Below are 1,094,044 nucleotides of genomic sequence, written 5' to 3' on the forward strand. Positions count from 1 at the left end.
TCAACAGAAATCGAGACTCATCAGACCAGGCAACATTTTTCCAGTCTTCAACTGTCCAATTTTGGTGAGCTCTTGCAAATTGTAGCCACTTTTTCCTATTTGTAGTGGAGATGAGTGGTACCCGGTGGGGTCTTCTGCTGTTGTAGCCCATCCGCCTCAAGGTTGTGCGTGTTGTGGCTTCACAAATGCTTCGCTGCATACCTCGGTTGTAACGAGTGGTTATTTCAGTCAAAGTTGCTCTTCTATCAGCTTGAATCAGTCGGACCATTCTCCTCTGACCTCTAGCATCGACAAGGCATTTTCGCCCACAGGACTGCCGCATACTGGATGTTTTTCCCTTTTCACACCATTCTTTGTAAACCCTAGAAATGGTTGTGCGTGAAAATCCCAGTAACTGAGCAGATTGTGAAATACTCGGACCGGCCCGTCTGGCACCAACAACCATGCCACGCTCAAAATTGCTTAAATCACCTTTCTTTCCCATTCTGACATTCAGTTTGGAGTTCAGGAGATTGTCTTGACCAGGACCACAGCCCTAAATGCATTGAAGCAACTGCCATGTGATTGGTTGATTAGATAATTACATTAATGAGAAATTGAACAGGTGTTCCTAATAATCCTTTAGGTGAGTGTATATTGGCAAGACAATGAACTTTCACTCTATGATGGTTAAATTTAGCAGTTAATCCGCGAATCACATGCGTGCCGAACCGTGGGGCACCTGGTCCACACGGACCATGGATTAACTGTGATCCGTACACCCCTAATAATTAATGAACACACTTATCATCATGACTGCTATCTTACCACGGAGAAAAATCCTAGTCCAGTAAGTAAATGTGTCTCTGTCCCCAAAAAATGCCAAAAATGTTGCGCTTATTCCCTCCACGTTTTCTGCTGCACATTGTTTATTTTTTGGTGCACATGCGCACCTGTGCACCAGTCTCTCTCTGTGTGTGTGTGTGTGTGTGTGTGTGTGTGTGTGTGTGTGTGTGTGTTAACAACAGTTGTGGTAAAGCACATGAAGATGAAGATTCAGGCAAACAGTCTTTAATAAACTAGATAAAGATAAATCTAACCGGTAATCAAAGTAAACAAAACCTTGAGACCGGACAAATGAGAACTGAAAAGACTGCAACTTAAATACAAGGAAAGGGTGATAATGACAAACTGAGGGGCTGGAATCAGGAAACTAATGAAAATCAAACTAAGACCAAAATAACTGAATGTCTGTGACTGTGTGTGTGTGTATGTGTGTGTGTGTGTGTGTGTGTGTGTGTGTGTGTGTACGCACACACGCACAAACACACACACACACACACATATGACAGACAAACATATAATATAAATATAATAATATACACACATACAGTAGTCAACATTTGAAGTTGATCAATAAAGTTAATCAAAGTTGTCCTGAGACAAGAACGGGTATTGTTCAACATTTATGTATAACTTTGATGAAAGGTTTTGATCCACTTCAAATGTTGACTACTGTATATTACGTAAAGAAAAACTTTTATGTTACATGCAATTAATCACGATTGATCGATTTGACAGCATAAACAATTAGAAGGTTTAAAAAAGAAACCTGAAGCTTTTGGTATTCCATACTGGGTGAAGTCATTGAATAACGGGTTATATTTATCTTTGAAACAGACTGCTAATGTACTCCTAATTACTACATACTACACTAGGCAAACTGCATGAACATTTTAGAGATCTAATCCTACACTAATCCTTGAGGGCAGTCAAATATTCACATGTTCATGTATGGTTTCATAAATAAATGAAACCATTTATTCATTAATACATTCATTCATAAATGATTCAGAAAGAAAGTCATAATTCTGCATGTTAATTAGCAATAATAAAGAGTTCTGCACAGGAGACCAAATTATTAAAACCATTCACGCAGTCAATATTCTTGGATATTCTTATGGATGAACCATTGGAAACAAGTCAAACAGGAGGCAGGCTATGCCGAAAAAAACATAACCACCTCTCAGCACACATACATTACACTTTTGAGTTATTTTCATTTTTGACATTAAAGATGCTCGTGTCTGTGGGTGGTCATGTGACTCGGGATGCGTCATATAGGCTCTGATGCGCACTGAGGAGAAGAGCACCTCATTTCCACAAACCCAGAGCATCTCTCACTCACTCACTGGATCACTGCGAGATCAGCTCATCTCTTCATACAGCGAGGAACACAGTCTGCGCGAACTATGTGAAGGTAAAACGGCATTTCTCAACTCTAGCAACTTGATCAATTTCATCTTTTATTATGCGGTATTAACGCTGGATAACACGACCTCTATGACATCGCGTATTTCAGCACAAACAGAAAAAGTTCGCTGTTTTTAAACAAACGCGCCTCGCAGTGAGTGTGCTAATTTTACCATAAATGAATCGCGATTCACGTGCTGCGATACAGTGAATCCAGACACGGCATTTAAACTTGTTTCATGATCTGATGCAGCGCAAGGATTCAAAACACAGTGAAATTAGCATACAGGTGATAGTGTATTAAATGTTTGCAGTCTATATATGCTTGAGTTTATAATGTATTCGAAATTCTAACTATATTTTTTAATACTTTTATTTCATTTTCAATTGCATATTAAATTATGAGTTTTAAAAAAAACCCGTTTTCTCCAGAATATAAAGTTGCGTCCTAAGTTGTTATCTGCTTTATGACTATGGTGTTTTAGCTTGAGTCTGTCAGCTGCAGGCATCAATTATTCAAAGCCCGTCTCTTAGTGTAATAATCCCCAGGTGCCCATCCATGCAAGGAAAACAACAAGCGCAAAATACAAGAGCCCTATGATGGCTCGTCTGAGAGGGCATTTATTTCTGTGCTCAGTGAGGCATCGATCGAGCTTTCGAAAGCTCAATATTCTGTTATCTTGAAATAATGAGGATCCATATGACTCAGTCTGTCATGTTTGAACAAAACATTCTCTCAATTTAATCCAATAGGTTTCCTTAAGAGCTTCTTTGACCATGCTGTTCCCTGCCTCAAAGTCCGATGCTAAATCCGTTCTGGATGGAGTGGCAGAAACCACGTTCAGAACCATCACTTCTGGACTTCAGTACATCGGGTCGAACGACATCAGCCTAGATGACCACGTCATCGACGGAGACTTCGCCAAAAGCGGATACCCCCGGCCGAAGCCGTTTGCCGCCTACCGAAGAAGCCCTTTCGCAGGCAAAGTGGGACCGGATGAGGAGCTCATCGTGAAAGGTCTCCCCTTTTACCCCACTAACAGCTCTGATGTGTTCGGGAACTGGAGCCTGGGAGAAGATGGGAGTAGCCTTCAGTGCGGGGAGAACTTTATGGACATGGAGTGTTTCATGATACTGACTCCTAGCCAACAGCTGGCCGTAGCACTGCTGTCTCTCACGCTGGGGACGTTTACGGTGTTGGAGAACCTCGTGGTCTTGTGTGTGATACTGCAGTCCCGTACGCTGCGCTGCCGGCCCTCGTACCATTTCATCGGGAGCCTGGCCATCGCAGACCTGCTCGGCAGCGTGATCTTCGTCTACAGCTTCTTGGACTTTCACGTCTTTCACCGCAAAGACAGTCCGAACATTTTTCTGTTCAAGCTGGGCGGCGTGACGGCCTCGTTCACCGCGTCTGTGGGAAGCCTGTTCCTCACCGCCATCGACCGATACATTTCCATCCACCGCCCGCTGTCGTACAGGCGTATCGTGACGCGCACCAAAGCCGTGATCGCTTTCTGCGTGATGTGGGCGATCTCGGTCATCATCGCCGTGCTGCCGCTGCTGGGCTGGAACTGCAAACGCCTCAACTCCGTTTGCTCCGACATCTTCCCGCTGATCGACGAGAACTACCTGATGTTCTGGATCGGCGTGACCAGCGTTCTGGTCTTGTTCATCATCTACGCTTACATGTACATCCTCTGGAAGGCCCACCACCACGCGGTGAGGATGCTGAGGCGCACGTCGCAGAAGAGCCTGGTCGTACACTCCTCCGACGGCACCAAGGTCCAGACCACCAGGCCCGATCAGGTCCGCATGGACATCCGCCTGGCCAAAACCCTGGTTCTCATCCTGGTGGTGCTGGTGATCTGTTGGGGGCCTCTTCTGGCCATCATGGTGTACGATCTGTTCTGGCGGATGGACGACAACATTAAGACAGTGTTTGCGTTCTGCAGTATGCTGTGCCTGCTCAACTCCACGGTGAACCCGATCATCTACGCCCTGAGGAGTAAGGACCTGCGGAGAGCGTTCCTCACCACCTGCCAGGCCTGCAGGAGCTCCTCCAGCTCGACCCTGACGCTGGACAACAGCCTGGAGTCCGACGGCCAGAGGAACACGCACCGCGCCGCCGAGAGCTGTGTCAAGACCACTGTGAAAATAGCCAAACTGACCATGTCCGTCTCGGCGGAGACCTCGGCGGAAGCCGTTTGATTGTACGGCTCAACTAAAGAATGTTTGTGTACTTGGCGGTCATGGAAAGTTACATGCAGAAAGTTCAAAACACAAAGCTGCTTAAGTTACCACTGGTTTGACGAAGTGTTGACTACGACGTTTCATTGCTTAAGTGCCAACCCCCCCCCCCCCCCCCCCCCCCCCCCTCATCAAAAATAAGAGGTTCTCACTGAGTAATTCTGTTGGGGCTTTTTTGTTGTTGTTCTCCCTTATATTTAAGTGTAATATGTGTGGATATTGTGTGTGTGGTTTATGAAAGTTGACTATATTTTTATACTTTGAATTTTTGGTTTTTGAACTATGATATCTTCTCACATGGGAATAAGGGGCTAATGATCTTTTCAATATGAAAACCGTGTAAGAATGAATTCAAATGTGTGTGAGTGTGTGTGTACACACATTGTTATCTATGTAAATATGTTGTAAAGCTCTGTGGTGATTTAGAGTATCCATCATCCTTGTGATGAGCGGTAAAAGATAAAAGTCTCTCTGTTTTTGAGATGTCTTGTTTTTCCAATGAAATAAATGGAAATGATAGTATTATGAGAGAGAAGGAGATTTTGTTGCTCCTCAAGGACATAAATAATGAAAGCAAGAAAAGTGTTAACGAATGCATTGAATCTTGTTTTTAGATATATACTGTATCTGGTCCACATGAGACTTTTCTGTTAATGTCGCGAGGATCAGAAAAAAAAGGACTATTTTCATTTTTTTTTTTTTACAAGATGGCCTGTAATCGTCACAGATAATACAGTGACAGAAATAACCGTGTTGGATTTAAGCCTTTTATTTTGTCATTCTGCTTATGTATTTTTCTGAGATGTGAAGTGGAACAGATTTTTACAACATGCACAAAGCCCAGAGAAAAAAACGTCCCGCAGCGTGTTCATAAAAATTAGTATTTAATCTTGTAGTTAATTAACAAGCAGTTGAAATGTAAATATCATAACTGTTCAGTGATATTCCTTAAACCGTGATATGGTGTGGTGGTGCTTTTTGTTTGCACTTTTCAAAAGTATAGGTACATTTTACCTGAAATTAATCTACTTAAGTATTGAAAGTTAAAAATCATAAAACGTCACAGTGGCTTTTGTCCCCTAAAAGTCTGTCTCGAAGTGAAGCTGCTTGCACACCTATGTATCTCAATTTCCATTGCAAGGTTTTTTTTTTTTTTTTTTTTTAAATAAAGTCAGCTCTGACCTAAACTGTGTATGCCGGGATACTTTTATTTAAAACTATATGTCACATCATTATGGAATCAAAGGGTGAACCTGATTTCACCAAGTGCAACATGTTCCTGGATCAACTTCTTTGTTTTCAATCAACCAATCAGATTTGAGGGACAAGTTTACAGTTTATGTCAAGTTTATATAAACCTTCCAACCAGGGTTGTGTGTTTGTACTTCAGTGTTATTCACCTATCATTTCTCTCTGATTTTAAGGATAACTCGTGGGTAGGGTTAGGTTTAGGGTTAGAGTTATGGTGAGGATTACATTTTCAGACAGGAATGTTGTTCCAGGATCAATTAATTATGTTGACGCAGGGACACATCTTACTTGGCAAAATCACAGAGTGAAAGTCTGGCCATATTGCACATGTTGGTAATGTCTCTGTTTCCCTCTTGTGGATAGTTACAGATTCATGGCCACAAGAGTCATTTTCTAGAACGGAGGCAACACATTTCTATGAATAATTTTAAGAATTCATTTTTTTTATCACTTTCTATATATGATGACTTGATCTGGCACATTATCCCACTGTAACAGCATTAGGACAGCAATATAACACATTTTAAGATGAACATTTTAAACTTACATCATGATTGAAATGTTCTTTTTCTTCTCTGGAATCTCAGAAATGTGTAGTCTTATGATATAGCAAGTAAAAACGTGATATTCATCTCCTGAAGCTTCAGTCCATGTAACAGCAGGGTGTTGTTGGCTCCATGGCCAGTGATGGAGGATGTACTAAACACCGCGGTTGAAAAACACTAACGTGACTTCATGTTTACTGTACCAGAACAACCATAGAGAGAAGCAAATTTCCCTCTCAGTTGTTATAAACACATCCACTGCCACTATCTGTGAAGGGATGACATAACCCAGGTGAAAGACAATATCTTTACATTAAGACTCTTTACTCATACCTCTCTCTCTCTCTCTCTCTCTCTCTCTCTCTCTCTCTCTCTCTCTCTCTCTCTCTCTCTCTCTCTCTCTCTCTCTCTCTCTCTCTCTCTCTCTCTCTCTCTCTCTCTCTCTCTCTCTCTCTCTCTCTCTCTCTCTCTCTCTCTCTCTCTCTCTCACACACACACACTCTCAGAAACCATTGTAAGAAAACAGCTAAACGTGGCTTACTGTTCTGAGCAAAAACCTTGGAACACAAAATTTCTGTCAAATCTTAGTGGTCATAAACACTATCTACAGCAAAATCCCCAGAGTTAGATTAACACTGCTCAGAGAACATTTGGTCCCACTCTACAGAGAGTTAAAGTAACTCTGAATCCGTGTTAAAGTTAATGAGATAATAAAGTGAGTAATTAAGTAATGATTGAGCAGTAGTGATGAACACCTGCTGGTAACAAGCATAATCAATGAGGGAAAGAGAAACACAAGAACTACAACTGACTTCCAGCCACAGCCTTAGATGAAATCAACTGAAGATAAAAGAAGACATTAAATCTCTCAAGATTAAACAACTCCATAAACAGCATTACCAGCTTCACTAATTACTAACCAGATTGACTTTATTTCAGCCATACGGCTATAGAAGTTCTTATTGAGAATTAACAGAGGTTTAGGTCTTGTTGTTTTATTGAAAATATTTGGTCGTCATTACGGTGATCAGTGTTTCCTTTAGTTGGACAGTGTGAGTTTGCGGTCTTTGTAACAGTGTTTATCAAATGTTCACATATTTGACCCCCCCCAAATTTGTACCATATCTCTTGAGAAATACCTCAATAAGGTAAACTTTCTCATTGGTTTATGGCGTTTTTGCTTTGACAGATAGATATGAATATAAAACATAAAGTTGGTTGTCCAAGGTTGTTTACTTACTATATTAAGCAATGTAAATTCATACTCAATCTCCTTGGATGTCAGTTAAAAATTTGATCTAATAATGATGTATCTAAAATATCTAATACCTCTGCAGAATTTAGACAGACATCAGGCAAGACATGCAGTATTTCTATGCAAGTTATGGGCTGTCAATGATCATCTAGAGGATGCAATAGCACTTTCCAAATAAATGGTAAGCAGCATATTATTATTATTAAGATGGACTGTGCATCTTAGCATATTCTGTTAGATTTCAATAAAACTGAATTGAAATGATTTGAACTCATCTTGCAGCCTCCTTGGTTTGCTGATGCCCCCTTGTGGGGTTATTGAGAATCTCCAGCCTAGACACCATTTAAAGCCTAAGACAGAAATACCATGTTCTTTGCTGAAGAAACAGAAAAGGAAAAACAACGTTATATATGTAAGACTATTATTTAATATAAAATGAACATAGGCCTACCTTGACAGGTTAATTCAGGCTAAATTTCCCCTGTTACCTGGAACCCTGTTGGTTACCTATTCTGGTGTATTTCTATTTTTAAGTACTTCATTAAATGTATTTCATAGTGTGCTACAAAATATCCAAATTACACAGATTGAGCATTTACAATTAATTCACGCATGTCTCAAATTTCCGTAACAGGGTTTGTAAGAATCCTCAAAAACAGCATATTACGGTGAGGTGGGAAAATTAGATTTTCTGATGAATAAGCATCTCCATTCATTTAATATATATATATATATGATGATTTTTTCATATATGTAGATATAATGTGGGAGTGTGACTGGAAGTGGTTGAAAGAAACAGTCTGATGAAGAGGTGGATGCTTTAATAGCTCGACCCACAGCGGGAACATACCAGAGTCAGATTTATGAGTTATTATGATGACCACTTTATGGATTATAAACTGGTCACTGATTCTTGAGATAAGGGACAAAACATATCTTACACACTAAAGCCCTCTTTATGTTAAAAATAAAGAAATTCATCCCCCGCCAAAAAAAAAAAAACTACAAAAGTAAAGAAAATTCTAAATGGAAATCTGGATACAGGACATTCATTGCTTTTATTTTTAAACAGTTTCTTTAGTTTTATTTTAAATACAAGCTCTATGAATGTCCTCAGCATGAGGCCACAATGTAAAACTGCCATAAAGTGTTTAAAAATGCAACAAATAAAACAATATGCATTTAAAATTGTAATTTGAGATCTGTTATATATCAAACAATATACAAAAAGTAAATATTGAATTAAATTTTCCATAAAAAAAAAAGCCTTAGTATTGAAGTTTCCTATGTGTCTTCAACTCCATCAGGATTTTTTATAATTCTGAATAAATCAGGCAATGTCATGGTCATCTTTAACTCTGAGGACCCCTTTCCTATTTCCTTCTCATTATGAATCTCACATAGGACTGAAAGTTTTAATGTTGAGGTCTCTGCGGTCACAACATGTCAGACTTTAAGACAGCTTCAACTGAGGAAAAAACTTAATTGCTGGACTGTACAACATGTGGTGAAGCTGGAAACATGTTCAGTTTCAGTTTGTTTCCTTTTTCTGTTTAGAAGATAACTGAGCCTTTAGATCTCCTTAGGCATAAATAGTCCTCACTTTAGATGAGCTCACAAAAATAGTTAACTGACTACTACTAAATGTTTAATAACTACCTGAATTACAGTAGAAATACATGTTAATAAAGCATTTATTACCACACTGAGTAACTATTACTGTCTTAATAATACGATTTATAAATGTACATTTAAATAGTTTATTAATCATTCGTATGGACAACTGACAACTCCTAAATAACTGGTTTGTAAATAATCTAATACATAATTTAGAAATGATAAATTGATCATAAAGTATGAAAAGGCAATTATTAAATACATTATATATGCTTATAAATCAAGAATTAAGCATTAGCTGTATTTATAAACTGCTTAATGTTTTATAAATGATGAATTAACTATTTACTAATGCTTAAATAATTATTTATAGCATGCAGTTATTATAAGTGTTACCCATGTACTTACTATAGTAATAACAGTAAATTATGCATATTACAAGTAACTCTAAACCAAACCCAATCCCTTACCGTAACTCTGTAGTTATTATAGTTAATTAATATTACTCAGTACAATGTACTGTAACCACGTCAGCTTAAAATAAAATGTAAGTTATTTATTTTTTGCATATGGAAAATTATTCTAATGTTGTTTCATCATTTTATTTCTATATTTGGCCTGATTTACATTTCTTATAGAATCTTTACATCTACTGTCACCATGAATTCAAAAATGATGATCCTCATTTTTTATGTAATATTGCAGTTCTTCTTATAAATAATAATTTGTATTTCGTTACAACCTGTCACTCACATGAGATCACTGCAATAGCAAACCCTGATATAATGGACTTCATAGAAAGCAAACATGCCAGTTTCGCACTGCTTAAGTCATGCAGGTCGGCACAAATGAAATGTAGCTAACATTACACTCATACTGAGATGTACCGCTAAAAGGAGAAACAAACCACTGGAAGGATTGTTGTATTAAATGAAATATTAGTTTAAAAACGAGTAAGTTGTCTTAATTTGTTGTCTTGTTTTTCAGTTATTGTAACCTTGAAGGTTACAATAACTGAAAAACAAGACAACAAATTAAGACAACTTACTCATTACAATAAATGTAAAAAAGAATAAATATTTCTTTCAAATTTAACAGAAACCTTCATACTGAGGGAATTGACAAAAACTGACGGAGTTGACAAAGTTCCAACTAACTTTGTCAACTCCGTCAGTTTTTGTCAATTCCCTCAGTATGAAGGTTTCTGTTAAATTTGAAAGAAATATTTATTCTTTTTTACATTTATTGTGTTAAAATATTAAAACATCAACTGAACTAGCCTATGATATTATGTCTGATTTACCAAAGAACATTTAAATATGTTTAATATTAAAAAGGAGGGTAGAGAATTAAGGACATTGAACTGGATTGGTCATAATAATCCTAACCCAGGAAAACATTTTTTAGAGAATGTATTTTTTCACTTATAGCTGTAGTAAACACACTTTACACGGTTGTTGGATGGACCAAATAAAATAGCATGATTTTTAATGCGACTGATGGAGTTGACACAAATTGTCATGAGGTGAATAAATCAAATGTAGGATACATTTTTAGAAAAAAATAATATTTTCAGAAAAACATGTTCACATGGTTCATTAGATGAGATCTTTTTCTACAAATATATCAGTTTATAATAATGTAGTATTAAATAATAAAAAAACTAACTTCTAAACATGTCTCATATCTCAAGAATCAGTGGTCTGTTTCAATACTAGATAAAACCTTTTTTACAGTCTATGGATAAAACCCACACAACATCGCGACACACAACATCACATATTTGACCCTTTTCATATTAATGTATTATGATAATACAGCAACACTAACGGTAGTAACAATGATATTTTAATGGAAACAGTATTAACTTGCGTTAATTTGTAAGTTAATCGTTCAACCGGACTTTTATTTTGAAACGGTATTTCGGGATGACGCTACATGCTAAACCCGGTAGTGCAGCTCAATAATCTGATCATGTGAAACGATCAGATGGATGATCAAAACATTAGTGTCAGGATGTGTTGACATGTTTCTAGAGTTTATATCAGACGTGCGCATCATCTGTGAGGTGAGAGAATTACAACATCGCACTAAACTGACGTTTAAGAGCAAATGTTTTCGTGTTGTTTACACTGTTTACACATTTGCAGGTTAGCTGAGATTACCAGACTATCATCGTCATCATCCACTGTAGTTTAACATCTGATATTATTGTCTTGATTTGACAGTAACAAAAAGTAAAAGCACCATGGCATGTGTGAATACCATATTACATTTTAAATTAAACTATTCGTTTTAGTGTGTATACAATATAGATGTGTCGTGTGTTATTACAATGTTTTGGAAATGGCCTAGCCTAATTGTTTTGGAATTATACCATGTAAATTCATGAATTACCGAAATCATTCAGTAGATGTATTCTCTTGTTTAGATATAATGTCGGACCCTCACTCATTTCTGGGGTGTGTGAGAAGAGGTCTGCGCTTAGATGTGTTTAAGGATGTTGCTCGTCAATATCCTGTCATCTTCTGTATCTTCACCTTTATGATCTCCTCCACCATCATCCTCAACCAGTGAGTAGCTTTCTGGAGCATGTTATTTCCCTCCCTCAATTCCACTTATAATGTCAATCAAGGTTTTTGCTCCAAAAATTAATTTTGTGCCACTTTTAATAACACATTTCCAGGAGCTCTACATACAATTGATCCATTAAGATTGGTGATTAACAAATATATCCACATGCTTACAGTAAACATGCTTGCATGTCCTGCCACTTTTTCCAGGTATCTCCATATTCTCATGGTTTTCTGGTCGTTTCTGGCTGGAGTGATCACATTCTACTGCTCCCTCAGCCCAGAATACCTGCTGCCGAATATCCTCATCTCTGTAAGGTCCAAGAGGAAAGTAAGTGTGTCCATTAGGATTTAAGAAGTGTCTAGTCAGGAGCGCAACAATGAGAGTCTTTTAGAAGAGATTGTTCAATTACACAAAGTGATAAACCTGAGTGAGATCAAAAGTTGCAGAGTGGTAGCCTTTTACTCCGGTGTTCTATGTTTCAAGCATTATGTGAACAATATGCAGCCAAAACAACCAAAATGATGTATTGAAAACAACCACAGAATATGCATGACATACACACCACATCTCCCCGCTCTTGATAATGCTTTATTATCACACAAGTCTTCATCTTTCTGACACGGGAGCAGTGGCGTGCGGTGATGTCTTAAAGAGGCTAGGCACTGAGTTATGAAAGCCAGATTACCTGATTTATTGTTTAGGCTAATAATATACGTAATAACAGTAAACGTTACGCACAAGCGCAGCATAACAAGAAATGTACAAATCAGGATGTATATCGTGTAACGTTACTCTCACAGTCTCTATCTCTCACACACACACACACACACATACATATATACATACACGCACGCACGCACACACACAGGCACACACCGGTAGTTAATGTCCACTCCAGCATCAGAATGCAACCATTCTTAATCCTTAATTGTTGCACAGCGGCCAATTATGTTTGTCAGTCAGCAAAAGTGAAATCACACACTGCTCAATTGAATATGAAGGCAAATGGCTTGCATTAATTCAACCACATTTATCAATTCAATATTAAGCGCAATATAGTTTTGGACTCACCAATCGGTAGATTATTTGTCATAAAATCCATCCGGCGCTCTTTCCTCGTGAAGACGTCGATCACAACTTTGTAAAACTCGTCTTTACGGCCTTCAGTTGCTGCACTAGTCCATCTAAGGCTGGCGCAGACCTCCCTCTTGCTATTAACTCAGATTTTGAATTAATAGGAAAAATTTCTTAACTCTGCGATCACGGCCGGTGCTGTCATTTTGACTTTGAATTTGCCGGGGATTAGGCGTGTAGGCTAGCTGTGGTGTAATGACGTTAGCTACGCAAATGTCCAGTAATATCTCGATTTTAATTGGTCCATGTCTGATATGTAACGTAGATGATTACGGGCATAGCATATTTACGTCCAAAGGCACAGCGGTAACACTTTACTTGAAGGGGTGTACATAAGACTGACATGACACCTTCATAACCATGACATGACATATGTCATGAATATGAAGTAGGGTTTATGCATGTTTATGACTACTGTCATTAAGTGTCATTCGCTCAATAATGACATTTTGAATGCAAATATGACATTGTTTGAGATGTCTTTGTTATGACACCTTGACATAAACCATAACATCATAACCTGTCAGTGTCTTTGTCATGACAACTTGACATTAAATTAAATTAAACTGTCATGTGGTTGGTTTTGACATTGGCTGTCATGAGGCCATTATAACTGTGTCATGAATATTTTTCGTGACCTCAACTACAGTGGTACAAATTGAATTTGTCATTAAACAGTTATAATGGCCTCATGACAGCCAATGTCAACACCAACCACATGACAGTTTAATGTAATGTTAACCAATAAAGCTAAGTGGTTTCTTAAGTTTGATAATTAATCTGCTATGTCATGTTTATGACAGGTTGTGTTGTCTTAGTAATGTCAAGTTGTCATGACAAAGACACTGACAGGTTATGATGTATTGGTTTATGTCAAGGTGTCATAACAAAGACATCTCAAACAATGTCATATTTGCATTCAAAATGTCATTATTGAGCGAATGACACTTAATGACAGTAGTCATAAACATGCATAAAACTTCCTTCATATTCATAACGTGTGTCATGTCATGATTATGAAGGTGTCATGTTAGTCTTATGCACACCCCTTCAAGTAAAGTGTTACCGGCACAGCAGAGTTGTGCTTTTTGCCGTACATGTTGAAGAATACAGGATCGAGGTGCGCATGCGCAACATGGGTTTTTCGCTTGTCGTCCGCAATGAATGGACCGTAAAAGCACTGCTTATTCTACCATTTGTTTTTTATTTGATTATGCGTAACTGCTACATTTGTCATCGTAACGTCTAAACAATTGGAATAACACCCATATTGCATATATAAATCACAAGAATAAACAGTAAAAATATTATTTAATTTTATGAAATAAAATTTATATTATGAAAAGGTAGATGTTCGCAGACTGAAATTAAAGATCCAGGAAATGCTATTACAAATGATAAAACGGATAGTTCCAGTCCTTGATTCTGATTGGTTGAGCCGCGTTCGAAGCCGTTGTAAATTACCAAAATGCTTCAAGGGGCTTAATGCTTTAATAACCAATATTTTATGGAGCTTTCCTTTTCCCCCCTCACCCCATATAAGGGTGAGTTCTTCCCCAGGCTCACTCCTAAGTTCCCCCTGCACCTCAGACATGGTGAGTGGGATGCACTCATCTTTTCCTTTCTTGAACTTAAGGACATTATTATACGGGCCTCCCCATCCGTCCTTTCCCCCCCCTAGCACTTTAATATAGACTTGGTGCCCTGGAAAAAACCCGCATTTATAATTTTTTTCCTAGCACTTAAATGTAGACTCGCTGCCCTGGAACAAATGCACGAGTCATTCTTTCACTGCACCATGTTCTGCAGCTTTACTACAATCCACAGACTAAAAAAACTCTGCTTCTAGTAGAACAACAGAGAATATTGCATATGGGTCTGCAACAACAGGGATCAATTTGCCAATACACTAATAACCCAGTAATCTACAGAGAGCCACCAGGTACAATGAGAGTTTCTCATTGTCCACATGATGGGTGGCTGTGGCTGGATTCCTTTCTCCGCCTCTGTAATCGGTGTGTATTTTCGATTGCACAGCGGGGAAGTGCCTGTAAATTACAGATGCAATATCTCTCTTCTGAGATAAACTCCCAGAGGAGTTGTCTCTTGAGTTGGGATTTTCACAGATTTTTGACCTTGCTTCTTTTTCTTCCAACAGTCCTTTTCCCTCTTCTCATTTTTCTCACAATACAGGCTCTCATAGGGGCCTTTGACATGCAGGGGTCCCCCTGAGTGCTGTAAGGCTATGCAGCTGGGTAAGCTGACCTGCTGTTAGTCTCTCACATAGGGTTCAAGTCACCACTGACACTAGGTCATGGCTTAGGCCTTTAGCCATATCCTAACAAGTGGTCCCTTGTTACCCTGCTCATCGAGGTCAGTGTCATTTCCATCCCAGAGTGCTTAATGTATGCTGACATCAGCCTCTCTGTTCAGTCCGCCAGAGTCTTCTCCAGCCTTCTTCTTAACAGAATTTACCTTGGACCAATCAGTTTTACTTTTGTTACGGTCTTTCTGTGACTTTGAGATCACTTACTATTAGTGCTGTCAAACTATTAAAATGTTTAATCGCATTAATGTCATTTTTATCTATTCTAAATGTCTCTTGATTTCTTTTTGTCCCATTATTTTTTTCTAGTTTTAATGCTCTTAACATGAAAAAGTGGATCGGCTTGCTTTGTGCAAATGGTTTTTTTTTGAAGACAACATTGACAAGCTGTGTTCAATTTCACACTAAAACATTTTCACTTGGAGCAAATAATCTCTCACACAATGTAACACTGTCCATCAATAAAAGGGTGAAAGAAATACTGACGAGGTCCTGATATTGACGAGGGGGCGGAGAATTCGCATCAGCTGTGTGTGTGTGTGTGTGTGTGTGTGTGTTTGGCCATCATCAAGTGGTATTTCAGACTGGACGCGCTGCGATGATGATAGCTCAGTTCACTACGACAAAACACACAGATCACTTTGGTCTCGTCAATGGGACCATTTGGCAACTTTTTAAAACTAAACTTTCAATTCAGAATCTTATTGGCATCCATTTCGGCGTCTCGCGCTCGTCATCCACTCAAAACGTAACGCTAGATCCGGTGCTTTCAGACAAGACTCGGAATGCGCGGCGCTACGCCAGTTTTCAAAACTTTTTGGATGCCAAAACGTTTCTATTGGCCTCCGCTGGTAATCGTCACAGCGGCAAAAGTTGAACTATTTTGAATTTTGACCGCGGTGTGCGCGCTGCTGCTCTTGCGTTTTGGTCGACAGCCCTACTTACTATACATCTCCAACTCCCAGATATCATTTTGCGTCGTGGTCAATGAGCGAATGGATCTATCATCTCTCCAAGACAACCCATAGACTCTTATGTGACTTCTCTTTTGCCTGGTGTCACTGTGGCTCAGTGAGTAGCACTGTCCTGGCTGAGTCAGGAGGCCTTACTGTGTGGAGTTTACATGTTATCCTGTGTTGGCATGGGTTTCCTCCAAGTGCTTCAGTTTCTCCCTCAATCCAAAGATATTCAGCAGTGAGTGTTAACACTCTAATGCCATCTAAGGCCATCTGTCCAGGCTGTTCCCTTCCTTCAGGCCGAGACATCTCCTGCACCGCAGTGACCCTACATAGCACAATCTGTTCAGAGGATGGATGGATGCTCTTTTGCTTGTTGTGTTTTTTTAGTTTTTTTTTAACAGGATCACCTCCATCCTTAGCTCATATGAAGAGTTCAGATGCTAAAGCCGCTTAACGCCTCCTTCGTCAAAAATGAGATCATGGTATTGAGTGAATGCTCTCCGGAACATAGTATACGTTAATCAAATGCTTTCGCTTCAAATCCGCTAAATCCCAGCGTCAGCCCATTCAGAAATACCGGTTCGTTGGGAGAAACCACTAAACGCCACTTCCCTTGGCCAGCACAATCCTCTTAAGTCCACAGAAACGAATCCGAAGACGCGAATCAAATCATATGATTTCAAGATGAATCCCGGTGTGGGAATGAGAAGGGTTGCCGAGCTTGATATCACGAGTAAACGCAACAGTGTTCCTTGTGCTGCTGTAAAACTGACAGAAACGGACGTGGCCGTCACACGCATCACAGCTGTGTGGATCAGTTTCTTCATGGTTACATTTTGAATTCTGGATGTTCATTTCCAATGTTTCCAGTTGCATCTATAGTGATTTTGCAACTTTTTAATGTCTTGTTGTCCAAAGAGGTCGACTTGGAGGTTTTTGCAAAAAAAGCACACATTGACTTTTTTAAGTTTTAGACAGTTACATTTTTTTAAATACCAATGAATTGACCAAAGTGAATTTTTTTAATTATTTTTTTAAATAAGGCATTTCAATGACTGACTAATAACCTTTTCATTGCCATTAAAGGGGAATTACTGAACCTAAACATAGAAGCCTGATAAAAAAATGCTTATTTAAAAGATAACATGTCAGACGGTCTTAAAGGGTTTTTGCATCTGAACTCTTCATATATTGAGTTTAAGTATGGTAATTAGTTGTAATAAATCTTAGCTTCCTCTCCATCCTCCTAACACTTTTAGTACTGCTACTGACCGCGAGGGGGCGCTGTCGAGTTCCTCCACTCACTCCTGGGCCATCGGGCCCCCAGATGATCTCAGGCAGGAAGGCAGAGGCATCTTGTCCTCTTCCTGGTCAGAGTCAGAGTCTGGATCTGAGTGTGGCTTAGACTGCACACGCATGGGGGCTGGTTGCATAAACTGCTAAGACTAGTCTTACAAGTTTGTCATCGCATTGTTCATAACTGGTTTAAGTCAAGTATGTAAAAACGTTGATTGGTTTAATTTGAAACCAAGCAGTAACACTCATTTCCCCTTGACTAATCATTAGTTGGTCATACTAGTACTTACGGCACAGACACATTGGCTATGTTTATGCAACTGGCAGCTGGACACTGAGAGGAAACTGGGGGAGCATTTCACACAGTAACTGAGCTAACATAGCTCACTCCCAAATGCTGTCCCTTGAGAGTCTGCATCTTTTTACGGCACAAGTGTAAGATTTGTGCTTGCAACATTAAAGCCGAGAGACTAGTCACCCGCCTCCAGCTCTTTTCACAAAAACAACTGAGTAAAGAGTAAAATCCCCTCCCTTCCCTAACTCCCATGCTAATCCGAAAAACTGAAAAACTTTTGAGCAACAACTTCAACAAAACCTGAAGCAAACAATGTGGGAAATGCAACATCTTAAGGCAAGAGAAAGGAATTTGTTTGTATGCAGTCTCCGCTGTGTTTATGTGCACCATGTGTCCTCGTAAATCACCCGTAGCAAGAACAGTAATTACTTGTATTATCTGAGCTGTGAGGAAATTAAAAGGATGATAGAGGCGGTGAAGTACATGCAATAGCAGCAGAAATCCTAAAACGCACCATCTAGACACAAACACAACAAATAAATAAATAAATAAAACTACATAAATATACGTCCTTGGACTTAACAATTGCTAACTCCTTTTTTTTGTGCTGGTAGCTCTTTCAGTTTACCATTAAGCCTCTTAATACGCCGCTTATATTGGGAATTTTCAGGCATATCATGGTCTTTCTTTTATTTGTCTGTGTGTCTACGACACTTCCACCAAACTATAAAAGCCTACCCATGTTTTTTTGCACTCAATCAACCAACCATAATTTTAAACATCTCTGTTGAGCATTAGATCCCACACATCACACGTGAACCCACATTGGTATGATCTCAGCTTGCATGGTCTTATCCATAACCAGTAAAATCTATAATTTTGCTACTGTACACTTTAAAAAAAACCCTCTTCTACAGACAGCTCAGACTCAAGATGACCTTCAGCCACTTTTTCTCCTTATTAAGATGTAACATAAGTCACGTTTCTGTAGCTAGACTGAATTAATAGTTTCTTCTAGCTGGCTCGGCATTGGATCTCTTCACAGATTTCATTCTCATTCTGTACTTGCATGATATTATCAAATATGTACCAAAATGTGGGACAAATATAATGTAAAACTCTATTAGTGGTATTCTGTGGCATGACAGGACTTTGAGCAGGCTTCGAAGTCTTAGCTGGGCTCCACCAACAGATCACGAATATAATAAATAGAGATAAATGGGCAATATGATACCGGTAGAAGCTAATCAGATTCGAGGACCGGATCTATATATTGGATATATTGTGGACCGATATATTAGCCTGGGCAATACTTGACCAATTGGATAAGTGTTACTAGCCTGGCTCCGCCCTCCTACGCACTTCCGCTCAATTTCATTTTCCTTCAGTACTACGTCTGGGATTCTGCTGTAGACTTTGGTTTTCTCCGATCAATTTTTTGTAGGGCCAATCAGCGAACAGAGGGAGTGGCTGAGAACGATGACGTCGTGCGTCATTTTGAGTTGTAGTTCAGTAATGGCAGCGGAGAAAGAGGCGAGCGAAGCCATTCGGTCCGTTGTAGCAACGCTGCCGAATATTAAGAAGTTAAAGCCGGAGCATGAACAATCTTTGCTTAGTTTTGTTTTGGCCATGATGTTGTGGCCCTCCTCCCCACGGGATTCGACATACATCACGAGCAAACGTTAGCGATTGGTGGCAGATCCAGAGTGACTCTGGGCAGATCCAATAGTTTTAGACTTCAATAGAGTACCTGCCTACAAGGAAGTTAACGATTGTCAATGGAGCGGTGCCAGACTCTCTGTACAAATGAAATGTACGAGAGTCTGGTAGAACCAGGCTAAATTGTTACCTCTGCTTAGTTATTTTCAAAATCTTCCTCTTTTTTTCTGTGAATTTGGAGCATATATTGTCTAAAATAAGTGTTTAGTTTTCATTTCATTCATATTGTGTACAATGCTGGTCTGCATTATATATTGAATGACCTGCTCTCTATATCAGCTAAAAACCTCCATTGACCACTAATTAAAAGTAATGCAAGCACTTGGATAAGATTGTACTACCTGAGATGTCACTGGAGACTCTTTTAATGCCTGTACTGTAGGGCTGTGGGAACGAAATCCAAATATAATTCGAATATTAAAAAAAATCGAAAGCTTAAGTTACTATTCGAATATTACTTTTTTATGTATTTTTTTTTTAATGCAATCTTGCCTTTCTCGCCGCCTTGGCTTACACGCATGTGAAAATTAAATGCTTTTGTTTCGTCTGATGAACAATGAAGTTTTTGAATCGTAACACAATTGTGCACATTATCCACGCTGTATAACAATACTGTCAAAAATGGTTAATGTTTAACGACGTAAAAAAGCACCCCCCAAAGCGCCCGTGAAGCGCAAATATCTCGGCGAGCTCGTTGGAACCGTCTAGTCGAACTGAAAATAACGATATAAGTTTCCGAATTTTTGGTGGTGGTTTCGCTGAGATACTAGCGAAAAACATCGGAAGCGCTTCAACCATAGACATAATAAATACATAGACGCCCTATTGGCCGCTTTGGAACGTTGCTGCGATACGTCGACGGGTCCGCCATTTTGCGGAGGGCAAGACTGCACTGTAATCAAATGTAAGTAAACGGGGGAGCTGCGTCTTTTCTGGATAAAAACAAACTGTTTTTACATTTATCAACCGATTTCAGTGGTTTGTATGTGGTGTACAAAAAGTTCCATCTCTAGTTATTTAAAATCTCGATAGTTAGACTTATAAATTTTTTTTTTTTAATAAAGAATGGTCAAAGCTCAGGCTTGTCATGTATTTGGCTTTTTATTCTTGGATAAGAATGGTGAAGACCCCCATACTGAGATATAATTTAAGTTTTCTTATTGTTGAAAAAGCATTTTTTGTGATTGACCAGATTGTAGCAATAACAAAGATAACTGATGGATCCTTTATGATAATACAAATGTTACGGTACAACTAGTGCAATGCAAATAGTAAATATAACATAAAGTGAGAAGTAATAGTAAATAGTTTAGTCAATAAAATAAACAAATAGTATACAGCAAATAAAATAGTAATGAATAGCATAATTATATAATATCATAAATACAATAATAGAATCATAAAAATATTGATAATAGCATAGTTTATTAATAATACTATAATAATAGCAATAGAATAAGAAATATCAATTACAGAATATACACAATAAAAAATAAGCTAAATAGTGACTTTAATATTTAACTCTTTTTGTTAAATTTCAGTTTTATTGATCAGTATAACAGAAGTAGTTTCAGTCAAACATACAGCAGGATACAACGTTAAAATAGCCTAAATATAAAGTTATGAAACTTCACTTTGCCCTCAGCCAAAACGATTTACCAGGGAACCATTTATAGATTAATGAGACCAAAGATCGCCAGTTAGATATACACAAGACGAATTATATCTCATGTTTAACCACTAGACTACAGACATCCGAGTCAGCGGCAAAACTTGAGAAGCACTGGCCGAGGGACGGCTGTTCCAGGCGGGGTAGACGAGCGCTGAGCGCATCTTACAACTCCGAAAACGTCAGATCAAATTTTTAAATAGGCGCTCTCTTTATAAACAAACCACATATTTGAGCTTTAAACAACTACATTGTTGACTGAAAAACTATTAAAACTACATTTCGTGACACAATAACAGTAGTATTTTTAAATTTATCCTCTGAACGTTACTATTACTAATTAAATCATGACCAAATACAACCAAAAACAAACGTTCAGTCTTGCTTGTGAAAGGTAATTCCTCGAAAGCTGTTTTCTATTGTGTGGCGATGTGTATAGCCCCAAACAGCGCACAAAACAGGAATTTTTCTCAATTCCCGGTATGAGAGGTATGGGAAAGTTGCCATCCACAATATGGCGGCGCCGTTGAAGTACGCTCCAGCGGCCAATAGGGCGTCTATGTATTTATTATGTCTATGGCTTCAACCATATTCAGCACGAATAAAATGTTTATTGTAATGTTAGATGTCCCTCTAGTAGACAGAACGTGTAAAAACAACCACATGCTATAGTGGCATTGGCGATCCATAAGCCTGAGTAATGTCGTAAATATTAATAATAGGATGAATTTGAGCATTTAATATTCGAATATTAAATAAAATAAGGAATGGAATTCGAATAGTATTATAGAGTAAGATTGACAGCCTTACTGTACTGTATTTATGAATACTGTATATCTGTGTATCTTTAGCCACAGGAACAGCAGGAATTATTCCCTCTGGGTCACAGCTGTGCAGTATGTGGGAAAAACCAGTGCACACGCCACAGGTATGATCTCAAAAGAACGAAATAAGAAATTATGTTTAGAATTAAAAAATGTAAGTTTTGTTTTTTGGACTATTAATATGGTTTTGGTTCACATTGTTACATTATTTCCCTCCTGACATTATTTAAACCCTTCTCCCATATTTCAGTGTCATTGATTATTTCTTTGTGATTAAAATGCTGCTCCTAATGTAACTACATTAGTATCTGTGGCAAGCAGGGCGAGGTTGGGAATGAGTGGGAGCAAATAACAGCTGTGTTGCCCACTGGTCTCAAGACCCACGGAGGAGCGCCTCGGACTCAAGGAAGAGGGAGAGAGAGAACTACAGACATCTGGACTTCTGTTGTCTGTTTGTATAACGCACTCGACTGAAAAGTGGCTGTCTGTTGAACTTTCTCCGGGCTACACCTCCAACACCCGTTTTTTTCCCCCTTTTGAACGTGGGTGATGTGTTCTTTCTGTTCAAGCAAGCATTATGAGTTGGTTCTTCGAAAAGCAAGGATTGAGAAAATTATATTGAATTTTAAAAACTTTCTTTCAAGTTTTGCGATTTACACTATGGACCCTTTTCACATTTCTGGGTTTCTCAGAAGTGGAAGTCGTCATAGTTTATTAAACTTCTATAGAGGTGTATGAGACGACAGCAAATATGATTTGTTTTTTTATTCCCGTTTGCTCCAATAACAAAAGATAGCTTTTCCATGACTTTCCAAAAAAAAGAAAAAGAAAGCAGCAGTGTTAGTTTTTTGTGACTTACTGCCAAGGTAAAAGAACACAAAGTGTAGCAAAATTAAAACAATTAGAAACGTGTCGTCACAGTCTAATAAAAAGGGTCCCATTCAGCTTAAAAGGCAAGAAAAATACTTGGGAAAGACCAACAAAACCAAAAAACAATTCAACAGTAAAATTCTACAGCAAAAATGAAGGGACAATGTATCACCGTCTGTAGTGTGGGGAAGAAGGAGGTGAGAACCGGCTGAACTTTAACATAAATAATCTCGGGAACTTGGGTAGCAAAATTATGCTGCCTTCATATGCTGTCGGAATAATAATAAATATGAAATTCCTAGTTAAAAATTGGACATGGAAAAACTGGAATGCCTTCTCAAGTCGTATTTACCACTGCGAAGCTCTGGGATGATTTTCGAACCCAAGTTCCCGAGTTGGCCATAAACTTTAAACATGCTGAAGAAGAGAAGGATTGCTGCTGTGACTGCATGCTTTATTAGGTTTTCCCACAACCGCTACATCGCCTGGTCTTGTCGTTAAAGTAGTGCATGTTTACATATAGAAATAATCATTTGAAGCGCATTGTATGTTTTACACACAGCAGAAATAGCCTGTATTTGACCCAAATTCTAGAATTGTCAGCAAGCTGACTATAGCGTGCGGTGAATCTTTATGGTTGTCAATTAATGGGACGCTAAATATCATTTTGGCTTTAAAACGATTCTCCCAATAAAAAGGCAAGAATAAACCTGGTGTCCTCCATGATTCCTGTTATTTCCGACAACAGAAGCACTTGAATGCGACTATCTCGTAATAACAGCATTATCCCCGAGCTCCCCCGTGGTAAATACGACTTCAGAGGGCATTCATGTCCAATTTTAATCTAGGAAGCTCACATACACTCACCGGCCACTTTATTAGGTACACCTGTCCAACTGCTCGTTAACACTTAATTTCTAAGCAGCCAATCACATGGCGGCAAGTCAGTGCATTTAGGCATGTAGACATGGTCAAGACAATCTCCTGCAGTTCAAACCGAGCATCAGTATGGGGAAGAAAGTTGATTTGAGTGACTTTGAACGTGGCATGATTGTTGGTGCCAGAAGGGCTGGTCTGAGTATTTCAGAAACTGCTAATCTACTGGGATTTTCACGCACAACCATCTCTAGGGTTTACAGAGAATGGTCCGAAAAAGAAAAAACATCCAGTGAGCGGCAGTTCTGTGGGCGGAAATGCCTTGTTGATGCCAGAGGTCAGAGGAGAATGGCCAGACTGGTTCGAGCTGATAGAAGGGCAACAGTGACTGAAATAACCACTCGTTACAACCGAGGTATGCAGCAAAGCATTTGTGAAGCCACAACACGCACAACCTTGAGGCGGATGGGCTACAACAGCAGAAGACTCCACCGGGTACCACTCATCTCCACTACAAATAGGAAAAAGAGGCTACAATTTGCAAGAGCTCACCAAAATTGAACAGTTGAAGACTGGAAAAATGTTGCCTGGTCTGATGAGTCTCGATTTCTGTTGAGACATTCAGATGTTAGAGTCAGAATTTGGCGTAAACAGAATGAGAACATGGAACCATCATGCCTTGTTACCACTGTGCAGGCTGGTGGTGGTGGTGTAATGGTGTGGGGGATGTTTTCCTGGCACACTTTAGGCCCCTTAGTGCCAATTGGGCGTCGTTTAAATGCCACGGCCTACCTGAGCATTGTTTCTGACCATGTCCATCCCTTTATGGCCACCATGTACCCATCCTCTGATGGCTACTTCCACCATGTCACAAAGCTCTAATCATTTCAAATTGGTTTCTTGAACATGACAATGAGTTCACTGTACTAAAATGGCCTCCACAGTCACCAGATCTCAACCCAATAGAGCATCTTTGGGATGTGGTGGAACGGGAGATTCGCATCATGGATGTGCAGCCGACAAATCTGCGGCAACTGTGTGATGCCATCATGTCAATATGGACCAAACTCCCTGAGGAATGCTTCCAGCACCTTGTTGAATCTATGCCACGAAGAATTGAGGCAGTTCTGAAGGCAAAAGGGGGTCCAACCCGTTACTAGCATGGGGTACCTAATAAAGTGGCCGGTGAGTGTATATGATAATTGGGATAGTACGTGAAGGCAGCATAATGGCAAGTCATGTTGGAAAGATCGTATTTACAAGTAAAATGCACATGAACTCCACCACAAATCCATAAATACCAGTGCGAAGCTTGATCAAGCCCTGATCTGCAAGAGTTAATGGCGTCACAGTGAGAAACATGGTGGAATACCACAATACTTATAGGTATCTAGCAGTGACATTGTCAGGCTTTTTTATTTATAATTAAAAAAAAAACTGATTTGCTGCACAAAATATGATAGCATCGTAATATAACAATACGATAAAGTTAAAAGTGGCTTCTTTAAGTTAAAGCTGCAGTCCGTAGCTTTTTTTGGGTTAAAAATGATCCAAAATACATAACCAGCCAGTGTTCAAAACTCTCTGCTTGCCTTAGCTCGATTTAAAACGGTAAGCTTGTAATAATGTTTTTAACTCCAGTGGTACTGGTGGACTTCCGCGGGAGATTCGAGCATGTCTTTGCGCCATTACGTCACATCTGTACACACACACATCTGTACACACACATCTGCACACACACATCTGCACACACACACACATCTGTACACATAAAGAAGAGTCTCGGCTAGTATAGGCTATATTGCGAGTGAGGATGTTGGAGGTGGAGATTTATAGCCTTTTCTCACAGCACTTTATTTAATTCAAACGACAATCACCAGTGACAACTGCAGATTCACCCGCTGTAAAATGCAAAAGACTTCGTTCAGACTTCGGAGTGGCTACAGAAAAAAGAGACTGCAACCGGCCCATGCGAAAACAAGGATAATATCGGAAGGACATTACATGTAGTCACGCAATGCTGACGTTGTTAACATTAACAATTTGAGAACAAAGTATAATTTGCACAGTTTTGTGTGATATGATAACTTATAAGCGATTGTTAGATTTAATCAGCGCGATTTACTGCAATGTCAGAACCAGAACAAAAGTGGATGTTTCTTACTAGTTCAGATTACATTTTCCGGTGAAAATTCGTATGTTGGTCATACTTCCAAAAAGAATAATCTGTGATTCTGAATGCCAGTATCCACACCGGCGGTGTGACTGACAGCCTCACAGTCTCCTCAAACATCGTGTTCATCCGCGCTGTGCCGTGTCGAGGGTGTCGAAGTACAACTCACGTAAAGTTGATAAGTCCGCGAATGAATGCAATTGCAGATTTCGAACAGAGATGGCGACAAAGAGGAAAAACGCGGACTGCAGCTTTAAAAACATAATAAAGCGAACACACAACTGATGCAAATTATTTGTTCTTCATTTTCTTGAAATATAGTTTAAAAAAATGCTTGCTGTATTCTTGTGTAGTTAATTAAGGGGGTTTTCACTCTGGCATTTTAGTTTGAAACGGGGTTTAGGTCGCATGAAGAATTGTTTCTGTGAGAGCGTGTTCATGCCTCCAGCCTCGCTCTGTTCCCACTGCTCTCTGCCTCACCCTGCTCGCCACAGACAACATCAATTCTGCTTGTGAAACCTTGTGAAACATCAATTCTGCTTGATTGAATAATGAAGATGTAAATGTAACTATATAAAGGATTTGTGTTTTTCTTCCAAAGACCGACCCTTCTGCTGGAGAACTATCAGCCATGGCTGGACTTAAAGGTGTCGTCCAAAGTGGATGCCAGTATTTCAGAGGTAGAGCCATAACTCCAGTCACAAGTAAAATGATATATAAGCAAATTCATAAATCGAACCAATTTATTTACACTTTGCTTGACTGATCTTCAGGTTTTGGAGTTAGTTCTCGAGAACTTTGTGTACCCATGGTACAGGTATGGCTGCTTTTAATGCAAATGTTGCTTTTATCACGACGTTTTAGCTGGGGAAATTAAAAAGGTATTCAACTCACCTTTTTTTTCTCTCTTTTTTGATGATCTGCAATCAGAGATATTACAGATGACGAAGCGTGTGTGGATGAACTGAGACAAACAATCCGTTTCTTTGCTGCAGTTCTGGCTCACCGAGCACAGAGAGTACATACACAATCCATTGACACAGATATCACAATTGACATGCATCTGTAAAGTGGCATACTGACTAAAATTGTCTTGCAGGTGGATGTGCCCTCACTTGTGATGGACAAAATGATGAAAGCGGCTATGAAGCACATTGAGATCATGGCAAAAGCACAGCAGAAAGGTGTGTCCTGTGATTAAATCATAAAATATAAGAGATTGGGTCTAGAATTAAAACTAAACAAACTAATGAAAAGGAAGAGACGGGTCTTTAAACTTCCATTCCTATGGAGCATTTCTGTCGTAACTCATGGTATAAACTTAGGAGTATAAATGACGTTTTCCATCATTTCAATTACCGGTAGTTATTTTTTGTAAGATGTTATTTTGTTTAAATTGTGTGTGATCAGTGAAGAACACCGAGAGCCTCCAGCAGGCAGCACTAGCTGAGTACGGTGCCGATCTGCATGTGGCCCTGCGGAGCCGCAAAGATGAGCTGCTGTACTTGAGGAAACTCACAGAACTGCTGTTTCCTTACGTCATGCCGCCGAGAGCCACAGACTGCAGGTACACCTCTGATACGATATCCTTCAAACCCTTCGGGTCAGTGAGATTTTTTAAATGTTTTTGGAAGAAGTTTTTCTCTTATGCTTATCAAGGCTGCATTTAATCAGAAATTCTGTAAAACTATTACTACAAATTTAAGTGACTGTTTTTCTGTTCTAATATATTTTAAAATTCAACGATGGCAAAGCAAAATTTTCTGAAAAAGTAATGCTGTTTTATTTTGCCAACGCGTTTCAGCGCACAGGCCTTCATCAGGGTTAAAAGGTTACATGTGAAGATTGGTTCCTTTAAATACAAACAAGGACAAAATTAAAACTAGCAAACAACCACAATGAAAAAAGAAGGGATGCACCGTAATGAAAATTTTGGCCGATAACCGATAATTCTTGATATTTGAAAGCTGATAACCGATATATTGGCCGATACATCTAAATCCAAATTTGTATATAATTTTTTAGAGCCTGATTACAAAAACAAAAGTCCCACCATTAAAAGCCATGTCCAAAGCACACAATTATATATTATATCTCATTATAATGTTATGTAGCCTATATGTTGCACTTTACTGTATTTTTCGTTTTTGAAGTGATTCCAATCATATTTCAAGCAATTCAAAACCATCATGGTGAACAGTGTTCATCTGAAGCGTCTCAACTGGAGGAAATAATCCATTATTTATCATAACCTATGAACACCTGTAACCTTTTAGCCCCAATGAAGGCCTGTGCGCCGAAACGCATTGGCAAAATAAAACAGCATTACTTTTTCAGCTCCATCTTTTGTTTGTTCTGACCGCCTGACGTCACAACTGTTGCTGGTGTTCTCCAAAAATAACTTTGTTTCTTCTTTCCATGCACCTTGTTGATCGTGTGAAGTTGCACTAGAACAATTACACAACAAAGCTGAATTTTTGGCATCATTACTCCAGTCTTCTAATGTTCTGATTTGTTGCTCAAGAAACATTTCTTATTATTATCAATGTTGAAAACAGTTGTGCTGCTTCATATTTTTGTGGAAACTGTGTTTCCAAGATTCTTTGATGAATAGAAAGTTAATCAAAGGACAGCATTTATTGGAAAGAGGTTTTTTTTGTAACCATGTAAAAGTCTAGTTACTGTCACTTTTGATTAATTTAATGCATCCTTGGTCAATAAAAGAATTAATTTATTTAAGATATCGTACTGACCCTAAATGTTTGAACAGCAATGTATAACAAAGACACGACCATTTATAGTGATTTGAGAACCATCTTAATGATTTTACCACTAATGTCTGAACGTTTCTAGGCGTGAAATACTGCGTGTAAAGTGTGATGAGGATCAGTTGATGTTCCTCTGCTAAACTCATTTAAGCTCTGTGATTCACTCTCAGGTCTTTGGCCCTGCTGATTCGAGAGGTCATGACAGGCTCTGTGTTTCTGCCAATAATGGACTTTGTGGCTGATCCTGTGAGTGTAACAGGTTACCTTTAAATAAGGATATTAAACCATAAATATTATCTGGTTACAACTGTCCAAATTTTGTTTGTATATTTTATCCAATAGCTGCATTTATTATACATATAAACATATACATGTAAATAAAAGTTGTTTTTCTGTGTGTGAATCTTGTAGTTGTTTATCCAATCTATAAATCACATATTTTTCCGCAGGACACAGTAAATCACATGGTGCTCATCTTCATCGATGATAGTCCAGTGAGTGATTCAAACAAATCAATAACAGACTGTTCAGTCAGCCTTTCCTGCCAAGTGTGTTTTAATAATGTTTTTTTTTTTTTCGTATTTGTATGTAATTTTTCTGATAGCCTGAGCCAATCTACGATCCTCCATCTGCTCTGGTGCCCTTCCTGGAGAAGTTTGCAGATCCACGCAACAAGAAATCTTCGGTATGTACAACTTATGTCACCTTAACATGGTGCTTAAGTGTGAAAGTGAAAGTAACTCTGATTCAGAGTTGAAGTAATGAGATAATTAAGTGAATAATTAAGTGACATTGAGCATTAGTGAACGCCTGCTGGTAACAAGCAGAATCACTGAAGTGAAGAGAAACAAGAACTACAACTGACTTCCAGCCACAGCCTTAAATGAAATCAACTGAAGAGAAAAGAAGACATTAAATCTGTGAAGATCTCAGCAGAGGAGGAATAAACAACTCCACAAACAGCATTACCAGCTTCACTTATTACTAACCAGTTTGACTTTATTTCTCGTACATCTACAGTTCTTTTTGAGAATTAACAGAGGTTTAGATGTTGAGGTTTATCGAAAATGTTTGGTCACCATTATGGTGATCAGTGTTCCATTTAGTTGGGCAGTTGGACTGTGAGTTTGTGGTCTTTGTAACAGTGTTTACCAAAACACAAAATGTGTTGCAAAGGATGCCATGAAACAAAGATGATCAGCTGATACATTTTTCAGCATCAGAAAGTAGAATAATTCACTAATCTTATTCCAGACCAAAAAAGGTTATTTGTTACAATTTTATAATTATATTTACAATGAATACTGTGGTGGATTTTTAATAGATAAAATAGTAAACTATCTTTTAGAACTAATAATGTTTCTGACTCTAAAAATATGACCTTTAGATGATCTAACCTTATGATAAACTTTTACTTGACTTCCCCTTTGGGTCTATTATGACTAACTCTTACCTTACTTCCCTTTTAGGCATCCTAACATTTGAACAAAATGTAGTGTTCGAAACTAGTGAAAACTCCTGACTTTGGTTGTGTGAGTGTAAAAATAACAAATATGGGAAATGAAACTAGACCGTTGTCTAACCTTGTCTAAGCTTGTCTATGAAGAACCAATCAAGTTGTGGGGAAATTATTTAATGTTTCATGTCATTTTGCCAAACTGTTGTATTCATGTTTACTGGTTGGATTCTCAAAGGAATTTGTCTGAGATCCACCGGCCTTGTTTCTTTTTGGGAGATTTCCTGAGAACTGCTCGGAAAGATCTCCAGTTATGTTGAAAACTATAGCACCATCTTAGTTCATGGCGTCCTTTGCAACAAATTATATGTTTTGGTAAACACTGTTACAAAGATCATAAACTCACAGTAAAAGTCAAGAGTGAAACTGCCCAACTAAAGAAAACACTGATCACCATAGTGGTGACCAAACATTTCTAATAAAACATCTAAACCTGTATTAATTCTTAAAAATAACTTATATAGACGTATGACAGAAATAAAGTAAATCTTGTTATTAATAAGTGAGGCTGGTTATGCTGTTTATGGAGTTGTTTATTCCTCCTCTGCTGAGATCTTCAGAGATGTAATGTCTTCTTTTATCTTCATTTGATTTCATCTAAGGCTGTGGCTGGAAGTCAGTTGTAGTTATTTTGTTTCTCTTTCGTTCAGTAATTCTGCTTGTTAACAGCAGGTGTTCATCACTAATGCTCAATGTCACTTCATTCATCACTTAATTATCTCATTCACTTTAACTGAACAGAGTTGACATTTTTTAGAGTGGGACCATATGAACTCTGAGCAGAGTTGATTTAAAGCTGCAGTCCGGCGTTTTTCCTCTTTGTCGCCATCTCTGTTCGAAATCTGAAATTGCAGTCATTCGCGGAATTATCAATTTTACGTGAGTTGTACTTCGACCCTCGACACGGCACAGCGCGGATGAACACGGTGTTTGAGGAGAGAGTGTGTGTCAGTCACTGCCGGTGTGGATACTGGCATTCAGAATCACAGATTATTCTTTTTGGAAGTATGACCAACATAAGAAACATCCACCTTTGTTCTGGTTCTGTCATTGCAGTAAATCGCGCTGATTAAGTCTAACAATCGCTTATATGTTATCATATCACGCAAAACCGTGCAAATTATACTTTGTTCTCAAATTGTTAATGTTAACAACGTCAGCATTGCGTGACTACATGTAATGTCCTTCCGATATTTATCCTTGTTTTCGCATGGGCCTGTGCAGTCTCTTTTTTCTGTAGCCACTCCGAAGTCCGAACGAAGTCTTTGGCATTTTACAGCGGGTGAATCTGCAGTTGTCACTGGTGATTGTCGTTTTAACCTTTCTGGATCCGCCATCAAATTGATAAGTTTAATTATATCAAATGCTGTGAGAAAAGGCTATAAATCTCCACCTCCAACATCCTCACACGCAATATAGCCTACTAGCCGAGACTCTTCTTTATGTGTACAGATGTGACGTAATGACTCAATATAGCTTACTAGCCGAGACTCTTCTTTATGTGTACAGATGTGACGTAATGACTCAATATAGTCTACTAGCCGAGACTCTTCTTTATGTGTACAGATGTGTGTGTGTACAGATGTGTGTGTGTACAGATGTGTGTGTGCAGATGTGTGTGTGCAGATGTGTGTGTACAGATGTGTGTGTGCAGATGTGACGTAATGGCGCAAAGACATGCTCGAATCTCCCGCTGAAATCCACCAGTACCACTGGAATTAAAAACATTATCACAAGCTTACCGCTTTGAATCGAGCTAAGGCAAGCAGAAAGTTTTGAACACTGGCTGGTTATGTATTTTCTCAAATAAGTATTTTGGATAATTTTTAACCCCAAAAAAGCTACAGACTGCAGCTTTAACTCTGGGGATTTTGCTGTGTAGTGATAAGGTTGATGAATTCAACACTGTACTTCCAATATCATTTCAATGTTTTTTGAGTCCTTGAGTTTAGTAATTTTCTGAAAACATCACAGGTTATTTCCTTTATTTGTTATTCTGCCAGGTGTTGAAGTTGGATTTGAAGGAGATCAGAGAGCAGCAGGATTTGTTGTTCCGCTTCATGAGTTTCCTGAAGGAGGAAGGAGCGGTACACGTCCTGCAGTTCTGCCTGACTGTGGGTGAGGACATGTACTTAACATCAACACCACTCATGACTGTGCCATCACTAACTAAAAGGGGAGGTGAGGGTTTCTGTTACCAAAAGACATGCCAGTACATGATTAACCCATTAGATGGTGTTAATGTAACTAAATTGATTATAGATTAATCAACTTCAGCACAAATGTTTTCAGTAATCATACATGTAGATGGCAAAATCACAATATCTGCTAACATGAAAAATACATAGAAAGATCGGAGAATGAATTTCTGGGCATACTTTTGAATCTACACCTATTTCTTATTTGTCTCTTGTTTTTTGGTTAAGAAACCACTCACCACTCATCACAGGCATGCAGGGCTGCGTAGATGTCGCTGCCTTTTATATCCAGGTCTGGTTGGGTTAAAAAAATACTGTTCGGTCAGAATCAGGTCTAGTTTTATCAGGTCTGTTTCAGGTCTGGTTTTTGTCCCAGCCTAAAGAGATGTGAGGCGACACTGCAGTCTGTTTTTCGATGCTGCTTGTTCTTTGCTAGTTTGGTACTATGCATCCTCTTTGCTCTAGAGGTGTCTGGCAGTTGTCCTAGCAGCGTTATCCGCTGGACATTTCTTTATGTTAGTCCACCAAGATCCATTGAAAAAGTTGCAAACCTTTCTCGCACTGTGCCCTGGAATGTCCTAGTGAAAACTACATATGCTGCTTTAATTCAAGTTTGTGCATTTTTAATTAGTTTTTGACCACAAAAGTGATTTATTCTTTGACAGTCACGATAAGATCAGTGCAGTTGGTTTGGCAACAAACTTTTTAAGGATTAGTTCACTTCAAAATGAAAATTCTTTCATCATTTCCTCACCCTCAAGTTGTTTCAAACCTGTATGATTTTCAAAAGCACAAAAGAAAATATTTTGAAGAATGTGGCTAACCAGACATTGACTTCAATAGTATTTTTTTTTCCTACTATGGAAGTCAATGGGGTCCCTGTCTGGTAACCCACATTCTTCAAAATATCTTCCTTTGTGTTCAGCAGAAGAAAGAAACTCATACAGGTTTGAAACAACTTGAGGGTGACAACATTTTGAAATGAACTATTGCTTTAAGTAGATAACTTGGTTGACCAAATTGCTCACACGTATTGTGAACGATGAACAGCAGTTGTTGAAAAGTTCATAATGCATAATGTTAACGTGCACAGTGTTTAATCAATGCTAATGAATGCAAATGTGGGTTTTTGTGTGTGTAGAGGAGTTTAATGACCGGATCCTGTGTCCTGACCTGAGTGACGCAGAGATGCAGCGTTTGCATGAGGAGGTGCAGAAGATCTATGAGACGTACTGTCTGGAGGAGAGCATCGACAAGATTAGCTTTGACCCCTTCATCATAGATGAGATCCACAACAGTCAGTGTCATCACAGCTTTCTGTGCAGCACCTGTGTTGTGTGCCACGGTCTCTCATTGTTCTCTCTGTCACTCCCTCAGTCGCTCAGGGGCCGTACACCGGCGTGGTGAAGCTCCAGACGATGCGGTGTCTGTTCGAGGCCTATGAGCATGTGCTGTCTCTGCTGGAGAAGGTCTTCACCCCCATGTTCTGCCACAGTGATGAGGTAACCTCCAGGGATTGCTTTCTCAGAGCTGCTGAAGATGTTGTGTTTAAACTCTCCATCATGCGCCTGTCTCTGTTCATCCTCAGTATTTCCGACATCTGCTCTGGGGTGCTGAGTCTCCTGCTCGAAATTCAAAGCTAAACAGGTGAGTTTCCTTGCATTTGTGTGTGTGTGTGTGTGTGTTGCTACACTCACGCAGCAGCAGAATACAGTTGGGATTGCTAAAAATAGTTCTGTTCAGACATAGTTTGATTATGAAATGACTGACAACTAGGGGTGTAACGATACCCTCATGTCATGATTCGATACATATCACGATACGATATTATCGTGATACTTCAAGACATATGGTAAAAAGGTTAACAAAAAATGTACTGTTGATTTAAAACGCAAAATTTGGTATTACATTCAGGAAAAATTAAAATACAGATTTATTTTAGACAAATATGCTTGCACTCTGTCACTGACTACATATATTCAAAATAATGTCGGCCACTTTTTAATGGTAACAAAAGACATTTGGCATTATAAGGACCCACAAATATGTACCCATTGCATTATTTTCAACAATATATATAGTAGTTTGATGTAGTAGTGACACTAAAACTCTGTAAACATAATTTATTTTCTCACAAAATTTTAATTTTGGGTTTAACTCTCCACGATACATATTGTTGCATTTTTGTATTGCGATATATTGAGACACAATATATTGTTACACCCCTATTGACAACTGATTTGAAAGCACAGAAGACAGCCATAAACATTTCTATTGTAATTTTGCTCTTGTTCTAAATAAAATTATTATTAACAACTATTTTTATTTTACAGTTCAATAGCATCATTTTTCTTTAGTTTTTGTTGTAATAAAGCAAATAGTAATTTAAATATTGTATTGTCATATTGAATGGGTTGCATAAAACAAAACAAAAAAACAGGTATTTACACCCGGTTAAACGGCACCTTTCTTTGCTGTATATTCTGTATGAGAGAGAAAGCTCATATAACATGAATATGCTTCATTATCAAAGAGTGAGTATTATTCACTTCATATAGACGTGTACATGTGTAGCAGTGGGAGACATGTGGGGTAGATGGTAACCCCTTTTGCCTGTTATTCCAGGAATTTGAGTTTGGATGATTTAAGGTAAGTGTATTTATGGAGGTTCAAGTGGCTGTTGTCCAGTGCTCTCACTGCATGCCTTATAAAGCTGCCTGAAAGCCATAAAGCGCATCTCAATGCCATGAAGAACCTTTAGACCGTTTGATAGGAGGGGCAATATATCAGATATTTACAATATATTCAATAGTGCTTTTGTGGCAATATGAATACAGTAAATATCATGATGATTTTAACACATTTTTTACTTTATATTTTTTAAGGTTATGGAATTACATTCATTGAAAATATTAACCATTTTAAACCTTTTCAGAACAAATCTTTTTCATTGTCAAAATATATATACAGTGGGTTCAGAGTCTTAGACCACTACTGAAAAAGAATGAGTTTTAAGTTGAATTTAAAAATGATGTAGACATGAAATCTCTTCTTGTTTTACTAGAGGCATCAAATTAAGCCGACATGAACTGAACCTCCGGTATGATCTGAGAATGTCTGGTGTGATTCAGTGGAAACAATGTACTAAAACTTTCTAATAATTTCAATGTTTACATGAATAAAATACCAGACTTCCCATGTGATCTCAGACTTTTGTTCCCCACTATATGAAATATTATCAGATGACTTTTTTCTTCTTCTCAGTTATATTGCCCAGCCCTATTCTATATTTGAAGAAAGTTGAACACATTTTTTTTCATTTGGTTCTTTTGTTGTCACATCAGAAGGATTCTAGGAGATGGTTTTTACATTTTTAACTTCTGCCAATTTCTCCAGCTGGATGTCAGATTGCTTGCTGTTTGAGACAAAACACCCCAAAAATGGGTTGTAATATCACAACAATCATCTAACTTTGCTGAAATCTTGACACTGTAATTGAGGATCTCTCACACTGAACACTTAATATGGAAGATGGTTGATCAACTAAGCGACTGAATTTTCCCACTGATCCCATCACGTTTTTAAATGCCCTGTTTTGGCATCGAATGAATGGGGAACAGGAGCTCACCGTGAAGACAATCTCCATCTTGCTGTAGCTTTATAGCACATCATACAATACAAAATGTTTCAAAGCAGCTTCACAGTTCTAAACCATAAAATACAAATTTATTATTTATTAAAAGACCTCTATTTCAGCTGCAAACGCGCTCTACAGAAGACAGTAGTGTAATGATTCAGCTCAGTTAAGTTCAGGGTGGATTTCATTTAGTTTATTAACAGTGTCAATGTTGCAACCTTCGTCAGTTTAAAACAAACTCAGTTCAACTATAAATCATCTGTACAGAAGACAATAGTCTCATTATTCAGCTCAAGTCAATTCAACAGTACAGGCCCTTGTACTTAAAACTAAAACGGAGAACAAAATCAGGCCAAAAGGAAGTCATTTGGAGTTCGTTTCTAGAATTCGAAATAGCTTTCTAGAATAGTTCGCTCTGACTGGTAAACCCCTTCGAACTGTACAGCCAGTTGTGAATCTGAGGCTCCACCTTCTTTGAGATGGAAATATTCTCCGCTTCATTTCTTCTGTTAAGATAATCCAACTGTAACCAGTCCATTACAACAGTTTGCTGTTTGTGAGGTTAAGTGTGTTGCCTATTGTCTGTTCTTTGGTGAGTGTGATAGGCTCAGTTGCAAAGTGTGACCCAACCAACCCCCCAATCCAAATCGAGTTGTTTCGAGTCAGCTAGTGTGGCCACGGCTTTTATCAAGGAGTTTGTGGAGCTGTTAACATTCACTATCTGACGTGTCTTGTGTAACCAGACCTTTGATTCCCTGTGGAGACATAAAGTCTGGATAATATAACTGTCACAGATCTGTGAGAGAGAACTCAAATTTAGAATGAGCGTTCTTGTGCTTATACAAGTTGGCAGACAAAACTAGGGATGGCAGGTAAAGAGGTGGACTGTACACAGTCCAAAAACAGTGGACAGGGAATGATGAACAATGAGGAGCACATGGCCAACTTAAACAAAGACCAAGCAGAAGACAAACAAAGAAACATTTAACAAAACAAGACCGACAGAAGCGCAGATGAGAACCCTGACAGTAACAGCTCATTCTGGCCGAGAACAGTTCAGAAAACACTAGCAGAAATGCATGTGGACTTACTGTGAGAAGAATTACTTTCCGTCCAAAAGATAAAAATACAGATTTTTTTCTCAGAGGGAAAACCAAATGTAACAAAGTCCTTGATTATATCTACAGTAGTTCGCAAAAACTACTGGAAATCGGTGGAAAACATTTGATTCTGACCTCTCAAACTTTGGCAAATCCAGCACCTACTTCTTTCTCACAAGCTCAACACAGTTTTGTTCTGACTCATGGATATTACGTTGTAGTCGGGCAATCTGATTGGATCAGTTTTGTGTGCATTAGGATTTAGGCAGTCAGCGAATGGCGAATGCCATCTGAAGCTGAAACTAACTGCTGACTTACATGGCTACACACACTAGATCCTTTTTTTTCCTTCAAATGTTCATGTAAATGAACTAGTAATGAATGATAATTTGATGTGCATTTGAATCTGTCTTCTCCCATCTCCAGCTGTCCTTTTATTGCTGATGTGTATGTTTTTTTTCTTCTTTTTCCCCCCTCATTACTTGTGCTGGCATGCTTATTTGCTTCATTTAGACTTGACAGCATCCCTTTGGCCAGGAATTATGTCACTGGCCACAGGTCTCCAGTGGTCAATTCCAGAGCCTCACCCACATCTGTCATAACACGTCGCCCTACAGTATCACCAGCCCTCCCCAGGAAGTAAGTCTGGGGTGGAAGATGTTCCCAGGCTCATCTTAGACCAGTTTGCCTGTCAGAAAGCGTTTTCTGGAGGTAAAATTGGTCCAAGTTCTGCACAGGCAACAGGATTGCTGCATGGGTTTACTGGACTGTCTGCATTGCCTTGCATTGTTTGAGCCTGTATCTGTATTGCAATTGTTCTTAGGTTAAACCCATCATTTCCTGTGATTATGATTTGGTCAGTTATATACCCTGTCATTGGTCATGTGACTTTGTTGCAGTGTCGTGTGCTGTATGTCTTTTTTAAGCAACCATTCGGAATTTGTGACCGCTGTGTGTTTTTGCGCACAGGAACACGTCGAAGCGTGGCGAGTCGTTTGGGATCAGCCGAATTGGCAGCAAGATAAAGGGTGTGTTTAAGAGCAGCACGATGGAGGGCGCAATGTTACCACAATATGCCATGATTGAAGGAGAAGACGACACGGTGAGACAAAGCATTTAGAAACGTGCTGACTCTGAACAGTTTCAGAACTAGTGTTGTCACAATACCAGCATTTCAGTAGTCAATACCAGTACCAGTAAAATTGCACAGTGCTTGATACCAATTTCGGGACCATAGCAACAACTGTTGGAACCATTTAAGTATTTTCTTTAACTATGTAAAAAAAAAAATATATATATATTTTAAAAGGGTCATGACATGAGAAGTAAAACTTACCTCTTTTGACATAAGAGTGTACTTACCTAGAAAGTACTGGCTAATATAAGGTAAGTACATGGGTTAGGGGTAGGTTCAGGGTTAGTACCTAGTTATTACCCAGTAATTGTAATTACTATAATAAGTACATAGTATGTATTTGGGTAACAGGACTGTAAAAGGAAGCGTTACCCTTAAATGTCCTCATAATCAAAGCATTTATTTAATCAAGCTCCAGCTAGTTTTGATATTGTGGGATCCGTGACATCACACGGGTTAATACATTTGATTATGCCTGCCTCTAGAGCAAGACATTGATGAATAGTGATACATTATTACACCACAGGCCCCGCCCACTGGCGTTCAGGTGCTTTACTGCTGATATTTGCTTACACTGGATGTGAGCGTCGCATCAAAAGCAAATAGAGCCCATTATAATGACTGACGCTGTCTACACTGATACAGTATACAGATGTGTGTTCAGTTTATAGTGACTGACGCTGTCTACACTGATACAGCATACAGATGTGTGTTCAGTTTATAGTGACTGACGCTGTCTACACTGATACAGTATACAGATGTGTGTTCAGATTATAATGACTGATGCTGTCTACACTGATACAGTATACAGATGTGTGTTCAGATTATAATGACTGACGCTGTCTACACTGATACAGTATACAGATGTGTGTTCAGATTATAATGACTGACGCTGTCTACACTGATACAGTATACAGATGTGTGTTCAGATTATAATGACTGACGCTGTCTACACTGATACAGTATACAGATGTGTGTTCAGATTATAATGACTGACGCTGTCTACACTGATACAGTATACAGATGTGTGTTCAGTTTATAATGACTGATGCTGTCTACACTGATACAGTATACAGATGTGTGTTCAGTTTATAAAGACTGACGCTGTCTACACTGATACAGTATACAGATGTGTGTTCAGTTTATAATGACTGACGCTGTCTACACTGATACAGTATACAGATGTGTGTTCAGATTATAATGACTGACGCTGTCTACACTGATACAGTATACAGATGTGTGTTCAGATTATAATGACTGACGCTGTCTACACTGATACAGTATACAGATGTGTGTTCAGATTATAATGACTGACGCTGTCTACACTGATACAGTATACAGATGTGTGTTCAGATTATAATCACTGACGCTGTCTACACTGATACAGTATACAGATGTGTGTTCAGTTTATAATGACTGATGCTGTCTACACTGATACAGTATACAGATGTGTGTTCAGTTTATAAAGACTGATGCTGTCTACACTGATACAGTATACAGATGTGTGTTCAGTTTATAATGACTGACGCTGTCTACACTGATACAGTATACAGATGTGTGTTCAGATTATAATGACTGACGCTGTCTACACTGATACAGTATACAGATGTGTGTTCAGATTATAATGACTGACGCTGTCTACACTGATACAGTATACAGATGTGTGTTCAGATTATAATCACTGACGCTGTCTACACTGATACAGTATACAGATGTGTGTTCAGTTTATAATGACTGATGCTGTCTACACTGATACAGTATACAGATGTGTGTTCAGTTTATAAAGACTGACCCTGTCTACACTGATACAGTATACAGATGTGTGTTCAGTTTATAATGACTGACGCTGTCTACACTGATACAGTATACAGATGTGTGTTCAGTTTATAAAGACTGACGCTGTCTACACTGATACAGTATACATATGTGTGTTCAGTTTATAATGACTGACGCTGTCTACACTGAGACAGTATACAGATGTGTGTTCAGTTTATAATGACTGATGCTGTCTACACTGATACAGTATACAGATGTGTGTTCAGTTTATAAAGACTGACCCTGTCTACACTGATACAGTATACAGATGTGTGTTCAGTTTATAATGACTGACCCTGTCTACACTGATACAGTATACAGATGTGTGTTCAGTTTATAAAGACTGACGCTGTCTACACTGATACAGTATACATATGTGTGTTCAGTTTATAATGACTGACTCTGTCTACACTGATACAGTATACAGATGTGTGTTCAGATTATAATGACTGACGCTGTCTACACTGATACAGTATACAGATGTGTGTTCAGTTTATAAAGACTGACGCTGTCTACACTGATACAGTATACAGATGTGTGTTCAGTTTATAAAGACTGACGCTGTCTACACTGATACAGTATACAGATGTGTGTTCAGATTATAATGACTGACGCTGTCTACACTGATACAGTATACAGATGTGTGTTCAGTTTATAGTGACTGACGCTGTCTACACTGATACAGTATACAGATGTGTGTTCAGTTTATAAAGACTGACGCCGTCTACACTGATACAGTATACATATGTGTGTTCAGTTTATAAAGACTGACGCTGTCTACACTGATACAGTATACAGATGTGTGTTCAGTTTATAAAGACTGACGCTGTCTACACTGATACAGTATACAGATGTGTGTTCAGTTTATAAAGACTGACGCTGTCTACACTGATACAGCATACAGATGTGTGTTCAGTTTATAATGACTGACGCTGTCTACACTGATACAGTATACAGATGTGTGTTCAGTTTATAGTGACTGACGCTGTCTACACTGATACAGTATACAGATGTGTGTTCAGTTTATAAAGACTGACGCCGTCTACACTGATACAGTATACATATGTGTGTTCAGTTTATAATGACTGACTCTGTCTACACTGATACAGTATACAGATGTGTGTTCAGTTTATAGTGATTGATGCTGTCTACACTGATACAGTATACAGATACGTGTTCAGATTATAAAGACTGACGCTGTCTACACTGATACAGTATACATATGTGTGTTCAGTTTATAATGACTGACGCTGTCTACACTGATACAGTATACAGATGTGTGTTCAGATTATAATGACTGACTCTGTCTACACTGATACAGTATACAGATGTGTGTTCAGTTTATAGTGACTGATGCTGTCTACACTGATACAGTATACAGATGTGTGTTCAGTTTATAGTGACTGACGCTGTCTACACTGATACAGTATACAGATGTGTGTTCAAATTATAATGACTGACCCTGTCTACACTGATACAGTATACATATGTGTGTTCAGATTATAGTGACTGACACTGTCTACACTGATACAGTATACAGATGTGTGTTCAGATTATAATGACTGACGCTGTCTACACTGATACAGTATACAGATGTGTGTTCAGTTTATAATGACTGACGCTGTCTACACTGATACAGTATACAGATGTGTGTTCAGATTATAATGACTGACGCTGTCTACACTGATACAGTATACAGATGTGTGTTCAGATTATAATCACTGACGCTGTCTACACTGATACAGTATACAGATGTGTGTTCAGTTTATAATGACTGATGCTGTCTACACTGATACAGTATACAGATGTGTGTTCAGTTTATAAAGACTGACCCTGTCTACACTGATACAGTATACAGATGTGTGTTCAGTTTATAATGACTGACGCTGTCTACACTGATACAGTATACAGATGTGTGTTCAGTTTATAAAGACTGACGCTGTCTACACTGATACAGTATACATATGTGTGTTCAGTTTATAATGACTGACGCTGTCTACACTGAGACAGTATACAGATGTGTGTTCAGTTTATAATGACTGATGCTGTCTACACTGATACAGTATACAGATGTGTGTTCAGTTTATAAAGACTGACCCTGTCTACACTGATACAGTATACAGATGTGTGTTCAGTTTATAATGACTGACCCTGTCTACACTGATACAGTATACAGATGTGTGTTCAGTTTATAAAGACTGACGCTGTCTACACTGATACAGTATACATATGTGTGTTCAGTTTATAATGACTGACTCTGTCTACACTGATACAGTATACAGATGTGTGTTCAGATTATAATGACTGACGCTGTCTACACTGATACAGTATACAGATGTGTGTTCAGTTTATAAAGACTGACGCTGTCTACACTGATACAGTATACAGATGTGTGTTCAGTTTATAAAGACTGACGCTGTCTACACTGATACAGTATACAGATGTGTGTTCAGATTATAATGACTGACGCTGTCTACACTGATACAGTATACAGATGTGTGTTCAGTTTATAGTGACTGACGCTGTCTACACTGATACAGTATACAGATGTGTGTTCAGTTTATAAAGACTGACGCCGTCTACACTGATACAGTATACATATGTGTGTTCAGTTTATAAAGACTGACGCTGTCTACACTGATACAGTATACAGATGTGTGTTCAGTTTATAAAGACTGACGCTGTCTACACTGATACAGTATACAGATGTGTGTTCAGTTTATAAAGACTGACGCTGTCTACACTGATACAGCATACAGATGTGTGTTCAGTTTATAATGACTGACGCTGTCTACACTGATACAGTATACAGATGTGTGTTCAGTTTATAGTGACTGACGCTGTCTACACTGATACAGTATACAGATGTGTGTTCAGTTTATAAAGACTGACGCCGTCTACACTGATACAGTATACATATGTGTGTTCAGTTTATAATGACTGACTCTGTCTACACTGATACAGTATACAGATGTGTGTTCAGTTTATAGTGATTGATGCTGTCTACACTGATACAGTATACAGATACGTGTTCAGATTATAAAGACTGACGCTGTCTACACTGATACAGTATACATATGTGTGTTCAGTTTATAATGACTGACGCTGTCTACACTGATACAGTATACAGATGTGTGTTCAGATTATAATGACTGACTCTGTCTACACTGATACAGTATACAGATGTGTGTTCAGTTTATAGTGACTGATGCTGTCTACACTGATACAGTATACAGATGTGTGTTCAGTTTATAGTGACTGACGCTGTCTACACTGATACAGTATACAGATGTGTGTTCAGATTATAATGACTGACCCTGTCTACACTGATACAGTATACATATGTGTGTTCAGATTATAGTGACTGACACTGTCTACACTGATACAGTATACAGATGTGTGTTCAGATTATAATGACTGACGCTGTCTACACTGATACAGTATACAGATGTGTGTTCAGTTTATAATGACTGACGCTGTCTACACTGATACAGTATACAGATGTGTGTTCAGATTATAATGACTGACCCTGTCTACACTGATACAGTATACAAATGTGTGTTCAGATTATAAAGACTGACGCTGTCTACACTGATACAGTATACAGATGTGTGTTCAGTTTATAATGACTGACGCTGTCTACACTGATACAGTATACAGATGTGTGTTCAGTTTATAGTGACTGATGCTGTCTACACTGATACAGTATACAGATGTGTGTTCAGTTTATAGTGACTGACGCTGTCTACACTGATACAGTATACAGATGTGTGTTCAGATTATAATGACTGACCCTGTCTACACTGATACAGTATACATATGTGTGTTCAGATTATAGTGACTGACGCTGTCTACACTGATACAGTATACATATGTGTGTTCAGATTATAGTGAATGACGCTGTCTACACTGATACAGTATACAGATGTGTGTTCAGATTATAATGACTGACCCTGTCTACACTGATACAGTATACATATGTGTGTTCAGATTATAGTGACTGACGCTGTCTACACTGATACAGTATACAGATGTGTGTTCAGATTATAATGACTGACCCTGTCTACACTGATACAGTATACAAATGTGTGTTCAGATTATAGTGACTGACGCTGTCTACACTGATACAGTATACATATGTGTGTTCAGATTATAGTGAATGACGCTGTCTACACTGATACAGTATACAGATGTGTGTTCAGATTATAATGACTGACGCTGTCTACACTGATACAGTATACATATGTGTGTTCAGATTATAGTGACTGACGCTGTCTACACTGATACAGTATACAGATGTGTGTTCAGATTATAATGACTGACGCTGTCTACACTGATACAGTATACAGATGTGTGTTCAGATTATAATGACTGACGCTGTCTACACTGATACAGCATACAGATGTGTGTTCAGTTTATAGTGACTGACGCTGTCTACACTGATACAGTATACAGATGTGTGTTCAGATTATAATGACTGATGCTGTCTACACTGATACAGTATACAGATGTGTGTTCAGATTATAATGACTGACGCTGTCTACACTGATACAGTATACAGATGTGTGTTCAGTTTATAATGACTGATGCTGTCTACACTGATACAGTATACAGATGTGTGTTCAGTTTATAATGACTGACGCTGTCTACACTGATACAGTATACAGATGTGTGTTCAGTTTATAAAGACTGACGCTGTCTACACTGATACAGTATACATATGTGTGTTCAGTTTATAATGACTGACCCTGTCTACACTGATACAGTATACAGATGTGTGTTCACTTTATAAAGACTGACGCTGTCTACACTGATACAGTATACAGATGTGTGTTCAGTTTATAAAGACTGACGCTGTCTACACTGATTCAGTATACAGATGTGTGTTCAGTTTATAAAGACTGACGCTGTCTACACTGATACAGTATACAGATGTGTGTTCAGTTTATAATGACTGACGCTGTCTACACTGATACAGTATACAGATGTGTGTTCACTTTATAAAGACTGACGCTGTCTACACTGATACAGTATACAGATGTGTGTTCAGTTTATAATGACTGACTCTGTCTACACTGATTCAGTATACAGATGTGTGTTCAGTTTATAGTGACTGACGCTGTCTACACTGATACAGTATACAGATGTGTGTTCAGTTTATAAAGACTGACGCTGTCTACACTGATACTGTATACATATGTGTGTTCAGTTTATAATGACTGACGCTGTCTACACTGATACAGTATACAGATGTGTGTTCAGTTTATAGTGACTGACGCTGTCTACACTGATACAGTATACATATGTGTGTTCAGTTTATAATGACTGACTCTGTCTACACTGATTCAGTATACAGATGTGTGTTCAGTTTATAGTGACTGACGCTGTCTACACTGATACAGTATACAGATGTGTGTTCAGTTTATAGTGATTGACGCTGTCTACACTGATACAGCATACAGATGTGTGTTCAGTTTATAGTGACTGATGCCGTCTACACTGATACAGTATACAGATGTGTGTTCAGTTTATAGTGACTGACGCTGTCTACACTGATACAGTATACATATGTGTGTTCAGTTTATAGTGACTGACGCTGTCTACACTGATACAGTATACAGATGTGTGTTCAGATTATAATGACTGACGCTGTCTACACTGATACAGTATACATATGTGTGTTCAGATTATAAAGACTGACGCTGTCTACACTGATACAGTATACAGATGTGTGTTCAGATTATAAAGACTGACGCTGTCTACACTGATACAGTATACAGATGTGTGTTCAGATTATAATGACTGACGCTGTCTACACTGATACAGTATACAGATGTGTGTTCAGTTTATAATGACTGACGCTGTCTACACTGATACAGTATACAGATGTGTGTTCAGTTTATAGTGACTGATGCCGTCTACACTGATACAGTATACAGATGTGTGTTCAGTTTATAGTGACTGACGCTGTCTACACTGATACAGTATACATATGTGTGTTCAGATTATAGTGAATGACGCTGTCTACACTGATACAGTATACAGATGTGTGTTCAGATTATAATGACTGACGCTGTCTACACTGATACAGTATACAGATGTGTGTTCAGATTATAATGACTGACGCTGTCTACACTGATACAGCATACAGATGTGTGTTCAGTTTATAGTGACTGACGCTGTCTACACTGATACAGTATACAGATGTGTGTTCAGATTATAATGACTGATGCTGTCTACACTGATACAGTATACAGATGTGTGTTCAGATTATAATGACTGACGCTGTCTACACTGATACAGTATACAGATGTGTGTTCAGTTTATAATGACTGATGCTGTCTACACTGATACAGTATACAGATGTGTGTTCAGATTATAATGACTGACACTGTCTACACTGATACAGTATACAGATGTGTGTTCAGTTTATAAAGACTGACGCTGTCTACACTGATACAGTATACATATGTGTGTTCAGTTTATAATGACTGACTCTGTCTACACTGATTCAGTATACAGATGTGTGTTCAGTTTATAGTGACTGACGCTGTCTACACTGATACAGTATACAGATGTGTGTTCAGATTATAATGACTGACTCTGTCTACACTGATTCAGTTTACAGATGTGTGTTCAGTTTATAATGACTGACGCTGTCTACACTGATACAGTATACAGATGTGTGTTCAGTTTATAAAGACTGACGCTGTCTACACTGATACAGTATACATATGTGTGTTCAGTTTATAGTGACTGACGCTGTCTACACTGATACAGTATACAGATGTGTGTTCAGTTTATAGTGACTGACGCTGTCTACACTGATACAGTATACATGTGTGTTCAGTTTATAATGACTGACTCTGTCTACACTGATACAGTATACATATGTGTGTTCAGTTTATAATGACTGATGCTGTCTACACTGATTCAGTATACAGATGTGTGTTCAGTTTATAATGACTGACGCTGTCTACACTGATACAGTATACATGTGTGTTCAGTTTATAATGAGTGACGCTGTCTACACTGATACAGTATACATATGTGTGTTCAGTTTATAATGAGTGATGCTGTCTACACTGATTCAGTATACAGATGTGTGTTCAGTTTATAGTGACTGACGCTGTCTACACTGATACAGTATACAGATGTGTGTTCAGTTTATAGTGATTGACGCTGTCTACACTGATACAGTATACAGATGTGTGTTCAGTTTATAGTGACTGATGCCGTCTACACTGATACAGTATACAGATGTGTGTTCAGTTTATAGTGACTGACGCTGTCTACACTGATACAGTATACATATGTGTGTTCAGTTTATAATAACTGACTCTGTCTACACTGATACAGTATACAGATGTGTGTTCAGTTTATAGTGATTGACGCTGTCTACACTGATACAGTATACAGATGTGTGTTCAGTTTATAGTGACTGATGCCGTCTACACTGATACAGTATACAGATGTGTGTTCAGTTTATAGTGACTGACGCTGTCTACACTGATACAGTATACAGATGTGTGTTCAGATTATAAAGACTGACGTTGTCTACACTGATACAGTATACAGATGTGTGTTCAGTTTATAATGACTGACGCTGTCTACACTGATACAGTATACAGATGTGTGTTCAGTTTATAGTGACTGATGCCGTCTACACTGATACAGTATACAGATGTGTGTTCAGTTTATAGTGACTGACGCTGTCTACACTGATACAGTATACAGATGTGTGTTCAGATTATAATGACTGACGCTGTCTACACTGATACAGTATACATATGTCTGTTCAGATTATAAAGACTGACGCTGTCTACACTGATACAGTATACAGATGTGTGTTCAGATCATAAAGACTGACGCTGTCTACACTGATACAGTATACAGATGTGTGTTCAGATTATAATGACTGACGCTGTCTACACTGATACAGTATACAGATGTGTGTTCAGTTTATAATGACTGACGCTGTCTACACTGATACAGTATACAGATGTGTGTTCAGTTTATAGTGACTGACGCTGTCTACACTGATACAGTATACATATGTGTGTTCAGATTATAGTGACTGACGCTGTCTACACTGATACAGTATACATATGTGTGTTCAGATTATAGTGAATGACGCTGTCTACACTGATACAGTATACAGGTGTGTGTTCAGATTATAATGACTGACGCTGTCTACACTGATACAGTATACAGATGTGTGTTCAGATTATAATGACTGACGCTGTCTACACTGATACAGTATACAGATGTGTGTTCAGATTATAGTGAATGACGCTGTCTACACTTATACAGTATACAGATGTGTGTTCAGATTATAATGACTGACGCTGTCTACACTGATACAGTATACAGATGTGTGTTCAGTTTATAATGACTGACGCTGTCTACACTGATACAGTATACAGATGTGTGTTCAGTTTATAATGACTGATGCTGTCTACACTGATACAGTATACAGATGTGTGTTCAGATTATAAAGACTGACGCTGTCTACACTGATACAGTATACAGATGTGTGTTCAGATTATAATGACTGACGCTGTCTACACTGATACAGTATACAGATGTGTGTTCAGATTATAATGACTGACGCTGTCTACACTTATACAGTATACAGATGTGTGTTCAGATTATAATGACTGACGCTGTCTACACTGATACAGTATACAGATGTGTGTTCAGTTTATAATGACTGACGCTGTCTACACTGATACAGTATACATATGTGTGTTCAGTTTATAATGACTGACGCTGTCTACACTGATACAGTATACAGATGTGTGTTCAGATTATAAAGACTGACGCTGTCTACACTGATACAGTATACAGATGTGTGTTCAGATTATAAAGACTGACGCTGTCTACACTAAAACAGTATACAGATGTGTGTTCAGATTATAGTGACTGACGCTGTCTACACTGATACAGTATACAGATGTGTGTTCAGTTTATAGTGAATGACGCTGTCTACACTTATACAGTATACAGATGTGTGTTCAGATTATAATGACTGACGCTGTCTACACTGATACAGTATACAGAGGTGTGTTTAGTTTATAATGACTGACGCTGTCTACACTGATACAGTATACAGATGTGTGTTCAGTTTATAATGACTGACGCTGTCTACACTGATACAGTATACAGATGTGTGTTCAGATTATAAAGACTGACGCTGTCTACACTGATACAGTATACAGATGTGTGTTCAGATTATAATGACTGACGCTGTCTACACTGATACAGTATACAGATGTGTGTTCAGTTTATAGTGACTGATGCTGTCTACACTGATACAGTATACAGATGTGTGTTCAGTTTATAATGACTGACGCTGTCTACACTGATACAGTATACAGATGTGTGTTCAGTTTATAATGACTGACGCTGTCTACACTGATACAGTATACAGATGTGTGTTCAGATTATAAAGACTGACGCTGTCTACACTGATACAGTATACAGATGTGTGTTCAGATTATAAAGACTGACGCTGTCTACACTGATACAGTATACAGATGTGTGTTCAGATTATAGTGACTGACGCTGTCTACACTGATACAGTATACAGATGTGTGTTCAGTTTATAGTGACTGACGCTGTCTACACTGATACAGTATACAGATGTGTGTTCAGATTATAATGACTGACGCTGTCTACACTGATACAGTATACAGATGTGTGTTCAGATTATAGTGACTGACGCTGTCTACACTGATACAGTATACAGATGTGTGTTCAGATTATAATGACTGACGCTGTCTACACTGATACAGTATAAAGATGTGTGTTCAGCTTATAAAGACTGACGCTGTCTACACTGATACAGTATACATATGTGTGTTCAGATTATAGTGACTGACGCTGTCTACACTGATACAGTATACAGATGTGTGTTCAGATTATAGTGACTGACGCTGTCTACACTGATACAGTATACAGATGTGTGTTCAGATTATAATGACTGACGCTGTCTACACTGATACAGTATACAGATGTGTGTTCAGATTATAATGACTGACGCTGTCTACACTGATACAGTATACAGATGTGTGTTCAGATTATATAATGACTGACGCTGTCTACACTGATACAGTATACAGATGTGTGTTCAGATTATAGTGACTGACGCTGTCTACACTGATACAGTATACAGATGTGTGTTCAGATTATAGTGACTGACGCTGTCTACACTGATACAGTATACATATGTGTGTTCAGATTATAATGACTGACGCTGTCTACACTGATACAGTATACAGATGTGTGTTCAGATTATAGTGACTGACGCTGTCTACACTGATACAGTATACAGAGGTGTGTTCAGATTATAATGACTGACGCTGTCTACACTGATACAGTATACAGATGTGTGTTCAGATTATAGTGACTGACGCTGTCTACACTGATACAGTATACAGATGCGTGTTCAGATTATAGTGACTGACGCTGTCTACACTGATACAGTATACAGAGGTGTGTTCAGATTATAATGACTGACGCTGTCTACACTGATACAGTATACAGATGTGTGTTCAGTTTATAATGACTGACGCTGTCTACACTGATACAGTATACAGATGTGTGTTCAGTTTATAATGACTGACGCTGTCTACACTGATACAGTATACAGATGTGTGTTCAGTTTATAATGACTGACGCTGTCTACACTGATACAGTATACAGATGTGTGTTCAGATTATAATGACTGACGCTGTCTACACTGTTACAGTATACAGATGTGTGTTCAGTTTATAATGACTGACGCTGTCTACACTGATACAGTATACAGATGTGTGTTCAGTTTATAATGACTGACGCTGTCTACACTGATACAGTATACAGATGTGTGTTCAGATTATAATGACTGATGCTGTCTACACTGATACAGTATACAGATGTGTGTTCAGATTATAAAGACTGACGCTGTCTACACTGATACAGTATACAGATGTGTTCAGTTTATAATGACTGACGCTGTCTACACTGATACAGTATACAGATGTGTGTTCAGATTATAAAGACTGACGCTGTCTACACTGATACAGTATACAGATGTGTTCAGTTTATAATGACTGACGCTGTCTACACTGATACAGTATACAGATGTGTGTTCAGATTATAGTTACTGACGCTGTCTACACTGATACAGTATACAGATGTGTGTTCAGATTATAATGACTGACGCTGTCTACACTGATACAGTATACAGATGCGTGTTCAGATTATAATGACTGACGCTGTCTACACTGATACAGTATACAGAAGCATTGAATCATTTGCTTGTAGCATGTTAGTCTGCTTTTATACTGTTTTGAATGGAATTAAGTGGATTTTGACAACCTTAAACCATTCTGATTTGCCACTGATTTCTCAAACTCAGCATTTGTTTTTATACTCAACGCTTTAAAAACATATTGTTAAAAGAAACTTTTACAGACCGTGCACACAAACACGCATGCATTTTAATTGGGACTGGAATCCATTTTGGTGCTAAAAATGATTGAAATGGCTGGCTGAACATTTGCTGTTCTGTGCGGTCAGGTGGAGGAGGCAGTGATGGTGTTTGAGGACGACTCTCCAGTGCCTGTGGAGGGGGTTGGAACTCCAGGATCATCCCGCAACCTCTCCGCTTGGACCATCTCAATCCCTTATGTGGATTTTTCTGAGGACGAGGTTAAGAAAGAGCGCAACCCAGTCTTCTGCATCGACGTGGAACGCCACGACAGGAAGAATGGTGAGTTTCAAAACTACATTTAGACTAAATAAATAAAACATTTTTAATTACGTCAATGTCCTGTGAGAACAGAGCCACTTTGTGAAAGTTCTTGTTTGCTTTGCAGTGGGGCATGAGACCGAGAGCTGGTCTGTGTACAGAAGATACGTGGAGTTTTATGTGCTCGAATCTAAACTCACAGAGTTTCATGGTAAAGTTAACTATTGTCTCTCTCTTCATGACTGAGCCTACATGTTTGTGGTTTATTTATTTCTGTAGTTTGATTTTGTATCACAGGCCCATTCCAGGATGCTCAACTTCCTTCCAAAAGAATCATTGGACCAAAGAATTATGAATTCTTGTCCTCCAAACGAGGTGAATTTGAGGAATATTTACAGGTAATTTACTTGACCTTGTACACTTGATTCATCTTATTAACACAGTATAAACATCATCCGTCTGCCATAAGGTTACATCAGTAAAATCAGTACTTATAAATTTATAAAAGTAAAAGTAAATTACAAGCTCAAAGTCTCTAGCAGTGTGAGTAATAACATTACAACTAGTTAAATGCTAAATGGATATTAAACATGGTAGAAAAATATCATCAAATTAACAATGATTGGCTGAAAGCATCATTTACTTAATGGCCTGGTTTCACAAACAGGGCTTAGATTAAGCCAGGATTTAGTTCAATTAGGACATTTAAGCATCTTTAATAAATGTGCCTTAGAAAAAACATTACTGATGTGCATCTTAAAACAAAACAATGGCAGTGACATATTTTAAGATATGTCAGTGCAAGCTGCTTTCAGTTAAAACAGCTCAAACATGCATTTTAGTTTGGGACTAAGCTTAAGCTTTGTCTGTGAAACTGGGGGAATATGTAAAAAGAAAGGTGATCTACAATATTTGTAGATATACACAATAATTTTCCAAAGGGCTTTTCACACTGCGTTTAACCCTGGGTTATCGTCATGCTAAAACCCTCTTTTAACCCCGGGTAAATGACCATATCATACTTGTCATTTAGATGTGGGGTTAGTACTGCTTTTTACCCAGGAATATGACTTTTAAAGTGTTAACCCTGCATTGCCACGCCAAACATGTGAAGTGTGAATCTATGCAGTGTTAGAGTGTTAAGGCTAGATGCTAGCAAAAGACAACCAATCGTGGGCCTCATATTCATGTGCTTTGTACAGTCACAGAAACACTGCACGTTGTATAAAAAGTCGTTACAGCATTTGATGAGAAAAATATCAAATGGCAGCGGCAAAAACGTCAATTGGAATGAAGAAGAGACAGTTTTGTTCTTACATTTACAGTCCGAAAGATCCATTCAGAAAAAAACCTTGATAGTACAGTCAATAGTGTAATATGAGGATGCACAATGCTATGGCCCTTATGTAAACAGATCGTCCAATCAATGACACTGACACCTCGAATATGCAAATAAGGACATTAACCTAGGATTTAGGAATGTAGTGTGAAATTTATGAATACCCAGGATTAATTGTTAACCCTGGTAAATTATGAGCAATGTAAAACGTGAATCAAGATAACCCAGGATTCCATTTACTCAGGGTTTATAATGACCCAGGGTTAACGATTTCAAGTGTGAAAAGCCCTCAAGTGTGTTCATTTGATCATTTGAATATTTTTGTTTTCTGTGTGTTTTCTCAAGAAACTGCTGCATCACCCTGAACTGAGTAACAGCCAGCTGTTGGCAGATTTCCTTTCACCCCACAGCATTGAGACGCAGTTCAATGATAAAGCGCTAGATGTCAACCTAGGTATGCTGAACCTCCCTTAACCATATCCACATAACCTACTTAACTACACTATTCTAGTCATTATATTAAACGGAAAGAAAATTGGGTCATCATTTACTCACCCTCAAGTTGTTAACCAAAGAGTCAATGGGCCCCATTGACTTCAATAGTATTTTTTTTCCTACTATGGAAGTCAGTGGGGTCCATCAACTGTCTGACATTCTTCAAAATATCTTCCTTTGTGTTCAGCAGAAGAAAGAAATTCATACAGGTTTGAAACAACGGGTCAGTAAATTATGACATAATTTAAATTTTTAAGTGAACTAATCCTTTAACAGAAAATATTCTGTAAATGTTTTCCAACATTATGTTGGAAATATTAATGTTTGTTTTCGTCAGACACTAATTTCCAGACTCTGATTAAGCTACACAGTTGCGGGCTCCACTTGTTTAAGTAGCAATGGAGGCAAAGCAGATCCAAGAGAATTAAAAAAAAAAAGAATTAAAAAGAAAATAAAAGGAAGGAAAGAAAGTGGGAGGGTTTTAGTGAAGTGGTTAACCAGGATGAATCAAGGGCTGGGTATGTGATCTGTAACGGCTGTTAAGCGCTGTATAGGTCTATATGACAAACAAATAAAGCCCATATTCAGGCTTTTCTTGGGCTGAACGTATTTAATGTGTGTGTTCGGGAGGTTGCACTAACAGAAACAGTGACTATTTAGGGGATGGAAGGGGGTGAAGCTAGTGTTTAGGCTATTGAGGAAATGTAATTTTGCCATAAATGTTGATTTATGTTGATTTGTAATTTTGCAATAAATGTTGATTTAAAAGAAGCCTACTTCAGTGTAATACAGTATATAATCACCATATCATACCATATCATCACGCGTAACACTGAGAATTAGAATGATTGTAATGCGGCAGTTGGGTGCGGATATCTAAATCTTCAGGTGGGTAGTGGATGTTTTGGAGGTGACGTTAGAGATAATCTGAGCATCTCCAGTGTGGATTCAGTGGCGACTGCAGTGTTACCTGCAACCTCAGTCCCAAAGCCTTTACAGTGAACGCAGTGCATTGGATGGATGGTGGATGGACGGCTTGCAAAAGAAATCTCTGTTCTTTTCATCTTCTCCCGACTCTTCAGCTCTTTACATTTTGCACACTAGTTAGCTCCCCGTCACGTGACAACAGAGCGCAGTCAAAGGGAGTGTTTGATGGCTAATATTAACCAATCTAAAATCTGCCTTAAAGTTAAGAACGTAAAGATGAAGTTTAATTGGTTATGTGATAAAATGGTGGACCGGTCACTGTATCAGCTCACAGCAGGCAAATACTGTGCAGTAATTAGCAAACATTTTGTAGAGAAATTAAAACAGGACGCACCTTAATTATTATTTGCACTCGCACAGATACTACCAAATATATTCCGAGGTTGCACCATAGACTGTAAAAAATTAAAGATTAAATTTCGGGAGCATGTGTGACCAAAGTGTTTGTTATTTCGAGCTTTGCAGAACATCTGCACCCTTGTATGCCGTTTTATTAGGCCAGCTGCTTCTGTGCTTTACTACTACATTTAAATGGACTGATTCGGGCATGTAACACAATTATAATTGACAAGTATATTTTTACTAATATAATAAATTGGAAAAATCCTCACTAGGGATGGGCGATATGGACTTAAAACTATATCACAACATTTTCTGGTATTTATTGCGATAACAATATCAATGACGATATAAATATAGTACTCATTCACCACTGTTTTTGGCTACAAGAGACAGCTGCATGTAGTCATGAGAGCCTCAGAAACACAAACACTGATCTAAAGTAAAACATACCCATCATCAAATAGGCTCCTATAACGTACCAATTACATAAAATAATTTAAAAAAAAAAACAGGAAAAATCCAAACACCAGCCCTTGCAGAAATGGAAAAGTTGCAGATATACATTTCTTCTGTAAAAGTGCAGATAATGTTTAAATGGTGCAACTGTGCCGAAAAACATCAGACAATAATAATTCATATCAATTACAAGTTTGAAATGTAAAAAAACGAACAATAATACTGATAAGATAATACTACTACTATGAATACTATTACTAATAACAATATAAACCGCACTAAGGATTGATGAGCGGGGTTCATGAATATGAAAGGGTAACTCTTGCCAAAATTGCACCGAGTCAAACTTTAGTGTAAAAGCATAATTAGAATGGAAACGCCACTTTCAAAATCGCTGTTTTTAAAACACTAAGAAAGCTCGACACAACATAAAACTGTGCTCGAAGTATCACCAGGGCCTCTACACATGAACTTGAGCATTAAATTCATTGTTTGTGTACATAAAGTTTACTTAAAAGAAAGGTTTTGCACAACTCTATCAGTTAGTGTTTCCGGTGGCTGGAATTTTGTCAGTCAAAAGTAGTCGATCTCCGAATGCAACGTAATGAACTGACTCCATATGAGGAAATGTCATGAACTTGTAATTTCACTAACGATAAAACAAAAAAAATCCGTGAATTTATATGGAAACAAGCTTTAGGAGCTTTCCATCTTTACTCTCCTCGTGTTACGTTGCATTCAGAGATCGACTACTTTTGACTGGCACAATTCCAGCTTAATAAATTCTTAGTGTTTTAAAAACAGCGATTTTGATGCTATCATAGAAGTGCCCAATGCACTCCCATTCAAAAGGCATTTTTACCTAAAACGAAAATACGGACCATCTTAAAAGTGCCGTTTCCATTCTAATTATGCTTTTACACGAAAGTTTGACTCAGGTAGATAAACAAAAAGAGCCTATAGGTTCAATTTTGCCAAGAGTTACCCTTCAATCACGTCTGCGTTTGCGCATTAGTTTCTGCTTGCTCATAAAGACTGAATAATTTAAAATGAACTATTGTTTACATTGTTTACATGTAGAGCATCAATTCTGCGTGGCATGTAAGACTCTCTCGCTCTTTCTTTGAGTGTGTGAGAAACACTGAGCGCTCTCAGTAAACCGACAGCGAGTCGGGCGCCTCACACTAGTGTTTACTGTGTGTCAAATACACTGTGCATTCATTAGGATGAACTGAAATAGTGCTCTTTACCAGTTCCAGATTGTAGAGGGAGTTCCTCGTTTAGCGATAAACTCCTCTGCTTCGCGTCCACCTTCAGCCATAGTTGTTTTCGCTCTGCACGTGAGCGGCAAATGGATCAAAAACAGAAATACGTCTTTAACGATAGGCTTTATCGTTATTATCGCGGGAAGTCTAATTCTTATCGTGATTACCGTGATACAAACTGAACTGAGTAATTTGAACCGATACACTCATTGAGCACTTATTAGGAAAACAGTCGTCACTTTGCTCTCAGAACATCCTGGTTACTGTTGTAACCCCCGTTCCCTGATGGAGGGAACGAGACGTTGTGTCGATGTTCGGACACTAGGCCCGGCCTAGGGGTCACACTTAAGAGCCCCAAACACCTCTGATATTTGAGTAAAGGCTAATGAGAATTGGCGAGTGGAATTTGCATGCGCCACTCCCCTGGACATACGGATGTAAAACTAGATGGTGTGCATCTACTCATTTGGGTTTGTGCTAAGGAGCTGAGAGCGTGTCCCGGCCATTCAGTGGGATTCTGGGAAATCACTACATATGGAGCATCTAGCTCAAGTACACGGGCTGACCTGAAAAGGGCATACTTCACGAGTACTGGGCCTGGGCCTAACATATAGTGTTGCCTATTCAAGTGATGACTGATTGGTATTAATGGCCTGAAGTGTACCAAGACATTGGCACATTCCCCTTAACACCATTTCATCACCACTACCAGCCGGGACTGTTCACACACTGCAGGTGCAGTTCATGGATTAACGCGTTCGCTGCCAAATTCTGAGATTCATCAGACCAGGCTGTTTTTCCAGTGTTTCCACTTTTGGCAAACCTGTGCACACTGTTGCCTTAGCTTTCTGTTCTTGGCTGACAGAAGTGAACCTGACACTGTTGTAGCATAACTGCTGCACGTTTCCACATGCTGTGCATTATGAGATGTATTATCTCTCAAGACCGGAAGGATTAATAGAAAAATTGGGGAAATGAGGAAGCACTCCCTTCTGCTGACTTAGAAAAAACACCATTGTTGATGCAAAATGAAAATAAATGTATTAACACAAGCAAGCAAACAGAACTTCAAGAGGGGTCAAGGCCAACATAATAAACCAAAAATTTACTAACTACCAAAAACAATATACATAAACTATTACAAAAGAAAGTAAAAACAATGACAGAAAAATACACCATCTCCTTGTCTGGCCAAAAAACAGCTTCCAAAAGAAAAGAAATACAGTTAAGATTAACTAACACAAAATTACTCACATGTTTGGGTTAAAGAGATTCTCTTACAAGAGGACTAAAGGTAATTTCTTTGGAATATTACAACAAGAAGTTAACACAAACACCAACATGAAGTCAACAGAAGGGACTGTTGCTCCAGTTCTCCACACTTCTAACATCTCAGCTCTGCCTTGTAACTCCAGACCCCTCCTCCAGTGGACCAATCAGGATAGCAGTCATCAGCGAGATTACAAATGATTGAAATGATTGAAACAGGGGCTGTTTACACGACAAGTAAAAACGTAAAGCTTTTTATGAGTTTTGGCCGTTTGTTTACACGACAATGGTGTTTTGGGCACCTGAAAACGCAAACTTTTGGAAATAGGTTTCAAAGTGCAAGTTTTTGAAAACGGTCTCCATGTAAACAACAAAAACCCGAATCTCTGAGGACGATGACGTCCTCACATACATAAAGAGCCTAGGCTCACGTCATGCACATACATATTACGTGTAGTGTTTCTCCTCCATCTAATGGCCTGGCAGCAGAATACAGTGTTATTAGTCGTTATTTTGCGGATCCGTGTGAATTGGGATCGTTTTGATGATGTCTGTGCGCGGAAAACTCAAAGGAAAGATTTCTCAGTTTTAAGCGCATCGTTGTCGTGTAAACGTACCCAAAGAAAGCAGAGAAAAAAACACTCCCACTTATATACAAATCCTAGGATGTAACAAATGCTTACTCTGGACACCACAGTTACATAGAGTGTACGAGTAAGATTCTCTCAAAATGCAAAATTAAAAAGAATAAATATTATAGAACAAAAATAAATTGCATTGGTTTTACTGGGATGGAGGAAGTTTCATTTTTTTTTTAGGTCTCCGGTCACTTCTGACCGGGTAGGCTCAGGATATGACTCCGAAAGGAAGACCGTCTGAGGGTTAAGTGATGATTGGCCATTAGTGGTGACACCTGATGTTAATAAGAAGAATCATTGAAGGAAAGAGAAACAACAAGTACAGAAAAAAAAGTTAAGCCTTGTGATCTGCTCGCGCTAGTGTGGCCAATCTCCAAAGACCTCTCTAATCTATGAGGAATTTCCGACCGCAGAACTGCTGCTCACTGCTTGTTGTTGTTGGCAAAATTCTGAGTAAACTCTTTAAACTGTCATGTGTGAAAGTCCCAGGAGATAGTGTGTGTGTGTTAGCCTAATTACTCTGAGGTCAGTAACTCTAAATGGAACAGACAATAAATACCGGTATGCAATAAAACAATACATCTACATTCCTGAAGAAGAAATGAAAAAATAAAAAGCAAGGACACAGAAAGCCATTTGCCCAATCTTCTCTGCCCACTCATTCACCCCAACACAAAATTACTCACCCTGAAAGACTTATTCTTAAATAGTGTTTTATGATTCGTGTTGATCAGTTGTGTAACCAATTTTAATTCATCATTTTTTATTCTTTTTAATTGTTGTGTGTCCTTTTGCCTGGCAAATACATGTTCAAATTTGATTCATTCTGGATTCTTCTAAAACCAGTTTGACCAGTAGAATAAATAGTGTCTGGTGTTACCACACATTTATGTCCAGGATAGGTCAAACTCAAGGATCATGAATTGTTTCTATTTATATGTAATCTTTGATTATTTTATTTTTTTAGCAGAAATAAAAACTAATTTGATGTCAACAACATGGCATGACATCCGAGAATGTAATTTATAACCATTATTAGGCCAGTAGTGGCAACCTGACTGACAATCACTGGCACCACGTAGCTTCTTCTGTAGATTTCATCCTAAAAGTTTTCAGATTAATAAAACCATGCTTATGCCAGAACCTGCACAAAATTCCCTTTATAAAACCCAGTCAGCGGAGGATTGTACGTACACCCCGAAATAAGCATATATGGTGCTTACAACGCCTCGTTTTACTATGCATAATGTCATCTGCATATCATTTCCCTGCAGATTCCCATCCACGTGATACCATGTTAAACACAAGACATTAGGAAAATATGAGATAAGGATGTGCCGTCACATTACATTACTAAAAAATCATTTAGTATCCTTGCCTTGTTTTAGAATAAATAAATCAATATCGTATACAATACATTTCAGAGAAAGTTTTCAGTTATTCTCAATATTTTCCACTGGCCAAATAGTCGGCTAATTTTAATTGCTTTAAGCAAATCAAATTTATGCAATTTTGCCTATAAGGTAAACATATTTTACGATGGTTTATATATTTTTAATGGAAACGGATAGGCCTTTTTTTTTAACAGTGTAAATAATTGTCTGACTCAGCGCGTCACTGACAAAACATAAAAAATGTGCATATTTGGTTTGACACACTCTTTGTTTGATTAAGTTGACTTATGTGTTAGACTGATCATCTGTTGATGGCTCATGCCTGTGTGAGTTCAGTAAAAAAGGATGCACAGCGCTCAGAGTCCCAGTCTCATGGTGTGTTATTAAACACAGTGTGTGTCAAACCAAATCGACCACACATATATTACCGTTTCCTTCAAATTCTATCCTTCAAATACAACAGTATTTTTCATTAGATTGGGAAGAGCCGGAAAAAGGTTACCACTGGGCTCCTGTCTGTCTGCGGACGACACCAACAGCACCTGCGTGAGCAGAGGCTTTCTGTGTATGTTGCTAAGCCATATCTCTTAGACCAAGTAAGTGCACATCATCGCTGTAGTTAAAGCATTAAAACACAGCATTCCACAGGAAAAGTGTTCAAAAGTGCATTCCACAGGAAAAGTGCTTTCCTGTAGCTCGAACAGCAGAGCGTTGGCACTTGCAACGCCAAGGTCATGGGTTCAATTCCCAGGGAAAGCAAGAACTGATAAGAATGTAAATGTGTAGCTTAAAATGCAATGTAAGTCGCTTTGGATAAAAGCCTCTGCCAAATGCATAAATGCAAAAGCAGCGCATCCACTAGAAATATTTAAATTAAAATAAAAAAATATTATAGCCTAACTTCTGGATAATTGCTTCATGGAATTTCAGTGCTTAACTCCATTTAATGAGAGTGGCATACTTAAAGTGCCCCTATTATGGAGTTTTGAAAATGAGCTTTCATGTAGTGTGTAGCATAGCTCTAAGTGAATGAGAACATCCTGCAAAGTTTTAAATCTGAAAGTACACCGTATATAAAGTTATTGTCTTTCAAAAGTAAGAGTCGACTCGGAGTCAAAGAAATGAATCGGTTTTCAAACGAGTGATAAGCCGTTTCGTCGTGACGTCAAGACGAGGCATTAGCATATTCCCAGCCCACTTAATGCGCGCGCAGACACCAGGGAAAACTTGAACCTCAAACACTGCAGCTGATTCCTGTGGATGCTGGACAGCATCATGTCGAGAAGACACTGTGCTCTACAATGTGAAGTTTTTTTCAAGAAGAATCAGTGGTTGAAGTTCATCTTTACCACGATATCACAGCAGTGTGATCCTAAACTTTTGCTGTGTTCCCTTTATTTTATTTTACTGACGATTGCTTCAAATCTCGGAGTTAAATGTGGGATTCGCAAACCGTTTTCTCTTGAAAGATGGTGTTCAAAATACTTAGTTTTGATTTTATATTGATGTTATATATACTCCTGCTTCTGGCTAACTCACATTATTACTGTCTTACTGAAATACTTCTGCTGATCAGCTGTGGGCCACTATTACCTAAAACTGTGTGTATTAATGCAGATTATCCGATGTTTTGTTATTGGACTCGCGCTCGTATTGATATGGTAAAATCGACGTCATTGTTCGTTACTGTGTTTAGTTTACGGTGTAGGAAGCCTCAGGACAAGCAGAGCTGACGTTATGGCAATGGGTGTTTTTGTTTTCGACACACTGTACACGGTAGACCAATCACAACAGACTGAGCTGTCTGGCCAATCAGAGCAGAGTAGCTCGCGGAAAGGAGGGATTTGGAGAGATCGCTTGAGAATCATTGAAAATGTGCAAAATATGAGGAAATGAAACAGTTTTTTGACCTTTGATGCATGTAAACCTGTTGTAGGAGACTCCAAAACAACATTAGGAAACTTATGGAGCATTAGGAGCATAATAGGGGCACTTTAATGTAAATGTGTATATCAGATGTAAAGCAGTTTAAATCATTCTGTTTACTTCGCTCACTCCAGTAAAAGAGTGTGTACGTGCGGTCTAGAGTGTCCGTACGGTGCGCTCATTTTTATGCCTAGTTTATTTTTTCTAAATCCTTATGTGCGTGGAAAATTGTGTACGCACATTTCAATGCATTTTTTTGCTTACGCAACATTTATGGTGTGTTTACACCGAATGCGAATTTAATTATTTGCGCGAGTAGATTACATACAAAGTCAATGCAAAGACGCGAATAGACGCATCATTCGCACCGGGCGTTGCGAATGACGCGAATTGGGCGACGCGTTTGCCGCAAATGTCTTCTGCGCAAGTTTAAAAATTTGAACTCGAGCGAATGTTCAAGCGTCTAACTAGACGCGATAGACGCGTATTTGACGCTCTATTCGCGTTCGGTGTGAACACACCATTATACATCAGGCCCCAGGAGCCTCATTTATCAACAGTGCGTAGAAAAGGTTCTATATTTCTACAAGAAATCATTGTTGATAAATCCCACATTTTCTTAAGCACCGTGCTCGTTCACGTTTATGTTCATTTGCATTCAGAAACGTCTCCAATGAACCATATACAGTCACAACACCTCCCTTTATAAATCACGAGAATGCATTCACCAAAATCATGGCAAAGAGGGCGGAAAAGAGAAACTTCTCAGAAACAGAAGTGCTGGTGAGCCAAGGGGAAGAAAACCACAAAGTGTTATTTGAGCCAGTCACTTCAGGCATAAACAAAAGAAAAACTGTACATGGGAGAAAAAAACGGCTGCTGTTAATTCTGTTGGGTCAGAGGAAAAAACACCGCCAGGAATAAAAAAGAAAGGGTTTGACCTTAAAACGGCTGCCACAAAAAAAGGTCACAACATACAAATGGGAAATATCTGCTACTGGACTGGAGTAGACAAAAAACAGCAAAGTGAGATCAGCCTTGACACTATAGCTACATTTCAAATTACTTCCCAGCAGTCTTTTATAGCTTTCCACACCAATTATGCAAATGTATAGCTTGAACAATGACATTACTAATGAGTATTTGCATTAAATTTGTATTTAAAGGACACAGGAAACACGCGGCAGCACAGTTGTGCTTATATTTACACACATTCCTACATGTAAGTTCAAGTTGGTAGATGCTACACTTTTTGTGAAACTGTTCTTACGCACTCATTACACACACATCTGTGCGTACGCCCTGTTGATTAATGAAGCCCCACGACTTTTACCATTACTGGAGGAAACTAGGTGGAGATGTACATGTCGTTCTCTGGATGAAAGGATGAAAGGGAGGATCCTGTAAAAATGACTATCTTGCAAGAACATTGTTATCATTATGTGAACATTATCATTATGTTCATGCAAACCATTATTGGAGGCTTTCTTCTTTGGAAATCAACAGGAAGGTCATTGCGCATTTTGTCATTGCACAATTATACACTGCAAAAATGTTTTTCTTACTTAGTATTTTTGTCTTGTTTCCAGTCCAAATATCTAAAAATTCTTAAATCTAGAGGCATTTACACAGATAAGTAATGGCAAAAATAAATAAATACTAATAATCTTGTTTTCTGAAAAACAAAACAAAACAAAACAAGAAAAATCATCTGCTAATGGAGTAAGAAAAATAATCTTAATTCAAATGGAAACAATTTTTGGGACAATTTTTTTTTATTCTTCCTCTCCCATAGCAACTATGATTGGAATTGTTCCTCATGGGGATTTACACTACACTATCTGATGCAATGCCGTAGATGTCGGTTGCATTGTTATAAAAATAGGATCAGTCTTGTAAAGAAATTCATAAAGTCATTGCTGCTTTTGGGAAATGTCTGAACTTGTTGAAGCTCCCTTTTTGTCATTACTTTAGTAACCCTATCAAATAAATCCTAAAGACAAAGGTTGTCTTTAGTAGTGGATAAGGTATAAAGTTGTTCCTTTAAGGGAACTGCTGTACCTCTAAACGTACAATGTTTGCATGTTTTACTGACATTGCAGGAGTTCTTACATGCATTTCTTGGTTTAATGGAGAAAGTTTAAAAAATGCCCCTAATTACACAATGTAGACACACTTCTGTGTGATCAGTCTGTGGAGAATGTTTGTATTTGTGCTCTTCGTAGGGAGCTTAAGCTATTTGTATGTAATACATCTGTGTGCAACTTGTTAAATGTTCCTATTGGGAATTTGGTAACGCTTCCTTTTACAGTACTTACGTGTACTTGCAGTGTACTTACCTAGTACTGGCTAATATAAGGTAAGTACATGGGTTAGGGGTAGGTTCAGGGTTAGTACCTAGTTATTACCCAGTAATTATAATTACTATAATAAGTACATAGTAAGTACATGGGTAACAGGACTGTAAAAGGAAGCGTTACCGGGAATTTGAGGCAGTATGGGTAAGTAGACTGCAGTCGTTCTGCATTGTCATTCCTAGTGTTATGCCTCTAGAATTGGTTGAGTTAAAGGGGATATTAAAGCAGCAACAGAGCCAACTAGATCAGCTTACCCAAAATTTCAGGGTAAGCGTAATGGGTCAACTGGTGTCAGAATCCTGTCCGTTATGCCAGTGATGGGGTTTCCTTTGGGTCCTAATCATCCTCTGGTGCTCCGGTCATCCGGCACCAACTATCATGCACAAAAACGGCTTTGCATTGAAAGTTGTCCAGGCTGGTGAAGTTGGGTCGTAGTCTTGCTAGATAACAGTCAGTCGTGGGGGAAAGGAATGTGTTTGGAGAGTTTTCAGGAAGCCCATGAATCATTTAGACAACATGAGTTAAACAGTGTTTGAGACAACAACTGTGTGGTTGTTTATGTTTTCCCCTGGCTCATCTGTTATCCAGCCGAATATTTGTTTCTGTTGTTCAGCAGAATTATTTGTTTCGAAGCCATTATCCGAGCCTTTCCGAATAAGGTATTCTGCTTCCGCCACATATATCCCTATTGGGTCAATATTGTGAAAATGCTGCAACAAGGGGTTTTCAGTGTACTTTCAGCAGCTGTGGGCCGTTGAGGGCTAGCCCAACACACTGCTCAAGAGGAGGTTTTCTGCAGTGCTTGACAGTGATATATAACACACAGTGATTCTCGGTTCTTTAATTCCTGTCCGTGAGAAACTCAGCTCAATTACTTTAACTTCAATCCCACATGCTTTCCTTATCCAGTCTGACACAACTTGACAGCATCTGTTAGGAATTACGGAGGGAGTCCCAAAGTGTAATACTTAGAATTAGGGGGAAGTTTAACAAACCGAGGCCAAAAACTGTAAACACTGGAAAGTCTATAAAACATAGGAAAAGTGGACTCTGAATTCAATTTATTCACTTGATTGAATTTTTTGTTTTTCTCTGCAGGGAAGATATTTAAGTCTGTGCCAGGAAAACTAATGAAAGAGGTAAGAATTTGTATTTTATATTCTGTGAATTTCCACTGTAAAGCACAATGAAATTCCTAGTCTTTTGAACAGTTCATCGTTTCACATTTCTCCAAAAGTATGGTGTCCAGCTGGTCTTTAGCAGCCTTTGTTTGTGTGCACATCTGCCATGCCGACTATAGCTGGTGTGAGCCCTGCACAGGACGGGCTAAGCAGAACCGGTCCACAAAGAAAAGAAAACTTCTGAAACAACTTTTTTGGCTACTTCACTTCGTACTTGGGTCATGTTATTCCCAAATAGTCATTAGTTACCTTTACGTGGACACTTTTTGTTTCAAACGCACGAAAATCATTCCGATTGATGAATCCGAACAGTTTACATGAACGCTGAATAAAGTGATCGGGTTATGTGTGTGCTTTTATATCACACGCTTCACATCGGGTTTTTATCTTTGACATGTGCTCACTGAACGAATGTGCTGAGTTTCCTGCTGTTGGCACACGCAAACTATCCTCCGACCATTGCTACTTTTCTTTTTAAAAAGCAGACTTAATATTTATCTATTTTGGGTCCTAATTATGAGACGACGAGCACATCAAGCTTTTTGCTGTGCTGCATATATTTATCCAGCAGTAAAATGCATCTTCCCGTGGCCAAAACAAGGCGTCTGTGGATGAGAACCTGATGCAAGAACCTGTGGGACAATGTTGTCCTTCACCACTTCACATTAGTGGAAGAATTTTAGACAGTCATTTATAACACCATATTCAACAACAACAGCTCGTTCTGTGCGTCATACCTCATTACACCATCTCTACTGTACACCATTGCACACGCACAGAACTTTCCAGTTTCAGTTTTCAATGCGATCCAGTGTTTACAAGTCCTATCGAAGAGATTAAAAGGGTTTAAACCAGCCCTTACATTCCAAATTAAATCTCAATCGGATTTGGCCGATTCATTCCGTTCATATAAACAGCTTTGTTTAGGCTAGTTGTCGGAAATATGGCCTTTCTAAAATATTGCCAATAGTTAACTCAAAAATGCAATGCCAGTTAACTTCAATAATAACTAATCACGATTGGGATACATGGTTTACGATTTTTAAACCGATTCCTAAACCAATTCTTAAAGTCGTTTACGATTACGACTAATTACGATTCTGAATGGTAAACTCTAACTTCAGCCTCCATGTCAGTGTCAAAAGCCTCCTCAGAAGTGTGTGCCAGTGGTGCAGTTGACTAACTGGTTCGATGTTCATGTTTAGCTGGGTGCTAATAACGTTTGACACAAGTTAGTTTTCCGGGTGTTGCCTTCCTGAAGTTCTTAATGTGGGGTAGTGAATCCGTGTTAAACTGACACATATCCCTGCCTGTTCAGGAAAGCTGTCCAACTTGTCTTTTATGTTACCATTGTCACATAAACGGTCATACGTGCACTTACCTGTTCTTACTTGCCTAAGAAAGAAGGTAAGGTTTAAGGCAGTATTGATAAGCTCCGACGTTACCGGTTCTGCTGTCGGTACTAGAGAAATTAAGAAAATACTATACTATTTATTATTGCTATATATAGACGTTATCTTGTAAATTCTATCTTACCAGACATTTCTATAGGCTTTGCGATAATATTAAACCATTCGTCTGTGATGCATTTTTGCTATTCGCAATCCAGAAGAGACCGATCTCTCACGCCGAGCCACAGCGCACACAACACGAAAGTCCCTGCTTAATAACTGACGATGACAGAGAGAAATAAACATTCAAACGTATAGTTACACTTTAGGCCTGTGATGTTAATCTAATTTTATTTTGGCTTCCAAGGATTATAAACAGAAGATATTTGAGGGAAAACTATTAAAAACTAGCCGCGTTTTGTCTAGCACAACTTCCTTCCCTTCACAGCGGTGCGCATTCGTTCCTCCCTAAAACTCAAACTTAACGTCAGAATCCGCACAATTGGTGATTGCTGTAAAATGCGGTTTTAACTGTTGCTAAATGGCGGGACGTGTTTGCTAATAAAAAGAGCTATTAAAAGCACAAGAATCTGCGCAAGAGACACTGTTTCCAACTTCAAGTCGGTTTATGTGTGCGCGTTCCGAAGCTGACAGCAACTATAAGCAAATTATACTTCTCACTAGCTTCGTGTGCACGTCTAAACGAACAAATAAACACTCGCATATTTCAAAATGACCGGCTCTGAGATTATTTACTTAAATACAGTTTATGTCTTAAATGGGTGTAAATAGTTGGGAGAAAATATGATGTATATTATCTGCCTTCGGTCTTAAAGTGGCAGTGGCCTAATAAACCTGCTGACGATTGCGCCATTAATGTGAATCAAACAACAAAAGGCAAAGAGAAAATTACTAACAGCTCTTGAATGCATAACTTAGCATTAATATCAATTTATACAGCGAAAACTATGAAGTGTTATTTGATTACCTTATTAGATTTATCTTGTAGGCCATATATAGTATTATATATAGTATTGTAGGCCGTATCATTTGGTTTATTGTATATTTTTTGTATTTATTTGACCATTTGTTTGTACTTTGTTTCTGTGTTCTTATTGTATACACAAAAAATGCCTGCACACTGGTGCATTTACAAAAAGATTTTACATTTCAGAATATAAAGCAATGTTAATTATGTTCTTAATTTGTTTCTTTTCTTTTTTTAATAATAAATATAACAAAAAGATCGATAAGAATACCGATAAAGTACCGGATCGCTAAGAGTAGTAATTCTGTTAAAACCTTAACGATACTCATCCCTTGGAACAGGACTGTACCATTGAGTGCTGTCATTATGTCCAAATGTTCTCTTTTTCCAGATGTACACTTTCAGGCTTGCTTATTATTCTAATTTCTTTATTACTTTATTGGGGCAGGACTGTCTTGTTTGACCTAATGAAAGTCTTGGGACGTTCCGGTAACCTGTTTGACAACAGTCATTATTTGTGTAATTCTGATTGGTGATGCAAAAATTATACACTTTGCATTCATTTCTCTTTGTTTTGATATTTAAAATGTAGATCTACTAGTATTTGTCTTAATGTGTTAGTTCGGTTACAAATGTGACGAGGAAACAATGAAGTAAATAAAATTTCACACACATCTATCTTCTGATGAAGAACTTTTTTTCACAAAATTTGACAAGCGTAGAATGATTTTCATATGACTCCATGATGTCTATTCTCGCTGATTTCTGTAGAAAGGGCAAAACCTGGAGCCATTTATCCAGTCTTTCTTCAGTTCCTGTGAATCTCCTAAACCCAAACCCAGCAGGCCTGAGCTCACCATCCTCAGCCCCACTGCAGAAAATAATAAAAAGGTACGCTTGCTACTCAAAAAAAAAAAAAAAAAAGTATTTCCATAACCCCTTAAGTTCTATTAAGTATTGAATATGTGGATCATTTTCTGGAAAATGTGTTATTTGTGAACAAAAAGTTTCTGTGGAACATTGTATTTTTAATGCCGAAAAAGACGCTGTATGAAGCAGGGTTATTGTTGTTTACTAAAGCTAAAATGATCTGGATTTAAAACTGTTCATTGAAATGAAGCTGAAATAAAAGAAAATAAATATTAGTTGAAAAATTTCAATTAAATGAACATTAGAAATGTTTCCATGGCAATAAATTGAAATAAGTTTACGTTGAAACACTAAAATTATTAACAACAAATAAATAAATCTACAACTACCTAACTAAAACTGAAATAAAAATAAACTAAACCTAAAAAGCAATATTTTAAAAAGAAACTAATAAAATGACTAAAGCACAAAATAAAAAAAAGACTAATTAGCATGAAAACTAAAAATATAAAAAAATGTAATACTATAATCAAACTATAAACTATAATAAAACTAAAGTATATATTTTTAATTTCAATATATATATATATATATATATATATATATATATATATATATATATATATATATATATATATATATATATATATATATATGTGAACGAAAATACTTTTCTGGCTGCTTTATCACTATAAAAAATACATTTAACCATTTATACCATTGTAGCACATGTATACTCTACACAAATTCTGAACAGCTGCTTAAAAGCCCAGTTTTACATAATTATCTGTCCTTTTAATAGACGATCACTGGAGTTGTGTACCAAGTTTAAGAAAGGCAAATTTAAGTCTCAATTAAATCTTTACATTACTACAGTAAAATTATTCATGCAATTTGAAATGGTTATTCTTAGATTTTCTAAGTATTGGTAATATTTGTTCTAGCCTTATAATTGATAAGAACAAAATGATTTTACAAGAATTATTACATTATTACATTATTATTACATTATTAATTATTACAAGAAAGTGACATATTACAAATTTGAAATATCTGAAGGTGAAGTTGAAATATTATTTGGGCTAAACCTTGTTTTGTACAGGTCACTGGTACACTTTCATTGAAAGATTCACTATATAAACTGTATTCTTCAATAAACAAGGAATAGTCTTCTTGGACATCCATTTACTGATCACAAATCATTTAAAATGAGTAAATAAAGAAATCATACTGTCATATTGTCTGTGTATCTTTAATATAATAAATACAATTTCTCCTCATGTCATTTTAGCTGTTCAATGAGGTGTACAGAAACAATGCCAATCTGCCTGAAGGCGTAGAGAGAAAACACAACCAGAACTACTTCATGGAGCTGATGGAGGTTGATGGTTCATATGACTATATGATGTTCATAGGTGAGTGTATGTAATTCAAACAAACTTGAGTTTATTCATCCAAACGATAAAAAAAACTCTTATATTGTGTAAAACATTTGATGAGCAAATACAGAAGGTATACACATCCTTTGAGTAGTTCGACAACTAATGAAAATGTATTCACCTGTTTGATGTTATTATAATTTTTTTTAACAAAAAACAAAAAAAGTATCAGTTCATAGTGACCATGTTTGGATCATGAAAGTGTATTAAAAGTAGTCCATATGACTTTTCTCCAAGTCTCTTGAAGACGCATGATAGCTTTGTGTGAATAACAGACTCAAGATGGCATTGGTTAATCACATATGTAGAAACCAAATGAGACGTGAAACTTTTTAAAGGGGTCATGACATGAGAAATCAAGTTTGCCTTGATCTTTTGACATACAAGAGGTCTTTGTAACATTAAAACATCCTTCTCATTATAAACAAAGCATTTATTTAATCAAGCTCCAAAAACAGCTCGTTTGGATATTGCGGGATCTGTGATGTCACATGGGAAAATACATGTGCATATGACTGCCTCCAGAGCAAGACATCGGCGAATACTGATGCATCATCACACCGCAGGCCCCGCCCACTGGCGTTCAGGTGCTTCACTGCTGATATTTGCCTACACTGGATGTGAGCGTCGTGTCAAAAGCAAATAGAAGCCATTATAATCACTGATGCTGTCTACACCGATACAGTATACAGATGTGTGTTCAGATTATAATGACTGACGCTGTCTACACTGATACAGTATACAGATGTGTGTTCAGATTATAATGACTGACGCTGTCTACACTGATACAGCATACAGATGTGTGTTCAGTTTATAGTGACTGACGCTGTCTACACTGATACAGTATACAGATGTGTGTTCAGTTTATAATGACTGATGCTGTCTACACTGATACAGTATACAGATGTGTGTTCAGATTATAATGACTGACGCTGTCTACACTGATACAGTATACAGATGTGTGTTCAGATTATAATGACTGACGCTGTCTACACTGATACAGTATACAGATGTGTGTTCAGATTATAATGACTGACGCTGTCTACACTGATACAGTATACAGATGTGTGTTCAGATTATAATGACTGACGCTGTCTACAGTGATACAGTATACAGATGTGTGTTCAGATTATAATGACTGAGGCTGTTTACACTGATACAGTATACAGATGTGTGTTCAGATTATAGTGACTGATGCTGTCTACAGTGATACAGTATACAGATGTGTGTTCAGATTATAATGACTGAGGCTGTTTACACTGATACAGTATACAGATGTGTGTTCAGATTATAATGACTGACGCTGTCTACACTGATACAGTATACAGATGTGTGTTCAGATTATAATGACTGACGCTGTCTACACTGATACAGTATACAGATGTGTGTTCAGATTATAATGACTGACGCTGTCTACAGTGATACAGTATACAGATGTGTGTTCAGATTATAATGACTGAGGCTGTTTACACTGATACAGTATACAGATGTGTGTTCAGATTATAATGACTGACGCTGTCTACACTGATACAGTATACAGATGTGTGTTCAGATTATAATCACTGACGCTGTCTACACTGATACAGTATACAGATGTGTGTTCAGATTATAATGACTGACGCTGTCTACACTGATACAGTATACAGATGTGTGTTCAGTTTATAAAGACTGACGCTGTCTACACTGATACAGTATACAGATGTGTGTTCAGATTATAAAGACTGACGCTGTCTACACTGATACAGTATACAGATGTGTGTTCAGATTATAATGACTGACGCTGTCTACACTGATACAGCATACAGATGTGTGTTCAGATTATAATGACTGACGCTGTCTACACTGATACAGTATACAGATGTGTGTTCAGATTATAATGACTGACGCTGTCTACACTGATACAGTATACAGATGTGTGTTCAGATTATAGTGACTGACGCTGTCTACACTGATACAGTATACAGATGTGTGTTCAGATTATAATGACTGACGCTGTCTACACTGATACAGCATACAGATGTGTGTTCAGTTTATAATGACTGATGCTGTCTACACTGATACAGTATAAAGATGTGTGTTCAGATTATAATGACTGACGCTGTCTACACTGATACAGTATACAGATGTGTGTTCAGTTTATAATGACTGACGCTGTCTACACTGATACAGTATACAGATGTGTGTTCAGATTATAATGACTGACGCTGTCTACACTGATACAGCATACAGATGTGTGTTCAGTTTATAATGACTGATGCTGTCTACACTGATACAGTATACAGATGTGTGTTCAGTTTATAGTGATTGACGCTGTCTACACTGATACAGTATACAGATGTGTGTTCAGATTATAATGACTGAGGCTGTTTACACTGATACAGTATACAGATGTGTGTTCAGATTATAATCACTGACGCTGTCTACACTGATACAGTATACAGATGTGTGTTCAGTTTATAGTGATTGACGCTGTCTACACTGATACAGTATACAGATGTGTGTTCAGATTATAATGATTGACGCTGTCTAGGCTGATACAGTATACAGATGTGTGTTCAGATTATAATGACTGACGCTGTCTACACTGATACAGTATACAGATGTGTGTTCAGATTATAAAGACTGACGCTGTCTACAGTGATACAGTATACAGATGTGTGTTCAGATTATAATGACTGACGCTGTCTACACTGATACAGTATACAGATGTGTGTTCAGATTATAATCACTGACGCTGTCTACACTGATACAGTATACAGATGTGTGTTCAGTTTATAGTGACTGACGCTGTCTACACTGATACAGTATACAGATGTGTGTTCAGTTTATAATCACTGACGCTGTCTACACTGATACAGTATACAGATGTGTGTTCAGTTTATAGTGACTGACGCTGTCTACACTGATACAGTATACAGATGTGTGTTCAGTTTATAATCACTGACGCTGTCTACACTGATACAGTATACAGATGTGTGTTCAGATTATAATGACTGACGCTGTCTACACTGATACAGTATACAGATGTGTGTTCAGTTTATAATCACTGACGCTGTCTACACTGATACAGTATACAGATGTGTTGTTCAGTTTATAATCACTGACGCTGTCTACACTGATACAGTATACAGATGTGTGTTCAGATTATAATGACTGACGCTGTCTACACTGATACAGTATACAGATGTGTGTTCAGATTATAAAGACTGACGCTGTCTACACTGATACAGTATACAGATGTGTGTTCAGTTTATAATCACTGACGCTGTCTACACTGATACAGTATACAGATGTGTGTTCAGATTATAATGACTGACGCTGTCTACACTGATACAGTATACAGATGTGTGTTCAGTTTATAATCACTGACGCTGTCTACACTGATACAGTATACAGATGTGTGTTCAGATTATAAAGACTGACGCTGTCTACACTGATACAGTATACAGATGTGTGTTCAGATTATAATCACTGACGCTGTCTACACTGATACAGTATACAGATGTGTGTTCAGTTTATAATGACTGACGCTGTCTACACTGATACAGTATACAGATGTGTGTTCAGATTATAATGACTGACGCTGTCTACACTGATACAGTATACAGATGTGTGTTCAGATTATAATGACTGAAGCTGTCTACACTGATACAGTATACAGATGTGTGTTCAGTTTATAATGACTGACGCTGTCTACACTGATACAGTATACAGATGTGTGTTCAGATTATAATGACTGACGCTGTCTACACTGATACAGTATACAGATGTGTGTTCAGATTATAATGACTGACGCTGTCTACACTGATACAGTATACAGATGTGTGTTCAGATTATAATGACTGACGCTGTCTACACTGATACAGTATACAGATGTGTGTTCAGATTATAATGACTGACGCTGTCTACACTGATACAGTATACAGATGTGTGTTCAGATTATAATGACTGACGCTGTTTACACTGATACAGTATACAGATGTGTGTTCAGTTTATAATGACTGACGCTGTCTACACTGATACAGTATACAGATGTGTGTTCAGATTATAATGACTGACGCTGTCTACACTGATACAGTATACAGATGTGTGTTCAGATTATAATGACTGACGCTGTCTACACTGATACAGTATACAGATGTGTGTTCAGATTATAATGACTGACGCTGTCTACACTGATACAGTATACAGATGTGTGTTCAGTTTATAATGACTGACGCTGTCTACACTGATACAGTATACAGATGTGTGTTCAGATTATAATGACTGACGCTGTTTACACTGATACAGTATACAGATGTGTGTTCAGATTATAATGACTGACGCTGTCTACACTGATACAGTATACAGGTGTGTGTTCAGTTTATAATCACTGACGCTGTCTACACTGATACAGTATACAGATGATTGTTCAGTTTCTGACATACTCCACATGCTTGAATCTGTCGAGAACTTTCGCTTTGAGGCGTCGTTTAAACAGCTTGTCTCTGTACAGACTTCAGAAGGATCTCAGCATGAAAGGAACCTCCCCTTAAAAATGGATCCTTTCAGAAAGAGGGTTGAAAATATTTTTTTTACACATCACTAAATTAACATTATAAGTGAACCTCAAGAAACATTAAAATAATAATAAAAATCCATGTCATGACCCCTTTAATTCTTTAAGCACTGAGGGACGAGTCAAGTTATCTTCTTTTGGTAATCACCAGTATGTCGCAGTTGTTAATGGATAATTTCATGCTGCTGTTTTTTGCCACAGGTCGTGTGGTGTTTCGCATGCCTGATTGGCTGCATCACTTTCTGAGTGGATGTCGTATTCTCTTGAAGAGGACTCTAGAGGCGTGCATAGGGCATTATTTACAGTCCAAATTAGACCAGCTCATGCAAGAGCATCGCCTCGTCTCCCTCATCACTCTGTTGCGAGGTTTGTATGCTTAAGTCCACCTATATAAACGCATTTCTTCAAGTTTTCAATGCATACTGTAATACCTGTATCTAAAACCTACAAAAAAAATATTGCCTAAACGCGTCATGAACAACATTAAACCAGAACTTCTACCCGAACAGACAGACAGAATGGCGTTAGTTAGTTCCTGGAGCCACACCATCAGTACCTTATCTGACCCATGCATTTCAGGACAGCGTCCACTTAACTTTCAACATCCACTTTCTAACTTCCCTTTGCACTTTCCCTCAGGGGAATTACTATCAACATGTTTGGAAGTTTGTTCGACTGTAAGTGGGCAAAAGAAGTTTCTGGTTTTGACAGATTTTTTATTTTTTTATTTTATGAATTGGATTCAATACAATTCACCAAAAATCACACTATGAAAAAAAACAACAACAACAAAACAGATAAAATAATAAACCTTTAAAGTTGCAGTCCGTAGTTTTTCCTCTTTGTCGCCATTTCTGTTCTGTTTCTATTGCAGTTATTCGCGAAATTATCAACTTTACGTGAGTTGTACCTCGGCACGGCACAGCGCGGATGAATCCGATGTTTTGAGGAGAGTGCAGCTGTCAGTCGCTGTGCCGGTGTGGATACTGGCATTCAGAATCACAGATTATACTTTTTGGAAGTATGACCAACATAAGAATTTTGACCCTGAAATGACATCTGAAAATAAAAATAAAAATCCACTTTTGTTCTGACCAACTCAGGGAAAAAAAGTATTGCAGTAAATCACGCTGATTAAATCTAACGATCGCTTGTATCACGTCAAACCGAGCAAATTATCCTTTGTTTGCAAATTGTTAATGTTAACAACATCAGCATTGCGTGACTACATTTAAAGCCCTTCAGATATTTATCCTTGTTTTCGCATGTGCCGGTTGCAGTCTCTTTTTTTCTGTAGTCACTCTGAAGTCCGAAGTCTTTTGCATTTTACACCGGGTGAGTCTCCCTTTGTCACTGGTGATTGTCGTTTGAACCTTTCTGGATCCACCATCAAATTAATAAGTTTAATTATATCAAGTGCTGTGAGAAAAGGTATCATTTCAAGTGGAAGGCAGTGCAGTCTCTACAAACAAACCACTGATAAGGTTAATCAAGTGTGTTTTATTAGAAATTAGGAATGTGCAGTGTTGGTGTACCTCCAGAAGCAGTTAGTCATTGTACTGTACTGTTGATCATGGGTAGATTTGTGTACTTCAACTGATCAGATTATCAATACTGCAGATGCTATTTTCTGTGAGAGCACAGAGGAACGCTCTCCTGAGGAAAAACAGAGACGAGCCAAGAAGACCTTTGAGGAGATGATGAAATACCTACCAGGTACCACATAGTTCCTCGCAGTTATCATTTGTTTGTGACATACCGTGTTTAAAAAAAGCCTATTATTCTTTTTTTTTTTTTTACATGTTCATCTTTGGAGATTTGAAAATTAAGCTTTTCCCCGTTATGGTTGAATCACGGAAGCTACACCAGTTACTTTGCCAAGAGATCTCTATGTTTCTGCTGCTGCTTCATTAGACGCAGTAGTCCAGCGTGGCAGATACACATTATCATACTGTAAATAAGACAACATCTATATTGCAAACCCCTCCATGTTGCGGTTGTTGTTTTTCCACGTATGCATACCATCACAACGTCATTGCCATAGAAACCAATGCAAATATTTCGGAAAACGAAAGAGCGGCACGGGACACACAAATCGGATCGGAACAGTTGCGATACACAGTGTGGACATCAATAATTTTGGATTAGATTCCAATCGGATACATAAATAATCGGATTTGGACTGACAGTTTAGTAGCCTTAGTAGTGTGCTGAAACTCGCGGTTATGGTAAGGGGTGTGACATTTCCGTAACACGCTCGAAGCAGTTGACCAATCACAACACACTGATCCAGCCGACCAATCAGAGCACATTGTGCTTTTCAGAAGGAGGGGCTTCGAAGAGACAGGAACTAAACAGGGTTGCGTTTCCCGTACAACGATGTAACTCACTGATTAACTACCATAGTGCGATGCATCGTTGGACACCAACTAGTCACGACTGTTTCCTAAAACTGTAGTAACATGGTCCCATCTCTGTCTTTGAACCACATTGGTTCAACAATATAGGACTGTCATTAATGACGTCACTTGCAGGTGGAGTAATAACTTCTGCTTTTAAATCTATTCAACGAACATGCCACCTAATGACTACTTCGCTGTTTTTGTTCCATGTCATTTTGCTTTATTTGACGTTTGATTCACGCGGGATCCCTCATACGTCATATTCCGGAGTTCCCTTGCACATTTTACTCTTAAATTTTTTTTTTATTAAAATGTGTATATATATAATTTAAATAGAAAGAAAGATATAGAATGTACTGAATGTTAGCTTGCCTATTGTTCCCAAGAGCACGATCTCTTTAAGTCCACATGTCATTTAACAAGAATGCTTCTAAGCACAGCTCGAGTTGTACTTTCAACCATGTAAGTTTGCGATGCTGTTTGCGAATGTTCGTTGGAACTATGGTTTCAGGAAATGTCAAATCATTCAACTATAGCCACATTTCCACCGAAATTACCCGGAACAATTTCCCCGAGAGCTGTTGCTGACTGCGTTTCCATCGCGGTCTAAAGTACCGTGAAGATTAGGCAAATTAGTCCGGTGATGTAGGACTGCGCGTGACTCCTCCTCCCAGTTGAAATGAAATGCTGTGTGGAGTCAACCAATCAAAATGCGGCATGAACTCAACCAATCAGTGCCCAAGTCCCACCCCCAAAAGTTCCTGAGCTTTGAAAAAGTACTACCTTGCAAGCAGGGACTCTCAGAGGGGGAATTTTCTACCCAGAACTTCATTTAGACCCTTTCATTTAGACCCTGGTTCCTGCGGTGGAAACACACCGAGTCCCACCCTAAGTTCCTATTTCCTTGGGAAAGTTCCTGCGGTGGAACCTCGGCTTATGTTGATAACGATGGAACTTGATACCATAGTTGGCTAACGATGCTTTCGGGAAACGTTTCTGACAGACTGGGAAGAGAGGTGCTGCAACACGGTCAAATATATTAAAAAAATTGTATTTTTGAACATTCAAGCATGAAAACCTATTCTAGTAGAGCCCAAAAACAACAAAAAGCTAGACCTGCTTGTCGAGATGCAGCAGATTTATGGTTATGTTGTCATTTGAAGGTTTATTTGTACCAGTGATAAATACAAATAAAAAATGCAACTAACCATGTAGTTTAGTTAGGAGAGTCAACGTTTAAAAGGGAGCAGAAAACACATATTTCTGCAAATATTGCTATGATTTAAATATGGATTAATCAGCATATCATTTAATTTGATCCATATAATCCCTAACTGGTGTGTGCTTTTTCTCAGATCTAGTCGGGAAATGTATCGGTGAGGAAGGAAAGTATGAAGGCGTCAAGATGCTGTTCGATGCCATTCAGCAGCCACTGCTAAACAAACAGGTACGAACTGCCAGATGCTTATCTAACGTACTGATGTCATTTCCTCAAATGCTCCCACTTTCTGCTAATTGTGCCGTTTCTCTTTCCTCTGGTTTGCGGACAGATGACGTATGCGCTGCTTGACATCGCTCTCCAGGAGTTATTCCCAGAGCTCAGTAAGGTAACGCTCTTCTGAACCATAGTCACGCTCTGACACAGAGCGGCTCATGATGTTTATTAATGGAGCTTCTGCTGTTTTGTGTTTTGTAGAATCAGAAGCCAGGTCTCTCCGTCTCCACTAGATGGATGTAAAACATTATCAATGTCTCGACATCAGCATTTTATTGCACTACTAAAAGACAATTATTTATTATTTGATTATTTCATTGTATCATTGGATCCCTGCCTTATTTTTCCATTCTTGTTTAAATTGTAACAGCATTACAACATCAGGAGTTTAAATCAAGTATAAATCTACTTCAACCCACATAATGTCATTATCAGTATGAAAACATCCTTCAGACCATTTTACATTCTAAGACAAAATACAGAAACAAGTAAAAAAAAAAAAATATTCAAAATATAATTGAGACATTTCATATGTGTCATACAGTTAAAAGCTGTGTGAGAAATAAAAGTCCTGGGGAAAAGGGTTTTGTAAATGTTCTGGCTTTGCTCTCGGTAAATAAAAATGTAATATATCCAACTCTTTTGTCCCTGGTCATATGTATTAGAATGAATGAATGAATTTGTTTTTTAATATATATGTTCTACTGTAGTTTAAATAAATGCTTTATAGGAACAAGAATAGCAACTCTAAGAAAAGAGAGTGGTGATTTCTTGCCAAACAAACAAGAAATCACAGATCACCATCTATAATCTTCACAAGTTGTGCTAATTAATTGTAATCATATATATATATATATATTTATATATATATAAAGCTCTACCCGAGAAGAATCTCAAGAAAATATGTACAGGTCATCACTGTTATATGGTATACGTTATAAGAGTACAGAAAAGAACAAAAAAGAAGCAGAAACAAGCGATTAAACCATCTTATGCACGTTGTAGTCTTTGGAAAACAAATGCGATCTCAGCTTTTTGCTCAAAAAGTTGCTTTTTTTATGAAACTTACCCATATTCAAGTGCTGATAAAAAAAAAAAGACTGCATGAAGCTAGAATATTTTTTTTAAAGAAGAGGCTCTGTTCTTTCTTTTTGATATATTGCATGTTCAGATATTCATACAACAAAATATTTGGGGAGGCCATGGAAATTTTAACCTCTTTTTAAAAAAACGTTGGCGGGGAAAGAGTTAAAAACAAAACTGTATTAATTGTGTAAAATGTATTACTGAAATACAAAACAATAAAAAACATCCGGCTAAGAAAGTCAGCATGAATTAAATCACACTACCATTATGTATTTCTGCTTTACACCGTAGTTTTATTTTCACATTGTAATAATGAGAATTTGAATCGTCATAAATATCATCACAAAAATATCTTAATGGACTTAAAATAGGTATGTTTAAGCAAAAAATCATTCTGGGTTGATAAATGACCTGAACATTTCTTGTTGAGATTTCTCATAGTATACCCTCTTATGGATTCTGTGACTTTTATCTATGAAGAGGTGTAGTAAATGCCTGTATAGAAGATCTCTGTATTGCTCTAATATCAACTCGTGCAACAAGACGAGTGCCGTTCCTTTATCCTTACTAGATCACAGTGTTAATTGTCAGTTAATCTGAACCGTTTACTTCTATGAAGGCAACTAGTCTTTGGGTTAAAGGTTTCTTGTTTTCCTCTGACGCTACATGTTGTTACACAAGTGCATTGGAAGTAATCTGACTGGCTAAACAATCATGACCCAGAGAGCCCACACCAGCAGAATGATGGGCATGTATCCTCGATGTCCAATGCAAGAGCTGGAAAACTGAATACGTCCTTCCACAACTGGATGAACTCTCTTTCTCTCTGAGATGTAGCTGGCAACAACTGCGATATCCAGGTCGCCTGTGGAATACAGTACATAGTACATTGTAATACTAAATATATGATAAAATATGCAGTTAAATCTGCATATATGTAAGGGATAATCCACGGCTAGCTGTGCAATAAACGATTTTAATGTACGACCTGAAGGCAAAGTGGATTAAAATCATTTATTACATGGCTCTGTGGAATACTTGATTCTGATTGGTCAATCGCGCCATCCAGCGGTGTGTTATTCCTAAATAACAATCGCTAAAAACAGAAACACAGGCTCATCCGGCTCCCTGAAGTCAGCAGCGCTTTACACTTGAACGTTTTTTCTTCGTGAAAGTTTTGCGTTTGGTGAGCTAATAAAACTCAATATTTTGTGTACAGTTATTTATGTCATCCAGCATCGTGGACTCGCCCTCTCTTGTTTCATACAAACGCAGCGGCAGCCATTTTGTGACTATTGTTTTGTACACTGTTGGATTATAGGATAACAAACAGGTACGATTTTAAAACAGTTTAATCTCAAATCAATATCTCTTATCTCCATAATTATTTATGTGGTGAAATGCTGTGTAATAAGTGGTATGACTGTATACCGTATCCCTTAAATGTCCATCTATTTTGAACTTGCCGCTCTAGCAACTGCTCTCTCCGCGAAAGCTTTGCGTTTAAAGGGTAACTAAACCCTATAACAACTTTTTTTAGTTAATGATCTGTAAGACTGGGGCTTTATTAGTGCTGTTCATTGATTCGAGTAAATACAAAGTGTTTTAATTCTACAATATATGGTGTAAAAACGTTTGAGTACTGCCCTCTTCAGGTTGAACGGTGGCTACTGCAGTTGAATTTTCCTATTGGAAGTTGTGCTGCCGTGTGCCGTGTGCAGGCACCAGCTCCCCGGGCCCTTGCCTACAGAGAGACACGGGTCTCAGGTGCACGCCGCCCGTCAGCTCCGCACTTTTCCAGCATTTTTCAAATATTGCCAGTGGGACGAATCACGCTCTGACCAATGGTTGAGCTACCCTTTAAAGACCTAATAAAATATTGAGTCTTAGATCAATATTTCGTGTCTAATTTTTTACTTGTGGCAAGTAGCCGTTTGATAAGCGGGATAAAGTACATCCAGGCGGTTGTTATATCAGGATAAACTCCTTCAGGCTGATGGAAGACCTGATCAAGTCCTGATCACCCTGTCGGGGTTTATTCTGAGATAACAACCGGCTGGATGTACTTTATCCCTTACTTAATGCACAGCTAGCTGTAGATTATCCCAATTATACCACAGTCTTTTGACAGCATTTACAACTTAAAGCTGTTATTGATGTTTGCAGGGCAATATTTGACCGGAAGGGTAAAATTGGCGGTTATTTTCTTCAGTTACGGCTCGTTAGATCTAGCACTAGAGTGGTGCGTAAGATTAAGTCAAGTCACATTTATTTATATGGCGCTTTTTACAATACAGAGTGTTTCAAAGCAGCTTTACAGAGATAACAGGAAAATAATGCAACAAAGTTTGTTTCTAGAAGAAAATAGTGTCACAGTCCAGCTTAAGTAAGTTCAGTGATGTTTCATTTTTGTTGTAAAGTTATTAATTTAGTTCATTTATATATATAGATGTAGCCGCTCTGGAGAAAACTGTGATGTCATCGTCCAGCTCAGTTCAGTTCTCATACAGTTTAGTAGTGTCAATATACAGGCAGATCAATATTATTGTTGAATATTAAAATAAATGTTAAATTTAATGTCCCCAACTAAGCAAGCCACAAAGCTGAAAAAGGCAACAGAGGCGAGGAACCAAAACTCCATCAGGCGACAGAATGGAGAAAAAAACGTTGCGAGAAACCAGACTCAGTCTCAGTTCTCCTCTGGCCAACGAACGAACACTTATCAAGAGAGAGAGAGAGATTCGTACCCGCATCTGTTTAGCGTCTCACTCTATTAGCAATGAAGCTGTGAGTTTAATTACTTCAAAACCAGCGATGTAACCCCCTCGTTGCTGAGAAATATAATGTAGCAATTCAGTAGCAAAGCTATTTAATTACTAAAAGTCACGGGACAGCGTTGGTAAGTTTCTGTGCTCATGAATGTTTGTGTGTGTGCAAAGTGTGTGAGTGACGTATGTGTGTGCTTCAATGAAAACAGCACATTAATATAGAATGGTGACTTGAACTACCTGTGCATTAGACGGTTTTATTGCACGCCTTTCAGCCAATCAGAATCGAGTATTCAGACAGACCATGGTATAAGCATACATGGGGACTTACCACTGTCATGTTTGAGTTTCTGGTCTTTGATCATAGAGTATCCATCTCCTCCGTCCACTAGGTAAGAGGGCAGCACCACTTTATACACCTTCTTGGGGTTGAGCGGTTCATAACGGGGCACTCGACACTCAGTGCAGAGCACGTTCACACTTTTAACACGGTTTCCAGGCAGTTTTGATATATCATACACCAGCTGAAAACCTGCGGAGGAATTATAAACAGTTCTATTGCTTCATCTTAATTAACGCACCAGTCATTGTGGTGTTTATATGTCATTTTGAGCACTTGACAATGGTATTCCAGTGCTCAAATGTTAAGAGTTTACAAGAAGTTCACAATGTACGGTAACAATACCTGACACCTGTAGGAATTCTCCAGTGCTTTGTCCGTATCTGTGAACTGAGTGCTCAAAGACCTCTCGCAGAGCAGATCCATTCATTTGGACCAGGTCAAATGTGCCCCCAAACGGCAACACCGAGATCAGGTCCTCCATGGTGATGGAACCTTCAATCGAAACACGCATTAGGACTGTTTCAATATTATTTCTTATTTGCAAATCATTTCCAGAGGGGCGTCACCAACGGACGTCGCGGATAGAGCTAAAACCAATCAGAGCGATGAAGGAGATGACGTATGCAGAGCGGCGGAGACACATCTCCGAGTGTTGTTCTTTGCTCGGTTTTTAACTAAAAGGAAACGTTTAAATGGCTTAAAACAGACGCAATAGCTGATTGGAACGAGTGATGTTCGACGGCGGCATCCATCTTTGTAATGTAGGCTACAAAATCTGCTTCAAAATCCCAGCGCTGTCGTCATCGTGTAAAGCCCGCCCCAACGCTTCTGATTGGTGCCGCGATTTCGGCGGATTGGAAATGAGCTTGAATGAGCTCTTTGCCAGACTAACTTTCAGAGCAAATCTAAATTTGCCGGAAGTTGTCTGGGTTTTCCCAGGCTAGAATGACCATACCATTTCTGTTTCGCTCATCAATAGCTGATCGAATGCCTCCACCGTTCAGAATACAAGAGCTGACATGGTTCCACCGGGTTTCATCAGCATGTTTGATATTAGTATGGACCTGAAATACAAGCAAAGAGGGTAATCCTATGGGTTTAAGGGCAAGATTAACAGCAAATCTATCGCTTTGTTTTACCTTCAATAGAATATCAGTTCTGTTTAAGGCTGAAAGGACTCTAACTTACCATTTACTTTGAATTTCTATTTTCACTTTTCCACTGGTTCAAATTTTGCTCTTTGGGTTCTTAGTTTCAATATTTACCTTTGAGGCCGTTGTTTGTGGTTTTAGAGCTGGGCATTTTGGTTTTAAGCTTTTTTTTTGTCACATTTTTTATTCAACTGTTTCAGGTACAAAGATTGTTTTACAATGTGTGTCTTTTTGCACCTGATAGGAACAACTGTGTCCAGTGATCTAATCACAGGTGGTCAGACAAGACAAATGTTAATACCATTCAAAAAACCACATGGTTTGTCACTGCAGTGCATACTGAAGAATGTGTGTGAAGTTTTAGCATGTCTGGCGTTTCAGTTTTTTATGTTATCTTATTTTAAAGCTGCATGTTGCTGGCAGGGTTCTTGTTCAGCTCAGTGGTTGGCTGATTAGCGCAGTGTTTCCCAACCCTGCTCCTGGAGGCACACCAACAGTGCACATTTTGGATATCTCCTTTATCTGGCCCATATATTTCTGGTTTTGGAGTCTCTACTAACAAGCTGATGAGATGATTTAGGTGTGATTGATTAGGAAGAGTTGGGAAATGTGTAGTGTTGCTATGCCTCCAGGAACAGGTTTGGGAAACACTGGTTTAGAGCATAAAAAAATTAATGGGAATTTTTTTAAAATATATTTTATTCATATGTTATGCGATGTCCACTGTAATTGACACCAGGACTGAAAAGACATTTACAGGCAAAAAATAAATAAATCACTTTTTAGGTTTCAGGATTTTTTTAAACCAAACTTTGTATAAAGATGATTCTCAGATATAACAGAATTAATTGATATACCATTTTACTTAATGCAATATGTGGGTAAAATGGCCATAAATGGGCAGTCCCATTCAATACAATGTATCTATACTCTATTAGCATATTAATGTGTTCTTGGGGCAACATGTAATGAAAAAAGAAGTGTAATAATGGCAGTAATAATTGCCAACATTTTCATAATATCTAATATGAAGAATAAAACTTTACTGTTTAATGTTATTTTTTAGTTTTATTTAGTTTAGCACTTTTATGATGGGTGGATGCACTTTTTTGAGCTTCAAACTGATGGTTGCAATCCACTGCCATTATGTAGCTCGGAACAACAGGGTGTTTATTAATATAACTCATATACACCTAGGATGGCTTGAGGGTGAGTAAATCATGGGGTGATTTTTCATTTTAAGGTGAACTACTCCTTTAAGTCCTGGTGTCCTCTACAGTGGACATGTATGAAATCAATGCCCTGTGTTCTGTAAAGACCAAACGGAAGTAAGTGTCTTGGCGAACCCTCCAAACATTTGGTGTCTCTGAAAAGCCCTGAATGTGCTCTTTACCGGCATCCATTCTTAAAACCTAAACCTAAAAACTAAAATATAATGTCCACTACAGTGGACAAAAGTCTATTCCTTAGTTCCAGGAGGTTATCACTGAATGCATTTGTAGGCATTGAGATTGAAATGTGTGTTCATAATTGTTTGTAGAGTAAATGTAGAATTTGTCCCATCTAGAGTAGTCCTTATGAAGAACAATATGCTAAATAATGTTGTAGAAAATTCCACCAAACTTTAACAGCAAATTTATCTTTAAAATCATAGACCTATTCACTCACCATGGCATCACAGATTAAATTTCCCAAATTACATTCACGAAATCGACATTCCTCAAAAGTTCCATTGAGATAGACAAGAGTCTGTCCTACATACTGGGAAGAGTAATTGGCCAGATTCTTCCTCCAATTGTCCACTTCAGCCTGAATGTCTGGATCTAGACAAAGTCGGATCATAGGTTGAAACTGACATATCAAAAGGGCAATCCACAACAGTAATGCATCACATCTGATAGGCAGATTATAGTACAGGGGTGTCCAATCCTCCTCCTGGTCGGTCAACGTCCAACCCGCTCCAACACTCTCTCTATTTTGCTGTAGATCATTAAACCGTTACACCTCCTCAGAAGATTGTCTGAAATCATTTTCGTGAGGTGCCTTTGTCGGCAAACGCTGCCAGCAAAGTCAATGCCTGATAGAGCAGCGAACTTCCTAAGTGTTCGGACGCAGCCCTCGTAATCCTGAAGACCTTGATTAGCTGGTTCAGGTGTGTTTAATTAGGGTAGTCTAGGGCTAATTCAGGAGCAGGATGGACATGCCTATTATAGCAGTTTACTACAGCAGTTCCCAACTCAGTCCTGGGGATCCACCGCTCTGCACATTTTGTATGTCTCTCTTATCTGACACTCAGTTCAGTTCATGGAGCTCTTTAACGAACTGATGATCTGAATCAGGTGTGTTTAATAAGGGAGACGAACAAAATGTGCAGAGCGGTGGGTCCACATTTTCAGTGGTCCTGGTTCAGAAGTATATTTCCGGTTCATGTTCTCCAAAAGGATTCAGAAAAATTCTTCAATCAAGAGTTCTAAGACTTGAACTAAACCAAACAGCTCCAAGATAAATCACAACATTACAAACTAGATGCAAATCTGGAAAAATCCAGAAAAACAAGATATTTCTTGTATTCGGGCAGGAAGTTATCTTCCCATGAAGCACTGACAATAAAAATAAAATAAAACAATATAAAACCACTGACTTGTAGTCATTAATCATGAAATTGTATATCTGTTGGTAAAGACCGACTCAATAACATCATCGGCAAAGCTTTGAAGGCTGCTGCTCAACTCCTTTGTTACAAATTTTATTTTCATGCTAGCAGCAAATTCTTCCTCAGAATTCAGCCATTGAGCATAAAAATCCTCCATGGTTGAATTTTTACTTCTGGAAGCCTAGTGTCCTATATGCTCTATTGATTTACCAAGTGCCTTAAATTCCCTGGCCTGTTTCAATGTTTCGAGTTTCCTTACCTGGTGTTACTGAGCTATTCAGAAGAATTGGGTTGCCTGAATATTTCACCACATTTCCATTTGAATCAAAAGTCACTTTTAGGAATCCCAGATATTTTCCAAATGCATAGGCCTGGACCACAGGAACCTGACGCCCATCCTCAGAATCGACCATGAACGGATATGATCCTGCAGGAACCTCTGTGGATGGGGGATCTCCTACAGAGATGAGCACACAAAATGTAAATATGTAAATCAAATACAGTATTGGTACTGTGCAAATGTCTAAGGCACGTTAGATGGTTCACAAAAAACATTTGTTTCAAGGTGGTTATTTATATCTTTTGCTTTAGTGCAACGTTTGAGTTACACTTATTTAAGATGTTGGTAATTAATATTACTTAAATGTGTTATTTCATTGTAACAAGGACATGTACTTATATGGTTTGGTTTATGTTTAGTTGCTTAATTGTGTATAATTTACTGTTATTACAAAGTACATGTAGCATGTTGGTTGTTGTAGGTAACAACCAATAGCAATGCTAACTAATATTTTTAGAATTTATGTCCACCCATACTTTCAAGCAATATGGTTTGTAGATTGTTTGTTAAATTACATGTTAAGCACATGAAAAAATTGTATTCTCACTAATAACAACAAAAGTCTCCACCTCCAAGTCTCAAATATATTTTGCTGTGTAGATATGGCTTGGGTCTCAACTTTAATGTATGTCTGTGCATGGGTTTTTTATTTTTTAACCATCTTCTCAGCAAATCACATGATTTGTGGCATCATCCATGCCCAAAGGACAAACATGAACACCCAGGTATAATACTCCGGTATTATGTGGTATTAGTGGTTTATTCAGTATGAACAGTGGTAATGGTGATGCTTGCCTAGACAACACAAAGGCTGCAACAGGGCTGAGTAAAATGCTAAAGAGCATTACTTGGCGGCCTGACCAGTTTCTGGAGTAAAAGGAAACTTTCATGTCAGCATTGTTCTGGTTGGGTCAAAATAAAACATAAAATGCATTTTCACCTTTAATCCATCCAGTGCCCATTGTGGTCACAAAGCTCATGTCTTTTATCAATACACAGGTTAATCAAATTTAATGACAGTGGAAATAGAGGCGTATAGCCGTCACTTTGTTTGTTGTGAGATCAGCATAGCAAATTCACCTGTGCATACACTATAACCACTGTAATTTCTGAGAAACTGTGCAGAAATACAAGATCCAAGAGACTGCAGCCCTGACACAGAGTTTACTCACTTAGAGTTCTTGTTCTAATCATGAGTGGGAATAAACAGTCCCAACTCTTCAACGAATAAAATTATACACAAATTATCTTCTAATTTGTGGATCTGGTGAAACCGTGTGGACCTCTTTCTTTAGACTATATGAACATTTAACTGTACAACAACAACAAATACAGCACAATTCAGTTCAGAAAATCTTCCTCATGGGTAATCATGATATGTGCAGTGCTGGAGGCTGTGGTCCACAGCATTTACACTGGTGTGTGTGTGTATATATATATATACACACACACACACATACATACTGTATATGGCCAGTCACAGGTGAATATCGTTAATCATTTTCAAACAAGGCCATATATTAAAGTTTGTGTAGACAAACCATCAGGACACAATCAGTTCTCATAATCAGTGTGTTGGATGCAGGATAAATGAGCAGGAATAAAGATCTGAGCGACTTTGACAAGGACCAAACTGTTATGGCAAGGCGACTGGATCAGAGTATCTCTGAAATAACAAGGCTTGTGGGTTCCTCCTGGTCATCAGTGGTGAGAACCAACTGGGAACTCTGCTGGGAAACCATGGGTCCGGCCATTCATGTGGACCCTTCATGACAAAGATGTTCCCTGGTGGAAGCGGCCTCTTTCAGCAGGATAATGAAACCTGCCACACTGCTCACATTGTTCAGGAATAGTAACATGAGGAAGAGTTGAAGGTGTTGCCAATCACAAAATATCTGTTGATTTCTTGAACGCAATGGCCAATCAGAGATGTTTAAGTTAGCACTAGGGATGCACTGATACCGATACTGTGCTCGTGTACTCCTACCCATTCAAATGCTCTGATACCAAAAACCGATACCACGCAGCATGTGTACAGTACAGTGTTTGTGTCCAGAAAAAGAAACATCGGTAGATATCAGAGATTAAATATGTCTAGTCTATGTAATAAATGTATCTAATTAATAGAATATTAAGCATAAATTCAATATTTAGGCCTGTACACTTTATAGCCTGTACTCACTGTGCGCAAGCTGATAACTGAAGCACGCGAAGTGGATTGAGCGCTGTAGATGAAATATAATAGTGCAATAGAGAGAACAGTGAACAGAACAGAACGCTAACAGAATCTCGTACAATACATTTTTACAGGCACAATAATGAAAATAACTGAAGGAAACATCTATTTGCTAAATGAATTAAGACAACTAATATGATTCATATTCTTTTGGTTCCTCTACCTAATATTTTAAATATATATATATATATATATATATTAGGCAATATTTAAATTATTATATTTAAATTGTATCTTTCAATTATATTAAAAAAATTCAAATGCAATGAAAATACAGGTACTCGGTATACTCGAGTACCAAAAATGAAAGTATCTGTTAGGACCCTGAGATATTTTGTGTGTTTATATCAACTGTCCTTGTGTGTATATTGTTTCTCTCTCTCTGTGTGTAGACATGTTTGTGTTTCTGATGGGCGTTACCTCTGTTAACCTGTGGAAGACTGTGATTGGTCCTGCTATGCACCTGACCCGGATATAAGGACCGCCCCAAACACTCATTGGACGCCCTTGAGCCTCGATGACTTTGAGCGTTTATGCTTTATGTGCTTCGCGGTCGCACTATTTGATTGTGCTTCTCTTCACCTTTGTTCGTTTCGCCATTGTTTAATTGAGTAAGAGTGTCGTGCCAGAGAGATTGTTAGTGTTTAGTGAACCTGTAAGTGAGTGTTTGTTGATTGTAATCCTACTTCTGATATTCTCCTTTAACTGCCGATTCTAACTTGTCGACCTGAGGCTTTGTTAATAAGTGTGTACATATTTTTTTATATAAATTTTGACCAGATTAAGGGATGTAGGGGGTTTGACGCCAATTTATTTGTATCTCTTTTTCTCCTTGATTATGGTTAAGGGAGTTAGGTATAAGTTAAACTGTATTTTTGTTTATCTTTTGTCTGAGGTCAATTAGGTTCAAAAAAGATTGTTTTGTTTGTTAGTTTGGCCTTGTCTGCCCCTTGTCTAAACCCTTCATGGTAAATAAAGCTCATATTATGTCATCTCTCTGGTAGTGTGACTCTCTTCCTTTTTCCTAGCGGTCGTAACAGCGGTCAATCTCATTCTGGAAAAAGTGGTATCGGTGCATCCCTAGTTAATTCTGCTCTCATTGTGCAGTGTAGACAGCTTCATTGATTATAACAGAACTTTGTGAGATGAACTAAGATGAGTGACAGCTTTTTAGTGATTACAAAGGGACCACGCTTTCTGCCATGACAAATCCTGCATAGAATATTATACTTACTGAATGTACCAACTGGAGTTCCATGTATAGTTTACAGCATTAGTTTGAGAGATATTTTTTTTCTTTAAAGGAAATTTGCCATGCACTGTAGTTAATAGGCACCAAATTAATCGATATTGAATCAACCATGTGAAATTTGTGTCAATGCCCAGCCCTAGGGTCAATAAATGTGTTTTTTTACTTGAAACAAATGGGGTCTTTCCCCTTTTTTTTTTGCTTGTTAGAGTGAACCAGAATGCTTCGTTTACATGTTAAATCCCAAAACCTTTCTTCTGGAGAAGGACGCCGTGGAAGGATTCGTGAACATGTCACCTTTTTCACCTCTTGTGAGTTTGCAGGTCTGTTAATATCATTGGTTGTCCTCCTTAGAGATGATTACCATATTTTTAATGAAACAGTCATATTTAACAATATTACATTAACTATATCATATAATAAAATAATATATTTATTGTTAATACCTTGTTATTGTTGAAGCCATATTCAAATATTATGGGATCTCCTTGAAGAAGTGTAAAAAGCTTTTAGAATATTTTTCAAATTCAGATTTTTTTTAATCAAAATAAACAGAAAATAGTGCAAACTTTTACAGAAGTGATTGTCTTGGAAAAAATATAGTTTCTCTGCAATCGTACACTATGGGATTAGTGAAAAGCACATTTACCTTAAAGTGTGCCTTTAGCCCTGTTGCACCCTACTATTGTGCTCCGCGGAAGAAAGAAAAACATCAGCGCAAGTAAACGATGAGAAAAGTGTAAACTGACGTTCCTGGATGAGTAATAAATATACATATAACTCACGCACATTGCGGCAATACATACCTGTGAATAAGAATGTATTGGTGTGCCCTCCAATCACAACATCCACTCCCCGAACTTTCTTTGCAATCATTTTGTCCACCGCGAAGCCAGAATGTCCAAGGGCAATGATCTTATTAACTCCCAAAGCAGTGAGCTTGTCCACTTGAAGCTGTAAAGTAGTAACCTCATCCTCAAAATAGAGATGAGGGCCTGTAAAACCATATAAATATGGAAAAAACACCATCATATTACTGCAGGGTAACATAACCTGCATATCAATCTATCTACCCTAATCTGTTTAAATGTGCCACCAGGCTGGTCAGTCACTCTCACTTGAACGTGATCAACAGATATGGGCTTAGCGGAGGTAGAATGATAGTAACACTAAGACGCTAAACCTGGGGTTATAGAAGAGGAGATTAAAGCTTTATTTGTCGGTGCCATGGCTTTGGATAGAAAGGATATAAATGACAAAAGTTTGATTGAACAACAGAACATTATAGCCATTCCATTCTGCAAAAACAGCTAGATTTTTTGTGTGTCAGTGCATTTCTTGATGTGCATGATATAAGGAAACATAGTATCCTAGAGTAGCCTATATTCAATGTGGTCATGTATGATTTGAAAATAGGGGAGGAGCCTTTTAGCCTTTTAGATTACGTAATCTAAAAGGAGCCTTTTAGATTACGTACACATATGCCCGGTTTCTCAGACAAGGCTTAGACTATGCTAGGTCTAGGCCTTAGTTCAATTAGAACATCTTAGTAGCTTTTATAAACGTGCCTTGCCTTAGAAAAAAACATTACTGGTGTGCATCTTGAGACAAAACAATGGCAGTGACATATTTGAAGATATCTCAGTGCAAGTTGTTTTGAGTTAAAACAGCTCAGACATGCATTTTAGTCCGGGACTAGCTTAAGCCCTGTCTGTGAAACCGGGGGAAAGAGTCCAGAATTTTCCACCTGAAATTAACTCCCAGAAAATTCAGGTAATACAAAATCCACATTTTAGATATATATATTTATATACAGTCATGTGAAAAAGAAAGGACTCGTTTTATAATTTTATGGTTTTACATATCAGAACATAATAAAAAAATCATCTGGTCGTTAGCAGGTCTTAAAATTAGGTAAATACAAAAGGACAAACTGATTAATCCAGGTGTGCCTGGTCTCAGTAACAATAATCAGGCACACCTGGATTCATCAGTTTGTCCAATAATGGCAGACAGGAAACAAAGGAGCTGGCTGAAGTTCAGGAAGTAGTGCAGCTGTGCATAAAGCCTATTGAGTGAAAAAAACTTGAATACACATATTTTTAAATAAATGAAAAGTGGCAATTCCTTATCAATTATTCAATATACTGTAATATAGTACTGTAACGCAATATATTGTTCTGTATATTTTTCAATTCATAAAACAATTTAATATATCGATCAATAAAAATGTTCTTAGCATAAGGGTATGCACTTGAAATGTCAGATTTTTTGTTCTTGCTACTAGCCTGCTTTAACACAAAGAGACAACTATAAGCCATTCAAAATTACACATTTCACCTTTGTACTTAATAACAAACCGCCAACATACTTTTTTTTTTTTTTTTAAACATTCGTTTCTCCTTCGTAAGGCACGGGTAATTTTAAATGTTTTTAAGAGTGTGATTTGCAACATTATGTGTAAACCTGGCCTGGATATAACTGAGTGTAATAAAGTATCTTACCTGGTAGAGACAAAGCAGGGGTCTCCATTGATGTGTAGCCAACAACACCTACTTTCTCCGAGTTAACATTGAAGATTTTATATGGGAGATAGTAGCCGCTGATCTGAGGAGCAATTGTCTGATCGGCTTTAATATTTGCGCTGAGAACAGTGCAGTTCACTTTCTGAAGAAAAGGTTTCACGAGGCCGTCCACTCCATTGTCAAACTCATGATTTCCTAAGGCCTAAAGCATCATACACACAAACAATTTTAAATGTCATATACAGTCAAACCACAAATTACTGAGACACCAGATATAATTTGATGTTTTTTTTTACTAGTGGGTGCAGGACACTATAGTTCCCTTTTGAAAGTGAACTCGCACTGCGTCGATGGCGCTATGGGGAACGCCCTCCACGTGAACCGGTGTCTGAAAAGCTATCCAATCACGGCAATCGAATTTGAACGGCGACAGCCTATGACGTCACTACTAGTGCAAAGTATAAAAGGGGTGCTTAGAGAACCTTCAGGGACCGTTTTATCTGATTTGCAATCACCTAAAAAAGATAAGAACAATTATAGTAAGTGATAAGCGTTTCAAGAAGTGTGTGGATTCATGTCTCAGGTATCTGACACTATGACACACACAACTTGTGCATTTACTGTTTGGGCAAAGAGCACGCACGATCAGCTCTCGAGAGACCTGACTGTGCAGAATGTGAGAGTTTTCCTTTAAGAACGCTCTCGTCTGGCCCTCTTCTCGAGGAAAGAGGGACAGGCATCTGGGCCCAGTGGTTCGGGTCCCGCTCGTGCTGAAGCACGGCGGAGGCTCGGATCATGGGGTTCCCAGAGAGGTGTTTCTCTCTCAATCCCATCAGAAGCTCACGAGAATGAGCTGCTGGACGAGGATGTGTTATCTCTTACATTTTCTGATCCAGCAGCAAGTGCTCTGCTGGCACCTAGCCCGAGAGAGCAGGAGATGGCTGATGAGGGTAAAGAAGAGGTACAACCTGAACTCTCACATCCTCCCTGCCCCGCGTATGATGAGCTGTTGGGTGTTATGGAGCGCGCTTCAGCGAGGCTTCAGTTGACGTGGGAGCGCGTGAAGGAAGGAACCGTTCGCTACCGTCAGCCTTCCATTCCTTCCTGATCTGCAAACTGAGATCAAGAAGGCATGGAAGAACCCATATTATGCACGCATCCATCGTCAGCAGCGAGCAAACTACGCTTATGTCGAGGGGATGCGTGAACATGGGTATGTGTCAATGCCCCCAATCGACCAGACGTTCACGAACTATCTCACTGCTGGAGAGGCATTGGCACTAAAAGCGACTCAAGGAAGAAGAGGGATCCCTTGATCCAGCACAGGCGCTCCCAGTGTCAGTGAAGGATCCCCTTCCTCTGAGGGTGAATAACAACCACCCTTCTCCTCTCTTCTTTCTCTCACTTCTTTCTCTCACTCTTTCTATCACTCTCTATTTTCTTTACCATAGGCACTTCTTACATCAGGCCTGAGGCCTGGACCGATGATGATATTTTCCCCTTAAACGGAATGCTTCTGAAGGTCTGGAGTCGGGCTTGGTAGTGAGCACACCCTTTCTAGCTTTTGGGTGGTAGGCCTTCATTCGAAGAATACAATTTAGGCAGCCGCTCTATAAGCAGCAGGATGATCTTGGTAGGTCTTTATAATAAGGTTGTTTAACTTTAGACCTCGGTTCCCTGTTAAGAAAGTATTAAGGGGTATGTTTGATAGGATATTAAAATTAGGAAATTAGGGCCCTGAAGTTCCTTTTTTATAGGTAGGCTTGCATACCTTATCTTGTTCACCCAGTGATGTACAGGTTGGCTTCATATCATAGAGAAATCTCTAGTGAGGCCACCGTGCACGAGAGCTTCAAACCGGTTTTGTTCAGCATGAGATGGCTTCCTCCCATTTGGGGGTTTTCTCCTGAGGCCACCGCTTTGTATAAAGCTCCAGATAGATCAACCAAGTTCGGGCCACCTGGATAACCATCTTGTATTTGTATAGCAGGTCTTCTGAGAGTTGTTATGAAACTATAGCTTTGAACTTCAGTCACAGGATATTCAAGTGTCATCCCCACGAGGGCTGCCTTAATATCTGGTTTAGACGATCTGCTAGAAACTTGAATTTTCAAGTCATAAGGTGAAAATGTTGTTGGTCTCATAGCTGAGGCCTCCATTTCCCTTGGGCGTAGTGTTTTTTTGGCTACCCACAGCTTTAGTTTATTCGCCCTGCACCACTGGGGCTCACTTTAGTACTCCCTTCCATTTGGGACGGGTTTGAGTACACTCCCTTAGAGCCTAGGCTAAATGTAGGCTTTTCCTTGTTTGGAGGCCTCTTTGAGGCTTATAGCTTGGGCAGTGACCATAGGGAATAATGTCACTGACAGCCTAGTTACCTGAATGGGGAGTGTTTTCTTGGCATTTCAGGTTGAAAACTGCCAGTTCTGACATTTGCCATAGCGTCATCGACGCAGTGCGAGTTCTCTTTCGAAAGGGAACATCTAGGTTACGACTGTAACCTCTGTTCCCTGAGAACAGGGAACGAGACACTGCGTCGTTAGCCATGCCTCGGGGATGCATGCTGAACAGTCCCTTCAGACGAAAGTGGATGACATGTTCTCTAGGCGCCTCTTTTATACTTCCGGGTGCATTAGTAATGACGTCATAGGCCATCGCTGGTCAAATTCGATTGCCGTGATTGGATAGCTTTTCAGACACCGGTTCACGCGGAGGGCGTTCCCCATAGCTTCATCGACGCAGTGTCTCGTTCCCTGTTCTCAGGGAACAGAGGTTACAGTCGTAACCTAGACGTTAATTTACTGTATGAAAGTGAGGATAGCAAAATAAAGTAAACTGTGACATATACCTAAATATTCTTCATACAGTGACTACCAGTAAAATGTAAAAAAAAAAAAATTGGGACCCCAATTTATTCACTTTGACCTGACCATGTTTTGCTGAAGTGTTTTTTCTTTAATTGCTAATGCAACCTTTTTACACCACATACTAAACAACATTAAGCATTGCTTGGTAATCGGTTGAGCTAAACTGGTATTATCTAATTGTGTACTTAAATTTAACAGCTGACAGCTATTAAACCTTATTAATCTGTGAGAGTCTAACAGAAGGATGGCCAGAACCATTGAAATATTAACTGATCTTATAACTCTGAGTTCTTGTCATAATGTATTACCATTTTCTAAACTAGAATAAACTGTGATAATGTGAGAAATGTTGAATGTGTCTGAATACATTTTGGTTTGACTATGTCATGAACATAACATCAGCTTAAGGCACAGGTTAGTATTTATATTTTTGTAAAATTTGTATGCATGCATCAGTAGTTACAACTATTTTTGACCTTTTTACGGCAGAAGCGTAACTGCAGTTTGGTAATGACAGGTTCAAATAGTGTTGAACATGTTCTTTTCTATGCACATCAAATAGTTTTCTGTAAGGTGCAGGATCAGATAATGTCATTAACCATAAGAAAAAAGGATGCTTGCACACTTACTGTAGAATAAATAACCACAAAGGCTAAGTGGTCAAAAACATTAACGCATAACCTTCATATTAATTAAATACTATGTTTGGAGCATAAACTAAAGTGTGTGAAACTCCTAATGATCTATGGTATATGCAAATAATAAAAACAATAACAATACTTAACATGAGAAAAAGGTCAGAAATAATTTGTATTACGGTACTATAAACAAATAAAATATGATAACACCAGTAAGCTGGTGTGTGGTGAGCGTTCTGGCGCAATATGGCTGCCGTCGCATCATCCAGGTGGATGCTGCACATTGGTGGTGGTTGAGGGGATTCTCCCTTCTATGTGAAGCGCTTTGAGTGTCCAGAAAAGCGCTATATAAATGTGATGAATTATTATTATTATTATTATTAACACCACTAAAGATCCACATAGTTTCCAGTCTTATGAGCTTCATGAGGTATCTTTTCAAAGCCTCTCTATAAACTCTATATCAGATCAAACAATAAATAAAAGGGCTTTCCCATCTCCGATTTGTTCTGTTTGTTCTTATTGTGTTGTGTGATCATAGTGTGTTTTGTTATCCTGATGGTGTTTTCTCTTAATATGGTAAGATTTGAGATATTTGCCCAGTCACTTTTGGACCATTACCATTAAATAAAAGACAAATTTGAAATTGCAATAACTGTCAACATTAATAGTAAATTCAGAATGCAAGATTGTATTCCTGAGTTGTAAAAACATGGTGAGTTTTACTTTAGATTTCCAATTAAATTTTCCAATAGAAAAGAAAAAGAACTGTATTTTTCAATCCTTTTTATCATTTTTTAAATCATGCATCCCTGGTACTGCTGATTTTTAAACTTAGAAATTTCCCTGTAAATTCTTTCCAATGTATGCATTTAAATGTGACCATATGTATACGTTCTATAATTCTGTTCTATCAAAAATATAAGTCCAAAATTATCTTCTTTTTTTGGCCATCAAACGCTCTCTGTTTAATGCACTCCTCATTTACAGGACTTTAAAAGAATCATAGAATGGGGATAGAAGAATTCACCCAACCATATCTAAACTTTCTTTGACAGTGGGTGATGTAGTACCAATCGGGAATCTACATTTGGGAAACACCTTTTCTGTTTATGTTCCACAAGTTTGAATCCCACTAGACCTGAACAGGTGCTCTGTCCACTGTAATGAAGACTCCAGTGGCTCATGGGCACCTGTCCAGTACGTTCTGTCCACTTCTGCTCTACATTACGTCAATAATAATATGAGGAAAATATCCCTTTGGCACCTATGATGATGGAAAAACTGTCAACACTTTTGAAACCTGGATGAATCATGAGTCACTGTGATGAGCAACGAACTAAAGTTTTATTTTATGTTCCGAATACTTGAATGGTTCCTGTAATTTGTCCACTGTGTGAAAAAACCTGAACTGAAACTAATTTAACATGAATAGAACACACTTTTACAAGAAGTTGCATTTTGCCCGCCGTGACCTGTATACAGTTGCGATCAAAATTATTCAACCCCCTTGACCTGAAAGACATTTTGCTGCCGAGAACTACATTTTACGAAAACAATTCAACAAAGGCTTCAGTAAAAAAAAGTTTATTAATACACATTTGAGGGATTCAGAGAATGTCAAGTTGATAAAAAATGATAAAAATCAAATTGGCTCTAAACATTAATGTACAAAATTATTCAACCCCCAAAGTCAAATTTAATGCAAAATCTTTTATTCTTTATAACCTCAAATAAACGCGGCCTATAAGTGCTTACAAGCTTCTGTCAGTCAAAATGGCTTGATACTTCATAGAATTCATGATGTCCTTCATTCGGGTCAAGATGTCCACTTCCTGCGATAGCAAAGTTTAAAGTTATGAATAAGGCTGCCAGCTGTGTCTTTATAAACTTTTAGTGTTTTAAAAATCCTGTGGCCATAGAGTTTCTAATGTATTAAAACTATTTGTTCTCTATAGCTTTTTTGTTTTTGTTTTTGCAACTCAACTTTAGCAAATGCATGGGTTAAAGGACAACTCCGGTGCAAAATGAACCTCGGGTGTAATAACACATTGGTACAGACTAAATCGTTCCCTGAGATTTGTTTTCATGATAATCGAATGTAAAGAGTTTTATCTCTAAAAACAGTTTAGCTTATAACGCTAGTATATTGGGCATCGAGTAAGCAAAAAGAAATCGCTAGTTAATACCATTAACAAGGCTCAAATTAGCCCCACACGAACACGGCAGCATAATGAGTGTCCTTACATGCAAACCGAAGCATTGAGAACTTTGTAAGTGTATAGACAGTTTAATAAGAAGATACTTTACACAGACAGTACAGTTAGCGCATACAGACAGCAGCCATCTTGGAAAACAGCCTCGATCAGTCAAACCACGAACACGGTGATACGTGAGCTGAACTGTGACTTGGAATCTCATATGGTCCGTTGTTTCCGGAAGAAAGCACTGAGCGCATAAGAGAAGCACTGAACGCAACAGAGAAAATAAAAAAATAAATATAATTTATCTTATCTTCAATATCTACACGTACTGTTCGCTCACCTTCGTGGTTCGATTGATCGAGGCTGTTTTCCAAAATGGCTGCTGTCTGTATGCGCTAACTGTACTGTCTGTGTAAAGTATCTTCTTATTAAACTGTCTATACACTTACAAAGTTCTCAATGCTTCGGTTTGCATGTAAGGACACTCATTATGCTGCCGTGTTAGTGTGGGGCTAATTTGAGCCTTGTTAATGGTATTAACTAGCGATCTCTTTTTGCTTACTCGATGCCCAATATACTAGCGTTATAAGCTAAACTGTTTTTAGAGATAAAACTCTTTATATTCGATTATCATGAAAACAAATCTCAGGGAACGATTTAGTCTGTACCAATGTGTTATTACACCCGAGGTTCATTTTGCGCCGGAGTTGTCCTTTAAATGTATGTGTAACTGCACAAGCTAATTCAGGTTTGTTATAGTTTCCAAAGGCCTAATTGTGTTTTGACACAATTTTGTACCATACCATGCAAATAAGTGACTTAAAAACAGCAGGGTTGAATAGGGGTTGAATAATAATGACAAAAAAAAAAAAAAAAAAAAAAAAACTCAAAACAAGCATTACATTATACACTCACCGGCCACTTTATTAGGTACACCTGTCCAACTGCTCGTTAACACTTAATTTCTAAGCAGCCAATCACATGGCGGCAACTCAGTGCATTTAGGCATGTAGACATGGTCAAGACAATCTCCTGCAGTTCAAACCGAGCATCAGTATGGGGAAGAAAGTTGATTTGAGTGACTTTGAACGTGGCATGATTGTTGGTGCCAGAAGGGCTGGTCTGAGTATTTCAGAAACTGCTAATCTACTGGGATTTTCACGCACAACCATCTCTAGGGTTTACAGAGAATGGTCCGAAAAAGAAAAAACATCCAGTGAGCGGCAGTTCTGTGGGCGGAAATGCCTTGTTGATGCCAGAGGTCAGAGGAGAATGGCCAGACTGGTTCGAGCTGATAGAAGGGCAACAGTGACTGAAATAACCACTCGTTACAACCGAGGTATGCAGCAAAGCATTTGTGAAGCCACAACACGCACAACCTTGAGGCGGATGGGCTACAACAGCAGAAGACTCCACCGGGTACCACTCATCTCCCCTACAAATAGGAAAAAGAGGCTACAATTTGCAAGAGCTCACCAAAATTGAACAGTTGAAGACTGGAAAAATGTTGCCTGGTCTGATGAGTCTCGATTTCTGTTGAGACATTCAGATGTTAGAGTCAGAATTTGGCGTAAACAGAATGAGAACATGGAACCATCATGCCTTGTTACCACTGTGCAGGCTGGTGGTGGTGGTGTAATGGTGTGGGGGATGTTTTCCTGGCACACTTTAGGCCCCTTAGTGCCAATTGGGCATCGTTTAAATGCCACGGCCTACCTGAGCATTGTTTCTGACCATGTCCATCCCTTTATGGCCACCATGTACCCATCCTCTGATGGCTACTTCCACCATGTCACAAAGCTCTAATCATTTCAAATTGGTTTCTTGAACATGACAATGAGTTCACTGTACTAAAATGGCCTCCACAGTCACCAGATCTCAACCCAATAGAGCATCTTTGGGATGTGGTGGAACGGGAGATTCGCATCATGGATGTGCAGCCGACAAATCTGCGGCAACTGTGTGATGCCATCATGTCAATATGGACCAAACTCCCTGAGGAATGCTTCCAGCACCTTGTTGAATCTATGCCACGAAGAATTGATGCAGTTCTGAAGGCAAAAGGGGGTCCAACCCGTTACTAGCATGGGGTACCTAATAAAGTGGCCGGTGAGTGTATATTGACATTATCACTTTGAAATTTGCCACTAAACTGTTATAGATGCAAATTTTTCTTTTTTTAACTCTGTACTTTAGAAAAGCTTACATTTGTTAATTATTACAGTCTCCGCGGGGTTGAATAATTTTGATTGCAATAGTGAGTTTGTTTAAATATATATATATATATATATGAAATACAGTACCTGTCAAAAGTTTGGAAACATTACATTTTTAAAATCTTTTTAAAAACGTTTTCAATGCTCGCCAAGGCTGAATCTATTGAATCAAAAATACAGTAAAACAGTTATATTGCAAAATAAAAAATAAAAAAATCTATTCGAATATACAGTATTTTAAAATGTAATTTATTCCTGCAATTAAAGCTGAATTTTCTGCATTATTACTCCGGTCTTCAGTGTCACATGATCCTTCAGAAATAATTCTAATATGCTGATCTGATGCTCAAGAAACATTTTTTTTTAAATTATTATTAATGTTGATAACAGTGCTGCTTAACATTTTTGTAAAAATGTTGATAGTTTCTTCAGGATTCTTTGATGAACACTTTTTAGTGTGGAATCACAGTATATTCCAGGTTAATAATTGCATGACACAGTATTTCACAGTAATTCCACAGTAGGACTTTGTATCTAACTGCACTCTTGGAAATTTCTGGTAAAATCTACAATATCATACTGCATTCCTACAGTGCATATATAAAGGTACCCGGCATGCAGTGTGGCATGAACAGATTATGCCGTGGAGTTTCTTGATTCTTGTTGGTTTTATCTTTGCTAACTTATTAACTTATTTTTGGTTCTCATTTAGCAGTTTGTGTTGTTTGTTTATTTTGTAATGTCCAGAATTTATTTTAACACTATAGTATAGTTTGACTAACTTAATATCAGCCAATTAGCTTATTTTATATTCTAGCTTTTATATTCATTGTTTTAACAAATGTTTTCATTTGTCACACTTTTTACTTGGCTAGATCAAAATTCTAATATGAATACACAAGGTCCAAGATCGCAAGCTAATGAAACACTAATCACCATAACAGTGACTTCAAACCAATTACAGTACTAAACAATATAATTTCTTACAGTGGCATAGTTAAAGACAACTTTATAAAGTGATTTTACAGTAAAACAAGAGCAGTAAATTACTGTGATGTCATCATAATTGTGCTGTTGATTAACAGTAATTTGTAAGAAAATGACCCATCAATTTAATTGATAAATAAAAGTATTAATTCCTCTCTTTTTTAAAAAAAGGGGACATATCATGAAAATCAGACTTTTTCCTTGTTTAACCAAGTGCTATAATTGAGTCCCCGTGCATCTACCAACCCAGAAAACGTGAAAAGTGACAACCCAGTAACTTTGTTTTGTAAGTCTTTCTCTGCAAGCATGTCAAAAATAAACCGATCAGATTTCGCTCCCCTTCTGACGTAGGAAGGGAATCTTATTATAATATTACCGCCCCTTAATCTGCACGTTTCCACCCAGACCGCTGCCATTTGGTTTTCGCAAGCTACAACAGTGTAACCAGTTCTCTTACGAGAGTATCTCTCGTACTGCGTAATAGCTTTACGCTAGGGGAAAAACTCTTTTCCGCGAGATATTGAAGCCAAAAATTATCCTTTAATTTTTTATTAATGCAAAACGCTTTGCAGCAGCAAGCAAACATAGGCGAAACAGCTCGCGCGCCTATTGGTTGCTCTGCAGCAAATGCAGCAGCCTATCGAGAGAGACTCTGCGTGACGTAATGACCAATGGGGGCAATTCGCGCCCATATCGTCACGTCCCGCCAGAAGGGGCGTGGTCTCGCCCTATAAATATGCTCGTTAGGCTGATACAAGCTGATTTTTACCTCTTCAGCGAAGCACACGCATCGCTGGATCCGGAGTGAGAAGCCGCGCCGTCGAAGCAAGCCTTTCAGCGGGACGAGCTCTGGAGTCGCTGGCCTCGCCGCCTTCATCTGCCGTACCTGCTGCGCTTTCCGGCGTTATATATCCTTTCAAATACTCTGTGTGTATTTCTCTGTTGAGAAGTGTTTGTTCGCTTACTTGACGCGACTTACACTTCTCTCACAAAAAGAGCAGCGTCTTTTTAAAGATGCCTTCCTGTGGCTCGTGCCGCGCCCCGCTCAGCGATGGAGATCGACACGTCATCTGTGTTTCCTGTCTGGGTGAGGATCACGCGGCTATCGCGCTCGCTGACGGCGGATGCCCTCATTGCGAGTTTTTGCCCATGGTGACTCTGAGGACGCGCCTGGCATCATTCTCCGAGCCTTCACCACAGCCCGCCGTGACGCCGCGCCGTAAAAAGCGCCGCGCCCAGCGCGCTCCCGAGCTATCTCCAGCCCGCCAAAGCTCGCCGGTTCGCCCGCCTGCTTCGCCGGCTTCGCTCGAGTCGCTCACTGACGGACAACGGCCGCCGCCTGCCGCCGCGTCCATCCACGAGCCTGACGAACCCTCCGAGGCGTGTTCTCTTCTGGCGTCCGATAGTGAGGATTGGGCGAGCTCCGTGGATCTCCCCTCCGCTAGCGTTTCCCGCCAGACCACTGGTAAGAGAGCCGGCATTGAGACTGAGCTGATGCGTCTGCTCTCTCAGGCCGTTGAAAGCATCGGCCTCGATTGGGAGGCGCCCGCGCAACCGCCGCGCAACAGGCGAGCTCTGTGGACCTCCGCCTTCTGTCCGCGAGTCGTCAAGGAAACGGGCCAGCATTCTACCCCGCCCCCCATGGGCGTGCGTCACCGGCAAATGAGAAAAGAGTGTGTTTTAGTCCCCGCCGAGGCCGGATTAATCTCCATTTCTCAAACATTTCTCAGCTCCTAGTTTGAGCGGCTGAAAATGTCATTATTGCAGCAATGAGCCTGTTGTATAACACGCACACCTGCATACAAACGCCGACACACACAAAACTGTGATGACGCTCTCTTATCTGCTTGCGCTAGTGTAGTTCTCCCTGTGGCCCAGTGGCGGAACCTGAAGCTTTCACGCGGGAGACCCGTGTTCGATCCCGGCTCTCGCAGCAGATAAAAAATTTAGTCTCGCCGCTAAAGACTCGCCAGACTTCCACCGAAACTTTTCGCTCGTTCAGTTCCAGATAATGCGACTGTTCCAGTGTATTTTGCAGTAAACAAGCTGGTACCACGGCCCGCTTGCCTGCACATAAAGGCCGTTTCCATGGCGACCCAGAAAAATCATTGTATTTCTGGTTTTCCGGCCACAGCCGATGGTGTTATAAGTGTAATAAAATGCTCACAGCCCAGTGTTCATTTCTACACACAAACACAGCCCGCCACGGTACAGGGCTCGCACAATTGTGCATTAAATGTAGTGAATGTGCCCACAACCCAGTGCCCACATACACTACCACGGTTTCTGTAAAACGAAACCAACACAAGTCTTCCTAGCCTCCTAGGAAATTGACGGTGTTTCAGTCTCGCCGTGGCCAGACTTCCACTGAAATTTTCGCTCGTTCAGTTCCAGAAAATGTGACTGTTCCAGTGTATTTTGCAGTAAGCAAGCCAGTACCATGCCCGCTTGCCTGCACACTAATGCTGTTCCCACGGCGACCCAGATAAATCACATAAATGGTGTATTTTCTGATATTCCGGCCACAGCCGATGGTGTTATGAGTGTATTGAAAATGCCTACAACCCAGGGCTCATTTCTACACACAAACACAGCCCGCAAAAATGCAGGGCTCGCACAAACAATCCGGCCACGGCCGATGGTGTTATGAGTGTTGTAAGAATGTCCACCCAGTGCCCATTCCCACACCCAGACACAGCCCGCCACGGTGCAGGGCTAGCACAAATAAACTCGACTCAGGTCGATTGTGCAAACAATGTAGTAAACGCGCCCATGTCACCATGCCCGCTCACACTACATGCTGCGTGTCCCATGGTTTCTGTAAAAACGAAACCAACACACATTCAGTCGGCCATGAACGACAGTGTTTTCAGTGTATTAAATGTGCCCGCAGCCCCGCGCCCACATTTTCTCACAGACACGCCGATTCCCACGGGATCTCCCCCGCTCGCTTTTTCTGCACAATCTGCCATAAAAAAGCTGAGCGCGGCCAGGTCGCCCGCTGTGATCAGCGCGCCCCCCGCCTCGAACGCTGTAAACACGGTGTTGTGTTCCCAGTATGCCCAGGCTCTCGAGCTGCCGTTTTGTCGCGGCCAGAGCCCGGATTTCATTCTGCCTCTAGCTATTCACGCAGATGCGTGGTCAAAGCTTCCCGGGGTTTCAGAATGGGTGCTGAACACTATAAAGAGAGGCTATTCGCTACAATTCGCTCGACGCCCGCGCCGTTATACGGCGCGCGTCGAAACTACGGTGAAAAACGAAGTATCTCATCTACTTCGTGCCGAAATAGCGAAACTACTGAGCAAAGGGGCTATAGAACCTTTATCTCAGGCTCAGAGCGAAGGGGGCCTATACAGCAGATATTTTCTGGTACCGAAAAAGGATGGGGGTCTCAGACCCATTTTAGATCTGCGGCAGCTGAACAGAGTGCTTGTGAAGCGCCAGTTCAGAATGCTTACGACCAGGAAAATCCTCGCGCAGGTGCGCTTCGGGGACTGGTTTATGTCGATAGATCTGAAAGACGCCTATTTCCAAATACAAATAGCGTCCCATCACAGGCGATTTTTGAGATTCGCCTTCGAGGGCCAGGCATATCAATACACAGTCCTGCCGTTCGGCCTGTCCCTAGCGCCTCGTACATTTACGAAGTGCATGGACGCGGCGCTCGCGCCCCTGAGACTTCAGGGCATGCGAGTTCTGAACTACTTGGACGATTGGCTGATTCTAGCTCGATCACGATCGGAGCTCATAGAACACAGGGCCGCATTGCTCGAGCACCTCGAGAAGCTGGGCCTCACAGTCAATTGGGCGAAGAGCTCACTGTCTCCCAGTCAGAAAATTTCCTTTCTGGGAACCGTGTTGGACTCGCTGTCCATGACAGCACGCCTGTCACCAGAGCGCGTGCTAAATATTCAGCGCGGCGTGAAATCCTTCCGCCACGGCGCGATAGTCCCGCTCAAAAGGTTTCAGAAAATGCTGGGGCTGATGGCCTCAGCAGCCTCTGTACTCCAGTTGGGCCTGCTCCGCATGCGCCCACTGCAGATGTGGCTGAAGACGCGGGTTCCACCCAGGGCATGGACAGCGGGTCTGTTTCGCCTCAGGGTCGACCTTCAGTGCGTTTCAGCTCTGAAACCTTGGAGAGAAACCGACTGGTATCAGTCAGGTGTAAGTCTGGGGACCGCTTCGAGCGTGAAGGTGGTGTCTACGGACGCCTCCACCTCGGGGTGGGGAGCGCTGCTCGAGGGCAGACCGCTAGCTGGCCTGTGGTCAGAACGGGAAAAGCTCCTTCACATAAATTGCTTGGAGATGATAGCAGTCGACAAAGCGCTACGGCGTTTTTGTCCCCAGATAACAGGCCACCACGTCTTGGTCCGGTCGGACAACATGTCGGTGGTGGCATACATAAATCGCCAGGGCGGCGTCAGGTCACGAAACCTTTACAGGTTGACGGAACGCCTCCTGGTTTGGGCTCAGCACAACCTGCTCTCACTGAGAGCGGCGCACGTGCCTGGTCACCTGAACGTGGGACCAGACAGACTGTCCAGGAAAAACGTTCCAGCAGGGGAATGGTCGCTGCACCCGCAGACGGTCCAGCTGCTGTGGAAAACGTTCGGCAGAGCTCAGGTGGACCTATTCGCGTCCCAAGAAAACGCTCATTGCCCGGAGTTTTTCTCGAAAAGCAAGGACGCGCTGGCTCATGTTTGGCCCCGCTGCCCCCTGTATGCTTTTCCTCCTGTCTCGCTCCTGCCTCAGGTGTTGGAACGAATCAGGGAAAACGGATGCCCAGTGCTGCTTGTAGCCCCGCTCTGGACGAACCAGACGTGGTTCCCTGCCCTGATGCAGCTGACCAGCACTGCCCCATGGCCTGTACCATTGAGGAGAGACCTCCTCTCTCAGGCGGAGGGCTCGATCTGGCACCCTCGCCCGGAGTTATGGTCCCTGCACGCATGGGCCATCAACGGGTACCCGCTAGCCTCCCAGAGGGAGTGCTAAACACGATCGCGCAGGCTAGAGCTCCGTCTACCAGGCGGCTCTACTCCTCGAAATGGTCTGTTTTCTCTACATGGTGTCAGGCCCAGAGCCTTTCACCTGTGGAGTGCGGGGTTGCGGAAGTGCTTTCCTTCCTTCAAGAGCTACTGGATAAGGGCAGGACCCCATCCACGCTCAAAGTATATGTGGCGGCCATAGCAACGTTTGCAAAACCGGTGTCTGGCCAGTCGCTTGGGAAAAACGACTTAGTCGTGCGTTTCCTTAGGGGAGCTCGGAGGCTGAACCCTCCAAGGCCCCCTTCAGTCCCGACGTGGGACCCTTCCACGGTCTTGGAGGCCATGAAAGGCGCCCCGTTCGAGCCAATCCAGCTGGTGGACATGAAACACCTGTCGTTCAAGACAGTGTTTCTCATGGCTCTCGCTTCAGTGAAGCGCATAGGGGACCTACAGGCGCTTTCAGTAAGCGCGTCGTGTATGGAGTTTGGGCCTAATGACTCAAAGGTCATTCTCAAACCGAAACACGGGTATGTCCCGAAATCCCTCAACACGCCGTTCAGGGCCCAGGTCATTTCCCTGTCTGCCCTTCCGGTTCTCAGTGAGGAGGAGGATGCAAGTCTCTTCTGCCCCGTCAGGGCATTGAGAGCTTATGTGGCACGCTCGTCTGTTTTCAGACAGACGGAGCAGCTTTTTGTTTTGTTCGGCGGGCGTTCCAAGGGACTCGCCGCCTCAAAACAGAGCCTATCCAGATGGATAGTGGATGCCATCGCGCTCGCTTACTCTGCGAAGGGCTTACAGTGCCCCTTGGGTGTCAGGGCGCATTCCACGAGAGGCGTGGCCTCTTCGTGGGCATGGTCTAGCGGGGTTTCCCTGCAAGATATCTGTACGGCCGCGGGCTGGGCCTCGCCGTCTACATTTATAAAATACTATAACCTGGAGGTACCCGCCTTACAAGCTAAGCTTTTGGCGGTCTAAATTCAGTGCTATCTGCCCCGCTCTGCGGCCCAGATGCTGAGTTTACTGCAGCCCCATGAGTGTTGACTCACGTATGGCCGCCCAGATCAGGCTGAATGCTTTCACCCTGGCTGCGCGTTTGATGGTCATATAATAGCCCCGCTGGGTGCTTTTTTATAGGGAATGACGCTTCCAGCCTCTCTTCCTTTACTCTATGTGAGTTTATGGTGATTATGCACTACATGAGCCCTGGGCTTCGGCCCCTGGGACTTTGGTGTTGGATCCCTTTACGCACGGCGTGTTGCATTGTGTTCCCCTAGCGTAAAGCTATTACGCAGTACGAGAGATACTCTCGTAAGAGAACGTACTCGGTTACTAACGTAACCTCGGTTCTCTCTAGAGAGGGAACGAGTACTGCGTATCTTGCCGTGCGTGGAATACGCTCTGGTTCGCTTCAGCGATAAAAACCAGCTTGTATCAGCCTAACGAGCATATTTATAGGGCGAGACCACGCCCCTTCTGGCGGGACGTGACGATATGGGCGCGAATTGCCCCCATTGGTCATTACGTCACGCAGAGTCTCTCTCGATAGGCTGCTGCATTTGCTGCAGAGCAACCAATAGGCGCGCGAGCTGTTTCGCCTATGTTTGCTTGCTGCTGCAAAGCGTTTTGCATTAATAAAAAATTAAAGGATAATTTTTGGCTTCAATATCTCGCGGAAAAGAGTTTTTCCCCTAGCGTAAAGCTATTACGCAGTACTCGTTCCCTCTCTAGAGAGAACCGAGGTTACGTTAGTAACCGAGTACGTTCTAATGCAATGGCAAAAGTTCGAGCAAAGCATGCAAACTGTTCTGTCGTTGGCTGCACAGACGTGCACTAAACACTATTTGACCAAAAAATGTCACAGCTGTCTCATAAAGACCTCAGGGAACTGTGTCAACTTGTGTTAAAGTTAAAAATGACATGCAAGTCGATGAAATGAATCATAATGTAACTCCACAACAACTACATAAATGTATCCCCTACTAACCATTCAGAAACATCCAGTCTCTCCATAAGGCTTCACTCCACTACTGGTTATTAATGAGATTTTGGACGAGTGACACACATAAACACACATTTTTGCCCACACCCAAAAAGGGGCAAATTTGACAAGATATAATAAATGATCTGGTGGGTATTTTGTGCTGAAATTTCCCAGACACATTCTGAGGACATCATAGATTTATATTACATCTTGTGAAAAGGGGCATAATATGTCACCTTTAAATCTTACCACAAATGTTTAAATTGTTTCTATTAAAAGGTTAAGCAGCAAAAACTGTTTTCAACATTGATAATAATAATAATGAATGTTTCTTGAGCAGCAAATCAGCATATTAGAATGATTTCTGAAGGATCATGTGACACTAAAGACTGGAGTAGGCTGTGGGGATGGTTGCGACACTTTTTTCAGTTCCTTGAGTTTCTCAGACACCGTTTGTATTGGAAAGCCAAAATTTCAATACAATACATGCTGCAACATGTGTACATATGATAATATATGGACAATTTATACTTGAATAGAAAAATGTTGTCCACATGGGCAGTTGCAACATTCATTAAAATTACAATTAACTTGGCTGTATAAAGACAAAGACTAGTAAAAGGACAAAGAAGTAATAACCAGGTTTTGGTAAATTATCACAATACATTTGGAAACAATACATTCACCATAATGAAGGGGAGTTTGTTGCGGGTTGGACGAAGAGATAGAGTTGGTTTAATTTGTATGGACTTTTAGTTTGTATTCCCCAGTTACCTGTTTCCTTTGATCTAGTTTCCCGCCATTATCTGTTGCCATGTATAAAAATAAAAACTTTTTTCAGTTGCCACTGAAAAAAGTGAAACTACTGTGTCATTCATTTAAAGTGCATTTTTATATTGGCCTAAAGTGAAAATCACAGTTTCTGATTTAAACCTGTTTTGTTCAGTTTTCCTTAAAGCAAATAACAAACACAAAAAAATTACTGTAATTTGTTACAGCTAAATTTATTAGTTTTTCTCAAGCTATATTTTTGATTTGGTTTAAACTTAAAATTTTAATTTAATATCAATCAAGTTATTCTGCTCAACAAAAAGTTCAAGTATCACTGAAGCGGTGTTAAAGTTAATGAGATAATTAATGAGATAATTAAGTGATTAATTGAATCATGATTGAGCATTATTGAAGACACCTGATGTTAACAAGCAGAATCACTGAAGGAGAAAACCAGAATTTTTATGTCACCGTTATGGAGATCAGTCTGTGTTTTAGTTGGGCTCTTGACTCTTAAATCATTAACTTTAGATGTTGTTTGCCTGCTGTACGTGAGTTATAAGAGCCAGATGAACAACTAGAAAAGGTGATCTGATGGTGTTGGTTGTGTTTTAACAATCATTATTTCACAATCATTTGACCTGATTCACTGAACTCATATTGAGTCTAAATTTAGGTTTACTTTATTAATTATAGCAGCATTGGCCTTGTTGTACAGCATAATATTTTTACCTTTTACAATGAAATCCAAAGATTTTTTTAAACATGTCTCATGTCATTTTTAGACACACAGACATCAAGAATCAGCCTGTGAATTAGGGGTGGGCGATATGGCAAAAATATCATATCACGATTTTTTTCAGGAAAATCACGATTAACGATTTTATCACGATTCTTTTTCATGTTTTACTATTTTGCAAGTGACTGAGCATTACAGCCAAACTAATGTCCCTATTTAAAAAAAAAGCCTTATAGGTAACAAAAGAAAAAAGAATGGCAGACATTTAGGCCAAAGTGACGAAGATAAAAATCTTTATCATTATTTTCTTTGTTATTAAGAACTAGGAACAAAGATACACATTAAGCATACACAACTTAATATACAAATGAAATAAACAGTGCTTTATTTTTCAGCTACAGTAGGGGTATTTAACAGTAGCATTGAAGAAAGTAATTAGGCTAAATGAACAAATACGAAAATAAAACAACATTGACTTCACTGTATAAATTATACATTGATTATTATTAAAGCTACTACTAAAGTTCTCAGTCAAGAGCAGTGAGTGATTTCCTCTTTGTGTTTTGTTGTTTTATTAACATTAAAGGGATAGTTCTCCCAAACATTTTAATTGTCATCATGTACTCTCTCAAGTTGTTTTAAACCCGAATAAGTTTCTTTCTTCTGTTGAAAATAAAAGTTATTTGGAAGAATGTGGCTAACCAAACAGTTGTTGCTGTACTCCAGTGACTTCCATAGTATATGTTTTCCTACTATGGAAGTCAATGGGGACCAGCAACTGTTTGGTTAGCCACATTCTTCCAAATAACTTTTATTTTCAACAGAAGAAAGAAATTAATACAGGTTTGGAACAACATTAGAGTGAGTAAATAATGACAGAATTTTTATTTTTGGGTGAACTATCTCTTTAAGGACAAGAGGCAGCTTGTTTACTAACTGGCTACTGTCGCTTTAAGAGCTGCACGCGACGCGTCTAATATACACGCATTTGACAACAAGCCGATTTTCTCTCATTCTTTTTCTGTTTGCTTTCACTTTAGACATAACCAACTTTGTTTATGTAAACCTTGTGAGTATTTGACAATATTAGCGCAATAAGACTCGAAAGATAACTTATAACGTAGTCCAGTAAACAGACGCTGTTAGACAGGCTTTTAGTGCCCGTGTGCTTCGGGTGTATGCGCTCAGAAAGCACACGTCAGAACAGTGCATCAGCACGTGAATTACATGTTTAACCAGCAAGGCTTTAAAGCACATGCAAATAATGAACTTCTGTGTCCCCTTCCTCTGCGTTAACATTTGTTGTATGTTGAGACGGAGCTCGGCGCCAGAACTGCAACTGATAAAATGCACGATACTACGATATTTCTTCAAAAGCAGATCGTGGAGACATTTTAATCGTCCACGATCAAAAACCGTGATATCGCACACCCTTACTGTGAATCTCATCAATGGTGACAATAATAAGCATGTTGCAGTGCATTCTGGGTGCCACCAATCAAAACTCATTCATGGCTCCCAGCATGCATTGCTGCATGAATAAATAATGAGCTTATGTTCAGAGGTGATCTGTTTGTCACCATTGCTGAGATTCATACGTTAATTATTGATGTCTGTGTGTGCCAACATAAGTGGTTTTGAAGTTTTCTTTTTATTGAATTGATAGTTTGGATTTCATTGAAAAGGCTAAAAATATTATGCTGAACAAGGCCAGTGCTGCTATAATTAATAAAGTAAACCTAAATGGGACTCAATATGAGTTGATTCAGGTCAAATGATTGTGAAATAATGATTATGTTAAAACTCAACCAACACCATCAGATCACCTTTTCTAGTTGTTCATCTGGCTGTCAGCAGCCAAACAACATTAAAGGTTAATGATTTAAGGGTCAAGAGTCCAACTAAAACACACACTGATCACCATAATAGTGACTTAAAAATATTTTTTTCTCCTTCAGTGATTCTGCTTGTTAACATCAGGTGTCTTCAATAATGCTCAATCATCACTCAATTAATCACTTAATTATCTCATTAACTTTAACACTGCTTCAGAGTCATTTAACTTTTTTGTTGAGCAGAATAACTATTTTGATTGCTATTAAATTAAAAATTAAAGTTTAAACCGAATCAAAAATATAGCTTGAGAAAGACTAATAAATTTAGTTGTAACAAATTACAGTAATTTTTTAGGTTGGTCCAAAGTATCATTTTTTTCAGTGTAGTTTAATTCAACGAGCACAGCGGTCTTCATTTAGTTCATTATCTCTATGTATGTAAGTTCCTCAATTTGTTTCAGTCCGTGTCCAGTATTGTTTGTGTTATGTTTGATACATGCTGTCGTATACTGTTTGGAAGCTATACTTCTGTTTATTAAATATCTACTTTATTTTGTAAATCTAACAATCTTCATCTTCATTGGACCTGAAACGTGACACACTGAAATATAATAATTCTTCTACGAACTTCTGTGAAAGCTTACAGAACTGTGTGTTTAAAAGGTTAGTTCACCCATAAACAAATTTTCTGTCTTTAATTGCTCACCCTTGTGTCGTTCCAAACCCATAGACCTTCGTTCATCTTTGGAACACATATTAAGATATTTTTCATAAAGAGGTTTAGAAGTTGATATTTTATTGAAAATAATAATGGAGATCAGTGTTTGCTTTAGTTGGGCTCTTGACCCTTTAGTTTTTAACATAATTTTTTCTCTTGCTGCTTTAACTGTGTGTCTCTGATACATATTTGTTATTGTAGGAATCCAAGAGAATCTCAGATCAGATGATGTTGAGCACTTTTTAGTGATAATAGTCAGCATGCAGTTGCCTGCTATATTGATACCACCTGAAGTGGAATATCTGATTAAGTCGTTAAATATTAGTTGTTAATTTTGCATTTAAATACTGCTATAGAAGATCCTGCAGTGCTGTGATACTCAGATTTTATGAAGTCATTATACAGAAAATGTTTTGACAGGACCATATAGACTCACACAGACATCAAGAATCAGCATATGAATTACAACAATGGTGATAAATAAATAAAAATTCCGATCAACTCTGAACTACTATAAAGTCACAAAAAGGCTTTGTTGATTGTCACTATTGTTGATATTCATATGTTGATTCTTGATGTCTCTATACTCCTGAAAAAATAAACCAGCTCAAAACATTTTTTGTATGATATATAATTTTAAAATTTCAAATTGTTATAATTAGGGCTGGGTAAAAAAATATCGATTTGTCGATATTAATCGATTCTCATTTTTACGAACCGATATTGATTCTTAAATCTCAAGAATCGATTAGTCATCCTGTTTTTATTTGATGAATGAATGGAACATTGTAGCGCGCATCCCATCCAATAAAACACAATAATCTTTGTGCTTTGTGACTATTATTATGAAATAAAGTCTCAAATTTTGAATTACGTCCATTCTCTTACAAAATTCAAAAACATAAATAGCGTTTTGGCGCTGTGGCGTGAGATCGCTCGGGCGCTGCTCAGCTCAAGAGAAGCAGAAGCACATGATCTCCTCTTCCGCCTTAATAATACCAGTTACAGCGCCGAATAAACATGAATGAACGTCTGAAAGTGTGTTAAAAGATAGAGTACAACTTATCGAAATCCATATCATGTAACGTGGTATCGCTCAATCAGTGTTTCATCCGTGGAAAGACGTCAGTTAAACAGCTTGTAAACAGTGGTTAAATTGGGCCGGGGCTCTCCGGGGCTCAGCCCCGGCACATAAGCCTGCTCGTTTGCAGTCAGTTGCCTACTGGAAATTATGTCACATACAATTTGATGAAAGTGATGCTTTTGAAAACATATTTCTGACAATAAATGAAAGATTTTTGAAATGGCATGTCTATTTTGTCTCGGCGGAGCTGAGATGAGAACAATCGGCCGTATTTTTGTTCAGCTGCTTAATCTCGTTGTCAGTCGACCATGATCGCGCACCGCTCGCGCATGCACATCTGACACGTGGTTGCGCGGGATGTGGATGTTCCAGAAATGTCAAAAAAAGTGCCCTGGCCTTGAATGACAAGGTAAGGAAAATAAGACTAAATCAAAATTAAATAACCAGGACTAGGTTGACCATGTGATTTTTCTCAGGAGATGTTTTGAGCATTTTACTTCAGATACCGGATTATCAGCAAACTGCCAAGAGAACTGCTAATTTAACTTTAGCTGGCTACTTAAAATAAACTAGCAATCTATTCAGTCAGCATATTTGTATTTGATCTGTGTGAATTAAATATAAGACTTGCTAGACCTCGCCATCTCTGTTCGAAATCTGCAATTGCAGTTATTCGCGGAATTATCAACTTTACGTGGGTTGTGTATGTGGGTTATGTGAGGCAACCACTGGAGCCAGAAATCAAAACTTTGCCTTTTTATGTGTGTGTGTGTGTGTTGTCGTAGTAAAGAGAGAGAATGGGAGAAGGAAGTTTGTATGAGGTGGACCTGGTCACCACAGACCCAAATCTTCTCAGCTGTTGCTACTGTCATATGCTGCACTGTCTCTCCATGTGGCACATTATGTTTGGCACATTGTATGGGTCACTCACTATATCATAACAAGGTAATACAACGTGTAATCAAGTGATGACTGATTAACAGTAATGTAAATGCTAAATGTCCTAATACCTGTTGCAAAGTAAATGCTCTTAACCTTGCAGTTTTTCACATATCATGTAATACTCAATTTCTCCATTTCTTTGCACAAAACTCTCCAGAAAGTGCTATTTAATGGTTTATTTTTCCAAAAAAAAAATCCCGGGGTAATGCCCCCGGACCCCCCTAGGGAGAGCACCCCCACATAATAAATCCCAATTTAACCCCTGCTTGTAAACAATGTGTCACATTTACCTCAGTAAACCATGTGACCATAAACTTAGTCAGTTAGTCAGCTAGAAAAGTGAACTCTAGAGAGGAGAATTTTGCTAAATATTTGCACCATGTTACATATTCATTATAATTTTGAATGTTCTTCAATATTTAATGCATGTTTGAATAAATCTGGCAAGTTTTTATGACAGCCACCATTTAAATATTTATATTTCATATAACTTTCTTATTATACAAATAAATAAAAGTGTGATTTAAGTGTTTGTATAGCTACAAATCAGTTAATTCTTACCTTCAATATTATAGTAGGCTAATGAACCCTAGTAAGCTACAACTGACTCCCATAGTTTACAGCATTAGTTAAGAGATTTGTTTTCCTTGAAAAAATTTGCCATGTATTGTACCTGATATCCAAAATAATCAATATTGAATCGAATCGTAATCGAAATCGAATTGCAAGCTTTTGAATCGAAATCAAATTGAATTGTGAAATTTGTGTCAATACCAGCCCTAGTTATAATACTTACGCCACAATATTTCAAGGGTCATGTGAAAAATTATGACATTAATCATAGACTTTGTATAAAACTAAAGTCCATCTATATGTAATGTAATCTCAGCTAATATATTCAGAGATTTGACTGTCCTATCAGTGAATCAGGTCAACACATGATGACTGTAATAGGGTGACCAAGAGACCTGTTTTCCCAGGACATGTCCTGTTTTCACGTCCTGTCCTGGCTGTTTTTTATAAAGTGATGAAAATGTCCTGGTTTTCAAAAAACTGCTGGGAAAGATAAACTCTACAGCAAAATATAGATGGGCAAAGAAGGAGGATGAGGAAGAAAAACAGGATAAAGAGGAAGAAAACTAAAGATATAAATATATTTTGTTAGTTCGTTTTTGTAAGTTTGTGAGAGCTATTTTTGTTCAATTTGGAGGTATTTCTTTTAGTTATATAATTGTTATATATTTATTTTTCTAATACAGAAGATACATTATTTCTATCATTATTTCATTCATTATTTTTTAAACATGTCATAATAAAACATATTGAGTAACCTCTGAGAAGCCTATCTGAATTTGTGTCTTGTAATATAACCATTTTCTGTCCATACAGAGGAGGCATAGCCTACTTTAAATGTATTGAAATTAATAAGGCATCTTTGAGTAAACTTCGAGTATCATTTTTGCCGGGCCGAGTGTCCTTGCTTTTGGTAATCAAATTATGGCCACCCTAGACTATAACATCACCAATAAATGATCAACATCATCTGATGAGATTTTCTCCTAGATTTTTTGCCTTAACAAATGTGTATCAAAACACAGGTAAAGCAGCCAGAGATAAACTAATGTTAAAACTCAAGGGTCATGAGCCCAACTAAAGCAAACACTGATCTCAATCATGGTGACATTAAATTTCTGTTAAAGTTTTTTCCACTTTATTTAAATTAGCATATTTTACTTAAATTTTATGATTTTTGTTTGGCAGCCATAGCTGCCAGTCATTTGACCCTTTTTTTACAATGAAGGTATTTGATCATAATAATGCAGGGAATACCTGTGAAATAACAGAGTTTTTTCGTTCATTTAAATTATAATACTTTACTTTAATTTTATGGTTTTTGTTTGGCAGCCGTAGCTGCCAGTCATTTGACCCTTTTTTAAGTTTTTTTTTTTTTTTTTTTTTTACAATGAAGGTATATGATCAGGAAATACCTGTAAAATAACAGTGTTTTTCAGTTTATTTAATTTAGGATGTTTTAATTTAATGTTACCGTTTTTTGGGGGGCTGCCAGTCATTTAACCGTTTTATCATTTAACTGTTTTGTTACTGTTAAATTACAGATTATATTGGTAATTGTACATACATTTAGAAAAATATACTGTATGAAAAATATAATACATTTTCTGTATAAAAAATGTGAATTTTTGGAATTTGTCATTAATGTCACAATATGTAAAATAACAGCTGAATTTGTATTTGTAATTTTACAGTGTTTTGAGTAGAATTTAAAATGAAAGAAAATGATCGTCAACAAATCAGTTATTTTCTGTAAAATTAGGATTTTTTTACAATGCATGTAAAAAATACTTTTTTAACTTGAAATCTATTTTTTGCAGAAGGAATGGTTATATGTGAATGCATTTTACTAGTAAGGAAGAGGGGTTAACTGAGCATGTGTAACATGAATATTCTCTCTCTCTAGCTCATTACTGATTGGAGTGCAACCACCCCACTCTCCACTAACGATGCTGAAAATTCAGCTTTGTCATCACAGGAATGAATTACATGTTTATATGTATTAAAATAGAAAACAATTATTTTTAATTGTAATAATATTTTACAATATTTCAAGTTTTACTGTATTTTTGATTAATTAAATGCAGCCTTGCATTTGCCCTTTTTTTACGCCATCCTCAATTGCATACTTTTTAAATTGTTGCTCCATGCACAAGGACACACACAGGACAATGTAAAAAATATTTAACTTTCAAAAAGAGCATCAAGCGTTATTGCCTTACAGACGTTTTTAATTATTTACCTACAAACCAATTACCCTAAGTTTTCGTGAACCCGATAATTGTGGGCATAAAATTCTTACCATCGCATCGTATCCGAGTTTATTCATGAAATACGCCGCTTCTGCGCCTTTGTAAAAGTTAAACCAGACGGTCCCTTGAAACTGATCCCCCGCGTCCAGCAGCAGAACATTTTTCTCCTTGGTACGAACTTCTTTGATTTTCGTAAATCTCCGTGCAACTCCAGCGAAACAAGGCGCTTTACTGCATTTGCCTGAGTCTCTGTTGGTCTCCTCCACTCGTGCGTGGACATCATTAGTGTGGAGTAAAGTCAGCTCAAACTCTGTCCTGCAAACCTGACAGTGAATCCAAATGAAAAATAATGAATTGAGCCACTGCATCATCCTCATCTTCTCTGCCTTCGTTTAGTTCGCTATATTGAGAGTCTCATCAGTCGCGTTCAACGGGCTTCTGGAGGCGGGGTTAGTGGTAAGCACCGAGGCTATTCCATTTCAGAGAAAATTACATACAGGCCTACATAGTTAGCATGAGCAACTTGTTTACCAGGGATCAAAGACGTGAACTGGATTGGACAGGGTTACTTTGGACTGTTTTGATTTCTGTTTCTAGCTTGCATTTTTGGTGAATTGAAATTTTGCAGTAGCCTACACTTTACAAATCAAGAAATTATCTTAATATCCCAACGTTGATATTGAAACAACTTATGTAGACCTTTCCATATATTTATGGTCAATACATTAAATGGTGTAAATATACTGAAAAATATATGAAATAATATATTGTGTAAATATAGCCTATTGTTAATATAGCCTATAATACAAGATATTGTATAATACATAAGGAATTGCCACTTTTCATATATTGAAATATGTGACTATAAATGTACACTGTAAAATGTAATTAGTTGAGTGTAGGCCTACTTAGAAAATATGGGGAAAATGATTGCCTAAATTTCTAAATGATGTTTTACTCAAAGTTGTAAGCTTCTAATACTGTCACGTTTTCAGTTTGTTTATTAATCTGTGGGGCTGTTTACACAACACTGTTTTCAACTAAAAACGTAAAACCTTTTGTTCATTTGGCCGTTTGTTTACAGAACAACAGTGTTTTGGTGGCCTGAAAACGTTCGGGAACGGTTTTAAAGTGCAAGTTTTTGAAAACGGTCTCAGTAAAACATGAATCTCTGAAGATGATGAAGTCATGCATATGCATATTACATGTTCAGTCTATAGTGTTTCATCGCCATCTGATGGCCTGGCAGCAGAATACAGCGTTTTTGGCACAAAGATGATCTGGCCCACATGCAGCGTGGAATGACCAGCCCACTCCTGTTTGCCAGATCTGGGCCACAAGCAGGCCATAGTAGTGCCACATGTCAGCCAAGAGCAAAGAAATAAACCAGAACTGGACCTTATCTGAGCCACAAAATCGTTGTATATTAAATATGGAGTCATCTCAGCCTTAATAAGTCTGTCAACAAGCAGAATCACTGAAGGAAATAAGAGAACAGAAAAAGAGACGAGCGGAAACACAAGAACTAAAACTGACTTCCAGCCACAGTCTTAGATGAAATCAACTGAAGAGAAAAGAAGACATTAAATCTGTGAAGATCTCAGCAGAGGAGGATTAAACAACTCCACAAACAGCATTACCAGCTTCACTTATTACTTACCAGACTGCCGCTGTAACAGTTAAACCTTTAATATATTCACATCACAAACCCTGTGTTACTGCAGCATAAGATCCACCAATATTATAACAATCAGTTAAAAGATTGTAACAAAGATGAGCACAAAAAGTTAATCTACCATGACACACATATATCAACAATGGTGACAAAACATGTCTGTAATTAAAGTAAAAATGATTGATAAACACATCTTTGGTATGTAATTAAATAACACGTACTTTGGGTTTCTTGTTCATTATATTTATTTTCATGTAAAAGCAACAGAACTTAAATTACATCCAGTTTATTAGCAATCCATCTTTGATCTCACAGGTGTCTGATCCATTGCGAGAAGAGAGATATGTCCGACTAATAAACTAATAAACTAATAAACTGGATAAAATTTAAGTTCTGTTACTTTTATGAAAATAAATATAATGAACAAGACACCCAAAGTAATCCCATTCCAAATACGTGTTTATCAATCTTTTTTTTTCTTTAATAGAGACATGTGTTTTTATATTTTTTTAATAAAAATTACATCACAACCCATATAGAGATCGCACTGTCAGAGAGTTTGGGAATATTCACACATAATTTATACACATAAAACATGATATCAGAGTTTTAAAATCAAAAATTTTAAAATAGAACAATACATCACGGTTGTTTAAACCAATGAGCATTAAGCTGTGTCGTCAGCAAGTCGTTTCCCATCATGCTTTTGATCAGTGCAGTTGGTGGAGAGCAACTGCGCTCGACTGCAGAATTTGACCAAGGGGGTAATCCATCAGCCGGAAACTGAAGCTTCCCCCGGGGGCCGCCATTGTAGCAGACCATCACCTGCTGTTAGCATTCCATTGACTCCCATTCATTTTGGCGTCACTTTGACAGCGAATAACTTTACATCTGAGGCATCCAAAGACTCAATTTGTCCATTATTTATTTCTAAAGAAACACGACAATGTATAAAAGGCACCACTACTTTGTATCTTACGTTATGGCCCCGTAGAAGCCGTTTTTGTAAAAATAGGCTAATGATTTCTTTATAACCACGCGACTCTCTGTCGCACAGTAGAGAAATTATCGTATAGACAGAAGGAGAAGCTCGCAGGCAATCAGGGGGACGTGGAGGCATAAAGTCAAGGAAGAAGCCCTTAAAGCGTCACAAAGTTGTTCCTGCTGCTAGCTCATGGACAGCTACTCACGCTCTCCGGCTCTGCAAGATTCGGAAGGGAATGATTCAGATTCCTCTTGGCACAGCTACTAGAAGACTTACAACTGTCAGACAGGTTGCTCACGTCGTCAAGCTCATTTTAAACCTGCACAGTACGCTCAGCCATCAAGAAGTGAGTGCTTCTAATCGGCTTCACTTTTCTGTTGAAATCTATGGGGTCGCTGTGTCCATTTCTTTTACTGTCTATGAATTCGACACGTCTGCCTTGCGCTCACGAGAGTTTTTTGACATAAGTCAGCATGACATCAGAGCAAGGCGGACCGCACTAGGACACATTTCTAACCGGCATGCATCTCGCGGTGATCACCGGTGATCGGTTCTGCGCAGATTTTGCTCATCTCAAACAAGCCTAATGGGTCCGCAATATATATATGCGCAGGGAACTGAGCAGATGGGAATTTCCCTTTCTTTCTCTTATTGTGTGCAAACTAATTACCGGTATGTGTTTGTAGACTATTATTTATGGTTCTTTTTGTGTTTGAGATTATAGTATGAATTTAATTTTGAGAAATTAAATGAAATATTTGTCTGGCTTTAAAAGTAGATGTATGAAAATAATAGATTCCACCTTTCCTCCAGACCAAGTTCTATCTGATTGATATCTGGCTGCATTTAATTGTGATGAAATTAAATGTTAAATACTGATCTGAGTTTATGTCTGTATTAATACACTATATTCAGCCTTTCACCTAGACCATTTCTACTTCTCTTGTTGATATTTGGCTGCATTTAATTTTCTCAAAAATTAAATAATAGCTACTTATCTGATCTCTGAGGAGTTAGATGTCTGTATTAATATACTATTCAGCCTTTCATCCAGACCGTGTTTACTTGTCTGGTTGATCTTTGGCTGCATTTAATTCTGAGGAAATAACTGGTGAAATTCCTGGGGGGAAATGAATAACACCTCATTATATGGTGCCCATCTCCCTTCGGTGCCCTCAGGGGCCATTCTGCCAACCCCATCACCTCGTGTGCTTCGGGGCACAACGGTCTCCAGCAAGTTCTAGTCTCAGGCGAGTCCTTATCTCAGTGTCCACTCGGAAACGTAGCGCGCTGGGATTCTCGCCCCCTCCGAGGAGGGTCTCAGAGCAATCAGTTCGGCTGTTCCCTGCCGGTTCACCGCTTCAGGGCATCGAATTGGTCGCTTGAGTAATACCAGAGACCAGTCTCGAGAGGCTGGTTCTCTTAATTTCCAGGGGGAAGTGTTTAGCACCTCACTATATGGTGCCCATTTCCCTTCGATGCTTTCAAGGGGCCGTTCTACCAACCTCGCCACCTCGTGTGCGTCGGGACGGAACGGTCTCCGACAAGCCCATATCTCCGTGTTCGCCCGGAAACGTAGCGGCACTGGGATGCTTGTCCCCTCTGAGGAGAGTCTCAGAGCAGTCAGTTCGGTTGTTCCCTGCCGGTTCGCCATACAGGGCACCGAATCGGTCGCTCTAGTAACACATAGACCAGTCTTGAGAGACTGGTTCTCTTAGTAGATTTTTTGGCAGCGTGGGAACTTTTCTCAAACATTTCTTAACAGTAGCAGAGTGTCTGCTCCCGAGCCCCCACTAAAGGACTGGGGGTTGGGCTGGCACTCTCAACCGCACCCTTCAAGGGGTAAGATGGATTCAATTTAATTCAATATGGAGAAAGTGCTGTTAAATCCCAGAGGTGCCTGTACCTTGTCATTGAACTCCTTTTTGCCATCACAGTACTTTAGCCGAGTGCATCCTCTGCTGCTCACATTGGCATTGATGGTTGGCCACGGTGTTCTCTGTTTCTCACATCCAGAAAAGAAAATAGCATGTGACTCACAGGCAGGAGTAGTCGTGGCCGAGAGGTTAAGGCGATGGACTCGAAATCCGTTGGGGTCTCCCCGCCCAGGTTTGAACCCTGCCGACTACGTGGATCCTCGTCACTTTGTCTGTTTGCGACAGGAGCTGTGTACGAGCTGATTTTTTCTTTAACTTCATATGCAGCACGTATATTAGGAAACCCACATCTCTTTTCAAGCCTGAAGTGAGCACCGTTTCAAATAGGCCCAGATCATCTGTGATTTTGCCCATTCTATTATGCCCATTCTATTATAAGGTCTGTCAGTTTGTTGCAGACCTCCCCTAATCACTTGCTGTCCTCTTACCAGCCTTTGAGGGAGGTGGGCTTCCTCTTCAAGAAAAGATGTGGCGATGTGTTATTTCCCAGCATTTGGTGTTGTTTTGCCTTCTGTAATGCTTGTTTGCTGTCTCAGCAAGCAGTGGTGGGGGACTTTAGAGAAACGAGCTGAAGCTTGCTGTCGACTATGTATGTTCAGTCACTTCTAAGCGGCCGTGTGCAGGCCTGAGAGAGTGGTTTGCTTTCTCTGTATAGTGTTTAGTACTTTGTGTTGTGCCCGCAGCATCCCCAGTCCAAATCCGGATCACGACACTCTTTTCGTGTAGGTGAAGACGTTGTTGAACTCCTTTTTGCCATCACAGTATTTTAGTCGAGTGCATCCTCTGCTGCTCGCTTTTGCATTGATGGTTGGCCCCAGTGTCCTCTGTTGCTCACATCCAGAAAATAAATAGCATGTGACCCACAGGCAGGAGTAGTCGTGGCCGAGAGGTTAAGGCGATGGACTTGAAATCCATTGGGGTCTCCCCGCGCAGGTTCGAACCCTGCCGACTACGTGGATCCTTGTCACTTTGTCTGTTTGCGACAGGAATTGTGACATCCAGGAGTTGTGTACAATCTGGATTTTTCTCTTACTTCATATGCAGCACTTAAAATGGGCAACTCACATCTCTTTTCAAGCTTGAAGTGAGCACCGTTTCAAAAGGCCCAGATCATCTGTGATTTTGCCCATTCTATTCAGGCAATCGGAGCAATGGCTTTGGCATCCCCGATAACTTCAAGGCCTTCACAGTGTGCAGCTCAAGAGTTGCCGCATTCTATTTGGTGGAGAATCTTGCATATTAGTGTTCTGAAATGTCGGATTTGTTCTCTCTTAGCATAGTGAAACAGAAACCTACTCAATTTATGTACCAATTACTTGTTTGTCCAAACCACCTTAGAGTTAGCAACCGGCCATGAAAAAAAGAACACTCTTTCAATGTCAGTGTTTCTAGCTTGCCAGGAGCAGACTATCTCTTTTGTCCCTTTATATATTGTGGTCTTCATCATTTGATGCCACAAATTTTAAGCTGACAAAGCAGGAACACTTTATGGAGAAAGTGCTGTTAAATCCCCGAGGTGCCTGAACCTTGGTAAGAGCCCGGATAGCTCAGTCGGTAGAGCATCAGACTTTTAATCTGAGGGTCCAGGGTTTAAGTCTGTCAGTTAGTTGCAGACCTCCCCTAATCACTTGCTGTCCTCTTACCAGCCTTTGAGGGAGGTGTGCTTCCTCTTCAAGAAAGGATGTGGTGATGTGTTATTTCCCAGCATTTGGTGTTGTTTTGCCTTCTGTAATGCTTGGTTGCTGTCTCAGCAAGCAGTGGTGGGGGACTTTAGAGAAACGAGCTGAAGCTTGCTGTCGACTATGTATGTTCAGTCACTTCTAAGCGGTCGTGTGCAGGCCTAAATGAGTGGTTTGCTTTCTCTGTATAGTGTTTAGTACTTTGTGTTGTGCCCGCAGCATCCCCAGTCCAAATCCGGATCACGACACTCTTTTCGTGTAGGTGAAGACGTCGTTGAACTCCTTTTTGCCATCACAGTATTTTAGTCGAGTGCATCCTCTGCTGCTCGCTTTTGCATTGATGGTTGGCCCCAGTGTCCTCTGTTGCTCACATCCAGAAAAAAAATAGCATGTGACCCACAGGCAGGAGTAGTCGTGGCCGAGAGGTTAAGGCGATGGACTTGAAATCCATTGGGGTCTCCCCGCGCAGGTTCGAACCCTGCCGACTACGTGGATCCTCGTCACTTTGTCTGTTTGCAACAGGAATTGTGACATCCAGGAGCTGTGTACAATCTGGATTTTTCTCTTACTTCATATGCAGCACTTAAAATGGGCAACTCACATCTCTTTTCAAGCTTGAAGTGAGCACCGTTTCAAAAGGCCCAGATCATCTGTGATTTTGCCCATTCTATTCAGGCAATTGGAGCAATGGCTTTGGCATCCCCGATAACTTCAAGGCCTTCACAGTGTGCAGCTCAATAGTTGCCGCATTCTATTTGGTGGAGAATCTTGCGTATTAGTGTTTTGAAATGTCGGATTTGTTCTCTCTTAGCATAGTGAAACAGAAACCTACTCATTATGTACCAATTACTTGTTTGTCCAAACCACCTTAGAGTTAGCAACCGGCCATGAAAAAAAGAACACTCTTTCAATGTCAGTGTTCCTAGATTGCCAGGAGCAGCCTATCTCTTTTGTCCCTTTATAAATTGTGGTCTTCATCATTTAATGCCACAAATTTTAAGCTGACAAAGCAGGAACACTTTATGGAGAAAGTGCTGTTAAATCACCGGGGTCCCTGTTCCTTGGAAAGAGCCCGGATAGCTCAGTCGGTAGAGCATCAGACTTTTAATCTGAGGGTCCAGGGTTCAAGTCCCTGTTCATTCGAAGGTCTGTCAGTTTGTTGCAGACCTCCCCTAATCACTTGCTGTCCTCTTACCAGCCTTTGAGGGAGGTGGGCTTCCTCTTCAAGAAAAGATGTGGCGATGTGTTATTTCCCAGCATTTGGTGTTGTTTTGCCTTCTGTAATGCTTGTTTGCTGTCTCAGCAAGCAGTGGTGGGGGACTTTAGAGAAACGGGCTGAAGCTTGCTGTCGACTATGTATGTTCAGTCACTTCTAAGCGGCCGTGTGCAGGCCTGAGAGAGTGGTTTGTTTTCTCTGTATAGTGTTTAGTACTTTGTGTTGTGCCCGCAGCATCCCCAGTCCAAATCCGGATCACGACACTCTTTTCGTGTAGGTGAAGACGTCGTTGAACTCCTTTTTGCCATCACAGTATTTTAGTCGAGTGCATCCTCTGCTGCTCGCTTTTGCATTGATGGTTGGCCCCAGTGTCCTCTGTTGCTCACATCCAGAAAAAAAATAGCATGTGACCCACAGGCAGGAGTAGTCGTGGCAGAGAGGTTAAGGTGATGGACTTAAAATCCATTGGGGTCTCCCCGCGCAGGTTCGAACCCTGCCGACTACGTGGATCCTCGTCACTTTGTCTGTTTGCGACAGGAATTGTGACATCCAGGAGCTGTGTACAATCTGGATTTTTCTCTTACTTCATATGCAGCACTTAAAATGGGCAACTCACATCTCTTTTCAAGCTTGAAGTGAGCACCGTTTCAAAAGGCCCAGATCATCTGTGATTTTGCCCATTCTATTCAGGCAATCGGAGCAATGGCTTTGGCATCCCCGATAACTTCAAGGCCTTCACAGTGTGCAGCTCAAGAGTTGCCGCATTCTATTTGGTGGAGAATCTTGCATATTAGTGTTCTGAAATGTCGGATTTGTTCTCTCTTAGCATAGTGAAACAGAAACCTACTCAATTTATGTACCAATTTATGTACCAATTACTTGTTTGTCCAAACCACCTTAGAGTTAGCAACCGGCCATGAAAAAAAGAACACTCTTTCAATGTCAGTGTTCCTAGCTTGCCAGGAGCAGACTATCTCTTTTGTCCCTTTATATATTGTGGTCTTCATCATTTGATGCCACAAATTTTAAGCTGACAAAGCAGGAACACTTTATGGAGAAAGTGCTGTTAAATCCCCGAGGTGCCTGTACCTTGGTAAGAGCCCGGATAGCTCAGTCGGTAGAGCATCAGACTTTTAATCTGAGGGTCCAGGGTTTAAGTCTGTCAGTTAGTTGCAGACCTCCCCTAATCACTTGCTGTCCTCTTACCAGCCTTTGAGGGAGGTGGGCTTCCTCTTCAAGAAAAGATGTGGTGATGTGTTATTTCCCAGCATTTGGTGTTGTTTTGCCTTCTGTAATGCTTGGTTGCTGTCTCAGCAAGCAGTGGTGGGGGACTTTAGAGAAACGAGCTGAAGCTTGCTGTCGACTATGTATGTTCAGTCACTTCTAAGCGGCAGTGTGCAGGCCTGAGTGAGTGGTTTGCTTTCTCTGTATAGTGTTTAGTACTTTGTGTTGTGCCCGCAGCATCCCCAGTCCAAATCCGGATCACGACACTCTTTTCGTGTAGGTGAAGACGTCGTTGAACTCCTTTTTGCCATCACAGTATTTTAGTCGAGTGCATCCTCTGCTGCTCGCTTTTGCATTGATGGTTGGCCCCAGTGTCCTCTGTTGCTCACATCCAGAAAAAAAAATAGCATGTGACCCACAGGCAGGAGTAGTCGTGGCCGAGAGGTTAAGGCGATGGACTTGAAATCCATTGGGGTCTCCCCGCGCAGGTTCGAACCCTGCCGACTACGTGGATCCTCGTCACTTTGTCTGTTTGCAACAGGAATTGTGACATCCAGGAGCTGTGTACAATCTGGATTTTTCTCTTACTTCATATGCAGCACTTAAAATGGGCAACTCACATCTCTTTTCAAGCTTGAAGTGAGCACCGTTTCAAAAGGCCCAGATCATCTGTGATTTTGCCCATTCTATTCAGGCAATTGGAGCAATGGCTTTGGCATCCCCGATAACTTCAAGGCCTTCACAGTGTGCAGCTCAAGAGTTGCCGCATTCTATTTGGTGGAGAATCTTGCATATTAGTGTTCTGAAATGTCGGATTTGTTCTCTCTTAGCATAGTGAAACAGAAACCTACTCAATTTATGTACCAATTTATGTACCAATTACTTGTTTGTCCAAACCACCTTAGAGTTAGCAACCGGCCATGAAAAAAAGAACACTCTTTCAATGTCAGTGTTCCTAGCTTGCCAGGAGCAGACTATCTCTTTTGTCCCTTTATATATTGTGGTCTTCATCATTTGATGCCACAAATTTTAAGCTGACAAAGCAGGAACACTTTATGGAGAAAGTGCTGTTAAATCCCCGAGGTGCCTGTACCTTGGTAAGAGCCCGGATAGCTCAGTCGGTAGAGCATCAGACTTTTAATCTGAGGGTCCAGGGTTTAAGTCTGTCAGTTAGTTGCAGACCTCCCCTAATCACTTGCTGTCCTCTTACCAGCCTTTGAGGGAGGTGGGCTTCCTCTTCAAGAAAAGATGTGGTGATGTGTTATTTCCCAGCATTTGGTGTTGTTTTGCCTTCTGTAATGCTTGTTTGCTGTCTCAGCAAGCAGTGGTGGGGGACTTTAGAGAAACGAGCTGAAGCTTGCTGTCGACTATGTATGTTCAGTCACTTCTAAGCGGTCGTGTGCAGGCCTGAGTGAGTGGTTTGCTTTCTCTGTATAGTGTTTAGTACTTTGTGTTGTGCCCGCAGCATTCCCAGTCCAAATCCGGATCACGACACTCTTTTCGTGTAGGTGAAGACGTCGTTGAACTCCTTTTTGCCATCACAGTATTTTAGTCGAGTGCATCCTCTGCTGCTCGCTTTTGCATTGATGGTTGGCCCCAGTGTCCTCTGTTGCTCACATCCAGAAAAAAAATAGCATGTGACCCACAGGCAGGAGTAGTCGTGGCCGAGAGGTTAAGGCGATGGACTTGAAATCCATTGGGGTCTCCCCGCGCAGGTTCGAACCCTGCCGACTACGTGGATCCTCGTCACTTTGTCTGTTTGCGACAGGAATTGTGACATCCAGGAGCTGAGTACAATCTGGATTTTTCTCTTACTTCATATGCAGCACTTAAAATGGGCAACTCACATCTCTTTTCAAGCTTGAAGTGAGCACCGTTTCAAAAGGCCCAGATCATCTGTGATTTTTTCCATTCTATTCAGGCAATCGGAGCAATGGCTTTGGCATCCCCGATAACTTCAAGGCCTTCACAGTGTGCAGCTCAAGAGTTGCCGCATTCTATTTGGTGGAGAATCTTGCATATTAGTGTTCTGAAATGTCGGATTTGTTCTCTCTTAGCATAGTGAAACAGAAACCTACTCAATTTATGTACCAATTTATGTACCAATTACTTGTTTGTCCAAACCACCTTAGAGTTAGCAACCGGCCATGAAAAAAAGAACACTCTTTCAATGTCAGTGTTCCTAGCTTGCCAGGAGCAGACTATCTCTTTTGTCCCTTTATATATTGTGGTCTTCATCATTTGATGCCACAAATTTTAAGCTGACAAAGCAGGAACACTTTATGGAGAAAGTGCTGTTAAATCCCCGAGGTGCCTGTACCTTGGTAAGAGCCCGGATAGCTCAGTCGGTAGAGCATCAGACTTTTAATCTGAGGGTCCAGGGTTTAAGTCTGTCAGTTAGTTGCAGACCTCCCCTAATCACTTGCCTGCCTCTTACCAGCCTTTGAGGGAGGTGGGCTTCCTCTTCAAGAAAAGATGTGGTGATGTGTTATTTCCCAGCATTTGGTGTTGTTTTGCCTTCTGTAATGCTTGGTTGCTGTCTCAGCAAGCAGTGGTGGGGGACTTTAGAGAAACGAGCTGAAGCTTGCTGTCGACTATGTATGTTCAGTCACTTCTAAGCGGTCGTGTGCAGGCCTGAGGGAGTGGTTTGCTTTCTCTGTATAGTGTTTAGTACTTTGTGTTGTGCCCGCAGCATCCCCAGTCCAAATCCGGATCACGACACTCTTTTCGTGTAGGTGAAGACGTCGTTGAACTCCTTTTTGCCATCACAGTATTTTAGTCGAGTGCATCCTCTGCTGCTCGCTTTTGCATTGATGGTTGGCCCCAGTGTCCTCTGTTGCTCACATCCAGAAAAAAAAATAGCATGTGACCCACAGGCAGGAGTAGTCGTGGCCGAGAGGTTAAGGCGATGGACTTGAAATCCATTGGGGTCTCCCCGCGCAGGTTCGAACCCTGCCGACTACGTGGATCCTCGTCACTTTGTCTGTTTGCGACAGGAATTGTGACATCCAGGAGCTGAGTACAATCTGGATTTTTCTCTTACTTCATATGCAGCACTTAAAATGGGCAACTCACATCTCTTTTCAAGCTTGAAGTGAGCACCGTTTCAAAAGGCCCAGATCATCTGTGATTTTTTCCATTCTATTCAGGCAATCGGAGCAATGGCTTTGGCATCCCCGATAACTTCAAGGCCTTCACAGTGTGCAGCTCAAGAGTTGCCGCATTCTATTTGGTGGAGAATCTTGCATATTAGTGTTCTGAAATGTCGGATTTGTTCTCTCTTAGCATAGTGAAACAGAAACCTACTCAATTTATGTACCAATTTATGTACCAATTACTTGTTTGTCCAAACCACCTTAGAGTTAGCAACCGGCCATGAAAAAAAGAACACTCTTTCAATGTCAGTGTTCCTAGCTTGCCAGGAGCAGACTATCTCTTTTGTCCCTTTATATATTGTGGTCTTCATCATTTGATGCCACAAATTTTAAGCTGACAAAGCAGGAACACTTTATGGAGAAAGTGCTGTTAAATCCCCGAGGTGCCTGTACCTTGGTAAGAGCCCGGATAGCTCAGTCGGTAGAGCATCAGACTTTTAATCTGAGGGTCCAGGGTTTAAGTCTGTCAGTTAGTTGCAGACCTCCCCTAATCACTTGCCTGCCTCTTACCAGCCTTTGAGGGAGGTGGGCTTCCTCTTCAAGAAAAGATGTGGTGATGTGTTATTTCCCAGCATTTGGTGTTGTTTTGCCTTCTGTAATGCTTGGTTGCTGTCTCAGCAAGCAGTGGTGGGGGACTTTAGAGAAACGAGCTGAAGCTTGCTGTCGACTATGTATGTTCAGTCACTTCTAAGCGGTCGTGTGCAGGCCTGAGGGAGTGGTTTGCTTTCTCTGTATAGTGTTTAGTACTTTGTGTTGTGCCCGCAGCATCCCCAGTCCAAATCCGGATCACGACACTCTTTTCGTGTAGGTGAAGACGTCGTTGAACTCCTTTTTGCCATCACAGTATTTTAGTCGAGTGCATCCTCTGCTGCTCGCTTTTGCATTGATGGTTGGCCCCAGTGTCCTCTGTTGCTCACATCCAGAAAAAAAAAATAGCATGTGACCCACAGGCAGGAGTAGTCGTGGCCGAGAGGTTAAGGCGATGGACTTGAAATCCATTGGGGTCTCCCCGCGCAGGTTCGAACCCTGCCGACTACGTGGATCCTCGTCACTTTGTCTGTTTGCAACAGGAATTGTGACATCCAGGAGCTGTGTACAATCTGGATTTTTCTCTTACTTCATATGCAGCACTTAAAATGGGCAACTCACATCTCTTTTCAAGCTTGAAGTGAGCACCGTTTCAAAAAGCCCAGATCATCTGTGATTTTGCCCATTCTATTCAGGCAATCGGAGCAATGGCTTTGGCATCCCCGATAACTTCAAGGCCTTCACAGTGTGCAGCTCAAGAGTTGCCGCATTCTATTTGGTGGAGAATCTTGCATATTAGTGTTCTGAAATGTCGGATTTGTTCTCTCTTAGCATAGTGAAACAGAAACCTACTCAATTTATGTACCAATTTATGTACCAATTACTTGTTTGTCCAAACCACCTTAGAGTTAGCAACCGGCCATGAAAAAAAGAACACTCTTTCAATGTCAGTGTTCCTAGCTTGCCAGGAGCAGACTATCTCTTTTGTCCCTTTATATATTGTGGTCTTCATCATTTGATGCCACAAATTTTAAGCTGACAAAGCAGGAACACTTTATGGAGAAAGTGCTGTTAAATCACCGGGGTCCCTGTTCCTTGGAAAGAGCCCGGATAGCTCAGTCGGTAGAGCATCAGACTTTTAATCTGAGGGTCCAGGGTTCAAGTCCCTGTTCGGGTGAAGGTCTGTCAGTTTGTTGCAGACCTCCCCTAATCACTTGCTGTCCTCTTACCAGCCTTTGAGGGAGGTGGGCTTCCTCTTCAAGAAAAGATGTGGTGATGTGTTATTTCCCAGCATTTGGTGTTGTTTTGCCTTCTGTAATGCTTGTTTGCTGTCTCAGCAAGCAGTGGTGGGGGACTTTAGAGAAACGAGCTGAAGCTTGCTGTCGACTATGTATGTTCAGTCACTTCTAAGCGGTCGTGTGCAGGCCTGAGTGAGTGGTTTGCTTTCTCTGTATAGTGTTTAGTACTTTGTGTTGTGCCCGCAGCATCCCCAGTCCAAATCCGGATCACGACACTCTTTTCGTGTAGGTGAAGACGTCGTTGAACTCCTTTTTGCCATCACAGTATTTTAGTCGAGTGCATCCTCTGCTGCTCGCTTTTGCATTGATGATTGGCCCCAGTGTCCTCTGTTGCTCACATCCAGAAAAAAAATAGCATGTGACCCACATTCAGGAGTAGTCGTGGCCGAGAGGTTAAGGCGATGGACTTGAAATCCATTGGGGTCTCCCCGCGCAGGTTCGAACCCTGCCGACTACGTGGATCCTCGTCACTTTGTCTGTTTGCGACAGGAATTGTGACATCCAGGAGCTGAGTACAATCTGGATTTTTCTCTTACTTCATATGCAGCACTTAAAATGGGCAACTCACATCTCTTTTCAAGCTTGAAGTGAGCACCGTTTCAAAAGGCCCAGATCATCTGTGATTTTTTCCATTCTATTCAGGCAATCGGAGCAATGGCTTTGGCATCCCCGATAACTTCAAGGCCTTCACAGTGTGCAGCTCAAGAGTTGCCGCATTCTATTTGGTGGAGAATCTTGCATATTAGTGTTCTGAAATGTCGGATTTGTTCTCTCTTAGCATAGTGAAACAGAAACCTACTCAATTTATGTACCAATTTATGTACCAATTACTTGTTTGTCCAAACCACCTTAGAGTTAGCAACCGGCCATGAAAAAAAGAACACTCTTTCAATGTCAGTGTTCCTAGCTTGCCAGGAGCAGACTATCTCTTTTGTCCCTTTATATATTGTGGTCTTCATCATTTGATGCCACAAATTTTAAGCTGACAAAGCAGGAACACTTTATGGAGAAAGTGCTGTTAAATCCCCGAGGTGCCTGTACCTTGGTAAGAGCCCGGATAGCTCAGTCGGTAGAGCATCAGACTTTTAATCTGAGGGTCCAGGGTTTAAGTCTGTCAGTTAGTTGCAGACCTCCCCTAATCACTTGCTGTCCTCTTACCAGCCTTTGAGGGAGGTGGGCTTCCTCTTCAAGAAAAGATGTGGTGATGTGTTATTTCCCAGCATTTGGTGTTGTTTTGCCTTCTGTAATGCTTGGTTGCTGTCTCAGCAAGCAGTGGTGGGGGACTTTAGAGAAACGATCTGAAGCTTGCTGTCGACTATGTATGTTCAGTCACTTCTAAGCGGTCGTGTGCAGGCCTGAGGGAGTGGTTTGCTTTCTCTGTATAGTGTTTAGTACTTTGTGTTGTGCCCGCAGCATCCCCAGTCCAAATCCGGATCACGACACTCTTTTCGTGTAGGTGAAGACGTCGTTGAACTCCTTTTTGCCACCACAGTATTTTAGTCGAGTGCATCCTCTGCTGCTCGCTTTTGCATTGATGGTTGGCCCCAGTGTCCTCTGTTGCTCACATCCAGAAAAAAAATAGCATGTGACCCACAGGCAGGAGTAGTCGTGGCCGAGAGGTTAAGGCGATGGACTTGAAATCCATTGGGGTCTCCCCGCGCAGGTTCGAACCCTGCCGACTACGTGGATCCTCGTCACTTTGTCTGTTTGCGACAGGAATTGTGACATCCAGGAGCTGTGTACAATCTGGATTTTTCTCTTACTTCATATGCAGCACTTAAAATGGGCAACTCACATCTCTTTTCAAGCTTAAAGTGAGCACCGTTTCAAAAGGCCCAGATCATCTGTGATTTTGCCCATTCTATTCAGGCAATCGGAGCAATGGCTTTGGCATCCCCGATAACTTCAAGGCCTTCACAGTGTGCAGCTCAAGAGTTGCCGTATTCTATTTGGTGGATAATCTTGCATATTAGTGTTCTGAAATGTCGGATTTGTTCTCTCTTAGCATAGTGAAACAGAAACCTACTCATTATGTACCAATTACTTGTTTGTCCAAACCACCTTAGAGTTAGCAACCGGCCATGAAAAAAAGAACACTCTTTCAATGTCAGTGTTCCTAGATTGCCAGGAGCAGCCTATGTCTTTTGTCCCTTTATAAATTGTGGTCTTCATCATTTGATGCCACAAATTTTAAGCTGACAAAGCAGGAACACTTTATGGAGAAAGTGCTGTTAAATCACCGGGGTCCCTGTTCCTTGGAAAGAGCCTGGATAGCTCAGTCGGTAGAGCATCAGACTTTTAATCTGAGGGTCCAGGGTTCAAGTCCCTGTTCAGGCGAAGGTCTGTCAGTTTGTTGCAGACCTTCCCTAATCACTTGCTGTCCTCTTACCAGCCTTTGAGGGAGGTAGGCTTCCTCTTCAAGAAAAGATGTGGCGATGTGTTATTTCCCAGCATTTGGTGTTGTTTTGCCTTCTGTAATGCTTGTTTGCTGTCTCAGCAAGCAGTGGTGGGGGACTTTAGAGAAACGAGCTGAAGCTTGCTGTCGACTATGTATGTTCAGTCACTTCTAAGCGGCCGTGTTCAGGCCTGAGAGAGTGGTTTGTTTTCTCTGTATAGTGTTTAGTACTTTGTGTTGTGCCCGCAGCATCCCCAGTCCAAATCCGGATCACGACACTCTTTTCGTGTAGGTGAAGACGTTGTTGAACTCCTTTTTGCCATCACAGTATTTTAGTCGAGTGCATCCTCTGCTGCTCGCTTTTGCATTGATGGTTGGCCCCAGTGTCCTCTGTTGCTCACATCCAGAAAAAAAATAGCATGTGACCCACAGGCAGGAGTAGTCGTGGCCGAGAGGTTAAGGCGATGGACTTGAAATCCATTGGGGTCTCCCCGCGCAGGTTCGAACCCTGCCGACTACATGGATCCTTGTCACTTTGTCTGTTTGCGACAGGAATTGTGACATCCAGGAGCTGTGTACAATCTGGATTTTTCTCTTACTTCATATGCAGCACTTAAAATGGGCAACTCACATCTCTTTTCAAGCTTGAAGTGAGCACCGTTTCAAAAGGCCCAGATCATCTGTGATTTTGCCCATTCTATTCAGGCAATCGGAGCAATGGCTTTGGCATCCCCGATAACTTCAAGGCCTTCACAGTGTGCAGCTCAAGAGTTGCCGCATTCTATTTGGTGGAGAATCTTGCATATTAGTGTTCTGAAATGTCGGATTTGTTCTCTCTTAGCATAGTGAAACAGAAACCTACTCATTATGTACCAATTACTTGTTTGTCCAAACCACCTTAGAGTTAGCAACCGGCCATGAAAAAAAGAACACTCTTTCAATGTCAGTGTTCCTAGCTTGCCAGGAGCAGACTATCTCTTTTGTCCCTTTATATATTGTGGTCTTCATCATTTGATGCCACAAATTTTAAGCTGACAAAGCAGGAACACTTTATGGAGAAAGTGCTGTTAAATCACCGGGGTCCCTGTTCCTTGGAAAGAGCCCGGATAGCTCAGTCGGTAGAGCATCAGACTTTTAATCTGAGGGTCCAGGGTTCAAGTCCCTGTTCGGGCGAAGGTCTGTCAGTTTGTTGCAGACCTCCCCTAATCACTTGCTGTCCTCTTACCAGCCTTTGAGGGAGGTGGGCTTCCTCTTCAAGAAAAGATATGGTGATGTGTTATTTCCCAGCATTTGGTGTTGTTTTGCCTTCTGTAATGCTTGTTTGCTGTCTCAGCAAGCAGTGGTGGGGGACTTTAGAGAAACGAGCTGAAGCTTGCTGTCGACTATGTATGTTCAGTCACTTCTAAGCGGTCGTGTGCAGGCCTGAGTGAGTGGTTTGCTTTCTCTGTATAGTGTTTAGTACTTTGTGTTGTGCCCGCAGCATCCCCAGTCCAAATCCGGATCACGACACTCTTTTCGTGTAGGTGAAGACGTCGTTGAACTCCTTTTTGCCATCACAGTATTTTAGTCGAGTGCATCCTCTGCTGCTCGCTTTTGCATTGATGGTTGGCCCCAGTGTCCTCTGTTGCTCACATCCAGAAAAAAAATAGCATGTGACCCACAGGCAGGAGTAGTCGTGGCCGAGAGGTTAAGGCGATGGACTTGAAATCCATTGGGGTCTCCCCGCGCAGGTTCGAACCCTGCCGACTACGTGGATCCTCGTCACTTTGTCTGTTTGCGACAGGAATTGTGACATCCAGGAGCCGAGTACAATCTGGATTTTTCTCTTACTTCATATGCAGCACTTAAAATGGGCAACTCACATCTCTTTTCAAGCTTGAAGTGAGCACCGTTTCAAAAGGCCCAGATCATCTGTGATTTTTTCCATTCTATTCAGGCAATCGGAGCAATGGCTTTGGCATCCCCGATAACTTCAAGGCCTTCACAGTGTGCAGCTCAAGAGTTGCCGCATTCTATTTGGTGGAGAATCTTGCATATTAGTGTTCTGAAATGTCGGATTTGTTCTCTCTTAGCATAGTGAAACAGAAACCTACTCAATTTATGTACCAATTTATGTACCAATTACTTGTTTGTCCAAACCACCTTAGAGTTAGCAACCGGCCATGAAAAAAAGAACACTCTTTCAATGTCAGTGTTCCTAGCTTGCCAGGAGCAGACTATCTCTTTTGTCCCTTTATATATTGTGGTCTTCATCATTTGATGCCACAAATTTTAAGCTGACAAAGCAGGAACACTTTATGGAGAAAGTGCTGTTAAATCCCCGAGGTGCCTGTACCTTGGTAAGAGCCCGGATAGCTCAGTCGGTAGAGCATCAGACTTTTAATCTGAGGGTCCAGGGTTTAAGTCTGTCAGTTAGTTGCAGACCTCCCCTAATCACTTGCTGTCCTCTTACCAGCCTTTGAGGGAGGTGGGCTTCCTCTTCAAGAAAAGATGTGGTGATGTGTTATTTCCCAGCATTTGGTGTTGTTTTGCCTTCTGTAATGCTTGGTTGCTGTCTCAGCAAGCAGTGGTGGGGGACTTTAGAGAAACGATCTGAAGCTTGCTGTCGACTATGTATGTTCAGTCACTTCTAAGCGGTCGTGTGCAGGCCTGAGGGAGTGGTTTGCTTTCTCTGTATAGTGTTTAGTACTTTGTGTTGTGCCCGCAGCATCCCCAGTCCAAATCCGGATCACGACACTCTTTTCGTGTAGGTGAAGACGTCGTTGAACTCCTTTTTGCCACCACAGTATTTTAGTCGAGTGCATCCTCTGCTGCTCGCTTTTGCATTGATGGTTGGCCCCAGTGTCCTCTGTTGCTCACATCCAGAAAAAAAATAGCATGTGACCCACAGGCAGGAGTAGTCGTGGCCGAGAGGTTAAGGCGATGGACTTGAAATCCATTGGGGTCTCCCCGCGCAGGTTCGAACCCTGCCGACTACGTGGATCCTCGTCACTTTGTCTGTTTGCGACAGGAATTGTGACATCCAGGAGCTGTGTACAATCTGGATTTTTCTCTTACTTCATATGCAGCACTTAAAATGGGCAACTCACATCTCTTTTCAAGCTTAAAGTGAGCACCGTTTCAAAAGGCCCAGATCATCTGTGATTTTGCCCATTCTATTCAGGCAATCGGAGCAATGGCTTTGGCATCCCCGATAACTTCAAGGCCTTCACAGTGTGCAGCTCAAGAGTTGCCGTATTCTATTTGGTGGATAATCTTGCATATTAGTGTTCTGAAATGTCGGATTTGTTCTCTCTTAGCATAGTGAAACAGAAACCTACTCATTATGTACCAATTACTTGTTTGTCCAAACCACCTTAGAGTTAGCAACCGGCCATGAAAAAAAGAACACTCTTTCAATGTCAGTGTTCCTAGATTGCCAGGAGCAGCCTATGTCTTTTGTCCCTTTATAAATTGTGGTCTTCATCATTTGATGCCACAAATTTTAAGCTGACAAAGCAGGAACACTTTATGGAGAAAGTGCTGTTAAATCACCGGGGTCCCTGTTCCTTGGAAAGAGCCTGGATAGCTCAGTCGGTAGAGCATCAGACTTTTAATCTGAGGGTCCAGGGTTCAAGTCCCTGTTCAGGCGAAGGTCTGTCAGTTTGTTGCAGACCTTCCCTAATCACTTGCTGTCCTCTTACCAGCCTTTGAGGGAGGTAGGCTTCCTCTTCAAGAAAAGATGTGGCGATGTGTTATTTCCCAGCATTTGGTGTTGTTTTGCCTTCTGTAATGCTTGTTTGCTGTCTCAGCAAGCAGTGGTGGGGGACTTTAGAGAAACGAGCTGAAGCTTGCTGTCGACTATGTATGTTCAGTCACTTCTAAGCGGCCGTGTTCAGGCCTGAGAGAGTGGTTTGTTTTCTCTGTATAGTGTTTAGTACTTTGTGTTGTGCCCGCAGCATCCCCAGTCCAAATCCGGATCACGACACTCTTTTCGTGTAGGTGAAGACGTTGTTGAACTCCTTTTTGCCATCACAGTATTTTAGTCGAGTGCATCCTCTGCTGCTCGCTTTTGCATTGATGGTTGGCCCCAGTGTCCTCTGTTGCTCACATCCAGAAAAAAAATAGCATGTGACCCACAGGCAGGAGTAGTCGTGGCCGAGAGGTTAAGGCGATGGACTTGAAATCCATTGGGGTCTCCCCGCGCAGGTTCGAACCCTGCCGACTACATGGATCCTTGTCACTTTGTCTGTTTGCGACAGGAATTGTGACATCCAGGAGCTGTGTACAATCTGGATTTTTCTCTTACTTCATATGCAGCACTTAAAATGGGCAACTCACATCTCTTTTCAAGCTTGAAGTGAGCACCGTTTCAAAAGGCCCAGATCATCTGTGATTTTGCCCATTCTATTCAGGCAATCGGAGCAATGGCTTTGGCATCCCCGATAACTTCAAGGCCTTCACAGTGTGCAGCTCAAGAGTTGCCGCATTCTATTTGGTGGAGAATCTTGCATATTAGTGTTCTGAAATGTCGGATTTGTTCTCTCTTAGCATAGTGAAACAGAAACCTACTCATTATGTACCAATTACTTGTTTGTCCAAACCACCTTAGAGTTAGCAACCGGCCATGAAAAAAAGAACACTCTTTCAATGTCAGTGTTCCTAGCTTGCCAGGAGCAGACTATCTCTTTTGTCCCTTTATATATTGTGGTCTTCATCATTTGATGCCACAAATTTTAAGCTGACAAAGCAGGAACACTTTATGGAGAAAGTGCTGTTAAATCACCGGGGTCCCTGTTCCTTGGAAAGAGCCCGGATAGCTCAGTCGGTAGAGCATCAGACTTTTAATCTGAGGGTCCAGGGTTCAAGTCCCTGTTCGGGCGAAGGTCTGTCAGTTTGTTGCAGACCTCCCCTAATCACTTGCTGTCCTCTTACCAGCCTTTGAGGGAGGTGGGCTTCCTCTTCAAGAAAAGATATGGTGATGTGTTATTTCCCAGCATTTGGTGTTGTTTTGCCTTCTGTAATGCTTGTTTGCTGTCTCAGCAAGCAGTGGTGGGGGACTTTAGAGAAACGAGCTGAAGCTTGCTGTCGACTATGTATGTTCAGTCACTTCTAAGCGGTCGTGTGCAGGCCTGAGTGAGTGGTTTGCTTTCTCTGTATAGTGTTTAGTACTTTGTGTTGTGCCCGCAGCATCCCCAGTCCAAATCCGGATCACGACACTCTTTTCGTGTAGGTGAAGACGTCGTTGAACTCCTTTTTGCCATCACAGTATTTTAGTCGAGTGCATCCTCTGCTGCTCGCTTTTGCATTGATGGTTGGCCCCAGTGTCCTCTGTTGCTCACATCCAGAAAAAAAATAGCATGTGACCCACAGGCAGGAGTAGTCGTGGCCGAGAGGTTAAGGCGATGGACTTGAAATCCATTGGGGTCTCCCCGCGCAGGTTCGAACCCTGCCGACTACGTGGATCCTCGTCACTTTGTCTGTTTGCGACAGGAATTGTGACATCCAGGAGCCGAGTACAATCTGGATTTTTCTCTTACTTCATATGCAGCACTTAAAATGGGCAACTCACATCTCTTTTCAAGCTTGAAGTGAGCACCGTTTCAAAAGGCCCAGATCATCTGTGATTTTTTCCATTCTATTCAGGCAATCGGAGCAATGGCTTTGGCATCCCCGATAACTTCAAGGCCTTCACAGTGTGCAGCTCAAGAGTTGCCGCATTCTATTTGGTGGAGAATCTTGCATATTAGTGTTCTGAAATGTCGGATTTGTTCTCTCTTAGCATAGTGAAACAGAAACCTACTCAATTTATGTACCAATTTATGTACCAATTACTTGTTTGTCCAAACCACCTTAGAGTTAGCAACCGGCCATGAAAAAAAGAACACTCTTTCAATGTCAGTGTTCCTAGCTTGCCAGGAGCAGACTATCTCTTTTGTCCCTTTATATATTGTGGTCTTCATCATTTGATGCCACAAATTTTAAGCTGACAAAGCAGGAACACTTTATGGAGAAAGTGCTGTTAAATCCCCGAGGTGCCTGTACCTTGGTAAGAGCCCGGATAGCTCAGTCGGTAGAGCATCAGACTTTTAATCTGAGGGTCCAGGGTTTAAGTCTGTCAGTTAGTTGCAGACCTCCCCTAATCACTTGCTGTCCTCTTACCAGCCTTTGAGGGAGGTGGGCTTCCTCTTCAAGAAAAGATGTGGTGATGTGTTATTTCCCAGCATTTGGTGTTGTTTTGCCTTCTGTAATGCTTGGTTGCTGTCTCAGCAAGCAGTGGTGGGGGACTTTAGAGAAACGATCTGAAGCTTGCTGTCGACTATGTATGTTCAGTCACTTCTAAGCGGTCGTGTGCAGGCCTGAGGGAGTGGTTTGCTTTCTCTGTATAGTGTTTAGTACTTTGTGTTGTGCCCGCAGCATCCCCAGTCCAAATCCGGATCACGACACTCTTTTCGTGTAGGTGAAGACGTCGTTGAACTCCTTTTTGCCATCACAGTATTTTAGTCGAGTGCATCCTCTGCTGCTCGCTTTTGCATTGATGGTTGGCCCCAGTGTCCTCTGTTGCTCACATCCAGAAAAAAAATAGCATGTGACCCACAGGCAGGAGTAGTCGTGGCCGAGAGGTTAAGGCGATGGACTTGAAATCCATTGGGGTCTCCCCGCGCAGGTTCGAACCCTGCCGACTACGTGGATCCTCGTCACTTTGTCTGTTTGCGACAGGAATTGTGACATCCAGGAGCTGTGTACAATCTGGATGTTTCTCTTACTTCATATGCAGCACTTAAAATGGGCAACTCACATCTCTTTTCAAGCTTGAAGTGAGCACCGTTTCAAAAGGCCCAGATCATCTGTGATTTTGCCCATTCTATTCAGGCAATCGGAGCAATGGCTTTGGCATCCCCGATAACTTCAAGGCCTTCACAGTGTGCAGCTCAAGAGTTGCCGCATTCTATTTGGTGGAGAATCTTGCATATTAGTGTTCTGAAATGTCGGATTTGTTCTCTCTTAGCATAGTGAAACAGAAACCTACTCATTATGTACCAATTACTTGTTTGTCCAAACCACCTTAGAGTTAGCAACCGGCCATGAAAAAAAGAACACTCTTTCAATGTCAGTGTTCCTAGATTGCCAGGAGCAGCCTATGTCTTTTGTCCCTTTATAAATTGTGGTCTTCATCATTTGATGCCACAAATTTTAAGCTGACAAAGCAGGAACACTTTATGGAGAAAGTGCTGTTAAATCACCGGGGTCCCTGTTCCTTGGAAAGAGCCCGGATAGCTCAGTCGGTAGAGCATCAGACTTTTAATCTGAGGGTCCAGGGTTCAAGTCCCTGTTCAGGCGAAGGTCTGTCAGTTTGTTGCAGACCTCCCCTAATCACTTGCTGTCCTCTTACCAGCCTTTGAGGGAGGTAGGCTTCCTCTTCAAGAAAAGATGTGGCGATGTGTTATTTCCCAGCATTTGGTGTTGTTTTGCCTTCTGTAATGCTTGTTTGCTGTCTCAGCAAGCAGTGGTGGGGGACTTTAGAGAAACGAGCTGAAGCTTGCTGTCGACTATGTATGTTCAGTCACTTCTAAGCGGCCGTGTTCAGGCCTGAGAGAGTGGTTTGTTTTCTCTGTATAGTGTTTAGTACTTTGTGTTGTGCCCGCAGCATCCCCAGTCCAAATCCGGATCACGACACTCTTTTCGTGTAGGTGAAGACGTTGTTGAACTCCTTTTTGCCATCACAGTATTTTAGTCGAGTGCATCCTCTGCTGCTCGCTTTTGCATTGATGGTTGGCCCCAGTGTCCTCTGTTGCTCACATCCAGAAAAAAAATAGCATGTGACCCACAGGCAGGAGTAGTCGTGGCCGAGAGGTTAAGGCGATGGACTTGAAATCCATTGGGGTCTCCCCGTGCAGGTTCGAACCCTGCCGACTACATGGATCCTTGTCACTTTGTCTGTTTGCGACAGGAATTGTGACATCCAGGAGCTGTGTACAATCTGGATTTTTCTCTTACTTCATATGCAGCACTTAAAATGGGCAACTCACATCTCTTTTCAAGCTTGAAGTGAGCACCGTTTCAAAAGGCCCAGATCATCTGTGATTTTGCCCATTCTATTCAGGCAATCGGAGCAATGGCTTTGGCATCCCCGATAACTTCAAGGCCTTCACAGTGTGCAGCTCAAGAGTTGCCGCATTCTATTTGGTGGAGAATCTTGCATATTAGTGTTCTGAAATGTCGGATTTGTTCTCTCTTAGCATAGTGAAACAGAAACCTACTCAATTTATGTACCAATTTATGTACCAATTACTTGTTTGTCCAAACCACCTTAGAGTTAGCAACCGGCCATGAAAAAAATAACACTCTTTCAATGTCAGTGTTCCTAGCTTGCCAGGAGCAGACTATCTCTTTTGTCCCTTTATATATTGTGGTCTTCATCATTTGATGCCACAAATTTTAAGCTGACAAAGCAGGAACACTTTATGGAGAAAGTGCTGTTAAATCCCCGAGGTGCCTGTACCTTGGTAAGAGCCTGGATAGCTCAGTCGGTAGAGCATCAGACTTTTAATCTGAGGGTCCAGGGTTTAAGTCTGTCAGTTAGTTGCAGACCTCCCCTAATCACTTGCTGTCCTCTTACCAGCCTTTGAGGGAGGTGGGCTTCCTCTTCAAGAAAAGATGTGGTGATGTGTTATTTCCCAGCATTTGGTGTTGTTTTGCCTTCTGTAATGCTTGTTTGCTGTCTCAGCAAGCAGTGGTGGGGGATTTTAGAGAAACGAGCTGAAGCTTGCTGTCGACTATGTATGTTCAGTCACTTCTAAGCGGTCGTGTGCAGGCCTGAGTGAGTGGTTTGCTTTCTCTGTATAGTGTTTAGTACTTTGTGTTGTGCCCGCAGCATCCCCAGTCCAAATCCGGATCACGACACTCTTTTCGTGTAGGTGAAGACGTCGTTGAACTCCTTTTTGCCATCACAGTATTTTAGTCGAGTGCATCCTCTGCTGCTCGCTTTTGCATTGATGGTTGGCCCCAGTGTCCTCTGTTGCTCACATCCAGAAAAAAAAAAAGCATGTGACCCACAGGCAGGAGTAGTCGTGGCCGAGAGGTTAAGGCGATGGACTTGAAATCCATTGGGGTCTCCCCGCGCAGGTTCGAACCCTGCCGACTACGTGGATCCTCGTCACTTTGTCTGTTTGCAACAGGAATTGTGACATCCAGGAGCTGTGTACAATCTGGATTTTTCTCTTACTTCATATGCAGCACTTAAAATGGGCAACTCACATCTCTTTTCAAGCTTGAAGTGAGCACCGTTTCAAAAAGCCCAGATCATCTGTGATTTTGCCCATTCTATTCAGGCAATCGGAGCAATGGCTTTGGCATCCCCGATAACTCCAAGGCCTTCACAGTGTGCAGCTCAAGAGTTGCCGCATTCTATTTGGTGGAGAATCTTGCATATTAGTGTTCTGAAATGTCGGATTTGTTCTCTCTTAGCATAGTGAAACAGAAACCTACTCAATTTATGTACCAATTTATGTACCAATTACTTGTTTGTCCAAACCACCTTAGAGTTAGCAACCGGCCATGAAAAAAAGAACACTCTTTCAATGTCAGTGTTCCTAGCTTGCCAGGAGCAGACTATCTCTTTTGTCCCTTTATATATTGTGGTCTTCATCATTTGATGCCACAAATTTTAAGCTGACAAAGCAGGAACACTTTATGGAGAAAGTGCTGTTAAATCACCGGGGTCCCTGTTCCTTGGAAAGAGCCCGGATAGCTCAGTCGGTAGAGCATCAGACTTTTAATCTGAGGGTCCAGGGTTCAAGTCCCTGTTCCGGCGAAGGTCTGTCAGTTTGTTGCAGACCTCCCCTAATCACTTGCTGTCCTCTTACCAGCCTTTGAGGGAGGTGGGCTTCCTCTTCAAGAAAAGATGTGGTGATGTGTTATTTCCCAGCATTTGGTGTTGTTTTGCCTTCTGTAATGCTTGTTTGCTGTCTCAGCAAGCAGTGGTGGGGGACTTTAGAGAAACGAGCTGAAGCTTGCTGTCGACTATGTATGTTCAGTCACTTCTAAGCGGTCGTGTGCAGGCCTGAGTGAGTGGTTTGCTTTCTCTGTATAGTGTTTAGTACTTTGTGTTGTGCCCGCAGCATCCCCAGTCCAAATCCGGATCACGACACTCTTTTCGTGTAGGTGAAGACGTCGTTGAACTCCTTTTTGCCATCACAGTATTTTAGTCGAGTGCATCCTCTGCTGCTCGCTTTTGCATTGATGGTTGGCCCCAGTGTCCTCTGTTGCTCACATCCAGAAAAAAAATAGCATGTGACCCACAGGCAGGAGTAGTCGTGGCCGAGAGGTTAAGGCGATGGACTTGAAATCCATTGGGGTCTCCCCGCGTAGGTTCGAACCCTGCCGACTACGTGGATCCTCGTCACTTTGTCTGTTTGCGACAGGAATTGTGACATCCAGGAGCTGAGTACAATCTGGATTTTTCTCTTACTTCATATGCAGCACTTAAAATGGGCAACTCACATCTCTTTTCAAGCTTGAAGTGAGCACCGTTTCAAAAGGCCCAGATCATCTGTGATTTTTTCCATTCTATTCAGGCAATCGGAGCAATGGCTTTGGCATCCCCGATAACTTCAAGGCCTTCACAGTGTGCAGCTCAAGAGTTGCCGCATTCTATTTGGTGGAGAATCTTGCATATTAGTGTTCTGAAATGTCGGATTTGTTCTCTCTTAGCATAGTGAAACAGAAACCTACTCAATTTATGTACCAATTTATGTACCAATTACTTGTTTGTCCAAACCACCTTAGAGTTAGCAACCGGCCATGAAAAAAAGAACACTCTTTCAATGTCAGTGTTCCTAGCTTGCCAGGAGCAGACTATCTCTTTTGTCCCTTTATATATTGTGGTCTTCATCATTTGATGCCACAAATTTTAAGCTGACAAAGCAGGAACACTTTATGGAGAAAGTGCTGTTAAATCCCCGAGGTGCCTGTACCTTGGTAAGAGCCCGGATAGCTCAGTCGGTAGAGCATCAGACTTTTAATCTGAGGGTCCAGGGTTTAAGTCTGTCAGTTAGTTGCAGACCTCCCCTAATCACTTGCTGTCCTCTTACCAGCCTTTGAGGGAGGTGGGCTTCCTCTTCAAGAAAAGATGTGGTGATGTGTTATTTCCCAGCATTTGGTGTTGTTTTGCCTTCTGTAATGCTTGGTTGCTGTCTCAGCAAGCAGTGGTGGGGGACTTTAGAGAAACGATCTGAAGCTTGCTGTCGACTATGTATGTTCAGTCACTTCTAAGCGGTCGTGTGCAGGCCTGAGGGAGTGGTTTGCTTTCTCTGTATAGTGTTTAGTACTTTGTGTTGTGCCCGCAGCATCCCCAGTCCAAATCCGGATCACGACACTCTTTTCGTGTAGGTGAAGACGTCGTTGAACTCCTTTTTGCCACCACAGTATTTTAGTCGAGTGCATCCTCTGCTGCTCGCTTTTGCATTGATGGTTGGCCCCAGTGTCCTCTGTTGCTCACATCCAGAAAAAAAATAGCATGTGACCCACAGGCAGGAGTAGTCGTGGCCGAGAGGTTAAGGCGATGGACTTGAAATCCATTGGGGTCTCCCCGCGCAGGTTCGAACCCTGCCGACTACGTGGATCCTCGTCACTTTGTCTGTTTGCGACAGGAATTGTGACATCCAGGAGCTGTGTACAATCTGGATTTTTCTCTTACTTCATATGCAGCACTTAAAATGGGCAACTCACATCTCTTTTCAAGCTTAAAGTGAGCACCGTTTCAAAAGGCCCAGATCATCTGTGATTTTGCCCATTCTATTCAGGCAATCGGAGCAATGGCTTTGGCATCCCCGATAACTTCAAGGCCTTCACAGTGTGCAGCTCAAGAGTTGCCGTATTCTATTTGGTGGATAATCTTGCATATTAGTGTTCTGAAATGTCGGATTTGTTCTCTCTTAGCATAGTGAAACAGAAACCTACTCATTATGTACCAATTACTTGTTTGTCCAAACCACCTTAGAGTTAGCAACCGGCCATGAAAAAAAGAACACTCTTTCAATGTCAGTGTTCCTAGATTGCCAGGAGCAGCCTATGTCTTTTGTCCCTTTATAAATTGTGGTCTTCATCATTTGATGCCACAAATTTTAAGCTGACAAAGCAGGAACACTTTATGGAGAAAGTGCTGTTAAATCACCGGGGTCCCTGTTCCTTGGAAAGAGCCCGGATAGCTCAGTCGGTAGAGCATCAGACTTTTAATCTGAGGGTCCAGGGTTCAAGTCCCTGTTCAGGCGAAGGTCTGTCAGTTTGTTGCAGACCTCCCCTAATCACTTGCTGTCCTCTTACCAGCCTTTGAGGGAGGTAGGCTTCCTCTTCAAGAAAAGATGTGGCGATGTGTTATTTCCCAGCATTTGGTGTTGTTTTGCCTTCTGTAATGCTTGTTTGCTGTCTCAGCAAGCAGTGGTGGGGGACTTTAGAGAAACGAGCTGAAGCTTGCTGTCGACTATGTATGTTCAGTCACTTCTAAGCGGCCGTGTTCAGGCCTGAGAGAGTGGTTTGTTTTCTCTGTATAGTGTTTAGTACTTTGTGTTGTGCCCGCAGCATCCCCAGTCCAAATCCGGATCACGACACTCTTTTCGTGTAGGTGAAGACGTTGTTGAACTCCTTTTTGCCATCACAGTATTTTAGTCGAGTGCATCCTCTGCTGCTCGGTTTTGCATTGATGGTTGGCCCCAGTGTCCTCTGTTGCTCACATCCAGAAAAAAAATAGCATGTGACCCACAGGCAGGAGTAGTCGTGGCCGAGAGGTTAAGGCGATGGACTTGAAATCCATTGGGGTCTCCCCGCGCAGGTTCGAACCCTGCCGACTACATGGATCCTTGTCACTTTGTCTGTTTGCGACAGGAATTGTGACATCCAGGAGCTGTGTACAATCTGGATTTTTCTCTTACTTCATATGCAGCACTTAAAATGGGCAACTCACATCTCTTTTCAAGCTTGAAGTGAGCACCGTTTCAAAAGGCCCAGATCATCTGTGATTTTGCCCATTCTATTCAGGCAATCGGAGCAATGGCTTTGGCATCCCCGATAACTTCAAGGCCTTCACAGTGTGCAGCTCAAGAGTTGCCGCATTCTATTTGGTGGAGAATCTTGCATATTAGTGTTCTGAAATGTCGGATTTGTTCTCTCTTAGCATAGTGAAACAGAAACCTACTCATTATGTACCAATTACTTGTTTGTCCAAACCACCTTAGAGTTAGCAACCGGCCATGAAAAAAAGAACACTCTTTCAATGTCAGTGTTCCTAGCTTGCCAGGAGCAGACTATCTCTTTTGTCCCTTTATATATTGTGGTCTTCATCATTTGATGCCACAAATTTTAAGCTGACAAAGCAGGAACACTTTATGGAGAAAGTGCTGTTAAATCACCGGGGTCCCTGTTCCTTGGAAAGAGCCCGGATAGCTCAGTCGGTAGAGCATCAGACTTTTAATCTGAGGGTCCAGGGTTCAAGTCCCTGTTCGGGCGAAGGTCTGTCAGTTTGTTGCAGACCTCCCCTAATCACTTGCTGTCCTCTTACCAGCCTTTGAGGGAGGTGGGCTTCCTCTTCAAGAAAAGATGTGGTGATGTGTTATTTCCCAGCATTTGGTGTTGTTTTGCCTTCTGTAATGCTTGTTTGCTGTCTCAGCAAGCAGTGGTGGGGGACTTTAGAGAAACGAGCTGAAGCTTGCTGTCGACTATGTATGTTCAGTCACTTCTAAGCGGTCGTGTGCAGGCCTGAGTGAGTGGTTTGCTTTCTCTGTATAGTGTTTAGTACTTTGTGTTGTGCCCGCAGCATCCCCAGTCCAAATCCGGATCACGACACTCTTTTCGTGTAGGTGAAGACGTCGTTGAACTCCTTTTTGCCATCACAGTATTTTAGTCGAGTGCATCCTCTGCTGCTCGCTTTTGCATTGATGGTTGGCCCCAGTGTCCTCTGTTGCTCACATCCAGAAAAAAAATAGCATGTGACCCACAGGCAGGAGTAGTCGTGGCCGAGAGGTTAAGGCGATGGACTTGAAATCCATTGGGGTCTCCCCGCGCAGGTTCGAACCCTGCCGACTACGTGGATCCTCGTCACTTTGTCTGTTTGCGACAGGAATTGTGACATCCAGGAGCCGAGTACAATCTGGATTTTTCTCTTACTTCATATGCAGCACTTAAAATGGGCAACTCACATCTCTTTTCAAGCTTGAAGTGAGCACCGTTTCAAAAGGCCCAGATCATCTGTGATTTTTTCCATTCTATTCAGGCAATCGGAGCAATGGCTTTGGCATCCCCGATAACTTCAAGGCCTTCACAGTGTGCAGCTCAAGAGTTGCCGCATTCTATTTGGTGGAGAATCTTGCATATTAGTGTTCTGAAATGTCGGATTTGTTCTCTCTTAGCATAGTGAAACAGAAACCTACTCAATTTATGTACCAATTTATGTACCAATTACTTGTTTGTCCAAACCACCTTAGAGTTAGCAACCGGCCATGAAAAAAAGAACACTCTTTCAATGTCAGTGTTCCTAGCTTGCCAGGAGCAGACTATCTCTTTTGTCCCTTTATATATTGTGGTCTTCATCATTTGATGCCACAAATTTTAAGCTGACAAAGCAGGAACACTTTATGGAGAAAGTGCTGTTAAATCCCCGAGGTGCCTGTACCTTGGTAAGAGCCCGGATAGCTCAGTCGGTAGAGCATCAGACTTTTAATCTGAGGGTCCAGGGTTTAAGTCTGTCAGTTAGTTGCAGACCTCCCCTAATCACTTGCTGTCCTCTTACCAGCCTTTGAGGGAGGTGGGCTTCCTCTTCAAGAAAAGATGTGGTGATGTGTTATTTCCCAGCATTTGGTGTTGTTTTGCCTTCTGTAATGCTTGGTTGCTGTCTCAGCAAGCAGTGGTGGGGGACTTTAGAGAAACGATCTGAAGCTTGCTGTCGACTATGTATGTTCAGTCACTTCTAAGCGGTCGTGTGCAGGCCTGAGGGAGTGGTTTGCTTTCTCTGTATAGTGTTTAGTACTTTGTGTTGTGCCCGCAGCATCCCCAGTCCAAATCCGGATCACGACACTCTTTTCGTGTAGGTGAAGACGTCGTTGAACTCCTTTTTGCCATCACAGTATTTTAGTCGAGTGCATCCTCTGCTGCTCGCTTTTGCATTGATGGTTGGCCCCAGTGTCCTCTGTTGCTCACATCCAGAAAAAAAATAGCATGTGACCCACAGGCAGGAGTAGTCGTGGCCGAGAGGTTAAGGCGATGGACTTGAAATCCATTGGGGTCTCCCCGCGCAGGTTCGAACCCTGCCGACTACGTGGATCCTCGTCACTTTGTCTGTTTGCGACAGGAATTGTGACATCCAGGAGCTGTGTACAATCTGGATGTTTCTCTTACTTCATATGCAGCACTTAAAATGGGCAACTCACATCTCTTTTCAAGCTTGAAGTGAGCACCGTTTCAAAAGGCCCAGATCATCTGTGATTTTGCCCATTCTATTCAGGCAATCGGAGCAATGGCTTTGGCATCCCCGATAACTTCAAGGCCTTCACAGTGTGCAGCTCAAGAGTTGCCGCATTCTATTTGGTGGAGAATCTTGCATATTAGTGTTCTGAAATGTCGGATTTGTTCTCTCTTAGCATAGTGAAACAGAAACCTACTCATTATGTACCAATTACTTGTTTGTCCAAACCACCTTAGAGTTAGCAACCGGCCATGAAAAAAAGAACACTCTTTCAATGTCAGTGTTCCTAGATTGCCAGGAGCAGCCTATGTCTTTTGTCCCTTTATAAATTGTGGTCTTCATCATTTGATGCCACAAATTTTAAGCTGACAAAGCAGGAACACTTTATGGAGAAAGTGCTGTTAAATCACCGGGGTCCCTGTTCCTTGGAAAGAGCCCGGATAGCTCAGTCGGTAGAGCATCAGACTTTTAATCTGAGGGTCCAGGGTTCAAGTCCCTGTTCAGGCGAAGGTCTGTCAGTTTGTTGCAGACCTCCCCTAATCACTTGCTGTCCTCTTACCAGCCTTTGAGGGAGGTAGGCTTCCTCTTCAAGAAAAGATGTGGCGATGTGTTATTTCCCAGCATTTGGTGTTGTTTTGCCTTCTGTAATGCTTGTTTGCTGTCTCAGCAAGCAGTGGTGGGGGACTTTAGAGAAACGAGCTGAAGCTTGCTGTCGACTATGTATGTTCAGTCACTTCTAAGCGGCCGTGTTCAGGCCTGAGAGAGTGGTTTGTTTTCTCTGTATAGTGTTTAGTACTTTGTGTTGTGCCCGCAGCATCCCCAGTCCAAATCCGGATCACGACACTCTTTTCGTGTAGGTGAAGACGTTGTTGAACTCCTTTTTGCCATCACAGTATTTTAGTCGAGTGCATCCTCTGCTGCTCGCTTTTGCATTGATGGTTGGCCCCAGTGTCCTCTGTTGCTCACATCCAGAAAAAAAATAGCATGTGACCCACAGGCAGGAGTAGTCGTGGCCGAGAGGTTAAGGCGATGGACTTGAAATCCATTGGGGTCTCCCCGCGCAGGTTCGAACCCTTCCGACTACGTGGATCCTCGTCACTTTGTCTGTTTGCGACAGGAATTGTGACATCCAGGAGCTGAGTACAATCTGGATTTTTCTCTTACTTCATATGCAGCACTTAAAATGGGCAACTCACATCTCTTTTCAAGCTTGAAGTGAGCACCGTTTCAAAAGGCCCAGATCATCTGTGATTTTTTCCATTCTATTCAGGCAATCGGAGCAATGGCTTTGGCATCCCCGATAACTTCAAGGCCTTCACAGTGTGCAGCTCAAGAGTTGCCGCATTCTATTTGGTGGAGAATCTTGCATATTAGTGTTCTGAAATGTCGGATTTGTTCTCTCTTAGCATAGTGAAACAGAAACCTACTCAATTTATGTACCAATTTATGTACCAATTACTTGTTTGTCCAAACCACCTTAGAGTTAGCAACCGGCCATGAAAAAAAGAACACTCTTTCAATGTCAGTGTTCCTAGCTTGCCAGGAGCAGACTATCTCTTTTGTCCCTTTATATATTGTGGTCTTCATCATTTGATGCCACAAATTTTAAGCTGACAAAGCAGGAACACTTTATGGAGAAAGTGCTGTTAAATCCCCGAGGTGCCTGTACCTTGGTAAGAGCCTGGATAGCTCAGTCGGTAGAGCATCAGACTTTTAATCTGAGGGTCCAGGGTTTAAGTCTGTCAGTTAGTTGCAGACCTCCCCTAATCACTTGCTGTCCTCTTACCAGCCTTTGAGGGAGGTGGGCTTCCTCTTCAAGAAAAGATGTGGTGATGTGTTATTTCCCAGCATTTGGTGTTGTTTTGCCTTCTGTAATGCTTGGTTGCTGTCTCAGCAAGCAGTGGTGGGGGACTTTAGAGAAACGATCTGAAGCTTGCTGTCGACTATGTATGTTCAGTCACTTCTAAGCGGTCGTGTGCAGGCCTGAGGGAGTGGTTTGCTTTCTCTGTATAGTGTTTAGTACTTTGTGTTGTGCCCGCAGCATCCCCAGTCCAAATCCGGATCACGACACTCTTTTCGTGTAGGTGAAGACGTCGTTGAACTCCTTTTTGCCATCACAGTATTTTAGTCGAGTGCATCCTCTGCTGCTCGCTTTTGCATTGATGGTTGGCCCCAGTGTCCTCTGTTGCTCACATCCAGAAAAAAAATAGCATGTGACCCACAGGCAGGAGTAGTCGTGGCCGAGAGGTTAAGGCGATGGACTTGAAATCCATTGGGGTCTCCCCGCGCAGGTTCGAACCCTGCCGACTACGTGGATCCTCGTCACTTTGTCTGTTTGCGACAGGAATTGTGACATCCAGGAGCTGTGTACAATCTGGATGTTTCTCTTACTTCATATGCAGCACTTAAAATGGGCAACTCACATCTCTTTTCAAGCTTGAAGTGAGCACCGTTTCAAAAGGCCCAGATCATCTGTGATTTTGCCCATTCTATTCAGGCAATCGGAGCAATGGCTTTGGCATCCCCGATAACTTCAAGGCCTTCACAGTGTGCAGCTCAAGAGTTGCCGCATTCTATTTGGTGGAGAATCTTGCATATTAGTGTTCTGAAATGTCGGATTTGTTCTCTCTTAGCATAGTGAAACAGAAACCTACTCATTATGTACCAATTACTTGTTTGTCCAAACCACCTTAGAGTTAGCAACCGGCCATGAAAAAAAGAACACTCTTTCAATGTCAGTGTTCCTAGATTGCCAGGAGCAGCCTATGTCTTTTGTCCCTTTATAAATTGTGGTCTTCATCATTTGATGCCACAAATTTTAAGCTGACAAAGCAGGAACACTTTATGGAGAAAGTGCTGTTAAATCACCGGGGTCCCTGTTCCTTGGAAAGAGCCCGGATAGCTCAGTCGGTAGAGCATCACACTTTTAATCTGAGGGTCCAGGGTTCAAGTCCCTGTTCAGGCGAAGGTCTGTCAGTTTGTTGCAGACCTCCCCTAATCACTTGCTGTCCTCTTACCAGCCTTTGAGGGAGGTAGGCTTCCTCTTCAAGAAAAGATGTGGCGATGTGTTATTTCCCAGCATTTGGTGTTGTTTTGCCTTCTGTAATGCTTGTTTGCTGTCTCAGCAAGCAGTGGTGGGGGACTTTAGAGAAACGAGCTGAAGCTTGCTGTCGACTATGTATGTTCAGTCACTTCTAAGCGGCCGTGTTCAGGCCTGAGAGAGTGGTTTGTTTTCTCTGTATAGTGTTTAGTACTTTGTGTTGTGCCCGCAGCATCCCCAGTCCAAATCCGGATCACGACACTCTTTTCGTGTAGGTGAAGACGTTGTTGAACTCCTTTTTGCCATCACAGTATTTTAGTCGAGTGCATCCTCTGCTGCTCGCTTTTGCATTGATGGTTGGCCCCAGTGTCCTCTGTTGCTCACATCCAGAAAAAAAATAGCATGTGACCCACAGGCAGGAGTAGTCGTGGCCGAGAGGTTAAGGCGATGGACTTGAAATCCATTGGGGTCTCCCCGCGCAGGTTCGAACCCTGCCGACTACATGGATCCTTGTCACTTTGTCTGTTTGCGACAGGAATTGTGACATCCAGGAGCTGTGTACAATCTGGATTTTTCTCTTACTTCATATGCAGCACTTAAAATGGGCAACTCACATCTCTTTTCAAGCTTGAAGTGAGCACCGTTTCAAAAGGCCCAGATCATCTGTGATTTTGCCCATTCTATTCAGGCAATCGGAGCAATGGCTTTGGCATCCCCGATAACTTCAAGGCCTTCACAGTGTGCAGCTCAAGAGTTGCCGCATTCTATTTGGTGGAGAATCTTGCATATTAGTGTTCTGAAATGTCGGATTTGTTCTCTCTTAGCATAGTGAAACAGAAACCTACTCAATTTATGTACCAATTTATGTACCAATTACTTGTTTGTCCAAACCACCTTAGAGTTAGCAACCGGCCATGAAAAAAAGAACACTCTTTCAATGTCAGTGTTCCTAGCTTGCCAGGAGCAGACTATCTCTTTTGTCCCTTTATATATTGTGGTCTTCATCATTTGATGCCACAAATTTTAAGCTGACAAAGCAGGAACACTTTATGGAGAAAGTGCTGTTAAATCCCCGAGGTGCCTGTACCTTGGTAAGAGCCTGGATAGCTCAGTCGGTAGAGCATCAGACTTTTAATCTGAGGGTCCAGGGTTTAAGTCTGTCAGTTAGTTGCAGACCTCCCCTAATCACTTGCTGTCCTCTTACCAGCCTTTGAGGGAGGTGGGCTTCCTCTTCAAGAAAAGATGTGGTGATGTGTTATTTCCCAGCATTTGGTGTTGTTTTGCCTTCTGTAATGCTTGTTTGCTGTCTCAGCAAGCAGTGGTGGGGGACTTTAGAGAAACGAGCTGAAGCTTGCTGTCGACTATGTATGTTCAGTCACTTCTAAGCGGTCGTGTGCAGGCCTGAGTGAGTGGTTTGCTTTCTCTGTATAGTGTTTAGTACTTTGTGTTGTGCCCGCAGCATCCCCAGTCCAAATCCGGATCACGACACTCTTTTCGTGTAGGTGAAGACGTCGTTGAACTCCTTTTTGCCATCACAGTATTTTAGTCGAGTGCATCCTCTGCTGCTCGCTTTTGCATTGATGGTTGGCCCCAGTGTCCTCTGTTGCTCACATCCAGAAAAAAAATAGCATGTGACCCACAGGCAGGAGTAGTCGTGGCCGAGAGGTTAAGGCGATGGACTTTAAATCCATTGGGGTCTCCCCGCGCAGGTTCGAACCCTGCCGGCTACGTGGATCCTCGTCACTTTGTCTGTTTGCGACAGGAATTGTGACATCCAGGAGCTGAGTACAATCTGGATTTTTCTCTTACTTCATATGCAGCACTTAAAATGGGCAACTCACATCTCTTTTCAAGCTTGAAGTGAGCACCGTTTCAAAAGGCCCAGATCATCTGTGATTTTGCCCATTCTATTCAGGCAATCGGAGCAATGGCTTTGGCATCCCCGATAACTTCAAGGCCTTCACAGTGTGCAGCTCAAGAGTTGCCGCATTCTATTTGGTGGAGAATCTTGCATATTAGTGTTCTGAAATGTCGGATTTGTTCTCTCTTAGCATAGTGAAACAGAAACCTACTCAATTTATGTACCAATTTATGTACCAATTACTTGTTTGTCCAAACCACCTTAGAGTTAGCAACCGGCCATGAAAAAAAGAACACTCTTTCAATGTCAGTGTTCCTAGCTTGCCAGGAGCAGACTATCTCTTTTGTCCCTTTATATATTGTGGTCTTCATCATTTGATGCCACAAATTTTAAGCTGACAAAGCAGGAACACTTTATGGAGAAAGTGCTGTTAAATCACCGGGGTCCCTGTTCTTTGGAAAGAGCCCGGATAGCTCAGTCGGTAGAGCATCAGACTTTTAATCTGAGGGTCCAGGGTTCAAGTCCCTGTTCGGGCGAAGGTCTGTCAGTTTGTTGCAGACCTCCCCTAATGACTTGCTGTCCTCTTACCAGCCTTTGAGGGAGGTGGGCTTCCTCTTCAAGAAAAGATGTGGTGATGTGTTATTTCCCAGCATTTGGTGTTGTTTTGCCTTCTGTAATGCTTGTTTGCTGTCTCAGCAAGCAGTGGTGGGGGACTTTAGAGAAACGAGCTGAAGCTTGCTGTCGACTATGTATGTTCAGTCACTTCTAAGCGGTCGTGTGCAGGCCTGAGTGAGTGGTTTGCTTTCTCTGTATAGTGTTTAGTACTTTGTGTTGTGCCCGCAGCATCCCCAGTCCAAATCCGGATCACGACACTCTTTTCGTGTAGGTGAAGACGTCGTTGAACTCCTTTTTGCCATCACAGTATTTTAGTCGAGTGCATCCTCTGCTGCTCGCTTTTGCATTGATGGTTGGCCCCAGTGTCCTCTGTTGCTCACATCCAGAAAAAAAATAGCATGTGACCCACAGGCAGGAGTAGTCGTGGCCGAGAGGTTAAGGCGATGGACTTGAAATCCATTGGGGTCTCCCCGCGCAGGTTCGAACCCTTCCGACTACGTGGATCCTCGTCACTTTGTCTGTTTGCGACAGGAATTGTGACATCCAGGAGCTGAGTACAATCTGGATTTTTCTCTTACTTCATATGCAGCACTTAAAATGGGCAACTCACATCTCTTTTCAAGCTTGAAGTGAGCACCGTTTCAAAAGGCCCAGATCATCTGTGATTTTTTCCATTCTATTCAGGCAATCGGAGCAATGGCTTTGGCATCCCCGATAACTTCAAGGCCTTCACAGTGTGCAGCTCAAGAGTTGCCGCATTCTATTTGGTGGAGAATCTTGCATATTAGTGTTCTGAAATGTCGGATTTGTTCTCTCTTAGCATAGTGAAACAGAAACCTACTCAATTTATGTACCAATTTATGTACCAATTACTTGTTTGTCCAAACCACCTTAGAGTTAGCAACCGGCCATGAAAAAAAGAACACTCTTTCAATGTCAGTGTTCCTAGCTTGCCAGGAGCAGACTATCTCTTTTGTCCCTTTATATATTGTGGTCTTCATCATTTGATGCCACAAATTTTAAGCTGACAAAGCAGGAACACTTTATGGAGAAAGTGCTGTTAAATCCCCGAGGTGCCTGTACCTTGGTAAGAGCCCGGATAGCTCAGTCGGTAGAGCATCAGACTTTTAATCTGAGGGTCCAGGGTTTAAGTCTGTCAGTTAGTTGCAGACCTCCCCTAATCACTTGCTGTCCTCTTACCAGCCTTTGAGGGAGGTGGGCTTCCTCTTCAAGAAAAGATGTGGTGATGTGTTATTTCCCAGCATTTGGTGTTGTTTTGCCTTCTGTAATGCTTGGTTGCTGTCTCAGCAAGCAGTGGTGGGGGACTTTAGAGAAACGAGCTGAAGCTTGCTGTCGACTATGTATGTTCAGTCACTTCTAAGCGGTCGTGTGCAGGCCTGAGTGAGTGGTTTGCTTTCTCTGTATAGTGTTTAGTACTTTGTGTTGTGCCCGCAGCATCCCCAGTCCAAATCCGGATCACGACACTCTTTTCGTGTAGGTGAAGACGTCGTTGAACTCCTTTTTGCCATCACAGTATTTTAGTCGAGTGCATCCTCTGCTGCTCGCTTTTGCATTGATGGTTGGCCCCAGTGTCCTCTGTTGCTCACATCCAGAAAAAAAATAGCATGTGACCCACAGGCAGGAGTAGTCGTGGCCGAGAGGTTAAGGCGATGGACTTGAAATCCATTGGGGTCTCCCCGCGCAGGTTCGAACCCTGCCGACTACGTGGATCCTCGTCACTTTGTCTGTTTGCGACAGGAATTGTGACATCCAGGAGCTGTGTACAATCTGGATTTTTCTCTTACTTCATATGCAGCACTTAAAATGGGCAACTCACATCTCTTTTCAAGCTTGAAGTGAGCACCGTTTCAAAAGGCCCAGATCATCTGTGATTTTTTCCATTCTATTCAGGCAATCGGAGCAATGGCTTTGGCATCCCCGATAACTTCAAGGCCTTCACAGTGTGCAGCTCAAGAGTTGCCGCATTCTATTTGGTGGAGAATCTTGCATATTAGTGTTCTGAAATGTCGGATTTGTTCTCTCTTAGCATAGTGAAACAGAAACCTACTCAATTTATGTACCAATTTATGTACCAATTACTTGTTTGTCCAAACCACCTTAGAGTTAGCAACCGGCCATGAAAAAAAGAACACTCTTTCAATGTCAGTGTTCCTAGCTTGCCAGGAGCAGACTATCTCTTTTGTCCCTTTATATATTGTGGTCTTCATCATTTGATGCCACAAATTTTAAGCTGACAAAGCAGGAACACTTTATGGAGAAAGTGCTGTTAAATCACCGGGGTCCCTGTTCTTTAGAAAGAGCCCGGATAGCTCAGTCGGTAGAGCATCAGACTTTTAATCTGAGGGTCCAGGGTTCAAGTCCCTGTTCGGGCGAAGGTCTGTCAGTTTGTTGCAGACCTCCCCTAATGACTTGCTGTCCTCTTACCAGCCTTTGAGGGAGGTGGGCTTCCTCTTCAAGAAAAGATGTGGTGATGTGTTATTTCCCAGCATTTGGTGTTGTTTTGCCTTCTGTAATGCTTGTTTGCTGTCTCAGCAAGCAGTGGTGGGGGACTTTAGAGAAACGAGCTGAAGCTTGCTGTCGACTATGTATGTTCAGTCACTTCTAAGCGGTCGTGTGCAGGCCTGAGTGAGTGGTTTGCTTTCTCTGTATAGTGTTTAGTACTTTGTGTTGTGCCCGCAGCATCCCCAGTCCAAATCCGGATCACGACACTTTTCGTGTAGGTGAAGACGTCGTTGAACTCCTTTTTGCCATCACAGTATTTTAGTCGAGTGCATCCTCTGCTGCTCGCTTTTGCATTGATGGTTGGCCCCAGTGTCCTCTGTTGCTCACATCCAGAAAAAAAATAGCATGTGACCCACAGGCAGGAGTAGTCGTGGCCGAGAGGTTAAGGCGATGGACTTGAAATCCATTGGGGTCTCCCCGCGCAGGTTCGAACCCTGCCGACTACGTGGATCCTCGTCACTTTGTCTGTTTGCGACAGGAATTGTGACATCCAGGAGCCGAGTACAATCTGGATTTTTCTCTTACTTCATATGCAGCACTTAAAATGGGCAACTCACATCTCTTTTCAAGCTTGAAGTGAGCACCGTTTCAAAAGGCCCAGATCATCTGTGATTTTTTCCATTCTATTCAGGCAATCGGAGCAATGGCTTTGGCATCCCCGATAACTTCAAGGCCTTCACAGTGTGCAGCTCAAGAGTTGCCGCATTCTATTTGGTGGAGAATCTTGCATATTAGTGTTCTGAAATGTCGGATTTGTTCTCTCTTAGCATAGTGAAACAGAAACCTACTCAATTTATGTACCAATTTATGTACCAATTACTTGTTTGTCCAAACCACCTTAGAGTTAGCAACCGGCCATGAAAAAAAGAACACTCTTTCAATGTCAGTGTTCCTAGCTTGCCAGGAGCAGACTATCTCTTTTGTCCCTTTATATATTGTGGTCTTCATCATTTGATGCCACAAATTTTAAGCTGACAAAGCAGGAACACTTTATGGAGAAAGTGCTGTTAAATCCCCGAGGTGCCTGTACCTTGGTAAGAGCCCGGATAGCTCAGTCGGTAGAGCATCAGACTTTTAATCTGAGGGTCCAGGGTTTAAGTCTGTCAGTTAGTTGCAGACCTCCCCTAATCACTTGCTGTCCTCTTACCAGCCTTTGAGGGAGGTGGGCTTCCTCTTCAAGAAAAGATGTGGTGATGTGTTATTTCCCAGCATTTGGTGTTGTTTTGCCTTCTGTAATGCTTGGTTGCTGTCTCAGCAAGCAGTGGTGGGGGACTTTAGAGAAACGATCTGAAGCTTGCTGTCGACTATGTATGTTCAGTCACTTCTAAGCGGTCGTGTGCAGGCCTGAGGGAGTGGTTTGCTTTCTCTGTATAGTGTTTAGTACTTTGTGTTGTGCCCGCAGCATCCCCAGTCCAAATCCGGATCACGACACTCTTTTCGTGTAGGTGAAGACGTCGTTGAACTCCTTTTTGCCATCACAGTATTTTAGTCGAGTGCATCCTCTGCTGCTCGCTTTTGCATTGATGGTTGGCCCCAGTGTCCTCTGTTGCTCACATCCAGAAAAAAAATAGCATGTGACCCACAGGCAGGAGTAGTCGTGGCCGAGAGGTTAAGGCGATGGACTTGAAATCCATTGGGGTCTCCCCGCGCAGGTTCGAACCCTGCCGACTACGTGGATCCTCGTCACTTTGTCTGTTTGCGACAGGAATTGTGACATCCAGGAGCTGTGTACAATCTGGATGTTTCTCTTACTTCATATGCAGCACTTAAAATGGGCAACTCACATCTCTTTTCAAGCTTGAAGTGAGCACCGTTTCAAAAGGCCCAGATCATCTGTGATTTTGCCCATTCTATTCAGGCAATCGGAGCAATGGCTTTGGCATCCCCGATAACTTCAAGGCCTTCACAGTGTGCAGCTCAAGAGTTGCCGCATTCTATTTGGTGGAGAATCTTGCATATTAGTGTTCTGAAATGTCGGATTTGTTCTCTCTTAGCATAGTGAAACAGAAACCTACTCATTATGTACCAATTACTTGTTTGTCCAAACCACCTTAGAGTTAGCAACCGGCCATGAAAAAAAGAACACTCTTTCAATGTCAGTGTTCCTAGATTGCCAGGAGCAGCCTATGTCTTTTGTCCCTTTATAAATTGTGGTCTTCATCATTTGATGCCACAAATTTTAAGCTGACAAAGCAGGAACACTTTATGGAGAAAGTGCTGTTAAATCACCGGGGTCCCTGTTCCTTGGAAAGAGCCCGGATAGCTCAGTCGGTAGAGCATCAGACTTTTAATCTGAGGGTCCAGGGTTCAAGTCCCTGTTCAGGCGAAGGTCTGTCAGTTTGTTGCAGACCTCCCCTAATCACTTGCTGTCCTCTTACCAGCCTTTGAGGGAGGTAGGCTTCCTCTTCAAGAAAAGATGTGGCGATGTGTTATTTCCCAGCATTTGGTGTTGTTTTGCCTTCTGTAATGCTTGTTTGCTGTCTCAGCAAGCAGTGGTGGGGGACTTTAGAGAAACGAGCTGAAGCTTGCTGTCGACTATGTATGTTCAGTCACTTCTAAGCGGCCGTGTTCAGGCCTGAGAGAGTGGTTTGTTTTCTCTGTATAGTGTTTAGTACTTTGTGTTGTGCCCGCAGCATCCCCAGTCCAAATCCGGATCACGACACTCTTTTCGTGTAGGTGAAGACGTTGTTGAACTCCTTTTTGCCATCACAGTATTTTAGTCGAGTGCATCCTCTGCTGCTCGCTTTTGCATTGATGGTTGGCCCCAGTGTCCTCTGTTGCTCACATCCAGAAAAAAAATAGCATGTGACCCACAGGCAGGAGTAGTCGTGGCCGAGAGGTTAAGGCGATGGACTTGAAATCCATTGGGGTCTCCCCGCGCAGGTTCGAACCCTTCCGACTACGTGGATCCTCGTCACTTTGTCTGTTTGCGACAGGAATTGTGACATCCAGGAGCTGAGTACAATCTGGATTTTTCTCTTACTTCATATGCAGCACTTAAAATGGGCAACTCACATCTCTTTTCAAGCTTGAAGTGAGCACCGTTTCAAAAGGCCCAGATCATCTGTGATTTTTTCCATTCTATTCAGGCAATCGGAGCAATGGCTTTGGCATCCCCGATAACTTCAAGGCCTTCACAGTGTGCAGCTCAAGAGTTGCCGCATTCTATTTGGTGGAGAATCTTGCATATTAGTGTTCTGAAATGTCGGATTTGTTCTCTCTTAGCATAGTGAAACAGAAACCTACTCAATTTATGTACCAATTTATGTACCAATTACTTGTTTGTCCAAACCACCTTAGAGTTAGCAACCGGCCATGAAAAAAAGAACACTCTTTCAATGTCAGTGTTCCTAGCTTGCCAGGAGCAGACTATCTCTTTTGTCCCTTTATATATTGTGGTCTTCATCATTTGATGCCACAAATTTTAAGCTGACAAAGCAGGAACACTTTATGGAGAAAGTGCTGTTAAATCCCCGAGGTGCCTGTACCTTGGTAAGAGCCTGGATAGCTCAGTCGGTAGAGCATCAGACTTTTAATCTGAGGGTCCAGGGTTTAAGTCTGTCAGTTAGTTGCAGACCTCCCCTAATCACTTGCTGTCCTCTTACCAGCCTTTGAGGGAGGTGGGCTTCCTCTTCAAGAAAAGATGTGGTGATGTGTTATTTCCCAGCATTTGGTGTTGTTTTGCCTTCTGTAATGCTTGGTTGCTGTCTCAGCAAGCAGTGGTGGGGGACTTTAGAGAAACGATCTGAAGCTTGCTGTCGACTATGTATGTTCAGTCACTTCTAAGCGGTCGTGTGCAGGCCTGAGGGAGTGGTTTGCTTTCTCTGTATAGTGTTTAGTACTTTGTGTTGTGCCCGCAGCATCCCCAGTCCAAATCCGGATCACGACACTCTTTTCGTGTAGGTGAAGACGTCGTTGAACTCCTTTTTGCCATCACAGTATTTTAGTCGAGTGCATCCTCTGCTGCTCGCTTTTGCATTGATGGTTGGCCCCAGTGTCCTCTGTTGCTCACATCCAGAAAAAAAATAGCATGTGACCCACAGGCAGGAGTAGTCGTGGCCGAGAGGTTAAGGCGATGGACTTGAAATCCATTGGGGTCTCCCCGCGCAGGTTCGAACCCTGCCGACTACGTGGATCCTCGTCACTTTGTCTGTTTGCGACAGGAATTGTGACATCCAGGAGCTGTGTACAATCTGGATGTTTCTCTTACTTCATATGCAGCACTTAAAATGGGCAACTCACATCTCTTTTCAAGCTTGAAGTGAGCACCGTTTCAAAAGGCCCAGATCATCTGTGATTTTGCCCATTCTATTCAGGCAATCGGAGCAATGGCTTTGGCATCCCCGATAACTTCAAGGCCTTCACAGTGTGCAGCTCAAGAGTTGCCGCATTCTATTTGGTGGAGAATCTTGCATATTAGTGTTCTGAAATGTCGGATTTGTTCTCTCTTAGCATAGTGAAACAGAAACCTACTCATTATGTACCAATTACTTGTTTGTCCAAACCACCTTAGAGTTAGCAACCGGCCATGAAAAAAAGAACACTCTTTCAATGTCAGTGTTCCTAGATTGCCAGGAGCAGCCTATGTCTTTTGTCCCTTTATAAATTGTGGTCTTCATCATTTGATGCCACAAATTTTAAGCTGACAAAGCAGGAACACTTTATGGAGAAAGTGCTGTTAAATCACCGGGGTCCCTGTTCCTTGGAAAGAGCCCGGATAGCTCAGTCGGTAGAGCATCACACTTTTAATCTGAGGGTCCAGGGTTCAAGTCCCTGTTCAGGCGAAGGTCTGTCAGTTTGTTGCAGACCTCCCCTAATCACTTGCTGTCCTCTTACCAGCCTTTGAGGGAGGTAGGCTTCCTCTTCAAGAAAAGATGTGGCGATGTGTTATTTCCCAGCATTTGGTGTTGTTTTGCCTTCTGTAATGCTTGTTTGCTGTCTCAGCAAGCAGTGGTGGGGGACTTTAGAGAAACGAGCTGAAGCTTGCTGTCGACTATGTATGTTCAGTCACTTCTAAGCGGCCGTGTTCAGGCCTGAGAGAGTGGTTTGTTTTCTCTGTATAGTGTTTAGTACTTTGTGTTGTGCCCGCAGCATCCCCAGTCCAAATCCGGATCACGACACTCTTTTCGTGTAGGTGAAGACGTTGTTGAACTCCTTTTTGCCATCACAGTATTTTAGTCGAGTGCATCCTCTGCTGCTCGCTTTTGCATTGATGGTTGGCCCCAGTGTCCTCTGTTGCTCACATCCAGAAAAAAAATAGCATGTGACCCACAGGCAGGAGTAGTCGTGGCCGAGAGGTTAAGGCGATGGACTTGAAATCCATTGGGGTCTCCCCGCGCAGGTTCGAACCCTGCCGACTACATGGATCCTTGTCACTTTGTCTGTTTGCGACAGGAATTGTGACATCCAGGAGCTGTGTACAATCTGGATTTTTCTCTTACTTCATATGCAGCACTTAAAATGGGCAACTCACATCTCTTTTCAAGCTTGAAGTGAGCACCGTTTCAAAAGGCCCAGATCATCTGTGATTTTGCCCATTCTATTCAGGCAATCGGAGCAATGGCTTTGGCATCCCCGATAACTTCAAGGCCTTCACAGTGTGCAGCTCAAGAGTTGCCGCATTCTATTTGGTGGAGAATCTTGCATATTAGTGTTCTGAAATGTCGGATTTGTTCTCTCTTAGCATAGTGAAACAGAAACCTACTCAATTTATGTACCAATTTATGTACCAATTACTTGTTTGTCCAAACCACCTTAGAGTTAGCAACCGGCCATGAAAAAAAGAACACTCTTTCAATGTCAGTGTTCCTAGCTTGCCAGGAGCAGACTATCTCTTTTGTCCCTTTATATATTGTGGTCTTCATCATTTGATGCCACAAATTTTAAGCTGACAAAGCAGGAACACTTTATGGAGAAAGTGCTGTTAAATCCCCGAGGTGCCTGTACCTTGGTAAGAGCCTGGATAGCTCAGTCGGTAGAGCATCAGACTTTTAATCTGAGGGTCCAGGGTTTAAGTCTGTCAGTTAGTTGCAGACCTCCCCTAATCACTTGCTGTCCTCTTACCAGCCTTTGAGGGAGGTGGGCTTCCTCTTCAAGAAAAGATGTGGTGATGTGTTATTTCCCAGCATTTGGTGTTGTTTTGCCTTCTGTAATGCTTGTTTGCTGTCTCAGCAAGCAGTGGTGGGGGACTTTAGAGAAACGAGCTGAAGCTTGCTGTCGACTATGTATGTTCAGTCACTTCTAAGCGGTCGTGTGCAGGCCTGAGTGAGTGGTTTGCTTTCTCTGTATAGTGTTTAGTACTTTGTGTTGTGCCCGCAGCATCCCCAGTCCAAATCCGGATCACGACACTCTTTTCGTGTAGGTGAAGACGTCGTTGAACTCCTTTTTGCCATCACAGTATTTTAGTCGAGTGCATCCTCTGCTGCTCGCTTTTGCATTGATGGTTGGCCCCAGTGTCCTCTGTTGCTCACATCCAGAAAAAAAATAGCATGTGACCCACAGGCAGGAGTAGTCGTGGCCGAGAGGTTAAGGCGATGGACTTTAAATCCATTGGGGTCTCCCCGCGCAGGTTCGAACCCTGCCGGCTACGTGGATCCTCGTCACTTTGTCTGTTTGCGACAGGAATTGTGACATCCAGGAGCTGAGTACAATCTGGATTTTTCTCTTACTTCATATGCAGCACTTAAAATGGGCAACTCACATCTCTTTTCAAGCTTGAAGTGAGCACCGTTTCAAAAGGCCCAGATCATCTGTGATTTTGCCCATTCTATTCAGGCAATCGGAGCAATGGCTTTGGCATCCCCGATAACTTCAAGGCCTTCACAGTGTGCAGCTCAAGAGTTGCCGCATTCTATTTGGTGGAGAATCTTGCATATTAGTGTTCTGAAATGTCGGATTTGTTCTCTCTTAGCATAGTGAAACAGAAACCTACTCAATTTATGTACCAATTTATGTACCAATTACTTGTTTGTCCAAACCACCTTAGAGTTAGCAACCGGCCATGAAAAAAAGAACACTCTTTCAATGTCAGTGTTCCTAGCTTGCCAGGAGCAGACTATCTCTTTTGTCCCTTTATATATTGTGGTCTTCATCATTTGATGCCACAAATTTTAAGCTGACAAAGCAGGAACACTTTATGGAGAAAGTGCTGTTAAATCACCGGGGTCCCTGTTCTTTGGAAAGAGCCCGGATAGCTCAGTCGGTAGAGCATCAGACTTTTAATCTGAGGGTCCAGGGTTCAAGTCCCTGTTCGGGCGAAGGTCTGTCAGTTTGTTGCAGACCTCCCCTAATGACTTGCTGTCCTCTTACCAGCCTTTGAGGGAGGTGGGCTTCCTCTTCAAGAAAAGATGTGGTGATGTGTTATTTCCCAGCATTTGGTGTTGTTTTGCCTTCTGTAATGCTTGTTTGCTGTCTCAGCAAGCAGTGGTGGGGGACTTTAGAGAAACGAGCTGAAGCTTGCTGTCGACTATGTATGTTCAGTCACTTCTAAGCGGTCGTGTGCAGGCCTGAGTGAGTGGTTTGCTTTCTCTGTATAGTGTTTAGTACTTTGTGTTGTGCCCGCAGCATCCCCAGTCCAAATCCGGATCACGACACTCTTTTCGTGTAGGTGAAGACGTCGTTGAACTCCTTTTTGCCATCACAGTATTTTAGTCGAGTGCATCCTCTGCTGCTCGCTTTTGCATTGATGGTTGGCCCCAGTGTCCTCTGTTGCTCACATCCAGAAAAAAAATAGCATGTGACCCACAGGCAGGAGTAGTCGTGGCCGAGAGGTTAAGGCGATGGACTTGAAATCCATTGGGGTCTCCCCGCGCAGGTTCGAACCCTTCCGACTACGTGGATCCTCGTCACTTTGTCTGTTTGCGACAGGAATTGTGACATCCAGGAGCTGAGTACAATCTGGATTTTTCTCTTACTTCATATGCAGCACTTAAAATGGGCAACTCACATCTCTTTTCAAGCTTGAAGTGAGCACCGTTTCAAAAGGCCCAGATCATCTGTGATTTTTTCCATTCTATTCAGGCAATCGGAGCAATGGCTTTGGCATCCCCGATAACTTCAAGGCCTTCACAGTGTGCAGCTCAAGAGTTGCCGCATTCTATTTGGTGGAGAATCTTGCATATTAGTGTTCTGAAATGTCGGATTTGTTCTCTCTTAGCATAGTGAAACAGAAACCTACTCAATTTATGTACCAATTTATGTACCAATTACTTGTTTGTCCAAACCACCTTAGAGTTAGCAACCGGCCATGAAAAAAAGAACACTCTTTCAATGTCAGTGTTCCTAGCTTGCCAGGAGCAGACTATCTCTTTTGTCCCTTTATATATTGTGGTCTTCATCATTTGATGCCACAAATTTTAAGCTGACAAAGCAGGAACACTTTATGGAGAAAGTGCTGTTAAATCCCCGAGGTGCCTGTACCTTGGTAAGAGCCCGGATAGCTCAGTCGGTAGAGCATCAGACTTTTAATCTGAGGGTCCAGGGTTTAAGTCTGTCAGTTAGTTGCAGACCTCCCCTAATCACTTGCTGTCCTCTTACCAGCCTTTGAGGGAGGTGGGCTTCCTCTTCAAGAAAAGATGTGGTGATGTGTTATTTCCCAGCATTTGGTGTTGTTTTGCCTTCTGTAATGCTTGGTTGCTGTCTCAGCAAGCAGTGGTGGGGGACTTTAGAGAAACGAGCTGAAGCTTGCTGTCGACTATGTATGTTCAGTCACTTCTAAGCGGTCGTGTGCAGGCCTGAGGGAGTGGTTTGCTTTCTCTGTATAGTGTTTAGTACTTTGTGTTGTGCCCGCAGCATCCCCAGTCCAAATCCGGATCACGACACTCTTTTCGTGTAGGTGAAGACGTCGTTGAACTCCTTTTTGCCATCACAGTATTTTAGTCGAGTGCATCCTCTGCTGCTCGCTTTTGCATTGATGGTTGGCCCCAGTGTCCTCTGTTGCTCACATCCAGAAAAAAAATAGCATGTGACCCACAGGCAGGAGTAGTCGTGGCCGAGAGGTTAAGGCGATGGACTTGAAATCCATTGGGGTCTCCCCGCGCAGGTTCGAACCCTGCCGACTACGTGGATCCTCGTCACTTTGTCTGTTTGCGACAGGAATTGTGACATCCAGGAGCTGTGTACAATCTGGATTTTTCTCTTACTTCATATGCAGCACTTAAAATGGGCAACTCACATCTCTTTTCAAGCTTGAAGTGAGCACCGTTTCAAAAGGCCCAGATCATCTGTGATTTTTTCCATTCTATTCAGGCAATCGGAGCAATGGCTTTGGCATCCCCGATAACTTCAAGGCCTTCACAGTGTGCAGCTCAAGAGTTGCCGCATTCTATTTGGTGGAGAATCTTGCATATTAGTGTTCTGAAATGTCGGATTTGTTCTCTCTTAGCATAGTGAAACAGAAACCTACTCAATTTATGTACCAATTTATGTACCAATTACTTGTTTGTCCAAACCACCTTAGAGTTAGCAACCGGCCATGAAAAAAAGAACACTCTTTCAATGTCAGTGTTCCTAGCTTGCCAGGAGCAGACTATCTCTTTTGTCCCTTTATATATTGTGGTCTTCATCATTTGATGCCACAAATTTTAAGCTGACAAAGCAGGAACACTTTATGGAGAAAGTGCTGTTAAATCACCGGGGTCCCTGTTCTTTAGAAAGAGCCCGGATAGCTCAGTCGGTAGAGCATCAGACTTTTAATCTGAGGGTCCAGGGTTCAAGTCCCTGTTCGGGCGAAGGTCTGTCAGTTTGTTGCAGACCTCCCCTAATGACTTGCTGTCCTCTTACCAGCCTTTGAGGGAGGTGGGCTTCCTCTTCAAGAAAAGATGTGGTGATGTGTTATTTCCCAGCATTTGGTGTTGTTTTGCCTTCTGTAATGCTTGTTTGCTGTCTCAGCAAGCAGTGGTGGGGGACTTTAGAGAAACGAGCTGAAGCTTGCTGTCGACTATGTATGTTCAGTCACTTCTAAGCGGTCGTGTGCAGGCCTGAGTGAGTGGTTTGCTTTCTCTGTATAGTGTTTAGTACTTTGTGTTGTGCCCGCAGCATCCCCAGTCCAAATCCGGATCACGACACTTTTCGTGTAGGTGAAGACGTCGTTGAACTCCTTTTTGCCATCACAGTATTTTAGTCGAGTGCATCCTCTGCTGCTCGCTTTTGCATTGATGGTTGGCCCCAGTGTCCTCTGTTGCTCACATCCAGAAAAAAAATAGCATGTGACCCACAGGCAGGAGTAGTCGTGGCCGAGAGGTTAAGGCGATGGACTTGAAATCCATTGGGGTCTCCCCGCGCAGGTTCGAACCCTGCCGACTACGTGGATCCTCGTCACTTTGTCTGTTTGCGACAGGAATTGTGACATCCAGGAGCTGAGTACAATCTGGATTTTTCTCTTACTTCATATGCAGCACTTAAAATGGGCAACTCACATCTCTTTTCAAGCTTGAAGTGAGCACCGTTTCAAAAGGCCCAGATCATCTGTGATTTTGCCCATTCTATTCAGGCAATCGGAGCAATGGCTTTGGCATCCCCGATAACTTCAAGGCCTTCACAGTGTGCAGCTCAAGAGTTGCCGCATTCTATTTGGTGGAGAATCTTGCATATTAGTGTTCTGAAATGTCGGATTTGTTCTCTCTTAGCATAGTGAAACAGAAACCTACTCAATTTATGTACCAATTTATGTACCAATTACTTGTTTGTCCAAACCACCTTAGAGTTAGCAACCGGCCATGAAAAAAAGAACACTCTTTCAATGTCAGTGTTCCTAGCTTGCCAGGAGCAGACTATCTCTTTTGTACCTTTATATATTGTGGTCTTCATCATTTGATGCCACAAATTTTAAGCTGACAAAGCAGGAACACTTTATGGAGAAAGTGCTGTTAAATCCCCGAGGTGCCTGTACCTTGGTAAGAGCCCGGATAGCTCAGCCGGTAGAGCATCAGACTTTTAATCTGAGAGTCCAGGGTTTAAGTCTGTCAGTTAGTTGCAGACCTCCCCTAATCACTTGCTGTCCTCTTACCAGCCTTTGAGGGAGGTGGGCTTCCTCTTCAAGAAAAGATGTGGTGATGTGTTATTTCCCAGCATTTGGTGTTGTTTTGCCTTCTGTAATGCTTGGTTGCTGTCTCAGCAAGCAGTGGTGGGGGACTTTAGAGAAACGAGCTGAAGCTTGCTGTCGACTATGTATGTTCAGTCACTTCTAAGCGGTCGTGTGCAGGCCTGAGGGAGTGGTTTGCTTTCTCTGTATAGTGTTTAGTACTTTGTGTTGTGCCCGCAGCATCCCCAGTCCAAATCCGGATCACGACACTCTTTTCGTGTAGGTGAAGACGTCGTTGAACTCCTTTTTGCCATCACAGTATTTTAGTCGAGTGCATCCTCTGCTCCTCGCTTTTGCATTGATGGTTGGTCCCAGTGTCCTCTGTTGCTCACATCCAGAAAAAAAAATAGCATGTGACCCACAGGCAGGAGTAGTCGTGGCCGAGAGGTTAAGGCGATGGACTTGAAATCCATTGGGGTCTCCCCGCGCAGATTCGAACCCTGCCGACTACGTGGATCCTCGTCACTTTGTCTGTTTGCGACAGGAATTGTGACATCCAGGAGCTGTGTACAATCTGGATTTTTCTCTTACTTCATATGCAGCACTTAAAATGGGCAACTCACATCTCTTTTCAAGCTTGAAGTGAGCACCGTTTCAAAAGGCCCAGATCATCTGTGATTTTGCCCATTCTATTCAGGCAATCGGAGCAATGGCTTTGGCATCCCCGATAACTTCAAGGCCTTCACAGTGTGCAGCTCAAGAGTTGCCGCATTCTATTTGGTGGAGAATCTTGCATATTAGTGTTCTGAAATGTCGGATTTGTTCTCTCTTAGCATAGTGAAACAGAAACCTACTCAATTTATGTACCAATTTATGTACCAATTACTTGTTTGTCCAAACCACCTTAGAGTTAGCAACCGGCCATGAAAAAAAGAACACTCTTTCAATGTCAGTGTTCCTAGCTTGCCAGGAGCAGACTATCTCTTTTGTCCCTTTATATATTGTGGTCTTCATCATTTGATGCCACAAATTTTAAGCTGACAAAGCAGGAACACTTTATGGAGAAAGTGCTGTTAAATCCCCGAGGTGCCTGTACCTTGGTAAGAGCCCGGATAGCTCAGTCGGTAGAGCATCAGACTTTTAATCTGAGGGTCCAGGGTTTAAGTCTGTCAGTTAGTTGCAGACCTCCCCTAATCACTTGCTGTCCTCTTACCAGCCTTTGAGGGAGGTGGGCTTCCTCTTCAAGAAAAGATGTGGTGATGGGTTATTTCCCAGCATTTGGTGTTGTTTTGCCTTCTGTAATGCTTGGTTGCTGTCTCAGCAAGCAGTGGTGGGGGACTTTAGAGTTGGCCCCAGTGTCTTCTGTTGCTCACATCCAGAAAAAAATAGCATGTGACCCACAGGCAGGAGTAGTCGTGGCCGAGAGGTTAAGGCGATGGACTTGAAATCCATTGGGGTCTCCCCGCGCAGGTTCGAACCCTGCCGACTACGTGGATCCTCGTCACTTTGCCTGTTTGCGACAGGAATTGTGACATCCAGGAGCTGTGTACAATCTGGATTTTTCTCTTACTTCATATGCAGCACTTAAAAGGGGCAACTCACATCTCTTTTCAAGCTTGAAGTGAGCACCGTTTCAAAAGGCCCAGATCATCTGTGATTTTGCCCATTCTATTCAGGCAATCGGAGCAATGGCTTTGGCATCCCCGATAACTTCAAGGCCTTCACAGTGTGCAGCTCAAGAGTTGCCGCATTCTATTTGGTGGAGAATCTTGCATATTAGTGTTCTGAAATGTCGAATTTGTTCTCTCTTAGCATAGTGAAACAGAAACCTACTCAATTTATGTACCAATTTATGTACCAATTACTTGTTTGTCCAAACCACCTTAGAGTTAGCAACCGGCCATGAAAAAAAGAACACTCTTTCAATGTCAGTGTTCCTAGCTTGCCAGGAGCAGACTATCTCTTTTGTCCCTTTATATATTGTGGTCTTCATCATTTGATGCCACAAATTTTAAGCTGACAAAGCAGGAACACTTTATGGAGAAAGTGCTGTTAAATCACCGGGGTCCCTGTTCCTTGGAAAGAGCCCGGATAGCTCAGTCGGTAGAGCATCAGACTTTTAATCTGAGGGTCCAGGGTTCAAGTCCCTGTTCGGTCGAAGGTCTGTCAGTTTGTTGCAGACCTCCCCTAATCACTTGCTGTCCTCTTACCAGCCTTTGAGGGAGGTGGGCTTCCTCTTCAAGAAAAGATGTGGTGATGTGTTATTTCCCAGCATTTGGTGTTGTTTAGCCTTCTGTAATGCTTGGTTGCTGTCTCAGCAAGCAGTGGTGGGAGACTTTAGAGAAACGAGCTGAAGCTTGCTGTCGACTATGTATGTTCAGTCACTTCTAAGCGGTCGTGTGCAGGCCTGAGTGAGTGGTTTGCTTTCTCTGTATAGTGTTTAGTACTTTGTGTTGCGCCCGCAGCATCCCCAGTCCAAATCTGGATCACGACACTCTTTTCGTGTAGGTGAAGACGTCGTTGAACTCCTTTTTGCCATCACAGTATTTTAGCCGAGTGCATCCTCTGCTGTTCGCATTTGCATTGATGGTTGGCCCCAGTGTCCTCTGTTGCTTACATCCAGAAAAGAAAATAGCATGTGACCCACAGGCAGGAGTAGTCGTGGCCGAGAGGTTAAGGCGATGGACCTGAAATCCATTGGGGTCTCCCCGCGCAGGTTTGAACCCTGCCGACTACGTGGAACCTTGTCTCTTTGTCTGTTTGTGACAGGAATTGTGACATCCAGGAGCTGTGTACATTCTGGATTTTTCTCTTACTTCATATGCAGCACTTAAAAGGTGCAACCCACATCTCTTTTCAAGCTTGAAGTGAGCACCGTATCAAAAGGCTCAGATCAACGGTGATTTTGGCCATTCTATTCAGGCAATCGGAGCAATGGCTTTGGCATCCCCGATAACTCCAAGGCCTTCACAGTGTGCAGCTCAAGAGTTGCTGCATTCTATTTTGTGGAGAATTTTGCATGTTAGTGTTTTGAAATGTCGGATTTGTTCACTCTTAGCATAGTGAAACAGAAACCTACTCATTATGTACCAATTACTTGTTTGTCCAAACCACCTTAGAGTTAGCAACCGGCCATGAAAAAAAGAACACTCTTTCAATGTCAATGTTCCTAGATTGCCAGGAGCAGCCTATCTCTTTTGTCCCTTTTTAAATTGTGCACATCTCTTTTCAAGCCTGAAGTGAGCACCATTTCAAAAGGCCCAGATCATCTGTGATTTTGCCCATTCTATTCAGGCAATCGGAGCAATGGCTTTGGCATCTCCGATAACTTCAAGGCCTTCACAGTGTGCAGCTCAAGAGTTGCTGCATTCTATTTTGTGGAGAATCTTGCATATTAGTGTTTTGAAATGTCGGATTTGCTCTCTCTTAGCATAATGCTGCCTGTAAAAAGGCCCAACAGAGACTTTTCTTCTTGAGGAAGATGAAGTCATTCAGCGTGTGTAGGACTTTTATGATCATGTTTTATCAGTGTTTTATTCAATCAGTCTTGACATTTTGTATTGTGGTGTGGTACAATGGCCTTTCAATGATTAACAAGCAAAAGTTAGCTAGGCTGGTAAATGTTGCGTCTAAGGTGGTTGGGGTACAGCTACCACAGCTGCAACATATATATGATGATCAGGTTCGTGGTAAGGCTAACCAAATTTTAAATTGCTTTGATCACCCACTTTATGGGGAGTTTAATTTGCTCCCCTCAGGTCGCCGTTTTAGGCTACCCATGTTACGAACCAGGCGTGCCAGGGATTCCTTTATTCCTGTGGCTATTAGGAACCTGAACTCACTTAGGTGATATCTTATGATTTTTATTTATTTATTTATGTCGTTATTCATTATGATATACTGATCTGTGTATTGCACTGCTTTTTTTTTTTGTCATTGGTTCGAGGAAGGAGTGTCTCCATTGACTGATGTGTTGGTGTGTGTTTTGTGTTGTGTGTATTATGCTGCTGGCATCTGGTGGTGCTTTTATTCTGTGTTTGTTTTTTAGATCCTGCTGCACACTAAATTTCCTTTCTAAGGATAAATAAAGTAGAACTGAACTGAACTAATGAAACTCATTATGTACCAATTACTTGTTTGTCCAAAACACCTTAGAGTTAGCAACTGGCCATGAAAAAAAGAACACTCTTTCAATGTCAGTGTTCCTAGCTTGCCAGGAGCAGCCCATCTCTCTTGCCCCTTTACAAATTGTGGTCTTCATCATTTGATGCCACACATTTTAAGCTGACAAAGCAGGAGCACTTTATGGAGAAAGTGCTGTTAAATCCCAGAGGTGCCTGTACCTTGTCATTGAACTCCTTTTTGCCATCACAGTACTTTAGCCGAGTGCATCCTCTGCTGCTCACATTGGCATTGATGGTTGGCCACGGTGTCCTCTGTTGCTCACATCCAGAAAATAAAATAGCATGTGACTCACAGGCAGGAGTAGTCGTGGCCGAGAGGTTAAGGCGATGGACTCGAAATCCGTTGGGGTCTCCCCGCGCAGGTTCGAACCCTGCCGACTACGTGGTTCCTCGTCACTTTGTCTGTTTGCGACAGGAGCTGTGTACGAGCTGCTTTTTTCTTTAACTTCATATGCAGCACGTATATTAGGAAACCCACATCTCTTTTCAAGCCTGAAGTGAGCACCGTTTCAAAAGGCCCAGATCATCTGTGATTTTGCCCATTCTATTCAGGCAATTGGAGCAATGGCTTTGGCATCCCCGATAACTTCAAGGCCTTCACAGTGTGCAGCTCAAGAGTTGCCGCATTCTATTTGGTGGAGAATCTTACATATTAGTGTTTTGAAATGTCGGATTTGTTCTGAAACAGAACAGTTGTTGTGAAACAGAAACCTACTCAGTATGTACCAATTACTTGTTTGTCCAAACCACCTTAGAGTTAGCAACCGGCCATGAAAAAAAGAACACTCTTTCAATGTCAGTGTTGCCAGGAGCAGCCTATCTCTTTTGTCCCTTTATAAATTGTGGTCTTCATCATTTAATGCCACAAATTTTAAGCTGACAAAGCAGGAACACTTTATGGAGAAAGTGCTGTTAAATCACCGGGGTGCCTGTTCCTTGGAAAGAGCCCGGATAGCGGTGCCTGGGGACCGTTCGTCTGTCTAATTTCGACAAATCACGTCTCTGCATGTCCATCTTTTCCATTTTTATGACAGCCAATCAGATCTCAGCATTCCATTTTAAGCCAATCACCGTGGCCCGTCCATCTTTACAATTTTAAGACAGCCAATCACCGTGGCCCTTTCCATCATTGCCGGAGCATGCGCAGTAAGTCTACCTCCTATCGCTCACAGCCAATCAGTAATATTTGTGAGTTATTTTTGGAAAAGCCGCGTGAAGTGTGTATTTGAATTTAGCGACTTGGGAATTTAATCCACCGAGGTAAGATTTCTCTATTTAATTAACTATCTTTAATTAATAGTGTTTTCTTAAATAAACTTTTACATTGTGTTAGGTAAGACGTCAACGTTGTTGCTTTGTTTAGTCTGCTAACTTTAACTAACTTAGCTAAGAATGAATGAATGAATGGAGTAACGTTAACTTAGCTGAAACGTATTTTCGACAGAGAGAAACGACAGTTATAATTGTTATAACATTGGTATAACACCCACAATGATTTAATTTGAATGAATGAATGAGTTTTGTGTTGTATTCAGGTGTTGCACCTGTTATAACAGGAGACTTTGTGTTTACCAACTGATAATAATCATAATATGATTGTACTAAATTACTTTTATATCTGCTACTACTATGTATTAATATAGTATACACTGAGGTACTTGTGTATTAATAAATTATACACTGCGGTACTATGTATTAATAAATTATACACTGAGGTAAAGTTACTATGTATTTAATATATAATACACTTACTATGTATTAATATACAATACACTGAGGTACTATAGTAGTGAGTTAAAACTACTCACGAATAGTTACAAATTTAAAGTGAATAGTTACAATTTTATTTACTCCAGAAATGGAAGATGGCATACAAAAAGCACAGGGCTATGAGTGAAGAGGAGTGGATGTCACGCCTGCGAAGGTTTGCTGTTGTAGGGGCCTGGCCTTCTGAGGCAGGAAACAGGCCGGCACCCCGCCAGAAAAAGTGGCATGACCTGTATCAGTTGCACTTCCGACTCTTCTGCCATGTCCAGCACTGTCACAAGGGCCATGACAAGGAGGACACCATCGCCTGCCTGCAGTCCCAGGATGTTCATTCAGACTGTCTCTCGTCTCTTCCTCCCTCTCCTGTGTCCACAACCACATCTTCGATACCATCGGTAGCTGCTAGAGCTGTGAAAAACTCTTAAATTAAGTGGTTTTCTTCACAATGACACTTAACTTCAAATAATCATCCTTCATTATTTGCCTTTTTTATTTATAAAGGAAGTGTCCGCTGCTGCCGCCTCCTCCTCTGGTACCTCCTCTGCTCCTCTTGCCACTGCACCCTCTGGTCCATCACCTGCCACCACCAGCTCAGCCGTCATTCCAACTCCCACCTCTCTCCAGGCCACTGATGGACCTGCTGGACCTTCAGGGCCTGCATCTGTTGCACTTGAGCAACGACTGGTAATTATGCCTGTAACATTTTATTTTTATCATACCGTGTACTGATCATTTAGTAGACTTTTATTGTATTGCAATATTTATTATTATTGTTGTGTAATAATAATAACCATTATTATAATAATAATCATAACATGTATTTGTATATCACTTTTAAAAAACGTTTTCAAATCACAAAAAATACACAATGCAATCATGAAACAGACAGAGATTTAAGACAATGAATAGAAATCTGAAGAATACATAAATGAATAAAAGCATAATGCTCTAATTAAAATCCATTTTTATAATAATGTGTTTTAAAAAGAGGATTCAATTTTCCAGATTGTGCATGCTTGTACCTGCTCTGCTGCTGCTAGTCCCTCCTCTTCACTGCCATCACCTGTCACCCCTGCAGCCCCACAACAACTGGCAAGTCTTTTGTAACATGTTGTATCAGTGGTGTTATTGTCTTGCTTATAATTGTATTATTTTGATATTTGTTTAATTATTATTATTATTATTATTTATTGTTATTATTACATTTAACAGGTTTCAAATGAGGACACCACTGCACCCTCTGTCCCCACCAGCCTAGCCTCTGCTCCTCCGTACTTCCCCATCGTCCCAGCCTCTCTTCCCACTGCTACAACTACAAGTCCCTCTGGGACACCTGCCATGACTCCAGCAGCACCACAGCAAGAGCTGGTAGGTCTTTTGTGACATGTAAACAGTGTGAAAGATGTGCTATTTTTCTGCCTGTGATATTGTTGTTATTTTATTTTTATATATTCATATATTTACCAGGCTGTGGATGAGCGCAGTATCCCACGGATGGACAGAGTGGACAGCATGGCAGAGTACTTGGTGGGACTGAGGAATGAAACTGGACAAACACTTAACTCCCAGCAGGCCAGTACCATCATAGCTCTTTGGCAGAACCTTCTACCGTATGACCAGCAGCGTGTGGCGTACTCTCCACGGTACAAGTCGCGCCTGACAACAGGACGCTTCAGGTGCTCTAAAAAGAAACCTGAATTTACGCCAGGTGTGGAGAGCATGACACGTTGCGTCCTAGGATTGACAGGATCCCCTGCCCAGTGGCCAGACTGTTGTCATCTGGTAGAGTGCATTTTTGTAAAACTCCGTGACATCCATAAATGTCCAAAAAAACAGGGTACATATGCACTGACTAGATGGACTCCAGGGCTGGACTGGCCATCGGGCATACCGGGCATTTGCCCGGTGGGCCGACGTGCTTTGTGGGCCGATACATCTCATACTTCTTTTTTTTTTCTTTTTTTTTTTTTTTTAACGGCCCATAAAACTCGTATATCGGCGGCCCATTGCGTTTAGTTTTGTTTAATTGGCGGCTCTGGGATCTTTGTGCCGGTGTAATGCATTGGACAAAAAAGTCAGCGTAGGTTTTTCTTTTTCTCACAGACCGGCGCATGATGAAACGTGTAGATCAGCGGCCCATTGGTTATTTTCTTGATTGACACTGGGCTGGTCCAATCACATCTTTAACTTCCTCCCCCTTTGAGCTCTGAGTGAGCGAGCAGTGTCAGTGTGTATCTGTCAAAATAGTCACAGCGATGGAGAAGAAACGCAAGGAATGTGCAGAGAAATAGCGTGAAAAAAGAAACTTCAAAGGCCCTTCAAGTGTCTGATGAGGATAGTGAGGAGGATAAGGAGAGAGATGAGTGAGTGCAGAGAACTGTGGTAAGCAGAACTAGGCTACTGTCACAACAACACTTATGGTGTGTTCACACCGAACGTGAATAGAGCGTCAAATACGCGTACATCGCGTTTAGTTAGACACTTGAACATTCGCTCGAGTTCAAATTTTTCAACTTGCGCGGAATATGGAAAGCATTTAGGGCCAAAAACACGTGAATTTTAACGCGTATTTCCCGCGTAAAATACGCGTATTTTACACGCGTGAAATACGCGTTGATTATTTCACGCGTATTTCACGTAAAATACACGTAAAATACGCGTGAAATACGCGTGACATAATCAACGCGTATTTCACGTGTGAAATACGCGTTAAAAATCAGTATGAACGGGTCCGTGTCATTGGCTGCTGAAGACTTGGGTCTAACCATTTGTGTGAGCTTAGAGGGGTGTACCTTTCATAGACTAGGCTACCACCAGTTTACATTCTATAGATCAGCTTATTCAGGTTTTTTGTATAACCTATATGAATAATATATTTAAATAGCAGTTTTATGGCAATTAATTTTTTTTTTTATGACAATTAATTTTATGACAATTTAGATAAAAAATTGTGGATACCTCCACTGGTACGTTAAGTGGATACCTCCACTGTAACTGATTTCCCCACACACGTTAATGCTTTGATGTTAAAGCTAGAATGTCCACTAATGTGTTTATTTACAAAAAGGCATGAGTGGAGAAAAACAAGTTAATTTTATTTTTATCTAAATTGTCATAAAACTGCTATTTAAATATATTATTCATATAGGTTATACAAAAAACCTGAATAAGCTGATCTATAGAATGTAAACTGGTGGTAGCCTAGTCTATGAAAGGTACACCCCTCTAAGCTCACACAAATGGTTAGACCCAAGTCTTCAGCAGCCAATGACACGGACCCGTTCATACTGATTTTTAACGCGTATTTCACGCGTATTTTACGTGTAAAATACACGTGAAATACGCGTATTTTACACGTGAAATACGCGTTGATTATGTCACGCGTATTTCACGCGTATTTTACGTGTATTTTACACGTGAAATATGCGTTAAAATTCGCGTGTTTTTGGCCCTAAAGGCTTTCCATAGCGGAAGACATTTGCGGCAAACGCGTCGCCCAATTCGCGTCATTCGCAACGCCCGGCGCGAATGATGCGTCTATTCCATTTTTTTACAGTCTATGGTCTATTCGCGTCTTTGCATTGACTTTGTATGTAATCTACTCGCCCAAATAATTAAATTCGCGTTCTGTGTGAACACACCATTAGGCTATGTAGGAACCCACTACCCAGTTACGCATTATTTACACATCTGCATATTTGACGATTACGCATTTTATTCGAATTGTAATGAGACAATAATGAGTAATGAGTTTGTAAACCATATTTTTCTTCAAAATAAAAGCTCGATGCCGTTTCCGTCAAAATAAAAGATCATGTGCTTATCTCTGTATAGAAATTAGTACGAAACTAATTATGAAAGTTGCTTTTATTTTTCAGTGCATTTGTTTTACAACATATGGCTATTACTAGTGCCATGGGATTAATATTATAACTATTATTATGTAGTAGTGTAATGTAGACAGACACTATATCACAACTAAAAGAGTTTTGAGTTTTTCTTTATTCAATTTGCACACTGAATATGGGTTGGAGCTCTTTATTTTTAACTCTCAAAGTGCACCAGATTGATGAATTTAACATTAAAAAGCACAAAATTTTCTTACGAGGGAGCATGCCCCCGAACCCCCCTAGAGGGACAGAGGTGCACTCACCACAGATTTCACAAAATCCTGTGGGAAAAACTGGTATTGCTATCCCAGCTTATAGCTTTCTTTAGGATTCATCACTGTGGAGTATAGTTCAACTTAGTAGTTATTTTCATCGGTTAACTCTTACTCACTCCTATTCACTTATGGCATTAGTGGTTTTAATAGGAGTTGGTATACATATTCAAGGGCGTGCAAAGTTCGGTTGTGTTATATAGTGGGCCAGTCTGGGCCAAAATGCCCGGGCCGATTTTTTGTCCCAGTCCAGCTCTGATGGACTCTAATTCTCAGAGACTACACAGCAAAATCCCCAGTGTTAAATTAACACTCTGAGTGTGGACTCATATAAACACTGAAGCAGTGTTAAAGTTAACACTGAAGCAGTGTTAAAGTTAATGAGATAATTAAGTGAATAATTGAGTGATGATTGAGCATCATTGAAGACACCTGATGATAACAAGCAGAATCACTGTAGGAGAAAACCGTAATTTTAAGTCACCATTATGGTGATTAGTATTTGCTTTAGTTGGGCTCTTGACCCTTTAATCATTCACTTCAGATTTTGTTTGGCTGCTGTATGTGAGTTATAACAGCCAGATGAACATATAGAAAAGGTGATCTGATGGTGTTGGTTGTGTTTCAACATAATCATTATTTCACAATCATTTGACCTGAATCACTGAACTCATGTATAGGCCAATTTCTGAGTTAGGTTTACTTTATTAATTATAGCAGCACTGTCCATGTATGGCATCATATTTTTAGCCTTTTCAATGAAACCAAATGATCAAAAAAAAAAAACGTCAAAAATTATTTATGTTGGTACACACAGACATCAAGAATTAGCATATGAATCTCAGCAATGGTGACAAACAGATCACTTCTGAACAAAAGCTCATTATTTATTCATGCAGCAATGCATGATTGGAGCCATGAATGAGTTTTTATTGGTGGCACCCAGAATGCACAACAACATGCTTTAATAATTGTCACCATTGTTGAGATTCGCAGGCTGATTCTTGATGTCTTTGTGTCTAAAAACTATATCAAATAAATTATTTAAAAAAAAAAAAAATTATATGAGACGTGTATAAAATAAAATTCTGTGGATTACTTTGTAAAAGTTTAAAACACTATGCTGTGCAAGAATAGTGCTGCAATAATTGATAAAGTAAACCCAATTTGGGCTCTATATGAGTTCAGTAATTCAGGTCAAATGATTGTGAAATAATGATTATGTTAAAACACAACCAACACCATCAGATCACCTTTTCTATATGTTCATCTGGCTGTTATAACTCACGTACAGCAGCCAAACAAAATTTAAAGTTAATGATTAAAGGGTCAAGAGCCCAACTAAAACACACACTGATCACCACAATGGTGATAACGGTTTTCTCCTTCAGTGATTCTGGTTGTTATCATCAGGTGTCTTCAATGATGCTCAATCATCCCTCACTTATTCACTTAATTATCTCATTAACTTTAACACTGCTTCAGTGTTAACTTTAACACTGCTTCAGTGTTTATATGAGTCCACACTCAGAGTGTTAATTTAACACTGGGGATTTTGCTGTGTACAGCAAGATCAGACAGCAAGTCCTGGGTAATGGTGCAGTCATGCAGAGCTCTACTCTGCAGTTGTTTGATGTTAATCAAACAACTCTACTTCAATGGCACAACAAGCGACTGAAGAGGCAGGAATGTAGTATTCTGCTGCAAGGGGTCAACTTGCCTGCCTCCATTCCTGTTGCTCCCGTACCTCTCCCACCAGTACAGGTACGCCCCACTGCTGCACCACCACAGCCTGCCCCTCAACATCAGTACCACTTGCCTCAAAGTACAGCAGGACAAGCAGTGGTCAAGAGGAAGTCTGCAGCTCCGGCCCAACGCACAGATTCTCTGCAGTCTATTCAGTTCAATTTTCATCCCACATAACACACTGTATATTACAGTTTTTTGAGTGAGCCTTGTAAGGAGTGTTGATTTTGTTTTTTGTATATTTTTTACCAGTTGATCAGAATCTTCTACCTTTATTGCTTGCTTGCTTTATTTATTTATTTTATATTTGTATTTTATATTTAATTATTCAATTCATTTGTCTGTGCCATGCTCACTGTGTGTGTGAGAGAGAAAGAGATAATTAAGATGTATATTTTGTAATAATTTTTTTATATATTTAAACAGCAAGGCCTTTATTTATTGCCAACATTCACTCAGAGAAGACAATTACATTGTTGCAGTACTTTCAATTCTATTTTCTTTCATGTTTAAATTAGATTGTATTAATGAATTGGGTATTTTTTCTCAAGCAATATGTAAAATGCATACATACAAACAACACATATGCATATGGTTATAACTTTTTATACATTTAAGTCGAAACATATGGTAATATTTCAGTTAGGGTTTTTGGTTAGAGATATTTCTATCTTTGTGTGTTTACTGCAATTATAATTTATCATCAGACATTTTTATCGTGTGTGTCTATATATATATATATATATATATATATATATATATTTTTTTTTATTTATAAAAGTGTCTCTTTCATTAATCATTTTGTGAGCCTGAGTCAAAACATTATTATAATAATTACTATTATTATTATAGGCCTATATATCTAATGTGTATAGTACATTTCAAGGAACTCCATATTCATATGGGTAATAAATAAATATAAACATGTATCCATACAATGAGAAAAACATCAATAAAATAAACATATGAAACCATTTGAAATTCCAGTGAAATATCACTATAATATACAGTTAGAAAAGAGTAATTTTAAAAAGATAATAAAGATTTGAACTAATAAAATAAATAATACATTTCAAGAAACCACATATTCATATAATAAATACATTTTAACAATTATCCATATATGTAAAAAAATACGTTTTTAAAAAATAAGTGTTAAGGCATAAAAGCACATTAAATTTATACATATGTGTTCATTAATTAAGAAAAGATTAGAAAATATATTGGGTGATTTCAACCTTGTCCGAGGTGGGACTCGAACCGACGTCGTTCACGTCAGTGATTTGCCCATGAAATATATAAAAAGGCAATTTTCTATCAAATATGAATACCAATCTACCAGAAAATCACACAGAAGTGTGAAAGGTGGGTTTATCTTTTCCTTTTCCTTTCCTTTTTCTCTTTTTTTTCCTTCTCTTTTCTCTCTTTTTCCTTCTTCCTCTTCTTCCCCTTCTTTTTCCTTCTCCCCTTCCTCAAACAGACTATTGTTCCCCAGGGTTCTGAGGGTCCAGGGTTCAAGTCCCTGTTCGGGCGAAGGTCTGTCAGTTTGTTGCAGACCTCCCCTAATCACTTGCTGTCCTCTTACCAGCCTTTGAGGGAGGTGGGCTTCCTCTTCAAGAAAAGATGTGGCGATGTGTTATTTCCCAGCATTTGGTGTTGTTTTGCCTTCTGTAATGCTTGTTTGCTGTCTCAGCAAGCAGTGGTGGGGGACTTTAGAGAAACGAGCTGAAGCTTGCTGTCGACTATGTATGTTCAGTCACTTCTAAGCGGCCGTGTGCAGGCCTGAGAGAGTGGTTTGCTTTCTCGGTATAGTGTTTAGTACTTTGTGTTGTGCCCGCAGCATCCCCAGTCCAAATCCGGATCACGACACTCTTTTCGTGTAGGTGAAGACGTTGTTGAACTCCTTTTTGCCATCACAGTATTTTAGTCGAGTGCATCCTCTGCTGCTCGCTTTTGCATTGATGGTTGGCCCCAGTGTCCTCTGTTGCTCAGTAGTCGTGGCCGGTTCCTAACAGTTCCTACCAGTTCCTAACAAAGTCCTACCAGTTCCTAACAAAGTCCTACCAGTTCCTAACAGGTCCTAACAAAGTCCTAACAATTCCTAACAGTTTTCCTACCAAGTCCTAACGTGGGGCAAAAGGACCAATAGGGAAAAGGGAAACATCCCTTTTCCCCATTGGTCCTTTTGCTCCACGTGACTTTAAGTGCCGTCTCTGACCGCATCAACGCGTAAAGTCAGAAAGAAGAGGAAAGCAGAGAAAAAAATGTCCGGTCGACAGTCAAGTTAACTTAGTGACAACAGAAGAAAATCGGTATGTAACGTTACAAGCAAATTTGAATTCTTAAACTATTAATTTACAAGCTGTTCTTTATATTGAACATAACAAACGGAGAGTGATAATGTTAAGTTATGCTGTCAACCATCTGTGCATCACTGCTAGCATCCCAGAAAGAGACTCTTATAATTAACAACACAACAAAAAAGTGTCTGTTAACTACGTGTCAAACTCTCTGTTATTTTTTTGCAATAACTTTAGTTGTTGTTGTTGCTGTTACTCGATGTAACGTTATCTCACGTTACAAATGGTGGACAACCATTTAAACGTCATGGATAAACTTTTCTTTTTTAATAAATAAAAATTATGTTTTTATTACCAAATCATCACCCTATGAAGATTATTCATAAATAAAAACTTAATTAAAAAATATTATGATTTGATGATATAATACTCATTGAAACTGAATGAATAGTACGCAAAAAAAATCTAGATAATGTCTCTAAAGAGCCAAGAAATGCTTGTTTATGAATAGAAAAACAACATGCAACCAACACTTCCCTATTCCCAATCATCAATATCTCAGTGTTTTCCCTGACATGTACACTGATATTTGTAGATATGACAAAGACAGGCAAACCCGACGGATACTGGACAGGTATCATGTACCAGTATGCGCTGGGGAAATACAAGTTTACCACAGGTAAGCGGCCAGGGGCCAGGAAATGGAAGGCTGTCATACAGCGGATTGATGCCTGTCCGTTGACTCCGCCGTTTAACCTACAAGTCCGGTATTATGACATCTTCGGGAGAAGAATCCCCTGCAGTTGTGGATATCATAAGGTAAGTAATGAGTATACTTAATGTTGAAATCTGTGGCAGTTGCCATAAGCCATTGTGTTAGCTTTGAGCTTTATAGGCAAATAAAAAACATCTACACAAGAAAATACATTAAATGTCCCATTACTTGTGTTTGGGTTGAATTTAAATTATTAACAATAATGTTTTAAACCTATTTTTAGACTAAGGAAAGAAAAGCTAACTCCTTTTTCACAGTCAGGCGACCAGACAGGTGAGGCACAGAGTGGCACCAGTGCAGGGATGCAGCAGTTAGGTCCCGTGGCACACAGCAGCTCCAGTGCAGGGATGCAGCAGTTAGGTCCCGTGGCACACAGCAGCTCCAATGCAGGGATGCAGCAGGCAGGCCCCGTGGCACACAGCAGCTCCAGTGCAGGGATGCAGCAGGCAGGCCCCGTGGCACACAGCAACTCCAGTACAGGGATGCAGCAGGCAGGCCCAGTGGCACACAGCAACTCCAGTACAGGGATGCAGCAGGCAGGCCCCGTGGCACACAGCAGCTCCAGTACAGGGACTCAGCATGCAGGCCCCGTGGCACACAGCAGTTCAAGCTGTCAGATTAAGTGCTGTCTTTGTAGCGAGAACATTAATGCTGAACCATTTTCAGAGCATTTATCTGACTTCCATGCAGAGGAATGTTGTGAGCAGTGTGGGAAGAAGGTCAGTAGTGCACTTGGGCTTCTCGAACATATTTCAGAAGGTCATGATCTTTCAGTCACCAGCGGGTATGCACCACAACAACCCCCACCACAACAACCCCCACCACTACAACAACCTCCTCCACAACCGAGACAACCTCCTCCACAACCGAGACAACCTCCTCCACAACCGAGACAACCTCCTCCACAACCGAGACAACCTCCTCCACAACCACAACCACCACCTCCTACTCGTGCTACATCGCCATATATTATCCCCCTGAGGCCATTGGTGGTGAATTGGCCAAGTTTTTTGCCTAAGCAGTTCATGCGGGTCATTAAGCCAGCTGACAGGGAGTGGATTGCCCAGTCCCTTTATGAACCCACAGGACAGCTGAAGCAACAGCTTTCACAAAACTGGTTCTATCCTCCCAGTCCACCAAAGGTGACAACTGCACCACCTGATCCAATGACCTACTTCAGGCAGAGGATGTTCCTGTGGGCACCAATGAGGATGTGGGGTATTCCGCTTAAGTGTCATCAGTGTAACCGCAAGATGCACCACTCTGGGATTTACACTAAGGCAAGGGAAGTGATTGACGTTGACACCAGGTACTACTTGATTGGAGGGGACTATCCACAATGCAGTAAGTGCATGATCCCCGTCTGTCCGTGGAGTACTGAGATGTTGGGACAGCTAGATCCTGCTCACAGAAACCAATTCCCTGCTGTTCTCACAACACAGCTGGCTCTGGACAGGAGGTGTGTTACAATGTTGAAACCCCGAACTGCAGGGAACAGCTCCAGTTACCTACAGAAAGCACTGGAGGAAGTTCACAGTGAGGAATGGGCAAGGCGGACAATTGACTACTTGTCTGACTGTGAGCTTCACAAAAGGAGAAGCTGCATGTACCAGTGTGAGGAAGCAGTCTATGAGCCACCACCACCTTTTTGCCCCCTACCTCTGGCACAGTGGTTTGAAACAGTGCATGCCAATGAGATCCTTGCTCACCTGGATGAGATGAAGGGTGTCATCACCTCAACATATGGCAGGATCTTAAAGCTTGACTCCACAAAAAAGGTACAGGCAGGTCTTTGTTTTCATCAGTGGTCATTGATTAAAATTGATAAGGGAACACTTAATTGATCCCCAGGCGCAGAAATGTGGGTGTTTTGTTGGCTATATTTATTGTGTTTTGAGTAATCTGTTTTATTTATTATTTGTTTATGTTGTAATACTGATTTATTTTTATAGATCACAAAGAAACTTGCTGGTGACATTGCGGACACAGCTACGTGGATGACAAACATCAGCAACGAATGTGGCCTGGTTCTGAACTGTGTGCTAACCACAGGTGAGGGAGCTGGTCTTGAGGACTTGTGCCAAGGCATTGTCAAGCGCTACCAGGGCGCCGGGGAGCCAGAGCCAGAAGTAATTTATGTTGACCGGGATTGCTGCAGCGAGACAGGTACAGTATATATTATACAGTGTATAGTTTGCTTCTGTTTTACCTTTCTATGATTGTTTTTTGTATACTGTATATTCTCTACTATGTAGCAGAAGGGAGTTACAATACTCGTTTCATTTTACAACCCTGCTGGATTGTGATCATTAAAACTACCGTCATAATGTTTGCGTTGTAATGTAATATTTATTACAGGCACAAAAGTAAACTTTTACCAACATGCTTAACTTGATGTAGTTTTAAGTGTATTCCTAAATTAAACAAGGATTCAAGTTTTTGTAATGAGGTACGTCATTCTATATGATATGTTGCATCCTTTCATGATTGTCACATCATTGCTCATGTGTACAGGTGCACCCCCAGTTCTTGTTTGGTTTAAACCATGGAAGACCATTGTGAGACTGGATATTTTTCACTTCATGAGGCGATTCACTGCTGGTCTCACAACAGAACACCATCCTCTGTATGGCACCTTCTGCTCCAAGTTGTCAAGCTGTATCTTTGAGTGGGACCAGGATGACATCTCTCGTCTCAAGGATGCGAAGAGGTCACAGCTTAAGAGAAAGCATGGTGGTCATGCTCCCACAGAAGCGCAAGTTCTGGCCAACATCAGCTCCAGTGAACTTGCCAAGCACTGCAAAAGGAGAACTCGTGGGGTTGAGGAGACACACAGCCTGATTGAAGGATTGCTGAACTCCATGTGGGCTCTGACTGACACATCAGGATTATGCCTGATAAACCCTGAGAGCATGAAACATGTGTGGGAGGCGCAACAGAAGCACTTGCCATGCATCCAGGATCCACCTGGTGTTGAACTATACACCAAACTTGGCTCTGGGTTACAAAAGGGAGACAAGGTCCTGGATGTATTCAGATGTGGCAGAGGGTCGTCCTCTGTGGAAAGCTTTCATCGCCACCAGTGCACCTTTATCCCGGGTAAGTAGAAATTCTATAGTGATAGAAATTTTTTTTTTTTAAACGCCCTCAACATCAAGCACAAAACAAAACTCTCCCGCATAACTAATCCGCTCAGCATCTCAAAGCCCCCCTATCTGAACTGTACACCCGGGCAGTAATCAGGATAGCCTCTTTGATTAAGCCCCCATCACCCCCTTCAGTCACTGCCATCAGGTCAACGTTGCAAAGTCCCACTGGTTTGGAGCAACGTCTATGGAAAATAATATTTTGATCCTCTGCGATCATTACTCTGAACAAACATAAAAAGGCACTGTACTATAATTTGTTTAACAATGTCAATGTTTAGACATTCTTTTAGTTCTATCTTGGGTGGGTGTTTGTTTGTAGATGGCTTTAAATGTGTATATTGTTTAAATGTTCAGCCTTTCTGTTGTCCTGTGAGAGGCAATAAAGTACACGGACAAAGCAGGCAGGTCAATCCCCACAAAGCAACAGAAAATATCTTATCAATCTAAGTTATAATTTTCTGGTATGTCTCAAGTGTCTAAGAGGAGATACAAAACTAATATTTCAATTATCATTTGTGTTTTTTTTTTTTTCCCAAGGATGGAGAAGTAATGCCATGCACACGCAGATGTACATGCTTGAGGGTGGATCCAGGTGGAACATGAACCGAGCCCATGAAGCTGTGGATGTGAGTGAAACGTCACACACAAGAATCTATGATGTCCGCTTGATGTCCAACGTCAATGCCCTCAGCAACAGTGTCCTTGGCCGTGCACTCATTCGAGAATTTATTCTACCTGGGAAAACCACCGGTAAGATCCTCCAGGAGAGAGCATTTTCCTTGTGACTACACTTTTATAAAGTCAACAAATAAACCTTTACCTGTCTTCACTCACCCATTACAGTGGCAATCTGTCAATTCTGAATTAAACTATGTCTGTTTCCTCATGATTCTTTGTGAGCGTATTGCTGTGGAGTATTTGCTGGCTCAGTCTGACAAAGGTGATCTGCTGAATCCACAACAGCACAGTGAACTTGGCATCATTCTTCCAGACCTGCAGGTAGAAGTTCAGGAGGAGCAGTGTCTTGATCTCTCAATAAGTGATGCAGCTGACATCCTCATTCAGAGACCACCTGAAGCCACCCAGTGTGATGACCAGCTGGATATTGCACCGCCTCAGAATCCTTTACCACCTGACGACTCACCCAACACATCATCTCAGGTAATCTGACCATTTCCTGATCATCTGTCATTGAAATTATACAGGAAAAGTTATTCATTTGTATATACTATGAATGATTTGTGCATATACAGCAATACATTTTGTGCAAAGGCAATTTAATAATCAAAAGGATATTTGTTTCTCTCTCTCTCTCTGTCACACAAATCCCCAGGACACCGGTTTTGATGTAAGCGGTGTCTCTTGCAGTCCTGTCAGTCCAGCCAGTAGTTTACCTGCTGAGGACAATTCCTCTAGTAGACCCAGCACATCAGTCCAGGTAATGAGACTAATGTCTTTCTGTATTATTCTGTGGCTCTGTTACGCTTGCGAACCCGGTGTTATGTCCTGCTTTTCACTGAATAGCACTTGAATGTATGTACTAGGGCTGTCAATCTTCTCAAATATTTTATGCTCAAATGTAGCCTATTCAAATTTACCATGTAACTATACACTATGGGTCCAATTTACTCACATCCCGAATAAACAATACTAATTTCCGAGTGCATTCTAAAATATTGCATGTGCAGTTTTCATGCCTGTTATGAGTGATTTACTAACAATTATTGTGTAGATGACAACAGAAGCAAACACAATTGAGGTGGCAGTATTTAAATGAGGGTTTTGCGTATTTTAATGGTTTGTGCCATGGAGAGTTGGGAGGGAAAGCAGCCACTGCGTAAAAACCTTTGTTTGTTCCACTCAGTGCATCCCGAGTATGCGGTAATTGTCCTGCCTAAGATTGCACTACACAGCAAAATCCCCAGTGTTAAATTAACACTCTGAGTGTGGACTCATATAAACACTGAAGCAGTGTTAAAGTTAACACTGAAGCAGTGTTAAAGTTAATGAGATAATTAAGTGAATAATTGAGTGATGATTGAGCATCATTGAAGACACCTGATGATAACAAGCAGAATCACTGTAGGAGAAAACCGTAATTTTAAGTCACCATTATGGTGATTAGTATTTGCTTTAGTTGGGCTCTTGACCCTTTAATCATTCACTTCAGATTTTGTTTGGCTGCTGTATGTGAGTTATAACAGCCAGATGAACATATAGAAAAGGTGATCTGATGGTGTTGGTTGTGTTTCAACATAATCATTATTTCACAATCATTTGACCTGAATCACTGAACTCATGTATAGGCCAATTTCTGAGTTAGGTTTACTTTATTAATTATAGCAGCACTGTCCATGTATGGCATCATATTTTTAGCCTTTTCAATGAAACCAAATGATCAAAAAAAAAAAACGTCAAAAATTATTTATGTTGGTACACACAGACATCAAGAATTAGCATATGAATCTCAGCAATGGTGACAAACAGATCACTTCTGAACAAAAGCTCATTATTTATTCATGCAGCAATGCATGATTGGAGCCATGAATGAGTTTTTATTGGTGGCACCCAGAATGCACAACAACATGCTTTAATAATTGTCACCATTGTTGAGATTCGCAGGCTGATTCTTGATGTCTTTGTGTCTAAAAACTATATCAAATAAATTATTTAAAAAAAAAAAAAATTATATGAGACGTGTATAAAATAAAATTCTGTGGATTACTTTGTAAAAGTTTAAAACACTATGCTGTGCAAGAATAGTGCTGCAATAATTGATAAAGTAAACCCAATTTGGGCTCTATATGAGTTCAGTAATTCAGGTCAAATGATTGTGAAATAATGATTATGTTAAAACACAACCAACACCATCAGATCACCTTTTCTATATGTTCATCTGGCTGTTATAACTCACGTACAGCAGCCAAACAAAATTTAAAGTTAATGATTAAAGGGTCAAGAGCCCAACTAAAACACACACTGATCACCACAATGGTGATAACGGTTTTCTCCTTCAGTGATTCTGGTTGTTATCATCAGGTGTCTTCAATGATGCTCAATCATCCCTCACTTATTCACTTAATTATCTCATTAACTTTAACACTGCTTCAGTGTTAACTTTAACACTGCTTCAGTGTTTATATGAGTCCACACTCAGAGTGTTAATTTAACACTGGGGATTTTGCTGTGTAAGTACTTGGGAAGGCACACCTAAAAGCCGCTTTGGGGAACCCCAGCAGAAACAGATACAGTGTTCTGCAATGTCCCAGACTCAAGAAAATGCCAGCAGATCGTGCTTCATCTAGCCAGATGATCCGTGTCCGGTTGCTCCGCGATCTCCTGGCCCTGTACACTCCAATGTCCTATTCCCTCTCCGATACCTACAATGGGTTGTGTCGCTATTACACAGCAAAATCCCCAGTGTTAAATTAACACTCTGAGTGTGGACTCATATAAACACTGAAGCAGTGTTAAAGTTAACACTTGAGCAGTGTTAAAGTTAATGAGATAATTAAGTGAATAAGTGAGGGATGATTGAGCATCATTGAAGACACCTGATGATAACAAGCAGAATCACTGAAGGAGAAAACCGTTATCACCATTGTGGTGATCAGTGTGTGTTTTAGTTGGGCTCTTGACCCTTTAATCATTAACTTTAAATTTTGTTTGGCTGCTGTACGTGAGTTATAACAGCCAGATGAACATTTAGAAAAGGTGATCTGATGGTGTTGGTTGTGTTTTAACATAATCATTATTTCACAATCATTTGACCTGAATTACTGAACTCATATAGAGCCCAAATTGGGTTTACTTTATCAATTATAGCAGCACTATTCTTGCACAGCATAGTGTTTTAAACTTTTACAAAGTAATCCACAGAATTTTATTTTATACACGTCTCATATAATTTTTTTTTTTTTTTTTAATCATTTATTTGATACAGTTTTTAGACACAAAGACATCAAGAATCAGCCTGTGAATCTCAACAATGGTGACAATTATTAAAGCATGTTGTTGTGCATTCTGGGTGCCACCAATAAAAACTCATTCATGGCTCCAATCATGCATTGCTGCATGAATAAATAATGAGCTTATGTTTAGAAGTGATCTGTTTGTCACCATTGCTGAGATTCATATGCTAATTCTTGATGTCTGTGTGTACCAAAATAAATAATTTTTGACGTTTTTTTTTTTTTTGATCATTTGGTTTCATTGAAAAGGCTAAAAATATGATGCCATACATGGACAGTGCTGCTATAATTAATAAAGTAAACCTAACTCAGAAATTGGCCTATACATGAGTTCAGTGATTCAGGTCAAATGATTGTGAAATAATGATTATGTTGAAACACAACCAACACCATCAGATCACCTTTTCTATATGTTCATCTGGCTATTATAACTCACATACAGCAGCCAAACAAAATCTGAAGTTAATGATTAAAGGGTCAAGAGCCCAACTAAAGCAAATACTAATCACCATAATGGTGACTTAAAATTACGGTTTTCTCCTACAGTGATTCTGCTTGTTATCATCAGGTGTCTTCAATGATGCTCAATCATCACTCAATTATTCACTTAATTATCTCATTAACTTTAACACTGCTTCAGTGTTAACTTTAACACTGCTTCAGTGTTTATATGAGTCCACACTCAGAGTGTTAATTTAACACTGGGGATTTTGCTGTGTACGACCGGCGTGCTGTAAACTGTTGGTAATCGTTCCCTCTGGCTGGATGAATTTTACGCGTGATCCATGCACTGCAGCAGACTTCCATCTGACAGAGAAAAGGAGTCAGGTCGAAACGAAATTTGCTTTATTGGCATGAATGTTAATACAACAGTATTACCAAAGCTAAAGAAAAAAACTAAAAAAACAATTCCATTCATAAAGTTCATCGAATAAATAAAATAAACTAATTATATTTCTATGTATTGGATATAGAATAATATTATAAAATATTGTTAATTTCTCTACGTCTTCTTTCATTACGGCTCTGTCTCCTTCTGTCAACTATAGCGGCAGCCATCTCTGCGCAACACTTGGCGGTTTGCACCTTCCTTTCAAACGTATTAAACACAGATGCTGTTGCACTCTCACTAAATTACGGTTAGGTTTGTTAGATCACATTGCGTGTAGTAAATAAATGTATTTGCTTTGCACAATAAAACTGAAACGCCCCAAATTGCATTTTCATTAAGGCAAAAGTACTAAATGAACAACAGGTGCTATTTTGCACTTTTTAAAGACGTCGTTCTGCTTGCACACCGTTAGTAGATCAGCTTATGTGTTAATTTGCTGGTGATATCAAGTTTGCACACGTTTTTACTCACGCAAACCTTTAGTAAATCAAGCCCTATCAGTGTATAGTTACATGGTAAATTGTAACGCAATTACAGTAACATATTTATTTTTGCTGTAACACAGTAATATAACGCATTAAAAAAAACGGTAATATTATACCCGTTAAAATCAGATGTAATCTTCAATGACAGTAACTAGTAATATATAATGCATTACATTTTAGAAGTAACTTACCCAACTGTACACTATAGACACAGGGTTATGCATTGCTAATGTCATTCTGTAAACCAGATGGAACTCCAAAATTACCAGTAGCCTAACCATTTGGAACCTAAGAAAAGTTTATTTGTATAGCACCTTTCACAGATAAAAAATCACAAAGTGCTTCACAGTAAAATGTAACACAATACAAGTACAATACAAAGCATAAGAAAATTTAAAAACTAATGGAAAACATTGAAACAAAAACCATAAAAAAAACCCACTTCTAACTAAAAGCCTTTTTGAATAGCAGCGTCTTCAGTTGCTTTTTAAAAGAATCAACAGAATTCACACAGGGAGGCAAAGCATTCCACAGCCTAGTTGCCACTGCTTGGATTGAACGATCCCCACTGGATTTAAAATGAGTGTAGGGAACCACTAACAGCCTCTGACCTGATGACCTCAAACTACGGGTCGGAGTATGAAGTTGTATTAACTCAGAGATGTAGGGAGGAACTTGACCGTGCAGGGCTTTTAAAGAAAGGACCAGGATTTTAAATTGAATTCTATACTGGGCTGGTAACAAGTGAAGTGATGCTAAAACAGGTGTGATGTTTGTTAATGTGGGTTAAAAGCCTTGCAGCAGAGTTCTGATCAGCCTGGAGACGGTGAAGCTCCTTCTTGCTCAAACAAGTAAAAAGACTGTTACAGTAATCTAAACGAGAGGAAATAAAAGCATGAATGATCATCTCCAACTCACCCTTTGACACCAGTGTTCTTAATTTGGATATATTCCTCTAAGCCCAAACACAGTTTATCTTTCTTGCAATAATGACTTATGTGACTGTGTCACCTGTCTACATACTCTGTTTAAAGTAGGATGACATTTGTTAAATGCAGCAACACTGCACCCAAAATAAATCCCCCTAAGAGGACTATTAAGTACAAAGTAAGTTATTTCTTCAACAGCTGTTTTTCATTTTTCAGGAAAGCCGATGTGATTCAAGAGGTTTTCCTGGCTGGGAGGCGGTTGATAACCTGGCGGAGTACCTCGTGAACCTCAACCGCACAATAGCTGCTTTGTCAGCCACAGAAACAGCTGAGATTGTGCGGCTGTATTCTAGATTGCATGAAATGGACAAGTCTCCCTCCAAATATTCTCTGAAAAGCAAGAAGAAGACCTTGCCAGGGCCATGGAGAGCTTCCAGGAAACGCAGTGGCTCTGCACCTGGTCAACAAGCAGCTGAAAGGTGAACTGACCAATAGTTGATGCACATATTATGTAATTCATATTTATCATAATTATCAAATTATAACACTTAAGCTGTATTACACAAGCAATAATTCAGACAGGTGGACTGCTATAAATAGTCAAATCGTGAAGTGGAATTATACTATGTCTCATAAAACGCCTCTCCAATCATAGTAGCGAACCAAAACCACCTGTTGTATTATATTGATTATATATATCTAGATAGATATAGATATTTATTATATACAAATATTGTCTTTTTCATTCAGACTATTCATGACCCATGGCCAGGGTGCCCAGAGACCTGATTTCAACAGGACTTCAGAATGTGTTTCCCTCAGGCTTTTGAAGGAGTTTGCCCAAGCTAGAAATAGGCCAAGAGACTGCAAGGGTAAAACCCTGCCCATTCCACAGTCTATTGTACAAGCTTACCATCACATTAAGCAACTTCTTGAAGACAGCCGGGTGATACAAGAGCAGACCAACTTGGTGCTAGTTACTATCAACAACACCACAGTGTCTTCTTGGTGAGATATCTTTTTTGGCTTCCTACATTCACTTTAACATCTGCATTTGAGAAGTGTAAATATATTGCATTATTTTTAATTTAACCAGGTATGATTTGATTAAGCTACAACCTTTGCAATTGTGCTTCTATGAAATGGTAAACATTTTGTTTTGTACTTTTTCCAGGTTGCATGACAGGCAGAAAAGAACTGACCGGGACTCATTGCTGCAAGGCGTACAGCTACCCCAGAAGGTCTCTGTGGCTAAGGATCCTCTGCCACAAGCAAGAGCACTTCCTTCTGCACCCGTGGAACATGGACATGCAAAAATACAGTTTCAGGAGCCAGAAAATCATGAAGGTGAGGCAGTGATACGCCCGCGCCACAGCTTCAGAAGTGGATCGGCACTGGCACAGCACTATCCTCTTGGGCCGTATGTATGGCCTGCCTCTTCTGCCTTGTTGTCCTCAGATCAGCAGGAACACACTTCCCCAGCCCCATCGCCTGCCTGGCCTTCTTACCAGCAGGGTCATCTGCCACCAGTCCAACCTCCTGCCTGGTCCTCCCACCAGCAGGAACACACTTCCCCAGCCCCATTGCCTGCCTGTTCCTCTTACCAGCTGGGCCATACCTCACCAGCCCAACCTCCTGTTTGGCCCACTTACCAGCAGGGTCATCCGCCACCAGCCCAACCTCCTGTTTGGCCCACTTACCAGCAGGGTCATCCGCCACCAGCCCAACCTCCTGTTTGGCCCACTTACCAGCAGGGTCATCCGCCACCAGCCCAACCTCCTGTTTGGCCCACTTACCAGCAGGGTCATCCGCCACCAGCCCAACCTCCTGGCTGGTATCAGCAGGGTCATCCGCCACCTGCCACTTCTCCTGCCTTTTCCTCACAATCACCTCTCAGCAGTACACCATCAGATCAGTCTTTAGTCATTTTCAATCGACACCGACAGTGGAGACAGCAAAAGGCAGCACTTGAAGACGAGAAGCGTTTGGCAAGAGGGGAGCCACCAAAGAAGCGTCAGACGAAGGAACATTACCATTATGTGTGTAAAACATGTGGCCAATCAAAAAGTAAACAAACTGGCCATTCCCAGGTTAAAGGAAAGTGGTACTGTCCAGCATCTGGACAGACCATTGCAGAGTGGAAAGATTCTCTTTAGGCTTTTTGTTGTGATTGAGTACACGGTTAAATCAGCTCTTTAATTTTTATGTTAGTGCATTAAGTACATTGAGTAAATTTGAAGGAAACCTCTAAAAAATAAGTGTGTGTGTGAATGTATTATATATAACAATTTTTTTCTACATTTTATTAAGCTGTATTTGTAGAAGTATATTATTATTATTATATCTAGCCATTTAATTGTGTGTGTGTGTGTATATATATATATATATATATATATATATAAAAGGCTACTGAGTTTTGTTATTATTATTATTATTATTATTATAACTTACTAACTTACTATTCTGTAATTGAATGAATGAATGAATGAATGAGGCATTTATATAGCGCTTTCAAATGTACTACTGTACACCCAAAGCGCTTTACAATCATATCAGGGGGTCTCTCCTCAACCAGCACCAGTGTGCAGCATCCACTTGGATGATGCGACGGCAGCCACAGTACAACGGCGCCAGTGCGCTCACCACACACCAGCTATAGTTGGAGAGGAGAGAGAGTGATAGAGCCAATTCAGTGGATGGGGATTATTAGGAGGCCATGATTGGCAGGGGCCAATGGGTGGAATGTGGCCAGGACACCGGGGTAATACCCCTACTCTTTACGAGAAGTGCCATGGGATTTTTAATGACCACAGAGAGTCAGGGCCTCGGTTTAACGTCTCATCCGAAGCAAGGTATAATTGTTTTATAATACTTTTAAATAATACTATTTTTTTTTTATTACTATTCATAATATATCAAACTATTTGTAATAGTAGTAGGTGTGTATTATTACTTGTATTACATGTAGCTATTTAAGTTTGTATTCATTATATAGATTTTAGCTTTTATTTGTGCTTTTAGCTGTTTTATGATTATTTTCAGGAAATGCACATTCTAGTTGTTGTTATTATTATTATTATATATATATTATTATGATTATGAAAGCAAATTTGTGGTAGTAATTGTATTTCATTATATATTAAACTTTATTTTTATATTTAATTTATATATATAATATTATATTTAAGTGTGTATGTATATATATATTCCTTATTTCTATTGTAAATGTTGAACTTTAAGAATATTTGTGGTAGTAAGTGTATAATAAATAATTGTATTTACATATAGGCCTATTTGGACTTTTATATTTCATTTTTATTATTACATATAAGTCAAGTCAAGTCATCTTCATTTATATAGCGCTTTTAACAATGAATTGTTTCAAAGCAGCTTTACAGAGATAAACATATAATTTAAGGTAACAGATTGTTTTGGCGTTATAGCGGTTCTTGAATAACGTTACTTCCAGCTAAAGTTAACTTTGATTGATTCACCTCCGTCGAAATGATCAGACTTTAAACGCGAACCTGTGATTAACGCTGACGGCGTTCACATGCTCATTCAGAATTCTATAGTTATGTGCTTTTTAAAATATGTGCGCAGGTTTGTAATTCATACAACCCAGCCTAAACAAACTACTTTTCTTGCCTATAAATTTTGATACAGAATTTTGTTTTATTTTATCACTTCGGGGTACGCGAGCCGGAATTCACAGCGCTTTATCTGTAGAGTGGGAAAGGGATCCTCCATAGGGAGAGGATAGTGGATACTTCAGCACTGCATTGTCATCGGGTCCAGGCAAAGCTCCCTCATCAGATCTGGACACGGCCTGGATCCGGCAGGCTGCAGGAAAACCTCGGGATAAACAAAGACACTAATATTAGCGTAGATGCCATTCTTCTTATGATGTAGCGAGTACATCAAGATTTAAGGGAAGTGTTCCCAGTTCCGGCTGACCTAATCTATGCAGCCTAACATTGAATTTATAGAAGTCTATAATGTATTATGTGTATGCTAGGTCAAAGAGATGTGTTTTTAGTCTAGCTTTGAACTGACAGAGTGTGTCTGCTTCCCGGACAATGGTAGGAAGACTGTTCCAAAGTTTTGGTGCTAAATAGGAAAAGGATCTACCGCCAGCAGTCGATTTAGATATTCTAGGTATTATTAACTGGCCGGAATTTTGAGATCGCAATAGACGTGAAGGACTATAATGCGTTAAGAGCTCATTCAAGTACTGCGGAGCTAAACCATTTAGTGCTTTGTAGGTAATCAACAATATTTTAAAATTTATACGATGTTTAATAGGGAGCCAATGCAGTGTTGACAGAACCGGGCTAATATGGTCATATTTCCTGGTTCTGGTAAGAACTCGAGCTGCAGCGTTTTGAACTAGCTGTAGTTTGTTTATTAAGCGTGCAGGGCAACCACCCAGTAGAGCATTACAATAATCTAGCCTTGAGGTCATGAACGCATGGACTAATTGTTCCGCATTTCCCAATGAGAGCATATGGCGTAATTTAGATATATTTTTAAGATGGAAAAATGCAGTTTTACAGATACTAGACACGTGGCTTTCAAAAGAAAGGTTGGTATCAAATAGCACACCCAGGTTCCTAACCGACGACGAAGACTTGACAGAGCAGCCATTAAGTGTTAGACAGTATTCTGGATTATTACGTGTGGAAGTTTTTTGTCCAATAATTAGAATCTCTGTCTTTTCAGAATTAAGTAGTAGGAAATTACTAGTCATCCAATTTTTTATATCAGCTATGCATTCCGTTAATTTTGTGAATTGGTAAGTTTCGTTGGGTTTTGAAGAAATATACAGCTGAGTATTATCGGCATAACAGTGAAAGCTAACTCCATGTTTCCTAATGATATCTCCTAATGGTAGCATGTACAGAGTGAACAGCAGCGGTCCTAGTACTGAGCCTTGTGGTACGCCATACTGAACTTGTGATCGATAAGACATCTCTTCATTTACTGCTACAAACTGATAACGGTCAGTTAAGTATGATTTAAACCATGCTAATGCAATTCCACTAATGCCAACATAGTTTTCTAGTCTATTTAAAAGAATATTGTGGTCAATGGTGTCAAATGCAGCACTAAGATCGAGTAACACTAATAGAGAGATACAACCACGATCGGATGATAAGAGCAAATCATTTGTGACTCTAATGAGAGCGGTCTCAGTGCTATGGTACGGTCTAAATCCGGACTGAAAATCCTTGCAGATATCATTTCTTTCTAGAAAGGAACATAGTTGTGAAGATACTGCTTTTTCTAATATCTTTGACAGAAAAGGCAGATTCGAGATCGGCCTGTAATTGACTAATTCTGTAGGATCAAGTTGTGGTTTTTTAACAAGCGGTTTTATCATAGCCAGTTTAAAGGTTTTTGGTACGTATCCTAGAGACAAAGATGAATTAATGATATTAAGAAGAGGATATATGACCTCTGGAAACATCTCTTTCAGTAGCTTAGTCGGTATAGGATCTAACATACAAGTTGTCGATTTAGATGAATTAACGAGTTTGCAGAATTCTTCCTCTCCTATAGCAACAAATAAATCAAATTTTTCCTCAGGGAGACTACAATGCACTTCCTGATGCGATACTGTGGTAGACGGTTGCATAGTTATAATTTTGTCCCTGATATTATCAATCTTATAAGTGAAGAAGTTCATAAAGTCATCACTGCCGTGTTGCTTTGACACTTCTGAGCTTGAAGCTTTCTTTTTCGTTAGTTTAGCCACTGTTTCAAATAAATACCTAGGATTATGTTTATTTTCTTCTAATAGGTTTGAAAAATAAGCAGATCTAGCAGCTTTTAAAGCCTCTCTGTAAGCAATTAAACTCTCTTTCCACGAAATCCGAAATACCTATAGTTTAGTTTTCTTCCAGTTGCGCTCCATTTTTCTGGCTGCTCTCTTTAGGGCCTGAGTGTGCTCGCTGTACCACGGCGTTGGACTATTTTCTTTAATCTTCTTTAAGCGCAACGGAGCAACTGCGTCTAAAGTGCTGGAAAAGAGAGAGTTAAACGTTTCTGTTGCAATATCGAGTCTCAGTCTCTATATGATGATATCTAGGTGAAAGAGGCTCTATGTGATGGGATTTATCTGACCTTGGTGACGTGAGGCCGTAACATACGTTACATTTGATATTTTGGAATACACTATTTGTGGAAAATATGTGTTGTACATTTTATTCTTTCAAATTGTTTTGTGATAAAATACAATTTGACACTTTTTGTTTTGTAAAATAGGTCTAAAATGGGTTTAAATATTGACTTTTCAGTCATTGAATTATTTTTATATTTTCATATATTCATTTGGCAGATGCTTTTATCCAAATCGACGTACATTGTATTTCAAGGAGCACATTTTACATTTTTGTCAGTTCTTGCTTTCCCTGGGAATCGAACCCACGATTCTTCCGTTTTCTCCCCCTTCTTTCGGCGCTTCTTTTCCTTTCGGCGCAGACCTCCCCTAATCACTTGCTGTCCTCTTACCAGCCTTTGAGGGAGGTGGGCTTCCTCTTCAAGAAAAGATGTGGTGATGTGTTATTTCCCAGCATTTGGTGTTGTTTTGCCTTCTGTAATGCTTGGTTGCTGTCTCAGCAAGCAGTGGAGGGGGACTTTAGAGAAACGAGCTGAAGCTTGCCGTCGACTATGTATGTTCAGTCACTTCTAAGCGGTCGTGTGCAGGCCTGAGTGAGTGGTTTGCTTTCTCTGTATAGTGTTTAGTACTTTGTGTTGTGCCCGCAGCATCCCCAGTCCAAATCCGGATCACGACACTCTTTTCGTGTAGGTGAAGACGTCGTTGAACTCCTTTTTGCCATCACAGTATTTTAGTCGAGTGCATCCTCTGCTGCTCGCTTTTGCATTGATGGTTGGCCCCAGTGTCCTCTGTTGCTCACATCCAGAAAAAAAATAGCATGTGACCCACAGGCAGGAGTAGTTTTGGCCGAGAGGTTAAGGCGATGGACTTGAAATCCATTGGGGTCTCCCTGCGCAGGTTCGAACCCTGCCGACTACGTGGATCCTCGTCACTTTGTCTGTTTGCAACAGGAATTGTGACATCCAGGAGCTGTGTACAATCTGGATTTTTCTCTTACTTCATATGCAGCACTTAAAATGGGCAACTCACATCTCTTTTCAAGCTTGAAGTGAGCACCGTTTCAAAAGGCCCAGATCATCTGTGATTTTGCCCATTCTATTCAGGCAATCGGAGCAATGGCTTTGGCATCCCCGATAACTTCAAGGCCTTCACAGTGTGCAGCTCAAGAGTTGCCGCATTCTATTTGGTGGAGAATCTTGCATATTGGTGTTTTGAAATGTCGGATTTGTTCTCTCTTAGCATAGTGAAACAGAAACCTACTCAATTTATGTACCAATTTATGTACCAATTACTTGTTTGTCCAAACCACTGTTGTGGCAAAAATTCATCTCAAACAAACATCACTGCGTAAGAGACACTCAGAGTCAAATTATGTAAAATAGAAGTATTTATTCTTGCAAGAATAGGAGCAGTCTAATACACAGTTGTTACCCTGTGCAGAAGAGTGACACACCCCCAGACAGACTGAACTAGCTTTTATCTTAGTTTCAAGGCCTTCTTCCCCCCAGAGCCTTCCTCCCAGTAGTTTTCCATAGACGTCACTAGTTGGCCCACTAAGCTCCCCTGCACTAAGTGGCCTTCTGACATCTAGGTCAGAGGTCCTTGTTCGTCTGTTCTCTGGAGTGTCTCCCTCTTCTGCCTCCCCAGGTACATAAACAGAATCCTCTCTCACTACAAGTGAGAGACACACATGTGACATTCTTTGAATCATCTATATTTAACTAAAGATCAATGAATATCATTAAAATTGCCACCACAACTCCTCACTTTTTATCATTCTGATTACCCATAATCACAATAATAAACAATAAGACAAATTTTAAGTCATATCATCACACTTATACTTTTCATCTCTGATTTTCCCATAAATGATCACTCTCCTTGAACCTGTGAAGAAAAGTTTAGGATGAAGAAGCATAAGGCTGTTTTTGTGGGGGAAAGGCCCCGTAATATTTTAGCAAGCAAGTAAAGTTTACGGTGCCGGGCTAAGCGAGAAATCACTGTTCCTGCGCTCCTGTAAACAGACCCTCAGTCACACCAGTAAGGAGTAAATAGTTATAACACAATAAGGAAACCAACAGAAAAAGTATTATAAAAAATCCCTCAGTTTCAACCCCTGTCCTTGTACGCCATCTCGTAACACGGATGACCGCTGCTTGTAACCTTCTTTAAATCTTTTGCCCTTAATCTTTCTCAGAAAATAAACAAATAGAAGAAAAACAAACAGAACATACATTTAACACATCTCACTGTAGCTCCCGCTACCTGTATCGTCACATAATTTTGTTCATCCTTGGGATAGACTGTCATTTTCACCAATTGAACAGACAGCATGTTTCACCTGTCACTGTAATCATATTCACCCATGAATAACAAAATTATTAGAATAACAATCCTAACTCCTATCATTAAGCCTTTTCCATTAATCTACGCCCATCTCCATATTTCACCTCGGTTTTCCTAACCATATTGTGTTCACTTCTAATTCAATTTAGTAAGCTCTATTTAATGCCATATTTAACAAAATCTAACCAGAGAAGTCTTATAATTTTATCCATTCTTCTAACCAATGCAGTTGTTCAATATTAACTCTAATATTTCCATTACAGACACAATCAATATATTTTCTACATTTACAATCAAATCCATACCTAGTTTGATTCAATCAAACAAAATCATCACAAAAACAGATTATTCTGTTAAACTTAAACCATCAGTTGTGTTGATCATCTCGTTTGCCCCACGGACGTTCCGTGTTCTTTTACCTTTAACTTTTAATTCAAACATGCTGTGGTTCTACTTAATAAGCTTCAACAATTATCCCTACCATTTACATTAATTAATAGATCTTCTCTTCCCAAAAACATTTTCCTTAAATATTTCCTAATGAATAAGTAACCAATCAAATCTTTTGATCTACTGTATATCAATAATAAGCCCTATTTTGATTTAATCAAATCAAATCCTCAAAATAATCACAAAACCACATTCTTAAACCATTAGTTGGTTCACATCCTCCTCCAGGCGTGTTGATCATCTCGTTCGCCCCATGGACTATGGGATGGTTGTGGCCTGTTGGTGTAGGTGAGAGGCTTGGACCCAGGTGTCATACTCTCCAACCATTTTCTGATCCTTATAAGGTTTTCCCTTATATCACGACCGCACCCCCACTGGAGTGAACTGTCACCTGTGAATGGAGACCTTAAGTATTTTGTTAGTGACCGCTTGACAGCCGCTCGTCCCCTTTGGTGTGACCTGTGGAATCAACAACCTGAAACATTATCTCCGGATAATTTCTTGCTCACTTAATAGCACTCGGGGTCCTTTTACCCTGAAAAACACTCAACCCACTTTGCTCATGTCCACACAATATTTATACATTTGGAACAGAATTAGTTCTGTTTGATCCAATCCATCCTGACATTCTGTAAAAGGAAAATTTTAAGTTATGCGCTGCGCAGGTGTAGCACCTTTCTGCCACAATAATAACCCAGGCCAGGATAGTTAGCCAAATTCATCCATAACCATTATTTTATTGGCACATTTTGCCCTGTCTCCCAATCCTGCATGCTCTCTGTAAAGAGAAACAAATTTCGAGGTTATTGTCAGATAGTAAAGTACGTAGTTTCTTTTGTCTACTGTTCTCCCGTGTCCTTCGATGCCCTGGCGTTTCCTGTTGAAACAATCTTTGTTATTGGTGTGTGCACACTCACAGACATCAATTTTGTTAGGCAGAAAAAATGGCTTCTTTCAGGGCTTTTATCAAATTACCCCTAGTGTTCTCCCAACATTTATTCAGCAACTGTGAACCCCTTAATAAACCATATTTGGCAATTGTTATACCATCTCCCTCTTGATGCACGACACAACTCGAGCATCAATTTAACATAACATTTAACAGAGTGTTTTTTATAAAGTTTGCCATCAACACTAACCCAAACGTTGTCCTTCAGACAAATTCCCTCCAGACATCTTTCTCTGCCTCTGAAACAAAAATATTACATTCTTCACTTAAAGCCACAATCTCATCTTCTTATCGAAGTATTTGAAAGGCAACGGCCCTCAGTCTCACAGCGTATTCTGCTTTTCAGGCCTGTTGTTCGGTCTCTTCAAGTCAGTCATCTACAAACATTTCCAAAGTCATCAATTTTCCCTATCAGGTCAAGTCGTGCTGTACAGACTTGGTCAATGTCAGTCAATCATTTCTCCCCCTTTGTTCACAATAATCATAAATGTGAGAGGCTCTCTTGATAATTTCATGTTGACTTAGCCAATATGTCACTTTGTTGTTTCCCTCAAATCTGCAACATTTTCATTTATCTCAGCCCATGCCAGATGGTGATCTACAACTACACAATTCCAATTTACTTAAACTGATCTTCAAATCTACATTATGTATGACAAAATTATTACTACCAGACAGAGCTTGATGGCCAATCAACTTAAAGCTTGTCCCATGTTCTGTATTGTCTTTTCATCAGAATTATCAGCTTCTTTAAAAGTTGTCATTTGCCTTAACCCATCTGTAATGATAAACTCATTCCAGAGGTTAATGACGCAATATACACACCATTCAGGCGGAATATTAGTGCCCCAAACTAATACATACAAGACATAAAGTGCTGTCACCATCACACACACTCATACTAGACACACATATGTTAACTGCTCATTCTCAATGTTCACTTTTCTTTATATTATTGCTTAAAGATTTAAATTTTAAATAAGATTTTAACCTTCCCATTTTCCTGTAGCTTCTACCTAATTTTACATGGTCTCTTAACCACTTTCAAAGCATGTCTTGTTCATTATTCATTTGATTTTTAGACAAGTCAGCTGGGTTGTTTTGTTTCATTATCATTATTTTTCTTCAGCTTGCTCTAGCAGGCAGATAACAGAAAGACAGACACAGTTACCATCCCTTCCTCCAACTCAGGCAGTCTCTCTCACTATAAACAAATAATTTTTCCACCAGCCTCCTAAGGCTGTAACTTAGACAAAATTTGTATTCATTACAATAACCTTTGACCATTCACCTTTGTCATCCAGACTTTCCTTAAATCAAAAGCTGTCTTCATCTTTAGCCACCATCATGTCTAACGACCTTCAAGAGTTAAAACTATGTCATAGACCTATTAGTTCAAAATCAACACTATGATTTTCCTTGCCCATAAGGCAGCCAGTACATAAAAAAGTTTTGCTACTGTCTCCACAACAACTAATGGGAATCACTCAATGGCCTCAGCTGGCTCCTGCTCGCCCACTCCTGTTAGCCCTTTATCTATAATCTCCATCAGGGTGTTTTCCCCTGGCATATTTGCAGACGCTTGTCACAATAAAAAACAAGCCATACAATGAATGCGGTTTCTTGTGATTGGTATAGAGGAACACTCACGTTTCTGGGTCAGACTGCCTGTAACTCCTCACAGCTCATCCACCCTAACGATAAAGGATGCTGCTGGCCTCACAGTCATCCGCTCAACTCTCATACCTTTCTCACATAAACACCTCCATCTTGAGATGCCCAATGACTTTACGTGACCCCTCTGGCTTGGGTTGCCCCCTGTCTGGCCAAAGAAGGTCTTACCCGTCATCGAGATGGTCACTCGTGCCCACTGGTGACCGCTCTTTCCAATCATACAATCAGTTCTCTTCAACAGAACTCAGCTGTTTTCTGGAGCTTAGGAAAGGCACGTTCAAGAGTCACCAGGGCCATTCGGATTGCCTAATAGTGTTCACACAGGGAGACAGGTCAATAACAACAGTATTTAATCACTTAAATCCATTAACTATCTTAAAAGCAGCAACCTAGCTACTTGGATTATACTCAGTGAATTTAGATCACAACCGTACATTCAGTGTACTTCATCTGAATGGTGGAGACTAAATGAGACAAAGAAGTTACTGGTCCTAAAATAAGCTAATCAAAATGTCATCTCTATCTGTATTATTATTTTAAATACTTCTTTAAAGTCATTCAGTTTTATTTTTAAAACATCTCTGTGTCTATGATCTTCAACTGAAACACTGTGCTTTACTTATTATCACAGATACCAGCTTTTAGCTGACTCATTGAATGAGAGAGACTCTGAGACTCTATTGGATGCTACACTGCTCTCTCATATACTTCTAACATCAAACATTTATCTATCATCTTTTAACTCTATCCCAGCTTAAGGCATCTTTGCCAGAAATTACATACGGTTTCAAATAAACATATTATTTATATTTGTCTTTTGCCCATCTCAGGGAATTTAGACATTACAAATTTCCACTCAGATTGAGTCTCTGTCGCACTGGCTGTTTCAGGCACAGCACACATCAGATTTTAGATAAGCGAACTGTTTCATTACAGCCAATAACAAACTTATCTTTTGAAAGCAAAACATCAGCTTCTAGTTCTTTCATGGTCAACTTTTCAAGCTGTTTGTTTAATCAGATGCCTTTCAACACATTTTACATTTAGCAACTGTTAATTCAGTAGCCTACTGCTTCTGCTTATTTGTTCTTACATAATGGTAATTATTCTAGTTCTCAATAACGTTTCACATTTCTCAATCTCAATTACCATAGCTTAATCTCTGACTTCAAAGTTTTCTCTTCTAGGAGTTTATCAGTCTCCAATCAGGATTCACACTAACTTTGACAAGGCTACTCTGCATCTTTTGCAGTTATTATAAATCATCTTTGAGATCTGTCTCTCTATATTACCTTTACATATTTTGCAACTCACATTTGTTGGACTCACAAAAGGATTCACTTTAAGACTTCAATCTTTTGACCTTGTTTTTTATCTCTTATTTCTCAGACCCAAAATTGTCACTGTCGTCATTTAAACACTGATCTATTTTCAAACCAATATTATTACCAGAAATGTGTTGTCATTTTATCACATTTTTAAACACCTTCTCGGTGGTCATTTACAGTTACCTATTAAATTGTCCTGATGACCACCATTAAAACACTCTCTGTCATCTAGTGAATTTGTTTCAGCCTCAACTTCAGCATCAGACACCTTGCAGTTTGATCACTGTGAGCTTCCAAAGGGCTTCAACTTAACTGCACGCCCTTGAAGCAGTGTGTGTCCCATTCAGGAATGTAAACAGACCCACTGATAAGCAGTTCTCTGTATTCCTTTGACCATCCACCAATGGCGGATTCAATCACAATAGCCAAATCATACTCTTCATCATTATTATTGGCAGAACATAATTTCATGAGCAGCACAGAAAATGCTCAAAATATTCTAATTTGTTTTCTGTCTTTACCTTACTAATTTGGTATTATCATCAACAACACTAATTACAAGTACTGTTGCTGTTATCCCAGCTTATCTTTTACAAAACATCATCTGCAAATCTCTTCAAAGTGAGATCTTCAGAGCAGAGCTGTTTACAGCATTTGCTCTCTTCTGTCTCACTATTTATTTATTTATTTATTTTCCCGGACTGTTCCGTTACTCTTCATAAAGTGTAACAATTTGTACATCATCATTTTCATTACAACTGGTTTGAAGCCTTTTTTCCTTCCATCACATTATTGTCTCAGTCTTATCTCTACTGTTTCTCCAAAACAGATTATATTACTCAGTCCGTAAATTACACAGACAACCATTATAGCTACTTGCTTCAATACCCTTATTTTCTTAACATTAATAAAATAAGGCAGATATATCATCATTTCAATCATTATTTTATCAAAATCTAGAATTGTTCCCCATTCTGCTTAAAACATTCTTCATATCATGTTAATCCCTGTCAATCATACAATGCCTTATTTTATTCTAAAACTTTTCATATCATTTAAACATTTTACATTTGACTTCCATAAATTCTATCAGACCATGTCTATTTTCATCACATATAGTTTTCTACTATATTTATCCTTTCTTTTCCCTACATGCCAGTTCCTTCATTATCCTCTCCTTTCTTTTCTCAAACATGCCAGTTCCTTCATTATCTAACCAGTACATGATTGTTTGAACAATCCCCACACACACATATCTCACACACCAACCTTTTTGTTTTTTCACTTCCCTCTTCCACCAAGTCTCACTTACAGTTCCCTCTATTTCACACAGACAGCCTTATTGCTTCTTGCTACTTTAATCCTTGTCATATAAATTTAAGTTCTATAGACATCTAATGTCATGCATCCATTTACAATCCATTATCTGTTCACATTTTGTACACAGATGTTGAACGCAGCCACAACAACCTTTTGTCCCGCTGCCCTGTTCCACTGATTCTCGCACACTCTTAGTCTATTTGTGCTCAGTGTTCCCTCCCTGGGAAAATCATGGTATTTTCTCAGTTTTTTCAATATCTAAAATATACATTTCCCCCCATACTTTCCTAGTTCTACAGAAAACCGGTGTATCAAATTTGGCATGCTTACTCTGAGATTTTCCCATACTGGCTGTTTTCTGTTCTCTGTGGATTTCTCTTCAACGCGCGTTTTCTTTAATCTGTTAGGCGTCCCTAACAAATCCGACTCTTTTCTTTTAACCCAAATCGGTCGGGTTGCACTATTAGTGCCCTCCTAATTATGGTTTACCAAAAAAATTCTGGTTCCCCCTAATTAGCCTCAGTACCTAAAAACAATTTGCTCCGTCGTGGAACAACTAATTTTCAGGGTACCTATCTGTTTGAAATCTCTTGATCTGTTACAGTTCTCACTTAATCCCAGATTATTTATCTGCTTGAAATTTCTTGTTCTGTTACAGACCTCAATTAATCTCAGATTTTTCCCTCGTATCTGTTTGAAATTTCTTGATCTATATAGATCTCAATTAATCTCAGATTACGTACCACAGAAACAGCCTTCAGCCAATATGGTTCAATTTCACTCTTCTCCCCAATTAAACTGAATTTAATTAACTTACCCAAAAGAAAATAAATTGAACTGTCTCTTACCAGAGATGCTTCTGTTGCCACCGGGTTCTTTAGATTCCAGTGGTCGATTCTCCCGGCCCTGACATCGGTCGGCCCCTCTCTCTCAAGTTTACGAGGTAGAGCTGGAACTTACTTAGTCCAGGTGGCCAAACACCATCCGATCTCAGGTCCAGGAGGCACGTCCAAGGAATATCACTTCTGACACCAAAACTGTTGTGGCAAAAATTCATCTCAAACAAACATCACTGCGTAAGAGACACTCAGAGTCAAATTATGTAAAATAGAAGTATTTATTCTTGCAAGAATAGGAGCAGTCTAATACACAGTTGTTACCCTGTGCAGAAGAGTGACACACCCCCAGACAGACTGAACTAGCTTTTATCTTAGTTTCAAGGCCTTCTTCCCCCCAGAGCCTTCCTCCCAGTAGTTTTCCATAGACGTCACTAGTTGGCCCACTAAGCTCCCCTGCACTAAGTGGCCTTCTGACATCTAGGTCAGAGGTCCTTGTTCGTCTGTTCTCTGGAGTGTCTCCCTCTTCTGCCTCCCCAGGTACATAAACAGAATCCTCTCTCACTACAAGTGAGAGACACACATGTGACATTCTTTGAATCATCTATATTTAACTAAAGATCAATGAATATCATTAAAATTGCCACCACACCACCTTAGAGTTAGCAACCGGCCATGAAAAAAAGAACACTCTTTCAATGTCAGTGTTCCTAGCTTGCCAGGAGCAGACTATCTCTTTTGTCCCTTTATATATTGTGGTCTTCATCATTTGATGCCACAAATTTTAAGCTGACAAAGCAGGAACACTTTATGGAGAAAGTGCTGTTAAATCCCCGAGGTGCCTGTACCTTGGTAAGAGCCCGGATAGCTCAGTCGGTAGAGCATCAGACTTTTAATCTGAGGGTCCAGGGTTTAAGTCTGTCAGTTTGTTGCAGACCTCCCCTAATCACTTGCTGTCCTCTTACCAGCCTTTGAAGGAGGTGGGCTTCCTCTTCAAGAAAAGATGTGGTGATGTGTTATTTCCCAGCATTTGGTGTTGTTTTGCCTTCTGTAATGCTTGGTTGCTGTCTCAGCAAGCAGTGGTGGGAGACTTTAGAGAAACGAGCTGCCTGTTATGGTGCCCCATCTTATTCTGCGGAGGAAGACTCAGCGAAACAGAGGTGTAACTCTTGGGGTTGGGTGTCGCTGACGATGGGGGGTCGGGGAGGTCTGTTAGTTGTGCTCACCGGCAATGGTAGAATGGCTCCCAGGCCCAGAGAATAGTGTATATTCACAATAATCTTATTTACTGATCTAAAAGTATTATTATAATTACTATTATTATTATTAAAAAATACAGTGCTACCACTACTACCACTCCTACTTTTATTTTCATGAATGCTGTTTGTTGCCAAGTACTACCGCCACTATTTTTATCTTTGTTATAATTATTATTATTATTATGAACACTGCCTCTACATCTACTACAATTCTATTACAATTACTATGAATATCTCAATATTGCTTCTATCTAAATCTCTAAAATATCCCATTGCTTAAACTTACCAATGTACCTGCATACATCACTAGATCGATATATTTATATTTAACTGTTTTTTTTTTTTTTTTTTTTTTTTTTTTTTTTTTACATTGTGTGTGCTCCATGTACGTCTTTCCTTCTTTTGTATGTGTATATAATTCAATGATCTGTTATCTTGTATAAACTACAATGTTTTTGTTAACTTGCAATAATAAAAAATAAAATAAAAAAATAAAATAGAGAAACGAGCTGAAGCTTGCTGTCGACTATGTATGTTCAGTCACTTCTAAGCGGTCGTGTGCAGGCCTGAGTGAGTGGTTTGCTTTCTCTGTATAGTGTTTAGTACTTTGTGTTGCACCCGCAGCATCCCCAGTCCAAATCCGGATCACGACACTCTTTTCGTGTAGGTGAAGACGTCGTTGAACTCCTTTTTGCCATCACAGTATTTTAGCCGAGTGCATCCTCTGCTGTTCGCATTTGCATTGATGGTTGGCCCCAGTGTTCTCTGTTGCTTACATCCAGAAAAGAAAATAGCATGTGACCCACAGGCAGGAGTAGTCGTGGCCGAGAGGTTAAGGCGATGGACTTGAAATCCATTGGGGTCTCCCCGCGCAGGTTCGAACCCTGCCAACTACGTGGATCCTTGTTACTTTGTCTGTTTGCGACAGGTATTGTGACATCCAGGAGCTGTGTACAATCTAGATTTTTCTCTTACTTCATATGCAGCACTTAAAAGGTGCAACCCACATCTCTTTTCAAGCTTGAAGTGAGCACCGTTTCAAAAGGCTCAGATCAACGGTGATTTTGGCCATTCTATTCAGGCAATCGGAGCAATGGCTTTGGCATCCCCGATAACTCCAAGGCCTTCACAGTGTTTAGCTCAAGAGTTGCTGCATTCTATTTTGTGGAGAATCTTGCATGTTAGTGTTTTGAAATGTCGGATTTGTTCACTCTTAGCATAGTGAAACAGAAACCTACTCATTATGTACCAATTGCTTGTTTGTCCAAACCACCTTAGAGTTAGCAACCGGCCATGAAAAAAAGAACACTCTTTCAATGTCAATGTTCCTAGATTGCCAGGAGCAGCCTATCTCTTTTGTCCCTTTTTAAATTGTGCAAATCTCTTTTCAAGCCTGAAGTGAGCACCATTTCAAAAGGCCCAGATCAACGGTGATTTTGGCCATTCTATTCAGGCAATCGGAGCAATGGCTTTGGCATCCCCGATAACTCCAAGGCCTTCACAGTGTTTAGCTCAAGAGTTGCTGCATTCTATTTTGTGGAGAAAATAGAAAATAGAATGCCACAACAATTTTTGCCACAACAGTTTTGGTGTCAGAAGTGATATTCCTTGGACGTGCCTCCTGGACCTGAGATCGGATGGTGTTTGGCCACCTGGACTAAGTAAGTTCCAGCTCTACCTCGTAAACTTGAGAGAGAGGGGCCGACCGATGTCAGGGCCGGGAGAATCGACCACTGGAATCTAAAGAACCCGGTGGCAACAGAAGCATCTCTGGTAAGAGACAGTTCAATTTATTTTCTTTTGGGTAAGTTAATTAAATTCAGTTTAATTGGGGAGAAGAGTGAAATTGAACCATATTGGCTGAAGGCTGTTTCTGTGGTACGTAATCTGAGATTAATTGAGATCTATATAGATCAAGAAATTTCAAACAGATACGAGGGAAAAATCTGAGATTAATTGAGGTCTGTAACAGAACAAGAAATTTCAAGCAGATAAATAATCTGGGATTAAGTGAGAACTGTAACAGATCAAGAGATTTCAAACAGATAGGTTTTCTCTTACTTCATATGCAGCACTTAAAAGGTGCAACCCACATCTCTTTTCAAGCTTGAAGTGAGCACCGTTTCAAAAGGCTCAGATCAACGGTGATTTTGGCCATTCTATTCAGGCAATCGGAGCAATGGCTTTGGCATCCCCGATAACTCCAAGGCCTTCACAGTGTTTAGCTCAAGAGTTGCTGCATTCTATTTTGTGGAGAATCTTGCATGTTAGTGTTTTGAAATGTCGGATTTGTTCACTCTTAGCATAGTGAAACAGAAACCTACTCATTATGTACCAATTGCTTGTTTGTCCAAACCACCTTAGAGTTAGCAACCGGCCATGAAAAAAAGAACACTCTTTCAATGTCAATGTTCCTAGATTGCCAGGAGCAGCCTATCTCTTTTGTCCCTTTTTAAATTGTGCAAATCTCTTTTCAAGCCTGAAGTGAGCACCATTTCAAAAGGCCCAGATCATCTGTGATTTTGCCCATGCTATTCAGGCAATCGGAGCAATGGCTTTGGCATCCCCGATAACTTCAAGGCCTTCACAGTGTGCAGCTCAAGAGTTGCTGCATTCTAGTTTGTGGAGAATCTTTCATATTAGTGTTTTGAAATGTCGGATTTGCTCTCTCTTAGCATAATGAAACTCATTATGTACCAATTACTTGTTTGTCCAAAACACCTTAGAGTTAGCAACTGGCCATGAAATAAGAACACTCTTTCAATGTCAGTGTTCCTAGCTTGCCAGGAGCAGCCCATCTCTCTTGCCCCTTTACAAATTGTGGTCTTCATCATTTGATGCCACAAATTTTAAGCTGACAAAGCAGGAGCACTTTATGGAGAAAGTGCTGTTAAATCCCAGAGGTGCCTGTACCTTGTCATTGAACTCCTTTTTGCCATCACAGTACTTTAGCCGAGTGCATCCTCTGCTGCTCACATTGGCATTCATGGTTGGCCACAGTGTTATCTGTTGCTCACATCCAGAAAATAAAATAGCATGTGACTCACAGGCAGGAGTAGTCGTGGCCGAGAGGTTAAGGCGATGGACTCGAAATCCGTTGGGGTCTCCCCGTGCAGGTTCGAACCCTGCCGACTACGTGGTTCCTCGTCACTTTGGCTGTTTGCGACAGGAGCTGTGTACGAGCTGCTTTTTTCTTTAACTTCATATGCAGCACGTATATTAGAAAACCCACATCTCTTTTCAAGCCTGAAGTGAGCACCGTTTCAAAAGGCCCAGATCATCTGTGATTTTGCCCATTCTATTCAGGCAATTGGAGCAATGGCTTTGGCATCCCCGATAACTTCAAGGCCTTCACAGTGTGCAGCTCAAGAGTTGCCGCATTCTATTTGGTGGAGAATCTTGCATATTAGTGTTTTAAAATGTCGGATTTGTTCTCTCTTAGCATAGTGAAACAGAAACCTACTCATTATGTACCAATTGCTTGTTTGTCCAAACCACCTTAGAGTTAGCAACCGGCCATGAAAAAAAGAACACTCTTTCAATGTCAGTGTTCCTAGATTGCCAGGAGCAGCCTATCTCTTTTGTCCCTTTATAAATTGTGTACATGTCTTTTCAAGCCTGAAGTGAGCACCGTTTCAAAAGGCCCAGATCATCTGTGATTTTGCCCATTCTATTCAGGCAATCGGAGCAATGGCTTTGGCATCCCCGATAACTTCAAGGCCTTCACAGTGTGCAGCTCAAGAGTTGCTGCATTCTATTTTGTGGAGAATCTTGCATATTAGTGTTTTGAAATGTTGGATCAGCTCTCTCTTAGCATAGTGAAACTCATTATGTACCAATTACTTGTTTGTCCAAAACACCTTAGAGTTAGCAACCGGCCATGAAAAAAAGAACACTCTTTCAATGTCAGTGTTCCTAGCTTGCCAGGAGCAGCCCATCTCTCTTGCCCCTTTACAAATTGTGGTCTTCATCATTTGATGCCACAAATTTTAAGCTGACAAAGCAGGAGCACTTTATGGAGAAAGTGCTGTTAACCCTCTGGGGACCAGAAACGCGCCGGCACGTTTTGCCGTTTTTTTTTCACATAGCAGAAAAATAGACTTAAAATACTCTGTTGATTTTGATCGTACATATAAGTGTTATACATCAATCGATCCTGTTAATTGTCTATTATTTTTCTGTATACTCACAATAAAAACAAAGTTTTGTGCTTTTTGTCAAATAAAGAAAAATAAACATGATGCGAGTTTTGCCTTCTCTCTGTCAGTGCAGTCCATTCTGAAACACGTCCGAAAAATTAACTCTAACTCTGCAAATACTTGTCATACAGGCACGAGAGATTTTTCTTTATGAAGCTTGAATTCTCTTCTTTTCAATGAAGTAATTTATATAAAAAACAAATATTCTCAGTTTATGTAATCTGTATGAAAAGAGAGTGCTGTCAGATTTTTCCCCCCCAGCTCATTACACTTCATTACGCGTTAATCTGACACGCCCACGGAGGACGCGCGCTATTCAAACGCAAATGTTGAGGCAAGCCATGACAATGCCCACATCAGCCGTTCCAACGCGGCGGTAAAATGTGGGGTGTATTTTCTGCCTTTTACCGCCAAGAGGCGCTACAATCATAGACTCTGAAAAGTGTTTGTTTATTCTCTCTAATGCGTAATCTGCCGCCGCACCGCGGCTCATTCAGAGCGATTGAAAGCTGGTAGCAGATGAATTCAACAAGTGAAACGTAGTTAAAATAATTCATAATCACAATACTGAAATTAGGCTACTGAAATGAAATTGAATAAATAATGAAAAAATAAAACATTGAAATAAAAACATTTACAGACGTACAGACGATAGCTCAGTGGTTAACGCAACAACACGAGCTTCGAGGAGCTTCAATCGACCCGAGATCGAATCTCAATGTAGTATACATGTTGTTAACCGATGTTGGCCAACAGCGTTTATATTTAACCTTCTTGATGCTTAAATAGCTAACTGTTTATAACGGTTTACTTATTTAAAGTCAAGAGTTTTGTTTAATTATTATTACAACATAAATTTGCTACATTCCTGGAACCGCAGCGCTGCAGACATAAACTGATGAAGGAAGATTGTCAGCCGATTGCATCAGAAAATGAAAATGAAGAAGCACGTCTTTAGTCTGCTAAATTATAGTGTAATGTAAAAGAACACTAAAATCACTTAAGTTTGAAACCAAGTTCGAACATTTCAAGGTTTAACCCTCTGGGGACCAGAAACGCGCCGGCGCGTTTTGCCGTTTTTTTTTCACATAGCAGAAAAATAGACTTAAAATACTCTGTTGATTTTGATCGTACATATAAGTGTTATACATCAATCGATCCTGTTAATTGTCTATTATTTTTATGTATACTCACAATAAAAACAAAGTTTTGTGCTTTTTGTCAAATAAAGAAAAATAAACATGATGCGAGTTTTGCCTTCTCTCTGTCAGTGCAGTCCATTCTGAAACACGTCCGAAAAATTAACTCTAACTCTGCAAATACTTGTCATACAGGCACGAGAGATTTTTCTTTATGAAGCTTGATTTCTCTTCTTTTCAATGAAGTAATTTATATAAAAAACAAATATTCTCAGTTTATGTAATCTGTATGAAAAGAGAGTGCTGTCAGATTTTTTCCCTCAGTTCATTACACTTCATTACGCGTTAATCTGACACGCCCACGGAGGACGCGCGCTATTCAAACGCAAATGTTGAGGCAAGCCATGACAATGCCCACATCAGCCGTTCCACCGCAGCGGTAAAATGTGGGGTGTATTTTCTGCCTTTTACCGCCAAGAGGCGCTACAATCATAGACTCTGAAAAGTGTTTGTTTATTCTCTCTAATGCGTAATCTGCCGCCGCACCGCGGCTCATTCAGAGCAATTGAAAGCTGGTAGCAGATGAATTCAACAAGTGAAACGTAGTTAAAATAATTCATAATCACAATACTGAAATTAGGCTACTGAAATGAAATTGAATAAATAATGAAAAAATAAAACATTGCAATAAAAACATTTACAGACGTACAGACGGTAGCTCAGTGGTTAACGCAACAACACGAGCTTCGAGGAGCTTCAATCGACCCGAGATCGAATCTCAATGTAGCATACATGTTGTTAACCGATGTTGGCCAACAGCGTTTATATTTAACCTTCTTGATGCTTAAATAGCTAACTGTTTATAACTGTTTACTTATTTAAAGTCAAGAGTTTTGTTTAATTATTATTACAACATAAATTTGCTACATTCCTGGAACCGCAGCGCTGCACAAAGGACATAAACTGATGAAGGAGGATTGTCAGCCGATTGCATCAGAAAATGAAAATGAAGAAGCACGTCTTTAGTCTGCTAAATTATTGTGTAATGTAAAAGAACACTAAAATTACTTAAGTTTGAAACCAAGTTCGAACATTTCAAGGTTTAAATAAAGTGTCGGGACAGTTTTTTTAAATATTTAAAACAGGGTTGCATCGGGTTTAGAGTTTATTTCTTTTGCGATGCAAAATAAGAAACACTAGGCTAATCTTATTCTTGCGACATTTTAAATTTGTATTGCCAAAGAAATGACAGCTATATTAAACAATTAAAACAGTAGGCCTACAAAACGAAAATTGTCCAAAGCAACATAATTAAATTAAAACATGCGTTTTTCTTTGCCTCTCTCGCGCTGAATCTCTTTTTAACAAGTTTGTTTAGTCTCCCTCGCTCTCCATATGAAAAAGGAACATTAACACCTAGGCCTATTGTCCTGCGCGCTCGATACAGCACTGAACTGTCCCTCCAACCCCCCACCGGCTATCGGAGTCTGAGGCTGATTTAACACAAAGAGAAGTCGCAATTTACACTTAAATCGCTATTCTAGACAGTGTTGATAATGAAGGAATTAAATGATTTAAGTTACATGTAGCCTAGTGATATTTCTGTCATAAAAGTTTATTACTAAATATTTCATTATTTCAGTAATTGATGAAATAAAACTGGTTTGGGCCAGCTTTTTCCAAGCAAAACTAAATATAATATGAAAAAACGCATGTTAATTTGTTGTCATGAATAAAATGTTCAACTCAATATTAAATTCTACAGGGATCTTTGGATCCTTACAACCAGGCATGCAATTTGTGAATTAAGTTTTTTTTTTTTCTTTATTATTCAAATAAATATCGAACCACGGTGCTTCGTGGTAATGCTGCTAAATTAAATAACATGTATAGAATAATTATGAACTTAAATGAAACAATATCGCAACATTTCGACAAATACATTATTTGATCTGTTTTTACATTTTAATTCAGGGCGATTTAGCCTGCTACATTTAATTAGAGCGAGATTTTCACCCTTGTCTTGTCATTTTCTCATTGGGAAGCGCTTACATAGGCTACATGTTTGAGTAGATCCTCTGTACCTCTCGTTTTCATTATGGATTACATAATCAGATAACATTTATTAGCCTGAATATTTAGACATTTAAAGGCTTTAGACATAGCCGATTTCTTATAGTGACTGAGCTGAAGTGGCTTTCGGTTCATTTTTGTGACGCGCAGTTCCCGGAGACAGAGACGACAGATAAACTTTTGTCGTTAGCAAAAGTTCGAATAAAACCCGACTTTAGAAAAATGCATAGGGCCACTCGGCGTGGTGTGCCAAAACACTTACATTTACATTTACATTTATTCATTTAGCTGACGCTTTTATCCAAAGCGACTTACAATTGCTATACAATTGCTATACTTAATTATAAACTTCAATATTTCATTCAAAATAATCTCAAAACGCTTTATGAAATTTTGAAAAGCCGTGCATGCATTAAGGCCACTGGAACTAATGAACAACTGAAACGCTGGTTTTGATTTTATTGTTTGTCGTTTAAACGTGCTTGTTGCATATCTCTATTTTATATTTGATATGGTCTATTGGTGAAGTAGCCTATAGCATTGATTACTGTGGAGGGAGGGGTGTGGGGATTCAAATAATTCAGCAGAAGCAGGGATGTTTAGACCAGAAGGAAATCCCCGCCCCCCCTGGCAAATCACACTTTACTTAAAACCATGTTTTTAAAAACTCTAGGTTGTAGGGAATCAAAAAAATAATAATAATAGGCCTAATAAAAAAAATATATATATAGGCTATATATATAAAATTCCTTTTTTTACAGAACTGCTTTTGAAATTACGATTGGTACCCGATTGGTACAGATGCAAAGTCGTTCTGTTGGATACTATTGTTCCTTAGTGTAAAATGGAAATGCATGGTAATTTTATTTTATAAATATAAGCAAAAAACTGTATGGTGTAACAGAGTTTTAGAGCTAGACAAATCTCTCTGCATTAATAAATATAAAATTTACAGTACACAATGTTTGTTTGAGATTCGAACCCGTGTCATCTTGATGATCGAACCGTCAGTTCTACCGCTCGGCTATTAATTTCCTCACTGAGAAATGCCCAAACGTTTGTTTCTCACATGAGCGAGAAAACGTTTTGTCATTACATGAATAAAAGTAGACCTTTTACAGTTTTAAAAGATGATATCTTATCTGTATGACCAACAATTACGCAGTAAGTTCTTTTAGCTGTTATGAGAAAAATAAATTCAAATGAACGCGCCGCCGCGTTTGTCAAACTCTAATTCAACATGCCAGAATAAAGCCAGATTTTAGAATAATGCATAGCCACTCGGCGTGGTGTGCCAAAATACCCTAATTATAAACTTCAATATTTCATTCAAAACCATCTCAAAACGCTTTGTGACATTTTAAAAAGCCGTGAATGTATTAAGGCCACTGGAACCAGGATCGTAACTGAAACGCGCTGCATGTCTCAATACAGGAGCAGAAGCGCTGGTTCAGATTGTATTGTTTGTTGTTTAAACGTGCATGTTGCATATTTAAAAATATTTGTTTAAAAATAAATGTTTGTTGTAGGCTTATTTGTAAATTACCATAACTTGTAGAATTTCATCCTTACTGTTAATTGACATTAGCCCCACTTACGTTTTGATAAATGTCCCTTTGCGCCACCTGGCGGTCATTTCGCGAGCGACTTTGAAATGCGACTGGTTTATTTTTATTGTATTGGTCTACTTTAAAAAATAATACTTTATAAGACATTTATGGGAAAAGACTATTTTCTTTTCAAGATGTTTCCAACTGTAACTTTGAACCAATTCTGTAGAATGGCCCATATAGCATTTGACCAGGATTTGTTTCCAGGTATGACTAAAAATGTGCTTTTGGCTTTCATTTATATTTTGATTGTTTCTATATATATATATATATATATATGTGTGTGTGTGTGTGTGTGTGTGTGTGTATATATATATATGTAGGCTATATATATACAAGAAAGAATGCAATGACAATATATATATATATATATATATATATATATATATATATATTGTCCTTGCATTCTTTCTTGTGTGACACCCCTGAATGAAAGGCTCATTATTATGCAGGGTCACTGTCTGAGAACCACTTAATTATTCATGATAGGGGTTGGGCCGTTCCGCCCATCCGCATATTGCCTTGGCAAACAAAAAACTATTTTTTTTACAATTTAAAACAATTTATTGTTTTATGTGAATGATTAGGAAGGATGATTTTCAGATCATTTTGAAGCCAAAACTCTAGGCGACAACGTACATTAGTCAAAAGTCTTGTGGACACATATTTAGTATGTTTTTTGTGTCCTTATTTCAAAAACTTAATTTTTTAGTTTTTTCAATAACCATGCATAAACAATATTCCCTCAAAAATACAAATATGTACATACATGTTGCTCACACATTATGGTAGAACCATCAATGCAAAAGCGAGCAGCAGAGGATGCACTCGACTAAAATACTGTGATGGCAAAAAGGAGTTCAACGACGTCTTCACCTACACGAAAAGAATGTCGTGATCCGGATTTGGACTGGGGATGCTGCGGGCACAACACAAAGTACTAAACACTATACAGAGAAAGCAAACCTGACATCCAGAAAAAAAATAGCATGTGACCCACAGGCAGGAGTAGTCGTGGCCGAGAGGTTAAGGCGATGGACTTGAAATCCATTGGGGTCTCCCCGCGCAGGTTCGAACCCTGCCGACTACGTGGATCCTCGTCACTTTTTCTGTTTGCAACAGGAATTGTGACATCCAGGAGCTGTGTACAATCTGGATTTTTCTCTTACTTCATATGCAGCACTTAAAATGGGCAACTCACATCTCTTTTCAAGCTTGAAGTGAGCACCGTTTCAAAAGGCCCAGATCATCTGTGATTTTGCCCATTCTATTCAGGCAATCGGAACAATGGCTTTGGCATCCCCGATAACTCCAAGGCCTTCACAGTGTGCAGCTCAAGAGTTGCCGCATTCTATTTGGTGGAGAATCTTGCATATTAGTGTTTTGAAATGTCGGATTTGTTCTCTCTTAGCATAGTGAAACAGAAACCTACTCAATTTATGTACCAATTACTTGTTTGTCCAAACCACCTTAGAGTTAGCAACCGGCCATGAAAAAAAGAACACTCTTTCAATGTCAGTGTTCCTAGCTTGCCAGGAGCAGACTATCTCTTTTGTCCCTTTATATATTGTGGTCTTCATCATTTGATGCCACAAATTTTAAGCTGACAAAGCAGGAACACTTTATGGAGAAAGTGCTGTTAAATCCCCGAGGTGCCTGCACCTTGGTAAGAGCCAGGATAGCTCAGTCGGTAGAGCATCAGACTTTTAATCTGAGGGTCCAGGGTTTAAGTCTGTCAGTTAGTTGCAGACCTCCCCTAATCACTTGCTGTCCTCTTACCAGCCTTTGAGGGAGGTGGGCTTCCTCTTCAAGAAAAGATGTGGTGATGTGTTATTTCCCAGCATTTGGTGTTGTTTTGCCTTCTGTAATGCTTGGTTGCTGTCTCAGCAAGCAGTGGTGGGGGACTTTAGAGAAACGAGCTGAAGCTTGCTGTCGACTATGTATGTTCAGTCACTTCTAAGCGGTCGTGTGCAGGCCTGAGTGAGTGGTTTGCTTTCTCTGTATAGTGTTTAGTACTTTGTGTTGTGCCCGCAGCATCCCCAGTCCAAATCCGGATCACGACACTCTTTTCGTGTAGGTGAAGACGTCGTTGAACTCCTTTTTGCCATGTAATAGCAAATCTTCTATTAAACAATCATCAAAGCGTAAGAGACAGTCTGAGAATTAAAAATGATTTATTTCTTGCAAGGAATAGGTTCAGTTGTTCCACAGAGGTAGTCAATGTACAGTCTGCGACACAAGAGTGAACGAAGTGTGGAGGGGGAGCGCAGTTTTTTATAACACTATCTCAAGGTCTGTTCTTCTGCCCATAGATAGACTAAAGTTCAGTTCTCTCTAGTCAGGAAATCACAGTAATAACCTGAACTTTAGGATTTGGGCATGCTCTTCTACTCGCTCTAAAACCGGCCTGTACTTTGACCTTTGGGGTCAAAGTCCATCCGTTTTCTCCCCGTCCATCCTTCTCACCTGCTCGCTTCAATCAGCAAATCAGCAGTAGCAGCATTCATTGGTTTGGAAGAGGTGGCAATAATTCTGCCATAACAGTCCCCACTTTTTATCATTCACTGATAATTAATCAATCAAACACTTCAAACAATAATAGTAAATAAAGGAACCAAGTTTCAAGTTTACATCACACTTATACCTTCATCTCTGATTTCTGTAGAACTGATCACTCTTCTTCAAACTTGTAGGAAAGAAATAGTTAAAAATGAAATAAGCTTAGGCTGTTTTTGTGGGGATAGGCCCTTAATGTTGTAGCAAGCAAAGATAACGGTCTATCATGAAACCGGGCTAGACTAATGATCACTGTCATTGAATCCCCAGCATGTTGCCGGACCCTCAGTCATCTCATCATACACAAGAAATAGTCTATAGCTCAGTAGGAAACTCAATATCAATAAAACACTTGATTACTTAAAACATATCATAGAAAAAAACACAGAAGAAAAATCCTTCAATTTCATTCCCTGTCCTTGTACGCCATCTCGTGACACGGATGGCAGCTGCTTTTAACCCTCTTTGCTTATCATCGTTCTTTAAGGAAAATAAAACACTTTAATGAAATCAAATTATTAATGAAATAAAAACAGAAGAAAAATATAATCACATCAAGAAAAATAAGGAAAAAAGAAAAAGAGAGAGAAAAAAAAAAAACAGTCACATTCTACCACATGTTACTATAGCTCCCACTATCAGTATCATAGTCAATTTTGTCATCCAAATCCATGTTCACCTTAGTCAGTTTAACCTCCGTCCCTGCACTCACCAGTCTCTGTACTGAGCTGGAAAGACACTGAAAAATGCATGGTAGGCAACACAGTATTAACAATCCTATTGCTCCAATTGGCAACACAACTTGTAACACCCAGTAAACCCAGCCTCCCCATTCCGTCATAAGCCAGCTCAGCCAGCCGGTCTCAGCCGGCGCAGGCTCTTTTACAGCATTTCTCATGTGCTCAATTACATTAGTGATATTGTCAGAGTAGTCAGGGATATTAAAACAACATGACGTCCCCAGCATTTTGCAGACTCCGCCTTTTTCAGCTGATAATAAATCTAAAGCGAGACGATTTTGAACGACAGCGTCTCTAATTTGTCTCATTTCGTCATTTATCATCGTCAAAGCGTTTTCAGAGCTATTAGCAATCGCTAGTACAGTCCAGGCTAGTCCGTTTATTTTATTAATGGCTACCGTTGTACCTACTCCCAAGAATAAAGACAACCCTATATTCGTCCCCGGCATCGTCCACGGGTCAGATAATGTGTACCCCGAATAATGTCTTGGTAGTGGCCCTGGCATAATGTTAACACTTCTCTTCCCTCTGACCTCCCTTGTTCTATTTGGCAAATACACAGATGTCCCTGCATCCATTAACCCTGGAAAACAGCACCCAGACCATTTTCTAGGCAGCTTGTGAAACGCCCTACTCCCACACACCCAAACTGCTGCTGGCGTCGTTTCCCTCGGTGCGCTGAACGGACAAGTGAAATTGATCATTTAACCGTTAAGTACTGTCGTACAATTGTCCACTGTTCCGTCCTTCACGGCGATTTTGACTCTGCAATCAGAGTCACCTACATTGAACAGTTTTTGTTTATTCAGACAAACACAAACATCACCAGTCACTTGTGCCACTCTCAACGGAGGCAGCGCCATGGCAGAGTGATTGTACTGCTGCACATGTTCACAGTTTCCCGCCAGTTCCTTTGTCGGTGTCCTTCCTCCTTCCAGATCAGCCACAGCTCTCAGCACATCAGTCATTTGCTGTGGAATCAGACACCTGGTGTCTTTTGCTGTCGCTACAGTCAGTGGGACAGCTTTAAATGCGTGAGACATTTGCAGACAAAGCCAACAGTCTGTTGATATTCCTAGTTCATTTTTCTGCAACATAGCCAATGCACAGGCCTTGTTACCTTGACATTTGGACATAGCTTTCTTGACTTCAGGATTCATTTGGTCTTTTCTCAGGTCTCCGTTTCCCATCCAGGCCATTTCTTCATTGGTAGCTGGTTCAAGTTCAGTCATCACTGGAGCAATCACTGTCCCTTCTGGCTGCGCCTCGGTTACCATGATGTCCACTTGGTCGTACCAGTCTTTTCCCTGCTTGTCCAGAGCGCAGTAATATCTGCCCTGGTCCGAAAGTTTTGCGTTAGTCAATTCAACTGTCATGCCGTACCTGTTGTTGCTCATCATATTGTTCGAGAACACTTTGAATCTCGGTTCACGCCCCGGTTTGTAGTCATAGTAGTAAGCCAGGACGTTGTCCCATCCGCACGACCCACGACAGAAGTACGGAGCCGCGTATTCTGTGTCGATTCCTCTGCAATCTGGACAGTTTTTCTGAAAAGGGTTACAGGTAAATTTCACTGTTGTACCTTCTTCGATCGTGACGATGCGCCCCTCTGTGCCCTCCGTTGCCTTTACGAATATCGCTTCTCTCCTGATGCGTCGAATTTCCGTGCTGTTCTCCACTTCAGTGCTGTTCTCGTCCATGTCGTCTGCTATTGGCCTTGCTTTCAGCTCCTCGTTCCACAACATTATTATCAAACAAATGGTTATTGATATCACAAGCAATATACCTGTAGTCTTTACCAGTCCACACATGCCCAGTGCCCTGAATGGGTGCCACGGCTCTGGACGTGCCATCTCTCTAGCTCCCTTGATGAGGTACACAGCTGTATGACCAGAATGTGAAAGGGAGGTTTGTCTTTGAAGCACTGAGGAGCTTATCTTCCTTGTTGATTAACGGTTCCCAGCCCAGTGCTGTCTGTGCAACCAGGGCTGTTTGTCTTGTCCAGTTTCCCCCTTTCAGGATGTATCTGGCTCCACTTGTCACTGCTGCTATAACACAGTGGTCTGTTGCTAATAAATTTTCAGTTTTTGTCAGTTCGTACCTTTTCACGATGATTAGTGTTACTGTTTTTTTCTCTTGCACTCTGGGTGCAACTCTGCAAATCAGCTTTGTTCTCTCTGCTGATAACGGTGCTTGGTATTTGACCTCGGTTTTTATTGACTCGCAGCTTCCTCCTGTCCCTGTGATGTTGACGGGACTTTTCTGCAGTGGCTCGCGTGCACCCACGTAGCTCTTTCTGCGACCTTCACAGCCGTGTGCGTTATCAGAAGCACTTGGAACGGTCCCAGCCACCTTTTCGCTCTCCAGCTTTTCCTCCTTAGATCACGAATCACCACGAAATCTCCAGGCTTGATCTTATGCAGGAATGTGTCTGCTACTCCCCTCTGTGCCGCTTTTACCTGGACAGAAATATTAGACAACAGAGAAGACATTTCTTTGCAGTAATTCAACATGTCATTTTCACACATATCAGTTGATGGTAATCTCTGTCTTCCCCCTTCCATTCCCATGAATGGCGGTCTGCCAAACAAAATTTCAAAAGGGCTCAAATTTGGTTTGACCCTTTTTCTCATTCTCATGTACATCAGTACAATAGGGAGTGCTTTCACCCATGTGAGTCCAATTTCCTCACAGCACTTTGCCAATTTGTTCTTGATTGTTTGATTCTCTCTCTCTACTGCCCCACCTGATGCTGCGTGGTAACTTGTGTGTGTTCTCATGTCAATGCCCAAGAATTGCCCCACTTGTGTTATTACCTCGTTTACAAAATGTGTGCCATTGTCTGAACTGATTTTTCGTGGTATCCCCCATCTTGGCACAATCTCAGACAGCAGTGCCTTTGCTACGGCTGCTGCGTCTTGCTTTGAGGTTGGGAAGGCCTCGACCCACTTTGACCACATATCCACCATTACCAAGCAGTATTTCTGTTTTCCACACGGGGTCAACTCAATGAAATCCATCATTAAATATTCAAAAGGCCCTGCCGGTGACGGTTGAGAAACCACAGGCATTTTTACTCCCCTTGCTACATTATGTGCGGTGCAAATTACACATCTGTCACAAAAATTTTCAGCAAATGCTGTGAAGCCCTTTGTGAACCACAAATCTTTCATCTGTGTTACCATATTCCCTTTGGAGCTATGGTCCCGCCCATGGCTCCATACAGCATAATGTCTAAAGAAATGTTTAGGAAGACAGGCAAGACCATCAACACTCCTCCACACATTCTCTTGTAGGCTGCACCCAGCCTTTTTCCATAGATTCCTCTCTGCTGCCATAGCGAAAGTCTGCATGCTCTGTAAGGAAGAGGAAATGTCATGGTCGTTAATATCAGATATTAAAGCACAAGTTGCTTCTTTTGTCTCCTCTGCTGCCGCGGCCTTCGCTGCCGCGTCTGCTCTCGCGTTTCCTGCTGATACAGAAGTTTTATCGTTAGAATGCGCTGCGCACTTACATATCGCAACCTTGTCTGGTAACATAACGGCCTCCAAAAGGTCAGATACTAGCGGCGCATTCAATATCGGACGTCCGTCCGACTTCAGGAACTTTCTGTGCCTCCATAAAGCGCCAAAATCGTGTGTGACCCCGAACGCATATCTCGAGTCCGTGTAAACAGTCACGCACTTGTTAGCCATAATTTTACACGCTTCGGTCAAGGCAACTAACTCAGCTGCCTGCGCTGAATAGTTTGATGGCAATTTGCCACTTTTGACCACGTCAAATTCGGTAGTTACTGCATAACCCACCTTATTTTGTCCTGTTTGTGGATCTTTTGTCGCTGACCCATCCACAAAGAGGACATTCTCACAATTATCCAGTGGCATGTCTGACAAATCTGGCCTCTGCGTGCACACCTGCTCCAGAGTGGTCAGACAGCAATGGTGCTCCTCACCATCTGTGGCAATGGGGAGAAGCGTTGCAGGATTTAATACGTTACAGCGTTTAACGGTTATGTTTGGCATATCCAATAAAATCGTATGATAACGTAACCACCGCGCCGCAGACAAATGCGACGTTTTCTGCTCTTGCAAAATCATGGATACTGCGTGTGGCACAAACAAGGTCAAATCACTGTACCCCACAAATTCCCTTGAAGCCATCACAGCTTGTTCAGCCGCAGCCACTGCCCTTAAGCAATGTGGAAGACCTGCTGCTACTGGATCGAGTTTCGTTGAGAAATAGCCAACCGGACGCAGTCTGTCTCCATGAGTCTGCAAGAGAACAGAAGTTGAAAACCCATTTTTCTCATCTACCATTTGTATAAAAGGCCGGTCTTGCACCGGCAAACCCAGAGCGGGTGCCAAGGTCAGCTGCACTTTCATGCTAGAAAATGCTTCTTCTGCTTCCTTTGTCCAAGTCAGTTTGTCACATGATTTCAACCCTTTCCCTGCTGTGAGGGCTCGCAAGGGTAGTTCAATGATGGCATAATTGGGGATGAATGTACGACAATAAGCACACATCCCCAAAAATGACAGCAACTGTTTTACGGTGACTGGCCTTGGAACCGCTCTGATCCCCTGCACTCTCTTCTCAGACAGCGCCTTGCTGTTTGCACTCACCACATGACCCAGAAAGGTCACTTCCTGTTTGACAAACTGCAGTTTTGACAGGCTGGCTCTGTGTCCCTCTCTCTCGAGATGCTGCAAGAGAGACACAGAATCAGCAACACATGTTTTCTCATCACATGCACAAATCAGTAAATCATCCACATATTGAAGTAGGGCTGTTCCTGCTGTCAACTTCAAAGGCTCGAGGCTTCGTCTGAGCGCCTCGTTATAAATTGTGGGAGATTCCCCGTAACCTTGGCAAAGCCGCGTGAACGTGAACCCTTGCCCATCAAAGTCAAACGCAAACCAAAACTGACTTTTCGGGTCCACAGGCACGCTAAAGAAGGCGTTAGCCAAATCGACCACAGTGAAAAATTTTGCATTCTGCGGAATTTGTGATAATATCGTGTACGGGTTAGCAACTCGCACGGCATGTTGCACTACCGCCGAATTCACTACCTGTAAGTCCTGTACGAAACGCCACGTGTCGGAAGCCGTGCTAGATATCTTTTTTACTGGGAAAATTGGGGTGCGCACTGGAGAATCTGGACAGGGAACAATAATTCCTTCCTTCAATAAGGAATCAAACACTGGCTTAATCCCCCGCAACGCCTCTTGTTTTAGAGGATATTGCGTTTGACGTGGCCTGTAATCAGATTTTGCAGTAATCACGACTGGTTCACAACCCCTGATTAACCCAACATCATATTTGTGTTTTGCCCACAATTTAGACGGTACTTCTGCCAGTGCACTGTGTATGTCAGTTGCAGAAGTCGCCCCTCCCTTCCCATTCTCCACTGCACATCTCTCAATGGTTTTTACGGTCCTTTCCACACTCACGTTAAAGTCACAAACAGTCATAAAACCCCCCACAGTTTTGCTATGCTGCACCCCGCCACCTTTCTCTTCCCAATCGGTAGAATTCATGCACATTCCAACAAAAGCACTCACGTCTGCCCATGCTTGCTCTCTGGCCTTGGCCAGAGATAAGCATGGCACAGCTCCTCCAGCGATCAGATACACACTCTGCTGTTTTTCAGTCAAACGAGCTGAAAGCGCACACACATTTTCTGTCCAGAAAATTTTATCAAAGCTAATAGTCTCGTTCTCTTTATGGTCAAACCAAACGGTTTCATATTGTGGTTCTCTGTCAATAACAACATGTGATGTGCAACATAATTTGTCAAAAATCATACAGTCTGTCCCAGCCAGCACAGCCATGCGGGGCCCACATGTTGTTTCTGACTTATAACTGCCAGATGAACAAAAAAAAAAAAAGTCATGTAATGGTGTTGGTTATATTATGACAGTCATGGTTTGAACATAATCATGCTGTGATCTGAAAAATGAAACTTATTGAGATGATCTGGTTTAACTTGTTAGCAACAGCTTTGTGATTCTACAGCAAATGATTATCAGTATTTTTTTATCCAAAATATTTCATAAACATTGTTCTGATCAAAACACTTTCAAATAAAATTATTTAGAAACACATCAATAATCAGTCTGTTAATCTCAACAATGGTGACAATAATAATGCATGTTGCAGTGGCTGCCACCAATCACAACTCATTAATGGCTCCCATCATGCATTGCGGTATGAATAAATTATGATCTGAATTGTCTATGTAATTTACTTTTCCTAGTTGAATATTCTGCTCATCACCATTGTTGAGATGCATTGACTGAATCTTGACGTCTGTGTGTGCCTAAAATAAAAGATTTTTTTTAAATAACTTTTAAGAAATCCTCAATATTATATCTAAAATTCTGGAAATTTATGCAGAATCACAGTTACGCTGTAACCAACAGCATAAACCACTAAACATAAGGTTCAAACGATGACTGTCATAATATAACCAACACCATCACATCACTGTTTTTTTGTTTTGTTCATCTGGCAGTTATAAGTCAGAAACAACAGCCAAACAAAATCTAAAGTTAATAATATAAGGGTCAAGAGCCCAACTAAAGCAAACAATGATCGCCATAACGGTGGCTTACAATTTTCTCCTTCAGTGATTCTGCTTTAGGTGTGTTCAATAATGCTCAATCATATTCAATCACTTAATTATCTAATTAACTCCAACACTGATCAGTGTTACATTTAACAGCCTGTAGTGTGCACACTGAGCAGTGTTCATTTCATCTGGGCAAACCCATGTGGGGCCTACATGGAAACCGGGAGCAAAACTGGCTGGGTCCCAGTTAGATAGCCCACGTCAAACCCATGTTGGCCCCACATGGCTGTGCTGGCTGGGGTGTTTTCTGATTTAACTCGGCTCTTTGCCAACTTTAAAATCATTTTTGCCCAATCAAAATCAGTCACCTGCCATTCATAGGCCCACTGTGGGTCAAATTTCAAACAGCACGCCTCAAGATTCTCTTCAATTAAAATCCCTGTTGGCCCTGCTGTCAATGTCAAATTTAATTCACACATCAGGTCTCTTGCCATTAAAGGAGTCGGACAGCCGGTCGAGAAGAGGAACGCATGCCTCAAAATAGTACCTTTCTCCGTCTCACACTCTAATGGCACAGTGAAATTTTCAGTTATCACGTGACCCGATGCTGATGTGCTTTTGTACACAGAATCTGTTAACTCTGGCTTATACGGCAAATCACATGGTCTTATTGTGGAGTGGCTGGCCCCTGAATCCACAAGAAAATTTACAAATGTCCCCTCAATCATCATGGGATATCTAGGCATTTTGGAAAACGCACCGCTTTTATACATTTTCAAACATACCTCAGACAAATCATCACTCAAAATTTCATCATTTACACAAAAGGATTTGCAAGCGTTTGTTTCTTCATTGCAGAGAGCAGAGAAGTGACAATCAGTGTATGTGTGTGTGTGTGGGTGCTGTGTTAAAAATAAATGTTCACTTCCCTTTACTTGAGATGAAAGCCGGCGGACCTCGTGCTGCCTCTCCCCCTCGCGCTCTCCGCACAGCTGTTGGCTTCAATCCGCCTTTGTTGCCTCAGGGCAGTTTGGAGCCCAGTGTCCATCCTTTTTACACAGTCTACATTTCGAACAATGTCTCATGATGTGATCGTTTGACCCGCACAAAGCACACTTTTTCACGACGGCAGAATCTGGGCTGACTCTGTTCTGATTTGCTTTTTTCTTTCCGTAGAAGTTGTTTCTACCATAATATGGTACCTTCGTCAGCTGCATGTCCTTGCTGCTCTCTTTCAGCTCCGTGCTTTCTTCCGCGTGCTGCGCGTGTGACAGCGCAGTGGAAAGTCTGCCCCGTTTCCAGTCAATGTAACTGAGTTTCACGGCTTTGGAAATGTCTGGCTTCAGGCCAGTCAGGAAACAGCCCAGCAGATGTGATTCCCACGTTGACGGTGTGTTCCCGCGATCAGCCGGCTCCACAAGACCGCTGTGTTGACGAAAAGCTTCAAACAGTCTCAGATAAAAGTCACCGACCGCTTCGTCCGGTCTCTGCTTGCAACAACTTATCTTTTCCATGTCCACTCGGGAGGGAAATGCCGCTCTTATTGACCGTGCAAGGTCCAGGACGGCTCCTCTGTACTCGGCGTTGCTTCGGTCGTTCCAGTCAGGGTGCGCTCGCCGGTGTTCTTCCACGTCGTGCCGGCCTGCTACCATCTGCCATTTGCTAGCACCCATTTTCAGACCCAAAAGTCTTTTCAGTTCGATTATGGTGGGGCTGAATTCCTCGCAGAAGGCAATCAGTGCTTCCGCAAACCTGTCCCCCGCGTCTTCGGGGTTCGGGAGATTCATCATTTGGTCTTTCAAATCAGCTCCCGTCCATGGCCTGTGGACTAACATCGGTCCGTCCGGACCCGCGACTTCGACCATCGGCGCTGTGAAGCTTCTTGGCTCACTTTTCACCTTTGATCTTGTAATCATCTGTTTCTTGGCTCTGCTCACCCTTCTGACTTTCGGGGTGTCAGATATCGCCCCGTCCTCATCATCCTCTTCGGTGCTTGTTTCCTCTTCAGTGCTTGTTTCGACTTCTTTTCTTGCTTCTTTGCAGGTTTTGCGGCTTTTGCTGGCCTCGCTGCTGTCTCTTTCTCAGAGTCCGATTCGTTCTTCTTCGGCTGTTTCGGCGGAGAGCGGTCGAGGTCCTGATCAAGCTTTAAGGCCGCCAGCTCCCTCTCGGGGTAGTGTGGTGGTGCTACGTATGCCGGCGGAGCCGGTGCCGCAGCTGGCGCACTCGGTGCCGGGTGTACATGTGGGAAAACACAATCACAACCATTAATAAGTGTCTGTGTCTTATGCTTTTCACATTCATTCGCTTTGCTTTCACTCCCACATTTACTCGCACTCACATTATCTTCACTCACAGCCTTTTCACATTCCTCATTCTTTTCTTGTTTTTTCAACATTCTGCGTTCTCTCCTATTCGCTTCCTCAATCCAACATTCAATTGTTTCATCACAATTTTTACAAGCATGCTTAACACAACCACAACATCCCTGTGTTTTGTTGCTATTTTCCTCAATTGATTCTTTTACCACTCTCAATCTAGTGGTACTGAGTGTCCCTTCTTTTGGGAAATCATGATGTTTTATCAAACATTTTATGTCTTTTATGCCCTTTTTCCCATAACGCTTTCTCATTTGGCAATACACCGGTGTACACAGCTTCTTGCTGTTGGATGTCCCCATAATGGCTGTCTCCAAACTATCACCTCGGCCTGTGGCTTTACAAAAATGCGCATATACTGACTTTTCACCCAAAATCAGACGGGTCGTAGTTAATATTGCTTACAATGTCCGTCCCCTGGTCTCTTTTACCAGTGACTTCCAATTGTCTTTCTCTGGATTTTAACCAGCGATTAAGTACTTTATCACGAGTATTTCGGTTCTCGGGCAGGATAATCTCTAGACCCACTTCCGTGGTCGCAATTTCCGCCCCCCCCCTTTTCCTCGTACCACAGCTCTAGTTTTAATTTCCAAGTACAGCCATCATAGTTCACCCATGAAAAAAAAATATTTTGAAATCCCCAAAGAAAATATTATGCTGTCTCTTACCAGTGATGTTCTTTTTCGCCTGAGCTCTTTTCTGAGGTTCTCCCCTGAAGCTCTCTGGGCCTGAGGAAGCGGTCGGTTCTCTCTCTTAATTCTGGCGAGGTTAGACTGGCGCCTATGTGCGTCAGGGTGATCGTTCCACCGTCCGCCCTGTCAGGTCCAGAATCCCTTCACGGAGAATAACTCATCCCACTTATCTGACACCAACTGTAATAGCAAATCTTCTATTAAACAATCATCAAAGCGTAAGAGACAGTCTGAGAATTAAAAATGATTTATTTCTTGCAAGGAATAGGTTCAGTTGTTCCACAGAGGTAGTCAATGTACAGTCTGCGACACAAGAGTGAACGAAGTGTGGAGGGGGAGCGCAGTTTTTTATAACCCTATCTCAAGGTCTGTTCTTCTGCCCATAGATAGACTAAAGTTCAGTTCTCTCTAGTCAAGAAATCACAGTAATAACCTGAACTTTAGGATTTGGGCATGCTCTTCTACTCGCTCTAAAACCGGCCTGTACTTTGACCTTTGGGGTCAAAGTCCATCCGTTTTCTCCCCGTCCATCCTTCTCACCTGCTCGCTTCAATCAGCAAATCAGCAGTAGCAGCATTCATTGGTTTGGAAGAGGTGGCAATAATTCTGCCATAACAGCCATCACAGTATTTTAGTCGAGTGCATCCTCTGCTGCTCGCTTTTGCATTGATGGTTGGCCCCAGTGTCCTCTGTTGCTCACATCCAGAAAAAAAATAGCATGTGACCCACAGGCAGGAGTAGTCGTGGCCGAGAGGTTAAGGGGAGGGACTTGAAATCAATTGGGGTCTCCCTGCGCAGGTTCGAACCCTGCCGACTACGTGGATCCTTGTCACTTTGTCTGTTTGCAACAGGAATTGTGACATCCAGGAGCTGTGTACAATCTGGATTTTTCTCTTACTTCATATGCAGCACTTAAAATGGGCAACTCACATCTCTTTTCAAGCTTGAAGTGAGCACCGTTTCAAAAGGCCCAGATCATCTGTGATTTTGCCCATTCTATTCAGGCAATCGGAGCAATGGCTTTGGCATCCCCGATAACTTCAAGGCCTTCACAGTGTGCAGCTCAAGAGTTGCCGCATTCTATTTGGTGGAGAATCTTGCATATTAGTGTTCTGAAATGTCGGATTTGTTCTCTCTTAGCATAGTGAAACCGAAACCTACTCAATTTATGTACCAATTGCTTGTTTGTCCAAACCACCTTAGAGTTAGCAACCGGCCATGAAAAAAAGAACACTCTTTCAATGTCAATGTTCCTAGATTGCCAGGAGCAGCCTATCTCTTTTGTCCCTTTTTAAATTGTGCACATCTCTTTTCAAGCCTGAAGTGAGCACCATTTCAAAAAGCCCAGATCATCTGTGATTTTGCCCATTCTATTCAGGCAATCGGAGCAATGGCTTTGGCATCCCTGATAACTTCAAGGCCTTTACAGTGTGCAGCTCAAGAGTTGCTGCATTCTATTTTGTGGAGAATCTTGCATATTAGTGTTTTGAAATGTCGGGTTTGCTCTCTCTTAGCATAATGAAACTCATTATGTACCAATTACTTGTTTGTCCAAAACACCTTAGAGTTAGCAACTGGCCATGAAAAAAGAACACTCTTTCAATGTCAGTGTTCCTAGCTTGCCAGGAGCAGCCCATCTCTCTTGCCCCTTTACAAATTGTGGTCTTCATCATTTGATGCCACAAATTTTAAGCTGACAAAGCAGGAGCACTTTATGGAGAAAGTGCTGTTAAATCCCAGAGGTGCCTGTACCTTGTCATTGAACTCCTTTTTGCCATCACAGTACTTTAGCCGAGTGCATCCTCTGCTGCTCACATTGGCATTGATGGTTGGCCACAGTGTTATTTGTTGCTCACATCCAGAAAATAAAATAGCATGTGACTCACAGGCAGGAGTACTCGTGAACGAGAGGTTAAGGCGAAGGACTCGAAATCCGTTGGGGTCTCCCCGCGCAGGTTCGAACCCTGCCGACTACGTGGTTCCTCGTCACTTTGGCTGTTTGCGACAGGAGCTGTGTATGAGCTGCTTTTTTCTTTAACTTCATATGCAGCACGTATATTAGGAAACCCACATCTCTTTTCAAGCCTGAAGTGAGCACCGTTTTAAAAGGCCCAGATCATCTGTGATTTTGCCCATTCTATTCAGGCAATTGGAGCAATGGCTTTGGCATCCCCGATAACTTCAAGGCCTTCACAGTGTGCAGCTCAAGAGTTGCCACATTCTATTTGGTGGAGAATCTTGCATATTAGTGTTTTGAAATGTCGGATTTGTTCTCTCTTAGCATAGTGAAACAGAAACCTACTCATTATGTACCAATTGCTTGTTTGTCCAAACCACCTTAGAGTTAGCAACCGGCCATGAAAAAAAAAACACTTTTTCAATGTCAGTGTTCCTAGATTGCCAGGAGCAGCCTATCTCTTTTGTCCCTCTACAAATTGTGGTCTTCATCATTTGATGCCACAGATTTTAAGCTGACAAAGCAGGAGCACTTTATGGAGAAAGTGCTGTTAACCCTCTGGGGACCAGAAACGCGCAGGCGCGTTTTGCCGGTTTTTTTTTCACATAGCAGAAAAATAGACTTAAAATACTCTGTTGATTTTGATCGTACATATAAGTGTTATACATCAATCGATCCTGTTAATTGTCTATTATTTATCTGTATACTCACAATAAAAACAAAGTTTTGTGCTTTTTGTCAAATAAAGAAAAATAAACATGATGCGAGTTTTGCCTTCTCTCTGTCAGTGCAGTCCATTCTGAAACACGTCCGAAAAATTAACTCTAACTGCAAATACTTGTCATACAGGCACGAGCGATATTTCTTTATGAAGCTTGAATTCTCTTCTTTTCAATGAAGTAATTTATATAAAAAACAAATATTCTCAGTTTATGTAATCTGTATGAAAAGAGAGTGCTGTCAGATTTTTTCCCCCCAGCTCATTACACTTCATTACGCGTTAATCTGACACGCCCACGGAGGACGCGCGCTATTCAAACGCAAATGTTGAGCCAAGCCATGACAATGCCCACATCAGCCGTTCCACCGCGGCGGTAAAATGTGGGGTGTATTTTCTGCCTTTTACCGCCAAGAGGCGCTACAATCATAGACTCTGAAAAGTGTTTGTTTATTCTCTCTAATGCGTAATCTGCCGCCGCACCGCGGCTCATTCAGAGCGATTGAAAGCTGGTAGCAGATGAATTCAACAAGTGAAACGTAGTTAAAATAATTCATAATCACAATACTGAAATTAGGCTACTGAAATGAAATTGAATAAATAATGAAAAAATAAAACATTGCAATAAAAACATTTACAGACGTACAGACGATAGCTCAGTGGTTAACGCAACAACACGAGCTTCGAGGAGCTTCAATCGACCCGAGATCGAATCTCAATGTAGCATACATGTTGTTAACCGATGTTGGCCAACAGCGTTTATATTTAACCTTCTTGATGCTTAAATAGCTAACTGTTTATAACTGTTTACTTATTTAACCCTCTGCTCGTTTTTTTTCACATAGCAGAAAAATAGACTTAAAGTACTACCATCCTTTCTGTTCATATAGAGTTAAGAAATATGAGAAAATAGTCTGTTAAATGTCTACTTTTTTATGTGCCCACATACAATCGAAATAAAATATTGTGCTTTTGTAAAATAAAGAAAATAAACAGGGTGTGCATTCTGCCTCTCGGTCACCGTGAACTTTTTTTCTGGAGCACGTCTCTAATCTTCAACACAACTCAGCTAATACTATTCACCCAGCCATAAGCAATATATCTTTTAAATCGTTTGAGTTTGTACTTTTAAATGATACGATTCAAAACTAAAAATAATATTCTCCGTTTATGTCATCTATATAAAAAGAGAGACGTGTCAGCCCGTCTCATTATCGTTCTCGAGCTGATTATCTCTGGTAATGTGACACGCCCACGGAGAGCACGCGCTATTCAAACGCAAATATGTGAAGCAACACATTGAGACGCGTTAACGCCCATAAACTCTGAAAACACACATTATTTTTTAGTCAGATTACAGTTTTTTACAATCACTTTGTTACTATTTTCAGAACCTTGATGTCATTTTTCACAACTCTAGACACAAAACTCACAACCAATGATCAAAAAGCATTTTTCAAAACTCTAACCCTTTTCTCAATTGCTTGGATACAATACACATAAAACTTAGATCATTTGTTCATTCAACAAAGATCACCTGTTCAATATGACACAACTTAACATCAAAGTACTACTATTTCAAAAGGCAATTCACACATTACATTTCAAATGAGTGTCTATTCATTTCCTTACAATGATCTAACTATCAATTGATACAACTGCTCAAAATGATAAGTAACTGTTGCATTACTCTTAATGCATAGTTGTATGGAAACAGACACACAATCTTCCATGTTTACAGTAAATCATGAAAGTTTCAAGATAATGAGATTCATTGTCACCAATTAGCATGGCATGAACCAATTAGACTACAATATCCATGGATGTAGCCTAATATTTTATCATACTGTAATGCTTCATCAGACACTGTGTCTATGGTGCCAAATACTGTACCACCTTTTCAGACTATGTACAGTATTGACAGTACAGTACTGTATAGATGCAGGCCCTTGTAACTGCGTGTCCAATTCTGCCAATCACAGCAGAGCAGTGTCAGGCCTGGACTCGCCATGCCAAAGGTTTTTTCCCAGATGTCATTTTCCAACATCCATTGTGATGTAGATGAGAACCTGTGGCCAAATCCACAACACAGAGTTGATGACAGTGTAGAAGTACAGTAATCACTCCTGTTTAGTTTCTTACAGCAAGTTGAGGAACACTGCATTTGATGTTTTACAGTACTGTCTTTTCTTTTCTATTTCATAGCTAATTATTTTTGCTTTGATTCAAAAAACCATGTTGTGATTGTACTGTAGTGTTTTGCATCAATATATTACAAACTTTGTTCACAATGATTCCACTGTGTCTGTAATATTCTCTCTACTACTGCAGTACTTTCACAGAGATGTATTTACTGTACATGTAGTACCATAATGAAACCTGTATCACCTATTTTGCTCTACAATATTTAATGATTGTACGAACAATGACACAGTGAAACTATCGGTTGCTTGTGTGTGGGTGATCTATAGTTATGTTTCAATGGTATTTCACAGTTAATTTGTTTTTTGAACCAATGATTGTGCAAGTGCAAGATTTCTTTAAAGATGTGAATGCACAATGCAATGTTTTGAACATTAGACAGCCTGTGTTACAAGTGATTATCGTTTTGAGTTTTGTGTCTAGAGTTTTGAAAAATGACATCAAGGTTCTGAAAATAGTAGCAAAGTGATTGTAAAAAACTGTAATCTACTGTCGTCTTGCGCGGCTATATGAGGAACAATCCTGGGAAATTTACCACTGGGTTTATTTTCACTGCGAGGATGAACAGATTCAGCTGAGAAGTAAGTGTTTTTTGCAAGTGCTTTGTTCTAATCGCGATATAGAATAACGTAGTGTCTGTAAACGGAAAAATAGCGTACTGTTAAATGTGAATCATGTTTGTGTGTGTGTGTGTGTGTGTGTGTGAATGAATGAACGCACAGATACGCACTGTTACAGACTAAATAACATTTCGTTGACTCGTTTTGGATAAAGTTTTTACTCTAAAATAGACATCAAATAAGCTTTTTTTTAGGAGTTTCTGCTCATATGTTAAATATATAGTATGTTTTGTCAATAAACTAATCAACTAAGATGTTATAGTGTTTGTTCAAGCTATATCGAAATAATGAATCCTCAACTTTAAAATATGTATGATCAAACTAAGACATTTATGGAGAAAGACAATTTTCTTTTCAAGATGTTTCCAACTCTAACTTTGAACTTTGAACTGAAATAAAACCATGTCTATATGGTGAAGGGTGTGTGATAGAAGTGTCCAGACGTATGCACCCTGTATTTTCCTTATATAAATCCAAACAATCTAAAAGCCATTCTTTTTTAAATCTCCTCATTCTTTGTGCAAGGCTCCTGTAATGATATGGCCTGATAGCACCTAATAGGGCCATTATGGGGAGGGTCTTTGTCTTTCTCAGGTGTGGAATGCCACACATATTAATGAGAGATCAAGCCTCCTGCATAAAGCTTTCTCAAACAAAACACGTCATTAAAAATGTAAAAGACTTTATTGACTCGAACATTTCAAGGTTTAAATAAAGTGTCGGGACAGTTTTTTTTTTATTTAAAACAGGGTTGCATCGGGTTTAGAGTTTATTTCTTTTGCGATGCAAAATAAGAAACACTAGGCTAATCTTATTCTTGCGACATTTTAAATTTGTATTGCCAAAGAAATGACAGCTATATTAAACAATTAAAACAGTAGGCCTACAAAACGAAAATTGTCCAAAGCAACATAATTAAATTAAAACATGCGTTTTTCTTTGCCTCTCTCGCGCTGAATCTCTTTTTAACAAGTTTGTTTAGTCTCCCTCGCTCTCCATATGAAAGAGGAACATTAACACCTAGGCCTATTGTCCTGCGCGCTGGATACAGCACTGAACTGTCCCTCCAACCCCCCACCGGCTATCGGAGTCTGAGGCTGATTTAACACAAAGAGAAGTCGCAATTCACACTTAAATCGCTATTCTAGACAGTGTTGATAATGAAGGAATTAAATGATTTAAGTTACATGTAGCCTAGTGATATTTCTGTCATAAAAGTTTATTACTAAATATTTCATTATTTCAGTAATTGATGAAATAAAACTGGTTTGGGCCAGCTTTTTCCAAGCAAAGCTAAATATAATATGAAAAAACGCATGTTAATTTGTTGTCATGAACGTTCAACTCAATATTAAATTCTACAGGGATCTTTGGATCCTTACAACCAGGCATGCACTTTGTGAATTGTTTTTTTTCTTCTTTATTATTCAAATACATATCGAACCACGGTGCTTCGTGGTAATGCTGCTAAATTAAATAACATGTATAGAATAATTATGAACTTAAATGAAACAATATCGCAACATTTCGACAAATACATTATTTGATCTGTTTTTACATTTTAATTCAGGGCGATTTAGCCTGCTACATTTAATTAGAGCGAGATTTTCACCCTTGTCTTGTCATTTTCTCATTGGGAAGCGCTTACTTCTACATGTTTGAGTAGATCCTCTGTACCTCTCGTTTTCATTATGGATTACATAATCAGATAACATTTATTAGCCTGAATATTTAGACATTTAAAGGCTTTAGACATAGCCGATTTCTTATAGTGACTGAGCTGAAGTGGCTTTCGGTTCATTTTTGTGACGCGCAGTTCCCGGAGACAGAGACGACAGATAAACTTTTGTCGTTAGCAAAAGTTCGAATAAAACCCGACTTTAGAAAAATGCATAGGGCCACTCGGCGTGGTCTGCCAAAACACTTAATTATAAACTTCAATATTTCATTCAAAATAATCTCAAAACGCTTTATGAAATTTTGAAAAGCCGTGCATGCATTAAGGCCACTGGAACTAATGAACAACTGAAACGCTGGTTTTGATTTTATTGTTTGTCGTTTAAACGTGCTTGTTGCATATCTCTATTTTATATTTGATATGGTCTATTGGTGAAGTAGCCTATAGCATTGATTACTGTGGAGGGAGGGGTGTGGGGATTCAAATAATTCAGCAGAAGCAGGGATGTTTAGACCAGAAGGAAATCCCCGCCCCCCCTGGCAAATCACACTTTACTTAAAACCATGTTTTTAAAAACTCTAGGTTGTAGGGAATCAAAAAAATAATAATAATAGGCCTAATAAAAAAAAAATATATATATATATAAGCTATATATATAAAATTACTTTTTTTACAGAACTGCTTTTGAAATTACGATTGGTACCCGATTGGTACAGATGCAAAGTCGTTCTGTTGGATACTATTGTTCCTTAGTGTAAAATGGAAATGCATGGTAATTTTATTTTATAAATATAAGCAAAAAACTGTATGGTGTAACAGAGTTTTAGAGCTAGACAAATCTCTCTGCATTAATAAATATAAAATTTACAGTACACAATGTTTGTTTAAGATTCGAACCCGTGTCATCTTGATGATCGAACCGTCAGTTCTACCGCTCGGCTATTAATTTCCTCACTGAGAAATGCCCAAACGTTTGTTTCTCACATGAGCGAGAAAACGTTTTGTCGTTAGCCTGTGAGTGTATGCCTACTTTAGCCTACATGAATAAAAGTAGACCTTTTACAGTTTTAAAAGATGATATCTTATCTGTATGACCAACAATTACGCAGTAAGTTCTTTTAGCTGTTATGAGAAAAATAAATTCAAATGAACGCGCCGCCGCGTTTGTCAAACTCTAATTCAACATGCCAGAATAAAGCCAGATTTTAGAATAATGCATAGCCACTCGGCGTGGTGTGCCAAAATACCCTAATTATAAACTTCAATATTTCATTCAAAACCATCTCAAAACGCTTTGTGACATTTTAAAAAGCCGTGAATGTATTAAGGCCACTGGAACCAGGATCGTAACTGAAACGCGCTGCATGTCTCAATACAGGAGCAGAAGCGCTGGTTCAGATTGTATTGTTTGTTGTTTAAACGTGCATGTTGCATATTTAAAAATATTTGTTTAAAAATAAATGTTTGTTGTAGGCTTATTTGTAAATTACCATAACTTGTAGAATTTCATCCTTACTGTTAATTGACATTAGCCCCACTTACGTTTTGATAAATGTCCCATTTGTTTCCAGGTATGACTAAAAATGTGCTTTTGGCTTTCATTTATATTTTGATTGTTTGTATATATATATATATATATGTGTGTGTGTGTGTGTGTGTGTGTGTGTATGTATATATATATATATATATATATATATATATATATATATATATATGTAGGCTATATATATACAAGAAAGAATGCAATGACAATATATATATATATTGTCCTTGCATTCTTTCTTGTGTGACACCCCTGAATGAAAGGCTCATTATTATGCAGGGTCACTGTCTGAGAACCACTTAATTATTCATGATAGGGGTTGGGCCGTTCCGCCCATCCGCATATTGCCTTGGCAAACAAAAAAATGTTTTTCACAATTTAAAACAATTTATTGTTTTATGTGAATGATTAGGAAGGATGATTTTCAGATCATTTTGAAGCAAAAACTCTAGGCGACAACGTACATTAGTCAAAAGTCTTGTGGACACATATTTAGTATGTTTTTTGTGTCCTTATTTCAAAAACTTAATTTTTTAGTTTTTTCAATAACCATGCATAAACAATATTCCCTCAAAAATACAAATATGTACATACATGTTGCTCACACATTATGGTAGACCTGTTTGTGCTAAATAGAGTGTAATTTCACCTGTGCCATTAATATGTTTATAAGCAACTGAAAAAAGCACAAATGTCAGAGCATGTCAAAACATCTCAAGGACCACAAAAACACCTTGGTCACCAGAGGGTTAAATCCCAGAGGTGCCAGTACCTTGTCATTGAACTCCTTTTTGCCATCACAGTACTTTAGCCGAGTGCATCCTCTGCTGCTCACATTGGCATTGATGGTTGGCCACGGTGTTCTCTGTTGCTCACATCCAGAAAAGAAAATAGCATGTGACTCACAGGCAGGAGTAGTCGTGGCCGAGAGGTTAAGGCGATGGACTCGAAATCCGTTGGGGTCTCCTCGTCACTTTGTCTCTTTGCGACAGGAGCTGTGTACGAGCTGCTTTTTTCTTTAACTTCATATGCAGCACGTATATTAGGAAACCCACATCTCTTTTCAAGCCTGAAGTGAGCACCGTTTCAAGAGGCCCAGATCATCTGTGATTTTGCCCATTCTATTCAGGCAATTGGAGCAATGGCTTTGGCATCCCCGATAACTTCAAGGCCTTCACAGTGTGCAGCTCAAGAGTTGCCGCATTCTATTTGGTGGAGAATCTTGCATTTTAGTGTTTTGAAATGTCGGATTTGCTCTCTCCTAGCATAATGAAACTCATTATGTACCAATTACTTGTTTGTCCAAAACACCTTAGAGTTAGCAACCGGCCATGAAAAAAAGAACACTCTTTCAATGTCAATGTTCCTAGATTGCCAGGAGCAGCCTATCTCTTTTGTCCCTTTTTAAATTGTGCACATCTCTTTTCAAGCCTGAAGTGAGCACCGTTTCAAAAGGCCCAGATCATCTGTGATTTTGCCCATTCTATTCAGGCAATTGGAGCAATGGCTTTGGCATCCCCGATAACTTCAAGGCCTTCACAGTGTGCAGCTCAAGAGTTGCTGCATTCTATTTTGTGGAGAATCTTGCATTTTAGTGTTTTGAAATGTCGGATTTGTTCTCTCTTAGCATAGTGAAACAGAAACCTACTCAATTTATGTACCAATTTATATACCAATTACTTGTTTGTCCAAACCACCTTAGAGTTAGCAACCGGCCATGAAAAAAAGAACACTCTTTCAATGTCAGTGTTCCTAGCTTGCCAGGAGCAGCCTATCTCTTTTGTCCCTTAATATATTGTGGTCTTCATCATTTGATGCCACAAATTTTAAGCTGACAAAGCAGGAACACTTTATGGAGAAAGTGCTGTTAAATCCCCGAGGTGCCTGTACCTTGGTAAGAGCCCGGATAGCTCAGTCGGTAGAGCATCAGACTTTTAATCTGAGGGTCCAGGGTTTAAGTCTGTCAGTTAGTTGCAGACCTCCCCTAATCTCTTGCTGTCCTCTTACCAGCCTTTGAGGGAGGTGGTCTTCCTCTTCAAGAAAAGATGTGGTGATGTGTTATTTCCCAGCATTTGGTGTTGTTTTGCCTTCTGTAATGCTTGTTTGCTGTCTCAGCAAGCAGTGGTGGGGGACTTTAGAGAAACGAGCTGAAGCTTGCTGTCGACTATGTATGTTCAGTCACTTCTAAGCGGCCGTGTGCAGGCCTGAGAGAGTGGTTTGCTTTCTCTGTATAGTGTTTAGTACTTTGTGTTGTGCCCGCAGCATCCCCAGTCCAAATCCGGATCACGACACTCTTTTCGTGTAGGTGAAGACGTCGTTGAACTCCTTTTTGCCATCACAGTATTTTAGTCGAGTGCATCCTCTGCTGCTCGCTTTTGCATTGATGGTTGGCCCCAGTGTCCTCTGTTGCTCACATCCAGAAAAGAAAATAGCATGTGACCCACAGACAGGAGTAGTCGTGGCCGAGAGGTTAAGACGATGGACTTGAAATCCATTGGGGTCTCCCCGCGCAGGTTCGAACCCTGCCGACTACGTGGATCCTTGTCACTTTGTCTGTTTGCGACAGGAATTGTGACATCCAGGAGCTGTGTACAATCTGGATTTTTCTCTTACTTCATATGCAGCACTTAAAAGGTGCAACCCACATCTCTTTTCAAGCTTGAAGTGAGCACCGTTTCAAAAGGCTCAGATCAACGGTGATTTAGGCCATTCTATTCAGGCAATCGGAGCAATGGCTTTGGCATCCCCGATAACTCCAAGGCCTTCACAGTGTTTAGCTCAAGAGTTGCTGCATTCTTTTTTGTGGATAATCTTGCATGTTAGTGTTTTGAAATGTCGGATTTGTTCACTCTTAGCATAGTGAAACAGAAACCTACTCATTATGTACCAATTGCTTGTTTGTCCAAACCACCTTAGAGTTAGCAACCGGCCATGAAAAAAAGAACACTCTTTCAATGTCAATGTTCCTAGATTGCCAGGAGCAGCCTATCTCTTTTGTCCCTTTTTAAATTGTGCACATCTCTTTTCAAGCCTGAAGTGAGCACCGTTTCAAAAGGCCCAGATCATCTGTGATTTTGCCCATTCTATTCAGGCAATCGGAGCAATGGCTTTGGCATCCCCGATAACTTCAAGGCCTTCACAGTGTGCAGCTCAAGAGATGCTGCATTCTATTTTGTGGAGAATCTTGCATATTAGTGTTTTGAAATGTCGGATTTTCTCTCTCTTAGCATAATGAAACTCATTATGTACCAATTACTTGTTTGTCCAAAACACCTTAGAGTTAGCAACCGGCCATGAAAAAAAGAACACTCTTTCAATGTCAGTGTTCCTAGCTTGCCAGGAGCAGCCCATCTCTCTTGCCCCTTTACAAATAATGGTCTTCATCATTTGATGCCACAAATTTTAAGCTGACAAAGCAGGAGCACTTTATGGAAAAAAAGTGCTGTTAAATCCCAGAGGTGCCTGAACCTTGTCATTGAACTCCTTTTTGCCATCACAGTACTTTAGCCGAGTGCATCCTCTGCTGCTCACATTGGCATTGATGGTTGGCCACGGTGTTCTCTGTTGCTCACATCCAGAAAAGAAAATAGCATGTGACTCACAGGCAGGAGTAGTCGTGGCCGAGAGGTTAAGGCGATGGACTCGAAATCCGTTGGGGTCTCCCCGTGCAGGTTCGAACCCTGCCGACTACGTGGATCCTCGTCACTTTGTCTGTTTGCGACAGGAGCTGTGTACCAGCTGCTTTTTTCTTTAACTTCATATGCAGCACGTATATTAGGAAACCCACATCTCTTTTCAAGCCTGAAGTGAGCACCGTTTCAAAAGGCCCAGATCATCTGTGATTTTGCCCATTCTATTCAGGCAATTGGAGCAATGGCTTTGGCATCCCCGATAACTTCAAGGCCTTCACAGTGTGCAGCTCAAGAGTTGCTGCATTCTATTTTGTGGAGAATCTTGCATATTAGTGTTTTGAAATGTCGGATTTGCTCTCTCTTAGCATAATGAAACTCATTATGTACCAATTATTTGTTTGTCCAAAACACCTTAGAGTTAGCAACTGGCCATGAAAAAAAGAACACTCTTTCAATGTCAGTGTTCCTAGCTTGCCAGGAGCAGCCCATCTCTTTTGTCCCTTTATAAATTGTGGTCTTCATCATTTGATGCCACAAATTTTAAGCTGACAAAGCAGGAGCACTTTATGGAGAAAGTGCTGTTAAATCCCAGAGGTGCCTGTACCTTGTCATTGAACTCCTTTTTGCCATCACAGTACTTTAGCCGAGTGCATCCTCTGCTGCTCACATTGGCATTGATGGTTGGCCACGGTGTTATCTGTTGCTCACATCCAGAAAATAAAATAGCATGTGACTCACAGGCAGGAGTAGTCGTGGCCGAGAGGTTAAGGCGATGGACTCGAAATCCGTTGGGGTCTCCCCGCGCAGGTTCGAACCCTGCCGACTACGTGGATCCTCGTTACTTTGTCTGTTTGCGACAGGAGCTGTGTACCAGCTGCTTTTTTCTTTAACTTCATATGCAGCACGTATATTAGGAAACCCACATCTCTTTTCAAGCCTGAAGTGAGCACCGTTTCAAAAGGCCCAGATCATCTGTGATTTTGCCCATTCTAATCAGGCAATCGGAGCAATGGCTTTGGCATCCCCGATAACTTTAAGGCCTTCACAGTGTGCAGCTCAAGAGTTGCCGCATTCTATTTGGTGGAGAATCTTGCATATTAGTGTTTTGAAATGTCGGATTTGCTCTCTCTTAGCATAATGAAACTCATTATGTACCAATTACTTGTTTGTCCAAAACACCTTAGAGTTAGCAACTGGCCATGAAAAAAAGAACACTCTTTCAATGTCAGTGTTCCTAGCTTGCCAGGAGCAGCCCATCTCTTTTGTCCCTTTATAAATTGTGGTCTTCATCATTTGATGCCACAAATTTTAAGCTGACAAAGCAGGAGCACTTTATGGAGAAAGTGCTGTTAAATCCCAGAGGTGCCTGTACCTTGTCATTGAACTCCTTTTTGCCATCACAGTACTTTAGCCGAGTGCATCCTCTGCTGCTCACATTGGCATTGATGGTTGGCCACGGTGTTATCTGTTGCTCACATCCAGAAAATAAAATAGCATGTGACTCACAGGCAGGAGTAGTCGTGGCCGAGAGGTTAAGGCGATGGACTCGAAATCCGTTGGGGTCTCCCCGCGCAGGTTCGAACCCTGCCGACTACGTGGATCCTCGTTACTTTGTCTGTTTGCGACAGGAGCTGTGTACCAGCTGCTTTTTTCTTTAACTTCATATGCAGCACGTATATTAGGAAACCCACATCTCTTTTCAAGCCTGAAGTGAGCACCGTTTCAAAAGGCCCAGATCATCTGTGATTTTGCCCATTCTAATCAGGCAATCGGAGCAATGGCTTTGGCATCCCCGATAACTTTAAGGCCTTCACAGTGTGCAGCTCAAGAGTTGCCGCATTCTATTTGGTGGAGAATCTTGCATATTAGTGTTTTGAAATGTCGGATTTGCTCTCTCTTAGCATAATGAAACTCATTATGTACCAATTACTTGTTTGTCCAAAACACCTTAGAGTTAGCAACTGGCCATGAAAAAAAGAACACTCTTTCAATGTCAGTGTTCCTAGCTTGCCAGGAGCAGCCCATCTCTTTTGTCCCTTTATAAATTGTGGTCTTCATCATTTGATGCCACAAATTTTAAGCTGACAAAGCAGGAGCACTTTATGGAGAAAGTGCTGTTAAATCCCAGAGGTGCCTGTACCTTGTCATTGAACTCCTTTTTGCCATCACAGTACTTTAGCCGAGTGCATCCTCTGCTGCTCACATTGGCATTGATGGTTGGCCACGGTGTTATCTGTTGCTCACATCCAGAAAATAAAATAGCATGTGACTCACAGGCAGGAGTAGTCGTGGCCGAGAGGTTAAGGCGATGGACTCGAAATCCGTTGGGGTCTCCCCGCGCAGGTTCGAACCCTGCCGACTACGTGGATCCTCGTTACTTTGTCTGTTTGCGACAGGAGCTGTGTACCAGCTGCTTTTTTCTTTAACTTCATATGCAGCACGTATATTAGGAAACCCACATCTCTTTTCAAGCCTGAAGTGAGCACCGTTTCAAAAGGCCCAGATCATCTGTGATTTTGCCCATTCTAATCAGGCAATCGGAGCAATGGCTTTGGCATCCCCGATAACTTTAAGGCCTTCACAGTGTGCAGCTCAAGAGTTGCCGCATTCTATTTGGTGGAGAATCTTGCATATTAGTGTTTTGAAATGTCGGATTTGTTCTCTCTTAGCATAGTGTAACAGAAACCTACTCAATTTATGTACCAATTTATGTACCAATTACTTGTTTGTCCAAACCACCTTAGAGTTAGCAACCGGCCACGAAAAAAAGAACACTCTTTCAATGTCAGCTTGCCAGGAGCAGCCTATCTCTTTTGTCCCTTTATATATTGTGGTCTTCATCATTTGATGCCACACATTTTAAGCTGACAAAGCAGGAACACTTTATGGAGAAAGTGCTGTTAAATCCCAGAGGTGCCTGTACCTTGGTGATAGCTCCGTCGGTAGAGCATCAGACTTTTAATCTGAGGGTCCAGGGCTTAAGTCTGTCAGTTTGTTGCATACCTCCCCTAATCACTTGCTGTCCTCTTACTAGCCTTTGAGGGAGGTGGGCTTCCTCTTCAAGAAAAGATGTGGTGATGTGTTATTTCACAGCATTTGGTGTTGTTTTGCCTTCTGTAATGCTTGGTTGCTGTCTCAGCAAGCAGTGGTGGGGGACTTTAGAGAAACGAGCTGAAGCTTGCTGTCGACTATGTATGTTCAGTCACTTCTAAGCGGTCGTGTGCAGGCCTGAGAGAGTGGTTTGCTTTCTCTGTATAGTGTTTAGTACTTTGTGTTGTGCCTGCAGCATCCCCAGTCCAAATCCGGATCACGACACTCTTTTCGTGTAGGTGAAGACGTCGTTGAACTTCTTTTTGCCATCACAGTATTTTAGCCGAGTGCATCCTCCGCTGCTCGCTTTTGCATTGATGGTTGGCCCCAGTGTCCTCTGTTGCTCACATCCAGAAAAGAAAATAGCATGTGACCCACAGACAGGAGTAGTCGTGGCCAAGAGGTTAAGGCGATGGACTTGAAATCCATTGGGGTCTCCCCGCGCAGGTTCGAACCCTGCAGACTACGTGGATCTTTGTCACTTTGTCTGTTTGCGACAGGAATTGTGACATCCAGGAGCTGTGTACAATCTGGATTTTTCTCTTACTTCATATGCAGCACTTAAAAGGTGCAACCCACATCTCTTTTCAAGCTTGAAGTGAGCACCGTTTCAAAAGGCTCAGATCAACGGTGATTTTGGCCATTCTATTCAGGCAATCGGAGCAATGGCTTTGGCATCCCCGATAACTCCAAGGCCTTCACAGTGTTTAGCTCAAGAGTTGCTGCATTCTATTTTGTGGAGAATCTTGCATATTAGTGTTTTGAAATGTCGGATTTGTTCTCTCTTAGCATAGTGAAACAGAAACCTACTCAATTTATGTACCAATTTATGTACCAATTACTTGTTTGTCCAAACCACCTTAGAGTTAGCAACCGGCCACGAAAAAAAGAACACTATTTCCAATGTCAGTGTTTCTAGCTTGTCAGGAGCAGCCTATCTCTTTTGTCCCTTTATATATTGTGGTCTTCATCATTTGATGTCACAAATTTTAAGCTGACAAAGCAGGAACACTTTATGGAGAAAGTGCTGTTAAATCCCCGAGGTGCCTGTACCTTGGTAAGAGCCCGGTTAGCTCCGTCGGTAGAGCATCAGACTTTTAATCTGAGGGTCCAGGGCTTAAGTCTGTCAGCTTGTTGCAGACCTCCTCTAATCACTTGCTGTCCTCTTACCAGCCTTTGAGGGAGGTGGGCTTCCTCTTCAAGAAAAGATGTGGCGATGTGTTATTTCCCAGCATTTGGTGTTGTTTTGCCTTCTGTAATGCTTGTTTGCTGTCTCAGCAAGCAGTGGTGGGGGACTTTAGAGAAACGAGCTGAAGCTTGCTGTCGACTATGTATGTTCAGTCACTTCTAAGCGGCCGTGTGCAGGCCTGAGAGAGTGGTTTGCTTTCTCTGTATAGTGTTTAGTACTTTGTGTTGTGCCCGCAGCATCCCCAGTCCAAATCCGGATCACGACACTCTTTTCGTGTAGGTGAAGACGTCGTTGAACTCCTTTTTGCCATCACAGTATTTTAGCCGAGTGCATCCTCTGCTGCTCGCTTTTGCATTGATGGTTGGCCCAAGTGTCCTCTGTTGCTCACATCCAGAAAAAAAATAGCATGTGACCCACAGGCAGGAGTAGTCGTGGCCGAGAGGTTAAGGCGATGGACTTGAAATCCATTGGGGTCTCCCCGCGCAGGTTCGAACCCTGCCGACTACGTGGATCATTGTCTCTTTGTCTGTTTGCGACAGGAATTGTGACAGGCTCAGATTAATGGTGATTTTGGCCATTCTTTTCAGGCAATCGGAGCAATGGCTTTGGCATCCCCGATAACTTCAAGGCCTTCACAGTGTGTAGCTCAAGAGTTGCTGCATTCTATCTTGTGGAGAATCTTGCATATTAGTGTTTTGAAATGTCGGACTTGTTCACTCTTAGCATAGTGAAACAGAAACCTACTCATTATGTACCAATTGCTTGTTTGTCCAAACCACCTTAGAGTTAGCAACTGGCCATGAAAAAAAGAACACTCTTTCAATGTCAGTGATCCTAGATTGCCAGGAGCAGCCTATCTCTTTTGTCCCTTTATAAATTGTGTACATCTCTTTTCAAGCCTGAAGTGAGCACCGTTTCAAAAGGCCCAGATCATCTGTGATTTTGCCCATTCTATTCAGGCAATCGGAGCAATGGCTTTGGCATCTCCGATAACTTCAAGGCCTTCACAGCTCAAGAGTTGCTGCATTCTATTTTGTGGAGAATCTTGCATATTAGTGTTTTGAAATGTAGGATCTGCTCTCTCTTAGCATAGTGAAACTCATTATGTACCAATTGCTTGTTAGTCCAAACCACCTTAGAGTTAGCAACCGGCCATGAAAAAAAGAACACTCTTTCAATGTCAGTGTTCCTAGCTTGCCAGGAGCAGCCCATCTCTCTTGCCCCTTTACAAATTGTGGTCTTCATCATTTGATGCCACAAATTTTAAGCTGACAAAGCAGGAGCACTTTATGGAGAAAGTGCTGTTAAATCCCAGAGGTGCCAGTACCTTGTCATTGAACTCCTTTTTGCCATCACAGTACTTTAGCCGAGTGCATCCTCTGCTGCTCACATTGGCATTGATGGTTGGCCACGGTGTTCTCTGTTGCTCACATCCAGAAAAGAAAATAGCATGTGACTCACAGGCAGGAGTAGTCGTGGCCGAGAGGTTAAGGCGATGGACTCGAAATCTGTTGGGGTCTCCCCGCGCAGGTTCGAACCTTAACGGCTACGTGGATCCTCGTCACTTTGTCTGTTTGCGACAGGAGCTGTGTACGAGCTGCTTTTTTCTTTAACTTCATATGCAGCACGTATATTAGGAAACCCACATCTCTTTTCAAGCCTGAAGTGAGCACCGTTTCAAAAGGCCCAGATCATCTGTGATTTTGCCCATTCTATTCAGGCAATTGGAGCAATGGCTTTGGCATCCCCGATAACTTCAAGGCCTTCACAGTGTGCAGCTCAAGAGTTGCTGCATTCTATTTTGTGGAGAATCTTGCATATTAGTGTTTTGAAATGTCGGATTTGCTCTCTCTTAGCATAATGAAACTCATTATGTACCAATTACTTGTTTGTCCAAACCACCTTAGAGTTAGCAACTGGCCATGAAAAAAAGAACACTCTTTCAATGTCAGTGTTCCTAGCTTGCCAGGAGCAGCCCATCTCTTTTGTCCCTTTATAAATTGTGGTCTTCATCATTTGATGCCACAAATTTTAAGCTGACAAAGCAGGAGCACTTTATGGAGAAAGTGCTGTTAAATCCCAGAGGTGCCTGTTCCTTGGAAAGAGCCTGGATAGCTCAGTCGGTAGCGCATCAGACTTTTAATCTGAGGGTCCAGGGTTCAAGTCCCTGTTTGGGCGAAGGTCTGTCAATTTGTTGCAGACCTCCCCTAATCACTTGCTGTCCTCTTACCAGCTTTTGAGGGAGGTGGGCTTCCTCTTCAAGAAAAGATGTGGCGATGTGTTATTTCCCAGCATTTGGTGTTGTTTTGCCTTCTGTAATGCTTGTTTGCTGTCTCAGCAAGCAGTGGTGGGGGACTTTAGAGAAACGAGCTGAAGCTTGCTGTCGACTATGTATGTTCAGTCACTTCTAAGCGGTCGTGTGCAGGCCTGAGAGAGTGGTTTGCTTTCTCTGTATAGTGTTTAGTACTTTATGTTGTGCCTGCAGCATCCCCAGTCCAAATCCGGATCACGACACTCTTTTCGTGTAGGTGAAGACGTCGTTGAACTTCTTTTTGCCATCACAGTATTTTAGCCGAGTGCATCCTCCGCTGCTCGCTTTTGCATTGATGGTTGGCCCCAGTGTCCTCTGTTGCTCACATCCAGAAAAGAAAATAGCATGTGACCCACAGAAAGGAGTAGTTGTGGCCGAGAGGTTAAGGCGATGGACTTGAAATCCATTGGGGTCTCCCTGCGCAGGTTCGAACCCTGCCGACTACGTGGATCCTTGTCACTTTGTCTGTTTGCGACAGGAATTGTGACATCCAGGAGCTGTGTACAATCTGGATTTTTCTCTTACTTCATATGCAGCACTTAAAAGGTGCAACCCACATCTCTTTTCAAGCTTGAAGTGAGCACCGTTTCAAAAGGCTCAGATCAACGGTGATTTTGGCCATTCTATTCAGGCAATCGGAGCAATGGCTTTGGCATCCCCGATAACTCCAAGGCCTTCACAGTGTTTAGCTCAAGAGTTGCTGCATTCTATTTTGTGGAGAATCTTGCATGTTAGTGTTTTGAAATGTCGGATTTGTTCACTCTTAGCATAGTGAAACAGAAACCTACTCATTATGTACCAATTGCTTGTTTGTCCAAACCACCTTAGAGTTAGCAACCGGCCATGAAAAAAAGAACACTCTTTCAATGTCAATGTTCCTAGATTGCCAGGAGCAGCCTATCTCTTTTGTCCCTTTTTAAATTGTGCACATCTCTTTTCAAGCCTGAAGTGAGCACCGTTTCAAAAGGCCCAGATCATCTGTGATTTTGCCCATTCTATTCAGGCAATCGGAGCAATGGCTTTGGCATCCCCGATAACTTCAAGGCCTTCACAGTGTGCAGCTCAAGAGTTGCTGCATTCTATTTTGTGGAGAATCTTGCATATTAGTGTTTTGAAATGTCGGATTTGCTCTCTCTTAGCATAATGAAACTCATTATGTACCAATTACTTGTTTGTCCAAAACACCTTAGAGTTAGCAACTGGCCATGAAAAAAAGAACACTCTTTCAATGTCAGTGTTCCTAGCTTGCCAGGAGCAGCCCATCTCTTTTGTCCCTTTATAAATTGTGGTCTTCATCATTTGATGCCACAAATTGTAAGCTGACAAAGCAGGAGCACTTTATGGAGAAAGTGCTGTTAAATCCCAGAGGTGCCTGTTCCTTGGAAAGAGCCCGGATAGCTCAGTCGGTAGAGCATCAGACTTTTAATCTGAGGGTCCAGGGTTCAAGTCCCTGTTTGGGCGAAGGTCTGTCAATTTGTTGCAGACCTCCCCTAATCACTTGCTGTCCTCTTACCAGCCTTTGAGGGAGGTGGGCTTCCTCTTCAAGAAAAGATGTGGCGATGTGTTATTTCCCAGCATTTGGTGTTGTTTTGCCTTCTGTAATGCTTGTTTGCTGTCTCAGCAAGCAGTGGTGGGGGACTTTAGAGAAACGAGCTGAAGCTTGCTGTCGACTATGTATGTTCAGTCACTTCTAAGCGGTCGTGTGCAGGCCTGAGAGAGTGGTTTGCTTTCTCTGTATAGTGTTTAGTACTTTGTGTTGTGCCTGCAGCATCCCCAGTCCAAATCCGGATCACGACACTCTTTTCGTGTAGGTGAAGACGTCGTTGAACTTCTTTTTGCCATCACAGTATTTTAGCCGAGTGCATCCTCCGCTGCTCGCTTTTGCATTGATGGTTGGCCCCAGTGTCCTCTGTTGCTCACATCCAGAAAAGAAAATAGCATGTGACCCACAGACAGGAGTAGTCGTGGCCGAGAGGTTAAGGCGATGGACTTGAAATCCATTGGGGTCTCCCCGCGCAGGTTCGAACCCTGCCGACTACGTGGATCCTTGTCACTTTGTCTGATTGTGACATCCAGGAGCTGTGTACAATCTGGATTTTTCTCTTACTTCATATGCAGCACTTAAAAGGTGCAACCCACATCTCTTTTCAAGCTTGAAGTGAGCACCGTTTCAAAAGGCTCAGATCAACGGTGATTTTGGCCATTCTATTCAGGCAATCGGAGCAATGGCTTTGGCATCCCCGATAACTCCAAGGCCTTCACAGTGTTTAGCTCAAGAGTTGCTGCATTCTATTTTGTGGAGAATCTTGCATGTTAGTGTTTTGAAATGTCGGATTTGTTCACTCTTAGCATAGTGAAACAGAAACCTACTCATTATGTACCAATTGCTTGTTTGTCCAAACCACCTTAGAGTTAGCAACCGGCCATGAAAAAGAGAACACTCTTTCAATGTCAATGTTCCTAGATTGCCAGGAGCAGCCTATCTCTTTTGTCCCTTTTTAAATTGTGCACATCTCTTTTCAAGCCTGAAGTGAGCACTGTTTCAAAAGGCCCAGATCATCTGTGATTTTGCCCATTCTATTCAGGCAATCGGAGCAATGGCTTTGGCATCCCCGATAACTTCAAGGCCTTCACAGTGTGCAGCTCAAGAGTTGCTGCATTCTATTTTGTGGACAATCTTGCATATTAGTGTTTTGAAATGTCGGATTTGCTCTCTCTTAGCATAATGAAACTCACGATGTACCAATTACTTGTTTGTCCAAAACACCTTAGAGTTAGCAACTGGCCATGAAAAAAGAACACCCTTTCAATGTCAGTGTTCCTAGCTTGCCAGGAGCAGCCCATCTCTCTTGCCCCTTTACAAATTGTGGCCTTCATCATTTGATGCCACAAATTTTAAGCTGACAAAGCAGGAGGACTTTATGGAGAAAGTGCTGTTAAATCCCAGAGGTGCCTGTACCTTGTCATTGAACTCCTTTTTGCCATCACAGTACTTTAGCCGAGTGCATCCTCTGCTGCTCAAATTGGCATTGATGGTTGGCCACGGTGTTATCTGTTGCTCACATCCAGAAAATAAAATAGCATGTGACTCACAGACAGGAGTAGTCGTGGCCGAGAGGTTAAGGCGATGGACTCGAAATCCGTTGGGGTCTCCCCGCGCAGGTTCGAACCCTGCCGACTACGTGGTTCCTCGTCACTTTGTCTGTTTGCGACAGGAGCTGTGTACGAGCTGCTTTTTTCTTTAACTTCATATGCAGCACGTATATTAGGAAACCCACATCTCTTTTCAAGCCTGAAGTGAGCACCGTTTCAAAAGGCCCAGATCATCTGTGATTTTGCCCATTCTATTCAGGCATTTGGAGCAATGGCTTTGGCATCCCCGATAACTTCAAGGCCTTCACAGTGTGCAGCTCAAGAGTTGCTGCATTCTATTTTGTGGAGAATCTTGCATATTAGTGTTTTGAAATGTCGGATTTGCTCTCTCTTAGCATAATGAAACTCATTATGTACCAATTACTTGTTTGTCCAAAACACCTTAGAGTTAGCAACTGGCCATGAAAAAAAGAACACTCTTTCAATGTCAGTGTTCCTAGCTTGCCAGGAGCAGCCCATCTCTTTTGTCCCTTTATAAATTGTGGTCTTCATCATTTGATGCCACAAATTTTAAGCTGACAAAGCAGGAGCACTTTATGGAGAAAGTGCTGTTAAATCCCAGAGGAGCCTGTTCCTTGGAAAGAGCCCGGATAGCTCAGTCGGTAGAGCATCAGACTTTTAATCTGAGGGTCCAGGGTTCAAGTCCCTGTTTGGGCGAAGGTCGGTCAATTTGTTGCAGACCTCCCCTAATCACTTGCTGTCCTCTTACCAGCCTTTGAGGGAGGTGGGCTTCCTCTTCAAGAAAAGATGTGGCGATGTGTTATTTCCCAGCATTTGGTGTTGTTTTGCCTTCTGTAATGCTTGTTTGCTGTCTCAGCAAGCAGTGGTGGGGGACTTTAGAGAAACGAGCTGAAGCTTGCTGTCGACTATGTATGTTCAGTCACTTCTAAGCGGTCGTGTGCAGGCCTGAGAGAGTGGTTTGCTTTCTCTGTATAGTGTTTAGTACTTTGTGTTGTGCCTGCAGCATCCCCAGTCCAAATCCGGATCACGACACTCTTTTCGTGTAGGTGAAGACGTCGTTGAACTTCTTTTTGCCATCACAGTATTTTAGCCGAGTGCATCCTCCGCTGCTCGCTTTTGCATTGATGGTTGGCCCCAGTGTCCTCTGTTGCTCACATCCAGAAAAGAAAATAGCATGTGACCCACAGACAGGAGTAGTCGTGGCCGTACCCGCCGGCAGTAGGACTGCCAAACACATCCTAACGCTCTCCTAACAAGTCCTAACGCTCTCCTAACAAGTCCTAACAATTCCTAACGCTCTCCTAACAAGTCCTAACAATTCCTAACACAAGTCCTAACAATTCCTAACATATCCGAACGAGGTCCTAACATGGGGTAAAACAGCCAATCAGTTCCTAAGAAACGATGTTGCAACGCATTAAAAAAAAAAAAAAAATATGTTGCGACGCATCCAATCATCAACAACTGCTGCCTCGATGCACGGTTGTCTGATTGGTGAGGGACCTTAGCCATCATACAGCGTAAGGTTGTCATGCGAATCTCGTCGCTGATTGGATGGCCACCGTTTAGTGACAGGTTACAAACTCAGGTTCGCGACGTTGACAGGTATGTTATATTAATAATAGACTTTAGGGTGAATGTTTAAAGTCTATGAGACAGTAGGTTTTTGCTAACTTTAGCTCCTTTGGATAAACGTGGGAAACGATGTTGAAAGGGTAACGTAACTTAACGGTAACATTAACCCCATACGTTAAAATGACCCGCTGTTGTGAATTTTTCTAAATAAACTGCGATAGGGGCCTACGTTTACATTTAGTCTCTTTCTTTCTGTTACATTAACACATTCGGATTGTACTACGATATTTATTGTGTAAGGTTAATTAGACTAGATGTAAACCCTGTTTACGTAGGGTAACGTAAGCTAGCCGTTTGTTTGTTTGTCTGTTTGGTCAGTTAATGTCGTCGTTTAAAAGATTTTTCTACGATAAATGGTGCTCATCTAACTATGTTTTGTGTCATTGACCTGATGTGAAAACCGTTAACGCCTGAGGTGTTTTTGTGTGCTTTTTTAATAATCTAGTGACGTCAGCACGAAGACCCTAGTTGAAGTGTAGACCTATGGATTAACTTTCTGAGTAAAATAAATTGTGAAATTAATTACTGTTATCAATCAACACATTTGTCATATGATAGGGTAGGCTATACTGTTCATTTGATAGACATATATTGCTGAAATATTGAGAAATAAAGCCTTGCTTGTGGTGATCAGTAGTAGTTGAGTAGTATTTCCATCTGTTACGTTTATTTTTGTTGTTTTTCATATATTGTCCCTAATATCTGCAGAAATGACAAAGACTGGGAAACCAGATGCATACTGGGCAGGTGTGATGTCCCTGTATGCCCAGGGAAAGTACACATTTACAACTGGCAAGAGGCCGGGGTCCAGGAGATGGAGGGCGGTAATACAGCGGATTGCTGATTGTCCTCTGACTCCCCTGAAAGGTCAAACTACTGTCCGCAAATTAGACATATTTGGGAAAAAGATCCCCTGCAAGTGTGGATACCACCAGGTAAACGATGCCATTGAATCATTAAACCTGTGATGTGATGAAAATATACTGGAAAATGTAATGGAAAATGGTTTCTCCTCAGTTCTACTGTTTGTTTCCAGTGTTAAACAGTGTGAGTATGTAATTATTAGTGGAAATGTACTTTAAATGTAAACCCACTTTGATTTTTCCCAGTCAGCAGAGAAGGCAGGGACAGCAGCATCCAGTGAAGGTCAGCTGAGGGCTCCACAGGCCAGTGCTGGTTTTTCCCAGTCAGCAGGGAAGGCAGGGACAGCAGCATCCAGTGAAGGTCAGCTGAGGGCTCCACAGGCCAGTGCTGGTTTTTCCCAGTCAGCAGGGAAAGCAGCATCCAGTGCAGGTCAGCTGTGTCTCAGGTCAGCTGAGAGTTTACAGGCCAGTGCAGGTGCAACAGCTACAGTTTCTCAGGCCAGTGCAGCAGTTGGGGAAGCTGTTAAAGTTCCAGGACCACAGACAGGTAGGGAGGGCTGGGTATCGATTCAGATGTTACAATTCGATTAGATTTTGATTCACAAGCTCTCAATTCGATTCGATTTTGATTCTCGATTCGGTTTTTTGATTTCAATTCTAAATTCGATTTCGATTCGACTCAATGAATATATATTTAACACAAATCCTATATTTATAAAAAAAAAGAAAAGAAAAGAAAAGTGAACATTAGTTTACAAGTGGTTAATTAATAAAAAGACATTAAGAGCTACAAACCTGTATATTAAACTCTTTTTATTTTAGGTACACTTGGGTACATTAAAACGGAATCATATTTACCTGTGCCCTTCCTGTCTAACAGGAAGCAGAAATTGCTATGCAGAAATTGAATAAAGTTATCAAACAGTCTGCGCTGTATTAATTATAAATTATATATAGACTAATCCTTATTAAAGTTACATAAGTTCTTTAGTCAAGAGCAGTGAGTGTTTTTTCTCTGTTCCCTTTGTTCTTTGATTAATTTTAACGAAAGATATAATTAGTGGCTACTGTGTACTGTCCCTTTAAGACCAGCCGCTGCTGACAGACGCGGATCTCACATGCGCCTCACACAGCCCAAATTGGTTCATTTCATAAAAAATCGCAGCATTTTGCATCATATAATTGCGTAGGCTTGACATCGGGATTGCGATATGATTAATCGTGCAGCACTAGTTGAGGTTATTTTATGATTAAGATAAAACAAACATAAAATCTCACATCATTAGCTATAAAATGGAGTTTGCAAGCCTATGAACAGTGGAGGAAAACTAATACTGGCTTTTGGGTAATAGATAAATAAATATGGGAAAAAAATCGCTTCGTGGTGTTTGAGAGTCAACCACATTTAAAAAAAAACATTAATCAAAAAATACATTTTTTTGCCCAGCCCTACAGACAGGTGTAGGTCAGAAAACTCCAGCTCTGTGCAGGATGAGCGAGGGGAAGTCTATCACATGCTCGCTGTGTAGTCAGGAAGTGATGTGCGAGGACTTCACGCAGCACCTGTCAGACTACCACACCCAGGAGCAGTGTGAGCAGTGTGGTGCAAAGGCCTGGGGGGCTTTTGGATTGTTACAGCACATAGAGGAATGTCACCTTTTGACCTGTCCAACAGACCTCCCAGATGTTGCTGCTCCTACCACTCCCATAGCCCAAGAGACGACACTGCAACCCAGTGACCCACCCTATGTTCCTGCCCCTGTTCCTGCTCCTCCCACAGCCCATGAGACGTCTCTAGCACCACCACGACACCCACTCACTCTGCAGCCTCCTGAGGTAAACTGGGTGAATTTTCTACCCAAGCAGTTCACCAGAGTCATCCAGCCAGCTGACCAGGAGTGGATCGCCCACATTTTATATGACAGTACTGGACAGCTGAAACAAAACCTGTCTCAGAACTGGTTTCATCCCCCCAGCCCCACCAAATCCATCTCACCTCCTGATCCACATAATTATTTCCGCCAGCGGATGTTCCTGTGGGCTCCAATGCGGATGTGGGGCATCCCTCTGAAATGCACCCAGTGCAATAGAAAGATGCACCATTCTGGCATTTACACTAAAGCCAGGGAGGTAATTGACATTGATTCGAAATATTACCTGGTGGGTGGAGACTATCCAAGGTGCAGCAAATGCATGATTCCCGTCTGCCCTTGGAGCATTGACATTTTAAAACAGCTCGATCCCTCCCACCGTTACAAATTCCCAGCTGTCCTCACAACCCATTTGGCACTGGACAGGAGGTGTGTTGCGATGTTGCGCCCAAGAACATTAGGGAACAGCTCCAGCTATTTACAGCAAGCCTTGCAGGAGATACACAGTGAGGAGTGGGCTAGGCGGACCATCGACTACCTCACTGATTGTGAGGTCCACAAAAAGTCCTGTGTCCTCACCCAGTCTGAAGCTGTGTATCAGCCGCCACCACCCTTCAGTCCCCTGCCCCTTTCCCAGTGGTTTGAGACGGTTCATGCCAATGACATTCTGAGTCACCTTGACGAGTTGAAGGGTGTGATCACTTCAACGCTTGGTAGAATCTTGAAACTGGACTCTACTAAGAAGGTAAATGTAAACATACTGTATGTAAACTTGATTTCATTCAGTTTGTTAGCATAGCCGATGATTTCTGAGACGTGTTTTTTTTAATGTAGATCACAAAAAAACTTGCTGGTGGCATTGAGGGCACAGCCACATGGATGTCTAATATCGGCAATGAATTTGGGCAAGTGCTGAATTCTGTGCTGACCACTGGTGAGGGGGCTGGCCTTGATGACCTTTGTCAAGGCATCGTTCAAAGGTACAGCGATGCTGATGAGCCACAGCCAGATGCCATATATGTGGACAGAGACTGCTGCAGTGAGACAGGTGCGTTGCCTTTTAATTTGTGTTGTGATGTGTCTATTACATGTGCCTCTGGGGGCTGTTGCACAAAAGTAGAATGAAGAAATTCAGGATGAATGAAAAAGCGCAGCTTGACTTAGTGTGATCTGCTCATCGCGGCTTAATCGGTTGCACGTTTGCCGAGCCAGGATGAGAAGGTGAAGCTATGTCAAGCCAGGTGAAGATAGTTGGGATAAGTGCACGTTCACTGCTTTCTTAAATAGACCACGGTATTGATCCCAAATTTACTGATGCTACAATGGAGAATACGCATTGTTTATTCTTTACACAGAGTGAGCAGCAGCTTCATATGGAATTATGACACATTTGTAAAAAAGAAACACGGCCGCTGTAATAAAACAGCGAGAGAAAGGTCGATCACCGACCGACTGAATGCATAATCCTAAAAATATACATTTACTGACCACTGCTCTGAATTGAAACTGCCATACCATTCAAGAAGTTTGGCTAATTATTTGCACAAATGAGCTGTTGTACTCTTTGCCTTAAAAATGAGCAGAAGACAGCCTAATGTTACACAGGAAATGTAACCTGAAGATCAATTGCTGCTCGCTTTTCAGGCAAAGTGTACAACAGTTCGTTTGTGGAAATAATGAGCCAAACTCCTTAAATGGTTTCATTTTAGAGCAGTAGTTTGTAAATGTATATTTTTAGATATATCATTCAGTCGGTCTGCTTCTGCCACGGTTTTTCTCACGTTTTTGTTTTTACAGAGGCTGAGTTTCCTTCTTTATTTATTGTATGCTTTCTTTCCTAGTAAGCCTAAATGGACATAGACTCTGAAGAAATTCTAGAAATCTAGAAACTATAAAGATAATTAAGTGATACATTTAATGCACACTTTGAACATGACTGTAACACAGTGTATTCATCAGGTATTTCCCCCCAGCTAAATATAAGGTCAGAAACCATTGAGGTGTCCTCCCCCTGTTGTTACGTAAGGGATAATGAATAGAGAGGCGGTCGTTATAGCGAATAACAAGCTCGACAGGCGGTCTTGACAGCCTGAAGGGCTTGTTATTCGCTATAACGACCGCCTCTCTATACATTATCCCGCTTATTACATGGCTACCTACAAAATAAATAATTAATTTGACACAAATTGATTTAAAAAGGAGTTTATTGTTTTAAAAACGATTGTATTGCTTCCGCCAAAGAAAATAGTCCCTTCCGCGTCCATAGCAATGCGCTGTTTTGCATGGCAACGGTCTGTTATAGTTCGCAGCGGTCTGTTATCAAGAAATAACAGACCGCATTCTACATTGGAATTCAGCCAAGCCATGTAATAAATGAATGTAATGTAGTCTACTGTCTCTCTGTATAGTTACTGGTCCAGTGAACTTAGACTATAATTAGGGAGGATTGTACAATTATAAAAACCTATAATAATTGTTCAAGTTCACTGGAGAGAACACAAATTGTTATTGGGAATATTTTTGCATTATTTAACTTGTTTCTGGCATCATTTTTATTGCATCCTCCAATCCCTTTTGAGCCTTGGTTTGTTTCTTTAAATGGAGGCCGTAACACATTTGATCAAACAATAGTTTTGGCAGGAGATCAGTGCAGTTTGAACTGGAAACAAACAGAGATGCATGTACTGTATTTACTGTCTGTTTCTTATTGTTATAGGGGTGGGTCCGGTTCTCACTTGGTTTCGACCATGGACGTCACCGGTGAGACTGGATATTTTCCATTTTATGAGGCGGTTCACAAAGGGTCTTACGACGGAGCACCACCCACTGTTTGGCACGTTCTGCTCAAAATTGTCCACTTGTATCTTTGAGTGGGACAAAGAGGACATTCACCGACTCAAAGAGGCCAAGAGGGCAGAGTTTAAAAAAAAGCACCAGGGTCACATACCCACTGACTCTCAGGTGTTATCAAGCATCACATCAAATGAGCTGGTCAAGCACTGCCGCAGGAGAACCCGAGGGGTTGAGGAGACCCGCGTTCTAATCAAACAACTGCTGGACTCCATGTGGGACCTCACAGACACAAGTGGCTTGCATCTCATAAATCATGACAGCATGTCTCTTGTGTGGGAGACACAGCAGAAGCACTTGCCCTGCATTCAAGATCCACCTGGTGTCCAGTTGTACACTAACACTGGATCAGGCCTGGAGAAGGGAGACAAAACGCTTGACGTCCTAAGATGTGGCAGAGGATCCTCCTCGCTCGAGAGCTTTCATCTGCACCAGTGTGGTTTCATCCCAGGCAAGCTGAAACACTCAATATTTGAAACATTTAGTTAATGAATGCTGTGTATTAAGTTGTCATAATATTCTTTTGTTGTTGTTGTCACCAATGCTTTTGTCTTGCCAGGGTGGAGATGTAATGCTCTACATACACAGATGTACTTGCTTGAGGGGTTATCCAGATGGAACCATAATAGGTCTCAGCAAGCTCTGGGTATGAGTGGTACATCGCGTACAAAGATGTACGATGTACGTTTGATGTCCAGTGTGAACGTCCTGAGCAAAAGAGTCCTAGGAAGTGGACTTCTTCCAGAGTTTATACCCCCGGGGAAACCCACCGGTAAGATTCTATGGCACAAAAAACAAAAGAAAACATGCTGGACAATATTCGATATTACCTGAAGGTTACACCTTTGTTCACTCACTCACTCACTCACTCATTCTACTTTAATCCTTTTTTTTCTTTTTCTCTTCTGTCATTCTGTTGATTACTTATGGCAGGAGAGCGTATTGCTGTGGAATATTTGCTGGCGCAGTCTAACCGGGGAGATCTGCTGAGTGCACAGAAGGAAATTGGTGCCATTCCATCAGAGATGCTGGATGAAGCTCAGGAGGATGAATGTCCTGATGTGACAGTACCCCAGGCCACCGATATATATTTTCAGTCTTCATCTCAGGTATTGCTGTGTTAATAATTTGATGATAAATCAAAACATTTTTACTGTAAACCTAGTTTGCAGAGGTTAATTTTTCTTGATTAGTGATGTGTGATTGACTCGTTATATCAACAATTCATTTGTGTAACATGAGCACAACAAACTTTATCAACCTCATTGTACCCCTCTCACTAGGGGTGGAACGGTACACAGAAGTCACGGTTCGGTTCAGACGTCACGGTTCGGTACGACTTCGGTACAATGGAGTGAATAGCAAAACAAAAATGCAGAAGGCTTTTTTTATAAATGTCTTGTATTTTTTAAATAAGTTTTATTAATAAAGGCATAGAACCAGTTTATTTGTAGTGCACTGACAGTAGTTTTATATAATTAGTTTATTAATTAAATTATTAAAAAGACCTTGAGATATGTTTGGTAATTGTACCTGAATGAATTTAAAATTAATTTGCTATTTCAGATCAATATATTTGTTTTCCTAGGTTACAGTTTGATAAGAGTTTAGATTGTGACAAAAGCACAATGTTGTGTTTTATTGCGAGTGAACACAAATATAAGTAAACAAATTGCAGTTTTAATGATGTCCTGTATGAAAAAAATGACGGAGTATGTTTTTATGTTTCCACTGTTCGATCGCCCGTGCCTCACACACACACACACACACACACAGTTCGATCGCGCGATTCGCGCCTCTCTCTCTCTCTCGCGCGCGCACACACACACACACAGTTAATCGCGCCTCTCTCTCTCTCTCTCTCTCTCTCTCTCTCTCTCTCTCTCTCTCTCTCGCGCACACACATACTCCAGCATTGCGATCTTGATCGCAGCCTGTTCATTGCTGCGTTCACAGTCACACCAAAAGCGAATAGAGCGAAATTTATCGCTATTTAAGAGTTTATTTTATTTTATTTGTACCGTGTATTCTCCGTGCAAATTCGTGCACCGAACCGTGCCGCCCGTACCGTTTCGGTTCAATACGAATACATGTACCGTTCCACCCCTACCTCTCACTGTTTACACATAATTACTTAAGGAATCTACACTTGAAAGTGGTGTGTTCAGCAGTACCTCCAGCTCCCCATTTGAGGACAGTGGGCCCATCACTTCAACTCTGGTAAAGTGGCTAATGTATTCACCATCAGAAATCATTGTTCCTTCAACTTTTCTTTTAAATTAGCTGTACAAGAATTGGTTTTGTTTCCATTTCATGTGACAGGATAGTCGGTGTGATCCTAGAGGAATTCCCGGATGGGAGGCGGTCGATGCCTTGGCAGGGTATCTTGTCAGCCTCAATCGGACAATAACCGCTCTCTCAAACTCTGAGATAGTAGAGATATTAAGACTGTACTCCAGCCTGGATCCTATTGACAAGTCCCCAACCAAATACTCCATGAAAAGTAAGAAAAAGAACTTGTCAGGACCATGGAGAGCTTCTCGGAAACGCAGTGGCTCTGCCCCAGGCCAGCAAGCAGCTGAGAGGTATCTGCCTCTGATATACAGTATATTTGTAATATTTGTGTGTGTGTGTGTATCTACATAGACACAAAATTCACGTGTATGTGTTTACAGTACATACACATAATGTGGATTATGTCATCTTGTCATCTATTTTGCAGATTGTTCATGGTTCATGGCCAGGCTGCCCAAAGACCTGATCTTAACAGGATTTCTGAGTGTGTTGCACTCAGACTCTACAAAGAGTTCCGGGAAGCCAGAAATAGGCCAAAGGACAACAAAGGGAAAACATTTGCAATACCTCAGTCAATTGTCATGACTTACAGTCATATCAAACAGTTAATAGAGGACTGCAAAGACATACTGGACAACACCAACCTTTTACTTGTGACTATAAACAACACCACAGTGTCCTCCTGGTTAGTTCATATTTACAGCTTCATACATTCACTTCGATATGAAAACCTACTTATTCATACAAGATAAATTTCACACAAATAACAACAAAAAAGTTCTGTTGTGATTTTTATTTTCTTTAGGCTGCAGGATCGGCAGAAGAGAACCGACCGCGATTCGTTACTGCAAGGGGTGCAGCTTCCTCAGCAGGTCCATTTGGCAGAGGAATCGCTCCTGGAGGCCCGGGACCTACCATCCGAGCCTGTTCAACGCGCTAATACAGTTATGGAGTTCCAGGAACCAGAAAACCGTGAGGGTGAGGCAGTGATTCGTAAACGTCGCTGTGCCAGAGTGGTGTTTCCCACTGTGCACACAGACACTGGAGCTGGTGCCAGCTCAACCAATGAAGATCAGGACTGGTCGAGAGCACAGCACTGGCCTGGGGATGCTGTCTTCCCTGCTTCGTCGGACGTTGCCTACTGCCAGAAGGGTCAACACTCAGCTCCAGCGTCTCACTCTCAGGGCTGGTCCCCTTACCTGCCGTCACCTGCTCCAGCGCCTCACTCTCAGGGCTGGTCCCCTTACCTGCCGTCACCTGCTCCAGCGCCTCACTCTCAGGGCTGGTCCCCTTACCTGCCGTCACCTGCTCCAGCGCCTCACTCTCAGGGCTGGTCCCCTTACCTGCCGTCACCTGCTCCAGCGCCTCACTCTCAGGGCTGGTCCCCTTACCTGCCGTCACCTGCTCCAGCGTCTCACTCTCAGGGCTGGAACACTTACCAGTTGCCACCAGTGCCAGCTTCTCACTCCCAGGGTGGCCATCATGATCAACCGCCACCAGCTCCAACACCTCAACCTCAAGGTGGGCTTCCTTACCAGCCAGCCCCGGCACCACTAGCTTCTCTCAATCGGTTTCGAGAATGGAGATTGCGAAAGGCAACCCTGGAGGATAAGGAGCGAGAGAAAAGAGGTGATCCCCCCAAGAAGCGGCAAACCAAAGAAAGCTACCACTATCAGTGTAAAATATGTGGTCAGTCAAAGAGCAAACTTACTGGCCATACACAGTTACGGGGGAAATGGTATTGTCCTGCATCTGGACAGACCATCACAGAGTGGAAGAGTTCGTTATAGAATACATATGTAGTGTATATAGTTGTTTTTATAGTTGTTTTTATAATTGTGCTGCACTTTGATGTTCCATAACAAGCCCATACATTGTGTTATTTCTATTCAAAGTGTTTGTGTTATCTTGTTATGTTTATCTATGTTTACTTTAACACAGTTAACGGTTTATTGGAGTTGTTTGTGTTCTTAAAAAAAAACAAAAAAAAAACACATACACCTTTTGGTGTTTGTGTTATTAAAAACAAAAAACACAACTCTTGTGGTGTAACAGTAACACATTCATCCTTTGGGTGGAAGATCCAGGTGCAAATCCTGGCAGGAGTGTGCACCTTGTTGGCCTAATCAGTATTTAATTAAAATTGAATTTATAATATATTATATTTTCTATTATTATTATTATTATTATTATATCTAGCTATTGAATTGTGTGAGTATGTATATATAATGGCTAATATAATGGTATTTATAACTACATGGTTACTTATAATAATAATAATATCTAGCCATTGAATTGTGTGAGTATGTATGTATATATAATGGCATTTATAACTAAATGGTTACTTATTATTATTATTATTAATTATAAATACTAGTTTTATTATTATTCATAATTTATCAAACTATTTGTAATGGTAGTAGGTGTTTATTATTAGCATTACATGAAGCTATTTAAATTTGAAAGTTATATAGATTTGAGCTTTTATTTGTGAAAGTGTTTAATTTATTATTATTATATCTAGCCATTGAATTGTGTATGTATGTGTATATATATATATATATATATATATATATGTATATATATGTATATATATAATGTATATTAAGATTAAACCATATGTGTGGTAGTAAGTGTATAATAAATAATTGTATTTACATATATTTGTACATGTATATTTATTTTTTATTATTACATATAACACTATACATTTGAGCTTTTGGAATAAACTATATTTGTGGAAAGTATGTGTTGTACACTTTTATTATTTCACATTGTGATAGGTAGGTAAAAAAGGTCTAAATATTGACTTGTAAATCATTTAAATATTTTTACATTTATGCATTTGGCAGACGCTTTTATTATCCAAAGTGACTAATATTGCATTTAAGGTACAAATTTTACATTCTTATCAGTTCTTGCTTTCCGTGGGAATCGAACCCCTGATTTTGGCGTTCTTTCCCCCTTCTTTCTCCTCCTTTCTCCTTCTCTTCCCCCCCCCTTAGCAGTCCCTTTTGCCCCATCTTTGGCCGAGAGGTTAAGGCGATGGACTTGAAATCCATTGGGGTCTCCCTGCGCAGGTTCGAACCCTGCCGACTACGTGGATCCTTGTCACTTTGTCTGTTTGCGACAGGAATTGTGACATCCAGGAGCTGTGTACAATCTGGATTTTTCTCTTACTTCATATGCAGCACTTAAAAGGTGCAACCCACATCTCTTTTCAAGCTTGAAGTGAGCACCGTTTCAAAAGGCTCAGATCAACGGTGATTTTGGCCATTCTATTCAGGCAATCGGAGCAATGGCTTTGGCATCCCCGATAACTCCAAGGCCTTCACAGTGTTTAGCTCAAGAGTTGCTGCATTCTATTTTGTGGAGAATCTTGCATGTTAGTGTTTTGAAATGTCGGATTTGTTCACTCTTAGCATAGTGAAACAGAAACCTACTCATTATGTACCGATTGCTTGTTTGTCCAAACCACCTTAGAGTTAGCAACCGGCCATGAAAAAAAGAACACTCTTTCAATGTCAATGTTCCTAGATTGCCAGGAGCAGCCTATCTCTTTTGTCCCTTTTTAAATTGTGCACATCTCTTTTCAAGCCTGAAGTGAGCATTGTTTCAAAAGGCCCAGATCATCTGTGATTTTGCCCATTCTATTCAGGCAATTGGAGCAATGGCTTTGGCATCCCCGATAACTTCAAGGCCTTCACAGTGTGCAGCTCAAGAGTTGCTGCATTCTATTTTGTGGAGAATCTTGCATATTAGTGTTTTGAAATGTCTGATTTGCTCTCTCTTAGCATAATGAAACTCATTATGTACCAATTACTTGTTTGTCCAAAACACCTTAGAGTTAGCAACTGGCCATGAAAAAAAGAACACTCTTTCAATGTCAGTGTTCCTAGCTTGCCAGGAGCAGCCCATCTCTCTTGCCCCTTTACAAATTGTGGCCTTCATCATTTGATGCCACAAATTTTAAGCTGACAAAGCAGGAGGACTTTATGGAGAAAGTGCTGTTAAATCCCAGAGGTGCCTGTACCTTGTCATTGAACTCCTTTTTGCCATCACAGTACTTTAGCCGAGTGCATCCTCTGCTGCTCACATTGGCATTGATGGTTGGCCACGGTGTTATCTGTTGCTCACATCCAGAAAATAAAATAGCATGTGACTCACAGGCAGGAGTAGTCGTGGCCAAGAGGTTAAGGCGATGGACTCGAAATCCGTTGGGGTCTCCCCGCGCAGGTTCGAACCCTGCCGACTACGTGGTTCCTCGTCACTTTGTCTGTTTGCGACAGGAGCTGTGTACGAGCTGCTTTTTTCTTTAACTTCATATGCAGCACGTATATTAGGAAACCCACATCTCTTTTCAAGCCTGAAGTGAGCACCGTTTTAAAAGGCCCAGATCATCTGTGATTTTGCCCATTCTATTCAGGCAATTGGAGCAATGGCTTTGGCATCCCCGATAACTTCAAGGCCTTCACAGTGTGCAGCTCAAGAGTTGCTGCATTCTATTTTGTGGAGAATCTTGCATATTAGTGTTTTGAAATGTCGGATTTGCTCTCTCTTAGCATAATGAAACTCATTATGTACCAATTACTTGTTTGTCCAAAACACCTTAGAGTTAGCAACTGGCCATGAAAAAAAGAACACTCTTTCAATGTCAGTGTTCCTAGCTTGCCAGGAGCAGCCCATCTCTTTTGTCCCTTTATAAATTGTGGTCTTCATCATTTGATGCCACAAATTGTAAGCTGACAAAGCAGGAGCACTTTATGGAGAAAGTGCTGTTAAATCCCAGAGGTGCCTGTTCCTTGGAAAGAGCCCGGATAGCTCAGTCGGTAGAGCATCAGACTTTTAATCTGAGGGTCCAGGGTTCAAGTCCCTGTTTGGGCGAAGGTCTGTCAATTTGTTGCAGACCTCCCCTAATCACTTGCTGTCCTCTTACCAGCCTTTGAGGGAGGTGGGCTTCCTCTTCAAGAAAAGATGTGGCGATGTGTTATTTCCCAGCATTTGGTGTTGTTTTGCCTTCTGTAATGCTTGTTTGCTGTCTCAGCAAGCAGTGGTGGGGGACTTTAGAGAAACGAGCTGAAGCTTGCTGTCGACTATGTATGTTCAGTCACTTCTAAGCGGTCGTGTGCAGGCCTGAGAGAGTGGTTTGCTTTCTCTGTATAGTGTTTAGTACTTTGTGTTGTGCCTGCAGCATCCCCAGTCCAAATCCGGATCACGACACTCTTTTCGTGTAGGTGAAGACGTCGTTGAACTTCTTTTTGCCATCACAGTATTTTAGCCGAGTGCATCCTCCGCTGCTCGCTTTTGCATTGATGGTTGGACCCAGTCTCCTCTGTTGCTCACATCCAGAAAAGAAAATAGCATGTGACCCACAGACAGGAGTAGTCGTGGCCGAGAGGTTAAGGCGATGGACTTGAAATCCATTGGGGTCTCCCCGCGCAGGTTCGAACCCTGCCGACTACGTGGATCCTTGTCACTTTGTCTGTTTGCGACAGGAATTGTGACATCCAGGAGCTGTGTACAATCTGGATTTTTCTCTTACTTCATATGCAGCACTTAAAAGGTGCAACCCACATCTCTTTTCAAGCTTGAAGTGAGCACCGTTTCAAAAGGCTCAGATCAACGGTGATTTTGGCCATTCTATTCAGGCAATCGGAGCAATGGCTTTGGCATCCTCGATAACTCCAAGGCCTTCACAGTGTTTAGCTCAAGAGTTGCTGCATTCTATTTTGTGGAGAATCTTGCATGTTAGTGTTTTGAAATGTCGGATTTGTTCACTCTTAGCATAGTGAAACAGAAACCTACTCATTATGTACCAATTGCTTGTTTGTCCAAACCACCTTAGAGTTAGCAACCGGCCATGAAAAAAAGAACACTCTTTCAATGTCAATGTTCCTAGATTGCCAGGAGCAGCCTATCTCTTTTGTCCCTTTTTAAATTGTGCACATCTCTTTTCAAGCCTGAAGTGAGCACTGTTTCAAAAGGCCCAGATCATCTGTGATTTTGCCCATTCTATTCAGGCAATCGGAGCAATGGCTTTGGCATCCCCGATAACTTCAAGGCCTTCACAGTGTGCAGCTCAAGAGTTGCTGCATTCTATTTTGTGGACAATCTTGCATATTAGTGTTTTGAAATGTCTGATTTGCTCTCTCTTAGCATAATGAAACTCATTATGTACCAATTACTTGTTTGTCCAAAACACCTTAGAGTTAGCAACTGGCCATGAAAAAAGAACACCCTTTCAATGTCAGTGTTCCTAGCTTGCCAGGAGCAGCCCATCTCTCTTGCCCCTTTACAAATTGTGGCCTTCATCATTTGATGCCACAAATTTTAAGCTGACAAAGCAGGAGGACTTTATGGAGAAAGTGCTGTTAAATCCCAGAGGTGCCTGTACCTTGTCATTGAACTCCTTTTTGCCATCACAGTACTTTAGCCGAGTGCATCCTCTGCTGCTCAAATTGGCATTGATGGTTGGCCACGGTGTTATCTGTTGCTCACATCCAGAAAATAAAATAGCATGTGACTCACAGGCAGGAGTAGTCGTGGCCGAGAGGTTAAGGCGATGGACTCGAAATCCGTTGGGGTCTCCCCGCGCAGGTTCGAACCCTGCCGACTACGTGGTTTCTCGTCTGTTTGCGACAGGAGCTGTGTACGAGCTGCTTTTTTCTTTAACTTCATATGCAGCACGTATATTAGGAAACCCACATCTCTTTTCAAGCCTGAAGTGAGCACCGTTTCAAAAGGCCCAGATCATCTGTGATTTTGCCCATTCTATTCAGGCAATTGGAGCAATGGCTTTGGCATCCCCGATAACTTCAAGGCCTTCACAGTGTGCAGCTCAAGAGTTGCTGCATTCTATTTTGTGGAGAATCTTGCATATTAGTGTTTTGAAATGTCGGATTTGCTCTCTCTTAGCATAATGAAACTCATTATGTACCAATTACTTGTTTGTCCAAAACACCTTAGAGTTAGCAACCGGCCATGAAAAAAAGAACACTCTTTCAATGTCAATGTTCCTAGATTGCCAGGAGCAGCCTATCTCTTTTGTCCCTTTTTAAATTGTGCACATCTCTTTTCAAGCCTGAAGTGAGCACCGTTTCAAAAGGCCCAGATCATCTGTGATTTTGCCCATTCTATTCAGGCATTTGGAGCAATGGCTTTGGCATCCCCGATAACTTCAAGGCCTTCACAGTGTGCAGCTCAAGAGTTGCTGCATTCTATTTTGTGGAGAATCTTGCATATTAGTGTTTTGAAATGTCGGATTTGCTCTCTCTTAGCATAATGAAACTCATTATGTACCAATTACTTGTTTGTCCAAAACACCTTAGAGTTAGCAACTGGCCATGAAAAAAAGAACACTCTTTCAATGTCAGTGTTCCTAGCTTGCCAGGAGCAGCCCATCTCTTTTGTCCCTTTATAAATTGTGGTCTTCATCATTTGATGCCACAAATTTTAAGCTGACAAAGCAGGAGCACTTTATGGAGAAAGTGCTGTTAAATCCCAGAGGTGCCTGTTCCTTGGAAAGAGCCCGGATAGCTCAGTCGGTAGAGCATCAGACTTTTAATCTGAGGGTCCAGGGTTCAAGTCCCTGTTTGGGCGAAGGTCTGTCAATTTGTTGCAGACCTCCCCTAATCACTTGCTGTCCTCTTACCAGCCTTTGAGGGAGGTGGGCTTCCTCTTCAAGAAAAGATGTGGCGATGTGTTATTTCCCAGCATTTGGTGTTGTTTTGCCTTCTGTAATGCTTGTTTGCTGTCTCAGCAAGCAGTGGTGGGGGACTTTAGAGAAACGAGCTGAAGCTTGCTGTCGACTATGTATGTTCAGTCACTTCTAAGCGGTCGTGTGCAGGCCTGAGAGAGTGGTTTGCTTTCTCTGTATAGTGTTTAGTACTTTGTGTTGTGCCTGCAGCATCCCCAGTCCAAATCCGGATCACGACACTCTTTTCGTGTAGGTGAAGACGTCGTTGTACTTCTTTTTGCCATCACAGTATTTTAGCCGAGTGCATCCTCCGCTGCTCGCTTTTGCATTGATGGTTGGCCCCAGTGTCCTCTGTTGCTCACATCCAGAAAAGAAAATAGCATGTGACCCACAGACAGGAGTAGTCGTGGCCGAGAGGTTAAGGCGATGGACTTGAAATCCATTGGGGTCTCCCCGCGCAAGTTCGAACCCTGCCGACTACGTGGATCCTTGTCACTTTGTCTGTTTGCGACAGGAATTGTGACATCCAGGAGCTGTGTACAATCTGGATTTTTCTCTTACTTCATATGCAGCACTTAAAAGGTGCAACCCACATCTCTTTTCAAGCTTGAAGTGAGCACCGTTTCAAAAGGCTCAGATCAACGGTGATTTTGGCCATTCTATTCAGGCAATCGGAGCAATGGCTTTGGCATCCCCGATAACTCCAAGGCCTTCACAGTGTTTAGCTCAAGAGTTGCTGCATTCTATTTTGTGGAGAATCTTGCATGTTAGTGTTTTGAAATGTCGGATTTGTTCACTCTTAGCATAGTGAAACAGAAACCTACTCATTATGTACCAATTGCTTGTTTGTCCAAACCACCTTAGAGTTAGCAACCGGCCATGAAAAAAAGAACACTCTTTCAATGTCAATATTCCTAGATTGCCAGGAGCAGCCTATCTCTTTTGTCCCTTTTTAAATTGTGCACATCTCTTTTCAAGCCTGAAGTGAGCACTGTTTCAAAAGGCCCAGATCATCTGTGATTTTGCCCATTCTATTCAGGCAATCGGAGCAATGGCTTTGGCATCCCCGATAACTTCAAGGCCTTCACAGTGTGCAGCTCAAGAGTTGCTGCATTCTATTTTGTGGAGAATCTTGCATATTAGTGTTTTGAAATGTCTGATTTGCTCTCTCTTAGCATAATGAAACTCATTATGTACCAATTACTTGTTTGTCCAAAACACCTTAGAGTTAGCAACTGGCCATGAAAAAAAGAACACTCTTTCAATGTCAGTGTTCCTAGCTTGCCAGGAGCAGCCCATCTCTCTTGCCCCTTTACAAATTGTGGCCTTCATCATTTGATGCCACAAATTTTAAGCTGACAAAGCAGGAGGACTTTATGGAGAAAGTGCTGTTAAATCCCAGAGGTGCCTGTACCTTGTCATTGAACTCCTTTTTGCCATCACAGTACTTTAGCCGAGTGCATCCTCTGCTGCTCACATTGGCATTGATGGTTGGCCACGGTGTTATCTGTTGCTCACATCCAGAAAATAAAATAGCATGTGACTCACAGGCAGGAGTAGTCGTGGCCAAGAGGTTAAGGCGATGGACTCGAAATCCGTTGGGGTCTCCCCGCGCAGGTTCGAACCCTGCCGACTACGTGGTTCCTCGTCACTTTGTCTGTTTGCGACAGGAGCTGTGTACGAGCTGCTTTTTTCTTTAACTTCATATGCAGCACGTATATTAGGAAACCCACATCTCTTTTCAAGCCTGAAGTGAGCACCGTTTTAAAAGGCCCAGATCATCTGTGATTTTGCCCATTCTATTCAGGCAATTGGAGCAATGGCTTTGGCATCCCCGATAACTTCAAGGCCTTCACAGTGTGCAGCTCAAGAGTTGCTGCATTCTATTTTGTGGAGAATCTTGCATATTAGTGTTTTGAAATGTCGGATTTGCTCTCTCTTAGCATAATGAAACTCATTATGTACCAATTACTTGTTTGTCCAAAACACCTTAGAGTTAGCAACTGGCCATGAAAAAAAGAACACTCTTTCAATGTCAGTGTTCCTAGCTTGCCAGGAGCAGCCCATCTCTTTTGTCCCTTTATAAATTGTGGTCTTCATCATTTGATGCCACAAATTGTAAGCTGACAAAGCAGGAGCACTTTATGGAGAAAGTGCTGTTAAATCCCAGAGGTGCCTGTTCCTTGGAAAGAGCCCGGATAGCTCAGTCGGTAGAGCATCAGACTTTTAATCTGAGGGTCCAGGGTTCAAGTCCCTATTTGGGCGAAGGTCTGTCAATTTGTTGCAGACCTCCCCTAATCACTTGCTGTCCTCTTACCAGCCTTTGAGGGAGGTGGGCTTCCTCTTCAAGAAAAGATGTGGCGATGTGTTATTTCCCAGCATTTGGTGTTGTTTTGCCTTCTGTAATGCTTGTTTGCTGTCTCAGCAAGCAGTGGTGGGGGACTTTAGAGAAACGAGCTGAAGCTTGCTGTCGACTATGTATGTTCAGTCACTTATAAGCGGTCGTGTGCAGGCCTGAGAGAGTGGTTTGCTTTCTCTGTATAGTGTTTAGTACTTTGTGTTGTGCCTGCAGCATCCCCAGTCCAAATCCGGATCACGACACTCTTTTCGTGTATGTGAAGACGTCGTTGAACTTCTTTTTGCCATCACAGTATTTTAGCCGAGTGCATCCTCCGCTGCTCGCTTTTGCATTGATGGTTGGCCCCAGTCTCCTCTGTTGCTCACATCCAGAAAAGAAAATAGCATGTGACCCACAGACAGGAGTAGTCGTGGCCGAGAGGTTAAGGCGATGGACTTGAAATCCATTGGGGTCTCCCCGCGCAGGTTCGAACCCTGCCGACTACGTGGATCCTTGTCACTTTGTCTGTTTGCGACAGGAATTGTAACATCCAGGAGCTGTGTACAATCTGGATTTTTCTCTTACTTCATATGCAGCACTTAAAAGGTGCAACCCACATCTCTTTTCAAGCTTGAAGTGAGCACCGTTTCAAAAGGCTCAGATCAACGGTGATTTTGGCCATTCTATTCAGGCAATCGGAGCAATGGCTTTGGCATCCCCGATAACTCCAAGGCCTTCACAGTGTTTAGCTCAAGAGTTGCTGCATTCTATTTTGTGGAGAATCTTGCATGTTAGTGTTTTGAAATTCACTCTTAGCATAGTGAAACAGAAACCTACTCATTATGTACCGATTGCTTGTTTGTCCAAACCACCTTAGAGTTAGCAACCGGCCATGAAAAAAAGAACACTCTTTCAATGTCAATGTTCCTAGATTGCCAGGAGCAGCCTATCTCTTTTGTCCCTTTTTAAATTGTGCACATCTCTTTTCAAGCCTGAAGTGAGCACTGTTTCAAAAGGCCCAGATCATCTGTGATTTTGCCCATTCTATTCAGGCAATTGGAGCAATGGCTTTGGCATCCCCGATAACTTCAAGGCCTTCACAGTGTGCAGCTCAAGAGTTGCTGCATTCTATTTTGTGGACAATCTTGCATATTAGTGTTTTGAAATGCCTGATTTGCTCTCTCTTAGCATAATGAAACTCATTATGTACCAATTACTTGTTTGTCCAAAACACCTTAGAGTTAGCAACTGGCCATGAAAAAAAGAACACTCTTTCAATGTCAGTGTTCCTAGCTTGCCAGGAGCAGCCCATCTCTCTTGCCCCTTTACAAATTGTGGCCTTCATCATTTGATGCCACAAATTTTAAGCTGACAAAGCAGGAGGACTTTATGGAGAAAGTGCTGTTAAATCCCAGAGGTGCCTGTACCTTGTCATTGAACTCCTTTTTGCCATCACAGTACTTTAGCCGAGTGCATCCTCTGCTGCTCAAATTGGCATTGATGGTTGGCCACGGTGTTATCTGTTGCTCACATCCAGAAAATAAAATAGCATGTGACTCACAGGCAGGAGTAGTCGTGGCCGAGAGGTTAAGGCGATGGACTCGAAATCCGTTGGGGTCTCCCCGCGCAGGTTCGAACCCTGCCGACTACGTGGTTCCTCGTCACTTTGTCTGTTTGCGACAGGAGCTGTGTACGAGTTGCTTTTTTCTTTAACTTCATATGCATCACGTATATTAGGAAACCCACATCTCTTTTCAAGCCTGAAGTGAGCACCGTTTCAAAAGGCCCAGATCATCTGTGATTTTGCCCATTCTATTCAGGCAATTGGAGCAATGGCTTTGGCATCCCCGATAACTTCAAGGCCTTCACAGTGTGCAGCTCAAGAGTTGCTGCATTCTATTTTGTGGAGAATCTTGCATATTAGTGTTTTGAAATGTCGGATTTGCTCTCTCTTAGCATAATGAAACTCATTATGTACCAATTACTTGTTTGTCCAAAACACCTTAGAGTTAGCAACTGGCCATGAAAAAAAGAACACTCTTTCAATGTCAGTGTTCCTAGCTTGCCAGGAGCAGCCCATCTCTTTTGTCCCTTTATAAATTGTGGTCTTCATCATTTGATGCCACAAATTTTAAGCTGACAAAGCAGGAGCACTTTATGGAGAAAGTGCTGTTAAATCCCAGAGGTGCCTGTTCCTTGGAAAGAGCCCGGATAGCTCAGTCGGTAGAGCATCAGACTTTTAATCTGAGGGTCCAGGGTTCAAGTCCCTGTTTGGGCGAAGGTCTGTCAATTTGTTGCAGACCTCCCCTAATCACTTGCTGTCCTCTTACCAGCCTTTGAGGGAGGTGGGCTTCCTCTTCAAGAAAAGATGTGGCGATGTGTTATTTCCCAGCATTTGGTGTTGTTTTGCCTTCTGTAATGCTTGTTTGCTGTCTCAGCAAGCAGTGGTGGGGGACTTTAGAGAAACGAGCTGAAGCTTGCTGTCGACTATGTATGTTCAGTCACTTCTAAGCGGTCGTGTGCAGGCCTGAGAGAGTGGTTTGCTTTCTCTGTATAGTGTTTAGTACTTTGTGTTGTGCCTGCAGCATCCCCAGTCCAAATCCGGATCACGACACTCTTTTCGTGTAGGTGAAGACGTCGTTGAACTTCTTTTTGCCATCACAGTATTTTAGCCGAGTGCATCCTCCGCTGCTCGCTTTTGCATTGATGGTTGGCCCCAGTCTCCTCTGTTGCTCACATCCAGAAAAGAAAATAGCATGTGACCCACAGACAGGAGTAGTCGTGGCCGAGAGGTTAAGGCGATGGACTTGAAATCCATTGGGGTCTCCCCGCGCAGGTTCGAACCCTGCCGACTACGTGGATCCTTGTCACTTTGTCTGTTTGCGACAGGAATTGTGACATCCAGGAGCTGTGTACAATCTGGATTTTTCTCTTACTTCATATGCAGCACTTAAAAGGTGCAACCCACATCTCTTTTCAAGCTTGAAGTGAGCACCGTTTCAAAAGGCTCAGATCAACGGTGATTTTGGCCATTCTATTCAGGCAATCGGAGCAATGGCTATGGCATCCCCGATAACTCCAAGGCCTTCACAGTGTTTAGCTCAAGAGTTGCTGCATTCTATTTTGTGGAGAATCTTGCATGTTAGTGTTTTGAAATGTCGGATTTGTTCACTCTTAGCATAGTGAAACAGAAACCTACTCATTATGTACCAATTGCTTGTTTGTCCAAACCACCTTAGAGTTAGCAACCGGCCATGAAAAAAAGAACACTCTTTCAATGTCAATGTTCCTAGATTGCCAGGAGCAGCCTATCTCTTTTGTCCCTTTTTAAATTGTGCACATCTCTTTTCAAGCCTGAAGTGAGCACTGTTTCAAAAGGCCCAGATCATCTGTGATTTTGCCCATTCTATTCAGGCAATCGGAGCAATGGCTTTGGCATCCCCGATAACTTCAAGGCCTTCACAGTGTGCAGCTCAAGAGTTGCTGCATTCTGTTTTGTGGACAATCTTGCATATTAGTGTTTTGAAATGTCTGATTTGCTCTCTCTTAGCATAAGGAAACTCATTATGTACCAATTACTTGTTTGTCCAAAACACCTTAGAGTTAGCAACTGGCCATGAAAAAAGAACACCCTTTCAATGTCAGTGTTCCTAGCTTGCCAGGAGCAGCCCATCTCTCTTGCCCCTTTACAAATTGTGGCCTTCATCATTTGATGCCACAAATTTTAAGCTGACAAAGCAGGAGGACTTTATGGAGAAAGTGCTGTTAAATCCCAGAGGTGCCTGTACCTTGTCATTGAACTCCTTTTTGCCATCACAGTACTTTAGCCGAGTGCATCCTCTGCTGCTCAAATTGGCATTGATGGTTGGCCACGGTGTTATCTGTTGCTCACATCCAGAAAATAAAATAGCATGTGACTCACAGGCAGGAGTAGTCGTGGCCGAGAGGTTAAGGCGATGGACTCGAAATCCGTTGGGGTCTCCCCGTGCAGGTTCGAACCCTGCCGACTACGTGGTTCCTCGTCTGTTTGCGACAGGAGCTGTGTACGAGCTGCTTTTTTCTTTAACTTCATATGCAGCACGTATATTAGGAAACCCACATCTCTTTTCAAGCCTGAAGTGAGCACCGTTTTAAAAGGCCCAGATCATCTGTGATTTTGCCCATTCTATTCAGGCAATTGGAGCAATGGCTTTGGCATCCCCGATAACTTCAAGGCCTTCACAGTGTGCAGCTCAAGAGTTGCTGCATTCTATTTTGTGGAGAATCTTGCATATTAGTGTTTTGAAATGTCGGATTTGCTCTCTCTTAGCATAATGAAACTCATTATGTACCAATTACTTGTTTGTCCAAAACACCTTAGAGTTAGCAACTGGCCATGAAAAAAAGAACACTCTTTCAATGTCAGTGTTCCTAGCTTGCCAGGAGCAGCCCATCTCTTTTGTCCCTTTATAAATTGTGGTCTTCATCATTTGATGCCACAAATTGTAAGCTGACAAAGCAGGAGCACTTTATGGAGAAAGTGCTGTTAAATCCCAGAGGTGCCTGTTCCTTGGAAAGAGCCTGGATAGCTCAGTCGGTAGAGCATCAGACTTTTAATCTGAGGGTCCAGGGTTCAAGTCCCTGTTTGGGCGAAGGTCTGTCAATTTGTTGCAGACCTCCCCTAATCACTTGCTGTCCTCTTACCAGCCTTTGAGGGAGGTGGGCTTCCTCTTCAAGAAAAGATGTGGCGATGTGTTATTTCCCAGCATTTGGTGTTGTTTTGCCTTCTGTAATGCTTGTTTGCTGTCTCAGCAAGCAGTGGTGGGGGACTTTAGAGAAACGAGCTGAAGCTTGCTGTCGACTATGTATGTTCAGTCACTTATAAGCGGTCGTGTGCAGGCCTGAGAGAGTGGTTTGCTTTCTCTGTATAGTGTTTAGTACTTTGTGTTGTGCCTGCAGCATCCCCAGTCCAAATCCGGATCACGACACTCTCATCGTGTAGGTGAAGACGTCGTTGAACTTCTTTTTGCCATCACAGTATTTTAGCCGAGTGCATCCTCCGCTGCTCGCTTTTGCATTGATGGTTGGCCCCAGTGTCCTCTGTTGCTCACATCCAGAAAAGAAAATAGCATGTGACCCACAGACAGGAGTAGTCGTGGCCGAGAGGTTAAGGCGATGGACTTGAAATCCATTGGGGTCTCCCCGCGCAGGTTCGAACCCTGCCGACTACGTGGATCCCTTGTCACTTTGTCTGTTTGCGACAGGAATTGTGACATCCAGGAGCTGTGTACAATCTGGATTTTTCTCTTACTTCATATGCAGCACTTAAAAGGTGCAACCCACATCTCTTTTCAAGCTTGAAGTGAGCACCGTTTCAAAAGGCTCAGATCAACGGTGATTTTGGCCATTCTATTCGGGCAATCGGAGCAATGGCTTTGGCATCCCCGATAACTCCAAGGCCTTCACAGTGTTTAGCTCAAGAGTTGCTGCATTCTATTTTGTGGAGAATCTTGCATGTTAGTGTTTTGAAATGTCGGATTTGTTCACTCTTAGCATAGTGAAACAGAAACCTACTCATTATGTACCAATTGCTTGTTTGTCCAAACCACCTTAGAGTTAGCAACCGGCCATGAAAAAAAGAACACTCTTTCAATGTCAATATTCCTAGATTGCCAGGAGCAGCCTATCTCTTTTGTCCCTTTTTAAATTGTGCACATCTCTTTTCAAGCCTGAAGTGAGCACTGTTTCAAAAGGCCCAGATCATCTGTGATTTTGCCCATTCTATTCAGGCAATCGGAGCAATGGCTTTGGCATCCCCGATAACTTCAAGGCCTTCACAGTGTGCAGCTCAAGAGTTGCTGCATTCTATTTTGTGGACAATCTTGCATATTAGTGTTTTGAAATGTCTGATTTGCTCTCTCTTAGCATAATGAAACTCATTATGTACCAATTACTTGTTTGTCCAAAACACCTTAGAGTTAGCAACTGGCCATGAAAAAAAGAACACTCTTTCAATGTCAGTGTTCCTAGCTTGCCAGGAGCAGCCCATCTCTCTTGCCCCTTTACAAATTGTGGCCTTCATCATTTGATGCCACAAATTTTAAGCTGACAAAGCAGGAGGACTTTATGGAGAAAGTGCTGTTAAATCCCAGAGGTGCCTGTACCTTTTCATTGAACTCCTTTTTGCCATCACAGTACTTTAGCCGAGTGCATCCTCTGCTGCTCACATTGGCATTGATGGTTGGCCACGGTGTTGTCTGTTGCTCACATCCAGAAAATAAAATAGCATGTGACTCACAGGCAGGAGTAGTCGTGGCCGAGAGGTTAAGGCGATGGACTCGAAATCCGTTGGGGTCTCCCCGCGCAGGTTCGAACCCTGCCGACTACGTGGTTCCTCGTCACTTTGTCTGTTTGCGACAGGAGCTGTGTACGAGCTGCTTTTTTCTTTAACTTCATATGCAGCACGTATATTAGGAAACCCACATCTCTTTTCAAGCCTGAAGTGAGCACCGTTTCAAAAGGCCCAGATCATCTGTGATTTTGCCCATTCTATTCAGGCAATTGGAGCAATGGCTTTGGCATCCCCGATAACTTCAAGGCCTTCACAGTGTGCAGCTCAAGAGTTGCTGCATTCTATTTTGTGGAGAATCTTGCATATTAGTGTTTTGAAATGTCGGATTTGCTCTCTCTTAGCATAATGAAACTCATTATGTACCAATTACTTGTTTGTCCAAAACACCTTAGAGTTAGCAACTGGCCATGAAAAAAAGAACACTCTTTCAATGTCAGTGTTCCTAGCTTGCCAGGAGCAGCCCATCTCTTTTGTCCCTTTATAAATTGTGGTCTTCATCATTTGATGCCACAAATTTTAAGCTGACAAAGCAGGAGCACTTTATGGAGAAAGTGCTGTTAAATCCCAGAGGTGCCTGTACCTTTTCATTGAACTCCTTTTTGCCATCACAGTACTTTAGCCGAGTGCATCCTCTGCTGCTCACATTGGCATTGATGGTTGGCCACGGTGTTATCTGTTGCTCACATCCAGAAAATAAAATAGCATGTGACTCACAGGCAGGAGTAGTCGTGGCCGAGAGGTTAAGGCGATGGACTCGAAATCCGTTGGGGTCTCCCCGCGCAGGTTTGAACCCTGCCGACTACGTGGATCCTCGTCACTTTGTCTGTTTGCGACAGGAGCTGTGTACGAGCTGCTTTTTTCTTTAACTTCATATGCAGCACGTATATTAGGAAACCCACATCTCTTTTCAAGCCTGAAGTGAGCACCGTTACAAAAGGCCCAGATCATCTGTGATTTTGCCCATTCTATTCAGGCAATTGGAGCAATGGCTTTGGCATCCCCGATAACTTCAAGGCCTTCACAGTGTGCAGCTCAAGAGTTGCTGCATTCTATTTTGTGGAGAATCTTGCATATTAGTGTTTTGAAATGTCGGATTTGCTCTCTCTTAGCATAATGAAACTCATTATGTACCAATTACTTGTTTGTCCAAAACACCTTAGAGTTAGCAACTGGCCATGAAAAAAAGAACACTCTTTCAATGTCAGTGTTCCTAGCTTGCCAGGAGCAGCCCATCTCTTTAGTCCCTTTATAAATTATGGTCTTCATCATTTGTGACCCGATCTGGCGAAATGAGTCGGAAGTCGCAACGTTCTATTTTAAGATATGGGCCGATTATGTGGAAAAACAATGAAATCATAGATTTTTTTTTTTTGTGCTAATTTCAAAGAACAGACATTCAAAAATAATCTCCCAAAGTTTCATAGTCCAGATAATTGAGTAAAGGTATTTAAATTACTATTAAAGTGTACAAAGTTTTACTAAATTCGCTGGAAATGAACATTGCTTTTCTCAACTCCTCTCGTCACCTCTGAGCATTTCCCGGGTATCCCCTGAAATGTCACTATCTCTGCTCTTTAAATGGTGTTACACGTTGTATAGAACCAATCAAAAAGCTTAGAAATGTACACAAATGCTGATCATTTGTCGATGGGAAGCCGTTTCGACTGACCGGCACGCGATTGGTCCAGCCACCCTCCTGTCAGACTCGCAGCGAGCGCTCTGTGTAATAAACAAGCTAGCAGATCTCCTCAGAAAGATTAAATATTATTAATTTGAGAAATGTCACTGTCAAAAGTGAGCAAAGTTGCCAAAGCGTCATCAAGCCCCCTTGGCCATTGCGCGTTTTTTTCGTATGCGTTTTTTTCGGATTGATTCGGTGGCTCCGAATTGTCAAAACACCATTCAAACTGCTTGCTACGGATGCGAAAAACTTACGATTGTTTTTATATAACGGATGAAAGTTTCGTAGTGTGCACGTGTGATTGACATAACGTGATTGACAAAGGTGAATGAGTGTAGCTATTTATCTGCAAGCAGAATCCATTACAATGTGTTTGATTAATTACTGTTGGTATCTCCGTTATGAATTTGTTACGCTGTTATTGTCAACTAGCCTACACTAAGATATGATTGCATAGACTAGCATTATTTGATCTCTGTTTCCTTGTCTCTCTCTCTCTCTCTCTCTCTCTCTCTCTCTCTCTCTCTCTCTCTCTCTCTCTCTCTCTCTCTCTCTCTCTCTCTCTCTCTCTCTCTCTCTCTCTCTCTCACACACACACACACACACACACACACACACACACACACCCTCTCTCTCAAGCAAAAATGTAGCACCTCTGTTCAATCTTTCTGATTTTAGTACATTTTTGTAAAAGGTAGGCCTACTGTTAAATTATTTATTCAAATAAATTTTTTTTTAAATAATTTGAGCTTCAGCCTGGTTTAATAGCATTTATATATTAATTTCTTTGGTCAAATTAAGCTGTAAAATATAGTTTATCCCTTTAAATGTAATGGATTTTGAAAGATATCAACAAAAAACGGGCAAAAAACTTTAAAATCGATTTTCTCAGGTTTTCAATTGGAAAAAGAGGGCAGACGACCATAATTCAAATGTGTATATCTTTACAACCATTCAAGGTATGACTTTGACTAGGATATCAATTGAAAGCTTATGGTCTCCTCTTTCCATTAATACCAAAATCTCAATTTTTTAATTTGGGTCACTGTGACTCATTTTGCTGGATCAGGTCACATTTGATGCCACAAATTTTAAGCTGACAAAGCAGGAGCACTTTATGGAGAAAGTGCTGTTAAATCCCAGAGGTGCCGGTTCCTTGGAAAGAGCCCGGATAGCTCAGTCGGTAGAGCATCAGACTTTTAATCTGAGGGTCCAGGGTTCAAGTCCCTGTTTGGGCGAAGGTCTGTCAATTTGTTGCAGACCTCCCCTAATCACTTGCTGTCCTCTTACCAGCCTTTGAGGGAGGTGGGCTTCCTCTTCAAGAAAAGATGTGGCGATGTGTTATTTCCCAGCATTTGGTGTTGTTTTGCCTTCTGTAATGCTTGTTTGCTGTCTCAGCAAGCAGTGGTGGGGGACTTTAGAGAAACGAGCTGAAGCTTGCTGTCGACTATGTATGTTCAGTCACTTATAAGCGGTCGTGTGCAGGCCTGAGAGAGTGGTTTGCTTTCTCTGTATAGTGTTTAGTACTTTGTGTTGTGCCTGCAGCATCCCCAGTCCAAATCCGGATCACGACACTCTTTTCGTGTAGGTGAAGACGTCGTTGAACTTCTTTTTGCCATCACAGTATTTTAGCCGAGTGCATCCTCCGCTGCTCGCTTTTGCATTGATGGTTGGCCCCAGTCTCCTCTGTTGCTCACATCCAGAAAAGAAAATAGCATGTGACCCACAGACAGGAGTAGTCGTGGCCGAGAGGTTAAGGCGATGGACTTGAAATCCATTGGGGTCTCCCCGCGCAGGTTCGAACCCTGCCGACTACGTGGATCCTTGTCACTTTGTCTGTTTGCGACAGGAATTGTAACATCCAGGAGCTGTGTACAATCTGGATTTTTCTCTTACTTCATATGCAGCACTTAAAAGGTGCAACCCACATCTCTTTTCAAGCTTGAAGTGAGCACCGTTTCAAAAGGCTCAGATCAACGGTGATTTTGGCCATTCTATTCAGGCAATCGGAGCAATGGCTTTGGCATCCCCGATAACTCCAAGGCCTTCACAGTGTTTAGCTCAAGAGTTGCTGCATTCTATTTTGTGGAGAATCTTGCATGTTAGTGTTTTGAAATTCACTCTTAGCATAGTGAAACAGAAACCTACTCATTATGTACCGATTGCTTGTTTGTCCAAACCACCTTAGAGTTAGCAACCGGCCATGAAAAAAAGAACACTCTTTCAATGTCAATGTTCCTAGATTGCCAGGAGCAGCCTATCTCTTTTGTCCCTTTTTAAATTGTGCACATCTCTTTTCAAGCCTGAAGTGAGCACTGTTTCAAAAGGCCCAGATCATCTGTGATTTTGCCCATTCTATTCAGGCAATTGGAGCAATGGCTTTGGCATCCCCGATAACTTCAAGGCCTTCACAGTGTGCAGCTCAAGAGTTGCTGCATTCTATTTTGTGGACAATCTTGCATATTAGTGTTTTGAAATGCCTGATTTGCTCTCTCTTAGCATAATGAAACTCATTATGTACCAATTACTTGTTTGTCCAAAACACCTTAGAGTTAGCAACTGGCCATGAAAAAAAGAACACTCTTTCAATGTCAGTGTTCCTAGCTTGCCAGGAGCAGCCCATCTCTCTTGCCCCTTTACAAATTGTGGCCTTCATCATTTGATGCCACAAATTTTAAGCTGACAAAGCAGGAGGACTTTATGGAGAAAGTGCTGTTAAATCCCAGAGGTGCCTGTACCTTGTCATTGAACTCCTTTTTGCCATCACAGTACTTTAGCCGAGTGCATCCTCTGCTGCTCACATTGGCATTGATGGTTGGCCACGGTGTTATCTGTTGCTCACATCCAGAAAATAAAATAGCATGTGACTCACAGGCAGGAGTAGTCGTGGCCGAGAGGTTAAGGCGATGGACTCGAAATCCGTTGGGGTCTCCCCGCGCAGGTTCGAACCCTGCCGACTACGTGGTTCCTCGTCACTTTGTCTGTTTGCGACAGGAGCTGTGTACGAGCTGCTTTTTTCTTTAACTTCATATGCAGCACGTATATTAGGAAACCCACATCTCTTTTCAAGCCTGAAGTGAGCACCGTTTCAAAAGGCCCAGATCATCTGTGATTTTGCCCATTCTATTCAGGCAATTGGAGCAATGGCTTTGGCATCCCCGATAACTTCAAGGCCTTCACAGTGTGCAGCTCAAGAGTTGCTGCATTCTATTTTGTGGAGAATCTTGCATATTAGTGTTTTGAAATGTCGGATTTGCTCTCTCTTAGCATAATGAAACTCATTATGTACCAATTACTTGTTTGTCCAAAACACCTTAGAGTTAGCAACTGGCCATGAAAAAAAGAACACTCTTTCAATGTCAGTGTTCCTAGCTTGCCAGGAGCAGCCCATCTCTTTTGTCCCTTTTATAAATTGTGGTCTTCATCATTTGATGCCACAAATTTTAAGCTGACAAAGCAGGAGCACTTTATGGAGAAAGTGCTGTTAAATCCCAGAGGTGCCTGTTCCTTGGAAAGAGCCCGGATAGCTCAGTCGGTAGAGCATCAGACTTTTAATCTGAGGGTCCAGGGTTCAAGTCCCTGTTTGGGCGAAGGTCTGTCAATTTGTTGCAGACCTCCCCTAATCACTTGCTGTCCTCTTACCAGCCTTTGAGGGAGGTGGGCTTCCTCTTCAAGAAAAGATGTGGCGATGTGTTATTTCCCAGCATTTGGTGTTGTTTTGCCTTCTGTAATGCTTGTTTGCTGTCTCAGCAAGCAGTGGTGGGGGACTTTAGAGAAACGAGCTGAAGCTTGCTGTCGACTATGTATGTTCAGTCACTTCTAAGCGGTCGTGTGCAGGCCTGAGAGAGTGGTTTGCTTTCTCTGTATAGTGTTTAGTACTTTGTGTTGTGCCTGCAGCATCCCCAGTCCAAATCCGGATCAAGACACTCTTTTCGTGTAGGTGAAGACATCGTTGAACTTCTTTTTGCCATCACAGTATTTTAGCCGAGTGCATCCTCCGCTGCTCTTTTGTCCCTTTTTAAATTGTGCACATCTCTTTTCAAGCCTGAAGTGAGCACTGTTTCAAAAGGCCCAGATCATCTGTGATTTTGCCCATTCTATTCAGGCAATCGGAGCAATGGCTTTGGCATCCCCGATAACTTCAAGGCCTTCACAGTGTGCAGCTCAAGAGTTGCTGCATTCTATTTTGTGGACAATCTTGCATATTAGTGTTTTGAAATGTCTGATTTGCTCTCTCTTAGCATAATGAAACTCATTATGTACCAATTACTTGTTTGTCCAAAACACCTTAGAGTTAGCAACTGGCCATGAAAAAAAGAACACTCTTTCAATGTCAGTGTTCCTACACAGCAAAATCCCCAGTGTACATACGTACACTCTCGGTGTACATATAGGTCCAACTACAGGGTGTTAAAAATGAACACTGAAGCAGTGTTGAAGTTAATGAGATAATTAAGTGATTAATTAAGTGATGATTGGCCATTAGTGGTGAGACCTAATGTTAATAAGCAGAATCATTGAAGGAAAGAGAAACAACAAGAACAGAAAAAAAGAGAAACACAAGAACTTCTGACTTCGAGCCATTACACATTATTGTTCTTATTATTACCAGTTTATTTCTGTCATACATCTACATACATTCTTATTTATATTGAACAGAAGTTTAGATGGTAATGTTTTATTGAATGTTTCGTTTCATGTCACCATTATGGCGATCAGTGTTTGCTTTAGTTGGGCTCTTGACCCTTTGCTTTTTAACATTAGTTTTTCTCTGGCTGCTTCAATTCTGTGTTTATAAAGCACATGTGTTACTGCACAGAGAAACCATGACATGGGTTGTGTTTCCCAAAAGCATTGTAAGCCTAATTTGAATGTACAGACCTTTTGTTGCAAACGTTCTACGATCAAGTTAGGCTTAAAATGCTATTGGGAAACACATCCCAGGTCATGATGGTTATGTTTAAATGATGAAATTACAATCCTGTAGTGTCCTGGTTCACTCAACCAGCATTATAAACTGATTATACAAAGGTTCTATTCATTACAGTAGCTAATTCCAGCAGTGCTTTAATAATCTGAAGGTTTTAAAATCCCACACAGATATCAAGAATCTACATATGAATCTCAACAATGGTGACAATCACACAAAAGATTCATGTTGCAGTGCATGATGGGAGCCACCAATCAAAATGCATCCATGGCTCCCATAATGCATTGCAGTATGAATAAATTATGCAGCTGAATTGTCCTGTAATTTTCATTGTTTTTCCTGTTTGTTTTTATTTTGCTATTGTTTTGTTATGACTTTAATAGCTTGTTTTGTGATGTTCAGAGTTGATCTGTGTGTCACTAGTTTGTTTATTGTCTCCATTGTTGTGATTCATATGCTGATTCTTGATGTTTGTGTGTCTGAACACAAGAGCTTCAGTGCACAAATAATTTTCTAAATTGTTCATATTGCTGTTGGATCTCAAACTGTAGAATCTCAGGGCTACAATCACCAACACTAAAACTCAACATCAATCATATAGTCAAAGATTTAGACTCTGAATGACATCAGTGAATCAGGTCACTACATGACGATAATGTCATCTTCACAACATATTGTTAACAGGTTTTCTCGCGCACTAACAAATGTGCTATATAAACACTATGTTGGAGCAGCCAGAGAAAACATAACAATAAAAAATGAAAAGGGTCAAGAGCCCAACTACAGCAATCACTGACCACCATAATGGTGGCTTGAAATGAAAAATTCCATAAAACATTGCCGTCTAAACTTCTGTTGAATCTCAATAACTTTTATAGATGTATGACAGAAATAAAGTCACACTGGTAATAATAAGTTTAATAATGTGTAAAGGCTCGAAGTCAGTAGTTCTTGTGTTTCTCTTTTTTTCGTTCTTGTTGTTTCTCTTTCCTTCAATGATTCTGCTTATTAACATCGGGTGTCACCACTAATGGCCAATCATCACTTAATTAATCACTTAATTATCTCATTAACTTCAACACTGCTTCAGTGTTCATTTTGAACACCCTGTAGTTGGACCTATATGTACACTGAGAGTGTTAATTTAACACTGGGAATTTTGCTGTGTAGCTTGCCAGGAGCAGCCCATCTCTCTTGCCCCTTTACAAATTGTGGCCTTCATCATTTGATGCCACAAATTTTAAGCTGACAAAGCAGGAGGACTTTATGGAGAAAGTGCTGTTAAATCCCAGAGGTGCCTGTACCTTGTCATTGAACTCCTTTTTGCCATCACAGTACTTTAGCCGAGTGCATCCTCTGCTGCTCACATTGGCATTGATGGTTGGCCACGGTGTTATCTGTTGCTCACATCCAGAAAATAAAATAGCATGTGACTCACAGGCAGGAGTAGTCGTGGCCGAGAGGTTAAGGCGATGGACTCGAAATCCGTTGGGGTCTCCCCGCGCAGGTTCGAACCCTGCCGACTACGTGGTTCCTCGTCACTTTGTCTGTTTGCGACAGGAGCTGTGTACGAGCTGCTTTTTTCTTTAACTTCATATGCAGCACGTATATTAGGAAACCCACATCTCTTTTCAAGCCTGAAGTGAGCACCGTTTCAAAAGGCCCAGATCATCTGTGATTTTGCCCATTCTATTCAGGCAATTGGAGCAATGGCTTTGGCATCCCCGATAACTTCAAGGCCTTCACAGTGTGCAGCTCAAGAGTTGCTGCATTCTATTTTGTGGAGAATCTTGCATATTAGTGTTTTGAAATGTCGGATTTGCTCTCTCTTAGCATAATGAAACTCATTATGTACCAATTACTTGTTTGTCCAAAACACCTTAGAGTTAGCAACTGGCCATGAAAAAAAGAACACTCTTTCAATGTCAGTGTTCCTAGCTTGCCAGGAGCAGCCCATCTCTTTTGTCCCTTTTATAAATTGTGGTCTTCATCATTTGATGCCACAAATTTTAAGCTGACAAAGCAGGAGCACTTTATGGAGAAAGTGCTGTTAAATCCCAGAGGTGCCTGTTCCTTGGAAAGAGCCCGGATAGCTCAGTCGGTAGAGCATCAGACTTTTAATCTGAGGGTCCAGGGTTCAAGTCCCTGTTTGGGCGAAGGTCTGTCAATTTGTTGCAGACCTCCCCTAATCACTTGCTGTCCTCTTACCAGCCTTTGAGGGAGGTGGGCTTCCTCTTCAAGAAAAGATGTGGCGATGTGTTATTTCCCAGCATTTGGTGTTGTTTTGCCTTCTGTAATGCTTGTTTGCTGTCTCAGCAAGCAGTGGTGGGGGACTTTAGAGAAACGAGCTGAAGCTTGCTGTCGACTATGTATGTTCAGTCACTTCTAAGCGGCCGTGTGCAGGCCTGAGAGAGTAGTTTGCTTTCTCTGTATAGTGTTTAGTACTTTGTGTTGTGCCCGCAGCATCCCCAGTCCAAATCCGGATCACGACACTCTTTTCGTGTAGGTGAAGACGTCGTTGAACTCCTTTTTGCCATCACGGTATTTTAGCCGAGTGCATCCTCTGCTGCTCGCTTTTGCATTGATGGTTGGCCCCAGTGTCCTCTGTTGCTCACATCCAGAAAAAAAAATAGCATGTGATCCACAGGCAGGAGTAGTCGTGGCCGAGAGGTTAAGGCGATGGACCTGAAATCCATTGGGGTCTCCCCGCGCAGGTTCGAACCCTGCCGACTACGTGGATCCTTGTCACTTTGTCTGTTTGCGACAGGAATTGTGACATCCAGGAGCTGTGTACAATCTGGATTTTTCTCTTACTTCATATGCAGCACTTAAAAGGTGCAACCCACATCTCTTTTCAAGCTTGAAGTGAGCACCGTTTCAAAAGGCTCAGATCAACGGTGATTTTGGCCATTCTATTCAGGCAATCGGAGCAATGGCTTTGGCATCCCCGATAACTCCAAGGCCTTCACAGTGTTTAGCTCAAGAGTAGCTGCATTCTTTTTTGTGGATAATCTTGCATGTTAGTGTTTTGAAATGTCGGATTTGTTCACTCTTAGCATAGTGAAACAGAAACCTACTCATTATGTACCAATTGCTTGTTTGTCCAAACCACCTTAGAGTTAGCAACCGGCCATGAAAAAAAGAACACTCTTTCAATGTCAATGTTCCTAGATTGCCAGGAGCAGCCTATCTCTTTTGTCCCTTTTTAAATTGTGCACATCTCTTTTCAAGCCTGAAGTGAGCACCGTTTCAAAAGGCCCAGATCATCTGTGATTTTGCCCATTCTATTCAGGCAATCGGAGCAATGGCTTTGGCATCCCCGATAACTTCAAGGCCTTCACAGTGTGCAGCTCAAGAGTTGCTGCATTCTATTTTGTGGAGAATCTTGCATATTAGTGTTTTGAAATGTCGGATTTTCTCTCTCTTAGCATAATGAAACTCATTATGTACCAATTACTTGTTTGTCCAAAACACCTTAGAGTTAGCAACCGGCCATGAAAAAAAGAACACTCTTTCAATGTCAGTGTTCCTAGCTTGCCAGGAGCAGCCCATCTCTCTTGCCCCTTTACAAATAATGGTCTTCATCATTTGATGCCACAAATTTTAAGCTGACAAAGCAGGAGCACTTTATGGAAAAAAAGTGCTGTTAACTCCCAGAGGTGCCTGAACCTTGTCATTGAACTCCTTTTTGCCATCACAGTACTTTAGCCGAGTGCATCCTCTGCTGCTCACATTGGCATTGATGGTTGGCCACGGTGTTCTCTGTTGCTCACATCCAGAAAAGAAAATAGCATGTGACTCACAGGCAGGAGTAGTCGTGGCCGAGAGGTTAAGGCGATGGACTCGAAATCCGTTGGGGTCTCCCCGCGCAGGTTCGAACCCTGCCGACTACGTGGATCCTCGTCACTTTGTCTGTTTGCGACAGGAGCTGTGTACCAGCTGCTTTTTTCTTTAACTTCATATGCAGCACGTATATTAGGAAACCCACATCTCTTTTCAAGCCTGAAGTGAGCACCGTTTCAAAAGGCCCAGATCATCTGTGATTTTGCCCATTCTAATCAGGCAATCGGAGCAATGGCTTTGGCATCCCCGATAACTTCAAGGCCTTCACAGTGTGCAGCTCAAGAGTTGCCGCATTCTATTTGGTGGAGGATCTTGCATATTAGTGTTTTGAAATGTCGGATTTGTTCTCTCTTAGCATAGTGTAACAGAAACCTACTAAATTTATGTACCAATTTATGTACCAATTACTTGTTTGTCCAAACCACCTTAGAGTTAGCAACCGGCCACGAAAAAAAGAACACTCTTTCAATGTCAGTGTTCCTAGCTTGCCAGGAGCAGCCTATCTCTTTTGTCCCTTTATATATTGTGGTCTTCATCATTTGATGCCACACATTTTAAGCTGACAAAGCAGGAACACTTTATGGAGAAAGTGCTGTTAAATCCCAGAGGTGCCTGTACCTTGGTGATAGCTCCGTCGGTAGAGCATCAGTCTTTTAATCTGAGGGTCCAGGGCTTAAGTCTGTCAGTTTGTTGCAGACCTCCCCTAATCACTTGCTGTCCTCTTACTAGCTTTTGAGGGAGGTGGGCTTCCTCTTCAAGAAAAGATGTGGTGATGTGTTATTTCCCAGCATTTGGTGTTGTTTTGCCTTCTGTAATGCTTGGTTGCTGTCTCAGCAAGCAGTGGTGGGGGACTTTAGAGAAACGAGCTGAAGCTTGCTGTCGACTATGTATGTTCAGTCACTTCTAAGCGGTCGTGTGCAGGCCTGAGAGAGTGGTTTTCTTTCTCTGTATAGTGTTTAGTACTTTGTGTTGTGCCTGCAGCATCCCCAGTCCAAATCCGGATCACGACACTCTTTTCGTGTAGGTGAAGACGTCGTTGAACTTCTTTTTGCCATCATAGTATTTTAGCCGAGTGCATCCTCCGCTGCTCGCTTTTGCATTGATGGTTGGCCCCAGTGTCCTCTGTTGCTCACATCCAGAAAAGAAAATAGCATGTGACCCACAGACAGGAGTAGTCGTGGCCAAGAGGTTAAGGCGATGGACTTGAAATCCATTGGGGTCTCCCCGCGCAGGTTCGAACCCTGCAGACTACGTGGATCTTTGTCACTTTGTCTGTTTGCGACAGGAATTGTGACATCCAGGAGCTGTGTACAATCTGGATTTTTCTCTTACTTCATATGCAGCACTTAAAAGGTGCAACCCACATCTCTTTTCAAGCTTGAAGTGAGCACCGTTTCAAAAGGCTCAGATCAACGGTGATTTTGGCCATTCTATTCAGGCAATCGGAGCAATGGCTTTGGCATCCCCGATAACTCCAAGGCCTTCACAGTGTTTAGCTCAAGAGTTGCTGCATTCTATTTTGTGGAGAATCTTGCATATTAGTGTTTTGAAATGTCGGATTTGTTCTCTCTTAGCATAGTGAAACAGAAACCTACTCAATTTATGTACCAATTTATGTACCAATTACTTGTTTGTCCAAACCATCTTAGAGTTAGCAACCGGCCACGAAAAAAAGAACACTATTTCCAATGTCAGTGTTTCTAGCTTGTCAGGAGCAGCCTATCTCTTTTGTCCCTTTATATATTGTGGTCTTCATCGTTTGATGTCACAAATTTTAAGCTGACAAAGCAGGAACACTTTATGGAGAAAGTGCTGTTAAATCCCCGAGGTGCCTGTACCTTGGTAAGAGCCCGGTTAGCTCCGTCGGTAGAGCATCAGACTTTTAATCTGAGGGTCCAGGGCTTAAGTCTGTCAGTTTGTTGCAGACCTCCTCTAATCACTTGCTGTCCTCTTACCAGCCTTTGAGGGAGGTGGGCTTCCTCTTCAAGAAAAGATGTGGCGATGTGTTATTTCCCAGCATTTGGTGTTGTTTTGCCTTCTGTAATGCTTGTTTGCTGTCTCAGCAAGCAGTGGTGGGGGACTTTAGAGAAACGAGCTGAAGCTTGCTGTCGACTATGTATGTTCAGTCACTTCTAAGCAGCCGTGTGCAGGCCTGAGAGAGTGGTTTGCTTTCTCTGTATAGTGTTTAGTACTTTGTGTTGTGCCCGCAGCATCCCCAGTCCAAATCCGGATCACGACACTCTTTTCGTGCAGGTGAAGACGTCGTTGAACTCCTTTTTGCCATCACAGTATTTTAGCCGAGTGCATCCTCTGCTGCTCGCTTTTGCATTGATGGTTGGCCCAAGTGTCCTCTGTTGCTCACATCCAGAAAAAAAAATAGCATGTGACCCACAGGCAGGAGTAGTCGTGGCCGAGAGGTTAAGGCGATGGACTTGAAATCCATTGGGGTCTCCCCGCGCAGGTTCGAACCCTGCCGACTACGTGGATCCTTGTCACTTTGTCTGTTTGCGACAGGAATTGTGACAGGCTCAGATTAATGGTGATTTTGGCCATTCTTTTCAGGCAATCGGAGCAATGGCTTTGGCATCCCCGATAACTTCAAGGCCTTCACAGTGTGTAGCTCAAGAGTTGCTGCATTCTATCTTGTGGAGAATCTTGCATATTAGTGTTTTGAAATGTCGGATTTGTTCTCTCTTAGCATAGTGAAACAGAAACCTACTCAATTTATGTACCAATTTATGTACCAATTACTTGTTTGTCCAAACCATCTTAGAGTTAGCAACCGGCCACGAAAAAAAGAACACTATTTCCAATGTCAGTGTTTCTAGCTTGTCAGGAGCAGCCTATCTCTTTTGTCCCTTTATATATTGTGGTCTTCATCATTTGATGTCACAAATTTTAAGCTGACAAAGCAGGAACACTTTATGGAGAAAGTGCTGTTAAATCCCCGAGGTGCCTGTACCTTGGTAAGAGCCCGGTTAGCTCCGTCGGTAGAGCATCAGACTTTTAATCTGAGGGTCCAGGGCTTAAGTCTGTCAGTTTGTTGCAGACCTCCTCTAATCACTTGCTGTCCTCTTACCAGCCTTTGAGGGAGGTGGGCTTCCTCTTCAAGAAAAGATGTGGCGATGTGTTATTTCCCAGCATTTGGTGTTGTTTTGCCTTCTGTAATGCTTGTTTGCTGTCTCAGCAAGCAGTGGTGGGGGACTTTAGAGAAACGAGCTGAAGCTTGCTGTCGACTATGTATGTTCAGTCACTTCTAAGCAGCCGTGTGCAGGCCTGAGAGAGTGGTTTGCTTTCTCTGTATAGTGTTTAGTACTTTGTGTTGTGCCCGCAGCATCCCCAGTCCAAATCCGGATCACGACACTCTTTTCGTGCAGGTGAAGACGTCGTTGAACTCCTTTTTGCCATCACAGTATTTTAGCCGAGTGCATCCTCTGCTGCTCGCTTTTGCATTGATGGTTGGCCCAAGTGTCCTCTGTTGCTCACATCCAGAAAAAAAAATAGCATGTGACCCACAGGCAGGAGTAGTCGTGGCCGAGAGGTTAAGGCGATGGACTTGAAATCCATTGGGGTCTCCCCGCGCAGGTTCGAACCCTGCCGACTACGTGGATCCTTGTCACTTTGTCTGTTTGCGACAGGAATTGTGACAGGCTCAGATTAATGGTGATTTTGGCCATTCTTTTCAGGCAATCGGAGCAATGGCTTTGGCATCCCCGATAACTTCAAGGCCTTCACAGTGTGTAGCTCAAGAGTTGCTGCATTCTATCTTGTGGAGAATCTTGCATATTAGTGTTTTGAAATGTCGGATTTGTTCACTCTTAGCATAGTGAAACAGAAACCTACTCATTATGTACCAATTGCTTGTTTGTCCAAACCACCTTAGAGTTAGCAACTGGCCATGAAAAAAAGAACACTCTTTCAATGTCAGTGATCCTAGATTGCCAGGAGCAGCCTATCTCTTTTGTCCCTTTATAAATTGTGTACATCTCTTTTCAAGCCTGAAGTGAGCACCGTTTCAAAAGGCCCAGATCATCTGTGATTTTGCCCATTCTATTCAGGCAATCGGAGCAATGGCTTTGGCATCTCCGATAACTTCAAGGCCTTCACAGCTCAAGAGTTGCTGCATTCTATTTTGTGGAGAATCTTGCATATTAGGGTTTTGAAATGTAGGATCTGCTCTCTCTTAGCATAGTGAAACTCATTATGTACCAATTGCTTGTTTGTCCAAACCACCTTAGAGTTAGCAACCGGCCATGAAAAAAAGAACACTCTTTCAATGTCAGTGTTCCTAGCTTGCCAGGAGCAGCCCATCTCTCTTGCCCCTTTACAAATTGTGGTCTTCATCATTTGATGCCACAAATTTTAAGCTGACAAAGCAGGAGCACTTTATGGAGAAAGTGCTGTTAAATCCCAGAGGTGCCAGTACCTTGTCATTGAACTCCTTTTTGCCATCACAGTACTTTAGCCGAGTGCATCCTCTGCTGCTCACATTGGCATTGATGGTTGGCCACGGTGTTCTCTGTTGCTCACATCCAGAAAAGAAAATAGCATGTGACTCACAGGCAGGAGTAGTCGTGGCCGAGAGGTTAAGGCGATGGACTCGAAATCTGTTGGGGTCTCCCCGCGCAGGTTCGAACCTTATCGACTACGTGGATCCTCGTCACTTTGTCTGTTTGCGACAGGAGCTGTGTACGAGCTGCTTTTTTCTTTAACTTCATATGCAGCACGTATATTAGGAAACCCACATCTCTTTTCAAGCCCGAAGTGAGCACCGTTTCAAAAGGCCCAGATCATCTGTGATTTTGCCATTCTATTCAGGCAATTGGAGCAATGGCTTTGGCATCCCCGATAACTTCAAGGCCTTCACAGTGTGCAGCTCAAGAGTTGCTGCATTCTATTTTGTGGAGAATCTGGCGTATTAGTCTTTTGAAATGTCGGATTTGTTCTCTCTTAGCATAGTGAAACAGAAACCTACTCATTATGTACTGAAGGGTTGGTCAAAATCCCTTGCCTCTTCAAATACATCTATAATCATATATCCTTTTGAATGCTTATATACTTTCTTTATAAAAATCAATAATCAAATATATTCATTATCACATAATAATTTGTATATTCTTTGTGCTTGTGAAATTATATTTTCTTAAATTCATGTGATGTAAGTAACCAGTTTCTTTTAGGTGCATTCAAATCTTACTTTGAGATTGCACGTAGTACACGAAGGCCAAGTAACCCTCAAGGCCATTTGTCTCTTTCTCTGGGATCAGTAGAAAGGTTAGAGGGTCTTAAAGGCAGCGTGGACACATATGATCCTTCGCTGGACAGATGGTCAAGCTATATTGAGCGTTACTATCAAACTTTAATTGTTGTATTAAAATGTATTCTTTCCAGTATATTTCCTTCCTTGGGAGTAAATGCCAGTTATCTGTTTTTCTCCCAAACGAGTGAATGTTTTAGCATTATGTTTTGGTATACTTAACTGATAATAAGGAGCTCAGACTCTCTTCAGCCTTGATGGGAGCTGTTATTTGCTAGTGTCTGTTATTTGTGTGTGTGTGCGTATGACATTCTATGTAGGTTCTGGACGTTCGGACCAGACACCCCGGCGCCCTTCTCTAACCTGCGAGGCCACCACAGACCTAAATTTAATGAGTGGACGACAACTATCTTTACTAATGGCGATAGGCACCCCTATCTCCTCACATGTGTTAAATTGTTTAGGCTTTCATGTTTCTCAGCCAATGAGAATCATTCAACCTGTAAGCAATGACGTAGCTTAGACCTTGGAAATGGTATAACTGCTGTGATCTTTGTAACTGTAAGCGAGGCGGCCTACGAACTCCTGTGTGAGTCTTGAAGCTGACTTCTGCTGATGAAACTGCAAACTATCCTCAGTAAAACTTTTCTTTAATTTTTTATAATTCTGACTCCGGGTCTTCATTCTTCATATCTGGTTCTGGGTCTTTGACTGTATACCCCTTACAGTTATGGTGGAGGATGCGGGCAGGCAATTATTCTCGGTGACACCCCTGGCAAATCAACAAACAAGGTAGTAAGCTTTTATTAATTGTTAGGGCTGTCTGACTGGAAGAGATTTTGAAGGAGAGCTGGAGAGCTTCCCTCCGATGAGGCGAGTGAAGCTTCACTCCGATGAGGCGAGTGAAGGAGTAAGTTAATTATACTGCTGACAGTATAAGAAGTCGCTGAGAGCGTCGTTAAGGGTAACGGCAGCAGACAGCGCAAGCGAAGCGTGCTCTGTGGGGGCCCCGCTGGGCATTACTGGTGTAGCACCACCCCAGCAGAGTACGTCCCTGGGCTAGAGGTCCAGTGGCACCGTAAACCTGCTCAATCTCTTCCATCTCAGATAGGGGATCCCCGAACTTAGTGAAGTGAATCAGGCAGTTAGGGATACTAACAATAATAGGGTTGTTTGCCAGGGATGCATCAGGAACGATTCCGAGAGAAAAATAAAAATAAGTTGTGACCCAAATTGGCGTGGACCAGTATATGTAACTGTGATTTTGGAGTATACTTTGCAGTTTCATCACGCAGAAGCCAAGCTGTGTTGTTCAAAGATCGCCGCCTCCATTTCTGCAATAACTTCAGGTGAGTATGAACCATGATTAAGATATGGCAGAAACATATAATAACTTGATCAGTTACCTGAACAGTCCTGAAACAAATAGTGAGACAGGAAAGCAAACGCTGTAAGCAGCTGTGCTCTGAAGCCCTCGCTTGAAAAGAAATTTGCAGAAATTATTAAGTAAATGGTTGTCAGGGTTTTGATTCTGATTGGAAATTTAAACAACTTGACTGGCTACAAACAAACAAAGAAACTGAAAAATAAAAATGTTTAGCCTCGTATTGCTTACGATGATTACAAGAAGCAAGTGAAAGAAATTCTGGGTCTGGGATAATTTCCCTCGACAAGCGACTTAAGTTAAACAGACACTTTGTGAAAACAACTTAGAATATTTTGCAGCTTATGAAAATTAATGTTCTGCCAATAATAATGATGAAGATTATGATTGGGCTATTATGATTAAATCAGCCAGTGGTGGACTGTAAAAGAATACAGAGAACTGCTTAATCAGTGGCTCGGTTTGCATTCCTGAATGGGACACACACTGCTTCAAGGGTGTGCATTAAGTTGAAGCCGAGAGTGTTTTAATGGTGGTCATCAGGACCATTTAATACGTAACTGTAAATGCCCACCGAGAAGGTGTTTAAAAATGTGATAAAATGACAACACATTTCTGGTAATAATATTGGTTTGAAAGTAGATCAGTGTTTAAATGACGACAGTGACATTTTTTCGTCTGAGAAATAAGAGATAAACAAGGTCAAAAGATTGAAGTCTTAAAGTGAACCCTTTTGAAGAAAAGATCTATAATAGTAATTTTTATAAGTTGATGTAAAATTAATGACTCCAACAAATGTGAGTTGCAAAATATATCAAAGTAACTAAAAGGATGATTGTGTTGTAATTAAACATTTTAAAAAGATTTTAGATGATATAGAGAGACTAATCTCACAGACGATTTACCATAACTGCAAAAGTATCACAATCAGAGAGTGCTTGCCTCGTCAAACTTAGTGTGAATCCTAATTGGAGATTGATAAACTTCAAGAGAAAACTTAAGTCAAATATTAAACTTTGGTTGAGAACTTGACAATTAAAATTGAGATTGAGAAATGTGAAACGTTATTGAGAACTAGAATAATTATTTTTATGTAAGAACAAATAAGCAGAAGCAGCACTGGATTAACAGTTGCTAAATGCTTATTAAACAAACAGCTTGAAAAGTTGACCATGAAAGAACTAGAAGCTGATGTTTTGCTTTCAAAAGATAAGTTTGTTATTGGCTGTAATGAAACAGTTTGCTTATCTGAATCTGATGTGTGCGGTGGCTGAAACTGCCAGTGCAACAGACTCAATCTGAGTGGAAATTTGTAATGCCTAAATTTCCTGATGTGTGGGCAAAAGACAAATATACACAATATGTTTATTTGAAACCGTATGTCATTTCTGGCAAAGATGCCTTAAGCTGAGATAGAGTAAAAAGATGGTAGATAAAGTTAGACGTTTATGAGAGTGCAGTGTACCAGTCCCTCTCTCATTCAATGTCTCTCTCTCATTCAATGTCAGCTAAAAGCTGTTATCTGAGTCTGTGTCATAAGTGATAATAAGCTATTTATAGTAAAGCACAGTTAAAGAATCATAGACACAGAGATGTTTAAAGAAACAATTGCCAATCAGAGGGAAATTTGTATTTGTAAATGTTTTAAATGTAAAACTGAATGACTTTAAAGAAGTCTTTAAAATAATAATGCAGATCTTAAACGATAGAAGACATATTATTTTATTTTAGGACCAGTAACTTCTTTGTCTCATTTAGTCTCCACCATTCAGGGCCGATGGCTCCGGCTACAGATGAAGTACACTGAATGTACGGTTTTGATCTAAATCCACTGAGTAGCTAGGTTGCTGCTTTCAAGATGGTTAATGCATTTAAGTGATTAAATACTGTTGTTATTAACCTGTCTCCCTGTGTTACAACTATTAGGCAGTCCGAATGGCCCTGGTGACTCTTGATTGTGTCTTTCCTAAGCTCCAGAGAACAACAGATTTTGTTGAAGAAAACGGTCAAACATTCTGTGATGGGAAAAAGCGGTTACCAGTGGGCACGAGTGACCATCTCTATGACGGGTAAGACCTTCTTTGGCCAGACAGGGGGCAACCCAAGGCAGGGGGGTCACGTAAAGTCACTGGGCATCTCCTGAATGGAGGTGTGTTATGTGAGACAGGTATGAGAGTTGAGCAGGAGCTGTGAGGCCAGCAGCGTCCTTATAGCGTTAAGGGGAGATGAAGCTGTGACGAGTCACAGCAGTCTGCCCCATAAAGCAAAGCTCCTCCATAACACTCACCAGAAACCGCATTCATTGTATGGCTTGTTTTTCATTGTGACAAGTGTCTGCAACTATGCCAGGGGGACAACACCCTGATGGAGATTATAGATAAAGGGCTAACAGGAGTGAGCTTTCAGGAGCCAGCTGAGGCCATGAAGTGATTCCCATTAGTTGTTGTGGAGACAGTAATACAACTTTTTGATGTCGGTTGCCTTATGGGCAAGAAAAATTATATTATTGATTTTGAACTACTATATCTATAACATAGTTCTAACTCTTGAAGGTCGTTAGACATGGTGGTGGCTAAAGATGAAGACAGCTTTTGTAGATTTGAGAAAAGTCTGGATAACAAAGGTGAATGGTCAAAGGTCATTGTAATGAATTTAAATTTAGTATAAGTTACAGTTTTAGAAGGCTGTAGAAAATATTATTTATTTATAGTGAGAGAGACTGCTTGAGCGGAGGAAGGGATGGTAACTGTGTCTGTCTTTCCGTTATTTGCCTGCTAAAGAAAGCTTAAACAAAATAATGTTAATGAACCAAAACAACCCAGCTGACCTTGTTAAATTCAAATGAATAATGAACAAGACATGCTTTGAAACTGGTTGGGAGACCATGTAAAATTAGATAGAAGCTACAGGAAAATGGAAAGGTTAAAATCTTATTTAAAATTTAAATCTTTTAGCAATAATATAAAATATATGAATATGTGCACTTAAATAAAGTGCTGTTAAATCACCGGGTTGCCTGTTCCTTGGTAAGAGCCCGGATAGCTCAGGCGGTAGAGCATCAGACTTTTAATCTGAGGGTCCAGGATTCAAGTCCCTGTTTGGGCGAAGGTCTGTCAGTTTGTTGCAGACCTCCTCTAATCACTTGCTGTCCTCTTACCAGCCTTTGAGGGAGGTGGGCTTCCTCTTCAAGAAAAGATGTTGCGATGTGTTATTTCCCAGCATTTGGTGTTGTTTTGCCTTCTGTAATGCTTGGTTGCTGTCTCAGCAAGCAGTGGTGGGGGACTTTAGAGAAACGAGCTGAAGCTTGCTGTCGACTATGTATGTTCAGTCACTTCTAAGCGGTCGTGTGCAGGCCTGAGTGAGTGGTTTGCTTTCTCTGTATAGTGTTTAGTACTTTGTGTTGTGCCCGCAGCATCCCCAGTCCAAATCCGGATCACGACACTCTTTTCGTGTAGGTGAAGACGTCGTTGAACTCCTCTTTGCCATCACAGTATTTTAGCCGAGTGCATCCTCTGCTCTTCGCATTTGCATTGATGGTTGGCCCCAGTGTCCTCTGTTGCTCACATCCAGAAAAGAAAATAGCATGTGAACCACAGGCAGTAGTAGTCGTGGCCGAGAGGTTAAGGCGATGGACTTGTCAGGGTTTTGATTCTGATTGGAAATTTAAACAACTTGACTGGCTACAAACAAACAAAGAAACTGAAAAATAAAAATGTTTAGCCTCGTATTGCTTACGATGATTACAAGAAGCAAGTGTAACCAAGGTTACCAGGGAGTAACAGAAGTTTTTTTTTTTTTATTGTTATTAATATAATGATATAATGATGGGAGAATTACTGAAAACTATTCAAAAGTAGTAACTTTATGAAAGAAAAATATTAATTTCATACTAATGTATATTTTCATTTGGGTAATACTGTGACCAATGGTGATGAGTTTTGAACTTGAGACGAGCCAATGCGAGCGCAGAATCTGGTGCAGCGGAAAAAATTATTTCCGGGGTTTCGCACGAGGTGTATGAGTGAAGTTAGAGGCATTTCTCTCTCTCTCGTGCACGGATAGCTGATGAGCGCGGTGTCACCACACTCCGGGAAGCAAATAAAGAAAATAATCTTCCAGATGAGTTTTGTCGATGGCTATATGTGAGTTGAAAAGACGCATTTTATTTCCTCTTAGTTATGAGTGACGTTGGTATTGTTATGAGAGTGAAACTAACATTCAGTTGGTTAATATAAAAGTGTATGGTGATATACATATACTTAAATAGCATCAGAGTATTGCTAAAGTGTTTATGGAGTGTATTTTTGATTAAAAAGGGTAAAGAGAACGATTTTAATGGGACGTGCTGTACCTGTACCAGTCTGGAATTTTCTGTGAGTTTGACGATCTCCTTGGTAAGTCGAACTGCTTTTAAATTGTTACAAATCAGACTGTTATCGTTGTATAAGACGAAAAGCAAAAGAGTGATTTATCTGTGAGTGATTTATATCTATTAAAAAATTGTTTAATGCTGTATTTGGTTAATAACAGCAAAACTGACAGTAAATTGGTTAATATATTAATCAGTACATTATGTTGAAAGTCAAAAACCTTGCCTTCGTAAGAGAAATATTCTCTATTTGAAAAATGTGATTACAAATGTTCAAGTTATGGGTAAAATGTATGATTAATTTACTGTCATGAGTAAAAATGTTTATTGTATGTTACAATGAAGATATTAATGATACTTTCATGACCTTGTCTGTTAAAGGTCAGGGTTTTTTTTTCTGTTGTTCTGTCTTCCAAATTCGCGGTGTATACTGGATCTGTCCCGGCCTTCTTCTTGTGGTTCTGATGAGGGTTTGGACTGGGTAGCCTCCCTTGAGTTTGTTCTTGGATCTTTCAATTGAGGATATCAAGTATTTGCACTGATTTGAACTGCGACTGGTAGGAAAAAGAATACCTTTCCTCATCTTTTGTTTTTCTCGGATGGACATTTTTTTTCCATTACCAACAGATAAAGGACACTTACATTTTCTACAGATTTTTTTAAGAAACTCTTTTCACAAAGACTGAACATTCTGAATTGAATTGAACAAATATTTGTTGTCCAATTGGATTACATATTATTTATTTGGGGTTTACTTGTTGAAATCCAAAGAGAAAAATGGAGATCTGAAGAAATACATATCCACATTTTATTTTATTTCATTTTATTTGTTCATCAACCAATGTAATTCACCTGTTGTCATTCACTTGAAAATACAGTGGGTGTTCAAACGAGTGTTCACCGTTGTTGTGGCATCCTTCTCAGTAGCGAATCTGATTCTTCTGAAATGCTGGTCCATAGATTGCATTAGGTTAATAGCCAGAGAGTAAGCACTACAAAAAGTTGGTGAGCCAGCCAGGAGATTGATTGCCTAACAACAACAGTGACTTCTCAGTACGACAAAACAAATAGAATTCCTACTGTGAAACAAACTAGCCCAGTGTTAACAGTATGGATATAGTGGAACGAGAAAATGTGAATGTTTCCAATGCTGTCATAGTTGGTGGCATAACACTGAGTGAATCTGACCAAAACTTAGAAGCTTGGCTTGTACGGTATGGCAGCATTAATCGTACTCTGCTTATTGATGACCCAACATCTGAATTTCATCGGCAGGCTATAATAGAGTTTGCACATAGTTCTGCAATGGCAACCCTGAAGCTTCTGTTGCCTTTGAGTATTGTTAGCACTTCAGATTCAGATGTCATATTCACTGTGCGTGCCCTAAGCAGCGTATATACCGCTGTAGTTAAAAATGATTCTACTAAGGGTTATTTGGCAGAATTGAAAGTCATTGCTAATGCTACTGGCAGATCTTTTGAAGAAGTGCTTCAAGAGGAGTTAGTAAAGATGAGATCAGTTGGCTCTACCGCTGAGCAGTTGCCCAGCTGTCATGTTGCAGACTTCCAAACTCGGGGACTCAGCACTTCCAGTTCCTTCAATGGCCGTGGGTCACCCGCCACGTCACATAGGATGGGAGAAAGTAGAGATGGAACTTTCTCACCAAACGTTTCTCCATTGCTGAGTGGTGAATCCCAGAAAACTCAAAACCTGTCCAAGGAGAATGAGAACAACACTGTACCTAATACTGGTGGAAGTAACAATCCTTCAACCACAGGGATGTCACATCCAGTTTTGACTATGGATATGATAGATCCTCCTGTTGTGCAAAGAGTCGTGGTTGAGCATGTTGTGAGGACAAGTGATGTGACAGGCCAGCATATGTCCCTACGTCTCAGATCTTTCTCAGGGAAAATGCCACGTCCACCCAATGAGCCAGACTTCGATACATGGCGAGCAAGTGTGAAATTCCTACTGGATGATCCATCTGTCTCAGACTTGTCTCGTACAAGAAGAATCCTAGACAGTTTGCTTCAACCTGCTGCTGACGTAATCAAACACGTTAGCCCACAATCATCGCCCTCCGTATATTTGGAGTTGCTGGAATCAGTGTATGGATCAGTGGAGGATGGGGAGGAGCTGCTGGCAAAGTTCATGACGATGTTACAGAATCAGGGAGAAAAGCCTTCCAGCTACCTGCATCGATTACAAGTAATGTTAAGTGCAACAGTGAGGAGAGGTGGCATTGCAGAGAAGGAGCGTGACCGCAGTTTGCTGAAGCAGTTCTGTCGTGGGTGTTGGGATCACGACTTAATTGTCAATCTTCAGCTGGAAAGGAGAATGAGTAACCCACCTACCTTCACTGAACTAGTAGTGTCTGTCAGAACGGAGGAAGACAGGAGAGCTTCAAAGGAGGATCGGATGAGGAGTCATTTTGGGATGACTAAACAAGGTGTAGCCCCTTCCAAAGCACGAGCTGCACCTCATCAGTTGTCTGCTCACTCACATGAGGTCGCCAGCGGAGCAGCCCCTGAAATAGACTCCATGAGAAAGCAAATATCAGAAATTCATGCTCAACTTGCCTCCATGCGACCATTGACTCAACAGAAGTGCCAGCCCGCTTGTTCCAAAGTGATGGATGTGACTTCGCTAAAAAAAGAACTGACTGAACTACGAGCCCAGGTTCAAGCTGTGGAATCTGCAGTCTCTCCGAAGGTCCAGAACAGAAGCTCGGAGGCTGAGGAAATTGCTGAACTAACAAGACAGGTTGCAGAATTGAAAGCTCAACTAACCATCTCAGATTCACAGAAGCATCAGCCAGGAAGAACATCTGGGTTCAGGATTCCTTCCACGACTTCACAGTCCAAGCAAACTAGACAAGAAAGTGACTCAGTCAGTAGTAGTGGATTGACCCCAACTAGACCCCGTCCAAACTACTGTTTTCGTTGCGGAGAAGATGATCATATCGCCGTAAACTGTGAAAATGATCCAGATCCTGCCAAAGTAGAAAGCAAACGACATCAGCTGAGGGAGAAACAGGCTCAGTGGGATCTGAAAAACAGAGTTGCATCCCAAAGGTTAAACTCCAATCAGTCTCTGTAGCAGGGCGTACGGAAACTGAGGGAAGACCCACATGCCCTAACAAACCTAGAAAAGCATTTAACAAGTGTCATGAAGTAATTCAGAGAAATCTACCAAGAGGATTGGTTGGAATGAAATGTACTGCCCAGTTGGTTGTTGAAGGAACTCCAGTGAATTGTTTGATAGACACAGGTTCCCAAGTAACCACCATTCCGCTTTCCTTTTACCAAAATCATCTGTCGAAACATCATATGAAGTCACTTGAGTCTTTACTTGTAGAGGGAGCAAATGGTCAGTCAGTCCCTTACTTGGGCTATGTAGAGCTCACTCTGACATTCCCTTCAGAGTTCTTGGGAGTAAAATCAGAAGTTACCACGTTAGCCCTAGATTTGATGCACATGCCCCAGGTCCTAGTGGGAACGAACTCCCTTGATGCTCTTTATGCAAACCATGCTCAAGAAGGTCCAGGAAACCTCAATCCAGCTTTTAATGGATATCGAGCAGTTCTCAAAATTCTTGATGTCGGACATAAACAAATGAGCACTGAAGTTCTGGGATGTGTAACGTTGGAGGGGACTACTCCAAAAGTTGTGTCAGCAGGAAGTGTAGCTGTTCTTGATGGAGTTGTTAATCTGAGTAGCTGTTCTCCTGAGAGCTTGACAACATTAGGGCAGCCAGAAATGTCTTCTATGCCAGGTGGATTATTAGTGGCTAGTGGACTGTACACTTTGCCTGCTAAGCGCTCCTTTACTTTACCTGTAGTGGTGAGAAATGACACCCAGAATGACATAGCTGTTCCACCAAAAGCTGTGATCGCCAAAATGTACACTGTTCACCACGTGATGGAGACGCAGCCAAGACATGATACTTCTCATATGCAAGTGAACTCTGGCAGCTTACCGATAAAATTTGATTTTGGTGATTCCCCTTTACCAGCAGAGTGGAGAACCCCGAATATCAGCGTTACTGAACACAATGCCTGAGGTGTTTTCCTTAAATGACATGGACTATGGACATACGGATAAAGTGAGACATCACATCAAACTCAGTGATGAAACTCCTTTTAAACATCGACCTAGGCCCATTCACCCACAGGATGTCGACGCTGTTCGCAAGCACCTGCAAGACTTATTGGCTGCCGGAATTATTAGAGAATCTGAGTCTCCCTTTGCCTCCCCTATTGTGGTGGTGAGGAAGAAGGATAATTCAGTACGCCTTTGTATTGCCTTCAGAAAACTCAACTCCCAGACAATAAAGGACGCCTATGCGCTCCCCAATTTGGAAGAGGTGTTTTCCGTTTTAACCGGCTCAAAGTGGTTCTCCGTTCTGGATCTGAAGTCGGGGTACTACCAAATCGAGATGGAGGAAGCGGATAAACACAAGACAGCCTTCGTGTGCCCGCAAGGATTCTGGGAGTTTAACCGAATGCCGCAAGGGATTACAAATGCCCCCAGTACCTTTCAACGGCTCATGGAGCGCTGTATGGGTGATCTGAATCGAAAAGAGGTAATTGTTTTCATAGACGACCTTATAATTTTTTCAGAATCCCTTGAAGAGCATGAACATCGACTAGTGCAGGTCCTTACCCGTCTGAAGGAATATGGCTTGAAACTCTCGCCTGAAAAATGTAAATTTTTTCAGACTTCAGTGCGATATTTGGGACATATTGTTTCTCAGCACGGTGTAGAAACAGACCCAGTGAAAATTGAGGCCATCAAAACCTGGCCAAGGCCACAAACACTCAAGGAACTGAAATCATTCTTGGGATTCGCCGGGTATTATAGAAGGTTCGTTCAAGACTTTTCTAAAATAGTCAAGCCACTTAACAACCTCACGGCTGGATACCCTCCAATTCGAAAAGGAAGAAAGTGTAAAGACACAAATCGTCATTACTACGATCCAAAGGAAAAGCTGGGAGACAGATGGGATGTGTCTTGTCAGCAGGCATTTGAGACAATAGTGGAGAAATTAACAACTGCTCCAGTTCTGGGATACGCTGACCCTAGATTGCCATATGTATTACATACTGATGCCAGCACCATAGGCTTAGGTGCCGCTTTAGATCAAGAACAAGAAGGCCATTTGAGGGTCCTTGCTTATGCTAGTCGAGGACTAACTAAGAGTGAAGCCAGATATCCTGCTCATAAACTTGAGTTTCTGGCCCTCAAGTGGGCGGTTACCTCAAAGTTCAGCGACTATTTGTACGGGTCTGAGTTTACTGTTGTAACCGACAGTAATCCTTTAACTTATATCCTGACTTCGGCCAAATTGGACTCTACCAGTTATAGATGGCTGTCTGGGTTATCAACCTATAATTTCAAGATCCACTACAGAGCAGGAACCCAAAACCAGGATGCTGATGGGCTGTCCAGGCGTCCAAATGGTCAACTGTTAAATGATCTGGAGTCTCAAAAAGAACAGGAGAGAATTAAACAATTCACTCTGAATCATCTAGCTGAAATCGACGAAAATCTGTCTCTGATCCTTCCAGAAGCAATGAAGGCGGTTTGTGAGAAACATCAGGTTAGCCATGCACAGGATGAGCATCACCCTGTCTTGATGACTTTAGTGGAGTCCTTGACGATGGATGCTGGTGCATTGCCTCAAGAATTCCAGGAAGAATATGAAAATGGCTTACCTGTGATCCCTCACCTCTCTGAGGAAGATTTAGCAGCCCAGCAACGAGCGGATCCAGAGTTGAAGGTGGTGCTTGAGTACTTAGAGTCTGGTGAAAAACCCCTTTCTAGGAAGTCCCAGTCACCTACTATGGCAATGTGGATGAGAGAGTGGAATAAGCTTGAAGTTAAGAATGGAGTGTTGTATCGGAAAAGAATGGATCAAGGTAGAGCGTTGAGCCAACTAGTGTTACCCAAGGATTTTCGAGAGATGGTACTCACCAGTTTACATGATGACATGGGCCATCTAGGGCTCGAGCGAACTCTTGACCTCCTTCGCTACCGGTTCTTTTGGCCTAAAATGGCTGATGCTGTGGCGAGAAAAATCAAAACCTGTGAGCGTTGTATTCGGAGGAAATCTCCACCACAAAGAGCAGCACCTTTAGTGAACATACAGACCAGCAGGCCAATGGAGCTGGTCTGTATGGACTTCTTGTCGGTAGAACCAGACAGTAGCAACGCAAAGGATATATTGGTCATCATTACTGACCATTTTACAAAGTATGCCATTGCGATTCCTACTAAAGATCAGAAGGCTCGGACTGTGGCCAAATGTCTCTGGGATCAATTCTTACTGCACTATGGCTTTCCTGAAAAATTGCATAGGGATCAGGGCCCAGATTTTGAGTCCCGGACCATTCAAGAGCTGTGCAAAGTTGCGGGTATCCGTAAAGTAAGGACGACCCCCTATCATCGAAAGGGGAACCCAGTGGAGCGGTTCAACAGGACCTTGCTGCAAATGTTGGGAACCTTGGAGAATGACAAGAAGGCCCACTGGAAGGAATTTGTTAAACCGCTTGTGCATGCATACAACTGCACAAAAAATGATGTTACGGGGTACTCGCCTTACGAAATGATGTTCGGACGCCAGCCTCGATTGCCCGTGGATCTTGCTTTTGGACTTCCAGTCAATGACTCATTCCAGTCTCACTCACAGTATGTAAAATCTCTGAAGGAACGGTTGGAGGAGAGTTACCAGCTCGCAACTCGCAATGCCATGAAGGTAGCAGAGAGAAACAAAAGGAGATTTGATAGGAATGTAGTTGCCTCCGTTCTGGATATAGGTGATCGAGTCCTAGTAAGGAATGTCCGGCTAAGAGTAAAACAAAAAATAGCGGACAAATGGGAACCTGCCATCTATGTTGTGTTAAAGAAAAGCAGTGGTATTCCTGTGTATACAGTTCGCCCAGAAGGAAAAGAAAGTCCAGTCCGTACTTTGCATCGCGATTTACTTCTGCCCTGTGGGTTCTTGCCCAGCACTGCAGTTAAAGAATCTGTTCAGCAAAAAGAACATCGTAGGCCTAGGACAAGAGCCCAGTCCAGAGTTAAGGACGTTCCTGAAGCAGAGACCGTATATAGTCATTCTGAATCTGAGAGTGAATCTGTTCACTTTGATATACCTGAAGAGTCCTTGGAGTTCACTACTAGAGTTGTTTCTGAAGCAAGACCAATTCATTACTCAGAGAGTTCATTGATTACAAAGAATGTACCTCAAGCTGAGTCAGAAAGTTCATCATCTGTCGTCCTGAATCTGTTCAGAGATGATTTACCTGTTGATCAAAATTCAATCAGTGATGGAGTAGAGAGAAACTCACCTGTGATGCATCACATAGAACCGCACACCTCTGGGGTTGAACCTGAAAGAAATAGTGAAGACAGATTTGTGAAAGTAACTTCAGAAAAAGAATGTTACCAATCAAATGAGCTACCTGAATTATTTGAAGTGGTGAATGAAATCGGACCGGATGCACATGTAGAGAACACCACTTTTCATCCTGATTTACCCCCAGTCAGACAATTTCTGGACATTCCAACTGTGGACGATGATGCAGGAGACATGGTTCCAAGACGTTCAAAAAGACAGAGTAGACCACCAAACAAGCTGCAATATGCACGGCTGGGAAATCCATTGATTTCAGTCATTCAGTCTTTATTGCAAGGATTGAGCTCTGCACTTTCTGAGCCAGTGGAGGAATTAGATTATAATAAATACAGCAATTCTGGATCCAATGCAGCTTCACTTGTGTGACTTAGCCACTCCCAAGCACAGGGACATGCTTATATTCAGGAGAGGAAAGTGTAACCAAGGTTACCAGGGAGTAACAGAAGTTTTTTTTTTTTTATTGTTATTAATATAATGATATAATGATGGGAGAATTACTGAAAACTATTCAAAAGTAGTAACTTTATGAAAGAAAAATATTAATTTCATACTAATGTATATTTTCATTTGGGTAATACTGTGACCAATGGTGATGAGTTTTGAACTTGAGACGAGCCAATGCGAGCGCAGAATCTGGTGCAGCGGAAAAATTAATTTCCGGGGTTTCGCACGAGGTGTATGAGTGAAGTTAGAGGCATTTCTCTCTCTCTCGTGCACGGATAGCTGATGAGCGCGGTGTCACGACGCTCCGGGAAGCAAATAAAGAAAATAATCTTCCAGATGAGTTTTGTCGATGGATATATGTGAGTTGAAAAGACGCATTTTATTTCCTCTTAGTTATGAGTGACGTTGGTATTGTTATGAGAGTGAAACTAACATTCAGTTGGTTAATATAAAAGTGTATGGTGATATACATATACTTAAATAGCATCAGAGTATTGCTAAAGTGTTTATGGAGTGTATTTTTGATTAAAAAGGGTAAAGAGAATGATTTTAATGGGACGTGCTGTACCTGTACCAGTCTGGAATTTTCTGTGAGTTTGACGATCTCCTTGGTAAGTCGAACTGCTTTTAAATTGTTACAAATCAGACTGTTATCGTTGTATAAGAGGAAAAGCAAAAGAGTGATCTATCTGTGAGTGATTTATATCTATTAAAAAATTGTTTAATGCTGTATTTGGTTAATAACAGCAAAACTGACAGTAAATTGGTTAATATATTAATCAGTACATTATGTTGAAAGTCAAAAACCTTGCCTTCATAAGAGAAATATTCTCTATTTGAAAAATGTGATTACAAATGTTCAAGTTATGGGTAAAATGTATGATTAATTTACTGTCATGAGTAAAAATGTTTATTGTATGTTACAATGAAGATATTAATGATACTTTCATGACCTTGTCTGTTAAAGGTCAGGTTTTTTTTTTCTGTTGTTCTGTCTTCCAAATTCGCGGTGTATACTGGATCTGTCCCGGCCTTCTTCTTGTGGTTCTGATGAGGGTTTGGACTGGCGAGCCTCCCTTGAGTTTGTTCTTGGATCTTTCAATTGAGGAAATCAAGTATTTGCACTGATTTGAACTGCGACTGGTAGGAAAAAGAATACCTTTCCTCATCTTTTGTTTTTCTCGGATGGACATTTTTTTTCCATTACCAACAGATAAAGGACACTTACATTTTCTACAGATTTTTTTAAGAAACTCTTTTCACAAAGACTGAACATTCTGAATTGAATTGAACAAATATTTGTTGTCCAATTGGATTACATATTATTTATTTGGGGTTTACTTGTTGAAATCCAAAGAGAAAAATGGAGATCTGAAGAAATACATATCCACATTTTATTTTATTTCATTTTATTTGTTCATCAACCAATGTAATTCACCTGTTGTCATTCACTTGAAAATACAGTGGGTGTTCAAACGAGTGTTCACCGTTGTTGTGGGATCTTTCTCAGTAGCGAATCTGATTCTTCTGAAATGCTGGTCCATAGATTGCATTAGGTTAATAGCCAGAGAGTAAGCGCTACACAAGTGAAAGAAATTCTGGGTCTGGGATAATTTCCCTCGACAAGCGACTTAAACAGACACTTTGTGAAAACAACTTAGAATATTTTGCAGCTTATGAAAATTAATGTTCTGCCAATAATAATGATGAAGATTATGATTGGGCTATTATGATTAAATCAGCCAGTGGTGGACTGTAAAAGAATACAGAGAACTGCTTAATCAGTGGCTCGGTTTGCATTCCTGAATGGGACACACACTGCTTCAAGGGTGTGCATTAAGTTGAAGCCGAGAGTGTTTTAATGGTGGTCATCAGGACCATTTAATACGTAACTGTAAATGCCCACCGAGAAGGTGTTTAAAAATGTGATAAAATTACAACACATTTCTGGTAATAATATTGGTTTGAAAGTAGATCAGTGTTTAAATGACGACAGTGACATTTTTTCGTCTGAGAAATAAGAGATAAACAAGGTCAAAAGATTGAAGTCTTAAAGTGAATCCTTTTGAAGAAAAGATCTATAATAGTAATTTTTATAAGTTGATGTAAAATTAATGACTCCAACAAATGTGAGTTGCAAAATATATCAAAGTAACTAAAAGGATGATTGTGTTGTAATTAAACATTTTAAAAATATTTTAAATGATATAGAGAGACTAATCTCACAGACGATTTACCATAACTGCAAAAGTATCACAATCAGAGAGTGCTTGCCTCGTCAAACTTAGTGTGAATCCTAATTGGAGATTGATAAACTCCAAGAGAAAACTTAAGTCAAATATTAAACTTTGGTTGAGAACTTGACAATTAAAATTGAGATTGAGAAATGTGAAACGTTATTGAGAACTAGAATAATTATTTTTATGTAAGAACAAATAAGCAGAAGCAGCACTGGATTAACAGTTGCTAAATGCTTATTAAACAAACAGCTTGAAAAGTTGACCATGAAAGAACTAGAAGCTGATGTTTTGCTTTCAAAAGATAAGTTTGTTATTGGCTGTAATGAAACAGTTTGCTTATCTGAATCTGATGTGTGCGGTGGCTGAAACTGCCAGTGCAACAGACTCAATCTGAGTGGAAATTTGTAATGCCTAAATTTCCTGATGTGTGGGCAAAAGACAAATATAAATAATATGTTTATTTGAAACCGTATGTCATTTCTGGCAAAGATGCCTTAAGCTGAGATAGAGTTAAAAGATGGTAGATAAAGTTAGACGTTTATGAGAGTGCAGTGTACCAGTCCCTCTCTCATTCAATGTCTCTCTCTCATTCAATGTCAGCTAAAAGCTGTTATCTGAGTATGTGTCATAAGTGATAATAAGCTATTTATAGTAAAGCACAGTTAAAGAATCATAGACACAGAGATGTTTAAAGAAACAATTGCCAATCAGAGGGCAATTTGTATTTGTAAATGTTTTAAATGTAAAACTGAATGACTTTAAAGAAGTCTTTAAAATAATAATGCAGATCTTAAACGATAGAAGACATATTATTTTATTTTAGGACCAGTAACTTCTTTGTCTCATTTAGTCTCCACCATTCAGGGCCGATGGCTCCGGCTACAGATGAAGTACACTGAATGTACGGTTGTGATCTAAATCCACTGAGTAGCTAGGTTGCTGCTTTCAAGATGGTTAATGGATTTAAGTGATTAAATACTGTTGTTATTAACCTGTCTCCCTGTGTTACAACTATTAGGCAGTCCGAATGGCCCTGGTGACTCTTGATTGTGTCTTTCCTAAGCTCCAGAGAACAACAGATTTTGTTGAAGAAAACGGTCAAAGATTCTGTGATGGGGGAAAGCGGTTACCAGTGGGCACGAGTGACCATCTCTATGACGGGTAAGACCTTCTTTGGCCAGAAAGGGGGCAACCTAAGGCAGGGGGGTCACGTAAAGTCACTGGGCATCTCCTGAATGGAGGTGTGTTATGTGAGACAGGTATGAGAGTTGAGCAGGAGCTGTGAGGCCAGCAGCGTCCTTATACCGTTAAGGGGAGATGAAGCTGTGACGAGTCATGGCAGTCTGCCCCATAAAGCAAAGCTCCTCCATACCACTCACCAGAAACCGCATTCATTGTATGGCTTGTTTTTCATTGTGACAAGTGTCTGCAACTATGCCAGGGGGACAACACCCTGATGGAGATTATAGATAAAGGGCCAACAGGAGTGGGCTTTCAGGAGCCAGCTGAGGCCATGAAGTGATTCCCATTAGTTCACTCAAAAAAATGATATGTTGGCTTTACTTAACTTTTTTATGTAAACAGGTTCCACCGGTTCCACATAACTATGTTTCGTTAAACAAACATAATATGTTCATGTAACTTCAACATCATGGAATTTGGTCATTTTTAGCGACCCAATTAAACTCTGAGCTAATGAGTTAATTAAGTGAATAACTGAGTGATGATTGAGCATTATTGAAGACACCTAATGTTAACAAGCAGAATCTCTGAAGGAGAAAACCGGAATGTTTAAGTCACCATTATGGAGATAAGTGTTTGTTTTAGTTGGGCTCTTGACCATTAACTTATTAACTTTAGATTTTGTTTGGTTGCTGTACATGAGTTACAACAGCCGGATGAACAATAAACAAAGGTCATCTGATGGTGTTGGTTGTGTTTTAACATAATCATTATTTCACAATCATTTGACCTGAGTCACTGTACTCATATTAAACCGAATTTCTGAGTTAAGTTAACCTTTCGAATAATAGCAGCACTGTCAGTGTAGAGCATACTATTATTAGACTTTTCAATGAAATTCAAATGATCAAATCAATAAATAAAAAAGAAACTTCCTAAAAAATATTCTGAGTAGGCACACACAGACATCAAGAATCAGCCTGTGAATCTCAACAATGGTGACAATTATAAAGCATGTTGCAGTGCATTCTGGGTGCCACCAATCAAAACTCATTCATGGCTCCCATCATGCATTGCTGCATGAATAAATAATGAGCTTATGATCTGTTTGCCACCATTGCTGAGATTCATATGCTGATTCTTGATGTCTGTGTGTGCCTACACAATATATTTTTTAAGAAGTTTATTTTTTATTTCTTGATTTGATCATTTGAATTTCATTGAAAAGCCTAAAAATAGGATGCTCAACAATGACAGTAAGGTAAACTTAACTCAGAAATTGGGTTCAATATAAGTTCAGTGATTGAGATCAAATGATTGGGAAATAATGATTATGTTAAATCACAACCAACACCATCAGATCTCCTTAGTTCATTGTTCATCTGGCTGTTATAACTCATGTACAGCAACCAAACAAAATCTAAAGTTAATAAGTTAATGGTCAAGAGCCCAACTAAAACAAATACTTATCTCCATAATGGTGACTTAAACATTCCGGTTTTCTCCTTCAGAGATTCTGCTTGTTAACATCAGGTGTCTTCAATAATGCTCAATCATCACTCAATTATCCACTTAATTAACTCATTAGCTCAGAGTTTAATTGGGTCGCTTAAAATGACCAAATTCCATGATGTTGAAGTTACATGACCATATTATGTTTGTTTAACGAAACATAGTTATGTGGAACCGGTGGAACCTGTTTACATAAAAAAGTTAAGTAAAGCCAACATATCATTTTTTTTGAGTGTTGTTGTGGAGACAGTAATAAAACTTTTTGATGTCGGTTGCCTTATGGGCAAGAAAAATTATATTATTGATTTTGAACTACTATATCTATAACATAGTTCTAACTCTTGAAGGTCGTTAGACATGGTGGTGGCTAAAGATGAAGACAGCTTTTGTAGATTTGAGAAAAGTCTGGATAACAAAGGTGAATGGTCAAAGGTTATTGTAATGAATTTAAATTTAGTATAAGTTACAGTTTTAGAAGGCTGTAGAAAATATTATTTATTTATAGTGAGAGAGACTGCTTGAGCGGAGGAAGGGATGGTAACTGTGTCTGTCTTTCCGTTATTTGCCTGCTAAAGAAAGCTTAAACAAAATAATGTTAATGAACCAAAACAACCCAGCTGACCTTGTTAAATTCAAATGAATAATGAACAAGACATGCTTTGAAACTGGTTGGGAGACCATGTAAAATTAGATAGAAGCTACAGGAAAATGGAAAGGTTAAAATCTTATTTAAAATTTAAATCTTTTAGCAATAATATAAAATATATGAATATGAGAATATGAGCAGTTCATAGTCAGGTATGAATGTGTGTATTTGTTGGTGACTGCACGTCATGTCTTGTATGTGTTAGTTTGGGGTACTATTATTTCCTGATTTTGAGGATATTGTGTCATTAACCTCTGGAATTAGTGTTTTATCATTACAGATGGTTTAAGTGAAATGACCACCTTTAAAAAAGTTGATAATTCTAAGTCAATCTGATGAAAAGACAATGCAGAACATGGGACGAGCTTTAATTGGAGTGGTTTTCCAGCTCTGTCTGCTGTTGGTAATTATGAATGCTTTTGTCATTTATGATATTGAACTGAATTACTCTCTGGATTAGTATTTTATATAAATTGGAATTGTAAAGAAGATTGCCATCCATTCTGGGGTAAACTCTTGTCTAAATTCAACTGAGGGTCTAAATTTAAATAGACAACTAGGTGGGATCATAAGGATAAACGTAAAAAAAAAAAAAAAAAAAAAAATATATATATATATATATATAGACTTGACGGCAGAGAGACAAAGTGACACATTGGCTAAGTCACTATCCAAATTATCCAGAGTGAGCTCCCTCATTTTTATTGAAAGGCCGGAGGGCGAACAAAGGGGGAGTGAATATAACTTCTAAAAAGAAAAGGTTTTATTTCTCAATCCATTAAATGTATGTATGACATTAGATGTCTAAGAAAACTACAATTTAATAAAGGTAAAAAGAGAAAGCAACTATATGGCTGTGGGCTGGGATCTGAGTAACAATATTTTGGTTTCTGTAAAACTGTAAAGATAAGTGGAACTGAGACAAATACTGTGGGAAGTAGTTATAATGAAAAATAAAGTTGAAGTTAATGATAAGAAAACAAGAGTATTGAAGAATTAATAAAATACCATGATTTCCCTAACGAGGGAACTTTAAGTGTCACTAGGCTGACAGTGGTGAGAGACTCGGATGCAGAAGGAACTGGCATGTAGGGCAAGATGGAAGAAATATAGTAGAAAAAAATGTATGTTATGAAAATACAATTTCTGATAGGATTTATGGAAGTCAAATTAAGTTTAAATGGTATGAAAAAGTGAGTTTCAAAATAAAAACAATAAGACATTGTATGATTGACAGGGATTCAAGTGATATAAAGATAAGGAATAAACAACAGCTTCAGAATGGGGAACGATTCTATATTTAAGTGTTAAAATAATGACTGAAATGATGATGTGAATTTGTTTTATTTTATTTCTATTTTTGAAACAAACAAAAAAGGGTATAAGATGTTATACAATTAAAATGGTACATGCTATGTGACCGTAAACTGAAGGATGATTTCAGTAAAGACTGTTTATTTTTAGTTAGACAACCATTGTGTTTTGAACCTAAAGGGTCTATACACTCAAAAAAATGATATGTTGGCTTTACTTAACTTTTTTATGTAAACAGGTTTCACCGGTTCCACATAACTATGTTTCGTTAAACAAACATAATATGTTCATGTAACTTCAACATCATGGAATTTGGTCATTTTAAGCGACCCAATTAAACTCTGAGCTAATGAGTTAATTAAGTGAATAATTGAGTGATGATTGAGCATTATTGAAGACACCTGATGTTAACAAGCAGAATCTCTGAAGGAGAAAACCGGAATGTTTAAGTCACCATTATGGAGATAAGTATTTGTTTTAGTTGGGCTCTTGACCATTAACTTATTAACTTTAGATTTTGTTTGGTTGCTGTACATGAGTTATAACAGCCAGATGAACAATGAAATCTGATGGTGTTGGTTGTGATTTAACATAATCATTATTTCACAATAATTTGACCTCAATCACTGAACTTATATTGAACCCAATTTTTGAGTTAAGTTTACCTTACTGTCATTGTAGAGCATACTATTTTTAGCCTTTTCAATGAAATTCAAATGATCAATTCAAGAAAAAAAAAATAAACTTCTTAAAAAATATCCTGAGTAGGCACACACAGACATCAAGAATCAGCATATGAATCTCAGCAATGGTGACAAACAGATCATAAGCTCATTATTTATTCATGCAGCAATGCATGATGGGAGCCATGAATGAGTTTTGATTGGTGGCACCCAGAATGCACTGCAACATGCTTTATAATTGTCACCATTGTTGAGATTCACAGGCTGATTCTTGATGTCTGTGTGTGCCTACTCAAAATATTTTTTAGGAAGTTTCTTTTTTATTTATTGATTTGATCATTTAAATTTCACTGAAAAGTCTAAAAATAGTATGCTCTACAATGACAGTGTTGCTATTATTCGTAAGGTAAACTTAACTCAGAAATTCGGTTTAATATAAGTTCAGTGACTCAGGTCAAATGATTGTGAAATAATGATTATGTTAAAACACAAACAAACACCATCAAATGACCTTTGTTTATTGTTCATCCGGCTGTTATAACTCATGTACAGCAACCAAACAAAATCTAAAGTTAATAAGTTAATGGTCAAGAGCCCAACTAAAACACACACTTATCTCCATAATGGTGACTTAAACATTCCGGTTTTCTCCTTCAGAGATTCTGCTTGTTAACATCAGGTGTCTTCAATAATGCTCAATCATCACTCAGTTATTCACTTAATTAACTCATTAGCTCAGAGTTTAATTGGGTCGCTTAAAATGACCAAATTCCATGATGTTGAAGTTACATGAACATATTATGTTTGTTTAACGAAACATAGTTATGTGGAACCGGTGGAACCTGTTTACATAAAAAAGTTAAGTAAAGCCAACATATCATTTTTTTGAGTGTAAAAGGGGTAGTGAAATTAATGGATTAACCATCCAACTTTGTTTATAATAAAAGGATTTGGAACTCATAGTTTTATCAAATAAAATAAAAAACCTAGTGCATATATTCTGGTATTCATGATTATAGACAATGTCTTTATTTAGAATCTGAGTAGTGACTGTGGATCTAGCCCATGCTAGGAATACAGCAACAGTGCTTGCTTATTTAGCCTGGCTTCCAGAGAATAAATATGTACTTGTTTCGTAATCAGTTATGTGTTTTATAAAAATTTTAACCTGACTGATAAACTGAGGAAGAATGACATTGATGTCCTGTTGTGAGTGGAAGGTGAGAGAGCCTCTTAATGGGGACTGGAATTTTTAGTATCCAGCATGTCCGTGACGAGGTGAAGAGACAAGTGTGACCCGTCAGGGGAGCATGCGTCACCACTCCTCCCTTCCGTAGTGACCTCACTGGTTAGACCAGACGTGGCGGTATTGGACCCCACATTGGTCTAAAACGGGGGACTGAAGGGTTGGTCAAAATCCCTTGCCTCTTCAAATACTTCTATAATCATATATCCTTTTGAATGCTTATATACTTCCTTTATAAAAATCAATAATCAAATATATTCATTATCAAATAATAATTTTTATATTCTTTGTGCTTGTGAAATTATATTTTCTTAAATTCATGTGATGTAAGTAACCAGTTTCTTTTAGGTGCATTCCAATCTTACTTTGAGATTGCACGTAGTACACGCAGGACACGAAGGCCAAGTAACCCACAAGGCCGTTTGTCTCTTTCTCTGGGATCAGTAGAAAGGTTAGAGGGTCCTAAAGGCAGCGTGGACACATATGATCCTTCGCTGGACAGATGGTCAAGCTATATTGAGCGTTACTATCAAACTTTAATTGTTGTATTAAAATGTATTAATTTTAGGAGAACTGCGCATGCGCGGGCGGTGTTTGTTTGTGTTTAGAGCTCCGTCGAATTGATTCATTAATCCTTGATTTTCTTCTTTACCACTCATTTATTAACAAGCACTTTCTATTTTTATATCGTGTGAACCTATCCTCGATACTATTCCCTATAAAAAAACAATCGGATTGCTTTGATATCGCTACTTAGATCCAACTTTGCGAATCTCGGCTACTAGCCTTTAGCCCGCTAGCATTTCACGCGTGGGCTCGCGCCTATCGAGCGTCTGATTTTACACCCGTTTCACTGAAAGGATACAGGTTATATCCAGCATTCCAGTCCTAAATTAGTAGCGATATTGGTACTATCACTGCTAATTTACTGTTCATCTGTTATAATGGCGAACATATCGGATGTGTGTCTAACGTTACCTCTGAGTGCAGGTGAGGATACATTCGAGCTGATCTCAGTACGATTGGAACTGGAATCAGTGGAGAAACAGATCCGTGGTCTGCTGGAGAGGCAAGCCGAGCTGCGGGATCGGCGATCAGCACTTGAAACGTCACGCGCCGATGCTCACAAGTCAGTGGTTAGTAACTTTTTGACTCCAACTTCCTCTACTCCGTGCGTTTCTCTGCCCAGGAGGACGCGATCATCTCTGGCTTCATTCACCCCGGCACCTACACAACACCATGGACCCTGGGTGATCCCACAGCGGAAGACACGAGCCAGGACCAGAGCAAGAACCTCTCCGCCCCTCCCGGTCTTCGAGATCTCCACCCGGAACCGCTTCTCCCCTCTTCACGAGTCGGAACGCGACGACGCCGTGATCATCGGCACTTCCATGGTCCGTCATGTCCGCGCTACCTCAGGTAAGGGTAAGGTGCGCACTCACTGCTTTCCTGGTGCTCGTGTTCTTGATGTCGCCGCACAGGTTCCCGAGATCCTGAACGATGACGAGCGCGTCGGAGCCGTTGTCCTCCATGCGGGAACGAACGACATCAGGCTGCGGCAGACGGAGGTTCTGAAGAAGGACTACAGGAGCCTGATCGAGGCGGTACGCAGCACGGCGACTGAGGCAACGATCATCGTGTCTGGACCGCTTCCCACGTACCGACTAGGACAAGAAAGGTTCAGTAGACTATTTGCTCTAAATGAATGGTTAATGTCATGGTGTAATGAACAGAAACTGCTCTTTGTAAATAATTGGAATCTGTTCTGGGAGCGACCTAGGCTCTACCGTGCTGATGGCCTGCACCCCAGCAGAATCGGAGCGGCTGTTCTGTCGGACAACATCTCCAAGACGTTGCACACCATCTGACTAGTAAGTCAAAGTCCAATTCACAGTCTTTGCTGTCCCAACTTAATTGATATAAGTAGTGTAGAACATTATATAGAAACTGTGTCTATTCCTCGTCTAGTGAGGCCAAACAATAAATCTAGTGTAGGATCTAGGAAAAATCTTATTGTAATTAAACCAGAAAATCTAAATATCAGTGAACAAAAACAATTTCTAAAACTAGGTCTTCTAAACATTAGATCGCTCACACCTAAGGCGGTTATTGTAAATGAAATGGTCACAGATAATAGCTTCGATGTACTTTGCCTTACTGAAACCTGGCTTAAACCAAATGAGTATTTCGGTCTAAATGCGTCTACTCCGTCAGGATATTGTTATAAGCATGAGCCCCGTCTGATCGGTCGTGGCGGCGGTGTTGCAACAATCTATAGAGATATTCTTAATGTTACTCAGAAAACAGGTCACAGGTTTAATTCGTTTGAAGTACTTGTGCTAAATGTTACGCTCTTAGATGTAAGAAAGAAATCCCTATTATCTCTAGCCTTGGCTACTGTATATAGACCTCCAGGGCCCTACACTGATTTCCTAAAAGAGTTTGCAGACTTTCTCTCAGATCTATTGGTCAATGTCGATAAAGCAATAATTGTTGGAGATTTTAACATACACGTAGATAACACAAATGATGCGTTAGGGACTGCGTTTACAGATTTATTAAACTCCTTTGGGGTCAAGCAAAACGTCAGTGGTCCCACTCATCGTCTAAATCATACACTAGACTTAATTATATCATATGGAACCGATCCAACCGATATAGATATTATACCGCAAAGTGACGATCTCACTGATCATCACATGGTAACTTGTATAATACGTACTGCTGAAATTTGTCATGTTGCGCCGCGTTATCGACCAGGCAGAACAATCCTTCCAATCACTATAGATAGATTCTCAAATAGCTTACCTGATCTATCTCAGCTGCTCAGTGAACCCAAACAAACAGATGAACTAGAGGAAATGACCAGCAGTTTGAGCACCATTTTCTCTAGTACATTAGATATTGTTGCACCAATTAGATTGAAAAAGGTTAGAGAGAAAACTAAAGCACCATGGTACAATAGTACTACACATGCTATCAAGAGAAAAACTCGTAACTTAAGAGCGTAAATGGAAACAAACTAATTTAGAGGTCTTTAGAATCGCGTGGAAAGACAGTATGTCACGTTATAAAAAGGCTCTAAAAGCAGCCAGGGCTGAGCATCTCCGCAAACTAATAGAAAATAACCAAAATAATCCAAGGTTTTTATTTAACACCGTGGCTAGACTAACAAATAAACAGACATCACCAGAGCAAAATATTCCGTTACAGTATAGTTGTAATGATTTTATGAATTACTTCAATGAGAAAATAGAAAGCATCCGAAATACAATTGTAAATGTACAATCCTCTATGGTGTCTTGTGATTCAGCCTCAATTATCGTCCCTCAAGAACAACTACACCGCTTTACAACTATAGGACAGGAAGAGCTAAATAAACTTATCATTGCATCTAAACCAACAACATGTTTATTAGATCCAATACCCACTAAACTACTGAAGGAAGTGTTACCTGTAGTGGAAGAGCCTCTTCTCAATATTATTAACTCGTCTTTATCTTTAGGTCATGTTCCAAAAATATTCAAGCTGGCAGTAATAAAACCTCTTATTAAGAAACCGCAATTAGATCAAAATAACTTAGCAAATTACAGACCCATTTCAAATCTTCCATTTATGTCTAAAATACTAGAAAAAATTGTGTCCGCTCAATTGTGTTCTTTCTTGCAAGAAAATGAGATATATGAAAAATTTCAGTCAGGATTCAGACCGCATCATAGCACAGAAACTGCGCTAGTTAAAATTACAAATGATTTACTTTTAGCTTCTGACCAAGGCTGTATCTCAATACTAGTTCTACTCGATCTTAGCGCTGCGTTCGACACTATAGATCATAAAATACTCCTGGATCAACTACAAAACTACACTGGTGTTCAGGGACAGGCATTAAGCTGGTTCAGATCGTACTTATCGGACCGTTACCATTTTGTCTGTTTAAATGGGGAAAAATCGAAGATAATGTCAGTAGACTATGGAGTGCCGCAAGGATCGGTGTTAGGCCCTCTGCTATTCTCAATATATATGCTGCCACTTGGTAATATTATAAGAAAACATGGAATTAATTTCCACTGCTATGCTGATGACACTCAATTATATATTTCATCACGACCAGATGAATACACTAACTTATCTAAATTGACAGAATGTCTTAAAGATATAAAATGCTGGATGACGTGTAATTTCCTGCTACTAAATCCAGATAAAACTGAGGTATTACTTATTGGTCCAAAAAACTACCCACAAAATCTCTTACAATCCAACTTTAATTTAGAAGGATGTCCTGTTACCTTATCGACTACAGTAAAAGACCTGGGTGTTATACTAGACCGCAACTTGTCTTTCGAAAATCATATTTCGTATGTTACAAGAACAGCCTTTTTCCACCTTAGAAACATTGTTAAGCTACGTAACATGCTATCTGTTTCTGATGCAGAAAAGTTAGTTCATGCATTCATGACCTCGAGACTAGATTACTGTAATGCTTTATTAGCTGGTTGTCCTGCATCTTCAATAAACAAGCTACAGTTAGTCCAAAATGCAGCCGCTAGAGTTCTTACTAGGTCAAGAAAATATGATCATATAACACCGATTCTATCATCTCTGCACTGGTTACCTATTAAGTTCCGTATCAATTACAAAGTACTACTACTGACCTATAAAGCCCTAAATGGTTTAGCTCCTGTGTATTTAATGGACCTTCTATCGCCCTACAATCCATCGCGTTCTTTAAGATCCCGAAATTCGAGGCTTCTGGTCATTCCTAGGATATCTAAGTCCACTAAAGGAGGGAGGGCGTTCTCACATTTAGCTCCTAAACTCTGGAATAGCCTTCCTGATACTGTTCGTGGCTCAGACTCGCTCTCCCAGTTCAAAAATAGATTAAAGACGCATCTCTTCAGCCAAGCATTCACATAATGCTTACCTTTTATACCACTGTTGAATCAGATCGACTGCATTAATATTATGAACAGCAGCTACGCTAATTATTTCCCATCTGCTTTTCTGCTGTTATCTCGGGACGCTAGTCCCGAGGTAAATAGCGTTCGTCAGCTCCAGTTTGTATCCAGCCTCTCACGGAGACTTCAGATGCTCCAACACCTGCGATGAGACGACTCGACGCCTGTGAAGAGACGACTCAACGCCGGCGATATGTTATGCCCTAAATTAATACATGATGATTAACTAACTATATTCTTCTATGTACATTTCTGAAATGCACTTTCTGTAAAGCTGCTTTGAAACAATATGTATTGTGAAAAGCGCTATACAAATAAATTTGAATTGAATTGAATTGAATGTATTCGTTCCAGTATATTTCCTTCCTTGGGAGTAAATGCCAGTTATCTGTTTTTCTCCCAAACGAGTGAATGTTTTAGCATTATGTTTTGGTATACTTAACTGATAATAAGGAGCTCAGACTCTCTTCAGCCTTGATGGGAGCTGTTATTTGCTAGTGTCTGTTATTTGTGTGTGTGTGTGTGTATGACATTGTATGTAGGTTCTGGACGTTCGGACCAGACACCCCGGCGCCCTTCTCTAACCTGCGAGGCCACCACAGACCTAAATCTAATGAGTGGACGACAACTATCTTTACTAATGGCGATAGGCACCCCTATCTCCTCACATGTGTTAAATTGTTTAGGCTTTCATGTTTCTTAGCCAATGAGAATCATTCAACCTGTAAGCAATGACGTAGCTTAGACCTTGGAAATGGTATAACTGCTGTGATCTTTAAGCGAGGCGGCCTACGAACTCCTGTGTGAGTCTTGAAGCTGACTTCTGCTGATGAAACTGCAAACTATCTTCAGTAAAACTTTTCTTTAATTTTTTATAATTCTGACTCCGGGTCTTCATTCTTCATATCTGGTTCTGGGTCTTTGACTGTATACCCCTTACAATTGCTTGTTTGTCCAAACCACCTTAGAGTTAGCAACCGGCCATGAAAAAAATAACACTCTTTCAATGTCAATGTTCCTAGATTGCCAGGAGCAGCCTATCTCTTTTGTCCCTTTATAAATTGTGGTCTTCATCATTTAATGCCACAAATTTTAAGCTGACAAAGCAGGAACACTTTATGGAGAAAGTGCTGTTAAATCACCGGGGTGCCTGCTCCTTGGTAAGAGCCCGGATAGCTCAGGCGGTAGAGCATCAGACTTTTAATCTGAGGGTCCAGGATTCAAGTCCCTGTTCGGGTGAAGGTCTGTCAGTTTGTTGCAGACCTCCCCTAATCACTTGCTGTCCTCTTACCAGCCTTTGAGGGAGGTGGGCTTCCTCTTCAAGAAAAGATGTGGCGATGTGTTATTTCCCAGCATTTGGTGTTGTTTTGCCTTCTGTACTGCTTGTTTGCTGTCTCAGCAAGCAGTGGTGGGGGACTTTAGAGAAACGAGCTGAAGCTTGCTGTCGACTATGTATGTTCAGTCACTTCTAAGCGGCCTTGTGCAGGCCTGAGAGAGTGGTTTGCTTTCTCTGTATAGTGTTTAGTACTTTGTGTTGTGCCCGCAGCATCCCCAGTCCAAATCCGGATCACGACACTCTTTTCGTGTAGGTGAAGACGTCGTTGAACTCCTTTCGTCGTTGAACTCCAGCAGAGGATGCACTCGGCGAGCAGCCGAGTGCATCCTCTGCTGCTCGCTTTTGCATTGATGGTTGGCCCCAGTGTCCTCTGTTGCTCACATCCAGAAAAAAAATAGCTTGTGACCCACAGGCAGGAGTAGTCGTGGCCGAGAGGTTAAGGCGATGGACTAGAAATCCATTGGGGTCTCCCCCGCAGGTTCGAACCCTGCCGACTACGTGGATCCTCGTCACTTTGTCTGTTTGCGACAGGAATTGTGACATCCAGGAGCTGTGTACAATCTGGATTTTTCTCTTACTTCATATGCAGCACTTAAAATGGGCAACTCACATCTCTTTTCAAGCTTGAAGTGACCACCATTTCAAAAGGCCCAGATCATCTGTGATTTTGCCCATTCTATTCAGGCAATCGGAGCAATGGCTTTGGCATCCACGATAACTTCAAGGCCTTCACAGTGTGCAGCTCAAGAGTTGCCGCATTCTATTTGGTGGAGAATCTGGCATATTAGTGTTTTGAAATGTCGGATTTGTTCTCTCTTAGCATAGTGAAACAGAAACCTACTCAATTTATGTACCAATTACTTGTTTGTCCAAACCACCTTAGAGTTAACAACTGGCCATGAAAAAAAGAACACTCTTTCAATTTCAGTGTTCCTAGCTTGCCAGGAGCAGCCTATCTCTTTTGTCCCTTTTTAAATTGTGCACATCTCTTTTCAAGCCAGAAGTGAGCACCGTTTCAAAAGGCCCAGATCATCTGTGATTTTGCCCATTCTATTCAGGCAATCGGAGCAATGGCTTTGGCATCCCCGATAACTTCAAGGCCTTCACAGTGTGCAGCTCAAGAGTTGCTGCATTCTATTTTGTGGAGAATCTTGCATATTAGTGTTTTGAAATGTCGGATTTTCTCTCTCTTAGCATAATGAAACTCATTATGTACCAATTACTTGTTTGTCCAAAACACCTTAGAGTTAGCAACCGGCCATGAAAAAAAGAACACTCTTTCAATGTCAGTGTTCCTAGCTTGCCAGGAGCAGCCCATCTCTCTTGCCCCTTTACAAATAATGGTCTTCATCATTTGATGCCACAAATTTTAAGCTGACAAAGCAGGAGCACTTTATGGAAAAAAAGTGCTGTTAACTCCCAGAGGTGCCTGAACCTTGTCATTGAACTCCTTTTTGCCATCACAGTACTTTAGCCGAGTGCATCCTCTGCTGCTCACATTGGCATTGATGGTCGGCCACGGTGTTCTCTGTTGCTCACATCCAGAAAAGAAAATAGCGTGTGACTCACAGGCAGGAGTAGTCGTGGCCAAGAGGTTAAGGCGATGCACTCGAAATCCGTTGGGGTGTCCCCGCGCAGGTTCGAACCCTGCCGACTACGTGGATCCTCGTCACTTTGTTTGTTTGCGACAGAAGTTTGAGCTGCTTTTTTCTTTAACTTCATATGCAGCACGTATATAAGGAAACCCACATCTCTTTTCAAGCCTGAAGTTAGCACCGTTTCAAAAGGCCCAGATCATCTGTGATTTTGCCCATTCTATTCAGGCAATTGGAGCAATGGCTTTGACGAGGACTGGTGGTTACAGCCGTGTCCCTGAGCGATACGGCACTGTATGCTCAACCTTTGAGAAGTCACTGAATACTGGACATGCGGTCATCTGGTGATGGGGCAGATTCTTATTACATTTGCTCCTTCCTCTAATTGAAATGGATGTATTATTGTTTTAACAAAAAAAGACAAAAAGCTGGGTGGGAGGAGCATGCACCAGACATTACCCTTGCTGAGCATGGTGGTAGCACATTGTCCCAACGTCTCATGGTTACAGCTCGAGTTTCTCTTCATTCACGCATAAATCTTTCGCCTTTTACTAAAGATTTCCGTGGAGGGGAACATTTGCGAGTTACTGGTATTTTTGGATGCTCTGCTCACAGCAGAGCTACATGCGTTTGTTCAAAAACAGAGGACTTTTGGCGGCTTGCTCCGCAGAACTGCAGCAGGTTGGGCCAGCGTTCGAGAGTGGCCCAACGGTTCGGCCGTTTTGTCCATGTCTGGAGCTGGGTGGTCGTCAAACCATCACCACTTTCCCAGTTCACAACTTCAAATCTTGGGTCAGCAGCATGATTGTAAGGTTTACCAATCACAAAAGGGTAGTGGTGGGAGCAACAAAGCCTTTCAAAGCTTTCAACTGATTGCTTTGCAAATTGATTAACTGTTTTGACGCATTCGGAAGGCCACACTGGTGACGCATTCGGAAGGCCCCTGCTGGTCAGACTGGAAATGCAACAGTGGAAATGCCACAAAAACTCAGGCCAAACATGCATAAAACAACCTTTTACAAACCCATTGCAAGCGCTTTCTTGAAGGTAAAATCTTTCAAATGGAATTAGCTAACCACCCTCAGGTGAGTCTTGAACGGCAGGTTGGCTTTATCAGCAGTTTCAACGGCAGAGCTTGAGCTCATACAAGGTGTCTGGCCGTGATAAAGAAGAAGCCTCCCCGTCGAGGAATCGAACCCCGTTCTTCCGCGTGACAGGCAGAGATACTGTCCACTATACTAACGAGGACTGGTGGTTACTGCAGTGTCCCTGAGCGGTACGGCACCGTATGCTCAACCGTTGAGAAGTCAAGAATACTGGACATGCGGTCATCTGGTGATGGGGCAGATTCTTATTACATTTGCTCCTTCCTCTAATGGAAATGGCTGTATTATTGTTTTAACAAAAAAGACAAAAAGCTGGGTGGGTGGAGCGTGCACCAGACATTACCCTTGCTGAGCATGGTGGCATGTGTGTGGTAGCACATTGTCCCAACGTCTCATGGTTACAGCTCGAGTTTCTCTTCATTCACGCATAAATCTTTCGCCTTTTACTAAAGATTTCCGTTGTGGCGATATGGAGAAAAACGATCCATATCAGCTTTTTCACATTTCATTATGGGCGGAAACCAATAGGGAAATGGAAGATAAAAGAGAGAAAGAAACGGAAGTGAGAGAAAAAAAAAAAGAGAACGGAAGTGAGAGAACGAAAAAGAGGAAACACACGTGTAGGAGATTGAAGTGGGACCCAAGTTACCTGAAGAAAGTTGCTGCTATTGTCTGCTGGACGTTCTGTGTGTGCGCTGCTGGGTGCGATTGCTAAAGTGACGGAGAAAAACCGCTCTTCCTGGTTCATTGCGTTGCCTGGAGCCACACTATCCAGATTGGTTCACCTGCCTCGGGTTATTGAAGTGGGACGCTCACGCTACCTGAAAGACGTTGCTGCTGTTATCCGCTGGAAATCCTGTGTATGCGCTGCTGGGTGCGATTGCTAAAGTGACGGAGAAAAACCGATCTTCCTGGTTCGTTGCGTTGCCTGGACTGGAGCAACACTATCCAGTTTGATTCGCCTGCTTCAGGTACTGATCTTGTTGCCATCACTTTGAACCCTCACGTCAAAGCCTTTGAACTCTCCTCCGAACTTTTTAATCTCACATAAACATTCAAAGCTTATTTTCCCGGCCAAGGATTCCCGGCCATTACACAGACTGCTTCACGTGGTCATTATACAACCACACACACACACACTCCGTACACGCACGCGCATACACCAAATACACATATGTATTTGTTTATTATTTTTCTTTTTTTTGTTTATTGTGACTGAGTTCAAACAGATACCAAACTATTTGACACTTGTGATCAAAGGACTTTCCTGATTTCTCTTGGTGTGAAAATGTGAAATTGAAATTGTTTACTTGTCTGTTGTTTTTTTTGTTTTTTTGTGAACAACAGATTAATACAAACTCTGTGAAAAATTGAATTGTGGGTATCAGTTTATTATTATTTTTTGTATGTAACAGTGGTTGGAGCTATCCAGCATATATATATATATTTTTTTTTTTGACAAGGTGAACTTGTCTGGCGCCCGAACAATTTAAGCTAAATTTACATAAATAAAAACCCAAATTTGATTTGGGGCAGCCACCGTTACATAAGTGGCGCCCGAACAGGGACCTTTGAAACTGTGAGACTGAACCTCAGATATATATATATAAAAAAATAAAATATAAAAAAATAAATAAAAAAAACTTTAACTTTGAATTTGCGTTTCCCTAGAGGAATACTTAAAGGTTGGTTATTGTCACTTTTGTTTGTGAATATTTTTTTTTTCCCATATACTATATACATATAACGGGAACTGTTTAAAAAAAAAAGAAAAAAAAAAAAGGAGGGTTTTGTGAGAAAATACTTTTCTAAACTGTGGGAAATAATTTTTTGTTTTGAAACCTAATTGATTTGGTGAGATAAGTGAACACTAGTGTGAATTGGTGTGACAGACAGACAGCGTATTCTTTATTCACACTAAGCTGTAAGTGTATTCTGTTGTAGGTTTTTTTTTTTTTTCAAACATTTGTACATTGTTTTTTTTATTTAACTTGCATTTATTTATTTTTTTCCACTGAATATACATACACTGACACACTGACAAACAAAGATGAGCTGGCTGAAAGAGTAAGGACAAGAACACAGGGAGAAAGAGAGGGCATTAGAGACTTTGCATTCACCTACAGAGCTCTCTGCAAGAGGTGGAAACCCACTTTGACGGACTGTGAATTGGTGAAAATGATCTTAAAAAATATGAATCCCTACCTTGCAAGCCAGATACGGAGTCGGGTTAACACAGTCGATGAACTCGTGAAATTAGGCCAACAGCTTGAAAAAGACTATGAACAACAACTGCAATATGAAAAACGTGTGAGTTCTAAGCAACCCATATCTGCTCAGCAAAGACTTCTTTCCAACCGACCAGCAGAGAAACCTGTAGTGCAATGTTGGCGATGTAAAGGACATCACTCACCCGGAAGTTGTCCTCACTTTGTCACCTCTCAGTCCCAGTCACCTCAGTCCACCAACCAACACTCTTCTTCCGGTAGCCAGCGGACAACATTTCCAGCCTCTAAAGGTACCGGTCCACCTGGAAATCGCTCGGTGTCTTCCAACTTTTCCCACAAGTCACCAACAACTGGTAAGAAACCACCACTTACTGTTGTTCCACAACAATTAGTGATACCACTCTGTATTGGTACCTGGAAGGGAAAGGCTATTGTTGATACTGGGGCCAGCTACACCCTTCTACATGAGTCTCTCTGGAAGGAGGAGCTCACCTCACAAAGACTCCATCCATGGACCCAGGGTCCGCTCTACCTAGCCAATGGGGAAGCAGAAATTCCTTTAGGTTGGATAGACATGCCAATCACCCTACATCAAAAAGTATTCACCATACCTGCTGTTGTTCTATCAGCCAAAGCCCTGGCCTATGCAGTCGTATTAGGACTGGACTTTATCTTCTTCAGTGGGCTGCAGATCAATGTGGCAGATCAAAAGTATTCCTTTCAGTCCAATCCTAAAGAGGATTATCCTTTCCAGCCAACAAATGCCAGTGTACCAGTTATCAGCTCCCAACATCTAAGGGGAAAGATGGTAAATCCTAACAGCCTCTCACTATTAACTTCTGTTCCTCCTCCTCAACTTAACACAGTTCAACCACCAGCCTACCAAGATGAAAATACATTGATTGACACTGCTGTACATGACGCCCACTTACCTCCGGAAGGCAAGCAACAGCTACGGCAGATCCTCGAGTCAAACCCTCAAGTTTGTACCATGCGTCCAGGACGTACTGAAGTTATGCAGCATCACATATACACTACCCACCAAGTACCTATAAAACAAAGACCGTACCGCACGACACCTACTAAACAAGCTGTCATAAAAGAGCAGCTGGAAGAGATGTTGACTGCTGGCATCGTAGAACCGTCACACTCTGGATGGGCCTCACCTGTCGTCTTAGTCCCTAAAAAAGACGGAAGTCTTAGGTTTTGTGTAGACTACAGGAAAGTTAATGCCATTACAGAGAATGATGCCTACCCTTTACCCAACATCACTGAAATATTGGAATCATTATCTGGAGCAGCCATCTTCTCCACCATCGACCTTAACAGTGGCTACTGGCAGGTAAACATGGATCAGGACAGTAAACCAAAGACTGCTTTTACAACTCAATCAGGACTGTTCCAGTTTAATGTTATGCCGTTTGGATTAAAAAATGCCCCAGCAACCTTCCAAAGGCTGATGGAGAGTGTTCTAGGTGAATTGCGTGGAGACATTTGTTTCGTTTACATCGATGACATAATTATTTACTCACCATCTGTAGAGCAGCACTTCATCGACCTCCAGGTTGTCCTTTACAAGTTGCAAACAGCGGGCCTAACCATTAATTTAAAGAAAAGCACGTTCTGCCTTCAGGAAATAACCTTTCTAGGACATGTCGTCAACGTTCAAGGCATAGCTGCAGACCCAAGTAAAGTGGAGGCTATACGGGAATACCCTGTGCCCACCAACATCAAGGAAGTCCAGCGTTTCCTGGGGTTAGCCGGGTGGTACCACCGGTTTGTACCAAACTTCTCCAGTATCGCTGAACCCATAAATGCACTGAAAAAGAAAGGACATTCTTTTATCTGGTCACCACAATGTCAGCAAGCCTTTGAATATTTAAAATGCTGTCTTACCTCTCCTCCAATTCTTGGCCATCCGGACCTTCAACTTCCTTTTACTGTGTATACAGACGCCAGTGACACTGGTTTGGGAGCTGTGCTGACCCAGCGCAAGGAAAAAGGTTTGGAAGAAGTTATTGCCTATGCTAGCAGGACCCTGAACAAAGCAGAGACCAATTACTCAACCACCGAAAAAGAGTGTTTGGCTGTAATTTGGGCCTTAGAGAAATGGCAGCACTATCTAGAGTACAAACTGTTCACTGTCATCACGGACCACTCTGCACTACAATGGGTAATGTCTTCGACAAAAACCACAAGTCGCCTCATCCGATGGGCCTTACGACTTCAGAGATTCGATTTTATCATTGAATATCGCAAAGGAAAACTGAATATGGCACCTGATGCTCTGTCTCGGATTCACACCAGTTGTAACCTGTACACTAGCCAACAGGAGGATGCTGAGCTTCCGATGTCTCCAGCCACAATCTGGGAGGAACAGCACAAAGACCCTGTCATCACCAACACACTTCAAGCACTTGCAGAAAATGATTCTCCTCTAAAGGATCAATATGAGATAGTGGAGGATAAACTCTATCACAAAACTCACCTGCCAAACAATCGAGTTCATTACAGAGTGTACATTCCTCACAGCCTTGTGTCGTCTATTCTACACCACTACCACTCTAATCCCTGGAGCGGTCATGTAGGTATTTATAAGACCTACAAGCGTATCCATGATGTTGCATTCTGGCCTGGAATGTGGACTGACATAAAACACCATGTTAAGAAGTGTGTTAAATGTCAGACCCTTAAGGGAGAAAATCAGAAACCTGTTGGAAAACTTCAACAAATCACCACCACCCGTCCCAACGAGATGCTTGGAGTGGACATTATGGGGCCAATGCCACGTAGCACTCAGCAAAATGAGTACCTCTTGGTCTTTGTAGACTATTACTCCCGCTGGGTGGAATGTTTCCCCATGCGCAACGCTAACGCTCAGACTGTTGCCTTACTCCTTCGGAAGGAAATTCTAACCCGTTGGGGGGTGCCGGACTTCATTCTGTCGGATAGAGGTACACAATTTGTGTCATCACTGTTCAGAGAACTCTGTCAAAAGTGGAGTATCAAACCTAAACTGACAACATCATACCATCCACAAACAAATATGACAGAGAGGGTTAATCGTACGCTCAAATGCATGATTTCTGCCTATGTGGATAACAATCACAGAAAATGGGACCAATACTTACCGGAACTCCGTTTCGCTATTAATTCAGCTGTCCAGGAAACGATCGGGATGACCCCTGCAGAACTTCATTTGGGGCGGAAACTGCAAAGTCCCATGGACAAGTTGTTACATGGCAAGAATCTAACTCCAGACTGCACATCCTACGACACAGTCCACCACCTGGCTGAGCTTCAGACCAAAGCCATGGAATGCTGTAAAAAAGCACAAAAGAGACAGTTGCGAAACTACAATAAAAACCGGCGAGATGTCACACACAAGGAAAAGGATCGTGTGTGGATGAGAACATTTCCCCAGTCTAGTGCCCAACGTCACTTTACGGCGAAACTGGCTCAGAAGTGGAAAGGGCCTTACCGTATCATCAAACAGGTCGGTCCTTTGAACTTCCGGGTAGCACTAGAGTCCACTGGCGAAGATGTTCGCATTGTGAATGTGTGCAACCTAAAGCCATGTTTTCCCACAGCTGAAGAGCTAGACTATCAAGAGACGAAAAAACTCAGTAAACTTTTCAATGAATCTTCTGATGAAGAGGAGTTTGTTGGATTTTAAATGATGCACATTGCCACAACCATGGGTTGTTTTTTCCAGGGAGGGAGAGTGTGGCGATATGGAGAAAAACGATCCATATCAGCTTTTTCACATTTCATTATGGGCGGAAACCAATAGGGAAATGGAAGATAAAAGAGAGAAAGAAACGGAAGTGAGAGAAAAAAAAAAAAGAGAACGGAAGTGAGAGAACGAAAAAGAGGAAACACACGTGTAGGAGATTGAAGTGGGACCCAAGTTACCTGAAGAAAGTTGCTGCTATTGTCTGCTGGACGTTCTGTGTGTGCGCTGCTGGGTGCGATTGCTAAAGTGACGGAGAAAAACCGCTCTTCCTGGTTCATTGCGTTGCCTGGAGCCACACTATCCAGATTGGTTCACCTGCCTCGGGTTATTGAAGTGGGACGCTCACGCTACCTGAAAGACGTTGCTGCTGTTATCCGCTGGAAATCCTGTGTATGCGCTGCTGGGTGCGATTGCTAAAGTGACGGAGAAAAACCGATCTTCCTGGTTCGTTGCGTTGCCTGGACTGGAGCAACACTATCCAGTTTGATTCGCCTGCTTCAGGTACACAGCAAAATCCCCAGTGTTAAATTAACACTCTGAGTGTGGACTCATATAAACACTGAAGCAGTGTTAAAGTTAACACTGAAGCAGTGTTAAAGTTAATGAGATAATTAAGTGAATAAGTGAGGGATGATTGAGCATCATTGAAGACACCTGATGATAACAAGCAGAATCACTGTAGGAGAAAACCATAATTTTAAGTCACCATTATGGTGATTAGTATTTGCTTTAGTTGGGCTCTTGACCCTTTAATCATTAACTTTAAATTTTGTTTGGCTGCTGTACGTGAGTTATAACAGCCAGATGAACATATAGAAAAGGTGATCTGATGGTGTTGGTTGTGTTTTAACATAATCATTATTTCACAATCATTTGACCTGAATTACTGAACTCATATAGAGCCCAAATTGGGTTTACTTTATCAATTATAGCAGCACTATTCTTGCACAGCATAGTGTTTTAAACTTTTACAATGTAATCCACAGAATTTTATTTTATACACGTCTCATATAATTTTTTTTTTTTTTAAATCATTTATTTGATACAGTTTTTAGACACAAAGACATCAAGAATCAGCCTGTGAATCTCAACAATGGTGACAATTATTAAAGCATGTTGTTGTGCATTCTGGGTGCCACCAATAAAAACTCATTCATGGCTCCAATCATGCATTGCTGCATGAATAAATAATGAGCTTATGTTCAGAAGTGATCTGTTTGTCACCATTGCTGAGATTCATATGCTAATTCTTGATGTCTGTGTGTACCAACATAAATAATTTTTGACGTTTTTTTTTTTTGATCATTTGGTTTCATTGAAAAGGCTAAAAATATGATGCCATACATGGACAGTGCTGCTATAATTAATAAAGTAAACCTAACTCAGAAATTGGCCTTTACATGAGTTCAGTGATTCAGGTCAAATGATTGTGAAATAATGATTATGTTGAAACACAACCAACACCATCAGATCACCTTTTCTATATGTTCATCTGGCTGTTATAACTCACATACAGCAGCCAAACAAAATCTGAAGTTAATGATTAAAGGGTCAAGAGCCCAACTAAAGCAAATACTAATCACCATAATGGTGACTTAAAATTATGGTTTTCTCCTACAGTGATTCTGCTTGTTATCATCAGGTGTCTTCAATGATGCTCAATCATCACTCAATTATTCACTTAATTATCTCATTAACTTTAACACTGCTTCAGTGTTAACTTTAACACTGCTTCAGTGTTTATATGAGTCCACACTCAGAGTGTTAATTTAACACTGGGGATTTTGCTGTGTACTGATCTTGTTGCCATCACTTTGAACCCTCACGTCAAAGCCTTTGAACTCTCCTCCGAACTTTTTAATCTCACATAAACATTCAAAGCTTATTTTCCCGGTCAAGGATTCCCGGCCATTACACAGACTGCTTCACGTGGTCATTATACAACCACACACACACACGCTCCGTACACGCACGCGCATACACCAAATACACATATGTATTTGTTTATTATTTTTCTTTTTTTTGTTTATTGTGACTGAGTTCAAACAGATAACAAACTATTTGACACTTGTGATCAAAGGACTTTCCTGATTTCTCTTGGTGTGAAAATGTGAAATTGAAATTGTTTACTTGGGGGGGGGGCGCTGTTGGACACCGAGCATGTAGGACGTGTCTCCCTTTTGCTCCACGAGTTTGTGTTTATTTTAACATTTTAACACAGTTTCTTTTCATTAATTTGGCTGGTGTACATTTGTGACAAGTACTTGGTCAGTTTTGGTGTGTTTTGGGGGAATTTCAATCGACAATGTCAACTTCACGTGGAAACGCGGCTCGCACAGGCCGTGCTAAGGCCTCTCCCTCGAATGAGCCCGCATCTCCGCCGAAGGTGATCACGGAACCCGAGTGTGCGCCTAATTTGGATCACCTCCGGGCTATGTTAGACCAGCTGAAAGGGGACATTTGCGGAAAAATAGACTCGCTGTCTTGCGAGCTTCGAGCGGACATTTCTTCGGTAAGAGAGGAGCTTAGACACGCAATTGAACCGATGCAACAAAAACTTAGCTCTCATGATCAAGCTATCACGGAGTTGCAGCGCGCATGCACTGACCATAGTGACCTCATAACTTCACTGGATTCAACAGTTTCCACGCTGAAAGCCGAGGTTAAACTGCTGGCCGACAAATGTGAGGACTTGGAGGGTAGAGCGAGGAGGAACAACATTCGGCTGGTAGGTGTGCCGGAGGGGGCCGAAGGTGGGCGCCCGACAGAATTTATTGCCCAGCTGCTGATGGACTCCCTCGGTCTGGTGGAGTTACCCCTACTCGATCGTGCGCATCGCACTCTCCGATCCAAGCCCAGTGATGGTAAACCACCCCGACCCTTTGTGATTCGTGTGCACTTTTTTCACGTGAGGAATGACATTTTACGCCGGGCTAGCGAGGCTCATCTTCTCCATCAAGGCAAGAAACTGTTTCTGTTTCCTGACTACACTTCGTCAGTTGCGAAGAAACGCGCTGCATTCACGGACGTTAAACGTCTGTTACATTCGTGTTCTGGAGTGAAGTTTGGATTGAGGTTTCCCGCGATTTTAAAGATCACTCTTCCCGGTGGAGTTACACACACATTTGAGGACCCAGCCACTGCGATGGACTTTGTCAAGGTGAACTTAAAGTCTGGCGTCTCTTCTGGGGCTACAGTTTGAAAGCGGCTGGCAGTTCGTTAGGTAAACTGGGGGTAATTTAACCCGGTTTCTGAAGCTGTCCTGTAAAAGTTTGTGTCACTTGGACTTGAGTCACTTTTCATATTTTGCTACTGTGTTTGTTTATATATTTATTTTATGCTTTATTACAAACTCGCATGAGCACTACTGGTTTGTGCTGTTAACGGAGCGTGTTAGGATGTTTTTGGTAGTTTGTGGGATTTGCGCGCGTCTTATTTGGGAAGACGCTTCAGCTCGTGGGGTGGTGGGTGGGTGTGTGAGGAGTTCTCCCTTTTTTTTTCATTGTGTGTTTTGTGTTTTGTTTAGTCAGGTCGCCCATGTTTTAATTTATTTCTGTGACTGTTATACATTCTATGCTGCAGTGTACACTAATACTTGACTGGCATGCAGCAGTCTAGGATGCCTCGACAATCAGGGACAGGACTCAAATTTGTTAGCTGGAATTGTAATGGTCTAAATCAGCCTATTAAACGTAGCAAAGTTCTTCACCATCTTCAACAATTAGGAGCCCATATTGTTTTCCTTCAAGAAACTCACTTAAAATCTTCCAGCCATATCAGATTAAAGGGGAGGTGGGTCAGTCAAGTTTTTCATTCTAGTTTTAATTGTAAATCTAGGGGTGTTGCCATTTTGATTCACAAATCGGTTCCTTTTGTGTGCTCTAATGTAATAGCTGACCCCAATGGTAGGTTTGTGTTTGTAACGGGTAAGCTATATAGTAATTCTGTGATTCTGGCTAATGTGTATGGTCCAAACTGGGATGATGACAATTTTTTCCATCAATTGTTCGCCAAATTACCTGACATGTCCACACATCTTCTTATTATGGGGGGTGACTTCAACTGTTGGCTTAATCCGTTATTAGATCGTTCTTCTACTAGACCAGGAGTGCCCTCAAAGTCTTCTAAGACCATTTTATCCTTTATGGATGAGTTCTCGGTCTCTGATCCATGGCGCTTTCTTAATCCGTCTGGTAAAATGTATTCTTTTTTCTCTCATGTACATCACTCCTTTTCTCGTATTGATTATTTTCTCCTGGACAACCGCTTTCTCCATTCTGTTCAGTCTTGCTCTTATGATACTATTCTAATATCAGATCATGCCCCGACCACACTGGAGTTATTCATACAGGAGCGCGAACGTACATGCCCCCCCTGGCGTCTCAATACGCGCCTGCTATCTAATGAGGATTTTGTTAAGTTTGTTTCTAATCAAATTGACTTTTTTCTTACTACCAACAGTACTCCAGGGATATCAGCCTCCCTTCTTTGGGAGACTTTGAAAGCATACATTAGAGGTGAAATTATTTCATACAGCAGCTATGAGAACAAACAAAGGAAAAAAAAATTAAAAGAATTGAGGTTACGAATCTCCCAGCTTGATAATATCTATGCGTCCTCCCCATCCCCTAACATATATAAGGATCGTCTCTCTCTTCAGGCTGAGTTTGATGTTCTCTCTACTAAAGAGGTTGAGGAGCTCTTATTTAAGGCTAAATATTGTTATTATGAATCTGGGGATAAGGCAACCAAACTTTTGGCCCATCAGCTTCGACAGGCTTCCTCCTCTCAGCAGATTTCACAAATTAATACTCCTTCTGGCGTCACTACCGATCCTAAAAAAATTAATGATCAGTTTAAACAATTTTACTCTTCTTTATATACTTCAGAGGTTGGGTCTGATCTGTCTGCCCTGGATAGTTTTTTTGACTCACTGGAGTTGGTTAAGGTAGATGCTGATATTGCTGAGCAGTTAGAGGACCCAATCACCATAGATGACCTAAAACGGGCCACATTTTCTATGCAGTCTGGAAAATGTCCAGGCCCGGATGGTTTTCCAACGGAGTTTTACAAGACCTTTTTTGACAAATTAGCACCAGTTTTGATAGAAATGTTCAATGAATCTCTTACTCTTTCTAAATTACCTCAGACTCTAAATCAGGCATCTATATCATTACTCTTAAAAAAGAATAAGGACCCTCTGTCCTGCTCAAGTTATCGCCCAATTAGTCTTTTATCTGTAGATGTAAAACTTCTGTCAAAATTATTAGCTATGCGACTGGAATCAGTTTTGCCTTTAATAATCTCTCCTGATCAGACAGGTTTTGTCCAGAACAGACATGGGTTCTATAATCTCAGACGACTTCTCAATGTTGTTTATAATCCTTCTACGTCAATGGGGCCGGAAGCCGTAATCTCATTAGATGCGGAGAAGGCTTTTGACAGAGTGGAGTGGAATTACCTTTTCTTTGCTTTGGAGAAATTTGGTTTTGGCCAAGAGTTCATTTCTTGGATTAAGTTGCTCTATTCATCCCCTATGGCTTCAGTCAGAACTAATGATACCCATTCAGAGTATTTCCCTTTGCATCGCTCCACTCGTCAAGGCTGTCCTCTGAGTCCTCTTTTATTTGCGGTTGCTATTGAACCTCTGGCTATTGCGCTTCGTTTAGAGCCACGCATCACTGGAATTACAAGATATGGTCTTGAACAGAAGGTCTCCCTATATGCCGATGACTTATTACTATATGTGTCCAATCTCTCTATCTCAGTTCCAGCTGCTCTTGACATCCTTAATTCATTTGGTCAGATTTCAGGCTATAAACTAAATTTGGACAAGAGTGAGCTGTTTCCTTTAAATCAAGGTGCCCATAATGCTGCTCAGGGTTTCCCATTCAAAATTGTTCCATTTGGCTTTAAATACCTTGGTATCCGGATTTGTGACCGATTTGAAGATTTGTTTGATTATAATTTTGCCCCTTTGTTAGATCAGATACGGATGGACTTTCAACGGTGGTCACTGTTGCCTCTTTCCCTTGTGGCCAGGGTCAATTCGGTTAAGATGAATATCCTTCCCAAATTGTCTTATCTCTTCCAGTGCATACCTATCTTTCTCCCTCAGTCTTTTTTTCACAAATTAGACAAATCAATCACTGAGTTTATCTGGAACAAGAAGGTCCCTCGTATGCGAAAGGAGCTGTTGCAGAGACCTAAGACCCTTGGGGGCTTGGCCCTTCCTAACTTGAGGTTTTATTACTGGGCTTCCATCCTTAGAATAATTCAGCTTTGGATTTCTCTGGAGGGGGCACCAGTTTCTCCTACATGGCTGAGTATGGAGATGTTTTCTGTTAAACCTGCTTCGTTGACTGCTCTCATCCACGCTCCTCTTAGCTTTTCTCCCTCCCCTTTTTGCAATAATATCTTAGTTAAATCCACTTTTAAAATTTGGAAGCAATTTCGACGCTTTTTTGGTCTACAGACCTTCTCTTTTCTAGCACCTTTATCAGCTAACCCTGTTTTTCACCCTTCCTTAATTGATAGGGCTTTTTCGTTGTGGTCTGACTACGGCATCAAGGCATTTAGGGACTTGTATATTGCTGGTACATTTGCATCCTTCCAGCAACTCTCCGAGAAATTCCATTTGCCTAGGCAGCATTTTTTTAGATATCTTCAAGTTCGAAGTTTCACTCGCAATCTTAGCCCCAACTTCCCAAATCTCCCAGATGCCTCTCTAGTTGACTCCTTTTTAACCCCATTGCCTACCATTAAGGGTGCTATTTCATGTTTATACAATCTTATCTATTCTTTGCAGCTTACCCCGCAGCATAAAATTAAAACCCAATGGGAGGAGGATCTAGGGGAAGGGATCTCGGAGGATCTGTGGGAGGCCATTTTGCGTCGGGTTCACTCCTCTTCAATTTGTGCTAGACATGGTCTGACCCAGTGCAAAATTCTACATCGTACCCATCTCACTCGAGTTAGGCTTTCTAAAATCTATAATGATGTCGATCCCATGTGCATTAGATGTCGTCAGGCTCCAGCTACCCATGCCCATATGTTCTGGTCTTGCCCTTCACTACATAATTTTTGGACGCAGATATTTAATTCTATTTCTGTTTGTACAGGGGTTCCATTTGACCCAACAGCATGTACCGCTTTGTTTGGGGTTTTGCCTCCTACTTTGCAGCTTCCTAAATATAAAGCTGACTTTGTAGCCTTTATCTCCTTATTGGCTAGACGTTTGATTTTATTGAGGTGGAAGTCTCCTGCGCCGCCTTCTCACTCGTCTTGGATCAGGGACATCCTTCAGTTCGTGAAGTTGGAGAAAGTTAGGTGCTCGATACATGGTTCTCTTGCAAAGTTTAATAAAACCTGGGGTCCATTTTTTGCACATGTTGAGGGATTGACTTTTACAGCTATTCCAGAGTAGCCACCCTGATTGTCTTCTAATTGTGAGTTTTTTTCTTGTGGAAATTTGTAGCATGCTGGGATGTTTTTTTATTTATTTCTCTGTAAGTGAACATATTGGGCTTTTATTTTGCAGTGGGTGACTGTTTTTTTTTTTTTTTTTTTTTTTCTGTTTATTTGTTTTTGGGGGTTGTTTTTTGTATTTTATTTCTTTATTTTATTTTGATTTCTTGTTAGTTGTATTTGACACTGTTTTGACTCCCGAATTGTTACCTCTTGATTTTGTTATGTCACTGGAAAAATCAATAAACAAATGTTTAAAAAGAAATTGTTTACTTGTTTGTTGTTTTTTTTGTTTTTTTTGTGAACAACAGATTAATACAAACTCTGTGAAAAATTGAATTGTGGGTATCAGTTTATTATTATTTTTTGTATGTAACAGTGGTTGGAGCTATCCAGCATATATATATATTTTTTTTTTTGACAAGGTGAACTTGTCTGGCGCCCGAACAATTTAAGCTAAATTTACATAAATAAAAACCCAAATTTGATTTGGGGCAGCCACCGTTACACCGTGGAGGGGAACATTTGCGAGTTACTGGTATTTTTGGATGCTCTGCTCACAGCAGAGCTACATGCGTTTGTTCAAAAACAGAGGACTTTTGGCGGCTTGCTCCGCAGAACTGCAGCAGGTTGGGCCAGCGTTCGAGAGTGGCCCAACGGTTCGGCCGTTTTGTCCATGTCTGGAGCTGGGTGGTCGTCAAACCATCACCACTTTCCCAGTTCACAACTTCAAATCTTGGGTCAGCAGCATGATTGTAGGGTTTACCAATCACAAAAGGGTAGTGGTGGGAGCAACAAAGCCTTTCAAAGCTTTCAACTGATTGCTTTGCAAATTGATTAACTGTTTTGACGCATTCGGAAGGCCACACTGGTGACACATTCGGAAGGCCCCTGCTGGTCAGACTGGAAATGCAACAGTGGAAATGCCACAAAAACTCAGGCCAAACATGCATAAAACAACCTTTTACAAACCCATTGGAAGCGCTTTCTTGAAGGTAAAATCTTTCAAATGGAATTAGCTAACCACCCTCAGGTGAGTCTTGAACGGCAGGTTGGCTTTATCAGCAGTTTACCCAAACATGCATAAAACAACCTTTTACAAACCCATTGCAAGCGCTTTCTTGAAGGTAAAATCTTTCAAATGGAATTAGCTAACCACCCTCAGGTGAGTCTTGAACGGCAGGTTGGCTTTATCAGCAGTTTCAACGGCAGAGCTTGAGCTCATACAAGGTGTCTGGCCGTGATAAAGAAGAAGCCTCCCCGTCGGGGAATCAAACCCCGGTCTACCGCGTGACAGGCGGAGATACTGTCCACTATACTAACGAGGACTGGTGGTTACTGCAGTGTCCCTGAGCGGTACGGCACCGTATGCTCAACCGTTGAGAAGTCAAGAATACTGGACATGCGGTCATCTGGTGATGGGGCAGATTCTTATTACATTTGCTCCTTCCTCTAATGGAAATGGCTGTATTATTGTTTTAACAAAAAAGACAAAAAGCTGGGTGGGAGGAGCGTGCACCAGACATTACCCTTGCTGAGCATGGTGGCATGTGTGTGGTAGCACATTGTCCCAACGCCTCATGGTTACAGCTCGAGTTTCTCTTCATTCACGCATAAATCTTTCGCCTTTTACTAAAGATTTCGGTGGAGGGGAACATTTGCGAGTTAATGGTATTTTTGGATGCTCTGCTCACAGCAGAGCTACATGCGTTTGTTCAAAAACAGAGGACTTTTGGCGGCTTGCTCCGCAGAACTGCAGCAGGTTGGGCCAGCGTTCGAGAGTGGCCCAACGGTTCGGCCGTTTTGTCCATGTCTGGAGCTGGGTGGTCGTCAAACCATCACCACTTTCCCAGTTCACAACTTCAAATCTTGGGTCAGCAGCATGATTGTAAGGTTTACCAATCACAAAAGGGTAGTGGTGGGAGCAACAAAGCCTTTCAAAGCTTTCAACTGATTGCTTTGCAAATTGATTAACTGTTTTGACGCATTCGGAAGGCCACACTGGTGACGCATTCGGAAGGCCCCTGCTGGTCAGACTGGAAATGCAACAGTGGAAATGCCACAAAAACTCAGGCCAAACATGCATAAAACAACCTTTTACAAACCCATTGCAAGCGCTTTCTTGAAGGTAAAATCTTTCAAATGGAATTAGCTAACCACCCTCAGGTGAGTCTTGAACGGCAGGTTGGCTTTATCAGCAGTTTCAACGGCAGAGCTTGAGCTCATACAAGGTGTCTGGCCGTGATAAAGAAGAAGCCTCCCCGTCGGGGAATCGAACCCCGGTCTTCCGCGTGACAGGCGGAGATACTGTCCACTAAACTAACGAGGACTGGTGGTTACTGCAGTGTCCCTGAGCGGTACGGCACCGTATGCTCAACCGTTGAGAAGTCAAGAATACTGGACATGCGGTCATCTGGTGATGGGGCAGATTCTTATTACATTTGCTCCTTCCTCTAATGGAAATGGCTGTATTATTGTTTTAACAAAAAAGACAAAAAGCTGGGTGGGAGGAGCGTGCACCAGACATTACCCTTGCTGAGCATGGTGGCATGTGTGTGGTAGCACATTGTCCCAACGTCTCATGGTTACAGCTCGAGTTTCTCTTCATTCACGCATAAATCTTTCGCCTTTTACTAAAGATTTCCGTGGAGGGGAACATTTGCGAGTTACTGGTATTTTTGGATGCTCTGCTCACAGCAGAGCTACATGGCTTTGTTCAAAAACAGAGGACTTTTGGCGGCTTGCTCCGCAGAACTGCAGCAGGTTGGGCCAGCGTTCGAGAGTGGCCCAACGGTTCGGCCGTTTTGTCCATGTCTGGAGCTGGGTGGTCGTCAAACCATCACCACTTTCCCAGTTCACAACTTCAAATCTTGGGTCAGCAGCATGATTGTAAGGTTTACCAATCACAAAAGGGTAGTGGTGGGAGCAACAAAGCCTTTCAAAGCTTTCAACTGATTGCTTTGCAAATTGATTAACTGTTTTGACGCATTCGGAAGGCCACACTGGTGACGCATTCGGAAGGCCCCTGCTGGTCAGACTGGAAATGCAACAGTGGAAATGCCACAAAAACTCAGGCCAAACATGCATAAAACAACCTTTTACAAACCCATTGCAAGCGCTTTCTTGAAGGTAAAATCTTTCAAATGGAATTAGCTAACCACCCTCAGGTGAGTCTTGAACGGCAGGTTGGCTTTATCAGCAGTTTCAACGGCAGAGCTTGAGCTCATACAAGGTGTCTGGCCGTGATAAAGAAGAAGCCTCGCCGTCTGGGAATCGAACCCCGGTCTTCCGCATGACAGGCGGAGATACTGTCCACTATACTAACGAGGACTGGTGGTTAGTCGGTGACTGGTGGCCCAATGGTTCGGCCGTTTTGTCCATGTCTGGAGCTGGGTGGTCGTCAAACCATCACCACTTTCCCAGTTCACAACTTCAAATCTTGGGTCAGCAGCATGATTGTAAGGTTTACCAATCACAAAAGGGTAGTGGTGGGAGCAACAAAGCCTTTCAAAGCTTTCAACTGATTGCTTTGCAAATTGATTAACTGTTTTGACGCATTCGGAAGGCCACACTGGTGACGCATTCGGAAGGCCCCTGCTGGTCAGACTGGAAATGCAACAGTGGAAATGCCACAAAAACTCAGGCCAAACATGCATAAAACAACCTTTTACAAACCCATTGCAAGCGCTTTCTTGAAGGTAAAATCTTTCAAATGGAATTAGCTAACCACCCTCAGGTGAGTCTTGAACGGCAGTATGGCTTTATCAGCAGTTTCAACGGCAGAGCTTGAGCTCATCCAAGGTGTCTGGCCGTGATAAAGAAGAAGCCTCCCCGTCGGGGAATCGAACCCCGGTCTTCCGCGTGACAGGCGGAGATACTGTCCACTATACTAACGAGGACTGGTGGTTACTGCAGTGTCCCTGAGCGGTACGGGACCATATGCTCAACCGTTGAGAAGTCAAGAATACTGGACATGCGGTCATCTGGTGATGGGGCAGATTCTTATTACATTTGCTCCTTCCTCTAATGGAAATGGCTGTATTATTGTTTTAACAAAAAAGACAAAAAGCTGGGTGGGAGGAGTGTGCACCAGACATTACCCTTGCTGAGCATGGTGGCATGTGTGTGGTAGCACATTGTCCCAACGCCTCATGGTTACAGCTCGAGTTTCTCTTCATTCACGCATAAATCTTTCGCCTTTTACTAAAGATTTCCGTGGAGGGGAACATTTGCGAGTTACTGGTATTTTTGGATGCTCTGCTCACAGCAGAGCTACATGCGTTTGTTCAAAAACAGAGGACTTTTGGCGGCTTGCTCCGCAGAACTGCAGCAGGTTGGGCCAGCGTTCGAAAGTGGCCCAACGGTTCGGCCGTTTTGTCCATGTCTGGAGCTGGGTGGTCGTCAAACCATCACCACTTTCCCAGTTCACAACTTCAAATCTTGGGTCAGCAGCATGATTGTAAGGTTTACCAATCACAAAAGGGTAGTGGTGGGAGCAACAAAGCCTTTCAAAGCTTTCAACTGATTGCTTTGCAAATTGATTAACTGTTTTGACGCATTCGGAAGGCCACACTGGTGACGCATTCGGAAGGCCCCTGCTGGTCAGACTGGAAATGCAACAGTGGAAATGCCACAAAAACTCAGGCCAAACATGCATAAAACAACCTTTTACAAACCCATTGCAAGCGCTTTCTTGAAGGTAAAATCTTTCAAATGGAATTAGCTAACCACCCTCAGGTGAGTCTTGAACGGCAGGTTGGCTTTATCAGCAGTTTCAACGGCAGAGCTTGAGCTCATACAAGGTGTCTGGCCGTGATAAAGAAGAAGCCTCCCCGTCGGGGAATCGAACCCCGGTCTTCCGCGTGACAGGCGGAGATACGGTCCACTATACTAACGAGGACTGGTGGTTACTGCAGTGTCCCTGAGCGGTACGGCACCGTATGCTCAACCGTTGAGAAGTCAAGAATACTGGACATGCGGTCATCTGGTGATGGGGCAGATTCTTATTACATTTGCTCCTTCCTCTAATGGAAATGGCTGTATTATTGTTTTAACAAAAAAGACAAAAAGCTGGGTGGGAGGAGCGTGCACCAGACATTACCCTTGCTGAGCATGGTGGCATGTGTGTGGTAGCACATTGTCCCAACGTCTCATGGTTACAGCTCGAGTTTCTCTTCATTCACGCATAAATCTTTCGCCTTTTACTAAAGATTTCCGTGGAGGGGAACATTTGCGAGTTACTGGTATTTTTGGATGCTCTGCTCACAGCAGAGCTACATGCGTTTGTTCAAAAACAGAGGACTTTTGGCGGCTTGCTCCGCAGAACTGCAGCAGGTTGGGCCAGCGTTCGAGAGTGGCCCAACGGTTCGGCCGTTTTGTCCATGTCTGGAGCTGGGTGGTCGTCAAACCATCACCACTTTCCCAGTTCACAACTTCAAATCTTGGGTCAGCAGCATGATTGTAAGGTTTACCAATCACAAAAGGGTAGTGGTGGGAGCAACAAAGCCTTTCAAAGCATTCAACTGATTGCTTTGCAAATTGATTAACTGTTTTGACGCATTCGGAAGGCCACACTGGTGACGCATTCGGAAGGCCCCTGCTGGTCAGACTGGAAATGCAACAGTGGAAATGCCACAAAAACTCAGGCCAAACATGCATAAAACAACCTTTTACAAACCCATTGCAAGCGCTTTCTTGAAGGTAAAATCTTTCAAATGGAATTAGCTAACCAGCCTCAGGTGAGTCTTGAACGGCAGGTTGGCTTTATCAGCAGTTTCAACGGCAGAGCTTGAGCTCATACAAGGTGTCTGGCCGTGATAAAGAAGAAGCCTCGCCGTCGGGGAATCGAACCCCGGTCTTCCGCATGACAGGCGGAGATACTGTCCACTATACTAACGAGGACTGGTGGTTAGTTGGTGACTGGTGGCCCAACGGTTCGGCCGTTTTGTCCATGTCTGGAGCTGGGTGGTCGTCAAACCATCACCACTTTCCCAGTTCACAACTTCAAATCTTGGGTCAGCAGCATGATTGTAAGGTTTACCAATCACAAAAGGGTAGTGGTGGGAGCAACAAAGCCTTTCAAAGCTTTCAACTGATTGCTTTGCAAATTGATTAACTGTTTTGACTCATTCGGAAGGCCACACTGGTGACGCATTCGGAAGGCCCCTGCTGGTCAGACTGGAAATGCAACAGTGGAAATGCCACAAAAACTCAGGCCAAACATGCATAAAACAACCTTTTACAAACCCATTGCAAGCGCTTTCTTGAAGGTAAAATCTTTCAAATGGAATTAGCTAACCACCCTCAGGTGAGTCTTGAACGGCAGGTTGGCTTTATCAGCAGTTTCAACGGCAGAGCTTGAGCTCATACAAGGTGTCTGGCCGTGATAAAGAAGAAGCCTCCCCGTGGGGGAATCGAACCCCGGTCTTCTGCGTGATAGGCGGGGATACTGTCCACTATACTAACGAGGACTGGTGGTTACTGCAGTGTCCCTGAGCGGTACGGAACCATATGCTCAACCGTTGAGAAGTCAAGAATACTGGACATGCGGTCATCTGGTGATGGGGCAGATTCTTATTACATTTGCTCCTTCCTCTAATGGAAATGGCTGTATTATTGTTTTAACAAAAAAGACAAAAAGCTGGGTGGGAGGAGCGTGCACCAGACATTACCCTTGCTGAGCATGGTGGCATGTGTGTGGTAGCACATTGTCCCAACGCCTCATGGTTACAGCTCGAGTTTCTCTTCATTCACGCATAAATCTTTCGCCTTTTACTAAAGATTTCCGTGGAGGGGAACATTTGCGAGTTACTGGTATTTTTGGATGCTCTGCTCACAGCAGAGCTACATGCGTTTGTTCAAAAACAGAGGACTTTTGGCGGCTTGCTCCGCAGAACTGCAGCAGGTTGGGCCAGCGTTCGAGAGTGGCCCAACGGTTCGGCCGTTTTGTCCATGTCTGGAGCTGGGTGGTCGTCAAACCATCACCACTTTCCCAGTTCACAACTTCAAATCTTGGGTCAGCAGCATGATTGTAAGGTTTACCAATCACAAAAGGGTAGTGGTGGGAGCAACAAAGCCTTTCAAAGCTTTCAACTGATTGCTTTGCAAATTGATTAACTGTTTTGACGCATTCGGAAGGCCACACTGGTGACGCATTCGGAAGGCCCCTGCTGGTCAGACTGGAAATGCAACAGTGGAAATGCCACAAAAACTCAGGCCAAACATGCATAAAACAACCTTTTACAAACCCATTGCAAGCGCTTTCTTGAAGGTAAAATCTTTCAAATGGAATTAGCTAACCACCCTCAGGTGAGTCTTGAACGGCAGGTTGGCTTTATCAGCAGTTTCAACGGCAGAGCTTGAGCTCATACAAGGTGTCTGGCCGTGATAAAGAAGAAGCCTCCCCGTCGGGGAATCGAACCCCGGTCTTCCGCGTGACAGGCGGAGATACTGTCCACTATACTAACGAGGACTGGTGGTTACTGCAGTGTCCCTGAGCGGTACGGCACCGTATGCTCAACCGTTGAGAAGTCAAGAATACTGGACATGCGGTCATCTGGTGATGGGGCAGATTCTTATTACATTTGCTCCTTCCTCTAATGGAAATGGCTGTATTATTGTTTTAACAAAAAAGACAAAAAGCTGGGTGGGAGGAGCGTGCACCAGACATTACCCTTGCTGAGCATGGTGGCATGTGTGTGGTAGCACATTGTCCCAACGTCTCATGGTTACAGCTCGAGTTTCTCTTCATTCACGCATAAATCTTTCGCCTTTTACTAAAGATTTCCGTGGAGGGGAACATTTGCGAGTTACTGGTATTTTTGGATGCTCTGCTCACAGCAGAGCTACATGCGTTTGTTCAAAAACAGAGGACTTTTGGCGGCTTGCTCCGCAGAACTGCAGCAGGTTGGGCCAGCGTTCGAGAGTGGCCCAACGGTTCGGCCGTTTTGTCCATGTCTGGAGCTGGGTGGTCGTCAAACCATCACCACTTTCCCAGTTCACAACTTCAAATCTTGGGTCAGCAGCATGATTGTAAGGTTTAGCAATCACAAAAGGGTAGTGGTGGGAGCAACAAAGCCTTTCAAAGCTTTCAACTGATTGCTTTGCAAATTGATTAACTGTTTTGACGCATTCGGAAGGCCACACTGGTGACGCATTCGGAAGGCCCCTGCTGGTCAGACTGGAAATGCAACAGTGGAAATGCCACAAAAACTCAGGCCAAACATGCATAAAACAACCTTTTACAAACCCATTGCAAGCGCTTTCTTGAAGGTAAAATCTTTCAAATGGAATTAGCTAACCACCCTCAGGTGAGTCTTGAACGGCAGGTTGGCTTTATCAGCAGTTTCAACGGCAGAGCTTGAGCTCATACAAGGTGTCTGGCCGTGATAAAGAAGAAGCCTCCCCGTCGGGGAATCGAACCCCGGTCTTCCGCGTGACAGGCGGAGATACTGTCCACTATACTAACGAGGACTGGTGGTTACTGCAGTGTCCCTGAGCGGTACGGCACCGTATGCTCAACCGTTGAGAAGTCAAGAATACTGGACATGCGGTCATCTGGTGATGGGGCAGATTCTTATTACATTTGCTCCTTCCTCTAATGGAAATGGCTGTATTATTGTTTTAACAAAAAAGACAAAAAGCTGGGTGGGAGGAGCGTGCACCAGACATTACCCTTGCTGAGCATGGTGGCATGTGTGTGGTAGCACATTGTCCCAACGTCTCATGGTTACAGCTCGAGTTTCTCTTCATTCACGCATAAATCTTTCGCCTTTTACTAAAGATTTCCGTGGAGGGGAACATTTGCGAGTTACTGGTATTTTTGGATGCTCTGCTCACAGCAGAGCTACATGCGTTTGTTCAAAAACAGAGGACTTTTGGCGGCTTGCTCCGCAGAACTGCAGCAGGTTGGGCCAGCGTTCGAGAGTGGCCCAACGGTTCGGCCGTTTTGTCCATGTCTGGAGCTGGGTGGTCGTCAAACCATCACCACTTTCCCAGTTCACAACTTCAAATCTTGGGTCAGCAGCATGATTGTAAGGTTTAGCAATCACAAAAGGGTAGTGGTGGGAGCAACAAAGCCTTTCAAAGCTTTCAACTGATTGCTTTGCAAATTGATTAACTGTTTTGACGCATTCGGAAGGCCACACTGGTGACGCATTCGGAAGGCCCCTGCTGGTCAGACTGGAAATGCAACAGTGGAAATGCCACAAAAACTCAGGCCAAACATGCATAAAACAACCTTTTACAAACCCATTGCAAGCGCTTTCTTGAAGGTAAAATCTTTCAAATGGAATTAGCTAACCACCCTCAGGTGAGTCTTGAACGGCAGGTTGGCTTTATCAGCAGTTTCAACGGCAGAGCTTGAGCTCATACAAGGTGTCTGGCCGTGATAAAGAAGAAGCCTCCCCGTCGGGGAATCGAACCCCGGTCTTCCGCGTGACAGGCGGAGATACTGTCCACTATACTAACGAGGACTGGTGGTTACTGCAGTGTCCCTGAGCGGTACGGCACCGTATGCTCAACCGTTGAGAAGTCAAGAATACTGGACATGCGGTCATCTGGTGATGGGGCAGATTCTTATTACATTTGCTCCTTCCTCTAATGGAAATGGCTGTATTATTGTTTTAACAAAAAAGACAAAAAGCTGGGTGGGAGGAGCGTGCACCAGACATTACCCTTGCTGAGCATGGTGGCATGTGTGTGGTAGCACATTGTCCCAACGTCTCATGGTTACAGCTCGAGTTTCTCTTCATTCACGCATAAATCTTTCGCCTTTTACTAAAGATTTCCGTGGAGGGGAACATTTGCGAGTTACTGGTATTTTTGGATGCTCTGCTCACAGCAGAGCTACATGCGTTTGTTCAAAAACAGAGGACTTTTGGCGGCTTGCTCCGCAGAACTGCAGCAGGTTGGGCCAGCGTTCGAGAGTGGCCCAACGGTTCGGCCGTTTTGTCCATGTCTGGAGCTGGGTGGTCGTCAAACCATCACCACTTTCCCAGTTCACAACTTCAAATCTTGGGTCAGCAGCATGATTGTAAGGTTTACCAATCACAAAAGGGTAGTGGTGGGAGCAACAAAGCCTTTCAAAGCTTTCAACTGATTGCTTTGCAAATTGATTAACTGTTTTGACGCATTCGGAAGGCCACACTGGTGACGCATTCGGAAGGCCCCTGCTGGTCAGACTGGAAATGCAACAGTGGAAATGCCACAAAAACTCAGGCCAAACATGCATAAAACAACCTTTTACAAACCCATTGCAAGCGCTTTCTTGAAGGTAAAATCTTTCAAATGGAATTAGCTAACCTCCCTCAGGTGCGTCTTGAACGGAAGGTTGGCTTTATCAGCAGTTTCAACGGCAGAGCTTGAGCTCATACAAGGTGTCTGGCCGTGATAAAGAAGAAGCCTCCCCGTCGGGGAATCGAACCCCGGTCTAAAAGCGTGACAGGCGGAGATACTGTCCACTATACTAACGAGGACTGGTGGTTACTGCAGTGTCCCTGAGCGGTACGGCACCGTATGCTCAACCGTTGAGAAGTCAAGAATACTGGACATGCGGTCATCTGGTGATGGGGCAGATTCTTATTACATTTGCTCCTTCCTCTAATGGAAATGGCTGTATTATTGTTTTAACAAAAAAGACAAAAAGCTGGGTGGGAGGAGCGTGCACCAGACATTACCCTTGCTGAGCATGGTGGCATGTGTGTGGTAGCACATTGTCCCAACGTCTCATGGTTACAGCTCGAGTTTCTCTTCATTCACGCATAAATCTTTCGCCTTTTACTAAAGATTTCCGTGGAGGGGAACATTTGCGAGTTACTGGTATTTTTGGATGCTCTGCTCACAGCAGAGCTACATGCGTTTGTTCAAAAACAGAGGACTTTTGGCGGCTTGCTCCGCAGAACTGCAGCAGGTTGGGCCAGCGTTCGAGAGTGGCCCAACGGTTCGGCCGTTTTGTCCATGTCTGGAGCTGGGTGGTCGTCAAACCATCACCACTTTCCCAGTTCACAACTTCAAATCTTGGGTCAGCAGCATGATTGTAAGGTTTACCAATCACAAAAGGGTAGTGGTGGGAGCAACAAAGCCTTTCAAAGCTTTCAACTGATTGCTTTGCAAATTGATTAACTGTTTTGACGCATTCGGAAGGCCACACTGGTGACGCATTCGGAAGGCCCCTGCTGGTCAGACTGGAAATGCAACAGTGGAAATGCCACAAAAACTCAGGCCAAACATGCATAAAACAACCTTTTACAAACCCATTGCAAGCGCTTTCTTGAAGGTAAAATCTTTCAAATGGAATTAGCTAACCACCCTCAGGTGCGTCTTGAACGGAAGGTTGGCTTTATCAGCAGTTTCAACGGCAGAGCTTGAGCTCATACAAGGTGTCTGGCCGTGATAAAGAAGAAGCCTCCCCGTCGGGGAATCGAACCCCGGTCTAAAAGCGTGACAGGCGGAGATACTGTCCACTATACTAACGAGGACTGGTGGTTACTGCAGTGTCCCTGAGCGGTACGGCACCGTATGCTCAACCGTTGAGAAGTCAAGAATACTGGACATGCGGTCATCTGGTGATGGGGCAGATTCTTATTACATTTGCTCCTTCCTCTAATGGAAATGGCTGTATTATTGTTTTAACAAAAAAGACAAAAAGCTGGGTGGGAGGAGCGTGCACCAGACATTACCCTTGCTGAGCATGGTGGCATGTGTGTGGTAGCACATTGTCCCAACGTCTCATGGTTACAGCTCGAGTTTCTCTTCATTCACGCATAAATCTTTCGCCTTTTACTAAAGATTTCCGTGGAGGGGAACATTTGCGAGTTACTGGTATTTTTGGATGCTCTGCTCACAGCAGAGCTACATGCGTTTGTTCAAAAACAGAGGACTTTTGGCGGCTTGCTCCGCAGAACTGCAGCAGGTTGGGCCAGCGTTCGAGAGTGGCCCAACGGTTCGGCCGTTTTGTCCATGTCTGGAGCTGGGTGGTCGTCAAACCATCACCACTTTCCCAGTTCACAACTTCAAATCTTGGGTCAGCAGCATGATTGTAAGGTTTACCAATCACAAAAGGGTAGTGGTGGGAGCAACAAAGCCTTTCAAAGCTTTCAACTGATTGCTTTGCAAATTGATTAACTGTTTTGACGCATTCGGAAGGCCACACTGGTGACGCATTCGGAAGGCCCCTGCTGGTCAGACTGGAAATGCAACAGTGGAAATGCCACAAAAACTCAGGCCAAACATGCATAAAACAACCTTTTACAAACCCATTGCAAGCGCTTTCTTGAAGGTAAAATCTTTCAAATGGAATTAGCTAACCACCCTCAGGTGAGTCTTGAACCGCAGGTTGGCTTTATCAGCAGTTTCAACGGCAGAGCTTGAGCTCATACAAGGTGTCTGGCCGTGATAAAGAAGAAGCCTCCCCATCGGGGAATCGAACCCCGGTCTTCCGCGTGACAGGCGGAGATACTGTCCACTATACTAACGAGGACTGGTGGTTACTGCAGTGTCCCTGAGCGGTACGGCACCGTATGCTCAACCGTTGAGAAGTCAAGAATACTGGACATGCGGTCATCTGGTGATGGGGCAGATTCTTATTACATTTGCTGCTTCCTCTAATGGAAATGGCTGTATTATTGTTTTAACAAAAAAGACAAAAAGCTGGGTGGGAGGAGCGTGCACCAGACATTACCCTTGCTGAGCATGGTGGCATGTGTGTGGTAGCACATTGTCCCAACGTCTCATGGTTACAGCTCGAGTTTCTCTTCATTCACGCATAAATCTTTCGCCTTTTACTAAAGATTTCCGTGGAGGGGAACATTTGCGAGTTACTGGTATTTTTGGATGCTCTGCTCACAGCAGAGCTACATGCGTTTGTTCAAAAACAGAGGACTTTTGGCGGCTTGCTCCGCAGAACTGCAGCAGGTTGGGCCAGCGTTCGAGAGTGGCCCAACGGTTCGGCCGTTTTGTCCATGTCTGGAGCTGGGTGGTCGTCAAACCATCACCACTTTCCCAGTTCACAACTTCAAATCTTGGGTCAGCAGCATGATTGTAAGGTTTAGCAATCACAAAAGGGTAGTGGTGGGAGCAACAAAGCCTTTCAAAGCTTTCAACTGATTGCTTTGCAAATTGATTAACTGTTTTGACGCATTCGGAAGGCCACACTGGTGACGCATTCGGAAGGCCCCTGCTGGTCAGACTGGAAATGCAACAGTGGAAATGCCACAAAAACTCAGGCCAAACATGCATAAAACAACCTTTTACAAACCCATTGCAAGCGCTTTCTTGAAGGTAAAATCTTTCAAATGGAATTAGCTAACCACCCTCAGGTGAGTCTTGAACGGCAGGTTGGCTTTATCAGCAGTTTCAACGGCAGAGCTTGAGCTCATACAAGGTGTCTGGCCGTGATAAAGAAGAAGCCTCCCCGTCGGGGAATCGAACCCTGGTCTTCCGCGTGACAGGCGGAGATACTGTCCACTATACTAACGAGGACTGGTGGTTACTGCAGTGTCCCTGAGCGGTACGGCACCGTATGCTCAACCGTTGAGAAGTCAAGAATACTGGACATGCGGTCATCTGGTGATGGGGCAGATTCTTATTACATTTGCTCCTTCCTCTAATGGAAATGGCTGTATTATTGTTTTAACAAAAAATACAAAAAGCTGGGTGGGAGGAGCGTGCACCAGACATTACCCTTGCTGAGCATGGTGGCATGTGTGTGGTAGCACATTGTCCCAACGTCTCATGGTTACAGCTCGAGTTTCTCTTCATTCACGCATAAATCTTTCGCCTTTTACTAAAGATTTCCGTGGAGGGGAACATTTGCGAGTTACTGGTATTTTTGGATGCTCTGCTCACAGCAGAGCTACATGCGTTTGTTCAAAAACAGAGGACTTTTGGCGGCTTGCTCCGCAGAACTGCAGCAGGTTGGGCCAGCGTTCGAGAGTGGCCCAACGGTTCGGCCGTTTTGTCCATGTCTGGAGCTGGGTGGTCGTCAAACCATCACCACTTTCCCAGTTCACAACTTCAAATCTTGGGTCAGCAGCATGATTGTAAGGTTTACCAATCACAAAAGGGTAGTGGTGGGAGCAACAAAGCCTTTCAAAGCTTTCAACTGATTGCTTTGCAAATTGATTAACTGTTTTGACGCATTCGGAAGGCCACACTGGTGACGCATTCGGAAGGCCCCTGCTGGTCAGACTGGAAATGCAACAGTGGAAATGCCACAAAAACTCAGGCCAAACATGCATAAAACAACCTTTTACAAACCCATTGCAAGCGCTTTCTTGAAGGTAAAATCTTTCAAATGGAATTAGCTAACCACCCTCAGGTGAGTCTTGAACGGCAGGTTGGCTTTATCAGCAGTTTCAACGGCAGAGCTTGAGCTCATACAAGGTGTCTGGCCGTGATAAAGAAGAAGCCTCCCCGTCGGGGAATCGAACCCCGGTCTTCCGCGTGACAGGCGGAGATACTGTCCACTATACTAACGAGGACTGGTGGTTACTGCAGTGTCCCTGAGCGGTACGGCACCGTATGCTCAACCGTTGAGAAGTCAAGAATACTGGACATGCGGTCATCTGGTGATGGGGCAGATTCTTATTACATTTGCTCCTTCCTCTAATGGAAATGGCTGTATTATTGTTTTAACAAAAAAGACAAAAAGCTGGGTGGGAGGAGCGTGCACCAGACATTACCCTTGCTGAGCATGGTGGCATGTGTGTGGTAGCACATTGTCCCAACGTCTCATGGTTACAGCTCGAGTTTCTCTTCATTCACGCATAAATCTTTCGCCTTTTACTAAAGATTTCCGTGGAGGGGAACATTTGTGAGTTACTGGTATTTTTGGATGCTCTGCTCACAGCAGAGCTACATGCGTTTGTTCAAAAACAGAGGACTTTTGGCGGCTTGCTCCGCAGAACTGCAGCAGGTTGGGCCAGCGTTCGAGAGTGGCCCAACGGTTCGGCCGTTTTGTCCATGTCTGGAGCTGGGTGGTCGTCAAACCATCACCACTTTCCCAGTTCACAACTTCAAATCTTGGGTCAGCAGCATGATTGTAAGGTTTACCAATCACAAAAGGGTAGTGGTGGGAGCAACAAAGCCTTTCAAAGCTTTCAACTGATTGCTTTGCAAATTGATTAACTGTTTTGACGCATTCGGAAGGCCACACTGGGGACGCATTCGGAAGGCCCCTGCTGGTCAGACTGGAAATGCAACAGTGGAAATGCCACAAAAACTCAGGCCAAACATGCATAAAACAACCTTTTACAAACCCATTGCAAGCGCTTTCTTGAAGGTAAAATCTTTCAAATGGAATTAGCTAACCACCCTCAGGTGAGTCTTGAACGGCAGGTTGGCTTTATCAGTAGTTTCAACGGCAGAGCTTGAGCTCATACAAGTTGTCTGGCCGTGATAAAGAAGAAGCCTCCCCGTCGGGGAATCGAACCCCGGTCTTCCGCGTGACAGGCGGAGATACTGTCCACTATACTAACGAGGACTGGTGGTTACTGCAGTGTCCCTGAGCGGTACGGCACCGTATGCTCAACCGTTGAGAAGTCAAGAATACTGGACATGCGGTCATCTGGTGATGGGGCAGATTCTTATTACATTTGCTCCTTCCTCTAATGGAAATGGCTGTATTATTGTTTTAACAAAAAAGACAAAAAGCTGGGTGGGAGGAGCGTGCACCAGACATTACCCTTGCTGAGCATGGTGGCATGTGTGTGGTAGCACATTGTCCCAACGTCTCATGGTTACAGCTCGAGTTTCTCTTCATTCACGCATAAATCTTTCGCCTTTTACTAAAGATTTCCGTGGAGGGGAACATTTGTGAGTTACTGGTATTTTTGGATGCTCTGCTCACAGCAGAGCTACATGCGTTTGTTCAAAAACAGAGGACTTTTGGCGGCTTGCTCCGCAGAACTGCAGCAGGTTGGGCCAGCGTTCGAGAGTGGCCCAACGGTTCGGCCGTTTTGTCCATGTCTGGAGCTGGGTGGTCGTCAAACCATCACCACTTTCCCAGTTCACAACTTCAAATCTTGGGTCAGCAGCATGATTGTAAGGTTTACCAATCACAAAAGGGTAGTGGTGGGAGCAACAGAGCCTTTCAAAGCTTTCAACTGATTGCTTTGCAAATTGATTAACTGTTTTGACGCATTCGGAAGGCCACACTGGTGACGCATTCGGAAGGCCCCTGCTGGTCAGACTGGAAATGCAACAGTGGAAATGCCACAAAAACTCAGGCCAAACATGCATAAAACAACCTTTTACAAACCCATTGCAAGCGCTTTCTTGAAGGTAAAATCTTTCAAATGGAATTAGCTAACCACCCTCAGGTGAGTCTTGAACGGCAGGTTGGCTTTATCAGCAGTTTCAACGGCAGAGCTTGAGCTCATACAAGGTGTCTGGCCGTGATAAAGAAGAAGCCTCCCCGTCGGGGAATCGAACCCCGGTCTTCCGCGTGACAGGCGGAGATACTGTCCACTATACTAACGAGGACTGGTGGTTACTGCAGTGTCCCTGAGCGGTACGGCACCGTATGCTCAACCGTTGAGAAGTCAAGAATACTGGACATGCGGTCATCTGGTGATGGGGCAGATTCTTATTACATTTGCTCCTTCCTCTAATGGAAATGGCTGTATTATTGTTTTAACAAAAAAGACAAAAAGCTGGGTGGGAGGAGCGTGCACCAGACATTACCCTTGCTGAGCATGGTGGCATGTGTGTGGTAGCACATTGTCCCAACGTCTCATGGTTACAGCTCGAGTTTCTCTTCATTCACGCATAAATCTTTCGCCTTTTACTAAAGATTTCCGTGGAGGGGAACATTTGCGAGTTACTGGTATTTTTGGATGCTCTGCTCACAGCAGAGCTACATGCGTTTGTTCAAAAACAGAGGACTTTTGGCGGCTTGCTCCGCAGAACTGCAGCAGGTTGGGCCAGCGTTCGAGAGTGGCCCAACGGTTCGGCCGTTTTGTCCATGTCTGGAGCTGGGTGGTCGTCAAACCATCACCACTTTCCCAGTTCACAACTTCAAATCTTGGGTCAGCAGCATGATTGTAAGGTTTACCAATCACAAAAGGGTAGTGGTGGGAGCAACAAAGCCTTTCAAAGCTTTCAACTGATTGCTTTGCAAATTGATTAACTGTTTTGACGCATTCGGAAGGCCACACTGGTGACGCATTCGGAAGGCCCCTGCTGGTCAGACTGGAAATGCAACAGTGGAAATGCCACAAAAACTCAGGCCAAACATGCATAAAACAACCTTTTACAAACCCATTGCAAGCGCTTTCTTGAAGGTAAAATCTTTCAAATGGAATTAGCTAACCACCCTCAGGTGAGTCTTGAACCGCAGGTTGGCTTTATCAGCAGTTTCAACGGCAGAGCTTGAGCTCATACAAGGTGTCTGGCCGTGAGTAAAGAAGAAGCCTCCCCGTCGGGGAATCGAACCCCGGTCTTCCGCGTGATAGGCGGAGATACTGTCCACTATACTAACGAGGACTGGCGGTTACTGCAGTGTCCCTGAGCGGTACGGCACCGTATGCTCAACCGTTGAGAAGTCAAGAATACTGGACATGCGGTCATCTGGTGATGGGGCAGATTCTTATTACATTTGCTCCTTCCTCTAATGGAAATGGCTGTATTATTGTTTTAACAAAAAAGACAAAAAGCTGGGTGGGAGGAGCGTGCACCAGACATTACCCTTGCTGAGCATGGTGGCATGTGTGTTGTAGCACATCGTCCCAACGTCTCATGGTTACAGCTCGAGTTTCTCTTCATTCACGCATAAATCTTTCGCCTTTTACTAAAGATTTCCGTGGAGGGGAACATTTGCGAGTTACTGGTATTTTTGGATGCTCTGCTCACAGCAGAGCTACATGCGTTTGTTCAAAAACAAAGGACTTTTGGCGGCTTGCTCCGCAGAACTGCAGCAGGTTGGGCCAGCGTTCGAGAGTGGCCCAACGGTTCGGCCGTTTTGTCCATGTCTGGAGCTGGGTGGTCGTCAAACCATCACCACTTTCCCAGGTCACAACTTCAAATCTTGGGTCAGCAGCATGATTGTAAGGTTTACCAATCACAAAAGGGTAGTGGTGGGAGCAACAAAGCCTTTCAAAGCTTTCAACTGATTGCTTTGCAAATTGATTAACTGTTTTGACGCATTCGGAAGGCCACACTGGTGACGCATTCGGAAGGCCCCTGCTGGTCAGACTGGAAATGCAACAGTGGAAATGCCACAAAAACTCAGGCCAAACATGCATAAAACAACCTTTTACAAACCCATTGCAAGCGCTTTCTTGAAGGTAAAATCTTTCAAATGGAATTAGCTAACCACCCTCAGGTGAGTCTTGAACGGCAGGTTGGCTTTATCAGCAGTTTCAACGGCAGAGCTTGAGCTCATACAAGGTGTCTGGCCGTGATAAAGAAGAAGCCTCCCCGTCGGGGAATCGAACCCCCGTCTTCCGCGTGACAGGCGGAGATACTGTCCACTATACTAACGAGGACTGGTGGTTACTGCAGTGTCCCTGAGCGGTACGGCACCGTATGCTCAACCGTTGAGAAGTCAAGAATACTGGACATGCGGTCATCTGGTGATGGGGCAGATTCTTATTACATTTGCTCCTTCCTCTAATGGAAATGGCTGTATTATTGTTTTAACAAAAAAGACAAAAAGCTGGGTGGGAGGAGCGTGCACCAGACATTACCCTTGCTGAGCATGGTGGCATGTGTGTGGTAGCACATTGTCCCAACGTCTCATGGTTACAGCTCGAGTTTCTCTTCATTCACGCATAAATCTTTCGCCTTTTACTAAAGATTTCCGTGGAGGGGAACATTTGCGAGTTACTGGTATTTTTGGATGCTCTGCTCACAGCAGAGCTACATGCGTTTGTTCAAAAACAGAGGACTTTTGGCGGCTTGCTCCGCAGAACTGCAGCAGGTTGGGCCAGCGTTCGAGAGTGGCCCAACGGTTCGGCCGTTTTGTCCATGTCTGGAGCTGGGTGGTCGTCAAACCATCACCACTTTCCCAGTTCACAACTTCAAATCTTGGGTCAGCAGCATGATTGTAAGGTTTACCAATCACAAAAGGGTAGTGGTGGGAGCAACAAAGCCTTTCAAAGCTTTCAACTGATTGCTTTGCAAATTGATTAACTGTTTTGACGCATTCGGAAGGCCACACTGGTGACGCATTCGGAAGGCCCCTGCTGGTCAGACTGGAAATGCAACAGTGGAAATGCCACAAAAACTCAGGCCAAACATGCATAAAACAACCTTTTACAAACCCATTGCAAGCGCTTTCTTGAAGGTAAAATCTTTCAAATGGAATTAGCTAATCACCCTCAGGTGAGTCTTGAACGGCAGGTTGGCTTTATCAGCAGTTTCAACGGCAGAGCTTGAGCTCATACAAGGTGTCTGGCCGTGATAAAGAAGAAGCCTCCCCGTCGGGCAATCGAACCCCGGTCTTCCGCGTGATAGGCGGAGATACTGTCCACTATACTAACGAGGACTGGCGGTTACTGCAGTGTCCCTGAGCGGTACGGCACCGTATGCTCAACCGTTGAGAAGTCAAGAATACTGGACATGCGGTCATCTGGTGATGGGGCAGATTCTTATTACATTTGCTCCTTCCTCTAATGGAAATGGCTGTATTATTGTTTTAACAAAAAAGACAAAAAGCTGGGTGGGAGGAGCGTGCACCAGACATTACCCTTGCTGAGCATGGTGGCATGTGTGTGGTAGCACATTGTCCCAACGTCTCATGGTTACAGCTCGAGTTTCTCTTCATTCACGCATAAATCTTTCGCCTTTTACTAAAGATTTCCGTGGAGGGGAACATTTGTGAGTTACTGGTATTTTTGGATGCTCTGCTCACAGCAGAGCTACATGCGTTTGTTCAAAAACAGAGGACTTTTGGCGGCTTGCTCCGCAGAACTGCAGCAGGTTGGGCCAGCGTTCGAGAGTGGCCCAACGGTTCGGCCGTTTTGTCCATGTCTGGAGCTGGGTGGTCGTCAAACCATCACCACTTTCCCAGTTCACAACTTCAAATCTTGGGTCAGCAGCATGATTGTAAGGTTTACCAATCACAAAAGGGTAGTGGTGGGAGCAACAAAGCCTTTCAAAGCTTTCAACTGATTGCTTTGCAAATTGATTAACTGTTTTGACGCATTCGGAAGGCCACACTGGGGACGCATTCGGAAGGCCCCTGCTGGTCAGACTGGAAATGCAACAGTGGAAATGCCACAAAAACTCAGGCCAAACATGCATAAAACAACCTTTTACAAACCCATTGCAAGCGCTTTCTTGAAGGTAAAATCTTTCAAATGGAATTAGCTAACCACCCTCAGGTGAGTCTTGAACGGCAGGTTGGCTTTATCAGTAGTTTCAACGGCAGAGCTTGAGCTCATACAAGTTGTCTGGCCGTGATAAAGAATAAGCCTCCCCGTCGGGGAATCGAACCCCGGTCTTCCGCGTGACAGGCGGAGATACTGTCCACTATACTAACGAGGACTGGTGGTTACTGCAGTGTCCCTGAGCGGTACGGCACCGTATGCTCAACCGTTGAGAAGTCAAGAATACTGGACATGCGGTCATCTGGTGATGGGGCAGATTCTTATTACATTTGCTCCTTCCTCTAATGGAAATGGCTGTATTATTGTTTTAACAAAAAAGACAAAAAGCTGGGTGGGAGGAGCGTGCACCAGACATTACCCTTGCTGAGCATGGTGGCATGTGTGTGGTAGCACATTGTCCCAACGTCTCATGGTTACAGCTCGAGTTTCTCTTCATTCACGCATAAATCTTTCGCCTTTTACTAAAGATTTCCGTGGAGGGGAACATTTGCGAGTTACTGGTATTTTTGGATGCTCTGCTCACAGCAGAGCTACATGCGTTTGTTCAAAAACAGAGGACTTTTGGCGGCTTGCTCCGCAGAACTGCAGCAGGTTGGGCCAGCGTTCGAGAGTGGCCCAACGGTTCGGCCGTTTTGTCCATGTCTGGAGCTGGGTGGTCGTCAAACCATCACCACTTTCCCAGTTCACAACTTCAAATCTTGGGTCAGCAGCATGATTGTAAGGTTTACCAATCACAAAAGGGTAGTGGTGGGAGCAACAAAGCCTTTCAAAGCTTTCAACTGATTGCTTTGCAAATTGATTAACTGTTTTGACGCATTCGGAAGGCCACACTGGTGACGCATTCGGAAGGCCCCTGCTGGTCAGACTGGAAATGCAACAGTGGAAATGCCACAAAAACTCAGGCCAAACATGCATAAAACAACCTTTTACAAACCCATTGCAAGCGCTTTCTTGAAGGTAAAATCTTTCAAATGGAATTAGCTAACCACCCTCAGGTGAGTCTTGAACGGCAGGTTGGCTTTATCAGCAGTTTCAACGGCAGAGCTTGAGCTCATACAAGGTGTCTGGCCGTGATAAAGAAGAAGCCTCCCCGTCGGGGAATCGAACCCCGGTCTTCCGCGTGATAGGCGGAGATACTGTCCACTATACTAACGAGGACTGGCGGTTACTGCAGTGTCCCTGAGCGGTACGGCACTGTATGCTCAACCGTTGAGAAGTCAAGAATACTGGACATGCGGTCATCTGGTGATGGGGCAGATTCTTATTACATTTGCTCCTTCCTCTAATGGAAATGGCTGTATTATTGTTTTAACAAAAAAGACAAAAAGCTGGGTGGGAGGAGCGTGCACCAGACATTACCCTTGCTGAGCATGGTGGCATGTGTGTTGTAGCACATCGTCCCAACGTCTCATGGTTACAGCTCGAGTTTCTCTTCATTCACGCATAAATCTTTCGCCTTTTACTAAAGATTTCCGTGGAGGGGAACATTTGCGAGTTACTGGTATTTTTGGATGCTCTGCTCACAGCAGAGCTACATGCGTTTGTTCAAAAACAAAGGACTTTTGGCGGCTTGCTCCGCAGAACTGCAGCAGGTTGGGCCAGCGTTCGAGAGTGGCCCAACGGTTCGGCCGTTTTGTCCATGTCTGGAGCTGGGTGGTCGTCAAACCATCACCACTTTCCCAGGTCACAACTTCAAATCTTGGGTCAGCAGCATGATTGTAAGGTTTACCAATCACAAAAGGGTAGTGGTGGGAGCAACAAAGCCTTTCAAAGCTTTCAACTGATTGCTTTGCAAATTGATTAACTGTTTTGACGCATTCGGAAGGCCACACTGGTGACGCATTCGGAAGGCCCCTGCTGGTCAGACTGGAAATGCAACAGTGGAAATGCCACAAAAACTCAGGCCAAACATGCATAAAACAACCTTTTACAAACCCATTGCAAGCGCTTTCTTGAAGGTAAAATCTTTCAAATGGAATTAGCTAACCACCCTCAGGTGAGTCTTGAACGGCAGGTTGGCTTTATCAGCAGTTTCAACGGCAGAGCTTGAGCTCATACAAGGTGTCTGGCCGTGATAAAGAAGAAGCCTCCCCGTCGGGGAATCGAACCCCGGTCTTCCGCGTGACAGGCGGAGATACTGTCCACTATACTAACGAGGACTGGTGGTTACTGCAGTGTCCCTGAGCGGTACGGCACCGTATGCTCAACCGTTGAGAAGTCAAGAATACTGGACATGCGGTCATCTGGTGATGGGGCAGATTCTTATTACATTTGCTCCTTCCTCTAATGGAAATGGCTGTATTATTGTTTTAACAAAAAAGACAAAAAGCTGGGTGGGAGGAGCGTGCACCAGACATTACCCTTGCTGAGCATGGTGGCATGTGTGTGGTAGCACATTGTCCCAACGTCTCATGGTTACAGCTCGAGTTTCTCTTCATTCACGCATAAATCTTTCGCCTTTTACTAAAGATTTCCGTGGAGGGGAACATTTGCGAGTTACTGGTATTTTTGGATGCTCTGCTCACAGCAGAGCTACATGCGTTTGTTCAAAAACAGAGGACTTTTGGCGGCTTGCTCCGCAGAACTGCAGCAGGTTGGGCCAGCGTTCGAGAGTGGCCCAACGGTTCGGCCGTTTTGTCCATGTCTGGAGCTGGGTGGTCGTCAAACCATCACCACTTTCCCAGTTCACAACTTCAAATCTTGGGTCAGCAGCATGATTGTAAGGTTTACCAATCACAAAAGGGTAGTGGTGGGAGCAACAAAGCCTTTCAAAGCTTTCAACTGATTGCTTTGCAAATTGATTAACTGTTTTGACGCATTCGGAAGGCCACACTGGTGACGCATTCGGAAGGCCCCTGCTGGTCAGACTGGAAATGCAACAGTGGAAATGCCACAAAAACTCAGGCCAAACATGCATAAAACAACCTTTTACAAACCCATTGCAAGCGCTTTCTTGAAGGTAAAATCTTTCAAATGGAATTAGCTAATCACCCTCAGGTGAGTCTTGAACGGCAGGTTGGCTTTATCAGCAGTTTCAACGGCAGAGCTTGAGCTCATACAAGGTGTCTGGCCGTGATAAAGAAGAAGCCTCCCCGTCGGGCAATCGAACCCCGGTCTTCCGCGTGATAGGCGGAGATACTGTCCACTATACTAACGAGGACTGGCGGTTACTGCAGTGTCCCTGAGCGGTACGGCACCGTATGCTCAACCGTTGAGAAGTCAAGAATACTGGACATGCGGTCATCTGGTGATGGGGCAGATTCTTATTACATTTGCTCCTTCCTCTAATGGAAATGGCTGTATTATTGTTTTAACAAAAAAGACAAAAAGCTGGGTGGGAGGAGCGTGCACCAGACATTACCCTTGCTGAGCATGGTGGCATGTGTGTGGTAGCACATTGTCCCAACGTCTCATGGTTACAGCTCGAGTTTCTCTTCATTCACGCATAAATCTTTCGCCTTTTACTAAAGATTTCCGTGGAGGGGAACATTTGCGAGTTACTGGTATTTTTGGATGCTCTGCTCACAGCAGAGCTACATGCGTTTGTTCAAAAACAGAGGACTTTTGGCGGCTTGCTCCGCAGAACTGCAGCAGGTTGGGCCAGCGTTCGAGAGTGGCCCAACGGTTCGGCCGTTTTGTCCATGTCTGGAGCTGGGTGGTCGTCAAACCACCACCACTTTCCCAGGTCACAACTTCAAATCTTGGGTCAGCAGCATGATTGTAAGGTTTACCAATCACAAAAGGGTAGTGGTGGGAGCAACAAAGCCTTTCAAAGCTTTCAACTGATTGCTTTGCAAATTGATTAACTGTTTTGACGCATTCGGAAGGCCACACTGGTGACGCATTCGGAAGGCCCCTGCTGGTCAGACTGGAAATGCAACAGTGGAAATGCCACAAAAACTCAGGCCAAACATGCATAAAACAACCTTTTACAAACCCATTGCAAGCGCTTTCTTGAAGGTAAAATCTTTCAAATGGAATTAGCTAACCACCCTCAGGTGAGTCTTGAACCGCAGGTTGGCTTTATCAGCAGTTTCAACGGCAGAGCTTGAGCTCATACAAGGTGTCTGGCCGTGATAAAGAAGAAGCCTCCCCGTCGGGGAATCGAACCCCGGTCTTCCGCGTGACAGGCGGAGATACTGTCCACTATACTAACGAGGACTGGTGGTTACTGCAGTGTCCCTGAGCGGTACGGCACCGTATGCTCAACCGTTGAGAAGTCAAGAATACTGGACATGCGGTCATCTGGTGATGGGGCAGATTCTTATTACATTTGCTCCTTCCTCTAATGGAAATGGCTGTATTATTGTTTTAACAAAAAAGACAAAAAGCTGGGTGGGAGGAGCGTGCACCAGACATTACCCTTGCTGAGCATGGTGGCATGTGTGTGGTAGCACATTGTCCCAACGTCTCATGGTTACAGCTCGAGTTTCTCTTCATTCACGCATAAATCTTTCGCCTTTTACTAAAGATTTCCGTGGAGGGGAACATTTGCGAGTTACTGGTATTTTTGGATGCTCTGCTCACAGCAGAGCTACATGCGTTTGTTCAAAAACAGAGGACTTTTGGCGGCTTGCTCCGCAGAACTGCAGCAGGTTGGGCCAGCGTTCGAGAGTGGCCCAACGGTTCGGCCGTTTTGTCCATGTCTGGAGCTGGGTGGTCATCAAACCATCACCACTTTCCCAGTTCACAACTTCAAATCTTGGGTCAGCAGCATGATTGTAAGGTTTACCAATCACAAAAGGGTAGTGGTGGGAGCAACAAAGCCTTTCAAAGCTTTCAACTGATTGCTTTGCAAATTGATTAACTGTTTTGACGCATTCGGAAGGCCACACTGGTGACGCATTCGGAAGGCCCCTGCTGGTCAGACTGGAAATGCAACAGTGGAAATGCCACAAAAACTCAGGCCAAACATGCATAAAACAACCTTTTACAAACCCATTGCAAGCGCTTTCTTGAAGGTAAAATCTTTCAAATGGAATTAGCTAATCACCCTCAGGTGAGTCTTGAACGGCAGGTTGGCTTTATCAGCAGTTTCAACGGCAGAGCTTGAGCTCATACAAGGTGTCTGGCCGTGATAAAGAAGAAGCCTCCCCGTCGGGGAATCGAAACCCCGGTCTTCCGCGTGACAGGCGGAGATACTGTCCACTATACTAACGAGGACTGGTGGTTACTGCAGTGTCCCTGAGCGGTACGGCACCGTATGCTCAACCGTTGAGAAGTCAAGAATACTGGACATGCGGTCATCTGGTGATGGGGCAGATTCTTATTACATTTGCTCCTTCCTCTAATGGAAATGGCTGTATTATTGTTTTAACAAAAAAGACAAAAAGCTGGGTGGGAGGAGCGTGCACCAGACATTACCCTTGCTGAGCATGGTGGCATGTGTGTGGTAGCACATTGTCCCAACGTCTCATGGTTACAGCTCGAGTTTCTCTTCATTCACGCATAAATCTTTCGCCTTTTACTAAAGATTTCCGTGGAGGGGAACATTTGCGAGTTACTGGTATTTTTGGATGCTCTGCTCACAGCAGAGCTACATGCGTTTGTTCAAAAACAGAGGACTTTTGGCGGCTTGCTCCGCAGAACTGCAGCAGGTTGGGCCAGCGTTCGAGAGTGGCCCAACGGTTCGGCCGTTTTGTCCATGTCTGGAGCTGGGTGGTCGTCAAACCATCACCACTTTCCCAGTTCACAACTTCAAATCTTGGGTCAGCAGCATGATTGTAAGGTTTACCAATCACAAAAGGGTAGTGGTGGGAGCAACAAAGCCTTTCAAAGCTTTCAACTGATTGCTTTGCAAATTGATTAACTGTTTTGACGCATTCGGAAGGCCACACTGGTGACGCATTCGGAAGGCCCCTGCTGGTCAGACTGGAAATGCAACAGTGGAAATGCCACAAAAACTCAGGCCAAACATGCATAAAACAACCTTTTACAAACCCATTGCAAGCGCTTTCTTGAAGGTAAAATCTTTCAAATGGAATTAGCTAATCACCCTCAGGTGAGTCTTGAACGGCAGGTTGGCTTTATCAGCAGTTTCAACGGCAGAGCTTGAGCTCATACAAGGTGTCTGGCCGTGATAAAGAAGAAGCCTCCCCGTCGGGGAATCGAAACCCCGGTCTTCCGCGTGACAGGCGGAGATACTGTCCACTATACTAACGAGGACTGGTGGTTACTGCAGTGTCCCTGAGCGGTACGGCACCGTATGCTCAACCGTTGAGAAGTCAAGAATACTGGACATGCGGTCATCTGGTGATGGGGCAGATTCTTATTACATTTGCTCCTTCCTCTAATGGAAATGGCTGTATTATTGTTTTAACAAAAAAGACAAAAAGCTGGGTGGGAGGAGCGTGCACCAGACATTACCCTTGCTGAGCATGGTGGCATGTGTGTGGTAGCACATTGTCCCAACGTCTCATGGTTACAGCTCGAGTTTCTCTTCATTCACGCATAAATCTTTCGCCTTTTACTAAAGATTTCCGTGGAGGGGAACATTTGCGAGTTACTGGTATTTTTGGATGCTCTGCTCACAGCAGAGCTACATGCGTTTGTTCAAAAACAGAGGACTTTTGGCGGCTTGCTCCGCAGAACTGCAGCAGGTTGGGCCAGCGTTCGAGAGTGGCCCAACGGTTCGGCCGTTTTGTCCATGTCTGGAGCTGGGTGGTCGTCAAACCATCACCACTTTCCCAGTTCACAACTTCAAATCTTGGGTCAGCAGCATGATTGTAAGGTTTACCAATCACAAAAGGGTAGTGGTGGGAGCAACAAAGCCTTTCAAAGCTTTCAACTGATTGCTTTGCAAATTGATTAACTGTTTTGACGCATTCGGAAGGCCACACTGGTGACGCATTCGGAAGGCCCCTGCTGGTCAGACTGGAAATGCAACAGTGGAAATGCCACAAAAACTCAGGCCAAACATGCATAAAACAACCTTTTACAAACCCATTGCAAGCGCTTTCTTGAAGGTAAAATCTTTCAAATGGAATTAGCTAACCACCCTCAGGTGAGTCTTGAACCGCAGGTTGGCTTTATCAGCAGTTTCAACGGCAGAGCTTGAGCTCATACAAGGTGTCTGGCCGTGATAAAGAAGAAGCCTCCCCGTCGGGGAATCGAACCCCGGTCTTCCGCGTGATAGGCGGAGATACTGTCCACTATACTAACGAGGACTGCCGGTTACTGCAGTGTCCCTGAGCGGTACGGCACCGTATGCTCAACCGTTGAGAAGTCAAGAATACTGGACATGCGGTCATCTGGTGATGGGGCAGATTCTTATTACATTTGCTCCTTCCTCTAATGGAAATGGCTGTATTATTGTTTTAACAAAAAAGACAAAAAGCTGGGTGGGAGGAGCGTGCACCAGACATTACCCTTGCTGAGCATGGTGGCATGTGTGTGGTAGCACATTGTCCCAACGTCTCATGGTTACAGCTCGAGTTTCTCTTCATTCACGCATAAATCTTTCGCCTTTTACTAAAGATTTCCGTGGAGAGGAACATTTGCGAGTTACTGGTATTTTTGGATGCTCTGCTCACAGCAGAGCTACATGCGTTTGTTCAAAAACAGAGGACTTTTGGCGGCTTGCTCCGCAGAACTGCAGCAGGTTGGGCCAGCGTTCGAGAGTGGCCCAACGGTTCGGCCGTTTTGTCCATGTCTGCTGCTGGGTGGTCGTCAAACCATCACCACTTTCCCAGGTCACAACTTCAAATCTTGGGTCAGCAGCATGATTGTAAGGTTTACCAATCACAAAAGGGTAGTGGTGGGAGCAACAAAGCCTTTCAAAGCTTTCAACTGATTGCTTTGCAAATTGATTAACTGTTTTGACGCATTCGGAAGGCCACACTGGTGACGCATTCGGAAGGCCCCTGCTGGTCAGACTGGAAATGCAACAGTGGAAATGCCACAAAAACTCAGGCCAAACATGCATAAAACAACCTTTTACAAACCCATTGCAAGCGCTTTCTTGAAGGTAAAATCTTTCAAATGGAATTAGCTAACCACCCTCAGGTGAGTCTTGAACGGCAGGTTGGCTTTATCAGCAGTTTCAACGGCAGAGCTTGAGCTCATACAAGGTGTCTGGCCGTGATAAAGAAGAAGCCTCCCCGTCGGGGAATCGAACCCCGGTCTTCCGCGTGACAGGCGGAGATACTGTCCACTATACTAACGAGGACTGGTGGTTACTGCAGTGTCCCTGAGCGGTACGGCACCGTATGCTCAACCGTTGAGAAGTCAAGAATACTGGACATGCGGTCATCTGGTGATGGGGCAGATTCTTATTACATTTGCTCCTTCCTCTAATGGAAATGGCTGTATTATTGTTTTAACAAAAAAGACAAAAAGCTGGGTGGGAGGAGCGTGCACCAGACATTACCCTTGCTGAGCATGGTGGCATGTGTGTGGTAGCACATTGTCCCAACGTCTCATGGTTACAGCTCGAGTTTCTCTTCATTCACGCATAAATCTTTCGCCTTTTACTAAAGATATCCGTGGAGGGGAACATTTGCGAGTTACTGGTATTTTTGGATGCTCTGCTCACAGCAGAGCTACATGCGTTTGTTCAAAAACAGAGGACTTTTGGCGGCTTGCTCCGCAGAACTGCAGCAGGTTGGGCCAGCGTTCGAGAGTGGCCCAACGGTTCGGCCGTTTTGTCCATGTCTGGAGCTGGGTGGTCGTCAAACCATCACCACTTTCCCAGTTCACAACTTCAAATCTTGGGTCAGCAGCATGATTGTAAGGTTTACCAATCACAAAAGGGTAGTGGTGGGAGCAACAAAGCCTTTCAAAGCTTTCAACTGATTGCTTTGCAAATTGATTAACTGTTTTGACGCATTCGGAAGGCCACACTGGTGACGCATTCGGAAGGCCCCTGCTGGTCAGACTGGAAATGCAACAGTGGAAATGCCACAAAAACTCAGGCCAAACATGCATAAAACAACCTTTTACAAACCCATTGCAAGCGCTTTCTTGAAGGTAAAATCTTTCAAATGGAATTAGCTAATCACCCTCAGGTGAGTCTGGAACGGCAGGTTGGCTTTATCAGCAGTTTCAACGGCAGAGCTTGAGCTCATACAAGGTGTCTGGCCGTGATAAAGAAGAAGCCTCCCCGTCGGGGAATCGATACCCCGGTCTTCCGCGTGACAGGCGGAGATACTGTCCACTATACTAACGAGGACTGGTGGTTACTGCAGTGTCCCTGAGCGGTACGGCACCGTATGCTCAACCGTTGAGAAGTCAAGAATACTGGACATGCGGTCATCTGGTGATGGGGCAGATTCTTATTACATTTGCTCCTTCCTCTAATGGAAATGGCTGTATTATTGTTTTAACAAAAAAGACAAAAAGCTGGGTGGGAGGAGCGTGCACCAGACATTACCCTTGCTGAGCATGGTGGCATGTGTGTGGTAGCACATTGTCCCAACGTCTCATGGTTACAGCTTGAGTTTCTCTTCATTCACGCATAAATCTTTCGCCTTTTACTAAAGATTTCCGTGGAGGGGAACATTTGCGAGTTACTGGTATTTTTGGATGCTCTGCTCACAGCAGAGCTACATGCGTTTGTTCAAAAACAGAGGACTTTTGGCGGCTTGCTCCGCAGAACTGCAGCAGGTTGGGCCAGCGTTCGAGAGTGGCCCAACGGTTCGGCCGTTTTGTCCATGTCTGGAGCTGGGTGGTCGTCAAACCATCACCACTTTCCCAGTTCACAACTTCAAATCTTGGGTCAGCAGCATGATTGTAAGGTTTACCAATCACAAAAGGGTAGTGGTGGGAGCAACAAAGCCTTTCAAAGCTTTCAACTGATTGCTTTGCGAATTGATTAACTGTTTTGACACATTCGGAAGGCCACACTGGTGACGCATTCGGAAGGCCCCTGCTGGTCAGACTGGAAATGCAACAGTGGAAAGCCACAAAAACTCAGGCCAAACATGCATAAAACAACCTTTTACAAACCCATTGCAAGCGCTTTCTTGAAGGTAAAATCTTTCAAATGGAATTAGCTAACCACCCTCAGGTGAGTCTTGAACGGCAGTATGGCTTTATCAGCAGTTTCAACGGCAGAGCTTGAGCTCATACAAGGTGTCTGGCCGTGATAAAGAAGATGCCTCCCCGTCGGGGAATCGAACCCCGGTCTTCCGCGTGACAGGCGGAGATGCTGTCCACTATACTAACGAGGACTGGTGGTTACTGCAGTGTCCCTGAGCGGTACGGCACCGTATGCTCAACCGTTGAGAAGTCAAGAATACTGGACATGCGGTCATCTGGTGATGGGGCAGATTCTTATTACATTTGCTCCTTCCTCTAATGGAAATGGCTGTATTATTGTTTTAACAAAAAAGACAAAAAGCTGGGTGGGAGGAGCGTGCACCAGACATTACCCTTGCTGAGCATGGTGGCATGTGTGTGGTAGCACATTGTCCCAACGTCTCATGGTTACAGCTCGAGTTTCTCTTCATTCACGCATAAATCTTTCGCCTTTTACTAAAGATTTCCGTGGAGGGGAACATTTGCGAGTTTTTGGTATTTTTGGATGCTCTGCTCACAGCAGAGCTACATGCGTTTGTTCAAAAACAGAGGACTTTTGGCGGCTTGCTCCGCGGAACTGCAGCAGGTTGGGCCAGCGTTCGAGAGTGGCCCAACGGTTCGGCCGTTTTGTCCATGTCTGGAGCTGGGTGGTCGTCAAACCATCACCACTTTCCCAGTTCACAACTTCAAATCTTGGGTCAGCAGCATGATTGTAAGGTTTACCAATCACAAAAGGGTAGTGGTGGGAGCAACAAAGCCTTTCAAAGCTTTCAACTGATTGCTTTGCAAATTGATTAACTGTTTTGACGCATTCGGAAGGCCACACTGGTGACGCAGTCGGAAGGCCCCTGCTGGTCAGACTGGAAATGCAACAGTGGAAATGCCACAAAAACTCAGGCCAAACATGCATAAAACAACCTTTTACAAACCCATTGCAAGCGCTTTCTTGAAGGTAAAATCTTTCAAACGGAATTAGCTAACCACCCTCAGGTGAGTCTTGAACCGCAGGTTGGCTTTATCAGCAGTTTCAACGGCAGAGCTTGAGCTCATACAAGGTGTCTGGCCGTGATAAAGAAGATGCCTCCCCGTCGGGGAATCGAACCCCGGTCTTCCGCGTGACAGGCGGAGATGCTGTCCACTATACTAACGAGGACTGGTGGTTACTGCAGTGTCCCTGAGCGGTACGGCACCGTATGCTCAACCGTTGAGAAGTCAAGAATACTGGACATGCGGTCATCTGGTGATGGGGCAGATTCTTATTACATTTGCTCCTTCCTCTAATGGAAATGGCTGTATTATTGTTTTAACAAAAAAGACAAAAAGCTGGGTGGGAGGAGCGTGCACCAGACATTACCCTTGCTGAGCATGGTGGCATGTGTGTGGTAGCACATTGTCCCAACGTCTCATGGTTACAGCTCGAGTTTCTCTTCATTCACGCATAAATCTTTCGCCTTTTACTAAAGATTTCCGTGGAGGGGAACATTTGCGAGTTTTTGGTATTTTTGGATGCTCTGCTCACAGCAGAGCTACATGCGTTTGTTCAAAAACAGAGGACTTTTGGCGGCTTGCTCCGCGGAACTGCAGCAGGTTGGGCCAGCGTTCGAGAGTGGCCCAACGGTTCGGCCGTTTTGTCCATGTCTGGAGCTGGGTGGTCGTCAAACCATCACCACTTTCCCAGTTCACAACTTCAAATCTTGGGTCAGCAGCATGATTGTAAGGTTTACCAATCACAAAAGGGTAGTGGTGGGAGCAACAAAGCCTTTCAAAGCTTTCAACTGATTGCTTTGCAAATTGATTAACTGTTTTGACACATTCGGAAGGCCACACTGGTGACGCATTCGGAAGGCCCCTGCTGGTCAGACTGGAAATGCAACAGTGGAAATGCCACAAAAACTCAGGCCAAACATGCATAAAACAACCTTTTACAAACCCATTGCAAGCGCTTTCTTGAAGGTAAAATCTTTCAAATGGAATTAGCTAACCACCCTCAGGTGAGTCTTGAACGGCAGGTTGGCTTTATCAGCAGTTTCAACGGCAGAGCTTGAGCTCATACAAGGTGTCTGGCCGTGATAAAGAAGAAGCCTCCCCGTCGGGGAATCGACCCCGTTCTTACGCGTGACAGGCGGAGATACTGTCCACTATACTAACGAGGACTGGTGGTTACTGCAGTGTCCCTGAGCGGTACGGCACCGTATGCTCAACCGTTGAGAAGTCAAGAATACTGGACATGCGGTCATCTGGTGATGGGGCAGATTCTTATTACATTTGCTCCTTCCTCTAATGGAAATGGCTGTATTATTGTTTTAACAAAAAAGACAAAAAGCTGGGTGGGAGGAGCGTGCACCAGACATTACCCTTGCTGAGCATGGTGGCATGTGTGTGGTAGCACATTGTCCCAACGTCTCATGGTTACAGCTCGAGTTTCTCTTCATTCACGCATAAATCTTTCGCCTTTTACTAAAGATTTCCGTGGAGGGGAACATTTGCGAGTTACTGGTATTTTTGGATGCTCTGCTCACAGCAGAGCTACATGCGTTTGTTCAAAAACAGAGGACTTTTGGCGGCTTGCTCCGCAGAACTGCAGCAGTTTGGGCCAGCGTTCGAGAGTGGCCCAACGGTTCGGCCGTTTTGTCCATGTCTGGAGCTGGGTGGTCGTCAAACCATCACCACTTTCCCAGTTCACAACTTCAAATCTTGGGTCAGCAGCATGATTGTAAGGTTTACCAATCACAAAAGGGTAGTGGTGGGAGCAACAAAGCCTTTCAAAGCTTTCAACTGATTGCTTTGCGAATTGATTAACTGTTTTGACACATTCGGAAGGCCACACTGGTGACGCATTCGGAAGGCCCCTGCTGGTCAGACTGGAAATGCAACAGTGGAAAGCCACAAAAACTCAGGCCAAACATGCATAAAACAACCTTTTACAAACCCATTGCAAGCGCTTTCTTGAAGGTAAAATCTTTCAAATGGAATTAGCTAACCACCCTCAGGTGAGTCTTGAACGGCAGTATGGCTTTATCAGCAGTTTCAACGGCAGAGCTTGAGCTCATACAAGGTGTCTGGCCGTGATAAAGAAGATGCCTCCCCGTCGGGGAATCGAACCCCGGTCTTCCGCGTGACAGGCGGAGATGCTGTCCACTATACTAACGAGGACTGGTGGTTACTGCAGTGTCCCTGAGCGGTACGGCACCGTATGCTCAACCGTTGAGAAGTCAAGAATACTGGACATGCGGTCATCTGGTGATGGGGCAGATTCTTATTACATTTGCTCCTTCCTCTAATGGAAATGGCTGTATTATTGTTTTAACAAAAAAGACAAAAAGCTGGGTGGGAGGAGCGTGCACCAGACATTACCCTTGCTGAGCATGGTGGCATGTGTGTGGTAGCACATTGTCCCAACGTCTCATGGTTACAGCTCGAGTTTCTCTTCATTCACGCATAAATCTTTCGCCTTTTACTAAAGATTTCCGTGGAGGGGAACATTTGCGAGTTTTTGGTATTTTTGGATGCTCTGCTCACAGCAGAGCTACATGCGTTTGTTCAAAAACAGAGGACTTTTGGCGGCTTGCTCCGCGGAACTGCAGCAGGTTGGGCCAGCGTTCGAGAGTGGCCCAACGGTTCGGCCGTTTTGTCCATGTCTGGAGCTGGGTGGTCGTCAAACCATCACCACTTTCCCAGTTCACAACTTCAAATCTTGGGTCAGCAGCATGATTGTAAGGTTTACCAATCACAAAAGGGTAGTGGTGGGAGCAACAAAGCCTTTCAAAGCTTTCAACTGATTGCTTTGCAAATTGATTAACTGTTTTGACACATTCGGAAGGCCACACTGGTGACGCATTCGGAAGGCCCCTGCTGGTCAGACTGGAAATGCAACAGTGGAAATGCCACAAAAACTCAGGCCAAACATGCATAAAACAACCTTTTACAAACCCATTGCAAGCGCTTTCTTGAAGGTAAAATCTTTCAAATGGAATTAGCTAACCACCCTCAGGTGAGTCTTGAACGGCAGGTTGGCTTTATCAGCAGTTTCAACGGCAGAGCTTGAGCTCATACAAGGTGTCTGGCCGTGATAAAGAAGAAGCCTCCCCGTCGGGGAATCGACCCCGTTCTTACGCGTGACAGGCGGAGATACTGTCCACTATACTAACGAGGACTGGTGGTTACTGCAGTGTCCCTGAGCGGTACGGCACCGTATGCTCAACCGTTGAGAAGTCAAGAATACTGGACATGCGGTCATCTGGTGATGGGGCAGATTCTTATTACATTTGCTCCTTCCTCTAATGGAAATGGCTGTATTATTGTTTTAACAAAAAAGACAAAAAGCTGGGTGGGAGGAGCGTGCACCAGACATTACCCTTGCTGAGCATGGTGGCATGTGTGTGGTAGCACATTGTCCCAACGTCTCATGGTTACAGCTCGAGTTTCTCTTCATTCACGCATAAATCTTTCGCCTTTTACTAAAGATTTCCGTGGAGGGGAACATTTGCGAGTTACTGGTATTTTTGGATGCTCTGCTCACAGCAGAGCTACATGCGTTTGTTCAAAAACAGAGGACTTTTGGCGGCTTGCTCCGCAGAACTGCAGCAGTTTGGGCCAGCGTTCGAGAGTGGCCCAACGGTTCGGCCGTTTTGTCCATGTCTGGAGCTGGGTGGTCGTCAAACCATCACCACTTTCCCAGTTCACAACTTCAAATCTTGGGTCAGCAGCATGATTGTAAGGTTTACCAATCACAAAAGGGTAGTGGTGGGAGCAACAAAGCCTTTCAAAGCTTTCAACTGATTGCTTTGCGAATTGATTAACTGTTTTGACACATTCGGAAGGCCACACTGGTGACGCATTCGGAAGGCCCCTGCTGGTCAGACTGGAAATGCAACAGTGGAAAGCCACAAAAACTCAGGCCAAACATGCATAAAACAACCTTTTACAAACCCATTGCAAGCGCTTTCTTGAAGGTAAAATCTTTCAAATGGAATTAGCTAACCACCCTCAGGTGAGTCTTGAACGGCAGTATGGCTTTATCAGCAGTTTCAACGGCAGAGCTTGAGCTCATACAAGGTGTCTGGCCGTGATAAAGAAGAAGCCTCCCCGTCGGGGAATCGACCCCGTTCTTCCGCGTGACAGGCGGAGATACTGTCCACTATACTAACGAGGACTGGTGGTTACTGCAGTGTCCCTGAGCGGTACGGCACCGTATGCTCAACCGTTGAGAAGTCAAGAATACTGGACATGCGGTCATCTGGTGATGGGGCAGATTCTTATTACATTTGCTCCTTCCTCTAATGGAAATGGCTGTATTATTGTTTTAACAAAAAAGACAAAAAGCTGGGTGGGAGGAGCGTGCACCAGACATTACCCTTGCTGAGCATGGTGGCATGTGTGTGGTAGCACATTGTCCCAACGTCTCATGGTTACAGCTCGAGTTTCTCTTCATTCACGCATAAATCTTTCGCCTTTTACTAAAGATTTCCGTGGAGGGGAACATTTGCGAGTTACTGGTATTTTTGGATGCTCTGCTCACAGCAGAGCTACATGCGTTTGTTCAAAAACAGAGGACTTTTGGCGGCTTGCTCCGCAGAACTGCAGCAGGTTGGGCCAGCGTTCGAGAGTGGCCCAACGGTTCGGCCGTTTTGTCCATGTCTGGAGCTGGGTGGTCGTCAAACCATCACCACTTTCCCAGTTCACAACTTCAAATCTTGGGTCAGCAGCATGATTGTAAGGTTTACCAATCACAAAAGGGTAGTGATGGGAGCAACAAAGCCTTTCAAAGCTTTCAACTGATTGCTTTGCAAATTGATTAACTGTTTTGACGCATTCGGAAGGCCACACTGGTGACGCATTCGGAAGGCCCCTGCTGGTCAGACTGGAAATGCAACAGTGGAAAGCCACAAAAACTCAGGCCAAACATGCATAAAACAACCTTTTACAAACCCATTGCAAGCGCTTTCTTGAAGGTAAAATCTTTCAAATGGAATTAGCTAACCACCCTCAGGTGAGTCTTGAACGGCAGTATGGCTTTATCAGCAGTTTCAACGGCAGAGCTTGAGCTCACACAAGGTGTCTGGCCGTGATAAAGAAGAAGCCTCCCCGTCGGGGAATCGAACCCCGGTCTTACGCGTGACAGGCGGAGATACTGTCCACTATACTAACGAGGACTGGTGGTTACTGCAGTGTCCCTGAGCGGTACGGCACCGTATGCTCAACCGTTGAGAAGTCAAGAATACTGGACATGCGGTCATCTGGTGATGGGGCAGATTCTTATTACATTTGCTCCTTCCTCTAATGGAAATGGCTGTATTATTGTTTTAACAAAAAAGACAAAAAGCTGGGTGGGAGGAGCGTGCACCAGACATTACCCTTGCTGAGCATGGTGGCATGTGTGTGGTAGCACATTGTCCCAACGTCTCATGGTTACAGCTCGAGTTTCTCTTCATTCACGCATAAATCTTTCGCCTTTTACTAAAGATTTCCGTGGAGGGGAACATTTGCGAGTTACTGGTATTTTTGGATGCTCTGCTCACAGCAGAGCTACATGCGTTTGTTCAAAAACAGAGGACTTTTGGCGGCTTGCTCCGCAGAACTGCAGCAGGTTGGGCCAGCGTTCGAGAGTGGCCCAACGGTTCGGCCGTTTTGTCCATGTCTGGAGCTGGGTGGTCGTCAAACCATCACCACTTTCCCAGTTCACAACTTCAAATCTTGGGTCAGCAGCATGATTGTAAGGTTTACCAATCACAAAAGGGTAGTGGTGGGAGCAACAAAGCCTTTCAAAGCTTTCAACTGATTGCTTTGCAAATTGATTAACTGTTTTGACACATTCGGAAGGCCACACTGGTGACGCATTCGGAAGGCCCCTGCTGGTCAGACTGGAAATGCAACAGTGGAAATGCCACAAAAACTCAGGCCAAACATGCATAAAACAACCTTTTACAAACCCATTGCAAGCGCTTTCTTGAAGGTAAAATCTTTCAAATGGAATTAGCTAACCACCCTCAGGTGAGTCTTGAACGGCAGGTTGGCTTTATCAGCAGTTTCAACGGCAGAGCTTGAGCTCATACAAGGTGTCTGGCCGTGATAAAGAAGAAGCCTCCCCGTCGGGGAATCGACCCCGTTCTTCCGCGTGACAGGCGGAGATACTGTCCACTATACTAACGAGGACTGGTGGTTACTGCAGTGTCCCTGAGCGGTACGGCACCGTATGCTCAACCGTTGAGAAGTCAAGAATACTGGACATGCGGTCATCTGGTGATGGGGCAGATTCTTATTACATTTGCTCCTTCCTCTAATGGAAATGGCTGTATTATTGTTTTAACAAAAAAGACAAAAAGCTGGGTGGGAGGAGCGTGCACCAGACATTACCCTTGCTGAGCATGGTGGCATGTGTGTGGTAGCACATTGTCCCAACCTCTCATGGTTACAGCTCGAGTTTCTCTTCATTCACACATAAATCTTTCGCCTTTTACTAAAGATTTCCGTGGAGGGGAACATTTGCGAGTTACTGGTATTTTTGGATGCTCTGCTCACAGCAGAGCTACATGCGTTTGTTCAAAAACAGAGGACTTTTGGCGGCTTGCTCCGCAGAACTGCAGCAGGTTGGGCCAGCGTTCGAGAGTGGCCCAACGGTTCGGTCGTTTTGTCCATGTCTGGAGCTGGGTGGTCGTCAAACCATCACCACTTTCCCAGTTCACAACTTCAAATCTTGGGTCAGCAGCATGATTGTAAGGTTTACCAATCACAAAAGGGTAGTGGTGGGAGCAACAAAGCCTTTCAAAGCTTTCAACTGATTGCTTTGCAAATTGATTAACTGTTTTGACGCATTCGGAAGGCCACACTGGTGACGCATTCGGAAGGCCCCTGCTGGTCAGACTGGAAATGCAACAGTGGAAAGCCACAAAAACTCAGGCCAAACATGCATAAAACAACCTTTTACAAACCCATTGCAAGCGCTTTCTTGAAGGTAAAATCTTTCAAATGGAATTAGCTAACCACCCTCAGGTGAGTCTTGAACGGCAGTATGGCTTTATCAGCAGTTTCAACGGCAGAGCTTGAGCTCATACAAGGTGTCTGGCCGTGATAAAGAAGAAGCCTCCCCGTCGGGGAATCGAACCCCGGTCTTCCGCGTGACAGGCGGAGATACTGTCCACTATACTAACGAGGATTGGTGGTTACTGCAGTGTCCCTGAGCGGTACGGCACCGTATGCTCAACCGTTGAGAAGTCAAGAATACTGGACATGCGGTCATCTGGTGATGGGGCAGATTCTTATTACATTTGCTCCTTCCTCTAATGGAAATGGCTGTATTATTGTTTTAACAAAAAAGACAAAAAGCTGGGTGGGAGGAGCGTGCACCAGACATTACCCTTGCTGAGCATGGTGGCATGTGTGTGGTAGCACATTGTCCCAACGTCTCATGGTTACAGCTCGAGTTTCTCTTCATTCACGCATAAATCTTTCGCCTTTTACTAAAGATTTCCGTGGAGGGGAACATTTGCGAGTTACTGGTATTTTTGGATGCTCTGCTCACAGCAGAGCTACATGCATTTGTTCAAAAACAGAGGACTTTTGGCGGCTTGCTCCGCAGAACTGCAGCAGGTTGGGCCAGCGTTCGAGAGTGGCCCAACGGTTCGGCCGTTTTGTCCATGTCTGGAGCTGGGTGGTCGTCAAACCATCACCACTTTCCCAGTTCACAACTTCAAATCTTGGGTCAGCAGCATGATTGTAAGGTTTACCAATCACAAAAGGGTAGTGATGGGAGCAACAAAGCCTTTCAAAGCTTTCAACTGATTGCTTTGCAAATTGATTAACTGTTTTGACGCATTCGGAAGGCCACACTGGTGACGCATTCGGAAGGCCCCTGCTGGTCAGACTGGAAATGCAACAGTGGAAAGCCACAAAAACTCAGGCCAAACATGCATAAAACAACCTTTTACAAACCCATTGCAAGCGCTTTCTTGAAGGTAAAATCTTTCAAATGGAATTAGCTAACCACCCTCAGGTGAGTCTTGAACGGCAGTATGGCTTTATCAGCAGTTTCAACGGCAGAGCTTGAGCTCATACAAGGTGTCTGGCCGTGATAAAGAAGAAGCCTCCCCGTCGGGGAATCGAACCCCGGTCTTACGCGTGACAGGCGGAGATACTGTCCACTATACTAACGAGGACTGGTGGTTACTGCAGTGTCCCTGAGCGGTACGGCACCGTATGCTCAACCGTTGAGAAGTCAAGAATACTGGACATGCGGTCATCTGGTGATGGGGCAGATTCTTATTACATTTGCTCCTTCCTCTAATGGAAATGGCTGTATTATTGTTTTAACAAAAAAGACAAAAAGCTGGGTGGGAGGAGCGTGCACCAGACATTACCCTTGCTGAGCATGGTGGCATGTGTGTGGTAGCACATTGTCCCAACGTCTCATGGTTACAGCTCGAGTTTCTCTTCATTCACGCATAAATCTTTCGCCTTTTACTAAAGATTTCCGTGGAGGGGAACATTTGCGAGTTACTGGTATTTTTGGATGCTCTGCTCACAGCAGAGCTACATGCGTTTGTTCAAAAACAGAGGACTTTTGGCGGCTTGCTCCGCAGAACTGCAGCAGGTTGGGCCAGCGTTCGAGAGTGGCCCAACGGTTCGGCCGTTTTGTCCATGTCTGGAGCTGGGTGGTCGTCAAACCATCACCACTTTCCCAGTTCACAACTTCAAATCTTGGGTCAGCAGCATGATTGTAAGGTTTACCAATCACAAAAGGGTAGTGGTGGGAGCAACAAAGCCTTTCAAAGCTTTCAACTGATTGCTTTGCAAATTGATTAACTGTTTTGACGCATTCGGAAGGCCACACTGGTGACGCATTCGGAAGGCCCCTGCTGGTCAGACTGGAAATGCAACAGTGGAAAGCCACAAAAACTCAGGCCAAACATGCATAAAACAACCTTTTACAAACCCATTGCAAGCGCTTTCTTGAAGGTAAAATCTTTCAAATGGAATTAGCTAACCACCCTCAGGTGAGTCTTGAACGGCAGTATGGCTTTATCAGCAGTTTCAACGGCAGAGCTTGAGCTCATACAAGGTGTCTGGCCGTGATAAAGAAGAAGCCTCCCCGTCGGGGAATCGAACCCCGGTCTTCCGCGTGACAGGCGGAGATACTGTCCACTATACTAACGAGGACTGGTGGTTACTGCAGTGTCCCTGAGCGGTACGGCACCGTATGCTCAACCGTTGAGAAGTCAAGAATACTGGACATGCGGTCATCTGGTGATGGGGCAGATTCTTATTACATTTGCTCCTTCCTCTAATGGAAATGGCTGTATTATTGTTTTAACAAAAAAGACAAAAAGCTGGGTGGGAGGAGCGTGCACCAGACATTACCCTTGCTGAGCATGGTGGCATGTGTGTGGTAGCACATTGTCCCAACGTCTCATGGTTACAGCTCGAGTTTCTCTTCATTCACGCATAAATCTTTCGCCTTTTACTAAAGATTTCCGTGGAGGGGAACATTTGCGAGTTACTGCTATTTTTGGATGCTCTGCTCACAGCAGAGCTACATGCGTTTGTTCAAAAACAGAGGACTTTTGGCGGCTTGCTCCGCAGAACTGCAGCAGGTTGGGCCAGCGTTCGAGAGTGGCCCAACGGTTCGGCCGTTTTGTCCATGTCTGGAGCTGGGTGGTCGTCAAACCATCACCACTTTCCCAGTTCACAACTTCAAATCTTGGGTCAGCAGCATGATTGTAAGGTTTACCAATCACAAAAGGGTAGTGGTGGGAGCAACAAAGCCTTTCAAAGCTTTCAACTGATTGCTTTGCAAATTGATTAACTGTTTTGACGCATTCGGAAGGCCACACTGGTGACGCATTCGGAAGGCCCCTGCTGGTCAGACTGGAAATGCAACAGTGGAAAGCCACAAAAGCTCAGGCCAAACATGCATAAAACAACCTTTTACAAACCCATTGCAAGCGCTTTCTTGAAGGTAAAATCTTTCAAATGGAATTAGCTAACCACCCTCAGGTGAGTCTTGAACGGCAGTATGGCTTTATCAGCAGTTTCAACGGCAGAGCTTGAGCTCATACAAGGTGTCTGGCCGTGATAAAGAAGAAGCCTCCCCGTCGGGGAATCGAACCCCGGTCTTCCGCGTGACAGGCGGAGATACTGTCCACTATACTAACGAGGACTGGTGGTTACTGCAGTGTCCCTGAGCGGTACGGCACCGTATGCTCAACCGTTGAGAAGTCAAGAATACTGGACATGCGGTCATCTGGTGATGGGGCAGATTCTTATTACATTTGCTCCTTCCTCTAATGGAAATGGCTGTATTATTGTTTTAACAAAAAAGACAAAAAGCTGGGTGGGAGGAGCGTGCACCAGACATTACCCTTGCTGAGCATGGTGGCATGTGTGTGGTAGCACATTGTCCCAACGTCTCATGGTTACAGCTCGAGTTTCTCTTCATTCACGCATAAATCTTTCGCCTTTTACTAAAGATTTCCGTGGAGGGGAACATTTGCGAGTTACTGGTATTTTTGGATGCTCTGCTCACAGCAGAGCTACATGCGTTTGTTCAAAAACAGAGGACTTTTGGCGGCTTGCTCCGCAGAACTGCAGCAGGTTGGGCCAGCGTTCGAGAGTGGCCCAACGGTTCGGCCGTTTTGTCCATGTCTGGAGCTGGGTGGTCGTCAAACCATCACCACTTTCCCAGTTCACAACTTCAAATCTTGGGTCAGCAGCATGATTGTAAGGTTTACCAATCACAAAAGGGTAGTGGTGGGAGCAACAAAGCCTTTCAAAGCTTTCAACTGATTGCTTTGCAAATTGATTAACTGTTTTGACACATTCGGAAGGCCACACTGTTGACGCATTCGGAAGGCCCCTGCTGGTCAGACTGGAAATGCAACAGTGGAAATGCCACAAAAACTCAGGCCAAACATGCATAAAACAACCTTTTACAAACCCATTGCAAGCGCTTTCTTGAAGGTAAAATCTTTCAAATGGAATTAGCTAACCACCCTCAGGTGAGTCTTGAACGGCAGGTTGGCTTTATCAGCAGTTTCAACAGCAGAGCTTGAGCTCATACAAGGTGTCTGGCCGTGATAAAGAAGAAGCCTCCCCGTCGGGGAATCGACCCCGTTCTTCCGCGTGACAGGCGGAGATACTGTCCACTATACTAACGAGGACTGGTGGTTACTGCAGTGTCCCTGAGCGGTACGGCACCGTATGCTCAACCGTTGAGAAGTCAAGAATACTGGACATGCGGTCATCTGGTGATGGGGCAGATTCTTATTACATTTGCTCCTTCCTCTAATGGAAATGGCTGTATTATTGTTTTAACAAAAAAGACAAAAAGCTGGGTGGGAGGAGCGTGCACCAGACATTACCCTTGCTGAGCATGGTGGCATGTGTGTGGTAGCACATTGTCCCAACCTCTCATGGTTACAGCTCGAGTTTCTCTTCATTCGCGCATAAATCTTTCGCCTTTTACTAAAGATTTCCGTGGAGGGGAACATTTGCGAGTTACTGCTATTTTTGGATGCTCTGCTCACAGCAGAGCTACATGCGTTTGTTCAAAAACAGAGGACTTTTGGCGGCTTGCTCCGCAGAACTGCAGCAGGTTGGGCCAGCGTTCGAGAGTGGCCCAACGGTTCGGCCGTTTTGTCCATGTCTGGAGCTGGGTGGTCGTCAAACCATCACCACTTTCCCAGTTCACAACTTCAAATCTTGGGTCAGCAGCATGATTGTAAGGTTTACCAATCACAAAAGGGTAGTGGTGGGAGCAACAAAGCCTTTCAAAGCTTTCAACTGATTGCTTTGCAAATTGATTAACTGTTTTGACGCATTCGGAAGGCCACACTGGTGACGCATTCGGAAGGCCCCTGCTGGTCAGACTGGAAATGCAACAGTGGAAATGCCACAAAAACTCAGGCCAAACATGCATAAAACAACCTTTTACAAACCCATTGCAAGCGCTTTCTTGAAGGTAAAATCTTTCAAATGGAATTAGCTAACCACCCTCAGGTGAGTCTTGAACGGCAGGTTGGCTTTATCAGCAGTTTCAACGGCAGAGCTTGAGCTAGGGCTGGGCGATTAATCGCACGATATTGTTATGCGCATCTAATCAGTAAAGCCGGTTCCTTGATTAGTAGTAAATCACCTTCACCTGCTTTCAGATGGAGCGGCATTTACTACAATGAGCCGTAGTTAACTGACAAGCTGAGCCAAATCGCGTTAAAATCGAGGACATATCGCCAACGATATTTAATGCGATATGGCTCAGCTTGTCAGTTAACTACGGCTCTTTGTACACAGCAAAAACTCAGTGTTAAATGAACACACCTGGGAGTGTATGAGTCCACACTCAAGAGTGTTAAAGTTAATGAGATATTTAAGTGATTAATTGAGTGATGATTGAGCATTATTGAAGACACCTAAAGCAGAATCACTGAAGGAGAAAACCGGAATTTCAGGTCACCATTATGGAGATGAGTGTTTGCTTTAGTTGGGCTCTTGACCCTTAGATTATTAACTTTAGATTTTGTTCGGCTGTTGTATCTGAGTTATAACTGTCAGATGAACAAAGAAAAAAAAAGGGATCTAATAGTGTTGGTTATATTATGACTTTCATCATTTGAACTAATTGTTTGTGATTTATGCTGTTGGTTACAGCATAATTGAGATTCTGCGTATATATCCAAAATTTGAGATATAATATAAAGGATTTCTTAAAGGTTGTAAAAAAATAAAAAAAACTTTCTTTTAGGCATACACAGATATCAAGATTCAGTCAATGCATCTCAACAATGGTGACGAGGAGAATATTAAATTAGAAAAAGTAAATTACATAGACAAATCAGATCATAATTTATTCATACCGCAATGCATGATGGGAGCCATTAATGAGTTGTGATTGGTGGCAACAAGGATTATTATTGTCACCACGGTTGAGATTCACAGGCTGATTATTGATGACTGTGTTTCTAAATAAATGCATATGAAAGTTATTTGAACAGAACAATTTTTATTAAATGTTTTGGATTATAAGAAAAATACAATTATCATATGCTGTAGAATCACTAAACTGGTGCTATCAAGTTAAACCAGATCATCTGAATGAGTTTCATTTTTCAGATCACAGCATGATCATGTCAAAACATAACCAACACTATCAGATCAAACTTTTCTTTGTTCATTTAACTGTTATAAATCAATAACAGCAGACAAACAAAATTTAAACTTAAAGTATAAGGATCAAGAGCCCAACTAAAGCAAACACTGATCGCCATAACGGTGGCATACAATTTTAGATTTTCTCCTTCAGTGATTCTGCTTGTTAAAGGTGCTCTAAGCGATGTCGCGCGTTTTTTAGGCCAAAACATTTTTTGTCACATACAGCAAACATCTCCTCACTTACCGCTGGCTGCCTGTCCCCTGAACACACTGTAAAGAAACGCGATCTCTGTAGATAGCCCAGGCTCCACAAACAGCAACAAAAACAAACTGCGGCGACCCGCTCTGCGAAACATAACAAACTGTTCCAGCCAATGACCGACAAGAAGGGTGTGGGGGTGGTGTTTGGGGGGTTAGTGTGCGGATGAGGAGGAGGGAGGGTCTAGCTAGCCTCCGTTTTGTTTGACAATACTTTAAACGTCAACAAGAAGTGACGTCACCCAGGATCGCTTAGAGAACCTTTAACATCAGGTGTCTTCAATAATGCTCAATGAGCACTAAATTAATCACTTAATTACCTCATTACCTTTAACACTCTTGAGTGTTAATTTAACACTCATAGAGTCATATCTGCATCATATCGTCCATCTGAAAGCAGGTGAAGGTGATTTACTACTAATCAAGGAACCGGCTTTACTGATTAGATGCGCATAACAATATCGTGCGATTAATCGCCCAGCCCTAGCTTGAGCTCATACAAGGTGTCTGGCCGTGATAAAGAAGAAGCCTCCCCGTCGGGGAATCGAACCCCGGTCTTCCGCGTGACAGGCGGAGATACTGTCCACTATACTAACGAGGACTGGTGGTTACTGCAGTGTCCCTGAGCGGTACAGCACCGTATGCTCAACCGTTGAGAAGTCAAGAATACTGGACATGGGGTCATCTGGTGATGGGGCAGATTCTTATTACATTTGCTCTTCCTCTAATGGAAATGGCTGTATTATTGTTTTAACAAAAAAGACAAAAAGCTGGGTGGGAGGAGCGTGCACCAGACATTACCCTTGCTGAGCATGGTGGCATGTGTGTGGTAGCACATTGTCCCAACGTCTCATGATTACAGCTCGAGTTTCTCTTCATTCACGCATAAATCTTTCGCCTTTTACTAAAGATTTCCGTGGAGGGGAACATTTGCGAGTTACTGGTATTTTTGGATGCTCTGCTCACAGCAGAGCTACATGCGTTTGTTCAAAAACAGAGGACTTTTGGCGGCTAGCTCCGCAGAACTGCAGCATGTTGGGCCAGCGTTCGAGAGTGGCCCAACGGTTCGGCCGTTTTGTCCATGTCTGGAGCTGGGTGGTCGTCAAACCATCACCACTTTCCCAGTTCACAACTTCAAATCTTGGGTCAGCAGCATGATTGTAAGGTTTACCAATCACAAAAGGGTAGTGGTGGGAGCAACAAAGCCTTTCAAAGCTTTCAACTGATTGCTTTGCAAATTGATTAACTGTTTTGACGCATTCGGAAGGCCACACTGGTGACGCATTCGGAAGGCCCCTGCTGGTCAGACTGGAAATGCAACAGTGGAAATGCCACAAAAACTCAGGCCAAACATGCATAAAACAACCTTTTACAAACCCATTGCAAGCGCTTTCTTGAAGGTAAAATCTTTCAAATGGAATTAGCTAACCACCCTCAGGTGAGTCTTGAACGGCAGGTTGGCTTTATCAGCAGTTTCAACGGCAGAGCTTGAGCTCATACAAGGTGTCTGGCCGTGATAAAGAAGAAGCCTCCCCGTCGGGGAATCGAACCCCGGTCTTCCGCGTGACAGGCGGAGATACTGTCCACTATACTAACGAGGACTGGTGGTTACTGCAGTGTCCCTGAGCGGTACGGCACCGTATGCTCAACCGTTGAGAAGTCAAGAATACTGGACATGCGGTCATCTGGTGATGGGGCAGATTCTTATTACATTTGCTCCTTCCTCTAATGGAAATGGCTGTATTATTGTTTTAACAAAAAAGACAAAAAGCTGGGTGGGAGGAGCGTGCACCAGACATTACCCTTGCTGAGCATGGTGGCATGTGTGTGGTAGCACATTGTCCCAACGTCTCATGGTTACAGCTCGAGTTTCTCTTCATTCACGCATAAATCTTTCGCCTTTTACTAAAGATTTCCGTGGAGGGGAACATTTGCGAGTTACTGGTATTTTTGGATGCTCTGCTCACAGCAGAGCTACATGCGTTTGTTCAAAAACAGAGGACTTTTGGCGGCTTGCTCCGCAGAACTGCAGCAGGTTGGGCCAGCGTTCGAGAGTGGCCCAACGGTTCGGCCGTTTTGTACATGTCTGGAGCTGGGTGGTCGTCAAACCATCACCACTTTCCCAGTTCACAACTTCAAATCTTGGGTCAGCAGCATGATTGTAAGGTTTACCAATCACAAAAGGGTAGTGGTGGGAGCAACAAAGCCTTTCAAAGCTTTCAACTGATTGCTTTGCAAATTGATTAACTGTTTTGACGCATTCGGAAGGCCACACTGGTGACGCATTCGGAAGGCCCCTGCTGGTCAGACTGGATATGCAACAGTGGAAATGCCACAAAAACTCAGGCCAAACATGCATAAAACAACCTTTTACAAACCCATTGCAAGCGCTTTCTTGAAGGTAAAATCTTTCAAATGGAATTAGCTAACCACCCTCAGGTGAGTCTTGAACGGCAGGTTGGCTTTATCAGCAGTTTCAACGGCAGAGCTTGAGCTCATACAAGGTGTCTGGCCGTGATAAAGAAGAAGCCTCCCCGTCGGGGAATCGAACCCCGGTCTTCCGCGTGATAGGCGGAGATACTGTCCACTATACTAACGAGGACTGGCGGTTACTGCAGTGTCCCTGAGCGGTACGGCACCGTATGCTCAACCGTTGAGAAGTCAAGAATACTGGACATGCGGTCATCTGGTGATGGGGCAGATTCTTATTACATTTGCTCCTTCCTCTAATGGAAATGGCTGTATTATTGTTTTAACAAAAAAGACAAAAAGCTGGGTGGGAGGAGCGTGCACCAGACATTACCCTTGCTGAGCATGGTGGCATGTGTGTGGTAGCACATTGTCCCAACGTCTCATGGTTACAGCTCGAGTTTCTCTTCATTCACGCATAAATCTTTCGCCTTTTACTAAAGATTTCCGTGGAGGGGAACATTTGCGAGTTACTGGTATTTTTGGATGCTCTGCTCACAGCAGAGCTACATGCGTTTGTTCAAAAACAGAGGACTTTTGGCGGCTTGCTCCGCAGAACTGCAGCAGGTTGGGCCAGCGTTCGAGAGTGGCCCAACGGTTCGGCCGTTTTGTCCATGTCTGGAGCTGGGTGGTCGTCAAACCATCACCACTTTCCCAGGTCACAACTTCAAATCTTGGGTCAGCAGCATGATTGTAAGGTTTACCAATCACAAAAGGGTAGTGGTGGGAGCAACAAAGCCTTTCAAAGCTTTCAACTGATTGCTTTGCAAATTGATTAACTGTTTTGACGCATTCGGAAGGCCACACTGGTGACGCATTCGGAAGGCCCCTGCTGGTCAGACTGGAAATGCAACAGTGGAAATGCCACAAAAACTCAGGCCAAACATGCATAAAACAACCTTTTACAAACCCATTGCAAGCGCTTTCTTGAAGGTAAAATCTTTCAAATGGAATTAGCTAACCACCCTCAGGTGAGTCTTGAACGGCAGGTTGGCTTTATCAGCAGTTTCAACGGCAGAGCTTGAGCTCATACAAGGTGTCTGGCCATGATAAAGAAGAAGCCTCCCCGTCGGGGAATCGAACCCCGGTCTTCCGCGTGACAGGCGGAGATACTGTCCACTATACTAACGAGGACTGGTGGTTACTGCAGTGTCCCTGAGCGGTACGGCACCGTATGCTCAACCGTTGAGAAGTCAAGAATACTGGACATGCGGTCATCTGGTGATGGGGCAGATTCTTATTACATTTGCTCCTTCCTCTAATGGAAATGGCTGTATTATTGTTTTAACAAAAAAGACAAAAAGCTGGGTGGGAGGAGCGTGCACCAGACATTACCCTTGCTGAGCATGGTGGCATGTGTGTGGTAGCACATTGTCCCAACGTCTCATGGTTACAGCTCGAGTTTCTCTTCATTCACGCATAAATTTTTCGCCTTTTACTAAAGATTTCCGTGGAGGGGAACATTTGCGAGTTACTGGTATTTTTGGATGCTCTGCTCACAGCAGAGCTACATGCGTTTGTTCAAAAACAGAGGACTTTTGGCGGCTTGCTCCGCAGAACTGCAGCAGGTTGGGCCAGCGTTCGAGAGTGGCCCAACGGTTCGGCCGTTTTGTCCATGTCTGGAGCTGGGTGGTCGTCAAACCATCACCACTTTCCCAGTTCACAACTTCAAATCTTGGGTCAGCAGCATGATTGTAAGGTTTACCAATCACAAAAGGGTAGTGGTGGGAGCAACAAAGCCTTTCAAAGCTTTCAACTGATTGCTTTGCAAATTGATTAACTGTTTTGACGCATTCGGAAGGCCACACTGGTGACGCATTCGGAAGGCCCCTGCTGGTCAGACTGGAAATGCAACAGTGGAAATGCCACAAAAACTCAGGCCAAACATGCATAAAACAACCTTTTACAAACCCATTGCAAGCGCTTTCTTGAAGGTAAAATCTTTCAAATGGAATTAGCTAACCACCCTCAGGTGAGTCTTGAACCGCAGGTTGGCTTTATCAGCAGTTTCAACGGCAGAGCTTGAGCTCATACAAGGTGTCTGGCCGTGATAAAGAAGAAGCCTCCCCGTCGGGGAATCGAACCCCGGTCTTCCGCGTGATAGGCGGAGATACTGTCCACTATACTAACGAGGACTGGCGGTTACTGCAGTGTCCCTGAGCGGTACGGCACCGTATGCTCAACCGTTGAGAAGTCAAGAATACTGGACATGCGGTCATCTGGTGATGGGGCAGATTCTTATTACATTTGCTCCTTCCTCTAATGGAAATGGCTGTATTATTGTTTTAACAAAAAAGACAAAAAGCTGGGTGGGAGGAGCGTGCACCAGACATTACCCTTGCTGAGCATGGTGGCATGTGTGTGGTAGCACATTGTCCCAACGTCTCATGGTTACAGCTCGAGTTTCTCTTCATTCACGCATAAATCTTTCGCCTTTTACTAAAGATTTCCGTGGAGGGGAACATTTGCGAGTTACTGGTATTTTTGGATGCTCTGTTCACAGCAGAGCTACATGCGTTTGTTCAAAAACAGAGGACTTTTGGCGGCTTGCTCCGCAGAACTGCAGCAGGTTGGGCCAGCGTTCGAGAGTGGCCCAACGGTTCGGCCGTTTTGTCCATGTCTGGAGCTGGGTGGTCGTCAAACCATCACCACTTTCCCAGTTCACAACTTCAAATCTTGGGTCAGCAGCATGATTGTAAGGTTTACCAATCACAAAAGGGTAGTGGTGGGAGCAACAAAGCCTTTCAAAGCTTTCAACTGATTGCTTTGCAAATTGATTAACTGTTTTGACGCATTCGGAAGGCCACACTGGTGACGCATTCGGAAGGCCCCTGCTGGTCAGACTGGAAATGCAACAGTGGAAATGCCACAAAAACTCAGGCCAAACATGCATAAAACAACCTTTTACAAACCCATTGCAAGCGCTTTCTTGAAGGTAAAATCTTTCAAATGGAATTAGCTAATCACCCTCAGGTGAGTCTTGAACGGCAGGTTGGCTTTATCAGCAGTTTCAACGGCAGAGCTTGAGCTCATACAAGGTGTCTGGCCGTGATAAAGAAGAAGCCTCCCCGTCGGGGAATCGAAACCCCGGTCTTACGCGTGACAGGCGGAGATACTGTCCACTATACTAACGAGGACTGGTGGTTACTGCAGTGTCCCTGAGCGGTACGGCACCGTATGCTCAACCGTTGAGAAGTCAAGAATACTGGACATGCGGTCATCTGGTGATGGGGCAGATTCTTATTACATTTGCTCCTTCCTCTAATGGAAATGGCTGTATTATTGTTTTAACAAAAAAGACAAAAAGCTGGGTGGGAGGAGCGTGCACCAGACATTACCCTTGCTGAGCATGGTGGCATGTGTGTGGTAGCACATTGTCCCAACGTCTCATGGTTACAGCTCGAGTTTCTCTTCATTCACGCATAAATCTTTCGCCTTTTACTAAAGATTTCCGTGGAGGGGAACATTTGCGAGTTACTGGTATTTTTGGATGCTCTGCTCACAGCAGAGCTACATGCGTTTGTTCAAAAACAGAGGACTTTTGGCGGCTTGCTCCGCAGAACTGCAGCAGGTTGGGCCAGCGTTCGAGAGTGGCCCAACGGTTCGGCCGTTTTGTCCATGTCTGGAGCTGGGTGGTCGTCAAACCATCACCACTTTCCCAGGTCACAACTTCAAATCTTGGGTCAGCAGCATGATTGTAAGGTTTACCAATCACAAAAGGGTAGTGGTGGGAGCAACAAAGCCTTTCAAAGCTTTCAACTGATTGCTTTGCAAATTGATTAACTGTTTTGACGCATTCGGAAGGCCACACTGGTGACGCATTCGGAAGGCACCTGCTGGTCAGACTGGATATGCAACAGTGGAAATGCCACAAAAACTCAGGCCAAACATGCATAAAACAACCTTTTACAAACCCATTGCAAGCGCTTTCTTGAAGGTAAAATCTTTCAAATGGAATTAGCTAACCACCCTCAGGTGAGTCTTGAACGGCAGGTTGGCTTTATCAGCAGTTTCAACGGCAGAGCTTGAGCTCATACAAGGTGTCTGGCCGTGATAAAGAAGAAGCCTCCCCGTCGGGGAATCGAACCCCGGTCTTCCGCGTGATAGGCGGAGATACTGTCCACTATACTAACGAGGACTGGCGGTTACTGCAGTGTCCCTGAGCGGTACGGCACCGTATGCTCAACCGTTGAGAAGTCAAGAATACTGGACATGCGGTCATCTGGTGATGGGGCAGATTCTTATTACATTTGCTCCTTCCTCTAATGGAAATGGCTGTATTATTGTTTTAACAAAAAAGACAAAAAGCTGGGTGGGAGGAGCGTGCACCAGACATTACCCTTGCTGAGCATGGTGGCATGTGTGTGGTAGCACATTGTCCCAACGTCTCATGGTTACAGCTCGAGTTTCTCTTCATTCACGCATAAATCTTTCGCCTTTTACTAAAGATTTCCGTGGAGGGGAACATTTGCGAGTTACTGGTATTTTTGGATGCTCTGCTCACAGCAGAGCTACATGCGTTTGTTCAAAAACAGAGGACTTTTGGCGGCTTGCTCCGCAGAACTGCAGCAGGTTGGGCCAGCGTTCGAGAGTGGCCCAACGGTTCGGCCGTTTTGTCCATGTCTGGAGCTGGGTGGTCGTCAAACCATCACCACTTTCCCAGGTCACAACTTCAAATCTTGGGTCAGCAGCATGATTGTAAGGTTTACCAATCACAAAAGGGTAGTGGTGGGAGCAACAAAGCCTTTCAAAGCTTTCAACTGATTGCTTTGCAAATTGATTAACTGTTTTGACGCATTCGGAAGGCCACACTGGTGACGCATTCGGAAGGCCCCTGCTGGTCAGACTGGAAATGCAACAGTGGAAATGCCACAAAAACTCAGGCCAAACATGCATAAAACAACCTTTTACAAACCCATTGCAAGCGCTTTCTTGAAGGTAAAATCTTTCAAATGGAATTAGCTAACCACCCTCAGGTGAGTCTTGAACGGCAGGTTGGCTTTATCAGCAGTTTCAACGGCAGAGCTTGAGCTCATACAAGGTGTCTGGCCATGATAAAGAAGAAGCCTCCCCGTCGGGGAATCGAACCCCGGTCTTCCGCGTGACAGGCGGAGATACTGTCCACTATACTAACGAGGACTGGTGGTTACTGCAGTGTCCCTGAGCGGTACGGCACCGTATGCTCAACCGTTGAGAAGTCAAGAATACTGGACATGCGGTCATCTGGTGATGGGGCAGATTCTTATTACATTTGCTCCTTCCTCTAATGGAAATGGCTGTATTATTGTTTTAACAAAAAAGACAAAAAGCTGGGTGGGATGAGCGTGCACCAGACATTACCCTTGCTGAGCATGGTGGCATGTGTGTGGTAGCACATTGTCCCAACGTCTCATGGTTACAGCTCGAGTTTCTCTTCATTCACGCATAAATTTTTCGCCTTTTACTAAAGATTTCCGTGGAGGGGAACATTTGCGAGTTACTGGTATTTTTGGATGCTCTGCTCACAGCAGAGCTACATGCGTTTGTTCAAAAACAGAGGACTTTTGGCGGCTTGCTCCGCAGAACTGCAGCAGGTTGGGCCAGCGTTCGAGAGTGGCCCAACGGTTCGGCCGTTTTGTCCATGTCTGGAGCTGGGTGGTCGTCAAACCATCACCACTTTCCCAGTTCACAACTTCAAATCTTGGGTCAGCAGCATGATTGTAAGGTTTACCAATCACAAAAGGGTAGTGGTGGGAGCAACAAAGCCTTTCAAAGCTTTCAACTGATTGCTTTGCAAATTGATTAACTGTTTTGACGCATTCGGAAGGCCACACTGGTGACGCATTCGGAAGGCCCCTGCTGGTCAGACTGGAAATGCAACAGTGGAAATGCCACAAAAACTCAGGCCAAACATGCATAAAACAACCTTTTACAAACCCATTGCAAGCGCTTTCTTGAAGGTAAAATCTTTCAAATGGAATTAGCTAACCACCCTCAGGTGAGTCTTGAACCGCAGGTTGGCTTTATCAGCAGTTTCAACGGCAGAGCTTGAGCTCATACAAGGTGTCTGGCCGTGATAAAGAAGAAGCCTCCCCGTCGGGGAATCGAACCCCGGTCTTCCGCGTGATAGGCGGAGATACTGTCCACTATACTAACGAGGACTGGCGGTTACTGCAGTGTCCCTGAGCGGTACGGCACCGTATGCTCAACCGTTGAGAAGTCAAGAATACTGGACATGCGGTCATCTGGTGATGGGGCAGATTCTTATTACATTTGCTCCTTCCTCTAATGGAAATGGCTGTATTATTGTTTTAACAAAAAAGACAAAAAGCTGGGTGGGAGGAGCGTGCACCAGACATTACCCTTGCTGAGCATGGTGGCATGTGTGTGGTAGCACATTGTCCCAACGTCTCATGGTTACAGCTCGAGTTTCTCTTCATTCACGCATAAATCTTTCGCCTTTTACTAAAGATTTCCGTGGAGGGGAACATTTGCGAGTTACTGGTATTTTTGGATGCTCTGTTCACAGCAGAGCTACATGCGTTTGTTCAAAAACAGAGGACTTTTGGCGGCTTGCTCCGCAGAACTGCAGCAGGTTGGGCCAGCGTTCGAGAGTGGCCCAACGGTTCGGCCGTTTTGTCCATGTCTGGAGCTGGGTGGTCGTCAAACCATCACCACTTTCCCAGTTCACAACTTCAAATCTTGGGTCAGCAGCATGATTGTAAGGTTTACCAATCACAAAAGGGTAGTGGTGGGAGCAACAAAGCCTTTCAAAGCTTTCAACTGATTGCTTTGCAAATTGATTAACTGTTTTGACGCATTCGGAAGGCCACACTGGTGACGCATTCGGAAGGCCCCTGCTGGTCAGACTGGAAATGCAACAGTGGAAATGCCACAAAAACTCAGGCCAAACATGCATAAAACAACCTTTTACAAACCCATTGCAAGCGCTTTCTTGAAGGTAAAATCTTTCAAATGGAATTAGCTAATCACCCTCAGGTGAGTCTTGAACGGCAGGTTGGCTTTATCAGCAGTTTCAACGGCAGAGCTTGAGCTCATACAAGGTGTCTGGCCGTGATAAAGAAGAAGCCTCCCCGTCGGGGAATCGAACCCCGGTCTTCCGCGTGACAGGCGGAGATACTGTCCACTATACTAACGAGGACTGGTGGTTACTGCAGTGTCCCTGAGCGGTACGGCACCGTATGCTCAACCGTTGAGAAGTCAAGAATACTGGACATGCGGTCATCTGGTGATGGGGCAGATTCTTATTACATTTGCTCCTTCCTCTAATGGAAATGGCTGTATTATTGTTTTAACAAAAAAGACAAAAAGCTGGGTGGGAGGAGCGTGCACCAGACATTACCCTTGCTGAGCATGGTGGCATGTGTGTGGTAGCACATTGTCCCAACGTCTCATGGTTACAGCTCGAATTTCTCTTCATTCACGCATAAATCTTTCGCCTTTTACTAAAGATTTCCGTGGAGGGGAACATTTGCGAGTTACTGGTATTTTTGGATGCTCTGCTCACAGCAGAGCTACATGCGTTTGTTCAAAAACAGAGGACTTTTGGCGGCTTGCTCCGCAGAACTGCAGCAGGTTGGGCCAGCGTTCGAGAGTGGCCCAACGGTTCGGCCGTTTTGTCCATGTCTGGAGCTGGGTGGTCGTCAAACCATCACCACTTTCCCAGTTCACAACTTCAAATCTTGGGTCAGCAGCATGATTGTAAGGTTTACCAATCACAAAAGGGTAGTGGTGGGAGCAACAAAGCCTTTCAAAGCTTTCAACTGATTGCTTTGCAAATTGATTAACTGTTTTGACGCATTCGGAAGGCCACACTGGTGACGCATTCGGAAGGCCCCTGCTGGTCAGACTGGAAATGCAACAGTGGAAATGCCACAAAAACTCAGGCCAAACATGCATAAAACAACCTTTTACAAACCCATTGCAAGCGCTTTCTTGAAGGTAAAATCTTTCAAATGGAATTAGCTAACCTCCCTCAGGTGAGTCTTGAACGGCAGGTTGGCTTTATCAGCAGTTTCAACGGCAGAGCTTGAGCTCATACAAGGTGTCTGGCCGTGATAAAGAAGAAGCCTCCCCGTCGGGGAATCGAACCCCGGTCTTCCGCGTGACAGGCGGAGATACTGTCCACTATACTAACGAGGACTGGTGGTTACTGCAGTGTCCCTGAGCGGTACGGCACCGTATGCTCAACCGTTGAGAAGTCAAGAATACTGGACATGCGGTCATCTGGTGATGGGGCAGATTCTTATTACATTTGCTCCTTCCTCTAATGGAAATGGCTGTATTATTGTTTTAACAAAAAAGACAAAAAGCTGGGTGGGAGGAGCGTGCACCAGACATTACCCTTGCTGAGCATGGTGGCATGTGTGTGGTAGCACATTGTCCCAACGTCTCATGGTTACAGCTCGAGTTTCTCTTCATTCACGCATAAATCTTTCGCCTTTTACTAAAGATTTCCGTGGAGGGGAACATTTGCGAGTTACTGGTATTTTTGGATGCTCTGCTCACAGCAGAGCTACATGCGTTTGTTCAAAAACAGAGGACTTTTGGCGGCTTGCTCCGCAGAACTGCAGCAGGTTGGGCCAGCGTTCGAGAGTGGCCCAACGGTTCGGCCGTTTTGTCCATGTCTGGAGCTGGGTGGTCGTCAAACCATCACCACTTTCCCAGTTCACAACTTCAAATCTTGGGTCAGCAGCATGATTGTAAGGTTTACCAATCACAAAAGGGTAGTGGTGGGAGCAACAAAGCCTTTCAAAGCTTTCAACTGATTGCTTTGCAAATTGATTAACTGTTTTGACGCATTCGGAAGGCCACACTGGTGACGCATTCGGAAGGCCCCTGCTGGTCAGACTGGATATGCAACAGTGGAAATGCCACAAAAACTCAGGCCAAACATGCATAAAACAACCTTTTACAAACCCATTGCAAGCGCTTTCTTGAAGGTAAAATCTTTCAAATGGAATTAGCTAACCACCCTCAGGTGAGTCTTGAACGGCAGGTTGGCTTTATCAGCAGTTTCAACGGCAGAGCTTGAGCTCATACAAGGTGTCTGGCCGTGATAAAGAAGAAGCCTCCCCGTCGGGGAATCGAACCCCGGTCTTCCGCGTGATAGGCGGAGATACTGTCCACTATACTAACGAGGACTGGCGGTTACTGCAGTGTCCCTGAGCGGTACGGCACCGTATGCTCAACCGTTGAGAAGTCAAGAATACTGGACATGCGGTCATCTGGTGATGGGGCAGATTCTTATTACATTTGCTCCTTCCTCTAATGGAAATGGCTGTATTATTGTTTTAACAAAAAAGACAAAAAGCTGGGTGGGAGGAGCGTGCACCAGACATTACCCTTGCTGAGCATGGTGGCATGTGTGTGGTAGCACATTGTCCCAACGTCTCATGGTTACAGCTCGAGTTTCTCTTCATTCACGCATAAATCTTTCGCCTTTTACTAAAGATTTCCGTGGAGGGGAACATTTGCGAGTTACTGGTATTTTTGGATGCTCTTCTCACAGCAGAGCTACATGCGTTTGTTCAAAAACAGAGGACTTTTGGCGGCTTGCTCCGCAGAACTGCAGCAGGTTGGGCCAGCGTTCGAGAGTGGCCCAACGGTTCGGCCGTTTTGTCCATGTCTGGAGCTGGGTGGTCGTCAAACCATCACCACTTTCCCAGGTCACAACTTCAAATCTTGGGTCAGCAGCATGATTGTAAGGTTTACCAATCACAAAAGGGTAGTGGTGGGAGCAACAAAGCCTTTCAAAGCTTTCAACTGATTGCTTTGCAAATTGATTAACTGTTTTGACGCATTCGGAAGGCCACACTGGTGACGCATTCGGAAGGCCCCTGCTGGTCAGACTGGAAATGCAACAGTGGAAATGCCACAAAAACTCAGGCCAAACATGCATAAAACAACCTTTTACAAACCCATTGCAAGCGCTTTCTTGAAGGTAAAATCTTTCAAATGAAATTAGCTAACCACCCTCAGGTGAGTCTTGAACGGCAGGTTGGCTTTATCAGCAGTTTCAACGGCAGAGCTTGAGCTCATACAAGGTGTCTGGCCATGATAAAGAAGAAGCCTCCCCGTCGGGGAATCGAACCCCGGTCTTACGCGTGACAGGCGGAGATACTGTCCACTATACTAACGAGGACTGGTGGTTACTGCAGTGTCCCTGAGCGGTACGGCACCGTATGCTCAACCGTTGAGAAGTCAAGAATACTGGACATGCGGTCATCTGGTGATGGGGCAGATTCTTATTACATTTGCTCCTTCCTCTAATGGAAATGGCTGTATTATTGTTTTAACAAAAAAGACAAAAAGCTGGGTGGGAGGAGCGTGCACCAGACATTACCCTTGCTGAGCATGGTGGCATGTGTGTGGTAGCACATTGTCCCAACGTCTCATGGTTACAGCTCGAGTTTCTCTTCATTCACGCATAAATTTTTCGCCTTTTACTAAAGATTTCCGTGGAGGGGAACATTTGCGAGTTACTGGTATTTTTGGATGCTCTGCTCACAGCAGAGCTACATGCGTTTGTTCAAAAACAGAGGACTTTTGGCGGCTTGCTCCGCAGAACTGCAGCAGGTTGGGCCAGCGTTCGAGAGTGGCCCAACGGTTCGGCCGTTTTGTCCATGTCTGGAGCTGGGTGGTCGTCAAACCATCACCACTTTCCCAGTTCACAACTTCAAATCTTGGGTCAGCAGCATGATTGTAAGGTTTACCAATCACAAAAGGGTAGTGGTGGGAGCAACAAAGCCTTTCAAAGCTTTCAACTGATTGCTTTGCAAATTGATTAACTGTTTTGACGCATTCGGAAGGCCACACTGGTGACGCATTCGGAAGGCCCCTGCTGGTCAGACTGGAAATGCAACAGTGGAAATGCCACAAAAACTCAGGCCAAACATGCATAAAACAACCTTTTACAAACCCATTGCAAGCGCTTTCTTGAAGGTAAAATCTTTCAAATGGAATTAGCTAACCTCCCTCAGGTGAGTCTTGAACGGCAGGTTGGCTTTATCAGCAGTTTCAACGGCAGAGCTTGAGCTCATACAAGGTGTCTGGCCGTGATAAAGAAGAAGCCTCCCCGTCGGGGAATCGAACCCCGGTCTTCCGCGTGACAGGCGGAGATACTGTCCACTATACTAACGAGGACTGGTGGTTACTGCAGTGTCCCTGAGCGGTACGGCACCGTATGCTCAACCGTTGAGAAGTCAAGAATACTGGACATGCGGTCATCTGGTGATGGGGCAGATTCTTATTACATTTGCTCCTTCCTCTAATGGAAATGGCTGTATTATTGTTTTAACAAAAAAGACAAAAAGCTGGGTGGGAGGAGCGTGCACCAGACATTACCCTTGCTGAGCATGGTGGCATGTGTGTGGTAGCACATTGTCCCAACGTCTCATGGTTACAGCTCGAGTTTCTCTTCATTCACGCATAAATCTTTCGCCTTTTACTAAAGATTTCCGTGGAGGGGAACATTTGCGAGTTACTGGTATTTTTGGATGCTCTGCTCACAGCAGAGCTACATGCGTTTGTTCAAAAACAGAGGACTTTGGCGGCTTGCTCTGCAGAACTGCAGCAGGTTGGGCCAGCGTTCGAGAGTGGCCCAACGGTTCGGCCGTTTTGTCCATGTCTGGAGCTGGGTGGTCGTCAAACCATCACCACTTTCCCAGTTCACAACTTCAAATCTTGGGTCAGCAGCATGATTGTAAGGTTTACCAATCACAAAAGGGTAGTGGTGGGAGCAACAAAGCCTTTCAAAGCTTTCAACTGATTGCTTTGCAAATTGATTAACTGTTTTGACGCATTCGGAAGGCCACACTGGTGACGCATTCGGAAGGCCCCTGCTGGTCAGACTGGATATGCAACAGTGGAAATGCCACAAAAACTCAGGCCAAACATGCATAAAACAACCTTTTACAAACCCATTGCAAGCGCTTTCTTGAAGGTAAAATCTTTCAAATGGAATTAGCTAACCACCCTCAGGTGAGTCTTGAACGGCAGGTTGGCTTTATCAGCAGTTTCAACGGCAGAGCTTGAGCTCATACAAGGTGTCTGGCCGTGATAAAGAAGAAGCCTCCCCGTCGGGGAATCGAACCCCGGTCTTCCGCGTGATAGGCGGAGATACTGTCCACTATACTAACGAGGACTGGCGGTTACTGCAGTGTCCCTGAGCGGTACGGCACCGTATGCTCAACCGTTGAGAAGTCAAGAATACTGGACATGCGGTCATCTGGTGATGGGGCAGATTCTTATTACATTTGCTCCTTCCTCTAATGGAAATGGCTGTATTATTGTTTTAACAAAAAAGACAAAAAGCTGGGTGGGAGGAGCGTGCACCAGACATTACCCTTGCTGAGCATGGTGGCATGTGTGTGGTAGCACATTGTCCCAACGTCTCATGGTTACAGCTCGAGTTTCTCTTCATTCACGCATAAATCTTTCGCCTTTTACTAAAGATTTCCGTGGAGGGGAACATTTGCGAGTTACTGGTATTTTTGGATGCTCTGCTCACAGCAGAGCTACATGCGTTTGTTCAAAAACAGAGGACTTTTGGCGGCTTGCTCCGCAGAACTGCAGCAGGTTGGGCCAGCGTTCGAGAGTGGCCCAACGGTTCGGCCGTTTTGTCCATGTCTGGAGCTGGGTGGTCGTCAAACCATCACCACTTTCCCAGGTCACAACTTCAAATCTTGGGTCAGCAGCATGATTGTAAGGTTTACCAATCACAAAAGGGTAGTGGTGGGAGCAACAAAGCCTTTCAAAGCTTTCAACTGATTGCTTTGCAAATTGATTAACTGTTTTGACGCATTCGGAAGGCCACACTGGTGACGCATTCGGAAGGCCCCTGCTGGTCAGACTGGAAATGCAACAGTGGAAATGCCACAAAAACTCAGGCCAAACATGCATAAAACAACCTTTTACAAACCCATTGCAAGCGCTTTCTTGAAGGTAAAATCTTTCAAATGAAATTAGCTAACCACCCTCAGGTGAGTCTTGAACGGCAGGTTGGCTTTATCAGCAGTTTCAACGGCAGAGCTTGAGCTCATACAAGGTGTCTGGCCATGATAAAGAAGAAGCCTCCCCGTCGGGGAATCGAACCCCGGTCTTCCGCGTGACAGGCGGAGATACTGTCCACTATACTAACGAGGACTGGTGGTTACTGCAGTGTCCCTGAGCGGTACGGCACCGTATGCTCAACCGTTGAGAAGTCAAGAATACTGGACATGCGGTCATCTGGTGATGGGGCAGATTCTTATTACATTTGCTCCTTCCTCTAATGGAAATGGCTGTATTATTGTTTTAACAAAAAAGACAAAAAGCTGGGTGGGAGGAGCGTGCACCAGACATTACCCTTGCTGAGCATGGTGGCATGTGTGTGGTAGCACATTGTCCCAACGTCTCATGGTTACAGCTCGAGTTTCTCTTCATTCACGCATAAATTTTTCGCCTTTTACTAAAGATTTCCGTGGAGGGGAACATTTGCGAGTTACTGGTATTTTTGGATGCTCTGCTCACAGCAGAGCTACATGCGTTTGTTCAAAAACAGAGGACTTTTGGCGGCTTGCTCCGCAGAACTGCAGCAGGTTGGGCCAGCGTTCGAGAGTGGCCCAACGGTTCGGCCGTTTTGTCCATGTCTGGAGCTGGGTGGTCGTCAAACCATCACCACTTTCCCAGTTCACAACTTCAAATCTTGGGTCAGCAGCATGATTGTAAGGTTTACCAATCACAAAAGGGTAGTGGTGGGAGCAACAAAGCCTTTCAAAGCTTTCAACTGATTGCTTTGCAAATTGATTAACTGTTTTGACGCATTCGGAAGGCCACACTGGTGACGCATTCGGAAGGCCCCTGCTGGTCAGACTGGAAATGCAACAGTGGAAATGCCACAAAAACTCAGGCCAAACATGCATAAAACAACCTTTTACAAACCCATTGCAAGCGCTTTCTTGAAGGTAAAATCTTTCAAATGGAATTAGCTAACCACCCTCAGGTGAGTCTTGAACGGCAGGTTGGCTTTATCAGCAGTTTCAACGGCAGAGCTTGAGCTCATACAAGGTGTCTGGCCGTGATAAAGAAGAAGCCTCCCCGTCGGGGAATCGAACCCCGGTCTTCCGCGTGACAGGCGGAGATACTGTCCACTATACTAACGAGGACTAGTGGGTACTGCAGTGTCCCTGAGCGGTACGGCACCGTATGCTCAACCGTTGAGAAGTCAAGAATACTGGACATGCGGTCATCTGGTGATGGGGCAGATTCTTATTACATTTGCTCCTTCCTCTAATGGAAATGGCTGTATTATTGTTTTAACAAAAAAGACAAAAAGCTGGGTGGGAGGAGCGTGCACCAGACATTACCCTTGCTGAGCATGGTGGCATGTGTGTGGTAGCACATTGTCCCAACGTCTCATGGTTACAGCTCGAATTTCTCTTCATTCACGCATAAATCTTTCGCCTTTTACTAAAGATTTCCGTGGAGGGGAACATTTGCGAGTTACTGGTATTTTTGGATGCTCTGCTCACAGCAGAGCTACATGCGTTTGTTCAAAAACAGAGGACTTTTGGCGGCTTGCTCCGCAGAACTGCAGCAGGTTGGGCCAGCGTTCGAGAGTGGCCCAACGGTTCGGCCGTTTTGTCCATGTCTGGAGCTGGGTGGTCGTCAAACCATCACCACTTTCCCAGTTCACAACTTCAAATCTTGGGTCAGCAGCATGATTGTAAGGTTTACCAATCACAAAAGGGTAGTGGTGGGAGCAACAAAGCCTTTCAAAGCTTTCAACTGATTGCTTTGCAAATTGATTAACTGTTTTGACGCATTCGGAAGGCCACACTGGTGACGCATTCGGAAGGCCCCTGCTGGTCAGACTGGAAATGCAACAGTGGAAATGCCACAAAAACTCAGGCCAAACATGCATAAAACAACCTTTTACAAACCCATTGCAAGCGCTTTCTTGAAGGTAAAATCTTTCAAATGGAATTAGCTAACCTCCCTCAGGTGAGTCTTGAACGGCAGGTTGGCTTTATCAGCAGTTTCAACGGCAGAGCTTGAGCTCATACAAGGTGTCTGGCCGTGATAAAGAAGAAGCCTCCCCGTCGGGGAATCGAACCCCGGTCTTCCGCGTGACAGGCGGAGATACTGTCCACTATACTAACGAGGACTGGTGGTTACTGCAGTGTCCCTGAGCGGTACAGCACCGTATGCTCAACCGTTGAGAAGTCAAGAATACTGGACATGCGGTCATCTGGTGATGGGGCAGATTCTTATTACATTTGCTCCTTCCTCTAATGGAAATGGCTGTATTATTGTTTTAACAAAAAAGACAAAAAGCTGGGTGGGAGGAGCGTGCACCAGACATTACCCTTGCTGAGCATGGTGGCATGTGTGTGGTAGCACATTGTCCCAACGTCTCATGGTTACAGCTCGAGTTTCTCTTCATTCACGCATAAATCTTTCGCCTTTTACTAAAGATTTCCGTGGAGGGGAACATTTGCGAGTTACTGGTATTTTTGGATGCTCTGCTCAAAGCAGAGCTACATGCGTTTGTTCAAAAACAGAGGACTTTTGGCGGCTTGCTCCGCAGAACTGCAGCAGGTTGGGCCAGCGTTCGAGAGTGGCCCAACGGTTCGGCCGTTTTGTCCATGTCTGGAGCTGGGTGGTCGTCAAACCATCACCACTTTCCCAGTTCACAACTTCAAATCTTGGGTCAGCAGCATGATTGTAAGGTTTACCAATCACAAAAGGGTAGTGGTGGGAGCAACAAAGCCTTTCAAAGCTTTCAACTGATTGCTTTGCAAATTGATTAACTGTTTTGACGCATTCGGAAGGCCACACTGGTGACGCATTCGGAAGGCCCCTGCTGGTCAGACTGGAAATGCAACAGTGGAAATGCCACAAAAACTCAGGCCAAACATGCATAAAACAACCTTTTACAAACCCATTGCAAGCGCTTTCTTGAAGGTAAAATCTTTCAAATGGAATTAGCTAACCACCCTCAGGTGAGTCTTGAACCGCAGGTTGGCTTTATCAGCAGTTTCAACGGCAGAGCTTGAGCTCATACAAGGTGTCTGGCCGTGATAAAGAAGAAGCCTCCCCGTCGGGGAATCGAACCCCGGTCTTCCGCGTGATAGGCGGAGATACTGTCCACTATACTAACGAGGACTGGCGGTTACTGCAGTGTCCCTGAGCGGTACGGCACCGTATGCTCAACCGTTGAGAAGTCAAGAATACTGGACATGCGGTCATCTGGTGATGGGGCAGATTCTTATTACATTTGCTCCTTCCTCTAATGGAAATGGCTGTATTATTGTTTTAACAAAAAAGACAAAAAGCTGGGTGGGAGGAGCGTGCACCAGACATTACCCTTGCTGAGCATGGTGGCATGTGTGTGGTAGCACATTGTCCCAACGTCTCATGGTTACAGCTCGAGTTTCTCTTCATTCACGCATAAATCTTTCGCCTTTTACTAAAGATTTCCGTGGAGGGGAACATTTGCGAGTTACTGGTATTTTTGGATGCTCTGCTCACAGCAGAGCTACATGCGTTTGTTCAAAAACAGAGGACTTTTGGCGGCTTGCTCCGCAGAACTGCAGCAGGTTGGGCCAGCGTTCGAGAGTGGCCCAACGGTTCGGCCGTTTTGTCCATGTCTGGAGCTGGGTGGTCGTCAAACCATCACCACTTTCCCAGTTCACAACTTCAAATCTTGGGTCAGCAGCATGATTGTAAGGTTTACCAATCACAAAAGGGTAGTGGTGGGAGCAACAAAGCCTTTCAAAGCTTTCAACTGATTGCTTTGCAAATTGATTAACTGTTTTGACGCATTCGGAAGGCCACACTGGTGACGCATTCGGAAGGCCCCTGCTGGTCAGACTGGAAATGCAACAGTGGAAATGCCACAAAAACTCAGGCCAAACATGCATAAAACAACCTTTTACAAACCCATTGCAAGCGCTTTCTTGAAGGTAAAATCTTTCAAATGGAATTAGCTAACCACCCTCAGGTGAGTCTTGAACGGCAGGTTGGCTTTATCAGCAGTTTCAACGGCAGAGCTTGAGCTCATACAAGGTGTCTGGCCGTGATAAAGAAGAAGCCTCCCCGTCGGGGAATCGAAACCCCGGTCTTCCGCGTGACAGGCGGAGATACTGTCCACTATACTAACGAGGACTGGTGGTTACTACAGTGTCCCTGAGCGGTACGGCACCGTATGCTCAACCGTTGAGAAGTCAAGAATACTGGACATGCGGTCATCTGGTGATGGGGCAGATTCTTATTACATTTGCTCCTTCCTCTAATGGAAATGGCTGTATTATTGTTTTAACAAAAAAGACAAAAAGCTGGGTGGGAGGAGCGTGCACCAGACATTACCCTTGCTGAGCATGGTGGCATGTGTGTGGTAGCACATTGTCCCAACGTCTCATGGTTACAGCTCGAGTTTCTCTTCATTCACGCATAAATCTTTCGCCTTTTACTAAAGATTTCCGTGGAGGGGAACATTTGCGAGTTACTGGTATTTTTGGATGCTCTGCTCACAGCAGAGCTACATGCGTTTGTTCAAAAACAGAGGACTTTTGGCGGCTTGCTCCGCAGAACTGCAGCAGGTTGGGCCAGCGTTCGAGAGTGGCCCAACGGTTCGGCCGTTTTGTCCATGTCTGGAGCTGGGTGGTCGTCAAACCATCACCACTTTCCCAGTTCACAACTTCAAATCTTGGGTCAGCAGCATGATTGTAAGGTTTACCAATCACAAAAGGGTAGTGGTGGGAGCAACAAAGCCTTTCAAAGCTTTCAACTGATTGCTTTGCAAATTGATTAACTGTTTTGACGCATTCGGAAGGCCACACTGGTGACGCATTCGGAAGGCCCCTGCTGGTCAGACTGGAAATGCAACAGTGGAAATGCCACAAAAACTCAGGCCAAACATGCATAAAACAACCTTTTACAAACCCATTGCAAGCGCTTTCTTGAAGGTAAAATCTTTCAAATGGAATTAGCTAACCACCCTCAGGTGAGTCTTGAACGGCAGGTTGGCTTTATCAGCAGTTTCAACGGCAGAGCTTGAGCTCATACAAGGTGTCTGGCCGTGATAAAGAAGAAGCCTCCCCGTCGGGGAATCGAAACCCCGGTCTTCCGCGTGACAGGCGGAGATACTGTCCACTATACTAACGAGGACTGGTGGTTACTACAGTGTCCCTGAGCGGTACGGCACCGTATGCTCAACCGTTGAGAAGTCAAGAATACTGGACATGCGGTCATCTGGTGATGGGGCAGATTCTTATTACATTTGCTCCTTCCTCTAATGGAAATGGCTGTATTATTGTTTTAACAAAAAAGACAAAAAGCTGGGTGGGAGGAGCGTGCACCAGACATTACCCTTGCTGAGCATGGTGGCATGTGTGTGGTAGCACATTGTCCCAACGTCTCATGGTTACAGCTCGAGTTTCTCTTCATTCACGCATAAATCTTTCGCCTTTTACTAAAGATTTCCGTGGAGGGGAACATTTGCGAGTTACTGGTATTTTTGGATGCTCTGCTCACAGCAGAGCTACATGCGTTTGTTCAAAAACAGAGGACTTTTGGCGGCTTGCTCCGCAGAACTGCAGCAGGTTGGGCCAGCGTTCGAGAGTGGCCCAACGGTTCGGCCGTTTTGTCCATGTCTGGAGCTGGGTGGTCGTCAAACCATCACCACTTTCCCAGTTCACAACTTCAAATCTTGGGTCAGCAGCATGATTGTAAGGTTTACCAATCACAAAAGGGTAGTGGTGGGAGCAACAAAGCCTTTCAAAGCTTTCAACTGATTGCTTTGCAAATTGATTAACTGTTTTGACGCATTCGGAAGGCCACACTGGTGACGCATTCGGAAGGCCCCTGCTGGTCAGACTGGAAATGCAACAGTGGAAATGCCACAAAAACTCAGGCCAAACATGCATAAAACAACCTTTTACAAACCCATTGCAAGCGCTTTCTTGAAGGTAAAATCTTTCAAATGGAATTAGCTAACCACCCTCAGGTGAGTCTTGAACCGCAGGTTGGCTTTATCAGCAGTTTCAACGGCAGAGCTTGAGCTCATACAAGGTGTCTGGCCGTGATAAAGAAGAAGCCTCCCCGTCGGGGAATCGAACCCCGGTCTTCCGCGTGATAGGCGGAGATACTGTCCACTATACTAACGAGGACTGGCGGTTACTGCAGTGTCCCTGAGCGGTACGCCACCGTATGCTCAACCGTTGAGAAGTCAAGAATACTGGACATGCGGTCATCTGGTGATGGGGCAGATTCTTATTACATTTGCTCCTTCCTCTAATGGAAATGGCTGTATTATTGTTTTAACAAAAAAGACAAAAAGCTGGGTGGGAGGAGCGTGCACCAGACATTACCCTTGCTGAGCATGGTGGCATGTGTGTGGTAGCACATTGTCCCAACGTCTCATGGTTACAGCTCGAGTTTCTCTTCATTCACGCATAAATCTTTCGCCTTTTACTAAAGATTTCCGTGGAGGGGAACATTTGCGAGTTACTGGTATTTTTGGATGCTCTGCTCACAGCAGAGCTACATGCGTTTGTTCAAAAACAGAGGACTTTTGGCGGCTTGCTCCGCAGAACTGCAGCAGGTTGGGCCAGCGTTCGAGAGTGGCCCAACGGTTCGGCCGTTTTGTCCATGTCTGGAGCTGGGTGGTCGTCAAACCATCACCACTTTCCCAGGTCACAACTTCAAATCTTGGGTCAGCAGCATGATTGTAAGGTTTACCAATCACAAAAGGGTAGTGGTGGGAGCAACAAAGCCTTTCAAAGCGTTCAACTGATTGCTTTGCAAATTGATTAACTGTTTTGACGCATTCGGAAGGCCACACTGGTGACGCATTCGGAAGGCCCCTGCTGGTCAGACTGGAAATGCAACAGTGGAAATGCCACAAAAACTCAGGCCAAACATGCATAAAACAACCTTTTACAAACCCATTGCAAGCGCTTTCTTGAAGGTAAAATCTTTCAAATGGAATTAGCTAACCACCCTCAGGTGAGTCTTGAACGGCAGGTTGGCTTTATCAGCAGTTTCAACGGCAGAGCTTGAGCTCATACAAGGTGTCTGGCCGTGATAAAGAAGAAGCCTCCCCGTCGGGGAATCGAACCCCGGTCTTCCGCGTGACAGGCGGAGATACTGTCCACTATACTAACGAGGACTGGTGGTTACTGCAGTGTCCCTGAGCGGTACGGCACCGTATGCTCAACCGTTGAGAAGTCAAGAATACTGGACATGCGGTCATCTGGTGATGGGGCAGATTCTTATTACATTTGCTCCTTCCTCTAATGGAAATGGCTGTATTATTGTTTTAACAAAAAAGACAAAAAGCTGGGTGGGAGGAGCGTGCACCAGACATTACCCTTGCTGAGCATGGTGGCATGTGTGTGGTAGCACATTGTCCCAACGTCTCATGGTTACAGCTCGAATTTCTCTTCATTCACGCATAAATCTTTCGCCTTTTACTAAAGATTTCCGTGGAGGGGAACATTTGCGAGTTACTGGTATTTTTGGATGCTCTGCTCACAGCAGAGCTACATGCGTTTGTTCAAAAACAGAGGACTTTTGGCGGCTTGCTCCGCAGAACTGCAGCAGGTTGGGCCAGCGTTCGAGAGTGGCCCAACGGTTCGGCCGTTTTGTCCATGTCTGGAGCTGGGTGGTCGTCAAACCATCACCACTTTCCCAGTTCACAACTTCAAATCTTGGGTCAGCAGCATGATTGTAAGGTTTACCAATCACAAAAGGGTAGTGGTGGGAGCAACAAAGCCTTTCAAAGCTTTCAACTGATTGCTTTGCAAATTGATTAACTGTTTTGACGCATTCGGAAGGCCACACTGGTGACGCATTCGGAAGGCCCCTGCTGGTCAGACTGGAAATGCAACAGTGGAAATGCCACAAAAACTCAGGCCAAACATGCATAAAACAACCTTTTACAAACCCATTGCAAGCGCTTTCTTGAAGGTAAAATCTTTCAAATGGAATTAGCTAACCTCCCTCAGGTGAGTCTTGAACGGCAGGTTGGCTTTATCAGCAGTTTCAACGGCAGAGCTTGAGCTCATACAAGGTGTCTGGCCGTGATAAAGAAGAAGCCTCCCCGTCGGGGAATCGAACCCCGGTCTTCCGCGTGACAGGCGGAGATACTGTCCACTATACTAACGAGGACTGGTGGTTACTGCAGTGTCCCTGAGCGGTACGGCACCGTATGCTCAACCGTTGAGAAGTCAAGAATACTGGACATGCGGTCATCTGGTGATGGGGCAGATTCTTATTACATTTGCTCCTTCCTCTAATGGAAATGGCTGTATTATTGTTTTAACAAAAAAGACAAAAAGCTGGGTGGGAGGAGCGTGCACCAGACATTACCCTTGCTGAGCATGGTGGCATGTGTGTGGTAGCACATTGTCCCAACGTCTCATGGTTACAGCTCGAGTTTCTCTTCATTCACGCATAAATCTTTCGCCTTTTACTAAAGATTTCCGTGGAGGGGAACATTTGCGAGTTACTGGTATTTTTGGATGCTCTGCTCACAGCAGAGCTACATGCGTTTGTTCAAAAACAGAGGACTTTTGGCGGCTTGCTCCGCAGAACTGCAGCAGGTTGGGCCAGCGTTCGAGAGTGGCCCAACGGTTCGGCCGTTTTGTCCATGTCTGGAGCTGGGTGGTCGTCAAACCATCACCACTTTCCCAGTTCACAACTTCAAATCTTGGGTCAGCAGCATGATTGTAAGGTTTACCAATCACAAAAGGGTAGTGGTGGGAGCAACAAAGCCTTTCAAAGCTTTCAACTGATTGCTTTGCAAATTGATTAACTGTTTTGACGCATTCGGAAGGCCACACTGGTGACGCATTCGGAAGGCCCCTGCTGGTCAGACTGGAAATGCAACAGTGGAAATGCCACAAAAACTCAGGCCAAACATGCATAAAACAACCTTTTACAAACCCATTGCAAGCGCTTTCTTGAAGGTAAAATCTTTCAAATGGAATTAGCTAACCACCCTCAGGTGAGTCTTGAACCGCAGGTTGGCTTTATCAGCAGTTTCAACGGCAGAGCTTGAGCTCATACAAGGTGTCTGGCCGTGATAAAGAAGAAGCCTCCCCGTCGGGGAATCGAACCCCGGTCTTCCGCGTGATAGGCGGAGATACTGTCCACTATACTAACGAGGACTGGCGGTTACTGCAGTGTCCCTGAGCGGTACGCCACCGTATGCTCAACCGTTGAGAAGTCAAGAATACTGGACATGCGGTCATCTGGTGATGGGGCAGATTCTTATTACATTTGCTCCTTCCTCTAATGGAAATGGCTGTATTATTGTTTTAACAAAAAAGACAAAAAGCTGGGTGGGAGGAGCGTGCACCAGACATTACCCTTGCTGAGCATGGTGGCATGTGTGTGGTAGCACATTGTCCCAACGTCTCATGGTTACAGCTCGAGTTTCTCTTCATTCACGCATAAATCTTTCGCCTTTTACTAAAGATTTCCGTGGAGGGGAACATTTGCGAGTTACTGGTATTTTTGGATGCTCTGCTCACAGCAGAGCTACATGCGTTTGTTCAAAAACAGAGGACTTTTGGCGGCTTGCTCCGCAGAACTGCAGCAGGTTGGGCCAGCGTTCGAGAGTGGCCCAACGGTTCGGCCGTTTTGTCCATGTCTGGAGCTGGGTGGTCGTCAAACCATCACCACTTTCCCAGGTCACAACTTCAAATCTTGGGTCAGCAGCATGATTGTAAGGTTTACCAATCACAAAAGGGTAGTGGTGGGAGCAACAAAGCCTTTCAAAGCTTTCAACTGATTGCTTTGCAAATTGATTAACTGTTTTGACGCATTCGGAAGGCCACACTGGTGACGCATTCGGAAGGCCCCTGCTGGTCAGACTGGAAATGCAACAGTGGAAATGCCACAAAAACTCAGGCCAAACATGCATAAAACAACCTTTTACAAACCCATTGCAAGCGCTTTCTTGAAGGTAAAATCTTTCAAATGGAATTAGCTAACCACCCTCAGGTGAGTCTTGAACGGCAGGTTGGCTTTATCAGCAGTTTCAACGGCAGAGCTTGAGCTCATACAAGGTGTCTGGCCGTGATAAAGAAGAAGCCTCCCCGTCGGGGAATCGAACCCCGGTCTTCCGCGTGACAGGCGGAGATACTGTCCACTATACTAACGAGGACTGGTGGTTACTGCAGTGTCCCTGAGCGGTACGGCACCGTATGCTCAACCGTTGAGAAGTCAAGAATACTGGACATGCGGTCATCTGGTGATGGGGCAGATTCTTATTACATTTGCTCCTTCCTCTAATGGAAATGGCTGTATTATTGTTTTAACAAAAAAGACAAAAAGCTGGGTGGGAGGAGCGTGCACCAGACATTACCCTTGCTGAGCATGGTGGCATGTGTGTGGTAGCACATTGTCCCAACGTCTCATGGTTACAGCTCGAATTTCTCTTCATTCACGCATAAATCTTTCGCCTTTTACTAAAGATTTCCGTGGAGGGGAACATTTGCGAGTTACTGGTATTTTTGGATGCTCTGCTCACAGCAGAGCTACATGCGTTTGTTCAAAAACAGAGGACTTTTGGCGGCTTGCTCCGCAGAACTGCAGCAGGTTGGGCCAGCGTTCGAGAGTGGCCCAACGGTTCGGCCGTTTTGTCCATGTCTGGAGCTGGGTGGTCGTCAAACCATCACCACTTTCCCAGTTCACAACTTCAAATCTTGGGTCAGCAGCATGATTGTAAGGTTTACCAATCACAAAAGGGTAGTGGTGGGAGCAACAAAGCCTTTCAAAGCTTTCAACTGATTGCTTTGCAAATTGATTAACTGTTTTGACGCATTCGGAAGGCCACACTGGTGACGCATTCGGAAGGCCCCTGCTGGTCAGACTGGAAATGCAACAGTGGAAATGCCACAAAAACTCAGGCCAAACATGCATAAAACAACCTTTTACAAACCCATTGCAAGCGCTTTCTTGAAGGTAAAATCTTTCAAATGGAATTAGCTAACCACCCTCAGGTGAGTCTTGAACGGCAGGTTGGCTTTATCAGCAGTTTCAACGGCAGAGCTTGAGCTCATACAAGGTGTCTGGCCGTGATAAAGAAGAAGCCTCCCCGTCGGGGAATCGAACCCCGGTCTTCCGCGTGACAGGCGGAGATACTGTCCACTATACTAACGAGGACTGGTGGTTACTGCAGTGTCCCTGAGCGGTACGGCACCGTATGCTCAACCGTTGAGAAGTCAAGAATACTGGACATGCGGTCATCTGGTGATGGGGCAGATTCTTATTACATTTGCTCCTTCCTCTAATGGAAATGGCTGTATTATTGTTTTAACAAAAAAGACAAAAAGCTGGGTGGGAGGAGCGTGCACCAGACATTACCCTTGCTGAGCATGGTGGCATGTGTGTGGTAGCACATTGTCCCAACGTCTCATGGTTACAGCTCGAGTTTCTCTTCATTCACGCATAAATCTTTCGCCTTTTACTAAAGATTTCCGTGGAGGGGAACATTTGCGAGTTACTGGTATTTTTGGATGCTCTGCTCACAGCAGAGCTACATGCGTTTGTTCAAAAACAGAGGACTTTTGGCGGCTTGCTCCGCAGAACTGCAGCAGGTTGGGCCAGCGTTCGAGAGTGGCCCAACGGTTCGGCCGTTTTGTCCATGTCTGGAGCTGGGTGGTCGTCAAACCATCACCACTTTCCCAGTTCACAACTTCAAATCTTGGGTCAGCAGCATGATTGTAAGGTTTACCAATCACAAAAGGGTAGTGGTGGGAGCAACAAAGCCTTTCAAAGCTTTCAACTGATTGCTTTGCAAATTGATTAACTGTTTTGACGCATTCGGAAGGCCACACTGGTGACGCATTCGGAAGGCCCCTGCTGGTCAGACTGGAAATGCAACAGTGGAAATGCCACAAAAACTCAGGCCAAACATGCATAAAACAACCTTTTACAAACCCATTGCAAGCGCTTTCTTGAAGGTAAAATCTTTCAAATGGAATTAGCTAACCACCCTCAGGTGAGTCTTGAACAGCAGGTTGGCTTTATCAGCAGTTTCAACGGCAGAGCTTGAGCTCATACAAGGTGTCTGGCCGTGATAAAGAAGAAGCCTCCCCGTCGGGGAATCGAACCCCGGTCTTCCGCGTGACAGGCGGAGATACTGTCCACTATACTAACGAGGACTGGTGGTTACTGCAGTGTCCCTGAGCGGTACGGCACCGTATGCTCAACCGTTGAGAAGTCAAGAATACTGGACATGCGGTCATCTGGTGATGGGGCAGATTCTTATTACATTTGCTCCTTCCTCTAATGGAAATGGCTGTATTATTGTTTTAACAAAAAAGACAAAAAGCTGGGTGGGAGGAGCGTGCACCAGACATTACCCTTGCTGAGCATGGTGGCATGTGTGTGGTAGCACATTGTCCCAACGTCTCATGGTTACAGCTCGAGTTTCTCTTCATTCACGCATAAATCTTTCGCCTTTTACTAAAGATTTCCGTGGAGGGGAACATTTGCGAGTTACTGGTATTTTTGGATGCTCTGCTCACAGCAGAGCTACATGCGTTTGTTCAAAAACAGAGGACTTTTGGCGGCTTGCTCCGCAGAACTGCAGCAGGTTGGGCCAGCGTTCGAGAGTGGCCCAACGGTTCGGCCGTTTTGTCCATGTCTGGAGCTGGGTGGTCGTCAAACCATCACCACTTTCCCAGTTCACAACTTCAAATCTTGGGTCAGCAGCATGATTGTAAGGTTTACCAATCACAAAAGGGTAGTGGTGGGAGCAACAAAGCCTTTCAAAGCTTTCAACTGATTGCTTTGCAAATTGATTAACTGTTTTGACGCATTCGGAAGGCCACACTGGTGACGCATTCGGAAGGCCCCTGCTGGTCAGACTGGAAATGCAACAGTGGAAATGCCACAAAAACTCAGGCCAAACATGCATAAAACAACCTTTTACAAACCCATTGCAAGCGCTTTCTTGAAGGTAAAATCTTTCAAATGGAATTAGCTAACCACCCTCAGGTGAGTCTTGAACCGCAGGTTGGCTTTATCAGCAGTTTCAACGGCAGAGCTTGAGCTCATACAAGGTGTCTGGCCGTGATAAAGAAGAAGCCTCCCCGTCGGGGAATCGAACCCCGGTCTTCCGCGTGATAGGCGGAGATACTGTCCACTATACTAACGAGGACTGGCGGTTACTGCAGTGTCCCTGAGCGGTACGGCACCGTATGCTCAACCGTTGAGAAGTCAAGAATACTGGACATGCGGTCATCTGGTGATGGGGCAGATTCTTATTACATTTGCTCCTTCCTCTAATGGAAATGGCTGTATTATTGTTTTAACAAAAAAGACAAAAAGCTGGGTGGGAGGAGCGTGCACCAGACATTACCCTTGCTGAGCATGGTGGCATGTGTGTGGTAGCACATTGTCCCAACGTCTCATGGTTACAGCTCGAGTTTCTCTTCATTCACGCATAAATCTTTCGCCTTTTACTAAAGATTTCCGTGGAGGGGAACATTTGCGAGTTACTGGTATTTTTGGATGCTCTGCTCACAGCAGAGCTACATGCGTTTGTTCAAAAACAGAGGACTTTTGGCGGCTTGCTCCGCAGAACTGCAGCAGGTTGGGCCAGCGTTCGAGAGTGGCCCAACGGTTCGGCCGTTTTGTCCATGTCTGGAGCTGGGTGGTCGTCAAACCATCACCACTTTCCCAGGTCACAACTTCAAATCTTGGGTCAGCAGCATGATTGTAAGGTTTACCAATCACAAAAGGGTAGTGGTGGGAGCAACAAAGCCTTTCAAAGCTTTCAACTGATTGCTTTGCAAATTGATTAACTGTTTTGACGCATTCGGAAGGCCACACTGGTGACGCATTCGGAAGGCCCCTGCTGGTCAGACTGGAAATGCAACAGTGGAAATGCCACAAAAACTCAGGCCAAACATGCATAAAACAACCTTTTACAAACCCATTGCAAGCGCTTTCTTGAAGGTAAAATCTTTCAAATGGAATTAGCTAACCACCCTCAGGTGAGTCTTGAACGGCAGGTTGGCTTTATCAGCAGTTTCAACGGCAGAGCTTGAGCTCATACAAGGTGTCTGGCCGTGATAAAGAAGAAGCCTCCCCGTCGGGGAATCGAACCCCGGTCTTCCGCGTGACAGGCGGAGATACTGTCCACTATACTAACGAGGACTGGTGGTTACTGCAGTGTCCCTGAGCGGTACGGCACCGTATGCTCAACCGTTGAGAAGTCAAGAATACTGGACATGCGGTCATCTGGTGATGGGGCAGATTCTTATTACATTTGCTCCTTCCTCTAATGGAAATGGCTGTATTATTGTTTTAACAAAAAAGACAAAAAGCTGGGTGGGAGGAGCGTGCACCAGACATTACCCTTGCTGAGCATGGTGGCATGTGTGTGGTAGCACATTGTCCCAACGTCTCATGGTTACAGCTCGAGTTTCTCTTCATTCACGCATAAATCTTTCGCCTTTTACTAAAGATTTCCGTGGAGGGGAACATTTGCGAGTTACTGGTATTTTTGGATGCTCTGCTCACAGCAGAGCTACATGCGTTTGTTCAAAAACAGAGGACTTTTGGCGGCTTGCTCCGCAGAACTGCAGCAGGTTGGGCCAGCGTTCGAGAGTGGCCCAACGGTTCGGCCGTTTTGTCCATGTCTGGAGCTGGGTGGTCGTCAAACCATCACCACTTTCCCAGTTCACAACTTCAAATCTTGGGTCAGCAGCATGATTGTAAGGTTTACCAATCACAAAAGGGTAGTGGTGGGAGCAACAAAGCCTTTCAAAGCTTTCAACTGATTGCTTTGCAAATTGATTAACTGTTTTGACGCATTCGGAAGGCCACACTGGTGACGCATTCGGAAGGCCCCTGCTGGTCAGACTGGAAATGCAACAGTGGAAATGCCACAAAAACTCAGGCCAAACATGCATAAAACAACCTTTTACAAACCCATTGCAAGCGCTTTCTTGAAGGTAAAATCTTTCAAATGGAATTAGCTAATCACCCTCAGGTGAGTCTTGAACGGCAGGTTGGCTTTATCAGCAGTTTCAACGGCAGAGCTTGAGCTCATACAAGGTGTCTGGCCGTGATAAAGAAGAAGCCTCCCCGTTGGGGAATCGAAACCCCGGTCTTCGGCGTGACAGGCGGAGATACTGTCCACTATACTAACGAGGACTGGTGGTTACTGCAGTGTCCCTGAGCGGTACGGCACCGTATGCTCAACCGTTGAGAAGTCAAGAATACTGGACATGCGGTCATCTGGTGATGGGGCAGATTCTTATTACATTTGCTCCTTCCTCTAATGGAAATGGCTGTATTATTGTTTTAACAAAAAAGACAAAAAGCTGGGTGGGAGGAGCGTGCACCAGACATTACCCTTGCTGAGCATGGTGGCATGTGTGTGGTAGCACATTGTCCCAACGTCTCATGGTTACAGCTCGAGTTTCTCTTCATTCACGCATAAATCTTTCGCCTTTTACTAAAGATTTCCGTGGAGGGGAACATTTGCGAGTTACTGGTATTTTTGGATGCTCTGCTCACAGCAGAGCTACATGCGTTTGTTCAAAAACAGAGGACTTTTGGCGGCTTGCTCCGCAGAACTGCAGCAGGTTGGGCCAGCGTTCGAGAGTGGCCCAACGGTTCGGCCGTTTTGTCCATGTCTGGAGCTGGGTGGTCGTCAAACCATCACCACTTTCCCAGTTCACAACTTCAAATCTTGGGTCAGCAGCATGATTGTAAGGTTTACCAATCACAAAAGGGTAGTGGTGGGAGCAACAAAGCCTTTCAAAGCTTTCAACTGATTGCTTTGCAAATTGATTAACTGTTTTGACGCATTCGGAAGGCCACACTGGTGACGCATTCGGAAGGCCCCTGCTGGTCAGACTGGAAATGCAACAGTGGAAATGCCACAAAAACTCAGGCCAAACATGCATAAAACAACCTTTTACAAACCCATTGCAAGCGCTTTCTTGAAGGTAAAATCTTTCAAATGGAATTAGCTAACCACCCTCAGGTGAGTCTTGAACGGCAGGTTGGCTTTATCAGCAGTTTCAACGGCAGAGCTTGAGCTCATACAAGGTGTCTGGCCGTGATAAAGAAGAAGCCTCCCCGTCGGGGAATCGAACCCCGGTCTTCCGCGTGACAGGCGGAGATACTGTCCACTATACTAACGAGGACTGGTGGTTACTGCAGTGTCCCTGAGCGGTACGGCACCGTATGCTCAACCGTTGAGAAGTCAAGAATACTGGACATGCGGTCATCTGGTGATGGGGCAGATTCTTATTACATTTGCTCCTTCCTCTAATGGAAATGGCTGTATTATTGTTTTAACAAAAAAGACAAAAAGCTGGGTGGGAGGAGCGTGCACCAGACATTACCCTTGCTGAGCATGGTGGCATGTGTGTGGTAGCACATTGTCCCAACGTCTCATGGTTACAGCTCGAGTTTCTCTTCATTCACGCATAAATCTTTCGCCTTTTACTAAAGATTTCCGTGGAGGGGAACATTTGCGAGTTACTGGTATTTTTGGATGCTCTGCTCACAGCAGAGCTACATGCGTTTGTTCAAAAACAGAGGACTTTTGGCGGCTTGCTCCGCAGAACTGCAGCAGGTTGGGCCAGCGTTCGAGAGTGGCCCAACGGTTCGGCCGTTTTGTCCATGTCTGGAGCTGGGTGGTCGTCAAACCATCACCACTTTCCCAGTTCACAACTTCAAATCTTGGGTCAGCAGCATGATTGTAAGGTTTACCAATCACAAAAGGGTAGTGGTGGGAGCAACAAAGCCTTTCAAAGCTTTCAACTGATTGCTTTGCAAATTGATTAACTGTTTTGACGCATTCGGAAGGCCACACTGGTGACGCATTCGGAAGGCCCCTGCTGGTCAGACTGGAAATGCAACAGTGGAAATGCCACAAAAACTCAGGCCAAACATGCATAAAACAACCTTTTACAAACCCATTGCAAGCGCTTTCTTGAAGGTAAAATCTTTCAAATGGAATTAGCTAACCACCCTCAGGTGAGTCTTGAACGGCAGGTTGGCTTTATCAGCAGTTTCAACGGCAGAGCTTGAGCTCATACAAGGTGTCTGGCCGTGATAAAGAAGAAGCCTCCCCGTCGGGGAATCGAACCCCGGTCTTCCGCGTGACAGGCGGAGATACTGTCCACTATACTAACGAGGACTGGTGGTTACTGCAGTGTCCCTGAGCGGTACGGCACCGTATGCTCAACCGTTGAGAAGTCAAGAATACTGGACATGCGGTCATCTGGTGATGGGGCAGATTCTTATTACATTTGCTCCTTCCTCTAATGGAAATGGCTGTATTATTGTTTTAACAAAAAAGACAAAAAGCTGGGTGGGAGGAGCGTGCACCAGACATTACCCTTGCTGAGCATGGTGGCATGTGTGTGGTAGCACATTGTCCCAACGTCTCATGGTTACAGCTCGAGTTTCTCTTCATTCACGCATAAATCTTTCGCCTTTTACTAAAGATTTCCGTGGAGGGGAACATTTGCGAGTTACTGGTATTTTTGGATGCTCTGCTCACAGCAGAGCTACATGCGTTTGTTCAAAAACAGAGGACTTTTGGCGGCTTGCTCCGCAGAACTGCAGCAGGTTGGGCCAGCGTTCGAGAGTGGCCCAACGGTTCGGCCGTTTTGTCCATGTCTGGAGCTGGGTGGTCGTCAAACCATCACCACTTTCCCAGGTCACAACTTCAAATCTTGGGTCAGCAGCATGATTGTAAGGTTTACCAATCACAAAAGGGTAGTGGTGGGAGCAACAAAGCCTTTCAAAGCTTTCAACTGATTGCTTTGCAAATTGATTAACTGTTTTGACGCATTCGGAAGGCCACACTGGTGACGCATTCGGAAGGCCCCTGCTGGTCAGACTGGAAATGCAACAGTGGAAATGCCACAAAAACTCAGGCCAAACATGCATAAAACAACCTTTTACAAACCCATTGCAAGCGCTTTCTTGAAGGTAAAATCTTTCAAATGGAATTAGCTAACCACCCTCAGGTGAGTCTTGAACGGCAGGTTGGCTTTATCAGCAGTTTCAACGGCAGAGCTTGAGCTCATACAAGGTGTCTGGCCGTGATAAAGAAGAAGCCTCCCTGTCGGGGAATCGAACCCCGGTCTTCCGCGTGACAGGCGGAGATACTGTCCACTATACTAACGAGGACTGGTGGTTACTGCAGTGTCCCTGAGCGGTACGGCACCGTATGCTCAACCGTTGAGAAGTCAAGAATACTGGACATGCGGTCATCTGGTGATGGGGCAGATTCTTATTACATTTGCTCCTTCCTCTAATGGAAATGGCTGTATTATTGTTTTAACAAAAAAGACAAAAAGCTGGGTGGGAGGAGCGTGCACCAGACATTACCCTTGCTGAGCATGGTGGCATGTGTGTGGTAGCACATTGTCCCAACGTCTCATGGTTACAGCTCGAGTTTCTCTTCATTCACGCATAAATCTTTCGCCTTTTACTAAAGATTTCCGTGGAGGGGAACATTTGCGAGTTACTGGTATTTTTGGATGCTCTGCTCACAGCAGAGCTACATGCGTTTGTTCAAAAACAGAGGACTTTTGGCGGCTTGCTCCGCAGAACTGCAGCAGGTTGGGCCAGCGTTCGAGAGTGGCCCAACGGTTCGGCCGTTTTGTCCATGTCTGGAGCTGGGTGGTCGTCAAACCATCACCACTTTCCCAGTTCACAACTTCAAATCTTGGGTCAGCAGCATGATTGTAAGGTTTACCAATCACAAAAGGGTAGTGGTGGGAGCAACAAAGCCTTTTAAAGCTTTTAACTGATTGCTTTGCAAATTGATTAACTGTTTTGACGCATTCGGAAGGCCACACTGGTGACGCATTCGGAAGGCCCCTGCTGGTCAGACTGGAAATGCAACAGTGGAAATGCCACAAAAACTCAGGCCAAACATGCATAAAACAACCTTTTACAAACCCATTGCAAGCGCTTTCTTGAAGGTAAAATCTTTCAAATGGAATTAGCTAACCACCCTCAGGTGAGTCTTGAACGGCAGGTTGGCTTTATCAGCAGTTTCAACGGCAGAGCTTGAGCTCATACAAGGTGTCTGGCCGTGATAAAGAAGAAGCCTCCCCGTCAGGGAATCGAACCCCGGTCTTACGCGTGACAGGCGGAGATACTGTCCACTATACTAACGAGGACTGGTGGTTACTGCAGTGTCCCTGAGCGGTACGGCACCGTATGCTCAACCGTTGAGAAGTCAAGAATACTGGACATGCGGTCATCTGGTGATGGGGCAGATTCTTATTACATTTGCTCCTTCCTCTAATGGAAATGGCTGTATTATTGTTTTAACAAAAAAGACAAAAAGCTGGGTGGGAGGAGCGTGCACCAGACATTACCCTTGCTGAGCATGGTGGCATGTGTGTGGTAGCACATTGTCCCAACGTCTCATGGTTACAGCTCGAGTTTCTCTTCATTCACGCATAAATCTTTCGCCTTTTACTAAAGATTTCCGTGGAGGGGAACATTTGCGAGTTACTGGTATTTTTGGATGCTCTGCTCACAGCAGAGCTACATGCGTTTGTTCAAAAACAGAGGACTTTTGGCGGCTTGCTCCGCAGAACTGCAGCAGGTTGGGCCAGCGTTCGAGAGTGGCCCAACGGTTCGGCCGTTTTGTCCATGTCTGGAGCTGGGTGGTCGTCAAACCATCACCACTTTCCCAGTTCACAACTTCAAATCTTGGGTCAGCAGCATGATTGTAAGGTTTACCAATCACAAAAGGGTAGTGGTGGGAGCAACAAAGCCTTTTAAAGCTTTTAACTGATTGCTTTGCAAATTGATTAACTGTTTTGACGCATTCGGAAGGCCACACTGGTGACGCATTCGGAAGGCCCCTGCTGGTCAGACTGGAAATGCAACAGTGGAAATGCCACAAAAACTCAGGCCAAACATGCATAAAACAACCTTTTACAAACCCATTGCAAGCGCTTTCTTGAAGGTAAAATCTTTCAAATGGAATTAGCTAACCACCCTCAGGTGAGTCTTGAACGGCAGGTTGGCTTTATCAGCAGTTTCAACGGCAGAGCTTGAGCTCATACAAGGTGTCTGGCCGTGATAAAGAAGAAGCCTCCCCGTCGGGGAATCGAACCCCGGTCTTCCGCGTGACAGGCGGAGATACTGTCCACTATACTAACGAGGACTGGTGGTTACTGCAGTGTCCCTGAGCGGTACGGCACCGTATGCTCAACCGTTGAGAAGTCAAGAATACTGGACATGCGGTCATCTGGTGATGGGGCAGATTCTTATTACATTTGCTCCTTCCTCTAATGGAATTGGCTGTATTATTGTTTTAACAAAAAAGACAAAAAGCTGGGTGGGAGGAGCGTGCACCAGACATTACCCTTGCTGAGCATGGTGGCATGTGTTTGGTAGCACATTGTCCCAACGTCACATGGTTACAGCTCGAGTTTCTCTTCATTCACGCATAAATCTTTCGCCTTTTACTAAAGATTTCCGTGGAGGGGAACATTTGCGAGTTACTGGTATTTTTGGATGCTCTGCTCACAGCAGAGCTACATGTGTTTGTTCAAAAACAGAGGACTTTTGGCGGCTTGCTCCGCAGAACTGCAGCAGGTTGGGCCAGCGTTCGAGAGTGGCCCAACGGTTCGGCCGTTTTGTCCATGTCTGGAGCTGGGTGGTCGTCAAACCATCACCACTTTCCCAGTTCACAACTTCAAATCTTGGGTCAGCAGCATGATTGTAAGGTTTACCAATCACAAAAGGGTAGTGGTGGGAGCAACAAAGCCTTTCAAAGCTTTCAACTGATTGCTTTGCAAATTGATTAACTGTTTTGACGCATTCGGAAGGCCACACTGGTGACGCATTCGGAAGGCCCCTGCTGGTCAGACTGGAAATGCAACAGTGGAAATGCCACAAAAACTCAGGCCAAACATGCATAAAACAACTTTTTACAAACCCATTGCAAGCGCTTTCTTGAAGGTAAAATCTTTCAAATGGAATTAGCTAACCACCCTCAGGTGAGTCTTGAACGGCAGGTTGGCTTTATCAGCAGTTTCAACGGCAGAGCTTGAGCTCATACAAGGTGTCTGGCCGTGATAAAGAAGAAGCCTCCCCGTCGGGGAATCGAACCCCGGTCTTCCGCGTGACAGGCGGAGATACTGTCCACTATACTAACGAGGACTGGTGGTTACTGCAGTGTCCCTGAGCGGTACGGCACCGTATGCTCAACCGTTGAGAAGTCAAGAATACTGGACATGCGGTCATCTGGTGATGGGGCAGATTCTTATTACATTTGCTCCTTCCTCTAATGGAAATGGCTGTATTATTGTTTTATCAAAAAAGACAAAAAGCTGGGTGGGAGGAGCGTGCACCAGACATTACCCTTGCTGAGCATGGTGGCATGTGTGTGGTAGCACATTGTCCCAACGTCTCATGGTTACAGCTCGAGTTTCTCTTCATTCACGCATAAATCTTTCGCCTTTTACTAAAGATTTCCGTGGAGGGGAACATTTGCGAGTTACTGGTATTTTTGGATGCTCTGCTCACAGCAGAGCTACATGCGTTTGTTCAAAAACAGAGGACTTTTGGCGGCTTGCTCCGCAGAACTGCAGCAGGTTGGGCCAGCGTTCGAGAGTGGCCCAACGGTTCGGCCGTTTTGTCCATGTTTGGAGCTGGGTGGTCGTCAAACCATCACCACTTTCCCAGTTCACAACTTCAAATCTTGGGTCAGCAGCATGATTGTAAGGTTTACCAATCACAAAAGGGTAGTGGTGGGAGCAACAAAGCCTTTCAAAGCTTTCAACTGATTGCTTTGCAAATTGATTAACTGTTTTGACGCATTCGGAAGGCCACACTGGTGACGCATTCGGAAGGCCCCTGCTGGTCAGACTGGAAATGCAACAGTGGAAATGCCACAAAAACTCAGGCCAAACATGCATAAAACAACCTTTTACAAACCCATTGCAAGCGCTTTCTTGAAGGTAAAATCTTTCAAATGGAATTAGCTAACCACCCTCAGGTGAGTCTTGAATGGCAGGTTGGCTTTATCAGCAGTTTCAACGGCAGAGCTTGAGCTCATACAAGGTGATAAAGAAGAAGCCTAAAGAAGAAGCCTCCCCGTCGGGGAATCGAACCCCGGTCTTCCGCATGACAGGCGGAGATACTGTCCACTATACTAACGAGGACTGGTGGTTACTGCAGTGTCCCTGAGCGGTACGGCACCGTATGCTCAACCGTTGAGAAGTCAAGAATACTGGACATGCGGTCATCTGGTGATGGGGCAGATTCTTATTACATTTGCTCCTTCCTCTAATGGAATTGGCTGTATTATTGTTTTAACAAAAAAGACAAAAAGCTGGGTGGGAGGAGCGTGCACCAGACATTACCCTTGCTGAGCATGGTGGCATGTGTTTGGTAGCACATTGTCCCAACGTCTCATGGTTACAGCTCGAGTTTCTCTTCATTCACGCATAAATCTTTCGCCTTTTACTAAAGATTTCCGTGGAGGGGAACATTTGCGAGTTACTGGTATTTTTGGATGCTCTGCTCACAGCAGAGCTACATGCGTTTGTTCAAAAACAGAGGACTTTTGGCGGCTTGCTCCGCAGAACTGCAGCAGGTTGGGCCAGCGTTCGAGAGTGGCCCAACGGTTCGGCCGTTTTGTCCATGTCTGGAGCTGGGTGGTCGTCAAACCATCACCACTTTCCCAGTTCACAACTTCAAATCTTGGGTCAGCAGCATGATTGTAAGGTTTACCAATCACAAAAGGGTAGTGGTGGGAGCAACAAAGCCTTTCAAAGCTTTCAACTGATTGCTTTGCAAATTGATTAACTGTTTTGACGCATTCGGAAGGCCACACTGGTGACGCATTCGGAAGGCCCCTGCTGGTCAGACTGGAAATGCAACAGTGGAAATGCCACAAAAACTCAGGCCAAACATGCATAAAACAACCTTTTACAAACCCATTGCAAGCGCTTTCTTGAAGGTAAAATCTTTCAAATGGAATTAGCTAACCACCCTCAGGTGAGTCTTGAACGGCAGGTTGGCTTTATCAGCAGTTTCAACGGCAGAGCTTGAGCTCATACAAGGTGTCTGGCCGTGATAAAGAAGAAGCCTCCCCGTCGGGGAATCGAACCCCGGTCTTCCGCGTGACAGGCGGAGATACTGTCCACTATACTAACGAGGACTGGTGGTTACTGCAGTGTCCCTGAGCGGTACGGCACCGTATGCTCAACCGTTGAGAAGTCAAGAATACTGGACATGCGGTCATCTGGTGATGGGGCAGATTCTTATTACATTTGCTCCTTCCTCTAATGGAAATGGCTGTATTATTGTTTTAACAAAAAAGACAAAAAGCTGGGTGGGAGGAGCGTGCACCAGACATTACCCTTGCTGAGCATGGTGGCATGTGTGTGGTAGCACATTGTCCCAACGTCTCATGGTTACAGCTCGAGTTTCTCTTCATTCACGCATAAATCTTTCGCCTTTTACTAAAGATTTCCGTGGAGGGGAACATTTGCGAGTTACTGGTATTTTTGGATGCTCTGCTCACAGCAGAGCTACATGCGTTTGTTCAAAAACAGAGGACTTTTGGCGGCTTGCTCCGCAGAACTGCAGCAGGTTGGGCCAGCGTTCGAGAGTGGCCCAACGGTTCGGCCGTTTTGTCCATGTCTGGAGCTGGGTGGTCGTCAAACCATCACCACTTTCCCAGTTCACAACTTCAAATCTTGGGTCAGCAGCATGATTGTAAGGTTTGCCAATCACAAAAGGGTAGTGGTGGGAGCAACAAAGCCTTTCAAAGCTTTCAACTGATTGCTTTGCAAATTGATTAACTGTTTTGATGCATTCGGAAGGCCACACTGGTGACGCATTCGGAAGGCCCCTGCTGGTCAGACTGGAAATGCAACAGTGGAAATGCCACAAAAACTCAGGCCAAACATGCATAAAACAACCTTTTACAAACCCATTGCAAGCGCTTTCTTGAAGGTAAAATCTTTCAAATGGAATTAGCTAACCACCCTCAGGTGAGTCTTGAACGGCAGGTTGGCTTTATCAGCAGTTTCAACGGCAGAGCTTGAGCTCATACAAGGTGTCTGGCCGTGATAAAGAAGAAGCCTCCCCGTCGGGGAATCGAACCCCGGTCTTCCGCGTGACAGGCGGAGATACTGTCCACTATACTAACGAGGACTGGTGGTTACTGCAGTGTCCCTGAGCGGTACGGCACCGTATGCTCAACCGTTGAGAAGTCAAGAATACTGGACATGCGGTCATCTGGTGATGGGGCAGATTCTTATTACATTTGCTCCTTCCTCTAATGGAAATGGCTGTATTATTGTTTTAACAAAAAAGACAAAAAGCTGGGTGGGAGGAGCGTGCACCAGACATTACCCTTGCTGAGCATGGTGGCATGTGTGTGGTAGCACATTGTCCCAACGTCTCATGGTTACAGCTCGAGTTTCTCTTCATTCACGCAGAAATCTTTTGCCTTTTACTAAAGATTTCCGTGGAGGGGAACATTTGCGAGTTACTGGTATTTTTGGATGCTCTGCTCACAGCAGAGCTACATGCGTTTGTTCAAAAACAGAGGACTTTTGGCGGCTTGCTCCGCAGAACTGCAGCAGGTTGGGCCAGCGTTCGAGAGTGGCCCAACGGTTCGGCCGTTTTGTCCATGTCTGGAGCTGGGTGGTCGTCAAACCATCACCACTTTCCCAGTTCACAACTTCAAATCTTGGGTCAGCAGCATGATTGTAAGGTTTACCAATCACAAAAGGGTAGTGGTGGGAGTAACAAAGCCTTTCAAAGCTTTCAACTGATTGCTTTGCAAATTGATTAACTGTTTTGACGCATTCGGAAGGCCACACTGGTGACGCATTCGGAAGGCCCCTGCTGGTCAGACTGGAAATGCAACAGTGGAAATGCCACAAAAACTCAGGCCAAACATGCATAAAACAACCTTTTACAAACCCATTGCAAGCGCTTTCTTGAAGGTAAAATCTTTCAAATGGAATTAGCTAACCACCCTCAGGTGAGTCTTGAACGGCAGGTTGGCTTTATCAGCAGTTTCAACGGCAGAGCTTGAGCTCATACAAGGTGTCTGGCCGTGATAAAGAAGAAGCCTCCCCGTCGGGGAATCGAACCCCGGTCTTCCGCGTGACAGGCGGAGATACTGTCCACTATACTAACGAGGACTGGTGGTTACTGCAGTGTCCCTGAGCGGTACGGCACCGTATGCTCAACCGTTGAGAAGTCAAGAATACTGGACATGCGGTCATCTGGTGATGGGGCAGATTCTTATTACATTTGCTCCTTCCTCTAATGGAAATGGCTGTATTATTGTTTTAACAAAAAAGACAAAAAGCTGGGTGGGAGGAGCGTGCACCAGACATTACCCTTGCTGAGCATGGTGGCATGTGTGTGGTAGCACATTGTCCCAACGTCTCATGGTTACAGCTCGAGTTTCTCTTCATTCACGCATAAATCTTTCGCCTTTTACTAAAGATTTCCGTGGAGGGGAACATTTGCGAGTTACTGGTATTTTTGGATGCTCTGCTCACAGCAGAGCTACATGCGTTTGTTCAAAAACAGAGGACTTTTGGCGGCTTGCTCCGCAGAACTGCAGCAGGTTGGGCCAGCGTTCGAGAGTGGCCCAACGGTTCGGCCGTTTTGTCCATGTCTGGAGCTGGGTGGTCGTCAAACCATCACCACTTTCCCAGTTCACAACTTCAAATCTTGGGTCAGCAGCATGATTGTAAGGTTTACCAATCACAAAAGGGTAGTGGTGGGAGCAACAAAGCCTTTCAAAGCTTTCAACTGATTGCTTTGCAAATTGATTAACTGTTTTGACGCATTCGGAAGGCCACACTGGTGACGCATTCGGAAGGCCCCTGCTGGTCAGACTGGAAATGCAACAGTGGAAATGCCACAAAAACTCAGGCCAAACATGCATAAAACAACCTTTTACAAACCCATTGCAAGCGCTTTCTTGAAGGTAAAATCTTTCAAATGGAATTAGCTAACCACCCTCAGGTGAGTCTTGAATGGCAGGTTGGCTTTATCAGCAGTTTCAACGGCAGAGCTTGAGCTCATACAAGGTGATAAAGAAGAAGCCTAAAGAAGAAGCCTCCCCGTCGGGGAATCGAACCCCGGTCTTCCGCATGACAGGCGGAGATACTGTCCACTATACTAACGAGGACTGGTGGTTACTGCAGTGTCCCTGAGCGGTACGGCACCGTATGCTCAACCGTTGAGAAGTCAAGAATACTGGACATGCGGTCATCTGGTGATGGGGCAGATTCTTATTACATTTGCTCCTTCCTCTAATGGAATTGGCTGTATTATTGTTTTAACAAAAAAGACAAAAAGCTGGGTGGGAGGAGCGTGCACCAGACATTACCCTTGCTGAGCATGGTGGCATGTGTTTGGTAGCACATTGTCCCAACGTCTCATGGTTACAGCTCGAGTTTCTCTTCATTCACGCATAAATCTTTCGCCTTTTACTAAAGATTTCCGTGGAGGGGAACATTTGCGAGTTACTGGTATTTTTGGATGCTCTGCTCACAGCAGAGCTACATGCGTTTGTTCAAAAACAGAGGACTTTTGGCGGCTTGCTCCGCAGAACTGCAGCAGGTTGGGCCAGCGTTCGAGAGTGGCCCAACGGTTCGGCCGTTTTGTCCATGTTTGGAGCTGGGTGGTCGTCAAACCATCACCACTTTCCCAGTTCACAACTTCAAATCTTGGGTCAGCAGCATGATTGTAAGGTTTACCAATCACAAAAGGGTAGTGGTGGGAGCAACAAAGCCTTTCAAAGCTTTCAACTGATTGCTTTGCAAATTGATTAACTGTTTTGACGCATTCGGAAGGCCACACTGGTGACGCATTCGGAAGGCCCCTGCTGGTCAGACTGGAAATGCAACAGTGGAAATGCCACAAAAACTCAGGCCAAACATGCATAAAACAACCTTTTACAAACCCATTGCAAGCGCTTTCTTGAAGGTAAAATCTTTCAAATGGAATTAGCTAACCACCCTCAGGTGAGTCTTGAATGGCAGGTTGGCTTTATCAGCAGTTTCAACGGCAGAGCTTGAGCTCATACAAGGTGATAAAGAAGAAGCCTAAAGAAGAAGCCTCCCCGTCGGGGAATCGAACCCCGGTCTTCCGCATGACAGGCGGAGATACTGTCCACTATACTAACGAGGACTGGTGGTTACTGCAGTGTCCCTGAGCGGTACGGCACCGTATGCTCAACCGTTGAGAAGTCAAGAATACTGGACATGCGGTCATCTGGTGATGGGGCAGATTCTTATTACATTTGCTCCTTCCTCTAATGGAATTGGCTGTATTATTGTTTTAACAAAAAAGACAAAAAGCTGGGTGGGAGGAGCGTGCACCAGACATTACCCTTGCTGAGCATGGTGGCATGTGTTTGGTAGCACATTGTCCCAACGTCTCATGGTTACAGCTCGAGTTTCTCTTCATTCACGCATAAATCTTTCGCCTTTTACTAAAGATTTCCGTGGAGGGGAACATTTGCGAGTTACTGGTATTTTTGGATGCTCTGCTCACAGCAGAGCTACATGCGTTTGTTCAAAAACAGAGGACTTTTGGCGGCTTGCTCCGCAGAACTGCAGCAGGTTGGGCCAGCGTTCGAGAGTGGCCCAACGGTTCGGCCGTTTTGTCCATGTCTGGAGCTGGGTGGTCGTCAAACCATCACCACTTTCCCAGTTCACAACTTCAAATCTTGGGTCAGCAGCATGATTGTAAGGTTTACCAATCACAAAAGGGTAGTGGTGGGAGCAACAAAGCCTTTCAAAGCTTTCAACTGATTGCTTTGCAAATTGATTAACTGTTTTGACGCATTCGGAAGGCCACACTGGTGACGCATTCGGAAGGCCCCTGCTGGTCAGACTGGAAATGCAACAGTGGAAATGCCACAAAAACTCAGGCCAAACATGCATAAAACAACCTTTTACAAACCCATTGCAAGCGCTTTCTTGAAGGTAAAATCTTTCAAATGGAATTAGCTAACCACCCTCAGGTGAGTCTTGAACGGCAGGTTGGCTTTATCAGCAGTTTCAACGGCAGAGCTTGAGCTCATACAAGGTGTCTGGCCGTGATAAAGAAGAAGCCTCCCCGTCGGGGAATCGAACCCCGGTCTTCCGCGTGACAGGCGGAGATACTGTCCACTATACTAACGAGGACTGGTGGTTACTGCAGTGTCCCTGAGCGGTACGGCACCGTATGCTCAACCGTTGAGAAGTCAAGAATACTGGACATGCGGTCATCTGGTGATGGGGCAGATTCTTATTACATTTGCTCCTTCCTCTAATGGAAATGGCTGTATTATTGTTTTAACAAAAAAGACAAAAAGCTGGGTGGGAGGAGCGTGCACCAGACATTACCCTTGCTGAGCATGGTGGCATGTGTGTGGTAGCACATTGTCCCAACGTCTCATGGTTACAGCTCGAGTTTCTCTTCATTCACGCATAAATCTTTCGCCTTTTACTAAAGATTTCCGTGGAGGGGAACATTTGCGAGTTACTGGTATTTTTGGATGCTCTGCTCACAGCAGAGCTACATGCGTTTGTTCAAAAACAGAGGACTTTTGGCGGCTTGCTCCGCAGAACTGCAGCAGGTTGGGCCAGCGTTCGAGAGTGGCCCAACGGTTCGGCCGTTTTGTCCATGTCTGGAGCTGGGTGGTCGTCAAACCATCACCACTTTCCCAGTTCACAACTTCAAATCTTGGGTCAGCAGCATGATTGTAAGGTTTGCCAATCACAAAAGGGTAGTGGTGGGAGCAACAAAGCCTTTCAAAGCTTTCAACTGATTGCTTTGCAAATTGATTAACTGTTTTGATGCATTCGGAAGGCCACACTGGTGACGCATTCGGAAGGCCCCTGCTGGTCAGACTGGAAATGCAACAGTGGAAATGCCACAAAAACTCAGGCCAAACATGCATAAAACAACCTTTTACAAACCCATTGCAAGCGCTTTCTTGAAGGTAAAATCTTTCAAATGGAATTAGCTAACCACCCTCAGGTGAGTCTTGAACGGCAGGTTGGCTTTATCAGCAGTTTCAACGGCAGAGCTTGAGCTCATACAAGGTGTCTGGCCGTGATAAAGAAGAAGCCTCCCCGTCGGGGAATCGAACCCCGGTCTTCCGCGTGACAGGCGGAGATACTGTCCACTATACTAACGAGGACTGGTGGTTACTGCAGTGTCCCTGAGCGGTACGGCACCGTATGCTCAACCGTTGAGAAGTCAAGAATACTGGACATGCGGTCATCTGGTGATGGGGCAGATTCTTATTACATTTGCTCCTTCCTCTAATGGAAATGGCTGTATTATTGTTTTAACAAAAAAGACAAAAAGCTGGGTGGGAGGAGCGTGCACCAGACATTACCCTTGCTGAGCATGGTGGCATGTGTGTGGTAGCACATTGTCCCAACGTCTCATGGTTACAGCTCGAGTTTCTCTTCATTCACGCAGAAATCTTTTGCCTTTTACTAAAGATTTCCGTGGAGGGGAACATTTGCGAGTTACTGGTATTTTTGGATGCTCTGCTCACAGCAGAGCTACATGCGTTTGTTCAAAAACAGAGGACTTTTGGCGGCTTGCTCCGCAGAACTGCAGCAGGTTGGGCCAGCGTTCGAGAGTGGCCCAACGGTTCGGCCGTTTTGTCCATGTCTGGAGCTGGGTGGTCGTCAAACCATCACCACTTTCCCAGTTCACAACTTCAAATCTTGGGTCAGCAGCATGATTGTAAGGTTTACCAATCACAAAAGGGTAGTGGTGGGAGTAACAAAGCCTTTCAAAGCTTTCAACTGATTGCTTTGCAAATTGATTAACTGTTTTGACGCATTCGGAAGGCCACACTGGTGACGCATTCGGAAGGCCCCTGCTGGTCAGACTGGAAATGCAACAGTGGAAATGCCACAAAAACTCAGGCCAAACATGCATAAAACAACCTTTTACAAACCCATTGCAAGCGCTTTCTTGAAGGTAAAATCTTTCAAATGGAATTAGCTAACCACCCTCAGGTGAGTCTTGAACGGCAGGTTGGCTTTATCAGCAGTTTCAACGGCAGAGCTTGAGCTCATACAAGGTGTCTGGCCGTGATAAAGAAGAAGCCTCCCCGTCGGGGAATCGAACCCCGGTCTTCCGCGTGACAGGCGGAGATACTGTCCACTATACTAACGAGGACTGGTGGTTACTGCAGTGTCCCTGAGCGGTACGGCACCGTATGCTCAACCGTTGAGAAGTCAAGAATACTGGACATGCGGTCATCTGGTGATGGGGCAGATTCTTATTACATTTGCTCCTTCCTCTAATGGAAATGGCTGTATTATTGTTTTAACAAAAAAGACAAAAAGCTGGGTGGGAGGAGCGTGCACCAGACATTACCCTTGCTGAGCATGGTGGCATGTGTGTGGTAGCACATTGTCCCAACGTCTCATGGTTACAGCTCGAGTTTCTCTTCATTCACGCATAAATCTTTCGCCTTTTACTAAAGATTTCCGTGGAGGGGAACATTTGCGAGTTACTGGTATTTTTGGATGCTCTGCTCACAGCAGAGCTACATGCGTTTGTTCAAAAACAGAGGACTTTTGGCGGCTTGCTCCGCAGAACTGCAGCAGGTTGGGCCAGCGTTCGAGAGTGGCCCAACGGTTCGGCCGTTTTGTCCATGTCTGGAGCTGGGTGGTCGTCAAACCATCACCACTTTCCCAGTTCACAACTTCAAATCTTGGGTCAGCAGCATGATTGTAAGGTTTACCAATCACAAAAGGGTAGTGGTGGGAGCAACAAAGCCTTTCAAAGCTTTCAACTGATTGCTTTGCAAATTGATTAACTGTTTTGACGCATTCGGAAGGCCACACTGGTGACGCATTCGGAAGGCCCCTGCTGGTCAGACTGGAAATGCAACAGTGGAAATGCCACAAAAACTCAGGCCAAACATGCATAAAACAACCTTTTACAAACCCATTGCAAGCGCTTTCTTGAAGGTAAAATCTTTCAAATGGAATTAGCTAACCACCCTCAGGTGAGTCTTGAATGGCAGGTTGGCTTTATCAGCAGTTTCAACGGCAGAGCTTGAGCTCATACAAGGTGATAAAGAAGAAGCCTAAAGAAGAAGCCTCCCCGTCGGGGAATCGAACCCCGGTCTTCCGCATGACAGGCGGAGATACTGTCCACTATACTAACGAGGACTGGTGGTTACTGCAGTGTCCCTGAGCGGTACGGCACCGTATGCTCAACCGTTGAGAAGTCAAGAATACTGGACATGCGGTCATCTGGTGATGGGGCAGATTCTTATTACATTTGCTCCTTCCTCTAATGGAATTGGCTGTATTATTGTTTTAACAAAAAAGACAAAAAGCTGGGTGGGAGGAGCGTGCACCAGACATTACCCTTGCTGAGCATGGTGGCATGTGTTTGGTAGCACATTGTCCCAACGTCTCATGGTTACAGCTCGAGTTTCTCTTCATTCACGCATAAATCTTTCGCCTTTTACTAAAGATTTCCGTGGAGGGGAACATTTGCGAGTTACTGGTATTTTTGGATGCTCTGCTCACAGCAGAGCTACATGCGTTTGTTCAAAAACAGAGGACTTTTGGCGGCTTGCTCCGCAGAACTGCAGCAGGTTGGGCCAGCGTTCGAGAGTGGCCCAACGGTTCGGCCGTTTTGTCCATGTCTGGAGCTGGGTGGTCGTCAAACCATCACCACTTTCCCAGTTCACAACTTCAAATCTTGGGTCAGCAGCATGATTGTAAGGTTTACCAATCACAAAAGGGTAGTGGTGGGAGCAACAAAGCCTTTCAAAGCTTTCAACTGATTGCTTTGCAAATTGATTAACTGTTTTGACGCATTCGGAAGGCCACACTGGTGACGCATTCGGAAGGCCCCTGCTGGTCAGACTGGAAATGCAACAGTGGAAATGCCACAAAAACTCAGGCCAAACATGCATAAAACAACCTTTTACAAACCCATTGCAAGCGCTTTCTTGAAGGTAAAATCTTTCAAATGGAATTAGCTAACCACCCTCAGGTGAGTCTTGAACGGCAGGTTGGCTTTATCAGCAGTTTCAACGGCAGAGCTTGAGCTCATACAAGGTGTCTGGCCGTGATAAAGAAGAAGCCTCCCCGTCGGGGAATCGAACCCCGGTCTTCCGCGTGACAGGCGGAGATACTGTCCACTATACTAACGAGGACTGGTGGTTACTGCAGTGTCCCTGAGCGGTACGGCACCGTATGCTCAACCGTTGAGAAGTCAAGAATACTGGACATGCGGTCATCTGGTGATGGGGCAGATTCTTATTACATTTGCTCCTTCCTCTAATGGAAATGGCTGTATTATTGTTTTAACAAAAAAGACAAAAAGCTGGGTGGGAGGAGCGTGCACCAGACATTACCCTTGCTGAGCATGGTGGCATGTGTGTGGTAGCACATTGTCCCAACGTCTCATGGTTACAGCTCGAGTTTCTCTTCATTCACGCATAAATCTTTCGCCTTTTACTAAAGATTTCCGTGGAGGGGAACATTTGCGAGTTACTGGTATTTTTGGATGCTCTGCTCACAGCAGAGCTACATGCGTTTGTTCAAAAACAGAGGACTTTTGGCGGCTTGCTCCGCAGAACTGCAGCAGGTTGGGCCAGCGTTCGAGAGTGGCCCAACGGTTCGGCCGTTTTGTCCATGTCTGGAGCTGGGTGGTCGTCAAACCATCACCACTTTCCCAGTTCACAACTTCAAATCTTGGGTCAGCAGCATGATTGTAAGGTTTGCCAATCACAAAAGGGTAGTGGTGGGAGCAACAAAGCCTTTCAAAGCTTTCAACTGATTGCTTTGCAAATTGATTAACTGTTTTGACGCATTCGGAAGGCCACACTGGTGACGCATTCGGAAGGCCCCTGCTGGTCAGACTGGAAATGCAACAGTGGAAATGCCACAAAAACTCAGGCCAAACATGCATAAAACAACCTTTTACAAACCCATTGCAAGCGCTTTCTTGAAGGTAAAATCTTTCAAATGGAATTAGCTAACCACCCTCAGGTGAGTCTTGAACGGCAGGTTGGCTTTATCAGCAGTTTCAACGGCAGAGCTTGAGCTCATACAAGGTGTCTGGCCGTGATAAAGAAGAAGCCTCCCCGTCGGGGAATCGAACCCCGGTCTTCCGCGTGACAGGCGGAGATACTGTCCACTGTACTAACGAGGACTGGTGGTTACTGCAGTGTCCCTGAGCGGTACGGCACCGTATGCTCAACCGTTGAGAAGTCAAGAATACTGGACATGCGGTCATCTGGTGATGGGGCAGATTCTTATTACATTTGCTCCTTCCTCTAATGGAAATGGCTGTATTATTGTTTTAACAAAAAAGACAAAAAGCTGGGTGGGAGGAGCGTGCACCAGACATTACCCTTGCTGAGCATGGTGGCATGTGTGTGGTAGCACATTGTCCCAACGTCTCATGGTTACAGCTCGAGTTTCTCTTCATTCACGCAGAAATCTTTTGCCTTTTACTAAAGATTTCCGTGGAGGGGAACATTTGCGAGTTACTGGTATTTTTGGATGGTCTGCTCACAGCAGAGCTACATGCGTTTGTTCAAAAACAGAGGACTTTTGGCGGCTTGCTCCGCAGAACTGCAGCAGGTTGGGCCAGCGTTCGAGAGTGGCCCAACGGTTCGGCCGTTTTGTCCATGTCTGGAGCTGGGTGGTCGTCAAACCATCACCACTTTCCCAGTTCACAACTTCAAATCTTGGGTCAGCAGCATGATTGTAAGGTTTACCAATCACAAAAGGGTAGTGGTGGGAGCAACAAAGCCTTTCAAAGCTTTCAACTGATTGCTTTGCAAATTGATTAACTGTTTTGACGCATTCGGAAGGCCACACTGGTGACGCATTCGGAAGGCCCCTGCTGGTCAGACTGGAAATGCAACAGTGGAAATGCCACAAAAACTCAGGCCAAACATGCATAAAACAACCTTTTACAAACCCATTGCAAGCGCTTTCTTGAAGGTAAAATCTTTCAAATGGAATTAGCTAACCACCCTCAGGTGAGTCTTGAACGGCAGGTTGGCTTTATCAGCAGTTTCAACGGCAGAGCTTGAGCTCATACAAGGTGTCTGGCCGTGATAAAGAAGAAGCCTCCCCGTCGGGGAATCGAACCCCGGTCTTCCGCGTGACAGGCGGAGATACTGTCCACTATACTAACGAGGACTGGTGGTTACTGCAGTGTCCCTGAGCGGTACGGCACCGTATGCTCAACCGTTGAGAAGTCAAGAATACTGGACATGCGGTCATCTGGTGATGGGGCAGATTCTTATTACATTTGCTCCTTCCTCTAATGGAAATGGCTGTATTATTGTTTTAACAAAAAAGACAAAAAGCTGGGTGGGAGGAGCGTGCACCAGACATTACCCTTGCTGAGCATGGTGGCATGTGTGTGGTAGCACATTGTCCCAACGTCTCATGGTTACAGCTCGAGTTTCTCTTCATTCACGCATAAATCTTTCGCCTTTTACTAAAGATTTCCGTGGAGGGGAACATTTGCGAGTTACTGGTATTTTTGGATGCTCTGCTCACAGCAGAGCTACATGCGTTTGTTCAAAAACAGAGGACTTTTGGCGGCTTGCTCCGCAGAACTGCAGCAGGTTGGGCCAGCGTTCGAGAGTGGCCCAACGGTTCGGCCGTTTTGTCCATGTCTGGAGCTGGGTGGTCGTCAAACCATCACCACTTTCCCAGTTCACAACTTCAAATCTTGGGTCAGCAGCATGATTGTAAGGTTTACCAATCACAAAAGGGTAGTGGTGGGAGCAACAAAGCCTTTCAAAGCTTTCAACTGATTGCTTTGCAAATTGATTAACTGTTTTGACGCATTCGGAAGGCCACACTGGTGACGCATTCGGAAGGCCCCTGCTGGTCAGACTGGAAATGCAACAGTGGAAATGCCACAAAAACTCAGGCCAAACATGCATAAAACAACCTTTTACAAACCCATTGCAAGCGCTTTCTTGAAGGTAAAATCTTTCAAATGGAATTAGCTAACCACCCTCAGGTGAGTCTTGAATGGCAGGTTGGCTTTATCAGCAGTTTCAACGGCAGAGCTTGAGCTCATACAAGGTGATAAAGAAGAAGCCTAAAGAAGAAGCCTCCCCGTCGGGGAATCGAACCCCCGTCTTCCGCATGACAGGCGGAGATACTGTCCACTATACTAACGAGGACTGGTGGTTACTGCAGTGTCCCTGAGCGGTACGGCACCGTATGCTCAACCGTTGAGAAGTCAAGAATACTGGACATGCGGTCATCTGGTGATGGGGCAGATTCTTATTACATTTGCTCCTTCCTCTAATGGAATTGGCTGTATTATTGTTTTAACAAAAAAGACAAAAAGCTGGGTGGGAGGAGCGTGCACCAGACATTACCCTTGCTGAGCATGGTGGCATGTGTTTGGTAGCACATTGTCCCAACGTCTCATGGTTACAGCTCGAGTTTCTCTTCATTCACGCATAAATCTTTCGCCTTTTACTAAAGATTTCCGTGGAGGGGAACATTTGCGAGTTACTGGTATTTTTGGATGCTCTGCTCACAGCAGAGCTACATGCGTTTGTTCAAAAACAGAGGACTTTTGGCGGCTTGCTCCGCAGAACTGCAGCAGGTTGGGCCAGCGTTCGAGAGTGGCCCAACGGTTCGGCCGTTTTGTCCATGTCTGGAGCTGGGTGGTCGTCAAACCATCACCACTTTCCCAGTTCACAACTTCAAATCTTGGGTCAGCAGCATGATTGTAAGGTTTACCAATCACAAAAGGGTAGTGGTGGGAGCAACAAAGCCTTTCAAAGCTTTCAACTGATTGCTTTGCAAATTGATTAACTGTTTTGACGCATTCGGAAGGCCACACTGGTGACGCATTCGGAAGGCCCCTGCTGGTCAGACTGGAAATGCAACAGTGGAAATGCCACAAAAACTCAGGCCAAACATGCATAAAACAACCTTTTACAAACCCATTGCAAGCGCTTTCTTGAAGGTAAAATCTTTCAAATGGAATTAGCTAACCACCCTCAGGTGAGTCTTGAACGGCAGGTTGGCTTTATCAGCAGTTTCAACGGCAGAGCTTGAGCTCATACAAGGTGTCTGGCCGTGATAAAGAAGAAGCCTCCCCGTCGGGGAATCGAACCCCGGTCTTCCGCGTGACAGGCGGAGATACTGTCCACTATACTAACGAGGACTGGTGGTTACTGCAGTGTCCCTGAGCGGTACGGCACCGTATGCTCAACCGTTGAGAAGTCAAGAATACTGGACATGCGGTCATCTGGTGATGGGGCAGATTCTTATTACATTTGCTCCTTCCTCTAATGGAAATGGCTGTATTATTGTTTTAACAAAAAAGACAAAAAGCTGGGTGGGAGGAGCGTGCACCAGACATTACCCTTGCTGAGCATGGTGGCATGTGTGTGGTAGCACATTGTCCCAACGTCTCATGGTTACAGCTCGAGTTTCTCTTCATTCACGCATAAATCTTTCGCCTTTTACTAAAGATTTCCGTGGAGGGGAACATTTGCGAGTTACTGGTATTTTTGGATGCTCTGCTCACAGCAGAGCTACATGCGTTTGTTCAAAAACAGAGGACTTTTGGCGGCTTGCTCCGCAGAACTGCAGCAGGTTGGGCCAGCGTTCGAGAGTGGCCCAACGGTTCGGCCGTTTTGTCCATGTCTGGAGCTGGGTGGTCGTCAAACCATCACCACTTTCCCAGTTCACAACTTCAAATCTTGGGTCAGCAGCATGATTGTAAGGTTTGCCAATCACAAAAGGGTAGTGGTGGGAGCAACAAAGCCTTTCAAAGCTTTCAACTGATTGCTTTGCAAATTGATTAACTGTTTTGATGCATTCGGAAGGCCACACTGGTGACGCATTCGGAAGGCCCCTGCTGGTCAGACTGGAAATGCAACAGTGGAAATGCCACAAAAACTCAGGCCAAACATGCATAAAACAACCTTTTACAAACCCATTGCAAGCGCTTTCTTGAAGGTAAAATCTTTCAAATGGAATTAGCTAACCACCCTCAGGTGAGTCTTGAACGGCAGGTTGGCTTTATCAGCAGTTTCAACGGCAGAGCTTGAGCTCATACAAGGTGTCTGGCCGTGATAAAGAAGAAGCCTCCCCGTCGGGGAATCGAACCCCGGTCTTCCGCGTGACAGGCGGAGATACTGTCCACTGTACTAACGAGGACTGGTGGTTACTGCAGTGTCCCTGAGCGGTACGGCACCGTATGCTCAACCGTTGAGAAGTCAAGAATACTGGACATGCGGTCATCTGGTGATGGGGCAGATTCTTATTACATTTGCTCCTTCCTCTAATGGAAATGGCTGTATTATTGTTTTAACAAAAAAGACAAAAAGCTGGGTGGGAGGAGCGTGCACCAGACATTACCCTTGCTGAGCATGGTGGCATGTGTGTGGTAGCACATTGTCCCAACGTCTCATGGTTACAGCTCGAGTTTCTCTTCATTCACGCAGAAATCTTTTGCCTTTTACTAAAGATTTCCGTGGAGGGGAACATTTGCGAGTTACTGGTATTTTTGGATGCTCTGCTCACAGCAGAGCTACATGCGTTTGTTCAAAAACAGAGGACTTTTGGCGGCTTGCTCCGCAGAACTGCAGCAGGTTGGGCCAGCGTTCGAGAGTGGCCCAACGGTTCGGCCGTTTTGTCCATGTCTGGAGCTGGGTGGTCGTCAAACCATCACCACTTTCCCAGTTCACAACTTCAAATCTTGGGTCAGCAGCATGATTGTAAGGTTTACCAATCACAAAAGGGTAGTGGTGGGAGCAACAAAGCCTTTCAAAGCTTTCAACTGATTGCTTTGCAAATTGATTAACTGTTTTGACGCATTCGGAAGGCCACACTGGTGACGCATTCGGAAGGCCCCTGCTGGTCAGACTGGAAATGCAACAGTGGAAATGCCACAAAAACTCAGGCCAAACATGCATAAAACAACCTTTTACAAACCCATTGCAAGCGCTTTCTTGAAGGTAAAATCTTTCAAATGGAATTAGCTAACCACCCTCAGGTGAGTCTTGAATGGCAGGTTGGCTTTATCAGCAGTTTCAACGGCAGAGCTTGAGCTCATACAAGGTGATAAAGAAGAAGCCTAAAGAAGAAGCCTCCCCGTCGGGGAATCGAACCCCCGTCTTCCGCATGACAGGCGGAGATACTGTCCACTATACTAACGAGGACTGGTGGTTACTGCAGTGTCCCTGAGCGGTACGGCACCGTATGCTCAACCGTTGAGAAGTCAAGAATACTGGACATGCGGTCATCTGGTGATGGGGCAGATTCTTATTACATTTGCTCCTTCCTCTAATGGAATTGGCTGTATTATTGTTTTAACAAAAAAGACAAAAAGCTGGGTGGGAGGAGCGTGCACCAGACATTACCCTTGCTGAGCATGGTGGCATGTGTTTGGTAGCACATTGTCCCAACGTCTCATGGTTACAGCTCGAGTTTCTCTTCATTCACGCATAAATCTTTCGCCTTTTACTAAAGATTTCCGTGGAGGGGAACATTTGCGAGTTACTGGTATTTTTGGATGCTCTGCTCACAGCAGAGCTACATGCGTTTGTTCAAAAACAGAGGACTTTTGGCGGCTTGCTCCGCAGAACTGCAGCAGGTTGGGCCAGCGTTCGAGAGTGGCCCAACGGTTCGGCCGTTTTGTCCATGTCTGGAGCTGGGTGGTCGTCAAACCATCACCACTTTCCCAGTTCACAACTTCAAATCTTGGGTCAGCAGCATGATTGTAAGGTTTACCAATCACAAAAGGGTAGTGGTGGGAGCAACAAAGCCTTTCAAAGCTTTCAACTGATTGCTTTGCAAATTGATTAACTGTTTTGACGCATTCGGAAGGCCACACTGGTGACGCATTCGGAAGGCCCCTGCTGGTCAGACTGGAAATGCAACAGTGGAAATGCCACAAAAACTCAGGCCAAACATGCATAAAACAACCTTTTACAAACCCATTGCAAGCGCTTTCTTGAAGGTAAAATCTTTCAAATGGAATTAGCTAACCACCCTCAGGTGAGTCTTGAACGGCAGGTTGGCTTTATCAGCAGTTTCAACGGCAGAGCTTGAGCTCATACAAGGTGTCTGGCCGTGATAAAGAAGAAGCCTCCCCGTCGGGGAATCGAACCCCGGTCTTCCGCGTGACAGGCGGAGATACTGTCCACTATACTAACGAGGACTGGTGGTTACTGCAGTGTCCCTGAGCGGTACGGCACCGTATGCTCAACCGTTGAGAAGTCAAGAATACTGGACATGCGGTCATCTGGTGATGGGGCAGATTCTTATTACATTTGCTCCTTCCTCTAATGGAAATGGCTGTATTATTGTTTTAACAAAAAAGACAAAAAGCTGGGTGGGAGGAGCGTGCACCAGACATTACCCTTGCTGAGCATGGTGGCATGTGTGTGGTAGCACATTGTCCCAACGTCTCATGGTTACAGCTCGAGTTTCTCTTCATTCACGCATAAATCTTTCGCCTTTTACTAAAGATTTCCGTGGAGGGGAACATTTGCGAGTTACTGGTATTTTTGGATGCTCTGCTCACAGCAGAGCTACATGCGTTTGTTCAAAAACAGAGGACTTTTGGCGGCTTGCTCCGCAGAACTGCAGCAGGTTGGGCCAGCGTTCGAGAGTGGCCCAACGGTTCGGCCGTTTTGTCCATGTCTGGAGCTGGGTGGTCGTCAAACCATCACCACTTTCCCAGTTCACAACTTCAAATCTTGGGTCAGCAGCATGATTGTAAGGTTTGCCAATCACAAAAGGGTAGTGGTGGGAGCAACAAAGCCTTTCAAAGCTTTCAACTGATTGCTTTGCAAATTGATTAACTGTTTTGATGCATTCGGAAGGCCACACTGGTGACGCATTCGGAAGGCCCCTGCTGGTCAGACTGGAAATGCAACAGTGGAAATGCCACAAAAACTCAGGCCAAACATGCATAAAACAACCTTTTACAAACCCATTGCAAGCGCTTTCTTGAAGGTAAAATCTTTCAAATGGAATTAGCTAACCACCCTCAGGTGAGTCTTGAACGGCAGGTTGGCTTTATCAGCAGTTTCAACGGCAGAGCTTGAGCTCATACAAGGTGTCTGGCCGTGATAAAGAAGAAGCCTCCCCGTCGGGGAATCGAACCCCGGTCTTCCGCGTGACAGGCGGAGATACTGTCCACTGTACTAACGAGGACTGGTGGTTACTGCAGTGTCCCTGAGCGGTACGGCACCGTATGCTCAACCGTTGAGAAGTCAAGAATACTGGACATGCGGTCATCTGGTGATGGGGCAGATTCTTATTACATTTGCTCCTTCCTCTAATGGAAATGGCTGTATTATTGTTTTAACAAAAAAGACAAAAAGCTGGGTGGGAGGAGCGTGCACCAGACATTACCCTTGCTGAGCATGGTGGCATGTGTGTGGTAGCACATTGTCCCAACGTCTCATGGTTACAGCTCGAGTTTCTCTTCATTCACGCAGAAATCTTTTGCCTTTTACTAAAGATTTCCGTGGAGGGGAACATTTGCGAGTTACTGGTATTTTTGGATGCTCTGCTCACAGCAGAGCTACATGCGTTTGTTCAAAAACAGAGGACTTTTGGCGGCTTGCTCCGCAGAACTGCAGCAGGTTGGGCCAGCGTTCGAGAGTGGCCCAACGGTTCGGCCGTTTTGTCCATGTCTGGAGCTGGGTGGTCGTCAAACCATCACCACTTTCCCAGTTCACAACTTCAAATCTTGGGTCAGCAGCATGATTGTAAGGTTTACCAATCACAAAAGGGTAGTGGTGGGAGCAACAAAGCCTTTCAAAGCTTTCAACTGATTGCTTTGCAAATTGATTAACTGTTTTGACGCATTCGGAAGGCCACACTGGTGACGCATTCGGAAGGCCCCTGCTGGTCAGACTGGAAATGCAACAGTGGAAATGCCACAAAAACTCAGGCCAAACATGCATAAAACAACCTTTTACAAACCCATTGCAAGCGCTTTCTTGAAGGTAAAATCTTTCAAATGGAATTAGCTAACCACCCTCAGGTGAGTCTTGAACGGCAGGTTGGCTTTATCAGCAGTTTCAACGGCAGAGCTTGAGCTCATACAAGGTGTCTGGCCGTGATAAAGAAGAAGCCTCCCCGTCGGGGAATCGAACCCCGGTCTTCCGCGTGACAGGCGGAGATACTGTCCACTATACTAACGAGGACTGGTGGTTACTGCAGTGTCCCTGAGCGGTACGGCACCGTATGCTCAACCGTTGAGAAGTCAAGAATACTGGACATGCGGTCATCTGGTGATGGGGCAGATTCTTATTACATTTGCTCCTTCCTCTAATGGAAATGGCTGTATTATTGTTTTAACAAAAAAGACAAAAAGCTGGGTGGGAGGAGCGTGCACCAGACATTACCCTTGCTGAGCATGGTGGCATGTGTGTGGTAGCACATTGTCCCAACGTCTCATGGTTACAGCTCGAGTTTCTCTTCATTCACGCATAAATCTTTCGCCTTTTACTAAAGATTTCCGTGGAGGGGAACATTTGCGAGTTACTGGTATTTTTGGATGCTCTGCTCACAGCAGAGCTACATGCGTTTGTTCAAAAACAGAGGACTTTTGGCGGCTTGCTCCGCAGAACTGCAGCAGGTTGGGCCAGCGTTCGAGAGTGGCCCAACGGTTCGGCCGTTTTGTCCATGTCTGGAGCTGGGTGGTCGTCAAACCATCACCACTTTCCCAGTTCACAACTTCAAATCTTGGGTCAGCAGCATGATTGTAAGGTTTACCAATCACAAAAGGGTAGTGGTGGGAGCAACAAAGCCTTTCAAAGCTTTCAACTGATTGCTTTGCAAATTGATTAACTGTTTTGACGCATTCGGAAGGCCACACTGGTGACGCATTCGGAAGGCCCCTGCTGGTCAGACTGGAAATGCAACAGTGGAAATGCCACAAAAACTCAGGCCAAACATGCATAAAACAACCTTTTACAAACCCATTGCAAGCGCTTTCTTGAAGGTAAAATCTTTCAAATGGAATTAGCTAACCACCCTCAGGTGAGTCTTGAACGGCAGGTTGGCTTTATCAGCAGTTTCAACGGCAGAGCTTGAGCTCATACAAGGTGTCTGGCCGTGATAAAGAAGAAGCCTCCCCGTCGGGGAATCGAACCCCGGTCTTCCGCGTGACAGGCGGAGATACTGTCCACTATACTAACGAGGACTGGTGGTTACTGCAGTGTCCCTGAGCGGTACGGCACCGTATGCTCAACCGTTGAGAAGTCAAGAATACTGGACATGCGGTCATCTGGTGATGGGGCAGATTCTTATTACATTTGCTCCTTCCTCTAATGGAAATGGCTGTATTATTGTTTTAACAAAAAAGACAAAAAGCTGGGTGGGAGGAGCGTGCACCAGACATTACCCTTGCTGAGCATGGTGGCATGTGTGTGGTAGCACATTGTCCCAACGTCTCATGGTTACAGCTCGAGTTTCTCTTCATTCACGCATAAATCTTTCGCCTTTTACTAAAGATTTCCGTGGAGGGGAACATTTGCGAGTTACTGGTATTTTTGGATGCTCTGCTCACAGCAGAGCTACATGCGTTTGTTCAAAAACAGAGGACTTTTGGCGGCTTGCTCCGCAGAACTGCAGCAGGTTGGGCCAGCGTTCGAGAGTGGCCCAACGGTTCGGCCGTTTTGTCCATGTCTGGAGCTGGGTGGTCGTCAAACCATCACCACTTTCCCAGTTCACAACTTCAAATCTTGGGTCAGCAGCATGATTGTAAGGTTTGCCAATCACAAAAGGGTAGTGGTGGGAGCAACAAAGCCTTTCAAAGCTTTCAACTGATTGCTTTGCAAATTGATTAACTGTTTTGATGCATTCGGAAGGCCACACTGGTGACGCATTCGGAAGGCCCCTGCTGGTCAGACTGGAAATGCAACAGTGGAAATGCCACAAAAACTCAGGCCAAACATGCATAAAACAACCTTTTACAAACCCATTGCAAGCGCTTTCTTGAAGGTAAAATCTTTCAAATGGAATTAGCTAACCACCCTCAGGTGAGTCTTGAACGGCAGGTTGGCTTTATCAGCAGTTTCAACGGCAGAGCTTGAGCTCATACAAGGTGTCTGGCCGTGATAAAGAAGAAGCCTCCCCGTCGGGGAATCGAACCCCGGTCTTCCGCGTGACAGGCGGAGATACTGTCCACTGTACTAACGAGGACTGGTGGTTACTGCAGTGTCCCTGAGCGGTACGGCACCGTATGCTCAACCGTTGAGAAGTCAAGAATACTGGACATGCGGTCATCTGGTGATGGGGCAGATTCTTATTACATTTGCTCCTTCCTCTAATGGAAATGGCTGTATTATTGTTTTAACAAAAAAGACAAAAAGCTGGGTGGGAGGAGCGTGCACCAGACATTACCCTTGCTGAGCATGGTGGCATGTGTGTGGTAGCACATTGTCCCAACGTCTCATGGTTACAGCTCGAGTTTCTCTTCATTCACGCAGAAATCTTTTGCCTTTTACTAAAGATTTCCGTGGAGGGGAACATTTGCGAGTTACTGGTATTTTTGGATGCTCTGCTCACAGCAGAGCTACATGCGTTTGTTCAAAAACAGAGGACTTTTGGCGGCTTGCTCCGCAGAACTGCAGCAGGTTGGGCCAGCGTTCGAGAGTGGCCCAACGGTTCGGCCGTTTTGTCCATGTCTGGAGCTGGGTGGTCGTCAAACCATCACCACTTTCCCAGTTCACAACTTCAAATCTTGGGTCAGCAGCATGATTGTAAGGTTTACCAATCACAAAAGGGTAGTGGTGGGAGCAACAAAGCCTTTCAAAGCTTTCAACTGATTGCTTTGCAAATTGATTAACTGTTTTGACGCATTCGGAAGGCCACACTGGTGACGCATTCGGAAGGCCCCTGCTGGTCAGACTGGAAATGCAACAGTGGAAATGCCACAAAAACTCAGGCCAAACATGCATAAAACAACCTTTTACAAACCCATTGCAAGCGCTTTCTTGAAGGTAAAATCTTTCAAATGGAATTAGCTAACCACCCTCAGGTGAGTCTTGAACGGCAGGTTGGCTTTATCAGCAGTTTCAACGGCAGAGCTTGAGCTCATACAAGGTGTCTGGCCGTGATAAAGAAGAAGCCTCCCCGTCGGGGAATCGAACCCCGGTCTTCCGCGTGACAGGCGGAGATACTGTCCACTATACTAACGAGGACTGGTGGTTACTGCAGTGTCCCTGAGCGGTACGGCACCGTATGCTCAACCGTTGAGAAGTCAAGAATACTGGACATGCGGTCATCTGGTGATGGGGCAGATTCTTATTACATTTGCTCCTTCCTCTAATGGAAATGGCTGTATTATTGTTTTAACAAAAAAGACAAAAAGCTGGGTGGGAGGAGCGTGCACCAGACATTACCCTTGCTGAGCATGGTGGCATGTGTGTGGTAGCACATTGTCCCAACGTCTCATGGTTACAGCTCGAGTTTCTCTTCATTCACGCATAAATCTTTCGCCTTTTACTAAAGATTTCCGTGGAGGGGAACATTTGCGAGTTACTGGTATTTTTGGATGCTCTGCTCACAGCAGAGCTACAAGCGTTTGTTCAAAAACAGAGGACTTTTGGCGGCTTGCTCCGCAGAACTGCAGCAGGTTGGGCCAGCGTTCGAGAGTGGCCCAACGGTTCGGCCGTTTTGTCCATGTCTGGAGCTGGGTGGTCGTCAAACCATCACCACTTTCCCAGTTCACAACTTCAAATCTTGGGTCAGCAGCATGATTGTAAGGTTTACCAATCACAAAAGGGTAGTGGTGGGAGCAACAAAGCCTTTCAAAGCTTTCAACTGATTGCTTTGCAAATTGATTAACTGTTTTGACGCATTCGGAAGGCCACACTGGTGACGCATTCGGAAGGCCCCTGCTGGTCAGACTGGAAATGCAACAGTGGAAATGCCACAAAAACTCAGGCCAAACATGCATAAAACAACCTTTTACAAACCCATTGCAAGCGCTTTCTTGAAGGTAAAATCTTTCAAATGGAATTAGCTAACCACCCTCAGGTGAGTCTTGAATGGCAGGTTGGCTTTATCAGCAGTTTCAACGGCAGAGCTTGAGCTCATACAAGGTGATAAAGAAGAAGCCTAAGGAAGAAGCCTCCCCGTCGGGGAATCGAACCCCGGTCTTCCGCATGACAGGCGGAGATACTGTCCACTATACTAACGAGGACTGGTGGTTACTGCAGTGTCCCTGAGCGGTACGGCACCGTATGCTCAACCGTTGAGAAGTCAAGAATACTGGACATGTGGTCATCTGGTGATGGGGCAGATTCTTATTACATTTGCTCCTTCCTCTAATGGAATTGGCTGTATTATTGTTTTAACAAAAAAGACAAAAAGCTGGGTGGGAGGAGCGTGCACCAGACATTACCCTTGCTGAGCATGGTGGCATGTGTTTGGTAGCACATTGTCCCAACATCTCATGGTTACAGCTCGAGTTTCTCTTCATTCACGCATAAATCTTTCGCCTTTTACTAAAGATTTCCGTGGAGGGGAACATTTGCGAGTTACTGGTATTTTTGGATGCTCTGCTCACAGCAGAGCTACATGCGTTTGTTCAAAAACAGAGGACTTTTGGCGGCTTGCTCCGCAGAACTGCAGCAGGTTGGGCCAGCGTTCGAGAGTGGCCCAACGGTTCGGCCGTTTTGTCCATGTCTGGAGCTGGGTGGTCGTCAAACCATCACCACTTTCCCAGTTCACAACTTCAAATCTTGGGTCAGCAGCATGATTGTAAGGTTTACCAATCACAAAAGGGTAGTGGTGGGAGCAACAAAGCCTTTCAAAGCTTTCAACTGATTGCTTTGCAAATTGATTAACTGTTTTGACGCATTCGGAAGGCCACACTGGTGACGCATTCGGAAGGCCCCTGCTGGTCAGACTGGAAATGCAACAGTGGAAATGCCACAAAAACTCAGGCCAAACATGCATAAAACAACCTTTTACAAACCCATTGCAAGCGCTTTCTTGAAGGTAAAATCTTTCAAATGGAATTAGCTAACCACCCTCAGGTGAGTCTTGAACGGCAGGTTGGCTTTATCAGCAGTTTCAACGGCAGAGCTTGAGCTCATACAAGGTGTCTGGCCGTGATAAAGAAGAAGCCTCCCCGTCGGGGAATCGAACCCCGGTCTTCCGCGTGACAGGCGGAGATACTGTCCACTATACTAACGAGGACTGGTGGTTACTGCAGTGTCCCTGAGCGGTACGGCACCGTATGCTCAACCGTTGAGAAGTCAAGAATACTGGACATGCGGTCATCTGGTGATGGGGCAGATTCTTATTACATTTGCTCCTTCCTCTAATGGAAATGGCTGTATTATTGTTTTAACAAAAAAGACAAAAAGCTGGGTGGGAGGAGCGTGCACCAGACATTACCCTTGCTGAGCATGGTGGCATGTGTGTGGTAGCACATTGTCCCAACGTCTCATGGTTACAGCTCGAGTTTCTCTTCATTCACGCATAAATCTTTCGCCTTTTACTAAAGATTTCCGTGGAGGGGAACATTTGCGAGTTACTGGTATTTTTGGATGCTCTGCTCACAGCAGAGCTACATGCGTTTGTTCAAAAACAGAGGACTTTTGGCGGCTTGCTCCGCAGAACTGCAGCAGGTTGGGCCAGCGTTCGAGAGTGGCCCAACGGTTCGGCCGTTTTGTCCATGTCTGGAGCTGGGTGGTCGTCAAACCATCACCACTTTCCCAGTTCACAACTTCAAATCTTGGGTCAGCAGCATGATTGTAAGGTTTGCCAATCACAAAAGGGTAGTGGTGGGAGCAACAAAGCCTTTCAAAGCTTTCAACTGATTGCTTTGCAAATTGATTAACTGTTTTGATGCATTCGGAAGGCCACACTGGTGACGCATTCGGAAGGCCCCTGCTGGTCAGACTGGAAATGCAACAGTGGAAATGCCACAAAAACTCAGGCCAAACATGCATAAAACAACCTTTTACAAACCCATTGCAAGCGCTTTCTTGAAGGTAAAATCTTTCAAATGGAATTAGCTAACCACCCTCAGGTGAGTCTTGAACGGCAGGTTGGCTTTATCAGCAGTTTCAACGGCAGAGCTTGAGCTCATACAAGGTGTCTGGCCGTGATAAAGAAGAAGCCTCCCCGTCGGGGAATCGAACCCCGGTCTTCCGCGTGACAGGCGGAGATACTGTCCACTATACTAACGAGGACTGGTGGTTACTGCAGTGTCCCTGAGCGGTACGGCACCGTATGCTCAACCGTTGAGAAGTCAAGAATACTGGACATGCGGTCATCTGGTGATGGGGCAGATTCTTATTACATTTGCTCCTTCCTCTAATGGAAATGGCTGTATTATTGTTTTAACAAAAAAGACAAAAAGCTGGGTGGGAGGAGCGTGCACCAGACATTACCCTTGCTGAGCATGGTGGCATGTGTGTGGTAGCACATTGTCCCAACGTCTCATGGTTACAGCTCGAGTTTCTCTTCATTCACGCAGAAATCTTTTGCCTTTTACTAAAGATTTCCGTGGAGGGGAACATTTGCGAGTTACTGGTATTTTTGGATGCTCTGCTCACAGCAGAGCTACATGCGTTTGTTCAAAAACAGAGGACTTTTGGCGGCTTGCTCCGCAGAACTGCAGCAGGTTGGGCCAGCGTTCGAGAGTGGCCCAACGGTTCGGCCGTTTTGTCCATGTCTGGAGCTGGGTGGTCGTCAAACCATCACCACTTTCCCAGTTCACAACTTCAAATCTTGGGTCAGCAGCATGATTGTAAGGTTTACCAATCACAAAAGGGTAGTGGTGGGAGCAACAAAGCCTTTCAAAGCTTTCAACTGATTGCTTTGCAAATTGATTAACTGTTTTGACGCATTCGGAAGGCCACACTGGTGACGCATTCGGAAGGCCCCTGCTGGTCAGACTGGAAATGCAACAGTGGAAATGCCACAAAATCTCAGGCCAAACATGCATAAAACAACCTTTTACAAACCCATTGCAAGCGCTTTCTTGAAGGTAAAATCTTTCAAATGGAATTAGCTAACCACCCTCAGGTGAGTCTTGAACGGCAGGTTGGCTTTATCAGCAGTTTCAACGGCAGAGCTTGAGCTCATACAAGGTGTCTGGCCGTGATAAAGAAGAAGCCTCCCCGTCGGGGAATCGAACCCCGGTCTTCCGCGTGACAGGCGGAGATACTGTCCACTATACTAACAAGGACTGGTGGTTACTGCAGTGTCCCTGAGCGGTACGCCACCGTATGCTCAACCGTTGAGAAGTCAAGAATACTGGACATGCGGTCATCTGGTGATGGGGCAGATTCTTATTACATTTGCTCCTTCCTCTAATGGAATTGGCTGTATTATTGTTTTAACAAAAAAGACAAAAAGCTGGGTGGGAGGAGCGTGCACCAGACATTACCCTTGCTGAGCATGGTGGCATGTGTTTGGTAGCACATTGTCCCAACGTCTCATGGTTACAGCTCGAGTTTCTCTTCATTCACGCATAAATCTTTCGCCTTTTACTAAAGATTTCCGTGGAGGGGAACATTTGCGAGTTACTGGTATTTTTGGATGCTCTGCTCACAGCAGAGCTACATGCGTTTGTTCAAAAACAGAGGACTTTTGGCGGCTTGCTCCGCAGAACTGCAGCAGGTTGGGCCAGCGTTCGAAAGTGGCCCAACGGTTCGGCCGTTTTGTCCATGTCTGGAGCTGGGTGGTCGTCAAACCATCACCACTTTCCCAGTTCACAACTTCAAATCTTGGGTCAGCAGCATGATTGTAAGGTTTACCAATCACAAAAGGGTAGTGGTGGGAGCAACAAAGCCTTTCAAAGCTTTCAACTGATTGCTTTGCAAATTGATTAACTGTTTTGACGCATTCGGAAGGCCACACTGGTGACGCATTCGGAAGGCCCCTGCTGGTCAGACTGGAAATGCAACAGTGGAAATGCCACAAAAACTCAGGCCAAACATGCATAAAACAACCTTTTACAAACCCATTGCAAGCGCTTTCTTGAAGGTAAAATCTTTCAAATGGAATTAGCTAACCACCCTCAGGTGAGTCTTGAACGGCAGGTTGGCTTTATCAGCAGTTTCAACGGCAGAGCTTGAGCTCATACAAGGTGTCTGGCCGTGATAAAGAAGAAGCCTCCCCGTCGGGGAATCGAACCCCGGTCTTCCGCGTGACAGGCGGAGATACTGTCCACTATACTAACGAGGACTGGTGGTTACTGCAGTGTCCCTGAGCGGTACGGCACCGTATGCTCAACCGTTGAGAAGTCAAGAATACTGGACATGCGGTCATCTGGTGATGGGGCAGATTCTTATTACATTTGCTCCTTCCTCTAATGGAAATGGCTGTATTATTGTTTTAACAAAAAAGACAAAAAGCTGGGTGGGAGGAGCGTGCACCAGACATTACCCTTGCTGAGCATGGTGGCATGTGTGTGGTAGCACATTGTCCCAACGTCTCATGGTTACAGCTCGAGTTTCTCTTCATTCACGCATAAATCTTTCGCCTTTTACTAAAGATTTCCGTGGAGGGGAACATTTGCGAGTTACTGGTATTTTTGGATGCTCTGCTCACAGCAGAGCTACATGCGTTTGTTCAAAAACAGAGGACTTTTGGCGGCTTGCTCCGCAGAACTGCAGCAGGTTGGGCCAGCGTTCGAGAGTGGCCCAACGGTTCGGCCGTTTTGTCCATGTCTGGAGCTGGGTGGTCGTCAAACCATCACCACTTTCCCAGTTCACAACTTCAAATCTTGGGTCAGCAGCATGATTGTAAGGTTTGCCAATCACAAAAGGGTAGTGGTGGGAGCAACAAAGCCTTTCAAAGCTTTCAACTGATTGCTTTGCAAATTGATTAACTGTTTTGATGCATTCGGAAGGCCACACTGGTGACGCATTCGGAAGGCCCCTGCTGGTCAGACTGGAAATGCAACAGTGGAAATGCCACAAAAACTCAGGCCAAACATGCATAAAACAACCTTTTACAAACCCATTGCAAGCGCTTTCTTGAAGGTAAAATCTTTCAAATGGAATTAGCTAACCACCCTCAGGTGAGTCTTGAACGGCAGGTTGGCTTTATCAGCAGTTTCAACGGCAGAGCTTGAGCTCATACAAGGTGTCTGGCCGTGATAAAGAAGAAGCCTCCCCGTCGGGGAATCGAACCCCGGTCTTCCGCGTGACAGGCGGAGATACTGTCCACTATACTAACGAGGACTGGTGGTTACTGCAGTGTCCCTGAGCGGTACGGCACCGTATGCTCAACCGTTGAGAAGTCAAGAATACTGGACATGCGGTCATCTGGTGATGGGGCAGATTCTTATTACATTTGCTCCTTCCTCTAATGGAAATGGCTGTATTATTGTTTTAACAAAAAAGACAAAAAGCTGGGTGGGAGGAGCGTGCACCAGACATTACCCTTGCTGAGCATGGTGGCATGTGTGTGGTAGCACATTGTCCCAACGTCTCATGGTTACAGCTCGAGTTTCTCTTCATTCACGCAGAAATCTTTTGCCTTTTACTAAAGATTTCCGTGGAGGGGAACATTTGCGAGTTACTGGTATTTTTGGATGCTCTGCTCACAGCAGAGCTACATGCGTTTGTTCAAAAACAGAGGACTTTTGGCGGCTTGCTCCGCAGAACTGCAGCAGGTTGGGCCAGCGTTCGAGAGTGGCCCAACGGTTCGGCCGTTTTGTCCATGTCTGGAGCTGGGTGGTCGTCAAACCATCACCACTTTCCCAGTTCACAACTTCAAATCTTGGGTCAGCAGCATGATTGTAAGGTTTACCAATCACAAAAGGGTAGTGGTGGGAGCAACAAAGCCTTTCAAAGCTTTCAACTGATTGCTTTGCAAATTGATTAACTGTTTTGACACATTCGGAAGGCCACACTGGTGACGCATTCGGAAGGCCCCTGCTGGTCAGACTGGAAATGCAACAGTGGAAATGCCACAAAAACTCAGGCCAAACATGCATAAAACAACCTTTAACAAACCCATTGCAAGCGCTTTCTTGAAGGTAAAATCTTTCAAATGGAATTAGCTAACCACCCTCAGGTGAGTCTTGAACGGCAGGTTGGCTTTATCAGCAGTTTCAACGGCAGAGCTTGAGCTCATACAAGGTGTCTGGCCGTGATAAAGAAGAAGCCTCCCCGTCGGGGAATCGAACCCCGGTCTTCCGCGTGACAGGCGGAGATACTGTCCACTATACTAACGAGGACTGGTGGTTACTGCAGTGTCCCTGAGCGGTACGGCACCGTATGCTCAACCGTTGAGAAGTCAAGAATACTGGACATGCGGTCATCTGGTGATGGGGCAGATTCTTATTACATTTGCTCCTTCCTCTAATGGAAATGGCTGTATTATTGTTTTAACAAAAAAGACAAAAAGCTGGGTGGGAGGAGCGTGCACCAGACATTACCCTTGCTGAGCATGGTGGCATGTGTGTGGTAGCACATTGTCCCAACGTCTCATGGTTACAGCTCGAGTTTCTCTTCATTCACGCAGAAATCTTTTGCCTTTTACTAAAGATTTCCGTGGAGGGGAACATTTGCGAGTTACTGGTATTTTTGGATGCTCTGCTCACAGCAGAGCTACATGCGTTTGTTCAAAAACAGAGGACTTTTGGCGGCTTGCTCCGCAGAACTGCAGCAGGTTGGGCCAGCGTTCGAGAGTGGCCCAACGGTTCGGCCGTTTTGTCCATGTCTGGAGCTGGGTGGTCGTCAAACCATCACCACTTTCCCAGTTCACAACTTCAAATCTTGGGTCAGCAGCATGATTGTAAGGTTTACCAATCACAAAAGGGTAGTGGTGGGAGCAACAAAGCCTTTCAAAGCTTTCAACTGATTGCTTTGCAAATTGATTAACTGTTTTGACGCATTCGGAAGGCCACACTGGTGACGCATTCGGAAGGCCCCTGCTGGTCAGACTGGAAATGCAACAGTGGAAATGCCACAAAATCTCAGGCCAAACATGCATAAAACAACCTTTTACAAACCCATTGCAAGCGCTTTCTTGAAGGTAAAATCTTTCAAATGGAATTAGCTAACCACCCTCAGGTGAGTCTTGAACGGCAGGTTGGCTTTATCAGCAGTTTCAACGGCAGAGCTTGAGCTCATACAAGGTGTCTGGCCGTGATAAAGAAGAAGCCTCCCCGTCGGGGAATCGAACCCCGGTCTTCCGCGTGACAGGCGGAGATACTGTCCACTATACTAACAAGGACTGGTGGTTACTGCAGTGTCCCTGAGCGGTACGCCACCGTATGCTCAACCGTTGAGAAGTCAAGAATACTGGACATGCGGTCATCTGGTGATGGGGCAGATTCTTATTACATTTGCTCCTTCCTCTAATGGAATTGGCTGTATTATTGTTTTAACAAAAAAGACAAAAAGCTGGGTGGGAGGAGCGTGCACCAGACATTACCCTTGCTGAGCATGGTGGCATGTGTTTGGTAGCACATTGTCCCAACGTCTCATGGTTACAGCTCGAGTTTCTCTTCATTCACGCATAAATCTTTCGCCTTTTACTAAAGATTTCCGTGGAGGGGAACATTTGCGAGTTACTGGTATTTTTGGATGCTCTGCTCACAGCAGAGCTACATGCGTTTGTTCAAAAACAGAGGACTTTTGGCGGCTTGCTCCGCAGAACTGCAGCAGGTTGGGCCAGCGTTCGAAAGTGGCCCAACGGTTCGGCCGTTTTGTCCATGTCTGGAGCTGGGTGGTCGTCAAACCATCACCACTTTCCCAGTTCACAACTTCAAATCTTGGGTCAGCAGCATGATTGTAAGGTTTACCAATCACAAAAGGGTAGTGGTGGGAGCAACAAAGCCTTTCAAAGCTTTCAACTGATTGCTTTGCAAATTGATTAACTGTTTTGACGCATTCGGAAGGCCACACTGGTGACGCATTCGGAAGGCCCCTGCTGGTCAGACTGGAAATGCAACAGTGGAAATGCCACAAAAACTCAGGCCAAACATGCATAAAACAACCTTTTACAAACCCATTGCAAGCGCTTTCTTGAAGGTAAAATCTTTCAAATGGAATTAGCTAACCACCCTCAGGTGAGTCTTGAACGGCAGGTTGGCTTTATCAGCAGTTTCAACGGCAGAGCTTGAGCTCATACAAGGTGTCTGGCCGTGATAAAGAAGAAGCCTCCCCGTCGGGGAATCGAACCCCGGTCTTCCGCGTGACAGGCGGAGATACTGTCCACTATACTAACGAGGACTGGTGGTTACTGCAGTGTCCCTGAGCGGTACGGCACCGTATGCTCAACCGTTGAGAAGTCAAGAATACTGGACATGCGGTCATCTGGTGATGGGGCAGATTCTTATTACATTTGCTCCTTCCTCTAATGGAAATGGCTGTATTATTGTTTTAACAAAAAAGACAAAAAGCTGGGTGGGAGGAGCGTGCACCAGACATTACCCTTGCTGAGCATGGTGGCATGTGTGTGGTAGCACATTGTCCCAACGTCTCATGGTTACAGCTCGAGTTTCTCTTCATTCACGCATAAATCTTTCGCCTTTTACTAAAGATTTCCGTGGAGGGGAACATTTGCGAGTTACTGGTATTTTTGGATGCTCTGCTCACAGCAGAGCTACATGCGTTTGTTCAAAAACAGAGGACTTTTGGCGGCTTGCTCCGCAGAACTGCAGCAGGTTGGGCCAGCGTTCGAGAGTGGCCCAACGGTTCGGCCGTTTTGTCCATGTCTGGAGCTGGGTGGTCGTCAAACCATCACCACTTTCCCAGTTCACAACTTCAAATCTTGGGTCAGCAGCATGATTGTAAGGTTTACCAATCACAAAAGGGTAGTGGTGGGAGCAACAAAGCCTTTCAAAGCTTTCAACTGATTGCTTTGCAAATTGATTAACTGTTTTGACGCATTCGGAAGGCCACACTGGTGACGCATTCGGAAGGCCCCTGCTGGTCAGACTGGAAATGCAACAGTGGAAATGCCACAAAAACTCAGGCCAAACATGCATAAAACAACCTTTTACAAACCCATTGCAAGCGCTTTCTTGAAGGTAAAATCTTTCAAATGGAATTAGCTAACCACCCTCAGGTGAGTCTTGAACGGCAGGTTGGCTTTATCAGCAGTTTCAACGGCAGAGCTTGAGCTCATACAAGGTGTCTGGCCGTGATAAAGAAGAAGCCTCCCCGTCGGGGAATCGAACCCCGGTCTTCCGCGTGACAGGCGGAGATACTGTCCACTATACTAACGAGGACTGGTGGTTACTGCAGTGTCCCTGAGCGGTACGGCACCGTATGCTCAACCGTTGAGAAGTCAAGAATACTGGACATGCGGTCATCTGGTGATGGGGCAGATTCTTATTACATTTGCTCCTTCCTCTAATGGAAATGGCTGTATTATTGTTTTAACAAAAAAGACAAAAAGCTGGGTGGGAGGAGCGTGCACCAGACATTACCCTTGCTGAGCATGGTGGCATGTGTGTGGTAGCACATTGTCCCAACGTCTCATGGTTACAGCTCGAGTTTCTCTTCATTCACGCATAAATCTTTCGCCTTTTACTAAAGATTTCCGTGGAGGGGAACATTTGCGAGTTACTGGTATTTTTGGATGCTCTGCTCACAGCAGAGCTACATGCGTTTGTTCAAAAACAGAGGACTTTTGGCGGCTTGCTCCGCAGAACTGCAGCAGGTTGGGCCAGCGTTCGAGAGTGGCCCAACGGTTCGGCCGTTTTGTCCATGTCTGGAGCTGGGTGGTCGTCAAACCATCACCACTTTCCCAGTTCACAACTTCAAATCTTGGGTCAGCAGCATGATTGTAAGGTTTACCAATCACAAAAGGGTAGTGGTGGGAGCAACAAAGCCTTTCAAAGCTTTCAACTGATTGCTTTGCAAATTGATTAACTGTTTTGACGCATTCGGAAGGCCACACTGGTGACGCATTCGGAAGGCCCCTGCTGGTCAGACTGGAAATGCAACAGTGGAAATGCCACAAAAACTCAGGCCAAACATGCATAAAACAACCTTTTACAAACCCATTGCAAGCGCTTTCTTGAAGGTAAAATCTTTCAAATGGAATTAGCTAACCACCCTCAGGTGAGTCTTGAACGGCAGGTTGGCTTTATCAGCAGTTTCAACGGCAGAGCTTGAGCTCATACAAGGTGTCTGGCCGTGATAAAGAAGAAGCCTCCCCGTCGGGGAATCGAACCCCGGTCTTCCGCGTGACAGGCAGAGATACTGTCCACTATACTAACGAGGACTGGTGGTTACTGCAGTGTCCCTGAGCGGTACGGCACCGTATGCTCAACCGTTGAGAAGTCAAGAATACTGGACATGCGGTCATCTGGTGATGGGGCAGATTCTTATTACATTTGCTCCTTCCTCTAATGGAAATGGCTGTATTATTGTTTTAACAAAAAAGACAAAAAGCTGGGTGGGAGGAGCGTGCACCAGACATTACCCTTGCTGAGCATGGTGGCATGTGTTTGGTAGCACATTGTCCCAACGTCTCATGGTTACAGCTCGAGTTTCTCTTCATTCACGCATAAATCTTTCGCCTTTTACTAAAGATTTCCGTGGAGGGGAACATTTGCGAGTTACTGGTATTTTTGGATGCTCTGCTCACAGCAGAGCTACATGCGTTTGTTCAAAAACAGAGGACTTTTGGCGGCTTGCTCCGCAGAACTGCAGCAGGTTGGGCCAGCGTTCGAGAGTGGCCCAACGGTTCGGCCGTTTTGTCCATGTCTGGAGCTGGGTGGTCGTCAAACCATCACCACTTTCCCAGTTCACAACTTCAAATCTTGGGTCAGCAGCATGATTGTAAGGTTTACCAATCACAAAAGGGTAGTGGTGGGAGCAACAAAGCCTTTCAAAGCTTTCAACTGATTGCTTTGCAAATTGATTAACTGTTTTGACGCATTCGGAAGGCCACACTGGTGACGCATTCGGAAGGCCCCTGCTGGTCAGACTGGAAATGCAACAGTGGAAATGCCACAAAAACTCAGGCCAAACATGCATAAAACAACCTTTTACAAACCCATTGCAAGCGCTTTCTTGAAGGTAAAATCTTTCAAATGGAATTAGCTAACCACCCTCAGGTGAGTCTTGAACGGCAGGTTGGCTTTATCAGCAGTTTCAACGGCAGAGCTTGAGCTCATACAAGGTGATAAAGAAGAAGCCTAAAGAAGAAGCCTCCCCGTCGGGGAATCGAACCCCGGTCTTCCGCATGACAGGCGGAGATACTGTCCACTATACTAACGAGGACTGGTGGTTACTGCAGTGTCCCTGAGCGGTACGGCACCGTATGCTCAACCGTTGAGAAGTCAAGAATACTGGACATGCGGTCATCTGGTGATGGGGCAGATTCTTATTACATTTGCTCCTTCCTCTAATGGAATTGGCTGTATTATTGTTTTAACAAAAAAGACAAAAAGCTGGGTGGGAGGAGCGTGCACCAGACATTACCCTTGCTGAGCATGGTGGCATGTGTTTGGTAGCACATTGTCCCAACGTCTCATGGTTACAGCTCGAGTTTCTCTTCATTCACGCATAAATCTTTCGCCTTTTACTAAAGATTTCCGTGGAGGGGAACATTTGCGAGTTACTGGTATTTTTGGATGCTCTGCTCACAGCAGAGTTACATGCGTTTGTTCAAAAACAGAGGACTTTTGGCGGCTTGCTCCGCAGAACTGCAGCAGGTTGGGCCAGCGTTCGAGAGTGGCCCAACGGTTCGGCCGTTTTGTCCATGTCTGGAGCTGGGTGGTCGTCAAACCATCACCACTTTCCCAGTTCACAACTTCAAATCTTGGGTCAGCAGCATGATTGTAAGGTTTACCAATCACAAAAGGGTAGTGGTGGGAGCAACAAAGCCTTTCAAAGCTTTCAACTGATTGCTTTGCAAATTGATTAACTGTTTTGACGCATTCGGAAGGCCACACTGGTGACGCATTCGGAAGGCCCCTGCTGGTCAGACTGGAAATGCAACAGTGGAAATGCCACAAAAACTCAGGCCAAACATGCATAAAACAACCTTTTACAAACCCATTGCAAGCGCTTTCTTGAAGGTAAAATCTTTCAAATGGAATTAGCTAACCACCCTCAGGTGAGTCTTGAACGGCAGGTTGGCTTTATCAGCAGTTTCAACGGCAGAGCTTGAGCTCATACAAGGTGTCTGGCCGTGATAAAGAAGAAGCCTCCCCGTCGGGGAATCGAACCCCGGTCTTCCGCGTGACAGGCAGAGATACTGTCCACTATACTAACGAGGACTGGTGGTTACTGCAGTGTCCCTGAGCGGTACGGCACCGTATGCTCAACCGTTGAGAAGTCAAGAATACTGGACATGCGGTCATCTGGTGATGGGGCAGATTCTTATTACATTTGCTCCTTCCTCTAATGGAAATGGCTGTATTATTGTTTTAACAAAAAAGACAAAAAGCTGGGTGGGAGGAGCGTGCACCAGACATTACCCTTGCTGAGCATGGTGGCATGTGTTTGGTAGCACATTGTCCCAACGTCTCATGGTTACAGCTCGAGTTTCTCTTCATTCACGCATAAATCTTTCGCCTTTTACTAAAGATTTCCGTGGAGGGGAACATTTGCGAGTTACTGGTATTTTTGGATGCTCTGCTCACAGCAGAGCTACATGCGTTTGTTCAAAAACAGAGGACTTTTGGCGGCTTGCTCCGCAGAACTGCAGCAGGTTGGGCCAGCGTTCGAGAGTGGCCCAACGGTTCGGCCGTTTTGTCCATGTCTGGAGCTGGGTGGTCGTCAAACCATCACCACTTTCCCAGTTCACAACTTCAAATCTTGGGTCAGCAGCATGATTGTAAGGTTTACCAATCACAAAAGGGTAGTGGTGGGAGCAACAAAGCCTTTCAAAGCTTTCAACTGATTGCTTTGCAAATTGATTAACTGTTTTGACGCATTCGGAAGGCCACACTGGTGACGCATTCGGAAGGCCCCTGCTGGTCAGACTGGAAATGCAACAGTGGAAATGCCACAAAAACTCAGGCCAAACATGCATAAAACAACCTTTTACAAACCCATTGCAAGCGCTTTCTTGAAGGTAAAATCTTTCAAATGGAATTAGCTAACCACCCTCAGGTGAGTCTTGAACGGCAGGTTGGCTTTATCAGCAGTTTCAACGGCAGAGCTTGAGCTCATACAAGGTGATAAAGAAGAAGCCTAAAGAAGAAGCCTCCCCGTCGGGGAATCGAACCCCGGTCTTCCGCATGACAGGCGGAGATACTGTCCACTATACTAACGAGGACTGGTGGTTACTGCAGTGTCCCTGAGCGGTACGGCACCGTATGCTCAACCGTTGAGAAGTCAAGAATACTGGACATGCGGTCATCTGGTGATGGGGCAGATTCTTATTACATTTGCTCCTTCCTCTAATGGAATTGGCTGTATTATTGTTTTAACAAAAAAGACAAAAAGCTGGGTGGGAGGAGCGTGCACCAGACATTACCCTTGCTGAGCATGGTGGCATGTGTTTGGTAGCACATTGTCCCAACGTCTCATGGTTACAGCTCGAGTTTCTCTTCATTCACGCATAAATCTTTCGCCTTTTACTAAAGATTTCCGTGGAGGGGAACATTTGCGAGTTACTGGTATTTTTGGATGCTCTGCTCACAGCAGAGCTACATGCGTTTGTTCAAAAACAGAGGACTTTTGGCGGCTTGCTCCGCAGAACTGCAGCAGGTTGGGCCAGCGTTCGAGAGTGGCCCAACGGTTCGGCCGTTTTGTCCATGTCTGGAGCTGGGTGGTCGTCAAACCATCACCACTTTCCCAGTTCACAACTTCAAATCTTGGGTCAGCAGCATGATTGTAAGGTTTACCAATCACAAAAGGGTAGTGGTGGGAGCAACAAAGCCTTTCAAAGCTTTCAACTGATTGCTTTGCAAATTGATTAACTGTTTTGACGCATTCGGAAGGCCACACTGGTGACGAATTCGGAAGGCCCCTGCTGGTCAGACTGGAAATGCAACAGTGGAAATGCCACAAAAACTCAGGCCAAACATGCATAAAACAACCTTTTACAAACCCATTGCAAGCGCTTTCTTGAAGGTAAAATCTTTCAAATGGAATTAGCTAACCACCCTCAGGTGAGTCTTGAACGGCAGGTTGGCTTTATCAGCAGTTTCAACGGCAGAGCTTGAGCTCATACAAGGTGTCTGGCCGTGATAAAGAAGAAGCCTCCCCGTCGGGGAATCGATCCCCGGTCTTCCGCGTGACAGGCGGAGATACTGTCCACTATACTAACGAGGACTGGTGGTTACTGCAGTGTCCCTGAGCGGTACGGCACCGTATGCTCAACCGTTGAGAAGTCAAGAATACTGGACATGCGGTCATCTGGTGATGGGGCAGATTCTTATTACATTTGCTCCTTCCTCTAATGGAAATGGCTGTATTGTTGTTTTAACAAAAAAGACAAAAAGCTGGGTGGGAGGAGCGTGCACCAGACATTACCCTTGCTGAGCATGGTGGCATGTGTGTGGTAGCACATTGTCCCAACGTCTCATGGTTACAGCTCGAGTTTCTCTTCATTCACGCATAAATCTTTCGCCTTTTACTAAAGATTTCCGTGGAGGGGAACATTTGCGAGTTACTGGTATTTTTGGATGCTCTGCTCACAGCAGAGCTACATGCGTTTGTTCAAAAACAGAGGACTTTTGGCGGCTTGCTCCGCAGAACTGCAGCAGGTTGGGCCAGCGTTCGAGAGTGGCCCAACGGTTCGGCCGTTTTGTCCATGTCTGGAGCTGGGTGGTCGTCAAACCATCACCACTTTCCCAGTTCACAACTTCAAATCTTGGGTCAGCAGCATGATTGTAAGGTTTGCCAATCACAAAAGGGTAGTGGTGGGAGCAACAAAGCCTTTCAAAGCTTTCAACTGATTGCTTTGCAAATTGATTAACTGTTTTGATGCATTCGGAAGGCCACACTGGTGACGCATTCGGAAGGCCCCTGCTGGTCAGACTGGAAATGCAACAGTGGAAATGCCACAAAAACTCAGGCCAAACATGCATAAAACAACCTTTTACAAACCCATTGCAAGCGCTTTCTTGAAGGTAAAATCTTTCAAATGGAATTAGCTAACCACCCTCAGGTGAGTCTTGAACGGCAGGTTGGCTTTATCAGCAGTTTCAACGGCAGAGCTTGAGCTCATACAAGGTGTCTGGCCGTGATAAAGAAGAAGCCTCCCCGTCGGGGAATCGAACCCCGGTCTTCCGCGTGACAGGCGGAGATACTGTCCACTATACTAACGAGGACTGGTGGTTACTGCAGTGTCCCTGAGCGGTACGGCACCGTATGCTCAACCGTTGAGAAGTCAAGAATACTGGACATGCGGTCATCTGGTGATGGGGCAGATTCTTATTACATTTGCTCCTTCCTCTAATGGAAATGGCTGTATTATTGTTTTAACAAAAAAGACAAAAAGCTGGGTGGGAGGAGCGTGCACCAGACATTACCCTTGCTGAGCATGGTGGCATGTGTGTGGTAGCACATTGTCCCAACGTCTCATGGTTACAGCTCGAGTTTCTCTTCATTCACGCAGAAATCTTTTGCCTTTTACTAAAGATTTCCGTGGAGGGGAACATTTGCGAGTTACTGGTATTTTTGGATGCTCTGCTCACAGCAGAGCTACATGCGTTTGTTCAAAAACAGAGGACTTTTGGCGGCTTGCTCCGCAGAACTGCAGCAGGTTGGGCCAGCGTTCGAGAGTGGCCCAACGGTTCGGCCGTTTTGTCCATGTCTGGAGCTGGGTGGTCGTCAAACCATCACCACTTTCCCAGTTCACAACTTCAAATCTTGGGTCAGCAGCATGATTGTAAGGTTTACCAATCACAAAAGGGTAGTGGTGGGAGCAACAAAGCCTTTCAAAGCTTTCAACTGATTGCTTTGCAAATTGATTAACTGTTTTGACACATTCGGAAGGCCACACTGGTGACGCATTCGGAAGGCCCCTGCTGGTCAGACTGGAAATGCAACAGTGGAAATGCCACAAAAACTCAGGCCAAACATGCATAAAACAACCTTTAACAAACCCATTGCAAGCGCTTTCTTGAAGGTAAAATCTTTCAAATGGAATTAGCTAACCACCCTCAGGTGAGTCTTGAACGGCAGGTTGGCTTTATCAGCAGTTTCAACGGCAGAGCTTGAGCTCATACAAGGTGTCTGGCCGTGATAAAGAAGAAGCCTCCCCATCGGGGAATCGAACCCCGGTCTTCCGCGTGACAGGCGGAGATACTGTCCACTATACTAACGAGGACTGGTGGTTACTGCAGTGTCCCTGAGCTGTACGGCACCGTATGCTCAACCGTTGAGAAGTCAAGAATACTGGACATGCGGTCATCTGGTGATGGGGCAGATTCTTATTACATTTGCTCCTTCCTCTAATGGAAATGGCTGTATTATTGTTTTAACAAAAAAGACAAAAAGCTGGGTGGGAGGAGCGTGCACCAGACATTACCCTTGCTGAGCATGGTGGCATGTGTGTGGTAGCACATTGTCCCAACGTCTCATGGTTACAGCTCGAGTTTCTCTTCATTCACGCATAAATCTTTCGCCTTTTACTAAAGATTTCCGTGGAGGGGAACATTTGCGAGTTACTGGTATTTTTGGATGCTCTGCTCACAGCAGAGCTACATGCGTTTGTTCAAAAACAGAGGACTTTTGGCGGCTTGCTCCGCAGAACTGCAGCAGGTTGGGCCAGCGTTCGAGAGTGGCCCAACGGTTCGGCCGTTTTGTCCATGTCTGGAGCTGGGTGGTCGTCAAACCATCACCACTTTCCCAGTTCACAACTTCAAATCTTGGGTCAGCAGCATGATTGTAAGGTTTACCAATCACAAAAGGGTAGTGGTGGGAGCAACAAAGCCTTTCAAAGCTTTCAACTGATTGCTTTGCAAATTGATTAACTGTTTTGACGCATTCGGAAGGCCACACTGGTGACGCATTCGGAAGGCCCCTGCTGGTCAGACTGGAAATGCAACAGTGGAAATGCCACAAAAACTCAGGCCAAACATGCATAAAACAACCTTTTACAAACCCATTGCAAGCGCTTTCTTGAAGGTAAAATCTTTCAAATGGAATTAGCTAACCACCCTCAGGTGAGTCTTGAACGGCAGGTTGGCTTTATCAGCAGTTTCAACGGCAGAGCTTGAGCTCATACAAGGTGTCTGGCCGTGATAAAGAAGAAGCCTCCCCGTCGGGGAATCGAACCCCGGTCTTCCGCGTGACAGGCGGAGATACTGTCCACTATACTAACGAGGACTGGTGGTTACTGCAGTGTCCCTGAGCGGTACGGCACCGTATGCTCAACCGTTGAGAAGTCAAGAATACTGGACATGCGGTCATCTGGTGATGGGGCAGATTCTTATTACATTTGCTCCTTCCTCTAATGGAAATGGCTGTATTATTGTTTTAACAAAAAAGACAAAAAGCTGGGTGGGAGGAGCGTGCACCAGACATTACCCTTGCTGAGCATGGTGGCATGTGTGTGGTAGCACATTGTCCCAACGTCTCATGGTTACAGCTCGAGTTTCTCTTCATTCACGCAGAAATCTTTTGCCTTTTACTAAAGATTTCCGTGGAGGGGAACATTTGCGAGTTACTGGTATTTTTGGATGCTCTGCTCACAGCAGAGCTACATGCGTTTGTTCAAAAACAGAGGACTTTTGGCGGCTTGCTCCGCAGAACTGCAGCAGGTTGGGCCAGCGTTCGAGAGTGGCCCAACGGTTCGGCCGTTTTGTCCATGTCTGGAGCTGGGTGGTCGTCAAACCATCACCACTTTCCCAGTTCACAACTTCAAATCTTGGGTCAGCAGCATGATTGTAAGGTTTACCAATCACAAAAGGGTAGTGGTGGGAGCAACAAAGCCTTTTAAAGCTTTTAACTGATTGCTTTGCAAATTGATTAACTGTTTTGACGCATTCGGAAGGCCACACTGGTGACGCATTCGGAAGGCCCCTGCTGGTCAGACTGGAAATGCAACAGTGGAAATGCCACAAAAACTCAGGCCAAACATGCATAAAACAACCTTTTACAAACCCATTGTAAAACCCCCGCTTTCTTGAAGGTAAAATCTTTCAAATGGAATTAGCTAACCACCCTCAGGTGAGTCTTGAACGGCAGGTTGGCTTTATCAGCAGTTTCAACGGCAGAGCTTGAGCTCATACAAGGTGTCTGGCCGTGATAAAGAAGAAGCCTCCCCGTCGGGGAATCGAACCCCGGTCTTCCGCGTGACAGGCGGAGATACTGTCCACTATACTAACGAGGACTGGTGGTTACTGCAGTGTCCCTGAGCGGTACGCCACCGTATGCTCAACCGTTGAGAAGTCAAGAATACTGGACATGCGGTCATCTGGTGATGGGGCAGATTCTTATTACATTTGCTCCTTCCTCTAATGGAATTGGCTGTATTATTGTTTTAACAAAAAAGACAAAAAGCTGGGTGGGAGGAGCGTGCACCAGACATTACCCTTGCTGAGCATGGTGGCATGTGTTTGGTAGCACATTGTCCCAACGTCTCATGGTTACAGCTCGAGTTTCTCTTCATTCACGCATAAATCTTTCGCCTTTTACTAAAGATTTCCGTGGAGGGGAACATTTGCGAGTTACTGGTATTTTTGGATGCTCCGCTCACAGCAGAGCTACATGCGTTTGTTCAAAAACAGAGGACTTTTGGCGGCTTGCTCCGCAGAACTGCAGCAGGTTGGGCCAGCGTTCGAGAGTGGCCCAACGGTTCGGCCGTTTTGTCCATGTCTGGAGCTGGGAGGTCGTCAAACCATCACCACTTTCCCAGTTCACAACTTCAAATCTTGGGTCAGCAGCATGATTGTAAGGTTTACCAATCACAAAAGGGTAGTGGTGGGAGCAACAAAGCCTTTCAAAGCTTTCAACTGATTGCTTTGCAAATTGATTAACTGTTTTGACGCATTCGGAAGGCCACACTGGTGACGCATTCGGAAGGCCCCTGCTGGTCAGACTGGAAATGCAACAGTGGAAATGCCACAAAAACTCAGGCCAAACATGCATAAAACAACCTTTTACAAACCCATTGCAAGCGCTTTCTTGAAGGTAAAATCTTTCAAATGGAATTAGCTAACCACCCTCAGGTGAGTCTTGAACGGCAGGTTGGCTTTATCAGCAGTTTCAACGGCAGAGCTTGAGCTCATACAAGGTGTCTGGCCGTGATAAAGAAGAAGCCTCCCCGTCGGGGAATCGAACCCCGGTCTTCCGCGTGACAGGCGGAGATACTGTCCACTATACTAACGAGGACTGGTGGTTACTGCAGTGTCCCTGAGCGGTACGGCACCGTATGCTCAACCGTTGAGAAGTCAAGAATACTGGACATGCGGTCATCTGGTGATGGGGCAGATTCTTATTACATTTGCTCCTTCCTCTAATGGAAATGGCTGTATTATTGTTTTAACAAAAAAGACAAAAAGCTGGGTGGGAGGAGCGTGCACCAGACATTACCCTTGCTGAGCATGGTGGCATGTGTGTGGTAGCACATTGTCCCAACGTCTCATGGTTACAGCTCGAGTTTCTCTTCATTCACGCAGAAATCTTTTGCCTTTTACTAAAGATTTCCGTGGAGGGGAACATTTGCGAGTTACTGGTATTTTTGGATGCTCTGCTCACAGCAGAGCTACATGCGTTTGTTCAAAAACAGAGGACTTTTGGCGGCTTGCTCCGCAGAACTGCAGCAGGTTGGGCCAGCGTTCGAGAGTGGCCCAACGGTTCGGCCGTTTTGTCCATGTCTGGAGCTGGGTGGTCGTCAAACCATCACCACTTTCCCAGTTCACAACTTCAAATCTTGGGTCAGCAGCATGATTGTAAGGTTTACCAATCACAAAAGGGTAGTGGTGGGAGCAACAAAGCCTTTTAAAGCTTTTAACTGATTGCTTTGCAAATTGATTAACTGTTTTGACGCATTCGGAAGGCCACACTGGTGACGCATTCGGAAGGCCCCTGCTGGTCAGACTGGAAATGCAACAGTGGAAATGCCACAAAAACTCAGGCCAAACATGCATAAAACAACCTTTTACAAACCCATTGTAAAACCCCCGCTTTCTTGAAGGTAAAATCTTTCAAATGGAATTAGCTAACCACCCTCAGGTGAGTCTTGAACGGCAGGTTGGCTTTATCAGCAGTTTCAACGGCAGAGCTTGAGCTCATACAAGGTGTCTGGCCGTGATAAAGAAGAAGCCTCCCCGTCGGGGAATCGAACCCCGGTCTTCCGCGTGACAGGCGGAGATACTGTCCACTATACTAACGAGGACTGGTGGTTACTGCAGTGTCCCTGAGCGGTACGCCACCGTATGCTCAACCGTTGAGAAGTCAAGAATACTGGACATGCGGTCATCTGGTGATGGGGCAGATTCTTATTACATTTGCTCCTTCCTCTAATGGAATTGGCTGTATTATTGTTTTAACAAAAAAGACAAAAAGCTGGGTGGGAGGAGCGTGCACCAGACATTACCCTTGCTGAGCATGGTGGCATGTGTTTGGTAGCACATTGTCCCAACGTCTCATGGTTACAGCTCGAGTTTCTCTTCATTCACGCATAAATCTTTCGCCTTTTACTAAAGATTTCCGTGGAGGGGAACATTTGCGAGTTACTGGTATTTTTGGATGCTCCGCTCACAGCAGAGCTACATGCGTTTGTTCAAAAACAGAGGACTTTTGGCGGCTTGCTCCGCAGAACTGCAGCAGGTTGGGCCAGCGTTCGAGAGTGGCCCAACGGTTCGGCCGTTTTGTCCATGTCTGGAGCTGGGAGGTCGTCAAACCATCACCACTTTCCCAGTTCACAACTTCAAATCTTGGGTCAGCAGCATGATTGTAAGGTTTACCAATCACAAAAGGGTAGTGGTGGGAGCAACAAAGCCTTTCAAAGCTTTCAACTGATTGCTTTGCAAATTGATTAACTGTTTTGACGCATTCGGAAGGCCACACTGGTGACGCATTCGGAAGGCCCCTGCTGGTCAGACTGGAAATGCAACAGTGGAAATGCCACAAAAACTCAGGCCAAACATGCATAAAACAACCTTTTACAAACCCATTGCAAGCGCTTTCTTGAAGGTAAAATCTTTCAAATGGAATTAGCTAACCACCCTCAGGTGAGTCTTGAACGGCAGGTTGGCTTTATCAGCAGTTTCAACGGCAGAGCTTGAGCTCATACAAGGTGTCTGGCCGTGATAAAGAAGAAGCCTCCCCGTCGGGGAATCGAACCCCGGTCTTCCGCGTGACAGGCGGAGATACTGTCCACTATACTAACGAGGACTGGTGGTTACTGCAGTGTCCCTGAGCGGTACGGCACCGTATGCTCAACCGTTGAGAAGTCAAGAATACTGGACATGCGGTCATCTGGTGATGGGGCAGATTCTTATTACATTTGCTCCTTCCTCTAATGGAAATGGCTGTATTATTGTTTTAACAAAAAAGACAAAAAGCTGGGTGGGAGGAGCGTGCACCAGACATTACCCTTGCTGAGCATGGTGGCATGTGTGTGGTAGCACATTGTCCCAACGTCTCATGGTTACAGCTCGAGTTTCTCTTCATTCACGCAGAAATCTTTTGCCTTTTACTAAAGATTTCCGTGGAGGGGAACATTTGCGAGTTACTGGTATTTTTGGATGCTCTGCTCACAGCAGAGCTACATGCGTTTGTTCAAAAACAGAGGACTTTTGGCGGCTTGCTCCGCAGAACTGCAGCAGGTTGGGCCAGCGTTCGAGAGTGGCCCAACGGTTCGGCCGTTTTGTCCATGTCTGGAGCTGGGTGGTCGTCAAACCATCACCACTTTCCCAGTTCACAACTTCAAATCTTGGGTCAGCAGCATGATTGTAAGGTTTACCAATCACAAAAGGGTAGTGGTGGGAGCAACAAAGCCTTTTAAAGCTTTTAACTGATTGCTTTGCAAATTGATTAACTGTTTTGACGCATTCGGAAGGCCACACTGGTGACGCATTCGGAAGGCCCCTGCTGGTCAGACTGGAAATGCAACAGTGGAAATGCCACAAAAACTCAGGCCAAACATGCATAAAACAACCTTTTACAAACCCATTGTAAAACCCCCGCTTTCTTGAAGGTAAAATCTTTCAAATGGAATTAGCTAACCACCCTCAGGTGAGTCTTGAACGGCAGGTTGGCTTTATCAGCAGTTTCAACGGCAGAGCTTGAGCTCATACAAGGTGTCTGGCCGTGATAAAGAAGAAGCCTCCCCGTCGGGGAATCGAACCCCGGTCTTCCGCGTGACAGGCGGAGATACTGTCCACTATACTAACGAGGACTGGTGGTTACTGCAGTGTCCCTGAGCGGTACGCCACCGTATGCTCAACCGTTGAGAAGTCAAGAATACTGGACATGCGGTCATCTGGTGATGGGGCAGATTCTTATTACATTTGCTCCTTCCTCTAATGGAATTGGCTGTATTATTGTTTTAACAAAAAAGACAAAAAGCTGGGTGGGAGGAGCGTGCACCAGACATTACCCTTGCTGAGCATGGTGGCATGTGTTTGGTAGCACATTGTCCCAACGTCTCATGGTTACAGCTCGAGTTTCTCTTCATTCACGCATAAATCTTTCGCCTTTTACTAAAGATTTCCGTGGAGGGGAACATTTGCGAGTTACTGGTATTTTTGGATGCTCCGCTCACAGCAGAGCTACATGCGTTTGTTCAAAAACAGAGGACTTTTGGCGGCTTGCTCCGCAGAACTGCAGCAGGTTGGGCCAGCGTTCGAGAGTGGCCCAACGGTTCGGCCGTTTTGTCCATGTCTGGAGCTGGGAGGTCGTCAAACCATCACCACTTTCCCAGTTCACAACTTCAAATCTTGGGTCAGCAGCATGATTGTAAGGTTTACCAATCACAAAAGGGTAGTGGTGGGAGCAACAAAGCCTTTCAAAGCTTTCAACTGATTGCTTTGCAAATTGATTAACTGTTTTGACGCATTCGGAAGGCCACACTGGTGACGCATTCGGAAGGCCCCTGCTGGTCAGACTGGAAATGCAACAGTGGAAATGCCACAAAAACTCAGGCCAAACATGCATAAAACAACCTTTTACAAACACATTGCAAGCGCTTTCTTGAAGGTAAAATCTTTCAAATGGAATTAGCTAACCACCCTCAGGTGAGTCTTGAACGGCAGGTTGGCTTTATCAGCAGTTTCAACGGCAGAACTTGAGCTCATACAAGGTGTCTGGCCGTGATAAAGAAGAAGCCTCCCCGTCGGGGAATCGAACCCCGGTCTTCCGCGTGACAGGCGGAGATACTGTCCACTATACTAACGAGGACTGGTGGTTACTGCAGTGTCCCTGAGCGGTACGGCACCGTATGCTCAACCGTTGAGAAGTCAAGAATACTGGACATGCGGTCATCTGGTGATGGGGCAGATTCTTATTACATTTGCTCCTTCCTCTAATGGAAATGGCTGTATTATTGTTTTAACAAAAAAGACAAAAAGCTGGGTGGGAGGAGCGTGCACCAGACATTACCCTTGCTGAGCATGGTGGCATGTGTGTGGTAGCACATTGTCCCAACGTCTCATGGTTAAAGCTCGAGTTTCTCTTCATTCACGCATAAATCTTTCGCCTTTTACTAAAGATTTCCGTGGAGGGGAACATTTGCGAGTTACTGGTATTTTTGGATGCTCTGCTCACAGCAGAGCTACATGCGTTTGTTCAAAAACAGAGGACTTTTGGCGGCTTGCTCCGCAGAACTGCAGCAGGTTGGGCCAGCGTTCGAGAGTGGCCCAACGGTTCGGCCGTTTTGTCCATGTCTGGAGCTGGGTGGTCGTCAAACCATCACCACTTTCCCAGTTCACAACTTCAAATCTTGGGTCAGCAGCATGATTGTAAGGTTTACCAATCACAAAAGGGTAGTGGTGGGAGCAACAAAGCCTTTCAAAGCTTTCAACTGATTGCTTTGCAAATTGATTAACTGTTTTGACGCATTCGGAAGGCCACACTGGTGACGCATTCGGAAGGCCCCTGCTGGTCAGACTGGAAATGCAACAGTGGAAATGCCACAAAAACTCAGGCCAAACATGCATAAAACAACCTTTTACAAACCCATTGCAAGCGCTTTCTTGAAGGTAAAATCTTTCAAATGGAATTAGCTAACCACCCTCAGGTGAGTCTTGAACGGCAGGTTGGCTTTATCAGCAGTTTCAACGGCAGAGCTTGAGCTCATACAAGGTGTCTGGCCGTGATAAAGAAGAAGCCTCCCCGTCGGGGAATCGAACCCCGGTCTTCCGCGTGACAGGCGGAGATACTGTCCACTATACTAACGAGGACTGGTGGTTACTGCAGTGTCCCTGAGCGGTACCCCACCGTATGCTCAACCGTTGAGAAGTCAAGAATACTGGACATGCGGTCATCTGGTGATGGGGCAGATTCTTATTACATTTGCTCCTTCCTCTAATGGAATTGGCTGTATTATTGTTTTAACAAAAAAGACAAAAAGCTGGGTGGGAGGAGCGTGCACCAGACATTACCCTTGCTGAGCATGGTGGCATGTGTTTGGTAGCACATTGTCCCAACGTCTCATGGTTACAGCTCGAGTTTCTCTTCATTCACGCATAAATCTTTCGCCTTTTACTAAAGATTTCCGTGGAGGGGAACATTTGCGAGTTACTGGTATTTTTGGATGCTCTGCTCACAGCAGAGCTACATGCGTTTGTTCAAAAACAGAGGACTTTTGGCGGCTTGCTCCGCAGAACTGCAGCAGGTTGGGCCAGCGTTCGAGAGTGGCCCAACGGTTCGGCCGTTTTGTCCATGTCTGGAGCTGGGTGGTCGTCAAACCATCACCACTTTCCCAGTTCACAACTTCAAATCTTGGGTCAGCAGCATGATTGTAAGGTTTACCAATCACAAAAGGGTAGTGGTGGGAGCAACAAAGCCTTTCAAAGCTTTCAACTGATTGCTTTGCAAATTGATTAACTGTTTTGACGCATTCGGAAGGCCACACTGGTGACGCATTCGGAAGGCCCCTGCTGGTCAGACTGGAAATGCAACAGTGGAAATGCCACAAAAACTCAGGCCAAACATGCATAAAACAACCTTTTACAAACCCATTGCAAGCGCTTTCTTGAAGGTAAAATCTTTCAAATGGAATTAGCTAACCACCCTCAGGTGAGTCTTGAACGGCAGGTTGGCTTTATCAGCAGTTTCAACGGCAGAGCTTGAGCTCATACAAGGTGTCTGGCCGTGATAAAGAAGAAGCCTCCCCGTCGGGGAATCGAACCCCGGTCTTCCGCGTGACAGGCGGAGATACTGTCCACTATACTAACGAGGACTGGTGGTTACTGCAGTGTCCCTGAGCGGTACGCCACCGTATGCTCAACCGTTGAGAAGTCAAGAATACTGGACATGCGGTCATCTGGTGATGGGGCAGATTCTTATTACATTTGCTCCTTCCTCTAATGGAATTGGCTGTATTATTGTTTTAACAAAAAAGACAAAAAGCTGGGTGGGAGGAGCGTGCACCAGACATTACCCTTGCTGAGCATGGTGGCATGTGTTTGGTAGCACATTGTCCCAACGTCTCATGGTTACAGCTCGAGTTTCTCTTCATTCACGCATAAATCTTTCGCCTTTTACTAAAGATTTCCGTGGAGGGGAACATTTGCGAGTTACTGGTATTTTTGGATGCTCTGCTCACAGCAGAGCTACATGCGTTTGTTCAAAAACAGAGGACTTTTGGCGGCTTGCTCCGCAGAACTGCAGCAGGTTGGGCCAGCGTTCGAGAGTGGCCCAACGGTTCGGCCGTTTTGTCCATGTCTGGAGCTGGGAGGTCGTCAAACCATCACCACTTTCCCAGTTCACAACTTCAAATCTTGGGTCAGCAGCATGATTGTAAGGTTTACCAATCACAAAAGGGTAGTGGTGGGAGCAACAAAGCCTTTCAAAGCTTTCAACTGATTGCTTTGCAAATTGATTAACTGTTTTGACGCATTCGGAAGGCCACACTGGTGACGCATTCGGAAGGCCCCTGCTGGTCAGACTGGAAATGCAACAGTGGAAATGCCACAAAAACTCAGGCCAAACATGCATAAAACAACCTTTTACAAACACATTGCAAGCGCTTTCTTGAAGGTAAAATCTTTCAAATGGAATTAGCTAACCACCCTCAGGTGAGTCTTGAACGGCAGGTTGGCTTTATCAGCAGTTTCAACGGCAGAACTTGAGCTCATACAAGGTGTCTGGCCGTGATAAAGAAGAAGCCTCCCCGTCGGGGAATCGAACCCCGGTCTTCCGCGTGACAGGCGGAGATACTGTCCACTATACTAACGAGGACTGGTGGTTACTGCAGTGTCCCTGAGCGGTACGGCACCGTATGCTCAACCGTTGAGAAGTCAAGAATACTGGACATGCGGTCATCTGGTGATGGGGCAGATTCTTATTACATTTGCTCCTTCCTCTAATGGAAATGGCTGTATTATTGTTTTAACAAAAAAGACAAAAAGCTGGGTGGGAGGAGCGTGCACCAGACATTACCCTTGCTGAGCATGGTGGCATGTGTGTGGTAGGACATTGTCCCAACGTCTCATGGTTAAAGCTCGAGTTTCTCTTCATTCACGCATAAATCTTTCGCCTTTTACTAAAGATTTCCGTGGAGGGGAACATTTGCGAGTTACTGGTATTTTTGGATGCTCTGCTCACAGCAGAGCTACATGCGTTTGTTCAATAACAGAGGACTTTTGGCGGCTTGCTCCGCAGAACTGCAGCAGGTTGGGCCAGCGTTCGAGAGTGGCCCAACGGTTCGGCCGTTTTGTCCATGTCTGGAGCTGGGTGGTCGTCAAACCATCACCACTTTCCCAGTTCACAACTTCAAATCTTGGGTCAGCAGCATGATTGTAAGGTTTACCAATCACAAAAGGGTAGTGGTGGGAGCAACAAAGCCTTTCAAAGCTTTCAACTGATTGCTTTGCAAATTGATTAACTGTTTTGACGCATTCGGAAGGCCACACTGGTGACGCATTCGGAAGGCCCCTGCTGGTCAGACTGGAAATGCAACAGTGGAAATGCCACAAAAACTCAGGCCAAACATGCATAAAACAACCTTTTACAAACCCATTGCAAGCGCTTTCTTGTAGGTAAAATCTTTCAAATGGAATAAGCTAACCACCCTCAGGTGAGTCTTGAACGGCAGGTTGGCTTTATCAGCAGTTTCAACGGCAGAGCTTGAGCTCATACAAGGTGTCTGGCCGTGATAAAGAAGAAGCCTCCCCGTCGGGGAATCGAACCCCGGTCTAAAGCGTGACAGGCGGAGATACTGTCCACTATACTAACGAGGACTGGTGGTTACTGCAGTGTCCCTGAGCGGTACGGTACCGTATGCTCAACCGTTGAGAAGTCAAGAATACTGGACATGCGGTCATCTGGTGATGGGGCAGATTCTTATTACATTTGCTCCTTCCTCTAATGGAAATGGCTGTATTATTGTTTTAACAAAAAAGACAAAAAGCTGGGTGGGAGGAGCGTGCACCAGACATTACCCTTGCTGAGCATGGTGGCATGTGTGTGGTAGCACATTGTCCCAACGTCTCATGGTTACAGCTCGAGTTTCTCTTCATTCACGCATAAATCTTTCGCCTTTTACTAAAGATTTCCGTGGAGGGGAACATTTGCGAGTTACTGGTATTTTTGGATGCTCTGCTCACAGCAGAGCTACATGCGTTTGTTCAAAAACAGAGGACTTTTGGCGGCTTGCTCCGCAGAACTGCAGCAGGTTGGGCCAGCGTTCGAGAGTGGCCCAACGGTTCGGCCGTTTTGTCCATGTCTGGAGCTGGGTGGTCGTCAAACCATCACCACTTTCCCAGTTCACAACTTCAAATCTTGGGTCAGCAGCATGATTGTAAGGTTTACCAATCACAAAAGGGTAGTGGTGGGAGCAACAAAGCCTTTCAAAGCTTTCAAGTGATTGCTTTGCAAATTGATTAACTGTTTTGACGCATTCGGAAGGCCACACTGGTGACGCATTCGGAAGGCCCCTGCTGGTCAGACTGGAAATGCAACAGTGGAAATGCCACAAAAACTCAGGCCAAACATGCATAAAACAACCTTTTACAAACCCATTGCAAGCGCTTTCTTGAAGGTAAAATCTTTCAAATGGAATTAGCTAACCACCCTCAGGTGAGTCTTGAACGGCAGGTTGGCTTTATCAGCAGTTTCAACGGCAGAGCTTGAGCTCATACAAGGTGTCTGGCCGTGATAAAGAAGAAGCCTCCCCGTCGGGGAATCGAACCCCAGTCTTCCGCGTGACAGGCGGAGATACTGTCCACTATACTAACGAGGACTGGTGGTTACTGCAGTGTCCCTGAGCGGTACGGCACCGTATGCTCAACCGTTGAGAAGTCAAGAATACTGGACATGCGGTCATCTGGTGATGGGGCAGATTCTTATTACATTTGCTCCTTCCTCTAATGGAAATGGCTGTATTATTGTTTTAACAAAAAAGACAAAAAGCTGGGTGGGAGGAGCGTGCACCAGACATTACCCTTGCTGAGCATGGTGGCATGTGTGTGGTAGCACATTGTCCCAACGTCTCATGGTTAAAGCTCGAGTTTCTCTTCATTCACGCATAAATCTTTCGCCTTTTACTAAAGATTTCCGTGGAGGGGAACATTTGCGAGTTACTGGTATTTTTGGATGCTCTGCTCACAGCAGAGCTACATGCGTTTGTTCAAAAACAGAGGACTTTTGGCGGCTTGCTCCGCAGAACTGCAGCAGGTTGGGCCAGCGTTCGAGAGTGGCCCAACGGTTCGGCCGTTTTGTCCATGTCTGGAGCTGGGTGGTCGTCAAACCATCACCACTTTCCCAGTTCACAACTTCAAATCTTGGGTCAGCAGCATGATTGTAAGGTTTACCAATCACAAAAGGGTAGTGGTGGGAGCAACAAAGCCTTTCAAAGCTTTCAAGTGATTGCTTTGCAAATTGATTAACTGTTTTGACGCATTCGGAAGGCCACACTGGTGACGCATTCGGAAGGCCCCTGCTGGTCAGACTGGAAATGCAACAGTGGAAATGCCACAAAAACTCAGGCCAAACATGCATAAAACAACCTTTTACAAACCCATTGCAAGCGCTTTCTTGAAGGTAAAATCTTTCAAATGGAATTAGCTAACCACCCTCAGGTGAGTCTTGAACGGCAGGTTGGCTTTATCAGCAGTTTCAACAGCAGAGCTTGAGCTCATACAAGGTGTCTGGCCGTGATAAAGAAGAAGCCTCCCCGTCGGGGAATCGAACCCCGGTCTTCCGCGTGACAGGCGGAGATACTGTCCACTATACTAACGAGGACTGGTGGTTACTGCAGTGTCCCTGAGCGGTACGGCACCGTATGCTCAACCGTTGAGAAGTCAAGAATACTGGACATGCGGTCATCTGGTGATGGGGCAGATTCTTATTACATTTGCTCCTTCCTCTAATGGAAATGGCTGTATTATTGTTTTAACAAAAAAGACAAAAAGCTGGGTGGGAGGAGCGTGCACCAGACATTACCCTTGCTGAGCATGGTGGCATGTGTGTGGTAGCACATTGTCCCAACGTCTCATGGTTAAAGCTCGAGTTTCTCTTCATTCACGCATAAATCTTTCGCCTTTTACTAAAGATTTCCGTGGAGGGGAACATTTGCGAGTTACTGGTATTTTTGGATGCTCTGCTCACAGCAGAGCTACATGCGTTTGTTCAAAAACAGAGGACTTTTGGCGGCTTGCTCCGCAGAACTGCAGCAGGTTGGGCCAGCGTTCGAGAGTGGCCCAACGGTTCGGCCGTTTTGTCCATGTCTGGAGCTGGGTGGTCGTCAAACCATCACCACTTTCCCAGTTCACAACTTCAAATCTTGGGTCAGCAGCATGATTGTAAGGTTTAGCAATCACAAAAGGGTAGTGGTGGGAGCAACAAAGCCTTTCAAAGCTTTCAACTGATTGCTTTGCAAATTGATTAACTGTTTTGACGCATTCGGAAGGCCACACTGGTGACGCATTCGGAAGGCCCCTGCTGGTCAGACTGGAAATGCAACAGTGGAAATGCCACAAAAACTCAGGCCAAACATGCATAAAACAACCTTTTACAAACCCATTGCAAGCGCTTTCTTGAAGGTAAAATCTTTCAAATGGAATTAGCTAACCACCCTCAGGTGAGTCTTGAACGGCAGGTTGGCTTTATCAGCAGTTTCAACGGCAGAGCTTGAGCTCATACAAGGTGTCTGGCGTGATAAAGAAGAAGCCTCCCCGTCGGGGAATCGAACCCCGGTCTTCCGCGTGACAGGCGGAGATACTGTCCACTATACTAACGAGGACTGGTGGTTACTGCAGTGTCCCTGAGCGGTACGGCACCGTATGCTCAACCGTTGAGAAGTCAAGAATACTGGACATGCGGTCATCTGGTGATGGGGCAGATTCTTATTACATTTGCTCCTTCCTCTAATGGAAATGGCTGTATTATTGTTTTAACAAAAAAGACAAAAAGCTGGGTGGGAGGAGCGTGCACCAGACATTACCCTTGCTGAGCATGGTGGCATGTGTGTGGTAGCACATTGTCCCAACGTCTCATGGTTAAAGCTCGAGTTTCTCTTCATTCACGCATAAATCTTTCGCCTTTTACTAAAGATTTCCGTGGAGGGGAACATTTGCGAGTTACTGGTATTTTTGGATGCTCTGCTCACAGCAGAGTTACATGCGTTTGTTCAAAAACAGAGGACTTTTGGCGGCTTGCTCCGCAGAACTGCAGCAGGTTGGGCCAGCGTTCGAGAGTGGCCCAACGGTTCAGCCGTTTTGTCCATGTCTGGAGCTGGGTGGTCGTCAAACCATCACCACTTTCCCAGTTCACAACTTCAAATTTTGGGTCAGCAGCATGATTGTAAGGTTTACCAATCACAAAAGGGTAGTGGTGGGAGCAACAAAGCCTTTCAAAGCTTTCAACTGATTGCTTTGCAAATTGATTAACTGTTTTGACGCATTCGGAAGGCCACACTGGTGACGCATTCGGAAGGCCCCTGCTGGTCAGACTGGAAATGCAACAGTGGAAATGCCACAAAAACTCAGGCCAAACATGCATAAAACAACCTTTTACAAACCCATTGCAAGCGCTTTCTTGAAGGTAAAATCTTTCAAATGGAATTAGCTAACCACCCTCAGGTGAGTCTTGAACGGCAGGTTGGCTTTATCAGCAGTTTCAACGGCAGAGCTTGAGCTCATACAAGGTGTCTGGCCGTGATAAAGAAGAAGCCTCCCTGTCGGGGAATCTAACCCCGGTCTTCCGCGTGACAGGCGGAGATACTGTCCACTATACTAACGAGGACTGGTGGTTACTGCAGTGTCCCTGAGCGGTACGGCACCGTATGCTCAACCGTTGAGAAGTCAAGAATACTGGACATGCGGTCATCTGGTGATGGGGCAGATTCTTATTACATTTGCTCCTTCCTCTAATGGAAATGGCTGTATTATTGTTTTAACAAAAAAGACAAAAAGCTGGGTGGGAGGAGCGTGCACCAGACATTACCCTTGCTGAGCATGGTGGCATGTGTGTGGTAGCACATTGTCCCAACGTCTCATGGTTAAAGCTCGAGTTTCTCTTCATTCACGCATAAATCTTTCGCCTTTTACTAAAGATTTCCGTGGAGGGGAACATTTGCGAGTTACTGGTATTTTTGGATGCTCTGCTCACAGCAGAGCTACATGCGTTTGTTCAAAAACAGAGGACTTTTGGCGGCTTGCTCCGCAGAACTGCAGCAGGTTGGGCCAGCGTTCGAGAGTGGCCCAACGGTTCGGCCGTTTTGTCCATGTCTGGAGCTGGGTGGTCGTCAAACCATCACCACTTTCCCAGTTCACAACTTCAAATCTTGGGTCAGCAGCATGATTGTAAGGTTTACCAATCACAAAAGGGTAGTGGTGGGAGCAACAAAGCCTTTCAAAGCTTTCAACTGATTGCTTTGCAAATTGATTAACTGTTTTGACGCATTCGGAAGGCCACACTGGTGACGCATTCGGAAGGCCCCTGCTGGTCAGACTGGAAATGCAACAGTGGAAATGCCACAAAAACTCAGGCCAAACATGCATAAAACAACCTTTTACAAACCCATTGCAAGCGCTTTCTTGAAGGTAAAATCTTTCAAATGGAATTAGCTAACCACCCTCAGGTGAGTCTTGAACGGCAGGTTGGCTTTATCAGCAGTTTCAACGGCAGAGCTTGAGCTCATACAAGGTGTCTGGCCGTGATAAAGAAGAAGCCTCCCCTTCGGGGAATCGAACCCCGGTCTTCCGCGTGACAGGCGGAGATACTGTCCACTATACTAACGAGGACTGGTGGTTACTGCAGTGTCCCTGAGCGGTACGCCACCGTATGCTCAACCGTTGAGAAGTCAAGAATACTGGACATGCGGTCATCTGGTGATGGGGCAGATTCTTATTACATTTGCTCCTTCCTCTAATGGAATTGGCTGTATTATTGTTTTAACAAAAAAGACAAAAAGCTGGGTGGGAGGAGCGTGCACCAGACATTACCCTTGCTGAGCATGGTGGTATGTGTTTGGTAGCACATTGTCCCAACGTCTCATGGTTACAGCTCGAGTTTCTCTTCATTCACGCATAAATCTTTCGCCTTTTACTAAAGATTTCCGTGGAGGGGAACATTTGCGAGTTACTGGTATTTTTGGATGCTCTGCTCACAGCAGAGCTACATGCGTTTGTTCAAAAACAGAGGACTTTTGGCGGCTTGCTCCGCAGAACTGCAGCAGGTTGGGCCAGCGTTCGAGAGTGGCCCAACGGTTCGGCCGTTTTGTCCATGTCTGGAGCTGGGAGGTCGTCAAACCATCACCACTTTCCCAGTTCACAACTTCAAATCTTGGGTCAGCAGCATGATTGTAAGGTTTACCAATCACAAAAGGGTAGTGGTGGGAGCAACAAAGCCTTTCAAAGCTTTCAACTGATTGCTTTGCAAATTGATTAACTGTTTTGACGCATTCAGAAGGCCACACTGGTGACGCATTCGGAAGGCCCCTGCTGGTCAGACTGGAAATGCAACAGTGGAAATGCCACAAAAACTCAGGCCAAACATGCATAAAACAACCTTTTACAAACCCATTGCAAGCGCTTTCTTGAAGGTAAAATCTTTCAAATGGAATTAGCTAACCACCCTCAGGTGAGTCTTGAACGGCAGGTTGGCTTTATCAGCAGTTTCAACGGCAGAGCTTGAGCTCATACAAGGTGTCTGGCCGTGATAAAGAAGAAGCACGTCTTCCGCGTGACAGGCGGAGATACTGTCCACTATACTAACGAGGACTGGTGGTTACTGCAGTGTCCCTGAGCGGTACGGCACCGTATGCTCAACCGTTGAGAAGTCAAGAATACTGGACATGCGGTCATCTGGTGATGGGGCAGATTCTTATTACATTTGCTCCTTCCTCTAATGGAATTGGCTGTATTATTGTTTTAACAAAAAAGACAAAAAGCTGGGTGGGAGGAGCGTGCACCAGACATTACCCTTGCTGAGCATGGTGGCATGTGTTTGGTAGCACATTGTCCCAACGTCTCATGGTTACAGCTCGAGTTTCTCTTCATTCACGCATAAATCTTTCGCCTTTTACTAAAGATTTCCGTGGAGGGGAACATTTGCGAGTTACTGGTATTTTTGGATGCTCTGCTCACAGCAGAGCTACATGCGTTTGTTCAAAAACAGAGGACTTTTGGCGGCTTGCTCCACAGAACTGCAGCAGGTTGGGCCAGCGTTCAAGAGTGGCCCAACGGTTCGGCCGTTTTGTCCATGTCTGGAGCTGGGAGGTCGTCAAACCATCACCACTTTCCCAGTTCACAACTTCAAATCTTGGGTCAGCAGCATGATTGTAAGGTTTACCAATCACAAAAGGGTAGTGGTGGGAGCAACAAAGCCTTTCAAAGCTTTCAACTGATTGCTTTGCAAATTGATTAACTGTTTTGACGCATTTGGAAGGCCACACTGGTGACGCATTCGGAAGGCCCCTGCTGGTCAGACTGGAAATGCAACAGTGGAAATGCCACAAAAACTCAGGCCAAACATGCATAAAACAACCTTTTACAAACCCATTGCAAGCGCTTTCTTGAAGGTAAAATCTTTCAAATGGAATTAGCTAACCACCCTCAGGTGAGTCTTGAACGGCAGGTTGGCTTTATCAGCAGTTTCAACGGCAGAGCTTGAGCTCATACAAGGTGTCTGGCCGTGATAAAGAAGAAGCCTCCCCTTCGGGGAATCGAACCCCGGTCTTCCGCGTGACAGGCGGAGATACTGTCCACTATACTAACGAGGACTGGTGGTTACTGCAGTGTCCCTGAGCGGTACGCCACCGTATGCTCAACCGTTGAGAAGTCAAGAATACTGGACATGCGGTCATCTGGTGATGGGGCAGATTCTTATTACATTTGCTCCTTCCTCTAATGGAATTGGCTGTATTATTGTTTTAACAAAAAAGACAAAAAGCTGGGTGGGAGGAGCGTGCACCAGACATTACCCTTGCTGAGCATGGTGGCATGTGTGTGGTAGCACATTGTCCCAACGTCTCATGGTTAAAGCTCGAGTTTCTCTTCATTCACGCATAAATCTTTCGCCTTTTACTAAAGATTTCCGTGGAGGGGAACATTTGCGAGTTACTGGTATTTTTGGATGCTCTGCTCACAGCAGAGCTACATGCGTTTGTTCAAAAACAGAGGACTTTTGGCGGCTTGCTCCGCAGAACTGCAGCAGGTTGGGCCAGCGTTCGAGAGTGGCCCAACGGTTCGGCCGTTTTGTCCATGTCTGGAGCTGGGTGGTCGTCAAACCATCACCACTTTCCCAGTTCACAACTTCAAATCTTGGGTCAGCAGCATGATTGTAAGGTTTACCAATCACAAAAGGGTAGTGGTGGGAGCAACAAAGCCTTTCAAAGCTTTCAACTGATTGCTTTGCAAATTGATTAACTGTTTTGACGCATTCGGAAGGCCACACTGGTGACGCATTCGGAAGGCCCCTGCTGGTCAGACTGGAAATGCAACAGTGGAAATGCCACAAAAACTCAGGCCAAACATGCATAAAACAACCTTTTACAAACCCATTGCAAGCGCTTTCTTGAAGGTAAAATCTTTCAAATGGAATTAGCTAACCACCCTCAGGTGAGTCTTGAACGGCAGGTTGGCTTTATCAGCAGTTTCAACGGCAGAGCTTGAGCTCATACAAGGTGTCTGGCCGTGATAAAGAAGAAGCCTCCCCGTCGGGGAATCGAACCCCGGTCTTCCGCGTGACAGGCGGAGATACTGTCCACTATACTAACGAGGACTGGTGGTTACTGCAGTGTCCCTGAGCGGTACGCCACCGTATGCTCAACCGTTGAGAAGTCAAGAATACTGGACATGCGGTCATCTGGTGATGGGGCAGATTCTTATTACATTTGCTCCTTCCTCTAATGGAATTGGCTGTATTATTGTTTTAACAAAAAAGACAAAAAGCTGGGTGGGAGGAGCGTGCACCAGACATTACCCTTGCTGAGCATGGTGGCATGTGTTTGGTAGCACATTGTCCCAACGTCTCATGGTTACAGCTCGAGTTTCTCTTCATTCACGCATAAATCTTTCGCCTTTTACTAAAGATTTCCGTGGAGGGGAACATTTGCGAGTTACTGGTATTTTTGGATGCTCTGCTCACAGCAGAGCTACATGCGTTTGTTCAAAAACAGAGGACTTTTGGCGGCTTGCTCCGCAGAACTGCAGCAGGTTGGGCCAGCGTTCGAAAGTGGCCCAACGGTTCGGCCGTTTTGTCCATGTCTGGAGCTGGGTGGTCGTCAAACCATCACCACTTTCCCAGTTCACAACTTCAAATCTTGGGTCAGCAGCATGATTGTAAGGTTTACCAATCACAAAAGGGTAGTGGTGGGAGCAACAAAGCCTTTCAAAGCTTTCAACTGATTGCTTTGCAAATTGATTAACTGTTTTGACGCATTCGGAAGGCCACACTGGTGACGCATTCGGAAGGCCCCTGCTGGTCAGACTGGAAATGCAACAGTGGAAATGCCACAAAAACTCAGGCCAAACATGCATAAAACAACCTTTTACAAACCCATTGCAAGCGCTTTCTTGAAGGTAAAATCTTTCAAATGGAATTAGCTAACCACCCTCAGGTGAGTCTTGAACGGCAGGTTGGCTTTATCAGCAGTTTCAACGGCAGAGCTTGAGCTCATACAAGGTGTCTGGCCGTGATAAAGAAGAAGCCTCCCCGTCGGGGAATCGAACCCCGGTCTTCCGCGTGACAGGCGGAGATACTGTCCACTATACTAACGAGGACTGGTGGTTACTGCAGTGTCCCTGAGCGGTACGGCACCGTATGCTCAACCGTTGAGAAGTCAAGAATACTGGACATGCGGTCATCTGGTGATGGGGCAGATTCTTATTACATTTGCTCCTTCCTCTAATGGAAATGGCTGTATTATTGTTTTAACAAAAAAGACAAAAAGCTGGGTGGGAGGAGCGTGCACCAGACATTACCCTTGCTGAGCATGGTGGCATGTGTGTGGTAGCACATTGTCCCAACGTTAGTGATGGCCAAATGAGGCTTCCTGAACCACTGAGGCTTTCCAGCCCATTGGTTCACCAAAAGGTTCGTTTACCTGAAGCCTCATGAAACAGTGTGCTCCCTAGTGACACCTGCTGTGCAAAGCAATGTATCGCACACAAATCTATTCATCCTGAGCAACCAAATTGTCATGGTGTGGGCACACCCTTTTTCTATTGCCTGTGTATTAAATAAAGTTTTTTACTCTGCTTGTGTTTACCTATGCACACACAACTCACACACACATAACTTTGTATTCAGTAGTTCTTTGGGTTAGTGATGACAGTGAATGCCCCAAATGAGTGTCAAGAAATCACTGAGTGCAGTGCTGACTGAGTGCAATAGTGTAGTGATTATGGAACTGGGAGTACAATTATGTAGTGCTTATGGAACTGGGAGTGGAACAGCAAACTGCAACAGGGATGGGAACATTTTTACTGATTTTTATTTATTTATTTGTTTATTTATTTATTTATTTATTTATCTAGTCTTAGAATAATAATAATAGCAATAATATATATATATATATATATATATATATATATATATATACAATAATAACACTACTACCAATATATGTATATATATATAGCAACTAGAACTAGATATAGGCTAATTTACTCTAATAATCTAATAATCTACTAAACTAAGTATAATGTAATATAATATATAATACAGGCTATGATATATAATGATAACTATGCTACTACAAACTCGCTACAACTCGCTACTCACTACTTCGTACAACCAACACTTCAACACCAATGCAAACGCCTACTGCAAAACCCACGAGAGGCGCGAGGTTTCGAACCACTTTTATCCGGAAGCGATACTCAGAATGAAGCAATGACGTATTCAACACAATCCGAGGCCTCGTTTGTTATCGTCACGTGATTTTCACGGAAACGACACAAGCCTCGAATCGGGGCTTCATCTGGAACGCCCCTTTTTGCTCGACACAAGCTCCGGAGCCTCGCTTCAGATGTCACATCACTACCCAACGTCTCATGGTTACAGCTCGAGTTTCTCTTCATTCACGCATAAATCTTTCGCCTTTTACTAAAGATTTCCGTGGAGGGGAACATTTGCGAGTTACTGGTATTTTTGGATGCTCTGCTCACAGCAGAGCTACATGCGTTTGTTCAAAAACAGAGGACTTTTGGCGGCTTGCTCCGCAGAACTGCAGCAGGTTGGGCCAGCGTTCGAGAGTGGCCCAACGGTTCGGCCGTTTTGTCCATGTCTGGAGCTGGGTGGTCGTCAAACCATCACCACTTTCCCAGTTCACAACTTCAAATCTTGGGTCAGCAGCATGATTGTAAGGTTTACCAATCACAAAAGGGTAGTGGTGGGAGCAACAAAGCCTTTCAAAGCTTTCAACTGATTGCTTTGCAAATTGATTAACTGTTTTGACGCATTCGGAAGGCCACACTGGTGACGCATTCGGAAGGCCCCTGCTGGTCAGACTGGAAATGCAACAGTGGAAATGCCACAAAAACTCAGGCCAAACATGGATAAAACAACCTTTTACAAACCCATTGCAAGCGCTTTCTTGAAGGTAAAATCTTTCAAATGGAATTAGCTAACCACCCTCAGGTGAGTCTTGAACGGCAGGTTGGCTTTATCAGCAGTTTCAACGGCAGAGCTTGAGCTCATACAAGGTGTCTGGCCGTGATAAAGAAGAAGCCTCCCCGTCGGGGAATCGAACCCCGGTCTTCCGCGTGACAGGCGGAGATACTGTCCACTATACTAACGAGGACTGGTGGTTACTGCAGTGTCCCTGAGCGGTACGCCACCGTATGCTCAACCGTTGAGAAGTCAAGAATACTGGACATGCGGTCATCTGGTGATGGGGCAGATTCTTATTACATTTGCTCCTTCCTCTAATGGAATTGGCTGTATTATTGTTTTAACAAAAAAGACAAAAAGCTGGGTGGGAGGAGCGTGCACCAGACATTACCCTTGCTGAGCATGGTGGCATGTGTTTGGTAGCACATTGTCCCAACGTCTCATGGTTACAGCTCGAGTTTCTCTTCATTCACGCATAAATCTTTCGCCTTTTACTAAAGATTTCCGTGGAGGGGAACATTTGCGAGTTACTGGTATTTTTGGATGCTCTGCTCACAGCAGAGCTACATGCGTTTGATCAAAAACAGAGGACTTTTGGCGGCTTGCTCCGCAGAACTGCAGCAGGTTGGGCCAGCGTTCAAGAGTGGCCCAACGGTTCGGCCGTTTTGTCCATGTCTGGAGCTGGGAGGTCGTCAAACCATCACCACTTTCCCAGTTCACAACTTCAAATCTTGGGTCAGCAGCATGATTGTAAGGTTTACCAATCACAAAAGGGTAGTGGTGGGAGCAACAAAGCCTTTCAAAGCTTTCAACTGATTGCTTTGCAAATTGATTAACTGTTTTGACGCATTCGGAAGGCCACACTGGTGACGCATTCGGAAGGCCCCTGCTGGTCAGACTGGAAATGCAACAGTGGAAATGCCACAAAAACTCAGGCCAAACATGCATAAAACAACCTTTTACAAACCCATTGCAAGCGCTTTCTTGAAGGTAAAATCTTTCAAATGGAATTAGCTAACCACCCTCAGGTGAGTCTTGAACGGCAGGTTGGCTTTATCAGCAGTTTCAACGGCAGAACTTGAGCTCATACAAGGTGTCTGGCCGTGATAAAGAAGAAGCCTCCCCGTCGGGGAATCTAACCCCGGTCTTCCGCGTGACAGGCGGAGATACTGTCCACTATACTAACGAGGACTGGTGGTTACTGCAGTGTCCCTGAGCGGTACGGCACCGTATGCTCAACCGTTGAGAAGTCAAGAATACTGGACATGCGGTCATCTGGTGATGGGGCAGATTCTTATTACATTTGCTCCTTCCTCTAATGGAAATGGCTGTATTATTGTTTTAACAAAAAAGACAAAAAGCTGGGTGGGAGGAGCGTGCACCAGACATTACCCTTGCTGAGCATGGTGGCATGTGTGTGGTAGCACATTGTCCCAACGTCTCATGGTTAAAGCTCGAGTTTCTCTTCATTCACGCATAAATCTTTCGCCTTTTACTAAAGAATTCCGTGGAGGGGAACATTTGCGAGTTACTGGTATTTTTGGATGCTCTGCTCACAGCAGAGCTACATGCGTTTGTTCAAAAACAGAGGACTTTTGGCGGCTTGCTCCGCAGAACTGCAGCAGGTTGGGCCAGCGTTCGAGAGTGGCCCAACGGTTCGGCCGTTTTGTCCATGTCTGGAGCTGGGTGGTCGTCAAACCATCACCACTTTCCCAGTTCACAACTTCAAATCTTGGGTCAGCAGCATGATTGTAAGGTTTACCAATCACAAAAGGGTAGTGGTGGGAGCAACAAAGCCTTTCAAAGCTTTCAACTGATTGCTTTGCAAATTGATTAACTGTTTTGACGCATTCGGAAGGCCACACTGGTGACGCATTCGGAAGGCCCCTGCTGGTCAGACTGGAAATGCAACAGTGGAAATGCCACAAAAACTCAGGCCAAACATGCATAAAACAACCTTTTACAAACCCATTGCAAGCGCTTTCTTGAAGGTAAAATCTTTCAAATGGAATTAGCTAACCACCCTCAGGTGAGTCTTGAACGGCAGGTTGGCTTTATCAGCAGTTTCAACGGCAGAGCTTGAGCTCATACAAGGTGTCTGGCCGTGATAAAGAAGAAGCCTCCCCTTCGGGGAATCGAACCCCGGTCTTCCGCGTGACAGGCGGAGATACTGTCCACTATACTAACGAGGACTGGTGGTTACTGCAGTGTCCCTGAGCGGTACGCCACCGTATGCTCAACCGTTGAGAAGTCAAGAATACTGGACATGCGGTCATCTGGTGATGGGGCAGATTCTTATTACATTTGCTCCTTCCTCTAATGGAATTGGCTGTATTATTGTTTTAACAAAAAAGACAAAAAGCTGGGTGGGAGGAGCGTGCACCAGACATTACCCTTGCTGAGCATGGTGGTATGTGTTTGGTAGCACATTGTCCCAACGTCTCATGGTTACAGCTCGAGTTTCTCTTCATTCACGCATAAATCTTTCGCCTTTTACTAAAGATTTCCGTGGAGGGGAACATTTGCGAGTTACTGGTATTTTTGGATGCTCTGCTCACAGCAGAGCTACATGCGTTTGTTCAAAAACAGAGGACTTTTGGCGGCTTGCTCCGCAGAACTGCAGCAGGTTGGGCCAGCGTTCGAGAGTGGCCCAACGGTTCGGCCGTTTTGTCCATGTCTGGAGCTGGGAGGTCGTCAAACCATCACCACTTTCCCAGTTCACAACTTCAAATCTTGGGTCAGCAGCATGATTGTAAGGTTTACCAATCACAAAAGGGTAGTGGTGGGAGCAACAAAGCCTTTCAAAGCTTTCAACTGATTGCTTTGCAAATTGATTAACTGTTTTGACGCATTCAGAAGGCCACACTGGTGACGCATTCGGAAGGCCCCTGCTGGTCAGACTGGAAATGCAACAGTGGAAATGCCACAAAAACTCAGGCCAAACATGCATAAAACAACCTTTTACAAACCCATTGCAAGCACTTTCTTGAAGGTAAAATCTTTCAAATGGAATTAGCTAACCACCCTCAGGTGAGTCTTGAACGGCAGGTTGGCTTTATCAGCAGTTTCAACGGCAGAACTTGAGCTCATACAAGGTGTCTGGCCGTGATAAAGAAGAAGCCTCCCCGTCGGGGAATCGAACCCCGGTCTTCCGCGTGACAGGCGGAGATACTGTCCACTATACTAACGAGGACTGGTGGTTACTGCAGTGTCCCTGAGCGGTACGGCACCGTATGCTCAACCGTTGAGAAGTCAAGAATACTGGACATGCGGTCATCTGGTGATGGGGCAGATTCTTATTACATTTGCTCCTTCCTCTAATGGAAATGGCTGTATTATTGTTTTAACAAAAAAGACAAAAAGCTGGGTGGGAGGAGCGTGCACCAGACATTACCCTTGCTGAGCATGGTGGCATGTGTGTGGTAGCACATTGTCCCAACGTCTCATGGTTAAAGCTCGAGTTTCTCTTCATTCACGCATAAATCTTTCGCCTTTTACTAAAGATTTCCGTGGAGGGGAACATTTGCGAGTTACTGGTATTTTTGGATGCTCTGCTCACAGCAGAGCTACATGCGTTTGTTCAAAAACAGAGGACTTTTGGCGGCTTGCTCCGCAGAACTGCAGCAGGTTGGGCCAGCGTTCGAAAGTGGCCCAACGGTTCGGCCGTTTTGTCCATGTCTGGAGCTGGGTGGTCGTCAAACCATCACCACTTTCCCAGTTCACAACTTCAAATCTTGGGTCAGCAGCATGATTGTAAGGTTTACCAATCACAAAAGGGTAGTGGTGGGAGCAACAAAGCCTTTCAAAGCTTTCAACTGATTGCTTTGCAAATTGATTAACTGTTTTGACGCATTCGGAAGGCCACACTGGTGACGCATTCGGAAGGCCCCTGCTGGTCAGACTGGAAATGCAACAGTGGAAATGCCACAAAAACTCAGGCCAAACATGCATAAAACAACCTTTTACAAACCCATTGCAAGCGCTTTCTTGAAGGTAAAATCTTTCAAATGGAATTAGCTAACCACCCTCAGGTGAGTCTTGAACGGCAGGTTGGCTTTATCAGCAGTTTCAACGGCAGAGCTTGAGCTCATACAAGGTGTCTGGCCGTGATAAAGAAGAAGCCTCCCCGTCGGGGAATCGAACCCCGGTCTTCCGCGTGACAGGCGGAGATACTGTCCACTATACTAACGAGGACTGGTGGTTACTGCAGTGTCCCTGAGCGGTACGGCACCGTATGCTCAACCGTTGAGAAGTCAAGAATACTGGACATGCGGTCATCTGGTGATGGGGCAGATTCTTATTACATTTGCTCCTTCCTCTAATGGAAATGGCTGTATTATTGTTTTAACAAAAAAGACAAAAAGCTGGGTGGGAGGAGCGTGCACCAGACATTACCCTTGCTGAGCATGGTGGCATGTGTGTGGTAGCACATTGTCCCAACGTTAGTGATGGCCAAATGAGGCTTCCTGAACCACTGAGGCTTTCCAGCCCATTGGTTCACCAAAAGGTTCGTTTACCTGAAGCCTCATGAAACAGTGTGCTCCCTAGTGACACCTGCTGTGCAAAGCAATGTATCGCACACAAATCTATTCATCCTGAGCAACCAAATTGTCATGGTGTGGGCACACCCTTTTTCTATTGCCTGTGTATTAAATAAAGTTTTTTACTCTGCTTGTGTTTACCTATGCACACACAACTCACACACACATAACTTTGTATTCAGTAGTTCTTTGGGTTAGTGATGACAGTGAATGCCCCAAATGAGTGTCAAGAAATCACTGAGTGCAGTGCTGACTGAGTGCAATAGTGTAGTGATTATGGAACTGGGAGTACAATTATGTAGTGCTTATGGAACTGGGAGTGGAACAGCAAACTGCAACAGGGATGGGAACATTTTTACTGATTTTTATTTATTTATTTGTTTATTTATTTATTTATTTATTTATCTAGTCTTAGAATAATAATAATAGCAATAATATATATATATATATATATATATATATATATATATATATATATATATATATATATATATATATATATATATATATATACAATAATAACACTACTACCAATATATGTATATATATATAGCAACTAGAACTAGATATAGGCTAATTTACTCTAATAATCTAATAATCTACTAAACTAAGTATAATGTAATATAATATATAATACAGGCTATGATATATAATGATAACTATGCTACTACAAACTCGCTACAACTCGCTACTCACTACTTCGTACAACCAACACTTCAACACCAATGCAAACGCCTACTGCAAAACCCACGAGAGGCGCGAGGTTTCGAACCACTTTTATCCGGAAGCGATACTCAGAATGAAGCAATGACGTATTCAACACAATCCGAGGCCTCGTTTGTTATCGTCACGTGATTTTCACGGAAACGACACAAGCCTCGAATCGGGGCTTCATCTGGAACGCCCCTTTTTGCTCGACACAAGCTCCGGAGCCTCGCTTCAGATGTCACATCACTACCCAACGTCTCATGGTTACAGCTCGAGTTTCTCTTCATTCACGCATAAATTTTTCGCCTTTTACTAAAGATTTCCGTGGAGGGGAACATTTGCGAGTTACTGGTATTTTTGGATGCTCTGCTCACAGCAGAGCTACATGCGTTTGTTCAAAAACAGAGGACTTTTGGCGGCTTGCTCCGCAGAACTGCAGCAGGTTGGGCCAGCGTTCGAGAGTGGCCCAACGGTTCGGCCGTTTTGTCCATGTCTGGAGCTGGGTGGTCGTCAAACCATCACCACTTTCCCAGTTCACAACTTCAAATCTTGGGTCAGCAGCATGATTGTAAGGTTTACCAATCACAAAAGGGTAGTGGTGGGAGCAACAAAGCCTTTCAAAGCTTTCAACTGATTGCTTTGCAAATTGATTAACTGTTTTGACGCATTCGGAAGGCCACACTGGTGACGCATTCGGAAGGCCCCTGCTGGTCAGACTGGAAATGCAACAGTGGAAATGCCACAAAAACTCAGGCCAAACATGCATAAAACAACCTTTTACAAACCCATTGCAAGCGCTTTCTTGAAGGTAAAATCTTTCAAATGGAATTAGCTAACCACCCTCAGGTGAGTCTTGAACGGCAGGTTGGCTTTATCAGCAGTTTCAACGGCAGAGCTTGAGCTCATACAAGGTGTCTGGCCGTGATAAAGAAGAAGCCTCCCCGTCGGGGAATCGAACCCCGGTCTTCCGCGTGACAGGCGGAGATACTGTCCACTATACTAACGAGGACTGGTGGTTACTGCAGTGTCCCTGAGCGGTACGCCACCGTATGCTCAACCGTTGAGAAGTCAAGAATACTGGACATGCGGTCATCTGGTGATGGGGCAGATTCTTATTACATTTGCTCCTTCCTCTAATGGAATTGGCTGTATTATTGTTTTAACAAAAAAGACAAAAAGCTGGGTGGGAGGAGCGTGCACCAGACATTACCCTTGCTGAGCATGGTGGCATGTGTTTGGTAGCACATTGTCCCAACGTCTCATGGTTACAGCTCGAGTTTCTCTTCATTCACGCATAAATCTTTCGCCTTTTACTAAAGATTTCCGTGGAGGGGAACATTTGCGAGTTACTGGTATTTTTGGATGCTCTGCTCACAGCAGAGCTACATGCGTTTGTTCAAAAACAGAGGACTTTTGGCGGCTTGCTCCGCAGAACTGCAGCAGGTTGGGCCAGCGTTCGAGAGTGGCCCAACGGTTCGGCCGTTTTGTCCATGTCTGGAGCTGGGTGGTCGTCAAACCATCACCACTTTCCCAGTTCACAACTTCAAATCTTGGGTCAGCAGCATGATTGTAAGGTTTACCAATCACAAAAGGGTAGTGGTGGGAGCAACAAAGCCTTTCAAAGCTTTCAACTGATTGCTTTGCAAATTGATTAACTGTTTTGACGCATTCGGAAGGCCACACTGGTGACGCATTCGGAAGGCCCCTGCTGGTCAGACTGGAAATGCAACAGTGGAAATGCCACAAAAACTCAGGCCAAACATGCATAAAACAACCTTTTACAAACCCATTGCAAGCGCTTTCTTGAAGGTAAAATCTTTCAAATGGAATTAGCTAACCACCCTCAGGTGAGTCTTGAACGGCAGGTTGGCTTTATCAGCAGTTTCAACGGCAGAGCTTGAGCTCATACAAGGTGTCTGGCCGTGATAAAGAAGAAGCCTCCCCGTCGGGGAATCGAACCCCGGTCTTCCGCGTGACAGGCGGAGATACTGTCCACTATACTAACGAGGACTGGTGGTTACTGCAGTGTCCCTGAGCGGTACGCCACCGTATGCTCAACCGTTGAGAAGTCAAGAATACTGGACATGCGGTCATCTGGTGATGGGGCAGATTCTTATTACATTTGCTCCTTCCTCTAATGGAATTGGCTGTATTATTGTTTTAACAAAAAAGACAAAAAGCTGGGTGGGAGGAGCGTGCACCAGACATTACCCTTGCTGAGCATGGTGGCATGTGTTTGGTAGCACATTGTCCCAACGTCTCATGGTTACAGCTCGAGTTTCTCTTCATTCACGCATAAATCTTTCGCCTTTTACTAAAGATTTCTGTGGAGGGGAACATTTGCGAGTTACTGGTATTTTTGGATGCTCTGCTCACAGCAGAGCTACATGCGTTTGTTCAAAAACAGAGGACTTTTGGCGGCTTGCTCCGCAGAACTGCAGCAGGTTGGGCCAGCGTTCGAGAGTGGCCCAACGGTTCGGCCGTTTTGTCCATGTCTGGAGCTGGGAGGTCGTCAAACCATCACCACTTTCCCAGTTCACAACTTCAAATCTTGGGTCAGCAGCATGATTGTAAGGTTTACCAATCACAAAAGGGTAGTGGTGGGAGCAACAAAGCCTTTCAAAGCTTTCAACTGATTGCTTTGCAAATTGATTAACTGTTTTGACGCATTCGGAAGGCCACACTGGTGACGCATTCGGAAGGCCCCTGCTGGTCAGACTGGAAATGCAACAGTGGAAATGCCACAAAAACTCAGGCCAAACATGCATAAAACAACCTTTTACAAACACATTGCAAGCGCTTTCTTGAAGGTAAAATCTTTCAAATGGAATTAGCTAACCACCCTCAGGTGAGTCTTGAACGGCAGGTTGGCTTTATCAGCAGTTTCAACGGCAGAACTTGAGCTCATACAAGGTGTCTGGCCGTGATAAAGAAGAAGCCTCCCCGTCGGGGAATCGAACCCCGGTCTTCCGCGTGACAGGTGGAGATACTGTCCACTATACTAACGAGGACTGGTGGTTACTGCAGTGTCCCTGAGCGGTACGGCACCGTATGCTCAACCGTTGAGAAGTCAAGAATACTGGACATGCGGTCATCTGGTGATGGGGCAGATTCTTATTACATTTGCTCCTTCCTCTAATGGAAATGGCTGTATTATTGTTTTAACAAAAAAGACAAAAAGCTGGGTGGGAGGAGCGTGCACCAGACATTACCCTTGCTGAGCATGGTGGCATGTGTGTGGTAGCACATTGTCCCAACGTCTCATGGTTAAAGCTCGAGTTTCTCTTCATTCACGCATAAATCTTTCGCCTTTTACTAAAGATTTCCGTGGAGGGGAACATTTGCGAGTTACTGGTATTTTTGGATGCTCTGCTCACAGCAGAGCTACATGCGTTTGTTCAAAAACAGAGGACTTTTGGCGGCTTGCTCCGCAGAACTGCAGCAGGTTGGGCCAGCGTTCGAGAGTGGCCCAACGGTTCGGCCGTTTTGTCCATGTCTGGAGCTGGGTGGTCGTCAAACCATCACCACTTTCCCAGTTCACAACTTCAAATCTTGGGTCAGCAGCATGATTGTAAGGTTTACCAATCACAAAAGGGTAGTGGTGGGAGCAACAAAGCCTTTCAAAGCTTTCAACTGATTGCTTTGCAAATTGATTAACTGTTTTGACGCATTCGGAAGGCCACACTGGTGACGCATTCGGAAGGCCCCTGCTGGTCAGACTGGAAATGCAACAGTGGAAATGCCACAAAAACTCAGGCCAAACATGCATAAAACAACCTTTTACAAACCCATTGCAAGCGCTTTCTTGAAGGTAAAATCTTTCAAATGGAATTAGCTAACCACCCTCAGGTGAGTCTTGAACGGCAGGTTGGCTTTATCAGCAGTTTCAACGGCAGAGCTTGAGCTCATACAAGGTGTCTGGCCGTGATAAAGAAGAAGCCTCCCCGTCGGGGAATCGAACCCCGGTCTTCCGCGTGACAGGCGGAGATACTGTCCACTATACTAACGAGGACTGGTGGTTACTGCAGTGTCCCTGAGCGGTACGGCACCGTATGCTCAACCGTTGAGAAGTCAAGAATACTGGACATGCGGTCATCTGGTGATGGGGCAGATTCTTATTACATTTGCTCCTTCCTCTAATGGAAATGGCTGTATTATTGTTTTAACAAAAAAGACAAAAAGCTGGGTGGGAGGAGCGTGCACCAGACATTACCCTTGCTGAGCATGGTGGCATGTGTGTGGTAGCACATTGTCCCAACGTCTCATGGTTAAAGCTCGAGTGTCTCTTCATTCATGCATAAATCTTTCGCCTTTTACTAAAGATTTCCGTGGAGGGGAACATTTGCGAGTTACTGGTATTTTTGGATGCTCTGCTCACAGCAGAGCTACAATTGTTGTTCAAAAACAGAGGACTTTTGGCGGCTTGCTCCGCAGAACTGCAGCAGGTTGGGCCAGCGTTCGAGAGTGGCCCAACGGTTCAGCCGTTTTGTCCATGTCTGGACAAACGGCTGAACATGGACAACGGTTCAGCCGTTTTGTCCATGTCTGGTGGTCGTCAAACCATCACCACTTTCCCAGTTCACAACTTCAAATTTTGGGTCAGCAGCATGATTGTAAGGTTTACCAATCACAAAAGGGTAGTGGTGGGAGCAACAAAGCCTTTCAAAGCTTTCAACTGATTGCTTTGCAAATTGATTAACTGTTTTGACGCATTCGGAAGGCCACACTGGTGACGCATTCGGAAGGCCCCTGCTGGTCAGACTGGAAATGCAACAGTGGAAATGCCACAAAAACTCAGGCCAAACATGCATAAAACAACCTTTTACAAACCCATTGCAAGCGCTTTCTTGAAGGTAAAATCTTTCAAATGGAATTAGCTAACCACCCTCAGGTGAGTCTTGAACGGCAGGTTGGCTTTATCAGCAGTTTCAACGGCAGAGCTTGAGCTCATACAAGGTGTCTGGCCGTGATAAAGAAGAAGCCTCCCCGTCGGGGCATCGAACCCCGGTCTTCCGCGTGACAGGCGGAGATACTGTCCACTATACTAACGAGGACTGGTGGTTACTGCAGTGTCCCTGAGCGGTACGGCACCGTATGCTCAACCGTTGAGAAGTCAAGAATACTGGACAGGCGGTCATCTGGTGATGGGGCAGATTCTTATTACATTTGCTCCTTCCTCTAATGGAAATGGCTGTATTATTGTTTTAACAAAAAAGACAAAAAGCTGGGTGGGAGGAGCGTGCACCAGACATTACCCTTGCTGAGCATGGTGGCATGTGTGTGGTAGCACATTGTCCCAACGTCTCATGGTTACAGCTCGAGTTTCTCTTCATTCACGCATAAATCTTTCGCCTTTTACTAAAGATTTCCGTGGAGGGGAACATTTGCGAGTTACTGGTATTTTTGGATGCTCTGCTCACAGCAGAGCTACATGCGTTTGTTCAAAAACAGAGGACTTTTGGCGGCTTGCTCCGCAGAACTGCAGCAGGTTGGGCCAGCGTTCGAGAGTGGCCCAACGGTTCGGCCGTTTTGTCCATGTCTGGAGCTGGGTGGTCGTCAAACCATCACCACTTTCCCAGTTCACAACTTCAAATCTTGGGTCAGCAGCATGATTGTAAGGTTTACCAATCACAAAAGGGTAGTGGTGGGAGCAACAAAGCCTTTCAAAGCTTTCAACTGATTGCTTTGCAAATTGATTAACTGTTTTGACGCATTCGGAAGGCCACACTGGTGACGCATTCGGAAGGCCCCTGCTGGTCAGACTGGAAATGCAACAGTGGAAATGCCACAAAAACTCAGGCCAAACATGCATAAAACAACCTTTTACAAACCCATTGCAAGCGCTTTCTTGAAGGTAAAATCTTTCAAATGGAATTAGCTAACCACCCTCAGGTGAGTCTTGAACGGCAGGTTGGCTTTATCAGCAGTTTCAACGGCAGAGCTTGAGCTCATACAAGGTGTCTGGCCGTGATAAAGAAGAAGCCTCCCCGTCGGGGAATCGAACCCCGGTCTTCCGCGTGACAGGCGGAGATACTGTCCACTATACTAACGAGGACTGGTGGTTACTGCAGTGTCCCTGAGCGGTACGCCACCGTATGCTCAACCGTTGAGAAGTCAAGAATACTGGACATGCGGTCATCTGGTGATGGGGCAGATTCTTATTACATTTGCTCCTTCCTCTAATGGAATTGGCTGTATTATTGTTTTAACAAAAAAGACAAAAAGCTGGGTGGGAGGAGCGTGCACCAGACATTACCCTTGCTGAGCATGGTGGCATGTGTTTGGTAGCACATTGTCCCAACGTCTCATGGTTACAGCTCGAGTTTCTCTTCATTCACGCATAAATCTTTCGCCTTTTACTAAAGATTTCCGTGGAGGGGAACATTTGCGAGTTACTGGTATTTTTGGATGCTCTGCTCACAGCAGAGCTACATGCGTTTGTTCAAAAACAGAGGACTTTTGGCGGCTTGCTCCGCAGAACTGCAGCAGGTTGGGCCAGCGTTCGAGAGTGGCCCAACGGTTCGGCCGTTTTGTCCATGTCTGGAGCTGGGTGGTCGTCAAACCATCACCACTTTCCCAGTTCACAACTTCAAATCTTGGGTCAGCAGCATGATTGTAAGGTTTACCAATCACAAAAGGGTAGTGGTGGGAGCAACAAAGCCTTTCAAAGCTTTCAACTGATTGCTTTGCAAATTGATTAACTGTTTTGACGCATTCGGAAGGCCACACTGGTGACGCATTCGGAAGGCCCCTGCTGGTCAGACTGGAAATGCAACAGTGGAAATGCCACAAAAACTCAGGCCAAACATGCATAAAACAACCTTTTACAAACCCATTGCAAGCGCTTTCTTGAAGGTAAAATCTTTCAAATGGAATTAGCTAACCACCCTCAGGTGAGTCTTGAACGGCAGGTTGGCTTTATCAGCAGTTTCAACGGCAGAGCTTGAGCTCATACAAGGTGTCTGGCCGTGATAAAGAAGAAGCCTCCCCGTCGGGGAATCGAACCCCGGTCTTCCGCGTGACAGGCGGAGATACTGTCCACTATACTAACGAGGACTGGTGGTTACTGCAGTGTCCCTGAGCGGTACGCCACCGTATGCTCAACCGTTGAGAAGTCAAGAATACTGGACATGCGGTCATCTGGTGATGGGGCAGATTCTTATTACATTTGCTCCTTCCTCTAATGGAATTGGCTGTATTATTGTTTTAACAAAAAAGACAAAAAGCTGGGTGGGAGGAGCGTGCACCAGACATTACCCTTGCTGAGCATGGTGGCATGTGTTTGGTAGCACATTGTCCCAACGTCTCATGGTTACAGCTCGAGTTTCTCTTCATTCACGCATAAATCTTTCGCCTTTTACTAAAGATTTCTGTGGAGGGGAACATTTGCGAGTTACTGGTATTTTTGGATGCTCTGCTCACAGCAGAGCTACATGCGTTTGTTCAAAAACAGAGGACTTTTGGCGGCTTGCTCCGCAGAACTGCAGCAGGTTGGGCCAGCGTTCGAGAGTGGCCCAACGGTTCGGCCGTTTTGTCCATGTCTGGAGCTGGGAGGTCGTCAAACCATCACCACTTTCCCAGTTCACAACTTCAAATCTTGGGTCAGCAGCATGATTGTAAGGTTTACCAATCACAAAAGGGTAGTGGTGGGAGCAACAAAGCCTTTCAAAGCTTTCAACTGATTGCTTTGCAAATTGATTAACTGTTTTGACGCATTCGGAAGGCCACACTGGTGACGCATTCGGAAGGCCCCTGCTGGTCAGACTGGAAATGCAACAGTGGAAATGCCACAAAAACTCAGGCCAAACATGCATAAAACAACCTTTTACAAACACATTGCAAGCGCTTTCTTGAAGGTAAAATCTTTCAAATGGAATTAGCTAACCACCCTCAGGTGAGTCTTGAACGGCAGGTTGGCTTTATCAGCAGTTTCAACGGCAGAACTTGAGCTCATACAAGGTGTCTGGCCGTGATAAAGAAGAAGCCTCCCCGTCGGGGAATCGAACCCCGGTCTTCCGCGTGACAGGTGGAGATACTGTCCACTATACTAACGAGGACTGGTGGTTACTGCAGTGTCCCTGAGCGGTACGGCACCGTATGCTCAACCGTTGAGAAGTCAAGAATACTGGACATGCGGTCATCTGGTGATGGGGCAGATTCTTATTACATTTGCTCCTTCCTCTAATGGAAATGGCTGTATTATTGTTTTAACAAAAAAGACAAAAAGCTGGGTGGGAGGAGCGTGCACCAGACATTACCCTTGCTGAGCATGGTGGCATGTGTGTGGTAGCACATTGTCCCAACGTCTCATGGTTAAAGCTCGAGTTTCTCTTCATTCACGCATAAATCTTTCGCCTTTTACTAAAGATTTCCGTGGAGGGGAACATTTGCGAGTTACTGGTATTTTTGGATGCTCTGCTCACAGCAGAGCTACATGCGTTTGTTCAAAAACAGAGGACTTTTGGCGGCTTGCTCCGCAGAACTGCAGCAGGTTGGGCCAGCGTTCGAGAGTGGCCCAACGGTTCGGCCGTTTTGTCCATGTCTGGAGCTGGGTGGTCGTCAAACCATCACCACTTTCCCAGTTCACAACTTCAAATCTTGGGTCAGCAGCATGATTGTAAGGTTTACCAATCACAAAAGGGTAGTGGTGGGAGCAACAAAGCCTTTCAAAGCTTTCAACTGATTGCTTTGCAAATTGATTAACTGTTTTGACGCATTCGGAAGGCCACACTGGTGACGCATTCGGAAGGCCCCTGCTGGTCAGACTGGAAATGCAACAGTGGAAATGCCACAAAAACTCAGGCCAAACATGCATAAAACAACCTTTTACAAACCCATTGCAAGCGCTTTCTTGAAGGTAAAATCTTTCAAATGGAATTAGCTAACCACCCTCAGGTGAGTCTTGAACGGCAGGTTGGCTTTATCAGCAGTTTCAACGGCAGAGCTTGAGCTCATACAAGGTGTCTGGCCGTGATAAAGAAGAAGCCTCCCCGTCGGGGAATCGAACCCCGGTCTTCCGCGTGACAGGCGGAGATACTGTCCACTATACTAACGAGGACTGGTGGTTACTGCAGTGTCCCTGAGCGGTACGGCACCGTATGCTCAACCGTTGAGAAGTCAAGAATACTGGACATGCGGTCATCTGGTGATGGGGCAGATTCTTATTACATTTGCTCCTTCCTCTAATGGAAATGGCTGTATTATTGTTTTAACAAAAAAGACAAAAAGCTGGGTGGGAGGAGCGTGCACCAGACATTACCCTTGCTGAGCATGGTGGCATGTGTGTGGTAGCACATTGTCCCAACGTCTCATGGTTAAAGCTCGAGTGTCTCTTCATTCATGCATAAATCTTTCGCCTTTTACTAAAGATTTCCGTGGAGGGGAACATTTGCGAGTTACTGGTATTTTTGGATGCTCTGCTCACAGCAGAGCTACAATTGTTGTTCAAAAACAGAGGACTTTTGGCGGCTTGCTCCGCAGAACTGCAGCAGGTTGGGCCAGCGTTCGAGAGTGGCCCAACGGTTCAGCCGTTTTGTCCATGTCTGGACAAACGGCTGAACATGGACAACGGTTCAGCCGTTTTGTCCATGTCTGGTGGTCGTCAAACCATCACCACTTTCCCAGTTCACAACTTCAAATTTTGGGTCAGCAGCATGATTGTAAGGTTTACCAATCACAAAAGGGTAGTGGTGGGAGCAACAAAGCCTTTCAAAGCTTTCAACTGATTGCTTTGCAAATTGATTAACTGTTTTGACGCATTCGGAAGGCCACACTGGTGACGCATTCGGAAGGCCCCTGCTGGTCAGACTGGAAATGCAACAGTGGAAATGCCACAAAAACTCAGGCCAAACATGCATAAAACAACCTTTTACAAACCCATTGCAAGCGCTTTCTTGAAGGTAAAATCTTTCAAATGGAATTAGCTAACCACCCTCAGGTGAGTCTTGAACGGCAGGTTGGCTTTATCAGCAGTTTCAACGGCAGAGCTTGAGCTCATACAAGGTGTCTGGCCGTGATAAAGAAGAAGCCTCCCCGTCGGGGCATCGAACCCCGGTCTTCCGCGTGACAGGCGGAGATACTGTCCACTATACTAACGAGGACTGGTGGTTACTGCAGTGTCCCTGAGCGGTACGGCACCGTATGCTCAACCGTTGAGAAGTCAAGAATACTGGACAGGCGGTCATCTGGTGATGGGGCAGATTCTTATTACATTTGCTCCTTCCTCTAATGGAAATGGCTGTATTATTGTTTTAACAAAAAAGACAAAAAGCTGGGTGGGAGGAGCGTGCACCAGACATTACCCTTGCTGAGCATGGTGGCATGTGTGTGGTAGCACATTGTCCCAACGTCTCATGGTTACAGCTCGAGTTTCTCTTCATTCACGCATAAATCTTTCGCCTTTTACTAAAGATTTCCGTGGAGGGGAACATTTGCGAGTTACTGGTATTTTTGGATGCTCTGCTCACAGCAGAGCTACATGCGTTTGTTCAAAAACAGAGGACTTTTGGCGGCTTGCTCCGCAGAACTGCAGCAGGTTGGGCCAGCGTTCGAGAGTGGCCCAACGGTTCGGCCGTTTTGTCCATGTCTGGAGCTGGGTGGTCGTCAAACCATCACCACTTTCCCAGTTCACAACTTCAAATCTTGGGTCAGCAGCATGATTGTAAGGTTTAGCAATCACAAAAGGGTAGTGGTGGGAGCAACAAAGCCTTTCAAAGCTTTCAACTGATTGCTTTGCAAATTGATTAACTGTTTTGACGGATTCGGAAGGCCACACTGGTGACGCATTCGGAAGGCCCCTGCTGGTCAGACTGGAAATGCAACAGTGGAAATGCCACAAAAACTCAGGCCAAACATGCATAAAACAACCTTTTACAAACCCATTGCAAGCGCTTTCTTGAAGGTAAAATCTTTCAAATGGAATTAGCTAACCACCCTCAGGTGAGTCTTGAACGGCAGGTTGGCTTTATCAGCAGTTTCAACGGCAGAGCTTGAGCTCATACAAGGTGTCTGGCCGTGATAAAGAAGAAGCCTCCCCGTCGGGGAATCGAACCCCGGTCTTCCGCGTGACAGGCGGAGATACTGTCCACTATACTAACGAGGACTGGTGGTTACTGCAGTGTCCCTGAGCGGTACGGCACCGTATGCTCAACCGTTGAGAAGTCAAGAATACTGGACATGCGGTCATCTGGTGATGGGGCAGATTCTTATTACATTTGCTCCTTCCTCTAATGGAAATGGCTGTATTATTGTTTTAACAAAAAAGACAAAAAGCTGGGTGGGAGGAGCGTGCACCAGACATTACCCTTGCTGAGCATGGTGGCATGTGTGTGGTAGCACATTGTCCCAACGTCTCATGGTTACAGCTCGAGTTTCTCTTCATTCACGCATAAATCTTTCGCCTTTTACTAAAGATTTCCGTGGAGGGGAACATTTGCGAGTTACTGGTATTTTTGGATGCTCTGCTCACAGCAGAGCTACATGCGTTTGTTCAAAAACAGAGGACTTTTGGCGGCTTGCTCCGCAGAACTGCAGCAGGTTGGGCCAGCGTTCGAGAGTGGCCCAACGGTTCGGCCGTTTTGTCCATGTCTGGAGCTGGGTGGTCGTCAAACCATCACCACTTTCCCAGTTCACAACTTCAAATCTTGGGTCAGCAGCATGATTGTAAGGTTTACCAATCACAAAAGGGTAGTGGTGGGAGCAACAAAGCCTTTCAAAGCTTTCAACTGATTGCTTTGCAAATTGATTAACTGTTTTGACGCATTCGGAAGGCCACACTGGTGACGCATTCGGAAGGCCCCTGCTGGTCAGACTGGAAATGCAACAGTGGAAATGCCACAAAAACTCAGGCCAAACATGCATAAAACAACCTTTTACAAACCCATTGCAAGCGCTTTCTTGAAGGTAAAATCTTTCAAATGGAATTAGCTAACCACCCTCAGGTGAGTCTTGAACGGCAGGTTGGCTTTATCAGCAGTTTCAACGGCAGAGCTTGAGCTCATACAAGGTGTCTGGCCGTGATAAAGAAGAAGCCTCCCCGTCGGGGAATCGAACCCCGGTCTTCCGCGTGACAGGCGGAGATACTGTCCACTATACTAACGAGGACTGGTGGTTACTGCAGTGTCCCTGAGCGGTACGGCACCGTATGCTCAACCGTTGAGAAGTCAAGAATACTGGACATGCGGTCATCTGGTGATGGGGCAGATTCTTATTACATTTGCTCCTTCCTCTAATGGAAATGGCTGTATTATTGTTTTAACAAAAAAGACAAAAAGCTGGGTGGGAGGAGCGTGCACCAGACATTACCCTTGCTGAGCATGGTGGCATGTGTGTGGTAGCACATTGTCCCAACGTCTCATGGTTACAGCTCGAGTTTCTCTTCATTCACGCATAAATCTTTCGCCTTTTACTAAAGATTTCCGTGGAGGGGAACATTTGCGAGTTACTGGTATTTTTGGATGCTCTGCTCACAGCAGAGCTACATGCGTTTGTTCAAAAACAGAGGACTTTTGGCGGCTTGCTCCGCAGAACTGCAGCAGCTTGGGCCAGCGTTCGAGAGTGGCCCAACGGTTCGGCCGTTTTGTCCATGTCTGGAGCTGGGTGGTCGTCAAACCATCACCACTTTCCCAGTTCACAACTTCAAATCTTGGGTCAGCAGCATGATTGTAAGGTTTAGCAATCACAAAAGGGTAGTGGTGGGAGCAACAAAGCCTTTCAAAGCTTTCAACTGATTGCTTTGCAAATTGATTAACTGTTTTGACGGATTCGGAAGGCCACACTGGTGACGCATTCGGAAGGCCCCTGCTGGTCAGACTGGAAATGCAACAGTGGAAATGCCACAAAAACTCAGGCCAAACATGCATAAAACAACCTTTTACAAACCCATTGCAAGCGCTTTCTTGAAGGTAAAATCTTTCAAATGGAATTAGCTAACCACCCTCAGGTGAGTCTTGAACGGCAGGTTGGCTTTATCAGCAGTTTCAACGGCAGAGCTTGAGCTCATACAAGGTGTCTGGCCGTGATAAAGAAGAAGCCTCCCCGTCGGGGAATCGAACCCCGGTCTTCCGCGTGACAGGCGGAGATACTGTCCACTATACTAACGAGGACTGGTGGTTACTGCAGTGTCCCTGAGCGGTACGGCACCGTATGCTCAACCGTTGAGAAGTCAAGAATACTGGACATGCGGTCATCTGGTGATGGGGCAGATTCTGGTGATGGGGCAGATACAGCTCGAGTTTCTCTTCATTCACGCATAAATCTTTCGCCTTTTACTAAAGATTTCCGTGGAGGGGAACATTTGCGAGTTACTGGTATTTTTGGATGCTCTGCTCACAGCAGAGCTACATGCGTTTGTTCAAAAACAGAGGACTTTTGGCGGCTTGCTCCGCAGAACTGCAGCAGGTTGGGCCAGCGTTCGAGAGTGGCCCAACGGTTCGGCCGTTTTGTCCATGTCTGGAGCTGGGTGGTCGTCAAACCATCACCACTTTCCCAGTTCACAACTTCAAATCTTGGGTCAGCAGCATGATTGTAAGGTTTACCAATCACAAAAGGGTAGTGGTGGGAGCAACAAAGCCTTTCAAAGCTTTCAACTGATTGCTTTGCAAATTGATTAACTGTTTTGACGCATTCGGAAGGCCACACTGGTGACGCATTCGGAAGGCCCCTGCTGGTCAGACTGGAAATGCAACAGTGGAAATGCCACAAAAACTCAGGCCAAACATGCATAAAACAACCTTTTACAAACCCATTGCAAGCGCTTTCTTGAAGGTAAAATCTTTCAAATGGAATTAGCTAACCACCCTCAGGTGAGTCTTGAACGGCAGGTTGGCTTTATCAGCAGTTTCAACGGCAGAGCTTGAGCTCATACAAGGTGTCTGGCCGTGATAAAGAAGAAGCCTCCCCGTCGGGGAATCGAACCCCGGTCTTCCGCGTGACAGGCGGAGATACTGTCCACTATACTAACGAGGACTGGTGGTTACTGCAGTGTCCCTGAGCGGTACGGCACCGTATGCTCAACCGTTGAGAAGTCAAGAATACTGGACATGCGGTCATCTGGTGATGGGGCAGATTCTTATTACATTTGCTCCTTCCTCTAATGGAAATGGCTGTATTATTGTTTTAACAAAAAAGACAAAAAGCTGGGTGGGAGGAGCGTGCACCAGACATTACCCTTGCTGAGCATGGTGGCATGTGTGTGGTAGCACATTGTCCCAACGTCTCATGGTTACAGCTCGAGTTTCTCTTCATTCACGCATAAATCTTTCGCCTTTTACTAAAGATTTCCGTGGAGGGGAACATTTGCGAGTTACTGGTATTTTTGGATGCTCTGCTCACAGCAGAGCTACATGCGTTTGTTCAAAAACAGAGGACTTTTGGCGGCTTGCTCCGCAGAACTGCAGCAGCTTGGGCCAGCGTTCGAGAGTGGCCCAACGGTTCGGCCGTTTTGTCCATGTCTGGAGCTGGGTGGTCGTCAAACCATCACCACTTTCCCAGTTCACAACTTCAAATCTTGGGTCAGCAGCATGATTGTAAGGTTTAGCAATCACAAAAGGGTAGTGGTGGGAGCAACAAAGCCTTTCAAAGCTTTCAACTGATTGCTTTGCAAATTGATTAACTGTTTTGACGGATTCGGAAGGCCACACTGGTGACGCATTCGGAAGGCCCCTGCTGGTCAGACTGGAAATGCAACAGTGGAAATGCCACAAAAACTCAGGCCAAACATGCATAAAACAACCTTTTACAAACCCATTGCAAGCGCTTTCTTGAAGGTAAAATCTTTCAAATGGAATTAGCTAACCACCCTCAGGTGAGTCTTGAACGGCAGGTTGGCTTTATCAGCAGTTTCAACGGCAGAGCTTGAGCTCATACAAGGTGTCTGGCCGTGATAAAGAAGAAGCCTCCCCGTCGGGGAATCGAACCCCGGTCTTCCGCGTGACAGGCGGAGATACTGTCCACTATACTAACGAGGACTGGTGGTTACTGCAGTGTCCCTGAGCGGTACGGCACCGTATGCTCAACCGTTGAGAAGTCAAGAATACTGGACATGCGGTCATCTGGTGATGGGGCAGATTCTGGTGATGGGGCAGATACAGCTCGAGTTTCTCTTCATTCACGCATAAATCTTTCGCCTTTTACTAAAGATTTCCGTGGAGGGGAACATTTGCGAGTTACTGGTATTTTTGGATGCTCTGCTCACAGCAGAGCTACATGCGTTTGTTCAAAAACAGAGGACTTTTGGCGGCTTGCTCCGCAGAACTGCAGCAGGTTGGGCCAGCGTTCGAGAGTGGCCCAACGGTTCGGCCGTTTTGTCCATGTCTGGAGCTGGGTGGTCGTCAAACCATCACCACTTTCCCAGTTCACAACTTCAAATCTTGGGTCAGCAGCATGATTGTAAGGTTTACCAATCACAAAAGGGTAGTGGTGGGAGCAACAAAGCCTTTCAAAGCTTTCAACTGATTGCTTTGCAAATTGATTAACTGTTTTGACGCATTCGGAAGGCCACACTGGTGACGCATTCGGAAGGCCCCTGCTGGTCAGACTGGAAATGCAACAGTGGAAATGCCACAAAAACTCAGGCCAAACATGCATAAAACAACCTTTTACAAACCCATTGCAAGCGCTTTCTTGAAGGTAAAATCTTTCAAATGGAATTAGCTAACCACCCTCAGGTGAGTCTTGAACGGCAGGTTGGCTTTATCAGCAGTTTCAACGGCAGAGCTTGAGCTCATACAAGGTGTCTGGCCGTGATAAAGAAGAAGCCTCCCCGTCGGGGAATCGAACCCCGGTCTTCCGCGTGACAGGCGGAGATACTGTCCACTATACTAACGAGGACTGGTGGTTACTGCAGTGTCCCTGAGCGGTACGGCACCGTATGCTCAACCGTTGAGAAGTCAAGAATACTGGACATGCGGTCATCTGGTGATGGGGCAGATTCTTATTACATTTGCTCCTTCCTCTAATGGAAATGGCTGTATTATTGTTTTAACAAAAAAGACAAAAAGCTGGGTGGGAGGAGCGTGCACCAGACATTACCCTTGCTGAGCATGGTGGCATGTGTGTGGTAGCACATTGTCCCAACGTCTCATGGTTACAGCTCGAGTTTCTCTTCATTCACGCATAAATCTTTCGCCTTTTACTAAAGATTTCCGTGGAGGGGAACATTTGCGAGTTACTGGTATTTTTGGATGCTCTGCTCACAGCAGAGCTACATGCGTTTGTTCAAAAACAGAGGACTTTTGGCGGCTTGCTCCGCAGAACTGCAGCAGGTTGGGCCAGCGTTCGAGAGTGGCCCAACGGTTCGGCCGTTTTGTCCATGTCTGGAGCTGGGTGGTCGTCAAACCATCACCACTTTCCCAGTTCACAACTTCAAATCTTGGGTCAGCAGCATGATTGTAAGGTTTACCAATCACAAAAGGGTAGTGGTGGGAGCAACAAAGCCTTTCAAAGCTTTCAACTGATTGCTTTGCAAATTGATTAACTGTTTTGACGCATTCGGAAGGCCACACTGGTGACGCATTCGGAAGGCCCCTGCTGGTCAGACTGGAAATGCAACAGTGGAAATGCCACAAAAACTCAGGCCAAACATGCATAAAACAACCTTTTACAAACCCATTGCAAGCGCTTTCTTGAAGGTAAAATCTTTCAAATGGAATTAGCTAACCACCCTCAGGTGAGTCTTGAACGGCAGGTTGGCTTTATCAGCAGTTTCAACGGCAGAGCTTGAGCTCATACAAGGTGTCTGGCCGTGATAAAGAAGAAGCCTCCCCGTCGGGGAATCGAACCCCGGTCTTCCGCGTGACAGGCGGAGATACTGTCCACTATACTAACGAGGACTGGTGGTTACTGCAGTGTCCCTGAGCGGTACGCCACCGTATGCTCAACCGTTGAGAAGTCAAGAATACTGGACATGCGGTCATCTGGTGATGGGGCAGATTCTTATTAGGTGTTCAAGCACGAAGTGCTGAAAACCTATTGTAATTGTAAGGATTTTTATTATTATTATTATTCCGCCCTAAAACGCATCGTGCAGACCAAACCGTAAGAGCTAGAGACTTGATATTTGGGATTAAGGTAGCACAGAAATCGAGGAGAGGTTGAGAGAGTATGAGCCCGATTGGCCCATAGGTGGCGCTATAGCAACAAAAACGCGAAAGTGATCATAACTCCTAGACCCTATGTCGTAGACTCAAGTGTCGTATATCATTGGAAAGCTGGACTCTTGACTTAAAAAACGTATATCTCCGATTTCATTTCCGGTATGCAAATTTTTCCGCTATTTCCGGTTTTGTCCAAAACCTACTTTTGCGAACTAGTCCCTGGTTTTTCGCCCGATCGGAACCAAACCAGTGCAGAAATGTTCTCTGGAGTCTGAATATCAATAATTATCAAAAAAAAGTTGAAATTTCGATTTCCGGTTGCTAGGGGGCGCAAAATGAACGTTGTGGGAGGAGCCTATTTTACTAAAACGTCTATAACTCAAGAAGTAAATGAGATATCTTCACCAAACTTGACACACTTGTGTATGAGGACAGTTTGGGGTCACAGTAAAAAAACCGCGTCGATCTAACACTAGGTGGCGCTATAACATTAAAAAAACATAAAAGGGGGTGTGGCCACCTGACCGTTTGTCAGATTGACTTGAAAATTGGTATGCAGTGTCTTGGTCCAAGGTGCCATGTATGTGTAAAAGGATATTGGCGTATCTCAAAAAACATGGCCGCCATCGGCCAATGAAGTTTGAGCACCTGTGAGACGAGGTTAACGGAGGCCAATCGGAACGAAACTCTATGGGCATGTTCGACTCATGGCCCAAGAGGTCTGTAAGAGTTTTGAAAGAAATCGGCCACTAGTTGGCGCTAACGAGTTTTACGGCTCTGTAATCACGTGGTGTTGCACACATCCCCACAATATGCATATCATTTGATAGATCTCCTCATGTTGAACAACTTTGCCTCTAGAACCATTGCTGTCAATCAAACCGTTCATTAAATATTCACGAATATGTTAAAAACCTACTTTTGCGAACTAGTCCCTGGTTTTTCGCCCGATTGGTACCAGACCAGTCTAGGACAATTCTCTGGACACTCTAGATCAATAATTATCGAAAAAAAGTTGAACTTTGCCCTTTGCTTCGCTATAACAGGGTCATTTATAAAAGGGGTGTGTCAAAACACACTCAAAAGCCTATAAATCATAAATAAAAACTCAGAACTTCACAAAAATTGATGAGCATATGTGTCATACCATGGTGAAGAAGCATGCAAAGTTTCATGGAGATCGGACAATAGGTGGCGCTATAACTGTTGAAAAGCTTTAAAACCATGTATTTCCTATGGTAAATTGCCTGTATTGGCTGTAAATGGTCTTTTCCATCTATGATCGTATAATTTTCATATCTTAATGTTTAAAACCAGTGCAGTACAATTATCTGGACTCTCTAGATCAATAATTATCAGAAAAGGTATAATTACTTCATTTGGATGGCTATAATAGAGTGTAAATCGGATGGCTATAACAGCTATAACAGCTTGGATGGCTATAACAGCCAATAAGTGGTATTTTACTGCCCCCTGCTGTCATTTCATCATACTACTCTCTAATATTTTTATATATAATTGATATTTAGACTTTATTAAATCATTATTTTAACATTTACAATCACATTTTGTCAAAATTCATCTATTGCTCTGTACTCTCTAGAACAATAATTATAGAAAAATGTATAACTTCTTCATTTGTATGACTATAATAGGGTCAATTCAATATGTAACCTTGACCGAAAGGCAATATCTTTTCAATAAATGCTCATAGCTTCTTAAAAAAAGGTCAAGAACAGCTATAACTGCTTGAAAAAAGGCTAACAGCCAATAAGTGGTATTTTACTGCCCCCTGCTGTTTAAAAAAAGTCATTTTGTCACACTACTCAACTATAATTAATATTTAGACTTTATAAATTCACTATTTTAACATTTACAATAACATTTAGTCAAAAATCGTCTATTGAAGTGACAATTGAGTCACATTGGCTCCTGAAGTTCCAAATGTATCTACATCAGAATGAGCGTGTGTAGATTAAATTATATGAAAACATGGCCTATTGTATAAGTAGGCTGTAATAGCACTGTTGTCCACTAGATGAAGCAGCAGCATTAGATATTTTTAATCTTTTTTTATATGATTTTCACAATAACATATCCCAAAAATGTGTGTGTGTGTGTGTGTGTGTGTGTGTGTGTGTGTGTGTAAGCAGGCATTATGGAGTTAACATGAAAAAAATGGTTTGCTTCAGTGGAGAATACTGGAGAAACAAAGTAGTTTAAAATGAAAGTGAGCCAATAAGTGGTCTTCTACTGCCCTCTGCTGGCCACTCTTCTTATTAATAGTCTTTTTTTGTATATAGACACTATAAAATCACTTATATAACAATTACTATTATAACACATTCTTATTTTGTCAGCGTTTATCACTTCAATTGTTCTTATGCTTCACATAATTGCTATCAACATGGTAAATCATGGTAAATAACGCCAGAAACATGGTAAATCATAGTAAAAAAGGTAAATCATGTTAGAATCCTGGTAAATTATTCTAGAATGTGCTATATCATGGTAAATCATCCTATAACATGGTATATCAAGGTAAACTATGGAAAAATCATGTTAGATTCATGGTAAATTATACTGGAACATGGTAAATCATGAAAAATCACACTGAAATGTAGTATATCATGGTAAATCATGCTTGCTACATAAAACTTAATGTATTTTGATGCTTTTGTGCTTAACGGCCTGAAAGGCCTTAACTGCTTGAACACCGCTAAAATGCTGCTTGCAGCTTTAATTACATTTGCTCCTTCCTCTAATGGAATTGGCTGTATTATTGTTTTAACAAAAAAGACAAAAAGCTGGGTGGGAGGAGCGTGCACCAGACATTACCCTTGCTGAGCATGGTGGCATGTGTTTGGTAGCACATTGTCCCAACGTCTCATGGTTACAGCTCGAGTTTCTCTTCATTCACGCATAAATCTTTCGCCTTTTACTAAAGATTTCCGTGGAGGGGAACATTTGCGAGTTACTGGTATTTTTGGATGCTCTGCTCACAGCAGAGCTACATGCGTTTGTTCAAAAACAGAGGACTTTTGGCGGCTTGCTCCGCAGAACTGCAGCAGGTTGGGCCAGCGTTCGAAAGTGGCCCAACGGTTCGGCCGTTTTGTCCATGTCTGGAGCTGGGTGGTCGTCAAACCATCACCACTTTCCCAGTTCACAACTTCAAATCTTGGGTCAGCAGCATGATTGTAAGGTTTACCAATCACAAAAGGGTAGTGGTGGGAGCAACAAAGCCTTTCAAAGCTTTCAACTGATTGCTTTGCAAATTGATTAACTGTTTTGACGCATTCGGAAGGCCACACTGGTGACGCATTCGGAAGGCCCCTGCTGGTCAGACTGGAAATGCAACAGTGGAAATGCCACAAAAACTCAGGCCAAACATGCATAAAACAACCTTTTACAAACCCATTGCAAGCGCTTTCTTGAAGGTAAAATCTTTCAAATGGAATTAGCTAACCACCCTCAGGTGAGTCTTGAACGGCAGGTTGGCTTTATCAGCAGTTTCAACGGCAGAGCTTGAGCTCATACAAGGTGTCTGGCCGTGATAAAGAAGAAGCCTCCCCGTCGGGGAATCGAACCCCGGTCTTCCGCGTGACAGGCGGAGATACTGTCCACTATACTAACGAGGACTGGTGGTTACTGCAGTGTCCCTGAGCGGTACGGCACCGTATGCTCAACCGTTGAGAAGTCAAGAATACTGGACATGCGGTCATCTGGTGATGGGGCAGATTCTTATTACATTTGCTCCTTCCTCTAATGGAAATGGCTGTATTATTGTTTTAACAAAAAAGACAAAAAGCTGGGTGGGAGGAGCGTGCACCAGACATTACCCTTGCTGAGCATGGTGGCATGTGTGTGGTAGCACATTGTCCCAACGTTAGTGATGGCCAAATGAGGCTTCCTGAACCACTGAGGCTTTCCAGCCCATTGGTTCACCAAAAGGTTCGTTTACCTGAAGCCTCATGAAACAGTGTGCTCCCTAGTGACACCTGCTGTGCAAAGCAATGTATCGCACACAAATCTATTCATCCTGAGCAACCAAATTGTCATGGTGTGGGCACACCCTTTTTCTATTGCCTGTGTATTAAATAAAGTTTTTTACTCTGCTTGTGTTTACCTATGCACACACAACTCACACACACATAACTTTGTATTCAGTAGTTCTTTGGGTTAGTGATGACAGTGAATGCCCCAAATGAGTGTCAAGAAATCACTGAGTGCAGTGCTGACTGAGTGCAATAGTGTAGTGATTATGGAACTGGGAGTACAATTATGTAGTGCTTATGGAACTGGGAGTGGAACAGCAAACTGCAACAGGGATGGGAACATTTTTACTGATTTTTATTTATTTATTTGTTTATTTATTTATTTATTTATTTATCTAGTCTTAGAATAATAATAATAGCAATAATATATATATATATATATATATATATATATATATATATATATATATATATATACAATAATAACACTACTACCAATATATGTATATATATATAGCAACTAGAACTAGATATAGGCTAATTTACTCTAATAATCTAATAATCTACTAAACTAAGTATAATGTAATATAATATATAATACAGGCTATGATATATAATGATAACTATGCTACTACAAACTCGCTGCAACTCGCTACTCACTACTTCGTACAACCAACACTTCAACACCAATGCAAACGCCTACTGCAAAACCCACGAGAGGCGCGAGGTTTCGAACCACTTTTATCCGGAAGCGATACTCAGAATGAAGCAATGACGTATTCAACACAATCCGAGGCCTCGTTTGTTATCGTCACGTGATTTTCACGGAAACGACACAAGCCTCGAATCGGGGCTTCATCTGGAACGCCCCTTTTTGCTCGACACAAGCTCCGGAGCCTCGCTTCAGATGTCACATCACTACCCAACGTCTCATGGTTACAGCTCGAGTTTCTCTTCATTCACGCATAAATCTTTCGCCTTTTACTAAAGATTTCCGTGGAGGGGAACATTTGCGAGTTACTGGTATTTTTGGATGCTCTGCTCACAGCAGAGCTACATGCGTTTGTTCAAAAACAGAGGACTTTTGGCGGCTTGCTCCGCAGAACTGCAGCAGGTTGGGCCAGCGTTCGAGAGTGGCCCAACGGTTCGGCCGTTTTGTCCATGTCTGGAGCTGGGTGGTCGTCAAACCATCACCACTTTCCCAGTTCACAACTTCAAATCTTGGGTCAGCAGCATGATTGTAAGGTTTACCAATCACAAAAGGGTAGTGGTGGGAGCAACAAAGCCTTTCAAAGCTTTCAACTGATTGCTTTGCAAATTGATTAACTGTTTTGACGCATTCGGAAGGCCACACTGGTGACGCATTCGGAAGGCCCCTGCTGGTCAGACTGGAAATGCAACAGTGGAAATGCCACAAAAACTCAGGCCAAACATGCATAAAACAACCTTTTACAAACCCATTGCAAGCGCTTTCTTGAAGGTAAAATCTTTCAAATGGAATTAGCTAACCACCCTCAGGTGAGTCTTGAACGGCAGGTTGGCTTTATCAGCAGTTTCAACGGCAGAGCTTGAGCTCATACAAGGTGTCTGGCCGTGATAAAGAAGAAGCCTCCCCGTCGGGGAATCGAACCCCGGTCTTCCGCGTGACAGGCGGAGATACTGTCCACTATACTAACGAGGACTGGTGGTTACTGCAGTGTCCCTGAGCGGTACGCCACCGTATGCTCAACCGTTGAGAAGTCAAGAATACTGGACATGCGGTCATCTGGTGATGGGGCCGATTCTTATTACATTTGCTCCTTCCTCTAATGGAATTGGCTGTATTATTGTTTTAACAAAAAAGACAAAAAGCTGGGTGTGAGGAGCGTGCACCAGACATTACCCTTGCTGAGCATGGTGGCATGTGTTTGGTAGCACATTGTCCCAACGTCTCATGGTTACAGCTCGAGTTTCTCTTCATTCACGCATAAATCTTTCGCCTTTTACTAAAGATTTCCGTGGAGGGGAACATTTGCGAGTTACTGGTATTTTTGGATGCTCTGCTCACAGCAGAGCTACATGCGTTTGTTCAAAAACAGAGGACTTTTGGCGGCTTGCTCCGCAGAACTGCAGCAGGTTGGGCCAGCGTTCAAGAGTGGCCCAACGGTTCGGCCGTTTTGTCCATGTCTGGAGCTGGGAGGTCGTCAAACCATCACCACTTTCCCAGTTCACAACTTCAAATCTTGGGTCAGCAGCATGATTGTAAGGTTTACCAATCACAAAAGGGTAGTGGTGGGAGCAACAAAGCCTTTCAAAGCTTTCAACTGATTGCTTTGCAAATTGATTAACTGTTTTGACGCATTCGGAAGGCCACACTGGTGACGCATTCGGAAGGCCCCTGCTGGTCAGACTGGAAATGCAACAGTGGAAATGCCACAAAAACTCAGGCCAAACATGCATAAAACAACCTTTTACAAACCCATTGCAAGCGCTTTCTTGAAGGTAAAATCTTTCAAATGGAATTAGCTAACCACCCTCAGGTGAGTCTTGAACGGCAGGTTGGCTTTATCAGCAGTTTCAACGGCAGAACTTGAGCTCATACAAGGTGTCTGGCCGTGATAAAGAAGAAGCCTCCCCGTCGGGGAATCTAACCCCGGTCTTCCGCGTGACAGGCGGAGATACTGTCCACTATACTAACGAGGACTGGTGGTTACTGCAGTGTCCCTGAGCGGTACGGCACCGTATGCTCAACCGTTGAGAAGTCAAGAATACTGGACATGCGGTCATCTGGTGATGGGGCAGATTCTTATTACATTTGCTCCTTCCTCTAATGGAAATGGCTGTATTATTGTTTTAACAAAAAAGACAAAAAGCTGGGTGGGAGGAGCGTGCACCAGACATTACCCTTGCTGAGCATGGTGGCATGTGTGTGGTAGCACATTGTCCCAACGTCTCATGGTTACAGCTCGAGTTTCTCTTCATTCACGCATAAATCTTTCGCCTTTTACTAAAGATTTCCGTGGAGGGGAACATTTGCGAGTTACTGGTATTTTTGGATGCTCTGCTCACAGCAGAGCTACATGCGTTTGTTCAAAAACAGAGGACTTTTGGCGGCTTGCTCTGCAGAACTGCAGCAGGTTGGGCCAGCGTTCGAGAGTGGCCCAACGGTTCGGCCGTTTTGTCCATGTCTGGAGCTGGGTGGTCGTCAAACCATCACCACTTTCCCAGTTCACAACTTCAAATCTTGGGTCAGCAGCATGATTGTAAGGTTTACCAATCACAAAAGGGTAGTGGTGGGAGCAACAAAGCCTTTCAAAGCTTTCAACTGATTGCTTTGCAAATTGATTAACTGTTTTGACGCATTCGGAAGGCCACACTGGTGACGCATTCGGAAGGCCCCTGCTGGTCAGACTGGAAATGCAACAGTGGAAATGCCACAAAAACTCAGGCCAAACATGCATAAAACAACCTTTTACAAACCCATTGCAAGCGCTTTCTTGAAGGTAAAATCTTTCAAATGGAATTAGCTAACCACCCTCAGGTGAGTCTTGAACGGCAGGTTGGCTTTATCAGCAGTTTCAACGGCAGAGCTTGAGCTCATACAAGGTGTCTGGCCGTGATAAAGAAGAAGCCTCCCCGTCGGGGAATCGAACCCCGGTCTTCCGCGTGACAGGCGGAGATACTGTCCACTATACTAACGAGGACTGGTGGTTACTGCAGTGTCCCTGAGCGGTACGCCACCGTATGCTCAACCGTTGAGAAGTCAAGAATACTGGACATGCGGTCATCTGGTGATGGGGCAGATTCTTATTACATTTGCTCCTTCCTCTAATGGAATTGGCTGTATTATTGTTTTAACAAAAAAGACAAAAAGCTGGGTGGGAGGAGCGTGCACCAGACATTACCCTTGCTGAGCATGGTGGCATGTGTTTGGTAGCACATTGTCCCAACGTCTCATGGTTACAGCTCGAGTTTCTCTTCATTCACGCATAAATCTTTCGCCTTTTACTAAAGATTTCCGTGGAGGGGAACATTTGCGAGTTACTGGTATTTTTGGATGCTCTGCTCACAGCAGAGCTACATGCGTTTGTTCAAAAACAGAGGACTTTTGGCGGCTTGCTCCGCAGAACTGCAGCAGGTTGGGCCAGCGTTCGAAAGTGGCCCAACGGTTCGGCCGTTTTGTCCATGTCTGGAGCTGGGTGGTCGTCAAACCATCACCACTTTCCCAGTTCACAACTTCAAATCTTGGGTCAGCAGCATGATTGTAAGGTTTACCAATCACAAAAGGGTAGTGGTGGGAGCAACAAAGCCTTTCAAAGCTTTCAACTGATTGCTTTGCAAATTGATTAACTGTTTTGACGCATTCGGAAGGCCACACTGGTGACGCATTCGGAAGGCCCCTGCTGGTCAGACTGGAAATGCAACAGTGGAAATGCCACAAAAACTCAGGCCAAACATGCATAAAACAACCTTTTACAAACCCATTGCAAGCGCTTTCTTGAAGGTAAAATCTTTCAAATGGAATTAGCTAACCACCCTCAGGTGAGTCTTGAACGGCAGGTTGGCTTTATCAGCAGTTTCAACGGCAGAGCTTGAGCTCATACAAGGTGTCTGGCCGTGATAAAGAAGAAGCCTCCCCGTCGGGGAATTGAACCCCGGTCTTCCGCGTGACAGGCGGAGATACTGTCCACTATACTAACGAGGACTGGTGGTTACTGCAGTGTCCCTGAGCGGTACGGCACCGTATGCTCAACCGTTGAGAAGTCAAGAATACTGGACATGCGGTCATCTGGTGATGGGGCAGATTCTTATTACATTTGCTCCTTCCTCTAATGGAAATGGCTGTATTATTGTTTTAACAAAAAAGACAAAAAGCTGGGTGGGAGGAGCGTGCACCAGACATTACCCTTGCTGAGCATGGTGGCATGTGTGTGGTAGCACATTGTCCCAACGTTAGTGATGGCCAAATGAGGCTTCCTGAACCACTGAGGCTTTCCAGCCCATTGGTTCACCAAAAGGTTCGTTTACCTGAAGCCTCATGAAACAGTGTGCTCCCTAGTGACACCTGCTGTGCAAAGCAATGTATCGCACACAAATCTATTCATCCTGAGCAACCAAATTGTCATGGTGTGGGCACACCCTTTTTCTATTGCCTGTGTATTAAATAAAGTTTTTTACTCTGCTTGTGTTTACCTATGCACACACAACTCACACACACATAACTTTGTATTCAGTAGTTCTTTGGGTTAGTGATGACAGTGAATGCCCCAAATGAGTGTCAAGAAATCACTGAGTGCAGTGCTGACTGAGTGCAATAGTGTAGTGATTATGGAACTGGGAGTACAATTATGTAGTGCTTATGGAACTGGGAGTGGAACAGCAAACTGCAACAGGGATGGGAACATTTTTACTGATTTTTATTTATTTATTTGTTTATTTATTTATTTATTTATTTATCTAGTCTTAGAATAATAATAATAGCAATAATATATATATATATATATATATATATATATATATATATATATATATATATATATATATATACAATAATAACACTACTACCAATATATGTATATATATATAGCAACTAGAACTAGATATAGGCTAATTTACTCTAATAATCTAATAATCTACTAAACTAAGTATAATGTAATATAATATATAATACAGGCTATGATATATAATGATAACTATGCTACTACAAACTCGCTACAACTCGCTACTCACTACTTCGTACAACCAACACTTCAACACCAATGCAAACGCCTACTGCAAAACCCACGAGAGGCGCGAGGTTTCGAACCACTTTTATCCGGAAGCGATACTCAGAATGAAGCAATGACGTATTCAACACAATCCGAGGCCTCGTTTGTTATCGTCACGTGATTTTCACGGAAACGACACAAGCCTCGAATCGGGGCTTCATCTGGAACGCCCCTTTTTGCTCGACACAAGCTCCGGAGCCTCGCTTCAGATGTCACATCACTACCCAACGTCTCATGGTTACAGCTCGAGTTTCTCTTCATTCACGCATAAATCTTTCGCCTTTTACTAAAGATTTCCGTGGAGGGGAACATTTGCGAGTTACTGGTATTTTTGGATGCTCTGCTCACAGCAGAGCTACATGCGTTTGTTCAAAAACAGAGGACTTTTGGCGGCTTGCTCCGCAGAACTGCAGCAGGTTGGGCCAGCGTTCGAGAGTGGCCCAACGGTTCGGCCGTTTTGTCCATGTCTGGAGCTGGGTGGTCGTCAAACCATCACCACTTTCCCAGTTCACAACTTCAAATCTTGGGTCAGCAGCATGATTGTAAGGTTTACCAATCACAAAAGGGTAGTGGTGGGAGCAACAAAGCCTTTCAAAGCTTTCAACTGATTGCTTTGCAAATTGATTAACTGTTTTGACGCATTCGGAAGGCCACACTGGTGACGCATTCGGAAGGCCCCTGCTGGTCAGACTGGAAATGCAACAGTGGAAATGCCACAAAAACTCAGGCCAAACATGCATAAAACAACCTTTTACAAACCCATTGCAAGCGCTTTCTTGAAGGTAAAATCTTTCAAATGGAATTAGCTAACCACCCTCAGGTGAGTCTTGAACGGCAGGTTGGCTTTATCAGCAGTTTCAACGGCAGAGCTTGAGCTCATACAAGGTGTCTGGCCGTGATAAAGAAGAAGCCTCCCCGTCGGGGAATCGAACCCCGGTCTTCCGCGTGACAGGCGGAGATACTGTCCACTATACTAACGAGGACTGGTGGTTACTGCAGTGTCCCTGAGCGGTACGCCACCGTATGCTCAACCGTTGAGAAGTCAAGAATACTGGACATGCGGTCATCTGGTGATGGGGCCGATTCTTATTACATTTGCTCCTTCCTCTAATGGAATTGGCTGTATTATTGTTTTAACAAAAAAGACAAAAAGCTGGGTGGGAGGAGCGTGCACCAGACATTACCCTTGCTGAGCATGGTGGCATGTGTTTGGTAGCACATTGTCCCAACGTCTCATGGTTACAGCTCGAGTTTCTCTTCATTCACGCATAAATCTTTCGCCTTTTACTAAAGATTTCCGTGGAGGGGAACATTTGCGAGTTACTGGTATTTTTGGATGCTCTGCTCACAGCAGAGCTACATGCGTTTGTTCAAAAACAGAGGACTTTTGGCGGCTTGCTCCGCAGAACTGCAGCAGGTTGGGCCAGCGTTCAAGAGTGGCCCAACGGTTCGGCCGTTTTGTCCATGTCTGGAGCTGGGAGGTCGTCAAACCATCACCACTTTCCCAGTTCACAACTTCAAATCTTGGGTCAGCAGCATGATTGTAAGGTTTACCAATCACAAAAGGGTAGTGGTGGGAGCAACAAAGCCTTTCAAAGCTTTCAACTGATTGCTTTGCAAATTGATTAACTGTTTTGACGCATTCGGAAGGCCACACTGGTGACGCATTCGGAAGGCCCCTGCTGGTCAGACTGGAAATGCAACAGTGGAAATGCCACAAAAACTCAGGCCAAACATGCATAAAACAACCTTTTACAAACCCATTGCAAGCGCTTTCTTGAAGGTAAAATCTTTCAAATGGAATTAGCTAACCACCCTCAGGTGAGTCTTGAACGGCAGGTTGGCTTTATCAGCAGTTTCAACGGCAGAGCTTGAGCTCATACAAGGTGTCTGGCCGTGATAAAGAAGAAGCCTCCCCGTCGGGGAATCGAACCCCGGTCTTCCGCGTGACAGGCGGAGATACTGTCCACTATACTAACGAGGACTGGTGGTTACTGCAGTGTCCCTGAGCGGTACGGCACCGTATGCTCAACCGTTGAGAAGTCAAGAATACTGGACATGCGGTCATCTGGTGATGGGGCAGATTCTTATTACATTTGCTCCTTCCTCTAATGGAAATGGCTGTATTATTGTTTTAACAAAAAAGACAAAAAGCTGGGTGGGAGGAGCGTGCACCAGACATTACCCTTGCTGAGCATGGTGGCATGTGTGTGGTAGCACATTGTCCCAACGTCTCATGGTTACAGCTCGAGTTTCTCTTCATTCACGCATAAATCTTTCGCCTTTTACTAAAGATTTCCGTGGAGGGGAACATTTGCGAGTTACTGGTATTTTTGGATGCTCTGCTCACAGCAGAGCTACATGCGTTTGTTCAAAAACAGAGGACTTTTGGCGGCTTGCTCCGCAGAACTGCAGCAGGTTGGGCCAGCGTTCGAGAGTGGCCCAACGGTTCGGCCGTTTTGTCCATGTCTGGAGCTGGGTGGTCGTCAAACCATCACCACTTTCCCAGTTCACAACTTCAAATCTTGGGTCAGCAGCATGATTGTAAGGTTTACCAATCACAAAAGGGTAGTGGTGGGAGCAACAAAGCCTTTCAAAGCTTTCAACTGATTGCTTTGCAAATTGATTAACTGTTTTGACGCATTCGGAAGGCCACACTGGTGACGCATTCGGAAGGCCCCTGCTGGTCAGACTGGAAATGCAACAGTGGAAATGCCACAAAAACTCAGGCCAAACATGCATAAAACAACCTTTTACAAACCCATTGCAAGCGCTTTCTTGAAGGTAAAATCTTTCAAATGGAATTAGCTAACCACCCTCAGGTGAGTCTTGAACGGCAGGTTGGCTTTATCAGCAGTTTCAACGGCAGAGCTTGAGCTCATACAAGGTGTCTGGCCGTGATAAAGAAGAAGCCTCCCCGTCGGGGAATCGAACCCCGGTCTTCCGCGTGACAGGCGGAGATACTGTCCACTATACTAACGAGGACTGGTGGTTACTGCAGTGTCCCTGAGCGGTACGGCACCGTATGCTCAACCGTTGAGAAGTCAAGAATACTGGACATGCGGTCATCTGGTGATGGGGCAGATTCTTATTACATTTGCTCCTTCCTCTAATGGAAATGGCTGTATTATTGTTTTAACAAAAAAGACAAAAAGCTGGGTGGGAGGAGCGTGCACCAGACATTACCCTTGCTGAGCATGGTGGCATGTGTGTGGTAGCACATTGTCCCAACGTCTCATGGTTACAGCTCGAGTTTCTCTTCATTCACGCATAAATCTTTCGCCTTTTACTAAAGATTTCCGTGGAGGGGAACATTTGCGAGTTACTGGTATTTTTGGATGCTCTGCTCACAGCAGAGCTACATGCGTTTGTTCAAAAACAGAGGACTTTTGGCGGCTTGCTCCGCAGAACTGCAGCAGCTTGGGCCAGCGTTCGAGAGTGGCCCAACGGTTCGGCCGTTTTGTCCATGTCTGGAGCTGGGTGGTCGTCAAACCATCACCACTTTCCCAGTTCACAACTTCAAATCTTGGGTCAGCAGCATGATTGTAAGGTTTAGCAATCACAAAAGGGTAGTGGTGGGAGCAACAAAGCCTTTCAAAGCTTTCAACTGATTGCTTTGCAAATTGATTAACTGTTTTGACGGATTCGGAAGGCCACACTGGTGACGCATTCGGAAGGCCCCTGCTGGTCAGACTGGAAATGCAACAGTGGAAATGCCACAAAAACTCAGGCCAAACATGCATAAAACAACCTTTTACAAACCCATTGCAAGCGCTTTCTTGAAGGTAAAATCTTTCAAATGGAATTAGCTAACCACCCTCAGGTGAGTCTTGAACGGCAGGTTGGCTTTATCAGCAGTTTCAACGGCAGAGCTTGAGCTCATACAAGGTGTCTGGCCGTGATAAAGAAGAAGCCTCCCCGTCGGGGAATCGAACCCCGGTCTTCCGCGTGACAGGCGGAGATACTGTCCACTATACTAACGAGGACTGGTGGTTACTGCAGTGTCCCTGAGCGGTACGGCACCGTATGCTCAACCGTTGAGAAGTCAAGAATACTGGACATGCGGTCATCTGGTGATGGGGCAGATTCTTATTACATTTGCTCCTTCCTCTAATGGAATTGGCTGTATTATTGTTTTAACAAAAAAGACAAAAAGCTGGGTGGGAGGAGCGTGCACCAGACATTACCCTTGCTGAGCATGGTGGCATGTGTTTGGTAGCACATTGTCCCAACGTCTCATGGTTACAGCTCGAGTTTCTCTTCATTCACGCATAAATCTTTCGCCTTTTACTAAAGATTTCCGTGGAGGGGAACATTTGCGAGTTACTGGTATTTTTGGATGCTCTGCTCACAGCAGAGCTACATGCGTTTGTTCAAAAACAGAGGACTTTTGGCGGCTTGCTCCGCAGAACTGCAGCAGGTTGGGCCAGCGTTCGAAAGTGGCCCAACGGTTCGGCCGTTTTGTCCATGTCTGGAGCTGGGTGGTCGTCAAACCATCACCACTTTCCCAGTTCACAACTTCAAATCTTGGGTCAGCAGCATGATTGTAAGGTTTACCAATCACAAAAGGGTAGTGGTGGGAGCAACAAAGCCTTTCAAAGCTTTCAACTGATTGCTTTGCAAATTGATTAACTGTTTTGACGCATTCGGAAGGCCACACTGGTGACGCATTCGGAAGGCCCCTGCTGGTCAGACTGGAAATGCAACAGTGGAAATGCCACAAAAACTCAGGCCAAACATGCATAAAACAACCTTTTACAAACCCATTGCAAGCGCTTTCTTGAAGGTAAAATCTTTCAAATGGAATTAGCTAACCACCCTCAGGTGAGTCTTGAACGGCAGGTTGGCTTTATCAGCAGTTTCAACGGCAGAGCTTGAGCTCATACAAGGTGTCTGGCCGTGATAAAGAAGAAGCCTCCCCGTCGGGGAATCGAACCCCGGTCTTCCGCGTGACAGGCGGAGATACTGTCCACTATACTAACGAGGACTGGTGGTTACTGCAGTGTCCCTGAGCGGTACGGCACCGTATGCTCAACCGTTGAGAAGTCAAGAATACTGGACATGCGGTCATCTGGTGATGGGGCAGATTCTTATTACATTTGCTCCTTCCTCTAATGGAAATGGCTGTATTATTGTTTTAACAAAAAAGACAAAAAGCTGGGTGGGAGGAGCGTGCACCAGACATTACCCTTGCTGAGCATGGTGGCATGTGTGTGGTAGCACATTGTCCCAACGTTAGTGATGGCCAAATGAGGCTTCCTGAACCACTGAGGCTTTCCAGCCCATTGGTTCACCAAAAGGTTCGTTTACCTGAAGCCTCATGAAACAGTGTGCTCCCTAGTGACACCTGCTGTGCAAAGCAATGTATCGCACACAAATCTATTCATCCTGAGCAACCAAATTGTCATGGTGTGGGCACACCCTTTTTCTATTGCCTGTGTATTAAATAAAGTTTTTTACTCTGCTTGTGTTTACCTATGCACACACAACTCACACACACATAACTTTGTATTCAGTAGTTCTTTGGGTTAGTGATGACAGTGAATGCCCCAAATGAGTGTCAAGAAATCACTGAGTGCAGTGCTGACTGAGTGCAATAGTGTAGTGATTATGGAACTGGGAGTACAATTATGTAGTGCTTATGGAACTGGGAGTGGAACAGCAAACTGCAACAGGGATGGGAACATTTTTACTGATTTTTATTTATTTATTTGTTTATTTATTTATTTATTTATTTATCTAGTCTTAGAATAATAATAATAGCAATAATATATATATATATATATATATATATATATATATATATATATATATATATATATATATATATATATATATATATATACAATAATAACACTACTACCAATATATGTATATATATATAGCAACTAGAACTAGATATAGGCTAATTTACTCTAATAATCTAATAATCTACTAAACTAAGTATAATGTAATATAATATATAATACAGGCTATGATATATAATGATAACTATGCTACTACAAACTCGCTACAACTCGCTACTCACTACTTCGTACAACCAACACTTCAACACCAATGCAAACGCCTACTGCAAAACCCACGAGAGGCGCGAGGTTTCGAACCACTTTTATCCGGAAGCGATACTCAGAATGAAGCAATGACGTATTCAACACAATCCGAGGCCTCGTTTGTTATCGTCACGTGATTTTCACGGAAACGACACAAGCCTCGAATCGGGGCTTCATCTGGAACGCCCCTTTTTGCTCGACACAAGCTCCGGAGCCTCGCTTCAGATGTCACATCACTACCCAACGTCTCATGGTTACAGCTCGAGTTTCTCTTCATTCACGCATAAATCTTTCGCCTTTTACTAAAGATTTCCGTGGAGGGGAACATTTGCGAGTTACTGGTATTTTTGGATGCTCTGCTCACAGCAGAGCTACATGCGTTTGTTCAAAAACAGAGGACTTTTGGCGGCTTGCTCCGCAGAACTGCAGCAGGTTGGGCCAGCGTTCGAGAGTGGCCCAACGGTTCGGCCGTTTTGTCCATGTCTGGAGCTGGGTGGTCGTCAAACCATCACCACTTTCCCAGTTCACAACTTCAAATCTTGGGTCAGCAGCATGATTGTAAGGTTTACCAATCACAAAAGGGTAGTGGTGGGAGCAACAAAGCCTTTCAAAGCTTTCAACTGATTGCTTTGCAAATTGATTAACTGTTTTGACGCATTCGGAAGGCCACACTGGTGACGCATTCGGAAGGCCCCTGCTGGTCAGACTGGAAATGCAACAGTGGAAATGCCACAAAAACTCAGGCCAAACATGCATAAAACAACCTTTTACAAACCCATTGCAAGCGCTTTCTTGAAGGTAAAATCTTTCAAATGGAATTAGCTAACCACCCTCAGGTGAGTCTTGAACGGCAGGTTGGCTTTATCAGCAGTTTCAACGGCAGAGCTTGAGCTCATACAAGGTGTCTGGCCGTGATAAAGAAGAAGCCTCCCCGTCGGGGAATCGAACCCCGGTCTTCCGCGTGACAGGCGGAGATACTGTCCACTATACTAACGAGGACTGGTGGTTACTGCAGTGTCCCTGAGCGGTACGCCACCGTATGCTCAACCGTTGAGAAGTCAAGAATACTGGACATGCGGTCATCTGGTGATGGGGCCGATTCTTATTACATTTGCTCCTTCCTCTAATGGAATTGGCTGTATTATTGTTTTAACAAAAAAGACAAAAAGCTGGGTGGGAGGAGCGTGCACCAGACATTACCCTTGCTGAGCATGGTGGCATGTGTTTGGTAGCACATTGTCCCAACGTCTCATGGTTACAGCTCGAGTTTCTCTTCATTCACGCATAAATCTTTCGCCTTTTACTAAAGATTTCCGTGGAGGGGAACATTTGCGAGTTACTGGTATTTTTGGATGCTCTGCTCACAGCAGAGCTACATGCGTTTGTTCAAAAACAGAGGACTTTTGGCGGCTTGCTCCGCAGAACTGCAGCAGGTTGGGCCAGCGTTCAAGAGTGGCCCAACGGTTCGGCCGTTTTGTCCATGTCTGGAGCTGGGAGGTCGTCAAACCATCACCACTTTCCCAGTTCACAACTTCAAATCTTGGGTCAGCAGCATGATTGTAAGGTTTACCAATCACAAAAGGGTAGTGGTGGGAGCAACAAAGCCTTTCAAAGCTTTCAACTGATTGCTTTGCAAATTGATTAACTGTTTTGACGCATTCGGAAGGCCACACTGGTGACGCATTCGGAAGGCCCCTGCTGGTCAGACTGGAAATGCAACAGTGGAAATGCCACAAAAACTCAGGCCAAACATGCATAAAACAACCTTTTACAAACCCATTGCAAGCGCTTTCTTGAAGGTAAAATCTTTCAAATGGAATTAGCTAACCACCCTCAGGTGAGTCTTGAACGGCAGGTTGGCTTTATCAGCAGTTTCAACGGCAGAGCTTGAGCTCATACAAGGTGTCTGGCCGTGATAAAGAAGAAGCCTCCCCGTCGGGGAATCGAACCCCGGTCTTCCGCGTGACAGGCGGAGATACTGTCCACTATACTAACGAGGACTGGTGGTTACTGCAGTGTCCCTGAGCGGTACGGCACCGTATGCTCAACCGTTGAGAAGTCAAGAATACTGGACATGCGGTCATCTGGTGATGGGGCAGATTCTTATTACATTTGCTCCTTCCTCTAATGGAAATGGCTGTATTATTGTTTTAACAAAAAAGACAAAAAGCTGGGTGGGAGGAGCGTGCACCAGACATTACCCTTGCTGAGCATGGTGGCATGTGTGTGGTAGCACATTGTCCCAACGTCTCATGGTTACAGCTCGAGTTTCTCTTCATTCACGCATAAATCTTTCGCCTTTTACTAAAGATTTCCGTGGAGGGGAACATTTGCGAGTTACTGGTATTTTTGGATGCTCTGCTCACAGCAGAGCTACATGCGTTTGTTCAAAAACAGAGGACTTTTGGCGGCTTGCTCCGCAGAACTGCAGCAGGTTGGGCCAGCGTTCGAGAGTGGCCCAACGGTTCGGCCGTTTTGTCCATGTCTGGAGCTGGGTGGTCGTCAAACCATCACCACTTTCCCAGTTCACAACTTCAAATCTTGGGTCAGCAGCATGATTGTAAGGTTTACCAATCACAAAAGGGTAGTGGTGGGAGCAACAAAGCCTTTCAAAGCTTTCAACTGATTGCTTTGCAAATTGATTAACTGTTTTGACGCATTCGGAAGGCCACACTGGTGACGCATTCGGAAGGCCCCTGCTGGTCAGACTGGAAATGCAACAGTGGAAATGCCACAAAAACTCAGGCCAAACATGCATAAAACAACCTTTTACAAACCCATTGCAAGCGCTTTCTTGAAGGTAAAATCTTTCAAATGGAATTAGCTAACCACCCTCAGGTGAGTCTTGAACGGCAGGTTGGCTTTATCAGCAGTTTCAACGGCAGAGCTTGAGCTCATACAAGGTGTCTGGCCGTGATAAAGAAGAAGCCTCCCCGTCGGGGAATCGAACCCCGGTCTTCCGCGTGACAGGCGGAGATACTGTCCACTATACTAACGAGGACTGGTGGTTACTGCAGTGTCCCTGAGCGGTACGGCACCGTATGCTCAACCGTTGAGAAGTCAAGAATACTGGACATGCGGTCATCTGGTGATGGGGCAGATTCTTATTACATTTGCTCCTTCCTCTAATGGAAATGGCTGTATTATTGTTTTAACAAAAAAGACAAAAAGCTGGGTGGGAGGAGCGTGCACCAGACATTACCCTTGCTGAGCATGGTGGCATGTGTGTGGTAGCACATTGTCCCAACGTCTCATGGTTACAGCTCGAGTTTCTCTTCATTCACGCATAAATCTTTCGCCTTTTACTAAAGATTTCCGTGGAGGGGAACATTTGCGAGTTACTGGTATTTTTGGATGCTCTGCTCACAGCAGAGCTACATGCGTTTGTTCAAAAACAGAGGACTTTTGGCGGCTTGCTCCGCAGAACTGCAGCAGCTTGGGCCAGCGTTCGAGAGTGGCCCAACGGTTCGGCCGTTTTGTCCATGTCTGGAGCTGGGTGGTCGTCAAACCATCACCACTTTCCCAGTTCACAACTTCAAATCTTGGGTCAGCAGCATGATTGTAAGGTTTAGCAATCACAAAAGGGTAGTGGTGGGAGCAACAAAGCCTTTCAAAGCTTTCAACTGATTGCTTTGCAAATTGATTAACTGTTTTGACGGATTCGGAAGGCCACACTGGTGACGCATTCGGAAGGCCCCTGCTGGTCAGACTGGAAATGCAACAGTGGAAATGCCACAAAAACTCAGGCCAAACATGCATAAAACAACCTTTTACAAACCCATTGCAAGCGCTTTCTTGAAGGTAAAATCTTTCAAATGGAATTAGCTAACCACCCTCAGGTGAGTCTTGAACGGCAGGTTGGCTTTATCAGCAGTTTCAACGGCAGAGCTTGAGCTCATACAAGGTGTCTGGCCGTGATAAAGAAGAAGCCTCCCCGTCGGGGAATCGAACCCCGGTCTTCCGCGTGACAGGCGGAGATACTGTCCACTATACTAACGAGGACTGGTGGTTACTGCAGTGTCCCTGAGCGGTACGGCACCGTATGCTCAACCGTTGAGAAGTCAAGAATACTGGACATGCGGTCATCTGGTGATGGGGCAGATTCTGGTGATGGGGCAGATACAGCTCGAGTTTCTCTTCATTCACGCATAAATCTTTCGCCTTTTACTAAAGATTTCCGTGGAGGGGAACATTTGCGAGTTACTGGTATTTTTGGATGCTCTGCTCACAGCAGAGCTACATGCGTTTGTTCAAAAACAGAGGACTTTTGGCGGCTTGCTCCGCAGAACTGCAGCAGGTTGGGCCAGCGTTCGAGAGTGGCCCAACGGTTCGGCCGTTTTGTCCATGTCTGGAGCTGGGTGGTCGTCAAACCATCACCACTTTCCCAGTTCACAACTTCAAATCTTGGGTCAGCAGCATGATTGTAAGGTTTACCAATCACAAAAGGGTAGTGGTGGGAGCAACAAAGCCTTTCAAAGCTTTCAACTGATTGCTTTGCAAATTGATTAACTGTTTTGACGCATTCGGAAGGCCACACTGGTGACGCATTCGGAAGGCCCCTGCTGGTCAGACTGGAAATGCAACAGTGGAAATGCCACAAAAACTCAGGCCAAACATGCATAAAACAACCTTTTACAAACCCATTGCAAGCGCTTTCTTGAAGGTAAAATCTTTCAAATGGAATTAGCTAACCACCCTCAGGTGAGTCTTGAACGGCAGGTTGGCTTTATCAGCAGTTTCAACGGCAGAGCTTGAGCTCATACAAGGTGTCTGGCCGTGATAAAGAAGAAGCCTCCCCGTCGGGGAATCGAACCCCGGTCTTCCGCGTGACAGGCGGAGATACTGTCCACTATACTAACGAGGACTGGTGGTTACTGCAGTGTCCCTGAGCGGTACGGCACCGTATGCTCAACCGTTGAGAAGTCAAGAATACTGGACATGCGGTCATCTGGTGATGGGGCAGATTCTTATTACATTTGCTCCTTCCTCTAATGGAAATGGCTGTATTATTGTTTTAACAAAAAAGACAAAAAGCTGGGTGGGAGGAGCGTGCACCAGACATTACCCTTGCTGAGCATGGTGGCATGTGTGTGGTAGCACATTGTCCCAACGTCTCATGGTTACAGCTCGAGTTTCTCTTCATTCACGCATAAATCTTTCGCCTTTTACTAAAGATTTCCGTGGAGGGGAACATTTGCGAGTTACTGGTATTTTTGGATGCTCTGCTCACAGCAGAGCTACATGCGTTTGTTCAAAAACAGAGGACTTTTGGCGGCTTGCTCCGCAGAACTGCAGCAGGTTGGGCCAGCGTTCGAGAGTGGCCCAACGGTTCGGCCGTTTTGTCCATGTCTGGAGCTGGGTGGTCGTCAAACCATCACCACTTTCCCAGTTCACAACTTCAAATCTTGGGTCAGCAGCATGATTGTAAGGTTTACCAATCACAAAAGGGTAGTGGTGGGAGCAACAAAGCCTTTCAAAGCTTTCAACTGATTGCTTTGCAAATTGATTAACTGTTTTGACGCATTCGGAAGGCCACACTGGTGACGCATTCGGAAGGCCCCTGCTGGTCAGACTGGAAATGCAACAGTGGAAATGCCACAAAAACTCAGGCCAAACATGCATAAAACAACCTTTTACAAACCCATTGCAAGCGCTTTCTTGAAGGTAAAATCTTTCAAATGGAATTAGCTAACCACCCTCAGGTGAGTCTTGAACGGCAGGTTGGCTTTATCAGCAGTTTCAACGGCAGAGCTTGAGCTCATACAAGGTGTCTGGCCGTGATAAAGAAGAAGCCTCCCCGTCGGGGAATCGAACCCCGGTCTTACGCGTGACAGGCGAAGATACTGTCCACTATACTAACGAGGACTGGTGGTTACTGCAGTGTCCCTGAGCGGTACGGTACCGTATGCTCAACCGTTGAGAAGTCAAGAATACTGGACATGCGGTCATCTGGTGATGGGGCAGATTCTTATTACATTTGCTCCTTCCTCTAATGGAAATGGCTGTATTATTGTTTTAACAAAAAAGACAAAAAGCTGGGTGGGAGGAGCGTGCACCAGACATTACCCTTGCTGAGCATGGTGGCATGTGTGTGGTAGCACATTGTCCCAACGTCTCATGGTTACAGCTCGAGTTTCTCTTCATTCACGCATAAATCTTTCGCCTTTTACTAAAGATTTCCGTGGAGGGGAACATTTGCGAGTTACTGGTATTTTTGGATGCTCTGCTCACAGCAGAGCTACATGCGTTTGTTCAAAAACAGAGGACTTTTGGCGGCTTGCTCTGCAGAACTGCAGCAGGTTGGGCCAGCGTTCGAGAGTGGCCCAACGGTTCGGCCGTTTTGTCCATGTCTGGAGCTGGGTGGTCGTCAAACCATCACCACTTTCCCAGTTCACAACTTCAAATCTTGGGTCAGCAGCATGATTGTAAGGTTTACCAATCACAAAAGGGTAGTGGTGGGAGCAACAAAGCCTTTCAAAGCTTTCAACTGATTGCTTTGCAAATTGATTAACTGTTTTGACGCATTCGGAAGGCCACACTGGTGACGCATTCGGAAGGCCCCTGCTGGTCAGACTGGAAATGCAACAGTGGAAATGCCACAAAAACTCAGGCCAAACATGCATAAAACAACCTTTTACAAACCCATTGCAAGCGCTTTCTTGAAGGTAAAATCTTTCAAATGGAATTAGCTAACCACCCTCAGGTGAGTCTTGAACGGCAGGTTGGCTTTATCAGCAGTTTCAACGGCAGAGCTTGAGCTCATACAAGGTGTCTGGCCGTGATAAAGAAGAAGCCTCCCCGTCGGGGAATCGAACCCCGGTCTTCCGCGTGACAGGCGGAGATACTGTCCACTATACTAACGAGGACTGGTGGTTACTGCAGTGTCCCTGAGCGGTACGCCACCGTATGCTCAACCGTTGAGAAGTCAAGAATACTGGACATGCGGTCATCTGGTGATGGGGCAGATTCTTATTACATTTGCTCCTTCCTCTAATGGAATTGGCTGTATTATTGTTTTAACAAAAAAGACAAAAAGCTGGGTGGGAGGAGCGTGCACCAGACATTACCCTTGCTGAGCATGGTGGCATGTGTTTGGTAGCACATTGTCCCAACGTCTCATGGTTACAGCTCGAGTTTCTCTTCATTCACGCATAAATCTTTCGCCTTTTACTAAAGATTTCCGTGGAGGGGAACATTTGCGAGTTACTGGTATTTTTGGATGCTCTGCTCACAGCAGAGCTACATGCGTTTGTTCAAAAACAGAGGACTTTTGGCGGCTTGCTCCGCAGAACTGCAGCAGGTTGGGCCAGCGTTCGAAAGTGGCCCAACGGTTCGGCCGTTTTGTCCATGTCTGGAGCTGGGTGGTCGTCAAACCATCACCACTTTCCCAGTTCACAACTTCAAATCTTGGGTCAGCAGCATGATTGTAAGGTTTACCAATCACAAAAGGGTAGTGGTGGGAGCAACAAAGCCTTTCAAAGCTTTCAACTGATTGCTTTGCAAATTGATTAACTGTTTTGACGCATTCGGAAGGCCACACTGGTGACGCATTCGGAAGGCCCCTGCTGGTCAGACTGGAAATGCAACAGTGGAAATGCCACAAAAACTCAGGCCAAACATGCATAAAACAACCTTTTACAAACCCATTGCAAGCGCTTTCTTGAAGGTAAAATCTTTCAAATGGAATTAGCTAACCACCCTCAGGTGAGTCTTGAACGGCAGGTTGGCTTTATCAGCAGTTTCAACGGCAGAGCTTGAGCTCATACAAGGTGTCTGGCCGTGATAAAGAAGAAGCCTCCCCGTCGGGGAATCGAACCCCGGTCTTCCGCGTGACAGGCGGAGATACTGTCCACTATACTAACGAGGACTGGTGGTTACTGCAGTGTCCCTGAGCGGTACGGCACCGTATGCTCAACCGTTGAGAAGTCAAGAATACTGGACATGCGGTCATCTGGTGATGGGGCAGATTCTTATTACATTTGCTCCTTCCTCTAATGGAAATGGCTGTATTATTGTTTTAACAAAAAAGACAAAAAGCTGGGTGGGAGGAGCGTGCACCAGACATTACCCTTGCTGAGCATGGTGGCATGTGTGTGGTAGCACATTGTCCCAACGTTAGTGATGGCCAAATGAGGCTTCCTGAACCACTGAGGCTTTCCAGCCCATTGGTTCACCAAAAGGTTCGTTTACCTGAAGCCTCATGAAACAGTGTGCTCCCTAGTGACACCTGCTGTGCAAAGCAATGTATCGCACACAAATCTATTCATCCTGAGCAACCAAATTGTCATGGTGTGGGCACACCCTTTTTCTATTGCCTGTGTATTAAATAAAGTTTTTTACTCTGCTTGTGTTTACCTATGCACACACAACTCACACACACATAACTTTGTATTCAGTAGTTCTTTGGGTTAGTGATGACAGTGAATGCCCCAAATGAGTGTCAAGAAATCACTGAGTGCAGTGCTGACTGAGTGCAATAGTGTAGTGATTATGGAACTGGGAGTACAATTATGTAGTGCTTATGGAACTGGGAGTGGAACAGCAAACTGCAACAGGGATGGGAACATTTTTACTGATTTTTATTTATTTATTTGTTTATTTATTTATTTATTTATTTATCTAGTCTTAGAATAATAATAATAGCAATAATATATATATATATATATATATATATATATATATATATATATATATATATACAATAATAACACTACTACCAATATATGTATATATATATAGCAACTAGAACTAGATATAGGCTAATTTACTCTAATAATCTAATAATCTACTAAACTAAGTATAATGTAATATAATATATAATACAGGCTATGATATATAATGATAACTATGCTACTACAAACTCGCTACAACTCGCTACTCACTACTTCGTACAACCAACACTTCAACACCAATGCAAACGCCTACTGCAAAACCCACGAGAGGCGCGAGGTTTCGAACCACTTTTATCCGGAAGCGATACTCAGAATGAAGCAATGACGTATTCAACACAATCCGAGGCCTCGTTTGTTATCGTCACGTGATTTTCACGGAAACGACACAAGCCTCGAATCGGGGCTTCATCTGGAACGCCCCTTTTTGCTCGACACAAGCTCCGGAGCCTCGCTTCAGATGTCACATCACTACCCAACGTCTCATGGTTACAGCTCGAGTTTCTCTTCATTCACGCATAAATCTTTCGCCTTTTACTAAAGATTTCCGTGGAGGGGAACATTTGCGAGTTACTGGTATTTTTGGATGCTCTGCTCACAGCAGAGCTACATGCGTTTGTTCAAAAACAGAGGACTTTTGGCGGCTTGCTCCGCAGAACTGCAGCAGGTTGGGCCAGCGTTCGAGAGTGGCCCAACGGTTCGGCCGTTTTGTCCATGTCTGGAGCTGGGTGGTCGTCAAACCATCACCACTTTCCCAGTTCACAACTTCAAATCTTGGGTCAGCAGCATGATTGTAAGGTTTACCAATCACAAAAGGGTAGTGGTGGGAGCAACAAAGCCTTTCAAAGCTTTCAACTGATTGCTTTGCAAATTGATTAACTGTTTTGACGCATTCGGAAGGCCACACTGGTGACGCATTCGGAAGGCCCCTGCTGGTCAGACTGGAAATGCAACAGTGGAAATGCCACAAAAACTCAGGCCAAACATGCATAAAACAACCTTTTACAAACCCATTGCAAGCGCTTTCTTGAAGGTAAAATCTTTCAAATGGAATTAGCTAACCACCCTCAGGTGAGTCTTGAACGGCAGGTTGGCTTTATCAGCAGTTTCAACGGCAGAGCTTGAGCTCATACAAGGTGTCTGGCCGTGATAAAGAAGAAGCCTCCCCGTCGGGGAATCGAACCCCGGTCTTCCGCGTGACAGGCGGAGATACTGTCCACTATACTAACGAGGACTGGTGGTTACTGCAGTGTCCCTGAGCGGTACGCCACCGTATGCTCAACCGTTGAGAAGTCAAGAATACTGGACATGCGGTCATCTGGTGATGGGGCCGATTCTTATTACATTTGCTCCTTCCTCTAATGGAATTGGCTGTATTATTGTTTTAACAAAAAAGACAAAAAGCTGGGTGGGAGGAGCGTGCACCAGACATTACCCTTGCTGAGCATGGTGGCATGTGTTTGGTAGCACATTGTCCCAACGTCTCATGGTTACAGCTCGAGTTTCTCTTCATTCACGCATAAATCTTTCGCCTTTTACTAAAGATTTCCGTGGAGGGGAACATTTGCGAGTTACTGGTATTTTTGGATGCTCTGCTCACAGCAGAGCTACATGCGTTTGTTCAAAAACAGAGGACTTTTGGCGGCTTGCTCCGCAGAACTGCAGCAGGTTGGGCCAGCGTTCAAGAGTGGCCCAACGGTTCGGCCGTTTTGTCCATGTCTGGAGCTGGGAGGTCGTCAAACCATCACCACTTTCCCAGTTCACAACTTCAAATCTTGGGTCAGCAGCATGATTGTAAGGTTTACCAATCACAAAAGGGTAGTGGTGGGAGCAACAAAGCCTTTCAAAGCTTTCAACTGATTGCTTTGCAAATTGATTAACTGTTTTGACGCATTCGGAAGGCCACACTGGTGACGCATTCGGAAGGCCCCTGCTGGTCAGACTGGAAATGCAACAGTGGAAATGCCACAAAAACTCAGGCCAAACATGCATAAAACAACCTTTTACAAACCCATTGCAAGCGCTTTCTTGAAGGTAAAATCTTTCAAATGGAATTAGCTAACCACCCTCAGGTGAGTCTTGAACGGCAGGTTGGCTTTATCAGCAGTTTCAACGGCAGAACTTGAGCTCATACAAGGTGTCTGGCCGTGATAAAGAAGAAGCCTCCCCGTCGGGGAATCTAACCCCGGTCTTCCGCGTGACAGGCGGAGATACTGTCCACTATACTAACGAGGACTGGTGGTTACTGCAGTGTCCCTGAGCGGTACGGCACCGTATGCTCAACCGTTGAGAAGTCAAGAATACTGGACATGCGGTCATCTGGTGATGGGGCAGATTCTTATTACATTTGCTCCTTCCTCTAATGGAAATGGCTGTATTATTGTTTTAACAAAAAAGACAAAAAGCTGGGTGGGAGGAGCGTGCACCAGACATTACCCTTGCTGAGCATGGTGGCATGTGTGTGGTAGCACATTGTCCCAACGTCTCATGGTTAAAGCTCGAGTTTCTCTTCATTCACGCATAAATCTTTCGCCTTTTACTAAAGATTTCCGTGGAGGGGAACATTTGCGAGTTACTGGTATTTTTGGATGCTCTGCTCACAGCAGAGCTACATGCGTTTGTTCAAAAACAGAGGACTTTTGGCGGCTTGCTCCGCAGAACTGCAGCAGGTTGGGCCAGCGTTCGAGAGTGGCCCAACGGTTCGGCCGTTTTGTCCATGTCTGGAGCTGGGTGGTCGTCAAACCATCACCACTTTCCCAGTTCACAACTTCAAATCTTGGGTCAGCAGCATGATTGTAAGGTTTACCAATCACAAAAGGGTAGTGGTGGGAGCAACAAAGCCTTTCAAAGCTTTCAACTGATTGCTTTGCAAATTGATTAACTGTTTTGACGCATTCGGAAGGCCACACTGGTGACGCATTCGGAAGGCCCCTGCTGGTCAGACTGGAAATGCAACAGTGGAAATGCCACAAAAACTCAGGCCAAACATGCATAAAACAACCTTTTACAAACCCATTGCAAGCGCTTTCTTGAAGGTAAAATCTTTCAAATGGAATTAGCTAACCACCCTCAGGTGAGTCTTGAACGGCAGGTTGGCTTTATCAGCAGTTTCAACGGCAGAGCTTGAGCTCATACAAGGTGTCTGGCCGTGATAAAGAAGAAGCCTCCCCTTCGGGGAATCGAACCCCGGTCTTCCGCGTGACAGGCGGAGATACTGTCCACTATACTAACGAGGACTGGTGGTTACTGCAGTGTCCCTGAGCGGTACGCCACCGTATGCTCAACCGTTGAGAAGTCAAGAATACTGGACATGCGGTCATCTGGTGATGGGGCAGATTCTTATTACATTTGCTCCTTCCTCTAATGGAATTGGCTGTATTATTGTTTTAACAAAAAAGACAAAAAGCTGGGTGGGAGGAGCGTGCACCAGACATTACCCTTGCTGAGCATGGTGGTATGTGTTTGGTAGCACATTGTCCCAACGTCTCATGGTTACAGCTCGAGTTTCTCTTCATTCACGCATAAATCTTTCGCCTTTTACTAAAGATTTCCGTGGAGGGGAACATTTGCGAGTTACTGGTATTTTTGGATGCTCTGCTCACAGCAGAGCTACATGCGTTTGTTCAAAAACAGAGGACTTTTGGCGGCTTGCTCCGCAGAACTGCAGCAGGTTGGGCCAGCGTTCGAGAGTGGCCCAACGGTTCGGCCGTTTTGTCCATGTCTGGAGCTGGGAGGTCGTCAAACCATCACCACTTTCCCAGTTCACAACTTCAAATCTTGGGTCAGCAGCATGATTGTAAGGTTTACCAATCACAAAAGGGTAGTGGTGGGAGCAACAAAGCCTTTCAAAGCTTTCAACTGATTGCTTTGCAAATTGATTAACTGTTTTGACGCATTCAGAAGGCCACACTGGTGACGCATTCGGAAGGCCCCTGCTGGTCAGACTGGAAATGCAACAGTGGAAATGCCACAAAAACTCAGGCCAAACATGCATAAAACAACCTTTTACAAACCCATTGCAAGCACTTTCTTGAAGGTAAAATCTTTCAAATGGAATTAGCTAACCACCCTCAGGTGAGTCTTGAACGGCAGGTTGGCTTTATCAGCAGTTTCAACGGCAGAACTTGAGCTCATACAAGGTGTCTGGCCGTGATAAAGAAGAAGCCTCCCCGTCGGGGAATCGAACCCCGGTCTTCCGCGTGACAGGCGGAGATACTGTCCACTATACTAACGAGGACTGGTGGTTACTGCAGTGTCCCTGAGCGGTACGGCACCGTATGCTCAACCGTTGAGAAGTCAAGAATACTGGACATGCGGTCATCTGGTGATGGGGCAGATTCTTATTACATTTGCTCCTTCCTCTAATGGAAATGGCTGTATTATTGTTTTAACAAAAAAGACAAAAAGCTGGGTGGGAGGAGCGTGCACCAGACATTACCCTTGCTGAGCATGGTGGCATGTGTGTGGTAGCACATTGTCCCAACGTCTCATGGTTAAAGCTCGAGTTTCTCTTCATTCACGCATAAATCTTTCGCCTTTTACTAAAGATTTCCGTGGAGGGGAACATTTGCGAGTTACTGGTATTTTTGGATGCTCTGCTCACAGCAGAGCTACATGCGTTTGTTCAAAAACAGAGGACTTTTGGCGGCTTGCTCCGCAGAACTGCAGCAGGTTGGGCCAGCGTTCGAGAGTGGCCCAACGGTTCGGCCGTTTTGTCCATGTCTGGAGCTGGGTGGTCGTCAAACCATCACCACTTTCCCAGTTCACAACTTCAAATCTTGGGTCAGCAGCATGATTGTAAGGTTTACCAATCACAAAAGGGTAGTGGTGGGAGCAACAAAGCCTTTCAAAGCTTTCAACTGATTGCTTTGCAAATTGATTAACTGTTTTGACGCATTCGGAAGGCCACACTGGTGACGCATTCGGAAGGCCCCTGCTGGTCAGACTGGAAATGCAACAGTGGAAATGCCACAAAAACTCAGGCCAAACATGCATAAAACAACCTTTTACAAACCCATTGCAAGCGCTTTCTTGAAGGTAAAATCTTTCAAATGGAATTAGCTAACCACCCTCAGGTGAGTCTTGAACGGCAGGTTGGCTTTATCAGCAGTTTCAACGGCAGAGCTTGAGCTCATACAAGGTGTCTGGCCGTGATAAAGAAGAAGCCTCCCCGTCGGGGAATCGAACCCCGGTCTTCCGCGTGACAGGCGGAGATACTGTCCACTATACTAACGAGGACTGGTGGTTACTGCAGTGTCCCTGAGCGGTACGCCACCGTATGCTCAACCGTTGAGAAGTCAAGAATACTGGACATGCGGTCATCTGGTGATGGGGCAGATTCTTATTACATTTGCTCCTTCCTCTAATGGAATTGGCTGTATTATTGTTTTAACAAAAAAGACAAAAAGCTGGGTGGGAGGAGCGTGCACCAGACATTACCCTTGCTGAGCATGGTGGCATGTGTTTGGTAGCACATTGTCCCAACGTCTCATGGTTACAGCTCGAGTTTCTCTTCATTCACGCATAAATCTTTCGCCTTTTACTAAAGATTTCCGTGGAGGGGAACATTTGCGAGTTACTGGTATTTTTGGATGCTCTGCTCACAGCAGAGCTACATGCGTTTGTTCAAAAACAGAGGACTTTTGGCGGCTTGCTCCGCAGAACTGCAGCAGGTTGGGCCAGCGTTCGAAAGTGGCCCAACGGTTCGGCCGTTTTGTCCATGTCTGGAGCTGGGTGGTCGTCAAACCATCACCACTTTCCCAGTTCACAACTTCAAATCTTGGGTCAGCAGCATGATTGTAAGGTTTACCAATCACAAAAGGGTAGTGGTGGGAGCAACAAAGCCTTTCAAAGCTTTCAACTGATTGCTTTGCAAATTGATTAACTGTTTTGACGCATTCGGAAGGCCACACTGGTGACGCATTCGGAAGGCCCCTGCTGGTCAGACTGGAAATGCAACAGTGGAAATGCCACAAAAACTCAGGCCAAACATGCATAAAACAACCTTTTACAAACCCATTGCAAGCGCTTTCTTGAAGGTAAAATCTTTCAAATGGAATTAGCTAACCACCCTCAGGTGAGTCTTGAACGGCAGGTTGGCTTCATCAGCAGTTTCAACGGCAGAGCTTGAGCTCATACAAGGTGTCTGGCCGTGATAAAGAAGAAGCCTCCCCGTCGGGGAATCGAACCCCGGTCTTCCGCGTGACAGGCGGAGATACTGTCCACTATACTAACGAGGACTGGTGGTTACTGCAGTGTCCCTGAGCGGTACGGCACCGTATGCTCAACCGTTGAGAAGTCAAGAATACTGGACATGCGGTCATCTGGTGATGGGGCAGATTCTTATTACATTTGCTCCTTCCTCTAATGGAAATGGCTGTATTATTGTTTTAACAAAAAAGACAAAAAGCTGGGTGGGAGGAGCGTGCACCAGACATTACCCTTGCTGAGCATGGTGGCATGTGTGTGGTAGCACATTGTCCCAACGTTAGTGATGGCCAAATGAGGCTTCCTGAACCACTGAGGCTTTCCAGCCCATTGGTTCACCAAAAGGTTCGTTTACCTGAAGCCTCATGAAACAGTGTGCTCCCTAGTGACACCTGCTGTGCAAAGCAATGTATCGCACACAAATCTATTCATCCTGAGCAACCAAATTGTCATGGTGTGGGCACACCCTTTTTCTATTGCCTGTGTATTAAATAAAGTTTTTTACTCTGCTTGTGTTTACCTATGCACACACAACTCACACACACATAACTTTGTATTCAGTAGTTCTTTGGGTTAGTGATGACAGTGAATGCCCCAAATGAGTGTCAAGAAATCACTGAGTGCAGTGCTGACTGAGTGCAATAGTGTAGTGATTATGGAACTGGGAGTACAATTATGTAGTGCTTATGGAACTGGGAGTGGAACAGCAAACTGCAACAGGGATGGGAACATTTTTACTGATTTTTATTTATTTATTTGTTTATTTATTTATTTATTTATTTATTTATTTATTTATCTAGTCTTAGAATAATAATAATAGCAATAATATATATATATATATATATATATATACAATAATAACACTACTACCAATATATGTATATATATATAGCAACTAGAACTAGATATAGGCTAATTTACTCTAATAATCTAATAATCTACTAAACTAAGTATAATGTAATATAATATATAATACAGGCTATGATATATAATGATAACTATGCTACTACAAACTCGCTACAACTCGCTACTCACTACTTCGTACAACCAACACTTCAACACCAATGCAAACGCCTACTGCAAAACCCACGAGAGGCGCGAGGTTTCGAACCACTTTTATCCGGAAGCGATACTCAGAATGAAGCAATGACGTATTCAACACAATCCGAGGCCTCGTTTGTTATCGTCACGTGATTTTCACGGAAACGACACAAGCCTCGAATCGGGGCTTCATCTGGAACGCCCCTTTTTGCTCGACACAAGCTCCGGAGCCTCGCTTCAAATGTCACATCACTACCCAACGTCTCATGGTTACAGCTCGAGTTTCTCTTCATTCACGCATAAATTTTTCGCCTTTTACTAAAGATTTCCGTGGAGGGGAACATTTGCGAGTTACTGGTATTTTTGGATGCTCTGCTCACAGCAGAGCTACATGCGTTTGTTCAAAAACAGAGGACTTTTGGCGGCTTGCTCCGCAGAACTGCAGCAGGTTGGGCCAGCGTTCGAGAGTGGCCCAACGGTTCGGCCGTTTTGTCCATGTCTGGAGCTGGGTGGTCGTCAAACCATCACCACTTTCCCAGTTCACAACTTCAAATCTTGGGTCAGCAGCATGATTGTAAGGTTTACCAATCACAAAAGGGTAGTGGTGGGAGCAACAAAGCCTTTCAAAGCTTTCAACTGATTGCTTTGCAAATTGATTAACTGTTTTGACGCATTCGGAAGGCCACACTGGTGACGCATTCGGAAGGCCCCTGCTGGTCAGACTGGAAATGCAACAGTGGAAATGCCACAAAAACTCAGGCCAAACATGCATAAAACAACCTTTTACAAACCCATTGCAAGCGCTTTCTTGAAGGTAAAATCTTTCAAATGGAATTAGCTAACCACCCTCAGGTGAGTCTTGAACGGCAGGTTGGCTTTATCAGCAGTTTCAACGGCAGAGCTTGAGCTCATACAAGGTGTCTGGCCGTGATAAAGAAGAAGCCTCCCCGTCGGGGAATCGAACCCCGGTCTTCCGCGTGACAGGCGGAGATACTGTCCACTATACTAACGAGGACTGGTGGTTACTGCAGTGTCCCTGAGCGGTACGGCACCGTATGCTCAACCGTTGAGAAGTCAAGAATACTGGACATGCGGTCATCTGGTGATGGGGCAGATTCTTATTACATTTGCTCCTTCCTCTAATGGAAATGGCTGTATTATTGTTTTAACAAAAAAAACAAAAAGCTGGGTGGGAGGAGCGTGCACCAGACATTACCCTTGCTGAGCATGGTGGCATGTGTGTCGTAGCACATTGTCCCAACGTCTCATGGTTACAGCTCGAGTTTCTCTTCATTCACGCATAAATCTTTCGCCTTTTACTAAAGATTTCCGTGGAGGGGAACATTTGCGAGTTACTGGTATTTTTGGATGCTCTGCTCACAGCAGAGCTACATGCGTTTGTTCAAAAACAGAGGACTTTTGGCGGCTTGCTCCGCAGAACTGCAGCAGGTTGGGCCAGCGTTCGAGAGTGGCCCAACGGTTCGGCCGTTTTGTCCATGTCTGGAGCTGGGTGGTTGTCAAACCATCACCACTTTCCCAGTTCACAACTTCAAATCTTGGGTCAGCAGCATGATTGTAAGGTTTACCAATCACAAAAGGGTAGTGGTGGGAGCAACAAAGCCTTTTAAAGCTTTTAACTGATTGCTTTGCAAATTGATTAACTGTTTTGACGCATTCGGAAGGCCACACTGGTGACGCATTCGGAAGGCCCCTGCTGGTCAGACTGGAAATGCAACAGTGGAAATGCCACAAAAACTCAGGCCAAACATGCATAAAACAACCTTTTACAAACCCATTGCAAGCGCTTTCTTGAAGGTAAAATCTTTCAAATGGAATTAGCTAACCACCCTCAGGTGAGTCTTGAACGGCAGGTTGGCTTTATCAGCAGTTTCAACGGCAGAGCTTGAGCTCATACAAGGTGTCTGGCCGTGATAAAGAAGAAGCCTCCCCGTCGGGGAATCGAACCCCGGTCTTCCGCGTGACAGGCGGAGATACTGTCCACTATACTAACGAGGACTGGTGGTTACTGCAGTGTCCCTGAGCGGTACGGCACCGTATGCTCAACCGTTGAGAAGTCAAGAATACTGGACATGCGGTCATCTGGTGATGGGGCAGATTCTGGTGATGGGGCAGATACAGCTCGAGTTTCTCTTCATTCACGCATAAATCTTTCGCCTTTTACTAAAGATTTCCGTGGAGGGGAACATTTGCGAGTTACTGGTATTTTTGGATGCTCTGCTCACAGCAGAGCTACATGCGTTTGTTCAAAAACAGAGGACTTTTGGCGGCTTGCTCCGCAGAACTGCAGCAGGTTGGGCCAGCGTTCGAGAGTGGCCCAACGGTTCGGCCGTTTTGTCCATGTCTGGAGCTGGGTGGTCGTCAAACCATCACCACTTTCCCAGTTCACAACTTCAAATCTTGGGTCAGCAGCATGATTGTAAGGTTTACCAATCACAAAAGGGTAGTGGTGGGAGCAACAAAGCCTTTCAAAGCTTTCAACTGATTGCTTTGCAAATTGATTAACTGTTTTGACGCATTCGGAAGGCCACACTGGTGACGCATTCGGAAGGCCCCTGCTGGTCAGACTGGAAATGCAACAGTGGAAATGCCACAAAAACTCAGGCCAAACATGCATAAAACAACCTTTTACAAACCCATTGCAAGCGCTTTCTTGAAGGTAAAATCTTTCAAATGGAATTAGCTAACCACCCTCAGGTGAGTCTTGAACGGCAGGTTGGCTTTATCAGCAGTTTCAACGGCAGAGCTTGAGCTCATACAAGGTGTCTGGCCGTGATAAAGAAGAAGCCTCCCCGTCGGGGAATCGAACCCCGGTCTTCCGCGTGACAGGCGGAGATACTGTCCACTATACTAACGAGGACTGGTGGTTACTGCAGTGTCCCTGAGCGGTACGGCACCGTATGCTCAACCGTTGAGAAGTCAAGAATACTGGACATGCGGTCATCTGGTGATGGGGCAGATTCTTATTACATTTGCTCCTTCCTCTAATGGAAATGGCTGTATTATTGTTTTAACAAAAAAGACAAAAAGCTGGGTGGGAGGAGCGTGCACCAGACATTACCCTTGCTGAGCATGGTGGCATGTGTGTGGTAGCACATTGTCCCAACGTCTCATGGTTACAGCTCGAGTTTCTCTTCATTCACGCATAAATCTTTCGCCTTTTACTAAAGATTTCCGTGGAGGGGAACATTTGCGAGTTACTGGTATTTTTGGATGCTCTGCTCACAGCAGAGCTACATGCGTTTGTTCAAAAACAGAGGACTTTTGGCGGCTTGCTCCGCAGAACTGCAGCAGGTTGGGCCAGCGTTCGAGAGTGGCCCAACGGTTCGGCCGTTTTGTCCATGTCTGGAGCTGGGTGGTCGTCAAACCATCACCACTTTCCCAGTTCACAACTTCAAATCTTGGGTCAGCAGCATGATTGTAAGGTTTACCAATCACAAAAGGGTAGTGGTGGGAGCAACAAAGCCTTTCAAAGCTTTCAACTGATTGCTTTGCAAATTGATTAACTGTTTTGACGCATTCGGAAGGCCACACTGGTGACGCATTCGGAAGGCCCCTGCTGGTCAGACTGGAAATGCAACAGTGGAAATGCCACAAAAACTCAGGCCAAACATGCATAAAACAACCTTTTACAAACCCATTGCAAGCGCTTTCTTGAAGGTAAAATCTTTCAAATGGAATTAGCTAACCACCCTCAGGTGAGTCTTGAACGGCAGGTTGGCTTTATCAGCAGTTTCAACGGCAGAGCTTGAGCTCATACAAGGTGTCTGGCCGTGATAAAGAAGAAGCCTCCCCGTCGGGGAATCGAACCCCGGTCTTCCGCGTGACAGGCGGAGATACTGTCCACTATACTAACGAGGACTGGTGGTTACTGCAGTGTCCCTGAGCGGTACGCCACCGTATGCTCAACCGTTGAGAAGTCAAGAATACTGGACATGCGGTCATCTGGTGATGGGGCAGATTCTTATTAGGTGTTCAAGCACGAAGTGCTGAAAACCTATTGTAATTGTAAGGATTTTTATTATTATTATTATTCCGCCCTAAAACGCATCGTGCAGACCAAACCGTAAGAGCTAGAGACTTGATATTTGGGATTAAGGTAGCACAGAAATCGAGGAGAGGTTGAGAGAGTATGAGCCCGATTGGCCCATAGGTGGCGCTATAGCAACAAAAACGCGAAAGTGATCATAACTCCTAGACCCTATGTCGTAGACTCAAGTGTCGTATATCATTGGAAAGCTGGACTCTTGACTTAAAAAACGTATATCTCCGATTTCATTTCCGGTATGCAAATTTTTCCGCTATTTCCGGTTTTGTCCAAAACCTACTTTTGCGAACTAGTCCCTGGTTTTTCGCCCGATCGGAACCAAACCAGTGCAGAAATGTTCTCTGGAGTCTGAATATCAATAATTATCAAAAAAAAGTTGAAATTTCGATTTCCGGTTGCTAGGGGGCGCAAAATGAACGTTGTGGGAGGAGCCTATTTTACTAAAACGTCTATAACTCAAGAAGTAAATGAGATATCTTCACCAAACTTGACACACTTGTGTATGAGGACAGTTTGGGGTCACAGTAAAAAAACCGCGTCGATCTAACACTAGGTGGCGCTATAACATTAAAAAAACATAAAAGGGGGTGTGGCCACCTGACCGTTTGTCAGATTGACTTGAAAATTGGTATGCAGTGTCTTGGTCCAAGGTGCCATGTATGTGTAAAAGGATATTGGCGTATCTCAAAAAACATGGCCGCCATCGGCCAATGAAGTTTGAGCACCTGTGAGACGAGGTTAACGGAGGCCAATCGGAACGAAACTCTATGGGCATGTTCGACTCATGGCCCAAGAGGTCTGTAAGAGTTTTGAAAGAAATCGGCCACTAGTTGGCGCTAACGAGTTTTACGGCTCTGTAATCACGTGGTGTTGCACACATCCCCACAATATGCATATCATTTGATAGATCTCCTCATGTTGAACAACTTTGCCTCTAGAACCATTGCTGTCAATCAAACCGTTCATTAAATATTCACGAATATGTTAAAAACCTACTTTTGCGAACTAGTCCCTGGTTTTTCGCCCGATTGGTACCAGACCAGTCTAGGACAATTCTCTGGACACTCTAGATCAATAATTATCGAAAAAAAGTTGAACTTTGCCCTTTGCTTCGCTATAACAGGGTCATTTATAAAAGGGGTGTGTCAAAACACACTCAAAAGCCTATAAATCATAAATAAAAACTCAGAACTTCACAAAAATTGATGAGCATATGTGTCATACCATGGTGAAGAAGCATGCAAAGTTTCATGGAGATCGGACAATAGGTGGCGCTATAACTGTTGAAAAGCTTTAAAACCATGTATTTCCTATGGTAAATTGCCTGTATTGGCTGTAAATGGTCTTTTCCATCTATGATCGTATAATTTTCATATCTTAATGTTTAAAACCAGTGCAGTACAATTATCTGGACTCTCTAGATCAATAATTATCAGAAAAGGTATAATTACTTCATTTGGATGGCTATAATAGAGTGTAAATCGGATGGCTATAACAGCTATAACAGCTTGGATGGCTATAACAGCCAATAAGTGGTATTTTACTGCCCCCTGCTGTCATTTCATCATACTACTCTCTAATATTTTTATATATAATTGATATTTAGACTTTATTAAATCATTATTTTAACATTTACAATCACATTTTGTCAAAATTCATCTATTGCTCTGTACTCTCTAGAACAATAATTATAGAAAAATGTATAACTTCTTCATTTGTATGACTATAATAGGGTCAATTCAATATGTAACCTTGACCGAAAGGCAATATCTTTTCAATAAATGCTCATAGCTTCTTAAAAAAAGGTCAAGAACAGCTATAACTGCTTGAAAAAAGGCTAACAGCCAATAAGTGGTATTTTACTGCCCCCTGCTGTTTAAAAAAAGTCATTTTGTCACACTACTCAACTATAATTAATATTTAGACTTTATAAATTCACTATTTTAACATTTACAATAACATTTAGTCAAAAATCGTCTATTGAAGTGACAATTGAGTCACATTGGCTCCTGAAGTTCCAAATGTATCTACATCAGAATGAGCGTGTGTAGATTAAATTATATGAAAACATGGCCTATTGTATAAGTAGGCTGTAATAGCACTGTTGTCCACTAGATGAAGCAGCAGCATTAGATATTTTTAATCTTTTTTTATATGATTTTCACAATAACATATCCCAAAAATGTGTGTGTGTGTGTGTGTGTGTGTGTGTGTGTGTGTGTGTGTGTAAGCAGGCATTATGGAGTTAACATGAAAAAAATGGTTTGCTTCAGTGGAGAATACTGGAGAAACAAAGTAGTTTAAAATGAAAGTGAGCCAATAAGTGGTCTTCTACTGCCCTCTGCTGGCCACTCTTCTTATTAATAGTCTTTTTTTGTATATAGACACTATAAAATCACTTATATAACAATTACTATTATAACACATTCTTATTTTGTCAGCGTTTATCACTTCAATTGTTCTTATGCTTCACATAATTGCTATCAACATGGTAAATCATGGTAAATAACGCCAGAAACATGGTAAATCATAGTAAAAAAGGTAAATCATGTTAGAATCCTGGTAAATTATTCTAGAATGTGCTATATCATGGTAAATCATCCTATAACATGGTATATCAAGGTAAACTATGGAAAAATCATGTTAGATTCATGGTAAATTATACTGGAACATGGTAAATCATGAAAAATCACACTGAAATGTAGTATATCATGGTAAATCATGCTTGCTACATAAAACTTAATGTATTTTGATGCTTTTGTGCTTAACGGCCTGAAAGGCCTTAACTGCTTGAACACCGCTAAAATGCTGCTTGCAGCTTTAATTACATTTGCTCCTTCCTCTAATGGAATTGGCTGTATTATTGTTTTAACAAAAAAGACAAAAAGCTGGGTGGGAGGAGCGTGCACCAGACATTACCCTTGCTGAGCATGGTGGCATGTGTTTGGTAGCACATTGTCCCAACGTCTCATGGTTACAGCTCGAGTTTCTCTTCATTCACGCATAAATCTTTCGCCTTTTACTAAAGATTTCCGTGGAGGGGAACATTTGCGAGTTACTGGTATTTTTGGATGCTCTGCTCACAGCAGAGCTACATGCGTTTGTTCAAAAACAGAGGACTTTTGGCGGCTTGCTCCGCAGAACTGCAGCAGGTTGGGCCAGCGTTCGAAAGTGGCCCAACGGTTCGGCCGTTTTGTCCATGTCTGGAGCTGGGTGGTCGTCAAACCATCACCACTTTCCCAGTTCACAACTTCAAATCTTGGGTCAGCAGCATGATTGTAAGGTTTACCAATCACAAAAGGGTAGTGGTGGGAGCAACAAAGCCTTTCAAAGCTTTCAACTGATTGCTTTGCAAATTGATTAACTGTTTTGACGCATTCGGAAGGCCACACTGGTGACGCATTCGGAAGGCCCCTGCTGGTCAGACTGGAAATGCAACAGTGGAAATGCCACAAAAACTCAGGCCAAACATGCATAAAACAACCTTTTACAAACCCATTGCAAGCGCTTTCTTGAAGGTAAAATCTTTCAAATGGAATTAGCTAACCACCCTCAGGTGAGTCTTGAACGGCAGGTTGGCTTTATCAGCAGTTTCAACGGCAGAGCTTGAGCTCATACAAGGTGTCTGGCCGTGATAAAGAAGAAGCCTCCCCGTCGGGGAATCGAACCCCGGTCTTCCGCGTGACAGGCGGAGATACTGTCCACTATACTAACGAGGACTGGTGGTTACTGCAGTGTCCCTGAGCGGTACGGCACCGTATGCTCAACCGTTGAGAAGTCAAGAATACTGGACATGCGGTCATCTGGTGATGGGGCAGATTCTTATTACATTTGCTCCTTCCTCTAATGGAAATGGCTGTATTATTGTTTTAACAAAAAAGACAAAAAGCTGGGTGGGAGGAGCGTGCACCAGACATTACCCTTGCTGAGCATGGTGGCATGTGTGTGGTAGCACATTGTCCCAACGTTAGTGATGGCCAAATGAGGCTTCCTGAACCACTGAGGCTTTCCAGCCCATTGGTTCACCAAAAGGTTCGTTTACCTGAAGCCTCATGAAACAGTGTGCTCCCTAGTGACACCTGCTGTGCAAAGCAATGTATCGCACACAAATCTATTCATCCTGAGCAACCAAATTGTCATGGTGTGGGCACACCCTTTTTCTATTGCCTGTGTATTAAATAAAGTTTTTTACTCTGCTTGTGTTTACCTATGCACACACAACTCACACACACATAACTTTGTATTCAGTAGTTCTTTGGGTTAGTGATGACAGTGAATGCCCCAAATGAGTGTCAAGAAATCACTGAGTGCAGTGCTGACTGAGTGCAATAGTGTAGTGATTATGGAACTGGGAGTACAATTATGTAGTGCTTATGGAACTGGGAGTGGAACAGCAAACTGCAACAGGGATGGGAACATTTTTACTGATTTTTATTTATTTATTTGTTTATTTATTTATTTATTTATTTATCTAGTCTTAGAATAATAATAATAGCAATAATATATATATATATATATATATATATATATATATATATATATATATATATATATATACAATAATAACACTACTACCAATATATGTATATATATATAGCAACTAGAACTAGATATAGGCTAATTTACTCTAATAATCTAATAATCTACTAAACTAAGTATAATGTAATATAATATATAATACAGGCTATGATATATAATGATAACTATGCTACTACAAACTCGCTGCAACTCGCTACTCACTACTTCGTACAACCAACACTTCAACACCAATGCAAACGCCTACTGCAAAACCCACGAGAGGCGCGAGGTTTCGAACCACTTTTATCCGGAAGCGATACTCAGAATGAAGCAATGACGTATTCAACACAATCCGAGGCCTCGTTTGTTATCGTCACGTGATTTTCACGGAAACGACACAAGCCTCGAATCGGGGCTTCATCTGGAACGCCCCTTTTTGCTCGACACAAGCTCCGGAGCCTCGCTTCAGATGTCACATCACTACCCAACGTCTCATGGTTACAGCTCGAGTTTCTCTTCATTCACGCATAAATCTTTCGCCTTTTACTAAAGATTTCCGTGGAGGGGAACATTTGCGAGTTACTGGTATTTTTGGATGCTCTGCTCACAGCAGAGCTACATGCGTTTGTTCAAAAACAGAGGACTTTTGGCGGCTTGCTCCGCAGAACTGCAGCAGGTTGGGCCAGCGTTCGAGAGTGGCCCAACGGTTCGGCCGTTTTGTCCATGTCTGGAGCTGGGTGGTCGTCAAACCATCACCACTTTCCCAGTTCACAACTTCAAATCTTGGGTCAGCAGCATGATTGTAAGGTTTACCAATCACAAAAGGGTAGTGGTGGGAGCAACAAAGCCTTTCAAAGCTTTCAACTGATTGCTTTGCAAATTGATTAACTGTTTTGACGCATTCGGAAGGCCACACTGGTGACGCATTCGGAAGGCCCCTGCTGGTCAGACTGGAAATGCAACAGTGGAAATGCCACAAAAACTCAGGCCAAACATGCATAAAACAACCTTTTACAAACCCATTGCAAGCGCTTTCTTGAAGGTAAAATCTTTCAAATGGAATTAGCTAACCACCCTCAGGTGAGTCTTGAACGGCAGGTTGGCTTTATCAGCAGTTTCAACGGCAGAGCTTGAGCTCATACAAGGTGTCTGGCCGTGATAAAGAAGAAGCCTCCCCGTCGGGGAATCGAACCCCGGTCTTCCGCGTGACAGGCGGAGATACTGTCCACTATACTAACGAGGACTGGTGGTTACTGCAGTGTCCCTGAGCGGTACGCCACCGTATGCTCAACCGTTGAGAAGTCAAGAATACTGGACATGCGGTCATCTGGTGATGGGGCCGATTCTTATTACATTTGCTCCTTCCTCTAATGGAATTGGCTGTATTATTGTTTTAACAAAAAAGACAAAAAGCTGGGTGGGAGGAGCGTGCACCAGACATTACCCTTGCTGAGCATGGTGGCATGTGTTTGGTAGCACATTGTCCCAACGTCTCATGGTTACAGCTCGAGTTTCTCTTCATTCACGCATAAATCTTTCGCCTTTTACTAAAGATTTCCGTGGAGGGGAACATTTGCGAGTTACTGGTATTTTTGGATGCTCTGCTCACAGCAGAGCTACATGCGTTTGTTCAAAAACAGAGGACTTTTGGCGGCTTGCTCCGCAGAACTGCAGCAGGTTGGGCCAGCGTTCAAGAGTGGCCCAACGGTTCGGCCGTTTTGTCCATGTCTGGAGCTGGGAGGTCGTCAAACCATCACCACTTTCCCAGTTCACAACTTCAAATCTTGGGTCAGCAGCATGATTGTAAGGTTTACCAATCACAAAAGGGTAGTGGTGGGAGCAACAAAGCCTTTCAAAGCTTTCAACTGATTGCTTTGCAAATTGATTAACTGTTTTGACGCATTCGGAAGGCCACACTGGTGACGCATTCGGAAGGCCCCTGCTGGTCAGACTGGAAATGCAACAGTGGAAATGCCACAAAAACTCAGGCCAAACATGCATAAAACAACCTTTTACAAACCCATTGCAAGCGCTTTCTTGAAGGTAAAATCTTTCAAATGGAATTAGCTAACCACCCTCAGGTGAGTCTTGAACGGCAGGTTGGCTTTATCAGCAGTTTCAACGGCAGAACTTGAGCTCATACAAGGTGTCTGGCCGTGATAAAGAAGAAGCCTCCCCGTCGGGGAATCTAACCCCGGTCTTCCGCGTGACAGGCGGAGATACTGTCCACTATACTAACGAGGACTGGTGGTTACTGCAGTGTCCCTGAGCGGTACGGCACCGTATGCTCAACCGTTGAGAAGTCAAGAATACTGGACATGCGGTCATCTGGTGATGGGGCAGATTCTTATTACATTTGCTCCTTCCTCTAATGGAAATGGCTGTATTATTGTTTTAACAAAAAAGACAAAAAGCTGGGTGGGAGGAGCGTGCACCAGACATTACCCTTGCTGAGCATGGTGGCATGTGTGTGGTAGCACATTGTCCCAACGTCTCATGGTTACAGCTCGAGTTTCTCTTCATTCACGCATAAATCTTTCGCCTTTTACTAAAGATTTCCGTGGAGGGGAACATTTGCGAGTTACTGGTATTTTTGGATGCTCTGCTCACAGCAGAGCTACATGCGTTTGTTCAAAAACAGAGGACTTTTGGCGGCTTGCTCTGCAGAACTGCAGCAGGTTGGGCCAGCGTTCGAGAGTGGCCCAACGGTTCGGCCGTTTTGTCCATGTCTGGAGCTGGGTGGTCGTCAAACCATCACCACTTTCCCAGTTCACAACTTCAAATCTTGGGTCAGCAGCATGATTGTAAGGTTTACCAATCACAAAAGGGTAGTGGTGGGAGCAACAAAGCCTTTCAAAGCTTTCAACTGATTGCTTTGCAAATTGATTAACTGTTTTGACGCATTCGGAAGGCCACACTGGTGACGCATTCGGAAGGCCCCTGCTGGTCAGACTGGAAATGCAACAGTGGAAATGCCACAAAAACTCAGGCCAAACATGCATAAAACAACCTTTTACAAACCCATTGCAAGCGCTTTCTTGAAGGTAAAATCTTTCAAATGGAATTAGCTAACCACCCTCAGGTGAGTCTTGAACGGCAGGTTGGCTTTATCAGCAGTTTCAACGGCAGAGCTTGAGCTCATACAAGGTGTCTGGCCGTGATAAAGAAGAAGCCTCCCCGTCGGGGAATCGAACCCCGGTCTTCCGCGTGACAGGCGGAGATACTGTCCACTATACTAACGAGGACTGGTGGTTACTGCAGTGTCCCTGAGCGGTACGCCACCGTATGCTCAACCGTTGAGAAGTCAAGAATACTGGACATGCGGTCATCTGGTGATGGGGCAGATTCTTATTACATTTGCTCCTTCCTCTAATGGAATTGGCTGTATTATTGTTTTAACAAAAAAGACAAAAAGCTGGGTGGGAGGAGCGTGCACCAGACATTACCCTTGCTGAGCATGGTGGCATGTGTTTGGTAGCACATTGTCCCAACGTCTCATGGTTACAGCTCGAGTTTCTCTTCATTCACGCATAAATCTTTCGCCTTTTACTAAAGATTTCCGTGGAGGGGAACATTTGCGAGTTACTGGTATTTTTGGATGCTCTGCTCACAGCAGAGCTACATGCGTTTGTTCAAAAACAGAGGACTTTTGGCGGCTTGCTCCGCAGAACTGCAGCAGGTTGGGCCAGCGTTCGAAAGTGGCCCAACGGTTCGGCCGTTTTGTCCATGTCTGGAGCTGGGTGGTCGTCAAACCATCACCACTTTCCCAGTTCACAACTTCAAATCTTGGGTCAGCAGCATGATTGTAAGGTTTACCAATCACAAAAGGGTAGTGGTGGGAGCAACAAAGCCTTTCAAAGCTTTCAACTGATTGCTTTGCAAATTGATTAACTGTTTTGACGCATTCGGAAGGCCACACTGGTGACGCATTCGGAAGGCCCCTGCTGGTCAGACTGGAAATGCAACAGTGGAAATGCCACAAAAACTCAGGCCAAACATGCATAAAACAACCTTTTACAAACCCATTGCAAGCGCTTTCTTGAAGGTAAAATCTTTCAAATGGAATTAGCTAACCACCCTCAGGTGAGTCTTGAACGGCAGGTTGGCTTTATCAGCAGTTTCAACGGCAGAGCTTGAGCTCATACAAGGTGTCTGGCCGTGATAAAGAAGAAGCCTCCCCGTCGGGGAATCGAACCCCGGTCTTCCGCGTGACAGGCGGAGATACTGTCCACTATACTAACGAGGACTGGTGGTTACTGCAGTGTCCCTGAGCGGTACGGCACCGTATGCTCAACCGTTGAGAAGTCAAGAATACTGGACATGCGGTCATCTGGTGATGGGGCAGATTCTTATTACATTTGCTCCTTCCTCTAATGGAAATGGCTGTATTATTGTTTTAACAAAAAAGACAAAAAGCTGGGTGGGAGGAGCGTGCACCAGACATTACCCTTGCTGAGCATGGTGGCATGTGTGTGGTAGCACATTGTCCCAACGTTAGTGATGGCCAAATGAGGCTTCCTGAACCACTGAGGCTTTCCAGCCCATTGGTTCACCAAAAGGTTCGTTTACCTGAAGCCTCATGAAACAGTGTGCTCCCTAGTGACACCTGCTGTGCAAAGCAATGTATCGCACACAAATCTATTCATCCTGAGCAACCAAATTGTCATGGTGTGGGCACACCCTTTTTCTATTGCCTGTGTATTAAATAAAGTTTTTTACTCTGCTTGTGTTTACCTATGCACACACAACTCACACACACATAACTTTGTATTCAGTAGTTCTTTGGGTTAGTGATGACAGTGAATGCCCCAAATGAGTGTCAAGAAATCACTGAGTGCAGTGCTGACTGAGTGCAATAGTGTAGTGATTATGGAACTGGGAGTACAATTATGTAGTGCTTATGGAACTGGGAGTGGAACAGCAAACTGCAACAGGGATGGGAACATTTTTACTGATTTTTATTTATTTATTTGTTTATTTATTTATTTATTTATTTATCTAGTCTTAGAATAATAATAATAGCAATAATATATATATATATATATATATATATATATATATATATATATATATATATATATATATATATATATATATATATATATATATATATATATATATACAATAATAACACTACTACCAATATATGTATATATATATAGCAACTAGAACTAGATATAGGCTAATTTACTCTAATAATCTAATAATCTACTAAACTAAGTATAATGTAATATAATATATAATACAGGCTATGATATATAATGATAACTATGCTACTACAAACTCGCTACAACTCGCTACTCACTACTTCGTACAACCAACACTTCAACACCAATGCAAACGCCTACTGCAAAACCCACGAGAGGCGCGAGGTTTCGAACCACTTTTATCCGGAAGCGATACTCAGAATGAAGCAATGACGTATTCAACACAATCCGAGGCCTCGTTTGTTATCGTCACGTGATTTTCACGGAAACGACACAAGCCTCGAATCGGGGCTTCATCTGGAACGCCCCTTTTTGCTCGACACAAGCTCCGGAGCCTCGCTTCAGATGTCACATCACTACCCAACGTCTCATGGTTACAGCTCGAGTTTCTCTTCATTCACGCATAAATCTTTCGCCTTTTACTAAAGATTTCCGTGGAGGGGAACATTTGCGAGTTACTGGTATTTTTGGATGCTCTGCTCACAGCAGAGCTACATGCGTTTGTTCAAAAACAGAGGACTTTTGGCGGCTTGCTCCGCAGAACTGCAGCAGGTTGGGCCAGCGTTCGAGAGTGGCCCAACGGTTCGGCCGTTTTGTCCATGTCTGGAGCTGGGTGGTCGTCAAACCATCACCACTTTCCCAGTTCACAACTTCAAATCTTGGGTCAGCAGCATGATTGTAAGGTTTACCAATCACAAAAGGGTAGTGGTGGGAGCAACAAAGCCTTTCAAAGCTTTCAACTGATTGCTTTGCAAATTGATTAACTGTTTTGACGCATTCGGAAGGCCACACTGGTGACGCATTCGGAAGGCCCCTGCTGGTCAGACTGGAAATGCAACAGTGGAAATGCCACAAAAACTCAGGCCAAACATGCATAAAACAACCTTTTACAAACCCATTGCAAGCGCTTTCTTGAAGGTAAAATCTTTCAAATGGAATTAGCTAACCACCCTCAGGTGAGTCTTGAACGGCAGGTTGGCTTTATCAGCAGTTTCAACGGCAGAGCTTGAGCTCATACAAGGTGTCTGGCCGTGATAAAGAAGAAGCCTCCCCGTCGGGGAATCGAACCCCGGTCTTCCGCGTGACAGGCGGAGATACTGTCCACTATACTAACGAGGACTGGTGGTTACTGCAGTGTCCCTGAGCGGTACGCCACCGTATGCTCAACCGTTGAGAAGTCAAGAATACTGGACATGCGGTCATCTGGTGATGGGGCCGATTCTTATTACATTTGCTCCTTCCTCTAATGGAATTGGCTGTATTATTGTTTTAACAAAAAAGACAAAAAGCTGGGTGGGAGGAGCGTGCACCAGACATTACCCTTGCTGAGCATGGTGGCATGTGTTTGGTAGCACATTGTCCCAACGTCTCATGGTTACAGCTCGAGTTTCTCTTCATTCACGCATAAATCTTTCGCCTTTTACTAAAGATTTCCGTGGAGGGGAACATTTGCGAGTTACTGGTATTTTTGGATGCTCTGCTCACAGCAGAGCTACATGCGTTTGTTCAAAAACAGAGGACTTTTGGCGGCTTGCTCCGCAGAACTGCAGCAGGTTGGGCCAGCGTTCAAGAGTGGCCCAACGGTTCGGCCGTTTTGTCCATGTCTGGAGCTGGGAGGTCGTCAAACCATCACCACTTTCCCAGTTCACAACTTCAAATCTTGGGTCAGCAGCATGATTGTAAGGTTTACCAATCACAAAAGGGTAGTGGTGGGAGCAACAAAGCCTTTCAAAGCTTTCAACTGATTGCTTTGCAAATTGATTAACTGTTTTGACGCATTCGGAAGGCCACACTGGTGACGCATTCGGAAGGCCCCTGCTGGTCAGACTGGAAATGCAACAGTGGAAATGCCACAAAAACTCAGGCCAAACATGCATAAAACAACCTTTTACAAACCCATTGCAAGCGCTTTCTTGAAGGTAAAATCTTTCAAATGGAATTAGCTAACCACCCTCAGGTGAGTCTTGAACGGCAGGTTGGCTTTATCAGCAGTTTCAACGGCAGAGCTTGAGCTCATACAAGGTGTCTGGCCGTGATAAAGAAGAAGCCTCCCCGTCGGGGAATCGAACCCCGGTCTTCCGCGTGACAGGCGGAGATACTGTCCACTATACTAACGAGGACTGGTGGTTACTGCAGTGTCCCTGAGCGGTACGGCACCGTATGCTCAACCGTTGAGAAGTCAAGAATACTGGACATGCGGTCATCTGGTGATGGGGCAGATTCTTATTACATTTGCTCCTTCCTCTAATGGAAATGGCTGTATTATTGTTTTAACAAAAAAGACAAAAAGCTGGGTGGGAGGAGCGTGCACCAGACATTACCCTTGCTGAGCATGGTGGCATGTGTGTGGTAGCACATTGTCCCAACGTCTCATGGTTACAGCTCGAGTTTCTCTTCATTCACGCATAAATCTTTCGCCTTTTACTAAAGATTTCCGTGGAGGGGAACATTTGCGAGTTACTGGTATTTTTGGATGCTCTGCTCACAGCAGAGCTACATGCGTTTGTTCAAAAACAGAGGACTTTTGGCGGCTTGCTCCGCAGAACTGCAGCAGGTTGGGCCAGCGTTCGAGAGTGGCCCAACGGTTCGGCCGTTTTGTCCATGTCTGGAGCTGGGTGGTCGTCAAACCATCACCACTTTCCCAGTTCACAACTTCAAATCTTGGGTCAGCAGCATGATTGTAAGGTTTACCAATCACAAAAGGGTAGTGGTGGGAGCAACAAAGCCTTTCAAAGCTTTCAACTGATTGCTTTGCAAATTGATTAACTGTTTTGACGCATTCGGAAGGCCACACTGGTGACGCATTCGGAAGGCCCCTGCTGGTCAGACTGGAAATGCAACAGTGGAAATGCCACAAAAACTCAGGCCAAACATGCATAAAACAACCTTTTACAAACCCATTGCAAGCGCTTTCTTGAAGGTAAAATCTTTCAAATGGAATTAGCTAACCACCCTCAGGTGAGTCTTGAACGGCAGGTTGGCTTTATCAGCAGTTTCAACGGCAGAGCTTGAGCTCATACAAGGTGTCTGGCCGTGATAAAGAAGAAGCCTCCCCGTCGGGGAATCGAACCCCGGTCTTCCGCGTGACAGGCGGAGATACTGTCCACTATACTAACGAGGACTGGTGGTTACTGCAGTGTCCCTGAGCGGTACGGCACCGTATGCTCAACCGTTGAGAAGTCAAGAATACTGGACATGCGGTCATCTGGTGATGGGGCAGATTCTTATTACATTTGCTCCTTCCTCTAATGGAAATGGCTGTATTATTGTTTTAACAAAAAAGACAAAAAGCTGGGTGGGAGGAGCGTGCACCAGACATTACCCTTGCTGAGCATGGTGGCATGTGTGTGGTAGCACATTGTCCCAACGTCTCATGGTTACAGCTCGAGTTTCTCTTCATTCACGCATAAATCTTTCGCCTTTTACTAAAGATTTCCGTGGAGGGGAACATTTGCGAGTTACTGGTATTTTTGGATGCTCTGCTCACAGCAGAGCTACATGCGTTTGTTCAAAAACAGAGGACTTTTGGCGGCTTGCTCCGCAGAACTGCAGCAGCTTGGGCCAGCGTTCGAGAGTGGCCCAACGGTTCGGCCGTTTTGTCCATGTCTGGAGCTGGGTGGTCGTCAAACCATCACCACTTTCCCAGTTCACAACTTCAAATCTTGGGTCAGCAGCATGATTGTAAGGTTTAGCAATCACAAAAGGGTAGTGGTGGGAGCAACAAAGCCTTTCAAAGCTTTCAACTGATTGCTTTGCAAATTGATTAACTGTTTTGACGGATTCGGAAGGCCACACTGGTGACGCATTCGGAAGGCCCCTGCTGGTCAGACTGGAAATGCAACAGTGGAAATGCCACAAAAACTCAGGCCAAACATGCATAAAACAACCTTTTACAAACCCATTGCAAGCGCTTTCTTGAAGGTAAAATCTTTCAAATGGAATTAGCTAACCACCCTCAGGTGAGTCTTGAACGGCAGGTTGGCTTTATCAGCAGTTTCAACGGCAGAGCTTGAGCTCATACAAGGTGTCTGGCCGTGATAAAGAAGAAGCCTCCCCGTCGGGGAATCGAACCCCGGTCTTCCGCGTGACAGGCGGAGATACTGTCCACTATACTAACGAGGACTGGTGGTTACTGCAGTGTCCCTGAGCGGTACGGCACCGTATGCTCAACCGTTGAGAAGTCAAGAATACTGGACATGCGGTCATCTGGTGATGGGGCAGATTCTTATTACATTTGCTCCTTCCTCTAATGGAATTGGCTGTATTATTGTTTTAACAAAAAAGACAAAAAGCTGGGTGGGAGGAGCGTGCACCAGACATTACCCTTGCTGAGCATGGTGGCATGTGTTTGGTAGCACATTGTCCCAACGTCTCATGGTTACAGCTCGAGTTTCTCTTCATTCACGCATAAATCTTTCGCCTTTTACTAAAGATTTCCGTGGAGGGGAACATTTGCGAGTTACTGGTATTTTTGGATGCTCTGCTCACAGCAGAGCTACATGCGTTTGTTCAAAAACAGAGGACTTTTGGCGGCTTGCTCCGCAGAACTGCAGCAGGTTGGGCCAGCGTTCGAAAGTGGCCCAACGGTTCGGCCGTTTTGTCCATGTCTGGAGCTGGGTGGTCGTCAAACCATCACCACTTTCCCAGTTCACAACTTCAAATCTTGGGTCAGCAGCATGATTGTAAGGTTTACCAATCACAAAAGGGTAGTGGTGGGAGCAACAAAGCCTTTCAAAGCTTTCAACTGATTGCTTTGCAAATTGATTAACTGTTTTGACGCATTCGGAAGGCCACACTGGTGACGCATTCGGAAGGCCCCTGCTGGTCAGACTGGAAATGCAACAGTGGAAATGCCACAAAAACTCAGGCCAAACATGCATAAAACAACCTTTTACAAACCCATTGCAAGCGCTTTCTTGAAGGTAAAATCTTTCAAATGGAATTAGCTAACCACCCTCAGGTGAGTCTTGAACGGCAGGTTGGCTTTATCAGCAGTTTCAACGGCAGAGCTTGAGCTCATACAAGGTGTCTGGCCGTGATAAAGAAGAAGCCTCCCCGTCGGGGAATCGAACCCCGGTCTTCCGCGTGACAGGCGGAGATACTGTCCACTATACTAACGAGGACTGGTGGTTACTGCAGTGTCCCTGAGCGGTACGGCACCGTATGCTCAACCGTTGAGAAGTCAAGAATACTGGACATGCGGTCATCTGGTGATGGGGCAGATTCTTATTACATTTGCTCCTTCCTCTAATGGAAATGGCTGTATTATTGTTTTAACAAAAAAGACAAAAAGCTGGGTGGGAGGAGCGTGCACCAGACATTACCCTTGCTGAGCATGGTGGCATGTGTGTGGTAGCACATTGTCCCAACGTTAGTGATGGCCAAATGAGGCTTCCTGAACCACTGAGGCTTTCCAGCCCATTGGTTCACCAAAAGGTTCGTTTACCTGAAGCCTCATGAAACAGTGTGCTCCCTAGTGACACCTGCTGTGCAAAGCAATGTATCGCACACAAATCTATTCATCCTGAGCAACCAAATTGTCATGGTGTGGGCACACCCTTTTTCTATTGCCTGTGTATTAAATAAAGTTTTTTACTCTGCTTGTGTTTACCTATGCACACACAACTCACACACACATAACTTTGTATTCAGTAGTTCTTTGGGTTAGTGATGACAGTGAATGCCCCAAATGAGTGTCAAGAAATCACTGAGTGCAGTGCTGACTGAGTGCAATAGTGTAGTGATTATGGAACTGGGAGTACAATTATGTAGTGCTTATGGAACTGGGAGTGGAACAGCAAACTGCAACAGGGATGGGAACATTTTTACTGATTTTTATTTATTTATTTGTTTATTTATTTATTTATTTATTTATCTAGTCTTAGAATAATAATAATAGCAATAATATATATATATATATATATATATATATATATATATATATATATATATATATATATATATATATATATATATATACAATAATAACACTACTACCAATATATGTATATATATATAGCAACTAGAACTAGATATAGGCTAATTTACTCTAATAATCTAATAATCTACTAAACTAAGTATAATGTAATATAATATATAATACAGGCTATGATATATAATGATAACTATGCTACTACAAACTCGCTACAACTCGCTACTCACTACTTCGTACAACCAACACTTCAACACCAATGCAAACGCCTACTGCAAAACCCACGAGAGGCGCGAGGTTTCGAACCACTTTTATCCGGAAGCGATACTCAGAATGAAGCAATGACGTATTCAACACAATCCGAGGCCTCGTTTGTTATCGTCACGTGATTTTCACGGAAACGACACAAGCCTCGAATCGGGGCTTCATCTGGAACGCCCCTTTTTGCTCGACACAAGCTCCGGAGCCTCGCTTCAGATGTCACATCACTACCCAACGTCTCATGGTTACAGCTCGAGTTTCTCTTCATTCACGCATAAATCTTTCGCCTTTTACTAAAGATTTCCGTGGAGGGGAACATTTGCGAGTTACTGGTATTTTTGGATGCTCTGCTCACAGCAGAGCTACATGCGTTTGTTCAAAAACAGAGGACTTTTGGCGGCTTGCTCCGCAGAACTGCAGCAGGTTGGGCCAGCGTTCGAGAGTGGCCCAACGGTTCGGCCGTTTTGTCCATGTCTGGAGCTGGGTGGTCGTCAAACCATCACCACTTTCCCAGTTCACAACTTCAAATCTTGGGTCAGCAGCATGATTGTAAGGTTTACCAATCACAAAAGGGTAGTGGTGGGAGCAACAAAGCCTTTCAAAGCTTTCAACTGATTGCTTTGCAAATTGATTAACTGTTTTGACGCATTCGGAAGGCCACACTGGTGACGCATTCGGAAGGCCCCTGCTGGTCAGACTGGAAATGCAACAGTGGAAATGCCACAAAAACTCAGGCCAAACATGCATAAAACAACCTTTTACAAACCCATTGCAAGCGCTTTCTTGAAGGTAAAATCTTTCAAATGGAATTAGCTAACCACCCTCAGGTGAGTCTTGAACGGCAGGTTGGCTTTATCAGCAGTTTCAACGGCAGAGCTTGAGCTCATACAAGGTGTCTGGCCGTGATAAAGAAGAAGCCTCCCCGTCGGGGAATCGAACCCCGGTCTTCCGCGTGACAGGCGGAGATACTGTCCACTATACTAACGAGGACTGGTGGTTACTGCAGTGTCCCTGAGCGGTACGCCACCGTATGCTCAACCGTTGAGAAGTCAAGAATACTGGACATGCGGTCATCTGGTGATGGGGCCGATTCTTATTACATTTGCTCCTTCCTCTAATGGAATTGGCTGTATTATTGTTTTAACAAAAAAGACAAAAAGCTGGGTGGGAGGAGCGTGCACCAGACATTACCCTTGCTGAGCATGGTGGCATGTGTTTGGTAGCACATTGTCCCAACGTCTCATGGTTACAGCTCGAGTTTCTCTTCATTCACGCATAAATCTTTCGCCTTTTACTAAAGATTTCCGTGGAGGGGAACATTTGCGAGTTACTGGTATTTTTGGATGCTCTGCTCACAGCAGAGCTACATGCGTTTGTTCAAAAACAGAGGACTTTTGGCGGCTTGCTCCGCAGAACTGCAGCAGGTTGGGCCAGCGTTCAAGAGTGGCCCAACGGTTCGGCCGTTTTGTCCATGTCTGGAGCTGGGAGGTCGTCAAACCATCACCACTTTCCCAGTTCACAACTTCAAATCTTGGGTCAGCAGCATGATTGTAAGGTTTACCAATCACAAAAGGGTAGTGGTGGGAGCAACAAAGCCTTTCAAAGCTTTCAACTGATTGCTTTGCAAATTGATTAACTGTTTTGACGCATTCGGAAGGCCACACTGGTGACGCATTCGGAAGGCCCCTGCTGGTCAGACTGGAAATGCAACAGTGGAAATGCCACAAAAACTCAGGCCAAACATGCATAAAACAACCTTTTACAAACCCATTGCAAGCGCTTTCTTGAAGGTAAAATCTTTCAAATGGAATTAGCTAACCACCCTCAGGTGAGTCTTGAACGGCAGGTTGGCTTTATCAGCAGTTTCAACGGCAGAGCTTGAGCTCATACAAGGTGTCTGGCCGTGATAAAGAAGAAGCCTCCCCGTCGGGGAATCGAACCCCGGTCTTCCGCGTGACAGGCGGAGATACTGTCCACTATACTAACGAGGACTGGTGGTTACTGCAGTGTCCCTGAGCGGTACGGCACCGTATGCTCAACCGTTGAGAAGTCAAGAATACTGGACATGCGGTCATCTGGTGATGGGGCAGATTCTTATTACATTTGCTCCTTCCTCTAATGGAAATGGCTGTATTATTGTTTTAACAAAAAAGACAAAAAGCTGGGTGGGAGGAGCGTGCACCAGACATTACCCTTGCTGAGCATGGTGGCATGTGTGTGGTAGCACATTGTCCCAACGTCTCATGGTTACAGCTCGAGTTTCTCTTCATTCACGCATAAATCTTTCGCCTTTTACTAAAGATTTCCGTGGAGGGGAACATTTGCGAGTTACTGGTATTTTTGGATGCTCTGCTCACAGCAGAGCTACATGCGTTTGTTCAAAAACAGAGGACTTTTGGCGGCTTGCTCCGCAGAACTGCAGCAGGTTGGGCCAGCGTTCGAGAGTGGCCCAACGGTTCGGCCGTTTTGTCCATGTCTGGAGCTGGGTGGTCGTCAAACCATCACCACTTTCCCAGTTCACAACTTCAAATCTTGGGTCAGCAGCATGATTGTAAGGTTTACCAATCACAAAAGGGTAGTGGTGGGAGCAACAAAGCCTTTCAAAGCTTTCAACTGATTGCTTTGCAAATTGATTAACTGTTTTGACGCATTCGGAAGGCCACACTGGTGACGCATTCGGAAGGCCCCTGCTGGTCAGACTGGAAATGCAACAGTGGAAATGCCACAAAAACTCAGGCCAAACATGCATAAAACAACCTTTTACAAACCCATTGCAAGCGCTTTCTTGAAGGTAAAATCTTTCAAATGGAATTAGCTAACCACCCTCAGGTGAGTCTTGAACGGCAGGTTGGCTTTATCAGCAGTTTCAACGGCAGAGCTTGAGCTCATACAAGGTGTCTGGCCGTGATAAAGAAGAAGCCTCCCCGTCGGGGAATCGAACCCCGGTCTTCCGCGTGACAGGCGGAGATACTGTCCACTATACTAACGAGGACTGGTGGTTACTGCAGTGTCCCTGAGCGGTACGGCACCGTATGCTCAACCGTTGAGAAGTCAAGAATACTGGACATGCGGTCATCTGGTGATGGGGCAGATTCTTATTACATTTGCTCCTTCCTCTAATGGAAATGGCTGTATTATTGTTTTAACAAAAAAGACAAAAAGCTGGGTGGGAGGAGCGTGCACCAGACATTACCCTTGCTGAGCATGGTGGCATGTGTGTGGTAGCACATTGTCCCAACGTCTCATGGTTACAGCTCGAGTTTCTCTTCATTCACGCATAAATCTTTCGCCTTTTACTAAAGATTTCCGTGGAGGGGAACATTTGCGAGTTACTGGTATTTTTGGATGCTCTGCTCACAGCAGAGCTACATGCGTTTGTTCAAAAACAGAGGACTTTTGGCGGCTTGCTCCGCAGAACTGCAGCAGCTTGGGCCAGCGTTCGAGAGTGGCCCAACGGTTCGGCCGTTTTGTCCATGTCTGGAGCTGGGTGGTCGTCAAACCATCACCACTTTCCCAGTTCACAACTTCAAATCTTGGGTCAGCAGCATGATTGTAAGGTTTAGCAATCACAAAAGGGTAGTGGTGGGAGCAACAAAGCCTTTCAAAGCTTTCAACTGATTGCTTTGCAAATTGATTAACTGTTTTGACGGATTCGGAAGGCCACACTGGTGACGCATTCGGAAGGCCCCTGCTGGTCAGACTGGAAATGCAACAGTGGAAATGCCACAAAAACTCAGGCCAAACATGCATAAAACAACCTTTTACAAACCCATTGCAAGCGCTTTCTTGAAGGTAAAATCTTTCAAATGGAATTAGCTAACCACCCTCAGGTGAGTCTTGAACGGCAGGTTGGCTTTATCAGCAGTTTCAACGGCAGAGCTTGAGCTCATACAAGGTGTCTGGCCGTGATAAAGAAGAAGCCTCCCCGTCGGGGAATCGAACCCCGGTCTTCCGCGTGACAGGCGGAGATACTGTCCACTATACTAACGAGGACTGGTGGTTACTGCAGTGTCCCTGAGCGGTACGGCACCGTATGCTCAACCGTTGAGAAGTCAAGAATACTGGACATGCGGTCATCTGGTGATGGGGCAGATTCTGGTGATGGGGCAGATACAGCTCGAGTTTCTCTTCATTCACGCATAAATCTTTCGCCTTTTACTAAAGATTTCCGTGGAGGGGAACATTTGCGAGTTACTGGTATTTTTGGATGCTCTGCTCACAGCAGAGCTACATGCGTTTGTTCAAAAACAGAGGACTTTTGGCGGCTTGCTCCGCAGAACTGCAGCAGGTTGGGCCAGCGTTCGAGAGTGGCCCAACGGTTCGGCCGTTTTGTCCATGTCTGGAGCTGGGTGGTCGTCAAACCATCACCACTTTCCCAGTTCACAACTTCAAATCTTGGGTCAGCAGCATGATTGTAAGGTTTACCAATCACAAAAGGGTAGTGGTGGGAGCAACAAAGCCTTTCAAAGCTTTCAACTGATTGCTTTGCAAATTGATTAACTGTTTTGACGCATTCGGAAGGCCACACTGGTGACGCATTCGGAAGGCCCCTGCTGGTCAGACTGGAAATGCAACAGTGGAAATGCCACAAAAACTCAGGCCAAACATGCATAAAACAACCTTTTACAAACCCATTGCAAGCGCTTTCTTGAAGGTAAAATCTTTCAAATGGAATTAGCTAACCACCCTCAGGTGAGTCTTGAACGGCAGGTTGGCTTTATCAGCAGTTTCAACGGCAGAGCTTGAGCTCATACAAGGTGTCTGGCCGTGATAAAGAAGAAGCCTCCCCGTCGGGGAATCGAACCCCGGTCTTCCGCGTGACAGGCGGAGATACTGTCCACTATACTAACGAGGACTGGTGGTTACTGCAGTGTCCCTGAGCGGTACGGCACCGTATGCTCAACCGTTGAGAAGTCAAGAATACTGGACATGCGGTCATCTGGTGATGGGGCAGATTCTTATTACATTTGCTCCTTCCTCTAATGGAAATGGCTGTATTATTGTTTTAACAAAAAAGACAAAAAGCTGGGTGGGAGGAGCGTGCACCAGACATTACCCTTGCTGAGCATGGTGGCATGTGTGTGGTAGCACATTGTCCCAACGTCTCATGGTTACAGCTCGAGTTTCTCTTCATTCACGCATAAATCTTTCGCCTTTTACTAAAGATTTCCGTGGAGGGGAACATTTGCGAGTTACTGGTATTTTTGGATGCTCTGCTCACAGCAGAGCTACATGCGTTTGTTCAAAAACAGAGGACTTTTGGCGGCTTGCTCCGCAGAACTGCAGCAGGTTGGGCCAGCGTTCGAGAGTGGCCCAACGGTTCGGCCGTTTTGTCCATGTCTGGAGCTGGGTGGTCGTCAAACCATCACCACTTTCCCAGTTCACAACTTCAAATCTTGGGTCAGCAGCATGATTGTAAGGTTTACCAATCACAAAAGGGTAGTGGTGGGAGCAACAAAGCCTTTCAAAGCTTTCAACTGATTGCTTTGCAAATTGATTAACTGTTTTGACGCATTCGGAAGGCCACACTGGTGACGCATTCGGAAGGCCCCTGCTGGTCAGACTGGAAATGCAACAGTGGAAATGCCACAAAAACTCAGGCCAAACATGCATAAAACAACCTTTTACAAACCCATTGCAAGCGCTTTCTTGAAGGTAAAATCTTTCAAATGGAATTAGCTAACCACCCTCAGGTGAGTCTTGAACGGCAGGTTGGCTTTATCAGCAGTTTCAACGGCAGAGCTTGAGCTCATACAAGGTGTCTGGCCGTGATAAAGAAGAAGCCTCCCCGTCGGGGAATCGAACCCCGGTCTTACGCGTGACAGGCGAAGATACTGTCCACTATACTAACGAGGACTGGTGGTTACTGCAGTGTCCCTGAGCGGTACGGTACCGTATGCTCAACCGTTGAGAAGTCAAGAATACTGGACATGCGGTCATCTGGTGATGGGGCAGATTCTTATTACATTTGCTCCTTCCTCTAATGGAAATGGCTGTATTATTGTTTTAACAAAAAAGACAAAAAGCTGGGTGGGAGGAGCGTGCACCAGACATTACCCTTGCTGAGCATGGTGGCATGTGTGTGGTAGCACATTGTCCCAACGTCTCATGGTTACAGCTCGAGTTTCTCTTCATTCACGCATAAATCTTTCGCCTTTTACTAAAGATTTCCGTGGAGGGGAACATTTGCGAGTTACTGGTATTTTTGGATGCTCTGCTCACAGCAGAGCTACATGCGTTTGTTCAAAAACAGAGGACTTTTGGCGGCTTGCTCTGCAGAACTGCAGCAGGTTGGGCCAGCGTTCGAGAGTGGCCCAACGGTTCGGCCGTTTTGTCCATGTCTGGAGCTGGGTGGTCGTCAAACCATCACCACTTTCCCAGTTCACAACTTCAAATCTTGGGTCAGCAGCATGATTGTAAGGTTTACCAATCACAAAAGGGTAGTGGTGGGAGCAACAAAGCCTTTCAAAGCTTTCAACTGATTGCTTTGCAAATTGATTAACTGTTTTGACGCATTCGGAAGGCCACACTGGTGACGCATTCGGAAGGCCCCTGCTGGTCAGACTGGAAATGCAACAGTGGAAATGCCACAAAAACTCAGGCCAAACATGCATAAAACAACCTTTTACAAACCCATTGCAAGCGCTTTCTTGAAGGTAAAATCTTTCAAATGGAATTAGCTAACCACCCTCAGGTGAGTCTTGAACGGCAGGTTGGCTTTATCAGCAGTTTCAACGGCAGAGCTTGAGCTCATACAAGGTGTCTGGCCGTGATAAAGAAGAAGCCTCCCCGTCGGGGAATCGAACCCCGGTCTTCCGCGTGACAGGCGGAGATACTGTCCACTATACTAACGAGGACTGGTGGTTACTGCAGTGTCCCTGAGCGGTACGCCACCGTATGCTCAACCGTTGAGAAGTCAAGAATACTGGACATGCGGTCATCTGGTGATGGGGCAGATTCTTATTACATTTGCTCCTTCCTCTAATGGAATTGGCTGTATTATTGTTTTAACAAAAAAGACAAAAAGCTGGGTGGGAGGAGCGTGCACCAGACATTACCCTTGCTGAGCATGGTGGCATGTGTTTGGTAGCACATTGTCCCAACGTCTCATGGTTACAGCTCGAGTTTCTCTTCATTCACGCATAAATCTTTCGCCTTTTACTAAAGATTTCCGTGGAGGGGAACATTTGCGAGTTACTGGTATTTTTGGATGCTCTGCTCACAGCAGAGCTACATGCGTTTGTTCAAAAACAGAGGACTTTTGGCGGCTTGCTCCGCAGAACTGCAGCAGGTTGGGCCAGCGTTCGAAAGTGGCCCAACGGTTCGGCCGTTTTGTCCATGTCTGGAGCTGGGTGGTCGTCAAACCATCACCACTTTCCCAGTTCACAACTTCAAATCTTGGGTCAGCAGCATGATTGTAAGGTTTACCAATCACAAAAGGGTAGTGGTGGGAGCAACAAAGCCTTTCAAAGCTTTCAACTGATTGCTTTGCAAATTGATTAACTGTTTTGACGCATTCGGAAGGCCACACTGGTGACGCATTCGGAAGGCCCCTGCTGGTCAGACTGGAAATGCAACAGTGGAAATGCCACAAAAACTCAGGCCAAACATGCATAAAACAACCTTTTACAAACCCATTGCAAGCGCTTTCTTGAAGGTAAAATCTTTCAAATGGAATTAGCTAACCACCCTCAGGTGAGTCTTGAACGGCAGGTTGGCTTTATCAGCAGTTTCAACGGCAGAGCTTGAGCTCATACAAGGTGTCTGGCCGTGATAAAGAAGAAGCCTCCCCGTCGGGGAATCGAACCCCGGTCTTCCGCGTGACAGGCGGAGATACTGTCCACTATACTAACGAGGACTGGTGGTTACTGCAGTGTCCCTGAGCGGTACGGCACCGTATGCTCAACCGTTGAGAAGTCAAGAATACTGGACATGCGGTCATCTGGTGATGGGGCAGATTCTTATTACATTTGCTCCTTCCTCTAATGGAAATGGCTGTATTATTGTTTTAACAAAAAAGACAAAAAGCTGGGTGGGAGGAGCGTGCACCAGACATTACCCTTGCTGAGCATGGTGGCATGTGTGTGGTAGCACATTGTCCCAACGTTAGTGATGGCCAAATGAGGCTTCCTGAACCACTGAGGCTTTCCAGCCCATTGGTTCACCAAAAGGTTCGTTTACCTGAAGCCTCATGAAACAGTGTGCTCCCTAGTGACACCTGCTGTGCAAAGCAATGTATCGCACACAAATCTATTCATCCTGAGCAACCAAATTGTCATGGTGTGGGCACACCCTTTTTCTATTGCCTGTGTATTAAATAAAGTTTTTTACTCTGCTTGTGTTTACCTATGCACACACAACTCACACACACATAACTTTGTATTCAGTAGTTCTTTGGGTTAGTGATGACAGTGAATGCCCCAAATGAGTGTCAAGAAATCACTGAGTGCAGTGCTGACTGAGTGCAATAGTGTAGTGATTATGGAACTGGGAGTACAATTATGTAGTGCTTATGGAACTGGGAGTGGAACAGCAAACTGCAACAGGGATGGGAACATTTTTACTGATTTTTATTTATTTATTTGTTTATTTATTTATTTATTTATTTATCTAGTCTTAGAATAATAATAATAGCAATAATATATATATATATATATATATATATATATATATATATATATATATATATATATATATATATATACAATAATAACACTACTACCAATATATGTATATATATATAGCAACTAGAACTAGATATAGGCTAATTTACTCTAATAATCTAATAATCTACTAAACTAAGTATAATGTAATATAATATATAATACAGGCTATGATATATAATGATAACTATGCTACTACAAACTCGCTACAACTCGCTACTCACTACTTCGTACAACCAACACTTCAACACCAATGCAAACGCCTACTGCAAAACCCACGAGAGGCGCGAGGTTTCGAACCACTTTTATCCGGAAGCGATACTCAGAATGAAGCAATGACGTATTCAACACAATCCGAGGCCTCGTTTGTTATCGTCACGTGATTTTCACGGAAACGACACAAGCCTCGAATCGGGGCTTCATCTGGAACGCCCCTTTTTGCTCGACACAAGCTCCGGAGCCTCGCTTCAGATGTCACATCACTACCCAACGTCTCATGGTTACAGCTCGAGTTTCTCTTCATTCACGCATAAATCTTTCGCCTTTTACTAAAGATTTCCGTGGAGGGGAACATTTGCGAGTTACTGGTATTTTTGGATGCTCTGCTCACAGCAGAGCTACATGCGTTTGTTCAAAAACAGAGGACTTTTGGCGGCTTGCTCCGCAGAACTGCAGCAGGTTGGGCCAGCGTTCGAGAGTGGCCCAACGGTTCGGCCGTTTTGTCCATGTCTGGAGCTGGGTGGTCGTCAAACCATCACCACTTTCCCAGTTCACAACTTCAAATCTTGGGTCAGCAGCATGATTGTAAGGTTTACCAATCACAAAAGGGTAGTGGTGGGAGCAACAAAGCCTTTCAAAGCTTTCAACTGATTGCTTTGCAAATTGATTAACTGTTTTGACGCATTCGGAAGGCCACACTGGTGACGCATTCGGAAGGCCCCTGCTGGTCAGACTGGAAATGCAACAGTGGAAATGCCACAAAAACTCAGGCCAAACATGCATAAAACAACCTTTTACAAACCCATTGCAAGCGCTTTCTTGAAGGTAAAATCTTTCAAATGGAATTAGCTAACCACCCTCAGGTGAGTCTTGAACGGCAGGTTGGCTTTATCAGCAGTTTCAACGGCAGAGCTTGAGCTCATACAAGGTGTCTGGCCGTGATAAAGAAGAAGCCTCCCCGTCGGGGAATCGAACCCCGGTCTTCCGCGTGACAGGCGGAGATACTGTCCACTATACTAACGAGGACTGGTGGTTACTGCAGTGTCCCTGAGCGGTACGCCACCGTATGCTCAACCGTTGAGAAGTCAAGAATACTGGACATGCGGTCATCTGGTGATGGGGCCGATTCTTATTACATTTGCTCCTTCCTCTAATGGAATTGGCTGTATTATTGTTTTAACAAAAAAGACAAAAAGCTGGGTGGGAGGAGCGTGCACCAGACATTACCCTTGCTGAGCATGGTGGCATGTGTTTGGTAGCACATTGTCCCAACGTCTCATGGTTACAGCTCGAGTTTCTCTTCATTCACGCATAAATCTTTCGCCTTTTACTAAAGATTTCCGTGGAGGGGAACATTTGCGAGTTACTGGTATTTTTGGATGCTCTGCTCACAGCAGAGCTACATGCGTTTGTTCAAAAACAGAGGACTTTTGGCGGCTTGCTCCGCAGAACTGCAGCAGGTTGGGCCAGCGTTCAAGAGTGGCCCAACGGTTCGGCCGTTTTGTCCATGTCTGGAGCTGGGAGGTCGTCAAACCATCACCACTTTCCCAGTTCACAACTTCAAATCTTGGGTCAGCAGCATGATTGTAAGGTTTACCAATCACAAAAGGGTAGTGGTGGGAGCAACAAAGCCTTTCAAAGCTTTCAACTGATTGCTTTGCAAATTGATTAACTGTTTTGACGCATTCGGAAGGCCACACTGGTGACGCATTCGGAAGGCCCCTGCTGGTCAGACTGGAAATGCAACAGTGGAAATGCCACAAAAACTCAGGCCAAACATGCATAAAACAACCTTTTACAAACCCATTGCAAGCGCTTTCTTGAAGGTAAAATCTTTCAAATGGAATTAGCTAACCACCCTCAGGTGAGTCTTGAACGGCAGGTTGGCTTTATCAGCAGTTTCAACGGCAGAACTTGAGCTCATACAAGGTGTCTGGCCGTGATAAAGAAGAAGCCTCCCCGTCGGGGAATCTAACCCCGGTCTTCCGCGTGACAGGCGGAGATACTGTCCACTATACTAACGAGGACTGGTGGTTACTGCAGTGTCCCTGAGCGGTACGGCACCGTATGCTCAACCGTTGAGAAGTCAAGAATACTGGACATGCGGTCATCTGGTGATGGGGCAGATTCTTATTACATTTGCTCCTTCCTCTAATGGAAATGGCTGTATTATTGTTTTAACAAAAAAGACAAAAAGCTGGGTGGGAGGAGCGTGCACCAGACATTACCCTTGCTGAGCATGGTGGCATGTGTGTGGTAGCACATTGTCCCAACGTCTCATGGTTAAAGCTCGAGTTTCTCTTCATTCACGCATAAATCTTTCGCCTTTTACTAAAGATTTCCGTGGAGGGGAACATTTGCGAGTTACTGGTATTTTTGGATGCTCTGCTCACAGCAGAGCTACATGCGTTTGTTCAAAAACAGAGGACTTTTGGCGGCTTGCTCCGCAGAACTGCAGCAGGTTGGGCCAGCGTTCGAGAGTGGCCCAACGGTTCGGCCGTTTTGTCCATGTCTGGAGCTGGGTGGTCGTCAAACCATCACCACTTTCCCAGTTCACAACTTCAAATCTTGGGTCAGCAGCATGATTGTAAGGTTTACCAATCACAAAAGGGTAGTGGTGGGAGCAACAAAGCCTTTCAAAGCTTTCAACTGATTGCTTTGCAAATTGATTAACTGTTTTGACGCATTCGGAAGGCCACACTGGTGACGCATTCGGAAGGCCCCTGCTGGTCAGACTGGAAATGCAACAGTGGAAATGCCACAAAAACTCAGGCCAAACATGCATAAAACAACCTTTTACAAACCCATTGCAAGCGCTTTCTTGAAGGTAAAATCTTTCAAATGGAATTAGCTAACCACCCTCAGGTGAGTCTTGAACGGCAGGTTGGCTTTATCAGCAGTTTCAACGGCAGAGCTTGAGCTCATACAAGGTGTCTGGCCGTGATAAAGAAGAAGCCTCCCCTTCGGGGAATCGAACCCCGGTCTTCCGCGTGACAGGCGGAGATACTGTCCACTATACTAACGAGGACTGGTGGTTACTGCAGTGTCCCTGAGCGGTACGCCACCGTATGCTCAACCGTTGAGAAGTCAAGAATACTGGACATGCGGTCATCTGGTGATGGGGCAGATTCTTATTACATTTGCTCCTTCCTCTAATGGAATTGGCTGTATTATTGTTTTAACAAAAAAGACAAAAAGCTGGGTGGGAGGAGCGTGCACCAGACATTACCCTTGCTGAGCATGGTGGTATGTGTTTGGTAGCACATTGTCCCAACGTCTCATGGTTACAGCTCGAGTTTCTCTTCATTCACGCATAAATCTTTCGCCTTTTACTAAAGATTTCCGTGGAGGGGAACATTTGCGAGTTACTGGTATTTTTGGATGCTCTGCTCACAGCAGAGCTACATGCGTTTGTTCAAAAACAGAGGACTTTTGGCGGCTTGCTCCGCAGAACTGCAGCAGGTTGGGCCAGCGTTCGAGAGTGGCCCAACGGTTCGGCCGTTTTGTCCATGTCTGGAGCTGGGAGGTCGTCAAACCATCACCACTTTCCCAGTTCACAACTTCAAATCTTGGGTCAGCAGCATGATTGTAAGGTTTACCAATCACAAAAGGGTAGTGGTGGGAGCAACAAAGCCTTTCAAAGCTTTCAACTGATTGCTTTGCAAATTGATTAACTGTTTTGACGCATTCAGAAGGCCACACTGGTGACGCATTCGGAAGGCCCCTGCTGGTCAGACTGGAAATGCAACAGTGGAAATGCCACAAAAACTCAGGCCAAACATGCATAAAACAACCTTTTACAAACCCATTGCAAGCACTTTCTTGAAGGTAAAATCTTTCAAATGGAATTAGCTAACCACCCTCAGGTGAGTCTTGAACGGCAGGTTGGCTTTATCAGCAGTTTCAACGGCAGAACTTGAGCTCATACAAGGTGTCTGGCCGTGATAAAGAAGAAGCCTCCCCGTCGGGGAATCGAACCCCGGTCTTCCGCGTGACAGGCGGAGATACTGTCCACTATACTAACGAGGACTGGTGGTTACTGCAGTGTCCCTGAGCGGTACGGCACCGTATGCTCAACCGTTGAGAAGTCAAGAATACTGGACATGCGGTCATCTGGTGATGGGGCAGATTCTTATTACATTTGCTCCTTCCTCTAATGGAAATGGCTGTATTATTGTTTTAACAAAAAAGACAAAAAGCTGGGTGGGAGGAGCGTGCACCAGACATTACCCTTGCTGAGCATGGTGGCATGTGTGTGGTAGCACATTGTCCCAACGTCTCATGGTTAAAGCTCGAGTTTCTCTTCATTCACGCATAAATCTTTCGCCTTTTACTAAAGATTTCCGTGGAGGGGAACATTTGCGAGTTACTGGTATTTTTGGATGCTCTGCTCACAGCAGAGCTACATGCGTTTGTTCAAAAACAGAGGACTTTTGGCGGCTTGCTCCGCAGAACTGCAGCAGGTTGGGCCAGCGTTCGAGAGTGGCCCAACGGTTCGGCCGTTTTGTCCATGTCTGGAGCTGGGTGGTCGTCAAACCATCACCACTTTCCCAGTTCACAACTTCAAATCTTGGGTCAGCAGCATGATTGTAAGGTTTACCAATCACAAAAGGGTAGTGGTGGGAGCAACAAAGCCTTTCAAAGCTTTCAACTGATTGCTTTGCAAATTGATTAACTGTTTTGACGCATTCGGAAGGCCACACTGGTGACGCATTCGGAAGGCCCCTGCTGGTCAGACTGGAAATGCAACAGTGGAAATGCCACAAAAACTCAGGCCAAACATGCATAAAACAACCTTTTACAAACCCATTGCAAGCGCTTTCTTGAAGGTAAAATCTTTCAAATGGAATTAGCTAACCACCCTCAGGTGAGTCTTGAACGGCAGGTTGGCTTTATCAGCAGTTTCAACGGCAGAGCTTGAGCTCATACAAGGTGTCTGGCCGTGATAAAGAAGAAGCCTCCCCGTCGGGGAATCGAACCCCGGTCTTCCGCGTGACAGGCGGAGATACTGTCCACTATACTAACGAGGACTGGTGGTTACTGCAGTGTCCCTGAGCGGTACGCCACCGTATGCTCAACCGTTGAGAAGTCAAGAATACTGGACATGCGGTCATCTGGTGATGGGGCAGATTCTTATTACATTTGCTCCTTCCTCTAATGGAATTGGCTGTATTATTGTTTTAACAAAAAAGACAAAAAGCTGGGTGGGAGGAGCGTGCACCAGACATTACCCTTGCTGAGCATGGTGGCATGTGTTTGGTAGCACATTGTCCCAACGTCTCATGGTTACAGCTCGAGTTTCTCTTCATTCACGCATAAATCTTTCGCCTTTTACTAAAGATTTCCGTGGAGGGGAACATTTGCGAGTTACTGGTATTTTTGGATGCTCTGCTCACAGCAGAGCTACATGCGTTTGTTCAAAAACAGAGGACTTTTGGCGGCTTGCTCCGCAGAACTGCAGCAGGTTGGGCCAGCGTTCGAAAGTGGCCCAACGGTTCGGCCGTTTTGTCCATGTCTGGAGCTGGGTGGTCGTCAAACCATCACCACTTTCCCAGTTCACAACTTCAAATCTTGGGTCAGCAGCATGATTGTAAGGTTTACCAATCACAAAAGGGTAGTGGTGGGAGCAACAAAGCCTTTCAAAGCTTTCAACTGATTGCTTTGCAAATTGATTAACTGTTTTGACGCATTCGGAAGGCCACACTGGTGACGCATTCGGAAGGCCCCTGCTGGTCAGACTGGAAATGCAACAGTGGAAATGCCACAAAAACTCAGGCCAAACATGCATAAAACAACCTTTTACAAACCCATTGCAAGCGCTTTCTTGAAGGTAAAATCTTTCAAATGGAATTAGCTAACCACCCTCAGGTGAGTCTTGAACGGCAGGTTGGCTTCATCAGCAGTTTCAACGGCAGAGCTTGAGCTCATACAAGGTGTCTGGCCGTGATAAAGAAGAAGCCTCCCCGTCGGGGAATCGAACCCCGGTCTTCCGCGTGACAGGCGGAGATACTGTCCACTATACTAACGAGGACAGGTGGTTACTGCAGTGTCCCTGAGCGGTACGGCACCGTATGCTCAACCGTTGAGAAGTCAAGAATACTGGACATGCGGTCATCTGGTGATGGGGCAGATTCTTATTACATTTGCTCCTTCCTCTAATGGAAATGGCTGTATTATTGTTTTAACAAAAAAGACAAAAAGCTGGGTGGGAGGAGCGTGCACCAGACATTACCCTTGCTGAGCATGGTGGCATGTGTGTGGTAGCACATTGTCCCAACGTTAGTGATGGCCAAATGAGGCTTCCTGAACCACTGAGGCTTTCCAGCCCATTGGTTCACCAAAAGGTTCGTTTACCTGAAGCCTCATGAAACAGTGTGCTCCCTAGTGACACCTGCTGTGCAAAGCAATGTATCGCACACAAATCTATTCATCCTGAGCAACCAAATTGTCATGGTGTGGGCACACCCTTTTTCTATTGCCTGTGTATTAAATAAAGTTTTTTACTCTGCTTGTGTTTACCTATGCACACACAACTCACACACACATAACTTTGTATTCAGTAGTTCTTTGGGTTAGTGATGACAGTGAATGCCCCAAATGAGTGTCAAGAAATCACTGAGTGCAGTGCTGACTGAGTGCAATAGTGTAGTGATTATGGAACTGGGAGTACAATTATGTAGTGCTTATGGAACTGGGAGTGGAACAGCAAACTGCAACAGGGATGGGAACATTTTTACTGATTTTTATTTATTTATTTGTTTATTTATTTATTTATTTATTTATTTATTTATTTATCTAGTCTTAGAATAATAATAATAGCAATAATATATATATATATATATATATATATATACAATAATAACACTACTACCAATATATGTATATATATATAGCAACTAGAACTAGATATAGGCTAATTTACTCTAATAATCTAATAATCTACTAAACTAAGTATAATGTAATATAATATATAATACAGGCTATGATATATAATGATAACTATGCTACTACAAACTCGCTACAACTCGCTACTCACTACTTCGTACAACCAACACTTCAACACCAATGCAAACGCCTACTGCAAAACCCACGAGAGGCGCGAGGTTTCGAACCACTTTTATCCGGAAGCGATACTCAGAATGAAGCAATGACGTATTCAACACAATCCGAGGCCTCGTTTGTTATCGTCACGTGATTTTCACGGAAACGACACAAGCCTCGAATCGGGGCTTCATCTGGAACGCCCCTTTTTGCTCGACACAAGCTCCGGAGCCTCGCTTCAAATGTCACATCACTACCCAACGTCTCATGGTTACAGCTCGAGTTTCTCTTCATTCACGCATAAATTTTTCGCCTTTTACTAAAGATTTCCGTGGAGGGGAACATTTGCGAGTTACTGGTATTTTTGGATGCTCTGCTCACAGCAGAGCTACATGCGTTTGTTCAAAAACAGAGGACTTTTGGCGGCTTGCTCCGCAGAACTGCAGCAGGTTGGGCCAGCGTTCGAGAGTGGCCCAACGGTTCGGCCGTTTTGTCCATGTCTGGAGCTGGGTGGTCGTCAAACCATCACCACTTTCCCAGTTCACAACTTCAAATCTTGGGTCAGCAGCATGATTGTAAGGTTTACCAATCACAAAAGGGTAGTGGTGGGAGCAACAAAGCCTTTCAAAGCTTTCAACTGATTGCTTTGCAAATTGATTAACTGTTTTGACGCATTCGGAAGGCCACACTGGTGACGCATTCGGAAGGCCCCTGCTGGTCAGACTGGAAATGCAACAGTGGAAATGCCACAAAAACTCAGGCCAAACATGCATAAAACAACCTTTTACAAACCCATTGCAAGCGCTTTCTTGAAGGTAAAATCTTTCAAATGGAATTAGCTAACCACCCTCAGGTGAGTCTTGAACGGCAGGTTGGCTTTATCAGCAGTTTCAACGGCAGAGCTTGAGCTCATACAAGGTGTCTGGCCGTGATAAAGAAGAAGCCTCCCCGTCGGGGAATCGAACCCCGGTCTTCCGCGTGACAGGCGGAGATACTGTCCACTATACTAACGAGGACTGGTGGTTACTGCAGTGTCCCTGAGCGGTACGGCACCGTATGCTCAACCGTTGAGAAGTCAAGAATACTGGACATGCGGTCATCTGGTGATGGGGCAGATTCTTATTACATTTGCTCCTTCCTCTAATGGAAATGGCTGTATTATTGTTTTAACAAAAAAAACAAAAAGCTGGGTGGGAGGAGCGTGCACCAGACATTACCCTTGCTGAGCATGGTGGCATGTGTGTCGTAGCACATTGTCCCAACGTCTCATGGTTACAGCTCGAGTTTCTCTTCATTCACGCATAAATCTTTCGCCTTTTACTAAAGATTTCCGTGGAGGGGAACATTTGCGAGTTACTGGTATTTTTGGATGCTCTGCTCACAGCAGAGCTACATGCGTTTGTTCAAAAACAGAGGACTTTTGGCGGCTTGCTCCGCAGAACTGCAGCAGGTTGGGCCAGCGTTCGAGAGTGGCCCAACGGTTCGGCCGTTTTGTCCATGTCTGGAGCTGGGTGGTTGTCAAACCATCACCACTTTCCCAGTTCACAACTTCAAATCTTGGGTCAGCAGCATGATTGTAAGGTTTACCAATCACAAAAGGGTAGTGGTGGGAGCAACAAAGCCTTTTAAAGCTTTTAACTGATTGCTTTGCAAATTGATTAACTGTTTTGACGCATTCGGAAGGCCACACTGGTGACGCATTCGGAAGGCCCCTGCTGGTCAGACTGGAAATGCAACAGTGGAAATGCCACAAAAACTCAGGCCAAACATGCATAAAACAACCTTTTACAAACCCATTGCAAGCGCTTTCTTGAAGGTAAAATCTTTCAAATGGAATTAGCTAACCACCCTCAGGTGAGTCTTGAACGGCAGGTTGGCTTTATCAGCAGTTTCAACGGCAGAGCTTGAGCTCATACAAGGTGTCTGGCCGTGATAAAGAAGAAGCCTCCCCGTCGGGGAATCGAACCCCGGTCTTCCGCGTGACAGGCGGAGATACTGTCCACTATACTAACGAGGACTGGTGGTTACTGCAGTGTCCCTGAGCGGTACGCCACCGTATGCTCAACCGTTGAGAAGTCAAGAATACTGGACATGCGGTCATCTGGTGATGGGGCAGATTCTTATTACATTTGCTCCTTCCTCTAATGGAATTGGCTGTATTATTGTTTTAACAAAAAAGACAAAAAGCTGGGTGGGAGGAGCGTGCACCAGACATTACCCTTGCTGAGCATGGTGGCATGTGTTTGGTAGCACATTGTCCCAACGTCTCATGGTTACAGCTCGAGTTTCTCTTCATTCACGCATAAATCTTTCGCCTTTTACTAAAGATTTCCGTGGAGGGGAACATTTGCGAGTTACTGGTATTTTTGGATGCTCTGCTCACAGCAGAGCTACATGCGTTTGTTCAAAAACAGAGGACTTTTGGCGGCTTGCTCCGCAGAACTGCAGCAGGTTGGGCCAGCGTTCGAGAGTGGCCCAACGGTTCGGCCGTTTTGTCCATGTCTGGAGCTGGGTGGTCGTCAAACCATCACCACTTTCCCAGTTCACAACTTCAAATCTTGGGTCAGCAGCATGATTGTAAGGTTTACCAATCACAAAAGGGTAGTGGTGGGAGCAACAAAGCCTTTCAAAGCTTTCAACTGATTGCTTTGCAAATTGATTAACTGTTTTGACGCATTCGGAAGGCCACACTGGTGACGCATTCGGAAGGCCCCTGCTGGTCAGACTGGAAATGCAACAGTGGAAATGCCACAAAAACTCAGGCCAAACATGCATAAAACAACCTTTTACAAACCCATTGCAAGCGCTTTCTTGAAGGTAAAATCTTTCAAATGGAATTAGCTAACCACCCTCAGGTGAGTCTTGAACGGCAGGTTGGCTTTATCAGCAGTTTCAACGGCAGAGCTTGAGCTCATACAAGGTGTCTGGCCGTGATAAAGAAGAAGCCTCCCCGTCGGGGAATCGAACCCCGGTCTTCCGCGTGACAGGCGGAGATACTGTCCACTATACTAACGAGGACTGGTGGTTACTGCAGTGTCCCTGAGCGGTACGCCACCGTATGCTCAACCGTTGAGAAGTCAAGAATACTGGACATGCGGTCATCTGGTGATGGGGCAGATTCTTATTACATTTGCTCCTTCCTCTAATGGAATTGGCTGTATTATTGTTTTAACAAAAAAGACAAAAAGCTGGGTGGGAGGAGCGTGCACCAGACATTACCCTTGCTGAGCATGGTGGCATGTGTTTGGTAGCACATTGTCCCAACGTCTCATGGTTACAGCTCGAGTTTCTCTTCATTCACGCATAAATCTTTCGCCTTTTACTAAAGATTTCTGTGGAGGGGAACATTTGCGAGTTACTGGTATTTTTGGATGCTCTGCTCACAGCAGAGCTACATGCGTTTGTTCAAAAACAGAGGACTTTTGGCGGCTTGCTCCGCAGAACTGCAGCAGGTTGGGCCAGCGTTCGAGAGTGGCCCAACGGTTCGGCCGTTTTGTCCATGTCTGGAGCTGGGAGGTCGTCAAACCATCACCACTTTCCCAGTTCACAACTTCAAATCTTGGGTCAGCAGCATGATTGTAAGGTTTACCAATCACAAAAGGGTAGTGGTGGGAGCAACAAAGCCTTTCAAAGCTTTCAACTGATTGCTTTGCAAATTGATTAACTGTTTTGACGCATTCGGAAGGCCACACTGGTGACGCATTCGGAAGGCCCCTGCTGGTCAGACTGGAAATGCAACAGTGGAAATGCCACAAAAACTCAGGCCAAACATGCATAAAACAACCTTTTACAAACACATTGCAAGCGCTTTCTTGAAGGTAAAATCTTTCAAATGGAATTAGCTAACCACCCTCAGGTGAGTCTTGAACGGCAGGTTGGCTTTATCAGCAGTTTCAACGGCAGAACTTGAGCTCATACAAGGTGTCTGGCCGTGATAAAGAAGAAGCCTCCCCGTCGGGGAATCGAACCCCGGTCTTCCGCGTGACAGGTGGAGATACTGTCCACTATACTAACGAGGACTGGTGGTTACTGCAGTGTCCCTGAGCGGTACGGCACCGTATGCTCAACCGTTGAGAAGTCAAGAATACTGGACATGCGGTCATCTGGTGATGGGGCAGATTCTTATTACATTTGCTCCTTCCTCTAATGGAAATGGCTGTATTATTGTTTTAACAAAAAAGACAAAAAGCTGGGTGGGAGGAGCGTGCACCAGACATTACCCTTGCTGAGCATGGTGGCATGTGTGTGGTAGCACATTGTCCCAACGTCTCATGGTTAAAGCTCGAGTTTCTCTTCATTCACGCATAAATCTTTCGCCTTTTACTAAAGATTTCCGTGGAGGGGAACATTTGCGAGTTACTGGTATTTTTGGATGCTCTGCTCACAGCAGAGCTACATGCGTTTGTTCAAAAACAGAGGACTTTTGGCGGCTTGCTCCGCAGAACTGCAGCAGGTTGGGCCAGCGTTCGAGAGTGGCCCAACGGTTCGGCCGTTTTGTCCATGTCTGGAGCTGGGTGGTCGTCAAACCATCACCACTTTCCCAGTTCACAACTTCAAATCTTGGGTCAGCAGCATGATTGTAAGGTTTACCAATCACAAAAGGGTAGTGGTGGGAGCAACAAAGCCTTTCAAAGCTTTCAACTGATTGCTTTGCAAATTGATTAACTGTTTTGACGCATTCGGAAGGCCACACTGGTGACGCATTCGGAAGGCCCCTGCTGGTCAGACTGGAAATGCAACAGTGGAAATGCCACAAAAACTCAGGCCAAACATGCATAAAACAACCTTTTACAAACACATTGCAAGCGCTTTCTTGAAGGTAAAATCTTTCAAATGGAATTAGCTAACCACCCTCAGGTGAGTCTTGAACGGCAGGTTGGCTTTATCAGCAGTTTCAACGGCAGAGCTTGAGCTCATACAAGGTGTCTGGCCGTGATAAAGAAGAAGCCTCCCCGTCGGGGAATCGAACCCCGGTCTTCCGCGTGACAGGCGGAGATACTGTCCACTATACTAACGAGGACTGGTGGTTACTGCAGTGTCCCTGAGCGGTACGCCACCGTATGCTCAACCGTTGAGAAGTCAAGAATACTGGACATGCGGTCATCTGGTGATGGGGCAGATTCTTATTACATTTGCTCCTTCCTCTAATGGAATTGGCTGTATTATTGTTTTAACAAAAAAGACAAAAAGCTGGGTGGGAGGAGCGTGCACCAGACATTACCCTTGCTGAGCATGGTGGCATGTGTTTGGTAGCACATTGTCCCAACGTCTCATGGTTACAGCTCGAGTTTCTCTTCATTCACGCATAAATCTTTCGCCTTTTACTAAAGATTTCCGTGGAGGGGAACATTTGCGAGTTACTGGTATTTTTGGATGCTCTGCTCACAGCAGAGCTACATGCGTTTGTTCAAAAACAGAGGACTTTTGGCGGCTTGCTCCGCAGAACTGCAGCAGGTTGGGCCAGCGTTCGAAAGTGGCCCAACGGTTCGGCCGTTTTGTCCATGTCTGGAGCTGGGTGGTCGTCAAACCATCACCACTTTCCCAGTTCACAACTTCAAATCTTGGGTCAGCAGCATGATTGTAAGGTTTACCAATCACAAAAGGGTAGTGGTGGGAGCAACAAAGCCTTTCAAAGCTTTCAACTGATTGCTTTGCAAATTGATTAACTGTTTTGACGCATTCGGAAGGCCACACTGGTGACGCATTCGGAAGGCCCCTGCTGGTCAGACTGGAAATGCAACAGTGGAAATGCCACAAAAACTCAGGCCAAACATGCATAAAACAACCTTTTACAAACCCATTGCAAGCGCTTTCTTGAAGGTAAAATCTTTCAAATGGAATTAGCTAACCACCCTCAGGTGAGTCTTGAACGGCAGGTTGGCTTCATCAGCAGTTTCAACGGCAGAGCTTGAGCTCATACAAGGTGTCTGGCCGTGATAAAGAAGAAGCCTCCCCGTCGGGGAATCGAACCCCGGTCTTCCGCGTGACAGGCGGAGATACTGTCCACTATACTAACGAGGACTGGTGGTTACTGCAGTGTCCCTGAGCGGTACGGCACCGTATGCTCAACCGTTGAGAAGTCAAGAATACTGGACATGCGGTCATCTGGTGATGGGGCAGATTCTTATTACATTTGCTCCTTCCTCTAATGGAAATGGCTGTATTATTGTTTTAACAAAAAAGACAAAAAGCTGGGTGGGAGGAGCGTGCACCAGACATTACCCTTGCTGAGCATGGTGGCATGTGTGTGGTAGCACATTGTCCCAACGTTAGTGATGGCCAAATGAGGCTTCCTGAACCACTGAGGCTTTCCAGCCCATTGGTTCACCAAAAGGTTCGTTTACCTGAAGCCTCATGAAACAGTGTGCTCCCTAGTGACACCTGCTGTGCAAAGCAATGTATCGCACACAAATCTATTCATCCTGAGCAACCAAATTGTCATGGTGTGGGCACACCCTTTTTCTATTGCCTGTGTATTAAATAAAGTTTTTTACTCTGCTTGTGTTTACCTATGCACACACAACTCACACACACATAACTTTGTATTCAGTAGTTCTTTGGGTTAGTGATGACAGTGAATGCCCCAAATGAGTGTCAAGAAATCACTGAGTGCAGTGCTGACTGAGTGCAATAGTGTAGTGATTATGGAACTGGGAGTACAATTATGTAGTGCTTATGGAACTGGGAGTGGAACAGCAAACTGCAACAGGGATGGGAACATTTTTACTGATTTTTATTTATTTATTTGTTTATTTATTTATTTATTTATTTATTTATTTATCTAGTCTTAGAATAATAATAATAGCAATAATATATATATATATATATATATATATATATATACAATAATAACACTACTACCAATATATGTATATATATATAGCAACTAGAACTAGATATAGGCTAATTTACTCTAATAATCTAATAATCTACTAAACTAAGTATAATGTAATATAATATATAATACAGGCTATGATATATAATGATAACTATGCTACTACAAACTCGCTACAACTCGCTACTCACTACTTCGTACAACCAACACTTCAACACCAATGCAAACGCCTACTGCAAAACCCACGAGAGGCGCGAGGTTTCGAACCACTTTTATCCGGAAGCGATACTCAGAATGAAGCAATGACGTATTCAACACAATCCGAGGCCTCGTTTGTTATCGTCACGTGATTTTCACGGAAACGACACAAGCCTCGAATCGGGGCTTCATCTGGAACGCCCCTTTTTGCTCGACACAAGCTCCGGAGCCTCGCTTCAGATGTCACATCACTACCCAACGTCTCATGGTTACAGCTCGAGTTTCTCTTCATTCACGCATAAATTTTTCGCCTTTTACTAAAGATTTCCGTGGAGGGGAACATTTGCGAGTTACTGGTATTTTTGGATGCTCTGCTCACAGCAGAGCTACATGCGTTTGTTCAAAAACAGAGGACTTTTGGCGGCTTGCTCCGCAGAACTGCAGCAGGTTGGGCCAGCGTTCGAGAGTGGCCCAACGGTTCGGCCGTTTTGTCCATGTCTGGAGCTGGGTGGTCGTCAAACCATCACCACTTTCCCAGTTCACAACTTCAAATCTTGGGTCAGCAGCATGATTGTAAGGTTTACCAATCACAAAAGGGTAGTGGTGGGAGCAACAAAGCCTTTCAAAGCTTTCAACTGATTGCTTTGCAAATTGATTAACTGTTTTGACGCATTCGGAAGGCCACACTGGTGACGCATTCGGAAGGCCCCTGCTGGTCAGACTGGAAATGCAACAGTGGAAATGCCACAAAAACTCAGGCCAAACATGCATAAAACAACCTTTTACAAACCCATTGCAAGCGCTTTCTTGAAGGTAAAATCTTTCAAATGGAATTAGCTAACCACCCTCAGGTGAGTCTTGAACGGCAGGTTGGCTTTATCAGCAGTTTCAACGGCAGAGCTTGAGCTCATACAAGGTGTCTGGCCGTGATAAAGAAGAAGCCTCCCCGTCGGGGAATCGAACCCCGGTCTTCCGCGTGACAGGCGGAGATACTGTCCACTATACTAACGAGGACTGGTGGTTACTGCAGTGTCCCTGAGCGGTACGGCACCGTATGCTCAACCGTTGAGAAGTCAAGAATACTGGACATGCGGTCATCTGGTGATGGGGCAGATTCTTATTACATTTGCTCCTTCCTCTAATGGAAATGGCTGTATTATTGTTTTAACAAAAAAAACAAAAAGCTGGGTGGGAGGAGCGTGCACCAGACATTACCCTTGCTGAGCATGGTGGCATGTGTGTCGTAGCACATTGTCCCAACGTCTCATGGTTACAGCTCGAGTTTCTCTTCATTCACGCATAAATCTTTCGCCTTTTACTAAAGATTTCCGTGGAGGGGAACATTTGCGAGTTACTGGTATTTTTGGATGCTCTGCTCACAGCAGAGCTACATGCGTTTGTTCAAAAACAGAGGACTTTTGGCGGCTTGCTCCGCAGAACTGCAGCAGGTTGGGCCAGCGTTCGAGAGTGGCCCAACGGTTCGGCCGTTTTGTCCATGTCTGGAGCTGGGTGGTTGTCAAACCATCACCACTTTCCCAGTTCACAACTTCAAATCTTGGGTCAGCAGCATGATTGTAAGGTTTACCAATCACAAAAGGGTAGTGGTGGGAGCAACAAAGCCTTTTAAAGCTTTTAACTGATTGCTTTGCAAATTGATTAACTGTTTTGACGCATTCGGAAGGCCACACTGGTGACGCATTCGGAAGGCCCCTGCTGGTCAGACTGGAAATGCAACAGTGGAAATGCCACAAAAACTCAGGCCAAACATGCATAAAACAACCTTTTACAAACCCATTGCAAGCGCTTTCTTGAAGGTAAAATCTTTCAAATGGAATTAGCTAACCACCCTCAGGTGAGTCTTGAACGGCAGGTTGGCTTTATCAGCAGTTTCAACGGCAGAGCTTGAGCTCATACAAGGTGTCTGGCCGTGATAAAGAAGAAGCCTCCCCGTCGGGGAATCGAACCCCGGTCTTCCGCGTGACAGGCGGAGATACTGTCCACTATACTAACGAGGACTGGTGGTTACTGCAGTGTCCCTGAGCGGTACGCCACCGTATGCTCAACCGTTGAGAAGTCAAGAATACTGGACATGCGGTCATCTGGTGATGGGGCAGATTCTTATTACATTTGCTCCTTCCTCTAATGGAATTGGCTGTATTATTGTTTTAACAAAAAAGACAAAAAGCTGGGTGGGAGGAGCGTGCACCAGACATTACCCTTGCTGAGCATGGTGGCATGTGTTTGGTAGCACATTGTCCCAACGTCTCATGGTTACAGCTCGAGTTTCTCTTCATTCACGCATAAATCTTTCGCCTTTTACTAAAGATTTCCGTGGAGGGGAACATTTGCGAGTTACTGGTATTTTTGGATGCTCTGCTCACAGCAGAGCTACATGCGTTTGTTCAAAAACAGAGGACTTTTGGCGGCTTGCTCCGCAGAACTGCAGCAGGTTGGGCCAGCGTTCGAGAGTGGCCCAACGGTTCGGCCGTTTTGTCCATGTCTGGAGCTGGGTGGTCGTCAAACCATCACCACTTTCCCAGTTCACAACTTCAAATCTTGGGTCAGCAGCATGATTGTAAGGTTTACCAATCACAAAAGGGTAGTGGTGGGAGCAACAAAGCCTTTCAAAGCTTTCAACTGATTGCTTTGCAAATTGATTAACTGTTTTGACGCATTCGGAAGGCCACACTGGTGACGCATTCGGAAGGCCCCTGCTGGTCAGACTGGAAATGCAACAGTGGAAATGCCACAAAAACTCAGGCCAAACATGCATAAAACAACCTTTTACAAACCCATTGCAAGCGCTTTCTTGAAGGTAAAATCTTTCAAATGGAATTAGCTAACCACCCTCAGGTGAGTCTTGAACGGCAGGTTGGCTTTATCAGCAGTTTCAACGGCAGAGCTTGAGCTCATACAAGGTGTCTGGCCGTGATAAAGAAGAAGCCTCCCCGTCGGGGAATCGAACCCCGGTCTTCCGCGTGACAGGCGGAGATACTGTCCACTATACTAACGAGGACTGGTGGTTACTGCAGTGTCCCTGAGCGGTACGCCACCGTATGCTCAACCGTTGAGAAGTCAAGAATACTGGACATGCGGTCATCTGGTGATGGGGCAGATTCTTATTACATTTGCTCCTTCCTCTAATGGAATTGGCTGTATTATTGTTTTAACAAAAAAGACAAAAAGCTGGGTGGGAGGAGCGTGCACCAGACATTACCCTTGCTGAGCATGGTGGCATGTGTTTGGTAGCACATTGTCCCAACGTCTCATGGTTACAGCTCGAGTTTCTCTTCATTCACGCATAAATCTTTCGCCTTTTACTAAAGATTTCTGTGGAGGGGAACATTTGCGAGTTACTGGTATTTTTGGATGCTCTGCTCACAGCAGAGCTACATGCGTTTTTTCAAAAACAGAGGACTTTTGGCGGCTTGCTCCGCAGAACTGCAGCAGGTTGGGCCAGCGTTCGAGAGTGGCCCAACGGTTCGGCCGTTTTGTCCATGTCTGGAGCTGGGAGGTCGTCAAACCATCACCACTTTCCCAGTTCACAACTTCAAATCTTGGGTCAGCAGCATGATTGTAAGGTTTACCAATCACAAAAGGGTAGTGGTGGGAGCAACAAAGCCTTTCAAAGCTTTCAACTGATTGCTTTGCAAATTGATTAACTGTTTTGACGCATTCGGAAGGCCACACTGGTGACGCATTCGGAAGGCCCCTGCTGGTCAGACTGGAAATGCAACAGTGGAAATGCCACAAAAACTCAGGCCAAACATGCATAAAACAACCTTTTACAAACACATTGCAAGCGCTTTCTTGAAGGTAAAATCTTTCAAATGGAATTAGCTAACCACCCTCAGGTGAGTCTTGAACGGCAGGTTGGCTTTATCAGCAGTTTCAACGGCAGAACTTGAGCTCATACAAGGTGTCTGGCCGTGATAAAGAAGAAGCCTCCCCGTCGGGGAATCGAACCCCGGTCTTCCGCGTGACAGGTGGAGATACTGTCCACTATACTAACGAGGACTGGTGGTTACTGCAGTGTCCCTGAGCGGTACGGCACCGTATGCTCAACCGTTGAGAAGTCAAGAATACTGGACATGCGGTCATCTGGTGATGGGGCAGATTCTTATTACATTTGCTCCTTCCTCTAATGGAAATGGCTGTATTATTGTTTTAACAAAAAAGACAAAAAGCTGGGTGGGAGGAGCGTGCACCAGACATTACCCTTGCTGAGCATGGTGGCATGTGTGTGGTAGCACATTGTCCCAACGTCTCATGGTTAAAGCTCGAGTTTCTCTTCATTCACGCATAAATCTTTCGCCTTTTACTAAAGATTTCCGTGGAGGGGAACATTTGCGAGTTACTGGTATTTTTGGATGCTCTGCTCACAGCAGAGCTACATGCGTTTGTTCAAAAACAGAGGACTTTTGGCGGCTTGCTCCGCAGAACTGCAGCAGGTTGGGCCAGCGTTCGAGAGTGGCCCAACGGTTCGGCCGTTTTGTCCATGTCTGGAGCTGGGTGGTCGTCAAACCATCACCACTTTCCCAGTTCACAACTTCAAATCTTGGGTCAGCAGCATGATTGTAAGGTTTACCAATCACAAAAGGGTAGTGGTGGGAGCAACAAAGCCTTTCAAAGCTTTCAACTGATTGCTTTGCAAATTGATTAACTGTTTTGACGCATTCGGAAGGCCACACTGGTGACGCATTCGGAAGGCCCCTGCTGGTCAGACTGGAAATGCAACAGTGGAAATGCCACAAAAACTCAGGCCAAACATGCATAAAACAACCTTTTACAAACCCATTGCAAGCGCTTTCTTGAAGGTAAAATCTTTCAAATGGAATTAGCTAACCACCCTCAGGTGAGTCTTGAACGGCAGGTTGGCTTTATCAGCAGTTTCAACGGCAGAGCTTGAGCTCATACAAGGTGTCTGGCCGTGATAAAGAAGAAGCCTCCCCGTCGGGGAATCGAACCCCGGTCTTCCGCGTGACAGGCGGAGATACTGTCCACTATACTAACGAGGACTGGTGGTTACTGCAGTGTCCCTGAGCGGTACGGCACCGTATGCTCAACCGTTGAGAAGTCAAGAATACTGGACATGCGGTCATCTGGTGATGGGGCAGATTCTTATTACATTTGCTCCTTCCTCTAATGGAAATGGCTGTATTATTGTTTTAACAAAAAAGACAAAAAGCTGGGTGGGAGGAGCGTGCACCAGACATTACCCTTGCTGAGCATGGTGGCATGTGTGTGGTAGCACATTGTCCCAACGTCTCATGGTTAAAGCTCGAGTTTCTCTTCATTCATGCATAAATCTTTCGCCTTTTACTAAAGATTTCCGTGGAGGGGAACATTTGCGAGTTACTGGTATTTTTGGATGCTCTGCTCACAGCAGAGCTACAATTGTTGTTCAAAAACAGAGGACTTTTGGCGGCTTGCTCCGCAGAACTGCAGCAGGTTGGGCCAGCGTTCGAGAGTGGCCCAACGGTTCAGCCGTTTTGTCCATGTCTGGACAAACGGCTGAACATGGACAACGGTTCAGCCGTTTTGTCCATGTCTGGTGGTCGTCAAACCATCACCACTTTCCCAGTTCACAACTTCAAATTTTGGGTCAGCAGCATGATTGTAAGGTTTACCAATCACAAAAGGGTAGTGGTGGGAGCAACAAAGCCTTTCAAAGCTTTCAACTGATTGCTTTGCAAATTGATTAACTGTTTTGACGCATTCGGAAGGCCACACTGGTGACGCATTCGGAAGGCCCCTGCTGGTCAGACTGGAAATGCAACAGTGGAAATGCCACAAAAACTCAGGCCAAACATGCATAAAACAACCTTTTACAAACCCATTGCAAGCGCTTTCTTGAAGGTAAAATCTTTCAAATGGAATTAGCTAACCACCCTCAGGTGAGTCTTGAACGGCAGGTTGGCTTTATCAGCAGTTTCAACGGCAGAGCTTGAGCTCATACAAGGTGTCTGGCCGTGATAAAGAAGAAGCCTCCCCGTCGGGGAACCGAACCCCGGTCTTCCGCGTGACAGGCGGAGATACTGTCCACTATACTAACGAGGACTGGTGGTTACTGCAGTGTCCCTGAGCGGTACGCCACCGTATGCTCAACCGTTGAGAAGTCAAGAATACTGGACATGCGGTCATCTGGTGATGGGGCAGATTCTTATTACATTTGCTCCTTCCTCTAATGGAAATGGCTGTATTATTGTTTTAACAAAAAAGACAAAAAGCTGGGTGGGAGGAGCGTGCACCAGACATTACCCTTGCTGAGCATGGTGGCATGTGTGTGGTAGCACATTGTCCCAACGTCTCATGGTTACAGCTCGAGTTTCTCTTCATTCACGCATAAATCTTTCGCCTTTTACTAAAGATTTCCGTGGAGGGGAACATTTGCGAGTTACTGGTATTTTTGGATGCTCTGCTCACAGCAGAGCTACATGCGTTTGTTCAAAAACAGAGGACTTTTGGCGGCTTGCTCCGCAGAACTGCAGCAGGTTGGGCCAGCGTTCGAGAGTGGCCCAACGGTTCGGCCGTTTTGTCCATGTCTGGAGCTGGGTGGTCGTCAAACCATCACCACTTTCCCAGTTCACAACTTCAAATCTTGGGTCAGCAGCATGATTGTAAGGTTTACCAATCACAAAAGGGTAGTGGTGGGAGCAACAAAGCCTTTCAAAGCTTTCAACTGATTGCTTTGCAAATTGATTAACTGTTTTGACGCATTCGGAAGGCCACACTGGTGACGCATTCGGAAGGCCCCTGCTGGTCAGACTGGAAATGCAACAGTGGAAATGCCACAAAAACTCAGGCCAAACATGCATAAAACAACCTTTTACAAACCCATTGCAAGCGCTTTCTTGAAGGTAAAATCTTTCAAATGGAATTAGCTAACCACCCTCAGGTGAGTCTTGAACGGCAGGTTGGCTTTATCAGCAGTTTCAACGGCAGAGCTTGAGCTCATACAAGGTGTCTGGCCGTGATAAAGAAGAAGCCTCCCCGTCGGGGAATCGAACCCCGGTCTTCCGCGTGACAGGCGGAGATACTGTCCACTATACTAACGAGGACTGGTGGTTACTGCAGTGTCCCTGAGCGGTACGGCACCGTATGCTCAACCGTTGAGAAGTCAAGAATACTGGACATGCGGTCATCTGGTGATGGGGCAGATTCTTATTACATTTGCTCCTTCCTCTAATGGAAATGGCTGTATTATTGTTTTAACAAAAAAGACAAAAAGCTGGGTGGGAGGAGCGTGCACCAGACATTACCCTTGCTGAGCATGGTGGCATGTGTGTGGTAGCACATTGTCCCAACGTCTCATGGTTAAAGCTCGAGTTTCTCTTCATTCATGCATAAATCTTTCGCCTTTTACTAAAGATTTCCGTGGAGGGGAACATTTGCGAGTTACTGGTATTTTTGGATGCTCTGCTCACAGCAGAGCTACAATTGTTGTTCAAAAACAGAGGACTTTTGGCGGCTTGCTCCGCAGAACTGCAGCAGGTTGGGCCAGCGTTCGAGAGTGGCCCAACGGTTCAGCCGTTTTGTCCATGTCTGGACAAACGGCTGAACATGGACAACGGTTCAGCCGTTTTGTCCATGTCTGGTGGTCGTCAAACCATCACCACTTTCCCAGTTCACAACTTCAAATTTTGGGTCAGCAGCATGATTGTAAGGTTTACCAATCACAAAAGGGTAGTGGTGGGAGCAACAAAGCCTTTCAAAGCTTTCAACTGATTGCTTTGCAAATTGATTAACTGTTTTGACGCATTCGGAAGGCCACACTGGTGACGCATTCGGAAGGCCCCTGCTGGTCAGACTGGAAATGCAACAGTGGAAATGCCACAAAAACTCAGGCCAAACATGCATAAAACAACCTTTTACAAACCCATTGCAAGCGCTTTCTTGAAGGTAAAATCTTTCAAATGGAATTAGCTAACCACCCTCAGGTGAGTCTTGAACGGCAGGTTGGCTTTATCAGCAGTTTCAACGGCAGAGCTTGAGCTCATACAAGGTGTCTGGCCGTGATAAAGAAGAAGCCTCCCCGTCGGGGAACCGAACCCCGGTCTTCCGCGTGACAGGCGGAGATACTGTCCACTATACTAACGAGGACTGGTGGTTACTGCAGTGTCCCTGAGCGGTACGCCACCGTATGCTCAACCGTTGAGAAGTCAAGAATACTGGACATGCGGTCATCTGGTGATGGGGCAGATTCTTATTACATTTGCTCCTTCCTCTAATGGAAATGGCTGTATTATTGTTTTAACAAAAAAGACAAAAAGCTGGGTGGGAGGAGCGTGCACCAGACATTACCCTTGCTGAGCATGGTGGCATGTGTGTGGTAGCACATTGTCCCAACGTCTCATGGTTACAGCTCGAGTTTCTCTTCATTCACGCATAAATCTTTCGCCTTTTACTAAAGATTTCCGTGGAGGGGAACATTTGCGAGTTACTGGTATTTTTGGATGCTCTGCTCACAGCAGAGCTACATGCGTTTGTTCAAAAACAGAGGACTTTTGGCGGCTTGCTCCGCAGAACTGCAGCAGGTTGGGCCAGCGTTCGAGAGTGGCCCAACGGTTCGGCCGTTTTGTCCATGTGTGGAGCTGGGTGGTCGTCAAACCATCACCACTTTCCCAGTTCACAACTTCAAATCTTGGGTCAGCAGCATGATTGTAAGGTTTACCAATCACAAAAGGGTAGTGGTGGGAGCAACAAAGCCTTTCAAAGCTTTCAACTGATTGCTTTGCAAATTGATTAACTGTTTTGACGCATTCGGAAGGCCACACTGGTGACGCATTCGGAAGGCCCCTGCTGGTCAGACTGGAAATGCAACAGTGGAAATGCCACAAAAACTCAGGCCAAACATGCATAAAACAACCTTTTACAAACACATTGCAAGCGCTTTCTTGAAGGTAAAATCTTTCAAATGGAATTAGCTAACCACCCTCAGGTGAGTCTTGAACGGCAGGTTGGCTTTATCAGCAGTTTCAACGGCAGAACTTGAGCTCATACAAGGTGTCTGGCCGTGATAAAGAAGAAGCCTCCCCGTCGGGGAATCGAACCCCGGTCTTCCGCGTGACAGGTGGAGATACTGTCCACTATACTAACGAGGACTGGTGGTTACTGCAGTGTCCCTGAGCGGTACGGCACCGTATGCTCAACCGTTGAGAAGTCAAGAATACTGGACATGCGGTCATCTGGTGATGGGGCAGATTCTTATTACATTTGCTCCTTCCTCTAATGGAAATGGCTGTATTATTGTTTTAACAAAAAAGACAAAAAGCTGGGTGGGAGGAGCGTGCACCAGACATTACCCTTGCTGAGCATGGTGGCATGTGTGTGGTAGCACATTGTCCCAACGTCTCATGGTTAAAGCTCGAGTTTCTCTTCATTCACGCATAAATCTTTCGCCTTTTACTAAAGATTTCCGTGGAGGGGAACATTTGCGAGTTACTGGTATTTTTGGATGCTCTGCTCACAGCAGAGCTACATGCGTTTGTTCAAAAACAGAGGACTTTTGGCGGCTTGCTCCGCAGAACTGCAGCAGGTTGGGCCAGCGTTCGAGAGTGGCCCAACGGTTCGGCCGTTTTGTCCATGTCTGGAGCTGGGTGGTCGTCAAACCATCACCACTTTCCCAGTTCACAACTTCAAATCTTGGGTCAGCAGCATGATTGTAAGGTTTACCAATCACAAAAGGGTAGTGGTGGGAGCAACAAAGCCTTTCAAAGCTTTCAACTGATTGCTTTGCAAATTGATTAACTGTTTTGACGCATTCGGAAGGCCACACTGGTGACGCATTCGGAAGGCCCCTGCTGGTCAGACTGGAAATGCAACAGTGGAAATGCCACAAAAACTCAGGCCAAACATGCATAAAACAACCTTTTACAAACCCATTGCAAGCGCTTTCTTGAAGGTAAAATCTTTCAAATGGAATTAGCTAACCACCCTCAGGTGAGTCTTGAACGGCAGGTTGGCTTTATCAGCAGTTTCAACGGCAGAGCTTGAGCTCATACAAGGTGTCTGGCCGTGATAAAGAAGAAGCCTCCCCGTCGGGGAATCGAACCCCGGTCTTCCGCGTGACAGGCGGAGATACTGTCCACTATACTAACGAGGACTGGTGGTTACTGCAGTGTCCCTGAGCGGTACGGCACCGTATGCTCAACCGTTGAGAAGTCAAGAATACTGGACATGCGGTCATCTGGTGATGGGGCAGATTCTTATTACATTTGCTCCTTCCTCTAATGGAAATGGCTGTATTATTGTTTTAACAAAAAAGACAAAAAGCTGGGTGGGAGGAGCGTGCACCAGACATTACCCTTGCTGAGCATGGTGGCATGTGTGTGGTAGCACATTGTCCCAACGTCTCATGGTTAAAGCTCGAGTTTCTCTTCATTCATGCATAAATCTTTCGCCTTTTACTAAAGATTTCCGTGGAGGGGAACATTTGCGAGTTACTGGTATTTTTGGATGCTCTGCTCACAGCAGAGCTACAATTGTTGTTCAAAAACAGAGGACTTTTGGCGGCTTGCTCCGCAGAACTGCAGCAGGTTGGGCCAGCGTTCGAGAGTGGCCCAACGGTTCAGCCGTTTTGTCCATGTCTGGACAAACGGCTGAACATGGACAACGGTTCAGCCGTTTTGTCCATGTCTGGTGGTCGTCAAACCATCACCACTTTCCCAGTTCACAACTTCAAATTTTGGGTCAGCAGCATGATTGTAAGGTTTACCAATCACAAAAGGGTAGTGGTGGGAGCAACAAAGCCTTTCAAAGCTTTCAACTGATTGCTTTGCAAATTGATTAACTGTTTTGACGCATTCGGAAGGCCACACTGGTGACGCATTCGGAAGGCCCCTGCTGGTCAGACTGGAAATGCAACAGTGGAAATGCCACAAAAACTCAGGCCAAACATGCATAAAACAACCTTTTACAAACCCATTGCAAGCGCTTTCTTGAAGGTAAAATCTTTCAAATGGAATTAGCTAACCACCCTCAGGTGAGTCTTGAACGGCAGGTTGGCTTTATCAGCAGTTTCAACGGCAGAGCTTGAGCTCATACAAGGTGTCTGGCCGTGATAAAGAAGAAGCCTCCCCGTCGGGGAACCGAACCCCGGTCTTCCGCGTGACAGGCGGAGATACTGTCCACTATACTAACGAGGACTGGTGGTTACTGCAGTGTCCCTGAGCGGTACGCCACCGTATGCTCAACCGTTGAGAAGTCAAGAATACTGGACATGCGGTCATCTGGTGATGGGGCAGATTCTTATTACATTTGCTCCTTCCTCTAATGGAAATGGCTGTATTATTGTTTTAACAAAAAAGACAAAAAGCTGGGTGGGAGGAGCGTGCACCAGACATTACCCTTGCTGAGCATGGTGGCATGTGTGTGGTAGCACATTGTCCCAACGTCTCATGGTTACAGCTCGAGTTTCTCTTCATTCACGCATAAATCTTTCGCCTTTTACTAAAGATTTCCGTGGAGGGGAACATTTGCGAGTTACTGGTATTTTTGGATGCTCTGCTCACAGCAGAGCTACATGCGTTTGTTCAAAAACAGAGGACTTTTGGCGGCTTGCTCCGCAGAACTGCAGCAGGTTGGGCCAGCGTTCGAGAGTGGCCCAACGGTTCGGCCGTTTTGTCCATGTCTGGAGCTGGGTGGTCGTCAAACCATCACCACTTTCCCAGTTCACAACTTCAAATCTTGGGTCAGCAGCATGATTGTAAGGTTTACCAATCACAAAAGGGTAGTGGTGGGAGCAACAAAGCCTTTCAAAGCTTTCAACTGATTGCTTTGCAAATTGATTAACTGTTTTGACGCATTCGGAAGGCCACACTGGTGACGCATTCGGAAGGCCCCTGCTGGTCAGACTGGAAATGCAACAGTGGAAATGCCACAAAAACTCAGGCCAAACATGCATAAAACAACCTTTTACAAACCCATTGCAAGCGCTTTCTTGAAGGTAAAATCTTTCAAATGGAATTAGCTAACCACCCTCAGGTGAGTCTTGAACGGCAGGTTGGCTTTATCAGCAGTTTCAACGGCAGAGCTTGAGCTCATACAAGGTGTCTGGCCGTGATAAAGAAGAAGCCTCCCCGTCGGGGAATCGAACCCCGGTCTTCCGCGTGACAGGCGGAGATACTGTCCACTATACTAACGAGGACTGGTGGTTACTGCAGTGTCCCTGAGCGGTACGGCACCGTATGCTCAACCGTTGAGAAGTCAAGAATACTGGACATGCGGTCATCTGGTGATGGGGCAGATTCTTATTACATTTGCTCCTTCCTCTAATGGAAATGGCTGTATTATTGTTTTAACAAAAAAGACAAAAAGCTGGGTGGGAGGAGCGTGCACCAGACATTACCCTTGCTGAGCATGGTGGCATGTGTGTGGTAGCACATTGTCCCAACGTCTCATGGTTAAAGCTCGAGTTTCTCTTCATTCACGCATAAATCTTTCGCCTTTTACTAAAGATTTCCGTGGAGGGGAACATTTGCGAGTTACTGGTATTTTTGGATGCTCTGCTCACAGCAGAGCTACATGCGTTTGTTCAAAAACAGAGGACTTTTGGCGGCTTGCTCCGCAGAACTGCAGCAGGTTGGGCCAGCGTTCGAGAGTGGCCCAACGGTTCGGCCGTTTTGTCCATGTCTGGAGCTGGGTGGTCGTCAAACCATCACCACTTTCCCAGTTCACAACTTCAAATCTTGGGTCAGCAGCATGATTGTAAGGTTTACCAATCACAAAAGGGTAGTGGTGGGAGCAACAAAGCCTTTCAAAGCTTTCAACTGATTGCTTTGCAAATTGATTAACTGTTTTGACGCATTCGGAAGGCCACACTGGTGACGCATTCGGAAGGCCCCTGCTGGTCAGACTGGAAATGCAACAGTGGAAATGCCACAAAAACTCAGGCCAAACATGCATAAAACAACCTTTTACAAACCCATTGCAAGCGCTTTCTTGAAGGTAAAATCTTTCAAATGGAATTAGCTAACCACCCTCAGGTGAGTCTTGAACGGCAGGTTGGCTTTATCAGCAGTTTCAACGGCAGAGCTTGAGCTCATACAAGGTGTCTGGCCGTGATAAAGAAGAAGCCTCCCCGTCGGGGAACCGAACCCCGGTCTTCCGCGTGACAGGCGGAGATACTGTCCACTATACTAACGAGGACTGGTGGTTACAGCAGTGTCCCTGAGCGGTACGGCACCGTATGCTCAACCGTTGAGAAGTCAAGAATACTGGACATGCGGTCATCTGGTGATGGGGCAGATTCTTATTACATTTGCTCCTTCCTCTAATGGAAATGGCTGTATTATTGTTTTAACAAAAAAGACAAAAAGCTGGGTGGGAGGAGCGTGCACCAGACATTACCCTTGCTGAGCATGGTGGCATGTGTGTGGTAGCACATTGTCCCAACGTCTCATGGTTAAAGCTCGAGTTTCTCTTCATTCATGCATAAATCTTTCGCCTTTTACTAAAGATTTCCGTGGAGGGGAACATTTGCGAGTTACTGGTATTTTTGGATGCTCTGCTCACAGCAGAGCTACAATTGTTGTTCAAAAACAGAGGACTTTTGGCGGCTTGCTCCGCAGAACTGCAGCAGGTTGGGCCAGCGTTCGAGAGTGGCCCAACGGTTCAGCCGTTTTGTCCATGTCTGGACAAACGGCTGAACATGGACAACGGTTCAGCCGTTTTGTCCATGTCTGGTGGTCGTCAAACCATCACCACTTTCCCAGTTCACAACTTCAAATTTTGGGTCAGCAGCATGATTGTAAGGTTTACCAATCACAAAAGGGTAGTGGTGGGAGCAACAAAGCCTTTCAAAGCTTTCAACTGATTGCTTTGCAAATTGATTAACTGTTTTGACGCATTCGGAAGGCCACACTGGTGACGCATTCGGAAGGCCCCTGCTGGTCAGACTGGAAATGCAACAGTGGAAATGCCACAAAAACTCAGGCCAAACATGCATAAAACAACCTTTTACAAACCCATTGCAAGCGCTTTCTTGAAGGTAAAATCTTTCAAATGGAATTAGCTAACCACCCTCAGGTGAGTCTTGAACGGCAGGTTGGCTTTATCAGCAGTTTCAACGGCAGAGCTTGAGCTCATACAAGGTGTCTGGCCGTGATAAAGAAGAAGCCTCCCCGTCGGGGAACCGAACCCCGGTCTTCCGCGTGACAGGCGGAGATACTGTCCACTATACTAACGAGGACTGGTGGTTACTGCAGTGTCCCTGAGCGGTACGCCACCGTATGCTCAACCGTTGAGAAGTCAAGAATACTGGACATGCGGTCATCTGGTGATGGGGCAGATTCTTATTACATTTGCTCCTTCCTCTAATGGAAATGGCTGTATTATTGTTTTAACAAAAAAGACAAAAAGCTGGGTGGGAGGAGCGTGCACCAGACATTACCCTTGCTGAGCATGGTGGCATGTGTGTGGTAGCACATTGTCCCAACGTCTCATGGTTACAGCTCGAGTTTCTCTTCATTCACGCATAAATCTTTCGCCTTTTACTAAAGATTTCCGTGGAGGGGAACATTTGCGAGTTACTGGTATTTTTGGATGCTCTGCTCACAGCAGAGCTACATGCGTTTGTTCAAAAACAGAGGACTTTTGGCGGCTTGCTCCGCAGAACTGCAGCAGGTTGGGCCAGCGTTCGAGAGTGGCCCAACGGTTCGGCCGTTTTGTCCATGTCTGGAGCTGGGTGGTCGTCAAACCATCACCACTTTCCCAGTTCACAACTTCAAATCTTGGGTCAGCAGCATGATTGTAAGGTTTACCAATCACAAAAGGGTAGTGGTGGGAGCAACAAAGCCTTTCAAAGCTTTCAACTGATTGCTTTGCAAATTGATTAACTGTTTTGACGCATTCGGAAGGCCACACTGGTGACGCATTCGGAAGGCCCCTGCTGGTCAGACTGGAAATGCAACAGTGGAAATGCCACAAAAACTCAGGCCAAACATGCATAAAACAACCTTTTACAAACCCATTGCAAGCGCTTTCTTGAAGGTAAAATCTTTCAAATGGAATTAGCTAACCACCCTCAGGTGAGTCTTGAACGGCAGGTTGGCTTTATCAGCAGTTTCAACGGCAGAGCTTGAGCTCATACAAGGTGTCTGGCCGTGATAAAGAAGAAGCCTCCCCGTCGGGGAATCGAACCCCGGTCTTCCGCGTGACAGGCGGAGATACTGTCCACTATACTAACGAGGACTGGTGGTTACTGCAGTGTCCCTGAGCGGTACGGCACCGTATGCTCAACCGTTGAGAAGTCAAGAATACTGGACATGCGGTCATCTGGTGATGGGGCAGATTCTTATTACATTTGCTCCTTCCTCTAATGGAAATGGCTGTATTATTGTTTTAACAAAAAAGACAAAAAGCTGGGTGGGAGGAGCGTGCACCAGACATTACCCTTGCTGAGCATGGTGGCATGTGTGTGGTAGCACATTGTCCCAACGTCTCATGGTTACAGCTCGAGTTTCTCTTCATTCACGCATAAATCTTTCGCCTTTTACTAAAGATTTCCGTGGAGGGGAACATTTGCGAGTTACTGGTATTTTTGGATGCTCTGCTCACAGCAGAGCTACATGCGTTTGTTCAAAAACAGAGGACTTTTGGCGGCTTGCTCCGCAGAACTGCAGCAGGTTGGGCCAGCGTTCGAGAGTGGCCCAACGGTTCGGCCGTTTTGTCCATGTCTGGAGCTGGGTGGTCGTCAAACCATCACCACTTTCCCAGTTCACAACTTCAAATCTTGGGTCAGCAGCATGATTGTAAGGTTTACCAATCACAAAAGGGTAGTGGTGGGAGCAACAAAGCCTTTCAAAGCTTTCAACTGATTGCTTTGCAAATTGATTAACTGTTTTGACGCATTCGGAAGGCCACACTGGTGACGCATTCGGAAGGCCCCTGCTGGTCAGACTGGAAATGCAACAGTGGAAATGCCACAAAAACTCAGGCCAAACATGCATAAAACAACCTTTTACAAACCCATTGCAAGCGCTTTCTTGAAGGTAAAATCTTTCAAATGGAATTAGCTAACCACCCTCAGGTGAGTCTTGAACGGCAGGTTGGCTTTATCAGCAGTTTCAACGGCAGAGCTTGAGCTCATACAAGGTGTCTGGCCGTGATAAAGAAGAAGCCTCCCCGTCGGGGAACCGAACCCCGGTCTTCCGCGTGACAGGCGGAGATACTGTCCACTATACTAACGAGGACTGGTGGTTACAGCAGTGTCCCTGAGCGGTACGGCACCGTATGCTCAACCGTTGAGAAGTCAAGAATACTGGACATGCGGTCATCTGGTGATGGGGCAGATTCTTATTACATTTGCTCCTTCCTCTAATGGAAATGGCTGTATTATTGTTTTAACAAAAAAGACAAAAAGCTGGGTGGGAGGAGCGTGCACCAGACATTACCCTTGCTGAGCATGGTGGCATGTGTGTGGTAGCACATTGTCCCAACGTCTCATGGTTACAGCTCGAGTTTCTCTTCATTCACGCATAAATCTTTCGCCTTTTACTAAAGATTTCCGTGGAGGGGAACATTTGCGAGTTACTGGTATTTTTGGATGCTCTGCTCACAGCAGAGCTACATGCGTTTGTTCAAAAACAGAGGACTTTTGGCGGCTTGCTCCGCAGAACTGCAGCAGGTTGGGCCAGCGTTTGAGAGTGGCCCAACGGTTCGGCCGTTTTGTCCATGTCTGGAGCTGGGTGGTCGTCAAACCATCACCACTTTCCCAGTTCACAACTTCAAATCTTGGGTCAGCAGCATGATTGTAAGGTTTACCAATCACAAAAGGGTAGTGGTGGGAGCAACAAAGCCTTTCAAAGCTTTCAACTGATTGCTTTGCAAATTGATTAACTGTTTTGACGCATTCGGAAGGCCACACTGGTGACGCATTCGGAAGGCCCCTGCTGGTCAGACTGGAAATGCAACAGTGGAAATGCCACAAAAACTCAGGCCAAACATGCATAAAACAACCTTTTACAAACCCATTGCAAGCGCTTTCTTGAAGGTAAAATCTTTCAAATGGAATTAGCTAACCACCCTCAGGTGAGTCTTGAACGGCAGGTTGGCTTTATCAGCAGTTTCAACGGCAGAGCTTGAGCTCATACAAGGTGTCTGGCCGTGATAAAGAAGAAGCCTCCCCGTCGGGGAATCGAACCCCGGTCTTCCGCGTGACAGGCGGAGATACTGTCCACTATCCTAACGAGGACTGGTGGTTACTGCAGTGTCCCTGAGCGGTACGGTACCGTATGCTCAACCGTTGAGAAGTCAAGAATACTGGACATGCGGTCATCTGGTGATGGGGCAGATTCTTATTACATTTGCTCCTTCCTCTAATGGAAATGGCTGTATTATTGTTTTAACAAAAAAGACAAAAAGCTGGGTGGGAGGAGCGTGCACCAGACATTACCCTTGCTGAGCATGGTGGCATGTGTGTGGTAGCACATTGTCCCAACGTCTCATGGTTACAGCTCGAGTTTCTCTTCATTCACGCATAAATCTTTCGCCTTTTACTAAAGATTTCCGTGGAGGGGAACATTTGCGAGTTACTGGTATTTTTGGATGCTCTGCTCACAGCAGAGCTACATGCGTTTGTTCAAAAACAGAGGACTTTTGGCGGCTTGCTCTGCAGAACTGCAGCAGGTTGGGCCAGCGTTCGAGAGTGGCCCAACGGTTCGGCCGTTTTGTCCATGTCTGGAGCTGGGTGGTCGTCAAACCATCACCACTTTCCCAGTTCACAACTTCAAATCTTGGGTCAGCAGCATGATTGTAAGGTTTACCAATCACAAAAGGGTAGTGGTGGGAGCAACAAAGCCTTTCAAAGCTTTCAACTGATTGCTTTGCAAATTGATTAACTGTTTTGACGCATTCGGAAGGCCACACTGGTGACGCATTCGGAAGGCCCCTGCTGGTCAGACTGGAAATGCAACAGTGGAAATGCCACAAAAACTCAGGCCAAACATGCATAAAACAACCTTTTACAAACCCATTGCAAGCGCTTTCTTGAAGGTAAAATCTTTCAAATGGAATTAGCTAACCACCCTCAGGTGAGTCTTGAACGGCAGGTTGGCTTTATCAGCAGTTTCAACGGCAGAGCTTGAGCTCATACAAGGTGTCTGGCCGTGATAAAGAAGAAGCCTCCCCGTCGGGGAATCGAACCCCGGTCTTCCGCGTGACAGGCGGAGATACTGTCCACTATACTAACGAGGACTGGTGGTTACTGCAGTGTCCCTGAGCGGTACGGCACCGTATGCTCAACCGTTGAGAAGTCAAGAATACTGGACATGCGGTCATCTGGTGATGGGGCAGATTCTTATTACATTTGCTCCTTCCTCTAATGGAAATGGCTGTATTATTGTTTTAACAAAAAAGACAAAAAGCTGGGTGGGAGGAGCGTGCACCAGACATTACCCTTGCTGAGCATGGTGGCATGTGTGTGGTAGCACATTGTCCCAACGTCTCATGGTTACAGCTCGAGTTTCTCTTCATTCACGCATAAATCTTTCGCCTTTTACTAAAGATTTCCGTGGAGGGGAACATTTGCGAGTTACTGGTATTTTTGGATGCTCTGCTCACAGCAGAGCTACATGCGTTTGTTCAAAAACAGAGGACTTTTGGCGGCTTGCTCCGCAGAACTGCAGCAGGTTGGGCCAGCGTTCGAGAGTGGCCCAACGGTTCGGCCGTTTTGTCCATGTCTGGAGCTGGGTGGTCGTCAAACCATCACCACTTTCCCAGTTCACAACTTCAAATCTTGGGTCAGCAGCATGATTGTAAGGTTTACCAATCACAAAAGGGTAGTGGTGGGAGCAACAAAGCCTTTCAAAGCTTTCAACTGATTGCTTTGCAAATTGATTAACTGTTTTGACGGATTCGGAAGGCCACACTGGTGACGCATTCGGAAGGCCCCTGCTGGTCAGACTGGAAATGCAACAGTGGAAATGCCACAAAAACTCAGGCCAAACATGCATAAAACAACCTTTTACAAACCCATTGCAAGCGCTTTCTTGAAGGTAAAATCTTTCAAATGGAATTAGCTAACCACCCTCAGGTGAGTCTTGAACGGCAGGTTGGCTTTATCAGCAGTTTCAACGGCAGAGCTTGAGCTCATACAAGGTGTCTGGCCGTGATAAAGAAGAAGCCTCCCCGTCGGGGAATCGAACCCCGGTCTTCCGCGTGACAGGCGGAGATACTGTCCACTATACTAACGAGGACTGGTGGTTACTGCAGTGTCCCTGAGCGGTACGGCACCGTATGCTCAACCGTTGAGAAGTCAAGAATACTGGACATGCGGTCATCTGGTGATGGGGCAGATTCTTATTACATTTGCTCCTTCCTCTAATGGAAATGGCTGTATTATTGTTTTAACAAAAAAGACAAAAAGCTGGGTGGGAGGAGCGTGCACCAGACATTACCCTTGCTGAGCATGGTGGCATGTGTGTGGTAGCACATTGTCCCAACGTCTCATGGTTACAGCTCGAGTTTCTCTTCATTCACGCATAAATCTTTCGCCTTTTACTAAAGATTTCCGTGGAGGGGAACATTTGCGAGTTACTGGTATTTTTGGATGCTCTGCTCACAGCAGAGCTACATGCGTTTGTTCAAAAACAGAGGACTTTTGGCGGCTTGCTCTGCAGAACTGCAGCAGGTTGGGCCAGCGTTCGAGAGTGGCCCAACGGTTCGGCCGTTTTGTCCATGTCTGGAGCTGGGTGGTCGTCAAACCATCACCACTTTCCCAGTTCACAACTTCAAATCTTGGGTCAGCAGCATGATTGTAAGGTTTACCAATCACAAAAGGGTAGTGGTGGGAGCAACAAAGCCTTTCAAAGCTTTCAACTGATTGCTTTGCAAATTGATTAACTGTTTTGACGCATTCGGAAGGCCACACTGGTGACGCATTCGGAAGGCCCCTGCTGGTCAGACTGGAAATGCAACAGTGGAAATGCCACAAAAACTCAGGCCAAACATGCATAAAACAACCTTTTACAAACCCATTGCAAGCGCTTTCTTGAAGGTAAAATCTTTCAAATGGAATTAGCTAACCACCCTCAGGTGAGTCTTGAACGGCAGGTTGGCTTTATCAGCAGTTTCAACGGCAGAGCTTGAGCTCATACAAGGTGTCTGGCCGTGATAAAGAAGAAGCCTCCCCGTCGGGGAATCGAACCCCGGTCTTCCGCGTGACAGGCGGAGATACTGTCCACTATACTAACGAGGACTGGTGGTTACTGCAGTGTCCCTGAGCGGTACGGCACCGTATGCTCAACCGTTGAGAAGTCAAGAATACTGGACATGCGGTCATCTGGTGATGGGGCAGATTCTTATTACATTTGCTCCTTCCTCTAATGGAAATGGCTGTATTATTGTTTTAACAAAAAAGACAAAAAGCTGGGTGGGAGGAGCGTGCACCAGACATTACCCTTGCTGAGCATGGTGGCATGTGTGTGGTAGCACATTGTCCCAACGTCTCATGGTTACAGCTCGAGTTTCTCTTCATTCACGCATAAATCTTTCGCCTTTTACTAAAGATTTCCGTGGAGGGGAACATTTGCGAGTTACTGGTATTTTTGGATGCTCTGCTCACAGCAGAGCTACATGCGTTTGTTCAAAAACAGAGGACTTTTGGCGGCTTGCTCCGCAGAACTGCAGCAGGTTGGGCCAGCGTTCGAGAGTGGCCCAACGGTTCGGCCGTTTTGTCCATGTCTGGAGCTGGGTGGTCGTCAAACCATCACCACTTTCCCAGTTCACAACTTCAAATCTTGGGTCAGCAGCATGATTGTAAGGTTTACCAATCACAAAAGGGTAGTGGTGGGAGCAACAAAGCCTTTCAAAGCTTTCAACTGATTGCTTTGCAAATTGATTAACTGTTTTGACGCATTCGGAAGGCCACACTGGTGACGCATTCGGAAGGCCCCTGCTGGTCAGACTGGAAATGCAACAGTGGAAATGCCACAAAAACTCAGGCCAAACATGCATAAAACAACCTTTTACAAACCCATTGCAAGCGCTTTCTTGAAGGTAAAATCTTTCAAATGGAATTAGCTAACCACCCTCAGGTGAGTCTTGAACGGCAGGTTGGCTTTATCAGCAGTTTCAACGGCAGAGCTTGAGCTCATACAAGGTGTCTGGCCGTGATAAAGAAGAAGCCTCCCCGTCGGGGAATCGAACCCCGGTCTTCCGCGTGACAGGCGGAGATAATGTCCACTATACTAACGAGGACTGGTGGTTACTGCAGTGTCCCTGAGCGGTACGGCACCGTATGCTCAACCGTTGAGAAGTCAAGAATACTGGACATGCGGTCATCTGGTGATGGGGCAGATTCTTATTACATTTGCTCCTTCCTCTAATGGAAATGGCTGTATTATTGTTTTAACAAAAAAGACAAAAAGCTGGGTGGGAGGAGCGTGCACCAGACATTACCCTTGCTGAGCATGGTGGCATGTGTGTGGTAGCACATTGTCCCAACGTCTCATGGTTACAGCTCGAGTTTCTCTTCATTCACGCATAAATCTTTCGCCTTTTACTAAAGATTTCCGTGGAGGGGAACATTTGCGAGTTACTGGTATTTTTGGATGCTCTGCTCACAGCAGAGCTACATGCGTTTGTTCAAAAACAGAGGACTTTTGGCGGCTTGCTCCGCAGAACTGCAGCAGCTTGGGCCAGCGTTCGAGAGTGGCCCAACGGTTCGGCCGTTTTGTCCATGTCTGGAGCTGGGTGGTCGTCAAACCATCACCACTTTCCCAGTTCACAACTTCAAATCTTGGGTCAGCAGCATGATTGTAAGGTTTAGCAATCACAAAAGGGTAGTGGTGGGAGCAACAAAGCCTTTCAAAGCTTTCAACTGATTGCTTTGCAAATTGATTAACTGTTTTGACGGATTCGGAAGGCCACACTGGTGACGCATTCGGAAGGCCCCTGCTGGTCAGACTGGAAATGCAACAGTGGAAATGCCACAAAAACTCAGGCCAAACATGCATAAAACAACCTTTTACAAACCCATTGCAAGCGCTTTCTTGAAGGTAAAATCTTTCAAATGGAATTAGCTAACCACCCTCAGGTGAGTCTTGAACGGCAGGTTGGCTTTATCAGCAGTTTCAACGGCAGAGCTTGAGCTCATACAAGGTGTCTGGCCGTGATAAAGAAGAAGCCTCCCCGTCGGGGAATCGAACCCCGGTCTTCCGCGTGACAGGCGGAGATACTGTCCACTATACTAACGAGGACTGGTGGTTACTGCAGTGTCCCTGAGCGGTACGGCACCGTATGCTCAACCGTTGAGAAGTCAAGAATACTGGACATGCGGTCATCTGGTGATGGGGCAGATTCTGGTGATGGGGCAGATACAGCTCGAGTTTCTCTTCATTCACGCATAAATCTTTCGCCTTTTACTAAAGATTTCCGTGGAGGGGAACATTTGCGAGTTACTGGTATTTTTGGATGCTCTGCTCACAGCAGAGCTACATGCGTTTGTTCAAAAACAGAGGACTTTTGGCGGCTTGCTCCGCAGAACTGCAGCAGGTTGGGCCAGCGTTCGAGAGTGGCCCAACGGTTCGGCCGTTTTGTCCATGTCTGGAGCTGGGTGGTCGTCAAACCATCACCACTTTCCCAGTTCACAACTTCAAATCTTGGGTCAGCAGCATGATTGTAAGGTTTACCAATCACAAAAGGGTAGTGGTGGGAGCAACAAAGCCTTTCAAAGCTTTCAACTGATTGCTTTGCAAATTGATTAACTGTTTTGACGCATTCGGAAGGCCACACTGGTGACGCATTCGGAAGGCCCCTGCTGGTCAGACTGGAAATGCAACAGTGGAAATGCCACAAAAACTCAGGCCAAACATGCATAAAACAACCTTTTACAAACCCATTGCAAGCGCTTTCTTGAAGGTAAAATCTTTCAAATGGAATTAGCTAACCACCCTCAGGTGAGTCTTGAACGGCAGGTTGGCTTTATCAGCAGTTTCAACGGCAGAGCTTGAGCTCATACAAGGTGTCTGGCCGTGATAAAGAAGAAGCCTCCCCGTCGGGGAATCGAACCCCGGTCTTCCGCGTGACAGGCGGAGATACTGTCCACTATACTAACGAGGACTGGTGGTTACTGCAGTGTCCCTGAGCGGTACGGCACCGTATGCTCAACCGTTGAGAAGTCAAGAATACTGGACATGCGGTCATCTGGTGATGGGGCAGATTCTTATTACATTTGCTCCTTCCTCTAATGGAAATGGCTGTATTATTGTTTTAACAAAAAAGACAAAAAGCTGGGTGGGAGGAGCGTGCACCAGACATTACCCTTGCTGAGCATGGTGGCATGTGTGTGGTAGCACATTGTCCCAACGTCTCATGGTTACAGCTCGAGTTTCTCTTCATTCACGCATAAATCTTTCGCCTTTTACTAAAGATTTCCGTGGAGGGGAACATTTGCGAGTTACTGGTATTTTTGGATGCTCTGCTCACAGCAGAGCTACATGCGTTTGTTCAAAAACAGAGGACTTTTGGCGGCTTGCTCCGCAGAACTGCAGCAGGTTGGGCCAGCGTTCGAGAGTGGCCCAACGGTTCGGCCGTTTTGTCCATGTCTGGAGCTGGGTGGTCGTCAAACCATCACCACTTTCCCAGTTCACAACTTCAAATCTTGGGTCAGCAGCATGATTGTAAGGTTTACCAATCACAAAAGGGTAGTGGTGGGAGCAACAAAGCCTTTCAAAGCTTTCAACTGATTGCTTTGCAAATTGATTAACTGTTTTGACGCATTCGGAAGGCCACACTGGTGACGCATTCGGAAGGCCCCTGCTGGTCAGACTGGAAATGCAACAGTGGAAATGCCACAAAAACTCAGGCCAAACATGCATAAAACAACCTTTTACAAACCCATTGCAAGCGCTTTCTTGAAGGTAAAATCTTTCAAATGGAATTAGCTAACCACCCTCAGGTGAGTCTTGAACGGCAGGTTGGCTTTATCAGCAGTTTCAACGGCAGAGCTTGAGCTCATACAAGGTGTCTGGCCGTGATAAAGAAGAAGCCTCCCCGTCGGGGAATCGAACCCCGGTCTTCCGCGTGACAGGCGGAGATACTGTCCACTATACTAACGAGGACTGGTGGTTACTGCAGTGTCCCTGAGCGGTACGGTACCGTATGCTCAACCGTTGAGAAGTCAAGAATACTGGACATGCGGTCATCTGGTGATGGGGCAGATTCTTATTACATTTGCTCCTTCCTCTAATGGAAATGGCTGTATTATTGTTTTAACAAAAAAGACAAAAAGCTGGGTGGGAGGAGCGTGCACCAGACATTACCCTTGCTGAGCATGGTGGCATGTGTGTGGTAGCACATTGTCCCAACGTCTCATGGTTACAGCTCGAGTTTCTCTTCATTCACGCATAAATCTTTCGCCTTTTACTAAAGATTTCCGTGGAGGGGAACATTTGCGAGTTACTGGTATTTTTGGATGCTCTGCTCACAGCAGAGCTACATGCGTTTGTTCAAAAACAGAGGACTTTTGGCGGCTTGCTCTGCAGAACTGCAGCAGGTTGGGCCAGCGTTCGAGAGTGGCCCAACGGTTCGGCCGTTTTGTCCATGTCTGGAGCTGGGTGGTCGTCAAACCATCACCACTTTCCCAGTTCACAACTTCAAATCTTGGGTCAGCAGCATGATTGTAAGGTTTACCAATCACAAAAGGGTAGTGGTGGGAGCAACAAAGCCTTTCAAAGCTTTCAACTGATTGCTTTGCAAATTGATTAACTGTTTTGACGCATTCGGAAGGCCACACTGGTGACGCATTCGGAAGGCCCCTGCTGGTCAGACTGGAAATGCAACAGTGGAAATGCCACAAAAACTCAGGCCAAACATGCATAAAACAACCTTTTACAAACCCATTGCAAGCGCTTTCTTGAAGGTAAAATCTTTCAAATGGAATTAGCTAACCACCCTCAGGTGAGTCTTGAACGGCAGGTTGGCTTTATCAGCAGTTTCAACGGCAGAGCTTGAGCTCATACAAGGTGTCTGGCCGTGATAAAGGAGAAGCCTCCCCGTCGGGGAATCGAACCCCGGTCTTCCGCGTGACAGGCGGAGATACTGTCCACTATACTAACGAGGACTGGTGGTTACTGCAGTGTCCCTGAGCGGTACGGCACCGTATGCTCAACCGTTGAGAAGTCAAGAATACTGGACATGCGGTCATCTGGTGATGGGGCAGATTCTTATTACATTTGCTCCTTCCTCTAATGGAAATGGCTGTATTATTGTTTTAACAAAAAAGACAAAAAGCTGGGTGGGAGGAGCGTGCACCAGACATTACCCTTGCTGAGCATGGTGGCATGTGTGTGGTAGCACATTGTCCCAACGTTTCATGGTTACAGCTCGAGTTTCTCTTCATTCACGCATAAATCTTTCGCCTTTTACTAAAGATTTCCGTGGAGGGGAACATTTGCGAGTTACTGGTATTTTTGGATGCTCTGCTCACAGCAGAGCTACATGCGTTTGTTCAAAAACAGAGAACTTTTGGCGGCTTGCTCCGCAGAACTGCAGCAGGTTGGGCCAGCGTTCGAGAGTGGCCCAACGGTTCGGCCGTTTTGTCCATGTCTGGAGCTGGGTGGTCGTCAAACCATCACCACTTTCCCAGTTCACAACTTCAAATCTTGGGTCAGCAGCATGATTGTAAGGTTTAGCAATCACAAAAGGGTAGTGGTGGGAGCAACAAAGCCTTTCAAAGCTTTCAACTGATTGCTTTGCAAATTGATTAACTGTTTTGACGGATTCGGAAGGCCACACTGGTGACGCATTCGGAAGGCCCCTGCTGGTCAGACTGGAAATGCAACAGTGGAAATGCCACAAAAACTCAGGCCAAACATGCATAAAACAACCTTTTACAAACCCATTGCAAGCGCTTTCTTGAAGGTAAAATCTTTCAAATGGAATTAGCTAACCACCCTCAGGTGAGTCTTGAACGGCAGGTTGGCTTTATCAGCAGTTTCAACGGCAGAGCTTGAGCTCATACAAGGTGTCTGGCCGTGATAAAGAAGAAGCCTCCCCGTCGGGGAATCGAACCCCGGTCTTACGCGTGACAGGCGGAGATACTGTCCACTATACTAACGAGGACTGGTGGTTACTGCAGTGTCCCTGAGCGGTACGGCACCGTATGCTCAACCGTTGAGAAGTCAAGAATACTGGACATGCGGTCATCTGGTGATGGGGCAGATTCTTATTACATTTGCTCCTTCCTCTAATGGAAATGGCTGTATTATTGTTTTAACAAAAAAGACAAAAAGCTGGGTGGGAGGAGCGTGCACCAGACATTACCCTTGCTGAGCATGGTGGCATGTGTGTGGTAGCACATTGTCCCAACGTCTCATGGTTACAGCTCGAGTTTCTCTTCATTCACGCATAAATCTTTCGCCTTTTACTAAAGATTTCCGTGGAGGGGAACATTTGCGAGTTACTGGTATTTTTGGATGCTCTGCTCACAGCAGAGCTACATGCGTTTGTTCAAAAACAGAGGACTTTTGGCGGCTTGCTCCGCAGAACTGCAGCAGGTTGGGCCAGCGTTCGAGAGTGGCCCAACGGTTCGGCCGTTTTGTCCATGTCTGGAGCTGGGTGGTCGTCAAACCATCACCACTTTCCCAGTTCACAACTTCAAATCTTGGGTCAGCAGCATGATTGTAAGGTTTAGCAATCACAAAAGGGTAGTGGTGGGAGCAACAAAGCCTTTCAAAGCTTTCAACTGATTGCTTTGCAAATTGATTAACTGTTTTGACGGATTCGGAAGGCCACACTGGTGACGCATTCGGAAGGCCCCTGCTGGTCAGACTGGAAATGCAACAGTGGAAATGCCACAAAAACTCAGGCCAAACATGCATAAAACAACCTTTTACAAACCCATTGCAAGCGCTTTCTTGAAGGTAAAATCTTTCAAATGGAATTAGCTAACCACCCTCAGGTGAGTCTTGAACGGCAGGTTGGCTTTATCAGCAGTTTCAACGGCAGAGCTTGAGCTCATACAAGGTGTCTGGCCGTGATAAAGAAGAAGCCTCCCCGTCGGGGAATCGAACCCCGGTCTTCCGCGTGACAGGCGGAGATACTGTCCACTATACTAACGAGGACTGGTGGTTACTGCAGTGTCCCTGAGCGGTACGGCACCGTATGCTCAACCGTTGAGAAGTCAAGAATACTGGACATGCGGTCATCTGGTGATGGGGCAGATTCTTATTACATTTGCTCCTTCCTCTAATGGAAATGGCTGTATTATTGTTTTAACAAAAAAGACAAAAAGCTGGGTGGGAGGAGCGTGCACCAGACATTACCCTTGCTGAGCATGGTGGCATGTGTGTGGTAGCACATTGTCCCAACGTCTCATGGTTACAGCTCGAGTTTCTCTTCATTCACGCATAAATCTTTCGCCTTTTACTAAAGATTTCCGTGGAGGGGAACATTTGCGAGTTACTGGTATTTTTGGATGCTCTGCTCACAGCAGAGCTACATGCGTTTGTTCAAAAACAGAGGACTTTTGGCGGCTTGCTCCGCAGAACTGCAGCAGGTTGGGCCAGCGTTCGAGAGTGGCCCAACGGTTCGGCCGTTTTGTCCATGTCTGGAGCTGGGTGGTCGTCAAACCATCACCACTTTCCCAGTTCACAACTTCAAATCTTGGGTCAGCAGCATGATTGTAAGGTTTACCAATCACAAAAGGGTAGTGGTGGGAGCAACAAAGCCTTTCAAAGCTTTCAACTGATTGCTTTGCAAATTGATTAACTGTTTTGACGCATTCGGAAGGCCACACTGGTGACGCATTCGGAAGGCCCCTGCTGGTCAGACTGGAAATGCAACAGTGGAAATGCCACAAAAACTCAGGCCAAACATGCATAAAACAACCTTTTACAAACCCATTGCAAGCGCTTTCTTGAAGGTAAAATCTTTCAAATGGAATTAGCTAACCACCCTCAGGTGAGTCTTGAACGGCAGGTTGGCTTTATCAGCAGTTTCAACGGCAGAGCTTGAGCTCATACAAGGTGTCTGGCCGTGATAAAGAAGAAGCCTCCCCGTCGGGGAACCGAACCCCGGTCTTCCGCGTGACAGGCGGAGATACTGTCCACTATACTAACGAGGACTGGTGGTTACAGCAGTGTCCCTGAGCGGTACGGCACCGTATGCTCAACCGTTGAGAAGTCAAGAATACTGGACATGCGGTCATCTGGTGATGGGGCAGATTCTTATTACATTTGCTCCTTCCTCTAATGGAAATGGCTGTATTATTGTTTTAACAAAAAAGACAAAAAGCTGGGTGGGAGGAGCGTGCACCAGACATTACCCTTGCTGAGCATGGTGGCATGTGTGTGGTAGCACATTGTCCCAACGTCTCATGGTTACAGCTCGAGTTTCTCTTCATTCACGCATAAATCTTTCGCCTTTTACTAAAGATTTCCGTGGAGGGGAACATTTGCGAGTTACTGGTATTTTTGGATGCTCTGCTCACAGCAGAGCTACATGCGTTTGTTCAAAAACAGAGGACTTTTGGCGGCTTGCTCCGCAGAACTGCAGCAGCTTGGGCCAGCGTTCGAGAGTGGCCCAACGGTTCGGCCGTTTTGTCCATGTCTGGAGCTGGGTGGTCGTCAAACCATCACCACTTTCCCAGTTCACAACTTCAAATCTTGGGTCAGCAGCATGATTGTAAGGTTTAGCAATCACAAAAGGGTAGTGGTGGGAGCAACAAAGCCTTTCAAAGCTTTCAACTGATTGCTTTGCAAATTGATTAACTGTTTTGACGGATTCGGAAGGCCACACTGGTCAGACTGGAAATGCAACAGTGGAAATGCCACAAAAACTCAGGCCAAACATGCATAAAACAACCTTTTACAAACCCATTGCAAGCGCTTTCTTGAAGGTAAAATCTTTCAAATGGAATTAGCTAACCACCCTCAGGTGAGTCTTGAACGGCAGGTTGGCTTTATCAGCAGTTTCAACGGCAGAGCTTGAGCTCATACAAGGTGTCTGGCCGTGATAAAGAAGAAGCCTCCCCGTCGGGGAATCGAACCCCGGTCTTCCGCGTGACAGGCGGAGATACTGTCCACTATACTAACGAGGACTGGTGGTTACTGCAGTGTCCCTGAGCGGTACGGCACCGTATGCTCAACCGTTGAGAAGTCAAGAATACTGGACATGCGGTCATCTGGTGATGGGGCAGATTCTTATTACATTTGCTCCTTCCTCTAATGGAAATGGCTGTATTATTGTTTTAACAAAAAAGACAAAAAGCTGGGTGGGAGGAGCGTGCACCAGACATTACCCTTGCTGAGCATGGTGGCATGTGTGTGGTAGCACATTGTCCCAACGTCTCATGGTTACAGCTCGAGTTTCTCTTCATTCACGCATAAATCTTTCGCCTTTTACTAAAGATTTCCGTGGAGGGGAACATTTGTGAGTTACTGGTATTTTTGGATGCTCTGCTCACAGCAGAGCTACATGCGTTTGTTCAAAAACAGAGGACTTTTGGCGGCTTGCTCCGCAGAACTGCAGCAGGTTGGGCCAGCGTTCGAGAGTGGCCCAACGGTTCGGCCGTTTTGTCCATGTCTGGAGCTGGGTGGTCGTCAAACCATCACCACTTTCCCAGTTCACAACTTCAAATCTTGGGTCAGCAGCATGATTGTAAGGTTTACCAATCACAAAAGGGTAGTGGTGGGAGCAACAAAGCCTTTCAAAGCTTTCAACTGATTGCTTTGCAAATTGATTAACTGTTTTGACGCATTCGGAAGGCCACACTGGTGACGCATTCGGAAGGCCCCTGCTGGTCAGACTGGAAATGCAACAGTGGAAATGCCACAAAAACTCAGGCCAAACATGCATAAAACAACCTTTTACAAACCCATTGCAAGCGCTTTCTTGAAGGTAAAATCTTTCAAATGGAATTAGCTAACCACCCTCAGGTGAGTCTTGAACGGCAGGTTGGCTTTATCAGCAGTTTCAACGGCAGAGCTTGAGCTCATACAAGGTGTCTGGCCGTGATAAAGAAGAAGCCTCCCCGTCGGGGAACCGAACCCCGGTCTTCCGCGTGACAGGCGGAGATACTGTCCACTATACTAACGAGGACTGGTGGTTACAGCAGTGTCCCTGAGCGGTACGGCACCGTATGCTCAACCGTTGAGAAGTCAAGAATACTGGACATGCGGTCATCTGGTGATGGGGCAGATTCTTATTACATTTGCTCCTTCCTCTAATGGAAATGGCTGTATTATTGTTTTAACAAAAAAGACAAAAAGCTGGGTGGGAGGAGCGTGCACCAGACATTACCCTTGCTGAGCATGGTGGCATGTGTGTGGTAGCACATTGTCCCAACGTCTCATGGTTACAGCTCGAGTTTCTCTTCATTCACGCATAAATCTTTCGCCTTTTACTAAAGATTTCCGTGGAGGGGAACATTTGCGAGTTACTGGTATTTTTGGATGCTCTGCTCACAGCAGAGCTACATGCGTTTGTTCAAAAACAGAGGACTTTTGGCGGCTTGCTCCGCAGAACTGCAGCAGGTTGGGCCAGCGTTCGAGAGTGGCCCAACGGTTCGGCCGTTTTGTCCATGTCTGGAGCTGGGTGGTCGTCAAACCATCACCACTTTCCCAGTTCACAACTTCAAATCTTGGGTCAGCAGCATGATTGTAAGGTTTACCAATCACAAAAGGGTAGTGGTGGGAGCAACAAAGCCTTTCAAAGCTTTCAACTGATTGCTTTGCAAATTGATTAACTGTTTTGACGCATTCGGAAGGCCACACTGGTGACGCATTCGGAAGGCCCCTGCTGGTCAGACTGGAAATGCAACAGTGGAAATGCCACAAAAACTCAGGCCAAACATGCATAAAACAACCTTTTACAAACCCATTGCAAGCGCTTTCTTGAAGGTAAAATCTTTCAAATGGAATTAGCTAACCACCCTCAGGTGAGTCTTGAACGGCAGGTTGGCTTTATCAGCAGTTTCAACGGCAGAGCTTGAGCTCATACAAGGTGTCTGGCCGTGATAAAGAAGAAGCCTCCCCGTCGGGGAATCGAACCCCGGTCTTCCGCGTGACAGGCGGAGATACTGTCCACTATACTAACGAGGACTGGTGGTTACTGCAGTGTCCCTGAGCGGTACGGCACCGTATGCTCAACCGTTGAGAAGTCAAGAATACTGGACATGCGGTCATCTGGTGATGGGGCAGATTCTTATTACATTTGCTCCTTCCTCTAATGGAAATGGCTGTATTATTGTTTTAACAAAAAAGACAAAAAGCTGGGTGGGAGGAGCGTGCACCAGACATTACCCTTGCTGAGCATGGTGGCATGTGTGTGGTAGCACATTGTCCCAACGTCTCATGGTTACAGCTCGAGTTTCTCTTCATTCACGCATAAATCTTTCGCCTTTTACTAAAGATTTCCGTGGAGGGGAACATTTGTGAGTTACTGGTATTTTTGGATGCTCTGCTCACAGCAGAGCTACATGCGTTTGTTCAAAAACAGAGGACTTTTGGCGGCTTGCTCCGCAGAACTGCAGCAGGTTGGGCCAGCGTTCGAGAGTGGCCCAACGGTTCGGCCGTTTTGTCCATGTCTGGAGCTGGGTGGTCGTCAAACCATCACCACTTTCCCAGTTCACAACTTCAAATCTTGGGTCAGCAGCATGATTGTAAGGTTTACCAATCACAAAAGGGTAGTGGTGGGAGCAACAAAGCCTTTCAAAGCTTTCAACTGATTGCTTTGCAAATTGATTAACTGTTTTGACGCATTCGGAAGGCCACACTGGTGACGCATTCGGAAGGCCCCTGCTGGTCAGACTGGAAATGCAACAGTGGAAATGCCACAAAAACTCAGGCCAAACATGCATAAAACAACCTTTTACAAACCCATTGCAAGCGCTTTCTTGAAGGTAAAATCTTTCAAATGGAATTAGCTAACCACCCTCAGGTGAGTCTTGAACGGCAGGTTGGCTTTATCAGCAGTTTCAACGGCAGAGCTTGAGCTCATACAAGGTGTCTGGCCGTGATAAAGAAGAAGCCTCCCCGTCGGGGAACCGAACCCCGGTCTTCCGCGTGACAGGCGGAGATACTGTCCACTATACTAACGAGGACTGGTGGTTACAGCAGTGTCCCTGAGCGGTACGGCACCGTATGCTCAACCGTTGAGAAGTCAAGAATACTGGACATGCGGTCATCTGGTGATGGGGCAGATTCTTATTACATTTGCTCCTTCCTCTAATGGAAATGGCTGTATTATTGTTTTAACAAAAAAGACAAAAAGCTGGGTGGGAGGAGCGTGCACCAGACATTACCCTTGCTGAGCATGGTGGCATGTGTGTGGTAGCACATTGTCCCAACGTCTCATGGTTACAGCTCGAGTTTCTCTTCATTCACGCATAAATCTTTCGCCTTTTACTAAAGATTTCCGTGGAGGGGAACATTTGCGAGTTACTGGTATTTTTGGATGCTCTGCTCACAGCAGAGCTACATGCGTTTGTTCAAAAACAGAGGACTTTTGGCGGCTTGCTCCGCAGAACTGCAGCAGGTTGGGCCAGCGTTCGAGAGTGGCCCAACGGTTCGGCCGTTTTGTCCATGTCTGGAGCTGGGTGGTCGTCAAACCATCACCACTTTCCCAGTTCACAACTTCAAATCTTGGGTCAGCAGCATGATTGTAAGGTTTACCAATCACAAAAGGGTAGTGGTGGGAGCAACAAAGCCTTTCAAAGCTTTCAACTGATTGCTTTGCAAATTGATTAACTGTTTTGACGCATTCGGAAGGCCACACTGGTGACGCATTCGGAAGGCCCCTGCTGGTCAGACTGGAAATGCAACAGTGGAAATGCCACAAAAACTCAGGCCAAACATGCATAAAACAACCTTTTACAAACCCATTGCAAGCGCTTTCTTGAAGGTAAAATCTTTCAAATGGAATTAGCTAACCACCCTCAGGTGAGTCTTGAACGGCAGGTTGGCTTTATCAGCAGTTTCAACGGCAGAGCTTGAGCTCATACAAGGTGTCTGGCCGTGATAAAGAAGAAGCCTCCCCATCGGGGAATCGAACCCCGGTCTTCCGCGTGACAGGCGTAGATACTGTCCACTATACTAACGAGGACTGGTGGTTAATGCAGTGTCCCTGAGCGGTACGGCACCGTATGCTCAACCGTTGAGAAGTCAAGAATACTGGACATGCGGTCATCTGGTGATGGGGCAGATTCTTATTACATTTGCTCCTTCCTCTAATGGAAATGGCTGTATTATTGTTTTAACAAAAAAGACAAAAAGCTGGGTGGGAGGAGCGTGCACCAGACATTACCCTTGCTGAGCATGGTGGCATGTGTGTGGTAGCACATTGTCCCAACGTCTCATGGTTACAGCTCGAGTTTCTCTTCATTCACGCATAAATCTTTCGCCTTTTACTAAAGATTTCCGTGGAGGGGAACATTTGCGAGTTACTGGTATTTTTGGATGCTCTGCTCACAGCAGAGCTACATGCGTTTGTTCAAAAACAGAGGACTTTTGGCGGCTTGCTCCGCAGAACTGCAACAGGTTGGGCCAGCGTTCGAGAGTGGCCCAACGGTTCGGCCGTTTTGTCCATGTCTGGAGCTGGGTGGTCGTCAAACCATCACCACTTTCCCAGTTCACAACTTCAAATCTTGGGTCAGCAGCATGATTGTAAGGTTTACCAATCACAAAAGGGTAGTGGTGGGAGCAACAAAGCCTTTCAAAGCTTTCAACTGATTGCTTTGCAAATTGATTAACTGTTTTGACGCATTCGGAAGGCCACACTGGTGACGCATTCGGAAGGCCCCTGCTGGTCAGACTGGAAATGCAACAGTGGAAATGCCACAAAAACTCAGGCCAAACATGCATAAAACAACCTTTTACAAACCCATTGCAAGCGCTTTCTTGAAGGTAAAATCTTTCAAATGGAATTAGCTAACCACCCTCAGGTGAGTCTTGAACGGCAGGTTGGCTTTATCAGCAGTTTCAACGGCAGAGCTTGAGCTCATACAAGGTGTCTGGCCGTGATAAAGAAGAAGCCTCCCCGTCGGGGAACCGAACCCCGGTCTTCCGCGTGACAGGCGGAGATACTGTCCACTATACTAACGAGGACTGGTGGTTACAGCAGTGTCCCTGAGCGGTACGGCACCGTATGCTCAACCGTTGAGAAGTCAAGAATACTGGACATGCGGTCATCTGGTGATGGGGCAGATTCTTATTACATTTGCTCCTTCCTCTAATGGAAATGGCTGTATTATTGTTTTAACAAAAAAGACAAAAAGCTGGGTGGGAGGAGCGTGCACCAGACATTACCCTTGCTGAGCATGGTGGCATGTGTGTGGTAGCACATTGTCCCAACGTCTCATGGTTACAGCTCGAGTTTCTCTTCATTCACGCATAAATCTTTCGCCTTTTACTAAAGATTTCCGTGGAGGGGAACATTTGCGAGTTACTGGTATTTTTGGATGCTCTGCTCACAGCAGAGCTACATGCGTTTGTTCAAAAACAGAGGACTTTTGGCGGCTTGCTCCGCAGAACTGCAGCAGGTTGGGCCAGCGTTCGAGAGTGGCCCAACGGTTCGGCCGTTTTGTCCATGTCTGGAGCTGGGTGGTCGTCAAACCATCACCACTTTCCCAGTTCACAACTTCAAATCTTGGGTCAGCAGCATGATTGTAAGGTTTACCAATCACAAAAGGGTAGTGGTGGGAGCAACAAAGCCTTTCAAAGCTTTCAACTGATTGCTTTGCAAATTGATTAACTGTTTTGACGCATTCGGAAGGCCACACTGGTGACGCATTCGGAAGGCCCCTGCTGGTCAGACTGGAAATGCAACAGTGGAAATGCCACAAAAACTCAGGCCAAACATGCATAAAACAACCTTTTACAAACCCATTGCAAGCGCTTTCTTGAAGGTAAAATCTTTCAAATGGAATTAGCTAACCACCCTCAGGTGAGTCTTGAACGGCAGGTTGGCTTTATCAGCAGTTTCAACGGCAGAGCTTGAGCTCATACAAGGTGTCTGGCCGTGATAAAGAAGAAGCCTCCCCGTCGGGGAATCGAACCCCGGTCTTCCGCGTGACAGGCGGAGATACTGTCCACTATACTAACGAGGACTGGTGGTTACTGCAGTGTCCCTGAGCGGTACGGTACCGTATGCTCAACCGTTGAGAAGTCAAGAATACTGGACATGCGGTCATCTGGTGATGGGGCAGATTCTTATTACATTTGCTCCTTCCTCTAATGGAAATGGCTGTATTATTGTTTTAACAAAAAAGACAAAAAGCTGGGTGGGAGGAGCGTGCACCAGACATTACCCTTGCTGAGCATGGTGGCATGTGTGTGGTAGCACATTGTCCCAACGTCTCATGGTTACAGCTCGAGTTTCTCTTCATTCACGCATAAATCTTTCGCCTTTTACTAAAGATTTCCGTGGAGGGGAACATTTGCGAGTTACTGGTATTTTTGGATGCTCTGCTCACAGCAGAGCTACATGCGTTTGTTCAAAAACAGAGGACTTTTGGCGGCTTGCTCCGCAGAACTGCAGCAGGTTGGGCCAGCGTTCGAGAGTGGCCCAACGGTTCGGCCGTTTTGTCCATGTCTGGAGCTGGGTGGTCGTCAAACCATCACCACTTTCCCAGTTCACAACTTCAAATCTTGGGTCAGCAGCATGATTGTAAGGTTTACCAATCACAAAAGGGTAGTGGTGGGAGCAACAAAGCCTTTTAAAGCTTTTAACCGTATGCTCAACCGTTGAGAAGTCAAGAATACTGGACATGCGGTCATCTGGTGATGGGGCAGATTCTTATTACATTTGCTCCTTCCTCTAATGGAAATGGCTGTATTATTGTTTTAACAAAAAAGACAAAAAGCTGGGTGGGAGGAGCGTGCATCAGACATTACCCTTGCTGAGCATGGTGGCATGTGTGTGGTAGCACATTGTCCCAACGTCTCATGGTTACAGCTCGAGTTTCTCTTCATTCACGCATAAATCTTTCGCCTTTTACTAAAGATTTCCGTGGAGGGGAACATTTGCGAGTTACTGGTATTTTTGGATGCTCTGCTCACAGCAGAGCTACATGCGTTTGTTCAAAAACAGAGGACTTTTGGCGGCTTGCGCCGCAGAACTGCAGCAGGTTGGGCCAGCGTTCGAGAGTGGCCCAACGGTTCGGCCGTTTTGTCCATGTCTGGAGCTGGGTGGTCGTCAAACCATCACCACTTTCCCAGTTCACAACTTCAAATCTTGGGTCAGCAGCATGATTGTAAGGTTTACCAATCACAAAAGGGTAGTGGTGGGAGCAACAAAGCCTTTCAAAGCTTTCAACTGATTGCTTTGCAAATTGATTAACTGTTTTGACGCATTCGGAAGGCCACACTGGTGACGCATTCGGAAGGCCCCTGCTGGTCAGACTGGAAATGCAACAGTGGAAATGCCACAAAAACTCAGGCCAAACATGCATAAAACAACCTTTTACAAACCCATTGCAAGCGCTTTCTTGAAGGTAAAATCTTTCAAATGGAATTAGCTAACCACCCTCAGGTGAGTCTTGAACGGCAGGTTGGCTTTATCAGCAGTTTCAACGGCAGAGCTTGAGCTCATACAAGGTGTCTGGCCGTGATAAAGAAGAAGCCTCCCCGTCGGGGAATCGAACCCCGGTCTTCCGCGTGACAGGCGGAGATACTGTCCACTATACTAACGAGGACTGGTGGTTACTGCAGTGTCCCTGAGCGGTACGGTACCGTATGCTCAACCGTTGAGAAGTCAAGAATACTGGACATGCGGTCATCTGGTGATGGGGCAGATTCTTATTGATTTGTAACATTTGCGAGTTACTGGTATTTTTGGATGCTCTGCTCACAGCAGAGCTACATGCGTTTGTTCAAAAACAGAGGACTTTTGGCGGCTTGCGCCGCAGAACTGCAGCAGGTTGGGCCAGCGTTCGAGAGTGGCCCAACGGTTCGGCCGTTTTGTCCATGTCTGGAGCTGGGTGGTCGTCAAACCATCACCACTTTCCCAGTTCACAACTTCAAATCTTGGGTCAGCAGCATGATTGTAAGGTTTACCAATCACAAAAGGGTAGTGGTGGGAGCAACAAAGCCTTTCAAAGCTTTCAACTGATTGCTTTGCAAATTGATTAACTGTTTTGACGCATTCGGAAGGCCACACTGGTGACGCATTCGGAAGGCCCCTGCTGGTCAGACTGGAAATGCAACAGTGGAAATGCCACAAAAACTCAGGCCAAACATGCATAAAACAACCTTTTACAAACCCATTGCAAGCGCTTTCTTGAAGGTAAAATCTTTCAAATGGAATTAGCTAACCACCCTCAGGTGAGTCTTGAACGGCAGGTTGGCTTTATCAGCAGTTTCAACGGCAGAGCTTGAGCTCATACAAGGTGTCTGGCCGTGATAAAGAAGAAGCCTCCCCGTCGGGGAATCGAACCCCGGTCTTCCGCGTGACAGGCGGAGATACTGTCCACTATACTAACGAGGACTGGTGGTTACTGCAGTGTCCCTGAGCGGTACGGCACCGTATGCTCAACCGTTGAGAAGTCAAGAATACTGGACATGCGGTCATCTGGTGATGGGGCAGATTCTTATTACATTTGCTCCTTCCTCTAATGGAAATGGCTGTATTATTGTTTTAACAAAAAAAGACAAAAAGCTGGGTGGGAGGAGCGTGCACCAGACATTACCCTTGCTGAGCATGGTGGCATGTGTGTGGTAGCACATTGTCCCAACGTCTCATGGTTACAGCTCGAGTTTCTCTTCATTCACGCATAAATCTTTCGCCTTTTACTAAAGATTTCCGTGGAGGGGAACATTTGCGAGTTACTGGTATTTTTGGATGCTCTGCTCACAGCAGAGCTACATGCGTTTGTTCAAAAACAGAGGACTTTTGGCAGCTTGCTCCGCAGAACTGCAGCAGGTTGGGCCAGCGTTCGAGAGTGGCCCAACGGTTCGGCCGTTTTGTCCATGTCTGGAGCTGGGTGGTCGTCAAACCATCACCACTTTCCCAGTTCACAACTTCAAATCTTGGGTCAGCAGCATGATTGTAAGGTTTACCAATCACAAAAGGGTAGTGGTGGGAGCAACAAAGCCTTTCAAAGCTTTCAACTGATTGCTTTGCAAATTGATTAACTGTTTTGACGCATTCGGAAGGCCACACTGGTGACGCATTCGGAAGGCCCCTGCTGGTCAGACTGGAAATGCAACAGTGGAAATGCCACAAAAACTCAGGCCAAACATGCATAAAACAACCTTTTACAAACCCATTGCAAGCGCTTTCTTGAAGGTAAAATCTTTCAAATGGAATTAGCTAACCACCCTCAGGTGAGTCTTGAACGGCAGGTTGGCTTTATCAGCAGTTTCAACGGCAGAGCTTGAGCTCATACAAGGTGTCTGGCCGTGATAAAGAAGAAGCCTCCCCGTCGGGGAACCGAACCCCTGTCTTCCGCGTGACAGGCGGAGATACTGTCCACTATACTAACGAGGACTGGTGGTTACAGCAGTGTCCCTGAGCGGTACGGCACCGTATGCTCAACCGTTGAGAAGTCAAGAATACTGGACATGCGGTCATCTGGTGATGGGGCAGATTCTTATTACATTTGCTCCTTCCTCTAATGGAAATGGCTGTATTATTGTTTTAACAAAAAAGACAAAAAGCTGGGTGGGAGGAGCGTGCACCAGACATTACCCTTGCTGAGCATGGTGGCATGTGTGTGGTAGCACATTGTCCCAACGTCTCATGGTTACAGCTCGAGTTTCTGTTCATTCACGCATAAATCATTCGCCTTTTACTAAAGATTTCCGTGGAGGGGAACATTTGCGAGTTACTGGTATTTTTGGATGCTCTGCTCACAGCAGAGCTACATGCGTTTGTTCAAAAACAGAGGACTTTTGGCGGCTTGCTCCGCAGAACTGCAGCAGGTTGGGCCAGCGTTCGAGAGTGGCCCAACGGTTCGGCCGTTTTGTCCATGTCTGGAGCTGGGTGGTCGTCAAACCATCACCACTTTCCCAGTTCACAACTTCAAATCTTGGGTCAGCAGCATGATTGTAAGGTTTACCAATCACAAAAGGGTAGTGGTGGGAGCAACAAAGCCTTTCAAAGCTTTCAACTGATTGCTTTGCAAATTGATTAACTGTTTTGACGCATTCGGAAGGCCACACTGGTGACGCATTCGGAAGGCCCCTGCTGGTCAGACTGGAAATGCAACAGTGGAAATGCCACAAAAACTCAGGCCAAACATGCATAAAACAACCTTTTACAAACCCATTGCAAGCGCTTTCTTGAAGGTAAAATCTTTCAAATGGAATTAGCTATTAGCAGGTGAGTCTTGAACGGCAGGTTGGCTTTATCAGCAGTTTCAACGGCAGAGCTTGAGCTCATACAAGGTGTCTGGCCGTGATAAAGAAGAAGCCTCCCCGTCGGGGAATCGAACCCCGGTCTTCCGCGTGACAGGCGGAGATACTGTCCACTATACTAACGAGGACTGGTGGTTACTGCAGTGTCCCTGAGCGGTACGGCACCGTATGCTCAACCGTTGAGAAGTCAAGAATACTGGACATGCGGTCATCTGGTGATGGGGCAGATTCTTATTACATTTGCTCCTTCCTCTAATGGAAATGGCTGTATTATTGTTTTAACAAAAAAGACAAAAAGCTGGGTGGGAGGAGCGTGCACCAGACATTACCCTTGCTGAGCATGGTGGCATGTGTGTGGTAGCACATTGTCCCAACGTCTCATGGTTACAGCTCGAGTTTCTCTTCATTCACGCATAAATCTTTCGCCTTTTACTAAAGATTTCCGTGGAGGGGAACATTTGCGAGTTACTGGTATTTTTGGATGCTCTGCTCACAGCAGAGCTACATGCGTTTGTTCAAAAACAGAGGACTTTTGGCGGCTTGCTCCGCAGAACTGCAGCAGGTTGGGCCAGCGTTCGAGAGTGGCCCAACGGTTCGGCCGTTTTGTCCATGTCTGGAGCTGGGTGGTCGTCAAACCATCACCACTTTCCCAGTTCACAACTTCAAATCTTGGGTCAGCAGCATGATTGTAAGGTTTACCAATCACAAAAGGGTAGTGGTGGGAGCAACAAAGCCTTTTAAAGCTTTTAACTGATTGCTTTGCAAATTGATTAACTGTTTTGACGCATTCGGAAGGCCACACTGGTGACGCATTCGGAAGGCCCCTGCTGGTCAGACTGGAAATGCAACAGTGGAAATGCCACAAAAACTCAGGCCAAACATGCATAAAACAACCTTTTACAAACCCATTGCAAGCGCTTTCTTGAAGGTAAAATCTTTCAAATGGAATTAGCTAACCACCCTCAGGTGAGTCTTGAACGGCAGGTTGGCTTTATCAGCAGTTTCAACGGCAGAGCTTGAGCTCATACAAGGTGTCTGGCCGTGATAAAGAAGAAGCCTCCCCGTCGGGGAATCGAACCCCGGTCTTCCGCGTGACAGGCGGAGATACTGTCCACTATACTAACGAGGACTGGTGGTTACTGCAGTGTCCCTGAGCGGTACGGCACCGTATGCTCAACCGTTGAGAAGTCAAGAATACTGGACATGCGGTCATCTGGTGATGGGGCAGATTCTTATTACATTTGCTCCTTCCTCTAATGGAAATGGCTGTATTATTGTTTTAACAAAAAAGACAAAAAGCTGGGTGGGAGGAGCGTGCACCAGACATTACCCTTGCTGAGCATGGTGGCATGTGTGTGGTAGCACATTGTCCCAACGTCTCATGGTTAAAGCTCGAGTTTCTCTTCATTCACGCATAAATCTTTCGCCTTTTACTAAAGATTTCCGTGGAGGGGAACATTTGCGAGTTACTGGTATTTTTGGATGCTCTGCTCACAGCAGAGCTACATGCGTTTGTTCAAAAACAGAGGACTTTTGGCGGCTTGCTCCGCAGAACTGCAGCAGGTTGGGCCAGCGTTCGAGAGTGGCCCAACGGTTCGGCCGTTTTGTCCATGTCTGGAGCTGGGTGGTCGTCAAACCATCACCACTTTCCCAGTTCACAACTTCAAATCTTGGGTCAGCAGCATGATTGTAAGGTTTACCAATCACAAAAGGGTAGTGGTGGGAGCAACAAAGCCTTTCAAAGCTTTCAACTGATTGCTTTGCAAATTGATTAACTGTTTTGACGCATTCGGAAGGCCACACTGGTGACGCATTCGGAAGGCCCCTGCTGGTCAGACTGGAAATGCAACAGTGGAAATGCCACAAAAACTCAGGCCAAACATGCATAAAACAACCTTTTACAAACCCATTGCAAGCGCTTTCTTGAAGGTAAAATCTTTCAAATGGAATTAGCTAACCACCCTCAGGTGAGTCTTGAACGGCAGGTTGGCTTTATCAGCAGTTTCAACGGCAGAGCTTGAGCTCATACAAGGTGTCTGGCCGTGATAAAGAAGAAGCCTCCCCGTCGGGGAATCGAACCCCGGTCTTCCGCGTGACAGGCGGAGATACTGTCCACTATACTAACGAGGACTGGTGGTTACTGCAGTGTCCCTGAGCGGTACGGCACCGTATGCTCAACCGTTGAGAAGTCAAGAATACTGGACATGCGGTCATCTGGTGATGGGGCAGATTCTTATTACATTTGCTCCTTCCTCTAATGGAAATGGCTGTATTATTGTTTTAACAAAAAAGACAAAAAGCTGGGTGGGAGGAGCGTGCACCAGACATTACCCTTGCTGAGCATGGTGGCACATGTGTGGTAGCACATTGTCCCAACGTCTCATGGTTACAGCTCGAGTTTCTCTTCATTCACGCATAAATCTTTCGCCTTTTACTAAAGATTTCCGTGGAGGGGAACATTTGCGAGTTACTGGTATTTTTGGATGCTCTGCTCACAGCAGAGCTACATGCGTTTGTTCAAAAACAGAGGACTTTTGGCGGCTTGCTCCGCAGAACTGCAGCAGGTTGGGCCAGCGTTCGAGAGTGGCCCAACGGTTCGGCCGTTTTGTCCATGTCTGGAGCTGGGTGGTCGTCAAACCATCACCACTTTCCCAGTTCACAACTTCAAATCTTGGGTCAGCAGCATGATTGTAAGGTTTACCAATCACAAAAGGGTAGTGGTGGGAGCAACAAAGCCTTTTAAAGCTTTTAACTGATTGCTTTGCAAATTGATTAACTGTTTTGACGCATTCGGAAGGCCACACTGGTGACGCATTCGGAAGGCCCCTGCTGGTCAGACTGGAAATGCAACAGTGGAAATGCCACAAAAACTCAGGCCAAACATGCATAAAACAACCTTTTACAAACCCATTGCAAGCGCTTTCTTGAAGGTAAAATCTTTCAAATGGAATTAGCTAACCACCCTCAGGTGAGTCTTGAACGGCAGGTTGGCTTTATCAGCAGTTTCAACGGCAGAGCTTGAGCTCATACAAGGTGTCTGGCCGTGATAAAGAAGAAGCCTCCCCGTCGGGGAATCGAACCCCGGTCTTCCGCGTGACAGGCGGAGATACTGTCCACTATACTAACGAGGACTGGTGGTTACTGCAGTGTCCCTGAGCGGTACGGCACCGTATGCTCAACCGTTGAGAAGTCAAGAATACTGGACATGCGGTCATCTGGTGATGGGGCAGATTCTTATTACATTTGCTCCTTCCTCTAATGGAAATGGCTGTATTATTGTTTTAACAAAAAAGACAAAAAGCTGGGTGGGAGGAGCGTGCACCAGACATTACCCTTGCTGAGCATGGTGGCATGTGTGTGGTAGCACATTGTCCCAACGTCTCATGGTTAAAGCTCGAGTTTCTCTTCATTCACGCATAAATCTTTCGCCTTTTACTAAAGATTTCCGTGGAGGGGAACATTTGCGAGTTACTGGTATTTTTGGATGCTCTGCTCACAGCAGAGCTACATGCGTTTGTTCAAAAACAGAGGACTTTTGGCGGCTTGCTCCGCAGAACTGCAGCAGGTTGGGCCAGCGTTCGAGAGTGGCCCAACGGTTCGGCCGTTTTGTCCATGTCTGGAGCTGGGTGGTCGTCAAACCATCACCACTTTCCCAGTTCACAACTTCAAATCTTGGGTCAGCAGCATGATTGTAAGGTTTACCAATCACAAAAGGGTAGTGGTGGGAGCAACAAAGCCTTTCAAAGCTTTCAACTGATTGCTTTGCAAATTGATTAACTGTTTTGACGCATTCGGAAGGCCACACTGGTGACGCATTCGGAAGGCCCCTGCTGGTCAGACTGGAAATGCAACAGTGGAAATGCCACAAAAACTCAGGCCAAACATGCATAAAACAACCTTTTACAAACCCATTGCAAGCGCTTTCTTGAAGGTAAAATCTTTCAAATGGAATTAGCTAACCACCCTCAGGTGAGTCTTGAACGGCAGGTTGGCTTTATCAGCAGTTTCAACGGCAGAGCTTGAGCTCATACAAGGTGTCTGGCCGTGATAAAGAAGAAGCCTCCCCGTCGGGGAATCGAACCCCGGTCTTACGCGTGACAGGCGGAGATACTGTCCACTATACTAACGAGGACTGGTGGTTACTGCAGTGTCCCTGAGCGGTACGGCACCGTATGCTCAACCGTTGAGAAGTCAAGAATACTGGACATGCGGTCATCTGGTGATGGGGCAGATTCTTATTACATTTGCTCCTTCCTCTAATGGAAATGGCTGTATTATTGTTTTAACAAAAAAGACAAAAAGCTGGGTGGGAGGAGCGTGCACCAGACATTACCCTTGCTGAGCATGGTGGCATGTGTGTGGTAGCACATTGTCCCAACGTCTCATGGTTACAGCTCGAGTTTCTCTTCATTCACGCATAAATCTTTCGCCTTTTACTAAAGATTTCCGTGGAGGGGAACATTTGCGAGTTACTGGTATTTTTGGATGCTCTGCTCACAGCAGAGCTACATGCGTTTGTTCAAAAACAGAGGACTTTTGGCGGCTTGCTCCGCAGAACTGCAGCAGGTTGGGCCAGCGTTCGAGAGTGGCCCAACGGTTCGGCCGTTTTGTCCATGTCTGGAGCTGGGTGGTCGTCAAACCATCACCACTTTCCCAGTTCACAACTTCAAATCTTGGGTCAGCAGCATGATTGTAAGGTTTAGCAATCACAAAAGGGTAGTGGTGGGAGCAACAAAGCCTTTCAAAGCTTTCAACTGATTGCTTTGCAAATTGATTAACTGTTTTGACGGATTCGGAAGGCCACACTGGTGACGCATTCGGAAGGCCCCTGCTGGTCAGACTGGAAATGCAACAGTGGAAATGCCACAAAAACTCAGGCCAAACATGCATAAAACAACCTTTTACAAACCCATTGCAAGCGCTTTCTTGAAGGTAAAATCTTTCAAATGGAATTAGCTAACCACCCTCAGGTGAGTCTTGAACGGCAGGTTGGCTTTATCAGCAGTTTCAACGGCAGAGCTTGAGCTCATACAAGGTGTCTGGCCGTGATAAAGAAGAAGCCTCCCCGTCGGGGAATCGAACCCCGGTCTTCCGCGTGACAGGCGGAGATACTGTCCACTATACTAACGAGGACTGGTGGTTACTGCAGTGTCCCTGAGCGGTACGGCACCGTATGCTCAACCGTTGAGAAGTCAAGAATACTGGACATGCGGTCATCTGGTGATGGGGCAGATTCTTATTACATTTGCTCCTTCCTCTAATGGAAATGGCTGTATTATTGTTTTAACAAAAAAGACAAAAAGCTGGGTGGGAGGAGCGTGCACCAGACATTACCCTTGCTGAGCATGGTGGCATGTGTGTGGTAGCACATTGTCCCAACGTCTCATGGTTACAGCTCGAGTTTCTCTTCATTCACGCATAAATCTTTCGCCTTTTACTAAAGATTTCCGTGGAGGGGAACATTTGCGAGTTACTGGTATTTTTGGATGCTCTGCTCACAGCAGAGCTACATGCGTTTGTTCAAAAACAGAGGACTTTTGGCGGCTTGCTCCGCAGAACTGCAGCAGGTTGGGCCAGCGTTCGAGAGTGGCCCAACGGTTCGGCCGTTTTGTCCATGTCTGGAGCTGGGTGGTCGTCAAACCATCACCACTTTCCCAGTTCACAACTTCAAATCTTGGGTCAGCAGCATGATTGTAAGGTTTACCAATCACAAAAGGGTAGTGGTGGGAGCAACAAAGCCTTTCAAAGCTTTCAACTGATTGCTTTGCAAATTGATTAACTGTTTTGACGCATTCGGAAGGCCACACTGGTGACGCATTCGGAAGGCCCCTGCTGGTCAGACTGGAAATGCAACAGTGGAAATGCCACAAAAACTCAGGCCAAACATGCATAAAACAACCTTTTACAAACCCATTGCAAGCGCTTTCTTGAAGGTAAAATCTTTCAAATGGAATTAGCTAACCACCCTCAGGTGAGTCTTGAACGGCAGGTTGGCTTTATCAGCAGTTTCAACGGCAGAGCTTGAGCTCATACAAGGTGTCTGGCCGTGATAAAGAAGAAGCCTCCCCGTCGGGGAACCGAACCCCGGTCTTCCGCGTGACAGGCGGAGATACTGTCCACTATACTAACGAGGACTGGTGGTTACAGCAGTGTCCCTGAGCGGTACGGCACCGTATGCTCAACCGTTGAGAAGTCAAGAATACTGGACATGCGGTCATCTGGTGATGGGGCAGATTCTTATTACATTTGCTCCTTCCTCTAATGGAAATGGCTGTATTATTGTTTTAACAAAAAAGACAAAAAGCTGGGTGGGAGGAGCGTGCACCAGACATTACCCTTGCTGAGCATGGTGGCATGTGTGTGGTAGCACATTGTCCCAACGTCTCATGGTTACAGCTCGAGTTTCTCTTCATTCACGCATAAATCTTTCGCCTTTTACTAAAGATTTCCGTGGAGGGGAACATTTGCGAGTTACTGGTATTTTTGGATGCTCTGCTCACAGCAGAGCTACATGCGTTTGTTCAAAAACAGAGGACTTTTGGCGGCTTGCTCCGCAGAACTGCAGCAGCTTGGGCCAGCGTTCGAGAGTGGCCCAACGGTTCGGCCGTTTTGTCCATGTCTGGAGCTGGGTGGTCGTCAAACCATCACCACTTTCCCAGTTCACAACTTCAAATCTTGGGTCAGCAGCATGATTGTAAGGTTTAGCAATCACAAAAGGGTAGTGGTGGGAGCAACAAAGCCTTTCAAAGCTTTCAACTGATTGCTTTGCAAATTGATTAACTGTTTTGACGGATTCGGAAGGCCACACTGGTCAGACTGGAAATGCAACAGTGGAAATGCCACAAAAACTCAGGCCAAACATGCATAAAACAACCTTTTACAAACCCATTGCAAGCGCTTTCTTGAAGGTAAAATCTTTCAAATGGAATTAGCTAACCACCCTCAGGTGAGTCTTGAACGGCAGGTTGGCTTTATCAGCAGTTTCAACGGCAGAGCTTGAGCTCATACAAGGTGTCTGGCCGTGATAAAGAAGAAGCCTCCCCGTCGGGGAATCGAACCCCGGTCTTCCGCGTGACAGGCGGAGATACTGTCCACTATACTAACGAGGACTGGTGGTTACTGCAGTGTCCCTGAGCGGTACGGCACCGTATGCTCAACCGTTGAGAAGTCAAGAATACTGGACATGCGGTCATCTGGTGATGGGGCAGATTCTTATTACATTTGCTCCTTCCTCTAATGGAAATGGCTGTATTATTGTTTTAACAAAAAAGACAAAAAGCTGGGTGGGAGGAGCGTGCACCAGACATTACCCTTGCTGAGCATGGTGGCATGTGTGTGGTAGCACATTGTCCCAACGTCTCATGGTTACAGCTCGAGTTTCTCTTCATTCACGCATAAATCTTTCGCCTTTTACTAAAGATTTCCGTGGAGGGGAACATTTGTGAGTTACTGGTATTTTTGGATGCTCTGCTCACAGCAGAGCTACATGCGTTTGTTCAAAAACAGAGGACTTTTGGCGGCTTGCTCCGCAGAACTGCAGCAGGTTGGGCCAGCGTTCGAGAGTGGCCCAACGGTTCGGCCGTTTTGTCCATGTCTGGAGCTGGGTGGTCGTCAAACCATCACCACTTTCCCAGTTCACAACTTCAAATCTTGGGTCAGCAGCATGATTGTAAGGTTTACCAATCACAAAAGGGTAGTGGTGGGAGCAACAAAGCCTTTCAAAGCTTTCAACTGATTGCTTTGCAAATTGATTAACTGTTTTGACGCATTCGGAAGGCCACACTGGTGACGCATTCGGAAGGCCCCTGCTGGTCAGACTGGAAATGCAACAGTGGAAATGCCACAAAAACTCAGGCCAAACATGCATAAAACAACCTTTTACAAACCCATTGCAAGCGCTTTCTTGAAGGTAAAATCTTTCAAATGGAATTAGCTAACCACCCTCAGGTGAGTCTTGAACGGCAGGTTGGCTTTATCAGCAGTTTCAACGGCAGAGCTTGAGCTCATACAAGGTGTCTGGCCGTGATAAAGAAGAAGCCTCCCCGTCGGGGAACCGAACCCCGGTCTTCCGCGTGACAGGCGGAGATACTGTCCACTATACTAACGAGGACTGGTGGTTACAGCAGTGTCCCTGAGCGGTACGGCACCGTATGCTCAACCGTTGAGAAGTCAAGAATACTGGACATGCGGTCATCTGGTGATGGGGCAGATTCTTATTACATTTGCTCCTTCCTCTAATGGAAATGGCTGTATTATTGTTTTAACAAAAAAGACAAAAAGCTGGGTGGGAGGAGCGTGCACCAGACATTACCCTTGCTGAGCATGGTGGCATGTGTGTGGTAGCACATTGTCCCAACGTCTCATGGTTACAGCTCGAGTTTCTCTTCATTCACGCATAAATCTTTCGCCTTTTACTAAAGATTTCCGTGGAGGGGAACATTTGCGAGTTACTGGTATTTTTGGATGCTCTGCTCACAGCAGAGCTACATGCGTTTGTTCAAAAACAGAGGACTTTTGGCGGCTTGCTCCGCAGAACTGCAGCAGGTTGGGCCAGCGTTCGAGAGTGGCCCAACGGTTCGGCCGTTTTGTCCATGTCTGGAGCTGGGTGGTCGTCAAACCATCACCACTTTCCCAGTTCACAACTTCAAATCTTGGGTCAGCAGCATGATTGTAAGGTTTACCAATCACAAAAGGGTAGTGGTGGGAGCAACAAAGCCTTTCAAAGCTTTCAACTGATTGCTTTGCAAATTGATTAACTGTTTTGACGCATTCGGAAGGCCACACTGGTGACGCATTCGGAAGGCCCCTGCTGGTCAGACTGGAAATGCAACAGTGGAAATGCCACAAAAACTCAGGCCAAACATGCATAAAACAACCTTTTACAAACCCATTGCAAGCGCTTTCTTGAAGGTAAAATCTTTCAAATGGAATTAGCTAACCACCCTCAGGTGAGTCTTGAACGGCAGGTTGGCTTTATCAGCAGTTTCAACGGCAGAGCTTGAGCTCATACAAGGTGTCTGGCCGTGATAAAGAAGAAGCCTCCCCATCGGGGAATCGAACCCCGGTCTTCCGCGTGACAGGCGTAGATACTGTCCACTATACTAACGAGGACTGGTGGTTAATGCAGTGTCCCTGAGCGGTACGGCACCGTATGCTCAACCGTTGAGAAGTCAAGAATACTGGACATGCGGTCATCTGGTGATGGGGCAGATTCTTATTACATTTGCTCCTTCCTCTAATGGAAATGGCTGTATTATTGTTTTAACAAAAAAGACAAAAAGCTGGGTGGGAGGAGCGTGCACCAGACATTACCCTTGCTGAGCATGGTGGCATGTGTGTGGTAGCACATTGTCCCAACGTCTCATGGTTACAGCTCGAGTTTCTCTTCATTCACGCATAAATCTTTCGCCTTTTACTAAAGATTTCCGTGGAGGGGAACATTTGCGAGTTACTGGTATTTTTGGATGCTCTGCTCACAGCAGAGCTACATGCGTTTGTTCAAAAACAGAGGACTTTTGGCGGCTTGCTCCGCAGAACTGCAACAGGTTGGGCCAGCGTTCGAGAGTGGCCCAACGGTTCGGCCGTTTTGTCCATGTCTGGAGCTGGGTGGTCGTCAAACCATCACCACTTTCCCAGTTCACAACTTCAAATCTTGGGTCAGCAGCATGATTGTAAGGTTTACCAATCACAAAAGGGTAGTGGTGGGAGCAACAAAGCCTTTCAAAGCTTTCAACTGATTGCTTTGCAAATTGATTAACTGTTTTGACGCATTCGGAAGGCCACACTGGTGACGCATTCGGAAGGCCCCTGCTGGTCAGACTGGAAATGCAACAGTGGAAATGCCACAAAAACTCAGGCCAAACATGCATAAAACAACCTTTTACAAACCCATTGCAAGCGCTTTCTTGAAGGTAAAATCTTTCAAATGGAATTAGCTAACCACCCTCAGGTGAGTCTTGAACGGCAGGTTGGCTTTATCAGCAGTTTCAACGGCAGAGCTTGAGCTCATACAAGGTGTCTGGCCGTGATAAAGAAGAAGCCTCCCCGTCGGGGAACCGAACCCCGGTCTTCCGCGTGACAGGCGGAGATACTGTCCACTATACTAACGAGGACTGGTGGTTACAGCAGTGTCCCTGAGCGGTACGGCACCGTATGCTCAACCGTTGAGAAGTCAAGAATACTGGACATGCGGTCATCTGGTGATGGGGCAGATTCTTATTACATTTGCTCCTTCCTCTAATGGAAATGGCTGTATTATTGTTTTAACAAAAAAGACAAAAAGCTGGGTGGGAGGAGCGTGCACCAGACATTACCCTTGCTGAGCATGGTGGCATGTGTGTGGTAGCACATTGTCCCAACGTCTCATGGTTACAGCTCGAGTTTCTCTTCATTCACGCATAAATCTTTCGCCTTTTACTAAAGATTTCCGTGGAGGGGAACATTTGCGAGTTACTGGTATTTTTGGATGCTCTGCTCACAGCAGAGCTACATGCGTTTGTTCAAAAACAGAGGACTTTTGGCGGCTTGCTCCGCAGAACTGCAGCAGGTTGGGCCAGCGTTCGAGAGTGGCCCAACGGTTCGGCCGTTTTGTCCATGTCTGGAGCTGGGTGGTCGTCAAACCATCACCACTTTCCCAGTTCACAACTTCAAATCTTGGGTCAGCAGCATGATTGTAAGGTTTACCAATCACAAAAGGGTAGTGGTGGGAGCAACAAAGCCTTTCAAAGCTTTCAACTGATTGCTTTGCAAATTGATTAACTGTTTTGACGCATTCGGAAGGCCACACTGGTGACGCATTCGGAAGGCCCCTGCTGGTCAGACTGGAAATGCAACAGTGGAAATGCCACAAAAACTCAGGCCAAACATGCATAAAACAACCTTTTACAAACCCATTGCAAGCGCTTTCTTGAAGGTAAAATCTTTCAAATGGAATTAGCTAACCACCCTCAGGTGAGTCTTGAACGGCAGGTTGGCTTTATCAGCAGTTTCAACGGCAGAGCTTGAGCTCATACAAGGTGTCTGGCCGTGATAAAGAAGAAGCCTCCCCGTCGGGGAATCGAACCCCGGTCTTCCGCGTGACAGGCGGAGATACTGTCCACTATACTAACGAGGACTGGTGGTTACTGCAGTGTCCCTGAGCGGTACGGTACCGTATGCTCAACCGTTGAGAAGTCAAGAATACTGGACATGCGGTCATCTGGTGATGGGGCAGATTCTTATTACATTTGCTCCTTCCTCTAATGGAAATGGCTGTATTATTGTTTTAACAAAAAAGACAAAAAGCTGGGTGGGAGGAGCGTGCACCAGACATTACCCTTGCTGAGCATGGTGGCATGTGTGTGGTAGCACATTGTCCCAACGTCTCATGGTTACAGCTCGAGTTTCTCTTCATTCACGCATAAATCTTTCGCCTTTTACTAAAGATTTCCGTGGAGGGGAACATTTGCGAGTTACTGGTATTTTTGGATGCTCTGCTCACAGCAGAGCTACATGCGTTTGTTCAAAAACAGAGGACTTTTGGCGGCTTGCTCCGCAGAACTGCAGCAGGTTGGGCCAGCGTTCGAGAGTGGCCCAACGGTTCGGCCGTTTTGTCCATGTCTGGAGCTGGGTGGTCGTCAAACCATCACCACTTTCCCAGTTCACAACTTCAAATCTTGGGTCAGCAGCATGATTGTAAGGTTTACCAATCACAAAAGGGTAGTGGTGGGAGCAACAAAGCCTTTTAAAGCTTTTAACCGTATGCTCAACCGTTGAGATGTCAAGAATACTGGACATGCGGTCATCTGGTGATGGGGCAGATTCTTATTACATTTGCTCCTTCCTCTAATGGAAATGGCTGTATTATTGTTTTAACAAAAAAGACAAAAAGCTGGGTGGGAGGAGCGTGCATCAGACATTACCCTTGCTGAGCATGGTGGCATGTGTGTGGTAGCACATTGTCCCAACGTCTCATGGTTACAGCTCGAGTTTCTCTTCATTCACGCATAAATCTTTCGCCTTTTACTAAAGATTTCCGTGGAGGGGAACATTTGCGAGTTACTGGTATTTTTGGATGCTCTGCTCACAGCAGAGCTACATGCGTTTGTTCAAAAACAGAGGACTTTTGGCGGCTTGCGCCGCAGAACTGCAGCAGGTTGGGCCAGCGTTCGAGAGTGGCCCAACGGTTCGGCCGTTTTGTCCATGTCTGGAGCTGGGTGGTCGTCAAACCATCACCACTTTCCCAGTTCACAACTTCAAATCTTGGGTCAGCAGCATGATTGTAAGGTTTACCAATCACAAAAGGGTAGTGGTGGGAGCAACAAAGCCTTTCAAAGCTTTCAACTGATTGCTTTGCAAATTGATTAACTGTTTTGACGCATTCGGAAGGCCACACTGGTGACGCATTCGGAAGGCCCCTGCTGGTCAGACTGGAAATGCAACAGTGGAAATGCCACAAAAACTCAGGCCAAACATGCATAAAACAACCTTTTACAAACCCATTGCAAGCGCTTTCTTGAAGGTAAAATCTTTCAAATGGAATTAGCTAACCACCCTCAGGTGAGTCTTGAACGGCAGGTTGGCTTTATCAGCAGTTTCAACGGCAGAGCTTGAGCTCATACAAGGTGTCTGGCCGTGATAAAGAAGAAGCCTCCCCGTCGGGGAATCGAACCCCGGTCTTCCGCGTGACAGGCGGAGATACTGTCCACTATACTAACGAGGACTGGTGGTTACTGCAGTGTCCCTGAGCGGTACGGTACCGTATGCTCAACCGTTGAGAAGTCAAGAATACTGGACATGCGGTCATCTGGTGATGGGGCAGATTCTTATTGATTTGTAACATTTGCGAGTTACTGGTATTTTTGGATGCTCTGCTCACAGCAGAGCTACATGCGTTTGTTCAAAAACAGAGGACTTTTGGCGGCTTGCGCCGCAGAACTGCAGCAGGTTGGGCCAGCGTTCGAGAGTGGCCCAACGGTTCGGCCGTTTTGTCCATGTCTGGAGCTGGGTGGTCGTCAAACCATCACCACTTTCCCAGTTCACAACTTCAAATCTTGGGTCAGCAGCATGATTGTAAGGTTTACCAATCACAAAAGGGTAGTGGTGGGAGCAACAAAGCCTTTCAAAGCTTTCAACTGATTGCTTTGCAAATTGATTAACTGTTTTGACGCATTCGGAAGGCCACACTGGTGACGCATTCGGAAGGCCCCTGCTGGTCAGACTGGAAATGCAACAGTGGAAATGCCACAAAAACTCAGGCCAAACATGCATAAAACAACCTTTTACAAACCCATTGCAAGCGCTTTCTTGAAGGTAAAATCTTTCAAATGGAATTAGCTAACCACCCTCAGGTGAGTCTTGAACGGCAGGTTGGCTTTATCAGCAGTTTCAACGGCAGAGCTTGAGCTCATACAAGGTGTCTGGCCGTGATAAAGAAGAAGCCTCCCCGTCGGGGAATCGAACCCCGGTCTTCCGCGTGACAGGCGGAGATACTGTCCACTATACTAACGAGGACTGGTGGTTACTGCAGTGTCCCTGAGCGGTACGGCACCGTATGCTCAACCGTTGAGAAGTCAAGAATACTGGACATGCGGTCATCTGGTGATGGGGCAGATTCTTATTACATTTGCTCCTTCCTCTAATGGAAATGGCTGTATTATTGTTTTAACAAAAAAAGACAAAAAGCTGGGTGGGAGGAGCGTGCACCAGACATTACCCTTGCTGAGCATGGTGGCATGTGTGTGCTAGCACATTGTCCCAACGTCTCATGGTTACAGCTCGAGTTTCTCTTCATTCACGCATAAATCTTTCGCCTTTTACTAAAGATTTCCGTGGAGGGGAACATTTGCGAGTTACTGGTATTTTTGGATGCTCTGCTCACAGCAGAGCTACATGCGTTTGTTCAAAAACAGAGGACTTTTGGCAGCTTGCTCCGCAGAACTGCAGCAGGTTGGGCCAGCGTTCGAGAGTGGCCCAACGGTTCGGCCGTTTTGTCCATGTCTGGAGCTGGGTGGTCGTCAAACCATCACCACTTTCCCAGTTCACAACTTCAAATCTTGGGTCAGCAGCATGATTGTAAGGTTTACCAATCACAAAAGGGTAGTGGTGGGAGCAACAAAGCCTTTCAAAGCTTTCAACTGATTGCTTTGCAAATTGATTAACTGTTTTGACGCATTCGGAAGGCCACACTGGTGACGCATTCGGAAGGCCCCTGCTGGTCAGACTGGAAATGCAACAGTGGAAATGCCACAAAAACTCAGGCCAAACATGCATAAAACAACCTTTTACAAACCCATTGCAAGCGCTTTCTTGAAGGTAAAATCTTTCAAATGGAATTAGCTAACCACCCTCAGGTGAGTCTTGAACGGCAGGTTGGCTTTATCAGCAGTTTCAACGGCAGAGCTTGAGCTCATACAAGGTGTCTGGCCGTGATAAAGAAGAAGCCTCCCCGTCGGGGAACCGAACCCCGGTCTTCCGCGTGACAGGCGGAGATACTGTCCACTATACTAACGAGGACTGGTGGTTACAGCAGTGTCCCTGAGCGGTACGGCACCGTATGCTCAACCGTTGAGAAGTCAAGAATACTGGACATGCGGTCATCTGGTGATGGGGCAGATTCTTATTACATTTGCTCCTTCCTCTAATGGAAATGGCTGTATTATTGTTTTAACAAAAAAGACAAAAAGCTGGGTGGGAGGAGCGTGCACCAGACATTACCCTTGCTGAGCATGGTGGCATGTGTGTGGTAGCACATTGTCCCAACGTCTCATGGTTACAGCTCGAGTTTCTGTTCATTCACGCATAAATCATTCGCCTTTTACTAAAGATTTCCGTGGAGGGGAACATTTGCGAGTTACTGGTATTTTTGGATGCTCTGCTCACAGCAGAGCTACATGCGTTTGTTCAAAAACAGAGGACTTTTGGCGGCTTGCTCCGCAGAACTGCAGCAGGTTGGGCCAGCGTTCGAGAGTGGCCCAACGGTTCGGCCGTTTTGTCCATGTCTGGAGCTGGGTGGTCGTCAAACCATCACCACTTTCCCAGTTCACAACTTCAAATCTTGGGTCAGCAGCATGATTGTAAGGTTTACCAATCACAAAAGGGTAGTGGTGGGAGCAACAAAGCCTTTCAAAGCTTTCAACTGATTGCTTTGCAAATTGATTAACTGTTTTGACGCATTCGGAAGGCCACACTGGTGACGCATTCGGAAGGCCCCTGCTGGTCAGACTGGAAATGCAACAGTGGAAATGCCACAAAAACTCAGGCCAAACATGCATAAAACAACCTTTTACAAACCCATTGCAAGCGCTTTCTTGAAGGTAAAATCTTTCAAATGGAATTAGCTATTAGCAGGTGAGTCTTGAACGGCAGGTTGGCTTTATCAGCAGTTTCAACGGCAGAGCTTGAGCTCATACAAGGTGTCTGGCCGTGATAAAGAAGAAGCCTCCCCGTCGGGGAATCGAACCCCGGTCTTCCGCGTGACAGGCGGAGATACTGTCCACTATACTAACGAGGACTGGTGGTTACTGCAGTGTCCCTGAGCGGTACGGCACCGTATGCTCAACCGTTGAGAAGTCAAGAATACTGGACATGCGGTCATCTGGTGATGGGGCAGATTCTTATTACATTTGCTCCTTCCTCTAATGGAAATGGCTGTATTATTGTTTTAACAAAAAAGACAAAAAGCTGGGTGGGAGGAGCGTGCACCAGACATTACCCTTGCTGAGCATGGTGGCATGTGTGTGGTAGCACATTGTCCCAACGTCTCATGGTTAAAGCTCGAGTTTCTCTTCATTCACGCATAAATCTTTCGCCTTTTACTAAAGATTTCCGTGGAGGGGAACATTTGCGAGTTACTGGTATTTTTGGATGCTCTGCTCACAGCAGAGCTACATGCGTTTGTTCAAAAACAGAGGACTTTTGGCGGCTTGCTCCGCAGAACTGCAGCAGGTTGGGCCAGCGTTCGAGAGTGGCCCAACGGTTCGGCCGTTTTGTCCATGTCTGGAGCTGGGTGGTCGTCAAACCATCACCACTTTCCCAGTTCACAACTTCAAATCTTGGGTCAGCAGCATGATTGTAAGGTTTACCAATCACAAAAGGGTAGTGGTGGGAGCAACAAAGCCTTTTAAAGCTTTTAACTGATTGCTTTGCAAATTGATTAACTGTTTTGACGCATTCGGAAGGCCACACTGGTGACGCATTCGGAAGGCCCCTGCTGGTCAGACTGGAAATGCAACAGTGGAAATGCCACAAAAACTCAGGCCAAACATGCATAAAACAACCTTTTACAAACCCATTGCAAGCGCTTTCTTGAAGGTAAAATCTTTCAAATGGAATTAGCTAACCACCCTCAGGTGAGTCTTGAACGGCAGGTTGGCTTTATCAGCAGTTTCAACGGCAGAGCTTGAGCTCATACAAGGTGTCTGGCCGTGATAAAGAAGAAGCCTCCCCGTCGGGGAATCGAACCCCGGTCTTACGAGTGACAGGCGGAGATACTGTCCACTATACTAACGAGGACTGGTGGTTACTGCAGTGTCCCTGAGCGGTACGGCACTGTATGCTCAACCGTTGAGAAGTCAAGAATACTGGACATGCGGTCATCTGGTGATGGGGCAGATTCTTATTACATTTGCTCCTTCCTCTAATGGAAATGGCTGTATTATTGTTTTAACAAAAAAGACAAAAAGCTGGGTGGGAGGAGCGTGCACCAGACATTACCCTTGCTGAGCATGGTGGCATGTGTGTGGTAGCACATTGTCCCAACGTCTCATGGTTAAAGCTCGAGTTTCTCTTCATTCACGCATAAATCTTTCGCCTTTTACTAAAGATTTCCGTGGAGGGGAACATTTGCGAGTTACTGGTATTTTTGGATGCTCTGCTCACAGCAGAGCTACATGCGTTTGTTCAAAAACAGAGGACTTTTGGCGGCTTGCTCTGCAGAACTGCAGCAGGTTGGGCCAGCGTTCGAGAGTGGCCCAACGGTTCGGCCGTTTTGTCCATGTCTGGAGCTGGGTGGTCGTCAAACCATCACCACTTTCCCAGTTCACAACTTCAAATCTTGGGTCAGCAGCATGATTGTAAGGTTTACCAATCACAAAAGGGTAGTGGTGGGAGCAACAAAGCCTTTTAAAGCTTTTAACTGATTGCTTTGCAAATTGATTAACTGTTTTGACGCATTCGGAAGGCCACACTGGTGACGCATTCGGAAGGCCCCTGCTGGTCAGACTGGAAATGCAACAGTGGAAATGCCACAAAAACTCAGGCCAAACATGCATAAAACAACCTTTTACAAACCCATTGCAAGCGCTTTCTTGAAGGTAAAATCTTTCAAATGGAATTAGCTAACCACCCTCAGGTGAGTCTTGAACGGCAGGTTGGCTTTATCAGCAGTTTCAACGGCAGAGCTTGAGCTCATACAAGGTGTCTGGCCGTGATAAAGAAGAAGCCTCCCCGTCGGGGAATCGAACCCCGGTCTTACGAGTGACAGGCGGAGATACTGTCCACTATACTAACGAGGACTGGTGGTTACTGCAGTGTCCCTGAGCGGTACGGCACTGTATGCTCAACCGTTGAGAAGTCAAGAATACTGGACATGCGGTCATCTGGTGATGGGGCAGATTCTTATTACATTTGCTCCTTCCTCTAATGGAAATGGCTGTATTATTGTTTTAACAAAAAAGACAAAAAGCTGGGTGGGAGGAGCGTGCACCAGACATTACCCTTGCTGAGCATGGTGGCATGTGTGTGGTAGCACATTGTCCCAACGTCTCATGGTTAAAGCTCGAGTTTCTCTTCATTCACGCATAAATCTTTCGCCTTTTACTAAAGATTTCCGTGGAGGGGAACATTTGCGAGTTACTGGTATTTTTGGATGCTCTGCTCACAGCAGAGCTACATGCGTTTGTTCAAAAACAGAGGACTTTTGGCGGCTTGCTCTGCAGAACTGCAGCAGGTTGGGCCAGCGTTCGAGAGTGGCCCAACGGTTCGGCCGTTTTGTCCATGTCTGGAGCTGGGTGGTCGTCAAACCATCACCACTTTCCCAGTTCACAACTTCAAATCTTGGGTCAGCAGCATGATTGTAAGGTTTACCAATCACAAAAGGGTAGTGGTGGGAGCAACAAAGCCTTTCAAAGCTTTCAACTGATTGCTTTGCAAATTGATTAACTGTTTTGACGCATTCGGAAGGCCACACTGGTGACGCATTCGGAAGGCCCCTGCTGGTCAGACTGGAAATGCAACAGTGGAAATGCCACAAAAACTCAGGCCAAACATGCATAAAACAACCTTTTACAAACCCATTGCAAGCGCTTTCTTGAAGGTAAAATCTTTCAAATGGAATTAGCTAACCACCCTCAGGTGAGTCTTGAACGGCAGGTTGGCTTTATCAGCAGTTTCAACGGCAGAGCTTGAGCTCATACAAGGTGTCTGGCCGTGATAAAGGAGAAGCCTCCCCGTCGGGGAATCGAACCCCGGTCTTCCGCGTGACAGGCGGAGATACTGTCCACTATACTAACGAGGACTGGTGGTTACTGCAGTGTCCCTGAGCGGTACGGCACCGTATGCTCAACCGTTGAGAAGTCAAGAATACTGGACATGCGGTCATCTGGTGATGGGGCAGATTCTTATTACATTTGCTCCTTCCTCTAATGGAAATGGCTGTATTATTGTTTTAACAAAAAAGACAAAAAGCTGGGTGGGAGGAGCGTGCACCAGACATTACCCTTGCTGAGCATGGTGGCATGTGTGTGGTAGCACATTGTCCCAACGTCTCATGGTTACAGCTCGAGTTTCTCTTCATTCACGCATAAATCTTTCGCCTTTTACTAAAGATTTCCGTGGAGGGGAACATTTGCGAGTTACTGGTATTTTTGGATGCTCTGCTCACAGCAGAGCTACATGCGTTTGTTCAAAAACAGAGAACTTTTGGCGGCTTGCTCCGCAGAACTGCAGCAGGTTGGGCCAGCGTTCGAGAGTGGCCCAACGGTTCGGCCGTTTTGTCCATGTCTGGAGCTGGGTGGTCGTCAAACCATCACCACTTTCCCAGTTCACAACTTCAAATCTTGGGTCAGCAGCATGATTGTAAGGTTTAGCAATCACAAAAGGGTAGTGGTGGGAGCAACAAAGCCTTTCAAAGCTTTCAACTGATTGCTTTGCAAATTGATTAACTGTTTTGACGGATTCGGAAGGCCACACTGGTGACGCATTCGGAAGGCCCCTGCTGGTCAGACTGGAAATGCAACAGTGGAAATGCCACAAAAACTCAGGCCAAACATGCATAAAACAACCTTTTACAAACCCATTGCAAGCGCTTTCTTGAAGGTAAAATCTTTCAAATGGAATTAGCTAACCACCCTCAGGTGAGTCTTGAACGGCAGGTTGGCTTTATCAGCAGTTTCAACGGCAGAGCTTGAGCTCATACAAGGTGTCTGGCCGTGATAAAGAAGAAGCCTCCCCGTCGGGGAATCGAACCCCGGTCTTACGCGTGACAGGCGGAGATACTGTCCACTATACTAACGAGGACTGGTGGTTACTGCAGTGTCCCTGAGCGGTACGGCACCGTATGCTCAACCGTTGAGAAGTCAAGAATACTGGACATGCGGTCATCTGGTGATGGGGCAGATTCTTATTACATTTGCTCCTTCCTCTAATGGAAATGGCTGTATTATTGTTTTAACAAAAAAGACAAAAAGCTGGGTGGGAGGAGCGTGCACCAGACATTACCCTTGCTGAGCATGGTGGCATGTGTGTGGTAGCACATTGTCCCAACGTCTCATGGTTACAGCTCGAGTTTCTCTTCATTCACGCATAAATCTTTCGCCTTTTACTAAAGATTTCCGTGGAGGGGAACATTTGCGAGTTACTGGTATTTTTGGATGCTCTGCTCACAGCAGAGCTACATGCGTTTGTTCAAAAACAGAGGACTTTTGGCGGCTTGCTCCGCAGAACTGCAGCAGGTTGGGCCAGCGTTCGAGAGTGGCCCAACGGTTCGGCCGTTTTGTCCATGTCTGGAGCTGGGTGGTCGTCAAACCATCACCACTTTCCCAGTTCACAACTTCAAATCTTGGGTCAGCAGCATGATTGTAAGGTTTAGCAATCACAAAAGGGTAGTGGTGGGAGCAACAAAGCCTTTCAAAGCTTTCAACTGATTGCTTTGCAAATTGATTAACTGTTTTGACGGATTCGGAAGGCCACACTGGTGACGCATTCGGAAGGCCCCTGCTGGTCAGACTGGAAATGCAACAGTGGAAATGCCACAAAAACTCAGGCCAAACATGCATAAAACAACCTTTTACAAACCCATTGCAAGCGCTTTCTTGAAGGTAAAATCTTTCAAATGGAATTAGCTAACCACCCTCAGGTGAGTCTTGAACGGCAGGTTGGCTTTATCAGCAGTTTCAACGGCAGAGCTTGAGCTCATACAAGGTGTCTGGCCGTGATAAAGAAGAAGCCTCCCCGTCGGGGAATCGAACCCCGGTCTTCCGCGTGACAGGCGGAGATACTGTCCACTATACTAACGAGGACTGGTGGTTACTGCAGTGTCCCTGAGCGGTACGGCACCGTATGCTCAACCGTTGAGAAGTCAAGAATACTGGACATGCGGTCATCTGGTGATGGGGCAGATTCTTATTACATTTGCTCCTTCCTCTAATGGAAATGGCTGTATTATTGTTTTAACAAAAAAGACAAAAAGCTGGGTGGGAGGAGCGTGCACCAGACATTACCCTTGCTGAGCATGGTGGCATGTGTGTGGTAGCACATTGTCCCAACGTCTCATGGTTACAGCTCGAGTTTCTCTTCATTCACGCATAAATCTTTCGCCTTTTACTAAAGATTTCCGTGGAGGGGAACATTTGCGAGTTACTGGTATTTTTGGATGCTCTGCTCACAGCAGAGCTACATGCGTTTGTTCAAAAACAGAGGACTTTTGGCGGCTTGCTCCGCAGAACTGCAGCAGGTTGGGCCAGCGTTCGAGAGTGGCCCAACGGTTCGGCCGTTTTGTCCATGTCTGGAGCTGGGTGGTCGTCAAACCATCACCACTTTCCCAGTTCACAACTTCAAATCTTGGGTCAGCAGCATGATTGTAAGGTTTACCAATCACAAAAGGGTAGTGGTGGGAGCAACAAAGCCTTTCAAAGCTTTCAACTGATTGCTTTGCAAATTGATTAACTGTTTTGACGCATTCGGAAGGCCACACTGGTGACGCATTCGGAAGGCCCCTGCTGGTCAGACTGGAAATGCAACAGTGGAAATGCCACAAAAACTCAGGCCAAACATGCATAAAACAACCTTTTACAAACCCATTGCAAGCGCTTTCTTGAAGGTAAAATCTTTCAAATGGAATTAGCTAACCACCCTCAGGTGAGTCTTGAACGGCAGGTTGGCTTTATCAGCAGTTTCAACGGCAGAGCTTGAGCTCATACAAGGTGTCTGGCCGTGATAAAGAAGAAGCCTCCCCGTCGGGGAACCGAACCCCGGTCTTCCGCGTGACAGGCGGAGATACTGTCCACTATACTAACGAGGACTGGTGGTTACAGCAGTGTCCCTGAGCGGTACGGCACCGTATGCTCAACCGTTGAGAAGTCAAGAATACTGGACATGCGGTCATCTGGTGATGGGGCAGATTCTTATTACATTTGCTCCTTCCTCTAATGGAAATGGCTGTATTATTGTTTTAACAAAAAAGACAAAAAGCTGGGTGGGAGGAGCGTGCACCAGACATTACCCTTGCTGAGCATGGTGGCATGTGTGTGGTAGCACATTGTCCCAACGTCTCATGGTTACAGCTCGAGTTTCTCTTCATTCACGCATAAATCTTTCGCCTTTTACTAAAGATTTCCGTGGAGGGGAACATTTGCGAGTTACTGGTATTTTTGGATGCTCTGCTCACAGCAGAGCTACATGCGTTTGTTCAAAAACAGAGGACTTTTGGCGGCTTGCTCCGCAGAACTGCAGCAGCTTGGGCCAGCGTTCGAGAGTGGCCCAACGGTTCGGCCGTTTTGTCCATGTCTGGAGCTGGGTGGTCGTCAAACCATCACCACTTTCCCAGTTCACAACTTCAAATCTTGGGTCAGCAGCATGATTGTAAGGTTTAGCAATCACAAAAGGGTAGTGGTGGGAGCAACAAAGCCTTTCAAAGCTTTCAACTGATTGCTTTGCAAATTGATTAACTGTTTTGACGGATTCGGAAGGCCACACTGGTCAGACTGGAAATGCAACAGTGGAAATGCCACAAAAACTCAGGCCAAACATGCATAAAACAACCTTTTACAAACCCATTGCAAGCGCTTTCTTGAAGGTAAAATCTTTCAAATGGAATTAGCTAACCACCCTCAGGTGAGTCTTGAACGGCAGGTTGGCTTTATCAGCAGTTTCAACGGCAGAGCTTGAGCTCATACAAGGTGTCTGGCCGTGATAAAGAAGAAGCCTCCCCGTCGGGGAATCGAACCCCGGTCTTCCGCGTGACAGGCGGAGATACTGTCCACTATACTAACGAGGACTGGTGGTTACTGCAGTGTCCCTGAGCGGTACGGCACCGTATGCTCAACCGTTGAGAAGTCAAGAATACTGGACATGCGGTCATCTGGTGATGGGGCAGATTCTTATTACATTTGCTCCTTCCTCTAATGGAAATGGCTGTATTATTGTTTTAACAAAAAAGACAAAAAGCTGGGTGGGAGGAGCGTGCACCAGACATTACCCTTGCTGAGCATGGTGGCATGTGTGTGGTAGCACATTGTCCCAACGTCTCATGGTTACAGCTCGAGTTTCTCTTCATTCACGCATAAATCTTTCGCCTTTTACTAAAGATTTCCGTGGAGGGGAACATTTGTGAGTTACTGGTATTTTTGGATGCTCTGCTCACAGCAGAGCTACATGCGTTTGTTCAAAAACAGAGGACTTTTGGCGGCTTGCTCCGCAGAACTGCAGCAGGTTGGGCCAGCGTTCGAGAGTGGCCCAACGGTTTGGCCGTTTTGTCCATGTCTGGAGCTGGGTGGTCGTCAAACCATCACCACTTTCCCAGTTCACAACTTCAAATCTTGGGTCAGCAGCATGATTGTAAGGTTTACCAATCACAAAAGGGTAGTGGTGGGAGCAACAAAGCCTTTCAAAGCTTTCAACTGATTGCTTTGCAAATTGATTAACTGTTTTGACGCATTCGGAAGGCCACACTGGTGACGCATTCGGAAGGCCCCTGCTGGTCAGACTGGAAATGCAACAGTGGAAATGCCACAAAAACTCAGGCCAAACATGCATAAAACAACCTTTTACAAACCCATTGCAAGCGCTTTCTTGAAGGTAAAATCTTTCAAATGGAATTAGCTAACCACCCTCAGGTGAGTCTTGAACGGCAGGTTGGCTTTATCAGCAGTTTCAACGGCAGAGCTTGAGCTCATACAAGGTGTCTGGCCGTGATAAAGAAGAAGCCTCCCCGTCGGGGAACCGAACCCCGGTCTTCCGCGTGACAGGCGGAGATACTGTCCACTATACTAACGAGGACTGGTGGTTACAGCAGTGTCCCTGAGCGGTACGGCACCGTATGCTCAACCGTTGAGAAGTCAAGAATACTGGACATGCGGTCATCTGGTGATGGGGCAGATTCTTATTACATTTGCTCCTTCCTCTAATGGAAATGGCTGTATTATTGTTTTAACAAAAAAGACAAAAAGCTGGGTGGGAGGAGCGTGCACCAGACATTACCCTTGCTGAGCATGGTGGCATGTGTGTGGTAGCACATTGTCCCAACGTCTCATGGTTACAGCTCGAGTTTCTCTTCATTCACGCATAAATCTTTCGCCTTTTACTAAAGATTTCCGTGGAGGGGAACATTTGCGAGTTACTGGTATTTTTGGATGCTCTGCTCACAGCAGAGCTACATGCGTTTGTTCAAAAACAGAGGACTTTTGGCGGCTTGCTCCGCAGAACTGCAGCAGGTTGGGCCAGCGTTCGAGAGTGGCCCAACGGTTCGGCCGTTTTGTCCATGTCTGGAGCTGGGTGGTCGTCAAACCATCACCACTTTCCCAGTTCACAACTTCAAATCTTGGGTCAGCAGCATGATTGTAAGGTTTACCAATCACAAAAGGGTAGTGGTGGGAGCAACAAAGCCTTTCAAAGCTTTCAACTGATTGCTTTGCAAATTGATTAACTGTTTTGACGCATTCGGAAGGCCACACTGGTGACGCATTCGGAAGGCCCCTGCTGGTCAGACTGGAAATGCAACAGTGGAAATGCCACAAAAACTCAGGCCAAACATGCATAAAACAACCTTTTACAAACCCATTGCAAGCGCTTTCTTGAAGGTAAAATCTTTCAAATGGAATTAGCTAACCACCCTCAGGTGAGTCTTGAACGGCAGGTTGGCTTTATCAGCAGTTTCAACGGCAGAGCTTGAGCTCATACAAGGTGTCTGGCCGTGATAAAGAAGAAGCCTCCCCGTCGGGGAACCGAACCCCGGTCTTCCGCGTGACAGGCGGAGATACTGTCCACTATACTAACGAGGACTGGTGGTTACAGCAGTGTCCCTGAGCGGTACGGCACCGTATGCTCAACCGTTGAGAAGTCAAGAATACTGGACATGCGGTCATCTGGTGATGGGGCAGATTCTTATTACATTTGCTCCTTCCTCTAATGGAAATGGCTGTATTATTGTTTTAACAAAAAAGACAAAAAGCTGGGTGGGAGGAGCGTGCACCAGACATTACCCTTGCTGAGCATGGTGGCATGTGTGTGGTAGCACATTGTCCCAACGTCTCATGGTTACAGCTCGAGTTTCTCTTCATTCACGCATAAATCTTTCGCCTTTTACTAAAGATTTCCGTGGAGGGGAACATTTGCGAGTTACTGGTATTTTTGGATGCTCTGCTCACAGCAGAGCTACATGCGTTTGTTCAAAAACAGAGGACTTTTGGCGGCTTGCTCCGCAGAACTGCAGCAGGTTGGGCCAGCGTTCGAGAGTGGCCCAACGGTTCGGCCGTTTTGTCCATGTCTGGAGCTGGGTGGTCGTCAAACCATCACCACTTTCCCAGTTCACAACTTCAAATCTTGGGTCAGCAGCATGATTGTAAGGTTTACCAATCACAAAAGGGTAGTGGTGGGAGCAACAAAGCCTTTCAAAGCTTTCAACTGATTGCTTTGCAAATTGATTAACTGTTTTGACGCATTCGGAAGGCCACACTGGTGACGCATTCGGAAGGCCCCTGCTGGTCAGACTGGAAATGCAACAGTGGAAATGCCACAAAAACTCAGGCCAAACATGCATAAAACAACCTTTTACAAACCCATTGCAAGCGCTTTCTTGAAGGTAAAATCTTTCAAATGGAATTAGCTAACCACCCTCAGGTGAGTCTTGAACGGCAGGTTGGCTTTATCAGCAGTTTCAACGGCAGAGCTTGAGCTCATACAAGGTGTCTGGCCGTGATAAAGAAGAAGCCTCCCCGTCGGGGAATCGAACCCCGGTCTTCCGCGTGACAGGCGGAGATACTGTCCACTATACTAACGAGGACTGGTGGTTACTGCAGTGTCCCTGAGCGGTACGGTACCGTATGCTCAACCGTTGAGAAGTCAAGAATACTGGACATGCGGTCATCTGGTGATGGGGCAGATTCTTATTACATTTGCTCCTTCCTCTAATGGAAATGGCTGTATTATTGTTTTAACAAAAAAGACAAAAAGCTGGGTGGGAGGAGCGTGCACCAGACATTACCCTTGCTGAGCATGGTGGCATGTGTGTGGTAGCACATTGTCCCAACGTCTCATGGTTACAGCTCGAGTTTCTCTTCATTCACGCATAAATCTTTCGCCTTTTACTAAAGATTTCCGTGGAGGGGAACATTTGCGAGTTACTGGTATTTTTGGATGCTCTGCTCACAGCAGAGCTACATGCGTTTGTTCAAAAACAGAGGACTTTTGGCGGCTTGCTCCGCAGAACTGCAGCAGGTTGGGCCAGCGTTCGAGAGTGGCCCAACGGTTCGGCCGTTTTGTCCATGTCTGGAGCTGGGTGGTCGTCAAACCATCACCACTTTCCCAGTTCACAACTTCAAATCTTGGGTCAGCAGCATGATTGTAAGGTTTACCAATCACAAAAGGGTAGTGGTGGGAGCAACAAAGCCTTTTAAAGCTTTTAACCGTATGCTCAACCGTTGAGAAGTCAAGAATACTGGACATGCGGTCATCTGGTGATGGGGCAGATTCTTATTACATTTGCTCCTTCCTCTAATGGAAATGGCTGTATTATTGTTTTAACAAAAAAGACAAAAAGCTGGGTGGGAGGAGCGTGCATCAGACATTACCCTTGCTGAGCATGGTGGCATGTGTGTGGTAGCACATTGTCCCAACGTCTCATGGTTACAGCTCGAGTTTCTCTTCATTCACGCATAAATCTTTCGCCTTTTACTAAAGATTTCCGTGGAGGGGAACATTTGCGAGTTACTGGTATTTTTGGATGCTCTGCTCACAGCAGAGCTACATGCGTTTGTTCAAAAACAGAGGACTTTTGGCGGCTTGCGCCGCAGAACTGCAGCAGGTTGGGCCAGCGTTCGAGAGTGGCCCAACGGTTCGGCCGTTTTGTCCATGTCTGGAGCTGGGTGGTCGTCAAACCATCACCACTTTCCCAGTTCACAACTTCAAATCTTGGGTCAGCAGCATGATTGTAAGGTTTACCAATCACAAAAGGGTAGTGGTGGGAGCAACAAAGCCTTTCAAAGCTTTCAACTGATTGCTTTGCAAATTGATTAACTGTTTTGACGCATTCGGAAGGCCACACTGGTGACGCATTCGGAAGGCCCCTGCTGGTCAGACTGGAAATGCAACAGTGGAAATGCCACAAAAACTCAGGCCAAACATGCATAAAACAACCTTTTACAAACCCATTGCAAGCGCTTTCTTGAAGGTAAAATCTTTCAAATGGAATTAGCTAACCACCCTCAGGTGAGTCTTGAACGGCAGGTTGGCTTTATCAGCAGTTTCAACGGCAGAGCTTGAGCTCATACAAGGTGTCTGGCCGTGATAAAGAAGAAGCCTCCCCGTCGGGGAATCGAACCCCGGTCTTCCGCGTGACAGGCGGAGATACTGTCCACTATACTAACGAGGACTGGTGGTTACTGCAGTGTCCCTGAGCGGTACGGTACCGTATGCTCAACCGTTGAGAAGTCAAGAATACTGGACATGCGGTCATCTGGTGATGGGGCAGATTCTTATTGATTTGTAACATTTGCGAGTTACTGGTATTTTTGGATGCTCTGCTCACAGCAGAGCTACATGCGTTTGTTCAAAAACAGAGGACTTTTGGCGGCTTGCGCCGCAGAACTGCAGCAGGTTGGGCCAGCGTTCGAGAGTGGCCCAACGGTTCGGCCGTTTTGTCCATGTCTGGAGCTGGGTGGTCGTCAAACCATCACCACTTTCCCAGTTCACAACTTCAAATCTTGGGTCAGCAGCATGATTGTAAGGTTTACCAATCACAAAAGGGTAGTGGTGGGAGCAACAAAGCCTTTCAAAGCTTTCAACTGATTGCTTTGCAAATTGATTAACTGTTTTGACGCATTCGGAAGGCCACACTGGTGACGCATTCGGAAGGCCCCTGCTGGTCAGACTGGAAATGCAACAGTGGAAATGCCACAAAAACTCAGGCCAAACATGCATAAAACAACCTTTTACAAACCCATTGCAAGCGCTTTCTTGAAGGTAAAATCTTTCAAATGGAATTAGCTAACCACCCTCAGGTGAGTCTTGAACGGCAGGTTGGCTTTATCAGCAGTTTCAACGGCAGAGCTTGAGCTCATACAAGGTGTCTGGCCGTGATAAAGAAGAAGCCTCCCCGTCGGGGAATCGAACCCCGGTCTTCCGCGTGACAGGCGGAGATACTGTCCACTATACTAACGAGGACTGGTGGTTACTGCAGTGTCCCTGAGCGGTACGGCACCGTATGCTCAACCGTTGAGAAGTCAAGAATACTGGACATGCGGTCATCTGGTGATGGGGCAGATTCTTATTACATTTGCTCCTTCCTCTAATGGAAATGGCTGTATTATTGTTTTAACAAAAAAAGACAAAAAGCTGGGTGGGAGGAGCGTGCACCAGACATTACCCTTGCTGAGCATGGTGGCATGTGTGTGGTAGCACATTGTCCCAACGTCTCATGGTTACAGCTCGAGTTTCTCTTCATTCACGCATAAATCTTTCGCCTTTTACTAAAGATTTCCGTGGAGGGGAACATTTGCGAGTTACTGGTATTTTTGGATGCTCTGCTCACAGCAGAGCTACATGCGTTTGTTCAAAAACAGAGGACTTTTGGCAGCTTGCTCCGCAGAACTGCAGCAGGTTGGGCCAGCGTTCGAGAGTGGCCCAACGGTTCGGCCGTTTTGTCCATGTCTGGAGCTGGGTGGTCGTCAAACCATCACCACTTTCCCAGTTCACAACTTCAAATCTTGGGTCAGCAGCATGATTGTAAGGTTTACCAATCACAAAAGGGTAGTGGTGGGAGCAACAAAGCCTTTCAAAGCTTTCAACTGATTGCTTTGCAAATTGATTAACTGTTTTGACGCATTCGGAAGGCCACACTGGTGACGCATTCGGAAGGCCCCTGCTGGTCAGACTGGAAATGCAACAGTGGAAATGCCACAAAAACTCAGGCCAAACATGCATAAAACAACCTTTTACAAACCCATTGCAAGCGCTTTCTTGAAGGTAAAATCTTTCAAATGGAATTAGCTAACCACCCTCAGGTGAGTCTTGAACGGCAGGTTGGCTTTATCAGCAGTTTCAACGGCAGAGCTTGAGCTCATACAAGGTGTCTGGCCGTGATAAAGAAGAAGCCTCCCCGTCGGGGAACCGAACCCCGGTCTTCCGCGTGACAGGCGGAGATACTGTCCACTATACTAACGAGGACTGGTGGTTACAGCAGTGTCCCTGAGCGGTACGGCACCGTATGCTCAACCGTTGAGAAGTCAAGAATACTGGACATGCGGTCATCTGGTGATGGGGCAGATTCTTATTACATTTGCTCCTTCCTCTAATGGAAATGGCTGTATTATTGTTTTAACAAAAAAGACAAAAAGCTGGGTGGGAGGAGCGTGCACCAGACATTACCCTTGCTGAGCATGGTGGCATGTGTGTGGTAGCACATTGTCCCAACGTCTCATGGTTACAGCTCGAGTTTCTGTTCATTCACGCATAAATCATTCGCCTTTTACTAAAGATTTCCGTGGAGGGGAACATTTGCGAGTTACTGGTATTTTTGGATGCTCTGCTCACAGCAGAGCTACATGCGTTTGTTCAAAAACAGAGGACTTTTGGCGGCTTGCTCCGCAGAACTGCAGCAGGTTGGGCCAGCGTTCGAGAGTGGCCCAACGGTTCGGCCGTTTTGTCCATGTCTGGAGCTGGGTGGTCGTCAAACCATCACCACTTTCCCAGTTCACAACTTCAAATCTTGGGTCAGCAGCATGATTGTAAGGTTTACCAATCACAAAAGGGTAGTGGTGGGAGCAACAAAGCCTTTCAAAGCTTTCAACTGATTGCTTTGCAAATTGATTAACTGTTTTGACGCATTCGGAAGGCCACACTGGTGACGCATTCGGAAGGCCCCTGCTGGTCAGACTGGAAATGCAACAGTGGAAATGCCACAAAAACTCAGGCCAAACATGCATAAAACAACCTTTTACAAACCCATTGCAAGCGCTTTCTTGAAGGTAAAATCTTTCAAATGGAATTAGCTATTAGCAGGTGAGTCTTGAACGGCAGGTTGGCTTTATCAGCAGTTTCAACGGCAGAGCTTGAGCTCATACAAGGTGTCTGGCCGTGATAAAGAAGAAGCCTCCCCGTCGGGGAATCGAACCCCGGTCTTCCGCGTGACAGGCGGAGATACTGTCCACTATACTAACGAGGACTGGTGGTTACTGCAGTGTCCCTGAGCGGTACGGCACCGTATGCTCAACCGTTGAGAAGTCAAGAATACTGGACATGCGGTCATCTGGTGATGGGGCAGATTCTTATTACATTTGCTCCTTCCTCTAATGGAAATGGCTGTATTATTGTTTTAACAAAAAAGACAAAAAGCTGGGTGGGAGGAGCGTGCACCAGACATTACCCTTGCTGAGCATGGTGGCATGTGTGTGGTAGCACATTGTCCCAACGTCTCATGGTTACAGCTCGAGTTTCTCTTCATTCACGCATAAATCTTTCGCCTTTTACTAAAGATTTCCGTGGAGGGGAACATTTGCGAGTTACTGGTATTTTTGGATGCTCTGCTCACAGCAGAGCTACATGCGTTTGTTCAAAAACAGAGGACTTTTGGCGGCTTGCTCCGCAGAACTGCAGCAGGTTGGGCCAGCGTTCGAGAGTGGCCCAACGGTTCGGCCGTTTTGTCCATGTCTGGAGCTGGGTGGTCGTCAAACCATCACCACTTTCCCAGTTCACAACTTCAAATCTTGGGTCAGCAGCATGATTGTAAGGTTTACCAATCACAAAAGGGTAGTGGTGGGAGCAACAAAGCCTTTTAAAGCTTTTAACTGATTGCTTTGCAAATTGATTAACTGTTTTGACGCATTCGGAAGGCCACACTGGTGACGCATTCGGAAGGCCCCTGCTGGTCAGACTGGAAATGCAACAGTGGAAATGCCACAAAAACTCAGGCCAAACATGCATAAAACAACCTTTTACAAACCCATTGCAAGCGCTTTCTTGAAGGTAAAATCTTTCAAATGGAATTAGCTAACCACCCTCAGGTGAGTCTTGAACGGCAGGTTGGCTTTATCAGCAGTTTCAACGGCAGAGCTTGAGCTCATACAAGGTGTCTGGCCGTGATAAAGAAGAAGCCTCCCCGTCGGGGAATCGAACCCCGGTCTTCCGCGTGACAGGCGGAGATACTGTCCACTATACTAACGAGGACTGGTGGTTACTGCAGTGTCCCTGAGCGGTACGGCACCGTATGCTCAACCGTTGAGAAGTCAAGAATACTGGACATGCGGTCATCTGGTGATGGGGCAGATTCTTATTACATTTGCTCCTTCCTCTAATGGAAATGGCTGTATTATTGTTTTAACAAAAAAGACAAAAAGCTGGGTGGGAGGAGCGTGCACCAGACATTACCCTTGCTGAGCATGGTGGCATGTGTGTGGTAGCACATTGTCCCAACGTCTCATGGTTAAAGCTCGAGTTTCTCTTCATTCACGCATAAATCTTTCGCCTTTTACTAAAGATTTCCGTGGAGGGGAACATTTGCGAGTTACTGGTATTTTTGGATGCTCTGCTCACAGCAGAGCTACATGCGTTTGTTCAAAAACAGAGGACTTTTGGCGGCTTGCTCCGCAGAACTGCAGCAGGTTGGGCCAGCGTTCGAGAGTGGCCCAACGGTTCGGCCGTTTTGTCCATGTCTGGAGCTGGGTGGTCGTCAAACCATCACCACTTTCCCAGTTCACAACTTCAAATCTTGGGTCAGCAGCATGATTGTAAGGTTTACCAATCACAAAAGGGTAGTGGTGGGAGCAACAAAGCCTTTCAAAGCTTTCAACTGATTGCTTTGCAAATTGATTAACTGTTTTGACGCATTCGGAAGGCCACACTGGTGACGCATTCGGAAGGCCCCTGCTGGTCAGACTGGAAATGCAACAGTGGAAATGCCACAAAAACTCAGGCCAAACATGCATAAAACAACCTTTTACAAACCCATTGCAAGCGCTTTCTTGAAGGTAAAATCTTTCAAATGGAATTAGCTAACCACCCTCAGGTGAGTCTTGAACGGCAGGTTGGCTTTATCAGCAGTTTCAACGGCAGAGCTTGAGCTCATACAAGGTGTCTGGCCGTGATAAAGAAGAAGCCTCCCCGTCGGGGAATCGAACCCCGGTCTTCCGCGTGACAGGCGGAGATACTGTCCACTATACTAACGAGGACTGGTGGTTACTGCAGTGTCCCTGAGCGGTACGGCACCGTATGCTCAACCGTTGAGAAGTCAAGAATACTGGACATGCGGTCATCTGGTGATGGGGCAGATTCTTATTACATTTGCTCCTTCCTCTAATGGAAATGGCTGTATTATTGTTTTAACAAAAAAGACAAAAAGCTGGGTGGGAGGAGCGTGCACCAGACATTACCCTTGCTGAGCATGGTGGCACATGTGTGGTAGCACATTGTCCCAACGTCTCATGGTTACAGCTCGAGTTTCTCTTCATTCACGCATAAATCTTTCGCCTTTTACTAAAGATTTCCGTGGAGGGGAACATTTGCGAGTTACTGGTATTTTTGGATGCTCTGCTCACAGCAGAGCTACATGCGTTTGTTCAAAAACAGAGGACTTTTGGCGGCTTGCTCCGCAGAACTGCAGCAGGTTGGGCCAGCGTTCGAGAGTGGCCCAACGGTTCGGCCGTTTTGTCCATGTCTGGAGCTGGGTGGTCGTCAAACCATCACCACTTTCCCAGTTCACAACTTCAAATCTTGGGTCAGCAGCATGATTGTAAGGTTTACCAATCACAAAAGGGTAGTGGTGGGAGCAACAAAGCCTTTTAAAGCTTTTAACTGATTGCTTTGCAAATTGATTAACTGTTTTGACGCATTCGGAAGGCCACACTGGTGACGCATTCGGAAGGCCCCTGCTGGTCAGACTGGAAATGCAACAGTGGAAATGCCACAAAAACTCAGGCCAAACATGCATAAAACAACCTTTTACAAACCCATTGCAAGCGCTTTCTTGAAGGTAAAATCTTTCAAATGGAATTAGCTAACCACCCTCAGGTGAGTCTTGAACGGCAGGTTGGCTTTATCAGCAGTTTCAACGGCAGAGCTTGAGCTCATACAAGGTGTCTGGCCGTGATAAAGAAGAAGCCTCCCCGTCGGGGAATCGAACCCCGGTCTTCCGCGTGACAGGCGGAGATACTGTCCACTATACTAACGAGGACTGGTGGTTACTGCAGTGTCCCTGAGCGGTACGGCACCGTATGCTCAACCGTTGAGAAGTCAAGAATACTGGACATGCGGTCATCTGGTGATGGGGCAGATTCTTATTACATTTGCTCCTTCCTCTAATGGAAATGGCTGTATTATTGTTTTAACAAAAAAGACAAAAAGCTGGGTGGGAGGAGCGTGCACCAGACATTACCCTTGCTGAGCATGGTGGCATGTGTGTGGTAGCACATTGTCCCAACGTCTCATGGTTACAGCTCGAGTTTCTCTTCATTCACGCATAAATCTTTCGCCTTTTACTAAAGATTTCCGTGGAGGGGAACATTTGCGAGTTACTGGTATTTTTGGATGCTCTGCTCACAGCAGAGCTACATGCGTTTGTTCAAAAACAGAGGACTTTTGGCGGCTTGCTCCGCAGAACTGCAGCAGGTTGGGCCAGCGTTCGAGAGTGGCCCAACGGTTCGGCCGTTTTGTCCATGTCTGGAGCTGGGTGGTCGTCAAACCATCACCACTTTCCCAGTTCACAACTTCAAATCTTGGGTCAGCAGCATGATTGTAAGGTTTAGCAATCACAAAAGGGTAGTGGTGGGAGCAACAAAGCCTTTCAAAGCTTTCAACTGATTGCTTTGCAAATTGATTAACTGTTTTGACGGATTCGGAAGGCCACACTGGTGACGCATTCGGAAGGCCCCTGCTGGTCAGACTGGAAATGCAACAGTGGAAATGCCACAAAAACTCAGGCCAAACATGCATAAAACAACCTTTTACAAACCCATTGCAAGCGCTTTCTTGAAGGTAAAATCTTTCAAATGGAATTAGCTAACCACCCTCAGGTGAGTCTTGAACGGCAGGTTGGCTTTATCAGCAGTTTCAACGGCAGAGCTTGAGCTCATACAAGGTGTCTGGCCGTGATAAAGAAGAAGCCTCCCCGTCGGGGAATCGAACCCCGGTCTTCCGCGTGACAGGCGGAGATACTGTCCACTATACTAACGAGGACTGGTGGTTACTGCAGTGTCCCTGAGCGGTACGGCACCGTATGCTCAACCGTTGAGAAGTCAAGAATACTGGACATGCGGTCATCTGGTGATGGGGCAGATTCTTATTACATTTGCTCCTTCCTCTAATGGAAATGGCTGTATTATTGTTTTAACAAAAAAGACAAAAAGCTGGGTGGGAGGAGCGTGCACCAGACATTACCCTTGCTGAGCATGGTGGCATGTGTGTGGTAGCACATTGTCCCAACGTCTCATGGTTACAGCTCGAGTTTCTCTTCATTCACGCATAAATCTTTCGCCTTTTACTAAAGATTTCCGTGGAGGGGAACATTTGCGAGTTACTGGTATTTTTGGATGCTCTGCTCACAGCAGAGCTACATGCGTTTGTTCAAAAACAGAGGACTTTTGGCGGCTTGCTCCGCAGAACTGCAGCAGGTTGGGCCAGCGTTCGAGAGTGGCCCAACGGTTCGGCCGTTTTGTCCATGTCTGGAGCTGGGTGGTCGTCAAACCATCACCACTTTCCCAGTTCACAACTTCAAATCTTGGGTCAGCAGCATGATTGTAAGGTTTACCAATCACAAAAGGGTAGTGGTGGGAGCAACAAAGCCTTTCAAAGCTTTCAACTGATTGCTTTGCAAATTGATTAACTGTTTTGACGCATTCGGAAGGCCACACTGGTGACGCATTCGGAAGGCCCCTGCTGGTCAGACTGGAAATGCAACAGTGGAAATGCCACAAAAACTCAGGCCAAACATGCATAAAACAACCTTTTACAAACCCATTGCAAGCGCTTTCTTGAAGGTAAAATCTTTCAAATGGAATTAGCTAACCACCCTCAGGTGAGTCTTGAACGGCAGGTTGGCTTTATCAGCAGTTTCAACGGCAGAGCTTGAGCTCATACAAGGTGTCTGGCCGTGATAAAGAAGAAGCCTCCCCGTCGGGGAACCGAACCCCGGTCTTCCGCGTGACAGGCGGAGATACTGTCCACTATACTAACGAGGACTGGTGGTTACAGCAGTGTCCCTGAGCGGTACGGCACCGTATGCTCAACCGTTGAGAAGTCAAGAATACTGGACATGCGGTCATCTGGTGATGGGGCAGATTCTTATTACATTTGCTCCTTCCTCTAATGGAAATGGCTGTATTATTGTTTTAACAAAAAAGACAAAAAGCTGGGTGGGAGGAGCGTGCACCAGACATTACCCTTGCTGAGCATGGTGGCATGTGTGTGGTAGCACATTGTCCCAACGTCTCATGGTTACAGCTCGAGTTTCTCTTCATTCACGCATAAATCTTTCGCCTTTTACTAAAGATTTCCGTGGAGGGGAACATTTGCGAGTTACTGGTATTTTTGGATGCTCTGCTCACAGCAGAGCTACATGCGTTTGTTCAAAAACAGAGGACTTTTGGCGGCTTGCTCCGCAGAACTGCAGCAGGTTGGGCCAGCGTTCGAGAGTGGCCCAACGGTTCGGCCGTTTTGTCCATGTCTGGAGCTGGGTGGTCGTCAAACCATCACCACTTTCCCAGTTCACAACTTCAAATCTTGGGTCAGCAGCATGATTGTAAGGTTTACCAATCACAAAAGGGTAGTGGTGGGAGCAACAAAGCCTTTCAAAGCTTTCAACTGATTGCTTTGCAAATTGATTAACTGTTTTGACGCATTCGGAAGGCCACACTGGTGACGCATTCGGAAGGCCCCTGCTGGTCAGACTGGAAATGCAACAGTGGAAATGCCACAAAAACTCAGGCCAAACATGCATAAAACAACCTTTTACAAACCCATTGCAAGCGCTTTCTTGAAGGTAAAATCTTTCAAATGGAATTAGCTAACCACCCTCAGGTGAGTCTTGAACGGCAGGTTGGCTTTATCAGCAGTTTCAACGGCAGAGCTTGAGCTCATACAAGGTGTCTGGCCGTGATAAAGAAGAAGCCTCCCCGTCGGGGAATCGAACCCCGGTCTTCCGCGTGACAGGCGGAGATACTGTCCACTATACTAACGAGGACTGGTGGTTACTGCAGTGTCCCTGAGCGGTACGGTACCGTATGCTCAACCGTTGAGAAGTCAAGAATACTGGACATGCGGTCATCTGGTGATGGGGCAGATTCTTATTACATTTGCTCCTTCCTCTAATGGAAATGGCTGTATTATTGTTTTAACAAAAAAGACAAAAAGCTGGGTGGGAGGAGCGTGCACCAGACATTACCCTTGCTGAGCATGGTGGCATGTGTGTGGTAGCACATTGTCCCAACGTCTCATGGTTACAGCTCGAGTTTCTCTTCATTCACGCATAAATCTTTCGCCTTTTACTAAAGATTTCCGTGGAGGGGAACATTTGCGAGTTACTGGTATTTTTGGATGCTCTACTCACAGCAGAGCTACATGCGTTTGTTCAAAAACAGAGGACTTTTGGCGGCTTGCTCCGCAGAACTGCAGCAGGTTGGGCCAGCGTTCGAGAGTGGCCCAACGGTTCGGCCGTTTTGTCCATGTCTGGAGCTGGGTGGTCGTCAAACCATCACCACTTTCCCAGTTCACAACTTCAAATCTTGGGTCAGCAGCATGATTGTAAGGTTTACCAATCACAAAAGGGTAGTGGTGGGAGCAACAAAGCCTTTTAAAGCTTTTAACCGTATGCTCAACCGTTGAGAAGTCAAGAATACTGGACATGCGGTCATCTGGTGATGGGGCAGATTCTTATTACATTTGCTCCTTCCTCTAATGGAAATGGCTGTATTATTGTTTTAACAAAAAAGACAAAAAGCTGGGTGGGAGGAGCGTGCATCAGACATTACCCTTGCTGAGCATGGTGGCATGTGTGTGGTAGCACATTGTCCCAACGTCTCATGGTTACAGCTCGAGTTTCTCTTCATTCACGCATAAATCTTTCGCCTTTTACTAAAGATTTCCGTGGAGGGGAACATTTGCGAGTTACTGGTATTTTTGGATGCTCTGCTCACAGCAGAGCTACATGCGTTTGTTCAAAAACAGAGGACTTTTGGCGGCTTGCGCCGCAGAACTGCAGCAGGTTGGGCCAGCGTTCGAGAGTGGCCCAACGGTTCGGCCGTTTTGTCCATGTCTGGAGCTGGGTGGTCGTCAAACCATCACCACTTTCCCAGTTCACAACTTCAAATCTTGGGTCAGCAGCATGATTGTAAGGTTTACCAATCACAAAAGGGTAGTGGTGGGAGCAACAAAGCCTTTCAAAGCTTTCAACTGATTGCTTTGCAAATTGATTAACTGTTTTGACGCATTCGGAAGGCCACACTGGTGACGCATTCGGAAGGCCCCTGCTGGTCAGACTGGAAATGCAACAGTGGAAATGCCACAAAAACTCAGGCCAAACATGCATAAAACAACCTTTTACAAACCCATTGCAAGCGCTTTCTTGAAGGTAAAATCTTTCAAATGGAATTAGCTAACCACCCTCAGGTGAGTCTTGAACGGCAGGTTGGCTTTATCAGCAGTTTCAACGGCAGAGCTTGAGCTCATACAAGGTGTCTGGCCGTGATAAAGAAGAAGCCTCCCCGTCGGGGAATCGAACCCCGGTCTTCCGCGTGACAGGCGGAGATACTGTCCACTATACTAACGAGGACTGGTGGTTACTGCAGTGTCCCTGAGCGGTACGGTACCGTATGCTCAACCGTTGAGAAGTCAAGAATACTGGACATGCGGTCATCTGGTGATGGGGCAGATTCTTATTGATTTGTAACATTTGCGAGTTACTGGTATTTTTGGATGCTCTGCTCACAGCAGAGCTACATGCGTTTGTTCAAAAACAGAGGACTTTTGGCGGCTTGCGCCGCAGAACTGCAGCAGGTTGGGCCAGCGTTCGAGAGTGGCCCAACGGTTCGGCCGTTTTGTCCATGTCTGGAGCTGGGTGGTCGTCAAACCATCACCACTTTCCCAGTTCACAACTTCAAATCTTGGGTCAGCAGCATGATTGTAAGGTTTACCAATCACAAAAGGGTAGTGGTGGGAGCAACAAAGCCTTTCAAAGCTTTCAACTGATTGCTTTGCAAATTGATTAACTGTTTTGACGCATTCGGAAGGCCACACTGGTGACGCATTCGGAAGGCCCCTGCTGGTCAGACTGGAAATGCAACAGTGGAAATGCCACAAAAACTCAGGCCAAACATGCATAAAACAACCTTTTACAAACCCATTGCAAGCGCTTTCTTGAAGGTAAAATCTTTCAAATGGAATTAGCTAACCACCCTCAGGTGAGTCTTGAACGGCAGGTTGGCTTTATCAGCAGTTTCAACGGCAGAGCTTGAGCTCATACAAGGTGTCTGGCCGTGATAAAGAAGAAGCCTCCCCGTCGGGGAATCGAACCCCGGTCTTCCGCGTGACAGGCGGAGATACTGTCCACTATACTAACGAGGACTGGTGGTTACTGCAGTGTCCCTGAGCGGTACGGCACCGTATGCTCAACCGTTGAGAAGTCAAGAATACTGGACATGCGGTCATCTGGTGATGGGGCAGATTCTTATTACATTTGCTCCTTCCTCTAATGGAAATGGCTGTATTATTGTTTTAACAAAAAAAGACAAAAAGCTGGGTGGGAGGAGCGTGCACCAGACATTACCCTTGCTGAGCATGGTGGCATGTGTGTGCTAGCACATTGTCCCAACGTCTCATGGTTACAGCTCGAGTTTCTCTTCATTCACGCATAAATCTTTCGCCTTTTACTAAAGATTTCCGTGGAGGGGAACATTTGCGAGTTACTGGTATTTTTGGATGCTCTGCTCACAGCAGAGCTACATGCGTTTGTTCAAAAACAGAGGACTTTTGGCAGCTTGCTCCGCAGAACTGCAGCAGGTTGGGCCAGCGTTCGAGAGTGGCCCAACGGTTCGGCCGTTTTGTCCATGTCTGGAGCTGGGTGGTCGTCAAACCATCACCACTTTCCCAGTTCACAACTTCAAATCTTGGGTCAGCAGCATGATTGTAAGGTTTACCAATCACAAAAGGGTAGTGGTGGGAGCAACAAAGCCTTTCAAAGCTTTCAACTGATTGCTTTGCAAATTGATTAACTGTTTTGACGCATTCGGAAGGCCACACTGGTGACGCATTCGGAAGGCCCCTGCTGGTCAGACTGGAAATGCAACAGTGGAAATGCCACAAAAACTCAGGCCAAACATGCATAAAACAACCTTTTACAAACCCATTGCAAGCGCTTTCTTGAAGGTAAAATCTTTCAAATGGAATTAGCTAACCACCCTCAGGTGAGTCTTGAACGGCAGGTTGGCTTTATCAGCAGTTTCAACGGCAGAGCTTGAGCTCATACAAGGTGTCTGGCCGTGATAAAGAAGAAGCCTCCCCGTCGGGGAACCGAACCCCGGTCTTCCGCGTGACAGGCGGAGATACTGTCCACTATACTAACGAGGACTGGTGGTTACAGCAGTGTCCCTGAGCGGTACGGCACCGTATGCTCAACCGTTGAGAAGTCAAGAATACTGGACATGCGGTCATCTGGTGATGGGGCAGATTCTTATTACATTTGCTCCTTCCTCTAATGGAAATGGCTGTATTATTGTTTTAACAAAAAAGACAAAAAGCTGGGTGGGAGGAGCGTGCACCAGACATTACCCTTGCTGAGCATGGTGGCATGTGTGTGGTAGCACATTGTCCCAACGTCTCATGGTTACAGCTCGAGTTTCTGTTCATTCACGCATAAATCATTCGCCTTTTACTAAAGATTTCCGTGGAGGGGAACATTTGCGAGTTACTGGTATTTTTGGATGCTCTGCTCACAGCAGAGCTACATGCGTTTGTTCAAAAACAGAGGACTTTTGGCGGCTTGCTCCGCAGAACTGCAGCAGGTTGGGCCAGCGTTCGAGAGTGGCCCAACGGTTCGGCCGTTTTGTCCATGTCTGGAGCTGGGTGGTCGTCAAACCATCACCACTTTCCCAGTTCACAACTTCAAATCTTGGGTCAGCAGCATGATTGTAAGGTTTACCAATCACAAAAGGGTAGTGGTGGGAGCAACAAAGCCTTTCAAAGCTTTCAACTGATTGCTTTGCAAATTGATTAACTGTTTTGACGCATTCGGAAGGCCACACTGGTGACGCATTCGGAAGGCCCCTGCTGGTCAGACTGGAAATGCAACAGTGGAAATGCCACAAAAACTCAGGCCAAACATGCATAAAACAACCTTTTACAAACCCATTGCAAGCGCTTTCTTGAAGGTAAAATCTTTCAAATGGAATTAGCTATTAGCAGGTGAGTCTTGAACGGCAGGTTGGCTTTATCAGCAGTTTCAACGGCAGAGCTTGAGCTCATACAAGGTGTCTGGCCGTGATAAAGAAGAAGCCTCCCCGTCGGGGAATCGAACCCCGGTCTTCCGCGTGACAGGCGGAGATACTGTCCACTATACTAACGAGGACTGGTGGTTACTGCAGTGTCCCTGAGCGGTACGGCACCGTATGCTCAACCGTTGAGAAGTCAAGAATACTGGACATGCGGTCATCTGGTGATGGGGCAGATTCTTATTACATTTGCTCCTTCCTCTAATGGAAATGGCTGTATTATTGTTTTAACAAAAAAGACAAAAAGCTGGGTGGGAGGAGCGTGCACCAGACATTACCCTTGCTGAGCATGGTGGCATGTGTGTGGTAGCACATTGTCCCAACGTCTCATGGTTACAGCTCGAGTTTCTCTTCATTCACGCATAAATCTTTCGCCTTTTACTAAAGATTTCCGTGGAGGGGAACATTTGCGAGTTACTGGTATTTTTGGATGCTCTGCTCACAGCAGAGCTACATGCGTTTGTTCAAAAACAGAGGACTTTTGGCGGCTTGCTCCGCAGAACTGCAGCAGGTTGGGCCAGCGTTCGAGAGTGGCCCAACGGTTCGGCCGTTTTGTCCATGTCTGGAGCTGGGTGGTCGTCAAACCATCACCACTTTCCCAGTTCACAACTTCAAATCTTGGGTCAGCAGCATGATTGTAAGGTTTACCAATCACAAAAGGGTAGTGGTGGGAGCAACAAAGCCTTTTAAAGCTTTTAACTGATTGCTTTGCAAATTGATTAACTGTTTTGACGCATTCGGAAGGCCACACTGGTGACGCATTCGGAAGGCCCCTGCTGGTCAGACTGGAAATGCAACAGTGGAAATGCCACAAAAACTCAGGCCAAACATGCATAAAACAACCTTTTACAAACCCATTGCAAGCGCTTTCTTGAAGGTAAAATCTTTCAAATGGAATTAGCTAACCACCCTCAGGTGAGTCTTGAACGGCAGGTTGGCTTTATCAGCAGTTTCAACGGCAGAGCTTGAGCTCATACAAGGTGTCTGGCCGTGATAAAGAAGAAGCCTCCCCGTCGGGGAATCGAACCCCGGTCTTCCGCGTGACAGGCGGAGATACTGTCCACTATACTAACGAGGACTGGTGGTTACTGCAGTGTCCCTGAGCGGTACGGCACCGTATGCTCAACCGTTGAGAAGTCAAGAATACTGGACATGCGGTCATCTGGTGATGGGGCAGATTCTTATTACATTTGCTCCTTCCTCTAATGGAAATGGCTGTATTATTGTTTTAACAAAAAAGACAAAAAGCTGGGTGGGAGGAGCGTGCACCAGACATTACCCTTGCTGAGCATGGTGGCATGTGTGTGGTAGCACATTGTCCCAACGTCTCATGGTTAAAGCTCGAGTTTCTCTTCATTCACGCATAAATCTTTCGCCTTTTACTAAAGATTTCCGTGGAGGGGAACATTTGCGAGTTACTGGTATTTTTGGATGCTCTGCTCACAGCAGAGCTACATGCGTTTGTTCAAAAACAGAGGACTTTTGGCGGCTTGCTCCGCAGAACTGCAGCAGGTTGGGCCAGCGTTCGAGAGTGGCCCAACGGTTCGGCCGTTTTGTCCATGTCTGGAGCTGGGTGGTCGTCAAACCATCACCACTTTCCCAGTTCACAACTTCAAATCTTGGGTCAGCAGCATGATTGTAAGGTTTACCAATCACAAAAGGGTAGTGGTGGGAGCAACAAAGCCTTTCAAAGCTTTCAACTGATTGCTTTGCAAATTGATTAACTGTTTTGACGCATTCGGAAGGCCACACTGGTGACGCATTCGGAAGGCCCCTGCTGGTCAGACTGGAAATGCAACAGTGGAAATGCCACAAAAACTCAGGCCAAACATGCATAAAACAACCTTTTACAAACCCATTGCAAGCGCTTTCTTGAAGGTAAAATCTTTCAAATGGAATTAGCTAACCACCCTCAGGTGAGTCTTGAACGGCAGGTTGGCTTTATCAGCAGTTTCAACGGCAGAGCTTGAGCTCATACAAGGTGTCTGGCCGTGATAAAGAAGAAGCCTCCCCGTCGGGGAATCGAACCCCGGTCTTCCGCGTGACAGGCGGAGATACTGTCCACTATACTAACGAGGACTGGTGGTTACTGCAGTGTCCCTGAGCGGTACGGCACCGTATGCTCAACCGTTGAGAAGTCAAGAATACTGGACATGCGGTCATCTGGTGATGGGGCAGATTCTTATTACATTTGCTCCTTCCTCTAATGGAAATGGCTGTATTATTGTTTTAACAAAAAAGACAAAAAGCTGGGTGGGAGGAGCGTGCACCAGACATTACCCTTGCTGAGCATGGTGGCATGTGTGTGGTAGCACATTGTCCCAACGTCTCATGGTTAAAGCTCGAGTTTCTCTTCATTCACGCATAAATCTTTCGCCTTTTACTAAAGATTTCCGTGGAGGGGAACATTTGCGAGTTACTGGTATTTTTGGATGCTCTGCTCACAGCAGAGCTACATGCGTTTGTTCAAAAACAGAGGACTTTTGGCGGCTTGCTCCGCAGAACTGCAGCAGGTTGGGCCAGCGTTCGAGAGTGGCCCAACGGTTCGGCCGTTTTGTCCATGTCTGGAGCTGGGTGGTCGTCAAACCATCACCACTTTCCCAGTTCACAACTTCAAATCTTGGGTCAGCAGCATGATTGTAAGGTTTACCAATCACAAAAGGGTAGTGGTGGGAGCAACAAAGCCTTTCAAAGCTTTCAACTGATTGCTTTGCAAATTGATTAACTGTTTTGACGCATTCGGAAGGCCACACTGGTGACGCATTCGGAAGGCCCCTGCTGGTCAGACTGGAAATGCAACAGTGGAAATGCCACAAAAACTCAGGCCAAACATGCATAAAACAACCTTTTACAAACCCATTGCAAGCGCTTTCTTGAAGGTAAAATCTTTCAAATGGAATTAGCTAACCACCCTCAGGTGAGTCTTGAACGGCAGGTTGGCTTTATCAGCAGTTTCAACGGCAGAGCTTGAGCTCATACAAGGTGTCTGGCCGTGATAAAGAAGAAGCCTCCCCGTCGGGGAATCGAACCCCGGTCTTCCGCGTGACAGGCGGAGATACTGTCCACTATACTAACGAGGACTGGTGGTTACTGCAGTGTCCCTGAGTGGTACGGCACCGTATGCTCAACCGTTGAGAAGTCAAGAATACTGGACATGCGGTCATCTGGTGATGGGGCAGATTCTTATTACATTTGCTCCTTCCTCTAATGGAAATGGCTGTATTATTGTTTTAACAAAAAAGACAAAAAGCTGGGTGGGAGGAGCGTGCACCAGACATTACCCTTGCTGAGCATGGTGGCATGTGTGTGGTAGCACATTGTCCCAACGTCTCATGGTTACAGCTCGAGTTTCTCTTCATTCACGCATAAATCTTTCGCCTTTTACTAAAGATTTCCGTGGAGGGGAACATTTGCGAGTTACTGGTATTTTTGGATGCTCTGCTCACAGCAGAGCTACATGCGTTTGTTCAAAAACAGAGGACTTTTGGCGGCTTGCTCCGCAGAACTGCAGCAGGTTGGGCCAGCGTTCGAGAGTGGCCCAACGGTTCGGCCGTTTTGTCCATGTCTGGAGCTGGGTGGTCGTCAAACCATCACCACTTTCCCAGCTCACAACTTCAAATCTTGGGTCAGCAGCATGATTGTAAGGTTTACCAATCACAAAAGGGTAGTGGTGGGAGCAACAAAGCCTTTTAAAGCTTTTAACTGATTGCTTTGCAAATTGATTAACTGTTTTGACGCATTCGGAAGGCCACACTGGTGACGCATTCGGAAGGCCCCTGCTGGTCAGACTGGAAATGCAACAGTGGAAATGCCACAAAAACTCAGGCCAAACATGCATAAAACAACCTTTTACAAACCCATTGCAAGCGCTTTCTTGAAGGTAAAATCTTTCAAATGGAATTAGCTAACCACCCTCAGGTGAGTCTTGAACGGCAGGTTGGCTTTATCAGCAGTTTCAACGGCAGAGCTTGAGCTCATACAAGGTGTCTGGCCGTGATAAAGAAGAAGCCTCCCCGTCGGGGAATCGAACCCCGGTCTTCCGCGTGACAGGCGGAGATACTGTCCACTATACTAACGAGGACTGGTGGTTACTGCAGTGTCCCTGAGCGGTACGGCACCGTATGCTCAACCGTTGAGAAGTCAAGAATACTGGACATGCGGTCATCTGGTGATGGGGCAGATTCTTATTACATTTGCTCCTTCCTCTAATGGAAATGGCTGTATTATTGTTTTAACAAAAAAGACAAAAAGCTGGGTGGGAGGAGCGTGCACCAGACATTACCCTTGCTGAGCATGGTGGCATGTGTGTGGTAGCACATTGTCCCAACGTCTCATGGTTAAAGCTCGAGTTTCTCTTCATTCACGCATAAATCTTTCGCCTTTTACTAAAGATTTCCGTGGAGGGGAACATTTGCGAGTTACTGGTATTTTTGGATGCTCTGCTCACAGCAGAGCTACATGCGTTTGTTCAAAAACAGAGGACTTTTGGCGGCTTGCTCCGCAGAACTGCAGCAGGTTGGGCCAGCGTTCGAGAGTGGCCCAACGGTTCGGCCGTTTTGTCCATGTCTGGAGCTGGGTGGTCGTCAAACCATCACCACTTTCCCAGTTCACAACTTCAAATCTTGGGTCAGCAGCATGATTGTAAGGTTTACCAATCACAAAAGGGTAGTGGTGGGAGCAACAAAGCCTTTTAAAGCTTTTAACTGATTGCTTTGCAAATTGATTAACTGTTTTGACGCATTCGGAAGGCCACACTGGTGACGCATTCGGAAGGCCCCTGCTGGTCAGACTGGAAATGCAACAGTGGAAATGCCACAAAAACTCAGGCCAAACATGCATAAAACAACCTTTTACAAACCCATTGCAAGCGCTTTCTTGAAGGTAAAATCTTTCAAATGGAATTAGCTAACCACCCTCAGGTGAGTCTTGAATGGCAGGTTGGCTTTATCAGCAGTTTCAACGGCAGAGCTTGAGCTCATACAAGGTGTCTGGCCGTGATAAAGAAGAAGCCTCCCCGTCGGGGAATCGAACCCCGGTCTTGCGCGTGACAGGCGGAGATACTGTCCACTATACTAACGAGGACTGGTGGTTACTGCAGTGTCCCTGAGCGGTACGGCACCGTATGCTCAACCGTTGAGAAGTCAAGAATACTGGACATGCGGTCATCTGGTGATGGGGCAGATTCTTATTACATTTGCTCCTTCCTCTAATGGAAATGGCTGTATTATTGTTTTAACAAAAAAGACAAAAAGCTGGGTGGGAGGAGCGTGCACCAGACATTACCCTTGCTGAGCATGGTGGCATGTGTGTGGTAGCACATTGTCCCAACGTCTCATGGTTAAAGCTCGAGTTTCTCTTCATTCACGCATAAATCTTTCGCCTTTTACTAAAGATTTCCGTGGAGGGGAACATTTGCGAGTTACTGGTATTTTTGGATGCTCTGCTCACAGCAGAGCTACATGCGTTTGTTCAAAAACAGAGGACTTTTGGCGGCTTGCTCCGCAGAACTGCAGCAGGTTGGGCCAGCGTTCGAGAGTGGCCCAACGGTTCGGCCGTTTTGTCCATGTCTGGAGCTGGGTGGTCGTCAAACCATCACCACTTTCCCAGTTCACAACTTCAAATCTTGGGTCAGCAGCATGATTGTAAGGTTTACCAATCACAAAAGGGTAGTGGTGGGAGCAACAAAGCCTTTCAAAGCTTTCAACTGATTGCTTTGCAAATTGATTAACTGTTTTGACGCATTCGGAAGGCCACACTGGTGACGCATTCGGAAGGCCCCTGCTGGTCAGACTGGAAATGCAACAGTGGAAATGCCACAAAAACTCAGGCCAAACATGCATAAAACAACCTTTTACAAACCCATTGCAAGCGCTTTCTTGAAGGTAAAATCTTTCAAATGGAATTAGCTATTAGCAGGTGAGTCTTGAACGGCAGGTTGGCTTTATCAGCAGTTTCAACGGCAGAGCTTGAGCTCATACAAGGTGTCTGGCCGTGATAAAGAAGAAGCCTCCCCGTCGGGGAATCGAACCCCGGTCTTCCGCGTGACAGGCGGAGATACTGTCCACTATACTAACGAGGACTGGTGGTTACTGCAGTGTCCCTGAGCGGTACGGCACCGTATGCTCAACCGTTGAGAAGTCAAGAATACTGGACATGCGGTCATCTGGTGATGGGGCAGATTCTTATTACATTTGCTCCTTCCTCTAATGGAAATGGCTGTATTATTGTTTTAACAAAAAAGACAAAAAGCTGGGTGGGAGGAGCGTGCACCAGACATTACCCTTGCTGAGCATGGTGGCATGTGTGTGGTAGCACATTGTCCCAACGTCTCATGGTTACAGCTCGAGTTTCTCTTCATTCACGCATAAATCTTTCGCCTTTTACTAAAGATTTCCGTGGAGGGGAACATTTGCGAGTTACTGGTATTTTTGGATGCTCTGCTCACAGCAGAGCTACATGCGTTTGTTCAAAAACAGAGGACTTTTGGCGGCTTGCTCCGCAGAACTGCAGCAGGTTGGGCCAGCGTTCGAGAGTGGCCCAACGGTTCGGCCGTTTTGTCCATGTCTGGAGCTGGGTGGTCGTCAAACCATCACCACTTTCCCAGTTCACAACTTCAAATCTTGGGTCAGCAGCATGATTGTAAGGTTTACCAATCACAAAAGGGTAGTGGTGGGAGCAACAAAGCCTTTTAAAGCTTTTAACTGATTGCTTTGCAAATTGATTAACTGTTTTGACGCATTCGGAAGGCCACACTGGTGACGCATTCGGAAGGCCCCTGCTGGTCAGACTGGAAATGCAACAGTGGAAATGCCACAAAAACTCAGGCCAAACATGCATAAAACAACCTTTTACAAACCCATTGCAAGCGCTTTCTTGAAGGTAAAATCTTTCAAATGGAATTAGCTAACCACCCTCAGGTGAGTCTTGAACGGCAGGTTGGCTTTATCAGCAGTTTCAACGGCAGAGCTTGAGCTCATACAAGGTGTCTGGCCGTGATAAAGAAGAAGCCTCCCCGTCGGGGAATCGAACCCCGGTCTTCCGCGTGACAGGCGGAGATACTGTCCACTATACTAACGAGGACTGGTGGTTACTGCAGTGTCCCTGAGCGGTACGGCACCGTATGCTCAACCGTTGAGAAGTCAAGAATACTGGACATGCGGTCATCTGGTGATGGGGCAGATTCTTATTACATTTGCTCCTTCCTCTAATGGAAATGGCTGTATTATTGTTTTAACAAAAAAGACAAAAAGCTGGGTGGGAGGAGCGTGCACCAGACATTACCCTTGCTGAGCATGGTGGCATGTGTGTGGTAGCACATTGTCCCAACGTCTCATGGTTAAAGCTCGAGTTTCTCTTCATTCACGCATAAATCTTTCGCCTTTTACTAAAGATTTCCGTGGAGGGGAACATTTGCGAGTTACTGGTATTTTTGGATGCTCTGCTCACAGCAGAGCTACATGCGTTTGTTCAAAAACAGAGGACTTTTGGCGGCTTGCTCCGCAGAACTGCAGCAGGTTGGGCCAGCGTTCGAGAGTGGCCCAACGGTTCGGCCGTTTTGTCCATGTCTGGAGCTGGGTGGTCGTCAAACCATCACCACTTTCCCAGTTCACAACTTCAAATCTTGGGTCAGCAGCATGATTGTAAGGTTTACCAATCACAAAAGGGTAGTGGTGGGAGCAACAAAGCCTTTCAAAGCTTTCAACTGATTGCTTTGCAAATTGATTAACTGTTTTGACGCATTCGGAAGGCCACACTGGTGACGCATTCGGAAGGCCCCTGCTGGTCAGACTGGAAATGCAACAGTGGAAATGCCACAAAAACTCAGGCCAAACATGCATAAAACAACCTTTTACAAACCCATTGCAAGCGCTTTCTTGAAGGTAAAATCTTTCAAATGGAATTAGCTAACCACCCTCAGGTGAGTCTTGAACGGCAGGTTGGCTTTATCAGCAGTTTCAACGGCAGAGCTTGAGCTCATACAAGGTGTCTGGCCGTGATAAAGAAGAAGCCTCCCCGTCGGGGAATCGAACCCCGGTCTTCCGCGTGACAGGCGGAGATACTGTCCACTATACTAACGAGGACTGGTGGTTACTGCAGTGTCCCTGAGCGGTACGGCACCGTATGCTCAACCGTTGAGAAGTCAAGAATACTGGACATGCGGTCATCTGGTGATGGGGCAGATTCTTATTACATTTGCTCCTTCCTCTAATGGAAATGGCTGTATTATTGTTTTAACAAAAAAGACAAAAAGCTGGGTGGGAGGAGCGTGCACCAGACATTACCCTTGCTGAGCATGGTGGCATGTGTGTGGTAGCACATTGTCCCAACGTCTCATGGTTAAAGCTCGAGTTTCTCTTCATTCACGCATAAATCTTTCGCCTTTTACTAAAGATTTCCGTGGAGGGGAACATTTGCGAGTTACTGGTATTTTTGGATGCTCTGCTCACAGCAGAGCTACATGCGTTTGTTCAAAAACAGAGGACTTTTGGCGGCTTGCTCCGCAGAACTGCAGCAGGTTGGGCCAGCGTTCGAGAGTGGCCCAACGGTTCGGCCGTTTTGTCCATGTCTGGAGCTGGGTGGTCGTCAAACCATCACCACTTTCCCAGTTCACAACTTCAAATCTTGGGTCAGCAGCATGATTGTAAGGTTTACCAATCACAAAAGGGTAGTGGTGGGAGCAACAAAGCCTTTCAAAGCTTTCAACTGATTGCTTTGCAAATTGATTAACTGTTTTGACGCATTCGGAAGGCCACACTGGTGACGCATTCGGAAGGCCCCTGCTGGTCAGACTGGAAATGCAACAGTGGAAATGCCACAAAAACTCAGGCCAAACATGCATAAAACAACCTTTTACAAACCCATTGCAAGCGCTTTCTTGAAGGTAAAATCTTTCAAATGGAATTAGCTAACCACCCTCAGGTGAGTCTTGAACGGCAGGTTGGCTTTATCAGCAGTTTCAACGGCAGAGCTTGAGCTCATACAAGGTGTCTGGCCGTGATAAAGAAGAAGCCTCCCCGTCGGGGAATCGAACCCCGGTCTTCCGCGTGACAGGCGGAGATACTGTCCACTATACTAACGAGGACTGGTGGTTACTGCAGTGTCCCTGAGTGGTACGGCACCGTATGCTCAACCGTTGAGAAGTCAAGAATACTGGACATGCGGTCATCTGGTGATGGGGCAGATTCTTATTACATTTGCTCCTTCCTCTAATGGAAATGGCTGTATTATTGTTTTAACAAAAAAGACAAAAAGCTGGGTGGGAGGAGCGTGCACCAGACATTACCCTTGCTGAGCATGGTGGCATGTGTGTGGTAGCACATTGTCCCAACGTCTCATGGTTACAGCTCGAGTTTCTCTTCATTCACGCATAAATCTTTCGCCTTTTACTAAAGATTTCCGTGGAGGGGAACATTTGCGAGTTACTGGTATTTTTGGATGCTCTGCTCACAGCAGAGCTACATGCGTTTGTTCAAAAACAGAGGACTTTTGGCGGCTTGCTCCGCAGAACTGCAGCAGGTTGGGCCAGCGTTCGAGAGTGGCCCAACGGTTCGGCCGTTTTGTCCATGTCTGGAGCTGGGTGGTCGTCAAACCATCACCACTTTCCCAGCTCACAACTTCAAATCTTGGGTCAGCAGCATGATTGTAAGGTTTACCAATCACAAAAGGGTAGTGGTGGGAGCAACAAAGCCTTTTAAAGCTTTTAACTGATTGCTTTGCAAATTGATTAACTGTTTTGACGCATTCGGAAGGCCACACTGGTGACGCATTCGGAAGGCCCCTGCTGGTCAGACTGGAAATGCAACAGTGGAAATGCCACAAAAACTCAGGCCAAACATGCATAAAACAACCTTTTACAAACCCATTGCAAGCGCTTTCTTGAAGGTAAAATCTTTCAAATGGAATTAGCTAACCACCCTCAGGTGAGTCTTGAACGGCAGGTTGGCTTTATCAGCAGTTTCAACGGCAGAGCTTGAGCTCATACAAGGTGTCTGGCCGTGATAAAGAAGAAGCCTCCCCGTCGGGGAATCGAACCCCGGTCTTCCGCGTGACAGGCGGAGATACTGTCCACTATACTAACGAGGACTGGTGGTTACTGCAGTGTCCCTGAGCGGTACGGCACCGTATGCTCAACCGTTGAGAAGTCAAGAATACTGGACATGCGGTCATCTGGTGATGGGGCAGATTCTTATTACATTTGCTCCTTCCTCTAATGGAAATGGCTGTATTATTGTTTTAACAAAAAAGACAAAAAGCTGGGTGGGAGGAGCGTGCACCAGACATTACCCTTGCTGAGCATGGTGGCATGTGTGTGGTAGCACATTGTCCCAACGTCTCATGGTTAAAGCTCGAGTTTCTCTTCATTCACGCATAAATCTTTCGCCTTTTACTAAAGATTTCCGTGGAGGGGAACATTTGCGAGTTACTGGTATTTTTGGATGCTCTGCTCACAGCAGAGCTACATGCGTTTGTTCAAAAACAGAGGACTTTTGGCGGCTTGCTCCGCAGAACTGCAGCAGGTTGGGCCAGCGTTCGAGAGTGGCCCAACGGTTCGGCCGTTTTGTCCATGTCTGGAGCTGGGTGGTCGTCAAACCATCACCACTTTCCCAGTTCACAACTTCAAATCTTGGGTCAGCAGCATGATTGTAAGGTTTACCAATCACAAAAGGGTAGTGGTGGGAGCAACAAAGCCTTTTAAAGCTTTTAACTGATTGCTTTGCAAATTGATTAACTGTTTTGACGCATTCGGAAGGCCACACTGGTGACGCATTCGGAAGGCCCCTGCTGGTCAGACTGGAAATGCAACAGTGGAAATGCCACAAAAACTCAGGCCAAACATGCATAAAACAACCTTTTACAAACCCATTGCAAGCGCTTTCTTGAAGGTAAAATCTTTCAAATGGAATTAGCTAACCACCCTCAGGTGAGTCTTGAATGGCAGGTTGGCTTTATCAGCAGTTTCAACGGCAGAGCTTGAGCTCATACAAGGTGTCTGGCCGTGATAAAGAAGAAGCCTCCCCGTCGGGGAATCGAACCCCGGTCTTGCGCGTGACAGGCGGAGATACTGTCCACTATACTAACGAGGACTGGTGGTTACTGCAGTGTCCCTGAGCGGTACGGCACCGTATGCTCAACCGTTGAGAAGTCAAGAATACTGGACATGCGGTCATCTGGTGATGGGGCAGATTCTTATTACATTTGCTCCTTCCTCTAATGGAAATGGCTGTATTATTGTTTTAACAAAAAAGACAAAAAGCTGGGTGGGAGGAGCGTGCACCAGACATTACCCTTGCTGAGCATGGTGGCATGTGTGTGGTAGCACATTGTCCCAACGTCTCATGGTTAAAGCTCGAGTTTCTCTTCATTCACGCATAAATCTTTCGCCTTTTACTAAAGATTTCCGTGGAGGGGAACATTTGCGAGTTACTGGTATTTTTGGATGCTCTGCTCACAGCAGAGCTACATGCGTTTGTTCAAAAACAGAGGACTTTTGGCGGCTTGCTCCGCAGAACTGCAGCAGGTTGGGCCAGCGTTCGAGAGTGGCCCAACGGTTCGGCCGTTTTGTCCATGTCTGGAGCTGGGTGGTCGTCAAACCATCACCACTTTCCCAGTTCACAACTTCAAATCTTGGGTCAGCAGCATGATTGTAAGGTTTACCAATCACAAAAGGGTAGTGGTGGGAGCAACAAAGCCTTTTAAAGCTTTTAACTGATTGCTTTGCAAATTGATTAACTGTTTTGACGCATTCGGAAGGCCACACTGGTGACGCATTCGGAAGGCCCCTGCTGGTCAGACTGGAAATGCAACAGTGGAAATGCCACAAAAACTCAGGCCAAACATGCATAAAACAACCTTTTACAAACCCATTGCAAGCGCTTTCTTGAAGGTAAAATCTTTCAAATGGAATTAGCTAACCACCCTCAGGTGAGTCTTGAACGGCAGGTTGGCTTTATCAGCAGTTTCAACGGCAGAGCTTGAGCTCATACAAGGTGTCTGGCCGTGATAAAGAAGAAGCCTCCCCGTCGGGGAATCGAACCCCGGTCTTACGAGTGACAGGCGGAGATACTGTCCACTATACTAACGAGGACTGGTGGTTACTGCAGTGTCCCTGAGCGGTACGGCACTGTATGCTCAACCGTTGAGAAGTCAAGAATACTGGACATGCGGTCATCTGGTGATGGGGCAGATTCTTATTACATTTGCTCCTTCCTCTAATGGAAATGGCTGTATTATTGTTTTAACAAAAAAGACAAAAAGCTGGGTGGGAGGAGCGTGCACCAGACATTACCCTTGCTGAGCATGGTGGCATGTGTGTGGTAGCACATTGTCCCAACGTCTCATGGTTAAAGCTCGAGTTTCTCTTCATTCACGCATAAATCTTTCGCCTTTTACTAAAGATTTCCGTGGAGGGGAACATTTGCGAGTTACTGGTATTTTTGGATGCTCTGCTCACAGCAGAGCTACATGCGTTTGTTCAAAAACAGAGGACTTTTGGCGGCTTGCTCCGCAGAACTGCAGCAGGTTGGGCCAGCGTTCGAGAGTGGCCCAACGGTTCGGCCGTTTTGTCCATGTCTGGAGCTGGGTGGTCGTCAAACCATCACCACTTTCCCAGTTTACAACTTCAAATCTTGGGTCAGCAGCATGATTGTAAGGTTTACCAATCACAAAAGGGTAGTGGTGGGAGCAACAAAGCCTTTTAAAGCTTTTAACTGATTGCTTTGCAAATTGATTAACTGTTTTGACGCATTCGGAAGGCCACACTGGTGACGCATTCGGAAGGCCCCTGCTGGTCAGACTGGAAATGCAACAGTGGAAATGCCACAAAAACTCAGGCCAAACATGCATAAAACAACCTTTTACAAACCCATTGCAAGCGCTTTCTTGAAGGTAAAATCTTTCAAATGGAATTAGCTAACCACCCTCAGGTGAGTCTTGAACGGCAGGTTGGCTTTATCAGCAGTTTCAACGGCAGAGCTTGAGCTCATACAAGGTGTCTGGCCGTGATAAAGAAGAAGCCTCCCCGTCGGGGAATCGAACCCCGGTCTTCCGCGTGACAGGCGGAGATACTGTCCACTATACTAACGAGGACTGGTGGTTACTGCAGTGTCCCTGAGCGGTACGGCACCGTATGCTCAACCGTTGAGAAGTCAAGAATACTGGACATGCGGTCATCTGGTGATGGGGCAGATTCTTATTACATTTGCTCCTTCCTCTAATGGAAATGGCTGTATTATTGTTTTAACAAAAAAGACAAAAAGCTGGGTGGGAGGAGCGTGCACCAGACATTACCCTTGCTGAGCATGGTGGCATGTGTGTGGTAGCACATTGTCCCAACGTCTCATGGTTAAAGCTCGAGTTTCTCTTCATTCACGCATAAATCTTTCGCCTTTTACTAAAGATTTCCGTGGAGGGGAACATTTGCGAGTTACTGGTATTTTTGGATGCTCTGCTCACAGCAGAGCTACATGCGTTTGTTCAAAAACAGAGGACTTTTGGCGGCTTGCTCCGCAGAACTGCAGCAGGTTGGGCCAGCGTTCGAGAGTGGCCCAACGGTTCGGCCGTTTTGTCCATGTCTGGAGCTGGGTGGTCGTCAAACAATCACCACTTTCCCAGTTCACAACTTCAAATCTTGGGTCAGCAGCATGATTGTAAGGTTTACCAATCACAAAAGGGTAGTGGTGGGAGCAACAAAGCCTTTTAAAGCTTTTAACTGATTGCTTTGCAAATTGATTAACTGTTTTGACGCATTCGGAAGGCCACACTGGTGACGCATTCGGAAGGCCCCTGCTGGTCAGACTGGAAATGCAACAGTGGAAATGCCACAAAAACTCAGGCCAAACATGCATAAAACAACCTTTTACAAACCCATTGCAAGCGCTTTCTTGAAGGTAAAATCTTTCAAATGGAATTAGCTAACCACCCTCAGGTGAGTCTTGAACGGCAGGTTGGCTTTATCAGCAGTTTCAACGGCAGAGCTTGAGCTCATACAAGGTGTCTGGCCGTGATAAAGAAGAAGCCTCCCCGTCGGGGAATCGAACCCCGGTCTTCCGCGTGACAGGCGGAGATACTGTCCACTATACTAACGAGGACTGGTGGTTACTGCAGTGTCCTTGAGCGGTACGGCACCGTATGCTCAACCGTTGAGAAGTCAAGAATACTGGACATGCGGTCATCTGGTGATGGGGCAGATTCTTATTACATTTGCTCCTTCCTCTAATGGAAATGGCTGTATTATTGTTTTAACAAAAAAGACAAAAAGCTGGGTGGGAGGAGCGTGCACCAGACATTACCCTTGCTGAGCATGGTGGCATGTGTGTGGTAGCACATTGTCCCAACGTCTCATGGTTAAAGCTCGAGTTTCTCTTCATTCACGCATAAATCTTTCGCCTTTTACTAAAGATTTCCGTGGAGGGGAACATTTGCGAGTTACTGGTATTTTTGGATGCTCTGCTCACAGCAGAGCTACATGCGTTTGTTCAAAAACAGAGGACTTTTGGCGGCTTGCTCCGCAGAACTGCAGCAGGTTGGGCCAGCGTTCGAGAGTGGCCCAACGGTTCGGCCGTTTTGTCCATGTCTGGAGCTGGGTGGTCGTCAAACAATCACCACTTTCCCAGTTCACAACTTCAAATCTTGGGTCAGCAGCATGATTGTAAGGTTTACCAATCACAAAAGGGTAGTGGTGGGAGCAACAAAGCCTTTTAAAGCTTTTAACTGATTGCTTTGCAAATTGATTAACTGTTTTGACGCATTCGGAAGGCCACACTGGTGACGCATTCGGAAGGCCCCTGCTGGTCAGACTGGAAATGCAACAGTGGAAATGCCACAAAAACTCAGGCCAAACATGCATAAAACAACCTTTTACAAACCCATTGCAAGCGCTTTCTTGAAGGTAAAATCTTTCAAATGGAATTAGCTAACCACCCTCAGGTGAGTCTTGAACGGCAGGTTGGCTTTATCAGCAGTTTCAACGGCAGAGCTTGAGCTCATACAAGGTGTCTGGCCGTGATAAAGAAGAAGCCTCCCCGTCGGGGAATCGAACCCCGGTCTTCCGCGTGACAGGCGGAGATACTGTCCACTATACTAACGAGGACTGGTGGTTACTGCAGTGTCCCTGAGCGGTACGGCACCGTATGCTCAACCGTTGAGAAGTCAAGAATACTGGACATGCGGTCATCTGGTGATGGGGCAGATTCTTATTACATTTGCTCCTTCCTCTAATGGAAATGGCTGTATTATTGTTTTAACAAAAAAGACAAAAAGCTGGGTGGGAGGAGCGTGCACCAGACATTACCCTTGCTGAGCATGGTGGCATGTGTGTGGTAGCACATTGTCCCAACGTCTCATGGTTAAAGCTCGAGTTTCTCTTCATTCACGCATAAATCTTTCGCCTTTTACTAAAGATTTCCGTGGAGGGGAACATTTGCGAGTTACTGGTATTTTTGGATGCTCTGCTCACAGCAGAGCTACATGCGTTTGTTCAAAAACAGAGGACTTTTGGCGGCTTGCTCCGCAGAACTGCAGCAGGTTGGGCCAGCGTTCGAGAGTGGCCCAACGGTTCGGCCGTTTTGTCCATGTCTGGAGCTGGGTGGTCGTCAAACCATCACCACTTTCCCAGTTCACAACTTCAAATCTTGGGTCAGCAGCATGATTGTAAGGTTTACCAATCACAAAATGGTAGTGGTGGGAGCAACAAAGCCTTTCAAAGCTTTCAACTGATTGCTTTGCAAATTGATTAACTGTTTTGACGCATTCGGAAGGCCACACTGGTGACGCATTCGGAAGGCCCCTGCTGGTCAGACTGGAAATGCAACAGTGGAAATGCCACAAAAACTCAGGCCAAACATGCATAAAACAACCTTTTACAAACCCATTGCAAGCGCTTTCTTGAAGGTAAAATCTTTCAAATGGAATTAGCTAACCACCCTCAGGTGAGTCTTGAACGGCAGGTTGGCTTTATCAGCAGTTTCAACGGCAGAGCTTGAGCTCATACAAGGTGTCTGGCCGTGATAAAGAAGAAGCCTCCCCGTCGGGGAATCGAACCCCGGTCTTCCGCATGACAGGCGGAGATACTGTCCACTATACTAACGAGGACTGGTGGTTACTGCAGTGTCCCTGAGCGGTACGGCACCGTATGCTCAACCGTTGAGAAGTCAAGAATACTGGACATGCGGTCATCTGGTGATGGGGCAGATTCTTATTACATTTGCTCCTTCCTCTAATGGAAATGGCTGTATTATTGTTTTAACAAAAAAGACAAAAAGCTGGGTGGGAGGAGCGTGCACCAGACATTACCCTTGCTGAGCATGGTGGCATGTGTGTGGTAGCACATTGTCCCAACGTCTCATGGTTACAGCTCGAGTTTCTCTTCATTCACGCATAAATCTTTCGCCTTTTACTAAAGATTTCCGTGGAGGGGAACATTTGCGAGTTACTGGTATTTTTGGATGCTCTGCTCACAGCAGAGCTACATGCGTTTGTTCAAAAACAGAGGACTTTTGGCGGCTTGCTCCGCAGAACTGCAGCAGGTTGGGCCAGCGTTCGAGAGTGGCCCAACGGTTCGGCTGTTTTGTCCATGTCTGGAGCTGGGTGGTCGTCAAACCATCACCACTTTCCCAGTTCACAACTTCAAATCTTGGGTCAGCAGCATGATTGTAAGGTTTACCAATCACAAAAGGGTAGTGGTGGGAGCAACAAAGCCTTTTAAAGCTTTTAACTGATTGCTTTGCAAATTGATTAACTGTTTTGACGCATTCGGAAGGCCACACTGGTGACGCATTCGGAAGGCCCCTGCTGGTCAGACTGGAAATGCAACAGTGGAAATGCCACAAAAACTCAGGCCAAACATGCATAAAACAACCTTTTACAAACCCATTGCAAGCGCTTTCTTGAAGGTAAAATCTTTCAAATGGAATTAGCTAACCACCCTCAGGTGAGTCTTGAACGGCAGGTTGGCTTTATCAGCAGTTTCAACGGCAGAGCTTGAGCTCATACAAGGTGTCTGGCTGTGATAAAGAAGAAGCCTCCCCGTCGGGGAATCGAACCCCGGTCTTCCGCGTGACAGGCGGAGATACTGTCCACTATACTAACGAGGACTGGTGGTTACTGCAGTGTCCCTGAGCGGTACGGCACCGTATGCTCAACCGTTGAGAAGTCAAGAATACTGGACATGCGGTCATCTGGTGATGGGGCAGATTCTTATTACATTTGCTCCTTCCTCTAATGGAAATGGCTGTATTATTGTTTTAACAAAAAAGACAAAAAGCTGGGTGGGAGGAGCGTGCACCAGACATTACCCTTGCTGAGCATGGTGGCATGTGTGTGGTAGCACATTGTCCCAACGTCTCATGGTTACAGCTCGAGTTTCTCTTCATTCACGCATAAATCTTTCGCCTTTTACTAAAGATTTCCGTGGAGGGGAACATTTGCGAGTTACTGGTATTTTTGGATGCTCTGCTCACAGCAGAGCTACATGCGTTTGTTCAAAAACAGAGGACTTTTGGCGGCTTGCTCCGCAGAACTGCAGCAGGTTGGGCCAGCGTTCGAGAGTGGCCCAACGGTTCGGCCGTTTTGTCCATGTCTGGAGCTGGGTGGTCGTCAAACCATCACCACTTTCCCAGTTCACAACTTCAAATCTTGGGTCAGCAGCATGATTGTAAGGTTTACCAATCACAAAAGGGTAGTGGTGGGAGCAACAAAGCCTTTCAAAGCTTTCAACTGATTGCTTTGCAAATTGATTAACTGTTTTGACGCATTCGGAAGGCCACACTGGTGACGCATTCGGAAGGCCCCTGCTGGTCAGACTGGAAATGCAACAGTGGAAATGCCACAAAAACTCAGGCCAAACATGCATAAAACAACCTTTTACAAACCCATTGCAAGCGCTTTCTTGAAGGTAAAATCTTTCAAATGGAATTAGCTAACCACCCTCAGGTGAGTCTTGAACGGCAGGTTGGCTTTATCAGCAGTTTCAACGGCAGAGCTTGAGCTCATACAAGGTGTCTGGCCGTGATAAAGAAGAAGCCTCCCCGTCGGGGAACCGAACCCCGGTCTTCCGCGTGAGAGGCGGAGATACTGTCCACTATACTAACGAGGACTGGTGGTTACAGCAGTGTCCCTGAGCGGTACGGCACCGTATGCTCAACCGTTGAGAAGTCAAGAATACTGGACATGCGGTCATCTGGTGATGGGGCAGATTCTTATTACATTTGCTCCTTCCTCTAATGGAAATGGCTGTATTATTGTTTTAACAAAAAAGACAAAAAGCTGGGTGGGAGGAGCGTGCACCAGACATTACCCTTGCTGAGCATGGTGGCATGTGTGTGGTAGCACATTGTCCCAACGTCTCATGGTTACAGCTCGAGTTTCTCTTCATTCACGCATAAATCTTTCGCCTTTTACTAAAGATTTCCGTGGAGGGGAACATTTGCGAGTTACTGGTATTTTTGGATGCTCTGCTCACAGCAGAGCTACATGCGTTTGTTCAAAAACAGAGGACTTTTGGCGGCTTGCTCCGCAGAACTGCAGCAGGTTGGGCCAGCGTTCGAGAGTGGCCCAACGGTTCGGCCGTTTTGTCCATGTCTGGAGCTGGGTGGTCGTCAAACCATCACCACTTTCCCAGTTCACAACTTCAAATCTTGGGTCAGCAGCATGATTGTAAGGTTTACCAATCACAAAAGGGTAGTGGTGGGAGCAACAAAGCCTTTCAAAGCTTTCAACTGATTGCTTTGCAAATTGATTAACTGTTTTGACGCATTCGGAAGGCCACACTGGTGACGCATTCGGAAGGCCCCTGCTGGTCAGACTGGAAATGCAACAGTGGAAATGCCACAAAAACTCAGGCCAAACATGCATAAAACAACCTTTTACAAACCCATTGCAAGCGCTTTCTTGAAGGTAAAATCTTTCAAATGGAATTAGCTAACCACCCTCAGGTGAGTCTTGAATGGCAGGTTGGCTTTATCAGCAGTTTCAACGGCAGAGCTTGAGCTCATACAAGGTGTCTGGCCGTGATAAAGAAGAAGCCTCCCCGTCGGGGAATCGAACCCCGGTCTTGCGCGTGACAGGCGGAGATACTGTCCACTATACTAACGAGGACTGGTGGTTACTGCAGTGTCCCTGAGCGGTACGGCACCGTATGCTCAACCGTTGAGAAGTCAAGAATACTGGACATGCGGTCATCTGGTGATGGGGCAGATTCTTATTACATTTGCTCCTTCCTCTAATGGAAATGGCTGTATTATTGTTTTAACAAAAAAGACAAAAAGCTGGGTGGGAGGAGCGTGCACCAGACATTACCCTTGCTGAGCATGGTGGCATGTGTGTGGTAGCACATTGTCCCAACGTCTCATGGTTAAAGCTCGAGTTTCTCTTCATTCACGCATAAATCTTTCGCCTTTTACTAAAGATTTCCGTGGAGGGGAACATTTGCGAGTTACTGGTATTTTTGGATGCTCTGCTCACAGCAGAGCTACATGCGTTTGTTCAAAAACAGAGGACTTTTGGCGGCTTGCTCCGCAGAACTGCAGCAGGTTGGGCCAGCGTTCGAGAGTGGCCCAACGGTTCGGCCGTTTTGTCCATGTCTGGAGCTGGGTGGTCGTCAAACCATCACCACTTTCCCAGTTCACAACTTCAAATCTTGGGTCAGCAGCATGATTGTAAGGTTTACCAATCACAAAAGGGTAGTGGTGGGAGCAACAAAGCCTTTTAAAGCTTTTAACTGATTGCTTTGCAAATTGATTAACTGTTTTGACGCATTCGGAAGGCCACACTGGTGACGCATTCGGAAGGCCCCTGCTGGTCAGACTGGAAATGCAACAGTGGAAATGCCACAAAAACTCAGGCCAAACATGCATAAAACAACCTTTTACAAACCCATTGCAAGCGCTTTCTTGAAGGTAAAATCTTTCAAATGGAATTAGCTAACCACCCTCAGGTGAGTCTTGAACGGCAGGTTGGCTTTATCAGCAGTTTCAACGGCAGAGCTTGAGCTCATACAAGGTGTCTGGCCGTGATAAAGAAGAAGCCTCCCCGTCGGGGAATCGAACCCCGGTCTTACGAGTGACAGGCGGAGATACTGTCCACTATACTAACGAGGACTGGTGGTTACTGCAGTGTCCCTGAGCGGTACGGCACTGTATGCTCAACCGTTGAGAAGTCAAGAATACTGGACATGCGGTCATCTGGTGATGGGGCAGATTCTTATTACATTTGCTCCTTCCTCTAATGGAAATGGCTGTATTATTGTTTTAACAAAAAAGACAAAAAGCTGGGTGGGAGGAGCGTGCACCAGACATTACCCTTGCTGAGCATGGTGGCATGTGTGTGGTAGCACATTGTCCCAACGTCTCATGGTTAAAGCTCGAGTTTCTCTTCATTCACGCATAAATCTTTCGCCTTTTACTAAAGATTTCCGTGGAGGGGAACATTTGCGAGTTACTGGTATTTTTGGATGCTCTGCTCACAGCAGAGCTACATGCGTTTGTTCAAAAACAGAGGACTTTTGGCGGCTTGCTCCGCAGAACTGCAGCAGGTTGGGCCAGCGTTCGAGAGTGGCCCAACGGTTCGGCCGTTTTGTCCATGTCTGGAGCTGGGTGGTCGTCAAACCATCACCACTTTCCCAGTTTACAACTTCAAATCTTGGGTCAGCAGCATGATTGTAAGGTTTACCAATCACAAAAGGGTAGTGGTGGGAGCAACAAAGCCTTTTAAAGCTTTTAACTGATTGCTTTGCAAATTGATTAACTGTTTTGACGCATTCGGAAGGCCACACTGGTGACGCATTCGGAAGGCCCCTGCTGGTCAGACTGGAAATGCAACAGTGGAAATGCCACAAAAACTCAGGCCAAACATGCATAAAACAACCTTTTACAAACCCATTGCAAGCGCTTTCTTGAAGGTAAAATCTTTCAAATGGAATTAGCTAACCACCCTCAGGTGAGTCTTGAACGGCAGGTTGGCTTTATCAGCAGTTTCAACGGCAGAGCTTGAGCTCATACAAGGTGTCTGGCCGTGATAAAGAAGAAGCCTCCCCGTCGGGGAATCGAACCCCGGTCTTCCGCGTGACAGGCGGAGATACTGTCCACTATACTAACGAGGACTGGTGGTTACTGCAGTGTCCCTGAGCGGTACGGCACCGTATGCTCAACCGTTGAGAAGTCAAGAATACTGGACATGCGGTCATCTGGTGATGGGGCAGATTCTTATTACATTTGCTCCTTCCTCTAATGGAAATGGCTGTATTATTGTTTTAACAAAAAAGACAAAAAGCTGGGTGGGAGGAGCGTGCACCAGACATTACCCTTGCTGAGCATGGTGGCATGTGTGTGGTAGCACATTGTCCCAACGTCTCATGGTTAAAGCTCGAGTTTCTCTTCATTCACGCATAAATCTTTCGCCTTTTACTAAAGATTTCCGTGGAGGGGAACATTTGCGAGTTACTGGTATTTTTGGATGCTCTGCTCACAGCAGAGCTACATGCGTTTGTTCAAAAACAGAGGACTTTTGGCGGCTTGCTCCGCAGAACTGCAGCAGGTTGGGCCAGCGTTCGAGAGTGGCCCAACGGTTCGGCCGTTTTGTCCATGTCTGGAGCTGGGTGGTCGTCAAACAATCACCACTTTCCCAGTTCACAACTTCAAATCTTGGGTCAGCAGCATGATTGTAAGGTTTACCAATCACAAAAGGGTAGTGGTGGGAGCAACAAAGCCTTTTAAAGCTTTTAACTGATTGCTTTGCAAATTGATTAACTGTTTTGACGCATTCGGAAGGCCACACTGGTGACGCATTCGGAAGGCCCCTGCTGGTCAGACTGGAAATGCAACAGTGGAAATGCCACAAAAACTCAGGCCAAACATGCATAAAACAACCTTTTACAAACCCATTGCAAGCGCTTTCTTGAAGGTAAAATCTTTCAAATGGAATTAGCTAACCACCCTCAGGTGAGTCTTGAACGGCAGGTTGGCTTTATCAGCAGTTTCAACGGCAGAGCTTGAGCTCATACAAGGTGTCTGGCCGTGATAAAGAAGAAGCCTCCCCGTCGGGGAATCGAACCCCGGTCTTCCGCGTGACAGGCGGAGATACTGTCCACTATACTAACGAGGACTGGTGGTTACTGCAGTGTCCCTGAGCGGTACGGCACCGTATGCTCAACCGTTGAGAAGTCAAGAATACTGGACATGCGGTCATCTGGTGATGGGGCAGATTCTTATTACATTTGCTCCTTCCTCTAATGGAAATGGCTGTATTATTGTTTTAACAAAAAAGACAAAAAGCTGGGTGGGAGGAGCGTGCACCAGACATTACCCTTGCTGAGCATGGTGGCATGTGTGTGGTAGCACATTGTCCCAACGTCTCATGGTTAAAGCTCGAGTTTCTCTTCATTCACGCATAAATCTTTCGCCTTTTACTAAAGATTTCCGTGGAGGGGAACATTTGCGAGTTACTGGTATTTTTGGATGCTCTGCTCACAGCAGAGCTACATGCGTTTGTTCAAAAACAGAGGACTTTTGGCGGCTTGCTCCGCAGAACTGCAGCAGGTTGGGCCAGCGTTCGAGAGTGGCCCAACGGTTCGGCCGTTTTGTCCATGTCTGGAGCTGGGTGGTCGTCAAACCATCACCACTTTCCCAGTTCACAACTTCAAATCTTGGGTCAGCAGCATGATTGTAAGGTTTACCAATCACAAAATGGTAGTGGTGGGAGCAACAAAGCCTTTCAAAGCTTTCAACTGATTGCTTTGCAAATTGATTAACTGTTTTGACGCATTCGGAAGGCCACACTGGTGACGCATTCGGAAGGCCCCTGCTGGTCAGACTGGAAATGCAACAGTGGAAATGCCACAAAAACTCAGGCCAAACATGCATAAAACAACCTTTTACAAACCCATTGCAAGCGCTTTCTTGAAGGTAAAATCTTTCAAATGGAATTAGCTAACCACCCTCAGGTGAGTCTTGAACGGCAGGTTGGCTTTATCAGCAGTTTCAACGGCAGAGCTTGAGCTCATACAAGGTGTCTGGCCGTGATAAAGAAGAAGCCTCCCCGTCGGGGAATCGAACCCCGGTCTTCCGCATGACAGGCGGAGATACTGTCCACTATACTAACGAGGACTGGTGGTTACTGCAGTGTCCCTGAGCGGTACGGCACCGTATGCTCAACCGTTGAGAAGTCAAGAATACTGGACATGCGGTCATCTGGTGATGGGGCAGATTCTTATTACATTTGCTCCTTCCTCTAATGGAAATGGCTGTATTATTGTTTTAACAAAAAAGACAAAAAGCTGGGTGGGAGGAGCGTGCACCAGACATTACCCTTGCTGAGCATGGTGGCATGTGTGTGGTAGCACATTGTCCCAACGTCTCATGGTTACAGCTCGAGTTTCTCTTCATTCACGCATAAATCTTTCGCCTTTTACTAAAGATTTCCGTGGAGGGGAACATTTGCGAGTTACTGGTATTTTTGGATGCTCTGCTCACAGCAGAGCTACATGCGTTTGTTCAAAAACAGAGGACTTTTGGCGGCTTGCTCCGCAGAACTGCAGCAGGTTGGGCCAGCGTTCGAGAGTGGCCCAACGGTTCGGCTGTTTTGTCCATGTCTGGAGCTGGGTGGTCGTCAAACCATCACCACTTTCCCAGTTCACAACTTCAAATCTTGGGTCAGCAGCATGATTGTAAGGTTTACCAATCACAAAAGGGTAGTGGTGGGAGCAACAAAGCCTTTTAAAGCTTTTAACTGATTGCTTTGCAAATTGATTAACTGTTTTGACGCATTCGGAAGGCCACACTGGTGACGCATTCGGAAGGCCCCTGCTGGTCAGACTGGAAATGCAACAGTGGAAATGCCACAAAAACTCAGGCCAAACATGCATAAAACAACCTTTTACAAACCCATTGCAAGCGCTTTCTTGAAGGTAAAATCTTTCAAATGGAATTAGCTAACCACCCTCAGGTGAGTCTTGAACGGCAGGTTGGCTTTATCAGCAGTTTCAACGGCAGAGCTTGAGCTCATACAAGGTGTCTGGCTGTGATAAAGAAGAAGCCTCCCCGTCGGGGAATCGAACCCCGGTCTTCCGCGTGACAGGCGGAGATACTGTCCACTATACTAACGAGGACTGGTGGTTACTGCAGTGTCCCTGAGCGGTACGGCACCGTATGCTCAACCGTTGAGAAGTCAAGAATACTGGACATGCGGTCATCTGGTGATGGGGCAGATTCTTATTACATTTGCTCCTTCCTCTAATGGAAATGGCTGTATTATTGTTTTAACAAAAAAGACAAAAAGCTGGGTGGGAGGAGCGTGCACCAGACATTACCCTTGCTGAGCATGGTGGCATGTGTGTGGTAGCACATTGTCCCAACGTCTCATGGTTACAGCTCGAGTTTCTCTTCATTCACGCATAAATCTTTCGCCTTTTACTAAAGATTTCCGTGGAGGGGAACATTTGCGAGTTACTGGTATTTTTGGATGCTCTGCTCACAGCAGAGCTACATGCGTTTGTTCAAAAACAGAGGACTTTTGGCGGCTTGCTCCGCAGAACTGCAGCAGGTTGGGCCAGCGTTCGAGAGTGGCCCAACGGTTCGGCCGTTTTGTCCATGTCTGGAGCTGGGTGGTCGTCAAACCATCACCACTTTCCCAGTTCACAACTTCAAATCTTGGGTCAGCAGCATGATTGTAAGGTTTACCAATCACAAAAGGGTAGTGGTGGGAGCAACAAAGCCTTTCAAAGCTTTCAACTGATTGCTTTGCAAATTGATTAACTGTTTTGACGCATTCGGAAGGCCACACTGGTGACGCATTCGGAAGGCCCCTGCTGGTCAGACTGGAAATGCAACAGTGGAAATGCCACAAAAACTCAGGCCAAACATGCATAAAACAACCTTTTACAAACCCATTGCAAGCGCTTTCTTGAAGGTAAAATCTTTCAAATGGAATTAGCTAACCACCCTCAGGTGAGTCTTGAACGGCAGGTTGGCTTTATCAGCAGTTTCAACGGCAGAGCTTGAGCTCATACAAGGTGTCTGGCCGTGATAAAGAAGAAGCCTCCCCGTCGGGGAACCGAACCCCGGTCTTCCGCGTGAGAGGCGGAGATACTGTCCACTATACTAACGAGGACTGGTGGTTACAGCAGTGTCCCTGAGCGGTACGGCACCGTATGCTCAACCGTTGAGAAGTCAAGAATACTGGACATGCGGTCATCTGGTGATGGGGCAGATTCTTATTACATTTGCTCCTTCCTCTAATGGAAATGGCTGTATTATTGTTTTAACAAAAAAGACAAAAAGCTGGGTGGGAGGAGCGTGCACCAGACATTACCCTTGCTGAGCATGGTGGCATGTGTGTGGTAGCACATTGTCCCAACGTCTCATGGTTACAGCTCGAGTTTCTCTTCATTCACGCATAAATCTTTCGCCTTTTACTAAAGATTTCCGTGGAGGGGAACATTTGCGAGTTACTGGTATTTTTGGATGCTCTGCTCACAGCAGAGCTACATGCGTTTGTTCAAAAACAGAGGACTTTTGGCGGCTTGCTCCGCAGAACTGCAGCAGGTTGGGCCAGCGTTCGAGAGTGGCCCAACGGTTCGGCCGTTTTGTCCATGTCTGGAGCTGGGTGGTCGTCAAACCATCACCACTTTCCCAGTTCACAACTTCAAATCTTGGGTCAGCAGCATGATTGTAAGGTTTACCAATCACAAAAGGGTAGTGGTGGGAGCAACAAAGCCTTTCAAAGCTTTCAACTGATTGCTTTGCAAATTGATTAACTGTTTTGACGCATTCGGAAGGCCACACTGGTGACGCATTCGGAAGGCCCCTGCTGGTCAGACTGGAAATGCAACAGTGGAAATGCCACAAAAACTCAGGCCAAACATGCATAAAACAACCTTTTACAAACCCATTGCAAGCGCTTTCTTGAAGGTAAAATATTTCAAATGGAATTAGCTAACCACCCTCAGGTGAGTCTTGAACGGCAGGTTGGCTTTATCAGCAGTTTCAACGGCAGAGCTTGAGCTCATACAAGGTGTCTGGCCGTGATAAAGAAGAAGCCTCCCCGTCGGGGAATCGAACCCCGGTCTTCCGCGTGACAGGCGGAGATACTGTCCACTATACTAACGAGGACTGGTGGTTACTGCAGTGTCCCTGAGCGGTACGGCACCGTATGCTCAACCGTTGAGAAGTCAAGAATACTGGACATGCGGTCATCTGGTGATGGGGCAGATTCTTATTACATTTGCTCCTTCCTCTAATGGAAATGGCTGTATTATTGTTTTAACAAAAAAGACAAAAAGCTGGGTGGGAGGAGCGTGCACCAGACATTACCCTTGCTGAGCATGGTGGCATGTGTGTGGTAGCACATTGTCCCAACGTCTCATGGTTACAGCTCGAGTTTCTCTTCATTCACGCATAAATCTTTCGCCTTTTACTAAAGATTTCCGTGGAGGGGAACATTTGCGAGTTACTGGTATTTTTGGATGCTCTGCTCACAGCAGAGCTACATGCGTTTGTTCAAAAACAGAGGACTTTTGGCGGCTTGCTCCGCAGAACTGCAGCAGGTTGGGCCAGCGTTCGAGAGTGGCCCAACGGTTCGGCCGTTTTGTCCATGTCTGGAGCTGGGTGGTCGTCAAACCATCACCACTTTCCCAGTTCACAACTTCAAATCTTGGGTCAGCAGCATGATTGTAAGGTTTAGCAATCACAAAAGGGTAGCGGTGGGAGCAACAAAGCCTTTCAAAGCTTTCAACTGATTGCTTTGCAAATTGATTAACTGTTTTGACGCATTCGGAAGGCCACACTGGTGACGCATTCGGAAGGCCCCTGCTGGTCAGACTGGAAATGCAACAGTGGAAATGCCACAAAAACTCAGGCCAAACATGCATAAAACAACCTTTTACAAACCCATTGCAAGCGCTTTCTTGAAGGTAAAATCTTTCAAATGGAATTAGCTAACCACCCTCAGGTGAGTCTTGAACGGCAGGTTGGCTTTATCAGCAGTTTCAACGGCAGAGCTTGAGCTCATACAAGGTGTCTGGCCGTGATAAAGAAGAAGCCTCCCCGTCGGGGAATCGAACCCCGGTCTTCCGCGTGACAGGCGGAGATACTGTCCACTATACTAACGAGGACTGGTGGTTACTGCAGTGTCCCTGAGCGGTACGGCACCGTATGCTCAACCGTTGAGAAGTCAAGAATACTGGACATGCGGTCATCTGGTGATGGGGCAGATTCTTATTACATTTGCTCCTTCCTCTAATGGAAATGGCTGTATTATTGTTTTAACAAAAAAGACAAAAAGCTGGGTGGGAGGAGCGTGCACCAGACATTACCCTTGCTGAGCATGGTGGCATGTGTGTGGTAGCACATTGTCCCAACGTCTCATGGTTACAGCTCGAGTTTCTCTTCATTCACGCATAAATCTTTCGCCTTTTACTAAAGATTTCCGTGGAGGGGAACATTTGCGAGTTACTGGTATTTTTGGATGCTCTGCTCACAGCAGAGCTATATGCGTTTGTTCAAAAACAGAGGACTTTTGGCGGCTTGCTCCGCAGAACTGCAGCAGGTTGGGCCAGCGTTCGAGAGTGGCCCAACGGTTCGGCCGTTTTGTCCATGTCTGGAGCTGGGTGGTCGTCAAACCATCACCACTTTCCCAGCTCACAACTTCAAATCTTGGGTCAGCAGCATGATTGTAAGGTTTACCAATCACAAAAGGGTAGTGGTGGGAGCAACAAAGCCTTTTAAAGCTTTTAACTGATTGCTTTGCAAATTGATTAACTGTTTTGACGCATTCGGAAGGCCACACTGGTGACGCATTCGGAAGGCCCCTGCTGGTCAGACTGGAAATGCAACAGTGGAAATGCCACAAAAACTCAGGCCAAACATGCATAAAACAACCTTTTACAAACCCATTGCAAGCGCTTTCTTGAAGGTAAAATCTTTCAAATGGAATTAGCTAACCACCCTCAGGTGAGTCTTGAACGGCAGGTTGGCTTTATCAGCAGTTTCAACGGCAGAGCTTGAGCTCATACAAGGTGTCTGGCCGTGATAAAGAAGAAGCCTCCCCGTCGGGGAATCGAACCCCGGTCTTCCGCGTGACAGGCGGAGATACTGTCCACTATACTAACGAGGACTGGTGGTTACTGCAGTGTCCCTGAGCGGTACGGCACCGTATGCTCAACCGTTGAGAAGTCAAGAATACTGGACATGCGGTCATCTGGTGATGGGGCAGATTCTTATTACATTTGCTCCTTCCTCTAATGGAAATGGCTGTATTATTGTTTTAACAAAAAAGACAAAAAGCTGGGTGGGAGGAGCGTGCACCAGACATTACCCTTGCTGAGCATGGTGGCATGTGTGTGGTAGCACATTGTCCCAACGTCTCATGGTTAAAGCTCGAGTTTCTCTTCATTCACGCATAAATCTTTCGCCTTTTACTAAAGATTTCCGTGGAGGGGAACATTTGCGAGTTACTGGTATTTTTGGATGCTCTGCTCACAGCAGAGCTACATGTGTTTGTTCAAAAACAGAGGACTTTTGGCGGCTTGCTCCGCAGAACTGCAGCAGGTTGGGCCAGCGTTCGAGAGTGGCCCAACGGTTCGGCCGTTTTGTCCATGTCTGGAGCTGGGTGGTCGTCAAACCATCACCACTTTCCCAGTTCACAACTTCAAATCTTGGGTCAGCAGCATGATTGTAAGGTTTACCAATCACAAAAGGGTAGTGGTGGGAGCAACAAAGCCTTTCAAAGCTTTCAACTGATTGCTTTGCAAATTGATTAACTGTTTTGACGCATTCGGAAGGCCACACTGGTGACGCATTCGGAAGGCCCCTGCTGGTCAGACTGGAAATGCAACAGTGGAAATGCCACAAAAACTCAGGCCAAACATGCATAAAACAACCTTTTACAAACCCATTGCAAGCGCTTTCTTGAAGGTAAAATCTTTCAAATGGAATTAGCTAACCACCCTCAGGTGAGTCTTGAACGGCAGGTTGGCTTTATCAGCAGTTTCAACGGCAGAGCTTGAGCTCATACAAGGTGTCTGGCCGTGATAAAGAAGAAGACTCCCCGTCGGGGAATCAAACCCCGGTCTTCCGCGTGACAGGCGGAGATACTGTCCACTATACTAACGAGGACTGGTGGTTACTGCAGTGTCCCTGAGCGGTACGCCACCGTATGCTCAACCGTTGAGAAGTCAAGAATACTGGACATGCGGTCATCTGGTGATGGGGCAGATTCTTATTACATTTGCTCCTTCCTCTAATGGAATTGGCTGTATTATTGTTTTAACAAAAAAGACAAAAAGCTGGGTGGGAGGAGCGTGCACCAGACATTACCCTTGCTGAGCATGGTGGCATGTGTGTGGTAGCACATTGTCCCAACGTCTCATGGTTACAGCTCGAGTTTCTCTTCATTCACGCATAAATCTTTCGCCTTTTACTAAAGATTTCCGTGGAGGGGAACATTTGCGAGTTACTGGTATTTTTGGATGCTCTGCTCACAGCCGAGCTACATGCGTTTGTTCAAAAACAGAGGACTTTTGGCGGCTTGCTCCGCCGAACTGCAGCAGGTTGGGCCAGCGTTCGAGAGTGGCCCAACGGTTCGGCTGTTTTGTCCATGTCTGGAGCTGGGTGGTCGTCAAACCATCACCACTTTCCCAGTTCACAACTTCAAATCTTGGGTCAGCAGCATGATTGTAAGGTTTACCAATCACAAAAGGGTAGTGGTGGGAGCAACAAAGCCTTTCAAAGCTTTCAACTGATTGCTTTGCAAATTGATTAACTGTTTTGACGCATTCGGAAGGCCACACTGGTGACGCATTCGGAAGGCCCCTGCTGGTCAGACTGGAAATGCAACAGTGGAAATGCCACAAAAACTCAGGCCAAACATGCATAAAACAACCTTTTACAAACCCATTGCAAGCGCTTTCTTGAAGGTAAAATCTTTCAAATGGAATTAGCTAACCACCCTCAGGTGAGTCTTGAACGGCAGGTTGGCTTTATCAGCAGTTTCAACGGCAGAGCTTGAGCTCATACAAGGTGTCTGGCCGTGATAAAGAAGAAGCCTCCCCGTCGGGGAATCGAACCCCGGTCTTCCGCGTGACAGGCGGAGATACTGTCCACTATACTAACGAGGACTGGTGGTTACTGCAGTGTCCCTGAGCGGTACGGCACCGTATGCTCAACCGTTGAGAAGTCAAGAATACTGGACATGCGGTCATCTGGTGATGGGGCAGATTCTTATTACATTTGCTCCTTCCTCTAATGGAAATGGCTGTATTATTGTTTTAACAAAAAAGACAAAAAGCTGGGTGGGAGGAGCGTGCACCAGACATTACCCTTGCTGAGCATGGTGGCATGTGTGTGGTAGCACATTGTCCCAACGTCTCATGGTTACAGCTCGAGTTTCTCTTCATTCACGCATAAATCTTTCGCCTTTTACTAAAGATTTCCGTGGAGGGGAACATTTGCGAGTTACTGGTATTTTTGGATGCTCTGCTCACAGCAGAGCTACATGCGTTTGTTCAAAAACAGAGGACTTTTGGCGGCTTGCTCCGCAGAACTGCAGCAGGTTGGGCCAGCGTTCGAGAGTGGCCCAACGGTTCGGCCGTTTTGTCCATGTCTGGAGCTGGGTGGTCGTCAAACCATCACCACTTTCCCAGCTCACAACTTCAAATCTTGGGTCAGCAGCATGATTGTAAGGTTTACCAATCACAAAAGGGTAGTGGTGGGAGCAACAAAGCCTTTTAAAGCTTTTAACTGATTGCTTTGCAAATTGATTAACTGTTTTGACGCATTCGGAAGGCCACACTGGTGACGCATTCGGAAGGCCCCTGCTGGTCAGACTGGAAATGCAACAGTGGAAATGCCACAAAAACTCAGGCCAAACATGCATAAAACAACCTTTTACAAACCCATTGCAAGCGCTTTCTTGAAGGTAAAATCTTTCAAATGGAATTAGCTAACCACCCTCAGGTGAGTCTTGAACGGCAGGTTGGCTTTATCAGCAGTTTCAACGGCAGAGCTTGAGCTCATACAAGGTGTCTGGCCGTGATAAAGAAGAAGCCTCCCCGTCGGGGAATCGAACCCCGGTCTTCCGCGTGACAGGCGGAGATACTGTCCACTATACTAACGAGGACTGGTGGTTACTGCAGTGTCCCTGAGCGGTACGGCACCGTATGCTCAACCGTTGAGAAGTCAAGAATACTGGACATGCGGTCATCTGGTGATGGGGCAGATTCTTATTACATTTGCTCCTTCCTCTAATGGAAATGGCTGTATTATTGTTTTAACAAAAAAGACAAAAAGCTGGGTGGGAGGAGCGTGCACCAGACATTACCCTTGCTGAGCATGGTGGCATGTGTGTGGTAGCACATTGTCCCAACGTCTCATGGTTAAAGCTCGAGTTTCTCTTCATTCACGCATAAATCTTTCGCCTTTTACTAAAGATTTCCGTGGAGGGGAACATTTGCGAGTTACTGGTATTTTTGGATGCTCTGCTCACAGCAGAGCTACATGTGTTTGTTCAAAAACAGAGGACTTTTGGCGGCTTGCTCCGCAGAACTGCAGCAGGTTGGGCCAGCGTTCGAGAGTGGCCCAACGGTTCGGCCGTTTTGTCCATGTCTGGAGCTGGGTGGTCGTCAAACCATCACCACTTTCCCAGTTCACAACTTCAAATCTTGGGTCAGCAGCATGATTGTAAGGTTTACCAATCACAAAAGGGTAGTGGTGGGAGCAACAAAGCCTTTCAAAGCTTTCAACTGATTGCTTTGCAAATTGATTAACTGTTTTGACGCATTCGGAAGGCCACACTGGTGACGCATTCGGAAGGCCCCTGCTGGTCAGACTGGAAATGCAACAGTGGAAATGCCACAAAAACTCAGGCCAAACATGCATAAAACAACCTTTTACAAACCCATTGCAAGCGCTTTCTTGAAGGTAAAATCTTTCAAATGGAATTAGCTAACCACCCTCAGGTGAGTCTTGAACGGCAGGTTGGCTTTATCAGCAGTTTCAACGGCAGAGCTTGAGCTCATACAAGGTGTCTGGCCGTGATAAAGAAGAAGCCTCCCCGTCGGGGAATCGAACCCCGGTCTTCCGCGTGACAGGCGGAGATACTGTCCACTATACTAACGAGGACTGGTGGTTACTGCAGTGTCCCTGAGCGGTACGCCACCGTATGCTCAACCGTTGAGAAGTCAAGAATACTGGACATGCGGTCATCTGGTGATGGGGCAGATTCTTATTACATTTGCTCCTTCCTCTAATGGAATTGGCTGTATTATTGTTTTAACAAAAAAGACAAAAAGCTGGGTGGGAGGAGCGTGCACCAGACATTACCCTTGCTGAGCATGGTGGCATGTGTGTGGTAGCACATTGTCCCAACGTCTCATGGTTACAGCTCGAGTTTCTCTTCATTCACGCATAAATCTTTCGCCTTTTACTAAAGATTTCCGTGGAGGGGAACATTTGCGAGTTACTGGTATTTTTGGATGCTCTGCTCACAGCAGAGCTACATGCGTTTGTTCAAAAACAGAGGACTTTTGGCGGCTTGCTCCGCAGAACTGCAGCAGGTTGGGCCAGCGTTCGAGAGTGGCCCAACGGTTCGGCTGTTTTGTCCATGTCTGGAGCTGGGTGGTCGTCAAACCATCACCACTTTCCCAGTTCACAACTTCAAATCTTGGGTCAGCAGCATGATTGTAAGGTTTACCAATCACAAAAGGGTAGTGGTGGGAGCAACAAAGCCTTTCAAAGCTTTCAACTGATTGCTTTGCAAATTGATTAACTGTTTTGACGCATTCGGAAGGCCACACTGGTGACGCATTCGGAAGGCCCCTGCTGGTCAGACTGGAAATGCAACAGTGGAAATGCCACAAAAACTCAGGCCAAACATGCATAAAACAACCTTTTACAAACCCATTGCAAGCGCTTTCTTGAAGGTAAAATCTTTCAAATGGAATAAGCTAACCACCCTCAGGTGAGTCTTGAACGGCAGGTTGGCTTTATCAGCAGTTTCAACGGCAGAGCTTGAGCTCATACAAGGTGTCTGGCCGTGATAAAGAAGAAGCCTCCCCGTCGGGGAATCGAACCCCGGTCTTCCGCGTGACAGGCGGAGATACTGTCCACTATACTAACGAGGACTGGTGGTTACTGCAGTGTCCCTGAGCGGTACGGCACCGTATGCTCAACCGTTGAGAAGTCAAGAATACTGGACATGCGGTCATCTGGTGATGGGGCAGATTCTTATTACATTTGCTCCTTCCTCTAATGGAATTGGCTGTATTATTGTTTTAACAAAAAATACAAAAAGCTGGGTGGGAGGAGCGTGCACCAGACATTACCCTTGCTGAGCATGGTGGCATGTGTGTGGTAGCACATTGTCCCAACGTCTCATGGTTACAGCTCGAGTTTCTCTTCATTCACGCATAAATCTTTCGCCTTTTACTAAAGATTTCCGTGGAGGGGAACATTTGCGAGTTACTGGTATTTTTGGATGCTCTGCTCACAGCAGAGCTACATGCGTTTGTTCAAAAACAGAGGACTTTTGGCGGCTTGCTCCGCAGAACTGCAGCAGGTTGGGCCAGCGTTCGAGAGTGGCCCAACGGTTCGGCCGTTTTGTCCATGTCTGGAGCTGGGTGGTCGTCAAACCATCACCACTTTCCCAGTTCACAACTTCAAATCTTGGGTCAGCAGCATGATTGTAAGGTTTACCAATCACAAAAGGGTAGTGGTGGGAGCAACAAAGCCTTTCAAAGCTTTCAACTGATTGCTTTGCAAATTGATTAACTGTTTTGACGCATTCGGAAGGCCACACTGGTGACGCATTCGGAAGGCCCCTGCTGGTCAGACTGGAAATGCAACAGTGGAAATGCCACAAAAACTCAGGCCAAACATGCATAAAACAACCTTTTACAAACCCATTGCAAGCGCTTTCTTGAAGGTAAAATCTTTCAAATGGAATAAGCTAACCACCCTCAGGTGAGTCTTGAACGGCAGGTTGGCTTTATCAGCAGTTTCAACGGCAGAGCTTGAGCTCATACAAGGTGTCTGGCCGTGATAAAGAAGAAGCCTCCCCGTCGGGGAATCGAACCCCGGTCTTCCGCGTGACAGGCGGAGATACTGTCCACTATACTAACGAGGACTGGTTGTTACTGCAGTGTCCCTGAGCGGTACGGCACCGTATGCTCAACCGTTGAGAAGTCAAGAATACTGGACATGCGGTCATCTGGTGATGGGGCAGATTCTTATTACATTTGCTCCTTCCTCTAATGGAATTGGCTGTATTATTGTTTTAACAAAAAATACAAAAAGCTGGGTGGGAGGAGCGTGCACCAGACATTACCCTTGCTGAGCATGGTGGCATGTGTGTGGTAGCACATTGTCCCAACGTCTCATGGTTACAGCTCGAGTTTCTCTTCATTCACGCATAAATCTTTCGCCTTTTACTAAAGATTTCCGTGGAGGGGAACATTTGCGAGTTACTGGTATTTTTGGATGCTCTGCTCACAGCAGAGCTACATGCGTTTGTTCAAAAACAGAGGACTTTTGGCGGCTTGCTCCGCAGAACTGCAGCAGGTTGGGCCAGCGTTCGAGAGTGGCCCAACGGTTCGGCCGTTTTGTCCATGTCTGGAGCTGGGTGGTCGTCAAACCATCACCACTTTCCCAGTTCACAACTTCAAATCTTGGGTCAGCAGCATGATTGTAAGGTTTACCAATCACAAAAGGGTAGTGGTGGGAGCAACAAAGCCTTCCAAAGCTTTCAACTGATTGCTTTGCAAATTGATTAACTGTTTTGACGCATTCGGAAGGCCACACTGGTGACCCATTCGGAAGGCCCCTGCTGGTCAGACTGGAAATGCAACAGTGGAAATGCCACAAAAACTCAGGCCAAACATGCATAAAACAACCTTTTACAAACTCATTGCAAGCGCTTTCTTGAAGGTAAAATCTTTCAAATGGAATTAGCTAACCACCCTGAGGTGAGTCTTGAACGGCAGGTTGGCTTTATCAACAGTTTCAACGGCAGAGCTTGAGCTCATACAAGGTGTCTGGCCGTGATAAAGAAGAAGCCTCCCCGTCAGGGAATCGAACCCCGGTCTTTCACGTGACAGGCGGAGATACTGTCCACTATACTAACGAGGACTGGTGGTTACAGTTGTGTCCCTGAGCGGTACGGCACTGTATGCTCAACCTTTGAGAAGTCACTGAATACTGGACATGCGGTCATCTGGTGATGGGGCAGATTCTTATTACATTCGCTCCTTCCTCTAATGGAAATGGATGTAGTGGATGTAGAGGAGACTGTGTTCCAGTGAGGTCCCGTTCAAAACTCATTTCCTTCCTAAAAATCACCACCTTTCAAAAAACCCATTTCCAACTTTCGACTGTGATCGAATGGGGGTTTTGGTCATATAAGGAGGCCACCAGTAACTTGTAACCTATCAGGCTCTCAGACTTGAGGCAAATCGATTCGCAAAATGTGAGGCTCCGTTAAAATCTGCGACCAGCCCGAAGCAAAGCCCTGCACCCGCCCGGCTAGCGGTGCCGGGAGAACGAGAGACTGTCAATTGCCATCCAATCACGTATCACCATAGGCATCTTTCCATCTTTGTTCACAGCAAATCAAAAAAGCCTGATCCCATCATCTCCGTTTCCCAGCTTCCAATTACTATGATCCATTTCCAACTTTTTTTTTATACGTATGCATCAATCATGTATCAGTATGTGTATCTTTACCTCACAGCTTACAGCCAATCAATAAAGTCCATTTCCGAAATCTCAGTGTCCTTGCCTTTGTTGACAACCAATCACTATCCTTCATTCCCAAAAACTTTCCATCTACCTGACGGGGCATCGCCAGAGGTTAAGTGGTTTCCAGCGGTTTGAAAAAAAAAGTTGAAACTTTACAGGTGTCAAAGTACTGGTTTTACTTTGGATTTCACCTTACTACATCGAGGTAAGAAACCGACAATGTTGTTATATTTAGTTAAGTGACTTACACTAGTTAGCTAACGTATTACGTGTACTAACGTTACAAGAACGTCTTATTTATGTAGAGGTCAAGGGTAGCAGGCAGTTTCATTATTTTTAATGAATGTTTACAGTTTTACATGTTTATATCAATATAATTACTATCGTGCATAATGTATGTTATTACGTTGTTATGCTTACATTAAGTAGGCTAAAAATAGCTAGCCTATCATATAGATTACCTCTGCTATATGGCTGAATTATGCATAACGTTAACGTTAATTAGCCTACAGTTTTTACCTGAGGTAAAATAATTTTGTCTGTTCATTTCAGCTGTAATTCAATACATAGGCTAACCATAAAACTGCGCCTTTATTAACATTAACATGACGTTGCATGACGTAATATGGGCCTTGTGTTGTTTAAGTGGGCTATAATCGATAATAATCATAATGTGGGCTAATTGTAAGCCTATGTAATCGAAATGGTATGTAATAATCTGATTTTTATGGAGTTATGTTATGGCATATACCCACACACCACAATATCCCTTCCTCCCAAAATATCAAACTATAACCTTGTCCAAAAACACTGAGATGAAATATGTGCTATGTGAAATAAATGTATGAAATTGATTAACTACTCTACTGAATAGTCATAAACTTTGTATTTTGCCACACGCTATCTTTTATTGGAAGATGGCTTCCAAGCACAAGAAGCACAGGGCTATGGGTGAGGGTGAATGGATGACCCGCCTGCGCAGATTTGCCACACAGGGGGTCTGGCCTTCTGAGGAAGGAAACAGACCGGCACCACGCCAGAAGAAATGGCATGACCTGTATCAGAAGGTAAACTTGGGCATGTATATAAACACAGGAAAGCTATGTCATATATAGAGGGAGCAGATAGTTATGATTCACTGTCATATGTTACAGATTGAGAAGTGTCCACTGCAACACAGGGGGCAAATGTCTCTGTTTGGGGGGACACAGACATGTGACTGTGGTTTCCATACAAAAAAGGTATAAGAAGTGTTTCATAAAACTGTAACGTGTTGATGGTGTATTGTGTATTTTTGAATTTAATTTCCTTTTCTGTGAAACTGTAGCCTTCCAGTTTGGCCCCTGTGGCCCCTGTGTCATCCACACCATCCACGTCACCACCTGTAACACCAGGGCAGTCAGGAACAACATCTGGAAAGGCACCTTTAAAGCCTACTTTAACTTTGGCATCGGTAAATGCATGTCTTTGCAGATATGTATGTTATCATATATTACAGCATTTTAAAATGCTTCACATAATGTTACTAATTTCTTTTTGTCAGTTTACAAAGCCACGGTATGGTGGGGCCCATGGTGCAGCTTTAAAGCCAAACCTAGGTGTGGCAAGGACGCATGCAACCAAGGTATATAGTAAAAAAAGAAAAGAAATTTCATTCCACAAAGATATCCTGAGTTTATCTAATCATTGTTACTGCAATACCTGATAATGATAGATTATTTCATTCAATATTGTAAACTGTGTTCTCTTAATCTTGCAGCCTATTAGCACTTCTGCATTGTCCAGCCCTGCATCTAGGACACCATCTCCTGCTCGCAGTCCCAGGCTGTATATTCAGACCGTCTCCCCCCTGTCTCTTCCTCCTTCTTCTGTGTCTGAAGCCACCTCTGCTTCCTGTGCTCCAGGAGCTGCTTCTAGAGTTGTGAGAAACTCTTTCATTTAATCGTTTTCTTCACACTAATATTGTTGGATCACATAAATATGCTACATTTTGAACAAACATTCCTCATAAGTGGCTTGTAATCATATCTACTGTATGTGTTTGCATTAGGTAGTTCCTAATGCGTTAAAACATTAGGAAGTGTCAGCTGCTGCCTCCTCTGGGACGTCCTCTGCTCCTCTCACCCCTGTGAACAGCTCCACCTGTGTTCCCTCTGCTGCTCCATCTGTGGCTGGATCCTCTGTTCAACCTGCCGAGGATAGGGTGACCGCTCCAGGTTCAGAGTGTGGATGGCTTCCCGCAAAGTTGATGAAAACCATACCACCACAGGATAAAATGCTTTTCCTCTCCTGTTCCCCTCCTCTGCTGTGGATAGCAGTGTCTTGTTAGCTTGTTACCCTCTACAGAGCACTAATATTGCCAATAGACCTGTTATAAAACATTATAATGATTTACAATTTGAAAGACATGTTTTGTGTAAGAAAGCTTTATGCGGGGAGGCATTAACCACCCATTTATATATAGTGTTTCACACCTGAGAAAGACAAAGACCCTCCCCTAATGGCCCTATACGGTGCTATCATCATGAGAAGTCTTGCACAAAGAATGAGGAGAGACTTAAAAAAGAATGGCTAGTTGATTGTTTGGATTTATTTACAACACAACATAATCCAAAGATACACAACAGATGACAAAAAAAAGCACATTATTGAACAGAGACAGATCTAAAGAAAGAGACTTGAACAGTCACACACCTTTGTGCCATTGAAACATAGTACATACCTGTCATTTCCAAGGTGTTTGATTTTTCACTTTACCATGTTCATGTACAGAGACTCATGTGAATGTTGAAGTCAGCAGGACTCATCAGTGGGGCATCTGGTCCCTGTATAAAAATAAAAAAATAAAAATAAACCAGCTGTGAACATGCTGATTTCCAGAGAAACTATAGGGCTGCACGATTTATTTTAGATATTTCTGGTTAAAATGGCTTTTTTAAATGTACAAAATGCACACACACATACACATATATACACATCTCATTTCATAACATCATAACGAATGGAAACATTTGGAGTAAAAACATAAAGCCTAATGTTTGTCGCGTTTTGCTTTCAAACTGACTCAAACTCACAGCGCGTGCAGAGAACATTTACTGGAGCGATCGAGCCGCTCCAAACTATTTAACATTATTGTTACCATATTATACATCTGCGGTTTGAGCAGATATCCACAAACACAGTATTTAACAGTAAACACGGGTCTAAACATTATAATATTCACCATGTTAGAGTAAACACACGCGAGCCTACTTTTATCATGCTGTTTTATTATCGAACATAAAAATATCCTCGTGTGGTTCATGTATATACATTTAGCATTGAAAGGTTGCCTACCAGTCTAGTTCACATTTCAACATGTTTCTGTCTACATATAGATACACATACATGTATGACATTAGGCTTTTTACTCCAATTTCATTTCATAAAGTACATTTTAGTCTGGCACGAGTTTAATATCTTACCTTAAAAATCTTCTCATCTTCAAATCGCGTTCTGCTAATTCTTCTGAGGTAAATCCAAGTGAAACAACACAGCACAAACACATCCAAAAATAATTTTAAGGCTAAAAGTAGCTCCTAACTGGCGAATTTAGGAGCAACTCCTAAAAATAATGGGCGTGTCACTTGAGGACTCCTAATTTTTTTCACTAAGAGTAATTCACGAAGCATTTTAGCCCTAAAAGTAGCACCTAAGTCTGGGACAGCTTAAAAGAAGTCGAGAGGACTAACTCACAAAGACCTATTCACAAAGGATTGTAGCGCATACCACCGCCTCTCGCAGTCGTCCGGGGTCCGCGACACAAGCGGGAATGCTGCATTCCCAGGTGAAAAAAAAGTGTACTTGAGTGCACTAAAAAAACACTTAAATACAAGAAAGTATATTTGTAGTACATTCTTACTTTTTGTGCTAAAGAAAACTGTAAAAATTATGCACTATAAATACACTAATTAAAAGTATATTTTTACTTAAGTACTTAAGTGTAATTGCGAAAGTATATTAAATACATTGATATTTTAAATGTATTTTTAGTGCAATTTTTTTGCATTTTAATATATTTCTAACAAGTATACTAGAAGTGCATTGGTAATAAATATATGCTTAATTACACTTTTAAGAAATATGCTAAACACAAGCATAATTTTAATATATATTCAAACAAATGCACTTTAAGTACATTGGTATTAAATATATGCTTAATTATACTTTTAAGAAATATGCTAAACACAAGCATAATTTTAATATATTTCTAGCAAATGCAATATAAGTACATTGGTATTAAATATATGTTTAATTATACTTTTAAGAAATATGCTAAACACAAGCATAATTTTAATATGTTTCTAACAAATGCACTATAAGTACATTGGTAATAAATATATGCTTAATTATACTTTTAAGAAATATGCTAAACACAAGCATAATTTTAATATATTTCTAACAAATGCACTATAAGTACATTGGTAATAAATATATGCTTAATTATACTTTTAAGAAATATGCTAAACACAAGCATAATTTTAATATATCTCTAACAAATGCACTAATAAATATATGCTTAATTATACTTTTAAGAAATATGCTAAACATAATCATACAATTTTTGTGAAGTTTTATTGTATTTAAAGAAAACATACTTATGTTGCTCTTTGTGTAAGAACATAGCAAAATGGTTAAGCAGTATGTTTAAAGTACTTTTTAAACACTTAGGCCTACTGCAGTATATTTTAATATTTATATATTTATAATTTTAATATTTTGGGGGGAAAATTACATTTATAATGTACCAACTTATAATGTATTATAAACATTTGTCAACTATTATTAAGCATTGCAATAAGCCTACTTAAAGCTGCTGTCCGTAACTTTTTTGGGTTAAAAATTATCCAAAATAATAATAATTTAAAAAAACATAACCAGCCAGTGTTCAAAAATATCTGCTTGCTTTTGCCCGATTCAAAACGGTTAGCTTGTAATAATGATTTTAATTCCAGTGGTACTGGTGGATTTCCGTGGGAAATTCGAGCATGTCTTTGCGTCATTATGTCACATCTGTACACATAAAGAAGGCGTCCCGGCTAGTCGGCTATACTGCGTGAGGATGTTGGAGGTGGACATTTTTAGCCTTTTCTCACAGCATTAAATAATTAAACTTATGGCGGATCCAGAAAGGTTCAAACGACAATCACCAGTGACAACTGGACATTCACCACTTGTAAAACCCCAAATAATTCGGACTTCGGAGTGGGTAACGTTAGAGAAAAAAGAGACTGCAACTGGCCCACGCGAAAACAAGGATAAACATCGGTTCAAAACGGACGCAGAGACGGCTTTTTTTCTTTTAGGACAGGTAAGACATTTCAATAGTTCAATCGTGTAACAGTAGCACACTTGTTCGCTTAATTCACACAGTTACGGAGTTTCCTGTCTTTATTCGTTTAGCTATTATGGTAAATATTTTGTGCTAGCTATGAGAGGGAGCAATTCACCTCTACTCCAAGCAAACCAAACCGGCCTCCTCCGAAATTATATATAGTTTTAAATATGCATCGGATTACAGATACGTGTTGTTTTTTCTTTTCTTTTTTTCTCAAAGAAAACCAGTAAAGAAACATTAATTTATTGGTATGACAATTAGAAATTAGACTGCACAGAAATAGAAACTGAACTAAAGGGTAATCATAATACACATTAAATGTAGTCACAATGCTGATGTTGATAATTTGAGAACAAAGTATAATTTGAAAGGTTTGACGCGATCGTTATATTTAATCAGCACGATTTACTGCAAGGCTTTCCCCCCTTAGTTGATGTGGATGTTACTTACTTGTTCAGATGACATTTTCCGATGAAAATTCGTATGTTGTCATGGTCATACTGTAGGCCTACTTCCAAAAGTAGAATGTGTGATTCTGATTCTCATTTCACTCGAGCTTCAGTTGCTGTGTGTGTATGTTCCTTGAATGTGATTAGATTTAGAAGTCTACATTTAAACTGTTAAAGTATAATAGCGATCGTGTTTAGAGGACTTGGAGGAAACCACGCGATTCATATGTAGTAACGTTAGGTGATGTTTTTTTGCGATTAACTTTTTCAAACGTGAACAGTTTTGGTGAATCGTTTATCGGAGGGATATAAATCTCTCGGGTTTCATTACAATATCTCAGTTTTTCTTTCGAAGATTAACGGAATTCTTTAGTAATGTAGCCATCCTTTACATTACAAATCAGATATGATGACACACGGACTGTGAAAAGGGTCTCTTAGCCAATATTTGCCTTTACCCTTGTTAGAAAATGCCATAACGAAAGGTTTGTGTCGTGGAAAAAAACACTTAAGTTATTTTTTGTTGTTGTTGTTGGTTGTTTTTTTCCCCCTAAGGTTTGTTTGGGAAAGGATTGTAAAATTTAAAAAAGAAAAGAAAATCGTGTTTTGTTCATATTTAAGATACGTAGGCCTACTGTATGCTGTAGTTTAATAATTTTAGTTTAAGCTTGCCACTTGTGTTCTTTTTCCCCGCCTCTACTATAAGGTCTGTTTGGACTTCTTCGTGAATAACGTCTCAAAAAAATTAAAGTGTTTTTCAAGAAAGCGATGCTGTTTGTTTGTACATTACATAGCCTACCTGTGCTGTATTGTGTGGTATCCTTTTAAACTATGGGTGTTTACATTTACATGAATTACGTTTACTTTTACTTTTATCAAGTATAATTTTAGCATAAATGAGGCAGAAAATGCTACTGATAACACAGTAATAGTGTACTTGACCTACCTGTGCTGTATTGTGTGGTATCCTTTTAAACTATGGGTGTTTACATTTACATGAATTACATTTACTTTTATCAAATATAATTTTATCAAGTATAATTTTAGCATAAATGAGGCAGAAAATGCTACTGATAACACAGTAATGGTGTACTTGACTACTATGGGTGTTTACATTTACATGAATTACATTTACTTTTATCAAATATAATTTTATCAAGTATAATTTTAGCATAAATGAGGCAGAAAATGCTACTGATAACACAGTAATAGTGTACTTATACCTCAGTGTATTTTCTGCCTCATTTATGCTAGCCTACCTGTGCTGTATTGTGTGGTATCCTTTTAAACTATGGGTGTTTACATTTACATGAATTACATTTACTTTTATCAAATATAATTTTATCAAGTATAATTTTAGCATAAATGAGGCAGAAAATGCTACTGATAACACAGTAATAGTGTACTTGACTACTTTTTAAATAAACCATTATTTAATTGTTTTATAAAGGTACTGATAACAGTTAAAATATATTTGAAATAAATTATTGATTTGTATATATTATATATTCTTATATTTTAAATAATTTATAAGTGTATTTAAAAATGCATTAAAGATGGGTTCAATTGTACTAAAGGGGATAACAAAATAACAAAATTAAAGCTGAAATAGTATGTTAAAAGCATATTTTAGTTAATCTTCAGTGTGTGTCAAAATAGCACAGTTGAGTACACTTAGTTGATCTTAAGTTTATCTTAAGAAGTACTAAAGTTAAGCTTTTAGTATATTAAGTACAAAATTAGTGCACGAAAATAGAGCACTTTAAGTACATTATGGAAGTGTACTAAGTGTACTTAAATAAAATGTATTTTAGTGAACTTTTTTTTCACCTGGGTTGATCTGCAAACAAATCCTCTCCAATTCTCACGCTTAGTTTTGCTTGATATCCCTGTCACGGTGGGACCGGGAATAATTCCGTGGATTCAGGTGCAGAGAAGTAGTATTTTATTAAGACAAAACATAAAATAAACAAACCAAATCTAAATCCAAAAACAGACAAGGCAGGGCAGGAACAGGCACAGAATACAACACGTGTAACAAATACAACGAACGAGCACAGGACAGCAAACACAGGAAGACTAAATAGGGAGGCAAACAAGGAGGGTAATGAGACAGACAGGTGGAGCAAATAAACCAATAATCAGATAACAAGGGGGAGGGATCAAACAATGACAAGAGCACATGGCTCAAAATAACAAAACACCCATGTGCATCACAAGACAGACATGTGACAACTCCCTCCCTACGGAGCGGCTACCAGACGCTCCATCAGACCAGGGCGGGACAGGAGGGACAGGCCAGGGGGGGGACGGGAGGAACAGACCAGGGCAAAACACAGAGTCCATCGGGCGGCCAAGGCGAAACACAGAGTCCATCGGGCGGCCAGGGCGGTGAAGACCCCTCGGGCGGCCAGGGCGGTGAAGACCCCTCGCCCCTCGGGCGGCCAGGCCGGTGAAGACCCCTCGGGCGGCCAGGGCGGTGAAGACCCCTCGGGCGGAGCAGACCCCTCGGGCGGCCAGGGCGGAGCAGACCCCTCGGGCGGCCAAGGCGGTGATGCCCTCTCAGGACCAGACACCGGCTCGGGAACAGACACTGGCTCGGTAACAGACACCGGCTCAGGAACACTCATAAGAACTGTAACATCCACAAGAACAGACACAAACACAGGAACAGACACTGGCTCTGGCACTGGAACAGGCACTGGCTCTGCCTCCGGCTCTGGAACAGGCACTGGCTCTGCCTCCGGCTCTGGAACAGGCACTGGCTCTGGAACAGGCACTGGCTCTGCCTCCGGCTCTGGAACAGGCACTGGCTCTGCCTCCGGCTCTGGAACAGGCACTGGCTCTGCCTCCGGCTCTGGAACAGGCACTGGCTCTGCCTCCGGCTCTGGAACAGGCACAGGCACTGGCTCTGCCTCCGGCTCTGGAACAGGCACAGGCACTGGCTCCGGCTCAGGAACAGCAGACACTGGCTCCGGCTCAGGAACAGCAGACACTGGCTCCGGCTCAGGAACAGCAGACACTGGCTCCGGCTCAGGAACAGCAGACACTGGCTCCGGCTCAGGAACAGCAGACACTGGCTCCGGCTCAGGAACAGCAGACACTGGCTCCGGCTCAGACTGGCTCCGGCTCAGGAACAGCAGACACTGGCTCCGGCTCAGACTGGCTCCGGCTCAGGAACAGCAGAAACTGGCTCTGCCTTCGGCCCCGGAGCATCCACCGGCATGTCCAGGATCCGAGCCAGACGCTCCAGATAGTCCAGCATAGCCTTGGCGGCCACGCGAATGGGCATCTCTTGCTCTGTCCCAGACTGGACAGACGGGACGTGAGCAGTCTCTGACTGGGCAGACGTGACGTGAACAGTCTCTCGCTGGGCAGACGTGACGTGAACAGTCTCTGACTGGGCAGACGCGACGTGAACAATCTCTGACTGGGCAGACGGAACGTGAACAGTCTCTGACTGGGCAGACGGAACGTGAACAGTCTCTGGCTGGGCAGACATGACGTGAACAATCTCTGACTGGGCAGCCGGAATGTGAACAGTCTCTGACTGGGCAGACGAGACGTGTCTTCCCCCTTCTCCTTCTCCGTCCCTTCTGACGGATCTGTGCAGACTCGAGGTTGGTCAAAACCATATACGGAATCCCAACGCTGGACGGACTCAACGACGATGATCCCATTCCCGAAGAGACTCCCATTCCCGAAGAGACCAGTGAGGAAGACTCTGCTGCCCTCCTCTCCTCATTCCTCTGGGCACACAGAGAGAAATATTTAAAAAGAGAAATCCCATTCTCTCTCTCAGCCGGACAAAGTTCGCTCCGCTGAATCCACATGTGGCTCGTTCGTTCTGTCACGGTGGGACCGGGAATAATTCCGTGGATTCAGGTGCAGAGAAGAAGTATTTCAATAAGAAAAAACATAAAATAAACAAACCAAATCTAAATCCAAAAAACAGACAAGGCAGGGCAGGAACAGGCACAGAATACAACACGCGTAACAAATACAACGAACGAGCACAGGACAGCAAACACAGGAAGACTAAATAGGGAGGCAAACAAGGAGGGTAACGAGACAGACAGGTAGAGCAAATAAACCAATAATCTGATAACAAGGGGGAGGGATCAAACAATGACAAGAGCACATGGCTCAAAATAACAAAACACCGATGTGCATCACAAGACAGGACAGACATGTGACAATCCCAGTGCCGAATTTGCCTTTTATTATGGTTTTTTTTTTTTTAAGCACCAACTGGGCCAGCAGCAGTAACTGATCCTGCGTCCAGTTGGGCTTTCTTTTCCGTTTTGGCGAGTTCATAATCCACCGTCATTCAAATATTACATTACTTCAATAAGAGCAACATTTCCTTGCTTTAAGTAGTCTATTTAGGCTAATAGGATGTCAATTAACCAAGCAAGTGTTAATGCAAGTGTCGTTTTTCATTATTAGGCAAGTGGCGGTTTTCATTGGGGTATTAGGCTACCTTGATTTAATTTAATTGAATTCACGACTTTTCTCTCTCTCTCTCTCTCTGCCTTTTTAGAATTACACTTCACTGGGGCCTGCACAAACATGTCATTATATATGCATTTCGATGACATTACTATTAATATTTTGTGTAGGACACAGACATATTTAGATGTCGTAATTCCATGATTTGTTGCGTCTGTTTTATGTTCCGCATGATGGCCCTGTCATCTAACCACCAATCACCATGATCATTGCGAGGAAGCTCGTGCATGAAAATTGACGTCATCCATAGCAACGAAGACTCATTCTTAGTTTAGGAGTTGTCATTTTTCCTTACTAAGAGTATGTCTGAAAGGCGTTGTGAATAACTTTTAAGAGAAAACTCCTAGCTAAAATATTTTAGTGCGATTTAGGAGTACTCCTACTGGTAAGATAAAATTCTTTGTGAATACGGCCCCAGGTGTCAAACTCCGCTCTTTGAGGGCCACTTTCCTACAGAGAGTAGCTCCAAAACACCTGTCTGGAAATTGTGTGTTTAATTAGAGTTGGAGCTAAACTCTTCAGGAGTTTGACACCCCTACTATAGATAATTTATCATCAAGCATTTATCAACACAAGACTTCCAAAAAGCACAACAAAACTTTTATTATTTATTAATAAACAGTTAATTCATATTGTTTTAAGACAAGACAGTCAAGTGAGCTCTTAAAAAGGAGCAAAGATTTGGAATGACAGCAGCCCATGTTGGCTCACTGGTGTCCCACCCTGAAGAGGCCACAGATCCGCCACATATACAGAGAGAACAGGGGAAACTCATCTGCGAGAGTGAACGCTTTAGTTTCCAGGTCGATCACAAGCTCCTGATTTACATTACAATTAGTGTTCTGTGCAAGTTGTTCCAGTAGCCAAAACACATAGAAGGAATTCTGATAGTGGATCCAGTCCATCGGATGCTGCAGCTCCTCTCTGGACCTCTGCACGAGACAAATCCCTACCATTATTGAGCCATTATATACAGCATGCACATGTATGTATGGCAACATCATTGTTTATCAAGCCAGATTAATATACAGGCTTATGGTCACATAATAATGGAAAAAATTGTACATAAATTGTATATAAATTAAAATCCACCCACACTGAGTTTAATTAATTGCAATATCTATACTCCTAATGATACTCCTTTTATAGAACACTTTTACAAACGAGTAATTCATATCCAGTAACTTATGTTTCAGACCAAAATTGGCCAGTTAGAACTTTTTTTTTTTTTGTCTGTCCACAGATATCATACAGTGCTTAGCATAAGTGAACACACCCATGCTAAAGTTGACTAAAAAGAGGAATAAAAAAATCATCTTTTGTAATTTTTTCTTAAAGGGGTTATATAATGGTACATGCACTTTTACAAGTTGATTGTACTGAAAAGTGGGATGGCAGTGTCTGTACACAACCATCATATAATGATAAAAATCCATCCAGTGGTTTTGTTTTAATCTCCTTATATGTTTTCCCCTGCCTCAAATCAAGCCGTTCGAGCCTGTGACGTCACAAGCTCGCACGCCCCTCCCACGATTGTTGATTGACAGCATCGTTTCAACACAGACCCGCCCTCGCTCATGAGGGAGCTGTCAATCATAGTCTGCGCGGGGCGGACCGGCGCGGTCATTGTTGATATGCTGGAGCACTGTCTATGAGCAGAATAGCGTCTAAGCGATTGTGGTGTTCTGTTCTTGGGTGTAATAACGAACACAGCAGTCATTTTAATGTTCCTAAATCCGAACCGCTGAAGACGCAGTGGCTGTGTTTGTTTTCGAAGGGAATATTCCCCACGAGCAACGTCAATGTTCTCATGTTTGCGCGAATCATTTCTCACCAGACTGCTTATAAACGAGGATCAGTATAAAGCTGGATTTGCTAAGAAGCTGCTCATGAAAAATAGATCGGTACCAGATATTCGTGTTCCTGCTGAATCTCCAGAAGAACGGAAGTGAGTGTAACGTTTTATTAAACTTTATATTAATATATTAATCTTTGCAAATCGCTAGCTGCACGCTTCACAATGAATGAGTCTAAGGTTTACACTCAGGGTACATTACGGCATGTTTTCTATGTATGACGTTCTCAATATAATTCATAATCCCACGTTTATACTGAACAACGCGTTATGGTTATTGTGTTATCGAGTTACAAACGGTGTATGCACAGAACAGAGAGGCGGGGTTGAGCAAAGCTCATTATAATTTAAAGTCATATGCACTGAAACGGCGTGCTGAAAACAGAGCTGTTTTTGACCAGGTAAAATAAGTGTTTTCTTACAATACTAATGAGAATGTTTAATTAAAGTATATTACAAACTTTTAATTTAGACCCTAAAGAATCATATTAGCTTGTACAAAAATGGCATTATATGACCCCTTTAATGCCTTAATTAAAAAAAATGAGGAAAACTCCAACCTTTCAGGACACCATGAATGAATAATGTATCGTAAATAAATAAATGTTCTTTCTTAAAATATAGTCAGGACACCCCTATGTTAAATTCCCTTAGAGGCAGGCAGATTTTTATTTGTAAAGGCCTGTTATTTCATCCAGGATACTATGCATCCTGATAAAGTAAGTTCCCCTGACCTTTGGAATTAAAATAGCCCCACATCCTCACATACCCTTCACCATACCTAGAGATTGGCATGGTTTTATTTCAGTTAGCCTAATAGCTGGCTTGATTTGCATTGAGATGCTTTCAAATCTTTCATTTGGGCTGTTTGATGTTTCCAGCATTTTGCACATACCAGATTCAGTGCTGCACTGCAAAGTTTTAAGTAATGGGCTATATATATATACAGTATATATATAATCTGTGTAAGGGCTTTTTTGAAAAATACCGGAACCATGCGAAATTTCTAAGTTTTAGTTCCGAAAACGGTTCTGGTGCAATGTGTGGGCAAAGTGCTGGGAGCTTATACTTTAATTGCGACGTCTTGCCTCATGAATATGAATATAGTAATGAATGCACTGAAAAGCCCTCACACATACGCTTTACGTCAGATATCAATGCTGAGAGAGAGTATAAAACAGTAGAGCTGCATGATTAATCTTTAAAAAATCTCGATCTCGGTTCAAACGCCCACGTGATCTTAAATGACAAAAAAATAATAATAATACACCGGAACATTCAAATCTGTTTGCGCTGTCGCTGACCCAGAGAGAGCAGTTATATAGCAGCAATATATAGGTATGAAACAGCTTCACTTTCAACAGGTTTATAGTTCGGGTATAAACACTGATGTCTACGGTAGCAACCAAAATAGAGTAAATCACCTATTCAAATCAAAGTCACTTCAAAGAACGAGTGTATTTGCACATAGCAACATTGTGATGGCCCAGATCCGGCCCACATCTGGCACATGTGGAATACTGATCTGGCCCACATGCAGTGTGGAATGACGGCCCTTGGGTGGCCCACTCCTGTTTGCCAGATCTGGGCCACAAGCAGGCCATAGCAATGCCACATGTCAGCCAAGAGCAAAGAAACAAACCAGAACTGGACCTTATTTGAGCCACAAAATCGGTGTTAAATATGGAGTCATCTATCTGTTAACAAGCCAAATCACTGAAGGAAAGAAGAGAACAGAAAATGAGACGAGCAGAAACACAAAGAACTACTTCAGAGAGAACCACATTTGATTTGACTAGATTGAAGGTTGAGAAAATGCCTGGAGAACATAAAAGTAAAAAAAAAGGCTCCTGAGTGAAAACTGTGCAACCTAGTGTCACAAAACAATATTCAACAATATTATTGATCTGCCTTACTTAAGGTGGACGTTGATGCAATTTTCTTCTAGAAACAAACTTTGTTGTATTATTTTCATGTTATCACTGTGAAGCTGCTTTGATAAGTGCTATATAAATAAAGGTGACTTGATTTGACTTGACAAAAAGACTTGTATAAATGTATCACAGTTCATTTTTCAAGTTTGAAGTGTTAGATATAAAATCTCCAGTTTTTTTTTAATTGCCTATTTAAATTCTATGTACAAACTTACCACACACAGTAAGAAAGAAAAATTGAAAAAAGACATCTTGCACTTGAAGACAGCATATTGTGTTGTAATTTTACAGTCGAAAACCCCCCAAAATATAAAAAAATAAATAAAAAACTATTTTAGATTCAGGTTCTAAAAGATTAATATGTATGGTTTGATATACAGTATCTTTAGAATTTCTTAACCAATACATTGTAATACATACAATTTTATTTTAAAATATAGTCATTCATATATTTTAAGGTGCTTCAGTAATACGGTCAATAATACTGCAACTTACTGATTTAAGTTTCATTAGAAAAATGCATTAAAATAACCCCTTAAACCCGAAGTGTCCCAACACCGCCCAGCCCCCGCGAAAAAAACCCATAATCAAATTACTAAGCAACCACTGAATGGAAAAACAGGAAAATAGGTATCATTTTGATGCATCTAATCACTTTGATCAACTCCTAACGAGTGCTGAGTAATCCCTCTAAAAGGGAGTGTACCGCTGCGAAAAAAATAATAATCATATTTTTCTAAAATATTCCCTTGATCAACTTAAAATAGGTGTCATTTAAAAGCTTAGAGTCTGAAATTTACAATGAATGTAGCCAATTTGATAAACTCCTAAGTAGTGCTGAGTTATTTGCTGATAAATAGAAAAAAAAATGTTTTTTTTTACTTTTTTGTACTACATACTGCAATTTGTCAAATACATCATACAGCTCAGATAGTCCTGTGTCATATGTCATTTGAAAGGTCACAATGAGTAGAATACAAAAAGCATAATTGTTTCAGGCTTTTTTTTTTTTACTGAGCTTGAGCGAGGTTTTGTACAAGAAGCCCCTCAAGAGACCCATATGTAAATCATATATGGATGCTGAATTTATGTCAGGGTTCTGTCACTTCTGTCTAGTTTATAGGTGTGTTCGACTTCATGCAGCTCTGCGCAGACCGATCGGTGGCTGACTTGAAGCAGTGCATGCCGGTTAGAAATTTAGTTTGACTTGATACAGCGCCGACGCCACATGACTGTGACGTATGCCATCAAAGTACCGCGAGAGCGTTTCGAGAGTAGCCGGAAGACTCAGCCAGCGCAGCTTCTCAAGAGCAGCTGCACAAGCTCTGATGACGACACAGCTGTTCCACGACTGCTGTTTGACTCCACTTCATTGATATAGGCTTGAACTTTATTCTTGTTCAAACAGATTCTGTAGCCTATGAAGTAGTAAACTATTGAATGAAAATGTGTCTGAAATATCTGTGTATTTGGCAAATATTGCATTTATTTCACTTCAGCTGTGGTAAAGCTGATTGTGATCGGTTACATCCAGCCGCAGCCGATGTCGAACACACCTTATCTTGGTTTGGTGACAGAGCTCTGACACTTCCGCTTTGTCATGTGCTTGTGTTATAGTCCTGTCTGTTGTGAGCACATGGCTTGTCATGTGTTTCCTTGTGCAATGTGCTCTCCTGTCGATTGTCTAGCCCAGGGGTTCTCAACCTTTTGCAAGCTGGGCCCCCCCAAAGCTGGTTCATTGCAGATACACCCCGCCAGGGGCGATTCTAGGATTTTCATTTTAGGGGGGCCTAAAAGGGGGCCATTTATGATTTTTTTTTTTTAAAGAAAAAAAAAGTAACACTTTAGTTTAGGGTCTAATGCTCACTATTAACTAGTTTCATTGACATGCATATGGCAGGGTTTTATAATCCCTGAGGTCCCCAATGTGAGGCAAGCTAGGGGGGTTCGGGGAAAATTTTGATTTATCTGATCTACATATGTGCATTTTAAGATGTTTTGAAGGCCAAAAAAATTGGATAACAACAGCTTTAAAACCATGTCAGTGGGCAGCTGATTTTTTTTCTCCTCATAAGCATCACACTCACTTTCTTTTTGTTTTTTTATCTTGTTCTGTAGCTTCCCCTCCTAAAGCTGAGATTTGACTGATAGACTTTTCATTTTTGTCTGTCAGTGAAGTAAACAGGGTCAACTGAAAGGTTGATTTATGAATAATTTTCTTAGACACGTTCATTTACTGAAAGCGACTAGGAAAGCTAGGTAACTAACTTTATTAAATTCACAATATGCAGGCTACACATTCATTATTGATCATATGCCTAATACAGGGCTTTATAATCACTGAGATCATAAATCTGAGGTTATTCGGGGGTTAAAAAAAAATCTCTCAGATATATGCATTTCAAGACGTTTGAAGGCCAAAAAAAGGATAAAAAATAGCTTTAAAACCATGTTAGCGGGCAGTAGATTATTTGTCAATACCTGCACTCACTTCTTATCCATCACTTTCTTTTTCTCTCAGTCTCCTGATCTTGCCCTGTCTCTTCCCCTCCTAAAGCTGAGGTTTTTTTAATTTACCGAAGGCTAAAAATTTTATTAGGCCTATATTAATTCTCAATATGTACACATTCATTATTAATCTTGTGCCTAACATGATGAAAACGGCTTTGTCTCTTGTCCCCGGCCCTCACAATGACAGTAAACTAATTATTACATTACATGAGTCACATTGCATAGTCCTATTTTCAGTTCAAAATGATGAAATTAGACAAAAGTTTATTAGTTTGCCTGATTATTTTTGTCATTCGTTTAACATTTTGCTAAAAAAAACTGTCTCTTATCTTGCCCGTAAACTGATGCGTCGAGACGCGCTGCTCAAATTCACGCTCAGCAGCGTCTGTGAACATAAAGCCCGCCTACTTTGATTTGATTGGTCATCTCAAATATTCTGACATTGACAGGCAGTGACAGACCAATGAGGCTCAGATGAACACACACACACACACACACACACACACCCTGTCCTCTGTTTCTGACGTGCGCTCAGCTCTGCGCCGCTGCGGATTGAAGATGAAAAACGCGCCGTTTTCATCATGTTTCATCATTATTTACAGCAGATTCTTACGATTAAAATGAGTCGAAACTCAACATAATCCATCACTCAGAACTTAAGATATTCATCATGGAGTTCTAACACAAAAAAAATCCACCGACGCACGTAGCCAAGCAAGGTAGCTTAGACTTGGCCTTTTTACTCGTATCTTCATGAAACATACATCAATCATGAAAAATGACACATCGTTATTTATAGCAGGAGCTCACGATTAAAAAGAGCCCAAACTTAATTCTATCAATCAGATCTAAAGATATTCCTCATGGCGTTCTAACACACACAAAAAAAAAATACAGACGCACGTCGCCAAGTCTTTACTGATGAAGCACTCGAGTTTGGTTTTCGCTTAACTTTATGAAGCATGCACAGATCGTAGAAAATTGCACAACATTATTTACAGCAGACTCTCACGATTAAAAAGAGCCCAAACTCAGCATAATCCATCACTCGGATCTAAAGATATTCCTAATGGAGTTGTAACACACGAACCCCCAGAGGCGCAGACAGAGCCTTGTAAATAGATGGAGCACTGATGTCGCGTTTTCACTCATAACTCAATGAAACATGCATAAATTGTAGAAAGTGGCACATCATTATTTACAGCAGATTGTTAAGATTAAAAAGAGCCGAAACTCAATCAGCATAATCCATTTCTCAGATCTAAAGATATTCCTCATGGACTTCTAACACATGAAGTTGCACAGGCACACATCCAATGAAGTAGCAGTAGCAGTGATGTGATGTTTTGATGTGACGTTTCAGCTCATAACTCCATGAAACATGCATGGATTGTGAAAAATCGAACATCTTTATTGACAGCAGATTCTCACGATTACAAAGAGCCCAAACACACATCATCCATTGCGTTGATCACGAGATATTCCTCACAAAGTGATGCATACTTGGCTAAAAAACAAGTCTCTCATCTTTCCGGGATGCAATGTGTTTTCCAATGTTCCCGAAACCGTCCGTGCTTGTTTTCAAACGTGGAATAACACAAAATATGGATCATCTTAAAGCTTAGAATCTCAGCAGACCTGCAAACCTTGAAATTAATTCATATATTTTTGTCATTATTCTCTTAAGAATGCAAGTGTGGTGGAATTTTTAATAAAATAGATAGTAAACTGTACAAATTATGTTTCTGACTCTAACAATTTGACCTTTTGGTTATTTAGCCGTATGATAAACTTTTACCTGACTTCCCCTTTGTCAGCTAATATTATGACTAACTTTTACCTGACTTCCTTCTTTTTATCTAACAATATAACAAAATAAATCGTACTTCCTGACACGACCTGACCTTCTGACAAACTTTTGACACAATGTAACCTTAGGTAATGTAACCTTGACACAATGTATTTGAACATACTGTTTTTTGTCTGTATTGTGTTATGAACAAATGAAACATTAACCCGTTACAATGTTTTTTAGAGGATATGGGATATTTTTGCTGATGTCACTAACAAAGGAGGGGGGGCTTGCTTTAAACAATGTAACCAATCATATTGATAAAGTGTGACATGATTAGTCAAAAAGAGGATTAAGTCATGAGGATTCTATTTTGATATGTTTGGCTTTATTCTATAAAGCCTGTTGTATTTCTTTTTTCTGTTGAGACTCTCTGAGAACTGCTCGAGACTCCCGGCCGTAATAAAGAACATTTAAAGGACAATTACTCAAGTCTGTCTGTCATTTAAGCTGCGCAGCAAGAGAACAAGTAAGTTAGAAATATTAGCTCTGGACGCTGTAGTCGACTGGAGACTCGCTGAAGTGAAGAATTTAGACGGACGCTGTAGTCGACTGGAGACTCGCTGAAGTGAAGAATTTAGACGGATGCTGTAGTCGACTGGAGACTCGCTGAAGTGAAGAATTTAGACGGATGCTGTAGTCGACTGGAGACTCGCTGAAGTGAAGAATTTAGACGGATGCTGTAGTCGACTGGAGACTCGCTGATGTACAGTTAGGGAGCGGATGCTGTAGTCGACTGGAGACTCGCTGATGTATAGAATTTCTCTGTAAAGCTGCTTTGAAACAATCCATTGTTAAAAGCGCTATATAAATGAAGATGACTTGACTTGACTAGAATTTAGACGGATGCTTTAGTCGACTGGAGACTTGCTGATGTATAGAATTTAGACGGATGATGTAGTCGACTGGAGACTCGCTGATGTATAGTTAGGGAGCGGATGCTGTAGTCGACTGTAGACTCGCTGGATTGTAGAATTTAGACGGATGCTGTAGTCGACTGGAGACTCGCTGGAGTGTAGAATTTAGACGGATGCTGTACACAGCAAAATCCTCAGTGTTAAATTAACACTGAGAGTGTTAAATTAACACTGAGACTGTGAATTATATAAACTCAGAGCAGAGTGTTAAATGAACACTGAAGCAGTGTTAAAGTTAATGAGACAATTAAGTGAATAATTGAGTGATGATTGAGCATTATTGAAGACACCTGATGTTAACAAGCAGAATCACTGAAAGAGAAAACCGGATTTCTTTAAGTCACCAATATGATGATCAGTGTTGTAAGGACTGGGTGAGGGTGAATCTGAATAACTAAATACCTCCGTGCTAAAATCCCAAAGCCTTTAGCCCCAAAAGGCCTGGAACTTGAAAAAACACACACAAACACACACACACACACCTCCCCCACAGCTGACACCCACACTCAGGACAGAGCGTGGTGTCCGCTTACAAGACATTAACCCTCTGGGGTCCAAGGTGTTTTTGGGGTCCTTGAGATGTTTTGACATACTCTGACATTTGTGCTTTTTTCAGTTGCTTATAAACATATTACTGGCAAAGGTGTAATTACACTCTATTTAGCACACACAGGGCTACCATAATATGTTATCAACATGTATGTACATTTTTGTATTTTTGAGAGAATATTGTTTATGCGTGGTTATTGAAAAAACTAAAACTTAAAGTTTCTGAAATAAGGCCACAAAACACATACTAAATATCTGTCCACAAGACTTTTGACTAATGGATGTTGTCGCCTAGAGTTTTTTCTTCAAAATGATCTGAAAATCATCCTGCCTTATCATTCACATAACACAATAGATTGGTTTAAATTTAAAAATGACACTTTTTGTTTGGAAAGGCAATATGCGCAGGGGTGTGACCTGCTGTGATTCACACCTGAGAAGACAATGGGCCCGCATAATGAGCACATAATGGGGCTGCATACTAATGACCCTTTCATTCAGGTGTGTCACTGAGCCACAAGAATGCAATGACAATATATATATATATATATATATATGCCTATATAATACAAAATTGGTTCACAGTTCCAATTATTTATTTATTTTTCAAATTGTGCTTGCAAATTGTATAATATCAAATGTAAAAATTTCTAGTAATTGTGCAGTTAATTATCATACTGTTTTTACAGAAAGTTTGGGAATGTATCCCAAATGTGTCACTAATAAAACACAATACAAATAATTTAAAGAGGAGGCTTATATTGAGCTTTTAAGATTTACCTAAGATTTATTTATATGTAGCCTACATATATTTTTGCTATTTTAATAAAAAGGTTACAATTACAACAACAATTAAAATTTTAACTATATTTCAAATGTAATCTTTCTTTGTATTATATACTAAAGTATACATTTTATCATACATATTTCACAGTTGCGGATTAATTAGTTTGAATATAGCTTACAATCGAACAAACACTATAATAACATCTTAGCAACAAGCTTATTTGATGTGGCAGTATTTTACAGTAAAAACGACATCTTGTCTTTCATATGTAACATATCGTTTTTATGATTAGGACATATAAATGTTAATTTGCAGTTAAATACGTTGCTTATACAAAAATATTTTATTTCAACATATTTCAGTCGATTTTTACTCATCTCAGTATTGGAATATAGTTAGGTAAAAGCTGTTCATTCATTCACACACAAAAACGCGATTCAAACAGTCTTTTTGTTTACAGACACTATTCCATATCGCGATTAGCACAAAGCACTTGAAAATAAAGAATGTACCTATTTCCTCGGCTGGATCCGTTGCTCCTCCAAATGAAACTACCTGTAGCCTACTTCTGAGGTAATTTTTTCCAGGATTATTATTAAGATAGTACTATTATTCCTCAAAGCGTCGTAAATCTGAGTCTCTTTCGTGGGTTATCCAGCTGATGTGGGCGTGGATCGCCTCAGAGCATTTGTGTTTGAATAGAGCGCGCGCTCCGTGGGCGTGGTCAAATTAACTTTAATGAGCTGAGACGAGAACGACTATCATCTCTCTCTTTTCGTACAGATTACATAAAATGAGAAAAAATTTTTTTTATATAAATTACTTCATTTAAAAGAAGATAATTCAGGCTTCATGCCTGTGTGCCTGTATACCTGTTTGACTGAGTATTTGCAGAGTTACAGATGATTTTTCGGACGCGTTTCAGAATGGACTTCACTGACAGAGAGAACGCAGAACGCGCTTCATGTTTATTTTTCTTTATTAGGCGAAAAGCACAACACTTTGTTTTTATTATGAGGTTCCACAAAAAAAATACAAACTTAACAGGATCGAATGATGTACAACACTTATATGTAAGATCAAAATTAACAGAGTAATTTGAGTCTCTTTTGCACTGATAAGGAAAAAAGTGAGCTGGTATCGCCGGCGAGACCGCCGACCCCAGAGAGTTAAGACATTTTATGACATTTTTGGAATGTCCCAAAGCAAGTGAATCCTACAGCGAAAAGAAACTTCTTTTCTTTAAAAGACATTCAACCAGATATATTTGATGTGTTTTTATGTGTGTCCATTTGCCCATGTCACATTGGAATAACTGTGACTTTATCATTATGCATTTTTACATTTAACTGTCTATTCCCAGTATTGTTATACATCGTTCTTGGTCTTGTTTTAATTCTCATGATCCAGCGGAATTAATCAGATACAAGAAATTACAGTAAAAGTTATGATTCTATGTGCACCAGCTTTTTGGGACAGTAAGAACCAAAACTTAACATACTGTCAGAGCCTGGGGTTCTTAGATAACAGCATTTACGACCTCACCAGGAATGTCAGAGAAGTGTGTCTCTCTCTCTCTCTCTCTGGATTTAACTAAGAAGGAGAAATGAATTCTGTATTATTCTATTCTATTATATATCCCCTTTAGAATTGTACAAACAATGTATCCAATCTCATCTTACAATTCGTCTTTTATGTGTTTGATCTATGTTGTTGGGAAACTCTAATGGGATAAGGTTTCAAACTTTGCAAACTATGAGTAACCAACTCCATGTGAGGCAAGTTTGGAGTCTCTGAGCTCCAATCTTCGTTCCCCATTTAGCCATTTATATCACATCTTGCTAAAACTTTGTGACGCATGGGACTATAATAATTGTGAAGATTCTGCTCTTAAACACCTGACGAAATTAGGGCTCAAATGTCTTTCTCTTAGACAAAGAGCAATAACCCCCAAGTCCCGCCTGTGAAATTCCAACCCTCTAATTGGCCTAGCCAACAGGAAGAGGCTGGATTTCTCCAAAGGTGATAAATGACGCTTCACCCCCTCCGTCTCTCTCTTCCTGCTCGTCCGCGTTTTCAGAATGTAACGTCTCGGTTCCAGGCGAGCTCTTCGCCTTTCTTTTATTTGTTTCTAGTTTAGTTTGTGTTTTTCAGTGTTAGACAAATCTCCGGGTCGAATTCCGATCAACGAGTGAAGGAGAAACATGCGCGCGTGACCACGTGACCGGACTGAGAAACACACAAGCGTTTCTTCACCAGCCATGCACAGATGGAACATTAACTCCTCGTGATTCCCCCGTAGAGATCTTTATTTCTTTTCTTTGTTAGTCAAAGTTTGTTTCGTAGTCGACTCTGTTTCACTTCTACGAAGTGAAACGAACTCAGCCGAACTATTTTCCTTTGGTAATGTTACCCCAAAGACTGTGAACCTCCATTCAACACGCGCGCCAAGCAGCCCACGTGATGCTTCCTCACACACAAAGGAATCCTCTCACGCACGCGGCCAGACAAGGCCGCGCAGGATTGCCGCGATACAGAGAGACCAAGAAACTTGTGCAAGTATATCTCTTTATAGAGCTTCTAAGAAGCATTAAGAGGATGTTTTTCGTGTTGTTACAGACAGGTGACTGTCCGGGTGAATGTTGCCAATGCTCCCCCTCTCTCTCTCTCTCTCTCTCTCTCTCTCTCTCTCCCCCTCTCTCTCTCTCACACGTGTTTCCATTGTCCAAACTCTATGTATTTCTCGTTCCTCGATGCCTTATCATGTTTTGTTTGTTTATTATGTTTGTAAATACATATATCCCATGTAACCGTAGTAAATACATAAGTAGTTCTGCCTTATTAAATTCATTATATTCGTCTGATTGATGTACTGCGTTGCTTTGCTCAATTTCAAGTCCCTTAAGTGCCAAAGATCTAACTTATGCTACAAGCTTTACGAATTAAAGATACTTTAACCCTCTGGGGTCTGAGGTGTTTTCGGGGTCCTTGAGATGTTTTGGCATGCTCTGACATTTGTGCTTTTTTCAGTTGCTTATAAACATATTAATGGCACAGGTGAAATTACACTCTATATAGCACACACAGGGCTACCATAATATGTGAGCAACATGTATGTACATGTTTGTATTTTTGAGAGAATATTGTTTATGCGTGGTTATTGAAAAAACTAAAAAATAAAGTTTATAATATAAGGCCACAAATAACATACTAAATATTTGTCCACAAGACTTTTGACTAGTGGATGTTATCGCCTAGAGTTTTTGCTTCAAATTGATCTGAAAATCATTCTGCCTTATCATTCACATAAAACAATAGATTGTTTTAAATTGTGAAAAACATTTTTTTGTTTGCAAAGGCAATATGCGGATGGGCGGAACGGCCCAACCCCCTCATGAATAATTAGGCAGTTCTCACCTGAGCAGTCTGCATACTAATGAGCCTTTCATTCAGGGGTGTCACACAAGAAAGAATGCAAGGACAATATATATACACTACCGTTCAAAAGTTTGGGGTCAGTGAGAATTTTATTTTTATTTTTTGGAGGAAAGAAAACAATACTTTTATTTATCAAGGAATAATTAATTTGATCGAAAGTGACAGTAAAGACATTTATAATGTTACAAAAGTCTTTTGAACTTCCTATTCATCAAAGAATCCTAAAACAAACAAAAAAACTGTACAACTGACAGACCAACAACTGTTTCAACATTGATAATAATAATAAATGTTTCTTGAGCATCAAATCCTCATATTATACTGATTTGTGAAGGATCATTTGACACTGAAGACACTGACACTGGTGATGCTGAAAATTCAGCTTTGATCACAGGAATAAATTACACTTTACTATATATTCACACAGAAAACAGCTGATTTACACTGGAGATAATATTTAATACTATAACTGATTTTTGTTGTATTTTTAATCAAATAAGCGCAGCCATGGTTAGCAGAAGAGAATTCTTTTAAAAGTATTTAAAATCGTACCGACCCCAAACTTTTGAACGGTAGTGTATATAAATAAATAAATGTTTATACACACACACACACACACACATACATATATATATATATATATATATATATATATATATATATACAAACAATCAAAATTTAAATGAAAGCCAAAAGCACATTTATAGTCACACCTTTTAGCCATCCACATACCATTTTTAGCCATCCACCGCGGTAAAAATAAACCAGTCGCATTGCAAAGTCGTTCGCGAAATGACCGCCAGGTGGCGCAAAGGGACATTTAGCAAAACGTAAGTGGGGCTAATGTCTATTAACAGTAGCCTAAGGATGAAATACTACAAGTTATGGTAATTTCCAAATAAGCCTACAACAAATTGTTGGTCATACAGATAAGATATAATCTTTTAAAACTTTAAAAGGCTAAAGTAGGCCTACACTCTCACAGGCTAAAGACAAAACGTTTTCTCGCTCATGTCAGAAACAGACGTTTGGGTATTTCTCAGTGAGAAAATTCATAGCTGAGCGGTAGAACTTACGGTTCATCATCAAGATGACACGGGTTCAAATCCCGCACAAACATGGTCTGCTGTAAATTTTATATTTATTATTGCAAAGAGATTTGTCTAGCTCTAAAACTCTGTTACACCATACAGTTTTTTTTTTTTGCTTATATTTATAAAATACAATTATCATGCATTTCCATTTCACACTAAGTAAAAATACAAAAAAAACAAAATAGTATCCAACAGAAAGACTTTGCATCTGTATAATAATAGGCTACCAATCGTAATTTCAAAAGCAGTTCTGTAAAAAAATAAATTATATATAGCCTATATATATAGGCTATATATATATTATTTTTTTTATTCCAGGCTCTCATGCCACACCCCCGATTTCTCACGCTGAAGTGTCAACCCGGTCGGTCAAATTCCTGAAGGATATAGTTTATCTATAGATACCTGTTGAGCCACTCGTGATCGACTAGTTATTATACCGCAAATTAGTTAAAATATCCCGTAATCTATCTAGAGCGAGCGTGCATGCGAGACAGATATTGTGCTCCAAACCGTGCGCGCGCATGGCAGAGAGGTCTGTTCCCTAACCTAGAGTTTTTAAAAACATTGTTTTAAGTAAAGTGTGATTTGCCAGGGGGGATTGTGATTTCCTTCTGGTCTAAACATCCCTGCTTCTGCTGAATTATTTTAATCCCCACACCCCTCCCTCCACAGCTAATCAATGCTATAGGCTACTTCACCAATATCAAATATATAAAATAGAGATATGCAACAGGCACGTTTAAACGACAAACAATAAAATCAAAACCAGCGTTTCAGTTGTTCATTAGTTCCAGTGGCCTTAATGCATGCACGGCTTTTCAAATTTCACAAAGCGTGTTGAGATTATTTTGAATGAAATATTGAAGTTTATAATTAAGTGTTTTGGCACACCACGCCGAGTGGCCCTATGCATTTTTCTAAAGTCGGGTTTTATTCTGGCATGGTGAGTTAGTGTTCGACAAACACGGCGGCGCGTTCATTTAGATTAATTTATTTTTCTCATTATTACAGCTAAAATAACTTAGTAGGCGACTCCGTAATTTTTTGGTCATACAGATAAGAGTAGAGTAGCTTACATCGTTCAAAACTGTAAACTTGTATTCATATTAGGCTAACGACAAAAACAGTATAGGCTATCTGTCGTCTCTGTCTCCGGGAACTGCGCGTCACAAAAATGAACCGAAAGCCACTTCAGCTCAGTCACGATAAGAAATCGGCTATGTCTAAAGCCTTTAAATGTCTAAATATTTAGGCTAATAAATGTTATCTGATTATAGGCTAATCCATATGAAAACTAGAGGAACAGAGGATCTACTCAAACATGCAATGTAAGCGCTTCCCAATGAGAAAATGACAAGGGTGAAAATCTCGCTCTAATTAAATGTAGGCTAAATCGCCCTGAATTAAAATGTAAAAACAGATCAAATAATGTATTTGTCGAAATGTTGCGATATTGTTTCATTTAAGTTCATAATTGTTCTATAAATGTTATTTAATTTAGCAGCATTACCACGAAGCACCGTGTTTCGATATTTATTTGAATAATACAAAATCAAATAAAAACTTAATTCACAAATTGCATGCCTGGTTGTAAGGATCCAAAGATCCCTGTAGAATTTAATATTGAGTTGAACATTTTGTTCATGACAACAAATTAACAAGCGTTTTTTCAGATTATATTTAGTTTTGCTTGGAAAAAGCTGCCCCAAACCAGTTTTATTTCATCAATTATTGAAATAATGAAATATTTAGTAATAAACTTTTATGACAGAAATATCACTAGGCTACATGTAATTCCATTTAATTCCTTCATTATCAACACTGTCTAGAATAGCGATTTAAGTGTGAATTGCGACTTCTCTTTGTGTTAAGTCAGCCTCAGACTCCGATAGCCTGTGGGGGGTTGGAGGGACAGTTGCTGGACAAAGGTGTTAATGTTCCTCTTTCATATGGAGAGTGTCGGATAGCCAGCCTGATGAGCAGGCAAAATTATTGTAAGGATAAATCTGTGTCCAAATGTAGGCCCCATATTTTATATAAATTTATAATAGTAGTTTTAGTATATTATAAATATTGTAGTTTATTTATTGTAGTCTATTTATGTTTTTTTTCACACAAAATTTCAATTGAAGTTATTGTACGGTGAATTCAACAAGGCATGCTGTGTCTTTGAAGCAACAATTAAAGGCTAAATAATTTTTTCGTGATTTGTATGGCTGACACACAGCGACATATACAGTAGTATTATCAGAGCGAGGGAGACTAAATAAACTTGTTAAAAAGAGATCCAGCGCGAGAGAGGCAAAGAGAAACGCATGTTTTTAATTTAAATATGTTTCTTTGGACAATTTTCGTTTTGTACTGTTTTAATTGTTTAATTTAGCTGTAATTTCTTTGGCAATACGAATTTAAAATGTCGCAAGAATAAGATTAGCCTAGTGTTTCTTATTTTGCATCGCAAAAGAAATAAACTCTAAACCGATGCAACCCTGTTTTAAATTTAAAAAAAAACTGTCCCGACACTTTATTTAAACCTTGAAATGTTCGAACTTGGTTTCAAACATAAGTAATTTTTGTGTTCTTTTACATTACACAATAATTTAGCAGACTAAAGACGAGCTTCTTCTTTTTCATTTTCTGATGCAATCGGCTGACAATCTTCCTTCATCAGTTTTTGTCGTTTGTGCAGCGGCTGCGGTTCTACAGGAATGTTGCAAATTTATGTTGTAATGATAATCAAACAAAACTCTTGACTTTAAATAAGTAAACAGATATAAACAGTTACCTATTTAAGCATCAAGGTGGGAAAATATAAACGTAGGACAACATCGGTTAACAACATGTATGCTACATTGAGATTCGATCTCGGGTCGATTGAAGCTCCTCGAAGCTCGTGTCGTTGCTTTGATCACTGAGCTACCGTCTGTACGCTGATAAAGTTGTAAAGCCTCATTCATGTAGCCTAAATGTTTTTATTGCAATGTTTTATGTTGAAATGTTTTCATTATTTATTCAATTACATTTCAGTAGCCTAATTTCAGTATTGTGATTATGAATTATTTTAACTACATTTCACTTGTTGAATTCTTCTGCTACCAGCTTTCAATCGCTCTGAATCAGCGCGGTGCGGCAGCAGATTACGCATTAGAGAGAATAAACCGGAATAAACAAACACTTTTCAGAGTCTATGATTGTAGCGCCTCTTAGCGGTAAAAGGCAGCAAATACACCACACATTTTACCGCCGCGGTGGAACGGCTGATGTGGGCATTGTCATGGCTTGCCTCGACATTTGCGTTTGAATAGCGCGCGTCCTCCGTGGGCGTGTCAGATTAACGCGTAATGAAGTGTAATGAGCTGGGGAAAAAAATACTGACAGCACTCTCTTTTCATACAGATTGCATAAACTGAGAATATTTGTTTTTTATATAAATTACTTCATTTAAAAGAAGAGAATTTAAGCTTCATAAAGAAAAACCTCTCGTGCCTGTGTGACAAGTAATCGCGGAGTTACAGTTAATCTTAGGACGCGTTTCAGAATGGACTGCACTGACAGAGAGAACGCAGAACTCGCATCATGTTTGTTTTTCTTTATTTGGTGAAAAGCACAACACTTTGTTTTTATTGTGAGTATCCACAAAAAAAATAGAAACTTAACAGGATCTAATGATGTACAACACTTATATGTAAGATCAAAATTAACCGAGTATTTTGAGTCTCTTTTACACTGATAAGAAAAAAAGCGAGACAATCGCGCCGGCGCGATAGCCGACCCCAGGGGGTTAAAGAGTATGTGTTGATAGGGCGGGAAACCCAATTCTTCTGGCCAGAGAATTGCGTTTCCTGAAATCCTATAAAGTAAGATGATATTGTGGATCCCACAAATATTATCCTGACAATTGAGCTAATTCATTTTACCTGTTTTGTGAAACGTGGTCCGTGTAATTAATTGCAATCAACTTGTGGTTAATTTCAAAGATTCACATGCATGCAGGTAAAATGACAGATCCTCCCTTATCGGGAGATTTATTAACATGTAAGACTGATCTAATCCAAACATGTATGAATAATTATTAATTACCAATTATTAATTATGATATGCAAATTCCCCACGGATTAGATCCGCCCTGAATCCTTACAAATTGGTGGAGAAAATGCTAAGCACACTTTAAACTTGTTTCTGAGCAAAAATCAGTGTTCAATCTATGTCTATATTGTGATTTAATATTGTACGCGCGCCTCGGGTGAGTGAACGCAATGCGAACTCACCGGCTGACTGAAGAGGCACAAAGGCAGTCCATGTCAGCGGAGCACATTACAAACTGCTAAATTCGCCTAAACGTTTTAGTCGTTGTAATTGCTAAAATGAATTGCAGTTCGTAATACTGATATTCACGGTTAAAGTATTGAATGTAAACTGTAGTTCGAAAAAAAAAAAAAGAGATATTACCTCTGTAAAGACGTTTACATGTTAATATATTTTCTTTTGATCAGCCTGTTTTCAAAACGAGAATCTTTTGAGCAGAGCGAGAGAGGATCTGAATTACAGCGATGCTCCTGTAATTCAACCTAAAAGGCCTGATATTATAATCGTTAGATTAACGATAAACTCCTGGTTAAACATTGACGTAGCTACTCAATTGTAAAAACCTAAAGCATATTTAATCATAGGTGCTATTTGATATATGTTATGGGAGTCGAAAAACAGATGAATAATTCCTGTTTTCTCTCGCACAACGCAGCGACGAATCCTGCTAGATGTGCTTGTAAAACATAGCACCGGAAAATAAAATCCAACACTGAAAACATTTTTCATCATAAATGCTATTTGATAAATGTTATTTGGATCCGAAAAACAGATGCTTAATTCCTGTTGTCCACAATTTACGTGTAGTGCAGCGAAGAAATCCTGCCACACACTTTTGTGAAATATAGCATCGAAAAATCCAAAACCTAAAAACATTTTAATCATAAAAGGCTATTTGATAAATGTATTTGGATCCGAACGACAGACGTGTAATTCCTGTTGTTCCTATGCGTGTGTGTAGAGAAAAAAAATCCTGCCACGCCGTTGTGTGAAATATAGCATCGAAAAATCCAAAACCTAAAAACATTGTAATCATAAAATGCTATTTGATAAATGTATTTGGACCCGAACGACAGACGTGTAATTCCTGTTGTCCCTATGTGTGTGTGTAGGAAAAATCCTGCCACGCCGTTTTGTGAAATATAGAACCGGAAAGAAATCCGTCGAGATTTAAATTCCGCACTATTTCTGATTTATGCAGCAATTGAGGCGTGTAATTCTTTGCACGTCCTCTGAGACAGTGCCATGTGAAAGCAGGCGGATTGCAATGCTACTGCCAAACGCTAGGGCGCGCCCTTGAGTTTCCCAGTATCAGACTGCCTCCACGTCCTGACTTTACCCTCCATGAGCGAGATGTCGCCATTGTGTGGACAATGGTAACAAGGTCATCCTTTCCTAAATAATTTTCTCTCAGCACCATTTCAGATTGTTCCAGTGAATTCCTGAAATTGTGTTTCTAACTTTCAATGCATGTGCAAGTTCCAGTTTTAATAACATGGATTTCACTCCTGACTGTGTACACTTATTTTGAATTTGGTTCCAACCACATTTGAACTTAAAATTTAAAAGTAAGTATTAGCAGTTTCTAGCGCCCCCTTTGTGGCCTTCCCCTGCTAAGTCAGCTCATCACTTAGTTCCTAACATCATTCTGTTCCGAAGTGGCTTTCTCCCAGCTGGCTTTATTTTGGTTTTCGACTATCACGACTATCACCATAGTCGTGATCATCATCAAATATAATGCCAACCTTCAATTTCCTACACTTATTCAAATTTGGTTTGAAACAAACAAATTTCAAGATTAATTTGAATTAAGTCTCCGTTCCTGTTGGCTTTATTTTCTATATTTCCTTTTTCAAAGTATTTTTAATCATTTTGATTCGATACGTTATGACAACTGTATCCTTACTGTCTAGAAGTTACTTAACATCTATGCATATGCTTGATTTGAATTGTAGTTAAACCAGTTTGAATGCAATTTAAATCAAGGTCTCTGTCAGCCAGATTGACCACCAGGAGGAAGTGGCCCAAACGCGCCACTGCAGCTTGCTTCCTCCTGTGCTCTTCCTGCTGCACTTAATCTCTTCTCTGAATGGAGGCTAGGTTGTTCTGATAATTAACATCGTCATAATTTCCTTTTTGTTTGTACCATAATTTTAGTAAAGCCGTTGCCTTCGATTTTTTTTCTACAAAAATAGACACTCAATTTGATTTAGATAGAGAGAGCTTTAATTCACGTTGAGGTTCACTTGTCCTTCATCCTGTTTTGTGTTTGTAGGTAGAAATTTCTCTCGTGCTGTGGTGATTTGACAGTCATCTCTGCTTGGGGTCCAGCAAGCGGGTTCGTCTGACCTGCGTCACCAGCGCTGACTGAGCGCGAGTCTCGGACTTTCCCGTATCTCTCCGTTGGTGCGGCCCGCAACACATTACCAATTTGGCACTGCCGGTTGCGTGAGAGGGCGCACATCGGTACAGATATACGGAAGGGCCCGGGACACTGCTGTCAAGTGTTTGGGGATGACAGGAAGACAAACCACAATGCTGACTCCAACCCGAATGACCTCATTTCACCCCAGGCAAACTAGAAAAAGGTATTAAACCCAGCCACTTAGTATTGGCCACAGAATCTATGAATTCCCCCGGTCATTGAAGCGTTTGGCTCCCTTCTCCTCTCCGAGCCACAAACCGCAGGCTTAGGCCTCCTCTTCCCTTGTAACACTTCCGGTACTATTGACGCCATTTCATTACAGACCTTTCCATCTTTGAGGGTTGCATGTTACTTCAAACTTTGCTACCTTGCCACTGCTCTTTTCTGTTGTGCTCCGTTCCTTTCAGTTCACCTAGAAGACAGAACCTATCTGAGACAACAAGGAACGCTGAATAATAGTTTGACAAACCAAGCCGTTAGCATCAACAGGTGACCCCTAAGCTACCGCCCTGTTAAATTTTATTCAGGCCCATGCTGACCTACCTAAATTGTCCCACCGAATGATTTAACTGTCTGCATCAGTTAACCAAAATTTTCATACACGGCATAGCCCGTATTATAGCTCGTTAAACGTAGAACGAAATTGCACTGGTCTCTCTGCGTGTGTTGTGTTCCTCTCGCCCACAGTGAAGCCAGTATGTTCCGGTCCTACAGTCCCACAACCCGCTGGGACAACCTCGACACATGGCTGACGGCCATGACGGCTAACTTCCTGCCCGAGGACGCTAGTGACTCAGAGCCTCGAGCCAAGAGCATCGCAGACGTGGACAAGCTGACGGCGCACAAACCAAGCCAAAGCTCCCACGACAAAGACCGGTCAGACACGTCAACCTCACTTGCCAGCTCATCACACAAGGACGTCTCCACGAAAGGAGCCGCATCGCCCTGGAGCACGAAGTTGCAACGCTAAGGATGCAAGCCGAGGATGACAACGACCCCTAGCTACAAGAAGGAAGTGGAAAGACTTCAAACTGCCCTGTCTGATCTTCATCTGCACAATAGACCGAAGAGAGCAGTCAGAGAAAAGAACCAGAGAGGAACTCGACGAGAAACTCCGACAAAAGTGAAGCCCCTTGCAAAGAGCAGAAACTGAACTTAAAGAGACTCAAAAGCCTTTCCAGGAGAGGCCTGCCACTAACCACGGCATGGCTCCCAAAAGACTTAACAAGCTAAAAGAAGCTTACACCAAGCAAAAGACTATGCACGACTCTTTTAAAAACAAACATTTGCGACATGCTGGTTGAAATGACACTGCTAAACATTAGTTTCCATGACAATGAAGGGTTACGAGAAACACTAGCTCCAAATAGAACATACGTCCCCTTTAACGCCAGAGTGTAGGAAAACTACCCCAGTTTTAAACTACTGTTAACCTACAGGCGTGCTTTTGGTCGTTGCGATCCAACCTGAACACAACGTGCAATACGCATTTTTGATCGCTGGCTTGTCTAAATGCAGATAAAACGATAGCTGGAATTGACATCTCTACTTTAAGTAAAATAGCCTTAGATTTCCAACTAAACTTAGCATGTTCGGCAGTAAAGCGTAAGTCTGTTTGACGAAGAAACCCCATCTCAGCAGCTTGTAAACTGTACCGATATCTATTCTGCTTTACTTAAAAGAAATCCAAATTGTAATATGACTAAACCTGTGTCTAACAAAGAAAGCTCAGGAAAAAGTTATATCTAGGTAGACCTGGGTGATGCTCCCCTTTCTACAAATGTAAAGGCCTTACAAATTATTGTTAGATTGATGTAATTCACCTAAATTTTACCTGCATCTACAAGCAGAGAACTACCTAGCGATTTAATACTGTTTCATCGCCGAAAAGTCAGCATTTATGCACGAGAGGGACATAACTATATATGCTTAGACAAGCTTTGACTTCCAGCAAATCTATTTCCTTACTCTGTAAACAAATAGATTAAGTTGCGTAAAATAAAGAGAACAGTTCCACGAGTAGAATGAGCAAATGCCAAAACACATCTGCATTTTACTTAATGTAACACCAAGTTCTGGAAGGTCTTAAAATATAAGTGCCTCCTGTTAACCCGTTTAAACATGCATAATTCATGTAAAATGTACAGACCTTTTTCAGGGACTGTTGAATTGTCTGACATGCGCTGGTTCCCATGACAACAACCTGTCACAGGAAGTGCTAACTTGTGATGTCACTTTGTAAACAAACCAGCCTAGGAAGCTAAACTAACCTAACCTGGCGTCCATCCAGCTTATGCTAAGCTAAATAATAACTTCTACAGTTAGCAGTTAGCATCATTTACTTGAACCCTTAATCACCGCCTGTGTTCACACAATGCAACGTATTCTAGAATACTTTCCTTAACATCGGTTAGGGTTTCTAATTATTCACTTTTCGTTGTTTGCAATTCCTCTTAGCTAAAGTTCACCTTCCCTAGTTCAGGCATAGTCCTTACTAACTGTCGGAGGATAACTTCGCAGATGACCTGTTAATTAAACTTAGGTTTAACTACATGTAAACTGTGTAGCTAGAGAAGAATTCATATAGCAATAGGGATTTTCATCGGCAGGTGACTAACCCTTTGATGGGACACACACGGTGTGGTCTGGAACACGCAACCGCCGTAACCCACTATGAAGTGTTGACCCAGGTAAATCCAAAGTTTAGTCACTAAGGCCACTGATTATTCTCGCCTTAAGATCATTCCCGTAGTTTTGGTCACTTTTATTTCTTTTCGCTTTTAATTTTAAATTTTTTTTTGCTCTTCGTTAATTCTTTAATTTCTTTGATTTTGATAATAATAGCACTCAGCTATTCCCTTGGCTATTCGATCATCTATATGATTTACTTTTATTTCCTCTCTTATTCAAATGTGGTTCCAGTCCCCATAGGGCCCAGAAAGGAAACAGAGACACCTTTACTTGTGATTGTGTTTATTTTCAACAAGCGCACTCATTTTTGTGACCCTGAAACACAAGTATTTCAGCACTTTACTAGGGCACAACTATAGTCCAGAGAATTGATAATAAGCATTATTCAAATAGGACAGCTGTCCTTTTTCCCCCTATCATTCACTTCGTCAAGCCGTAGTGAACCATGACTATGCCCTTTTCAGGACATACTCTCGGAACCACATAAAGTCTTGGCCTCCTAACATCCACAGCTAAGATAAGGATACAAGACACACTTCACTAGCTAGCCACACGTGAAACACCTAGCTTTATGCTACATACCTAGTGAACCCGTTAAACCGTGGTTCTGAACTTTTAGGGTCATGGATTAGTCTCTCCCCACAAGTGTGACAAAAGTCACAGAGCCCCTGCTTCACCTGACCTTAACCTTTCAGCTTACCAAAGACTATGACAAAACAATGGACACTATGAGAAACCACCTCTCATACCCCTCCAACCACCCACGGACGCCGTCTGCACAAACCGACAACCGGTGCCCCAGACAACCTGCGTCAACAAGCACATGCTGCGTGCACTCAACAACATTCAGCGTTCTGCACCTGATGCCATCACCGCGCCACAGCTTGTGATGCCACAGTGCAAAAGGGGGGTAATGCCAATGTATGCCGCTGCACGCCGCAGCACCAGAGACACTTGCAAGACACCGAAGCAAGTGGCATACCGGCGAAATTTTTCCTCCCTTTCTCTCTTTCTCTCTCCCTTTCACTTTTACCAGGATGCTGCTGTGCCTCCAGCCAACCAGAGGGCAACCGCAATCGGACATCTCACCAGGTCTGGCACCAGGACTCCTTTTCTGCCGGACCCGCACTCAGAAAGTGAATGTGCCACCTGATCCTTACAACGCCTACAGAACACACTACCCCAGCGTAACAACACAATACAGCTGGGTAGGTGCCGATGGACAAAGGACTCCCGCACTCACGCTGAGACCGAGGTTGAACACATGCTCAAGCAACTTGAGAAAATGACTGTCACGCTAGCGGAGCCAGGTGGCCACAACCGCCGCCGCACTGCCGTCAGAACTCTGTTTCACACTTGTATGTCCAGCATGAATGCAGTAAACCTCGCCAACGTGGGACGGCATGTAGCCGAAATTCAGACTGAGATTCCACAGATAAAAGAGCACTCACAACAGAGTGCATCCCTGCAGACCATCGACAAGACACCAAAGGGAACTGTGGAAACTTTCAACACGCACAGCGTTGAGCCCCATGAACTCCAACACTCACTCCATGAAACAGCTGTTACTGTCTTCCAGAATGACTTTGCTCAAACTCAGCTGGTAACAGCCCTGATGACAAACCTGCTGCAGGGGGGTGAACTCCTCCATCGACAGCCTCGCCATGCGTAGAGTTCCACCGCACCTGATACCCTTAGGCCTCATGCAAACCGTGCTGGCTTCCGCCATCACCATGCCAACTGACTCTCTACAAATACACCATGTCAGATTGTGAAAGGTAACACTCACATCAAGATCCGCACGCCATACGTGATTGCCTTACACGACAGCGACACTAAGCTGTCCCTAGCTCCGAATCCACACATGTGCACATTGACCAAAGACATTCACTATCTCTGCCCTAACAAACCTGTCCTCAAAACAACACTGACGGAATCTGCGGGCTGTAGATCAGTGGTACACGCTGCCCTCCTAAAGCCAAGCCTCACACTCACATCTGGCTGTCACCGAGACCCAAGCAGAGATTGTAAGTGACAGGTGGCTCGCTAACACTCCTGTGCGCACAGCTGCACTCACTCACGACCAGAATGACACTGACACCTGTGTCACCTCGCTCCACCAGAGCACGCCATCCAAGTACCAAAAGGTGCCATTCCTCACCACGACGACCTGGCATCGTATCATCATCCAAGTGAAGAGTACAAATTAGAACTGGAAATCCCATCCTTCTCCCGGAACCACACTTTCACCCTAACTCCAGAACGGGAGTTGTGGTTTGCGAAAAGGGGGGGGTCCCAGCAAACTGACATTGCTTCTATCAACACAGCCCGCCGAGCTTTGTCTCAACTGCCCGCCTTAACGGCCTCACCTGCTGTCCAATCCTGGACTGCGGCCGTTCCTACGCTGGGTACCTCTATCAGACACACTCCGACACTTGACAGTCATCCTGCACAGGAGGCTCAACGAGATGCGAACATCTACAGCCAAGCCCACGGGACCCTCAGGAAGAGGGTACCACGCTGGAGGCTGCGTCGAACTTAATCAGCCTCAGCCTGAGAAAACCTGCTACCCGATCATCATGATTCACCTGTCACCCGTCCATTGTGATTTATTGTTGTCCGATTAAGTCCACACAGGGACTTCACCAGACAAAAAGGGGGATATGTAAGGACTGGGCGAGGGTGAATCTGAATAACTAAATACCTCCGTGCTAAAATCCCAAAGCCTTTAGCCCCAAAAGGCCTGGAACTTGAAAAAACACACACAAACACACACACACACACCTCCCCCACAGCTGACACCCACACTCAGGACAGAGCGTGGTGTCCGCTTACAAGACATTAAGACATTTTATGACATTTTTGGAATGTCCCAAAGGAAGTGAATCCTACAGCGAAAAGAAACTTCTTTTCTTTAAAAGACATTCAACCAGATATATTTGATGTGTTTTTATGTGTGTCCATTTGCCCATGTAACATTGGAATAACTGTGACTTTATCATTATGCATTTTTACATTTAACTGTCTATTCCCAGTATTGTTATACATCGTTCTTGGTCTTGTTTTAATTCTCATGATCCAGTGGAATTAATCAGATACAAGAAAATACAGTAAAAGTTATGATTCTATGTGCACCAGCTTTTTGGGACAGTAAGAACCAAAACTTAACATACTGTCAGAGCCTGGGGTTCTTAGATAACAGCATTTACGACCTCACCAGGAATGTCAGAGAAGTGTGTCTCTCTCTCTCTCTCTCTGGATTTAACTAAGAAGGAGAAATGAGTTCTGTATTATTCTATTCTATTATATATCCCCTTTAGAATTGTACAAACAATGTATCCAATCTCATCTTATGATTCGTCTTTTATGTGTTTGATCTATGTTGTTGGGAAACTCTAATGGGATAAGGTTTCAAACTTTGCAAACTATGAGTAACCAACTCCATGTGAGGCAAGTTTGGAGTCTCTGAGCTCCAATCTTCGTTCCCCATTTAGCCATTTATATCACATCTTGCTAAAACTTTGTGACGCATGGGACTATAATAATTGTGAAGATTCTGCTCTTAAACACCTGACGAAATTAGGGCTCAAATGTCTTTCTCTTAGACAAAGAGCAATAACCCCAAAGTCCCGCCTGTGAAATTCCAACCCTCTAATTGGCCAAGCCAACAGGAAGAGGCTGGATTTCTCCAAAGGTGATAAATGACGCTTCACCCCCTCCGTCTCTCTCTTCCTGCTCGTCCGCGTTTTCAGAATGTAACGTCTCGGTTCCAGGCGAGCTCTTCGCCTTTCTTTTATTTGTTTCTAGTTTAGTTTGTGTTTTTCAGTGTTAGACAAATCTCCGGGTCGAATTCCGATCAACGAGTGAAGGAGAAACACGCGCGCGTGACCACGTGACCGGACTGAGAAACACACAAGCGTTTCTTCACCAGCCATGCACAGATGGAACATTAACTCCTCGTGATTCCCCCGTAGAGATCTTTATTTCTTTTCTTTGTTATTCAAAGTTTGTTTCGTAGTCGACTCTGTTTCACTTCTACGAAGTGAAACGAACTCAGCCGAACTATTTTCCTTTGGTAATGTTACCCCAAAGACTGTGAACCTCCGTTCAACACGCGCGCCAAGCAGCCCACGTGATGCTTCCTCACACACAAAGGAATCCTCTCACGCACGCGGCCAGACAAGGCCGCGCAGGATTGCCGCGATACAGAGAGACCAAGAAACTTGCGCAAGTATATCTCTTTATAGAGCTTCTAAGAAGCATTAAGAGGATGTTTTTCGTGTTGTTACAGACAGGTGACTGTCCGGGTGAATGTTGCCAATGCTCCCCCCCTCTCTCTCTCTCTCTCTCTCTCCCCCTCTCTCTCTCTCACACGTGTTTCCATTGTCCAAACTCTATGTATTTATCCGTGTAATTAATTGCAATCAACTTGTGGTTAATTTCAAAGATTCACATGCATGCAGGTAAAATGACAGATCCTCCCTTATCGGGAGATTTATTAACATGTAAGACTGATCTAATCCAAACATGTATGAATAATTATTAATTACCAATTATTAATTATGATATGCAAATTCCCCACGGATTAGATCCGCCCTGAATCCTTACAGTGTTTATTTTAGTTGGGCTCTTGACCCTTAAATCATTAACTTTAAATTTTATTTGGTTGCTATACCTGAGTTATAACAGCCAGATGAACAAAGAGAAAAGGTGATCTGATGGTGTTGGTTGTGTTTTAACAAGATTATAAAGCCCATTGACCTGAATCACTGATCTCATTGAGAGCATAATTTCTAAGTCAAGTTTACCTTATGAATTATAGAGGCACTGTCATTGTAGAGCATACCGTTTTTATCCTTATTAATGAAATCCAAATGATCAAATCAATAAAAATAAAAAAACTTCCAAAACATATTTTATGTAGGCACACACACAGACATCAACAATTAGCGTATGAATCTCAGCAATGGTGTCAAACAGATCACCTCTAAACATAAGCTCATTATTTATTTATGCAGCAATGCATGATGGGAGCCATGAATGAGTTTTGATTGGTGCCACCCAGAATGCACTGCAACATGCTTTTTAATTGTCACCATTGTTGAGATTCACAGTCTGATTCTTGATGCCTGTGTCTAAAAAAAGTTTTTTTTTTAATAAGCAAAAGTTTTAAGAAATTATTTGGATTACATTGTAAAAGTTAAAAACATTATGTCGTACAAGGACAGTGCTGCTTCAATTAATAAAGTAAACCGAATTCAGAAATTGGTCTTTATATGAATTCAGTGATTCAGGTCAAAGATTGAGAAATAACAATTATGTTAAAACACAACCAACACCATCAAATCACCTTTTCTTTTTGTTCATCTGGCTGTTATTACTCAGGTACAGCAGCCAAACAAAATCTCAAGTTATTGATTTAAGGGTCAAGAGCCCAACTAAAGCAAACACTGATCTCCATAATGGTAACATACCAATTACGATTTTCTCCTTTAGTGATTCTGCTTGTTAACATCAGGTGTCTTCAATAATGCTCAATTATCACTCAATTAATCACTTAATTATCTTATTAACTTTAGCACTGCTTCAGTGTTCATTTAACACTCTCTGAGGCCCCGTTTACACGAGAACGATTCCGGGTGAAAACGTAAAAATATTTTTTCGGATGTGCCTTTCGTTTACACGGCAACGGCGTTTTGGGGGCTTAAAAACGCAAAAAAGTGAAACCACCCTCCAGAGTGGCAATCTTAAAAACGCTCCACCGTCGCCTTCCCGTCTAAACGGTAAAAACGCAAATCTGCTCACGGTGGCTCTCGTCGCGTACGCGTTTACGTCACATGCATGCGCCAGTACAGGAAAATAACAACCAACATGTCAGATTATTTCCATACGTCGGACCTTCAATTTGACCTAGCAGCTCTGAAAAACATACAAGAGTCTTTTCAACAGTTGTACAAAATATTCTAAGATATGGTGTTGTTGTGTGGCAGTGCTTCACATTGCCACCTAACTGCCTGGAGTGCATACTACATCGAATTTCACACACTTTTGCGTCACCATATGCACGCGGATTTCCCAACCATAACGCTCGTCTAAACGCAGAATAAAAAGTGATAACGCAACGCCACTTTTGCGTTTTTTCTTCAGATCGTTTCCGTGTAAACATAGCCTGAGTGTGGACTCATATAAACACTGAGCAGTGTTAATTTAACACTGGTGATTTTGCTGTGTACCTACCTTTTGACTCTCCTTGTTTTAGTTCTGGAGTTATGAGTCTGTACTTTAGTGTGTGTCACTCTAAAAATGCCTTCAGGGCTTAAGGGGTTGAAACACTGAACTTTTCCACTAACAAACAAGTCCCTAAATAGGAAGAATTGTTTTATATCTATACGTGTAGTGTGGTGTAACTTACCTCACAGGTTTCCCATAGCTGCTGTGCTAGCTGAAGGATCTCAGACATCAGGAGTTGAATAAATGGAGTTCTCAGGACACAACTTCCTCCCAGAGCCAGCAGACACTCTGACAGCACTTCATGGACTGAGACCTAACAGCAGAATGAGACCACATCAGACTGATTTGTCTCTCTCAAGATCAGGGGTAGGCAACATCAATCCTAGTGAGCCACTGTCCTGCAGAATTTAGCTCCAACCTTGGAACTCACATGCCTGTAGCCTTAGTAATCCTGAAGACACTGATTAGCTTGTTCAGATGTGTTTGATACGGGATTGGAGCTAAACTCTGCAGGACAGTGGCTCTCTAGGGGTACGTTTACACGACAACAAAATGCTTAAAACAAAGTGTTTCCTTTGAGTTTTCCCAGTACAGACGACACCGTTGTCAAAACGATCCCCATTCACACGGATCCGCGAAAACGACTAAAAACGCTGTATTCTGCTGCCAGGCCATTAGATGGCGATGAAACACTACAGACTGAATAAATAATACGCATGTGCATGATATCATCGTCTTCAGAGATTCACGTTTTTGTTGTTTACACGGAGACCGTTTTAAAAACTTGCACTTTGAAACCCGTTTTCAAAAGTTTGCGTTTTCAGGCGCCTAAAACGCTTGTCATGTAAATGAACGGCTAAAACGCATAAAAAGTTTTACGTTTTTAGTTGAAAACGGTGTCGTGTAAACAGCCCCTACTAGGACCGACGTTGCCTACCCTGCTCTAGATGATACACTAATAAAACTGACCCAGAACACACCTCCAGAATATGACAGAAAGAAAAAAAAATCCCATTAATAATGAAATAAACAGACTGGAATTACTGATTATGATTCATATATGAGGGAATTAAAATTAGGTTTAGGATCATGAAAAAGCTGCTGGAAAAACTGTGCAAAACTTTTGATACTAATAGGCTCCAGTCTTATACCAAATGCCAGGCTTACTGAATCTGTGTCCAAAGAAATGATGAATGCCCATCATCACAAAGCTGCCATAGTTGCTGTTTGGCACTAAGCTGTCACATTTAACACACTGTTATGGAGCATGTTACCAAATTTTAATGCTGCTACGACCGATGCAGTAAATTAAGCAATGCTCAAATATTAGATTTCTAAAGGACTATGAACGCTGTCACACAAACATTTTCTAGGTCAACGGCACCACTCTCCTGTTCCCGTAAATCCACGGTCAAACTAGACTTTGAGCACAGAAAATCTCAACGCAGTCGGACACTGCAACGGTCATAGCTATGTGTTTTCTTTCTTTTTATTTTTTTTATTTTTTTATAATACAACATACAATTCATCCAAAATTTAAAACTATGCACTGGCAGAGTTCACCAAACATGAACTTTGGAACACAGCAAAATTTGAATGAGCATGTGTTTCCTGTCTCCTGTTTGCGTGAATGAAATTAAAAGTGTAATGTGACCCCTTTAGAGTTTGAAATAGCCTAGGTTCTTACCACTAATTGATGCACTGTACTATAAAAACTGACACAACATCAACTGCAGTCAAATAAATTGCAGAAGCCAGATTGTCTGATATTTAAACATGCTGGCTAAGGTGAAATGAAGGTTTGTTAAAAAAGTTATTCACTTTGGCATTGGATTGTTACTTTAATATTCCCATCAGAACTCATAACTGTGTGAACACTCCTGATCTGACTCCGCTTGTACATGGACCCACACACAATTGTGGACACACTAGATTTACTTCAGTAAGGGTCTAATCATTGTTATTAAGGACGTAGCATCTGCTAATTTCTGTATGTTTTAATATATTGATCTCTCCTGCCACTGAATCTATCAAAATAAATACATAACTGAGAACAGTAGTGTCCTATTTATCAAGGCTATATCTTTGACACCAAGCATTTCTGCAGACTCTGTTAATATTCTCTTCCTGATTTCTTTAACTCCAAAAGAGGAATGTTATTGATATCATTGCTCCTGTAAAATCCAGGACGACTGTCAGATATAAAGTACTGGTCAGAATACTGAGCAAGCAGCCTGAATCTCTGAAAAGAGAAGCGACAAAGGAGTCAGCGATTTGTTTTGTTTTTTGCTCAAGAAATGTGTTTAGCAATTATAATAAATTTATCGCAGGCTGAGATCCAAATAGAGTGTCTCAGGAGTGGCATCAGTGCTGGAGCGAGAACAATCTTTGTTAATGCAGTGCACAGTTGCTTCATTGTCAACGATGGGGTCAATTTTAAATAGTGCTGAGGAGGCTGATAGCTGTGGCGTGTCCAAAATTTGAGGGGGACATGGAGACGCAAACCAACGGCCTTGATAAAATCCCCCAAAGCCAACAGAGGTTACTGTAAAAGAAAGATAGGCTGATCCACGGTTCAAGGAATGTTATCTAAAAAACTAAGCTCGTCATGGCATGCGCAAGCAATTTGATCATCTAAAGCGCAAACTGAAGACGCCAATGAGAGAAGATATGAGATGAAAGGGCGGCCCTGTGGAATTATGCGCATCGCAGAATATACAGTAGATAGCTGAGCAGTGAAAGAAGTTCGCGTTTGGAAAAATTTGGTCTGTCTAGTAGAGTAGACACAACCAGAATTATCCTATCAATTTTTTCCTTGGGAAATGAAGGCTGGAAATTGATTGTATTCAGGTTAATGCCCACAAATGAGATGTAGCTGGACCCAATGTTTTTTCTTTGGCGATGGGAATCCCAAGCTCAGCCAAAAAAAAAACGTTTTGGACTGTGAGAAGATGCGTGGCTGGGATTGCGTTAGGAGGCGGGATAATTAGGAAATCATCAAGCAAATGAATGATGTAAGGGATTGCGTGAAAATTCTTCAATAGAGATAATGCTATTAATACTTGGGAACTTGGAGATGACAGATCGATTATGAGGCGTTTTTTTTTTTCCTGAGAACTTTTTAGAAGCCATTATCCAATAGGGCTGATGCGAAACATTTCAAAAAGGGGGTTGTCGAAAGGTCCAATCAGGAATCCTGATTTAATATTATTATTATTAAATGCCATCTTGTTGTGTTGTTGGGTGCAAGAATCAATGAAAATGAATATGTTGTATCTGGAATTTTTATTTCTAGAAAATATTCACATCATTAAAATTGCACCGTAATGTCACTCTTTACATTGTCGTCTTGGCGCTGGCTAGGCAGAACTGTGGATCGTACCACACAAGTCTTGTACATGACCATTCATCACATAACGTTAGTTATAGGCATCTAAAGATTTATATGCCCTCAGTTTCTCTTTACGCTCGGTTTCTCTATCGGATAGGTGTAGAAGTCAGGCCACTCAACCGGAGGTAGCGTTAACGTTAATCCTGTCAGATCGTCCATCCATTGTACAGTACAGTACGGGTCAGCCAATCTGGTTCCGTCCGTTAAAATTAACTTTTGCAAATAACAATCGCGGTCCTGGACACTGAGTGACCTTGCACATTAAGATAAAATCGGATTTTCTCCAGTCATTGTTAAAAAACAAGCTAACAAAACTTGCAAACTAACGTTAGTGAAGCGGCCAGAGGGATCGTTCTGCCTCCACCTAAGCTCAGCCCACAAAAAAGTCACCATGTTTACTTACTGAAAAGGGGTCTATACAAAGCAAATTAGGGTAATCTCCATGACAACTAAAAAGTGTTGGGAAACTGAACAAAGGAACACATGTGACTGAAAATAACAAACTAAAAGTCCATTAAAACAGAAACTAACAGAACATAACTGACACATAGAATGTGCATCAGTTGTGTTTAGCTTTTTTATGAATTTATAAAGCCACTGTAAACTTTATCATTATATATTATATTGTTATATTAAAATGCTTATATATTTTGTGCAAATAATTAGCTTTTGCTGTTGTCAATAAAAAAGCCTGACAATGTCACTGCTAGATACCTGTAAGTATTGTGGTATTCCACCATGTTTCTTACTGAAACGCCCCAAACTCGGGGTTCAGTGACAATCCTGTGTTTCCCATTTGACAGGGCTCTACAGTGCGCCCAAAATTTGTAAGGGTGTGACTAAAATTTTTCCTAGGTCGCACCAATGCACCCAAAGTCCACGCATCCGCAGCCTCTCCACGAACGAAGCACTTGTTCTCCTTTGACGGAACTCACACTGGGTGGATCATATTGTGGTCTAAACCAGAGACAGAGATGGGGCGGGTCTTTGCCTCTGATTGGCTGTGGTCCAGATATTCCTGTAGGCGTACACTGCTCGTGCTCCGTGCTGTGTGATTAAAATTGCGACCTGAGCACCAGAGAATCAGGGCTCGTTTAAACTGTCAGTGAAATGTGACCCAATTCCGATTGTTTGCTCATATGTGACACAGATCGAATGTGTTCTATGACCGTGTAAACAGGAAAAAAATGCATGCATTCAGATATTTCGATATCGGTTTCAGGCCTCGTTCATATGTGAAAAATAAATCAGATATGTGCCAATGCGACTGTCATGTAAACAGGCAGATCGGATTTTCTGAGGCGTTAGGCTACGTCTCTGTGGTTTAATGACGAGAGAAACCCCGACGCGCATCTGCAAAGGGACGGATGGCCTGACGAAACATCTCATGAAAGTGAGCATCTGTAGCACAAACTTTATTTCTCGTGCCATTTATGCCAAAATAGTTTTTGCGTGCATATGATATGCACTTTATGGCGTATTATTACGTTTACAGTGCGTATCATATGCACGCAAAAACTATTTTTGGCGTATAAATGGCACGAGAAATAAAATTTGTGCTATAGATGCTCACTTTCATGAGATCGTGTTGTATGTTCCCACCAGTCCTGAGATCTCTCTCGCCATCTCGGTTCGTCCATCTGTGCAAGAAGAACCCCCTTTAAGCATGCGCGATGTTTCAGATAGTATGTCAAGTGTAAACACATATAAAAGAAAATATATTTACCTACACCTTATTCTTGTTTAAAATCATTTACATGAATGTATATGGAGCGTGATAAAAAGGTGGCGTTAAAGGCGACGCGAGCCGAGGAAAAATTGTGCTACTGCACCTAAATAAAATAGTTAGGCACACCAGTGCAACCAAGGCTAAAAGTTAATCTGGAGCCCTGTTTGAATTTATGACTTTGTGGTGCCGTTCATGCGTGTTCAACTCGTAAATACAATATTTATGAGGTGACTTGAACGCACCATTATTCAAAGAACAATGTTCTTTATTCACCCTTGCATTGCAAACAAGCAGAGATGGTCCAAAATGTGTGCGGCACCTCATTCAAGATTGAGGCGGGGTGGAGTTATGAGGTTTTACTGAACAGTTTGAGGGTCCAATGGAGTTACGAGGTTTAGTCACAAGCTCTTTTTAATACTTTTCATTGGTTAAATATTTGCAAAACCCACAGACAGACATAAAGGGTGACCAAAAGTAATGATTTATGTGGGGGGAAAAAACGAAATATGGAGATACGATGCTTCCGCCATACAGCGATGATTTAAAAAAATAGAATATGGAAAAATAGATCATATTTAACAAATACATTCATTGTAATGCCAGAGGAAGATGGGCTGCCTCAGCCGAGTCTAGTTCCTCTCAAGTTTTTTTCTTTTCCATTTAATCCCACTAATGCCAAATAATGAGAAAGAACCAAATTGCTTACCATATCTATGCAGATTGAAATCCAGATCTACTTGCCTAATGACTACAGCCCCATTGTCTCCCTGTGCCAGTTGACAAAAATATTGACCTAACCCTCTTCTCGTCTGGTCTGCAACTGACTTTACCCACAATACAAAGAGCATCGTAAAAAATGTGAGACATGTGGTTGTTTTTCTTGAGAGGCCATTGTGTTTAAATGATTATTGTATGTATGTATGTAGCATTTTTTACTATGTTGTGTTTATGTATGGCTACTACCTTGGCCAGGTCTCTCTTGTAAAAGAGATTTTTGATCTCAATGAGACTTCCTGGTAAAATAAAGGTAAAATAAAAAATAAAAAATAAAAAATATAATAAATTTAAAAAAAAAAAATGAGTACACAATAGGGCTGCACGATATTGGTAAAAAATCACATTGCGATATTTTATTTTTCTGCGATATATATTGCGATATAAAAACAATTTCACCAGATTACTTAAATAGCTCTATTTGGAAAGAATGAATAATTCTAGAATGACTTGGGTGGTTTTGTCATGGAGTAAATCTGCATAGAAACTAATATTAATAGTATGTTAACTAATGTAGTTAACTAGACTTTAATAAATGGAACCTTATTGTAAAGTGTTTCTGATTTATGTCTCTTGAGTTCAGTGTTGGACAGATCAGTTGTTTTAACCATTCATTAAAGTGAATCGGTTCAAATGAGTCATTAGTTCGCGAATCGGACGTTTCATTAACGGACCACATCGCACAAGATTTGTCAACACAGAAAACATTTCATCACTGGATGAAATCCATCACTGAGTCAACTCAACTCAATTCATTAATATGCGCGAGGGAGGGAGAGCGAGAAAGACAGTTTGAAGACGGTGAGAGTGCGCGCGCGCGACCGGGGCTTTCACTCTCTCTGCTCGCTCTCTCAGTTAAACAAGCGCAGCAGTCAGTCTTTACATCAGTCACCGGTCAAACTTTGGTGGGACAAAAATACGCTTTAGAGGCTGACAGAAAACAGCGCGCAAGTTCCAGTCTTCTTGCGCTTTATGTTTAAACTGACAGGACTTGCAAATTGATAAACTCTCACACTATGATGGTTGAACTTTGCAATTAATCCACGAATCACAAGCGTTACGGGCCGGAGAGCTGCTGGCACGTTGCCTACTGATCATGAATCACCATCAACTACGATCCATACTTGACATCGTACATATCTGCGATGTGACTATCGTGGATGCGCACATCGCGATATCGATGTTAAAATGATACATCGTGCAGCCCTAGTACACAAGCCTCTCTCTTACCGCATGGAGTTGCTGGTTGGTTAGTAGTAGGCTGATCATCTCCTTCAGCAGATTTTCCACTTTGCTAAAATGCTGCACTGAACACCCATGACGAGTTCCTCCTCGACTCAGGGTCTGTGCCACCACCTGTGTGGCATGATGCAGCTGCTCTGGGTGAAGTAGAGGCTGTCCAACATGTGCCTGCCTAAAAACCTCCACCACCGAATCCAGCAGCTGCACCACTGAATCCCAGACCACGTCACCATCACGACACAGAGAAGACTCACAAACTCTGCGCAAGCCACTCAGGCACTGTAGGAACTGCATGTGTTTCAAAAGCCTGTGGTCCTGGCGCCACTGTCTATCCTGGAGGGGAAAGTTCTGACTGTTTGGAGGGGTTGGAGGCAAACATGGTCCCTTAGCAATGTTTATATGTGTCTGCGAGCTGTTATCAGTGTCACAGCCAGAGTCACCTTTTAACTGCTGCGGGTCATCCTGAGAGAGTACTTTGGCAATCTCTTGACCTGTGAAAACAAAACACAGCATATCAGCATATCATATTAATATTGAATAAAACACTTAATTTTAACATTTACTCTCCTTTAACGGTCAGAAGCAAAGCATGCTGGGCACTGTAAACCCTAATGTTGTCTTTACTTAAACAATCAAGTGTACTTGACTAAACATTACTTTAAATTTAGCATTTTGGCCCTGTCACTCAAAAATATAAGTTCAAATAACTTATTTACCTTCAAAATACATAAACTTAAGATTTCAAGTGCTGTGAGCTCAAAATCCTGATTAATCCTTACAAAAGGTCATTTTCACAAATGTTGTTTTCTTGACTGTGAAATGAATACATTCATACATGCTTTCTTCAAGTGCAAGGTGTCATTCTTATTTTACCAGAAAACAAATGGCTTTCATTATATTACAATTATTGATCGTAATGGAAATAAACTGATTTTTATTTTTAAATCTGATACTTTATAAACTTGATAAATAAACTGTAATACCCATATACAAGTGTTTTTGTAATACAGTACATCTCCAGTGTTAAATTTACACTGCTCAGTGTTTATATGAGTCCACACTCAAGAGTGTTATGAGTAACACTGAACCAGTGTTAAAGTTAATGAGATAATTAAGTGATTAATTGAGTAATGATTGAGCATCATTTGTACAAGTTCTGAAAGTTAAAATCTGTTGTAACTCATTCCTTGAATGTGTGTGAATATGTGTGAACATACATTCACATTTATATGGGAACATGTATGTGCAATATATGTACACAATAAAGGATAAAGCTTTGTGAATATTACATGTAATGCTATTTTTGTCTTCATTTATGAATATTGTATATGTATTAGTATATAGCCATATATGTTTAATGCATATATTTGCGTATATTGAAAAATATAAGCACTAGTTTCCTATATATGGAAATATATTATGTAATATAGCGCATTATATTTTGCAGTATATTCCCATATATGTTAGTTCCGTAAGGAACATGCTTTTTATACACATAGCATCTTTCTAGCTACTGTCACCATGAAATCAAAATTGATGATTCTTATTTTTCATGGAATATTGAAGTTCTTATTATAAATAATTAAAACATTTTTCTACAACCTGTCACTCATATGAGATCAACGCAATAGCAAACCCAATGGACTTCAATGTCAGTTTCCCACTGCTTAAGTCATGCAGGTCGGCACAAATAAAATGTACGTAGTTGATGCAGTTTAAAGACAGGCTACAGATCCTTTGGATTCACATTGGGAACATTTCTGTTGCTGCTATAATAATGCTATACCATTACACTCAAACATACGCTTCTTGTATTCTGTGAGAACCAGAATGAGACGTACTGCACCGCTAAAAGGAGAAAAGCAAACCACTTGGAAGGATTGTTGTATTAAATAAAATATTCGATAAAAAAAATTGTTAGTTGTCTTAATTTGTTGGGCTTATCAATCAGTTGTTGTAACCTCAGTTGGACCTTTCAACTCCAGTTAGGAGTTATTTTTTTAACTGTCAGATGAAGGTTTCTGTTATTTTGAAAGAAATATTTCATCCTTTTTTCCATTCATTGTGTTAAAATATTAAAAACATCAACTGAACTGCATGATATTATGTCTGATTTACCTAAGGACATTTTAATATTAAAAAGGAGGGTTCATAATAACCCTAACCCAGGAAAAAAATGTAGAGAATGCATTTTATCATTTAGCTCTACGGATTTGACACAAATTAAGTTATGAAGTGAATAAACGTAAACTAGACAGAAGTGACAGAACCCTGACACTCTCAGCATTGATATCTGACGTAAAGCGTATATGAGTAGCCTAATAAACCTTCTGCAGTCTGTCATGTTAATCAAAAAAACAAAAGACAAGAGAAAATGTATTTGTGCTGTTGTTTGCAATTTGTTTATTTGTTCTCATTTTATTACTGATTTTTTCTTGTCTTTCTTTGTAAATTTAGTTCAAAGATTTAAATAAAGCCACCCTGTGCTGTGTGTAAACTCCTGCAACAAAATTACCCAAATTGTCAAAAAATTATGAGATAAAAATATCTGAATGGCAGTATAATGGAACATCGAATATCGATATTTTTCAAGGTATCGTATCGAAGTGTGAAATTTCAGTATCATGACAACACTAAGTTGCAGTATAAAATAAGTTGCAACAATATGTTGTAAATATATTTTAGGGAATATGCTATTCATTATAGGAATATCAATAAACTCTCCATGATTTTTTAAAAGGATTTTATTAATCTCCATGTATTTTCCAGGTCTTTAACAGATGGATATGAAATCCTACCTTGGCCTGGCTCAGTGTTGCTCCTCGTCTTGAACATTAAGCGCGTGAGCAGCAGCTCTTGTCTGAGATGCAGCAGATCGTCATGAAGACCTTGAGCTTTAGACCTCCAGCTTTCATCCTGCAGTCGGAGTCGATCAGCCAGAGATTCAGCGAACTGTCTGGCTCCTCCTGATGGTCTGGACTTAATAACAGCCACGGCCAAAGCCAGTCTGGAGACTCTTATGTACCAGCTCACCGCTCCTACAGAGATAATGCAACAGGTCACCTTAAGAAAGAACTAGTCCACTTCTAACATCACATGATCCACACTAGACACAAGTAACACACACACTCAAAAAAACCTTTCACTACTGTGAGATTTACTGAATCTGCTTTTGTTCCTTAACAAATGCAGGTAATCGAATGCACTCATTAGCCAGCAGCCATATCACCCTGTAGCCCAAGACTGGTTGCCCACTGAAGCTAAGCAGGGCTGAGCCTGGTTAGTAACTGGATGGGAGACCTTCTGAGAAAACCAGGTTGCTGCTGGAAGAGGTGTTAGTGAGGCCAGCAGGGGGCGCTCACCCTGTGGTCTGTGTGGGTCCTAACCATAGACAGTAAAAGAAATGGACAGAGCCATCTCATTGGAACTCAGTTGAGACAGTTGAAGCCCATTTTTAGCGATTTTTGAGCACTTCCGTTCCTGACGCGCAGACTCAGACCGACTCAAACTAAGCTTGATGACGTGAGCAACCTGTCTGACAGACGTTACTCTTCTAGTAGCTGTGCGTGAAAACTGCCAACGTTAATCTTGCAGAGACGGGGAACTTGAGCAAAGAGTTCTTTGGCGTGAGTGAGCAGGAGTAAGAATTCCGTTGCTTTTATGGACTCATTATCTATGGGCTTCTCCCTTGACGGGACGTCCCCCCGATTGCCTGCGAGCTTCTCCTCCTGTCTGTACGGTAACTTCTGTACAGCGCGACAGAGAGTCGAGTGGTTATGACGCAATCGTTAGCCTATTTTTACTAAATCTGTTTCTACGGGGCCATAGTGTAACATAGAAGGTAATGGAGCCCTTTATACATTGTCGTGTTTCTTTAGAAATAAATAATGGACAAATGGAGTCTTTAAACGCCTCAGATGTAAAGTTATTCGCTGTCAAAGTGACGCAAAAATGAATGGGAGTCAATGGAAATGCTAACGCAAGTGAAGTTCTGCTACAACATGGCGGCACCCGGCCGGCTTCAACTTCCGGTCGATGGATTACCCCCTTGGTCCTAACCAAGCGTGCCGCACAAGCTCTGAAAAGTGAAGCCAACAAGTCTCGATCGCCCCCCGGTGGCCGGTCCTAGTATAGGTCATTAACCCTGCCTCCCTGTGTTATTCAACGGCATGTGAGACCAATTAAATTACAGATTAAATATAGTTTTTCCAAAGATGATTTCTGTCAATAACTGTAGTTTTTATCACGCTGATGTAATTTCAAGTGTTTGTTTTTAAAATAAGTTTGTTTTTAGTTAGTTATTTGATGTGGTGGTGTGACCGATGTCATGATTGACAGCTGTGATTGACAGGTTCTCTGAGCGAAGTAGTCACTGAAGCACCAACAGACTTTTTTTCGGGATCTTCGGAGGACTGAGCAGATTGGAGCTTTAAATTGAATATCTACATTTTTTATAATTAATTTTTTAAAAAGTGCCGGAGCGTTTGCTTGCGATTGATTCAGCGAGAGTGAGGGCGGGGCCTTGATTTCGCGGCTTTACTTCCTGCTCACGACTGCGCATGTCTGGTCCCGAAATCGCTACTGCGCAGACTCAAGTCCCAAGATGTCAGCGCCATATCGGGACACTGGCGGCTTCACTTCTGACCAATGGAAGAGAGCGAAGGGGCGTCGTCCATCTTTTTTTACAGTCTATGGTCCCTAATGCCCCAGTATAGTGACGGGGACACTATACTATAAAAGAGCACCGTCCTTCGGATGAGACTTTAAACCGAGGTCCTGACTCTCTGTGGTCATTAAAAATCCCAGGATGTCTTTCGAAAGAGTAGGGGTGTAACCCCGGCATTCTGGCCAAATTTGCCCAGTGGCCTCTGTCCACCATGGCCTCCTAATCATCCCCATATATATATATATATATATATATATATATACACTGATTGGCTTCATCACTCTGTCTCCTCTCCACCAGTAAGCTGGTGTGTGGTGGGCGTTCTGGCGCAAGATGCCCTCTACCTAACTGTCAAAAAAACAACACAATCTTAATAAAAAAAATATATATAAATAAGAATTATATATTTTTGTTGTAAACACAAAATAACGTATTCTACAAGAGGAATAGACTATGTCATCATGGCTGACATCGTTGAGGACTGGACCCCAGGCAGTCCATTTATTACAGGCTAATATAGCTATGATGAACTGTTTCCACACAAATGTCAACACACTGAGGCATCATAATAATCTAATGTCAGCACAACGGCACAGCTGCAATGTCTACACTCTAGAAATATTGTCTGACAGGCGAAAATTAATGACTATAACGTTAACTCATTAGAACAATTTTAGGTTTCCCAGTTTAACAGATGTGGGATGGGATCACTGGTCGAGAATTTAACTTAACGTTATATAGATCAGAGGATGGTTTGTAACATGCTTTTTGATTTGTCTATCTAATAATCATTTTAAAAACTTCATAGCAGTTTTGTCTTGGTACTGTGCTGCCACAGTATGTTTTTGTAAGCGTTATCAGCCTTTGATACAATGAAATCGTTAGCTTTATCGTGATTAACAGTTACAATCTGAGTGATTTTACCTTGGCGACATGAGGCAGCTTTCTCCTCCATTCTTCTCCAAATATTAGGATGTCAATCTGAGACGCTTACATTATACTCATTTTAATAAATATCACATAAACGTCGAATAAAAGTAATTTCCTAGAAAATCCATTGATGGATCGCTGCTAATTGACGAGCGTTAGCAGTCAACGCTAAACAGAATAACCACGCCCACTCTAACCCATATTCATTCAAATGTAGAATGCGGCCAAATAATTGGTCAGGCACGTTGGATCGAAGCATATTTTTAACTCTTTATCGTGTCTAGTTCAGTGGCTGTAGTTGTTTGTCAGTGTCATTTTTCAGGTAAGTATTGTCCAGCAACAGTAACGTTACCCGTTTGTTTTCTCGGCAGTGAGAGCAGATGTTCAGCCCTGTGGGATTTAAACTTAACCTACAAACTTTTAGTAAACAATTCAGGCCTAAACTGCTAGACTACTCAAAGCATGGCCATGTGTGAGAAAAGGGAAGAACAGTTGACATGTGTTGTTATGCAGAAACCCATGACTAGACGGCGCTGTTTCCCCTGTTTAACTGTCTTTAGACTGGTGAGGATTACTAGCCTATTCGTTCATTCAAAAGCCTGCATACATGCTTAACAAATCATTAGCTTATGTAGTACATTCATACAGAAGCAACATGTAACTATAATTCATGTTATATTTTCATATACATTCATTTTTGAATGTGAATGCACTAACAATGTTGTGTTATTTACTCTAATGTTTAGGGGGAAAGACAGGCAGGCAGTTTAACACATTAGCCTATTAATAGGCAACAAGATATCACTGTGTTGGGTCTCTTTTCTCTGAACATTTTCAGTAGATTTAAATAAATGCAATACAACTGTTGACAGTAAAGGAATGGTTATTATGCATCTAAATTCATTCATGGACTATACACGAGTAGGCTACAAAAGACCAAAAGAATGCCGTGGAGGTGGACAAAGGGCTTCTGTACAACTGCATATAAATAACAGAGCAACACATTCTTGTTGTTGTAGAAAATTCAAACATTTGGTAACTCTTCATAATAACTGCATGCTATTAATCATTAGTTAAACATTGGTAAACAATTAATTCATCACTTATAAAGCATTAGACATTAAAAAGTAGGTTATACATACAGCTATAAATGCTTTATTCTTGATTTAAGCATATCTACAGTATAATGTGTTTAATCATTTTATTTTCATACTTTATTATGATCAATTTATAATTTCTAAAAGAAGAATTGCATTGTTTACAAACCAGTTATTTATTTATGAGTTGTCAGTGGTTCATAAGATCACTTAGAAAGTGTAAGGAAATAATTAATAAACTATTTCATACATCTTATTATTCAGACATATAGTAATAGTTACTTGGTTTGGTAATAAAGGCTTTATTGACATGTATTTCTACTGCAATTCAGGTAGTTATAAAACATTTAGTAGTGGTCAGTTAACTATTTTTGTGAGCTCATCTAAAGTGAGGACTATTTATGCCTCGTAAAGCTTTTACAAAGGAGATTTAAAGCCTCAGTTATCTTCTAAACAGAAAAAGGAAACAAACACAACACAGTGATACAGAACATAGAAATGTTTATTTCACGATGCAAAAAAATAAATAAAACTGTACACTTGACATAAAATTAAAAATAAATATCTGCAATGTTATAGAAAATAAAATTGCTTATTTTAATTGTTTTTATTTTTGTAAATGTTTTGCTTTTTGTTCATTATGTTCCTTATTTGGTTTCTTTTTTTACTTTTAATGATATTGTAGAAGTTTATTTTTCATTTTTCATTTTATATCAAATGTACAGTTTTTGCATCGTAAATTTCATCTAGTGGAAGCATTTGGTTCCACACCCAAACAAAATCTCACTGAAAGCTCATTTTTTGAGATATCAACGTCAAATTTGGAACACAGCTTGTTAAGATTATGGCTTTGATTTTCTCACAGTTTTAGGGTAAAACATGTTTTGGAAAATATATATTTCATATAAAATTTTAAAGTGGTGTTTTTATGCATTTTTCATCATCACAAACTTAAACTTGGATAACTTTTTTTTTTACTTTAACTTCAGCAATAATCTGCCAAACTTAAGTCTGTGCTCCAAAGCATTCAAGATTTACAACAGAATATTTGGGACGTTTTGTGTTCATGCTCAAAAAGGTTAACAGGTAATAAATGGAATATAACTATTCCATAAATAATATTTAGTACCTTAAAATCCCATAAAAAATACAAAATATTAAATAAATAAAAAACTATTATCGCACCTCACACTAAAATATAGTACACTGATTTCATTGAAAAAACAATAAAAATAAAAATTCAGTAATTTTTTACCTCCACGTGAGCAGCATCAGAGGGTTCTCTTACGAGAGTATCTCTCGTACTGCGTAATAGCTTACGCTAGGGGAAAAACTCTTTTCCACGAGATATTGAAGCCAAAAATTATCCTTAATTTTTTATTAATGTAAAACGCTTTGCAGCAGCAAGCAGACATAGGCGAAACAGCTCGCGCGCCTATTGGTTGCTCTGCAGCAAATGCAGCAGCCTATCGAGAGAGACTCTGCGTGACGTAATGACCAATGGGGGCAATTCGCGCCCATATCGTCACGTCCCGCCAGAAGGGGCGTGGTCTCACCCTATAAATATGCTCGTTAGGCTGGTACAAGCTGATTTTTATCTCTTCAGCGACGCACACGCATCGCTGGATCCGGAGTGAGAAGCCGCGCCGTCGAAGCAAGCCTTTCAGCGGGACGAGCTCTGGAGTCGCTGGCCTCGCCGCCTTCAACTGCCGTACCTGCTGCGCTTTCCGGCGTTCTATATCCTTTTATACTCTGTGTGTATTTACTCTGTTGAGAGTGTTTGCTCGCTTACTTGACGCGACTCACACTTCTCTCACAAAAGAGCTGCGTCTTTTTAAAGATGCCTTCCTGTGGCTCGTGCCGCGCCCTGCTCAGCGATGGAGACCGGCACGTCATCTGTGTTTCCTGCCTGGGTGAGGATCACGCGGCTCTCGCGCTCGCTGACGGCGGATGCCCTCATTGCGAGCTTTTGCCTATGGTGACTCTGAGGACTCGCCTGGCATCATTCTCCGAGCCTTCACCGCAGCCTGCCGTTGTGCCGCGCCGCAAGAAGCGCCGCGCCCAGCGCGCTCCCGAGCTTTCTCCAGCCCGCCAAAGCTCGCCGGTTCGCCCGCCAGCTTCGCCGGCTTCGCTCGAGTCGCTCACTGACGGACAACGGCCGCCGCCTGCCGCCGCGTCCATCCACGAGTTTGACGAACCCACCGAGGCGTGTTCTCTTCTGGCATCCGATAGCGAGGATTGGGCGAGCTCCGTGGACCTCCCCTCCGCTAGCCGATGGTGTTATAAGTGTAATAAAATGCTCACAGCCCAGTGTTCATTTCTACACACAAACACAGCCCGCCACGGTACAGGGCTCGCACAAATGAAATCGACGCATGTCAATTGTGCATTAAATGTAGTAAATGTGCCCACAACCCAGTGCCCACAAACACTACCACGGTTTCTGTAAAACGAAACCAACACAAGTCTTCCTAGCCTCCTAGGAAATCGACGGTGTTTCAGTCTCGCCGTGGCCAGACTTCCACTGAAATTTTCGCTCGTTCAGTTCCAGAAAATGTGACTGTTCCAGTGTATTTTGCAGTAAGCAAGCCAGTACCATGCCCGCTTGCCTGCACACAAATGCTGTTCCCACGGCGACCCAGATAAATCACATAAATGGTGTATTTTCTGGTATTCCGGCCACAGCCGATGGTGTTATGAGTGTATTGAAAATGCCTACAACCCAGGGCTCATTTCTACACACAAACACAGCCCGCAAAAATGCAGGGCTCGCACAAACAAAATCGCCTCATGTCGATTGTGCACTAAATGTAGTGAATGTGCCTACGTCTCAGTGCCCACAAACACTACACACCACATGTCCCACGGGTTCTGTGAAAACGAAACCAACACACATTCAGTCAGCTCAGGCCGACGGTGTTTTTCAGTGCAGTAAATGTGCCCGCTGTCCTGCGCCCACATTCACTCACAGACATGTTAAGCCCCACGGGGCTCGCCCCGCTCTCTCTCCCTCAGCAAACTGCTATAAGGGTTTTGAGCGCGGCCAGGCTGCCCGCCGCGATCGGCGCGCCCCCCGCCTCACACACTGTAAACACAGTGTCTGCGTTACAGCACGCCGGAGCTCTCTTGCCGTCACTATGTCTCGGCCAGAGCCCAGATCTCATTCTACCCCTAGCTATTCACGCGAAAGTGTGGGCACAGCTTCCTGGGGTATCAGAATGGGTGCTGAACACTATAAATAGAGGCTATTCGCTACAGTTCGCTCGACGTCCCCGCCGTTATACGGCGCGCGTCGAGACGACGGTGGAAAACGAAGTATCTCATCTACTTCGAGCCGAGATAGCGAAACTACTGAGCAAAGGTGCTATAGAACCTTTATCTCAAGCTCAGAGCAAAGGGGGCCTACACAGCAGATATTTTCTGGTACCGAAAAAAGATGGAGGTCTCAGACCCATTTTAGATCTGCGACAGCTGAACAGAGCGCTTGTGAAGCGCCAGTTCAGAATGCTTACGACCAGGAAAATCCTCGCGCAAGTGCGCCACGGGGACTGGTTTATGTCAATAGATCTGAAAGACGCCTATTTCCAAATACAAATGGCGTCCCATCACAGGCGATTCTTGAGATTCGCTTTCGAGGGCCAGGCATATCAATACACAGTCCTGCCGTTCGGCCTGTCCCTAGCACCTCGTACATTTACGAAGTGCATGGACGCGGCGCTCGCACCCCTGAGACTTCAGGGCATGCGAGTCCTGAACTACTTGGACGATTGGCTGATTCTAGCTCGATCACGATCGGAGCTCATAGAACACAGGGCCGCATTATTCGAGCACCTCGAGGAGCTGGGCCTCACAGTCAATTGGGCGAAGAGCTCACTGTCTCCCAGTCAGAAAATTTCCTTTCTGGGAACCGTGTTGGACTCGCTGTCCATGACAGCACGCCTGTCACCAGAGCGCGGGCTAAATATTCAGCGCGGCGCGAAATCCTTCCGCCACGGCGCGATAATTCCGCTCAAAAGGTTTCAGAAAATGCTGGGGCTGATGGCCTCAGCAGCCTCTGTACTCCAGTTGGGCTTGCTCCGCATGCGCCCACTGCAGATGTGGCTGAAAGCGCGGGTTCCACCCAGGGCATGGACAGCGGGTCTGTTTCGCCTCAGGGTCGACATTCAGTGTGTTTCAGCTCTGGAACCTTGGAAAATAACCGACTGGTATCAGTCAGGTGTGAGTCTGGGGACCGCTTCGAGTGTGAAGGTGGTGTCTACGGACGCCTCCACCTCGGGGTGGGGAGCGCTGCTCGAGGGCAGACCGCTAGCTGGCCTGTGGTCAGAACGGGAAAAGCTCCTTCACATAAACTGCTTGGAGATGATAGCAGTCGACAAAGCGCTACGGCGTTTTTGTCCCCAGATAACAGGCCACCACGTCTTGGTCCGGTCGGACAACATGTCAGTGGTGGCATAAATAAATCACCAGGGCGGCGTCAGGTCACGAAACCTTCACAGGCTGACGGAACGCCTCCTGGTCTGGGCTCAGCACAACCTGCTCTCACTGAGAGCAGCGCACGTGCCTGGTCAACTGAATGTGGGACCAGACAGACTGTCCAGGAACAATGTTCCAGCAGGGAGTGGTCGCTGCACCCGCAGACGGTCCAGCTGCTGTGGAAAACGTTCGGCAGAGCACAGGTGGACCTATTCGCGTCCCACGAAAACGCTCATTGCCCGGAGTTTTTCTCGAAAAGCAAGGACGCGCTGGCTCATGCTTGGCCCCGCTGCCCCCTATATGCTTTTCCTCCTGTCTCGCTCCTGCCTCAGGTGTTGGAACGAATCAGGGAGAACGGATGCCCAGTGCTGCTCGTAGCTCCGCTCTGGACAAACCAGACGTGGTTCCCTGCCCTGATGCAGCTGACCAGCACTGCCCCATGGCCTGTACCATTGAGGAGAGACCTCCTCTCTCAGGCGGAGGGCTCGATTTGGCACCCTCGCCCGGAGTTGTGGTCCCTGCACGCATGGGCCATCAACGGGTACCCGCTAGCCTCCCAGAAGGAGTGTTAAACACGATCGCGCAGGCTAGAGCTCCGTCTACCAGGCGGCTCTACTCCTCGAAATGGTCTGTTTTCTCTGCATGGTGTCAAGCCCAGAGCTTTTCACCTGTGGAATGCGGGGTTTTGGAAGTGCTTTCCTTCCTTCAAGAGCTACTGGATAAGGGCAGGACCCCATCCACGCTCAAAGTATATGTGGCGGCCATAGCAACGTTTGCAAAACCGGTGTCTGGCCAGTCGCTGGGGAAAAACGACTTAGTCGTGCGTTTCCTTGGGGGAGCTCGGAGGCTGAACCCTCCCAGGCCCCCTTCAGTCCCGACGTGGGACCTTTCCACGGTCCTGGAGGCCATGAAAGGCGCCCCGTTCGAGCCAATCCAGCTGGTGGACATGAAACACCTGTCGTTCAAAACAGTGTTTCTCATGGGTCTCGCTTCAGTGAAGCGCATAGGGGACTTACAGGCGCTTTCAGTAAGCGCGTCGTGTATGGAGTTTGGGCCTAATGACTCGAAGGTCATTCTCAAACCAAAGCACGGGTATGTCCCGAAATCCCTCAATACACCGTTCAGGGCCCAGGTAATTTCCCTGTCCGCCCTTCCGGTTCTCAGTGAGGAGGAGGATGCGAGTCTCCTTTGCCCCGTCAGGGCATTGAGAGCTTATGTGTAACGCTCGTCTGTTTTCAGACAGACGGAGCAGCTTTTTGTTTTGTTTGGCGGGCGTTCCAAGGGACTCGCCGCCTCAAAACAGAGCCTATCCAGATGGATAGTGGATGCCATTGCGCTCGCTTACTCTGCGAAGGGCCTACAGTGCCCCTTGGGTGTCAGAGCGCACTCCACGAGAGGCGTGGCCTCTTCGTGGGCGTGGTCGAGCGGGGTTTCCCTGCAAGATATCTGTACGGCCGCGGGCTGGGCCTCGCCGTCTACATTTATAAAATACTATAACCTGGAGGTACCCGCCTTACAAGCTAAGCTTTTGGCGGTCTAAAATTCAGTGCTATCTGCCCCGCTGTGCGGCCCAGATGCTGAGTTTACTGCAGCCCCATGAGTGTTGACACATTTATGGCCACCCAGATCAGGCTGAAAGCTTTCACCCTGGCTGCGCGTTTTATTGTCATATGATAGCCCCGCTGGGTGCTTTTTTATAGGGAATGACGCTTCCAGCCTCTCTTCCTCCACTCTATGTGAGTTTATGGTGATTATGCACTACATGAGCCCTGGGCTTCGGCCCCCGGGACTTTGGTGTTGGATCCCTGTACGCACGGCGTGTTGCATTGTGTTCCCCTAGCGTAAGCTATTACGCAGTACGAGAGATACTCTCGTAAGAGAACGTACTCGGTTACTAACGTAACCTCGGTTCTCTCTAGAGAGGGAACGAGTACTGCGTATCTTGCCGTGCTTGGAATACGCTCTGGTTCGCTTCAGCGATAAAAACCAGCTTGTACCAGCCTAACGAGCATATTTATAGGGTGAGGTCTCTCTCGATAGGCTGCTGCATTTGCTGCAGAGCAACCAATAGGCGCGCGAGCTGTTTCGCCTATGTCTGCTTGCTGCTGCAAAGCGTTTTACATTAATACAAAATTAAGGATAATTTTTGGCTTCAATATCTCGTGGAAAAGAGTTTTTCCCCTAGCGTAAGCTATTACGCAGTACTCGTTCCCTCTCTAGAGAGAACCGAGGTTACGTTAGTAACCGAGTACGTTAAACATGTATGAATGCACACAAAATATGAAAGCAAGTGTTATTTATTTTAAAGAGAGATAGCAGAAGCTCACAATTTTGCTTAGTGTTGACATTTGTACTGTGGAACTTTGTGGTTGTAAAACTTTAATGGAACATAGTAAACCAGTTGAAAAAGTAATTCCATGTACAGGTTGGCCTGAATATATAAGGAGGCCTTATATGGCTATAACTTAATGGCTGCTGAAAATGGGGTTTGGCATCATAAAAATGGAAAAATAAGAAAAGTTATTTTAAACAGTACTAAAAATTCACTGTAGCTGGTTGCATTAGTGAACAGAAGAAACGGTTTCTTTCAAAAACATGCAAATGTCTAAGCAAGGGATTCCAAATTTGTTAAACGGTATAGTGGATATACTACACACAATTGTATCTTACTTGAAGGACTCTCAAGTGGATTGAACAATAAAGCATTCGCCAGTCAGTGATCCGCTCTCCAGTCATCAAAACAAGACAGTTCAATCGGATCAGACCTCTTTACAAAAGCCCTTTATCAGGAATTCTGTTTACATAGTAGGGTTAAATCAACAGACAGATTAATTTGTTTGTTAGACAATTGCAAGGAATCTGTAGTTTTATTCTAAGTTTTATGTACTCCGTTTTATGCTATATATTATTGGGGTTATGACAGGGCTGTAGATTACACAATATTTTTTTAGCATCAGAGCCAATTAAAGTCAGTGTAACCCTGGAGTCACGTAGACATCCTCAGCATCTGATGACGCAACATCTCTGTCGTCATTTGAAGTGTTCCCGGAAATACTCTCCAGTCTGCACCTTTGATGAAGGAGATGAATGATTATTTTCTAATACAATGCAAATTTTTATACAAACCATTTACTGACCTGACAAATCTACCATGATCGAATGTGCACATTTACACAAACAACATAGTTGATTAGATGTGAGGTGGACTGACAAAACAGCAGTGAATTAGCATGCAATTCGTCTGATGCCAAGGCTTTGGGCTTTTTATCACAGGGGTCATAGTTCAAAAGCAGTCAGACTCAACAGGCTTCAAACGGCCAGTACAGGTGATCCCAAGAACGGACATCCATTTTTGAGAATGGACAAACCCAGCAAGTATGCATCAATCATCCGCAGCTCTCGTCTCCACACACGCACTGATATGTGAGGCATGCACACTGTTACTTCATGAGGTGCTGCTGATTGATCTGGCACTGCAGCTGACAGATGCTTGAATGGAAAAGCCAGTAATTGGATGAGGTGGGTGGGCCACGGGTAAAGCAGGATTATGTCTGAGCATCAGATAATCAGATTATTCCAGAAACAGATCTTGCTTTTTTAACTACTTTACTGTAATCTGTCACACAATGTCACGCCTCTTCACCAATACTGCATCTCTATCATCTCTCCCTGCCTGCTTTCTCTCTTTCTGCTTTTTACATTCACAGTGTTGTTTTCTGTGAGACACTGAAAGTCCGTCTCAATTTCCAGGTTTCTTCATTTCCATTTTTAGGTCTCGGTGCTTGACAGCAAGGTCTCAGGGACCATAATGGCTTCTCCAGCTTCTGATGGATATATCCAAGAAAAAGGACTTAGCACCTGGAGTCTTGTTCTGTCTTAATACAGCATTGGGTTAGATGTACGACTTGAAGTCAGCATGTCTTTGAAAAGTGGACATCTCTTCACACTCTTCTTCTTTATACTGTCCGTCACAGGAATTCAAGGTAACAAAGTCAAATTTTACAACAAGATGTAGATGAGGACAGAATTTCCAGTATACGTGTTGTGTGTGAATGGGTGATTTCTGCTACAGTGTGCAGTGCAGTGTAACAGTCAAACATGAGGTGGCACTTCTGGACGTGTATTATGATACTCGAGTGATGTGAAATTACTGGACACACCTAAGCAAAGTGTTATTCAATGCGTAGTAGAGTGCAACCAAAATGATGTTTTGATAAAGAACATATACTTGTGTTAAGTGTTTTAATGTTTTATAAGAAACACACAAATGTAGCCACACAAATGACTACAGAAGCAAATGTGTTAAGGATGTTTTTTTTTGTATTTGTTTTTTTTGTATCACCAAACAATTAAGTTTTGTGTACTCTAGATATTCACTAGATACATGTCAACAAGTAGTCATGTGCCATGCATTAAAATATACTGCTTTTAGCTTTTCTATGATATACAGATTTTCTTTTTAGTAAATTGTTGCAAAAATGGCCTAAGACAAATTCAAAGTAAGTTTCTTAGAAATCAAAATGGCAGAAAGAATGTATATAGGTGGAAGCGTACAGTTCCAGATTTATTTTTCAAAATGTAAATTTGCTTGCCCTTTGCACACAAAAAAACAAACAAACATTAATGTCCTTCAAAAATGAGTGCAGAAACAAAGCATAGCATTGCAGATTATGCTAGTTTTGGAAAGAAATGACTGTCTTGAAAGTCCATGAGGGCTGAATTACAATGAAGTTACTAACCTTTTATTTTTAATTTACTTTTTTTTTTCAGACAGAAGAAGGCTAAACCCATTAGAGACTCTTGATGCTAGCAGCTTAACAAACCAAAACGCACCAAAGCAGAATTCAGGGGTCAGAACTATATTTGAAATGGAAAAGCATCGCGTCAGGAGGTCAGATTTCTTCCACTCGGAGGTGAAAGTATGTCCACAGGAGACAATGAGAGAGGTCATAGCCAGCCATCGAACATTCTACACACTGAGAGGTAACTCTCAAACTTATGTACAATAAACATCTTCCCTGTTAGAAGGGTTAAAGGGATAGTTCACTTAAAAATAAAAATTCTGCCATCATTTACTCACCCTCAAGTTGTTTTAAACCTGTATGAATTTCTTTCTTCTGTTGAACACAAAGAAAGATATTTTGAAGAATGTCGGAAACCAAACAGTTGATGGACCCCGGCTTCTATATGGTTTGTTTTTCCTACAATGGAAGCCAATGGTACATCAACTGTCTAGTTACCGACATTCTTCAAAATACCTTCCTTTGTGTTCAGCAAAAAAAGGAAATCCATACAGGTTTGAAACAACTTGAGGGTGAGTAAATGATGACAGAATTTTCATTTTTAAGTGAACTATTCCTTTAACCCTTTCAAATGCATCAATGGTTTTGTTTAGTACAGTGGCTATCAACTCTATTCCTGGATGCCCCTCCTTCCCAACACTGCACATTTTGGCTGTGTAGCAATTCAGAGGCAGCATCCTTCGAAGGCTGCGAAGTTTGGACTGAGCCTTGTTAAATGGGATGGTCTAACCTACGGAGGACTGTTCTTGTTGATGTAACATCTAAAGTAGTTTATGAGAACACATTGTTACTCTTTGATGACTCATGGCCAGAAATAATTTCAGTAGATCAAAAAGTGAAAACTGTATGGTTGATGTAACATCAGAAAAAGTCTATGAGAATGTACAGTGTTACCCTTTGAGGATCCATTGGCGTGATATGTATAGAAAGTTTAAGATCCAGGACTCTTTTGCCAGAATAATTTTCAATAGCTCAAATATGGACTAATGTATGACAACTTTGACAGCTGCCGTTGATGAGCAGCAGTAACGTTTGTACAAGACTTTTCTGAAAGTTATGTTAAACTGTCTGACAGAGTTCACAAACTGTCTAAATGTGTTCACCATGGTCCATTTACTATATATAATAATCACATCTTAGTAAGATATGTCAACATTTGAACGTATTCTTTTTTCGATTCTTTTTTCTTTTTACATTTGTATCATTAGATATTTGAGTAAGTTGAAACCCAATACTTAAGTTTAAAAGTATAATTTGGCAATTTCTCTCCAAACAATTCTGTTGTCACTGGTGTGAAATGAATTCTGGGGTAGGCAAGGCCAAGAAGGATCCATCGGTGTTATCCTTCATTTCACGGGAAACGAAGGATGCATTTGGAGGAGCCTTCGAATTGGGACAGCCTTCGTCGTGACGCAGTCGGCCTTCGAAGGATGCTGCCTCTGAATTGGGACGCAGCATTTGGATGTCTCCGTCATCTAACACACCTGATTGAGATCGTCAGCTCATTAGCAGAGACTTCCACCCCCAACTATATAGTAGGCAAAAAACAGTATGTGAGCTTCTCAATTAATAATGTTCATAAAACAGCAGGCGAAAAGTACCCGGATTACTTACTACTGCAGAGATTCTGAATTGCACATCCAATGGACACTTTACTATCCCATGAGTGAATGGTAGTGAAGCGACACAACTGATGGCGTGGCCCGTAGGTCACATGACAGTGACAACATGGCGGATGTACTACATCTGATTTTCATTCATACTACACAACACACTCATCGTATATAGTACATACTTTTTTATGGTCACAAAGCAAGTTTTAAAACAAATATAGTACCCATTTTACAGTATGTGAATTCGGACGCAGCACAAGGCAAGTGTGTGAGACGGAGACATTCAACATATGAATTTAAATTCAAATTTAAATAACCCTCTTTTATATATCCAAAATAAATTGTAATAAATGTAGCCTGTATATACATTCAAATTTAGAGAACTATATCCAGTAAGTTGAGAGAAAATGTACAATATATCAGAAAATAATCAGGCATAATTAGTCAAAATTATATAAGAAATTGTCTAATATGAATTAATGAAACACCCGTTGATCTGTTGTCTTGATTTATATTTGACTGCAATTCAGCAATACAGAAAAATGTATTTTAATATACAAAACAGATCCAGAAAGATTAAAGTAAATTAAAGGTTAGAGTAAAATTGATCATTTGAACACTTATTTATTTATTGACATTGTCAGTTTGCCAGGAGGCTGTATGGGAGGCTTTCCGGATCTTTTTGGACAGAATTCCCAGCAACTCGGAGTACCAGACATGGGTCCACACATGCCAGCACAACTCCCTGTGCATCTCAGATCTTGCCATGAATTTCAGCCATTCGCAGGAACACGTAGACATGGTCTACAGGGTAAACTAATCAAAAATGCACACAATACTATATAGTCAAAAGATGTCATAAAACTGGTGTGTGTGTGTGTGTGTGCAGCAAAAACTCCAGTGTTAAATAAACTCTCCTGGGAGTTTATTTGGCTCCTCACTCAAGAGTGTTAAAGCGTTAAAATATGAGTGTTAAATGAACACTGAAGAGTGTTAAAGTTATAAAGTTTAAAGTAAAGAGATAATTAAGTGATTTTTGAATGATGATTGAGCATTATTGAAGACACCTGATGTTAACAAGCAGAATCACCAAAGGAGAAAATCTAAATTTGACCACGTTATGGGCATCAGTGTTTGTTTTAGTTGGGCTTTTGTCCCTTAAATTTTGAATTTTAGATTTTGTTTGGCTGTAACTGAATTATAACAGCCACATGAACAAATAGAAATGGTGATCTGATGGTGTTGGTTGTGTTTTTGACATAACTCAAAAACACATTTGGAGCCTAATCTCTGATCTAGGTTTTCTTTATTGATTATAGCAGCACTGTCATTGTACAGCATAATAGCATTAGCATTGCAATCAAACAGACTTCTTAAAAATTGTTCTAAGACAAAAACTTTGATTTAATTTATTTATTTAGACACACTGACATCAAGAATCAGCCTGTGAATCTCAACAGTGGTGACAATAATAAAGCATGTTGCAGTGCATTCTGGGTGCCACCAATCAAAACTCATTCATGGCTCCCATCATGCATTACGGTATGATTAAATTAGGACCTGAATTGTCTTAGTCATTTAGTTTATTCCTAATATATTTTCTTTTATTTCTGCTGGTTTCATGTGACTTTTTAGTCGCTTGTTTTCGAATATTCAGAGTTGATCTGTTTATCTGAATATGCGGTTTGTCACCATTGTTGAGATTCATACGCTGATTCTTGATGTATGTGTGTGCCTACATGAAAGTTTTTATAGAATCTGTTTTTTTTCAGATCAACTTCTAAGAAATCCTTTGGATTATTTTAAAAAGCTTGATCTTATGCTGTAGAATCACAGGGATGCTGTAATCAACAATATAATTCTAACTCTATATGAGTACGGTGATTCAGGTCAAATGATAATTATGTCAAAACACAACCAACACCACCAGATCACATTTTCTCTTTGATCATCTAACTGTTATAAGTTACAAGAGCAAAACTCAATCTAATGTTAATAATTTAAGGGTCTTGGCTCAACTAAAGCAAACACCGATCACAATAATGGTGACTTGCCAATTGTGATTTTCTCCTTTGGTGATTCTGTTTGTTAACATCAGGTGTCTTTAATAATGGCCAATCATCACTCAATTATTTAAAATATAAAATACACTCATATTTTAAAACTTTAACAGTGTGTGGAGCCAACTCTTGAGTGTGGAGCCAAATAAACTCCCAGGAGAGTTTTAGCTGTGTACACTTTTAAAAGTTTTAACCTGAAATGATTACGTTAAAGAGATATGTCTAGCCATAAAAGTTAGGTAGATTAATCTATATTCAACTTTTTTTTTTTTTACTTGAATCCAGTAAATTTAAAAGATGCAATTTTTTGGTTACCATTTTTCGAGTGTTTTTAGTCAATGGCCAAAAATGTAATAATCAAAATTCTCTTGTAATGATTTTCATTTTCTTTACAGAGGTTGAATAAGAATAGTGAAACATTAGAACGGTGAGACGGCATATAATTTCATATCCTGAAAACAGCTCCAAATCACCTATAACAAAAATTATGAACTGTGATTATTTTAATATCATGATACATTTTCAATTTAATTTTATAGAAATATAAGTGAAGAGCCAGCAACCATTGAAGCACAAGAAATGGAAGGTATAGTTGAATTGTTTTTGGTCTCTCTTCTGTGAGAAGTTTTCATTATTTTGGTAAATTTAACTAAGCTCAATTTCTGTTGTTCAGGTTCAGAGGAAGTCCTGACTGAAGCAGCAGTACATGAATTTGTTCCCACAGCTGAATCTACTACTATCCGCACTACAAGAGACACCTCTACTGCCTCACAGGTCTGGAGCACATTTGTCTAACATACTTCATATACTTAATTTTCATATTAAACAACTGGAAGCAGTGGTTGCTAGAAATTCCCTTTAAAAATATAGTGACAGTATTTCAATCATTACAAAATGTTATTTATAAGCAGCCTTTGCTCTGCTGTCCATGACCGTGGGCCATGACCACCAGGCCGATAAGCCTTAGCTTAAGCTTAACTTCTAAGACAGATAAGGTAGTACGGATTTGCAACATAAATTGTGCAGGATTCACCCTGTAGCTATATTAGGTATACACTGCTTTCTCAACTGTCTGTGGGAAATAAGGGGTGCTGGTGGTGGAGGATGGGTCAATTTACAGAGCTTAACTTCAACACCAATTAAACACACCTGATCCAGCTAGGGTTTTCAGGATTGCCGAGTTGTGTTCCGCTTCGCTTTTAGACCTCGGCTGCATTTAAGTCCATTTTTTATGCTCTACCCTCGCTAACTTTCCTCCGACTTGATGTTCACTCGGATGTACATCATTGTTTACGTTGCACGAGTGCCCACTACTGGCAGAACCCTGCGCCCTTGGGTAAATTAAGTGAGAGCACTGCGAGTTGCTGTTGTGAGGTCACAATCCTGTTGCATTGCGGTCTATGGATCTGAGTACATATAGAGTGGACTTATTCCCTTGGATCAAAATCAAGGGGTTGAGAGTCGGTCCAAGTAAACTTTAAAAACGAAAATATGGCGGTGAGTAAATGTCTAAAAGTGGAGTTAAACACAGCCATACACTCACAATCTTCCCTAAGTACTTTCCCTTGGGAAAACCAATCCTCCATTTTGAAGTGCGTTCCACTTCAAGTGGATAAGGAAAGTTTATATGGATAGACCCTCAACCCCTCAATTTTGAGTCTATTCAGGCAGCTCCATATACACAATGCAACATAACTGTGATGTCACAGACGATTGCACTTAACTCCACCCCACACAACTCTAGTGTGTTATTTGAATTAATTTGAGATGTAGATGCCTTTCCACCACATTGATAATTCACCCCAAAAATACCCAATTGCGATGATAAAGGTGGTCAGTGTCTCACAACTGGCATATAAAGAGATCTGCCAGAAACCAAAACATGTATCCAGAGTAGAGAACAAGATTGCCTTTGATAACTTTGAAGCAATATTTTCGAGTGTGGAGATCATGAATCTTTGACATTTGACTGCTTTACTAAGAAATTACGGGTCTACAATTGAGCTTCTTTAACTTTAGGTAATGCAATTTACAATGTGTGCTATTCCTGTATGACAAAGTATCTTATTTCAGCACTTGCATGAATACTTCAATTAAAATATTTGTTATTTAACCTGTAAAGTTGCCTAAACCTTTTGGGGAATTATGCAGGTTATACGTTGTTGCAGTACTTGTTTAATAGTTCTTGTGCTATATTTTCAGGAGTTGGATCTTCACAATGTGGTTCCAGAGCAGCCAGTACATCATGTCATAGAGTTCAGCGTTACACTGTTGGACCACGGGTATCAAGAGATACTGAGAGTTGCCGATTCACCTCAGTACCATGACCTGTCACAGCATCTTCAAGATCAGGTTTGTGAAAATGACCAAACAGTGATCCACCATTCAGTGTTTTGAGGAATCAAAGCTTCAACGGATTAAGAGGCTTCACCAGGGTTAGACTGAGGGATCTAGGGACAGAAGGGTTTGTAGGAAATGTAACGTTTTGTGAATCTGTTGAAGGACCTTCTATTCAGTCTTGAAAATGATGGATTGTGCTATCTGGTGGTATTGGTTTATACATTTGCCTAAATGTATATAATGGGCAACCTATTGAGTCTTGTTTCCACCATGGAATAAAAAAAAAATACAAAAGATAATCGTGACTTTTTATCTCACAATTCTGACTTTTTTCCTCAGCATTGTGAGATATAAACTCGCAATAGGATACTATAATAAAGTCCTATAGTAAATTCTGAAAAAAAGTCAGCTCACAATTCTGACATTATCTTGCAATTCTGAGGAAAAAAGTCAGAATTGTGAGATGTAAACTCAAAATTGCGAGTTATAAAGTCAGAACTGCGAGAAGTCGCTACTACCTTTTTTTAATGTTTTATTCAGTTGTGTAAACAGGCTTCCATAACAACATTTTAAACTGCACACTTGTCTGTTTGTTGCAGATGCAACACGTTTTCAAAGACCTACCTGGATTTATGGATGTCCACGTGTTAAGAATTAGGTAGGTGTACTAAAAAATCATAGTCATAGTCACTTTCCAGCCCGTTCTCATCCCAAGACGTCATCTAACTGACGCTTTTGACCATGCGTCAACATGCCGACGCTAACCCTATCCTGAGGATGAGCGTCTCATATTGACGCTTAAAGTGTACCATGTGCGTCGGCATGTTGACGCATGGTCAAAAGTGTCAGTTAGATGACGCCTTGGGATGAGAATGTGTTGCACTTTCCTTATTACAACAGCAGTGACCAACTGATTGCCTGAGGTCTGTTGCTAATGTGAAAATAATGATAACATTCACAATGACATTTGTGTTTGTAGCTCCATCATTAGCTATTCATATTTCACCAGGGAAGTGTTTGTGTATATCTGATTTCTCTGTTGCATTTTACTTTACATCTTTCTTACATGCAAGCGAGGCGGAAGAGCCTGAAGGGTAAAAGTTACATATGTATATAATGTGCTGTGTAGAATCAACTTTAGTATTATCCAGTTATTGCTTGGATAAAAGCATCTGCTACATAAATAAATGTAAATGCATATTGCCTCCATTTCTCCAGGGCTGGAGGAATATCAGCAGTCTACTCGGCTGTTTTTGAGACTATTGTACCAACCATTGCTGATGAAAGTCTTGGCACAGTTGTTTCATCTACAGGACCAAGTCTGAAGGACATGATAGTTAAAGCACTGAGCAAAAAGACCTCTCTTCTTGATCTTAATTCACTGATATTTGAGACAGGTACAAGCACAAATAAAAATGCATTTCCATGTACAATGCATTTTTTTTTTTAAAGTTTTGTTTAATTATATTTTACAAGTTCATTACAGTTTTTACAAGTTGTCTACAAATTTTCTCTCATCAGGCAAAGACCAACCCTCAACCAGAACGCCTGTCACTGAGGTTTCTGAAGACATAGTAACTGAGGTGACTAATGTCATATAATTAAACGAAGCACAAGAGACCATTTTATATCGTCGACATGGATAAAGGGGCACAACTTACAAAAAATGCCTGAAACTAAGGGTGCTCCGTTCAGGATTTTTGGGGCCGATCACCGATCAATGGCAGCAGTATTGGCCGATACGATTACTGAAATAAATAATACTATTATTAACAACAATGCATTTATAGAACAATTTAAGATATGAGAAAGTATCATGAATTGACAACTCTTTATTACTTGGTAAGCAACATATTCCATTCCCTCTCTTAGAAGTGATTGGGAACAACTTAGAGCTTAACAAATATAGCATTCCTATGAAAAAAAAACAGAACAGTCTTTATCAACAGAAAGTAATAAAATGTAAAACAACACTGCATAATCTACACTGTATAAGTTAAATATACAGTTGTAATTGAAATTATTCAACTCCCATTGCAAATCAGGTTTATTGACAATTTCATTTTTGTTGTTTGTAAAATCAAACAACAGTAATTGAAATAGCTCAACACAACAAATGTTTCAAGTAATTCAATTGTCAACTTAAAATGCAACTTTATGATTTCTGCAGTCTTAAATTTATTCAACCTCTTCATGGCAAGCATCTTCAGTACTTAGTTGAACACCCTTTTGCTGTTATGATCTGCTGCAAACGGGCTATAACCAGACACCAGCTTCTGGCAGAGTTTCTGAGGAATCTTAGCCCATTCCTCATCCTCATGAGCAATGGCCTCCAGTTCAGTAAAATCCTTGGGTTTGTGTGCTGCGACCGCCTTCTTAACTGTGATTTGGATTTTTGGGAAGTTTGGGCTTTTAGGGAGGAACAAAAGCACATCGCTGTGAAGGAAAGTAATTTACTAAAATCGCAGAGCCCTAGTTTCTTGCTGTCTCTGCTGTCCGCAAAAAGACGTTGCAAATGTCCTTTTCATACACCTGGTAGAACTGCCAGACTGGTGAATGTAGTGAAGCAATTTTAGCTGCGCATAAAAAATTGTCTTGCAAGTTTTCTGATCTGCCTTTCCCACCGATCAAACTATATAAAGCTATTATCGGCCAATAGCTATCGGCGCCCAATCAATCGCAACACCCTTACCAGAAACTACTTCCGTATTGACAATATAGAACAACCTCAAGTGCTTTATTGTTTTAAAAAAACAGCTTCCAAATAAGCGATAGATGCCATTTAGTGTCAAATGTGTAAATAAAGTGTAAAGTGTAAATAAGTGTAAACAGCAACAATAAAGTAGTTTCTTTGCACTAAGTGCAGGTAACGCTAAATGTTATTTACTCTAATTGTAAACTAGATGCTATTTTTGCAGCCTTGTTGGGACATTAATATCCCTAAAGCCCTCCCCTACACCTACAAAATAAACACATTACCCGTTGAGCACTTTATTTCCACTTTTTGAATATTTTCTTAATTTGTATTTAAATGAATGCCTCTAACGCCACCCGCCTAAGTCTCACACCACTGATCCTATTATTAGCAGGATTTCTTTTGTAGTTTTGTCTGGCTCAATTAGACAATGGTGGGCGGAGTTAGTGGAAATAGCCTCTACGACCAACAAGGCGGGCTATTTGCACTTGGTTTAAATAGACACTCCAAAAATATAAAACCAGTTTTTTATTAAAACCTTAAAAGTGTCATCAGCTAGAAGATATATTTCTTCACATGTAAACTAATAATAATAGTAATATAAAGAGCAGTATGTGTGAAGGCATTAGCGTATATATGTTTTAGCATGACTGAAGTGCTGTATCAGCAAACAGGACCAGAACTGCCTGTTTTAAGTCTTTTGTGCTTCATGGTTTTTTTTACTATTTTACAGAGTATAACACTAGCATAACATCTTTAAATGCAACAACATAATTGTACATCTGTTAATTTGCAGTCCTCTGATCGAGATTCATATGGTGACCTCAGTTTTCCAACAAAAGAAACGAAGGTTGAAGTTCCTCTTCCCTCAGATGGCGATGAGAATGTTTTGGAGACCATTTTACACACAACTGTAGACACAGACAGCACCACAACAACAAAATCAACAGTTGAACCTGAGAATGAGGCAGTCATTATTCACCAGCTTGAAACTATTAAAGGGGAAACTGGTGAGCTCATAAAAGAAACTTTTCAAGTTCCACCAGTAGAGGAAGCTCCTGCTGACGATGACAGCAAACCAGTTGTTATTGTTGATAAAGACAACAATCTGGCTCCAACATCTTCAGCTGCTATCTCAGCATTCCCCTCGAGTGGAGAACAGCCTATAACTACAGAGAAACCTACACCCGAGAGTGACTTTAGTCAAAACACAATACCAGAAGATGATATCATGTTTAACCCAGTAACCACCACGCACAATTTGTTCACCACCGCTACAACCGTAAGTCTTGGGTCTGAACAACCAAAGTTGGCTGTCACAACCGACTTCACCATCACCCTACAACCTTCAACTGAACCAATTGATCCAATAACTGAAGTTACAGATTCTAATGAAATTCCAGAGGTGCCTCACACAGTAATTGTACTAAAGGAGGAAGATACCAAAATGGTGATGGCTGAACCAGTGGAAGAAACTAAGTCTGAGGTTGATTTACCCAAGGTAAAGGTTGTGACAACAGAAACTGTGGAAGTGACTGGATCTGATGGAGTAATTGAAGATACTGTTGTTTTAGAAGATCAGGTATTCCGACCTGAAGTGACTATGGTAACAGAATCTCATTCAGAGTATAGCACATTAGAACCTGTGATAACGACCGTAGCACCAGAACCAGATGAAGATTGGATTGGAAAATCAACTAAACAGGATGAAGTAGCAGAACGAGAGGGAAAAGTTTTAGAGGAAGAAACAGAGGTCCTTATAGAATCAAAAGAAGACGTTGAAGAACATAAAACTGACGAGGAGATTAAAGTGAGAGAAGAGGAGGATGTTCAGGTAACTAGAAACCCAGGAACTGAGGCAGTACAACCCAAGGAGGAACCTCGTTTAACAGAACTTGAAGAAGAGGGTGAGGTGGTGGAACCTGAGAGAGAAGCTGATGAATCAAAGTCTTCTGATGTGGTAGAATATGAGGAAGGCATCAAAACTGAAGAGCCTGATGTGGATGTGGCAAGTGAAGTCCCCAAACCTACTGAAGGTTCAACAGAACCTCCTGCACAGATGATTAAGATTATACCAAAAGAGATTTCTGTGACAGAAATTTACTTTGAGAACATTGACTATTACCAACCTGTAAGTGATAATTTGCCCTTTGTGCCAGTTGACAGTGTTCAACCAGAAATGGACGTTGGTAAACCTGAATATGTGGAAGACTTTGGGCTTGAGGATCCAAACTCCAAAACTGAGGTTACTGAGGGAGTTCTTGAGATACCAGATATGGTTATCGAGGACACCACCACAAAACCAGAAGTGGCTGATGTTCACCCTACTGTATCAACTGCCTCAGAATCTCTATCTGAAATGGTCACACAATCAGCTTCGAAGAAAGATGAGGACTTACCATCTGTTGTTGGCGATACTGAGGAGCCACATCTCACGGATATAGGTGAGATATGCTGTGTGTTACTCAATAAAAATGTTTGGCAAACTGATTTTTAGAATTACCTTTGCCATACATATTCCCATGTGAACCTTTTCAAAGAGCCAAAGTTTTGGGTATCATCTGAAACACTGGAGACATCCATACAAGTTTCCAATAGCAGATCTGATTACAGAACTTTACAGGGTCTTTAATTTAAATATAAGTTAAGACAGTATAAACGACTAAAGAAGGAAAAGATACCTGAGTGCAGAAGTGACAGGAACTGTTTTAGGTGGAAGTCTTTTGCTACATCTATCGGGGTTAGGAGAATTAAGATTGCTGGACAGTGACATTGATCCACATAAATAACTATTTTACATTTTACATGTAATTTCGAACCTGTCATTTTTGATTTCCCAGAGGAAGACACTAAGACAGAGGTTGTCCTTATAGAACAAGAGGAAGAAAATGCATCACTGCCCATTGATATACTTGCAACGGATACACCTTGGACAACTGCACCTGCAGGCCATGATCTTTTTGAAGTAGTCCTAACAGATGTATCAATCGTTACTCCGACATCTTTGGAACAGGATTATGATTCACCAACTGAAAATGGACAATCAACTGTTGTCCAGGACGTTGTATTTAAAGAGTCCGAAAATGACAAAGTGCTGAATGTGGAAACTGAGGACCCATTTACTGATTTAAAAGACCTAGCCACGGAGTTAGACCAAATAGATGTAGTAAGTACTGAGACCATTGACCTCTTGAGTTATGACAATGCATATTCTTTTCCAAATGAAGGATATCCCTTGGAGACAACAAAAGTGCCATCACTAACGTACTTCACAACTCCCTCAATGACCACAGCGAGCAAAGGCAAGGAACTAATTGTGTTTTTCAGTTTGCGTGTCACAAACATGATGTTCTCTGAAGATCTTTTCAATAAGAGCTCAACAGAATACCGATCTTTGGAAAACAGATTTATTGAACTGGTAGGTGCAGCTATTTCAGATGTTGATTTCTGTTGATTGTCGCGAGCAGTGAGATTTTACAGTGAGAGAACATACAACTCTTTATTTTCTTGATTCATTTAAGCAACATCACTATAACATTTTTTTTTATTCATCTGTTCATGATGACTACAGGACACCACTTGCTGAACTACCATGCAACACAGATGGATCTTGTCACAATAATGTAGCACATTGCAGCTTTATTGTAATGTTTATCGTTGCATACTCTCTATATAAATTAAGAACATGAGGCGGTATACAGTTTATACTATGCAGCATGGTATTTTCCTTTTCAAGGTTATCACTTAGGTTAATAAAAGGTCCTTCTGCTAACTCCTGTAATTGTCCAGTGATTTTTGTATGGTGAACATACATAAATTATGCTTTTGTCTTCTCTGTTGCACAGCTACTTCCATATCTACAGTCTAACCTAACAGGCTTTAAGCAGTTAGAGATCCTTAACTTCAGAAATGGAAGTGTGGTGGTCAACAGCAAGGTGAAATTTGCCAAGTCTGTGCCGTACAACATTACTCAGGCTGTCCAGCATGTCTTGGAGGAGTTTTGTGATGCTGCAGCCCAGGGTTTGGACATAGAGATTGACAGCCATTCCCTAGACATAGAACCAGGTAAGAGTCTTACCTTTGTAAGCATCCATTACTATTGATTTCAAACTGGATCAGTCAGTCTGGAAATCAGAAACATGTACAGAATTTCTCACAGAAGGTAAATAATTGATACAACTGAGATGAGTCTAATTTGTTCTTTCATTTTAGCTGATCAAGGTGACCCTTGCAAGTTTCTTGCCTGCAACGAGTTTTCGAAGTGCGTGGTGAACTTCTGGACAAAGGAAGCACAATGTTTATGTGACCCAGGCTACGTAACGCTGGAAGGACTGCCATGTCAGAGCCTCTGTGTGGTTCAGCCTGATTTCTGTCTCAATGGAGGAGAGTGTGAGATTGTACCAGGGCATGGTGCCGCTTGCAGGTACCTCAGCGAACAATCATATATAGCTATAAACAGTTAAATTCTACAATCTAAATTCAACTCAACTTGCTTCGGAATTTAATAAAATGCTTGTTTTTACCTTAATTAGGTAAATCAAGTTTCTGACTCTATGCTGGCTAACTTGTTTAATACATTTATAGTGAAAACATTTTTCCAGAACTCCAGTAGTTTTGCTTATGCTTTGTGGTAATTTCTTTAAATGTTTTAAATATGCAAGCAGAGGGATGCTGCTGTATAGCTGTGAAGGATCTCTTTAAAGGGTTAGTTCACCCAAAAATGAAATTTCTGTCATGAATTACTTCTACGCCAGAATGCCGACTTTACGTATTTCTGGGACTTGAAAGTTGCAATGACGTTGCTGCCTATGGCTGATTCAGAAACCTTTCGGATTTCATAAAAAATATCTAAATTTGTGTTCAGAAGATGAGCGAAGGTCTTACGGGTTTGAGTAATTAATTACAGACTTTTGTTTTGGGTGAACTAACCCTTTAATAATAAAACCTCCATTGTACATGTTCTAACTGTCTCTCTTGAACCTTTTAGATGTCCTGTAGGTAAATTCTGGCAATTTATCGGGGAGAGATGTGCAGAGCTGGTCTCCGTGTCAGTAGACCCCTTTCTTTCCCTAGTGTGCCTCGTGGGGGTGCTCGCCTTTCTTTATGCCATCATTTCTCTCTTGTTATCTATGTGCAGGATATGTGTACGGACCAGAAAGACACTAACTCTAGTGTAAGCAGGTCTTTTTTCGTCAGATTTTCAGATTTCTTTGCAGTTAAATCATTTGTTGTGTTAACAAAGATACCAAAGACAAGATATACAATTTACTTTATCTTTGAAATTTTGACTAGACAAATAGATATCAACATACCAAATGCAAATTCTTTATTTCTTATGTTAGGAATGTTCCAGGTCCAGTACCAAGTTCTTCAGTTTGTAAGAACAAACAAAAAATTAGTTTGAGTGTTCAGTTCCATGCTAACGCAACTTTCATCTGTTTTTACAAACTAAGAGAAGAAATTCCTTTAAATGGCACATTGGTGCGAAAAAAGCATATGAATTAATTTGACATGTGTCTTATATAATATCTTTCTTAAGCAAACTATTCAATTAATTTGAAATACGAGTTATTTACAAAATTGGTTTGCATAAAATTTATATAATCTTTTCTTGCTTCCCAGTCTATTCTTCATGTGATTCTGTTCTAAACACATTTATGAACACACTTTTAAACTCTCATTAGATATACATTACATATACATCTCATTCCTTAGTTTCATTCTGTGCCTTTTATCTTTGGGATAGTATCTTTTCATTAACTGAACAATCAGATGTCTCTGTTCCAGCCCAACTGGATTAACAACTGGAGCCTCCACAAGTAAAACTTATTCAAGAAAAATTCAAAAAAATCTAAAGTCCAGCATACATTGATTGCAGTATCTCATTTACTGAAAGTCAATATACACTAACAGCCACTTTATTAGATGCTCCTCTTCAACTTCTCGTTAAGGCAAATATCTAATCAGCCAATCACATGGCAGTAACTCAATAAATTTAGGCATGCAGACATGGTCAAGATGATCTGCTGAAGTTCAAAATGAGCTTTAGAATGAATGAATGAATCAATGTATGAATGAGGCATTTATATAGCGTTTTAATGTGTACTACTGTACACCCAAAGCGCTTTACAATTATGTCGGAAATTCTCTCCACAAGGGTCTCTCCTCAAACACCACCGGTGTGAGCATCCACTTGGATGATGCGACGGCAGCCACAGAACAACGGCGCCAGTGCGTTCACCACACACCAGCTATAGGTGGAGAGGAGAGAGAGTGATCGAGCCAATTCAAAGAATGGAGATTATTCGGAGGTCATGATTGATAAAGGCCAGTATGGGTGTAACCGGGGTTACACCCATACTCTTTACGAGAAGTGCCATGGGATTTTTAATGACCACAGAGAGTCAGGACCTCGGTTTAACATCTCATCCGAAGGAGGCTTGTTACAGTATAGTGTCCCCGTCACTATACTGGGGCGTTAGGACCCACACAGACCTACTGGCCTCACTAACACCTCTTCCAGCAGCAACCTAGTTTTCCCAGGAGGTCTCCAGTCCAGGTACTGACCAGGCTCAACCCTGCTAGTTTCAATGCTCAACCAGTCTTGGGCTACAGGGTGATATGGCTATGGCTGGGCAATAAAGGTGATTTAAGTGACCAAGCATGTGAATGTGGCATTGTTGTTGGTGCCAGACAGGCTGGTCTGAGTATTTCAGAAACTGCTGATCAACTGGGATTTTCTCACACAACCATCTCTAGGGTTTACAGAGAATGGTCCGGCAAAGAGAAAATATCCAGTGAGCGGCAGTTCTGTGGGCAAAGATGCCTTGTTGATGCCAGAGGTCAGAGGAGAATGGCCAGACTGGTTCCAGCTGATATAAAGGCAACAGTAACACAAATAAGCACTCGTTACAACCGAGGTGCAGAAGAGCATCTCTGAACACACAAACCTTTTCTAGCAGATGAGCTGCAGCAGCAGAAGACACACCGGTGACACTCCTGTCAGCAAAGAACAGGAAACTGAAGCTACAATTCACACGGGATCACCAAAATTGGACAAAAGATTGGGAAAACTTTACCTGGTCTGATGAGTCTGGATTTCTGCGGCGACATTAAGATGGTCAGGTCAGAATTTGGTGTAAACAACATGTAAGCATGGATCCATCCTGCCTTGTGTCAATGGTTCAGGCTGATGGTGGTGTAATGGTGTGTGCCAAGATTATTTTCTTGGCACCAACTAAGCATCATTTAAATTCCACAGCCTACCTCAGTATTGTTGCTGATCATGTCCATCCCTTTATGACCACAGTGTTCATCTTTTGATGGCTACTTCCAGCAGGATAACGCACCATGTCACAAAGCTCAAATCATCTCAAACCAGTGTCTTGATCATGACAATGAGTTCAATAAACTCAAATGGCCAGATCTCAATCCAATAGAGCAGCTTTGGGATGTGGAGGAACAGGAGATTCACATCATAGATGTGCAGGCGACAAATCTGCTATCGTCGCACAGGATCTCTGAGGAATGTTTCCAGCACCTTGTTGAATCTGTGAATTAAGAATTAAGGCATTCTGAAGACAAAAGGGGGTCCGACCTAGTACTAGCAAGATGTACCTAATAAAGTGGCCTGTGAGTGTTGCATCTTCCAACAGTGGGCTGAAGCGCAGGCATCTTTTCTGATTAGGACACATGTGGTTTTCACATCCTCATGTTAACCAAAACTAAAGAGTATGATCATCGAATTAGTGACTGCAAGGCAGAACCGTATTGAAATTTCCCATTACGGTTTCTTCTCCAAAATTATATAACCACCAAATTCCATTTTAAACGTTTACACACATTTACAGCTTTTTATTCACTGATAAATAACTTTATCCTTAGTTTGAAAATCTCTAGGTGTTTGCTAGATCATCCATGAGCACACTGAAATTCAACACACCCTCATGACAATTGGTCCTTTTACTAAATTACGCATTGGCGAAATAAAACATACTGTGATGAATTTGTACAATGTCATTAATACACTTGTATTAGACTTAATGTTAGAGGTAGAGCTTCATGCTTACATTTTAATTTTGTACATTTTTGTACAGAATTGCCGATTCGTAAAACAGTTCCTTTTTTGCTTCCTTGCAAGCACTTTCAGGACAAATTCAAATTAAACCTTTTTTTGTTGTAGTTATAATTTAATAGAAAATATTTGCGAACACTTTTCCCATAAAACAGGACTTTACCCAAGGAATCCAAATGAAATGATTTCCAGAATGTTCTAAAACAACAGCCTGTGTTGTACATAAGAAACTTTTACTAATGTGTCTTTTTTACAGAAATTGTGATGCCTTACACCTGTGAATTTGTCCTTGGGATTTGACATTTTCTTTTCCCCTTCAGCTGATCTTGATGTCTTTCTTTGCCTATTGAAACTTGAGCTTCATATTGTTGCGTGTGTTGTCCTGTTTTACAGAGGCCGAGACCAGACCACCATTCCAGGCCTGACGAGTTAATCACAGATGATCTCCACATTATGATACTGTCACTGAGGTAAGATCAGATCTCATATCACCTTGTTTTGTGGTTGTTCAAATCAAATCCCAAAATATTAGACCAGATCTAGCTTAAATGTCATGTAGCAGGTTAATTTATCAAGACTAAAATGTTGTGGGGTTACTAGCTGGACTGTACTTCAGCACAATTGAATCCAATTTTACAATATGGCCCTGCTTACACCTGTGGCCTGTTGCACAAAGCCGGTTTCAATTGCTTCCAAGGTAAGTTCAAGGTTAGTTTGAGGAAACTCAAGGAGGTGGATTGGTTTTTAGCAGGTTTCATTGCTATGGGAACTTGCGCTACATGGATTTATTCTGGATTAGACCAATCAGTTGTGAGTTAAGATGCAATAAAGCAATTACATGATTTATTATATTTATATAATTATGCATAATTCATACAATATATTCATTTAATTATTATATTAATTGACAATATTAAACGTTGCATTTAAATTAAAATAAATATAATACACGTATTATATATAAAGCTTTTAAACAGATTAAGCTTATGTGTATTCTTTTGAGCTCTTTGTGAAACTATATCAATTATTAGGCCTATTTCTTTGACTCACATCATGCATTCGGCTTCAAACCAGAGTTGACAGAGAACAGTTATACCGGCGAGCGTTGTGAGCCAGTTGAACCTGATCTAAACCAGGTTGGATTTATCTGGTTTTGTCAACTCTAAACCTACTCTGAAACTCAGCTAGCTTTGTGCAACAGGCCACTGTATTTAGAGACGTCCACTTGTGATCCGATCGACCAAACGCATCTTAATACCAGGTGTAAACAGGGCCTAAAACTAAGTCATTTTAATATTTTTAACGGATATTAGATTACTTAACTTTTATAAGCAAAGCTTTATATATATAGTGTGGGTTTCATAATGCATATAATGATGAAAGTACATCATACTGTACATAATTTATACAGATAAACATCTTTTTATCTATTGCACAACATCAATGCAAAATGAGTTGTTTCTCTTTTAACAGAAGTGGGACGAGTCATGCTGTCTTCCAATGGTGCTTGTCCAGCCATTAAAAGATGTTTAAAAGACTTCCCATGATCCCACAACTCATGAAGATTGTAGAATGAGTGGCCAAACATCCTGAACAGATGGATAGCCAAGTTGAGTTGCTATTGGTTAATATGTTACATGTCGTTCTCATGAGAACGTTAAGAAACGCGACTGGATTTCAGGTAGAATGTTTTCACAAGGCAGAAATGATTAAGGGTTTCCTCACAATGAGGAAATTGTTCTTGTCTGATCATAAAGAATACACTGTTAAAATGTTCTCATAGTTTGGAACATATTTGTGATTTTGATGTGTAATAATTATAAATGGTCTTACATGCATAGCGAATACCTTTTTTTTTTTTTGTCTTTTAGAATGGTTGTCTTGAGAAAAAGAGAACTTTGTTGCAAACATTCTTTGATTGAATGTTAAATAGCACCAAACATAAAATAAAGTGTGCTGCAAAAAAATGACACATTTTGTAAAATATATCCAAAGAAATTAGATGGATATAGATTTAAGAACTAGATTCATCTATCTATCTATCTATCTATCTATCTATCTATCTATCTATCTATCTATCTATCTATCTATCTATCTATCTATCTATCTATCTATCTGTCTGTCTGTCTGTCTGTCTGTCTGTCTGTCTGTCTGTCTGTCTGTCTAATATCTATCTATCTGTCTGTCTGTCTAATATCTATCTATCTAATATCTATCTATCTATCTATCTATCTATCTATCTATCTATCTATCTATCTATCTATCTATCTATCTATCTATCTATCTATCTGTCTAATATCTATCTATCTATCTATCTATCTATCTATCTATCTATCTATCTAATATCTATCTATCTATCTATCTATCTATCTATCTAATATCTATCTATCTGTCTGTCTGTCTAATATCTATCTATCTAATATCTATCTATCTAATATCTATCTATCTATCTATCTATCTATCTATCTATCTATCTATCTATCTATCTATCTATCTATCTATCTATCTATCTGTCTGTCTGTCTGTCTGTCTAATATCTATCTATCTATCTATCTATCTATCTATCTATCTATCTATCTATCTATCTATCTATCTATCTATCTAATATCTATCTAATATCTATCTATCTATCTATCTATCTATCTATCTATCTATCTATCTATCTATCTATCTATCTATCTATCTATCTATCTATCTATCTATCTATCTGTCTGTCTAATATCTATCTATCTATCTATCTATCTATCTATCTGTCTGTCTGTCTGTCTGTCTGTCTATCTAATATCTATCTATCTAATATCTATCTATCTATCCATCTATCTATCTGTCTGTCTGTCTATCTAATATCTATCTAATATCTATCTATCTATATCTGTCTGTCTGTCTATCTATCTAATATCTTTCTATCTAATATCTATCTATCTATATCTGTCTGTCTGTCTATCTATCTAATATCTTTCTATCTAATATCTATCTATCTAATATCTATCTGTCTGTCTGTCTAATATCTATCTATCTAATATCTATCTATCTATCTATCTAATATCTATATATCTATCTATCTATCTATCTAATATCTATCTATCTGTCTATCTAATATCTATCTAATATCTATCTATCTATCTATCTATCTATCTATCTATCTATCTATCTATCTGTCTATCTATCTATCTATCTATCTATCTATCTATCTATCTGTCTGTCTGTCTGTCTGTCTGTCTGTCTGTCTGTCTGTCTGTCTATCTATCTATCTATCTATCTGTCTATCTATCTATCTATCTGTCTATCTATCTATATATCTATCTATCTATCTATCTATCTATCTAATATCTATCTATCTATCCATCTATCTATCTATCTGTCTGTCTGTCTATCTAATATCTATCTATCTATCTAATATCTATCTATCTATATCTGTCTGTCTGTCTATCTATCTAATATCTTTCTATCTAATATCTATCTATCTATCTAATATCTATCTATCTATCTATCTATCTGTCTGTCTGTCTGTCTGTCTGTCTAATATCTATCTATCTATCTAATATCTATCTATCTATCTAATATCTATCTATCTATCTATCTATCTATCTATCTATCTATCTATCTATCTATCTATCTATCTATCTATCTAATATCTATCTATCTATCTAATATCTATCTATCTATCTAATATCTATCTATCTATCTAATATCTATCTATCTATCTATCTATCTATCTATCTATCTATCTATCTATCTATCTATCTATCTATCTATCTATCTATCTATCTATCTATCTATCTATCTATCTATCTATCTATCTATCTAAAATATATATAATATATATTCCCATTGTAATTGTAATGTCAAACGTTAAAGAAGAGGGAATCCCTGAAATGAGGTTCTCATAACTCTATTGTTTTTTTACATGACACAATTGTGCTGGTTTATATCTATATAAAATCTCACTGTATAAATTTGTTGGAAGAAAACAGACACCTTTATTTAGCTGGACAGATCATGCCTACACCAGTACCTTGTTTAGTTTGATACAAATCTTCATTTTGTTTATAGAAATAAATCTCATTTGCATATTGCTCTTATACATATTTGGTCAGATATCACAATTACAGACTGTGCTTTGTCTATCTTAGTGCATCATTTGCTAAATTATAGTGTTACAAAATTAGGGAAAATAACAATATCACAAGAATGACTAAATGATATTATTAAAATCATTATTCTTTTATTAAACATTTTCCATTCAAAAGTCATAATTTAGTCGTCATTACTTACCAGAGTTATTGTATTTACTGTTTTGTAGCTTTCGTAAATACTTTTTGCAAGCAGTTAAACTCACAGTGAAAAACAAAACTCAAAATAGAGTAAAGTGCTGAACAATATCAGTATTTACATCTGCAAGTCAGAGAGGAGCTTTCTTTCAATGCGAGACTGATTTAATGTTAGGAAAAGACACACTTGTTGAACTTCTCTACAGGAACACTCCCAGTGATGTATTTATGGATTACTGATCATATATCATACCAAAATATTACATTAAGTAAATTATAATAAGAGGCAGATTAGAGGCAATTACACTGTCAAGAACAGTGATTAAAGATCAATGAGATGATTCAACGTGCCAGAAACTCAAATAAAAACAACAAATGAAACGGCAACTAAAAAGAAGCTCTTAAAGAGACCAAAAAAAAAAAAAAAAACACGGAAAAAGAATATTAAAAGAATAAAAAAAAGTAGTAAGTGAAAGTCAGTGCTGGTTATGTAAGAGCTGGCAGCCTTCCCTCATGAAACTAAAGTGTGTGTGTGTTTATTTGAGCATGCTCTGCAGCATGGCAGTGGCGTATGTGGGTCGGGCCTGCCTGCTCTCGATGGCGCTTCTGAGGTACTGGACGCCTCCGCAGCGCTCCCAGATTTCCTCAAACTGGCGGGGCAGAATCTCAGCGCCGCGCTTCCGTGTCAAACCGGTCTCCTCCAGACTCAACTCACACATCTCCATATCGTCCTTACCTATCAACACACAAACAGACACTGCGCTTGGAACTGAACAAGGAATGAAGCGATGTAGAACTTTTGGTCGATACAGAGAAAATAGATCCTTTTTTTGGCTAATATTAAAGGCACAATATGTAGGTTTTTGTTCGCCACAAGAGGGCGCAGTTTCCAACAATAACACAGGCGTAGGTTGATGACGCAGTGATAAGCTGAATGATGGGACTTGCTGTCAAGCTGATGGATCTAATAATGTTTATGGATGAGTGCAAACATTCATGTTTTTTAACATTACAGTGGTATGAAGCAGGTCGCGATTGCTAAAGAGACCGATATCACACGCGAGTCCCGCGGATATAAAGGAATAAGGACATTTAATTCTCCCGAACTACCCGCGAGTGCTGGATTACTCACACAGGTCAGTTTATTAGACGGATTAAACTTGTGAGGTAACGCAGCGCTGCTTCACGTGGTCTAACGTTACACTATCACACTAAACGGCATTTAAATGTGTGTTGACAGTTATAATGTTATACTACGGGTTAGTTTGTTTGCTAGCTGTCGAGTCGTGACTCGTGAAGCTCTGTCGAGTCCAAGTTAGTCGCGGACGCTAGCTCTCGGCATCTCAAAAACGCCACGCTGATATTGATCCTCATTTTAGTTCTCCTTGTTTGTCCCAAAGTCTGCTTGCCATGGTCTGTGTTTGAAAGAAACAAGAACTGTGTGCCGCTAAACGTTACGCACTACGCAGTTGTCCACGTCTGTCGCCATGGTTACGTCATGGCTATGGCAGTACGAGCGGAAACCGAGGATAGCGCGGATATTGCGTCATTGACAGGCGACATTTTTTTCCGGGACGGCCACTTATTTAAAATGGGAATTTCTCTGAAATAAAAACCTTTGGAGACTTTTGGGATATTGTAAGTACACAACTGCAGGAAATATATCACACAGTGCAAGTGATTTTTGGATATTTTATTACAAAATTCTTACATATTGTACCTTTAAAGGTATTTAAATGAGTCAATACATGTATAATATAGTAAGCCTATTATAAGTGTTAATATTTTAGATCTGACGGGATGGACCTGATGGGAAATTGCGTACATGTGTCACTCGACTGTGTGTGTCTAGTCATATCCGTAAACAGAGTAAAGTTGCTCCGGTGTCTGGTGTGAGAGGTCAGAGGTTAGTTGTTACAACGAGCTAGAGAGGTTGACATGGAGAGTCTGCTGGGGGAAAATAGAGCGCCACAGAGTTCGTGATAAAACAAGAATCAACATTGGCTTGGCTTTTCGGAGATGGCGAGAACTGAGGGATTTGAAATGTTGTAAAAGTGACGCGGATATGCCGTTATTACTCAACAGGCGAGTAAGGTGTTTTATTGAACAGATGAACTGTCATTTGTAGCTCTCTGTAGTTCATTGTAAAGCATTATCTATTGTGAAGGGTCATATTCATCCACAGTCACACAGAGCTGAAGCACAACCAAAACTATGTTCTTGCGTAAAATGCAGTTCAATTCTCACTATGAACTAGTTGCTTATTAGCATGCATATTACTAGGATTAGAGTTCTAGGACTTCGTTACCAAGTCGGTACTGAAATTTAAAAATGTGCCATTGGCCAATCAGAGACATACTGTAAGTTGAGTGCGTCAACACAATGGCCAATCAGAGGTGTTTAAGAATCGGTTCAACAGCTTCAGTACTTGGTACCGAAGTCGGTACTTTTGACAACACTAACTAGGATATTGGCTGTTTATTAGTACTTATAAAGCACATATTAATGTCTTATCCCTTAATCCACCCAATACCTAAACTTAACAACTACTTTACTAACTCTTATTAAGCAGTAATTAGGAGTTTATTGAGGCAAAATCCGTAGTTAATAGTGAATATGTGTTCCCCATACTAAAGTGGTACTGCATTTTTAGCCATGATGTATGCAAGTAATAAACCCATAAAAATGTATTTAATAAAATAAACCACGTACTTAGATGTTGGTATCGGAGCATTTTTGAGTATGGTGACTATCAGTAAATTAGGACACGCACGCAGTGCTGCAGGCGTGATGATGGAAACATGTCTAGTACTGATAAGGTTATCAGAAAGATGACACACTGACACCAGCAGCTTCTCTTAGAAATTACAGCGAGGCGAAGGCAGTGAACTGATGAACGAGAGAAATAAAGGTGAGTGAAAGTGAAGGGCACCTGCCACCAGCAGAATGGGGTGTTTATCGGGGTGCAGCTCCATCTGTCTGGCGATCCACGGCCCATCGAAGTGGGCGTACCACCATCCTTTCTTCTTGTTCTGCGGGTCTTTGAAATGGTCTCCTGGTCGGATGAAGGGAATGCGGAAGAAGCGCTGCTGTCTGTTCATGACGATCTCTTGCTGCCGAGGCATTACAGGCACAACGGGGTTCTGCTGGGCTGGAGGATGATGGGAAGACAACACCGTTATAGTGCTAGAAAAACACATCTGATTCTCATGACATCTCCTAGCCAGCTGCCACAAGATAAAGCGGCAGTATGAATCTCGGACACAAGCAGTCAAGCGATGCGCATCAAGACTTTGTCATGTTTTCTATTATGATGCATTTGTTAAGCTTCGCCCACAGTGTAATATCATTGGTCCAAAACTCCAAATCCACATGGCTACATATAACAGTATATAAATATAAAAATATTCCAAGGCTGTTCACACCGTCCAAATCTGATTATTTATGTATCCGATTGGAATCTGATTTCAATTATTGATGTCCACACTGTGTATCACATCTGTTCAGATCTGATTTGTGTGTCCCGTGCCGCTCTTTCGTTTTCTGGAATATCTGCATTGGTTTCTATGGCAATTGTGTAGTTATACGCCAAAAACAACAGCAGCAACACAGAGGGGTTTGCAATATAGATGTTGTCTAATTTACAACTTTACTGGCTTTATTCTGTGCTGCCGTCTCCACCGGTCTCAAAATATGTCTCTTGTTATATTGGCATTTTCTACTCGTTCGGCGCTTTGCTACAACACTACCTTGTTTCGTTTACGCTATTTGCCAAGAGAAAGTCACATAAACCACGCAAAATCAGATTTGAATAAGATTTCAAACCACATATGGATGTAGCTCGAAACAGACAAAAAGTGATTTTTTGCCGTTCACACTTGCTAAATATGATCGGATTCCAATCGCAAAATCACAAAAAATTGGACTTGGACTGACAATTTGAACGAGGCTTAGTTGGATGAGACATGTCAACCCGCATAGTATTTCATTAGTGAGGACAGAAAAATGTAAAACTACTGACCAAACAAATGTTTTTTTTTTAATGTTTTAATAAAAGTGATAATGGAGGCCAAGCGATCGCAACAAATGACCAAGTGGTGACAGATAAATATCAAAGAGCAGAGGGCCCAAGACTGAGCCCTGGGGAACACCAGTGAGAACAGAGCTAATCTCAGACCGGGAACCGCCCATGGTATAATATGAAACAATACCAACAGAGCAAGCTGAACTGACTCACATAAACAGAAATGCTATTTTTATGCTGACCTTCGACATGAAGCTTTCAATTCATTTCATTGACAGCAATTATATAAGTTATATTGATTGATAAAAGCTTTAAATGTTCTTTATCTGAATGAAACCCTACTGCATATGTGCTCATCATGAAATATTTGATACGGTATTACTGGACTCTGCATGTGTGGATCTGATTCAAAGAGCATTATGAATGGTCAGCTAAAAAAAATATTGTAAAAGTAACTACGCTGAATGGAACGTCAATGGAACAAAATAAACATCAGACCTGAGTCAAAAATCAGACCTAAGTCTATATACACACATCAATATTACCAAAATAAAGCCAAACATTAGCATTCCCTCATATTCACCCAAATTCATATCAATGAATATGGGCGGTGGGAAATTAATACTTTTACTGAACAAGGATGCAATAAACTGATCAAAAGTCAAAGATATTAATAACGTTTGTTACAAAAAAATATTTCAAATATGGGTTCTTTTGAACTTTGTATTCATTAAAAGAATCCTTAAAAATATGAAGCAGCACAACCATTTCAACATTGATAATAATCAGAAATGTCTCTTGAGCAGCAAATCAGCATATCAGAGTGATTTCTGAAGGATCATGTGACACTGAAGACTGGAGTAATGATGCTGAAAATACAGCTTTGATCACAGGAATAAATTCCATAAAAAATATATTATATACAGTTTTATACTGCAATAATTTTTCACAATATTACTGTTTTTACTGTATTTTGATTGAATAAATGCAGCTTTGGTGAGCAACTTTTGACCAGTAGTGTAAACATATTACAAATAGTTAGGAAAGCAGCAGGGGGAGAGGGATATTTTATTTATTGTAAATATTGTTTTCTATTGGCTTTGTTAAATAAGTGAGTTGGGCTCTTTTCATTTTATAAGGCCTTTTAGTTATGTTAACTTTTTAGTGTTTTGTCCATACTTACCGATGAAGGCTTTGCTTTCAATTATATCAACTATTACAAAAAAAAACAAAAAACACCACCAAAAAAATGATTTCTGCCCACAGCGTGTGATATGAGTTTCATCCCGACTCCGGTGGGATTTGTGGGATTTCTCACCGTAGTCTGTGATGGCTTTCGGCGCCCTCTGCTCGTCCTGAGTGTTGCGTTTCTTGTTCTTTGACTTCCACGCGTGATACACCTTCAGTCTGCGGTGAAACTCCTCACGACACGCAGCTAACAACTCGATATCTACATGGAGAGAGTGAATAGAGACGAAACTGAAATAAAACAGACATTTACATTATCCACGTTTATACCCATCAAGTTCATTTTAAATAAGTTGAAAAAGATTATGTAAGAAGAACCTCTTTGACCGATTTTGGAACATTTCATACAAAAGGTAAAATCTTCAGATGTTAAGGTTAATAATCAAGTGAATCAAGCAAATTTATGACATTGAGCAACACAAGATGTCAAAAGATGCTGATCACATGATCATCAGGTTTTGTTTAGGCCAGATAGAGTGCAGAAGGGGGACAATACCATAAAGAAATACTCTATTTACTTGACTTGTTATGCTGACTATATGATTTGTAAAGAGAAAATCTGTATGAAATTGGCTAAGAATGCAAATAGAAGCAATTTAATTTATGGTTTGGACCGTATACGGTCATAAACATTTTTTTCCATTGAAATGCAGAAACAAATAAAAGCAAACATATTCCGTTCAAATGTACTGATGAAAACAAATAAAAGCTTTCCTACCACAGGATGTATTGATGGCATCCCGTAATTCAGCATATTTCCACTTGCTGAGCTCATATTTCTTGACATCAACTTGGGCATTTGTGGCGGTCACCTGTGGACTTCTGAATCCATGGAAACAACACAAACAAAACCAAATCAGGAGAAAATACTGATGCATTTTCCTACACTAGGCATTTGACAGAAACTAGAGCTTTAAAGTACAAGCTGTCTGGTACAAAAAAGACAAGATCTTACCAATCAAAGATAAGACACATTTACACTACAAACAATAAACAAGACTTACTAAACACACTAATATGTATAACTAAATCAAATACATGGTAATAAACATTTTTTTGCAACAAAAATGGCTACATTCATTCAATTGTGAAAAGTAAGAGAGATCGGTTGAAGAAGAGAAGAGTTTAAACATCACAACACCAATAACAGGAAGATCAATTTCAGAAAAAAATTGCCAAGTAGGAAACACATTCATTCGTGAACGGAAGAAATAAAACTAGACGTGACTCTGGATTCATTTGATTATCAAAATGAAACACTGTGATTGGACTGAAGATTCATTTTAGACTCTTTTTGGTTTTTTTCAGTGGATAAGGTTTAGATTTTCGGTTGTGTATTTCTGTAGTGATAACAAACTCTTCTACCCACCGAGCCAGAAGATCAGACATTTCCTTGGCCATTTCCTCCCTAAAGGACATGATTATTGCACCGCACATATGTTAGTATATGACGTCAGCAATAACCGGCTAAAAGAATATTCCCTCCATTTGTGCATTTTACCAACAAGATTCCCAGTTGGACCTAATTTAAGCTCATGGTGATAAATGTGAAAATAAATGCTGGTTTCATGAAATGTTTTACAGAACTACCAAACTAATCTAATAATTAGCAGTAAACAATCAAGATTTCAATAGGAGACAGTGAAAATGTAACCTACATGGTCAAGCTCTTGAGCTTTTGTGGTGGTGCAACACTGTAAAACAGACAGGAAGAGCATTACATATGTGATGGAGAGACCACTCAAAGCGTCCGGCGTCGGTTATTCAACAAGACTCAATCCCACCACCATCAATGCTTTAGAAGAGTGCTCCAGGTTCAAGACAAGCGATTGATCTTTACTATATTCGAGTTCATTCTTTTTTTATTTTACTTTTTTATTACATGTCAGTTACTTCATATTTTTGTGGAAACCCTGACACGTTTATTTTTCCAGGATTCTTTGATGAATAGACCGTTCAAAAGTACAGCATTTTGTTTTTAAACAGAAATCTTTATGGTAACTTTCGACGACTACGAATCACGCGCAAGTTTCAGAAATAACAGAAGTGCATCAAAGTTGATCTATTCTAAATGCTTGTCATGCGTTGGAAATGCGAATAGCGGTCGAATCCAATTGATCTTTGCCAAAACATGGCATGGGCCGCTTTGTAGCTGCATTTTTTCCACTTCTTAATAACTTTTTATACATTCAACATGGATTTAGCAAGTTATTGACAACATTATCATTATTATATCTAATTTTCCTGAACATATGTGCACAGGTCACAACTTAAAAACGTGGAGGATCCCCCAAATGAGGTGCCGGATCTGGCTTGTTCTGGCACAAACTGAGCCCTGCCCCGCTGACTTCCATTATAAGAGCATTACAGTAAATACACTAAGCTGAACTTGCATTGAACCCGGAACAATCCTTTAACCTGTAGCTGTATGATTGACTGTGTTTGTAGGAAAATGTACTCTCTAATGTTTAAATGCATGTGTGAAGTACATGTACTGCAGGGAGTTTGAATATAATTCAAGTGTTTTATTTGGCCCAGTGTGAGGTAAGCTTGTCCTGTGGGGTATGTTTAGCTGTAGGGGGTACAGGGTAAAGGTTTTGACACCTGCGCGATCCGGCTTCCACGGGCGTCTCCTCTGGGATGAGCTCGGCCTCGCTCTGAGCGATCCGCAGGGCCAGCTCTCTGTCCCGCCGCTCTTGCTCCAGCACCGCCTGTCGGGACGTCTCCTGCTCCCTCTCGGCCTCCAGCTGCAGGTCCATCTCCTCCTGAGGAACACGCGTCACACCAACATAATATTCAGCACACAAATCCTGCGTAGTTTTATTATGTGATTTGTCAGTTCAGACTCTGATTACCCTGGTACACACAGCGCTGTGCAACTTCACATTTCAGACGCCCGTTAGCCAGAGATAAGTCAAACATCCGCTCTGTATTTGCAATGGTGTTAATCAGCCAACACCAAACACAAGAGTACAGACTCGGGATTCGTCCTCTGCTATACAGTGCTGGAGGGATGATGCATGTTTGTAGGCCAAAACCAATAAATGAGTTCCTGTTCCATCGTCCTAAAATCAATGTTTTTTTTAAATGGGTTTTTGGTTAAATGCCTTAAATAAGGCGCTGAACACAAGCTTAACATATTTTGAGTTTTTATAAATGAATGAATGGCTATAACTGTTGCTCTGGCCTTCGTCAACAACACGCGCTTGCACCCCCTGCTGGTGAGGTCGACTAACAGCAGATGGAGATTATGCTCGGTAATCTACTACTTTTCCTGCAGCTCCTGGATGTCAACATTGAATTTACTGTCGAATTTGAACCACTGAATTTGTGGAAGCGAATTTGCAAAGCGAAATAAAATGGATTGAAAATTGCCTGTTGAATATTATACGTTGTATTTTTAAACAGTTTGAATATTTTGGAAGTGAAATATGAAAGGTGAATATGGATTATTGAATTTTTAATAATGAAAATGTGTTTGAAATGTTTTGAATTGAAATATTCACAGCTTAAATATTCAACCATGTTGAATTTCAGCCCATAAAAATGTAGTGCAATTCAACAGGCTTTTTGTTTCAAAACATTTGGCATTATTTTACTTCCATATTTTCACGAAAGCCCTGGTGCTGTTAAAAGTATTTTTGCTGACGAGGAAATATGAATTTCTTGGTAATATACACTACCGTTCAAAAGTTTGGGGTCGGTCCGATTTTAAATACTTTTAAAAGAATTCTCTTCTGCTAACCATGGCTGCGCTTATTTGATTAAAAACACAACAAAAATCAGTTATAGTATTAAATATTATTCCAGTGTAAATCAGCTGTTTTCTGTGTGAATATATAGTAAAGTGTAATTTATTCCTGTGATCAAAGCTGAATTTTCAGCATCACCAGTGTCAGTGTCTTCAGTGTCAAATGATCCTTCACAAATCAGTATAATATGAGGATTTGATGCTCAAGAAACATTTATTATTATTATCAATGTTGAAACAGTTGTTGGTCTGTCAGTTGTACAGTTTTTTTTTTTTAGGATTCTTTGATGAATAGTAAGTTCAAAAGACTTTTGTAACATTATAAATGTCTTTACTGTCACTTTCGATCAAATTAATTATTCCTTGATAAATAAAAGTATTGATTTCTTTCCTCCAAAAAATAAAAATAAAATTTTCACTGACCCCAAACTTTTGAACGGTAGTGTATGTAAATGAACATTGTTCATTTACAATTACTACCGACAATGTAACAATACAAAGCGGGTTGAAAATCGGCAAAGTTACACTTTAAAGGTGATCGGGGAAATGCTAACTTTAGCATGATAGCATTGAAAGCATGCGAACCCTGCAAATCGCCGTCCAAAGCCTCGCCGCCTCCAAAACACATGACCACACAGACGAGACGACCAGAAACAACGTTCGTGGATTACATCATGTGTCACTTTACAGTACAGTGAATAACAGTAAGCTACTACAGTAATGAACACAAACAACTGTGTGCCTGCCATTCTCGCTCAGTCTGCACAGCGTACATGAAGCGCCGATGACGTCTGATATCTGTGGTATGCAAACACACGTGGACTGACAGGGAACACGTCATTTCATTCGGACCGAATGCAATGATTGAACGAACATTTCATGGTCCCAAGTCTTCCACAGACGAACACACTTACACCGCTGAACAGTGATTGCTGTCAGGATATGAGGAGACTTTCACCCAGCATAACAGAAAGTGTGTCTGTGGAGAATCAGCTACTGCACCTCTGAGGTTTGAGACCCTGCTACAGGAAGCAAACAACGCAGAAGAGCTCACCTGCAGTCTCCTCTCCTCCTCCTCTCTTTTCTTACGCTCCTCCTCTTCCTGTTTTCTCTTCTGCTCCATCTCCGCTTTCCTAAAACAGGCCGACAGATGCAAGCTTCAGCTGAGCTGGAGACGAGATTACTTTTAAATGATGAAACCGATGTCCCGACAGATCTGTCCTTCAGTATCGAGACGTAAATCCACGTAAAGTGTGTTATAGGAAAAGACAAATGCCGGGAAGGGACACGACTCTGTCCATCTTAGGGTTTAAGCGGACTAAATGATTGGATGAAGTCAAGTACACATCACCAAAAAAAAGTTGTTTCACTGGAAGATCGTGTTATGAGATTTTGATTAGAAATTACGAGGTCAAAACTGAAATGCATAGATTAAATGTTCGCTATAAAATCTATAACTTAGAAAATAGATAGCGTGAAATTTCATTTTATGACCACTTCTGTTCAAATCTGCCCCCCCTTTACTTTGGCTCTGTTCTTCAGCTATCAGGTGACAAAGCTTTTATGATAGTTTTATGCTGCTTTATGGTCTTCATTCACTTTTATTATAGAGCAAACACCTAGAAAATGCTTTAAAAAAAAAAAAAAACACCTTTTCTGTTTCACAGAAAAAAGGTCGTTCGGGTTTGGACCGTGATGAAGGAGAATAACGGACGTCGGTGATGCGTCTACTCACAGGCGTCTATCGTCTTCCTCTTGTTTGCGCTTCTGATCCTCTTCGTCACGTCTCTTCCTCTCTCTCTCCATCTCCTCTTGGATGCGTCTCAGGCGCTCCATCTCCTCCTCCTCCTGCTTCTTCTTCTGCATGGTGCCGAGCAGCTGCTGCGAGCGAGTGACCAGAGCCTGGTGCTCGTGATCGATGTCCACGCGGCCCATTACGGTGCTCTGTGATGACACACACACTTCTTTATCTACAGGGGTTCCAGGGAATTCGAGCTGCTCAAGATAGCTCCTTCACTCTGACACACACACACACCTTTATCTTGAGAATGTGCGCGTTGATTGAGGAATCTAGTTCCTGCATGTGTTTGCTCATTTCCTGTTTTCCCTCCTTGAGTCCGGACACCACCTGATTCAACTTCTCCATACTCTTCTTCAGGTTACGAGCCTTCACCAGCCCGTCGATCCTAACACACACAGACACACACAGTGTTACATCAATGCTGGCAGATCTTTAAGGTGCGGTGTGTAATTTCACTTCCATATGATTATTTCAACAGTTCTACAGTGTGAAATGTCTGCTATATATTGATGATTACCACAAACAATTATTTCAAATACACTACCATTCAAAAGTTTGGGGTCGGATAGACTTTTTCCAAGGCTGCGTTTATTTAAAAAAAAAAAAAAAAAAAAACTGTAATAGTGTGAAATAATATTACAATTTAAAACAACTGTTTTCTTTGTAAATATATGATAAATTATAATATATTCCTGTGATCCTGTGATCAAGTAACAGTAATATTGTGAAAAAGTTCAGAAATCACTCTAATATGATGATCTGCTGCTCAAGAAACATTTCTGATTACTATCAATGTTGAAAACAGTTTTTCTGCTTCATATTTCTTTCAGGATTCCTTGATGAACAGAAAGAGTATTAAATCAAAAGAACAGCATTTATTTGAAATGGAAATTATAATTCTAAATTATAAATGTCTTTACTGTCACTTTTGATTAATTCAATTTTTAAGATATATGTAAGGGATCATATATATATATATATATATAAAAAAAAGAACGGAAAGAAATCTTACTGACCCCGATCTTTTGAAAAGTAGTGTATGAATTTCTGGTCACGTGTTAATGTAAATGTGAGTGCAGTTTGCTTCACGTTTTACCAAACAAAATGTAACCGTGTTTATGTTTTTAAACTGCTCATGACATCATGAAATAAAGAAATATATGAAATGTATTGTACATAACTTTACATGGACAGGTTAAATGATTCCATCAAAGCAATCTAATGCCAGATTCCTTAGTGTTAGTTATATGATCACAGTGTGATATTTGCATAGTTTAAATGTTGGTATCACTTTACAATAAGGTCTCACTTGTTAACTTTAGTTAATGCATTAGTTAACATGAACGTCGTTTGATCGTGTTAGTTCACAGTGCATTAACTTAAAAAAACGGGTCACTTTAGATTAGGGTCCAATTCTCACTATTAACTATGACTTTTGCCTTAATAAACTCCTAATTACTGCTTATTAATAGTTAGTAAGGTAGTTGTTAAGTTTAGGTATTGGGTGGATTAAGGGATGTAGAATATGGTCATGCAGAATAAGGCATTAATATGTGCTTTATGAGTACTAATATCCTAGTAATATGCATGCTAATAAGTAAAGCAACTAGTTAATAGTGAGAATTGGAGCCTAAACTAAAGTGTAACTAAAAACTGTATCAGTAAATGTAGAAATTAACATTAACTAAGATGAATAAATGCTGTAGTAGTATTGATTAATGTTAGTTCATGTTAACTAATGAAACATTTTCATTAACACTAAATGTTGCCATCTGGACTTCTCTTGTAAAGGCATTAGTGTAAACACCGGCCCCACATGAGCTGAAGTGATTGGCTGTAGTAACTGACAGCCTGGCTATAGAGGAGAGGAGGTGCCGCCCACCGTGGTTTGTGTTTCCTCCGGCACAGCCACATGCGAACCGTCTTCTGCATCTGGATACACGCCGTGGCTCGGTACAGCATCTTGTTCTTCACTGACAGAGCAACAATGAACAACTTAAGAGGTTAGTCCTTGATTTATTCATTCAGTTCTGTAATTATGTATTGTTGTTAATTTCTGTATTTATTTTTCCATTCAATTGTACTCATATTTAAAAGCAGCCAACAAGTGAACATCATACAAGGGAACTCCTTCAATAGTGTTTACAATCATCCCAGGATGCATCACAGTCAAATGAAAGTCCAAAGGGTGCAGAGACTAAATCTAAACAAAGGATGGACCATTTTCCCTTTCTTTTTAACTTCCAGAGTCTATAAACGTCAGGTGGTTTGTTACGTACGTTTAATGACGGACAGGGCGCACCACTGCACCTTCTTCCAGCGGCTGCAGATCAGCCATTTATTCACACGCTTCACCAGTTCAGCCAGATGATCCGGATCGGACTTCATGATCTGATCAAACTCTGCAAACTGACACAAGAGCAACATCAGTCAGTCACTCAGCAGCACAGAGCTTTATGGGGGATAGTCATGGTCACGGGGGAAGACAAATACAATCAAGCATTCCTAAACTACAATCAGGAAAAGAGGATATTCACATCACATAAAGACATATCAGGATTAAATCAATCAGAGTCATTCCATATTCATCCCAAAATCTAAAGAAAAAAAAAAGATTGGATAGATGGATGGATGGGTGGATAAAAGGAAGGATGGATGGATGGATGGATGGATGGATGGATAAAAGGATGGATGGGTGGATAAAAGGAAGGATGGATGGATGGGTGGGTGGATGGGTGGATAAAAGGAAGGAAGGAAGGATGGATGGATGGATGGATGGATGGATGGATGGATAAAAGGAAGGATGGATGGATGGGTGGATAAAAAGAAGGATGGGTGGATAAAAGGAAGGAAGGATGGATGGATGGATAAAAGGAAGGATGGATGGATGGATGGATAGATAAAAGGATGGACGGGTGGATAAAAGGAAGGAAGGATGGATGGATGGATGGATGGATGGATGGATAAAAGGATGGACGGGTGGATAAAAGGAAGGATGGATGGATGGATAAAAGGAAGGATGGATGGATGGATAAAAGGAAGGATGGATGGATGGATAGAAGGATGGATGGATGGATGGATGGATGGATGGATGGATAAAAGGATGGATGGATGGATGGATAAAAGGAAGGATGGATGGATAAAATGATGGATGGATGGATGAAAGGATGAATGGATAAAAGGATGGATGGATGGATGGATGGATGGATAAAAGGAAGGATGGATGAATGGATGGATGGATGGATGGATGGGTGGATGGATAAAAGGAAGGATGGATGGATGGGTGGGTGGATGGGTGGATAAAAGGAAGGATGGATGGATGGGTGGGTGGATGGGTGGATAAAAGGAAGGATGGATGGATGGGTGGGTGGATGGGTGGATAAAAGGAAGGATGGATGGGTGGATGGATGGATAAAAGGAAGGAAGGATGGATGGATGGATGGATGGATAAAAGGAAGGATGGATGGATGAATGGATGGATAGATGGATGGGTGGATGGATGGATAAAAGGAAGGATGGATGGATGGATAAAAGGAAGGATGGATGGATGGATAAAAGGATGGATGGATGGGTGGATAAAAGGAAGGATGGATGGATGGATAAAAGGAAGGATGGATGGATGGATAAAAGGATGGATGGATGGATGGATAAAAGGATGGATAAAAGGATGGATGGATAAAAGGATGGATGGATAAAAGGAAGGATAGATGGATGGATGGGTGGATGGATGGGTGGATGGATAAAAGGATGGATGGATAAAAGGATGGATGGATAAAAGGAAGGATAGATGGATGGATGGGTGGATGGATAAAAGGAAGGATGGATGGATAAAATTATATATATATATTATATAAAAATACATCACCTTTCCAGGTCTGAAGAAAACTTTTGTCAAACCAAATTTATAATCATTTTCATTCAGGCCAAGAGCTTTGAACAAGGCCTGTTGAGGAGAGGAAAAACAATGTAAACGCTTGTAATATGTGCAGAATCTAGAGAAGGTTCATCCTGCAGGTGTGTGTACGCTGGCTGTGCACACACACCTTGCAGAAGAGGCGCGGGTCGAGTCGGGTCAGTTTGGAGGGCATGTACTGCTTGTACATGTTGTAGAGCTCGTGGAAGGGCGCTCGCGAGGGGAAGCCGCCCTGCATCAGATCCAGGACCGACACCATCCCTGAGAGAACATGTAAGATGATGAGCTCATGATGAGTGCGTCCGACATGTAACAGTCGCGCTGTCGGCCTGCAAACTCTGACTGAAAAGTCAATTATATTTTTTTGATAGCAAAGACTCCTTGTAACATGTGAAATAATAGGTAGTTGAGGCTTAGTATGTCCATGAGCTTCCCTTCTTCACCATAACAAGACAAATGTCAAGCTACAATTTGTCCATGTAGTCTATCAATTAAAATGAAGTCATAAAAGCTGCATTTATAATAAATAATTACTGAAATGATGTTTCACATTCACAGTTTTAGGAGGATTTTAGATTATAGTGTGTGTGTGTGTGTGTGTGTGTACCTGAGCACTGTAGTTGAGACAGGATCTGAGCCCCCTCAAACTGCCGGCTGACCATCTTCAGATTGGGCTTCACACAACGGACAAAACTTGAACCCTGAAACACAGCAGCACAATCATTACCAGCTGTCAATCAGGAAAACACATCATCGCTTTCTAACACATCATCGCTGTCGGCGCGAACCTTGTGTGTCCAACACTGCTCCTTTCAGGTAGTGAATTTTCCTAAATAATTCATCCTAAATAACATTTTACTGTATTGTTTAAATAATAATAATAATAATATTAATAAACATTGCATCGTCAAAGTTGATACACTTGCATGTGTCATTACTTTATTAACACTTCACCAAAATCGAGCTCATATTAGGTTGTGAGGTTTTTGACCAGCAAACAAGCGGAGACGCACCAAACTGTGTGCGGCACTTCCTTCATGACGGAGGTGGGCGGAGCTACGAGGATTGACTGACAGTTTGAGGGTTACCAGTTCTTTTGAAACTCTTCACTGGTTAAATATTTGCAAAACCCAGAGACAGACGAAAAGAGTGACCAATTGTAATGATTGTTTCTGCCCCACAGTGATGATATATACTGTAAAACTGTACTCACAGTACTGTGCAGCTTTTCCAGAAGAATATTCAGTTGCGTCTGTGAGAGAGAGAAAAAAAACAAGCATCAAATTTAAGACCAGCACAAATAACATTAATACTGCATGTCCATACGGAACAACCTCAAATTAAAGCATATTTCAGATTCTTTGACTTTATTAAACAGGCTCACATTCAACTGTAAAACAGGGCAACTGCACGTTTAACACACTCCAGATGTGTTTTCAATATATGCATATATATAACATATCAATACATATGAATTTAGAGGTTGATCAATATTAGATTTTGCTGATACGATAATAACGTGTTTAAAGAAAGAAAATAAAAGGATTAATGTACCGATGTGTTAAATAAATGTTCTTAGTCTTTCCTTCCTGTAACGGGTCGGCCCAGAGAGAGTTTACTTTCAATCAAATGTCAGATACAGCTTATTGTGTCATTGAAATACCAATAATATATATTAAAAACTAAATGATGCATAATGCAGGACTTCTAATTATAAAGACCAAAATACACTGGAACTCTTATTTTGAAATGTCTTCACTTTTCGACTTGCAGCTGCTGGTGTAAAGATGGTGCGGTAACACTTTACTTGAAGGGGTGTGCATAAGACTGACATGACACCTTCATAATCATGACATGACACATGTTATGAATATGAAGGAAGTTTTATGCATGTTTGTGACAACTGTCATTAAGTGTCATTCGCTCAATTATGACATTTTTAATGCAAATATGACATTGTTTGAGATGTCTTTGTTATGACACCTTGACATAAACCAATACATCATAACCTGTCAGTGTCTTTGTCATGACAACTTGACATTACTAAGACAACACAACCTGTCATAAACATGACATAGCAAATTAATTATCAAACTTAGCTTTATTGGTTAACATTACATTAAACTGTCATGTGGTTGGTGTTGACATTGGCTGTCATGAGGCCATTATAACTGTTTAATGACAAATTCAATTTGTACCACTGTAGTTGAGGTCACGAAAAATATTCAGACACAGTTATAATGGCCTTATGACAGCCAATGTCAAAACCAACCACATGACAGTTTAACTTAATTTAATGTCAAGTTGTCATGACAAAGACACTGACAGGTTATGATGTTATGGTTTATGTCAAGGTGTCATAACAAAGACATCTCAAACAATGTCATATTTGCATTAAAAATGTCATTATTGAGCGAATGACACTTAATGACAGTTGTCATAAACATGCATAAACCCTACTTCATATTCATGACATGTGTCATGTCATGGTTATGAAGGTGTCATGTCAGTCTTATGTACACCCCTTCAAGTAAAGTGTTACCGATGGTGCTGTACTGGGGAGCGACTCACAACACAACATTGCAGAACGCCTTCCCACAAAAGAAAAGTAATCGAAAGAGGAATGATCACATGTTATTTTTCAAAAGGCCAACAGGTCCATCAGGCTCAAACTATATTTTGCCATTTTTTGCTTGGCCCTTTTTTTTGTTGTTGCCCAGGAGTGTAGGCTATATAAAATAATTTTATTCACAAATATAAATGTTTTTATTTTATTTGTTAGACTATTTAAATGAATAAATATGCATAAACAAGTGCAGTTATGTATAGCCTACATAAGCTACCATTTGTTATTAGACTGCAGATCAAAATAAAATAATACTTGATATTACTTTTAAAATGAGAGAAATCACTGCTTATTCAGAATTTTTACAGAATGCGGTTTCACTTTATTCCGTCTGCAGAACAAAATGCATAGCCTAAAAACAATTAACTTGCAATGTTAACTTATGAATAAATATAAAAAAAAACCATCAAAATAAGACGTGTAAAAAAAAAAAAAAAAAAAAACATTTGACAAAATGAGAAAAATAAGCATGAATGCAACGTCTGCTTCTTAATGTCTCCGACTAGAGTGTTTAGACACTGCAGACGTCAGGACTGGAGACCCCGACGGGAACGATCAGGGGTGCAGTGTGTTCCCGTATCACCATTACTGCTATTACATCCCCAAATTTAAGACTTCTTAAATGACATGAAGACTTTTGTTATACCAGAAAATCAGTCCCCCTGTGTTGAAAACCAAGTTATTAATGTAGTTTATGTGTCTATGTGATGTTTTTAATGTGCTTTAAGACAAACCATGTGTAGATTCATAAGTCGACAGCATTGCTGAGTGTTTTCTCCTTAAAACTGCAGTGAACAGAGACAGTCTCAAACACACGGTTTGAAATCGCTGGTGTTTCTGACGTCACACACTACCTTGTAACCAATCAGGTCAACGTGTGATCGTCAACCAGTGGATCTCTGAGCTGAGTGAGTGAGTGAGTGGAGGCGGGGCTCATCTGCATATATTACACTCAAGCTATTGTAAGGCATGAAGAATTGTATTTATTATTTATTTATATAGAATTATGCATTATTAAACATTTACATTTGTCATTCATTTTGGTGATCAAATATAAGTTTTAAGGGATAGAATTATTGACTACAGGGCGACTTTAGGATATTTCAGACTTTTTATGACCTTACATTTGATCAAACTGAATTGAACTTTTCTCCTGTACACATCGGTTCATCTTTCCCTTCAAACAGCGGTGAGACGAGATGATTTTGAGACTGACCTTGAATTTGTTGCCAACACTGATGAAGCTCAGTTTGCCAGCCTTCTGCTTGGTGTCTTTGGAGTGGTTGGAGTTCTCGAAGAGCTCGCCGATGAACTTATCCTTGGACTCGCTCACCAGACACGCCAACGACATGTGAAGAGCGTCGTTATTCTTCTCCACAAACTGAGTCTGAAAGACAGGGGAAAGACGGTCTATCACATCATTGTATCACAATACTTTAAAACACTGTTCTAGGAAGCAGATCAACAGTTAGAGTGAAAGCAATATCTGGGATAAATGAACACATACGAGTTTGTGAAGTAGTGATTTTAGGAGAGTTGGTTTCGAGGAATGTTACGGTGAGCTTATTTTCACACCGGTAAACTTAACTGTGTGACAACACCAGTATTACTGATAACACCGGGCGCTTTTCACTTTCACTTTGTGACATCAGGGAGCTGCTATCAATATGCGGGGTACAATGTAGATTTTGTTTCAAGTACACATTTTAATTCATTTTTTATACCTTTTAATATCAGTTTTAGTAGTCTAAGGCCATGTTTACCTCTGGTATTAAGATGTGTTTTGGTCGATCGGATCACAAGTGGACGACGCTAAATACAGGTGTAAACGGGGTGTAAAGTGTTTTGAGCTTATCCACTTTCAGAGGGAGTTGAGAACAAATTCGACCGGATCACTTGCGTAGTGTAAACGCTCACGTAGTGGAATGTGTTCAAACAGCCACAAAAGACCGTCTACTCTCAGTCTACTGATCTAATGCCTAAACATGGGGAGAGCTCTAGCCAGACGGGATTTAAACTCTGTCAGCTGAAAACCCAAGTTTGGTTTGAAGATGAAAAACGTACCAAACACAAGGTTCTCTCTCCATTCCTGATTTCTAACACACACTCACAGCGTTCGGCTGGTGTTGTGCCTGTCAGAGCAGAAACTAAAGCTGACGCTCTCTCTGTGTGTTTTCCCCTCGCCTCCGGGCGCGTTCATATAAACTGCGTGAGCTTATTTTGTCCATTAGATTGAAAGATCTGAAAAACCCACATATTTACCCGCCCATAGACCCTCCCCTCGAAGAAATCAGGACAGAAGTGTTTGAAAGTGAAAGAGAAATGTGTTTGTCTTTTAATCTAGTGTTTTGCACATGTGTCTGTGATGAGCAGGTTTATGGGTAGAGCTTGGGTTAAGCAATAGAAAACATCACTGACCTGATATGCAAATCAATGGAAGTCTATGCAATGTCCTCACTAATATAGTTAAACAAAAATGTGTGTGTGTGTGTGTACCGTTTCATAGCAGACTGCTCCAGCGAAGTGTCTTACGATGAAGCCCTCGTCGTCTCTGACGTTCCTGTGCACTGCCAGCTTGGACTTCCTGGGAACCTGTGAGACGTGCGATTTAAAAACCAAAGCCTCTAAACATCGAGCGAGATGCTGAAACGAGAGCTATTGGGAAGTGCGACTCACAGTCAGCCGGAAATGCTCCTTGTGTTTGCTGTGGACGGTCTCAGTGAAGTGCTGGTCACTGGGTTGAGGTAGCCGGTTCTCTTCATCCAAGATGTCCAAGATGCCAACTAACTTCGACTCTACCAAGTCTGAACAGATGCAGACACAAAGGCAAACTCATGCACTCTTCAAGCACATTTAGGCGGCTAAAAGATTCAGCCTTCTGGTTTATAAGAGTGCAAACATCATATATGTGTGGCGTAGAGTCATGTTTAATGAGACACAGACCTATACAGTCCTGATTATCCACGTAATGGACTTCATTGACTCCCAGACCTTCTTTCTGATACAGTTCCTGCTCCTGTTAACCGAACACAAAACGACAGACAAGATTCAGTCCAGCTCATGCTTTTTTTAATGGCTAATATCGATATTTTTTATCAGTGCACCACCAAAACATTCCTCAGTTTTGGTTGATTCTGTAAAAACTAAACTGTTATTTACCGCAAAATGCAGTTAACTTGTAAAACACCCTTAATCACGGGTAAAAGAAAAAGAAAAGACATAAAAATGAATGAATGATTGAATAAAACTTTGTTTGTTTTGTTTAACACTGGTTAAGATTTAACACTGGGTAAGATAACATCTGTATAAAACGGCTGTTCTCAAATTCTGCTGAATTAGTTTCTGCATTGTATTTTTGGTGTTGTTCTGTTTAATTTGATGAACAAATGTAAGTGAATTGCTGATTCCTATTCGTGTTATTTCATCACTTTTCAGTTTGTTACGGTTGATAAAAGTATTTTGAAAATTCTCCATGTGAATATTTACAATGTTATATTTGTATGGAAAAATAAAAATAATTTCAGAAATGTTTGCCAGAAGGGTTTTGCCACAAAGGCGATACGTCGTACATGTATGTGATATACAGTACTGTATGAATCATCATTTTTGTATGAACGCTCTGTACGCTGCACACATGAATATGGCAACACAAATACATAATGCAAGAGGAATATGTGCAGAAAGAAAGCTAACATACACTACTGTTCACAAGTTTAGGGCTGGGATGATTTTCTGTTTTTGAAAAGTCTCTTCTGCACAGCAAGGCTGCATTTGCTTGATCAAAAATAAGGTAAAACAGTAATATTGTGATATATATATTTAGAATTTTTTTTTTTATGTGAATATAAAGTAAAATGTAATTTATTCCAGTGATCAAAGCTGTATTTTCAGCATCATTACTCCAGTCTTCAGTGTCACATGATCCTTCAGAAATCACTCTAATATGATGATCTGATGCTCAAGAGACATTTATGATTATTATCAACGATGAAAACAGTTGTTCTGCTACATATTTTCGAGGAAACTGTCATATATATTTTTTCAGGATTCTTTGAGGAATAAAAAGTTCTAAAGAACCGCATTTTTTTTTTTTTTTTAGTAATGTTAGAAAACATTATAAATGTCTTTACTGTCACTTTGGATCAGTTCAATGCATCCTTGACAATAACTATTAATTTATTGGTAAGCCTTTTTCAATAAGGTCTCAAATCCATTTGTGAACTAGTGTATGAAATATAATATTAAAGAAAATGTAATGGGAAGATAATTGACAGTAGCTTTAATATGCACAAAAACAGATGTTCTGAAAACACGTGTGTGTAAGTTGTGCCAGGACGAGGCGGTGGTGAAGGTCTCACCTCTTTGAGGATGCGCTCATTAAAGAACTGCTGCAGCTTCTCATTACAGTAGTTGATGCAGAACTGCTCAAAACTGTTGTGCTCAAAATACTCTGAGGAAAGGGAAGAGAACAATTAGGTTTTACAGTTGGTTAGCTTCCATTTGGAAAGCTAAATGCAAATGGCAAATATTTTAGATGTTGTGCTAGTGATGTTTTTTGTTGTTGTTGTAAGGATCTTGACAGCATGAAATGTAATTTGAATGATCATCCACATGGCATTAATGGCTCAGGTGACTCAAAGACGGTCTTGTACCGAAGCCAGCGATGTCCAGCACACCGATGAAGTGAGCAGACGAGTCGAAGGGGAAGCACTGGTTGATCCTGGTGACCACGTGATCGAAGAGACGGCTGTAGATGGCTTTAGCCAGAGCGTCGCGTGCACTAGTGGCCTGCTCCACCTTCAGAGGAACCCTGCAGAAGACAACAAGAGACCCATTACACCGTTAAAACCAACCGTGGGTATTTAGACTACTCCAGGGAAAGCACTCGGTGTAGCTATTATCTCTGGTGGCTGTGATTGGTTTTCCACCGGCGTCCAGACGTGGCTCTTACTTGATGGCTGTGCCTTTGACGCCCCCTGCAGAGGTGAGCATGACCCTGGAGGTCAGACTGACCCGCAGATCTTCCTCATCCAGACCCAACAGCTCGGCACAGAACTGCAACGACTGGCCACACGTCTTCTTTAAGACACATCCCCCTGAAACACACACACATCAACAGCAGTGCAGTGAGAGACCAACAATACACACAAACATTTCCTAGATGCGTTTCTTCGTTTTCATCGAGATCTGCTTTATAATTGACCTGATGTTTATTGTGAGGGAACGGTTATGTAATATATATGTATCAAATATGTCAAATAAAAATCAACAGATTTTCTTCATTTTTTTAAAAAAACATTGGTTTTTCAATCATTGACTTCCATTGTTTTTATAGTAATGTATTATTCAGTATGTATTATTTATTATGTATACACTAATGTATTATTTAGTATCTTTATTAAGCCGCTGTCATTGCGGGGAGTGTTGAGATGTTCTCAAATTTCAGGTTGTACTATTGCTGTGACGCAATGATATCCAAATCAGTGATATTTTACTATTATCTATACACAATTGTAGTATTTATTAATATTTTGAATTAGCTTTTATTTTTATATTTTCAGGTTTCTTTTTAATTTTGTATTTCAGTTTAGTTTTTTTATATTTCAATTTCAGTTTTAGTAATTGTAGTACTTCAACTAATTTTATTTAGTTGCCAAGTCAACATTTCTAATTTTCGTTGGAATTCTTAAGCTTGTTATTTTTAAATCCCCCACCCCCCAAAAATAGTATATATATATATATATTTTTTTTTTAGCTTTATTTCAAGTATTTTAAAAACATATCTAACTTTATTTAACAGTTGCAACACTAATCCACACCTGGCTCAAGTGAGTTTTCAGTCAGAAACAGCCAGTCATAATGAAAGCATTTCTTTTTAACGTAAAATAAACTCACAGCAACATGTTCTGTCTAACTGGTAAGTAAGAAACCAATTTTACTGAAAACTAAACAGCTGATTACAAATGTATAAACCCTACAAGTTAGTAGACACTGCTATAGTCTGGATTATTTTCACTGTCGGCAGCTTTCAAAGAATAAACACAAAGTTAGCTGGTTGGTTGGTGTTTTAATGGCATGCCAGATCCCTTGGCAATTTTAACGGTGAGTTAGAAGTAAAAATACTATAAAAGAGCAATATAAAAGCCTACCTAAGATTTTAAAATGTAGCTTTAGTCAAAAACTCTAAAATGGATTCAGGCTCGACCGTTAAAAGTGTTTGCTGAGTCACAAGAGTATTTTAACGGTAAGCACCAGACCAGTGTGTGTGTAATAACTGTGTAGTAAGTATATTCAGGAGCTAGCTCTCCGTTTACCTGAGGTGCTTCCAGCCTCCTCGAAATCAATGTTTCCAAGGTGCAAAACCCCGGCCACCACCCTGAACAGGTTGAGCTTCTCCGTGTCGTCCAGACCGATCTTCTTCATGGCCACACACATTCGGTTAAAGTCTGCGTGATCGTCCAGCAGAGGGTCTTTCAGAGGACCGGCCTTCAGAAGCTGAGGGACACGCTCAAGTTAGACTCATGCATGTTGTCAGAACAGAAACATGTGAGCTTATCATCATGTTTGCTCAAAGCACAGCAACTAGAATCAATTTATTTTAACGTTTTGTTGCCCTATGCTGCATAACCATAAGTACAGCAGAACACCAACTCCACGTAATCCTTTAAATATATCCACAAAGGTACATCGTGAAACTCGTGACTGTCGTAGTCTGCATGTCATTGCCTTCAGGTTGTCAACTGAGATCTAATCCAATATGCTTACATGCAGTTATTCGGTCCCTCTAATGTAACGGCAGACAACCAAATCACAGTAATGTTTACTGTATTGTAGTGCTTGCTCACTGCTTTGAGGTCTTGTAGTTGCATGCAGTCATATTTACTGTTGTTCAGCAAGTCATGTTAAGTGGAAAGAGTTGCTCAAGTTTGTCGTAGTGTAAATTTGCACTCTTAGCCAACAGAAAGCTGCTTGCTTTGAAAGTGACTTGTGTGAGCTGTGCTTCTACATCGCTACACTATTGACAATGGACCTGTGAAATTTCTCTAATGTGACTGCAGCTTTAATCTCCTACTTGGTTCGAAATGTCCTGGGATCCTCAACAGAGGATGCGACTGAATAACTGGACTAACCAGTGGACCAATCGCATCACAGCATCTCAAATGTTGGTTTGGCGGTTCAGAAACACCTGAACCAAAGATTGTCATGAGAATTTGAGTTTTGAGATTTGTTTTAATTCCCCCCAGAAGCGTCTCACACGATTGTGTTCCCAAACACCAGCATCCGAACGCAAGAGAACAGGACGGCGTTTCCTGTGTTTCCATTTATGATGGAGGAAAAAAGAGCTACAGTTTCTCCCCCGATTCCAGAAACGTATATTTTTATTACTGATATTTTGCACCAGTGTCCCAGGAAGTGATTATTTTGTTATCTTAAAGGTGCCCTAGAATGTTTTTTTTTATTATTTTATAATGTTTCCTGGGTTACCCTTATAATGTTAGTATGTTTTTTAGATAAAAAATAATCATAATTTAGAAATAAATGGCATTTTTCCTAGCCTGCTTTTAGCCTCTGATTTGAACACTCTGTTTGAAGGGGCGTGTCTGCTGTGGGATTCAGTGTAACCGCGGCCACTGCTGTGATTGGCTGACATGCTTGCATATGAAATAGCTAGTACGCATTACATGTGAAACTCTCTCCCGAATACTTTTACTACTGCTATTATACGTTTTTACTATAACAGCTATCGAGATTAACGAATCGTGAGATGTTTTTAAAGTATTTAGATCTATTCCCATCACATAAAATGTTGCCGTGATGAGCATTGAGCAGATGACAGTCTGTTGATCGCGAGAATGAAGATCTTATCATTGCAAAGCAGTTTCTGCACTCTCTCTGCTTTCACCAATGCAAACACGATGATGTAAATACAGTAAGAGCTTCGTTGTACAGTAACGTGCGTCATTGATTTCATAACGAGTTTGGCAAGTGTCCAGATAAACTCGCGCTGTGTGGAAAGATTGTTCTTTGATCGCTTTCTGTATATAATTTGTTCACAATTTAAATACGATTATTTTCATCCTACTAAAAGAAACGATGTGAAGCTGATATTTTAGTCACTGGCTTGACTTACTGATGCATAAACAGTATTGAACGATTTTGAGAGAAAGATTACCTGTCTGAACTTGAACAATTACACATCAGAAAGTGTTGCTTGGTAGTTCGATCCGAGGCCAGCTCTGTATTGGCCCAAGTTGAGGAAACAGTCGGTGAAATGTTTGGAAATTTCCAGAGAAAATAAAATTAACCCATTGTTTCTTCAGAGGCTCAGATGAAGGAACTAAAAAATACTTTTGTGTTCATGTGTACATCCACACTGAGCAACTGCCATGCTTCGGCTGCGCAGTTCCGCCTGGCATTGAGGGCTGGCATTATGCAAATATTTGGAGGCATATATTATATATATTATATATACATATTAATGATCCCGACTATTGCGTCACAGTCGGTATTGTGTGGAGAACCGACCGTTTTTCAGGGGTGTTTTTCATAAACGTGAATTAAATGTGAACGCGAAAACCGTCCAGTTTGAGATTCACTCTATGTCATGTCCATGCACTGAACTCTTGTTATTTGACTATACCAAGGTAAATTCAATTTTGAATTATAGGTCACCTTTAAACACATGGAAACGCTGCTTTATTCGCACATGTTTTATGCGATGGTCCAATTAAATTTGCAACTTTGGAAGGAAACACAGCTACTGATTGAAAAGGTAAAGCCCAAATAAAAATATGACGCATAAAAATAAATACATTTTAAATGTAACTCTAGCCTAATCTGATACACACACCGTATCATTCATACATATATTTTCATTAACTTTACTTTCAGGTAAGTTCACCTGACAAAAAAGGACAAATGACAGGTGTATGTAGGTTTTCTAGAGTCTTGATGTCTGATTATGCTGTAAAGTGCAAAAAAGCAGGGTTGCTGTCCTCAACATTTTAACAAGTGGATTTTATGTACCCATCCACTGACTGGAGTGTAGATGTTAATCCTGACCCGGTGTCGTCCACATATCTGAACATGAAGGCAAATCCACGCAGCAGAATCCAGATTCAATTGTAATTCTGTCATGACAACTCTCGGGAGATTGGTATGGTAATAGAGATTGGCATGGATATGGCAATGTTAATGTATTGGCTACTCCCAATAATGTATTGGCAGAAGTGTACCGAGACTTGCTAATGCCAATTCATTGACAGACATGTCTGTGAGCATGTAAGACATGCTGCTGCTGCTGCACATGTAACAAACATGACTTAACCCCGTAGCAGATGTATACAGGTGGAGCTGGGGAAGGAGGAGGGTTTCTGAAAGAAAAAACACCCCGGTGCCATGTAGATAATGATGTGATCGCTACCAAATGAGTCAGACTTATCAGCCAGCGCCATCTACAGTTTCATGCCAGAACCGGGTATGAAGTTCTTGAATTATCCAAGAGTGTTTGGGATTCGTTGCTGCTCGATCCTCGTCATCGTTGTGGCTGTTGTCTTTCAGAGGCTGTGAATCACGACTCTCTTCGGGTGTGAAACATTCAGTGATGACGTCAGCTAAACTCAATTTAACATCATGATTTTTACCCAACCTCTCATGACAATCACGAGCCTGATGTAACTACGTATGGATATTTTTAAACGACATACTTTTGCATCCCCCAAATGCCTGATAAAAGTTGCTGGCATTATGAATTTGTGTCTTATGTTAAAAACATGTGACATTTGAAAGGAACCTGGTGGTTCACAGATGCAGCTGCTCGAGAGAAATGTGTACATACAGCAGACAGACACAAACACTGTGTCACAGTACACTTCTAATATCATTAACCTGAATCTTTAAAGTGCACTAGGACTTAGAAATATTTTGTGTCAAATCATAAACAGGAATATTAAGAGAGGAATATCCCGTTACCTTGTGGAAAGCCAAGAAAAGCCAAAACAGGAGGGAAATGGCAGTTTAGCTCCCAATAAATGAAAGTAACTTCCCATTTTTACAAGACCTGGGTCAAATATATTTCACATGTCTTTTTGTATTTTTGAGCATTTAAGTGTTACATGGCCATGGCAGGAACATGCTGTAAAATTGGATATAATGCAAGAAGGTTAATATGTAACCAGTGTAACTCAAGTAGAATATTCCTTCAAGTTTGTTAACTAAAGGAACAAGGAAACGATGAGAAATCGATTAAAACTAGTAAACCCACATTCCAAAAATGGCACAATATTATCATTGTCCTCCAAGAAATACATTGGACCCAGGTCATGTATTTATATCACAAAAGGAGAGAAGAAAACCAAAGTCCCACTGATTGCACAACACACATATTCACCTGCCCATCCTTTGATGAATCAAGGACACACAAACACACACACACACACACAACCACAGACAACGATGATTAGTGCAGTGATTAGATTAGTATGAACACAATCATGCATAAATTATAAACAATTCGATATATACATGGTCATAAGCAAATGCCTTGTATCTGTGAAATATCAAGCCGTAGGCCAGCAACCAAACACGAGTGTAGACACTCGCAAAGGCAGTGCTGGGGCGTGTCGTGCCCAAATCAACAGCCAATCTATAAATCCAGAATCACGTCCCACAGTGACCCTCCACTGACCCTTCTTCCCATCTCACCAATGGCCCTATTGCCCCCTTAATCCAAAACTTTGAAAACTGAATATTTTAAAAATGACACAACTATGAATTATATCCAGTAAATCCAATCAATTTTACATGTTTGGTGTGAAAACGTGTCAAATTGGTGGATAAGAAAGCTGAAATTGCTTTCCATTGGAATGTACTTCTTTAACTGAAGTATAAAACGCAACACATCTTTGCTGTTAACTTTTACAGTGCATAGTAAGCCTGCCTTACAGATGTATCCACAACATCTATACTAGAGTGAGGGCAAGCGACTTCCCTCTCAAATAACCTTTAGAGTCGTTCTAAGCCGCATTGATGGCAGTTCCTCCGATTATACAGAACATTGATAGAAAATAAATGTATTACCTCTGGACTCTTGCGGTTTTGAGGAATCAGCTTCTCCGAATCCTTGGTAGAGAAGTACCTTGTGCATCCTCGACATAGATACTAGATGGGAATAAACGTGTACAATAAACATGGTTTAGCTAACAGATATTTATGAATGACTATTTCAATATTACAACTTCAACACTTTGCTTGCATGACCAACCTGAATATGCCAAATAATACTGTCATGCTAATATAGCACAAATTAAGAACAGACATGTGCCTGTCATAAGTGGAATGCATATATATGTTCAGGAAGCCAAATGTCAAAATAAAGTGGTTTGTTAATATGTTTATTGACAATGCATACACCAATACACGGATAATACGCTGATAACTCCCTGAAATCAGCTTAATGAATTAACCCGTCAGCCCGGTTAACATGCAAACCAATAACCTGGCAATGCAAGTAAGCCACCTTTACAAGACTTCATTAATAAATCAGGTTATTCCCCGGTATTGAGGTCAAAACCTAACTATTCGTGTATCTGATTTAGAGTATTCCATTTTTATGTCAGTTTTGATGTTAATTAAAGCGTTAAAAACCCAAGAGTATTCCAAAATATCAGCGAGAAGCTCACAGACCCATATTCTCCTCTTACACAGTTACGGTTAAGATGAGAACACTTTTTAATCATTTCTTGGGTCAAAAATCGATCGGTTTATGCTTAACCTGTTTATGACCGTACTCCGGTAAAGGAAAACGGGTTAACGCCTTTACATTAGCTTGTGCATTGATGGATTATTAAGCATAATCGGGTTAAGAACATGCATGTTGCACTCATTGTTGATCAACTTAGGCCCTGTTTACACCTGGTATTAAGATGTGTTTTGTTCTATCGGATCACAAGTAGACGAGGGAGAGACACATTCCCGTTTACACCTGGTGTTTAATCCGTCTCTTTTGTCCACTTTCAAACACTTCTGTCCTGATTTCTTCGAGGGGAGGGTTTATGGGCGGGTAAATGTGTGGGTTTTTTCAGATCTTTCAATCTAATGGACAAAATAAGCTCACGCAATTCACATGTGAACGTCAGAGTAGTCAGAGACGACTGGAAAAACATACGGAGAGCATCAGCTTTAGTTTCTGCTCTGACAGACGCGAGACCAGCCGAACGCTGTGAGTGTGTGTTAGAAATCAGGAAACTTGTTTAAATCCCGTCTGGCTAGCGCTCTCCCCGTAATGTTCCCGCATTAGATCAGTAGACGGAGAGTAGACGGTCTTTTGAGGCTGTTTGAACACATGCGACCACATGAGCGTTTACACTACGAAAGCAATCCGGTCGAAAGCGTTTTTTCAACTACCTCTGGAAGTGTTGGAGAGTGGACGAGCTCAAAAACACTTTAGACCCCGTTTACACCTGCATTTAGTGTCGTCCACTTGTGATCCGATGGACCAAAAACATCTTAATACCAGGTGTAAACAGGGCCTTCCTGGCTATTTTAAAGAAGTTGAAGTGTAATGTAAGCGTAGTGAGACGCAGGATTCACACACCCTGAAACAGTCTGGAGAGCTGAGGTGGAACTTCTCCTTGATGTCTTCAGGAGCTCCAGCGCACAGCCTGTAGAAGATGTGATAGTTCCTCTCCTCCTGACCCTGCGTGCAGATGCGGGACTTCTCCAACAGGTAATGGGACACAAAACCACCCACTACTGTGTTCTGCAAAACAAATCAGCACTGCATGCAAAGAAATGTCTAACAAATTCATTTACAAAATCACACAGTTGCATCACTACTCACTATATCAATTAAAAAACAACAGCACATGGTGTTGCGCCAAGCACTCGGTGGACAACAAATTCAGCGATAAAGTAAAACTGTGCATTGCTAGCTAAAAAGCATTACATTTATCTGACTCGAGTGAGACTTTCGCACAAGACGCACCTTTTCATTAAAGTGAATCTCCACAAATTTCCCAAAGCGACTGCTGTTGTTGTTCCGGACAGTTTTGGCATTTCCAAATGCCTCGAGCAGAGGGTTTGCTAGAATTGAGTGATGGAAAAACAGTTGTTTCTTCGTCTTTTTTTCTATGACTTACATTAGTTAAAGTGTAGTGGGGTACAGATTTAGATTAGTCATTCAAGCGTACCTTCAACTATTCTTTCATCAATGTCTTGACCTGTACCGTAAGACGTAGTTAAGTACCTGTGAGAGGAGAGAACAACCATCTCACATTAAATTAAACACATTCGTATTTCCCTAAATTCATATCATGTACGTATTTAGTGTTAAAATCAAAGGATTGGAGTGATATGTAGAAATGCATATCTTCCTTTTATTCAAACTATTTTATTGCTATATAAATGAGACCTTTCTATACCTGAGAACAAACTTGGTGTTTTCGGTTTTTCCAGCTCCTGACTCTCCCGACACAACGATGGACTGACTCATTTTCAACACCTTCATGTCACGATAAGTTTTATCCGCTAAACATAAATAATAGGTATGAGTATATACAGGGAGTATATCAATTTATATATTTATTCAGGCCAATAGTATATATTTTGTGTACATCATTGAGAAGCCTTAAGTGCCCCTATTATACTTTTCACAATATTATCCTTTCATGGAGTGTGTAATGTAGCCGTTTGTGAATGTAAAAGGTCTGCAAAGTTTCAAAGATCAAAGTTCACGGAGAATAAAGCTATTGTCTCCTAAAGAAAGAATCGATTCTGAACTGTTGAAACGATTCGTCAGTAATTCCAGTCTCACTTCCTGTTACAAACCTACATTACAAATTTGATTAAAGCCAGCCTATGGTCTTCATTGGCTATCCACGAACAACACACTGTAGCACAAGCACTGTAGTTGTATCAGAGACTGGAAGAGTTTGGTGCGTGTTGTCGACTGTGCTACGAAAGCAAACCCACTTTGTACCCTCTTCCAAAGACTCTCGCTGGAATTGATGATACGGTAAAACCGACATCATAATTTCGGTTCGTATCAAGCGCTGAGGAAGCCTCTGGAGATAAAATTCAGATATGATAATAGGTGTTTTGTTTCCGACACGTGCAATAAGCGGTCGACCAATCACAACAGACTGGGCCACCTGACCAATCAGAGGAGAGTAGACCAATCACAGCACAGTGGGTCATCTGACCAATCAGAGCAGAGTAGACCAATCACAACAGACTGGGTCATCTGACCAATCAGAGGAGAGTAGACCAATCACAGCACAGTGGGTCATCTGACCAATCAGAGCAGAGTAGACCAATCACAACAGACTGGGTCATCTGACCAACCAGAGGAGAGAAGACCAATCACAACAGACTGGGCCATCTGACCAATCAGAGCAGAGTAGACCAATCACAGCACACTGGGTCATCTGACCAATCAGAGCAGAGTAGACCAATCACAACAGACTTGGCCATCTGACCAATCAGAGGAGAGAAGACCAATCACAACAGACTGGGCCATCTGACCAATCAGAGCAGAGTAGACCAATCACAGGACACTGGGTCATCTGACCAATCAGAGGAGAGAAGACCAATCACAACAGACTGGGTCACCTGACCAATCAGAGCAGAGTAGACCAATCACAACAGACTGGACCATCTGACCAATCAGAGCAGAGTAGACCAATCACAGCACACTGGGTCATCTGACCAATCAGAGGAGAGAAGACCAATCACAACAGACTGGGCCATCTGACCAATCAGAGCAGAGTAGACCAATCACAGCACACTGGGTCATCTGACCAATCAGAGCAGAGTAGACCAATCACAACAGACTGGGTCATCTGACCAATCAGAGCAGAGTAGACCAATCACAACAGACTGGACCATCTGACCAATCAGAGGAGAGAAGACCAATCACAACAGACTGGGTCATCTGACCAATCAGAGGAGAGAAGACCAATCACAACAGACTGGGCCATCTGACCAATCAGAGCAGAGTAGACCAATCACAGCACACTGGGTCATCTGACCAATCAGAGCAGAGTAGACCAATCACAACAAACTGGACCATCTGACCAATCAGAGCAGAGTAGGCTCTCGGAAAGGAGGGGTTTAGTAACGAAAAGTAATGATGCTGCAATGTATATAATGAGAAAAAGTGTTTTTTGACCTAGGATTCATGTAAATCGGTTGTAGAACCTTTAAAATAGCATAATAGGGGCACTATAAACTCACTTCCTTTGCATTAAATGTAGCATGTAGGTCCACGGCCACTTACCAATTGCATAGACGTGAGGTGGCAGAGTGCCCAGCGATCGGCCCCGGTACTGTTTGATGCTCTCTGGGGAATACAGCTTGGGAATCTCACAATATGGATTCACAGCAATCAGGATGTTGGCAACAAATGTCTAGAACACAAAGTAACATGAGCAGCAAGAAAGGAACCAATGAATTCATTTTTATTCTGCAGACAACCATTTTCAAATATTAATGAACACTGAAAATTTGTACATAAAAATACATTTTAGGAATTTCAGAAATGAATAACATTTAAATCATAGAAGAGAAGTATGCATGAAGGGGGCATAAAGAATAGTGTCTTAATGACAACAAAGAATATACTCACATAAATCTTATCTTTACTATAGCGCACACGGACATTATTTAGAAGCGTGGCTTCATTTAAGTACATCAACGAGCCTGTAACACACACACACACACACACACACACACAAAGCCATTAGTGAACAATGGTGTCATTTTATCCAACACATGACCAACATGTTCATCTCAAACACATTGACACTTACAGTTGTCCTCCATATGTTTGTTGACATCATCTTCAGCAGGGAAGACTTGATTGACAGAAGCTTGAAAGGTCTGGAACACAGAGAAATGACTATCATTAACCGTACAGCGCGCTAAAAGCCTGTGAACACTTGTGTAAAGTGCCACATGCACAATCACACAACTCTCTGCTTGCATTGAACGTTAATGAGCACTTTAATAATCTGCATTCTGCATGTCAGTGGAAAAAAAAGTGGAATCATGAAGCTAAGGTGTTGCTAGGGAGTTGTGGAGGGTTGACAGGGTGTTGCTAGGGAACTCTAGATATGCATAGCTTAGATGTTGTTTACCGTATTAATTGTGGTGACTAATTAGTGGCGTTCACAGTGTTTGTAGCATGTTGCTATGCTGTTGCTAGGGGGTTCTGGACGGTTTCTAAGGTGTTACTATGTAAGTCAATTCTGAATGACAGAAGAAAAAAATAGCACATCTCTTCAAAAAGCTGCACACTTTATAAAGTGTTATTTATTTCTAAAGCACAGATGCAGGATTAGTTGCATGCTGAAGTTTAAAGGGAAAGTTCACCCAAAAATGTTAATTCTGTCATCATTTTCTCATCCTCATGTGGTTCCAAACCCTTTCGACTTTCATTCATCTTTGAAACACAATTTTTGAGAAATTTGAGAATCCACTTCACCAAAACAATGATGACTCATAAAGTTTATAGAGACATGGTAGAGGACATTGTGTGTTTGCCACATAAAGCACATCAAACACAGTAAATGAAAGCTCAACCGTATTTGCTTGATGTGAAAACAAACCTCAGAAATTACAGCAGAGCTTCTGTTGACTGCACTGCATGTGCTCACAAAAGCCTACACTAAATCTGTTCGCCAGATAAAGTAGGACTGGCCATTGACACAATTTTCACAATTAAATAAAAGGTTAAGAAAAAATATATAATGGATATGTAATATTGTGCACATATTTAGCAAAAGTGTTAATGTTTCTAGTTATTGAGCTATGGTTGGTCACTGAATGGCTTTTCTGAGGTGAAAAAGATATGGGAGCCATAAGCTGTTTTATTGACATCTTTCTGCAGTTGAAGCACTGATTGAGACATGATACAGATTTTAGTCAGTTGAACTGTACCTTTCCACATTCCTTCTGATGTTCATTCGTGTTTATTTGGTGCTGTAACTAGTAGTAAAGAGGAAGAGATGATCGGTTCAACTTGCTACAGCGATCTGTCACGCCACATTAAGTGGCATTTATTGTTTCGCGATACAATTGATAGAATTTGAAAGCTGACACTTTGTTTCATATCAAGAGTAACAAAGCTTGTGATTTATTGGATGGCAGGTGCTCTACAAATAAGGTTTAATCAAGTTGTGTTCACGCATCAACTGAAAACAGCTAAAAGATCGACCATTAGGATTTAAGAATTGATATTGATTCATCAATATGAGAATCGATTAAAATCGAGAAGCCAATATTTTCAACCCAGGCCCAATGCAGAGCGAGATCGAGTCTCTTCTGAAGACTTGGATTAAACCACTTACGGTCACTTTATGAACTCTTTGAAGCATCAATCATCTTAAATCATTTGTGTTCTGAAGATGAGCGAAAGTCTTACGGGTTTGGAACGACATGAGTGTGAGCAATTACTGACAGAATTGACATATTTGGATGAACAATCCCCTTAACACTTGGGGACACTGCAACACTGATGCTTGCCTTAGCAAACAACTAATTATCTACGGTTCCCACTTTATGTATTCCACCTCCATGCTTCTGTTGTGATATTAGACAATAGTGTGTCTTCCACACACACACACACACTTGTAGCGTGTAAACAGACAGCCCATTGTGCTTTCACAGCCCGGCGACATCACACTGCACACAAATCACATGGGCGAGATGTAATGCTGCACACAACACGCTGTCTTGTAGTTGTCAGACGTGAACACACACACACACACACACACACACACACACAGAGTTATTGCTACTGTAATGTGTGTAAAGCTCCAGAGAGGGCCGGACTCCATATGGGCCACAGGAAGCTCAGTGAAAACACAAGCATTCATCCACAGATTTAAATCATTCTGCTCCTTCTGCAAACAATCTGTGAAGTGCAAAAAATGTTTTTGACAGAAACATGACAAAAACGCAAGTACCTCATTATGAGATCATATTAGCAGTTCCTTGTTTTGAAAGCACAAGCTTTTTACTAAAAGCCCTTTAAATCAACAGAACTTTCCCTTTGGAATGCGGTTTTTAATGAGATTTTCACTGGCGTTCCTTGACAACCAGTAAGAGAGTGAGCGGTTTCATTTCCACCCTGAACTAGAAGTCCTGTCCGGCTTTGTTTTCCACAGAACTGTGGCTCCTATTCACCCTTCCACACTTCAGTCATTTTAACAATGACCACCTTGAAATGAAGTACATTTTGTGTGCTACTTTGTGTACTTAAGGTTTGTGAAACATACACATTTGAATCATTACTAACAGACCGCTCTTAGTTAAAGATACACTTTTTTTTAAAAATCTTTATTTAATAAGAAATACAATTTACAGACCCAAATCCACAGAGACACTACATGCTTATACATTCATCCTCACATTCATACCCCAAAAACATACATGAGAAAAGGTTTCATATAGTTATAATAAACATAGAATATTATTCCATTTTTTCTTATATTCATCTAATTTATTGTTGCTTTCTGCTATTAGAAGAAGATGTGACCTTATAACATTCTTAAAGTGACCTAAACACAAGCATGATGATACTTTTGTTTTAAAAATAAACATTTTCCCTATTAATAAAATGGTATTTATCACAAGCAAACTACCTGTAAAATGACCAAGTACAATAGTTTGAGGTGTTATGGTAAATTCCATTCTAGCCGTCTTTAACCAAGCTTGGACACTTGACCAGAATTTATATAGGGCCTACTACTGGAAAAAACTAAAATAAGTGCCATAGGTCTTCCTCTTCTTCCTCACAAAATCTGCAATATGGAATATTTTCAATGTGATATAAATATAACTTCTTTTTAGTTGCAATTATCTTGTAAAAAATTTTTATTTGGAATATTCTTGAATATGAATCTACAGTAGTGTTATAAATTTATCTAAAATATTATTTTAAAAGAAATTAAAAAAGATACACATTTTAATAGTACATTAAAACTTACATTCAGATGAACAATTAGTCAGTTTTTGATGGGAAATTGTATTAAAGTTCAGTTAAATGCAAAACTTCCTTTCGGACAAGGCTGAAAGCAATGACAACTTGCAGCTCAGTGAGTCAGTTGTTTAATGATTCATTAACCGCTCTAGTTCAGGAGTTCAGGAGTCATTAGAATTATTTAAACCGGTAACGTGAGTTTTTTAACGCGAGTTCAACTGGCTCATAATCAAGCACAGTCATTTGTTTGTGTCAGTGAGAGAGAGGTTTTCTGTACACAGTCTCGTCACAACTCATTTAGACCGCAAATTCACATCACTCAAGTCAGGAGAAATATGATTTTGTTTGCAGCAGCAGATTCACAAAGCCGAGCAGGAAATACTGGTGTCAGTGGTTCTTAACTGTTGAGCTGCAATCTAAAAATGGCCACCAGGTCTGTTCTCAACGGGTCAAACTAGATGCAAATTATAACATGGACGTAACTATAGAATTCTGCATCGTTATGACTGCAAAATCATAAGCAGGCTTATAAACTTTAACACCTGAGGAGAAACTAGTTCTCATATAAAAGGTTGTCCAATCCAAGATGCAAATTCGTCTGTCACTTATGAATCTCAAACAATTAGACAGATGTTAGCATGAGGAAGTTGTGTGACACGAGCCTCAAAAACCACAGTACGACACAAAGTAGAAAAATAAAGAAAAACATGGTTTGTGGCAAACACAATGCGTACACAAGTTTTGCGTTTGGTAAGCTAATAAAATAACTCGGTCGAATCTAATAATTATATCTGTGGTGAAATGCCGTGTAATAAGTGGTTTGACTGTACATCGTATCTCTTAAATGTCCGTCTAGTTTGGACTTGCCGCGCTGCAACTGCTCTCTCCGCGGAAGCTTTGTGTTTAAAGAGCTAATAAAATATTTCGACTCAGATCAACATTTTGTGTCTAAATATTTACTTATGTGGTAAGTAGCCGTTTAATAAGCGGGATAATGCACATCCAGCCGGTTGTTATATCAGAATAACCCCCTTCAGTCTGATGCAAGACCTGATCCTGATCACCCTGTGGGGGTTTATTCTGAGATAACAACCGGCTGGATGTGCATTACGCTTACTTAAAAAACATAGATTTTTAACTAACTGCCATTCCCCGTTTCATGAATATCTCTCACTAAGCCCTTGGGACTACAGCATGTGCTTCCATTGGATAATGAACTACATTTTCTGACACATAATATGTATAAAAAGAGCTTGTGTAACTGGAAGCATTTGTGTTCGTGTATGTTTCAGCTTTAAACGTGGCGCTGTGTATTTCTGCAGAAGCTCCTCCTCACCTTCCCTCTCTGGTTGAGAGGTTCGATGGTCAGACTATCGGCACTGATGTCGATGATTCTTCCCAGCTGGAACCCATCTGTAGGGTGGGGCGCCCACACCGGCTTTCCATCGTCCATTTCACCGCTGAGGAAGAAAAACAGGAGAACAATCAAATGCCAATGGAAGAAGAACAGAGAAAACGTTAGTTTGCCTCTAGCAAAAAAAATTAATTTCTTTCATTCAAAGTAATTAAAACATTTTATACTATGGGGCTGTTGAATGCTTGAATCTGATTGGTTGAAGGTGGGCAATTATTTTCAGGTAAACGCATGGATAAAGTAGTTCCAGGAAGGTCTTGACCACATTACAGTTCCATATCACTTCGCCAAATGATTTCAGTTATTTCAAAAGGTCCTTACAGCTGACAACAGCAAAAGAACCAAAACCCACAATGACACTGACTCAGCAGATAAATATAGTAAACAATAAGATTAAAACAACTTATTTCCATGTTTTTTGCCACAAAATTACGTTTTTATTATGGACCAGAAGCACATACTCTCTTTCTCCCACTCAAAGGCACACACACACACACAGGACGGACACACCCTCGCACAGAAACGTGTTGTCAGCGCTGCTCTGATCATTTTATCAGTAAAAAAGTTTAACAACTAAAAAGCCACATGACATTTCTCACTAGTGAGGAAATTACACCGCTGTTCTTGAAGCAGATCAACTTGCAGCTTCGCTATTAGAAGTGATGCTGCTGCCAAACACTGTTGAGATACACACTTAATCTCTCCCTCTCTCTCGCTGCATTAATAACTGCATTAGACTGCTATCAGTGGCTCAAGCCCATGTAACGGGCTCTAAAATGACGTTTAGCAATTAGCAACGGAGGCTTGGGATTAGATGCGTCAGAAATGAGTCTTACACACAATAGCTATTTAAGGACAAAGACCTGAACAATGTCTTGAAATAATGCACACCTGATGTGTAACATTACCAGCATTATACCACCTCGGGACTGTTGTCAAATTATTCCTTACATAATAATGGTTTACAAATAAGTACATTGAAATACGAAATTACATAGAAATGCCATTAAACTTTGCTTTAAATATGTTTGCAACTATTTCAATGTACAGTTCTTCTATCGGGTCCTATATGATAAATATTGTAAATCATGTCCAAGCAATTCTACATTAAAAAATATATATATATATAAAGATTTTCTTTTTTTAAATCATACTATAAAGATGATCAAAACATTGCTGGAGATGTGTTTGTATATTTGATTTGATTTTTCAATTGACTGATTCCAGTTTTCAATAATGAACAGTTTAAGAAAACTAAATGCACTGACAAATTAAAATGTGAAAATTATGTGGTTAAATTATTCACAATTTCTATTCAACAATCTCAAAGGGGCGTTTAAGACATTTAGAAGCGATTTATTTAGTTGCATAGGATAAATGAAAAGTAAAATTTGTGGTCATTATTAGGATGGGTTTCATTAGAAAGACTAATGACTACTGAGGGAAAGATAAATGGAGCAAAACACAGAGCGGTGCTTTATCCAGATCACTTAACTCAGATTTCAGAATGAACACAAATCTTTCTGCATGACATCAAGCCAAAGTACAGCGAGGAGAACAATAGAGTGACTGTGGTGCAAGTCTACAAACGTCTCAATACAACATATTTTAAAAACACCGTCTCATTATTCTCACTATTATCTATGACTTTTACCCCAATAAACTCCTAATTACTGCTTATAATTACTGGGTAATAACTAGGTACTGACCCTGAACCTACCCCTAACCCATTTACCTTATTATATTAGCCAGTACTTTCTAGGTAAGTACACTGTAAGTACACGTAAGTACTGTACTGTAAAAGGAAGCATTACCAATAATAGTTAGTAAGGTAGTTGTTAAGTTTAGGCATTGGGTAGGGTTTCAGGATGTAGAATATGGTCATGCAAAATGCAAGATGTGCTTTGGATCATTGTCATGCTGGACGATTCAACCACGGCCCAGTTTAAGCTTCCTGACAGAGTCAGTCAGGTGTTGATTTAATATCTGCTGGTATTTGATGGAGTTTATGATACCGTGTGTATCATAAGTTGTCCAGGGTCTTTGAAAAAAAAAAATTAGCCCCACAACATTGGAGATCCACCACCACCATACTACACAGTTGGGGTGAGGTACTTTTCCACATCGCTGTGTTTCTGTCTATGCCAAAGATAAATGGCATTTACTTGATCAATTGATTTACTTGAACTAAAAATGAAAACAAAAAAACAACAAAAAAAACAGCAGCAAGTTTAAATTTTCCCTTTTAGGGAATTAAGTGCTCTGGTCTTGGCTTCTAAATGCGTTTGCATTTTTTGGTTTACTGTATTAGTATTTTATACACTTATGATGAATGTTGTGTAACTAGATGATTACTTGTCAAATAAAAGTGATCTTCATCTGTAAGTGCGAGTCCGTCCTGCCAGTAGTTTCGAACTGTCGATGAAGAACTCCGGCTCTCAACTCTTCGTTAGGCGACTGTACATTTTTCAAGGCTGTTTAATTTGCCAGATTCTTGATATAGGAACTGTTGTTATCTAGTAAGTTTGTTCATAATGTTCCTCTTTTTTTCCCAGTAGATCATTCCTTGTACCGAGTATAACTGGAAAGTAATGGAGGTTGTTTTAAATATCCAGCTATGGCAAGTAGGACTCTAGTACTAGACACATTTTAATGCTAGCAAAAACACGTCTTGCTATTTTTACATTCATAATCATTAGACTACTTTATATTCCGCCCTCCAGTGGCCTATATGAGTCTTTGAGTGAGTCTGTAAAAAAAAAAAAAGTCAAACTGAAAAAATAAAACCAAAGTTTTTTTAAGGGTAATGTGTAATGTAATCTTGTTAAAATGTATTTCATTAAATTGGTATCGGAAAAAGTATCGTTCAGGAACCGGTATCGAAGTCAAGCCCTACCCACAAGTTCTTCTAACTGGCTGTGATTTGTGTTGCTTTTGTTGCATCTTGCCTTGTCACTTTGGACAAATAGCTTGTCGCTGAAATCTCATCAAATTGTGACTTTCTACATGCGGGGAATTTAAATCGCTTTCGAATATGCGCTTGATTTTAACTTTCACTTTCTAATTCGCGATCACGCTGTGTATCAGGAGTGGCGGTACTAACCTCACATTTTACAAGATAAGATATTTAATAATCTAATTATAAAATTCAGCTGTCTTGCTTACTACACCTCGAGAAGTAAAGGAAATCATTGTCAATGTGGCACACTTGGGTCAGGGTTAGGTGTATAATATGGGTTAGGTGTGTCCTTCCTGACATGACAAGAACAACCCATATTTTTCACAGTTAAAAGTAAAGAAAGGAATTCTTCAGGCAAGCGTCCTGGACGGGTAAGTCACAGAGTATCAGCCCACATCCAGGTCAAAAAGATGGAGCACCGCTGACAAATTGTGAGCAGACGCCAGATGCTTATTGTGCAAGTCCCACATCACGTCTCCCAAAACCAGTTTGGCAGTGAAACAGCCTCTGGGTCCAGGATTGACATGCCAGAGCAAGATCACTACAAAGCTGTGGACTTGCTACCTTCCCTGTATCACCACACTCATCGCCTTTCAGACTCGCCTGGAGACTTTAACAACATCCACTCTCTGTGTTTTTATTTGAATGAATACACTCTTCTGTGTATTACAGTGAATGCCACCGCTACACATGCTCTGAGTGACGCCTTTAGATGCGACACTTGATTAGTGTTTGAAATTTTGCCCTCTTTTCTTCAAGCTCAAGACCAGAAAAAGACCAAAAAAAGGCCAAAGTTCACAAAGTAACTTATTGTCCAGGTTGTAAAATTTATTGAGTATAACTGGATCTAGGCAAACTGAACGCATTATTTCTTCCTGGTCTCGTGTTGCTGTATAATCATTTCCGTTTATGAGTCAATGACATAAGAGTGTCCATAATAAAGATAAGGCAAAATCTAGTTTAACAATTTCTTTGTATGTATTCATGTTCATTTAACTCGGTTTGGAAAAACCTTTTTACTTGATGGTTACACTGAGGGGTTGACATTAAGGCCCTGTCCACACCGACACGGGTATTTATAACCGTGACTTTTTTTACGCGGTTCGGCCGTTCGTCCACACGAAAACGCACTGAAACCGAACATTTTTGAAAACCCCTGCCAGTGCCAGGGTGAGGATTTTCAGAAACGCCGGTTACAGTGTTGTCGAGTAGACAGTGAAACCGGGGTTTTTGCCTTGCGACGTCAGAGTGTGCGCCGTTATCCGCTGTGTTTGACGTCAGATTTGCGCGTCTGATTGGCCAACGTGGCTTTACGGTTAAGGTTTATATCGCCGCCTGCTGGCGTGGCATGCTCTTGACCGCGCTCGATAGCGTGTTTTTGCGTTTTCATGTAGACGGAGACCGAGCATGTGTGGACGGGATTTTTTTTTAAAAACGCTGTACGAAAAACCCGTGTCCGTGTCCGTGTGGACAAGGCCTAAGACCCGCCAACCCACCAAACGCGGGTGGATTTCAGCTGTGGCGTGTAATGCGGTCACTCCTACTTGCCACTTTGGTGGGTTGAATTTTATATAATGTACATTTTTCAGTTGTAATTGAACACTGGCTGGTTATGTACTTGCAATACATTTTTAACCAAAAAAAAAGTTACTAACTGAAGCTATAAGCAGGAAAAACATGGTTTAAAAATATTTCCTGATAAGTAAATCAACATTTTACAATGATTTCTGGAGGATCACATGAAACTGAAGACTGTAATGATAATGATACTGTAATGATATTTCACAATATACTGGTTTTGATGTATAAATAAATGACCAGTAAAGAGTGGTGATGGGAAGTCAAATTCTTTTCTGAAAAATGGTTCTTTTGGACAGTTCACTTCAATGAACCAGTTTAAAAAAACCTGTTTGTTTACCTTATCACACAATGACATCACGTATGCAATTATGTTATTAAAGCACCCAATAATGATGTTCTACATGTCTATAAAGGTAATAAACTAGCCTTAATCAACTCATCCTTTTACATGAAGCATGAAAAATCATAAAAATCAATCAGCTGTATCAGCAGCTCATCAGTTCTTCGAGGACATGTCAGAGTCCGAACTGCCTCCTCATTTCAGCGTCCTGGTGACTCGAGATCTGTTGTATCCATTAACCGTCTCTTGCTATCAGTACTGCCGTTGACTCCAGAACTACTGCCATCGGATCACTGCTAGATTTACTATAGGTTTGATTTATCGTGAACATACTCCTGGATATTGGCTCGTTTCGAGTCGGAGTGACCGTCAGGCACGTCTGAAAGTGACTTGAGTAACTGTGCTGATTTGAGCCTTGAACGGTTTCAGGCGGTTCAGTCCGATCGGTTGAACTGGTTCAATCAATCAATTTCTTGAAGCGGTCGCTCAGATTGGCTATTCCAGTAATTCCAGTGAACACAAACCTGAATGCTACACCTTACAATGGGATTATAGAAGACTCCAACATGCAGTAATCCCTTCCTCCGCTGCTGTAACAGCTTCTGTTGGTCTGGGAAGGCCCTTCTCTAGGATGTTTGAACATGGATGCAGAGCTTTGCTCCCATTCAGACACAAGAGCATCAGCTTTGCAATCCAATTCATCTCAAAGCTGTTCAGTGAGTTCAAGTCAGGGGTTTGTGCAGGCCAGTCAAGCTTTTCCACAATAGACTCAGTAAATCATTGTAATACAGACCTTGCTTTGTGCACAGGAACACTGAATAGCTGAAATAGAAACTATTGCCAAAAAAATAATTTGCTATTTGCTCTCTCAGAAATTACTGGAATAACTAGACATATGCCATGTTCATATCCTGCAGTTTGATAGTTCGATATAAAATGAAATAGATTTTCAGCATTAATAACTTAAGTTGTGTTGTAAGTCTTAAAATAGTTTAATTACCCCTAAAATGTCCTGCAGTGAATTTTTCTAGTTGTATTACTGTGTATGCGGATTAAAGGTGAACTAAGTAACTTTTTTACCTTAACCGAACAGCTTTGGAGTAATTGTAATGTTTATATTACTGATTTCGTGTTGAATGGTGGTCGTCTCGCACCCCCCTGGTCTGTGAGCCGCAAAACCACCCTTGCAACTTTGGGCCGGCGAGCCGCCGGCCTGAGTGTTAGGAAGTATCGTGTGATATGAGGTCTCGCGAGGTAACGAATTGCTTTACGGTGAAAAAACAGATCTGATAAAATTCTGATAAAATGAGCATCAAACAGAAATAACCCGGCGCCGTATACATGTGGTGTTCGAGGCGCACATACAATACAGACTGCCGACAGTTACAGGGCGCGCGCAGCTCTTAAAGGGGCCACACCTTATTTCCACTCGTTACAGCGTCCATCCTACTGAACAGGTACCGGTGTACAGGGGGAGGGGATCCGGCCGTGAGTGCAGAGCCATCTCTGCGTGAGTGCTATTTACGACAGTACAAGCACTCCACAGCGACTCTAGGGGTCGCTGTTTGACAAAAACAGAATTCCTACTTAGTGCTGCTTTAAGTGCAAAACGTCAAAGAAACAGTGATCAGTTACAAGATCTGAATCCAACCATCTTCCCTTTATACGAATAAAAACAATTTAACATGAAATCTTGATGTTTGGGTTCAGCTGGGGTCCATTAAATTCACTAAATCTGAAGTTTGTTACACAGAAAAGAGACACATTTCTCCATTGAGAGTAGAAATGTAAAAAAAAAAAAACATCATGTATCATGATTATAACATTGTTGGATGAGATCCCTACGCCATGTCTACAACACTACCATTTGTGAATGTGAATAGAAGCAATCCTGTATTTGAACAAAGGGTTCAAGGTTTGGCTTGGTGACTAGTTGATGTTAACTATTCCACTATAGACCTTAATCAGCCTGTTTACACTGGTATTAGGATGTGTTTTGGTCAATCGGATCACAAGTAGACACTCTTTTGTCCACTTTCAACCACTTCTGTCCTGATTTCTTTGAGGGAAGGGTCTGTGAGGGTCTCATTCTTAAAATGAAAAAGCAACAACAACAACAATTTGTTATTTTGTGCCCAAGACCAAAGAAGGTCCTATTCAATTTAGTGCTGCACGATTAATCATATCGCAAATCGCAATCGCGATGTCAAGCCTATGCGGATATATGAGTCTCTGTCAGCAGCTCTTAAAGGGCCAGCAGCCAATAAAGCTTTCTGTCAGTAAAGTTAATCAAGGAACAAAGGGAACAGAGAAAATGACTCACTGCTCTTGACTAAATAACTTTTGTAGCTTTAATACGGATTAGTCTATATTTCATTTATAATTTATGCAGTGCATACCGTTTGATATTTCTGTATGTCCTACCTGTTAGGGCACAGGTAAATATGACATTTATTTTATACTATTGAGACAATAACAAGTTTGCAGTAATGCAAAGATGTCACTATTTAATTTTGTAAAACATATTATTTTAATTTAAAAAACACTGTGCATTTAGTTGTTGTTGCTAGTTTGAGTTGAGAAATACACATTTCAGCATTATAACTAATCCGTGCATTTTACATGAGAACCAAGCAAGTTGACTCATGAAACCATGTGTTTATCATATCGCAATCGCAATATTGACCTCAATAATCGCAATATGACATTTTCCCCAAATCGTGCAGCCCTAATTCAAATCATGTAATTCCAGGGTTCTTGTGCAACTGAGCAACTGCCTGTCCAATGAATGTGAAGACTAAAGGCACGTTCACACCAAAGACGATAAAGATATTTGTCAAAAAAAAATTTAGCAGAGACCACAACACAAACAGCCAATCAGAATCCATCCTACTTTGAAAGGGCTCAAGCATTTAAAGCGGCAGACGACAAACCTGCAACACGCTTATAATGAACACAATGATATCATGCAGTGCTGTGAAGCTAATGCGAGTTATATGGTTATAGTTATCATTCTTGGTGTGAAACAGGCCTTAGTTTGGGCTGGGCGTTAGGGAGCTGCAGGAAGCTGCCCTGCACGCAGTTTAGTTATGCAAGTCTATTAGAATGGATCGGGGAGGTATTGATTCAGGATGAGAAGTGAAACATGATCTTGGATGAATGAAACGCAGGACTAGAGAAAGTGTTCTGATCTTGCACACGTCTCAGTTTCTCAGACTGTTTGAATGAGTCAGTGATCTTCTTGTTGCACTAATGACATTTGAATTATTTAGAAGCCATTCACACAGCACGTTCTCGCGGTGTATTTTTTGGGAATATATTAAATATGTTGGTCAATAAACAAGTGCCAGACTGACATCTTTGGCAAGTACGTCATGGTTTGGCAGTGGGTTCCTCTGAGAAGAACACTAGTCACTAAATAGCAATGCCTGTCAACCACCCAGAACAGTAGCATTATGCAACATTTAAGATAACTAATCTGAATATATGTAATTCAGTGATGCAATTGTGTATTTTCTCCACTGTCACGTGATCCTTCAACAATCATTCTAATATGCTGATTTGATGCTCAAGAAACATTATTTTCATTTTCACTGTTGAAAACCGTTGTGCTGCTTCATATTTTTGAGGAAACCGTGATACTGTGATTCTTTGATGAATATGAAGTTAAAAAGAACCATCTACAATAGTATCTAGTATCTTTACGGTCACATTAATATGTGTTTATAATAGCAACAATGCAATGAAGAACATCAACTCTTCTCTTACACAATGTGCAGTACATTAACCATGTCATGTCTGTTTAAAGACTACCATAAATCAATTTGGTACAAAATTCCTACAAATATGTAAACTAAACTAGTCAATGTACAGTTGTGGTCAAAATTCTTGGCATCCCTGGTAAATATGATCAAAGATGGCTGTAAATAAATCTGCATTGTCTATCCTATTGATCTTTCAGTCAAAAAAATGTCACAAATCTAACCTTTTATTGAAGTAACAACAATTATTGGCACCCCTAGAATTTTTAAAATATAGGCTATCGGAAGTATATTCACATTAATATTTAAAATTTTCAGCACACCAGGGTGACTAGGAACATGACATTTTCTAGCTATGACTTCTTGTTTCACATGAGTATAAATATGAGGAAACAAAGCCAAATTCCCTTGATCATAGCAAAAAAAAGAAAGAAAAAGTTCCCCATGCCCCGAGGCGCCAGCACGGATCTGGGAATCTGCAGGATCTGGACAGATTCAGTATGGAGGAATGAATGGTCTCTGATCTCTTGTCAGGTGTTCTCCAAACTCATCAGGCATTATAGGAGAACACTCAGAGCTGGTATCTTGTCAAAAGGAGATTGTGAAAAGTATTTAATAAAAGGTTGCCAATAATTATGGCCAACATATTTTGGAGAAAAGCATTTATTTCATAATGTGATTTCCCCCCATATTCAATGATGTTACTTAAAGGTCAATAAAAGGTCAGATTTTTGCGAATATTTTATATGAAAGATGAAAAGGATAAACGATGCAGATTAATTTTTACAACAATCTTTGATCATATTTACCAGGGGTGCCATTAATTCTGACCAACTTTATGAGATTGCCAAGGAACGAGTAAATCATTTATAAAGAAATGATTCCTGGAATATAATGGTGCAGCATACAAATGTCCTTCTCTGTGGATATCATATTTCCCGTAGAGCTTCCCACAGAAGCTATTACTACAGGCTTTGTAAACTGCAAGTAAAAGAGGCATTTGGTTATCAAGATTTGCATATGTAAATTTCCACGTATTACGGAGACAATGAGGAGCATTTAAGCCTTTCTTTAGAATGCTTCAAATAAAGGGTTTTCCTTTATCATACAGATGACCACAGGAAAACTCAAAACTAGACATGAGCATTTCCCAGTAGTGGTGACAGCAATGAGATGGTCTTAAACGAACACATTATTATTGAAAAGTCATATTTCAAGATGAAATTAATGTATCCGCACTATATTTTTAATGGATGCATCAAGACAACAAACATGTTGTTTCAGCCAATCACCCAACAATGTACTGGCTAATTTTGCAACAAGGATTAAATGTAAATTTCCCATCAACGTTACATGCATCCACTTTATTTCTAACATTATTTGTTGTCCTCTAGGTATTACAAACTATAATGTGTGATTGTTTGTGAGTAGCTGAACACTGCATAACTGTAAATTGTGTTTATGTTGTGCATTAGAGCAGCACGGTTAACCGGTAAAAGATGGTGATCTCCATTCACACAATATTTTTCCTAAACGACTACAATTCGGCTATGATTATTAAACCTTCGACAAGTATGACAAGTACAGCGGAGCATTCAAATATGTGTTTGACTGTCATTGAATCATTCATTTTAAAAAAAGCAGATTCATCCAATAATGAAACAAATGAAGTCTTTATGAGTGAGTCATTGAATCTTAATAGACTTTTATTTTTCAAAATTAAACATTTATGTTAATCTGGACTACAACATGCCCACTTGAAAATGTTCTGATTTTTTATTATTGTTCGGTAACACCTTATTGTAAAGCAATACCTTATTATTCTTTTGCACTTTCATCTGTTTAACTTTGCATACTTTATACACTTTGTGTATTGTTTTATTGTATTTAAATGTTGTTCTTTTTGTTATTAAAACGGTTATAGTATGACAACACTTATTGGCAACTTATTTCAATATCATGATAATACCGCATACCATGATGAAAGCTTCAGCAATTATCACAACATGACACGAATGCGTACTGTACATGTACAGCTTTGTGTTTGTACTGTAAACATACACACACACCTATAACTGTAAATAAGATTTATTCATTTAGCAGACACTGTAACCCAAACTGATTAGATCAATTATTGCCCCTGGATGCTAGTGTGGTTCCAGTAAAGTGCACCACAATGCAGATTTACTCAAATGTATTAAAAGTATAAAATAAAAACAATTTTATGCTTATACAAAAATGTAATGTATACATACATTAACCGAATACAAGTGAAATGTACATTATTTAAAGCTTCACCCAAAAAAATGACTTTAAGTTAATTTAACATTGTTTGTAAAAAAAAAAAAAAAAAAAAAAAAACCTTACCACAAAATGTCACCATAATTCAAAGCCATATGCTATGACATCACTCTGAGACGAGACATACATCTAAAATCACTATAATAACTCACAGATTCATGAGTCCAGCGTGACCATGATGATCTGGTGGTAGAACTTTAAGATTTAAGATAATGCTACACCGGACCAGAAAGCATCGAGAGAAGAGAGGGGGACCGAGGGAAGTGAAAGCTGCTGTGAACTGACATTTCAGCAGCAGAAAGAAGAGTCGAGTTATTCGACTCCAGGCCCACTCTTCCTCCACACACACACACACACGAGAGCTGTCAGAGGACTGAGGCTCACTGTCACCGCAGCGCATGAGATCATGAGAGAACACAGAAACACAGTCCAGCAAATCCTATCAGAACCAACATAAAGACATCGAAAGCTAACATCAAAACACTTCTAACAAAGCGTTTGCTGAAACTGAAATATTACATATAATTACATATTACAGATAATATTAAGTGATACACATTTGTGTACCTAAATTATATTTATCCAATAAACAAACTATAAATAGAAGAGTTTTATGACTATCATATTATATTTTATGAAAATCAATTCATAGAATTTTTCACTTATGAATGGTAAAGAAAAGAAGCTAATAGGTGTACGGTTTTTGCATATTTTTTAATAGTACTATACATTAATTGTGCCTAAAATATATTTCTCCAAAAATCGGACTATAAATCTTAGAAGCAGTTTTGTGACTTTTATATATTATATTATATTATATTATATTATATTATATTATATTATATTATATTATATTATTACATATGGCTTTTGCATATTTTTCAGTAATTGTATTCAAGTCCCCCTGTGGTGTCAATCACGTTTTTAAATGTTGTTTATGTCTATGTGGTGTTATAATATGCTTTAATGGCTCATTTCCACCGAGCGGTACAGTACACTACAGTACAGTACGATACGGTTCGGGACGACAAACCCTAATCTGGCTTGCGTTTCCACCGCCAACAGTACGCTTACTTGATAGGCGTGGCGTACGCCGGAAAGTAGCGACCGATGTCATTCTCGAGCGAAGAAGAAAGCGACACAGTAAACAACAATGGATGACATATAGCAGTAGGGGTGTAACGGTTCACAAAATTCACGGTTTGGTTCGATATGATTCGCTACAGCAAAAAGAAAGAGAAATTTCCTTGATTTTTTTTTAAAAATTATATTTCTATTAAAACTAACATCATAAAGTATGATATTTTTTAACTTTGAGTAATGATGGAGCTATACTTGAATTTTCTTAGGAGCTTATAAAACAAAACAGCTCCTTGGACAACATGAAATGTAATATTGTAGTAGTTATAAACAAAGGTTCTCGAACTAGCGAGAGATGAAAGGTTATCCCGCTATACCGGTATTATTCTGTTGATATTAAAAATCGGGTAAATTTATCAATATAGCGGGTGAATTTATATGTATGATGTGACGATGTTATGATGAACTATATGCCTTTCTCCACTGACGTTCTGTGATGTTCAAAGCGTTTCTGATGATTGTTAGAAGGCAGCGGTCTGACTCTGAGATGAGGGACGGGAACAGACTTTGTCCAACACATTATAAGCTGTTTGATAACATAGCAAAGCAAAAGACTAATCATATTAATTACCGTTATGTGTCCGACGTTGTAAAGAGCGATACATAAAACGCATTACCATTATTATAGACGAGCCTGTATAATTCACTCTTTCACTTCTTCTGGTTCAAACACACATGGCTGGATTAAACCAGTATTTCCACTCGCCATTGTGCAGCCTTAGTAAAGTTGACCGAGTGGATCAGTTATTCTGAGCTGCTGTGAGTGAGTGGAGGCGGGGCTCATTTGCATATTCAGAGAAACGCGTAGTAAAATGAGGCACGGGTGTCGAGTTACATTCAAGCTATTTTAAGGCATAAAGACATTTTTTCACAGGATGTCATTTTGGTGATCAAAGATGAGTTATAAGGGATAACATGATTGACTACAGGGGGACTTTAACATCACCTTGCTAGACTGAACACAAACGGACGGTAGGGTGTCACTACTGTATATGAAGGATGAAGGTTGTTCCCACACAGCAGGTGCAGCTCATCATGACACACTCAACACAACACACAACATTTTCCAACTCTTAGCTTCCATATTAGTTCAATCTGAGCTGAAGAATTTCGAGATTTAACGCCGGATTAAAGATTGACTCTTTACCGCGATCACAGGTCAAACTCTCAGGCTAATGTAAAAGACCTGACCATGGTGTGACAGCACTGGTAAAAAAGTTAATCAGTGGCAGAGGTTTCTACATCGGAAGACACACACATGACAGACAAGCATTTCTCTAAATAAGTGTACTACATGTTTGACAAAGAATGGTTAATGATTTTAGCTCTTAAATAGACAACATGAACATGAAAGAATATGAAGTTCTTCTAACCCTCAACAGTCTGAAGTGACTCAACCTGTTAGCCGATAGAAAGGTCACACACGAGCATGTCAGTTCATCCAGACACACAAAAGACTTGACAAGAGCTACACAAACACTGCTGTCATTAATGTGGAGCCGTTCCAGCAAACCATACAGTGGGTCTTCACTGTACACCAATGTTTTGCTGTATGAACAAGTTGAACGTGCAAGAATTATCCAGCAAGTGATGCGACGCTGTCAGTCTCATGCTCCTGTCAGAAAATATTGAACATTTAATAAACACGTGGGACCGGATTTTGGATGAGTTGAAAAGTGAGTTGGGCGAGTTCAGCACGACACAAACGGCTTTTCACACACACGGTGGATCTGTTCCTAAACCTAATAATGCTGTGTTTTAAAACATGGCCTATACGGCAGAAGACAGAAACTGAACTCTTACCAACTCTGTCTATATGACACACTAAAACATACTAGAGACTCAACTCACAAATAGGCTAAGCTGCGTCCCAAATCACAAAGCCTATGTCTATTGGCTACAACATTGGTCTTGAAACTTACCTTGAGACCAACCATCTTTACACCAGTAGGTGGCGACAAGTGACTGTTAAAATGAATTTGTCATTGATTTATTAATTCAAGAAAATCATTCAAAAACGCTGATTCATCCATTAATGAAGCAAGTGAAGTCTTTATGATTGAGTCATTGAATCATTCACGCAAACCAATTTTTTAAATAATGGAGATTGATTCAATATTTTAAATAGACAGCACAGCAGCAAATAACATTTTGTCAGAACTAGGGCTGCACGTTTTCAAGTTTTTCATTAACCGTTAACCGAGGCCCTTAGCGGTTAATACTCGGTTAACCATAGTGTGCGCGCCGCAACCCCGAGATACAGACACACGAGAAAGGGGTAGTCCATTTTTAACACCTTTAATAACTGGTTGGACCACATTTGAAACGAAATTAATTTATAGAAATAAAACGCAGTGGTAAGGACCGAACGCGAATTTAATTATTTGCGCGAGTGATTACATACAAAGTCAATGCAAAGACGCGAATAGACGCATCATTCGCGCCGGGCGTTGCGAATGACGCGAATTGGGCGACGCGTTTGCCGCGAATGTCTTCCGCGCAAGTTGAAAAATTTGAACTCGAGCGAATGTTCAAGCTAGACGCGATAGACGAATATTTGACGCTCTATTCGCGTTCGGTGTGAACACACCATAATGATGCTCGGGTGTTGGCTGTTGAGATGGTATAACAACGAGGTTGTACTTGAAGTATAAGCACTGCATTGCAATACTTGCATTTTGCCCCGTCGTTCTCGATTTTAAAGTGCTCCCACGCTGTACTTTTCTTTGCCCGCTTCATATTAGAAAACTGGTCATGACCATAGACTGTAAAAAAAGATGGACGACGCCCCTTCGCTCTTGTCCATTGGAGAGAACTGAAGCCGCCAGAGTCCCGATATGGCGCTGACATATTGGAATTTGAGTTTGTGCAGTAGCGTTTTCGGGACCAGTCAGGCTCAGTCGTGAGCAGGAAGTAAAGCCGCGAAATCAAGGCCCCGCCCTCACTCTCGCTGAATCAATCGCTAGCACACGCCCTGCACTTTTCTTAAGCGGCCTTGTCTGCTCCATTCCTCTCCAATGATGTCTGCTGATTGCAGTACCTCGTTAAAATAAGGTAAATACAACTACTAACCACATAGTCAACATTATGAAAAAAAGTCAGTTGGTGTTTCAGTGACTACTTCGCACAGAGAAGCTGTCAATCACAGCTGACAATCATGATGTCACAGCACCGTTTTCATAGCATCAAATAACTAACTAAAAACAAACTTATTTTAAAAACAAACACTTGAAATTACATCAATGTGATAGAAACTACAGTAAATGACAGAAACTATCTTTAGAAAAAAGATATGTGAAGTGTAATTTAATTGACCGGCCTCTGGGGGGCGATCGAGACGTTTTGGCTTCACTTTTTGAGGGCTTGTGCGCATAGACAGTATAAGAAGTGGACAGAGCCATCTCATTGGAACTCAGTTGAGACAGTTGAAGCCCATTTTTAGCGATTTTTGAGCACTTCCGTTCCTGACGCGCAGACTCAAACCGACTCAAACTAAGCTTGATGACGTGAGCAACCTGTCTGACAGACGTTACTCTTCTAGTAGCTGTGCGTGAAAACTGCCAACGTTAATCTTGCAGAGACGGGGAACTTGAGCAAAGAGTTCTTTGGCGTGAGTGAGCAGGAGTAAGTATTCTGTTGCTTTTATGGACTCATTATCTATGGGCTTCTCCCTTGACGGGACGTCCCCCCGATTGCCTGCGAGCTTCTCCTCCTGTCTGTACGGTAATTTCTGTACAGCGCGACAGAGAGTCGAGTGGTTATGACGCAATCGTTAGCCTATTTTTACAATATCTGTTTCTACGGGGCCATAATGTAACATAGAAGGTAATAGAGCTCTGTATACATTGTCGTGTTTCTTTAGCAATAAATAATGGACAAATGGAGTCTTTAAACGCCTCAGATGTAAAGTTATTCGCTGTCAAAGTGACGCCAAAATGAATGGGAGTCAATGGAAATGCTAACGCAAGTGAAGTTCTGCTACAACATGGCGGCACCCGGCCGGCTTCAACTTCCGGTCGATGGATTACCCCCTTGCTTGTGCGGCACGCTTGGTCATGACTACTTCTTGTGGACATTACAAATGTATGGGAGCCCTCTAGCGGTCTCTGGTGGTGCAAAAATGTATTACAACTAAATTCAATGCACGCCATTGACGCCACTTAACCGAGCAAAATGTTTCACTCGGTTAAGCAATTTTTAACGGTTAATCGGTTAATCATGGACACCCCTAGTCAGAACCTCTCGTAAATGACATGTTATTTTGTTTAGTTGTCTGTTCAGAATTGTGGGAGAATCTGTTTAAAAAAAAAAAAAAACGTGATTCTCAATTCATCCAGAATCGCGCAGCTCTACCACGGTTTTAAGTCTTCTTTCGGCTTTCTGTGTTTTCACTGTTACACAGCTCTTCTGAAAGAGTCCTGAATCTCCTGATCAAAACACAGGCATAGAAGCAGAAACAAGTGCCAGCATATGTAAGCAGACGCGTACAATAAAGCAATCATCAACATTAAAGCGCATATAAATCAAAACTATAGAACGACGTTACCCAATGAAATGTCGACCCAGGACCAGCTTTAGGACTGTGAAGCTTTTCTCAGCTTTTTGTTCAAAATGTTGCTTTTTTGTGTGTGTGTTGATAAAAGTAGAATGCATTAAGCTATAATAAAACAGAAAAATAAATTCTGTTTAAAAGCAGAGGATCTGTTCTTGCTTTTGATATATTGCATGTTCAGATATACAACTAAATATTCTGGGGGCCATGAACATTTTTGTGAAAATGATCAAAAATGCTGGCGGTGGATGGCAACTTTTTTTTTTTTTTAAATGCTGGCGGGGAAAGAGTTAATAAATACTGTGAATTCAGACATACTACTCTTTTTGCATATTGTTTTTCACATAAGTTTTCTCATTCATTTCAATAGAGATACATGTATTAGCATATTTCAAGGCAAAATACTGCAAGCACAAAAATATATATATTTTAGATTAAACTATTGAGCTACATTGAGACTTTAATTCACTACTGACGTTCATTTAAATAAGGTAATATATATTAATTCACTACTGACGTTCATTTAAATAAGGTAATATATATTTATTCACTACTGACGTTCATTTAAATAAGGTAATATATATTTATTCGTTCACATTGCAATCTTCAGTTTCGTTTTTACACAGATCATGTAACAACGCATTCTTCTCCACGAAGGACATGTGCAAAGTACTAACCTTTAAAATATAGGCATCTTGGAAGGCAGGGTTATTATGCGGCCTACCTTTCCCTTTATGAAGGCAGCATGTCTATGATGACTTAAAGCGCTGCCTACGTAGACTGCCAATGAGGATTGGCACGTATCCACTGTTCAGCATAAGACAAAATGAATGCAACGAAAAGTCTTGTGTGGGTTGTATTGGAGTCCTAATGAGTATAAGACACTGAACATACCTTGAATGTGTGAAGGTGTGTACTAGTTATGTACAGATGAACAAAAGCTTGTCATGAAAATATGACACCAGGACAGGAGCCAACTACAGCCGAGTTGCTATGGTTATCCTCTACCTAGGGTGGATATATTTGAATGCTGTCAAAGTTGAACAATAGAAGTCAGTAGTACACTATGAACTAGGTCATAGTAGCTGACGTCCACTATAACTGTATAAATAATTATATCTATTCCTAAAACACTTCAACATGTTCTGATAATAAAATTACAGTAGCTTTTGTTAGAAAATAGCTAATAGAACTTTTAGCCACATTTCTTCCCCTTTACTGTGGCTCCAAAACATGTCTTTTGCTGTGAACTATGGGAATCACCAATACATTTATTACAGCTGATGGAAATATTGCTTTAGAATAAATGCTTCATTAGTGATAGAATCCTATTTTTTCCCGGACAGGCAACTTTTTTACTCGGACAAGTGAATGAGCGATTTACATTCACATTGCAAGGCTTAATGTCGAGCCCTGCTATATCTGTGAAACTTTCCAAGGTAATTACAGCAAGCCTACAGACTCATTTATGGTACAAATTACAGAAATTTCTTGAGAATGAAAGTGAGGTGAGTCATGACTCTCGGCCAGCCGCACCTGTAGGTGTGTCGTTGTGGTCAGACTGTTTGACACACACACACACACACACACACTATGTTTGTGTGTCCCTCTCATATTTCTTTCATTATAATGGATAGCCAAGAGCATAACAACACTGTTTTCTGTCAGCTGTTCCCCAACGATCGATTCCTTAGATAATGACAGGTGTGTGACTGTCCTATATGGGACAAGTGCATGTGAAAGTTCCCAAGGAGCAAAGGGCATTTACAACTTCTTGTGACACAGCAGGAGCAATTTACTGTTAAGGCAACCTACTTATCAACATCCATGGATATATTCGAGCTTTTACAACCGTTAAGGCGGATAAAAAAAACAATACAACTCAACACATACAATAGTCTGGAAGTGAAAGTTTGCCTTGTGTTCGACATTTGAATTCCTTACGCACGCACAGCACCAACATTTGCAAGGTAAATGAGGTTTGAGTGACCAGGAAACAGGTATTTCTAAAGGAAAGGCCTTATGGACACATACACAGACTAAAAAGATGCAATGAGATGATAGAAAGCAGCCTTAACCATCAGCTGATCTCAGAGATGTGGCAATCAATGCATCATCAGTCACAGAATCATAAAAGCACGCGCATGAACACACAGTACACACACACACAGCACGCGCACACACACAAGAATACACTTATGTTGGGAATGAGCTGAGCTCCTATGTTTTCCTCCGCAATATTACCCGGAGTCTCCGCTAAAACTAACAATAATCCCAGTCCGCTTTGTTCAGCTGAACCAAACACACTCACATCCAACTTAATAGCCAAAGCGAATATGATGTAGAGATGAAACTCACCTCTGTCGCTCGCTGCCCGTGCAGTCAGTCGGTGTAGTGTGTGTGTGTGTGTGTGTCTGTAGGCATTCACATGAACTCAGACCCGGTGTCCCGGATGTTGATCAGCCTCCACTCCCGGGATGAAGTCCACGCTCCATTGTGACGTCACGCGCGTCCATGGGAAGCGCGCCTGCCTCCGCTCCTCGGTGTGGGACGGGCTTCATCTCATGTGAATTACTTTATGAAACACACATGATGAGTCTCTGATTAGCTGAAAGTGATGCATACTGTATGTGGTTGGACTGTTGATCTTTGTAAGATGAACGGAAAACATCGCACTCTGGTGGTTTCCCATTGAAAATGCATGCACTGCTGTAAAATTGGTGATTAAAATGCGAATATCGTGTGATTTACGCTCATTTCCTATTTTGATGCAGTTTAAATTATTTTGCTTTTAAATGAAAATAGAAAAACAAGACAGCTAAATTACTGGTTATTTAATCTTCCCACAATGTGTTTTCCAACCATTTTTAGCTTAAATACGCGTTTTCTCTATGCAGAGAATGCACTGGCAAAAGTGTTTAGAATTAGTGGGTAAGTTACTTTAAACAAGTAATTAATTACCAACAACTAGCTAATTACATCATCAACGGTGCAAATAGATTACTGTACTAATATTGCATTAATTATTACTTTCTATTCCATATCCCATATCAACCTAGAACAGTTGAACAACACAAAGACAGACATGAAACTGCTCTTTTAATTTTCAAATAAACAATAAAATTACTGACCAAAGTATTTAAAGGAAGAAGGTAACATTAAAATATAGCAATTGCTGTATTGTTAAATTCTGTTAACAGAAGCACTGACATTGAGTCATGTCACCTTTAATTTATATAGCGCTTTTTACAATACTGATTGTTTCAAAGCAGCTTTACAGAGATAACATGAAATTAATGCAAAGATTGTTTTGGCCGTACAGCAGCTGTAGAAGAAAATCATTTAAGTAAGTTTTTAATTGATTCATTTTCGTTGAAAAAATCATTAACTTACACAACTGAAAACAGAAAACATTTAATTTACACGACAATGGCGTTTTGGTGGCCTCAGTCAGAACGCAAACTTTGAAGTAGGTTTCAAAGTGCGAGTTTTTGAAAACAGGTTTTGGAAGAGATACTGTTATCATCACAGTGTAAACTTCAAAAACATGAATCAGTGGAAACGGTGACGGCGTGCACATGCGTATTAAGTGTTTAGTCGTATGTGCGTTTGAATGTGCGCGGGGCGTAGTCTTTCTTTACAAAGTGACATTGCCAATTACTTGTCTGGGATGCATAATACAGCGTTTTTAGTAATTTCCGCGGATGCGTGTGAACGGGAATCATTTTGATAACGGTTTCATCTGTACAGAGGAACAATGATTGTCGTGAAAAAAAAAAATTGTCGTGTCGATGAGGCCTTCACAGGGAGAGTCTAGTTGACACAATCTCAGCTGACACTTCAGGACTGCGTTGAGGTCGTGTCTAGGTGCAGGTCCACCATCTGGTCTGGATATGGCCCGGATCCGGCTGACTACAGTAAACCTCGGGATAAGAGACTAATATTCGCGTAGATGTCATTCTTCTTATGATGTAACGAGTACATCAGGTGTTATGGGACGTGTGCCCGGTTATGGCTGACCTAGGTTATGCAGCCGAGCCTATAGGTAGTCTATAAGTACATCTCGGAGATGTCTTTTTGATGTCTGCATTTACATCTGCAAGATGTATTTTTTAGAGTGTTTGCTCATCTGCAATATACGTCTCTAGGACGTTTCCTGTTAGATGCCATTTAGACATTTAGAATATGTCTTTAAGATGTTTAAGATTTAGAATGTATGTAAAACTGCCTTTTATAATGTTTATCAGATTTTACACAGCAGATGCTTTCCAGATTAACATATCTTTAACAGACATCTTACAGACGTACCTGTGCTATAATAATCATTTTACATGATTTGTATAATAGAAATTGATTGTGTATGCCAGGTTGAAGAGGTGTGTTTTTAGTCTATATTTGAACTGACAGACTGTGTCTGCTTCCCGGACAATGGTAGGAAGACTGCTCCAGAGTTTAGGTGCTAAATAGGAAAAGGATCTACCGCCAGCAGTCAATTTAGATATTCTAGGTATTATCAACTGGCCGGAGGCAACTATAATGCGTTAAGAGCTCACGCAAGTACTGCGGAGCTAAACCATTTAGTGCTTTGTAAGTAATCAGCAATATTTTAAAATGTATACGATGTTTAATAGGCAGCCAATGCAGTGTTGACAGAACCGGGCTAATATGGTCATATTTCCTGGTTCTGGTAAGAACTCGAGCTGCTGCGTTTTGGACCAGCTGTAGTTTGTTTATTAAGCGTGCAGGGCAATCACCCAGTAGAGCATTACAATAATCTAGCCTTGATGTCATGAACGCATGAACTAACTTTTCCGCATTTGTCATTGAGTGCATAAGTCGTAATTTAGATATATTTTTAAGATGGAAGAATGTGGTTTTACAGATACTATTCACGTGACTTTCAAATGAAAGATTGCTATCAAAGAACACACCCAGGTTCCTAACCGACGACGGAGACTTAACAGAGCAGCCATCAAGTGATAGACAGTATTCTAGGTTATTACGTGTGAATGTTTTTGATCTAATAAATAGAACATGTTTTTTTCAGAATTTAGTAGTAGGAAATTACTAGTCATCCAATTTGTTATATCAGCTATGCAATCCGTTAATTTTGTGAATTGGTAAGTTTCGTCAGGGCAAAAAGAAATATAAAGCTGAGTATCATCAGCATAACAGTGAAAGCTAACTCCATGTTTCCTAATGATATCTACTAATGGTAGCATGTACAGAGTGAACAGCAGCGGTCCTAGTACTGAGCCTTGTGGTACGCCATACTGAACTTGTGATCGAAAAGACATCTCTTCATTTACTGCTACAAACTGATAACGGTCAGATAAGTATGATTTAAACCATGCTAGTGCAACTCCACTAATGCCAACATAGTTTTCGAATCTATTCAAAAGAATGTTGTGGTCGATGGTATCAAATGCAGCACTAAGATCGAGTAACACTAATAGAGAGATACAACCACGATCGGATGATAAGAGGAAATGATTTGTGACTCTAATAAGAGCTGTCTCAGTACTACAGTACGGTCTAAATCCGGACTGGAAATCTGTACTGAAACCGTGACCCTAAAACCGCGATACAACCCAAACCATGAGTAATTTGAACCGTTACACCCCTAGTTATTTATGTCCGATATTCAAATACTTTTTTGTCAAAATATGTAATGTTATGATTCCCCTTATAGGTGGTTGGCCAGGTTCATGGGTTATAACACTTTGACGAAGAAATTAATGGAAAAAATCAACGCCGCTGAAAAAGGGGGCGGGGACTGTCACACTCTATTTGGCGAGTACAATATCACTTGTTGTCATCCGGTAATTATGGTTATTATAACATTCTGTAAATGCAGCAATAGATCATCCCTAGGGTCCCCAGGGAAGCGTGTGTAGCTGCAACTCATGACTCTGCCAGGTGTCATGGTTTGGTTCACGTTCATGTTTTCAGTGTTTTTTTTATTTTGTAGTTTTCAGATGCAATGTGATTCCCTTATTCCTGATTGTTCACATGTGTCAGATTGTTATGTATATATAGCCCTCATGTTCCCATTGTCTCTTGTCTAGTTTTGTTGGTTGTAACATGCTTTTGTCGAGTCTTGTCAGTTCAGGTAATGAACTGGTTAATGTTTAAGTTATGTTCTTAGTCAAGCCAAGTTCTAGTCATTGCCTATTTTATACAAAATTGGATATATAAGTTTGTCCAACTTTATCCGCATACATACAGAATCACGTAGGGCGATTTATATCATATCGTATTTCAGTTGCTTTATGCATCATCGCAACAATCTAACTATATTATCGCCCAGTTCTAATCTGCTAAATGCAACTATAAGATATGAAGACATTTTCTGAATATATAAAGCATGAACATGAAGATGATTTTCTGTAAAGCTGCGTTAAAACAAATAAATTTGACTGGTTATTTTTCTTGCGGCTCTAGAATCATTAATTGATGACACTTAGGCTCAGGCGATTGGTGACAGCCCATGAGCCACTAAAATCAGACAAGTGGTGCTCAGTGCAGAGCCTCTCTGGACACAATGGGTGGAGCTTGACCTTGTCCAGCTCCACCTCAGTGGACCCAGTGGGTGGAGCTTAACCTAATTAGGTTTAGGGTGTGGCGTACCAAAACATCATGCAACCCGTTGACCTCCACTTGAGTTTGAAGTTTCTAACAAACCTGTAAATTAGTACAAATGAAATGAAATTTGTAATATAATTTGTTTCTTATATGCCATTTTAAATTGTTTTCCTTGTCATTTTGTTTTGTTGAAAGGCATAACCAGGGACATAACCAGAAGTCTATGTGCAGAGCATCTGCTTTTATGTAACGGTAGCTAAGTTTCCATCCAAACCTGTGAATTTAACTTATGCGCAAAATTGGAATATGGCATAAAACATTTGCGAGAACAAAAATCAGAACAAAATCGTCACTTCCTTAGAAATTGGTTGCCGCAATTGTGGAAGAAACCATGGCTCTTTTTTTCCTCCATCATAAATGACTTGCACGCAGATGCTGTCTCAATAAACGCCGTCCTGTTCTCTTGCGTTCGGATGCTGGTGTTTGGGAACACAATCGTGTGAGAAGCTTCTGGGGGGGAATTAAACCAAATCACTCTCGTGACAGAAAACAAAATAAAACGTTAAATTACGCAGACAAATTGAGAAAATTAAACAATTTGACCATTTTAAATAAATATTGATGTTCCTTCAACTCAACGCATCTAGATACACACAGAAACAGCATCTTCTCCATCTTTTGCTTTTTCATACCATGTAACAACACTTGATCACCGGCTACTCCCTGACTTTAAGCTTCACAGGTCTGACCTGCTTAAAAGTCCGACACTTTGCGGGCCGTTTACGAATCATGTGATAGTGCTTTGAAAAGACCTATACTCAAATGTTGTGAATCAATTAAAATAAAGTAAACTAGATATTCATAGAGAAGCAGGTCTAATTTGTGACATAATATTCTTGTATTAGACAGTACCAAGGCAAATGTGCACTCTTGAACGGCAAACAGCAGAACATTGAAAAATTATTTCTATTTCGTTGTAATCACAAAGTTTGCTTTGATACTGATTTTACAAAAAAAATGCATTCATTTCCTTCAGAGGCATTAATTCCCAATGGAACACTGAACAGTTCTGCATTTAATCCTCTAGGCACATTAGAGTAAATCATCAAAGATGAACACATGAACTTTTATTTCACAGATGGTGCAAAATTGAAATCCGATGCATTAACAATAAATGAGAGGCAAAACTCAAAAGGCATTTTAAAAAAAAGAAAAAGCCTAGCTTATGTACACTTCAATACAAATAAAAAAACAACTTTTTTTCATTTTTCGCATCAAAACTATAAGAAATAACGGCAGAGTTGTCCAGCAGTGAACAATCACACAAGGCCCTGATTGGCTTTTAGTGTTTATAAGTCATGTGATGGTAGAAGCGTAGCAGCGTGGGCGGAGCTCAGGAGCTGATTGGAGGGATGAGGTCAGCTGACTCTAACGTGTCCTCGTACGGGCTGTGGCCGGCGTCCGCATGTTTCTCGCACTCCAGACTGAGCTGCTGCTGAGTCTGAATCTTCAGAATGAGCTCCTTGATCTCTTCCCGCTTGGTTTTCATCCTTTGCTGGGGAAACCAATCCAATAGGTTCATCGGCAGATCAAAGCTGGGAAGAGGATTCTTTGAAAGAAAGAAAGAAAAAAATCGATTATTGCAGTAGTTACAAACGAAAAAGCCTAAACTAAACAGTCAATTCAATATGGATATGAGGGTCATTAAACAGCTGTAATGTATATTTCTCTTTTGACACTCTTTCATCTGCATCCTGAAGCAACTTTTTAATGATATAAGGCAGTGTAAGCGGAGAATAACGTAACCAATAAAGTACCATCATGACACTGTTGTAGGGCTGCAACTAACGGCAACTAACCGATTAATCCAAATAGACTATCTCTTTAAATAATCAGATGGAAAAAATTTATTAATCAGATATATAATAAATATTAATTTAAATGTTTTTAATTGTCCTCCAAATGATGAGCAATTTGAAAACAAATGAAATTGCTCATAAGTCATTCTGAAAGGACACAACACATATTTATAAAGCCAACTCTTGAGAGTTTACAGTTCAAGATGCTGAATTACTGAAAAACATAGAAAAAACTAAAAATATTAAGAATATATATTTTTATATGTAAAAAAATATGTGTATGTGGTATAACAACTTATATTCACAATTAAAGTGAAGCTACAAGTCTGCTCATACTTCATTTCAACTCTGAGGATTATATATCTAAAACTATGCATTTTATGAAGCATTTTGTAAGACCATGTCATGTGAGTTTTTAGAAAAGGCTGATAAGATGCTAATAAAATATTTTTTGCCCAGTAAACACCGATTATTATCGGTCTATTATAACACCGATTATTATCGGCCTATTATAACACCGATTATTATCGGCCTATTATAACACCGATTATTATCGGCCTATTATAACACCGATTATTATCGGCCTATTATAACACCGATTATTATCGGCCTATTATAACACCGATTATCATCGGCCTATTATAACACCGATTATCATCGGCCTATTATAACACCGATTATTATCGGCCTATTATAACACCGATTATCATCGGCCTATTATAACACCGATTATTATCGGCCTATTATAACACCGATTATTATCGGCCTATTATAACACCGATAATTATCGGCCTATTATAACACCGATAATTATCGGCCTATTATAACACCGATAATTATCGGCCTATTATAACACCGATAATTATCGGCCTATTATAACACCGATAATTATCGGCCTATTATAACACCGATAATTATCGGTCTATTATAACACCGATTATTATCGGCCTATTATAACACCGATTATTATCGGCCTATTATAACACCGATTATTATCGGTCTATTATAACTATTATCTGTCTATTATAACACCGATTATTATCGGTCTATTATAACAACGATTATTATGGTTCTATTATGACACCGATTATTATCGGTCTATTATGACACCGATTATTATCGGCCTATTATGACACCGATTATTATCGGCCTATTATGACACCGATAATTATCGGCCTATTATAACACCGATAATTATCGGTCTATTATAACACCGATTATTATCGGCCTATTATAACACAGATTATTATCGGCCTATTATAACACCGATTATAATCGGCCTATTATAACACAGATTATTATCGGCCTATTATAACACCGATTATTATCGGCCAATTATAACACAGATTATTATCGGTCTATTATAACACAGATTATTATCGGTCCATTATAACACAGATTATTATCGGTAATACCAGTCTATTATCTAACATACAGCGTCTGACAGTTGCTGGTGGTGTGAACGGGGCTTTAGAGCTCCCATGATGCTTTTGGCATCAAGCTACATAACACAATTTAAAAGATGAATTAAAACAAGCATGTCACGTCCACAAATGGAGGGAAAATAGCAGACTAAAAGTACAGATACATCGCTTGAAATGTATTCAAGTAAAAGTACACGATTTTGAAACTACTTAAAGTAAAATTTCGGATAAAAACTACTTGCATTAACGTGAGTATTTGTAAGTCGTTACTCTAAACCCCTGGAGCTTGGTTATTCAGTCCAATAAGAGACTCTGAACTACAACTCTTTTATTATACAAATGTGTCATTAAATGTCTACAAATGTATAAAACGGATCTGAGATCAGGTAAAAACTATGCAGTAGGGCTGAAACGATTCATCGAGTTACTCGATTTACTCGATTACAAAAATGCCTCGAGGCAAAAACTCGAAGCCTCGTTAAATTCCTATGACGCGCACTATACGCGCAGGGATCTATATACTATTATAGCGCGTGATACAATTTGAATTTAGTTGGCGCGATGGCGGGGAGTAAAGATGTCCATAAACGGCAGAGAATGTCTAAAGTTTGGGATCATTACATACTTAAAAGGGAAGAGAACAAGGTGCAATGTGTCTACTGCAAAATAGACCTGGCATACCACAACAGTACGACTTCAATGATTCAGAATCTGAACCGAAAACATCCACTCCATGCTGTCTCACCAAGCGTCGCTGAAACAAGGTAACCCAAATGGTGTGTTCACACGAACACGAATAGAGCGTCAAATACGCGTCTATCGCGTCTAGTTAGACGCTTGAACATTCGCTCGAGTTCAAATTTTTCAACTTGCGCGGAAGACGTTCGCGGCAAAAGCGTCCAAAATTCGCGTCATTCGCGACGCCCGACGCGAATGATGCGTCTATTCGCGTCTTTGCATTGACTTTATATGTAATCTACTCGCGCAAATAATTAAATTTGCGTTCAGTGTGTGAATCCCTTCACACACAAACACACACGCATGCACCATCATCTCTCTCACGCGCCAGTCAGATCAATTGGGGCAATGCATCACATATGATTAAACTTTTATGTAGCCACGCAACAATAATTTCAGCATGCCTTCACTGTATACACCGGGACGTGATGGAGGAACAAATATTGTATTGCAGTTTTTGCGAGACCTTGTTTGTATGTCCAAATAGTTAGACAACAACAAAAAAATGAAATTCCCCAGCCAGCTTCTACAAATCCACTCGTACTTTTGGGGAAGACATTTTAATCGGCTACCAAAGTAATTGAGCATAGAACATTGTTGGCACTTATACTAAATGGGTAAAAAATTGCAATAAATAGGCTTAGTTTTGGAGCCAAATGTTGAAGTTGGAATAAATACCAGTTTGTTTTTGTTTTTTTTGAGAAATAAAAGCCAAATGCTTGATAATTTTACAGCCACATCATTTTCGTTATGCATTATTTGTTTTGGTTGTTTAAAAACACACACACATTTTTTATCCGATTACTCGATTAATCGATCGATTAAGTGCTAGATTAATCGATTACAAAAAGAATCGATAGCTGCAGCCCTACTATGCAGACACTGGTTCATGATTTCACAGGAATCATCGCCCCTAGTGGTGAACCAATGTAATCTCGGCAACAAAGCCTTGTTAACTGAAATCACGTGACTTGATCATGAGGCATGTTTCGGAAGCACCCATTGCTATATATGCGCAAAATGGAAATATTCATAAATGAATCGCTATGTGCTGAGGAAAACGCATCTCAAATGCATAAACACAAACACATCCGTTGAAGCAAGTGACAGGCCACCATGTTAAACTCCATGCTTTAGTTTTGATGCATTCTCATGTTAGGACATCTTGGAGGGTGCACTACTGTCCCGCAGCATCTCAGTCCGAGGCGTTCTGTTCATATAACCGCATTATTCACTGGTGTAAATCAATATAACTGGCAGATGTTTTCTGGGCACAGCGCGCAATCAAATTAGTTGATTATTTTAAATATTGATTAATAGCAATTATTTGTTGCAGCCCTATATTGTTAAATGACTGATTCTGATCATAAGGTTTGCATAATTATGAGGGACAGAAAGCTTAAGGAAGTCAATGCTGGTCCGCATTCTGATCACGGTTACAGGTTCCTTTAACGATGCTTTTATAGTACTTCAGTACAAAAAGCTACTTTTTTGCCAAATGTCAGGGTCATTTAATACAATTCTTGCAAAAAAAAAAAAAAAAAAAAATATTTGCTCATCTCTTTTTCCACAGCCCATTTGACAGCTCGCAAAAGTCCCGGTTATATGAAACTTTTCCCTATTTGATATTAAATCCTGGAAACATTGTGATGTCATTTGTCTGGGATGTGTGTGAATTATACGAGTAAACGGATGTTTGGGATGCGGCTCAGTCTCACCTCGAAGAAGCTCTCCACATACTGCAGCACGTAGACTCCACAGTCACTGAAGTTATCCTGCTGGGGCACACGAGGACTCGAGCCCTTCATCACCTCTTTCCCGAAACTCCTCTGGGAGCCCTTCTTCACCTCCCACTCCACCTCTAGATACCTGCACAAACACACACAATACTCACACCAACATAACCGAGACCTCAAGGCCACTCGTGCGACTCGCGCGGATGCTCCCTGATTCCCACAGGAAAAATACTTTTCTTTCAATATTATATGCAAAAACATCTGGTGATCATGAACTCACACATCCATGTCGAATAAAGGTTTTATTTTCAAGCAGTAACTCACTGTCGCAGCGTTTTCACCACAGTCGAGCGTGTGGGTCCACGCAGAGAGTCCATGATCAGAATGCAAGGCCTGAGGATTTCAAGAACATGACAATGAGTGCGGAAAAATATACACAACCAAAACAAACAACATGTATTGTAATCAGTCGGTCCCGAATTATTTTTTAATTTTTTAATGTACTGACTGAATCTTTCCCGCAGCTTTAACTGAAGACAAACTGCTGGATGGTTTATCGGACAAGCAGAGTTGACACGCTAAAGTATGCAATCCCATAATATGCTTAACCCTCTAGGCGCCACGGTCGAGTTTACTCGACAAGACGCGGCACTGAAAAAAAAGGCCGATTTTGTCAAATTGGGTGTCAAATTTCGTTCGACCTCCCCTCCACTGGATGGCAGACATGTCATACTTCATCCCCGAATCAAAAAAACGTCATGTTTCTATACAAAATGTTCGAGTTAGAGCGCATTGAATCAAAAGCGGAGCTAGTGTGCGAGTAAGCCATTTTATCAGATCCTCTCCGCAATCGCGGCGACAGTATTGTGGTGGAGAGTTTGTCTAATACCACTGGGTATGTTAGACGAGGTCGAAGTATTCATAGGACAGTTACGAGGCAACGTGGAGGCAGGGTGAGGAGTCGCAATGACAATGACAGCAGTCCGAGCTGTGCACACTCGGCGCGCGCGCGAGGCAGATCTGGCCGCGCTGCTCGTGTCATCTCACTCATGATCTGTGCGAGTGAGCGTTTGAACTAAACAGGTCTTGTCTACTTGTGTTTGTATGTCATATGAATAAAATATATTTGCCCCATACATGGAATCAGAGTGCCTACTGTATTTAGTAAATGGAAAATCTCTACAGCAAAAGGCCAATCACTACATGCATTCGGTTTGTTTCTACCATTTATTAGTAATGATTTACACAGTTTGTTTACTACTTACTATATACCTGAGCATTCAGTATTGTGCAATATAGCATACAGAAGGTGATGGACATTTTGGGGGGAAAGAAGTGCTGCATTTTATCATTTAAACGTGACTTTTCATGAAAATTCTATAATCCAAGATTGCCACCACCATATGACGTCATAATATGCAAATTAGATGGGAAAATGTAATCCCTACATAAACTTTGGGTCATCCTTAATATTTCTCTAATTTACAGAAAGTCTCTATCTTTTTTCACTTTTAAGATATAGCCTTTTGAAATTAAGATGTCAAAATCGAACGTTTTAGGAAAAAACCTCTGGCGCCTAAAGGGTTAACATTGATCCTTTTTCCACACTGTTGACACATCTGATATAACGGATTCACTGTTCTGTGACATTTAATTACCATATTTGATTTGGTTGACTATGCAAATAGGGTAATTATCATTAAATAAACAATTAAAATATTGTTAATTGCAAAAAAAAAGCTGAAATAAATTAAAATATAAAAAAAAAAATCAAAAAGTTTGTAATCTATAAGATGTTTTGTTTAGTGGTTTTGAAAGAAGTCTTCTGCTTTTGTAACGTTCAAAAGTTTGGGGTCAGTTTGAATTTTTTTTTGTGGAAAGAAATTAACACTTTTATTCATCAAGGATGCATTATAAATGACAAATGCTGTTCTTTTGAACTTTCTCTTTCCTGGAAAAAGAATTGTACACAATTGTTTTCAACATTGATAATAATAGTCAGAAATGTTTCTTGAGCAGCAAATCATCATATCAGAATGATTTCTGAAGGATCATGTGACACTGAAGACTGGAGTAATGATGCTGAAAATACAGCTTTGATCACTGGAATAAATTAACTTTTGAATAGAAAGTTATTTTGTGATAATATTTCACAATATTACCGTTTTATCTGTATTTGTGATCAAATAAATGCAGCCTTGGTGAGCAGAAGAGACGACCTTTCGTATCATTAAAAAATCTTACCAACCCCAAACTTTTGAACGGTAGAGTAAATATTAACCCCCTGGGGTCGGCTATCGCGCCGGCGCGATTGTCTCCCTTTTTTTTTTATCAGTGTAAAAGAGACTCAAAATACTCGGTTAATTTTGATCTTACATATAAGTGTTGTACATCATTAGATCCTGTTAAGTTTCTATTTTTTTTGTGGATACTCACAATAAAAACAAAGTGTTGTGCTTTTCACCAAATAAAGAAAAACAAACATGATGCGAGTTCTGCGTTCTCTCTGTCAGTGAAGTCCATTCTGAAACGCGTCCTAAGATTAACTGTAACTCCGCGATTACTTGTCACACAGGCACGAGAGGTTTTTCTTTATGAAGCTTAAATTCTCTTCTTTTAAATGAAGTAATTTATATAAAAAACAAATATTCTCAGTTTATGCAATCTGTATGAAAAGAGAGTGCTGTCAGTATTTTTTCCCCAGCTCATTACACTTCATTACGCGTTAATCTGACACGCCCACGGAGGACGCGCGCTATTCAAACGCAAATGTCGAGGCAAGCCATGACAATGCCCACATCAGCCGTTCCACCGCGGCGGTAAAATGTGTGGTGTATTTGCTGCCGTTTACCGCTAAGAGGCGCTACAATCATAGACTCTGAAAAGTGTTCGTTTATTCCGGTTTATTCTCTCTAATGCGTAATCTGCTGCCGCACCGCGCTGATTCAGAGCGATTGAAAGCTGGTAGCAGAAGAATTCAACAAGTGAAACGTAGTTAAAATAATTCATAATCACAATACTGAAATTAGGCTACTGAAATGTAATTGAATAAATAATGAAAACATTTCAACATAAAACATTGCTATAAAAACATTTAGGCTAGATGACGGAGGCTTTACAACTTTAACAGCGTACAGACGGTAGCTCAGTGATCAACGCAACGACACGAGCTTCGAGGAGCTTCATTCGACCCGAGATCGAATCTCAATGTAGCATACATGTTGTTAACCGATGTTGTCCTACGTTTATATTTTCCCACCTTGATGCTTAAATAGGTAACTGTTTATATCTGTTTACTTATTTAAAGTCCAGAGTTTTGTTTGATTATCATTACAACATAAATTTGCAACATTCCTGTAGAACCGCAGCCGCTGCACAAACGACAAAAACTGATGAAGGAAGATTGTCAGCCGATTGCATCAGAAAATGAAAAAGAAGAAGCTCGTCTTTAGTCTGCTAAATTATTGTGTAATGTAAAAGAACACAAAAATTACTTATGTTTGAAACCAAGTTCGAACATTTCAAGGTTTAAATAAAGGGTCGGGACAGTTTTTTTTAATTTAAAACAGGGTTGCATCGGTTTAGAGTTTATTTCTTTTGCGATGCAAAATAAGAAACACTAGGCTAATCTTATTCTTGCGACATTTTAAATTCGTATTGCCAAAGAAATTACAGCTAAATTAAACAATTAAAACAGTACAAAACGAAAATTGTCCAAAGAAACATATTTAAATTAAAAACATGGGTTTCTCTTTGCCTCTCTCGCGCTGGATCTCTTTTTAACAAGTTTATTTAGTCTCCCTCGCTCTGATAATACTACTGTATATGTCGCTGCGTGTCAGCCATACAAATCACGGAAAAATTATTTAGCCTTTAATTGTTGCTTCAAAGACACAGCATGCCTTGTTGAATTCACCTTACAATAACTTCAATTGAAATTTTGTGTGAAAAAAAACTTTAAATAGGCCAATAAATAAACTACAATATTTATAATATACTAAAACTACTATTATAAATTTATATAAAATATGGGGCCTACATTTGGACACAGATTTATCCTTACAATAATTTTGCCTGCTCATCAGGCTGGCTATCCGACACTCTCCATATGAAAGAGGAACATTAACACCTTTGTTCAGCAACTGTCCCTCCAACCCCCCACAGGCTATCAGAGTCTGAGGCTGACTTAACACAAAGAGAAGTCGCAATTCACACTTAAATCGCTATTCTAGATAGTGTTGATAATGAAGGAATTAAATGGAATTACATGTAGCCTAGTGATATTTCTGTCATAAAAGTTTATTACTAAATATTTCATTATTTCAATAATTGATGAAATAAAACTGGTTTGGGGCAGCTTTTTCCAAGCAAAACTAAATATAATCTGAAAAAAACGCTTGTTAATTTGTTGTCATGAACAAAATGTTCAACTCAATATTAAATTCTACAGGGATCTTTGGATCCTTACAACCAGGCATGCAATTTGTGAATTAAGTTTTTATTTGATTTTGTATTATTCAAATAAATATCGAAACACGGTGCTTCGTGGTAATGCTGCTAAATTAAATAACATTTATAGAACAATTATGAACTTAAATGAAACAATATCGCAACATTTCGACAAATACATTATTTGATCTGTTTTTACATTTTAATTCAGGGCGATTTAGCCTACATTTAATTAGAGCGAGATTTTCACCCTTGTCATTTTCTCATTGGGAAGCGCTTACAGGCTACATGTTTGAGTAGATCCTCTGTTCCTCTAGTTTTCATATGGATTAGCCTATAATCAGATAACATTTATTAGCCTAAATATTTAGACATTTAAAGGCTTTAGACATAGCCGATTTCTTATCGTGACTGAGCTGAAGTGGCTTTCGGTTCATTTTTGTGACGCGCAGTTCCCGGAGACAGAGACGACAGATAGCCTATACTGTTTTTGTCGTTAGCCTAATATGAATACAAGTTTACAGTTTTGAACGATGTAAGCTACTCTACTCTTATCTGTATGACCAAAAAATTACGGAGTCGCCTACTAAGTTATTTTAGCTGTAATAATGAGAAAAATAAATTAATCTAAATGAACGCGCCGCCGCGTTTGTCGAACACTAACTCACCATGCCAGAATAAAACCCGACTTTAGAAAAATGCATAGGGCCACTCGGCGTGGTGTGCCAAAACACTTAATTATAAACTTCAATATTTCATTCAAAATAATCTCAACACGCTTTGTGAAATTTGAAAAGCCGTGCATGCATTAAGGCCACTGGAACTAATGAACAACTGAAACGCTGGTTTTGATTTTATTGTTTGTCGTTTAAACGTGCCTGTTGCATATCTCTATTTTATATATTTGATATTGGTGAAGTAGCCTATAGCATTGATTAGCTGTGGAGGGAGGGGTGTGGGGATTAAAATAATTCAGCAGAAGCAGGGATGCTTAGACCAGAAGGAAATCCCAGTCCCCCCTGGCAAATCACACTTTACTTAAAACAATGTTTTTAAAAACTCTAGGTTAGGGAACAGACCTCTCTGCCATGCGCGCGCACGGTTTGGAGCACAATATCTGTCTCGCATGCACGCTCGCTCTAGATAGATTACGGGATATTTTAACTAATTTGCGGTATAATAACTAGTCGATCACGAGTGGCTCAACAGGTATCTATAGATAAACTATATCCTTCAGGAATTTGACCGACCGGGTTGACACTTCAGCGTGAGAAATCGGGGGTGTGGCATGAGAGCCTGGAATAAAAAAAATAATATATATATAGCCTATATATATAGGCTATATATAATTTATTTTTTTACAGAACTGCTTTTGAAATTACGATTGGTAGCCTATTATTATACAGATGCAAAGTCGTTCTGTTGGATACTATTTTGTTTTTTTGTATTTTTACTTTTCATTTCATCCTTAGGCTACTGTTAATAGACATTAGCCCCACTTACGTTTTGCTAAATGTCCCTTTGCGCCACCTGGCGGTCATTTCGCGAACGACTTTGCAATGCGACTGGTTTATTTTTACCGCGGTGGATGGCTAAAAATGGTATGTGGATGGCTAAAAGGTGTGACTATAAATGTGCTTTTGGCTTTCATTTAAATTTTGATTGTTTGTATATATATATATATATATATATATATATATATATATATATATATATATATATATATATGTGTGTGTGTGTATAAACATTTATTTATTTATATACACTACCGTTCAAAAGTTTGGGGTCGGTACGATTTTAAATACTTTTAAAAGAATTCTCTTCTGCTAACCATGGCTGCGCTTATTTGATTAAAAATACAACAAAAATCAGTTATAGTATTAAATATTATCTCCAGTGTAAATCAGCTGTTTTCTGTGTGAATATATAGTAAAGTGTAATTTATTCCTGTGATCAAAGCTGAATTTTCAGCATCACCAGTGTCAGTGTCTTCAGTGTCAAATGATCCTTCACAAATCAGTATAATATGAGGATTTGATGCTCAAGAAACATTTATTATTATTATCAATGTTGAAACAGTTGTTGGTCTGTCAGTTGTACAGTTTTTTTGTTTGTTTTAGGATTCTTTGATGAATAGGAAGTTCAAAAGACTTTTGTAACATTATAAATGTCTTTACTGTCACTTTCGATCAAATTAATTATTCCTTGATAAATAAAAGTATTGTTTTCTTTCCTCCAAAAAATAAAAATAAAATTCTCACTGACCCCAAACTTTTGAACGGTAGTGTATATATATTGTCCTTGCATTCTTTCTTGTGTGACACCCCTGCATGAAAGGCTCATTAGTATGCAGACTGCTCAGGTGAGAACTGCCTAATTATTCATGAGGGGGTTGGGCCGTTCCGCCCATCCGCATATTGCCTTTGCAAACAAAAAAATGTTTTTCACAATTTAAAACAATCTATTGTTTTATGTGAATGATAAGGCAGAATGATTTTCAGATCAATTTGAAGAAAAAACTCTAGGCGACAACATCCACTAGTCAAAAGTCTTGTGGACAAATATTTAGTATGTTATTTGTGGCCTTATATTATAAAAATCTTTATTTTTTAGTTTTTTCAATAACCACGCATAAACAATATTCTCTCAAAAATACAAACATGTACATACATGTTGCTCACATATTATGGTAGCCCTGTGTGTGCTATATAGAGTGTAATTTCAACTGTGCCATTAATATGTTTATGAGCAACTGAAAAAAGCACAAATGTCAGAGCATGCCAAAACATCTCAAGGACCCCGAAAACACCTCAGACCCCAGAGGGTTAAATGAAAACCCTTCACTAAATGAATGTTGCCTTGGCAGTAGTGTTCATTTTACCAGCTATTTTATTTTTATTCCTGAGTCAAAAGTATTTTATAGTTATCACATTTAGTCAAACTTGTTCTGCTTTTGTTTAGTTAGTAAAAACCGTAAGTAATTTTGTCATGCAGCATAATAGTTAAATCAATTATTTGCTAAAAATTATAATTGCAACTTTTTTTGTCAATTAAGAAATTAATCAGAATTATTGCACTTTTTCCATTTAAACAACAGCAAGGAAAGATGTTTGTGTTGTCACAGAGGTTGCGTATGCAGGACCGTGACCCTCTGGGAAAAGGTTTGGACAGCCCGTCATAGAGGATTGTACAGAAGCCTGTTCTATTTTTTCTCCTCTTTTTTTTGGGATACAAATAAAGACAAATTTTGGTTTATTTTTACCTACATTTTTGTCTCGTCTTTCTTTGTCAGCGATACTGCATGTTGATATTGCCACAGTTATCGTTTAATGACGTCATTGAAGAAAAGCTCGGCGACCAACATTTTTGGTCATAGTTTTCATTAACAAAATGAACCACTGGGCAACTAATTCAAATAAGTTGAAGCACTGAAATTACTACCTGTAAATGAAAACTAAAACTGAAAGCACTGAAATTACTATATATATAAAAAAAAAGAAAAATGAAAAACTAAAATGAAACCCCCTCATTTCTTTTTTCGGCTACGTACTTCCAAAAAAGCTGGTAAGCTTTTCTTTGACTGTTAGCCTTTTTAAGACTGGCCATCTTCTGACATTACACTCTGACACAGTGTTAAACGTAGTTGGCGTTACCCATTGTTGCGGGTGTATTATTGACATGTAAAAGTCTAGACCCTGAATATAAGACAACCACATTTTTTTCAGATGCATATACAAGAAAAAACCCACTGTCTTCTATTCGGAACAATACAGTGATATTATGTTCGTGATAAGCGAGGAATATGTGCGCTCACTGTTTGCAGATGGTGGGCTTGGACGTCCACTCCGCTCGGTCAGAGCTCCCGGTGTCATCCACCAACGTGCCGTCATCGCTGCACTCATCCTGAAAACACAGATAACAAGCCACACATATCAACGTGAGAGAACTCTTGGGTGAAGAAAAATAAACAGCAATGTTGGAATCTAAAATATGTTCATTACAATTTCTGTTAGTCAGAACAGCCCAATGTTACCAGCTGTGTGCATCAATAACCTTTTCCTTAAGCATTTACACTAAGAGTCAAAGAGTTTACGACCGGTAAGAGTTTGTAATTATTCTGAAAGATGTCTCTTATGCTCACTAAGGCTGCATTTATTTGACCAAAAACAGTGAAATATTTTATTATAATATATTCCTGTGATCAAAGCTGTATTTTCAGCATCATTACTCCAGTCTTCAGTGTCACATGATCCTTTAGAAATCACTCTAATATGAGGATTTGCTGCTCAAGAAACATTTATGAATATTATCAATGTTGAAAACAGTTGTGCTGCTTCATATTTTTGTGGAAACCGTCATATATATTTTTTTCATGACTTTCTGATGAATAGAAAATTCAAAAGAACAGCCTTTTTTTGAAATATAAATCTTTTGTAGCATTATAAATGTTGTTACTGTCACTTTTGATCAAATTTAATGCATCCTTGATGAATTGAGAAGTATTAATTTCTTCCAATCTTACTGCCCCCAGATTATCCAAACTGAAGTGAGTTACCGGACATGAGCTTTGGTCATCAGAGTATTGGGAGTCGTCTGCTCCGTAACACTCGATTATTCTGTGTAAGCCATCTGCAATAAAAGCCAAACAGAAGTCAAGCAGTGAGACTCGGGCGCGACGGCCTCCGCTGACGTCTGCTCACCCGTGTACTGCTGTCGGGTCACGTCCGCGGCAGATCTGTGCGGGACGGCCTTGTGCTGGCTGTGGTCCTCCAGCTCGTCTGCGCCTGCAGCTGTGGGCGGCCCGCCGGACGCCGCAGGGCTGGGGACTGGAGCTTGAGGCTGGTACAGTGGGTTCGGCTCAACATGAGCCTTCTCAAGACCCGGAAAACAGATTATGGCCAGATACCAGTGAGCACTAGACGGACATAGAAAGACGGGTCATGAGATTACAACATGATAATATGGGAGTATTATTTTTGTATCATTGGGATACTGTTATAGTTTTTAGTACTATTTTTTAATTAGATTTGGTGTTTATATTTCAATTTCAGTTAAAAGTTTGTCACTTTTTATGTTTTTTTTTGTGCAAGTGCCCCATTTTGTTGAAGTGCTCCATTATGCTTTTCCCAATATTATCCTTTCATGGAGTGTGTAATGTAGCCGTTTGTGAATGTAAAAGGTCTGCAAAGTTTCAAAGATCAAAGTGCACGAAGAATAAAGCTTTTGTCTCCTAAAGAAAGAATCGATTCTGAACTGTTGAAACGATTCGTCAGTAATTCCAGTCTCACTTCCTGTTACAAATCTACATAACAAATTTGCATAACGCCAGCCTATGGTCTTCATTGGCTCCCTGAAAAAAAAACAAAGTCTATTTTGACACTCAAACACTGTAGTTGTATCAGAGACTTGAAGAGTTTGGTTCGTGTTGTCGACATGTCGAGAAGACCAATCACAACAGACTGAGCATCCACAACCATTCAGAGACTGAGCATCCACAACCATTCAGAGCAGAGTCGACCAATCACAACAGACTGAGCATCCACAACCATTCAGAGCAGAGTCGACCAATCACAACAGACTGAGCATCCACAACCATTCAGAGCAGAGTCGACCAATCACAACAGACTGAGCATCCACAACCATTCAGAGCAGAGTCGACCAATCACAACAGACTGAGCATCCACAACCATTCAGAGCAGAGTCGACCAATCACAACAGACTGAGCATCCACAACCATTCAGAGCAGAGTCGACCAATCACAACAGACTGAGCATCCACAACCATTCAGAGCAGAGTCGACCAATCACAACAGACTGAGCATCCACAACCATTCAGAGCAGAGTAAATTAATCACAACCGACTGGGCCGTCTGACCAATCAGAGCAGAGGCGGCTCTCGGAAAGGAGGGGTTTAGAGAGACTGAATCTACAAACGAACCGTTTTCAGACACTGTGATACAATAGGTGATGTGCAATGTATATTATGAGCAAGTTTAACATGTTTTCTGAGGTTTGATGCATGTAAATCTATTGTAGGAGACTCCTAAACAAAACTGGGAACCTTTAAAATAGCATAATAGGTGCACTTTAAAATGTCTATATAGTTAAAAAATATATATATTTATGTTTTAGTTTGAGCTATTTTACACATCGAGGTAAACTGAATGAAAATGGGAAAGTTTGCCTTAGCAACCGACTGAAATGAAATAATTTTAAGATTTTGGTAACACTTTACAATAAGGTTAATTAGTTAACTACATTAGTTATCATTAACTAAGAATGAACAATACTTACTAATATTTACAAATACTTTATTAAAATCTTGTTAACATTAGTTAATGCACTGTGAACTAACATGAACAAACAATGAACAGCTGGATTTGTATTAAGTAACGTTAACAAAGATGAACTAACCATGAGCAATACATTTGTTACTGTTTTTGTTAATGTTAGTTAATACACTAACTAATGTTTAATAAATGAACCTTATTGTCAAGTGTTACCAAGATTTTATATTTTACTTTATATCAATTGACTTATTTTATTTCAAGTGAAACCATAAAAAAGTTACTTGTTTAATTAGTTTTAATGAGCCCGCACATCACAAACACTAAGCATTTGAAGCAAGGCTATTTAACGTTAAAAATAACAAAACATTCATGCAAACAAAAAGCAATTCATGATATCCATTTGCCTTCTGAGCGATTTAAGCTTGAAGTACTACTTTCATTTAAATCACAATGAAAGACATTCACATGTATCTTTCCTCCAAGTAACTGATGGTCAAATGTAGATAAACACTCACGACTCATTGATGGGCACAAAGATGAAGTCTTTCTGGAAGAGATCCACGTGACGTGTCCATGTCTTCACCCTGTTGTGTTTCCTCTTCTGAATGCTGAAACACATGAAAATGAGTCTCAGCACAGTAAGCGAGCTCCGGGAACAGGCGAATATCTGAGTAAATGACGTAAGCTCACGGTAAGCTGGACGTGTCGGCTGCGTTTCTCCGCTCTCTTTGATTGAGTCTCTTATAGAAGAATGAGCTAAACACATGACTGCGGACAGCATCTTCCTTCTTTAACTTCTCCAAAAACAGATATCTAGTAGCAGACAGCACACATGCTGATCAGAACATGTCAAAGGTCATACTAGATCAAGTACACCCCATGAGAAGTCTATTTCTGGAAATCAAGGAAATATAATTGAACTTTTACTCGCCAGCGTTTAAAAAAAAGAAAAGTTGCCTGTATTTTTGATAATTTTCACAAAAGTTTCATGGCCCCCAGAATATTTTGTTGTATAAATAACTGAACATGTCATATATCAAAAGAAAGAACAGAGCATCTGCTTAAAAACAAAAAAACAAACAAAAGAAAAGTTTTTTTTTTTAATCAACACTTGAATGTGGATAAGTTTCATTAAATCTTGTTTTTGTCAGACTACATCTGGATCATATTCAGAACGATGATCAAACACAGATAGAGTATATCGAGTCCATCAACACCCCCAAAGCTTCACAGTCCTAAAGCTCGTCCTGGGTCGACATTTCATTGGGTTTGACGTCACAACTTTACATTTTCCGTCGGTCTTAGTGCACGATGTAACTACAGAAGAGTCAAGTTTTAAATAGGAAAAATATCGAAACACTTTGGTCATTTTTTTATGAGAAATGCTAATGGTCTTGTCCACTTCAATGATGTATGCTAAGCTATGCTAAAAGTGGTACCGCCAGAACCGGAGATCGGCTGAATGGATTCAAAAACGGTAAAACTCAAGAGTTTAACTCTGGGGGAGTTGTAAAATGAGCCTATTTCCAAAAAAAGTGGAGTATCCCTTTAAGGAAAGACATTTCAACCGTACATCTTCGTAATGATTTCAGCAGATTAAAAGACACTGACATTTCAATTTCTTGTGCAGAAAAAGTTAGTACACCCATTCACCACCCATTAATCTCTACATCAACTGCCAAATATTTGGCACATGCACTGATTAGTAGAACACCCCTTATATAAACCATTAAAAACTCAAGTTGAAGCCGAAATTTGAAGTACATAGTGGGAGTATTATGCCCACATCAAACAAGCTGCCTGAGAAGCTCTTTAAGAGAGATTTAAAGACACTTCTAAGGGGTCCTTTCTTTGTCATCTGTATGCGAAAAATGCAAAGAAAATTCAAATTTTCTGTTATTTAGTACATTGCTGTCATGCAAGCGTACCCGAAGATTGTAAAAGAAGAAAAGGCACCAAAAAAGGAGAATGTTTCAGACCACTGGCAATCTGTCTAAACCAAATATTCCCCAGAGAAGTTCTCCAACCACTGTGAAAACCAACCCTGAATCACAATGGTGTGATTGTTATGGATTGGTTGCCACAACTATCAATTCCACAGTACCTAAAGGGCTTGAGAAGAGCGTAAGCCCATCTCTAAACAAGTTGAAGCTGAACCATAAGTGACCTTTTAACAGGATCATAAATATTCAAGCAAATCCACAAAGAAATTGATAGTTTTGGAATGAACATGTCAAAGTTGCAATATCATACAGTTAAAATACTGCTTTAAACCTCTTCAATATCACACAAGTGATACTTCTGCTAGTTTAAACACTCATATGAGACGCCTACAATAAATTAGGCATCTGCCAAAGGGATCAATATTTTTTGCTGAATTAAACTATCACTTTCGCCAATCAATAGCAATTCAAATGAACCAAAAGTCCCTGAAATTCAAATGTCCTAATAAAACTTTAGTATTAATATGAAATGCCCACATGGGACAAAACCTTTCATGGGGTGTACTTGTTTTTTCAAAGCAATGTATTTAATCTGAACACTCAATATTGATTGAAATAAAGATAATGACTTTAAATAGAAGTCAATGATGACGTCGTTGAGAAACTCTCCATCGTTCAGACAGTGCAGGTCCTCATTGGTTACAGAGATTCCTCCTTTAGCAGGTGGTGGGGGGTAAACCAGCAACCTACAGAAAAACAACAGTAACAACTTAAATGCGGCTTTTACTGGTTTGTAGATGTATAGAACATTTTATTTGTTTCACGTGGCATTTGAGCAAGCCAAATATTTTTTCCCGGTCCGGCCAGTGGAACAGATTTTCACTTGCAATAATGATGATTAAAAAAAAGCTACCGTTAATGTCTTTCTTTAATCCATGCAACGCTGTATTGCAATGACTAAGGTTGTTATGACACCAACATTTTAGATAACAGTGAAATTTCGATACCGCAGCGAAAACTACTAGCCTGTTAAACTGTTATAACGTACAGTTTATAACAGTCATTCACGTAGGACAAAACAGACTGTTTACATGAATACTCCACACAATGTGCATTTCGACATAATTGTGTGTTAATTTGACCATTCAAGCGCAATTACATGCATCTGAGAGGCGGCATCAAGTCATTTTCACCAGTGTTAATTTCGTTGACGAAAATAACGACGAAAATTATTCGTCAACGACATTTTTTCACAGACGAAAACGAGACGATAACTAAATAAAACCTAGTTTTGAATGACAAAGACTATGACGAAAATCTATTGACATTTTCGTCAACGAATAAAAACTAGACGAAAATGTTAGATAGTGACGATTTGGGAAGCGATCCGTCAGAACTGATGTCCTGCGTGTGTGGTAGATGCGCACATTTGTAGGCTACTGTAACGTGATCTACCCCGCGGTCATAAAACGTTAAAAAATGTGAACGTCTGGGAGAATGAGTAGAGCAGACATATAGATCTCTGAATAAGAGTGACGATGCAAAAAAGAGCTCTATTCGGTGCGGTTTTCTGTGCGCACACACCTAACCCGAAGCGTGCAGTCATGCACAATACACCTACAGCGCGCGAGTAGGCTACTGAATTGAGCTCTCTTTCGTGTCTGAATGGAGAAATACACAACAGTATGTCTAAATGTCCTTTTTGGAGAATATTCATGTAAACTATGCTGCTTATGTCTTAAACTGTGAGTGTGTCGGATGTGCATCAGTGCAATTGTATCCGCATGTCATTGGACATGATCCGACGTCTTAAAGTGACAGTGGCAATAAACCTAATGCGGTCCGTGTCCTTAATTTTGATCAAGCAACAAAAGAAAAAGAGAAAAGCATTCACTGTTTGTTAATAGCTTTAATAAGGATTAATTATATTTAATTCATACAAATAAATATGTCTGCTTGAAAGAATAAAGAATGATGTGTAAGTAGTTATAAGGAATGAATATATCATTCATTGTAAAGAAGACTGTGTTGTACTTTAGGAAAAGTGGTTTTATTTCCTTTTAAGATATTTTTTAAGTAACAGCAGTTAAATCTGTATCTGTATTGCATGTTCAAACTTAAAAATCATTCATATTAACAGGTTAATAGATGTTTTCTCCGGGAGTATATGGGTTTGGAAATTTTAGAGAAATTCTAAATTAACGCATTACAATTGAACTAAACCCATTATATTTTAGTCGACTAAATCTACTGTAGATTTAGTCGACTAAAATGTTATTGTATTTCGTATGACTAAAACTAGACTAAAACTAAAACAATTCAGATGACTAAAATATGACTAAAACTAAATGGCATTTTAGTCAAAAGACTAAGACTAAAACTAAATCAAAATTTGCTGACAAAATTAACACTGATTTTCACCAGAAAATCTAGTTAGGGACCGGTCGGTATTTATGGAAAGGTCCACCGGTGGAAAATAGGGGAGGGTCATGTCTTTTTATTCTTTGTTGAGGGGAGGGTCATCCAACTTTTTTTTTAGTCTAGGGGGAGGGTCACCCAACTTTTGTATTCATGAAAACAGCTAAATTTCAAAGTGGCTTGTTTGGGGCATATTTTTTCCATGTAGCTCTCTCGGTCTCGGCCCCCCATCGCTATCAGATGGGTCTGACCCAACAAAAATCCAGTTTGGCGCTGTTTGACAGTGCGCGCGCACTTCAGTACGCGCTCAGAAAAAGTGCATTAGAACAGAACGCCAATGAAATGTTTACCCGGCAAAGCTTTAAAGCTCGAGCAAATAATGAACTTTTGTGATTGCGAATAAGTGCAGTGTCCTGTGATTGTAACTCTACCGCTGCATTAACATGTGATGTGAATGTACGTCGAGTTTTACAGAATTGGGACTGAGGCGCCAGAACTGCAGCTGATATAATGTGCGCTGTAGCACGATACTACCATATTTCAGTTTCCATTCTTATTGTGTTTCCACAACAATATTAGTGAGTAAATCTACTGAAATTGCCACCATAGCAGTGGAGTGTGATGTGTTAGACGTAGGGCTACCACATTTTTAAATTACTATTAGTATTATTTGAAGTTAACGTAATAAAATACGTAGACCTACACCAAAAAAACTAGTTGAGGATAAATTCTTTAAAATTGGGCAATTCCAGCATTATTGACGTGACATTTGCAGTCAAAACTTGAAATATAAATTCTCAGAAAATGCATTAAATACCGAAACATTTGATATTTTTCTAAGTATGAATATATAAATAGTCTACACATTTATACACGTTTTATATTCGTGGCCAGCAGCCATATCACCCTGTAGCCCAAGACTGGTTGCCCACTAAAGCTAAGCAGGTCTGAGCCTGGTTAGTACCTGGATGGGAGACCTTCTGGGAAAACCAGGTTGCTGCTGGAAGAGGTGTTAGTGAGGCCAGCAGGGGGTGCTCACCCTGTGGTCTGTGTGGGTCCTAACGCCCCAGTATGGTAATGGGGACACTATACTGTCAAAGAGCACCGTCCTTCGGATGAGACGTTAAACCGAGGTCCTGACTCTCTGTGGTCACAAAAAATCCCAGGATGTCTTTCGAAAGAGTAGGGGTGTAACCCCGGCATCCTGGCCAAATTTGCCCAGTGGCCTCTGTCCATCATGGCCTCCTAATCATCCCCATGTATATACCAATTGGCTTCATCACTCTGTCTCCTCTCCACCAGTAAGCTGGTGTGTGGTGAGCGTTCTGGCGCAATATGGCTGCCGTCGCATCATCCAGGTGGATGCTGCACATTGGTGGTGGTTGAGGGGATTCTCCCTTCTATGTGAAGTGCTTTGAGTGTCCAGAAAAGCGCTATATAAATGTGATGAATTATTATTATTATTATTATATTTAATATGAGGGAAATACACATGTGATGTGACACAAAAAATCTTTAACTTTTAGGTGGCAAAATATTTTTTAGTAATTCTATGAACTACGCTGCAAAAAACAAAAGTAATACTACCCACTGGATGAAGAAGGGTCGGCCTCCACATAACATAAAATATTTGTTTTATTTTATTTTTTGTGTTCGCATTTATGAGGGGAAAACATTTTTTATGGACGTGACAGTTCTCCGTTACGGACATGACCGCTCTGAAAGTGACATTAAAACTTTCACAGAGACCTAACAGAAAGCACAAAGCCTTTCTTTAAAGTGCAGTGTTTCCCCTACCATTGTTTTGGGGGGACGGCCCGCCCCCCCCAAAACGACCCCCCGCCCCCCCTAAATTGCTGACGAAATCCAGTCATAAAAAATAAATTTACTGTATAACGCGGAATTTCATGGAATTTGTCAATCTTTTGAGGAATAAATAGAAAACAGTTCAGTATACACTTGAAATCAAATCGCGATGTAGACTAGTGTGTGTGGATATTAAACCACAAAGACAATTTAAATACGAATCCTGCTTGTTCTGTGTGAATGAATGGTGCAGCCGACGCGCAGTTTCATTTACCACACACACACACACACTAGAGGTCCGCTACCCGACCCGAGCCCGACGGGTCCCGAAAAAGGTGCGGGTTTCGGGTCGGGTTCGGGTTAATGTTTAATGAACAGCCTCGGGTTCGGGTCGGGTTCGGGTTTAACTAAGAAAAACTAAATAGGCTATATATAGTTTGCGTGCCGTGTGCTTTGCCTGCTTGCTGTGTTGTGGTGACCGGCACGCGAGAGAGAGAAAGTACATACGTGCGCAGATGTGCAATATGTGCATACACACAGACACACAGGCTCTCTCTCTCAAATATAATGATAATGATAATGATAATTTTTGTTTTATTTTATCATATGATTTGCGCATGAGCGCATGTAGGCCTACCGCTCTCGCGCACTATTTCAGTCACAATACAGACAGACAGCAGACGTGAAAAAATGGTATTTGCTGTGAGAAACAGAATGGACCTCGCGGGTTCGGGTCGGGTTCGGGCTTAATATGTAAATGTAATTGTCGGGTCGGTTCGGGTCGGGTTAAATGATCGCGGGTACGGGCCGGGTTCGGGCTTCAGTTTAAAGCCCGTGCAGACCTCTAACACACACACACTGAAGCACGTGTGACGCTTGCGCTGTTTTTTTGCCTATGAAGACACAAATGCATAAACTTCCTCTCCAGGCTCTAGATCCACTCTGAAAGTCACTTCGTGATCATTTAAAGTAACAACAGGTCGTTTTTTGCTCTCGGGCTCCCCCTACAGTTGGGAAACAGTATTGTCCTCTACTACTGTCGTAAACTGTCATCCTACATGCACGTGCATTTGTTGACAACCATGATAGCCCTGAACACTGTAGGAGGAGGTCACATGCAGGTGTTCTCGCGTGTGTGAAATGTCTTCATCCCAGGTACAGTGGCATATATTTCAGCATGTCATATGAATATAATTTCATGTGTTTTATTTTTTTTATAACGACAAATGATCGCGTTTACAAGCCAGCGTCATTATAGTAGCCTAGTCTATTGGTTACCGTTTTACTGAATCTATATGATACTTCAATGCAATGTTTGAGTGGTTGATAATAACCATATAGCGTCAATATTATAATATCAAGCTACCATAAATGAATCTGCAAATTTTACAAATCGATTTGCATTATAGCTTGAGGCAAGACAAATAAACAAATATCACAGACATGTTAGGTATCCTAAAATATGATTTTATTAATAATCTTCCTCCTTTCTTTGTACATGTTGAGTAGACTACACTTTTTAGGTCAAACATTTGCTATTTGCATTTCATCGATTGCAAAGTTCAAATCAGAACGAGAATACTAGCGATAGCTAACCATCAAAAACTAGAATATCGTTTACTAGCTACCAGATTGATAATTCGCTACTACTCTAGCGAATTAGAGAGGTTAGAGAGAGGCATTCTTTTTTCGATGGGGGGTTCGATGCTCCCTGCACACGCAAGGTCTCTCGCTCGCTTTCTCTCTCTGCCGTCCGCGCGCGTTGGAGCACAGTCTCTGTCTCGCGTGCGCGCTCGCTCTAGATTCCGGGAGATTTGAACTAATTTGCGGTATAACTTGTCGATCACGAGTGGCTCAACAGGTAGATCTATAGATAAACTCATCTTTCAGGAATTTGACCGACCGGGTTGACAATTTAGCGTGAGAAACCGGGGGTGTGGCGTGTGAGTGTGTGAAACCAATCAAATGCGGGTGTCTCACGGCCAATGCGTGAGTTGGCAGCTCTGCAATGTTGATCCTCGTTCTGCCTTTAACGCGATCACTTTCTCTTTTTCTCTTTTTGCTTTGCTACGATAAAACCTTTGCTTTCTTGTTTTTCTGTGCTGCTTCGGCCATGACTATAACATTTGGCTCGCACGTCCGATTTTAAGGAAGTGGGGGTGGTGGTGGAAGTGACGTATATGCCGTAAAGCAGTCGAATTTTGTAGTTCTCTTTGTTCGCCGGTTACTACCCGAAACCCGAAGTTTAAAAGTACGATTAAAAACGCTACAGACCCCGTCAGGCTATGGCAGACGTGTCATTCAACCTATTGTAAGTCGATGTACCATCACAAGAGACTTGGAAATATATTATGAAGGCTGAAAAGTTACCTGTTGTTACTTTAACCGCTTCATTTGAGAAAAACTATCATTATGACAAACACACAAACTCAAAAGGTCTTCACGGCAACCCGTCAAAATAAAAGTTTGGTTTAACTTGACAGAGATATATATTACCGTTGTACAGTAGAATTTAGACATGTCCCAATGTAATAATACTAACACTAATCCAAATAAATTATCATCAAAACTGAATTTAAGGAATAATCCATGTTTTAATTTTAACAGTAAAGCTCATTGTGCAGCACGTTATTTGACAAAAAGTTTATTTAATTTCATATGATTAAAATTGATGATAAATGATAAAATTTGTGTTTTGTCTTCATTTTATTACCAGAAAAAAACACAACACAGAATTAGTGTGAAATTTTTTTTTTATATATTTTTTTTAAAATGTTGTATACGTTTAATGATTTATAATACACTATTTCAATTAATTAGACATGCTTTTTGATTGCTAAAAAATTGACACCACGTATCCGTAACACGCCCGCTCCGCAACACTAGCAGTCCCCCCCCCCCCCCCCTTGAAAAAAAATCCTAGGGGAAACACTGAAGTGAATTTAGTTTTTTATTAATTGTATCTTAATTTTAGTCAATGTTTCATCAACCAATTGCCTGGATTTAATAAATAAGAAGTAAATATAGTAGAAAATAGATCATCATGACACGGGTTGCCGGCGCGTGAACTGGACTCTCGTCTAATAAATGAAACTCAGCGTATAAGGTACTTGCCTCACAGACCTGATAAATATATAGAAAGCTTGAAATGTCTACTTTTTAACAGAACAATTCAAAACGAAAGAAAACAGACTACAGACTGCTCTTTGCTTGTGTAATCCGTATGAAATGTGCATTTCTCTCTGGCGCGTTCACTACTCAGAAGATCGCGAGTCAGCATCGTCACCTTTATATTTGCAGCCAATACTTACAAAGACTTGTTTATTAATAAACAATTAAAATGTCTCCTTGCTATATTTGACATATTCATAATCATTACTTTTGCCGGTTCTTTGTGGCAGCTTTTAGATACTTTATTGGCAGCGCCACCCTTACATTTTACATGAACGCGTCACCAGTGCATCAGCACCGAAAACATGATTTTTTTTTTCAAGTCAAAAATCGTGATACGAACCGAATTGTAGGTTTGGTCTATCGTTACAGCCCTAGTAAATTGAGAAAGCAGGAGTTTAGTCGTTTGTCATGGTTGTAAAAAAAACAATGGCTATCTGAACATCTTTGCCAAGAGCAAACCAGTACAGAAGTAATCAATAAATTATCAGGGAGGGTCATGCCTTTTTTCACAATCATTTTGGAGGGTCATAGAAAAAATTATTGCTGGCGAAGGGAAGGTCAAGTCTTTTTTGACTACAGATCTCAAATCTCCTCCGGCCCCCCCTTATGACATGTTGATTAAACATTACATGGTCAAAATATATAAAGACATAAAATGTATGCGAGGATGAATCGTTCACAATAAGATTAAAATGCATTTACAAAATAGAAGTAAACATTTGAACTAGGCCAGGGCGATTTTTCAGATTAATTTAAATGTAATGTTTTGCCACGATTTTTTTTTTTTTTAATCGACAAATTGTGTTTTTGAATAAAAATATTAGCAAATGTTACAATTAGACATGTTGACAATACATCAATGTCAGTTAAGAGGAAAAAAAAGGTATCGACTACATGATGTCGCTCTCGTGTGAAGGACCGTAACACATCGCTGAACAAATGCAAGGATAACAGGCTTCTTTTAACTTGAGCGGCGTGTTGTTGGAACGCCGTTTCGTGAGCGCAACAGCCAGACATGTCTGTCAAGAGCATGTTCACATGGAAAAACAGCGCAGTGGAACGCAAAAACCTGCAAAGCACTACTTCTGCATGTTTGATATTTGATGTTTGCATGATGGTGACAGGCTGCAACGTGCTGTTATACTTTTAGTCATTTTGAATTGCCTTAAGTTTTTGGGGTTGACCTCTAAAACTGAATGTCTACTTTTTGGCTAAGAAATATTTCGCATTTTTATTATTTTTTTATTATTTCTGAACATACAAGTTAGCTTAAAATAAGTTTGTATGATATTCGCCTTCATATTTCATACATCTTTACTGCAAAGATATTTAACAAGTCATTTGTTTACACCATGTCGATCACTTGGTGAAACGTTCTGAAAAAAAAAAGAACAAATTTTTTTTTCCCTCAGATCGCCCAGCCCTAATCTGAACCACTGGCCTGACTGAGCTAGCAGTTAAAGTGTTATTATTGAGCCCTGTCAAAGCAAAAAAAAGGAAGGCTATAAACCAAATGTGCCGCATGAAACATGCAGAGGTAATGGGTCTTACTTGACGATTGGACCAGTGAAGGTTGGCTGGAGCTCTGCCATCTCATCCTCCTCTTCGCAGAACTCCAGGAGCCGGGCAGACATGCGTGTTTGGAAACTCGGCACTGCCGACGGGACGGGGACTGTTGGGGCTGGATTTGCTGTTGCCACGGTAACCGTCACAACCGAAAAGGATGCCGAGGGTGATGAAGGTGAAGGTGTTGCTGATACTACAGTTTTGTCTTCTTTAACCTGAGGTGAGGGACAAATATTGGCACCTTTAACACAACAAACATCAAGTCAGAATTATTATAAAAGAGCGTAACATAAGTCACCTTTACTTTTTCTTTGGAGGCTTTATTGTACTCGACCAGTCTAACATTGGCCTCATCAAAACCAATCTTCTTAGGGAAATCTGGCAGTTTGTTGTTTCGGCCGATTTCAGCAAGGATATCCTCCAGAATCATTTGTTCTTGCATCGAGGGGCCGCACTCGAAAATCAACACAATATACTTCTCATCGTCTGAGCATCAGCAGAACGAGAAAGGGGAAATCAAAGAGAAAACTCAGATTTAGTCCAAATGCAAGCAGTAAAATCACCAACAAAGATGAAACCAAGAAAATGAAGTGACCTTGAAACAAAATCACTACCAGCTCTGAGCAATTGTACTTTAATTTCTCAGCGATGAAAACATGACAGAGCTCACGATTTTTGTGTGGGACATTTCTTCTATCGATCGTGTCGAAAAAACGTATACTTCTGGGGCTATAAACATCTGCACTATTGATGAATCATTAACTCATTGGACATTTACAATAAGCACATGTACAGTGGCTCCAAAAGTGTCAGCATCGGTCTGCGCCGTCAGCCCTGACCAATAGCAGGACACACTTTGTCGGATCAGTGTGCTTCCCTGTCTGCGTCTGTTGGTGTTGGTCGCCGCTTGATTTCGTAGACTGAACATGTTGATTCGGCATAGGGCTGCACGATTAAGCGAATTTTAATCACGATCACGATTTTGGCTTCCCACGATCAAATTCGCGTGATCGAGTGATATTTAAAATGCGTCATTCCGTTCACAGAACGCTCCGTATCAAAGGGGTTTTATTTGCACTGCCAATCTAGCGCTCCGTAAACCACTGTCTGATCACGTGCCTCCATGAGCCCCAGTGCACGAGAGAGACCGAGTGTGAGCATTAGTAAATTGGTACATACTACATAGTAATGTATAATTACTATATAAGAGGCATGAAAGTTCGATTAGTGGACTCCAATAATCATGTACTACAAACGCCTTGTTTTGAACTATTGTTTAATAAACAGAATAATTCGAGCACAAAAACTTTCATATGGAGGATTAAACAGATTCGATTTATGCAGCAAGACTTCACAACTAATCACTGACACTGTACCACAACATTTTACATTTCTTAAGCGTCAAATAACAATGACTCTGAATTTCCTCCATTAATCGAACTTCCATAGTGCAGTTCTGCCTTGACATGTTCTCATTTGGTTACATTCTGTTATGGACTATTTGGTTTTTATTGATTGTATATTTTGCGCGTTTTATTCACATCCATTATGCAGGTACAATGCAAGTTTATATTTTTGCTTCCTAAAATATGTTTACACAATGTAAAATAGTGCCCTGTTGAAGTTTTGCTACATTTTTTTTATTGTTTTCTCTATTTTTCTTTATTCTTTAAGGAGATGCACTGAATTTTGGTGAATAAGAGGACCTGTTTTATTTTGATGCACACAGTTGTACATTAGCAGGAATGCAGCACAATATGGATGTGAAAGCAGTTATAATTACCCTATGTGACAATAACATTTGTTTTGGTTAAAATAAACAAATAATCGTGATAATTAATCGTGATCTCAATATTGATCAAAAAAATCGTGATTATCATTTTGGCCCAAATCGTGCAGCCCTAATTCGGCATTTGTCGGGTTGTGGAAGTTAGGGCTGCACGATATATCGCTTTAGCACTGATATCGGGATGTCAAGTTTAACTGAGTTTAGTTGATCCGTACGGGCCAGCTGTCCCCCGGTTCGGAACGCATGTGATTTTCAGATTAACTACAAAGTTTAACCATCATAGAGTGAGTTTTTCATTTGCATGTGTTTTTAAAGCTGCAGTCCGTAGCTTTTCCTCTTTGTCGCCATCTCTCTGTTCGAAATCTGTAACTGCAGTGATTCGCGGAATTATCATCTTTACGTGGGTTGTAAATCGGCATGAAACAGCGCGGATGAACACAGTGCTTTGAGGCGAGTGCTGCTGTCAGTCACCGCGCTGTGTGGATACTGTCATACAGAATCACAGATTCACTTTTTGAAAGTTTGACCAACATAAGAATTTTCATAAGAAAATGTCTTCTGAACAAGTAACATCTATTTTTGTTCTGACCAACTAAGGGGGAAAAAGCATTCGACATGATAAGCTTCGTTAGATTTAATCAACGCGATTTACAGCAACCGTGCAAATTATAGCCTACTTTGTTCTCAAATTGTTCATGTTAACAACATCAGCATTGCGTGACTAATGTTAAATTTAATGTGTTTTATGGTTACCTGTGTAGTTCAGAATTCATATTCTCCATAATAGCAAAACGAGAAAGGCACAACAAAGGAAACTCCATAACTGTGTGAATTAAGAAAACGTACTGTTACACGATTGAACTATTGAAATGTCGTACTTGTTCAGCAGAAAAAAGCCGTCTCTTCTTCCGTTTCGAACCCCTTCAAAACACGGAGTTCACGCACTTTTCAAAAGCCCCGCCGATGTTTAAATCCTTGTGTTCGCATGAGACGGTTTCTTTCTCTTTCTCTAGCCACCTTAAATCCGAAGTACGAAGTCTTTTGGGTTTTATAACTGCTGAATCTCCAGTTGACACTGATGATTGTTGTTTGGATCTTTCTGGATGCCATAAGTTTAATTATGTAAAGTGCTGCGAGAAAAGCCTATACATCTAAACATCTCGTCACGCGCAGTATAGCCGGCTAGCCGAAACTCCTTCTTTATGTGTACGGGTGTGACGTCATGACGCAAAGACATGCTCGAATTTCCCGCGGAAACCCACCAGTACCACTGGAATTAAAATCATTATTACAAGCTAACCGTTTTGAATCTAGCTATGGCAAGCAGATAGTTTTGACCACTGGCAGAATAAGTTTTTTTTAATATAATTATTTTGGATTATTTTTAACTTAAAAAAGTTACGGACTGCAGCTTTAAGTTGAGTCAGGGATCAAGAGCAAGAGGACTCGCGCGCTGTTTTCTGTGCGCACACACAGAGCCGCGCAGACAGAAACCGAACTGAATTCGTCTTTCACATGCTCTTTCTTTTGAGCATATACGGTCTCGGCGAGTATCCTCTTGAACAGTCGGTTATGGGTTGTAAACAAAGAAAACAAATGCGTGTCATTTATATTATACCCGTGCATTCGTCCTTAAAGTGACAGCAGCCTAACGTACCCGCAGCCGTTTGTGTCACCAATAATGATCAACCAGCAAAAGAGAAAGAGAAAATGACTTGTAGCTTTAATAAAGATAAATTATATTAGTTATATTTCATTTAGACAGTGAAGACTGTTATTTTACATTTGAGTATTCAATTTCTGTCCCTGCAATTTGTTTATTTTCTATGCAGATTCACCTTACAAAACCACCCCAATTATTCTAGAATGATTCATTCTTTACAAATAGAGCTATTCAAATCATCTGGTGAAATTGTTTTTATATCTCATTATATATCGCAGAAAAACAAAATATCGCAATGTAAGTTTTGTCCAATATTGCACAGCTCTACTGAGAAGTGACACACTATAGTTTGTCTGTGTTGGTCAGTGAAGTGTGAATGGGCCTTTAGTCTGTTGCTGCATCTACAAGAAAGTGCTGCCAAAACCCCAAAACTAACTTTTTATGTGTGCACTGACCCATACATTAACATGTGATGCTTGTTTGATATGATTTAGTTCCGATACTCACTGTTGCCATTGCAGTCGTACCATATTCCTTCATTGTCCTTAGACATCTGCAGCTCAGCCTGTAAACGCTGGCACTCCTTATTGTTAGTCTGCAGAAAGAGAACCGGCAGCTTCCTGACGTTACACCACTCACATAAGGTCAGCTCAGACGACTTCAAATAAACGCTCTCCAACACGTCCTCCTCAGGACCTCCAAATCACAACACCACAGGGAAGAAATGACAAATGAGACTGGAGCAAACACGGAGTCTTATTTTACACATCACCAAGTCATACTAGTGACCTTTGACAACATTTTCTTTCTACTTTACTTTTATCTTACCTTCTGTCTCCAGCTGAATGTAGTCCACTGTAAACTAAAGGAAGAAAAAAACACTTCTGTCATGTCAACTCTCGGTGTGTTTGGCATGGTAATGGTAAATGAAAACAAATGTAACATTTGTTAAACAAAAATAAATGAAAAACATGCAGCTGCTGCTGCACAACATAGCGTTCATGAATTACCCGTAGCGGATTTATACAGCTGGGGAAGGAGGAGGGTTTCTGAAGTGCGCTGCACTGCTAAGGCAAATGCCAACTAAGTATTTGAAGGTTGAGCACGCAAGCTCATTGGCTACTGATATAGCAGGAACCAATCAGCTGTGCCCCTTAGACTGAGTTCACACTGCACGATTTTTAAAGTAGTCAGGTCACTGTTCTTTTCACACACTGCACGACGGTCTCAGTTGCTGATGTGTTCACACTGAACGATGGGTCGGCGACAGGAGGTTTCACACTGCATGACTTTACAAAAGAAAGAACTCGACAACTTCTGTTCGGTCCGCAAACTACGTTTCACAACCAAACACACGCGAGAAGTGATGAGGAAATAATGCAAGATCACGAGTGCGTGAGACCGGAGTTCTCGTGCGAGACTGAAATATTTGTCAAAAATGAATTCAAATTGTCTGCGCGCTGATTTGCAGCGAAAAAGAAAAACAGATTATGCAGGAGGAAATGGTTGGGGAGACGCGGGGAGCAAGGATTGCGAGCGAAAATCGAGCCAAAAATCGTTGTGCAGTGTGAACTCGGCATTAGAGATTGATGTGATTGCAAGCAGGTTGAGTTAAGGACCTGATCATGACAGAACTTTGTATTTCAAGGGATAGTTCACCCAAAAATGAAAATTGTGATCATTTATTCTTGCTCATGTCATTCCAAACCTGTAAGACTTTTATTCATCTTCAGAACACAAATGAAGATATTTTTAATTCATTGACAGCTACACAACCACCACTTTGACGCTTATAAAAGTGAATTAAGAGATCGTGAAACTAATACATTTGAATTGAGCAGTTTAGTCCAAATGTTCGGAAGAGACTCAATCGCTTTATACTATGAACAGACTGAATTTAGGCTTTTATTCACGTATTAAACGTCCCCAACTAAGCTATTAAAAGAACTGAACGTCAAGATCATCATCCAATTTGAGTATTAAAAAAAATCAAATCTAATTTCCCAATCCTGCAAATGCTCTGAAACAGGTGTTTGGTGTAAGTGATCTCACCACGACAGGTTTGGTGACCATCCTGCGTAGTGTGCCAATCCTCACGCTCCTGCACTCCAGAATAATACTGCCCAACACCGGCACCTGCTCCATTTTCCTCTTCTTAGCCGGAGACGGGTCTTCACACACAGTGTTCCCAAACTGCAAGAGAAATATACCAATGAAAAATCCAAACACAACACGAACAACAAGTGAACACACACTCTAAATCCTGTTTTCAGTTTTACAGATCTGCATGTTTCTTCAAATATAAACAACTTCAACTGCTCAATTCTACATTTAAATTGCACACATGGCTGTGTATGGCCCAAAAGGGCATTTTCGGTTTCCGGCCGAAAGACTTTTATCACCGAAACAATACGTTGTGATGACGCAAACAGAAACCGCGACCTGCACGTGCTTGTCTGAAGCAACATGTCTGCGGTGAGGACGTATATCAGTATATCTGAAACCGCGAGGAGACGGAAGCCTTGTTTATACTTTCGCCCGCCTCTGCAGCGCGAGTCTCCACAGACAGCGCGCGCACCTCTCCAAACGGTCGAGGCGTTTATACTTGACGCGCTCGCCGTTGTTCTATTCTTTGAAACGACAGAAGACGACTCAAGTAACTGTCCTCTAACCATCAGGAATCGGTGAGAAGAAGAAAGATAAACACGTGACAATGCTTATTTTTTAGTAAGTTATACCACCACCAATACAAAAATCATCATGTAAAACCCAGTAAACCCTGAGATTATTACTTGTGACATTACAAAAAAAATATGTACGGTATATGGGAACATGTATGTATACAACTAAATTAACGATCTCTTAAATATTTTGGTAACACTTTACTTGAAGGGGTGTACATAAGACTGACATGACACCTTCATAACCATGACATGACATATGTCATGAATATGAAGTAGGGTTTATGCATGTTTATGACAACTGTCATTAAGTGTCTTTCGCTCAATAATGACATTTTTAATGCAAATTTGACATTGTTTAAGATGTCTTTGTTATGACACCTTGACATAAACCATAACATCATAACCTGTCAGTGTCTTTGTCATGACAACTTGACATTAAATTAAGTTAAACTGTCATGTGGTTGGTTTTGACATTGGCTGTCATAAGTCCATTATAACTGTGTCATGAATATTTTTCGTGACCTCAACTACAGTGGTACAAATTGAATTTGTCATTAAACAGTTATAATGGCCTCATGACAGCCAATGTCAACACCAACCACATGACAGTTTAATGTAATGTTAACCAATAATTAATCTGCTATGTCATGTTTATGACAGGTTGTGTTGTCTTAGTAATGTCAAGTTGTCATGACAAAGACACTGACAGGTTATGATGTATTTGTTTATGTCAAGGTGTCATAACAAAGACATCTCAAACAATGTCATATTTGCATTAAAAATGTCATAATTGAGCGAATGACACTTAATGACGGTTGTCACAAACATGCATAAAACTTCCTTCATATTCATAACATGTGTCATGTCATGATTATGAAGGTGTCATGTTAGTCTTATGCACACCCCTTTAAGTAAAGTGTTACCAAAAGGCTTTTTATGCTATTGTATGCTCATTTTTTAAAATGTAATCAACTAATTTAGACGTGCAAACCGGGTGCTGGTGTGATGAGAAGTTCTGCTCGGCTTTGTTTTTATGAGAGAACATTTAATTTGAAAACCTTTCTGCAGGCCAGTAGATTATTATTTAATGTACACATGAGTGGGGTCAAGTTAAACATTTTAGTTTGAATTTTAGTTTATACTGTGCATTGTGCTAAATAAATATTTGCATAATTTGTAATTGATTTATTCTTTGAAAATGTTATATTAATTTAAGTAAAGTTTGTACACAGTCATAGCCATAAATGCAATGGTACTAACAATTGGCATAATTTCTTTCGGTGTTTCGGTTTTCGGCCAAGAATTTTCATTTCGATGCATTCTTAATATAAACATTTAATTAGTGGCTATCATAAAAACTTGTTTTCATGACAGATTTATTCAAACATACAATAAATGAGATGTCACTAACAGGTTCAGTAAAAATATAATGAATATGTAATATAAAAGAATGCATTATAACGCTCCCCTCTAGTTTTATTTCTAGGTACCGAGCTATGAACATTGAATAACTTTCTTGAGGTAAATGCAGCATTACATGAGTTTAAAAGCGGTGTTATTGTCGTCTTTCTGCAGTTGATTTGTTACTGATTGCTGTAACTAGTAAAGAGGACGTGATGATCTGCTCAACTGAGGCACTACAGCGATCTGTCACGCCACATTAAAGAGCGGCAAAAAGTTTTTTGTTTTTATTTTGTGATAAAACTGACAAAATTAGAAAGCTCAGATTTATTTTCATATCAAAAGTATCAAAGCTTATTGTGAATATTGGATGGCAGGTGCTCTACATATAATGTTTACTGAACTTTTGTTATTGAAAAAAAAAAAGAAAAAAAGTAGCAAACATGTAACAGTCCTTACTGAATCTCTCATTCGACTCCTCCTGGGCAGCGGGTTTCTGTGGTTCGCCTGTGTGAAAAAGTCAGCACTGGGGTCCTCGTGTTCCCCGGCTGCTTTCACCGCTGCTTCCACCCGGCCACCGGAGGGCGCTGGAGACGAGTGGGCAGAGTCCGCTGGCCTTGGAGACACGCTGTCTAAACGATTGACCGTCCCGGTGCTGCTGACATTATCACTATCTTCATCCTCATCACTGGACAGCACAACTGCATTTCATCAACACACACACACACAACACAGATCTGGATTACTGGTGTCATCTCATGACATTTTTTGGTTAAGCCTGATCAAAAATGCCTTTTAACTCATGATTAAACAGTTCTTGAACACAAAGAATATAGTATAATATTTATTCTGGAACGTTTATTATTATCAGTAACATTATTGTACGTTGCTTTGTTGCAAGTTGTATGTTCCTCTTCTTTTGTTATGCACTTGGGTCGATTCAGCCTTTTTGAAAGCAGGCGCATGCGGGAACACAGTCGGCTTTCTATCAGCGCTAGTTCTTTGGCGTCTTTTTGGTGTGTCCCTACTAGTATATCGCCAAGGCCGATAAGTTCTTCTGATTGGCCGATGTGTTGGAAGCTGGACTTCTAATCACACAGCGCTCACTCGCCTTTTTCCACCTTTGTTGCCATTGGCTTGGCTTGCTTAGTTGGGGACATTAAATTTAACATTTAATTTAATATTCAACAATAATATTGATCTGTCTGCATTGACACTATTATACAAGAACTGAACTGAGCTGGATGATGAAATCACGGTTTACTCCAGAGTGGCTATATATATATATATATATATATAATATAAATTAACTAAATTAATACCTTTTTTTCTTCACAGGAGACACCGTCGAAAAACTCTAAATCCCTAATTTTAAAATATGCTGTGCATCCAGTGTCCCACTGTGTCATATTCATATCGTTTTCACTGTGTGCTGTATGTAAAATTAGCGTTACCGTCTTTATTTGAAAAAAATATTACCAGTGCGCACGAAATTACCAGATTACTGAGTGCCCCGTTTACAGTGTTTATTTCATTTTTATTCACATATTCATATGTAACAATTACAATTACTTTATTTGTGAAAAATACTGTAATAGAATTGCAGATTCAAGATGTTGCCATCTAAAGTATAAGCATGTTTATTTTAAAGATTTGTTTTCTAATTTATTAAATATTGATCAAAATAAATATAATGTGTATATATCAAAATATCGGCCACCCTGGTCTCTAAGGGGCTGTTTACACCTGGCCACTTCATGCGTTTTCTCAGATCGGATAGCTATCTGATTTATCAAAACGATTACATTTACACCTGGTCACATAAATGTGTTTTTGCAAACCGGATATAAGTCCGATCTTCAATTCCCGTGCTATTATGCAGCTAATTTCAAAATCAAAGACCGCAATAAGAGAGAGCGGCAACAGCCCTGGTAAGATCATTTAGTTTCTTTACTTTTAATGATGATGATTGCGTGTTAAGCGTCTGCGACTTACTTTCACTTTGATTTGCGATAGTTTGCGCGTTGGCTTGATGAATAGACGCTCAGCTGCTCATCTGCGGTAATGCGTGTTGCAGTAGCGCCATCATATCTGACTATAACATGACATATAGCCTATAACATGCTCTCACACGTTTATTTTTTAGCATTTTTGGGAGGAGTAAAATTTACATATGTGGTTTGAACAACCAGATGCATTTACACTCGTCCAGTTTGGTCTGGAACGTGCCTCAGACCTCCTCCTGAAGTGGTTTGAGCGATCAGATTCAAATCCGTCTCGAATGCGCTTCGGAGGGCATTTACACCTGGTCTTTTCACGATCGGATAGCTATCCGATCACAGAAAACGCATGCAGTGGCCAGGTGTAAACAGCCCCTAAGGTATCGGCCATCAAAAAACCAATATCGGTCGACCGCTAGTCCCTTATGGACCACTTTTATGGTGCCTTTTGCTCCTTTCTAAGCAAAGCTAATCGAACCGGCTAACCCGAACACAACAACAACAACAAATGTTTGAGATGCTCGGTGTAGCATAATGTGATACGTGATGTAAGAGTTTGAAGTGTAGTCGTGCTTACTAGGGTCGTTTAGTTCACATAGTTTGGTGGCCTGCTGCTTCTTGCCTCCAGCTGGCTTGTGTCCGTTACACGCTGAGCTTCCAGAAGAGGCGACGGCTCGTCCATTGTGCGGGAGGAACATGTTTCCATGGGCGATCCGCACCGATGGGTTGATGATGACGTCCAGCTGTTGAGAGCACCCCCCAGAGGTGGGCTCATAAAAGCTTCTGCTTATCTGAAGGCTGGGCGTCTGCGCGGGACCCGAGGGCCGAGGGGGCAGTGATGATGTAACAGCAGAAAGAGTCTCAGCAGGCAGGACATTCCCACAGTTGTCACATTTGACATGGTCCTCACTTGGCTGGCCACATTTACCACAAACTGTGAGGTAATCATCAGGTTGAAGGGGCTGCTGGGTGTGGGAAGACATCATTTACACTTTATAACATTGAACACCTAAAGGGATAGTTCACCCAAAAACTCTTGTGTAGTTCCAAACCCGTAAGACTTTCATTCTTCTTTGTTACACAAGATATTTTAATGAAGTCAGTCAGAGATTTATGTCCCTCCACTGAAAATCTGTTCACCCAAAACTCTTGACAGTTCAAAGCGTTCGTAATAAGATCGTAAAACACATCCATATGTGTAATGGAGAAGTTTAATCCAAGTCTTTTGAAGAGACCCGATCGTTTTATATAATGAACAGATTTAATTTAGCCTTTTGTTAACATAATAACCTTTATTTTACCAGGAAAGAAGACTCACTGAGATTAAAATCTCTTTTTCGGGAGTGTCCTGGCCATGATAAGCAGCTTAGTTTACATATACATTTTACATCAAAGTTACAACACACAAACATAAACAAATCCCATTACATAAATACAAAATATAAAAGAAAAAAAAAAGAAAAAAAAAGAAAAAAATGCATCTGGTTACAGACATTTACACACAACTAATTTACTCTGATGATTTTCTAATAAATATTTAAATTGACCACAAGATACTAAATCTTTTAACTTCATCTCAGTCTGGAGAAGATTCCAGTCCGATTTAGAGCATAATGAGTAATTACCAGGTGACTTCTGTTTAATAAGACAATTCAACATACAATCATTGATGAACGCACATACATACAGCACATCAAATATGGCAAACAAAAGCTCAACCGCGCGCAAGAATGAAGCCCATTGGTTCTCGCGCGTCAAGCATAAATGTTTGAGCTTTTGCTTACCATATTTGATGTTCTCTATATTAGGGCTTCCCGATAATGGTTTACCTGATAGTCAGGATTATTTTGCTCAAAAATTATTTCACTCATGATTGATGATATGTTAGCTTTATCAAATAAAAATAAATTTAAAAAAACTATATATATATTGATCAAAATTGTATTGATAAGAGTAAACTGAACACTAACCATTAATACAACTTCTGGTAATGCATGGTTTTGGTGAGTGCTTTGTAATAGTGTTGTCACGATACTAGAATTTCTAACTTCGATACGATACCTTGAAAAATTTCGATATTCGATACCATTTTCGATACCACAGAGAAAAAAACTGCCACAATATTAAGGGGGTATTTTTTTTTTATTTAAAGCTAAATATAACAAGTCTAGAACATGACAATGAGGTATATTTTACATGAACAAAAATGTCCTGAGTTCTATTTGTTAATATTTTTTAATTGGACCAGAGCTAACATGATCCGTTGTATTTTTATTACCTACTGTTATCAAAGATTAAAATATACTGTAACAAAAAAGCAGTTAACAGTATCAAATTGGAGGATAGAGAGTCAGTAATGTATAATAATAAGATTAAACATTCAATTTTCAGTTAAAGGCATTTCATTATTGAATTCAGAGATGCCATTGTCTAGCTCAGTTTAGTTTAATTAGTATCTGTGTAATCAAATTGACGATAATCGCTAATGAAGGAAAATTGCAGAATTAAATAATAATATTTGAATAGTTAAATAGGCACAAGTTAATTTACATTTGACCACAGTTTACAATATTTACTTGTCTAGATTCCTCAGTCAGATTATGTTAACTTTAAGAAAACGGTGTACTTGAAAACGGTGAAAAAACGAGACAACACAGACTCTTATCAACAACAATACTAGGCCATCTTGGTTAATGTTTCAGAAAAGTTCAAATGAGAAGAGTTACAGTGTTTCCTTGAGGATTTTTTTTTTAGCAGTGGGGGCAGGTCTGTCCAAACAACAAACACCCCTGATGCTGAGCATATATGCTGCTAAATGGTACCCCTGGAGCCTGTTCCTTAAGTCTGTTTTCACCTATACAATAATAAAAATGAGTGATGTGAGGGATTATTGATAGTCAAACAATCTTTTGGGTGCCTGCAGCCCGCTCGTGTGCGCGCTATTCTCCGACATGCCCGCTCGCGGTGTTCTTTATCAATCAACCAAAGTCGGTCGCGGGGGCGCCACCCTCGCCATCTTTCCATTCACTTCACTTTTGCTATTTAACCAGAGCGAATGAGACGAGTGCGTCACGTGTGGTGTTTGTCAATGCGCCTTTGGAGAGAAGTGAAAGTGACCACTCGGCTAGTATCGATACTTCGGGAAATTAGTATTGGTACCGTTCAGATATTTCAGTATCGATATTTATCGAAATATCGATATTTTTGACAACACTACTTTGTAAATTGTCTTCATGTTTGATATTTTATGAGAAGCAATTTAGATGCTTCTATTAGCAATTTAGCCACAATGGCAAACAATATGGTCGAGAATAATTATTTATTTATTAGTGCGTCACTGTGAGATGGTGTGAGCAAGAGGCTTGCTAACCAATGCAAGATACCGTGAATGTCAAATAAATAAATAAATATTTTCAGGTCAAATAAACAGCAGGCCAATATCTCAATGATTATTTTGAATGTGTTATTAATACGACTAATGGTGCAGCCCTACTCTATAAAAGCCGAAATGAAATCAGTTCATCATATAAAGCCATCAGGTCTTATGGATTTGGAACAACATGAGGGTGAGAAATTAATGACAGAACTTTACATTTGTGTGTTAAAGGGTTAGGTTCAACCAAAAATGAACTACAAAAAAGCACATTTGACATGAATTATCATACATTTAAATGTCGAGGGGTACAGTCTCACCTGAACGGGTCTGCCCACAGTATCAGGAATGCTGTTCATCGTCCGCCGTTTCTGATGGACACGTCTCTTAATAGCGAGGTCTCCTGAATCTAGGGATGTACAGTGGAACAACAGTCATATACATCAAGGTTATGTCTTATGATGAGTAGGCAAGTATTTTATTTGCCACTATATTTTATATGACATTAGACATACAGTAATGATTGCTATTCAGAGCAGATAAGGGTGAAAACTATAACTTGGCAAGGCTATTTATAGGCAAATAAACCAAGGCTATAACTTGTTTAGAGACAGGCATTGTTAACAGAATAAACAATCAATCCACAGCAAATGTGATGCAAATGCAAACTATGCTGATTTGTGTTTTATTATGGGTACTATCACTTCCCCTTTTTGCTTGCAAACACTTTTCGGTTTGAGGTTCAGTTGTTATGGCTTCAAGCTGCTTCCACTGTAGTAGTAGCCCGAGCTTCTCTCCTTTTATTTACAGATATGATGTAGACACGCATGGATGAATGATTAAAGTATGCAGTGCAACTCTAAAATATAAAAAACTACAGTAGGTGTGATTAAGAATAAGGCAAAAACACGATTTGAAAGGGTTTTGTGATATACTCGCTCAGTGTTTACATTTTGTTAACTTCAAAAAAAAAGATTATATAGTGTAGCATTAACACTTGATTGCTCATAAAGTAACTCCAGAAACCAGTTCACACTCCTTTCGAAACTTTGATGCGCTCTTTATCTGTCAGTAAACTCTTGGAGACCGTGAGAAGACTCATTGGTGCAGGACCGGCTCCGTCCGCTTACCTGACATCGGTGGACACGTGAGAAGAATGTTCTCCAGCTCCACTCTTTGGATCAGATCAGATCTGCAGGACACACACATTGGCAGACAGCATGAGAATTCAGAAATACAGCAGATCCATCACATCTGATGTTCTGGGTTCAATTCACATTACTTGAGATAATTTTGGTTTTTAAAATTGAGAGACTATTTTCTGTAGTAATCGACATTACGCCACAAATTCTGAATCTTAACTCACTGAACCTAAAATACGATTTTAGGATGTAAGAGGACTAAATCAAACCAACAAACTGTAGGAAATAAGCCACACAATGCATTTCCCAACAGATGTGGTTGAAGCTTTAGTAAGGGAAGATCAAGTGCGTCTGATTTTTAAAGGGTTTTTATTTGACCAAAACTACAGACCGTTTACCTCTGGTATAAAGATGTGTTTTGGTGGATCGGATCACAAGTGGACGACGCTAATGTAGCGTCTGGACCAATCAGAGACACACAAATTATTCATTATATTTAATGAATAATCCAGCAAACTCACTCTCCCAACAAAGTTCTATGAAACTTCCCCCACAAATGAAGCCAACACTGGCAGGACCCATTGTCCTGTTACAGGACACCTTAAGACTGATAAGAGTTAACGACCCCAAAAAAGAAATGTGCAGAGGGCTGTGACACTCACTTAATTCTTGCTGAGAAGGAGAAATTAACCTTTTTAATCCTACATATTCTATATATAACCATGTGATAAATGTATTAACAAGCATCTAATTTTCCCATCTCATGATTTTCCTTTTATGTGATTTGTATTAAAGGGGTCATATAATGCTAGCCGGCAAATTTAGATTTGCTCTGAAAGTTAGTCTGGCAAAGAGCTCATTGAAACCTTATACTGTCTATGATTGAAACCCATTTCCAGTCCGCAGAAATCACGGCACCAATCAGAAACGTTGGGGCGGGCTTTACACGATGACGGCAGCACAGCGACGGTGAAGCAGATTTTGTACATTTACAAAGATGGATGCCGCCGTGGAACTATGTGTGACGGTTATAGTTGAACACCGTCATTAGAACTCTATAACCGCCAAAACCATGTTATTAAAATATATTTTTCACAAACATTTATCATAGAGAATGTTTAAATACTAATATCAGCTTACAGGGGAAACGGAGGCGGAGTTAGTGGTGCGATCGGAGGCTGCTACTGCTGGAGATGATTCGGGAGAGGTCTGTGCCCCTTTACCGGTCAGAGCGCGCGCTGACACGGAGTAAAGCCTTGTTTAACTCGACTCGTCCGCACGAGCGCGAAGGTGCGCGGGGCAAAAATGACGCGTTCGGTGCGCAAGACCGGCAAGACCCCATTGCGCTTGGCTGTGTGCACAGGTTTTTTGTAACAGCGCGCGCGGCGCAGCATCCGAGGATGAACGACTTCAAGCCGAATCTGCCCGAGCCGTACGTCTCACAGCACCGGCACCCAGTTTGCGCGTCTAAATTGCAAAGTTTTTTTTTATTAAGGTTTTCTTTACGGTGTTATTTATTTAATGGAAAGCACATTCACTTCCAGTTGTCTTGCTGTTAATTTTAAATAAACGTAGAGCAAGTAGCTAATCAGTGTCAGCAAGTTGTTCTATAACAGACGAACCAACGTCGCTCTGCATACGTCATCTTCTTCATCGCTCTGATTGGTTTTAGGTCTATCCAATCGCGCCCAGAGGCATTTGAGCGACGTCCGTTGGTGACGCCCCTTTGGAAATGATTTGTCTATGAAGCTTTGCCAGACCCTAACTCAGTTACAACTGAGAATGGTCTGGTTTTAACCAGGCTAATATAATGCCATTTTTGTACAAGCTAATATGATTCTTTAGGGTCTAAATTAAAAGTTTGTAATATACTTTAATTAAACATTCTCATTAGTATTGTAAGAAAACACTTATTTTACTTGGTCAAAAACAGCTCTGTTTTCAGCACGCCGTTTCAGTGCATATGACTTTAAATGATAATGAGCTTTGCTCACCCCGCCTCTCTGTTCTGTGCGTACACCGTTTGTAACACAATAACCATAACGCGTTGTTCAGTAGAAACGTGGGATTATGAATTATATTGAGAACGTTATACATAGAAAACATGCCGTAATGTACCCTGAGTGTAAACCTTAGACGCATTCATTGTGAAGCGTGCAGCTAGCGATTTGCAAAGATTAATATATTAATATAAAGTTTAATAAAACGTTACACTCACTTCCGTTCTTCTGGAGATTCAGCAGAAACACGAATATCTGGTACCGATCCATTTTTCATGAGTAGCTTCTTAGCAAATCCAGCTTTATACCTCCTCGTTTATAAAGCAGTCTGGTGAGAAATGATTCGCGTAAACATGAGAGCATTGACGTTGCTCGTGGGGAATATTCCCTTCGAAAACAAACTCAGCCACTGCGTCTTCAGCGGTTCGGATTTAGGAACATTAAAATGACTGTGTTCGTTATTACACCCAAGAACAGAACACCACAATCGCTTAGACGCCATTCTGCTCATAGACAGTGCTCCAGCATATCAACAATGACCGCGCCGGTCCGCGCAGACTATGATTGACAGCTCCCTCACGAGCGAGGGCGGGTCTGTGTTGAAACGCTCTGTCAATCAACAATCGTGGGAGGGGCTTCCGAGCGTGTGACGTCACAGGCTCGAACGGCTTGATTTGAGGCAGGGGAAAACATATAAGGAGATTAAAACAAAAACACTGGATGGATTTTTATCATTTTATGATGGTTGTGTACAGACACTGCCAACACACATTTCAGTACAATCAACTTGTAAAAGTGCATGTACCATTATATGACCCCTTTAATTCTCTTTTCTAAACTATTTTGGTCTGAAACATGACTTGCATACTATGGTTAACAAAAATCATATGTGTAGCATGTTTAGTCTCTATAAACTCCCATCTTCGTCCCCCATTTGTTAATTTACATTACATTTTGCTAACTTTGACGCATTAGTATTATAAGGATCTTGAAGATTGTTTTCGCAAACACCCAATGAAATTAAACATTCAAATCACCTGCTAGAAGACAATAGGTCGTAAAAACTCCCTCCAAAGGGGCAGCTTCGTATTGGCTCACGCACCTCCAGAGGGTGTGACATCTTCATGCTTTAAAAATCACTGATCACAAGATTAGCTCTCTTCTTGTCCTCTTGCTCTTAGCTCTCTTGCTCTCTGACTCTCTTGGTCCTTCTTTAGAAAGTCCTAATGTGAAGATGATGCTGAACTAGAAGTCCCCCAAGGAACCCAAGCTTGCGCCAGGCTGCGGCCTTGTCTTTCCATTCACCAAAGATCCTCTGACTCCCACTGGTTCTCTCTCATCAAGACCACATCAGCAAAGATCAACTGGAGCCTCAACAAATTGCATCAGGACAGTTTAATGCAAATGGCGAGACATGCAAGTATCAAACTTAGTCTCATTATTTGATACATTAAGTATCCTTACCCCTTTTAAAGAAGGGCGTGTTAGAACTAAACTGATGGTTTGCTCAAGCTGTTGATCTGCTGAACATCAAACAATGCTATAACTTCTTCCTTTCCTGTATTCTGCTTCATCTCTCTTTCCCTTGGTAAACTGTATGCATGTATGTATGTGTATGTTAGAGTAGTTTAAATGTTTAGTCTAGTTAATAAAATCTTGTTCATGTCACACGTAAAGTTGTCCGTGTCTCAAGCTCATATCTGGAGTCACTAATCATAGATCTTGACTACTTGCTCTTAGTAGTACTTAGTAAGAAAGACATTTCCCATGCCCCGGAAATGTACATTTCTATTAATTAATTAACCAATATTGAGTGTTCACGGGATGGACCGAGTAATTGGTTGTAATGGTAATGTAGCTACATCAAGTTAACCCGATTAACTGATCCAAATTTTCATAATCAATTATAACAAGTTATGATTGATTATTAATATTTCATAGAGCTAATTTGCTACACTAAATACAGGTGTTAACGGGGTCTGAAGTGTTTTGAGCTCGTCCACTCTCCAACACTTCCAGAGATAGTTGAAAACACAAATTGTGTTCAAACAGCCACAAAAGACCGTCTACTCTCCATCTACTGACCTAATGCAGGAACATTATGGGAAGAACGCTAGCCAGACGGGATTTAAACTTTGTCGGCTGAAGACTCAAGTTTGGTTTGAAGTAGGGGTGGGCGATATGGCAAAAATATCATATCAGGTGTATAGTTCTTTCTCCTATGGAAGTCAATGGGGACCAAGTTTGGTTACCCACATTCTTCAAAATACCTTCTTTTGTGTTCAGCACAAGAAAGAAATGAATACAGGTTTGGAACAACATTAGAGTGAATAAATAATGACAGAATTTTCATTTTTTGGTGAACTATCCCTTTAAGGACAAGCGGCAGCATGTTTACTCCGTGTTTCCCCTACCATTGTTTAGGGGGGGCGGCCCGCCCCACCAAAACGACCCCCGCCCCCCCTAAAATGCTGACGAAATCCAGTCATAAAAAGGAATTTAGTGTATAACGCAGAATTTCACGGAATTTGTAAATTTGAGGAAAAAATAGAAAGCAGTTCAGTACACTTGAAATCAAATCGCGATGTAGACTAGTGTCTGTGAATATTAAAACACAAAGACTATTTAAATACGAATCCTGCTTGTTCTGTGTGAATGAATGGTGCAGCCGACGCGCAGTTTCATTTACCACACACACACACTGAAGCACGTGTGACGCTTGCGCTGTTTTTTTGCCTATATGAAGACACAAATGCATGAACTTCCTCTCCAGGCTCTAGATCCACTCCGAAAGTCACTTCGTGATCATTTCACGCTTCATTTGAGAAAAACTATCATGATGACATAAACACACAGAAACTCAAAAGGTCTTCACGGCAACCCGTCAAAATAAAAGTTCGGTTTAACTTGACAGAAATATATTACTGTTGTACATTAGAATTTAGATATGTCCCAATGTAATAATACTAACACTAATCCAAATAAATTATCATGAAAACTGAAATTAAGGAATAATCCATGTTTTAATTTTAACAGTAAAGCTCATTGTGCAGCACGTTATTTGACAAAAAGTTTATTTAATTGCATGATTAAAATTGATGATAAATTATAAAATTTGTGTTTTATGTCTTCATTTTATTACCAGAAAAAACAACACAGAATTAGTGTGATTTTTTTTTTCCATATATAAAAAAAAAAATGTTGTACAAGTTTAATGATTCATAATACATGATTTCAATTAATTAGACATGCTTTTTGATTGCAAAAAAAATGTACACCACGTATCCGTAACACGCCCGCTCCGCAACACTAGCAGTCCCCAAACCCTAGGGGAAACAATGTTACTATTAGGCTACTGTCGCTTTAAGACCGGCACACGACGCATCTAATATACACGCATGACACACGCACCAGATTTTCTCTCATATGTTTGCTTTCACTTTAGACATAATCAACTCTGTTTATGTAAACCTTGTGTGTATTTGACCGTATTAGCGCAATGAGACTCGACTCATCAATGAGACTCGATAACTTAGTCCAGTATCCAGGCGCTGTTAGTTCCTGCGCTTCAAGTGTAACGTTACGCGCTCAGAAAAGCACACGTTAGAACAGCGCATCAGCACACTAATGAAATGTTAAACCGGCAAGGCTTTAAAGCACATGCAAATAATGAACTTTGGTGAATTGCAGTGTCCCGTATCTGCATGAACGTGTGATGTGTATGTGCGTCGCGTTGTGCAGCATGTTGAGACGGAGGCGCCAGAACTGCAACTGATAGAATGCACTGTATCACGATCCTGCGATATTTCTCCAAAAGCAGATCGTGGACACATTTTAATCATCCACGATCAAAAAACGTGATATCGCAGTCCCCTAGTATGAAGATGAAAAACATACCAAACACAAGGTTCTCTCTCCATTCCTGATTTCTAACACACACTCACAGCGTTCGGCTGGTCTTGTGTCTGTCAGAGCAGAAACTAAAGCTGACACTCTCTCTGTGTGTTTTCCCCTCGTCTCCGGGCGCGTTCATATAAACTGCGTGAGCTTATTTTGTCCATTAGATTGAAAGATCTGAAAAACCCATACATTTACCCGCCCATAGACCCTTCCCTCAAAGAAATCAGGACAGAAGTGTTTGAAAGTGGACAAAAGAGACGGATTAAAACACCAGCTGTAAACGGGAATGTGTCTCCCTCGTCTATTTGTGATCCGATCAACCAAAACACATCTTAATACCAGGTGTAAAAAGGGCAAAATCAAAAACACAGAAGCTTATGTCTCATATTGTTTTCCCGTTGCACTTGAAAACAGCTTACGGTTAACTAAAATCAAGGCAGTATTCCTCCCAATGCTCATACGTCTAGTAGAGCATATTCTGACCTACTTGATGTCAAACATCAGCCACTTGTTATTCTGTAAAGTCAGCTGGTCCAGTGCCGTACCTTTGCTCCATCTTCCTGCTTGGAGAAGAGAACTGTGCGTGCTGGAAGAGCCGCCCCTGAACCACGACTCCTTGGGACGGTGCCGGGCTCATTATCAGATAGCTGGTTCGACTGGGGAGCGCAGACACACTCACTGAATGAGCTGCTTCACTGGGAGACCATGAACAACAACAAAAGGCATGAGTATCATTATCTGATGGAAATACAAAAAAATAAGCAGATGTTTTATTAAATAACACTTTAAGCTATGAAATGTATATTTTAAAAACTCTTTTTTTTACCCAGAGTGATGAATATATACAACTACAATACCTAAGCTTGCCAGTTCTGTTGAGAGGTCTTAATTGATTTGGACGTCGTTCGTGAGTCTCCACCACAGACCCATTAGCACTGAAGCTCTTCATGGATGGAGTCTGCCAGAGACAGATCAGAGCGCTCGGGTTATAAGGTCATAGTTCAACACACCTGCAGACCAGGGCTAACAACCATCCAACATGAGATCATTAACATGTAACTCACCACAAATACACTATATGGCCAAGAGGCCATTAACAGTTTGTTTATTCCAGCTATAATTCTGGAAGGACTCATATGTCATACATTGACATTTTAGAAAACTGTGTATTTGACACTTTGTTGCAACAATTAAAATTTATAAAAAATTAGGTGGAAAATGTAACTGTGTGCAATTATAATATATAGTACATCTATTATATTAAAGGGGTGGTTCAGGATTGTGGACATCGGGCCTCATTTCCAAGTTAGCCTGGGTGTTATTTATCAGTGGAGACAGTTTTCAAAAAAATGTCATCCAGTCGTTCCAGTTGCATAGTTCGCCGGTGCTAGGCTAGCTCGCGCGAGTCAACGGTAACTGCTAGCCTGCCATTAATAACAATTTTACCCACTCCACAGTACACCAAAAGCAGATCAATTATAACGCCCGACTATCGATGTAAATGTCTGTTGAGAGAATAATGTTAGAAATCAAACTACCCTTTCATCGCATTGCTATAGTTATACTTTGTTCCCTGTATTTATTAGCACAGTCTACAGCAGCGGCGGAGTGATATAGGTAACCGAGAGAGGTAGTGAGAGAGAGAGGTAGAGAGAGAGGTAGAGGTAGAGAGAGGTAGTGAGAGAGAGAGGTAGAGAGAGAGGTAGAGGTAGAGAGAGGTAGTGAGAGAGGTAGTGAGAGAGGTAGTGAGAGAGGTAGAGAGAGAGAGAGAGGTAGTGAGAGAGGTAGAGAGAGAGAGAGGTAGTGAGAGAGAGGTAGTGAGAGAGAGAGGTAGTGAGAGAGAGAGGTAGTGAGAGAGAGAGGTAGTGAGAGAGAGAGGTAGAGAGAGAGGTAGAGGTAGAGAGAGGTAGTGAGAGAGGTAGTGAGAGAGGTAGTGAGAGAGGTAGTGAGAGAGGTAGTGAGAGAGGTAGAGAGAGAGGTAGAGAGAGAGAGAGGTAGTGAGAGAGGTAGTGAGAGAGGTAGTGAGAGAGGTAGTGAGAGAGGTAGAGAGAGAGGTAGAGAGAGAGAGAGAGGTAGTGAGAGAGGTAGAGAGAGAGAGAGGTAGTGAGAGAGAGGTAGTGAGAGAGGTAGTGAGAGAGGTAGAGAGAGAGGTAGAGAGAGAGGTAGAGAGAGAGAGAGGTAGTGAGAGAGGTAGTGAGAGAGAGAGGTAGTGAGAGAGAGAGGTAGTGAGAGAGAGAGGTAGAGAGAGGTAGTGAGAGAGAGAGGTAGTGAGAGAGAGAGGTAGAGAGAGAGATAGAGAGAGGTAGTACAGGTAGTCCCGACTGTAGTGCGCTTCGGTTCTGTGTTTACTTTTCGGCACAGCGCTACTAACCGACGTAAAGTAAAATCCCGCCGCTGCTGAGAAACTAGTTCCTGTAAATGTAATGCGATCATTGAGATGCAAGAGTAGTTTGATTTCTAACATTATTCTCTCAACAGACATTTACATCGATAGTCTGGCGTTATAATTGATCTGCTTTTGGTGTACTGTGGAGTGGGTAAAACTGTTATTAATGGCAGGCTAGCAGTTACCGTTGACTCGTGCTAGCCTAGCACCGGCGAACTATGCAACTGGAACGACTGGATGACATTTTTTGAAAACTGTCTCCACTGATAAATAACACCCAGGCTCGATGTCCAAAATCCTGAACCACCCCTTTAACATGTTGTATTTTACAACATATAGTTTATCTATATATAATATACTACAATTTTAATATATAATGCAACTATGATATTTTTATATAATAATTTGACATAAAAAGTAACATCTTTGAGTAACCTGTAAAAATGAGTACAACAGAACTGCCCCTGTAATGATGCATCCAAACAACAGAATCGGTCCTGTAATACGACATGATACTTCAGCTGGTGTCGTACCATGACATGTAATTAGGTATGAAGACCATCAGAGCCAAACACAGAGATTAAGAAAACTAATTCTGACCCAGAGGGGAGCAGGAAAGAGAGAGACGGACAGGGGCTCAATTATTGAAAGACAATGAAAGTAATTGGAGCATATGAGAGAGACAGAGAGAGTAAATACCTTGATTCCCTCCGGTGAAAGCTCCTGCTGGCCACTCACTCGCTCCATGGTCATAAGGGCAGCGCTAGCGGACCACAAGAGAGAGACACTTAGGATGTTTGCACACTTGGTTTGATTGCTTGGTCCGAAGTGTTTGGTTCTCAAGACCCTGATACACTTCAAGTAAAATCAAAGACCAAACTGGTGTGACAAAATCAGGCCAAAACGCAGTTCGAAACCTTCGAACACTGGCAGCTACATAACAGGTGGGTGTGGCCCTGAGGCTCCGCCTTCTCCGACGTGGAAATCTTCGTTATGATGATCAGATGTTTTCTTAACTGCCGTTTTCTCACCGCTGTCCTTTTTGTTGTGTTTATTTTGTTATTGAGGGGAAAGCGTGCGGCAGATATTAATCGACATGGACCAATGGTAGTTCAAAAGGTGTTTAACAGCCAGAGCAAACTTTTCTGGAAAAAAAATCTTAGTTTTGGCAAGCGCTTTCAAACTCCAGAAACAAACTTTGTTTTGACCTGATTTTGTTTGAAATGTCATCACACCAGTTTGTTCTTCGATTTCACTGGAAGTATATCAGGACCTTAATCCCCAACACCACAGGTCTCGTTTCATGCATTTTCACTCCCTACATTTCAAGTGGATTTAATCTTATGAATGTGGGGTTTCGTGGAATGTGGAATGCTTGTCTTCACGAATAAGAGATACGGGGAATATTTCAAGGCTTTATGGGATGCTGCTGTAAAGCACACTGGTATAACGACACTTGTATTTCTGTTGGTCAGACGAAGTCTGGGCATTAAGCAACTAAGATTATTCAATAAATAAACCCTGCTTATTTATATCATTATTACTTCATCTCCTGCTTTCTGCTCATCTCCATCTTTCTCAGTCAACATCTTGGCTGATGCAAGACTGTTAACACAGTTTTGGGTGCCACACACTGATTTTGGGAACCAGACATGTCTGTCTTGCTGTTGACAGGTTTTGGATACCAGAAAAAATGGAGATCTTCAGACAGGATCCGGCAGCCGGGGTTGAATCTACTATTCTAGACGTGGAGACTCGATCTAACAGGTTTCCTGATGTAAACCCTTTCAGACAAACCGAATCCTGGCATCAAACAGATTCAGTTCTAGAGTGAAAACTGAGACCATTTGTCCTTATACCTAATGCACTATATTCCAAGTCTATTTCAAGTCATGTTTTAATTAGTGCTGTCAAACGATTAAAATATTTAATCGCGATTAATCGCATTAATGTCATAGTTAACTCGCGATTAATCGCACATTTTTATCTATTCTAAATGTCTCTTGATTTCTTTTTATCCCATTCTTTTTTCTCATTTTAATGCTCTTATCAACATGGAAAAGTGGATCGGCTTGCTTTGTGCAAATGTTTTTTTATTGAAGACAACATTGACAATACTGTTCAATTTCACACTAACATTCTCACTTGGAGCAAATAATCTCTCACACAATGTAACACTGTCCATCAATAAAAGGGTGAAAGAAATACTGACGAGGTCCTGATGTTGACGAGGGGGCGGAGAATTCAGCTGTGTGTGTGTGTGTGTGTGTGTGTGTGTGTGTGTGTGTGTGTGTGTGCTTGGCCATCATCAAGTGGTATTTCAGACTGGACGCGCTGCGATGATGATAGCTCAGTTCACAACGACAAAACGCACAGATCACTTTGGTCTTGTCAATGGAACCATTTGGCAACTTTTTAAAATGAAACTTTCCATTCAGAATCTTATTGGCATCCATTTCGGCGTCTCGCGCTCGTCATCCACTCAAAACGTAACGTTAACCAACTATTTGGCCGGCTCGCAAGCCTAAACAAGTGAGTGTGTGCGGCGTGCCTGTTGTTTTGTTTCCGGTCTAGCTAGATCCGCTTGCGCTTTCAAAACGTCCTCGCGCGGCGCAAGCCATTGAAATAAATGGGATTCATAGCTGCCGCGTCCTGTTGCAAAAGCATGTGAAAAAAACCTACAAAGTTTGCTAGGCCAAAAAGACTGTTAAAGTCGGCGTGAAAACAAATTTGACAAATCTTCTTTTTATATGTAATATTGTAGTGTTTATTATAAATGATTTATCTGTGCACTTCATTATTTTTTTTTAATTCCTGTACCGTTATAATCTTTAATCAAATACATTACCCTTCCCTCCCCCCTCGAAACGACCTCTCTTCTCTTTCGGTCACGTGCAATGGCGAAAGGGTGCGGCCAGAGCCGATGAGGGTGCGGCTATCGGTGCACAGCCTCTCAGAGAAGATACATTCAAATCTGCCTCCATTTTGTTTGCAACGCCCAACCTCCAACGATCCAATCAATTCCCGAAGGACGAAATCAAGCCCTGCCCTACATTTTTTCTAATTTCAGAAGCCGTTTCACTCGGATATACGTCACAACAAGGAAAAAATGACGATCTCAACTTCCGTTTCATGCCGACTTTAATCGCACGATAAAAAAATGAACGCCGTTAATAACGCGTTTAGCTGACAGCCCTAGTTTTAATTATTCATAAGTTTTTTTCTTTCATTTTTGAAGCTTGACAGACCTCTAGTCACTGTATGCTTTTATTGTTATGAAAAGAGGACCTTAAACATTCTACTAAATATCTCTTTTTAGAGGACTGTGCTGATGAAAACAGTGGCATGATCTGTCAGAGAAACACTGACAAGTGAAGTACACTTTCAGCAAAAGAAGCTTTTCTTGTGCACAGCGGACCACTACACATCCAGTTTGGCAGAATGTGTTAATTTAAGCATGTGGGCTTTTCCCATCTTCTCTTTGACCTTGACGTTTCTCTGTTTACCACAGTAATAAGGTTCGACTCAAAGCGTTGATGCAGAGATGCTTGAGTGGGCTGTAAGCTGCTCTGTGCTGAATGACCTTACTCATGTCTGCTGTCGTCTTCACTATCATCTGAGAGAGAACACCTCCAGGACTGCTTAAAGCCTCCATCTCTCCTGTCCTCACACTTATCCAGGGCTATCAAACACATGAGAACAGCGTATCAGAGCACAGCCATGCAAAGGATTATATCATGAGGTATCAATTTCCCTTGAGTGGAATAAGAAATAAGAATGAGATGTAAATATACATCAACTTTCAGAACGGCAACGTGCATTTATTGAGATGCAATGAGCTGTAACTTGGCGATCACCAGTAACAGTTAAACTACCACTAAAAGGCTTGTAATGAGACTTTTATTCACCAATGATGTATCAAATTGGTCAAAAATGCCCGGCCAAAATAAAGTCGCTGTTGGGATTTAAATAGGCAAATGCTTAAGAGTCTATGATTGGATCATTATTGCTTTTATGTTTCTATCATGTTATATGTTTGGCATCAGTTCTTCTAACCCTAATTAATGGAGTGTGTAGCTTTTCATTTCTTAAACAACCATGTAGGAAGACAACATTTATCAGGCACACATTGTCTAAGAATGGTTAAAAGAGAGCAAAATATAACGCATGTGTAAACTTATGTCTTAAAGTCCCCCTGTAGTCAATCATTTTATCCCTTAAACTCATCTTTGATCACCAACATGACACATTTAAAAGTTTCTCTCTTGATAAAAATAATTCATGCCTTAAAACAGCTTGAATGTAACTCGACACCCTTGCCTCATTTAGTATACGCGGTTCTATGAATATGCAAATGAGCCCCGCCTCCACTTACTCACACCAGCTCAGAGATCCACTCGTTCATCTGATTGGTTACAAGGTAGTAGTGTGTGACGTCAGAAACACCAGCGATTTCAAACCGTGTTTTTGAGACTGTCTCTGTTCACTGCAGTTTTAAGCAGAAAATACTCAGCAATGCTGTCGACTTATGAATTTACACATGGTTTGTCTTAAAGTACATTAAAAACACCACATAGACACATAAACAACATTAAAAGCTTGATTTTCACCACAGGGGGACTTTAAAGTGACAAAAGCCTAATGTTTCTGCTACTGTCTGTATCCTTAATGTTAACTAAACTACAAAAGACAAAGAGAAAATCTCTCAATGCTCTTGACTGAATAAGTTTTGTAACTTCAATAAGGATTATTCTATATTTAGGCTAATTTATACAGTGGAGGCTATGCAGTGTTATTTGACATTTTATTACTTTAAATGTGAATTTCTGTACCTTTAAACAACTGTTAAACCTACCTAAACATAAAAAGCACTGTTTATTTCACTTGTATGTTTGTGTTCTATTGTATTTACTTGTGCTATTGCTCATACTTTGAGTTTTTGTTCTTATTTTATTACTGCCCATTTACTTGTCGTTAATAATATTTGAATTCTAAATAGGCTAGTTTTTTTTCTGTGCCATAAAAATTGGAATCAAGAATTGTGAAATTTCACTAGTATTTGAAATTTGGTGTCAAGGTCTTATTTATTAAAGTAAAAAGATCATTAAAGTTTCGATTCTGGACTTTTTATTTTTCTGCCAAGATGCTGTAATCATTACTAGTAATAGATAAACTAATATAGGAACTCTGGAGATCTAGAGGGAATGGGAATGTGAATCTTAATGTGAATTGGGGAGCAGGACTGTTCTCCTTTTCAGCGGCAGTTTATGGAAATTGTCAAACTAATTTTTACATCCAGAAGCAATGCAATAGTGGCCTCCCTTTTGTCTTCAGATTCCTGAACCACTGGCCCAACCGGTGGTCTACTTGAGACCAATAGCATTGAGACCTAACAGTGTTGACAGACTGGAGTAATGGAATAGGAAATTTAGCTATTTGTTTTTTTTAGGGTTTTTTTTTTTTTACGTGGGTTACCGTATTTTAATACAGTAACCCACCAAAAATAGAACCAGTTCTATTTTAATAGTACTGGTTCTGGGAACAACTTTTCTAAATGTTAAACTTAAAACCCAAACTCAGCTCAGACCTTCAGATTATTACAGACAGAGAAGTGTTTACTACAATTTTTATGGCTGTGTCCTATTACCTGTCCTGCAGTGAACATGAATTAGCCTTATCTTTATACTTTTTCAAACTCAAGTTGTAAAATGAAGGGGACCTTTAGAGCTCCAGACATTTTTCCTTTTAAAGCATTTAAAGTGCAAGAGCAGTCAACATAATGTCTGAAAATGTAATTAATGCATTTTATGTATTTTGAAGGCAATATGATACTGCTGATGACAACATAATATATTCTTTTATAGTCATTCGTATCAGAGAGGGAAATAACATTCTAATATTTATCAACTGTACACAATGTATCACTGTATGAGATTGAAGGGCCCTCGCTAAAACACTGAGAAACATGGCTAAAACATCTACAGACAGCGGTGATGAATGAAAATAGATAATGTCTTGTTAATTTTTGATGCAAACCAGCATGAGTACATTTACTGTGTTTTAATGTCTTTTATTAATTCAATTATTTCAGAGGTTTGTTTATCGTCTCATAGCATCAGGCCTCCGTTTGTTTTAGCATTCATACACTGAAACAGACGCTTAAACAAGAGGACAGACCTTCAAACGACACATGTGTAATACTATGCACTTTAATTTAAGTATATTTTTTGTTTAATGACCTCAGATGCGTGTATTTTTTTCTGTGTGGAGCTGCTCGGTTAGCACGTGAGCTAACACACACACGGTGAAACCCGACGGATAATATTCACATTTTCTACACGAACACAAGACAAACAGCTCATTAAAACACATTGAAGACAAATAAACACAAGTGCACATGTTTTTTGACTTACCTTCAATAAATATACTCTTTTTATGATTCATTTTGGTCCATCTCTTCTTCAAACGTGTTTATTCTCGCGCACTGTAACGTTACTCACGCGACTTCTGTCACTCCAACACTTAAAACGCTTTAATATTTCACATGTGATTTAATGTGCTCACATCCCAATCTGACTCAAATTCAGTCTGTACGTCAAATTATGTCGCTTTGTGCTTTTCAGTCCAGCTTCAGTCCAAATGAGCAGAAATCCAGCTGAAACCAGGATCAGAGTGAACAATATCCGTCTTACTGCGGCGATAAAAGCTTATTAAGATAATTACTCCAACAGTGTGGGAGATTAAAATGCATTTATGAAAACATTAGATTTTAAGACATTTTTGTGAAACTCTGAGCGGTTAAAAGTGCATTATTCTGCAGCATGAAGCGCTATTGAGTCACTTCCGCCGAGACTTTTGTGCAATATGAATATCAGTAAAATGTCGTATAGCTCGTCATATTTTTAATAATCTGTTTGCTAGTGCATTTGGTAGTTTTTTTTTTAAATCTCAATATTTATCTAGAATATAAACATATCATGGTGTGAATGGCCATAACATTTTTTTTTTCTCAACTCATAATTATCATATGATAAAAGATTAAATCCTAATATCTGAAATGTTAAGGACCATATGACATTTCGGCCTGGTTTCACAGACAGGGCTTAGATTAAGCCAGGATTAGGCCTTAGTTCAATTAGGACATTTAAGTAGCTTTTATAAACGTTTTATGGTGTGCATCTCGAGACAAAACAATGGAACTGACATTTTTTAAGATATACGGGTGCACGTTTCTTTCAGTTAAACCGCTCAAACATCAGCCTTGTCTGTGAAACTGAGTGTTGTTGATGTAGTAGACTGTAAAAAAAAAAAAACACTAGGCTATACATTTTAGTGTCCATGCATAATTTTGGGGATAGCTATATTACTGTATGTATAACTATATAATTTCAACACAATCAAAAACTTGTTTGTAACTATCAAACACACCTGAAGAAAGTAATCAAGCAGAAGGTGTACACATGGTGCATGACATCAGAGCTCAAGTTTCAATATGTCATATGATGTCACTATTCTCAAACATTACATTATATTAGCCTACATGAGCTGTCAAAAAATAGAAAATAACAAGACAAGATTACAGAGAACATATAAAGCCTGAATGAATGCATTTCTGTGTACCATTGGCAAATATTACAAGTCTCCAAACGCATGCCATTTAGAAAGGATGACAAAATTAGAATGCAGCACTTATAAACACTAATTGATTTTAAAAAAATATGTAAAAAATATTGTAAGACATATTGTACAAATATTACACACTGCAAACAAAAACATCAACTTTTTAAACAGTATCATTATTATTTGAAATTAAAAAGTAGAAAGGTTCTTCAATGACCAGTTTACAGTTAGTAAAATGGGACAAATGAGTCTGTATTTTACACTCGTTAATTAAGCAAATGATGCAGTCTTGCTTCCTCCATTTCACATAAATACACATAAATTGGATACACCAAAAAAAAAAATTAGTTGGCAGTTACTCTGCAATACTCTAATAAGAGTTACAACAGGAAATAAGATACAGATTACATAAAATATTTAAATTATCAAACATTTCTGGTAACACTTTACTATAAGGTTCATTAGTTAGCATGAACTGCACTTATACAGCATTAAATTAATCTTTGTTAATTTTAATTTCAACATTTACCAATACTTTATTAAAATCTTGTTAACATTAGTTAATGCACTGTGAACTAACATGAACAAACAATGAACAGCTTTATTTTTATTAACTATAACAGATGAACTAATACAGTATTGCTCATGGTTAGTTTATGTTAGTTAATACATTAAGTAATGTTAACTAATGAACCTTATTGTAAAGTGTTTCTCTAAATTTCACCCAAAGCCAACCAATCTGTTCAGATGTAACTTTTTCCTTTAGCTATACCATCGCAGAATTACACACAGGATTGTCATCTGTAGGAGCATCTGTGCTGTCCTCAAAATCAATCGGATGAAGGCTTTAGTACATCGTTCATACACCTAGGATGGCTTGAGGGTGAGTAAATCATGGGCTAATTTTCATTTTTGGGTGAACTATCCCTTTAAGAGTTGACCATACTGTTATTTAACTTCTTCAATTATAAATGTGCTACCTACTTTTTATTCAGTATTAATGTTGAAGTGATACCTGTCAGGGAACACAGACTCAAGGAAACGGTTGAGTAACTTCAGTAGAAATTGTTTATTGACAACAGATGAAATATGGAGAAATGATGCTGAACTTCAACAAGAGAGTGGAGAAGGATGACAGTCTGTAATGGTACATGCCTCATACACCTCTGATACTTTGAGAAAAGGCCAATGAAAACTGGCGAGTGGAATGTGCATTTCCACTCCCCCGGACATACGGGTGTAAAAGAAGATGGCGTACATATTCAGATTTGTTCTTCGGAGCCGAGTGGTTGTGATAAACAATCGCTCTGCCCATTCGCCTCTGTAAGGCCTCTCTCTCTCTCCCTGTTTCCCTAAAAGAGCGAAACAGAGTGTCTTTTTAAAGATGCCTTTCCACATGTGTGTTTCTGGATGCGGTCGAGATCTCTTATCCTCGGACTGCCATGATGTCTGCCTCGTGTTTTTGAGTCGTACCCACGCTGACAAAGCTTTCACGGATGGTTCATCTCCTGAGCACGTTTACATGCACACCAGTACGCTGATAACTCAACCAGCTTATTGAAACAATCTGCTGTACATGCAAACCAGCGGAAGTAACACGCGTTTACAAGACTTTATTAATAAATCAGGTTATTTCCCGGTAGTGACGCAAAAACGTAATAATTTGCGTATCTGACTCGGTTGTGATGTTAAATAAAGCATTGAAAACTGAAGAAGAGTATTGCAACATGTCAGCGGGAAACTTACGGCTCATATATTATCATGCAGTTACAGATGCAGCATTTTGCATTTTGGAAAGAGTGTGGTCAAGAAAGAGTCTGAGTTTGTGATATATTACTGCGAAACGCTCACTCTGGATGCACTTAAATCCACAGTAAGGATGCATTCCTGTCACATATCACACACGCGCACTTCAATAAGCTGACAGAAAGCAGGTTAATGCGTTTACATGCTAGTCGAAATCGCCGTGAGGTGCAAAAATTCAGCTGTGGCGATCGGGTTATGCTTAAGTGGTTTATGACCTTCCTCCGATAAAGGAAACAGGGTTAACGCGTTTAAATGATGATGTGCATCGATGGCTTATTAAGCATAATAGGGTTAAGAACGTGCATGTAAACGCAACCACTGTGAGAACATGACCATTGCAATACTGCGGTCGAAACTCCTTGCCCCGGTCCTTCTGCAATGCACAAGGCCATGACGGCAAGCGCTGAGGGCGATATGAGGGCTAGGAGCGTTTCCCCATGGAGCTGCACTGTACCTGTAATGCCCAAGTCAGAAAGGACAGACAGGATGTTCTGGTGGTTCACAGTGTCAAAGACAGAAGACCGGTCCAGTAGAATAGGAATAGATGATTTGAAGTTCGTTCTTGCCAGCCAAAGAGTTTCAGCAATAGTCAGCAGGATGGTCTTAGGCCCCATACACACAGCAAAAACTCCAGTGTTAAATGAACTCTCCTGGGAGTTTATATGGCTCCAAACTCAAGAGTGTTAAAGTGTTAAAATATGAGTGTTAAATTAACACTCAAGAGTGTTAAAGTTAATGAGCTAATTAAGTGATTCATTGAGTGACGATTGACCATTATTGAAGACACCTGATGTTAACAAGGAGAATCACCAAAGGAGAAAATCTAGTTTTTTAGTCACCATTATGGAGATCAGTGTTTGCTTTAGTTGGGCTCTTGACCCTTAAATCATTAACTTTAGATTTTGTTTGGATGTTGTATCTGATTTATAACTGTAAGTTTTATACGTTTATTAGTTTGGTTATTTAAGAAATTAGTAATACATAATAATAAAGCAAGATACCCTGTTGAAATATGTGAGATATGTGGTTTATATACACAGCAAAATCCCCAGTGTTAAATTAACACTGAAAAGTGTGGATTATATAAACTCTGAGCAGAGTGTTAAATGAACACTGAAGCAGTGTTAAAGTTAATGAGATAATTAAGTGAATAATTGAGTGATGATTGAGCATTATTGAAGACACCTGATGTTAACGAGCAGAATCACTGAAGGACAAAACCGAAATCTTTAAGTCACCATTATGGCGATCCGTGTTTGCTTTAGTTGGGCTCTTGACCCTTAAATCATTAACTTTAGATTTTGTTTGGATGCTGTACGTGAGTTATAACAGCCAGATGAACAAACAGAAAAGGTGATCTGATGGTGATGGATGTGTTTTAACACAATCATTATCACAATCATTAGACCTGAATCACTGAACTCATATAGAGCCTGATTTCTGAGTAAAGTTTACTTTGTTAATTATAGCAGCAGTGACCTTGTACAGCATAATATTTTTAACGTTTACAATGCAATCAAAATAAAAAATTTTTTTAAGTTTCTCTTAAACTATTTTTTACAATTTGTTTTAAGACATCAATAATTAGCCTGTGAATCTCAACAATGGTGACAATTATAAAGCATGTGGCAGTGCATTCTGGGTGCCACCAATCAAAACTCATTCATGGCTCCCATCATGCATTGCTGCATGAATAAATAATGAGCTTATGTTCAGAGGTGATCTGTTTGTCACCATTGCTGAGATGTATATGCTAATTCTTGATGTCTGTGTGTGCCTACATAAAATATTTTTTGGAATTTTTTTTTTTGATCGTTTGGATTTCATTGAAAAGTCTAAAAATGGTATGTTCAAAAATTACCGTGCTGCTAAAATCCATAAGGTAAATGTTTATTCAGTGATTCAGGTCAATGAATGATTATGTTAAAACACAATCAACACCATCAGATCACCGTTTCTATTTGTTCATCTAGCTGTTATAACTCACATACAGCAGCCAAACAAAATCTAAAGTTAATGATTTAAGGGTCAAGAGCCCAACTAAACCAAGCACTGATCACCATAATGGTGACTTAAAAATTACGGTTTTCTCCTTCAGAGATTCTGCTTGTTAACATCAGGTGTCTTCAATAATGCTCAATCATCACTCAATTTTTCACTTAATTATCTCATTAACTTTAACACTGCTTCAGTGTTCATTTAACTCTCTGCTCAGAGTTTATATAATCCACACTCTCAGTGTTAATTTAACACTCTCAGTGTTAATTTAACACTGGGGATTTTGCTGTGTAAACTGCAAAGGTAAAGTATAAATTAAAATGATTGTGACCGACGTGAAGGGGGAGGAGAATTTATACGTGCGTCACGTTTAGTCGATAAAACACTTCCGCAAAGCATACAACTGTGCATCCTCGCTCATAGCTCCTCTGGAAGCCTCCTCACTCCTTGCCTCCTCACGGTGCAATTAGAGAACTGAGATGTCCTTCAAGATGGCTGAGCTCGATCGGTCTCCGGGTCATAGGATGGAGGACGGAGGATCGAGGAGACGAGTCGAGGAGGGATATTGAGAAGCACCCTGGGTCAAACAGAGATGGAGAACTATCGTCCGCTGGTGTTGTTGCTGCTCATGAGGCTACCGGAGAGCTGACGGGATGTGTGGGTTACAGGAGACCACAGTTCCACTTCTCATGTGATCCATCTTCCCCTATGATGTTTTGATTTGGACCTTTCATTGTTTATGTTTGGGTTGAACTGATGTCACTTACATTTACTTGCTGACACGCTGACTAACAATTACACTGATCACTTGACATTTCATGTTTCTTACTTTAGTTAAATCAATCTTATTGTTTATGCAGGTGTTGTGTGGCGTCTCCCTTACTTTGTTGCGATCTGAGATTAGAATCGTAACAGCGTTTAGCAATGGGGTTACCAGACCCTGCTTTTAAATGCAGAAAAAATGGGAAAGTGGTCCGAGATGTTTTGATGATGTCAGAGCAGGTTTGGCAAATCTCCCGTAGAAGGTGGGAGGGAATATAGGGAGGAGAATTTTGTAAATATTTTCCAAGTGTCTTATTTTGATAGTAAAAGACCTTGGCACCAGAACACCAGAGGAAGAAGAGAGACTGAGGCTTGCTCCGGTCAGCTGGGTCTTTTGTCTCGTGTCATCTCCCCTGAGCAGCTTTGAGCCTTGCTTCATGGTCACGAAGGGCATCTGTGAGCCGAGGGCTGGAGATGAGAAGACTAATGCTGCCAGAGAGTATCAGCACTTACATCAACATCAAGAGAAGAGAAGTGGTTAGTGGAGGGATGCAGAGATCACAGAGGAAAAGCCAGTTCCCGCCCGATTTCTGAGCAGTAAAGCCCACCTTGTTTGATTTGATTGGTCATTTAAATAATTTTGACTTTGATGAGAGCTGATGAGCATTAGTAAACACTCCCTCCATTACAAAAATGTCATACATAAGAACAATTTTCTTTCCAGTTTTTATTAAATATTAAAGAAGGCATATCAAACACCCTAATTCCTGTCCTGAGGACCCCCTACCTCTGCACATTTTTATATAGGTCCCTCAATGAACACACACATTTGAGGCTGCATACAAAATCGCCCCCTATACCCTTAAATAGGGCACTCTTTTGAGGAGACAGTCATTTGTAGTAGTGTCTGAAACTATAGTGGACGTTATCAAGTGCACTCATTCAAACCCATAATGCACCGCAATAATGAGTGTAATGAAAATTCAATGGCTGGAGAATACCCATAATGCACAGTGAGAGTCACGTGTCGAATGAATTCCCGTGTCCGACCAGAAAAAGCTGAATCTTCCATCCATCCATTTTCCAAACCGCTGGTCCAACATGGCTACAGCGTAATATCATACAGGTATAAATTCATTTTTACTTGATTATTAAATTGTTTAATTAAGGTTTATAAATGCTGGTTTCCATGACAGAGTTCAAGGTAAATCTTTTTATACTGGAGCTGCTAGTTTGCTAAGTTTTAAATGATAATTAAACAGCAACCACAAACAATACAAAAACAGCAGCCTTTCTGGCGCACTCAGTGCCGAATTCACTCACTCGCTTTCATTCACAACTTCAAGTGGACTATATTAGTGGAGTAATGTAGGGAATAGTGCATGAGGGTATAGAGAGCCTAAGTCCCGCCCCTCCGCTTCCGGCTCATGGGACCTTATTTCGGAAAAAAATATGTATGGTAGTCAATGGCGAGAGACAACTTATCTTTTTATTCCGTCTGAACTGTACCCTGAATTACACATATGATGTTTGTCAATTTAAAAGATAATTATTAAAGTCAAGAAAGTCGCAGTTTGTCATAAAACAGAAGAGTGACATTTAGTTTTATGTGAAAATCGCTCAATGAACTACATCTCCCGGGAAGCGAAACAACGAGCGAGATCCGCTGCTCGTGTGTGTGCAGTCTGGTACAAAACACTCAGGCATGACGGCGTAACGTTACGATTATAACGTAAGACTATAGACGAAATCACAGACGTTAGCTTCAATAAAGTTAGCTTCATTCATTGAGAGAAAATGTGCGCTTTTTGGGGTTGTAGTCTTTTTAATTACGTATTTTCACAGTCTTATACCTCAACAGTTTTACATCAAACTGCGACTTTCTTGACTTTAAAATGTATCTTTTAAATTGACAAACATCATATGTGTAATTCAGGGCACAATTCAAACGAGATCAAAATATTTATTGTCTCTCGCCATTGACTACCATGCAATATTTTTCCGAAATAAGGTCCCATGGTGGTCGACCGGAAGGGGAGGGACTTAGGCTCTCTATAGGGGGCGATTTCTAACACGTGTCTTGCAATCTCTACTAATGAGCTGGTGAGTGGAGTCAGGTTTGTTAGACGAGGGAGACATAAAAAGGGTGCTTCTAATAGGCTTTATGCGGAGCGTCACGTGACCAAACCGGAAAACGGGTCTCATTGCATCCGCTTGTCAGAGAAAGTGTTAAAGGGATAGTTCACTTTGAAATTAATGTTTGATATGTTTTAGCTTACCTCAAGGGCATCCAAGATGTAGGTGTCTTTGTGTCCACAGTATTTTCAATTTTGTTATTTTTAGGTCAAACCATTCTTGTCTGTCAGTCATATAATGCAGGCCTATGGTCACCACCTCAAAGAGCATGCACAGAGAAGTCCAAATTAAACATGATTTAATGAAACGAGCGGTTTGTGTGAGAAAACGAACAGTATTTATATCGTTTTTACCTCTTGTAATCACAGTCACGTCCAAGTACTCTGATGGCGCGGGCGCCTCTGTCTGCGCAAGCGCCGGCAAGCGCCGGAAGTGATCTCTAGCGCGTGTACGTCACTCATTGTTTACACAGAGATTTCGGACGTAAAATCTCTCTTTTTTCTAATTTCTTTCCGAAATCGTCTTCCATTGCGATTTCCTGTATATCTAAATATGTTTAGATCTTCACAGTGAAAGGTAAAACGTCCGAAATCTCTGTGTAAACAATGAGTGATGTACACGCGCGAGAGATCACTTCCGGGGCTTTCCGCCGCTTGCCGTCGCTTGTGCAGAGTCAGACAGAGGCGCCCGCGCCATCTTAGTACTTGGACGTGACTGTGATTACAAGAGGTAAAAACGATATAAATACTGTTCGTTTTCTCACACAAACCGCTCGTTTCGTGTCGTAGGCCATCAATGTGTACTTACATTTACGAGTCATTAAAGGTGAACTAAGTAACTTTTTTACCTTAACCGAACAGCTTTGGAGTCATTGTAATGTTTATATTATTGATTTCGTGTTGAATGGTGGTCGTCTCGCACCCCCCTGGTCTGTGAGCCGCAAAACCACCCTTGCAACTTTGGGCCGGCGAGCCCAAAGTTGTTCTGAGTGTTAGGAAGTATCGTGTGATATCAGGTCTCGCGAGGTAACGAATTGCTTTACGGCAAAAAAAAAACAGATCTGATAAAATTCTGATAAAATGAGCATCAAACAGAAATAACCCGGCGCCGTATACATGTGGTGTTGGGCGCGCGCAGCTCTTAAAGGGGCCATACCTTATTTCCACTCGTTACAGCGTCCATCCTACTGAACAGGTACCGGTGTACAGGGGGAGGGGATCCGGCCGTGAGTGCGAGCCATCTCTGCGTGAGTGCTATTCACGACAGTACAAGTGCTCCACAGCGACTCTAGGGGTCGCTGTTTGACAAAAACGGAATTCTTACTGAGTGCTGCTTTAAATCATGTTTAATTTGGACTTCTCTGTGCATGCTCTTTGAGGTGGACCCCATAGGCCTGCATTATATGACTGACAGACAAGAACGGTTTGACCTAAAAATAACAAAATTGAAAATACTGTGGACACAAAGACACCTACATCTTGGATGCCCTTGAGGTAAGCTAAAACATATCAAAAATTAATTTCAAAGTGAACTATCCCTTTAACGGCCGTAAGAACTAACTACGATATCTATGGATTTTTAAGGTAATCAGCTAACCTACTAAGTTCACTTTGTTATTGGTGTTTTATGCTATTTAAATATCTAAACTTTAGTGTGAAGAAGAAAAATAAAAAAACTTTTAAATATCAATCTGCACATGCGAGGGACATTGGTTATGCTCATTTTTGCTTGCTCCTTTTAAGTTATCTTGAGTAAAAACGCAAAAAATTTCATGAAGCACATACAAAAGACCTGAATCAGAAGCAATGTGATCTGTTTTCCGGCTTGGTCACGTGACGCTCGGCATAACCTCATTTCCTTTCTTAGCTGAGCTCCACCCCTCAGGATGCTCCGTCACTCCTTTCTTCACCTCCTTCTGAGAATTGAGATGCACCCAAAATATGCAGTGGCGGGGGATTTTAGGGTACGTTTACACGACAATGATATGCTTAAAACAGTGACGTTTTTCCTTTGAGTTTTCCGTGTACAGGCGACGCCATTGTCGAAACCATCCCCCATTCTTTCTCACTGATCCACGAAAACGACTACAAACGCTGTATTCTGCTGCCAGGCGTTAGATGGCGATGAAACATGCATACGCATGTGCATGATATCATTGTCTTCAAATATTCACGTTTTTGTTGTTTACACGGAGACCGTTTTCAAAAACGTGCACTTTGAAACCCGTTTTCAAAAGTTTGCGTTTTCAGGCACCCAAAAAAAGTTTTACGTTTTGAGTTGAAAACGGTGTCATGTAAACAGCTCCTAAGAAGCACCCAATTACTCTATAACAGGGGTTCCCAATCCTGTTCCTGGAGATCTACCCTGCAGAGGTCATCAGACCCTGATCCAGCACACCTGTCTGTAATCATCAAGTGCTCCTGAAGATCTTAATCCGCTGCTTCAGGTGTGTTTGATCAGGAACAGGATCGAGCACCCCTGATCTAAACTGTTCTGGAGGCCAGTATTAGACAGTCCAGCAGAGGGCGCTGTCAATCTGGAGATAACCTTTATTGGCAAGATTTTCACTCTTCACACTTTGTACAGATGTGACAATAAAGTCAGTGAGATATTTTATTTTTGAAAGAAGATTCGTGTTCACCACGGCTGTATTTATTTGATGAAAAATACGGTTAAAAACTGTAGCTAATATTGCAGGATTTTTCAGGATTCTTTGATGAACAGAAAGTTTGAAGAACAGCATTTGTTTGATATATTTTTTATTGTAGAAATGCATTTAAAGGGATAGTTCGGCCAAAAATGATATTTAAACCATGCATTACTCACCCTCAAGCCGTTCGAGATGCATATGTCAATCTTGTTTCAGACGAACACATTTTCAGTATATTTTTACGACAAAACCGCACGGATTACCCTCAGAAGGCCTTCGTTTATCCCCCTGGAGCCGGATGGATTACTTTTGTGAAGGATATATGCACATTTTGGGACTTGAAGGAGGTGGACCCCATTGCTTCACATTATATCCACTGAAGGGTCTAAGACATTTTCTAAAATAACTGAAAATGTGTTCGTCTGAAACAAGATTGACATATGCATCTCGAACGGCTTGAGGGTGAGTAATGCATGGTTTAAATATCATTTTTGGCCGAACTATCCCTTTAATGTCATGTTAGATCAATTTAACGTGTCCTTACTGAATAAAAGTACCAATTTCTTAAAAAAAAAACTGAAACTATTTTTCACTGAAAGTGTGTTTTACATGTACACTATTATAGGCCTCATGTCTTATAAACATACTTGTACCTTTATTTGAGTTTGAGTATATACATATATGAATTCATTAAAAATAGTACAATTATATAAGAGTAGAGTCAACCTATGTAAAATAATTAATATACATGACACATTTCATCATATTTTTCCAACGCCAATTATGATAATATGATACAAAGTGCAAGAAAGATGTGATTTAAATATTTTCATGACTTTCATGAAGTAGGACATGATGATAGCGACACAATTTCAGAATCACTAGAAATTATTTTTGCTTCAGCAACCACCACAAAATAAGATCTGACAGGTCAAGCAGATCCTCTCAGGTGCAGATGAATCAATGAACAACATGAACAGTAGAGGGCAGCAGAGAACAACCCACATCATATTCCTATACTGATGTCATTCTTAATTTCAGTAGTTATAGAAACCTTTACGCAACATCACACCTGCAGCTGAACTAAAAAAATAAAATAAAAACGGCCCATATCATCCTATCATTGTATGTGCTCAATACAAAATTCAAATAAATACTAAATATCTCAGAATCTGCACTATTTCTGGGCAATGAATCAAACTTGTGGCAATGACCATGTTAACTTTCTAATCTCTGAACAAAAGATTTCGTTGCGTCTAGGTGATCAATGATAACATGATCATCAGGTTCTATCTATCTCAACTCAAGTGGATGTTGTAATAATACATAAATTAATTTGACCAAATAGGCTACTTAATATTTTTGAAATATTTTCCATTCTTAATTTCATTTAATAGTTTAGTCAAACTATTAAACGGATCTTATTTGAACATCCTAATTTATGAAAGGAAATCTGACCTTTAGATTAAGCCATCTATGTCTTAATAACATGGTCACTGAATGAATGACCTGGAAATAGTACTTTTTCATTCGATGTCCTAATATTCTTGTTTTACATGTTTCAAAAACGAAAAATGTCCTGTTTATTTAGAAGTTAAAATGTAAAATAAAATCTGACTCTGTTCTGCCATCTATGGTGTACAAGCTATTGTAAACTTACTAATAATAGATCTAGCTATCTAGTACTATTGTGTATGTAAATGTAATTTTTTAAATATTATATCCAGGATAGTGTTTGTCTGTTTTGTGTGTGCTTGTTTAGATATGTGTGTATAGCACAGCAGTGGGGTGAGAGTGTGTACGTCCTGTCCACAATAGTGCCCCTCTCATAGACAATGAGGCCCGGCAGAGAGCGGCCTGCGCTCCATTATACCCATAATCCCCATGGTATTGTGCTCCGCCGAGAGAGAGAGCGAGAGAGACAGAAAGAGAGAAAGAGGGAGGAGGGACAACCGTGAGCTCATCCTAAACAACTCTCATCCAGGGTCAGATTCACAGAGAGACACAAAGAGAGAGAGAGAGAGAGAGAGAGAGAGAGAGAGAGAGAGAGAGAGAGAGAGAGACGGGAGAGAATGGTGGAAAAGAAACAATCACAGAGACACGTTTGAAATGAAAGAGATGGACAGGAAATAAAGGTTTAAAAAAAAGAGGTCAAATAAAACTAGATTTATACACAAGAAAATATGAGTGGTGCTGGTTAATTTGTTCCTGTTGAGATGCTAAAGTTGAAAAGCAAAAAGTAGTGGTTTTACACCTCTTGCTTGACAAGAATAGCTCAGGGTTCCTAAAGTGTTTTTGATTTATTTGTTTATCATTTATCTAAATTATTTGCTCATTTGTTAATTTTTGTATTTTGGTGAATATAGTGTCTCTTTTTAGCCTGGTTAAAACCAGAGCATTCTCAGTTGTAACTGAGTTATGGTCTGGCAAAGCGTCATAGACAAATCATTTCCAGAGGGGCGTCACCAACGGACGTCGCAGATAGACCTAAAACCAATCAGAGCGATGAAGGAGATGACGTATGCAGAGCGGCGGAGAAACATCTCCCAGTGTTGTTCTTTGCTCGGTTTTTAACAAAAAGGAAACGTTCAAATTGCTTAAAACTGATTCGAACGGCGATGTTCGACGGCGGCATCCATCTTTGTAATGTAGGCTACAAAATCTGCTTCAAAATCCCAAAATCTGCTTCAAAATTTCTGATTGGTGCCTCAATTTCGACAGATTGGAAATGAGCTTGAATGAGCTCTTTGCCAGACTAACTTTCAGAGCAAATCTAAATTTGCCAGAAATTGTCTGGGTTTTCCCAGGCTTGTCTCTTTTATCTCTTAGCATAAATATGGTCACAGTTTTGTCTCTTTAAGAAGGTTAAGAGCATCAGACATATAACACTGAAGACAATAGCACAATCCAAACATTTCTTTTGAGAGCTGGCAAGCTCTCATGTTCAATTAACAAACTACAGGTAAAATTATAGTCAAGTACTTTACATGTGAGTAAGGCCATGTCCACACGGACACGGGTTTTTTATAACCGTGACTTTTTTTACGCGGTTCGGCCGTTCGTCCACACGAAAACGCACTGAAACCGAACATTTTTGAAAACCCCTGCCAGGGTGAGGATTTTCAGAAACGCCGGTTACAGTGTTGTCGTGTAGACAGTGAAACCGGGGTTTTTGCCTTGCGACGTCAGAGTGTGCGCCGTTATCCGCTGTGTTTGACGTCAGATTTGCGCTTCTGATTGGCCAACGTGGCTTTACGGTTAAGGTTTATATCGCCGCCTGCTGGCGTGGCATGCTCTTGACCGCGCTCGATCGCGTGTTTTTGCGTTTTCATGTAGACGGAGACCGAGCATGTGTGGACGGGATTTTTTTTTAAAACACTGTAGGAAAAACTCCGGTTATAAAAATACCCGTGTCCGTGTGGACATGGCCTAAGTTTGTCAGTACTTCAAAATAAGTGTACTTCTTTAAAGCAAGAAAAAAGATGATTAAAACATGATTTAAACGTTCTTCAAAATAAAACATTTAATTTGACATTATTAAAAAGTGCACTTTAGTGTGTTAAAAAGTGTGTGTCATGAAAGTCTACTTTTTTTTTAAAGTGTTGTGTTTAATTACAATTGGCCTTTTATTTAATTAATATTATATTATTGTCACAGTAATGTTCTGTTTAGTTTTCATTTCATGGTTTCTGTCAGCCTGATTTTTCCTTGATTTGTTGGTATGGTTTTGGATTAGTTACACACCTGTTCCTTGTTTCGTTAATGATCATTCCCAGAGCATTTAAGCCCTCTGTTTTCTGAGTTCTGCATCGTCAATGTCATTGTTAAGTGTGTAGTGTTTGCTTAAGATTTTTCTCAGTGTTCATTAAAGTTTCTAAGTATTGTTCATTCTGCATCACACATCTTTCTTGGATTCAACTACACAGCCGTTATGGGACAGAATGCAGATCCATCGAAACGAGTAAAAAGAGAAAGACAAATATGAATATACCTGCAGTTCGCCTCCTGCTCGAGCAGGGGTGTCGTTCCCTTGAAGACCACACGTGGGATTTTCTAGATCTGGTGTGTCTCATCCATTATCCCGCTCTCTCGCTCTGGACATTCTTTAACACCAGCCCCAATGAGCGGTCGAGGGCACTCCTACCCGTGGACGGTCCTCAAGAGAGCTTCACTGCTTATGTGGAGTGAGTGCTGGTTAAGTGTGGATCTTCACTGACCATCTGCCCCGCAGAGGAGGACATCTCCAGTCCCGATTCCACCATGGACTCAGAGCCCAGCCAACCTTCAGCCATGCCCGCAGCGGACCAGTAGCCAGAGCCCACCGCAGACTTGGAGCCTGAACCCGCCACGAAGTCAAAGCCAGAGCAAATGCTGAGGTAAACTCCGTCCTGGAGCCCGAGCCCATCGCAGATTCAGACCAGGTGCATTAGCCGGCACCAGTGTCCATCACTGAGGGCATATTAGTAGAGTCCGGCTGCATGGATTAGAGCCCCACCCATACTCCCATCGCTGAAGTGCGCTCACTGAGCTTTGTCACCCAATTAATAATTATTTGATTGTTTGGATGATGTCATGTTTCAAGGTCTCCAGTCTGCACTGGTCCCGTCCAGTCTCCTGTCTCCTTCGCCACCGCTGGTTCAGCCTAGTCCCCAGTCACATTTTTCTCTTCATCGCCACTGGTTCAGCCCAGTCCCAAGTTGTCTTCGTCGCCACTGGTTCAGCCCAGTCCCAAGTTGTCTTCGTCGCCACTGGTTCAGCCCAGTCCCAATGAATGTTCATCGCCTCTGGTTCAGCCTAGTCCCAAGTTGTCTTTGTTGTCACTAGTTCAGCCCAGCCCCAAGTCATCTTCATCACCACTGGTTCAGCCCAGTTTCAAGTCATCTTCATCGCTGCTGGTTCAGCTCAGCCTGCCTCTTCCTCCTCTTCTGCTAACACCATCCAGTGCATCTGCATCGCCTCCGCTGTCTCCCTTCAGCCCCTTGGCTCCTCTCTCAGTTGCTCTGCCCTGCTGCTCAGATCTCCTTGGGCTTCCTGGTTGTCGACTCCGCATTGGTCTGAGGATCTCTCAGCTCCACCTCTAGCTTTGGAGCCCCAGACTCCACCTTGGCACTCTGCTCCACTAGCTCCACGCTCCCAAGGCTCCACCATGGTATGTCTTCCCTCACGCTCTGCTAGGCTTCCTCCTCCCACTTGGCTCCACCTTGGTCTATCGTCACTCTGGCTCCACTTCGGACTTCCGGATCTCCAGCTTCACCTCGACTCTCCTTTCCTCTGGTTCTGCCACTGTCCTCAGTCACACCGACTCCACCCAGGTCTGCCAATTCCGCTTTTTCCACCTCAGTCACAGATGCCTGTGGCTCCGCCTTGGCCCTCCAGGCCTTTCATCTCCTGGGTTCCACCTGGGTCTCATCCTTTCACGCCGTGACCTTTGGCGGTCGGGCTCCTGATTCAATCCTGGCTCGTCCTTCCATCGGTTATACTGTGTCGTAACTTTTCAGTTGTGTGATTTCTAAAATTTGTTACATATTATTTTGTTTTTTTTCCTGAAAAAAGAATGTGAATGTATAAAGGCTGAATGCATTATATTACATCTGAATAGATGGTTCTTCGTCAGGAAAAACCTGAATGCAAATAATAAACATTTTGGCCTGCAAGAAAACAGTCCTTATCTCAGTCAGTCGTTGTTGCTTGTAGCTGTTTCCTATTCCATGTTCCTGTCCTGAGTTCTGTGTTCTGTTGTTTGCCCTGGATTACCTGTTTGTTTAATTAAATTAGTGCTTGCATTTGGATTCTCTCTCCGCTTCGTTCCTACCTCATCGTTACAGAATGACCGACCCACGATGAATCCAGCAGCACAGATTCTGTGTCTTCGTCAGGGAGACCGGCCCATAGAGGAGTATGTGAGAGACTTTATTGAACTGGCAAATGTAACTTCAATGGATTCTTTGTGCCTCATGATATTTTTTAGAGGGGGACCATCTGAGCCACTCGGGTCAGCCATGCCACTGCACAATCCTCAATGGACTTTAGGATTTTATATTGATTTGGCCCTGTTACTGTGCGGCTCAACCTTAACTGTGGGTTTGGTGGACAAGGAGCCCTGCTGCCCCACAGTACCCGCCAAGCCAGAGTTTCTTCACGTCAGTCCTGCCGAGCCAGAGCTTCACGTCAGTCCTGCCGAGCCAGAGCTTCACGTCAGCCCTGCCGAGCCAGAGCTTCACGTCACGTCTGCCGATCCAGAGACTCTTCACGTCACGTCTGCCGATCCAGAGACTGTTCACGTCACTTTTGCCGATCCAGAGACTGTTCACGTCACGTGTCTGCCGATCCAGAGACTGTTCACGTCACGTGTCTGCCGATCCAGAGAATCTTCACGTCACGTCTGCTGATCCAGAGACTGTTCACGTCACGTCTGCCGATCCAGAGACTGTTCACGTCACGTCTGCTGATCCAGAGACTGTTCACGTGTCTTCCGCCGAGCCAGTGTTTCCGGACAAGATGGCCGCCACTGAACCAGTGTTTCCGGACAAGATGGCCGCCGCCACGCTGTCGGTTCCTGTTCCCGAGCCGGTGTCTGTTAATGTTCCCGAGCCGGTGTCTGTTCCTGCCCATAACCCTATAGCCGCCCCCAAGAATTTTTTTTGGGGGGGCAGTGTGTCCCTTGACAGGACCATGGCTTGTAGCTGTTTCCTATTCCATGTTCCTGTCCATGGAATGTTCCTGTCCATCGGGAGGCCACGCTGCCATGGCCTCCCGAACTGTCTGGACCGCCCTGGTCGCCTGAAGGGTCGTCTCCGCCCTGGTCGCCTGCACTGCCTGCTCCGCCCTGGTCCCCTGCACAGCATGCTCCGCCCTGGCCTCCCGTCCTACCGCAGTCTCCAGGCCCTCTTCCGCTCCACGGGCCTGACCCTCCATCCCACCCCCGGATCCGCCTCCGCTCCACCACCCTCCTGGACTGTTTTCCTGAGGAGCGTCTGGAATCAGCTCCTTAAGTGGGGAGCTATGTCATGATTCCTGTCTTGTGTTCTCCTTGTCCCGTGTGGACTTTTGTTATTTCCTGTTTTGTGCCATGTTTATTAGTCTCCCCAGGTGTTTCTGATTTACCACACCCCCTTGTTATCTTGTTTAGCTTGTTTGCCTGTGTACTTAAACCTCTGTGCTTCAGTTGTTGTTTGTCGGTCGTTGTTGCTTGTAGCTGTTTCCTATTCCATGTTCCGTGTTCCGTTGTTTGCCCTGGATTACCTGATTGTTTTTTTAAAGTAGTGCTTGCATGTGGATTCTCTCTCCGCTTCGTTCCTACCTCATCGTTACAGTTACTATACTCTCTAAAGCATTATTTGGACAGTGTTGAAGCAGCATTATAATATAGCTAAATGGCAAGAAAAATACAATTTATGGATTTTAGTCCAAATATGCTAGCCAATCAAAACAATGGGCGTTTACTTTGAAGTCTAAAAGGAGAAGCAGCCCCAACAGGGTTGAAAAATGGTCATGTGGTACTATAAATTATGTTTTTGGTTCAAACAACTTAACTAACATTATAAGTAAATAATAAAATAAAAGTACGACACACATCACATCAATGAGTCAGTTTTACAGTCCACAATGCTTTGCGCAATCATTAATGGTAAAAGTATGTTTATTTCATAAGAAACCACTACAAACGGAGCATAATGAATATAATCTTTTTATATTTTTTACCCTGCTACAAAATATTAATGATATTGATACACACTATCAAATGAAAACAATTATCACATTACAAACAATAAATAAATACTGTGAATAAATAAGTGAAATACTGTAGCCAAGTCAATTTATAGACCTATGGCGGGCCAAGTAAACCTCCTAGAAAAATCTGCGTCTGTCAACACTGCTCTAGATAGGCGTCTACTATCACCCACAGTGACCAGCTCTGTGAATTGCTAAATTAATTTGATGTTACATTAAAATTACACCCTTAACTTGATCATAAAATGTAACTTCCAAAGACACAGTCACTCAAAGTTAGGAGGTGATTATCACTTGACTTGCATGAACATGACGTTTTTGCAGCGATGGTGTTTATATTTGGTTGTTGATTGCATTGTTTTACAGTGTGTTGCAATGGGTACTACGAACCCCTCAGTGCAAATATCACACAGATGGCTTATACACATAATGATATATTCTGTATGCATTACTCTCTTGCTCAAAATGCCAGCAGTTTTGCATAGATTTATATCTCTAACAGTCATTTTGGTGAATGCCAATGAAACTCTCGTAAGAACTAAACTCATCATGACAAATAGCTCAACACAAAGGGATAGCAAGTCTTTTGTGCTACCATGGGTGATCACATTCGCATTCATAGGTATTAGTAGAAAATGTGCACACATAAATGTTTGTAGTTTAGACACTAAATCTGTACAATATCAATATTAACAGAATCTAAAATGTTAATGTGTTTACGTAAGAACAACTTTAGAGTCTTATCCTTAGAGGAATCATTATACATATGTAAAATGCTTTATGTTTTGAATACTGTCTGTCAGTTCTTTGGTTCTGCACATATTCAGTGTCCATCCAAACATACACATATGCTACAAACCCCTTTTTAAACACGAATAGCTATGAATGCTTATGAAATCAGGTTGGTGTTATACAAGCTCACAATGGGCAAAAACGCAATCCCGTCAGCAGCAGCAGCAGCAGCAGCAGCATTCCAATCCAGGGCTCAGGTCCACCTCACAATCAACCCGCTTTGGTTAAATAGCTTTTTTTAAGTTGAGTTGTAGTTACAGCTCTGTTGAATTACTTTCACCCATCGTTTTCATCAGCTCTCTTTTCATTCTCTTCTGTTCAATGTTCATTTTGTCACAAAAAGTAATCCGGAGGAGTAGGAGAAGGCGAGGTGTTGGGATGGGAAGGCTGAGTTTCGTTGGAACTGACGAGCTTCTCGTAACGCGCTTTGTACGAGTCTCGCTCCCTCAACACGCGAGACAGCTCACACTGCAGCTGCTCCAGCTAGAGGAATCAAAAGAATAGATTGGAAATACAGTACTTTTGATTAAGATTGGGAAAGAACTTTCTGTAACACTTTACAGTTTTGGTAATACTTTAAAGGTTTCATTTGTTAACATTAGTTAATTCATGAGTTAACATGAACTAACAAACCTCTAAAGCATTTATTAATCTTAGTTAATGTGTATTTCATCATTTACCAATACATTATTAAAATAAAAAGTTGTATTTATTAATATTATTTAATGAATTATATGAACTACCAATGAACAGTTGTGTTTTATTAACTAACATTAACAAAGATGAATAAATATGTATTGTGATAATGCTAGGTAGGACTAACCTTAACTAATGGGATCTTATTGTAAAGTGTTACCGCACTTTCTAATGTTTCAAAACCAAGCGAGCTGCCTTGCTCATTACAATGGATTCTGGGATTGACTTCTTCGCAAAGGATATATGCAGTGTTGCATTAAAAGGTTGGCAATCAACAGAACTTTTCTTACCTATTGCTAACAGAAATATGTTCTAAGAACATTATGCGAACATCCATTTGATAATTTGGTCAGTCTGATTGTTACTTTTGAATGTTATCTGAGCAAGTTCTTCTGAAACAAGTAGGCCTAATGCTGTCAAGGTAGGAAGCTGACCAGGTTTCGGAAGAGAGCTACTGTGTCATGACTGACTTTTGTTGTATGTGTCTCAGTTTTGTCATATTTCAGTGTTTGATGTGTGTGTTGTGTACCTGCTGTGTGAGAATATGTTTCTCGGACTCGAGCGCGTGCCGGTGCTGGAGTCGTTTGTAACGGCAGGACTGGGCGTAACCTCGATTCTTCAGCGTCCGTCTTTTCTGTTTCAAACGGACCACCTCATCTTTGCTCACTCCACGCAAATGTCTGTTCAGCTCTCGCACAGACAGACTTACCAACTGCTCATCAGAAAAACGCTCATCCACCCCACACTGAAAGAGAAAGAGACAAAAAAAAAGATGATTCACAGAGATTTGTCACAGAATGGACACAACGTGCGATCATGATAATTAAAGCTTCATCAAACACTCACATGATGGAGGAGAAATGAATAGTACACAGCACTTGAATTGTACAGTCTGATGAAAACAGCACAGTCATATAGAAGTATTATTTATCTAGTTTGGTTTGCCTTGTGGCTTTTGTGTCACTACTAGAACTGGGTTCAAACCAGTTGATATGAACATCGGGAAACATCATGACAATACAAAAACCAGTAATAGCAAGAAAACCTGCGATAATCTGAGCTTGGCTAAGGATAAGACTGAGCAAGTTCATATTCTGTTACTATATGCTTGCTTTATTCATTCATTTATTTATTTTAAGTGAAGTAGTTTTGGTTGCGATTGAAACAGTGGAGACAAATTCCTTTTAAAAATAGCTTGAAAAATGTAATTATGAATCTGTAAAATATTGAATGATCTAAGGACGGTTGTGCAAAGTACATGACTTATGATGAATTATTCATGATGTGTTGTGATAATTTTAACACACTCTCTCATGACAATTTGTAATTGTTTTACGTTTTGGCCAATTGAATTGGTCGCATTAATTCGTACTAATCTCATTTGTAATCTCATTTGTACGTGCCCGTACGATCTTCTTACACACCAGTTGGGGTGGACCTTCATGCTTGCTTAAAAAATGTTTTCTTTCAATAAAATTTTACAAATGAATACAAATTTTTCTCATGACAACCATGTGGATAATATGATAATGGAAAATAAAAAATGTATGAGCTTTGTGTAGTACATAGTTTGGCCCATAGATAATGTGAGCGTCTTTGTGCATGTGTGTGATTTTGGCATTACATTTCCATACAGCATAATCTGACTGAGTGTAAGTGACATTGATCAGGATTACATCACAATAATAGTAGATATTACCATAATCTTATAGCGCTGCTCCACATTTAGAGGCAGACATCCACCAGTCCTATCCATTAAACTGCTTTCAACACACTTCGCCACAATACCATTAGCCATTCACGGTTCAAAATGTGAACACTGAAACAAGGCGTGTGCACCAACACTTTCTTACTGAATTTACATGGAAAAAAGACAGTGATTTAGTTATATTTAATTCCCCTTTTAAAAGCAATCTATTTATTTCTACCCTTCATTTCAAACAAAATAACTGTGATTTGTTGTTGCATCGCTGTATCAACAATTACAATAATATAAAAGAAGTTCCAAGTGCCCAATCAAATAGAACACTGATCATCATACTGGTGAGTTAAACTAAAACATTTTAGGAAAATTAACATCAATTTATGAAGTCAGCTAATGTGATGTTCTCTCAAAAGTTTCAGTTGTATTGACAATTCAACATTCAAGATTACTTTGGGAAATGAGTGAATGCAACCAGAGAAAGATAACTGCAGAAGTTGAGGAAATGAGAGAAAAGTCTATTAAGAATTGTCCCGCCTCAAAAGCGTTTTTTTTTTTTTTTGTTGCTTGAAAATGGCATTCAAACCAATCAATTAATCTTAACTTGGGTTTTCTGAGTAAACAAGGCATAGTATGCGAATAGTACAGATTACTATATTTTTACAATTAAGTTAAGACATTAAGTAAAGTTAACTAAAAAGTGTTAGAACAACTGTTGGATTTGACAGTGTATAGTACACTTTAACTACATTTCAAAGACAATAGAAGAAACTTACAGTAAGTGGATCAAAAAAGCATTACAAAGTTCAGCTAACTGTATTTAACATACATTCAACTATAATATAGTTAATTTGCATTCAGTTAAGTATATTCTTAAGTATTTTCTTTTAAAAGTATATTATGTCCTTAAATATATTTTTTAAAAAGTATGTTAAAGTGTACTTCTTTTCACAAAGGAAATGTTTGTAGAACAAACAATCTACAAATTAGTATAACTGGTGGATGTCGACATCAGACTTTGCCTTCTTTTAACATTTATTAATTAAATCTCATTAAATGCAGGCATAGCTCTGTGATTGTCAGGGTTATGTTTAGTTCTGTTTAGTTTCACTGTTTTTGGTTTCGTTTTGCTTCAGTACTTTGTTCCCGTTTTGCCTGTGTTCTGTGTTCCCTAGTTAGTTTCCTTAGTTGTTCTTAGTTTCCTTAGTTGTTCTTAGTTCCACGGACCTGTTTCTTTTCAGCTGATTTCCTCTCAATGTGTATTTAAGCCCTGATATCTTTCTGTTCAGTGTTCGGTCTCGTTTACGTTTGTTTGTGGTTGCGTTTCCTGTTTATTCTGTATATTTGTAATTAAAGATTTTTCTAGTTGGATTATATCATTGTGCGCTTCATTGCAGCCACTCACCCGTTACAGTGATTTCTTTATCTTATGTTAATTAAATATTTAACAAATATAATGTAGAAGTGGCATTAGCCATTAGCATTCATATTTTGTAGCATTAGAGTCTTAATATCATAGTGGTGTTTGTTGATGATACATATAAAAAGATACAGACTGGTTTGATTAAATCCTTACAGTGCTTTATGGGGCATGTAGTTCATTGGTCCTAAACTTGTGTTTATCTGATTTTCAAATATATTTTTTCTAAAAAACAAAATGTTGTGATGTGGCCTAAAACTCCTATTGAGCAAATAGAGAAAACACTTTGGTACTGTTGAGTATGTGATTGTGTTGACAAAGTTTTTAGAGGATAAATTGGTGACTGCAAGTACCTGAGAGAGTTGCAGATGATGATGATGGTGATGATGATGATAATGGCCTTGCATTGAATGGTGTGGGTGATGGAGGCGGCTCTGTGGACTGAGGGGTTGTGAGAAGGGACTGGTCGATGTGTTGAGATTGGAAAGAGATGGAGGGGTGGAAGAAACGACCAGTATAGGGCGGTGACACATGTCTGACGGCTTGTTAAGAACAACATCAGCCCCGCTGTCACTGCTGGAGTCACCCATGTGACTGCTGCTCGAACTCTGAGACAAAACCGGGAACTGAGAGTGAAAGACCAGAGGAAATTCAAAGAGATTACAAAGAGCACATTACAAAGAGACTATAATGAAAATGCCACATTTGGACAAACACCCCACCTTAAAAGGCCATTTCTATGCAGGGCGCCAGAATATGAAGGCATGTCAAGTGTTCTCGAGAACCCTGCTCTGTTACATTCTTTTGAGCTCTGTTTTTTGAATGCAAAAACATCCTGCAAAAACTCTCTTGGCCACTGTCCCTGGAGTCCTGCGTGTTTTGTATGTTTTCCTACTCAAACACACCTCATCAGATTCTCCAAAACATGAAACGGGTGTGTGAGATAAAGAAAACATTCAAACTGTCCAGTGTCTGGTGGCCTCAGGACCAGGGTTAAGCCCTTGCCAGAGCCACCCTCCATTCGAGCAGGGGTCTCCAACCCTATTTCTGGAGAGCTACCGCCCTGCAGACTTCAGCACCGACCCCAAACACACCCAACCTAACTAATCATGGTATTCAGGGTTACTTGAAGTCTATAGGAAGATAGTTGGAACAGGGTTGGAACTGAACACTTGCAGGAAGGTTGACCTCCAGGAGTAGGGCTTACGTAAATGCCTTGCTGATGCTATGTGGTACATAGCCTACTAAATGTGTGGTCTTCCATTGCTGTAGGAGTGCCCAATCCTGTTCCTGGAGATCTACCTTCCTGCAAAGTTCAGCTCTAACCCTGATCAAATATGTACTTGCATTGCTTTATGAATTGCATTTGTCAACAAATTTCGGAATGCAATGGTGTGCGAAAATGAGCTTTAAAGCGTTTAGTGTTCACGTGCTTCGACCTGACACTCAAACAAATTCATGGTCCAAATAACACAGTTCATACCTGTGAATTCACTGCAGCAGCAGCAGAGTTTAGCAGGGCCTCCACTGCATCCTCACATCCCAGATACCCTCCTCGATCCCGGTCCCCTCGCTCCGGCACTCCTCCAAGAGCTCCCAGCAGGGACGCGGCGCCTCCGGGCTCCCCACCGAACTGCTGCTGCAGTGCAGCCAACCAGAGCAGATCCTCCAACGAGGTGGGGTTTGAACATGGTGCGGGGCCTCCAGCGGCTGGGCTCCCGTCCAGGTTGCCTTGAGAGCCGGAGCTCTGGCCCGATATGTATCCAGTGGAGATGGACAGCGGGAAAGAGAGAGAAGAGGAAGAGGAGGATGCCGATGGCGGTGGGTGTCCGTCACTGAGCGTGGGTGATGGAGGAAGTGAAGTGTAGGGGCTGGAGCTGAGGCTGGAGTCAGGAGGAGGGCAAGGAGCATACGGGGAACCCGTCGTATCCGGATGGAGGCCTGGTTTGGGGTAAAGGCAGGTTTGAGGAGGCGGAGGTGTGTCTGGCTTCACTTCAAACTTGAGCAGGTCGAAGTCGTTGAGATACTCCATGGCCAGGGGGCTCGGGGGCAGAGAGGGCAGTGGCAGAGACGAAGACATCGCAACAGGAAGTTGTTGTCAAAGGCGCAGACTTCGATTGTTACACAGACAAAGAAACAATAATGTGCCAAATTGTTTAAATTATTGTTTCTTTGAATTGAAGGGCTTCCCGTTTTATCATCTGAAACTGGCAGAGGGAAAGAAAGAGAGAAAATAGTGAGTAGACAGCTAAAGACTGCTCCATTAATACAGTAGCTCCTTAATTCACACTAAGTTACAGACGGTTTGGATTAAATATTTTTCCTTATTCTTTTATTAAGATGTTCTGATTATATTTCACCACAACGTTCCCCAAAAAGCTTGTTTGCTTTTTTAAAGCTTTTTTTTAGGACCGTTAAGATTGTGGGCCATTTACATTTTTCTTAACTGGCAAATAATGTGAATTGTGAAGTATTCAGTTGAACATCCATAGTATTTGTTGTACTGTCATGAGTTTGTGCAGATTGTTATTGGGGATCAGAATTAAAGAAGGTCAAGATTAAAAAGCCAACGTGCCTTTAGAGATTTTAATTTCAACTCCATATAGTGCTGGCACTGTTTGATAATCTGTGACTAAATAATAGTTTGGCTACATTAAGAGGTACTAGCTAACATACTTTTGGTTGAAGAGCTGGTGAGATAAGAGACAAGAAGATTCCAAAAACTGGCTTGATACTACGATAAAAGGCTAATAGTGACACATTTGTTCAAGAATAAAATATAAAACAATGTAAGAAATTAATCATTGACATCTGGCTTTAAACCTGTTTTATGAAACATTACAGAACCTTTGTGATATATGGCAACTCATTTATTGGCTAATTATGAATCATGTTGATGTGTAGGTTGAAAACAGTTTGAGATTAATAGAGGAAAAGGCCTAAATCCAATCCCATAATCTTAATCCATCAATCCAGTCATTTCACGGAACGGCTGCTCCTTAACACAAGTGTTATAATATACAACTCAAACAATAGTGAATTTTGTGAGGACTTTCATAGACACAGAACTAAACACATCTTCTCTATAGAAAACAAAACTATTCAAAGCATTTTGTGCTAAAAACAGAAAATTTAGGCATATTTTTTGGAACTGACATTCCACTTGTTGAAATGTACAAAAAGTTAAATTTACAGTACATTTTTTGTTTTAATACAGTAACAAGCAAAAAGACACACTTAAATGGTTAGACCATAAACTACATTTCTAAAAATCTACAAGTACAAATATGAAGATAAAATAGTTGAAAGCACTTTTGTACTGAAACATTTTGAGATTATGCAGGATTCTATATTGTATTAACTGACCTGTCATAGAGTATGTTGAAATTAACATGTACTGAAGTTTTTTTTTAAGTTAAAGTACCTATTTGAATTAAGAGGCTAGATTATAAACTACTAAAACTGTTAGTTATTTACTATTAAAAATATACAAATAATATTATGAAGAAAAGAATATTCATCTTCATTATAAACTGAACATTCCTGTGACAGTCAATACACTTTTAAAACCACTTTTAAAGTTTTTTTTACAATCATTATTTGAATCATTACTGTAGATCGCTGCTAAGAGAATGACCTTCAAGTGGCTTCAGATGGTCTTTACTTTCATAGCAAGAATAGAACAGAAGATAAAGTGGGAAATGAGAGGATTTGATAGTGGAATAAAAGAGTAGGAACGACATGGAAAAAAAAGAGCATCAGGATAAAACTAGCATGACTCTAGAGAGAGACAGAGGAAATAATGTGTTAAAAGTCCATATGTTCTTACCGTGTGTTCATGTGGACAGCTCACACACATCCTGAGTTAATGACTGACTGATTGACTCCTGCCATGAGTGTGTGTGTGTGTCAGTGCGAGAGCTTGTGTTTGGTGCGAGAGCCACTTTGGAGCTGATTGTCACTAACAGAGCCCCAGCCCTCCCCCCTCCGACCCCCCGCTCCAAATCCCCCTCCATCCCATCGTTCTCTCTGTCGTTTTTACTCTTATTCTGAAAATGGTAAAACTGTCAAATGAGGAGCACACTTAGTTAAAAATATTGTTTGATTCCTCCAATAAAGTTCTAAAATAAGCTGATCAGAAGACAATTATAGAACTAACAATTGAAAAAGGTATTTTTCAGGCTAAGACTGTTAGTTACAAACCCATTATCTTAGGGCTTAAAAAGTCGACATCCAAAACCCAAAAATAAAATTCCAACTAAGACAGTGAAAAGACAAAAATGTATACATGAATTTAGTGGTGTTCTTGTTTAACCATATGACTCATCACCCCTGTATATATATATATACATTTGTGTTTGACATGACTAATTGCAGATCAGTTTTTATTATAATATTCATAGAGCAAACAGGCAGAAACAGGCCTGATTATAAGCGATGAGCTCATGAGGTTCACCCCGATCAGAGAGTCAGTCCATGCTGCCACCTAGTGCACTGACTCAACCATCAGCTCTGGCTCTTCAATGTAATGCTCAGATTCAGAAACAGTAAAAGAATGGAACAATTATAATAGTACTCAGAGTGTTTCCTTACGTTCTTTTAAAAAATAGTAATAATTGTACAAGCATCTATAGCTTCTGTCTTGATGACCTGAAACGATAAATTTACCAAATTTTATTTTGCATCACCCTAGTCAAGAAATCCTTCCCATTGAATTTGCTATCATAATTTTGAACTAATCCCAAAGAATGCTATGGGATTTTATTATTTCTAACATAAACTACTGTAGATCTTCTAAAACAAAACCCAAAAGAAAATCATATAAACGTACAGTATCCTTTAACTGTCCTGTAGCGAGACTTTTTTATAATACAAGTACAAACTGTAAAATTTAAAATGTTCACATTATTTAATTGATTATTCGATCAAAATTACAATACGTTAGCAATTCCATTAGGAATCCTGAAATTCTCAATTATTTTGACATAAAAATAATACATTTGTCTTGTGCATAAAAAAGGTTTTTGTGGCTTGGTGTGTATGTATTTGTGGAGGTTTACTGGTGGGCAGAATTTGTCAAACTAGCACTTTTAATGATCCTGGGGGGCTGAAGTTGTTAATCTGAGGCTCCTAATAATGTCTCGTTGAGGAATCAATGTGGTAATAATGTCTGAGTAAATCTGATTTAGACACTGGGAGTAGCCTAATACAGTAAGACGTGTAATCTCTCTGACACACACACACACACACACGTGCGCACACACACACACACACACACACACTTATGAATTTCTCAGTGAATTTTGAAATTAGAATTTGAATAAATAAACACAAACACACACACACATATATATATATATATATATAAACAACGCATCGTTGAGTCACTAGTATTCCAGTAAAATCTAAACAGAAAATACCTAATACATTTACCTTCATATCTAACAACCAAGACATATCTTCCTGCGAATGCCCTGATTTTACACCAAACATAACCTCATATGAGGTCACGAGTGTGCAAAAGAGAGAAAGCCCGTATGGAAGTGATTTTTCTTCTTCTTTCAAATGGCTGTTTCACAGAAGTCTCTGCACTTTACTGAAGCAGGCAGAGCCTCCAGCACTCCACCACGATGTTCCCATCTGATCCTGCAGATACATGTCCTAATCCACACTAACTCTGTTACAAGCCACAGATTAACTATTTCATCCAGCACCCCCCATCCCACGCCCCACAGAAAACACATTTTATCATGTTACATCCACAAGGGTTTAAGACTGTGTGAACTGTTAACAGACAACTCAAGAATTTTGGGTACATTTTAATGAATAAAAAAAAAAAAAAAAAAAAAGTATAAATAAAAGTAAATTTGGATGAGGAAATAATTGGCAGGACAGAAATAATATTAAACATGTCTTGAAACATGATAAACATTTCTTTTTATTAAAGTAGTGCTTTTCAACACCAACACCATTGTGATGTTATATCAGTTTTTAAGTAATATTCGATGTTGGATTTACAATATCTATTAATGCAAATGAATACGTTCACCTTTAATTTGGACTTTGCTCTAATTTGGACTTTGCTCTACTCCAGATCTGAGTATGTCAAATGAACCTCTTAAACCGGAAGCTCAGAATCTTGCATTACAGTGAATGGAAGTAAAATAACTAACTCTTAATGAGTGTTTTTAAATTTGCTAAAATATTAGAAATTAGCCATTTTCATAGCGTGACTACTTTACTTGAAAATGTGATTTATAAAAGCATCAAAAATAACAGTCTTTTGTCATGTATCATTGAAAAGGTCTCTATCACAATACAAAAAATGAAGAGTTGTCGCTGAGGCGAACATTTGGTGGAAACCATACTAAATTAGAAAACTATATTCAGAACAGGTTGTCTTGAGTCAAACTGTCACAATATAACCAGGCTGAAGACCAGGATACAATTCACAGAGTTTATTTAAGGCAATTCCACAGACTAATAGAAGTTCAGGAACTTAGGAAAAGTCTTCAGACAGAAATATCAACTTAAATTATAATATTAGAACGCAGGAAGTCCATTCTTGAAATGTCTCTTAAGGATAACTCACAGAAGATACAAGAGGTCCTCTTTCTCGGACAGTCAACAGAACATAACTCACTGAAGATAATTGATTCATATAAGAGTGAAGTCCTCTCTCAAACGATCCACTGAATATAACTCACTGAAGAAGAGTGAAGTCCTCTCTCAAACAATCCACTGAATATATACGATCCTCATAATAGACGATCCTCATAATGTCTTACTGATAACGCAAGGATCCACCTCGCTAGCAACACAGCAGACACTAGCCCTGCACAAGAACTTTAAAAGGCACAAGGGAACAGAATAATGTGCAATATATAATACCCAGCAGTGAGGGAGTGAGAGCAAACAGAATATAAAGGCTGGTGATGAGATGATTATGACGTGATAGAGATCAGGTGTGGTGATGAGGGAATCGAGTGCAGGTGAGGATCCAGGGGAATGCTGGGAAATGTAGTGCGGGACAGGACCAGGAAACCAGAGGAACCGTGACACAAACAAGCCCACACACACAATAAGATGATGCGTAGATCTTCAGAAAATCCTCACGGAATGACAACATGCTGCTTGGCTACAGCTATACGACTTCCGGGATCCGATCGCGTCGTGATCTTGAAGCAGTGTTTTCCAATGTCGTTTCAAAGTTCAACCAATGGAAACTGGACCTCGGGTCTGGTCAGTGGCGCAATTCCCAGGGGGTCATATTGAGGTCCAAACAAATGAATGTAGTTCAAAGTGCTTTACAGGCACAAAAATTAAAAGCAAATACAAAATACAGGTAAAATACAAGAAAAAATAAAAAAAAGGTATGAAGGATTTATTAAAATGATAAAATAACATTAAACTATATAGCGGCTAAAAGCAGCATCACCAAATCTTTTACTTCTACTGTGTGGAACTGTTAAAAGTAAAGAATCCGATGATCTGAGAGTCCTTACAGGTTCATAAACTGTAAGCATTTTTAAAAGATAGTCTGGAGCAAGTCCATGCAGTGCCTTATAAACTAATAAAAGGTTTTTAAAATCAACACGAAAACTAACTGGTAACCAATGTAATGATTTTAATATAGGTGTAATGTGTTCTCTCTTCTTGGTCTTTGTCAATACTCGAGCAGCAGAGTTTTGTATTAATTGTAGTTGATTAATTGTAGTCTTTGGTAGACCAGAGAGGAGGGCATTACAATAGTCAAGCCTGCTAGTTATAAATGTATGCATTCATTTTTCTGTATTGCACAGAGAGAGAAATGGTCTTATTTTATGTTTTTTAAATGATAAAATGCTATTTTAGTAACATTACATACATGCGCTTTAAAATTAAAATCAGAGTCAAAGACAACGCCTACATTTTTTGCCACTTTACTTGGGTTTAATCCCAGGACATTTAGTTCAGGGATCAATTTTTCTCTCTGTTCTTTTGATCCAATTATCAAAACTTCTGTTTTATCTTTATTGAGTTGTAAGAAATTTTGCGACATCCAATAATTTATGTCTTGGATGCAATTTGCAAGTGAATCAATTTGCCCTGCAGTGTCAACCGGAGATACGGCTACATATAACTGTGTATCATCAGCATAACTATGAAAAGAGATGCTATGTCTCCTGATGATACGTCCGAGAGGTAACATATATAGATTAAAAAGTAGTGGTCCTAAAATTGATCCCTGAGGAACTCCACAAAGTACCTCATAATGTTCAGACAAGGTATTATTAATAGATACTGCAGATGTTCTACCACTAAGATATGATAAAAACCAATTTAAAACGGTTTCAGATAGGCCAACATACTCGGATATAATTAGCTCAAACTATGCAGCCAGCGCTAACTTTGGTGAATACAACATATAGGTTTTTAGCAGCTATCGATCTCCATTTACAGTTTTTTTCAATTGCTTACACACTAAAATTAAAACTTTCCCACTATTAGCAAAACCTTTCACTCAAGGAGCAAAACACCAGCCTAGATTTGCACAATTGTAAGCACGTTGTCAGCTTCACCCTTTTTGCAAAACATTACACACAGTAATTTGTAAAACTCTACACACATTTTCACACCTTAGACACAGTTAAGGATTGTGAGGTTACTTCCTTGTCATTACAAAGCCCCGGTTTGCCATTGACCACACTAATGAATGAATTGGATATGCACATCCACCAGGTGTGGAAGCACACATTTGCTAATTTGAAAACGCAGCACTCAGGTGTGCTATAAAAGGCAGCAGGTGAGTTCACCTGTCTTCAACAAAAATGGAAGGAGCTAGAAGAAGAAGAAGAAGAAGAAGAAGAAGAAGAAGAGTGAGAATAAGAGGGGGAGCTCAAAGAGGAGATGAAGGAGGTAGAGGAAGAGGAGAAGGAGGTAGAGGAAGAGGAGAAGGCTCTAAGGAGGTAGAGGAGGAGGCCCAGGTAGAGGAAGAGGAGAAGAAGGAGATAGAGGAAGAGGCCTAGGTAGAGGAAGAGGAGATGAAGGAGGTAGAGGAAGAGGAGAAGGAGGTAGAGGAAGAGGAGAAGGAGGTAGAGGAAGAGGAGAAGGAGGTAGAGGAGGGGGCCCAGGTAGAGGAAGAGGAGAAGAAGGAGGTAGAGGAGGAGGCCCAGGTAGAGGAAGAGGAGAAGGAGGTAGAGGAAGAGGTGAAGGAGGTAGAGGAAGAGGTGAAGGAGGTAGAGGAGGAGGAGAAGGAGGTAGAGGAAGAGGTGAAGGAGGTAGAGGAAGAGGTGAAGGAGGTAGAGGAAGAGGTGAAGGAGGTAGAGGAAGAGGTGAAGGAGGTAGAGGAGGAGGAGAAGGAGGTAGAGGAAGAGGTGAAGGAGGTAGAGGAGGAGGAGAAGGAGGTAGAGGAGGAGGCCCAGGTAGAGGAAGAGGAGAAGGAGGTAGAGGAGGAGGCCCAGGTAGAGGAAGAGGAGAAGAAGGAGATAGAGGAAGAGGAGAAAAAGGAGATAGAGGAAGAGGCCTAGGTAGAGGAAGAGGTAGAGAAGGACTTGAAGAGTTGATAGAACCTGAACAAAGAAGACGAGGACCAAATTTGAGTCAAGAAATCCGTGCAACACTTATTGACCATGTTATCAACCATGGACTGACACTGATGGAAGCTGGACAAAGAGATCAACCAAACCTCTGGTTGATACTGTAACTGAATAGTTACAGTATTCTTGTTGCTTTTACAGTAGTTTTTCTTCAGAGTCAAACTGTATGTACTTCATGCAGTCATTTTTATTTGTCTACAGATTTTATTTTTTTCATTGATTTCTTTGTTGGTTGATAACTGTAACTGATTATGGTAAGAAATACTGTAAATAAATACTTGAAATATGAGTCTGCAGAAATCAGTGTTGTGCAGTGCTTGGCAAGTTTATAGTAGGCCTATTTGTGTACATTCTCCCTATATCTCAAACTAATCATGAAGAATGTTGTGGGTTTGTCACTATTTTTTTTTTTCCATCTAAATGATCCCTTACATAACAATGTCTGGCCAAAAATCTAGCACATGCTATTTCCTAAAAAAAATTCGGTTTTCAAAATTGCGTGTAAACAATTGAAAAAAACTGTAATGATCAAGCAAACTCACAGTCGGGCTACAGTTTGTGTGAATGATTGTTTTCACTCACTGTTTGTTATGAATTTGAATGTTCATTTATAGCCTACTGACAACTTTGACAAAATTTGTTTACGACTGAGCCGTTGTGTATCACTGGGAAACGCAAAGCTAACGTTATCTTGCTATTATTGCGTCCTTGGGAGCTAAAGTTCTAACTTCTGGTGGCGAAACGTTTTATCGTGCGTTTCTGGAAATGTTTATTTTTTCTGCATTCTGTTCTGCATTATATGAAAGCATTTATCTAACTTGGCGACATTACACCTTGAATGAATCAGTAAATCTACAGGGGGAGGGGACGGGATGAGGAGGAGGGAGGGTCGAGCTAGCCTCCGGTTTGTTTGGCAATACTTCGAACGTCAACAAGAAGTGACGACACCCAGCATCGCTTAGAGCACCTTTAAGTCTTTGTTTTCCACCAAAGCACAGAAATCGTCCACTAAAGCATGGCATATTTTCCATATCTCCAGAATGGAAATTAGAAATGTAGATATTTTTTACTGAGATTTTTATTGCACGAGTATAGAGGTAAAAAAATAATAAAGTGTTTAAAATAGTAGGCTACATATGTTAAAAATATATATATTTTATTGTCTAGGGTCCAAACATCCCAAGTGTGCACCATGGATGAAAAGCCCTGATTGAAGATAGAAGAGTTCAGCATTTTAGCTTGAAAAGTCAGCTTAATTTGCTGACATTTTTCAGATATCCGAAAAGGAGGCATAGTGATTATGTGAGTAATAATACAGATCTGTTTTACTTATTTGGAACAGTGAGTCAATTAATTAATTTACCTTAATTATAATTTTTGGAACAGATAAGGGGCTAAACAGACAGCCTAAGTAATGCTAACATGTGGTAGTTTTGTAATCTGGTTTAAAATGTTATCAAATTGACCTACTTAACAAAGAGAATATCTGCAAACGGTTGATCAGAACACTAAAAGTGTGTGAGTTGTCCCTTTTACACATTTTTGATATTACACATAAATAATTGACACATTTAAAACATTTACACAGTTATCTATGAAACCTTTGGATTTATATATTTTCTCACTTAAGATATGCAAATGAAATAATTTTTTTAGGCAACATAATTACCTATAAAAATATGTTCTTGTTTTAATTTTGATAATCCATTGCATATTAAAATGGATGTTGTAACTAAAAGGAAAATTGACAACATGCAGTTCTGTAATGCTGTGTGCTCTCAGAGATGAGTGAAGGCAGGATCCATGTAACTTTATTAAAATAATAACACGAACAACCAAAATAAACACGAGAAAACCAGGGAGCAGAACTGAAAACATCAACGAAACATCCAACAAAGGACAAAACCAGACAAAGAACATGAGGAACACTAGGGTATACATATATATACACACAAGAGGAGACTGGCAAACAAGACACACCTGGGAACAATCAGGAACTAATCAACAAGAAAAACTACAAAGAACTACAAAACATGGCACAGAAAAGGGCATAATATAAAAGTCCACACAAGACAAGGGGAACACAAGACAGGAACAAAGGGTAGACACTTATTTTGTGTGCAAGAACATGTGGGTATCACAGGTGGAAACAACATGATTAAGAAAAAAGAAGAAGACTTGTTCATACAGACAGATTCCGAGAATAGAATAGAGACACTACTGTAAGTTGCTGTGTGAATTTCAAGACACACACCTGTAAGTAAATGCAGTTGTTAATCCCAAAAGCTGACAGTGGAAATGGAGTCTAAAAGTTACAAAACAAAAGCACGGGAACAGAAACAAAACAAGGAACCATGTGACAACTCATGACTCTTATCGAACAGGTTTCATACTCCTCTCATTAATCAGATAAACTGATAAACCTGCCTCAAATAATGCCATTGGCTAAATTACAAGTTGACATGTCAGAACGACAGAGCATTGGTTTTAATGCACAACATTTTAGGGAATTAGCCACTGTACAGATTACCTTTAATAAAACATTTTTAACACAAATATATTGGATAATGATTTATTCAATTAATTAAAAATAATTTTGTAACTTGATCATTGAGGATTCATTTTAGCATAGAATATACAGAATTTTTGGTGAATCTAATGTGTTTGACCGTGTTATTAATGCTTTCATGTGTGTTTTCACATGTTTTGGTTATTGTAGGTGCTTCTATATTTCTATGTGCATAGAAGTGTAAGTGAGTGTAAATATTCCATTATAACAATCTGCGCATATGTGACATATCAGAGCATTTTGTGTGTGTTTTTTTTTACAGTGTGTGAACGTATATGAATGCGAATATAGATATGTGTTTATGGATGGAACATGCAGCCATGTCTGCGTGTGATTAACAGACTGGATTAAGAGACTGATTCTACCACGGTAATCTGGTGTCAGATTAGCAGATTTGACTGATCTGGTAAACTGTCTGTAATGTAGACACCTCCCACCTGTGTAAAGACACACGGCATTAACTCAAGAAAATCACAAAATCCCAAACACAAATGAACAAAAGATTGCTGTTTTTCAGTTGTTTACTGCTACAGTGAACACTCTATTGAATAAAAAGCTTTTGAACGGCACTGTTTTTATCAGCTCAAGAATGTAGTTTAATCCATAATTTCACAGAACACATTGAACTTTTAAACTCTTTTTTATTTAAATGATTGTATTCTATTGGATTATCAGCCAATTTTCGTGTCTCTATTCATCACTATTGCATTGTAAAGGGTTGTATAGAATTTTTTTATAAATTATACCCAAACCTTCCTTTTAAAACGGAATGAAAACATCAAGTCTTAGTGTTGATTTTTGTATGTATTTTCAAAGGCTTTTTACATTTTCAGTTATGGTGTGTCATTTTAAGAAGAAATTTTTTTTAACGTTTAATATTAAAAGCGTGAAATCATTAAATAATTGGACCTCATGGTTCAAACTGAGGTACGTTTCTCTTACAGTCTTACTGTTTTTATTTTGGTCTCATCTTTTATGGGGGGGGGGATCTGAGATAATTATTCACTGTGATTTCTTTTCTTTTTTTCTTTTTTTTTTCTTTTTTTTACCAAACAACGTGATTTTACACAGAATTTACTTTATCAGTTTTCTGTGACGAGTTAAAAATTATGTTGCGTTTAGGGTTAGGCTTACTAATGATAAATAACTATTAGTATTTAGCAAAGCTGTACATAAATTAGCATTAAAGGTAATTGATGAATAGTTTATTGAATCTGCCATTGAAATATATAGGTTCACCACTAAATATTGGTGATCCTTCAATGTGGTGGTTATAGCCCTGTTACTACCGAATGTGCCGGAAGTTGGTAAAAATAGCTCAACAGTAACCTTTTTAAATGATAAAATTTGGGCCAAATAGCATCATTTCACAAGAAAGACCAACTAACAACTAAATATCCTGGTTTATCAAATAATAAAAACAGAATGCTTAATGCTTTGTTTTGTTTTGTCTAGATGGGCTGTTGGCTAGAATTAATTACCTCTGTCTGGTGACAGTGTCTGCGTTAGACCCTGAAACCCTCAAAACAACCACACAAACATGGGCATTAGCTGTAATCTGGATAGACCAAAGCAGAAAAAACGGGTATAAGTGGCAGACAGTAAGTGGTAAAAAGAGGGTTAAATGTAGGTAAGAAGAGGAGAAGAAGTAAGGGATCAGAGGATTAGGATGGTCGATACATATTATCTTACCCTCCAGTCTGAAAGATGACACTAAATCTGTTAAACTCAGCCACCCATGTGTCCCACCTCTCACCCAACCCCTCTCATCAGCAGTTCTGACAGTTTTTGACTCAATATTTCACAACTATTGCCAATAAATAAATTCACTCTTACATAAAAAATGAAAATGAGTGATAACTGATAACTATAGCAAGAACTCAAAGCAGAGTGACTGTCGTTCACAGATTTGTTTATTAAAAGCAACATTTGCAACTCTCTCTGGGTTGTGATTTGGCACTCAATTACAGCACACAAACCCCAAATGAGTCTGAACATGTTATGTACTTTGTCATAAATAATGATTCTGGACAGAATTGATGGCATGTAGGCCTCATCTTTCATACATAATTGTGATTGCAAACTGGAGGGCGTTTCACCACCAGGGGACACTAAAGTGTTTGTCAAACTCAAGAGGTCATGGCTAGCGTGAACCAGCTGATGGTAGATACAGTATGTCTCATTACCAGTGTTGGGGAAAGACACTTTTAAAATATTGCGTTACTCCGTAAAAAAGTTACTAATTGAGCTACTTATTTTTTTTTATGGAAAGTAATGTGTTTTGTTACATTTGCATTACATTTGTTTTTTACCTAGGCTGGGCATACTTATTTGTTTTTTTAATAACAAGAAAAACAGAAAGGTTCTATTTTTGGGCGAATGTAAAGGCCCTTTCACACTAAAGTGGAAATTATTATTATTTATAAATTATTATTATTAGTATCCAATTCAGATAAGCTAAGATATTGGTTGATAAAGTGAGATTAAATACATAAAGTATATTTGTGCTATTTAACATATTTAATTATTGCAGGTTTGTGTAATATTGTGAGTTTGCATAGCATTGTTTTTATTCATTTTGAGGAAGACTGAATCTGTTTTTGTGCTAGTGAGACAAGAAAATGCTCACATTCAGTCTAAAACTACAGTAACCATCATGTTCATACAGTGCACACAATGCCTCTGTGCTTACTCACGATCAGTGCGCAGCCCGCCAAACTGGGCGGACTATCCATCTATATAACAGGCTCATCTCGCCATAGGATTCAGATTAACTCGACTGAAGCTACGAACGCCTAGTCGTGGCCTTGAAGGCAGCAGGGCTAAGTTAGGGCGAGGTACTCGCCCGAGACTAAAGGGCCCAGACCATCAGGTCGGAGCCTTTAGAGAAGGGTACTAGTGGGTTGAGACCACTTGGAGGTCAAAGCCCAACTAAATAGACAGGACTCTTGCTTGTAGTGCAGGAACGTCCAAGTTGTAAAACCTGGCGAAGGTGAACGGTGAGGACCAGCCGATCGCCGCACAGATTTGGCCAATGGATACTCCACTGGACCACGCCCAGGAAGAGGCCATGCCTCTGGTAAGGGGCGTCGACAATGCTAAGGGAACCAGGCGAGTTCAGCCTTCTGGCCCCATTCAGAAAATGAGCAACTAGGTTGTTCCTGCCAGGAGACTGGCCGGCCACAGGAGTGTGGTATGCTGCTATGGCCGCCACGTAGACTTTGAGCATGAAAGGGGTGCGCCCTGTGTCTATCAGCTCCTGTAGAAATGACAGTGCCAGCGGCACGTCACAGGATGTCAGGTCTTTATTCCGGACTGTGCACCAGTCAGAGAAGACAGACCACTTAAGGGCGTAGAGGCATCTAGTGGACAGGGCTCGAGCCTCAGAGATAGTGTTTAGGACTCTAGCTGAGAGGTCCATAGGTTACCGTCGAGGGGCGATACATGGAGGGACCACAACTCGGGTTAGGGGTGCCAAATCATTCCTTTCGCCTGGTCCTTCCTTAAGGAGAATTGGCCAGGGAACTGCTGCTAGCAGCTGCATCAACTCAGGGAGCCATGGCTAGTTCCGCCAGAGAGGAAGACCAGAAGGACTGCGCGTCCATTCCCCTGGGGACAAAATTCCCTGGGACAGCATGTCTGCCCCTTGGATCAGTCTGCCTGGCACACGCACTGCTCTCAGCGAGAGCAGGTTGCTTTGTGCTCATATGTGCGTCTCACTAGTTTGTACAGAGGCATTGAGTCCACCTTGGTGGTTTATGTAGACCTTTCAGGTCTGATCAGACTTTAAGGGCCAGAAAAACTACAAGCATTTCCAGGGAGTTGATATACAGCCGCTTTTCCATGCTCGACCAGGAGCCGGAAGTCGGCCTGCCCTCATACAGAGCTCCCCAAACCGTGTTGGAAGTATCTGTAGAGTTCACATTCCTCCTGAAGACCAATCCCATGTCCACGCCTATTTGGTACTGACTGGACTATGATACAGCCGTGGTCCACCTTAATGTGGAGACGACCCAAGCGCCAATCGTGGGCTTGAAACCTGGGGTTTTAGCCAGTACTGCAGGGACCCCATGTGTAGTGGGCCCAGCGGAATTACTAATGATGTGGAGGCCATCAGGCCCAGTATCCTCTAGAAAATTTCTGAGAGAGGGGCAAGCCCCTACTCTGAACGACGGTACGAGCCACCGAATCATCAGAGCGCGCTCTAGGATGAGTGTGGCACGCTTCTGGGCTGAATCAAGAACTGCTCCCAGGAAGGCGATTCGCTGGCTGGAAGACATTGAGCTCTTGACTAACTTGATCCTGAGTCCCAGACATTCCAAATGGCTGAGGAGCAAGGATCTGTGAGTATTTAACTCGGCCTCCGACTGGGCTAAAACGAGCCAGTCGGCGAGGTAGTTCAGTATGCGCACTCCCTTCTGTCTCAGATTGGAGTGTTGCATCCATGCACTTTTTGTAAGTGCTCGGTGCCAGAGACAGTCCGAATGGAAGGACAGTATACTGAGAAGAGGAAAAGTGCTCTTTTATTGAGTATTTAAATTTTTTTTTGTTCGCTATAACAGCAGTCAATTGCACGGGTACATGAACATGAACATTTGGGAACATTGTCTCCAACACCCGGAACTGAACCGGGTGTTAGGAGGCCAACTCGAGACTTTTTGGAGGATGGTCTGGCCGCAGCGAGACTTAGCCCTCTCCTCTTCCTTCCTGGAGGATCAGGGTGGCTTCTGAGGCTCAGGATCCAGTGTTATTTTAGGATGGGGACCCTGGCGCTTAGGAGGGGGAAGTGATTGGTGGAGTAGGAGAGCTGTCAAGGCTCAGGCACTGGTTTGAGCTTAGCGGTCGGAGATGCTGTTTTCTCGGGCTGCTGAGTCGGCACACTTTTCCGCCGACTTGAAGCAGCTGCAAAGCTGGAGTGCTTTGGCAGGAAGTGACACATTGCTTGTGAAGACTTCTGTGCTTCTGTGCCAAAGAGACCAGTGGTGGAAACTGGGGAGTCGAGGAAGGCAGATTTGTCTGTGTCCTTGATCTCCATCAAGTTGGGCCATAAAAGATGATTTATCCTCTACTTCTTCAATTAACTGTGTTGTTCCTCAGGGCTCCCTGATCCCTCTTGGATCTGTAATTCGGAAACACCATATACATTTTTACTGCTGTGCAGATGATTTGCAGTTTTATTTTTCACTACGATCAAATGATCTGTCAAGCTTAAATGTCCTAAAGGCATGCTTAGGAGACATAAAAGACTGGATGGCTTGTAATTTTTTTAAGCTAAATAATAATAAAACTTTAGTAGTGATATTTGGTCAGGGCTTTAATAAAATTAGATTGAGTCAGCTCTTAATTACATCTTTCCCAACATTTAACAGTAAAAAAACTGGGTGCTTACTTTGACTCCAATTTGAAATTTGAATATCATATTATGAAGACTGTTCAATCTTGTTTTTTTTACAAGAAATATATAGTTGAAAAAGATTTTACATTTTAAAGATTTTTAAGATACAGAGATGCTTTTTTTCATGCTTTTATTTTATCTTGCCTGGATTATTGTAATGCCCTGTTCCCTTTCAGTCAGTCACGTTCCACTTCACGTTGGAACTTCACCGATGTATTGGGATCTTGCCTGAGAGCTCAATCACCTTCGAGTGTATACTAAATGAGCAAATGGAGATTGGCGTGCAAGGTTTGCATCTTGCGCTCCGCCCCGCAGCGCGGGTATAAATATGGAAGCAGATGCAGTGTACATTTGCCTTTCACTTCGGAGCCGAACAGTTTGTTTGTTCTTGCTTTCCAGTCTCCAAAGAGTGTCTACTAGACGAGCGTTTCTCAGGAAGAAGACTCTTTTTCTGGTGTTGTTGTGACGGCGCTACAGCGGTGGTCGCGATCTCTGAACGCATTAAAAACAGCTGTTATCACAGCTTTGAGAGAGTTGCACTTTCTATGAGAGTGCTGTTCATTCAGCTTGAGAGAGGTTGTGCCTTCAATGAGTGGAGTGCACACTGCAGGCTGCACTATTTCCTGCTATTTGTGCCGCTGCCATTCCCCTGTGTGCTTCAGCACTATAATGAAAGCAAATTTCCTTGAAAGAGCAAACATAGGTGTGACACTGAGTCTTTTTAAAGATGTCATTTCACCCGTGTGCTTCTGAATGCGGTCGTTTCCTGGCGCCGGCTGATGCTCATGATCGTTGCCTTGCGTGTTTGTGCATTCAGCATGCTGAGGTGGCGTTTGTGGATGAGTCATGCACCCACTGTGGGAAGATGACCATCTCTGTGTTACGGTCGAGACTCCAACATGCCAGGAGAGGTGTGGTCCCCTTCCCTATACCCCAATCCTGTTCCTCTTCTGGGCCAGCTCAGAAGAGGGCTTCTCCGGCGAATAGCCAGGGTGACTTTAAGATTACAGTGAGGGATTCCCCGCCGTGGGAATCCCCGTGGGCCCCTCACTCCTCTAACACACCGCAACCTGTGGAGCTTCCGGTGGAGCGAGCTGGTCCTTCTCATGGGGGACCAGTCGTTTCATACGGAGCTCCCCCCGATGATCAGATGTCGACCGCTGCATCGAAGGGTGAGCTTGAGTCCTCCGGGGTTGAAGACTCAGCTGCGTTGCCCCCTCCGGGGGGAGTAGCATTGCCCGAGCCTGACCCAGATTAAACGGCTATGCTTTATATCCACCGTGTCCCGAATTCTTGAGGTTGGATGATTGGTTTCTGCCCCAGTGCCATTTTTCCCGAAGGTGCATGAACAGGTCACTAGATTTTTTCTGATCCTTTTTCTGCCGAAACCAGTCTGGTACTTCTTCCCCCCTCACTACCCTCGATGGCGGGATGGTCAAGGGGTACATAGATATCCCTCCGGTGGAGCGCGCTGTAGCGATGCGTACATCAACCATCAAGGTGGTCTCAACATGTCGCAACTCGCCCGCCATCTCCTCCTGTGGAGTCAGAAGCATCTGAGGTCGCTTTGTGGCATTCACATTCCGGGCCTGCTCAATCATGCAGTCGACGAGAGTGGAGTCTCCATCCCCAGGTGGTCCAGCTGCTATGGAGACGCTTGGGGACTGCACAGGTAGACCTATTTGCCGCCCTGGACACGTCACATTGCCAGTTGTTTTTCTCCCTGATCGAGGGGACCCCCAGCATGGATGCACTGGCACACAGCCCCGGGGCCTACACCAGTGTGCGTTTCCCCCAGTGAGCCTTCTCGCACAGACACTGTCAAGTCAAGTCAAGTCACCTTCATTTATATAGCGCTTTTAACAATATAGATTGTTTCAAAGCAGCTCTACAGTGATAATAGGAATTGTTTGGCTTTACAGCAGCTCTAAAATAAAAACAAAACACAAAACAAAACAGTGCCTGATGGCTCGAGAACGCAAACCTTGAAATAGGTTCCAAGGTGCAAGCCTTGAAATATTTTGAAAAAAAGGTTATCTCTGCGCAAAATTCAAAAACGTAACTGTGAAAACGCTAACGGTGTGCACATGCGTATTACGTTTTTAGTCTATAGGTATGCGCTTTTGAACATATATGTGCGCAGGCGTGTAGTCTTTCTTTACAAATTGACATCAACAAATTACTTGTCTGGCCTTAAAAATGTATAATACATAATTATTTATCCATTCCACGTAGCCATGTGAACTGGAATTATTTTGACAACGCTTTATCTGTACAGAGGTAAAAGGAGGGAGGGGAGAGACTAGTTGACACTTCAGGACTGCGTTGTTGTTGTGTCCAGGTGCAGGTCCTTCATCATATCTGGATACGGCCTGTATCCGGCAGACTGCGGTAAACCTTTCGATAAACAGAGAACTAATATTAGCGTAGACGCCATCTTTCTTAGGATGTAACGAGTACATCAGGATTTTTTGGGAAGTGTTCCAGGTTCCGGCTGACAAAATCTATTTAGCCTAACATTGAATTGTAGAAGTTTATAATGTGTTATGTGTATGCAAGGTCAAAGAGATGTGTTTTTAGTCTATATATGAAATGACAGAGTGTGTCTGCTTTCCGGACAATGGTAGGAAGACTGTTCCAAAGTTTTGGTGTTAAATAGGAAAAGTATCTACCGCCAGCAGTCGATTTTGATATTCTAGGTATTATCAACTGGCCGGAATTTTGAGATTGCAATAGACATGAAGGACTATAATGCGTTAAGAGCTCGCTCAAGTACTGGGGAGCTAAACTATTTATTAAGCGTGCAGGGCAACCACCCATAATAGCATTACAATAATCTAGCCTTGATGTCATGAACGCATGAACTAACTGTTCCGCATTTGTCATTGAGAGAATATGACGTAATTTAGATGTATTTTTAAGACGCAAAAATGTGGTTCAACAGATACTAGAAATGTGACTTTCAAATGAAAGATTGGTATCAAAGAGCACACCCAGGTTCCTAACCGACGACGAAGACTTGACAGAGCCATCAAGTGTTAGACAGTATTCTAGGTTATTACGTGACAACGTTTTATGTCTACTAATTAGAATCTTCAGAATTAAGTAGTAAGAAATTACTAGTCATCCAGTTTTTTATATCAGCTATGCATCTTGCTAGTTGCCCTGTAATGCCATCAAGTGTTAGACAGTATTCTAGGTTATTACGTGACAACGTTTTATGTCTAATAATTAGAATCTTCAGAATTAAGTAGTAAGAAATTACTAGTCATCCAGTTTTTTATATCAGCTATGCATCTTGCTAGTTGCCCTGTAATGCATTACTTTACAAGTAACTCGAAAAATGTAATCTGATTACGTAACTTGTGTTCCCTTTCGTTGTCACTCCGAGTTACGTTGGATGACGACGAATAGGGGTTCGCTTAGAAAGCCTATCACCTTCGAGTATTACAAAACGAGCCAATGGCAAAGAAATGCCATGGGTCTACGGAATTTGCATGGCGCAACTCCGCCCCACCTCGTGGGTATAAAAGGAGCACGCCGGCAATATGCAGATATGTTTTCGCTTCGGAGCCAAGAAGTTTTCTTCACTCCTGCAGCCTATTCTCTGACTATCTTAGAGAATCTTCTAGACGAGCAGCTTCCAGTCGGTGTTGGTGTGATGGCGAGTTCCAGCGAGTTTCCATGCCTGCCTTCTGAACTGAACATCGTGTGTGTTTCTCCCTGGGCGCTTCAGCACTGCTGCGAGCTTTTCTCTCACAAAAAGAGCGTGAAAAATCCAAGATGGCGGCGCGCACGGAGGCTCCCAGCTTCGCTGGTGCTCAGACAATAGCCTGACCCTGAATATCCTTAAAACAAAAGAACTTATTCTGGATTTCAAGAAGCACAGACAGGAATACACCCCCCTCCTCATAAATGGAGATCGGGTTGAAATTGTCACCAACTTCAGGTTTCTGGGCACCCACATCTCTGCTGACCACTCCTGGACCTACAACATCAGGGCACTGGTTAAGAAGGCTCAGCAGCGGCTACACTTCCTGCGTGTCCTCAGGAAGAACAATCTGGACACGAAGCTGCTGCTTGCTTTCTATCACTCCTCCGTGGTGAGCGTACTAACACACTGCTTAAGTGTGTGGTACGCAGGTTCCAAAGCTGAGGACAGGAAGGCGGTGCAGAGGGTCATTAACACTGCCCAAAAGGTCTTTTTGATTGGGGCGCATTCGCAAGTGCTGACCCAGACGCTGGCATACTCGTGTCTGTTTGTTTGTTTGTAAATTTGTTTCTGATGCTGTTTTATTTTCAAAACTTTGGAGATATGTTTTTTAAAGTTATATGGGTCTGGTTTTGGATCTGGAGCCTGGAATATGCCGCTGATCGTGCTTTTGCTCTTGAAGTCGACGCGGAGTCAGGAAGTCTAAGGAACGGCGAACTAATCATCTACAGCCGGAAGGATTTACTGAGTCTTCGCTACAATGCGAGAGTCCTGCTGAGACCTCCTTGTGATATTCCTCATGAAATCATCTATTTTCCACATACAATCTGCAAGAAAAGGAAAAGGAGAAAGAGAGGTACGAGAGGGGGGATTAGAAATAGACTCAAACGACGCAGAAGCCGCTTTCCTCTGCCCACAATCAGGGGCGCTGTAAAGGGGGGGTAAACGATGACGATTCTCGGGGCCCATGACTAAGAGGGGGCCCAGAGAAGCCCCCAATAAAATTGTGGTGCTAAAAAAATATATTTGATAGTAAAAATTATTAACTTTAAATTATTCTATTTGCTGTTTCCTGGTGTCAAAATTTTTTATTTGTTTAGGAAACACAAACGTCCGTGGACCCCTCTCCCCCTCTCGATTATCATAAAATGGTTCAGTCCGCCCAAATTGTATCCAGGCAACGTATTTTTACGCTCTGATGTGTGAGACGTACACGCTCGGACAGATTCGGCTTGAAGTCGTTCATCCTCGGATGCGTTGCCGCGCGCGCTGTTATAAAAAAGCTGCACACAGCTAAGCGAAATGAGGTCTTGCCGGTCTTTTTTTTGAGGTCACTTTTGCCGCGCTCGTGCGACGCGTCGAGAATAAACAAGTGTCAGCGCGCGCTCTGATCGGTAAAGATGCACGGACCTCTCCCAATCATCTCATCGAAGCACCAACTAACTTCGCCTCTGTTTCCCTCGCAAGCTGATATTAGTATTTAAACATTCTCTATGATAATTTTTTTTTTAAATGACACACTGTCTCTTTCTCTCTCATACACACACACACGCACATTGTCTATTTCTCTCTCACACATATGTAGGCTAGTTATAAACTCTTTAGACTTTTAATGATTAGGGCTTTATTTTTAAAGTTTGTGGTTAAGAATCGTGTAAAAAAAAAATCCCTTTTGGGGATGGATTCCGGGAAATCTCCCTTATTTTCAATGTTCAATGTTGACAGCTATGGCGTACGCACGCTTTGAGGCTCCAGGGGCCTCATTTATAAAACTGCGTAGAATCCTTACTAAAAGTGTACGTGCGCCCGAAAGCCAAAAATGTCGTACGCAAAAAAATATTCAGACTTATAAAACCGTGCGTATGTCAGAACTATAAAGAATTCACTTTATAAATCCCAGTCAGCAGAAGATTGTGCGCACATGCGTCTCCACCCCGAAATAACCATATATGGAGATTATAACGCCTAGTTTTAATATGCATATCCTCATCTGCATATCATTTGCATATGATTATTCATCCACATGATAACATGTTTAACGGTACAAGACATTAGGAAAATATGAAATACGGATGTGCCGTCACATTACATTAATAAAAATCATTTAGTAGCCCATCCTTTCCTTGTTTTTTAAGTAAATAAAATAAAATAGTGCAAAATGCATTTCAGAGAAAGTTTTTCTCAATCTTTTCCACTGGCCAAATAGTATTTTAATTGATTTATATTTTTAATGGAAACAGATAGACCTTGTTGTGCATTATTTGCATGAAACCATTTTCTCAGACAATCTGCTATCATGATAACCAATTATCTATGTAGTTAACACATTAAAACACAGACAGCATGCCAGAGGAAAAGTGTTCAAACGCATCACATCCACAACAAATATTTATATTTATTGAATATAAAAATGTTGTAACTTCTCAGTAATGATTTCATGTTACTGGCCGTAATTCAGAACACAATTCCAAGAGGATGGCTCCTGGGAATCGAAATCGGCTCATGAGCCAATCATCAGCATGAGCAAGGAAATCTTCACGGTCTCTGAAAACACGCTCCCTCCGTAGAGCGTCATTAGCAAGGTCTTCTAACAGCGCAAGAGCATCCATTTTGTGTTATATACACACATACCTTTTTAAATGTGTACGCATATTTCTATGCCCATTTTGTGCGTACGCAACGTTTATACATCAGGCCCTAGGTCTCTAGCAAGTTAGCACGTTTCGATAGAGCAGGGTGAAGCGGGTGCACGGCTTTGTATTACAGAGGACAAATTACGGGTGTGGACATGGGATGGAGTTCAATTGTCTGATTGACTTAAATATATGAGAATGATAGTCAAAATACCATAAAAGCGCATGATTTTATGTTTTTGTTATGTTTGGTTTCTCACTTCCCAGTGAGTGAATAATGAAACTAGGAAAATAGGTCTTAGGAAACTAGGGAAAGTTAACTTAGGAAAATGAAAAATTTTCATTATATAGCAATTTTTTTTTGTTCAGGTACGATGTTCAAAGCATAAAATGTAAAAAAAAAAAAAAAAAAAGGAAAAAAAATATATGCAAAAAAAAATCAGTATACTGTTTATTTTCCAATTTTGTCAAAACAAAACTGTTTTAAAAAATGTTTTAAAAACATTTTCATAAATCATATTTTCAGATATAATGTTTTAGTAGTGTTTGACAAATGTTGATATTAAAAGTTTACAGTTTGTATCTAAATCTTTGTTGTTTTTCATAGTGTGATTTTTGAGGAATTGTATTGAATCCAATTAGGGTCAATTTGACCCGGTCCATAAGGGGAGTACACAGAAATCGAACAGAACACAAGGGATAAAGTTAATCAAATCAAATCAAATCAAGATCATCGGCTGCTCTCTGCCCAGCCTGGAAAACATCTCCACATCCTGTTGCCTCAGGAGAACCAAGGCCATCACAAGAGACCCCTCACACCCTGCCTACCCCCTATTTGATCTGTTATCCTCTGGGAGACGCTACAGGTCAATCAAATCCCACACCAGCAGGCTGTCAAACAGCTTTTTCCCCTGGGCCATACGAACTGCCAACACCTATGGACACTCACACACATGAGAGCAGACAATCAGCCCACCTCCCCCTACCTGCACTCTTGAAACAACTATAGACACTATAAGTTTTTAACTTTTTTTAGATTTTATGTATATATATACAATTTACAGCTGTGTTGTATATATTATTGGTGTCTCTTTTTTAATGAAAGAAAACCGTTCGTTTAGCCTGTTTTGTCCTTGTCCTGAGGCATGTTGTTTTCTGTTTGTTTGTTTTCTGGTTTCTTTTTTTGTGTGGTGCAAGGGTGGCTCTGTTGGAGCACCCTAAATTTCATTGTACCTCCACAGTGCAATGACAATAAAGGCTACTCTACTCTACTCTGCACGCGGCACGTCTTTCTAAAGCCTGTGTATTTCTGAGTGCGGTATTCTGATAGATTCAGCTGATGGGCACGAGCACTGTTTTGACGTGTTTGGGCTTTGATCATGTTCAGACAGCGTTCGTGGATGCGTCACGTTCTCCCAGCGGGAACATGACCATCGCAAAGTAACGGTCGAGACTCGATGAGCTCAATAGAGCGAAAGTTCCCTCATCCACACCCCGATCTATTTTTCTCCACGCGAGATAATACTTCGGCTGGTGGCCAGGGTGACCTATGTCGGCAGGTCTGGAACTAAACCGACGAAATATCCTCGGTCCACACCCCGTCTTTCACATTGCAACCTGCGCGGTTCCGAATGAGTTTGGTCCCCCGGCTGATGAAATCATGTATATCGCTCCATCACAAGGTGAGCTGGAGTCCGGGTATCGGGCTTGTGTGGAACCATCCGCCATGTCCCGAGCACTTAAGGCTGATGATTGGTTTTTGGGGAGGCGAACCCAAATCCTTTCTACCCGGACTTGCATGAAGAGGTCATGAGATCGTGGGAGTCTCCTTTGACTTTTCGTGACTGCTCAGAGGCCTCCTCCGCCTTCTCTGCTCTCGCAGAGGCCGCGGCCAAGGGTACACTGGGGTTCCCCCCGTGGAGTGTTCTGTGGCAGCACATCTGTGTCTCCACAGCGCCTCCACCTGGCGTGGTGACCCTAAGCACCCCTCCAATCCCTGTAGGTTTTCTGTCTACTCCGGTGGCAAAGACCTATAGTGCTGCGGGGCACGCTGCCGCCTCACTGCATGTTATTGCCATCCTTCTGGGTGCTCAATGACATGCACGAGGGTAGGGCTGATTCAGGGCTCATCCAAGAGCTGCCTGCCATCACTGACCTTGCTGTACGAGCGACGAAGGTGACCGCACGCTCCCTGGGTCAGGTGATGTCCACATGCCTGATCAGACATCTCTGGCTTAACCTGGTCGATATGCGCGAGGCGGAGCGAACCCGCTTCCTCAACTCCCCCATATCCCAGGCTGGCCTCTACGCCGGCGCGGTGGAGAATTTCTTCTCCAAAGAGCTGCATCCCATCTCTGAGCCCCCAGAGGGCGTTGATGGCAGTGCGCGCCGCTTACAAAACCTTGCCACTCTCGTCCCCCTCTGTCACAGAGTTCTCGGATGACAGTGTGCGCCACCCACGGGCCTCGCCACTCTCGTCCCCCTCTGTCACCAGACCCCTGGCCTCCTCTGTCAGGACGCGGCTAATGACCGTGCCCCCGCACCGGGCCGCTATGCCACCCATGTCTGGGCTGGTCATTCCACCTTGCTGCACCACCGAGGGGACGTCTGTGGTTCGCATGACCTCGCTGGTACAGTCCTTGGGAGCCTGGCTAGAGCTTCCCAACCTGTCCCGCTGGGTCGCCCGAACCATCAGGCTCGGCTATGCGATTCAGTTCGCTACTTCCATGTCTCCATTCTCCCTCGACACAGACCGTTCCTACGGTTTGCTTTCGAGGGGCAGGCATACGGGTACGCGATTCTCCCGTGCGGGCTAGCCCTGTCTCCTCGCGTCTTCACGAAGGTCGTCGAGGCAGCCCTTGTGCCGCTTCGGCAACACGGGGTTCGCATCCTGAACTATCTCGACGACTGGCTGATCCTAGCTCACTCTCGAGACCAGGTTTGCGAACACAGGGACCTAGTGCTCCGGCACCTAGCTCGTCTAGGCCTTCGGGTCAACTGGGAAAAGAGCAAACTTTGCCCCGTGCAGAGGATCTCTTTTCTCGGTATGGAAATTGACTCGGTCGCCATGTGCGCGCAGCTTACGAGCGAGTGCGCGCAGTCACTGCTGACTTGCCTGAGATAGTTCGAGGGCAAGAGTGCGGTTCCACTGAAACTTTTTCAGAGGCTCCTGGGGCATATGGCATCCGCAGCCGTGGCAACGCCACTCGGTTTGCTTCATATGAGGCCGCTTCAGCACTGGCTTTGCGATCGAGTCCCGAGGTGGGCATGGCAACAAGGCACGCTCCGAGTACCAGTTACTCCGACCTGCCGTCAGACCTTCACCCCGTGGACGAACTTCAGCTTTCTACGGGCAGGAGTGCCCTTAGACCGAGTTTCCAGGCATGTTGTCTCAACATATGCCTCCACCACAGGCTGGGGTGCCATGTGCAATGGACATGCTGCCGCAGGCTCCTGGACAGGACCCCAGCGCCTATGGCATGTCAATTGCCTCGAGTTGCTGGCAGTACGTCTCGCTCTGCACCGCTTCCATGCGTTGCTCAAGAACCAGCATGTACTAGTCAGATCAGACAATACCGCGACAGTAGCGTACATCAACCGACATGGTGGTCTACGCTCCCGCCGTACGTCGCAACTCGGCCGCCACCTCCTCTTATGGAGTCAGAAGCATCTGAGGTCGCTTCGAGCCATTTATATCCTGGGAGACCTGAACTTTGTTGCCGATGAGCTCTCACGGCTTCAGCCTCTTCCTGGAGAATGGAGACTCCATCCCCAGTCGGTCCAGCTGATTTGGGATCAGTTCGGGGACGCACAGGTGGTCCTGTTTGCCTCCCACGACTCGTCCCATTGCGACCTGTTTTAATCCCTGACCAAGGGCACGCTCGGCACGGATGCACTGGCGCACAGCTGGCCGCGGGGCCTCCGCAAGTATGCGTTTCCCCCAGTAAGCCTTCTTGCACAAACCATGTGCTACCATCACTTCCGCTAGAGCGTTGTCCACCAGCCATGCCTACGCGTTGAAGTGGAACTTCTTTGTCTCCTGGTGCTCTTCTCACCGAGAAGACCCCAGAAAATGCCCGATCAGTGTCGTGCTTTCCTTCCTGCAAGAGGGGTTGGAGCGAAGGCTGTCTCCCTCCACCCTAAAAGTCTATGTTGCCGCTGTCGCCGCACATCATGACGCAGTTGAAGGTAAGTCCGTGGGAAAGCACGACCTGATCATCAGGTTCCTGAGAGGAGAGAGAACAAATCTGACATTTCAAAACACTAATATGCAAGATTCTCCACAAAATAGAATGCGGCAACTCTTGAGATGCACACTGTGAAGGCCTTGAAGTTATCGGGGATGCCAATGCCATTGCTCCAATTGCCTGAATAGAATGGTGAAAATCACAGATGATCTGGGCCTTTTGAAATGGTGCTCACCTCAGGCTTGAAAAGAGGGTTTCCTAATATACATGCTGCATATGAAGTTAAAGAAAAAAGCAGCACGTACACAGTTCCTTTCGCAAAGTGACGAGGATCGACGTAGTCGGCAGGGTTCAAACCTGCGCGGGGAGACCCCAACGGATTTCGAGTCCATCACCATAACCTCTCGGCCACGACATAATGAGTAGGTTTCTGTTTCACTATGGCGAGCAAGGAGACTGAATCCTCCTCGCCCTCCTCTCGTTCCCTCTTGGGACCTCTCAGTGGGACCTGCAGAGTGCTCCCTTTGAGCCTCTGCAATCAGTGGAGCTTAAGTTCCTGTCAATTAAGAACCAGGCCAATGCCTGGCCTGGTTGCATTGGCCTCCATTAAGAGGGTAGGGGACCTGCACGCATTTTCTGTAGACGAAGCGTGCCTGGAATTCGGGCCGGCCTATTCTCACGTGATCCTGAGACCCCGGCCTGGATATGTGCCCAAGGTTCCCACCACTCCCTTCCGGGACCAGGTGGTGAACCTGCAACCGCTGCCCCTGGAGGAGGCAGACCCAGCCTTGGCACTGCTCTGTCCAGTACGCGCCCTCCGCGCCTATGTAGACAGAACGCAGTGTTTCAGGACCTCAGACCAGCTCTTTGTCTGTTATGGTGGGAAGTTGAAGGGAAAGGCTCTCTCCAAGCAAAGGCTGTCTCACTGGATAGTGGACGCCATTGCTTTGGCATACCAGCAGCAAGGTCGACCGTGCCCCCTTGGTGTGACTGCCCACTCCACCCGGAGCGTGGCATCCTCTTGGGCTCTAGCGCATGGCGCCTCGCTAACAGACATCTGCAGAGCTGCAGGCTGGGCGACACCCAACAAATTCGCCAGATTCTACAATCTCCGAGTGGAGCCAGTGTCCTCCCATGTACTCGCTTCAACCAGCCGGTACTAGGACCCGCTCAAGTGTCTTCGCTTGCTCGCCATTCCACTCCTCGGACTGGATACGTGCGATATTTCCTCAGGTGTGATTACCTACCTTTGTGTGATTCTCCAACTCCTGGTATCCATCTTAAACCATTCCTCCCTGCAAGACCTGTAAGAGAAAAAGACTGCATTATTCTTCTAACCGTCTATATAAAGGTGTGTGTGTGGTGCCGTGTACCATTACAGACTGTCATCCTTCTCCACTCTCTTGTTGAAGTTCAGCATCATTTCTCCATATTTCATCTGTTGTCAATAAACAATTTCTACTGAAGTTACTCACCGTTTCCTTGAGTCTGTGTTCCCTGACAGGTATCACTTCAAGATTAATACTGAATAAAAAGTAGTTAGCACATTTAACGTTAAATAACAGTATGGTCAACTCTTAAAGAGATAGTTCACCCAAAAATGAAAATTAGCCCATGATTTACTCACCCTCAAGCCATCCTAGGTGTATATGACATTCTTCCCTTTTTATCATGGCTTTTTATCATGGCATTTTATCATGGCATTCCTGGAAAATAAGTGTATGTAATCCCTAAAAATTAAATTATAATAAAAAAAATTTAAAAAAAAAAATTATCCTTTGTGTGTTTATTATTTCTCCTCTATGGAATGTTATGAGACACACCTGAAGTTGATAAATAAACCATAACTGAGACATTCAATAAATCTGCTGAGCTTTGTAAGAGGAATGTCTGAGCGCGAACATTTTCTAGGTCTGTTAATCACATTTTCCTTTTTACCTGTGGTGAAGGGTGGAGCGTCAGGTTAATGATTTATGTCTATAAAGCTGATCTCTCTGTCAGAACACACTGATCTGAGGGAGTGAGAGCCTGGGTTTTCAGGTAGGTTTCATTAACAAATAAAACAATAATTTGATTATGGTCCGTAGAAATGACAAACGGGTATTTTTTCATGGATTAACAGTGTATATCTATGTTGCTGTGCTTTGTGGGATACCTGACAAGGGCTTTCCATTTATCTACTAAACCTTGCAGTTGGCAATATTTTAGACATGTAACGGGACATAGCGCTTAAATCTAAAGAACTTTGAATATCTCTGCACAAGTATAAAATATTCTGTTGTCCACCAACCCTGTCAAAACCCTCAAATTTCCTTTAAAATGCAATGATGGCTGGGCACTAGCAGGATTTCAGTAGACCCTGAACACCTCTTAGGTCATAAAGCGTACAGCATAGAGGGCAATGAGGCTAGCTAATCATTTCCTTAGGTTAGCATTGGCTTTTAAAATGCTGTATCATAAAATGGATTCCATTTCAATGGAAGTCATTTCTACTTAGCCTAACTTTTGACTAACAGAATAAAGTCTGGCCCCGCTTATATAGAACAGTCAGGGTCATACAGACAGGAACAAGTGTCATATTGAACAGTAAGAGACTGTCCAAAAGTGTCCATTTACTTTTGTTTTGTTTCTGACATTTAAAAACAATTTTATCTTAAATAGATGATTCTACAATAATAGACTGAAATACTGAAATTATTGTATAACGGTGTCTGTTTGTGACTGGCTGTGTAAAAATCCCATTGTGTTATGAGGTAAATCAAAGGTATATTAATTATTTGACTGATCAGAACAAGCATTATTAGAAAAATTAAATGTATAATTAAGGTAAAAAGCTTAAAGTAACATACACCTATGAAGTAAGCAGAAGGCATATGACCAGATGTGCACATTAGGTATTGTATATACACTATATAAACTTTTCAATATAAATAAAAAGATGTATTTACATGATAATTATTGTATTGCCCAATGCCTGGTGGCAAAAGTACTATAAGGATATTGATCTATAAAAAGGTAGATAGTAATGGGTGTGTTAGCTGTTTAAGCTGGAGATAGCATGTTGGAAAAACCCTGTTCTTGCACCTGAATGTTCTAGGGCACAGAGATCTGTAGCGTCTGAAGTGCAGACAGGCTATGGCCTGGGAAAAGAGGGGTCTGAGATTATGTCACCTGCCCATTTCTTCACTCGGAGATGTACAAGTGTTGAAGGCTGCTCAATATATATATATATATATGAGCCCGTTCTCTGTATATATATATATATATATATATATATATCTGAAACGCACCTCTCTGTGAAAACAGTTAACAGCGCACAAGTACAGAATTGAGTTCTCTGTCACTTTTTTTGCATTGGAATGATTTACAATTGCTTGAATGTGTAAACTTGCGACTGATAAACTTTCAATCAATGATGATTAAACTGCAATTAATCTGCGAATCAAATGTGTGCTGAACCGTAGGGACTGGTCAGGGCTTCATTTGTGCAAAATCCGATCTGGCACCTTATTTGGGGAAACCTCCATACACTACTGAAAGATATTTGTAATGACCTGTGTACAAATGATCATGAATATTAAGTATAATAACGTTAATGTTATCATTGGCTTGCTATATCCATGTAAAATGTATAAAAAAAAACTTTTAAGAGGTGCAAAAGTGATCCATGCTGTTTTGGCGATGGTCTATTGGATTTGACCGCTATTCGCATTTCCAACACTTGTCGATAGAATAGGCTATATAAACTTCGATGCACTTCTGTTATTTGCGAAGCAATTTAGATTGGAACCCGGCGATGCTGGGTTTCCATCCAAAATGTTTTTGATTTTTTCATGCTCTTTTCTGAATATTTGACTAAAGAAAGGGTGCATCATTGCTCATTCCCATCCACTACGTTTTGAACCTCTTGTCGTGATGGAGCCCATTGGTTAGGAGAGAGTTATTTGTGTTGTTGGACAGCGTTTAATTAAATGCTGTGAAAGGGTCAGTTCACCCAAAAATTAGAATTCTGTCAGTAATTACTCGCCCTCACGTTGTTCCGACCCTGTAAGACTTTCGTTCATCTTCGGAACACAAATTAAGATATTTTTGATTACATCTGAGAGCTGTCTCACTCCTCCATAGGCTTCTATTGTAATTGAAACCTGGCGGCCCAGAAAGTTAGTAAAAACATTGTTAAAATAGTCCAAGTACAGTGGCTCAACCATAAGTTTATCAAGCGACGAGAATACTTTTTGTGAGCAAAAACAACAACAAAAATAACGACTTTATTCAACTATTCATCTTCTACTGTGTGGGCCTCTGAGTGAGTTCACGTAGTGTAACAGCGCAGCGCTTTTGGGTTGTACATCAGAACGTAGGCTCACTATTGGCCAGCATCACACACCAGCGTCGGCCAATAGTGAGCCTATGTTCCGACGTACAACCCAGAAGCGCTGCGCTGTTACACTACGTGAACTCACTCGAGGCCCACAAAGAATAAAATGAATAGTTGAATAAAGTCGTTATTTTTGTTTCCTTTTTTTTGAAGTGTTTTACATGCACAAATGGTCATAGCACATCATCAGTATGCGAATAAACTGTTTCCATCCCCTTAATGCACAGTTTAACTGATGAAAAACTCAAGATAATCTGCATCTAGAGCATTCTAAGATTTTATTTTTCACATCACAACCCTTTCCATCAAGGTTTTTTTAAGAGTATTTTCAAAATGTGCATCAAAATAATCGGATGGAAACCCGCCTGTGATTACGCATTCCGTTACCTTTCTCTTACCCACTCATTTGCCAGATGCATCCCTTCCCATTATTCCGGGCCTCGGAATTTATAAATTAAGCACTGGGCCTGGGGGCTGTTTGGTAACCATGGCAATTTCAGTTAGGACCTCATTTAGGACAAAAGCTATTGCAAAAAAATGACATTTCTTAAGTGCATAATCTTATCTTATCTTATCTTAACTACAGATAGGAAAAGAGTATTACAGAAGCATATAAATCTACAAAAAATCCTAAAAACTGTTGTAACTTTAGGACAACCCCAATGGTGTCCTAACTTAAAAATTATTTGAAACCAACTGTAAAAATCACATAAAAATTGCTCTGTCTGAGAATGGCGTCACATTTATTAATGATACAAGATGAAGAACAGCGATGTTTGATGGTGGAAAGACTTTGTGAACACAGAAATGATGTGCTGCACTTTGACAACAAAACTCTGACAAATAATTACAGACTCCTATGAAATAAAAGGAATAGACTTTGCCTTTTCTACCAAGCTTATCAAAACTCCACTTAATGAAAAGCACCACTTATTTTGTTTCTCCATTCTCCAGTTTTTCCGTTTTACTTCACAGCAGCTGTTTACGAGTGGTTGGTTGCTTGGTAACAGACCTGAGAGTTGATTACTGAACTCGATGGAGGGGTTTAAGATTTCGTAACTACAGATACAATGAAATTTTGTAAGAGAGGATAAGAATCCTAAATCAATTTAAGATTTGCTTCTGTAATACGAATTTGTGAAAAAAATCCTAAATTAACTTGTCAGATCTTAACTTAAGATAGAACGTTTCTGTAATACGCCCTCTGGTCCTTATGGATCATGGAACAACAGTGGCTGACAGTTATAGATGTGCAGCTGAGTAGAACTGTCATTGTAATCTCTTTGTCAGCTACAACTTGCTTTTGATACTGTACAATTTACCTTGTCTGACTTAAAACTTCTTTTGAATGACGACAAAACTAAACTTATGTTGTTTTCCAATGCGAAATCTAAGCTACAAAACCTTCCATCCATTACGACTTCTCAGGGCTTCGAGATTGAGACTGTATCCCAATACAAATACCTTGGTATTCTAATTGATGATTCTCTCTCTTTTAAACCTCACATCCAGCAGTTGGTGAAAAAACGTCTCGGTTACTGATGTAACCCTCGTTCCCCGAAGGAGGGAACGGGAGACGTGACGTCGACGTGACGACGTTAGGGGATCACTTCAGGGAGCCCTATCAACTTCGAGTATCTAAGAACAAGCCAATGAACGTTGGCGTGCGTGAACGCGTCACACACCGTTTTTCACTGAGGAGCCGAGTTTAATGACGGCCGTACAGCGATGGTCAGCAACTGTGGCGGCGGGACGTCACGTCTCCCGTTCCCTCCTTCGGGGAACGAGGGTTACATCAGTAACCGAGACGTTCCCCTTCAGTCGCTCACGTTCGACGTGACGTCGACGTGACGACGTTAGGGGATCCCATGGAAAACGCCATCGGTTGCTGCCACATCCAGCGCCCCACGCAAGACTCTCAGACCCCCAACTGCTGGGGCGGAAGACCTGCGTAGAGGGAGTTCAACTGCTGTTCCATATACCCACACAGAGAACCTTGAATAACACTGGGAAAGCGTGCCCCTCCAGAGGAGAGGGACGCTGCGGAGCCACATCCTGCCCGAAGGGAGGTACCATGTGGAGAATACACATATGGACTGGCCGGATAGGGCAGTGCAACATATGGAATGTCACTGGGGTGGCTCCAGCCTAAGAAGGGGGAGGCTACACCAGACAGTGACGGCAGAGCGAGCCTTGCCAAGGGAAAGACACGGGCTCACCGCAGGGAGCTGGTCGTGGAAGAATACTCATATGGGATCGCCGCAGGGATCACACATATGGAACCCAGCCTAGCACAAGTTACACAAGCATACGAGCACTAGGCCTGGCGTCGGACGCTCCGCAACGTCCGACTGCCGAAGGGGTGTGGAGGAACTCACAGGGTTCGCCCAGGTGGGGAACTCGACTGGAGCAAAAAAGCGCACGTATCCGCTCCGTGGAGGGGAGTGGCGCAGCAAGCCGACACTAGAGCGGGAACTTCGGTGTTACCGGCTGGTTGAAGCGAGCACACAGGAAGAAACCGGCTCAACACGTAGGCTATAAAACCTAGCGAACGTGTTAGGTGTCGCCCAGCCCGCAGCTCTACAGATATCTGTCAGCGAGGCGCCATGTGCCAGCGCCCAAGAAGAAGCGACACTTCTAGTGGAGTGGGCTCTCAACCCGGGCGGGCAAGGCACGCCTTGGGCTTCGTAAGCCAAGGCGATGGCATCCACTATCCAGTGGGCCATCCTCTGCTTGGAGACAGCCTTTCCCTTCTGCTGGCCTCCGTAACAGACGAAGAGCTGATCTGAGGTCCTGAGGCTTTGCGTTCTGTCCACGTACAAGCGCAGAGCGCGGACGGGACAGAGAAAAGCCAGGGCTGGGTCTGCCTCCTCCGAGGGCAGCGCTTGCAGGTTCACCACCTGGTCCCGGAAGGGAGTGGTAGGAACCTTGGGCACGGATCCGGGCCGGGGTCTCAGGATCACGTGAGAGCTATCCGGGCCGAATTCCAGGCACGATTCGTCGACCGAAAATGCATGTAGGTCCCCTACCCTCTTGATAGAGGCCAATGCAACCAGGAGAACTGTCTTACAGGCAGTGTTGTGGGTAACACGTTACAAAGTAAAGCGTTACAGTAACGTAACTACTTTTTCGGGTAAAAAGTAGTGTAACGCGCTACTACTGAAAATTTGGTAACGAAACGTAGTTCCTTTTTCAATTCGGCGCAACGTTACTTTCCCCAGGGACAGATTATCTGTCCCTGGTATTTGACAGCGAAACCGCGATCGCCATCTCCGTAGTGAACGCCCCAGAGAGAAATGCACATGATGGATTACATAATCAGAGAGTAGCCTATTTCTTTTCGTTTTGAATTGTTTCGTTTAAAGACATTTCAAGCTTAAATTCTACGTTGAGTTTCGGTTAATTTATGATGAGATGCTCCAGTTCACGTGCAATGCAAGTGACCACGCCGGCGCTTCCATGATTATATTGTCTCCTATATTTGCTTCTTACTTGCAGGCATTTGGTTGATAAAAAATTGATTAAAATTAAGATACAATTTATACAAAACGAAATTCGCTTTAAAGAAAGGCTTTCTTCAAAACAAAACGGTCAAAATCATGTCTGATTGACTCAATGTCTCCTGATATATTGCGCATCCATCTTACTCGCGCTGTTCACTTTTCATAATCAGCATAGATGGAAAAAAAATAACATTATAATATTTTAACAAATATGAAACTAAATGCGCTTATTTAATGGCTACAACACGTAGGCTATAGTAGGCCTATAGACTCTCTATATTGCTGCACATTCATTTAATTCAGAATTTTGCACACATAAGTTGAAAGGCATTTGTTTACGTGCATAAAACATATCTGCAACATTTATCAAGTTCACGGATAATTGTGCGTGCATTTATTAATCATTATGATACTAAAATCATAATAAAGTAGGCTATACTATGTACAAAAAATCAGATGAGCCCAGAATATGAACGCAACGTGTTTACTTACACGTTAAGCATTTTCCTCCCATAGAAAACCATTATAAGAACGCTTAATTTGGCTTAATGCAGATTAGAATGTCCCCTTATTATGTCTAAATAACAAGATAAGTTTTCTTTTTTTTTTCTTCACCATGCGGTTTAGGACTTCCATAGAATACAGCCTGAATATAATTACTTCCAGAAATGATTTTTGGGGGTGCTAACGGGGTGCTTTGGTCTTTCTTGGGGGCTTTCTTTCTAGCCCCTCCCTAGCGCCGCCCATGCATATGCCTATCCATTAACCGGCATTTCTTCATAAATATTAAAATTGACGCATTATGCATTTATGGCATTATATATGGCATTATGCATAGTAGAACTTTATGTAGGCCTACACATTTAGGATCAGATATTGGGTTCTGCCCAAAGTCAAGCAACATAAAAGTAACGTAAAAGTAACGAGTAACGTGAAAAGTTACTTTCCATATGGGGTAACTAAGTAAAGTAACGGATTACTTTTTTAAAGAAGTAACGAGTAACGAGTTACACTACTTTTAAAAAGTAACTTCCCCAACACTGCTTACAGGACAAGATTTTTAACTCAGCTGATTGCAGAGGCTCAAAGGGTGGTCTCTGAAGAGCCGAAAGGACCAGAGACAAATCCCAAGAGGGTATAGAGAGTGGGCGAGGAGGATTCAGTCTCCTCGCTCCCCTCAGGAACCTAACGATCAGGTCGTGCTTCCCCAAGGACTTACCATCAACAGCATCAAGATGTGCGGCAATAGCGGCCACGTACACTTTAAGGGTGGAGGGAGACAGCCTTCGCTCCAACCCATCTTGCAGGAAGGAAAGCACGGCTCTGATCGAGCATGATCGGGGGTTCTCCTCGTGAGAAGAACACCATTCAACGAATAGGTTCCACTTCAATGCATAGAGGCGCCTCGTAGAGGGGGCTCTAGCGGAAGTGATGGTGTCAACTACCGCTGGGGGTAGGTCACCTAGAACCTCCGCGTCCCGTCCAGGGACCAGACATGAAGCTTCCAGAGGTCTGGACGCGGGTGCCACAGGGTGCCCCGTCTCTGAGAGAGCAGGTCCTCTCTCAGAGGGATGGGCCAGGGAGGGGCTGTCGCGAGGAGCACTAGTTCCGGGAACCAGGTCCGGTTGGGCCAATACGGCGCAACTAACAAGACCTGCTCCTCGTCCTCCCTGACTTTGCACAAGGTCTGTGCCAGAAGGCTCACTGGGGGAAACGCATACTTGCGAAGACCCCGGGGCCAGCTGTGTGCCAGAGCATCCGTGCCGAGGGTCCCCTCGGTCAGGGAATAGAACAACTGGCAGTGAGACGTGTCCGGGGCGGCAAACAGATCTATCTGTGCGGTCCCGAAGCGCCTGAAGATCAGCTGGACCACCTGGGGATGGAGTCGCCATTCTCCCGGTAGCACCTGCTGCCGTGAGAGCTCGTCGGCTGCACGGTTGAGCAGGCCCGGAATGTAAACGGCACGAAGCGACCTCAGATGCTTCTGACTCCAAAGGAGGAGATGGCGGGCGAGTTGTGACATGCGGCGGGAGCGTAGACCACCCTGACGGTTGATGTACGCAACAGTCGCAGTGTTGTCCGTACGGACCAGTACATGCTTGCCTTGTAGCGACGTTTTGAAGCGGCCCAGCGCAAGATGTACTGCTAACAACTCGAGGCAGTTGATGTGCCAATGCAGTTGAGGCCCCGTCCACAGACCTGAAGCTGCATGCCCGTTGTACGTGGCCCCCCAGCCGGTGATAGAGGCATCCGTGGAGACCACAGAGTGCCTGGACACTTGTTCTAGGGGAACACCTGCCCGCAGGAACGAAGGGTCCGACCACAAGCTGAGAGTTTGGCGACAGTGCGGGGTTATTGGAACCCGGCACGAGCCGCTCTGCCACGCCCATCTCGGGACTCGATCGTAAAGCCTGTGTTGGAGCGGTCTCATATGAAGCAATCCGAGCGGCGTTACCGCGGCTGCAGATGCCATATGCCCCAGGAGCCTCTGAAACAGTTTCAGTGGTGCCGCTGTTCTGCGTCTGAGCATACTCACGCAGTTCAACACTGACTGGACGCGGGCCTCGGTGAGACGCGCTGTCATATTGATCGAGTCCAACTCCATACCGAGAAAAGAGATCCTCTGCCCGGGGGTGAGTTTGCTCTTTTCCCAGTTGACCCGAAGCCCTAGGTGGCTGAGGTGACTGAGCACCATGTCCCTGTGTTCGCACAACTGCTCTCTCGACTGGGCGAGAATAAGCCAGTCGTCGAGGTAGTTGAGAATGCGAACACCACGCTCGCACATGGGAGCAATGGCCGCCTCCGCGACTTTCGTGAAGACACGGGGCGACAGGGCCAGCCCGAAGGGTAAGACTTTGTACTGATATGCCCGTCCCTCGAACGCAAAGCGAAGAAACGGTCTGTGTCGAGGGAGAATCGAGACATGAAAGTACGCGTCCTTCAGGTCGATCGCTGCAAACCAATCTTGGGGACGGATGCATTTGAAAATGCGTTTCTGCGTAAGCATCTTGAATGGTAGCCTGTGCAGGGACCGATTCAGGACGCGCAGGTCCAAGATTGGTCGTAACCCACCTCCTTTCTTGGGTACAATGAAGTACGGGCTGTAGAAGCCGGTCTTCATATCGGCTGGAGGGACTGGCTCGATTGCGTCCTTCGCCAGTAGGACTGCAATCTCCGCCCTGAGAACAGGGGCACTGTCCGCCAGAACACGGGTGAACAGGATGCCCCTGAAAGCAGGGGGGCGCCGGGCGAACTGAATCGCATAGCCGAGTCTGATGGTACGGATGAGCCAGCGAGACGGGCTGGGAAGCGTTAACCAAGCTCCCAGAGACCGAGCAAGCGGGACCAACGGCACCACAGACGTACCCAGAGTGGGGCAGCGTGGCGGAATGCAGGGACCCGACTCGGACGGCACAGCGGCCCGAAGTGGGGTCTGAACGTGTGGTGCAAAACGTACCTGCTTCCGTCGAAGGGCAGAGTGAGTGTGCGGAGGCGATACTGCGTCCAGGACACAGCCCGTGGGTCAGTGGCGGAACAAAAAGAAAAGGAAACAAAAGATTCTCCGCCCGGCCCTCCACCGGGGGAAGGAGTGGCTCGTCCGCCATCTCCTGAAGAGCAACTTGATCCACCTCTGGGCCGCCCGTCTCAGGGTCGTTTGCACCGACGCTTACCTCCTGGATTGGCAGCGGCCTGGACGGGCGGGGTCGGCTTCCTGCGGCTTGCTCCACGCTGAGGCCTGGATGATGGCTGCTGCTGGGGCTTAGCGGAAGCGGAGGACGCTGCAGGAGGCCGACCTCGGCGACGAGTAGACGGAGGGGCTGCGGCCGGCGGGCGGGCGGGTGGGAGCAGCAGCGGTCCGCCGGGGCAGGATGTGTCGGATGGCCTCCGTCTGCTTCTGTGCGGCCGAGAACTGCTGGGCAAAGCTCTCGACCGCGTCGCCGAACAACCCAACCTGGGAGAGAGGGGCATCCAGGAACCGGTACTTATCGGTGTCCCTCATGTCCGCCAGGTTGAGCCAAAGGTGGCGCTCCTGGACCACCAAGGTGGACATCACCTGACCGACTGAACGTGCAGTTTCCTTCGTCGCCCGGAGGGCGAGGTCGGTTGCCACACGGAGCTCCCGTAGGAGGCCTGGTGGACCTGCAAGAGCGCCATGGCATGAAGAGCGGAAGCAGCCTGTCCACAGGCCTTGTAAGCCCTCGCCGTTAGACCGGACGAGAACTTACAGGCCTTGGACGGGAGGCGTGGGTCACCCCGCCAGGAGGAGGCGGATGCCGGACACAACTGCATCGCGACAGCCCGCTCCACTGGGGGGATCCCCACATACCCCTTAGCTGCCCCGCCGTCGAGGGTGGCGAGGGGAGAGGAGCCACTAGGATGGCTTCGGGCACTATACGGTGCCTTCCACGTCTTAGAAAGCTCCTCATGCACCTCCGGAAAGAAAGGTACTGGGGCGGCGCACTGAGAACCAGCACGGCCCGCCCCGAGAAACCAATCGTCCAGCCGAGAAGGTTCGGGACGTGGTGGAGGATTCCACGCAAGCCCGACCTTCTCGGCGGCCCGGGACAGCATAGCGGCCCATTCTGGATCCGGCTCGGACAACGCTACACACCCCGAAGGGGGCAACGCAGCCGAGTCGTCATCTCCAGATGACCGCTCCCCCTCCGATGCTGCGATCGACATCTGATCGTCAGCTGGTGCCCCAAAGGAAACGACTGGTCGTTCCGGAGAAGGACCGAGCCGTTCGCAAAGGGGCGCCGATGGCAACAGCACATGAGAGGCGTGAGGGGCCCGCGGAGATTGCCTCGGCGGGGAAGCCCTCACGGTAATCCTCAGATCACCCTGGTCATGCGCCGAAGTAGGCCTATTCTGCGGGGCAGAATAAGCACTAGATCGGGGCATAGGCGAGGGGACTGCACCTCCCTTGAGGTAAGCGAGTCTCGACCTTAGTGCTGCGATAGTCATATTCCCGCAATGGGAACATGAACCATCCACAAAAGCTGCCTCAGCGTGCTGAATGCCCAAACACGAGATGCAGCTATTGTGACCATCTGCTGGCGCCAGGGAACGACGGCATCCAGAAACGCACAAGCGGAATGACATCTTGAAAAAGACGCAGGGTCCGCTTGTGTTGCTCTTTTAGTAAAAATAAAAAAGGAAATTGCTCTCACAGTGCTGAGGCGCCCAGGGGTAGCCACTGTGTGGACACACACACACACACACACACACACACAAACAAAAGTGCTGTGAGAACAGCAGTTGAGAGCTGCACTGCTCGCAGCCACCGCTGATCGCGCCGTCACACCAACACTGGAACAGAGATCTTCCTTGAGTCTTCAAAAGGCGTTGAATCTCAGACACACAGTCACAGGAAACTCGCGCTCCGAAATGAAAGACGGTGTGTGCTCGCGCCCGCTTCCTGTTTTATACCCGCGCTGCGGGGCGGGGGCGCGTGACACGTTCACGCACGCCAACGTTCATTGGCTTGTTCTTAGATACTCGAAGTTGATAGGGCTCCCTGAAGTGATCCCCTAACGTCGTCACGTCGACGTCACGTCGAACGTGAGCGACTGAAGGGGAACTGAAGTTAAGACTGGGTTTTTATTTTAGAAACAAGTCATGTTTCTCCTTTGAGGCAAAAAGAAGGCTTTTGCTGCCACTTTCATGTCAGTGCTGGACCACGGTGATGTTATATACATGCATGCATCCATTCAATGCTTGAAATTGTTGGATACTGTTTACCATGGAGCCCTTAGGTTCATCACAAACTTTAGAGCACTTACCCATCATTGCTCTCTGTATGATCGTGTTGGTTGGTCGGCATTGTCCACGCATAATCACTGGCATATTCTTATTTATAAAGGTATTCTTGGTCTGCTTCCCCCATACCTTCAATCTTATATTAAAAAGAAAGGCACAGGACAATATTGTCTTCGTTCTGAGGACTTATTGTTGTTGTCCGTCCCTCATGTCCGGACTGAAATGGGAAAAGGTTCGTTTATGTATGCGGCCCCCAGCGCATGGAATCAACTGCAAAATGTCTTAAATCTCCAGGAACCAGTTTCACTGGCTGCTTTTAAATTACTTTTAAATGATATAGAGGCTACACATACTGGCTGTAGTTGTTATGATTAATTATTTGGATGATCCTTGCTTCTATTTTTTATGTTTATGCTATATGTTATCTATGTTATTATATGTTATATATATATATATGTTTTTTTATGTCTGCAACTTTGTTATTTGTGCTGCTGCCTGTCTTGGCCAGGACACTCTTGAAAAAGAGATTTTTAATCTCAACGAGTTTTCTTCTGGTTAAATAAAGGTATATTAATATTAAACCAGTGGAAGATTGAAATTCATCTGTTGCCTAAAGCTGCTGAGCTTTTGAAGCTTTTTGAACTTGAAGGACTCCATGACGGCCACAGTGCTGTTCAGTGTGATAAGGGGGAGTGCTGGGGTGTTCTTCCTGAACTCCACTATGAACTCCATGATCTGTTTGCACTGAAATCTGATATTGGCCACATTTAAAACAACAACGTGAACAGCTATACAAAAAAATTGGATCCGAGCAATGGGCTATATGCACGCATAAGTTCCGCGTTTGACGCAAGGATGCTCTTGCGTTTCCGGTTGGGGAGATTTAAAGCGGAGGAAAACCGAGGAAAACGGGATTATGGCAGAGTCTTCAAAATTTACTGTCCTCTCGTCTTTGAAACGAAACTTTAATACGTTTAGATGTAATTTTATATATAGTTATGTTTATTTAATATAATAAACAAAGAAGCATAAACAAAATGAGGGGTGTCTGTTTTGTCTGTTTTTGTGATGTTTCTTTAGTATAGCAATAGAGTATAAAAACCAATATAAATTCTCGGAATAGCATTGGACTCTACGATCGGCGGAAGTAATCCAGCATCCTTAGACCTTCACCGGAAATACCGCCGTGCATAGAGCCCATTAATCAGAATTGAGCACTAAGGCTTGCAGTGTGAACATCCGCTGTGTGAGCAACAGCTGGGAGCGTGTTAGGTCTAATGCACAGTCCAGAATGGCTTCATTCAACCAGGTTTCCGTAAAGCAAAAAGCAGCAGACTTTGAGAAGTCACTGTTTGTGTGGGTGAGGAGTAGTTTGTCTGTTTTTTTGTCGAGGGAGTGGAGATTCGCCAGATGAATATCACCAGCACGTTTCCCTTGAAGCGCTTGTATCGAAAAGCAGCTCCTCCGACTAGAATGTCTAGTAAAAATTCTGAATTCTCAAAAGTCAGCAAAAGGTTGTTTGGAGTGCAATGCCTATGTTCGTCCCTAGTAGCCATCCACAGTGCTCCACGGGGTTACATAATAATAATAACCCTATGAATGATAAGTATTAATATAAAAAAACTAACACTAGTCTAAACATGCCACTGTGGTCCTTGTGTCCCATTTCACTCCAAGGGTCTAATTTGATCTTTTTCTGTCTTCTGTTTTTAACCCTCTGGGGACCAGAAACGCGTCGGCGCGTTTTGCTCGTTTTTTTTCACATAGCAGAAAAATAGACTTAAAGTACTACCATCATTTCTGTTCATATAGAGCTAAGAAATATGAGAAAATAATCTGTTAAATGTCTACTTTTTTATGTGCCCACATACAATCGAAATAAAATATTGTGCTTTTGTAAAATAAAGAAAATAAACAGGGTGTGCGTTCTGCCTCTCGGTCACGGTGAACTTTTTTTCTGGAGCACGTCTCTAATCTTCAACACAACTCAGCTAATACTATTCACCCAGCCATAAGCAATATATCTTTTAAATCATTTGAGTTTGTACTTTTAAATGATCCGATTCAAAACTAAAATTAATATTCTCCGTTTATGTCATCTAAATAAAAAGAGAGACGTGTCAGCCCGTCTCATTATCGTTCTCTCAGCTGATTATCCCTGGTAATGTGACACGCCCACGGAGAGCACGCGCTATTCAAACGCAAATATGTGAAGCAACACATTGAGACGCGTTAGCGCCCATAAACTCTGAAAACACACATTATTTTTTAGTCAGATTAATCTACTGTTGTCTTGCGCGGCTATATGAGGAACAATCCTGGGACAATTTACCACAGAACAAGTGCTGGTTTATTTTCACTTCGAGGATGAACAGATTCAGCTGAGAAGTAAGTGTTTTATGCAAGTGCTTTGTTCTAATAACGTTTATAGTTAACGTTTATAGTCTAATAACGTATATAGAATAACGTTAGTGTCTGTAAACGGAAAAATAGCATACTGTTTTTGTGAATCATTTTTGTGTGGGTGTGTGTGTGTGCGTGTGTGTGTGTGTGTGTGAATGAATGAATGAATGAATGAATGAATGAACGCACAGATACGTACTGTTACAGACTAAATAACAGACAACATTTCGTTGACTCGTTTTGGATAAAGTTTTTACTCTAAAATAGACATCAAATAAGCTTTTGTTAGGAGTTTCTGCTCATATGTTAAATATATAGTATGTTTTGTCAATAAACTAATCAACTAAGATGTTATAGTGTTTGTTCAAGCTATATCAAAATAATGAATCCTCAACTTTGAAATATGTATGATCAAACTAAGACATTTATGGAAAAAGACAATTTTCTTTTCAAGATGTTTCCAACTCTAACTTTGAACTTTGAACTGAAATAAAACCATGTCCTTATGGTGAAGGGTGTGTGATAGAAGTGTCCAGACGTATGCACCCTGTATTTTCCTTATATAAATCCAAACAATCTAAAAGCCATTCTTTTTTAAATCTCCTCATTCTTTGTGCAAGGCTCCTGTAATGATATGGCCTGATAGCACCTAATAGGGCCATTATGGGAGGGTCTTTGTCTTTCTCAAGTGTGAAATGCCATACATATTAATGAGAGATCACGCCTCCTGCATAAAGCTTTCTGACACAAAACACGTCATTAAAAATGTAAAATACTTTATTGACTTATCTGAATGAGTAGTCAGGATGATTCTCACATAGTTTTGGAGCAAATATTCTAGGCTATGTGATACAATTTTCAAAAGTCTTGTGAAGAAATAATCAATGTGTTTTGTGGTCTTATTTCAGCAACTTTCATTGTAATTTTTTTTCAAAAACCACGCATAAACATTATTCTCTTAAAAATACAAACATGTACATACATGTTGCTCACTTATCATGGTAGTCCCGTCTGTGCTATATAGAGTGAATTTACACCTTTGCCATTAACATGTTTATAAATAACTGAAAAAAGCACAAATGTCAGTGCATGTCAAAACATCCCAAGGGCCCCGAAAACACTCTGGTCCCCAGAGGGTTAAGCACCAGTGTTTGAAATGTGTCAGAGCCCTCGGGACCCAATAAGTGAAGCAGGGGTTCCAACTTCACTTGAACCTAATCATGCTCTAAGTACTATTGTTAATGTTACCTAAAATCTAGAGTAGTTTGTTAAAAATAACTGCTAGTTTGTTGTGCAATTAAGCACACAAGATAATTTGTGGATTCTATCATGTGAAGATGAGGATCCACAGTGTCAGATCCTTTCTGAACGGCTCAAACAACTGTGTGAGACAGATAGAAATCTCAGATGGAAACCCACAGCAACATAGTGTCGGCCCAGATCTGGCCCACATCTGGTACACGTATTATTGCTTTTAAACTGTTTTTAAATTTAAATCCGCTGGAAACATTTCAATACAATTGTTAGATTTGGTTAGATTCAAATGACATCAGTAAATCAGGTTATTTCATAATGATTATAAATCCATCAACAGGTAACCATCTCATTTCACTTTGGCTTTCTTTGCTATTGCAAACATGTTTGACTAACACACTGTCACAGCGGCCAAAAAAGACAAAAGATCAAATAAGAGTTAAGAGCCCAACTAATGGAAACACTAATCACTGTTATGGTGACTTCAAATGAAACACATTAGAGTTAAACCTCTGTTAATTCTCAATAAAACCTTTTGTAGACATCTGACAGAAATAAAGTCAGTCTGGGGTGCATTTCCCGAAAGCATCGTTAGCCAACTATGGTCGCAAGTTCCGTCGTTACCAATAGAGTTCAATGGGATTTGCGACCAACTTGCGACCATAGTTGGCTAACGATGCTTTCGGGAAACGCACCCCTGGTTAGTAATAAGTGAAGCTGGTAATGCTGTTTGTGGAGTTGTTTAATCCTCCTCTGCTGAGATCTTGAGAGATTTAATGTCTTCTTTTCTCTTCAGTGGATTTCATCTTAGACTGTGTCTGAAGTCAGTTGTAGTTCTTGTGTTTCTGCTCGTCTCTTTTTCTGTTATCTTCTTTCCTTCTGTGATTCTGCTTGTTAAAAGGCTTTTTAAGGCTGAAATGACTCCATATTTAATATACACAGACTTTGTGGCTCAGATAAGGTCCAGTTCTGGTTTATTTCTCTGCTCTTGGCTGACATGTGGCATTGCTATGGCCTGCTTGTGGCCCAGATCTGGCAAACAGGAGCGGTCCGCCCAAGGGCCGTCATTCCACACTGCATGTGGGCCAGATCATCTTTCCACAAGTGCCAGATGTGGGCCAGATCTGGGCCGAAACAAAGTTGCTATCTGGGGATGGTGATCATTCATTCATTTTGACGACTGGTTCAATGGATCAGTATTTTTATTTCTTAATGTTGAAGTTACATATTAACTGTTAGCTGTGTGACATGTGAGTTTTTACTGCTCTTTGTTAGTGTCATGAGGTGAATCTTATCAGGACGATGGAAGCCCAACTCAAGAAAATCCGACAAATGCTGGAGAAAGAATGCCAGCTCAACCAGGAACTCCAGAACCAGAACCAGGAGCTGAGTAAGATTACTATATCATAATATGAATGGTTTTTCAGATATTTGAGTACACGGAATGTGATGGTGATTCATCACCACTAGACAATGCACACTAGAATATTGTATTCTTATTACAGAGAGACAGCTTGAACAGAAAGAGGGATTTATACAAGTGCTGCAGGGACGATTGGATGAGCTCGGTAAGACAGCACAGACTAATGGATTTAACTGCATCCACTTTCATCTGCTTCCTTCATATTACAATTATTAAAATATTAATAATTAATTATAACATATATTATATGTTATAATTGATCAAACTGATGAAGCATTTTGCTTGAAGCCTGCACAATTCATATATCAGTCTATATATCGATTTGGACGATTGGGTCACCTATTGGGTAATCAAAAAACATGGAGAACTTACATCCAAGGCATTCAGCTGAAGTTAATTTTTCACAATATTTTAAATGTATAAAACATTTTTTTTGACACATTAAGATATGTTAATTTGACACCTAATGTTGCGTGCCAGATTGCGCCCCTCAACGAAACAGTAATGAAATGCCTGAGGTTCGAGAGAGTCGGGCAGCTGTCATGGCCCCGGAGCGAGTACCAGAAGTCCTGGAAATCACAGCCAGTAGAGTGAAAAAAACTGACAGGTAACTCTATACACACATTAACCAAGAACTCTGTGAACACTTTTGTTTTACTAACCTCAGATGTTACGTCATGCTCTGTTTGTGTGTGTCAGTGAGGCAGCTCAGATCGTAAAGGCCATTGGTAAGAACGACTTTCTCCGTCGTCTGGATGAGGAGCAGATCAGTATGATGGTAGAACTGATGAAGGTTCTGGACTGTGGTCCTGGTGATGTCATCATCAGAGAGGGCACAGAAGGAGACAGCATGTACATTGTCGCTGGTGTGTATGTGTAAGGAGAGATAACTGAATGCCAAGTTAAGTGTCGCTGAATTCAGAAATGCTTACTAACAGATTCCCCTTTCTATTTCTGCTATATAAAGACATGGTAAAATTCATCACAGGAATAAATTACATTCTCAAATATAGTGCAATAGAAAACAATTTTTAATTGTTTTACTATTTTTTTTGTACTGCATTACCCATCTTGGTAACACTTTATAATAACTGCATGCTATTAATCATTTGTTAAGCATGAGTAAACAGTTAATTCATCATTTATAAAGCATTAATAGACATTAATAAACAGTTTATAAATACAGCTATAAACACTTTTTTTCTTGATTTATAAGCACATCTATAATGCGTTTAATAATTGTATTTTCATACTTTGTAAATGATCAATTAATAATTTCTAAATGAAGTATAGCATTATTTATAAACCAGTTATTTAAGAGTTGTCAGTTATTCATAAGATCACTTAGAAAGTGAAATCTAAAGTGAGGACTATTCATGCCTTGTAAAGCATTTATAAAGGAGATTTAAAGGCGCATCAATCTTCTAAACAGTAAAATGTAACAAACACAACACAGTGATACAGAACATAGAAATATTTAACATCCTTTAAATCTCCTTTATAAATGCTTTACAAGGCATGAATAGTCCTCACTTTAGATGAGCTCACAAACATAGTTAACTGACCACTACTAAATGCTTTATAACTACCCGAATAAACCCTGAATTACAGCTTAAATACGTGTTAATAAAGCATTTATTAACACACTTAGTAACCATCACTATATGTCTGAATAATAAGATGTATGAATGTACATTTAAATAGTTTATTAATCATTTACTTACACGTTCTAAGTAATCTTGTGAACCACTGAAAACTCTTAAATAACTGGTTTATAAAAAATGCAATTAATCATTTAGAAATAATAAATTGATCATTAATAAAGGATGAAAATACAATTATTAAATAAATTATAGATATGCTGGTAAATCAAGAAGAAAGCATTTATAGCTGTATTTATAAACTGCTTATTAATGTCTATTAATGCTTTATGAATGATGAATTAACTGTTTACTCATGCTCAACTAATGATTATTAGCGTGTAGTTATTATAAAGTGTTACCAAAATCTTTATTACAAATCTTTGAAGTGTATGGCCAGCCCGTTCTCATCCCAAGGCGTCATATAACTGACGCTTTTGACCATGCGTCAACATGCCGACGCACATGGTACCCCTTAAGCGTCAATATGAGATGCGCCTCCTAGTGGTCTAACCCTAACCCTACCCCAGACCTAAACCTACCCATAACGGAAGCGTCATCTAACTGACGCTAAAGTGTCAGTTAGATGACGCCTTGGGATGAGAATGTGTTGGTATGGCAGTACAATTCTTGAAAAAGACATCTTGTTTGAATACTGTTCGACAGTTGAAATGAATCGATGAGCTTAAATTCCTTTTTTCATTCTAGCGGGGGAGCTGAAGGTCACTCAGGCGGGACGTGATCTGCGAACTTTGAGCTCTGGCGATATGTTTGGGGAACTGGCCATTCTATACAACTGTAAACGCACAGCATCTGTCAAAGGTCAGTTATCATTCTGGAGTGATGTGGCCGGGTTACCCCCTGCTGATGTGTTAAATAAGTGTTTTATACTCTCTTACCCACAGCCGTCACTGCAGTTAAGTTATGGTGTATTGAGAGAGCAACATATCGAAGCCTCATGACCAATAAATCCAAGATGAGACGAGAGCAACTCATGGGCTTCTTGAAAACGTAAGACACATTCTGGTTTAGCCTGTATTAGTAAAATATTAGATGCTTTGCATGTTGCACACTTTGAATCTTCACTGTTTGTATATTGTTCATCATGTATATCAGTCTATTATTGCTGAGTAAACTCTATTGTTCATAATTGTTTCCACCAGGGCGCGCACTTTGAAGGCCCTGAATGATGTGCAGCTGTCAAAGATCATTGATTCCATGGAGGAAGTCAGTGTGATTTTACTCTTATAAATAGTAAATAGACTCATGATTGTTATAATAAGTAAATATTGTAAAATAAGGATGCTTTAAGTATTCTTGGAGAAAATATACCAGACTCTGTCAAAAAGAGACTCAACGTTTGGTTAAAATGGCTTTAGCATTTGTGAAACGTGATTTTGCTAAGCCACTTATGAGATTTAGTGGATGTTTACACAAAAATTCCCAATCTCCTTTTACTCTGCCTGTGTATGTAGGACATATTGCATTTTACCGTGCTTAATATTTAGCGCTCTTAATAGGTCCCGACGTGTTTTACATCTTTCCGAGAGAAATCCTGCAGGCACTTGCTGACCTTAAAAAAATTATCTCGAGACATCATTAGGATTTTGTTGGTTGCAGTAGTTTTAATTTAGTCAAAGTATTGACTTAGAGATGGGATATTCAAAGGAATGGTCAATGAGAGTTTAGTGTAATCAGAAGTATGTTTAGTAACAGATGATGTTTGAATTAAAGGTAAAATTGTCTTTTGTTTTGTACTTCAGGAATATTTTCTTCTAAGCATGACATGATGACTCAATGTATTATCCATGTTTGTTCCCCTGCAAGGTGAAGTTTCAGAACAACGAAGTCATTGTCCGAGAAGGAGCAGAGGGCAATACTTTTTACATCATTCTAAAAGGAGAGGTAAAAGAAACTCAGTTGCTCTCTTATCTCAGGATAGTTTTATTCTTGAACATCCTCTGAAACACTGATTGCATTATTTACATGTTTTATTTCTTTATATTTACACAAGTATTATGTATATGACTTAGGAGTTATAAGGGTTTAATCTAAATGTGTGCTTTCCAGCACTTACACAGAAAATTAAACCTTACACAAAATACATGAAGTCTATACATGAAACTTTGCACATATTTCTCAACTATTTTATAAAAGATACTACAGAATGGTCTGTGTTTGTATTAAACATCATTTTAAATGAACTTTGCTTAAAATTAGTTATAATTTTGTTCATTTCACATTAGGTATTAGTGACGAAAAAAGTGAACGGACAGCAGAAAATAATTCGTAAGATGGGCGAGGGGGAACATTTTGGAGAACTGGCTCTTATACGGTAACCCAACGCATTCTCATCCCAAAGCGTAATATATTGACTCTTTTGCCAAAGCGTCTATATCCAACGCATATGGCACCCTTTAGCGTCAATATAACACGCTTCGGTTTTGGGTAGGTTTAGGTCTGGGGTAGTGTTAGGGTTAGACCACTAGGAGGCGCCATATATCTGCATCTCATATGACGCTAAAGGGTGCCATGTGCGTGGGATATAGACGCTTTGGCAAAAGAGTCAGTATATTACGCCTTGGGATACGGTAACCATAGTCACTGCTACTTAGTGACAACATCATTAGCACTGTGTCACGAATAAATACTTGTTCTGTCTGGTTTAAATGTAAAAGTCAACCAAATCTTCTATTGTAATCCAGAGAGATCCTTAGGACAGCCACATGTACAGCGGTTGGAGGTGTCACTTGCTTTTCCATTGATAAAGAGTGAGTTTGATGTCAATGATGACAATATTACTTCATTTAATTTGTTTATGATTCCTTTGATTGAGGATTTGTTTAAAAATGTAATATTGTCCTTAATTTCTCACAGAATTTTTGAGGAGACCATTCCATTTGAGAGCCTTGAGCTCCATGACGAGTGAGTTTTCCTGCTTTGTGACTTCTATATTTGTAAAGATATCCAGTCTAGTCTTCAGCTTAGTCACTTGTAACATGTAGTGCATTCCCCCCCCCCTACTTGTAATCAAGAGGAAAAGCCATCAGAAAGTCCATCAGAGAGTTGAGACTGTTCACTTTACTGAAATACAGATCCGCCTTTTGTTCTTATACAGTGCTGGTTTTGTGCAGGTCTAAAATAACTGATAGTACCAAAACAAATATAATTTGCTAACACAAAATAAATGAAGTAAGAAAAGGCAGTGCCTCCACATCACTGTGATTGTCTGATTAGTCTGCCATTGAACCAATGCTCATGTTTACAAATCTGCATGCAGGTCAGACTGGTGGAAATGAATGGACTTGTTAACCCAAAATTAACTTGATATGACTCACATATCTGTGTCTGCAAGCTTGCACCTGTGGTGCTATTTGTTGGGTAGAGAAATTATTTTGTCCGTAAACCCATTTTTGCACAAAATGATTCATAAGCAGAGAGCATTTCTTCGCTAGCTGTCTGTGTAACATATTTGACAGGTGGTAGAAACATTTTGTGCTGTTCCTGACCTGTTTACGGGTGGCTCATTATCAACATTTAGTGTGCATTCTGTTCTCCAACCAGCTTCAAGTTATGAACTTATGAAAATATGATTTTTCTAGTGTTTTGCATCAGTGGTATAGGTTATTTTCATTCTGAAACATATTTCTTGATCACAAATTGTTTTTGTAGTGCTGATTCACTGGAGGATGATGAAAAGCCAGAGAAAGTTGGGTAAGATATTTTGTTAATAATTCAGATAGGACAGAGAACAAACTCACAGTCATATATTAATCTTGTTTCACATACACTACTACCATATAACATCTTTTTAAAGCCTTTGATTAATCTGAGTTTGTATGAATCTAGTTTTTCCTATACACATAGCAGGAATTATTGTGGTCTGCCTGTCTACTTCTAAATAAAGCCTTTAAAATAAGTTAGAATATGAATTATACATAATATATTATGTGTATTGCTGTCTCCAGGCCAGAAACATCTCTAAAGCTGAAAGAGCTCATCCCTGTACTGTACCAGGAGGGAGGTTATCAAGGAGATCCTGTCACTCTTGGTGTTGGGGGGTTTGGAAAAGTGGAACTGGTATGAGAGTAGATTTATTAAAACATTTTTGTCAGTACATGTTCTGAATTCAAAACACTGTTTTGTCCATTCATACTATAGTAAGGTTGTTCTGATTTGACCTCCTGAAATACGAATATATTTGCTTGTTTTCTAGGTAACTACCTTGCAGCACAGAAAGTACTTTGCTATGAAGAAGATCAGTAAACAGCATATTGTTGCAAAGAAGCAGGAAGCACACATTCTTTTTGAAAAGAAAATTCTTCAGGCAATCCGATGTGACTTCATTGTCAGGTTGGTGCTGCTACCTAACCTATAATCATATCCTTTTTTCAAACCATTCGATAATTGTTCACATACAGTTGTAATCGAAACCCCTATTGCAAATCAGGGTTATTGACAAAATGTACAGACTTTCAGCTGTTTACAATGAACAAATCCATTAATTGAAATAGCTCAACACAACCAATGTTTTTAAAGTTGAACTGAAAATGCAACTTTTAATGACTTCTGCAGTCTCAAAATGATTCAACCCCCTGAATAGAATCCCCCACAACAGCAGAAATCTGCAAAACATGTGTTGTCTCGGGCACACCTGATGCAACTAATCAAGGGCTTCATTAGTTGCACCAGATATGCTTGAGCTAGAACACATCTGAACTGGCTAGGTTTGTTGAGCGTCACGTTTGACTGCATGTTAGAAATATGGCAAAGTCAAAAGAATGGTCCAAAAAGTTAAGAGAAGATATAATCGCCCTTCACAAACAAGTAACAGGATATAAAAAGACAACGAAGGCTTTAAATGTTACTAGAGACACTGTTGGAAGCATAGTTCGCAAGTTCAAAGTTAAAGGAACAATGGTTACACCACATGGACGGGGCAGAAAAAGGAAGCTGTCAACGGCTGCAACCAGATTTCTGAGAAGGCAGGTTCAGAAAAACCCTTGAGTGACTGCAAAGACCTGCAGCAAGACTTGGTGCCAACAGGCACTGAAATTTCAGCTTGCATAGTAAAGTGTGTAGGCTACTCAACGCATGCCAGAACACCAAGATGTACACCACTACTGACCCATATATATCAATAAATAAATGGAACTTTTTGGCCCTCTGGATCAGCGGTATGTCTGGAGGTAGAAGAATGAAGCATATGCTGAAAAGAACACTCTGCCTGCAGTTAAGCATGTTGGTGGCTCGGTGATGCTCTGCGGCTGCTTTACATCCTCTGGCACTGGAAACCTGCAGCGTGTGGAAGGCAAGATGGATTTATTGAAGTATCAAGAAATCATAGGACAGTGGTTCTCAACCTTTTTTGGGCCAGCGCCCCCTATCCATTATCAAGGTCCCCCCAGCACCATCACCACCAAAAAAGGGCTAAATGTCTTTATTGAATGTATGCTGATTATCATTCTGTTTTAATCATAATAATATGTATTATTCACATCCTTATTTTCTTCTTATTATTATCATTTTATTATTAAATCCATAACTTTCTGTATTTAAAATGTGCAACATTTATGTAATGAGCGAGTACATCATGAATCCATTTTCCAAACCGTGTTTTTGTCTTATCCTGAATTACTAAGGTACACCTATAATAAGTGTTAAGTACCGCGCCGCTTTCTCCTTGTTTCCACAAGCGCTTGCGCTTCAGTAGCATCTGTCATTGCTATGCAACCTTGAACTGCGTTCTCCTTGACATAATGAAGAGGAAGTATCAGCAAAGGATTAATTGATTTCTAGCCCTTGCATTCGCTTTACTACTAGATATATTTATGGAGATGAGAAATAAAAACCCGCCCTGTACAGCTATGATCAGCTGTTCGGCCGAGCTCTCAATGTTGTTACTGAAAGGCTGAAGCTGATCGGTTGGTTTTTGTCACATGACCTGCTGTGTGCTTGTGGCATTCTGAAAAGTTGAGATGTTTTCAACCGACAGCATTGCTTCTATTATGAGCGTGCCTACATTTGAAATAACGAATTTGCACGTGCATAAAACGCGATATGTGAACGGCCCCTGACTGGTTCGAGTCTGCACTCGGCACCGCTGCGGAGTTGCACAGTACCTGCACAGTACCAAGACGCCTGCAATTTTTTAAAATTACCGCTAGAGCGCCAAAAGTTATGGACTGCAGCTTTCATGTATAGTTAAAAAGCATATCACTAAAAGCCAAATAATAGATTTGATTTGACTGAACAGTGGGGATATTATTATCATAGTGTCCCAGAGAGCAAAAAAGTAATCTGAATTAGAAATTAGCCTATTTATCAGTGTATATCACTGTTAACGAAATGCAACGGTTACAAATTTGACATTAAACATTTAATTATGTGGCTTATCGCAAATAGCAGCCAATCAGTGAAGAGCAGACAAAAAATGCAACGGTTACAAATTTGACATTCAGAATTCAATTAACAGCAGCTATACCGCGGACAGCCAGTCAGCAAACAAGTAGCATTCTTATAAATTATTTTCAACGGAGAACATTAACAGGGAAAAGAGCAGAATGATTTATTTGAACTTTCAAATTCAAACTTTCTAAATTGATTAGAAAATTAGTGTGAGCCCTGCATGTGATTGATGTTTTTCTGCTAATTTCTTTACTGCGGGTTGCAGAGACATTAGTATCAGCCGTAGTGCGCCTGAGGCATGCAAGTCCAAGCGATTGCGGTCCTTAGACTGAATGTGGATGACCTGGCTGAATCCCTGCTCAATGAGATATGTTGTTGGAAAAGCAAGAATGAGCAGCCTGATCTTTTGCCAGAGAGCCGGATAGCGCTGGACATATTTGACCCACATTCTGCACCAGCCAGAGGTGCAAAAATACCCTTTGCTTCGTCGTCACACCGGATGTCGACAAGATGCTCCTGAATAGCGGGCTCGCATTCGACCACATCCGTTTAAAAGGGCTGCACAAACCCAACTGGGATCATCAAGGTTAAGGAGGTCCCTGAAGCTGATCTCCAATTTGAATTAGTTTTTTTTTTTTTGCTTATTATTCTACTAAAAATGTTTATTTATATTTATAAGGTAATGTGTGCTATAGTTCTGTATTTTCAGACTCAATATAATCACTCGAAATAATAAACATTACAATGTATTGATGGAAATAAAATATATTAGGCTAATTATAATAATAGTGGGCCTGTAATATCGATTTAGTGTTGTTTCTGAAAAAAAGATCACCTTGGCCAGCTGTGGGAAATGAGCAAACTGCCTCCTGCCTATACTCTGCCTGTAGAGATCTAGCCTAGAGGTGGGACTGTGGATAACCGCCTTGGATTTGACCAGAGTGATGTAATTTGTAATTGGGGCGGCAGTGGCTCAGTGGTTCATGTGGGTTGTCTACAAACCGGAAGGTTGGTGGTTCAATTCTCGGTTCCACCTGACCAAGTGTCGAGGTGTCCATGAGCAAGACACCTAACCCCAGCTACTCCCGACGAGCTGGATGGCGCCTTGCATGGCTGCCGTCGCCCATCGGTGTATGAATGGGTGAATGTGAGGCAAATTGTAAAGCGCTTTGGTGGCCATTGGGTCTATGAAAGCGCTATATAAATGCAGTCCATTTCCTTGGAGCTTTAACTTGACTTAATTCATTTTCTCAAAAAAGTCTGTGTGGTACATCATGTTGCAGTGGCTGGATGACACCTTTTCCCTGAGATCTCCATCAACCTCCTCCAGGAATTCAAAGATGCTGTCAAACAGCTCACAAAAACGAGCAAGTTTCCCTTTGAGAGCCAGTGGACAAAATGTAACAGTATGGAGAAGAAGCCGCTCAAAAGTCTCATCGTTTCCTGACACAGCTGTGGGAACAGTCTGTCATTCAGGGAATGGGCTTTTATTTTGTTTATTGCTTTGACTGCAACATGGAGAGACTCGTGGAGAACTGGATTGTTGCATTTGGCCACAAGGTTGTGGCAGTGCAAAACACAGTGGACTGTGAGGATATGCGGCACCTGCTCCTTCAGCAGAGCGGTGAACCCACGGTACCTGCCAACCATAGGGCACCATCAGTGATTCCTCCTGTAGATATGCAGAAAGCGTGTTAAAAATGGTCTTGCCCTTTGTGTCGGCTTCCAGATATTTAGAAAACAAAAATTCCTCTGCCATCTCGTGACTGTTTGAGTTCCTTTAAAGATACAATATGTAATTTATTTCGCCGCTAAGGGTCGCTAACCTCTTACAATAACAAAGGCGTAGGCTGATGATCTAAAAATGTTTATGGATGAGTGAATACATTGATGTTTTTATCATGACTGTGGTGTGAAGCAGGACGCGATTGCTAATAAGGAGACAGATATCAGCGCCACACGCGAGTCCCGCGGATATAAAGGAATAAGAACAATTAATCCTACCGAACTACACGCAAGTGCTAAATTACTCACACAGATCAGTTTATTAGACGAATGAAACTTGTGAGGTAACGCAGCGCTGCTTCACTTGGTCTACACTATCACACTAAACTGCATTTGAGTGTGTTGAAAGTTATGTTATTCTATGTGTTAGTTTGTTGGCTGTATGAGACTAGCAGTAAGCTAGATCAACATTAGAATAACATACTGATAATATTCTAACATTTCATCATGTTGAACTACACTCACCGGCCACTTTATTAGGTACCCCATGCTAGTAACGGGTTGGACCCCCTTTTGCCTTCAGAACTGCCTCAATTCTTCGTGGCATAGATTCAACAAGGTGCTGGAAGCATTCCTCAGGGAGTTTGGTCCATATTGACATGATGGCATCACACAGTTGCCGCAGATTTGTCGGCTGCACATCCATGATGCGAATCTCCCGTTCCACCACATCCCAAAGATGCTCTATTGGGTTGAGATCTGGTGACTGTGGAGGCCATTTTAGTACAGTGAACTCATTGTCATGTTCAAGAAACCAATTTGAAATGATTAGAGCTTTGTGACATGGTGGAAGTAGCCATCAGAGGATGGGTACATGGTGGCCATAAAGGGATGGACATGGTCAGAAACAATGCTCAGGTAGGCCGTGGCATTTAAACGATGCCCAATTGGCACTAAGGGGCCTAAAGTGTGCCAGGAAAACATCCCCCACACCATTACACCACCACCACCAGCCTGCACAGTGGTAACAAGGCATGATGGTTCCATGTTCTCATTCTGTTTACGCCAAATTCTGACTCTAACATCTGAATGTCTCAACAGAAATCGAGACTCATCAGACCAGGCAACATTTTTCCAGTCTTCAACTGTTCAATTTTGGTGAGCTCTTGCAAATTGTAGCCTCTTTTTCCTATTTGTAGTGGAGATGAGTGGTACCCGGTGGAGTCTTCTGCTGTTGTAGCCCATCCGCCTCAAGGTTGTGCGTGTTGTGGCTTCACAAATGCTTTGCTGCATACCTCGGTTGTAACGAGTGGTTATTTCAGTCACTGTTGCCCTTCTATCAGCTCGAACCAGTCTGGCCATTCTCCTCTGACCTCTGGCATCAACAAGGCATTTCCGCCCACAGAACTGCCGCTCACTGGATGTTTTTTCTTTTTCGGACCATTCTCTGTAAACCCTAGAGATGGTTGTGCGTGAAAATCCCAGTAGATTAGCAGTTTCTGAAATACTCAGACCAGCCCTTCTGGCACCAACAATCATGCCACGTTCAAAGTCACTCAAATCAACTTTCTTCCCCATACTGATGCTCGGTTTGAACTGCAGGAGATTGTCTTGACCATGTCTACATGCCTAAATGCACTGAGTTGCCGCCATGTGATTGGCTGCTTAGAAATTAAGTGTTAACGAGCAGTTGGACAGGTGTACCTAATAAAGTGGCCGGTGAGTGTATATAACATTGATTAGTGTTATGTACATTTGCTCACCTGTCTACTAAAGTACATGTAAGTGCTCTGTCAAGTCGAAGTTTGTCACGGACGTGGAGCTCTCGGCATCTCAAAAACGCCCACTCTGATATTGATCCTCGTTTTAGTTGTCCTTTTTTCCCAAAGTCTACTTGCCATGGTCCATAATGTTTGAACGAAACAACAACAGCGTGCAGCTAGACGTTATGCACTACGCAGTTGTCCACGTCTGTCGCCATGGTTACTGTGGCAGTACTACTAGCGGAAACCAGGGATAACGCGGATATTACGTCATTGATAGGCGACAAGTGCACAGGGATTCCGGGACGGCCAATTATTTTTAAATTGGAATTTCTCTGAAATTAAAAATCTTTGGGAACTTTTGGGATATTGTTAATACACAACTACAGGAAATATATCACAGTGAGCAAGTGATTTTTGGATATTTTATTACAAAATTTTACATATTGTACCTTTAACGGACATAGGCCATCAGCAGAGCATTGTTGTCAGCGGTGGTTGTCTCGTCCATCCTGCAGGACGGCACATAGCTGCTCCTCTGTATCTGCACCCTTTTCATTTATCCCGCAATGGTGTCATTGCCGAGAGGGATGGATTTCAATACCTGTGTGGGATTGCGCTCCATCACGGTAGGGATGACCTCTTTGATGGCAGGAAGAACCAACTTTTCTCCAATTGTGAACGGCTGTCCACATTTGGCGATCAGCGGGGACATTTATATGACGCTATTAGCCCACTATAATTTTGGCTGGTGTTCTTAGCGAAGAGACTGCTGATGGTTCTCCTACCGTGTTGCTCTTTTAAGGCCTGGAAGAACGGACGGTTCTTATCTGCCTTGTCTGGGTGGATCTTCATAAGGTGCTCCTTCAGACGTGAAGATTTCATGGCTTCTTTTGAAAAAACTTGTTCACATAGTAAATACATTGGAAGCTGTGCATTGGTGGGAGAAAGATACCATAATTAAGGTATTCAATGGAGTACTGTCTGCATTTTTTCTTGTTCAGCGGCACCATTTTGCTCAATTGTTTTTATGATAGTTTATTTGCCCGTGCAAAAGTGGACAAATCTTTTTTTTAAATGCACTGTTTGTGGATTGTGATGTAGAGGCTATTATGTATGGAAGTCTAGGAATGCAGGATTTGTTGTGACACCTTGTAAACTGAAAGAATAAGGAATAGCATTAATCAATTTAATTAAAACATAAAAATGTAAATGAATAAATTATTTTAAAATTGACAAATGAGAAGACATTTAAAATTGTTGTGCAATTCTTGTTTTATGTTAAATGTTTGATTATTCATGTTAAATGTAAAAATGTTAAATAAAATAGAACAATAAATTAATAAATAGTAGGCCAATATTAGAATAAATAGACATATGAGACTGTTTATTCACATGTTTAAATCATAGTTTAACAAAGCCAATATTTAAAAACATTTTGGCAGTTTTCTTTTTCTTTATCCATTTGAAAATCTTGTTAAAATATGCTATTATAAACTCGCAGGGGCAACAAATGAACTTCCGACTCTCTCCCATGCCACTCAAAGTAGATATAAGATGGGCTGTCATTGGACAGTAAAAACAACCATAGGCTATATGGTCATTACAGCGGTAATGTTTGCACTTAGGATTTATTACGCATTTAGGAGAGTATTGCTAGAAGCTGCTAACATTAACTTTACTTTCGAAAGAAAGAAATATTTTTCATGAAAAATTATGTTAGAATTGTAGGCCTAAAAAACCTTGGTATCAGCTTGTTTTCATCAATGGAATAATTAATACAATTACAATTAATTTGGTCTGTCATGATTAATTTGTGTTCATAATCAGTAAAAAATAAATAATCTTCTAACAAGAACAAACACAACAAGAACAATTAAATTGCTATTGTTTCACGAGTTTACATGTTAATGAAATCTGATGTAATATAATAATGCGTATTTGGCTTGCTGTCCGGGGGGAGGGCTCCGAGCTCAGAATTCGGCCCGACCCCAGAGTACTCCCCCCTAACCTTAGAGGTCATATGTATCTATGAGCGGACCCCGCCGAATGTGGGGTGAAGGGGTGGTGGAGGGATGCTGAGAAAGAAGTCATGAGACAGGAGGTAAGGGAAGGCTTTATTTATACTGGCTTCTTCTTGTGCTGATTGGATGATTACCTGAACATGCTCCTCCCGAACTTTGTTACATAAAACTTCATTTCACGAGTTTACATGTTAATGAAATCTGATGTAATATAATAATGCGTATTTGGCTTGCTGTCCGGGGGGAGGGCTCCGAGCTCAGAATTCGGCCCGACCCCAGAGTACTCCCCAAAATGCCAGATAAACGGAGGACAGCGAGCGTAGAATTTAACCCCCCAAAAAGTGAAGGGTATGTGTTTACCAAGGGACGAGCTTGCCAGTTCGACTGGGAAGGCTCTCGCGACGACCGACGGGAACTTGGATGCTCACGGCATCGGTCGGATAAGCCCATTCTGCAGTTGAACTGACAGCTCGCTGACGCAGGAATTATGCGAGCGTGAATTTGTGGACGAATTTAACCGTTCACCCAGGAGAGCTCTCGCAGCGTCCGACGGGAACTTATATGCTCGCGGCATGGGACGGGTAAGCCTCGCTGGGTTGGACGGAGGGCGCCCGCTGGACTCGGTCGGGAGGGCTCGACCGGCGCTTCGAAGGGGGGGCTGGGTCACGGGAAAGACTCCTCACGTCCCGACGAATGGGGAGCCCTCCTGGCGACACGAGCGCGGACGTCCGGCGACGACTAAGACGGGCAGACTCTCACTGCAATTCGAACGGGAGGTTTCAACCAGCGTTTTGGAAGGGGGACGGAACCCGGCCTTCGAACGGGTGAGTCATCGCTGCGTGCGAACGGGGGAGTCTGCATGTGATTGAAAAACGTACCTTATGAATATTGAGCGAGTGTGCAAGCGGCGAGCCCAGATGTAATCGGAAGGTGTAAACGGATGTAACTGAAATGGGGAGCAGCAGGTGGTAATTTAATTAATTAGTTAGGGCTTGGTGAGCATTTTTGATGAAAAAACGGCTAGACCTAATATAGGTTTTGAAGGCATCCGATGACCAGCGACCGAGGGTTTTGATTTGTTGTTGGGAGAGACCTTTTTGAGCAGCTGTGGTGGCTGCTCCGATGCGGAATGAGTGGCTAGAGAAATGCTCTGCTGAGACGCCGGATTTGGTAAGGATTGCTTTTAGATGTTTTTGGAACCAGAATCTCGTAGCTGGATGATTGGAGTCGTTAGTAAAAAGAGGGTCGAGTGGGGATTTAGACGAGGAAAGTTTGTACTGCAGGTAATTAAAAAGCGCATGGTACGGTCGGATGGGAGTTTGAAGATTGAAAATATAGACGAAGTGGCCTCTTTTGTCTCTGTCCGTTTTGCTTTGTTTAATGAAAAATTATATGGTTTCGTTATCTACGATCTGAAGGTCTGAAATTGCGGGATGGATATTTGGGTCGAATAAGGAAGTTATGGTCAGTTCGGAACAGCGGAGGAAACCGAAGAATGCTAGGATGAACATGGCCTCTAACGTATATGCGGTATTGATGGAGTGGTATCCAAGACGGAGTGATGAGATGCATCTGGTGAGTATATCGATTGTGATTGGCTGTCTGGTATCTGGGCGCGTGGGGCGGGATCTTTGGATTCCCTTAATTAGAAGGGACGTTTGGGAGTTATTTATTGCAGGTGTAGGTTTACCGTGGATTAATTTATGGAAAAATTGAATGCCGCTTAGATAGCTTTTAATGGATCCGGCTTGGAGACCCTTAAAACTGTGAAGATGGGATATGAATGAAGTAACTGTTAGAAGCGAAAATTCGGGAAACGACAGGTTGTGAGAGAGATGGAATGATTTGAACGATTTCCATGCGGTGTAATAAGTTTGCAGGGTTCTGGGAGAAACGGCTTGGAGGATGGATTCGATGGACGTGTCCAGGAGGGATTTTAGCGGATGATCTATGGGAAGATCAGCTGAGAATAAGGAGGTACTGGAGTTGGAGTGGGGTCTGCTTCTGGTGCCAGCATCCTGAACTTCTGAAACGAGAAACGGGAGAGAGAGTCAGCGATTTGATTTTGAGCCCCTGGGACGTGGATTGCAGTTATTAAGAACTGGTCGCATGCGGAGGTCCAAATGAGGCGTCTAAGGAGTGGCATAAGCGCAGGTGAGCGAGAACGACCTTTGTTGATACAGTACACGATTGCTTCGTTGTCGCAATGGATTTGGATACTTTTGGATGACCATTCTTTTCCCCATAGGGAAGCTGCGACGACTATCGGGTAGAGCTCGAAAAGGGCAGAGGAGGCTGAAGACTGGGGTGTGTCTAGGAGCTGGGGGGGCCAGGAGGACGCGAACCAGCGTCCTTGGTAATAGCCGCCGAAGCCGATCGAGGGAGCTGCGTCTGTGAACAGTTTGATATCGAGGGGGAGAGAGATAAAGTCATCATAGAAAAAAGTTAAGCCATTCCACTGATTAAGGAAATTAATCCATAACTTAAGCTCGTTTTTTGACTCGTCGGAGAGGATGATCCGATCTTCCAGCGCATGAACGGATGAAGAGAGGGCTAGGAGATGCGCGATAAAGGGTCGGCCCTGTGGAATAATGCGCATCGCATAATTTAGGTGGCCCAGCAGCGAGAGAAGTTCGCGTTTTGCACAATCTGTGCTGTCAGTAAAATTGGATGCGATTAAAATAATGCGATCGATTTTTTCCTTAGGCAGTGAGGCTTGGAATTTTGCTGAGTCTAGATTGATGCCTAAAAACTCGATGGACGTAGTTGGACCCGATGTTTTCTCGTGAGCTAACGGAATCCCTAGTTCGGCGAAAACTTTTTTCACTATGAGGAGGTGAGCTTCGGGGACGGTGTCGTGGGGTGAAATTATTAGGAAATCGTCGAGCAGATGGAGAAGATGAGGAATTGCGTAATTATTAGAAAGGATCCAACATATGGCTTCGGAGAGAGTGTCAAAGATTTTTGGGCTGCTTTTGCAGCCGAAAGTTAGGCGCACGGCGAAATAATACTTTTTCTGCCAATTTACACCGAACAGGTGCCATGAATCGGGGTGGATTGGCATTATTTTAAAAGCAGAGGAGATATCTACTTTTGCTAGCCATGCACCTCGACCAGCTATTTTAATCATGGTTATGGCTTGTTCGATATCGTGGTAATTGAGAGAATACTCTTCGAGAGGGATGAGGCTATTGATACTCGGATATGGAGAATTATGGGGGGCTGAAAGGTCGATTATCAACCGCTTTTTCCCAGAGAATTTCCTGGTGGCCACGCCTATGGGGCTGATGCGAAATTTGTCGAACGGGGGAGCCTCGAAAGGACCCATCATGAAACCGGATTCGATTTCTTTTTTAATTAGCTTATTTACTACTCCAGGCTCTGCTAAGGCGGACTGAAGGTTAGCGCAGATAACATTTTGCGTGGGATGGCTTTCTACGCCGGGTTTAAAGCCTTGATTGAGACCTGTCAATAGATAATTTGTGAAGTTGACGTCAGGGTGGTGTGATAATTCTTCGGCTAGACGGAAAACATTCACAGGAGTCGAGAGATAGTTTTTTGCATTTTTATTGACAGATTTTTTAACTGGGCATATCACGCGGGCGTGTGCGCCGCCGCAGAAATCGCAGACGTGGAGAAAACGACAGCGTTGTCTTGGGCATCTCCCTTCGTTGAAATTCCTACAAACTTGTCTATCGGGTGCCGAGTATGGTGCTCTGATTGAAAAATCTTCTCTTGCGTGGCGCGGAACGTAACTTGTGGATTTTATGGCATTCTGCTCTGGGCAGGGAGGGATCGATGGATTGATCTGGGGGCATGCCGTGGTGGCATGGATTATGGATCTGCAGATTGCGCAGGAGATATTTTTGCACCCGAGGAAGACTCGGTTATGGAGATCGGTGTCCAACGCTCCCCAATAGGGACACTGATTCCACTGGGAAACGCGGACGGCGCATTTTGCGGAAAACAGCTTGTGGTACGTATAAAAGTGACTACCCCCGTAAGACAACGCGAGCTCAGCTATAATAGACAGATAGTCGTTCAGCTCGCGCCGTCTGTGGGGAAAAGATGAGCATATGACTTCTGTATAGCGGCTGAAGGCTATACAGAATTCGGCTAGTGACAATGTACGTGATGTAACCTGTGCGTTATTTTTTAGAGTGACTGAAATGTCGCCGCAGTCTACTTGGCGATTGGACTCAGCCGGAGGAAACAAGGACAGGAGAGAACCCAAATCAACGTCTGCACCTGCTAAGATTTGAGCTCTGATGTTGTTCGTCACTGGAGGAGGTTCAGTAGCTACTGCATTCTGAGGGACTGGTTGAGGAATGGCTGAAAAGAGCGAGAAAGGAGAACGCGCTTGGAGAGGGTTAAAGGGATGGGAAATCGGGGCTGTGGCCGTTTGCGGAGGCATCCTCACGCGGAGATCGGCCCCCGGGTTAGATGGAGGAGGAGGAATAGGGAGAGCATAGTGTGGAAAGGGGAGGGGAAAGAAATGCGCCGGCGATTGACCGGCTAACGGAGGCATCCTCACGTTAGGGTGAGCACCTGACGCTTGGGAAGGAGGAAAACTGAAAGAAGTAGAAGGGAAGAAACCCGATTGGGGATCGTGTAAGAAAGTGGAACTGCCAGGATCTAAAGTGTGAGGTACCACGATGGGCGGGGCTGAGGAGAGGAGTTGACCTGGAGGAGATTGGCGCTCGACCGTGACTGGTTCCGGGGCGCGGCCCAGGCTAGCGGAAGGTCTGAGACGTCGTGGCGTGGGGGCGGAGCCCAGTGCTGCGATCGGGGCCCGTCGAGCCTTGCTCGCTCGAGCTGAAGGAATTGGAGCTGAAACAGAAGGGTGAGAAGATTGTAAGGTGACATATAAATTAAATAATTCTGCTTTTTTCATCCTGCGGGAGAAATTTGCATCAGAATTAATTAGGGCTTGTCTTAGCCCCTTGACCGTCCACTTCCCTATTGGGGGGATGTTAGGGGGAGCTGGAAGGTGGGAAGGCGCGGAGGAAGACGATGATGAAGATGATGAGATCCTCGCTGGCGGTGGTGAGGGGAGTCTACGGCGTCTTGGGGTATGCGGAGAGGATCTGGAGGGCCGACGTCCCCTGGTTGAAGATGGAGGCTCGATGTTGACGTTGGCTGCTGGGGAAGGAAGAGTTGCTGGATCTGCGCTTTGCGGATGAGATGACTCCGAGATGAAAGATTCATCGTCGGAGGGGAAGAGCTCTAACTCGGACATGCCTGCACGGAGGCGGAGTCAGATGCTGAGAAAGAAGTCATGAGACAGGAGGTAAGGGAAGGCTTTATTTATACTGGCTTCTTCTTGTGCTGATTGGATGATTACCTGAACATGCTCCTCCCGAACTTTGTTACATAAAACTTCATATTATTAATTACTTACAAAGAAAACATGTTTGGCATTAGGCATTGGCATTAGTTAATTCCTAAAAATGTAAAAGTTTTACCTTTTTTATATAGAATTTAGTTTAATTCATTTTTAAATTCGTCGCTGGAGTGAATGGAAGCATGATTTATTGAAAATATTAGAAAATATATAAGTGGTTCTTAAGTCAATACTTTTTTAATGGCTTGTCAACTTTCCATTCCTCCGCTGCGTGATTCTAGTCAGCGCTGGCATAGAGCCGAGCGTGAGCCTCTGCGTCATCGTTTCTAAAGTCCTTCGTTTTGTCCCGTCTTCACTAAAACGCCCTCCGGAGATTCAAAACGCAAAACGGAGCTGCAGCGTTTCTAAACTTCTCCGTTTTAGGTCTTCGTTTTTTCCGTTTTAGTCTGGACGGGAGGTGCAAACGTAGCAAAAGGTCTCCGTTTTTAAACGAAAACGCAGTAGTGTGGACGGGGCCTAAGTACTAAAGATGCTTGCCTTGAAGGGGTTATATAATTTGAGGCTGCAGAAGTCACTAAAAGTTACATTTTAAGATACATTTGGGAAAACCACTTGAAACGTTAGCTGTTTTGAGCTATTTCAATTACTTTTGTTTGATTTGTTCATTGCTGTACATTTAGCCAACTAACCTGGTTTGCAATGTGGGTTGAATCATTTCTGTATAACTATAATCTTCTGTCTGATCTTGTTCAGGCTGCATACTGCCTTCAAAGATTCTCGCTACATCTATATGATAATGGAGTTTTGCCCTGGTGGGGAAATCTGGACCAAGCTAAAAGAAGTGTAAGATATTCATGAGTTTGTGGTGTTTGATAAGGAAAGCATATTAAGCCTACTTTTGTTTTATTTCTGTATTGCATATAAACTGGCAGGAACACCGTAGCAACAGCATAATGCATTGACAACCACTCACAACATCTTAGATAACGCATAGCAACACCCTGGTGAATAACCACAACACCTCGGAATCATCTTTCTTGCTCATTTTGCTTGAATGATATGGTACACTTTAGAATCCGTTTCCAGTCTCTCTCTAATGTTTGACAGCGTTTATTTAAAGCTAATATCACAATTCCTAATTAGTGCTGTTTGAATGTGTGAATGTGGGCGTATGTGTTGTCATGTTGCAGAGGACGCTTTCAGGAAAATATAGCTGTGTTTATAACAGCCTGTGTGGTTGAAGCCTTTGCATACCTCCATAACAAAGGCATCCTGTATCGAGACCTGAAGCCAGAAAACCTCATGCTGGACTCCAAAGGATATGTGAAATTGGTAAAATAAATGTTTTGTTTTTCTACTTTCCACAAATAGATCAATTACAAGCATTTAACATTTATAAGCTGCTAAATAAAATTGTGATAAATTTGCCACTGTGACAATTCAAAACATTTCTCATGCTGCAAGGCTGTTATCGATCCTCATTACCTTAACAAAAAAGATAAAAAATGATTTGAGATAGATTTGAACAAGATATATTTCAAGATTTACCATCTAGGATGGATGTCCAAACATTACACAGGGCATCTGAATTCATTGAGGAGTTTGGTGATACACATTTTCTTGCTTCGGAAGTCCGTGATCAATACAGTTCTATCTAATCTCATCTAAATTAATTTGCTAATGAGACCACAACTCCTGTCATGTGTAGCTTGGTAAACGGATTCACATATTGAAAATTTACAAGTATGTGATCATAATTATAAAAAAATTGGGGTGTTTTGTTTTAAAAAAACATAAATTATGTTATAGGGAAGTGTATTGTTAAATCATTTAAATAATGCCTCCCTCATAATCATTTCCCTTTTTATGCATCAGATGAGGTCGAGAAGGGCCAATTATTTTCAGACCAGCTGTCCCGACCTTCCGATATGCATGACGTACGAAGCTTCAAACGTCATCAATCACGTGGTATTGTCATTTCGATAGAAAGAGTCGGTACAGTGTGTGATACAATAGTGCTTTGAAAACTGTGTCGGAACATCGGAGCCCCGGTATCAACCGTCCCATCACTACCGGAGATTCTGTTTTGTGAAGTTTTGAGTTTGTTTCCAAATAAAGCTGCTGCACTTAGATCCTGTTTCATCTCTGCTGCAATCACCTTGTAACAAGAGTGTATTTTCCCCCCGAAAATCCTGCATAGTGCACTTTTAAGGTGATGAAAGTGGAAAAAATACTGTATCACTATGCTAAAAACTGGCCATTCACCAAAACTGAGTGTCAAGACAAGAATGCCAATAAGAAACTTGTACAAGCAACACTTTTTTTATAGAATTATTTTATTTTTACTTTATACAAATTAAACAGAGTTGAGAGTGAATATTCTGTTCATAGGTGACAAACACTGTCAGAAAAAAATACCTCCAATGTTGTAACAGTCAAATGCAGTGAAGTTTATTTTTTTATCTTCTTTTCTTGTATTCTTTTGATTTCAGGTTGATTTTGGTTTTGCAAAAGAGCTTTCTCGGGGTGAAAAGACATACTCGTTTTGTGGTACTCCTGAGTATATGTCTCCAGAGATCATTCAGAACCAAGGCCATGACTTTGCTGCTGACTTCTGGTCACTTGGTGTTCTAATCTATGAGCTACTTGTGGGCAGGTAAAAGGTTTTCTCATATATTGGTTTCTGCATGCCTCAACAGTAAAGCCGGGCGTACAGGGTACGTCTTACGAGCATGCAGGCTATTTTTCTCTCTCAGGAGAAATCATATGGAAATAACTGATGCTCGTATGATCGTGGCTTGAGGAGTTACGAGCCGAGCAGAGTATGTTATGAGCACCCCCCAACCTACCAACAATTTTTAAACATGTTGTCCCAATTCTGACCAGTGTATAGGTCTTTTTTTTATCTGAAGCTCCAGTCTCTATGTTTAGCCTAAAGACTCCCCATCAACACGTTGATCTCACAGTGATCTCTCCAAATGACCACAATGTGAGGCCACAGTGATCTAAAAGTGTAACCTCACAGCGCACTTACTGTGTGCTCATTATGGCCACAACTCCACAAACACCATTACCAGCTTCACTTATTACAAACCAGATTTTCTTCTGTAATGTGCACAAAAGTCCTTATTGAGATTAACAGAGGTTTAGATGTTGATGACTTATTGAAATTAATAGTTTGGTGTCACCATTATTGTAATCGGTGTTTGCTCTAGTTGGGCAGATTGACTCTTGATGTTTTAATGTTTGTTTTTCTCTGGCTGCTGTAACTGTTTGTTATGGCAAGAACAGTAACAGAAAATGTGATCAGATGATGTCAGCTACTTGATGATAACGATAACGATATAATCATCATGTAGTGTTCTGATCAGCTGATCTCTTCTAGACCGTCATGTGTGTTATTACTTTTGTATAATTGATTATAATAATGTTTCTACAGCATGACATCCAACAGTGTTTAAATAAGAACATCTGTATAAAAATAATAATAAAAAAAATTGAACTACTGTTTCACTCAGAGCAGTGTTTCCCAATCCTGCTCCTGAAGGACACATGTAATAATGATCTGATGATTTGAATCAGGTGTGTTTGATTAGGGACACAAAGAAAACGTGCAGTGTTGGGAGTCCTTCATGAAGGGATTGGGAAACACTGACTTAGAGGGCTTTTACACTGGGCTCGTTTGCTGCGGTCCGAGCCCGAGCGCGTTTGTTCCCGGCACCCCCCGCAGCGTTGGTCTGGTTTCAGACTCAACTTGATTCTATCGAACCCTGGTGCGTTTGCGTGCATATTAGGTCATCGGAAACACAGTGTTGTAGTCGAGACCAGCTCACTCGAGTCCGAGTCGAGACCATAGAGGGTCGAGTCCGAGTCGAGACCGAGACCATAGAGCGTCGAGTCCGAGTCGAGACCGAGACCATAGAGGGTCGAGTCCGAGTCGAGACCGAGACCATAGAGGGTCGAGTCCGAGTCGAGACCGAGACCATAGAGCGTCGAGTCCGAGTCGAGACCAAAGAGAGTTGAGTCCGAGTCGAGACCGAGACCATAGAGGGTCGAGTCCGAGTCGAGACCGAGACCATAGAGGGTCGAGTCCGAGTCGAGACCGAGACCAAAGAGAGTCGAGCCCGAGACCAGAGAGGTTGGATAACCTCTCGTACACAGCTCGTACACACCGGGACGAATATCGGCGCGCGTTATTCGCCAGCGTTTTTCAACGCGTTTTTTGTGTTCACACCCAAGCGATTTTCGCTGACGATGAGCCGAGTGGACATGCAAATTCATTCTCTGACATTAGATGGCGCCCATTTGCTCTGCAATACCACTCCATAACATTCTCTTTTATTAAGATTTAGATGTAGTCGCTGTCGTATTTGTCATATAGTTCTTTATGTTCCGACACCAACGAGACCAGAAGCTCTACATTCATCTTGCCTTGCATCTTCCTCGTCTTATTTCTTCCCGGCAGTGTAGACGCTACTTGGCGTAGGCTATATCTTCTTCGCCGTTACGTATGTGTGCTCGGCAAGACCGTTTTGTGTTTGAGCGCCCCCAAGTTGTGTTTTACTGTAACTTCAGAAGCTCCAGACACGTGAGCAAAAGCGCCAAACTCATTGGTCGGATAGTTTTTGACGCGGCGCGTCAAACTAAAAAAACGAACCCGAGGCGTTTTAAAAAAAATGACGCTTTTACGCGTGGCGTTTTTCGCGTCGGTGTGCACACTCACATTGGCGCCCTTTGTTTAGTCACGAGGCGTTAAACGTCGGCCGGTGTGAACAGGCCTTTAGGTTGGGTCTGAAATCAGACCTAAATATATCTTCAAGAATATGTAAAATATTTGGTGGTAACAATAAAATTGGCACCATACTCAAACAGTAAATCAAATATACCATGGAATCATGTAAACTGTAATGGTAAAAAGGCCACATAGTAGGTGGTGTAAAGGTAATTTTATTACAATTATGACTTACAATTATTACAATCAGTAAGTGCTCTTACACATAACATTACTGGACACGAATTCTGTGTGGCTCTTATATGCAAACTGAATTATGGATGATAAGGCAGACATTTTCAATACATAGTTGAGCTAGAGGCTCCACATCACATCTGACCTGGGTCCTGCTGCATTTGCGCGCCGCGAACGTTATAGTCTCAAGTCCTGCGCAGTTGCGCACAAGAAAGTCAGCCATCATTGGACGTTTCAATCAAACAACAATTTAAAGAAATATTAACATACAGTAATAATCATGACATATTTTGAATGGGACTCAAGTGGACTCGGGAATAAGTCCGAGTCCTAATGTTCGAGTACAAGTCAATTCCGAGTCAAAATGCACACGAGTCCATGACAAGACCGAAATATGGTCCCGAGACCGAGACCGAGTCTCGAGTACATAACACTTGTGTGCTTGCACCGTGCGCTTTAAACTATGCGCTTAGATTGTTAAAATAGGGCCCTTAGACTTAGTAAATCAATTTGGACACAGTGGACAAGGTGGAGTTAATCCAGCCAATCACATTGCAGATATTATATTCGGAAAACTCACTTGTGTGAATTTCTCGCATGCGATAATAATACAGTTTTATTTGTCCTAAAGCCCACCCTTCTCCAGTTCAGAACCTCAGAAGATCTATGCCAAGATCTTGGATGCTGTGCTTAATTTCCCTTCATATGTGGGGGAAGGTGCCAAATCTCTCATCACTAAATTGTGCAGGTAAATACAGAAACTATTACGAAACCTCTGGCTTGTTTTTACATGTAGTGAATTTATTTGGCACAGTTTGTGATTTGTTTTCTATCTGAGAAGTAATAAAATGTATTTTATCCCAGATTATTTTATCTGAACGTCACCATTGTTTAAACAGTTTTTTAGGTATTAACATTGCTAATTTTCAGTTTGTGTTATGTCTTGCAGGCCACGTCCTGGACAGCGTTTGGGCAATACGAAAAATGGAATCAAAGATGTCAGAAATCACAGGTGACCTTTATGAATGTGTATTGTGCTTAGTTCAGATTAATATTTTCAATAAATATAAATATTTTCATATCCCACAATTACAATTTAGGTGTATTGAGTTTAGTCATTTTGATGTGCTAGGCTTTTGTGTAGCATTTGTGCTGTTTCTATTGTTATTAATGACACATTTTCCCTCAATTATCTCTCAGGTGGTTTAATAGCATTAACTGGCATAAATTAAGAATGGGACAACTGGAAGCACCGACTGTACGACTTATAAGAAAGGTCACATTTTTAACTTAAATCTTATTCTTTACTCAGATCATCTGACACAATGTAAAAAAAATCTTAAGCAACAATGTTTCTCTTTAGTACAAATCTCAAATATATTTTCAATTATCAGTGAATTTGAAAATCAGGTTTCAGACGCTTTTTAAACTGTTTTAAGACGAAACTCAGATCCATCTACAACATAAGCTTCAAAGTAAAGTCTGTTTGGCTGATTGTGTCTTTGTGGGTTTTTGGTTTCCAGGGTCCCTGCTATATAAACTTTGACCGCTTCCCCTATGATAAGATTCAAGCAGAGGAGGAGTTTTCAGACTGGGATTGTGATTTCTGAACATCAGCCAAGTCTTGAGGTCTCTGACTGCGCTCTCACGTACAGTAAAACATCCATAAGATCTCAAGTTACTCTAAAGTATACTCAAGGTTTAATATTCTTATCAGCATATGTTAAAGGAAGATTAGAACAGTCATTTTATGACTCTTGCCATACAGTATGATTGAAAAAGTCTTTCACAGACTTAAGTACATATTAAAATTATTTCCACTACAAGAAATTCTGGATCAATTTTGAGCCAGCAAAATTTCAAATCTCCTGCTTTTTTCTTCTTCTTTTTTTTAACATACTAGTTTTATTCTTAAATTATTTCACATGTTGTGATGATTGGAAGACCAGCAATTTAGAAGGGTCCAGATTCTTGAAGTTTCACACTAGAAAAATAACATTTTAAAAGAACATGTATCTTCTTATTTTCAATTTAATGCAAGAAGCTAAAGACAAATCCTAATGGAAGGTACAAATCCTGGACTTCAGAGATCATATTTTTCCCTTTCAATAACTATACCTTTAAAAAAATACATGCACATGTAAGACCATTATGCCATTCTTGTTCAGACTTATTGGTTGGTTAATAAATATCAATGTGAATTTATAATTAAATACAAGTTACTTTACTTACTTTATCTTTAATGTACTGAAATGTATATATATTAATGTGACTTGGCAGGATGTTAAGAGTTTTTATTTTAAATTTTTTTGCAACCTGATAAATATTTTTTTAATTCAAATGACTGTGATTGTGGTTTTGTGCTATTATTGTTAAGGTATTATAATAAAGAATTATAGTGACAACATATAATGGAAATAGTCATTTAAAAACTGCAAAATACCTTCTTAAAAGCACTGAAAAGCAGCATTTCTGCTGCAGTTATGGAACAAATAAACTTTTTTTCCTGTCCTGATGCCTCTAAGGAATAATGTTGGAAATCTGTAAGATTCCAAATCAAGTCAAGTCAAATTTATTTGTATAACGCTTTTCCCAATACATGTTGTTTCAAGGCAGCTTTACAGAAATTTATATTGTATGTCTAAAATGGCTGAGTGATTTAGCATAAAGCAAGTTTGAGATATGAAGATAGATAGATATGACAATCTATCTATACTGATTGATTCTATTTTATGGTTCTCCTTTCAGTCAGTCACGATCAACATTTTGTCAGAATGACTGAAGAATTGGGATCTCGCCTGAGAGCCTACACTCAAAAAAATGATATGTTGGCTTTACTTAACTTTTTTATGTAAACAGGTTCCACCGGTTCCACATAACTATGTTTCGTTAAACAAACATAATATGTTCATGTAACTTCAACATCATGGAATTTGGTCACTTTAAGCGACTCAATTAAACTCTGAGCTAATGAGTTAATTAAGTGAATAACTGAGTGATGATTGAGCATTATTGAAGACACCTGATGTTAACAAGCAGAATCTCTGAAGGAGAAAACCGGAATGTTTAAGTCACCATTATGGAGATAAGTGTGTGTTTTAGTTGGGCTCTTGACCATTAACTTATTAACTTCAGATTTTGTTTGGTTGCTGTACATGAGTTATAACAGCCGGATGAACAATAAACAAAGGTCATCTGATGTTGTTGGTTGTGATTTAACATAATCATTATTTCACAATCATTTGACCTGAGTCACTGAACTTATATTAAACCGAATTTCTGAGTTAAGTTAACCCTCTGGGGTCCAAGGTGTTTTTGGGGTCCTTGAGATGTTTTGACATACTCTGACATTTGTGCTTTTTTCAGTTGCTTATAAACATATTACTGGCAAAGGTGTAATTACACTCTATTTAGCACACACAGGGCTACCATAATGTGTTATCAACATGTATGTACATTTTTGTATTTTTGAGAGAATATTGTTTATGCGTGGTTATTGAAAAAACTAAAACTTAAAGTTTCTGAAATAAGGCCACAAAACACATACTAAATATCTGTCCACAAGACTTTTGACTAATGGATGTTGTAGCCTAGAGTTTTTTCTTCAAAATGATCTGAAAATCATCCTGCCTTATAATTCACATAAAACAATAGATTGGTTTAAATTTAAAAATGACACTTTTTGTTTGGAAAGGCAATATGCGCAGGGGTGTGACCTGCTGTGATTCACACCTGAGAAGACAATGGGCCCGCATAATGAGCGCATAATGGGGCTGCATACTAATGACCCTTTCATTCAGGTGTGTCACTGAGCCACAAGAATGCAATACAATATATATATATATATATATATATATATGCCTATATAATACAAAATTGGTTCACAGTTCCAATTATTTATTTATTTTTCAAATTGTGCTTGCAAATTGTATAATATCAAATGTAAAAATTTCTAGTAATTGTGCACTTAATTATCATATTGTTTTTTTTACAGAAAGTTTGGGAATGTATCCCAAATGTGTCACTAATAAAACACAATACAAATAATTTAAAGAGGAGGCTTATATTGAGCTCTTAAGATTTACCTAAGATTTATTTATATGTAGCCTACATATATTTTTGCTATTTTAATAAAAAGGTTACAATTACAACAACAATTAAAATTTTAACTATATTTCAAATGTAATCTTTCTTTGTATTATATACTAAAGTATACATTTTATCATACATATTTCACAGTTGCGGATTAATTAGTTTGAATATAGCTTACAATCGAACAAACACTGTAATAACATCTTAGCAACAAGCTTATTTGATGTGGCAGTATTTTACAGTAAAAACGACATCTTGTCTTTCATATGTAACATATCGTTTTTATGATTAGGACATATAAATGTTAATTTGCAGTTTAATACGTTGCTTATACAAAAATATTTTATTTTAACATATTTCAGTCGATTTTTACTCATCTCAGTATTGGAATATAGTTAGGTAAAAGCTGTTCATTCATTCACACACAAAAACGCGATTCAAACAGTCTGTTTGTTTACAGACACTATTCCATATCGCGATTAGCACAAAGCACTTGAAAATAAAGAATGTACCTATTTCCTCGGCTGGATCCGTTGCTCCTCCAAATGAAACTACCTGTAGCCTACTTCTGAGGTAATTTTTTCCAGGATTATTATTAAGATAGTCCTAATTTTCCTCACAGCATCGTAATATGAGTCTCTTTCGGTGGGTTATGTAGCTGATGTGGGCGTGGATCGCCTCAGAGCATTTGTGTTTGAATAGAGCGCGCGCTCCGTGGGCGTGGTCAAATTAACTTTAATGAGCTGAGACGAGAACGACTATCATCTCTCTCTTTTCGTACAGATTATATAAAATGAGAAAAAATTTTTTTTATATAAATTACTTCATTTAAAAGAAGATAATTCAGGCTTCATGCCTGTGTGCCTGTATACCTGTTTGACTGAGTATTTGCAGAGTTACAGATGATTTTTCGGACGCGTTTCAGAATGGACTTCACTGACAGAGAGAACGCAGAACGCGCATCATGTTTATTTTTCTTTATTAGGCGAAAAGCACAACACTTTGTTTTTATTATGAGGTTCCACAAAAAAAAATACAAACTTAACAGGATCGAATGATGTACAACACTTATATGTAAGATCAAAATTAACAGAGTAATTTGAGTCTCTTTTGCACTGATAAGGAAAAAAGTGAGCTGGTATCGCCGGCGAGACCGCCGACCCCAGAGAGTTAACCTTTCGAATAATAGCAGCATTGTCATTGTAGAGCATACTATTTTTAGACTTTTCAATGAAATTCAAATGATCAAATCAATAAATAAAAAAGAAACTTCCTAAAAAATATTTTGAGTAGGCACACACAGACATCAAGAATCAGCATATGAATCTCAACAATGGTGACAATTATAAAGCATGTTGCAGTGCATTCTGGGTGCCACCAATCAAAACTCATTCATGGCTCCCATCATGCATTGCTGCATGAATAAATAATGAGCTTATGATCTGTTTGTCACCATTGCTGAGATTCATATGCTGATTCTTGATGTCTGTGTGTGCCTACTCAACATATTTTTTAACATATTTTTTATTTCTTGATTTGATCATTTGAATTTCATTGAAAAGCCTAAAAATAGTATGCTCTACAATGACAGTAAGGTAAACTTAACTCAGAAATTGGGTTCAATATAAGTTCAGTGATTGAGGTCAAATGATTGTGAAATAATGATTATGTTAAATCACAACCAACACCATCAGATCTCCTTAGTTCATTGTTCATCCGGCTTTTATAACTCATGTACAGCAACCAAACAAAATCTAAAGTTAATAAGTTAATGGTCAAGAGCCCAACTAAAACAAATACTTATCTCCATAATGGTGACTTAAACATTCCGGTTTTCTCCTTCAGAGATTCTGCTTGTTAACATCAGGTGTCTTCAATAACGCTCAATCATCACTCAATTATTCACTTAATTAACTCATTAGCTCAGAGTTTAATTGGGTCGCTTAAAATGACCAAATTCCATGATGTTGAAGTTACATGAACATATTATGTTTGTTTAACGAAACATAGTTATGTGGAACCGGTGGAACCTGTTTACATAAAAAAGTTAAGTAAAGCCAACATATCATTTTTTTTAGTGTAATCACCTTCGAGTGTAAACTAAACTATCCAATCCACATTGGCGTGCGGGATTTGCATCGTGCACCCCGCCCCAGCTGTTCCCCCTTGGGGTGAGAGCTCACTCTACCAGGAGCATTGGTTTCTCCTGGGCGCTGTTGCACGGCGGCTCGCTGGCAGACGTCTGTAGAGCTGCGGGCTGGGCGAGTCCACCTAACCTAAGTACGCCCAGGGGTCAGTCCAAAGTACGGCTTCCCTGTTGGCGAGCCAGTGTCTTTCCCTGAGCAGAGTCTGCTCTGCCCTCTTGGTCAGTCCGTATGTGTAATCTCCACATGTTACAGGCAGGATGTGGTCTCCGTAGCATTCCTTTCCACCTGGAAAAGGCTCGCTCTCCTAGTGTTATCCAATAGTCTCACTGTATGGGTCAGAAGGAACAGCATTGATCGACCTTCTCAGCGTAAAGCCCTGTCCCATCTTCCGCCCCAGTAGGTACGGGGGGATCAGGTAGCTTACGTGGAGCACTGGGAGGGGCAGCAATTGTGGCGCTTTGGTAGGGATCCTAATTCGTCAGTCGTTCTGACGTAACGTCGAACGTGACTGAGTGATAGGGAACGTTTAGGTTACTATTGTAACCAATGGAGACATTTTGGCCCATCGCCACAATTGCTGCACCAACGCTAAGCGGCCGGGTCACCCGCTCTGCACCTCGGCGCAACCTTGAAAGTGCAATTGCATTATATACTAGGGGTGCACGATATTGACAAAAAAGTGATATTGCGATATCGATAATGATTATTGCGATATCGATATTAATTTCGATATTTTTAAACATATGTAAAACTACAAAAGTTATGGGAAAACGCATAAAAAGAATAATAAATAAAACAAGTTCTTACAACATAAGGTTTATTTCAACTGACAGTCATATTGGACTGGTACGACATGAATAAATAAATATTAACCATGACTACAGAACAGGACATGTTTTACTGGTTGTATGTACACTACAGTGTAAAAAACAATAAATAAAGAGCAAGTCTACAGAACACCTGGCCACTTTATGCGTTTCCTGTGATCGGATAGCTATCTGATCGTGAAATTTAAGACCAGGGGCCCTATTTTAACGATCTGAAACGCAAGTGTCAAAGCGCAAAGCGCAAGTAACTTTGTGGGCGGATCCCGGCGCTGTTGCTATTTTCCCGGCGGGATAAATGCCTCTTGCACCTGGCGCAAATCTAAAAGGGGTTGTCTGAAGTAGCTTCATTATTCATAGGTGTGGTTTGGGCGTAACGTGAAATAAACCAATCAGAGCGTCATCTCACATTCCCTTTAAGAGCAGGCGCGCTTGTTCTAAAGCGGATTCCTATTATAACGGCGGATTTGCCAGGCGCGCGCCAGGAGCGGTTCACAGCCGAGGAGAGCAACGTTCTCGTCAGGGCCGTAAAACACAGAGAAGTGACATTGGGGATGGAGAAACCCACCCAAATTAACTTCTGTTAAACAGGCGTATGATAATTTGGGTAAATGTGTAAGCTACATGTATGCTTTTATAATAAATTGTCTATCTATCTATCTATCTATCTATCTATCTATCTATCTATCTATCTATCTATCTATCTATCTATCTATCTATCTATCTATCTATCTATCTATCGTAATAATGTATGATTTGCAAAAATGAAAACTGCTGCTTAGATGAGAGAATCAAAGTGTATGCGCGTTGTGCACACGCTACATTGATTATGGCCAAGCATGCGCGCTTAAAATAGCATTATGAACAACGCGCAACGCGCCACTGACTTTAGACTAGGTTTTTTCTGGTCAGTGGCGCAATTGTCTTATAGAACAGCAAAATAGCATGAGGGAAAGTTTGCGCCGGAACACGCCTCCTCTTTGCGCTGAACCGCCCCGGGGAGCGCAAGTGTATTTCTTAGTTAACCGACGTGTGTCTGTGGAGGAAAAAGCCCGCTTTGCGCGGGTGCAAAATAGGAATGATACATGCCTCAGTGTACTAAGTCATTTGCGCCGAGTGCAAGATAGGGCCCCAGGTGTAAATGCCTGTTAGGACGGGTTTGAATCCGATCACTGAAACCACTTCAGGATGAGGTCTGGGCCGCATTCCTGACGAAACTGGACAAGTGTAAATGCATCTCGTTGTTGAAACCACATAAGTAAAATTTACTCCTCCTAAAAACGCTAAAAATGAGAACGTGTTACAGGCTACATGTCATGTTATGGCCAGATATGACGACGTGCGCAACTGCAACACGCATCACCGCAGATGAGCATCTCTTCATCAAGCCAACGCGCAAACTATCGCAAATCAAAGTGAGAGTAAGTCGCAGACGCTTTACACACAATTATCTTCATTAAAAGTAAATAAACGAAATGATCTTAACAGGGCTGTTGCCGTTCTCTCTAACTGCGTTATTTGATTTTGACATTTTAGCTGATGATCGTAAAATGCAGATCATAACTATTGCTTTCGGTGACGTGCACTCCATTAAATCTGCATAGGCTATAGCGCGGGAATTGAAGATCGGATTTATATCCGTTTTGCAAAAACACATTTATGTGACCAGGTGTAAAAGGAATATCGTTTTGATAAATCAGATAGGTATCCGATCAGTGAAAACGCATGAAGTTGCCAGGTGGCCTGATACTTGTGCGCTGGTGTGTGCGTCGAGCCGGCAAGTGTGTGTGTGGGGACTGTGGTAGTAGAGCAAGGGAGAAGTGAGAGAGTGACGGCGATTAGCTTTGGACCGAGTATAGCGACTCAGTCATATTGAGAAAAACCTATGTCTCCCCAGTTCTTTCTAACCACTGTGGGAAATCTGTAGCATGAAAAGTTAACCCTCTTCTTGATTTCATGTTGTTTATGGAGAAGGAGAATCGGGAAATGAGTCGGGGGAAATGCAACGGTGCATGTCGGACCGGACGCATCATAAACAAAATATTGCAAAAATATTGCGAGATTTTCGATATTGATATCGAGCAACGTGATATCGCGATAACGATATTGATTCGATATATCGTGCACCCCTAGGGCTTGTTTAGTTTACACTCGAAGGTGATTGGGCTCTCTTCGTTCTGACGTGACGTCTCCATTTCCTCCTTCAGGGCAGATGGTTATCCTAGAGTTCAGTGCCGTGGAGGACTCTAGCCTAGAAGCGTCATTAAAACTGGTCAAGACTGGTTTACAATCACACTAATGAAACGCTTGAATGCTATTGGTTTGTGCTGTAGTTGTTCTTTGGAAGCAGGAAAAGCCTAGCCTGGATGCCAGCCCGAACTCCGCCCACAACATTTTTTGGTCGGGAAGTTCGGTCTGGACTCGATCCATTGAGTAATTATGATCGGTTCAGAATTAGTCGGGCCAGTCAAATTGCCAGGGTGGGCTTTATACGATGATGGACAGATGATCTGCAGTTACGTAATCATCACTTTATCAAAGAGCGCTTGGGTTGAACTGGTTTCCCTCACAGATGACTGCAGCTGGAGAACTGAGATGTAAAGATCCCGCTATCGCGTCTGTTGTAAAAGAAATCGACAGCGCATTCACTTTAAAAGACGAACAGAGAACTGCAATCAAGGCATTTGTCGATCGGAAAGACGTGTTTGCCGTCCTTCCTACGGGATTCAGCAAAAGTTTATTTTATCAGCTGGCTCCGATGGTCGCTAAGAAGATGGGACGCAATGAAAACCCTGTGGTTGTTGTGGTTTTTCCTTTGGTCGCACACTTGCACTCATGGAGGACCAAGTAAAAGAAGTAACACTCATTATTTTACTACTTCTTCCAGCATGCGTGTAGTTGAGTTCTGTTGACAATTTGCGTAGCTCATAAAAAAAAAAACACTTACTGCGTTGCTCTGATTGGTTGTAGGTCTATCCAATTGAGTGCAGAGGTTTTTTTTCCTGGTTCGGTTAAGACACGCCTCATAATCAAAGCCCTGTGGAGCAGTATCAGACTCACATTCTGACTAGAATATGAGTATGATGAAGTCAGGCTAGGAAAAGCCTTCAAAAGGAAGAGACTGAAAAAAGTCTTGAATAGTCTTAAAGTACATGGAGATGAACTAGACAGATTTGTTCAAAAATGCTGATTCATTCACAAAAAGAAGCACCACCCATTACAATTCCCATTTACTGTCAAGATTTATTGCCACAGAACAGCCACTGAAAACACATCAATATTATATAAAAAGGCTGGTCCAGTTAATAACACATTAACAACCACACTTATTATCAGCTTTACTCCCCTTATTTCGGTTGAAAGATGCGGAGCACCAATTTACAAATTGCGAGTGTAAACTAACATACAATCATTTGTCAACTATGATTATTACTTTTCTTATTTCTCCCCTAAAATATTTTACCTTTGCCATAAAGTGATCCTATAGTGTGAAAGTACTGAATCTAATAACAAAATGCAATATAAATTCAAATTTGCATGCTCACATATTGGAGACAACTCAAAGTCTCTGTGCTTTATAGAAACTTAAAGCACATTTAATAAATAAAAGCTTTAAGCCAGTAAAAAATGCTTCTAGCTCAGTTTCATTTGTTATTAATGTACGAGAACACTTCTTCTGACCTCTGCTCTTCACCTTTTGATGCCTGAAACTGCTCTTACATTGAGATCAGTGTTTATTGTGCACCATCTTTCCAAAGGACAGTATTGAAATCAGGTGATCTTCAAATGTATCTCCTGAACAGACCCTTCAAAACTCATAAATGCATATTGCAGGGTAGGTATAACTGTACTCAACCATAAGTAGCTTCTTTTTCTTTCATATCTTCACTGTCAGGGTTACACCATCTCAAACTTAGATGCAGCCAATATAATTGAAACAAGGTTCGCAAAAGATTTTAGAAACCCTAAAATCTGTATTGTATTCAGCTTTATGGATACATCACCATGTAGCATATGGTAAATCGAATAAACACAGCTCATTGGAAAAACATGCCTCTACCTACATTTTTACATACCTACTGTATTATACATAAAATTCACTGCAGTTTTCATCTGAAATTAATACTAGAGGCAGTAAAATGACAACTTTTATACCCTTTTCACACAAATTACGAGTACTGGGGCAGATTATAATATTGTGCAAGGAACCATGCAAAGTCTATGTTAAAGAGTTAGTTCACCCAAAAATAAATCGTCTGTCAGTAATTACTCACCCTCATGTTGTTCCAACCCCGAAAGACTTTCGTTCATCTTTGGAACACAAATTAAGTTCCCCTTCAGTCGCTCACGTTCGACGTGACGACGTTAGGGGATCGCCTTGAGAGACCAATCTACTTCGAGAGTATTAAAACGAGCCAATGCACATTGGCATGCGATAATTGCATCAGCTGCTCTGCTTGCAGCGCGAGCATATAACGAGCAGCAGGTGTGTCGCATATTGTCTTTCGCTTCGGAGCCGAGCGGTTCTACTGTTCCTGCTCTACAATCTTCTGACAGTGTTGAACTTCTAAAGAAGAAAACGAGTCTGCTCTTCAGGAGAACGCCTCTTCAAAGCTGGTGTTGGTGTGACAGCGCAGACAGCGCTGGCCGCGATCTCACAGAGAGCCGGCAAAACAGCTGTTTCACAGCTCAGAATGTTGCGCCTTCAATGAGAATGTGAGTGCTCACATCAGGCTTGCACTATCGTCCTGTTTGTGTAGCCGCGGTCATCCCTGGGTGCTTCAGCACCAGAGAGAGCAGTTTTCCTGAAAGAGCATACACGGTTTGACACTGCGTCTTTTTCAAGACGTCATTCAAACCGTGTGTTTCTGGATGCGGTCGTTTCCTATCCTCATGTGACGGCCACGATCACTGTTTCACATGCCTGGGCTTAAGTGTGCTGAAGCTGTGCTCGTGGGTGGTTATGTTCTCTCTCAGAGCATGACCACGTCGGCACGTTGTTCGTCTTGCCTTTCTCATTAAGGTTTAAGTGATCAGCGTGCCGTGTGCCGTCGAGCTGCTGGCTGACAGCGCGGGTTGTCACGGCAACCCAGCGCGCGTCGTTCGGCGCTCTAGATGCGCGGTCGAGACTCAAGCGCCTCAAACGAGGTGGAGTCCCCTCGCCTATGCCCCGATCTAGTTCTTTTTTTGGTGCACCAGAAAAGGGCTACTTCTGCGTATAGCCAGGGTGACCGGAGGATTATAGTGAGGGCTTCCCCGCCCGGTAACCAATCCGTGTGGGCCCCTCACTCCTCTATCGCATCGCAGACATGTTGAGACTCTGTTTGTGGGTGGTTATGTTCTCTAATGAGAACATGATCACGTCAGCACGTTGTTCGTCTTGCCTTTTCATTAAGGTTGAGCGATCAGCGTGCTGTGTGCCGTCAAGTTGACGGCCACATTCACTGTCGCGCATGTCTGGCAGCTTCTGGATGGGATGCTGGTCATTCTCATGATGAACCTAGCATTTCATTCGGGGCTCCAGGGGAGGATTAGACGTCGATCGCTGCATCAGAGAGAGGGCTGTTACGCTCTGGAAATGAAGATGATGCTGAGCTCCCACTAAAATGGTGTGCATGCTCATGCTGAATCAGATTCAGACTTGACAGCCATGCTTCCCGGGTTACGAGGGCGCAGTGCAACGCGTAATCGCCTTGCCCCGCCCCGTGCCTTCCCGCATGTGTGAGAAAAACCTTTTTGCAGTATGGAAGCATTTTGGTGCCAATATGGCATACCAAACGTGCCAAAAGCTGCAAAAAGTTTTTCCTCTCTCACTACCCTCAATGGTGGGGCGGCAGTGCTACTGCAGGCTGCCTTTTCCCTGCATGCGGCCAAACAGTCATAATGCATGAGGGTAGTTCTGAGTCGGGGTTGAGCTGCGCCTGGTGACTGACTATGTTTAAAGTCACAGCGCTGGCCCTTGGCCAGATGATGTCCACCCTAGTGGTCCAGAAGCACCCCCTGGCTAAACCTTGCAGAGGTGTGTGACATCGCCAAAGTTCGCTTTCTCGATGCCCCCATCTCACGAGGTGGCCTTTCGGCGACACTGTGGGAGACTGTGCCCAGCGGTTCTCCCCAGTTCAAAAGCAGGCTGAGGTAACCAAAAGCTTGCCACAGTGTGCTCCCTGAGTCACTGGTGGGCCCTCAGTCTGTTTGTCGCCAAGGGGGTCAGTCCCCTGCAAAAAAAAAAAAAAAAAAACCTCCGCCACAGCCAGCTCTACTGTGACGTTGAGCTTTCGCAGGAAGACGGCACCACCCGTCTCAGCAGCCTGAGACGGGCGACCCAGAGTTAGCTGCTCTTCCCCGGACGAGGGCCGGGTGGATAACTTTTGTTGAATCATTCTGTTCCGCCACTGGCGTCTCACCAGCGGTACCAAATTCTCAGCAAAAGCAGCTCTCTATCTCTGGGTCCCAAGAGAGCGAGGTTGGCGGTGTGCGACGCTATGCCTTGCCACCCTCTGCCCCCTCTTGCTTCGCCAGCGGTAGCTGATGTGCTCGAGGCCGCACCTATGCCGTCTCACTCATCCCCTGCCGATCGGTGGAGTCAGGTTAGTGTTGTACACTCAGACCCCACTTCGGGCCGCTATGCCGTCCAAGTCGGGTCCCTGCATTCCGCCGCGCTGCCCCACCTTGGGTACGTCTGTCGTGCCGTTGGTCCCGCTTGTACGGTGTCTGGGAACCTGGCTAGTGCTTCCCAGCCCGTCTCGCTGGCTCATCCGTACGTCAGACTCGGCTATGCGATTCAGTTCGCCCGGCGTCCCCCGGCCTTCACCGGGCGGAGTTTTGCAGTCCTACTGGCGAAGGACGCAATCGAGCCGGCCCCTCCAGCCGATATGAAGACCGGCTTCTAAAGCCCGTACTTCATTGTACCCAATAAAAGAGGTGGGTTACGACCTATCTTGGACCTGCGTGTCCTGAACCGGTCCCTTCTCAGGCTGCCGTTCAAGATGCTTACGCAGAAACGCATTTTCAAGTGCATCCGTCCCCAAGATTGGTTTGCAGCGATCGACCTGAAGGACGCGTACTTTCATGTCTCGATTCTCCCTCGACACAGACCGTTTCTTCGCTTTGCGTTCGAGGGATGGGCATATCAGTACAAAGTCTTACCCTTCGGGCTGGCCCTGTCGCCCCGTGTCTTCACGAAAGTCGCGGAGGCGGCCATTGCTCCCATGTGCGAGCGTGGTGTTCGCATTTTCAACTACCTCGACGACTGGCTTATTCTCGCCCAGTCGAGAGAGCAGTTGTGCGAACACAGGGATTTGGTGCTCAGTCACCTCAGCCACCTAGGGCTTCGGGTCAACTGGGAAAAGAGCAAACTCACCCCCGGGCAGAGGATCTCTTTTCTTGGTATGGAGTTGGACTCGATCAACATGACAGCGCGTCTCACCGAGGCCCGCGTCCAGTCAGTGTTGAACTGCGTGAGTACGCTCAGACGCAGAACAGCGGCACCACTGAAACTGTTTCAGAGGCTACTGGGGCATATGGCATCTGCAGCCGCGGTTACGCCGCTCGGATTGCTTCATATGAGACCGCTCCAACACTGGCTTCACGATCGAGTCCCGAGATGGGCGTGGCAGAGCGGCTCGTGCCGGGTTCCAGTAACCCCGCACTGTCGCCAAACTCTCAGCTTGTGGTCGGACCCTTCGTTCCTGCGGGCAGGTGTTCCCCTAGAACAAGTGTCCAGGCACTCTGTGGTCTCCACGGATGCCTCTATCACCGGCTGGGGGGCCACGTACAACGGGCATGCAGCTTCAGGTCTGTGGACGGGGCCTCAACTGCATTGGCACATCAACTGCCTCGAGTTGTTAGCAGTACATCTTGCGCTGGGCCGCTTCAAAATGTCGTTACTAGGCAAGCATGTACTGGTCGGTACGGACAACACTGCGACCATTGCGTACATCAACCGTCAGGGTGGTCTACGCTCCCGCCGCATGTCACAACTCGCCCGCCATCTCCTCCTTTGGAGTCAGAAGCATCTGAGGTCGCTTCGTGCCGTTTACATTCCGGGCCTGCTCAACCGTGCAGGCAACGAGCTCTCACGGCAGCAGGTGCTACCGGGAGAATGGCGACTCCATCCCCAGGTGGTCCAGCTGATTTTCAGGCGCTTCGGGACCGCACAGATAGTTCTGTTCGCCGCCCCGGACACGTCTCACTGCCAGTTGTTCTATTCCCTGACCGAGGGGACCCTCGGCACGGATGCTCTGGCACACAGCTGGCCCCGGGGTCTTCGCAAGTATGCGTTTCCCCCAGTGAGCCTTCTGGCACAGACCTTGTGCAAAGTCAGGGAGGACGAGGAGCAGGTCTTGTTAGTTGTGCCGTATTGGCCCAACCGGACCTGGTTCCCGGAACTAGTGCTCCTCGCGACTGCCCCTCCCTGGCCCATCCCTCTGAGAGAGGACCTGCTCTCTCAGAGACGGGGCACCCTGTGGCACCCGCGTCCAGACCTCTGGAAGCTCCATGTCTGGTCCCTGGACGGGACGCGGAGGTTCTAGGTGACCTACCCCCAGCGATAGTTGACACCATCACTTCCGCTAGAGCCCCCTCTACGAGGCGCCTCTATGCATTGAAGTGGAACCTATTCGTTGAATGGTGTTCTTCTCATGAGGAGAACCCCCGATCATGCTCGATCAGAGCCGTGCTTTCCTTCCTGCAAGATGGGTTGGAGCGAAGGCTGTCTCCCTCCACCCTTAAAGTGTATGTTGCCGCTATTGCCGCACATCACGACGCTGTTGATGGTAAGTCTTTGGGGAAGCACGACCTGGTCGTCAGGTTCCTGAGGGGAGCGAGGAGACTGAATCCTCCTCGCCCACTCTTTATACCCTCTTGGGATTTGTCTCTGGTCCTTTCGGCACTTCAGAGACCACCCTTTGAGCCTCTGCAATCAGCTGAGTTAAAAATCTTGTCCTGTAAGACAGTTCTCCTGGTTGCGTTGGCCTCTATCAAGAGGGTAGGGGACCTGCATGCATTTTCGGTCGACGAATCGTGCCTGGAATTCGGCCCGGATAACTCTCACGTGATCCTGAGACCCCGGCCCGGATACGTGCCCAAGGTTCCTACCACTCCCTTCCAGGACCAGGTGGTAACCTGCAAGCGCTGCCTTCGGAGGAGGCAGACCCAGCCCTGGCTTTTCTCTGTCCCGTCTGCGCTTGTACGTGGACAGAACGCAAAGCCTCAGGACCTCAGATCAGCTCTTCGTCTGTTACGGAGGCCAGCAGAAGGGAAAGGCTGTCTCCAAGCAGAGGATGGCCTACTGGATAGTGGATGCCATCGCCTTGGCTTACGAAGCCCAAGGCGTGCCTTGCCCGCCCGGGTTGAGAGCCCACTCCACTAGGAGTGTCGCTTCTTCTTGGGCGCCGGCACACGGCGCCTCGCTGACAGATATCTGTAGAGCTGCGGGCTGGGCGACACCTAACACGTTCGCTAGGTTTTATAGCCTACGTGTTGAGCCGGTTTCTTCCTGTGTGCTCGCTTCAACCAGCCGGTAACACCGAAGTTTCCGCTCTTGTGTTGGCTTGCTGCGCCACTCCCCTCCACATGGAGCGGATACGTGCGCTTTCTGCTCCAGTCGAGTTCCCCATCAGGCGAACCCTGTAGAGTTCCTCCGCATCCCTTCGGCAGTCAGATGTTGCGGAGCGTCCGACGCCAGGTCTAGTGCTCGTATGCTTGTGTAACTTGTGCTAGACTGGGTTCCATATGTGGTGATCCCTGCGGCGATCCCATATGCGTATTCTTCCACGACCAGCTCCCTGCGGTGAGCTCGTGTCTTTCCCCTGGCAGAGCCCGCTCTGCCGTCACTGCCTGGTGTTGTCTCCCCCTTCTCAGGCTGGAGCCACCCCAGTGACATTCCATATGTTGCACTGCCCCTTCGGCCAGTCCATATGTGTATTCTCCACATGGTACCTCCCTTCGGGCAGGATGTGGCTCCGCAGCGTCCCTCTCCCCTGGAGGGGCACGCTTTCCCAGTGTTATCCAAGAGTTCCACTGTGTGGGTTATAATGGAACAGCAGTTCAAACTCCCTCTACGCAGGCCTTCCGCCCCAGCCAGTTGGGGGTCTGAGAGTCTTGCGTAGGGCGCTGGATGTGGCAGCAACCGTGGCGTTTTCCATGGGATCCCCTAACGTCGTCACGTCGACGTCACGTCGAACGTGAGCGACTGAAGGGGAACGTCTCGGTTACTAATGTAACCCTCGTTCCCCGAAGGAGGGAACGGGAGACGTGACGTCCCGCCGCCACAGTTGCTGACCATCGCTGTACGGCCGAACACGTCTCGGCTCCTCAGCGTAAAACAATATGCGACACACCTGCTGCTCGTTATATGCTCGCGCTGCAAGCAGAGCAGCTGATGCAATTATCGCATGCCAATGTGCATTGGCTCGTTTTAATACTCTCGAAGTAGATTGGTCTCTCAAGGCGATCCCCTAACGTCGTCACGTCGACGTCACGTCTCCCGTTCCCTCCTTCGGGGAACGAGGGTTACATCAGTAACCGAGACGATATTTTTGATGAAATCTGAGAGCTGGCTCACTCCTTCATAGGCTGCAAGGTAATTTCATCTGCCAGCTCAGAAAAGTTAGTAAAGACATCAATAAAATAGTCCAAGTGACTACAGTGGCTCAACCTTAAGTTTATCAAGCGACGAGAATACTTTTTGTGCGCAAAACCCCCCCCAAAATAACGACTTTATTCAACTATTAATTTTCTTCTGTGGGCCTCTGAGTGAGTTCACGAGAGCGCCACGACGCATGCTCGAGAACTGAGAAGATGACGCAGATGGGTCTCGATGTCGTGTTTAAAGCGGTTCTAAAGTGTGCATTTCCTGGATGTCTGAATCGTGAGAAACCAACGAGAAAACGTAAAAGTGCCTTATCAATGCCGCAAAATGAATGGCTTACCTTTCACACTTTCCAATCAAATGATCGTGAGTGTCATCTTCTCAGTTCTCGCGCATGCATCGTGGGGCTCTCGTGAACTCGCGTCAGAGGCCCCCATGAAGAAATTGAATAGTTGAATTTATTTTTGTATTTTTTTGCGCACAAAAAGTATTCTCGTCGCTTAAGGTTATAAACTTATGGTTGAGCCACTGTAGTCACTTGGACTATTTTAACGATGTCTTTACTAACTTTTCTGGGCTGGCAGATGTAATTACCTTGCAGCCTATAAGGAGTGAGCCAGCTCTCAGATTTCATCAAAAATATGAACAAAAGTCTTACGGGGTTAGAACAACATGAGGGTGAGTAATTACTGACAGAATTTTCATTTTTGGGTGAACTAACCCTTTAAGGGTGTGTTCACACATGTAATTCGGTTCTCTTGGTTCTTTTGGTCTGAGCCAAAAAAGAAAAAATACATTTAGTCCTGGTTTGCTTAGTGTTCACGCAATCATTTTAAGGTCAAATCTAAAAGTACAAAAAGAAAAAAAGAAAAGAAACGGCTTGTACACAGCAAAGTCCTCAGTGTTAAATTAACACTGAAAAGTGTGAATTATATAAACTCTGAGCAGAGTGTTAAATGAACACTGAAGTTCAACCAACACCATCAGATCACCTTTTCTATTTGTTCATCTGGCTGTTATAACTCAGGTACAGCAACCAAATAAAAATTAAAGTTAATGATTTAAGGGTCAAGACCCCAACTAAAATAAACACTGATCACCATATTGGTGACTTAAAAATCCGGTTTTCTCTTTCAGTGAATCTGCTTGTTAACATCAGGTGTCTTCAATAATGCTCAATCATCACTCAATTATTCACTTAATTGTCTCATTAACTTTAACACTGCTTCAGTGTTCATTTAACACTCTGCTCTGAGTTTATATAATTCACACAATGTTAATTTAACCATGAGGATTTTGCTATGTGCTGGCCTAAATGCATCAGCTGAAATATAAACTGCGAAAAGGTGTCAAAACAGTGCCAAGAGTTCCTCCGCTGCACACAAGCGAAGATCTGCTGCAAGGAGACGGTATTTTCTAATGGGCAACATTTCAACTATGACAAGAAAAACCAGGTACCGTTTTTAGGGTCGCATCTTGTGACATCACGTCCTGTTATTGATTTGTTTTAATGTCTTTGGTCCATGTTGCGTTCATATATCCATCAAACCACACAGTTCTTCTGGAAGCGGACCGACACCCATCTTTTCAGCGGTCTCAGTCCGCTTGTTTGGTGCGCACCAGGGTTCAGATGCCAGTGTTCGCATTTATTCAAATGAACGGCACTAATGCTGCGCTACACCATCGACTTTTTTCGTTGCATGTCGCCAGTGGCTGGCGGTGAGGTCGCTAGTGGGCGTTCACACTACTGGTTGCCTAGTAACGTGTGAGATTTACAGATGTTACTCCATGTTGTAAACGAATCAGTTTTACAATACAAACAAACATTTTGGAAGGAAACTCTAAATGGAATCAGTACATAAAATGCCAAATATTAAAGATGAACGAGAAACAGCGAGTGCGCTCTTTGCCATCGCGGCAATTTATCTGCAGCAAAAGGGCAAATGCTGTTCTATATGGGCTCACAAATCCATTCAGGCTCAGAGTCAGCACGGCGAGTACCACTGAATGTAAACGGAGACATGTCATAAATTATAGGACAGTTGCTGACCTCTAAAATGAGCTTCTCATTCATCTTGCCTCGGCACTGAAGAGCGACGGTCCGGATCACGTGCGCTCCCCTGACTACACACCTATTGGTTGTCGCTCCCGAAAGTCACTCTTCATTTGCATAAAGTTGAACAGTTCTCAACTTCTCAAGTCGCTGGACACACCCCATCCGGTCGCTGTCGACAGAAATCGCCTGCTCTCCATTGAAATAATTTGTCTCGCTTTGTTGCTTGTAGTGTGAATGCAGCATAACAGCAATCGCACCGGGGTTCGTTTTAATAAAATCAAACCTGCCAAGTGTGAACACACCCAGATATAATACTTTTTTATTATTATTTCAGGAGCTTGATGATCATCCTTATTTTTGTTGTTGTCTAAGCAGAAATTAAACAGAATAGCATTTTAAGATTACAATCATATTGAAATCAGCATTTTGTTCAGCCAGGTAAATCTAACCTTTACAAAAAGACCAAGGCATTTTAGTTAATTACCTTCAAGAAAGTGTACAGATAAAAAAAAAAAAAAAAAATCTAAATTCATTAGAATGCACCAATCATGAATGCTTTCTGTTGTGAGTCAACTACAAGAGAAATACTTTGTCTCTTTTCGAGAGCCTTTGACACCTTTCTGATTCATCTGAGGACACATTTCATCTATAAATAATCTTGTGTCTGATTTGTCTGTCATTCCATTAAGAGTGTCAAGTGGGTACGAGAAGGGCAAAATCTACAGTCATGGCTTGACAACTACAGTAGTCCTTGCAGTGATGCTGGTGGCTTAAAATGTGTCTCTGATCTCCATGGCAACTGTGCAATCTCTCCGTCTCAGCCCAGCGATCTGGATGTCAGAGGTTGCAGCGCTCGCTAAACAGACAAATACATTTACATTCAACTGAGCTGTAATGTGGCATCAGCACAAAAATCATGTATTTTAAATATTTTGGTCTAATTGGATTGCATTAAATGATCATGGAAACAAATTCATTGCATAAGTTCATTAACAGTGGTTGTGATGTTATAGGGCATTTTGCGTGGTACCTTGAGATCTGATTGGTTAGGGTGGGGAAGGCTATTTGTGTCAGGATTGTGCATGTGAGTTTCATTCCGGGGCAGGAAAATCATTAGACACTGTAATGTGAAGAGAATCAGAGATTGAATATTAAACGGCTACACGTAGACACCACCACTTAAATTCGCAATAGTGGGAGATACAACTGTAGGAGACATGCATACAAGACAGTGTGACATAGCAGGTTTATGTGACACTGAAGACTGGAGTAATGATGCTGAAATACAGCTTCACATTACAGAAATACATTTTAAAATACATTCAAATAGAAAAAGTTATTTTAGGATGTAATAATATTCACAATATTGGTAGTGTATATCAACATATATGATGCACTTGTATCATTTTGTTTCAAATGTGTCCTCTGATAACATCAAAATAGTCTCTATACTGGAGGGCGTTCTGTGAGCCTGTGAGGGTTGCCATGGGAAACAGTAATTAATTAACCATGAACTGAAGGCACCTGTTCCCAATTATACACTAAGCATCTTCTGAGGAAGGTTGAGTATGTTCTCCCAATGAAATCTAAATACTCTTCTCATATCCTCCATGTCTGCATTGGAAAAGGTCATTGATTTGAGCTTGTCTTATCTGCATATTTTGAAGTTGCACAGACCCATCACTTTCATTAACCGTGGATCAGATGTGAGTTGGGGATACTGTATGCATCAGCAAAAAAAAGGGTGTTTTGTATGCTATAATTGTATCCTACTGTATTTTCAACAGAATACATTGCTATATACAGTAAAGGGCTATTGTAGAACACCAAAGCAATAATGCTAAGTACAATGTTAGAAGGTTAGAAACCTGGAATGTCTTGAACGTTCACTTATTATGTACCATGTCACCCTTTTCTAGGTTCAAAAGCTCCTTCAGATCTCAAAAGGAAACAATAAACGCTGCTAATATACACTCATGGAAGGCAATGTCTTGTGATTGTCAAAACATTTGGTAACTAAACAGAATTAAGTTAAGTGACAACATTTTACAATGTTTACATGGCACAATGACTGGTAGGCTACTGTATTTATTAGTGCTTGACACAAATTTCACAATTTCCATTCATAAGCTTATGATTTGATTCCGATCTTGATTCAATATCAATTTATTGGTACAGTATACCTGCATGTTAAATTTTCTCAAGGACAAAAAAAACAACCTCTCAACTAATGCTGTAAACATACAGGGAGCCCTGTCAGCTGGTATTATTATTAAATATTAAAATTAACAACTCAAATTAATAATAGTTATCTTAGACATGTAAATCTGCTTCCCTTTCAGTCGGTCGCATTCGACGCCACGCTGTACTGACCGAAGAATAGGAATCTCACAAGAAAGGCCAATCTACTTCGAGTCTAACTAAACGAGTCAATGCCCATTGGCATGCAATATTTGCATAAGCTGCTCCGCCTCGAAGAGTGGGTATATAATGAGCAGCAGGTGCATCGCTTTTTTGCTTCGGAGCCGAGCGGTTCGTTTGTTCCTGCTTTAAATTTTCAGTTATTCTACCCCTTCTGTTTGATCTTGGTGTTACGCCACTACAGTGGAAGTCCGGTTTCTCTCATTGAGCACTAAAAAGCTGTTCTGACAGCTGGTGAGTGGTGCTTTTTAACAGAGCGCTGAAAAGCTGTTCTCACAGCAGGTAGGCGGTGCGCTTTCAGAGAACGCTGAAAGGCTGTTCTCACAGCTGGTAAGAGAGCGTCTTCAATGAGAGTGTGGGCACACTGCAGGCTGCACTGAATCCATGTCAGTGTTGCTGGGGCCATTTCCCCTGTGTGCTTCAGCACCAAGGAGGAGTTTTTTTCCTAAAAGAGCTTATAAGGGTTTGAGTTTGTGTCCTTTTAAAGATGACATTCAACCCATGTGTTTCTGGATGCGGTCGTAACCTGGCTCCGGGATGGTTACGATCGCTGTCTCACGTGTTTGGGCGTTAGGCACACTGAGATAGCTTTTGTGGATGAGTCATGCAACCACTGCGGGAAGATGACCATCTCGGAGTTGCGGTCAAGACTCCAGTACCTCCAAAGAGGTGGGGTCCCCGTGCCTCTGCCTCGATCCCTTCCTCCTCAGAGGCTTATTTCAAGGTACAATAGCCACGAGGGGTCGCTAACCTCTTACAATAACAAAGGCGTATATCGATGACGCAAAGCATTAAGCGGAATTATGGATCTTGTCGTCAAGCTGATGGATCTTTTATGGATGAGTGAATACAATGATGTTTTTTACATGACTGTGGTGTGAAGCAGGGCGCGATTGCTAATGAGAGACGTATACCAGCGCCACACGCAACGCGAGTCCCGCGGATATTAAGGAATAAGGACATTCATTCTACCGAACTACACGCAAGTGCTGAATTAATACTCACACAGGTCAGTTTATTAGACGAATTAAACTTGAGGTAACGCAGTACTGTTTCACTTGCTCTAACAGTTACACTATCACACTCAACTGCATTTGAGTGTGTTGAATGTTGTTAGTTAGGTTGTTTGTTGGCTGTATGAGACTAGCAGTAAGCTAGATCAACATTAGAATAACATACTGATCATATTCTAACATTTCATCATATTGAACTAAATAACATTGATTAGTTTTATGTACATTTGCTCACCTGTCTAATAAAGTACATGCAACACTCGCGTCTCTGTCAAGTCGAAGTTAGTCGCGGACGTGGAGCTCTTGACATCTCGAAAGATTTTGATCTTCGTTTTAGTCCTCTTTTTGTCTCAAAGTCTGCTTGCCATGGTCCATAATGTTTGAACAAAACAACAACAGCGTGAGCGGCCTGCTAAGCATAACCCAGTTGTCCACGTCTGTCGCCATGTTTACTATGGCAGTACGAGCAGAAACCGAGGGTAACGCGGATATGACGCCATTGACTGGCGACTCCTCACCCCTGCTCACACGTCCCGTTTCCTTGGTTAAAATCGCAATTTTCTCACGATTTACAAATAGTTGGAAACTTTGGGGATATTGTAAGTAATCAACTAAACAAAATATATAACATTGGCCTAGTGGTTTTTGGATATTTTACTGCAAAAATCCTACATATTGTACCTCTCAGGCAGTAGCATGGGTGACTTGAGGATCACGGTGAGGGCTTCTCCTTCGGGGAACCAACCCCCTAGGACCCCTCACTCCTCTTGCGCTCCGCAGCCAGTAAAACTGCCTGAGGAACGTGCTGGGGCATCTCAAAGGTGTGTACCAGTCGTATCCTTCGGTACTTCCCCCGACGACCGGATGTCGATCGATGCATCGGAGGGTGAGCCTGACTTTTCTGGGGATGACGATTCGGCTGCGTTGCCTCCTTCGGGGTGTGGAATCAACCACCGTGTCCCGAGCCCTCGAGGTTGGACGACTGGTTTCTCAGGGTGGCTCGCGCTGGTTCTCAGCCCTGGTTCCTTTCTTCCTGGGGGTGCATGAGGAGCTCACTAGGTCCTACACGGCACCTTTTTATGGCACCTCAATGGTGGGGTGGCTGGGGGTTACGCACAGATTTCGTGCGATGTCCACGCTAGAGGTCCAGGAACGCCATGTCTGGCTGTGTCTGGTCGACATGAGGGATGCCGCCAAGGTCAGGTTTTGAAATTCACCCGTATCTCAGACCGGCCTCTTCGGCGACGCAGTCAAGAGCTTTGCCCAGCAGTTCTCAGCTACACAGAAGCAGACTGAGGCCATCAAGCACATCCTGCCCCAGCGGACAGCTGCTGCTTCCACCCGACCGCTGGTCGCAGGACCCCCGTCTGCTCATTTCCAAGGGTGCCCCCCTGCGTCTGCCCCGGCTCTCGCACCGCAGCAACAGCCTCCATCCAAGCAGCATCATGGAGCTGGTCACAGGAACAGCGTCCAGTCCGTCCAGGCTCCCTCCAAGCCTGGTGGCAAGCACAAGTCCAAGAGGCTCTGAGATGGTCTACCAGGAGATGGAGGGAACATCTCTTTGGGAGATGGTGACCGCACCACTCCCTCCCTCAGAGGAGGGCCGGGTAGAGAATCCTTTGTTTCATTTTGTTTTGTTCCCAACTTCTCCATAAAAGAGCAGTTTCCTATATCTCTGGATCCCAAAGGGGCATGTAGAGCAGTGGACAGTGCAGAACCGGACCACGCTCATCCTCCTTTTCTATCGCCACCGGGCCGGTTCCCTGCATTCCACCTCGCTGCTCCACTGCGGGTATGCCTATAGTCCCGCTTTCACGGTCTCTCCGAGCCTGGCTAGCACTCCCCAGTCCGTCTCGCTAGGCTCATTCGGACCATCAGGCTTGGCTATGCGATTCAGTTCGCCCGCAGAAACGCAGAAATGCATTTTCGAATGCATCCGTCCCCAAGATTGGTTTGCAGCGATCGACCTGAAGGACCTGTACTTTCATGTCTCGATTATCCCTCAACACATGCAATTTCTGCATTGCGTTCAAGCATATCAGTACAAGGTCCTGCCCTTCGGGCTGGCCCTGTCTCCCCGTGTCTTCATGAAAGTCACAGAGGTGGCCCTTGTTCCCAAAAACAAGGAAAACACTGCATTCGCATCCTCAACTATCTTGACGAGGCTCATACTAGCACAGTCCCGAGATCAGTTATGCAAACACAGGGACCAGGTGCTCAGTCTCCTCAGCCAGTTGGGTCTTCGGGTCAGCTGGGAAAAAGAGCAGGCTCTCCCCTCCCCCCAAGTATCTCTTTTCTCGATATGGAGTTGGATTCGGTCGGACAGACAGCACGCCTCACATAGAAACGGGGTCAGTCGGTGCTGAACTGCTTGAATACGGTTAACGGCTCGGCTCCTCAGTGAAAACCTAAAGATGCGATGCACCTTCCGCTCATTATATACCCGCGCTGCTAGGCAGAGCAGCTGATGCAAATATCACATGCCAATGTGCATTTACTCATTTAGTTACACTTGAACTAGATTGGCTTCTCTAGCGAGATTCCTATTCGTCGGTCAGTCCGACGTGCCGTCTCTGTTCCCTCCTTCAGAGAACGAGGGTTACATACGTAACCGAGACGTTTGTGTGCACAAATAATATGTTTCACAATGCCGCCTAAACATATTTGGTGATGGTCACGCAGGTGGGTATTATATACAGTGTCCCTGTATGGTGTGGGGAAAATGTGATTAGTACAGACTGGTTCAATCAAGAGGTTGCAGGTCTTCATTGGTTTAATTAAAAATCATACCTTATCAATACATATGTTCGACTTCATGCGGTTCTGCGCAGACCGAATGGCATATGACATCAATATACGGCAAGAGTGACTCGAAAGCATAGCATTCTTGATGTCATACGCCCAACGGTATGTGTAGCACGTTGGCTTTTTTAATTTGGCGTGAGATTTACTTGGACAGCGTGAGAGCGGGAGACATAGCCTGAAAGCTTGCGTCTCATGCCAAATGCGTGAGAGTTGGCAACCCTGTGTGCTGAAAAACCATGATCTAACCTTTATCTCCATACCGAAATCTCAGTTGGCCTGACAGTGATTTATTTTCTCTGAATCATTAAATTATTGGTGTCCTGTCCGCTGTGAGCCTGCGGTCTGTAGTGTACACTGTAACTTTTAAAAGCTTAGCTTAAAGCCTAAACGGCTGTTGAGATTGAGATATTCTCACTTGAAATGGAGTAAAGGCTTGGACCTGGAAGCAGTATTCAATACTTAACAAGCAGATAGCAAGGACACAGGATAGTGTTTGGAGTATCGTAACGCAGCACATCAAAAACAGCAATGGGGCAAACAAGCTGAGCAGCCATAACAAATACTTGCAGTGTTAAAAGCTTTGTTGATTATAATGGGAGCAATGCAGTTTTCTTCCATCATCATGCACCACTCTGTCCCAGTGTAAGTGGAGATTATTGTGCTTAGTGTAAAATTATGTCTTAATTAATTGTTTAAATAATGGGTGGAGGGAATAGAGAATTCAACACACTGAAGAAGGCCTGCGAGCCGTAACGTCTGTTATATTATTCCCCTGTGAATAAAAAAGTGACTAAAAGGATTTTGAGTGTGGATCACAGCTATATTCTTGAAGTAATTAAATAGATTAACACACAAAAACATAATTCAAGACATGAGACGAGAAAGTGTGGTGTAAATGACTCTGTGGAATCATAAAAAAAGGCCTACATTGGCTGTTCGCAGTCAGAATTGACCGACCATATAGGAAATGTATGGAAAAGGATTGTGTTTTTGCTTAAATTAGGGTGAAATAGAGAAATTTACACATAAATAAGATCTAAATTGCCACAAGTGCATCATTTTATTTTATTGTTATACTTCAGGGAAGTTAGTTTTATATCAAGTATTACACTCTGGCTGTTTGTGGCCATTTTTGAATGGGAACAATACAAGTGTGACCTTTTTTAGAAAAGCTTGAAGGAATAGTTCACTTCAGAATGAAAATTCTGTCATCATTTACTCACCCTCAAGTTGTTTCAAGCCTGTATACATTTCTTTCTTCAAAATATCTTCTTTTGTGTTCAGCAGAAGAATGTCGGTAACCAGACAGTTGATGGACCCCAATGACTTCCATAGTAGATTGTACTATGGAAGATAATGGGGTCGACAACTGTTTGGAAATTCATACAAGTTTGAAACAACTTGAGGGTGAGTAAATGACAGAATTTTTATTTTGAAGTGAACAATTACTTTAAGAATGTTAAACAAAGTCTCCCACTAGTAATGATGACATTGTGGTGGTGTTCATGTGTGCTAATCTCCTAAATATGATCATTTTGACATGACTGAGGGCAGGACTGTTATAATCACATCCACCTACCTTTTGACTGTGCCTTTGTGCATCTGGTCATGGACGGTTGGGAATGTTCAACTTATGTTAAGGAATTTCCTCTCTTCCTCGCTGCAGTTTATGCCTGCAGTTGGGACAAAAGATTTGTGTGATGTTGTGCCTTCATTATATGCTGGGCTTTGCAGGCCTTGTCTTGGAGTGTGGTAGCTCTCTTGTTTCCATTGCAGGTGCTCGGTTGCCTCATGCAGTGCCGGAATGCTGACATCCAGCAAATGTCACGTAAATGCTGTCTATACTGACTATACTTGCAGAAGAATGATAAAAAAAGACTTTCATGCATTTTAGAGCTATCCAAAAAAAAGTGGGGCACTCGTGAAGCACCTACAGTATATTAATCTGTAACTATGATAATATATTACAAATAACTCTTTATTTGATTATTTCATCAGAATACATGGCTACTTTCACATGGCCGTCAATGGAGAACAATGCTCTTTGTCCACACAATGGTGTCGTTCTATTTTCTTTACATGCGATTGTATGGTCTTGTCTTTGTCCTCTCATTTTTCATTTTGTCTTATCCTTCCTTATAAATCCTATATTTTTGCTCTCACAGTTTGTCGGTGAATGCCTTCAGTTCCAGTTCATTTTGTTTGTATTGTAGTGACATCTCGATGGTCAGCGTAATCCGGGATGAGGCCGTTGAGGTATAAGCTTCCGCTTCGTACAAATGTGTAGGGATACAACTCTTCTCTCTGATCTCCGAGGTTAACTGAATGTGCACGTTTCCCTGGTGTCATCTGCTGATTGATAGGTGGGCTGAGGTTTATTTCAGCGGACAGCTTGCGGTTGATCGATGCAGCGCGCTGGAATTTGTCGTAAATGTCGACACTAAGTCGCCGACGAGTCTCCTTAAACTCAGCGGACACATTAGCAGTCCATTCAGCGGCATGAGCTCGAAACTCTCCTACCTATGACAAAAAGAACAAGATTAATATTCTAAAAAAACATTTGTAAAGGTTAGTGCGCCAAAAATCATGTCTTGCCAGACCAGTATGTTTTTTTTCTTCTTTTTTTCTGAAATACAAAAGGGGAATTTTTGAATAATTTTTATACAATACCTCTATTTCCATACTGACACAGTTCATTGTGGCCATGTGTCAAGCTCCAAAAAGGACAAAAAAAACCCCAACCTTTTAGTATATACTCCATTCCAAGTCTTCTGAAAGCATGGTAGCTTTGTGTGAGAAACCGACAATTAAATTAAATTCAGTCATTATTTGCACATGTACAGTATATGGAAAAAATATCAACTTTAGCTTAAAGCCAAATGCCATAGGTTCTCACATGCCTTAATCGAACAAAAATTTATAGAATGGAGAATGACATTTGAGAGCTGGACCGAAGGGGAATAATATCGGTCATTAATGACTTAAATTACATTTGGTCATTACTTTACACAAAGCTATCATATGACTTCAGAATAGTCAGTACATGAATTTAACTTATGGATATTAATGATACATCTATGGCTCTTTTATAGTGTTGTTTTGCCATATTTAGAGCTTGACAGACATGCTGACTGTGAACTGCCACTGGAAAAAAAGCAGTGCAAATATTTTGCAAAAAATCTACTTTTGTGATGATGTAAAAAAAAAAACATCATATGGGTCTGGAACAATATGAGGGCGAATGATGAAAAGCAACGTGGTATTTAATTTTGACAGTTGCTAGGAAAACTGGAGCTATATCTGATACCCTAATATAACCATAACCATAATATAAGTAAAAAAAAGAAAAGAAAAAGAAATCGTGCTTTGTATTTAAGAATATATAATTTCTGATAATAATCTTGTTTACAACAAGTGACAAACTTTTGAAGTCAACATGAATTACTGTTTATGACCCATTTGACTGTAAATGTACATTTTTAGTGATCTTATTCATTGGGAATTGATTTTATTATAGAAATATTCCAAAGCAGAATGAAGTCAGATGTAAAGGAATGGTTGCAGTTGATAAAATATTATAATGTTGACAAACACGATTCTTTAGAATAAAATGGTCTGATTAATTATTTACATTATCAAAATTAGCAGAGATTTTTAATCCAAAGAGACTAAAGGTCCTTGCCATAAAACAATTCGGATCGGGTTAGATTTTCTGTGTTTTTTGCATCCGTAGCAAGCATTTTGAGAGGTGTTTTGACAATTCAGAGTCACCAAATGACGAATACGAAAAAACGCATACGAAAAGGCTCGGGGCCAGATGTACTAACGCTTTTGCGCATAAAACTATGGCGAGGTATGTACGAACGTGACGCACCGAGATGAAAGCGCAGACTGCCTGTCGCGGGAACTGAAAATGGCAAAATGCGCTTTTTGTGTCATGCATATGCATTCATGGGATGGTCAAAGTGGGAGTGTCACATTAAGAGATGGGAGGGGTTATGTACAGAAAAAGCCGGTGAAAGCGCGGCTCTATTTTGCGCTGTAAATTCACCGCCTCTTAAAAGCAGGTGTAACTTAGGAAGCGGGTTTCCTGGCATATGCCTCCTGGTGAAGTGGTAGCAGTAATCCGAGCAAGACGAAGACATAGGCTAAGGAGACGAGCTGAAGAGATTTTTTGCCACAAGAATCACACTTTTTCAGTTGAGTGAAAACAAAATCATTAAGCGTTACAGATTAAGCAGATACGCAATATTACAGTTATTGGAAGAAATCAAAGATGACATCGAATCTCCGACTCAGCGTTCACATTCCATTCCAGCAGTTGTTAAACTCGTCGCTGCATTACAATTATTGGCATCAGGATCATTTCAAGCAGTCATGGCATCAGCAGTGAGAGGAGGAGACCCATTCAATTTACGGTATAGTGGGTGGGGACAGGCGTTGATTACCTGATGAACAGCATGTTTGGTACACAGCAAATTTCTCAGTGTTAAATTAACACTGAAAAGTGTGAATTATATAAACTCTGTGAAATGAACACTGAAGCAGTGTTAAAGTTAATGAGATAATTAAGTGAATAATTGAGTGATGATTGAGCATAATTGAAGACCCCTGATGTTAACAAGCAGAATCACTGAAGGAGTAAACCGGATTTTTGAGTCACCGTTATGGTGATCAGTGTTTGTTTTAGTTGGGCTCTTGACCCTTAAATCAATAACTTTATATTTAGATTTTGTTTGGCTGCTTTACATGAGTTATAACAGCCAGATGAACACATAGACAAGGTGATCTGATGTTGTTGGTTGTGTTTTAACATAATTGTTATTTCTCAATCTTTGACCTGAATCACTGAATTCATATAAAGACCAATTTCTGAATTTAGTTTACTTTATTAATTGAAGCAGCACTGTCCTTGTACAACATAATGTTTTTAACTTTTACAATGTAATCCAAATAATTTCTTAAAACTTGTGCTTATTAAAAAAACCCTTTTTTTAGACACAGGCATCAAGAATCAGACTGTAAATCTCAACAATGGTGACAATTAAAAAGCATGTTGCAGTGCATTCTGGGTGGCACCAATCAAAACTCATTCATGGCTCCCATCATGCATTGCTGCATGAATAAATAATGAGCTTATGTTTAGAGGTGATCTGTTTGACACCATTGCTGAGATTCATACGCTAATTCTTGATGTCTGTGTGTGCCTACATAAAATATTTTTTGGAAGTTTTGTTATTTTTATTGATTTGATCATTTGGATTTCATTAATAAGGATAAAAACGGTATGCTCTACAATGACAGTGCCTCTATAATTCATAAGGTAAACTTGACTTAGAAATTATGCTCTCAATGAGATCAGTGATTCAGGTCAAATAATGATTATGTTAACTCTCTGGGGTCGGCGGTCTCGCCGGCGATACCAGCTCACTTTTTTCCTTATCAGTGCAAAAGAGACTCAAATTACTCTGTTAATTTTGATCTTACATATAAGTGTTGTACATCATTAGATCCTGTTAAGTTTCTATTTTTTTTGTGGATACTCACAATAAAAACAAAGTGTTGTGCTTTTCACCAAATAAAGAAAAACAAACATGATGCGAGTTTTGCGTTCTCTCTGTCAGTGAAGTCCATTCTGAAACGCGTCCTAAGATTAACTGTAACTCCGCGATTACTTGTCACACAGGCACGAGAGGTTTTTCTTTATGAAGCTTGAATTCTCTTCTTTTAAATGAAGTAATTTATATAAAAAACAAATATTCTCAGTTTATGCAATCTGTATGAAAAGAGAGTGCTGTCAGTATTTTTTCCCCCAGCTCATTACACTTCATTACGCGTTAATCTGACACGCCCACGGACGACGCGCGCTATTCAAACGCAAATGTCGAGGCAAGCCATGACAACGCCCACATCAGCTGTTCCACCGCGGCGGTAAAATGTGTGGTGTATTTGCTGCCTTTTACCGCTAAGAGGCGCTACAATCATAGACTCTGAAAAGTGTTCGTTTATTCCGGTTTATTCTCTCTAATGCGTAATCTGCTGCCGCACCGCGCTGATTCAGAGCGATTGAAAGCTGGTAGCAGAAGAATTCAACAAGTGAAACGTAGTTAAAATAATTCATAATCACAATACTGAAATTAGGCTACTGAAATGTAATTGAATAAATAATGAAAACATTTCAACATAAAACATTGCAATAAAAACATTTAGGCTACATGAACGAGGCTTTACAACTTTAACAGCGTACAGACGATAGCTCAGTGATCAACGCAACGACACGAGCTTCGAGGAGCTTCAACAGACCCGAGATCGAATCTCAATGTAGCATAGATGTTGTTAACCGATGTTGTCCTACGTTTATATTTTCCCACCTTGATGCTTAAATAGGTAACTGTTTATATCTGTTTACTTATTTAAAGTCAAGAGTTTTGTTTGATTATCATTACAACATAAATTTGCTACATTCCTGTAGAACCGCAGCCGCTGCACAAACGACAAAAACTGATGAAGATTGTCAGCCGATCAGAAAATGAAAATGAAGAAGCTCGTCTTTAGTCTGCTAAATTATTGTGTAATGTAAAAGAACACTAAAATTACTTAAGTTTGAAACCAAGTTCGAACATTTCAAGGTTTAAATTGTTTAATTTAAAACAGGGTTGCATCTTGTTTAGAGTTTATTTCTTTTGCGATGCAAAATAAGAAACACTAGGCTAATCTTATTCTTGCGACATTTTAAATTTGTATTGCCAAAGAAATTACAGCTAAATTAAACAATTAAAACAGTAGGCCTACAAAACGAAAATTGTCCAAAGAAACATAATTAAATTAAAAACATGCGTTTCTCTTTGCCTCTCTCGCGCTGGATCTCTTTTTAACAAGTTTATTTAGTCTCCCTCGCTGCGCGCGCGGGTCTCTCTCTCGAAATTAATCATTTCAGGGTAAAAACACATCATACAGCTGATAATACTGTATATGTCGCTGCGTGTCAGCCATACAAATCACGAAAAAATTATTTAACCTTTAATTGTTGCTTCAAAGACACAGCATGCCTTGTTGAATTCACCTTACAATAACTTCAATTGAAATTTTGTGTGAAAAAAAAACTTTAAATAGGCTACAATAAATAAACTACAATATTTATAATTTAATAAGATATGGGGCCTACATTTGGACACAGATTTATCCTTACAATAATTTTGCCTGCTCATCAGGCTGGCTATCCGACACTCTCCATATGAAAGAGGAACATTAACACCTTTGTCCAGCAACTGTCCCTCCAACCCCCCACAGGCTATCGGAGTCTGAGGCTGACTTAACACAAAGAGAAGTCGCAATTCACACTTAAATCGCCATTCTAGACAGTGTTGATAATGAAGGAATTAAATGATTTAAGTTACATGTAGCCTAGTGATATTTCTGTCATAAAAGTTTATTACTAAATATTTCATTATTTCAATAATTGATGAAATAAAACTGGTTTGGGGCAGCTTTTTCCAAGCAAAACTAAATATAATCTGAAAAAACGCTTGTGAATTTGTTGTCACTTAATATTAAAGTCTACAGGGATCTTTGGATCCTTACAACCAGGCATGCAATTTGTGAATTAAGTTTTTATTTTATTTTGTATTATTCAAATAAATATCGAAACACGGTGCTTCGTGGTAATGCTGCTAAATTAAATAACATTTATAGAATAATTATGAACTTAAATGAAACAATATCGCAACATTTCGACAAATACATTATTATGTTTTTACATTTTAATTCAGGGCGATTTAGCCTACATTTAATTAGAGCGAGATTTTCACCCATGTCTTGTCATTTTCTCATTGGGAAGCGCATGTTTGAGTAGATCCTCTGTACCTCTCGTTTTCATATGGATTAGCCTACATAATCAGATAACATTTATTAGCCTAAATATTTAGACATTTAAAGGCTTTAGACATAGCCGATTTCTTATCGTGACTGAGCTGAAGTGGCTTTCGGTTCATTTTTGTGACGCGCAGTTCCCGGAGACAGAGAGGACAGATATACTGTTTTTGTCGTTAGCCTAATATGAATACAAGTTTACAGTTTTGAACGATGTAAGCTACTCTACTCTTATCTGTATGACCAAAAAATTACGGAGTCGCCTATTAAGTTATTTTAGCTGTAATAATGAGATAAATAAATTAATCTAAATGAACGCGCCGCCGCGTTTGTCGAACACTAACTCACGATGCCAGAATAAAACCCGACTTTAGAAAAATGCATAGGGTCACTCGGCGTGGTGTGCCAAAACACTTAATTATAAACTTCAATATTTCATTCAAAATAATCTCAACACGCTTTGTGAAATTTTGAAAAGCCGTGCATGCATTAAGGCCACTGGAACTAATGAACAACTGAAACGCTGGTTTTGATTTTATTGTTTTTCGTTTAAACGTGCCTGTTGCATATCTCTATTTTATATATTTGATATTGGTGAAGTAGCCTATAGCATTGATTAGCTGTGGAGGGAGGGGTGTGGGGATTAAAATAATTCAGCAGAAGTAGGGATGTTTAGACCAGAAGGAAATCCCAGTCCCCCCTGGCAAATCACACTTTACTTAAAACCATGTTTTTAAAAACTCTAGGTTGTAGGGAACAGACCTCTCTGCCATGCGCGCGCACGGTTTGGAGCACAATATCTGTCTCGCATGCACGCTCGCTCTAAATAGATTACGGGATATTTTAACTAATTTACGGTATAACTAGTCGATCACGAGTGGCTCAACAGGTAGATCTATAGATAAACTATATCTTTCAGGAATTTGACCGACCGGGTTGACACTTCAGCGTGAGAAATCGGGGGGGTGGCGTGAGAGCCTGGAATAAATAAATAAAAAAATATATATAGCCTATATAAAACAAAACTGTATGGTGTAACAGAGTTTTAGAGCTAGACAAATCTCTCTGCAATAATAAATATAAAATATACAGCAGACCATGTTTGTGCGGGATTTGAACCTGTGTCATCTTGATGATGAACCATCAGTTCTACCGCTCGGCTATGAATTTTGTTACTGAGAAATAACCAAACGTTTGATTCTCACATGAGCGAGAAAACGTTTTGTCTTTAGCCTGTGAGTGTAGGCCTACTTTAACCTTTTACAGTTTTAAAAGATTATATCTTATCTGTATGACCAACAATTTGTTGTAGGCTTATTTGGAAATTACCATAACTTGTAGTATTTCATCCTTAGGCTACTGTTAATAGACATTAGCCCCACTTACGTTTTGCTAAATGTCCCTTTGCGCCACCTGGCGGTCATTTCGCGTACGACTTTGAAATGCGACTGGTTTATTTTTACCGCGGTGGATGGCTAAAAATGGTATGTGGATGGCTAAAATGTGTGACTAAAAATGTGCTTTTGGCTTTCATTTATATTTTGATTGTTTGTATATATATATATATATATATATATATGTATATATATATATATATATATATATATATATATATATATATATATATATATATATATATATATATATATATATATATATATATATATATATATATATATAATGAGCCTTTCATTCAGGGGTGTCACACAAGAAAGAATGCAAGGACAATATATATATATATATAAATAAATAAATATTTATATACACACACACACACACACACACACACACATATATATATATATATATATATATGTGTGTGTGTGTGTGTGTGTGTGTGTGTGTGTATATAAATATTTATTTATTTATATATATATATTGTCCTTGCATTCTTTCTTGTGTGACACCCCTGAATGAAAGGCTCATTAGTATGCAGTCTGCTCAGGTGAGAACTGCCTAATTATTCATGAGGGGGTTGGGCCGATCCGCCCATCCGCATATTGCCTTTGCAAACAAAAAAATGTTTTTCACAATTTAAAACAATCTATTGTTTTATGTGAATGATTAGCCAGAATGATTTTCAGATCAATTTGAAGCAAATACTCTAGGCGACAACATCCACTAGTCAAAAGTCTTGTGGACAGATATTTAGTATGTTATTTGTGGCCATATATTAGAAAATTTATTTTTTAGTTTTTTCAATAACCACGCATAAACAATATTCTCTCAAAAATACAAACATGTACATACATGTTGCTCACATATAATGGTAGCCCTGTGTGTGCTATATAGAGTGTAATTTCACCTGTGCCATTAATATGTTTATAAGCAACTGAAAAATGCACAAATGTCAGAGCATGCCAAAACATCTCAAGGACCCCGAAAACACCTCAGACCCCAGAGGGTTAAAACACAACCAACACCATCAGATCACATTTTCTAATTGTTCATCTGGCTGTTATAACTCAGGTACAGCAACCAAATAAAATTTAAAGTTAATGATTTAAGGGTCAAGAGCCCAACTAAAATAAATACTGATCACCATATTGGTGACTTAAATAAATCCGGTTTTCGCTTTCAGTGAATCTGCTTGTTAACATCAGGTGACTTCAATAATGTCCAATTATCACTCAATTATTCACATTATTGTCTCATTTACTTTAACACTGCTTCAGTGTTCATTTAACACTCTGCTCTGAGTTTATATAATTCACACTCTCAGTGTTAATTTAACACTGAGGATTTTGCTGTGTACATAACACGGACACTGCGGTTACACATCAAGCGTTTTCTGCGTCTTGGCCATGGCGCTATTAACGCTGCGTTCGCAAATGTTCGTACATCTGGCCCTCAGTGTGCAAGGACCTTTACAGTGCATTCAAGGTAGTGATCGACCGATATATCGGCCGGCCGATATATCGGGCCGATATTTGCGGTTTTTACGTGTACGGAATCGGCCGATACGCGGCTGCTGCGTTCGCCGATAGTTTTTTCCCGGCATTATTTATAGACAGGCGTCCACAGGCAGCTCTGTGCTGCTGGAGACGCTGCAGTTCACGTGCAGACCCTGCACTTTCCCTCCCCCACTAGCAGAGTGCAACCTGCGCTTCAAGATAACGGTAACTTTTAAACTTTCAAAGCATCTTTTAACTGTTTGACTGCTGAAATATTGTCAAACACTTTGAAAATGGAAACACGTTGCTCTATAACTGTTATGTGGTTGCAACTATATAGCTAAGCAAGTTTGTGGGTCCAAATGGAAAACGCGAATGACTCGTCTATAAAACTGCTTGCTTGCCATTGTATTTAGGGAGCTGCAAATAGCTGTAGGCTATCCGTTCAGTATGCATTAGGGCTGTCAATGAATATTCTAAATACGAATATATATTCGAATAGTTTAAAAAAAACTGAATTTTGAAGGTGAAAATTAATATTCGAATGTGGAAAAACACGCCCGCGGTAGCAGACAAACGTTACCACAGCACAGCTCGCTCGGAGCGCTCAGTGTCGGTTCTATGTACTGTGAAACTTCAATTAATGTATTTGTTTCAATCACTGAATGAAGCCTGCTATATACCTTAAATTGCTTGCACAAAACTCTTGATCAGCACTCAACATTTGTTTGTTGTTGTTCATTTAAACCGGTATGCGCGGAGAGCGTGAGGGTGAGTGCGAGAGAGAGAGAGAGAGAGAGAGAGTGCGCCTGCGAGTCCGGGCGAGCCAGAGTGAGCTCTGCGGTCTTGGCCATTAGTTGATTTACTCGTTTTTTTTGTAGTAATACGTTGTCAAATATGTTTAAACTCAAATAAGCTACTTAATACTAGTAGTTATGTCTCTTTGTATTAATTTGTCCTGTTATTGACGTAATGCGCGTCATTGACCAAATGCACGACGATATGTTCAAATATGTTTTTTTAGAGGGAATATACAAACGCCATTTGAGCAATTTTGACAGCCCTAGTATGCGTACGGTAGCTGTTACGAACACTGGTCATAGGATTAAGTACTACCAACGTTGTTCCGTGCTTTTTGCGACCACCTGGCTGAGGTTTGGACGCGTGTGGTGTGTGTCTCCCTCGCCATCGCAGTGATATTAGGGACTAGACATGCTCATTTTATTTTATGTAGAAAAATTTAAACTGTGGCAGTAAATAGTTCGTTACTTTTAAAATGAAGTACAGTGTGCACTGTGCACTTTATTATGCTGGTTGCTACTGTGTGCAATAGTGCAATTATTTTATTTATGCTTAAATATTTATTTTCAGCAGTGAACTTTTTTTTGTTCTACCTCATGTTTTTAATATTTGTTAAATATTGTTTATCTACTTGTTCTTGTTCTACCTCACATGTTTTTACTATTTGTTAAATATTGATTTTTTTACGTTAAATAAATGTTACTTTTATTAAATTGAGACCTGTAACATTTGTTAACATCATGTCATTTTTATGATGTAAATTGAGGGAGCAAAATGTATCGGCTCCAAATATCGGCTCAAGAAAATCGGCAGCCCGTATCGGTCATCGGCTAAGGCTGATGGGAAAAAAATCGGTATCGGTATCGGCACTAAAAAATCCATATCGGTCGATCCCTAATTCAAGGTATGCAAACTTATGTCGCATACATTCTGTTCCCTTGGCATTGCTAGTGCTCTGCTCTACCAGTTGAGCTACAGGAACACAATTTATCATGCAGAATAACCTTAAAAACGTATTAAATGCTTAGTAGAACATTGTCCGGGAAGCAGACACACTCTGTCAGTTCAAATCTAGACTAAAAACACATCTCTTTGACCTAGCATACACATAACACACTATAGACTTCTATAATTCAATGTTAGGCTGCATAGATTAGGTTAGCCGGAACCGGGAACACTTCCCATAAATCCTGATGTACTCGTTACATCATAAGAAGGATGGCGTCTACGCAAATATTAGTCTCTCTGTTTATCCTGAGGTTTACCGCAGTCCGCCAGATCCAGGCCGTATCCAGATCTGATGAAGGACCTGCGCCTGGACACGATGACAACGTAGTCCTGAAGTGTCAACTAGTCTCTTCCCTGTGAAGGCCTCCCTCGCTTTACCTCTGTACAGATAAAACGTTGTCGGTATAATTCCGGTCCACGTGGCTACACTGAAGCGATAAATAATTCTGACCAAGTGTCGAGGTGTCCATGAGCAAGACACCTAACCCCAGCTGCTCCCGACGAGCTGGATGGCGCCTTGCATGGCTGCCGTCGCCCGTCGGTGTATGAATGAGTGAGTGAATGGGTGAATGTGAGGCAAATTGCAAAGCGCTTTGGTGGCCATTGGGTCTGTGAAAGCGCTATATAAATGCAGTCCATCCATTTACCATTTAATTCTTTACATGCCTGCGCACATATATATTCAAATGAGCATACCTATAGACTAAACACGTGATGCGCATGTGCACGCCGTCTGCGTTTTCGCGGGTTTGCATTTTTTGAGGTTTGCGCAGAGATAACCTTTTTTTTCAACATTTTTTAAGGCTTGCACCTTGGAATCTATTTCAGGGTTTGCGCTCAGGTTGTTTTCTGTTAGAACGGTGTCGTGTAAGCGGCCCCTAAGTTAATAACTAATGATCTTTGCAACGGAAGTGAATCAATATCAGGTGGTGTAAGGTGTCTTTAATAATGCTCAATCATCACTTTAACACTGCTTCAGTGTTACTTATTACACTCTTGAGTGTGGATTATATAAACACTGAGCAGTGTTAATTTAACACTGGGGATTTTGCTGTACTGAACAAATGTTGGATTTAACAGTAAGTGCACGTATTGTAAAATTAAAAGTCTTATGGGTTTGGAACAGCATGAGGGAAAGTAAATGATGAAAGAATTGTTATTTTTGAGTGAAATATAGCGTTCAGCGTCAGTTCAGGCAGGCCGCGTAGTCAAGCTCAGCTATCAGCTGATACCCAGTCTATCAGCTGATCCGATTAATACGCCTTCAATTAGTTTCTTTCAATCAATTACCTGACTAGCTTTCATGGAGCTCATGAAAAGGATGGGTAATTCAGAACAGAGCCATACCGCCAAATGTAACTTTATCAATCATGCAAATAAATATTTTGGAAAATAATTGTTTTTGGTATTTTTGACTCAAGTGGTCCTGACTGAACTGAGTTTAAAGCATTGCATAGATTTGTGGGTGCAGATGTTGTTTGAAGGTGGCATAATTTACTGCATCACATGAGAACACACCTCCTCCTTTGTTTTCTTGGATATGACACGAAACCAGTCTCCAATCATACTGAGAACAGCGGCGAAATATGCTAAACCAATCAGGATCCAGAACCAGACCAGGGGCTTGTAATAGTCCAAGTACTCCAAATCAGAACCACCTGAACAAACGAGACACGATGCTAGAATCCTTTTTGCAAACAGCTGCAAACATGCAGTCATGCGTGTCCTGTGTTTATGCTCACCACTGCTTTCTTCATGGAGGCGTCGCTCACCCTCGCCCGCAACAAAATCTCCGAAGCCGATGGTTGTCAAAGTAATGACGACAAAGTAGATGGACTCAAGCGCACTCCAGCCCTCAATGTGTTTGAATATGACGGCCGGCAGAGTGACGAAGAGGAGACAACCAAAGAGAATGAAAAGAAAAGTAGAGATCACACGGATCTTGGTTTGACTCACGTTCCACTTCTGAGGAGAGAAAAAAAGTATGGATGGAAAGATGTAGGAGTTAATCGATGGATGGATGGATGGATAAATAAATAAAGGGTTAGTCAATCTATGGATGGACAGTTTGATTTGAAAGTCTGAGAAACAAATTTTAAATACAATATGTCACCCGTGCTGGCAAATTTTCAAAAATGAGTTATTGTAATTCACATTCTCTATTAAACAACCTTCAAAATGATGTATGATTTGTTGGAATCAGACAAAACAAATCGATAGAGTCCGCAAAGTCAATTTTGAGAAAAATCAAGTTAAAGTTTTCTAAAGGTTCCAAAACAAAATCACCTAGCAAACATACCTTAAAATCCCTGGTAAAAACACCAATTTTGGCACACACCAAAATGGTACAGTAGTTATTAATGTAGGTATAAATGTTTTTCCCCAATGTTTTACAGTAGGTATAAATGTTTTTCCCCAACAGGTCACCACCCGTTCACTTAAGAATAACAGATGTGCGAGAATACTCACCAAGAAAGAGATATTTTTAAATACTGTAATTCTGTATCTATGTGTATATCGGTATCGCGTCTTTGTGCACATGCTTCGTATTGTCAATCAGCGCGAGTAAGATCGTTTTGTTTACATCAGCATCAGTTTGAAAATCACATTTCATTGGTTCAGACTCATGCCATTGAGAATTTGCTATGATTATTCACAAAGTTGGAATGCTGGACTTTAAAACAATACCAAACTTGTGCTGAGGGGAAGCGTCTGTCGTCGAGATCGCCGATTCTCCTGCCGCCAATCCAAACTGTATGCTAATTCCCAATCGTATTTGACGATAGTGGTCCTAACAGAAATTACAATTTCCACTCTTTTTCCATTTTTGACATTTCAACTCATTTTGCCTCCACGTGTCACAAAACAAATAGATGCAGACAGAAATGTACAAAAATCCACCGAATATTGTATATAAAGATAACGTAAAGAAACAAGACATGTCTTTGATATCCTAGTGCTGATATATGACTGGGGCCTCCAATGTCACATAGAATTTATAATACAAATTTTTAAGACACACTTATGTAAGCTTGTTGCAATACATTTCTGTGTGCCATTCTACTCTCTAAAAACTACAAATCCACTGCTCAATTTTCAAGTTATCAACTATTTCATTTGTTATCTAAAATTTCATTAATTAACCCAGATATTTCAGTTTAAGTTGATATAATGATTAACATTATTATGTCAACAGAACTAAAAATAATGTTTGCACTTATTAGGTTTAATTCAATAATTTAAAATTGTACGTACAACCATGCATTTATTTAAGTAATAGGTCCCCTGAATTTCTTTTTAGAGTGTGTTGGGCTAACTTTGTTGACCAGCAGCAATGAATATATGGGGAGAGATAAAGCATTGAGAAGCGGCACTGTGAGGAGGACAGATGGCCAGATGGAATAAGGCCCAGGGTCCTCAGGGCATGTGTGAATCAGCTGTTTGCCTGGTTTTTCTCAAGGTTTCGTTCTCTACTACTATCACCAGATGGAGTTTTGGTTCCTTGCCACTGTTGCTCTTTGGCTTGCTCAGTGGTGGTTTATAAGACAGTTAATACATGATAAATCATGAATTGTGACATACGTATGGAAGCATGAGGTACGTAATCCTAATAAAGTTTCTGAGGGTCAGTCTAGGTCAACGTTCAAAAATATTGTTCTAGTCCTTCCCTGAGGAATATTTGTATGTATATCTGAAATGAATGCACGTTCAATTCAATTAAATGCACATTAATTTGTATAGCACTTTTCACAAAACATATCGTTTCAAAGCAGCTTTACAGAAAATGTATGTCTACATTTCAATTTAGAGTGATCTGTTATCGAAGGTGAGGTGACCGTCGAAGTTATGTATTTCAGAAATGTATACAAATCACGCAAATCACATATACAGCTAACAATGTATTAATTTAAACAATGTATTAATGTAAGGCGGAAACAGTAAGCTCATTGAAGTAAAGAATACATGTTAACAAATGATTAGTACATATAGAACAATTTAGCATTGGTGCAAGTTGTCTGGTTCTGCTCATTATGGGATAAAACTTTAGGTGCACTCAGAAATGAGAATTAGAAATATCATTAAAATGATGTACACTCACATGAGACCAAGACAAGACTTCAGATATATCAGTCTTTTAAAAAGGCAGTTTAATTTTACATGGAGTTGGTCGCCGTATTGATGTCACATGACTAGCCATGTCATTTATTTAGTTACTGATAATAATAATAATAAAAGTAGTAGTAACAATATTAATAATGTGTAAAATATAGTGCTTTTAAAAACATAAGCTTATCAATAAAGCAATAAACAAGCAAATAAAACAATATACTGTAACAACAAATTCAATATACATACAACACACTCACCATATTAGTGGAGCCCAAGTCAACAGCACAGTTCAAAGTGATAGCAAACAATAGCATGTGTGTGATGGAACAATATGATGTCCAAACAAGCAATCTCTGCTAGAGTGATAAAATAAACTGCAAAGACCCATAGCTTTCATGCCACAGATTATAAAAGGGAATAAAAAAACAGACAATAAAAGCTTTAGAATCAAGATCCAACTGTAGATACACAGCAGTAACAGTTGCTAAACGTCTGTTTAACACACTGCCACTGCCGCCGACAGTATGAGCATGTACCAGTAGCCACAATTTGCTGCATTTAGACCTTAAAAAAATAAACAGGTCATACAGCATCATCATGCACCCATTTAAAAAAAGACAAATGTAACAGTTTATAATGTTTATTCAGCCTCAAACCGAAGTGGCGAGTCATGTCCAAATGCAGGTAAATGTTTATTTAACAATAACAAGACCAAAACAAAATGAAAAACGGAAAAACGGAAAAACACACTAGAGCTTATATACACAAGGATTGATGAGGGTAACGAGGCATAGGTGAGAATAATCAATGAGAAACGAGGGAACAGAAAACGATTTCTGTTCCCACAAAACCATTCCAAGCATTTGTGACAACCAGTGCTGTCAACTCCGTATAGCAACATGTGTTGCTTGCCAGAGATCAGTTAATGCTGTGGACGACTTGACATACCGGACATACTGAAGGATGAGAACGGAGCATTCTAGATGCACAGAACCAAATGTACGGCTGTCATTAAGTCAGTTCTGGCACTGCATTTTAAAGAAGAACTTCAACAGGACATAAGAAACTCACCTTTCTCCTTTTACTTGGATGAAACAACCAACATTACATGTGAGCACTTTCCTGGGGCTGGCTGAGCTTTTTTGATGCAGGATTGTGGATGCCATCACTGACTTTCTGCAAGCTAATTCGCTGGATATAGTAAATATGGTTGGCATAGCAACAGATAGACCAAGCATCATGATGGGGAGACATCACTCTGCACTCAAAAAAATGATATGTTGGCTTTACTTAACTTTTTTATGTAAACAGGTTCCACCGGTTCCACATAACTGTTTCGTTAAACAAACATAATATGTTCATGTAACTTCAACATCATGGAATTTGGTCATTTTAAGCGACCCAATTAAACTCTGAGCTAATGAGTTAATTAAGTGAATAACTGAGTGATGATTGAGCATTATTGAAGACACCTGATGTTAACAAGCAGAATCTCTGAAGGAGAAAACCGGAATGTTTAAGTCACCATTATGGAGATAAGTGTGTGTTTTAGTTGGGCTCTTGACCATTAACTTATTAACTTTAGATTTTGTTTGGTTGCTGTACATGAGTTATAACAGCCGGATGAACAATAAACAAAGGTCATTTGATGGTGTTTGTTTGTGTTTTAACATAATCATTATTTCACAATCATTTGACCTGAGTCACTGAACTTATATTAAACCGATTTTCTGAGTTAAGCTTACCTTACGAATAATAGCAACACTGTCATTGTAGAGCATACTATTTTTAGACTTTTCAGTGAAATTTAAATGATCAAATCAATAAATAAAAAAGAAACTTCCTAAAAAATATTTTGAGTAGGCACACACAGACATCAAGAATCAGCCTGTGAATCTCAACAATGGTGACAATTATAAAGCATGTTGCAGTGCATTCTGGGTGCCACCAATCAAAACTCATTCATGGCTCCCATCATGCATTGCTGCATGAATAAATAATGAGCTTATGATCTGTTTGTCACCATTGCTGAGATTCATATGCTGATTCTTGATGTTTGTGTGTGCCTACTCAGGATATTTTTTAAGAAGTTTATTTTTTATTTCTTGAATTGATCATTTGAATTTCATTGAAAAGGCTAAAAATAGTATGCTCTACAATGACAGTAAGGTAAACTTAACTCAGAAATTGGGTTCAATATAAGTTCAGTGATTGAGGTCAAATGATTGTGAAAAAATGATTATGTTAAATCACAACCAACACCATCAGATTTCATTGTTCATCTGGCTGTTATAACTCATGTACAGCAACCAAACAAAATCTAAAGTTAATAAGTTAATGGTCAAGAGCCCAACTAAAACAAATACTTATCTCCATAATGGTGACTTAAACATTCCGGTTTTCTCCTTCAGAGATTCTGCTTGTTAACATCAGGTGTCTTCAATAATGCTCAATCATCACTCAATTATTCACTTAATTAACTCATTAGCTCAGAGTTTAATTGGGTCGCTTAAAATGACCAAATTCCATGATGTTGAAGTTACATGAACATATTATGTTTGTTTAACGAAACATAGTTATGTGGAACCGGTGAAACCTGTTTACATAAAAAAGTTAAGTAAAGCCAACATATCATTTTTTTGAGTGTGTGTATAAGTTGCTCAAACAGAAACAGCCTAATTTACAGTTAATTTGATGTGTATGCCATTCTTTGGACATTGTAGCTCAAAAGACAACGCAGCAGCTCCTTAGCAATGTTGAATATATGATCAGGGAGACTTACAACTGGTTTGAACTGGTCATCTAAGCATCAGAATAACTACCAAACTCTTTATGGGACTAACAGCAGACGATTTTCTTTAAAAATGCTTTCTCCCGGATCCCACCGCTGGTTAGTGACAGCAGATTGCATTGACAAAACCCTCGAGCCAGAAGATGCATTCACTTTACATTTTAGAGTGAGTGAAATGTACAAAGACAAGACCAACAGCCTTTCCCTGCATTTTTTCCCAACTTTACTGTTGGAAATAAAAGCTGTCAACAAGTGCTTTTAGTTAGAGACTGCCTTGCCGTTTTTAGGGATCTCATCCGGTTGTACATGTCAACAATGAGAAGTGTAATCAAGCGTTGATTACGTGTTTTCCGTATGAATGATCAAATAACACAAATCAGTCAAAATAAGCTATATGTCCAGCTGGTCTGGTCAGATCCAAAGGTGTATAGTGTATTGCATTGTATTGTATTTGTTTGTGTCATATGTCTGATGTCCTGTCATGAAGTGCCTTGCGACTGCGCCGCAAACCTAACTGCCCCACGGGGACAATAAAGTTATCTACTACAACTCAGGGAATTAGACCTAAGATCCTCTAGTATATACCTCACACTTAAAGATGCTAACTTGGGGACCACATTCAGTCAGAAGTTGGAGGCAAATGTTCTGTCACCAGAGAAAAAGCAGGTGGTTTTAACACGCTGCAACACGCTCTTAAAAGAACTCCTTGCCCAATCACCCATGTAGTTGCTGTGGAAGCTGGAGCTCCTTTGTCCAGCTTCTGTTGTGTCAAACAGGTCACTGGTCAAAGAGTTGCCTAAGGGTTATTTTCAGGCTCACCAGATTCACTTGAGACTCAATGGAGAAATGTTGCCTTAGCAGGGTTCTCACCTGACTATTGATGTGTTTTGGCTGGAGGTAGAACCTTTTCAAGATGCTGGAGGAAACCACTGCTTGCAGGATTTAGCACGTGGTGCAAATAAAATCCTCACTCTACCCTTAACCAACACTTAAGTTAAAAGAACATTTTCTCATGTCACTGCTAAGAGATGACACCAGAATATGAATGGGATTGCCGCTCCTTTCGAGTTTAATCAATGTGTGCTCAGGGCTGACACAGAAGGGATGAACATCGGCTACTTTTCATCCTCCCCAACAGCTGCCAAATATCGCTTGCTGTAAATGGACTTAAAGATGTGAAATATTAATTTCCAAGCATTTATATTGTCCCGCCGAGCAAGATGAGGCATGATATACAATTTCTGCTAATAATCCCAGATATTGTAACGTAGAGCCAAGCAGGAACAGAATGAGCTCACCAAACATTACAGCCAAAAAGGACTAGACTTGGCAAGGAACACAAGAAACACTGGGGTTTAAATGCAGAAGGGGTAGGCAAACAAGACACACCTGGGAATAATCACAGAACTAATCAACAATAACTACAAAGGACTACAAAACATGGCGCAGAACAGGAAAACATAAAAGTCCACTCATGACCAAGGGAACACAGGCTGGGATCATGGCAGATATCTGTTCATATTTAATATGAGTTGAAATGGAGTTGCTTTCGGTAAACGGCATGGCACCAGTGTTTGGCTTCGATGCTGCGGCTGGATGTTCGTCCCAATGCGTTTTATTCTTTTTCTGCGCTATATTGCTGTTAAGTTTGTCCACAAATGTTGTGTCTACTGCATGGGTGTGCGATTGTCAAACAATGCTTCTGATTCGATCCTCTATGGAGGAGTGCAACGGCGTATATACATGGAGTGCGTTTTCAGCCCCGTTTGTATGTCCGTCTGAACCCATTGCCTGTATGTGGAATGGAGAAGGCCTAATTCGACAAACAAAGAAGCGGCGGAGAAGGCGAGGAAAAAGGGCGGGGAGGCAGGTGCATCTTAAAAAGCTCCTGAAGCTGGGGCTCTTTGGCGTTGGATCCAGACCGTCTTGTCTTCGTTCTGTCTTCCCTGACATCCCCAGGGCTCTGGTCCCTCTGTCCTGGAGAAACACTGGGTGGGGTGTGCGCGCTGTGCACCTGAGGTCGCTGGAGCGAGCCTCTGCTTCAGGTATTGTTTCTGCACCGCTCAAGATGGCTTTGATAAATGCTCATTCAATTTCAAACAAGACATTTTTGCTCAGTGACTTATTTACTTCCAAAAACCTGGATTTTATGTTGCTGACAGAGACATGGCAACGGAGTATGGAGTACTCCTAGCAAACACAGAACGTTGCCACAACGGACCCAACCTTCTAACAACGTTTTAACAACATGGCCAAAAGGTTGCTATAAGTACGCTGTGTGGTGTAGGTTATTACAGCGTTGTCACAATGTTGACATTGAACCACCATTCAGGGCCATTTCATAAGGTTGTGCCTAGGGTGTCTGGACAACAACTGGATGACATATGTACTCGTCACTGCCCCAAAAAAGCCTTTTAAATTTCAACCGACCCTGTCTCATTCTTCATCGAGCAAGGATATGCGAGTTTTTTTTGTTAATTTACCTCAGCTAAATAAGATACATAATTATTCAAACACAACCTACAACTTCCTTGTCTAATGACAAGTTAAAAACTGTTCATTTTTCCCTATGATTTGTCGTCTCATTCGTTTCTTTGCTAGATTTTCTCATGTCTGCTCATGCTATTTAATGTAAGTCACTCCCTGTATAGTCCTGTCATGTGAAGCTCCGGTTTGCTTTGTTCTCTGCCAAGTTTACCTGTGCCTGCAGTGCCACCCTCTCTGGTCCCGGATTGTCTACCTGGTTTCGGACTCATGCCTGCCTACTAGGTTTTGGGCTTGCATCTCTCCTCTGGTTTTTTGTTTTGTTTCCTGGACTGATTCCGGTTAACTTACCTGCCTTTATCGCCCGGCTTTCGACTACGCTCCCCTGTCTGCCATGTACAGAACCCGGTTTTGTTCATTAAATGTTCTGATCTGCCTTTGCTTTTTATGTTTTATTTATTATACTTAAAAGAAATGTGTTTTTTCGTATTTTTTCACAAATGTATGGCTTTTGGAAGTGCAATTTGATTACCATATGCAGTTTTGATAAAGTTCAATTAGCTAACCTTCTATGTCAATTTTAGTCTTCAAATTGTACAGGTGTTGATTACATCTTTCTAATTAAAAATCCCCCATGTTATGTTTTGTGGTTCATATCTATATCTAGCATAAAAAAATTAATTGTCAGAACGTCGTCTCACAGTTGCTGAATGTTGCGATACAACGTTGCTACAGCCCTGTCACGTCTTACAATTCTACGTTGTTACAATGTTGCGAGCACGTAGACAGCCACGTTGCCATAGAAATGCAACATGCCAAAGACGTTGCCACAACGTAAATGTGTTGGCTGTCATCTGATTGAGTTTTGTCTTGTGGATTGTTCTTTTAACAGCACGCCAAGACTCGTGGGCCGTGGTGGAGGACTTGCTGTGGTTTTTAAAAAGCATTTTATTTGCCAGTAGATGAGCGGAGGTATGTACTCTTCATTTGAATTACAGATGACCAAAGTTGGTCGCTCAAATTTATTTTATTCTATTTTAGTTTACCGGCCACTTGGGCCAGCGGTCTCTTTTCTGAGTGAGTTTACGGACTTCTTATCATCCATTATTAAGCTGAACAGGGTGATTATTGTCAGTGATTTTAATATTCATGTGGATGATGATGCCTGCAACACTGCTTTTGAATTTTTAAACATAACAGAATAATTTAACTTTACTCAACATGTCTCTGGTCCTACGCACGGTAAGGGACATACGCTCGATCTAGTTCTCTCTCACGGTCCAAACACTAGCAATATTTGCATAAAAGATGTATTTGTTAGTGATCACAAATGCATTTTATTTGATCTTGCTTGTAATGAGGACCCTCTGCGAGTGTCCTGCTCTCGTATGATTAACCAGCTTGCTGTTGTGAACTTCTCAGCCGCTTTTGACTCTAGCACAGTTCTTATTTCAAATGACATTGAAGCTTTTGTACAGTCGTTTAATGAACATTGCTGCTACACTGTAAAAAATAAAATCGTAAAAAAACGGTCAATGACTGGCAGCTACGGCTGCCAAACAAAAACCGTAAAAATAAAGTAAAATATCCTAATTTAAATTGAGTGCAAAAAACTTTTCCAAACTTTGTCCTTAAATGTTTTACAGAAAAACACTGTTATTTTACAGTTATTTCCTGAATTATTATGATCAAACACTTTCACTGTGAAAAAAGGTCAAATGACTGTCAGCAATGGCTGCCATGCAAAAAACCATAAAATGAATGTAAAATATCCTAATTTAAATAATAAATACTATTGCAGAATTCTTCATTAAGCTTTTTAACAGAAACACAGTTATTTCACAAATATATATATATATATACATTTACTGAATTTTTACTAAAAACACACCATACAGACACAAAACACACCATACAGAAACACTTTACATCCCAACAGAACATTAAACACTAACAGATCTGTCAAAATCTCAGCATCTTCACTTATTACAATCCTTCTTTCATACTAACATTCTTATTGAGAAATAACAGAGGTTTAAAAGTTGATATTTTATTGAAAATAATAAAGTTTGATGTCACCATGATAGAGGTCAGTGTTGGCTTTAGTTGGGCTCTTGACCCTTCAGATATTAACATTACTTTTTCTCTTAACTGTGCATGGCTTTGACGCATATATGTTATTGTAGGGAATCGAGAGAAACTCAGATCAGATGATGTTGGTCACTTAATAGTGATAATATTCATCAAGCAGTTGTCTGCTGTATTGATACCACCTGTTTGGTATGACTTTTTAATGACTGATTAAGTTGTAAAATGTTAATTTTGAATGGCAGTATTGCTATAGAAGATCCTACAATGCTGTTATATAAGATTTTATGAAGTCATTATGCAAACAATGTTTTGACAGGATCATACAGACTCACTCAGACATCAAGAATTAGCGTATGAATCTCAACAATGGTGACAATGAAAAAAATGTCTGACCTATTATAAAGTCACAAAAAGGCTTTGTTGATTGTCACCATTGTTGAGATTCATATGTTGATTCTTGATGTCTCTATACTCCCAACAAAATAAACCAACTCAGAAAATTTTATGTAGAATATATATATTTTTTTTATTTGAGATTGCAATAATACTGATCCCACAATATTTCAACAAATCATGTGAAAAAAGTATGATAATAATTGCCTTTGTATAACACTGAAGTCTATCTACATATAATGTATTCACAGCTAATAGAGATTTGACTGTCATATCAATGAATCAGATCATCATTATGATGACTATAAAATCATCAATAAATGACCAAGATCATCTTATATTTTCTCTTGCAAATATTGCCATAATAAATGTGCATCAAAACACAGTTAAGGCAGGCAGAGAAAAAGTAATGTTGAAACTCAAGAGTCATGAGCCCTACTAAAGCAAACACTGATCTCAATCATGGTGACATCCCATTTCTATTAAAGTTTTTTTACACTTTATTTAAATTAGGATATTTTACTTTAATTATATGGTTTTTGTTTGGCAGCCGTAGCTGCCAGTCATTTGACCTTTTTTTTTTACGATTTTTTTACAATGAAGGTATATGATCATAATAATGCAGGAAATACCTGTGAAATAACAGTGTTTTTTTTGTTTTATTTGAATTAGAAGATTTTACTTTAATTTTATGGTTTTTGTTTGGCAGCCGTAGCTGCCAGTCATTTGACCCTTTTTTTACGATTTTTTTTAAATGAAGGTATATGATCATAATAATGCAGGAAATACCTGTGAAATAACAGTGTTTTTTTTGTTTTATTTGAATTAGAAGATTTTACTTTAATTTTATGGTTTTTGTTTGGCAGCCGTAGCTGCCAGTCATTTGACCCTCTTTTTACGATTTTTTTTTTCACTGAAGGTATATGATTGTTATTTTACAGGTATATCCTGAATTATCACCGTGTTTTTCAGTTTATTTAATGTAGGATTTTTTACTTTAATGTTACAGTTTTTGGGGGGCTGCCAGTCATTTGACCGTTTTATCATTTAACTGTTCTGTTACTGTTTAATTACAGATTATATTTGTAATTTTACATAAATTTTTATGTAATTTAAGAAAACAGAAAAAATACTGTATGAAAAATACAATCAATTTCCTGTATAAAAAAATGTGAATTACTGCAATTTGTCATTAATGTCACAATACCTAAAATAACAGCTGAATTTTTATTTTACAGATATTATTTGTAATTTTACAGTGTTTTGAGTACAATTTAAAATGAAAGAAAATGATCGTCAAAAAATCACAGTTATTTTCTGTAAAATTAGGATTTTTTTTTTTACAGTGTAGATAGAGTGGCTCCTTTTAAGACTCGAAAAATTCCCGCTGTTAATACATCTCCGTGGATAAATGACGCCAACCGCTGCTTTAGACGTGTCTGTCAGAAGGCTGAGCGTTTATGGAAAGCGACCCAGCTTCAAGTACACCGCCTGCATCTTAAAGAGCTTTTAACAGATCTAAACGAGATGATCTTCTTATTTTACGAAACTGATATCTGCCTGCAAAAGGAATCCTAAAACTCTGTTTGAGACTATAAACAACATTGTTTCTCCTGCTACTAAGTATTTTCAGTGACAGTTATTTGTAATGCAACATCTTACAAAAAAAAATCTATCTGTTAATGTACAAATGCATGAACGCATGACAGTTCAATCTTTTTCAATCTTGTTTGAACTCTCTTTTTGTTTTGTTTAGAATATTACCAAAGGTATTCTGGTGGTGGTTTGGAAAGTGAGAAATGCATTGGTAAAAGCACTTTAAAGACTTCTAACTGCATGCTTTATGCAAATAAGTTCAACAGGGGAAAGAAGGGGGATGCTTCTGATGCAATCAGCTGACCAGTTTACAATAATTCTAAATTAATGAAAAGCCCCCTTATTGGGAGTGTTCTCATACTGTCAAGGTAAAAGACCTTGACTGGTGCCCCAAACTAAGAGAGGGGGGAAGTGGTCATCTGATGTACTCATAACCACACCTTAAGTGACGATCCAAAAATCACAACGTCAGCGGACAAAGTATAGTCACTACACATCCTTCATGATGGCTGACTGGGTTTTCTGGTCAGGGGCTGGAGGAGCGAGGAAACATCTGTTAGGATGGTGTCGTGTATGCTGAACTCAAAGATGAGGGAAACAGGAGGACAAAAACAAGAAACAAGTAACGAGGAACAAGAAAACAGAACTGAACTCAACCAAATATAATATCCATACAAGGACATGACCTAACAAGGAATATAGAAACTCAAGGGTAACAAGACACAGCTGGGTGATCCCACTGAGTGCATCTTTAAATATTGCATGAAAGGAGTACTAATAAAAACACTGACCTGTCATTCCAGGTACAAAACAGGCTGAAGTGAAATAAATAAATCAATAAAGGTTTACTAAATGATGTTTTCTGTAACTAATCACGATTAACCCTCTGGGGACCAAGGTGCTTTTGGGGTCCTTGAGATGTTTTGACATGCCCTGACATTTGTGCTTTTTTCAGTTGCTTATAAACATATTAATGGCACAGGGGAAATTACACTCTATTTAGCACAAACAGGGCTACCATAATATGTGAGCAACATGTATGTACATGTTTGTATTTTTGAGAGAATATTGTTTATGCATGGTTATTGAAAAAACTAAAAATTAAAGTTTCTAATATAAGGCCACAAAACACATACTAAATATGTGTCCACAAGACTTTTGACTAATGGATGTTGTCTCCTACAGTTTTTGCTTCAAAATGATCTGAAAATCATCCTGTCTAATCATTCACATAACACAATAGATTTTTTTAAATTGTGAAAAACATTTTTTGTTAGCCAAGGCAATATGCGAATGGGCGTGAACGGCCCAACCCCATTGTGAATAATTAGGTGGTTGAGAAGACAAAGACGACCCGCATATTAGTGAGCCTTTCATTCAGGTGTGTCACACAAGAAAGAATGCAAGGACAATATACACACACACACATACACATACATACATATATATATATATATATATATATAAAATCAAAATATAAATGAAAGTCAAAAGCACATTTTTAGTCATACCTAGAAACAAATCCTGTTCAAATAGGTTACATGGGCCATTCTACAGAATTGGTTCAAAGTTAGAGTTGGAAACATCTTGAAAAGAGAATTGTCTTTTTCCATAAATGTCTTAGTAGGCCAATACATTTTATCATACATATTTCAAAGTTAAGGATTCATTATTTGCATTGGAACAAACACTATTCTTAGTTGATTAGTTTATTGACAAAACATACTATATATTTAACATATGAGCAGAAACTGCTAACAAAAGCTTATTTGATGTCTATTTTAGAATTAAAACTTTATAATCTATCCAAAACTAGTCACATACACACACACACACACACACAGAAACATTATTTAAATTTAATCAGTAGGCTATTTTTGCGTTTACAGACCCTAACGTCATTATATATCGTGATTAGAACAAAGCACAAAAATAAAAACACTTACAGCTCAGCTCACTCCTCGAAGTGAAAATAAACCAGCACTTGTTCTGAGGTAGGTAAATGTCCCAGGATTATTCCTCACAGCCGCGCAAGACGACAGTACATTAATCTGACTAAATATAGTGTGTTTACCGAGTTTATGTGGGCGTTTACACGTCTCAATGTGTTGCTTCAGATCATTAGCGTTTGAATAGCGCGCGCTCTCCGTGGGCGTCTCACATTAGCGGAATAATGAGATGCGAGAACAATAATGAGAACGGCTGACACCTCTCTCTTTTTATATAGATTACATAAACAGAGAATATTTATTTAGTTTTAAATTAGATAATTTAAAAGTACAAACTTAAATGATCATAAACATATATTGCTCATGTCTGGGTGAATAGCATTTGCTGAGTTTTGTTTAAGTTTAGAGACATGCTCAAGAAAAAAAGTTCACAGACACGGAGAGGCAGAACGCACACCCTGTTTATTTTCTTTATTTTACAAAAGCACAATATTTTATTTCGATTGTAGGTGGGCACATAAAAAAGTAGACATTTAACAGTTTATTTTTTAATATGTCTTAACTCTGTATGACCAGAAATGATGGAGTAGTTTAAGTCTATTTTTATGCTATGTGAAAAAATCTGCCAAAACGCACCGGTGCGTTTGCCTTCCCCAGAGGGTTAATCGCTCCTAATATTATTTTTGTTTAATATTGTAATAAATATTTTCCCACTGAATGACGAAATGAAAGCAGAATATTATGTAGCAACATAAAAATTGTATATTTTAAATATTTGTTTAATGGCATCTTTATACTAAGTGGAATGAATGAAGGCCAGTATCACCAATACCAATACTTATGTCTTTATTAAATAGATTTTTTCTCAATGTTTGGAGATGAAATAAGAAATTATAGCAATAGAACATTATGCTTTAAAAAAAAAAAACATTTTTTTTTTTAACATTTATTAGGCTTAAAAACATTTAAAATACTTTTAAATTTAAGTGAACTTATAAAAATCATCACAAAAACCCATTTAAGAAATGTCACATTTGGATATGTCTTTGTTGTATATAGTGTATACACTACTATACTGATTATTAGCCACAACATTAAACGCTGACAGGTGAAGAGAATAACCTTGATTGATTATCTTGTTACAATGGCACCTGTCAAGTAATAGGATATTGCAGCAAGTGAACAGTTTTTTGTAGAATTGAATGTGCTGGAAGCAGGAAAAATGGGCAAGCGAAAAGATCTGAGTAACTTTGAAAAAGGTCAAATGGAGGCCCCCAGCTTGCAACTTACAGGTCTTAAAGGATCTGCTGCTAATGTCTTGGTGTTAGGTGCCACTCGACACAATATTAGGCAGATGGTTTTAATGTTGTTGTTGATTAGTGTACAGTTATATTTCTCTGTCAATATCAGATCTCTTTGTTTGAATGAGAGCTGTCAGTTAATTTCTCCCCCACTAAGTTTATTTTGCACATTCATTTTCATGAAATTACTAGTTAAAACATTTGGTATCAAAATTTTTATGTGATCTATCAATCTATTCACTCGAAGCAATGCTATAATCGGAAGTATTTAAATGTATTTCCGCTGATATACCTGCGTGTCTTAATCCTTGAGACAAGATAGTTACTGACAGAATCAAATACAGACCCTGGGCCCTATTTTAACGATCTAAAACGCAAGTGTCAAAGCGCAAAGCGCAAGTAACTTTGTGGGCGGACCCCGGCGCTGTTGCTATTTTCCCGGCGGGATAAATGCCTCTTGCGCCTGGCGCAAATCTAAAAGGGGTTGTCTGAAGTAGCTTCATTATTCATAGGTGTGGTTTGGGCGTAATGTGAAATAAACCAATCAGAGCGTCATCTCACATTCCCTTTAAGAGCAGGCGTGCGTGTTCTAAAGCGGATTCCTATTATAACGGCGGATTTACCAGGCGCGCGCCAGGAGCGGTTCACAGCCGAGGAGAGCAACGTTCTCGTCAGGGCCGTAAAACACAGAGAAGTGACATTGGGGATGGAGCAACCCACCCAAATTAACTTCTGTTAAACAGGCGTATGATAATTTGGGTAAATGTGTAAGCTACATGTATGCTTTTATAATAAATTGTCTATCTATCTATCTATCTATCTATCTATCTATCTATCTATCTATCTATCTATCTATCTATCTATCTATCTATCTATCTATCGTAATAATGTATGATTTGCAAAAATGAAAACTGCTGCTTAGATGAGAGAATCAAAGTGTATGCATTGATTATGGCCAAGCATGCGCCCTTAAAACAGCATAATGAACAACGCGCCACTGACTTTAGACTAGTTTTTTTCTGGTCAGTGGCGCATTTGTTTTATAGAACAGCAAAATAGCATGAGGGAAAGTTTGCGCCGGAACACGCCTCCTCTTTGTGCTGAACCGCCCCGGGGAGCGCAAGTGTATTTCTTAGTTAACCGACGTGTGTCTGTGGAGGGAAAAGTCCGCTTTGCGCGGGTGCAAAATAGGAATGATACATGCGTCAGTGTACAAAGTCATTTGCGCCGAGTGCAAGATAGGGCCCCCTGTGGGTCTCGTGTGCCCATCGGCCTACCATAGAGAAGCAAGTGGAGCTGAGCGCGGCTGATCACAGAATAGGACCGCCTCAGCCACTCCATCTCGCTTCACAGAGCTGGTGAGCAGAACCCAGATAAAGGGCCCTATTTTAACGATCTGAAACGCAAGTGTCAAAGCGCAAAGCGCAAGTAACTTTGTGGGCGGATCCCGGCGCTGTTGCTATTTTCCCGGCGGGATAAATGCCTCTTGCGCCTGGCGCAAATCTAAAAGGGGTTGGTCTGAAGTAGCTTCATTATTCATAGGTGTGGTTTGGGCGTAATGTGAAATAAACCAATCAGAGCGTCATCTCACATTCCCTTTAAGAGCAGACGTGCGTGTTCTAAAGCGGATTCCTATTATAATGGCGGATTTGCCAGGCGCGCGACAGGAGCGGTTCACAGCCGAGGAGAGCAACGTTCTCGTCAGGGCCGTAAAGCACAGAGAAGTGACATTGGGGATGGAGAAACCCACCCAAATTAACTTCTGTTAAACAGGCGTATGATAATTTGGGTAAATGTGTAAGCTACATGTATGCTTTTATAATAAATTGTCTATCTATCTATCAATCTATCTATCTATCTATCTATCTATCTATCTATCTATCTATCTATCTATCTATCTATCTATCTATCTATCTATCTATCTATCTATCTATCTATCTATCTATCTATCTATCGTAATAATGTATGATTTGCAAAAATGAAAACTGCTGCTTAGATGAGAGAATCAAAGTGTATGCGCGTTGTGCACACACTAGCTACATTGATTATGGCCAAGCATGCGCCCTTAAAATAGCATAATGAACAACGCGCCACTGACTTTAGACTAGTTTTTTTCTGGTCAGTGGCGCAATTGTCTTATAGAACAGCAAAATAGCATGAGGGAAAGTTTGCGCCGGAACACGCCTCCTCTTTGCGCTGAACCGCCCCGGGGAGCGCAAGTGTATTTCTTAGTTAACCGACGTGTGTCTGTGGAGGGAAAAGCCCGCTTTGCGCGGGTGCAAAATAGGAATGATACATGCGTCAGTGTACTAAGTCATTTTCGCCGAGTGCAAGATAGAGCCCAAAGTGATCATACTCTAATGCTTGCCAAATGATGTAGAGAGACATTAACATCTAACAGCTACTTAAGGAAGGAGGAAAACGATGCTGAGTAAATTATATTAAATATTTGTAATGTGTTAAACCAAAAATATTAATCACATAATTAACCAGGTTTAACATTAGTTTATGTACCAGGGGCCGTATTCACAAAGAATTTTATCTTACCACTAGGAGTACTCCTAAATCGCACTAAAATATTTTAGCTAGGAGTTTTCTCTTAAAAGTTATTCACAACGCCTTTCAGACCTACTCTTAGTAAGGAAAATTGACAACTCCTAAACTAAGAGTGAGTCTTCGTTGCTATGGATGACGTCACTTCTCATGCACGAGCCTCCTCGCAATGATCACGGTGATTGGTTGTTAGATGACAGGGCCATCATGCGGAACATAACACAGACGCAACAAATCATGGATTTAGGACATCTAAATATGTCTGTGTCCTACACAAAATAATAATAGTAATGTCATCGAAATGTTTGTGCAGGCCCCAGTGAAGTGTAATTCTAACAAGGCAGAGAGAGAGAGAAGTCGTGAATTAAATTAAATTAAATCAAGGTAGCCTAATACCCCAATGAAAACCGCCACTTGCCTAATAATGAAAAAACGACACTTGCATTAACACTTGCTTGGTTAATTGACATCCTATTAGCCTAAATAGACTACTTAAGCAAGGAAATGTTACTCCTATTGAAGTAATGTAATGGTGTGTTCACACCGAACGCGAATAAAGCGTCAAATACGCGTCTATCGCTTGAACATTCGCTTGAGTTCAAATTTTTCAACTTGCGCGGAAGACATTCGCGGCAAACGCGTCGCCCAATTCGCGTCATTTGCAACGCCCGGCGCGAATGATGCGCCTATTCGCGTCTTTGCATTGACTTTGTATGTAATCTACTCGCGCAAATAATTAAATTCGCGTTCGGTGTGAACACACCATAATAGTTGAATGACGGTGGATTATGAACTCGCCAAAACGGAAAAGAAAGCCCAACTGGACGCAGGATCAGTTACTGCTGCTGGCCCAAAAACATAATAAAAGTGAAATTCGGCACTGGGATATCAAGCAAAACTAAGCGTGAGAATGGGAGAGAATTTGTTTGCAGATCAATGCAGCATTCCCGCTTGTGTCGCGGACCCCGGACGACTGCGAGAGGCGGTGGTATGCGCTACAATCCTTTGTGAATAGGTCTTAGTGAGTTAGGAGTCCTCTCGACTTCTTTTAAGCTGTCCCAGACTTAAGTGCTACTTTTAGGGCTAAAATGCTTCGTGAATTACTCTTAGTGAAAAAAATTAGGAGTCCTAAAGTTAGGAGTGACACGCCCATTATTTTTAGGAGTTGCTCCTAAATTTGCCAGTTAGGAGCTACTTTTAGCCTTAAAATTCTTTGTGAATACGGCCCCAGGTAAATATTTTGGATTAATCTGTTCAAGATGTTCAGAGATATGTTTCTCCTGCTGCTTCATGTTGTTGTTTTTCACACAATGTGTTTTTCTGTCAGGACCATTATCGTCAAATACGATTGACAATTAGCATACAGTTAGAATTGGCGGTATGGTCCTGTTCTGGGCGAGAGCAGTAATAATCCCACTTAGGGTAAACAGAACAGAACCATCATGAATGTATTGCCGATATCATTCATTCATTTTAATGTACAACATAATTAGAGGATTTTAGTCTGATTCAGGGGTAATCAGAATGCCAAATCCTGACTGACGAGAGGAGGAGCTGGGGATGGAGGAGGGAATAAGCTCCTGAGAAACGTGAAAGCTGCTGATAATACTGAAGGAGCTTATATATGTATACAGTGATAGGCGTCGTATTCCTATAGGTAGACGTGGATCAGCTGAGAGTCAGCTGATGCGAGCTTGACTAAGGTGACCTGCCAGAACTGACGCTACGCATGATTTTCATTGTCTGTCACCCAGTATCGGTATCACACTGAAGCAACATTTTTACCATTTACACATGGCCACATAAAAGAGAAATAACAACAAATCTACATTGACTGCAGCAGGATAAGTACTGCATTATGCTGTCAGGGTGGTTAGGGGGAGTCATTAAAAAGGTAATGTCATAATTTTTTTCAAATAAAGAGAAGATGAAATGGAACATTTGTGCTAAGAACACTCTAGTAATCACCTGTGATACATTTTGAAGTGTGTTTTTTTTAAACTGGTATTTTAAGAACCAAAGGCAGATTCAATTATGGGACAGGTTTTGTCACATATCTCTTTGGAACGCCTTTGATTTTGCTGTACAAACAGTCAACGAACAAGTCAACAGAGAGCAAATATATAAAATTTGAAAGTGACTTTATTAGCTGTGAAGGTCTGTGTTAGGTTAGGAGTGGACAGATGAAAGACTGGGATAGTCTGGAGTGGTGGGAATGTATGTGACATACAGCTACTCATGCACTTTATTAATCTCCTGAATGAATGGAGAAAAATAGAGACATGAGGACCATAAGTGTAGAAATGTGTACACAGGTTGAAGTGGCTATGAAATGGAAATGGGAAACTATCTCAGGCATGTACAGTATACACCAGAATTGGGTACACCCCTGTGTAATTTCACTTATTGAAAATTGCTTGTCTCTTTTTTTCCCCATTTTCCCGCCACTCATTGTTTCCAATGTTACATATTATGTTCACCTGCACCCAGTGGCCGCTCCTAACCATAAATTTGGGTAGGGCAGATTCTGGGTCTTGGCACTGTAACACAGCTGAACACATGCAGACACACTTTTGGCAGAGGTCTAGTGTCCTTGCGTTATTCAGCCTGAGCACTATAAAGTTGATTGACAGCACACGACACATGCATAGAATGCTAACTTAGAATTCCCCAAATGTTGCCTCAGAATGTTGTTTTAGAATATTACAAGTTGTAGATTAATTCCGGTGAGGAAAAGAATGTCATGTCTATTCTCAGAACAAACTAAAATCTGGTTATTTACATGAGCACGTTTAAACTAAAGGATTTATACTTGCATTAATTTGATAATCTTTTTCACAAAGGAAGAACAGACATGAAACTAGTTACTGACCTGATTCAGACTAATATACACATAGCTGAAGTGAACTGATCTGGTCTGGAGTGTGGTTTACGTAAGGTAGCATGTAAATAAGTGGGATAGTCGGAAATCTGCCCCAATGGCTCTAAATTAAAGACACTGCAGTTCCATTTTTCACCACAGATTTACATTGGAAACCTGTGGGGCGCTGTAGAGCTGGGAGGGCTCAGGCATATTATAGTATCATAATACACACGAGCTTGCGGTGGATGTAAACACTCATGAGAATGAACTAGGAAAACTCCTGAAGCGAATAGAAAGGGTCTCTTGATGAAGAGAGCTTCTAGTTCGGGGCAGCACATCTTCTTCAATGCTGTTACATCTGGACACCACCTTTTATTGATGTAGAAGCATGTCCCACCGGCATGCAATTTCTCCACCTGATTCTGAGTCGCGATCTACTCTGAACAGCTGAAAGCCTGGCCGATGTAGCATGCTGTCCAGAATGGTTTCATTCTGCCAGGTTTCCGTGAAACACAGAGCAGCAGAGTTAAAAAGTCCTTATTTGTTTGAGACAGCAGAATAAGTTTGTCCGTTTTGTTGGGTATAAAGAGGAAATTTGCCAGATGGCTACTAGGCAGCTTGGTCCCAAAGAAGTGCTGTCTGAGCTTGACTAGCACGCCAGCTCCTTTCCCACGCTTGCGCATCCTGGGGCGCTCCAGCAGCCCCGCTGCCCCTCCAATTAAAATGTGTACTGCCCAATGTTCAGCAATTCATCCCTGGTAAAAATTATTGTAGGGATATAACTAAAGACAGGACAAACTAACAAAAACAGTAAAACAGCTGTGCAGCGACACACAGAGATAGCCTTCTGCGGCGCCATCTTATTCATCATGGACTCTCTGGTCCTGGACTCTCGTCTCCTCCTATTTCATCCACCTCTGCCAACACCATACTGTTCCTCGGGTCCACATTGGGCTTCCAGGTCACCAGCTCCGCCCTGGTGTGTCGATCCTGTTGCTCTTTCTTGTCTTTGCTTGCATGTAACAATATCACCTTAGATTAATTGCACTACTTCAAAGTTGAACAATAGGGTATTTGCTTCTATGTAAAATAAAAACAAACAGTTTAGATTTATTATATTAAAATTACAGCTCCACAGTGAGAACTCAATACAATAAAAGTACCTTTTATTATTTAGATTTTTTTTTCAGCTGCTTTTTTGCAGGAAGGGCCATGTTGCTACCTTTCTCTTTAAAATACACAGAAGTTGGTCTATTGGATTTAGGCTACATGGTCAGGTCATAGTTTTCACTTTACTTGATATGGCATTGCAACGCATTCTCATCCTTTGGCGTCATATAGGTGACGCCATATGACATTTCGTCGAAATCTTACGCACATGGGATCCTTTAGCGTCAATATAACATGCACTGTTATGGGTAGGTTTAGGTCTGGGGTAGGGTACGGTTATGACGCCTTGGGTTCTGCGTCTCATATTCACGCTAAACGATGCCATGTGCGTTGGATTTAGACGAGCGTCACCTGTATGACGCCTTGGGTTCTGCGTCTCATATTGATGCTAAAGGATGCCATGTGCGTAAGATTTCAACGAAATGTACAAAGCGTCACATGTATGACGCCAAAGGATGAGAACGGGCTGGGCATTGCTATCGTGCTTGAATATTCCTCTTCTACCGAGCTTCTGGGAGTCATCTTATCAGCCAGTATTTTGATAAATCTACAGGCATTCATGATGTTATCTATAAATATAATCTCCCCAACATGTTCTGGTCTCATGTAGCCTTGAATCATCACACTCCAACCTATTGTGCTTCACTGTCAGGACCGTGATCCATCATCCTGGCCATGGTTCACGCTAAACATGCTGGAATCCATTTGAGCCGAACATATTTATCTGGGTCTCAATTGAGCACAGAATGTGCTCCCAATATTCATCAGGCTTCTTTTTGTGTTCTTTATTTCACAAGTTTAATCTTGACGATTTTTTGCTGAAGAGCAAGCAAGTTTTTTTTTTTCTTGGACACCATCCATAGAGATAATTATGCAATATCCTTCGCACTAACTGAGCTGTCAAAGAAACTCCATTGATAACCCCTTTGCAAAGTCTGAAGCACTTGCCTGTCTGTTTTTCAGAGCTAGATTGTGCAAGCACATTGTCCATGTCATCATTTCAAGAGGATGGCCACTGTGGCTCTGATCAATGGTACTATGGCTTATCCTATATCTCCTGATTATTGTATTTCAACTAAATTTCAGTTCCTCTTTGGAGCCATGGTGCAGACATGCAGATGGACACAGGCCATAAGTTCAAAGCTATCAATGTTCTGGTTTTCAAGGGTTAATCCATATATTTTCTTACCATGTTCATGAAAGTAAAGTACTCACTTATTTCAGTAATCACAGGTGTGTTCACTATTGTTGCATTGAATTTCTATTTTGAAGCCTATATTTTCAATCTAGTATTTGTTTTTAGTTGTTTATAAGAGGACATTTCTGTCAGTATTTGTCAACTTAGAAATAATGTAATTATTGAGAGGTGATCAAATTTATAATCATTTGACATTTTAGTGATATTACACTGGGGTGTACTCACTTGTATACTGTAAATCAGAGGTCTTCAACCCTGCTTTTGGAGTCCCAAATGTCCTGCAGAGTTTAACTCCAACCCTAATCAAGCACACCTGAACCAGATAATCAAGGTTTTCAGGATCGCTTGAAAATTACAGACAGGTTAGAAATAAATCTTGCAGGACATTAGGTCTCCAGGAACAGGGTTGAAGATATCTGTAAATTATATAAATGTGAAATGGTTTTGTACAGACGAAACAAATATTTATTATCAGTGTAAATATAAAAAAACTGCTTTAACTCACATCAATCATACCCTCTACTTTAGCGATTGCCTTTCCGAAGATTGTTCCAAGCTGGTCTCCCACTCCTGCCAGCAAGAATCCGAACAGAGGAATTCCCAACAGGGCGTAGATAATACAGAAGATACGTCCACCCTCTGTGTGAGGTGAGATATTCCCAAATCCTGGAGTCAATAAAAGTAAAGTTTAAAAAAAAGTATTTGATACTCAAAAAGTATGATACATTTTTTTTCATCGTAAAAAAAATATTAATTAAAAAATATATATATATAATTTCCCAAATTTGAACCTCTTAAATCTTTGGTTGTATTTAGTTTAAAACACAAGCTGTTTACCAGCAACAACATGCCACTGAGAATCTTTTTCCCCAATTCTGAGGGTGCCGTCTTACCACAAGGGACAAGCTTAAATTTTTCATCTCACAATAAAAACACACTACAAATGTAAATTAATTACTGCATTGGTTCTTTTTTGTCGCACCCCCTACATTTAATTTTTTTTTTTTGCAAGGATAAACACCTGCAATAGTTTCACTTTGTAATGTCATTATTTCATGTAACAGTAAGAGAGAATAATAATACAGAACTTAACTTTTAATTTAAATAGACAAAAACATTTAAATATTTCAGTGATCCTTTGGATGAACAATATATAAAAGCGCAAATATATAACTGCTTTTGACAGTGCCTCACGTCACAAGCTCAGCTTCTTGTTCGTCTTTTCACCGGAACACGCACTGCAGTGTTGCATTAGCAGATTGTGATTCGGTCCGCTGAAGAGGTGCTTTTCTATGGTGAGCAACTTCTATGTTGGGCTTGTTCCAATGGTGACAATTCAACGGTATGAAGAAGAACGATTCAGTGTAATTGCCTTTCGATGCCGCTTTATTAAGGCAGAGTGCTAACCGCTATTCCCGTACTTGAACGCCGTTGCAATGGCTGTTTTTTTTATGCACCCCCTACAGTATCCTCGAACCCCCCACTTTGAGAACCACTGAATTACTGTGTTCACAAACCATGCTTTTATTAATTATTTACCTATGGACTCCAAAGAATCTTCATGCACTGCTTTTACTGAACTTTGGCAAAAAAATCCAAGGAATAATTTGCAAAAGAGTTGTCAAAAAGTACCGACTTCGGTACCAGTCAGTACTGAATTTTAAAGGGAACTTGGCAACTTTTTCAACATAAAACTGTTTAGAAATCATTTGGATGGTTAGATAACCTGCTCTGGTGAAAATGGTGACTTTCCCCGCTCCTGCCAGCGTTCCCAGGCGGAAAACCAACCTTGCAACATGGAGACTAACGTCCCGGTAAGTTGGAAATAGGAAGTCTCGTGAGAAGAGAGAATGAGCGAGAAACACGATCTGCTTTATGGCAATTCGACATAATTCTATGATACCGTGTATGATGTATTACTCACCTCGATAGACATAGCTCTAAACGATAAAGTTGTCCGGCTTCGATAATAACAAATGCACATGAGCAGCGGTAGAACGTATTTTTTTACGACAGTTTTGTGAAATATACGCCCCACAGCTGTAGGGGGAGCTCGATGAGAAAACATGCGACAACAAAAGTGAAAATCAGCGAAGAAATGGCATAGAGTTGCCAAGTTCCCCTTTAAAATATGTGAGTCTTTGAGCGCTGTTGAGCGGAATCGTAAACACCACAGATTGCCTATTGTACTCACACGCTCATCGGAAATGTCTGTGATTGGCTACAATGATCAGCTCTTTAAAAACATGTTGTAAATATACATCAAACACGCTCTTCACTGAGCGCTTACACAGATACAGATGGCAGCGTTTGAAAACAGGCGTCTATCAGCAGAGCGGTCCGCTAATAGACGCCTGCTTGTGCTTTCAAACACTCCCGCTCCCGTTTTTTAAAACACTTCCAAACACTTCCATGTGCTCTCAAACACTCCCGTGCGTTGATCATTGTAGCCAATCACAGACAAATCCGATGAGCGCGTGAGTACAATAGACAATCAGACGTGTTTACGATTTCGCTCAAAGTCGGTACCGACTGTACCGAAGTTGGTACTTTTTGACAACTCATATTTGCAAACATTGTTATTATTATTATTCCATTTCTCTTGAGGTGAAGTTGTTCAGCATGAGAAAGCCTATAAAGTGATATGAATTATGCATGTCTGCGTCAAACAATGTATACATAACATGACGAAAACTGTTTAAAGCTGATTGCGTGATGGAGGCACAATATTTTGTATTTCTTTTTTGGACCAAACTCATTTTGTTCAAGTTACAGCTATTTTAATAAAATTGTTGAACCCTTACATCATTTATTTGAACTCTTAAAGCCATAGAAGATTATCATAAAACATGCATAGTAGAGAATGTATAGCCTATAAATCTGGTCACCAAAGGCACCTTAAGAAGAGAGAGAGATGCAGCGATGACTAAAGGGGCCCCAAACACTTATACTTTTAGAAAAGACTCATCCGAATTGGTGAGTGCAATTTACACGTGCCAATCCCCGGACTTACGGGAAGAAAAGGAGATGGTGTGCATCCACTCATTCAGATTTGTTCTTTGGAGCTAAGCGGTTGCTCAAGCAATCACTCAATCCATTAACCTCTGCAAAAGGATAAATCAGTGGTCACATATCAGTGGTCTCTATCCTTTCCATTTGCACAGCTAACTGTAGAGAGTTCCCCTAGGTTTTCAAGAGCACGATTGCGTACAGAATGGCCTTAAAACTGTTTTTTTTTTACTCTCTTAGAAGAAAACAAACACAACCCTTGATACAGTGGTTAAATTAACATGAAATAAAGCTTAAACTTCTGACATTTCCAAACAGCACAGCAGTAATGACTTTATGAACTTTGTAGCATCTGGACTGAATCACGATGACCGATTCAGTTCTAAGCTTCAGAAAGCTTTTAACCTTTTGTACTTCTTAATGTAAATCATAGGCCTTGCACCGATGAGTCTGGATCGAATTGCCCCCATTGTCACTTTAGTTGCCTGGCAAATGCTAAACAGAAAACACCTAAAAAGCTCCACATAGACATAGACATTCTTTCATTTAACTCATAATTAATCATCCCAGAATGTATGAAAGTGACATTGTATGGGGATGGGAGAAACCCACCCAAATAAGCTTCGGTTAAACAGGCTTATAACAATTTGGGTAAAAATTAACGACGTGCGTCTGTGGAGGGAAAGGTCCACTGTGCTTCGGGTGCAAAATAGGAATGATACATGCGTCGGTGTACAAAGTCATTTGCTCTGGGTGCAAGATAGTGCCCTAAGTGCTTATATTCAAGTGTAAGAATGTATCTCTACTTTGATATCTTACATCCATATCTTCCTTGGTATTGAATAATTCAGCTCATTACGCCTTAATTAACAATGTATAGTATGTTACGATAAAATGTATTATAATATTTTTACCATCCTTTGGAGTAAAAATTATCAATTCTGACACCATCATAAAACATGCAAATTAGGCTGTCAGAAGGAGACATAGAAAACTCTCTCCCGCTAAAAGTTCCTAACTACTATTGGTCATTTCACCCAAAATAAGTGTGGACTGATTTATTCTTAAAGGACGTTGACAATAGCTCATCTTCGCTCATTCTTTCTTTCCTGCTCATTTTTCCCTGTCCGCTTATTTTTCCTTTCCTTTGGATGAGACAACATCTTCCAGATTTTCGGGCAAAACTGACTCTCGAGTTTACCTCGTTCAAATAATATTTTATTTGAACGACGTGCCCTCGTTAGGCAGGAAATGAGCAGGAAAGAAAGAATGAGCGAAGATGAGCTATTGTCAACGTCCTCTAAGAATAAATCAGTCCACACTTATTTTGGGTGAAATGACCAATAGTAGTTAGGAATATTATTCCCCCTAACGACGTGCCCTCCGGAAGAACCCAAAGAACGTTTCATGCATACGAACCACGCACCGAGGATCTACACACACACATGCAAGTATTATTTCTATCGATATTTAGATGCGTTTAAGATTGTTTGCACCTGCTTTAAGGTGATTTGATTCTTTGCAGGCTCTCAAGGGTTTTCTTTCTTTACTCTTCGTTATTCTGTATATATGTATTCTTTGTTTAAAGCTGCAGTCCGCAGTTTTTCCTCTTTGTCGCCATCTCTGTTCGAAATCTGCAATTGCAGTTATTCGCGGAATTATCAACTTTACGTGAGTTGTACTTCGACACCCTCGACACGGCACAGCGCGGATGAATCCAATGTTTGAGGAGAATGTGCAGCTGTCAGTCGCCGCACCGGTGTGGATACTGGCGTTCAGAATCACAGATTATTCTTTTTGGAAGTATGACCAACATCTTAATTAATGAAATAATGTCAACATAATGAAAATGTAATCTGAACAAGTAAGTAACATCCACTTTTGTTCTGGTTCTGACCAACTAAGGGGGAAAATCATTGCAGTAAATCGCACTGATTAACTCTAACAATCGCTTATCATATCACGTAAAACCGTGCAAATTATACTTTGTTCTCAAATTGTTAATCTTCAACATCAGTATTGCGTGACTACATTTAATGCCCTTCTGATATTTATCCTTGTTTTCGCATGGGCTGGTTGCAGTCTCTTTTTTTCTGTAGCCACTCTTCGGCCAAGACTTCGGTCTTTTGCATTTTACAACGGGTGAATCTCCAGCTGTCACTGCGATTGTTGTTTGAACCTTTCTGGATCCGCCATCAAATTGATAAGTTTAATTATATCAAGCGCTGTGAGAAAAGGCTATAAATCTCCACCTCCAACATCCTCACATGCAATAGGCTATAGCCTACCAGCCGAGACACCTTCTTTATGTGTACAGATGTGACGTAATGACGCAAAGACATGCTCGAATTTCCCGCGGAAATCCACCAGTACCACTGGAATTAAAAACATCATTACAAGCTTACCGTGTTGAATCGAGCTAAGGCAAGCAGATGGTTTTGAACACTGGCTAGTTATGTATTTGCTAACCCAAAAAAGCTACGGACTGCAGCTTTAAGTGTAGTCATGTTTTATTTATTAAAAACCATTATACGCTTGATTGTCGCTGTTGATGCTCACTGATCATATTAGTCACTTAAATGTTTTGATCTTTAGCTACAAAGCAAAATCCCCAGTGTTAAATCAACACTGCTCAGAGTACATATGGCCCCACTCTACAGAGTGTTAAAGTAACACTGAAGCAGTGTTAAAGTTAATGAGATAATTAAGTGATGATTGAGTATTAGTGATGAACACCTGCTGTTAACAAGCAGAATCACCGAAGGGAAGAAAAACACAAGAACTACAACTGACTTCCAGTCACAGCCTTAGATTAAATCAAATGACGATAGAAAGAAGACATTAAATCTCTGAAGATCTCAGCAGAGGAGGATTAAACAACTCCACAAACAGCATTACCAGCTTCACTTATACTAACCAGACTGACTTTATTTCTGTCAGACGTCTATGAACGGAGGTTTAGATGTCGATGTTTTAAAATGTTTGGTCACCATTATTGTGATCACACTAATGGTGTCACTCGGACAATTTTAACGGTGTCTTTCATAACTTTTGGGCCGGCCAGTTTCGATCCCTTAAGAAGCCTGTGGAGGAGTGATCCAGCTCTCAGATTTAATAAAAAATATCTTAATTCGTGTTACGAAGATGAACGAAAGTCTTATGGGGTTGAAACAACATGAGGGTGAGTAATTACTGTCAGAATTTTCATTTTTGGGTGAACTAATCCTTTAATGCCCAGAGCTCTGGCACCTCCATGTTGGGATGTGGAAGGCCAGCAGTGATAGACGCTATCGCTCTGGCTAGAGCCCCCTTATGAGGTGGCGTATGATTTGAAGTGGAGTGGAAACAGTCCTCTCTTACCCTGATGGTAAACTTGTGTCTTCCTCTAGGCAGATATCCACTCTGCCTCCTGTCACTGTGTTGTAGAGCTCCTTCCCTTTCATGTAGGACCTACCACAGAGACTTTGCATGTTTAGTACTTCCCGGTTGGTAAGTCTATCTGAGTCTTGGTAAGTCTAGGTAAGTCTCTCCACATGTTAACCTCCATTCAGGCAGGATGTGGCCTCCGTGGTGTTCTTATTTCTGCTCAGAGAAAGGTACACTTCCCTAGCGCTAACTTCTGGTCTGCGCAGCTGTATGTTTTCCAAAAAAAAAGAGAAAAGGTAAAAAAACAGCTGAAGTGACCTATTTCCATTGTAAGTTCTGTCCTTTCTGTCCCCGTGTGGCACGAAGGACTTCATGGCTTACATGGGGCATTGGGAAGGTTACTGTCACGGATCCCATCAGCAATGACACATCCCAACCAAACTCAACTACGTGCACCTGGTCTCGCTCATCATCTCCGGAGTTCTGATCAGTTCCACCTGCATGTCATCATCACTCACCTCTATCGCTCACTGCTTAAAAAGCCCTGTCACTTTCCACTCAGCGTCCAGTCTCGTCTATACGATACCCACGACCCTCTGGTTCCAAACCATCTTTGTCTGGTTCTAGAAAGACTCCTTTTGCAAAGTATTGTCAGTCTCATGCTAACAACCTATCTGTGTCTCCTGAACAGCTTCAACGTGGAGATCGCCCTTGAATCACCCAGCTTCATTCACCAGTGCTTCCTTTGATCTAGAAACTTCGCGAATCATCTGGTGATTGATCTGTACCCAGGACTGTTCCATAGACTGTGACAGTTACGATGTAACTGCGTACGGGCTTGCTGCCCGGTACGCAGTAGCTTGCCGACATCTGCACTGCCAAAACCTCATAACACGGTTAGCTTGTTGTGCTGTTTTCGATAGGAACCCTAGTGTCAGTACATTGACACAACGTTGAAGTGACTGCCATAACACTGAACTACCCAAAACAAGCCTTTTGTTTTAGTTCTTGGAAAGTGGATTCTGTTTCTCCCTTTGGAGTGGACTTTGAGGTTTGTAACTGCAACATTACACACTAACTAAAGTTGAAAAGGTGAAAAAGCATAATAGGACCCTTTAAATTCAGGTAAGGAGGCGAATGTTAAACCTTAAATTAAAAAAATAAATGGTAAAATATGAATTAACAATAAAACAAAAGGATATAACAATAAAACAGCAGCATATAAGTATAATAAAACAGTAATGTAAAATGTCCCAGACTCTCTGCTCCGCCCTGCTTCATACCACAGTAACGTAAATAAAACTTTAATACATTAGTTCATCTATGAACACAAGTTTAGTCAGATTGCCTTCCATCGGCTGTGGAGGTGAAAACGACACCTCCCGTGATTCCACGCTCAGTCACGGCATCATCAAGCCATGCCTTTGGTACTGTTTTGAATAGCGACCTCTAGCAGCGAAACTTATACCTTTAAGTTGGTGCAATTATGCGCAGCAGACTGAACAACACTTGAATCTACTGTATGTGTGTCACATCAAGGTGGCTTTCTGCTGCTTGAAAACAGACACTTTTGAAGGTAGATTGCAAGCCATTCATATGCTGCTCTGATTGCACTCACTCTGCACAATTACTGTGTACGCTCACTCTTGCTCATATCCAAGGTAATTCATCACCTTTGTCATCCTCTTCATGTGTTTTATTGAACTAATGACATCGTCATTGGCTAAAACACATGCGCATATTACTTTACTTACTGATCAAGTGTGGACTCGAGTTCAAGTTGCTTTCACATTCACGCGAATCACGGCACAGTTCCATTGCAACTGATCTCCTACAGGCAGGGACGGACTGGGGCTAAAAAACAGCCCTGGACTTTCTCCCAAATAGGCCCATCATCCAGCCATTCGCCCCTAGCCACTAGGATGTCCTGATACTATGCCACAATACTGTAACCTATATCAGACAAGGTATTCACAGCAAGTAATATCTCAAAAACAATGATGACAATTGGGGTTTTGTTTATTAATGAAGCCTCAGTCTTCAAATAAAAACAAAAAAAATGTACAATGCCATTACATCTGCATTGAAAATAAAATGCAAATAATGAAATGTCACTGGCTAAAGAAACCCTAATTACACAAACTTGTAATTATAAAACATATAGTTACTATATACCAGGGGTCTCCAACCTTTTTGTGTGCGAGGGCTACCTCAAGGGATAAAATAATCTAGAAGGGCTATACTCAAATATATTTATTATACATATAACATGGTGGTGTTTTTTTACCTTACCTTTACTTTTAACTTTAACTTTTTTACTTTTTACCATCATATGCGAAATAATAAAATATCTTGATATTCTGGTTCAACAATTCCTGAAAAATTTGTAATATATATATATATATATACACTCACCGGCCACTTTATTAGGTACACCTGTCCAACTGCTCGTTAACACTTAATTTCTAAGCAGCCAATCACATGGCGGCAACTACATGCATTTAGGCATGTAGACATGGTCAAGACAATCTCCTGCAGTTCAAACCGAGCATCAGTATGGGGAAGAAAGGTGATTTGAGTGACTTTGAACGTGGCATGATTGTTGGTGCCAGAAGGGCTGGTCTGAGTATTTCAGAAACTGCTAATCTACTGGGATTTTCACGCACAACCATCTCTAGGGTTTACAGAGAATGGTCCGAAAAAGAAAAAACATCCAGTGAGCGGCAGTTCTGTGGGCGGAAATGCCTTGTTGATGCCAGAGGTCAGAGGAGAATGGCCAGACTGGTTCGAGCTGATAGAAGGGCAACAGTGACTGAAATAACCACTCGTTACAACCGAGGTATGCAGCAAAGCATTTGTGAAGCCACAACACGCACAACCTTGAGGCGGATGGGCTACAACAGCAGAAGACTCCACCGGGTACCACTCATCTCCACTACAAATAGGAAAAAGAGGCTACAATTTGCAAGAGCTCACCAAAATTGAACAGTTGAAGACTGGAAAAATGTTGCCTGGTCTGATGAGTCTCGATTTCTGTTGAGACATTCAGATGTTAGAGTCAGAATTTGGCGTAAACAGAATGAGAACATGGAACCATCATGCCTTGTTACCACTGTGCAGGCTGGTGGTGGTGGTGTAATGGTGTGGGGGATGTTTTCCTGGCACACTTTAGGCCCCTTAGTGCCAATTGGGCATCGTTTAAATGCCACGGCCTACCTGAGGATTGTTTCTGACCATGTCCATCCCTTTATGGCCACCATGTACCCATCCTCTGATGGCTACTTCCACCATGTCACAAAGCTCTAATCATTTCAAATTGGTTTCTTGAACATGACAATGAGTTCACTGTACTAAAATGGCCTCCACAGTCACCAGATCTCAACCCAATAGAGCATCTGTGGGATGTGGTGGAACGGGAGATTCGCATCATGGATGTGCAGCCGACAAATCTGCGGCAACTGTGTGATGCCATCATGTCAATATGGACCAAACTCCCTGAGGAATGCTTCCAGCACCTTGTTGAATCTATGCCACGAAGAATTGAGGCAGTTCTGAAGGCAAAAGGGGGTCCAACCCGTTACTAGCATGGGGTACCTAATAAAGTGGCCGGTGAGTGTATATATATATATTATTCTCTAAAAACCTATTGTAGCATAAACATTTAGTATAAATATGTAATGCAAAATAAATAAATAAACTGCCATAACTTCTAAACAAAAACATTACTGCATTACATTTAATAGCCTACATTTATAGGCCTACATGACTATTAATATAACAGCATTTTTAATATGAATACAGGCACATTTCTGCCAAAAAAGTTTGTTTTACTAAGTTACAGTTAATTCATAAGTTGTGGAGTGAAATGTCTTCTAACTGGTTTGTTCTTGGAACAATGTTTCGCCTGTTTTTTTTGCGTCAAGATGTTGAGAATATCAGCGCTGTTTAATCTGGCTTTTAACTAGCTTAAATCACAGCCATCTGTGGGTTTATAATAGAGATAGAGAATTCTGCGCTGAATTGAAATGCTTCTCAGTGGATCGCGCAACTCTGTGTAATAATGTTCGTGTGATCGAGATCAGTCCGCACAGCTGCTTCGGCCGCGATCGCAGTTTTTTTGGGCCGGGCTGATAATGCTCCGCGCTGGCATCCAACTTAAAGGTGCATTGCTGCCACCTACAGTACTGGAGTGTGAAACAGATTAGTGGGGGGGAAAAACAGGTGATGACTGCGTGTGTGGCGGGTGGTGGGCCGGCCCGCCGGCCGTCCTGGAGTACCGGCCGTTCTGTGATACTCCAGATCACAAAGATGGCCAGTCCGCCCCTGCCTACAGGTAGTCTCGGGTTCAGTGCCGCACTCCCAGGTCCGCATGACAGCTTTCCCATTACCAGTTCCCTTTCAGTCGGTCAAGTTCAACGTTACAGGCTTCTCATTGTACCCAAGAAAGGCGGTGGGTTACGGACAATGATGCAACAAACAGCTGATGCAATTATCGCATGGTCGCTCGTTTTAATACACTCGAAGTAGATTGGTCTCTCAAGGCGATCACAATTACGTCGGCACGTCGACAACTAGTATCGTGTTAATGTCTGATTTAATTAGAATCATCAAGTCTTTTGTGAGAGAGTTGCTGTCTATGTAGAGTCTTCTAAATCAGACATTTATCAGCAGTTCCAGATTGATATTAAATAAGTATTAATTAAAATTAGTAGCTACAAATAGTAATATTACAACAAACAAACACACAAGTAGCAGGGATTGTACAGATCTTTGTGAATTTGATGAATTCCAATTCTGAGGATAGTTCTGCAGGAGCCTGCTATTGAGATTCAATAATGGTTAAGATGCTGCTAGTAGACAGTGTGATGGCTCACTAGTTTAAGAACAGTAATATAGTGTTTGCTAATGTGCTTGCATGCGAGTTTGTGTACTTTAGTACCTATAGTTGTAATAACTGTTCCAGCGAAGAAGAAGGAGTTGCTGAGGTCCCATAAACTGCTCTGATTGGACGAGTTTCCTGAAGGGTTCACTCCTACTCGTAATGCTGACACCACTTGCTGTTATAAGAGAAAAAAAAATGTTTGTATAATTACACATATTTCAAAAATATTTATAATTGCATGCACATTTCAAGTTAACACTGTTTCTGCCTCTGCGTATGAGAATATTTAATCCACCAAATCAATGACAAAAATAATAACCCAAGCAGATTTCTTAAACACTCCTTTATCTGTAATTGTTTGGGCAAACACACTCAAAAAAATGATATGTTGGCTTTACTTAACTTTTTTATGTAAACAGGTTCCACCGGTTCCACATAACTATGTTTAGTTAAACAAACATAATATGTTCATGTAACATCAACATCATGGAATTTGGTCATTTTAAGCGACCCAATTAAACTCTGAGCTAATGAGTTAATTAAGTGAATAACTGAGTGATGATTGAGCATTATTGAAGACACCTGATGTTAACAAGCAGAATCTCTGAAGGAGAAAACCGGAATGTTTAAGTCACCATTATGGAGATAAGTGTGTGTTTTAGTTGGGCTCTTGACCATTAACTTATTAACTTTAGATTTTGTTTGGTTGCTGTACATGGGTTATAACAGCCGGATGAACAATAAACAAAGGTCATCTTATGGTGTTGGTTGTGTTTTAACATAATCGTTATTTCACAATCATTTGACCTGAGTCACTGAACTTATATTAATCCGAATTTCTGAGATAAGTTTACCTTACGAATAATAGCAGCACTGTCATTGTAGAGCATACTATTTTTAGACTTTTCAATGAAATTTAAATGATCAAATCAATAAATAATAAATAAACTTCCTAAAAAATATTTTGAGTAGGCACACACAGACATCAAGAATCAGCCTGTGAATCTCAACAATGGTGACAATTATAAAGCATGTTGCAGTGCATTCTGGGTGCCACCAATCAAAACTCATTCATGGCTCCCATCATGCATTGCTGCATGAATAAATAATGAGCTTATGATCTGTTTGTCACCATTGCTGAGATTCATATGCTGATTCTTTATGTCTGTGTGTGCCTACTCAGGATATTTTTTAAGAAGTTTATTTTTTATTTCTTGATTTGATCATTTGAATTTCATTGAAAAGCCTAAAAATAGTATGCTCTACAATGACAGTAAGGTAAACTTAACTCAGAAATTGGGTTCAATATAAGTTCAGTGATTGAGGTCAAATGATTGTGAAATAATGATTATGTTAAATCACAACCAACACCATCAGATCTCCTCAGTTCATTGTTCATCTGGCTGTTACAACTCATGTACAGCAACCAAACAAAATCTAAAGTTAATAAGTTAATGGTCAAGAGCCCAACTAAAACAAATACTTATCTCCATAATGGTGACTTAAACATTCCGGTTTTCTCCTTCAGAAATTCTGCTTGTTAATATCAGGTGTCTTCAATAATACTCAATCATCACTCAATTATTCACTGAATTAACTCATTAGCTCAGAGTTTAATTGGGTCGCTTAAAATGACCAAATTCCATGATGTTGAAGTTACATGAACATATTATGTTTGTTTAACTAAACATAGTTATGTGGAACCGGTGGAACCTGTTTACATAAAAAAGTTAAGTAAAGCCAACATATCATTTTTTTGAGTGCACATAGTCCCACCATAAAGTCCCACCATTGGCTGAGCAGGAAGTTCATATGTTGAGCTGCAGTATTTCAACACTAAACAAATAATTTGGCAAAGTAGAATAGAAACAATATATTCCTATGTAGCTATTCACACCGAGGTGAATAGCTAAAACCAGGAGTCTTTTTTTCTTTGGTGGATGAGTCTTATTTTTTCTTCATTCTGTGATAAAAATGCTGCATCAAATAAGATTTAGTGCATGTCTGGAGCTGACACATATCCACACATTTGAAGCACAAGCCCAAAATTATTCTAAATAAAATGGCTGCAGCTCGACATCTATAGCCTATGACCCAATACAAGTTGATTGCAAAATATATGCTTATATTCTGAGGATATGCTCCCTTTTGTTATGTGAGACAATGCAATTTACCCCATCAATATTCTTTTGTCTCTATTCCAAACATATTTACATACAGAAGTGGCCAAAAGTGATGTCCGTAGTGTCACGAGCTGTTGCAGGAAGGCAGACGAAGTATAATTCCAACACAAAGTTTAATGACCATAATACAAAGAATAAACAGACAAGCAAGGCAACACACTATAAATGTAACGTAGATCGAACAGAGAATGAATGTGAGGGATCAACTTATATAGCAAACACAAATGAGGATAATTAATAGAACACAGTTGAAAACAAGAACACAAAACCTTTTTTGAACAAAGGAACCGAAACCGAACACAAAACCGAAAACTGAACAAAGGAACACATGATGAGAAGGAAAACAAACTAAAAGTCCATGATAATGAAACTAACAGAACATATGGTGACATGGATGTGATATTTGCACAATATTTGGGGAGAACTCTTTTTGAAGCCAAAAAAAGCTAAACAAGCTCCTTTTTTAGCTTCATAGGGTAGTAAAAATTAAAACAACAAAATATAACCAAGAAATTTTATTATTTTGGGTCTGTACAGTTGCCTTTGAACATTAAAATATGATTTTATTGTTTAATGTTATTTTTTTGTATTATTTTTCTGTATTCATTTTCATAATAATTTTCATAATGTATTTTGTGAGGTCAGAGAATGTTTTACATGTGTGCTGATGAGAGATCTGGGATGAGTAATATTTTGCTTAGAGGTGTGTGTGCAATACCACGTTCACTGAGAGAGATGTTCCACTGATGATGATAGGCCTACTTCAAATGTGTACTGTTGGTATGTTCTTTACAAGGAAATGAATGTGTCAACTGATGCAAATGTATACAGAGAATAGTTTCTTAATGAGGATAGTGGATTGTACCATGTGTAAAGGTATACGTTCCATTTTTAAAGCTCAAACAACATGTTTTTCTACCCTACAAGAAAGTTGAAAGTCGCTCAGTTGTGTATTTAAGCCCAATCCTACTGTACCACCTCAGATAAACATAAAGGCATGACGGGATGAGAGGAAGGAGAAATAAAGACATGAGAGGGTGAGGGAGGAGAAACCCAGAGAAACCATTTACAACTGGCATGATGGGGTGGAGGATAGAGAAATGGGGAACAGAGAAATCTGGAATGAAGACCTCCTCGCCTATAGCCTTATTCTTATATGCCTGTTTCTCTCTGTCTGACACATGATACATAATAAATAGAAATCTCTTGGCAAAAGTAACTGGTGTAGCTTCTGTGATTCAACAATAATGGGGAAAGCATGATTTTCAAATACGTAATAGTAATTTTGTGTATCTCAAAACACATCAGTGTGTTGAAATTTTGCATGCATATTCATGACCCTAAATGAGAAAAAGTCACAACATTTCAAGAAAAAAAAAAACAGGTTAACTGTATTTCCGACAACTGATCCAAATTTCAAATCAAATTGACCCGCAACAGTACATAAGTGTTAAAACGCTTTTTTTTTTTTGCATTTAAATCTTTTTAAATAAATCCTGCGTGCCAAACAGAACTTTGTTATTCCACCTCCACAAAGAGATGTGTGCCATTCATTATGTCATCTTGTTTTTCTAAATGTGAAGTAAGGTGAATTTTCCTTGCTTCACCCCAGGCAGAAAGTCAACTGTGAAACAGACTATATGCATTTATGGAGAAACTACTACATTTTTGTATAAATCTATGTTCATTTTGACCATGAACAATGCTCTATGACTTTAATTCTGTATAAGCAGCACAGCAAAAATAGACTTGTTGCAGAAATGATCGCTGTACTGCTGCATCTGCACTGATCCTGCATTGCATTACCGGACCGCATCCGTGTGCAGTGTGAATGCTCTAACCTGTTAACATGGGCACTGAAAAAAATGCATACCACATATATGCACAGCAAACTGATCATGTGTGAAACGGGCTTAAGCCATTAGGTACAGTGCTGGAGGGGCTGAAGCAGCGGAGGTTTTTGACATGTGATGCATCTCCTCAGGGGCAAAGAGCCTCAGGCATGCTGCATACAGTAGCAATCAGCAGCACACTTAAGAAAGGACAGAAGCTTCTGAGAAATGTGTGTCTGTGTGTGACTAGAGCACAGATCTGGGAGCTTTCTTAGACTCAACAGAGGGAGTGAAGGCTTAAAGCCAGGCGTTAGATGGAAGGGACATCTAACTAAGGACATGAATAACTTAGTTTATTTGACCACTTTCTCCTCTTTCTTGCACCGTGATGTAAAACATATATATGTAGGCTATATACAGTGGGTATACAAATCTACACACTCATTTTAAAAGTCCAGCTTTTTGAGATGTAAAAAATAAATCTATGTAAAAACATGCAATATCTTTTTTCACCTTTAATGTAATACTGAAACCAGCCGAATTTATGTAACACAAAAACAAACCTGGTTGCATAAGTGTGCAAACTCTTTTGTAGTGGGGCATGGTGCTCTGTTTGGAATAAACCAATCACATTTTAACTCTTACTGAAAAATAATGACAATCATTCGGTTATCATAATGCTAATTAACCCTGAATAAAAATATGTGGTTTCTGTAGGATTTTCTTAGCATCTTCTTGGTCGCATTTTATTGCTAAAGCCATGGGCCGCAAAGAGCTTACAAAGCTTAATTTGCTACAAACATAGCAATTGTTGTCTGGCCCTGCTCAGGGCCACATAACCAGTTTCCCTCGGCCCATATACAGCATAGAATGACGGCCCTGGGATGGCTTAGACCTGGACTACAGACAAGAGCCACACATGGGCAATAATGGCCCAAAATCTCAGGCAAATAAAAACCCATAACCAGCCCTGAATTGGGGCAGAACAAGTTTTAATTGTGGTACCAAATCTTAGCCTTCAGTAAACCATATCAACACATAAGTCTTGAACCAGAAAGCCCCAAACTGAGCCATAAAAAATGCCAACAAAACATTTCAGCCATAGGCAGTAAAACACACATTCACACCAATAGACAAGTTAGTGCCTAAAATTCACACATCTTTGGATTTGGAATCCAGATCTGAGGCAAAGACCTTCTGGCTCAGCTGAGATTTGAACCTTCTTGCTGTGAGGTGACAGTGTTTCCCACTGAGCCACTGTGATGCCCTTTATCACAGCCATAAGATACAGATACTTGAAGAATTGCATAACTTTATTTGTCATACATCTACAAAAGTTATCATTGAGAATAAACAGAGGGTTAGTTCTAGTTAATGTTGATGTTTTTTATTAAAATAGTTAATTTGAAGTCACAATTATGGTGAGCAGTGTTTGTGTGTTAGGCTCTTGACTCCTTATTTTTAAATCAATTCTCTTTCATCAATTACAATAGAGTATTACTGAGAGCACTTGTGCATTAAAAATGAAAGAGATTGATGATTGCACTTGAGACATTCAAGTGACTGTCTTTTTCAGTTTTTTTGACAGTTTTTTTCGTTTGCTAAACGACAGTGAGCACAACTGGAGCTACATGTGCAAAACTCTAACTCCAGTCTGCACAGCAGCAGTTCATGTGGACCAAACTCTAGTTCGTTTCAAAACTCTACACACTTATCCCATGACTTTAACCACAACCTGCACAACACTGGATTTACAGCACTTTGTTCAAATGCTAACACACTGCTGTCAAAACTGTGAACCACACATTCAAAACAGAATAGATTTCAGCCTTGTGTCATTCAAACACTGCTTATTGCAATTTCAGCTGAAAGGCTCAGTTATTTGTTCGAATTACAGTATGTACTTTTAGTTTCTACATTTTTTTCTCATTACTGTAATTCCGTAAATTACTACAGACTATTGAAGCAAACTGCTAATTTTCATTTACCTTAAAGAATTGTTATGTTCTAAAAATGTAAATAAATCATGTGAAAGAATGTCACTCTTTTCTTTGAAGAAAATATTATTTTGTATGAAGTCACTGAAATTGTTTAAACTGTAAAGATGAAAAGTTAGTATTTTCTGTATTGGTGTTTGATGCTAGTGTTTTTACTCTCAGTGTGTTCTGAGTGACAGTGTGTGTTATCTCAGTGAGGGTTGTGCAGTGTGTGTTATCTCAGTGAGGGTTGTGCAGTTTGTGTTATCTCAGTGAGGGTTGTGCAGTGTGTGTTATCTCAGTGAGGGTTGTGCATAGTGTTTGTCTGCATGAGCCTGTTTTGAGCCGTGTGTTAAGAGTTGTGTTGCTTGGAATGAGTTTTGCAGGTGATGTGAACTGTTTAGCTCAGGTGACTGTTGGTAGTGCAGACTGTAGTTAGAGTTTTGCACATTTAGCTCCAGTTGTGCTCACTGTCGTTTAGCAATCGAAAAAAACTGTTAAACAGCTAAATTCACAAGCTTTTGTGTTGAAGCATTATAATGATTTATTCAAAGGTTCTATTAAACATATGTAGCATTTATAATAGAAATATTTCTGTGAAGCAACAACTTGAAAAGAGATCACCGCAAAATGATGACATCTTTTGTTCAAGAGACTTTCAATTAGGGGTGTAAGAAAAAATCGATACACTTGAGTATCGCGATATTTTATTTTGCAATACTGTATCGATTTTCAAAAACGCAATATCGATTTTTGTTTTAGTTTACGTGCAAAAATATTCAAACAAAATATTGCCGTGGTTCGCGTTTATGTTGTGTTTAAATCCCTACCACTAGATGGCTAGAATGAGACGCACCACTAGTGTCCTCGCCTACAGTGTCTATGATTTTGATTAATATGCGCGAGGGAGAGAGAGCAAGAGCGCGTGTTGTTTGAAGACGTGAGAGTGCGCGCGCGCGGCCGGGGCGCTCTCTCTCTGTCTCTCTCTCTCTCTCTCTCTGCTCGTTTGCGTCCTGTCAAGCGCAGCAGTCTTTCTATTCTACATCACTCACCGATAAAAAAAGGCTTTGGCGGGACACAAATTTGTTTTGGCAGCCGCTAAAAAGCGGACGATTTGACTGGTTTTAAAAGATTAAATACAACCCGAAACTAAAAAACAGACCCCGCCTCTATTTGAGACTGGCCTTTATTTACCCAAACCTGTCGCCACTCGCCACATCAGGCGTGTAAAAGAGACCGGCGTCTATATGGGACTCGCTATTATTTGAAGTTTTACGGTATGTGTTGGATGTACCCTGTATGAATAATAGTGCAAGCATTTTTTTAATGACAGATTGCCCCTCAGATTGCACCTTATGTGTTATGCATTAGCCTAGATGTCACAGTAAGGGGCTATGTATTTTCTTTAACTGACTATTTATATATTTGTTCCTCAATGTTTCCTTTAGGAATTGGGGATATTCAAATTAATTAACCAATCATTAATACCATATCAGCCCTACCTAACGTGGATGTTTTTTCCACTAAGAAACAAACATTGTTATGTTATTTTGATTTATACTGTGAAGCTTTGATACAATTGTGAAAAGTGCTATATAAATATACTTGACTTGACTTGAATTGTGTTCGTGTTTTTGCAACACAAAACGTGTTGGATGTACCCTGTGTACTAGGAATAGTGCAAGCATTTATTTATTTTTATTGACATAGACAGATGTCTTTTCTTTTTTCAGATTGCACACATGTGTGTATGTTATGTATTGTGACAGGGGCTATGTATTTTCTTTTATTAAGGCCTACTTGAGCATATACAAATTTGCTCACTAAGAACCTGTGAACCACAATCCCAAACTGGCAGTTTGATTTTCTGTGTACTGAATTGTTTATCTAAAGTAAACTTGTTTGAATTTTATGCACATCATGTCTTTTTTTTAAATAATACTTTCTAAAATTGTAGTCCTACTTTAAAAAAATCGCAATATATCGCCTTATGCACAGTATCGAAATATATCGCAATATATTGAATCGTGACCCATGTATCGCGATACGTATCGTATCGCCAGATTCTTGCCAATACACAGCCCTACTTTCAATGGTTATTCAGTTGTATGGACATTAACACTCATCATACAAACCTCAACAATGGTGACAATCAACAGTATTCAACATGCACTGTAACAAATTGCTGTAAAAATTACAGCAACTTACTGGCAATTTTGGTTGCCAGTAAGCCTGTACATTTTACAAGAGTACTGTAAATCATAAACTACAATTATACTGTAAAAAATACAGCACACCTGTAAAAACAGCAAAACAAGACCAGCTGTGAATTTACAGTTCTTTACTGTATTATTTACAGTATGTTACTGTTATTAATAATGCATTGAATTAAAACCTGAGACAACTCATTTCATTTGAGGAAATTTGCCATTAAATAGTTATACCGTGAGCTAATTTCATTTGAGTCTACTAAGAAAAAGACTTTATGAGTTAACTAGAAACATACATTTAACTAAATCCTACTAGATAACAACAGCACACATGAATGAGTTGAATAACTTTAATGTATCAGCAAATACACAGTCACTGCCTTTAACTAAAGCAACATTCAGCTTAACCTCAGTTTTTCTCTGCTCCTCCTGAACTGAAGCACAGGCTCTACTCTTCAACACAATGGTGACACACAAAACTCAACAGAAACACTTTAAATCCCAACAGATTAAACACTAACAGATCTCCACTATATCATTATGTGCAAAAACACATAAAATCACATAAAGTAATTCACATAATTTTCCTTTTTTGTTTAGTATATTTGACTGTGAGATTTTTCAGGAAACAACTGACTTCAGCCACAGCCTTAGAGGAAATCCACTGAGGAGAAAAGAAGACATTAAATCTGTGAAGATCTCAGCAGAGGAGGATTAAACAACTCCACAAACAGCATTACCAGCTTCACTTATTACTAACCAGACTCACTTTATTTCTGTCATAATCAGACTTACTGAGAAATAGCTGAGGGTTAGATGTGGATGATTTATTGAAAATATTTCATTTGAAGTTACCATGATCGTGATTAGTGTTTACTTTAGTTGGGCTCTTGACTCTTGATAAGTTTAACATTAGTTTTACTTTGACTACTATAACCATGTCTTTATGAGACAAATTTGTCATGGCAATAAAAGTCAAGTAAAATGATGTTCAGGTGTTGATGGACGTCTATTGACAACATCTAGTGGCTGTTCTTGATCAGAATAATTTTTTGATTGTGAAATTGAGGTTATAATAGATTGCTCCTTACTGATTGGTATAGTCATGTGATTCTACAGCCTGATGATGATGTTCAGTTGTGATTATATCAGGTAATTTGTCTTTGACATATATAAGATTCACAAAACCTTTCAAGCAACTGGAACACACGTGTATCAAGAATCAGCATATGAACCTCAACTATGGTGACAAACATAATATAGATATATCAACTCTGAACATCACAAATCAAGCTACTAAAAAGTCACATCAAAAAACAACAACAAAAATAAAAGCACATGGTAAGAAGAAAATAAAATAAGACAATTCAGCTGCATAATTTATGCATGCTGCAATGCATGCTGGGAGTTCTGTATTAAGGTGATACCCAGCATGCATTGCAACATGAAACGTTTCATTTGAGTGTCACCATTGTTGAGATTCATACGCTGATTGTTGATGTCTGTGTGTGACTTAACAACATGATGTTTTTTTAAACTATCTATGCCATATTGTTTTTAAAATCATTCAAATGATAATGCTGTTAAATTGTCTTATGGAAAATCGCTATATTAATCAATTATATGGAAAGATCCATATGACTGAGAAGACATTCAACTCTGGGTGAAACTCTACTGATCTGTAAGGTCTTTTGATGATATCATCAATACACAGCCATTGTCACCAGATTTCTTTTCTCTTGGCTTTATTGCTATAACTGTTGTGCCTTATAAACACACAGGTAAAGCAGCCAGAGAAAAACTAATGTTGCAATGTCAAGGGTAACAGCCCAACTAAAGCCAACACTTATCACCATCATGGTGACTACAAACTAAACCATAAATCATCAACATCTAAACCTCAGTTAATTCTCAAAAAGACCTTGACAAGTGACGCTGGTAATGAGTTATTTACTCCTCCTCTGCTGAGATCTTTAGATATGTACTTTCTTCTTTTCTTTTCAGTTGATTAAATATATGGCTGTGGCTGGAAGTCAGTAGTTTACTATACAATCTAAGTCAAATTTACTAAACAAAATAAGTTATTTTCTGTGCATGTATTTATGTGACAATAAATGTGAAATGTGAATATATATTTATATGAATGACTGCTCAGGAGAGTAAATGCTGAAATGAAGTGTGATTTTATGGGGGTTTGCACATAATGATATAGTGGAGATCTGTTAGTGTTTAATGTTCTGTTGGGATGTAAAGTGTTTCTGTTGCGTTTTGTGTGTCACCATTGTGTTGAAGAGTAGAGCCTGTGCTTCAGTTCAGGATGAGCAGAGAAACACCGATGTTATGCTGTGTGTTGCTTTATTTAAAGGCAGTGACTGTAGTTGCTGATGTATTGATGATCTTTTTGTTAAGTTCATCAATTCAGGTGTATGCTGTTGTTAACTAACAATTATCTGCAAGAGGATTGAGTTAAAGAGATGGTTTGTTAACTCATTTAAGTTAATTTTATTTTTTTTAGTGGACTCAAATGAAATAAAATCACAGTATAAATATGAAATGTCAATTGACCAATTTAAGATAATCGGTTTCCTCAAATTATCAAATAATCATACTGTAAATAATACAATAAAGAACTGTAAATTCACAGCTGCTCTTGTTTTTCTGCTTTTACAGGTGTGCTGTATTTTTTACAGTTAATTGTAGTTTATGATTTACGGTAATCTTGTAAAATTTACAGGCTTACTGGCAACCAAAATTGCCAGTAAGTTGCTGTAAATTTTACAGTAAATTTTTTACAGTGTGCGTATAACAATTACAGATAAAAATATCACCTCTGAATATTGCTAAACAAGCTACTAAAAATCAGCAAAAATAAAAGCAGAAAACAGTTAGACAATTCATCTGCATAATTTATGCATGCTGGGAGTCATGGATGGGGTTTGTACTATGCTGGTACCCATCGTGCATTGCAGCATGAAGTTACTATGCTGGTACCCATCATGCATTGCAGCATGAAGCTTTTTTTATTGTCACCATTGTTGAGATTTAGATGAATAATCTTTATGTTTATGTGTCTAAAATATCCAGTGGCTTAAAATGATTTGTGTACACTTTTAGACAATCTAATTGTTTTAATGCTATTGGATGTCATTCTGCAGTTTCACAGAAGTTGGTGGCACAAATTATAACCATAAAGATAAAAGCATATCACTATTATAACTAATGAGGAGATTTGAGATCAGTAAAAGCTGATTTCATGAGGCTTTTGTTATCAACAAGGAGCTAACAACTCCGGTGGCCTGTTGCACAAAGCCAGATTCAGTTGCTACCCAGGTAAGTTTGACATTATTTTGACATTTAACTCTGTTTTTACAGGCTCAAGAAGGTGGATTGGTTTTAAGGGGGTTTCATTGCCATGGTAACTTTACATGGCTAACCTTGTATGGCATGGAGCAGGTTTTTTTCTGGCTTAGAGATTGCAAACCCAAACTGGACCAATCAGCGGTGAGTAAAGTGACATGTATCTGATGCAATTAAGCCACATATATATATATATATATATACAAATGCAAGCTTTAATATGAGCTTTTAAACAGATTAAGCTTCTGTGTATTAATTTGAGCTCTTTGTGAACCTATAAGGTCTATTTGTTTGATTCACTTGCATTGATATAGTCAGATATTTTCTTTCAGCTGCCTTCTCAAATGTTCACAGCAGCAGTTTATTCTTAATAATAATAATAATAATAATACATTTTATTTGCAATGCGCCTTTCTCAGTCTCAAAGCGCTACAACATGAACAGAACAAAATAATCAAACACGAGAATAAAAAAAGTATATATATAAAAGTATCAAAATACATAAAAATAATACAATTATAAATCAAAAGCTTTACCAAAAAGATGTGTTTTAAGAAGTTTCTTAAAACAATCCACAGAGACAGCATCCCTAATAGATGTGGGTAGTGTCTTCCATAATTTGGGTGCGTTATAGAAAAAGGCCCTCCTCCTCATGGTTTTTAATTTACAACGAGGCTGACACAGAGAAATAGAGCCAGCAGAGCGGAGAGAGCGAACGGGAATGGATGGAGTAACCAAGTCACAGATGTAATCTGGAGCCAACCCATGTACTGCTTCATAGGTTAAAATAAGAATTTTAAAATCAATACGTGACTGAACTGGAAGCCAATGCAGTTGCTGGAGCACGGGTGTAATATGATGGCGTGAGGATGTATGAGTCAAAACACGTGCGGCAGAGTTCTGAATATATTGCAACCTCCTAATAGAATTTGCTGGTAGACCCGCAAAAAAAGAGAGTTACAATAATCAAGCCTTGATGTGATGAAGGCATGGATAAGCTTCTCAGCATCAGGCCTAGAGAGAAATGGTCTAATACGTGCAATGTTCCTCAGGTGGTAAAAAGCAACCTTCGTTATGTTTTTAAAATGTGAATTAAAAGTTAGCTGGGCATCAAAAATCACACCTAAGTTACGCACCTGACCAGAAGGGGACAATTGCGTATTGTCTACTGAAAGTTTAAACTCCTTACATTTACTGACATTAATTGGATTGCCAATTAATACTAGGGGTGTAAGAAAAAATCGATACACTTGAGTATCGCGATATTTTATTTTGCAATACTGTATCGATTTTCAAAAACGCAATATCGATTTTTGTTTTAGTTTACGTGCAAAAATATTCAAACAAAATATTGCCGTGGTTCGCGTTTATGTTGTGTTTAAATCCCTACCACTAGATGGCTAGAATGAGACGCACCACTAGTGTCCTCGCCTACAGTGTCTATGATTTTGATTAATATGCGCGAGGGAGAGAGAGCAAGACAGCGCGCGTGTTGTTTGAAGACGTGAGAGTGCGCGCGCGCGGCCGGGGCGCTCTCTCTCTGTCTCTCTCTCTCTCTCTCTCTGCTCGTTTGCGTCCTGTCAAGCGCAGCAGTCTTTCTATTCTACATCACTCACCGATAAAAAAAGGCTTTGGCGGGACACAAATTTGTTTTGGCAGCCGCTAAAAAGCGGACGATTTGACTGGTTTTAAAAGATTAAATACAACCCGAAACTAAAAAACAGACCCCGCCTCTATTTGAGACTGGCCTTTATTTACCCAAACCTGTCGCCACTCGCCACATCAGGCGTGTAAAAGAGACCGGCGTCTATATGGGACTCGCTATTATTTGAAGTTTTACGGTATGTGTTGGATGTACCCTGTATGAATAATAGTGCAAGCATTTTTTTAATGACAGATTGCCCCTCAGATTGCACCTTATGTGTTATGCATTAGCCTAGATGTCACAGTAAGGGGCTATGTATTTTCTTTAACTGACTATTTATATATTTGTTCCTCAATGTTTCCTTTAGGAATTGGGGATATTCAAATTAATTAACCAATCATTAATACCATATCAGCCCTACCTAACGTGGATGTTTTTTCCACTAAGAAACAAACATTGTTATGTTATTTTGATTTATACTGTGAAGCTTTGATACAATTGTGAAAAGCGCTATATAAATATACTTGACTTGACTTGAATTGTGTTCGTGTTTTTGCAACACAAAACGTGTTGGATGTACCCTGTGTACTAGGAATAGTGCAAGCATTTATTTATTTTTATTGACATAGACAGATGTCTTTTCTTTTTTCAGATTGCACACATGTGTGTATGTTATGTATTGTGACAGGGGCTATGTATTTTCTTTTATTAAGGCCTACTTGAGCATATACAAATTTGCTCACTAAGAACCTGTGAACCACAATCCCAAACTGGCAGTTTGATTTGCTGTGTACTGAATTGTTTATCTAAAGTAAACTTGTTTGAATTTTATGCACATCATGTCTTTTTTTTAAATAATACTTTCTAAAATTGTAGTCCTACTTTAAAAAAATCGCAATATATCGCCTTATGCACAGTATCGAAATATATCGCAATATATTGAATCGTGACCCATGTATCGCGATACGTATCGTATCGCCAGATTCTTGCCAATACACAGCCCTAATTAATACGATTTCAGTTTTGGAGCAGTTTAGTTTTAGAAAGTTGAGTTTCATCCACGCTTTAATTTCCAACAGACAGTCAGAAAGTTTAGAAGAGGAAGAATTAAGATCGGGCTGAGAGCTGATATAAATCTGTGTGTCATCCGCGTAACAGTGATAGCTCAGGCCTTACTTCTGAATGATCTGCCCAAGAGGCAGCATATAAACACTTAATAAAACAGGACCCAAAACTGACCCCTGAGGGACACCCTGACTCAGGGGCACAGTCTGAGATCTGTTAGAACCCAGGCAGACAAATTGGGAACGATCTGAGAGGTAGGATTTAAACCAATTTAACACAGTTCCAGACAGACCTATCCACGTATGCAATCTGTCCAATAATATGCTGTGGGATATGGTATCGAATGCAGCATTAAGGTCTAACAAAACCAGAATGCCACAAGCCCCAGAGTCGGCTATAACGAGGAGGTCATTCAGGACCCTGACTAGAGCAGTCTCTGTACTGTGTCCTGATCTAAACCCGGATTGAAAAGTTTCTAATAGGCTCTTCGTACAGAGATGAGTATGGAGTTGGCCAACAACCACACACTCAAGCACTTTTGCCAGGAAAGGTACATTGGAGATGGGTCGATAATTTGACATATCGGTGATATCACTCCCAGGCTTTTTAAGAACTGGTGTGACTGCAGCCATTTTTAGAGCAGAAGAGACATTCTCTGTATTGAGTGAAGCATTTACAATAGCAGTGATGTGCGGCACAATGACAGGCAGACAGTTTTTCAGAACAGTTGTAGGTAGGGGATCAAGTATGCAAGTTGTAGAATTCATTGACAAAACAAGTTTAGAATTAAAATCAAAATCAACAGTACGAAAACTTGAAAAAGCGTGACCAGAGAGATTAGGAGAATGCACCTCAACAAACTCAGAAGCATCCTCACAGGCAATGGCGTTATAAATATTCTCAATCTTAGATGAAAAGTAGTTGAGAAATGCATTACACTGCTTCATTGGTAGAACAGTTAAAGCCACTGGGAGATTTAATTAGATTGTTGACTGTTCTAAAGAGAACTCTGGGATTCGAGATGTTACTACTAATGATAGTAGATTAATATGCCACTTTTGCAGCTTTGAGAGCATTATAACACTCAATCTGATGCTGATCAAACATTGTTCTATGAACTGTTAAGCCAGATTTTTTATATTTTCGTTCCAACTGCCTGCCTATCACCTTCAATTTGCGCAACTCAGATGTATACCAAGGGGATGATCTTTTAAAAGAAACAATACGTTTTTTCAAAGGGGCAAACTCATCCAGAATAGATGTAAAAGCAGCATTATACTGATCAATAGAGGCCGCAACTGGTAAATCACCCATAGTATGACTAAGCAGATCAAGATCAATCTCACTGATTTTCCTAAAACAAATAACACGTTCTTTCACTGTCTGCAATGAAGGAGGAGTTAAATTGAACGTGAGGAGCTTGTGATCACTTATACATACCTCAGTACACTCAAGTTGTTCAATAAGTAGGCCTACTCCTGAAGTGCAAATCAGATCTAATACAGGTCCTTCTCAAAAAATTAGCATATTGTGATAAAGTTCATTATTTTCCATAATGTAATGATACAAATTAAACTTTCATATACACTACCGTTCAAAAGTTTGGGGTCGGTACGATTTTAAATACTTTTAAAATAATTCTCTTCTGCTAACCATGGCTGCGCTTATTTGATTAAAAATACAACAAAAATCAGTTATAGTATTAAATATTATTCCAGTGTAAATCAGCTGTTTTCTGTGTGAATATATAGTAAAGTGTAATTTATTCCTGTGATCAAAGCTGAATTTTCAGCATCACCAGTGTCAGTGTCTTCAGTGTCAAATGATCCTTCACAAATCAGTATAATATGAGGATTTGATGCTCAAGAAACATGTATTATTATTATCAATGTTGAAACAGTTGTTGGTCTGTCAGTTGTACAGTTTTTTTTTTTTTTTTTTAGGATTCTTTGATGAATAGGAAGTTCAAAAGAACAGCATTTGTTTGAAATAGAATCTTTTGTAACATTATAAATGTCTTTACCGTCCTTGATAAATAAAAGTATTGATTTCTTTCCTCCAAAAAATAAAAATAAAATTCTCACTGACCCCAAACTTTTGAAAGGTAGTGTATTTTAGATTCATTGCACACCAACTGAAATATTTCAGGTCTTTTATTGTTTTAATACTGATGATTTTGGCATACAGCTCATGAAAACCCAAAATTCCTGTCTCAAAAAATTAGCATATCATGAAAAGTGTCTCTAAACGAGCTATTAACCTAATCATCTGAATCAACTAATTAACTCTAAACACCTGCAAAAGATTCCTGAGGCTTTTAAAAACTCCCAGCCTGTTTCATTACTCAAAACCGCAATCATGGGTAAGACTGCCGACCTGACTGCTGTCCAGAAGGCCATCATTGACACCCTCAAGCAAGAGGGTAAGACACAGAAAGAAATTTCTGAACAAATAGGCTGTTCCCAGAGTGCTGTATCAAGGCACCTCAGTGGGAAGTCCGTGGGAAGGAAAAAGTGTGGCAAAAAACGCTGCACAACGAGAAGAGGTGACCAGACCCTGAGTAAGATTGTGGAGAAGGACCGATTCCAGACCTTGGGGGACCTGCGGAAGCAGTGGACTGAGTCTGGAGTAGAAACATCCAGAGCCACCGTGCACAGGCGTGTGCAGGAAATGGGCTACAGGTGCCGCATTCCCCAGGTCAAGCCACTTTTGAACCAGAAACAGCGGCAGAAGCGCCTGACCTGGGCTACAGAGAAGCAGCACTGGACTGTTGCTCAGTTTTGCATGTCATTCGGAAATCAAGGTGCCAGAGTCTGGAGGAAGACTGGGGAGAAGGAAATGCCAAAATGCCTGAAGTCCAGTGTCAAGTACCCACAGTCAGTGATGGTCTGGGGTGCCATGTCAGCTGCTGGTGTTGGTGCACTGTGTTTTATCAAGGGCAGGGTCAATGCAGCTAGCTATCAGGAGATTTTGGAGCACTTCATGCTTCCATCTGCTGAAAAGCTTTATGGAGATGAAGATTTCATTTTTCAGCACGACCTGGCACCTGCTCACAGTGCCAAAACCACTGGTAAATAGTTTACTGACCATGGTATTACTGTGCTCAATTGGCCTGGCAACTCTCCTGACCTGAACCCCATAGAGAATCTGTGGGATATTGTGAAGAGAAAGTTGAGAGACACAAGACCCAACACTCTGGATGAGCTTAAGGCCGCTATCGAAGCATCCTGGGCCTCCATAACACCTCAGCAGTGCCACAGGCTGATTGCCTCCATGCCACGCCGCATTGAAGCAGTCATTTCTGCAAAAGGATTCCCGACCAAGTATTGACTATTGAGTGCATAACTGAACATAATTATTTGAAGGTTGACTTTTTTTTTTTGTATTAAAAACACTTCTTTTATTGGTCGGATGAAATATGTTAATTTTTTGAGACAGGAATTTTGGGTTTTCATGAGCTGTATGCCAAAATCATCAGTATTAAAACAATAAAAGACCTGAAATATTTCAGTTGGTGTGCAATGAATCTAAAATATATGAAAGTTTAATTTTTATCATTACATTATGGAAAATAATGAACTTTATCACAATATGCAAATTTTTTGAGAAGGACCTGTATATGACCGTGTTTGTGTGTCGAAAAGTTAACTTGCTGAGTGAAGTTAAAACATTCTAGTGTATCCATGAAACACACAGCATTATTGCAAGCCATATTGTCAACATGAATATTAAAATCACCAGTTAAAAGAGTAACTGGACAGAGTGCACTGGCAAGTGTCAAACACTCAGTAAATTCAGAAAAAAAGGCAGAGTTAAGCTTGGGAGGACAGATGTTTAACACAATAACTGATGAGAGACCAGTCAGCTTAAAGGCCAAGCATTCAAATGATGAAAAGCACGGCAATGAAACCTCAGTTACTGCAACATCAGATCTGTAGATGACAGCAAGACCGCCACCTCTACCGGTGGAGCGCGGCCGGTCAAGATAAGTGTAGCCAGGCAGAGCACACATATTTAGATTGAAATAGTCATTTGGCTGATGCCACGTTTCACACAGGCAGGAAAAAGTCCAGTTTTTTGTCCAAAACAATGTCACAAAGTATAGCCGCTTTATTATTTATAGAGCGAGTTTTCAGATGTGCAAACCTGATTGTGTCAAGGCGGACACCACAGCTGGATGGAGTAGACTTCTGGAGGTAGGAGAAGTTAGCAGGGCAGACATGACGGATAGGTAAATGGCGGCGATCCAAACGCCTTTGCGACCAAACTGAGTTAATACCGGCTCCGCTTGAATGCAAATTCCGGCGGGAGCCACGATGAACGTATTTTGGCCGGCGGAGAATTTGTAGCCATCGCAGTTTTTTTCCCAAACACCAGTCGCAGGGGGCGCAAGATGACCAAGCTGTAAAAGTTCCATGGCAGAGTATTTCAGCATAGTGCAGTCCGGGAGGTCGAAATAAATCTTGCCGTAAACTCCAAAAAAATGCCAGTATAAAAACAAATAAAAACCAGCAAGGCCGCATATTAGCAGCAGGTAACATCAGCCGATAAAACCAATCAACAGCACCATAAAATAAACAACTTAACGCGCTGAAGGAGAAGCGGCAGCCAGAGTTGCGCCAGCGTCCTCACACTTCCGGTGCGAACCCAACATCAGTTTACCCAGAATACCCATCAATTCTTGCCTTGCAAATGCATTTAATTTCATTATATTTGTCTTGATGATTTCTTAATCTTCAACAGAAGTGAATTGTGCTGCTCTCTAGCGAGAAGTGTATTAAACTGACACTCTCCATGTTCTGTGTGATTGGTTGTTCGCTGCACGTGTCACACTTTCACGTGCACGCGCTTCAGAGTTAATCACAAACTCTGGATCAAACCTGCGTTGACATGTATAAACATGTACACCGAGCGTTGGATTCATATGGATTTGTCAACTCTAAACCTATTCTGAAACTCAGAGTTTGTTTAACTAGCTTTAATGCAACAGGTCTATGACCTCATATGATCTTGGCTTGCTTTGCCATAACAAATCTGTTTTATAAACACAATTTCAGCAGCCAGATACAAAATAATACAAAGGACCAAGAGCCCAACAAACAATGATCACCACAGTGGTGACTTCAAATGAAATATTCAATAAAAAGTCATTTAGAAGCAATAAAAGTTAGTAATAACTGAAGCTGGTAATGCTGTTTTTGGAGTTTTGGAGATCTCTGCTGAGATCTTGAGAGATTTAATTGGTTTGTTCGACTTCTTGCGGAGCTGCACAGACTGATCGGCGAGAGTAAATAAAAAAAGTCGGGGGCGGAATTGAAAATGGAGCAATCAAATGCTTCATTCAATCAAATCAGACACTTTCTGTGTAGTGACCCTCACACAGGGTTTGCGTACCTTATCACAGATGAAGTGGATTAGATGCAATATTTGTCAAATACACAGACGTTTTCATGAAGCAACAGAAACACTTTTCATGTACTGCTTAGTACAATATAGTTCAACATAAGCCTATACTATTTAAATACCAATAAAGTGTGTCTATATATTTTTTATCAGTTTTATTTAGATAAACATGATGCAATATAAAATTATTGTTACACACTCAAAAAAATGATATGTTGGCTTTACTTAACTTTTTTATGTAAACAGGTTCCACCGGTTCCACATAACTATGTTTCGTTAAACAAACATAATATGTTCATGTAACTTCAACATCATGGAATTTGGTCATTTTAAGCGACTCAATTAAACTCTGAGCTAATGAGTTAATTAAGTGAATAACTGAGTGATGATTGAGCATTATTGAAGACACCTGATGTTAACAAGCAGAATCTCTGAAGGAGAAAACCGGAATGTTTAAGTCACCATTATGGAGATAAGTATTTGTTTTAGTTGGGCTCTTGACCATTAACTTATAAACTTCAGATTTTGTTTGGTTGTTGTACATGAGTTATAACAGCCGGGTGAACAATGAACTGAGGAGATCTGATGGTGTTGGTTGTGATTTAACATAATCATTATTTCACAATCATTTGACCTCAATCACTGAACTTATATTGAACCCAATTTCTGAGTACTGTCATTGTAGAGCATACTATTTTTAGGCTTTTCAATGAAATTCAAATGATCAAATCAAGAAATAAAAAATAAACTTCTTAAAAAATATGTTGAGTAGGCACACACAGACATCAAGAATCAGCATATGAATCTCAGCAATGGTGACAAACAGATCATAAGCTCATTATTTATTCATGCAGCAATGCATGATGGGAGCCATGAATGAGTTTTGATTGGTGGCACCCAGAATGCACTGCAACATGCTTTATAATTGTCACCATAGTTGAGATTCACAGGCTGATTCTTGATGTCTGTGTGTGCCTACTCAAAATATTTTTTAGGAAGTTTCTTTTTTATTTATTGATTTGATCATTTGAATTTCATTGAAAAGTCTAAAAATAGTATGCTCTACAATGACAATGCTGCTATTATTCGTAAGTTAAACTTAACTCAGAAATTCGGTTTAGTATAAGTTCAGAGACTCAGGTCAAATGATTGTGAAATAATGATTATGTTAAAACACAACCAACACCATCAGATGACAATTGTTTATTGTTCATCCGGCTGTTATAACTCATGTACAGCAACCAAACAAAATCTAAAGTTAATAAGTTAATGGTCAAGAGCCCAACTAAAACACACACTTATCTCCATAATGGTGACTTAAATATTCTGGTTTTCTCCTTCAAAGATTCTGCTTGTTAAGATCAGGTGTCTTCAATAATGCTCAATCATCACTCAGTTATTCACTTAATTAACTCATTAGCTCAGAGTTTAATTGGGTCGCTTAAAATGACCAAATTCCATGATGTTGAAGTTACATGAACATATTATGTTTGTTTAACGAAACATAGTTATGTGGAACCGGTGGAACCTGTTTACATAAAAAAGTTAAGTAAAGCCAACATATCATTCAAAAAAATGATATGTTGGCTTTACTTAACTTTTTTATGTAAACAGGTTCCACCGGTTCCACATAACTATGTTTCGTTAAACAAACATAATATGTTCATGTAACTTCAACATCATGGAATTTGGTCATTTTAAGCGACCCAATTAAACTCTGAGCTAATGAGTTAATTAAGTGAATAATTGAGTGATGATTGAGCATTATTGAAGACACCTGATGTTAACAAGCAGAATCTTTGAAGGAGAAAACCGGAATGTTTAAGTCACCATTATGGAGATAAGTATTTGTTTTAGTTTGGCTCTTGACCATTAACCCTCTGGGGTCGGCAATCACGCCGGCGTGATCTGCTCGCTTTTTTTCTTATCAGTGCAAAAGAGACTCAAAATACTCGGTTTATTTTGATCTTACATTTAAGTGTTATACATCATTAGATCCTGTTAAGTTTCTATTTTTTTTGTGGATACTCACAATAAAAACAAAGTGTTGTGCTTTTCACCAAATAAAGAAAAACAAACATGATGCGAGTTCTGCGTTCTCTCTGTCAGTGAAGTCCATTCTGAAACGCGTCCTAAGATTAACTGTAACTCCGCGATTACTTGTCACACAGGCATGAGAGATTTTTCTTTATGAAGCTTGAATTCTCTTCTTTTAAATGAAGTAATTTATATAAAAAACAAATATTCTCAGTTTATGCAATCTGTATGAAAAGAGAGTGCTGTCAGTATTTTTTTCCCCAGCTCATTACACTTCATTACGCGTTAATCTGACACGCCCACGGAGGACGCGCGCTATTCAAACGCAAATGTCAAGGCAAGCCATGACAATGCCCACATCAGCCGTTCCACCGCGGTGGTAAAATGTGTGGTGTATTTGCTGCCTTTTACCGCTAAGAGGCGCTACAATCATAAAAGTGTTCGTTTATTCCGGTTTATTCTCCCTAATGCGTAATCTGCTGCCACACCGCGCTGATTCAGAGCGATTGAAAGCTGGTAGCAGATGTATTCAACAAGTGAAACATAGCTAAAATAATTCATAATCACAATACTGAAATTAGGCTACTGAAATGTAATTGAATAAATAATGAAAACATTTCAACATAAAACATTGCAATAAAAACATTTAGGCTACATCAATGAGGCTTTACAACTTTAACAGCATACAGAAGACAGCTCAGTGATCAACGCAACAACACGAGCTTCGAGGAGCTTTAATCCACCCGAGATCGAATCTCAATGTAGGCCTAGCATATGATATGCCTACATGTTGTTAACCGATGTTGTCCTACAGCGTTTATATTTTACCACCTTGATGCTTAAATAGTAACTGTTTATAACTGTTTACTTATTTAAAGTCAAGAGTTTTGTTTAATTATCATTACAACTTGTAATGATAATTAAACAAAACTCTTGACTTTAAATAAGTAAACAGTTATAAACAGTTACTATTTAAGCATCAAGGTGGTAAAATATTTACAACATAAATTTGCTACATTCCTGTAGAACCGCAGCCGCTGCACAAACGACAAACTGATGAAGGAAGAGTGTCAGCCGATTGCGTCAGAAAATGAAAATGAAGAAGCTTGTCTTTAGTCTGCTAAATTATTGTGTAATGTAAAAGAACACTAAAATTACTTAAGTTTGAAACCAAGTTCGAACATTTCAAGGTTTAAATAAAGGGTCGGGACAGTTTTTTAAAATTTAAAACAGGGTTGCATCGGGTTTAGAGTTTATTTCTTTTGCGATGCAAAATAAGAAACACTACACAGCAAAATTCCCAGTGTTAAATTAACACTCTCGGTGTACATATAGGTCCAACTACAGGGTGTTAAAAATGAACACTGAAGCAGTGTTGAAGTTAATGAGATAATTAAGTGATTAATTAAGTGATGATTGGCCATTAGTGGTGACACCCGATGTTAATAAGCAGAATCATTAAAGGAAAGAGAAACAACAAGAACGAAAAAAAGAGAAACACAAGAACTACTGACTTCGAGCCTTTACACATTATTGCACTTATTATTACCAGTGTGACTTTATTTCTGTCATACATCTACAAAAGTTATTGAGATTCAACAGAAGTTTAGACGGCAATGTTTTATGGAATTTTTCATTTCAAGCCACCATTATGGTGGTCAGTGATTGCTGTAGTTGGGCTCTTGACCCTTTTCATTTTTTATTGTTATGTTTTCTCTGGCTGCTCCAACATAGCACATTTGTTAGTGCACGAGAAAACCTGTTAACAATATGTTGTAAAGATGACATTATCGTCATGTAGTGACCTGATTCACTGATGTCATTCAGAGTCTAAATCTTTGACTATATGATTGATGTTGAGTTTTAGTATTGGTGATTGTAGCCCTGAGATTCTACAGTTTGAGATCCAACAGCAATATGAACAATTTAGAAAATTCTTTGTGCACTGAAGCTCTTGTGTACAGACACACAAACATCAAGAATCAGCATATGAATCACAACAATTGTGACAATAAACAAACTAGTGACACACAGATCAACTCTGAACATCACAAAACAAGCTATTAAAGTCATAACAAAACAATAGCAAAATAAAAACAAACAGGAAAAACAATGAAAATTACAGGACAATTCAGCTGCATAATTTATTCATACGGCAATGCATTATGGGAGCCATGGATGCATTTTGATTGGTGGCTCCCATCATGCACTGCAACATGAATCTTTTGTGTGATTGTCACCATTGTTGAGATTCATATGTAGATTCTTGATATCTGTGTGGGATTTTAAAACCTTCAGATTATTAAAGCACTGCTGGAATTAGCTACTGTAATGAATATGAATAGAACCTTTGTATAATCAGTTTATAATGCTGGTTGAGTGAACCAGGACACTACAGGATTGTAATTTCATCATTTAAACATAACCATCATGACCTGGGATGTGTTTCCCAATAACATTTTAAGCCTAACTTGATCGTAGAACGTTTGCAACAAAAGGTCTGTACATTCAAATTAGGCTTACAATGCTTTTGGGAAACACAGCCCATGTCATGGTTGCTCTTGCAGTAACATGTGCTTTATAAACACAGAGTTGAAGCAGCCAGAGAAAAACTAATGTTAAAAAGCAAAGGGTCAAGAGCCCAACTAAAGCAAACACTGATCGCCATAATGGTGACATGAAACGAAACATTCAATAAAACATTACCATCTAAACTTCTGTTCAATATAAATAAGAATGTATGTAGATGTATGACAGAAATAAACTGGTAATAATAAGAACAATAATGTGTAATGGCTCGAAGTCAGAAGTTTTGTGTTTCTCTTTTTTTCTGTTCTTGTTGTTTCTCTTTCCTTCAATGATTCTGCTTATTAACATTAGGTCTCACCACTAATGGCCAATCATCACTTAATTAATCACTTAATTATCTCATTAACTTCAACATTGCTTCAGTGTTCATTTTTAACACCCTGTAGTTGGACCTATATGTACACCGAGAGTGTACATATGTACACTGGGGATTTTGCTGTGTAGGCTAATCTTATTCTTGCGACATTCTAAATTTGTATTGCCAAAGAAATTACAGCTAAATTAAACAATTAAAACAGTACAAAACGAAAATTGTCCAAAGAAACATAATTCAATTAAAAACATGCGTTTTTCGTTGTCTCTCTCGCGCTGGATCTCTTTTTAACAAGTTTATTTAGTCTCCCTCGCTGCGCGCACCGGGTCTCTCTCGAAATTAAACATTTCAGGGTAAAAACACATCATACAGCTGATAATACTGTATATGTCGCTGCGTGTCAGCCATACAAATCACGAAAAAAATATTTAGCCTTTAATTGTTGCTTCAAAGACACAGCATGCCTTGTTGAATTCACCTTACAATAACTTCAATTGAAATTTTGTGTGAAAAAAACTTTAAATAGGCTACAATAAATAAACTACAATATTTATAATTTAATAAGATATGGGGCCTACATTTAGACACAGATTTATCCTTACAATAAATTTGCCTGCTCATCAGGCTGGCTATCCGACACTATGAAAGAGGAACATTAACACCTTTGTCCAGCAACTGTCCCTCCAACCCCCCCACAGGCTATCGGAGTCTGAGGCTGACTTAACACAAAGAGAAGTCGCAATTCACACTTAAATCGCTATTCTAGACAGTGTTGATAATGAAGGAATTAAATTATTTAAGTCACATGTAGCCTAGTGATATTTCTGTCAAGTTTATTACTAAATATTTCATTATTTCAATAATTGATGAAATAAAACTGGTTTGGGACAGCTTTTTCCAAGCAAAACTAAATATAATCTGAAAAAAAAAACGCTTGTTAATTTGTTGTCATGAACAAAATGTTCAACTCAATATTAAAGTCTACAGGGATCTTTGGATCCTTACAACCAGGCATGCAATTTGTGAATTAAGTTTTTATTTTATTTTGTATTATTCAAATAAATATCGAAACACGGTGCTTCGTGGTAATGCTGCTAAATTAAATAACATTTATATAATAATTATGAACTTAAATGAAACAATATCGCAACATTTCGACAAATACATTATTTGATCTGTTTTTACATTTTAATTCAGGGCGATTTAGCCTACATTTAATTAGAGCGAGATTTTCACCCTTGTCTTGTCATTTTCTCATTGGGAAGCGCTTACATTAGGCATGTTTGAGTAGATCCTCTGGCCTACCTCTCGTTTTCATATGGATTAGCCTACACAATCAGATAACATTTATTAGCCTAAATATTTAGACATTTAAAGGCTTTAGACCTAGCCGATTTCTTATCGTGACTGAGCTGAAGTGGCTTTCGGTTCATTTTTGTGGCGCGCAGTTCCCGGAGACAGAGACGACAGACAAACTGTTTTTGTCGTTAGCCTAATATGAATACAAGTTTACAGTTTTGAACGATGTAAGCTACTCTAATCTTATCTGTATGACCAAAAAATTACGGAGTCGCCTATTAAGTTATTTTAGCTGTAATAATGAGAAAAATAAATTAATCTAAATTAACGCTCCGCCGCGTTTGTCGAACACTAACTCACGATGCCAGAATAAAACCCGACTTTAGAAAAATGCATTGGGCCACTCGGCGTGGTGTGCCAAAACACTTAATTATAAACTTCAATATTTCATTCAAAATAATCTCAACACGCTTTGTAAAACTTTGAAAAGCCGTGCATGCATTAGGGCCACTGGAACTAATGAACAACTGAAACGCTGGTTTTGATTTTATTGTTTGTCGTTTAAACGTGCCTGTTGCATATCTCTATTTTATATATTTGATATTGGTGAAGTAGCCTATAGCATTGATTAGCTGTGGAGGGAGGGGTGTGGGGATTAAAATAATTCAGCAGAAGCAGGGATGCTTAGACCAGAAGGAAATCCCAGTCCCCCCTGGCAAATCACACTTTACTTAAAACCATGTTTTTAAAAACTCTAGGTTGTAGGGAACAGACCTCTCTGCCATGTGCGCGCACGGTTTGGAGCACAATATCGGTCTCGCATGCACGCTCGCTCTAGATAGATTACGGGATATTTTAACTAATTTGCGGTATAACTAGTCGATCACGAGTGGCTCAACAGGTAGATCTATAGATAAACTATATCTTTCAGGAATTTGACCGACCGGGTTGACACTTCAGCGTGAGAAATCGGGGGTGTGGCGTGAGAGCATCAAATAAAAATATATATATAGCCTATATATATAGGCTATATATAATTTATTTTTTTACAGATCTGCTTTTTAAATTACGATTGGTAGCCTATTATTATACAGATGCAAAGTCGTTCTGTTGGATACTATTTTGTTTCTTAGTGTAAAATGGAAATGCATGATAATTGTATTTTATAAATATAAGCAAAAAAACTGTATGGTGTAACAGAGTTTTAGAGCTAGACAAATCTAAATAAATATAAAATTTACAGCAGACCATGTTTGTGCGGGATTTGAACCCGTGTCATCTTGATGATGAAACGTAAGTTCTACCGCTCAGCTATGATTTTTCTCACTGAGAAATATCCAAACGTTTGTTTCTCACATGAGCGAGAAAACGTTTTGTCTTTAGCCTGTGAGTGTAGGCCTATACTTTAGCCTTTTACAGTTTTAAAAGATGATATCTTATATAGATTATACCAACAATTTGTTGTAGGCTTATTTGGAAATTACCATAACTTGTAGTATTTCATCCTCAGGCTACTGTTAATAGACATTAGCCCCACTTACGTTTTGCTAAATGTCCCTTTGCGCCACCTGGCGGTCATTTCGCGTACGACTATGAAATGCGACTGGTTTATTTTTACCGCGGTGGATGGCTAAAAGGTGTGACTAAAAATGTGCTTTTGGCTTTCATTTATATTTTGATTGTTTGTGTATATATATATATATGTGTGTGTGTGTGTGTGTGTATATAAATATTTATTTATTTATATATATATTGTCCTTGCATTCTTTCTTGTGTGACACCCCTGAATGAAAGGCTCATTAGTATGCAGTCTGCTCAGGTGAGAACTGCCTAATTATTCATGAGGGGGTTGGGCCGTTCCGCCCATCCGCATATTGCCTTTGCAAACAAAAAAATGTTTTTCACAATTTAAAACAATCTATTGTTTTATGTGAATGATTAGGCAGAATGATTTTCAGATCAATTTGAAGCAAAAACTCTAGGCGACAACATCCACTAGTCAAAAGTCTTGTGGACAGATATTTAGTATGTTATTTGTGGCCTTATATTAGAAACTTTAGTTTTTAGTTTTTTCAATAACCACGCATAAACAATATTCTCTCAAAAATACAAACATGTACATACATGTTGATAACATATTATGGTAGCCCTTTGTGTGCTATATAGAGTGTAATTTCACCTGTGCCATTAATATGTTTATAAGCAACTGAAAAAAGCACAAATGTCAGAGCATGCCAAAACATCTCAAGGACCCCAAAAACACCTCAGACCCCAGAGGGTTAACTTATTAAATTTAGATTTTGTTTGGTTGCTGTACATGAGTTATAACAGCCAGATGAACAATGATCTGAGGAGATCTGATGGTGTTGGTTGTGATTTAACATAATCATTATTTCACAATCATTTGACCTCAATCACTGAACTTATATTGAACCCAATTTCTGAGTTAAGTTTACCTTACTGTCATTGTAGAGCATACTATTTTCAGCCTTTTCAACGAAATTCAAATCAAGAAATAAAAAATAAACTTCTTAAAAAATATCTTGAGTAGGCACACACAGACATCAAGAATCAGCATATGAATCTCAGCAATGGTGACAAACAGATCATAAGCTCATTATTTATTCATGCAGCAATGAATTAGTTTTGATTGGTGGTACCCAGAATGCACTGCAACATGCTTTATACTTGTCACCATTGTTGAGATTCACAGGCAGATTCTTGATGTCTGTGTGTGCCTACTCAAAATATTTTTTTAGGAAGTTTTATTTTTATTTTTTATTGATTTGATCATTAAAATTTCATTGAAAAGTCTAAAAATAGTATGCTCTACAATGACAGTGCTGCTATTATTCGTAAGATAAACTTAACCCTCTGGGGACCAAGAACGCGCCCGCGCGTTTTGCTGTTTTTTTTTCACATAGCAGCAACATAGACTTAAAATACTCCGTCATTTATGGTCATATAAATAAAATCAATACATGATTATAAACTATAGAGGGTCTTCTTTTTTTGTGTACACTCACATTAACATCAAAACCTTGTGTTTTTTTAAAAATAAATAAAATAAACAGGGTGCGCTTTCAGCTCACTCTGTCTCCGCAAAAATCTTTCTGAAACATGTCTGGAAAATGAACGGAAACTCCGCTAATACTTATCACACAAACATGAAACATACGTCTAAAGAACGCTTTAAATTTCTACTTTTAAATAAAACAATTCACATTTAAAACAAATATTCTCCTGCAATGTAATCTGTCAAAAACTAAAGAGAAGTACAGTTTCTCCTGTCTCAGCTCATTATCGTTAATTTGTTCACACCCACTCGCAGAGCGCGCTATTCATAAGATAATGTGTTGAGGCCATTTGCAAAATAGATAAACGCCCCCAGGCAAATGCTGTAAACACACAATATTTTTTAGTCAGATTAAGATTCGTCTTGTGCGG

At 42.6% G+C, this 1,094,044-nt stretch overlaps 12 protein-coding genes, 1 long non-coding RNA gene and 599 other non-coding genes across 625 annotated transcripts in view; 433 read left to right on the top strand and 179 right to left on the bottom strand.

The window, feature by feature from the left end:
- Positions 1-2,132: 2,132 nt before the first annotated feature.
- On the top strand, positions 2,133-4,605 carry cnr1 (cannabinoid receptor 1). Its single transcript, XM_056247673.1, has 3 exons — positions 2,133-2,239; positions 2,986-4,468; positions 4,504-4,605. Exon 2 carries the CDS (start codon positions 3,010-3,012, stop codon positions 4,438-4,440), a length of 1,431 nt encoding a protein of 476 aa, XP_056103648.1. The 5' UTR covers positions 2,133-2,239; positions 2,986-3,009; the 3' UTR covers positions 4,441-4,468; positions 4,504-4,605.
- A 6,456-nt stretch (positions 4,606-11,061) lies between these two features.
- On the top strand, positions 11,062-78,843 carry snx14 (sorting nexin 14). Of its 5 annotated transcripts, none has more exons than XM_056247110.1 (31): positions 11,062-11,215; positions 11,579-11,720; positions 11,931-12,051; positions 21,974-22,050; positions 26,467-26,545; positions 26,639-26,682; positions 26,796-26,883; positions 26,965-27,049; positions 27,276-27,432; positions 28,804-28,879; positions 29,083-29,127; positions 29,238-29,318; positions 32,153-32,267; positions 33,489-33,644; positions 33,725-33,849; positions 33,936-33,994; positions 34,973-34,996; positions 37,598-37,723; positions 38,054-38,186; positions 51,600-51,792; positions 51,899-51,982; positions 52,069-52,169; positions 53,456-53,564; positions 65,338-65,378; positions 68,571-68,690; positions 69,961-70,084; positions 74,868-75,032; positions 76,287-76,382; positions 78,424-78,515; positions 78,619-78,675; positions 78,765-78,843. In XM_056247110.1, exons 2-31 carry the CDS (start codon positions 11,584-11,586, stop codon positions 78,804-78,806), a joined length of 2,952 nt encoding a protein of 983 aa, XP_056103085.1. In that variant the 5' UTR covers positions 11,062-11,215; positions 11,579-11,583; the 3' UTR covers positions 78,807-78,843. The 5 variants fall into 5 exon arrangements, with proteins under 5 accessions (XP_056103085.1, XP_056103167.1, XP_056103292.1 ...); XM_056247192.1 differs by having other exon boundaries at positions 78,619-78,670; XM_056247317.1 differs by lacking the exon at positions 37,598-37,723.
- Positions 78,844-79,976: 1,133 nt separating this feature from the next.
- nt5e (5'-nucleotidase, ecto (CD73)) lies at positions 79,977-118,129 on the bottom strand. The gene is made up of 9 exons (XM_056247569.1): positions 117,757-118,129; positions 92,894-93,116; positions 91,196-91,384; positions 86,824-87,021; positions 85,580-85,734; positions 83,716-83,824; positions 83,103-83,252; positions 82,749-82,949; positions 79,977-80,514 (listed from the first exon to the last, which is right to left on the bottom strand). The coding sequence occupies exons 1-9, from the start codon at positions 118,081-118,083 to the stop codon at positions 80,354-80,356; spliced, it is 1,713 nt and encodes a 570-aa protein (XP_056103544.1). The 5' UTR covers positions 118,084-118,129; the 3' UTR covers positions 79,977-80,353.
- A 4,285-nt stretch (positions 118,130-122,414) lies between these two features.
- trnas-cga (transfer RNA serine (anticodon CGA)) lies at positions 122,415-122,496 on the top strand. The gene has a single exon. It is a non-coding gene; the product is annotated as a tRNA-Ser (tRNA).
- Positions 122,497-123,175: 679 nt separating this feature from the next.
- Positions 123,176-123,257, top strand: trnas-uga (transfer RNA serine (anticodon UGA)). Its single transcript has one exon. It is a non-coding gene; the product is annotated as a tRNA-Ser (tRNA).
- Positions 123,258-124,390: 1,133 nt separating this feature from the next.
- Positions 124,391-124,472, top strand: trnas-uga (transfer RNA serine (anticodon UGA)). Its single transcript has one exon. It is a non-coding gene; the product is annotated as a tRNA-Ser (tRNA).
- Positions 124,473-125,621: 1,149 nt separating this feature from the next.
- Positions 125,622-125,703, top strand: trnal-uaa (transfer RNA leucine (anticodon UAA)). Its single transcript has one exon. It is a non-coding gene; the product is annotated as a tRNA-Leu (tRNA).
- Positions 125,704-126,849: 1,146 nt separating this feature from the next.
- trnas-uga (transfer RNA serine (anticodon UGA)) lies at positions 126,850-126,931 on the top strand. The gene has a single exon. It is a non-coding gene; the product is annotated as a tRNA-Ser (tRNA).
- Positions 126,932-128,076: 1,145 nt separating this feature from the next.
- Positions 128,077-128,158, top strand: trnas-uga (transfer RNA serine (anticodon UGA)). Its single transcript has one exon. It is a non-coding gene; the product is annotated as a tRNA-Ser (tRNA).
- Positions 128,159-129,304: 1,146 nt separating this feature from the next.
- Positions 129,305-129,386, top strand: trnas-uga (transfer RNA serine (anticodon UGA)). The gene has a single exon. It is a non-coding gene; the product is annotated as a tRNA-Ser (tRNA).
- A 1,147-nt stretch (positions 129,387-130,533) lies between these two features.
- On the top strand, positions 130,534-130,615 carry trnas-uga (transfer RNA serine (anticodon UGA)). Its single transcript has one exon. It is a non-coding gene; the product is annotated as a tRNA-Ser (tRNA).
- Positions 130,616-131,778: 1,163 nt separating this feature from the next.
- Positions 131,779-131,860, top strand: trnas-uga (transfer RNA serine (anticodon UGA)). Its single transcript has one exon. It is a non-coding gene; the product is annotated as a tRNA-Ser (tRNA).
- Positions 131,861-133,005: 1,145 nt separating this feature from the next.
- On the top strand, positions 133,006-133,087 carry trnas-uga (transfer RNA serine (anticodon UGA)). Its single transcript has one exon. It is a non-coding gene; the product is annotated as a tRNA-Ser (tRNA).
- A 580-nt stretch (positions 133,088-133,667) lies between these two features.
- On the top strand, positions 133,668-133,740 carry trnak-uuu (transfer RNA lysine (anticodon UUU)). The gene has a single exon. It is a non-coding gene; the product is annotated as a tRNA-Lys (tRNA).
- A 496-nt stretch (positions 133,741-134,236) lies between these two features.
- Positions 134,237-134,318, top strand: trnas-uga (transfer RNA serine (anticodon UGA)). The gene has a single exon. It is a non-coding gene; the product is annotated as a tRNA-Ser (tRNA).
- Positions 134,319-134,898: 580 nt separating this feature from the next.
- On the top strand, positions 134,899-134,971 carry trnak-uuu (transfer RNA lysine (anticodon UUU)). Its single transcript has one exon. It is a non-coding gene; the product is annotated as a tRNA-Lys (tRNA).
- Positions 134,972-135,467: 496 nt separating this feature from the next.
- trnas-uga (transfer RNA serine (anticodon UGA)) lies at positions 135,468-135,549 on the top strand. The gene has a single exon. It is a non-coding gene; the product is annotated as a tRNA-Ser (tRNA).
- Positions 135,550-136,694: 1,145 nt separating this feature from the next.
- On the top strand, positions 136,695-136,776 carry trnas-uga (transfer RNA serine (anticodon UGA)). Its single transcript has one exon. It is a non-coding gene; the product is annotated as a tRNA-Ser (tRNA).
- Positions 136,777-137,356: 580 nt separating this feature from the next.
- trnak-uuu (transfer RNA lysine (anticodon UUU)) lies at positions 137,357-137,429 on the top strand. The gene has a single exon. It is a non-coding gene; the product is annotated as a tRNA-Lys (tRNA).
- A 496-nt stretch (positions 137,430-137,925) lies between these two features.
- trnas-uga (transfer RNA serine (anticodon UGA)) lies at positions 137,926-138,007 on the top strand. The gene has a single exon. It is a non-coding gene; the product is annotated as a tRNA-Ser (tRNA).
- A 580-nt stretch (positions 138,008-138,587) lies between these two features.
- On the top strand, positions 138,588-138,660 carry trnak-uuu (transfer RNA lysine (anticodon UUU)). Its single transcript has one exon. It is a non-coding gene; the product is annotated as a tRNA-Lys (tRNA).
- A 496-nt stretch (positions 138,661-139,156) lies between these two features.
- trnas-uga (transfer RNA serine (anticodon UGA)) lies at positions 139,157-139,238 on the top strand. Its single transcript has one exon. It is a non-coding gene; the product is annotated as a tRNA-Ser (tRNA).
- A 1,145-nt stretch (positions 139,239-140,383) lies between these two features.
- trnas-uga (transfer RNA serine (anticodon UGA)) lies at positions 140,384-140,465 on the top strand. Its single transcript has one exon. It is a non-coding gene; the product is annotated as a tRNA-Ser (tRNA).
- A 1,149-nt stretch (positions 140,466-141,614) lies between these two features.
- On the top strand, positions 141,615-141,696 carry trnas-uga (transfer RNA serine (anticodon UGA)). Its single transcript has one exon. It is a non-coding gene; the product is annotated as a tRNA-Ser (tRNA).
- Positions 141,697-142,842: 1,146 nt separating this feature from the next.
- Positions 142,843-142,924, top strand: trnas-uga (transfer RNA serine (anticodon UGA)). The gene has a single exon. It is a non-coding gene; the product is annotated as a tRNA-Ser (tRNA).
- Positions 142,925-144,087: 1,163 nt separating this feature from the next.
- Positions 144,088-144,169, top strand: trnas-uga (transfer RNA serine (anticodon UGA)). The gene has a single exon. It is a non-coding gene; the product is annotated as a tRNA-Ser (tRNA).
- A 1,145-nt stretch (positions 144,170-145,314) lies between these two features.
- trnas-uga (transfer RNA serine (anticodon UGA)) lies at positions 145,315-145,396 on the top strand. Its single transcript has one exon. It is a non-coding gene; the product is annotated as a tRNA-Ser (tRNA).
- A 1,149-nt stretch (positions 145,397-146,545) lies between these two features.
- On the top strand, positions 146,546-146,627 carry trnas-uga (transfer RNA serine (anticodon UGA)). Its single transcript has one exon. It is a non-coding gene; the product is annotated as a tRNA-Ser (tRNA).
- A 580-nt stretch (positions 146,628-147,207) lies between these two features.
- Positions 147,208-147,280, top strand: trnak-uuu (transfer RNA lysine (anticodon UUU)). Its single transcript has one exon. It is a non-coding gene; the product is annotated as a tRNA-Lys (tRNA).
- A 496-nt stretch (positions 147,281-147,776) lies between these two features.
- trnas-uga (transfer RNA serine (anticodon UGA)) lies at positions 147,777-147,858 on the top strand. The gene has a single exon. It is a non-coding gene; the product is annotated as a tRNA-Ser (tRNA).
- Positions 147,859-149,003: 1,145 nt separating this feature from the next.
- On the top strand, positions 149,004-149,085 carry trnas-uga (transfer RNA serine (anticodon UGA)). The gene has a single exon. It is a non-coding gene; the product is annotated as a tRNA-Ser (tRNA).
- A 1,149-nt stretch (positions 149,086-150,234) lies between these two features.
- Positions 150,235-150,316, top strand: trnas-uga (transfer RNA serine (anticodon UGA)). The gene has a single exon. It is a non-coding gene; the product is annotated as a tRNA-Ser (tRNA).
- A 1,145-nt stretch (positions 150,317-151,461) lies between these two features.
- Positions 151,462-151,543, top strand: trnas-uga (transfer RNA serine (anticodon UGA)). The gene has a single exon. It is a non-coding gene; the product is annotated as a tRNA-Ser (tRNA).
- Positions 151,544-152,692: 1,149 nt separating this feature from the next.
- On the top strand, positions 152,693-152,774 carry trnas-uga (transfer RNA serine (anticodon UGA)). The gene has a single exon. It is a non-coding gene; the product is annotated as a tRNA-Ser (tRNA).
- Positions 152,775-154,595: 1,821 nt separating this feature from the next.
- trnak-uuu (transfer RNA lysine (anticodon UUU)) lies at positions 154,596-154,668 on the top strand. Its single transcript has one exon. It is a non-coding gene; the product is annotated as a tRNA-Lys (tRNA).
- Positions 154,669-155,164: 496 nt separating this feature from the next.
- Positions 155,165-155,246, top strand: trnas-uga (transfer RNA serine (anticodon UGA)). Its single transcript has one exon. It is a non-coding gene; the product is annotated as a tRNA-Ser (tRNA).
- A 1,145-nt stretch (positions 155,247-156,391) lies between these two features.
- trnas-uga (transfer RNA serine (anticodon UGA)) lies at positions 156,392-156,473 on the top strand. The gene has a single exon. It is a non-coding gene; the product is annotated as a tRNA-Ser (tRNA).
- A 594-nt stretch (positions 156,474-157,067) lies between these two features.
- Positions 157,068-157,140, top strand: trnak-uuu (transfer RNA lysine (anticodon UUU)). Its single transcript has one exon. It is a non-coding gene; the product is annotated as a tRNA-Lys (tRNA).
- A 494-nt stretch (positions 157,141-157,634) lies between these two features.
- trnas-uga (transfer RNA serine (anticodon UGA)) lies at positions 157,635-157,716 on the top strand. The gene has a single exon. It is a non-coding gene; the product is annotated as a tRNA-Ser (tRNA).
- A 1,145-nt stretch (positions 157,717-158,861) lies between these two features.
- On the top strand, positions 158,862-158,943 carry trnas-uga (transfer RNA serine (anticodon UGA)). Its single transcript has one exon. It is a non-coding gene; the product is annotated as a tRNA-Ser (tRNA).
- A 1,149-nt stretch (positions 158,944-160,092) lies between these two features.
- On the top strand, positions 160,093-160,174 carry trnas-uga (transfer RNA serine (anticodon UGA)). The gene has a single exon. It is a non-coding gene; the product is annotated as a tRNA-Ser (tRNA).
- A 1,145-nt stretch (positions 160,175-161,319) lies between these two features.
- Positions 161,320-161,401, top strand: trnas-uga (transfer RNA serine (anticodon UGA)). Its single transcript has one exon. It is a non-coding gene; the product is annotated as a tRNA-Ser (tRNA).
- A 1,149-nt stretch (positions 161,402-162,550) lies between these two features.
- On the top strand, positions 162,551-162,632 carry trnas-uga (transfer RNA serine (anticodon UGA)). The gene has a single exon. It is a non-coding gene; the product is annotated as a tRNA-Ser (tRNA).
- Positions 162,633-164,453: 1,821 nt separating this feature from the next.
- Positions 164,454-164,526, top strand: trnak-uuu (transfer RNA lysine (anticodon UUU)). Its single transcript has one exon. It is a non-coding gene; the product is annotated as a tRNA-Lys (tRNA).
- Positions 164,527-165,022: 496 nt separating this feature from the next.
- Positions 165,023-165,104, top strand: trnas-uga (transfer RNA serine (anticodon UGA)). The gene has a single exon. It is a non-coding gene; the product is annotated as a tRNA-Ser (tRNA).
- Positions 165,105-166,249: 1,145 nt separating this feature from the next.
- trnas-uga (transfer RNA serine (anticodon UGA)) lies at positions 166,250-166,331 on the top strand. The gene has a single exon. It is a non-coding gene; the product is annotated as a tRNA-Ser (tRNA).
- A 594-nt stretch (positions 166,332-166,925) lies between these two features.
- On the top strand, positions 166,926-166,998 carry trnak-uuu (transfer RNA lysine (anticodon UUU)). The gene has a single exon. It is a non-coding gene; the product is annotated as a tRNA-Lys (tRNA).
- Positions 166,999-167,492: 494 nt separating this feature from the next.
- trnas-uga (transfer RNA serine (anticodon UGA)) lies at positions 167,493-167,574 on the top strand. Its single transcript has one exon. It is a non-coding gene; the product is annotated as a tRNA-Ser (tRNA).
- A 1,146-nt stretch (positions 167,575-168,720) lies between these two features.
- On the top strand, positions 168,721-168,802 carry trnas-uga (transfer RNA serine (anticodon UGA)). The gene has a single exon. It is a non-coding gene; the product is annotated as a tRNA-Ser (tRNA).
- An 897-nt stretch (positions 168,803-169,699) lies between these two features.
- Positions 169,700-169,781, top strand: trnas-uga (transfer RNA serine (anticodon UGA)). The gene has a single exon. It is a non-coding gene; the product is annotated as a tRNA-Ser (tRNA).
- Positions 169,782-170,945: 1,164 nt separating this feature from the next.
- trnas-uga (transfer RNA serine (anticodon UGA)) lies at positions 170,946-171,027 on the top strand. Its single transcript has one exon. It is a non-coding gene; the product is annotated as a tRNA-Ser (tRNA).
- A 1,748-nt stretch (positions 171,028-172,775) lies between these two features.
- Positions 172,776-172,857, top strand: trnas-cga (transfer RNA serine (anticodon CGA)). Its single transcript has one exon. It is a non-coding gene; the product is annotated as a tRNA-Ser (tRNA).
- Positions 172,858-183,359: 10,502 nt separating this feature from the next.
- Positions 183,360-187,158, top strand: LOC130088287 (uncharacterized). The gene is made up of 3 exons (XM_056255040.1): positions 183,360-185,390; positions 185,739-186,323; positions 186,911-187,158. Exons 1-3 carry the CDS (start codon positions 185,222-185,224, stop codon positions 187,156-187,158), a joined length of 1,002 nt encoding a protein of 333 aa, XP_056111015.1. The 5' UTR covers positions 183,360-185,221.
- A 100-nt stretch (positions 187,159-187,258) lies between these two features.
- LOC130088380 (uncharacterized) lies at positions 187,259-194,806 on the top strand. Its single transcript, XM_056255135.1, has 5 exons — positions 187,259-187,534; positions 187,707-187,811; positions 192,867-193,129; positions 193,401-193,658; positions 193,825-194,806. Exons 1-5 carry the CDS (start codon positions 187,259-187,261, stop codon positions 194,804-194,806), a joined length of 1,884 nt encoding a protein of 627 aa, XP_056111110.1.
- Positions 194,807-199,607: 4,801 nt separating this feature from the next.
- Positions 199,608-199,689, top strand: trnas-uga (transfer RNA serine (anticodon UGA)). Its single transcript has one exon. It is a non-coding gene; the product is annotated as a tRNA-Ser (tRNA).
- Positions 199,690-209,747: 10,058 nt separating this feature from the next.
- trnas-uga (transfer RNA serine (anticodon UGA)) lies at positions 209,748-209,829 on the top strand. The gene has a single exon. It is a non-coding gene; the product is annotated as a tRNA-Ser (tRNA).
- A 2,159-nt stretch (positions 209,830-211,988) lies between these two features.
- trnas-cga (transfer RNA serine (anticodon CGA)) lies at positions 211,989-212,070 on the top strand. Its single transcript has one exon. It is a non-coding gene; the product is annotated as a tRNA-Ser (tRNA).
- Positions 212,071-218,962: 6,892 nt separating this feature from the next.
- Positions 218,963-219,044, top strand: trnas-uga (transfer RNA serine (anticodon UGA)). The gene has a single exon. It is a non-coding gene; the product is annotated as a tRNA-Ser (tRNA).
- Positions 219,045-242,055: 23,011 nt separating this feature from the next.
- Positions 242,056-242,137, top strand: trnas-uga (transfer RNA serine (anticodon UGA)). Its single transcript has one exon. It is a non-coding gene; the product is annotated as a tRNA-Ser (tRNA).
- A 1,076-nt stretch (positions 242,138-243,213) lies between these two features.
- On the top strand, positions 243,214-243,295 carry trnas-cga (transfer RNA serine (anticodon CGA)). The gene has a single exon. It is a non-coding gene; the product is annotated as a tRNA-Ser (tRNA).
- Positions 243,296-243,981: 686 nt separating this feature from the next.
- trnas-cga (transfer RNA serine (anticodon CGA)) lies at positions 243,982-244,063 on the top strand. The gene has a single exon. It is a non-coding gene; the product is annotated as a tRNA-Ser (tRNA).
- Positions 244,064-244,749: 686 nt separating this feature from the next.
- trnas-cga (transfer RNA serine (anticodon CGA)) lies at positions 244,750-244,831 on the top strand. Its single transcript has one exon. It is a non-coding gene; the product is annotated as a tRNA-Ser (tRNA).
- Positions 244,832-245,517: 686 nt separating this feature from the next.
- On the top strand, positions 245,518-245,599 carry trnas-cga (transfer RNA serine (anticodon CGA)). The gene has a single exon. It is a non-coding gene; the product is annotated as a tRNA-Ser (tRNA).
- Positions 245,600-246,711: 1,112 nt separating this feature from the next.
- Positions 246,712-246,793, top strand: trnas-uga (transfer RNA serine (anticodon UGA)). Its single transcript has one exon. It is a non-coding gene; the product is annotated as a tRNA-Ser (tRNA).
- Positions 246,794-247,939: 1,146 nt separating this feature from the next.
- trnas-uga (transfer RNA serine (anticodon UGA)) lies at positions 247,940-248,021 on the top strand. The gene has a single exon. It is a non-coding gene; the product is annotated as a tRNA-Ser (tRNA).
- A 2,168-nt stretch (positions 248,022-250,189) lies between these two features.
- Positions 250,190-250,271, top strand: trnas-uga (transfer RNA serine (anticodon UGA)). The gene has a single exon. It is a non-coding gene; the product is annotated as a tRNA-Ser (tRNA).
- Positions 250,272-251,213: 942 nt separating this feature from the next.
- Positions 251,214-251,286, top strand: trnak-uuu (transfer RNA lysine (anticodon UUU)). The gene has a single exon. It is a non-coding gene; the product is annotated as a tRNA-Lys (tRNA).
- Positions 251,287-251,783: 497 nt separating this feature from the next.
- On the top strand, positions 251,784-251,865 carry trnas-uga (transfer RNA serine (anticodon UGA)). Its single transcript has one exon. It is a non-coding gene; the product is annotated as a tRNA-Ser (tRNA).
- A 1,061-nt stretch (positions 251,866-252,926) lies between these two features.
- On the top strand, positions 252,927-253,008 carry trnas-cga (transfer RNA serine (anticodon CGA)). The gene has a single exon. It is a non-coding gene; the product is annotated as a tRNA-Ser (tRNA).
- A 554-nt stretch (positions 253,009-253,562) lies between these two features.
- Positions 253,563-253,635, top strand: trnak-uuu (transfer RNA lysine (anticodon UUU)). The gene has a single exon. It is a non-coding gene; the product is annotated as a tRNA-Lys (tRNA).
- A 12,993-nt stretch (positions 253,636-266,628) lies between these two features.
- On the top strand, positions 266,629-266,710 carry trnas-cga (transfer RNA serine (anticodon CGA)). Its single transcript has one exon. It is a non-coding gene; the product is annotated as a tRNA-Ser (tRNA).
- Positions 266,711-267,264: 554 nt separating this feature from the next.
- trnak-uuu (transfer RNA lysine (anticodon UUU)) lies at positions 267,265-267,337 on the top strand. Its single transcript has one exon. It is a non-coding gene; the product is annotated as a tRNA-Lys (tRNA).
- Positions 267,338-267,834: 497 nt separating this feature from the next.
- trnas-uga (transfer RNA serine (anticodon UGA)) lies at positions 267,835-267,916 on the top strand. Its single transcript has one exon. It is a non-coding gene; the product is annotated as a tRNA-Ser (tRNA).
- Positions 267,917-268,989: 1,073 nt separating this feature from the next.
- Positions 268,990-269,071, top strand: trnas-cga (transfer RNA serine (anticodon CGA)). Its single transcript has one exon. It is a non-coding gene; the product is annotated as a tRNA-Ser (tRNA).
- Positions 269,072-269,979: 908 nt separating this feature from the next.
- On the top strand, positions 269,980-270,052 carry trnak-uuu (transfer RNA lysine (anticodon UUU)). The gene has a single exon. It is a non-coding gene; the product is annotated as a tRNA-Lys (tRNA).
- Positions 270,053-270,549: 497 nt separating this feature from the next.
- On the top strand, positions 270,550-270,631 carry trnas-uga (transfer RNA serine (anticodon UGA)). Its single transcript has one exon. It is a non-coding gene; the product is annotated as a tRNA-Ser (tRNA).
- A 1,074-nt stretch (positions 270,632-271,705) lies between these two features.
- trnas-cga (transfer RNA serine (anticodon CGA)) lies at positions 271,706-271,787 on the top strand. The gene has a single exon. It is a non-coding gene; the product is annotated as a tRNA-Ser (tRNA).
- A 1,124-nt stretch (positions 271,788-272,911) lies between these two features.
- Positions 272,912-272,993, top strand: trnas-uga (transfer RNA serine (anticodon UGA)). Its single transcript has one exon. It is a non-coding gene; the product is annotated as a tRNA-Ser (tRNA).
- Positions 272,994-274,056: 1,063 nt separating this feature from the next.
- On the top strand, positions 274,057-274,138 carry trnas-cga (transfer RNA serine (anticodon CGA)). The gene has a single exon. It is a non-coding gene; the product is annotated as a tRNA-Ser (tRNA).
- A 554-nt stretch (positions 274,139-274,692) lies between these two features.
- On the top strand, positions 274,693-274,765 carry trnak-uuu (transfer RNA lysine (anticodon UUU)). Its single transcript has one exon. It is a non-coding gene; the product is annotated as a tRNA-Lys (tRNA).
- A 497-nt stretch (positions 274,766-275,262) lies between these two features.
- trnas-uga (transfer RNA serine (anticodon UGA)) lies at positions 275,263-275,344 on the top strand. Its single transcript has one exon. It is a non-coding gene; the product is annotated as a tRNA-Ser (tRNA).
- A 1,073-nt stretch (positions 275,345-276,417) lies between these two features.
- Positions 276,418-276,499, top strand: trnas-cga (transfer RNA serine (anticodon CGA)). The gene has a single exon. It is a non-coding gene; the product is annotated as a tRNA-Ser (tRNA).
- A 546-nt stretch (positions 276,500-277,045) lies between these two features.
- Positions 277,046-277,118, top strand: trnak-uuu (transfer RNA lysine (anticodon UUU)). Its single transcript has one exon. It is a non-coding gene; the product is annotated as a tRNA-Lys (tRNA).
- A 497-nt stretch (positions 277,119-277,615) lies between these two features.
- Positions 277,616-277,697, top strand: trnas-uga (transfer RNA serine (anticodon UGA)). The gene has a single exon. It is a non-coding gene; the product is annotated as a tRNA-Ser (tRNA).
- Positions 277,698-278,772: 1,075 nt separating this feature from the next.
- On the top strand, positions 278,773-278,854 carry trnas-cga (transfer RNA serine (anticodon CGA)). Its single transcript has one exon. It is a non-coding gene; the product is annotated as a tRNA-Ser (tRNA).
- A 686-nt stretch (positions 278,855-279,540) lies between these two features.
- On the top strand, positions 279,541-279,622 carry trnas-cga (transfer RNA serine (anticodon CGA)). Its single transcript has one exon. It is a non-coding gene; the product is annotated as a tRNA-Ser (tRNA).
- Positions 279,623-281,664: 2,042 nt separating this feature from the next.
- trnak-uuu (transfer RNA lysine (anticodon UUU)) lies at positions 281,665-281,737 on the top strand. Its single transcript has one exon. It is a non-coding gene; the product is annotated as a tRNA-Lys (tRNA).
- A 497-nt stretch (positions 281,738-282,234) lies between these two features.
- trnas-uga (transfer RNA serine (anticodon UGA)) lies at positions 282,235-282,316 on the top strand. Its single transcript has one exon. It is a non-coding gene; the product is annotated as a tRNA-Ser (tRNA).
- Positions 282,317-283,379: 1,063 nt separating this feature from the next.
- Positions 283,380-283,461, top strand: trnas-cga (transfer RNA serine (anticodon CGA)). Its single transcript has one exon. It is a non-coding gene; the product is annotated as a tRNA-Ser (tRNA).
- A 555-nt stretch (positions 283,462-284,016) lies between these two features.
- trnak-uuu (transfer RNA lysine (anticodon UUU)) lies at positions 284,017-284,089 on the top strand. Its single transcript has one exon. It is a non-coding gene; the product is annotated as a tRNA-Lys (tRNA).
- Positions 284,090-286,875: 2,786 nt separating this feature from the next.
- trnas-cga (transfer RNA serine (anticodon CGA)) lies at positions 286,876-286,957 on the top strand. The gene has a single exon. It is a non-coding gene; the product is annotated as a tRNA-Ser (tRNA).
- Positions 286,958-287,512: 555 nt separating this feature from the next.
- trnak-uuu (transfer RNA lysine (anticodon UUU)) lies at positions 287,513-287,585 on the top strand. Its single transcript has one exon. It is a non-coding gene; the product is annotated as a tRNA-Lys (tRNA).
- Positions 287,586-288,082: 497 nt separating this feature from the next.
- On the top strand, positions 288,083-288,164 carry trnas-uga (transfer RNA serine (anticodon UGA)). The gene has a single exon. It is a non-coding gene; the product is annotated as a tRNA-Ser (tRNA).
- Positions 288,165-289,240: 1,076 nt separating this feature from the next.
- trnas-cga (transfer RNA serine (anticodon CGA)) lies at positions 289,241-289,322 on the top strand. The gene has a single exon. It is a non-coding gene; the product is annotated as a tRNA-Ser (tRNA).
- A 1,121-nt stretch (positions 289,323-290,443) lies between these two features.
- trnas-uga (transfer RNA serine (anticodon UGA)) lies at positions 290,444-290,525 on the top strand. Its single transcript has one exon. It is a non-coding gene; the product is annotated as a tRNA-Ser (tRNA).
- Positions 290,526-291,672: 1,147 nt separating this feature from the next.
- Positions 291,673-291,754, top strand: trnas-uga (transfer RNA serine (anticodon UGA)). Its single transcript has one exon. It is a non-coding gene; the product is annotated as a tRNA-Ser (tRNA).
- Positions 291,755-292,796: 1,042 nt separating this feature from the next.
- On the top strand, positions 292,797-292,878 carry trnas-uga (transfer RNA serine (anticodon UGA)). Its single transcript has one exon. It is a non-coding gene; the product is annotated as a tRNA-Ser (tRNA).
- A 962-nt stretch (positions 292,879-293,840) lies between these two features.
- trnas-cga (transfer RNA serine (anticodon CGA)) lies at positions 293,841-293,922 on the top strand. Its single transcript has one exon. It is a non-coding gene; the product is annotated as a tRNA-Ser (tRNA).
- Positions 293,923-324,836: 30,914 nt separating this feature from the next.
- Positions 324,837-324,918, top strand: trnas-cga (transfer RNA serine (anticodon CGA)). The gene has a single exon. It is a non-coding gene; the product is annotated as a tRNA-Ser (tRNA).
- A 443-nt stretch (positions 324,919-325,361) lies between these two features.
- On the top strand, positions 325,362-325,476 carry LOC130099544 (U5 spliceosomal RNA). Its single transcript, XR_008808410.1, has one exon. It is a non-coding gene; the product is annotated as a U5 spliceosomal RNA (small nuclear RNA).
- Positions 325,477-326,362: 886 nt separating this feature from the next.
- LOC130079920 (U5 spliceosomal RNA) lies at positions 326,363-326,482 on the top strand. Its single transcript, XR_008806626.1, has one exon. It is a non-coding gene; the product is annotated as a U5 spliceosomal RNA (small nuclear RNA).
- Positions 326,483-340,979: 14,497 nt separating this feature from the next.
- LOC130079266 (U5 spliceosomal RNA) lies at positions 340,980-341,094 on the top strand. Its single transcript, XR_008806425.1, has one exon. It is a non-coding gene; the product is annotated as a U5 spliceosomal RNA (small nuclear RNA).
- An 886-nt stretch (positions 341,095-341,980) lies between these two features.
- On the top strand, positions 341,981-342,095 carry LOC130099604 (U5 spliceosomal RNA). The gene has a single exon (XR_008808424.1). It is a non-coding gene; the product is annotated as a U5 spliceosomal RNA (small nuclear RNA).
- Positions 342,096-343,218: 1,123 nt separating this feature from the next.
- On the bottom strand, positions 343,219-343,290 carry trnad-guc (transfer RNA aspartic acid (anticodon GUC)). The gene has a single exon. It is a non-coding gene; the product is annotated as a tRNA-Asp (tRNA).
- Positions 343,291-343,550: 260 nt separating this feature from the next.
- Positions 343,551-343,665, top strand: LOC130099646 (U5 spliceosomal RNA). The gene has a single exon (XR_008808428.1). It is a non-coding gene; the product is annotated as a U5 spliceosomal RNA (small nuclear RNA).
- Positions 343,666-344,551: 886 nt separating this feature from the next.
- Positions 344,552-344,666, top strand: LOC130099692 (U5 spliceosomal RNA). Its single transcript, XR_008808440.1, has one exon. It is a non-coding gene; the product is annotated as a U5 spliceosomal RNA (small nuclear RNA).
- Positions 344,667-346,121: 1,455 nt separating this feature from the next.
- On the top strand, positions 346,122-346,236 carry LOC130099817 (U5 spliceosomal RNA). Its single transcript, XR_008808522.1, has one exon. It is a non-coding gene; the product is annotated as a U5 spliceosomal RNA (small nuclear RNA).
- Positions 346,237-346,790: 554 nt separating this feature from the next.
- Positions 346,791-346,862, bottom strand: trnad-guc (transfer RNA aspartic acid (anticodon GUC)). The gene has a single exon. It is a non-coding gene; the product is annotated as a tRNA-Asp (tRNA).
- Positions 346,863-347,122: 260 nt separating this feature from the next.
- On the top strand, positions 347,123-347,237 carry LOC130099924 (U5 spliceosomal RNA). Its single transcript, XR_008808623.1, has one exon. It is a non-coding gene; the product is annotated as a U5 spliceosomal RNA (small nuclear RNA).
- Positions 347,238-347,791: 554 nt separating this feature from the next.
- trnad-guc (transfer RNA aspartic acid (anticodon GUC)) lies at positions 347,792-347,863 on the bottom strand. The gene has a single exon. It is a non-coding gene; the product is annotated as a tRNA-Asp (tRNA).
- Positions 347,864-348,123: 260 nt separating this feature from the next.
- LOC130100029 (U5 spliceosomal RNA) lies at positions 348,124-348,238 on the top strand. Its single transcript, XR_008808725.1, has one exon. It is a non-coding gene; the product is annotated as a U5 spliceosomal RNA (small nuclear RNA).
- Positions 348,239-348,792: 554 nt separating this feature from the next.
- Positions 348,793-348,864, bottom strand: trnad-guc (transfer RNA aspartic acid (anticodon GUC)). Its single transcript has one exon. It is a non-coding gene; the product is annotated as a tRNA-Asp (tRNA).
- A 260-nt stretch (positions 348,865-349,124) lies between these two features.
- Positions 349,125-349,239, top strand: LOC130100136 (U5 spliceosomal RNA). Its single transcript, XR_008808824.1, has one exon. It is a non-coding gene; the product is annotated as a U5 spliceosomal RNA (small nuclear RNA).
- An 887-nt stretch (positions 349,240-350,126) lies between these two features.
- On the top strand, positions 350,127-350,241 carry LOC130100240 (U5 spliceosomal RNA). Its single transcript, XR_008808845.1, has one exon. It is a non-coding gene; the product is annotated as a U5 spliceosomal RNA (small nuclear RNA).
- Positions 350,242-351,128: 887 nt separating this feature from the next.
- On the top strand, positions 351,129-351,243 carry LOC130100299 (U5 spliceosomal RNA). Its single transcript, XR_008808852.1, has one exon. It is a non-coding gene; the product is annotated as a U5 spliceosomal RNA (small nuclear RNA).
- An 886-nt stretch (positions 351,244-352,129) lies between these two features.
- Positions 352,130-352,244, top strand: LOC130100349 (U5 spliceosomal RNA). The gene has a single exon (XR_008808857.1). It is a non-coding gene; the product is annotated as a U5 spliceosomal RNA (small nuclear RNA).
- Positions 352,245-353,130: 886 nt separating this feature from the next.
- Positions 353,131-353,245, top strand: LOC130100398 (U5 spliceosomal RNA). Its single transcript, XR_008808874.1, has one exon. It is a non-coding gene; the product is annotated as a U5 spliceosomal RNA (small nuclear RNA).
- Positions 353,246-353,799: 554 nt separating this feature from the next.
- Positions 353,800-353,871, bottom strand: trnad-guc (transfer RNA aspartic acid (anticodon GUC)). The gene has a single exon. It is a non-coding gene; the product is annotated as a tRNA-Asp (tRNA).
- A 259-nt stretch (positions 353,872-354,130) lies between these two features.
- Positions 354,131-354,246, top strand: LOC130098894 (U5 spliceosomal RNA). Its single transcript, XR_008808359.1, has one exon. It is a non-coding gene; the product is annotated as a U5 spliceosomal RNA (small nuclear RNA).
- Positions 354,247-354,800: 554 nt separating this feature from the next.
- Positions 354,801-354,872, bottom strand: trnad-guc (transfer RNA aspartic acid (anticodon GUC)). The gene has a single exon. It is a non-coding gene; the product is annotated as a tRNA-Asp (tRNA).
- Positions 354,873-355,131: 259 nt separating this feature from the next.
- Positions 355,132-355,247, top strand: LOC130099001 (U5 spliceosomal RNA). Its single transcript, XR_008808361.1, has one exon. It is a non-coding gene; the product is annotated as a U5 spliceosomal RNA (small nuclear RNA).
- A 554-nt stretch (positions 355,248-355,801) lies between these two features.
- Positions 355,802-355,873, bottom strand: trnad-guc (transfer RNA aspartic acid (anticodon GUC)). Its single transcript has one exon. It is a non-coding gene; the product is annotated as a tRNA-Asp (tRNA).
- A 260-nt stretch (positions 355,874-356,133) lies between these two features.
- LOC130100451 (U5 spliceosomal RNA) lies at positions 356,134-356,248 on the top strand. The gene has a single exon (XR_008808881.1). It is a non-coding gene; the product is annotated as a U5 spliceosomal RNA (small nuclear RNA).
- A 555-nt stretch (positions 356,249-356,803) lies between these two features.
- On the bottom strand, positions 356,804-356,875 carry trnad-auc (transfer RNA aspartic acid (anticodon AUC)). The gene has a single exon. It is a non-coding gene; the product is annotated as a tRNA-Asp (tRNA).
- Positions 356,876-357,135: 260 nt separating this feature from the next.
- Positions 357,136-357,250, top strand: LOC130100507 (U5 spliceosomal RNA). Its single transcript, XR_008808888.1, has one exon. It is a non-coding gene; the product is annotated as a U5 spliceosomal RNA (small nuclear RNA).
- An 886-nt stretch (positions 357,251-358,136) lies between these two features.
- On the top strand, positions 358,137-358,251 carry LOC130100617 (U5 spliceosomal RNA). The gene has a single exon (XR_008808901.1). It is a non-coding gene; the product is annotated as a U5 spliceosomal RNA (small nuclear RNA).
- An 885-nt stretch (positions 358,252-359,136) lies between these two features.
- Positions 359,137-359,252, top strand: LOC130099211 (U5 spliceosomal RNA). Its single transcript, XR_008808371.1, has one exon. It is a non-coding gene; the product is annotated as a U5 spliceosomal RNA (small nuclear RNA).
- Positions 359,253-359,806: 554 nt separating this feature from the next.
- On the bottom strand, positions 359,807-359,878 carry trnad-guc (transfer RNA aspartic acid (anticodon GUC)). Its single transcript has one exon. It is a non-coding gene; the product is annotated as a tRNA-Asp (tRNA).
- Positions 359,879-360,138: 260 nt separating this feature from the next.
- On the top strand, positions 360,139-360,253 carry LOC130100666 (U5 spliceosomal RNA). The gene has a single exon (XR_008808917.1). It is a non-coding gene; the product is annotated as a U5 spliceosomal RNA (small nuclear RNA).
- A 554-nt stretch (positions 360,254-360,807) lies between these two features.
- On the bottom strand, positions 360,808-360,879 carry trnad-auc (transfer RNA aspartic acid (anticodon AUC)). Its single transcript has one exon. It is a non-coding gene; the product is annotated as a tRNA-Asp (tRNA).
- Positions 360,880-361,139: 260 nt separating this feature from the next.
- Positions 361,140-361,254, top strand: LOC130100721 (U5 spliceosomal RNA). The gene has a single exon (XR_008808921.1). It is a non-coding gene; the product is annotated as a U5 spliceosomal RNA (small nuclear RNA).
- A 554-nt stretch (positions 361,255-361,808) lies between these two features.
- Positions 361,809-361,880, bottom strand: trnad-guc (transfer RNA aspartic acid (anticodon GUC)). The gene has a single exon. It is a non-coding gene; the product is annotated as a tRNA-Asp (tRNA).
- A 260-nt stretch (positions 361,881-362,140) lies between these two features.
- Positions 362,141-362,255, top strand: LOC130100769 (U5 spliceosomal RNA). Its single transcript, XR_008808926.1, has one exon. It is a non-coding gene; the product is annotated as a U5 spliceosomal RNA (small nuclear RNA).
- An 886-nt stretch (positions 362,256-363,141) lies between these two features.
- Positions 363,142-363,256, top strand: LOC130100822 (U5 spliceosomal RNA). Its single transcript, XR_008808930.1, has one exon. It is a non-coding gene; the product is annotated as a U5 spliceosomal RNA (small nuclear RNA).
- Positions 363,257-363,810: 554 nt separating this feature from the next.
- trnad-guc (transfer RNA aspartic acid (anticodon GUC)) lies at positions 363,811-363,882 on the bottom strand. Its single transcript has one exon. It is a non-coding gene; the product is annotated as a tRNA-Asp (tRNA).
- Positions 363,883-364,142: 260 nt separating this feature from the next.
- LOC130100879 (U5 spliceosomal RNA) lies at positions 364,143-364,257 on the top strand. Its single transcript, XR_008808933.1, has one exon. It is a non-coding gene; the product is annotated as a U5 spliceosomal RNA (small nuclear RNA).
- An 887-nt stretch (positions 364,258-365,144) lies between these two features.
- Positions 365,145-365,259, top strand: LOC130100950 (U5 spliceosomal RNA). Its single transcript, XR_008808943.1, has one exon. It is a non-coding gene; the product is annotated as a U5 spliceosomal RNA (small nuclear RNA).
- Positions 365,260-366,146: 887 nt separating this feature from the next.
- On the top strand, positions 366,147-366,261 carry LOC130101057 (U5 spliceosomal RNA). The gene has a single exon (XR_008808946.1). It is a non-coding gene; the product is annotated as a U5 spliceosomal RNA (small nuclear RNA).
- A 554-nt stretch (positions 366,262-366,815) lies between these two features.
- trnad-auc (transfer RNA aspartic acid (anticodon AUC)) lies at positions 366,816-366,887 on the bottom strand. Its single transcript has one exon. It is a non-coding gene; the product is annotated as a tRNA-Asp (tRNA).
- Positions 366,888-367,147: 260 nt separating this feature from the next.
- LOC130095468 (U5 spliceosomal RNA) lies at positions 367,148-367,262 on the top strand. Its single transcript, XR_008808120.1, has one exon. It is a non-coding gene; the product is annotated as a U5 spliceosomal RNA (small nuclear RNA).
- Positions 367,263-367,816: 554 nt separating this feature from the next.
- Positions 367,817-367,888, bottom strand: trnad-guc (transfer RNA aspartic acid (anticodon GUC)). Its single transcript has one exon. It is a non-coding gene; the product is annotated as a tRNA-Asp (tRNA).
- Positions 367,889-368,148: 260 nt separating this feature from the next.
- On the top strand, positions 368,149-368,263 carry LOC130079155 (U5 spliceosomal RNA). Its single transcript, XR_008806324.1, has one exon. It is a non-coding gene; the product is annotated as a U5 spliceosomal RNA (small nuclear RNA).
- Positions 368,264-369,150: 887 nt separating this feature from the next.
- Positions 369,151-369,265, top strand: LOC130077360 (U5 spliceosomal RNA). The gene has a single exon (XR_008805740.1). It is a non-coding gene; the product is annotated as a U5 spliceosomal RNA (small nuclear RNA).
- Positions 369,266-370,150: 885 nt separating this feature from the next.
- On the top strand, positions 370,151-370,265 carry LOC130095527 (U5 spliceosomal RNA). The gene has a single exon (XR_008808125.1). It is a non-coding gene; the product is annotated as a U5 spliceosomal RNA (small nuclear RNA).
- Positions 370,266-371,151: 886 nt separating this feature from the next.
- LOC130095585 (U5 spliceosomal RNA) lies at positions 371,152-371,266 on the top strand. The gene has a single exon (XR_008808141.1). It is a non-coding gene; the product is annotated as a U5 spliceosomal RNA (small nuclear RNA).
- An 885-nt stretch (positions 371,267-372,151) lies between these two features.
- On the top strand, positions 372,152-372,266 carry LOC130101107 (U5 spliceosomal RNA). Its single transcript, XR_008808951.1, has one exon. It is a non-coding gene; the product is annotated as a U5 spliceosomal RNA (small nuclear RNA).
- Positions 372,267-373,151: 885 nt separating this feature from the next.
- LOC130095657 (U5 spliceosomal RNA) lies at positions 373,152-373,266 on the top strand. The gene has a single exon (XR_008808147.1). It is a non-coding gene; the product is annotated as a U5 spliceosomal RNA (small nuclear RNA).
- Positions 373,267-374,151: 885 nt separating this feature from the next.
- Positions 374,152-374,266, top strand: LOC130101162 (U5 spliceosomal RNA). Its single transcript, XR_008808954.1, has one exon. It is a non-coding gene; the product is annotated as a U5 spliceosomal RNA (small nuclear RNA).
- Positions 374,267-375,150: 884 nt separating this feature from the next.
- LOC130101254 (U5 spliceosomal RNA) lies at positions 375,151-375,265 on the top strand. The gene has a single exon (XR_008808967.1). It is a non-coding gene; the product is annotated as a U5 spliceosomal RNA (small nuclear RNA).
- Positions 375,266-376,150: 885 nt separating this feature from the next.
- On the top strand, positions 376,151-376,265 carry LOC130101310 (U5 spliceosomal RNA). The gene has a single exon (XR_008808973.1). It is a non-coding gene; the product is annotated as a U5 spliceosomal RNA (small nuclear RNA).
- An 885-nt stretch (positions 376,266-377,150) lies between these two features.
- On the top strand, positions 377,151-377,265 carry LOC130078487 (U5 spliceosomal RNA). The gene has a single exon (XR_008805933.1). It is a non-coding gene; the product is annotated as a U5 spliceosomal RNA (small nuclear RNA).
- A 553-nt stretch (positions 377,266-377,818) lies between these two features.
- Positions 377,819-377,890, bottom strand: trnad-guc (transfer RNA aspartic acid (anticodon GUC)). The gene has a single exon. It is a non-coding gene; the product is annotated as a tRNA-Asp (tRNA).
- Positions 377,891-378,150: 260 nt separating this feature from the next.
- LOC130101364 (U5 spliceosomal RNA) lies at positions 378,151-378,265 on the top strand. The gene has a single exon (XR_008808978.1). It is a non-coding gene; the product is annotated as a U5 spliceosomal RNA (small nuclear RNA).
- Positions 378,266-379,150: 885 nt separating this feature from the next.
- Positions 379,151-379,265, top strand: LOC130101408 (U5 spliceosomal RNA). The gene has a single exon (XR_008808991.1). It is a non-coding gene; the product is annotated as a U5 spliceosomal RNA (small nuclear RNA).
- A 553-nt stretch (positions 379,266-379,818) lies between these two features.
- On the bottom strand, positions 379,819-379,890 carry trnad-guc (transfer RNA aspartic acid (anticodon GUC)). The gene has a single exon. It is a non-coding gene; the product is annotated as a tRNA-Asp (tRNA).
- Positions 379,891-380,150: 260 nt separating this feature from the next.
- Positions 380,151-380,265, top strand: LOC130095405 (U5 spliceosomal RNA). The gene has a single exon (XR_008808109.1). It is a non-coding gene; the product is annotated as a U5 spliceosomal RNA (small nuclear RNA).
- Positions 380,266-380,818: 553 nt separating this feature from the next.
- Positions 380,819-380,890, bottom strand: trnad-guc (transfer RNA aspartic acid (anticodon GUC)). The gene has a single exon. It is a non-coding gene; the product is annotated as a tRNA-Asp (tRNA).
- Positions 380,891-381,150: 260 nt separating this feature from the next.
- LOC130101460 (U5 spliceosomal RNA) lies at positions 381,151-381,265 on the top strand. The gene has a single exon (XR_008809000.1). It is a non-coding gene; the product is annotated as a U5 spliceosomal RNA (small nuclear RNA).
- Positions 381,266-382,150: 885 nt separating this feature from the next.
- Positions 382,151-382,265, top strand: LOC130095878 (U5 spliceosomal RNA). The gene has a single exon (XR_008808158.1). It is a non-coding gene; the product is annotated as a U5 spliceosomal RNA (small nuclear RNA).
- A 2,399-nt stretch (positions 382,266-384,664) lies between these two features.
- On the bottom strand, positions 384,665-384,736 carry trnad-guc (transfer RNA aspartic acid (anticodon GUC)). Its single transcript has one exon. It is a non-coding gene; the product is annotated as a tRNA-Asp (tRNA).
- A 259-nt stretch (positions 384,737-384,995) lies between these two features.
- LOC130101508 (U5 spliceosomal RNA) lies at positions 384,996-385,110 on the top strand. Its single transcript, XR_008809005.1, has one exon. It is a non-coding gene; the product is annotated as a U5 spliceosomal RNA (small nuclear RNA).
- Positions 385,111-385,664: 554 nt separating this feature from the next.
- Positions 385,665-385,736, bottom strand: trnad-guc (transfer RNA aspartic acid (anticodon GUC)). Its single transcript has one exon. It is a non-coding gene; the product is annotated as a tRNA-Asp (tRNA).
- Positions 385,737-385,996: 260 nt separating this feature from the next.
- Positions 385,997-386,111, top strand: LOC130101566 (U5 spliceosomal RNA). Its single transcript, XR_008809006.1, has one exon. It is a non-coding gene; the product is annotated as a U5 spliceosomal RNA (small nuclear RNA).
- Positions 386,112-386,665: 554 nt separating this feature from the next.
- On the bottom strand, positions 386,666-386,737 carry trnad-auc (transfer RNA aspartic acid (anticodon AUC)). The gene has a single exon. It is a non-coding gene; the product is annotated as a tRNA-Asp (tRNA).
- Positions 386,738-386,997: 260 nt separating this feature from the next.
- Positions 386,998-387,112, top strand: LOC130101613 (U5 spliceosomal RNA). The gene has a single exon (XR_008809016.1). It is a non-coding gene; the product is annotated as a U5 spliceosomal RNA (small nuclear RNA).
- Positions 387,113-387,666: 554 nt separating this feature from the next.
- trnad-guc (transfer RNA aspartic acid (anticodon GUC)) lies at positions 387,667-387,738 on the bottom strand. The gene has a single exon. It is a non-coding gene; the product is annotated as a tRNA-Asp (tRNA).
- A 260-nt stretch (positions 387,739-387,998) lies between these two features.
- Positions 387,999-388,113, top strand: LOC130076743 (U5 spliceosomal RNA). The gene has a single exon (XR_008805685.1). It is a non-coding gene; the product is annotated as a U5 spliceosomal RNA (small nuclear RNA).
- A 554-nt stretch (positions 388,114-388,667) lies between these two features.
- On the bottom strand, positions 388,668-388,739 carry trnad-auc (transfer RNA aspartic acid (anticodon AUC)). Its single transcript has one exon. It is a non-coding gene; the product is annotated as a tRNA-Asp (tRNA).
- A 260-nt stretch (positions 388,740-388,999) lies between these two features.
- LOC130095712 (U5 spliceosomal RNA) lies at positions 389,000-389,114 on the top strand. The gene has a single exon (XR_008808155.1). It is a non-coding gene; the product is annotated as a U5 spliceosomal RNA (small nuclear RNA).
- An 887-nt stretch (positions 389,115-390,001) lies between these two features.
- LOC130101674 (U5 spliceosomal RNA) lies at positions 390,002-390,116 on the top strand. Its single transcript, XR_008809031.1, has one exon. It is a non-coding gene; the product is annotated as a U5 spliceosomal RNA (small nuclear RNA).
- A 554-nt stretch (positions 390,117-390,670) lies between these two features.
- Positions 390,671-390,742, bottom strand: trnad-auc (transfer RNA aspartic acid (anticodon AUC)). Its single transcript has one exon. It is a non-coding gene; the product is annotated as a tRNA-Asp (tRNA).
- A 260-nt stretch (positions 390,743-391,002) lies between these two features.
- Positions 391,003-391,117, top strand: LOC130101730 (U5 spliceosomal RNA). Its single transcript, XR_008809037.1, has one exon. It is a non-coding gene; the product is annotated as a U5 spliceosomal RNA (small nuclear RNA).
- Positions 391,118-391,671: 554 nt separating this feature from the next.
- trnad-guc (transfer RNA aspartic acid (anticodon GUC)) lies at positions 391,672-391,743 on the bottom strand. The gene has a single exon. It is a non-coding gene; the product is annotated as a tRNA-Asp (tRNA).
- A 260-nt stretch (positions 391,744-392,003) lies between these two features.
- LOC130076794 (U5 spliceosomal RNA) lies at positions 392,004-392,118 on the top strand. The gene has a single exon (XR_008805689.1). It is a non-coding gene; the product is annotated as a U5 spliceosomal RNA (small nuclear RNA).
- Positions 392,119-392,672: 554 nt separating this feature from the next.
- Positions 392,673-392,744, bottom strand: trnad-auc (transfer RNA aspartic acid (anticodon AUC)). The gene has a single exon. It is a non-coding gene; the product is annotated as a tRNA-Asp (tRNA).
- A 260-nt stretch (positions 392,745-393,004) lies between these two features.
- Positions 393,005-393,119, top strand: LOC130095773 (U5 spliceosomal RNA). Its single transcript, XR_008808157.1, has one exon. It is a non-coding gene; the product is annotated as a U5 spliceosomal RNA (small nuclear RNA).
- Positions 393,120-393,673: 554 nt separating this feature from the next.
- Positions 393,674-393,745, bottom strand: trnad-guc (transfer RNA aspartic acid (anticodon GUC)). The gene has a single exon. It is a non-coding gene; the product is annotated as a tRNA-Asp (tRNA).
- Positions 393,746-394,005: 260 nt separating this feature from the next.
- LOC130078113 (U5 spliceosomal RNA) lies at positions 394,006-394,120 on the top strand. Its single transcript, XR_008805892.1, has one exon. It is a non-coding gene; the product is annotated as a U5 spliceosomal RNA (small nuclear RNA).
- A 554-nt stretch (positions 394,121-394,674) lies between these two features.
- trnad-guc (transfer RNA aspartic acid (anticodon GUC)) lies at positions 394,675-394,746 on the bottom strand. Its single transcript has one exon. It is a non-coding gene; the product is annotated as a tRNA-Asp (tRNA).
- A 260-nt stretch (positions 394,747-395,006) lies between these two features.
- Positions 395,007-395,121, top strand: LOC130101856 (U5 spliceosomal RNA). The gene has a single exon (XR_008809063.1). It is a non-coding gene; the product is annotated as a U5 spliceosomal RNA (small nuclear RNA).
- A 554-nt stretch (positions 395,122-395,675) lies between these two features.
- Positions 395,676-395,747, bottom strand: trnad-auc (transfer RNA aspartic acid (anticodon AUC)). Its single transcript has one exon. It is a non-coding gene; the product is annotated as a tRNA-Asp (tRNA).
- A 260-nt stretch (positions 395,748-396,007) lies between these two features.
- Positions 396,008-396,122, top strand: LOC130077303 (U5 spliceosomal RNA). Its single transcript, XR_008805733.1, has one exon. It is a non-coding gene; the product is annotated as a U5 spliceosomal RNA (small nuclear RNA).
- An 886-nt stretch (positions 396,123-397,008) lies between these two features.
- LOC130076838 (U5 spliceosomal RNA) lies at positions 397,009-397,123 on the top strand. The gene has a single exon (XR_008805695.1). It is a non-coding gene; the product is annotated as a U5 spliceosomal RNA (small nuclear RNA).
- A 554-nt stretch (positions 397,124-397,677) lies between these two features.
- trnad-guc (transfer RNA aspartic acid (anticodon GUC)) lies at positions 397,678-397,749 on the bottom strand. The gene has a single exon. It is a non-coding gene; the product is annotated as a tRNA-Asp (tRNA).
- A 260-nt stretch (positions 397,750-398,009) lies between these two features.
- LOC130101914 (U5 spliceosomal RNA) lies at positions 398,010-398,124 on the top strand. The gene has a single exon (XR_008809076.1). It is a non-coding gene; the product is annotated as a U5 spliceosomal RNA (small nuclear RNA).
- Positions 398,125-398,677: 553 nt separating this feature from the next.
- On the bottom strand, positions 398,678-398,749 carry trnad-auc (transfer RNA aspartic acid (anticodon AUC)). Its single transcript has one exon. It is a non-coding gene; the product is annotated as a tRNA-Asp (tRNA).
- Positions 398,750-399,009: 260 nt separating this feature from the next.
- On the top strand, positions 399,010-399,124 carry LOC130101971 (U5 spliceosomal RNA). The gene has a single exon (XR_008809093.1). It is a non-coding gene; the product is annotated as a U5 spliceosomal RNA (small nuclear RNA).
- Positions 399,125-399,678: 554 nt separating this feature from the next.
- trnad-guc (transfer RNA aspartic acid (anticodon GUC)) lies at positions 399,679-399,750 on the bottom strand. Its single transcript has one exon. It is a non-coding gene; the product is annotated as a tRNA-Asp (tRNA).
- Positions 399,751-400,010: 260 nt separating this feature from the next.
- LOC130076889 (U5 spliceosomal RNA) lies at positions 400,011-400,125 on the top strand. Its single transcript, XR_008805698.1, has one exon. It is a non-coding gene; the product is annotated as a U5 spliceosomal RNA (small nuclear RNA).
- A 554-nt stretch (positions 400,126-400,679) lies between these two features.
- trnad-guc (transfer RNA aspartic acid (anticodon GUC)) lies at positions 400,680-400,751 on the bottom strand. Its single transcript has one exon. It is a non-coding gene; the product is annotated as a tRNA-Asp (tRNA).
- Positions 400,752-401,011: 260 nt separating this feature from the next.
- On the top strand, positions 401,012-401,126 carry LOC130078166 (U5 spliceosomal RNA). The gene has a single exon (XR_008805902.1). It is a non-coding gene; the product is annotated as a U5 spliceosomal RNA (small nuclear RNA).
- A 554-nt stretch (positions 401,127-401,680) lies between these two features.
- Positions 401,681-401,752, bottom strand: trnad-guc (transfer RNA aspartic acid (anticodon GUC)). Its single transcript has one exon. It is a non-coding gene; the product is annotated as a tRNA-Asp (tRNA).
- A 260-nt stretch (positions 401,753-402,012) lies between these two features.
- On the top strand, positions 402,013-402,127 carry LOC130099488 (U5 spliceosomal RNA). The gene has a single exon (XR_008808404.1). It is a non-coding gene; the product is annotated as a U5 spliceosomal RNA (small nuclear RNA).
- Positions 402,128-402,681: 554 nt separating this feature from the next.
- trnad-auc (transfer RNA aspartic acid (anticodon AUC)) lies at positions 402,682-402,753 on the bottom strand. The gene has a single exon. It is a non-coding gene; the product is annotated as a tRNA-Asp (tRNA).
- Positions 402,754-403,013: 260 nt separating this feature from the next.
- On the top strand, positions 403,014-403,128 carry LOC130102033 (U5 spliceosomal RNA). The gene has a single exon (XR_008809114.1). It is a non-coding gene; the product is annotated as a U5 spliceosomal RNA (small nuclear RNA).
- Positions 403,129-404,015: 887 nt separating this feature from the next.
- Positions 404,016-404,130, top strand: LOC130102074 (U5 spliceosomal RNA). The gene has a single exon (XR_008809129.1). It is a non-coding gene; the product is annotated as a U5 spliceosomal RNA (small nuclear RNA).
- Positions 404,131-405,017: 887 nt separating this feature from the next.
- Positions 405,018-405,132, top strand: LOC130102132 (U5 spliceosomal RNA). Its single transcript, XR_008809141.1, has one exon. It is a non-coding gene; the product is annotated as a U5 spliceosomal RNA (small nuclear RNA).
- Positions 405,133-405,686: 554 nt separating this feature from the next.
- On the bottom strand, positions 405,687-405,758 carry trnad-auc (transfer RNA aspartic acid (anticodon AUC)). The gene has a single exon. It is a non-coding gene; the product is annotated as a tRNA-Asp (tRNA).
- Positions 405,759-406,018: 260 nt separating this feature from the next.
- On the top strand, positions 406,019-406,133 carry LOC130102181 (U5 spliceosomal RNA). Its single transcript, XR_008809155.1, has one exon. It is a non-coding gene; the product is annotated as a U5 spliceosomal RNA (small nuclear RNA).
- A 554-nt stretch (positions 406,134-406,687) lies between these two features.
- Positions 406,688-406,759, bottom strand: trnad-guc (transfer RNA aspartic acid (anticodon GUC)). The gene has a single exon. It is a non-coding gene; the product is annotated as a tRNA-Asp (tRNA).
- A 260-nt stretch (positions 406,760-407,019) lies between these two features.
- LOC130078227 (U5 spliceosomal RNA) lies at positions 407,020-407,134 on the top strand. Its single transcript, XR_008805910.1, has one exon. It is a non-coding gene; the product is annotated as a U5 spliceosomal RNA (small nuclear RNA).
- Positions 407,135-407,688: 554 nt separating this feature from the next.
- Positions 407,689-407,760, bottom strand: trnad-guc (transfer RNA aspartic acid (anticodon GUC)). The gene has a single exon. It is a non-coding gene; the product is annotated as a tRNA-Asp (tRNA).
- Positions 407,761-408,020: 260 nt separating this feature from the next.
- Positions 408,021-408,135, top strand: LOC130102226 (U5 spliceosomal RNA). The gene has a single exon (XR_008809168.1). It is a non-coding gene; the product is annotated as a U5 spliceosomal RNA (small nuclear RNA).
- A 554-nt stretch (positions 408,136-408,689) lies between these two features.
- On the bottom strand, positions 408,690-408,761 carry trnad-auc (transfer RNA aspartic acid (anticodon AUC)). The gene has a single exon. It is a non-coding gene; the product is annotated as a tRNA-Asp (tRNA).
- A 260-nt stretch (positions 408,762-409,021) lies between these two features.
- Positions 409,022-409,136, top strand: LOC130102283 (U5 spliceosomal RNA). Its single transcript, XR_008809187.1, has one exon. It is a non-coding gene; the product is annotated as a U5 spliceosomal RNA (small nuclear RNA).
- A 554-nt stretch (positions 409,137-409,690) lies between these two features.
- Positions 409,691-409,762, bottom strand: trnad-guc (transfer RNA aspartic acid (anticodon GUC)). The gene has a single exon. It is a non-coding gene; the product is annotated as a tRNA-Asp (tRNA).
- Positions 409,763-410,022: 260 nt separating this feature from the next.
- LOC130078286 (U5 spliceosomal RNA) lies at positions 410,023-410,137 on the top strand. The gene has a single exon (XR_008805920.1). It is a non-coding gene; the product is annotated as a U5 spliceosomal RNA (small nuclear RNA).
- A 554-nt stretch (positions 410,138-410,691) lies between these two features.
- trnad-guc (transfer RNA aspartic acid (anticodon GUC)) lies at positions 410,692-410,763 on the bottom strand. The gene has a single exon. It is a non-coding gene; the product is annotated as a tRNA-Asp (tRNA).
- A 260-nt stretch (positions 410,764-411,023) lies between these two features.
- On the top strand, positions 411,024-411,138 carry LOC130102337 (U5 spliceosomal RNA). Its single transcript, XR_008809198.1, has one exon. It is a non-coding gene; the product is annotated as a U5 spliceosomal RNA (small nuclear RNA).
- A 554-nt stretch (positions 411,139-411,692) lies between these two features.
- Positions 411,693-411,764, bottom strand: trnad-guc (transfer RNA aspartic acid (anticodon GUC)). Its single transcript has one exon. It is a non-coding gene; the product is annotated as a tRNA-Asp (tRNA).
- A 260-nt stretch (positions 411,765-412,024) lies between these two features.
- On the top strand, positions 412,025-412,139 carry LOC130102459 (U5 spliceosomal RNA). The gene has a single exon (XR_008809225.1). It is a non-coding gene; the product is annotated as a U5 spliceosomal RNA (small nuclear RNA).
- A 554-nt stretch (positions 412,140-412,693) lies between these two features.
- trnad-auc (transfer RNA aspartic acid (anticodon AUC)) lies at positions 412,694-412,765 on the bottom strand. The gene has a single exon. It is a non-coding gene; the product is annotated as a tRNA-Asp (tRNA).
- Positions 412,766-413,025: 260 nt separating this feature from the next.
- Positions 413,026-413,140, top strand: LOC130102553 (U5 spliceosomal RNA). The gene has a single exon (XR_008809237.1). It is a non-coding gene; the product is annotated as a U5 spliceosomal RNA (small nuclear RNA).
- Positions 413,141-413,694: 554 nt separating this feature from the next.
- trnad-guc (transfer RNA aspartic acid (anticodon GUC)) lies at positions 413,695-413,766 on the bottom strand. The gene has a single exon. It is a non-coding gene; the product is annotated as a tRNA-Asp (tRNA).
- A 260-nt stretch (positions 413,767-414,026) lies between these two features.
- On the top strand, positions 414,027-414,141 carry LOC130102616 (U5 spliceosomal RNA). The gene has a single exon (XR_008809250.1). It is a non-coding gene; the product is annotated as a U5 spliceosomal RNA (small nuclear RNA).
- Positions 414,142-415,028: 887 nt separating this feature from the next.
- LOC130102669 (U5 spliceosomal RNA) lies at positions 415,029-415,143 on the top strand. The gene has a single exon (XR_008809262.1). It is a non-coding gene; the product is annotated as a U5 spliceosomal RNA (small nuclear RNA).
- A 554-nt stretch (positions 415,144-415,697) lies between these two features.
- trnad-guc (transfer RNA aspartic acid (anticodon GUC)) lies at positions 415,698-415,769 on the bottom strand. Its single transcript has one exon. It is a non-coding gene; the product is annotated as a tRNA-Asp (tRNA).
- A 260-nt stretch (positions 415,770-416,029) lies between these two features.
- On the top strand, positions 416,030-416,144 carry LOC130102725 (U5 spliceosomal RNA). Its single transcript, XR_008809269.1, has one exon. It is a non-coding gene; the product is annotated as a U5 spliceosomal RNA (small nuclear RNA).
- Positions 416,145-416,698: 554 nt separating this feature from the next.
- Positions 416,699-416,770, bottom strand: trnad-guc (transfer RNA aspartic acid (anticodon GUC)). Its single transcript has one exon. It is a non-coding gene; the product is annotated as a tRNA-Asp (tRNA).
- Positions 416,771-417,030: 260 nt separating this feature from the next.
- Positions 417,031-417,145, top strand: LOC130102770 (U5 spliceosomal RNA). The gene has a single exon (XR_008809290.1). It is a non-coding gene; the product is annotated as a U5 spliceosomal RNA (small nuclear RNA).
- An 886-nt stretch (positions 417,146-418,031) lies between these two features.
- On the top strand, positions 418,032-418,146 carry LOC130102819 (U5 spliceosomal RNA). Its single transcript, XR_008809294.1, has one exon. It is a non-coding gene; the product is annotated as a U5 spliceosomal RNA (small nuclear RNA).
- Positions 418,147-419,032: 886 nt separating this feature from the next.
- On the top strand, positions 419,033-419,147 carry LOC130102856 (U5 spliceosomal RNA). Its single transcript, XR_008809298.1, has one exon. It is a non-coding gene; the product is annotated as a U5 spliceosomal RNA (small nuclear RNA).
- Positions 419,148-419,701: 554 nt separating this feature from the next.
- Positions 419,702-419,773, bottom strand: trnad-guc (transfer RNA aspartic acid (anticodon GUC)). Its single transcript has one exon. It is a non-coding gene; the product is annotated as a tRNA-Asp (tRNA).
- A 260-nt stretch (positions 419,774-420,033) lies between these two features.
- Positions 420,034-420,148, top strand: LOC130102903 (U5 spliceosomal RNA). Its single transcript, XR_008809301.1, has one exon. It is a non-coding gene; the product is annotated as a U5 spliceosomal RNA (small nuclear RNA).
- Positions 420,149-420,702: 554 nt separating this feature from the next.
- trnad-guc (transfer RNA aspartic acid (anticodon GUC)) lies at positions 420,703-420,774 on the bottom strand. Its single transcript has one exon. It is a non-coding gene; the product is annotated as a tRNA-Asp (tRNA).
- Positions 420,775-421,034: 260 nt separating this feature from the next.
- On the top strand, positions 421,035-421,149 carry LOC130102960 (U5 spliceosomal RNA). The gene has a single exon (XR_008809312.1). It is a non-coding gene; the product is annotated as a U5 spliceosomal RNA (small nuclear RNA).
- An 889-nt stretch (positions 421,150-422,038) lies between these two features.
- Positions 422,039-422,153, top strand: LOC130103070 (U5 spliceosomal RNA). The gene has a single exon (XR_008809321.1). It is a non-coding gene; the product is annotated as a U5 spliceosomal RNA (small nuclear RNA).
- A 554-nt stretch (positions 422,154-422,707) lies between these two features.
- trnad-guc (transfer RNA aspartic acid (anticodon GUC)) lies at positions 422,708-422,779 on the bottom strand. The gene has a single exon. It is a non-coding gene; the product is annotated as a tRNA-Asp (tRNA).
- Positions 422,780-423,039: 260 nt separating this feature from the next.
- On the top strand, positions 423,040-423,154 carry LOC130103130 (U5 spliceosomal RNA). Its single transcript, XR_008809327.1, has one exon. It is a non-coding gene; the product is annotated as a U5 spliceosomal RNA (small nuclear RNA).
- Positions 423,155-423,708: 554 nt separating this feature from the next.
- Positions 423,709-423,780, bottom strand: trnad-guc (transfer RNA aspartic acid (anticodon GUC)). The gene has a single exon. It is a non-coding gene; the product is annotated as a tRNA-Asp (tRNA).
- A 260-nt stretch (positions 423,781-424,040) lies between these two features.
- LOC130077418 (U5 spliceosomal RNA) lies at positions 424,041-424,155 on the top strand. The gene has a single exon (XR_008805755.1). It is a non-coding gene; the product is annotated as a U5 spliceosomal RNA (small nuclear RNA).
- Positions 424,156-424,709: 554 nt separating this feature from the next.
- Positions 424,710-424,781, bottom strand: trnad-guc (transfer RNA aspartic acid (anticodon GUC)). The gene has a single exon. It is a non-coding gene; the product is annotated as a tRNA-Asp (tRNA).
- Positions 424,782-425,041: 260 nt separating this feature from the next.
- LOC130103193 (U5 spliceosomal RNA) lies at positions 425,042-425,156 on the top strand. Its single transcript, XR_008809329.1, has one exon. It is a non-coding gene; the product is annotated as a U5 spliceosomal RNA (small nuclear RNA).
- Positions 425,157-426,045: 889 nt separating this feature from the next.
- LOC130103257 (U5 spliceosomal RNA) lies at positions 426,046-426,160 on the top strand. The gene has a single exon (XR_008809336.1). It is a non-coding gene; the product is annotated as a U5 spliceosomal RNA (small nuclear RNA).
- An 889-nt stretch (positions 426,161-427,049) lies between these two features.
- LOC130103301 (U5 spliceosomal RNA) lies at positions 427,050-427,164 on the top strand. Its single transcript, XR_008809339.1, has one exon. It is a non-coding gene; the product is annotated as a U5 spliceosomal RNA (small nuclear RNA).
- Positions 427,165-427,718: 554 nt separating this feature from the next.
- On the bottom strand, positions 427,719-427,790 carry trnad-guc (transfer RNA aspartic acid (anticodon GUC)). The gene has a single exon. It is a non-coding gene; the product is annotated as a tRNA-Asp (tRNA).
- Positions 427,791-428,050: 260 nt separating this feature from the next.
- Positions 428,051-428,165, top strand: LOC130103370 (U5 spliceosomal RNA). Its single transcript, XR_008809351.1, has one exon. It is a non-coding gene; the product is annotated as a U5 spliceosomal RNA (small nuclear RNA).
- Positions 428,166-428,719: 554 nt separating this feature from the next.
- On the bottom strand, positions 428,720-428,791 carry trnad-guc (transfer RNA aspartic acid (anticodon GUC)). The gene has a single exon. It is a non-coding gene; the product is annotated as a tRNA-Asp (tRNA).
- Positions 428,792-429,051: 260 nt separating this feature from the next.
- LOC130077478 (U5 spliceosomal RNA) lies at positions 429,052-429,166 on the top strand. Its single transcript, XR_008805776.1, has one exon. It is a non-coding gene; the product is annotated as a U5 spliceosomal RNA (small nuclear RNA).
- A 554-nt stretch (positions 429,167-429,720) lies between these two features.
- trnad-guc (transfer RNA aspartic acid (anticodon GUC)) lies at positions 429,721-429,792 on the bottom strand. The gene has a single exon. It is a non-coding gene; the product is annotated as a tRNA-Asp (tRNA).
- Positions 429,793-430,052: 260 nt separating this feature from the next.
- On the top strand, positions 430,053-430,167 carry LOC130103434 (U5 spliceosomal RNA). Its single transcript, XR_008809357.1, has one exon. It is a non-coding gene; the product is annotated as a U5 spliceosomal RNA (small nuclear RNA).
- Positions 430,168-431,056: 889 nt separating this feature from the next.
- On the top strand, positions 431,057-431,171 carry LOC130103495 (U5 spliceosomal RNA). The gene has a single exon (XR_008809364.1). It is a non-coding gene; the product is annotated as a U5 spliceosomal RNA (small nuclear RNA).
- A 554-nt stretch (positions 431,172-431,725) lies between these two features.
- trnad-guc (transfer RNA aspartic acid (anticodon GUC)) lies at positions 431,726-431,797 on the bottom strand. Its single transcript has one exon. It is a non-coding gene; the product is annotated as a tRNA-Asp (tRNA).
- Positions 431,798-432,057: 260 nt separating this feature from the next.
- On the top strand, positions 432,058-432,172 carry LOC130103562 (U5 spliceosomal RNA). Its single transcript, XR_008809380.1, has one exon. It is a non-coding gene; the product is annotated as a U5 spliceosomal RNA (small nuclear RNA).
- A 554-nt stretch (positions 432,173-432,726) lies between these two features.
- On the bottom strand, positions 432,727-432,798 carry trnad-guc (transfer RNA aspartic acid (anticodon GUC)). The gene has a single exon. It is a non-coding gene; the product is annotated as a tRNA-Asp (tRNA).
- A 260-nt stretch (positions 432,799-433,058) lies between these two features.
- Positions 433,059-433,173, top strand: LOC130079538 (U5 spliceosomal RNA). Its single transcript, XR_008806475.1, has one exon. It is a non-coding gene; the product is annotated as a U5 spliceosomal RNA (small nuclear RNA).
- A 554-nt stretch (positions 433,174-433,727) lies between these two features.
- Positions 433,728-433,799, bottom strand: trnad-guc (transfer RNA aspartic acid (anticodon GUC)). The gene has a single exon. It is a non-coding gene; the product is annotated as a tRNA-Asp (tRNA).
- Positions 433,800-434,059: 260 nt separating this feature from the next.
- Positions 434,060-434,174, top strand: LOC130103598 (U5 spliceosomal RNA). Its single transcript, XR_008809383.1, has one exon. It is a non-coding gene; the product is annotated as a U5 spliceosomal RNA (small nuclear RNA).
- An 889-nt stretch (positions 434,175-435,063) lies between these two features.
- LOC130103721 (U5 spliceosomal RNA) lies at positions 435,064-435,178 on the top strand. Its single transcript, XR_008809395.1, has one exon. It is a non-coding gene; the product is annotated as a U5 spliceosomal RNA (small nuclear RNA).
- Positions 435,179-435,732: 554 nt separating this feature from the next.
- trnad-guc (transfer RNA aspartic acid (anticodon GUC)) lies at positions 435,733-435,804 on the bottom strand. Its single transcript has one exon. It is a non-coding gene; the product is annotated as a tRNA-Asp (tRNA).
- Positions 435,805-436,064: 260 nt separating this feature from the next.
- On the top strand, positions 436,065-436,179 carry LOC130103773 (U5 spliceosomal RNA). Its single transcript, XR_008809402.1, has one exon. It is a non-coding gene; the product is annotated as a U5 spliceosomal RNA (small nuclear RNA).
- A 554-nt stretch (positions 436,180-436,733) lies between these two features.
- trnad-guc (transfer RNA aspartic acid (anticodon GUC)) lies at positions 436,734-436,805 on the bottom strand. The gene has a single exon. It is a non-coding gene; the product is annotated as a tRNA-Asp (tRNA).
- A 260-nt stretch (positions 436,806-437,065) lies between these two features.
- LOC130077525 (U5 spliceosomal RNA) lies at positions 437,066-437,180 on the top strand. The gene has a single exon (XR_008805783.1). It is a non-coding gene; the product is annotated as a U5 spliceosomal RNA (small nuclear RNA).
- Positions 437,181-438,069: 889 nt separating this feature from the next.
- Positions 438,070-438,184, top strand: LOC130103836 (U5 spliceosomal RNA). The gene has a single exon (XR_008809404.1). It is a non-coding gene; the product is annotated as a U5 spliceosomal RNA (small nuclear RNA).
- A 554-nt stretch (positions 438,185-438,738) lies between these two features.
- Positions 438,739-438,810, bottom strand: trnad-guc (transfer RNA aspartic acid (anticodon GUC)). Its single transcript has one exon. It is a non-coding gene; the product is annotated as a tRNA-Asp (tRNA).
- Positions 438,811-439,070: 260 nt separating this feature from the next.
- LOC130103890 (U5 spliceosomal RNA) lies at positions 439,071-439,185 on the top strand. The gene has a single exon (XR_008809412.1). It is a non-coding gene; the product is annotated as a U5 spliceosomal RNA (small nuclear RNA).
- Positions 439,186-439,739: 554 nt separating this feature from the next.
- On the bottom strand, positions 439,740-439,811 carry trnad-guc (transfer RNA aspartic acid (anticodon GUC)). Its single transcript has one exon. It is a non-coding gene; the product is annotated as a tRNA-Asp (tRNA).
- Positions 439,812-440,071: 260 nt separating this feature from the next.
- On the top strand, positions 440,072-440,186 carry LOC130077582 (U5 spliceosomal RNA). The gene has a single exon (XR_008805805.1). It is a non-coding gene; the product is annotated as a U5 spliceosomal RNA (small nuclear RNA).
- Positions 440,187-440,740: 554 nt separating this feature from the next.
- Positions 440,741-440,812, bottom strand: trnad-guc (transfer RNA aspartic acid (anticodon GUC)). The gene has a single exon. It is a non-coding gene; the product is annotated as a tRNA-Asp (tRNA).
- A 260-nt stretch (positions 440,813-441,072) lies between these two features.
- On the top strand, positions 441,073-441,187 carry LOC130103948 (U5 spliceosomal RNA). Its single transcript, XR_008809423.1, has one exon. It is a non-coding gene; the product is annotated as a U5 spliceosomal RNA (small nuclear RNA).
- A 554-nt stretch (positions 441,188-441,741) lies between these two features.
- Positions 441,742-441,813, bottom strand: trnad-guc (transfer RNA aspartic acid (anticodon GUC)). Its single transcript has one exon. It is a non-coding gene; the product is annotated as a tRNA-Asp (tRNA).
- Positions 441,814-442,073: 260 nt separating this feature from the next.
- On the top strand, positions 442,074-442,188 carry LOC130104009 (U5 spliceosomal RNA). The gene has a single exon (XR_008809428.1). It is a non-coding gene; the product is annotated as a U5 spliceosomal RNA (small nuclear RNA).
- A 554-nt stretch (positions 442,189-442,742) lies between these two features.
- Positions 442,743-442,814, bottom strand: trnad-guc (transfer RNA aspartic acid (anticodon GUC)). Its single transcript has one exon. It is a non-coding gene; the product is annotated as a tRNA-Asp (tRNA).
- A 260-nt stretch (positions 442,815-443,074) lies between these two features.
- LOC130077638 (U5 spliceosomal RNA) lies at positions 443,075-443,189 on the top strand. The gene has a single exon (XR_008805812.1). It is a non-coding gene; the product is annotated as a U5 spliceosomal RNA (small nuclear RNA).
- A 554-nt stretch (positions 443,190-443,743) lies between these two features.
- Positions 443,744-443,815, bottom strand: trnad-guc (transfer RNA aspartic acid (anticodon GUC)). The gene has a single exon. It is a non-coding gene; the product is annotated as a tRNA-Asp (tRNA).
- Positions 443,816-444,075: 260 nt separating this feature from the next.
- On the top strand, positions 444,076-444,190 carry LOC130104061 (U5 spliceosomal RNA). Its single transcript, XR_008809433.1, has one exon. It is a non-coding gene; the product is annotated as a U5 spliceosomal RNA (small nuclear RNA).
- Positions 444,191-445,079: 889 nt separating this feature from the next.
- LOC130104118 (U5 spliceosomal RNA) lies at positions 445,080-445,194 on the top strand. Its single transcript, XR_008809438.1, has one exon. It is a non-coding gene; the product is annotated as a U5 spliceosomal RNA (small nuclear RNA).
- Positions 445,195-445,748: 554 nt separating this feature from the next.
- trnad-guc (transfer RNA aspartic acid (anticodon GUC)) lies at positions 445,749-445,820 on the bottom strand. The gene has a single exon. It is a non-coding gene; the product is annotated as a tRNA-Asp (tRNA).
- A 260-nt stretch (positions 445,821-446,080) lies between these two features.
- LOC130104166 (U5 spliceosomal RNA) lies at positions 446,081-446,195 on the top strand. Its single transcript, XR_008809442.1, has one exon. It is a non-coding gene; the product is annotated as a U5 spliceosomal RNA (small nuclear RNA).
- A 554-nt stretch (positions 446,196-446,749) lies between these two features.
- trnad-guc (transfer RNA aspartic acid (anticodon GUC)) lies at positions 446,750-446,821 on the bottom strand. The gene has a single exon. It is a non-coding gene; the product is annotated as a tRNA-Asp (tRNA).
- Positions 446,822-447,081: 260 nt separating this feature from the next.
- Positions 447,082-447,196, top strand: LOC130077697 (U5 spliceosomal RNA). The gene has a single exon (XR_008805822.1). It is a non-coding gene; the product is annotated as a U5 spliceosomal RNA (small nuclear RNA).
- Positions 447,197-448,082: 886 nt separating this feature from the next.
- Positions 448,083-448,197, top strand: LOC130104216 (U5 spliceosomal RNA). The gene has a single exon (XR_008809452.1). It is a non-coding gene; the product is annotated as a U5 spliceosomal RNA (small nuclear RNA).
- A 554-nt stretch (positions 448,198-448,751) lies between these two features.
- On the bottom strand, positions 448,752-448,823 carry trnad-guc (transfer RNA aspartic acid (anticodon GUC)). Its single transcript has one exon. It is a non-coding gene; the product is annotated as a tRNA-Asp (tRNA).
- A 260-nt stretch (positions 448,824-449,083) lies between these two features.
- On the top strand, positions 449,084-449,198 carry LOC130104338 (U5 spliceosomal RNA). Its single transcript, XR_008809483.1, has one exon. It is a non-coding gene; the product is annotated as a U5 spliceosomal RNA (small nuclear RNA).
- Positions 449,199-449,752: 554 nt separating this feature from the next.
- On the bottom strand, positions 449,753-449,824 carry trnad-guc (transfer RNA aspartic acid (anticodon GUC)). The gene has a single exon. It is a non-coding gene; the product is annotated as a tRNA-Asp (tRNA).
- Positions 449,825-450,084: 260 nt separating this feature from the next.
- Positions 450,085-450,199, top strand: LOC130077812 (U5 spliceosomal RNA). The gene has a single exon (XR_008805835.1). It is a non-coding gene; the product is annotated as a U5 spliceosomal RNA (small nuclear RNA).
- A 554-nt stretch (positions 450,200-450,753) lies between these two features.
- trnad-guc (transfer RNA aspartic acid (anticodon GUC)) lies at positions 450,754-450,825 on the bottom strand. The gene has a single exon. It is a non-coding gene; the product is annotated as a tRNA-Asp (tRNA).
- A 260-nt stretch (positions 450,826-451,085) lies between these two features.
- On the top strand, positions 451,086-451,200 carry LOC130077857 (U5 spliceosomal RNA). Its single transcript, XR_008805838.1, has one exon. It is a non-coding gene; the product is annotated as a U5 spliceosomal RNA (small nuclear RNA).
- Positions 451,201-452,086: 886 nt separating this feature from the next.
- On the top strand, positions 452,087-452,201 carry LOC130104389 (U5 spliceosomal RNA). Its single transcript, XR_008809484.1, has one exon. It is a non-coding gene; the product is annotated as a U5 spliceosomal RNA (small nuclear RNA).
- Positions 452,202-452,755: 554 nt separating this feature from the next.
- trnad-guc (transfer RNA aspartic acid (anticodon GUC)) lies at positions 452,756-452,827 on the bottom strand. The gene has a single exon. It is a non-coding gene; the product is annotated as a tRNA-Asp (tRNA).
- A 260-nt stretch (positions 452,828-453,087) lies between these two features.
- LOC130104430 (U5 spliceosomal RNA) lies at positions 453,088-453,202 on the top strand. Its single transcript, XR_008809495.1, has one exon. It is a non-coding gene; the product is annotated as a U5 spliceosomal RNA (small nuclear RNA).
- A 554-nt stretch (positions 453,203-453,756) lies between these two features.
- trnad-guc (transfer RNA aspartic acid (anticodon GUC)) lies at positions 453,757-453,828 on the bottom strand. Its single transcript has one exon. It is a non-coding gene; the product is annotated as a tRNA-Asp (tRNA).
- Positions 453,829-454,088: 260 nt separating this feature from the next.
- LOC130104487 (U5 spliceosomal RNA) lies at positions 454,089-454,203 on the top strand. Its single transcript, XR_008809502.1, has one exon. It is a non-coding gene; the product is annotated as a U5 spliceosomal RNA (small nuclear RNA).
- Positions 454,204-455,089: 886 nt separating this feature from the next.
- LOC130104532 (U5 spliceosomal RNA) lies at positions 455,090-455,204 on the top strand. Its single transcript, XR_008809507.1, has one exon. It is a non-coding gene; the product is annotated as a U5 spliceosomal RNA (small nuclear RNA).
- Positions 455,205-456,093: 889 nt separating this feature from the next.
- On the top strand, positions 456,094-456,208 carry LOC130076687 (U5 spliceosomal RNA). Its single transcript, XR_008805683.1, has one exon. It is a non-coding gene; the product is annotated as a U5 spliceosomal RNA (small nuclear RNA).
- An 886-nt stretch (positions 456,209-457,094) lies between these two features.
- On the top strand, positions 457,095-457,209 carry LOC130104589 (U5 spliceosomal RNA). Its single transcript, XR_008809515.1, has one exon. It is a non-coding gene; the product is annotated as a U5 spliceosomal RNA (small nuclear RNA).
- Positions 457,210-458,098: 889 nt separating this feature from the next.
- LOC130104662 (U5 spliceosomal RNA) lies at positions 458,099-458,213 on the top strand. Its single transcript, XR_008809516.1, has one exon. It is a non-coding gene; the product is annotated as a U5 spliceosomal RNA (small nuclear RNA).
- An 886-nt stretch (positions 458,214-459,099) lies between these two features.
- Positions 459,100-459,214, top strand: LOC130104770 (U5 spliceosomal RNA). Its single transcript, XR_008809523.1, has one exon. It is a non-coding gene; the product is annotated as a U5 spliceosomal RNA (small nuclear RNA).
- A 554-nt stretch (positions 459,215-459,768) lies between these two features.
- On the bottom strand, positions 459,769-459,840 carry trnad-guc (transfer RNA aspartic acid (anticodon GUC)). The gene has a single exon. It is a non-coding gene; the product is annotated as a tRNA-Asp (tRNA).
- Positions 459,841-460,100: 260 nt separating this feature from the next.
- LOC130077901 (U5 spliceosomal RNA) lies at positions 460,101-460,215 on the top strand. Its single transcript, XR_008805852.1, has one exon. It is a non-coding gene; the product is annotated as a U5 spliceosomal RNA (small nuclear RNA).
- Positions 460,216-461,101: 886 nt separating this feature from the next.
- On the top strand, positions 461,102-461,216 carry LOC130104881 (U5 spliceosomal RNA). The gene has a single exon (XR_008809534.1). It is a non-coding gene; the product is annotated as a U5 spliceosomal RNA (small nuclear RNA).
- Positions 461,217-461,770: 554 nt separating this feature from the next.
- trnad-guc (transfer RNA aspartic acid (anticodon GUC)) lies at positions 461,771-461,842 on the bottom strand. The gene has a single exon. It is a non-coding gene; the product is annotated as a tRNA-Asp (tRNA).
- Positions 461,843-462,102: 260 nt separating this feature from the next.
- Positions 462,103-462,217, top strand: LOC130077953 (U5 spliceosomal RNA). Its single transcript, XR_008805864.1, has one exon. It is a non-coding gene; the product is annotated as a U5 spliceosomal RNA (small nuclear RNA).
- A 559-nt stretch (positions 462,218-462,776) lies between these two features.
- On the bottom strand, positions 462,777-462,848 carry trnad-guc (transfer RNA aspartic acid (anticodon GUC)). Its single transcript has one exon. It is a non-coding gene; the product is annotated as a tRNA-Asp (tRNA).
- A 260-nt stretch (positions 462,849-463,108) lies between these two features.
- Positions 463,109-463,223, top strand: LOC130078538 (U5 spliceosomal RNA). The gene has a single exon (XR_008805943.1). It is a non-coding gene; the product is annotated as a U5 spliceosomal RNA (small nuclear RNA).
- Positions 463,224-463,777: 554 nt separating this feature from the next.
- Positions 463,778-463,849, bottom strand: trnad-guc (transfer RNA aspartic acid (anticodon GUC)). Its single transcript has one exon. It is a non-coding gene; the product is annotated as a tRNA-Asp (tRNA).
- Positions 463,850-464,109: 260 nt separating this feature from the next.
- Positions 464,110-464,224, top strand: LOC130078010 (U5 spliceosomal RNA). Its single transcript, XR_008805873.1, has one exon. It is a non-coding gene; the product is annotated as a U5 spliceosomal RNA (small nuclear RNA).
- Positions 464,225-464,783: 559 nt separating this feature from the next.
- On the bottom strand, positions 464,784-464,855 carry trnad-guc (transfer RNA aspartic acid (anticodon GUC)). Its single transcript has one exon. It is a non-coding gene; the product is annotated as a tRNA-Asp (tRNA).
- Positions 464,856-465,115: 260 nt separating this feature from the next.
- LOC130078594 (U5 spliceosomal RNA) lies at positions 465,116-465,230 on the top strand. Its single transcript, XR_008805949.1, has one exon. It is a non-coding gene; the product is annotated as a U5 spliceosomal RNA (small nuclear RNA).
- Positions 465,231-465,784: 554 nt separating this feature from the next.
- Positions 465,785-465,856, bottom strand: trnad-guc (transfer RNA aspartic acid (anticodon GUC)). The gene has a single exon. It is a non-coding gene; the product is annotated as a tRNA-Asp (tRNA).
- A 260-nt stretch (positions 465,857-466,116) lies between these two features.
- LOC130078053 (U5 spliceosomal RNA) lies at positions 466,117-466,231 on the top strand. The gene has a single exon (XR_008805886.1). It is a non-coding gene; the product is annotated as a U5 spliceosomal RNA (small nuclear RNA).
- A 559-nt stretch (positions 466,232-466,790) lies between these two features.
- trnad-guc (transfer RNA aspartic acid (anticodon GUC)) lies at positions 466,791-466,862 on the bottom strand. The gene has a single exon. It is a non-coding gene; the product is annotated as a tRNA-Asp (tRNA).
- Positions 466,863-467,122: 260 nt separating this feature from the next.
- On the top strand, positions 467,123-467,237 carry LOC130078652 (U5 spliceosomal RNA). Its single transcript, XR_008805954.1, has one exon. It is a non-coding gene; the product is annotated as a U5 spliceosomal RNA (small nuclear RNA).
- Positions 467,238-467,791: 554 nt separating this feature from the next.
- Positions 467,792-467,863, bottom strand: trnad-guc (transfer RNA aspartic acid (anticodon GUC)). Its single transcript has one exon. It is a non-coding gene; the product is annotated as a tRNA-Asp (tRNA).
- Positions 467,864-468,122: 259 nt separating this feature from the next.
- Positions 468,123-468,238, top strand: LOC130095965 (U5 spliceosomal RNA). The gene has a single exon (XR_008808163.1). It is a non-coding gene; the product is annotated as a U5 spliceosomal RNA (small nuclear RNA).
- A 554-nt stretch (positions 468,239-468,792) lies between these two features.
- trnad-guc (transfer RNA aspartic acid (anticodon GUC)) lies at positions 468,793-468,864 on the bottom strand. The gene has a single exon. It is a non-coding gene; the product is annotated as a tRNA-Asp (tRNA).
- A 260-nt stretch (positions 468,865-469,124) lies between these two features.
- On the top strand, positions 469,125-469,239 carry LOC130104992 (U5 spliceosomal RNA). The gene has a single exon (XR_008809545.1). It is a non-coding gene; the product is annotated as a U5 spliceosomal RNA (small nuclear RNA).
- Positions 469,240-469,793: 554 nt separating this feature from the next.
- On the bottom strand, positions 469,794-469,865 carry trnad-guc (transfer RNA aspartic acid (anticodon GUC)). The gene has a single exon. It is a non-coding gene; the product is annotated as a tRNA-Asp (tRNA).
- A 260-nt stretch (positions 469,866-470,125) lies between these two features.
- Positions 470,126-470,240, top strand: LOC130105214 (U5 spliceosomal RNA). Its single transcript, XR_008809567.1, has one exon. It is a non-coding gene; the product is annotated as a U5 spliceosomal RNA (small nuclear RNA).
- Positions 470,241-470,794: 554 nt separating this feature from the next.
- On the bottom strand, positions 470,795-470,866 carry trnad-guc (transfer RNA aspartic acid (anticodon GUC)). Its single transcript has one exon. It is a non-coding gene; the product is annotated as a tRNA-Asp (tRNA).
- A 259-nt stretch (positions 470,867-471,125) lies between these two features.
- Positions 471,126-471,241, top strand: LOC130096018 (U5 spliceosomal RNA). Its single transcript, XR_008808170.1, has one exon. It is a non-coding gene; the product is annotated as a U5 spliceosomal RNA (small nuclear RNA).
- Positions 471,242-472,127: 886 nt separating this feature from the next.
- Positions 472,128-472,242, top strand: LOC130105305 (U5 spliceosomal RNA). Its single transcript, XR_008809580.1, has one exon. It is a non-coding gene; the product is annotated as a U5 spliceosomal RNA (small nuclear RNA).
- Positions 472,243-473,127: 885 nt separating this feature from the next.
- LOC130096073 (U5 spliceosomal RNA) lies at positions 473,128-473,243 on the top strand. Its single transcript, XR_008808174.1, has one exon. It is a non-coding gene; the product is annotated as a U5 spliceosomal RNA (small nuclear RNA).
- Positions 473,244-473,797: 554 nt separating this feature from the next.
- Positions 473,798-473,869, bottom strand: trnad-guc (transfer RNA aspartic acid (anticodon GUC)). The gene has a single exon. It is a non-coding gene; the product is annotated as a tRNA-Asp (tRNA).
- Positions 473,870-474,128: 259 nt separating this feature from the next.
- On the top strand, positions 474,129-474,244 carry LOC130096130 (U5 spliceosomal RNA). The gene has a single exon (XR_008808176.1). It is a non-coding gene; the product is annotated as a U5 spliceosomal RNA (small nuclear RNA).
- A 553-nt stretch (positions 474,245-474,797) lies between these two features.
- trnad-guc (transfer RNA aspartic acid (anticodon GUC)) lies at positions 474,798-474,869 on the bottom strand. Its single transcript has one exon. It is a non-coding gene; the product is annotated as a tRNA-Asp (tRNA).
- Positions 474,870-475,128: 259 nt separating this feature from the next.
- Positions 475,129-475,244, top strand: LOC130076355 (U5 spliceosomal RNA). The gene has a single exon (XR_008805635.1). It is a non-coding gene; the product is annotated as a U5 spliceosomal RNA (small nuclear RNA).
- Positions 475,245-476,129: 885 nt separating this feature from the next.
- LOC130096190 (U5 spliceosomal RNA) lies at positions 476,130-476,245 on the top strand. Its single transcript, XR_008808182.1, has one exon. It is a non-coding gene; the product is annotated as a U5 spliceosomal RNA (small nuclear RNA).
- An 886-nt stretch (positions 476,246-477,131) lies between these two features.
- Positions 477,132-477,246, top strand: LOC130105370 (U5 spliceosomal RNA). Its single transcript, XR_008809593.1, has one exon. It is a non-coding gene; the product is annotated as a U5 spliceosomal RNA (small nuclear RNA).
- Positions 477,247-478,109: 863 nt separating this feature from the next.
- Positions 478,110-478,224, top strand: LOC130105429 (U5 spliceosomal RNA). Its single transcript, XR_008809605.1, has one exon. It is a non-coding gene; the product is annotated as a U5 spliceosomal RNA (small nuclear RNA).
- Positions 478,225-479,109: 885 nt separating this feature from the next.
- On the top strand, positions 479,110-479,225 carry LOC130096273 (U5 spliceosomal RNA). The gene has a single exon (XR_008808185.1). It is a non-coding gene; the product is annotated as a U5 spliceosomal RNA (small nuclear RNA).
- Positions 479,226-479,779: 554 nt separating this feature from the next.
- On the bottom strand, positions 479,780-479,851 carry trnad-guc (transfer RNA aspartic acid (anticodon GUC)). The gene has a single exon. It is a non-coding gene; the product is annotated as a tRNA-Asp (tRNA).
- A 260-nt stretch (positions 479,852-480,111) lies between these two features.
- Positions 480,112-480,226, top strand: LOC130105491 (U5 spliceosomal RNA). Its single transcript, XR_008809618.1, has one exon. It is a non-coding gene; the product is annotated as a U5 spliceosomal RNA (small nuclear RNA).
- A 554-nt stretch (positions 480,227-480,780) lies between these two features.
- Positions 480,781-480,852, bottom strand: trnad-guc (transfer RNA aspartic acid (anticodon GUC)). The gene has a single exon. It is a non-coding gene; the product is annotated as a tRNA-Asp (tRNA).
- A 1,283-nt stretch (positions 480,853-482,135) lies between these two features.
- On the top strand, positions 482,136-482,250 carry LOC130105536 (U5 spliceosomal RNA). Its single transcript, XR_008809633.1, has one exon. It is a non-coding gene; the product is annotated as a U5 spliceosomal RNA (small nuclear RNA).
- Positions 482,251-482,804: 554 nt separating this feature from the next.
- trnad-guc (transfer RNA aspartic acid (anticodon GUC)) lies at positions 482,805-482,876 on the bottom strand. Its single transcript has one exon. It is a non-coding gene; the product is annotated as a tRNA-Asp (tRNA).
- Positions 482,877-483,136: 260 nt separating this feature from the next.
- LOC130105594 (U5 spliceosomal RNA) lies at positions 483,137-483,251 on the top strand. Its single transcript, XR_008809640.1, has one exon. It is a non-coding gene; the product is annotated as a U5 spliceosomal RNA (small nuclear RNA).
- Positions 483,252-484,136: 885 nt separating this feature from the next.
- Positions 484,137-484,252, top strand: LOC130079474 (U5 spliceosomal RNA). Its single transcript, XR_008806468.1, has one exon. It is a non-coding gene; the product is annotated as a U5 spliceosomal RNA (small nuclear RNA).
- An 886-nt stretch (positions 484,253-485,138) lies between these two features.
- Positions 485,139-485,253, top strand: LOC130105645 (U5 spliceosomal RNA). The gene has a single exon (XR_008809648.1). It is a non-coding gene; the product is annotated as a U5 spliceosomal RNA (small nuclear RNA).
- A 554-nt stretch (positions 485,254-485,807) lies between these two features.
- trnad-guc (transfer RNA aspartic acid (anticodon GUC)) lies at positions 485,808-485,879 on the bottom strand. The gene has a single exon. It is a non-coding gene; the product is annotated as a tRNA-Asp (tRNA).
- A 259-nt stretch (positions 485,880-486,138) lies between these two features.
- Positions 486,139-486,254, top strand: LOC130096381 (U5 spliceosomal RNA). The gene has a single exon (XR_008808186.1). It is a non-coding gene; the product is annotated as a U5 spliceosomal RNA (small nuclear RNA).
- Positions 486,255-486,808: 554 nt separating this feature from the next.
- Positions 486,809-486,880, bottom strand: trnad-guc (transfer RNA aspartic acid (anticodon GUC)). Its single transcript has one exon. It is a non-coding gene; the product is annotated as a tRNA-Asp (tRNA).
- Positions 486,881-488,203: 1,323 nt separating this feature from the next.
- On the top strand, positions 488,204-488,318 carry LOC130076943 (U5 spliceosomal RNA). The gene has a single exon (XR_008805705.1). It is a non-coding gene; the product is annotated as a U5 spliceosomal RNA (small nuclear RNA).
- Positions 488,319-488,872: 554 nt separating this feature from the next.
- Positions 488,873-488,944, bottom strand: trnad-guc (transfer RNA aspartic acid (anticodon GUC)). Its single transcript has one exon. It is a non-coding gene; the product is annotated as a tRNA-Asp (tRNA).
- A 260-nt stretch (positions 488,945-489,204) lies between these two features.
- Positions 489,205-489,319, top strand: LOC130105688 (U5 spliceosomal RNA). Its single transcript, XR_008809656.1, has one exon. It is a non-coding gene; the product is annotated as a U5 spliceosomal RNA (small nuclear RNA).
- A 554-nt stretch (positions 489,320-489,873) lies between these two features.
- On the bottom strand, positions 489,874-489,945 carry trnad-guc (transfer RNA aspartic acid (anticodon GUC)). The gene has a single exon. It is a non-coding gene; the product is annotated as a tRNA-Asp (tRNA).
- A 260-nt stretch (positions 489,946-490,205) lies between these two features.
- On the top strand, positions 490,206-490,320 carry LOC130078744 (U5 spliceosomal RNA). The gene has a single exon (XR_008805968.1). It is a non-coding gene; the product is annotated as a U5 spliceosomal RNA (small nuclear RNA).
- Positions 490,321-491,205: 885 nt separating this feature from the next.
- Positions 491,206-491,321, top strand: LOC130096465 (U5 spliceosomal RNA). The gene has a single exon (XR_008808187.1). It is a non-coding gene; the product is annotated as a U5 spliceosomal RNA (small nuclear RNA).
- A 554-nt stretch (positions 491,322-491,875) lies between these two features.
- Positions 491,876-491,947, bottom strand: trnad-guc (transfer RNA aspartic acid (anticodon GUC)). The gene has a single exon. It is a non-coding gene; the product is annotated as a tRNA-Asp (tRNA).
- A 259-nt stretch (positions 491,948-492,206) lies between these two features.
- On the top strand, positions 492,207-492,322 carry LOC130079363 (U5 spliceosomal RNA). The gene has a single exon (XR_008806449.1). It is a non-coding gene; the product is annotated as a U5 spliceosomal RNA (small nuclear RNA).
- Positions 492,323-493,249: 927 nt separating this feature from the next.
- LOC130105748 (U5 spliceosomal RNA) lies at positions 493,250-493,364 on the top strand. Its single transcript, XR_008809661.1, has one exon. It is a non-coding gene; the product is annotated as a U5 spliceosomal RNA (small nuclear RNA).
- A 554-nt stretch (positions 493,365-493,918) lies between these two features.
- On the bottom strand, positions 493,919-493,990 carry trnad-guc (transfer RNA aspartic acid (anticodon GUC)). Its single transcript has one exon. It is a non-coding gene; the product is annotated as a tRNA-Asp (tRNA).
- Positions 493,991-494,250: 260 nt separating this feature from the next.
- LOC130105845 (U5 spliceosomal RNA) lies at positions 494,251-494,365 on the top strand. The gene has a single exon (XR_008809667.1). It is a non-coding gene; the product is annotated as a U5 spliceosomal RNA (small nuclear RNA).
- A 554-nt stretch (positions 494,366-494,919) lies between these two features.
- On the bottom strand, positions 494,920-494,991 carry trnad-guc (transfer RNA aspartic acid (anticodon GUC)). Its single transcript has one exon. It is a non-coding gene; the product is annotated as a tRNA-Asp (tRNA).
- A 260-nt stretch (positions 494,992-495,251) lies between these two features.
- Positions 495,252-495,366, top strand: LOC130078795 (U5 spliceosomal RNA). Its single transcript, XR_008805974.1, has one exon. It is a non-coding gene; the product is annotated as a U5 spliceosomal RNA (small nuclear RNA).
- An 885-nt stretch (positions 495,367-496,251) lies between these two features.
- Positions 496,252-496,367, top strand: LOC130096513 (U5 spliceosomal RNA). Its single transcript, XR_008808191.1, has one exon. It is a non-coding gene; the product is annotated as a U5 spliceosomal RNA (small nuclear RNA).
- Positions 496,368-496,921: 554 nt separating this feature from the next.
- Positions 496,922-496,993, bottom strand: trnad-guc (transfer RNA aspartic acid (anticodon GUC)). Its single transcript has one exon. It is a non-coding gene; the product is annotated as a tRNA-Asp (tRNA).
- Positions 496,994-497,252: 259 nt separating this feature from the next.
- On the top strand, positions 497,253-497,368 carry LOC130079416 (U5 spliceosomal RNA). Its single transcript, XR_008806456.1, has one exon. It is a non-coding gene; the product is annotated as a U5 spliceosomal RNA (small nuclear RNA).
- A 927-nt stretch (positions 497,369-498,295) lies between these two features.
- On the top strand, positions 498,296-498,410 carry LOC130105918 (U5 spliceosomal RNA). The gene has a single exon (XR_008809685.1). It is a non-coding gene; the product is annotated as a U5 spliceosomal RNA (small nuclear RNA).
- Positions 498,411-498,964: 554 nt separating this feature from the next.
- trnad-guc (transfer RNA aspartic acid (anticodon GUC)) lies at positions 498,965-499,036 on the bottom strand. Its single transcript has one exon. It is a non-coding gene; the product is annotated as a tRNA-Asp (tRNA).
- A 260-nt stretch (positions 499,037-499,296) lies between these two features.
- LOC130105979 (U5 spliceosomal RNA) lies at positions 499,297-499,411 on the top strand. Its single transcript, XR_008809693.1, has one exon. It is a non-coding gene; the product is annotated as a U5 spliceosomal RNA (small nuclear RNA).
- Positions 499,412-499,965: 554 nt separating this feature from the next.
- trnad-guc (transfer RNA aspartic acid (anticodon GUC)) lies at positions 499,966-500,037 on the bottom strand. The gene has a single exon. It is a non-coding gene; the product is annotated as a tRNA-Asp (tRNA).
- A 260-nt stretch (positions 500,038-500,297) lies between these two features.
- On the top strand, positions 500,298-500,412 carry LOC130106048 (U5 spliceosomal RNA). The gene has a single exon (XR_008809696.1). It is a non-coding gene; the product is annotated as a U5 spliceosomal RNA (small nuclear RNA).
- A 554-nt stretch (positions 500,413-500,966) lies between these two features.
- On the bottom strand, positions 500,967-501,038 carry trnad-guc (transfer RNA aspartic acid (anticodon GUC)). The gene has a single exon. It is a non-coding gene; the product is annotated as a tRNA-Asp (tRNA).
- A 121-nt stretch (positions 501,039-501,159) lies between these two features.
- On the top strand, positions 501,160-501,274 carry LOC130106153 (U5 spliceosomal RNA). Its single transcript, XR_008809697.1, has one exon. It is a non-coding gene; the product is annotated as a U5 spliceosomal RNA (small nuclear RNA).
- A 554-nt stretch (positions 501,275-501,828) lies between these two features.
- On the bottom strand, positions 501,829-501,900 carry trnad-guc (transfer RNA aspartic acid (anticodon GUC)). Its single transcript has one exon. It is a non-coding gene; the product is annotated as a tRNA-Asp (tRNA).
- Positions 501,901-502,160: 260 nt separating this feature from the next.
- On the top strand, positions 502,161-502,275 carry LOC130106245 (U5 spliceosomal RNA). Its single transcript, XR_008809703.1, has one exon. It is a non-coding gene; the product is annotated as a U5 spliceosomal RNA (small nuclear RNA).
- A 554-nt stretch (positions 502,276-502,829) lies between these two features.
- trnad-guc (transfer RNA aspartic acid (anticodon GUC)) lies at positions 502,830-502,901 on the bottom strand. The gene has a single exon. It is a non-coding gene; the product is annotated as a tRNA-Asp (tRNA).
- Positions 502,902-503,022: 121 nt separating this feature from the next.
- Positions 503,023-503,137, top strand: LOC130106285 (U5 spliceosomal RNA). The gene has a single exon (XR_008809706.1). It is a non-coding gene; the product is annotated as a U5 spliceosomal RNA (small nuclear RNA).
- Positions 503,138-503,691: 554 nt separating this feature from the next.
- On the bottom strand, positions 503,692-503,763 carry trnad-guc (transfer RNA aspartic acid (anticodon GUC)). Its single transcript has one exon. It is a non-coding gene; the product is annotated as a tRNA-Asp (tRNA).
- A 260-nt stretch (positions 503,764-504,023) lies between these two features.
- On the top strand, positions 504,024-504,138 carry LOC130106344 (U5 spliceosomal RNA). The gene has a single exon (XR_008809711.1). It is a non-coding gene; the product is annotated as a U5 spliceosomal RNA (small nuclear RNA).
- A 554-nt stretch (positions 504,139-504,692) lies between these two features.
- On the bottom strand, positions 504,693-504,764 carry trnad-guc (transfer RNA aspartic acid (anticodon GUC)). The gene has a single exon. It is a non-coding gene; the product is annotated as a tRNA-Asp (tRNA).
- Positions 504,765-507,925: 3,161 nt separating this feature from the next.
- On the top strand, positions 507,926-508,040 carry LOC130106398 (U5 spliceosomal RNA). Its single transcript, XR_008809715.1, has one exon. It is a non-coding gene; the product is annotated as a U5 spliceosomal RNA (small nuclear RNA).
- A 554-nt stretch (positions 508,041-508,594) lies between these two features.
- Positions 508,595-508,666, bottom strand: trnad-guc (transfer RNA aspartic acid (anticodon GUC)). The gene has a single exon. It is a non-coding gene; the product is annotated as a tRNA-Asp (tRNA).
- A 1,297-nt stretch (positions 508,667-509,963) lies between these two features.
- LOC130106449 (U5 spliceosomal RNA) lies at positions 509,964-510,078 on the top strand. The gene has a single exon (XR_008809722.1). It is a non-coding gene; the product is annotated as a U5 spliceosomal RNA (small nuclear RNA).
- A 554-nt stretch (positions 510,079-510,632) lies between these two features.
- On the bottom strand, positions 510,633-510,704 carry trnad-guc (transfer RNA aspartic acid (anticodon GUC)). Its single transcript has one exon. It is a non-coding gene; the product is annotated as a tRNA-Asp (tRNA).
- A 260-nt stretch (positions 510,705-510,964) lies between these two features.
- On the top strand, positions 510,965-511,079 carry LOC130068903 (U5 spliceosomal RNA). The gene has a single exon (XR_008803722.1). It is a non-coding gene; the product is annotated as a U5 spliceosomal RNA (small nuclear RNA).
- An 886-nt stretch (positions 511,080-511,965) lies between these two features.
- LOC130068958 (U5 spliceosomal RNA) lies at positions 511,966-512,080 on the top strand. The gene has a single exon (XR_008803728.1). It is a non-coding gene; the product is annotated as a U5 spliceosomal RNA (small nuclear RNA).
- A 554-nt stretch (positions 512,081-512,634) lies between these two features.
- Positions 512,635-512,706, bottom strand: trnad-guc (transfer RNA aspartic acid (anticodon GUC)). Its single transcript has one exon. It is a non-coding gene; the product is annotated as a tRNA-Asp (tRNA).
- Positions 512,707-512,966: 260 nt separating this feature from the next.
- LOC130069012 (U5 spliceosomal RNA) lies at positions 512,967-513,081 on the top strand. The gene has a single exon (XR_008803732.1). It is a non-coding gene; the product is annotated as a U5 spliceosomal RNA (small nuclear RNA).
- Positions 513,082-515,012: 1,931 nt separating this feature from the next.
- LOC130069072 (U5 spliceosomal RNA) lies at positions 515,013-515,127 on the top strand. Its single transcript, XR_008803736.1, has one exon. It is a non-coding gene; the product is annotated as a U5 spliceosomal RNA (small nuclear RNA).
- A 554-nt stretch (positions 515,128-515,681) lies between these two features.
- Positions 515,682-515,753, bottom strand: trnad-guc (transfer RNA aspartic acid (anticodon GUC)). The gene has a single exon. It is a non-coding gene; the product is annotated as a tRNA-Asp (tRNA).
- A 260-nt stretch (positions 515,754-516,013) lies between these two features.
- LOC130069121 (U5 spliceosomal RNA) lies at positions 516,014-516,128 on the top strand. The gene has a single exon (XR_008803739.1). It is a non-coding gene; the product is annotated as a U5 spliceosomal RNA (small nuclear RNA).
- Positions 516,129-516,682: 554 nt separating this feature from the next.
- Positions 516,683-516,754, bottom strand: trnad-guc (transfer RNA aspartic acid (anticodon GUC)). The gene has a single exon. It is a non-coding gene; the product is annotated as a tRNA-Asp (tRNA).
- Positions 516,755-517,014: 260 nt separating this feature from the next.
- On the top strand, positions 517,015-517,129 carry LOC130069190 (U5 spliceosomal RNA). Its single transcript, XR_008803742.1, has one exon. It is a non-coding gene; the product is annotated as a U5 spliceosomal RNA (small nuclear RNA).
- Positions 517,130-517,683: 554 nt separating this feature from the next.
- trnad-guc (transfer RNA aspartic acid (anticodon GUC)) lies at positions 517,684-517,755 on the bottom strand. The gene has a single exon. It is a non-coding gene; the product is annotated as a tRNA-Asp (tRNA).
- A 260-nt stretch (positions 517,756-518,015) lies between these two features.
- Positions 518,016-518,130, top strand: LOC130069232 (U5 spliceosomal RNA). Its single transcript, XR_008803746.1, has one exon. It is a non-coding gene; the product is annotated as a U5 spliceosomal RNA (small nuclear RNA).
- A 554-nt stretch (positions 518,131-518,684) lies between these two features.
- trnad-guc (transfer RNA aspartic acid (anticodon GUC)) lies at positions 518,685-518,756 on the bottom strand. The gene has a single exon. It is a non-coding gene; the product is annotated as a tRNA-Asp (tRNA).
- A 260-nt stretch (positions 518,757-519,016) lies between these two features.
- Positions 519,017-519,131, top strand: LOC130069283 (U5 spliceosomal RNA). The gene has a single exon (XR_008803748.1). It is a non-coding gene; the product is annotated as a U5 spliceosomal RNA (small nuclear RNA).
- Positions 519,132-519,685: 554 nt separating this feature from the next.
- trnad-guc (transfer RNA aspartic acid (anticodon GUC)) lies at positions 519,686-519,757 on the bottom strand. Its single transcript has one exon. It is a non-coding gene; the product is annotated as a tRNA-Asp (tRNA).
- Positions 519,758-521,078: 1,321 nt separating this feature from the next.
- Positions 521,079-521,193, top strand: LOC130069333 (U5 spliceosomal RNA). The gene has a single exon (XR_008803754.1). It is a non-coding gene; the product is annotated as a U5 spliceosomal RNA (small nuclear RNA).
- A 554-nt stretch (positions 521,194-521,747) lies between these two features.
- Positions 521,748-521,819, bottom strand: trnad-guc (transfer RNA aspartic acid (anticodon GUC)). The gene has a single exon. It is a non-coding gene; the product is annotated as a tRNA-Asp (tRNA).
- A 260-nt stretch (positions 521,820-522,079) lies between these two features.
- Positions 522,080-522,194, top strand: LOC130069382 (U5 spliceosomal RNA). Its single transcript, XR_008803759.1, has one exon. It is a non-coding gene; the product is annotated as a U5 spliceosomal RNA (small nuclear RNA).
- A 554-nt stretch (positions 522,195-522,748) lies between these two features.
- Positions 522,749-522,820, bottom strand: trnad-guc (transfer RNA aspartic acid (anticodon GUC)). The gene has a single exon. It is a non-coding gene; the product is annotated as a tRNA-Asp (tRNA).
- A 260-nt stretch (positions 522,821-523,080) lies between these two features.
- LOC130069487 (U5 spliceosomal RNA) lies at positions 523,081-523,195 on the top strand. The gene has a single exon (XR_008803774.1). It is a non-coding gene; the product is annotated as a U5 spliceosomal RNA (small nuclear RNA).
- Positions 523,196-523,749: 554 nt separating this feature from the next.
- Positions 523,750-523,821, bottom strand: trnad-guc (transfer RNA aspartic acid (anticodon GUC)). Its single transcript has one exon. It is a non-coding gene; the product is annotated as a tRNA-Asp (tRNA).
- Positions 523,822-524,081: 260 nt separating this feature from the next.
- Positions 524,082-524,196, top strand: LOC130069545 (U5 spliceosomal RNA). Its single transcript, XR_008803777.1, has one exon. It is a non-coding gene; the product is annotated as a U5 spliceosomal RNA (small nuclear RNA).
- A 554-nt stretch (positions 524,197-524,750) lies between these two features.
- trnad-guc (transfer RNA aspartic acid (anticodon GUC)) lies at positions 524,751-524,822 on the bottom strand. Its single transcript has one exon. It is a non-coding gene; the product is annotated as a tRNA-Asp (tRNA).
- A 121-nt stretch (positions 524,823-524,943) lies between these two features.
- On the top strand, positions 524,944-525,058 carry LOC130069591 (U5 spliceosomal RNA). The gene has a single exon (XR_008803783.1). It is a non-coding gene; the product is annotated as a U5 spliceosomal RNA (small nuclear RNA).
- Positions 525,059-525,612: 554 nt separating this feature from the next.
- On the bottom strand, positions 525,613-525,684 carry trnad-guc (transfer RNA aspartic acid (anticodon GUC)). Its single transcript has one exon. It is a non-coding gene; the product is annotated as a tRNA-Asp (tRNA).
- A 260-nt stretch (positions 525,685-525,944) lies between these two features.
- LOC130069632 (U5 spliceosomal RNA) lies at positions 525,945-526,059 on the top strand. The gene has a single exon (XR_008803786.1). It is a non-coding gene; the product is annotated as a U5 spliceosomal RNA (small nuclear RNA).
- Positions 526,060-526,945: 886 nt separating this feature from the next.
- On the top strand, positions 526,946-527,060 carry LOC130069674 (U5 spliceosomal RNA). The gene has a single exon (XR_008803792.1). It is a non-coding gene; the product is annotated as a U5 spliceosomal RNA (small nuclear RNA).
- A 554-nt stretch (positions 527,061-527,614) lies between these two features.
- On the bottom strand, positions 527,615-527,686 carry trnad-guc (transfer RNA aspartic acid (anticodon GUC)). The gene has a single exon. It is a non-coding gene; the product is annotated as a tRNA-Asp (tRNA).
- Positions 527,687-527,946: 260 nt separating this feature from the next.
- On the top strand, positions 527,947-528,061 carry LOC130069721 (U5 spliceosomal RNA). Its single transcript, XR_008803796.1, has one exon. It is a non-coding gene; the product is annotated as a U5 spliceosomal RNA (small nuclear RNA).
- A 554-nt stretch (positions 528,062-528,615) lies between these two features.
- Positions 528,616-528,687, bottom strand: trnad-guc (transfer RNA aspartic acid (anticodon GUC)). The gene has a single exon. It is a non-coding gene; the product is annotated as a tRNA-Asp (tRNA).
- Positions 528,688-529,982: 1,295 nt separating this feature from the next.
- Positions 529,983-530,097, top strand: LOC130069764 (U5 spliceosomal RNA). The gene has a single exon (XR_008803800.1). It is a non-coding gene; the product is annotated as a U5 spliceosomal RNA (small nuclear RNA).
- Positions 530,098-530,651: 554 nt separating this feature from the next.
- trnad-guc (transfer RNA aspartic acid (anticodon GUC)) lies at positions 530,652-530,723 on the bottom strand. The gene has a single exon. It is a non-coding gene; the product is annotated as a tRNA-Asp (tRNA).
- Positions 530,724-530,983: 260 nt separating this feature from the next.
- On the top strand, positions 530,984-531,098 carry LOC130069813 (U5 spliceosomal RNA). The gene has a single exon (XR_008803805.1). It is a non-coding gene; the product is annotated as a U5 spliceosomal RNA (small nuclear RNA).
- An 885-nt stretch (positions 531,099-531,983) lies between these two features.
- LOC130096566 (U5 spliceosomal RNA) lies at positions 531,984-532,099 on the top strand. The gene has a single exon (XR_008808197.1). It is a non-coding gene; the product is annotated as a U5 spliceosomal RNA (small nuclear RNA).
- An 886-nt stretch (positions 532,100-532,985) lies between these two features.
- LOC130069869 (U5 spliceosomal RNA) lies at positions 532,986-533,100 on the top strand. Its single transcript, XR_008803810.1, has one exon. It is a non-coding gene; the product is annotated as a U5 spliceosomal RNA (small nuclear RNA).
- A 554-nt stretch (positions 533,101-533,654) lies between these two features.
- trnad-guc (transfer RNA aspartic acid (anticodon GUC)) lies at positions 533,655-533,726 on the bottom strand. Its single transcript has one exon. It is a non-coding gene; the product is annotated as a tRNA-Asp (tRNA).
- Positions 533,727-533,985: 259 nt separating this feature from the next.
- LOC130096618 (U5 spliceosomal RNA) lies at positions 533,986-534,101 on the top strand. Its single transcript, XR_008808205.1, has one exon. It is a non-coding gene; the product is annotated as a U5 spliceosomal RNA (small nuclear RNA).
- Positions 534,102-534,655: 554 nt separating this feature from the next.
- Positions 534,656-534,727, bottom strand: trnad-guc (transfer RNA aspartic acid (anticodon GUC)). The gene has a single exon. It is a non-coding gene; the product is annotated as a tRNA-Asp (tRNA).
- A 260-nt stretch (positions 534,728-534,987) lies between these two features.
- Positions 534,988-535,102, top strand: LOC130069917 (U5 spliceosomal RNA). Its single transcript, XR_008803818.1, has one exon. It is a non-coding gene; the product is annotated as a U5 spliceosomal RNA (small nuclear RNA).
- A 554-nt stretch (positions 535,103-535,656) lies between these two features.
- Positions 535,657-535,728, bottom strand: trnad-guc (transfer RNA aspartic acid (anticodon GUC)). Its single transcript has one exon. It is a non-coding gene; the product is annotated as a tRNA-Asp (tRNA).
- A 1,283-nt stretch (positions 535,729-537,011) lies between these two features.
- LOC130077033 (U5 spliceosomal RNA) lies at positions 537,012-537,126 on the top strand. The gene has a single exon (XR_008805707.1). It is a non-coding gene; the product is annotated as a U5 spliceosomal RNA (small nuclear RNA).
- A 554-nt stretch (positions 537,127-537,680) lies between these two features.
- Positions 537,681-537,752, bottom strand: trnad-guc (transfer RNA aspartic acid (anticodon GUC)). Its single transcript has one exon. It is a non-coding gene; the product is annotated as a tRNA-Asp (tRNA).
- Positions 537,753-538,012: 260 nt separating this feature from the next.
- Positions 538,013-538,127, top strand: LOC130070017 (U5 spliceosomal RNA). Its single transcript, XR_008803831.1, has one exon. It is a non-coding gene; the product is annotated as a U5 spliceosomal RNA (small nuclear RNA).
- Positions 538,128-538,681: 554 nt separating this feature from the next.
- On the bottom strand, positions 538,682-538,753 carry trnad-guc (transfer RNA aspartic acid (anticodon GUC)). The gene has a single exon. It is a non-coding gene; the product is annotated as a tRNA-Asp (tRNA).
- Positions 538,754-538,874: 121 nt separating this feature from the next.
- LOC130070065 (U5 spliceosomal RNA) lies at positions 538,875-538,989 on the top strand. Its single transcript, XR_008803839.1, has one exon. It is a non-coding gene; the product is annotated as a U5 spliceosomal RNA (small nuclear RNA).
- A 554-nt stretch (positions 538,990-539,543) lies between these two features.
- trnad-guc (transfer RNA aspartic acid (anticodon GUC)) lies at positions 539,544-539,615 on the bottom strand. The gene has a single exon. It is a non-coding gene; the product is annotated as a tRNA-Asp (tRNA).
- Positions 539,616-539,875: 260 nt separating this feature from the next.
- On the top strand, positions 539,876-539,990 carry LOC130070130 (U5 spliceosomal RNA). The gene has a single exon (XR_008803847.1). It is a non-coding gene; the product is annotated as a U5 spliceosomal RNA (small nuclear RNA).
- A 554-nt stretch (positions 539,991-540,544) lies between these two features.
- On the bottom strand, positions 540,545-540,616 carry trnad-guc (transfer RNA aspartic acid (anticodon GUC)). Its single transcript has one exon. It is a non-coding gene; the product is annotated as a tRNA-Asp (tRNA).
- A 3,165-nt stretch (positions 540,617-543,781) lies between these two features.
- Positions 543,782-543,896, top strand: LOC130070185 (U5 spliceosomal RNA). Its single transcript, XR_008803857.1, has one exon. It is a non-coding gene; the product is annotated as a U5 spliceosomal RNA (small nuclear RNA).
- Positions 543,897-544,450: 554 nt separating this feature from the next.
- Positions 544,451-544,522, bottom strand: trnad-guc (transfer RNA aspartic acid (anticodon GUC)). Its single transcript has one exon. It is a non-coding gene; the product is annotated as a tRNA-Asp (tRNA).
- Positions 544,523-545,823: 1,301 nt separating this feature from the next.
- On the top strand, positions 545,824-545,938 carry LOC130070243 (U5 spliceosomal RNA). Its single transcript, XR_008803862.1, has one exon. It is a non-coding gene; the product is annotated as a U5 spliceosomal RNA (small nuclear RNA).
- A 554-nt stretch (positions 545,939-546,492) lies between these two features.
- On the bottom strand, positions 546,493-546,564 carry trnad-guc (transfer RNA aspartic acid (anticodon GUC)). Its single transcript has one exon. It is a non-coding gene; the product is annotated as a tRNA-Asp (tRNA).
- A 260-nt stretch (positions 546,565-546,824) lies between these two features.
- On the top strand, positions 546,825-546,939 carry LOC130070295 (U5 spliceosomal RNA). The gene has a single exon (XR_008803865.1). It is a non-coding gene; the product is annotated as a U5 spliceosomal RNA (small nuclear RNA).
- Positions 546,940-547,825: 886 nt separating this feature from the next.
- LOC130070348 (U5 spliceosomal RNA) lies at positions 547,826-547,940 on the top strand. The gene has a single exon (XR_008803877.1). It is a non-coding gene; the product is annotated as a U5 spliceosomal RNA (small nuclear RNA).
- Positions 547,941-548,494: 554 nt separating this feature from the next.
- On the bottom strand, positions 548,495-548,566 carry trnad-guc (transfer RNA aspartic acid (anticodon GUC)). The gene has a single exon. It is a non-coding gene; the product is annotated as a tRNA-Asp (tRNA).
- A 260-nt stretch (positions 548,567-548,826) lies between these two features.
- Positions 548,827-548,941, top strand: LOC130070409 (U5 spliceosomal RNA). The gene has a single exon (XR_008803879.1). It is a non-coding gene; the product is annotated as a U5 spliceosomal RNA (small nuclear RNA).
- Positions 548,942-549,495: 554 nt separating this feature from the next.
- On the bottom strand, positions 549,496-549,567 carry trnad-guc (transfer RNA aspartic acid (anticodon GUC)). The gene has a single exon. It is a non-coding gene; the product is annotated as a tRNA-Asp (tRNA).
- Positions 549,568-550,906: 1,339 nt separating this feature from the next.
- LOC130070460 (U5 spliceosomal RNA) lies at positions 550,907-551,021 on the top strand. The gene has a single exon (XR_008803886.1). It is a non-coding gene; the product is annotated as a U5 spliceosomal RNA (small nuclear RNA).
- Positions 551,022-551,575: 554 nt separating this feature from the next.
- Positions 551,576-551,647, bottom strand: trnad-guc (transfer RNA aspartic acid (anticodon GUC)). Its single transcript has one exon. It is a non-coding gene; the product is annotated as a tRNA-Asp (tRNA).
- Positions 551,648-551,907: 260 nt separating this feature from the next.
- Positions 551,908-552,022, top strand: LOC130070516 (U5 spliceosomal RNA). The gene has a single exon (XR_008803891.1). It is a non-coding gene; the product is annotated as a U5 spliceosomal RNA (small nuclear RNA).
- Positions 552,023-552,576: 554 nt separating this feature from the next.
- trnad-guc (transfer RNA aspartic acid (anticodon GUC)) lies at positions 552,577-552,648 on the bottom strand. The gene has a single exon. It is a non-coding gene; the product is annotated as a tRNA-Asp (tRNA).
- Positions 552,649-552,908: 260 nt separating this feature from the next.
- Positions 552,909-553,023, top strand: LOC130070622 (U5 spliceosomal RNA). The gene has a single exon (XR_008803901.1). It is a non-coding gene; the product is annotated as a U5 spliceosomal RNA (small nuclear RNA).
- Positions 553,024-553,577: 554 nt separating this feature from the next.
- trnad-guc (transfer RNA aspartic acid (anticodon GUC)) lies at positions 553,578-553,649 on the bottom strand. Its single transcript has one exon. It is a non-coding gene; the product is annotated as a tRNA-Asp (tRNA).
- A 260-nt stretch (positions 553,650-553,909) lies between these two features.
- Positions 553,910-554,024, top strand: LOC130070676 (U5 spliceosomal RNA). Its single transcript, XR_008803906.1, has one exon. It is a non-coding gene; the product is annotated as a U5 spliceosomal RNA (small nuclear RNA).
- Positions 554,025-554,578: 554 nt separating this feature from the next.
- Positions 554,579-554,650, bottom strand: trnad-guc (transfer RNA aspartic acid (anticodon GUC)). Its single transcript has one exon. It is a non-coding gene; the product is annotated as a tRNA-Asp (tRNA).
- Positions 554,651-554,910: 260 nt separating this feature from the next.
- Positions 554,911-555,025, top strand: LOC130070729 (U5 spliceosomal RNA). The gene has a single exon (XR_008803918.1). It is a non-coding gene; the product is annotated as a U5 spliceosomal RNA (small nuclear RNA).
- Positions 555,026-555,579: 554 nt separating this feature from the next.
- On the bottom strand, positions 555,580-555,651 carry trnad-guc (transfer RNA aspartic acid (anticodon GUC)). The gene has a single exon. It is a non-coding gene; the product is annotated as a tRNA-Asp (tRNA).
- Positions 555,652-556,970: 1,319 nt separating this feature from the next.
- Positions 556,971-557,085, top strand: LOC130070781 (U5 spliceosomal RNA). Its single transcript, XR_008803929.1, has one exon. It is a non-coding gene; the product is annotated as a U5 spliceosomal RNA (small nuclear RNA).
- A 554-nt stretch (positions 557,086-557,639) lies between these two features.
- Positions 557,640-557,711, bottom strand: trnad-guc (transfer RNA aspartic acid (anticodon GUC)). The gene has a single exon. It is a non-coding gene; the product is annotated as a tRNA-Asp (tRNA).
- A 260-nt stretch (positions 557,712-557,971) lies between these two features.
- LOC130070834 (U5 spliceosomal RNA) lies at positions 557,972-558,086 on the top strand. Its single transcript, XR_008803941.1, has one exon. It is a non-coding gene; the product is annotated as a U5 spliceosomal RNA (small nuclear RNA).
- Positions 558,087-558,640: 554 nt separating this feature from the next.
- trnad-guc (transfer RNA aspartic acid (anticodon GUC)) lies at positions 558,641-558,712 on the bottom strand. Its single transcript has one exon. It is a non-coding gene; the product is annotated as a tRNA-Asp (tRNA).
- Positions 558,713-558,972: 260 nt separating this feature from the next.
- On the top strand, positions 558,973-559,087 carry LOC130070884 (U5 spliceosomal RNA). The gene has a single exon (XR_008803946.1). It is a non-coding gene; the product is annotated as a U5 spliceosomal RNA (small nuclear RNA).
- A 554-nt stretch (positions 559,088-559,641) lies between these two features.
- trnad-guc (transfer RNA aspartic acid (anticodon GUC)) lies at positions 559,642-559,713 on the bottom strand. Its single transcript has one exon. It is a non-coding gene; the product is annotated as a tRNA-Asp (tRNA).
- Positions 559,714-559,973: 260 nt separating this feature from the next.
- Positions 559,974-560,088, top strand: LOC130070940 (U5 spliceosomal RNA). The gene has a single exon (XR_008803947.1). It is a non-coding gene; the product is annotated as a U5 spliceosomal RNA (small nuclear RNA).
- A 554-nt stretch (positions 560,089-560,642) lies between these two features.
- Positions 560,643-560,714, bottom strand: trnad-guc (transfer RNA aspartic acid (anticodon GUC)). Its single transcript has one exon. It is a non-coding gene; the product is annotated as a tRNA-Asp (tRNA).
- A 121-nt stretch (positions 560,715-560,835) lies between these two features.
- On the top strand, positions 560,836-560,950 carry LOC130070993 (U5 spliceosomal RNA). The gene has a single exon (XR_008803949.1). It is a non-coding gene; the product is annotated as a U5 spliceosomal RNA (small nuclear RNA).
- A 554-nt stretch (positions 560,951-561,504) lies between these two features.
- trnad-guc (transfer RNA aspartic acid (anticodon GUC)) lies at positions 561,505-561,576 on the bottom strand. The gene has a single exon. It is a non-coding gene; the product is annotated as a tRNA-Asp (tRNA).
- A 260-nt stretch (positions 561,577-561,836) lies between these two features.
- On the top strand, positions 561,837-561,951 carry LOC130071054 (U5 spliceosomal RNA). The gene has a single exon (XR_008803960.1). It is a non-coding gene; the product is annotated as a U5 spliceosomal RNA (small nuclear RNA).
- Positions 561,952-562,837: 886 nt separating this feature from the next.
- LOC130071110 (U5 spliceosomal RNA) lies at positions 562,838-562,952 on the top strand. The gene has a single exon (XR_008803965.1). It is a non-coding gene; the product is annotated as a U5 spliceosomal RNA (small nuclear RNA).
- A 554-nt stretch (positions 562,953-563,506) lies between these two features.
- Positions 563,507-563,578, bottom strand: trnad-guc (transfer RNA aspartic acid (anticodon GUC)). Its single transcript has one exon. It is a non-coding gene; the product is annotated as a tRNA-Asp (tRNA).
- Positions 563,579-563,838: 260 nt separating this feature from the next.
- On the top strand, positions 563,839-563,953 carry LOC130071209 (U5 spliceosomal RNA). The gene has a single exon (XR_008803984.1). It is a non-coding gene; the product is annotated as a U5 spliceosomal RNA (small nuclear RNA).
- Positions 563,954-564,507: 554 nt separating this feature from the next.
- On the bottom strand, positions 564,508-564,579 carry trnad-guc (transfer RNA aspartic acid (anticodon GUC)). The gene has a single exon. It is a non-coding gene; the product is annotated as a tRNA-Asp (tRNA).
- Positions 564,580-565,888: 1,309 nt separating this feature from the next.
- LOC130071260 (U5 spliceosomal RNA) lies at positions 565,889-566,003 on the top strand. The gene has a single exon (XR_008803990.1). It is a non-coding gene; the product is annotated as a U5 spliceosomal RNA (small nuclear RNA).
- Positions 566,004-566,557: 554 nt separating this feature from the next.
- Positions 566,558-566,629, bottom strand: trnad-guc (transfer RNA aspartic acid (anticodon GUC)). The gene has a single exon. It is a non-coding gene; the product is annotated as a tRNA-Asp (tRNA).
- A 260-nt stretch (positions 566,630-566,889) lies between these two features.
- LOC130071318 (U5 spliceosomal RNA) lies at positions 566,890-567,004 on the top strand. The gene has a single exon (XR_008803995.1). It is a non-coding gene; the product is annotated as a U5 spliceosomal RNA (small nuclear RNA).
- Positions 567,005-567,889: 885 nt separating this feature from the next.
- LOC130096667 (U5 spliceosomal RNA) lies at positions 567,890-568,005 on the top strand. The gene has a single exon (XR_008808218.1). It is a non-coding gene; the product is annotated as a U5 spliceosomal RNA (small nuclear RNA).
- An 886-nt stretch (positions 568,006-568,891) lies between these two features.
- Positions 568,892-569,006, top strand: LOC130071369 (U5 spliceosomal RNA). Its single transcript, XR_008803998.1, has one exon. It is a non-coding gene; the product is annotated as a U5 spliceosomal RNA (small nuclear RNA).
- Positions 569,007-569,560: 554 nt separating this feature from the next.
- Positions 569,561-569,632, bottom strand: trnad-guc (transfer RNA aspartic acid (anticodon GUC)). Its single transcript has one exon. It is a non-coding gene; the product is annotated as a tRNA-Asp (tRNA).
- Positions 569,633-569,891: 259 nt separating this feature from the next.
- Positions 569,892-570,007, top strand: LOC130096717 (U5 spliceosomal RNA). The gene has a single exon (XR_008808221.1). It is a non-coding gene; the product is annotated as a U5 spliceosomal RNA (small nuclear RNA).
- Positions 570,008-570,561: 554 nt separating this feature from the next.
- Positions 570,562-570,633, bottom strand: trnad-guc (transfer RNA aspartic acid (anticodon GUC)). The gene has a single exon. It is a non-coding gene; the product is annotated as a tRNA-Asp (tRNA).
- Positions 570,634-570,893: 260 nt separating this feature from the next.
- LOC130071404 (U5 spliceosomal RNA) lies at positions 570,894-571,008 on the top strand. The gene has a single exon (XR_008804000.1). It is a non-coding gene; the product is annotated as a U5 spliceosomal RNA (small nuclear RNA).
- Positions 571,009-571,562: 554 nt separating this feature from the next.
- trnad-guc (transfer RNA aspartic acid (anticodon GUC)) lies at positions 571,563-571,634 on the bottom strand. Its single transcript has one exon. It is a non-coding gene; the product is annotated as a tRNA-Asp (tRNA).
- A 1,285-nt stretch (positions 571,635-572,919) lies between these two features.
- LOC130077202 (U5 spliceosomal RNA) lies at positions 572,920-573,034 on the top strand. Its single transcript, XR_008805722.1, has one exon. It is a non-coding gene; the product is annotated as a U5 spliceosomal RNA (small nuclear RNA).
- Positions 573,035-573,588: 554 nt separating this feature from the next.
- Positions 573,589-573,660, bottom strand: trnad-guc (transfer RNA aspartic acid (anticodon GUC)). Its single transcript has one exon. It is a non-coding gene; the product is annotated as a tRNA-Asp (tRNA).
- Positions 573,661-573,920: 260 nt separating this feature from the next.
- LOC130071449 (U5 spliceosomal RNA) lies at positions 573,921-574,035 on the top strand. The gene has a single exon (XR_008804006.1). It is a non-coding gene; the product is annotated as a U5 spliceosomal RNA (small nuclear RNA).
- Positions 574,036-574,589: 554 nt separating this feature from the next.
- On the bottom strand, positions 574,590-574,661 carry trnad-guc (transfer RNA aspartic acid (anticodon GUC)). The gene has a single exon. It is a non-coding gene; the product is annotated as a tRNA-Asp (tRNA).
- Positions 574,662-574,921: 260 nt separating this feature from the next.
- On the top strand, positions 574,922-575,036 carry LOC130071509 (U5 spliceosomal RNA). The gene has a single exon (XR_008804011.1). It is a non-coding gene; the product is annotated as a U5 spliceosomal RNA (small nuclear RNA).
- Positions 575,037-575,590: 554 nt separating this feature from the next.
- On the bottom strand, positions 575,591-575,662 carry trnad-guc (transfer RNA aspartic acid (anticodon GUC)). Its single transcript has one exon. It is a non-coding gene; the product is annotated as a tRNA-Asp (tRNA).
- Positions 575,663-575,922: 260 nt separating this feature from the next.
- On the top strand, positions 575,923-576,037 carry LOC130078842 (U5 spliceosomal RNA). Its single transcript, XR_008806020.1, has one exon. It is a non-coding gene; the product is annotated as a U5 spliceosomal RNA (small nuclear RNA).
- An 885-nt stretch (positions 576,038-576,922) lies between these two features.
- On the top strand, positions 576,923-577,038 carry LOC130096765 (U5 spliceosomal RNA). The gene has a single exon (XR_008808228.1). It is a non-coding gene; the product is annotated as a U5 spliceosomal RNA (small nuclear RNA).
- A 554-nt stretch (positions 577,039-577,592) lies between these two features.
- On the bottom strand, positions 577,593-577,664 carry trnad-guc (transfer RNA aspartic acid (anticodon GUC)). Its single transcript has one exon. It is a non-coding gene; the product is annotated as a tRNA-Asp (tRNA).
- Positions 577,665-577,924: 260 nt separating this feature from the next.
- On the top strand, positions 577,925-578,039 carry LOC130071564 (U5 spliceosomal RNA). Its single transcript, XR_008804013.1, has one exon. It is a non-coding gene; the product is annotated as a U5 spliceosomal RNA (small nuclear RNA).
- A 554-nt stretch (positions 578,040-578,593) lies between these two features.
- On the bottom strand, positions 578,594-578,665 carry trnad-guc (transfer RNA aspartic acid (anticodon GUC)). Its single transcript has one exon. It is a non-coding gene; the product is annotated as a tRNA-Asp (tRNA).
- A 1,285-nt stretch (positions 578,666-579,950) lies between these two features.
- LOC130077256 (U5 spliceosomal RNA) lies at positions 579,951-580,065 on the top strand. Its single transcript, XR_008805728.1, has one exon. It is a non-coding gene; the product is annotated as a U5 spliceosomal RNA (small nuclear RNA).
- A 554-nt stretch (positions 580,066-580,619) lies between these two features.
- trnad-guc (transfer RNA aspartic acid (anticodon GUC)) lies at positions 580,620-580,691 on the bottom strand. The gene has a single exon. It is a non-coding gene; the product is annotated as a tRNA-Asp (tRNA).
- Positions 580,692-580,951: 260 nt separating this feature from the next.
- LOC130071623 (U5 spliceosomal RNA) lies at positions 580,952-581,066 on the top strand. Its single transcript, XR_008804020.1, has one exon. It is a non-coding gene; the product is annotated as a U5 spliceosomal RNA (small nuclear RNA).
- Positions 581,067-581,620: 554 nt separating this feature from the next.
- trnad-guc (transfer RNA aspartic acid (anticodon GUC)) lies at positions 581,621-581,692 on the bottom strand. Its single transcript has one exon. It is a non-coding gene; the product is annotated as a tRNA-Asp (tRNA).
- A 260-nt stretch (positions 581,693-581,952) lies between these two features.
- On the top strand, positions 581,953-582,067 carry LOC130071682 (U5 spliceosomal RNA). Its single transcript, XR_008804023.1, has one exon. It is a non-coding gene; the product is annotated as a U5 spliceosomal RNA (small nuclear RNA).
- A 554-nt stretch (positions 582,068-582,621) lies between these two features.
- On the bottom strand, positions 582,622-582,693 carry trnad-guc (transfer RNA aspartic acid (anticodon GUC)). Its single transcript has one exon. It is a non-coding gene; the product is annotated as a tRNA-Asp (tRNA).
- Positions 582,694-582,953: 260 nt separating this feature from the next.
- On the top strand, positions 582,954-583,068 carry LOC130078941 (U5 spliceosomal RNA). The gene has a single exon (XR_008806121.1). It is a non-coding gene; the product is annotated as a U5 spliceosomal RNA (small nuclear RNA).
- Positions 583,069-583,953: 885 nt separating this feature from the next.
- On the top strand, positions 583,954-584,069 carry LOC130096821 (U5 spliceosomal RNA). Its single transcript, XR_008808235.1, has one exon. It is a non-coding gene; the product is annotated as a U5 spliceosomal RNA (small nuclear RNA).
- Positions 584,070-584,623: 554 nt separating this feature from the next.
- Positions 584,624-584,695, bottom strand: trnad-guc (transfer RNA aspartic acid (anticodon GUC)). Its single transcript has one exon. It is a non-coding gene; the product is annotated as a tRNA-Asp (tRNA).
- A 259-nt stretch (positions 584,696-584,954) lies between these two features.
- On the top strand, positions 584,955-585,070 carry LOC130076410 (U5 spliceosomal RNA). Its single transcript, XR_008805651.1, has one exon. It is a non-coding gene; the product is annotated as a U5 spliceosomal RNA (small nuclear RNA).
- A 927-nt stretch (positions 585,071-585,997) lies between these two features.
- On the top strand, positions 585,998-586,112 carry LOC130071791 (U5 spliceosomal RNA). The gene has a single exon (XR_008804046.1). It is a non-coding gene; the product is annotated as a U5 spliceosomal RNA (small nuclear RNA).
- Positions 586,113-586,666: 554 nt separating this feature from the next.
- On the bottom strand, positions 586,667-586,738 carry trnad-guc (transfer RNA aspartic acid (anticodon GUC)). Its single transcript has one exon. It is a non-coding gene; the product is annotated as a tRNA-Asp (tRNA).
- Positions 586,739-586,997: 259 nt separating this feature from the next.
- LOC130076522 (U5 spliceosomal RNA) lies at positions 586,998-587,113 on the top strand. Its single transcript, XR_008805663.1, has one exon. It is a non-coding gene; the product is annotated as a U5 spliceosomal RNA (small nuclear RNA).
- Positions 587,114-588,040: 927 nt separating this feature from the next.
- On the top strand, positions 588,041-588,155 carry LOC130071849 (U5 spliceosomal RNA). Its single transcript, XR_008804049.1, has one exon. It is a non-coding gene; the product is annotated as a U5 spliceosomal RNA (small nuclear RNA).
- An 885-nt stretch (positions 588,156-589,040) lies between these two features.
- LOC130096891 (U5 spliceosomal RNA) lies at positions 589,041-589,156 on the top strand. The gene has a single exon (XR_008808240.1). It is a non-coding gene; the product is annotated as a U5 spliceosomal RNA (small nuclear RNA).
- Positions 589,157-589,710: 554 nt separating this feature from the next.
- trnad-guc (transfer RNA aspartic acid (anticodon GUC)) lies at positions 589,711-589,782 on the bottom strand. The gene has a single exon. It is a non-coding gene; the product is annotated as a tRNA-Asp (tRNA).
- A 259-nt stretch (positions 589,783-590,041) lies between these two features.
- On the top strand, positions 590,042-590,157 carry LOC130076578 (U5 spliceosomal RNA). The gene has a single exon (XR_008805670.1). It is a non-coding gene; the product is annotated as a U5 spliceosomal RNA (small nuclear RNA).
- Positions 590,158-591,084: 927 nt separating this feature from the next.
- LOC130071910 (U5 spliceosomal RNA) lies at positions 591,085-591,199 on the top strand. Its single transcript, XR_008804058.1, has one exon. It is a non-coding gene; the product is annotated as a U5 spliceosomal RNA (small nuclear RNA).
- A 554-nt stretch (positions 591,200-591,753) lies between these two features.
- Positions 591,754-591,825, bottom strand: trnad-guc (transfer RNA aspartic acid (anticodon GUC)). The gene has a single exon. It is a non-coding gene; the product is annotated as a tRNA-Asp (tRNA).
- Positions 591,826-592,084: 259 nt separating this feature from the next.
- On the top strand, positions 592,085-592,200 carry LOC130096949 (U5 spliceosomal RNA). Its single transcript, XR_008808248.1, has one exon. It is a non-coding gene; the product is annotated as a U5 spliceosomal RNA (small nuclear RNA).
- Positions 592,201-593,085: 885 nt separating this feature from the next.
- Positions 593,086-593,201, top strand: LOC130076636 (U5 spliceosomal RNA). The gene has a single exon (XR_008805677.1). It is a non-coding gene; the product is annotated as a U5 spliceosomal RNA (small nuclear RNA).
- A 927-nt stretch (positions 593,202-594,128) lies between these two features.
- On the top strand, positions 594,129-594,243 carry LOC130071984 (U5 spliceosomal RNA). The gene has a single exon (XR_008804063.1). It is a non-coding gene; the product is annotated as a U5 spliceosomal RNA (small nuclear RNA).
- A 554-nt stretch (positions 594,244-594,797) lies between these two features.
- On the bottom strand, positions 594,798-594,869 carry trnad-guc (transfer RNA aspartic acid (anticodon GUC)). The gene has a single exon. It is a non-coding gene; the product is annotated as a tRNA-Asp (tRNA).
- Positions 594,870-595,129: 260 nt separating this feature from the next.
- On the top strand, positions 595,130-595,244 carry LOC130072038 (U5 spliceosomal RNA). Its single transcript, XR_008804070.1, has one exon. It is a non-coding gene; the product is annotated as a U5 spliceosomal RNA (small nuclear RNA).
- An 886-nt stretch (positions 595,245-596,130) lies between these two features.
- LOC130072075 (U5 spliceosomal RNA) lies at positions 596,131-596,245 on the top strand. Its single transcript, XR_008804073.1, has one exon. It is a non-coding gene; the product is annotated as a U5 spliceosomal RNA (small nuclear RNA).
- Positions 596,246-597,131: 886 nt separating this feature from the next.
- LOC130072133 (U5 spliceosomal RNA) lies at positions 597,132-597,246 on the top strand. Its single transcript, XR_008804076.1, has one exon. It is a non-coding gene; the product is annotated as a U5 spliceosomal RNA (small nuclear RNA).
- A 554-nt stretch (positions 597,247-597,800) lies between these two features.
- On the bottom strand, positions 597,801-597,872 carry trnad-guc (transfer RNA aspartic acid (anticodon GUC)). The gene has a single exon. It is a non-coding gene; the product is annotated as a tRNA-Asp (tRNA).
- Positions 597,873-598,132: 260 nt separating this feature from the next.
- On the top strand, positions 598,133-598,247 carry LOC130072180 (U5 spliceosomal RNA). Its single transcript, XR_008804092.1, has one exon. It is a non-coding gene; the product is annotated as a U5 spliceosomal RNA (small nuclear RNA).
- Positions 598,248-598,801: 554 nt separating this feature from the next.
- Positions 598,802-598,873, bottom strand: trnad-guc (transfer RNA aspartic acid (anticodon GUC)). Its single transcript has one exon. It is a non-coding gene; the product is annotated as a tRNA-Asp (tRNA).
- Positions 598,874-599,133: 260 nt separating this feature from the next.
- Positions 599,134-599,248, top strand: LOC130072224 (U5 spliceosomal RNA). The gene has a single exon (XR_008804103.1). It is a non-coding gene; the product is annotated as a U5 spliceosomal RNA (small nuclear RNA).
- A 554-nt stretch (positions 599,249-599,802) lies between these two features.
- Positions 599,803-599,874, bottom strand: trnad-guc (transfer RNA aspartic acid (anticodon GUC)). The gene has a single exon. It is a non-coding gene; the product is annotated as a tRNA-Asp (tRNA).
- A 260-nt stretch (positions 599,875-600,134) lies between these two features.
- LOC130072285 (U5 spliceosomal RNA) lies at positions 600,135-600,249 on the top strand. The gene has a single exon (XR_008804111.1). It is a non-coding gene; the product is annotated as a U5 spliceosomal RNA (small nuclear RNA).
- Positions 600,250-600,803: 554 nt separating this feature from the next.
- Positions 600,804-600,875, bottom strand: trnad-guc (transfer RNA aspartic acid (anticodon GUC)). Its single transcript has one exon. It is a non-coding gene; the product is annotated as a tRNA-Asp (tRNA).
- Positions 600,876-601,135: 260 nt separating this feature from the next.
- LOC130072386 (U5 spliceosomal RNA) lies at positions 601,136-601,250 on the top strand. Its single transcript, XR_008804123.1, has one exon. It is a non-coding gene; the product is annotated as a U5 spliceosomal RNA (small nuclear RNA).
- A 554-nt stretch (positions 601,251-601,804) lies between these two features.
- Positions 601,805-601,876, bottom strand: trnad-guc (transfer RNA aspartic acid (anticodon GUC)). Its single transcript has one exon. It is a non-coding gene; the product is annotated as a tRNA-Asp (tRNA).
- A 121-nt stretch (positions 601,877-601,997) lies between these two features.
- LOC130072448 (U5 spliceosomal RNA) lies at positions 601,998-602,112 on the top strand. Its single transcript, XR_008804127.1, has one exon. It is a non-coding gene; the product is annotated as a U5 spliceosomal RNA (small nuclear RNA).
- Positions 602,113-602,666: 554 nt separating this feature from the next.
- On the bottom strand, positions 602,667-602,738 carry trnad-guc (transfer RNA aspartic acid (anticodon GUC)). The gene has a single exon. It is a non-coding gene; the product is annotated as a tRNA-Asp (tRNA).
- Positions 602,739-602,998: 260 nt separating this feature from the next.
- Positions 602,999-603,113, top strand: LOC130072498 (U5 spliceosomal RNA). Its single transcript, XR_008804133.1, has one exon. It is a non-coding gene; the product is annotated as a U5 spliceosomal RNA (small nuclear RNA).
- Positions 603,114-603,667: 554 nt separating this feature from the next.
- trnad-guc (transfer RNA aspartic acid (anticodon GUC)) lies at positions 603,668-603,739 on the bottom strand. The gene has a single exon. It is a non-coding gene; the product is annotated as a tRNA-Asp (tRNA).
- A 260-nt stretch (positions 603,740-603,999) lies between these two features.
- Positions 604,000-604,114, top strand: LOC130072556 (U5 spliceosomal RNA). The gene has a single exon (XR_008804139.1). It is a non-coding gene; the product is annotated as a U5 spliceosomal RNA (small nuclear RNA).
- A 554-nt stretch (positions 604,115-604,668) lies between these two features.
- On the bottom strand, positions 604,669-604,740 carry trnad-guc (transfer RNA aspartic acid (anticodon GUC)). Its single transcript has one exon. It is a non-coding gene; the product is annotated as a tRNA-Asp (tRNA).
- Positions 604,741-605,000: 260 nt separating this feature from the next.
- Positions 605,001-605,115, top strand: LOC130072605 (U5 spliceosomal RNA). The gene has a single exon (XR_008804145.1). It is a non-coding gene; the product is annotated as a U5 spliceosomal RNA (small nuclear RNA).
- An 886-nt stretch (positions 605,116-606,001) lies between these two features.
- On the top strand, positions 606,002-606,116 carry LOC130072658 (U5 spliceosomal RNA). The gene has a single exon (XR_008804155.1). It is a non-coding gene; the product is annotated as a U5 spliceosomal RNA (small nuclear RNA).
- Positions 606,117-606,670: 554 nt separating this feature from the next.
- trnad-guc (transfer RNA aspartic acid (anticodon GUC)) lies at positions 606,671-606,742 on the bottom strand. Its single transcript has one exon. It is a non-coding gene; the product is annotated as a tRNA-Asp (tRNA).
- A 260-nt stretch (positions 606,743-607,002) lies between these two features.
- Positions 607,003-607,117, top strand: LOC130072716 (U5 spliceosomal RNA). Its single transcript, XR_008804159.1, has one exon. It is a non-coding gene; the product is annotated as a U5 spliceosomal RNA (small nuclear RNA).
- An 886-nt stretch (positions 607,118-608,003) lies between these two features.
- LOC130072774 (U5 spliceosomal RNA) lies at positions 608,004-608,118 on the top strand. The gene has a single exon (XR_008804171.1). It is a non-coding gene; the product is annotated as a U5 spliceosomal RNA (small nuclear RNA).
- A 528-nt stretch (positions 608,119-608,646) lies between these two features.
- Positions 608,647-608,718, bottom strand: trnad-guc (transfer RNA aspartic acid (anticodon GUC)). Its single transcript has one exon. It is a non-coding gene; the product is annotated as a tRNA-Asp (tRNA).
- A 259-nt stretch (positions 608,719-608,977) lies between these two features.
- LOC130099276 (U5 spliceosomal RNA) lies at positions 608,978-609,093 on the top strand. Its single transcript, XR_008808376.1, has one exon. It is a non-coding gene; the product is annotated as a U5 spliceosomal RNA (small nuclear RNA).
- Positions 609,094-609,979: 886 nt separating this feature from the next.
- On the top strand, positions 609,980-610,094 carry LOC130072820 (U5 spliceosomal RNA). The gene has a single exon (XR_008804179.1). It is a non-coding gene; the product is annotated as a U5 spliceosomal RNA (small nuclear RNA).
- A 554-nt stretch (positions 610,095-610,648) lies between these two features.
- trnad-guc (transfer RNA aspartic acid (anticodon GUC)) lies at positions 610,649-610,720 on the bottom strand. The gene has a single exon. It is a non-coding gene; the product is annotated as a tRNA-Asp (tRNA).
- A 259-nt stretch (positions 610,721-610,979) lies between these two features.
- On the top strand, positions 610,980-611,095 carry LOC130099332 (U5 spliceosomal RNA). The gene has a single exon (XR_008808379.1). It is a non-coding gene; the product is annotated as a U5 spliceosomal RNA (small nuclear RNA).
- Positions 611,096-611,981: 886 nt separating this feature from the next.
- On the top strand, positions 611,982-612,096 carry LOC130072871 (U5 spliceosomal RNA). Its single transcript, XR_008804181.1, has one exon. It is a non-coding gene; the product is annotated as a U5 spliceosomal RNA (small nuclear RNA).
- Positions 612,097-612,982: 886 nt separating this feature from the next.
- LOC130072978 (U5 spliceosomal RNA) lies at positions 612,983-613,097 on the top strand. Its single transcript, XR_008804201.1, has one exon. It is a non-coding gene; the product is annotated as a U5 spliceosomal RNA (small nuclear RNA).
- Positions 613,098-613,983: 886 nt separating this feature from the next.
- LOC130073027 (U5 spliceosomal RNA) lies at positions 613,984-614,098 on the top strand. Its single transcript, XR_008804204.1, has one exon. It is a non-coding gene; the product is annotated as a U5 spliceosomal RNA (small nuclear RNA).
- A 554-nt stretch (positions 614,099-614,652) lies between these two features.
- On the bottom strand, positions 614,653-614,724 carry trnad-guc (transfer RNA aspartic acid (anticodon GUC)). Its single transcript has one exon. It is a non-coding gene; the product is annotated as a tRNA-Asp (tRNA).
- Positions 614,725-614,984: 260 nt separating this feature from the next.
- On the top strand, positions 614,985-615,099 carry LOC130073067 (U5 spliceosomal RNA). Its single transcript, XR_008804206.1, has one exon. It is a non-coding gene; the product is annotated as a U5 spliceosomal RNA (small nuclear RNA).
- A 471-nt stretch (positions 615,100-615,570) lies between these two features.
- On the top strand, positions 615,571-615,685 carry LOC130073128 (U5 spliceosomal RNA). Its single transcript, XR_008804216.1, has one exon. It is a non-coding gene; the product is annotated as a U5 spliceosomal RNA (small nuclear RNA).
- Positions 615,686-616,239: 554 nt separating this feature from the next.
- Positions 616,240-616,311, bottom strand: trnad-guc (transfer RNA aspartic acid (anticodon GUC)). Its single transcript has one exon. It is a non-coding gene; the product is annotated as a tRNA-Asp (tRNA).
- Positions 616,312-617,030: 719 nt separating this feature from the next.
- On the bottom strand, positions 617,031-617,102 carry trnad-guc (transfer RNA aspartic acid (anticodon GUC)). The gene has a single exon. It is a non-coding gene; the product is annotated as a tRNA-Asp (tRNA).
- Positions 617,103-617,363: 261 nt separating this feature from the next.
- On the top strand, positions 617,364-617,478 carry LOC130073178 (U5 spliceosomal RNA). The gene has a single exon (XR_008804218.1). It is a non-coding gene; the product is annotated as a U5 spliceosomal RNA (small nuclear RNA).
- Positions 617,479-618,364: 886 nt separating this feature from the next.
- Positions 618,365-618,479, top strand: LOC130079589 (U5 spliceosomal RNA). The gene has a single exon (XR_008806476.1). It is a non-coding gene; the product is annotated as a U5 spliceosomal RNA (small nuclear RNA).
- Positions 618,480-619,029: 550 nt separating this feature from the next.
- Positions 619,030-619,101, bottom strand: trnad-guc (transfer RNA aspartic acid (anticodon GUC)). Its single transcript has one exon. It is a non-coding gene; the product is annotated as a tRNA-Asp (tRNA).
- Positions 619,102-619,361: 260 nt separating this feature from the next.
- LOC130073234 (U5 spliceosomal RNA) lies at positions 619,362-619,476 on the top strand. Its single transcript, XR_008804270.1, has one exon. It is a non-coding gene; the product is annotated as a U5 spliceosomal RNA (small nuclear RNA).
- Positions 619,477-620,361: 885 nt separating this feature from the next.
- LOC130097009 (U5 spliceosomal RNA) lies at positions 620,362-620,477 on the top strand. The gene has a single exon (XR_008808254.1). It is a non-coding gene; the product is annotated as a U5 spliceosomal RNA (small nuclear RNA).
- An 886-nt stretch (positions 620,478-621,363) lies between these two features.
- Positions 621,364-621,478, top strand: LOC130073338 (U5 spliceosomal RNA). The gene has a single exon (XR_008804336.1). It is a non-coding gene; the product is annotated as a U5 spliceosomal RNA (small nuclear RNA).
- Positions 621,479-622,363: 885 nt separating this feature from the next.
- On the top strand, positions 622,364-622,479 carry LOC130097080 (U5 spliceosomal RNA). Its single transcript, XR_008808256.1, has one exon. It is a non-coding gene; the product is annotated as a U5 spliceosomal RNA (small nuclear RNA).
- Positions 622,480-623,365: 886 nt separating this feature from the next.
- Positions 623,366-623,480, top strand: LOC130073393 (U5 spliceosomal RNA). Its single transcript, XR_008804341.1, has one exon. It is a non-coding gene; the product is annotated as a U5 spliceosomal RNA (small nuclear RNA).
- Positions 623,481-624,366: 886 nt separating this feature from the next.
- On the top strand, positions 624,367-624,481 carry LOC130073445 (U5 spliceosomal RNA). Its single transcript, XR_008804358.1, has one exon. It is a non-coding gene; the product is annotated as a U5 spliceosomal RNA (small nuclear RNA).
- Positions 624,482-625,367: 886 nt separating this feature from the next.
- Positions 625,368-625,482, top strand: LOC130073487 (U5 spliceosomal RNA). The gene has a single exon (XR_008804362.1). It is a non-coding gene; the product is annotated as a U5 spliceosomal RNA (small nuclear RNA).
- An 859-nt stretch (positions 625,483-626,341) lies between these two features.
- LOC130099378 (U5 spliceosomal RNA) lies at positions 626,342-626,457 on the top strand. Its single transcript, XR_008808381.1, has one exon. It is a non-coding gene; the product is annotated as a U5 spliceosomal RNA (small nuclear RNA).
- Positions 626,458-627,343: 886 nt separating this feature from the next.
- Positions 627,344-627,458, top strand: LOC130073588 (U5 spliceosomal RNA). The gene has a single exon (XR_008804378.1). It is a non-coding gene; the product is annotated as a U5 spliceosomal RNA (small nuclear RNA).
- An 886-nt stretch (positions 627,459-628,344) lies between these two features.
- On the top strand, positions 628,345-628,459 carry LOC130073639 (U5 spliceosomal RNA). Its single transcript, XR_008804381.1, has one exon. It is a non-coding gene; the product is annotated as a U5 spliceosomal RNA (small nuclear RNA).
- An 886-nt stretch (positions 628,460-629,345) lies between these two features.
- Positions 629,346-629,460, top strand: LOC130073685 (U5 spliceosomal RNA). Its single transcript, XR_008804384.1, has one exon. It is a non-coding gene; the product is annotated as a U5 spliceosomal RNA (small nuclear RNA).
- Positions 629,461-630,346: 886 nt separating this feature from the next.
- On the top strand, positions 630,347-630,461 carry LOC130073740 (U5 spliceosomal RNA). The gene has a single exon (XR_008804390.1). It is a non-coding gene; the product is annotated as a U5 spliceosomal RNA (small nuclear RNA).
- Positions 630,462-630,932: 471 nt separating this feature from the next.
- On the top strand, positions 630,933-631,047 carry LOC130073781 (U5 spliceosomal RNA). The gene has a single exon (XR_008804397.1). It is a non-coding gene; the product is annotated as a U5 spliceosomal RNA (small nuclear RNA).
- Positions 631,048-632,725: 1,678 nt separating this feature from the next.
- On the top strand, positions 632,726-632,840 carry LOC130073866 (U5 spliceosomal RNA). The gene has a single exon (XR_008804398.1). It is a non-coding gene; the product is annotated as a U5 spliceosomal RNA (small nuclear RNA).
- An 886-nt stretch (positions 632,841-633,726) lies between these two features.
- Positions 633,727-633,841, top strand: LOC130079640 (U5 spliceosomal RNA). The gene has a single exon (XR_008806479.1). It is a non-coding gene; the product is annotated as a U5 spliceosomal RNA (small nuclear RNA).
- Positions 633,842-634,722: 881 nt separating this feature from the next.
- On the top strand, positions 634,723-634,838 carry LOC130097116 (U5 spliceosomal RNA). The gene has a single exon (XR_008808259.1). It is a non-coding gene; the product is annotated as a U5 spliceosomal RNA (small nuclear RNA).
- An 885-nt stretch (positions 634,839-635,723) lies between these two features.
- Positions 635,724-635,839, top strand: LOC130097163 (U5 spliceosomal RNA). Its single transcript, XR_008808262.1, has one exon. It is a non-coding gene; the product is annotated as a U5 spliceosomal RNA (small nuclear RNA).
- An 885-nt stretch (positions 635,840-636,724) lies between these two features.
- LOC130097204 (U5 spliceosomal RNA) lies at positions 636,725-636,840 on the top strand. The gene has a single exon (XR_008808271.1). It is a non-coding gene; the product is annotated as a U5 spliceosomal RNA (small nuclear RNA).
- Positions 636,841-637,726: 886 nt separating this feature from the next.
- LOC130073971 (U5 spliceosomal RNA) lies at positions 637,727-637,841 on the top strand. The gene has a single exon (XR_008804399.1). It is a non-coding gene; the product is annotated as a U5 spliceosomal RNA (small nuclear RNA).
- Positions 637,842-638,727: 886 nt separating this feature from the next.
- LOC130074020 (U5 spliceosomal RNA) lies at positions 638,728-638,842 on the top strand. The gene has a single exon (XR_008804406.1). It is a non-coding gene; the product is annotated as a U5 spliceosomal RNA (small nuclear RNA).
- An 886-nt stretch (positions 638,843-639,728) lies between these two features.
- On the top strand, positions 639,729-639,843 carry LOC130074078 (U5 spliceosomal RNA). The gene has a single exon (XR_008804411.1). It is a non-coding gene; the product is annotated as a U5 spliceosomal RNA (small nuclear RNA).
- An 886-nt stretch (positions 639,844-640,729) lies between these two features.
- LOC130074131 (U5 spliceosomal RNA) lies at positions 640,730-640,844 on the top strand. The gene has a single exon (XR_008804468.1). It is a non-coding gene; the product is annotated as a U5 spliceosomal RNA (small nuclear RNA).
- An 859-nt stretch (positions 640,845-641,703) lies between these two features.
- Positions 641,704-641,819, top strand: LOC130099431 (U5 spliceosomal RNA). The gene has a single exon (XR_008808389.1). It is a non-coding gene; the product is annotated as a U5 spliceosomal RNA (small nuclear RNA).
- An 886-nt stretch (positions 641,820-642,705) lies between these two features.
- LOC130074342 (U5 spliceosomal RNA) lies at positions 642,706-642,820 on the top strand. Its single transcript, XR_008804672.1, has one exon. It is a non-coding gene; the product is annotated as a U5 spliceosomal RNA (small nuclear RNA).
- An 886-nt stretch (positions 642,821-643,706) lies between these two features.
- On the top strand, positions 643,707-643,821 carry LOC130074446 (U5 spliceosomal RNA). The gene has a single exon (XR_008804773.1). It is a non-coding gene; the product is annotated as a U5 spliceosomal RNA (small nuclear RNA).
- Positions 643,822-644,707: 886 nt separating this feature from the next.
- Positions 644,708-644,822, top strand: LOC130074548 (U5 spliceosomal RNA). The gene has a single exon (XR_008804874.1). It is a non-coding gene; the product is annotated as a U5 spliceosomal RNA (small nuclear RNA).
- Positions 644,823-645,293: 471 nt separating this feature from the next.
- LOC130074651 (U5 spliceosomal RNA) lies at positions 645,294-645,408 on the top strand. The gene has a single exon (XR_008804975.1). It is a non-coding gene; the product is annotated as a U5 spliceosomal RNA (small nuclear RNA).
- Positions 645,409-647,086: 1,678 nt separating this feature from the next.
- Positions 647,087-647,201, top strand: LOC130074753 (U5 spliceosomal RNA). The gene has a single exon (XR_008805074.1). It is a non-coding gene; the product is annotated as a U5 spliceosomal RNA (small nuclear RNA).
- An 886-nt stretch (positions 647,202-648,087) lies between these two features.
- LOC130079700 (U5 spliceosomal RNA) lies at positions 648,088-648,202 on the top strand. The gene has a single exon (XR_008806491.1). It is a non-coding gene; the product is annotated as a U5 spliceosomal RNA (small nuclear RNA).
- Positions 648,203-649,084: 882 nt separating this feature from the next.
- LOC130074859 (U5 spliceosomal RNA) lies at positions 649,085-649,199 on the top strand. The gene has a single exon (XR_008805175.1). It is a non-coding gene; the product is annotated as a U5 spliceosomal RNA (small nuclear RNA).
- An 885-nt stretch (positions 649,200-650,084) lies between these two features.
- On the top strand, positions 650,085-650,200 carry LOC130097253 (U5 spliceosomal RNA). Its single transcript, XR_008808286.1, has one exon. It is a non-coding gene; the product is annotated as a U5 spliceosomal RNA (small nuclear RNA).
- Positions 650,201-651,086: 886 nt separating this feature from the next.
- Positions 651,087-651,201, top strand: LOC130074964 (U5 spliceosomal RNA). Its single transcript, XR_008805276.1, has one exon. It is a non-coding gene; the product is annotated as a U5 spliceosomal RNA (small nuclear RNA).
- Positions 651,202-652,087: 886 nt separating this feature from the next.
- Positions 652,088-652,202, top strand: LOC130075069 (U5 spliceosomal RNA). Its single transcript, XR_008805377.1, has one exon. It is a non-coding gene; the product is annotated as a U5 spliceosomal RNA (small nuclear RNA).
- Positions 652,203-653,088: 886 nt separating this feature from the next.
- Positions 653,089-653,203, top strand: LOC130075176 (U5 spliceosomal RNA). The gene has a single exon (XR_008805456.1). It is a non-coding gene; the product is annotated as a U5 spliceosomal RNA (small nuclear RNA).
- An 886-nt stretch (positions 653,204-654,089) lies between these two features.
- Positions 654,090-654,204, top strand: LOC130075241 (U5 spliceosomal RNA). Its single transcript, XR_008805463.1, has one exon. It is a non-coding gene; the product is annotated as a U5 spliceosomal RNA (small nuclear RNA).
- Positions 654,205-655,090: 886 nt separating this feature from the next.
- Positions 655,091-655,205, top strand: LOC130078423 (U5 spliceosomal RNA). Its single transcript, XR_008805926.1, has one exon. It is a non-coding gene; the product is annotated as a U5 spliceosomal RNA (small nuclear RNA).
- A 471-nt stretch (positions 655,206-655,676) lies between these two features.
- Positions 655,677-655,791, top strand: LOC130075352 (U5 spliceosomal RNA). Its single transcript, XR_008805474.1, has one exon. It is a non-coding gene; the product is annotated as a U5 spliceosomal RNA (small nuclear RNA).
- Positions 655,792-657,469: 1,678 nt separating this feature from the next.
- LOC130075415 (U5 spliceosomal RNA) lies at positions 657,470-657,584 on the top strand. Its single transcript, XR_008805524.1, has one exon. It is a non-coding gene; the product is annotated as a U5 spliceosomal RNA (small nuclear RNA).
- Positions 657,585-658,470: 886 nt separating this feature from the next.
- Positions 658,471-658,585, top strand: LOC130079785 (U5 spliceosomal RNA). The gene has a single exon (XR_008806593.1). It is a non-coding gene; the product is annotated as a U5 spliceosomal RNA (small nuclear RNA).
- An 882-nt stretch (positions 658,586-659,467) lies between these two features.
- On the top strand, positions 659,468-659,582 carry LOC130075477 (U5 spliceosomal RNA). Its single transcript, XR_008805527.1, has one exon. It is a non-coding gene; the product is annotated as a U5 spliceosomal RNA (small nuclear RNA).
- An 885-nt stretch (positions 659,583-660,467) lies between these two features.
- On the top strand, positions 660,468-660,583 carry LOC130097316 (U5 spliceosomal RNA). Its single transcript, XR_008808293.1, has one exon. It is a non-coding gene; the product is annotated as a U5 spliceosomal RNA (small nuclear RNA).
- Positions 660,584-661,468: 885 nt separating this feature from the next.
- Positions 661,469-661,584, top strand: LOC130097374 (U5 spliceosomal RNA). Its single transcript, XR_008808299.1, has one exon. It is a non-coding gene; the product is annotated as a U5 spliceosomal RNA (small nuclear RNA).
- An 886-nt stretch (positions 661,585-662,470) lies between these two features.
- Positions 662,471-662,585, top strand: LOC130075537 (U5 spliceosomal RNA). Its single transcript, XR_008805536.1, has one exon. It is a non-coding gene; the product is annotated as a U5 spliceosomal RNA (small nuclear RNA).
- An 885-nt stretch (positions 662,586-663,470) lies between these two features.
- LOC130097423 (U5 spliceosomal RNA) lies at positions 663,471-663,586 on the top strand. The gene has a single exon (XR_008808305.1). It is a non-coding gene; the product is annotated as a U5 spliceosomal RNA (small nuclear RNA).
- An 885-nt stretch (positions 663,587-664,471) lies between these two features.
- Positions 664,472-664,587, top strand: LOC130097475 (U5 spliceosomal RNA). Its single transcript, XR_008808308.1, has one exon. It is a non-coding gene; the product is annotated as a U5 spliceosomal RNA (small nuclear RNA).
- An 882-nt stretch (positions 664,588-665,469) lies between these two features.
- On the top strand, positions 665,470-665,584 carry LOC130075567 (U5 spliceosomal RNA). Its single transcript, XR_008805546.1, has one exon. It is a non-coding gene; the product is annotated as a U5 spliceosomal RNA (small nuclear RNA).
- An 885-nt stretch (positions 665,585-666,469) lies between these two features.
- On the top strand, positions 666,470-666,585 carry LOC130097533 (U5 spliceosomal RNA). The gene has a single exon (XR_008808316.1). It is a non-coding gene; the product is annotated as a U5 spliceosomal RNA (small nuclear RNA).
- An 885-nt stretch (positions 666,586-667,470) lies between these two features.
- LOC130097580 (U5 spliceosomal RNA) lies at positions 667,471-667,586 on the top strand. Its single transcript, XR_008808320.1, has one exon. It is a non-coding gene; the product is annotated as a U5 spliceosomal RNA (small nuclear RNA).
- Positions 667,587-668,472: 886 nt separating this feature from the next.
- Positions 668,473-668,587, top strand: LOC130075610 (U5 spliceosomal RNA). The gene has a single exon (XR_008805554.1). It is a non-coding gene; the product is annotated as a U5 spliceosomal RNA (small nuclear RNA).
- Positions 668,588-669,472: 885 nt separating this feature from the next.
- Positions 669,473-669,588, top strand: LOC130097637 (U5 spliceosomal RNA). The gene has a single exon (XR_008808327.1). It is a non-coding gene; the product is annotated as a U5 spliceosomal RNA (small nuclear RNA).
- An 885-nt stretch (positions 669,589-670,473) lies between these two features.
- On the top strand, positions 670,474-670,589 carry LOC130097693 (U5 spliceosomal RNA). Its single transcript, XR_008808331.1, has one exon. It is a non-coding gene; the product is annotated as a U5 spliceosomal RNA (small nuclear RNA).
- Positions 670,590-671,474: 885 nt separating this feature from the next.
- On the top strand, positions 671,475-671,590 carry LOC130097750 (U5 spliceosomal RNA). The gene has a single exon (XR_008808346.1). It is a non-coding gene; the product is annotated as a U5 spliceosomal RNA (small nuclear RNA).
- Positions 671,591-672,475: 885 nt separating this feature from the next.
- On the top strand, positions 672,476-672,591 carry LOC130097852 (U5 spliceosomal RNA). The gene has a single exon (XR_008808347.1). It is a non-coding gene; the product is annotated as a U5 spliceosomal RNA (small nuclear RNA).
- An 885-nt stretch (positions 672,592-673,476) lies between these two features.
- On the top strand, positions 673,477-673,592 carry LOC130098056 (U5 spliceosomal RNA). The gene has a single exon (XR_008808349.1). It is a non-coding gene; the product is annotated as a U5 spliceosomal RNA (small nuclear RNA).
- An 885-nt stretch (positions 673,593-674,477) lies between these two features.
- On the top strand, positions 674,478-674,593 carry LOC130098157 (U5 spliceosomal RNA). Its single transcript, XR_008808350.1, has one exon. It is a non-coding gene; the product is annotated as a U5 spliceosomal RNA (small nuclear RNA).
- Positions 674,594-675,479: 886 nt separating this feature from the next.
- Positions 675,480-675,594, top strand: LOC130075657 (U5 spliceosomal RNA). The gene has a single exon (XR_008805563.1). It is a non-coding gene; the product is annotated as a U5 spliceosomal RNA (small nuclear RNA).
- An 886-nt stretch (positions 675,595-676,480) lies between these two features.
- Positions 676,481-676,595, top strand: LOC130075713 (U5 spliceosomal RNA). Its single transcript, XR_008805571.1, has one exon. It is a non-coding gene; the product is annotated as a U5 spliceosomal RNA (small nuclear RNA).
- Positions 676,596-677,481: 886 nt separating this feature from the next.
- Positions 677,482-677,596, top strand: LOC130075775 (U5 spliceosomal RNA). The gene has a single exon (XR_008805579.1). It is a non-coding gene; the product is annotated as a U5 spliceosomal RNA (small nuclear RNA).
- Positions 677,597-678,481: 885 nt separating this feature from the next.
- On the top strand, positions 678,482-678,597 carry LOC130098258 (U5 spliceosomal RNA). The gene has a single exon (XR_008808351.1). It is a non-coding gene; the product is annotated as a U5 spliceosomal RNA (small nuclear RNA).
- Positions 678,598-679,482: 885 nt separating this feature from the next.
- On the top strand, positions 679,483-679,598 carry LOC130098362 (U5 spliceosomal RNA). Its single transcript, XR_008808352.1, has one exon. It is a non-coding gene; the product is annotated as a U5 spliceosomal RNA (small nuclear RNA).
- Positions 679,599-680,483: 885 nt separating this feature from the next.
- On the top strand, positions 680,484-680,599 carry LOC130098469 (U5 spliceosomal RNA). Its single transcript, XR_008808355.1, has one exon. It is a non-coding gene; the product is annotated as a U5 spliceosomal RNA (small nuclear RNA).
- An 885-nt stretch (positions 680,600-681,484) lies between these two features.
- On the top strand, positions 681,485-681,600 carry LOC130098574 (U5 spliceosomal RNA). Its single transcript, XR_008808356.1, has one exon. It is a non-coding gene; the product is annotated as a U5 spliceosomal RNA (small nuclear RNA).
- An 886-nt stretch (positions 681,601-682,486) lies between these two features.
- Positions 682,487-682,601, top strand: LOC130075838 (U5 spliceosomal RNA). Its single transcript, XR_008805584.1, has one exon. It is a non-coding gene; the product is annotated as a U5 spliceosomal RNA (small nuclear RNA).
- Positions 682,602-683,487: 886 nt separating this feature from the next.
- LOC130075942 (U5 spliceosomal RNA) lies at positions 683,488-683,602 on the top strand. Its single transcript, XR_008805591.1, has one exon. It is a non-coding gene; the product is annotated as a U5 spliceosomal RNA (small nuclear RNA).
- An 886-nt stretch (positions 683,603-684,488) lies between these two features.
- On the top strand, positions 684,489-684,603 carry LOC130075986 (U5 spliceosomal RNA). Its single transcript, XR_008805592.1, has one exon. It is a non-coding gene; the product is annotated as a U5 spliceosomal RNA (small nuclear RNA).
- An 886-nt stretch (positions 684,604-685,489) lies between these two features.
- LOC130076042 (U5 spliceosomal RNA) lies at positions 685,490-685,604 on the top strand. Its single transcript, XR_008805600.1, has one exon. It is a non-coding gene; the product is annotated as a U5 spliceosomal RNA (small nuclear RNA).
- Positions 685,605-686,490: 886 nt separating this feature from the next.
- Positions 686,491-686,605, top strand: LOC130076087 (U5 spliceosomal RNA). Its single transcript, XR_008805606.1, has one exon. It is a non-coding gene; the product is annotated as a U5 spliceosomal RNA (small nuclear RNA).
- An 885-nt stretch (positions 686,606-687,490) lies between these two features.
- Positions 687,491-687,606, top strand: LOC130098680 (U5 spliceosomal RNA). Its single transcript, XR_008808357.1, has one exon. It is a non-coding gene; the product is annotated as a U5 spliceosomal RNA (small nuclear RNA).
- An 886-nt stretch (positions 687,607-688,492) lies between these two features.
- LOC130078711 (U5 spliceosomal RNA) lies at positions 688,493-688,607 on the top strand. The gene has a single exon (XR_008805959.1). It is a non-coding gene; the product is annotated as a U5 spliceosomal RNA (small nuclear RNA).
- An 886-nt stretch (positions 688,608-689,493) lies between these two features.
- LOC130076135 (U5 spliceosomal RNA) lies at positions 689,494-689,608 on the top strand. The gene has a single exon (XR_008805612.1). It is a non-coding gene; the product is annotated as a U5 spliceosomal RNA (small nuclear RNA).
- Positions 689,609-690,493: 885 nt separating this feature from the next.
- Positions 690,494-690,609, top strand: LOC130098787 (U5 spliceosomal RNA). The gene has a single exon (XR_008808358.1). It is a non-coding gene; the product is annotated as a U5 spliceosomal RNA (small nuclear RNA).
- An 886-nt stretch (positions 690,610-691,495) lies between these two features.
- On the top strand, positions 691,496-691,610 carry LOC130076195 (U5 spliceosomal RNA). Its single transcript, XR_008805617.1, has one exon. It is a non-coding gene; the product is annotated as a U5 spliceosomal RNA (small nuclear RNA).
- An 886-nt stretch (positions 691,611-692,496) lies between these two features.
- On the top strand, positions 692,497-692,611 carry LOC130076245 (U5 spliceosomal RNA). The gene has a single exon (XR_008805625.1). It is a non-coding gene; the product is annotated as a U5 spliceosomal RNA (small nuclear RNA).
- Positions 692,612-693,497: 886 nt separating this feature from the next.
- LOC130076300 (U5 spliceosomal RNA) lies at positions 693,498-693,612 on the top strand. Its single transcript, XR_008805632.1, has one exon. It is a non-coding gene; the product is annotated as a U5 spliceosomal RNA (small nuclear RNA).
- Positions 693,613-705,802: 12,190 nt separating this feature from the next.
- On the bottom strand, positions 705,803-748,354 carry mei4 (meiosis-specific, MEI4 homolog (S. cerevisiae)). Its single transcript, XM_056248041.1, has 5 exons — positions 748,285-748,354; positions 745,493-745,732; positions 742,683-743,185; positions 735,740-735,871; positions 705,803-706,117 (listed from the first exon to the last, which is right to left on the bottom strand). The coding sequence occupies exons 1-5, from the start codon at positions 748,313-748,315 to the stop codon at positions 705,893-705,895; spliced, it is 1,131 nt and encodes a 376-aa protein (XP_056104016.1). The 5' UTR covers positions 748,316-748,354; the 3' UTR covers positions 705,803-705,892.
- A 9,193-nt stretch (positions 748,355-757,547) lies between these two features.
- Positions 757,548-777,416, top strand: LOC130083121 (interphotoreceptor matrix proteoglycan 1). Its single transcript, XM_056248161.1, has 18 exons — positions 757,548-757,843; positions 758,631-758,843; positions 760,920-761,086; positions 762,731-762,762; positions 762,875-762,921; positions 763,009-763,109; positions 764,538-764,687; positions 765,275-765,333; positions 765,749-765,769; positions 765,894-766,072; positions 766,197-766,258; positions 768,167-769,814; positions 770,211-770,788; positions 771,216-771,435; positions 771,583-771,793; positions 772,358-772,543; positions 775,838-775,914; positions 776,918-777,416. The coding sequence occupies exons 1-17, from the start codon at positions 757,777-757,779 to the stop codon at positions 775,875-775,877; spliced, it is 3,981 nt and encodes a 1,326-aa protein (XP_056104136.1). The 5' UTR covers positions 757,548-757,776; the 3' UTR covers positions 775,878-775,914; positions 776,918-777,416.
- Positions 777,417-779,647: 2,231 nt separating this feature from the next.
- Positions 779,648-836,626, bottom strand: myo6a (myosin VIa). 5 transcript variants are annotated; one of them, XM_056248279.1, is made up of 35 exons: positions 836,467-836,626; positions 817,397-817,520; positions 812,888-812,957; positions 812,704-812,777; positions 812,356-812,485; positions 810,500-810,605; positions 810,269-810,324; positions 810,064-810,161; positions 809,674-809,838; positions 808,158-808,238; positions 803,393-803,573; positions 802,030-802,174; positions 801,731-801,888; positions 801,437-801,528; positions 800,022-800,094; positions 799,755-799,882; positions 799,575-799,670; positions 798,295-798,465; positions 795,666-795,704; positions 795,060-795,153; positions 794,583-794,713; positions 794,405-794,482; positions 792,819-792,948; positions 792,422-792,512; positions 790,774-790,924; positions 790,474-790,682; positions 789,793-789,871; positions 787,592-787,752; positions 786,646-786,681; positions 786,357-786,395; positions 785,706-785,809; positions 785,058-785,189; positions 784,923-784,952; positions 782,648-782,866; positions 779,648-780,451 (listed from the first exon to the last, which is right to left on the bottom strand). In XM_056248279.1, the coding sequence occupies exons 2-35, from the start codon at positions 817,511-817,513 to the stop codon at positions 780,252-780,254; spliced, it is 3,864 nt and encodes a 1,287-aa protein (XP_056104254.1). In that variant the 5' UTR covers positions 817,514-817,520; positions 836,467-836,626; the 3' UTR covers positions 779,648-780,251. The 5 variants fall into 5 exon arrangements, with proteins under 5 accessions (XP_056104254.1, XP_056104350.1, XP_056104285.1 ...); XM_056248375.1 differs by lacking the exon at positions 786,357-786,395; XM_056248310.1 differs by lacking the exon at positions 784,923-784,952.
- A 5,345-nt stretch (positions 836,627-841,971) lies between these two features.
- On the bottom strand, positions 841,972-897,283 carry senp6a (SUMO specific peptidase 6a). 5 transcript variants are annotated; one of them, XM_056248767.1, is made up of 23 exons: positions 896,847-897,283; positions 894,022-894,115; positions 891,133-891,196; positions 888,905-889,005; positions 888,593-888,742; positions 882,136-882,197; positions 881,344-881,414; positions 878,210-878,594; positions 876,092-876,333; positions 873,600-873,740; positions 872,376-872,409; positions 872,055-872,243; positions 868,394-868,581; positions 868,081-868,310; positions 859,761-859,877; positions 857,879-858,001; positions 857,704-857,796; positions 855,600-855,814; positions 855,455-855,528; positions 854,714-854,802; positions 846,775-846,843; positions 846,433-846,583; positions 841,972-842,302 (listed from the first exon to the last, which is right to left on the bottom strand). In XM_056248767.1, exons 1-23 carry the CDS (start codon positions 896,875-896,877, stop codon positions 842,087-842,089), a joined length of 3,129 nt encoding a protein of 1,042 aa, XP_056104742.1. In that variant the 5' UTR covers positions 896,878-897,283; the 3' UTR covers positions 841,972-842,086. The 5 variants fall into 5 exon arrangements, with proteins under 5 accessions (XP_056104742.1, XP_056104720.1, XP_056104668.1 ...); XM_056248745.1 differs by having other exon boundaries at positions 878,210-878,597; XM_056248693.1 differs by having other exon boundaries at positions 881,326-881,414.
- Positions 897,284-915,887: 18,604 nt separating this feature from the next.
- Positions 915,888-923,689, bottom strand: nrl (neural retina leucine zipper). The gene is made up of 5 exons (XM_056249259.1): positions 923,576-923,689; positions 921,230-921,953; positions 920,100-920,372; positions 917,154-917,369; positions 915,888-916,411 (listed from the first exon to the last, which is right to left on the bottom strand). Exons 2-5 carry the CDS (start codon positions 921,824-921,826, stop codon positions 916,262-916,264), a joined length of 1,236 nt encoding a protein of 411 aa, XP_056105234.1. The 5' UTR covers positions 921,827-921,953; positions 923,576-923,689; the 3' UTR covers positions 915,888-916,261.
- On the top strand, positions 918,936-992,296 carry prkg3 (protein kinase cGMP-dependent 3). Of its 2 annotated transcripts, none has more exons than XM_056248946.1 (22): positions 918,936-918,940; positions 966,392-966,508; positions 966,624-966,686; positions 967,022-967,148; positions 967,241-967,407; positions 968,890-969,003; positions 969,087-969,192; positions 969,345-969,408; positions 970,009-970,086; positions 970,428-970,516; positions 970,887-970,952; positions 971,059-971,106; positions 971,854-971,895; positions 972,150-972,261; positions 972,398-972,534; positions 986,199-986,288; positions 986,636-986,777; positions 987,938-988,101; positions 991,043-991,159; positions 991,361-991,423; positions 991,612-991,687; positions 991,935-992,296. In XM_056248946.1, the coding sequence occupies exons 2-22, from the start codon at positions 966,421-966,423 to the stop codon at positions 992,019-992,021; spliced, it is 2,040 nt and encodes a 679-aa protein (XP_056104921.1). In that variant the 5' UTR covers positions 918,936-918,940; positions 966,392-966,420; the 3' UTR covers positions 992,022-992,296. The 2 variants fall into 2 exon arrangements, with proteins under 2 accessions (XP_056104921.1, XP_056104999.1); XM_056249024.1 differs by lacking the exon at positions 918,936-918,940 and adding an exon at positions 949,801-949,860 and having other exon boundaries at positions 966,394-966,508.
- Positions 992,297-992,342: 46 nt separating this feature from the next.
- On the top strand, positions 992,343-992,921 carry LOC130084144 (uncharacterized). Its single transcript, XR_008806901.1, has 2 exons — positions 992,343-992,387; positions 992,419-992,921. It is a non-coding gene; the product is annotated as an uncharacterized LOC130084144 (long non-coding RNA).
- A 25,129-nt stretch (positions 992,922-1,018,050) lies between these two features.
- The window catches only part of kcnk2b (potassium channel, subfamily K, member 2b), a 107,031-nt gene continuing 31,037 nt past the window's right edge, over positions 1,018,051-1,094,044 (bottom strand). The window contains exons 3-7 of the mRNA XM_056249144.1: positions 1,064,746-1,064,863; positions 1,053,937-1,054,097; positions 1,030,675-1,030,897; positions 1,030,451-1,030,590; positions 1,018,051-1,018,880 (exon numbers count right to left, since the gene is read on the bottom strand). Of these exons, the coding sequence (XP_056105119.1) occupies positions 1,018,554-1,018,880; positions 1,030,451-1,030,590; positions 1,030,675-1,030,897; positions 1,053,937-1,054,097; positions 1,064,746-1,064,863 (969 nt within the window). The 3' untranslated portion in view covers positions 1,018,051-1,018,553. The remainder of the gene's footprint in view (positions 1,018,881-1,030,450; positions 1,030,591-1,030,674; positions 1,030,898-1,053,936; positions 1,054,098-1,064,745; positions 1,064,864-1,094,044) is intronic.

The sequence above is a fragment of the Rhinichthys klamathensis genome, unplaced genomic scaffold (genome assembly GCF_029890125.1).
Source record: "Rhinichthys klamathensis goyatoka isolate OS25496 unplaced genomic scaffold, OSU_Roscu_1.1 h1tg000001l_1, whole genome shotgun sequence".
NCBI classification, from domain to species: domain Eukaryota; kingdom Metazoa; phylum Chordata; class Actinopteri; order Cypriniformes; family Leuciscidae; genus Rhinichthys; species Rhinichthys klamathensis.

Bases quoted from the DNA above. Each gene is read 5' to 3' on its own strand.
- snx14 (XM_056247110.1), top strand. From the start codon at position 11,584: ATGTCGGACCCTCACTCATTTCTGGGGTGTGTGAGAAGAGGTCTGCGC. The intron at 27,050-27,275 runs GTGTGTCCTGTG...GTGTGTGATCAG, and splicing joins GGCAAAAGCACAGCAGAAAG to TGAAGAACACCGAGAGCCTC. The intron at 27,433-28,803 runs GTACACCTCTGA...ATTCACTCTCAG, and splicing joins CCGAGAGCCACAGACTGCAG to GTCTTTGGCCCTGCTGATTC.
- prkg3 (XM_056248946.1), top strand. From the start codon at position 966,421: ATGGAAGCCCAACTCAAGAAAATCCGACAAATGCTGGAGAAAGAATGC. The intron at 970,087-970,427 runs GTAAAAGAAACT...ATTTCACATTAG, and splicing joins ACATCATTCTAAAAGGAGAG to GTATTAGTGACGAAAAAAGT. The intron at 971,896-972,149 runs GTAAGATATTTT...TGCTGTCTCCAG, and splicing joins GAAAAGCCAGAGAAAGTTGG to GCCAGAAACATCTCTAAAGC.
- nrl (XM_056249259.1), bottom strand. From the start codon at position 921,826: ATGTCTTCGTCTCTGCCACTGCCCTCTCTGCCCCCGAGCCCCCTGGCC. The intron at 920,373-921,229 runs GTATGAACTGTG...TTTCACTCTCAG, and splicing joins CTGCTGCAGTGAATTCACAG to TTCCCGGTTTTGTCTCAGAG. The intron at 916,412-917,153 runs GTACACAACACA...TGATTCCTCTAG, and splicing joins AACATATTCTCACACAGCAG to CTGGAGCAGCTGCAGTGTGA.
- LOC130083121 (XM_056248161.1), top strand. From the start codon at position 757,777: ATGTCTTTGAAAAGTGGACATCTCTTCACACTCTTCTTCTTTATACTG. The intron at 762,922-763,008 runs GTATAGTTGAAT...TCTGTTGTTCAG, and splicing joins TGAAGCACAAGAAATGGAAG to GTTCAGAGGAAGTCCTGACT. The intron at 770,789-771,215 runs GTAGGTGCAGCT...TCTGTTGCACAG, and splicing joins AAAACAGATTTATTGAACTG to CTACTTCCATATCTACAGTC.
- LOC130088287 (XM_056255040.1), top strand. From the start codon at position 185,222: ATGACAAACATCAGCAACGAATGTGGCCTGGTTCTGAACTGTGTGCTA. The intron at 185,391-185,738 runs GTACAGTATATA...TCATGTGTACAG, and splicing joins GGATTGCTGCAGCGAGACAG to GTGCACCCCCAGTTCTTGTT. The intron at 186,324-186,910 runs GTAAGTAGAAAT...TTTTTTCCCAAG, and splicing joins CCAGTGCACCTTTATCCCGG to GATGGAGAAGTAATGCCATG.
- mei4 (XM_056248041.1), bottom strand. From the start codon at position 748,315: ATGGAGGAGAAAGCTGCCTCATGTCGCCAAG. The intron at 735,872-742,682 runs GTAAGAGAGAGG...TTCTGCTGTTAG, and splicing joins CCAACCAGCAACTCCATGCG to GTCTCAGTCCATGAAGTGCT. The intron at 706,118-735,739 runs GTAAGTTACACC...TGTCTCGTGCAG, and splicing joins AGCTATGGGAAACCTGTGAG to AGGTCCAGAGAGGAGCTGCA.
- LOC130088380 (XM_056255135.1), top strand. From the start codon at position 187,259: ATGATTCTTTGTGAGCGTATTGCTGTGGAGTATTTGCTGGCTCAGTCT. The intron at 187,535-187,706 runs GTAATCTGACCA...ACAAATCCCCAG, and splicing joins CACCCAACACATCATCTCAG to GACACCGGTTTTGATGTAAG. The intron at 193,659-193,824 runs GTGAGATATCTT...TACTTTTTCCAG, and splicing joins AACACCACAGTGTCTTCTTG to GTTGCATGACAGGCAGAAAA.
- senp6a (XM_056248618.1), bottom strand. From the start codon at position 896,877: ATGAATCATAAAAAGAGTATATTTATTGAAG. The intron at 894,116-896,846 runs GTAAGTCAAAAA...TGTGTTTGATAG, and splicing joins AAAGAGTATATTTATTGAAG to CCCTGGATAAGTGTGAGGAC. The intron at 876,334-878,209 runs GTAAGCACGACT...GATGAAATGCAG, and splicing joins ATGTGAACTAAACGACCCTA to TTGTGCTGTCCAGTGATGAG.
- nt5e (XM_056247569.1), bottom strand. From the start codon at position 118,083: ATGAGGATGATGCAGTGGCTCAATTCATTATTTTTCATTTGGATTCAC. The intron at 83,253-83,715 runs GTATGGTCATTC...TTTCGATTGAAG, and splicing joins TGATGAGCGAAACAGAAATG to GTTCCATCACCATGGAGGAC. The intron at 80,515-82,748 runs GTAAGTCCCCAT...TGTATTCCACAG, and splicing joins GAAACTCAAACATGACAGTG to GCGACCTGGATATCGCAGTT.
- cnr1 (XM_056247673.1), top strand. From the start codon at position 3,010: ATGCTGTTCCCTGCCTCAAAGTCCGATGCTAAATCCGTTCTGGATGGA.
- myo6a (XM_056248279.1), bottom strand. From the start codon at position 817,513: ATGGACGATGGAAAGCCGGTGTGGGCGCCCCACCCTACAGATGGGTTC. The intron at 812,958-817,396 runs GTGAGGAGGAGC...TCTGTGTTCCAG, and splicing joins CTCTCAACCAGAGAGGGAAG to ACCTTTCAAGCTTCTGTCAA. The intron at 786,396-786,645 runs GTAGGTTACATT...CATGTCCTTTAG, and splicing joins AAGCTCAAGAGCTTGACCAT to GGAGGAAATGGCCAAGGAAA.